Raw genomic sequence first — 1,153,433 nt, 5'->3', positions numbered from 1 at the left:
TTCTTTCTCAGAACTGCTTTGATTATTTGTTGTCTTTTATGGTCTCATATAAATTTTAGGATTGTTTACTTACTTCTGTAAAAAAATAATATTGGTTTTTTTAAAAGATTATTTATTTATTTATTTGACAGAGAGAGATGACAAGCAGTCAGAGAGGCAGGCAGAGAGAGAAGTGGAAGCAGGCTCTCTGCTGATCAGAGAGCCTGATGCAGGGCTCGATCCCAGGACCCTGGGATCATGACCTGAGCCGAAGGCAGTGGCTTAACCCACTGAGCCACCCAGGCGCCCCTAACATTGGATTTTTGATAGGAATAGAATTTACAGATGGTTTTCGGTAGTATGGACATTTTAACAATGTTAATTCTTACCATTCATAAATATGGGCTATCTTTCCATTTGTATCTCCTTCAATTTCTTTATCAATGTCATCGTTTATGGGGTACAAAGCTTTCATCTTCTTAGTTAAATCTTTTCCTAAGTATTTTATTGTTTTTGATGCTATTGTGAATTAGATTGTTTTCTTTATGTTTTCAGATAGTTCATCATTAGAGTGTTAAAATGCTCCTGTCTTGTGCTTACTTTGGCAGCACATATACTAAAATTGGAATGATGCAGAGAAGATTAGCGTGATCACTGAACAAGGATGACATGAAAAACTGGAAAGCATTCCATATTAAAAACAAAACAAAACAAAACAAAATTCTTGTCTTTTATATATTGATCTTGTATTTGGCAGCTTTACTAAATTTGTTTATTCAAATGTTTTTTGTGAAGTTTTTAGGATTTTTTTACATGTAAGTTCATGTTATCCAAAAAAAGAAAATTTTACTTCTTCCTTTTTTTGGGGGGAGGAATCTTTTATTGCTTTGTGCTCCTTGTTTCTCTGGCTAAGACATCCAGTACTATGTCAAATGAGAGTAGTGAAAGTGGACACACTTGTCTTGTTTCTGATCTTTAAGGGGAAAATTTTCAAACTTTTTTGATTGAATATGAGATTAGCTCTGGGCTTGCAATATGTGTTTTTTTAATGGATTTTTTAAATTTTTTTAAAAACATATAATGTGTTTTTATCCCTAGGGGTACAGGTCTGTGAATCACCAGGTTTACACATTTCACAGCACTCACCATAGCACATACCCTCCCCAATGTCCATACCCCCACCATCCTCTCCCAACACACCTCCCCACAACAACCCTCAGTCTGTTTTGTGAGATTAAGTCTTTTATGGTTTGTCTCCCTCCCAATCCCATCTTCTTTTATTTTTCTTTTCATACCCCCCAAACCGCCTATGTTGCATCTCCACTTCATCATATCAGGGAGATCATATGATAGTTGTCTTTCTCAGATTGATTTATTTTGCCAAGCATAATACCCTCTAGTTCCATCCATGTCATCACAAATAGCAGGATTTCATTTCTTTTGATGGCTGCATAATATTCCATTGTACATATATACCACATCTTATTTTTTGATTCATCTGTTGAAGGACATTTAGGTTCTTTCCATAGTTTAACTATTGTGGACATTGCTGCTATAAACATTTGGGTGCAGGTGCCCCTTCAGAATGCCACGTTTGTATCTTTAGGGTATATACCGAGTAATACAATCACTGGGTCATAGGGTAGTTCTATTTTCAGCTTTTTGAGGAACCTCCACGCTGTTTTCCAGAGTGGTTGCACCTGCTTGCATTCCCACCAACAGTGTGGGAGAGTTCCCCTTTGTCTACATCCACGCCAGCATCTGTCATTGACTGACTTGTTGATTTTAGCCATTCTGAAAGGTGTGAGGTGGTATCTCATTCTGGTTTTGATTTGTATTTCCCTGATGCTGAGTGATGTGGAGCATTTTTTAATGTGTCTGTTGGCCATTTGGATGTGTTCTTTGCAGAAATGTCTGTTCATATCCTCTGCCCATTTCTTCATTTGATTATTTGTTCTTAGGGTGTTGAGTTTGATAAGGTCTTTATAGATTTTGGATACTGGCCCTTTATCTGGTATGTCATTTGAAAATATCTTCTCCCATTCTGACAGTTATCTTTTGGCTTTGTTAACTGTTTCCTTTGCTGTGCAAAAGCTTTTTGATCTGATGAAATCCCAATAGCTCATTTTTGCCCTTGCTTCCCTTGCCTTTGGCAATGTTCCTAGGAAGAAGTTGCTGCTGCTGGGGTCAAAGAGGTTGCTACCTGTTCTCTCCTCAAGGATTTTGATGGATTCTTTTCTCACATTATGCTTCTTCATCCATTTCCAGTCTATTTTCATGTATGATGTAAGGAAATGGTCCAATTTCATTTTTCTGCATGTGGCTGTCCAATTTTCCCAACACCATTTGTCGAAGAGGCTGCCTTTTTTCCATTGGACATTCCTTCATGCTTTGTTGATTACTTGACCATAGAGTTGAGGGTGTATTTCTGGGCTCTCTATTCTGTTCCATTGATCTATGTCTGTTTTTGTGACAGTTCCCTACTATCTTGATGATGACAACTTTGTAATAGAGCTTGAAGTCTGGAATTGTGGTGCCAACAACTTTGGCTTTCTTTTTCAATATTCCTCTGGCTATTCGAGGTATTTCCTGGTTCCATATAAATTTTAGGATTATTTGTCCCATTTCTTTGAAAAAAATGGATGGGATTTTGATAGGGATTGCATTAAATGTGTAGATTGCTTTAGGTAGCATAGACATTTTCACAATATTTGTTCTTCCAATACAGGAGCATGGAACATTTTTCCATTTCTTTGTGTCTTCTTCAATTTCTTTCATGAGTACTTTAGAGCTTTCTGAGTATAGATTCTTTGTCTCCTGGTTAGGTTTATTCCTAGGTATCTTAGGGTTTGGGGTGCAATTGTAAATGGGATTCACTCCTTAATTTCTATTTCTTCTGTCTTTTTGGTATAAAAAAATGCAACCAATTTCTGTGCATTGATTTTATATCCCGACACTTTACAGAATTGCTATACAAGTTAGAGCAGATTTGGAGTGGAGTCCTTTAAGTTTTCCACATACAGTATCATATCATCTGCAAACAGGGATAGTTTGACTTCTCTTTTGCCAATTTGGCAAAATTTGGATGCCTTTAATTTCTTTTTGTTGTCTGATTGCTGAGGCTAGGACTTCTAGTACGATGTTGAATAGCAGTGGTGATAACAGACATCCCTGCCATGTTTCTGACCTCAGCAGAAAAGTATTCAGTTTTTGTCCATTGAGAATGGTATTTGCAGTGGGTTTTTCATAGATGGCTTTCATAATATTGGTAATATGTGCCCTCTATTCCTACACTTTGAAGAGTTTTAATCAGGAAGGGATACTGCACTTTGTCAAATGCTTTTTCAGCATCTATGGAGAGTATCATATGGTTCTTGTTCTTTCTTTTATTAATGTGTTTTATCACATTGACTGATTTGCAGATGTTGAACCAACCTTGTAGCCCTGGAATAAATCCCACTTGGTCGTGGTGAACAATCCTTTTAATGTACTGTTGAATCCTATTGGCTAGTATTTTGGTGAGAATTTTCGCATCTGTGTTCATCAAGGATATTGGTCTGAAGTTTTCTTTTTTGATGGGATCCTTGTCTGCTTTGGGGATCAAGGTGATGCTGGCCTCAGAAAAAACGAGTTTGGAAGTTTTCCTTCCATTTCTATTTTTTGGGAACAGTTTCAGGAGAATAGGAATTAATTCTTCTTTAAATGTTTGGTAGAATTCCCCTGGGAAGCCATCTGGCCCGGGGCTTTTGTTTGGAGATTTTTGATGACTGTTTCAATCTCCTTACTGGTTATGGGTCTGTTCAGGTTTTCTATTTCTTCCTGGTTCAGTTGTGGTAGTTTATATGTCTCTAGGAATGTATCCATTTCTTCCAGATTGTTGAATTTGTTGTCATAGAGTTGCTCATAGTATGTTCTTATAATTGTTTGTATTTCTTTGGTGTTGGTTGTGATCTCTCCTCTTTCATTCATGGTTTTATTTATTTGGGTCCTTTCTCTTTTCTTTTTGATAAGTCTAGAAAGGGGTTTATGAATCTTATTAATTCTTTCAAAGAACCAGCTCCTAGTTTCATTGATTTGTTCTATTGTTTTTTTTGTTGTTGTTGTTGTTGTTGGATTTTTTTTTTTTTTTGTTTCTATTTCATTGATTACTGCTCTGATCTTTATTATTCCTCATCTCCTGCTGGGTATAGGCTTTCTTTGTTGTTCTTTCTCCAACTCCTTTAGGTGTAGGGTTATGTTGTGTATTTGAGATCTTTCTTGTTTCTTGAGAAAGGCTCGTACAGCTTTATATTTTCCTCTCAGGACTGACTTTGCTGTATCCCATAGATTTTGAACACTTTTGTTTTCATTATTATTTGTATCCATGAATTTTTTCCAATTCTTCTTTAATTTCCTGGTTGACCAATTCATTTTTTAGAAGGATGCTGTTTAGTCTCCATGTATTTGTGTTCTTTCCAAATTTCCTCTTGTGATTGAGTTCTAGTTTCAGAACATTGTGTTCTGAGAATATGCAGGGGATGATCCCAATCTATTGATAATGCTTGAGATCTGATTTATGACCCAAGATGTGGTCTATTCTGGAGAATGTTCCATGTGCAGTAGTGAAGAATGTGTATTCTGTTATTTTGGGTTGGAATGTGTTGAACCTACCTGTGATGTCCATCTTGTCCAGTGTGTCATTTAAGGCCTTTTTCCTTGTTGATCTGTTGCTTGGATGATCTGCCCATTTCAATGAGGGGAGTGTTAAATTCTGCTACTATTATTTTATTATTGTTGATGTGTTTCTTTGATTTTGTTATTAATTGGTTTATATAGTTGGCTGCTCCCATGTTAAGGACATAGATATTTAAAATTGTTAGGTCTTCTTGTTGGACAGACCCTTTGGGTATGATATAGTGTCCTTCCTCATCTCTTATTATAGTCTTTGGCTTAAAATCTAATTGATCTGATATAAGGATTGCCACCCCAGCTTTCTTCTGATGTCCATTAGCATGGTAATTTGTTTTCCACCCCCTCTCTTTAAATCTGGGGGTGTCTTAGGGTCTATGATGAGTTTCTTGGGAGGCATATTGATGGGTTTTGCTTTTTATCCATTCTGATACCCATTGTCTTTTGATTGGTGCATTTAGGCCATTTACATTCAGGGTAACTATTGAGAGATATGAATTTAGAGGCATTGTATTGCCTATAATGTAACTGTTACTGTATATTGTTTCTGTTCCTTTCTGATCTACTACTTTTAGGCTCTCTCTTTGCTTAGAGGACCCCTTTCAATATTTCTTGGAGAGTTGGTTTGGTGTTTGCAAATTCTTTCAGCTTTTGTTGGTCGTGGTAGCTTTTTAATCTCTCCTTCTATTTTCACTGATAGCCTAGCTGGATATAGTATTCTTGGCTGCATGTTTTTCTCATTTAACACTCTGAATATATCATGCCAGTTCTTTCTGGCCTGCCAGGTCTCTACTGACAATCAAATGGTTTACTGTTGTGCAATACAGACTTCTTTTCCCAGGCTGCTTTCAGGATTTTCTCTTTGTTGTTAACAGTTGTAAATTTTACTATCAGGTTACGGGGTGTGGACCTATTTTTATTGGTTTTGAGGGTCATTCTTTGCATCTCCTGGATTTTGATGTTTGTCCCTTTGCTATATTAGGGAAATTCTCTACAGAAATTCTCTCCAATATACCTTCTGCTCCCCTCTCTCTTTCTTCTTCTTCTGGGATCCCAATTATTCTAATGCTGTGTCGTTTTATGGTTTCACTTATCTCTCAAATTCTCTCCTCATGGTCCAGTATTTGTTTGTCTCTCTTTTGCTCAGCTTCTTTATTCTCCATCATTTGGTCTTCTATATCACTAATTCTTTTGCCTCATTTATCCTAGCAGTAAGAACTTCCATTTTTTATTGCACCTCATTAATAGCTCTTTTGATTTCAACTTGGTTATATTTTAGTTCTTTTATTTCTCCAGAAAGGGCTTTTATCTCTCTAGAGAGGGTTTCTCTAATATCTTCCATGCCTTTTTCGAGCCCAGCTAGAACCTTGAGAGTTGTCATTCTGAACTCTAGTTCTGTCATATTACCAATGTCTGTTTTGATTAGGTCCCTAGCCTTTGGTACTGCCTCTCGTTCTTTCTCTTGTGGTGAGTTTTTCCAGCTTGTCATTTTGAGCAGATAAGAATATATAAAGGAGCAAATAAAATGCTAAAAAGGTGGTAAAGACCCCAGGAAAATGTGCTTTAACCAAATCAGAAGAGACCCCCAAGTTTTGGGAGAACGAAAGGTGATAAAAAAGAAGTTCAAGGGGGAAAAAAAGGTTTAAAAAAAGAAAACAAGGAAAAAATATTAAAAAAGAAAAAAAATATATATATATACTGGACTTGTGACTAGAACAGGGTCACTCACTTAATTTTGGGAATATTTTGGTCTCGTAGAAGAAACTACTTACCAAGATTTTAAAGGATGAAAAACATATAAGGGTAGGCACAATGAAGGGATGGAATAAACCTATAAAAATGAGGGAAAAAATTTAATTTCTAAAAAATAAGTTGATAGAGCAAGTTGGTTGGGACAATAAAGAAAGATAAACTGGAGAGAATTTGCTCAGGCTGGACACTAGAACAATCTTGGAGCTAGATTTAGGGTATATTTTGATCTATTAGGAGAAGTTATACCCCAAATTTTTTAGAAGAAAAAACCCTATGTGTAAAAAAATATATAGTTAGATACAATGGAGGATAAAATATGACTATAATAATGAAGGTTAAAAATAGATTATTATTTTTTATAGGTATTTTAAAAATAAACTAGTTTAAAAAAATCATTAAAAGAGGAAAGGGTAAAAGTTAAAAAAAATTAGAAGAAAAAAGAAAAAAATATAACTGCAAGACTAAAGAATCATTGGGAGAAAGCCATGAATTCCTTGTTTTGGTTTCTTCTCCTCCGGAATTCCACTGTTCTCCTTAGTAAGTGAAGTTGATCTTGGCTGGGTTTCTTGTTGGTCTTCTGGGGAAGGGGCCTGTTGTATTGATTCTCAAGTGTCTTTGCCCGAGATGGATTTGTCCTGCCCTTACCAGAGCTCTTCAGTGCACCCTCAGAGAAAAGTACTTAATCACTCCCATCTTCCCGGCCTCTGGCCATGCTTGGAGAAAAGTGCTCTGTCACTCGCACTTGGAGAAAAGTCCTTGGTCATTCTCATCTCCCTGTCCTCTGGCTGTGCTTGGATAAAAGAGCTCAATTACTCCTGTCTCCCTGGCCCTTGGCCATGCTCCAAGCTCACCCTGCCTATGCCTGGTTCAAAGTAACCCTGGGTTGAGAGCTCACTCCTCAGCTTTGTCTCTGTAGCCGGCTTCCCCACTCTAATACCTGTGAGTTCTGTGACACTCAGATACCCCTGGTCCTTCTGTGACCCTGAGGGACCTGGGGCTATGCTGACCCCACTTGGGCTTCACTCTGGTTTAGCCTCTGGGTTGATATCCCTCAGTGGATCAAACTTTTAAAAAGTCCTGATTTTGTGCTCTGTTGCTCCACAGCTTGCCAGGAGCTGGCCCCTCCCCCAGCGGTCTACATTCCCGTTCTTTGGGTTCACTTTTCCGCTGGTTCTACCTTTCAGAAAGTGATCAATTTTCTGTTTCTAGAATTGTTGCTCTCCTTCTCTTTGATCGCCCATTGGATTTGTAGGTGTTTGCAATGGTTAGATAAGCTATCTAGCTGATCTCTTGCTACCTGATGTCGTCTCAGCCTGCTACTTCTCCGCCATCTTGAATCCTTCCATGGAATATGTGGTTTTTATTATGTTGATGTGTATTCTTTCTGTACCCAGTTTGGTGAGTATTTTTATTATGAAAGGGTGTTCAATTTTGTCAAATGCCTTTTCTGCATATATTGAGTTGATCATATGAGTTTTTATTGATCATTCTATTAATATAATGCATCACACTTACTGATATGTGCTGGTGAATTCAGTTTTGTAGCATTTTGTAGAGAATTTTTACATTTTTATTTATCAGGGATATTATCCAGTAGTTCTTTTTGTTGCTGCTTTGTTTTTGTTTTGTTTTGTTTTGGTTTGGTTTTTGTAGTGCTCCTGTCTGGTTTTGATATCAAGATAATGCTGGCTTTGTAAAATGTGCCTCAGAGTATTTCAACTTTTTGGGAAGGGTTTTTAAAGTATTTGTATTATTTCTTCTTAAAATGTTTGGTAGAATTCACTGTAGAAATCATCTGATTCTGGACTTTTATTTGTTAGAAGGTTTTTATTACAGATTCAATCTCCTTACCCCTTATTGGTCTGTTCACATTTTTTTATGTCCTTATGATTCAGTCTTGATAGGTTGTATGTGCCTAGGAATTTGTCCATTTCCTCTAGGCTTTCGATTCGCTGGCATTTAACTGTCTTTTATCCTTTATATTTCTGTGGTATCTGTTATAATGTCTCCTTTTCCATTTCTGATTTTATTGAGTCTTCTTTTTTCTGAGTTAGTATAGCTGTCTTTTTTTAATTTACCATTACCAAGTCTAATTTTATTTACCATTTAAAAAAACTTTCTAGTTTTTTAATTCTATGTTTCATTTATTTCTGCCCTAATTTTTATTTTTTTCCTTCCTTTTGCTACTTTTAAGTTTACTTTGTTCTTTTTGTAGTTTTTTTGAGCTGTTATATTAAGTTCTTCATTTGAAATCTTTTTTATATATACATTTATAGCTATAAAATTTCCTTTTATAACTGCTTTGCTGTGTCTCATAATTTTTTGTTATATATTTTTTTATTTTCCTCAAGATGTATTTTTATTCCCACTTTGTCTTCTTTTTTTGATTTTTTTCTTGTTTAAAAATGTGTATGTCTGTGCATTTGTAAATTTTCCAAATTTCCTTCTGTATTGATGTCTAGTTTCATATTATTTTGGCTGGAAATATACTCGATATGCTTTCTATATTATTGATTTTGGGGGGACTCTTGTTTTGTGGTTTAAAATGTGATCTATCCTAGAAAATTTTCCACGTGTGTTTGAGAAGAATATTTATTATGATACTATTGGATGGAATATCCTGTCAATATGTTAGGTTCATTTGACATAGTTCTTGTTTGTTTGTTTGTTTGTTTTGTTTTGTTTGTTTATTTGTTTGAGAGAGCAGGGCAGAGAGAATGAGCAAGGGGTAAGGGCAGAGACAGAGTGAGAAGACCCCCTCCTGAGCCGGGAGCCAAATGTGGGACTCTATCTCAGGACCCTGGGATCACGACCTGAGCCAAAGGCAAAGGCTTAACTGACTGAGCCATCCAGTTGTCCAGGCATAGTGTTTAAATTCACTATTTTCTTATTGATTTTCTGTCTGGATGATCTATCCATATGTAAGAGTGGGGTATTATTGTCCCCAGATACTATTGTATTGCTATTTATTTCTCCTTTCTGTTTTGTTAGTGTTTGTTTTATATATTTATGTGGCTCAATATTAGGTACATGATATTTACAATTACTGTATTGATGAATTGATGACACTTTTCTTATTGTATAATGACCTTCTTTGACTCCTGTGGTGATTTTTAGCTTATATAAACCCTATTTTGTCTGTTATAGTTATTGCTACCCTTGTTTTCTTTTGTTATCATTAGCTTGGAATATCTTTTTCCATCCCTTTACTCTCTGCCCATGTGTGTCCTTAAAGCTAAAGTGATTCTTTTATACGCAACATATTGTTGGATCTTGTGTTTTTTGCTTGTTTTTTTAATCTGTTCTAGCCTATGTCTTCCAACTGGATGATTCCATTCACTTACAGTTAAAGTAATTATTGATAGGTAAGGACTTAACTTTTGCCTTTCATTCTTTTTATATTTCATGATTTATTTAAAATTTAGTTAATATATAGTGTAATATTAGTTTCAGGAGTAGAATTTCATAATTCACCATTTACATATAACATTCAATGCTCATCACAAGTGACCTCCTAATAATTATTACTGGCTTAGCCCATTCCCCTGCCCATCTCCCCTCCAGAAACAATCAGTTTGTTACTTATACTTAAGTGTATTATGGTTTGCCTTCCCCTCCCTTTTTTTTTTAATTTTTTTCTTTCCCCAGTGTTTATCTGTTTTGTTTCTCTGTTAATTGTTTGCTCTTTTGTAGATTCTCTGCTCTTTATTTCCTGTCTTGTTCTCTTTGTTTGTAATCGGATGACTTTTTGTGGCAGTATGTTTTAACTTCTTTATCAAAATCTTTTGTGTATCTACTACATATTTTTATATTTACCATTAAGCTTATATAAAATACATTAGTTATAACATTCCATTTTATGTTGAAAACAACTGAACTTCAATAATGTACAGAAAATTTATACTTCTCCTATAACAACAGGTTATTGATGTTTTTACATTTTAGATCATTTTTATATTGTACTTTCAATAACAAATGATTGCAGTTATAGTTATTTTTAATAGGCTTTTTTTAACTTTTAAACTAGACTAGTAAATGTTTTATATATCACCATTACAATATTAGAGAATCTGGTTTTGACTATACATTTACCTTTAGCAATAAATAAGGAGCCATCCATGCATCCATGTTGCCATCTTGATGACATCACCATCCCCACATCTTCAGTAAGTGTTACTTTATATTTATCTTTTTTTAAAAGATTTTATTTGTTTATTTGACATAGCTCAAGTTGGCAGAGTGGCAGGCAGAGGAAGATCGAGAGGCAGGCTTATTACCCAGCAGTGAGCCCAATGCAGGTCTTAATCCCAGGACCCTGGGATCATGACCTGAGCCAAAGGCAGCTGCTTAACCGATTGAGTCACCCAGGGACCCCTAAATTTTACTTTAGTAATATATGACCATTTTTTATTTCTACTAATAGACATATCAATTTTATTGCTTTTAATATTAAGGTCTTCTCCTTAGCATCATTATCATCTATTTCTTTTTCAATTTTATAAGTGTTGTTTACATTTGTGGTGGTAAGTATGTAATCCATGTATGTATGTGGTGGTATGTAAGTAATTCAAATATGAATTTTAAACTCTAGATCATATGCTCCATTGTGGCAGATATTTGTCTTATTCATCACACCCACAAAAAATTAGTACTAAATAGGTCTTTGTTGATTGACTGAATGAATTAAGTCTTCTGACATAGCTGACCAAACCAGAGATAAAGGAGAAAATATAATGATTGTCAAATGGGTGAACCTGAGATAAAAAGACACTTTTAGCTTAGTTAGTTTGATATACACTCCGGATAACATTCCAATTTTGCATGGATTTTTAGAAAGCAAACAACTCCTCTCTTAAATAATAAATTTATTAATTGCCTTCCTTATGAGTCCTGACAGCAGTCAGCTTTGTGGGTTTCTGATTCCATTTCAAGATGTTGAATGTCTGTTTGATTTATGTAATAGGCAACAGTGTCATGAGGAAAGACTTGTAGGATAAAATTTCTTAAAAATGGGAACACAGTTGGTTTCCTATGGACTGTGAGGTGGGTGTTAATGAAAAAGCATTGAGCTTTTCACAACCATAGGAAAGGTGCCCTGTGTTTTTGTTTTGTTTTGTTTTGTTTTACTAAGATTTACCCTCCCCATGGAAATTTTCAAATTTACTTTGCTCTAACAACCACAAAGGGCATTATGAACACCATATGGGCATTAAAGGAAAAAATAAACAAAAATTTAAGTAAATGTTAAGTATTTATCATTATTTCAGCCATGTTTTTCTATGCTTAACTGCTCAAAGAAATGACACAGTCTGGTTTCTAAATATTATACCAGGCTGTTAAACTAATGCAAAGGGTTTTATGGAATTTTCTATAACACCATCTAGATTTTCTACATTGGCTGTCACTCCTGAAAATTCTCAGTTTATAAATGTGCATGCATTGAAACAGCATATATTTACATTATAGTAAATATTCACTGGTTATTTACCTTGTTTATTACTGTATTTTGATCCTAATTGTTCACTTTCTTCCATGTTTCCCCCTTATTTCTACAAATGTCAATCCATCACATGTTATGTAAAGTGAAACAAAGAGGAACAGCTGTTAGTAGAAAGGATTAATAGGTGATTTGATGTTACTCTGTGAGATATTAAGTAATAGGCAAGGTATTTCTATATCATCATTTTAATATATTTCAGTAATACAGCATAGTTGTTATGCTTTAATTAAACCTTCATTAAGTCTTTGTATATATATATTTTCCTAACTCACAAGTCCACCCTTCACATCCCATTCAAAATCCACTCATTTTATGGAATAATTGTTTTATCTTCCCAGTACAATCTTCATTTAACTTATTGCTCTGGTGTGCTTCTTTGGCAGCACATATATTAACTTATTGTTCTGGGTATACAAAAGGATAGGAATAGAATATTTTGTAATATGATATTTTGTCCTTTCTACACTACAGTGTCTGTGTAAGCATTCTTTGATCGGAGACCTAAGGAGGAGGTCCAAATTGAAGAAAAACAAACAGAAAAAAAGAAAATGTTCTCAGTCCTTTCTTGTAGTTTCATTTGCAGGAACCCCAAAAGCAAAGATATTAAAATGTTTTTTTTTTTATTTTTTAAAATTAATTTTAAATTTTTTATTGGATTATGCTCTCTTAAACTCATCTGATACCATGCATAGAAAACCAAAGCAATTCACCAAACATTCTTTCATGATGTTGCCTTTAAACAGGTTGCCTTTAAAAATTTTAGAGAGTAGTCTTATCCGTAGAGTAGATGAGCCTTGACTCAAAAGTGTCATCAAAGACTGTGGTGACAGTTGTCTTGCCACCCGCCCGCTGTTCCTGCCATGGCAGGCTCTCCTGCTTCACGACCGTTTCCCGACAGCAAGGCCAATGGCTCCTTCTCTTCTCCCGGGGCGGCGTGCTGTGCCTTCCCCAGACATGCTTCTGGGGAGTGCAGTGACAGACATGTCCCTTTCCTGAAGGCTGTTTCCAAAGGCGTAGCCATGCTTCTCTCCCAGGCAGAGGGGATGCCCGGGCTAAGAGGATTTCGCTCCATACGGGTTTCTCCCACCATGCTTGGGAGACTATGTTCAGGCAAGCGGCATCAGCATCCCATAGAACCGACACTGATTTCCCTGCGAATGCTGTCCTTTCCCAGAGCGGATACGCGAACAAAGAGACTTTTGCTCTATGCGGTTTCTCCCACTGTGCTGTGAATACTAGGTTAAGGCAAGCAGCAACAGCAGCCCGCAGAACCGACTCTGATTTCGCAGAACCTGCTATGCACGCACAGAGGCTTTGGGCTTGGCGCGAACCACATTTCGCCGCTGCTTCCTCAGGAAGGCTTTGGGCGATCGCTCTGTCGCGTTAGGGAAGAAGAGCTGCGGGAGAGCTGGTGCTTCTTGGGCCTTGCTTTCCCAGGCTCTATGTTCACGTCCTGGGTTCAAACTGCCAAGGCGAAATAAGCAGACACAGCCTCCACCCTGCAGCAGTGTGGGTGGCCTAGGATGGCACTCTATGCTCACTACCATCTCCTGGCATAGGCGAGGCTTGGCATTTTGCTCTGGCGCTAAGGCGGACTCGGGGACTAGATCAGTGCCTTTTCCACAGGAGAGGAGAGGCGACAGGATTCTTGCACACTGCCCGTGCACTGGGATGGGGAGCTGTGGGGTCTGTCTCCACTCCTTTGGACACCCTGTGCCTCCCCGAATGCTTCCACATCCTGGAGGAGGACGGCATCTAACTGCCAGTTCCTCCTGGAGCTGTTTCTGTGAGTTCAGGGCAGGGCACCTGGTGGCAAGCCCATGTCTGCCCTCTGGACAGGTGGCCCATGAACTGCTGTCCCCTTGGCCCCAGAGGCACAGGACAGGCCTGCCTTCTGCTTAGACTCCTTCCTCAGAGTGGAGCACGCGCCCCTGCCCTAGTCGTCCTCTCATGTCTCCTTAGCAGCCAGGCTCACATATCTCCGCACAGGTAGCAGGTGAAACTTGTCTTGCCTCTGACACGCTGGTCCTCACAGGTCCGGCTCTCCTGCTTCGCGACTGTTTCCAGACAATAACACAAATGGCTCCTTCTCTTGTCCCGGGCCAGCCTTCTGCACATTCCCCAGACATGCTCTTGGGGAGCGCAGTGACAGATGTGTCCCTTTCCTTAAGGCTCTTTCCAAAGGCGCAACCAAGCTTCTTTCTCAGGCAGAGGGGATGCCGGGTCAAGAGGATTTCGCTCCATGTGGGTTTATTACACCGTGCTGTGGAGACCAGCTCAGGCAAGCAGGAGCAGCATCCCACAGACCCGACTCTGATTTCCCAAAGAATGCTGTGCTTTCCCAGAGGGGATGCCCAGGCAAAGAGGCTTTCCCTCTATGTGGGTTTCTCCCACTGTGCTGCGAAAAGCACAGCATTCTCCACAACACGTTGTAATAAACCCTCATGGAGTGAAATCCTCTTTTCTCAGGCATCCCTTCTACCTGAACGAGAAGCCTGGTTGCACCTGAGGAAACAGCGTTAAGGAAAGGGCCACGTCTGTCACTGCGCTCCCTAGGAGCATGTCTAGGGAAGGTGCAGCACGACGCCCCAGGAGAAGAGAAGGAGCCGTTGGCTGTATTGTCGGGAAAAGGTCGTGAAGCAGGAGAGCCTGCCATGGCAGGAACAGCAGGCGGGTGGCAAGACAGGTGTCACCCGCTCCCTGTATGGAGAGAAGGAAGCCTGGCTGCTAAGGAGACACGAGCAAAAGACTAGAGCAGGCGCGCGTGCTCCACTTTGAGGAAGGAGTTGGGGCAGAAGGCAGGCCTGTCCTGTGATTCTGGGCCCAAGGGGCAGCAGCTCCTTGGCCACCTGTCCATAGGGCAGTAGTGGGCTTGCCACCAGGCGCCCGGTCCTGAACTCGCAGAAACAGCTCCTGGAGGAATGGGCAGTCAGATGCCGCCTTCCTCCAGGATGTGGCAGCATTGGCGGAGGCAACGGGTGTCCCGGGGAAGGAGGGACAGTTACCAATTACTCCCCATCCCAGGGCGCGGGCGGTGTTCAGGGATCCTGTCCCGTCTCCCCTCAGCTGGGGAAGGCACTGGCCTAGTCCCCTGTCCACCTGAACGCCAGAGCAAAAGGGCAGGCCTTGCCTACGCCGGGAGATGGCATTGTGAGCAGAGGTTCATCCTAGGCCACGCACGCTGCTCCAGGGTCGAGGCTGTGTCTGCTTATTTCGAATAGACGGGTTGAACCCCGGACACGAACATGGAGCCCGGGAAAGCAAGGCCCAAGAGGCACCAGCTCTCCCGTAACACTTCTTCCCTGACGCGACTTAAGCTTTGCTGAGGAAGCAGCGGTGAAGTGCGGCTCTCTCTGAGCCCAAATCCGCTAGGAAAGCACAGCATTCGCTGAGAAATCAGAGTCGTATCTGTGGGCTGCTGCTGCTGCTTTCCTGAGCCCAGTCTCACATTGGGAGATACCCACATACAGCGAAAGCCTCTTTTCCCCGGGCATCTCCTCTGGGAAAGCACAGAATTCATTGGGAAATCAGAATCATGTTTGTGGGATGCTGCTGCTGCTTACTTGAGCTAGTTTCCACAGTACGGTGGAAGAAACCCGCATGGTGTGAAATTCTCCTTGCCCTAGCATCCCCTGGCATTAGAGAGAAGCGTGGTTGCACATCTGGAAAGGGCCTTAACGAAAGGGACACGTCTGTCACTGTGCTCCCCAGGAGCAAGTCTGGGGAAGGCTCAGCACGACGCCCCGGAAGAAGAGAAGGAGCTCTTGGCGATGTTGTTGGGAAACAGTCGCGAAGCAGGAGAGCCTGCCCTGGCAGGAACAGGGGGCTGGTGGCAAGACAAGTGTCACCCGCTCCCTGTGCGGAGAGAATGAAGCCTGGCTGCTAAGGAGACATGAGGGGACAACTAGGGCAGGCGCGCGTGCTCCACTCTGAGGAAGAAGTCTGGTCAGAAGGCAGGCCTGTCCTGTGCCTCTGGGCCCAAGGGGACAACAGCTCATGGGCCACTTGTCCATAAGGCAGACGTGGGCTTGCCACCAGGCGCCCTGCCCTGAACTCGCAGAAACAGCTCCTGGAGGCACGGGCTGTCAGATGCCGTCTTCCTCCAGGATGTGGCCGCGTTGGAGGAAGCATGGGGTGTCCCGGGGAAGGAGGGACGGTTACCCATTATCCCCATCCCAGGGCGCGGGAGGTGTGCACTGATCCAGTCGCGTCTCCTCTCGGCTGCGGAAGGCACTGGCCTAGTCCCTTGTCCACCTGAACGCCAGAGCAAAAGGGCAGGCCTTGCCTACGCCCGGAGATGGCATTGTGAACAGAGTGCCATCCTAGGCCACGCACGCTGCTGCATTGTCGAGGCTGTTTCTGCTTATTTCAGCTTGGCAGGGTGAACCCAGGATGCAAACCTGGAGCCCGGGAAAGCAAGGCCCAAGGGGCATCAGCTCTCCCGCAGCTCTTCTTCCCTGACGCGACTGAAGCCTTGCTGAGGAAGCAGCGGCGAAGTGCAGTTCGCTCCAAGCCCAAAGCCTCTGTGAAAGCACAGCATTTGCTGAGAAATCAGAGTCAGTTCTGCTGCCTGCTGCTGCTGCTTGCCTGAGCCCAGTCTCACAGTTGGAGAAACCCACATACAGCGAAAGCCTCTTTGCCCAGACATCTCCTCTGGGAAAGCACAGCATTTTTTGGGAAATCAGAATCATGTTTGTGGGATGTTGCTTCTACTTGCCTGAGCTAGTCTCTGCAGCATGGTGGATGAAACCCGCATGGAGCAAAATTCTCCTTGCCCTAGCATCCCCTCTGCCTGAGAGAGAAGCGTGGTTGCACATCTGGAAAGGGGCTGAAGGAAAGGGACATGCCTGTCACCGTGCTCCCCAGGAGCAAGTCTGGGGAAGCCGCAGCATGCCGCCCCGGGAGAAGAGAAGGAGCCGGTGGCCTTATTGTCGGGAAACCTTATTGTCTCTCAAAGCAGGAGAGCCTGTCCTGGTAGGAACAGCGGGGTGGTGGCAATAAAAGTGTCACCCACTCCCTATGGGGAGAGACAGAAGCCTGGCTGCTAAGGAGACAGAAGGGGACCACTAGGGCAGGCGCGCATGCTTCACTTGGAGGAAGGAGTCTGGGCAGAAGGCAGACCTGTACTGTGCCTCTGGTCCCAAGGGGACAGCATCTCCTTGGCCACCTGTCCCAGGTGCAGACATGTGCTTGCCACCAGACACCTACCCTGAACTCACAGAAGTAGCTCCCTGAAAGAACGGGCAGTCAGATGTCGTCTTCCTCCAGAATGTGGAAGCGTTCGCGGAGGCACGGGGTGTCCGGGGAAGGAGTGGGAACAGTCCCCCACAGCTCCCCATCCCAGTGCACGGGCGGTGTGCAGGGATCCTGTCGCCTCTCCTCTCCTGTGGGGAAGGCACTGGCCTAGTCTCCGAGTCCGCTGAGCGCCACAGCAAAAGGTCAAGCGTTGCCTACACCGAGAGATGATAGTGTGCATAAAGTGCAAACCTAGGCCACCCACGCTGCTGCAGGGTTGTGGCTGTGTCTGCTTAGTTGGCCTGGCAGGATGAACTCAGGGCATGAACATGGAACCCGGGAAAGCAAGGCCCAAGAGGCACCAGCTCTCCCGCAGCTCTTCTATCCTGACGCGACAGAACGAACATCCAAAGCCATGCTGAGGAAGCAGCAGCGAAGTGCGGTTCGCGCCAAGCTGAAAACCTCTGCGAAAGCATAGCAGTTGCTGGGAAATCAGAGTCGGTTCTGTGGGCTGCCGTTGCTGCTTACCTGAGCTAGTCTCCACCGCCAGGTGTCATAGACCCGCATGGAGCGAAATCCTTTTTGCCCGGGCATCCCCTCTGCCTGAGAGAGATGCTTGGTTGTGCCTGTCGAAAGAGCCCTAAGGAAACGGACACGTCTCTCACTGTGCTCCCCTGGAGCCTGTCTGGGGAAGATGCAGCCCGCTGCTCCGGAGAAGAGAAGGAGTCATTGGCCTTATTGTCGGGAAACGGTCGCGAAGTAGGAGAGCTGGCGCTGTCAGTAAGAGCTGGCCGGTGGCAAGACAAGTGTTCCCTGCTCACTGTGCAGAGAGATGGAAGCCTGGCTGCTAAGGAGACATGAGGGGACGACTACGGCAAAGGCGCGTGCTCCACTCTGAGGGAGGAGTCTGGGCAGAAGGCAGGCCTGTCCTGAGCCTCTGGGCCCAAGGGGACAGCTGCTCTTTGACCCCCTGTCCATAGGGCAGACGTGGGCTTGCCACCAGGCTCCCGGCCCTGAACTCACAGAAACAGCTCCTAGAGGAATGGGCAGTCAGATGCCCTCTTCCTCCAGGATGTGGCAGCGTTGGCGGAGGCAGGGAGTGTCCCGGGGAAGGAGGAACAGCTACCCCTTACTCCCCATCCCAGGGTGCGGGCGGTGAGCAATGATCCTGTTGCATCTCCTCTAGGCTGGGGAAGGCACTAGCCTATTCCCCTGTCCACCTGAACGCCAGAGCAAAAGGGCAGGCCTTGCCTACGCCGGGAGATGGCATTGTAAGCAGAGTGCCTTCCTAGGCCACGCACGCTGCAGCAGGGTCGAGGCTGTGTCTGCTTATTTCGGCATGGCAGGGTGAACCCAGGACGTGAACATGGAGCCCCGGAAAGCAAGGCCCAAGAGGTCCCAGCTCTTCCGCAGATCTTCTTCCCTGACGCAACTGAAGCCATGTTGAGGAAGAAGTGGCATGTGCCGTTCACTCCAAACCCAAAGCCTCTGCGAAAGCACAGCATTTTCTGAGAAATCAGAGTCGGTTCTGCGGGCTACCGCTGCTGCTTGCCTGAGCCGAGGCTCACGGTGGGAGAAATCCGCATACAGCGAAAGCCTCTTTGCCCGGGCATCCCATCTGGGAAAGCACAGCATTCTTTGGGAAATGAGAGTCCGGTACTTGGGATGCTGCTGCTGCTTGCCTGAGCTAGTCTCCACATCACGGAGTAATAAACCCGCATAGAAGGAAATCCGCTATAGCCCGGGCATCCCCTCTGGGAAAGCACAGCCTTCTTTGGAAAATCATTGTCGGGTCTGTGGGCTGCTGCTGATGCTTGCCTGAGCTAGTCTTCCCAGCACGGTGTAATAAACCCGCGTGGAGTGAAATCCTCTTTGCCAGGGATCGCCTCTGCCTGAGAGAGATGCTTGGTTGCGTCTGTGAAACAGCCTTAAGGAAAGGGACACGTCTGTCCCTGCCCTCCCCAGGAGCATGTCTGGGGAAGGTGCAGCACGCTGCCCAGGGAGAAGAGAAGCAGCCGTTAGCCTTGTTGTGAAACGGTCGTGAAGCAGGAGAGGCAGCCCTGTCAGCAGCAGTGGGCCAGTGGCAAGACAAGTGTCACCCGCTCCCTGTGCGGAGAGATGGAAGCCTGGCTGCTAAGGAGACAGGAGGGGACCACTAGGGCAGGCGCGCATGCTCCACTCTGAGGAAGGAGTCTGGGCTGAAGGCAGGCCTGTCTTGGGCCCCTGGGCTCAAGGGGACAGCAGCTCCTTGGCCACCTGTCCCTGGTGCAGACATGTGCTTGCCACCAGGCACCTAACTTGAGCTCGCAGATGTAGTTCCCTGAAAGAACGGGCAGTAAGATGCCGTCTTCCTCCAGGATGTGGAAGTGTTCGCGGAGGCACGGGGTGTCCGGGGAAGGAGTGGGGACAGTCCCCCAAAGCTCCCCATCCCAGTGCACGGGTGGTGTGCTGGGATCCTGTCGCCTCTCCTCTCCTGTGGGGAAGGCACTGGCCTAGTCCCTGAGTCCGCCTGAGCCCCAGAGCAAAAGGTCAAGCATTGCCTCTGCGGGGAGATGGTAGTGTGCATAGAGTGCCATCCTAGACCATGCATGCAGCTGCAGGATTGTGACTTTATCTGCTTAGTTCGGCCTGGCAGGTTGAACCCTGGGCGCGAACATGGAGTCCCGGAAAGCAAGGCCCAAGAGGCACTAGCTTTCCCGCAGCTCTTCTTCCCTGACACTACTGAAGCATTGCTGAGGAAGCAGCGGCGAAGTGTGGTTCGCTCCAAGCCTAAAACCTCTGCGAAAGCACAACATTCGTTGAGAAATCAGAGTCGTTCTGCGGGATGCGGTTGCTGCTTGCCTGAATCCAGTCTCACGGTGAGAGAAACTCGCATACAGCAAGAGCCTCTTTGCCCGGGCATCTCCTCTGGGAAAGCACAGCATTCTTTGGGAAATCAGAGTCGGGTTTGTGGGATGCTGCTGCTGCTTGCCTGAGCTAGTCTCCCCAGCACGGTGGAAGAAACCCGCATGGAGCGAAATACTCTTTGCCCCAGCATCCTGTCTGCCTGAGCGAGAAGCGTGGTTGCACATATGCAACGGGCCTTAAGGAAAGGGACACGTCTGTCACCGGGCTCCCCACGAGCAAGTCTGGGGAAGGCGCAGCACGCCGCCACGGGAGGAGAGAAGGAGCCCTTGGTCTTGTTGTCAGGAAACAGCCGCGAAGCAGGAGAGACTGCCCTGGTAGGAATAGCAGGCAGGTGGCAAGGAAAGTGTCACCCGCTCCCTGTGAGGAGAGACAGAAGCCTGGCGCTAAGGAGACACGAGGGGACGACTAGGGCATGCGCTCGTGCTCCACTCTGAGGAAGGAGTCTGGGCAGAAGGCAGGCCTGTCCTGTACCTCTGGTCCCAAGGGGACAGCATCTCCTTGGCCACCTGTCCTAGGTCTGACTTGGGCTTGCCACCAGGCGCCATACCCAGAACTCGCAGAAACAGCTCCCTGAAAGAACGGGCAGTCAGATGCCGTCTTCCTCCAAGATGTGGCAGCATTGTCAATGGCAGGCGGTGTGCCGGGGAAGGAGTGGGGACAGTCCCTCACAGCTCCCCATCCCAGTGCACGGGCAGTGTGCAGGGATCCTGTCACCTCTCCGCTCCTGTGGGGAATCACTGGCCTAGACCCCGAGTCTGCCTGGGCGCCAGAGCAAAAAGCCAAGCCTTGTCTATGCCAGGAGATGGTAGTGTGCATAGAGTGCCATCCTAGGACACGCACGCTGCTGCAGCGTTCTGACTGTGATTGCTTAGTTCGGCTTGGCAGTGTGAACCCAGGGTGCAAACATGGAGCCCGGGAAAGCAAGGCCCAAGAGGCACCAGCTCTCCCGCAGCTCTTCTTCCCTGAAGCGACAGAGTGAACACCCAAAGCCATGGTGAGGAAGCAGCAGCAAAGTGCGGTTCGCGCCAAGCTGAAAACCTCTGCGAAAGCATAGCAGTCGCTGGGAAATCAGAGTCGGTTCTATGGGCTGCTCTTGCTGCTTGCCTTAGCCTAGTATTCGCAGTATGGTGGGAGAAACCCGCATAGAGCAAAAGCCTCTTTGTACATGCATCCGCTCTGGGAAAGCACAGCATTCGCTGGGAAATCAGTGTCAGTTCTGTGGGATGCTGATGCTGCTTGCCTGAACATAGTCTCCGAAGCAAGGTGGGAGAAACCCGTATGGAGCGAAATCCTCTTAGCCTGGGCATCCCCTCTGCCTGGGAGAGAGGCATGGTTGCGCCTGTGGAAACAGCCTTCAGGAAAGGGACACGTATGTCACTGCGCTCCCCAAGAGCATGTCTGGGGAAGGCACAGCACGCCGCCCCGGGAGAAGAGAAGGAGCCATTGGCCTTGCTGTCGGGAAACGGTCGTGAAGCAGGAGAGCCTGCTATGGCAGGAACAGCGGGCGGGTGGCAAGACAAGTTTCACCACAGTCTATGATGACACTTTTGAGTCAAGGCTCATCTACTCTACAGATGAGACTACTATGTAAATTTTTTAAAGGCAACATGTTTAAAGGCAACATCATGAAAGAATGGTGGATTACTTTGGTTTTTTATTCATGGTATCAGATATGTTTAAGGGAGCATATTCCAATAAAAAATTTAAAATTAATTTTAAAAAATAAGAAAAAAACCTTTTTAATGTCTTTGCCTTTTTGGTTCCTGCAAATGAAACTACAAGAAAGGGCTGAGAACATTTTCTTTTTTTCTGTTTGCTTTTAGTCAATTTGGACCTCCTCCTTAGGTCTCCGATCAAAGAATGCTTACACAGACTCTGTAGTGTAGAAAGGACAAAATATCATATTACAAAATATTCCATTCCTATCCTTTTGTATACCCAGAACAATAAGATAATATCTGTGCTGCCAAAGGAGCACACCAGAGCAATAATTTAAATAAAGATTGTACTGGGAAGATAAAACAATTATTCCATAAAATGAGTGGATTTTGAATGGGACATGAAGGGCAGACTTGTGAGTTAGGAAAAATATATATATATAAAGACTTAATGAAGGTTTAATTAAAGCATAACAACTATGCTGTATTACTGAAATATATTAAAATGCTGATATGGAAAAACCTCGCCTCTTACTTAATATCTCACAGAGTAACACCAAATCACCTATTAATCCTTTCTACTAACAGCTGTTCCTCTTTGTTTCACTTTACATAACATGTGATGGATTGACATTTGTAGAAATAAGGGGGAAACATGGAAGAAAGTGAACAATTAGAAAGGATCAAAATACAGTAATAAACCAGGTAAATAACCAGTGAATATTATTATAGTAAATATATGCTGTTTCAATGCATGCACATTTATAAACTGAAAATTTTCAGGAGTGAGAGCCAATGTAGAAAATCTAGATGGTGTTATAGAAAATTCCATAAAACCCTTTGCATTAGTTTAACAGCCTGGTATAATATTTAGAAACCAGACTGTGTCATTTCTTTGAGCAGTTAAGCATAGAAAAGCATGGCTAAAATAATGATAAACACTTAACATTTACTTAAATTTTTGTTTATTTTTTCCTTTAATGCCCATATCGTGTTCATAATGTCCTAAGTATTTGTGGTTGTTAGAGCAAAGTAAATTTGAAAATTTCCATGGGGAGGGGAAATGGTATCTGTTTGTAAAACAAAACAAAACAAAACAAAAACACAGGGCACCTTTCCTATGGTTGTGAGCTGCCCTTCCCTTACTGCTCAATGCATTTTCATTAACACCCACCTCACAGTCCATAGGCAGCCATCTGTGTTCCCGTCTTTAAGAAATTTTATCCTACAAGTCTTTCCTCATGACACTGTTGCCTATTACATAAATCAAACAGACATTCAACATCTTGAAATGGAATCAGAAACCCACAAAACTGACTGCTATCAGGACTCATAAGGAAGGCAATTAATAAATTTATTATTTAGGAGAGGAGTTGTTTGCTTTCTAAAAATCCATGCAAAATTGGAATGTTATCCGGAGTGTATATCAAACTAACTAAGCTAAAAGTGTCTTTTTATCTCAGGTTCACCCATTTGACAATCATTATATTTTCTCCTTTATCTCTGGTTTGGTCAGCTATGTCAGAAGACTTAATTCATTCAGTCAATCAACAAAGACCTATTTAGTACTAATTTTTTGTGGGTGTGATGAATAAGACAAATATCTGCCACAATGGAGCATATGATCTAGAGTTTAAAATTCATATTTGAATTACTTACATACCACCACATACATACATGGATTACATACTTACCACCACAAATGTAAACAACACTTATAAAATTGAAAAAGAAATAGATGATAATGATGCTAAGGAGAAGACCTTAATATTAAAAGCAATAAAATTGATATGTCTATTAGTAGAAATAAAAAATGGTCATATATTACTAAAGTAAAATTTAGGGGTCCCTGGGTGACTCAATCGGTTAAGCAGCTGCCTTTGGCTCAGGTCATGATCCCAGGGTCCTGGGATTAAGACCTGCATTGGGCTCACTGCTGGGTAATAAGCCTGCCTCTCGATCTTCCTCTGCCTGCCACTCTGCCAACTTGAGCTATGTCAAATAAACAAATAAAATCTTTTAAAAAAAGATAAATATAAAGTAACACTTACTGAAGATGTGGGGATGGTGATGTCATCAAGATGGCAACATGGATGCATGGATGGCTCCTTATTTATTGCTAAAGGTAAATGTATAGTCAAAACCAGATTCTCTAATATTGTAATGGTGATATATAAAACATTTACTAGTCTAGTTTAAAAGTTAAAAAAAAGCCTATTAAAAATAACTATAACTGCAATCATTTGTTATTGAAAGTACAATATAAAAATGATCTAAAATGTAAAAACATCAATAACCTGTTGTTATAGGAGAAGTATAAATTTTCTGTACATTATTGAAGTTCAGTTGTTTTCAACATAAAATGGAATGTTATAACTAATGTATTTTATATAAGCTTAATGGTAAATATAAAAATATGTAGTAGATACACAAAAGATTTTGATAAAGAAGTTAAAACATACTGCCACAAAAAGTCATCCGATTACAAACAAAGAGAACAAGACAGGAAATAAAGAGCAGAGAATCTACAAAAGAGCAAACAATTAACAGAGAAACAAAACAGATAAACACTGGGGAAAGAAAAAAATTAAAAAAAAAAAGGGAGGGGAAGGCAAACCATAATACACTTAAGTATAAGTAACAAACTGATTGTTTCTGGAGGGGAGATGGGCAGGGGAATGGGCTAAGCCAGTAATAATTATTAGGAGGTCACTTGTGATGAGCATTGAATGTTATATGTAAATGGTGAATTACGAAATTCTACTCCTGAAACTAATATTACACTATATATTAACTAAATTTTAAATAAATCATGAAATATAAAAAGAATGAAAGGCAAAAGTTAAGTCCTTACCTATCAATAATTACTTTAACTGTAAGTGAATGGAATCATCCAGTTGGAAGACATAGGCTAGAACAGATTAAAAAAACAAGCAAAAAACACAAGATCCAACAATATGTTGCGTATAAAAGAATCACTTTAGCTTTAAGGACACACATGGGCAGAGAGTAAAGGGATGGAAAAAGATATTCCAAGCTAATGATAACAAAAGAAAACAAGGGTAGCAATAACTATAACAGACAAAATAGGGTTTATATAAGCTAAAAATCACCACAGGAGTCAAAGAAGGTCATTATACAATAAGAAAAGTGTCATCAATTCATCAATACAGTAATTGTAAATATCATGTACCTAATATTGAGCCACATAAATATATAAAACAAACACTAACAAAACAGAAAGGAGAAATAAATAGCAATACAATAGTATCTGGGGACAATAATACCCCACTCTTACATATGGATAGATCATCCAGACAGAAAATCAATAAGAAAATAGTGAATTTAAACACTATGCCTGGACAACTGGATGGCTCAGTCAGTTAAGCCTTTGCCTTTGGCTCAGGTCGTGATCCCAGGGTCCTGAGATAGAGTCCCACATTTGGCTCCCGGCTCAGGAGGGGGTCTTCTCACTCTGTCTCTGCCCTTACCCCTTGCTCATTCTCTCTGCCCTGCTCTCTCAAACAAATAAACAAACAAAACAAAACAAACAAACAAACAAACAAGAACTATGTCAAATGAACCTAACATATTGACAGGATATTCCATCCAATAGTATCATAATAAATATTCTTCTCAAACACACGTGGAAAATTTTCTAGGATAGATCACATTTTAAACCACAAAACAAGAGTCCCCCCAAAATCAATAATATAGAAAGCATATCGAGTATATTTCCAGCCAAAATAATATGAAACTAGACATCAATACAGAAGGAAATTTGGAAAATTTACAAATGCACAGACATACACATTTTTAAACAAGAAAAAAATCAAAAAAAGAAGACAAAGTGGGAATAAAAATACATCTTGAGGAAAATAAAAAAATATATAACAAAAAATTATGAGACACAGCAAAGCAGTTATAAAAGGAAATTTTATAGCTATAAATGTATATATAAAAAAGATTTCAAATGAAGAACTTAATATAACAGCTCAAAAAAACTACAAAAAGAACAAAGTAAACTTAAAAGTAGCAAAAGGAAGGAAAAAAATAAAAATTAGGGCAGAAATAAATGAAACATAGAATTAAAAAACTAGAAAGTTTTTTTAAATGGTAAATAAAATTAGACTTGGTAATGGTAAATTAAAAAAAGACAGCTATACTAACTCAGAAAAAAGAAGACTCAATAAAATCAGAAATGGAAAAGGAGACATTATAACAGATACCACAGAAATATAAAGGATAAAAGACAGTTAAATGCCAGCGAATCGAAAGCCTAGAGGAAATGGACAAATTCCTAGGCACATACAACCTATCAAGACTGAATCATAAGGACATAAAAAAATGTGAACAGACCAATAAGGGGTAAGGAGATTGAATCTGTAATAAAAACCTTCTAACAAATAAAAGTCCAGAATCAGATGATTTCTACAGTGAATTCTACCAAACATTTTAAGAAGAAATAATACAAATACTTTAAAAACCCTTCCCAAAAAGTTGAAATACTCTGAGGCACATTTTACAAAGCCAGCATTATCTTGATATCAAAACCAGACAGGAGCACTACAAAAACCAAACCAAAACAAAACAAAACAAAAACAAAGCAGCAACAAAAAGAACTACTGGATAATATCCCTGATAAATAAAAATGTAAAAATTCTCTACAAAATGCTACAAAACTGAATTCACCAGCACATATCAGTAAGTGTGATGCATTATATTAATAGAATGATCAATAAAAACTCATATGATCAACTCAATATATGCAGAAAAGGCATTTGACAAAATTGAACACCCTTTCATAATAAAAATACTCACCAAACTGGGTACAGAAAGAATACACATCAACATAATAAAAACCACATATTCCATGGAAGGATTCAAGATGGCGGAGAAGTAGCAGGCTGAGACGACATCAGGTAGCAAGAGATCAGCTAGATAGCTTATCTAACCATTGCAAACACCTACAAATCCAATGGGCGATCAAAGAGAAGGAGAGCAACAATTCTAGAAACAGAAAATTGATCACTTTCTGAAAGGTAGAACCAGCGGAAAAGTGAACCCAAAGAACGGGAATGTAGACCGCTGGGGGAGGGGCCAGCTCCTGGCAAGCTGTGGAGCAACAGAGCACAAAATCAGGACTTTTTAAAAGTTTGATCCACTGAGGGATATCAACCCAGAGGCTAAACCAGAGTGAAGCCCAAGTGGGGTCAGCATAGCCCCAGGTCCCTCAGGGTCACAGAAGGACCAGGGGTATCTGAGTGTCACAGAACTCACAGGTATTAGAGTGGGGAAGCCGGCTACAGAGACAAAGCTGAGGAGTGAGCTCTCAACCCAGGGTTACTTTGAACCAGGCATAGGCAGGGTGAGCTTGGAGCATGGCCAAGGGCCAGGGAGACAGGAGTAATTGAGCTCTTTTATCCAAGCACAGCCAGAGGACAGGGAGATGAGAATGACCAAGGACTTTTCTCCAAGTGCGAGTGACAGAGCACTTTTCTCCAAGCATGGCCAGAGGCCGGGAAGATGGGAGTGATTAAGTACTTTTCTCTGAGGGTGCACTGAAGAGCTCTGGTAAGGGCAGGACAAATCCATCTCGGGCAAAGACACTTGAGAATCAATACAACAGGCCCCTTCCCCAGAAGACCAACAAGAAACCCAGCCAAGATCAACTTCACTTACTAAGGAGAACAGTGGAATTCCGGAGGAGAAGAAACCAAAACAAGGAATTCATGGCTTTCTCCCAATGATTCTTTAGTCTTGCAGTTATATTTTTTTCTTTTTTCTTCTAATTTTTTTTAACTTTTACCCTTTCCTCTTTTAATGATTTTTTTAAACTAGTTTATTTTTAAAATACCTATAAAAAATAATAATCTATTTTTAACCTTCATTATTATAGTCATATTTTATCCTCCATTGTATCTAACTATATATTTTTTTACACATAGGGTTTTTTCTTCTAAAAAATTTGGGGTATAACTTCTCCTAATAGATCAAAATATACCCTAAATCTAGCTCCAAGATTGTTCTAGTGTCCAGCCTGAGCAAATTCTCTCCAGTTTATCTTTCTTTATTGTCCCAACCAACTTGCTCTATCAACTTATTTTTTAGAAATTAAATTTTTTCCCTCATTTTTATAGGTTTATTCCATCCCTTCATTGTGCCTACCCTTATATGTTTTTCATCCTTTAAAATCTTGGTAAGTAGTTTCTTCTACGAGACCAAAATATTCCCAAAATTAAGTGAGTGACCCTGTTCTAGTCACAAGTCCAGTATATATATATATTTTTTTTCTTTTTTAATATTTTTTCCTTGTTTTCTTTTTTTAAACCTTTTTTTCCCCCTTGAACTTCTTTTTTATCACCTTTCGTTCTCCCAAAACTTGGGGGTCTCTTCTGATTTGGTTAAAGCACATTTTCCTGGGGTCTTTACCACCTTTTTAGCATTTTATTTGCTCCTTTATATATTCTTATCTGCTCAAAATGACAAGCTGGAAAAACTCACCACAAGAGAAAGAACGAGAGGCAGTACCAAAGGCTAGGGACCTAATCAAAACAGACATTGGTAATATGACAGAACTAGAGTTCAGAATGACAACTCTCAAGGTTCTAGCTGGGCTCGAAAAAGGCATGGAAGATATTAGAGAAACCCTCTCTAGAGAGATAAAAGCCCTTTCTGGAGAAATAAAAGAACTAAAATATAACCAAGTTGAAATCAAAAGAGCTATTAATGAGGTGCAATAAAAAATGGAAGTTCTTACTGCTAGGATAAATGAGGCAAAAGAATTAGTGATATAGAAGACCAAATGATGGAGAATAAAGAAGCTGAGCAAAAGAGAGACAAACAAATACTGGACCATGAGGAGAGAATTTGAGAGATAAGTGAAACCATAAAACGACACAGCATTAGAATAATTGGGATCCCAGAAGAAGAAGAAAGAGAGAGGGGAGCAGAAGGTATATTGGAGAGAATTTCTGTAGAGAATTTCCCTAATATAGCAAAGGGACAAACATCAAAATCCAGGAGATGCAAAGAATGACCCTCAAAACCAATAAAAATAGGTCCACACCCCGTAACCTGATAGTAAAATTTACAACTGTTAACAACAAAGAGAAAATCCTGAAAGCAGCCTGGGAAAAGAAGTCTGTATTGCACAACAGTAAACCATTTGATTGTCAGTAGAGACCTGGCAGGCCAGAAAGAACTGGCATGATATATTCAGAGTGTTAAATGAGAAAAACATGCAGCCAAGAATACTATATCCAGCTAGGCTATCAGTGAAAATAGAAGGAGAGATTAAAAAGCTACCACGACCAACAAAAGCTGAAAGAATTTGCAAACACCAAACCAACTCTCCAAGAAATATTGAAAGGGGTCCTCTAAGCAAAGAGAGAGCCTAAAAGTAGTAGATCAGAAAGGAACAGAAACAATATACAGTAACAGTTACATTATAGGCAATACAATGCCTCTAAATTCATATCTCTCAATAGTTACCCTGAATGTAAATGGCCTAAATGCACCAATCAAAAGACAATGGGTATCAGAATGGATAAAAAGCAAAACCCATCAATATGCCTCCCAAGAAACTCATCATAGACCCTAAGACACCCCCAGATTTAAAGAGAGGGGGTGGAAAACAAATTACCATGCTAATGGACATCAGAAGAAAGCTGGGGTGGCAATCCTTATATCAGATCAATTAGATTTTAAGCCAAAGACTATAATAAGAGATGAGGAAGGACACTATATCATACCCAAAGGGTCTGTCCAACAAGAAGACCTAACAATTTTAAATATCTATGTCCTTAACATGGGAGCAGCCAACTATATAAACCAATTAATAACAAAATCAAAGAAACACATCAACAATAATAAAATAATAGTAGCAGAATTTAACACTCCCCTCATTGAAATGGGCAGATCATCCAAGCAACAGATCAACAAGGAAAAAGGCCTTAAATGACACACTGGACAAGATGGACATCACAGGTAGGTTCAACACATTCCAACCCAAAATAACAGAATACACATTCTTCACTACTGCACATGGAACATTCTCCAGAATAGACCACATCTTGGGTCATAAATCAGATCTCAAGCATTATCAATAGATTGGGATCATCCCCTGCATATTCTCAGAACACAATGTTCTGAAACTAGAACTCAATCACAAGAGGAAATTTGGAAAGAACACAAATACATGGAGACTAAACAGCATCCTTCTAAAAAATGAATTGGTCAACCAGGAAATTAAAGAAGAATTGGAAAAAATTCATGGATACAAATAATAATGAAAACAAAAGTGTTCAAAATCTATGGGATACAGCAAAGTCAGTCCTGAGAGGAAAATATAAAGCTGTACGAGCCTTTCTCAAGAAACAAGAAAGATCTCAAATACACAACATAACCCTACACCTAAAGGAGTTGGAGAAAGAACAACAAAGAAAGCCTATACCCAGCAGGAGATGAGGAATAATAAAGATCAGAGCAGTAATCAATGAAATAGAAACCAAAAAAAAAAAAAAAAATCCAACAACAACAACAACAAAAAAAAAACAATAGAACAAATCAATGAAACTAGGAGCTGGTTCTTTGAAAGAATTAATAAGATTCATAAACCCCTTTCTAGACTTATCAAAAAGAAAAGAGAAAGGACCCAAATAAATAAAACCATGAATGAAAGAGGAGAGATCACAACCAACACCAAAGAAATACAAACAATTATAAGAACATACTATGAGCAACTCTATGACAACAAATTCAACAATCTGGAAGAAATGGATACATTCCTAGAGACATATAAACTACCACAACTGAACCAGGAAGAAATAGAAAACCTGAACAGACCCATAACCAGTAAGGAGATTGAAACAGTCATCAAAAATCTCCAAACAAAAGCCCCGGGCCAGATGGCTTCCCAGGGGAATTCTACCAAACATTTAAAGAAGAATTAATTCCTATTCTCCTGAAACTGTTCCCAAAAAATAGAAATGGAAGGAAAACTTCCAAACTCGTTTTTTCTGAGGCCAGCATCACCTTGATCCCCAAAGCAGACAAGGATCCCATCAAAAAAGAAAACTTCAGACCAATATCCTTGATGAACACAGATGCGAAAATTCTCACCAAAATACTAGCCAATAGGATTCAACAGTACATTAAAAGGATTATTCACCACGACCAAGTGGGATTTATTCCAGGGCTACAAGGTTGGTTCAACATCTGCAAATCAGTCAATGTGATAAAACACATTAATAAAAGAAAGAACAAGAACCATATGATACTCTCCATAGATGCTGAAAAAGCATTTGACAAAGTGCAGTATCCCTTCCTGATTAAAACTCTTCAAAGTGTAGGAATAGAGGGCACATATTACCAATATTATGAAAGCCATCTATGAAAAACCCACTGCAAATACCATTCTCAATGGACAAAAACTGAATACTTTTCTGCTGAGGTCAGAAACATGGCAGGGATGTCTGTTATCACCACTGCTATTCAACATCGTACTAGAAGTCCTAGCCTCAGCAATCAGACAACAAAAAGAAATTAAAGGCATCCAAATTTTGCCAAATTGGCAAAAGAGAAGTCAAACTATCCCTGTTTGCAGATGATATGATACTGTATGTGGAAAACTTAAAGGACTCCACTCCAAATCTGCTCTAACTTGTATAGCAATTCTGTAAAGTGTCGGGATATAAAATCAATGCACAGAAATTGGTTGCATTTTTTTATACCAAAAAGACAGAAGAAATAGAAATTAAGGAGTGAATCCCATTTACAATTGCACCCCAAACCCTAAGATACCTAGGAATAAACCTAACCAGGAGACAAAGAATCTATACTCAGAAAGCTCTAAAGTACTCATGAAAGAAATTGAAGAAGACACAAAGAAATGGAAAAATGTTCCATGCTCCTGTATTGGAAGAACAAATATTGTGAAAATGTCTATGCTACCTAAAGCAATCTACACATTTAATGCAATCCCTATCAAAATCCCATCCATTTTTTTCAAAGAAATGGGACAAATAATCCTAAAATTTATATGGAACCAGGAAATACCTCGAATAGCCAGAGGAATATTGAAAAAGAAAGCCAAAGTTGTTGGCACCACAATTCCAGACTTCAAGCTCTATTACAAAGTTGTCATCATCAAGATAGTAGGGAACTGTCACAAAAACAGACATAGATCAATGGAACAGAATAGAGAGCCCAGAAATACACCCTCAACTCTATGGTCAAGTAATCAACAAAGCATGAAGGAATGTCCAATGGAAAAAAGGCAGCCTCTTCGACAAATGGTGTTGGGAAAATTGGACAGCCACATGCAGAAAAATGAAATTGGACCATTTCCTTACATCATACATGAAAATAGACTGGAAATGGATGAAGAAGCATAATGTGAGAAAAGAATCCATCAAAATCCTTGAGGAGAGAACAGGTAGCAACCTCTTTGACCCCAGCAGCAGCAACTTCTTCCTAGGAACATTGCCAAAGGCAAGGGAAGCAAGGGCAAAAATGAGCTATTGGGATTTCATCAGATCAAAAAGCTTTTGCACAGCAAAGGAAACAGTTAACAAAGCCAAAAGATAACTGTCAGAATGGGAGAAGATATTTTCAAATGACATACCAGATAAAGGGCCAGTATCCAAAATCTATAAAGACCTTATCAAACTCAACACCCTAAGAACAAATAATCAAATGAAGAAATGGGCAGAGGATATGAACAGACATTTCTGCAAAGAACACATCCAAATGGCCAACAGACACATTAAAAAATGCTCCACATCACTCAGCATCAGGGAAATACAAATCAAAACCAGAATGAGATACCACCTCACACCTTTCAGAATGGCTAAAATCAACAAGTCAGTCAATGACAGATGCTGGTGAGGATGTGGAGAAAGGGCAACCCTCCTACACTGTTGGTGGGAATGCAATTGGGGCAACCACTCTGGAAAACAGCGTGGAGGTTCCTCAAAAAGCTGAAAATAGAACTACCCTATGACCCAGTGATTGTATTACTGGGTACATACCCTAAAGATACAAATGTGGCATTCTGAAGGGGCACCTACACCCAAATGTTTATAGCAGCAATGTCCACAACAGTTAAACTATGGAAAGAACCTAAATGTCCTTCAACAGATGAATCAAAAAATAAGATGTGGTATATATGTACAATGGAATACTATGCAGCCATCAAAAGAAATGAAATCCTGCTATTTGTGATGACATGGATGGAACTAGAGGGTATTATGCTTGGCAAAATAAATCAATCTGAGAAAGACAACTATCATATGATCTCCCTGATATGATGAAGTGGAGATGCAACATAGGCGGTTTGGGGGGTATGAAAAGAAAAATAAAAGAAGATGGGATTGGGAGGGAGACAAACCATAAAAGACTGAATCTCACAAAACAGACTGAGGGTTGCTGGGGGGAGGTGTGTTTGGAGAGGATGGTGGGGGTATGGACATTGGGGACGGTATGTGCTATGGTGATTTCTGTGAAATGTGTAAACCTGGTGATTCACAGACCTATACCCCTAGGGATAAAAACACATTATATGTTTATTAAAAATTTTTAAAAATAATTTAAAAAATGCATTTAAAAAAAAAACACATATTGCAAGCCCAGAGCTAATCTCATATTCAATCAAAAAAGTTTGAAAGTTTTCCCCTTAAAGATCTGAAACAAGACAAGTGTGTCCACTTTCACTACTCTCATTTGACATAGTACTGGATATCCTAGCCAGAGAAACAAGGAGCACAAATAAATAAAAGACTCCAAAAAAAAAAAAAAAAAAAAAAAAAAAAAGGAAGAAGTAAAATTTTCTTTTTTTGGATAACATGAACTTACATGTAAAAAAATCCTAAATCTTCACACAAAAAATTTTGAATAAACAAATTTAGTAAAACTGCCAAATACAAGATCAATATATAAGAGACAATAATTTTGTTTTGTTTCGTTTTTTTTTATACCCATTTTTTTAGGTATTTTTTTTTAATTTTTTATTTTTTATAAACATATATTTTTATCCCCAGGGGTACAGGTCTGTGAATCACCAGGTTTACACACTTCACAGCACTCACCAAAGCACATACCCTCCCCAATGTCCATAATCCCACCCCCTTCTCCCAAACCCCCTCCCCCCAGCAACCCTCAGTTTGTTTTGTGAGATTAAGAGTCACTTATGGTTTGTCTCCCTCCCAATCCCATCTTGTTTCATTTATTCTTTTCCTACCCACTTAAGCCCCCATGTTGCATCACCACTTCCTCATATCAGGGAGATCATATGATAGTTGTCTTTCTCTCCTTGACTTATTTCGCTAAGCATGATACGCTCTAGTTCCATCCATGTTGTCACAAATGGCAAGATTTCATTTCTTTTGATGGCTGCATAGTATTCCATTGTGTATATATACCACATCTTCTTGATCCATTCATCTGTTGATGGACATCTAGGTTCTTTCCATAGTTTGGCTATTGTGGACATTGCTGCTATAAACATTTGGATCACTACATTTGTATCTTTAGGGTAAATACCCAATAGTGCAATTGCTGGGTCATAGGGCAGTTCTATTTTCAACATTTTGAGGAACCTCCATGCTGTTTTCCAGAGTGGCTGCACCAGCTTGCATTCCCACCAACAGTGTAGGAGGGTTCCCCTTTCTCTGCATCCTCGCCAGCATCTGTCATTTCCTGACTTGTTTATCAGGAAATGACAGATGCTGGCGAGGATTCGGTTTTTGTTTTTTTTTTTTTAATTGTGCTAACATTTTATAAACATTATAGATTTAATCATGACAATAATAATCCCTAAAGTTTTTGACATACTTCTTCCTTTTCTTAAAAAAAAAATATATGACTGATTTAAAATATGTATGAATTTAAGGTAATTATAATTTGAGGTGAGCACTTCAGTTTTTTTAAAATGTGAAAACAGAGATAAGAGGATTCGGTTTTTTTAATATGGAATGCTTCCCAGTTTTTCATGTCATCCTTGTTCAGTAATCACGCTAATCTTCTATGCATCATTCTATTAGTATATGTGCTGCCAAAGTAAGCACAAGACAGGAGCATTTTAACACTCTAATGATAAACTATCTGAAAAAATAAAGAAAACAATCTAATTCACAATAGCATCAAAAATAATAAAATATTTAGGAAAAGATTTAACTAAGATTTAACTCTCTCAGGCAGAGGGGATGCCCGGGCAAAGAGGATTTCGCTCCATGTGGGTTTATTACAACGTGCTGTGGAGACCAGCTCAGGCAAGCAGCAGCAATGTTATGTGTGTACAGTGTGGTAATTTCATATATATTGTGAAATGATTACAATAAGATTAGTTAACACATCCATCACTCCCTGCACTTGTGATTGTGTGTGTGTGTGAATGTGTGCGTGTGTGTTAAGAACTTTGAAGATTTGCTCTCCTGGCAACTTTCTAATGTATGATACAATATGGTTACCTAGACTTACTGTATAATACATTAGATCCCCAGACCTTTCCAAAATCTTATAAATTGAAATGTATAGCCTTTGACCATCTTCACCCATTTCCCCCATCCCACTCCACCCTCCACCCCTGGCAATCAGCAATCAACAAACTGTTCTCTTTTCTATAATATCTGTTGTTTCACATTCCACGTATAAGTGAAATTATATAGGATTTGCTTTTTCTCTCTGACTTAGGTCACTTCATATAATGCCCTCAAGGTTTATGCATGTTGTTGTAAGTGGTAGAATGTTTTTCTTTTTGGTGGCTGAATATTCCATCCCATATATATTTTAATATAGTTTACTAACTAGTTAATGACTTTACTAATTGTATCAGGCCTGATTCTCTGGTCGGGCTTACTGGTTAGGAGGGACTAGAAGCAGGGCTACAGATTTGCTTTCCTGCCCTGCTGCAGCCAGTTAGATTAGCCGGCTGGGGATCCAAGCTGGACTGTCAGCTGAACTTCCTGCCAGATAGGGCCACATCTGTAGAGCCACTCGCTGGGATCTCTGCTCACGCACGCTGCCAGGAAGAAGGCAATCCACCCAGACCTGAGTGCTGGGGCTCTCAGGAGGAAGGCAATCCACTCAGACCTGGCTGCGGTGAGTCCCACCTCCTTCTCCCTATCTCCCATCTGAGTGTCTCCAGGAGGCAAGATCTAAGGGGGCCACTTGGGAAGCATCCCCTAATGCCAGGGGAGCTTGTTGTTCACCTAGATTCTCTCCCACTGGAGAAACTGTAGGCCCAGGGGGATCTTGATGTGGCTCAGTGTTGGCCTGGGGGAGGGAAAACACCATCGGAGTGTAGCAGCTCCCCTTCCACACCTAATGCTCTCTTCTTAGTCTCTGTTGTCAGCCTTCCCTTTGGATTTGAGGATTTTCTCAATGGGGTTCTGTCCATGAATTGTCTAGGGTCTTCTTGTGAGGGGGACTGAAGTTAGGAACAACAGATGATGCCATCTTGATGGTGTCATCATCTTTATTTATTTATTTATTTATTTATTTTTGAGATTTGTTCATTTATTTTAGAGGTAGTGGAAGGGGCAGAGGGAGAGGGAGAGAGTCCCGAGCAGACCCTGCTCTCAGCACAGAGCCCCACTCAGGGCTCATCCCACAACCCCAATATCATGACCCTAGCCAAAACCAAGAGTCAGAATCTCAACTGACTATGCCACTCAGGTGCTCCTTCACTCCCTTGCTATAATATATTGGTCTGTGACTTGCCTGAATGCCCAGCTAGATCTGATCCTCTCTGTGTACAAAATTATCAAAAATAAATAAAAGCGAGATGATTCTTCCCTCCTCTCAGACAGAGAAGGCAAGCTGGGCTCTAGCACCACAAAAGGATAAAATCACACCTTCTCTAAACACTTGGACTCAAGGCAAGGTACAGCCTCAGGCCCCACTCCAGAGCCTATGAGAAGGCAGGCATTTGGAAAGGCCAAAAGTCAGGCAAGCCAGGAAGGAAAGCAGGATGAAGACCACTTTCAGGGGAATAGGAAGTTGGTAATGAGACACACCTTAGAGCATTTATCTTTTACTACAGACACATACCTCACCTTCTGACATCAGCCACATGACTTCATTCCTCTTAACACTTCTGAACATACCACACATATAGAGTGCAGCTAGGGGAACAGAACATAGTTCTTATGAGTCTATGCTATTTTGAATAATCAGCAAGTTACCTTATATTTATTTTTAAAGATTTTATATATTTATTTGAGAGAGAAAGAGAGAGCACTAGAGAGAGAGAGAACAAGCACGAGTGGAGGTCAGAGGGAGAGAGAGAAGCTGAATCTCCACTGAGCAGGAAGCTTGATGAAGGGCTTGATCCTGGGACCCCAGGATCATGACCTGAGCTGAAGGCAGACGTTTAACTGACTGAGTCACCCAGGTGTCCCTATATTTATTACTTTTAAAGTGAATTTAGCATTGAAATTCTGGACAGATTAAGAAAAACAGCTTTGATCGTTTCATGGTTTTGGATATTAACTTGAATTATTTGAATACATAATAGGTATTCAATAAGTTTATTACTTCCTTAGTTTAAATACAACAGGTAAAATCATATATCTAGATATCTATTAACAGTAAATAACCAATATAAAATGGTTTATAAAGTAGGAGGTTTTCTAATCTCTCAAAGCAAACATTATGTCTATTGCATTAAATAATCTCCATTATTTTTATCAGAAGAAATTAAAAAATATATTTGTAAGATAGATGCTTTCTACATTTGGTTTTATTAGAAAATCTGGCTCATAGAGCTGGGTGTCATAGACCACCATCCAGCTCAGTTAAATGTTTAAGAAATAAAGCCTCAGTCTAGTCACTCTGAACCTGGCAGCACTCAGATTCTTCACGGAACAATTTTATTGTTTCTCCTTAACATCATGGAACAATTTTACTACCTGGTACATAATGTGTTTTTCCTCAAAATTCTAAACATGTGTATAATCATGTTGGTCTTTGCCCTTTCAGATTTCTGACGTGAATCTAGCCAAAATTTTATGGCTAACACATATTGCTAAGCCAGCATCTAATTAGTATTATGTAAGCTATGGCACAACCAAACTCAAACTAGAGTATTTTAAACTAAAATACGTATCTTCCGAAAGTCTTATCTGTTAGGAAAACCAATGTGTACTTTCAGTTGAATCATTCTTCACACCAGATGTATATTTATTTCAAAGTCCATGTATTTTTATTTGTTATGTTATTGTTTTATTTGTTAGGATGTTATTGAAATGATACTCCATTACTAACTTTGTGGGCACAAGAGGATTCCAGAAGAAAATAGAATCTTTCAAAATTAAAGGTATTTAGAATTGACCATGATCAGCACTTTACAAAAATTGAATTACACACACTACACAAGAAAAACAATTACCCACACTTCCCATTTTCTCCCCTAATAAAATAGATAAACAATGAATCTATTTATCACTAAGCAAATGGGAAGAGACAAAATAGCTCCTTATGCTTTTCAGGAAAGCCATAGATTATGTAACATTGTCATTCTCTCTCTCTCTCTCTCTCTGTTAAGGAGATGGATTTTTTTTTAAGATTTTATTTATTTGGGAGTGAGCATGAGAGAGAGCATGAGTGGGGGTGGGGGGTGGGGTAGGCAGAAGAGAGGGGGAATCAGGCCTCCTGCTGAGCAGGGAGCCCAATGCTGGGATGGATCCCAGGATTTTGGGATCATGACCTTAGCCAAAGGCAGACGTGTAACAGACTGAGCCACCCAGGCAACACTCTCTTTCCCTCTTTTTAACCACAAGTTCTTATCATTTGAGTAGTTCTCCAAAGGCTAGAAAAGTGGAAAAGATGAGGCATTTTTATAGTTTATATTTTTATTTCTTAAGACAGTAGGTATATTTGTCCCACTGTGGAGCAACTAAAGTAAAAACAAGAGAAATAATGATGCCTGGCAGTTACTGAGGATCTATTATATGCCAGACACTATCCTAGACTCTATACATCTGCTTCATTTGACTCTACCCACAACCTCACAAGATAAATGGCAGCTTCTATTTTTATGGAAAATCAAACTGAGTGTCTGAAGTTAAGGAAATGTTGGAGGTGGACTGTTAACTGGGGCCACCTGTCTGACTTCAAAGACCATACTTCCTCTTTACTTTGTAATCTTGACTGTAATCTCTGCACTTCCCTTTAAAATATGAAACACTAGGAATAGCTTTGTAGCATACCACAATTTGGGGTCCAGTATATTTTCATATCCTCTTAAGACATTGAAACAACAAAAACCAAGAGAATTCCTATCCTGTTCCTATTTTCAGAGTATTCCAAGCTTCTGTTCTTCACAGTCCCAAAGCCTCACCCCCTCATTAATACAAGACTAGCATTATCACATTCTCTTGAATTCAAGATTCCTGCCAACCATTCTCATACCTGGTACTCACTCCTGAGAACATTTTCCTTGATCCTTCATTTTTGGGGTAGACATCTACACATTTTTGCTACTTTTTATTATTTTTTTTTATTTTTATTTTTTTACTATCTTCTTAGTTAAGGATCTCCTTACCTGTGTCCCCACCATTACAAGATGGTGCTTGGCTCACTGCCAGCAAAATACACTGCAAGTAAACAACGAACGTTCTGGCGAAGCCCGCCTAGAGGAAGACATAGTCATTGGCTGTTTCAAATTTAATCAGCAGAGTAACAGGACTCTCATTGGCTCTTCCCATTGCTTGGTCCCTTATTGGTCACCGCATATAAGCTAAGGAAGTTGACAAAATAAACAAATGAAGCATTAACACCATACCAGGCTCATTGTCGTTCTTGCGGGCTGAGGGCGACAAATGGTGCCGAGAACCGGGAATCCTTAACGAGTAGTAAACCTTGCAAGGAGAAAAACCGCAGGTAAGCGGTGAAGGGACCACGATCAAAGTGGTGGGAATCTTGTACAGGACCGCAACAAGAAGCAGGGCGGCCATAGAGCCGGGATTTTCTTATCGCTTGTGAAATTAGCCTAAGCGGCCAGATGGGTTCTGAATTATCAAAATCTAGATTGGAGGGTTCTTTAAAGGACCTTCTCAAAGCCAACGGTGCACCTCTGAAATCAAAAACCGCCAGAGCATTTCTAACTACGGTGGAAACCGTTGCACCTTGGTTTTTGGACGAGGGTTTGTTAAATATTCTGCAATGGGACCATTTAGGAGAGGATCTTAAGAAAAGAAATAAAAGCAAACCATTGCCGCCCAGAATATTAGCTATATGGACTCTGGTCAGAGGATGCCTTGGGGGACATAAGCCGAGATGTGAGTCAGTTATTCAGGAGGGAGCTGAGGCCCTTGAGAGTTACACATAGCACCAGAAAAAATCCAAAAAATATCTATCAAGGACTATCTGGGCACTAGACTTGATGATACTAAAGTTAAACCTTTAAAGGTAACCCTACGAACAGATAATTTAAAAACATTAAATGACTTCCAAAAGCTAGTGGAGACATTAATTGGATTAGGCCTTATTTAAAGCTTACAAACCAAGAATTACATCCTTTATTTGAAACGCTCAAAGGAAATGCTGATCTCAATTCACCCCGTCATATGTCCAGACAAGCCCAAGCAGCTATCGAGTTAATTCAGAAAAGACTGGAAGCTGCTCAGGTTGACAGAATTGATTATTCAAAAACACTATATTATTGTATTCTTGCTGTGGAATGAGCCCCCACTGCAGTCTTCTGGCAGGAAGGACCCATATCATGGGTCAACCTAGCCTATTCCCCAGGAAAAATTCTGCCATGGTATCCAAACACCATTGCAAAAATTATACTGAAGGGTGTAAAACTCAGTGTCACGGCATTTGGCAGACAACCTGACATCATCGTCACTCCCTATACACAAGACCAATTAACCTGCTTAGCAGCATGTGATGACGATTGGGCTATAACCATGACCATTAGCAAAGTTCGACAATCATTATCCTACAAGCCCATGGCTTCAATTTAGCTTAACCCATCCAATCATTTACCCTACGACAACTCGCCACAAACCACTCAGTGGTGCTAAATTGTTTTTCACTGATGGATCCAAACATGGGGTGGGTGCTATAGTCACAAAGGAAAAAAAAAAAAAAATTGGACCTTCTGTTTCAGAGCCCTTCCCCACAGGTCAAGAGCTACTTACCGTTACAAAATCATTTCAAATGTTTCATCAAGAACCCTTCAACCTTTTATCAGATAGTAGATATGTGGTGCAAGCTGTCTCTATCATTGAAAATGTGGGTTCTATTAATGCCAGGTCTACTATGTCTAAGGCATTACAAGAAATCCAAACATTAGCTTGGGACAGGAAGGCTCCATTTTATATTGGCCACATATGGGCTCATACAACCTTACCAGGCCCCCTGACAAAAGGTAATCGGTTAGCAGACTCCTTAACCAGAGGAGAATTTGTCTTTGCCATTGAGGACCCTGGTGCAACAGGCGAGACATTATCATAAGCTGTTCCATGTGAATGCTTTAACTCTTTGCCTCAAATTTAACAGAACAAAAGCACAGGCATGGGACATAGTAGTCTCCTGCAGAAATTGCGTGACCTTACTACCTGCACCATCCTCGGGGGTTAATCCTAAGGGTTTGTTACCTAATCATATATGGCAAATGGATGTCACACATGTTTCAGAATTTGGAAAGTTAAGATATGTTCATGTCTCTGTAGATACCTGCTCTGGAATAATTTTTGCCTCAGTGCATACGGGGGAAAAATCCAGAGATGTTATCGCCCATTGCCTACAGGCTTTCGCGGCATGGGGAAAGCCACGCCAGTTAAAGACAGATAATGGTCCAGACTACACCTCACAACCCTTTAAAGCCTTCCTACAACAACTTGACATTCACTTGATACATGGAATACCCTATAACCCACAAGGACAGAGTGTTGTGGAGCGCGCACATCTTACAATAAAAAATGCGCTTTATAAACAAAAAAGGGGAATAGGGGACACCTTCAGGTCCCCTAAAGATAAGCTCAACACCATTCTCTTTATTTTGAATTTTTTAACGTTGGACAAAATGGGTAAATCAGCTTCAGACAGACATGTAAGTGATGCTGCTGCTCCCCCCAAGCCTTTAATCCTTTGGAAGGATATTCTTACAGGACAGTGGAAGGATCCAGACCCTGTACTAATCTGGAGCAGAGGTTCTGTTTGTGTTTTTCCACAGGACAAGGAAGTACCTATTTGGATTCCTGAGAGGTTAACCCGACAAGCCCCAGACCCTGAAGACGGCGCTAAAGAAGATGCAACTGATACTACTGATATGGGGAGCATTAACACTCCACCTCCAGCCGATAGCGACCTGTGAATTGTGAGCACTCCTTAAATCCTGGCCCTACCCTTTGCCAGTTACTAACTCCTCATTAATATTCCCTCTATTTTTCACAACTAATCAAACATTAGAACTGCCTGCTGTACACAATTTGCCCGACATCGCGTCTTTACAGAATCAGACCTTCTATCTGCCAGGAACTTTACTATTACCTTAGACATGAACCAAACATCACCCCCATGTATCCAATTGAGTATAATCACACTGTTGTTAAAGGTAATGTTACCGTCTTATAGGGTCTTACCCCCAGCCCTTTGTGTTACCCCTGTAAAATTCTCTCAATTTAATAAGGCCAGAAATTCCTCCCAACAGCGCTCCCAGTATTTGCAGGGTGCTTGGTCTGACGATTTTCAAAATTTCACACGAATCCTTCTGGCTGAGATAACTCGAGTAAATAGTACACGTGTGCAACCAGCTTCCCTCCCAGAGCTATTTCAAACATTCAGCAATATGTTCCAGCTCACCAAACAATGGGCTGGCACAATTGGTCTTCTTGTCCTCCTTCTTTATTGGCATTCTGCTTCTATTCAGAAAAGTTCACCAATGGAGAACACAGCAGCGAGAGCAGAGCCGAGCTCTAGTACAAGCCCTTATGTCAATAGAGGCTGGGACATCTCCCCAGATATGGCTAAGCATGCTAGATCGGTAGTCAAAGACGGGTAGTAGAGAAGCATACCAACCTAAGACAGGAAAGAGATCATTGATATCTTGTGTCTGATGACGGGTAAGGATGTTTTCTGCTACTGACGACCTAAGACAGGCACAATCTCTGCCATAAAACAAAAAAGGGGGAGATGTTGGGGACCGCCTCCGGCCAGGAAAGTCCCCACCATTACAAGATGGCGCTTGGCTCACTGCCAGCAAAATACGCTGCAAGTAAACAACGAGCGTTCTGGTGAAGCCCGCCTAAAGGAGGACATAGTCATTGGCTGTTTCAAATTTAATCAGCATAGTAACAGGACTCTCATTGGCTCTCCCCATTGCTTGGCCCCTTATTGGTCACTCTGCCACATATAAGCTAAGGAAGTTGATGAAATAAACGAATGAAGCATTAACACCATACCAGGCCGATTGTCGTTCTTGCGGGCTGAGGGCGACAACCTTACACCAGATAGAATGGCCAAAATTAACAAGACAGGAAACAACATGTGTTGGAGGGGATGTGGAGAAAAGGGAACCCTCTTCCACTGTTGGTGGGAATGCAAGTTGGTGCAGCCTCTTTGGAGAACAGTGTAGAGATTCCTCAAGAAATTAAAAATAGAGCTTTCCTATGACTCTGCCATTGCATTACTGGGTATTTATCCCAAAGATACAGATGTTGTGAAAAGAAGGGCCATCTGTACCCCAATGTTTCTAGCAGCAATGGCCACGGTCTCCAAACTGTAGAAAGAACCAAGATGCCCTTTAACGGATGAATGGATAAGAAATATGTGGTCCACATACACTCTGGAGTATTAAGCCTCCATCAGAAAGGATGAATACCCAACTTTTGTAGCAACATGGATGGGACTGGAAGAGATTATGTTGAGTGAAATAAGTCAAGCAGGGAGAGTCAAGTATCATATGGTTTCACTTATTTGTGGAGCATAACAAATAGCATGGAGGACATGGGGAGTTAGAGAGGAGAAGAGATTTGGGGGAAATTGGAAGGTGAGGTGAACCATGAGAGACTATGGTCTCTGAAAAACAATCTGAGGGGTTTGAAGTGGCGGGGGCATGGGACGTTGGGGGAACCAGGTTGTGGGTATTGGAGAGGGCACAGATTGCATGGAGCACTAAGTGTGGTGCAAAAATAATGAATACTGTTATGCTGAAAATAAATAAAAATAAGTTTTTAAAAAATAAAATAAAGTAAAAATATGTGGAAAATAAAAAATAATAATAATAATTTATTCTCCTTGTAACAGGACACCATTAGAAACATGGGCTATTTTACCAAGGCTTTGACTGGAATGTCATATTCGAGAAAGACTCAGATATGACCAGACAGCTTAAAGCAACTAAGGTTGACTTTATAAAACCTGGAGCTGTAAAGTCCTTTGGAACTATTGGCCTGATACCTTGCTTACAGAATTTCCAGCAACCTCACCAGGTGAGTAAAGAATGTCACTTCATGGCAGGATACTTTGTGAACCTCAAGAAGAAAAATTTGCCCAAATCGACAGGTATTGCAGACATGCCTGATAGCAAGCAAGTGGCTTGACTTCTGGCCCGGAGAGACTACTAAAAGTTCAACCTAGAGATTCCTTATAAAAAGTTCCAGCAAAGCAGATTTGAAAAGATCTGTATGATCACACTCACTGTTCTTGCTGAACTTATGTAAATAATTAGACAAAGTTTGTTAAAACTGGACATATAGGAATTTATAAAGAATCTCCATACACAGAGGCTTCGTATCAAGGATATTACCCTACAAAGTCAGTACAAAGAGCTGAGTTAGAAGCTGTTCAATTAGCCCTGCAGATGTATTCTGAACCATGCAATCTATACACAGACAGCCATTATATGGCTCGAGCAGTCCTTTCTCTGCCACAGGCTTATGTGCTTACCAATGATAAAGTATTATATCATTTGTTTTCTAGCATTCAGCAACTTCTGAGGTCGAGACAAGCTCTGATCTTTATTTCCCATATACGAGCCCATACTAAATTACCAGGTCCTTTATCCAGAGGCAATGATATTATAGATATGATCACTCATGCATATGTAATTGATGTCACTAATAAACAAATGGCTATACGAAGTCACACTAAATTTCATCAGAATGCGTCGGCCCTATGCCAACACTTTCATATAACCAGAGAAGAGGCTCGTCAAATAGTCAAAAGCTGTCCTGCCTGTCCAATTCATTATTCATTACCTACATATTTGGTAAAGCCTAGGGGATTGATACCTAATCACTTATGGCAAATGATTGTAACACTGTTCCCCGCCTTTGGCTGTTTAAAATATATACATGTCTCTATTGACAACTTTTCAGGATTTGTACATGCTACTGCACACTCAGGAGAAGCTTTTGTACATGTACAAAATCACCTCTTTTCTGCCTTCTCCCAAATGGGAACTCCTAAAGCCATTAAAACAGACAATGGCTCAGCATACAGTTCAAAAGTCTTCCAAGAATTTTGTCTAACCTTTCAAATTAAACATTCAGTGGGCATCCCCTATAATTCTCAAGGACAAGCCATTGTCGAAAGGGCTAATGGAATCCTTAAATCATACCTCAAAAAATTAAAAGAGGGGCAGATACTACAGGGAACAGTGAAATACTCTCCTCATATGTATTTAACTTTAACTCTTTATGTTTTAAATTTTTTGAATGTCGATGATATAGGTCGCACAATCTATACACAGACATATGCTTTTGGCATCCAGACTTTTCTCCTTTTCCTTATACTAGGTGGAAAGAGCCCCCTGATGAGCACTTGGAAGGGTCCTGATTCTGTACTCCACAGAGGATGCGATTTTATTTGTGTTTTTCCTCAGGATGAGGATATCCTGCACTGGCTTCCAGAAAGGTGGTGCCAAATCCTCGTGTCTCCAACAGAGGATGGCTCACCTCATGTTAAACGGCCAAAACAGATAGAGAGGAAGAAGACATCTCCCCCCTTACAGCTGGAGGGATGTTTCATGCAGAACTCTGGAAACTGGTTGTTGCCCTGGGACCAATCGGAGTGAAAATAGCCAGGAGTGGTTACACTGCCACAAAAGACTTCAATCTGACTTTGCGGGCCTGGGATCCTGGATCTTTTTTGTTGGTAGTGGGCTCAGGATCAATAATTCTCACCTCTTTTCAACAAGAACATCTATTGTATAATATCCATTGTGATCATTGTATGTTAACAAATTGTCTACCTGTGTCCCTGCCTTCATCAGGCACAGGTCCCATAATAGTGTTTATAACTATGCAACCTCTATATATGTTATTACCTGTGGAAGTAGAAGGACCTTTGTATGCTAATTATGGTTATCAGTTTGCTCTTGAAATGCAGTTCCAACTCAAACGATTCAAATGTTTTCTGGGTCTATTGATAGCAAGAATAGCAGCACTACTGACACTCATAGCCACAGCCACCGTGTCTTCAGTGGCATTGTCTCAAAGTATTCACACTGCTAAGCATGTGAATAATCTTGCTAAGAATGTCTCGCATGCCTTAGCTACACAGGAACCTACTGACCAAAAGATTCTCAGTTGTCTTGATGGCCTAGAGGAGACTGTAAAATATTTAGGTAACCAACTGTTTATTCTTAAAACCCAGATATCTTTGGTTTGCCACGGAGGGTTTCAGCATATCTGTGTAACCCTGTTGGAAGCAGATAATCTTACCTGAGACCGAGTAAAAAGACACTTACAAGGAGTATGGTATCATACTAATGTCAGCCTTGATTTAATGGATCTGCAAAAGGATATATCAAGTATCAGTCAGTCTCGACTGGACATGGTTAACCCTGCTGAAGTGGTGGCACACATCCTAGATAGTCTTCATGGATTTAACCCCGGTAATTTGTTAAGACACTCATTCTGGTTGTTTACTGTACTCCTCATTATATTACTTGCTCTTGTTTTAATATGGTGCATTGTACAGATTCGTGCAGGGCAGCACAGATTCCATATGAGGGCCCAAATGTATTTTCTTGATCTAAATACAAAAAAGGGGGAAATGTAGGCAGCTGCGGACTGGGCTAGAGTCAAGAGACCAAACCAGGCCCCGACTAACACCTCCTGGAAGCCCCAGGGTTAATAACCCCGTGAGTGGAAAGTTGAGCAGTGCTTGAGAAAGGGCCTGAGCTATGGATCCTAAGACTCGCCAATGTGGTTGCCTTCATGTACTTATCTGGAATGGGCAAAACAGGCCTGCTCATTGAATCATTGTGGGATTGTGCTGTCCTTGCATGGGCTATAAACTACACCATTGTAAGATTGTGCTGTGCTTACATAAACTATGTCTTGAGTAGCATTGAAGTTAGTACATCTGGCGCCAGGGGATCTGCTATTGGTGCTTGGGAAATAGATAATGGGAAAGCTTGAAGGGTTTTCTGTGCATGTTGCAAACTCTTTCATAATCAGTTAAAAATAGATACTTTTTTGTAGTTGTTTTTGTTAGCTAATACACAATATATACTTAAGCGAATACCAGAGAGGACATTAAAGTAAGTAGATTGAAAGATACCAGTGTTTGGAAAACTAATTGATCATCAGATGTCAGTAACATTTGACAGATAGCTAGTAGAAAGCCATACATCAGTCACTCTATTTAGACAGTATTCTGTATCAAAACAGTTATTCCAAGGAAAAAGACAAAGTTAAAGGAAATAGATATTTTGTTATAGCAAGAGATTTAATGGGTGGACTTTTACATAGATATAATTAATTTCAATGTGCTTTTTTGTTACATTGACCCTATTTGAGATTTGTGACTAATAATAATGTACCTAATTCTCAAAGCACTTCAGAAAATTTATTTATTCCTACTGTGTGTGTGTGAAACCATATGGCTGATTGTAGGTATATCAAAGATATTTGATGCCCTTCTGCATTAGATGGGACTCATGCATCCCTAATTTTCCATGGAAGATGAAGGACAGGATAATATGCAACAAATGAAGAAAATATAAAAGGAGATGTTGTTTAGGGTTATAATATTGATGTAAGTTACCATGAGATAGGTGTTCAGATCATGATTGTTATCCATTTATTAAAACTAAAGAACTTCTTCAAACTATAAATACAAGGTTTTACTAACTGTTCTTTACAGAAAAAGTGGTGGCCGTCCAGGTCAGTACTAATGTATCTTCATAATAGTGATCTTTAGAGAGTAGAAGTTGATGTGGTTGAAATGCAGAAATCCTCACAGATAACAAAAAGAGCATAGCTCACTCTTCCCTACAATGCCATATCATTGGACACACACATTTGTTAACGATTCTCAGGCCTGAAATATATGGTAATCACTACTCCCACATCATGATACCAGCATTTAAGGGCTTTTAAATGCTTGCATCTTGTATTTTGAACAGGGATAATAGAGTAGATTTGAAATGCATAACATAGTCTGTGTACTTAATATATTATGTACACAGTGATGCCTTGCTGCCTTGAATAAAATTGGCACTGCTTGGACATCATCCACTGTGTTCCTCCTGTCCCCATCTCTTTACATCTTGTCTTTGTCTCACCATCTCTTACCCTCTTCACCCTGGTCGTGTTGTCGTGCTGGCTGCGACAGACAAACCAAGAAACAGACTCTTAACTATAGAGAACAAAGTGGTGGTAGCCAGAGGGAAGGGGGGCCACGGAATGGGTGAAGGTGATGGGGGTTAAGAAGTGCACTTGTGCGAATGAGTATTGGACAATGTATGGAAATATTCAATCACCACATTATACCCCTGAAAGTTATGTTAACACTGTAAGATAACTATACTTAAATTCAAGTTTCAAAGAAGTAAAACAGTTTTTAAAGGATGGAGCACTTCTTGATAGGTTCCTTTGACTTGACCTCGTGCCATTCATCTGAGGTTGTATTCCTCTAACCAAACACTGGAAGCTCAAGGTCATGGCTCAGTGATGGATGATACCCACTGTGGATGTGTGCAGTGGTGTTAAATGACATAGAATCTGAGGCTGAGAAGAGAGAAACAGGCAGGCAGGGGAAAGTGATGCCCTGAATCATGACCTCACTTTCTCAACACAGATCTGATAAGCCAAAGACTTAAGAGGTTCCTGTAGCACCAACAAAGGACTTGTCAAATTTGGCATTTCTGGGTTCTGCTCCTGGGCTCCCCAAAGAAGCAATGCTTTCACATTTACCAAAAGTCAAAAGGAGTCCATGGAAACTCAAAGAAGGGGCTCTCTCTCTCTCTGCACTGAGCTCACAATGTACATTTGCTTGATAGAAGAATATAACCCAAAAGGAGCATTTGGGAAAAGAGGATAAAAAGGAAGATATTTCCATGGTTCCCATGACATTAAAGTCATATAGCCCTGCATATAGCAGAAGCCTAACATCAGGAACTGCAATGTCTTTCTACAATGTCTTTTGTTGAACAATTTGCAACTTTTTATGTAAAAAATGGATATACCCCAGCACAAAAGTTCCTTTGTTAGAACACTCTCTTCTTTGTAAACTGCCTATCCCACACAGCTGTCCTAATCTGGGCTCAAGTAAAACTATGCTTTTTTTTCCCCAAAAAAATTCTAAAGGGTTTTTCATTGTTCATCGATGGCATTAATCTCTTGAATTTAGTGGTTAGACTTGCTCGAGTTGATGGTGCATGGGTTTGGCCAGGTGGCACTGAGCATTCAAAGTAAAGGAAAGAGGACTGGAGCAACCACTTCTGAAAGCTTATCTTCACCTCCACCCCATGCCAGTCTCCAAGCACACTGCATAATGATATTACTCTGTGAGATTCAGCAAGGACTTTTTTTTTTATTTCAAGTTTTTACTTAAATTCCAGTTAGTTAAAATAGAGTATAATGTTAGCTTCAGGAATAGAATTTAGTGATTCATCACTTCCATATATCACCTAGTGCTCATCCCAGCAAGGGCCCTCCTTGATGCCCATCATCCATTTAATCCACCCCCTTGCCTACCTCCTGTCCAGTAACCATGGGTTTATTCTCTAGAGCTAAGAGTCTGGTATATGGCTGGCTTTTCTCTTTTCTTCCTCCCCATGTTCATCTGTTTTGTTTCTATAATTCCTTAGGTGAGTGAAATCCTATGGTATTTGTCTTTCTCTGAATGACTTATTTCTCTCAGCATCATACACTCTAGCTCCACCCACATCATTGCTACAACAGATACATGAATTCAGTAATGTCACAGAATGTAAAGTTAATGTACAGAAATTGGCTTCATTTCTATACACCAATAATGAAGCACCAGAAAGAGAAATGGAGGGATGGATCCCATTTACAATTGTACCAAAGGCCGTAAGACACGTAGAATATAATTAATCAAAGAAGTAAAACATCTCTACTCTGAAGACTACAGAACACTTATGAAAGAAACTGAGCAGGACAAAAAGAAATGGAAAAACATCCCATGCTCATGGACTGGAAAGACAACTACCATGAAAATGTCTATAAGACCCAAAACAATCTACGCATTTAATGCAATTGCTATTAAAATACCACCAGTATTATTCACAGACCTAGAACAAACAATCTTTATTTTTCTTTTCAGTGTTCCAGAATTCATTGTTTATGCACCACACCCAGTGCTCCATAGAAAAAACAATCTTAACATTTTGATGGAACCATAAAAAACCCTGAAGAGCCAAAGCAATCCTGAAAAAGAAATGCAAATCTGGAGGCTTCAAATTCCACACTTAAAGCTACAATACAAAGTTTCAGTCATCAAGTCATCAAGTACGGTACAGACACAAAAACAAACACATACATCAATGGAACATAATAGAGACCCCAGAAATGGACCCACAACTACCTGGCCAGCTAATCTTTGGCAAAGCAGGAAAGACTATCCAATGGAAAAAAAGAGTCTCTTCAATAAATGCTGTTGGGAAAACTGGACAGGTACATGCAAAAGAATGAAACCGGAACACTTCTTAACACCATATACAAAAATAAATTCAAAATAGATGAAAAACCTAAACGTTAGACAGGAAGCCATCAAGATCCTAGAGGAGAACACCTTGGCCATAGCTTCTTCTTACTAGATGAGTCTCTGGAGGCCAGGAAGAAATAACTTTAAATAAGCCTATTTTCTCATGTTGGTAGTATCTGACTTTCTCTGGAAGGAGAATCTGTTAAATCTCTTCCCCTGAAAAGTGATGAAAATGAAGGCTCACAGAAGTTATATAACGTATGAAGTCACACAGGCATGAGTGTTTTGCAGCACTAATAAAAGTTCCTATAAGAGAGGCACCCACGTAGCTTAGTAAGTAGAGCATCCAACTCTTGAATTTGGCTCAAGTCAGGATCTCAGGGTCTCAAGCCTCAAGATCTCAAGTCTCATGATACTTTGCAGCTGTGTGCTAGACGTGGATCCTGCTTTAGGTTTTATCTCTCCCTTTTGATCAGTCCCTTCACTATTCTACCCCCACTCCCAGCTGTATGCTCACTCTTGCCCTCCCTCAAAAGAAAAAAAAATTATCATAACAATAATAGTTCACTGAGGGATATTGTGCTAAGCATTTTGCTAATCACTGTATATATGTTATGGCATTTTATTTCATCAAAATCACGTGAGGCCACATTATTGTCTATAATTAAAGAATAGGAATCCTGAGAAGAAATATTAAAATCATTTATTCAGCCATATTAAAAATTGACAAGATGAGATGAAAGAGTAGAAGTGCAAGTAAGTTATTCCTTACTCTTTGGGAATAGTAAGAGAAACATGTTCTGTCTTTATCAGGCATTCATCGCATTTAAACCACCTCTATGTGACTTGCTTTGCTGGCAGAGCCCGTCTTCATTCTACTAAACCATTTCTAGTGATGGCTGGGCTCCTCCAAAGGCTTCCTGAAAAGGTTTTTGGTGTCAGGACGTGAGATGGTCTGGAGGAAAGAATGACCCATCTTTCCCTCAGAACTGGTAGCTTCTTTCCCACCTCACTGAAGTTGGCATGACATCAAATGCCAAGAAGGGATAATTTCTCATTAATTGGGGTGTCTAATGTCTCACAACTGTGATCTACTGGGCTGAACTAACCTGAACATTCTGGCTTCTTCTTTTTTTTTTTTTTAATTGAATACCAAAAAGTTCTTTCTTTTTTTCAATTTATTTTATTTTTTATTAATTTATATTCAGCCTAACATTATTCATTGTTTTGCACCACACCCAGTGCTCCGTGCAATCCGTGCAATCTGTGCCCTCTATAATACCCACCACCCACCCGACCTCCCACACCCCCCACCACTTCAAAACCCCCAGATTGTTTTTCAGAGTCCATAGTCTCTCATGGTTCACCTCCCCTTCCAATTTCCCCCAAATCCCTTCTCCTCTCTGACTCCCCATGTCCTCCATGCTATTTGTTATGCTCCACAAATAAGTGAAACCATATGATACTTGACTCTCTCTGCTTGACCTATTTCACTCCAGTCCACTCCATGTTGCTACAAAAATTGGATATTCATCCTTCTGATGGATGCATAATACTCCATAGTGGATATGGACCACATTTTCCTTATCCATTCATCCTTTGAAGGGCATCTTGGCTCGTTTCATAGTTTGGCGACAGTGGGAATTGCTGCTATAAACATTGGGGTACAGATGGCCCTTCTTTTCACTCCATCTGTATCTTTGGGGTAAATACTCAGGAGTGCAATTGCAGGGTCATAGGGAGGTTCTATTTTTAATTTCTTGAGGAATCTCCACACTGTTCTCCAAAGAGAACTGTGGAGGCTGCACCAACCTGCATTCCCACCAAAGGTGTAAGAGGGTTCCCCTTTCTCCACATCCCCTCCAACACATGTTGTTTCCTGTCTTGTTAATTTTGGCCATTCTAACTGGTGTAAGGTGATATCTCAATGTGGTTTTAATTCGAATCTCCCTGAGGGCTAGTGATGATGAACATTTTTTCATGTGTCTGATAGCCATTTGTATATCTTCCTTGGAGAAGTGTCTGTTCATATCTTCTGCCCATTTTTTGATATGTTTGCCTGTTTTGTGTGTGTTGAGTTTGAGGAGTTCATTATAGATCCTGGATATCAACGTTTTGTCTATACTGTCATTTGCAAATATATCCTCCCATTCCGTGGGTTGCCTCTTTGTTTTCTTGACTGTTTCCTGGGCTGTGCAGAAGCTTTTGATTTTGATGAAGTCCCAAAAGTTTATTTTCACTTTTGTTTCCTTTGCCTTTGGAGACATATCTTGAAAGAAGTTGCTGTGGCTGATATCGAAGAGATTACTGCCTATGTTCTACTCTAGGATTCTGATGGATTCCTGTCTCACGTTGAGGTATTTTATCCATTTTGAGTTTATCTTTGTGTATGGTGTAAGAGAATGGTCGAGTTTCATTCCTCTACATATAGCTGTCCAGTTTTCCCAGCACCATTTATTGAAGAGACTGTCTTTTTTCCACTGTATATTTTTTCCTGTTTTGTCGAAGATTATTTGCCCATAGAGTTGAGGGTCCATATCTGGGCTCTCTACTCTGTTCCACTGGTCTATGTGTTTATTTTTATGCCAGTACCATGCTGTCATGGTGATCACAGCTTTGTAGTAAAGTTTGAAATCAGGTAACGTGATGACCTCCATTTTATTTTTGTTATTCAACATTTCCTTAGTGATTCGGGGTCTCTTCTGATACCATACAAATTTTTGGATTATTTGCTTCAGCTCTTTGAAGAATGCCAGTGGAATTTTGATCGGAATAGCATTAAAAGTATAGATTATTCTAGGCAGTATAGACATTTTAACAATGTTTATTCTTCTATCCAAGAGCATGAAATGATCTTCCATCTTTTTGTGTCTTCTTCAATTTCTTTCATGAGTGTTCTGTAGTTCCTCAAGTTCAGATACTTTACCTCTTTGGTTAGGTTTATTCCCAGGTATTTTATGGTTCTTGGTGCTATAGTAAATGGAATCGATTCTCTAACTTCCCTTTCTGTATTTTCATTGTTACTGTATAAGAAAGCCACTGATTACTGTACATTGACTTTGTATCCTGGCATGTTGCTGAATTGCTGTATGAGTTCTAGTAGTTTGGGAATGGAGTCTTTTGGGTTTTCCATATAAAGAATCATGTCATCTGTGAAGAGAGAGAGTTTGACTTCTTCATTGCCAATTTGGATACCTTTTATTTCCCTTTGTTGTCTGATTGCTGCTGCTAGGATTTCTAACACTATGTTGAACAAAAGTGGTGAAAGTGGGCATCCTTGTCTTGTTCCTGATCTCAACGGGAAGGCTGAAAGCTTTTACCCATTGAGGATGATATTTGCTGTGGGTCTTTCATAGATAGATTTGATGAGGTTCAGGAACGGTCCCTCTATCCCTGTAATTTGAAGCGTTTTAATCAGGAATGGATGCTGAATTTTGTCAAAAGCTTTTTCTGCATCGATTGAGAGGACCATGTGGTTCTTCTTTCTTCTCCTATTAATTTGTTGTATCACATTGATTGATTTGCGAATGTTGAACCATCCTTGTAGCCCCGGGATGAATCCCACCTGGTCATGGTGGATCATCTTTTTATTGTGCTGTAGGATCCTGTTTGCTAGGATCTTGTTGAGAATCTTAGCATCCATATTCATCAGTGATATTGGTCTGAAATTCTTCTTTTTGGTAGGGCCTTTGCCTGGCTTGGGGATCAGGGCAATGCTGGCTTCATAGAAAGAGTCTGGAAGTTCTCTTTCTGCTTCAATTTTTTGAAACAGCTTCAGGAAAATAGGTGTTATTTCTTCTGTGAAAGTTTGGTAGAATTCCCCAGGGAATCCATCAGGTCCTCGGCTCTTGTTTTTTGGGAGGTTTTTGAAAACTCCTTCAAACTCGTTACTAGATATTGGTCTATTCAGGTTGTCAATTTCTTCCTGGTTCAATTTTGGGAGTTTATAGTTTTCCAGGAATGCATCCATTTCATCTAGGTTGCTAAGCTTATTGGCATATAACTGTTGATAATAACTTCTGATGATTGTTTCTACTTCCTTGGTGTTCATTGCAATCTCTCCCTTTTCATTCATAATTTTATGAATTAGGGCTTTCTCTCTTTTCTTTTGGATTAGTGTGGCCAATGGTTTATCATTCTTATTGATTCTTTCAAAAAACCAGCTTCTAGTTTCATTGATACAATCTACTGTATCTCTGGTTTCTACCTCATGGATCTCAGCTCTAATCTTGATTTCACTTCTTATGTGTCGAGTTGGTTTGATTTGTTGTTGATTCTCCAGTTCTTTAAGGTGTAGAGACAGCTGCTGTGTTCTGAATTTTTCAGTTTTTTTGAGGGAGGCTTGGATGGCTATGTATTTCCCCCTTAGGACCGCCTTTTCTGTATCCCATAGGTTTTGGACAGAAGTGTCTTCATTCTCATTGGTTTCCATGAATTGTTTCAGATCTTCTTTGATCTCCTGGTTGATCCAAGCATTCTTCAGCAAGGTGGTCTTTAGCTTCCAGGAGTTTGAGTTCCTTCGGAACTTTTCCTTGTGATTGAGCTCCAGTTTCAAAGCATTGTGATCTGAGAATGTGCAGGGAATAATCTCAGTCTTTTGGTATTGGATGAGTCCTGATTTGTGACCCAGTATGTGGTCTATTCTTGAGAAGGTTCAATGTGCACTTGAGAAGAATGAGTATTCTGTTGTTTTAGGGTGGAATGTTCTGTATATATCTATGAAGTCCATCTGGTCCCATGCGTTATTCAATGCTCTTGTTTCCTTATTGATTTTCTGCTTCGATGATCTGTCTATTTCTGAGAGAGGTGTGTTAAGACCTCCAACAATCAGTGTATTCATATCAATATGACTATCTTGATTCAGTTTTTTTATCTAATTGGCTGCTCCCATATTCGGGGCAGAGATATTTAGAATTGTTAGATCATCTTGGTGGATAGTCCCTTTAAGGATGATGTAGTGTCCTTCTGTATCTCTGACTACAGTTTTTAGTTTGAAGTCTAATTTGTCTGATATGAGAATCGCTACCCCAGCCTTCTTTTGAGGCCCGTTGGCATGAAAGATGCATCTCCATCCCTTCACTTTCAGTCTGGGTGTATCTTTAGGTTCCAAATGGGTCTCTTGTAGACAACATATGGATGGGTCCTGTCGTTTTATCTATCTGCAACCCTGTGCCATTTTATGGGCACATTAGGCCATTCACATTGAGGGTGATTATTGATAGATACGTTTTTATTGACATCGAGTTACCTTTGAAGTCTTTCTTTCTGTAGACTGTCTCTATATTTCTGTTCAATGCTATTCTTGGGAGTTTTCCTCTTTTATAGAACCCCCCTCAATATTTCCTGCAGTGTCACCTTGGTGGTTGCATAGTCTTTTAAGCCTTGCCGGTCTTGGAAACTATTTATCTCTCCATCCATTTTGAATGTCAGTTTTGCTGGATAAAGTATTCTTGGCTGCATGTTCTTCTCATTTAGAGCCCTGAATATATCTTGCCAGCCTCTTCGGTCTTGCCAGGTCTCTGTGGACAGTTCTGACGTTATTCTGATGGGCTTCCCTCTGTAAGTAAGGAGCCTCTTTGCCCTGGCGGCTTTCAAGAGATTATACCTACAATTATAATTCCTCAATTTGACTATCAGGTGTCTTGATGTTTTTTTGGAATGTATAATCTTGGGCGGAGACCGTTCAGCCTCTAGTACATGAACGCTGGTTCCATTCACGAGATTGGGATAATTATCATGACGGACTTGTTCCACTATATCTTCTATACTTCTTTCTTTCTCCTCCCCTTCAGGGATTCCAATAATTCTGATATTAGAACGTTTCATGGCATCATTTATTTCCCTGATTCTGTTTTCGTGGTTTCTAAGCTGTTTGTTCCAGGCTTCCTCCTGATCCTTTCTCTCTATCTGCTTGTCCTCCAGATCACTAATTCTATCTTCTGTCTCATTTACCCTACTTTGAGAGAGTTTAGATTAGATTGGAACTCATTGAGAGCATTGTGAACCTCTTCCCTGGTAGGTTTAAGCTCCGCCCTAACATTGTGAACATCCTGTCTGGTCGCTTTCAGTTCGGTCTAATCAATTCTGTTTGGTCATCCATGGCTTTCTCCAACCTAGCTATTGCCTGGATAATTATTAGCCTGAATTCTCTTTCTGACATATTGTCTATGTTGATAGCCATTAGCTCTGTTGCAGAAGGTCCATTCTCTGTATTTTTCTTCTGTTGGGCATTCCTCCTCCTAGTCATTTTGGTGGGAGATGATGTAGCTGGATGTATCAACTGTGGTGCAGTCAAGGTGCACCCTGGAACACTTCTGAGCAATCAGGATTCCCCACCCAAAGGAGACAAAAGAAAAGAAAAAGAAAAAGAAAAGAAGAAAAAAAAGAGAGAGAGAGAGAGAGACAGGAAAGAAAGGGAAGAAGAAAGAGAAGTTTCAGCCCAGATGGGCCCCAAGGTAAGATTTGTGAAGTAGACAAACAAAAAGAGATAAAAAGACTGATACAAGTATATGACAAGAGAAAAAAAAAAAATATATATATATATATATGCAAATAAAGAAAGAACCTCGTCAAAAAGAACCCCAAGTGTAAAATTTATATGCCATCAGGACAAACACAAAAACACAGAAACACTGGTGGAAGAAGATGAGAGAGTTCTTATAAATTCTCAGTGTGTGTGAGGAAGGTTGTTTTGATTCTTCCTGGATGTTCTTGATATCTTTGTTAAAGGACTCAACTTTCCTAAGATAAAGGGGATTAAAAATTGGTTTACCTATAGGGGTAGTATTTATTGGGGAAAGGGGATTACTTTGAAGTTTAACTCTATATGAATATTAGAGGATAAAAATAAAAAGGAATAAACTAGTCTAAACTAAACTGAAATTAAAAAAAGGAATTCAAAAAATAAAAATGCAAAAGAGAAACATAGGTGTATGTACTAAAAAGTTCAGGTTAGAAAGGTATTATGGAATTTGATGTACTGTAGGCTCGCTGTGATGGTAAATAGGTGAAAAAAATTATCTATGTGTAAAAAAAAAAAAAAAATGAACCGGAATAGTGGGAACGAGTGAACAATACAAGTTTTCCTATGAAGTAGTGGTTGTTCTCTTGTAGTCCTTTTTTTTTTTCTCTCTCTCTCTTTTTTTTTTTCTTTCTTGGTTTGTTTTCTGGGGGAGGGGCCTGCCATGTGGGTTGTCAGTCAATGATGTTTCCTGAGTTAAGTCCTCCCGCCCCCCCCCCTCAAGGGGTGGGCTCTGAGGAAACTGGTTTTTTTCAGGCTTTTGTTCTCTGGCGGTTTTTATGTCTGTTCACTTTTTCTTTCTCCCACCTTGACCGCCTTTGATGGTTTTTGTAGTTTTAGAGGAAAACAAACCGCACCCTGATTTCCCTCTCAGAGAGAAGCCTCAGTCTGGGTGCAGAGCCTAAATAAGTTCCCCCTTGGCCGCTGGCAGAGCAGGTTCCAAGTTGCAGACCCTGGGGGTGCAGGATCTTTTGCTTGTACCCAAAGCCAAGGCAGTGGCAGCTGTCTGGGAGCTCCCAACTGCCAGAGAGGTTCCAAGCAGAGATCGCACACTGAGATTTTGCCCCTGGCCTGGGGTTGGGAGTGCCTGGTCTTGCTGGGTCTAAGAGTGCCCGGCTTGCGTGCACCTCTTTCAGAGGCGGCTATGGGTCGGGCGCGCATCTCGGGCACTGAGAATGGGGTGCTGGTCCGTAAGCACCAGGCTGGGCTTTTGCGCACCTCTGTCAGGGGAGAGTTTGGGACACGCGGCTTAGGCTTTGAAACAATGGCGCGGGTCAAAGAGCGCCGGCTGGGCCTTTGTAACTCAGGGGAGCCTGAGGGACTGGCGTGCGTATCTCAAGCTTTGTGGTAGGGCTCGCACGTTCTGCTGACCGGCGTGGCTCCCATCCCTTCACAGGAACTAGAGCCCACGCATTCTCGCATTCTCGGGCGCGCTGGCGGCTTAGGGACCAAGACCTGGTTTCTCCACTGCACTCTCTCTGCCTCAGCGCTGGGGAGGCTGTCCTGGGACCGGGGACTTAAGCCCCTGTCCCTAGCCACCCCAATTCCCACAATTTCCCCCCACGATCCTTTGCTCTTTTGGAGTGCTTTCAACCAGTCTCCAAGTTAACGCTGGTCCCCAGACGCAGGGCACTCTCGCTCGTATTGGGGTATTACTTTCCAACTGGTCACCTCTGGTGGCTCCCTCCCCCTTTTGTTTATCTTCCAATATCAGTCTGCGTTCCCACTCCGCTTTACCTGCCCACTGGCTTCTTCTCCCCCTGTAGAGATCCAGACGTGTATAGTTCTGATCTCAGGCTGATTTCGTGGGTGATTGGAGTTCTTTGGAAGGTAATCAGCTCACTTTAGGGTACAGGTTGAAAGGCGCCTCCTCCTACTTCCCCACCATCTTGTCTCCCCCAGGGTAGCTCTATTTTCAACTTTTTGTGGAACCTCCATGCTGTTTTTCAGTGTGGCTGCACCAGTTTGCATTCCTGCCAACAGTGGAGGAGGGTTCCCCTTTCTCCCTCGCCAGCATCTGTCATTTCCCGACTTGTTAATTTTAGCCATTCTGACTGGCATGAGGTGGTATCTCATTCCGGTTTTGATTTTTATTTCTCTGATACCGAAGGATGTGGAGCACTTTTTCATGTGTCTGTTGGCCATCTTGGTGTCCTCTTTGCAGAAATGTCTGTTTATGTCCTCTGACAATTTCTGATGGGATCATTTGTTCTTTGGGTGTTGAGTTTGACAACTTCTTTATATATTTTGGATACTAGCTCTTTATCTGATATGTCATTTACAAATATCTTCTCCCAGATACTCTGCTAGAACACATTTGTTTTTCTAGCCAGCCCCAATGAAGGGAAATCATAACACCTAAAAGGAACACAGTTTCTTCTCTCTTTCCCAAATTCTCTAGGGGGAGTTTTAAGGCACAGCTTATAAATCAGCAGGAATTCAAGTTCATTTCCTGACAAAGGGTACACTAGTTTCTCCCAGCATTGCTCTTTTGTCAGTGCCAGATTTCTGACAGAGAGCTATGCATATTGTTAGAAGAAATAAGATGATCATCTCTGGACCCCACCCACTTATGAGCATGCTTTGTTTTTGTTGGCTCCCCATACCCCCATTTCCCTTTATTACCTATTTAACCAACATCCTTCCACCAGTGATGCACCTAGCTCAGAGGGATGCTTAACCTGCAGGTGTGGCTAAGGACAAGTATACACATGCCTAGAAAGGGGCTGCATTCAGAGTCAGCCATGATGTGGCTACGTGCAGTCATAAGCCAGCCTAGAGCACCATTAGGAAATAGTATCATAAAATTTAGTGGTGTGGAAATGGAATACTATGCAGCCATCCAAATGAAATCTTGCCTTTTGAAACAAAGTGGATGGAACTAGAGGGTATCATGCTTAGTGAAATAAGTCAACAGGAAAAAGACAACTATCACATGAGCTCCCTGATATGAGAAAATGGAGATGCAACATGGGGGGTTTAGGGGGTAGGAGAAGAATAAATGAAACAAGATGGGATCAGGAGGGAGACAAACCATAAGTGACTCTTAATCTCACAAAACAAACCGAGGGTTGGTGGGGGGAGGAGGGTCAGGAGAGGGGAGGTGGGATTATGGACATTGGGGAGGGTATGTGCTATGGTGAGTGCTGTGAAGTGTGTAAACCTGGTGATTCACAGACCTGTACCCCTGGGGATAAAAATACGTTATATGTTTATAAAAAATAAAAATAATAAATAAATAAATTTTTAAAAATTAGTGGTCTAAATTTTTTACACTTTTTTTTAAAATATAAACTTTTTTTTTACAAATATGTTTATATTCAGGCCACACTTTTTTTCATATAAACTTGTTTTTACAAATATCTTTAGATTCAGTCCTGGCATCAGACAAAATGAAAGAAAAACCCTGTGAAGTGGGAAAGATATTACGTTATTAAATTATACTGAGTTGTGGGGGCACCTGAGTATCTCAGTGGGTTAAAGCCTCTGCCTTTGGCTCAGGTCATGATCCCAGGGTCCAGGGATCAAGCCCCACATTGCGCTCTCTGCTCAGCGGGGAGCCTGCTTCCTCCTCTCTCTCTGCCTGCCTCTCTGCCTACTTGCAATTTCCAAGTGTCAAATAAATAAATAAAATCTTTAAAAAAATTTTTTTTTTAAATTACACTGAGTTCTGTAATTGTAGTCTCCATTAACCCCTCCTGCCCATGGGCACAGCCCAGAAAACTTTTCAGTAGAGTTTCCACATGCCCTCAAAGAGAGTCTAAGAATTTAATAACTTGAACTCTTCCCCCACTGTTCTACTTTTTGTCCTAACCAGTACTGAATGCAAGATCTTTCAATTTCCCATTTCCATTTTCAGAGAGACTGCAGTGAGGGCAGAGAGTAATGTTGTCATCTAGGGAATATTCTGTTTCTTGGTCTACTTCTATACTCAAGTGCTAACTTTTGTCTGCCAGTGGACCTCTGACCATATCTGGGAAACCCAACAAATACTAAAAGTAAAGGGTCTCTGGGTTAATCTTGGGAAGTGTCAGCCAACATTTAGAATTCTCTCAGGCCTAGAATGACTCTTGATCTGCAAGGACCAAGATAATTCCCCTCTTGTTTCCTGAGAGAAGGAACTCCAGATTCCTGATACAGCACCTTACGATTTCCAAGGCAACATACACACACAGACACCCTCCACTATTTTATTGTTGGCAAAAGTGTTTGCAAATATGTGACATGCAGCTGATTTAGATTCAAGCAAGCATAGGAGAAATATCTAGAGTACAACACTTGGAACAATACTGAGCTCCCCACCCAGAAGGGTTCCTCTGCATTAGCCTGGGATACTGGTGGCAGGGAGAGGCATGCTCATGGAATGCTGAAAAGGAGCAAGAGGATGGGGGTGGGTGGGAGGTTGGCAACATGGAGTGTGGGGGGAAAGAGAGAAGGAAGTTGGGAATATGAGAGGAGATATTGTCTCTGGCCTCTTGCTGGGGTCACTCCAGAGCCCTGAGCACTCATTGCCAGGGCTTCTGGGGACTCTGTTGTCCTTTCAGTTAGAGCAGGTGTGCAAAGAACAAGGGCTCTTACTATTCTTTCTATCCCTATGGATGCTGATCCAAGACTTTGGGGCTGAGGTGACTTCCCATTTGTCACTCCTCCTCTCTCCTGGCAAAATGCAGGGGTGGCCTGAGGCAGAAGGGTAGAATTATATGCCCAGCCAGAATATCTTTCAAAATGGAAAGTGAGAAAATAGAAGTGTGGGAAGGAAGAAAGAAAACTACAGTCGATCTTATACACCACAGATTGGAATACCAGTGTACACTTACAGGTGCATTTTTTACAAACAAAGCATATTACTCTAAATATATGTACTCTTCATTATGACATGTTTTCCCTCTAGCTTACTTTATTTTATGAATACAGTGTAGAATCCATTAACTTGCAAATTAGCAGTTAATCATTTCCTTATATTTTCTGTAAAGGTTCCAGTCAACAGGTGACTATTAGTAGTTCAGTCTTGGGGGAGTCAAAAGTTATACACAGATTTTTAACCTTGAGAGTCAGCACCTTTAACCCTGTATTCTTCACAAAAATATTAGAGTCCATAAACCCATTCCATAAGGTTGCAGGGTACTATATGTACAAACATCACTTGAGTTTCTATTCACTACCACTGAATAACATGAGAAGGAAATTAAGAAGCAATTCCATTTACAATATCACTGAAAACAGTAAAATGTTTAGGCATAAATTCATTGTAGGAGAAGTGAGACTTGTTCAGTAAAATGTATAAAACACTGCTGTAGGAGATTAACGACCTAATGGAAAAAACCACTGTGTGCATGTATGGATGACTGGCTGTATTCCTACAACAATACTACACAGGGTTCTTCAGAGTCAATATGGTTCTATCAATATTTTTACTCTGCACTTTCTAATGCTGTCAGTCTTTTGGTGTACACTACCTTTCAGACATTGTCATTCTCATCTCTTAAAGATAGGGTATTGTTCATATTTTCCATTTTCAAGTTATGGAAAACTGTTATAATAAATGTTTTCTTGTCCTTTTCTGGTGGCTCTCCCATCTGCATCAGCTTTGGGTTCTGTTCAGATGACTGATCTGTCTCCTGATTAGGGGTCATTTCTTTTGCAAGAGCTCCAGTCCCTGTCCCCTCTACTGCTTTCAAATAATTGCCCTGAGTTGCAGACCCTGCCTATGGAAATTGTATAAAACAAGATACTGAGTTATGATAGATGAGGTTTGGGATTTAGTAAGAGCTGGGGGTGCCTGTGTGGCTAAGTCAGTTAAGCATCTGCCCTTAGCTGGGGTCATGATCCCTGGGTCCTGGGATTGAGCCCCATGTTGTGCGCCATGCTTGGTGGAGAGCCTGCTTAAACCTCTTCATTGCTGCTCCCCCTCCTTGTATTCTCTCTCTGTGTCTCTGTCAATTACATAAATAAAATCTTAAAAAAAACAGGTTGAGAGCTGTCGTGATCCTGAACTTCCAGGGAATTGATGACAAGGACCACAAAGAAGCAGGCCAATATGCCTTTGGGCTTTTTGAGTTGCAAATGGGCACGTGCAAAGGCATGATACATGGTTTTGGAAGATAACTCAGCAACAAACTTAGCCATCATGGCCACAAAATCCATGACCCACCAGTCACTCTGTACACAGATTATCCTGCTTTAACTTTGGCCAATGGCAAGTATTTCAGAAAACATCAGAGACTTGCATAAGACCACATCCAACCAATATGGGGATGACATAAAGGTTTGTATTGCCAAATCATCCCCCCCAAATCATAAATCGTACCCCGTGTCGTTTTACTCACATTTTCAAGGGTCAAATTTTGAGGTACCAGCAAAGCACCTGAGACCCCAGCAACACTAACTGCAGGAACCTGCTTCCCACAGGATGACATGCTCTGAGCCAGATGAAAGATGTTATCTCTAAGTTTTCTTTTTTTATCTTTTTAAAATTTTTTATTTATTTATTTGACAGAGAGTGAGACACACAAGGAGAGAGAGAACACAAGCAGGAGGCATGAGACAGGGAGAAGCAGGCATCCCGCTGAGCAGGGAGCTTGGTGTGCAGCTCGATCCCAGGGCCCTGAGATCATAACCAGAGAAGACACATAAATGGTTCATAAGCACAGACAAAGGTCCTCAATGTTACTAGTCCGCAGAGCAGTGCATGTAAAACCAGGGACCAGTTTACACTAACAAGTGCAATTCTGATAAAAAAAAAAAAAAAAATGAGGGATGCCTGGGTGGCTCAGTTGGTTAAGCAGCTGCCTTCGGCTCAGGTCATGATCCCAGCGTTCTGGGATCAAGTCCCACATCAGGCTCCTTGCTCGGCAGGGAGCCTGCTTCTCCCTCTGCCTCTGCCTGCCATTCCGTCTGCCTGTGCTTGCTCTCTCCCCTTCTCTCTCTGATAAATAAATAAAATCTTTAAAAATAAAAAAAATTTTAAAAAATGGGCAGAAGATATGGACAGACACTTCTCCAATGAAGACATACAAATGGCTATCAGACACATGAAAAATGTTCATCATCACTAGCCATCAGGGAGATTCAAATTAAAACTAAATTGAGATATCACCTTACACCAAGTAGAATGGCCAAAATTAGCAAGACAGGAAACAACATGTGTTGGAGGGGATGTGGAGAAAAGGGAACACTCTTCCACTGTTGGTGGGAATGCAAGTTGGTGAAGCCTCTTTGGAGAACAGTGTGGAGATTCCTCAAGAAATTAAAAATAGAGCTTCCCTATGACCCTGCCATTGCACTACTGGGTATTTACCCTAAAGATACAGATGTCGTGAAAACAAGGGCCATCTGTACCCCAATGTTTATAGCAGCAATGGCCACGGTCGCCAAACTGTGTAAAGAACTAAGATGCCCTTCAACGGACGAATGGATAAGGAAGATGTGGTCCATATACACTATGGAGTATTATGCCTCCATCAGAAAGGATGAATACCCAACTTTTGTAGCAACATGGACGAGACTGGAAGAGATTATGCTGAGTGAAATATGTCAAGCAGAGAGAGTCAAATATCATATGGTTTCACTTATTTGTGGAGCATAATAAATAGCATGGAGGACATGGGGAGTTAGAGAGGAGAAGGGAGTTGGGGGAAATTGGAAGGGGAGGTGAACCATGAGAGACTATGGACTCTGAAAAACAATCTGAGGGTTTTGAAGGGGCGGGGGGTGGGAGGTCGGGGTACCAGGTGGTGGGTATTATAGAGGGCACGGATTGCATGGAGCACTGGGTGTGGTGCAAAAATAATGAATACTGTTATGCTGAAAATAAAAAATAAACTAAAAAATAAAATAAAATACACAGTTTTATATATATGCCAAATGTGAATGAAAGCTACTTTATCTCCATCCACTGAAATATGCATATGTGTGCATTGACACCAATAAAAAGACGATATATCCAAAAAAAAAAAAAAAAAAGACAATACCAAGTGTTGCTGAGATCATGGGGAAAGTGGACCCTCCTAGATTGCTAGGGAGAACGAAAATGAAAGAGACACATTGGAAGCCACTTGAAGAGTCCTTAAGAGTTCAGCACAAGCTTCCCATAGACCCAGCAATTCCACAACCAGACTTCTATCTGAGACAACTAAGAACATTTGTTCACTCAAGCCTGATTCAGAAACCTTTGGGTCAGCATGAAAATAGGAAAAAGCTGACAGCAACACAATAGGAAAAAGCTGACAGCAACACAAAGGGTCACTGACTGGTGAATGAACAAAAGGTGGCCCATATGTTCCATGGAATTCTACTCAGCAACAATAGGAGAGAAATCTGATTGAAGCTACAACATGAAGGACCCTGAAAAGCATGCCAAGTGAAAGAAGCCAGTCGCCAAGGACTACATACTGTCTCATTCGATTTATGTACAATGTCCAGAAAGGAGCCATGTATAGAGACAGAAAGCAGATCAGCATTGCTTGGGGATGGATAAGGGAGTGAAAATTGTCTGCAGAGGGGCTGGAGGAGGTGTGGGGAGGAGAAGGAAGCCTCTGAAACAAACTAGGGTCCTAGCTGAACAACACTGTCATTGTAGGGACACCCTACAATGTATGTAAATTTCACCTAAAAAAAAAGAAAGGTGACAGTCCCAGCTCAGTGTGTCCTGGGGTCCCCAGCAAACACTGGCTGGTGAGTTGCCACATCCTGGGTCGAGCAGTTGGTGGTTTAGAGCCTGGTGTCCAAGGTCACAGCCAGAGTCAGGGATTCAGGGCCTGTATCTTCAGCTTCTGGCCCCCTCAGTTCCCCTGGACTCCACAAGGGAGCAGATGACTTAAGGGGGAAGACTTCCAGGTGGCACAAGTAGATCAAGGGGCAGGAGGCAAAGAAGGGGGGAAGCTGGTCCCTGGAGATTTGGGGAGGATGTGAGGGCTGTAGTGCACATGAAAGCAGCTGGAAAGATCTGGAAAGATTTTTTTTAAGATTTATTTATACATTTATTTATATATTCATTTATTTGACAGTGAGAGAGAAAGAGAGAGAACAAGCAGGGGATGCTGCAGAAGGAGAGAGAGAAGCAGGTTTGGGGAGACTCATGGGGGATCCATCCCAGGACTCTGGGATCATGACCTGAGCTGAAGGCAGACGTTTAACCTACTGAGTCTCCCAGATGCCCCTGGATAGATAGAAGTATGTTTGGTCTGTTGTTTAAGCTCTACCCATCAACTTTTAGGGTAACAGACAAGGACATAATGACATAATTGATGCTCTTCCTACACTGGCACTGAGTCTCCCCTCCCCCCATCAGAATAGGGAAAAGAGCCCGTGCTGCTATTAGAATTCTTCTAAGTCTAAATGGAACAGTTTGGGCTGGTTTATGGGAATCTGCCCATTTCTGGCCATCTATATATGGCCAGCTTCTGGGTGCTGAGCCATCTCTGCAGGGACTTAGAAGGGGCACCCTTGTCCTTCAAATTGGAGCTGGGATTGTGAAGAAGGTTTCCTGCTAATCTGTATTTCCCTGACCTGGGCTGAGAATCCTCATCCAAGATCAGGTGCTGCAGTGACCTAAAGTGGGGAACCTACTGTGTGTCACTGCTTCTCTTTTGCAGAGTCAAAGGAGGCCCATGGTAGTGGTGGAGGGAGAGGCAGGGATAGAATTCTACACTCTGTCAAAACGTCATCCACAGTGAAGATTTAAAAAAATATTAAGAGGATAGATGTCAGATTATATACTTGGTGATACAGTAACAGCTCTGCGTGGTGACAGAAGTAGCTTACACATGTAATGAATATAACATAATTTATAGAATTGTCCAATCACTATCTTGTCATGTGAAACCGATGGTCACATGGTGTATCCACTATAAATCAAGTTTTAAAACAACCTGAAGGTGAGGGGAAACATTTGAAAAGCAACAAAACTACAGTTGACTGGGGAACAACAAGGTTTTGAATTGTACTGAACAATGTAGGGGTGATTTCTTTTCTTACAAATATAGTATGGTACTGTCAATACATTTTCTCTTCCTCATGATTTTCTCAATGACATTTTCTTTACACTAACTCACTGCATTGAAAGAATAAGGTATGTAATGCAAACAACATAAAATATGTGTTAATCAAGTGTTTTTGTTATCTGTAAGGCTGTTACACTAAGTACACCCACAAACACCCCAGCTACTAGAGTCTATAACTTAAATCGGCAGAGTTGTAGGATATAAGACAGACAAAATCAAGCGTTTCTAAACCCTAGCAATGAACAAACGGAAAAGGAAATTAAGAAAACAATTCCATTTATAACAGCACCCACCAGAATAGTATCTAGGAATAATTGATTCAAGGAGTCACAAAACCTGTACACTGAAAACTACAAAACATTGCTGCAAGAGATTAAAGAAAACCTAAACCAGTGGAAAGACATCCCATATTCACCGATTGGAAGGACTGAAGTGACTAAGAAGGCAACACCCTGTGGCTAAGAAGGCAGCACCATGATCTGCGGATTCTGTGGGATTCCTATCAAACTTTGTTCTTCTGCCTTCTCTATAGCACTTTGCATTCATTTCCTCTCAGATATTGTGATTTCTTTTTTTATATATATATATTTTATTTATTTATTTGACAGACAGAAATCACAAGTAGGAAGAGAGGCAGGGGGAGAAAGCAGGCTCTCTGCTGAGCAGAGAGCCCAATGTGGGGCTCAATCCCAGGATGCTGGACAATGGGATCATGACTTGAGCCGAAAGCAGAGGATTTAACCCACTGAGCCACCCAGGCACCCTAGACGTTGTGGTCTTCATCTTCTAATGTGAGATTGGGGGTTTGTTTTGTTTTGTTTTACATTTTCCATGTATCTGCTGAGTGTTTTGAACTGATGGGATGTAGTTATAACAAACTCTTTTTTGTCCTTTGGTGATTCTCACCTTAGTGAGAATCATTTCATTTTCAGATGAGTGACCCATCTCCTCATGAAGGTTCATTTCCCCTGCTTGTCTGCAGACCTCAAACCATCAGATGGGATGCCACACAATGTGAATGCTATCATGTTGGTTGCTGCATTTTTTTTTTTGTTTGTTTTCTGTAATATAAAGTGTTTAGTGATGCATTTAAATTACTTGGAAACATTTCGAGTGTATCTTTAATGATTTATTAAATGGTCCAGAAGAGTAAACCACTTCCTGTAAGACCCTATTGGTGTGCCCCCCCCAAGTAAAAATCAAAGTTTGAAAGCATAAATGTAGACTCTGAATAAAGGCTTTTACACGGGAAAAAGCCCCAGCTCCAGTGAAAGCACAAACACAGAAACCCTTTCAAGCTTGGATTTAAAAAGCAACACAGCTGTGAGGACAGTTTTCCCTTGAGCCTGAGAGCAAGCAGAAGGCCCACCGTTCCTTGCCCAAGAGCTAACCTGCTGTTTGGGAAATGTCTATAGTGCCAACTGAACGGGTCCTTTGCAAGTAGGCAGATATGCCTCTTTAGAAGCCTATCAAGGGTCGTTGGGCTGGCTCAGTCCAGAGAACACCAGAGTCTGGAGCTAGGAGTCCTGAGCTCGGGATCCCCTCACCTCCGCTGGGTATAGAAATTGCTTAATAAACTTAAATAAATGAACAAAAGCATGTCAAGTTCCAAGGCCTATATTCTCTGAAGGGCCCTCTGGAGGAAGGCTGCCAAGGGTAAGAAGTGGCCTGATTAAGGATAGGGAGTCTGGGGACTGTGTGAGGCTTTTTAGGGTGCTGGTGGCAAAAGGGAGCCAGAGGACAGCGGAAGTGGACAGACTCTGGCTTGTGTTCCCTGGGGAGTGAAAGAAAGCCCCTTCTTCAAAGATACAGATGTAGTGAAAAGAAGGGCCATCTGTACCCCAATGTTTATAGCAGCAATGGCGACGGTCACCAAACTATGGAAAGAACCAAGATGCCCTTCAACGGATGAATGGATAAGGAAATGTGGTCCATATACACTATGGAGTATTATGCCTCCATCAGAAAGGATGAATACCCAACTTTTGTAGCAACATGGACGAGACTGGAAGAGATTATGCTGAGTGAAATAAGTCAAGCAGAGAGAGTCAATTATCATATGGTTTCACTTATTTGTGGAGCATAACAAATAGCATGGAGGACAAGGGGTGTTAGAGAGGAGAAGGGAGTTGGGAGAAATTGGAAGGGGAGGTGAATCATGAGAGACTATGGACTCTGAAAAACAATCTGAGGGGTTTGAAGTGGCGGGGGGTGGGAGGTTGGGGTACAAGGTCGTGGGTATTATAGAGGATACGGATTGCATGGACCACTGGGTGTGGTGAATAAAAATAATGAATACTGTTTTTCTGAAAATAAATAAATTAATTTAAAACAAAACAAACAAACAAACAAACAAACAAAAAAAGAAAGCCCCTTTGTCGCCTAGATCCTGGGACTGCAAGACATCAAAACGTAAGCAGAATCACACAAAATATTAAAGAACACCAGGCACGCTGCTCAAGAAAAACAAGAGGCCCAATCTTTTCCTGAAAACTGTGCATAGAGGACTCTTGCATGTCTCCAGTGAGAAAGACCATCAACCAGCAATGTAGTTAAGTGGGTTATAAATCACGCATTTACTGAGTAAGTGGTACTGCTAAAACATCAACACCTATAAACGTTCTCTTAAAAGATAAAGCTGTAAGAAAAAATTAAAAATCAGAACATTCTGTTATTGAACACCTATTACCCGGGAAAAGGGCAAACGCAGTTCCCCCACTACCATAAATTATGGAGTCGAGTTTCCCACATTTGGGGAAATTGCAGGGATCAGCACATCTGCAGTGCAATTGACAAGCCTCATCCTGACAAAACAACCTGCTTGATCATGTTATCTCCCCTGCTGGGTAAGTATGACCTTCTCCGCCTCTGCCTCCACCCCACACTAGCCTCACCCGCTGTCCACCCTGCACACACGCTCACTTGCCAACCAACACCCCAAAACCCTCAGCAGCCATTCCTGCCCCAAGCATCCTCACCCTCCACAGGAGTCTCCCTAATACAGTGGAAGCTACAGCACTGCTACATCCTCTGCCCCAGGAATTCTCTGGCCCAGAACTGTGGCCTAATGGTAACTGATTTACATCAGACATGCCCCATCCATGACGTCAGAGGTCTCCTCGCCACCAATTCAAACCTCTCAGATTTCAGGTTTTCTGTCTTAGGTCCACAGGACAAGAGCTAGTTTTATTTGTGCTTTTGTCTTACTTTTAGGTCCCTGCTGATATGATGTGGGCCAGGAGCAAATGGTCAAGAAATAATTTTTGAGGCATCTTCAGGGCAAAAAACATGTTTTTATTAAAGTTCAGGGACAGGACTCCTGGACAGGAAGAGGTGCCCTGGGATTTTGAGGAGTGATTGATCATATACTGTATGTTGGGGATGGAGGGTGGAGATACAGACTTTTCCAAAGGGATTTTTAGGTGTTATAAGAGACTGTAAGGAAATTTACTATTACTTACATTTCACTGGCATTTGCTCTCCTCATCACCTGCCATCTTTTTTCTTTCCATTCTTTTCTGTGGGATTTACAGTCTGCTCCCTGCATGGGCTCAGCCAGGTTCTTATGGGAATTATGCCAAGTGAAATGGCCACATTGGTGGCCACACAGAAAGACATTTCAAGAGTGGGCTCTGTTACTCTCACAGGAAGGGTTAGGACATAACTTACAAAGAGGTGAATATTGGACAATGTTCCCATCAGAGGTACATTTTTGTTGTAACGAGTTCTCTTAAGGCATGAAGCTACTTTTCAGCCTTTCACAAAGGGTGAAAAGCAACTGATCTATGACTGGATCCTGAGTGGAGTGAGGTTAATATGATATCATACGCTGTTGCTTTCCTAAATGTTATGGACTTAAAATGAATTTTATAGAAGCAGTATCTGAGTTCTTCACTGATTACTGACTATCCCATCAGAGTGCAGCAGCCCTGGTGGCACAGGGATGGAAGAGGAATCGCTGGGATGCTGGAATATCCACAGGGCGACATGGTCTCACGCTTGGTTTCTTTGCCTTAATAGCTTACCAACATTCAGCCGATTGGGCCAGTGAGTTCCTCTGTATTGACAGCTAAAGACCTCCATGGAAATACTTGAACAACAGAGTGGGAGAGCTGATGTGGAGTCACTCCATCGACTAATAAAATAGGGGGCATCCTTACCTCAGGTGGGAGTCTTTTCTTGGGTCTTTCTGTTACTGGTCACTGTGGTGGTGATGGTTGTGAGATACTATTTGAGGGTTTTGTTTGTTGTTGTCCGGAATAATTGTGGAGTGATAGCTTTATAGTAATTCTTGGAAAGTAAAAGAACATAACTAAGGACTCCTCCCAAGGAATATTTGCAGATCTCTGTGCCAACATTTATGGAGGACTTATACACTTTTCAGAGAAAGGTTATCAATCGAAGTAAAACAACTCTATATTTTTGGGTCAATGTTGGAGAAGAACAGTTTTAAACTGTGGTCTGCTTCAGAATCACCTGGGGTAAGATACAGATGGTGAAAAGAAGGGCCATATGTACCCCAATGTTCATAGCAGCAATGGCCACAGTCGCCAAACTGGAAAGAACCAAGATGCCCTTCAACGGATGAATGGATAAGAAAGACATGGTCCATATACTCTATGGTGTATAATGTCTCCATCAGGAAGGATGACTTAGGATGGGACTGGAGGAGATTATGCTGAGTGAAATGAGTCAAGCAGAGTCAATTATATGGTTTCACTTATTTGTGAAGCATAAGGAATAACATGAAGGGCATGGGGAGCTGGAGAGGAGACGGGAGTTGGGGGAAATTGGAGAGGGAGATGAACCATAAGAGACTGTCACTTTGAGAAACAGTCTGAGGGTTTTGGAGGGGAGGGGGGTGGAATGCAGTGTTAGCCTGGTGGTGGCTATTATGGAGGGCATGCATTGCATGGACCACTGGGTGTGGTGCATAAACAATGAATTTGGAACACTGTAAAGAAATTTTTTTTAAAAAGGCTAAAAACACACACACACACACACACACACACACACACACACACACAAAAAAAACCCTCTGAAACCAAAAAGGAAAAAAAAAAAAAAGAAAAGAAAAGAATCACCTGGGGGTATTTGTGTAAGAAATGCAGATTCTTGGGCCACCCACCAATGAAATACTTGGGATTGGAGTCCAGGAAATGGCTCCTATGATCTCCACTGCTGATTCTAAGGCTCTCCAAACCTAAGAACCACTCTCTACTATTTTTAGATTGGGGATTCTTAAAAAGTGATGGAGAAGGCAAAACTCCTTTTAAACTTAGACTTCAACAGTAGTCTATGACCTTCTTAGGGACAATGTGTCTTTCCTACTCTTACATGCTCAGCCTAGAGACTGGTGCCAAAATCAGAAACAGAGCAGGTGAAGAAAAACCTTTTACTTCTTTGGACACATTTTACTTTCATAGCCGCCAAAAGGGCTGCGTTTCATTTCCTCTAACAGACTCTATCCGCCACGTATGTTGCCCTCGACAATCACTATAGCAACACATATAAATATCTGTCGTACATTTATACACATGTACACGCCTTCTAGAACACTGTCAGGACACAGATTATGCTCTCCCACAACTGGGACTTCTTGGTTGCCACTTAAAAATGATAACTGGTTTGTTGTACAGGACTTTCAATGGGCTTGGGCTGGCCCTGAGCCCGAGTTCCCCAGAGAGGAGTTAGGGTGATGAAAGGGAACGGCGTATTCAGACTGAGGTGGCCACACTTTGGAGATCATAAAAGAAAGGAACTAGGAGGTGCTAGGCTAAGCAGGAGATGGCACATGGGAAGCCACTGCTTTCACCAGGAACATTTGAAGCACTCAGGAGCCGTGGTATAGAAGGATGCCCAGCCAAAAGTTGGCCAGGCTAAGCCAGACCCAGGGAAGCATGGATCTGGGAGTTGTGCTGGCTGAGGCCTACTGGACCTCAGGGCACTGCTGTCACTCATGGGCTTTAGAACGGGCTGAGGAGCTCCTGTGTGGGGATCAGAGGTCCCATCTGTAGAAAGCAGGGTCCTGTGTTCCCTGAGCTGACCGTCTTCGGGCAGGCATTGGAGCAAGGACTGGCGGTGGCCAGTTCCCAGGCCAGTGAGGTGTGCAGAAGCATTGTCAGGAGCTCCTCTACAGACCAATGCTTGGATGAGCAGCCCCGGGTGGGTGGTGTTCCTCAGCCACAGGAGAGGCTGGCTGCCCTTCATCCTCCTCCACCGGGAAGTGGATGGGACCCTCTGGCAGGTGTGGAGGACTGGGCTCCAAGTCTCCTCAGCAGATTGAGAATCTGCACCAAAGTGGGGAAGGCCCAGTCTTCCTGCTGTTTGAAGGACCTCCAGTTGTTCCTTTTCTTCAGGGGCTCCTGGAAGGCAAGGGTCACAAGACCGGGGTGCATGGCAGTGCCCTTAGGGACTTCACCTGGAGACAGAAATATGATAAGGTGAGAACCTAGTATCAGGTTCTGCTGGTGGCTCCCTGAACTGCAGTGATCACTAGGAGGGGGTGCTGAGCCAGGAGCTCAGCAAGAGCCTGTCAGAAGGATAAGCCCAGGGGAGGGGGTGTGGACTTGAGGAGCCCCTCATGGCACCAGGTGAAAGGGAAGTTTCCCATCACCTTGGGCAGGAGACAACCGTGCTCAGAGCCACTGCACATGAGGTGCTCAGATTGCACACTCCCTCTTCACTGGCCAATCCACTCCCTAGTTCACTTGGAACAAAAAGATGGCTTCTGTGACCTCCCAGGAACTGAAGCACTTAGTATGAAACACGCCCATGAAGAAACAGCCTGTTGTGGGAAGGAGAGGATGTAATGCAGGGAAGCCCCCTGTTCAGTTCATGTCCCATGTACTTAATGAGGAGAGGGAGGGGCCCCATCAGCAGGGAGCTCCAACAGCCCCTACTGCCACCTCTTACAGATGGATGGGCCAAGGCCACAGAGCCAGTTAGTGACAAGCCTGGGATTGGAATACAGGCCTCACGACCTTTCCATTGGTCTCTGCAAAGTGCAGAGGAAACTTCCAAACATGAGGAAGCCAGTGGGTGTGTGGGGCTGTTGGGTTACCTTTGCTGGGACAGGAATAAGACTTTACAAAGGCCATCTTGTATGTGTTCTTCTAAAGAGTCTCAGGAAAGAAAGGAATCATTAGAGTAGGAAAAAAGGGAATTAGAAAAAGAAAAAAGTTTGGAGGGGAAGGTGAAGTCATGGCCCAACCCATTTTCACACCATGGGATTAATATTCTCTCAGGCTACATAAGGGACATTCCGAGGAAAAGGTCCAATTACTTATGGCAGAACTTTAACGTCCAGTGAAGTGTTTAGCTTCTTTCCCTATTCCTTTTTAAGGACTCTCCATGGCTAGCGTGGAGCCCAACACAGGGCTTGAAGCCTCAACCCTGAGATCAAGACCTGAGCCAAGATCAAGTCAGATGCTCAACTGCCTGAGCCACCCAGGTTCCCCTAAAGGTTTAGTTTCTGATTTACAAGCCATTTGGTACACTTCAGCTTACTTGCTAGGGATCAGGTTAGTATTTCAAGTAAATGTACAAAATACCTGCCATATACATAAAATGTTTCCCTTCAAGTTTCACTTTTATTAATTTTCAAATTCTCTTTTAGGTCAAGAAGACCCAATGGTTTTCTTTGGAAAAAGAAAAATCAAGATTGAATGGCTATTCTCTGCCAATAGAGTGTGGAACAGAATCAACCGATTTGATCGCATCTCCAGTTTATTTTTTTATGAAGTGAAAAGGGCTACAGGAAACACTAGAGCTGGCCCCAGAGCCCCTTTCCTAGAAGCTAATTCAGAGGCATACTCCCCATATCCTCTTGTCTTGGGAATCAACTCACTTGTTTTCCTCGGACTCCTGACTTGGCCTAAAGGAGGGAAGAAGTGTGGTGAGGAGAGAAGAGGGTCACGATGTCACAGGGAGATGAGATGGCAGGGAAGGGACTGGGGTGGGAGAGGTGATGGGGAGCGAAGCTAGAAGGACATTTAGTGCGTACCTGAGTCCTAGGTATGTACTGGAAATCTCCTGTAAGATCAGAGTGAGTCGGGGATCATCTGTAGACTCTGGAGACAGGTTGGGATGGATTTGGGCTGGGTTCTGTGGCTCTGGCAGGTGCAGTGGTGTCCTTACCTCCAAACTAGTCCTTGCCTTCTTCAAAACATCATGTGTCCTGGTTACTAAAACAACAAAACAGCCCAATAGGTAGAAGTGACCATCTGTGGCCATACTTGCCTAGTGTGTTCCAAAGGGTGTCTTTCTGGCAGCTCACATCAGGGTCTCTTGCTGCCCCCATGTACCCCTCCCTCTGCATCCCCAGTTACTCATGGCACAGGAGTTTTGGGGACATCACACTGGTCTGCAGCCCTCCTCCCCACCCCACCCAGTCTGTCTGGTTAGGGTCCATCAGCAGCACAAGTGGGGAGCCTGGAAGTCCTCTCACCCCTACTTTCCTCCTCATCCCCTGCCTCAGGGGCACCCACACTGATTAAAGATGAACTGCTGCATGCTCTCCTTCTGTTGGTTGGTGGGCTTCAGACGCTCTGTGTTCTGCAGGACACTCTCCTGTTTGGACAGTCTGGTTCTCAGTTCCAGAAGTTCCCTTTGCAGGGAATGTCCCTGGGGAAGAGAAACAGTCTCTCTGTCACAGGTCAGAAGGCCTCAAGCACCCGATGCTTTGTGGCTCTTGAAAATCAGAAGCAGGATTCTACAATCCTCTCAATGATTTCTGGACTGGAGTCCCTCCAAGAGAGACACTAGAAGGCTCCAGCTAAGGCCAGCTTAGACCAAGGCCATTAGGTCAGCATACTGAGACCTCGGGAGCCCCCACGCACATGGACACGGGCCTCCACTCCTGTGGCTGTAGAGGCCCTGATCCCCGGGCAGTGCCAGGACTCCCAGCGGTGGACCAAGAGCACACATTCAGTGCTGACATTGGTTCTAGTACCGGGGACTCATGGATAAGACTCACTAGCTGGGTGTGTTTTGCCTGGGGAGACTGTGTGATTCTGTAAATCTTTGGAACAACTTCAAGATGGCAGAACACCCTCTGCCTCAGAACCAGCATAGTTGGGGCCCATAAGGTGTTAGTGCTTTAATCTGCCCTCATGCTCCTAGGCAGGGCTGGAGGGGGGATATGGAGATAATTTCCTGTCCACACTCCCCGCAACCAGAGTCCAGGCCTCATATCTGAGAGCACCTGGTTGTGGGGAGGCTGACTCTTCCAGGCCTGGCCCAGAGATGTGGAGGAAGGCTGTGTGTGGGATGCAGTGGGTGGCTCCAGGAAGCTGCTCATCTCATGGTGACATTCTGTGGGGATGGCACAGGAAAAGGAGGTGTCGACATTTTCATAGGTCCCTACATTTTGCGGCTCAGCTATGTTCAGAAAGTGAAAAAACCCAAACACGGTGGGAGAAGAAGGGATGTCATAGGACCTGCCTTGCCAACCGCCACCACGGATAACAGGTCTTCCCCCGGGGACGCTCCCCTAAGGTCCCCCGTCCCAACTCAACTGTCCAGCTCCTGACCTTTAGGACTTGGAAACTGAGGGGGCAGAATGGCATTTGGGGCAGAAGCAATGAAGGAGGCTGCCACTCACTGTGCTGTCAGAAAGGGCAGGGCTGGGGGAGCTGGGCAGGGCCACTCATCAGAACATGGCGAGGAGGGAGGCCGACTCGTCCAGCATGTGCTGCAGGGCCTGGGAAGTGCTCCCAAGTTCATGGATGCCTTTGCTGCCAGGCACCTGGGAGAAGGGGAAGATTGCCCTGGGCACCAGACTGAGAGATCATTCTCTTCCCCCTGCTCCAGCTCTCCCAACACAGGGCTCAGTTTTCCCTCATGAGTGAGGCACAGGCATGGGCCTGTTTGAACATGTGAAACCGTTTTTAAACCTGGAAGCCCTGGATCTCCACTTCAACAGTGACCTCCAATTTGTAAGAATCACTAGATTCTGACTTCTCTCATACTCTCTGTAAGCTCTTAGTCCTGCTCCATGATCTCAGGTCTAAGGCCCCTGATTTTTGCTTTGGCACCCCCATGCATATCTCTAAATCATACCTTCTGCTTCAACTGGGCTGAACCATTTGTAGCTCCAAGGACTATGATGCCATTCCCTTCACCTGGGATGCTATCCTCCACCACCCAGAGAAGCTGTGTATCTCACCAGTGGTTCCTCCAGGAGGCTGTGACTTTCCTTGCCTGGCCCAAGAACCCCTTCTGTGTTTGCATCCTCCCAACTCAGAGGATGGCTTGAAACTGAGCCCAGACCCCCTGTTGTCCTTATTTACTTGGATATATGGCCTTCTCTCTGGGGTGGAGGCTCTTGAAGACAGGGCTGTCCCTGCACATCCATGCACCTCCAGTGCCTCAAACAGCACAGCAGCTGGTACCTGGTCTCTGAACAGGGTAGCGCTCTGAGAAGGTGCACTGCCAGCTTCCCTGCCCTGCTCAGTCTGCCCAGAGAAATCCCATGGCTGCCAGGCTTCGCCCCTTCCACGACATGTGGCCCATGCAGATGCAAATCCTGAATTTCCAGCCACCTGATTAAGTGCTTTTACTCTGCCGATGGATGATCATGTGCCAGGGTGACTGGACCAGATAATAAGTGAGCAAAGGGTGCTCAGTAGAGCACGACACATAAGCCAATACTCAGCAAATCCCCTACAGATGAGGATGACAATTCTCTTCTGACTCTTCTGTGTTTCTTAGAGGAAACATCAGTCAGGGCAGAGTGTATAGTGAAAACAGGAGATGGAGAAGAAAAGTCCAGCTGAGTGTTAAGCAGAAGATGTAGACTCAGTTATGGGAGATAAGTAGCGGGAGAAGGAGCTAAGATCAGAAAGAAAAAGTACACAAGGAAAAGGAGCACTTAAGACCTACAGTGTGATTACCTCTGTGCCCTGAGTTTCAAGGCCAGGGAAGGTGCAGGCTGATCTCACAAGATCTGCTATCTTTTTGACCAGCAGTTTGCCCTCCCCTATCTGATGTCTTAGGTGCTGTAGTCATCAATGTGGCCAATGACATGGTGGCCATGCTTATTGGCAAAGGAGCCATCAGTAACTTCGCCCTCCAGCTTGGGAGGATTCTTCATCACTGGAGAAGCATCCAAATCCAGCTCTGAAAAACAAGACCAGAACAACATAGAATCTGCAGTGATGAGCATATCCTCAGTCCACTTCATTCTAAAATAGACATCAAGGAGTAAAGAGGCCAGGAATAGGAAAGGCACTCTGGGAAAAGTACAAGCCAGGTGTGAAGTCCATAGATTTCTGGGTTCTATGGGTTTTTTTGTTTGTTTGTTTGTTTGTTTTTAATTTTTTATTTCTTTTAAGCATAACAGTCTTCATTGTTTTTAACCCACACCCAGTGCTCCATGCCATCCGTGCCCTCTATAATACCCACCACCTGGTTCCCCCAACCTCCCATCCCCCGCCATTTCAAAACCCTCAGATTGTTTTTCAGAGTCCATAGTCTCTCATGGTTCACATCCCCTTCCAATTTCCCTCAACTCCCTTCTCCTCTCCATCTCCCCTTGTCCTCCATGCTATTTGTTATGTTCCACAAATAAGTGAAACCATATGATAATTGACTCTCTCTGCTTGACTTATCTCACTCAGCATAATCTCTTCCAGTCCAGATTCTATGGTTTTATGATCTTTCTTACATCATCTCATAATGATCAAATTGCCAGGAGGCAAAATTTTATCCTTACTGACAAATGAAATATCCAGGACAAATATTATTTTAATAAAAAATTTTAAATTTCCAGTTAAGAAGACACAGACAAACTAAGGGTTCTGGAAGGGAGGGAGGTGAGGGGTTGGGAGAGCCTAGTGGTGGGTATTAAGGAAAGCACATATTTCATGGAGCACTGGGTGTGGTGCATAAACAATGAATCTTGGAGCACTGAAAAAATAAAATAATAAAATAAAATAAATAAAAAATAAACCCATTTTTAAAAAGAAGACACAGACAGAGAAATTAAGCTGGACACAGCGAGCACTTTCAAGGACAGAGAGATCACCATGCAGTGAAGCACAACAGAGCAATAGGAAAACCACAGAGGAGGAAGAATAATGGCAAAACAGAGGGCCACAGAAGGTGCAATGAGTAGGGCTAAAGACTTTGGGACCCAAGAAGAAAAATCTCTACATTCAGGTAATGTGCCCATCAGTAACCAAAGGCTACTTGTATTGGTAATTCTCCATCATCAATCCCTGAATCCTTCCGTTGCCATATTTACCATTTGTCCTCTTGAAAATGGTGGTGCTGAGCCAGGAGCAGCATAAGAAAGGCTAGGGAATGTAAACACTGGAGAGTTCATGCCAACATCTCGGACTGGAGAGGAAGCAATGGAGTCTAGGTTGTAAAGACAACAACAATTTTCAGGAACCCTGGAACCACACTAAATAAACCCACGCACAGCCTAGTCATCACCATCAGAGACCTAAGGTAGCATGGATTGTCCTCATTATACCCCAACCACGACGGTAAGGAACAGCAAACAAATCCCTTAGTTTGGAACAAGAACATGTCCCTTTAATGGAAGCGAGCTCCATGAGAAGCAACTTCTGGTTTGAAAGATTATTAGGTGCATTTTTCTAGCCCACATTTTATATAATTATATTTTATATAATATAATTATGTATGCAATTTTGTGTGTGTGTGTGTGTGTGTGCGCGCGCAATTTTTAATACACTGCCTGTGACTAAACCTATGATGTGGAGAACAAAGGCAAAAGGAAATGTACATAAAGTTAAATTTCCTTATAACCTGTAGTCCATTGACAAACCCTTAAGGCAGGCAGAATAAGACATTACAGGAACCCCAACTGTCTTAAACTTAATGACCTACTAGAGGGAAAAACAGTCTTAGCTTGACAAAAGTCAGGCCTCCAGGATGTCATGAGTCTTCTTTAGCATATTAAATTCCTTTCAGAAACTTCCCTTTGCCTGTAGCTCCCCCAGTTCCAAACTATATAATCAATGGCTCCTCACAACCCCAGTGCCACTCTTTCTGCCCACTGGTCCTGTCCCTGTGCTATCATAAAAAGAGCTTTTTGCACAGAATATGTCTCAAGAATTCTTTCTTGAGCTCGGAACCCTAATATTTCCACGTCAAATATGTGTAGTATATGTGTCAAAAATACTGAATCAAAGTGGGCAATTAAATTAGCATTCCAATCACCATTCTGATGAGTTAGTGATGGGAAAAATGTAGCAGGATGAGAAGGGTAGAGACAGAAGGCATGGCAGGTTAGAGACACCCTCCTGGAGACCAGGCAGCAATTCTACAGTGGAAGAATTGGAAAATATCAGAGAAGGCAGGAAGTCCTGCTCAGGAGGTGGCCTAGAACCAGCTCTCCAGCTCAGGCCATTGTGGTGGGTAAGGAGCAGTCACAGTGTTGGAGTCACTGGGGCTGAGTCCTGGCTGGGGTTGTGGGGACGCAGTGATGGAGGAAAGCTGGCCACGAGGGCAGAGCAGGGAGTTATAACTGAACACTACAACCATCATGGCTCCCCAGGGAGAGCCAGCCATCCACCCTACTGTGGCTGAGCAGTTACTATGGGACACAGTTCACGTGACACTTTCTCATCTAATGGCCACAACACAGGATATTGGGAATGTGACTTCATTTGACAAGTCAGTGCCTAATTAGTGAAAATCCAAAAGGACTGGGGGGAAAAGCTAAGGATTAACATGCCCCAGGAAGAGCAGGCAGGAACATGTCTGAAAGCTCATCTTTAGAGAATCCTGAGCAGAAATGGCTCCTACTGAAATAAAATTGAAAATAGTGTCCTGGGGGTGAGAGGAGATGGCTAATTAAAAAAAGAAAAGAATAAGTTGAAATGAGTGTGTCAAGATGGAGTGGGGACAGTACTAACATTCAGACTGAAGCTAGGCGAAGGGGGCTGGATGAAGGACATTGAGAAGAGAGGGAGAGAGCAGGCAAGGCAGTATCTGGAAGGGCAGATGCGGAGGGGAGGGGAGGAGATGACAGCCACTGGGAATAAAGGGAGCTATCATCCCCTTGCTTTCCACAACCAGCATTGCCTACGGGACGGGAATGGTTTCCACTCAGCTGAGCTCCCCTCCAATCAGGGAATGGGAAACTGGAAGGCAAAGGATACCAAGACAGAGGCTGGTGAGGAGGAAGGCCGTGAGGAGGAAGGCCAGCAGCTGGAAATAAAAACATCCAGTTCGAATCCTGGGTCGGGTCTTAGCTGGTTAATGTCTCAATCCCAAAGTTTTCCCACGTTGAAATACAAAGGCAAAACCTCCCTTACCTCAGATGAAACAGTTTGGAAAATTGTTTGAAAACTCATGGTAAATTTTAAAGCAATCCACAAATACAAGCTATTAACTGTTGAGCAATGCTTACCATGTCAGGCACTTGTAAATTATTGCACTTAAGGTTTAATTACCATATTACCATATAACATGCATGTGATTGTCCATAAGATACATATGATTATTGTCCTCACCTTGAAAATGAGGAAAGTAAGGCTTCAGTACCTGGGGACTTCAAACACCTTGCCCAAGGCAAGCAAGCAACCTGTACCTGCAAACTCAGAATCTGGGGCCCGAACCAGCTGGGACCCTAAATCCTACCCTCTCACCCAAGGTTGGAGATTGAAATGCCTCTGATTTCACCTGGACCTTAAGGAGTATGGAAGAGGGAAGATCCCTTCCAACACAGACATCCTGGCCACTGCCCCATTGCTCACGGGCTTCCTGGTCCCCCTGCTTCCTACCTTGGAAGAGTGGTTGCTTGTTTCCAGGGTCCTCCTGGTGGGCGAGGAGAGGCTGAGGCCAGTTTTGCTCCCACTGCCATCCAACTGGTGCTCCAGCTGCAATCTCAGACAGCTGTTCACCTGGATGCTTTGCTCCAGCTGCCCTCGCAAAGCTCAGATCTCTGCTACCAGGTGGCTGAGCTCACTGCTCAAAGGGACCTGGAGACAGGCATCCCAGGTGGCAGCTGAAAGAATAGAGAGAGAAGGGGTCTGGTGGCTCAGATCCAAGCTTTTCCAGGCATTTGTCAGAACACTCCTCCAGGGCATTCCTTTCTGCTCTGGACCCCACTGTCCTCTCAGGGCCCCAGGCAACGCATTTGGGATGCAGCTGCCTCTGTTGGGGCTGATTCCACATTAAAACCTGTTAAACCCGTAGGGCCTGCCTGGGCCTACTTAGCCATAGTGATTCCATGTTGCCTTGGTAGCCATTTTGTTATTTAATAAATGCCTCAGCAGTTACTTATACCAGTTCCGGGTAACCGTTGCTAAAGCACATACCTTAAAACAAGGCCATTTTGTTGTTTAATAAATGCCTCAGCAGTTACTAGTATTGGTTCCAGGTAACCATTACTAAAACACACAGGTAGGAGACATCCAATCAGCCAAAGCCACATACTTAGAGGTCTGCAGTTGTGCCCTATAAAAACTAGCCTGTAAGACCAAAGGGAGTTTCTCTCTTTGGAGGCGGCCATGGCCAGTCAGTTTGACATCTAATGCTTGGCATAGAATAAAGCTTTACATAATTTTCACTTTGCCTGAGCCTTGTTCCCCTGGCTGGTTAGTCTAACTTCTAATACTTGGCATAGAATAAGGCTTTGCATAACTTTCACTTTTTTAAAAAATTATTTTTATTTATTTTCAGTGTAACAGTATTCATTGTTTTTGCACCACACCCAGTGCTCCATGCAATATGTGCCCTCTCCAATACCCACCACCTGGTTCCCCCAACCTCCCACCCCCTGCCCCTTCAGACCCCTCAGATTGTTTCTCAGAGTCCATAGTCTCTCATGGTTCACCTCCCCTTCCAATTTCCCTCAAATCCCTTCTCCTCTCCATCTCCCCTTGACCTCCATGCTATTTGTTATGTTCTACAAATAAGTGAAACCATATGATAATTGACTCTCTCTGCTTGACTTATTTCACTCAGCATAATATTATCCAGTCCTGGAAGAGATTTTTGTTGCTACAAAAGTTGGGTATTCACCCTTTCTGATGGAGGCATAATACTCCATAGTGTATATGTTCCACATCTTCCTTATCTCTTCGTCCATTGAAAAGCATCTTGGTTCTTTCCACAGTTTGGCGACCGTGGCCATTGCTGCTATAAACATTGGGGTACAGATGGCCCTTGTTTTCACTACATCTGTATCTTTGGAGTAAATACCAAGTAGTGCAATAGCAGGGTCATAGGGAAGTTCTAGTTTTAATTTCTTGAGGAATCTCCACATTGTTCTCCAAAGAGGCTGCACCAACTTGCATTCCCACCAGCAGTGTAAGAGGGTTCCCCTTTCTCCACATCCCCTCCAACACATGTTGTTTCCTGGCTTGTTAATTTTGGCCATTCTAACTGGTGTTAAGGTGATATCTCAATGTGGTTTTAATTTGAATCTCCCTGAGAGCTAGTGATGAAGAACATTTTTTCATGTGTCTGATAGCCATTTGTATGTCTTCATGGAAGAAGTGTCTGTCCATATCTTCTGCCCATTTTTTGATATGATTGTCTGTTTTGTGTGTGTTGAGTTGGAGGAGTTCTTTATAGATCTTGGATATCAACCTTTTGTCTGTACTGTCATTTGCAAATATCTTCTCCCATTCCATGGGTTGCCTCTTTGTTTTCTTGACTGTTTCCTTTGCTGTGCAGAAGCTTTTGATTTTGATGAAGTCCCAAAAGTTTATTTTCGCTTTTGTTTGCTTAGCCTTTGGAGACATATCTTGAAAGAAGTTGCTGTGGCTGATATCAAAGAGATTACTGCCTATATTCTCCTCTAGGATTCTGATGGATTCCTGTCTCACATTGAGGTCTTTTATTCATTTTGAGTTTATCTTTGTGTACAGTGTAAGAGAATGGTCGAGTTTCATTCTTCTACATATAGCTGTCCAGTTTTCCCAGCACCATTTATTGAAGAGACTGTTTTTTGTTTTGTTTTGTTTTGTTTTTAAATCTCTATTTGCTACCACAGTCTGTTTCTTTGTACTAGGTATGAAAACAGCTAATAAATATTCTACAAAACCACATATCTTATCTGAAAGCTTGAAGCCAAATACATTTCAAAAAGTAGAATTTGTTTTGGTGTTTAGGAAGGCCATAGGATCTGTACGCCATCTCTCATGTAGCCCATACACCAGGTTGCCTCTGGGCCACAGGCCTTTAGGCAAATACATTCAAATTTCTGTGACAAGCTGAGTGTACATTACCACTGAGTGGGGTTAAGTCAAGTCTGTGAATACCATTTTGGTCAGTTCAGACAGGTTTTGTGACCAAATGAGTATATGAAAGAGCTATCACAAGAATTCATGGTTCTCATGAGATTACAGAATTAAGGATAAGAAAGTATGGGGCTTCAGAGGTAGGAGCTTTGAAATGACTCCTAAAACAACTATAAGAAAGGAGAGGTATGACGTAGGATGAAGTCAGGATGAATGGATTTTTTTTCCTCTGTCATATAAAAACAAAATTGAAAGGAAAAAAAAAAAAAAACATACTGAATTTACAAACGAAAAAAATGCTCCCAAGAAGTTAGTAGAGAAAGGCTTCTCTAAGTCGTTACTACAAGTTATAAAGGATTAGAGTTTACTATGAGAAATATTCTGGAAACATCCCATATTTTCCATTTTTACTCATTTGCATTATGTTTTTATAAGCACCATAGTATCCAAATACTGCTATAGCATCTTATAAGGAGGCCGGAGGTCATGAGGTAGGAGGCAACTCCCCCTGAGAAGTCCTCACGGGGCACCTGCAGTCTATGGTTAGTATCTACCAACCCCAAAGCTCCATGAAGCTCCTTCCTGTCTTTCTTCCCCTATATCTAAATTCTCACAAAGATTTACTTCTTTCTAAAAATTTTTTCTTCTATCCATTCCTCTTTATCTTCCCAACGGCACCTTAGATCAGACTCTCCTCATGTAAATACCCTATAACTACACCCATTCAGTGGGTTTCCCTGATTTGAGTGTCTTCTGACACCAGTGTGTCCCACTAGTCTGAGAGTTCTGTTGCCATCAAGTATATGTTTTGTTTGGAAAAAACGTACTCATTTTCCATGGCCCACTCTGTAGAATGTAAACTTCCATGGTACTTCATAGCTCCTCTGTATAACAGCAGCCTTCTCAACTGGCCAGACTTCTCACACTCCCTGATACAAAGCTCTCCCACGGGGAAGTCTGGACCTGATGCTACCAGGAGTGCACAGAAGTTATTCTCTCAGCCTGCGGTGCCCCTGATACTTCTTCAAGTTCTGGTTTACCTTCTCATCAGCAAGTTAGGAAATCCAATCAGGTTTTATGAAAATTCAAATTTGGCTGAATATTGAAAATTCTGTATTGCTTAAGGAATTTTAAAACAGATAATAAAAAAAAAAATAGAATTGAAAGGCTTAGACATCCCATCCAAAGCAAGAGCTATTTCTATGGGATTATTGACAAGTCATCCCCTTCTATTTAAAGGGGCTTGGATGGGAGGCTTATTCCTTCACAAACCAGCAATTCCATCACTCAAAATCTCTAGTGGTCAGGAAGGCATAAGAATGATCTAAGTCCAAATTCTACTGCCCTTTACCCTTTGATGACCCTTGATCAGACCTCTAAAGGGATGCCAAACACAACAGCTCTTTTTCACCTGATAGTTCTTCAAATATTTAAAACCAGTTCTCATCTCCTTGTGATCTTGTCCAGGCCGAAAATTGTTTAGTTTCTCTGACAGTTCAAGATTTCTGGTCACCCGGCATGGTGGCTCCTGTCTTCCCTTTGCTCCCTGGTTTGCCAAAGTCCCTTTTACAAGATGGTGTCCCACAATCTAATAATATTTCTGACAAGGTCTCTCACCCTACTGTGGTCTCAGGTTGAATTGGTTTTTGTAGCAACCTTTGCCTACAAGTTCCTTGTCTCAGCCGGTTTCTAAGTAACTCCCTATTCTTAAGTCCATGAACGGCTAGAGAGCCAGGCCTCCTGATTCTGTACCTCTATCACTGATATATTTAATCAAGGTCAGGGTTTCTTTTTTATATTTTCTAAATTTCTTTTATTTTTTAAATATTTTATTGATTTATTTGACAGAGATCACAAGCAGGTAGAGAGGCAGTCAGAGAGAGAGGCGGGAGCAGGCTCTCTGCCGAGCAGAGAACCTGATGTGGGCTTGATGCCAGGACCCTGATATCATGACTTAAGATGAAGGCAGAGGCTTCACCCCCTGAGCCACCCAGGCACCCCAATCTTTTCTAAATTTCATCATATTGACATCAGTACTCTGTTTCAGCCTGGTTTGAGTTATTAACTTGATGTTTACAATACCCTCCCCCATTTGAAGGACAATGGGGAAATAGAAGAAGATTCTCCAACATTAGATCAGTATTTTAGCAGGTGGCAAAAAGTCCTCATAAAACAGTTTAAAATTTAAATCCAGGCTTGGAATTTAGATCCTAACAGAGGTATTTCTGTAAATGTGCATCTTTTAACTTTCTCCCTGGGGAATGAGTCAGGGTAGAAGCAGAGTGCCCACTGTACTGGCTGCATGGGGGCAATATGTATTAGTCACAATATTCAAGAGCTTCTCACATTATGGTGCCATCAGGACAGTTCTTTGAAATTTTTTAATCACTGTATAACCTATACTTTGCTCAACTTTTCTCTGGCCACCTAGACAGGCAGAGTTGGACTCTTGTCCGACTACTTTTAAGGATGTCTCGGCTGGATCTTGCACATGTCACCAACCTCTGGGCTTTGGACATGAGAGAAACACTTTGTTCTTACTGGGAGCCCCAGACCTGGCTGAGGCAGAACTCTGTAGTTTTCCAGAGCTGTACAACTCCCAAGGTAAGGGCACCAGAATCCTAAGCAAGAGCAAGGAGCTCACCGGGGAGGGGAGAGTGAGAACGCATACCTTTCAGCTCTTTCTTGAAATTGCCATAAAGTGCCTCGTCAATCTGTAGCTCTGACTGGAGGGACTGGAAGAGCTGCTGTTTCTCCTCACACTGCTGCTGCAGGAGGGCAAGCGTGTGCTGCAGCCTGCATGGGGGAGGCAAGGGCCTGCTGAGTGTCTGGTGCCCCTCGGCCCCTCCAGGCTACCTGCTGTCAGCCAACCTTCACATCACGGGGCTTTAGCCTTAGATGTCAACCAGTAAAAGACCATTACTTTTACTTTACAGATGTGGAAACAGAGACTATGAGACATGAAGTAACTTTGCTTGATGTCATGCCATTAGCTACGTTAGTTGGGAGCAGGAATGCAAGCTCCGTATTCTTCCTGCCCCGATGGTGCTCTATTCCTGGTGATAGGCAGTCATAGGGCTTGTGTCGGGGATGTGCATGAGGGCTGGTGGGGATGCCTCCTACATTTCAGTGAGACCAACATCCTTAAACTAATGGGGAGGATGAAAACATTTTTTTTTCCTCCAGGATCTGATATGCTGACCGCCCCTTTTTTTAAAAAAAAGATTGATCTGAGAGAGACAGAGATCACTTGCCTGCAAGCGGTAGGAAGAGCAGAAGAGGAGGGAAAGAACCCCAAGCAGACTCCAAGTTGAGCGCCAGACCCAGCACAGGGTTCATTCTCATGACCCCGAGATCATGACCTGAGCCAAAATCAACAGCCAGACACTTAACTGACTGAGCCACGCAGGCACCCCTGATATGCTGAACCTTCCAAAATAGGGTTTTACTCTCCCAACTTTGGAGTGAAAAGGCATTCTCAGAGAAGTCCTTCCTTCTGCTCGAATTCATCCATAAATCAGGAATAGCAGAGGGGAAACTGAGGGCCCCCAAAGGCTCCAATACCTGTCTTGTCAATACCCCCATTAAATCTAAAAACAGGGCCCCCTTCCTTCTTATTGGGCTTCCCCTTACCTGGAGTCTTTTTCCTAGAGGGATAGGCGTTCCTCCTGGAAATGCAAGATCTCCTGTTGCTTCTCCAAGTCTTCCAGAAGCTGCTGCCATTCCCCCTTTTGGCACGACAGCTCCATCTCCAGCTCTTGAAGTCAGGATCGCGAGGACAGCAGGGCCTCCCTCAGGCATTCCATGTCTCCTGGAAGCACTCTGAGGAGCAGAATACAGGACAGCTTACACTGTGGGGGCAGAGGCTGGCTGGACAAGGAGCCCAACCAAAGCTCCTCCATCCTGATGTGCAGAACTAAGGCAACGGGAAAGCAAGCTGATGCCGCAGCTGCTCAGAAAAGCAGAGGGTGTCAGCTCACTACATCCACATGCCCTGGGGAATGTGGAGTCTCCATCTTTGCAATGCCCTTGATCATCTGCTTTCATAAGGTCTACCCTTTTATTAGAGAAAACACTGTGGTTTCTTTTTTTCCTTCTTTCCTTCCTTCCTTCCTTCCTTCCTCCCTTTTCTTAGAGAATTTATTTATTTATGTGAGAGAGAGAGAGACAGAGCAGGAGCAGAAGGGAGGAAGCAGAGGGAGAGACAGAAACAGACTCCTTTCCCTGCTGAGCAGGGGATCCAATCCCAGGACCCAGGCATCATGATCTGAGCCAAAGGCAGGTGTTTAATCAACTGAGCCACCCAGGTGCCCCAAAAGCTGTGTTTTCTTTCTTTCTTTCTTTCTTTCTTTCTTCCTTTCTTTCTTTCTCTCTTTATTTCTCTTTCTTTCTTTTCTTTTCTTTTTCCCAAAGATTCTATTTATTTATTTGACAGACAGAGATCACAAGGAGGCAGAGAGGCAGGCAGAGAATAAGGGGGAAGTAGACTTCCCGCTGAGCAGAGAGCAGGGGATCATGACCTAAGCCTAAGGCAGAGGTCTTAACCCACCGAGCCACCAGGTGCCCCAAACACTGTGGTTTCTAATGGTCACTATTTTCTAAGTTCACACACCCTCTGTGTGATAATCCCTTCTTTAATTTTGCCAAAGAGCAACATCAAGACTTCTTGCCTACAGTTTTTAGAATGTATTATATTCATCAATTTGAAAATGGGGACATCTGTCCTTTTCTGGGCTTGTGGAATTACCTGCATGATTTCCCAGAGACTAAGGACAGGGGCTCTGAGAACCAGACTGCAAGAGCTGTCAGTCTACCAGGGGGAGGTCCCTGGGCATGGCCCACCATGCTTGTCCACATCTTAGTGACTTCTCCCCACTGAGGTCTGTGCTAGCCTGTCCCGGCATGCAATGGTGGTTTAGCAGTTGTGTCTTCTCTCTTCTCTGTGACGTCTCGTAACTTCCCCATCAGTGACCTTTCCCCTCACATCTTCCTGCTCCAAAGAGGCAGATTGAGAAACATCACTTGTCTCTTCCCGTTCCACAACATTCTTTCATTCTGGGCTTAATCCTTTAGGAAAGTATTAGTCTTTCATGGCTATTCAATAAATATTTGCAGGTAAATATAATTTTTATTGACCATATACTGATTTGATCAAGTCAATTGACACTAAGGTCAGCTGCCCCCAGGTCACAGAGGAAATGATGTCCTCCCTCCCTTGGATGCCCATTGAATAGTGTTGGAAACGCTCTGGAGGACATCTGGCTGGTGCTTCCAGGCAGAGAGTCCTGAGGATTACTAAGCAGAGAGGATCCCAGTGTGGGTGAGTGAGGGGAAGCAGTGAGGAGACAGGGATGGCAGCTCAGTACCAGGAGAGACACATGAGGCTGCAGTAAAGTCTGGATGGGGAGAACAGACCCCTAACTGGTATCCAGTTCATAACTAATGACTGAGTATCTGAGTATCAGATTGGTTGCACAGAGGTGGTGGGTTTGCTAGGGCTATCTTTGTCCCTAGAACCTCAGAGCATGAGGGCCCATGGTTGGGACCTCTCAGGAAGTAGCCCCTTCTAGACTGAGAACCGCATGGGACTTTGGATTGGTGGATCTGGTTAGCTGTTATCTACACCTTCTTCTCTTGGCTTCAAAAGGTGTTTGGTGTGGCCAGGAGGAAAGGGACCAGGAAGGAGTGAAGTGTGTGGCTTTTACCACCCACCTCTAGAAACATAACTCAGCTGAGTCTGAAGGCTCTGGTTTTCTTCCTTAAGGACTCTGTTCTCGTTGTAGAGCTGAGCTGTGGGTTCCAGGCTGGGGCTGTAGAAAATGGAGGTAGATCCTGTCCCACAAATTGTAAGCAGACACATTACACATTAGGGTAACAGATGATTTCCAGAAACTACCCATTCTGTCCCTCCAGAAATACTGTCCCATCCCAGCAGGAGTGCCTGGGTCCCCAAGGCCTGGACCCCAAGCCTGGTAAGCCAAATGTCTGGTTTCTGTGCAGGCCCCACCATGTGCCCTAGCTGCAGCTGTGCCAGAGGCTCTTGTCCCAGGAGTCCTCTTGGTGCTGGGGGCAGGACAAGGGCATGTAGAAGGAATGGCCTCCAAGGGACCCCAGCCCGAGAGGAGATTGTTGGGAGAACAGCCGCCTTGGCGAGTGGCTGCGGGAGAGCACCCACTGAGCAGGCTCCACCACTTGCCAATCCCATGACAAGGCAGAGAGGTCAGCAGGCACATATACGAGCAGACTAACGATGGGCTGGGAAGTCAGATGTCCTGCAGACACACCTCGTTAGCGCTGCCAGGAGGAAAGTTCTTTCTTAGCTCTAAGTGAGGATAAGAGCACCTGCCCCACCTGCCTTGCTGGACTGTTTGGAAGGAGCAAGTAGAGGAAAGCCCATCACATGCTTTGGAAAGTGTGAAGCCCAGCCTCCAGAGGCTTCCCAGTCGTGATAGCGTGGGCGGCTCTGGGCCTCTCCTACCACTCCCACAGGCTGCACAGCTGAGCCGGTGTTCAAGCAGCTCCCGAAGCCGGTCGTTGATGCATATGGACTCCTCCAGGTGCTGGCTCAGGTTCCGGATCTCTCTGAGATGTTCCTCCAGCAGGTCATCCCCTGCAGCCATCCCATGAGGATGGGGGAGAGGTGGAAGATGAGGAATCCTGGTCACCAGGGGGGCCCAGGTGGAAGTGGGGCATGGCCAGTGGCTCCTTAGCAGGATCCCTAAACATCCCCACCCTTCCACCAACTGCATTCCTCACATGGGCACTCAGGAACACAGCGACTTTGCTTAGAGAGGAAACGGGCTGTCAAACCCAGGACAGACTGCATGAAGCATGCCCCAGGGGCTACCTCCTACACACAGTTACATGTGAGGGAGTTTCAAAACCATTTATTTATTTGACACACACACACACAAGGACACACACACACACACAGTGCATGAGCAGGTGGGGCGGGGGTACAGGGAGAGGGAGAAGCAGACTTTCCACTGAGCAGGGAAGCCCTCAATGAGGGACTTGATCCCAGGACCTTGAGATCATGACCTGAGCTGAAGGCAGACACTTAACCAGCTGAGCCACCCAGGCACCCCAAAGTTTGAGGGAGTTTTAAATGTAAGTGTATGGTGACCAGTGTAACCGGTGAGAGTGAGGGAGTTCCACATGGTTTAGAAAAATAACTGAAGTATCGGGAACGAGTGTGACTTTCTCCTAAGTGTGTTAGGGAATACTTCACTCTAGCCTGATATCATTATTCTTATGGATACTTGATGGAATATTCTTTAACGAGGCATAAAGCCCTTCCTCCAGCCTCAGAGAGGAGGTATAAGGTAGAAGTTCATGGATATAAACTTCTCCTGTGTGGTTAATGACATGAACATGAGAGCAGAAGGTGTGTCTCTGACTTTCCCAATTCCCCAAACAGCACTGAGGCCCTGGGGAGGGAGGCTGAAGTGGGGCACTTAGAAAGTGCCTTAGAAAGGTCCAGCACAGATAGAACCATGTCATATTACACCCATTCTATAAGCCAGGGATTAGAGAAATGAAAAATGCTTCTGCCCAGCTAGGAGACTCTAAATGAGATTTCATTTCGCAGACCGACTTATTTGGCTTTATGTTTTACCTGTGGATTTGGAGTTAAGCTGACACACAGAGGATCCTGAGGACAGGTCGCCTGATACACTCCCTTTCTGAGGCCTCATCACATCCCACTGGCTGCCTCTGCCCAGGTAGCCAGACTCCAGGATTCTTCCCAGTTCTGGGCTGCCCCTCAGAGGAGAGTGGGGCTGGGCGGAGTTGAGATAGTGAGAAGAACTGGCTTCTAAATGGTTGCTTGGCAGTGAAGCTGGGGAAGCAGGATGGATGGCGATAACACCTGGGCAGAAAGAAACCAGAGTGAGGAAGAGAGGATTAGAAAGGAAGGACCAGCAAGGAAGTGTGGGGTTGCTAAGAGTGGACACCAAAGGGCACATGTGCGATGTCAGAAATCCCAGTCCACTGTAGAATACCAGTTAGATGATGACCATAACCTAAAAGCTATAACTTTCACCTCATGTGATTGCTGGCATGAGACACCAAGAGGCGGAGGATGGACAAAGTATCTGGAAGTCACCAGTGTACACAAAGGAAAAGTCCAGAGGCTGCACTCCTGGCTTCTACTAAAATTCCTCACGATACAGTCCAGGAATGCTCTGGAAGGAGAACTCAGTCCCAAAGTTGGAGGATATAGCACATTCCTATTCATAGGTGTGCTCAATGCTAGCATCCATGGAGGGATGTAAGAACTTTCATTTAACATAAGCTGATACTCTCATAGATCTTAGGAAATCATGAGACTTCCCTTGAGCCAAATCTTGTCTGCTTCTTTGTGAAAAGAAGTCCAGGCTGTAGGAGAGACAGAGAGAGGTGGGCAGGGCTATAGTTTAGGATATTCCTATTCAGAAGACTGCTTTCCTTCAGGGATTATCAGCATGGGCAGCATAGTAAGCAGATAGCTTGACCTAAGCAAAGAGGAAGAGGTCATCATTCCCTCCAACCAAGCCAAACTCCTCAGAGGGGATAATGCAATTGGCTACTTGTCCATTTTTATCTCCATTTGTAACTGGTTCTCAAACTTATCCACACACTACAGTCACCTTGGAAAATGTAAACAAACACATACTGATGCCTGGACCTCCCAGAGATTTTGCCTTAACTGGGAATATAGCTTGGTCACTGGATTTTTTTTTAAGGTCTTATTTATTTATTTGACAGAGGTGTGGGGGGGAAGCAGGCTCTCTGCTGAGCAGAGAGCCCAATGGGGGCTCAATCCCAGGACCCTGGGATCATGACCTGAGCTGAAGGCAGAGGCTTTAACCCAGGCACCTCAGGAACAGTCATTTAAACACACACACACACACACACACACCCCAAAAGACAAAAAATAAGCAAAAAAGCAAAAAACCAAAACAAACAAACAAAAATCTGTGTAATAGATATGCTATCTACCCAATCTCCATCCCTACATAGAACAAATTTGTTCAACACTGGATGTTTTTAAACCATCCCTGGAGATTCTCATTGGAAGCAAAGTTTGAGAAGTACCCATCATGGGTCTCTCCTTCCTCAATATGCAAAATAAGAGATGTTCATTAGGATCACTGGGGGATGAAAAATGTCAGCATCTGAATCTTTTTTTTTTTTAATAGGCTCCATGCCCAGCACAGAGGCCAATGTGGGACTTGAACTCATCACCCTGAGATCAAGACCTGAGCTGAGATCTAGAGTCAGATGCCTAACTCACTGAGAGTCACTGAGCTACCCACGTGACCCAACATCTAGATTTTAGTTAGGATTTGTAAAGATGTGATTTCCCACTTCTTTCATACCCCCTTCCTCCCCAGCCCAACCCAAGACAAAGGGGGAAATCAGGAGTTCTTGACAGCTTACATTTTAACCAATGCTGTAGAAGGTTCTGTTCCAAGTCTATCAGTAACAGCGATCAGCATTCTCACATTCCTGGTTGCCCAGGCCACACAACAGAAAGCACATGCCCTAAACCATGCAAAGATGCCAGACAGACTCTAACACAAGGAGATCGTTGCTGGACGCTGCTCCAAGAAGCTGACATGCACACTGTCCATGGAAACTTGTTTCAAAGCAAACAAGGAACACTGGTAAGCTGCCATCCCTCAGAGAGGCCTGTGCTTGAGGACAGAAAAGACAGGGCTGTAATCTTGCTCACCAAAGCTGGGACCATCCAAACTCTGGTCAATGGCTCAGACTAAGTATGACTTGATCCCATATCAACAGACCCTTTTTTCATGCACAGATGTCTCCTATCACTCCTTTTGGACAAAGACAAACTGACAAATGTGGAAAGGTAAAGGAAAAGAAAAGTCAGCTAGAGATCACTCTTGCCATTTTGATATGGGACAAATTTGTTATTCGTCAAATATCAAATTCTAGATCAGAGGTTCTGATGAACTTTCTACTGATCTCTAAAGAGACAGAGAAAAGATTGTTTCAAGGGGCTTCCAGAATTTGTTGAGCTTAGCTCTGAGCAGGATGGTAACAAAACCATCCTAGACAGAAAAGGTATCATGGAAACACAGGACTGGGAACAGAAGACCTGGACTCAAGCCCATCTCTCCCACTGACTAGTAACCTTAAACAAGTAGCTCTACTCCTCTGAGCCTTAATTCCCTGCCCGGGTTCTACCTATCACACAAGGAGTGTGAGACTCAGGAAGACCAGGTTTGTGTTGCTGGGTTAGCCTAGATTGCTACACCTGGGTAAAGCTGTGATAAGTAGGAGGCAGTCTTCTAGACATTTCTGCCTACAAAAAGGGGAGCTGTACAAACTCTCCTAAAAAGGGTCTTATCTAATTGGTTCTGGGAATCAAACTGGGACAGAGGAGACTAGAGAGTGTATTCACTTTCAGGATTGACATAAGAAACAAGCTGGGCTAAATGATGATGGGGGCTTCAGGTATATGAATTCTCAGCTGTGGTCCTAGGTCACTGGATGCTGTGCCTGGTTTCCCTTACCATCAATCTCTGGCTCATCTGAGCCTCTATTTTATTTTATTTTTTTTATTTTTTAAGGCACAGAATGTGGTTTTAAGGTAATATTAAACTTATTTCTAAGTGGGTTTTTTTAAAAGCATTATTAGAGAGCAGATTCCTCATTTGAGGGTTTTTCTTCTTTTTTTCTAAGCTATAAAAAACCCCACACCAACAATTTTGACAATGAGTCATCCAGCCCAGACATATATCAAAGCCTTTCCAAAAAGATGGCCATACATAGCCTATAACGGTTATGATCAATACGATCAATGATCTCTGGGAGTCAGAGGACAGAATTTACAATCAAGGTATCACAGCCTGTGCTTCCGGTCCAAGCCACCAATCTGTAACCTATCCCAGGGTAGAAATGAACCATGTGCCCTAGGAAAGGGGGCTTGTCACCTCTTCTGAATCCCTCTACTGCTACTACCCTTCATACCCTCAACCTAATGATGTCAGGAGCCGAAATTGATGAAGAGCATTTTTCACAGCAGGAGATTGCCGTAGGCATGGAAAGGACTCCCTAGAAATGGCCACTTTGTCTCGCATAGGCAAGGCACAAAAGCTCTCACCCATGTCCTGCCTGAAGGTACGTCACCAGTGTGTCAGGCTTTCAGCAGACTTGGTGTACCCCACACTGGCAGCAACAAGAAAGGAGCAGGTCTAGGGCCTGACGAAATGATGACACACACACACACATACACCAGAAAGACAACAGTAAAGTCATTTCCCAAAAAAAGCAAGCAGGGCCACTCGCCAGTCCCCTGCTGGTGACCTGCACACCCTAGGTCATTTTTCAAAACTCCACCACCAAGCCAAAGCCATGCAGGGCCACATGGGGCAGGGCAGCCTGGCCCAAGCACATGAAGGCCACAGGAAGTGCTCATTTTCTCCCAGTTGTTTCTGCAGCATCTGCAGCTCCTGCTGAGTCTCTGCCAAGGAGACCACAGGGGTCTCACAGCAGCCAAGGAGGGGAGGGCCAGTGGGGCTGAAAGGCAGGAAGCTGGTGCTGCTGAGGGCAGTGGTGCCTTGGGAAGGCTAATCAGTGTGGGTATGGAGGGAAAGTGAAGACCTAGAAACACAGAGTTGGGAAGAAAGGAGACACATCACTAGAAAAAAAGGAATGGGGAAAAGATGAAGAAGATTAAATTATTTCTTGTCCTTATGTCTCCTTGAGGGGAGGCTATCATTCAGCATGGTGTGGGCCGACAAGGTGAAGGTCCAGGATTGCCATCCAAAAGCCAGGCTTAGAGGACCCCTCCTCCTTCTCCCTTGCCGGGGACATCTGGCATACATATTCTATGCTCATCTTGGAAACAACAAGCTAAAGTAGGCAACATAGCATAGCTGTATCCCAAGCAGCTATGAGAGCCTCTCCCAGCTGTCCCAGGCACAGAGGGGTCAGGACGTCCGCACGTTAATGCTCCCAATCACCCCTGGGCGTGAGTCAGTCCTTGCCCCTGTGACAAGATTCCCTATACCTGGAACTCCTCTGAGACTATGAGGGCTCACCCTGAGGAGGGCAGAAGTGGGCTAGGACTGTGGGGAATGTGCATTCCTCATGCGTGTCATTCGAGTCTCATGGAGACAAACCTGAGAATCTCAAATCAATGCACTCATTCACCAGAAGAAAAATCAAGGTCTTGGTAAAGTGACTCAGACACAATAGCTTGCATGCCAGTCCAGGCATTCAAATCACTTAGGAAAAATTCTTAATGCATGCAGTTGCTTCAGGTTCTGCTCTACTAAGTCAAAAACTTTGGGAGGAGGGCTTGCAAATTTGCATTTAAAATAGATCCCCACAGATGACCATGATGGAGCCCATCTATGGACAAGTCTTTAGGGACCCTAGGACATTCTGATGTCTGAATCGATCTCCTCTTTCCTGAAAACAGTTATATGGCAGGAAACCCACAGAGGGAGCAGAAACCAAGACTGATCTGTGGAGAATGCCTCCATGGAAAACAATGAGTACACTCTAATCACATCCCTCCCCCTAGGATGCTGATACACTGTCGGAGAAACACTGTGAGGATACCCTCGTTGCCCAGTGACACAGGTTAGGCATCCTTCAGGCAGGTGTTCCGATTTTAAAATCCCTGGCCTTCTGCTCCATTTGACCCCAGAGCATTTGCACAGATGTCTACAGCACTAGGCAAACAGCTTTTCCCCATGACTTCCTGGGCCAGCTTCTGCCTACTCTGGCCCAGAAACTTCGAGCCCCAGCTCAGAAAGTGTCAGACACATTCCCTTCTTAAGATTTTGGCTGATGGATTCTCAGGAGAAATGGGAGCTACAGAAGGACAACATGTGCCTTCTGCGGGCACCTTATGACAAACCACACCGAGGGCGGCCAGCTGGTTGTGGCAAGAGGTAGGAGGCAGGGACAAGGCTTGCCTTCTTGCCATCACTGGTGTGGGGCTCTAACTGAACAGCACACTCTGGCAATTAAGTTGGGGCAGCTAAATGAAATATACCCCTCCAACTGGCTGCAGGACAGGCACGATGTACATATCAAGGGCTTCCCAGCTGTTCGTAAATCCATGAATGAATGACCATGTAATGTGAACAGAATCTTGCAGGATCCTGAAGCATCCCGAGTTGTTACAGAGGCTCGTCCTGAAGAGAAAATGGGTAATGCTTCCAGGCTAGCCATGAAGTGACTTTCTTTTTGTTCTGTGGTGACTATAATCATAGGAGAGACATTTTGCCTCTTGGCTCCCCAGAGTGAAGTGAAAGAAAGAAATGAAAATGTTTACTTAAAAGCGATTTGCTGACTACTGGTAAAAATTGGTATTCTGATCGAAGTCTACTGCAGATCTCTGATTTGCCTAAAATATTTAGAACCAAGAAAATGCAGACACAATTGGTGGACAAGGAAGGCCTCTTGATTTCATCTAGGATCTGATACCTAGAAGCCTCTGACAATGGAAACATTCATCCCTGAAGAAAAGTCAAACAGGCTGCTGAGGGAAAGGAGACAGAGCTCCTGCTGTGTTGGCTGTCGCATACCTGGATGGGCCTGGCTGGCCTTCTGCAGGGGGGGGCGGTTCTGGGGAGCTGGCAAGCTGTGGGGTTGCTGCTGGGTTTGGCTTTAACCCCCCGAGCCTCACTGGTTGCTGATGGCTTAGAAGACAGTACAGTGGAATGACTTGAATGATGGTGGAATCTACAAAACCCATGAATGTAAGAAAATGTTCAGTGGTCGACAAAGAACTGGCCTTCTATTGAGAGAGGGGTACCAGGGCAGGGCCTGGCTTTCTGGGAAAGCACCAAGAACAAACACTGTGAGTCATGTTCATTTCCTTATTTGCAGTTAGCTTCTTGAGGGAGGCAAACCACCTGAGAGGTGAGAGTGGGGCCCAGACCCAAAAGCTGTAAAAATGGCATTTCCAAAAGTACCAGATGGGAGCAACAGCATCCATGATTCCTGACAGATACCCAGGGGACACTAGCTCAGGACATGCAGTGAGCAAGACCTCTGCAGGAGGGAGATAATGTCCCATTTGAAGAAGGAAGTCAGACAGACAGTCTATGCTCATGAGACAATGGGGAAGAGCCTGTCTGGATGTTCTCGCTCTTCCCACTGTGCTTCCCCTTGGGTCTACCAGCTTGCAAATCCAGTGGAGACCCCACAATACCCCCTGGAGTCAGGAGCAGTGCAAATATCCTGAGGCATTGGAGCCCTGTACTTGGTGCTTGGTCCCAGGGCCACGTTTAGCCTGACACAAACCAGGGAGGATCTACAAGGCCAGGCTAGAGAAACAGGTTACCTGAATGACCAGGAAGTGCCTTCTTCTCTATGTAGTGTGTGTACAGGCTGGCTACATCCATGTCAGAGCAGGCTTCCAGCTCATCAGACAGGAAGGAGGAGCTGCTGGGAGAGCGCTGGGAGTCCGACAAGGTGTGGCTGCTGGAGGGAGTAATGGACCGGGCATTCAGCTTGGCCTGCAGGACCTCGATCACTTTCTCCTTCTCTGGCAGTTCTCTGCTGAGCCTAGTGGGATGGAAGGAGACAATAGGTGAAGCCAAGGACACCGGCCCAACTTGTCCTGACCAAGGCACATAGGAAAAAACAGCTAAGTCAAGGGAACCATTCCTGTGACGAACCACCAAAATACATTGACTTTCTATCCTGCCACGTTGCTCAATTGCTGTATGAGTTCTAGTAGTTTGGGGGTGGAGTCTTTGGGGTTTTCCATATAAAGAATCATGTCATCTGTGAAGAGAGAGAGTTTGACTTCTTCATTGCCAATTTGGATACCTTTTATTTCTCTTTGTTGTCTGATTGCTGTTGCTAGCACTTCTAATACTATGTTGAACAAGAGTGAGGAGAGTGGGCATCCTTGTTGTGTTCCTGATCTCAACGGGAAGGCTGCAAGCTTTTTCCCATTGAGGATGATATTTTCTATGGGTCTTTCATAGATAGATTTGATGAAGTTGATGAATGTTCCCTCCATCCCTATACTTTGAAGCGTTTTAATCAGAAACGGATGCTGGATTTTGTCAAATGCTTTTTCTTCATCAATTGAAAGGACCATGTGGTTCTTCTCTCTTCTCTTATTAATTTGTTCTATCACATTGATTGATTTGTGAATGTTGAACCATCCTTGTAGCTCAGAGATGAATCCCACCTGGTCATGGTGGATAATCTTTTTAATGTGCTGTTGGATCTTGCTAGCTAGGATCTTGTTGATAATCTTAGCATCCATATTCATCAGTGATATTGGTCTGAAATTCTTCCTTTTGGTAGGGTCTTTGCCTGGTTTGGGGATCAGGGTAATGCTGGATTCATAGAAAGAGTCTGGAAGTTTTGTTTCTGCTTCAATTTTTTGAAACAGCTTCAGGAGAATAGGTGTTATTTCTTCTTTGAAAGTTTGGTAGAATTCCCCAGGGAATCCTTCAGGTCCTGGGCTCTTGTTTTTTGGGAGGTTGTTGATCAGAGCTTCAATCTCGTTACTAGATACCGGTCTATTCTGGTTGTCAGTTTCTTCCTGGTTCAGTTGTGGGAGTTTATAGTTTTCCAAGAATGCATCCATTTCATCTAGATTGCTTAGCTTATTGGCATATAACTGTTGATAATAGCTTCTGATGATTGTTTCTACTTCCTTGGTGTTAGTTGTGATCTCTCCCTTTTCATTCATAATTTTATGAATTTGGGATTTCTCTCTTTTTTTTTTGGATTAGTGTGGACAATGATTTATCGATCTTATTGATTCTTTAAAAAAATGGCTTCTAGCAATCAGAGCTTCCAGACGTGCCTCTCTCCAGGTTTCCTGGAGTTTCCTCATAGCATGGCCCCCAAACGCCAGTCTTCGCTCCCGCCTCAAATGAAGAAACCGAGACAGCCCCCTGCCCCCAAGCCAGGGCAGACGTCAACATCCCAGCACTTGCATAGAGGAGAAAAAGAACAGCAAGAAGCAATTGAACATATTGATGAAGTACAAAATGAAATAGACAGACTTAATGAACAAGCCAGTGAGGAGATTTTGAAAGTAGAACAGAAATATAACAAACTCCGCCAACCATTTTTTCAGAAGAGGTCGGAATTGATCGCCCAAATCCCCAATTTTGGGTAACAACATTTGTCAACCATCCAGAAGTGTCTGCACTGCTTGGGGAGGAGGATGAAGAGGCGCTGCATTATTTGACAAGAGTTGAAGTGACAGAATTTGAAGATATTAAATCAGGCTACAGAATAGATTTTTATTTTGATGAAAACCCTTACTTCGAAAATAAAGTTCTCTCCAAAGAATTTCATCTGAATGAGAGTGGTGATCCATCTTCAAAGTCCACTGAAATCAAATGGAAATCTGGAAAGGATTTGACGAAACGTTCAAGTCAAACACAGAATAAAGCCAGCAGAAAGAGACAGCATGAGGAACCAGAGAGCTTCTTCACCTGGTTTACTGACCATTCTGATGCAGGTGCAGATGAGGTAGGAGAAGTCATCAAAGATGATATTTGGCCAAATCCATCACAGTACTACTTGGTTCCCGATATGGATGACGAAGAAGGGGAAGGAGAAGAGGATGATGATGATGAAGAAGAAGAAGAAGGATTGGAAGATATTGATGAAGAAAGAGATGAGGATGAAGGTGAAGAAGATGAAGATGATGATGAGGGGGAGGAAGGAGAGGAGGATGAAGGGGAAGATGACTAATGGAATACTGATGGATTCCAACCTTCCTTTTTAAATTTTCTTCAGTCCCTGGGAGCAAGTTGCCGTCTTTTTTTTTTCCTTTTTCTTTTTCTTTTCTCCTCTTGTGCTCATTCGCCCTGTTTTTTGAAATCTCCTTTTTCTCTCTCTTTATACCATGGTTCTCAGCTTATTTTGGGGGGAAATACCTTGAGCAGAATACAGTGGGAAAAGAATCTCTACCCCTTTTTGTTCCAAATTCATTTTTGTCCCTTCCTGTCTCAACAAAAACAAAAACTTTATGGAATCAACACCATCGTGCTCTGTGGGAAAAAAGAAAAACCTTCTGCTCCCTTAGCTCTGCTGGAAGCTGGAGGGTGCTAGGCCCCTGTGTAGTAGTGCATAGAATTCTAGCTTTTTTCCTCCTTTCTCTGTATATTGGGCTCAGAGATTACACTGTGTCTCTATGTGAATATGGACAGTTAGCATTTACCAACATGTACCTGTCTACTTTCTCTTGTTTAAAAAAAAGAAAAAAAAACTTTAAAAAATGGGGTTATAGAAGGTCAGCAAAGGGTGGGTTTGAGATGTTTGGGTGGGTTAAGTGGGCATTTTGACCACATGGCTTCTCCTTTGGCATGTTTAATTGTGATGTTTAATGGACATCCTTGCAGTTTAAGATGACACTTTTAAAATAAAACTCTCTCCTAATGATGACTTGAGCCCTGCCACTCGATGGGAGAATCAGCAGAACTTGTAGCATCTTATTTGGAATTGACATTCTCTATTGTAATTTTGTTCCTGTTTATTTTTAAAATTTTCTTTTTGTTTCACTGGAAAGGAAAGATGATGCTCAGTTTTAAACGTTAAAAGTGTACAAGTTGCTTTGTTACAATAAAACTAAATGTGTACACACAAAAAATGGCTTCTAGTTTCATTGATACATTCTACAGAGTCAATGTACAGAAACCAGTGGATTTCTTATACACTAACAATGAAAATACAGAAAAGGAAATTAGAGAATTGATTCCATTTACTATAGCACCAAGAACCATAAAATACCTGGGAACAAACCTAACCAAAGAGGTAAAGGATCTGTATTCGATGAAGTACAGAACACTCATGAAAGAAATTGAAGAAGACACAAAAATATGGAAGACCATTCCATGCTCTTGGATCAGAAGAATAAACATTGTTAAAATGTCTATACTGCCTAGAGCAATATATACTTTTAATGCCATTCTGATCAAAATTCCACTGGTATTCTTCAAAGAGCTGGAGCAAATAATCCAAAAATTTGTATGGAACCAGAAGAGACCCCGAATCGCTAAGGAAATGTTGAAAAACAAAAATAAAACTAGGGGCATCATGCTACCTGATTTCAAGCTTTACTAAAAGCTGTGATCACTGAGACAGCATGGTGCTGGCATAAAAACAGACACATAGACCAGTGGAACAGAGTAGAGAGCCCAGATATGGACCCTCAAGTCTATGGGCAAATAATCTTCAACATAGCAGGAAAAAATATACAGTGGAAAAAAGACAGTCTCTTCAATAAATAGTGCTGGGAAATATGTAGAATGAAACTTTACCATTCTTTTACACCGTACCTAAAGATAAACTCAAAATGGATAAAAGACCTCAACGTGAGACAGGAATCCATCAGAATCCTAGAGGAGAACATAGGCAGTAATCTCTTCGATATCAGCCACAGCAACTTCTTTCAAGATATGTCTCCAAAGGCAAAGGAAACAAAAGCGAAAATAAACTTTTGGGCCTTCATCAAAATCAAAAGCTTCTGCACAGCCCAGGAAACAGTCAAGAAAACAAAGAGGCAACCCACAGAATGGGAGAAGATATTTTCAAATGACAGTACAGACAAAAGGTTGATATCCAGGATCTATAATGAACTCCTCAAACTCAACACACACAAAACAATCATATCAAAAAATGGGCAGAAGATATGAACAGACACTTCTCCAATAAAGACATACAAATGGCTATCAGACACATGAAAAAATGTTCATCACCACTAGCCATCAGGGAGATTCAAATTAAAACCACTTTGAGATATCACCTTACACCAGTTAGAGTGGCCAAAATTAACAAGACAGGAAACAACATGTGTTGGAGGGGATGTGGAGAAAGGGGAACCCTCTTACACTGCTGGTGGGAATGCAAGTTGGTGCAGCCTCTTTGGAGAACAGTGTGGAGATTCCTCAAGAAATTAAAAATACAGATTCCCTATGACCCTGCAATTGCACTACTGGGTATTTACCCCAAAGATACAGATGTAGTGAAAACAAGGGTCATCTGTACCCCCAATGTTTATAGCAGCAATGGCCACGGTTGCCAAACAGTGGAAAGAACCAAGATGCCCTTCAACAAACGAATGGATAAGGAAGATGTGGTCCATATACACGATGGAGTATTATGCCTCCATCAGAAAGGATGAATACCCAACTTTTGTAGCAACATGGACGAGACTGGAAGAGATTATGCTGAGTGAAATAAGTCAAGCAGAGAGAGTCAATCATCCTATGATTCACTTATTTGTGAAGCATAACAAATAGCATGGAGGACATGGGGAGTTAGAGAGGAGTAGGGAGTTGGGGAAAATTGGAAAGGTAGGAGAACCATGAAAGACTATGGACTCTGAAAAACAATCTGAGGGTTTTAAAGGAGAGGTGGGTGGGAGGTTGGGGGAACCAGGTGGTGGGTATTGGAGAGGGCATGGATTGCATGGAGCACTGGGTGTGGTGCAAAATCAATGAATACTGTTACGCTGAACATAAATTAAAAAAAAAAAAATAGCACAGTGTTAGCAAGAAAACCAACACCTAGATCAATGGAAGAGAATAAAGAGAAATACAGTCAAATATGTATGAGAACTTATGTTAAAGAAGACCAGAATATAAAATGGAGTCAAGATAGTCTCTTGAATACATGACATTTCGAAAAATAGACAGCAATATGCAAAACAAAACAAAACAAAACAAAACAACAAAAACCGCAAAACAAAACACACACACACACAAACACACGAAACAAATCATACTCTCTTATACCATATACAAAAATCATCTCAAATGTGGCTGAGAACTTGAACCTACGACTTGAACCTATGAAACACTCATAAATAAATACATCCTAAGTGGTGGGGGAGCCAAGATGGTGGAGACGTAGGAGGAGGTGCCATTTCAACCTATCCCCTTAAGTGAGCTGATTACCTACCAAAGAACTCTGATCACCCATGAAATCAGCCTGAGATTAGAATTATACACTTCTGGATCTCTACGGAGGCAGAAGACATTGGTGGGCAGGTAAAGTGGAGTGGGATCATCGGACTGATATCTGAAGATAAACAAAAGTGGGAGGGAGCCACCAGAAGCGACCCATTGCAAAGTAATACCCCAATATGAGAGTGCCCTGTGATTGGAGACCAGCATTAACTTGGAGTCTGGTTGAAAGCACTAAAAAAGAGCAAAGGATTGTGAGGGAAATTGTGGGAATTGGGGCGGTTAGTGACAGGGGCTTAAGCCCGCTGTTACAGAACAGCCACCACTGGCGCTGAGCCAGAGCAAGTGCAGCGATGAAGCCAGGTCTTGGTCCCTGAGCCACTGGAGCCCCTGAGAGTGTCTAGGTGGCAGCACTGGTGAGGGGGAGGGAGCCTTGCCAGACAGCAGAGCCACAGCCTTTTGCACTCTGCAGGGGTGTACCGGGGTGCACCGTGCAACCAGAGTCTGAGCCACGCCCTACAACCTCACCTGAGAGAGGTGCATGCAAGTGCACCTCTCTACTCCTGGAGAGTCTGAGCATTCCCAGCCGGGGCCAGCAGGAAAATCTCAGCACGCTCTCTCTGGTTGGGACCTCTCTGGCAGTCTGGAGCTGCCCAGGCAGCCACTAGCATTTCTCATGGTTTGGGGTACAAGCAGGAGTTCCTGAGACCCCAGAGGCCATGACTTGGAATGTGCTCTGCCAGCAGCTAAGGGGGAATTTCTGTGCTCTGGAGCACCCATAGGGGAAGAAACTGAGGCTTCTCTCTGAGAGGGAGGTCTGGATGCAGTTTGCTTTCCTCTAAACCTCCAAAAACCTCCAAAAGCCGCCAAGGTGAGAGAAAACAAACAAACAAACAAACAAACAATACCTCCAGAGAGCAAAAGCCTGAAAAACCAGTTTCCTCAGAGTCAGCCCCTTGATGGGGGCAGAAGGACTTAACTCTAATAACACCCCCTGAAAATCATGTGACAGGCCCCTCCGCCAAAAAGCCTGCCCCCCCAAAAAAGAAAGAAAAGACAAGAGGACAACCACCACCACTTCATAGATACAGCTTCTATTTTTAATTCATAGCCACTATTCTGGTTCTTTTCATTTTTATATATATAACTTTTTAACCTATTTACCATCACAAGGAGATGTTCAGTACATCAGATTCCATAATAACATCTTAACCTCAACTTTTTGATACATATACCTGTGATTATCTTTTGCTTTTCTATTTTTTAATTTAATTTTATTTTTATTATTATTATTTTTTCCTCCAATGAATCAATCTTTTCCTCCAATGAATCAATCCATCAATCAATCAATCCTCCAAATTTCGTATTTATAGATTTTCTTTTTTTAATTTAATTTAATTTTTTCAGTGTTCCAAGATTTGTTGTTTATGCACTACACCCAGTGTTCCATGCAACTCATGCCCTCCTTAATACCCACCACCAGGCTCATACATCCTCCCCCCATCCTCCTCCCCTCCAAAACCTCTCAGTTTGTTTCTCAGAATCCACAGTCTCTCATGGTTCATGGTTTGTCTCCCCTTCTGATTTCCCCCAGATCCCTTCTCCTCTCCTTCACCCAATGTCCTCTGTGTTATTCCTTATCCTCCACAAGTAAGTGAAACCATATAACTTACTTTCTCTGCTAGACTTATTTCATTTTTCCTTTCTTCTCTTTTTTATTTTCTTTTCTTCCCTTCCCTTCCTTTTCTTTTTATTTTCAGCATAATAGTATTCATTGTTTTTGCACCACACCCAGTGCTCCATGCCCTCTCCAATACCCGCCACCTGGTTCCCCCAACCTCCCACTCCCCGCCCCTTCAAACCCCTCAGATTGTTTTTCAGAGTCCATAGTCTCTCATGGTTCACCTCCCCTTCCAGTTTCCTCCAACTCCCTTCTCCTCTCTAACACCCCTTGTCCTCCATGCTATTTGTTATGCTTCACAAATAGGTGAAACCATATGATAATTGACTCTCTCTGCTTGACTTATTTCACTCAGCATAATCTCTTCCAGTACCATCCATGTTGCTACAAAAGTTGGGTATTCATCCTTTCTGATGGAGGCACAATACCCCATAGTGTATATGGACCACATCTTCCTTATCCATTCATCCGTTGAAGGGCATCTTGGTTCTTTCCACAGTTTGGCGACTTTGGCCATTGCTGCTATAAACATTGGGGTACAGATGGCCCTTGTTTTCACTACATCTGTATCTTTGGAGTAAATACCCAATAGTGCAATTGCAGGGTCATAGGGAATCTGTATTTTTAATTTCTTGAGGAATCTCCACACTGTTCTCCAAAGAGGCTGCACCAACTTGCATTCCCACCAACAGTGGAAGAGGGTTCCCCTCTCTCCATATCCCCTCCAACAATGTTCATCATCACTAGCCCTCAGGGAGATTAAATTTTGTTATTTTTTAATATTCATATAGAGATAAGTTTAACGTAATCCCCTTTCCCCAATCAATGCGACCCCTATAAGTAAACCAGTTTTCCCCCTTTATCTTAGGAAAGTTGAGTCCTTTAACAAAGATATCAAGATATATCCAAGAAGAATTAGAAACCTTCCTCATCCACACTGAGAATTTATAACCACCCTCCCATCTTTTTCTTCTGTCAGTGTTTCAGTGTATTTGTTTTTGTCCTGGTAATATATAAATCTTATATGTGGGTTTCTTTTTGACGAAGTTCTATTTATTTATTTATTTATTTATTGGCATCTACTTTTGTTGGTCTCTTTATTTGTCTGTTTTTGTTTCTACACTTCATAAATATTACCTTGGGGCTCATTTGGGCTGGCCTTCCATTTTATTTTATCTCTGTTTTTTTTTTTTTTTCCTGTCTCTCTCTATCTCCTTTTTTTCTTCTTTTTTTTGATTGCTCAGAGGCATTCTAGGGTGCACCTTGCCTGCACCATGGTTGGTACATTCAGCTACACATTCGTTCAGCCATCTCTCACCTAAATGACTAGGAGGAGAAATGCCCAACAAAAGAAAAACTCAGAGACTGGGCAGTCTCTGTCAGAGCTATTGGATATGGACATAGCTTGAATTCCCTTTCTGACATACTGTCTAACAATTATCCAAGGTGTAAACAGTATATCAGAATGGGAATTCAGGCTACAATTATTCAGGCAATAGCTAGGTTGGAGAAATCCTTTGATGACAAAATAGAATTGATTAGGGCAGAAGTGAAAGCCACCAGGGATGATGTTCACAATGTTCTCAGTGAGTTCCCATCTAATCTAAATTCTCTGAAAGCTAGGGTAACTGAGGCAGAAGATAAAATTAGAGATCTGGATGATGAACAGAGAAAAAGGATCAGGAGGAAGCCTGGAACAAACAGCTTAGAAGCCACGAAAACAGAATTAGGGAAATAAATGATGCCATGAAACATTCCAACGTCAGAATTATTGGAATCCCTGAGGGGAAGGAGAAAGAAAGAAGACTAGAAGATATAGTTGAACAAATTCTCCATGAAAGTTTTCCCAATCTAGGCGGTGGAACCAGTGTTTGCGTACTAGAGGCAGAAAGGTCTGCCTCCAAGATCATAGAATCTAGAAAGACCTCGAGACACCTGATTGTGAAAATGATAACCATAATTGTAGACAGGAGCTCTTAAAAGCAGCTAGGGCGAATAAATTCCTTACATAGAGAGGAAAGTCCATCAGAATAATGTTATACCTGTCCACAGAAACCTGGCAAGCCAGAAAGGGCTGGCAAGATATACTCAGGGCACTAAATGAGAAGAACATGCAGTCAAGAATACTTGATTCAGCAAGACTGACATTCAAAATTGATGGAAAGATAAAGAGCTTTCAAGACTGGCAAGGTTTAAAAGAGTATGTGACCACCAAGCCAGTACTGCAAGAAATATTAAGGGGCATTTTATAAAAGAGGAAAAAAACAACTAAGGATATCATTGAACAGAAATATATGGAGACAATCTACAGAAACAACAATTGCACAGGTAACACGATGTCAATAAAAACGTATCTCTCAATAATCACTCTCAATGTGAATGGCCTAAATGCACCCATCAAATGGCACAGAGTTTCAGATCAGATAAAATAACAGGACCCATCCATATGTTGTCTACAAGAGACCCATTTTGAACCTAAGGATACACCCAGACTAAAAGCGAAGGGATGGACAAGCATCTTTCATGCCAATGGGCCACAAAAGAAGGTTGAGGTAGTGATTCTCATATCAGATAAATTGGATTTTAAACTAAAGACTGTAGTCAGAGATCCAGAAGGACATTACATAATTCTTAAAGGGAAGATCCACCAAGAAGATCTAACAATTGTAAATATTTATGACCCCAATATGGAAGCAGGCAACTACATAAGAAAACTGTTAATTGAGATAAAGAGTCATATTGATATGAATACATTAATAGTAGGAGATCTTAACATGCCACTCTCAGTAATAGATCATCCAAGCAGAAAATCAATAAAGAAACAAGAGCACTGAATGACACATTGGACCAGATGGACCTCATACATATATACAGAACATTCCACCTTAAAACAACAGAATACTCATTCTTCTCAAATGCACATGGAACCTTCTCCAGAATAGATAGACCACATACTAGGTCACAAATCAGGGCTCAACCGATACCAAAAGATTGAGATTATTCCCTGCATATTCTCGGATTGCAATGCTTTGAAATTGAAGCTCAACCACAAGGAAAAGTTTGGAAGGAATTCAAACACCTGGAAGCTAAAAACCACCTTGCTTAAGAATGCTCAGAACAATTAGGAGAGCAAAGAATAACTTAAACAATTCATGGAAACCAATGAGAATGAAGACACTTCAGTCCAAAATCTATGGGATACAGCAAAGGTGGTCCTATGGGGGAAATGCATAGCCATCCAAGCCTCCTTCAAAAAAAAAAAAAAGAAAAGAAAAAAAAAGAAAAATCCAGAATACAATCAGCTGTCTCTACACCTTAAAGAACTGGAGAATCAACAACAAATTAAGCAACTCCACACATAAGAAGGGAAATAATGAAGATTAGAGCAGAGATCAATGAGATAGATAATAGAGATAGAGTAGAACACATCAATGAAATTAGAAGCTGGTTTTTTGAAAGAATTAATAAGATCAATAAACCATTGGCCAAACTAATCCAAAAGAAAAGAAAGAAGGCACAAATTAATAAAATTATGAATGAAAAGAAGAGGTAACAACTAACACCAAGAAAGCAGAAACAATCATCAGAAGTTATTATCAACAGTTATATGCCAATAAGTTAAGCAACCTAGATGAAATGGATGCATTCCTGGAAAACTGTAAACTTCCAACATTGAACCAGGAAGAAATTGACAACCCAAATAGACCAATGTCTACTAATGAGATTCAAGCAGTGATCAAAAACCTCCCAAAAAACAAGAGCCCAGGAACTGACGATTTCCCTGGGGAATTGTACCAAACATTCAAGGAAGAAATAACACCTATTCTCCTGAAGCTGTTTCAAAAAATTGAAGCAGAAGCCAAACTTCCAGACTCTTTTTGTAAAACCAGCATTACCCTGATCCCAAAACCAGGCAAAGACCCACCAAAAAGGAGAATTTCAGACCAATATCCCTTATGAATTTGGATGCCAAGATTTTCAACAAGATCCTAGCAAATAGGATCCAACAGCACATTAAAAGGATTATCCACCATGACCAGGTGGGATTCATCCCTAGGTTGCAAGGATGGTTCAACATTCACAAATCAATCACTGTGATAGAACAAATCAATAAGCGAAGAGAGAAGAACCACAGGGTCCTCTCAATTGATTCAGAAAAAGCATTTGACAAAATCCAGCATCCATTCCTAATTAAAATGCTTCAAAATATAAAGATAGAGGGACTATTCCTCAACTTCATAAAATCTATCTATGAGGGGCGCCTGGGTGGCTCAGTGGGTTAAGCCGCTGCCTTCGGCTCGGGTCATGATCTCAGGGTCCTGGGATCGAGTCCCGCATCGGGCTCTCTGCTCAGCGGGGAGCCTGCTTCCTCCTCTCTCTCTCTGCCTGCCTCTCTGCCTACTTGTGATTTCTCTCTGTCAAATAAATAAATAAAATCTTTTAAAAAAAAATCTATCTATGAAAAACCCACAGCAAATATCATCCTCAATGGGAAAAAGCTTACAGCCTTCCTGTTGAGGTCAGGTACACGACACTCACCACTCTCACCACTCTTGTTCAACATAGTATTAGAGGTCCTGGCAAAAGCAATCAGACAACAAAGAGAAATGAAAGATATTCAAATTGGCAATGAAGAAGTCAAACTCTCTCTCTTCGCAGATGACATGATACTTTATATGGAAAACCCAAAAGTCTCGACCCCCAAACTACTAGAATTCATACAGCAATTCAGTAATGTGGCAGGATACAAAGTCAATGTGCAGAAATCAGTTGCTTTCTTATATGCTATCAATGAAAATACAGAATGGGAATTTAGAGAATCAATTCCATTTATTATAGCACCAAGAACCTTAAGGTACCTGGGAATAAACCTAACCAAAGACGTAAAGGATCTATACTCGAGGAACTACAGAATACTCATGAAAGAAATCGAAGAGAACACAAAAAGATGGAAGACCCTTCCATGCTCTTGGATCAGAAGAATAAACATTGTTAAAATGTCTATACTGCCTAGAGCAATCTATACTTTTAATGCCATTCCAATCAAAATTCCACAGGCATTTTTCAAAGACCTGAAGCAAACAATCTTAAAATTTGTATGGAATCAGAAGAGACCCCAAAATTGCTAAAGAAATATAGAAAAAGAAAAACAAAACTGGGGGTATCACATTGCCTGATTTCAAGCTTTCCTACAAAGCTGTGATCACCAAGACATCATAGTACTGGCATAAAAACAGACACATAGACCAGTGGAACAGAGTGGAGAGCCCAGATATGGATCCTCAACTCTATGGTCAAATAATCTTCAACAAAGCAAGAAAAAATATACAGTGGAAAAAAGACCATCTCTTCAATAATGGGTGCTGGGAAAATTGGACAGCTTTATGTAGAAGAATGAAACTTGACCATTCTCTTACACTGTACACAAAGATAAACTCAAGATGGATAAAAGACCTCAACATGAGACAGGAATCCTTCAGAATCCTAGAGGAAAACATAGGCAGTAACCTCTTCTATATCAGCCACAGCAACTTCTTTCAATATATGTCTCCAAAGGCAAAGGAAATAAAAGTGAAAATAAACTTTTGGGAGTTCATCAAGATCACAAGCTTCGGCACAGCAAAGGAAACAGTTAACAAAACAAAACCCACGAAATGGGAGAAGATACTTACAAATGACAGTACAGGCAAAAGGCTGATATCCAGGATCTATCAAGAAATTCTCAGACTCAACACACATGAAACAGAAAATTATGTCAAAAAATGGGCAGAAGACATGAATAGACACTTCTCCATTGAAGACATACAAATGGCTATCAGACACATGAAAAAATGTTCATCATCACTAGCCATTAAGGAGATTGAAATAAAAACCACATTGAGATACCACCTTACAGCATTTAGAGTGGCCAAAATCAACAAGACAGGGAAAAACATGTGCTGGAGAGGATGTTGAGAAAGGGGAACCCTCTTACACTGTTGGTGGGAATGAAAGTTGGTGCAGCCATTTTGGAGAACAGTGTGGAGATTCCTCAAGAAATTAAAAATAGAGCTTCCTGATGACCCTGCAATTGCACCACTGGGTATTTACCCCAAAGATACACGTATAGTGAAAAGAAGGTCCATCTGTACCCCAATGTTTATAGCGGCATGGCCACGGTTGCCAAATTGTGGAAAAAACCAAGATGCCCTTCAATAGGCGAATGGATAAGGAAAATGGGGTCCATATACACTATAGAGTATTATGTCTCCATCAGAAAGGATGAATACCCAACTTTGTATCAACATGGATGGGACTGGAAGAGATTTTGCTGAGTGAAATAAGTCAAGCAGAGAGAGTCACTTATCATATGGCTTCACTTATTTGTGGAGCATAAGAAATAACATGGAGGACATGGGGAGATGGAGAGGAGAAGGGAGTTGATGGAAATTGGAGAGGGAGATGAACCATGAGGGACTATGGACTCTGAAAAACAATCTGAGGGTTTTGAAGGGGGAGGGGATGGGGAGTTGTGCCAGCTTGGTGGTGGGTATTGTGGAGGGCATGTATTGCATGGAGCACTGGGTGTGGTGCATACACAATGAATTCTAGTATACTGAAAACTAATTAAAAAAATAAAAATTTAAAAAATATTGAAATAGAATTATAAGAAAAAGAATAAAACTACTACTTTAGAATAAATACATCTTTATATCTTTATAATATATTTGATATGCCAAGGAGTGGGCTTTCCCTTGTTTGAACTTTAAGAGCAGGAGAAATAAAACTTTGAAAAATAACTAACAGTATTAAGTACTCACAGTTATTGAGCATGGTACAACTGTTTTCAGTACATTACCAAGTTAGAAAAAGTAAGGTACTTGATGATAGGCCTTTCTGAATTTCTTTTTTGAAAATTTCCTGAAGATTCTTATGAGACTGTGAAAGGAAGTATATAAAGATGGAATTGATGGGATATAGAAACTCATACCTGTCACTGGAACATGCGTGTTGCACAAATGGTGCAAGCTGATTAGTAGAACAATCTAATAGGTTAGGAGAATTAGTAGAATAAGTCTATTAGTCTATTACTACTTAGTAAAATTAATTATAAGTATTATAATTAATTAGTAGAACAAGTCGTCAGGCTGATTAGCAGAATGATCATGTGCTCCCAAAGCCAAACATATTCATGGTCATTGATCTGTGTATTTGGATTAAAGAGATTAATACAAATTCAGAAATACACACTCGTCTTCTTTTCTTCTTCCTCCACAGTTGGAAAAATGAAGAAATTCTGAGGGAAATCCAGCCTCTGTTTGCTCTTCAATCAGTATGAACACAAAAAGTATCAACCAGCTCCCTTGTTTCGGCCAAATTAGTTTCATTAGGTCAGAAAAGACAAGACTGTAATCACCATATAGAAAGAAGAGGTGAACTATTTTTAAACATCTTTAAATATGTTGCAAAATGCTAGTGTGAAATTACAGTTAGGTTTCACATGTTCTCCTTGCCCTTTCAACACTTATTCACTGGTGCTAGAGAAAGTATTGCTCTAAATCAAGTGGGAGAGCAGGATTGGGAGAGCGGAAATAGTAGCATAGTAAAGGTTCTGGAAATCTTCATCTGTAGCCTGCCCAGAATGTTGACCAAACTTTGTGTAGTACAGAACACCTCGTGCCACTCAAGTGCAACAAGAAAACACAAATAATAAGAGCAAAGATAGATTTTAAAAAATCTAGACAAAAAATAATTTTCAATGCACTGCAAGATTTTTATGATCTTAGAAACTCTCCGCCAGATTCTGTTTACTGTGGTAACATGAGAACTGAATACAAATGAGTATATTTTGCTATTTTGGGATGCACCTTAGTCAAAGAACAATTAAACTTCCCCTTCCAGGGAAGATCTTTTCTCTTGTTATTAGATTTTAGAAAGCTCAGGTTTTCCTATTTTAAAGGTCACTTTTTCTACTTGAATGAAGCTGCTAACTTAGCCTTCTTAAAAATCGCTTGAAAAGCCATGAGGGTCACCTGACAAACGTGAAGCCAAAGCAGTCATTTACCACAACCAGAAAACTGATTGGGTATGAAAATGTGTAAGTTTTTATTTCCAAGGGAATTATTACCTATATTGACCCCATTATATAAATTTTTACTTAAATACTGGAATTTCTACTAACATATGGGACACACAAATAGAATTGTCAGAATGTGTTCCATATCCTGGAGGGCAAGCTCGAGATTCTGACTATTGCCCTTGCCCTCCAACATGAATGCCAGAATAGCATAATTTTTATGCATTTATAGAACAGACTTCCATTTCAGTGTTACCTCCTTCAAGGAAGGATTTTCATCTAAAATGAGCTTTAAAATAAATAGAATAAGATATTAATAGTCATTAAGCATCAAATCTCAGGTAATTGTTGTGGATTCTATAATGTAATATTATAATGAAGTCAAACATTAACACTTAAAGTACTATCAAGAGTCATCAGTTGATTTCATTTGTGTCCAGAGACTGGGACAGATTGGACAGAATTTTCCTTTGATGACACAGTGTGCTTCTTGTACGCAGGGTGCTTCCTGGTAACATTTTAATTCATATCTCCAGGACTCTTTTGAAAAGAGTTCCTCAGGAAACAAACAAGGGAATGTGGACTTCTCTGAAGTGAAAAAGGCTACTAGCCAGACAAAACTGCAAATATCATGTTTGATGTTGATGACCTGTGTCCTTTTTGTGACTTCAGTTGTTAAGAGATAACACTAGTAATCCAGATTTTAGATTTTTCTGAACACTGGTAAAGATGAACTAGAATTAGTTAGGACCTGGAAACCCAAATTCAAATATACCAAAATTAATACACCATATGTATTTCAGAGAAGTTTTTCAGAAATACTGATACCTTGAGGAAACATGGAGACTCTCCCCTCTTCCCTCTCTGTCCTCTCTCTCCTCATTGTTCCTGCTCTCTTTTTTTAGCTCATTACAAGTTGCATGTAATAAGATATATGAAGAACACAGAATTCTAAAGCCTAATGACATATATCAAAGTAAACATGCGGTTGACTGAGACACTAAGGTCAAGAGGCTGAATGTAGCCTGTGTACCATCATTCCTCTCAAACTCTCATGTAATGTTACCTATATTTTGACACTTATTCCTTTTCACTTATTTAGAGCTTTAAGTTCCTTAACACCACTGCTTAGTATTTCATTTTGTTTTATGTAAATGATATCATACAAGATGTATACGTCTGGGTCTGACTTCTTGCATTCAAATTTTTATCTGTGAGATCCATTTCTGTTGTAGGGAGCTGTGGTTTGTTGATTTTTAATGATTTACTGAATTCCATTCTATTAATAAAACACAGTTTATGTATGCATCCTGCTGCTAAGGGGAATTTGGGTTGTTTCTACTTTTTGATTAATAAACAATGCAGTTCCAAATGGTTTGGCATATATCTCTGACATTTTTCAGTTTTTACCTTTATGTTTAGTGCTTATTTTTGAATGTCCTGTTGATTAAATCTGGCCTATCACCAGACCACAGGATAGCTATCGGCCTTTTTACCTCCTGGAGTTTAATTATTTAGCATTTTACCTATTGATTTATGTTGTAATTGAATTTTGTATGTGATATAAGGTGAACACCAAGCTTTATTTTCTTCCACAAGGTTATGCAATTGGTCTAGCACCCTTTACTGAAAAGAACAATTCTTTCACAATGTTTCATAATACCATTCATTTTTTTCCCCTTTAAATCATGTTCTGGGCTTCATCTAAACTCTTTTGAGTTCCACTAGTTTCTTTCTCTTTTTTAGGACCCCAAATCCTAGCTTCTCAAAACTTTGGATACACAGTAAAGCACATCTTCCTTATCTTCTATTTCCCCATGTCTATCCTTGGCCTTCAAAGTTTCACATAAAGTTAAAATCACTTGTCAAGTTCTACAATAAGACTGTAATACAATTTGGAATGCTGTTGTCATATTGAATATATGGAGTAACTTGGGGAGTATTTACATCTTTCTAGTATTGAATTGTATTTAATTTTCAGATTTGTGTTGACCTGAAAAGTTTGTCTTAAAGTTTTATCTTCTGAAATAGTCTGAAACATTGGTATTACTTACTCATTTACTTATTCAGAATAGTTGCCTTAATCCAGAGTATCCTTTCAGGGAGAATTTGAAATTATGGATGTTTCTTTCATAGTTAAAGGAATATTAGATTTCAAATTTTCTTCATGTAGTTTTGATAAGCTCTATTTTCCTAGATATTGTCAGTACATGGCCCTTTTTTTTTTTTAATTATCAGCAGGAAGTTATTTATAATATTTTCCCATTTTTTAAGTATGTGTGATTGGTGGTAACTGTTGGGTTCATGGTCAAAGGAATGAGACTAATACAAAGCAAAGGTCAAGCAAAGCTTTATTTTGTGCCAAGCATTGAGAATCAAACTGACCGGTCAGGGCCATCTCTAACAAAGAGGAGACCCTTCCCTGCCTCACAGACTAACTTTTATAGAGCAAAGGCCATGTGGTTGAGCCTGGCTACACATAAGTGGCCAATGAGATTACCATTTACCCTAGTAGATATTTGAACTAGCCTATCACCTTGGTCAGAATTGGCATCCAAAAGGCAGGGCCCACTCTCCCTGGTAGCTAGGGAGACAGTATGTATGCTCCACTGATTGGATGTCTCCACCTGGCCTGACCTGCCCTTGTATCTGGGCTTTGCAAATAAGTTCCTCTGGAGGGGCAGGGTCAATCTAAGTCTATCGCATAGGGTCAATCTAAGTTTACTGCATAAACAACAAAATGGCTCCCTCTGCCCAAGTAGGCCCTTACAGTAACATATCTTTTTTTTTTTAAAGATTTTATTTATTTACTTGAGAGAGAGACAGTGAGAGAGAGCATGAATGAGGAGAAGGTCAGAGAGAGAAGCAGACTCCCCATGGAGCTGGGAGTCCGATGCGGGACTCGATCCCGGCACTCCAGGATCATGACCTGAGCTGAAGGCAGTCGTCCAACCAACTGAGCCACCCAGGCGTCCCCAGTAACATATCTTTTAAATAGTGATTTTTACTTTTGTGTTTCTTAATTTCGTTAGTCATTTTGAAAAATTACTTTTTAATTGACTTGTGTGTTCTTTTTGTTGTTTTCGATATCATTAACTGTCACTTTTATTTTTAATTTTAATTTTTCAGTTTGCTTTCTCTATATATAAAATAGATATCTAAATTAGTTCAGTTTTCTTTTTTTTTTTTTCTAACATATGAATTTAAAGCTATAAATTTTTTTCCAAGTCTGGATTATTTCATAGTTTTTAAATTAATTATTTAGTGAAAACAAAAACAAAAACAAAAACAAACCCAGAACATATAAACTAGGAAAAAGCAATCATTCATAGTAGCTAATAAAAAAAAAAGTACTCTTGGGCAAAGTGCTGATAAAAAATACGAAACCCAAATGAACAACATTATAAATTGAGAAGTAAATTTTTGAATGAACATATTTTTATATATAAATTTTAAACTAGTAAATTTGAAAGTAGAGATGTTTTGAAAGACAGTTTTATATAGATAAAAATGCCAAAACTGACTGAAGAGTTGCAAAGTTGATTATTTCAATACTATATAAGGCTAAAATATAGACAATAAGAGGAAATAAAAAATTAAAATAAATTCACTACAACTGTTTGAAGAGCAATCACAGAGATATGCAGAGTAAATGGTCAGAAGACTCAATGAGACAAAAGCAAAATAGATATATATTTTATACTTTTTGGAGAATGGAGCCCATTTTTAAGAATTCCTGTGAGTATGTAGTTTTGGTTTTTTTTTTTTTTTTTTTTTGGTTTTGGTTTTTGTTTTTTTAATATCCACATTAAAACTGTAGTAACATTCTGCACTTATGGTGTGGTCCAGAACAGCAAATTCACATGCTTGAAACTGTAACTGACTCAGTTATCAAGCAGTATTTATTTGACAATTTGTAGGACACGTCTTCTTGGGAGCCCACATGCGCAGAGAAGCATGTTGATTTTCTAGGTTTAATGGGCAGTAGAAGAAGTGACAGGAATTTATTTATGTAACTCCTGGAGGGAGGCAGCCTAGCCCTAGACAGGACTCAATGCTGTCAACCAAAGTAGACAGTTGATCACTCCATGTTTAGCAAATGATCATGCAGACTAATGGCAAACATGCCTGAAAGGTGAGGGGCAGAGGAGTGAGCCTGACCAGGAAGAATTTACTATAGACCAGGAATACTTTGCTTCTGTTTCTACATACATTAAAAATATGGATGCTATTTAAGGAATTATTAAAAGTTCCTTCTCCTTAAGGGTAATAACCAAATTGAAATTAAAATTAGTTTTAAACTTTAAAAATGATTACTTGGGGGAGGTGAGAATAAAAGGAAAGCCTGTGCTTTTTTATTTTTTCCCCCCACAAGAAAAACAAAACCCAAGGAGAAAATGGCTTTTTTTTTTAATCTGAGAAATAGTAATTCTACTGGATCTTATCATCAACTATCTTTCTGTCATGGAGTTTTAATGATTGAGTCACCGGAACAGAGGTCTTTGGTATAACTTGTTGAGTTGAAATAATTGGATATCCTGGGAATACAATCAATAATAGGAGGAAGAACCAATTTTTCTGGAAAGTTATAATGCAAATTTCCACCAATTATGCACATCCTACTTGCCTTGACTATACAAATCCAAAGTCGCATTCTTAGATTGTAGCAAGTTTCCAGTATTCGTGGACACTGTATTCTGTCCCACCAAATGTAACAGAAAGAAAATGTGTCTTCTATGAACATGGATAATAGAAATTATCAGTAAATGCCCCTTAAGTAAATTGAAAGACATGTTTTCCCCAGGTGATCTAAATATTTTTAAGTGTTTTTACACATTCCATCAAACATTTGTTCTCTAGAATATAGAGCTACTGCATTACCATCAGCTAGTTATTTTTTCCAGTTATTAATGTGGTAGATTTGGATTTAAAAACTTAGTTCTGTGGTTAACAGGAAACAAAGGTAGAAATAATCTGTTCCAAATACTGCCTCCTCACAAGAGGAGGCAAGAACTTAAGTATAGACAGCTCCAAATCATCAACTAATTAGACCAGTGACCTTCTAGTGATTTTTGCTGCTGCCGCTGCTGCTGTTGTCCTTTATTGAGCTGGAAAGCTCTTAATTCAAAGAAACCTGTAGTGGGGATCCACCACACAACAAAGAAAGCAGAGCTTCTCTGGATAAAGCAGGTCGGGTCACCTGCTTTTGGCAGCTAAGGTCATGCACTCCACTCACATGATAAAGTCCTTTTCTAAATTAGATGGAGTTCCATAGATTGTTCACAAAGGCTCTTTCTGATCCATCTATCTATCCATCTTATCTATCTTTTGAAAAAGATAACAACTTTTCCATTAACCTTTATTGCTAGTACAGATAATGACCATTCCTTTGGTTATGAGTATAGACTTTTTAAAACACAAATGTCCTGGCAGGGGTAATTAATTCAATCCATTATCAATTATTAACACATGAAAATAAATTTTCACAACTCTTCCTTATGGCATGAAAATAGATAAAAACATATTATACCCCAAAATATTATAGGAGAAGCTTCAACATTTTAAACCAAATTTCTGCTTCATCAAATTTCTCTAAGATGCAGGTTGGTTGTATTTTAATATAATTTTAATTACATTTTATAAAATAAGAGGTAGAGAATCTTAGATTTGGAAAGTCCACAGAATCAAGGAAGTGGTCAGAGATGAAGTCAAGATAGCCAGGATGACAGCAAGTCTTGTCACTTGGAATGTTGCCAATCAGTTAAGAAGCTGGCGGGGGAACAATTCTCCACAGGTCTTTTGTGATTCTACACACCTTGTGAAGAGCTGTTGATAGCTTTTGTTCTCAATTACCTTTTCCAAGTTTCATATAGAAAACAGCCTTAGGAAAAAAAGTGTCTCTTTCCAGGATAGAGGCAGATACATTTCTCTGCTAGGTTGTTCCAGATAATGTCTCCTTTTGAGGAAGAGGTAAAGCAGGTTTGCCATTCTCCCATCCTACCCATATTGTATTTCCTGCTAGGCCAGGAGTAATACAGTTTTTTGTCTCTGTCTTCTATGTTCTGCCACCATCTATAAAATTATGGCAGGCTAAATTGTCAGCGTCTAGTGTAAAATCTCACCCCCTTCTGCAATCTTCACAGCAGTGTATTATACAGAAAAGGTCAAGAAAAGAAAGTATTGCTCCCAATAAGTAGTGCAACGGGGCCTCTACTGGCCAAGAATTGACATGAAAATTCTACTAAACAAGGATTGAACAGAAGAAAAAAATGAGCTCTCACAAGTTACTGGAAAAGATAAGAGAATAAACAGACAAGCAACTGTTCACAAAAAGGGGTTCTTTTTGTCTTGGACATGATTATTAGCTTGAGACCATCAGGTCCAAATTTGTTTTACTCCTTAGTCCTGTTTCTGTAGGTTAGCACAAAGAAACCCAAACCCATAACATTCTTCACTGCTTTTGTTCTAATACACATAGAGTTCTCCTGTCTCCCCTGTCCTTCCCCACACAAAGTCCTTATCCTTCTTCCTGATTTGTATTGTTCCACAGCATTCATGACCATAGGACTGTATTGTGCATGTTCTGTAGGACTTCCTTGTTTGAGTTCTTCCACTAGAATATAAGCTCCAAAATGGTAGAGATTTATGTCTATTCTGTTTCCTTTATTAATCTTTACTTCTGAAATAGAGTCTAGCATTGCATAAGTAATAAATAAACATTTATCAGGATGAATTAGTTAGTAGGTGAACGGAGGAACAGGATGGGGATTGTGGTTAAACATTTCCATTTTTTTCAAGACTTTTATTTCCTTTGAGCCTTCCCTCCCAGACCCACTTCTTAAAGCATGGTTTTAATCTGGACCCTTAAATGGCTAATATGACAGGTTTTCAAATTTATGTAAATAGAAAAATACCTCCAGCTTTAAAAGGAAAACATAAATATGGAATCCTTATTTGGGGTATATAAATTTGAAGCTGGTGACCAGACAACATTGGCTGGGTGACAGTGCATAGAAAGAAAAAAATGGGGGTGCCTGGGTGGGTCAGTGGTTAAAGCCTCTGCCTTCAGCTCAGGTCATGATCCCAGGGTCCTGGGATGGAGCCTCACATTGGGCTCTCTGCTCAGTGCAGAGCCTGCTTCCCCTGCCCCACCTCTGTCTCTGCCTACTTGTGATCTCTGTCAAATAAATAAAAAAAAAATTTGGAAAAAAATGGCTTGGCAATCAGAAAGGATGAATACCCAACTTCTGCATCAACATGGATGAAATTGAAGGAGATTATGCTGAGTGAAATAAATCAAGCAGAGAAAGTCAATTATCATATAGTTTCACTTACTTGTGGAACATAAGGAATAAAATAGAGGACATTAGCAGAAGGAAAGATAAAGTCAGTTGGGGTAAATTGGGGGAGGGAGATGAAACATGAGATACTGTGTACTCTGAGAAACAAACCAGGGGTTTCAGAGGGGAGAGGGGTGGGGGAGGGGTAAGCCTGGTGGTGGGTATTAAGGAAGGCAGACTGCATAGAGCACTGGGTGTTATACTTAAACAATGAATCTTGGAACTGTATCAAAAACTAATCATGTATTTTATGGTGAATAACATAACACAATAAAAAAAGAAAGAAAATAAATATGTTTCACGGCTGCCTAAAATGGAAGAAATTTATGAGGGATTAATATTAGTCAATAGTGGTTCTTTCCCTTTATAAATAAAACTACATCATCATTAGCAGGTGATTGTTTAGTCTTTGCCCACATGGGTCAGTTGCATTTACTAATTGATTATATATACACACACACACACACACACGCACACACCCCTACACACAGATAACCATATATACACATGTATAAATATGTATTTTTTAAGGTTCACTTTTTTAAGGAGAGGGAGGGGAAGTTCAAGGGGGGAGGGGCAAAGGGAAAGGAATAGAGAGAATCTGAAGAAAAAAATTCACTGAAGCATGTACATAATCCCATCCGACACACTCTTGCCCATATCCATATACTCATGCACTGACACTATTATACCCATTTACATATATTTGGACTTGTACACATTTAAAAAAAAACTCTTGTAAATTAATATGTTCTTATAAAGAACCATATATTCCTGATTTCTGTTTAGAGAATAAGAATAAAATTTTCACTTAGCCAGAGGTCAGCAAAATATGACCTACGGGAAAAATCCAGCCCAGTCGCTGATTTTATAAATGAAGGTTTATTGAAATACAGCCTAAATCAGTTATTTTGTGTATTATTTATGTCTGCTTTCATGCTATAACTACAGAGTAGATACAGGACTGTATGTCCCACAAAGCCTTAAGTACTTGCAATCTAGCCACTTAAAGAAAAAGCCAAATCTAGAAGAAAAATCTTTCTGTGTGGGGAAACAGAAAATTCTATTTGTAACCTATTCTTCAGAATGCTCCAATGACATAGTGAACTGAATAAGACCGTTTTCTACCAAAAGATCCTATAATGATGGATAATATGGAAGAAAATTATAAAATATGGTTTTACCTCTGCACATACCAGGGAACTGCAAATGAGATTTCTACACAAATTCACCTGAGGCTGCCCCAAGTGACAGGAGACAGAGCTCCAGCCACTGATCAAGAAGCCATGAGGGAGGCTAATACACACTCAAGGTCAAGGTTCTCTAGGAGGGGTAAGAGAATAAAAAATAAATTGTCACTTATGGAAAACAAACTAACAAACTTTTGGCCTATGCTACCAAGAAATCAGTCTGAACTTACACTGCCAAACCAGAATATTAATATGATCAAATCCACCTGCTCTACAGAGAGCCACCTGCTCTACAATCAAGCCTTCATAGTGCAGCCACTGTGGAAAGTTCCATACAAAATTAAAGACAATACTACCTTATGATCCAGTAATCACAGTATTGGGTGTTTACTCCCAAAATACGAAAATGCTAATTCAAAGGATACATGCACTCCCATGTTTATTGTAGCATTATTTACAATAGCCAAGGAATGGAAGCAGCCAGTGTCCACAGATAGATGGATGGATAAAGAAGGTATATGTGTGTGCATGTGTGTGTGTACATATGTGTGTGTGCATACTTATTACACACAATGGATTAATATTCAGCCATAAAAACAATGAAATCTTGCCACGTACATAGCATGTATGGAGCTAGAGAATATAATGTTAAGTGAAAGAAACTGGAGAAAGATAAATACTGTATAACTCACAATGGGTAGAAATTATAATTTTAATTTTTAAAAACTATTTTATTTATTTATTTGTGTGTCTGTGTGTGAGAGAGAGAGAGAGATCATGCACAAGCAGTGGGGGCAGCAGGCTGAAGGAGAATAAGACTCCCTGCTGAGCAAGGAGCATGATGCAGGACTCGATCCCAGGACCTAGGCAACATGAGCTGAGCTGAAGGCAGATGCTTAACTGACTGAGCCACCCAGATGTCCCCCAGGAAGAATTTTAAAAAAACAAAATGAACAAGGAAAAAAAAGAGAGAGAGACAAACCAAAAAACAAACTATACAGAGCCAACTGATGGTGACTAGAGTGGAGGTTGGTGGGGAGTACAGGGGAATAGGCAATGGGACTAAACAGTACACTTATCACTATGAGCGCTGAGTGATGTATAGAATTGCTGAACTGCTCACTCTATTGTACACCTGAAACTAATCTAACACTCTGTGCTAACTATGCTGGAATTAAAATAAAAACAAAAAAATGGGGCATAAACAATGAATCTTAGAACATTGGGGAAAAAAGAGTAACAGAAAATACTCTACAATGACTTAGCTTACAAACCTAAAAAAGAAAATATATTAAAAAGTTAAACACGGGGGGGGGGGGGGACGACAAGATGGCGGGGAAGTAGGAGGAGTCAGCCTTTCAACCTGTACCCTAAAGTGAGCTGACTACCTTCCAAAGAACTCCAATCACCCACGAAATCAGCCTGAGATCAGAATTATACACGTCTGGATCTCTACAGGAGCAGAAGACGCCAGTGGGCAGGTAAAGTGGAGTGGGAACATTGGACTGATATCAGAAGATAAACAAAAGAGGGAGGGACCCACCAGAGGTGACCAATTGGAAAGTAATATCGCAATATGAGAGTGCCCTATATTTGGGACCAGCATTAACTTGGAGTCTGGTAGAAAGCACTCAAAAAGAGCAAAGGATCCCAGGGGGGGAATTGTGGTAATCGGGGTGGCTAGAGACAGAGGCTTAAGTCCCCAGACCCAGGACAGCCATCCCTGGCACAGCCACCCCTGGCACAGAGCCAGAGAGAGTGTGGCAGAGATACCAGGTCTTGGTCCCTGAGCCACCAGCCACCAGCGCACCTGAGCGCTCATGGGGTCCAGCTCCCATGAGGGTCTAGGAGCCTCGCCAGACGGCAGAAGCACAGCATTTTTGCAGTCCCCATGGGAGTGCTGTGCCATGCTATCAGAGTCCAAGTCACACCCCGAGCCCTTCCCTAAGAGAGGTCAGCACAAGCACCAGCCTGGTGCTCTCAGGCCAAAGGACCAGGCACTCCCAGCCCGGGCCAGCGGAAAAATCTCAGTGTGCCATCTTGCTTGGAACCTCTCTGGCGGTCTGGAGCTGCCCAGTCAGCAGCTGCTGCCATGATTTTGGGTACAAGCAAAAAATCCTGCGTCCCCAGGGACCGCGATTCGGAACCTGATCTGCTAGGGGCCAAGGGGGAATTTATTTGGGCTCTGCAGCCAGACTGAGGCTCCTCTCTGAGAGGGAGGACAGGGTGCAGTTTGCTTTCCTCTAAACCTACAAAAAATATCAAAAGTAGTCAAGGCGAGAGAGGAAAAAAAAAACCTGAACAAATATAAATACTTCCAGAGTACAAAAGCCTGAAAAAAAAAAGGAAGTTTCCTCAAAGCCCACACCCTTGAGGAGGGGCTGGAGGACTTAACTCAGAGAACATCATTGACTGAAAACCCACGTGGCAGGGCCCTCCCCAGAAAACCAACCTGGAAAGGGAAGAAAAAAAAAAAAAAAGACTACAAGAGAACAACCACCATGACTTCATAGGACAGCTTTTATTTTTAATTCATTCCCACTATACTGCCTCATTTTTTAAATATAGATAATTTTAACCTATTTACCATCACAGCGAGATGTCCAGTACATCAAATTCCATAATAACCTTATAACCTCAACTTTTTGATACATACACCTGCGTTTTTCTTTTGAATTTTTCTTTTTTAAATTTCTTTTTTTTTTAAATTTTAGTTTACTTTAGTCTAGTTTATTCCTTTTATATTTTTATTTTCTAATATTCATATAGAGTTAAACGTCAAGGTAATCCCCTTTCCCCAATCAATGCTACCCCCATATGTAAATGAATTTTTAATCACCCTTTATCTTAGGAAAGTTGAGTCCTTTAACAAAGATATCAAGATACATCCAGGAAGAATCAAAACAAGCTTCCTCGCCCACACTGAGAATTTGTAACCACTCTCCCATCTTTTTCTTCCACCACTGTTTCTGTGTTCTTGTGTTTGTCCTGATAGTATATAAATCTTACACTTGGGGTTCCTTTAGATAAGGTTCTTCCTTTATTTGTGTGTGTGTGTGTGTGTGTGTGTGTGTGTGTATATATATATATATATATATATATATATATATATATATATATAAATTTTTTCTTGTTATATACTTTTTAAATTTTTTTTTCATTTATTTATTTTCAGCATAACAGTATCATTATTTTTTCACCACACCCAGTGCTCCATGCAATCTGTGCCCTCTATAATACCCACCACCTGGTACCCCGACCTCCCACCCACCCGCCACTTCAAACCCCTCAGATTGTTTTTCAGAGTCCATAATCTCTCATGATTCACCTCCCCTTCCAATTTACCCCAGCCCCCTTCTCTCTAACTCCCCATGTCCTCCATGCTTTTTGTTATGCTCCACAAATAAGTGAAACCATATGATAATTGCCTCTCTCTGCTTGACTTATTTCACTCAGCATAATCTCTTCCAGTCCCGTCCATGTTGCTACAAAAGTTGGGTATTCGTCCTTTCTGATGGAGGCATAATACTCCATCGTGTATATGGACCACATCTTCCTTATCCAATCATCCATTGAAGGGCATCTTGGTTCTTTCCACAGTTTGGCAACCGTGGCCATTGCTACTATAAACATTGGGGTACAGAAGGCCCTTGTTTTCACTACATCTGTATCTTTGGGGTAAATACCCAGGAGTGCAATGGCAGGGTCATAGGGAAGATCTATTTTTAATTTCTTGAGGAATCTCCACACTGTTCTCCAAAGAGGCTGCACCAACTTGCATTCCCACCAACAGTGTAAGAGGGTTCCTCTTTCTCCACATCCCCTCCAACACATGTTGTTTCCTGTCTTGTTAATTTTGGCCATTCTAACTGGTGTAAGGTGATAACTCAATGTAGTTATTTGTTTATTTATTTATTTATTTATTTATTTTAAGAAAAACAGTATTCATTACTTTTTCACCACACCCAGTGCTCCATGCAATCCGTGCCCTCTATAATACCAACCACTTGGTACCCCAACCTCCCACCCCCCCACCACTTCAAACCCCTCAGATTTATTTTTCAGAGTTTATAGTCTCTCATGATTCAACTCCCCTTCAAATTTACCCCAACTCCCTTCTCCTCTCTAATACCCCTTGTCCTCCATGATATTTGTTATGCTCCACAAATAAGTGAAACCATATGATAATTGACTCTCTCTGCTTGACTTATTTCACTCAGCATAATCTCTTCCAGTCCCGTCCATGTTGCTACAAAAGATGGGTATTCCTCCTTTCTGATGGAGGCATAATACTCCATCGTGTATATGGACCACATCTTCCTTATCCGTTCGTCCGTTGAAGGGCATCTTGGTTCTTTCCACAGTTTGGTAACCGTCGCCATTGCTGCTATAAACATTGGGGTACAGATGGCCCTTCTTTTCACTACATCTGTATCTTAGGGGTAAATACCCAGGAGTGCAATGGCAGGGTCATATGTAATTTTAATTTGAATCTCCCTGATGGCTACTTATGATGAACATTTTTTCATGTGTCTGATAGCCATTTGTATGTCTTCATTGGAGAAGACTCTGTTCATATCTTCTGCCCATTTTTTGTTATGCTTGTCTGTTTTGTGTGTGTTGAGTTTGAGGAGTTCATTATAGATACTGGATATCAACCTTTTGTCTGTACTGTCATTTGCAAATATCTTCTCTCATTCCGTGGGTTGCCTCTTTGTTTTCTGGACTGTTTCCTTTGCTGTGCAGAAGCTTTTGATTTTGATGAAGCCCCAAAAGTTCATCTTCGCTTTTGTTTCCTTTGCCTTTGAAGACATATCTTGAAAGAAGTTGCTATGGCTGATATCGAAGGGATTACTGCCTATGTTCTCACCTAGGATTCTGATGGATTCCAGTTTCACGTTGAGGTCTTTTATCCATTTTGAGTTTATCTTTGTGTACGGTGTAAGAGAATGGTCGAGTTTCATTCTTCTACATATAGCTGCCCAGTTTTCCCAGCACCATTTATTGAAGAGACTGTCTTTTCCCCACTGTATATTTTTTCCTGTTTTGTCGAAGATTATTTGACCATAGAGTTGAGGGTTCATATATGGGCTCTCTACTCTGTTCCACTGGTCTATGTGTCTGGTTTTGTTTTTTTTTTTTGACAGTACCATGCTGTCTTCGTGATCACAGCTTTGTAGTAAAGCCTGAAATACTTTTATCACTCTTTTTGTTTCTCTGTTTTTGTTTGTATACTTCATAAATCTTACCTTTGGGCCCATTTGGGCTGAACCTTCTCTTTTATCTTTTCTTTCTTTCCTGTCTCTCCCTCTCTCTTTTTTTCTTTTTCTTTTCTTTTTTCTCTCATTTGGGTGGGGAATCCTGATTGCTCAGAAGCATTCCAGGGTGCAGCTTGAATGCACCATGGTCGATACATCCAGCTATATCCGTTCAGCCATCTCTCACCAAAATGACCAGGAGGAGGAATGCCCAACAAAAGAAAAATACAGAGAATGGGCCTTCTGCAACAGAGCTAATGGCTATCAATATAGACAATGTCGGAAAGAGCATTCAGACTAACAATTATTCAGGCAATAGCTAGGTTGAAGAAAGCCATGGATGACCAAACGGAATTGATTAGGGCCAAACTGAAAGCGACCAGAGATCATGTTCACAATGTTAGGGCAGAGCTGAAAGCTACCAGGGATGAGCTTCACAATGCTCTCAATGAATTCCAATCTAATCTAAATTCTCTCAAAGCTAGGGTAACTAAGGCAGAAGATAGAATTAGTGATCTGGAGGACAAACAGATAGAGAGAAAGGATCAGGAGGAAGCCTGGAACAAACAGTTTAGAAACCACGAAAACAGTAACAGGGAAATAAATGATGCCATGAAATGTTCCAATGTCATAATTATTGGAATCCCAGTAGGGGAGAGAAAGAAAGAAGTCTAGAAGATATAGTGGAACAAGTTCTTCATGAACATTTTCCCAATCTCGCAAATACAACCAGCGTTCATGTACTAGAGGCTGAATGGTCTCCACCCAAGATTATACATTAAAGAAAAGCATCAAGGCACCTGATAGTCAAATTGAGGAATCATAATTGCAGATATAATCTCTTGAAAGCCACTAGGACAAAGAGGCTCCTTACTTAGAGAGGAAAGAAAGCCCATCAGAATAACGTCAGACCAGTCCACAGAGACATGGCAAGCCAGAAAGTCTTGGCAAAATATATTCAGGGAACTAAAAGAGAAGAACATGCAGCCAAGAATACTTTCTCCAGCAAGACTGACATTCAAAATAGATGGAGAGATAAGGAGATTGCAAGACCGGCAAGGCTTAAAAGACTATGCAACCACCAAACCAACACTGCAGGAAATATTAAAGCATGTTCTATAAAAGAGGAAAAATCCTAATAATAGCATTGAATATAAATATAGAGACAATCTACAGAAAAAAAGACTTCAAAAGTAACACGATGTCCATAAAAACGAATCTATCAATAATCACTGTCAATGTGAATGGCCTCAATATGCACACAAAACAGCACAGGGTTGCAGAATGGATAAAACAGGACCCATCCATATGTTGTCTACAAGAGACCCATTTCGAACATAAAGATACACCCAGACTGAAAGCGAAGGGATGGACAAGCATCTTTCATGCCAATGGGCCTCAAAAGAAGGCTGGAGTAGCGAATCTCATATCAGAAAAACTAGATTTTTAAACTAAAGACTTGAGTCAGAGATAAAGAAGGACCCTACCTCATTCTAAAAGGGACTATCCACCAAGATGATCTAGATGATCTAACAATTGTAAATATCTATGCCCCCAATTTGGGAGCAGCCAATTACATAAGAAAACTGTTAATCTAGATAAAGAATCATAGTGATATGAATGCATTAATAGTAGGAGATCTTAACATGCCTATCAGAGAAATAGACAGATCATCAAAGAAAATCAATAAAGAAACAAGAGCATTGAATGACACATTGGACCAGATGGACCTCATAGATATATACAGAACATTCCACCCTAAAACAAAAGAATACTCATTCTTCTCGAGTGCACATGGAATATTCTCAAGAATAAACTACATACCGGGTCACAAATCAGGACTCAACCCATACCAAAAGACTGAGATTATTCACGGCACATTCTCAGATCACAATGCTTTGAAACTGGAGCTCAATCACAAGGAAAAGTTCCGAAGGAACTCAAACACCTGGAAACTAAAGACCACCTTGCTGAAGAATGCTTGGATCAACCAGGAGATCAAAGTAGAACTTAAACAATTCATGGAAACCAATGAGAATGAAGACACTTCTGTCCAAAACCTATGGGATACAGCAAAGGTGGTCCTAAGGGGGAAATACATAGCCATCCAAGCCTCCCTCAAAAAAATTGAAAAATCCAGAACACAGCAGCTGTCTCTACACCTTAAAGAACTGGAGAATCAACAACAAATCAAACCAACTCCACACATAAGAAGGGAAATCATCAAGATTAGAGCTGAGATCAATGAGGTAGAAACCAGAGATACAGCAAAATGTATCAATGAAACTAGAAGTTGGTTTTTTGAAAGAATCAATAAGAATGATAAACCATTGTCCACACTAATCCAAAAGAAAAGAGAGAAAGCCCAAATACATAAAATTATGAATGAAAAGGGAGAGATCACAACGAACACCAAGGAAGTAGAAACAATCATCAGAAGTTATTATCAACAGTTATATTCCGATAAGCTAAGCAACCTAGATGAAATAGATAATTTCCTGGAAAACTATAAACTCCGAAAATGGAACCAGGAAAATATTGACAACCTGAATAGACCGGGATCTAATAACGAGATTGAAGGAGTGATCAAAAACCTCCCAAAAAACAAGAGCCCAGGACCTGACAGATTCCCTGGGGAATTCTACCAAACCTTCAAAGAAAAAATAACACCAATTTTCCTGAAGCTGTTTCAAAAAACTGAATCAGAAGGAAAATTTCCAGACTCTTTCTATGAAGCCAGCATTACCTTGATCCCCAAACCAGGCAAAGACCCTATTAAAAAGGAGACGTTCAGACCCATATCACTGATGAATGTGGATGCTAAGATTCTCAACAAGATCCTAGCAAACAGTATCCAACAGCACATTAAAAGGATTATCCACCATGAACAGGTGGGATTCACTCCTGAGCTACAAGGAAGGTTCAACATTCGCAAATAATCAATGTGATAGAAAAAATTAATAAGAGAAGAGAAAAGAACCACATGGTCCTCTCAATTGATGCAGAAAAAGCATTTGACAAAATCCAGCATCCATTCCTGAATAAAACGCTTCAAGGTATAGGGATAGAGAGAACATTCGTCAACTTCATAAAATCTATCTATGAAAGACCTCAGCAAATATCATCCTCATGGCAAAAAGCTTGCAGCCTTCCCGTTGAGATCAGGAACACGACAAGGATGCCCACTCTCAACACTCTTGTTCAACATAGTATTTAGAAGTCTTAGCAACAGCAATCAGACAATAAAGAGAAATAAAAGGTATCCAAATTGGCAATGAAGAAGTCAAACTCTCTCTCTTCACAGATGACATGATTCTTTATATGGAAAACACAAAAGACTCCACCCCCAATCTACTAGAACTCATACAACAATTCAGCAACGTGGCAGGATACAAAGTCAATGTACATAAATCAGTGGCTTTCTTATACACTAACAATGTAAATACAGAAAGGGAAATTAGAGAATCGATTCCATTTACTATAGCACCGAGAAACATAAAAACCTGGGAATAAACCTAACCAAAGGGGTAAAGGATCTGTATTTGAGGAATTACAGAACACTCTTGAAAAAAATTGAAGAAGACAAAGAAAGATGGAAGTCCATTCCATGCTCTTGGATCAGAAGAATAAACATTTTTAAAATGTCTATACTGCTTAGAGCATTCTATACTTTTAATGCCATTCCGATCAAAATTCCACTGGTATTTTTCAAAGAGCTGGAGCAAATAATCCAAAAATTTGTATGGAATCAGAAGAGACCCCAAATTGCTAAGGAAATGTTGAAAAACAAAAATAAAACTGGAAGCAACACGTTGCCTGATTTCAAGCTTTCCTACAAAGCTGTGATCACCAAGACAGCATGGTACTGGCATAAAAACAGACACATAGACCAGTGGAACAGAGTAGAGATCCCAGATATGGACCCTCAACTCCATGGGCAAATAATCTTCGACAAAACAGGAAAAAATATACAATGGAAAAAAGACAGTCTCTTCAATAAATGATGCTGGGAAAATTTTACAGCTATATGTAGAAGAATGATACTCGACTATGCTCTTACACCGTACACAAAGATAAACTCAAAATGGATAAAAGACCTCAACGTGAGAATCCTAGAGGAGAACATAGGCAGCAATCTCTTCGATATCAGCCACAGCAACTTCTTTCAAGATATGTCTCCAAAGGCAAAGGAAACAAAAGCGAAAATAAACTTTTGGGACTTCATCAAGATCAAAAGCTTCTGCACAGCAAAGGCAACAGTCAAGAAAACAAAGAGGCAACCCACGGAATGAGAGAAGATATTTGCAAATGACAGTACAGACAAAAGGTTGATATCCAGGATCTATAAAGAACTCCTCCAACTCAACACACACAAAACAGACAAGCATATCAAAAAATGGGCAGAAGATATGAACAGAGTCTTCCCCAATGAAGACATACAAATGGCTATCAGACACATGAAAAAATGTTCATCATCACTAGCCATCAGGGAGATTCAAATCAAAACCACATTGTGGTAACCTTACACCACTTAGAATGGTCAAAATTAGCAAGACAAGAAACAACATGTGTTGGAGAGAATGTGGAGAAAGGGCAAGTTTGGTGAAGCCACTTTGGAAATCAGTGTGGAGATTCCTCAAGAAATTAAAAATACAGATTCCCTATGACCCTGCAATTGCATTACTGGGTATTTATCCCAAAGATACAGATGTAGTGAAAAGAAGGGCCATCTGTACCCCAATGTTTATAGCAGCAATGGCCACAGTCACCAAACTGTGGAAAGAACCAAGATGCCCTTCAATAGACAAATAGATAAGGAAGATGTGGTCCATACACACGCTGGAGTATTATGCCTCCATCAGAAAGGATGAATACCCAACTTTTGTGACAACATGGACAGGACTGGAAGAGATTATGCTGAGTGAAATAAGTCAAGCAGAGAGAGTAAATTATCATATGGTTTCACTTATTTGTGGAGCATAACAAATAACATGGAGGACAAGGGGAGTTTGAAAGGAGAAGGGGTTGAAGGAAATTGGAAGGGGAGGTGAACCATGAGAGACTATGGACTTTGAAAAACAATCTGAGGCTTTTGAAGGGGCGGGGCATGAGGGTTGGGCTAATCAGGTAGTGGGTATTGGAGAAGCACGGATTGCATGGAGTACTGGGTGTGGTGCAAAAACAATGAATACTGTTACGCTGAAAATAATTTTAAAATATTTAAAAAAATTAAATTATGTAAATCTGAAGTTAAGGCAATTATATGAAATATTATAAATATTCAAAACCAAAAAAAAAGTTGAACACCAGGGAAACTGGGAAGAAGATGGGTAATAGAACCACTAGAATTTATGGAATTTAAGGAGGTAGGAGGGGCGCGGTTTCGAGCCCCATCCCCGGTCCTTGGGAGGAGACCCCTCAGTTCTGCACTGCTCCCATCCCCCCTTCCCAGAGCAAGATTTATTTATTTATGAGGAGTCAAGATGGCGGAGAAGTAGCAGGCTGAGACTACATCAGCTAGCCGGAGATCAGCTAGATAGCTTATCTAAAGATTGCAAACACCTACAAATCCATCGGCAGATCGAAGAGAAGAAGAACAGCAATTCTGGACACAGAAAAACAACCACTTTCTGAAAGGTAGGACTGGCGGAGACGTGAATCCAAAGCGACAAGAAGATAGACCCCGGGGGGAGGGGCTGGCTCCCGGCAAGCGGCAGAGCAACTGAGCACAAAATCGGGACTTTTAAAAGTCTGTTCCGCTGAGGGACATCGCTCCAGAGGCTAAACCGTTTCCCATTGGAATGGGAAAACTGGCTACAGAGACAGAGCCGACATGGCTTTCTCCCTGAGATTTTTTTTTTTAGTCTTGCAGTTAATTTAATTTTTTTCTTTCTTTTTTTTTTTTCTTTTTTCTCGCCTTCGGGTTAAAATTTTTTTTTTTAATTTTTACCCTTTTCTTTTTTAACGTTTTTTAACTAGTTTATCTAATATAAATATAGGTTCTTCCTTTTTGAACCTCGCAGCTCGGGGTGACCTTGAACCAGCAACAGGCTCGGTGAGCTCGGAGTGTGGCTGGAAGTCAGGCAGATGGGAGTAAGGGGCACTGTTCTCTGAGGGTGCACTGAGGAGTGGGTCCCCGGGCTCTCGGATCCTCCTGGCCGGAGACCAGGAGGCCGCCATTTGTATTCACGTCCTCTGGAACTCTACGGAAAGCGCTCAGGGAACAAAAGCTCCTGAAAGCAAACCCCAGCAGATTACTCACCTGGCCCCTGGTAAGGGCGGTGCAATTCCGCCTGGGGCAAAGACACTTGAGAATCACTACACCAGGCCACTCCCCCAGAAGATCAGCAAGAAATCCAGCCAAGGCCAAGTTCACCTACCAAGGAGTGTGGTTTCAATAACAAGGAGAGCAGCAGAATTCCAGAGGAGGAGAAAGCAAAGCACGGAACTCATGGCATTCTCCCTGAGATTTTTTTTTTAGTCTTGCAGTTAATTTAATTTTTTTTCTTTTTTTTTTTTTCTTTTTTCTCGCCTTCGGGTTAAAATTTTTTTTCTAATTTTTACCCTTTTCTTTTTTAACGTTTTTTAACTAGTTTATCTAATATATATATATATTTTCTTTTTTATATTTTTCTTTATTCGTTTTCTTTTTTTTTAATTCTTTTTTTTTCTGTTTTTTTTCTATCTTCCTTTTGAACCTCTTTTTATCCCCTTTCTCCTCCCTCACGATTTGGGATTTCTTCTGATTTGGTTAAAGCATATTTTCCTGGAGTTGTTGCCTCCCTTTTAGTATTTTACTTGCTCCTTCATATACCCTTATCTGAGCAAAATGACAAGACGGAAAAATTCAACACAAAAAAAAGAACAAGAGGCAGTACCGAAGGCTAGGGACCTAATCAATACAGACATTGGTAATATGTCAGATCTAGAGTTCAGAATGACAATTCTCAAGCTGGGCTCGAAAAAGGCATGGAATATATTAGAGAAACCCTCTCGAGAGATATAAAAGCCCTTTCTGGAGAAATAAAAGAACTAAAATCCCACCAAGTTGAAATCAAAAAAGCTATTAATGAGGTGCAATAAAAAATGGAGGATCTCACTGCTAGGATAAATGAGGCAGAAGAAAGAATTAGTGATATAGAAGACCAAAGGACAGAAAATAAAGAAGCTGAGCAAAAGAGGGACAAACGGCTACTGGACCACGAGGGGAGAATTCGAGAGATAAGTGACACCATAAGACGAAACAACATTAGAATAATTGGGATTCCAGAAGAAGAGAAAGAGAGAGGGGAGCAGAAGGTATACTGGAGAGAATTATTGGGGAGAATTTCCCCAATATGGCAAAGGGAACGAGCATCAAAATTCAGGAGGCTCAGAGAACGCCCCTCAAAATCAATAAGAATAGGCCCACACCCCGTCACCTAATAGTAAAATTTACAAGTCTCAGTGACAAAGAGAAAATCCTGAAAGCAGCCCGGGAAAAGAAGTCTGTAACATACAATGGTAAAAATATTAGATTGGCAGCTGATTTATCCACAAAGACCTGGCAGGCCAGAAAGAGCTGGCATGATATTTTCAGAGCACTAAACGAGAAAAACATGCAACCAAGAATACTATATCCAGCTAGGCTATCATTGAAAATCGAAGGAGAGATTAAAAGCTTCCAGGACAAACAAAAACTGAAAGAATTTGCAAACACCAAACCAGCTCTACAGGAAATCTTGAAAGGGGTCCTCTAAGCAAAGAGAGAGCCTACAAGTGGTAGATCAGAAAGGAACAGAGACCATATACAGTAACAGTCACCTTACAGACAATACAATGGCACTAAATTCATATCTCTCAATAGTTACCCTGAATGTGAATGGGCTAAATGCCCCTGTCAAAAGACACAGGGTATCAGAATGGATAAAAAAACAAAACCCATCTATATGTTGCCTCCAAGAAACTCATTTTAAGCCCAAAGACACCTCCAGATTTAAAGTGAGGGGTTGGAAAAGAATTCACTATGCTAATGGACATCAGAAGAAAGCAGGAGTGGCAATCCTTATATCAGATCAATTAGATTTTAAGCCAAAGACTATAATAAGAGATGAGGAAGGACACTATATCATACTCAAAGGGTCTGTCCAACAAGAAGATTTAACAATTTTAAATATTTATGCCCCCAACGTGGGAGCAGCCAACTATATAAACCAATTAATAACAAAATCAAAGAAACACATCAACAATAATACAATAATAGTAGGGGACTTTAACACTCCCCTCACTGAAATGGACAGATCATCCAAGCAAAAGATCAGCAAGGAAATAAAGGCCTTAAACGACACACTGCACCAGATGGACATCACAGATATATTCAGAACATTTCATCCCAAAGCAACAGAATACACATTCTTCTCTAGTGCACATGGAACATTCTCCAGAATAGATCACATCCTCGGTCCTAAATCAGGACTCAACTGGTATCAAAGATTGAGATCATTCCCTGCATATTTTCAGACCACAATGCTCTAAAGCTAGAACTCAACCACAAAAGGTAGTTTGAAAGGAACCCAAATACATGGAGACTAAACAGCATCCGTCTAAAGAATGAATGGGTCAATGGGGAAATTAAAGAAGAATTGAAAAAAATCATGGAAACAAATGATAATGAAAATACAACGGTTCAAAATCTGTGGGACACAACAAAGGCAGTCCTGAGAGGAAAATATATAGTGGTACAAGCCTTTCTCAAAAAACAAGAAAGGTCTCAGGTACACAACCTAACCCTACACCTAAAGGAGCTGGAGAAAGAACAAGAAAGAAACCCTAAGCCCAGCAGGAGAAGAGAAATCATAACGATCAGAGCAGAAATCAATGAAATAGAAACCAAAAAAAACAATAGAACAAATCAACGAAACTAGGAGCTGGTTCTTTGAAAGAATTAATAAAATTGATAAACCTCTGGCCCAACTTATCAAAAAGAAAAGAGAAAGGACCCAAATAAATAAAATCATGAATGAAAGAGGAGCGATCACAACTAACACCAAAGAAATTCAAACAATTATAAGAACATACTATGAGCAACTCTACGCCAATAAATTTGACAATCTGGAAGAAATGGATGCATTCCTAGAAACATATAAACTACCACAACTGAACCAGGAAGAAATAGAAAGCCTGAACAGACCCATAACCAGTAAGGAGATTGAAACAGTCATTAAAAATCTCCAAACAAACAAAAGCCCAGGGCCAGACGGCTTCCCGGGGGAATTCTACCAAACATTTAAAGAAGAACTAATTCTTATTCTCCTGAAACTGTTTCAAAAATTAGAAATGGAAGGAAAACTTCCAAACTCATTTTATGAGGCCAGCATCACCTTGATCCCCAAACCAGACAAGGATCCCATCAAAAAAGAGAGCTATAGACCAATATCCTTGATGAACACAGATGCAAAAATACTCACCAAAATACTACCCAATAGGATTCAACAGTACATTAAAAGGATTATTCACCACGACCAAGTGGGATTTATTCCAGGGATGCAAGGTTGGTTCAACATCTGCAAATCAGTCAATGTGATACAACACATCAATAAAAGAAAGAACAAGAACCATATGATACTCTCAATAGATGCTGAAAAAAGCATTTTACAAAGTAAAGCATCCCTTCCTGATCAAAACTCTTCAAAGTGTAGGGATAGAGGGCCCATACCTCAATATCATCAAAGCCATCTATGAAAAACCCACCGCAAATATTTCTCAATGGAGAAAAACTGAAAGCTTTTCCGCTAAGGTCAGGAACACGGCAGGGATGTCCATTATCACCACTGCTATTCAACATAGTACTAGAGGTCCTAGCCTCAGCAATCAGACAACAAAAGGAAATTAAAGGCATCCAAATCGGCAAAGAAGAAATCAAATTATCACTCTTTGCAGATGATATGATACTATATGGGGAAAACCCAAAAGTTTCCACTACAAAACCGCTAGAACTTATACAGGAATTCAGTAAAGTGTCAGGATATAAAATCAATGCACAGAAATCAGTTGCATTTCTCTACACCAACAGCAAGACAGAAGAAAGAGAAATTAAGGAGTCAATCCCATTTACAATTGCACCCAAAACCATAAGATACCTAGGAATAAACCTATCCAAAGAGGCACAGAATCTATACTCAGAAAACTATAAAGTACTCATGAAAGAAATTGAGGAAGACACAAAAAATGGAAAAATGTTCCATGCTCCTGGATTGGAAGAATAAATACTGTGAAAATGTCTATGCTACCTAAAGCAATCTACACATTTAATGCAATTCCTATCAAAGTACCATCCATCTTTTTCAAAGAAATGGAACAAATAATTCTAAAATTTATATGGAACCAGAAAAGACCTCGAATAGCCAAAGGGATATTGAAAAAGCCAACGTTGGTGGCATCACAATTCCGGACTTCAAGCTCTATTACAAAGCTGTCATCATCAAGACAGCATGGTACTGGCACAAAAACAGACACATAGATCAATGGAACAGAATAGAGAGCCCAGAAATAGACCCTCAACTCTACAGTCAACTAATCTTCGACAAAGCAGGAAAGAATGTCCAATGGAAAATAGACAGCCTCTTCAATAAATGGTGCTGGGAAAATTGGCAGCCACATGCAGAAAAATGAAATTGGACCATTTCCTTACACCACACACGAAAATAGACTCAAAATGGATTAAGGACCTCAATGTGTGAAAGGAATCCATCAAAATCCTTGAGGAGAACACAGGCAGCAACCTCTTCGACCTCAGCCGCAGCAACATCTTCCTAGGAACAACGCCAAAGGCAAGGGAAGCAAGGGCAAAAATGAACTATTGGGATTTCATCAAGATCAAAAGCTTTTGCACAGCAAAGGAAACAGTTAACAAAATCAAAAGACAACTGACAGAATGGGAGAAGATATTTGCAAACGACATATCAGATAAAGGACTAGTGTCCAGAATCTATAAAGAACTTAGCAAACTCAACACCCAAAGAACAAATAATCCAATCAAGAAATGGGCAGAGGACATGAACAGACATTTCTGCAAAGAAGACATCCAGATGGCCAACAGACACATGAAAAAGTGCTCCATATCACTCGGCATCAGGGAAATACAAATCAAAACCACAATGAGATATCACCTCACACCAGTCAGAATGGCTAAAATCAACAAGTCAGGAAATGACAGATGCTGGCGAGGATGTGGAGAAAGGGGAACCCTCCTACACTGTTGGTGGGAATGCAAGCTGGTGCAGCCACTCTGGAAAACAGCATGGAGGTTCCTCAAAATGTTGAAAATAGAACTGCCCTATGACCCAGCAATTGCACTACTGGGTATTTACCCTAAAGATACAAACGTAGTGATCCAAAGGGCCACGTGCACCCGAATGTTTAGAGCAGCAATGTCCACAATCACCAAACTATGGAAAGAACCTAGATGTCCATCAACAGATGAATGGATCAAGAAGATGTGGTATATATACACAATGGAATACTATGCAGCCATCAAAAGAAATGAAATCTTGCCATTCGCGACAACATGGATGGAACTAGAGCGTATCATGCTTAGTGAAATAGGTCAAGCGGAGAAAGACAACTATCGTATGATCTCCCTGATATGAGGAAGTGGTGATGCAACATGGGGGCTTAAGTGGGTAGGAAAAGAATAAATGAAACAAGATGGGATTGGGAGGGAGACAAACCATAAGTGACTCTTAATTTCACAAAACAAAGTGAGGGTTGCTGGGGGGAGGGGGTTTGGGAGAAGCGGGTGGGATTATGGACATTGGGGAGGGTATGTGCTTTGGTGAGTGCTGTGAAGTGTGTAAACCTGGTGATTCACAGACCTGTACCCCTGGGGATAAACATAAATGTTTATAAAAAATAAAGAATTAAAAAAAAAAAAGATTATTCACCATGACAAGGTGTGATTTATTCCTGGGTTGCAAGGATGGTTCAACAATTGCAAATCAATCAATGGGATAGTACACATATACTTAGATTCAGTCCTGGCATCAGATAAAAAGATAGAAAAACTCTGTGAAGTGGGAAAGATATTACATTATTAAATTATACTGAGTTGTGTAATTGCAGGCTCCATTAACCCCTCCTATCCACCTGAATAACCCACAAAACTTCTCAGTAGAGTTTTCATATGCCCTCAAATAGAGTCTAAGGATATAATAACTTGAACTCTTACTCCGCTGTTCCACTATTCCTCCTATTCTCTACTGAATGCAAGGTATTTAGACTGCCCATTCCCATTTTCGGAGGACTGCAGTGAGGGCAGAGAGTAATGTGGTCATCCAGGGAATATTGTGTATCTTGGTCTACTTCTCTACTTAGTGTGCCAACTTTTGTCAGCCAGTGGACTTCTGAGCACACATGGGAAACCCAACAAGCACTAAAAGTATAGGATCTCTGGGTTGATCTTGGAAGTGTCCGCCAACATTTAGAATTCTTTCAGGGCTCAGAATGGCTCTTGACCTGCAAGGACCAAGATAATTCCCCAATCCTTTCCTGAGGGGAGACACTCCAGATTCCTGATGCAGGGCCTTACAATTTCCAAGGCAACACACACACACACACACAGATGCACACACACCCTCCACTATTTTCTTGTTGGCAAAAATGTTTACAAGTCTGTGACATGCAACTGACTTAGATTTAAGCAAGGGTGGGAGAAATATCTAGAGGGTAACAGTTGGAACAACACTGAGCTCCCCACCCAGAAGAGCTCTGAGGCCTCAGCTGTGGATGCTGGTGGCAGGGAGAAGCATGCCTATGGAATGCTATAAAGGAGCAGGAGGATGGTGGAGGCGGGGGAGTGGCAACATGGAGTGTAGGGGGAAAGAGAGAGGGAAGTTGGGAAGGTGAGAGGGTGAGATTGCTCTGGCATCCTGCTGGGGGCAGCTCCAGAGCCCTGAGCCCTACTTGCAATGGTCTCCGTGGACACTGTGGTCCTTCAAGTTGGAGCATGTGTCCAAAGAGCAAGGACTCCTGTAGTCTTACTATCCCTGTGGGTGTTGATCCAAGGCTCCGGGGCTGAGGCAAACTCCCATCTGTTGCTCCTCTTCACTGAGGGCAAAATCCAAAGGTGACCACACGCAGAAGGATAGAATTCTATCCTCAGCTAGAGTATCTTTCAAATCTCAAGCGTGTAAATAGCGTGTGGGAAGGAAGAAATAAAACCTTGTACAACACAGGTTAGAACAGCACGTGTACACTTCTGGGTGCCCTTTTTATAAACAAAGCATACTACTTTAACTATATGCTCTCTTCCTTATGATTATCCTAATACCATTTGTTTCTCTAGTTTACTTTATTATATGTATACATTGTAAAATACAAATAACTTGCAAAAGAGGCATCAGTTGACTATGTTTTCACTAAGGCTTCCAGTCCACAGCTACTATTACTAGTTCAGTCTTGGGCAGCCAAACATTATACACATATTTTTGACTTTGAGAGTCAGCACCCTTAACCCTACATTCTTCAAGGGTCAACCTGCATCTCTATTTACAGAGGACATGCTCCTAAACATAGAAAAATCTCAAGTCATCCACACACAAGAATATTAGTGTCCATAAACTCATTCTGTAAGGTTGCAGGGACATGTATACACACAATCAGGTGTGCTTCCATGCACTAACAACGATCGATCAGAGAAGGAGATTAAGAAAGCAATTCCATTGACAGTGGCACCCAAAACAGTAGAATATGTAGGCATCAGTTCCTTCAAGGAGAAGTAAGACCTGATCACTGAATAGTAAAAAACATTGCTGTAGGAAATTACAGACCTAATGGGCAAGAAACTTTGCTCATGTATGGCCGATTTACTGTAGTTCCTAAGGCCATACTACTCAAAGGGATCTACAGAGTCAACACGATTCTATCAGAATTTCTATTCTACATTTTCTCATTGCTGTCGATCTCTTGCCGTACATTCCTTTCAGACATTGTCACTTTCATCTCTTAGATGGGGTCTTGTTTATATTTTTTTGTTTATTTATTTCTCATTTTCAATTGATTGTAAACACACTAAAAGTTCTTATGTCATTTTCTGGTGGTTGTCCCATCTGCATCAGCTGTGGGTTCAGTTCAGATGACTGATCTGCCTCCTGGTTACGGTCATTTTTCCTGTGAGAGCTCCAGGCGCTGTTCTCCCTAAAGCTTTCAAATGATTGCCCCCAAGTTGCAGACCTTGCCATCCATGGAGGCCCTGGGTAGGATCGTACTACATGTCACCTCAGAGCCCCTGCACAGCTCTGGCTAGGTAACTTTTTGTAACACTGTCTTCCTTGGGACAGCATCCTGGGGTCTCACAGCTCGGTGTCCTCAGCTCCAGGATGTCCATGGGGCTCCTGCTCAGGTTCCCCTGCCCCCTGGCCTTGCTTGGAAACTCTCTTGAGCCAGTTCCTTGGAGCCAATATAGGGCTCTGCTCACCTGTGTGCTTTCCTGTCTAGGAAGGTTCTCTTCTTCCCCTGTGCCCAGAAACGTGGAAATCTGCATTTCATGCATCTTATGTGTCTTTGCATTTGCTTTGTTTTTTCAGGTAGGAGAGTAAATCCAGTCTGTACAGACTTGTACAGTCTGAATACAGACTTGTACAGTCTGAATACAGACTTGTACAGAATGCAGAGCCAGAGCCAGGGTGCAACCTTGAAGTAAGAAAACACTTACAAGTTTGTATTTACAAACCACTGAGTCAGAAAAAAGGGCAGCTTTCGTTGTGTATTTTTTTTTTCTTTTTGAGAGAAGACTGTGCCTTTATGGGCCCAATAGGCTACTTGAGAAGGATGAAGCAGGAGGATTGAGTGGTCCCAGGACGCCCATGGAGGGCTGCCCTGCTTTCCAGGTTGGAGGGGATGGAGACCTCGCCAGGGTAGTGGCTTCATTTCCACCTGGTTGAACGTCTAGCCATTGTGGGCAGTCTCCCTGCTTCCCACCATCTCTGGCAGGAGGATGGGGTCCAGCAGGGGTGACTTAACCACCTGTGGCTTGTGCATGGGGAAACCTCCTTCCTGGCCTTGCCCAGGGACTTCAGCACTGAGTGCCTCCTCCTCCATCAAGCGGGGTCAGCCTACACCCCTGGGAGCGCTGTGCAGTGGCAGCCCCTGCTCTGAGGCCCAGTCCCAGAGCCTTTGGAGGTGCACCTGGGGGCTGAGGCAGAACCTGTGGAAAGTGAGCTTCTACTGTTTCTCCACTGCTGCCATCTCATCAGCTTTTCTGGAAGAGTTTTTCCTCAACACGGGGGGCAGAGTGCAGGAGACCCCTGCCCCTTGCGTGGGGGCTGAGAGGATGCTGCCCTGAGGTCTGTGGTAAGAGCCCTCCTGTGTCAGTGGGCATGGCTCTTGAAAGCCCCTGAGCCTGCCCTGCTCATTTCTTCTCTCCAATGTCTTCCCCAGGAAGGATGAGCATGACCTCAAATGGCCTCATGGGAAGTGCGGGCTCTCTCACAGCCTTTCTAGGGTGTCTCTTTGGTAACACTGAACCCAGGGCTGACTTCTGATCCCTAGGGAGAGAGTGAGAGCCACCAGTTGTGTCAAAGCCCTGGACTGCAAAGCTGGTGCTAACAGGGGGGCAGGGATTCCTTGCTCTCATCCAGGCACTCCCCTGCTGGTCCCCAAGGATCCCAGAAAGGGCTCTACTCACACACATTTTTTACCTTACATTTCTGAGGGTGTAAGTTCCCAACAAGGATCTCAGTGGACTAAAATCCAGATGTCCACAGGGCACCTTCTCTTCTGAAGGCTCTAGGAGAGGGTGGAAATTAGTCAAGGGAAACCACACTAAAAGGAAGGATAAGTATGACCTCAAGTGGCCTCATGGGAAGTGCAGAGGGAAACCTCCAGTTTGGAGGTTTTAGCATGGGAGCTACTCTGCCCTCCTTACCTCCTAGGGCACTGCAGCCACAGGGGAGGGACTGATCTGACCTTACAGGGACTTGACATTGCACAGGCATAGGCCTCTACTAACCAGGCCAGAGTCAGGAACTCTAGCTTTGTTCCCCCAGGGAGACACCAGTGCTCTTCCAACTCACAGTTCACCCCGATGGACTTTTAGAACAATCTTCCCAATTGACCTCTTTCAACACTGTCCCTCCCATTTGTTCTCTGGACTCACCTATGGATTTGCCAATGCTGATTTTTTCCAGATCACCTTTCCGTTTTATCCTGACAAATACCACTTTTGCTGGTAAAATATAAGGCAGTATCTGTTTTTTTAGATGAAGCAGACATTGTGTCTCTTTGCCTGTTCTAGCTGTTAGAGGCCCCTCCTCTATGTTCAGCCCCAGCCCCAGTAGGGAGAGTCCTCCTCACACAGCATCCCTTTGATATCCTTCTCTGCCTCTTCCAGCTTTAAGAACCCCTTGTCTTCCCAGAGGTTGCCTGGAGAATCCAGGATCATCTCACCATCTCAACGTCTGCAGTGTCCCACGTGCTGTGTGATAGAACATGCATACAGGTTCCTGGCATTAACATGGATCCCTACTGCCTCAACCTCACTATGAACTCATGTGACAATTAAAGTTGGAAATCCCCCCACCCCCCTTGCTTTTTGAATTTCAACAGTCCCATAAAAGAAAAGCACTCCCTCAAGGTGAAATCAAGACAATGGCAAATTAGGATCCTTGGGGCTCCTTCCATGACCATAGAATTGCCAAGTATTTGTCTCTTGGGAGTATTTGCTTTGCTTTGCTTCTCAGACCTGGCTTTTTTTCAGTCACAGGCCAACTTTGATGTAGAAATCTCACCCGAGGGGAAACGCTGGAGGGAGGGAAGGCAGTGGCAGAGCAGGGCATGTGGAACCCTGCTAACCCCCTACTGTAAACTCAGAGCCCAGTCTAAGGGAGCTGAAGGGATGGATTCCATCCCTTCAGCCCTGCCCACAGCAACAGGATCCTTGGGCACCCTCTTCCGGGCAGCCACCAGCGGGTACCGCGGCTCTGCCCTAGGAGCCCACCTGGTGAAGAAGCTGGTCCTGGTGGTGTTCTCAGGGCCTGGGGTGTTGCTGGCAACACCAAAGGCTGGCCCAGAAGTTGCTGACTTTGGATTCCCCGCCCCTCCCCCAGGGTGTCCAAGCCTGGGGGGGTGCGTGGGGGACTGACTAGGAGGCTGAGCTCCACAAGTACAGCCAATGCACTCTGTCCCCTCAAAACAGGTTCTAAGGAAAGGGGGAGAGAGAGAGAGATAGATAGATGGATCTGTGCTTCTCTGTCTGCTAGAAAGTCTTCCCTCGTGTTCCTCTCAGGCTGGGACAGCCTTCCCTGTGATGAGTGCTCTGTGTGCATGCATGCGTGTGTGCATGTGTGTGTTTGCCCCTGATGTCATGGGCGGGACGTGTCTGATGTCAAACAGGCGCCCTTGCGGGGCGGTTATGGGCCAGAGAATTCCTGGGACAGAGGGTGTAGCTGTGCTGTTGCTTCCATTGTATTAGAAAGACTCCTGTGGAAGGTGAGGATGCTTAGGACAGGACAGGGTGCCAAGGATTTTGGGGGTCAGGTTGGCGAGTGAACATGTGTGTAGGGTTGGACAGCCAATGAGGCTAGACTGGGGCAGAAGAAGAGAGAGTCATATTTTACTTAGCAGGGAAAATGCCACTATCAAGAAGGTGGTTTTCCCAGGATGAGGCTTGACCATTGCCCTGCAGTCCTGCTGACTCTTGCAATTTCCCCAAATGTGGAAAACCCAACTGCCTGACTTGTGATGGGGAGGACTGCCTTCATGCTCTTTCCCTGGTAAATGACAGGATGCTCTTTGTATTCTCACACATTTTTATCTGGTAAGATGCATTTTGGTCTTCCCAGTTACTTAATGAATGCATGGTTTTTAGCCCTTTTGATTATATTGCTGCTTGGTGAAATAATGTAAAATTTCCTTGGTAATTTGACCTACATTAGTTGTACAACTGGATCAGAATATATATACATTCCTCAACTGTCAATTGTCCTTTTAATTCTCATTCCAAATAAAATTTGGTCATGTTGATAAAAATAACAAAAACAAACAAACAAAAAAATAAAGAAATGAAGAACCACGGTAAAAATGTGTTCCTCACCTTTAGGTGATGTTCCCTCGCACTTATAACATGAAGGACGCTGTGAAGGGCATTTCCCAACTACAATAGGTTTTTGCTAACACACTCTTCCTGAGACCATGGGGTGTGTTCTTTCTGGCTGCAAGGAATAAAATCCCCAACTTGTTTCCTGGGAGGTGTGTTCCTGATGATTTGGCTTTAGGGAATTGCCATCAGCTTAGCCCTGCCATGGTGGCAGGAACAATTTTCACACGTGTGTGGTGTGGCACATTTCCTGAAAATGAACATACTTTTTCAAGGTAAGATTGCTCCCTGTACTTCCTCTGTTCTTATCCCTACTGTTTTCCTAACTATGGTAAATTGTATAAAGGAAGAATTGAGTTATCATAGATGGGGTTTGGGATTTAATAAGAGCTTTTGGGGAGCCTCTGTGGCTCAGTGGGTTAAGCCTCTGCCCTCAGCTCAGGTCCTTGGACGGAGCCCCACATTGGGACCCCTGCTCGGTGGGGAACCTGCTTCTCCCTCTCCTTCCGCTGGTCTCTCTCCTTGTGTCCTTTCTCTCTGTCTCTGTCAAATAAATAAATAAAATCCTGAAAAAAAATACCGAGAGGTATTATCATCCTGAGCTTCCAGGGAACTGACAACAAGGACTGCAAAGTAGCAGCGCAATATGCCTTTGGGCTTTTCGAGTTGCAAATTGGCACGTGCAGAAGAGCGATACATCGTTTTGGAAGATACTTCAGCAACAAACTTGGCCATCACAGCCATGAAACCAATGATCTGCCAGTCACTCTGTAGGCAGATTATCCTGCTTTAACAATGGCAACTATTTCAGGAAACATCAGAGACTTGGATAAGACCACATCCAACCAATATGCGGATGACATAAAGGATTGTATTGCCTAATCAGTACCCCCAAACCATAAATCGTCCATATTTTCAAGCATCAAATATTGAGGTATGAGGAAAGCATCTGAGACCCCAGCAACACTAACTGCAAAAACCTGATTCCCACAGGAGGACACGCTCTGGCCCCCACGAAACCTATATGGCCCCTCAGTGATGTGTGAGCTCAGCACACTAATTGGAGATGTGTAGGGTGATGTCCCATGGCCATGCTTACATACCTCGTGTGACCATTCCTAGGGAATGTGGCCATTTTAATCCGCAGATTCTAAGTTTGGTTCCTTAAATAGTTCTATACACATCAGATACACCCTTGTAAATCAGCAAGAATCCTATTTAATTTCCTTGGGAAAAGGTACACAAAAAGGGAAAAGTTCCTCCCTTACCCTTCAAGGTCTCCCAACTAAACTAAGGAGTAAGTTTACCTGAGACATTGAATACGCATCAATAACCAATATTGAAATGGAGGCCATTACAGAAATATAAAGGATGAAGGAAGACAGTTTTTATGCATTTTAGACAAGGAGAAATACATCTCTGAGGGCTATTTGGGAGCTTTAATTTGGAGGGAGTTCTAAGCAGAATTTAGAACCTCTGTTTTAAAGTCCCTGGCGAGAAGGACATCTTTTTATTTCTGAGCACGGGCAGTGCCTTTTACATAAGGGAGGTTGGTTTCCTGCTCTCAGGAGGAGGGTCCGGTCTCTACCACCTTAATGCCTGGCGTCCTATGCGGGAAAATGGTCTTCTAACTCAGATTATCTGTGAAAGGCTGAGGTAAAAACCCTTTATGACCCTGTGAGAAAAAATTCAGTGTGGGATGCCAACACCTTCCCCTCACACATAGTACACCCAGTAGTACAGAGCAAGGCTGTACACGCAGTAGTACAGAGCAAGGCTGGATCACCTCTGTACCATGAATGAGCTTCACAGAGGAGGCCCAGTCAGCTCCGGTTTTGTGTAAAGCAAGAAAGCCTTCTTTCTGAGGCTGGCGATTGTCCACACACCCCGAGAGCTTTCGCCTGCACCCCAGGGTCCTGGAGGTGCGGCCAGCACCTCTGGTGGCACAGCGTATTTCAGGGAGACAGAGCAGTTTCACACAGGGGCCGGGATGCCGAAGGAGCCAGCGGGGCCCTGAATTCAGAGCAACATCATTCTTTGGGAAAAGCATCCTCCCTGAACAGCGTCTGCGAGGAGAGAAGCTTGGATGAGGGAGGAAGTGGCCCACTTCCAAAGGGAAAACGCAAGGGCTGAGGGTCCACTCTCTGCCGCCTTGATGTCTGGCATCATATTTGGGAAAGCGGTCTTCTAACTCACATTGTCTGTGAAGGCCTGAGTTAAAGTCCCTTTGCGTCCTTGTGTGAAAGAAGTCAGACCCCTCACGTTGCGCCTGAAAGACCCTCCTCCCCCCCAGTTGTTAACTTATTAACTGCTCTTTTGCCTTTCTGTAACCACTTGGCTTTTAGGGTGTGACACTTGTCTCCTGTTTGAACAAGATACCTTCTGCTAATAGCCGAGGCATAGTCACGTAAGCAGGGGACCGCATAGTCACATAGGCAGGATGCTTCTCTGCTGAGTAATAAGGTCCAACTCCCCCTCCTCACTCCCCCTTCCCGCCTTTTTCTTCCCGCGCGCGGGTCCTCCAAAGCCAATCTGCTAACACCAAGTATGCCTTTTTCAAATGTTCAAATTGTCAGCCAATCAGCTCCGCCCCACCCAAAACTTGTTTGTACCTGTCTATAAAAATCCTGCACCACCCCAGCCTGGTGTGCTCAGCTAGCAGGAGCTGCTGACCACCCGCAGGCGCCTGCGATACAATAAAGAACCTCTTGCTGTTTGCATCCTGTGGCAGAGTTGAATTCTTGGGTAAGGGGATCCGCGGGTCTTTCACGCCAAGCAAAAGGATGTCTTCTCAAACCTGAGCCTGCTCAACCTGAGAAAGGACCAGAGCCTTACTCCAAGAAATAAGCCTGAAGCCGAGCTGTCTTTCACTTGCAGGTCTCCCTGGCAAAGACAGAATGAGTCGTGTCCTCAAGTTGTTTAGGAAGCCTGGGGAAGTTTTGCGACCCTCGGTTGTGACCCTCATGGTTGATCCACTCAAGATACAGGGCAGGGCTGGAGGAGACAAGATGGTGGAGAAGTAGGAGGTGCCATTTCAACTCCCCTAAAGTGAGCTGATTACCTACCAAAGAACTCTGATCACCCTTGATATCTGCCTAAGATTAGAATTATACACTTCTGGATCTCTACGTGGGCTGAAGATGCTAGTGGGCAGGTAAAACGGAGTGGGAACATCAATTGGACTGATATCAAAAGACAAACAAGGGGTGGGAACCACCAGAAGTGACCCATTGGAAAGCAATACCCCAGTACAAAAGTGCCCTAACTTGGAGTCTGGTTGAAAGCACTCAAAAAGAGCAAAGTTTCGTAAGGGGAAACTGGGGGAGTGGAATGGTTCAGGACAGTGGCTTAGGCCCGCCTACCCAGAACAGCCACCACTGGCACTGAGCCAGAGAGAGTGCAGTGAAGAAGCCAGATCTTGGTCCCTGAGACTCGGCCTGTGAGGGTAAGGGAGCCTCTCCAGCCAGCAGTACCACAGCCTTTTGCACTCTGCACGGGCATATGTGCGCTGCACGACCTGAGACTGAGTCACACCCTACATCCTCCCCTGAGATATGTGTAGGCTCCATCCAGCCAGAGCTCTCTTGGAATGGAGAGTCTGAGCACTCCCAACCCCGGGCCGGCATGAAAATCTCAGTGCTTTATCTCTGCTTGGGTCCTCTCTGGTGGTCTGGACCTTCCCAGACAGCCAGGGCTAGTATTTCTCGTGGTTTTGGGTACAAGCAGGAATTCCTGTGACCCAAGAGACCGTGACAGGGAATGTTCTCTGCCAGATGCAGAGGGGGAATTTATGTGCTCTGGAGCACCCAGAGAGGAAGAAACTGAGGCTTCTCTCTGAGAGGGTGGTCTGGGTGTAGCTTGCTTTCCTCTAAACCTCCAAAACCCGCCAAAAGCTGCCAAGGGAAGAGAAAACAAACAAAGGAACAAAAATCCTGCAGGGAACAAAAGGCTGAAAAACCGGTTTCCTCAGATCCCAGCCCCTTGATGGGGGCAGGAGGACTTAACTCTAGTAACAGTCCCTGAAAACCACATGGCAGGCCCCTACCCTAGAAAGCCAGCCAAAAAAAAAAAAAAAAGACAAGAGAACAACAACCACTACTTCATAGATACAACTTTTATGTTTAAATCATTCCCACTATTCTGGTTCTCGTTTTCTTTAAATATGTAACTTTTTAACCTATTTACCATTACAGTAAGATATTCATGTAAAGTTTTTTCCGGCGAGATAAACACAACACCAGGCAAAGTGGGTGCAAGGCAAGATTTATTAAAAATGCTCTCCGGCAAAGTTTCAGGGCTCAGGAGAAGGGGAGCCAGGAAAGTTGCGCCGGGAGGAGGTGGGCACTCTCGGGTGAGGTTCCGCGACTCTGGAAAGCAGAGTGGCGGAAGTCGCACCAAAGGCAGGGAGGAGGGGGCTTTTAAGGGGTCTCGAGGGGAGAGCTCAGGAGTCTTTTGGCAAGTTTCCCTTATTTGGATATTTCGCCTGCTCGTCGGGGTCCCATTGGTCCACTGGAGCCCAGGGCAGGGGTCTCAGATTCCTGCTCGTCAGGGTCCCATTGGTCCATGGGAACCTGGAGCGGGAGGGTCTCAGATTCCTGCTTGGGCCTTTGTTCTCCTGTCCGAGCTTAGGTCTTGTGGTGGGAACTTTCGCCATCTTAAGTAGCCCTTTCTGCCAGCCCAACAATTCAGTACATCAAATTCCATAATAATTTTTTAATCAGAACTTTCTGATACATAGACATGTTTTTCTTTTGCTTTTGTACTTTTTAATTTATTTTATTTTATTTTTTCTTTTTTAATATTCATATAGAGATAAGATTCAAGGTAATCCCCTTTCCCCAATCAATGCTACCCCTATAGATAAACCAGTTTTAATCCCCCTTTATCTCAGGAAAGTTGAGTCCTTTAACAAAGATATCAAGATACATCCAGGAAGAAGCAACATAACTTCCTCGCCCACACTGAGAATTTATAACCACTCTCCCATCTTTTTCTTCTGTCAGTGTTTCTGTGTATTTGTTCTTGTCCTGGTAGTATATAAATCTTATAGCTGAGTTTCTTTTTGACAAGGTTCTTTCATTTACTTATTTATTTATTGCCTCTTGTCATCTACTTTTGTCAGTGTTTTTGTTTGTATACTTTATAAATCTTACCCTAGGGCCCATTTGGGCTGGGCCTTCCTTTTTATTATATCTTTCATTTTTTCTTCTCTCTCTCTCTCTTTTTATTTTTTCTTTCTTTTTGGTGGGGAATCTTGATTGCTTAGAAGCGTTTCAGGGTGCATCTTCCCTGCACCACAGTTGATACATTCAGCTACACATCCATTCAGCCATTTCTCACCAAAATGACTAGGAGGAATGCCCAACAGAATAAAAATTCAGAGACTGGGCCCTCTCCGTCAGACCTACTGGATATGGATATAGACAGTATGTTGGAAAGGGAATTCAGGCTAACAATTATCCAGGCAATAGCTAGGTTGGAGAAAGCCTTTGATGGTGAAATGAATTGGTTAGTGCAGAAGTGAAAGCCACCAGGGATGAAGTTAACAATGTTCTCAATGAGTTCCAATCTATCTAAATTCTCTAAAAGCTAGGGTAACTGAGGCAGAAGATAGAAGTAGGTAACCAGAGGACAAAGAGAGAAAAAGAATCAGGAGGAAGCCTAGAACAAACAGCTTAGAGCTATGAAAACAGAATTAAGGAAATAAATGATGCCATGAAATGTTCCAAATCAAAATTATTGGAATCCCTGTGGGAGAGGAGAAAGAAAGAAAGAAGACTAGAAGATATAGTTAAACAAATTCCCCATGAAAATTTCCCCAAATTGGCAAATGAACCCAGCGTTCATGTACTAGAGGCAGAATGGTCTCCCCCCCCGGGGATCATAGACTCTAGAAAGATCTCACGACAACTGATCATAAAAATGATGAATCATAATTGTAGTCAGGAGCTCTTGAAAGCAGCTAGGGGGAAGAAATTCCTTATGTACAGAGTAAAACCCATAAGAATAACAACAGACCTGTCCACAGAAACCTGGCAAGCCAGAAAGGGCTGGCAAGACATATTCAGGGCACTAAATGAGAAGAACATGCAGCCAAGAATACTTTATCCAGCAAGACTGACATTCAAAATGGATGGAGAGATAAAGAGTTTCCAAGACCAGCAAGGCTTAAAAGACTGTGCGACCACCAAGCAGACACTGCAGGAAATATTAAGGGGGGGGGGGTTCTATAAAAGAGGAAAAATCCTAAGAATAGCATTGAACAGAAATATATGGAGACAATCGCTAGAAACAAAGACTTCACTGGTAACACAATGTCAATAAAAATGTATCTCTCAATAATCACTCTCAATGTGATTAATGTGCCTAAATCAATGTGCCTAAATGCACCCATAAAATGGCAAATTGTTACAGATTGGATAAAATGACAGGACCCATCCATAAGTTGTCTACAAGAGACCCATTTTGAACCTAAGGATACATCCAAACTGAAAGTGTAGGGATGGAAAAGCATCTTTCATGCCAATGAGCCTCAAAAGAAGGCTAGGGTAGTGATTCTAATATCAGATAAACTGGATTTTAAACTAAAGACTGGAGTCAGAGATACAGAAGGACACTATATCATTCTTAAAGAGACTATCCACCAAGAAGATCTAACAGTTGTAAATACTTATGCCCCCAATATGGGAGCAGCCAATTACATAAGAAAACTGTTAATCAAGATAAAGAGCCATATTCATATAAATACATTAATAGTAGTAGATCTTAACATGCCACTCTCAGTAATAGACAGATTATTCAAGCAGAAAATCAATAAACAAGAGCATTGAATGACACAATGGACCAGATGGACACCATAGATATATATATAGAACATTCCATCCTAAAACAAGAGAATACTAATTCTCAAGTGCACATGGAACCTTCCCCAGAATAGACCACATACTGGGTTACAAATCAAGGCTCAACTAATACCAAAAGATTGAGATTATTCCCTGCATATTCTCAGATCACAGTGCTTTGAAACTAGAGCTCAACCACAAGGAAAAGTTTGGAAGGAATTGAAACACCTGAAAGCTAAAGATCACCTTGCTTAATAATTCTTCATAGTTCATGGAAACCAATGAGAATGAAGACATTTCTGTCCAAAACCTATGGGATACAGCAAAGGCGGTCCTAAGGGGGAAATACATAGCCATCCAAGCCTCCCTCAGAAAAATTGAAAAATCCAGAATACACCAACTGCCTCTACAACTTAAAGAACTGGAGAATCAACAACAAATTAATCCAACTCCACACACAGGAAGGGAAATAAAGATTAAAGCAGAGATCAATGAGAGAGAAAGTAGAGATACAGTAGAATGCATCAATGAACCTAGAGCTACTTTAAAAAAAAAAAATCAATAAGATCGATAAACCATTGGCCAAACTAATCCAAAGGGAAAGAGAGAAAGCCCAAATTAGTAAAATTATGAATGAAAATATAGAGATCACAACTAACACCAAGGAAATAGAAACAATCATCAGAAATTATTATCAACAGTTATATGCCAATAAGTTAAGCAACCTAGATGAAATGGATGCATTCCTGGAAAACTATAAACTTCCAAAATTGAACCAGAATGAAATTGACAACCTGAATAGACCGATAACTAATAACGAGATTGAAGCAGTGATCAAAAACTTCCCAAAAAAACAAGAGCCCAGGACCTGACAGATTCCCTGGGGAATTCTACCAAACTTTCAAAGAAGAAATAACACCTATTCTCTTGAAGCTGTTTCAAAAATTTGAAGCAGAAGGCAAACTTCTGAACTCTTTTTATAAAGCCAGCATTACCCTGATCCCCAAATCAGGCAAAGACCCCACCAAAAAGGAGAATTTCAGACCAATATCCCTGATAAATATGGACGCTAAGATTTTCAATGAGATCCTAGCAAATGGGATCCAATAGCACATTAAAAAGATTATCCACCATGACCACGTGGGATTCATTCCTGTCTTGGGAGGATAGTAGCAGTGAGAATGACACAGAACAGAAATGGCACAGGACAGATAGCACCCTGCTTTGAAATATCTTTTGAGACCATTGTATCACTACCATGGATTCATGAAAGCAAGGTGGGTGGGGTCCGTATGCTGCAGCAAGTACCCCACTCAGCTGTGTGCATGTGAGTGTGTGTGTGTGTGTGTGTGTGTGTGTGTGGACATGGAGGTTAAGTGGCATATGCCAAAGTCTCAGAGACAGCCCTGTGGAAGAACCCCCTCCATCTCACCCACCAGCCCTGCATGTTGCAGAGCAGATGGGGAAGGAATAAGGAGGGTGCCACAGACTCCACTCTGTGAAGCAACACTGGGGGAGACCCTCCCTCCACAGGGCTGATTTCTCTTTCCTCTGGAGAGAAGTGTTTTCCAACATGTGTTTGGCAGCCAAAGGAAGGGGTCATGTCCCTGAAACTGAGAGAGGCCTGAGAAGCAGCCCTTCCACCAGCCTCTTGCAGCCTGAAGACAGAAGCCTTCCCCAGCCTGTGTGAGGACTCATGGGGAAGAGGCCCTGCACTTCGCTCAGAGAAAGGCGTGTGCAGGGAGCTCAGCTTTGGCAGACAGCTTCATCTGGGAAGAGAGGAATGTTTCCCACAGACCTTGGGGCAACCTGAGGGAAGGGCCTACCTAAGGGGCTTCCCCACGGGAAAGAAGGAGCACTGCCAAGGTACCAGTTTTTATTCACATCTCCTCCCCAGAAGTGGAAGCCTCTTCAGGACCAAGGCCAAGTGTGCTAAGGGCTCAACTCTGAGAAACACATCTGGGTACTGTGCAGCTAAAGGCTGGCAGCTGGCTTCTGGAAGATACAAGTGCTGGAAGATGTGTGTGGATGCTGCAGGGAAATGAAAAACAAGTGCTGTGGGAAGAATGGACCCTGGGCAGAAAGCCCTTGGCTTCTAACACTTTCCCAGGCGACAGCAGCCCATTGGGGGATTGTGGAAGCAAGGACAAGTTCTGGGTAGTGCCGAGAGTACCCTACTCAGCATGTGGGTGTGAGGGGAACCCAAGGTCTGTGCCATAGTCCTGCCCCTGAATGACAACGCAGTGCAGGAACCATCCTTTATGCGCACCTGTGCTCCATGTTCCTTAGAGAGACAAAGGCATAAAGAGAGTGCCTCAGATGCATGTCCCTGCAGCAATGCTATGGGGAGACTAATCTTCCCCACGGTTACCTTCTCTCTCCTTAGGAGAGAATCCTATCACAAACTGGGTGGGACCGCATAAGGAAAGGGCCCTTTCTTTTAGTCTGAGAAACAACGTCACCACCAACTCCCAAGAACCAGCCCTTCCACCAATGTCTTGCTGCCTGAAGACAGAAGCATTTGCACAGCGAGTGAGAAAGAAGGAAGAAGGCGCCTTGCATATCCCTCAGAGGCATGTGTGGGTCTGGAAGGCAGCTTCCAGCAGACATCTTGTTTCAAGAAGAGAGGACCCTTTTCCAGACTACAAGGGGCAGCAGGAGGAAAGCACCTGGTGCTTAAACTGGAGAAAGACGACACAGTGCAGAGATACTGGTTTTCCAGTAACATGGCCTCCCTGATGCTAGCTTTTCCTCAAACCTTGGGGAGGTGGGGGGTTGGGGGTGGCAAGAGTGCTACGCGCTCCACTTCGAGAAGCCAGTATGGGTGCAGTGTGACTCCCGGTTGACCCCTGGCTTCTGGAAGCTAGAATCCTGTTCAGAGCTCTGTGGAGGCTCAAAGTAAACCGAAGTGAAGAATGAAGAAATGGCATGGGACAGACAGTGCCCGCTTTGAAATGTCTTTTCAGACCATTGTATCATGACCGGGGGTTTGTGAAAGCCAGGAGGGTGGGGTCCATATGCTGCAGCGAGTGCCCCACTCAGCTGTGTGTATGTTTGGACACATGGTTAAGTGGTTTATGCTGAAACAGGAGAGACAAACCTGTGGAGGAACCGTCTCCATCTTGCCCACCAGCCCTTCATGTTGCAGAACAGAGGGGGAAGGCAGAAGGAGCGTGATACAAACTATGCTCTGCAAAGCAATGGTGGCGGAGACCTTCCCTGGTTAGAACAGGGCCTCCGTCGAAGGCTTTCCATGTCTTCATGACGCTGAGCCTACTTGGGTAAGGGCCTTCTGCTCTACCCTGAGCAAGCCTGTACTTACATACTGTTTGAGACAGACAGCCGCTGCAGCGTTTTCTAAGTAGGCACAGAAGCCTAGGAGTTGTGTCCAACACTGAACCCCCAGAAACCACTGTGGGAAAAGGGTGCCCCAAAAAACAGCTTCGTCATCCCCGAAGGGAGAAGCGTTTGGAGTAGGAGGTGTAGCAGTGTAAGGCAAAAGGCCCATGTACTTCTGTTCGAGGAAGCAGTCTGTACAGATGGTTTCTTGTTCCTGGAAGGTGGAGGTCCATTTTCCAATGGGAAGCGAGAACACTGACGGAAAATGCCCTCTGCTTCCTTACCTGTGAGAAATCACTCAGTACCCACGGTGGCTACAAGACGTCCGCAAGGAAGTCCCACATGAAAACGCCATACACTTCCCTCCAAGAGAGGAGCCTGAAGGGAGACCTTCTCTCACAATGACCTCTACTTTCCTGAAGACAGAAAGATGCTCAGTGGCCTGCAGGGAACCAGAAGGAAAAGGACCCCACTCTTAACATCTGAGAAACTCCAAGAGAGCTCACTGTTATCTCTGGCCTCAGAGCACAGCCCCGCGCTGGCATGGGATCAACTCCTATCATATCCCCGACCACAACCCTGACGGTATCCCTGGTGGTGGAACTGATTGGGCCCCAACCCCTGCTCTGAGGGTGCAGTGGAGCTGACACCCCTGACCATTGCCGGACAAATCAGTGAGGAGCACTGGAGTGAATCAGGCAAGAACAAGGTTCTGTAGCAAGGGGCTCGGAATGCCCAAAGACATTGCTGCTGACCACAATGTAGTGAAAAGCCTATGCTTCAGCATAGGAGCATCTCCCTGAGTCCAACTTGTAAGGAACTCGCTCATCCTACTGGTTTCTCTCAAGCAAACCTTAGGGCCCTTCTTGGCTCTGTTGTCAGTGAGTGTCGGAGGCAGGCCCCTGGCCAGGGCAGCCTCCGCCATTAAAAGATGGCGCCTGGCTAGTTGCCAGGTTAGGATTGCCTCGTGAGACTAAGCAGAACGCCCAAAGAGGAAGTAAACAGCATTGGTTGCTAGCGAAGTTGTTCGTTTAGGTGCACAGCCTGATTCGCTCCTTCCTGTACCCTGCTCACTGATTGGTCATGTAAGTGTATATAAGTGTGTAGACTTGCGGAAATAAATCTGAACTGGGGCATCTTGTCGTCCTTGTGCACCGAGGGTGATAAATGGTGCCGGCACCAGGGAACTAAATAAAGGAATCTTGCAAGGTAATCCGCAGGAAAGCGGGGAGTGAAGGTCCGCAGGTAAGCGGGGACATTAGCCACGTTCAAAAGTGGGAATTCCGCGGTAAAGCGGGGAGTAAAAATAGAAAAACCTTGCAAGGGAGAAGTCCGCAGGTATGCGGGGTAAAACCACGACAAAGGTGGTGGGAAACTTGTACAAGACCGCAACAAAAAGCGGGGCGGCCATAGAGCCGGGATTTTCTTATCGAAACCGCAGGTAAGCGGGGAAGGGACCACGATCAAAGTGGTGGGAATCTTGTACAAGTCCGCAATAAGAAGCGGGGCGGCCTTAGAGCCGGGATTTAGCAAGTCTGCAATAAGAAGCGGGGTGGCCTTAGAGCCGGGATTAACTTGTACAAGTCCGCAATAAGAAGCGTGGGGGCCTTAGAGCTGGAATTTAGCGGCGAGTCTTTAACGTCCGCGTCTGTTGTCTGTGTGTTCATAATGGGATCTGAAGTATCTAAAGTGCAGTTGGAAGGGTCTTTAGAAGACCTGCTGAAAGCCAATGGAACTCCACTAAAAGCAAAAACTGCTCGGGCCTTTTTGAATACAGTGGAAAAGGCGGCTCCATGGTTCCTAGATGAAGGCTTGCTAAACATACCTCAATGGGACCACTTAGGGGAGGATTTGAAGAAACAGGACAATAAAACACCTTTGCCACCCGGGACCCTGGCAATATGGACCTTAGTCCGGGGATGCCTGGTGGGGCCTAAACCAGCTCTACAAGAGGGAGCAGAGGCATTGGAGGAAGTGAAAGAGGAGCGGTCTTCTCGTGCCTCAGAGGGGGGGTAGTTCTAGTGAAGAGGAAGAAGAAATGTCAGGGGAGGAGTTAGACCGTAAAATGCACTCCAAGTTTGAACAGTTGAAACTGTCGACTCCAGCGACGCCTAATGCCCCTCCGCCATATAATCCTATGGCGTGCCAAGGAGCTTGTAGCTGCTGCACCACATGTGGTAGTGGCAGGGTTTCAAGCTGGAGAGATCATGACCTGGCCTCTGCCTTTCTGGTTTTAGAGGACCAAAACAACGAGCGGTATTATCAGCCTCTTGATTTTAAACTAGTTAAGCAATTAAAGGAAGCAGTCATGCAGTATGGCCCTCAGGCAGCCTTTACGGTATCTTTGTTGGAGACCATAGAGGGAATGAACTTAGTCCCTGAAGACTGAGGTAACCTAGCCCGCGCAACCTTGTCAGGAAGGCAATATCTAGTATGGAAAACAGCCTGGCAAGAATACTCACAGGACACTGCCCGCCATAATGCAGCGGCTGGAAATCCTCAGTGGGACCTAGAAATGTTAATGGGAATAGGACCGTACATGGGAAAGCAGGCCCAAATACAATACAACCCTGCGGTGTATCTGCAAATAGCCGCCGCGGCCACTAAAGCATGGAAGACAATTCAAAGCAGTGGGGATTTACAGGGTCAGCTGTCTAAGGTAATACAAGGACCAAATGAAGCATATGCTGATTTTGTAGCGAGGCTGATGCAAACAGCTGGTCGAATATTTGGGAGGTAGAGACAGCCATGCCATTGATAAAACAGCTGGCTTATGATCAGGCTAATAAATGGTGTAAAGAAGCCATCAGACCTTGGAAAAGCAAAGACTTGAGTACATATATTAAAGTTTGCAGGGATATCAACGACAGTGTTATTCAAGGGCAGGTTATGGCTGCAGCTATCACTCAAGGTTTACAAGGATTACAGGGAGCTCAACAATATAAACATAGGGGTACTCCTGGAGTTTGCTATTACTGCAAGAAGCCAGGACACCTGTAGGAGCTATAGTTACCAAAGAAGAGAGTTGGACCTTCCTAATTCAAAGCCCCTCTCCCCAAGAAACCAAGCTGCTCACAGTGATAAAAGCATTTCAAATGTTTCATCAAGAACCCTTCAACCTTTTATCAGATAGTAGATATGTGGTGCAAGCTGTCTCTATCATTGAAAATGTGGGTTCTATTAATGCCAGGTCTACTATCTCTGAGGCATTACAAGAAATCCAAACATTAGTTTGGGACAGGAAGGCTCCATTTTATATTGGCCACACAGGAGCTCATACAACCTTACCAGGCCCCCTGACAAAAGGTAATCCGTTAGCAGACTCCTTAACCAGAGGAGAATTTGTCTTTGCCATTGAGGACCCGGTGCAACAGGCAAGACATTATCATAAGCTGTTCCATGTGAATGCTTTAACTCTTTGCCTCAAATTTAACAGAACAAAAGCACAGGCACGGGACATAGTAGTCTCCTGCAGAAATTGTGTGATCTTACTACCTGCACCGTCCTTGGGAGTTAATCCTAAGGGTTTGTTACCTAATCATATATGGCATATGGATGTCACATATGTTTCAGAATTTGGAAAGTTAAGATATGTTCATGTCTCTGTAGATACCTGCTCTGGAATAATTTTCACCTCAGTGCATACGGGGGGGAAAAATCCAGAGATGTTATCACCCATTGCCTACAGGCTTTTGCGGCATGGGGAAAGCCACGCCAGTTAAAGACAGATAATGGCCCAGCCTACACCTCACAACCCTTTAAAGCCTTCCTACAACAACTTGACATTCACTTGATACATGGAATACCCTATAACCCACAAGGACAGGGTGTTGTGGAGCGTGCGCATCTTACAATAAAAAATGCGCTTTATAAACAAAAAGGGGGAATAGGGGACACCTTCAGGTCCCCTAAAGATAAGCTCAACACCATTCTCTTTATTTTGAATTTTTTAACGTTGGACAAAACGGGTAAATTAGCTGCAGACAGACGTGCAAGTGATGCTGCTGCTTCCCCTAAGCCTTTAGTACTTTGGAAGGACATCCTCACAGGAAAGTGGAATGGACCAGATCCAGTGTTAGTATGGAGTAGGGGGTCTGTATGTGTTTTTCCACAGGAAAAGGAGGCTCCAATTTGGATCCCAGAGCGGCTGGTGCGTGCAGCCTTGCCTCCAAACACCAGTCATGATGCTGAAGATGCTGATGATAACTCTGGGGATGCTACACCTCCTGCGGCAGACTCAAGCCAGAGAGCTATGAGCAGTGGTTAAAGCATGGCTATATCTCTTTCTCTCATATTCCCTCCTCTCCCTTTGGTGCATGGCAGGTCTGTAACCTGCTAGGAGCATGTACTGATATCTCAGCAGTGTCCATGTTAAATGGTGGCAAATTCCTCAACTGTTCTTATAAACAAAATGACTCTAGTACCTTTGAGACAACAGTTAATGTGTCTTGTCCCAATAATATTACTTATCAGCCCACTCCCATATGGGTCTCGCCACCGTTCCTTTCCCTCATAACAAATGCTAGCGAGCTGAATGATACATTGAATTGCACTAAGAATTGCTATCTTTCCCAGTGCTGGAATGTCACGGCCTTCAAGCTGGCTGTGATTATGCGTATCCCTACCCATGTTCCTATCCCAGTTTCCATTCCAGAGGACAATTTACCGGTGGCGCTATCCAGAAAGAAGAGAGATTTTGGTATCACAGCCACCATTGTGACAGCATTGGCTATATCTACAGCAGCTGCCACGGCAGCAGCAGTCTCGCTTGCTGCAACTATACCCACTGCGGAAGCTGTGAACACCCTTGCAGAAGGAACGGCGGCTGCCCTTCAAACACAGACTTAGATCAATGCACATCTGCAAGCAGGAATCCTGATAGCAACCAGAGAGTGGATTTGGTTCAAGAACAAGTGGACATATGGGGGCCCTATTGGGACTGGGATGTATAGTACCCTTCCCAGCAATTTGTGTAACTCCCATAGCCTATACTAATATGAGTGACTTACAGAATGTCTCCCGACAGCTCTCCCAATACTTGCGGGGGAATTAGTCCGCAGAATTCCAAAACTATACTCAGCACCTGCTACTAGCTACTAGGCATAACAAGGATAAATAACACCAGAGTTGAGCTTGCAACTCTCCCAGAGATAATCAAAACATTGCAAGATGTGTTAACCTTTACGAAACAATGGGCTAGCGTAATTGGTCTGATGATAATCCTCGTAGTGGGCTTGATTTTGCTAGTAAAGAAACTGCAAATTTGGAGGCGACAGCAACATAGGCAACAGCAAGCCATGGTGCAGGCCTTGTTAGCCATCAAGGCTGGAACATCCCCCCAAGTGTGGCTAAGTATGCTGGATCGGTAGTCACCGACGGGTAAGATTGGTGGGGGAAATATACCAACCTAAGACAGGACGCAGATCATTGATATCTGCCGTCTGATGACAGGTAAGGATATTCCCCGCCACTGACAACCTAAGACAGGCACGATCCCTGCCATAAAAGAAAAAAGGGGGAGATGTTGGAGGCAGGCCCCTGGCCAGGGCAGCCTCCGCCATTAAAAGATGGCGCCTGGCTAGTTGCCAGGTTAGGATTGCCTCGTGAGACTAAGCGGAATGCCCAAAGAGGAAGTAAACAGCATTGGTTGCTAGCGAAGTTGTTCGTTTAGGTGCACAGCCTGATTTACTCCCTCCTGTACCCTGCTCGCTGATTGGTCATGTAAGCGTATATAAGTGTGTAGACTTGCGGAAATAGAGAGAAGATGCATCTGAACTGGGGCGTCTTGTCGTCCTTGTGCACCGAGGGCGATAAGTGAGGTGCCTTCTACCTCCCGGGTTCTCACTCTTAACCATTAGCTTGGCTCTGGCCCTTCAAGGACCTGAACACTGAGTCTGAGGATTGAAGGGATTTGTAATACGGGCCTGCTGTGGAATGAGTTCTCCAGGAGTACAGAAGCGAGGCAGCCACGGGCGAGTGCCAGAGCGAAGCCGTTGGTATGTTTCCAGCGCAAACCTGAACGATGATCCCAAGATGACCCTACAATGGGGACCCCACCACCACCACCCTAATCCTGAGTTACACACTAAGGCTCACCCTCTACTCAGGCTGCAGGGCAGGTGTCCATGCCCCATTTGTGGAGTCTCCTAACAATTACCAGACCCTAATTCAAAACATAGCCTGGACTGTGGATCTGACTGTGGCAGAACCCTTTTTTAAGGGCACCAGGAAATGACTCCTGAACCCACGCTTCACTCGTCCTTAAGGACCATGGAAGGAAACAACTGGGCCTGTACCCCTTATGTGCTGCAGGACCAGAGGGTTCCAAGCACTAACCTGAAATTTAGCCACAGTAGGAGCCATCCCTCCCCACGAAACCTGCTGCTAAAGTATGAGCCTCACCCTAATGACTCTTTGATGCTAGGTGCTTCTCCTCTGGTGTCTTAAGGACCAGCAGCACGCAAATGCTTTGGGTGTATGGAGGTGGACATGTCCAGAACCATAGTAGTGAGGTAAAAAGGTATTTTTTTTATGTTTTTTTTTTAATTTTTTATTTTTTATAAACATATATTTTTATCCCCAGGGGTACAGGTCTGTGAATCACCAGGTTTACACACTTCACAGCACTCACCAAATCACATACCCTCCCCAATGTCCATAATCCCACCCCCTTCTCCCAAACCCCCTCCCCCCGGCAACCCTCAGTTTGTTTTGTGAGATTAAGAGTCACTTATGGTTTGTCTCCCTCCCAATCCCATCTTGTTTCATTTATTCTTCTTCTACCCACTTAAGCCTCCATGTTGTATCACCACTTCCTCATATCAGGGAGATCATATGATAGTTGTCTTTCTCTGCTTGACTTATTTCGCTAAGCATGATACGCTCTAGTTCCATCCATGTTGTTGCAAATGGCAAGATTTCATTTCTTTTGATGGCTGCATAGTATTCCATTGTGTATATATACCACATCTTCTTGATCCATTCATCTGTTGATGGACATCTAGGTTCTTTCCATAGTTTGGCTATTGTGGACATTGCTGCTATAAACATTCGGGTGCATGTGCCCCTTTGGATCACTACATTTGTATCTTTAGGGTAAATACCCAATAGTGCAATTGCTGGGTCATAGGGCAGTTCTATTTTCAACATTTTGAGGAACCTCCATGCTGTTTTCCAGAGTGGCTGCACCAGCTTGCATTCCCACCAACAGTGTAGGAGGGTTCCCCTTTCTCCGCATCCTCGCCAGCATCTGTCATTTCCTGACTTGTTGATTTTAGCCATTCTGACTGGTGTGAGGTGATATCTCATTGTGGTTTTGATTTGTATTTCCCTGATGCCGAGTGATATGGAGCACTTTTTCATGTGTCTGTTCGCCATCTGGATGTCTTCTTTGCAGAAATGTCTGTTCATGTCCTCTGCCCATTTCTTGATTGGATTACTTGTTCTTTGGGTGTTGAGTTTGCTAAGTTCTTTATAGATTCTGGACACTAGTCCTTTATCTGATATGTCGTTTGCAAATATCTTCTCCCATTCTGTCAGTTGTCTTTTGATTTTGTTAACTGTTTCCTTTGATGTGCAAAAGCTTTTGATCTTGATGAAATCCCAATCGTTCATTTTTGCCCTTGCTTCCCTTGACTTTTGCGTTGTTCCTAGGAAGATGTTGCTGCGGCAGAGGTCGAAGAGGTTGCTGCCCGTGTTCTCCTCAAGGATTTTGATGGATTCCTTTCGTACATTGAGGTCCTTCATCCATTTTGAGTCTATTTTTGTGTGTGGTGTAAGGGAATGGTCCAATTTCATTTTTCTGCATGTGGCTGTCCAATTTTCCCAGCACCATTTATTGAAAAGGCTGTCTTTTTTCCATTGGACATTCTTTCCTGCTTTGTCGAAGATTAGTTGACCATAGATTTGAGGGTCTATTTCTGGGCTCTCTATTCTGTTCCATTGATCTATGTGTCTGTTTTTGTGCCAGTACCATGCTGTCTTGATGATGACAGCTTTGTAATAGAGCCTGAAGTCCAGAATTGTGATGCCACCAACGTTGGCTTTCTTTTTCAATATCCCTTTGGCTATTCGAGGTCTTTTCTGGTTCCATATAAATTTTAGCATTATTTGTTCCATTTCTTTGAAAAAGATGGATGGTACTTTGATAGGAATTGCATTAAATGTGTAGATTGCTTTAGGTAGCATAGACATTTTCACAATATTTATTCTTCCAATCCAGGAGCATGGAACATTTTTCCATTTCTTTGTGTCTTCCTCAATTTCTTTCATGAGTACTTTATAGTTTTCTGAGTATAGATTCTGTGCCTCTTTGGTTAGGTTTATTCCTAGGTTTCTTATGGTTTTGGATGCAATTGTAAATGGGATTGACTCCTTAATATCTCTTTCTTCTGTCTTGCTGTTGGTGTAGAGAAATGCAACTGATTTCTGTGCATTGATTTTATATCCTGACACTTTACTGAATTCCTGTATAAGTTCTAGCAGTTTTGGAGTGGAGTCTTTTGGGTTTTCCACATATAGTATCATATCATCTGCGAAGAGTGATAATTTGACTTCTTCTTTGCCGATTTGGATGCCTTTAATTTCCTTTTGTTGTCTGATTGCTGAGGCTAGGACCTCTAGTACGATGTTGAATAGCAGTGGTGATAATGGACATCCCTGCCGTGTTCCTGACCTTAGCGGAAAAGCTTTCAGTTTTTCTCCATTGAGAATGATATTTGCGGTGGGTTTTTCATAGATGGCTTTGATGATATTGAGGTATGTGCCCTCTATCCCTACACTTTGAAGAGTTTTGATCAGGAAGGGATGTTGTACTTTGTCAAATGCTTTTTCAGCATCTATTGAGAGTATCATATGGTTCTTGTTCTTTCTTTTATTGATGTGTTGTATCACATTGACTGATTTGCGGATGTTGAACCAACCTTGCAGCCCTGGAATAAATCCCACTTGGTCGTGGTGAATAATCCTTTTAATGTTCTGTTGAATCCTATTGGCTAGTATTTTGGTGAGAATTTTCGCATCTGTGTTCATCAAGGATATCGGTCTATAGCTCTCTTTTTTGGTGGGATCCTTGTCTGGTTTTGGGATCAAGGTGATGCTGGCCTCATAAAATGAGTTTGGAAGTTTTCCTTCCATTTCTATTTTTTGGAACAGTTTCAGGAGAATAGGAATTAGTTCTTCTTTAAATGTTTGGTAGAATTCCCCCGGGAAGCCGTCTGGCCCTGGGCTTTTGTTTGTTTGGAGATTTTTAATGACTGTTTCAATCTCCTTACTGGTTATGGGTCTGTTCAGGCTTTCTATTTCTTCCTGGCTCAGTTGTGGTAGTTTATATGTTTCTAGGAATGCATCCATTTCTTCCAGATTGTCAAATTTATTGCCTTAGAGTTGCTCATAGTATGTTCTTATAATAGTTTGTATTTCTTTGGTGTTAGTTGTGATCTCTCCTCTTTCATTCATGATTTTATTTATTTGGGTCCTTTCTCTTTTCTTTTTGATAAGTCGGGCCAGGGGTTTATCAATTTTATTAATTCTTTCAAAGAACCAGCTCCTAGTTTCGTTGATTTGTTCTATTGTTTTTTTGGTTTCTATTTCATTGATTTCTGCTCTGATCTTTATGATTTCTCTTCTCCTGCTGGGCTTAGGGTTTCTTTCTTGTTCTTTCTCCAGCTCCTTTAGGTGTAGGGTTAGGTTGTGTACCTGAGACCTTTCTTGTTTCTTGAGAAAGGCTTGTACCGCTATATATTTTCCTCTCAGGACTGCCTTTGTTGTGTCCCACAGATTTTGAACCGTTGTATTTTCATTATCATTTGTTTCCATGATTTTTTTCAATTCTTCTTTAATTTCCCCATTGACCCATTCATTCTTTAGACGGATGCTGTTTAGTCTCCATGTATTTGGGTTCTTTCCAAACTTCCTTTTGTGGTTGAGTTCTAGCTTTAGAGCATTGTGGTCTGAAAATATGCAGGGAATGATCCCAATCTTCTGATACTGGTTGAGTCCTGATTTAGGACCGAGGATGTGATCTATTCTGGAGAATGTTTCATGTGCACTAGAGAAGAATGTGTATTCTGTTGCTTTGGGATGAAATATTCTGAATATATCTGTGATGTCCATCTGGTCCAGTGTGTCGTTTAAGGCCTTTATTTCCTTGCTGATCTTTTGCTTGGATGACCTGTCCATTTCAGTGAGGGGAGTGTTAAAGTCCCCTACTATTATTGTATTATTGTTGATGTGTTTCTTTGATTTTGTTATTAATTGGTTTATATAGTTGGCTGCTCCCACATTGGGGGCATAGATATTTAAAATTGTTAGATCTTCTTGTTGGACAGACCCTTTGAGTATGATATAGTGTCCTTCCTCATCTCTTATTATAGTCTTTGGCTTAAAATCTAATTGATCTGATATAAGGATTGCCACTCCTGCTTTCTTCTGATGTCCATTAGCATGGTAAATTCTTTTCCACCCCCTCACTTTAAATCTGGAGGTGTCTTCGGGCTTAAAATGTGTTTCTTGGAGGCAACATATAGATGGGTTTTGTTTTTTTATCCATTCTGATACCCTGTGTCTTTTGACAGGGGCATTTAGCCCATTCACATTCAGGGTAACTATTGAGAGATATGAATTTAGTGCCATTGTATTGCCTGTAAGGTGACTGTTACTGTATATGGTCTCTGTACCTTTCTGATCTACCACTTGTAGGCTCTCTCTTTGCTTAGAGGACCCCTTTCAATATTTCCTGTAGAGCTGGTTTGGTATTTGCAAATTCTTTCAGTTGTTGTTTGTCCTGGAAGCTTTTAATCTCTCCTTCTATTTTCAATGATAGGCTAGCTGGATATAGTATTCTTGGCTGCATGTTTTTCTCGTTTAGTGCTCTGAAAATATCATGCCAGCTCTTTCTGGCCTGCCAGGTCTCTGTGGATAAGTCAGCTGCCAATCTAATATTTTTACCATTGTATGTTACAGACTTCTTTTCCCGGGCTGCTTTCAGGATTTTCTCTTTGTCATTGAGACTTGTAAATTTTACTATTAGGTGACGGGGTGTGGGCCTATTGTTATTGATTTTGAGGGGCGTTCTCTGAACCTCCTGAATTTTGATGCTCGTTCCCTTTGCCATATTGGGGAAATTCTCCCCAATAATTCTCTCCAGTATACCTTCTGCTCCCCTCTCACTTTCTTCTTCTTCTGGAATCCCAATTATTCTAATGTTTTTTCGTCTTATGGTGTCACTTATCTCTCGAATTCTCCCCTCGTGGTCCAGTAGCTGTTTGTCCCTCTTTTGCTCAGCTTCTTTATTCTCTGTCATTTGGTCTTCTATATCACTAATTCTTTCTTCTGCCTCATTTATCCTAGCAGTTAGAGCCTCCATTTTTGATTGCACCTCATTAATAGCTTTTTTGATTTCACCTTGGTTAGATTTTAGTTCTTTTATTTCTCCAGAAAGGGCTTTTATATCTCTCGAGAGGGTTTCTCTAATATCTTCCATGCCTTTTTCGAGCCCGGCTAGAACCTTGAGAATTGTCATTCTGAAATCTAGATCTGACATATTACCGATGTCTGTATTGATTAGGTCCCTAGCCTTCGGTACTGCCTCTTGTTCTTTTTTTTGTGTTGAATTTTTACGTCTTGTCATTTTGTCCAGATAAGAGTAAATGAAGGGGCAAGTAAAATACTAAAAGGATGGCAACAACCCCAGGAAAATATGCTTTAACCAAATTAGAAGAGATCCAAAATTGTGAGTGGGGAGTAAGGGGATAAAAAGAGGTTGAAAAAGGAAGAAAGAAAAAAAAAAAAAGAAAAGAAAAGAAAAGAATTTTTAAAAAAAGAATACACCTAAGAAAAATGTAAAAAAGATAAATATATATTAGATAAACTAGTATATAATCGTTAAAAAAGAAAAAGGTAACAGTTAAAAAAAAATTTTACCCGAAGGCGAGAAAAAAAAAAAAAAGAAAAAGAAAAAGAAAAAATTAAATTAACTGCAAGACTAAAAAAAATCACAGGAAAAAAGCCATGAGTTCCGTGCTTGGCTTTCTCCTCCTCTGGAATTCTGCTGCTCTCCTTGGTATTGAAACCGCACTCCTTGGTAGGTGAACTTGGTCTTGGCTGGATTTCTTGTTGATCTTCTGGGGGAGGGGCCTGTTGTAGTGATTCTCAAGTGTCTTTGCCCAAGGCGGAATTACACCGCCCTTACCCGGGGCCGGGGTGAGTAATCCGCTTGGGTTTGCTTTCAGGAGCTTTTGTTCCCTGAGCGCTTTCCGTAGAGTTCCAGAGGACGGGAATACAAATGGCGGCCTCCTGGTCTCCGGCCCGGAGGAGCCGAGAGCCCAGGGCCGCAATCCTCAGTGCGCGCTCAGAGAACCGCGCCCAGTTACTCCCGTCTGCCTGACCTCCGGCCGCGCTCCGAGCTTACCGAGCCTGCGACCGGTTCAAGGTAACACGGAGCTGTGAGCTTACTGTCGGCTCATGTCTCTGTAGCCGGCTTTCCCGTTCCAATACCCGCAAGCTCTGCGACACTCAGACACCCCCGATCCTTCTGTGACCCTGCGGGACCTGAGGCCACGCTGACCCCGCGTGGGCTTCGCCCCGGTTTAGCCTCTGGAGCGATGTCCCTCAGCGGAACAGACTTTTAAAAGTCCTGATTTTGTGCGCGGTTGCTCCGCCGCTTGCCGGGAGCCAGCCCCTCCCCCCGGGGTCTATCTTCCCGTCGCTTTGGATTCACTTCTCCGCCAGTCCTACCTTTCAGAAAGTGGTTGATTTTCTGTTTCCAGAATTGCTGTTCTTCTTCTCTTCGATCTGCCGATGGATTTTCAGGTGTTTGCAATCTTTAGATAAGCTATCTAGCTGATCTCCGGCTAGCTGAAGCAGTCTCAGCTTGCTACTTCTCCGCCATCTTGATTATCTTCCTCCGGTAAAAAGGTATTTTGGACAATGTCACCCTATGCAGGCATGAAGAAGGACACTCTGGTGCTAGGAACACCCAATGAGGTTTCTTAAACATGAGACTAAGGATGGGTTTTGGGAACCATGACTGGTGCAGAACAAATCCTGCAAGAAAACAAAAGAAAGCCTGAACACATGCAATGTCAACTGAGGAGCTGCGAGCATGACCCAGAAGCCACCCTGTCCCTCGAACACAGTGTGGGCTCCTCTTGAAACAAAAGCCTCATTTTGCGCAGCACCCGGAAGCTCAGCTTCACTTCAGTCCTTGGGCCGGTCTCCACACACACAGAGGACACACACTTCCAACTGTGAGATGGACCGCAAAACCTAGCTATGAGAGACTGGCGGTGGAAAGGAACATGCCAGAAAAAGAGAGCCCTGAGGGCACATGGCACGCAGTACCCTGAGGGGGTTTTGTGTTTGACTCCCATCACCGATGCCACGCAATTCCTCCAGAACACAGCAGGAGAGGGAGCCACACGCAGCCATGGCTGTTGCTGCCTGAGACCACGCCCTGAGGGAGCATTGATTTGGCTCAGCAAAACCCAGGTGGGGTCATCCCCCAGGAACAGAGAAGGAAAGAGGGCCACTTCCAACAGCCGCAATAGTTGGACAGCAGGCTCCAAGCACCTCACCTGGAACTCCGCCACAGCGGAGTTCCCCCCCTCCCCGGTCCACACCGGACCCTAGACACCCTCCATGCAGCCCTCCCGAGAGAACTCTACACCGCCATGCAGGTGGTCCTGAACAACTGCGGGGCCACGACGCAAACTCAAGACTGGGCTGGGGCCCTGGCCAAAGGCCATCCAGAGTTGTGAGGTGATAAGGGATGATGGATCCCTGGGAGAGGCCATGCTAAACAGGCAAGAGTACTGAAGGAAACCGTGTGACTAGCAAACCCTGGCAGCGATTGCTGCTGACCATGATTCCAGGGAAGGTGCTCTATAAACTTCACGAACACAAGGAGCATCTCTCTCCCCGAGGCCACACTGGAACGCAGATGGTCACACTCCTGCTAGGCCCCCACTCACACCTCGAGGCACATCTCCCCGCTGCCAGGGATGAGCTGCTAATTGTCGCCAGGATTCTTACCATACCTTGGGGCAGGGCCCTTTCCCTCCCCAGGCCTTATATGCAAGCCTGAAGAATGATGGGCTTTGGAACACAAGGGAAACACAGCACAACTGTCGAAGAAGGCTAAAACAACCCATGCCGTGTGCCACAGCCAGGATGGGGTTCAGAGAGTGATGCTGGCCAAAACCCTGCCCCTTGGGCCACCACGAGGCCTGAGGGAACCTGGGACCACACCTTAACCCACCCTCAAGCTCACCCTCCACTCCGGCCTTGGGGATGGTCTCCACAGTGCCATGGGACGCCACCCTTCCATCGCCCTGGCTTGGAAAGGACTGTGCCCACAGCCTAGCCCCGAGGGAGCCCTGGATTTGTCTTACCCAACTGATGCTACACTAAGTAGCTACGCTCAGGCTGGAACCCAGGAGGACACCGTACCTCAGGTAGCCTCAGCAGCTGCTGTACCTCAGGTAGCCAAACCAAAACCAGAAAAGCAGACCCAATGGTGTGCAGCCCCCAAGCCCAGCTTGAAGCCTGAGGCTTGCCCCTATGCCAGCATGCCCCTCAGCTGCAGGTTGGATCCTGCACTTCCATGTAATTGTGCCCTCAGGCTCTCAGGGCTCCAACTTCAACTCTCCCCCAGATGTGGCACCGACAATCCTCGAAGCCGATTGTTCCTGAGGCGACAATAGATTTGGGACACAGGATCAACAGCAGGTGTATAGGGCCAGGCTAAAGAAGGAAACTGGGCCTGACATCCATCCCTCCTGGGTGATGCCTGTGTCCACGATTCTTATGAAGCCTCCCTCTGAAAGGAACACAGGGAGCATCTCCTTAAGGCCAAATGGGAAGAAAGATGCTGAGCCTGAAGGCAGCCCTCATCTGAGGTCTCGGGGCCTTTTTGCGAGCAGCCTTCTGACCCATGCTTCCCATCTCCCTGATTCTCACCCTACCCCTTGCTATGGCACCGGCCCTCCCTCGACTGGAGTCCTCAGCATGAGAAACAATGGGATTTGGGACCCAAGCCCGCACAGGACCCATCCTCCCAGAAAGCAAGAAGGAATTCATTCCTCCAGGAACCACCAGGGTGGAGCTCAAAGAATGGTGCTGATGCCACTCTGCCCCACGAGGGCAGGGTGAGCTTGTCCTTGAGGCCACACCCCAGCCAAGCGCTTCACCCTCCAGCTCTCCCTCCCTTCAGGGCTCTGCTCTCAGAGTGCGTCCACACTCACAGTGGACCCATGCTTCCTGCTCCAGGGGATGAGACGAATCCCAGAGCAGCTGTGGTAGGGAGTGTGCCCCCAGAGGGTACGGCATTTGACTCACCTCAGGGAGGAAGGTTGTCCCCCAGGAACACGGCAGGGAAACCAGCCACCTGCAGCCAGGGCTGCTGCTGCCTATGACCCAGCTCTGAGGGAGCATAGATTTGGCTCACCTAAGCTACGCTTCCTTATCAGTCTCAGGCCCAGAGAAGGAAAGTGTGCCTCTTGCAACCACCTTGTACAGCTGGACAACAGCCCCACACCTGAAACTATGCCACACTGGGAATCTCCGTCTGAGGCCAAAGCCAACACCAGAGTTTCACTTTCCCTAGGGCACTCCTTTCATCCTTCACCAAAAGATTGTACACTTCCATGCAGTTGGCCCCTAACAATGATGGCACTAGGGCCCCAAGGGGAGCCCCAGCTGTGGCCATCCCCAAAGCTGAACCCTATTTGTGAGGCGACCCTGGATTTTGGATACCTGGGGAAGGCCCTGCAAAAGAGGCTAGATCAAAGAAGGAAAGCTTGGCACTTGCAACCCTGGTGGATGCTGTGGCTGTCCACGAGCCTAGGGAAGTCATTACACAGCAGGAAGTCAAGGAGCAATTTGCTGCGGCCAAACTAGAATTCAGATGCTCACACTAATGGTGGCCCTCGACTCTCACCTCAGGGCCCTTCTGTGTACAGCCGTCTGATCCATGCCTCCCGTCTTCCCAAGTCTCACCCCGAGGCTTGCTTGCCATGGCACCGGCCCTCCCGCCACTCCAATCGACAGTGTGAGGAAGGACGGGATTAGGGACCCATGACCAGTGCCAGCCAATCCTCCAAGAAAGCAAAAGGAAGCCGAGCCTCAGGCAACCACAAGGGAGCAGCTACTAGCTTGTCTCAGAAGCCACACTGCCCCTCGTCCACAAGGTGGGCCTGTCTCAGGACCAAAGCCTCATCTTGAGCTTTACCCTGAATCTTGCCCTCAATTCAGGCCTCAGGACCAGGCTCCACACTCACAGTTGGATGTATGCTTCTAGCTGCTGGCCGGACCACAAAACCTAGCCACGAGAGACTGGCTGTGGAAAGGACTGTGCTGGAAAAGCAGAGCTCTGAAGGGGTCCTGCATTTTACTCACCTCACCGATGCTGCAGAGTTCCTCAGGAATGGGGTAGGAAAGCAAGCCACATGCAGCCATGGTTGTTGCCACCTGAGACCTAGCTCAGAGGGAGCATGGATTTGGCTCACCTAACCTATGCTAGATCATCTGACAGGAACAGAGATGGAATGTGGGCCACTTCTAGCCTATGCATTGTGCTTGAAGGTTGGTAGCACATACATAATTCTTGGCACAATATACTAGATTGTGTATTTCCTTATAGCTGTCTCCCCAACCCTTCTTCCAGTCATAGTAGCCTTACCATTTTTGAAGGCCTTAGCCAGCTATAGCTTCCTTTGCCTGGGAAAACAATAAAGCTATTTTTACTCATTATTCCAAACTCTATCTTTGTCTTATATTTAGGCTGTGAAGCACAAAGGTCAGTTTTCCACAGCACACTCAATCATTTAGGAGCATCAATTAATACTACAATGAGTTAGCATTACACATCTAGCTCTGTGGCTAATATTACAGACACTGAAAACATATGTGGTGAGGATTTAAGGTAACTGATAATTTCTTACACTTCTGGAAATGAAAGATGGTCCACTCTCTCAGAAAAGCTAAACCACAGTTAAACATTTGCCAATCATGTGAACGGTTGTCCACATTCCTTTCTTAAGCATTTCTACAATTTGTCCACACAACAATCTGCTCATAAATTTCACCATAACTTTATTCACAGTGGTTAAACCCTGGAAACTACAGAGATATCCATTAATAGGTAATGTGCAGACAGAATATATCAATTTACTTAGCAACAAAAAAGCCTGAACTGGTGATCCATGTAGTGATAGGGATAGATTAAGAATCCTGAGGCTGCACTAGCTTCATTTGTATGCACATCTATGAAAATGCATTTGACTGTACAGTTAATCTTTTTTAATTTTTATTTTTTTGAGAAAACACTTAGAATGTGTTCTCGCCCTCTTACTCCACCAAAGAACAGTCATCAGTGGCAATTGGCTGTTTGGTTCTTGTATTTGGTTTGTTTGTTTAAAGATTTTAATTGAGAGAGAGAGAGCACGAGAGGAGAGAGGTGAGTGGGAGAAGCAGACTCTCTGCTGAGCAGGGACTCTGATGTGGGACTTGATCTTGGGACTCCAGTATCATGACCTGAGCCAAAGGCAGTTGTTTAACCAACTGAGCCACCCAGGCACCCATAACTGGCTGTTTGGAAAGAACACCTAAATCCAGCTTCAGGCTCAAGAGAGAGCACTCCTCTTCCTGCTCATGGTTTCAGGTACTCTATATGTTCAGAAAAACTTCTCTAGCAACAAACTGTAGTAATGATCCCCGAACACAGTCTCTTTTTAACATAATACCTATTGGATTTATTTCATTATTTTTTATTATGTTCAGTTAGCCACTGTATAGTACATAATTAGTTTTTGATGTAGTGCTCAATGATTCATTAGTTAACTATAACACCCTGTGCTCATCATAACACATGCCCTCCTCAAAGTATAGTCCTAATTGTACACTTTAAAGTAATGCAGGTTACTGTACATAAATTATACCTCAGTAGCATTCATGTAATCTACTGTATTTCTCCATAGCAGCAGTGAACATTTAGAAAATTAAATTTTCTTTTCTTTTTTTAAAGATTTTATTTATTTATTTATTTGACAGACAGAGATCACAAGTAGGCAGAGAGGCAGGCAGAGAGAGGAGGAAGCAGGCTCCCTGCCGAGCAGAGAGCCTGATGCTGGAATCAATCCCAGGACCCTGGGATCATGACCTGAGCTGACGGCAGAGGTTTTAACCCACTGAGCCACTCAGGTGCCCCTGAAAATTAAATTTTAATAAAATGGAAATGTATGGTTGCATGGAGGTTCCTCAAAAAGTTGAAAATAGAGCTCCCCTATGACACAGCAATTGCACTCCTGGGTATTTGCCCTAAAGATACAACCGTGGTGATCCGAAGGGGCACATGCACCCGAATGTTTATAGCAGCAAAGTCCACAATAGCCAAACTATGGAAAGAACCTAGATGTCCATCAACAGATGAATGAATAAAGAAGATGTGATATATATTATATACATATATAATATATATATATTATGCTGCCTTCAAAAGAAATGAAATCTTGCCATTTGCAACAACATGGATGGAACTAGAGGATATTATGCTTAGCGAAATAAATCAATCGGAGAAAGACAACTATCATATGATCTCCCTGATATGAGGAAGTGGAGATACAACGTTGGGGGGTTGGGGGTAGGAAAAGGATAAATGAAATAAGATGGGATCGGGAGAGAGACAAACCATCAGAGACTCTTAATCTCACAAAACAAACTGAGTGTTGCTAGGGGAGGTCGGGAGAGGGTGGTGGGGTTATGGACATTGGGGAGGGTATGTGCTATGGTGAGTGCTGTGAAGTGTGTAAACCTGGCAATTCACAGACCTGTACCCCTGGGGCTAAAAATACATTTTATGTTTATTAAAATTTTTTTAAATGTTTTAAAGTGTGGAAATGAAATTCAGTAAACACAATAGAGATTCATATCCATAATCATTAAATCCATAAATATACATATGATGAAGACCCCTGAAAATTATTGCTGAAGCAAATCAAAGGAATGCTAAATAAATAAAATATATATATATCACATTCATAGATAAGAAGAGTCAGTGTTGTTGGAATATCAAACCAGCATTATTCTGATTCATGCTGGATTAGGCCATTTTAGTGGGAAATTTACAAGGTAATTCTAAAATGTATATGGAAATCAAGGTACCTAGAATAGCCCAGAGAATTGTAGAAATTTACTATATTTCAAAACTGATCTTACAGTTACAGTAAATGAGGCAATACATTATAGTGTAAGTAAATGTAATGTAAAATATATCAATATGAGAGAGTAGAGTGAGAAGTTTCCTCATGCACACATATAAGTTTTTAATTTTAATTTTATTTTTTCAATTATTTTTTATAAGATTTTATTTATTTGAGGGAGAGACAGAAAAAGTGAGAGAGGACATGAATGTGGTGAGGGGCAGAGGGAGAAACAGACTCCCTGCTCAGCAGCAGGGAGTCTATGCAGGGCTCAATTCCAGGACTCTGGGATCATGACCTGAGCTGAAGGCAGATGTTTAACCAACTGAGCCACCCAGGCACCCCAATTTTTCAATTATTTTGTTTTTAAGTAATCTTTACATACAACATGGGGCTCAAACCCACAACTCTGAAATCAAGTCACATGTTCCACCAATTGAGCCAACCAGATGCTCTTCGGTTATTTGATTTTTTAAATAAAGTCACAAGTACACATCATTAGAATGAAAGACTTTCTTTAAAAATAACTGGAATGAATGAATATCTATATAAAAATAAGTTAATATTAAAACCTACTTCACACCATACATTGATGTTAATTGGAGTTGTGAAGCTAAAATTATAAAGTTTTGAAAGAAAAGTAGAAATATTTTCATGATCAAGGCAAAGGCAAAAATTTCCTAGACATAACACTAAGGCACTCACCATAGATAAAAAAAATTGATTAAACTGGATTTTATAAAATATTAAATATTCAGCTTATCATAAATTATTATTAAAAAAGTGAAAAGATAATCCATTGTCCAGGAATAATTACTTACAATACCCGTAGCTAACAACAATCCTAACCACAATATATAAAGAACTTACACAAATCACATAGAAAATTATAAAAACCTAGTTTATTAATGAAGAGAAGGCTTGAAAAGGCATTTCATAAAAGAATGTATCCAAATTACTAATAATATTTGAAAACCAAACTGAGCATACCAGGTATGTGGGAATGTAGAGAAACTGAAATTGGCCTATATTTGGCAGGAAATGTAAAATGATGCAACTACTTTGCAAAAGTCTGTGCCAGTTTCTATTCTTTTTATTGCTAGGTTTATATACCTAGGAGAAACAAGAGGATGCCTCCACAAAAAACCAATTCATAGAGCCACCTAGGTGATTCATTCCATTTATTGAAGTACTCTAAAATCTCAGCTCAGGTCTTGATCTCAGGGACATGAGTTCAAGCCCTATTTCAGGCTCCACACTGGGTGCAGAGCAAAAAATTATACATGGTTCTTCATAGTTATTTTATGCATAATATTTCAAAAATATAACTGTCCACCAGAAAATTGGATAATCAAATTGTGCTATAATCACAAAACAATATTTCTTGGCAGCATAAAGACCAAATGACTGACATGTAGCTAATTTAGGATTGACTCTCAAAGTCAGCTATCCAGTGGGAAAAAAAAAAAAACATGGAACAAAAGAAAACATACTGCATCATTCTGCATATAGGAAGTGTAAGAATAAGCAAAATTAGTCTATGGTGAGAATTCAGAATGTGTTTATGTTTGAAGATGGATACTGACTGGCAAGTAACAAAACAGAACTTTGGGGGGTGGAGGAAGATGTTCTACATCTTGATCTAGAAGGTGATTACACAATACATACATATGTTAAATTCATTGAGCTATATGCTTGATTTTTGTGCATTTTGCTCTATGTAAATTCTACCCCAATAAAGAACTGTTAGAATTAAAAAAGAGAGAGATGCTAAAGCCTAAAAGAATGTAACAAATAACAGGGAATATGCAACAAATACCGAACATGTAAAGAATAAGAATCCCAAAGCAATAGAATAGAATGAACACCAAAAAGCATAATTTAGTGACAAAAAGGTAGTGAAAATTTACAGTTCAAATAGTATTAAAATGACATCTTGCTGCCTGGGAAAAGCCTTCCAGAGCAACAAACACTGAGCCTCCAGCAAAAGTGCTGTTATTCACTATGGGTACAATATTGGCTTCTTTTTTGGGGTAGTGAAGATATAGGTAGATTTGGATATAGAAGATTTAGATAAGGGGTGACAGTTTCACAACTTTTGAATAGACTAAGAAAACCACTGAACTAACACAAAAATTTTATGGGTTTTATGATATATTGATTGTTATAAATAATAATAAATAACAATCATAATAAAGCAATATGTCTTTGCAAATGCCCATGCTCTGTATTTTATTAAGCACTGTATCTCACATTAATAGACAGTTGCCAGAATATGATACTATTAACCTGTTCTGAAGATATTTTTTAAATATAAAAATTTAATCCAGGAGGTTTGGGGCAAAGTGAGGTATAGGCAAAGGAAGAATAAGAGCGAATTGGAAAATGTGAGAAGGAGGCTTGGGGTAAAAGAGGGACTCTACCTGGCTCCAGTACATATAACAAGGGGACCATGGTCCAGTTATAAACTCTCTCTGTGCCTTGGCTTCTTCTTCTGCAAACCAGGAAAAAGTAATGCTTTCTTCACAAGTTGATTGTGAAGACTAGAAGTCCTAATACATATGAAATCATCACTCTAAAGATCTGTAAGGGACATCCATGATATCAGGGAGTCCCCAAACTGATGAAACACCTGAATTTAATAAGTAGCTTCCAAGCCTGCTGAATCAGAATTGCTAGAAACCATGACTTCAAACTTGTACTAATTCTTTCAGGCTATTCTTATAATGATCAATTTATGAGTAGGAAAAACTGAGTCATATAACTTTAAAACAGAAAATTAGAAATAACAGAATAAAGATATTTTCGACCCAGTCTCTAAGCCAGAGGGAAAACTGTGGCGGACTCCCTAACTGAAGGGGATCTGGCCCATCTGACCCCATTTTATCTTCCTCCAGCTTACTGCAGAGATACAAATACTGGAAGATGTATGCCTAAAGCACCTGACAGTCCACCTTGAAAACGTCACAGACCTAACTTCTAAGTCAACACTGCTTTGAATGGAAATGAAATTTACCTGGTTTTGCTCATTGATGGACCAGTCTTCTCCAAGTTTCTTTCCTTACAAAAATAAATCCTCTTTGTCATATTGCCATTAATTCAAACCTCAACAGAGATGCTGAAGTAAGACAGTCTTATAAATAATCTAGCCACCTCATTAGAAACCAGAAAGTTCAGCACAGTTCGGCCCAATTAATTATAGTCAGTGAGACTTCAGACACCCCAATTAAAGGGAAATTATGCATTCCCATTATTTGACATCATGCCAACTTCAGTGAGAGGGGAAAGTAGCTACCAATTCCAAAGGACAGATAGATTGTTCTTGCCTCCAGAGTGTACTGACACCTGACATCCATAACCATTTCAGGGAGACGTTGGAGGAGCCCAACCATCAACCAGAAATGGTTTAGTGGAATGAAGAGGGGCTCTAAAAGCAAAGTTACATCACATAAAGGAGGACTAAATGGAAAAATGCAGGATAAAGGTGTTTCTCTTACTGTTCCAAAACTGAAAACAAACTTGCTCTTATTGTTTTGTTTTGTTTTTCTAATTTTTTCTATTTTTAGTCTGGCCAAAAAGTTATTTTAATGTTTCCCTTCAGGTTTCCTACCTTTTATGGACAATAATAGCACCTCAATGATTATGATGAAAATAAAATGCCAAAGAATATGTACAGTGCTTAGCAAATATTACACACGCACACACTGAAATAGTACTCGGTCATGAAAAAGAATGACATCTTGCCAATTGCAATGATATGGAAGGAACTAGAGAATATTATACTAAGTGAAGTAAGTCAATCAGAGAAAGACAAATACCATATGATATCACTCATATGTGTAATTTAAGAAACAAACAGATGAACATAGGGGAAGGGAATAAAAAATAAAATGAGATGAAAACAGAGTGGGAGGCAAACCGTAAGAGAACTCTAGGAAACATAGTGATAGTTTGCTGGAAGGGAGGTTGGTGGGAGCAGGGGGATGGGGTAATTGGGTGATGGGCATTAAGGAGTGCTGGCTGTTATATGCAACTAATGAATCACTAAATTCTACCCCTAAAACTAAAAAAATAAATAAATAAAATCCTAGTAGAGAACATAGGCGGTAACCTCTTTGATATTGGCTGTAGGAAATTGTTTCTAGGTATGTCTCCCAAGGTAAGGGCAACAGAGCAAAAAACTATTGGAACTTCATCAAAATGGAAACCTTCTGCACTTTGAAGGAAACAAACAGAACAATTAAAAGGCAACCTGTTAGATAGAAGAAGATATTTGCAAATGAATTATCTAGTGAAGGCTAACGTCCAAAATACATTAAGAGCACTAAAAAAAAAAAACCAAATAATCCAGTCTATAAAGTAGGTAAAAAAAAAAAAATCATGAATAGACTTCTTTCCAAAGAAGACATCCAAATGATCAACAGACCCATGGAAAGATGCTCAACATCACTCATCATCAGGGAAATACAAATCCAAAGTACAAGCGGATATCACCTCTCTCCCATCAGAATGGCTAAAATTAACAACACAGGAAACAAGAGGTCTTGACAAGAACGTGGAAAAAGGGGAACCCACTTACACTGGGAATGGTGGAAATGCAAACTGGTTCAACCACACTGGAAAACATTGTTGAAATTTCTCAAACAGTTAAAAATGGAACTATCCTACGACTCAGCAATTGCACCTCTAGATACTTACACAACGTATACAAAACTATATACTCAAAGGGGCACATGCACCCTGATGTTTATAGCAGGCTTATCAAAAATAGCCAAACCATGGAATGCACTCAACTGTCCATCTGTTGGGGAATGGATAAAGGAGTTGTGACATATATAGATGTGTATATATAGTTGTGACATATGGAGCTAGAGTGTTGTGTTAATGAAATAAGTCAGTCAAAGAAACACAAAAAACATACGACTTCTTTCTGATGCAGAATTTAAGAAACAAAGCAGATGAACACGTGGGAAGGGGAAAAAGAAAGGGAGAGGGAAGCAAACCATGAGACACTCAATAACAGAGAACAAACAGGGTAGATGGAGGGAGCTAGGTGGGAGATGGTCTAAATGGGTGATTGGTAGGCACTTGGTAGTATGAATATGGGGTGTTATAGGTAGGTGAAGAATCACTAAATTCTACTCCTGAAACAAATGTTATACTAAATGTTAACTAATTAGAACTTAAATAAAAATCTAAATAACCCAGAAGAAACTTGGGGGTCTGGTCATGTTTTTGTGAGTTTGGGACCATGGGCCTACTTAAAATTTGGCTTCAGCACTATCCTGACATCATGAGGCCTAGGGCATTTGACATTGCCTAGCAGAGAATGTTGGAATGGAGGCGGTGGCATTCCTTTGGGGAAAAGATCTGGCCTCATCTCTGGGGCAAATGGACATGAAGACACCTCCCCCAAATTTCCCATTCCTCTTTGAAATGTAGAACTTAACTCTTTTTGTAGCCATTTCCATATTGTTGCATCATTTCTAAGTAGGCCTCATTCCCATCCAGGAGTGATAAGGCTCCCATACAGCCAGCACCCAAGGGTTGGTGTCAAGTTCGCACTTGGATCCAGTGGTAAGGGAGAGTGATTAGTGTCTGATATCCCAAAAGAACGCTGGCATTTGTGTTCCTGAGTACTTGCTTGGCCAGCTCATGTAAATATAGTGCTCAATAACCAGTGTGCTTCCCCCCTCTTGCTGATCCAGATGCCTTTATTATGAAGAGTAGATGAGCTGTGCATGTGCAGTATGCTCCAGGACCTGGTGAGTGGAGAAAATGCCCTTTCAAGGCATACTGCGCCAAGGTCCCATTCTAAACACTTGAGCATCAGTGGCAAGCACCCACATGGTATTGTTGAACCCCTGCTTTCTCTAGCCACCAGGGAGGCGGGTAGGGAAAACAGCCAAGTCCAGAAGCTTTCCCTCTCTTTCTGAGGGGAAAATGTAGGTCTCTTGCCAACCGTGTTCCCGTATTGTAAACAATTTAGCTATTTTGGAGGTGGCCCGCTTGCCAGGAGATGGTGCAACTCCACTCACCACATTAGGCTATTCTCATCGCTCATAATGAATTTTAACCTTCTGTGTATCCATTTTCACTCTTTTAATCTTTTTTAGGGCTTATTTATTTATTAGCAAAAGAGGGATAGAGTGTGCACATGAGTTGAGGGAGGGGAAGAATGAGAGAATCTTCAAGTAGACTCCCCACTGAGCACAGAGCCAGATATGGGTCTCCATCTCACAACTCATGAGATTGTGACCTCAGCTGTAACCAAAGCTCGGATTCTTAATTCACTGAGACAATCAGGTGCTCATACCCTTTTCTTTTTATCTGAAACTAGATTAACCCAAGGGACCATTCTGAGCCAGTGTCTCAGAACAATATCCTCTGCTTTAAAGTGGGGACACATGCAGAATTCTTAGGACTGTGGAATACATTGTGCCACAGGGCCCCTCAAAATTTGGTTTCAGAACAATCTAGGCATAAGGAAACTTTGGCAGAAAATGTTTATGTGTAGGCCAAACTATAGAGTTTGGGTGGGATGTGACCTCATTCCTGGGGCAAGGGGAAACAAAATTAGTTCTCTTCTTTTCAGCCCCCCCCCCCAATTCCTGTGTGAAATGTACAACATGGATCTTCTTAGTAGGCATTCCCTTCATCTTCCATATTTCTAACTAGGTCTTTGCTCACATCCAAGGGTAATGGAGCTCTCACACAGCCATCATCTGAAGATTTTGATGAGTTCTCACTTTGTTAATGTGCTGAACAAGCATAACTGGTGTCTGATGTCCTCCCAAAATGATGGCCCTCCTATCCTTGTACAGTTGTTGCTGAAGGTACTGTTGGCAATGCACTGATGATTAGCTATACAATCACCATACACATGCCACTCTCACACCTGCATATACCACCTACATCCCACAGACTCCACAAACACAGCAGACACTAACACATTTCCATCACATGCCAGCAGCACAAACTATACATACATATGATGCACAACACAAAGACAGCAGACACAGCACCAATATATCACACACACAGAACATGTACACCAAACACCTACACACCACACATATAACACACCCAAATGAGACATATACCATACACATATCACTCATGCGCAGAACACATACATATATACTGCATTCATACTTCACACATAAGACACACAGAATACACATATACCACACAAAACCACACCTATGCCACACACTCATAAACACATATACCACACAATAATGACACACAGTGCACATACACAACATACACAATGCATGTGCCACACACAAACCTCTCACACAACACACACCTATAACAGGCATACAGAACACACACCAAATTCACTACACATAAACACCATGCAACACGCACAATGCATGCCACACACCTACTATACACACACCAGCCAAATACCATACACAGAAGACACACCACACACACACACACACACACACACTTCATATACCTCATATTCAACACTGTCACACCAAAAAAACCCAATATATTTAACACATATACATCACCTACACAGAGCATAGATGTTACATAGGCACACACAGAAGGCACACAGAGCCCATATCCTACAGAAACTCACACAAAACACAGACACCAGAATCATACCTCATAGATGACACATTCACCACTCCTCTACCACATAAATACATCACACATACACCTCACATATAAAATACATATGTAACCCACACACACTGACAAACACACACAATACCTACAGACATGCACACCACAATTACTAAATACACACCACACAAATGCCAAGCACATAGACCAGAAAGAAACCCCAGAAACTGAACACACATTACCCATAATATTCATACCACGCAAATAACACCAACACATGTAGGTAAAACACAGAGAAGTACCACAAATATACCATGCTCATATATGCACCATGAAAACACATGAACAACACACATAGCACTCATAATACACACACCCCAAAAGGACACCCAACATACACAACACCGTGATTGCAGATATATCACACCTACAACACACATCATCTATACAACCCACACACCACATACCATGCAAAAAATACACAACAAAAGACCCCACATACATCCCACATCAAAACCACTTGTATCACACACACACACACACAACAGATTCATACTACATAATTGACCCATTTACCACATGGACATCACAAATAACACATAAATACACAACACATACGATACATATACCACACACACCTACCCACATCATATAAACCACACACAACACCCTATAAAACACATACACTACATATTCCACACATCAGTATCTGATATCACCAAGGAAATTGGTGCGCTTCCTTCCAATTGCTTGCTGCTTCACTGGATGGAGTAAGTACTATAATGGATGGTACACTTGCTCAATTCTTTGGCTCACTGAGATGCCTCTGTTCTGTGGACCAGAAGGTGTGGGCATGTAGAGTATTGTTCAGGTCCTGGTGAGGGCAGAAAGAGCACATTCAATGAATATTGACTGAAGGCCCAGTTCCAAACACATGAGCATCAGCAGAGAGGACTCACTTGATTCCTCTGAACTACTGCCGTCTCTACTGCCTGACTTGGAGGGCAGGAGAAATATCCAAGGCCAGAAGTTTTCCCTCTATTTCTGACTAACTCTCTGGTGTAGCCAGTGGAGGTTTCATTTGCCTGAGCCCATAGGTGTTTCTTATTCCTGAGAAAGCCAGCTTGTTAGGAGATTGTGCTAGTAGCTCCATTCTGAACATTATCCCATTTTCACGTGTCATGAAGAACTGTGGCATATTCTGTAGCCCTTTCCATCCCTTTGCTCTTTTTTCACAAGTAGACTCACCTTTTCAGCAATTATGAGCCAGTGCCTCAGGACAATTTCACCTAATTCAAATTAGGGAGTTTGGCAGAGTCCTTGGGAATGTGGGCTAGCTATGGCCACTGGGCCCCTCAAAGATTGGTTCTAGAACTATCTGGATGGTGAGAGGCCTAGGGCATGTGAAGGCACCCAGCATAGCATATTTATATGTAGTCTGGGCAAGAGGTTTTAGGAAGGTGCTGGCCTTGTTTTGGGGACAATACAAACAAATTTAGACATCTCATTCCCAGATGTATCCCATTCCTGTTCCAGATGTATAACTTTGGTCTTCCTGTGCCCATTCCCACCATCTTGCTATGTTCCTAACAAGTTCTTGGTTTATATTTCATGGCAATGAGACTCTGACTCACATAGCCAGCCTTCAGGGATTGCTGGTGAGTTCACACTCTAGTCCTCTGCTATGCAAGTGAATCAGTGTCTGATACATCCCCCACACTGGAAAACAAAACAAAACAAAACAAAAACAACAAAACTGGCTGTGTGGTCCCTGAACACTTGCTATTCAGCCAGTAGAGGTAAACGGTGCTGACTAGCAGCTACTGTCCCTACCACCTTTAACTGACCTAGATGCTTACATTTTGAAAAGCAGGAGGTTCATGCATGTGAAGCATGCACCGAAAACTGCTCAATACAGAAAGAGTCCTTTCAAACAATACTGCCCCAAACCCCAGTTCCAAACACTTGAGCATCAGTTGCAAGCAACCCCCTGCTACCACTGAGCCACTGCTGCCTCAATCTACTGATGGGAATTGCAGGAAAAAGAGCCAAGACTGAAAGCATTCTCTCTTTTTGTGAATGAACAATGTGGGCCTCTTGCTGACAGACTTTTCAGGTGTAGCTAATGGGGGTTTCTTTTAGCCAAAGAGCACTGGTGTTTCTTATTCCTGAAATGGGCAGCATGTGGGAGATTGGGCTAGTAACATCATTTTCAACATCCATAGATGACAGGGCCTTAGAGCAATATCCTCTGCTTGAAACTGAGGAGTCCTGCTGAATCCTTGGGACTGTAGGATAGGTAGGGCAAGTGAGTCCCTCAAAATTTAGTTTCAGAAGGATGTGGACATCAGGAGATCTGGGACATTTGAAGGTGCCCAGCAGAGAATGATTGTGCATAGTTTGGGCCACAGGATTTGGGAGTAAGGTGGCCTCATTTCTGTGAGAAAAGAAAATGAATTGAGACATTTGCTTTCCAGATTAAGTCCATTTGAAAAGTAGGACATGGCCCTTCAGATTGCTATTCCCATTCTCTGGCTGTATTTCTAACTTTACCTTTATTCATATTCAGGGATGATGGAGCTATAACTCATGCAGACAGCATGCAGAAATTGATAGACCATTTCTACTCCGTTCCTATGCTAAGCAAGGGCAATCAGCATCTGATATCTCCAGAAAAGATGGCCTTCCTGTCCCAGAGCACTGGCTTTTTGGCCAGCTGAAGTAAGCCCAGGTGTGGGTAGCCAGCTTGCCTGCCACCCCTGGCTGCCCAGGGTGGGCATTCTGAAGAACAGATGGTTTGCACATGCACAGCATGCTCCACGACCTGGTCAGAAAGAGCTCTTTCAGATACTGCCCCAAAGCCTGTTTCCAAACACTTGAGCCTTAGCCTGAGCAACCATTTGAAAGAACTGAACTAACACTGCCTGGATCCCGTGGTTGGAAAGGGGGGAAGCAAAGGCCAGAAGCTTTCCTTCTCTTTCTGAAGGAAGAATGCAGGCTTTTTCTAACAGGGAAATGTGGTCAATGGAAGTTTCCCTCTGCACAAGCCTGCCACTTTTTCTTGGTCTTGAGACTGTCAGCTTGCTAGGAAGTTGTGCTAGTCACTTCATTTTCAACATTTTCTCATTCTCATCTCTAACGAATTCTGGCTTCATTTGACTCACTGAGATGCCTCTGTTCTGAGGGCCAGAAGGTGCGGGCATGTAGAATATTGTTCAGGTCCTGGTGAGGGCAGAAAGAGCATATTCAATGAATATTGATTGAAGGCCCAGTTCCATACTTGGCTTCCCAAGTATTTCATTTCTATCCTTTGGATGTTTTCTCAATCTAGGTTCTCCCTGGGGCCATCCAGGTCCATTGTCTCAGAGTGATACCATCTGCATGCAGCTGGGAGTCTGGCCAAGTCCTTGAGACCGTGGGACAGTTTGGGTCATAGGGCCCCTCTTACTATGGCTTCTGAGCTATTTTGACCATGGCAGGATCAGGCATTTAAAGGTACCCAACAGTGAATATTTTTTTATTTTTTATATTTTGGTTTTTATTTTTTGTTAACATATAATATATTGTTAGCTCCAGGGGTACAGGGCTAGGGATCATCGGGCTTACACACTTCACAGCACTCACCATAGCCAACAGTGAATATTTTGTATAGGCATGGCCAGAAGATTTGAGCTGGGGAGCTGCCTTCATTTTTATGGTAAAGGAAAACAAGGTTAGACATCACATTCCCAGATTCATTTTACTCCCATTTGAAATGTAGAACTTTGGCTCTCATTGCCAATATTCCCATTTTCTTGCTATTTTTCTAACCAGGTATTGGGTCACCATCAGGGATCGTGGTGCTGTCACTTACACTGCCAGTGCCCAGGAAGTGATGGCAAGTCCCCTGTCTGGTCCTGGGCTAAGCAAGAGCAGTTACTGATAGTTAGGGAAGTGCAGTGATGGGTAACCAGCTTGCCTTCATCCACTGGTTGATTGAGATGCCTTCACTTTGAAGAACAGACTATTCCTACATGGGCAGCATGTCCCTAGAGCTTGTCAGTGCAGAAAGAAATTTTCCAAGGAATACTGCACCAAGAAACAGTTTCAAATACTTGGTTATCAGGTGGAAGAACAAAACTGCTGCCACTGAATCACTGTGCTGCAACCTTTTGAAAGCAGGAATAGCAGCCTCCACCAGAAACATTCCTTCCCATCATGGAGGAAGATTGTAGGCCTCTGGCTAAAGCTTTCTTGGGGTAACAAATGAAAGTTTCCCTTATCACAAGTCTTTAGGTGATTCTCATTCCCCAAACTGCCAACTTGTTAGGGGATTGTGCAAGTCACTTCATGCTTAACATGATCAGCCCTAATGAAGAACTTTGGCCTTCTGTGCATCTATTTCCATTCCTTTACTCTTGTTGTTGTGTTCAAATTATGTTCTCCCTGGGGGGCTGGCCTACCATCTCAGAGCTATACCTTTTTTTTTTTTTTTTTAAGATTATTTATTTATTTATTTGACAGACAGAGATCCCAAGTAGGCAGAGAAGCAGGCAGAGAGAAAGGAGGAAGCAGGTTCCCTGCTGAGCAGAGAGTCCGATGTGGGGCTCGATCCCAGGACCCTGGGATCATGACCTGAGCTGAAGGCAGAGGCTTTAACCCACTGAACCACCCAGGCGCCCTCAGAGCTATATCTTGTGCTTGAAATTGAACGCTGTGAAGGAATACTTGTCACCACGGGATAGGTTAGCTCAAAACACCTCTGGTAATTTGCCTTTAGAAGTGCATTGACATCAGGATGACTAGGAAATTTGAAGAGGCCCAGCAGAGAATGTTTGTATGTAGGCTCTGGCAGAAGTTTTAGGAGGGAATTGGCCTCATTTTTGGTACAAGTAGAAGCCAAGTTAGATATCATCCTGCAAGATGCATTCCATTCCCACTTGACATGTCGAATGTTGACACTCTTTGTAGTTACTCCCATGTCCTTACTGTTTCTCTAACAAGGTCTCGGGTCATCTTCATGAGGTGTGGTATTTCGGCTCACACAGCACTCAGGGATTGGTGATGAGTTTCCACCCTGGACCTGTGCTAAAATAGAACAATCAGTGTCTAATATTGGGAAGGGAAATTTGCCTTTCTATCCCTGAGCACGTCATTCTTGGCCAGTTGAGGAAGCACAGAGATGAGGATCTAGCTTGCCACACTCTCTTGGCTGATTGAGATGACTTCATTCTGAAGAACAGATGGATTGTGCATGGCCTACTATGCTCCAGGACCTGTTCAGTGCAGAAATAGCTTTTTCAAGGAATAAAGCTCCAAGCAGCAGTTCCAAACTTTTGATCCTCAGGTAAGAGTTGCAGCCTGGTACTCTGAGTCACTGCTGCCTCTGCACTGATGGAGGTGCAGGAAAACCTCCAATGCCAGAAGTGTTCCCTCTCTTTATGAAGGAAGAATGAAGGCATCTTGTGGCACCTGAGTGACTCAGGTGGTTAAGCACCTCACCCTTTGATTTTGGCTCAGGTCATGATTTCAGGGTTGTAGGATCCAGCCCCACATAGGCTCTGTGCTGGGTATGGGGCTGCCTGAGATTCTCTCTCCTCCTCTACCTCTCTCCCACCCAGGGTACTCTCTCTCTCTCTCTCTCTCTCTCTGACTCTTAAGAAAACAGGAATGAAGTCCCCTTGTTTACTCAGTTCCCAGATGTAGCCAATGGATATTTTCCTTTATGCAAAAGCACCAGAGTTTCTTATTCCTAAAATGGCCATATGGTTAGGACATTGCGCTAGCCACTTCATTCATATTATCCCATTGTTGTCTCCATGAAGCACTTTGGCTTTCCATGTGCCCATTTTCATTCATTTGCTCTTTTTTTTTTTTTTTCCAAAACTGATTCAATCTAGGGGGCCATTCTGAAGAAGTGTCTCAGAACCATATTTTCTGCTTTAATTTAGGGAGTCTGGAAGAGTCCTTGGGACCGTGGGATACCTTGGGCCACAGGGCTCCCTGACGTCGAGTTTCAGAATTCTGTGGACATCATGAAACCTAGGGCATTTGAGGGTGCCCACCAGAGAATGTGTGTAGGTTGGGCCAGAGAGTTTGGAAGGGAGCTGGTGTCATTTCTGGGGTAAGGAGAAATTAATTTCAACATATCCATCCCAAATTTATTTCATTCTCATTTGAAATGTAGAACTTTTTCCTTCTTGGAGCAATAAAGAACCTTGCCTCCTGCACACATATATATATCCCTGTGCTCTTTCTGAAGGTCATTAAGAGGAGCCAGCATTCTCGTAGAAGTATTTTCAGATTGAAACTGGAGACATGACTGAGTCCCTGTGACTCTGAGAGGTTGTGCCACAGAGCCCCTTGTAATTTGGCTTCAGAACAATGTTGACATGAGGAAAGTCAGAGGGTTTGAATGAACTTAAAAGATTGTGTGTAAGCGTGGCTAGGGATTTTGAGATGGAGCATGCCTTTTTTCAGGGGCAAGGGCAAATGAAGTCAGACATCTCAATCCCAGATAACTTTCATTTCCATTTAAAATGTGAAACTTTGGTTTTCCTTGAAGCCATTCCCATCCTCCCGTTCTTTTTCTAACTAGGTTGGTTCACATTTAGGGGTAAGAGGGGCATCACACAATCAGTGCCCAGTGCTGGTGGCAAGTTCCCACTTGGATCCTCTGCTATGTGAGAGCAATAAGTGTCTGACAGCCAAGAGTAAGGATTCCCCTCCTGTCTCTGAGTGCTTGTTTCTTGTCCTGCTATTATAAATACCTTGATTGGTAGCCAGCTTCTCTCTCTCCTCTGGGTGACAGAGATATCTTCATTCTGAAGAGCAGACAGATCATACATGTGCACTTGCTCCAGGACCCGGTCAGTGGAAAGAGCTCTTTCAAGGAATACTGCTCCAGTGACCATTTCTAAATACATCATCAACTGGAGAAACAATCTGCTAACCCTAAATCACTTGTGGGGGTTTTTTTCCCCCATGATAGGAAAGACAAGAGAAATCCAAATCCAGAAGGAAGATTGAAGGCCTCTTGCTTACTTGGCCCCCAGATGTAGCCAATGGAAGTAACCCATTGCCCAAGCCAACAGGCCTTTCTTAGTTCTGAGTCTGCCAGCTTACGAGAAGGTTTTGCTAGACACTTTATTCTCAACATTATTTTATTCACAACACTAAGAAAGTCCTCATTCCCTCTGGGTCCATTTCCATTCCATTTATTTATTTATTTATTTATTTATTTATTTATTTATTTAACACACACACACAGAGAAAGAGAGAGAGAACACAAGCAGGGGGAGTAAGAGAGGGAGAAGCAAGCTTCCGGCTGCACAGGGGGCCCAATGTGGGGCTCGATCCCAGGACCGTGGGATCCTGACCTGAGCTGAAGGCAAACATTTAATGACTGAGCCACCCGGGCACCCCCATTTCCATTCCTTTGCTCTGTTTTCAAACTAGGTCCTTTGGAATGAAGTCTTCTCAATAAGTTGGGGAGAGAGGAGCCCTGACTACCCATCCACACATTTTTCCAAGGCAGCCACACAGGCTCAGGGACAACAGGACCAACTGTTTTTTATTTGCATACCAGAAACTAAACTTCTCACTTCACTCAGGACAAGACGGGGAACTCACCAGTAATCCCTAGGTGCTGGCTGTGAGTAAATCACCTTCTAGCTGGAATGCGAACCGATAGCTAGATAGAAAATCACCAAGATTGCAGGAATGTATGTAAGAAGGGCCAATAATCTACATTTAAAATAGGAATGGACTAAATCTGTAATGAGATGTCTAGTTTTTCCCCCCTACCCAATAAATGAGGCCAGCACCATCTAAAATTCTCTGGCTAAGCCTACACACACACATTCACACACATTCACTGTTTGGAAACTTCAAATGCCTTAGGTCTCTTCGTGTGAATATAGTTCTGAAAATAAATTTCAAGGGTTCCCTGTGTGCCACATTTTCCCACAGTCACAAGGAATCTTCTAGACATCCCAGTTTAAAGAGAAAGATATTGCTCTGAGATACTGAATCTGAATGGCCCACAGGGTGAACCTAGACCAACAAAGAACAAGAGAATAGGAATGGATATACGGTAGCCCAAATGTGATTATTAAACATAATGTTTTGATGGAAGTGACTAAGACCATCTCCTAGCAACCCAATTCTGATTCCCAGGGATAGGAAACAACTGTGGGCCTGGGTGAAGGGAAATCTCCATTGCTTACACCCAGGAGTCCTGTCAGCAAGAACTCTGCATTCTTCCTTCAGAAAGAGAGGGATATCTGGTGTTAGCTTCTTTTAATTGCCCTTCCCATGAAGGGGTAGAGGCTGCAGTGATATGGGTATGGTAAGTTGGGACTCCAACTTAAGCATGCTCAAGCTTATGGATGCAGGCCATGGTGCAATATGCCTTGAAAGGGCACTGTCTGAGCTCAGCAGATCCTTCAGCATGCAACATATTCATCACAGTTCTTTTCTTCAGAAAGGGGCCATCTCAAGCCCAAGGAGAGGATGGTCACCTTTCCTCCTATCAGACATGGATGCTCTCACATAGCACAGGACTGATGTGGGAACTCACAACCAACATCAGTACCCAACTTGGGTGCTGGCTATGTGTGTAAAATCCTCCAGGCCCCATATGTAGACCAACCTTAAATGGAAAAATCAGCAAGGGGATGGAAATGGTACAAGGAGGGCCAAAAATCTACAAAATTGAGAACAGAGAATTGTTTTGGGTATTGTGGATATTGTTGTCATAAACTTTGAGGTGCATGTGCCCTTTCAAATCAGTATCCTTTGGATAAACACTAAGGCATGCAATCAATGGATCATAGGGTAGCTCTACTTGTAATGTCTTGAGGAACCTCTATACAGTTTTCCACAGGGCTGCCCCAGTGTGCATTCCCACCAACAGTGTAAGATGGCTCCCCTTTCTCCACCTCCTCGCCAAGATCAGTTGTTTCCACAGTTGTTAATTTTAGCTATTCTGATTGAGAATATTGAACTATTCTGATTGACTGAGTCCCTGTGACTCTGAGAGGTTGTGCCACAGGGCCCCTTGTAATTTGGCTTCAGAACAATGTTGACATCAGGAAAGTCAGAGGGTTTGAATGAACTTCATTCAAAAGGGGTGGGAATGAAGGGGTGGCATCTCATTGTGGTTTTAATTTGTATTTCCCTGATACCAAGTGTTGCTGAGCATTGTTTCATAATTCTAAGGGAGAACACAGGCAGCAATCTGTTTGACAAAGTCTTGCTAGACGTGTTTCCAAAGGCAAGGGAAACAATACCCAAAGTGAATAATTGGGACTTCATCAAGATATAAAGCTTCTGCACAGGGATGCCTGGGTGGCTCAGTGGGTTAAGCCTCTGCCTTCAGCTCAGGTCATGATCTCAGGGCCCTGGGATCGAGCCCCGTATCAGGCTCTCTGCTCTCTGGGGAGCCTGCTTCCCCACCTCTCTCTGCCTGCCTCTCTGCCTACTTGTGATCTCTGGGTGTCAAATAAATAAATAAAATCTTAAAAAAAAAAAAAAAAACTTTGCACAGGAAAGGAAATGGTCAACAAAACCAAATGACAACATAAAGAATGGTAGAAGCTTCCTGGGCAGCATAATCATAGGCCATTGGACATTCCTGTCTGATGAAACTGGTAACACCTGGCATTCCACAAAGCCCACAGTTTGCATTCTGACGTTGGGATTCAAAGAGATCACTGAAATAGAGATGAATGGATTCAAGGAACCTTACTTTATTATTTATTTTGTTATATATTTTGTTATTATACTACTTTATTATTTATTATGTAAGAAGGGAGAGACACCGGAGGGTTTTAGTTACAGGAAAAGTCAGGAAGCCTGAGAGCTGGCTCATCTGAACACACAGGAAGATTCCCTGGCCACTATCCTAAGCATTCAACCTTTCAACCTCACAGACTGTGTGAGATTTTCCAATTGCAGGAAGAAGACTGCTCCTGGCTTTGCCAGATCTCATGTGATGTGGGGGCAAATCTCACGTGATCTCAGTCCAAATCTCCTGAGATGTCATTCAAGCCCTGTGAGACCTCAGGCCAACCATCAAGGTCTAGGGTAAAATCTAGTGAGGTTTCTGGCCAAAGCTCTCAGCCCCTTAGATGGACCAGATACTCCCCAGCAGAGCCTGCTTTGTGCTCCTTAGGTAGGTAGCAATTGCACATGCCAGAAGTGGACATGAAGGACGAAACAAGCTGTCTCACACCTAAATCCCCAGTATTGCCACATTCCGGACAGAAGTGGGGGTAATAAGGGAGCATTGAATTTGGAATGAGTGGGCCTGATGAACACTTATTCACACTTGACCCGAATGACAGAATGAAGAGGGCAGGAGGAAAAGGAAGAGAGAATGTGCCCCACAAGCAAGACAAGTGAGCACAAAGGCTTTCCCAGGCATTGAAAACATTAAGGCTGTCTGTATTAATGGCACAACCACTAAGAAAAAGAAAAAAGAAAAGATCCCTCTTTCTTTTGCCAGACATCACATGATATTGGGGAAAATCTTCTGAGATATCAGTCCAAATCTCTTGAGATTTCAACCAATCTCAGGAGATCTCAGTCCAAATCTCAAGAGATCTCATCCAAATCTCATGAGATTTCAACCAGTCTCAGATCTCAGTCCAAATCTTGAGATATCTCATCCAAATCTCTTATCTTGGGCCCCTCTATGGACACCTAGGGTCAAAACCTGATGGATCTGTGGCCAAACACCCTGGCCCTTGGTAACTGACCCCTCCTAGTAGAGACTTCCTGGCACTCCTTATGTCAGTAGGGGATACACATGTTACAATGGGGCAGAATTCACTTTCATAATTAGACTCAGACATAACCTTCAGGAAGACACAAAGTGTCTGACACTGAAATACCTGGTGTTTAAGCATCCTGCTTTCAAGCATTAAGAAGGGAGCATCGATTCAGGATCAATGGGCCCAGTGGATTCTTACCCTTTATCATCCAGAGGTGAGAGAAACCGGAGTTGGTAGGGGGAAGAAAAAGTGAAAGGCCCCAAGACAGGACTGGTGAGAGCAGAACCAGGGTTCCTGGGGGCTCTCCGGGACTTTCAAATCATAAAGAATATTAGCCTGTATTAGCCTCACAAGACTTCAGGAAAAGAAAGAAAGAAAGAAAAGAAAAGAAAATAGACCTCTTTCCTTTTATTTTATCAACTCTTTTTTTTTTAAGATTTTATTTATTTATTTGACACCCAGAGATCACAAGTAGGCAGAGAGGCAGGCAGAAAGAGATGAGGAAGCAGGCTCCCTGCTGAGCAGAGAGCCCGATATGGGGCTCGATCCCAGGATCCTGAGATCATGACCTGAGCTGAAGGCAGAGGCTTTAACCCATTGAGCCACCCAGGCACCCCTATCAACTCCTTTTAAAATTCTTTTTAAATTTTCATTTTTATAGTTACACTCTATCTCTTCCTTGTGTTTGAGCTTATTTTTGTGTACACATGTAAGTTTTTCTTTCTTTACAATTTTGGATTGCAGTTTCTTCTAACAGATCAAAGTACATCCAAAATCTAGTGAATGACTTTGTTCTATTCACCTGTCTGATCATATTCCATTTTTCATCATTGTTTTTTTCTTTGTCTTCTTCCTTTTTTTTTGGTTTTTGTTTTTTTAATTTAAATTCAATTATCCAAGGTATTGTACATCATTAGTTTGGATTATAATGTTCAATGATTCATTAGTCGTATATAACATCCAGTGCTGCACACGTCATGTGCCCTCCCTAGTACCCATCACCTGGTGTCCCATTCTCCCACATTCCTCTCCTCTGCAACCCTCAGTTTGTTTCCTGGAGTCCAGTCATGATTTGTCTCCCTCTCTGATTTCTTCCCATTCAGTTTTCCCTCCCTTCTGCTATAGTCCTCTGCACAACTCCTTATATTCCACATATGAGTGAAACCATTTGATAATTACCATTCTCTGATTGACTTGTTTCACTAGAATAATCCCCTCCAGTTCGATCCATGTGGATGCAAATGGTAGGTATTCATCCTTTCTGATGGCTAAATAATATTCCATAGCATATATAAACCACATCTACTTTATCCATTCATCTGTTGGAGGACATCTCGGCTCATTCCACAGTTTGGCTACTGTGGATATTGCTGCTATGGACACTGGGGTGCAAATTTCCATCATTACAGTTATATTCCATGCTTTCAATGCATTTAATTTCATTTTTGCATATATAAGGTTTTCTTTCTTTTACAATTTTGAGTTGTAGTTTCTTCTAACAAACTGACCAAAATACACTCAGGAGATAATGTATTGCTCTGTTCTGTTCACCTGTCTATATCCCTTCCTTTTTTGCTGTTTGTGGTGTTCTCTCCTCTTTCGTTCTTTCTTGTCTTTAAATCTACACTTTTAAACTTACATTCTATCCTTTCATTGTATTTAACTTTATTTTTACATATTTTTCTTTCTTCACAATTTTGCAATCGAGTTTTCTAAAAAAAAAAAAAAAAAAAAAAAAAAAAGGCAGTCCAAAACACACACAGAATCCAGTGTATTGTTCTATTCTGCTCACTTGTCTGATTACATTCTCTCTCTCTTTCTTTCTCTCTGTTTCTTTTCTGTAGTTTTGGGTCTTTTCTGATTTGTTTAGTGTACATTTCCCTTGCCATTTTAGTATTTTGTTCATTCCTTCATTTATTCTTCTCTGGACAGAATGGCAAGTCAGAAAAACTCACCTCAAAAAAAGAGAACAAGAGTCAGTACTTACTGTCAGGGACCTAATCAGTGTGGGCATATGTCAGGTGTTGGAACTTGAATTCAGAATAATGATTATAAAGCTGGGATTGCAAGAAAGCATAGAAGACACTAGAGAATTCCTCTCTGGAGAAATAAGAGAACTAAGATTCAATGAAATTGAAATTTTAAAAGGCTATTAATGAGATACAATTAAAAAATGGAGGCTCTAACTACTAGGATGAATGAGGCAGAAGAGAGAATTAGTGATATAGAAGACCAAATGATGGAGAACAAAGCAGCTGATAAAAAGAGAGATGAACAACTACTGGACTATGGGGGAGAATTTGAGAGATAAGTGATACCTTAGAGTGAAACAATATTAGAATATTGGGATCCCAGTAGAAGAGGAAAGAGGAGGCAGAGAGGGGCAGAAGGTGTATTAGAGCAAATTATAGCAGAGAAAGGGAACACAAACAGGGGAGGGGGGAGAGGCAGGCTTCTCACTTAGCAGGGAGGCCCATGTGGGGCTCGATTCCAGGACCCTGGGATCGTGGCCTGAGCTGAAGGCAGATGCATGATGACTGAGGCACCCAGGTGCCCCAAATTCAAACACTTTAAAATAAAAGTAAACCCATTATACATTAAGTCTTTATGAAAAATAAATGTTTTCCAAAATTAAAAATATTGACAATACACATAAAAAAATTATAGCAGAGATCTTCCCTAATTTGGGGAAGGAGACAGGCATCAAGATCCAGGAGGTACAGAGAACAACCGTCAGTATCAATAAAAATAAGTCAATACCCCAAAATATAAAAGTGAAACTTAAGAAATATCAGAGACAAAGGGAAAATCCTGAAAGCAGCTCAGGACATGAGGTTGGCAACCCACAAGGGTAGAAGCATTAGACTGGCATCAGACCTATCCACAGAGACTGGGCAGGCCAGAAAGAACTGGCATGATATACTCAGGGTGCTAAATTAGAAAAATATGCAACCAAGAATACTTTATCCAGCTAGGATGTCATTCAAAATAGAAAGAGAAATAAAAAGCTTCCAGGACAAACAGAAATTAAAGAATTTGTGATCACCAAACCAACCCTACAAGAAATATTACAAGGGATCCTCTAAACAAAGACAGAGTCCCAGAGTAACATAGACCAGAAAAGACTTGAGGCAATATAAAATAACCATCACTTTACATGTAATACAAGGCACTAAAGTCATCTTTCAATTGTTACTCTGAATGCAAATGGGCTAAATGCCCCAATCAAAAGATGCAGTGCAACAGATTCGATTAAAAAAAAAAAAACAAGATCCATCAATATGCTGTCAGTAAGAGATAAATTTTAGACCCAAAGACACCTCCAGATTTAAAGGACGGGAGGAAAACTATTTATCATGCTAATGGACAACAAAGGAAAGGTGGGTTGCAATCCTTTATCAGACAAATTAGATTTTCAAACAAAAGCTGTAGTAAGAAATGAGGAAGGACACTATATCATAATTAAACGGTCTAACCAACAAGAAGATTTAACAATTGTAAATATTTATGCCCCTAACAAGGGGACAGCCAACTATATAAGCCTATTAATAATAAAATAAAAAGAAACACCTCAATAATAATACGATATCACTAGGGGATTTTAACACCATACTCACTACAATGGGCAGAATGTCTAAGCAGAAGATCAACAAGGAAAAAAGAGCTTTGAATGGCACAATGGACCAGATGGACTTCACAGGTATGTTCAGAACATTCTATCCTAAGGCAACAGAATAATATTCTTCCTGAGTGCACATGGAACATTCTACAGAATAGATCACATACTAGGTCACAAATCAGATCAAGTACTAAAAGAATAAGATTATTTCCTACATATTTTCAGACCACAGTGCTTTGAAACTGGAACTCAATTACAAGAGGAAAATTGGAAAGACTTCAAATCCATGGAGGCTAAAGAGAATCCTACTAAAGAATGAATGAGGCAATCTTGAAATTAAAGAATTTAAAAAATTCATGGAAACAAATGAAAATGAAAATACAACTGTTCAAAACCTTTGGGATGCAGCAAATGTGGTCCTAGAGCAAAGGATAGAGCAATACAAGCCTTTCTCAAGAAACAAGAAAGGTCTCAAATATACAATCAAACTTACACCTAAAGAAGCCAGAGAAAGAACAGCAAATGAAGCCTAAACCCAGTAGGAGAAGAGAAATAATTAAGATTACAGTAGAAGTCAATGAAATAGAAACCAAAAGAACAGTAGAACAGGTCAACGAAAATAAGAGATCATTCTTTTGAAAAAAAAAAAAAAAAGAGTAAGATTGATAAACCCCTGGTCAGATCTATCAAAAAGAAAAGAGAAAGAACCCATTTATGTTAAAAAAAAATCATGAATGAAAGAAAAGAGATCAATCACAACATCAAAGAAGTACAAATAATTATAAGAACATATTATGAGTAATTATATGCCAACAAATTAGGCAATCTGGAAGAAATGGATGCACTCCTAGAGACATATAAACTATAAAAAGTGAAACAGGAAGAAAGAGAAAACCTGAACAGACCCATAACCAGCAAGGAAATTGAAGGAGTAATCAAAAATCTCCCAACAACATCTAGCTCAGGGCTAGATGGCTTCCCAGGGGAATTCTGCCAAACATTTAAAATAGAATTAATGCCTATTCTTCTGAAGCTGCTTCAAAAAATAGAAATGGAAGAAAAACTTGAAATGGAAGGAAAACTTCCAAACTCTTTCTATGAGGCCAGCAATACCTTGATCCCCAAACCAGACAAAGACCCTACCAAAAGGGAGAATTACAGACCAAAATACCTGTTGAACATGGATGCCAAAATTATCACCAAAATACTAATCAATAGATCCAACAGGACATTAAAAGGATTATTCCTCATGACCAAGTGGGATTTATTCCTGAGTTGCTAGGGTGGTTCAACATCTGCAATCAATCAATGTAATGCACTACCTCATTAAAGAAAGTAAAGAACCATATGATCCCCTCAATAGATGCAGAAAAGGCATTTGACAAAGCATAGCACCTTTTCTTGATTAAAACTCTTCAGAGGTGCCTGGGTGGCTCAGTGGGTTAAGTCTCTGTTTTCAGCTCAGGTATGATCTCAAGGTCCTGGGATTGAGCCCCATGTTGGGCTCTCTGCTCAGCAGGGAGCCTGCTTCCCTCTCTCTCTCTGCCTGCCTCTCTGCCTACTTGTGATCTCTCTCTGTCACATAAATAAATAAAATCTTAAAAAAAAAAAAAACCTCTTCAGAATGTAGGGATAGAGGGAGCATATCTCAATACCATAAAAAGCCATGTAGGAAAAGCTCACAGTAAATATCATTCTCAGTGGGGAAAAACTGAGAGCATTTCCTCTAATAGGGTCAAAAATATGGCAGGGACGTCCACCCTCACCACTGTTGTTCAACATAGTACTAGAAGTCCTAGCCTTAGCAATCGGACAACAAAAAGAAATAAAAGGAATCTGAATAGTCAAAGAAGTTAAACTCTCATTCTTTGCAGATGACATGATATCGTATGTGGAAAACCCAAAAGACTCCACCTCAAAATGCTACAGTTCATACAGGAATTCAGCAACATGGCAGGATATAAAATCAATGCAGAGAAATCAGAAAAGACCTTGAATGGCCAGAGGAATGTTGAAAAAGAAAATCAAAGTTGGTAGCATCAAAATTCCAGACTTCAAGCTCTGTTACAAAGCTGTAATCACCAAGACAGTATACTGCAAAGGATATGTACTCAGAAAACTATAGAACTATAGAACACTCATGAAAGTAATTGAAGAGGACACAAAGAAATGGAAAATATTTCATACTCATGGATTGGAAGAACAAATAACTTTTAAATGGTTATGCTGCCTAGAGTAATCTATACATTCAATGCAATCCCTATCAAAATACCATCAACTTTTCCCACAGAGCTGTGACAAATAATCCTAAAATTTTTATGGAATCACAAGAGACCCTAAATAGCCAAAAGAATATTGAAAAAGAAAGCCAAAGCTGGTGGCATCACAATGCTGGACTTCAAGCTCTATTACAAAGGTATAATCATTAAGACAGCATAGTATTGGCACAAAACAGACACATAGGTCAATGGAACAGAATAAAGAACTCAGAAATGGACCCTCAACTATATAGTCAATCTTTGGCAAAGCAGGAAAGAATATCCAGTGGAAAAAAGACCATCTCTTCAATTATGATGCTGGAAAAATTGGACAACCACAGGCAGAAGAATGAAACTGGGCCACTTCCTTACACCATACACAAATAAAATCAAAATGGATGAATGACCTAAATGTGAGACAGGAATCCATCAAAACCCTAGAGGAGTATAGAGGCAGCAACCTCTTCAACCTTGTCCACAGCAACTTCTTGCTAGTCTCATCTCCAAAGGCAAGGGAAACAAAAGCAAAAATGAACAATTGGGACTTCATCAAAATAAAAAACTTTTACACAGGAAAGGAAACAATTGATAAAACCAAAAAACAACCAACAGAATGGGAGAAGATATTTGCAAATGACATGTCAGAGAAAGGGCTATTTTCCAAGAACTATAAAAAGTGTATGAAACTAACTCTCAAAGAACAATTAATCTTAACTCTTTGTTATTTATTTATTATTTATTATTAGTTATGAAACTAACTCTTAAAGAACAATTAAAGAACGTTAAGAAATGGGCAAAAGAGGGGCGCCTGGGTGGCTTAGTCAGTTAAGCAACTGCCTTCAGCTCAGGTATGATCCTGGAGTCCCCAGATGGAGTCCCACATCAGGCTCCCTGCTCAGTGGGGAGTCTGCTTCTCCCTCTAACCACTCCCCTCTCATGCTCTCTCTCTATCTCAAATAAATAAATCAAATATTAAAAAAAAAAGAAAGGGGCAGAAGACATTAACAGACATTTCTCCAAAAAAGACATACAGATGGCCGACAGACACATGAAAAAATGCTCAACATCACTTGGCATCATGAAAATAAAAATCAAAACCACAATGAGATACCACCTCACACCAGTCAGAATGGCTAAAATTAATATGTCAGAAATGACAGATGTTGGCAGGGATGGGGAGAAAGGGGACCCCTCTTACATTGTTGGTGGGAATGCAAGCTTGTACATCCATTCTGGAAAACAGTATGGAGGTTCCTCAAAGAGTTGAAGATAGAGCTACCCTATGACCCAGCAATTTTACTACTAAGAATTTACCCCAAAGATATAAAGTTAGGGATCTGAAGGGATACCTACACCCTGTAGTTTATAGCAGTAATGTCCACAATAACCTAACTATGGAAAGAATCCAGATGTCCATTGACAGATTAGTGGATACAGATGGTATGATATATATGTAGTTCCACCATCAAAAAAAAAAAAAAGAAATCTTGCCATTTGCAATGAAAATGGATGGAACTAGTGAGATCATATGATTTCACTCATATGTGGAACTTAGGAAACAAAACACAGGGTCACAGAGAGGAAAAATAATACAAGATGAAACCAGAGAGGGAGACAAACTGTAAGAGACTCAATCATAAGAAACAAACTGAGTGTTGCTGCAGAGGAGGGGTGTGTGGTGATAGGGTAACTGGGTGAAAGATATTAGGGAAGACATGTGAGGTAATGAACACTGGGTATTATATAAGACTGATGAATCACTAACCTCTACCTCTGAAACCAATAATACATTGTATGTTAATTAATTGAATTAAAATGAAAAAAATATTTTTAGGATTGAAAAAAAGATACAAATTCAATTTATGAGATAAGCAAATACTAGAAATGTATAATTTGAAGGGTTTTTTTTTTAAGATTTATCTATGTATGAGAGACAGAGAGAGAGGGAGGGAGAGGGAGGGGGAGGGGCAAAGGGAGAGAATCATCAAGCAGACTCCCCTCTGAGCCTGGAACTTGATGTGGGGCTTACTCCCACAACCCAGGAGATCGTGACCTGAACCAAAAGCAAGAGTCAGATGCTTAACCAACTAAGCCACGCAGACACCCCTTGAAAGTTTTTTTTTAAAGATTTTAGTTATTTAGTTGAGAGAGAGATTGTATGCATGTGCGTGAGTGGGGGAGGATCAGAGGGAAAGGGAGAAGCAGACTCAGAGCCAAGTATATAGCCTGATGAAGAGCTGGACCCCAGTACCTAAAAATTACAACCCCAGCAAAAATCAAGAGTCCAGTGCTCAACTGAATAAGACACCCAGGTCCCCTCCCTTGAAAGTTTTTAAGATGGTAGATCCTAAGAGTTCTCACCACAAGGAAAAAACCCCACAATTTTTCCTTTTTCTTTTTTTTTTAAATATCTATATGAGATTATTTATATTAACTAAAATTGCTGTGGTAATCATTTTAGAATATATATAAGTCAAATTAGTATGCTGTACACTTTAAGCTTATACAGTTCTGTATGTCACTTATGTCTCAATGAAACTGTAAAAATACACTCTAAAAAAGATGATCTGAAGTGAATAGTAAACCACAAAATTGTAATAATAAATAAGAATATTAACAAAGAAATCTTAAGTAAATAATAGTGATAACTAACAGCTTTTGAGAACTTACTATGTACCTGGTTATGCGCTAATGTCGCAGGTTAGACTCTTATTTTCATGTAGAAGAATAAATACAGAGCCTGCATACATACATTAATATTATTATGATTGTTCACATTGTTGGTTTTTATGATTAAAAAAAGAAGATTGAAGACAATTTCTCTTCCTACCCTGAGTGTGTGGATTTCTTAGTGAGATGCCTTCAGATTACTGCTGTGCAAGAACCTGTTACCCTTAGCAATTCCATCTATTTATTGTTCTCAAAGTGGAACATGCTTCAGAATCACTTGGAGGGCATGTCAGAACAGATTGCCAGCTCTCACCCATAAAAATTCTGATTTAGTCAGTCTAGGATGGGGCCCAAGAATTTGCATTTCTAAAAATTCCCCAGATGATGCTGATGCTATCAGTCCCTGACCAATTTTCTTAAATAACTGTTTTATTAAGATATAATGCAAATACCCTAAAATTCACCCTTTAAAGTACATTATCTAGTAGTTTTCACTATATTTACAGTTATGAACTGTCATTACTGCAGGACATACTATACATTTTTCTTAATTTTTCAGTCTATTTTATATATTTTATATTATATGTTCAGTTCAAAAATCAAAACTATATATATTATGATATATATTATACACACACACATATATAAATATATATATATATATATATTTTATATATTTATTTGACAGAGAGAGAGACAGCGAGAGAGGGAATACAAGCAGGGGGAATGGAGGAGGGAGATGTGGAGCTCGATCCCAGGACCCTGAGACCATGAATTGAACTGAAGGCAGACACTTAATGACTGAACCACCCAGGAACCCCCCCAAATCAGAACAATATTAAGAGGTAGATCTGCAGAAGTCTTATTTCCTTCATGACAATCACCTGGTTCCTCCCCTCTATACAGAATAAAACTCCATATAAAATAAGTTTTTTTTTTTTTTTCCAGTATGGAGGTTCCTCAAGAAGTTAAAAGTAGAACTACCCTACAGCCCAGCAATTGTACTACTGGATATTTACCCCAAAGATACAGATGTAGTGAAAAGAAGGGGGACCTGCACCCAAATGTTCATAGCAGCGATGTCCACAATAGCCAAACTGTGGAATGAGCTGAGATGTTGGAGGCAACAGATGAATGGATAAAGATGTGGTTCATATATATAATGGAATATTAAGCAATCATCAGAAAGGATGAATACCTACCATTTGCATCCACACAGATGGGACTGGAGAGGATTACACTAAGTGAAATAAATCAGAGAAAAAAATTGTCATACTGTTCCACTCATATGTGAAATATAAGGAATACCACAGAGGGCTGTAGGGGGAGGGAAGGAAAAATGAATGGGAAGAAATCAGAGAGGGAGATAAACCATGTGAGACTCTTGACTCGGGGAAACAAACTGAGGGTAGAGGAAGGGAGGGGAGCAGGTGGATGGAGTAACTGGGTGATGGGCATTAAGGAGGGCACATGATCTGATGAGCACGGGGTGTTATATGCAACTAATGAATACTACATCAAAAACTAATGATGGACTATATGTTTGTTAATTGAATTTTATATGTGTTAATGTATAACTGTAGAAATAATTCCTAGAAGTGTGATTACTAGCTTAGAGGAAAAATGCACTCGTAATTTTGGAAAACATTGCCAAAGTCCCCTTGATAAGGGTGTTATGATTTTGTACTTCCATTAGCAGTTTATGAGAATGCCTTTACCCTAATGTGTTTAACCAAATATTTAGATTTCAGTCACTATTTCTGGTGTGCAGTATTACTTTGTATTTCTCACGATTGAAGTGTCATATTTTTCATATATATAAAGGGTATTTGTGTCCTTTTTTATAACACTTTATATTTTTTGCCCATGTTGGTTTTTTTGTCATTCTTTTTCTGATTTCAAGAGCAATTTATATATTCTAGGGAAGTATTCTTTTTATATGAGAGGAGTATCAGATATTCTTCCTATTGTGTTATTTGACTTTTACTTTGCTTGTTGTAGTTTTTACCATGCATAAAATAAGGCTTTTATACATTTGGATTTATCAATCTTTTTTTATTATGAGAAATATATCTTTTCTATCATGAATAGTGAATTTTGAGTCGTAGTTAGAAACACTCCCCCAAGATTACAAATGAATTTTGATTATGATTCATTCTGATATCTTTACAGTTTCATTTTTTTTTTCACATTCAAATCTTGACTTCAGTTGCAGTCCGCTGCATTCTTAACTATTAGGCTAGAGAAGGATATAGACCAGACTAGCAGAATTCAAACATTTCTCCCTTACGTATATTTTTCTTTATATGAAGTCCACCCTATTTTTAAAACAGAGGGAAGAAGAGCTGCTCTGGTGGTATAGTAGAGATCTCTTGTGACTGTTGCCCCCATCACAGACTCCAATTGCCCTTTCATGGAATACTTAGGATCCTTATAAGTAGAGTGAAAAACCACACATAAAAAACCCCAGATACCTGCAAAACAAGAACTAGGCCAAAGTTTAATGAGAAGAGCTGGAAGAAAATTTTCCCTCTTGCTTTTCTTTTTTTTAAACAAATTTTTTGAAGATTTTATTTATTTATTTGATAGAGATCACAAGTAGGCAGAGGCAGTCAGAGAGAGAGAGGAGGAAGCAGACTCCCTGTAGAGCAGAGAGCCTGATGTGGGGCTCGATCCCAGGACCCTGGGAAGAAAATGTGAGCCAAAGGCAGAGGCTTTAACCCACCGAGCCACCCAGGAGCCCCTTCCCACTTGTTGTGGCATTGAATATTTGTTGACAAGATTGGGCAATATTCAAAAATGCATCCTGCATAGCTTATCTTATGGATAATTCACTTTTCCTGAGCCTCTATGTTCAATTGAAAATTCCTAATAATTATACTAATTATGAATGGTAGAATGGAGAAAACATGGACCTTGGTGTCACACCTGACTTCTAATCCTAAACACTTTGTAGCTGTGATACCTTGAGCAAATTATTATAAATAATTATTTAATAATTATTAGTTTATTCATTCATTCAAGCAAATATTTGAGTGCTTTGTACATGGAAGACATTGTGCTGAGTGCTGGGTGTATAAAAGTCAAGAAGACAGAAATGGTATGACCTTATAGTGCAGAGGTGGAACCAGATGATAATTATGATTGTTTAGATTATGATTATTATAACAGCTTCAAAGGGTGCATAGAAATGCATAGGGAAGCTCAGCTTTGGGAGTTCAGAGAAACTAAGATCAATTTCTGAGGTTTTTTTTCATTTTGGTTTTTAAAAATCTCAGCTTAAAATTTTAAAAAATTATTTTCAAAGGTTTGAAAAGTAGAAGGAATAATATATTAAACCTCTATGTGCCTATCTCCTAGGGTCAACAATTTTCAATAGCTGTATATGAAGTGACATGATAGAAGGAGCCCAGAGCCTTTCAGGCAAATGGAGTAGCAAATCCATAGACCCAGAGGCAGCAGGGTACATTTGGCAATTGAAAGGAAGACTAATATGGACAGCATAGACATCACTGGAATGTATTTGTGGAGAATGGATAATATGTATATGGTAGATGGGGCAAGAGTAGATTAGTGGATACTGGTTAGAAGCTACCTAATAGTTTGGATATAAGAAATTAGTGGCCTGAGATATGGTAGTGCCAGTGGAGAATGAGTAAATAAGTGAGAAATTTATAAATGGGAGGTGGGACAGGCCGGATTTTGATAAGAGGGACAAAAACATTCATGAAAATCCCAGGTTTCAGTATGAGCTACTGGGTAGACGTCAGTGCCACTACTGAGATGGAGAATTATCTTATTTAGGGAGGAGAAACATTTAGGTTGAAGAGTTTCTCAGACATTCAGGTGGCAATGACAGACAGGTAGTGTAATAGTGCTATAGCTGAGCAGCATGGAGAGGTCTGATTGTAGATATAAAATTGAGAGCCAAAGCAGAGACGCAATAAGATGGTCAAACTGTGTCATAAGGCCTAATTGAGGCAATAATGGTAAATGTAGAGGGAAAATGGATAAATTGAAGCAGAAGACCAAACCCTACTTCCACTGTACTTTTGAGGGTACTATTAAGAATCCTTTTCTCTTCCCCAGGTTGACCCTTCCTCAACTTGCTTAAATCATCATTTAGTTTTTTCTACAACAGGCACTTTTATTATAGAATATTCCTACCTAGTTAAACTTCGTCATCTAATTCAGCTTCTATTTAGTCCTACTCCTCTTCTACTTATGTTTTTATATTTACTTCTCTAAGTGCTGAGACACTTGTGGGATCTAAGAAATGGTGGTTGCCTCTAATTCCAAAGTGCGTTATAGGACCAGCATCAATAATATTGATGTGAAAAATGTTAGGGCTTGGCAGCAAACAGTCAAGAAAGAATTCTTGAGATGTCTTTGGTGGGAAAAAAATGGTTTTATTAAGGCACAGGAATAGGACTTGTTGGTAGAAAGAGTTGTACTGGGGTTGTGAGATGTGGCTGATTATATACTTTCAAGTTTGGAGGGAGTTAGGGATAGTTTAAATCTTTCAGAAATTTGGAAGCAAGGATTCCGAAGACCTAGAGAGGCTAGCTGTTGTTAGGAAAAGGTCATTAACTATACTGTTCAGTATAAGGTCATTTACTATATTGTCCTTAGTCATGAGACCCTTTAGATATGTATCAGTGAGTGATATGCTTGGAGGATGATTGCTAACATATATCTTGGTGGGGGTGGATAGTGATAAAGGAAGTTTCCAAAGGAATTTTTGAGTTAAAGGTGACTTACAGGATCCTGGTGGTCAGGCTAATGTTAAACTAAGGTTGTCTTTCACCACTAGCAAAGTATTAACATCAAAGCAGCTATGCTTCTGCCTGTCTCTCAAGTACTTGTCAATGGGCTTTAAGTTGAAAGGAAGTTTAACTTTTTTCTATGTTTCTGTTATCTTTGTTCTCCCCATCAAGTATCATCTGGGAACTTCTCAGAAATACAAGTTCTCTGGCACCACATTACACATACAGAATCCGAAATTAGTCATCCCTATTACAGCAAATCTTCTTGGGGATTTTAGTGTGCCTTAAATTTGAGAATTTCTGCCCTGGATACAAAACCTACTCCCATTTCAGCAGACGGGGGAAGAACACTCCTTTCTTTTGGTTTCAGCAGCTAGAACCACTCGTTAAGTATTATTGAATTTGTATCCTACTTCAAAGTTTTCTTTGTTGTTTGTTTTTTAAGTAGGCTCCACACTGGGAGCCTTGGGCTTGAACTCACCATCCTGAGATCAAGACCTGAGCTGAAATCAGGAGTTGGAGGCTTAACTGACAGCCACTGTCATCAGCATGCTATGAATGCACACACCCGAGATATGTGTTTCCACAATGTCAGCTTTATTCAATCATAAAACAAAGTTAAATCACAATTATAAAGCAGGTTCAGGATTCCAAACTCAATATTTCACCATGTGATTGATTACACTTGGCTTCTTACACAGCACACAGAGGAGAGCATAAGACAAACCATACAACAAACAAGATAATAAAAAGGTGTAGGAAGTCAATGAACTAAATGCTAAGTTAGTCTAGGGCACATAGTTGAGATAGGGCCTCTGTCTGGTCTGGTCAGTTCTCAGCACTTACTGCTTATTATGTTCAAGCAGTGAAGGATCTTGGTTCTGTGTGGAGATGAATCCTGCACAGCCTTGGGCGGCAGTTGCCTTCTTGAAGTGGTCAGATATAGAGGGGTCAGGTCTGAAGAATCGAATCTGACAGTTTGCTGCCAAAATCCTCCCCTTTTAAAAGGGATTTAATAGGTCTTGGGCCCCAGGAGACTTCCTTTGGTTCTGCTCATTATCAGTTCTTGGTGTCCGCTGACCACGGATCCTAGCGATAACTCCCGGTTGTAGTAACTTTAACTACTGTGTCATTACTTGACACAGGCCCCTGCTGGACATGAGAGACTCCATTTTGATCTCTAGACACATCCGGAGGCCTCTCGAGTTTTTAAGGTCAGTTGTTGCTTGACAAAACAGACTGCCTAAGAACTTTTTTGGAAAAACTCCTGCCCCCTCCCAACCCCCGCTGCCAAAAACCCGCCCAGCATCTCTCCAACCAGTAACTCCATGGGCAGCAATGCAGCCCGTCCAGCGCTCACTCCGCAAAATCCCGAGCCTCGGGGATAAGCGCCATGAGCAGCGGAGCACCCCTTTCCATACTCAGGTGGTGAACACTAACCACAGTGATCACAACCCATATGAAGTCTGTGGAGTCAAGAGGCTGAAAAGTCCCGCCCCATATCCGAACGTCCTCCAATCACAACGCACGCGTGGCGCACGGCGCCGGGAGGGGAGGGCGCCGGCGAAATCCCGTCCCCTGTCCCAGCGCCAGCCAATTGCTGAGCGCTATACGGTGCGCCCTGAGCGCTGGGAAGCTGGCAGCCTTCCGGTCCCTGGACGGAGAGGCGCGAGTCTGGGGGATCCTCAGCGCGTGGGCGCCCGCGGTGTGCGGAGATGCCCCGCAGCGGTATCTGTAGTGGACGGAAGGTAAGGAAGTTACGGGTTGGGAACCTGCGTGAGACCAGGCCCGCTGTTATTCCTGGTCACTCTGGAGCCCTCCCCCCACCCCGCGCCAGCCTGTCTCCGCTTCCCTCTCTTCCCCATGGGCCTGGCAGACGGGGCGCTAGGAGTGCGTGGCTGGCCTCAGGCTGGTAGGGATGAGAGGTGGGCGCTGTGTAGACGGTGATCTTTCGTTAGGCTGCGGCAGGTTTGCGGTGAACAGATAGAACAAGCGTTGCGGTTTGCCTCTTCTGAGGTCTGTTTCTTGCCTAGGTGTGCGGACTGAGTCGTCCGCGGGCGGTCGAGGGCGCCTTCCCAGTGGGATGGAAGGGCCTGAAGAATAACCACTGCGTCCGCGGAGGGGAGAGCCACTTCCCTGGGAAGGGGGAGAGGTGACGGAAGTGAGTGAGCTGGAGTTGAATCTGGAACTAGCGTGTGAGATATATTTACCCTCGCTAGAGTTTGGCATTGTCTGTTTTTGACTGTCGTGTAACACTCGAAGACAGCGGTGGATATTGGAATGGATGTGCCCCCCCCCCCCCCCCCCAAGATATCTCTGTTGCCACGCTTCTCCTTTCTATGCTAAAGTGTTTCTGATTCTTCTATTCCTGGGTCAGTAGGAGAGGAGTCCGAGTCCGAAGCTAACCGTGGCCAAACTGCGTGAACCAACTTACACCACAGTGTCTGGAAATACTACATTAATGATATTTAGATGATTGTAACTGTATTTGTGAGTACATCTTTTCCTCCTCTGAATTGTGTTTGTCTTGGCATTCAAGCCATTACCTTTGTAAGCTGTTTCTAAGTTCCTTGCTCAGAAACATGCTTATCTCATCATACTAAAACAAAATTTTGAAAAGCAAACACTGTGCTTCCTTTTTTTTTTCCTCCAAGAGAGAGCATTCCAGTAGTGGGGAGGACCAGAGGGAGGGGAGAGAGAGTGTTTTAAGGGGGCTCCATGCCTAGCGCAGAGCCCATGGTGTGTGTGTGCGCAGGGGGAGGGGTGTTAGGGGCTTGATCTCATGACCGTGAGATTATTGCCTGAGTGAAAAATCAACAGCTGGGCTTAACTGACTAAGCCACCCAGATGTCTCTAAGTGCCTTCTTTTTGACTCCTCCTCCTTTAAAGAAAACAAGAAAGAAAGAAAGAAAGAAAGAAAGAAAGAAAGAAAGAAAAAGAAAGAAAAGAAACTCCTTGAAAAAAATAGTCCATATATACTGGTTCAACTTCCTTATCATTATGTTTCTTTGCTTCTGGAATATAATTGATTGTCAGACACTGTGAATATTGTAACTGATCATAAAGGAAGAAAAGAAACCTATGTCAGACATACCTATTGATTGTAAGACACATTCCAATTCCAGAAATATTCAAATGTGAAAAGAAATCAAGGAATTACATGAACTTGTTAACTCATGGTCACTGTAGCATTTCACACATTTATCACTTTCTTTTAATTCTTCTTGGGGTGGGGGGCAAGTATCCCAGACTGTTCCTCTCCTCATTCTCTCTCTGTCTTGCATCTGCTCATTTACTTCTCTTTAAAGATTTGTTTTTACATAGAGAGGAGATTATGAGTGCATGAGGTGGGGTCAGGGGCAGGAGGAGAGGGAAAGAATCTTAAGCAGACTCCCCACTGAGAGGAGAGCTGGACTCTGGGCTCAATCTCATAACCCTGAGATCATGACCTGAGCCAGAATCAAGAGTTGGATGCTCAACTGAGCCGCCACCTAGGCACCCCATATTTACTTCTCTTTACTCTTTCTCTGTCATGTCCTTTTTTTTGATCTTGTGCTTTTTCTCACTTTATAGATTTGTTCTCTGCAATCTTATAGATTTATGTTAGTTGTCTCTGCTATATAGCTGACTTTTCCTTGAGCTCAGTTTAAACTCTGTGTATTATGAGGTCATCAATTGCATATTCTTAGTCCACTAAGCCCTCACTGTTTCTTCTGGGTTGTGTTGGTCTCAGCCTATTCATAGTGATGCTTGGCTAGGAGTGCCTGAGGCACCTTGCCTGGCTGCCAGATTACTTGTAGCAATCCATTTCCTCCAACCAGAGCCACTGTTGTGGCTGAGCAGACCCTGTGGTTATTATGATTGCAGGATGTACTTCAACAAAAACCCATCAAGGAACTTTGAAGAATGAGATTTATTACTCAGGTCTTGGAAGGTATATTGCACACCCAAGGGCCATGCTGCAAGGCTGAGGGAGTCTGAGGGAGAAGGAGACAAGAGAACCTGGGGTCTGCCTTTATTATATTCTGAGAGTGATGTATATAGGGTTTTTGGAGCTTCGTTCTTTATTGGCTAATTTAAAGCCCAAGAGTGGGAATTAGGGTACCAGAAGAAAGAAGCTGGGTCACTCAGATGGTCAGTTATATAGGTTATCAAGGGTTTTTTTGACAGAGGGACCTTTATGAGGAGGGATGGCTTAATTCCTTATCATGCTGATTTGCTAGTAATTGTCATGTAACTGGTGCTATGTTTATTCAAGATGGACATCTTCTGGAATGGATGCCTTGGCAACCAAAAAAAAATTTTTTTTTAAAGATTTTATTTATTTATTTCCAGACAGAGATCACAAGTAGGCAGAGAGGCAGGCAGAGAGAGAGAGAGAGAGAGAGAGGAGGAAGCAGGCTCTCCGCGGAGCAGACAGTCCGATGCGGGGCTTGATCCCAGGACCCTGGGATCATGACCTGAGCCGAAGGCAGGGGCTTTAACCCACTGAGCCACCCAGGCGCCCCGGCAACCAAAAATTTAATTTCAGGTGTTAAATATAACTTAGAAATCTTAGTTTTTGAATTGAGACTCAGTTCTGCCCTCTTTATTCTATAAGTTTGCAAGAATTTATGAGTTTTGCTTTTCAATAATTGTATTAGTGATCTATTCCTGTTTAGTGAATTGTCTCAAAACTGAAGCAGCTTAAAACAAATGCTTATGTTTTCATATAGTTTCTGAAGGTCAGAAATCTGGGAATTGCTCACCAGGCTGGTTCCAGCTCAGGGTCTTCTACAAGTTGCTGTCAAATAAAGGGTCAATAAGGCTGTAGGATCCACTTCCAAATTCACCCATGTGTTTGTTGGCAAGTGTCAGTTCCTTGCCTCTTCCATAGGGCTGTTCTTACAACATGGCAACTGACTTTCTGAAGAGAAAGAGAGAGGGATGGACTAAGGAAGAGGCCCTGGTGTCTTTTATAACAGTGTCAGAAGTGACATATCATCTCTTCCACCCTAGGTCAGGTCCATGCTTGGAGTGTTTTTGTGGTACCAGCCATGTAGCATGTTCCTGTTCCATCTTCTGAGATGATTTTCCCTTAGAGACACCACTTTAATTATATTCTTATTCCTTTGCTTACGCATCGTTTTACTTCTTATTGACTATATAATCATTTACTTTGGACTTAATCTGTGCTAAAAGCCTTATACGTATTAACTCATTTAATTCAACAATCCTATTAAACAGGTTCTATTAGTCTTATTCTATGGACAAGAAAATGGAGGCATAGCAGAGAAGTTAAGTAATATGCCCAAGGTTACAAAGACCTTGCTTTTGTTAAGGCTCTCATAGCCTGTTATTCACAGCTTCCACAGTGTGGCCATACCTTATTCCTTAAGTTTACAGCTTTGTTCATTATTTATCATTTAGGTAAAATAAATGATTGTTTTCACTGTATTTTCTTGCTTCTTGGTATTTGCTCATGTTCTTGGTTTGGAGTAATACCATTTCTTTCATTTCTGCTTATTGGAACTTTGGTCATTTGTCAAGGTCCATTTCAAATCTCACCTTTTTCCGATCATCCCAGTTGTAAGTAAACTTTATTCTGTATTCCTTTGTAACTTTGTCTGTATCAGAGCTTCAGGTCTTATATTAGGTTTATTTGTACCTATCCTAATGATGTGGCATTTTTAATTATGCCTTCACCCCAGTTCCCATATGTAATGCTTATACATATTAAGTACTTAATAAATATCTGATGAATGAATGGAAGGGCTACTAGTTCAGAATATTTGCAAGTATCTAGCTCTGAAGAAACATAGGGAAATAATGTAGAAGACTTGGGTACCAGCCTCAGGTCTGCAAATAACTAATTCTGTGATTTTGGACAAGCCACAGAGATCTTTCTGGAATCTTAAGATGACAGTTGATATGGTCATGGACTAAAGTGGTAGAATTGGTAATGGTGTTGGGAGAGGACTGAACTGATACATTATAAAAGGGAGATGAGATAGGCACCAGGAATTCAAAGATGAAGAGGGGAGAATTAGTGGTGTCTCAGAAGTTGAACTTCTGAAAAACAGAGAGGTTGAGGAGAATTAGTTGGTTCTTACTTGATGTTAGGATGTACAGATATGTGAAACTTCAGTCCCAGGGAGAGATTGGAGCAGGCAGTTGCTCAAAGGCTAGGGAGTATTTTAGTTTTTTGCTCCCTCCTGCCTTAGGCCCCTTCGCTCGTTACCTCGTTCTTTTTTCCTTTGTGCTTTGTGTTCCCTTTCCTTGCTAAAAGCCAGGAATGACCACAAATACTCTCTTTCTGTCCCAGTTACTTACCTTTTGGGATTTCCTGGTCTTCCCCTTTACTCACAGTCCCTTTTGCCTCCTCAGGCTGACTTATAGCTCTCCCTGTTCTCTCCACTCTTTCCCCATTGAAGGAGAAAACTATCTTGGCAAGATTCTCAAAGGGAGGAAAGGCAAATTATATCTTCCTGATGACACCCTCCTTGCTTAATTTTTTGGGTTCTCATCAAAAAACTTCCTTTATTTCTGGTGCTTCTTGCATAATGGCAAGGGTATGATGGTAGGTATTAAATATAATGTATATGTCAGTTTGAACTGATGAGTACATAGGGCTACATTTCAGGTGAAAAGTGTTTCTCAGGAAAGGGAAACGTTTTGCTTTTTTGAAGCAGGAGGGGTGGAGCCAATGTAGAAAATAAGGACCCTTTGCTAGAAAGATTGGATTCTGTTACAGAAGGGGCTTAGTTTTGGAGACTGGGAACATTTTTCTTTTGAGACCATAGGGAAGGGGTATATAGCAGATTTTAACCTTGGGGAAGATGTGATGACATGAATTACGATAGTGACATGGAGAGATCTAAAGAGAAGTGTGGGTATGGAATTGGTGTATGTATGTGTTTGTATGTGTGTGTAAGTAGAGGACTAGGGAATGATTAAGAGTGTTTACCAGCATTGCCCAGGAACATGTAATAAGAAAATAGGAAGGAGGTTCTCATTCTGGAGTCTTTTTACAGTAGCCCTGTGGATTGGTGATTGGTAAAGTGAATTGGTAGAAAGGAAGGAGCCTTAATGCTTGAAAAGCAATACTGTAGTTGTTGGCCATAGAGTGGAGAATGGTAGGGGAGACATCATGATTGGGAGCAAGCTAGTGACTGATAAAATGAATGGGCTTGAGACTTAAAAATGTCCTAGTGAATTCCCAGATACTCAGAGAATCCCAAGTACCAGTCAGAAACTCAGCCAGTGGTACCTTCTTTGTGTAGAAGGTGCACATTATAGTAATTGTTAGGCACTTTTGTTAAGATGAGATAATGCAGAGTTAGTGGCTAGAATCCTTATTTCTGTAATTGAACATACATGGGGGGAAATAATGACATGTTGCTTACTAGCTCTCTGATTACATTTCTAGGTTGTAGCTCTTTTGTCTTGAAAATGGAAATAATACCTATCTTTCAGCATCAGTATGATGATTAAATGATGAGAATGCTTGAAATGATATACTGAACACACAAGCCCTCAATATTTGCAGTAGTGAGAGCAGTTAATAAGAAAACGCCATGATAATGAAAGGATTTCTATCTAAGAACAAACCTATTGTACATCCTCTATTACTTTGCCTCTAGATTTCCCTGGAATTACTTCTTTCAACTTGCTGAAGAAGGACTAGGAGTCTTAGTTTTAAAGTTCTTCAGTGATGGTGAGAGATTGTCTTGTAGTTATTTTTGTAGGAATACCTTAAGATTCCAATTTTAGCCCTTGATAATCTCATAGGATGATTTACTGGTGGCTGTATTCAGAATTAGACTACTTAGTATTGACATCTTAGTCTACATCATCCTTAAATAGAAGGGAAAGAGAGCTAACATTTATTGTTAAATACTTCACATATATACCTCATTTAAGGGAGAAGGTGTTCTTTCTTTTTAATCAATAATATATGCCTACAAATAAGGTAAAATAGAACAATAAAGTTTCTCCTGAAAACCAGCAATCCTGGGGCGCCTGGGTGGCTCAGTGGGTTGGGCCGCTGCCTTCAGCTCAGGTCATGATCTCGGGGTCCTGGGATCGAGTCCCGCATCGGGCTCTCTGCTCAGCAGGGAGACTGCTTCCTCCTCTCTCTCTCTGCCTGCCTCTCTGCCTACTTGTGATCTCTCTCTGTCAAATAAATAAATAAAATCTTTAAAAAAAAAAAAAAAAAAACAACCAGCAATCCGTACCCTATTCTTTCCTGTATGTAATTCTGTCCCTGAGAAGCAATTACTTTTTAAAATTGAGATAGCTGTAGAATTACATACAGTTGTAAAGAATAATAGAGATCTCCTGTATCCTTCACCCAGTTTACTCCAATAGCAACATGTGCAAAACTGTAAAACAACATCACTACAGATATATTGACATTAATACAATCCAATTATATTGAACAAATTTCCCTATACCTGTCCGTGTTCAGTTCTATACATTTTTACACATGTATAGGGCCATGTATTCACCATTACTAGAGATACTGCACAGTTCCATTAGCACAGGGATCCCTTTAATAATCATACCCACTCCCTTCCAGTAACTCTCACCACTAACACCTGGTAGTCACTAATCTGTTCACCATTTTAAGCATTGCATTGTTTCAGAAATGTTATAGAGATGGAATTTTGTGGTTTGTAATCTTCTGGATTCATTCTCTCTCTCTCTCTCTCTCTCTTTCTCTTCTTTTTTTCACTCAGCCTAATTCTCTGGAGATTAATCCAAGTTGTTGTGTATCAGTTTTTTCATTTTATTGCTCAGTAATATTCCATGAAATGAATTTACTACAGGTTGGCTCAACATTTTACTTGTTGAAGGACCTCCAGGCTGTTTCCAGTTTGGGCTATTATGAATAAAGCTGCTATGAACAGTTGTGTACAGATTTTTATTTGAACATAGGTTTTCTTTTTTCTAAGATAAATGCCCAGGAATGTAATTGCTGGGTCATATGGTATTTGGATGTTTAAGTGTTTGTTTGTTTGTTTTTTAAAAGATTTTATTTATTTATTTGACAGATCACAAGTAGGCAGAGAGAGAGATGGCTCGATCCCAGCACCTTAGGCTCAATCCTAGGACCCTGGATCATGACCTGAGCTGAAGAGAGAGGCTTTAACCTATTGAGCCACACAGGCACCCTGTGGATGTTTAGTTTTATTTCTTTAAGATTGTATTTTTTTTTTTAAAGATTTTATTCATGAGATAGAGAGTGAGCACTTGACCAGCAGAAGCAGGGGGAGCAACAGGCAGAGGGAGAAGTAGGCTCCCTGCTGAGCAAGGAGCCTGATATGGGACTCCATCCTGGGACTCCAGGATCATGACCTGAGCCAAAGGCAGATGCTTAACCAACTGAATCACCCAGGTGCTCCATGAAGATTTATTTCTAAGAGTTTTATAGTTTTAGCTTTTTTATTTAAAATTGTGGTTAACTTTGAGTTAATTTTTGTGTGTGTGGTGTTGTCCCAGCACCATTAGTTGAAAGATTATTCTTTTTCCACTCTATTTTATTGGCTTTTTAAAAAAATTCAGTTGACCATAAATGTAAGAGTTTATTTCTTGACTATGAATTCTCTTCCATTGATGTATGTGCTATCTTTATGCCAGTACCATACTTTCTTAATTATTGTAGCTTGTGAAGTCCTTACTTTTTTTAAAGTTTCAAGAGTATTAAAATTGTTCTGGGTTCCTTGACTTTCCATGTGAATAATAACATTAGCTTGTCAACTTCTGCAAACAGCCATCTGGGGTTTTTATTGGATTAAGTCTGTAAATAGGAGAGTATTGTCATCTTAATATCAGTTTTCCAGGGTACCTGGGTGGATCAGTTGGTTGTGTCTGACTTGATTTTGGCTCAGGTCATGATCTCAGGGTCATGAGATTGAGACCATGGTCAGGCTCCATGCTAGGAGTGGAGCTTGGTTAAGATTCTCTCTCTGTCTCTCTCTCTCTCTCTTCCCCTCTCCCTGCACTCTCACTCTCTCTCTCAAAAAAGATTAAGTTTCCCTTTTCCAGTCCATGAACATGGGCTGTCTTTCTGTTTTATTTAGATCTTTAATTTCTTTCAACTGTATTTTGTAGTTTTCACTGTGAAAGTCTTGCCCCTTCTTGGTTACATGTATTCCTTAAGTATTTTATTCCTTTTTGTACTATTAGTGCAAATTTTTTTTTTAGGTTTTATTTATTTATTTATTTTTAAAGATTTTATTCATTTATTTGACCCAGAGGGAGATCACAAGTAGGCAGAGAGGCAGGCAGAGAGAGAAGGGGAAGCAGGCTCCCTGCTGAGCAGAGAGCCCGATGTGGGGCTTGATCCCAGGACCCTGAGATCATGACCTAAGCCGAAGGCAGAGGCTTTAACCCACTGAGCCACCCAGGTGCCCCTATTAGCACAATTTTTAAAAAATGCATTTATGTATTGGTCATTGTTTATATGTATAAATACCATTGATTTTTTATATTGAGATTGTATTTTGCAAATAAGAGTTGCTGAACTCTTATTTTTCTGAGGTTTATAAATTTTTATTAAGCTAATGTTTAGTCAACAAATTCATTTGTATCAAACACAAACCAAAACCCTATATCATGAGACAGTTTAAATATTCAGGGTGAATATAGGACTTAAAGTGTCCCTTTTTAAGAACAATGCATCTAGACTGTTTAATCTATGAAATTATCTTTGATTATAAAACCAAAGCAAAAACTGACATTTAAAAAAGGAAAATGTTAGTTTCAAAGTCAGTGACTCTTTCCCTTATTTCAAAAATATAGAATTTTTAAAAAAATGTTAATTAGAAAGGTTAAATAAATACACACACCTTAACTAAACAAAGTCGGAAAACCTCATCTATAGATCTAAAATGAATCCATGCAGATTTATAAAAATCAGTCTACCTCCTTGCCTTTCTTATTATTTTATATTTTTTCTAATATGTATTTAACAAAATAATATGCTTTCAGGACATATAACACATAAAGCAAGATCATTTTTATCAGTAATTTAAAGGAGAAAAAGATCCCTAAGGTATAACCCCACAGAGAAGCAAAGCACACTCTGAAGTGGAGAGTGATTTTGATGTTTGTTTGTTTGTTTGTTTTTTTAATGATGTTCTCAAAGTAGAAATGTGTGACTTTACTTAAACACTAAAATAATAGGCTATTGGGGCTACTGGCTGGCTTAGTTGAAAGAGCATGCATCTCTTGATCTTGGGGTCATGAGCTTGAGCCCCACACTGGGTGTAGAGATTATTTAAAAAAAAAAAAAAAAAACTTAAAAAGAATAAAATTGGCTGCCTAATTAATCTGGGCAGTAAGGAAAGAAGGATGGGGCAGGAAGTAAGAGCTGGGATGAAAGAGATTAAACTGCTAAGAAGGTAATCTGTCATGTCTTGAGTTTCTCTTTTGACTTCTCACCAAGTATAAGGCAAAAAGAAACAAACAAACCCCAAAAACCTACTCATTACCAGCCAGGGTCAATAAAAAATAAAATGGAAAAACTTATCCACTGCTATGTTCCACTAATGTTTTACCTATAAAAATAGGAGGAAATTTAGTGAGAACTATACTTTCAGATCAAGTGTGTTAAAGACAATTATATTTTAAGTTAATCCTTTAACTATAAGTAATATTCCATTCTAAAAGATTGGTCTGAGAAGGGAGAAAGTAGGTAACTATTTTAAGCTCCATATAAATTGAATCTTTTTACTCATTTTATCTTTCAAATATAAAAATGTTGTAAGTTATCATTTCCTCTTTAATCTAAAATCCCATGCAAAAAGAATCAAGTCTCACCTATAACACAGATGTAGAAACAAGCAAAAAAAAAAAAAAAGAAAGAAAAGAAAAAAAAATGAATTAAGTGATGTATAAGTTATGCTATTTCATAATGGGAGCTAAGTTAGACCTATTTCTTTAGTTATTAGTGTGTCAGTGAAGTTATTAAATACTAAACCAGTCATATCTTCCACATATATGAAGTTGGAAGGGGAAGCACTTCATCAAAATTTTTAAAATTAAAATTTCATAATCCTTTTTGAGGGATTCCTTAAATTTTGTTTTTCAACTTTTAAAAAATTTTTATATTTAAATTCAGTTTAGTTAACAGATAGTGTATTATTAGTTTCAGGGGTAGAGTCACAACTGATACGATTCATCAGATGCATGTAACACCCAGTGCTCATTCTGTCAAGTGCCCTCTTTAATGCCCATCACCCAATTATCCCTTCCCCTCATCCAATCTCTCCTCTGATAACTGTTTCCTATCATTGAGTCTTTTGTGATTTGTGTTCTACTCTGTTTTTATCTTATTTTTTCTTCCCTTCCCGTATGTTCATCAGTTTTATTTCTTAAATTCCACATAAGAGTAATATTCTATCACACACATATGTATATATATTTACATATATTTATATAGTTTTGATGGCTGAGTAATATTTTATTGTATATTTATTACTCCACATCTTCTTTATTCATTCATCTGTTGATGGACATCTGGGCTCTTTCCATGGTTTGGCTATTGTGGATCTTGCAGCTATAAACATTGAGGTGCATGTGCTCCTTCAAATCACTATGTTTATGCACTTTGGATAAATACCTAGAGTAGTGCTTTTGCTGGATCATAGGGTAACTCTATTTTCAACTTTGCATTCCCACCAACAGCGTAAGAGGGTTCCCCTTTTTCTGCATCCTTACCAACATTTGTTGTTTCCTTTCTTGTTAATTTTAGCCATTCAGACTGGTATGAGGTGGAATCTTATTTTGGTTTTGAGTTGTATTTCCCTGATGCTGAGTGTTGTTGAGCATTTTCTCATGTGGCTTTTGCCATCTTCTTTGGAGAAAGGTCTGTTCATATCTTTTGATTATTTCTTGACTGGACTTTTTGTTTTTTGGGGTGTTGAGTTTGAAAAGTTCTTTTTTTAAGATTTTATTTATTTATATGACAGAGAGAGAGAGCGAGAGAGAGCGAGCATGAGAGGAGGGAAAGGTAGGGGGAGAAGGAGAAGCAATCTCCCTGCTGAGCAGGGAGCTGATGCAGGACTTGATCCCAGGACTCTGGGTTCATGACCTGAGCCAAAGGCAGATGTTTAACCACTTGAGCCACCAGGTGACCAAGTTCTAGGGCACTAGGCCTTCATCTGATATATCATTTGCAAATATCTTCTCCCATGCCATAGGTTGCCTGTGTTTTTGACCATTTCCTTTGCTATGGAAAAGCTTTTATCCTGATGAAATCCCCGTAGTTCATTTTTGCTTTTGTTTCTCTTACCTTTGGAGACTTCTTGCAAGAAGTTGCTGTGGCTAAAGACAAAGAGATTGCTGAATGTGATTTCCTTCATGGTTTTGGTGGATTTCTCTCTCACATTTAGGTCTTTCATCCATTTCTTTTTTTTTTTTTTTAATTTAATTTGATTTATTTATTTGAGAGTGAGAGAGAGAGAGCACGAGATGGGAGAAGGTCTGAGGGAGAAGCAGACTCCCCGCTGAGAAGGGAGCCCAATGCAGGACTTGATCCCGGGACTCCGGAATCATGACCCGAGCTGAAGGTGGTCACCCAACCAACTGAGCCACCCAGGTGCCCTGAGGTATTTCATCCATTTCAAATTTATTTTTGTATGGTGTAAGAAAAGTGGTCCAGTTTCATTCTTCTGCGTGTTGCTCTCCAGTTTTCCCAACACCATTTGTTGAAAAGACTCTTTTTTTCCATAGGATATTCTTTTCTGCTTTGTCAAAGATTAGTTGACCATAGAGGCGAGGGTTCATTTCTGTGTTTTCTGTTCTGTTCCATTGATCTATATGTCTGTTTTTGTGCTAGTACCATACTGCCTTGATGAGTACATCTTTGTACTATAGCTTGAAGTCCAGGATTATGACACCACCAGCTTTGGCTTTCTTTTTCAATATTCCTATGGCTATTTGGGGTATTTTGTGGTTCCATACAAATTTTAGGGTTATCTGTTCTAGCTTTGTGAAAAAAGTTGATGGTATTTTGATAGGGATTACATTGAATATGTAGATTGGTTTGAGAAGCATAGACATTTTAACAATATTTGTTCTTCCAGTCTAGGAGCACGGAATGTTTTTCCATCTCTGTATCTTCCTCCATTTCTTTCATTAGTGTTCTGTAGTTGCTAGAGTACAGAAATCTCTTTAGTTAGGTTTTTCCTAGGTGTCTTATGGTTTTGGGTGCAATTGTAAATGGGATCAATTCCTTGATTTCTCTTTCTGCTGCTTCATTGTTAGTGTATAGAAATGGAATAGACTTCTGTGAGTTGCTTTTATATCCTTGACTTTGCTGATTTCTTTATAAGTTCTAGAGATGTTTGGGTGGAGTCTTTGGATTTTCTAAATATAGTATCATGTTGTCTGCAAAGAGTGAGAGTTTGACGACTTCTTTGCCAATTCAGATGCCTTTTCTTTTTGTTGTCTGTTTGCTGAGTCTAGGACTTCAGTACTATGTTGGAAAACAGTGGTGAGAGTGGACATCCCTGTTCTGTTATTCCTGATTCAAGGGGAAAACCTCTCAGGTTTTTACCATTGAGGATGATGTTTTCTGTGGGTTTTTCATAGATGACTTTTTATCCTATTGAGACATGTCCCCTCTTTCCCTACACTGTGGAGAGCTTCAATCAAGAAAGGATGCTGTGGAGGAGTCAAGGTGGCGGAGAAGTAGCAGGCTGAGACTACTTCAGCTAGCAGGAGATCAGCTAGATAACTTATCTAAAGATTGCAAACACCTACAAATCCATCGGCAGATCGAAGAGAAGAAGAACAGCAATTCTGGAAACAGAAAAACAACCACTTTCTGAAAGGTAGGACTGGTGGAGAAGTGAATCCAAAGCGACGGGAAGATAGACCCCGGGGGGGCCGGCTCCCGGCAAGCGGCGGAGCAATGGAGCACAAAATCGGGACTTTTAAAAGTCTGTTCCGCTGAGGGACATCGCTCCAGAGGCTAAACCGGGACGAAGCCCACGCGGGGTCAGTGTGGCCTCAGGTCCTGCAGGGTCACAGAAGGATCGGGGGAGTCTGAGTGTCACAGAGCTTGCGGGTATTGGAACGGGAAAGCCAGCTACAGAGACAGAGCCGACAGTAAGCTCGCAGCTCGGGCTCACCTTGAACCAGCCGCAGGCCCTGTGAGCTCAGAGCGCGGGTGGAGGTCAGGCAGATGGGAGTAACTGGGCGCTGTTCTCTGAGGGCACACTGAGGAGTGGGGCCAAGGGCTCTCGGCTCCTCCGGGCTGGAGACCAGGAGGCCGCCATTTGTTTTCCTGTCCCCCGGAAGTCTACGGAAAGCGCTCAGGGAACAAAAGCTCCTGTAAGCAAACCTAAGCGGAATACTGGGGCAAAGATACTTGAGAATCACTACACCAGGCCCCTCCCCTAGAAGATCAACAAGAAATCCAGCCAAGACCAAGTTCACCTAACAAGGAGTGTGGTTTCAATACCAAGGAGAGCAGCAGAATTCCAGAGGAGGAGAAAGCAAAGCACAGAACTCATGGCTTTCTCCCTGTGATTTTTTAAGTCTTGCAGTTCATTTAATTTTTTTTCTTTTTCATTTTTTTTTTCTCTTCTTCTGCTAAAATTTTTTTTAACTTTTACCCTTTTCTTTTTTTAAAGTTTTTTAACTAGTTTATCTAATATATATATTTTTTCTTTTTTATATTTTTCTTTATTCGTTTTCTTTTTTTAAAAATTCTTTTCTTTTCTTTTCTTTTTCTTTTTGAACCTCTTTTTATCCCCTTTCTCCTCCATCACGATTTGGGATCTCTTCTGATTTGGTTAAAGCATATTTTCCTGGGGTTGTTGCCACCCTTTTAGTATTTTACTTGCTCCTTCATGTACTCTTATCTGGACAAAATGACAAGGCAGAAAAATTCACCACAAAAAAAAGAACAAGAGGCAGTACCAAAGGCTAGGGACCTATCAATACAGACATTGGTACTATGTCAGATCTAGAGTTCAGAATGACAATTCTCAAGGTTCTAGCCGGGCTCGAAAAAGGCATGGAAGATATTAGAGAAACCCTCTCGGGAGATATAAAAGCCCTTTCTGGAGAAATAAAAGAACTAAAATCTAACCAAGTTGAAATCAAAAAAGCTATTAATGAGGTGCAATCAAAAATGGAGGCTCTCACTGCTAGGATAAATGAGGCAGAAGAAAGAACTAGTAATATAGAAGACCAAATGACAGAGAATAAAGAAGCTGAGCAAAAGAGGGACAAACAGCTACTGGACCACGAGGGAAGAATTCGAGAGATAAGTGACACCATAAGACGAAACAACATTAGAATAATTGGGATTCCAGAAGAAGAAGAAAGAGAGAGGGGAGCAGAAGGTATATTAGAGAGAATTATTGGGGAGAATTTCCCCAATATGGCAAAGGGAACGAGCATCAAAATTCAGGAGGTTCAGAGAACGCCCCTCAAAATCAATAACAATAGGCCCACACCCCGTCACCTAATAGTAAAATTTTCAAGTCTTAGTGATGAAGAGAAAGTCCTGAAAGCAGCCCGGGAAAAGAAGTCTGTAACATACAATGGTAAAAATATTAGATTGACAGCTGACTTATCCACAGAGACCTGGCAGGCCAGAAAGAGCTGGCATGATATTTTCAAAGCACTAAACGAGAAAAACATGCAGCCAAGAATACTATATCCAGCTAGGCTATCGTTGAAAATGGAAGGAGAGGGGCGCCTGGGTGGCTCAGTGGGTTAAAGCCTCTGCCTTCGGCTCAGGTCATGATCCCAGGGTCCTGGGATCGAGCCCCGCATCGGGCTCTCTGCTCCGCGGGGAGCCTGCTTCCTCCTCTCTCTCACTCTCTGCCTGCCTCTCTGCCTACTTGTGATCTCTGTCTGTCAAATAAATAAAATCTTAAAAAAAAAAAAATAGAAAATGGAAGGAGAGATTAAAAGCTTCCAAGACAAACAAAAACTGAAAGAATTTGCAAACACCAAACCAGCTCTACAGGAAATATTGAAAGGGGTCCTCTAAGCAAAGAGAGAGCCTACAACTGGTAGATCAGTAAGGAACAGAGACAATATACAGTAACAGTCACCTTATAGGCAATACAATGGCACTAAATTCGTATCTCTCAATAGTTCCCCTGAAGGTTAATGGGCTAAATGCCCCTGTCAAAAGACACAGGGTATCAGAATGGATAAAAAAAAAAAAAAAAGCCATTTATATGTCATCTCCAAGAAACTCATTTTAAGCCCGAAGAACCTCCAGATTTAAAGTGAGGGAGTGGAAAAGAATTTGCCATGCTAATGGACATCAGAAGAAAGCAGGAGTGGCAATCCTTATATCAGATCAATTAGATTTTAAGCCAAAGACTATAATAAGAGATGAGGAAGGACACTATATCATACTCAAAGGGTCTGTCCAACAAGAAGATTTAACAATTTTAAATATTTATGCCCCCAACGTGGGAGCAGCCAACTATATAAACCAATTAATAACAAAATCAAAGAAACACATCAACAATAATACAATAATAGTAGGGAACTTTAACACTCCCCTCACTGAAATGGATAGATCATCCAAGCAAAAGATCAACAAGGAAATAAAGGCCTTAAACGACACACTGGACCAGATGGACATCACAGATATATTCAGAACATTTCATCCCAAAGCAACAGAATACACATTCTTCTCTAGTGCACATGGAACATTCTCCAGAATAGATCACATCCTCAGTCCTAAATCAGGACTCAACCGGTATCAAAAGATGAGATCATTCCCTGCATATTTTCAGACCACAATGCTCTAAAGCTAGAACTCAACCACAAAAGGTAGTTTGAAAGGAACCCAAATACATGGAGACTAAACAGCATCCTTCTAAAGAATGAATGGGTCAACCGGGAAATTAAAGAAGAATTGAAAAAAATCATGGAAACAAATGATAATGAAAATACAACGGTTCAAAATCTGTGGGACACAACAAAGGCAATCCTGAGAGGAAAATATATAGCGGTACAAGCCTTTCTCAAGAAACAAGAAAGGTCTCAGGTACACAACCTAACCCTACACCTAAAGGAGCTGGAGAAAGAACAAGAAAGAAACCCTAAGCCCAGCAGGAGAAGAGAAATCATAAAGATCACATCAGAAATCAATGAAATAGAAACCAAAAAAACAATAGAGCAAATCAACGAAACTAGGAGCTGGTTCTTTGAAAGAATTAATAAAATTGATAAACCCCTGGCCAGACTTATCAAAAAGAAAAGAGAAAGGACCCAAATAAAATCACCAATGAAAGAGGAGAGATCACAACTAACACCAAAGAAATACAAACTATTATAAGAACATACTATGAGCAACTCTATGCCAACAAATTTGACAATCTGGAAGAAATGGATGCATTTCTAGAAGCATATAAACTACCACAACTGAACCAGGAAGAAATAGAAAGTCTGAACAGATCCAGAACCAGTAAGGAGATTGAAACAGTCATTAAAAATCTCCAAACAAACCAAAGCCCAGGGCCAGACGTCTTCCCGGGGGAATTCTACCAAACATTTAAAGAAGAACTAATTCCTATTCTCCTGAAACTGTTCCAATAAATAGAAATGGAAGGAAAACTTCCAGACTCATTTTATGACGGCAGCATCACCTTGATCCCAAAACCAGACAAGGATCCCATCAAAAAAGAGTGCTATAGACCAATATCCTTGATGCGAAAATTCTTAACAAAATACTAGCCAATAGGATTCAACAGTACATTAACAGGATTATTCACCACAACCAAGTGGGATTTATTCCAGGGCTGCAAGGTTGGTTCAGCATCTGCAAATCAATCAATATGATACAACACATCAATAAAAGAAAGAACAAGAACCATATGATACTCTCAATAGATGCTGAAAAATATTTTACAAAGTACAGCATCCCATCCTGATCAAAACTCTTCCAAGTGTAGGGATAGAGGGCACATACCTCAATATCATCAAAGCCATCTATGAAAAACCCACCGCAAATATTTTTCAATGGAGAAAAACTGAAAGCTTTTCCGCTAAGTTCAGGAACACGGCAGGGATGTCCATTATCACCACTGCTATTCAACATAGTACTAGAGGCCCTAGCCTCAGCAATGAGACAACAAAAGGAAATTAAAGTCATCCAAATCAGCAAAGAAGAAGTCAAATTATCACTCTTCGCAGATGATATGATACTATATGGGGAAAACCCAAAAGACTCCACTCCAAAACTGCTAGAACTTGTACAGGAATTCAGTCAAGTGTCAGGATATAAAATCAATGCACAGAAATCAGTTGCATTTCTCTACACCAACAGCAAGACAGAAGAAAGAGAAATTAAGGATTCAATCCCATTTACAATTGCACCCCAAACCATAAGATACCTAGGAATAAACCTAACCAAAGAGGCACAGAATCTATACTCAGAAAACTATAAAATACTCATGAAAGAATTTGAGGAAGACACAAGAAATGGGAAAATGTTCCATGCTCCTGGATTGGAAGAATAAATATTGTGAAAATGTCTATGTTACCTAAAGCAATCTACACATTTAATGCAATTCCTATCAAAGTACCATCCATCTTTATCAAAGAAATAGAACAAATAATTTTTAAAATTTATATGGAACTAGAAAAGACCTCCCTCGAATAGCCAAAGGGATATTGAAAAAGAAAGACAAAGTTGGTGGCATCACAATTCCGGACTTCAAGCTCTATTACAAAGCTGTCATCATCAAGACAGCATGATACTGGCACAAAAACAGACACATAGATCAATGGAACAGAATAGAGAGCCCAGAAATAGACCCTCAACTCTACAGTCAACTAATCTTCGACAAAGTAGGAAAGAATGTCCAATGGAAAAAAGACAGCCTCTTCAATAAATGGTGTTGTTAAAATTGGACAGCCACATGCAGAAAAATGAAATTGGACCATTTCCTTACACCACACACGAAAATAGACTCAAAATGGATGAAGAACCTCAATGTGTGAAAGGAATCCATCCAAATCCTTGAGGAGTACACAGGCAGCAACCTCTTCGACCTCAGCCGCAGCAGCATCTTCCTAGGAACATCGCTAAAGGCAAGGGAAGCAAGGGCAAAAATGAACTATTGGGATTTTATCAAGATCAAAAGTTTTTGCACAGCAAAGGAAACAGTTAACAAAACCAAAAGACAACTGACAGAGTGGGAGAAGATATTTGCAAACGACATATCAGATAAAGGGCTAGTGTCCAAAATCTATAAAGAACTTAGCAAACTCAACACCCAAAGAACAAATAATCCAATCAAGAAATGGGCAGAGGACATGAACAGACATTTCTGCAAAGAAGACATCCAGATGGCCAACAGACACATGAAAAAGTGCTCCATATCACACGGCATCAGGGAAATACAAATCAATACCACAACGAGATATCACCTCACACCAGTCAGAATGGCTAAAATCAACATGTCAGGAAATGACAGATGCTGGCGAGGATGCGGAGAAAGGGGAACCCTCCTACACTGTTGGTGGGAATGCAAGCTGGTGCAGCCACTCTGGAAAACAGCATGGAGGTTCCTCAAAATGTTGAAAATAGAACTGCCCTATGACCCAGCAATTGCACTACTGGGTATTTACCCTAAAGATACAAACGTAGTGATCCAAAGGGGCACGTGCCCCCGAATGTTTATAGCATCAATGTCCACAATCGCCAAACTATGGAAAGAACCTAGATGTCCATCAACAGATGAATGGATCAAGAAGATGTGGTATATATACACAATGGAATACTATGCAGCCATCAAAAGAAATGAAATCTTGCCATTTGGGACAATATGGATGGAACTAGAGTGTATCATGCTTAGCGAAATAAGTCAAGCAGAGAAAGACAACTATCATATGATCTCCCTGATATGAGGAAGTGGTGATGCAACATGGGGGCTTAAGTAGATAGGAGAAGAATCAAGGGAAATAAGATGGGATTGGGAGGGAGACAAACCATAAGTGACTCTTAATCTCACAAAGTGAGGATTGCTGGGGGGGAGGGGGGTTGGGAGAAGGGGCGTGGGGTGTTCGTCATTGGGGAGGGTATGTGCTTTAGTGAGTGCTGTGAAGTGTGTAATCCTGGCGATTCACAGACCTGTACCCCTGGGGATAAAAATATATGTTTATAAAAAATAAAAAATTAAAAAAAAAAAAAACCCAAGAAACAAAAAGTAATCTTTCACTTCAAGAGTCAAAAAAGAAAAAAAAAAAAAAAAAGAATGGATGTTGTATTTTGTCTTTTTTTTTGCATCAATTGAGAGGAGTATGAGTCTTGTCCTTTCTTTTGTTAATGTGATGTATCACAATGATTGATTTGCTAATGTTGAACCACCCCTGTAGCCCAGTATAAATTCCACTTGATTGTAGTGAATAATCCTTTTACTCCTTTAATGTAATGTTTTAAGGAACATACTATATTAGCTAGTGTCTTGCTGAGAATTTTTGCATCCATGTTGGTTTGTAAATTCTCCTTTTTGATGGGGACTTTGCCTGGTTTTGGGATCAAGGTAATGCTGGTCTCAGAGAATGAGTTTGGAAGTTTTCCTTCCATTTCTATTTCTTGGGACAGCTTAAGAAGAATAGGCATTAATTCTCTTTGAATGTTTGGTAGAATTCCCCTGCTAAGCCATTCAGTCCTGGACACTTGTTTTTTGAGAGATTTTGATTACTGCTTCAGTTTTGCTGTTATGGTTCTGTTTAGGTTTTGTTTCTTCCTCTTTCAGTTTTGATTTTCATTTGTCTAGGAATGCATCCATTTCTTCCAGATTGCCTAATTTTTTGGCTTTAATTGCTCATAATATTGTCTTATAATTGTATGTGTGTGGTGCTCGGTTTGATTCTCCTCTTTTATTTATTTGGGTCCTTTCTCTTTTGTCTTTGATACACCTCTAGCTAGACAATTGTTTCATAGAACCAGTTCCTAATTTTGCTGATCTGTTCTACCTTTTCTTTCTTTTCTTTTCTTTTTCCTTCTTTCTTGTTTTTTTTTTTTTTTTGTTTATGTATCATTGATTTTTGCTCCAATCTGTTTTTATCTTCTGCTGGAATTAGGCTTTATTTGCTTTTCATTTTCCAGCTCCTTTAGGTATAAGGTTAGATTGTATATTTGAGACTTTTCTCGTTACTTGAAAAAGACCTGTATTGATATTTACTTCCCTTTTAGAACCGCCTCTCGTGCATCCCAAAGGGTTAGAACTGTTGTGTTTTCATTTCCATTTACTTCTGTGTATTTTAAAAATTCTTCTTTAATTTCCTGGTTGACCCATTCAGTTCTTTAGTAGGATGATTTTTAACCTCCATCTATTTGTGGTCCTTCCAAATTTCTTCTTGTGGTTGACTTTTCAGTTTCAGAGCTTTGTGGTTTGAAAATATGCATGGTATGATCTCAGTCTTTTTTGTACCAGTTGAGTGCTGATTTGTGATTCAGTTTATGATCTGGAGAATGTCCCATGTGCATTTGAGAAGAATGTGTATTCTGCTGCTTTAGGATGAAATACACTGAATATATCTGTGAAGTCCATCTGGTCCATTGTGTCATTCAGAGTCCTTGTTTCCTTGTTGATCTGCTTAGAAAATCTGTCCATTGCTGTGAATGGGGTATTCAAGTTCTCTACTATTTATTGTATCATAATCAATGAATTTCTTTAATTTTGTTATTAACTGATTTATATACTTGGCTTCCCCCAAGTTAGGGGCATAAATATTTACTCTTTTTAAAAAAAAGATATTATTTATTTATTTGTCATATAGAGAGCACATAGCAGGGAGCCGTAGGCAGAGGGAGAAGCAGGCTCCCTGCTTAGCAAGGAGCCTGATGTGGGACTCGATCCCAGGAGCCTGGGATCATGACCTGAGCCAAAGGCAGACGCTTAACCGGCTGAGTCACCCAGGCATCCCAGGACATAAATATTGGAATAGACCCTTTTGGTATAATGTAGTGTCCTTCTTCATGTGCCATTACAGTCTTTGGGTTAAAATCTAGTTTGTCTGATACATGTATGGCTAATCCAGCTTTCTTTTGATGTCCATTAGCATGGTAAATTTTTGTCCACTCTCTCACTTTCAATCTGGAGGTGTTGTTAGGACCAAAATGAGTCTCTTATAATTATGCAGCATATCAGTGTGTCTTTTATCTATTTATTAATTTTTTATTTTTTAAAAGATTTTATTTATTTGACAGAGATAGAGAGATCACAAGTAGGTAGAGAGGCAGGCAGAGGGGGTGGGGGAAGTAGGCCCCCTGTTGAGCAAAGAGCCCTATGTGGGGCTTGATCCCAGGACCCTGAGATCATGACCTGAGCCAAAGGCAGAGGTTTAACCCACTGAGCCACCCAGGTGCCCCAGGTTTTATTATTATTTTTTTTTAATATACATTCTGATACCTTATATCTTTTTTTTCTTTTAAGATTTTATTTATTTATCAGAGAGAGAGTGGGGGGAGCGAGCGAGCACAGGCAGACAGAATGGCAGGCAGAGGCAGAGGGAGAAGCAGGCTCCCCACCGAGCAAGGAGCCTGATGTGGGACTCGATCTCAGCACGCTGGGATCATGACCTGAGCAGAAGGCAGCTGCTCAACCAACTGAGTCACCCAGTCATCCCTGATATCTTATATCTTTTGATTGGCCATTTAGTCCATTTATATTCAGAGTAATTATTGGAAGATATGAATGTAATTCCGTTGTATTACCTGTAAAGTCACTGTTGCTATTTATAGATTGTCTCTGTTCCTTCTTGGTCTTCGTTACTTTTGGGCTTTCTCTTGACTCAAAGTTTCGCAGGGTTGGTTTGGTTGTCACATATTCCTTTATTTTTTAAAAAGATTTTTAAAAATTTATTTGAGAGAGAGCAAGTGAGAGAGAGAGAGAGTGCAAGTGCCTGAGTGGGGTGGAGAGGCAGAGAGGGAGGAGTAGTCCAGGTTGGGCGGGGAACTTGTCACTGGGTTTGGTCCCAGGATGCAGGGATCATGATTGAGCCAACGGCAGAGGCTTAACTTACTAAGTCACCCAAGCACCCAAAGAGCTTCCATTTTTGTTTTAAGAGATTTTATTTATTTATTTGGCAGCATAAGAAGGGGGAGCCGCAGACAGAGGGAGAGGGAGAAGCAGGTGCCCTGCTGAACAGGAAGCCCAGTGTGGGATTTGATCCTAGGACCCCAGGATCATGACCTGAGCTGAAGGCAGACTTTTAACCAACTGAGCCACCAAGGCACCCCACATCCTCCTTTTTTTTTTTTTTTTTATTGTATTTCAATAAGAGTGGTTTTAATTTTAACCTAATTAAATTTAGTTCTTTTATTTCCCATAACAGATTCTCTAATGTCTTCAATGGATTTTTCAAGCACAGCTAATATCCTTATAGTTGTTGTTTTAAATTTTAGTTGAAACACTTTATTTATACGTGCATGGATTAAATCTCTCGCTGTCATTTCTTCCTGTTCTTTCTTTTGGGATGAATTCCTCTGTCTTGCCATTAAGGTGGGAAGGTGCCATTAAGAAGAAAGAAATTAGAGCAAAAAATAAATAAACATGAAAAAGTAAAAAAAAAGTTAAAGGGAATATAAGTTAAAATACATATAGGAAGCTAGTTCCTAGGTGTGTTTTTGTTTGTTATGAAAATGTTTTTAGAAAAAAGGTAGAAAGAAAAGAGAAAAGTTAAAGATTAGAAAATATAAAATATAATAAAAAAATAAAAAATGCTGTTTCTATATCTAAAAAACAAAACATGAAAAAAAAAGACCAACAACAACAACAAAAAAAGACAAAAACAAAAAGAAACCGACAAAAAGTAAAAAGAACCCCAGAGGTTGCTAGATCCTGTTTCCCCTAGAGTTGACTGTTTTGTAGCACTGTATAATCATCCCACTATGTGGGTTTGTGCTGGTCTTCTAGGGGATGGACCTGCTGCTCTGTTTCTCAGGTGGGATTGTTCCAGTGGAGATGTGCATGAAGGGTGAGAGGGAAGGGGACTGAGCTTGGTATTTAGGGCTCTGTTTTCCACTTGACACTCCTTAGCTTACTGAAGTGGATCAAGCTGGTGGGTGACAGAAGAAAATGACTTTACCTTGTCTTCTTATGTCTGGATTGGGAAATGCACATCACCCTTCTTTAGTGAGCCCGCATAGATCTGGAAAGACCCTTGCTGTGTCCCTGGTTTCAGTTGGTTACCTGCCTTACCCTGCTTGTGTCAGAGCTGTCTGCCTGCCAAAAGGGGCAACACTCCTGTGTTTTATCTTAGGCATATCTCTTTTTCAAAACTCCACATTTCAGAGGCCCCTGAGGTGTGGACTTGCCCAGATCCTTTGGGGAAGGGTTTCCCTGCATTGTGGCCAGTGCTGGCTTGTAGTTCCAAGGAGTAGTGGTTCAATGTTTGTGGTGAATTGCAACACACACCAGCCAGAGCTGTGGGGGTTTGTTACCCTCAGCCAGCTACTTTGTTCCTGTACCATTAGATGGAGCCCTCATTGTCCTTTGCCTCTGGGGAGGTCTTAACACTTACTCTCCCAAATGAACTCAAGCTCTCAAGCTGTGGCCCTGCTGGCTTGTTGCAGAAGGCAGCAGCAGGAAGCGAAGGTTCAGAGTTTATGGAAAATCAGAACACACAGCTGGTGCAGCAAGTTTGTATCCCTCAGCCAGCATCTTTGCTGTTCCTGTTTTGGTGGGTGGGACAGTTTGATAGTGCCCCTACAGAGTCCTTTGCATGGAGAGGCCTTGTCACCTCTCCCAAATGCACTTCTGAACAGGGAAGCTACTTTTCCCTGTGTGACCCTGAGGATCCTTAGGCTGAGTGCTGGTGGGTCTCAATTCTGCTCCGCCATCGGGGCACCAGTCAATTCCCCAAGCACGAACCTGGCTATGTCTCAGTCCTCTGAATCTATGCTCCACTGTCTGCAGAAAAGTGGTGGTAATGTAACTACCTACCCCCCCCCCCCCATTAGTGGTTTTGAGCAGTAGTTTTCTTGTGCAGCTCCCTGTGCTTATTTTCACTTTTTTCCCCTCTTTCTTGCCCCCCTCCCCATTCTTTCTCTCTGTCTTTGCTATTCCCTCTTCAGTCAGGGCTCTCCCCTGGGGAACATCTACTGCTCTTTTCTCCCACAGTGTCTGTAGTTCCTACCTTCCATGGGTCACTTCTGGTTTGTAGATGTAGAGCTTTGTTCTTTGATACTTCTGATTGATTTTGTGGGTATTCAGAGTGATCCCATCTTTAGCTGTGTTTAACTAAGGAGGCAGGCCTAGGGTCACCCTACTCTCTGCCATTTCCCCCTCCTTTGTGTTTTATCCAGTCTTAAAGTTTGCTGATTATTTCTTCTGCTAGCTCAAATTTTTTTTTCTAATGCTGCTTCATTTTAGTTTTTGTATTATTCAACTCTTGAACTTCTATTTGATTGTAATGTTTTATGGTTTTTTTTTTTCCTTGTTAAATGATTGCTATGTCTTTATATTCTTGATCTGGTGAGGAATTTTCATAATGATAATGTATTTTAGACATAATTGCCTTGTTTTTTATTTTTAATGATTTTATTTATTTATTTGAGAGAGAGCGAGAGACAGCACAAGCAAAGGGCTTGGGTTGTGATCTCTGGTCACCAGGCTGTACATTACATTTCCATCACTTATTTTATAACTGGAAGTTTATAGCTGTTTCAACCATTCTCAACCCTCCTCCTGTAAGGGTCTATGCAGCCAGAGAGGCCCCACCCCAGTCGAACTGCCATTTTGTTATTTATGCAGTAAAACTTAAATTGACCCCCACTCCCAGGGAACTTAAAAGCAAGTCCAGGGAAACCAGTCCCAGATAACAAAGCCCAAATATAAGGGTGGGTCAGGTTAGGTGGAGACATTCAATCAGTGGCGGCGCATACTGTCTCCTAGCTACCAAGGAGTATGGGCCCCGCCCTTGGGGTGCCTTTTGGGCGCCCATTCTGACTAAGGTGATAGGCTAATTCAAATAGCTACTATGGGGTGAATTGTAGTTCAGTTGGCCACCCATATGTGACCTCGCATGACTGTGCAACTTTCTCTGTGTATTGCAATTTCATTGGCCACCTGTGTGTGGCCAGGCTCAACCTCATGGCCTTTCCTCTATAAAAGTTAGTCTGTGAGGCAGGGAGGGGTTGGGTGCTCTCTGTAAGAGGCGTGGCCCTGACCCATCAGTTTGATTCTGGATGCTTGGCTTGAAATAAAGCTTTGCGTAACCTTCGCTTTGTAATCCGTCTCGCTCCTTTAATCCCGAACCCATTATTGGTGGACCCAACATTGGGGACCCAACACTCCCTTCTGGTCACCACCATTCTACTCTCTATGAGTGTTTTGTTTTGTTTTGGTCATTTGTCTTTAAAGATTTTACATATAAGTGAGATCATACAGTTTGTTAGTTTTTTTTTTTTTGATCTTTGTCTCACTGATTTCATTTAATATAAAATCATTAGGATCTATTCATATTATCATGCTTGGTGAGATTTCTTTCTTTTTATGACCATTGTTCTATGTTATGTATGTATGTGTATGTGGATCATATATATCCTCTATTCTTGTTTCTTCAAGTAGGCATTTATCACTGTCAACTTCCCTTTTAGAACTGCTTTTGCTGCATCCTGCCTTTGGTATGTAGTATTTCCATTTTCATTTGTCTCAAGTTATTTCTGATATCACATATGATTTCTTCATTTACTGTCACGAGCAAAACCCCTGCATCCCGTCAGGAGGTTGCAACGTGTAAAGAAGAGATAGAGAGATGGATATGATGTAACTCACTTGATCTTTATTGGGACGAGGTCTGCACCACTATCATGGCCCGGTCACGGTCCGCTGACGTTGTCACGGAGAAGGAGACGTCGCCTCACAATCTAGACAGAGAGGTCACCGCAGAAGTTGAGACTGAGAACCAGCGAGTGGTTGGCAACGAAACTGTTGGGGCTTCGGTAGCACCGGCGATGATGTTCTCCCAACAGGGAACTCGCTTCACATCAGTCCAACCCGATGCCTCTTTATATACTGTGCTAAGTCTCCTTCATAAACATATTATATCACTTATTTTTCTTATGCTTACACACCAAAAACATACACACGTTGTAAACATGTTTACATTTACAACTTGTTACTCCGTGCTAATCTTATCACTACAAGTATATGGTCTAGGCTTATTTGCTATGTGGTATTTGCTATGTGGTTAGTTTGTTATCACTACACGCATATGGTCTAGGCTTATTTGCTATGTGGTTAGTTTGTATTTTGTTCCTGTTTTTCATTTAGTAGGGGTTTGCACTTACTACATATTATTTATTTATTCATTTATTTATTACACTTTATTTATTAAAGGTTCGTACTCACTACATTTACCCATTGGTTGTTCAGTGGCCCACTTAAGCTCTATATATTTGTGAGTTTTCCAGTTGCCTTGTAATTGCTTTCTGTTTTCTGTGAGAGGGTCATACAATATGGTTAAAAAAGATGCTTGACATTTTAATCTTTCTAAATTTACTGAACCTTGTTTTGTGTTCTGACATATGATCTGTCCTGGAGAATGTTCCAAATACACTGGAGAAGAATGTGTACTCTTTTGCTTTTGGCTGGAGTGTTCTGTATTTATCCATTAAGTCTGTCTGGTCTAATGTATCATTTAGAGCTGATGTTTCCTGTTCATTTTCTGTCTGGGTGATCCATCTATTAACTTAAAGGGAGTATGAAAGTCCCCTACTCTTATTCTATTGCTTGCAATTTCTCCTTAGATTTATTAATAGTTGCTTTTATAATTGGATGGTCTTTTGTTGGGTATGTAAGTATTTACAAATGTTACATCGTCTTGTTTGACTGACACCTTTATCATATGTAATACCCCTTTTTCTGTCTTTTATGACATTCTTTTAGAGTCTGTTTTGTTTCATAAAACCATAGCCAGCCCAGCTTTCTTTTGGTTTCCAGTACATGGAACATCTTTTTCTATCCATTCACTTTCAGTCTGTGTACATCCTCACATCTCTGGTGAGTCTTTTGTAGTAGTATAGATAGTCCCACCCACCCCCAACCAATCAGTTCAGCCATTTTGTGCCTTGATTAGAGAATTTAGTCCACTTGCATTTAAAGTAATTGATAGTTATATATTTACGTCCATTTTGTTGGATTCTTTTCTGGCTGTTTTGTAGTTCCTCTCTGTTCCTTTTTTCTTCCTCTCTTCCCCTGTGGTTTGATCACTTTGCTTAGTATTATGCTGAGTTTTCTTTCTCATTATCTACTGTAGGTTTTTGTTTTGTGGTTACCATGTGGTTCACATGTAACAGCCTACACATATTGTTAGGTCCCCCAGTAATGGGTCCATGATTAAAGGAGCGAGACTGATATAAAGCAAAGGTCAAGCAAAGCTTTATTCCATGCCAAGCATCAAGAATCAGACCGAACGTTCCAGGCCATGTCTCTTACAGAGAGGGTCACCTCTCTCTGCTTCACAGACTAGCTTTTAAGGGCAAAGGCCATGTGGTTGGGCCTGGCTGTGCACAGGTGGCCAATGAAATTGTAACACACAGAGAAAGCGGCACAGTCATGTTAGGTCACACGTAAGTGACCAATTGAATTACAATTTACACTAGTAGATATTTGAACCAGCCTATCACCTTGGTCAGAATTGGCACCCAAAAGGTGCCCAAAGGGTGGGGCCCATACTCCTTGGTAACTAGGGAGACAGTATGCGCCCCCCACTGATTGGATGTCTCTACCTGGCCTGGCCCACCCTTGTATTTGGACTTTGTTACCTGGGACTGCTTTGTTACTTACTTTGTTAAGTAAGTCCCCTGAGGGAAAGAGGGCAGGGACAGTTTAAGTTTTAAACAACAAAATTATTGTTTAACCGGATGGACGTGCTCTGGCTACATAAGTCCTTACAATATAATAATCTATTTACAGTTGGTAGCAGCCCGAGTTTAAATGCATTTTAAAACTACATTTTTACTCCTTACACTCTCCAACCCCCCAGTTTAATTTTTTTTATGCCATATTTTACATATTTTTAGGTTTTTTTTTTTTTGTCTTACCTGTTTTGGTGGTCTTATTACTACTTTTTTTTACCTTCACACTAGTTTTATAAGTGATCAGTCCATTACCTTTATTACATATTTACCTTTCCCAGTGGGATTTATATTTATATGTTTTCTTGTGACTAATTAGTTCCTTTTTTCAGCTTGAAGAAGTTTGTTAATATTTCTTCTGTTGCTGGTTTCATGGTGATTAACTCCTTCAATTTTTTTTTTTTCCTGGAAAACTCTTCCCCTCTCCTACAGTTCTGAATGATAACCTTGCCAGGTTCTTTGAATATACTGTGCCACTCTTTTCTTTCCTGGCTGAAAAATGTGCTGATAGTCTTATGGGCGTTTCCTTTGTACATAAGCTGCTTTTTTCTTGCGGCTTTTAAGATTTTCTCATTGTCTTTAGCTTTTCACATTTTGTTTATAGTGTGTATTGTTGCTGTTCTTTTGGTCCTTCTTCTTTTTTGAGTTCTCTGGTTTTCCTGGATCTGGATGTCTTTCTTTACACAAACTGGGGATGTGTTCAGCCATTATTTCTTCAGATAAATTTTTTGACTCTTTCTACTCCTTCTGGGACCCTATAATGCAAATGTTATACCACTTGATGTCTTAAAGGTAAGCTATCTTCACCTTTTTCATTCTTTTTTTTTTTTTTTTTCCTGCTTCTGTGATTGGGTGTGTTCCAATGCCCTGTTTTCCAGGGCACTAATCCTTCTGCTTCATCTAGTCTGTTGAAACCTGCTAGTGTAGTTTTCAGTTATTCTTCAGCTCTGTGACTTTAAGTGGGTACTTTGCTTACCCTTGTTTAATCTATTTTTTTGAAGTTTTCTTTGTGCTTAATCTATTCTTCCTAATTTGATGAGCTTCTTTATGACCATTACTTAAAACTCCTTATTAGGCAAATTAGTTTTTTATGCTTTATTAAGGTTTTTTCGTAAGGCTTTACCTTGTTTTTTCATTTGGAACATATTCCTCTGTTTCCTTATTTTGCTTGACTCTGTGTGTTTATGTAATAGGAAGAAAGGTACTTCTGCCATATAAAGTGTCCTGTTTAGGGGATGACTCTTACCATTCAAGTTTATCACGTATTTTCAGTTAACTTTTGTATAATATGTTAGATTGAAATCCTTTCTATCTTTATTTATTTATTTATTTATTTGCTTATGGATATTTAGTTGTGCAGTACTATATATTGACAGTCTAGTTCTTCCTTCATTGAATTATTTTTAATTTTTTGTCAAAAACCAATTGAAAACATATGTTAGTGTCTGTTTCTGGTTTTTAAAATGTTCCACTTATCCGTGTTTCTGTTTCTTTGCCAAAATCACTGTTCTGATTAATGTAGCCATTATAATAGTTTTTAACATTGGATAGAGTAACTTTCCACTTTATTTTTTTGTTAAGGTGGTATTTTTTCTTTCCTAATTCTAGCAAACATATACTGTTATATTAGTTTCTGGTGTACAATAATAGTGATTCAGCAATTCTGTACCTTACTCAGTGCTCATCCTGGTAAGTGTATTCTTTAAGCCCCATCACCTAACATCCCCCGTCCCACCTCCCCTCTAGTAACCATCAATTTTTTCTTTATAGTTGAGAGTCTGATTCTTGTTTTATTTCTCTTTTTCCTTTGTCCGTTTGTATCTTGAATTTCACATATGAGTGAAATAATGGTACTTATGTTTCTCTGACTTATTTTGCTTCGCATAATCTTATGTCGGTCCATCCACATCATTGCAAATGGCAAGGTTTTATTCTTTTATTATAGGTAATATTCCTGTGTGTGTGTGTGTGTGTCTGTTATACACACAAACACCCCATATCTCTTTTTTTTTATCTAGTCATCAGTTGATGGACCCTTGGGCTGCTCCCATATCTTGGCTATTATGCATAATGCTGCAGTAAATGCAGGGGTGCATGCATTCCTTTGAATTATTAGTGTTTTTGTATATTTGAGGTAAATACCCAATAGTGTGATTACTGGATTCTCCCTCTAAATTTTTAAAAAGTTAAATTTGTGAATGTCCACAAAAGCCTTGTTGGAATTTTGATAGTAAATGAATTAAAACTATAGACTAAGGTCAGATAGACATCTTGATTATGTGGGTCTTCCAATCTGTGTTTATCTCTCCATTTACTAGGGACTTTGGGTTTTTTCATGGGTATTTTGAATTTTTTGCCATGTAGGTGTTGTATACATTTTTTTAAGTTTATACCAAAATATTTCACTTCCTTTCACTTGATTTTAAGTTTGTGTTAAAAATTTTATTTCCTGGGCGCCTGGGTGGCTCAGTGGGTTAAGCCGCTGCCTTCAGCTCAGGTCATGATCTCAGGGTCCCGGGATCGAGTCCCGCATCGGGCTCTCTGCTCAGCAGGGAGCCTGCTTCCTCCTCTCTCTCTCTGCCTACTTGTAATCTCTCTGTCAAATAAAAAAAAAAAAAAAATTTATTTCCTACATGTTTGTTGTCAGTATTTAAAATTAGATTGATTTTTATGCATTGATGCAATATTTTGTTCAACTGAGTCAAGGACATTTCATTTACAATGAAGTTGGGAGGCCAGAAAGGGGAGCGTTTACAGCCCACCACTCACTGTCAGTTGTGTACCTCAAGAGAAAAAGACATCCTGCATTTCCAACAGGAAGAACTCTATTTTACTACTCCACAGAAGATAGGAAGAATTTTTGCTTGTCCAGCCACAAGCTCAGGCAATAAGAGATTAACTAAAGTTAGCCAGTGAGAAACTAGCAGCACTCTGAACTCTTGCTTTTCTCCAATAGACTTTTATTCAAAGCATATTCTTCTAACTTCCTCTTTTTTTCTACAATGTCACATTCCCCTCCTGTGAGCATAGTTTGCCATAGCTTGCATATCCTGAATTATAGTTCCTTTGCTATTCCCAAATAATTGGCTTAAAGAAAATGAAGTGCTTACATAAATTCTCAGAGATATAATAGAAAATCCAAATAAATTTCATGTTCACTTGATCTGGGAAGAAAACTTGGTATTAAAGTTAGTTTAAGCTTGTTGGTTTAATTAAAACAGGTTTTTGTTTTTTTTGTATTTTTTTTTTTTTTTTTTTTAGGTTTCAGTATTTAATATAGTACTTCTATTCTATATAGGTTTACTAAATGTCAAATGATACCTGTTGCAGAATTTTCAGCAAAAAAGATAAGGTGATGGTTAGCTATTTAGTGTTTTGTAAAATTTTGAGACTGATCTGAACATAATTATTAAGAACAAGTGAGTTAAATAGTTGTAAGTAAAATAAAAGTTTATCAATGAACTTTTCAGCATATTTATGTCTACTTAAATAATTTCTAATTAAATAATTTCTACTTAGTAACAGAAAACTAAGTTTTGCTAATTTAATGGTGGATGGTCATTAAATACTATGTTATTTCCAAGTCAGGATAAATACTAAACTTTAATTACTGAAAAAGTTTATTTTTGGTTTCTCCTTACAAAGAAATATAAAGATATTTGGATGTATAGGTGCTATATTGGAAAGTTCAAAAGGCAAATGCTTTGAGAAGTTATGAAATGTATTTATAAATTTGCTAATCTAAAGAATGCTGGTATAACAGTTTACAATTGTTTACTTATTAGTTTTCACTAAAAATTAAGATTTCTAAGGGTTAAGAATTCAAATTTATGTAATTAAAACTACTGGAAGTAGTAAAGGAAACATCCTTATATGCAAAGAAAGTATGTGTTTTGTTGAAGAAAAAGGAAGTTGCAAAATGTGGGGAAAGAATCTTAGGAAAGGCATTTTATGTATGATCAGGACTGGAAAGATTGGAATGAATTTAATTACATTAGTTTTAATGTCAAAAGTAAGTTTGTACAAAATTAGAATACGTTTCTTTCCTTGTTAAAAGGATGGTTTTCCTGAACTATTGTTCTTTTAAGAAATTGTAAACAAAGTTTCTTCTTTATCTTTTAAAAAATATTTGTTTATTTAAAGATTTTATTTATTTGAGAGAGAGACAGAGAGAGAGCTTGAGTGGGATGAGGAGCAAAGGGAGAAACAGACTCCCTACTGAGCAGGGAGCCTGATACCGGGCTTGATCCCAGGACTCCAGGATCATGACCTGAGGGGAAGGAAGGCAGATGCTTAATTGGCTGAGCCACCCAGGCACCCCTTTTATTTATTTATTTTTTAAAAGATTTATTTATTTATTTTAGAGAGAGAGACTGAGTGGGAGGGGTAGAAGGAGAGAGAGAGAATCTCAAGTAGACTCTGCCCTGAGCACAGAGCCTGATATGGGGCTTGATCCCATGCCCCTGAGATCATGATCTGAGCTAAACTGAGAGATGGGTGATTAACCAAGGTACCCCTTTTCTTTACCTTTTAAATTACCTTTTTATCAAATAAATTTCTTTTGCTGTCTTTATCAGATCTTTGGTTACTTCAACTTGGTCTACAGATACTTGAAGAGTGGAATGCTCTGAACTGTGTTTTCCTCAGAACTGTGTAACCTTCTGTATTTGTGAAATCTTTGACATTTTGATAAATAGATAACTAAATGTTGTTTCACAGTGACCAATGATCCTATTTGACCAAATGTTTTAAAATCTTTGATATTTTTTAACACATTTCCAAAATCAAATTCTTTTTTTTTTTTTTTTTATGTATACCATATCGTCTTTATTCATTCCTCAGTTGATGGACATTTGGGCTGTTTCCATAATTTGGCTATTTTTTTAACTTACTAATTTTTTTAAAAATTTTTTATTTTTTTATAAACATGTATTTTTATCCCCAGGGGTACAGGTCTGTGAATCGCCAGGTTTACACACTTCACAGCACTCACCAAAGCACATACCCTCCCCAATGTCCAAAACCCCACGCCCCTTCTCCCAACCCCCCTCCCCCCAGCAACCCTCACTTTGTTTTGTAAGATTAAGAGTCACTTATGGTTTGTCTTCCTCCCAATCCCATCTTGTTTCATTGATTCTTCTACTACCCACTTAAGCCCCCATGTTGCATCACCACTTCCTCATATCAGGGAGATCATATGATAGTTGTCTTTCTCCACTTGACTTACTTCGCTAAGCATGATACACTCTAGTTCCATCCATATTGTCCCAAATGGCAAGATTTCATTTCTTTTGATGGCTGCATAGTATTCCATTGTGTATATATACCACATCTTCTTGATCCATTCATCTGTTGATGGACATCTAGGTTTTTTCCATAGTTTGGCGATTGTGGACATTGATGCTATAAACATTCGGGGGCACGTGCCCCTTTGGATCACTACGTTTGTATCTTTAGGGTAAATACCCAGTAGTGCAATTGCTGGGTCATAGGGCAGTTCTATTTTCAACATTTTGAGGAACCTCCATGCTGTTTTCCAGAGTGGCTGCACCAGCTTGCATTCCACCAACAGTGTAGGAGGGTTCCCCTTTCTCCGCATCCTCGCCAGCATCTGTCATTTCCTGACATGTTGATTTTAGCCATTCTGACTGGTGTGAGGTGATATCTCGTTGTGGTGTTGATTTGTATTTCCCCGATGCCGAGTGATATGGAGCACTTTTTCATGTGTCTGTTGGCCATCTGGATGTCTTCTTTGCAGAAATGTCTGTTCATGTCCTCTGCCCATTTCTTGATTGGATTATTTGTTCTTTGGGTGTTGAGTTTGCTAAGTTCTTTATAGATTTTGGACACTAGCCCTTTATCTGATATGTCGTTTGCAAATATCTTCTCCCACTCTGTCAGTTGTCTTTTGGTTTTGTTAACTGTTTCCTTTGCTGTGCAAAAGCTTTTGATCTTGATGAAATCCCAATAGTTCATTTTTGCCCTTGCTTCCCTTGCCTTTGGCGATGTTCCTAGGAAGATGTTGCTGCGGCTGAGGTCGAAGAGGTTGCTGCCTGTGTTCTCCTCAAGGATTTGGATGGATTCTTTTCACACATTGAGGTCCTTCATCCATTTTGAGTCTATTTTCGTGTGTGGTGTAAGGAAATGGTCCAATTTCATTTTTCTACATGTGGCTGTCCAATTTTCCCAACACCATTTATTGAAGAGGCTGTCTTTTTTCCATTGGACATTCTTTCCTGCTTTGTCGAAGATTAGTTGACCATAGAGTTGAGGGTCTATTTCTGGGCTCTCTATTCTGTTCCATTGATCTATGTGTCTGTTTTTGTGCCAGTACCATGCTGTCTTGATGATGACAGCTTTGTAATGGAGCTTGAAGTCCGGAATTGTGATGCCACCAACGTTGGCTTTCTTTTTCAATATCCCTTTGGCTATTCGAGGTCTTTTCTGGTTCCATATAAATTTTAGAATTATTTGTTCCATTTCTTTGAAAAAGATGGATGGTACTTTGATAGGAATTGCATTAAATATGTAGATTGCTTTAGGTAGCATAGACATTTTCACAATATTTATTCTTCCAATCAAGGAGCATGGAACATTTTTCCATTTCTTGTGTCTTCCTCAATTTCTTTCATGAGTACTTTATAGTTTTCTGAGTATAGATTCTGTGCCTCTTTGGTTAGGTTTCAAATTCTTTTTTTTAAAGATTTTATTTTTTAAGTAATCTCTACATCCAATATGTGGTTCCATCTCACAACCCCAAGATCAAGAGTTGCATGCTCTGATGACTAAGTCAACCAAGTACCCCTCAAAATCAAATTCTAAATGAAGTCTTTAATCCAAGCTAACTTCAGATTATTCCAGAGTGTTCCTGGAACAAATCCAAAGATTTTGTTCTTTCTCATTATTTAAAGATGTTAAACTAGTCGGGCTTATCTGATTTGTTACATTATATGGGAAGTGATAATGGGAAACAAAGGCAAAAGAAAAAATTAAATTTCCTACTGCCTACAACCCATTGACAAGTCCTTGAAACAGGTAGTGTAACCTTCCTCAAGGAACTCTGCTGCCTGGTTGTTGAAACTTTGCTAAGGGCAAAAGCCAATCTTAGCTTAACATTATTCCTCTGCCCCCCCACCCCCCGCCCTGATACTATAAGTCTACTTTGAAATATAAAATTTACTTTGGAAACTTCCTTTATTCCCCCCTTCCCCCTACCACATGTATATGTTGACAGTCATCCTCCAACCATGTGGCCCACTGATAAACATCTAAAGGTTCTCATGGCCAAGGTTTTATTAGATAGTAATAAATGACTTTTTCCTAACAATAGCTAGCCCCCTCAAGGTTCTGGAAACATTGCTTTTAACAATTCTTTAGAGACCTACTTCATCCCTAACCCCCTCCTAATTTGAAAGTATATAATTGGTCATCTGTGACCACCCCAGTGCAACTTTTTCTGCCCATGGGTCCTGTTCCCGTGTTTTAATTTAACCACCTTTTGGCACAAAGATGTCTCAAGAATTCTTTCCTAACTGCTCTAAATCCTAATATTTCCACATCAGGAAGCATTGTTAAAAAAGTATTACTGAGCCTTATTTTGTATTTATTCTTATATATATCGTATGTGGTATATATCATAGATATATATGTTGTAAATGTTCCAGAAATTGTGTGCGATTCTTGGAAATCTGATATTGGTGTAATGACTTATAAAAGTCATAGTTCTCATTATTTTAAAATGTCGCATGTTACATAAATAACCAAATTTGTCAATTCTGTTATACTAATATCTCATTAGGTCCTTAATAATGAGCATCTTTAAGACTTTTACAGACAGTTATTGTTTTATTCTGATGCTTTTATAAAAGTATTCTGCAAAAGTGCCTCGTCTTCAAGGAGATTCATGAAAAGGACTTTGGACAATGTTGGGGAGGAAGACCTCCCTCTGCCCTGTGATTCTTCTGGCTGGATTTAGAATCAAATTGACATAAGACAGATTAATGGGAGAAAGTAACATTTAGTAGGGGTAGGAATGGGGAATCCACACCACAATATCTTTGAAATTTCAAAGATAGGCAACATGACGCTTAAATGAGGTAGAATCTGAGGACACAAAAGGGAGGAATCCATTAACAAGAAAGTGGAAGATGTTTGGAAAAACAGGGTTGCCCTATTATGCAGATGAGTTCCTTAGGTAAAGGGGTCTTTTTTTTTTTTTCCCCATGGCTTTTTCTTTGCAGTCTCTCCTTCCCAATGTAAATTTAGGCAGTTATGGATGAGGCAGAGTGCTTTACCCTGTTCTGTTGGGGATTTAATACTTTTAACTCAAAACAGTCTTTATGCTAAAGTGGCATATTTTGGGGCATCTCATCCTGCACCCCTTCAACAAGTATAGGTTTCCGATTAAGATCTTAAAGTTGAACTAAGAATTTCCAGGACAAAAATTATGTTTCCACCTTTGTATTAGATTTTAATCTTGTTGATTGACTTTGAGGTTTTGTTAAATACTTGTAAACTGGACTGGTTCCTGAATTCTTCTAGTTTCCTGAAGTATCTGACTATGATTCTCAAAACCAACATTTGTGGTTTTTCTCACAGCCTTCTGATTAAGACCCACTAACAACTAAGACTGCCCTTGAATCTCTTTGGAACAGACAATACTAAATCTTTCTCATTACTGAGATGGCAGCTATATTTCAGGGACTTGAGCCTTAACTACATGTTTCACAGCTGAAGAAGTTTCCACCTGTCATGGATCCTGTGCAATGCTGGAGACTTTAAGGAGGAAGATGATAATCAGACATCAGAGTAGAGCTTCCTTCTAAGACGTTAGATCCAGATTTCCTACTTTAAACATGAAACCTTTCTTCTTCTTCTTTTTTATCCCTTTATTCTGGCATTGGCCTGGAAAGATAGCACTATCATTTGTATCTCCTAGGCCATCGGCTAACAGGACCTGGACTGTCATCAGAAACCCTCATCTGTTAATGATTTTGGAGATCCCTTGGTCTTACTTGTAACCAATTTGTTATAATCTGTTCCCATGTACTCAAGGGAGAGAAAAATGGGCTACGTGCTCATTGCAAGGATTTTAGAAAAGACCCTTTTAATAGTGGGATGGAACCTCACATAATTGTCACCCAAATTCCTTAGATAACTCGCTTGAAAGGGTTAATCAGGAAATTCCAGCAAATAGACTGGTCAATAAACAGACTTTAGCAGTAGTCCTCTGCACTGTACCTTGTTTCCATTTTTTGTCTATAGTGGACAGCAGTACCCATGGGCATATGAATGTTCAGATAGCTGGGGAACTGGAGGTCATTGTTTATTGGGATGCTTCACTGTTCCTTTCAATATCCATAATAAATCAGAAGCTTCCTAGTGGTTTGCCCTGTTAAACCTCTATGGCTGTCTTAAAAAGGAACTTCCAATACATGCACATGACCATGGGTTTGCCTCCATAGGGAGAGCCGTTTTTCTCTGGGTTGCAGTAAGTTCCAGTAAGGGCTTGATCAAAAATAAGTCCTTAACTTTAGACGAGCTAGCTGATTCATTCCACAGCCAGAACAGTAATAGCCCAACTGTGATCACTTTAGCTCATTGGCTAAAGTAGTCATGAACAATTGCATAGCCCTTGATTACTACTTGCTAAACAAGGAAGTGTTTGTGCAATAGCAAATACTACCTGCTGCACATGGATGAATGCCTCTGGAGAGATAGAAGATCAGAGAATAAGCCTATTAGTTAAATCAAGTTTTGTCTAATGGTTCTCATCTTTTGACCTGTTTAGCTGGTTACCTTCAGGTTTGGGCTTCTAGTTTAGAACCATCATACAAACTGGATTTGCCATATTACTTGTGATTCTGCTTTGTTTAGCTTTTTTTTTTTTTTTTTAAGATTTTATTTATTTGACAGAGAGAACACAAGTAGAACCCAGATGCTTTGAGGTTATCTCTAATGTGTATGACCTTGGTAAGAATATAGGTCTTAGATAAGAGATGCTGAGAATTCTCCCCTCTAACCTTCCTTGTTACTCCACTGTGTCCTTAAATGGTTTCCAGCTGCTGTGCATCTTCCCTCTGACATGCAACACAACAATCAGGAAAGGTCCTTCCTAGCATCAAGGAACAAAACCATGAAGTATGGAAAACCTGACTTGAGCAGTAATGCTTTCAGAGAAGGATTCTAATCAAAAGGGGGAAATGTGAAACTTGAATCAAGGAAACCTCATTTAGAATGGAGATGGGAGGTCAGAAATGGGAGCTCTCATGTCGTACCACTCATCAATTGCAGACCCCAGTGTAAGAGAAGTACCTTGCATTCCCAGTTGGAAGAAGCCTACTTTACTACTCCACAGGAGGAAGAATTTCCCTTTGTGTAGGACAAGCTCAGCCAATGAGAAACTGTCACCACCATGAACTCTCACTTTCCTCTATTAGACATTCATTCAAAGCCACTACTTCCAACTTCTTTTTCTTTATGAAGTTCTTCCCCTTTGGTCTCCACACTTGCCTATGGATTGCCATAGCTTGCGTATCTTGAGCTGTAATTCCTCTGCTATTCTCAGATAAATCCATTTTGCTGGTGGAACAAAACTACCTGTTTTACTTTTAAGGTTGACAGTCTTGACTTTGCTTAATTCACTTACTAGTACTATTAGTAATACTCTGCATTTCTTGCGGCTTTCTTGGGATTTCCTATGTAGATTTATCATGTCTCTGTAGTTTTTTTCTTTCTTTCAAACTGTATGTGCTTTTTCTTTTAGTTGCATAATTTCTATTTGGTCCTTTTTTATTATTCCTCTCTTGGGGGACCGCTTGTTGTTTCATTGTTTTGAGAGAATTTGCAATTGAGTGTTGAAATCAGTTGCCACTTTCAACGATCCTTAGCAGATAATTCCAGATTCAGATTCACTTAATTATCAGCACCATTTTGTTGTCTTTCCTCATTTTCTTTTGATAGAATTAGTTCTTAGTATAAAAACTGATTTCCAGTTGTATTCAGGACATTTTATCTATTTTAGGAAATACTGGTTACTATTTAACTTTCATTTTAGCAGGTGGTTACCCTACTAATATTTAGCACATAGATCCTGGCTTATTTTTGTGATCTGTGGTTCTGAGGATACTTTAATTTTTAGAACTTTGTGATTTTGTTTTGATCCGTTTGGCAATTCTTGTGCCAATACCTGAGGGAATAGATGGAAGTTCCCTAGGCTGAGCTCTTAGGTTTCTGTTGGTGGGGAAACAGAGTCTTAGGCACACAGGGACCAATAGCTTCCCTTGCTGGGTATTTGTTATGTTGTGGTCCCCCAAACCTCTGAGAGATAGTGATTCTTGGGTTTTATGTTTGTTGTGTAGAGATCTCCCTTATTGGTACTTCTATATCTCCATCTCCCTTCTGTCTTTTTTGTCCAGCAGGTTCTTGTAGGGAAGGAGATCTGGGTCCACTGTGGTCAAAGACACTTCTGGCTGCATTGCATGTTGTGAGTAGGTCTTTTTTGCAGGTGTCCCCTGGTTACTCTCATTGTTTTTGAGTTGAGGAGAGGGCCATGGGGACCAAGAGGCCTCCCAGACTGGGCTGCTTCTTTTGGTGAGATCCCTATGCTTGTGCTACCTGACTGCCTGGATATCTCTCTTTTGGGGAGGAGTGTTTCAGGCCCAGCTTCCCTTCTCCCTATTTATAGGGCTTCCCATTCCTGTGTGGTGGTGCTGGGCTTGCTTGATGTAGAAGAGGCCCCACCGCCTTTTTTTTTTTTAAATTAAAATTTTATTTATTTATTTGACAGACAGAGATCACAAGTAGGCAGAGAGGCAGGCAGAGAGAGAGGAGGATGCAGGCTCCCCGCTGAGCAGAGAGCCTGATTCGGGGCTTGATCCCAAGACCCTGGGATCATGACTGGAGCTGAAGGCAGAGGCTTAACCCACTGAGCCACCCAGGCGCTCCGAGGCTCCCGTTTTTTTTTTTTTTTTTTTTTTTTTAATTAATTTTTTTGAATAAACATGGAATGTATTTTTATCCTCAGGGGTATAGGTCTGTGAATCGCCAGGTTTACACATTTCACAGCACTCATCATAGCACATATCCTCCCCAATGTCCATATCCCCATCACTCTCTCCCGTCCCCCCTCCCCCAAGCAACCCTCAGTCTGTGTTTTGAGATTGAGTCTTTTATGGTTTGTCTCCCTCCCAATCCCATCTTCTTTCATTTTTTCTTTCCCTAGCCCCCAAGCCCCCCACATTACATCTCCACTTCCTCATATCAGGGAGATCATATGATAGTTTCTCCAATTTACTTATTTCGCTAAGCATAATACCCTCTAGTTCCATCCATGTCATCGCAAATGGCAAGATCTCATTTCTTTTGTTGTTGTTTTTTTTTTTTTTAAGATTTTATTTATTTATTTGACAGAGAGAAATCACAAGTAGTCGGAGAGGCAGGCAGAGAGAGAGAGAGGGAAGCAGGCTCCCTGCTGAGCAGAGAGCCCGATGCGGGACTCGATCCCAGGCCCCTGAGATCACGACCTGAGCCGAAGGCAGCGGCTTAACCCACTGAGCCACCCAGGCGCCCAGATCTCATTTCTTTTGATGGCTACATAGTATTCCATTGTGTATATATACCACATCTTCTTTATCCATTCATCTGTTGGTGGACATCTAGATTCTTTCCACAGTTTGGCTATTGTGGGCATTGCTGCTATAAACATTCAGGTGAACATAACCCTTCAGATAACTGCATTTGTATCTTAATGGTAAATGCCCATTAGTGCAATTGCTGGATCGTAAGGTAGCTCTATTTTCAACTTTTTGAGGAACTTCCATACTGTTTTCCAGAGTGGTTGCACCAGCTTGCATTCCCACCAACAGTGTAGGAGGGTTCCCCTTTCTCCGCATCCTCGCCAGCATCTGTCATTTCTTGACTTGTTAATTTTAGCCATTCTGACTGATGTGAGGTGGTATCTTACTGTGGTTTTGATTTGTATTTCCCTGATGCTGAGTGAAGTGGAGCATTTTTTCATGTGTCTGTTTGCCATCTGGATGTCTTCTTTGTGGAAATGTGTGTTCATGTCCTGAGGCTCCCTTTTGATTAAGAGGAAGAGTGAGCTAGTATGGAGGTGATGAAACACTGGGTGTGCATCACTTTCTTCTATTGGTAAGACACCCTGTTACTTCATTATTTTTCAGTCTGGGGATTCCAAATCAGCTTATTGCTTTCTTACCATCTTCTACAATTATTTCCAGAATTTTCACAAGTCACTTATGTTATTTCCAGGGATTATAGTTGTTATAAGTGGGGAGAGGTATGGAGAAATGTGTCTATACCATCTTGTCTAGCAGAAGTTTGGCAATCACTTTTTAAGTCTTTTAGCTATTTCTTTTGACACTTATTTTCTTTTATTTAAAAAAGTGTCTATATTATTTATCAGCTGATTACTAGGTAGATGAAGATTTCATTCTATTACAGGGGCATCATTCCACATCTCTAGTTCTTCTTTCTTTCTTTCTTTCTTTCTTTCTTTTTTTTTTTTAGAGAGTGTACATGAGTGTGAGTGGGAGGGGAGAGGGGCAAAGGGAGGAGGAGAGAGAGAGTGAGAAAGAGAGAATCTTGAGCAGGCTCCATGGTTAGTGTGGAGCCTGAGGCAGGGCTTTATCTCACGATCCTGAGATAATGACCTAGCTGAAATCCAGAGTCGGATGCTTAACTAAGCCACCCAGATGCCCTCTCTTATTCTTTGTATTTATATTATAACTTCCCTTTAAATCAGAAGGAAATGTTAATACTACAGTCACAGAAATGTGTCCCATTGAAGAATCAAGTAGTGTACTATGTTTCCTTCTTGTGCAACTTTTTCGTGTACAATAATATTGTATATTTTTCTTTGTATTCTTCTTTTACCTATATGCATTTTTAAAAGCTTTATGTCTGTCACTAGTCAGGTAATATGACTTCATTCCTCCTTTTACTGTGATAGATCCTCCAGTATCTTCCTAATAAAGGGTATATTAGAAGTAAGTTGAGTTCTTCCATATCTGAAAAATGTTTTATTTTATTCCCAGAGTTGATTAATGATTTGACTGAGTATAGAGGTCTAGATTGAAAATCAGTGTTGCTCAGAATTTTTTAGGCATTGTTCTGCTGTCTTTAAATAATCATTTTGTTTTAAATGACTCAACTATATTAAAATATAAGTAGGGATGGCTTGGAGCTTGGGATACTGAAGGCCATATATATATTTGGGAAAACCAAGTTAAAACTTAATTCAGGCTCTTAATACATAAAACTCTGCTTCATTACATGGGTAATCAGAATAGATAATGGGTTACTCTGTAGGGAGAAAAGGGTTTAAGGGTATGAAGAAACTGGGTGAGTAACTAGAGGAATTTAGGGAAGAAAGAATAGGAAATGAGTAGTTAGGTTGTTTTCTGATATCCTGTCAGTTAGTGTCAGCTTACTCTGAAGTTCATAATCTGAGTGTTACTGCCTTTTGACACAATTTAATTTGAAATGTTCATTAGTTTCTAACTACTACCCTTATCTTTTGGGAATTCTTTGTGTAGCCAACAGGGGAGCACTTACTCACATTCCTTTGGAAGTAGAATTTTAATAGGTGTAGTTTAAAAGTTTTTAAAAATTATCTTTTCTGATAATAAAAATAATACACATCATTGTAGAGTTTCTCTAAAGAACACAGTAGGAAATATCATTTATAAGTCTACAGATAATATAAGCATTTTGATGTATTTCCTGCTTTTTAAGGATGCTTCTATCTGTTACAAAATTGATGTGCTATTTTTAAAAAAAAATTAATGTCATTAGCATTGCGTGGACATGTTTTTTGAAAATCAATCTGAATATTCCATTCAGATAAAATGAGAAGCATAACAAGTATTTTTATTTATAAATAAGATTTCCATTGGCTTTTCATGCACTTAGAGGTTTTGATTTCCATTCTTATAAAGAGTAGAACTGGGGCGCCTGGGTGGCTCAGTGGGTTAAGCCGCTGCCTTTGGCTCAGGTCATGATCTCAGGGTCCTGGGATCGAGTCCCGCATCGGGCTCTCTGCTCAGCAGGGAGCCTGCTTCCTCCCCTCTCTCTCTCTGCCTGCCTCTCTGCCTACTTGTGATCTCTCTCTGTCAAATAAATAAATAAAATCTTTAAAAAAAAAAAAAAAAAAAAGAGTAGAACCTCTATAGAGTAATAGAAAGTTTCTATTAAGCAAAAAAAAGAAAAGCAGCACAATAAAACAATGCCTATTTTAAGGGTAGGACTATGACAAATAAGTGTAATCGAAATACTCAAAATAGTTGTGTCTGTTTTGCAGCATGGTGCCTGGCACTTAATTTTCTAGTTTGTAATGATCCATTAAGTGATGGAACAAGGCATGGTAGAAGAGATTAAAATACTGAATGCAATGTCTCATGACAGAGATCCTTTTCTTCTTCTTTTTGTTTTTTATTCTTTATTTTTAAAAAAAGGTTTTATTTTATTTATTTGATAGAGATCACAGGCAGGGTAGAGGCTTTAACCCACTGAGCCACCCAGGTGCCCCAATCCTTTTCTTCCTTCCTTCCTTCTTGGGGTTCCTGGGTGGTTCAGTGGGTTAAGTCTATGCCTTCGGCTCAGGTCATGATCCTAGGGTCCTGGGATGGAGCCCTGCATCGGGCTCTCTGCTCAGCGGGAGGCTGTTTCCTCCTGTCTCTTTGCCTGTCTCTCTGCCTACTTGTATTCTCTCTCTCTAACAAATAAATAAAATCTTAAAAAAAAAAATAGAATTTCCTTCTTATAACCTCAAGGCATTGAAATGGAAGGTATTAGAAGCTTCTTTCTCAGACTTTTAAAACTCAACACTCTGTATAATATTTTTACCTTTTTACCTAACAGTTTATTCTTTATTTACTCTGATAAAAAATTAGAAAACATGCACAGAGAAGTTTGTGGTTTTGTATTTGAGTCTGAGAATACTTTATGTTTGTTATACATAGAAGTTGTTCTAGTCCATATAATAGTATAAGAATCACCCGAGAAGTTTGTTAAAATGTAGATTCTTGAGCCTCTCCTTTCTAAAAATTTTGATTTAGGATTTGAGGATCTAGGTATATGTAAAAGTATGCCTGGTGATTCTGTTATGCATGGTCCTTACATGGCATTTTTGTAAAAATTGTAAAATATACATAACATGTATTTTCCTATTTTAACCATTTTTAAGTGTACAATTCACTTACATTAAGTACATTCATCAACTGTCACTGGCATCCATCTTCAGAACTATTTAATCATCCCAAACCAAAACTCTGCCAATTAAACAACAGCTCAAATTCTTGCTTTCTCCTGAGTCCTTTTGTGTCTGGCTGATTTCACTTAGCATAATGTCTCCAAGGTACATCCATGTTGTAGCATGTGTCAGAATTTTTTCCTTTGTTAAAGTTGAATAACATTCCATTATATGTAAATACCACATTTTGTTTGTCCATTCGTCCTTTGATGGACATTTGGGTGGTTTATACCTTTTGGTTATTGTGAATATGGTGGTATGAATGTTGGTATACATATATATGTTGGAGTCACTGACTTCACTTCTTTGGAGTATATACCTAGAAGCAGAATTGCTGGATCATATAGAATTTGATGTTTAATGTTTGGAGGAACCACTGTACTTTTTTCTCAGAATAGTTGCATTATTTTGCATTTCTACCAGCAATGCACAGCTTGCAGTTTTTCCATATTCTTGCCACTACTTGTTATTTTGTATTTTTGATAGCAGCCATTCTAATGAGTATAGAGCGGTATCTCATTGTGGTTTTGATTTGCATTTCTTTAATGATTAGTAATGTTGAGCACCTTTTCATGTACTTATTTGCCATGTATACCTCTTTGGAGAAATGTCTCTTCAAGTCCTTTGCCCTTCTTAAAATTGAGTTGTTGGTCTTTTTGTTGTTGAGTTGTAGGAGTTCTTTATATATTCTGGATGTTAACCCCTTATCAGATGTTAGACTGCATTTTAAGAAATGTTGACTTAATGGTTAGTGTTTAGATTGTGGAGTAATATCAGCCAATATGTGAATCCTGGCTCTACTGTTTAGTAGTTGTGTGAACATAGGCAAATTTCTTGAACTCCTGAAGCTTCTGCTTTCTCGATACTAGAATTTTGACTTCGACTGGATCTGGGGAGGATTAAGTGGTGTATTTTATGATTAAATAAGTGCTCAGTAAACAGTATCTATTATTTTTTCCTTTCTCATGTCTCTCTTCCAAACCAGGAATTTAACTGGGAGTTTGTAATTCCTGAAGTAAAACTGGTCCACCCATAAACTTGATATTGATTACTTTTGGCTAGCTTTACAGACTGTGTTCAGTGTACTGACTTCAAAGTATCTTAGCTTTTAAAGAATGAAAAATAATTATTAAGTTATAGTTAGCATAGAATATTATATTATTTTCAGGTGTACAACATGATTAGCTATTTATATTCACTGCAAAATGATTATAATAGCCTAGTTACCTTTGGTCACCATACATCGCTATAATTTTTTTTTCTTCTGATGAGATCTCAGCCATTTTCAATATTAAAGAAAGTATTAATAATAATAATAAAATAAATAAAGGGGTAATTTGACTCAATATTTACCAACACTTAACTTTTCCTCAGTTGATGTAAATTTAGGGGCAGTGTTGTATATACTTAGGAGTGAGAGACTTAGGTTTTCTTTCTTTCTTTCTTTCTTTTTTTTTTTTGTTTTTTAAGATTTTATTTATTTTTTTGACAGACAAAGAACACAAGTAGGCAGAGCGGCAGTCAGAGAGAGAGGAAGGGAAACAGGCTCCCTGCTGAGCAGAGAGTGCAATGTGGGGCTCGATCCCAGGACCCCGGGATCATGATCTGAGCCAAAGGCAGAGGCTTTAACCCACTGAGCCACCCAGGCGCCCCGAGACAGGTTTTCTTAAAGAGTTCTACTACTATGGTTGTATGTTTTTGGAAAACTTGCCTAAGTTGAATGGATCGTAGGTTGCTTATCTGTAAAATGAAGATAAGTAGTTACTTATTTATTTAGTACCTGTCCTATGTAGGTAAAGTTGAATGCCACCTTTGTAATTTTAGGTTTTATACTAGCAATATTAAAATAAAAAATATATTCTCAATTTAACATTATAATAATATCTTACTGAATGAAATGATTAAAGTGAAATCTGGTCCTACCAAAACAGTTAATTTGTGTTTTATGGAAAAATACTTCATCCTTCCTTGATTTTTAAGTTAAAATTAGTTAAAAATAAGTAAAATTCCTCGGTTATACCAGCCGTATTTCAAGTGCTCAGTAGCCACATATATATGACTAGCAGCTACTGACTTGAACAGCACAAGTGTAGTGCTTAAAGAAGATAGTATAGTAAGTAATTATACTCAAGTGGATTATGTGTCACTTAGGGGAGCATATGATAGAGATAACAGTCTCGAGGATAAGTGGCAACTTTTTGGAGAACTGAAGGATGAGAAAAGGAGTCATCTGTAGAAAAAGAGGAAAAGTACCCCAGGATATTACAATAGCATAGTCAAATGCCTAGAGACATGTTTCCTCCTGAGCTATTTATAATTTTCCATTTGTTTTTGAGCATAATGGGGAAGAATGAACAGAAGTTGAAAATTGTTGTGTTTTAGTAGGACTATTTTCTAGTTGGCAAAATATAGCCATAGTATTTTATTCTCTTTGCCCTAAGTAATATCTCTATATCTACATGGAAAGTCCTATAAATAATCAAATATTGAGGAGACATACTGAGAAGTCATGTCAAGGGAGAGACATGAGCTGCAGGTTCAAGTAAAAGGAGAGGAATAGAGTTGGAACTGGCAAAAAGATTACTGAAAGTTTGAGATCATGGAAGCCCAACAGGATGGGGCTGGTTGAAAGGAATAGAGATAATTTGCAAAACGAGTAGTTTAACAATGGTTATGAAGGAGAAGAGATGTAATATTAAGGCTTTACTTGAGTTCTGGTAATTATGAATCATCTGGTTCAATAACTGAGCATTTTAGTTTATAAGAAAAGTTATCTAAAAGAGGGAGGCAAAATGGTGGAGGAGTAGGGGACTCCGTTTCAACTGGTCCCTTAAATTTAGCTGCATATCTATCAAACACCCATGAAATCCGTGTGAGATATAAGACTATATATCTGGATCTATGCAAGCAAAAAAGCGATTGCTTTTTGCAAGGTAGAACATACAGAGTTATGAATCTGCAGGGAGGTAACAAAACAGAAGGGGGAAGGAGCTTCCGTAAGCTGACTTCTGGGAAGTGATAAAACACCAGAGTGCAAAATTGGAACCCTTAGAAATCTGCGCTAGTGAGAGATATCCTCTCTTGAGAGGGGCATCTGGAAATGAAAAGGCAGAATTCTAAGTAAGGCATTGTGTTCTTGGGATATGAGGAGCCACAGTGTGTAAGAGGGTGTCTGAACCAGAAGACTGCCCAGGCAGTGGAGCTGGGAGCATGTTATGGTCATTGAGCCCAGGGGGGTACTTTCAGCTTGGATAGCCATAAACTGCAAGCCAGACTATTTGCTAACTGCTCTTTTTCTGAGCAGCCTGAAAAATTCTGGAACTTGTACCTACGACTGGGCAAAAACTCGCAGGGCGGTAGTGGCCCAGAAAGGACATTAGAGTGGCACCCAGACATGATCCAGGAGCTTCAGGTGTACCTGCAAGCCCTTGGCCACTCGTTTTAGAATCCCAAAGGACATTGGCACTCTTGGGCCCCTGGGACTACCTCTAAGAGACTTGCTGTGGGTGTGCACCATGTGGGGCTGCAGTTTTGGGTGGTGTATACAGAAGTGGAGATTGTTGTCCTGGAGGGTTTATTAAAGAGAGCAGACTGCAATTTTTCTGCTCTGAGCCAGATGTTTGGGTGGAGACATTTTTGCTCTGATCATCGAAAGAGAATGTGGAAAGCTTCCAGGGAACAAACGATACACAAAGGAACCAGTTTCAACTGAGCCCACCCCCATCACAGGCAGGGCAACTCTGCCTAGGCAGGATTACTTGAGAAACAATGTGGTAGGCCCCCTCCTCCAAAGACAGGTGGAAGAACAGGTGGACAGCAATTCTGTGGATCCCATAGACTGTAAAATCCTAACACCAGGGGAAAATAGTGTATTGAGCTCTAAGTGTGGCCTCACGACTTCTTAAATTTTCAGATAAAATTCTCCATTTCCTTTTTTTTTTTTTTTTTACTTTTTCTTATGCCTTTTCTGTTTTATTTGTTTAAACCCTTTCCTCATTTCAACTAGATGTTTATTATCTCAAATTGTATTTCAGTTATTTTTTAACTTGTATTTATTCACACCTACATTTTTTTTAAGATTTTATTTATTTGACAGAGAAATCACAAGTAGGCAGGAAGGCAGGCAGAGAGAGGGGGAAGCAGGCTCCCCACCAAGCAGAGAGCCCGACATGGGTCTTGATCCCAGGACCCTGAGATCACCTACATTTTTAATGGATACATACTTTTAGTCCATTTTTTCCCCTCTATTCAATTTTACCTTTATGTAAGTTTTACTTTCCTTGTAATTTCGGATCTGTCCTCTCACACACAGATCAAATTAAACCCAGGAACAATTGGGACACCCTAGTTTGTCCACACTGAGAGATTATAGTCCCTTTTCCCCTACCCCCCTTTTTAAAAATGTAAAAATTTTTTTCTTGTATAGCTTTTTGGCTTTGTTTTTTGGTGTTGGCTTCTGACCACTCCAGATTTTGCTAGGATTCATCTTGCTTGGGTCATGGTTGATATTTTGGACTCTGTTCATTCAGTCAACCATACCTAGACAGAATGACTAGGAGGAGGAACTCTCAACAAAGAGAAGAAACAGAGACAGTGTCTCCTGCCACAGGACTAATAGATATGGATATAAGCAAGATGTCAGAAATAGACTTCAGGATAGCAATCGTAAAGTCATTAGCTAAGCTTGAAACAGCATTAGTGACAATATAGAATCTATAAGAGCAGAAATGAGATCTAATCAGGCCAAACTAAAAAAATACTATGAATGAGCTACAGTCTAAACTGATATCCAGGGTAAATGAGGCAGAAGGGAGAATCAGTGATCTAGAAGATAAGTGGATGGAAAGGAAAACGGTTGAGGGAAACATAGATAGCCTGTTAATAGCACATGAAAAAGAATTGGAGAGATTAATGTTGCCATGAAAAGTTCCGATGTCAGAATTATTGGGTTCCCCGAGGGGTACAGAGAGAGACAGGGCTAGAAAGTATATTTGAGCAAGTTGTAGCTGAGAACTGCCCTAATCTGGGGAAGGAAACAAGCATTCCAGTCCATGAGACAGCGGAACCCTCCCAAAATCAATAAAAATGGATGAACACCCTGACATATAATAGTGAAGCTTGCAAATTTTACAGCCACAGAAACTATCCTGAGAGTAGCCAGGAGGTTTCTTATATATGGAGGAAGGAACATCAGAATAACATCAGATCTGTCCACAGAAACCTGGCAAGCCAGAAGGGCTGGCAAGACATATTCAGGGTACAAAATGAAAAGAACATGCAGCCAGGAATACTTCATCCAGCAAGGCTGTCATTCAATTTGGATGGAGAGATTAAGAACTTTCAGGGTAGGCATAAACTAATATGTGACCACCAAGCCAGCCCTATGAGAAATATTAAGGGGGATTCTGTAAGTGAAGAGAGACCCCAAGAGTCACGTAGACCAAAGAGAAACAGAAAATCTACAGAAACAGGATCTTACAGGCAATACAATGGCACTAAATTCATATCTTTTAATAGTTGCCCTGAATGTAAATGGGCTGAACACTCCTGTGAAAAGACACAGGTTTTCAGATTAGATAAAAAAGCAGGACCTATCTGTATGCTGTCTACAAGAGACTAATTTTGAACATAAAGACAACTCCAAGTCGAAAGCAAGGGGATGGAGAACAATTTGCCATACCAACAGACCTCAAAAGAAAGCTGAGGTAACAATTCTCATATCAGACAAATTAGATTTTAATCCCAAGACTGTTGTAAGAGATGCAGAGGGACACTGTATCATATTTAAAAGGTCTATGCAACAAGAAGATCTAACAAATGTAAATATCTATGCCCCCTGTATGGGAGCAGTAAATTATTTAAACCACATAATACCCAAAATTAAAAAAAAAAAAACATAGTAATACATTAATAGTGGGAATGTTCCACTCTAAAACAATAGACAGATTATCTAAGCAGAAGATCAATGAAGAAACGAGCTTTGAATGAAACATTGGACCAGATGGACTTTGTAGATACATACAGAACATTCCATCTTAAAACAACAGTACTTATTCTGACATGAAACTTTCTCTGGAATAGACCACATACTTGGTCACAAATCAGGATTCAGCTGATACCAAAAGATTGAGATTATCCTGGCATATTTTCTGATCAGAGTGCTCTGAAACTGGAACCCAACCACAAGAAGAAATTTGGAAGGAAATCAAAGACTTGGAATTTAAAGAATATCCTGCTAAGGCGTGATTGGGTCAAATAGGAAATTAAAGATAAATTTGAACAACTCATGGACTCTACAGAGAATGAAAACATTGGTCCAAAACCTATGGGATACTGCAGAGGTGGTCCTAAGAGGGCGATACATAGCCTCTCTCAAAAAAGTAGAAAAATCCTAAATACACACCTTACTTACATCTAAAGGACCCAGAGAAAGAAGAGCAAAGCAAAGCAGCAAGCTAAACCAAGCAGGGGAAGAGAAATAATAAAGGTTAGGGCAGAAATCAATGAAATAGAAACCAGAAAAACAGTAGAATAGATAAAAAAATTAGAAGCTGTTTCTTTGAAAGAATAAGATTGATAAACCACTGACCAGACTTGTCCAAAAGAAAAAGGAAAGGACCCAAATTAATAAAATCATGAATGAAAGGGGAGAGGTCATGACTAATACCAAGGAAATGGAAACAATTATTAGAAATTATTATATGCCAACTATATGCCAACAAATTAAACAATCTAGAAGAAATGGACACATTCCTGGAAACTTACAGACTACCAAGACTGAAACAGGAAGAAATAGATAATCTGTGTAGACTAAAATCCAGTAAGGAAATTGAAGTGGTAATCAAAAACCTGCCAAAAAATGAGAGTCCAGGGCCTCTCGGGCTTCACAGGGGAATACTACCAAACATTATAGAAGAAATAATACCTATTTTACTGAAGTAGTTTCAAAAAATAGAAATAGAAGGAAAACTTCCAAACTCGTTCTATGAGGCCAGCATTACCCTGATCCCAAAACCAGACAAAGCCCCCATCAGAAAGGAGAATAATGGACCAATATCCCTGATGAACATGGATGCCAAGATATTCACCAAGATCCTAGCCAATAGGGTCCAACAGTACATTAAAAGGATGGATGGGATTTATTCCTGGGATACAAGGGTGCTTCAAGGGTGGGATTTATTCCTGGGATACAAGGGTGCTTCAACATTTGCAAATTAATCAGTGTGTTAAAGCACATTAACAAAAGAGGAGACAAGAACCCTATGGTCTTCTCAGTTGATGTGGAGAAAGCATTTGACAGAAGAGCATCTTTTCCTAATTAAAACTCTTCAAAATATAGGGGTAGAGGGAACGTACCTTGACATCATAAAAGCCATCTATGAAAAGCCTAAAGTAAATATCATTCTCAGTGGGGAGAAACTGAGATCTTTTCCCTTAAGGTCAGGAATATGATAGGGATGCCCACTGTCACCACTGTTGTTCCACATGGTATTATACATCAGACAATCATCATCAGTCAGACAACAGAAAGAAACAAAAGGCATTCAAATCGGCATTAAGTCAAATTCCTTCTCCTTCCAGATGACATGATACTTTATGTAGAATCCCGAAAGACTCCACCCCCAGATTACTAGAACTCATACAGCAAATCATCAAAGTGACAGTGTAAAAAAAATCAATGCACAGAAATCAGTTGCATTTCTATATACTAATAATGTAAATGAAAAAAGAATTAGGGAATTTATTCCATTTATAATAGTACCAAAAATCATAAGATGCATTTGGTGATGAATAAACCTTACCAAAGAGGTGAACGATTTATACTGTAGAAACTATGTAACACTTAAGAAAGAAACTGAGGAAGAAGTAAAGAGAACATTCCATGCTCATGGATTGGAAGAATAGACATCGTTAAAATGTCTATGCTGCCCAGGGAAATATACACCTTTGAAGCAATCCCTTTCCAAATACCATTGACATTTCTCACTGAACTGGGAAAAACAATCCTAAAATTTATATGGAACCAGAAAAGACCCCAAATTACCAGGGGAATGTTGAGAAAGAAAACTAAACCTGGGAGAATCACGATGCCTGACTTCAAGTTATATACAATGCTGTGATTATCAAGACAGTATGGTATTGACACATAACAGACACATAGATAAATGAAACAGAATAGAGAACACATTCAGTTAGCCAACATACAGTACATTGTTAATTTCTTATGTAATGTTCAGCAATTCATTAGTTGCATATGACGCTCACTGGTCATCACAACACATGTCCTCCTTAATACCCATCACTCAGTTACCTCATCGACCCACCTCTTCCCCTCCCAACCCTCAGTTTATTTCCTGGAGTCCAGAGTCTCTCATGGTTTGTCTCCCTCTGTGATTTCTTCCCATTTAGTTTTCCCTCCCTTCCCCTATGGTCCTCCACACTATTCCTTATGTTCCACATATGAGTGAAGCCATATATTTATCTTTCTCTGTTTAACTTACTTCACTTAGTTCCATCTGTGCCAGTGCAAGTGGTAGATACTCATCCTTTCTGATGGTTGAGCAATATTTCATTGTGTATATGAACCACATCTTCTTTATCCATTCACCCACTAAAGGACATCTTGATTCCTTCCACAGTTTGGCTATTATGGACATTATAAACAAAGATAAATGCAAAAATGAATGAAAGAGCTCAGTGTGAGGCGGGAATGTATCAGAATCCTAGAGGAGAACACAGGCAGTAACCTCTTTGACATCGGTTACAGCAACTTCTTTCAAGACATATTGCTAAAGACAAGGGAAACAGAAGCAAAAATGAACTTTTGGGACTTCATCAATATAAAAGGCTTTGCACAGCAAAGTACACAGCAAAACTAAGAGGCTACTCATGGACTGGACAGAAAGGGAAAGTAGAGAATCGATTCCATTTACTATAGCACCAAGAACCATAAGATATCTGGGAATAAACCTAACCAAAGAGGTAAAGGATTTGTACTCGAGGAACTACAGAACACTCATGAAAGAAATTGAAGAAGACACAAAAAGATGGAAGACCATTCTATGCTCTTGGATTGGAAGAATAAACATTGTTAAAATGTCTATACTGCCTAGAGCACACTAAGGAAATGTTGAAAAATAAAAATAAAATCGAGGGCATCATGTTACCTGATTTCAAGCTTTCCTTCAAAGCTGTGATCACCAAGACAGCATGGTACTGGCATAAAAACAGACACATAGACCAGTGGAACAGAGTAGAGAGCCCAGATATGGACCGTCAACTCTGTGGTCAAATAATCTTCAACAAAACAGGAAAAAATATACAGTGGAAAAAAGACAGTCTCTTCAATAAATGGTGCCGGGAAAACTGGACAGCTATATGTAGAAGAATGAAACTCAACCATTCTCTTACACCATACACAAAGATAAACTCAAAATGGGTAAAAGACCTCAACATGTGACAGGGATCCATCCGAATTCTAGATGAGAATATAGGCCTCTTCAATACCCAAAGCCACAGCAACTTCTTTCAAGATATGTCTCCAAAGGCAAAGTAAACAAAAGCAAAATGAAATTTTGGGACTTCATGAAAATCAAAAGCTTCTGCACAGCAAAGGAACAGTCAGCAAAACAAAGAGGCAACCGACGGAATGAGAGAAGATATTTGCAAATGACAGTACAGACAAAAGGTTGAACTCCTCAAACTCAACACACACAAAAGAGACAATCATATAAAAAAAAATGGCAGAAGATATGAACAGACACTTCTCCAATCAAGACATACAAATGGCTATCAGACACATGAAAAAATGTTCATCATCACTAGCCATCAGGGAGATTCAAATTAAAGCCACATTGCGATATCACCTTACACCAGTTAGAATGGCCAAAATTAGCAAGACAGGAAACAACATGTGTTGGAGGGGATGTGGAGAAAGGGGAACCCTTTTCCACTGTTGCTGGGAATGCAAGTTGGTGCAGCCACTTTGGAGAACAGTGTGGAGATTCCTCAAGAAATTAAAAATAGAGCTTCCCTATGACCTTGCAATTGCACTCCTGGGTATTTACCCCAAAGATACAGATGTAGTGAAAAGAAGGGCCATCTCTACCCCAATGTTTATAGCAGCAATGGCTACGGTCGCCAAACTGTGGAAAGAACCAAGATGCCCTTCAACGGATGAATGGATAAGGAAAATGTGGTCCATATACACTATGGAGTATTATGCCTCCATCAGAAAGGATGAATACGCAACTTTTGTAGCAACATGGACCGGACTGGAAGAGATTATGCTGAGTGAAATAAGTCAAGCAGGGAGAGTCAATTATCATATAGTTTCACTTATTCGTGGAGCATAACAAATAGCATGGAGGACAAGAGGAGTTAGAGAGGAGAAGGGAGTTGAAGGAAATTGGAAGGGGAGGTGAACCATGAGAGACTATGGACTCTGAAAACCAATCTAAGGGTTTTGAAGGGGCAGCGGGTGAGAGGTTGGGGGAACCAGGTGGTGGGTATTGGAGAGGGCACCAATTGCATAGAGCACTGGGTGTGGTTAAAAAAGAATGAATACTGTTATTCTGAAAATAAATGAAAAAAATTTTTAAAAAGGTTATTTTCATCTTTATCTCTCTTATTTACCTTCTCAATATCATGCGAAATTATCTAGATAATAATTTGTTCAACAAACAACCAAAATTACACTGTGTATGTTAATAAAAATGACATAGTTAAACCTGAAAAAAAAAATACAATGAAGGGATAGAGTATGATTCCAACAATGTAAGTTAAAAGATTTTAAAGAGGGTATTGATAAAGTGGTTAATATAAGAATGAGGAAAATTTTTAAAAAATAGAAAAAATAATAAAAATTTTCAAAAAATAGAAAAAATAATAAAAATTTTCAAAATTTAATTTTGAAAGGCTAAGGAATCATGGGGAGGAAGCCGTGAATTCTATGTGCTCTATTCCCCTAGCACTGGTGTTTTGCAGTTCTCATTGATAAGTAAACATGTTCTTGGCTGGCTGTTCTTGCTGATCTTCTGGGGAGGGGCCTGTTGCAGTGATTCTCAAATGCCTTTGTGGCGGAATTAACCACTTGCCAGAGGCTAGGCTATTTAATCTTCTCAGGTTTGTTCTCAGTAGCTTTTGTTCCTTGCAAGAGTTTTGTACTGCTTTGGAGGGTGAGAATGAAAATGGCAACCTCCCAATCTCCAGCCCCAGAGGAGCTGAGAACTCAGGGCCCCGCAATTTCATTGAGCCTTCAGAGTTAAGCAGTCAGTCACTCCTGTCTCCCTGGTCCTGGTTGCACTCCAAACTCACCCAGCCTGTGCCCTGGTATTTCTATCTCTGGCACATGGCCCCGATTGTAGTCTCTAAACCTAGCATATTCCTGCAGTGTGCTCCTGTGCTGTACCTCCTTGTGGTCTCCTTGGATCTGACACTTGTGGGGTCCCTCCTCTAAGAGGGACTTTGCCTTGGATCATGGTTTATTGCAAACCTTAACTCGGGGCTGAGAACCCCCTCCTTGGCTCCAATTTTGCAGCCAGCTTCCCCGCTATGATGCTCTGATACTTGGGAGCTCTGCCATGCTCAGGCACCCGCAGTCTTTCTCTGACCACACTGCTGTCCCAGTGAGGATTCCACCCACCGCTTAGCCACTGGAGTGAGGTCCCTCTGTGGAGCAGACCTCTAAAAGTTCTAATTTTGTGCTCCACTGCTTTCTCACTTGCTGATAGCCAGTCCCCACCCCCACCCCCACCCAGGTCTATCTTCTCATATATTTATTGCCTCAGTTTCACTTCTCTGCACATCCTATCTTCCAGAATGTGGTCAATTTTCTGTTCATAGAATTGCTGCTGTTCTTCTCTTAGATCTCCTATTGAGTTTGTAGATGATCAGAATGGTTTGATAACTAGCTTAATTCCTGGAATCAGACAAAATTTTAGATCTCCTACTCCTCTGCCATCTTGCATGTGCCTCAAGTTCTTTAAAGTTAGGAGTCTTTTTCTTTGTTTACCCTTCCCTCCCAGCTTTTGCCTCTTTACTCATTTGTTTCTTAAATTTCACAAGTGAATGAAATAATACAGTATTTGCCTATCTCTGACTTACCCCTACTTTGATTTGCATAATATTCTTCTAGCTCCAACCGTATTGTTGCAAATGGTGAGTTTTTTTTTCTTTAAGATACCAATATTCCATTGTATTTGTGTGTGTATGTGTGTGTGTGTTTGTGTGTGTATACCCATCTTTATCATTCATCAGTCAATGAATATTTGGGCTCTTTTCACAGTTTGACTATTGTTGATATGCTGCTATAAGCATTGGGGTGAAGGTACCCCTTTGGATCACTACATTTTTATCTTTGGGGTAGATATCCAGTAGTGCAATTGCTGGATTGTAGATTAGCACAATTTTAACTTTCTGAAGAACCTCCATACAGTTTTTCAGATGGGCTATGCCAGTTTGCATTCCCAGCAACCGTTTAAGAGGGTTCTCCTTTCTCTGCATCCTTACCAAATGCCTTTTGTTTGTGTTGTTGATTGTAGCCATACTGACAGGTGTTAGGTGATCTCTTATTGTAGCTTTCATTTGCATTTCCCTGATGATAAGAGATGTTGAGCATATTATCGTGTGTCTGTTACCCGTCTCTCTGTCTTCTTCCAAAAAAATGTATTCATGTCTTCTGTGCATTTCTTAACTGGATTATTTGTGTTTTGCATGTTGTTTTAGAAGTACTTACATGTTTTAGATACTAACCCTTCATCAGATATATCAGTTACAGATATTTTCTTCCATTCTGTAGGTTGCCTTTTAGTTTTGTTGATTGTTTTTTGTGCAGAAGCTTTTTCTTTTGTTTCTCTTTTTTTTTTTTAAGATTTTATTTATTTATTTGACAGACAGAGATCACAAGTAGGCAGAGAGGCAGGCAGAGAGAGAGGAGGAAGCAGGCTCCCTGCTGAGCAGAGAGCCCGATGCGGGGCTCGATCCCAGGACCCTGGGATCATGACCTGAGCCGAAGGCAGAGGCTTTAACCCACTGAGCCACCCAGGCGCCCCTCTTTTGTTTTTCTTGCCTTAGGAGATGTATCTAGGAGAAAAATTGCTGTTGCCTATGTCAAAGAGGTTATAGCCTATATTTTCTTCTAGGACTTTAAATAAACTCCATTTTGAGTTTATTTTTGTGTATGATGTAGGAAGTGGTCCAGTTTCATTCTTTTGCATGTTGGGTGTTCAGTTTTCCCAACACCATTTGTAAAGAGACTGTCTTTTCCCCATTGACTATTCTTTCCTGCTTTGTTAAAGATCAATAGCTGAGGGGTTTTAATTCTGTTGCTCTGTGTGTCTGTTTTTCTGCCCGTAGCATACTGTTTGGATTACTACAGCTTTGTAATATAACTTGAAGCCGGAATTGTGATGGCTCCAGGTTTGCTTTTTCTTTTTCAAGATTGCTTTGGCTATTTAGGGTCTTTTGTGGTTTCATTCAAGTTTTGGAATTGTTGTTCTAGCTCTGTATAAATGCTGTTTGTATTTTGATAGGGATTACATTGAACTGGGTAATATGGACATTTTAAACTTTTTTTTTTTTTTAAGATTTTATTTATTTATCAGAGAGGGCGGGGGGGAGAGCAAGCACAGGCAGACAGAATGGCAGGCAGAGGCAGAGGGAGAAGCAGGCTCCCAAGGAGCCCGATGTGGGACTCGATCCCAGGACGCTGGGATCATGACCTGAGCCGAAGGCAGCTGCCTAACCAACTGAGCCACCCAGGCGTCCCAATATGGACATTTTAATAACATTTGTACTTACTATCTATGAGCATGGAATGCTTTTCCATTTCATTATGTTATCTTTAATTTGTTATCTTCAATTTCTTTCATCAGTGTTTTATAGTTTTCAGAGTACAGGTTTTTTACCTTTTTGATTAGATTTGTTTCTTGGTAAGATTCTGGTTTTGGTACAATTGTAAATGGAATTGATTCCTTAATTTCCATTTCTTCTGCTTCTTTACTGGTGTATAGAAATGCAACAGATTCCTGTATGTTGATTTTGTATCCTTTGACTTTACTGAATTTGTAAATCAGTTCTAGCAATTTTTTTGGTGGAGTCTTTTGGATTTTCTATATAGAGTATCATGTCATCTGCAAATAGTGAAAGTTTGAGTTCTTTCTTCCCAATTTAGATGCCTTTTATTTCTTTTTGTCATCTGATTGCTGTGGCTATGACTTCCAGTACAATATTGAATAAGAGTGGTGAGAGTGGATATCTTTGTCCTTGTTCCTGACCTTAGGGGAAAATTTCTGTTTTTCCCTATGGGAGACGGTGTCCACTATGGGTTTTTCATAGGTGGCTTTCTCATGTTGACTTATGTTCCCTCTAAACCTACGTTGTTGAGGGTTTTTGTCATGTATGGATGTATACTTTGACAAATGTCTTTTCAGCATCTGTTGAAATGAACATATGGTTCTTGTCCTTCCTTTTATTAATGTGTTTATCACATTAATTGATTTTTAAATATTGACCCACATTTGCAATCTGGGAATAAATTCCTTTTGATAGTGGTGATTGTGGATTTTTGTTTTGTTTTTAATACATTGTTGGATTAGGTTTGCTAGTAATTTGTTTAAGTTTTTTGTATCTTGGGGCGCCTGGGTGGCTCAGTGGGTTAAGCCGCTGCCTTCGGCTCAGGTCATGATCTCAGGGTCCTGGGATCGAGTCCCGCATCGGGCTCTCTGCTCAGCGGGGAGCCTGCTTCCTCCTCTCTCTCTCTCTCTCTGCCTGCCTCTCTGCCTACTTGTGATCTCTCTCTGTCAAATAAATAAATAAAATCTTTAAAAAAAAATTTTTTTTGTATCTATGTTCATTAAAGATATTGGGCTGTGGTTCTCTTTTTTAATGGTGTCTTTATCTTGTTCTGGTATCAGGTTAATGCTGACCTCATAGAATGAATTTGGAAGTTTTCCTTCTTTTTTTTTTTTTTGAGTAGTTTGAGAAGAATAGGTATTAACTCTTCTTTAAATGTTTGGTGGAGTTTTCCTCTGAAGCAGTCTGGCTGTGTACTTTTGCTTTTTGGGGAATTTTCGATTATTGACCCTATTTGTTTCCTGGTTATCTGTCTATGTTTTCTATTTCTTCCTCTTTTAGTTTTGGTAGTTCATATGTTTCTGGGAATATATCTATTTCTTCCAAGTTGTCCAATTTGTGGGCATACAGTTTTTCTTCTAATTGTTTGCATATATGTGCTGTTGGTTGTTAATTCTTCTCTTTCACTTGTGATTTATTTGGATCCTTTCTCTTTTTTATTTTTAATAAGTATTGTGAGGAGTTTATCAATTTCATTGCTGTTTTCCAAAGGATGTGCTCCTGTTTTTCATTGATTTGTTCTGTTATGTTGTTATTGTTTTTGTTTGTTTCTATACCATTTATTTATGCTCTACCCTTCATTATTACTTTCCTTCTACTGGCTTAAGGCTGTGTTGTTCCTTTCTGAGCTCCACTAGGTATAGGGTTAGTTAGTGTATTTGAAAATTTTCTTGCTTCCTGTGATATGCCTCTATTGATATACTATACCAATTACTATATACTATATACTACAATATACTATACCAGTGAGGTCCATCTTAACCTCATCCCAAAGGTTTTGGACTGTAGTGTTTTCATTTTCATTTGTTTTCATGTATTTTATTTCTTTTCTGATTTCCTGTTTGACCCATCCATTGTTCAGTAGTATATTCTTCAACCTCTATGTGTTTGTGGTCTTTCCAAATTTTTTCTTTTGGTTGATTTCTAGTTTTGTCGTGTTGTGGTCAGAAAGATGCATGGTATGAGTTCAGTTTTTTCATATTCTTGAGACCTCTTCTGTGACCTAATATGTGAACTGTTTTGGAGAATGTTCCCTGAGCACTTGAAAAGATTATGTATTCTGCTATTTCAGGTTGGAATGTTCCAAGTATATGTTAAGTCCATCTGGTCCAGAGTGTCATTCAAAGCCATTGTTTCTTCGTTGATTTCTCTGTTCAAAACATCTGTCCATTGGTGTGAATGGTGTGTTACAGTCTGTTACTACTACTGTATTTTATCAATTAATCTTTTTTTAAAATTTAAGTTCAATAATGAATATATAGTGTATCCTTAGTTTCAGAAGTAGAGCTCAGTTATAATCAGGTGCATATAACCCAGTGCTTATTATGTCATGTGCCCTTCTTTTGCCCATCACCTAGTGACCCCATTGCCCAACCTACCTTCCTTCTAGCAACCTTCAGTTTGTTTCCTCTAAGTAAGCGTCTTTTATGGGCTGTCTCCTGATTTTGCCTTAATTTATTTTTTTCCTCCCTTACACTATGGTATTCTGTTTTGTTTCTTACATTCCATATGAGTGAAATCATATAATTGTCTTTCTCTGAGTTATTTCACTTAGCATAATACTCTCTAGTTCCATCCACGTTGATGTAAATGGTAAGATTTCATTCCTTTTCATGGCTGAATAACGTTCTATCACACACCCCCCCCATACACACCCCACATCTTCTTTATCAATTCATCTGTCAATGGACATTTAGTTTTTTTCCATACTTTGGCTATTATGAACATTGCTGCTACAAACATTGGGGTGCAGGTGCCCCTTCAGATCATTACATTTGCATCCTTTGGGTAGATACCCAGTAGTGCAATTACTGGGTCCTAGGGTAGCTCTAATTTTAACTTTTTGAGGAACCTCCATGCTCTTTTCCAGAATGGCTGTACCAGCTTGCATTCCCACCATTATTGTATGAGGGTTCCCCTTTCTCTGTATCCTCACCAACATTTGCTATTTCCTGACTTGTTAATTTTAGCCATTCTGGCTGATGTGAGGTGGAATCTTGTGGTCTTGATTTGTAGTTCCCTGTTGCTGAGTGACATGGAGTACTTTTTCATGTGTCTGTTGGCCATTAGGTTGTCTTCTTTAGAGAAATGTCTGTTCATGTTTTCTGCCCATTTCCTGACTGGATTGTTTGTTTTTTTGGGTGTAGAGTTTCATAAGTTCTTTATAGATCTTGGATACTAACTCTTTATCTGATAAGGCGTTTGCAAATACCTTCTCCCATTCCATAGGTTGCCTTTTAGTTCTTTTAGTTTTTTTTTTTTTTTTGGGGGGGGGGAGGGGGTTAAGATTCTATTATTTATTTTTGAGAGAGAGCAAGTGAGCGCACATGAGCACACAGGCAGGGGGAGGGGCAGGCAGAGGGAGAAGCAGCCTCCCTGCAAAGGAGCCCGATGTGGGACTCAATTCCAGGACTTTGGGATCATGACCCGAGCTGAAGGGAGACTTTTAACAACAGAGCCACCTAGGCATCCCAGATTGCCTTTCAGTTTTGTTGACTGTTTTCTTTGCTGTGGAAAAGCTTTTTATCCTGATGAAATCCAAATTGTTCATTTTTGCTTTTGTTTCCTTTGCCTTTGGAGGTATGTCCAGCAAGTTGCTGTGGCTAAAGACAAAGAGGTTGCTGCCTGTATTCTTCCCTAGGATTTTGTCTTGCATGGTTAGTGGTCATTGGTCATTCATCCATTTTGAATTTACTTTTGGGGGGAGTGCTATTAGAAAATGGTTCATTTTCATTCTTCTGCATGTTGCTCTCCAGTTTCCTAACACCATTTGTTAAAGAGACTGTCTTTTTTTCCATTGGATATTCTTTCCTGCTTTGTTAAAAGTTAGTTGATCACAGAGTTGAGGATTCATTTCTGTGTTGTCTGTTTTATCTTTGGGTCTGTTTTTGTGCCAGTACCATACTGTCTTGATGATTACAGCTTTGTAATCATCAAGTCTGGCATTGTGATACTCTCAGCTTTGGTTTTCTTTTTGAACACTCCTCTGGCTATCTGGGGTGTCTTCTTGTTGTACAAATTTTAGGTTGTTCCAGCACCACGAATAAAATTGATGGTATTTTGATAGGTATTGCATTGAATGTGTAGATTGGATTTGGTAGTAAAGACATTTTAACAATATTTGTTCTTCCAATCCATGAGCATGGAATGTTTTTCTCTTTCTTTTGTCTTCTTCAATTTTTCTCATAAGTGTTCATTAGTTTCTGGAGTATAGATCCTTTGCCTCTTTGGTTAAGTTTATTCCTAAGTATCTTATGGTTTTTGGTGCAATTATAAATGGGATTGATTCCTTAATTTCTCTTTCTTTTGTCTCCTTGCTAGTGTATAGAAATGCAAGTGATTTCTGTGCATTGATTTTCTATCCAACCACTTTGCTGAATTCCTGTATGGGTTCTAGCAATTTTTAGGTGGAGTCTTTGGAGTTTTCCACTAAAGTATTATGTCATCTGTGAAGAGTGAGAGTTTGACTTCTTTGCCAGTTTGGATGCCTTTTATTTCTTTTTGTTGTCTGATTGCTGAGGCTAGGGCTTCTAGTACTATGTTGAGCAACAGTGGTGAAAGTGGACATCCCTCTCATTCATGTTCCTGACCTTAGAGGAGATGTTCTCAGTTTTTCCCCATTGAGAATGATATTTGCTGTAGGTTTTTTATAAATGGCTCTTATGATATTGAAATATGTTCCTTCTATCCCTGCACTGTGGATAGCTATATTTTATCAGATGCTTTTTCTGCATCAATTGAGAGGATCATATAGTTCTTATCCTTTTATTTATTAATGTGATGTATCACGTTGATTGATTGATTTGCAAATGTTGAATCCCACTTGGAGCTTAGTATAAATCCCACTTGGTCACGGTAAATAATCCTTTTTTTTAAAGGCTTTTTTAAATTAACCTGAGAGAGAGAGAGCGCACACACGCATGCATAGAGGGCAAATGAGAGGGAGAAGCAAAGAGCCCAATGTGGGACTCCATCCCAGGACCCTGAGATTATGTCCTGAGCCAATAGCAGACGTTTAACTGACTGAGCCACCCAAGCACCCCAGTAATCCTTTTAATGGACTGTTGGATCATATTGGCTAGTATATTGGTGAGAATTTTGGCATTCTTGTTCATTAGGGATATTGGTCTGTAATTCTCCTTTTTGGTGTGGTCTTTGATTTTGGGATCCAGGTAATGCTGGTCTCAAGAGATTGAGTTTGGAAGTTTTCCTTTTTTTTTTTTCCCCCTTCCTTTCTTTCCTTCTTTTTCTTTTTTTTTTTTGAAATCGCTGAAGAATAGGTAATAATTCTTCTTTAAATGTTTAGTAAAAATCCCCTGAGAAGTCATCTGGTCCTGGACTCCTGTTTGCTGGGAGTTTTTTGATTACTGTTTAAATTTCCTTGCTGCTTATGGATCCGTTCAGATTTTGTATTTCTTCCTGGTTCAGTTTTGGTAGTTTATATGTTTCTAGGGATGCATCCATTTCTTCCAGATTGCCTAATTTGTTGGCATATAGCTGCTTATAGTATGTTCTTAAAATTGTTTGTGTTTCTTTTGTGCTGGTTGTTACAGCTCCTCTTTCATTCATCTCTTTGGGTCCTTTTTCTTTTATTTTTAATACATCTGGCTAGGGTATTTTCCATCTTATTAATTCTTTCAGTGTACTAGCTCCTAGTTTTGCTGTTCTGTTCTACTGTTCTTTTGGTTCCTATTTCACTGATTTTTGCTCTAATCTTTATTATTTCACTTCCCCTACTGGGTTTAAGCTTTAGTTGCTGTTCTTTTACAGCTTGTTTATGTGTAAGGTTAGGTTGTGTATTATATTTGAGACTTTTCTTTATATCTTGGGAAAAACCTGTGTTGGTATGTATTTCCCCCTTAGGACTGCATTTGCTGCATCCCTAAGGATCTGAACTGTTATGTTTTCATTTTCATTTGTTTCCTTGAAATTTTTAAAAAATTCTTTAATTTCGTCTTTGACCCGTTCATTCTTTAGTAGGATGCTTTTTGAGCTCCAAGTATTTGTGTTCCTTCCAAATTTTCTGTTGTCATTGACTTCAGGTTTTAAAACATTGTGGTCTAAGAACATGCAGGGAATAATCCCAGTCTTTTGTTACCAGTTGAGACCTGATTTGTGACCTAGTAAGTGATCTATTATGGAGAATGTTCTGTGTGCACTTGAGAAGAATGTGTACTCTGTTACTTTAGGGTGAAATGCTTTGAATATATTTGTAAAGTCCATCTGGCCATGTGTGTCCTGCAAAGCCCTTGTTTCCTTGTTGATCTTGTGCTTAGATGATCTGTGCCTTGCTGTGAGTGGGCTGTTAAAGTTCCCAACTCTTTTTGTATTATTGTCAGTGTGTTTTTTAATTTTGTTATTAATTGGTTTATATAATTGACTGATCCCAAGTTAGGGCAAGAAATATTTATAGTTGTTAGATTTTCTTGTTGGATAGACTGTTTTTTCATGATATAGTGTCCTTCATCTCTTTTTACATTCTTTGGTTTAAAATCTAGTTTGTCTGATATAAGAATTGCTACTGCAGCTTTCTTTTGATGTCCATTAGCATGATAAATGGTTCTCTACCCCCTTACTTTCAATCTGGGTGTCTTAGGGTCTAAAATGAGTCTCTTGTAGATAGCTATTGATTGGTCTTGTGTTTTTTCCCATTCTGATACCCTGTGTCTTTTCATTGGAGCATTCAGTCTATTTACAGTCAGAGTAATTATTGGAAGATATGACTGTAATGCCATTTTATTACCTGTTAAGTCCCTGGTTCTGTAGATTGTCTCTGTTCCTTCCTGGTCTTTGTTACCTTTTGGGATTCCTTTTTGCTCAGTTGGATCCCCTTTAATATTTCTTGCAGGGCTGAGTTAATGATCACATATTCTTTTAGCTTCTGATTGTACTGGGTGCTTTTTATCTTTCTATTTTGAATGACATCCTTGCTGGATAAAGTATTTGTGGCTGCATATTTTTCTTATTTAGTACCCTGAATATATCATGCCAGTCCTTTCTGGTTTGCCATGTCGTTGTGGACAGATCCCCTATCAGCCTTATGTGTCTAATCTTGGAGGGTAAGGACCTCTTCACTCTAGTTGCTTTTAGGATTTTCTCTGTATCTCTGAAATTTGTAAGTTTCACTATGATATGTTAGTGTGTTGAGGTATTTTTGATTTTGAGGGGTGTTCTTTGTGCCTCCTGGACATGAATGCATGTTTCCTTCTCTGGATTAGGGAATTTATCAACTCTAATTTGTTCAAATAAATTTCTGCCCCATCCTCTTTCCTCATTTTATGGGACCCCATTATTTAAATATTATTATAATTTATGGTATGATTGATTTCTCAAGGTTTCCCCTCATGATCCAGTAGTTACTTTGCTCTTTTTCTCAGCTTCCTTACATTTCATCGTTTTGTCTTCTATATCACTCTCTCTTCTGCTTTGATAACCCCAGCAGTTAGAGCCTCCATTTTTTGCTACCTCAGTAATAGCATTTTTAATTTCTGTTTGATTAGATTTTAGTTCTTGTATTTGTGCAATAAGGGATTCTCTAGTGCCTTTATGTTTTTTTCAAACCCAGGTATTATCTTTATGATCGTTGTTTTGAATTCTAGTTTTAACATCTTACTTTTATCCATATTGAATCAATCTGTGCAGAGCATACTACCTCTAGTTTTTTCTTATGCTGTGAATTTCTCTTTCTAGTCGCTTAGTCCAGAAAAGAAAGGAGTAATGGAGGAGAAAGAAAAAAGAAAGAAAAAGAAAGAAGAGCAAAAACAGCAATAATAATATCAAGAATCACAACAATATCTTTAGGATGTATTCTGCTATATGCTGTGTATTCTGTGCTGTTGTGTTTTTTCTGCTCTTTCCCACTGGTCCTTCCTCTGTAGAATTCCTCCTTGCTTGTAGTCGGGAGTGTTTGTTCTTTAAGTAGCTGTGCTTTTGATTTGTTTGTGAAGTTAATCTGGAAACTGATGTTTCAAAGCTTTCTTTATAAATGTAGGGATTTGTGTTGGTTTTCTGAGGGAGAGGTCTGCTTTGCTGGTTCACAAGCTGACTTGCCATCATAAAGTTGCTCCTGTCAAAACAAACTGAGGGTTGCTGTGGGGGAGGAGGGTAGGGAGAGGGTGGTCGGGTTATGGACATTGTATGTGCTATGGTGAGTGCTGTGAAGTGTGTAAATCTGATGATTCACAGACCTGTACTCCTTGGACTAAGAATACATTGTATATTAATTTAAAAAAAAAAAAAAGGACACTCCTATCACTTGGGGTGGGAGGTTAGTGTAGGGGACTCAAACCTTCACTGGAGGAGTTCTGTTTCTCTCTATAATCTGTGCTCTGTGCTGGTGGGTGAGATGAGGGAGGGGTGTTGGAAGAAGTAGAATATGGTGTCACATCACCCTTCTGTCCCTGTGGAGCAGAACTCCTGACAACCACTGCTCGGGAGGCCCTCTTGAGCAATCTCCTATGACCCAGGCCCTCATCAGTTCCCTGCCCTAACCTATTTGTGTCCAGGTTCTTGGCATGCCCAGAGCCACAGATCTCCTGTTTTTTACCTCTGGCCAGTGGCTGGGATTCAAAATTCCAAGTTTTAAAGGGCCAGGTATTATGTGTGCCCACTCCCATTCCCCATGGTTGGGAGCCTTGTCCAGCACCATCCAGTCCCCTAAAAGCCATTGCACAGTATACCTCCAGAGACTGGAGTTTATTGTGATGCCCAATGAGAATCCGGAGCCAAGTTATCACTCATCTGCACTCCACTCAGTCCACTACTCTTCTTTGTCCCAGGGAAGCCATCGCAGATGCTTGAATCTAGTGTGGCAGATAGCAAAATGTGGCCACCAGGTTACCTGCGATCATTAAAATCTCTGGGCTCGGGGCACCTGGGTGGCTCAGTGGGTTAAAATCTCTGGGCTCTGCACTTTCAGTCCTAGAAAAGCTGCTGATCATCGGGCACACAGAGTAAGTATTTTGTGGCTCCCACCATAAAGTTAAACGTTTTTCTGCCATCTGCATGCCCCTCTGACCCCATTCGGGGTTCTACTCAGTGGCTCACTAGCTGTCCCTTTGTCACTGGAGAGGGCATATGTGCTCCTCCAAATGCTCTCCAGGAAGGGGAACAATCTCTCTCCCTGAACAACCCAGAAAATAAATACAAACAGGAAGAAGTTCGTATTTAATGTTTTACAAAGAAGTATGAATAGAATCTAATGTAAATTAATTATCAGATTTATTTACACCACTATCCAATTCTTCATGATAACTTTACTATTGAAACAAAAGAACGTAGATAGAAACTTAGTAATTGTGAAAGAGAAAAACAAACAAAACAATTTTCTACCTTGTTTATTCTACACCGTGCATAGCTGTGCTCACAGAAGTGGCTTCTTTCACTTCTTCACTGTGCAAGAATCTTGTGTATAAAATTGAACCTGCCTAGAAACTGAGGAAGAATAGAAGTGATGGGTTCATATCCTAGTGCATTGTTATACAGTTCAAATGGTGCATCTACAAGCGAATAATTTTTAGGAACTGCAAACAAGGCTTTCTCTTTGATGTTGAACTAAAAACAACTTATTATGTTGTTTACATTTTGTAACATGTGCAGGAATATATGGATACCAAGGAGGTTAAGAATTTTGTCTCTAGCAGTTACCAATGCAGTCATCAATGACCCAGTCTTGTAGGACTCCATCTTGATGACCCAGTTTCTCTTCATTAAGTGTTTCAGACCTTCAGCTTCATCTTCTGGATTAACCACCAGGTAATTTGAAGAAAGTTGTCCACAGCTGTACCAGTAACCCATGCAGTAGCTGATGCTCATGTACAATCAGAACCCCTTCTACAGTCCTTCTCATTCCAATTTTATCAGATTCCTCCCTCATGTGCTGAAATCTGGCTGCAACAGAGCTGTCCTCATAGAGGCTCTCTTTTGTACCCAAGTATAGTTTGTAAGAGTACAGGTTAATGGTGCACTCCATAGTGAGGGGCTTGGTCTGTTGGATATACTTCTTGCTGAACTGGTTGACATTCCCCACTCCATCCCCGCCAGGGTCAACTGCTTTATGAGCGATTGTGTGGCACCATGGACATGCTGGGGAGCTCGAGTACTGGTGGCAAAAGGAAGTGGGGCAGGCAGGGAGACATTCCCTGTGCTAGTAGCCATAATTTTGCATCCACGTCAGCAGATGGCACCTGCCATTATCATGAGAGTGCAAGAAGAGGCGAAAGCACACCTGTTACAGTATTTTAAAGTCTGGTTTGTCTGATATAAGTATTGCTGCTCTGGTATTCTTTCGACATTCATTTGCATGATAAAAGTTTCTCCATCCCCTTTTGTTCAATCTCACATGCCTTTAGGACTAAAATTGGTCTTTTGTTGGCAGCATATTGATAGGTCATTTTTTTTTTTAAGATTTTATTTATTTATTTGACAGAGAGAGATCGCAAGTAGGCAGAGAGAGAGAGAAGGAAGCAGGCTCCCTGTCAAGCAGAGAGCCCGATGTGGGGCTCGATCCCAGGACCCTGAGATCATGACCTGAGCCAAAGGCAGAGGCTTAACCCTCTGAACCACGTAGGTGCCCGATAGGTCTTTTTTTTTTTTTTTTTTAAATCCATTCTGTTACCCTGTGTCTTTTGATTGATTCAGTTCATTTGCATTCAGGGTAATTATTGATAGATATGTATGTAGTATTGTGTTATTAGTTATATTGTTTCTGGAGATTTTTTCTGATCCTTTCTTGTCTTTGTCACTTTGAAGAGAGTTCCTCTTTAATATTTCTTGTAAGGGTGATTTAGTGATCATGAACTCCATTAGTTTTTGTTTGTTGGGAAACTGTTTCTCTTTTTGAGGTCAAAGTCACTTGAATTATGGGATTTTAGTGCTTGATGGAATGTTTGAGGTCATGCTGTTAAATGCCTGCATTTTACATGTGAGGATATGGAGATTCAAATATTTCATTCCTTGGACATTTTAATAGCTATTTACCAGCCATTATTCTTAGAATTATAAAATCTATGGTGGAAGAGGTCCTTAAAAAGATGTCTAGTATAACAGCCAATCACTTGTTCAGGTGTTAAGTAATTTGCTCCAGTATACACTAGATAAGACCTTTGTCTCAAACTTTCACTTCTCTTTGTTTATACTGGGCTCTTTCAATTCTATTATTTCTTTTTGTGATAGGGTACCAGGGACTTAATTTGCTTTATGGCCACTTTTGCCATTATCTCTCAAGGATTTCTGAAGGCAGTGACCACAAGTCACCTTAGTATTTCACTTGTTTTGTTTCTTTAATAGTATTAATACTGTTATAGTCCACTAAATGGTCAGAGTGCCAGAACCTACTTCAGGGTTATATGTTGTGTTTATATGTATATGCTCACATGTACATATTAAAATTCTAATATATTTTTGTTTTCTGTTCCCTATTTTTTTGGTACCTGGAGGGTACAATTTATTTTTCCAGTGCAACTCTGATTTCTTTTGCCGTTTTGTTAGAATTCTTAACATTCCCCTTTTACACTCTGGCTGTTTCTTCAAACATAGCTCCTCAGGTTTGGATGTATATTCTATGTTACTTCCTAATATTTAAAAGTGAAAATTCTTCCTCTTTTTTTAAATTTAAGGTTTTATTTATGTATTTGTCAGAGAGAGAGGGAGAGAGGAAGTGAGCGTGCACAAGCTGGGGGAGCTGCAGGTAGAGGGAGAAGCAGGCTCCCCACTGAGCAGGCAGATTGACTCAGGGCTCTATCCCAGAAACCTGGAATTGTGACGTGAGCTGAAGGCAGACGCTTAACCGACTGAGCCACTCAGGCATCCCCCCAAAATTATTCTTAAATCCAAACTTTGTTTTATCTAATTAGTCATTCTTCACCTCTTCTTTATAATAGTCTCATTTGTGGCTTCTGTTTTGAACTGTGATGTACACCTCCTCTTACCAAGTTCACTGTCTCTCTTGTGAGGAGTTAAGAGTTTTAGCCAGTAGCCCAGCTAGAGGTATTACTCCATGTAAGATCACTTTCACCTCTGACACCAACTTTAGTCTCCCACAGTCCTCAAAGCCAACCTCAAGCTTAATAATTCACTATAAAAAGACTCACAGAACTTGCTGGGAGCTATTATATCCATGGTTACAGTTTATTATAAGGAAAGGATGGAGATTAAAATAAGTCAAGGAAAGAAGCACGTAGTGCAGAATCCAGTAAAGGTCTCAGACATTGGAACTTTTCTGTTTTCTCTGGAGTCAGAATGGTTAATTTTCTGGTATGTACAGTGTCAATATCAAGGAAGCTCACCTGAGCCTTGGTGTTTCTATTGGGGGCTTTGATGTTGAGTGATTATTTGTGTTCCACCCCATTTATTGGTGAAACCTCATCCCCAATATGTTAGTGTTTGGACATGATACCTTTTGGAAGTGTTTAGGTTATGAGGATGGAGCTCTCATGAATGTCATTAGTGCATTTATCAAAGAAATTTGAGAGACATCCCCAATCCCTTCTGCCTTCTAAGGTTGTAGTCAGAAGATAGTATCAATTATGAAGTGAGCCTTCATTAGATATCACCAGCACCTGACACTGAATCTGTTGCTGCCTTGATCTTGGACCTTCTGTCCTCCAGAATTATGAGAAATAAGTATTTTGTTGTTTATAAGGCATGTAGTTTATGGTATTTTGTTAGAGCAGCCTGAATAGACTAAGACACCGTTTTGTGGGCATGGTGCCCACATAGCTGATCTCCATCTTTCATTTTTGCTCCTTCCATGTGTGACCCAGAGCCCCCATTATAATTCACATTGTCTTTTTGGTGTCACGAGTCCCCATGCTAACACTATAGGGTATGGCTAGCCCCCACCCTAAATCACACTGTTAGTCCAGTGTAACTGAGGTCATCAGGCAAAGAAAGATACCCTATCAGCCATGATATTTCAGGGTTTTAGGGATTATTTCCCAGAAGCGAACAACAAAGGCCAGACCTCATTTTGAGTAAGGTCAAATTCTTTATTATACATTTGCCTTCTCAGTTGTTTCCTAAGAAGTCTGTTACTCGTGGTTGTCTTTCTTTTCACACTTTGAGAGCCCACATTTTAACAAACAGAAATCCTCTTTTTCAATTCACAAATGTGTCTCACTAATGGACATTCAATGTCCCCATTTTGAAATATGTGATTCCTGTCCTAACGCTTAAGGCTTGAATGAGAGAAGTTAAAGGATTTTTAGAATTAATCTTTCTATCCTTGATACTGCCTTATACTCAACATATCCATTGATCATACTTATATTTCTTGAGGACAGGGTTCATGATCTCTGTGTCTTCTGTGCTTAAACTATTATAAATTCCAGTTTGTTGAATTTAGTTTTCAATAATAATAAAAATATTTGAAATTCCATTTGCTTTTAACCACCAGAACAGCTGTATTTAGTTGTGCAGGTTGAGACCTGCAGTGCCCTTATCGACCCCATTCATAATTATGTCCTGAAAAATGTGTAATTTATTATGTTATTCTTCCAGCAGATGGTAATAAATAATATCTTTCCTAACAAAATATATTATGATAGTTTTCTAGTAGTTGGAAGTATAGTGACTTGAGTAGGAGGATCTTTTTCTCATTTGCAGAAAGATGTGGCCCTATTAAGACTATGGTCCTTCGGCTTAGACTAGCCTAGATTTTTTTTTTTTTTTTTTTTTTTTTTTTTTTTTTTTAAGATTTATTTGAGAGAGAGACAGTGAGAAAGAGCCTGAGAGGCGAGAAGGTCAGAGGGAGAAGCAGACTCCCCGTGGAGCTGGGAGCTCGATGCGGAACTCTATCCTGGGACTCTGGGATCGTGACCTGAGCTGAAGGCAGTTGCTTAACCAACTGAGCTACCCAGGCACCCCAAGACTAGCCTAGATTTTTATCCTGGCTTTGTCATTTATAGATGTATGATTTTAGATAATCTCTTCAACACTTAGTTTTATCTATAGCAAAGGATTGGTACTATTCATTTCAGTCTACTTTATCATCTAGAATCTTTATGAGGTAATACATATGACATTTGCTATTAGTGTCTGGTACCTACTAAATTGTCTTAGTCTATTAAGGCTGCCTGTAAAAAATACCATAGGCTGAGTGTCTATAAACAACACATTTATTTCAGTTCTGGAGCCTGGGAAGTTCAGGATGAAGGCAATGGCACATTGTGTCTGGTGAAGGCCTGTTTCCGAGTTCATAGGCAGCCACACATAGTGGAATAAACAGAAGAAGGGATCTCTCTGGGTCCTGTTTATTAAGCGTATTAATCCCATTCATGAGGCCTCCATTCTCATCACTAAATCACCTCCCAAAGTCCTTATCTTCAAACATTACCACAGTAGGGGTTAGGTTTCAACATATAAATTATTGGGGGGATATAAACATTCAGGCTAACTAAATAATTGTGCCTGTCTTCATTGGAGCTTTTCCTTTAGTAGTGTGTGATTACAGAATTATGTGTGAGGTACTTTAAATTAGGTAAGAGACTTAGTTGAGAGACTGGCTAGCACCTTTTTAAGTGATTGTTCTTAAGTTAAAGTCTGTTTTATTTTATTCAGACTTCCTGTTTTAAAAAGTAAAAAGGATAGTATAAACCATATGGCAGAGATTCTGCTAGTGGACTTTGAGGGAATGAGGAACAGAGACTTGAATTGAGAGCCTTTCCAGGGATTTTGATGATATCCTATCTTTGTATAAGCTCAGGCCTATCAAAGTCTAAGTGTATAGTTGCTGTGCCTCAACTTGCTAACAGTGAGGAGGCAGGGAATCCTGCTTTTGATTGGGGAATGGTTAATAAAATAAAACTGGACCCAGACTGTCATACATTAGCAGTTGTCATTATTTTTGTCTTTTAAACCCTTGGATTAAGGGTGCCTGGGTGGGTTAGTCCATTAAACATCTGCCTTTGACTCTGTTCATAATCCTGTCCTGGGATTGAACCCCACGTCAGGCTCCCTGCTCAGCAGGAGAGTTTGCTTCTCCTTCTCCTTCTCGCTATGCCCCTCCCTGCCTCAAATAAATAAATAAAATCTTTAAAAAAAAATCCTTGGATAAAGAGTCATATCAAGTGTGTAAGGGATTGGGAAGGGAGAGGATGATGTAGGTAGCCTGGCATGGGAAATTGGTGTTTCTAGCATAGGAATTTTTCATTTCAGAAAAAAAAAAAAGTTTCAGACAAATGGTGTTCTGATCTGGTATACAGTGTGAATGGAAAATAAGTCTGCATTGCATTTCTTTTCAAATGTTGAAAATAAAACACATCACCGTATTTCCAATATTGTTAACATTAAGAAGTTCCACATCAGGCAAATGAAAACAAGAGTGCCAGATTGCCAGATGTTAGAGTTCTAGATTCAAAGTTTTTTAGAATACCAATGGTAAATTAGTCTGGGTTGTTTAATTAGTTTGGGTGTTTTAAAATACCAAAAGCAGGTAATTATTTTACCGTGAGTCCAAGCATAAGTGGCATATTTCTGGCATTTACAATTTAGGCCATAGTAATCTTTAATTTGAAAATATATGAAGGCTATACAAAATACGGCAACTAGGTCTTTGCTTTATTTTCTCTGATGACAAAATAAGAAATGAATTTAAACTGGTACCTGATTCAAGGCTTTTTTGACTGAACATTTTAAAACCATTGGAATGGTTATGGGTTCTTTCCTGAAAGTCGTCTAAGAATGGAAAAGATAATCAAGGTTTTAGTACAGACATGGACATCCTTAAATGGAGCAATGATTGAGGTAACCTCTAGACTTATTTAGCATGCATTGCAAGTATATATTCTGCAAATAATGGATAAACCAGCTCGTTGTAGAAGCTAGTTCTTTTAGAACTTGTCACATATAGAACATAAATTATAAATGAAGTCCTGGTTTTAGGTAGATAGAAGATATTAACCCAACATAACACATGAAAATAACATTTTGAGTGTTGACAATAAAAGTTCGATAGGAAGTAGTATGTAACTAATTCCCAAAGGAATAATTTCAAGGAGGATCACTGAGGGCTATAAGGTTCCTGAAGATTCCTGAAGAAAGTAATCCTTGAGTGAGGTTTTGAGGGGCCCATCTGGTCAGACTGAAGATATTGAAAAGACAGGCTGGCAGGAAACAATGTATGGATAAAGTTATTATGAACCTTACAGTCAGTTTTCAAAAATTTCACTGTGCCTTGTGAACATTCATTTTACTTATAGACTTTTTTTTCCTCAGCTTGTTCTAATACTTTTCTTATTCACTTATATCTTCATATCAGGAGAGTGGGGCTTTCTTAATTGGTATTGAAGACCTGCAATTGCCTGACCAGCCTAGGACAAAAATAAGGCAAGTGTATTAGTCGCAGGGCTGTAGCTTATGGAATAGTGATGTTGACTGTAGAAATAGACTGGCCTATTCCACTGAGTTTTTCATTTAATTCCTTTATCTTAAACTTTGAGAGACCACAGAGTTCTAATCAGGAAGCTTCTTTTTCTTTTATGGTTTGAGATATTGAAGTAAGTAATTGGATTAAAGCAGTGTTTTTGTGAATCACAGCATGTGAAAATAAAGCATCCTTATAAAAAGGATCCTTATAAAAAGCACATTCCCATTTTAACTTGTGAATATTAATTACCTATTCTACCTTCTGTAATTGTACTCGTACTATTATGACCTACGATTGTTATTAGTAGCAATTGTCTTCATAATAGTCTTGAGGTTAATATGTTATCTCCATTTTACAGATGCAGAAACTGTGTCTTGAGAAGATAAATAATCTGACCCAGTGTTAATGTGACCAACAAGTAGCACAGTGCATTGACAGCATTCTGACAGCACAGCCTAAACCTGTGGTCTATAAAGACTTATGTGCTGCTTGTGAAATTGCCTTGATGTTTCTGTGCTCTGGGAGGGTAATAAATCAGGATATTTGGAACTAGGACTACCGTGGAAAATCTAGGACCTGTTGATAGCTATCACCAAAGTACATTTTTTCCTTCATGTGAGTCAAAACCAGCTTTCACCAGGAAACATTCCCTCATTAATTTGTTTTTGAGTCTGTCAGCCCAGTCTCAGCCTCCTTTTTCCTCCACTCTAATGCATATTCTTAGAACCTATGGTCATTGAAGGGGGAAAACTTTTTTAGCTGTATACCTTCAGAATGCTCAGTGAATCACTTCAGTTTGCGAGAAACATAAACTGAGTGCTATAGTTCAACTCATTAGCTAGTGAGTTGAAGTCTAGCTTAAACTGGACAAAGTTACAAAAGAGTGATGGGTAGACTTGCAGCTCACAGCAGCTGGGCACCTGGGTTGCTCAAATAATCTAGCCTATAACCTGGAGCACAGCTTGTACCTCTGCTCACTTTCTCAGGTTTCTTCATATGGTATAGGACAAGGCTACTGACTGCTTTGGGGTCACATCCTTGACCAAGTTGCGAAGAAGAGAATCTTTCCAGTAGCTTCAATTAGAAAAAGTCCTGGAGAGGCCCTCTGACTGATTCAGCTTGTGTCCTGTGGCATCCATGAATCAGTCAGTCACTGTGGCCCGAGGCTGATGTCTTGTGACTGACTGTGGCCAGGTGGGATGCCTAAAACTGTGGTAATGGGGGTGTGTTTTGTCACTATAAAATTAAAAAAAAAAAAAAAAAAAGATGGCTGGGTGAGAAGGCCAATGAAACTGCCATTGTAAGTGCCTTCTCTGTGGCTGAGTAAACACTGGACAGAGATATATACATGTAAAGGGAGCTGTGTTACATTTGATGGATAAAGTTGAAATGTAGTATACTGAATTTCCCCTTAAACTTATGCCTACTGTCTGATTTACTTTAGATATCATTAGCATCTGTGAACCAATGATGATTAGTATGATAAGTAATTTACATATTCATTCAGTAATCATTTTAATGAGCACCTCTGTGGGGGGAGCATTGTGCACTGAGGTGATGAGATGATTAGGGATATGTCTCCTTCTGCTATTGTTCTAACAGAAGGAATAGAATATACTGGAGACATGATGGTTTCACACAAAGAGGTATGTATGGAGGTATTGGGGGGATATTTCAGGGAATAGAAGAGCATTGATCTGTAGCAGAGTAGGAGATACTGAAGGGAGTGGAGAGGTGATTTCCAGCAAAGAGTGCCATTTATACAGTTATGGTGGTAGAAATGTGCAGGGTCTGTTGAATGTGAAGGAGAACATGGGGGAGTGGAGGGGAAGGCTGAAAAGTAAGGTGGAAGTCCATGCTAACCAGAATCTAAACTTGGGCTCAGGCTTTCATGTTATCAGATTTATGGGAGAGTTTCTCTCACCACAGCCTGAGCCACTGGAGAGCAGGGTCTTTCTTGCTCATCTTGTATCCCTGAAGCCTAGCAGAGTGTCTGCATGCCCTGGGCACTCAATAAATGTTGACTGAAGAAAAGAACATCATATTTCTGTCATTTATATTGATTAGAGGGTTCCAGTCCCTAAAGAATCTGAAGAAGCAAAGCAAAAATCTGGAGAAGCAAAGGACCAGTCAAATGTAACCAAAGCAGTGAGTGATAGGCCTGAGAAATGTTCTATTATCTGAGGGAAGGAAAGACCTCTGAAGAAACAAATGGACAAATATTTGATAGAATGAGCTCTGAGCATCATAGTGCTTCCTCACCAGCTTGATTGAAACTTTAAATCTGAGGAACAGTCAAGTTCCTCAGACTTGAGGGTCCCTGAGTCCGTATCTCTTCTTAACGTAGGTAAATTCCTAGGTGCAAAACATTTATATTCTTCAAGTATATGGCTTGAGCCATTGGGGTTTATTTAGATACTCAAGAAAACTCCCCTTTGCATTCAGTTAGACATCTAATTTATTCCCCGAATTTATTAAATGATACCCCAAACAAATACTATTGAGAAACTTTCCAGGGGGAGCAGCAGCCCAAAGTTGTATGGTAGCATGCATTTCCTTTTTCAGGGAGTAAATTTTCAAAATGAATAAATAAAATTAATAATCATGGTGTACCTAAAGAAATGAAAAATGGCGCAGAGCAGTGATAAGAAGAAAAAGTGGTCTCTGAGGGGCTGGATGGTAATGCAATGGATCAATGAAATACCTTTTATGTTTTAACCACTTCAATTGCTTCCTTTTAAAGTTCTGCTCAAAGTATAGTCGATCTTCACCATTCAGTTTCTGTGTTTACAAATTCTCCTCTTTGCCCAAATTTATTTGTAATCCCCAAATCAATCCTGGTGGTGCTTTCAGAGTAATTTGTGGGCATGTGTAGAGCAGAAAAAAATTTGAGTCACTTGACGTTTAAGTAATCAGCTGATGTCAAACAAGGGTCTGTTCTGCCTGCTTATTTTAGCTCTTATACTGTAAACAGGTGTGTCCTTTCTTGGTCTACTTAATGCCCTGTTTTTCACAGTTTTGTGCTTTGTGTGATTTCACTGTGTAAAGGTGCCCCTGACTGTAGTACTGAAGTGCTATCTAGTTGTCCCTAAGTGCAGAACAGCTGTGATGCACCTTATAGAGAAAATTTGTGTTAGATCAGCTTTGTTCAGGTATGAGTTACAGTGCTGTTGGCTCTGAGTTCAATGTTAAAGAATAAACTATAAATATTAAATAAGGTGCTTTTAAGCAGAAGCACACATAAAATAAGGTTGTATACTGACAGGAATCAACCCTGTATTTCCCTTAGGAATAGTGGTTCAGTATTTGCTAATTCATTGTGGCGACTTTATCGAATGATAACTACTACAAAAATGAGAATTAACTATATTTCTCTTCTTTTTGCTGGGATCATCCTGGGCTTATATAGTTGTATTTTGCGTTTTTTCTCTCTTTTTTGGGTAACTTTTATTTTGACAGAATTTCAAACTTACAGAAAAGTTGTAATAATAGTGTAATGAAGTTTCTTATGGTGGAACTGTGAATAGGTTAAATAGTGTTCTCTGTAAACGCCTGTTGACCTGGAACTCCAGAATGTAGCTTTATTTGGAGATAAGACCTTGGCACATGTAGTTAGTTAAGATGAATAACAATAATGCCTATATGGCATTAGGGTTGGGCCCTAAATCCAATGACTTGTGAGGAGAGGAGATAACACAGAGAGATATGTAGGCAAGGTGGCCACGAAATGACAGAGGCAGAGACGGGAATGATGAAGCCACAATCCAAGGAAGGCAAGGATTGCTGGGAGGAAAAGGCCAGGAAAGATTCTTCCTTGCAGACTTCATTTCTAACACCTTCATTTTGGGCTTCTTGGCTCCAGAATTATGAGAATAATTTTGTGGTTTTTTTGTTTGTTTGTTTATAATTTTGTTGTTTTAAGGCACTGAGTTTGTGGTCATTTGTTACAGCAACCCTAGGGAACTAATACAACCCTTAACTCCATTTCACTAGTTTATTATTTTTTGCCTCTCTCTCTGTCTTTTCCTCATCCCCCCCACTTCCTCTTTCTCTCTCTATGCATGTGTGTATCAATTTTTTTCTATACCTCTACCCCTAAATATTTATTTTGTAGACTGAGGATATTCTCTTACATAAGCATAGTATAATTACAAAAATAGAAAATTAAAAACTGATACAATATTATTATCTAGTCAGCAGTTCATATTCAGATTTTATCAGTTGCCTAATAATGACATTTTTTCTCTGGTCCAAGATCCTATCCAGGATCGTACATTTCCTTTCCTTTCCATGCCTCTTTAATCTTCTGTTAATCTGAATTAGTTCTTTAGACTTTCTTTGTATTTCTTGACCTTGTCATTGTTGAGGTGTACAGTCCAGTTATTTTGGTCTTGTCTGATATTTTCCCCAGTTTAGATTTAGGTTATGCCTTTCTGGTAGGAATACCACGGGAATCTTGTGTTCTTCTCAGAGCCTCCTATCAAGAGGCACTTGATGCTGATTACTTGATTAAGGTGGTATCTGCAGGTTTCCCAACTTTAAAGTTACTGTTTCTCCCTTTGAAATTAGTAAGTAATTTGTGGGACGATGCTTAATGGGCATGTAAATATCCCCTGTATCATTAAACTGTCACCTAATAGGTTCAGCTTTCATTAATGGTTTTCCAATCCACTGTTTATATCAATGTAGACCCATATTTCTTTTTTTATTCAATAGGTTATAATCCTTTACTGTCATTATTTATTTGATGCAGGAATGTTCCACAGTTGGCCAGTGAGAGGCCATTCACCTATGCTCATGTGTCCTTATGACATGTTCTCATTCTTTGAGTGCTTTCTTACTCTCTGGTTCAAGATATTTCAGGGTCAATCATCTTGTACTTCCCTATTCCATCCCCCATGTCACCCATTTCTTTACATACCTGACGTGGGCTGATTTAATGCATTCAAAAGTATTCTGGAGTTAAGGACAAACAAAACGGCTTAAGAGACCAAATGTTATCTTCCTCTTTATTTTCTGTTCTAGTTAATGAAGCGAGTTTCTTCAGAGCTGCCAGGGGAAACTGCCACTAGTGGAGGGTAAATACCCTCTATCTTGAGGATAGATGCTTCTTCCTTTTGTAATTCTGCCCCACCAGAGTTTCTACATAAAGAGGAATATCCATAGGGGTCTTACATATTAAAATGCCATCAATGTTATGGCTGAATTTGTTTTTATGAATTTGTTCCCTCTTCCTCGGTACAGAAATTTTAATGGTATGTTGTAATCTTAATTCTTTTTTTTTTTTTTAACCACAATGGTATTGATTAGGGTTTTTTTGTGTTATTAGATGATCAACTCATAGTAGTTAACCTTAATTTGATTTGTGTTGCAAATTTAAAAGATTTTCCTTAAATAAAATGCAAATTTAAAATCTTATAAAATGAGTACATTCTGTTGTAGACATTTGTAAAAAAATAAAAATAAAAAAAGGAAAACTCACACAAAAACATTTAGGGAAATAAATCAGTGTTAGCACTGTTGCTAGATAAAACTTCACTCATTTTCTTCCCTTGAGTATCTTAACACACTCTTCTGTTTTTTTCTCATGTAAAGTTGCTATCAACATTCTATGATAAGGTAATTTTTATTCACTTGTAAATCATTTATTCCTTTTCCTAGATGTTCAAAGTGTTTGTTTAAAAGCCTGTTTTCTAGGATATATCTTGGTTTTGTTTGCTTCTGGGCTGATATTACCAGGTATGTGGTATGCTTCAATATGTAGTTTCCTTTTTTCTTTTTCTTTCTTTTTTTTTTTTTTTAAGATTTCAGGAAAGTTTCTCTGGAATTGAAGTTTTTGATATTTTTTCTGTCCCATTATCTTGGTTTTCTTCTTCTTCAGGAATTGCTACTATCTATATGTTGGATCACAAGAGAGACTTGATTGATCACTCTGTTTCTCTTGAATACTTTAAAATGCACTTTAAATTTTCCTCCTTATTACTTTCTTAAGATATTATCTGTGATAACTATGTGCTCTTGGATTCCTTCTAGTTTAGTCTTTTTTTCCTGAGCTGATATTTTTTTCATGTTGATAGAATATTTTATTTTTTGTTTCAAGTTTTATTTAAATTCCAGCTAGTTAACATTCAGTGTAATATTTTCAGGAGTAGAATTTAGTGATTTGTCACTTATGTACAATACCGAGTGTTCATCACAAGTGTCCTTAATCTCCATCACCCATTTAACCCTTCCCCCCACCTACCTCCTCTCTAGAAACCCTCAGTTTGTTCTCTTTAGTGAAGAGTCTGTTTTATGGTTTGCATCTCTCTTTTTCTCCTCCCACTATGTTCATCTTTTTTTTTTTTTTTTTAATTCCACATGAGTGAAATCATATGGTATTTGTCTTTCTCTGAGTGGCTTATTTCACTTAGCATAACAATTACTCTGGCTCTATCCATGTTGTTGTAAATGGCAAGATTTCATTCTTTTTGATGGCTGAGTAACATTCCATTGTGTGTGTGTGTGTGTGTGTATTCATTCCATTGTATGTACATTGTATATATATGTTTATATACCACATCTTCTTTTTCCATTCATCTGTGGACATTTGGGCTCTTTCCCTCAGGTGATTTTTTAACTTTATTCTACTGCTTAAGTTTTGTTACTTCATTTCTGACTTTTTATAATCTAAATGTGTTGTCTTATATTGAAATAGTAGGTTACACTTTTTCTGTTCTCTCAGCATGTCTTTAGTGTGCTTTCTTTGTGTGTTGGTATGTTATTCTGCTCCATTCTGTTTTTTCTAATTATAACTTTGTATTGGATTTGTATTGGATTTAACCTTGATCCCTGTCTATTGTCTATTTTTATGTTATAGTATCTGTGAATTTTTAGAAGAAGGCAGAATTCAAAAGAGCTTTTATAATTTCTGTTCTTTTCTTGTAGTTTGCAAAAATATTGCCACTTGTTTATTTAAATATCTTCTGGTTCAGTTCCCTTCCTACGTTCCATCTGAACCTTTTCTTTTCTTTATCCTTACTATCCCTGTGCTGCTGAGCAGATTTCACTGCCAGCAATTTCTCTGCAGTGTGACATCTGGTCCAAGAAGGTAGTCCTGGCTGACAAGTGCTAAGTGTCTTAAACTGCTCCTACTCCTTTGGATGTCCTTGGGACCTGTTTCAGGTACCATTTCATCCTCAGATTGCCTACTTCATATGAACACCACATGTGTATGTACTAAGATCCTCCTTTGTTCCTTCACTTCTCTCAGCTTTGCTTTCAGATAGAATCATATGCAGGACCTTTGGAGGGTTGAATATATTTGTCCTTACCTCTTTGTATTTTCGAATTTGTTCTCTGTGCAGTTTGTATGCTTTCTTGTTACTTTTTTTTTTACATGGGGATTCAGAGACATTCAAAAGCTATGCCTTCACCATTGCCATTCCTGGGTTCCCATAGTGTTAATTACTAATGTATTTTTAATGAAGTTGGTTTAATTTTTTTTGTTTGTTTGTTTTATTTTGTTTTTCTTTAAAAACCATCTCCACAGAGAAAAAGAAATTGGGATACAGAATATCTATCCTTTCCAAGAGGGAGTCCACTAAAGTTCCGAAGAACAGGTCTCAGGACAGTGGGAGCAGCTGCTTCCCTCTCTGAAGCATGGCTCAGATGTGGAGAAGGATTTCAGGACACTTCTGGGACTCTGGTAAAGTAAAGGTCTTGAATGCCCATGGATACTTAGATTCCTGAGTATTTATGCCACTGTAATTATATTTCTTTGGAATTCCTTTCCTTATTTCAGGACACAGTAATTGGTCCCGTCTTCTTGTTTTTGTTTTTGTTAAACCAGAGAGAGAGAGAGAGAGAGAGAGCTCAAACAATCAGGGGAAGTGACGACAGATAGAGGGAGAACCAGGGTCCCTGATGAGCAAAGAGCCCAGTGTGGGACTGGATCCCAGGACCTTAGGATCATGACCTGAGCTGAAAAGACAGACACATAACCCCCTCACCCACCCAGTTGTTCCCTTACAGTTTTGAATTCCTTTAGTAATTTTGGCAGGTTAGTAATCACATCTTCATGCCAGACCCAGCCTTTGTACTTCTTTGTAATGAAATCTTTGGGCATCCTACTCTTGATGAGAAGTATATTTATGAAATGCTTGTATACTCAGGATCTGTTGCCAACAAGATACTCTGGTTAATTTTTGTATGTATGCTGATTTTGAAATGCTTACAGATATGTACAAAATGGAATACTATTATAAACTCTTAATGGTTAGTTCTTTGTTTAGATTCTGATAAAATATAAAAATACATATATGTATGAGGAATATGTGCTTTGGGAATACTTATTGGTTAATATCAATAAAAGAGGCATATTTTAAGGAGGGTATTGTTTAAGGCTTGGAGTATTTAAAAAAATATTTTTGGTTTTATCCCTTGTCACATAAATTACTACATTATCATCATTATTTTATTATTGTCATCTTCCTACAGTCATTAGCAGCTGAAAAGAAGATCATTACAGAAAAGAACCTCAAATTACCCCCTAGACCCAAGAAAGGTAATATTTTGTTGGTTTCTTGACAGAAAAGGCATAAGGCTAATATATCCTTCTTTGATTTATTTCCATAGTTTGGATAGACTGTATATTTATGGTTTAAAAACATCAAAATGTAAAAAGGTAATTTTTGAGAAATCTCTGATCTTTGTCACCATCTACCCCATTTTTTCCTTGCCTCCCATAGATAATAAAATTTTTTACATATCCTTCCTGGCTTATTCTTATGAGCAGAGCTCAGTAGGTTAGCTTAGGCTCCCAGGATTTTAAAAAATTCTAATTTGGGAAATACGGTTCTGAACTATGATAAAAGGATTATCATATTTCAGGCAGTGAAATTCTTACTTGGTGAATCAGTTAGGGAAAGCTTTCAGATATAGATAGTAGGAAACTTTCAGAGTGTTTGAAGAAATAGGGTTAAATTTATCTCCTGCAACAAGAAGTTTAGGGAGTCAGACCTGTTTTGAGTTCTGCAGCCTTAGTGTGGAGTTTATTCTTGTGGTCACGAGGTGGAAGCTAAGTTCTCTGGGCCTCGTTCTCAGGAGGGCTGTAAGTTGTGAGGATTTTCTCCAAGTGTACTTTTCTTTTGGGAAGGGATTCCCTCCCCAGGACCTCTACCATTGGCCAGAACCTGTTATATAGGGCCACTCTACAAAAGGGACTTCAGTGAAATTAAAGATTTTTAAATATCTATATTGCTTCTTAAATAAAATTAGGTTTCTATTAGTAAGGAAGAAATACTAGGGGGACTGCTGGTTCTGCTGCCACACTTAGTGGGTAGGCAGGGAAAGTCCATGCTTGAGACCTTAAGAGATCTCTTTTGGCTCCCTGGGGTCCTGACTGTGTAATCTTGGGAAAGAAGGTAAACACACTAAGCCTCTGTTTCTCCATCTGGGAAATGCATAAAAGAATGTCGAACTTATTAGGTTATTGTAAACCAAAAAAAGTAAGAAAATGTCTATTTCAAAGGCTTGCACTTAGTAGTTGTTTAATTGATGGCAGTAATTGCCATGTCAAAAAGATGGCAAAAAGAGCTGTGTGAAAGCCTGCTAAAAATTATGTATACTGAGCAAACTTTCTGTGAATAAGAGCAATACAGTTATTTCACTAATATTTAGGGGGTTCTTTTTATGAAAAATAAAAATGAAAATAAGATTTCGCCAATTCATAAATTCATAAAACACTGTGTAATAAACTGGTACATGTCCTTTGTAATTCCATAATCTTTTTAAAAAATTAACATATAATGTATTATTTGCCACAGGGGTACAGGACTGTGACTCATCAGACATACACATTTCACAATACTCACCATAGCACATACCCTCCCCAATGTCCATAACCCAACCACCATATCCCTACCTCCCCACACCCCTGGCAACCCTCAATTGGTTTTGAGAGATTAAGAGTCTCTTATGGTTTGTCTCGCTCCTGATCCCATCTTGTTTCATTTTTCCCTCCCTACTCCCCACAATCCCCCACCTTGCCTCTTAAATTCCTCATATCAGAAAGATCATATGATAATTGTCTTTCACTCATTGACTTACTTTGCTTAGCATAATACCCTCTAGTTCCATCCATGCCATTGCAAATGGCAAGATTTCATTTCTTTTGATGGCTGCGTAGTATTCCTGTGTGTGTGTGTGTGTGTGTGTGTGTGTGTGTGTGTGTACACGTACATACCACATCTTTATCCATTCATCTGTTGATGGACATCTAGGATCTTTCTATGGTTTGACTATTACGGACATTGCTGCTGTAAACATTCGAGTGCACGTGCCCCTTAGGATCCCTGCATTTGTATCTTTAGGATAAATACCTCATAGTGCGATGCTGGGTCATAGGGTAGCTCTATTTTCAACTTTTTGAATGCTTTCCAGAGTAGCTGCACAAGCTTGCATTCCCACTAACAGGGGAGGAGGGTTCCCCTTTCTCTGCATCCTCATCAACTTCTGTCGTTTCCTGCCTTGTTAATTTTAACCATTCTGTCTGGTGTGTGGTGGTATCTCACTGTGGTTTTGACTTATATTTCCCTGATGATGAGTGATGTTGAGCACTTTTTCATGTGTCTGTTGGCCATCTATCTGGATGTCGTCTTTGCCGAAATGTCTCTTCATGTCTTCCACCCACTTCTTTCTTTCTTTTTCTCTCTCTCTCTCTCTTTCTTTCTTTCTTTCTTTCGTTTTCAAGATTTTATTTATTTATTTGAGAGAGAGACAGTAAGAGAGAGCACGACAGGGGAGAAGGTCAGAGGGAGAAACAGATTCCCTGTGGAACTGGAAGCCCAATGCGGGACTCAATGCTGGGACTCTGGGATCAAGACCTGACCTGAAGACAGTTGCTCAACCAATTGAGCCACACAGGAGCCCTTCTACCCATTTCTAGATTGGGTTATTTGTTCCTTGTGTGTTGAGTTTGATAAGTTCTTGATAGACTTTAGATACTAGCCCTTTATCTGATATGTCATATGTGAATATCTTTTCCCATTCTGTCAGTTGTTTTGGTTTTATTGATTGTTTTGCTGTGCAAAAGCTTTTGAACTTGATCAAGTCCCAATAGTTCATTTTTGCCCTTGCTTCCCTTGCCTTTGGCGAAGTTTCCAGGAAGAAGTTGTTGTGGCTGAGGTCGAGGAGGTTGCTGCCTGTGTTCTTCTCAAGGATTGGTGGATTCCTGTCTCACATTTGAGGTCTTTTATCCATTTTGAGTCTGTTTTTGTGTGTGGTGTAAGGAAGTGGTCCAGTTTCATTCTTCTGCATGTGGCTGTCCAGTTTTCCCAACACCGTTTGTTAAAGAGACTGTCTTTTACCATTAGACATTCTTTCCTGCTTTGTCAAAGATGAGTTGACCATAGGGTTGAGGGTCCATTTCTGGGCTCTCTATTCTGTCTGTTCCATTGATCTGTGTGTCTGTTTTTGGGCCAGTACCTACTACCTTGATGATTACAGCTTTGTAATAGAGCTTGAAGTCTGGAATTGTGATGCAGCCAGCTTTGGTTTTCTTTTTCAACATTCCTCTGGCTATTCGGGGTCTTTTCTGGTTCCATATAAATTTTGGGATTATTTGTTCCATTTCTTAGAAAAGAGTTGATGGTTATTTTGATAGGGATTACGTTAAATGTATAGATTGCTTTAGGTAGCATAGACATTTTCACATTATTTGTTCTTCCGGTCCAACGGCATGGAACGTTTTTCCATTCTTTTGCATCTTCCTCAGTTTCTTTCATGAGTACGTTATAGCTCTCTGAGTACAGATTCTTTGCCTCTTTGGTTAGGTTTATTCCTAGGTATCTTATGGTTTTGGGTGCAATTGTAAATGGGATAAAATCCTTAATTTCTCTTTCTTCTGTCTTGCTGTTGGTATATAGAAATGCAACTGATTTCTGTGCATTGATTTTATATCCTGACACTTCACTGAATTCCTGTATGAGTTCTGGCAGTTTTGGAGTGGATTCTTCTGGGTTTTCCACATAAAGTATCATATCATCTGCAAAGAGTGAGAGTCTGACTTGTTTTTTGCCAATTCAGATGCCTTTTATTTCTTTTTGTTGTCCGATTACCAAGGCTAGGACTTCTAGTACTATGTTGAATAGCAGTGGAGATAGTGAACATCCCTACCCTGTTCCTGACCTTAGCAGAAAAGCTCTCAGTTTTCCCTGTTGAGAATGATACTTGCTGTAGGTTTTTCATAGATGCCTTTGATGATATTGAGCTGTGTACCCTCTATGCCTACACTGTGAAGAGTTTTGATCAAGAAAGGATGCTGTACTTTGTCAAAAGCTTTTTTTAAGCATCTACTGAGAGTATCATATGGTTCTTGTTCTCTCTTTTGTTAAGGTATTGCATTGCATTGATTGATTTGCGGATCTTGAATCAACCTTGCAGCCGTGGAATAAATCCCACTTGGTCATGGTGAATAATCCTGTTAATGTACTGTTGGATCCAATGGCTAGTATTTTGCTGAGAGTTTTTGCATCCGTGTTCATTAAGGATTTTGTTCTGTGATTCTCCTTTTTGTCTGTTTTTTGGGACCAAAGTAATGCTGGTTCTCATCAGATGAGTTGTGAAGTTTTCCTTCCATTTCTATTTTTTGAATAGTTTCAGGAGAATAGGTATCAATTCTTCTTTAAATGTTTGGTAGAATTCCCCTGGGAAGCCATCTGGCCCGGGGCTCTTATTTGTTGGGAGACTTTTTTGATGAGTGCTTCACTCTTCTTACTGGTTATGGGTCTGTTCAGGTTTTCTGTTTCTTCCTGGTTCAGTTTTGGTAGTTTATTTGTCTCTGGGAATGCATCCATTTCTTCCAGATTGTCAAATTTGCTGGCGTATAGTTGCTCATACTGTGTTCTTATAATTGTTTGTGTTTCTTTGGTGTTGGTTGTGATCTCTCCTCTTTCACTCATGATTTTATTAATTTGGGTCCTTTCTCTTTCCTTTTTGATAAGTCTGGCCAGGGTTTTATCCATCTTATTGATTCTTTCAAAGAACCAGCTCCTAGTTTCGTTGGTTTGTTCTCCGGTTCTTTTGGTTTCTATTTCACTGATTTCTGCTCTCATCTTTATTATTTCTCTTCTCCTGCTGGGTTTAAGACTTTCTTTGCTGTTCTTTCTCCAGCTCATTTAGGTGTAGGGTTAGCTTGTGTACTCGAGCCCTTGTTTCTTGAGAAAGGCTTGTATTACTATATACTTTCCTCATAGAACCGCCTTTGTGGTGTTCCAAAGATTTTGAACATTTGTGTTTTCATTTTGATTTGTTTCCGTGAATTTTTTAAATTCTTCTTTAATTTCCTGGTTGACCCATTCATTCACTAGTAGGATGCTCTTTAGCCTCCATGGATTTGAGTTCTTCCCAACTTTCCTCTTGTGATTGAGTTCTTGCTTCAGACCTTTGTGGTCTGAAAATATGCAGGGAATGTTCCCAGTCTTTTGGTACCGATTGAGACCTGATTTGTGACCCAGGATGTGATCTATTCTGGAGAATGTTCCAAGTGCACTAGAGAAGAACGTGTATTCTGTTGCTTTAGGATGGAATGTTCTAAATATATCTGTGATGTCCATCTGGTCCACTGTGTCATTTAAAGCCTTTATTTCCTTGTTGATCTTTGCTTAGATGATCTGTCCATTTCAGAAAGGGGGGGGGGCGTCTTAAAGTCCCCTACTATTATTTTATCATTGTTGATGTGTTTCTTTAATTTTGTTATTAATTGGTTTATATAATTGGCTGCTCCCATGTTAGGGGCATAGATATTTAAAATTGGTAGATCTTCTTGTTAGACCCTTTAAGTACGATATAGTTTCCTTCCTCATCTCTTATTATACTCTTTGGCTTAATATCTAATTTATCTGTTGTAAGGATAGCCACCCCAGCTTTCTTTTGATGTCTATTAGCATGGTACATTGTTTACCACCCCCTCACTTTAAATCCGGAGGTGTCTTTGGGTCTAAAATGAATTTCTTATAGACAGCATATTGATGGGTCTTGTTTTTTTATCCATTGTGATACCCTGTGTCTTTTGATTGGGGCATTTAGGCCATTTCCATTCAGGGTAACTATTGAAAGGTATGAATTTAGTGCCATTGTATTGCTTGTAAGGTGACTGTTACTGTATATTGCCTCTGTTCCTTTCACTATAGTCTATGTCACTGTTAGGCCCTCTCTTTGCTTAGAGTTGAATGCTTCCTGTGGAGCTGGTTTGATGTTTGCAAATTATTTTAGTTTTTGTTTGTCCTGGAAACTTTATCTCTCCATCTGTTTTCAGTGTCCGTCTGGTGGATATAGTGTTCTTGGCTGTATATTTTTCTCATTTAGTTCTCATATATCATGCCCATCCTTCTGGCCTGCCAATTCTCTGTGGATAGGTTTGCTGCCAGTCTAATATTTCTACTGTTGTATAATACAGACCTCTTGTCCCAAGCTGCCTTCAGTATTTTGTCTTTGTCGCTAAGACTTGTGAGTCTTACTTTTAGATGATAGGGTGTTGACCTGTTTTTATTGATTTTGAGTTGGGTTCTCTGTGTCTCCTGAATTTTGATGTTTGTTCCCTTCCCCAGATTAGGGAATTCTGCTATATTTTGCTCTAATATACCTTCTACCCTGCTCTTTGTTTCTTCTTCTTCTAGGATCCCAATTATTTTCATATCGTTTTGTCTTATGGTATCTCTTATCTTTCGTATTCTCCCCTTGTAGTCCAGTAGTTGTTTGTCTCTCTTGCTCAGTTTCCTTATTCTCGGTCATTTGGTCTTCTATATCACTAATTCTCTTATTCCTCATTCATCCTAGCGGTAAGAGCCTACATTTTTTATTGCACCTCATCAGTAGCATTTTTTATTTCAACTTGTTTAGATTTAAGTTGTTTTATTTCTCCAGAAAGGGATTTTATTTCTCCAGAAGGGGATTCTCTAAATATTCTATGCTTTTTTCGAGTCCAGCTTGCATTATCGTCATTCTGAACTCTAGTTCTGACATAATGCTAATGTGTTTATTGATTAGGTCCCTAGCCGTTGGGGCTGCCTCTTGTTCTTTTTTTTTTTTTTTTTTTTTTTTTAATTTGGGATGAGTTTTTCAGCCTTGTCATTTCATCCAGATAAGAATAGGTGAATGAGAAAACAAAATACTAAAAAGGGTAGCAATGACCCCAGAAAAATATATCAACCAAATTAGAAGAGACCCAAAGCCAGGGCGGGCAGAAGGGGGTAATAAATAAATAAAGAAATATTATATCTGATATATATATATATATTTTAGACTGGTGACTAGAACAGGACCACCCACTTATATTTTGGTCTGTAGAAGAGCCTACCATCCAACATTTTGATGAAAGAAAAACATATATATATATATACCAAAAAAGGGTAAACTCAATGAAGGGAAGTTATATGACTATAAAGTTGATAATTTAAAAAGATTCTCAAAAAGGAATTGATAAGAAGTTGGTTGAAAAAAGAAAAAAAAGAGGAAGGAATATGATCAGGCTAGATAGATACAAGAGCAAAGCCATGCACTAGATTTATGGTATATTTTGATTGTTGGAAGAAATTGTATCCCAATATTTTAAAAAAATAAAAAAGATATATGTATACAAAAACTTAAGGTTAACTACAATGAGGGGATACAATATGACAATAACAATACAAATTTAAAAAATTTAAAAAGGTATTGATAAAATAGTTAAAAATGTTAACATTGGATGGAGGAAAGTTAATAGAAAAGAAATAGACTAAATCAGTAGTATATTAAAAAGAAAATAGAATAACAAAAAAATAAAATTTAAAAAATTTACCGTCAAAAGGATCATAGGGAAAAAGCCATGAAGTCTATGTGTTGCTTTCCCCTACCTCTGTAGTTCCAGAGAGAACTTGGTCTTGGCTGGATGTTTTTGCTGATCTTGTGGGGCAGGTGTCTGCTTCAGTGATTCTCAAATGTCTTTGCCTGAGGTGGAATTGCACCCCCATTGCCAGGGGTCAGGCTAAGTAGTCTGCTTGGGTTCGTTCTTGGTAGCTTTTGTTCTCCAAACGCATTCTGTACCACTTTAGAGGATGGGAATAAGGATGGTGGCCTCCAAATCTCCAGCCTATAAGAGCCGAAAGCTCAGGGCCCCACTCTTCAATGCACCCTCAGAGAAAAGCAGTCAATCTATCCCATCTCCCTGGTTTCTGGCCGCACTCCATGCTTACCCGGTCTGTGTCTGAGCGTTTCTGTCCCTGGCTCATGGTCCTGTTTTGGGGTTTCCAAACCCAACAGGTTCCTGCAGTGTACTCCCGCATTGCTCCTCCCAAATGAGGACGAGGGGGCATCTCTGGATCTGTTACTTGTGGGGTCCCTGCTCGAAGAGTAGTGCCCCAACTGTGCCTTGGATCATGGTTTAAGGTAATCCTGAGGTGAAAGCCCACTTTTCAGCTCCATCTTTACAGCTGACTTCCCCGATCCTATACCTGTGATCCCATATCTGTGAGCTCTGTCACCCTCATATGCCCCTGGTCTTTTTGTGTCCCTGTGGGTCCTGACACCACACTGTCCCGGCGAGGGCTCCATCCCCTGCTTTGCCTCTGGAGCAACATCTTTCAGTGGAGCAGACTTCTAAAAGATCCAATTTTGTGCTCTGCTGCTCTCTCACTTGCCGGAATCTGGCTATCCCTGCCATGGTCTATCTTCCCAGTGCTTCAGATTCATTTTGCAAGTCCTACCTTTGGAAAGTAGTCAATTTTCTGTTCCTCGAATTGTTGCTCTTCTTCTCTTCTATCTCCTATTGAGTTTGTAGGTGTTCAGAATGGTTTGATAACCATCTAGCTGAACTTCTGCGACCTGATGATATTTCATTCTCTTACTGCTTTGCCATCTTGCTCCTCTAATTCAGTTATCTTCTGATGGAGCTGTAGAATTTAACTTTTCTTCTCATTAGTGCCAAATGATGTGCTTTTCAAAGATCACTTTAATTCTGATTTCTAAATTGTCATAGTATATGAAGAAAAGATTTTCTTTTACAGATGTGGCTGTTATTTTTTTGGTTATTTTAAGCAAGTATAGCCATATCCAACTTGAGGAAAAAAGGAAGTATAAAATAAGCTCTGAACTTGTGTTTAATTACAGAAAGATCTTTTGCGATGGTTTCCCTGTGCCAATATATATTAGACCCACCCTCCTGTTCTTTGTACTTCATAGAACGATTAGTATATTTTGAAAGGCTGAAAGAGCTTGCATCAATGTATAATTACTGTATTTACAACATAACTGCCTGTTGAGGCAAGAAAATATTGTTAAAAATTTAACAAAAACTGGTAAACAAATTGATAGGAATGAGGGTCTCAAGATATTTCCTAGAACTGGCTCATTTTTTAAATAGTACCTTTTAAAAAAAAATTTCCTTTTTAGTGCAGGAGAGCGGGGGGCAGAGGGAGAGAGAGAATTGTAAGCAGGGTCTATTCCCCTTGTGGAGGTGTACATGGGCCTTGATCTCATGACTCTAAGATCATGACCTAAGCTGGAACCAAGAGTTGGACACTCAACTGACTGAGCCACCCAGATGCCCCAATAATAGCATTTTGGGATATGTTTGTTTCAAACGATTTTATTTATTTATCTGACAAAGGGAGAGAACAAGTAGGCAGAGAGGCAGGCAGAGAGCGGGGAGACAGAGAACCCAATGAGGGGCTCAATCCTAGGACCCTGAGGTCATGACCTGAGCTGAAAGCAGAGGCTGAACCCACTGAGCCACCCAGATGCCCCCCAATTGTAGCTTCTAAGGTATTAGTTTCAGACATAATATTAACAGAAGTTATAGGCTGGGAAGTAGTTAGTATTTTTGTGAGAGCTGGGAAGGAGAAGTGGGGAAACATATTTTGCAGAATGTGCCCAAAAGGGGAGATATGTCTCTGTGTCTCTCTTTCCACAAATGTAAGGCACTGTAACCTGAATAAGTAGGAAACAAGCAATGGGAAGGAGTGGGAAAAGGAAGACAAAAGATTATACACTTGAAAATAAGCGCCTGGAACCTTTATAGATGATTTTCTTAGAAAAGTAGAACTTAAATATATATATTTATATGATAATATAACATAATAATAAAAATATATATATTTTTTACCAAAGTGAAAGGTTTTTTTTGCCTTAAAAAGATTTTTTTCCCTTAAATACCATACAGATTTTTTTCTTAAAATTTATTTTTGAGGTCAAAAATGCTTGCTCCTCGAGAGGAGTCACTAATTTTTGCTGTTGTTGTTGTTATATTTGTTGAATTGCTTTTCTCCTCTTTGTACCATTTGTTTCCAAAGGGCAGAGCTTTCTTTGTTGCTCTTCTGTATATCCTAGGTATAGTAGTTTGCCAGGGCTGCCATGATAAAATACCAGTAATAAAGTATGCAAACTGGGTTGTGTGAATAACAGAAACTTACTATCTTACAGTCCTAGAGGCTACTTGAATCCAAAATGATGGTATTAGCAGGATTAGTTCATTCTAGGATCTGCTCTAGGGTTCTTGCCTTGTCTTGTAATGGTTGTGTTTCTATGTGATTCTTCATTCTTTGTGTGTCTTCACTTTCCATGTGTGTCTTCACTCCTTGCATGTGTCCAGATTTTCCTTTCCTATAAGGACACCTGTCCTATTGGAATAACTTGATCACCTCTGTAAAGACCCTATCTCCAAATAATCACATTCTGGGATACTGGAGTGTTAGAACATTAATATGTGAATGACCTTTGGGGTAACACAGTTCAGCCTGTAATACCACATGCTAGCACAATGCCTGGCTTGCAAATGGAGCTCATAAATGTTTACCTGTTGTAGCTATTCTCATAGTCTAGCTGATATCCTTCCTAGAATTTCACTGAACTGGGTCTTGATTTCAAGGGTACCCTTCAAAAATAAAATGAGTTTATATTAAATTCCTGGTAGTGGTTTTATCTGCAAAAATTATGTAAAGTTTTTGTAATTCATGGATTATGAATTCCATGAATTCATTATATAATCTGAAAGTAGTGATAACTTTCCTTCCTTCCCATCTTAGTCTGATCACACTAATAGACCAATAGACCAGTAATAGACCACTAATACCATAGACTATGTAGCCTATAAATGGCAGAAATTGGTCCAGAATATTCAGAATATAATATACATATAATAATACCAGAATATTCAGTGTGTGGTGAAGACTCACTTCCAGGCTCAGGACTCTACCATCTTGCTGTCGACTCATATGGAGGAAGGGGCCAGGAATCTCTCTGGGGGCTTCTTATATAGAGCACTAATCCCATGAGGGCTCCACCCTCATGACCTAATCACCTCCAGAGTCCCTACCTCTTAATCCCACACACTGGGGACTAAGTTTCAAAACACTGTGAATTTTTTTTCCTAAACTTTTTTTTATTTATTTGACAGAGAGAGACAGCAAGAGAGGGAATACAAGCAGGGGAGTGGGAGAGGAAGAAGCAGTCTTCCTGCTGAGCTAGGAGCCCTACCTGACCAGACTCTGGGATCATGACCTGAGACAAAGGGAGATGCTTAACAATTGAGCCACCCAGGTGCCCCAGAACTGTGAATTTTAAGGGATACAAACATTCTCTCCTTCTGTCATATTCCACTCTTTCCTTTTCAGTTTACTCTTCCAGATGCATAATAATAAAAGGGACTGATATGATAATATCTTTTGTAAGTAAATACACAGCTTAGTTTTTATTAGCTATTTAAATCAATATGGATGAAGTTTCGTTTATTTTTAATTTTATGTTTTGAAGATAGACAAGTTTAGTAATTCTGGATATTCGTGGCACAAGTAAGTGTTTAGTAAATGTTTATAATTATTTAATGCTTTTGTGCCTTTGTAAGTGCTGTTTTTTCAGACATCATTTTGTCAGTGAATCTATTTTCCTGATGAACACATATTGGAGCACTTGCTTTTTTTGTGCCACTGTTATATGTGACATACCTCGAATTTAATAGTTAATTTTTCTTTTTATGATTTGTGTTTTAGACCATGCATTCCTTGAGAGAGAAGTTTTCTTATCTTTCTGTTTCCTTAAGTCTTACTTTATCAGTTGTTATGTAAATATGTATTGAATGAAACCATTTAACTTCATTCCTTGAGAGAGAAGTTTTCTTATCTTTCTGTTTCCTTAAGACTTACTTTATCAGTTGTTATGTAAATATGTATTGAATGAAACCATTTAACTTCTAAGCCTATTTCCTCTACTATAGAACTTGAATTATAATATCTAACCTCTTAATCTCATTGAAATATGTCTAAGGTATTTTTTTAAGTTTTAGCATAATAAATAAATTGTAAATTTATTTTTTTTTTAGGTGTATATTCCTGTTCTGATCACTGTTAGTAAAGTTTCCTCTCAACTTCCTATTACATCAAGATGGAATAACTCCATTCTTTCTAGGTTTCCTATTAGAATGACAAAGTAAAAAATGGTGACAAAACCGAAATGCTGTCAGTGATATGGGATATGTTATGTTACTGATAGGATTGTAAAATGGTACGGCCACTCTGGAGAAGTTTGGCAGTTTGTAAGACTAAATATGCAGTTACCACACAACCTGTTAATTGCCCTTTGACATTTATCCCAGAGAATGAAAATTACTTTCACATAAAACCCTGTATATAATGTTCATAGCAGCTTTATTCGTAGTAGCCCCAAACTAGAAACAACACAGATACCCTTTAGTGGGTGAATGGGTAAACTATGGTGTATACATGTCATGTAATAATACTTAGTAGTGGAAAGTGTTGATACACAGAACAACTTGGATGAATGTCAAAGGAATTATGCTGAGTAAAAGAAGCCAATCCTGAATTGTCACATAGTATGATTCCATTTATATATCAGTCTTGAAATGACAAAATTACAAAAATGCAAAGCTAATTTGTTGCTAGACATTGAGAATTGGGTAAGGAGGGTGACTAAGATGTGGCTTTATAAAAGTAATGCAAGGTATTCTCATTGTGATGGAATTGTTTTGTGTCTTGCAGGTATCAGAATCAATATTCTAGTTGTGATGTTACACTATAGTTTTGCAGATTGTTACCATTGAAGGAACTGGATAAAGCATACAAGGGCTCTCTTGTTTTTCTTTTTTTTTTTTTTTGCCCCCCTACAACTCTGTGTGGATCTACTATTACCTCAAAATGACAAATTTAGTTAAAAGAGTTTATTAAGTGTTTTTAAACACATTGTGACTGCTAGGACTCCTAATATGATACAGGAGGCACACAGAAGCATTTCTCTTGTACATAAATACTGGTTATATGGTTTGTTTTGTGTTTTGTCTTGTTCTTTTGGTTCCATCAAATATTCTAGAAAGTTATAGTTGTATAATTAAAGGGGTTTTTTTTTTTGACTTTTCATTTGTGCTATAGTCATTTTCCTTATTTGTTTGTTTTTTTAAACTTAATTCTTTTTTCTTTGTAAATTTGGTTTTAATTCAGAGAATCTTAGGTTTCACATAGAACTTTACACAGGCTGATCTGATATAAGACATGGCTTTCACTATCATCAAAATTTTGTTATTTGTGACTTTGACAGAGTAACATGTATAAAATTTCATTCTGGCAAATAACTATATCAGTTAAATGTGTTTATACATTTTCTTTTTCTTTAACAGAAAATGCTGCATCTAAGAGTACCGGTGAGCTAAAAGATATAACATGGCGTTCCAGTGAAAGTGATCTGTCTGATGAGGATAAAACAGTTTTTAAGTCACAGAGATATAATGGACATGGTTCTGGAATAGACAGGTTTTGTACCAGGAACAGGAAAATTTCATGTCCAGATGATGGGGCCAGTGAAGGTAAATTGATAATTTGATAAGAAATCCTCTTTCTGTTTTATATTGGGCTCAATATTGAAAAAAACTTCATTCCTTTTCTTTTCTTTTTTTTTTTTTTTAAAGATTTTATTTATTTATTTGACAGAGAGTTCACAGTAGACAGAGAGGCAGGCAGAGAGAGTTCATTCCTTTTCTAACAGTATTAGTGAGGACCATACTGTGTCATTTCCTTTATGCTCAGCCCTTTATAAACATTTTCTCATTTAATATTTTCACACAACTCTAAGAGCTAACTATTACAAGTATTATTTTCATATCTAACAACTTAAGTTTGAACAGTAGAATTGGTTGGGATTCCACCTAGGTTCTCTACTGTATAATGTTATACCTGTATTGCCCATTGCTGATGAGGTTTCAGTAAATACTATGATAGTAAATCTGTCGTAGAAATATAATACACATTTCTGTTTTGATGACATTTTGTATTGTATTGTGTTTTTGACAGTGTATTTTATTTTTTTATTAAATTTTTATTGTGTTATGTTAGTCACCTTACCATATGTCATTAGTTTTTGATGTAGTGTTCCAGGATTCACTGTTTACATATAACACCCAGTGCTCCATGCAATACGTACCCTCCTTAATACCCATCACCGGGCCAACACATCTCCCTGACCTCCTCCCTTCTAGAACCCTCAGTTTGTTTCTTGAAGTCCATAGTCTCTCATGGTTCGTCTCCCCCTCTAATTCCCTCCCCTTCATTTTTCCCTTCCTTCTCTTAATGTCCTCCGTGCTATTCCTTATGTTTCACAAGTAAGGGAAACCATATGATAATTGACTTTCTCTGCTTCACTTATTATACTCAGCATAATCTCCTCCAGTCCAATCCATGTTGATGCAAAATTTGGATATTCATAATTTCTGATAGCTGAGTTATATTCCATTTTATATATGGCCCACATCTTTATCCATTCGTCTGTTGAAGGGCATCTTGGCTTTTTCCACAGTTTGGCTATTGTGGATGTTGCTGCTATGAACATTGGGGTGCATGTGCCCCTTCTTTTCGCTATATCTGTATCTTTGGGGTAAACCCCAGTAGTACAATTGCTGGGTCAATTTTTTTTTTTTTTTTTGAGGAACCTCCACACTGTTTTCCAAAGTATCTGCGCCAACTTGCATTCTCACCAGTAGTGTAAGAGGGATCCCCCTTTTCCAGATCCTCTCCAGCATTTGTTGTTTCTTGCCTTGTCGATTTTTGCCATTCGAACTGTTAGAAGGTGGTATCTCAACATGGTTAATGATGATGAGTATTTTTTCATGTTTCTATTAGCTATTTGTATGTCTTCATTGGAGAAGTGTCTATTCACGTCTTCTGCCCATTTTTTGACTTGATTATTTGTTTTTGGGTGTTGAGTTTGAGAAGTTCTTCATAGATCTTGGATATCAACCCTTTCTCTGTAGTGTCATTTGCAAATATCTTCCATTTCATGGGTCGCCTCTTTGTTTTGTTGACTGTTTCCTTCACTGTGCAGAAGCTTTTGATCTTGATGAAGTCCCATCTGTTCATTTTTGCTTTTGTTTCCTTTGCCTTTGGAGATGTGTCTTGAAAGAAGTTGCTGTGACAGATGTTGAAAAGGTTACGATGTTCGCCTCTAGGATATTGATGGATTCCTATCCCACATTGAGGTCTTTCATCCATTTAGAGTTTATCTTTGTGTATGGTATAAGAAAATGGTCGAATTTCATTCTTCCAATTTCCCCAGCACCAGAGACTGTCTTTTTTCCATTGGATATTTTTTCCTGCTTTGTGGAAGATTATTTGACCATAGGATTGAGGGTCCATATCTGGGCTCTCTACTCTGTTCCATTGGTCTATGTATCAGTTTTTGTGCCAGTACCATGCTGACTTGAAATCAGGCAATGCGATGTCCTCAGCTTTATTTCTCTTTTTCAACATTTCCTTGGTGATTTGGGGTCTTTTCTGTTTCCATACAAACTTTTGGATTGTTGGTTCTAGCACTTTGAAGAATGCTGGTGGTATTTTAATTGAGATGGCTTGAAAGTATAGATTGCTTTGGGCAACATACACATTTTAGCAATGTTTATTTTTCTGATCCATGAGCATGGAATATTTTTCCATCTTTTTGTGTCTTCTTCAATTTCTTCATGAGTGTTCTGTAGTTCTAGAGTATAGATCCTTAACTTTTTTGGTTAGGGTTTCCAAGGTATCCTATGTTTTTTGGTGCTATTGTAAATGGAATTGATTCTCTATATTTCTCTTTCTACAGTTTCATTATTAGTGTATAAGAAAGCCACTGATTTCTGTGCATTGATTTTGTATTCTGTCACATTACTGAACTGCTATATGAGTTTAATACTTTGGGGGTGGAGTCTTCCAGTTTTCCACATAAAGTATCATGTCATCTGTAAAGAGAGAGAGTTTGACTTCTTTGCCAGTTTGAGTAACTTTTATTTCTTTTTGGTGTTTGATTGCTATCATTAGGACTTCAAGTACTATGTTGAACAATAGTGCTGAGAGTGAACATCCTTGTCATGTTCCTAATCTTAAGGCTGTTAGCTTTTCCCCATTGAGAATGATTTTTGCTGTGTGTTTTTCATAGATGGATTTTATGAAACTGAGAAATGTTCCCTCTATCCCTCTAATTTGAGGAGTTTTAGTCCAGAAAGGGTGCTGTATCTTGTCAGATGCTTTTTCTGCATCAATTGAGAGAACCATGTGGTTCTTTTCTCTTACTATTTTTTTCTATAACATTGATTGTTTTGTCAATGTTGAACCACCCTTGCATTCCCAGGTATAAATCCCACCTGGACATTCTTTGATTCATTCATTCCCAGGTGGATATTCTTTTTAATATATTGCTGGATCGTATTAGCTAGGATCTTGTTGAGAATCTTAGTACCATATTCATCAGGGGTATTGGTCTGAAATTCTCCTTTTTGATGGGGTCTTTGGTTGGTTTGGGGATCAAGGTAATGCTGGCCTCATAGAAAGGGTCTGCAAGTTTTCCTTCTGTTTCTATTTTTTGAAACAGATTCAGGAGAGTAGGTATTATTTCTTTTTTGAATGTTTAGTAAAATTCCCCAGGGAATCCATCAGGTCCTGGATTCTTGTTTTTTGGGAGGTTTTGATTACTGCTTCAATCTTGTTACTAGTTAAATAACTAGTAACAAGATTGTCTGTAAAGGTTGCCAATTTCTTCCTGTTTCAGTCTTGGAAGTTTATAGGTTTATAGGAATGCATCCATTGCTTCTAGGTTGCTTAATTTATTGGCATATAGCTGTTGATAATAATTTCTGATGATTGTTTCTATTTCCTGGGAGTTAATCATGATCTCCCCCATTTCATTCATCATTTTATTACTTCGGGTCCTTTCTCTTTTCTTTTGGATTAGTTTGGCCAGTGCTTTGTCAATCTTATTAATTCTTTCAGAGAACTGGCTTATGGTTTTGTTGATGTGTTCTGTTATATCTCTGGTTTCTAATTCATTGATCTCTGCTCTCTTCTTAATTATTTCCCTTCTTGTGAGTGGGTTAGGCTTAATTTGTTGGTGATTCTCCAGTTCTTTAAGGTATAAAGAGAGTTAGCGTTCGGGATTTTTCTATTTTTTTGAGTGAGGCTTGGATGGCCATGTATTTCCCTGTTAGGAACGCCTTTGCCATATCCTGTAAGTTTTGGACCAATGTGTTTTCGTTCTCATTGGTTTCCATGAATTGTTTAAGTTCTTTGACTTCCTGGTTGACCTAAACGTTCTTGAGCAGGATGATCCTTAGCTTCCAAGTGTTTGAATTTCTTGTAGATTTTTTCTTGTGATTGAGTTCCAGTTTCAAAGCACTGTGGTCTGAAAATATGGAGGAAATAATCTCAATCTTTTGGTATCGGTTGAGCTCTGATTTGTGACCCAGTATGTGGTGTATTTTGGAGAAAATTACATGTGTGCTCGAGAAGAATGAGTATTTCATTGTTTTAGGGTGGAATGTTCTGTATATTTCTTTGAGGTCTATCAGATCTCTTGTTTGTTTGTTGATATTCTGCTTAGATAATCTGCCTGTTGCTAAGAGTGGACTATTAAGATCCCCTACAATTAACATAGTGTATCAGTATGTCTCTTTATTTTGATTAACAGTTGGCTTATGTAGTTGGCTGCTCCCATGTTGGAGGCATAGATATTTGGAATTGTTAGATCTTGTTGGATAGACCCTTTAAGAATGATATAGTATCCTTCTGTATCTCTGACTGCAGTCTTTAGCTGAAAATCTAATTTGTCAGATACAAGCATTGCTAGCTACCCCAGCTTTCTTTTGCAGTCCATTAGCATGAAAGAGAGCTTTTCCATCCCTTCACTTTCAGTCTGGATGTATCTTTAGGTTCAAAATGAGTCTCTTGTAGTCAGCGTATGGATGGTTCCTGTCTTTTTATCCAATCTACAACCCTGTGCCATTTTATGGGAGCATTTAGGCTATTCACTTTGAGAGTGATTATTGAAAGATACGTTTTTATTGCTTTTTATTGTTTTTATACGCTTTTATTAAACAAGGTTCTTGTTTCTATAGATTGTCTCTGTAATTTTTGTTCTACATCACTCTTGGGGTCTTTCTTCTCTTGTAGGACTCCCCTTAGCATTTCTTTCAGGGCCAGGTTAGTGGTCACATGTTCCTTCAGTTTTTGCTGGTCTTAGAAGCTCTTTCTCTCTCCATCCATCTATCCATCCATCTCTGTTCAACTAAATGACAGCCTTGCTGGGTAGAGTATTCTTGGCTGCATGTTCTTCTCATTTAGTATCCTGAATATATCTTGCCATCTCTTTCTGGCTTGCCAGATTTCTGTGGACAGGTCTGACGTTATTTTGATGATCCTCCCTCTGTACGTAAGGAATCTCTTCCCTCTAGCCGACCTTAAGATATTTTACCTGGTTTAAGGTTCACGAGTTTCAATATCACATGCCTGGGGGTCTGTCTGCCCTCCTTGATCTTGGGGGGTGTTCTCTCTGCCTCTAGGACATGAACAATTGTTTCAGTCCCTAGATTAGGGACTGCAGGTATGATTTGCTCAAATATATCTTCTAGTCCTCTCACTCTCTCCAGTCCCCTCAGGGATCCCAATAATTCTAACATTCTGACATTGGAACATTTCATGGTGTCATTTTTTCCTCTAATTCTGTTTTCATGGATTCTAAGTTGTTTTTCCAGGCCTCTTCCTGATCCTTCTTTTCCATTATTTTGTCTTCTAAATCACTAATTTGTTCTTCTGCCTCATTTACCCCAGTTGTTAGAATATCTAGTTTATGGGCGCCTGGGTGGCTCAGTGGTTAAGCCGCTGCCTTCCGCTCAGGTCATGATCTCAGGGTCCTGGGATCGAGTCCCGCATCTGGCTCTCTGCTCAGCAGGGAGCCTGCTTCCTCCTCTCTCTCTGCCTGCCTCTCTGCCTACTTGTGATTTTTCTCTGTCAAATAAATAAATAAAATCTTAAAAAAAAAAATATCTAGTTTAGATTGGATCTCATTGATGGCATTTTAAAATTCTGCCAGATCAGCTCTCACTTCTGCCCTTAGACAATCTGGTGTCATTAGTGTTTTTCTCCAGCCTAGCTATCACCTGCATAGTTGTTACCCTGAAGTCTATTTCTGATGTCTTGCTTATATCCATATCCTTTAATTCTGTTGCAGAGGTCACAGTCTCTGAATTTTTCCTGTGTCTGGGATTCCTCCTCCTAGTCATTCTGGTCAGGGGTGGTTGAGGGAATGTACAGAGTTCAAAGTATTGACCACAACCTAAGCAGGATTCACCTGTTTTATAGGGACCTTAAGGTTGTTAGCCTCTTGTTCTTTCAGCCTGTGTTCTGCGGGAAGGTTCTGCTGCACTGTTACTCAGGCAACCCTGTGGGGGATATGGGCGTAGTGAAAACTGGTTTTGCCGGGGGGGGGGGGGGGGGGGGGCTTTTGTTTTCTGTCAGAGCAGAAGTGACTGTATCCAGACTTCTGTCTCAGAACAGAGAGATCACAGTCTGGTCTCCAGAAAGCCCTACAGGCCACACTGTCTCTGTCTTTGTCTTTGCTGCTGAAAACCCCAGCGTCCTGGGTTGTGCACCCCACAGCAGCACTCCTAGCGCTCACTTCCAGGTCCAGGCACGTCTGTGCCCTTTGTGCTTCTAAAACCACCAGCTGCCTCCAGTTCACATGTCTGCCTCCAGAGCTCCAGGTTTCAGTCTGGGGGGCTGCCCTAAAGGCCTTTCCCCGAGGCTACCAGTCTGTGAATCTGTGCCCTGTCCCCAGCATGGGACACTTTTGGGCTCCTGTGTTATCTCACCTTCCCAGCGACATTGCTTTTGGTAGCTCTCTCCCCTTTCTGTTTATCATCCAGTATCTGCCCACAGAATTATGGCTCCCTGCTTCATACTTCAAAACCAGCCACTGGAGATATTCTGTTGGTATAGATCCTGATAGATCTTCTTACTTCTCAGGCTGATTTCATGGGTGTTCAGAGTGGTCTGGTAGATATCCAGCTTAATTCAGGGGACTAGTTGAAATAGGGTCCCCTGCTTCTCTGCCATTTTGGCCCCTGTTTTTGACAGTTTAAAACAAAGTTTCCCAAACTTCTCACTAATGCCATTTGGGGCCAGAAAACTCTTTGTGTGGGAGAGGGGGCTTTCCTGTGCAGCATAGGGTGTTTAGCAGCATCTCTGGCCTCCATTCACTAATGACAGCTCTGCCAGCCCCTTGTTGTTATTTAAAATTTTATTCATTTATTTGTTAGAGAGAGAGAAAGTGTGTGTGCGTACACACAAGTAAGGGGAGTGGCAGGCAGGAGGAGAAGGCTCCCAACTGATGTAGGTAGGACTCAATCCCAGGACTCAGGGATCATGACCTGAGCCGAAGGCAGATGTTTAACTGACTGAGCCACCCAGGCATCCCTCCCCAGCTTCAGCTGTCAAAGCTAAAAATGTCTCCAGTTGTTGTGAGATGTCCACAGAAGGCAGAATCATCCTGAGTTGAGAACTGTAGACTTAGAATTAGGAAAATCATGTCTTTTTATAGTTTTTAGGGTGTATAGCTCATCTAGAGTATTTAGAAGTCTTAATGCTTTCAAAATAACCTTCATATTATAAACATAACCTTGGTTAAGGTTATGTTTATACAGACAAACCCTGTGGAAAAGGATTATATACCTTTGGCCACTTTGTATGCCATCTTGGTAACTACCAGTTCACATTCTAGTAATAAACAGGTGAGGTGGTATTTTAAAGTTATACATAAGCTCACAGGGCTTATTTTATTAATTCAGTCATATGAAATGAAATTCGTTGTTTGGTAACTCTTGGTCTTTATACATCTAAGAACATTTTGTTATTAAAAACTATGTTTTTTTGTTGGTGGATAGTATGCTATCTCATTAAATGAGTTGAGTATGCTATCTCATCTCATTAAAATTGCTATTAAAAATTGTCTATTTCTTTCTCTATGAAAAGACATAGTAGTTTTCAAAATTCTAAGAATGGAAAGGTGCTTTGAGCTAATTACTTTGAAATGTGTTAACAAATTGTTGACTTTTCTTAAGCAAGTTGACTATTAGGTAGCAAGTACATGATCCCCTTAAGTGTATCTAATCATGTGTGTAACTGCTGGCTTATCTTTCTCTTCTCTGTTCCTTTTCCATCTCCTCCTCCCCTCACTGCTTTTTACCTTTAATTACTGTTTATCAGTTTCTTGTTTTACCTCAGACACTTGGCTGGATATAATGTATGTTATTTTCTTTTTTATCTACTATATCTTTTATCTACTGTATCTACTATATCTTGTGAGCTGAGTACCCTCATTTTACAGAAGGATTTTGGGACTCAGAGAAGTCAAATCGCTTACCCAGAGTCACATAGTTAACAAGTGTGCCAGTTAATATTTATAGTTAGGGATGTCTAACACAGTGCTGTGTGCTTTAACACTGTTTTGGTGCTTAGGAGACTTGGCTTCTTATCAGAATTACCAGGTGGGTTTTGGTTTTTGGTTTTTTTATTTTAATTTTTTTTAATTTTCTTTTCAGTTTTCCAGAATTCATTGTTTATGCACCACGCCCAGTGCTCCATTCAATATGTTCCCTCCATAATACCCATCACCAGGTTCACCCAACCTCCCACCCCCTGCCCCTCCAAAACCTTCAGATTGTTTTCAGAGTCCATTGTCTTTCATGATTCGTCTCCCTGTCCAATTTCCCCAAACTCCTCTCTCCTCTCCATCTACCAGGTGAGTTTTAAACACAATATACCTAGACCTCCTTCTACTTATATTGGATTAGAGTCTCTGGGCCTTAAGGCCCAGAATTGTGATGGAGAGGGAAGAGCCCTGAATTAAAATTGTCAAAATCTTTTCTTCTTTAAAAAAAAATATATTCCCCCTGCATTTGTGTTTTTTTGTAACTTTGAAAAAGCTTCTTAACTTTTTGGAGACTCAGTAATTGTCTTGCCTGCTTCATAAAATTATTGTGAAGAATGAAAGGTCTTATTAGTTTGGGTTGTGGTATATCATTAAATAGCACTCAGAAGCTGCAGTATAAATGTTATTCATCGATGGGCTTCTCCAGGGTAGGAACAGTGTTCTGTATTATCTCCTGTGTTTGTTTTGGTATTTTAAATGTCTAGGATGATGTAGTAGGCTCTCTGTAGCACTGCTTTTACTGAATGAATGAGGAACAAATGGACAAATGCTACAAAAGTACAATAGCTCTGGGGGCACTTGCATTCCTCAGAGCTCTGCCTTTCCCTTGGCTTTCTGCTGTGATGCTTCAGCAACCTGGAGAATTTATGTGTTCCATTGCCTGGCTTCCATGAGTAAATGTGTTGTTACATATGGTATTTCCCTGCCATTCTCTAATGGTAAGAGTGGTTGCTGCAGTTATTTTACTGCTGTTATGTGTCTGCTTCTCCCAGACTAGTCTGACCTCCAGTCTTTTATAATCACTCTAGTGGACTTTTATCTTCTGGAACAACGGTATCAGAAAAAAGAAGACTTACATTTTTGTTTGCTTTATTCCATACTTTTACCTTTAGCTTAAGTTTTTCTTTTCTTTTCTTTTCTTTTTTTTAATTTTGAATTCCCTTTCAGGTGTTAAAGCTAGTAAGTTATTTTATTTTTAATATTACTTCTATCTGGAAATAAGATTGTTGCTAGTATACCTCTAAAATAGGGTCAAGATATCTTACTAGCCCTCTGAGTTGCTGAAGTAGCTGTGAAGGAATATTTGGGCTTTGTACTGTAGGAAAGGTTTACCTTACATGCCTCAGAGATATCTCAGAGATTAATTTACCCCTAATAGCTACTTTTATTTCTTTAAAAATAGATTAAATTTGGTTATTTGAAATATGAAAATAATTTAACTTCCAAATTAAATTTTGCAAAAGTAGCACCTAGATAACAATGCTTATAAAAGTAAACTAAAAACTAAATTTCCTTGTTTTTTTAAAACTTGATGCAAAATCTATAAAAAAATGTTTTAGGTTAAATTCTTTAAGAAGTCTGTTAACAAGAGACTGATTATGGGACACCTGGGTGGCTCAGTGGATTAAGCCTCTGCCTTCAGCTCAGGTCATGATCTCAGGGTCCTGGGATCAAGCCCCACATCAGGCTCTCTGCTCAGCAGGGAGCCTGCTTCCTCCTCTCTCTCTGCCTGCATCTCTGCCTACTTGTGATCTCTGTCTGTCAAATAAATAAATAAAATCTTTTTAAAAAACAAAACAAAACCAAAAAACAAGAGACTGATTAAAGGGGCCCCTGGGTGGCTGAGTTGTTGAGCATCTGTCTTTGGCTCAGGTCCTGGGATTGAGCCCCATGTTGGGCTTCCTGCTGGGCAGGAAGCCTACTTCTCCCTCTCCCACTCCCCCTGCTCATATTCCCTCCCCCACTGCCTCTCTGTCAAATAAATAAATAAAAATCTTTTTTTTTTTTTTTTTTTAAGGACACTGATTAAATAAACTGGGGGTCAGCTATGCAGTGGAATACTATGTTGCAGAAAAGAATGAGGATACCCTGTTACTGATATGGAAAACCTCTGTTAAGTTAAAAAAAAAAAAATTAAAGTGTATCAGAAAGAAGGAAAAAAATTGTATTTTATTTCCTTGAACATGCTGGAAAAACCCTAGGAAGATACAAAAATAGCTAATAAAAGTAGTTACCTGAGATGAGAGATAAGGAGTGTATTTTTCACAGTCTTTTAATATACATTTTAAAATTTACTCAGCAATATGGATGTTTTTAACTACTGAGAATAAAGAAATAGATTAAGAAACATTAAGCATATATACAATTATTTAAAATTGTATTTTTTAGATGAACTACAATTTATTGACTGGGAGATTGACAGTGACAGGGACGATACTAGTGAGTGTAATGAATCTGAAGATGGTGAGAATGTTGTGGAAATATCAGACTGTGGTTCTTGTTCAAGCAATCATTCTTCGACTAGTGAAGAGAGGCCCTCTGAGCTTGCAAAGGTAAGTACCATTTCTCTCAAAATTCTGGTTAGGACATTTGTTAATCATAGTCTTTTGGTGTTTCATTTTTAACTCCTTTTTCCAGGGCAGTCACTTTTGACTCTTAGTGATTCTTTCATTATTTACCTCCTTGTCTCTAAATAACATGCTTGTAATGTGCTTATAAACATGGGTAACATGGGTAACTCACTCCTCCTCACCCACTCCCTGCACCTGCTAACATATGAAACTTTTTCCATTCCTCTATTCTCTCAGGACACATGTATCAAGATTTGGTTAGATTAGGATTTAGCATTGTATAATATTCATAACCAAGGTAAATATTAATTATTTTTCCTTCACAACTTTTCATTTTCCTTGGAGTTAATTATTTTGGGTTTTTGTTTACCTAACTTTATTTATTGTTAATAAAACTACTTTTTTTTGCCATTGTTTAGCTCTCCTGTAAAGGTTTTCAGGCAAAGTAGGCAGTCCAGCTGTTTTGTCTTTTTGGAGAGCTCATTCCCACAACCTCCTAGCTGCTCTAAGTTGAACTCATCCTCTCTGCTTTGTGAATTTAGCTACCCTTACATCTCTCTTCACCATCTTCCTGGTAATTCCCTTCACCTCTTTCTAATGTAGAGCAACTTTATCCTGCATTCCATGTCTTCCTTTTTCTTGGTTTTCACTCTCAGTATGATTGAGGACATCTTCTAGTAGCTTTCAATGAGAGGATTTATGGAAGATAAATGGCATGTCAGAAGATGAGTTTATCACACTTTGATAAGTGGATGGCAATTTAAATAGAATTTTAGTTTGGAAATTATTTTTCTTCAGAATTTTGAAGGCATTATTTCATTGTCTTTTAGTTCCAGAGTTGCTATGAAGAACCCTGAAGCTATTCTCATTCTTGATTTTTTCTTTTTAAGATGTATTTATTTGAGGGAGGTGTGGGGAGAGGGAGAGAGAGAGAGAGAATTTCAAGCAAACTTTGTGTTGAGCAGAGAGCTCAGTCCTGGGACCCTTACATGTTGACCTGAGCTGAAATCAAGAGTCAGTTGTTCAACTGTGTGAACCACCCAGGGTCCCCTCTCATTCTTGATTTTTTAATAATTCTTTTTTATCACTTCTTTTAAGCAGTGTGATTGTGATATGCCTACAGGTGGTTTTCTGCTTGGAGTTGATCAAACTTTTTGAGTATGTGGTGAATCTGCTCCAAGTCCATGTTGAAGTTTGGTAATTCACTACGACGACTCTCAGCATTTAGTGTACAGTCAAACTCAGGGCTATGATTTATTATAGTGAAACAATACAAAGCAAAATCAGCAATCTTTCACAAGTTTTATTCCTGTGGAGTCACACAAGGTATGCTTAATTGCTCTAGCAGTGAGTTTTTGATAATGTCTGTAAAATTTTGCCTGCCAGGGGAGCTCATTGGTGACTCAATGCCCAGACTTTCTGTTGGGGGCTGGTAAAGTAGACACTCTCTCTGCCTTGCATGTACTGGAATTTCAGATTTCAAGAAGGAAAATAGGTATTCAGCCTAAGCCATAGGGTCTTTTCTTTTTAATGCAAGCTCATCCTTTTTTTGGTTTTGGTCTTGCTTAATAATTTTCCTCTTTTGCCACCTGAATCTCTTTCATTACTGGATCATGCAGCCTGTCAAGAAGCGGGGGGGGGGGGGGGTGCAGGGGGTCCTGCAAAATTGTGTAAAGACCCTCCCCTAGGAATCAACACAGGTCTGTGCCACAGAAGTCCCTAAAATTTGGAGTTTTGAAACTCAGATGCATGCCTGAGGTAAAAAAGCTCGGACACAGACAAGGTGAACACAGGGTTCTGATGGCAACTAGGGAGACAAGAGTGATTGACTGCTCTTCTGTGAGGGTTCCTTGAAGAGTGAGGGATGTGAGTTTTCAGCTCTTGGGCTAGAGAGTGGGGTGCCACCATATTCATCCCACATACCCATCAGCACTGAAAGTCTTCAGGGAGAAAAACAGGGCCACCTAGTGGATTCTGGAGCTGCTTAACACCAAGCCCTGCCTCCCTGGCTGCTGCTCCCCATCTTCCCCCACCACTGAGGGCAAGTCCTGAGAATCAGCACAACAGACCCCTTCCCAAGAAAGCCAGTACAAACAGTTTGCTTGCACTGAGTTTACTGATCATAGAGTTCTGAAAGCTTCAGCACTGAGGAAAAATAGTATCTAGCGTCCTTTGGACTTTTATTCTTTATTTCCTTCTTTTTCATTTATTTTCTTATTTTTTGCAATTCTTTTTAAAAAGTTGTTTACATTTTTATATGTATATTTTATATTTTTATTTTTTGTTTACTTTCATTAGCATTTTTTATTTTTATATTTTTTTCTTACTTTGGGATCTAGATTCTTTATTTTTTTTTTAAGATTTATTTATTCATTTATTTGAGAGAGCAAGCACAAGTTGGGGGAGGGACAGAGGGAGAGGGAGAAGCAGAGTCCCTGCTGAGCTTCTCCCAGGACACCGAGATCACGACCTGAGGTGAAGACAGAGGCCTAACTGAATGAGCCACCCAGCTCCTGTCTTCCTTTCTTTTCTGGACAAAATGATGAGATAGGGAAATTTATTCCAGAAGAATGACAGGTAGTACTCACAGCCAGGGATTTATTTAATCAATATAGCTAACTAGAATTTAAAACAATGATTATAAGGGTACTAGCTGGGCTTGAAAAAAGCATAGAAGACACTAGAGAATCCTGTACTGCTGAGATAAAAGACCTAAAATCTAGTCAAGCTGAAATTAAAAATGCTGAAATCAAGATGCAGTTCCAAGTGGAGGCCCTAAAAATGAGGACAGGTGAATCATTGGACTGAATCAGTGATATAGAAGATAAAAAGTTGGAAAATAAGGAAGCTGAAAAAAAGAAGAAAACAGGTAATGGATCACAAAGGTAGACATAGGGAATTCAGCAACTTACTAAACTCTTATAACGTTTGTATCCTAGGAGTCCCAGAAGATGTAGGGAGAAAAAAGGGACAGTTTATTCAAACAAATTATAGGTGGAAACATCCCAAACCTGGAGAAAGACACAGACATTAAAATCCAAAAAGCAGAGAAATCTCATTAAATTCAAAAAGAGGCAACCATCACCAAGGCATATCATAGTCAAATTCACAAAATAGACAGGGAAAGATTCCTGAAAGCAACAAAATAAAGAAAAGTCCTTATCTTATGAGGGAAGACAGATCGGGTTTGCAACAGATCTGTCTGCTGAAACCTTGTGGGCCATAAGGGAGTTGAAGGAAATATTCACTGAGATGAGCTGGAATTATTCAAAGTGGTACGTTGGAATTAGTCAATGGGATGAGTTGGGATTATTATTTCAGTATTCCAATATTTAATGTAATGGGTTGGAATTATTTATCCAGCAAGGTTGTCATCTGAATAGAAAGAGAGATAAAGAGTTTCCTAGACAATCAAAAAATAAAGGAGATTGTGACCACTAAACCAGCCCTGCAAGAAATACTAAGGGGACTCTATGAGCGGGGGGAAAAAATACCAAAAAGAACAAAGACCAGAAAGGACCAGAGAACATCACCAGAATCACCAGCTCTACAGGTAACACAACAGTGCTGCATTCATATCTTTCAGTAATCACTTTGAATGTATATGGACTAAACGCCCCAATCAAAAGACACAGGATACCAGAATGGATTACTTATGCTAAGTTAAATAAGTCAGAGAAAGACAAATACCATATGATCTCACTGATATGTGGAATTTAAGAAAGAAAACATGAACGTGTGGGAGGGGGGAAAAGCAAAAAAGTCATAAGTGACTTAATTATAGAGAACAAACTGAGGGTTGCTAGAGGAAGGTGAGAAGATCATCAGCTAGATGGGTGATGGGTATTAAAGTGGGCAGTTGTGTGATGAGCACTGGGTACTATATGTAAGTATTGAATTACTGAATTCTCCAGAAACCAATATTGCACTGTATGTTAACTAACAAAATTTAAATTTAAAAAAAAAGGGAAAAAATGGAAGAATATGTGTTTATATGGAATATCTCTAGAGTGGTAGGAAGCTGTTTTTACTAAATAACTTGTATGCTATTTTGAATTTTGAACCAAGTAAATTTATTGCTTGCATTAAAAAATGTTTTCTAGAAAAGGACATTCTGTAGTAATATCCAGAATATATCGAGAACTTGAACAAACCAGTAAGGAAAAGACATAGCCCAAATGAAATTCAGGTCATGAATAGGAAAGGGAAACCTGAATGGCCACTAAGCATGTGAAAAGATGCTCAGTCTCACTAGTAGTATGGGAAGTATAAATTAAAAATGAAATATCGTATATACAATACAGTGGAATAAAACAGACTACATTGGAATGTATGAGTTTGTATTTTCCTGCAGTTTTTTATTCAGTTACATTTATTGGTATATGTGTGTTGAATTACAATATGTAACGTATTTTTTACTGTTCTTAAGTAAAAATATTTGAAAGCCACTGTTCAGAGGAATTTTCACACATGGCTAAAGGAATATATATATATATGTGACTATTCATTATAGCCTTGTTTAGAAGAGAAAAAACTTCTGAAAGCTAATTTTCTATGAACACAGGCAAATTGGCTTGTATAAAGTAAAGTGCTATATTATCATCATGAATAATATTGAGGAAGTAAGCCAGTTTACCAAAGAATCTGTACAGTTTGATACTGCATTATATGAAGTATATAATCATGCAAAAGAGTAGTACATATTAATAACCAACAATCTTGGAGGAGAGGAAATTTTTCTCTAGACACATTTTTCAAGTTGCTGCAATAATATCACTTTGGATCATCATTCTCTGCAGTGCAGCTGTGGTAATGTGCACTCAGATCTTCAGCTGCAAGGAACACAGTTGATTGACAGCCCCAACTGCCATCCTTCAGGATCCTTCATTTTGTTTGTACTAGGGCCGTGTTACCCATGGGCTGCATCTTTTACTCAGTTCTCTTTATTTTTTACTTCTTGTCCTCTTATAGTTTTCAGACCTACACTGTGGTCCTAAATCTCTCCTTGACTCTACTTTCTCCCTTTTATCCTTTGCAGGTGCTTCCTTCAGTGAATCTCTTCTATAGCTGATGTTGTCTTGGCATCTGCCCTCAGGAGATTAACTCATACTTGCATGCTCTGCCCAACATTTGCAGTTACACTAGCACCTCCTTCCTCATACTTACACAATACCTTAACTTTTCTCTTTTGTTTATTCAGCATTTCAGGTTGGTTGAGAAAAGTAAAATATGTGATGGTTTTTGTGGACTTGTCTTATATTCACAGTTTTTGTGAATATTTGTCTTTGAATTTGCATAGAAGCATACCCTGAGAAAACCTAGTAGCGGTGAGCAAGTGAGCCTGGGATGGAATAGCAGTCAATCAGGGATCATTATTGTGGGGATCTGTAACTTAGCACTGCTGTAAAACTCTGGGAGCCTCAGGATTATCCCATCAGGGGATAGGGAAGGGGCAAGACTGCTGAGTTATTTATGTAGATCCCTTCATTCCTTGGTTATGGGATGGCCCTTGGTGGAATTTGGGTGATGGAATATTTCCTCATTCGTATAGACTACTGCACAAGTGGGGAAAATGGCTTATGGCAGCCAGAGAAATCCCTGAGGCAAAGAAATGGAATTGCTGGAAACTGAAGATAGAGCCAGTGTCACTGAAGATAGGGCAGGAGATATGAGTAGGGTGTCAGCAGTGTTTTATAATGTTTAAATGAGCCATGTACATTGAATGAAATGGAAGAGGGGAAGATTTATATTGTAATTAGGAATTTTGTATTACTTAGTTCTCCAGAAACAAACTGTCCCTTATCTTTTTACTGTTGAATAATTATTACTGTTTTATGAACAATACACTATTTGTCTCTCATTCATGAATGTAGAAATAGAACATATATGGTGTGTGAATACTTACTCTGTGGGAGAACCCTGCTTTCACTCAGTGGGAAACATTAATTATTATTTAGGTCTGTTTTGAATTACTTGCTCAGGCTGACATGAGTGAAGTTGTTGATTTAGGAAAAATCTGGCCTGTGAGCATAATTTCAGCAGTTCTCTGGAGCAGAATTCTGGTAGCGCTTAAGTAAAGGGAACTGAACTCTTAATAATAGCACATGCTAACATTATGAATTCTTCCTTGTGGGACATTCTTCTAAGTGCTGTACTATGTACATTAGCTTAGTTAAACCTCATACTCACTCTTGTGAAATGGGAACTATTGTTACCATCCCTAATTTTCAGAGGGTTCTAAGGCATATAGAGATTAAGTAATTTTTCTTTGGTCATAAAGTAGTATGTGACTGAGCCAGGATTCTAACTCAGGAGCTCTGGTTTCTGAGCTGTGGTCCTGGCCATTTTGTTACAGTGTCAATAATAGTAATAGCAATTGATAACATGATAACCCTGTGTTTTTACTATATGTCAGGCACTTTACTGAAGTGATGATCATGTCAGCTAGATGTCATTAATAACTCCATTTTATAGATGAGAGACTAGAAATACAGATAATAAACGGCAGAATCAGATTCTAACTTAAAGAATCAGATCCCAAATTCTCTTAATTACTTACTTAATTACTTAACAGTTTAACTATATGTTCAACTACTTGGAGAAAAAGCATGATAGAAATAAAGAGAATAGCAATAAGTTCTCTTTATAATGTCATCTTTTAGCACATTTGACAAATACAGTTGATTACTGATGTTAATTTCTGTATTGGTTGGTATGTCTGTCTGGGTTTTCACAATTTCTGTGTCTTCAAAGAACAAATCCTGTAGAGGGCAGCAGAGACACAGCAGAGGTTTCTCTTCCTACCCTACATTTTTCAGGAAGTGTGAAGGATGTTTGATTTAGGTGAGCTTTGTTATGTAATTTTCACGTATTTTATGGAGTGACTCCTATGCCAGTTAACAGGCATAATAAATATCAGTTGAACTGAATAAGGTTCAGGTGTTTGTTGAAGGTGTGCAGCATAAGCTGGCTGACACAAATAAAGATCTCAAAGTAGTTCATGAAGTTTTTAAGAGAAATGAGGTTTTCAGATTTGAAATACCTATTCATTATTATGAAATAGATGTTTCCTTTGTATACTTAACAGTAGTGGTAGAACAAATGATTTAGTATCTCATAGATGAAATACGGAAAAGTTTCAATAAAGTAAGGATAAAATTTTGTATTCTTACATGGGAATATATCATCTTTTGCAGAGTGATCCTTGAAAATATTTCTAAAACTGAGCATATTTATAATCTTATCTTTGTTTATTTTTACTCATTTGTTTAAATTTATATAGACATTTGAAAGTAATACTTTTAATTATATTTCTAATGAGTTTTAATAGTGAATTGGAATAAAATGATATGACTAAATATGTACTAATTGTTGATGTCTAAGTACTGTTCATTGCATTAATCATATGTAGACTTGAAATAATTATGGTGATCAAAAACACATTTTAGCAGCTGGCTCCCAAATATAATTATGTTTATATAGAAACTGACAAAATTTAATGCTTGTAAAGGGAGTCTAGAGTTTTTAATAATTTTTTAAATTATATTTTAAAGATTTCATTGTATGTTGCACTTCAGAAGAAATCCATATTCTAATGTGATCTTGTAGTAAAAAAAGGAGGAATGGTAGAGGTTATATTGATGAATGTATATTTTTTGTTTATATTATAATTTACGTTTATACAAGGCCTACCTTGGAGATACTGTAGGTTCCATTACAGATCACCCCAGTAAATACTGTAATAAAGTGAGTCAAGTGAATTTTTTGGTTTCCTAGGGCATGTAAAAGTTGAGTTTACATTATACTATCGTCTCTTAGTGTGCAATACCATTATGTCTAACAAAACAACCTAGTACTAATTAAAAAATACTTTATTGCTCAAAAGTGCTAACCATCATCTGAGCTTTCAGCATCTGATAATTACTGATCACAGATCTCTGTAACAAATATCATCATAATGAAAACGTTTGCAATATTTTAAATTTTAAAAATTACCAAAATGTGACCTAGAGACACAAAACGAGCAAATGCTGTTGGAAAAATGGCACTGATAGGCTTATTTGATGTAGGCTTGACACAGACCTTCAACTTGCAAAAATGTACTGTGAAGCTCAGGTGAAGTACAATAAACAAGGTAATGCCTGTATATATGATCTGTATATGATAGATACATGATCTATGTGTTCATGATCTCATAATCATATTTTGGTTTTTATTCTCTATGAAAGTATGTGCCCATATGATTTATAGCATCTGTTTCAGAATTTACATCCTAAATTTTCCAACATCTCCCTTTTTAATTGTCTAAACTTTAGCTAATGAGTTACCAGTTCAGGACCTTTGTCAGTTTCTCTTAGTATAAATGTTCCTCCTCTCACTGTCACCTTGTTATCCCGGGCAGAAAAGTATGACTTATACTTAAAGTGAAAAAGCAGTTAACTGAGATGAGCCCTGATACGACTCACATACTAGAATCAGCAGCTGTTGCACCTGTTTAGGGACATAAAGGAAAATATGCACATAATGAATGTAGACACAAATATAGAAACATGAAAATTTTGTGATTAAATATACAATATATGAAATAAAAAAATTCCATGGGATTATAGAAGATTGGGAAATAAGTCAATGAACTTGATAGTTGAGTAGAAATTATTTAATTTGAAAAGTGAAAAAGAATTTTTGAAAATGAAGTTAAACTAAGTGACTGGGTAGGATGGTATCAAAGGATCCAGCAGAAGTTATTTAACCTGAAAAGTGAAAAAAGATTTTAGAAAATGAAGTTAGCCTCAGTGACATGGTAAGACAGTATCAAAAGATGCAGCAACACATTTTATTTTATTTTATTCTATTTTATTATTTATTTATTTATTTATTTTTAAAGATTTTATTTATTTATATGACGGACAGAGATCACAAGTAGGCAGAGAAGCAGGCAGAGAGAGAGGAGGAAGCAGTCTCCCCGCTGAGCAGATAGCCCGATGCGGGGCTCGATCCCAGGACCCTGGGGTCATGAACTGAGCCGAAGGCAGAGGCTTTAGCCCACTGAGCCACCCAGGTGCCCCCCAGCAACACATTTTAATGGAATTCTATAAGTATAGGAATTCTATAAGTATAAGTAATGGAATTCTGTAAGTATAGGAGAGGAGAAATGGGAGCAAAAATGTTTGGAAAAATAATGGTTGAAAATTACCCCAAATTGGTGAAAGGCACCAACTTGAATGTACATATTCAAGAAGCTCAGTGATCTCTGAACAAAATAAATACAAGAAAATCACACTTATGCATATCATAGACAGGCAGTTGAAATGACAAAGACAGAATCTTGAAAGCACCCTGAGAACTAACAATAACAATAACTCATAGCTGACTACTTATCAGAAACAGTGCTGACTAGCAGGCTCTAGAACACCTTTACATTGCTGGAAAAATTAACACAGAATTCTGTCAGTGAAGATACTGTTTATGAATGAAGGCAAAATAAAAACCTTTCCAGATAAACAAGAATTAAAAGATTTCATTGCAGCAGAAATACGTAACAAGAATGGTAAAGGAAGTTCTTCAGGCCAAAGGGAAATAATACCAGATGAAAATTCACATCTTTAGGATGGAATAGAGGACATGGCAATTGGTAAATATGTGAATAAGTAAAAAAATCTCCTCTTTACCTCCTATAAGTTAAACCTTATAATATAAAGCAAAAATTACAACACTAACACTGTAACATGGTATTTATGGCACATGTTGATGTAATAAGACAGTTGTAGAATAAAGGATTGGGCTAGATAGAATTATGTGCCTTACTTAGTTCTTATTTTATGGAAGTGGTAGAATAGTAGCTCTAAGTCCACTGTGAAAAAAATTTAAAGGTGTATGTTATGATTCCTACAACAAACACTAAAAATGAAAAATAAAATATTAATAAGTATAGCTAAAAATCAATAGGAAAATGAACGTAGAGTTTAAAGTGTATTTAGAGAATATAAAAGGAGGTACAAAGATATAACAGATAAATATAAACAGATGAGATGAAAAGAAGACTTAGGGGCACCTGGGTGGCTCAGTGGGTTAAGGATCTTCCCTTGGGTTCAGGTCATGATCACAGCGTCCTGGGTTGGAGCCCCACATCGAACTCCCTGCTCAGTGGGGAGTCTGCTACTCCTTGTCCCTCTGCCCCTCACCCCCCAACTTGTGTGTACTCTTTCTCTTCTTCTCTGTCACAAATAAGTAAAATCTTTAAAAAAAAAGAAAACAAATAGTAAAATTATAAACCTAGATTAACTTATTAACAGTTACATTAAGTGAAAATAGGTAAAGTATTTTACTGAAAAGGTAGAGCTTGATACATTGGTAAAATGCAAGACCTTCCTATCTTCTGTCTACCAGAGGTGCATTTTTTAAAATTTTTAATTTTTTTTAAAAAGACATATAATGTATTATTAGCCCCAGGGGTACAGGTCTGTGAATTGCCAGGTTTATACACTTCACAGCACTCACCATAGCACATACCTTCCCTAATGTCCATAACCCCACCCCCCTCTCCTGACTCTCCCTCCCCCCAGCAACCCTCAGTTTGTTTTGTGAGATTAAGAGTCTCTTATGGTTTCTCTCCCTCCCGATCCCATCTTGTTTCTTTTATTGTTTTCCTACCCCCTAAACCCCCCACACTGCATCTCTACTCCTTATATCAGGAAGATCATATGATAGTTGTCTTTCTCCAGTTGACATATTTCACTAAGCATAATACCCTCTAGTTCCATCTATGTCACCACAAATGGCAAGATTTCATTACTTTTGATGGCTGCATAGTATTCCATTGTATATATACACCACATCTTCTTTATCCATTCCTCTGTTGATGGACATTTAGGTTCTTTCCATAGTTTGGCTATTGTGGACATTGCTGCTATAAACATTCAGGTGAATGTAACCCTTTGGATCACTACATTTGTATCTTTAGGGTAAATACCCAGTAGTGCAAATTGCTGGGTCATAAGGTAGCTCTGTTTTCAACTTTTTGAGGAACCTCCACGCTGTTTTCCAGAGTGGTTGCACCAGCTTGCATTCCCACCAACAGTGTAGGAGGGTTCCCCTTCCTCCTCATTCTCGCCAGTATCTGTCATTTCCTGACTTGTTTATTTTAGCCATTCTGACTGGTGTGAGGTGGTATCTCATTGTGGTTTTGATTTGTATTTCCCTGGTGCCATGTGATGTGGAGCATTTTTCATGTCTCTGTTGGCCATCTGGATGTCTTCTTTGCAGAAATGTCTGTTCATGTCCTCTGCCCATTTCTTGATTGGATTATTTGTTCTTTGGCTATTGAGTTTGCTAAGCTATTGAGTTTGCTAAGTTCTTTATAGATTTTGCACACTAGCCCTTTATCTGATATGTCATTTGCAAATATCTTCTCCCATTCTGTCAGTTGTCTTTTGGTTCTGTTAACTGTTTCCTTTGCTGTGCAAAAGCTTTTGATCTTGAAGAAATCCCAATAGTTCATTTTTGCCCTTGCTTGCCTTGCCTTTGGCGATGTTCCTAGCAAGAAGTTGCTGCGGCTGAGGTCGAAGAGTTTGCTGCCTGTGTTTTCCTCAAGGATTCTGATGGATTCCTTTCGCACATTGAGGTCCTTCATCCATTTTGAGTCTATTTTTGTGTGTGGTGTAAGGAAATGGTCCAATTTCATTTTTCTACGTGTGGCTCTCCAATTTTCCCAACACCATTCGTTGAAGCAGGTGTCCTTTTTCCATTGGACAGTCTTTCCTACTTTGTCGAAGATTAATTGACCATAAAGTTCAGGGTCTATTTCTGGGCTTTCTATTCTGTTTCATTGATCTGTGTGTCTGTTTTTGTGCCAGTACCATAGTGTCTTGATGATGACAGCTTTGTAATAGACCTTGAAGTCCAGAATTGTGATGCCACCAACCTTGGCTTTCTTTTTCAATATTCCTCTGGCTATTTGAGGTCTTTTCTGGTTCCATATAAATTTTAGGATTATTTGTTCCATTTCTTTGAAAAAATATGGGTGGGATTTTGATAGGGATTGCATTAAATGTGTAGATTGCTTTAGGTAACATAGACATTTTCACAATATTTGTTCTTCCCATCCAGGAGCATGGTACATTTTTTCATTTCTTTGTGTCTTCCTCAATTTCTTTCATGAATACTTCATAGTTTTTTTAGTATAGATTCTTTGCCTCTCTGGTTACATTTATTCCTAGGTGTCTTATGTTTTTGAGTGCAATTGTAAATGTGATTGACTCTTTAATTTCTCTTTCTTCTGTCTTATTTTTGGTGTAAAGAAATGCAACTGATTTCTGTGCATTGCTTTTAGATCCTGACACTTTACTGAATTCCTGTACAAGTTCTAGCAGTTTTGGAGTGGAGTCTTTTGGGTTTTCCACATGTAGTATCATATCATCTGCAAAGAGTGATAGTTTGAGTTCTTTGCCAATTTGGATGCCTTTAATTTCCTTTTGTTGTCTGATTACCGAGGCTAGGACTTCTAGTACTATGTTGAATAACAGTGGCGATAATGGATATCCCTGCTGTGTTCCTGACCTTAGCAGAAGAGCTCTCAGTTTTTCTCCATTGAGAATGGTATTTGCTGTGGGTTTTTCATTGAAGGCTTTGATGATATTTAGGTATGTGCCCTCTGTCCCTACACTTTGAAGAGTTTTGATCAGGAATGGATGCTGTACTTTGTCAAATGCTTTTTCAGCATCTATTGAGAGTATCATATGGTTCTTTTTCTTTCTTTTATTAATGTGTTGTGTCACATTGATTGATTTGCCGATGTTGAACCAACCTTGCAGCTGTGGAATAAATCGCACTGGTCGTGGTGAATAATCCTTTTAATGTACTGTTGGATCCTATTGGCCAGTATTTTGGTGAGAATTTTTGCATCTGTGTTCATCAAGGATATTGGTCTATAATTCTCTGTCTTAATGGGATCCTTGCCTGGTTTTGGGATCAAGGTGATGCTGGCCTCATCAAATGAGTTTGGAAGTTTCCCTTCCATTTTTATTTTTTGGAACAATTTCAGGAGAATAGGAATTAATTCTTCTTTAAATGTTTGGTAGAATTCCCCTGGGAAGCCATCTGGCCCTGGGCTCTTTTTTTGGGGGAGATTTTTGATGACTGTTTCAATCTCCTTTCTGGTTATGTGTCTATTCAGGTGTTCTATTTCTGCCTGGTTCAGTTGTGGTAGTTTTTATGTCTCTAGGAATGCATCCATTTCTTCCAGATTGTCAAATTTTTTGGCGTAGAGTTGCTCATACTATGTTCTTATAATTGTTTGTATTTCTTTGGTTTTGGTTGTGATCTCTCCTCTTTCATTCATGATTTTATTTATTTGGGTCCTTTTTCTTTTCTTTTTGATAAGTCTGACCAGGGGATTATCAGTCTTACTGATTCTTTCAAAGAACCAACTCCTACTTTTGTTGATTTGTTCTGTTGTTCTCTTGGTTTCTATTTCATTTATTTCTGCTCTGATCTTTATGATTTCTCTTCTCCTGCTGGGTTTAGGCTTTCTTTGTTGTTCTTTTTCCAGCTCCTGTAGGTGTATTATTAGGTTGTGTATTTGAGATCTTTCTTGTTTCTTGTGAAAGGCTTGTATCACTATATATTTTCCTCTTAGGACTGCCTTTGCTGTGTCTCACAGATTTTGAACCGTTGTGTTTTCATTATCATTTGTTTTCAAGAATTTTTTCAATTCTTCTTGAATTTTCTGGTTGACCCATTCATTCTTTAGAAGGATGCTGTTTAGTCTCCATGTATTTAGGTTCTTTCCAGATTTCCTCTTGTGATTGAGTTCTAGCTTCAGAGCATTGTGGTCTGAAAATATGCAGGGAATGATCCCAGTCTTTTGATTCCGGTTGAGACTTGATTTGTGACCCAGGATGTGATCTATTCTGGAGAATGTTCCATGTGCATTAGAGAAGCATGTGTATTCTGTTGCTTTAGGATGGAATGTTCTAAATATATCTGTGATGTCCATCTGGTCCTGTGTGTCATTTAAGGCCTTTATTTTCTTGTTGATCTTTTGCTTGGATGATCTGTCCATTTCAATGAGGGGAGTGTTAAAGTCCCCTACTATTACTGTATTATCGTCAATATGTCTTTGATTTTGTTATTAATTGGTTTATAGTTGGCTGCTCCCATGTTAGGGGCATAGATATTTAAAATTGTTAGATCTTCTTGTTGAAGAACCCCTTTGAGTTTGTTGTAGTGTCCTTCCTCATCTCTTATTATAGTCTTTGGGTTAAAATCTAATTGATTTGATATAAGGATTACCACCCCTGCTTGCTTCTGATGTCCATTAGCATGGTAAATTGTTTTCCACCCCCTCACTTTAAATCTGGAGGTGTCTTCAGGTCTAAAATGAGTTGCTTGTAGCAACATATTGATGGGTTTTGTTTTTTTTATCCATTCTGATATCCTGTGTCTTTTGATTGGAGCATTGATTCCATTAACATTCAGGGTAACTATTGAGAGATATGAATTTAGTGCCATTGTATTGCCTGTAAGGTGACTTACTGTGTATTTTCTCTGTTCCTTTCTGATCTACTACTTTTATGCTCTCTCTTTGCTTAGAGAGCCCCTTTCAATATTTCCTGTAGAGCTGGTTTGGTGTTTGCAAATTTTTCTGTTTTTGTTTGTCCTGGAAGCTTTTTATCTCTCCTTCTATTTTCAATGACAGTCTAGCTGGATATAGTTTCTTGGCAGTATGTGTTTCTCATTGAGTCTTCTGAATATATCATGCCAGTTCTTTCTGTTCTGCCAGTTCTCTGTGGATAAGTCCGCTGCCAATCTAATATTTTTACTCTTGTATCTTATGACTTCTTTTCCCGGGTTCCTTTCAGGATTTTCTCTTTGTTGCTAAGACTTGTATATTTTACTATTAGGTGACAGGGTGTGGACCTATTCTTACTGATTTTGAGGGGTGTTTCTCTGCACGTCCTGGATTTTGATGCTTGTTCCCTTTGCCATATTAGGGAAATTCTCTACTACAATTCTCTCCAATATACCTTCTTCTCCCTTCTCTCTTTCTTCTTCTTCTGAAATTCCAATTATTCTAATGTTGTTTTGTCTTATGCTGTTACTTATCGTTCTCCCCTCCTGGTCCAGTATTTTTTTTTTTGTCTCTCTTTTGCTCAGCTTCTTTATTCTCTGTCATTTGGTGTTCTATATCACTAATTCTTTCTTCTGCCTCATTTATCCTAGCAGTAAGAGCCTCCATTTTTTATTGCACCTCATTAATAGCTTTTTTAATTTCAACTTGGTTAGATTTTATTTCTTTTATTTCTCCAGAAAGGACTTTAATCTCTCCGGATAGGGTTTCTCTAATATCTTCCATGCCTTTTTCGAGCCTGGCTAGAACCTTGAGAATCGTCATTCTGAACTCTAGGTCTGCAGTATTACCAATGTCCGTATTGATTAGGTCCCTAGCCTTTGGTACTGCCTCTTGTTCTTTTTGTGATGAGTTTTTCTGCCTTGTCATTTTGTCCTGATAAGAATATATGAAGGAGCAAATAAAATACTAAAAGGGTGGCAAAGACCCCAGCAAAATGTGCTTTAAGCAAATCAGAAGAGACCCCAAATCATGGGAGGAAGAAAGGGGATAAAAAGAAATTCATAAAAAGAAAAAAAATTTTAAACAGAAAACAAATAAGGAAAAAATATAAAAAAGAAAAAAATACATATATATATATATTAGACTGGTGACTAGAACAGGGTCGCCCCCTTAATTTTGGGAGTATTTTGGTCTCTTAGAAGAAACCACCTCCCAAAATTTTAAAGAATGGAAAACATATATAAGGGTAAACACAATGAACGGATGGAATATGCCTAAACAGATGAAAAAATACATATATTTTTTAAATTTCTAAAAAAGGAGTTGATAAAATAGGTTGGTTGGGAGAATAAAGAAAACGAAAGTGGAGAGAATTTGCTCGGGCTGGAGACTAGAACAAGCCCGGAGCTAGATTTAGGGTATATTTTGATTTATTAGAGGAAGTTGTACCCCAGATTTTTTAGAATAAAAACCCCTATGTATATACAAAAAATAAAATTAGATACAATAAAGGATAAAATATGACTATAAGAATGAAGTTTCAAAAAGATTATTTGTTTTAATGGAAGGTATTGTTAAGTAAACTAGTTAAAAAATTAAAAGAGGAAAGGGTAATAGTTAAAAAAATTAGAAGAAGAAAAAAATTTTAAAAAATTAACTGCAAGACTAAAGAATCATGGAGAGAAAAGTCATGAATTTCACGCTTTGCTTTCTCCTCCTCTGGAATTCCGCTGTTCTCCTTGGTAAGTGATCTTGTCTTGGCTGGATTTCTTGTTGATCTTCTGGGGGAGGGGCCTTTTGTAGTGATTCTCAAGTGTCTTTGCCCAAGGCGGAATTGCACCACCCTTTTCAGCGGCCAGGCTAAGCAATCCGATCAGGTTCGCTTTCTGGAGCTTTTGCCCCCTGAATGCTTTCTGTAGAGTTCCATTGTCTGTATTGATTAGGTCCCTAGCCTTCTTCCCAGAAGAAGAAGAAAGAGAAGGGAGCAGAGGAGAGAATTATAGTAGAGAATTTCCCTAATACGGGAATGAAAGTGTTGGCCTCCCAATCTCCAGCCTGGTGGAGCCTAGAGCTTGGGGCCCCATTCTTCAGTGCACCCTCAGAGAAAAGTGCTCAATCATTCCCATCTCCCTGGCCTCCGGCCCTGCTCCAAGCTCACCCAGGCTGTGACCAAGTGTCTCTTTCTCTGGCGCAGAGCTCTGCCTGGAGTCTCTGAATCCCGCAGATCTCTGAGCTCTTCCAGGGAGTGTCTCCCCAGATCTTCTGGGGACCCCACCCAGGAGAGCCTGTGCCATGGATTATGGTTCAGGGTAACCCCGAGTTGAGAGCTCACTCCTCTGCTCTCTGTAGCCGGCTTCCCCACTCTAATACCTGCGAGCTTTGGGACACTCATACATCCCTGATCCTTCTGTGAATCCGCGGGACCTGGGGCCACGCTGACCCTGTGTGGACTTCACAGGTTTAGCCTTTGGAGCGATGTCCCTCAGTGGAGCAGACTTTTAAAAGTCCTGGTTTTGGGGGCACCTGGGTGGCTTGGTGGGTTAAAGCCTCTCCCTTCGGCTTGGGTCATGATCCTAGGGTCCTGGGATCGAGCCCCGTATCGGGCTCTCTGCTCATTGGGGAGCCTGCTTCCTCGTCTCTCTTTCTCTCTGCCTGCCTTTCTGCCTATTTATGATCTGTCTGTCAAATAATTAGGAAAAAAAAAAAAAAGTCCTGATTTTGTGCTCTGTTGTTCTGCTGGTTGCCGGGAGCCGGCTCCTCTCCCCGCAGTCTGTCTTCCCGTCACTTTGGATTCACTTGCCGCTGGTCCTTCCTTTCAGAAAGTAGTCGATTTTCTGTTTCTAGAATTGTTGCTCTTCTTCTCTTAGGTCTCCTCTTGGATTTGTAGGTGTTCACAATGGTTTGATAAGCTATCTGCTGATCTCCTGCTACCTGATGTCATCTCAGCCTGCTACTTCTCTGCCATCTTAACTATTCCAGAGATGCATTTTAGATGTAATAACATAGGGATGCCTGGTTGGCTTAGCCAGTTGAGTGCCCAACTCTTGATTTCTCCTTTAAATGTATTCTCTGGGTAATGGGATCTAGCTCTGCATTGGTCTTTAGGGTCAACCCACTCTTCCTCTGCTTCTTCCCTCACTTCTTTCTCTCTCTCTTAAAAAAGTACATAAAATCTTTAAGAAAAATCTAATGACATAGATAGATTGAAAATAAATGCATGGGAAACGATGTAGCATGCAAATAATATATAAGAAAGTTGGAGTAATATTAGTAATTAGTATTATTAATATTAGGTGAAATGATTTCAAACATGTTATTGGAGATGAAGAACAACATTTCAACATATCAGTCACAAATTTGTAAGTGCTTAAGATCTGTAATCATGGCTAGAAATCTTAACAGCATGCTGTCTATAAATTATAGAAAATATAGACCTAAAAAAATCACTTTGAACATAAAGGATCTGAAAAACCACTATCCGTCACCTTGACATTTGTAGAATATCACCTGTAACTAGAATACAATAGAATGTACATTCCATCTAAATGCATAATATACATACCAAGATAAATCATATATTGGGCCATAAAACTTCTCAAAAAGTTTCTAAAGTTTGAAATTTTAAGGACTGTAATTTCTAACTATGGTTAAATTTAATGTAGGGATTGTTAATAATAAGATATGCAGAAAAATCCAAGTATTTGGAATTAATGTAGTTTTTCCTAGCCAATCTACAGTTTTAATGTGATCAAAATCATTTCCCCCCGACAGGTATTATTTACTTATTTATTTGTTTGAGAGTGAGAGAGAGAGCAGAGGAGGAAAAGAGGGAAAGGAAGAGGGTAACTTAAGCGATTCCATGCTGAGTGCAGAGCCAGATGTGGGATTCAATATCATGACTCTGAGATCACGACCTGAGCTGAGACCAAGTCTGCCACTTAACTGATTGTACCCTCTGGGCTTCCTTGGGCATTTTTAAAAGTGCCTATTAGTCTTCACTGTATTACTTTAAGTCAATCTAAGCTTGCATTAATTGTGAAAGACCAACTCCATATTTGTAATAATGATTTTTCTCTTACTTCAAGTTATAGGAATACTGCTTGATACCGCTTTGAAACTTTTTTTTTTTATTAAGGTATAATTGACATATTTCATTATGTAAGTTTCAGGTATACAACAGAGTGATTCCATATTTACATATATTGTGAAGTGATCACAGCAATGTCTAATTAACATTTGTCACCATACAGTTATAAAAATTTTTTTTCTTGTGATAAGTACTTCCAAGATTGACTTTCTTAGCAAGTTTCAAATATGCAGTACAGTATTATTAACTGTGTTCAACATGTTATACATTACATCCCCATAACTTAATTATTTTATACCTGAAAATTTATGCCTTCACTCCTTTGCCCCAGCCCTGGCCCCCACAACTGGCAACCACCAGTCTATTCCTTGTATCTGTGAACCTTGGTTATGTTGTTTTTTAAAATTCCACATGTACGTGAGATCCCACAGTGTTTTACTTTCTCTTTCTTTATTTCACTTAACCTAATAGCCTCACGGTCCATCCATGTTGTCACAAATAACAGGATTTCCTTTTTTGATGATGAAAACTATTCTATTGTATATATGTACGACATCTTTATCCATCCACCTATGGATGGACAGATCACTTCAATATCTTGTCTGTTGAAAATAATGCTGCAGTAAATGAGGAGGTGGCATATATTTTTTCCAGTTAGTGTTTTTGTTTTTTTCAGATAAATACCCAGAAGTAGAATTGCTGAACCATATGGTGGTTCTGTTTTTAATTTTTTGAGGGAGTTCTGTACTCTTTGCTATAGCACCAATAGCAGTTTACATTTTCACCAACAGTACACAAGGGTTCCCTTTTTTATACATTCTAATGCTTATTATTATTTGTCTTTTGATGAGGGGCATTCTAACAGGTATGAGGTGATATCTTACAGTTTTGATTTGTATTTCTGTGACTATGTTGAGCATCTTGACATGTGTCTCTTGGCCATCTGTATGTTTTCTTTAGACTAAACTGTCTATTGAGGTTCTCTGTTTCTTAGTTTGTTTTTCTACTAGTGAGTTGTATGAGTTCTTTTTATGTTTTGGATATTAACCCTTATCAGATATAGGCTTTGCAAATATATTGTCCCATTCCATAGGTTGCCTTTTCATTTTATGGATGATTTCCTTTCCTGTGCCAAAAATGTTTAGCATGGTATAGTTATACTCATTTATTTTTGCTTTGGTTGCCTTTGCTTTTGCAGTCAGATCCAAAAACCCAGAGGCCACAACCAGTATTGAGGAGTGTACCATCTATGTTTTCTAGTTGTATGGTTTCAGGCCTCACATTCAAGGTTTTAATCCATTTTGAGTTGGTTTTTATGTATAGTGTAAGAGCATATCCTAGTTTCATTCTTTTGCATGTGGCTGTCCAGTTTACCCCACATCATTTATTGAGGGAATGTCTGTTCGTTCCCCATTCTATAGTCTTTACTTTTTAGATGTTAATGACCACATATAGGTGAATTTAATTCTGGGTTCTCTGTTCTGGTCTGTTGATCCATGTGCCTGTTTTTAAGCCAGGTTTTTTTTTTTTTTTTTAATAAAGATTTTATTTATTTATTTGACAGGCAGAGATCACAAGTAGGCAGAGAGGCAGGCAGAGAGAGAGAGGGAGAAGCAGGCTCCCTGCCAAGCAGAGAGCCTGATGCAGGGCTCGATCCTAGGACCCTGGGATCACAACCTGAGCTGAAGACAGAGGGTTAATTAACCCACTGAGCCACCCAGGCGCCCCATAAGCCAGTTTTGATTAGTATAGTTTTGTAATATAATATAGTATAAAGTCTGGGATAGTATACCTCCAGCTTTGTTCTTTGTCAAGATTGTTTTGGTTTTTGGGCTTTTTAGTGCTTCCATACAAGTTTTAGGAATGTTTTGTTCTATTTCTGTCAAAAGTGACATTGTAAATTTGAGGATTTGTACTGAATCTTTAGATTGCTTTGGGTACTATTAACATTTTAAGAATATTAATTTTTCAATCCATAAGAATAGAGCATCTTTCTATTTATATATCGTTGATTACTTTAATCAGTTTCTTATGGTTTTCGTTGCATAGCTTTTTATCTCCTTGGTTAAATTTATTCATTGGTATTTTCTCATTTTTTTCATTATTAATATATAATGTATTATTTTCCCCAGTGGTATAGGTATGTGAATCATCAGGCTTACACATTTCATAGCACTCACCATAGCACATATCCTCCCCAATGTTCATAACCCAGCCACCATATCCCTACCTCCCCACACCCCTGGCAACCCTCAATTGGTTTTGAGAGATTAGAGTCTCTTATGGTTTGTCTCCCTCCCTATTACATCTTGTTTCATTTTCTCCCTCCCTCCTTATTTCCATTGACCCGCTACCCTGCCTCTCAAATTCCTCACATCAGAGAGATCATAAAATTGTCTTTCTCTGGTCGACTAATTTCACTCAGCATAATACCTTCTAGATTTATCAATGTCATTGCAAATGGCAAGGTTTGTTTCTCTTGATGGCTGCATAATATTCCAGTGTGTGTGTGTGTGTGTGTATACCACATCTTCATTATCCATTCATCAGTTGATGGACATCAGGGATCTTTCCATGATTTGACTATTACGGACATTGCTGCAGTAAACATTCGAGTGCACGTGCCCCTTCGGATCCCTGCGTTTGTATCTTTAGGGTAAATACCCCATAGTGCGATTGTTGGGTCATAGGGTAACTCTATTTTCAACTTTTTGAATGCTTTCCAGAGTAGCTGCACAAGCTTGCATTCCCACTAACAGGGGAGGAGGGTTCCCCTTTCTCCGCATCCTCATCAACTTCTGTCGTTTCCTGCCTTGTTAATTTTAACCATTCTGTCTGGTGTGTGGTGGTATCTCACTGTGGTTTTGACTTATATTTCCCTGATGATGAGCGATGTTGAGCACTTTTTCATGTGTCTGTTGGCCATCTGGATGTCGTCTTTGCCGAAATGTCTCTTCATGTCTTCCACCCACTTCTTTCTTTCTTTTTCTCTCTTTCTTTCTTTCTTTCTTTCTTTCTTTCTTTCTTTCTTTCTTTCTTTCGTTTTCAAGATTTTATTTATTTATTTGAGAGAGAGACAGTAAGAGAGAGCACGACAGGGGAGAAGGTCAGAGAGAGAAACAGATTCCCTGTGGAACTGGAAGCCCAATGCGGGACTCAATGCTGGGACTCTGGGATCAAGACCTGACCTGAAGACAGTTGCTCAACCAATTGAGCCACACAGGAGCCCTTCTACCCATTTCTAGATTGGGTTATTTGTTCCTTGTGTGTTGAGTTTGATAAGTTCTTGATAGACTTTAGATACTAGCCCTTTATCTGATATGTCATGTGTGAATATCTTTTCCCATTCTGTCAGTTGTTTTGGTTTTATTGATTGTTTGTTTTGCTGTGCAAAAGCTTTTGAACTTGATCAAGTCCCAATAGTTCATTTTTGCCCTTGCTTCCCTTGCCTTTGGCGAAGTTTCCAGGAAGAAGTTGTTGTGGCTGAGGTCGAGGAGGTTGCTGCCTGTGTTCTTCTCAAGGATTGGTGGATTCCTGTCTCACATTTGAGGTCTTTTATCCATTTTGAGTCTGTTTTTGTGTGTGGTGTAAGGAAGTGGTCCAGTTTCATTCTTCTGCATGTGGCTGTCCAGTTTTCCCAACACCGTTTGTTAAAGAGACTGTCTTTTACCATTAGACATTCTTTCCTGCTTTGTCAAAGATGAGTTGACCATAGGGTTGAGGGTCCATTTCTGGGCTCTCTATTCTGTCTGTTCCATTGATCTGTGTGTCTGTTTTTGGGCCAGTACCTACTACCTTGATGATTACAGCTTTGTAATAGAGCTTGAAGTCTGGAATTGTGATGCAGCCAGCTTTGGTTTTCTTTTTCAACATTCCTCTGGCTATTCGGGGTCTTTTCTGGTTCCATATAAATTTTGGGATTATTTGTTCCATTTCTTAGAAAAGAGTTGATGGTTATTTTGATAGGGATTACGTTAAATGTATAGATTGCTTTAGGTAGCATAGACATTTTCACATTATTTGTTCTTCCGGTCCAACGGCATGGAACGTTTTTCCATTCTTTTGCATCTTCCTCAGTTTCTTTCATGAGTACGTTATAGCTCTCTGAGTACAGATTCTTTGCCTCTTTGGTTAGGTTTATTCCTAGGTATCTTATGGTTTTGGGTGCAATTGTAAATGGGATAAAATCCTTAATTTCTCTTTCTTCTGTCTTGCTGTTGGTATATAGAAATGCAACTGATTTCTGTGCATTGATTTTATATCCTGACACTTCACTGAATTCCTGTATGAGTTCTGGCAGTTTTGGAGTGGATTCTTCTGGGTTTTCCACATAAAGTATCATATCATCTGCAAAGAGTGAGAGTCTGACTTGTTTTTTGCCAATTCAGATGCCTTTTATTTCTTTTTGTTGTCCGATTACCAAGGCTAGGACTTCTAGTACTATGTTGAATAGCAGTGGAGATAGTGAACATCCCTACCCTGTTCCTGACCTTAGCAGAAAAGCTCTCAGTTTTCCCTGTTGAGAATGATACTTGCTGTAGGTTTTTCATAGATGCCTTTGATGATATTGAGCTGTGTACCCTCTATGCCTACACTGTGAAGAGTTTTGATCAAGAAAGGATGCTGTACTTTGTCAAAAGCTTTTTTTAAGCATCTACTGAGAGTATCATATGGTTCTTGTTCTCTCTTTTGTTAAGGTATTGCATTGCATTGATTGATTTGCGGATCTTGAATCAACCTTGCAGCCGTGGAATAAATCCCACTTGGTCATGGTGAATAATCCTGTTAATGTACTGTTGGATCCAATGGCTAGTATTTTGCTGAGAGTTTTTGCATCCGTGTTCATTAAGGATTTTGTTCTGTGATTCTCCTTTTTGTCTGTTTTTTGGGACCAAAGTAATGCTGGTTCTCATCAGATGAGTTGTGAAGTTTTCCTTCCATTTCTATTTTTTGAATAGTTTCAGGAGAATAGGTATCAATTCTTCTTTAAATGTTTGGTAGAATTCCCCTGGGAAGCCATCTGGCCCGGGGCTCTTATTTGTTGGGAGACTTTTTTGATGAGTGCTTCACTCTTCTTACTGGTTATGGGTCTGTTCAGGTTTTCTGTTTCTTCCTGGTTCAGTTTTGGTAGTTTATTTGTCTCTGGGAATGCATCCATTTCTTCCAGATTGTCAAATTTGCTGGCGTATAGTTGCTCATACTGTGTTCTTATAATTGTTTGTGTTTCTTTGGTGTTGGTTGTGATCTCTCCTCTTTCACTCATGATTTTATTAATTTGGGTCCTTTCTCTTTCCTTTTTGATAAGTCTGGCCAGGGTTTTATCCATCTTATTGATTCTTTCAAAGAACCAGCTCCTAGTTTCGTTGGTTTGTTCTCCGGTTCTTTTGGTTTCTATTTCACTGATTTCTGCTCTCATCTTTATTATTTCTCTTCTCCTGCTGGGTTTAAGACTTTCTTTGCTGTTCTTTCTCCAGCTCATTTAGGTGTAGGGTTAGCTTGTGTACTCGAGCCCTTGTTTCTTGAGAAAGGCTTGTATTACTATATACTTTCCTCATAGAACCGCCTTTGTGGTGTTCCAAAGATTTTGAACATTTGTGTTTTCATTTTGATTTGTTTCCGTGAATTTTTTAAATTCTTCTTTAATTTCCTGGTTGACCCATTCATTCACTAGTAGGATGCTCTTTAGCCTCCATGGATTTGAGTTCTTCCCAACTTTCCTCTTGTGATTGAGTTCTTGCTTCAGACCTTTGTGGTCTGAAAATATGCAGGGAATGTTCCCAGTCTTTTGGTACCGATTGAGACCTGATTTGTGACCCAGGATGTGATCTATTCTGGAGAATGTTCCAAGTGCACTAGAGAAGAACGTGTATTCTGTTGCTTTAGGATGGAATGTTCTAAATATATCTGTGATGTCCATCTGGTCCACTGTGTCATTTAAAGCCTTTATTTCCTTGTTGATCTTTGCTTAGATGATCTGTCCATTTCAGAAAGGGGGGGGGCGTCTTAAAGTCCCCTACTATTATTTTATCATTGTTGATGTGTTTCTTTAATTTTGTTATTAATTGGTTTATATAATTGGCTGCTCCCATGTTAGGGGCATAGATATTTAAAATTGGTAGATCTTCTTGTTAGACCCTTTAAGTACGATATAGTTTCCTTCCTCATCTCTTATTATACTCTTTGGCTTAATATCTAATTTATCTGTTGTAAGGATAGCCACCCCAGCTTTCTTTTGATGTCTATTAGCATGGTACATTGTTTACCACCCCCTCACTTTAAATCCGGAGGTGTCTTTGGGTCTAAAATGAATTTCTTATAGACAGCATATTGATGGGTCTTGTTTTTTTATCCATTGTGATACCCTGTGTCTTTTGATTGGGGCATTTAGGCCATTTCCATTCAGGGTAACTATTGAAAGGTATGAATTTAGTGCCATTGTATTGCTTGTAAGGTGACTGTTACTGTATATTGCCTCTGTTCCTTTCACTATAGTCTATGTCACTGTTAGGCCCTCTCTTTGCTTAGAGTTGAATGCTTCCTGTGGAGCTGGTTTGATGTTTGCAAATTATTTTAGTTTTTGTTTGTCCTGGAAACTTTATCTCTCCATCTGTTTTCAATGACAGCTAGGGTGGATATAGTATTCTTGGCTTCATATTTTTCTCATTTAGTTCTCATAATATATCATGGCAGTTCTTCCTGGCCTGCCAAGTCTCTGTGGATAAGTCTGCTGCCAATTTATTATTTCTGCCATTATATGTTACATACTTCTTGTCCCAAGCTGCTTTCAGGATTTTCTCTTCGTCACTTGTATGTTTTACTATTTGATGATGGGCCATTGACCTATTTTTATCGGTTTTGAGTAGGGTCCTCTGTGCCTCCTGAATTTTGATGCTTGTTTCCTTACCCAGTTATGGAAATTTTCTGCTATAATTTGCTCCCGTATACCTTCTGCTCCTCTCTCTCTTTCTTCTTCTTTTGTGATCCCAATTTTTCTAATATTTTTTTGTCTTATAGTATCTCTTATCTCTGAGATTTTCCTCCCCCAGTCCTGTAGTTTTTTATCTCTTTTCTCAGCTTCTTTATTCTCCCTCATTTGGTCTCTTCTATATCAAGAATTCTATCCTGCTTCATTTATCTTAGCAGTAAGAGCCTCCATTTTGATTGCACCTCATTAATAGCTCTTTTTTTTTTTTTTTCTCAGCTTCGTTAGATTTTAGTTCTTTATTTCTCCAGAAAGGGATTTTATTTCTCCAGAAAGTGTTTCTCTAATATCTTCCATGCCTTTTTAAAGCCCAGGTAGCACCTTGAGAATCATCATTCGGGCCTCTCCTTCTGACATATTACCAATGTCTGTATTCATTAGGTTCCTAGACATGGTTACTGCCTGTTGTTTTTTTTATTTTGTGGTGAATTTTTCCCGCCTTGTCGTTTTATCCAGTTAAGAATATATGAACGAGGGAGTAAAATACTAAAAGTGTGGCAAAGACCCAACAAAAACGTATGCCAACCAAAACGGGGGGGGGGGGGAGAGAAAGAAATAAAAGTTAAAAATTTTTAAAAAAACTAAGAAACATATATAGATATAGTAGACTGATGAATAGAACAGAGCCATCCACTTGATTTTGGGTATATTCTGGTCTCTTATAAGAAATTACCTCCCTAAATTTTAAAGAAAGATAAACTTACATATATATACAAAAATTACAGCAAACACGATGAAGGGATGGAATATGACTGCAAAGATGAAAATTCAAAAAATACTCTCAAGAAAGGACAATTCCTTTTAATTGGTTGGAACAGTAAAAGAATTGGAAAAAAAAAAAGAGAGAGAGAGAAGAATGTGTTTAGGCCGGAGACTAGAATGAAGCCGTGTAGTAGATATAGGTTATATTTTGATCTATTAGAAGAAATTGTATTACTAAAATTTTAAAGAGAAAATTCTATATATATACAAAAAATAAGTTTAAATACAACGAAGGGATAAAATATGACTAACAACTAAGTTTTAAAAGGATTCTTTTTAGAAAATTATTTTTAAGATAAAGTAGTTAAGAAACGTTAAAAGAAGAAAGAGGAAGAGTTTAAGAAATAGAATAAGAAAAAAATTTTTTTTTAAATTTGACTTGGAAGACTAAGGGATTATGGGGAAAAAGCAATGGATTCTATGCATTACTTTCCTTCAGCTCTGGAGTTGTGCTGTTCTCCTTGATCGGGGAGGTTGGTTTTGGCTGGATGTGTTTGCTGATCTTCTGCGGCAGAGGCCTGTTGTAGGGAGTATCATATGTCTTTGCCTGAGGTGGAATTGCACTGTTCTTGCCAGGGCCCGGGCTAAGTAATCTCCTCATGTTCACTCTCAGTAGTTTTGTTCCCTGAATACTTTTCGTAGAGCTCTGGAGGAAAGGATTGAAAATGTCAGCCTCCAAATCTTTGGCCTGGAGGAGCCAAGAGCTCGGGTCCCCAGTCCTCAGTGTACCCTCAGATCAAAGCAGTCAATAACTCCTGTCTCCCCAACTCCATCCGTGCTCTGTGCTCACCTGGCCTGTGACTAAGTGTTTCTGTCTCTGACATACAGCTTCATTTTGAGTTTCCAAACCCAGTAGATTTCTGCCACATGTTCCTGCGCAAGTCCTCCTGGAGGAGGAAGGAGGGAGTCTCTGGTCTGCCACTTGTGGGGTCACCACTTGAAGAGCAGCGGCCCGACTGTGACTTGAGTCTCGGTTTAAGGTAATTCCCAGCTCAGAGCACATTCCTTGACTCTATCTCTGTAGCCGGCTTCCCTCTTCTGATACCTGGGAGCTCTGCCACACTCAGGCACCCCGGTCCTTCTCTGATCCTGTAGGTCCTGAGGCCACACTGTCCCCGTGAAGGCCCCCTCTGGAGCGACGTCCCTCAGTGGAGCAGACTTCTAAAAGATCCAATTTTGTGCTCAACTGCTGTCTCACTTGGCGGAAGCCGGCCCCTTCCCCCGCGGTCTATCTTCCCATCACTTCGGATTCACTTTGCATCTCCTACCTTCCGGAAAATTGTTGATTTTCTGTTCCTAGAATTCCTCATATTCTTGTCTTCTATCTCCTGTTGAGTTTGTAGGTGTTTAGAATGGTTTGATAACTATCTAGCTTAACTCCGAGATCTGATGATATTTCAGTCTCTTAGTCCTCTGCCATCTTGCTTTCTCCCCTATTGGTATTTTATTCTTGTTATGTAATTGTAAATATTATTGTTTTCTTAATTTATCTTTTTACTACTTTGTTGTTAGTGTATAGAAATACAAACTGCTGTATATTCTGTGTTCTGCAACTTTATGGAATTTATTCTGTAGTTTTTTTGGTGGAGTCTTTAGGGTTTTCTATATATAATATCATGTCATCTGCAAATATTAACAGTTTTACTTCTCCTTTCTAATTTGGATGCCTAATGTTTCTTTTCTATGCCTAATTTTTCTGGTACGACTTCCATACTATGTTGAATAAAATGGTGTTAGTGGGGTATCCTTGTCTTGTTGCTGATCTTAGACAAAAAGCCTGCAACTTTTCACTATTGAGTATGATATTAGCAGAGTTTTGTTATATATGGCCTTTATTATGTTAAGTTACAGTCCATCTTTATCTGCTTTGTTGAATGCTTTTATCATAAATGGATGTTGAATTGTGTCATGCACTTTCTACATCTTTTGAGATGATCATATGATTTTTATGTTTTATTTTGTTTATGTGCTGTATCATATTGATTGATTTGCAGATGTTAAACCACCTTGCATCCCTGGAATAATACCCACTTGATCGTGTCATGTTTGAGCCTTTTAATGTGTTGTTGAATCTGGTTTGCTAATATTTTCTTGAGAATTTTTGCATCTGTGTTCATCATGTCTGCCTTTCTTATGGTGTCCTTGTGTGGTGCTAGAATCCGGGTAGTGCTGATTGCATAAAATGAGTTCAAAAGTATACCCATCACTTTTATTTTTTGAAAGAGTTTGAGAAAGATTGCCATTAATTTTCTTTAAGTGTTTGGTAGAATTTACTGGTGAAGCCATGTGGTCTTGCAGTTTTTTGTTTATTGGGAAATTTTTGATTACTGATTCAGTCTTTTTTTTTTTTTTAAAGATTTTATTTATTTATTTGACAGGCAGAGATCACAAGTATGTGGAGAGGCAGGCAGAGAGACAGGAGGAAGCAGGCTCTTGCCGGGCTCTATCCCAGGACCCCAGGACCATGACCCGAGCCTAAGGCAGAGGCTTTAACCCACTGAGCCACCCAGGTGCCCCTGATTCAATCTTTTTTAGTAATCTGTCTGTTAAAATTTTTTTTTCTTTATGATTCAGTCTCAGAAGACTGAATTTCTAGGAATTTATTCATTTCTTACATTTTTTAAAAATTTGTGGCTTATAATAGTATTTTGTGATTCTTTGTATTTAGTTGTAATTTCTGATTTTCAGTTCTCTCTCTCTCTCTTTCTCTTTTTTCTTTTTTTGTGATCCCTGGTAAAAGTTTGCCAGTTTTATGTATCTTTTCACAGAGGCAACTCTTAGTTTCATTGATCTTATTTATTATCTTTCTGGTCTCTTTGATTTATTTCTACTCTGTTATTTCCTTTTTCTACTAACTCTGGACTTCACTTGTTCTTCTTTTTTAGTGTAATGTTATGATGTTTATTTAAGATTTTTCTCCTTTCTTGAAGTAAGCATTTATCTCCTGAACTCTCTTTAAAATGCTTTTGCTGTATCTCATAAATTTTGATTCATTGTATTTCCATTTTCATTTGTCTCAAGGTACCTTTTTATTTGTCATTGATTTCATTGATCCCTTGGTTTTTCAGTAGCATGTTGTTTAATCTTCATATATTTGTGAATTTTCCAGTTTTCTTCTTGTAATTGAGTTTTAGTTTCATCTTATTATATTTGGAAACTACAGTTGATATGATTTCAGTCTTCTTAAATTTAGCAGTACTTATTTTGTGGACTAACATATGGTCTGTTCTGAAGAGTGTTCCATGTGCACTTGAAAATAATATGTATTCTGCTTTTGGATGGAATGCTGTTCAATTCATCTACAAAACATGTTGTGTAAGCCTGATGTTTCCTTATTGATGTTCTGTCTGGATGATCTATCTGTTATGAAAGTAGGATATGAAAATTACTATCTGTTGTTGTATTGTTGTGTTTTGTTCTTTAGGTCTGTTAATGTTTGCTTTACATATTTATGTGTTCCTAGTTTGGGTGCATAAATACTTATAAATTTTATATCTCTTTGTGGATTGAGCCCTTCCTCATTATGTAATGCCTTATTTGTTTGTTTTTAATTATAGTCTTTGCTTTAAAGTCTGTTGTCTGTCCAGCTTACTTTTTGTTTACATTTATGTAGGATATCTTTTTCATTCCTTCACTTTTAGTCAGTGTGTGTCCTTAAATCTGAAATCTGGAATGAGTCTTTTGTAAGCAATATATAAAGGTCTTTTTTTCTTTTCTTCAAAACCCACTTAGCCACTTGTCATTTGACTGTAGAATTTAGTCCATTTATACTTAAAGTGATAATGATGGTTATGTACTTATTGTCATCTTAATTGTTTTCTGGCTGTTTTGTAGTTCCTTTCTGTTTCTTCTCTTGGTTGCTTCCTTCGTAGTTTGAACATTTTGTTAGTGATGTGCTTAGATTCCTTTCTCACAATCTTCCCCCCACCTTTTTTTAATAGGCCTTAATTCACTTAACTTTTCTTGTATAAAATCTATGTGGTGGCCATAGCTGGAGCCTAGGTCCTCTGCATGGAGATTCCTGTTGTGGGTCTTCCAATATGGTTAGTGAATTCCTGATAGGGACACTTGGTGAACACAGACAGTCTCTTTCCAGAGATCAGGGTAAGATACCTATAGATATTGGAAATGGCATCAAAAGTAGCCATGGTGAAGTTGCCTGGGATGGCAGTGCAGTCCCTTGCTGAGGCTTAGCAGTCATCAATACTGGCCATCATCAGTAGCTTCTTGGGTACTGGCTGAGACAATACCAGAGCCTCTGGGAGCAGGGATGAGGCATACCAGCCCAAAGCTACAGGGGCCAGTCACCTTGCATGGGACAGTTTGGGGGTTACTTGTTCCTCCAGTAGCCTTGCCAAATGGAGATAATGGAAAGCTTGACCACGGGATGCCTGGGTGGCTCAGTTGGTTAAATGACTGGTTTTGGCTCAGGTCATGTTCCCAGGGTTCTGGGATTGAGCCCCATATCTGGCTCCTCGCTCAGCAGGGAGCCTGCTTTTCCCTTTCCCTCTAACTACTAGTCTGCCTGCTTGTGCTCTCTCTCTGTCAAATAAGTAAATAAAAATTCTTAAAAAGAAAAAAAGGCTTGGCTAGGTTGATGGCCCCACGATGGCAGTGGCTACCTCGTTGGAGTATTTAACATTCAGACTGATGTCAGCAAATGCCTTGAACCTGGCCTGCTGATAAGCATGCGTCTGCTTTTGCATAAGCATAATCTCCAAAACCTCATCCTTTAAGAGGGATATCCCTAGGAAGTAGTCAATGATCTCAGATTCCTTGATAGGCAGGGAGAAGAGATAGATCTCTTCCAGGGACTTGATCTTCATGACTGTGACCAGGTGGCACAGCATGGTGATGGGGATCCACTCCTTGGCCTTGCCTCTTTGAAATCTGTGGCCTTGGCCCTGACCTAGATGCTGTTACTAAAGCCTCCATGGAAGCCACCATGGCCTCCCATTCCAGAGCTCTTGGGCCCTCCCATAACACCAACATCATCTGCCATTTCTTTTCTTGGAAAAGAATCTCTCCTTCTCACCATCTTTTGGGAATCTACCATAGATTTTTGCTTGGTGGTTCCCGTGAGGTTTAGTATAACAACCTTTATTTATAACTGTATTTTAAGCTGATAAGTTGAACACATTCTGAACTCATTTTTACTCCCCTCACCCCATGTTTTATGGTTTTGACATCACATTTTACATACTTTTAGCTTGTGTATCCCTTAACTAATTATTGTAGTTATACTTATTTTTACTAGTTTTTTAACTTTTATGGTAGCTTTATAAGTGACTAATCTGCCATTTGTACTGTGTTTACCTTTATAATGAGATTCATACTTTCATATATATTTTTTTAATATTTATCAAAATAGTTTTCTTTTAAAATGCCCCCACTGCTGCATCCCCACTGGCTGGCTCTCCAACATCTCCCTCCCCAGCCTGGACAGAGCTGGAGGGATCCTGAGTTGTTCAGGTGTCCCTTTGAGTCTTTCCTACCCAGGACATCTTGGAAAACAGGGAGGAGAGTGCCCTGAGGTCCATAGTGGGTTCTTCCTGTCTATTCCAGGTTTAGGATATAGTTGATGCTTTGCACCAGGCCAATGATGTCGACTGCCAAATACCGAAGCCAGTCTAGCAGTTGCCTCTATATGAGTGAGGCCTCTCCCAGGGTTTGCTGAGCATTCTCTTGAGGTTCATCTTCTGTTTGCAGTAGGGACACATCTGTTTCCTTCCTACAGTGCACCAGCCGAGGATGCAGAACTCATGGAATACGTGATGGCAAGATAGCTTATATATGCTGTGTATATTCTTGATGATGCCCTCTTCACTGACATCCACAAAGATCTGCTGCCCAAACATGGCACACACACTGTCTGAGAGATGTTTGGTAGGCATGCCTGACATTGTAGAACCCCATGGTAGATGCCATGTAGTCTGCACACATTTCTACAAAGTCTTGTTCAAGAACAACATAGCAGAGGCCATAGAAGGCAAGAGAAATAACAAAGTCTTTGGCATCTTCTGGTTTGATCTTAATAACAGAGACCAGAAAGGGTTAACATGACAGCCATGTAGCCAACAATGCCAGTGGCATAGCTTATTTTATAGATAAGCAAGAACTACTTACTTATAAACCAACCTTGGGGTTTCTGTACTATTGCTGAAGATGGCAGTGGTAGAAGTGGAGGTTGGAGAAGGTACTGTTAGAGAATGGGAGCTGGATGAGGTTGATATGTCAGACCTCTCCCGAGAGGAGCAGTGGAGGGTTGAACACACGTGCATGCATACCAAGCGCCATAGCCAAGAAGCCACCAAGACCATTTCATGCACATTGAAATGGTCCTCATTCTTATGGCTACTTGGGTGATGGCTCAGCTGTTCTTGGTGCAGGGGAAACAGAGGGAATACCACTCCTACGATATGGTGACCCTGTTTCGGGTATGGGTTTTTCCCCTTTATTTCACAGGGAAGCTGCACTGGTGGAGGTTCCTAGTGATCTGGATCTTGTTCTCTGCTGACACAGCTTTTATCACTGTCTGATCTGTCTGAAAACCACTAATACAGATAATTCCAAGTTTGGTTTCCTATGTTTTCTTATTATGAATTTGCAATTTTTATTTTCAGCCTACAAAAGTCCCTTTAACATTTCTTGTAATGCTGTTTTAGATGAACTTGTAGGTTTTCTTTGTCCAGAAAACTCTTTATTTTTCCTTCAATTCTGAATGATGATTTTGCTGGGTGTATTTTGGATGAAAGTTTTACTTCCTTTCAGCACTTTGAATACATTGTGCCACTCCTTTCTGCCTGAAAAGCTTCTGCTGAAAATCTTCTGTAGCCTTTTTTTTGTTTTTGTTTTTAATACTTGTTATAGTTTTTAATTGCTGCTTTTGAGATTCTCTCCTTGTCTTTAACTTTTGACATTTTAATTAGGAAGTGTCTTCCTGTGAGTCTCCGGGTTCATCTTAATTGGAACTTTCTGGAATAGGATGTCTGTTTACTTCTCTGCCTTAGGGAAATTTCCAGCCATTTCATTCATTTCCTCAGATAAATTTTCTACCCCTTTCTCTCTCCATCTTCTGTAACAGACATAGTATGGATATTAAGTCTGTTTGATGTTTCCAGTTAGTCCCTTAGGCTACCTTTGGTTTTTTGTGTGTGGTTTTTTTTTGTTTTTTGTTTTCCATTCTTTTTTTTTTTTTTTTGCTGCTCTGATTGTGTGATCTCCAGTGCCCTGTTTTGAGTTCATTGATAATTCTGCTTCATCCAGTCTGCTTTTGAACCCCTTTAGTGTATTTTTTGGTTCAATTATTGCTTTCTTCAGCTCTATGACTTCCATTTGGTGCTTTCTTATATTTTCTCTTTTTTTTAAACTATTCTTCTGAATTTGGAAAGCATCTTTATGATCATTACTTTGAATTTTTCGTCAGGTAAATTATGTATATCTCTGTTTCATTCAGGGTTTTTTTTTGGTGGGGGAGTTTTATTTTTTTTTTTAATTTGGAACACATTCCTGTTTCTTCATTTTGCTTGACTCTTTGTGTTTGTTTCTATGTATTAAATGAAGCTGTCACCTCTCCCAGTCTTGGAGGAATGTTTCTTATAGGAAATGAACCTTGACATTCAAACTCTCCCTAGTTCTTGGTTGTCTCTTGGTCCTTTATGATTTTCCAAGCAGCCTAATTTATTTTTAATAGCTCTAGTCATTGAGGGTGTGCCCAAGGGGCATGTATCAGTGTCCCAGAGGGGAATATCTTAGCTAACACCTAAACCCAGCAGATTGGAAGCCAGATCTTTAGACAGCAGCTTTTAAAATACACACATACACACACACACACACACACACACACACACACACACATACACACACACTTTTGTGGGACCATAAGCTTAAGGCTTGCTGGCTACCAAAGCAGATCTGAAGTTGTGCTCTGACCAGCAGTTTCAAAAATCAGTACTCCAGACTAGTGTATAAGCTGCTTTCTGGGACATACTGACAAACTCTAATGAGGGAGAGGAAGGGCACAATGATGGCGTCCCTCTACCTTTGTTCTGTGTGAGTACCTTCATAGCCTCTAAGATGTGTGCAGAACCTGAAGCCTATTCATCAGTCTGAAGCACCAGGAGAAACAAATGAATCTCTTTCAAAAGAGAGATGGGGTAGGGGGTTGGGACAGGGCAGAGGAGGGGGAGGAATGTGTTTTAGTCTGTTGTTTGTTCAGTGCCCTGGGGGTGGCACCCTACCAAGAACTGTCCCTCCAATTGTTAAAGTCCTTTGGAAGCCAGGAATACAGGTCCCCCTGGCCAGAGCCAGAGCCTGACCAGAGCCAAGTCCCCTGTGTGGCAACCACAAACACCAGGATACAAGATGTAGAAAGTGGGATACTAAGTACATGCAGGAGCTCCCTTCCAAGAGACTGGTGCTCTGGATTGCAGCTGAGGATGAACATGAACATAGCACCCAACTTCTGAGAGCTCTGGTCAGCTTTACAATTGGCCCTTAGATGTATGTTTAATTAGCAGCCTGTTACTGAGGCTGTAGCTATGATGCTGTGCTTGTAGGCCTCTTTCACAGATGGAGTGAGCTTCTGGGTCTTTTGCCTCTTGCTGTGCCCTGAGAGTGGTAGCTGTTTAAGAACTCTTTCACCATTGGTGACAGTCTTAAGAGATCTGTAAGCATAAGCCCCGCTGGCCACTAGAGCCACGTGATGTAGACATGGTCCCTGGTAGCAGCTGTAAAAATCAAGGTGCCAGACAAGGGTATAAAGCTTCTTTCTGAGAGATATTAGTACACTAGAGCAAGGCAGAATGCAAAGATTGTACCCAATGGCCTCTGTTTTCCTGAAAGTATGTCTGTAGGCACCTAGATGTGTGCTAGACCAGAAATTACCGCTCAAGGCAAATTTCTTGGACAAGCAAATAGGCCACTTTCTCAGAAAGATTAGGGGTGTGTTTCACTCCGCTATGTGTGCAGAGCTCTGGGTGTGGTATTCTGCCAAGAACTGTGTCCAATTGTAGAGTACTTTGGAATCCAAGAAAACCGGCTTCCTTGGCCACCAGAGCCAGGCTATCAGGCTGTAATTGCAAAAACTGGGGCACCAGATATGTGTAAAATCTCTCCTTCGAGAGAGTAGTGCTGCGGAATATGGCCGAGTGAGCACGCAAAGATGGTACCTACCCTTTAAGGAAAAAAAAAAATAGTGCCTGCTGATTAGCAACATAGCGGGAGAGCACAAAAGTGATTTGTACCGGTTGGAGGATAAAGATGATATCCACCATGAACAAAAAAGTCTAATGTTTAAAAAACGAATAAACAACAACAACAACAACAAAATGGTCAGGGGGTACCTAATAGCTTTAGTAAGTTAGAGGGAGAACTTAATGGCACCCAGCAGCACCTCCTTCCCCTGAGAGTATCCGAACAGGCTGGGGCCTCTCAGTTGACACTCTAAGATTAGCACATGTATTTCTTTGATGTACAGTCTGGGTGCTTTTCAAACAGCTCTTTCTGGGCTGGGCTATAGGATGAGTGAGTTTGAGCATGACTGCTTTTTAAGAGATGTTTCTCAGTTTGGTATAGCTCTATGGGTCTTGTGGATTTAAGGCCAATTGGCTTTCAAAGCCACATGTTTTGAGTATAATCTCTTAGGTGCAGATCTGAAAAGGTGGGGTACCTGAGGTGGGATACGAACCTTTGGCTCTACAAGGAGAGGCTCTTGGTTTGTTAGTTCCCTTCCATTTGAGGTTTACTGCACCTCAGGTTTATGGCAGGACTGTGTCACTGGCTCTCCCACTCACCTTGATGTGGATAAGTCGGTATCTTCGCAGGCCTTTTCTCTTTAGGTAGAAATTGACATGCTGATTAAGAAATTCATATGGAAATAAGAAGGACCTAGGTTTTATAGAGCAGTGTTGAAGAATTACTTCACTAACTTATACTACCTGTTTTACTCTAATGCTACAGCAATCAAGATTGTGATAGTAGATAAAGATATACAGGTAGATGGAACAAAATAAGAGTTGAGAAATTATTATTTTTTAATGTTATTTTTTAAAAGATTTTATTTATTTATTTAACAGAGAGAGAGATAACAAGTAGGCAGAGAGGCAGGCAGAGAGAGTGGGGGAAGTAGGCTCCCTGCTGAGCAGAGAGCCTGATGTGGGGCTCGATCCCAGGACCCTGAGACCATGACCTGAGCCAAGGGCAGAGGCTTAACTCACTGAGCCACCCAGGCGCCCTGAGAAATTATTTTTGACAAAGAAAACAATCCAGTGGGGGAAACAAAGGTTTGTAAACAAACAGTGCTGGAATGATTAGATACTCATATAGATAAAAAATCACCTTGACTCTATCTCACATACACAAAACTCAAGATGGATCATAGATCTAAAGGTAAAAGTGGATCATGGATCAAAAGGTAAAAGCTGGAAAGTTTCTAGAAGAAAATGTAGAAAATAGGCTAAGCTTTCTTTGGTAGGCTACAAAAAGCAACAAATATTAAAATTACTGTAAATACTGTAAATTAAAATTAATCACAATAAAAAATTACCTCCATTACGGGGGAAAATAACAGCAAAACATTTATCTGTCAAGGACTTGTATCCAGATTTTATAGAGAACCCCTAAAACGAGAAAAGGACATTTTGATTAGTTGGAGAAATATTATAAGAGATATTTCATACATAATGCTGTATGCGTAGTCTGTGAGCATATTGGACTTTAATGTGTGAATTTGGGGGGAACATTTCAGCCTATAATCGTATTATAAGGAAAAATTTTTAAATTATTATTTTTTGTTTTATTTAAATTTTAATTAACATACTTTGTAATATTAGTTTTAGATATATGATATAATGATTCAGCATTTATATATAACACCCGGTGCTCATCACATCAAGTGCACTTCATACTTCCCATCACCAATTTAACCCGTCACCCCAGCCATCTCCTTTCAGTTTGTTCTCTGAATTAAGAGTCTGTTTCTTGGATTCCCTCTCTCTCTCTTTTTCCCATTGCTTGTTTGTTTTGTTTCTTAAATTCTGCATATAGGTGAAATATAATTGTCTTTCTCTCACTTATTTCACTTAGCATAATTCCCTGTAGTTCCATCCACATTGTTGCAAATGGCGAGATTTCTTTTTTTTATTTTTTATTTTCTTGGTGGCTGAGTAGTGTTCCACTGTATATATATATATTTGTACCACATCTTCATTATCCATTCATCTGTTAATGGTCCTCTGTGTTTTGTTCCATAGTATGGCTGTTGTGGATATTGCTGCTATAAACATGGGGTGCAGGTGTCCTTTTGGATCACCACATTTGTATCTTTGGGGTAGATACCCAGTAGTGCAATTGCTGGGTTGGAGGGTAGCTTTTTGAGGAACCTCCGTACTGTTTTCCAGAGTGGCTGCACCAGTTTGCATTCCCAACAGTGCAAAAAGGTTCTTTTCTGCATCCTTGCCAACACCTGTTGTTTCTTGTATTGTTGATTTTAGCCATTCTGACAGGTGTAAAGTGATATCTCACAGTTATGATAAACAGAGATCTGATTTTTCTTAAGAATATGAGTTTTCTGATAGAATATTTCATTGAAAATGTACAGTAGTTGATTGATGTCACTTGGAGAGTTTGGGAGAGAACCAGCATTGGATGCTGATTTGGAGAGCAGTTAGAGGTACTATATTAAAATTAAAGCAACACAAGGAAATTTCATTTTCTCTTCACTCTGAATCCACATTTCTGGGGCAAGAAGAAAAAAATAGTATTGGATAGTTGTAAAAATTCTTAGAGAATATGAAGAAATGAGCCCATAAGAGAAACTGGAAGGAGAAATTGGAATGGAATGACAAAGATTTGTTTCTCATGAATTTATTTCATTAGTTTATTTTTCCTTTTTCAAATATAAGCAATTTTAAAAACACTATAATGAAAATGTTTTTCAGATTATAAATATTTTGGGAAGGATTTACCTAAAACAGGCTGCTGATAAACTTTTTGAGTTCCAAAGCCAAAAAGACATCTTCTGTAGAGCTCCAGAAAAATCTTCCCCTATTTTTCTTCCCTGGATGCTGTCATAACAGTTGTGACAGAGGCATGTGGGATTTGTGCTCTTTCTGAAAGAACGGAAGACTCTGCCAGTCCGGGTTCCCTGATATGCTGAAGTGGAAACAGTGTCTCCTCTTTTCTGTTTTTCCTTAGATACCTGTGAGACATCTAGGTTGTTGAACTTTCCATGGCTCTCAGCTATTTCAGAGGTTATCCAAGAAGAAAAAAGACTTCTTGTAGAACTAAAATTGATAATAAGATGATGGTTATACAACTTTACTATCTCTCTTCTTCTGACCATTTCTGTATTGTTATACAAGAGAATCAAGGCTATACCCATTCAATTTCTTTTATACATAAAGTACAAGTGTTTCCTTTCCATTTGATTGAATGTACCCTTTTCCATTGGTACAGCATTTAAATACAAATTTTAGAATTGGTTCTAGGTTCACCAAGTTATAGCCTAAGAAAGACCAACTTAGGTGACTGTTTTATCCTAAGAAGTGTCACACTATGGATTTTATTTTCCTAAAAATTCTAGCTTTTGCAGTATTGCCGTCTGGCAGGGCTAGAAAGGGTTGTCTGTTATGGCAGTTTAAAAGAGGAGATCGCAGGGCTCTGATGCTGTGATTGTAGTTTTAAACTAGCCCTTCAACAGGGAGCTGGAGAAACTGATCACTGAGGAGAGAGTAAGCAGGAACTGACAAGAAGTTAGAGTCAAAGAATTCAGGGTAGAATGAGTAGAGGCAATTACTGTTGAGATAAAGGAAGGCTTATTAGCACTAAAACCTTCTGACTTTGAAATTATTATTTTACTTTTTGAAGTCCTTTTCAAGAAAACCTATGTGTGCCCCTTTATTTAGAAAGCCCTCTCATGTCTCATACAAGGCACTTAATCTCTGTAAATGGTGAAAACCATTATTTTGTTTTCTTCCACTTTTAGTTGTTAGCACTCCAGTTGCTACTGATTTTCTTTAAAAAATAACTAAAATAATACACTGGGGTAAAAGGGAGAATTATATTTTTTGTCTCAAGTAAAAGTATGTTAATTGCTTAATATGCCAAAATGATAAATAAATATACAAAATATATTAGAAAAGTACTTTAATTATTAAAGTTGTTTATCTCCCCAAGAAGATGGCACAGGGCACTCGCCATAAGTAGCAGTCAGTTATGGAAGAATAATTATCCATTTCTTTTTTCTTATTTTATTGGACCATATGTTTTAACATATAGTTAAACAGATACACTTTAATTGCTGTGATTCTTGTCTCATTTATTGGGGTGTCTGCCCACTTGATTGTTCAAAGACTCTTTAGTATCTATTATCCTTGCCACATACACTTCTAAGCTACATGCAGTTGGTTATCAGATCTATATATTTATTTTGTTTATTTATGTATCTTTAAGATTTATATTTTTTTATTTATTTGAGAGAGAGTGAGCGCACAAGTAGGCAGAGCAGCAGGCAGAGTAAAAGGGAGATGCAGACTCCTCATTGAGCAGAGATCCCAATGCAGGGCGCTATCTCAGGACTCTGGGATTGTGACCTGAGCAAAGGGCAGATGCTTAACTGACTGAGCCACCCAGGTGCCCCATATCTCTCAATTTACTAAAAAAAAATTTTTATTGAGGTAAAATTCACATAATATAAAATTAACTTCCTAAAGTAATTTCAGTGCTTAGTACATTGTAACATGTGCAGCCAACACTTCTGCTTCATTTCAGAAGTTTTCATCACCCAGAAAGGAAACACCATACCATAAAGCATCCACTCCATTAAACATCCATTCCAAAATCCATCCCTCCAACATACCTCAGCTATACCAGTATTCTCTCTGTCTCAGTGAATTTACCTGTTCTGAATATTTTATATAAATGGAATCATATAATTTGTTACCTTTTGTGTTTGATTTCTTGCTTAGAATAATGTTTGAGGTTCATCCACATGGAAGCATATATCAGTACTTCATTCTTTTTATGGCTGAATAATATTTTGTTGTATGTTTTTACCAGAATTATTTATCAGTTCATCTGTTGATGGATATTTGGGTTTTTCCACTCATTGTCTATTGTGAATTGTGCTACTAAGAATATTGGTGTACAGGGGCATCTGGGTGGCTCAGTGGGTTAAGCCTCTGCCTTCAGCTCAGGTCATGTTCTTGGGGTCCTGGGATCGAGCCTCACAAGGGGCTCTCTGCTCAGCGGGGAGCCTGCTTCCTCCTCCCCCCACCCCCACCGCCTGCCTCTCTGCCTACTTGTGATCTGTGTCTGTCATATAAATAAATAAAATTTGTTAAAAAAAAAAAAAAAGAACATTGGTGTACAAATACCAGTTTGAGTACCTGTTTTAAATTCTCATCTATACCAAGGAGTGGGATTACTGGTTCATACAGCAATTCTATATTTAACTCACTGAGAAACCACTCACCTGTTTTGCATAGTGATTGCATTATTCTAGATTCTCACCAGCAATTTCTCTACTTCCTCACCATCATTTATTTTTCTTTAAAAAGTAACCTCTATTGTAACAATCCTAATGGGAATAAAGTAGCATATTATTATGGTTTGGGTATTTATTTCCCTAATGACTGATTATGATGACCATGTTTTCCTTTTCTCCTTGTCATTTGTATATCTTCTTTGAAGAAATGGCTGTTTAAGTCCTTTATTGATTATTTTTTTTAATTGGGTGGTTTTTTTTCTTACTGAGTTGTGAGAGTTTGGATTTTTTTTTTTTTTAAATATATTCTAGTGGGTAGACCCTTGTCAAATATATAATTGGCAAATATTTTCTTCCATTCAGTAATTTGTCTTAGCACTTTCTTTTTTAAAATACCTAATATTACCAGAAGCCTTGTGGGTTTTGTTTATTTGTTTAAAAAGATTGTGACTCCTGTCTACTTTTTATTTGATAAATTTGACATGTTACACTTCGTAAATTTAAGGTATACAGCATGTTACTTTGATACATTTATATATTATAATTTGATTGCCATTTGAAGCAGTATTTATCATATTGCACCATTGTAGTACAGTACTATTTTTTATATTCATTATATTGTATATCACATCTATATAGCTTATTTTACTAATGTTTAACTTTCTACCCTTAAACAGTGTAAATCTTATCCCTCACTCCCTATCCTGTGATAACCACTATTTTATCCTCCATTGTTTTTCCAAGTTTGATTTTTTACAGATACCACATTGTGAGATCATATAGTATTTGTCTCTGTCAACTTATCCACCTAGCATAAAGTACTCATTATGTCATGTATGTAGCATAGTGTCCATCCATTTTGTCACAAATGGTAGGAGATTCCCCATTCTCATGACTGAGTAGTATTCCATTGTGTGTGTGTGTGTGTGTGTATATATATATATATATATATATATATATATATATGCCACATTTTTTTTTTTTAATTCTTTCACCCATTGATGGCTATTTGGGTTGTTTCCCCATCTTGGCTATTATGAATAATGTGTGATAAACATGGGTGTGCATATATCTCAACAAAATCCCATTTATATTTTCTTACAGTATATATCTAGAAGTGGAATTGCTGGATTGTATGGTAGATGTAGTTTTAATTTTTTGAAAAACTTCCATATTGTCTTCTGCACTCATTGGACTTATTTAGATTCCTACTAACAGTGTATAAGTGTTCCTTTTCCATAACAGCCTCCCTAGTACTTGTCCCTTCACAAGCATGAGGTGATATCTTATTGTAGATTTTATTTGCATTTCCCTAATGCTTAGTGATGTTAAACATTTATTCATGTGCCTGGTGGTCATTTTGATGCCCCTTTTGGAAAAATGTTTAATTTTTTTGCCCATGTTTTAATTGGATTGTTTGTGTCTTTCTTATTAAATTGTTATGTATTTTATATATTAATTTCTTATCCAATATATAGTTTGCAAATATTTTCTCTCATTCTTTAGGCTCCCATCTCATTTTTTTTTACTTATTTCTTTTACTGTGAAGAAGCTTTGATTTTGGTGTAGTCTCATTTGTTGATTTTTATTTTTGTTGTTTGTGCTTTTGGCATCATCCAAAAATGATGGCCAAGATAAGTATTGATGAACATCTCCCGTATGTTTTCTTGTAGGACTTTTGTGGAATCACGTTTTACAAGTCTTAAGTCTTGAATTTTTGTTTATGCTATGAGATAAGGAGGTCCAGTTTCATTGCGCTGCCTGTAGTTATCCAGTTTTCCAGGCACCATTTGTTACAGAGGCACCATTTGTTCATCACTAGGTGTTCTTGTCTCTGTTTGATTATTGGTTGATTGTATATGCCAGGACTTAATTCTGGACTCTGTAGTTGTGAATAGAATTGAACTATCCTTGTATCCCAGGGATAAATCCTGTTGGTCATGGTGTATGATCCTTTTAATTTGTTCTTATATTTGGTTTGCTAATACATTTTGATAATTTTTTTCATGTATATTCATCAGGGATATTATCTGTAGTTAATATTGTGATGTCTATCTCGTATTGGAATCAAGGTAATACTGGCTTTGTAAAGTGAGTTCAGAAGTGTTTCCTCTTCCTCCATATTTTGGAAGAGTTTGAGGAGAATTGGTGTTAATTCTTCTTTAAATATTCAGTAGAATTCATTAGTAAAGCTGTCTGGCCCTGGAATTTCCTGTGTTAGAATTTTTTGATAACTGAATCAGTCTCATGACTTGTTACTGCTCTGTTCAGATTTTTATATTTCTTTCTAATTCATTCTTGGTACACTCTTGTGTGTTTCTAGAAATGTACCCATTTCTAGGTTATGTAATTTGTTGGGATGTAATTATAGCAGTCTCTTATAATTATATATTGCTGTAATAGTGATTTTAATATCTCCTCTTCCATTTCTAATTTTATTTATTTGAGTCTTTTTTCTTAGTGTAGTTAAAGGTTTGTCAGGTTATTGTTTTTGTTTTTGTTTTTTATCTTTTCAACAAACCAGGTTCAAGTTTCATGGATTCATCCTTTCTGTTGTTTTTCTGGTCCCTATTTTATTTATTTCTGCTCTAATTTTTATTGTTTCCTTCTCCTAACTTTGGGCTTAATTAGTTGCTCTTTTTTTTAGTTCCTTAAGATATATAGTTAGATTGTTTGAGATCTCATCTTTTAACATACGGTTTTATTGCTATAAACTTTCCTTGCAGAACTGCTTTTGCTTATTCCCCCCAATTTGATACATTATATTTTTGTTTTCATTTGTTTCAAGATAATGTTTTATTTCCTTTTTGAGTTCTTTAAATCATGGGTTGCTTAGAAATGTGCTGTTTAGTTTCCATATATTTGGAGATAAACTCCCTTTCTTCATATAGATTTCTAATTTTGTGCCATGTGGTCAGAGGAGATAGCTTGTATGATTTCAGTGTTCTTAAATTTGGTAATACTAGTTTTGTGGCTTATTATATGATGTATCCTAGAGAATGCTCCATGGGCACTTGAGAAGAATGTGTGTTCTGCTGTGTGGAATTTTCCATATGTGTCTGTTAAGTCCATTTATTCTAAAATATGGTTCAATTCCTATGTGTCCTTGATTTTCTGTCTGGACAACATATTCACTGCGAATAGTGGGGAATTGAAGTCCCCTACTTACTGTATTGTCTGTTTCTCCCTTAAAGTCGTATTAGTATTTCCTTAATGTGTTTTGGTGCTCAGATATTGGGAGTATACACACACACACACACACACACACACACAATAATATAATATATATAACATAATAATGTAATAATATAATATAATTATATATAGTATACATGATTAAATTATATAAAAATATATATTATAAGCTATATTATATATCATGTATTAGTATATAATATTTAATGATTATATGTAATACATTATATATTAGATACAGTTCTTATATCTTCTGTTTATATCATTTAAATTCAATTAATTAACATATTGTATATTATTAGTTTCAGAGGTAGAGTTTCATGGTTCATCAGTTGCACCCAGTGCTCTTTACATCCAGTGCCCTCCTTAATGCTCATCACCCAGTTACCCCAATGCCTTACCTCCTCTTCCCCTCCAGTAACCCTCAGTTTGTTTCCTATAGTCGAGTTTCTTACCGTTTGTTTCTGTCTCTGATTTCATCTTATTTTGTTTTTCCCTTCCTTCCCCTATGATCCTGTTTTTCTTAAATTCTCCATATGAGTGAAATCATATGATAATTGTCTTTCTTTGACTGACTTATTGTGCTTAGCATAATACCCTGTAGTTCCATCCACGCCATTGCAAATGACAAGATTTCATTTTTTGATGGCTGAGTAATATTCCAGTGTGTGTGTGTGTGTGTGTGTGTATCACAACTTATTTATCCATTCATCTGTTGATGGACATCTGGGTTCTTTCCATTGTTTGGATATTATGGACGTTGCTGATATAAACATGAGGTTGCAGGTGCCCCTTTGTTTCACTACATTTGTATCTTTGGGGTAAGTACCCAGTGATGCAATTGCTGGGCCATAGGGTAGCTGTATTTTCAACTTTTTGAGGAACCTCCATACTGTTTTCCAGAGTGACTGTACCTGTTTACATTCCCACCAGCAGTGTAGGAGGGTTCCAGCATACTTGTCAACATCTGTTGTTTCCTTATTTGTTAATTTTAGCCTTCTGACTGGTATAACGTGATATCTCATTGTGGTTTTGATTTGTCTTTCCCTGAGGGCAAAGGGAAAGTAAGGACCCAGGTACCCTTGGGTCCTTACTCTTTTCTTACTTTTAGGTCTGGCTGGGCTTATCAATTTTATTAATTCTTTCAAAGTAGTATCTCCTAGTTTTGTTGATCTGTTTTACTGTTTTTTTGATATCTGTATCATTGATTTCTGCTCTAGTCTTTAGTATTTCTCTTCTACTGCTTGGTTTAAGCTTTATTTGCTGGGTATTTTTGTTGTTGTTGTTTGTTTGTTTTGCTTTTATTTTTTAAGCACCTTCATGTGTAAGGTTTGTATCTGAGACTTTTCTTATTTCTTGAGAGAGGCTGCTGTGTATATCTAGTGTTGTGTTTTGGATACTTTTTCCCACTTCTCCTTAACAGTGTTCCTTCTTGCTTGTAATTGGGAGTATTTGGACCTCTAAGTAGGTGTGTTTTGACTTGTTTTTACAAGTTGAACCTGTAAAGGAAAGAAGGAAATTAAAGAAGATAAAAATAAAAAGGAAAAACCCTCATCGAAGACAAGAGAATAGGAAACAGAACAAACATGCAAATAATAAAGCATAAGCCTGATTCTAAAATATGGAAGGAAGGAAAAAAGAAAAGGGAAAGAAAAGAGAGAAAAAATCAGAATTCTGATCCAGAAAATAAGAAAAGGAAATGAATGAAAAAAATGCACAGAAAATTATAAGCCTATTAAAAAAAAAGAAAAAAGTAGAAATATACACACATACACGCATATACAAAATAAAGGCTAAAGATTAAAAAATAAGAAATGGAAAAATAAAAAATATTTAAAAATTCAAGAAAACTAAGAAAAGGGGGGGAAAAAAGCCTGGTTCTATTTCTACTAATAGCTGATATTTTGGAGCTTTCTTTGATCAGTAGACTGTGGATATGGGGGCTTTTTGGTCTTCTGTGGGAGAGTCCTGCTGCACTGACTCCCGTCTATTTGCCCTTTGAAAGATGCTTCTGCCAGTCCTAGGTGGGCAGTATTTAGTGTAGGGGACTCCAGACTCCACTGGAGCCACTGTTTCTCTCTGAAGTCCCAATTGTGCTGGTGGGCGGGAGAAATGAGAGGTGGTAGAAGAGGTAGAATGTTGGTCACCCTGCCTTCTTGTCCTTGGGGGACGGAACTCCTGGCTGCCACTGTTCAGGAGGCCCTCTTAAGAAAGCAAACATCTCCTGTGTCCTGGGCTTTCATCAGTTCCCTGCCCTAAACTGTCTGCCTGGATCCCTGACTTACCCAGAGCTACAGATCCCCTGTATTTTATCTCTGGCTGGTAGCTGTGATTCAGTATTCCAAGTTTTAAAGGGCCTGCTAAGGTATGTCTTCACTCCTCTCCCCTAGAGAAGAGGCTCAGGGTGTGCCCAGCACCGTCCTGTCCAGAAATGTGCAGAGCTTAAAGTTTATTGTAATGCTCTGGAAAAGCTGGAACCAGGTTTTTGGCTATTTGCACTCAGCTAAGTCCCCTACTCCCTTATGTCCCAGGAAAGCTGTCACAGAGACTTGACTCTATTGTGGTAGACAATATAAAGGGGGCAGCCAGGTTATCTGCAATGTACTCTAGTCTCTGCTCTCCTTGCTCAAAGAGTACACCGGAGTTTAAGCCCGTTGTAGCTCACAGGTTAAGGGGTTTTCTGCCCTTTGCCCCATCTCTGACCCTGCTGTTGATCACTGATCAGTGGCTCTGTGGCTGGCCTTTTGTCCTTGGAGAGGCAATAGAAGCTCTTACAAATGCCCTCCAGGAACAATCTCTCACTGTGAGACCTAGAAGGATCTCCTTCTGTGGCTTATTATGCAGTTGCAACCTTCTCTGCCCTCTCCCACTTTCTCCCTCTTTCTGACTTTGCTCAGCAAAACTGGTTCACTTCCCTTCCTAGCCTCATGGCTTTCCTGTCCCCTAGTTTAGGGCTCCGAACTTCCCTTCTAATGCTTCTCTGTCTTCAGCTGTGCAGATTGTTTCCTTATCCACTGGTTGCCTTCCTAGTTGTTCAAAATTTAGCTGAATGTTGATCTAGTTGTATCTGAAGGATGAAGCAAATTCAGGGTCCCTCCTACTAAACTGCTATCTAAACTTCGCCCCTTCACTTACAGTCTACATGTGTGTTTAGGTCTGAAATGAGTTGCTTGTAGGCAGCATATAGATGAGTCTTGTTTCTTTATCTATATCATCACTCCATGTCTTTTGATTGGAGGGTTTAGTCCATTCAAAGTCAAAGTAATTATTGATAGGTATGTGTTTATTGCCATTTTGTTACTTGTTTTATGGTGGTTTTTATAGTGTTTGTTTTGTGTTTTCTTCTGTCACAATTAGTTGGCTTTCTTTAGTGATATATTTGGATTCCTTTCTTTTTATATTTTGCATATATCTTGTTTTTGATTTGTGGTTACAATTTGGTTTGTGTATAACATCTTCTGCATATAGCAGTTTATATTAAGTGGATAGTTGGTTAAGTTTGAACCCATTCTTTACTCTTCTTGCCCACATTGTGTCATACTTTATATCCTTTTATTTTGTGAGTGCTTTAATAGATTTTTACAGATGTTTTTACTGCTTTTGTGCTTCCTACTTTACTTACTCCTGCTTGTGGTCTTTCCTTTCCACTCAAGGCATCCTCTTTAATATTTTTTTTGTAGGGGTGGCTTAGTGGTCATGAATTCCTTTAATTTTTGTTTGGGAAACTTTATCTTTCCATCTATTCTGAATTATAGCCTTGATAGATAGAGTATTCTTGGGTGCAGATTTTTTTTCTGTTCAGGATTTTGAATTTATAATTCCACTTTTGGGAAATTTTCAGCTATTATTTCTTCAAATTTCTGTCCCCTTTTCCTTCTCTTCTGCAATCACTATAACGCAAATGTTATTGGGCTTGATAGTGTTGCTGAGTCTATTCTTATTTTGAGTAATTTTTTTTTTCTCTCACATGCTTAGCTTGATTACTTTCCATTATTCTCTCTTCCAGGTCGTTGATAAATTCTTCTGCCTTCTCTAGTCTACTGTTTATTGCATCTAGTATATTTTCAATTTCATTTACAGTTCTTGTTGCATTCTTCATCTCTGATTCTTTTTTATCTCATTGTTAAAGGTCTCTCTGACGTGCTCCACTCTTTTCTGAAGTCCAGGGAGAATCTTTATGATCTTTACTTTAAATTCTCTTCAGGCATATTACCTATGTCTGTTAGGAAAGATAGCTACATCTCCTATACTGGAAAGTGGTCCTGTAGTGCCCTTCCATGTTGTGTCCTTTGTTTACCACAGCTTGGCACTTCAGGTAAGTTTCACGTGTGATGCTTGTGCCTTGCTGTTGTGGCTGATCTGTTTTTTTCTTTCAGTCCAGTTGCCTGCAAAAGCTCTCTTTGCCTATTGTGGGCAGTTATTTGTTCCCTGTTGTGTTAGTGAGCCAGTTTGGGGATGCTTTGGGTTTGAGTTGAGTCAGAGTAGACATTTCCCAGAGTTGCAGTACCACCAAACTGCAGAGTGCTTTCCCTCTGTTGTCCCCTGAGAAAGTTTCATTGGTATGTAGAACCTGCATTCAGACCAGTTGTGTGCCTCCAGCCCACTGCTGGAGGCTTGGACTGATTGGTATGTGTTTATCTTTCCTTCTCTCTGAGGCAGGAGTCACTTTGGAATGTTGATGGCCACTGTAGCCGGTGTTTGCAGACTGCAGTCCGAGGGCAGCACTCTGTATGGGCTCTGGCCAAGTGCATATTGAGGAGGGTTGAACAAAGGAAGCACAGCGCCTGTGGGGGGTGGTTATTGGTGGAAGTAGTTGGGGTTGGTTTGGGTTGGTTTGGGTGACAGTACTAGGAAGCTTTGTGCATTGCTGTTCCTTTGTGGGAGCAGCCCTGCCATGCCCAGAATGTGGCAGGCTGTCAGAGGGGTGGATTAATAGAAGACTTTGTGGTGGGAGGCGAACAGCACATAGGGCAGCAGTGCTAAGTTATGTAGTTAAGTCCTGTAGGTGGCCATCTTTTTTACACTGCTGGGTTGGGGAGGGAAATGGCACTTGCCAGTTCCTTTGTTGCAGGAGGAATTACCCAGCAATTTCAGGCCCTTTTGGGTTGGGTTCTGAGATGACCATAGTAAGTAACTCTTAGTCACATATGCCTGAGTCACCTTTCCAGCTGCTGCCTCTATGCTGCGTCTCTATAGGCTGTTTGTGGTGCTGTCTTTTTAAGGGCAGCAAATCAGTTTCTCCTTGCCCTCCCAGTTCTCCCAGAGCCAAGTCAGCTAATCTTTTAATCTTCCAGGTTTTAAATCCTGTTGGTTGTAAGAACTCATGAAATTTGGCACCTCTGATTTTCAAATCCAAATGGTATGGGGACTTCTCTTCCCCTTGTTGGGCACTCTGACATGAGGATCTTTTTCTTTTTCCTTTCCACATCCTACAAGTCCCTTTAGCTTCCCACAGTGTCTCTGCCCTTCTTACCCTCTTCAGTGTAACCTTTTCTCTATATTTAGTTGAGAGTCTATTCTGTCAGTCTTTGGGTCATTTTCTGGGTTCTTTACAGGGGAATGAGTAGTCCCTAGTTGTATTTGTGGACCAGGGTTAGCCTAGGGCCCTCCTACTCTTCTGTCTTCCCTGGAATCCCATATACCATTTTCCCCCCACTCAGGTTTTTTTTTTTTTTTCCTTCTGATTTCTTTTGCATGAAAGTGATGTTTTCCTTTTGTAACATATAATTCCTTTAATGATTTTTTTCTCTAAATATTTTTAGATTCTCAAAGATTGCTGTTTACCATATACGTTTTAATATAGCTGTATATATTCCTCAGATATATACTAATTTTATTCCAGTGAGTTAGAAATATGTCTCATATATAGCTCTATTCCCTCTCACCCATCTTTGTGCTATTATTATTATATGTATTATATCTGTATATGTTACAAACACATTAATACATTGTTACAATTATAAATTAATATAGCTTTATGTCTTTTATAGAAGTGGAGAGAAGAAAGGAGGGCAAGTATGTACTTATAAAGTGGTATATGATCTTTTTCATTTCTTGTTCTCTTCACTGGCTTCTGTGGAATCACGTTATCATCTGGTAAACATTTCCTTGGTTCAGTACAGCTTTGTTTGCACCTACTTCCTTTACATTATTGACAGATACATTACATTTTTATATGTTATAGGCCCAGCAGTATAATTATATACATTCTGTCTGGTGCAGTTGGTTTTCAAATCAGCTAAGAGAAAGAATACACATTATATTTTTTTAAAATTGGGTAATTTCATTGACAGTATTTTTTTTCGTGTGGATTTGTGTGGATTCTGAGGTCACTTGCTTTCAGGCTTAATGTCTTCTATTAATATATTTTGTAAGGTAGGTCTGCTACCATTGATAATTTTTGTTTATCTGATAATATTTTATTTCACTTTCATTTTTGATAGATAACTGTATATGGAAATCTTGGTTGACAGTTTTTGGTTTTTTGTTTGTTTGTTTTTAAATTTAGGACTTTTAGTGTGTCACCATTCTTCTAGTCTCCATTGTTTCTTATGAAAAATCAGATGTTAATTTTATGAGTGTTTGCTTGCATATGATTGTGATTATTCTTATATTGCATTTAGGATTTTTTTTTCTTTCTCTTTCAGCATTTTTAGTATGATGTATCTTGATGTGGATCCCTTTGTATTTATTCTGTTAGAGTTTCTGGATCTTCCTTACATACCAGATTACTAAATCTGGTAAATTTATAACCATTTCTTCTTGGAGTGTACCCCACCCTCCTTTAAAGATAACTCCTTTATCTCCTTTCTCTCTCTGTACTCCCATTACAGGTATGTTAATACACTTAAAAGTGTCCTATATATATCTTTACATTTAAAATGTTGAAATAGAATTCAAATGACAGTTTTCCCTTTTAAAATGTGCAATTCAGAGATGTTTAGTTATATTTATAAAGTAAGGTTGTACAACTGTCACTACTTTCTAATTCTAGAACATTTTTATCAGCTAAGAAAGAAACCCCATACTCATTATACCCTTTCCTTTTTCCTGGAACTCTCTAATCTATATTTAGTCTCTGTAGATTTGTCTACTCTAAACTTTTCATGTACATGGAGTTATAAAATATGTGGTCTTTTGTGTCTGGATTCATTAACTAAGCATAATTTAAAGGGTTATCCTTGTTATAGCAGGTATTAGTACTTAACTGTTCTTGTGGCTAAGTATAAATACATTGTTGTATAGATATACCACTTCTTAAAATTTTTTTTCTATTTCTCTGTTGATCCACATTTGGATTTTTTCTACTTTTTGACTGTTAGGAATACTGATTCTTGTAATTCAGGTACCAGATTTTCTATGAGCATCCATTTTATGTTCTATTATGTATATACATAGAACTGGAATTTCTTGTTCAAATGGTTACTGCATATTTAACATTTTGAGGAACCTTCAGACTGTTTTCTATAGTGGCTGGACAATGTTACTTTCCAACTCAAAATTTATGAGTGTTCTGATTTCTCCACATCCTTGATAAAGCAGCCATTGCCCATTTTCCAAGGTTTTCTTTTTTGTTTTTTGTTTTCTAACAGTCTTCTTAGGGACATCTAGATTGCTCAGTTAGTTAAGCATCTGCCTTCAGCCCAGATCATGATCCCAAGGTACTGGGATTGAGTCCTGTATCGGGGATCCTGCTTCTTCCTCTCCCTCTGCCCCTCTCACCTTCTTGTGCTCTCTCTTGCTGTCTCTTTCTCTCAAATAAATATATAAAATCTTTTAAAAAATAAATCATCAGCCTTCATTGTGAGTATGTGGTATCTTATTCAGTTTTGATTTTCACTTCTCTAATGACTAATGATATTTAGCTTATTGCTTTACATGGACTTATTCAGCACTTGTATGTCTTTGGAGAAATGTCTGTTCAGATATTTTACCCACTTTTCACTTGGCTTATTTGGCTTTATTGTTGAATTGTACAAGTTCTGAATATATTGTGCTTATAAATAAGTTTTATCAGATATATGATTTGGAAATATTTTCTCCCATATACAAGTTGTCTTTTCACTTTCTGGTATCATATTTTGTTGCACAAACATTTTTATTTTTAAACAGTTTATTTTACCTATTTTTCTTTGGTTGCTTGTGTTTATTTTGTGTCATATGTAAGAAACCACTGTGTAATCACGATCATGCATAATTTATCTTTATTTTCGTCTAAGGGTTTTTGTAGTTTAGCTCTTACTTATAGATGTATTGTCCATTTTGACTTGTTTTTCAGGTGGTGTTAGGTATGTCCAAATTTATTTTTTCACATGCGGATTTACAGTTGCCCCGAAACCATATGTTTAAAAGACTTTTCTTTACCCATTTAAAGATCATGGCACACTTGTCAGAAATTAGGTGACAATAGATGTATAGGTTTTATTTCTAGGTCTGTATTCTAATCTGTTGATCTATAAGTATGTGCATCTTTATGCCAATTCCGTAGTTCAATAGTAGGTTTTGAAATTGGGAAGTTAAAAGTTCTCAAATTCATTTTTTCCCCAAGATTGTGTTGGCTATTCTGGAATTCTTATATTCTTTATGTATTTTAGAATGAGCCTTTCCATTTCTGTCCTCTTTGCCCCACACCCCTCCCATGGGTGAGTAGACCCATGGCCTCCTCCTCATGGTGGTCTGTAGGGGGGTAGACTTGGCATTCCCCATTGAGAGAGGCCACATTCTCGTAATGATCTAGTGATGATCATGGTATGAAGAGTAGACAAGATTAGAAGATATGTTCTACTTCTGTGCTATGAAATCCCAACAGCAAATTCAATATGTCCAGAAAGCAAGTTATCATTCATACATTCCTGCATATTTTGGTTAAGACTTGAGATTTTCAAACCAACAAAAACCTAACAGACTTTCAGACAATGGAAATTAACATTCACAGGCATTATAATGAAAGAGATTGTGACATTAGTAATTACATAACCAACATTAGTGGATGGTATTAAGGAACTAATCAGATGTATTTTTATTTTTTATTTTCACTGGTGAATCCTAACTGGAATTTATTATTATTATTTTTAAATTTTTCATTATGTTCAGTTAACCAGCATATAGTACATTGTAAGTTTTTGTTGTAGTGTTCAGCAATTCATTAGTTGCTTGTAACACCCAGTGCTCATCCCAACATATGCTCTTCTTAGTACCCATCACCCAATAACTTCTGTAACCCTCAGTTTGTTTCTTGGAGTCCAGAGTCTGTCATGGTTTGTCCCCCTCTCTGATATCTTCCCATTCAGTTTTTCCTCTCTTCCCTGTGGCCCTCTGCTCTATTTCTTATGTTCCACTATGAGTGAAACCATATGGTAATTATCTTTCTTTGCTTGGCTTATTTCACTTAGCATAATCCCCTCCAGTTCCATTTATGTTGATGCAAATGGTGGATATTCATCCTTTCTGATAGTTGAGTAATATTCCATGTGTATATGTACCACAGCTTCTTTGTGCATTTGTCTGTTGAAGGGCATCTCGGTTCCTTCCACAGTCTGGCTATTGTGGACATTGCTGCTGTGAACATTAGGGTGCAAGTGCCCCTTCTTTTCACTATATCTGTATCTTTGGGGTAAATACCTAATACTGCAATGGCTGAGTCATAGGATAGATCTATTTTTAACATCGAGGGACTTCCATACAGTTTAACCCAGTGACTGGACCAGCTTGCATTCCCACCAACAGTGCAAGAGGGTTCTTCCTTCTCCACAGCCTCGCCAACATTTGTTGTTTAGTGTCTTAATTTTGGCCTTAATTTTGGCCGTTCTGACTGGTGTAAGGTAGTATCTCATTGTGGTTTTCATTTGTATTTCCCTTATGGCTAATGATGTTAAACATTTTTTTCATGTGTCTGTTAGCTATTTCTATCTCTTTGAAGAAGTGTCTGTTCGTGTCTTCCGATTAATTGTTTCTTGGGTGTTAAGTTTGAGAAGTTCTTTATAGATCTTGGATACAATCCATTTATCAGTAATGTCATTTGAAAGTATCTTCTCCCATTCTGTGGGAATTTTTTGTTGTCTGTTTCTTTTGCTGTGCAAAAGCTTTTTATCTTGGAGAAGCCCCTAAAGTTCATTTTTGCTTTTGTTTCTCTTGTCTTCTACTTCCACTTCCACTTGTGCTGCTGAATGCTACAGCCTCCCCAGTGCAGGGGGATGGGCTTAGTGGAAACCAGACTTCTTTTTGACTTTTGCTGTCTGGAGTTTTTTTGTGCAACTTCAGGGGATCAGAGCAAAATGGCCACAGCCAAACCTCTGGTCCAGAGCAGAAAATTCGCAATTTGCCCTCTTTAATAAACCCTGGAGGACAGAGAGTTTCCACTTCTGCTTGTGCTGCTGAAAACTACTGCTTCCTGTGGTGCGTGCTCACAGCTACTCTCAAAAGTGTTTTCAGGGCTTGGAATTATCTCTGCCCTTCGTGATTTTATTTTATTTTATTTTATTTTATTTTGCCCTTTGTGCTTTTAAAACCACAAGTGGTTTTGATCTTAGGTGCACACGCCTGGCTGCGGAATCTGGCCCTTCCCAGCCACTGCTGCTCTGCCTCTTCAAGGGGCACTGTTTCCAGATTTTTTTAAGCTGTTTAAGGACAAGAGCAGCCATAGACCCACCAAATTTGCAGATTATGGCAATCCTAGTTGCAAAACCCTTCCTGCTTTTGATGACCAAAACCTGCTTCCTGGCTCTAAGCTCAGGCCTTCTACCTTTAAGGAATATCTTTGTTCTTTGATCTCCTGTATCCTGAGACCTCAACCCCCTACCTGGAATTCTGCCTTTTCATTTCCAGAGCCCCTTTCAGAGTGGGATGTCTCTCACCAGACCAGATTTCCAAGGACTCAGATTTTGCACCCTGGTGTTGTATCACTTTCCGGGCACCAGGTTATGGTGGCTCCCTGCTCCTTCTGTTTATCTTCGCATATCTCTCCATAGATTCATGACTCCACCCTTCCTGCCTGTCCACAAGCAGTGCTTTTCTGCTTGTAGAAATTCAGATTTATATTCTTACATCCCAAGTTGATTTTGTGTGTGTTCAAAATGGTTTGATAGATATCCATCTAAATTCAGGGAACCAGTTTAAACGGCCCCCCCTACTCCTCCACCATCTTCTCCTCCCTCATCCCCGTTTCTCCCCCTCCCCCCTCCTCCTCTCCCTCTCCCCCCTCTTTTCCTTCTCCTCCTTCCTTCCCCTCTCACTCCTTCCTTCCCCTTCCCCCTTACACCCTCCTGCCCTATGTTGTTTTAATACCAACATGTTCTAAGAACCATAGCACCCTGAGTAACAACAGTATTTTTATCTTTTTCTTGGGTGGGAGTTAAAAAATTAGCTAGGAATAGCACATATGATAATGAAGAACACAGATACATTGTTCAGATACCATAATGAATATCCATGGGTATTATTAGATAATAGACAATAAGTATTTCTACCCAGTATTTTAAAGCTTCATTGATGTATTACTATTGCTCCCATGGGCCCATGAATTTTGTAAAATCACATTATTTATTCAGACAGATACTTCACAAAAATTATTTTCTCATGGTCTCCAGGTACCCTAGGGGTGGCCCTGCTCAGTTATATTAGTAGATATGATCCAACTTGTTGGTGGGATGTTAGCATTGGCATCCTTTTAGCCTAAATTGTAGCCGACTGAGAATAGGGAATGTTTATAAAGGACAGAACTAGTAAAATCAGTTGAGCTTGAATTGTTCTACTTTGCATTAAGATATTATTTACTTTGAAAAGTGAAATTTCAGGGGTGATTTGTTCAGTATGACGAAGTAAAAATTTTTTTGACTAGATCTGTGAATGTTGTCTCAGTATAAGTGTCTGTGAGGGGTCCTGGGTTGTAGAAAAAAGAAACTATGATAGGACATTAATAATTTCAACCTTCAATAGGTAAGGACTTACAGATTTAACACATGCTAAAATAATTTCATATGTAGTATTTGTTGATTTCTACTTTAAATATTCTGTAGGTGATTCACCACTCATAATTAATATTTGACACAGTATCATTCACCTTTTTATATAAAAAGAAACCAAATATATTTGAGATCTGTTTTGATAATATTATTTATGTCTAATTTACCATGTTCGTATTGAGAACTAATTTACCATGATTCTATGAAGAACTGGTCATGCTCTTATTGAGAAATAAACAACCATGTTTCTATTGAGAACTAATTTTTTTTTTTTTAAGATTTTATTTATTTATTTGACAGAGAGAGATCACAAGTAGGCAGAGAAGCAGGCAGAGAGGAGGAAGCAGGCTCCCCGCTGAGCAGAGAGCCTGATGTGGGGCTTGATCCCAGGACCCTGAGATCATGACCTGAGCCCGAAGGCAGAGGCTTTAACCCACTGAGCCACCCAGGCGCCCCTATTGAGAACTAATTTACCTACCACATTTCTATGATTGTAGCCAAAGAAAACAAATATTTGAAGATGGCAATTATTCATAATACTTTTTATGAAGTTAACCTTTATTTTTCTTAATAATGTCCACATTTTTCTCATTCATCTGAAGATTCATAGATCCACTACTAAGGCCTATGAAAATGGATATTTACTTAACCTAAAAATAAAGATATTCTTTACCATTTTTAGGATCTATTTAGGGAGATGAAATAAATAGCCCACTGTTTTTATTTAAGACAAAACAAAAAATTTTAAGTGCAATACCTCTCAAGTGTAATTTAATTGTTTACATTCTTTTACTATTGCTTTAATTTTTATCCATGACTAGATGTATCATGGCATAATTATAATCTAGCCATGGTATAATTTTTTGGGTTTTTTCCCCAGTTTTTCTTCATGTTTACCATTTTAGTGGCTGTTATAATTTTGTGTTGTCCCTTCATTCTTTACCTTCCAACTGGTTAAACAGTTCTAACACAAAAGAGATCATGGGGCTTGATCAATGAATGCATGCATACATTTGGGACATTGTCTTACATGACTAGAAGTTCTGAAGGGAAGATATGACCAAGTCTCTCAAAGAAGTTCAGTTTTTGGCTTCTTCTAAACATAGTTATACATTAATAAACCATCCTTTTTTTTAATTTTTAATTTTTAAAAAATACATTTTTGAGGGTGAGAGAGAGAGTGCACACAAACAGGGGGAGGGGCAGCGGGAGAGGGAGAAACAGACTTCCCACTGAGCAGGGAGCCCAATGTGGGACTCCATCCAGGGCCCTGAGATCATGACATGAACCAAAAGTAGATCCTTAAATGACTGAACCACCCAGATATACCTAAGAAATTATTTTTATATATAACTTATATATGATCTTTTTTCACTTACCGTATAAAAGTGGGGAATTTGTCTTTTTTTATTCACTTTATTCCCAGCCCTATGTATAGGTACTTAATAAATATTTGTTAATTAATATTTATTGGATTGAATGATCCATTTTTCACTCTTATTAAGATATTTGCATACAGATAGATATATAGACTTGCACTTATCTCTTTTCTGGTTAGTTATTTCCTTAGAGTAGAAACAGTGAGAATGGAGACAGGACTATGAATGACCTTATGCCTTAAGATATCAAGCACATCAGAAATATTTTTCTGTAACCTTTCCTTGTTTGTTTGTATGTTTCTTATCTTGTTATCCATCTATGTGTGCCACATATCTTATTTGGCATTTTGACTGTACCAATGAGTATTGTTATTTCAAAATAAATTATTCACAGAATATTTTGGGGGAATCTATAGTCAAATGAGAGATGTAGAAAAGATGAGCAAAGAAAGCAATTCATAGGATTGAAAATGGCTAGAAAGGAATTCTAGGGAAGGGACCTTTGGAATCAAGTGAAAGTAAATAGATACTAACCAAATGAACATTTTTGAGAAAAAATGTGCTGTATATTTGCCCGAAGGTGAGATCCTTTAATTTGGGCTACTTTGGTTAACTGAGTCTTACAAAGTCTATTACTCATACTGAAATTTTGTAGCCGGAGGAGGATTTTATATAGTTAGCAAGAGATTGCTGTATACTTTTATATTTTGTATAGAATAATATGACTTTTAAAATAGAGAGACCCACTAATGTATGCCACTCCCAATTTTTTTTTTAATTTTTTATTTTTTATAAACATATATTTTTTATAAACATATATTTTTATCCCCAGGTCTGTGAATCACCAGGTTTACACACTTCACAGCACTCACCAAATCACATACCCTCCCCAATGTCCATAATCCCACCCCCTTCTCCCCAACCCCCTCCCCCCGGCAACCCTCAGTTTGTTTTGTGAGATTAAGAGTCACTTATGGTTTGTCTCCCTCCCAATCCCATCTTGTTTCATTTATTCTTCTACCCACTTAAGCCTCCATGTTGCATCACCACTTCCTCATATCAGGGAGATCATATGATAGTTGTCTTTCTCTGCTTGACTTATTTCGCTAAGCATGATACGCTCTAGTTCCATCCACGTTGTTGCAAATGGCAAGATTTCATTTCTTTTGATGGCTGCATAGTATTCCATTGTGTATATATACCACATCTTCTTGATCCATTCATCTGTTGATGGACATCTAGGTTCTTTCCATAGTTTGGCTATTGTGGACATTGCTGCTATAAACATTCGGGTGCATGTGTCCCTTTGGATCACTACATTTGTATCTTTAGGGTAAATACCCAATAGTGCAATTGCTGGGTCATAGGGCAGTTCTATTTTCAACATTTTGAGGAACCTCCATGCTGTTTTCCAGAGTGGCATACAATGGTAAAAATATTAGATTGGCAGCTGACTTATCCACAGAGACCTGGCAGGCCAGAAAGAGCTGGCATGATATTTTCAGAGCACTAAACGAGAAAAACATGCAGCCAAGAATACTATATCCAGCTAGGCTATCATTGAAAATAGAAGGAGAGATTAAAAGCTTCCAGGACAAACAACAACTGAAAGAATTTGCAAATACCAAACCAGCTCTACAGGAAATACTGAAAGGGGTCCTCTAAGCAAAGAGAGAGCCTACAAGTGGTAGATCAGAAAGGAACAGAGACCATATACAGTAACAGTCACCTTACAGGCAATACAATGGCACTAAATTCATATCTCTCAATAGTTACCCTGAATGTGAATGGGCTAAATGCCCCTGTCAAAAGACACAGGGTATCAGAATGGATAAAAAAACAAAACCCATCTATATGTTGCCTCCAAGAAACACATTTTAAGCCCGAAGACACCTCCAGATTTAAAGTGAGGGGGTGGAAAAGAATTTACCATGCTAATGGACATCAGAAGAAAGCAGGAGTGGCAATCCTTATATCAGATCAATTAGATTTTAAGCCAAAGACTATAATAAGAGATGAGGAAGGACACTATATCATACTCAAAGGGTCTGTCCAACAAGAAGATTTAACAATTTTAAATATCTATGCCCCCAATGTGGGAGCAGCCAACTATATAAACCAATTAATAACAAAATCAAAGAAACACATCAACAATAATACAATAATAGTAGGGGACTTTAACACTCCCCTCACTGAAATGGACAGGTCATCCAAGCAAAAGATCAGCAAGGAAATAAAGGCCTTAAATGACACACTGGACCAGATGGACATCACAGATATATTCAGAACATTTCATCCCAAAGCAACAGAATACACATTCTTCTCTAGTGCACATGGAACATTCTCCAGAATAGATCACATCCTCGGTCCTAAATCAGGACTCAACAGGTATCAAAAGATTGGGATCATTCCCTGCATATTTTCAGACCACAATGCTCTAAAGCTAGAACTCAACCACAAAAGGAAGTTTGGAAAGAACCCAAATACATGGAGACTAAACAGTATCCTTCTAAAGAATGAATGGGTCAACCGGGAAATTAAAGAAGAATTGAAAAAAATCATGGAAACAAATGATAATGAAAATACAACGGTTCAAAATCTGTGGGACACAACAAAGGCAGTCCTGAGAGGAAAATATATAGCGGTACAAGCCTTTCTCAAGAAACAAGAAAGGTCTCAGGTACACAACCTAACCCTACACCTAAAGGAGCTGGAGAAAGAACAAGAAAGAAACCCTAAGCCCAGCAGGAGAAGAGAAATCATAAAGATCAGAGCAGAAATCAATGAAATAGAAACCAAAAAAACAATAGAACAAATCAACGAAACTAGGAGCTGGTTCTTTGAAAGAATTAATAAAATTGATAAACCCCTGGCCCGACTTATCAAAAAGAAAAGAGAAAGGACCCAAATAAATAAAATCATGAATGAAAGAGGAGAGATCACAACTAACACCAAAGAAATACAAACTATTATAAGAACATACTATGAGCAACTCTACGCCAATAAATTTGACAATCTGGAAGAAATGGATGCATTCCTAGAAACATATAAACTACCACAACTGAACCATGAAGAAATAGAAAGCCTGAACAGACCCATAACCAGTAAGGAGATTGAAACAGTCATTAAAAATCTCCAAACAAACAAAAGCCCAGGGCCAGACGGCTTCCCGGGGGAATTCTACCAAACATTTAAAGAAGAACTAATTCCTATTCGCCACTCCCAATTTTATTAAATCTTTCAGTGTCCTTTCAATACCCTCAGTAAAGGAAATCCCTGCAAGTATGTGGGTAACAACAGAGGGCACCAGAGATCAGACCTATGCCTGTAGGTTGGAAATGGCATTGAAAGTAATTTTCTTTCTTTTTTTCATTTAATGGCATAAAATGTAACAATAGTTGTTTTGATAAGTATTTTAAAAATATTAGTGAATTTGAAATTTTTGTTTGCTTTTTGTTTCTCATTATGTTTTATATGTCCCTTTGGGGATATATAATATGGAAAATTATTACAGACATTTATATAAATACTTTAGAACTATAAATGCTTTATAAAAGTTTACACAGTGGCACACAAAAAGTTACAGTTTTACTATGGGAGAATCTTTCATAATTTTCTTCATAGTTAAGGTAATTATTATTGAGATAAATGTTCTATTTTGTTAATCTTTTTTAGGATACTTGGAGTTGAAAATATTTAAAATACTTTAACATACTTGGATTTTACTGTGATGTGAATTTAAGTTCGAGTTTGCTTTATTTTTTTAGTGTTCATTTACTAGTTACATAAAACACCAAGTGCTCATCACATCACATGCCCTTCTTATTGCCCATCACCCCATCCCTCCACCCACCTCCCCTCCTTAGTTTATTTCCTATAGTTAAGATTCTTTGATGGGGGCGCCTGGGTGGATCAGTGGGTTAAGTCTGCTTTTGGCGGCTCTGGTCATGATCTCAGGGTCCTGAGATTGAGCCCTCCATCTGGCTCCCTGCTCAGTGTGGAGCCTGTTTCTCCCTTTCTCTCTCTGCCTGCCTCTCTCTGCCTACTTGTGATCTCTGTATGTCAAATAAAAAAAATAAATAAACAAAATCTTTAAAAAAAAAAAAAAAAAGAGTCTCTCATGGTTTGTCTCCCTCTGTGATGACTTTGCATTTAGTTCTCCCTCCTTCTCCAGTGGTCTTCTGCCCTGTTTCTTATATTCCACATACAAGTGAAACCATATGATAATTGTCTTTCTCTGACTGACTCATTTCGCTGAGCATAATAATCCCCTCCAATTCTATCCATGTAGATGTAAATGGTAAGTATACATCCTTTCTGATAGCTATGTAATATTCCACTGTATATATATACCCTGTCTTTTTTATCTTTTCATCTCTTGATGGGCATCTCAGCTCTTTCCACAGTTTGGCTCTTGTGGATATTGCTGCTTTGAACATATGTGGTGCAAGTGCCTCTTTGGATCATTGCATCTGTATCTTTTGGGTAAATACCCAGTACTGCAATTGCTGGATCATAAGGTAGCTCTATTTTTAACTTAGGAACCTCCATACCATTTTCCAGAGTGGCTGTACCAGCTTGCATTCCCACCAACACAACCTCGCCAACATCTGTTGTTTCCTGTCTTGTTAATTTTAGCCATTCTGACTGGTATAAGGTGGTATCTCATTGTGGTATTGATTTGTCTTTTCCTGAGGGCAAGTGGTGCGGAGCATTTTTTCATGTGTCTCTTGGCCATTTGTATGTCTTCTTTGGAGAAATGTCTAGTCATGTCTTCTGTCTGATTCTTGACTGGATTTTTTTTTTTTTTTTGGTTGTTGAATTTGATAAGTTCATTATATATCTTGATGACTAGCCCTTTATCTGTAATGTCATTTGCAGATATCTTCTCCCATGCTGTAAGTTGCCTTTTAGTTTTGTTGACTGCTTCCATTGCTGTGCAGAAGCTTTTTATCTTGGTGAAGTCCCAATAATTCATTTGTCCTGTTGTTTCCCTTGCCTTTGGAGACATGTCTAGAAAGAAATTGGTGTGGCTGAGGTCAATGAGGTTGCTGCCTGTGTTCTTCTCTAGGATTCTGATGGATTCCTTTCTCAAATTGAGATTTTTAGTGCATTTTGAGTTTATCTTTCTGTGTGGTGTAAGAAAAAGATTGTTTCATTCTTTTGCATGTGGCTATCTAATTTTCCCAGCACCATTTATTGAAGAGACTGTCCTTTTTTCCATTCAATATTCTTCCCTGCTTTGTGTTTACCATATTGTTGAAAGTCTATTTCTGGGTTCCCTATTATGTTATGGTTTGTTGGTGCAATTGTAAATGGAATTGATTCCTTAATTTCTCTTTCTTCAGTCTTCTTGTTAGTGAAACTGATTTCTCTTCATTGATTTTATATCCTGTCATGTTGCTGAATTCCTGTATGAACTGTAGTATTTTGGGGTGGAGTCTTTTGGGTTTTCCACATAAATTATCATGTCATCTGCAAAAAGTGAGAGTTTGACTTCTACATTGCCAATTTGGATGCCTTTTATTTCTTTTTGTTTTCTGATTGATGAGACTTGGACTTCTAGTACTATGTTGAACAACAGTGGTGAGAGTGGGCATCCCTGTTGTGCTCCTGCCCTAGAAAGCTTTTTGCTCTCAGTTTTTCCCCATTGAAGATGATATTTGCTGTGGGTTTTTCATATTTTGCTTTTATGATACTTAGATATGTTTCTTCTATCCCTACACTGTGAAGAATTTTAATCAAGAACGGATGCTGTATTTTGTCAAATCTTTTTCTACATCAGTTGAGAGGATCATATGGTTCTTGTCCTTTCTTTTATTAATGTGATGTATCACATCGGTTGATTTGCAAATGTTGAAACACACTTGCAGTGCAGGAATAAGTCCCACTTGGTCGTGGTGAATAGTCCTTTTGATGTACTGTTGGATCCTATTGGCCCAGTATCTTGATGAGAATTTTTGTATCCTTATTCATCAGGTTCTGTAATTCTCCTTTATAATGGGGTCTTTGTCTGGTTTTGGGATCAAGGTAATGCTGGCCTCATAGAAAGAGTTTGGAAGTTTTTCTTCCCTTTCTATTTTTTGAAACATCTTCAGAAGAATAGGCGTTAATTCTTCTCTAAATATTTTCCCTGGGAAACTATCTGGCCCTTAAGTCTTGTTTTTTGGGGATATTTTAAATTATTTGTTTCAATTTCTTGCTGCTTATGGGTCTGTTCAGGTTTTGTATTCCTTCCTTTCCAGTTTTGGTAGTTTATAAATTTCCAGGAATGCATCCACTTCTTCCAGATTCCCTAGTTTACTGGCATGATATGTTCTTAAAATTGTTTGTATTTTTTGGTATTGATCATGATCTCTCCCTTTCATTCATGATTTTATTAATTTCGGTCTCTTTATAAGAGAAATTAATTTCTATTTTCTTTTTGATAAATCTGGCTAGGGGGTTATCAATCCTATTAATTCTTTCAGTGAACCAATTTCTGTTTTCATTGATCTCCACTCTAATCTTTGTTTTTTCTCTTTTCCTGCTTGATTTAGGCTTTATTTGCTGTTCTTTCTTTAGCTCCTTTAGGTATAGGTTTAGCTCATGTATTTGAGACTTTTCTAATTTTTTGAGACTTGCATTGCTATGTACTTCCTTCCTAGGACTGCCTTTGCTGTATTCTAATGGTTTTGACCTGTTGTATTTTCATTTTCACTAGTTCCCATGAATTTTGTAAAGTTTTCTTTAATTTCCAGGGTGACTCATTCATTCTTTGGTAGGATGCTCTTTAACCTCTAACTGTTTGTGTTCCTTCCAAATTTCCTTTAGTGATTGGAGGCATTGCAGTCTGAAAATATGCAGGGAATAACTCCAGTCTTTTGGTATTGGTTGAGACCTGATTTATAACCCAGTATGTGATCTCTTCTGGAGAATGATCCCTGTGGACTCTAGAAAAATGGGTATTCTGTTGCTTTAGGATGAAATGCTTTGTATATATCTGTGAAGTCCATCTGGGACAGTGTGTCATTCAGAGCCCTTGTTTCCTTGTTGATCTGCTTAGATAATCTGTCCATTGCTGTGAGTATAATAATGGATGATGTTTTCTTATAACAGCTTGGAGTAGTCCTGTTTTTCCCCAGAATGTGAGGTAGACATGTTAGAATTTTTCTGATGAAAGCAACTTTGGGAAAGAAAAAAAAGAAGCAAGCAAGCAACTTTGAGTTAGGAAATAAAAAGAATAGCTCAAGATTACATAGCTAATTAGTACTATGATCCGAATTGAGTACAAGACTGATATAAAACTTATGCTCATCCTTCTGTGTCTGGCATCTTCTTGCTAATTTTAGTTAATTTTCTCTATAGTTGCACATTGCATCTAGTATTGTTCTTCTTTTACAGAGATGTAAGTGGCAGATCTGAAAGTGGCAGACCTTAAATTATCCAAGAATTTTAGCTGGTAGGTAGAAGAGGTGGGATTTAATTTCAGGTGTGTCTGTGGTATAAGAAAGAATACATCTAGTCTTTGTCCCCAGTTTGTACTACAGAGCTTTACACACCTGTGGAATGTCCTGAGGGATAGGATGTCTTTATGCTGATGAAGTAGGCCTCTAAATAGCTTCAGGTTAGGGTTAGAAACAGCAAGGACAGAGAAGATTGAGACTTTCATTTGGCTGATATATAGTCAGGCCAGTCATTTAAGCAATTGTTCCTTTGATTGCTTTGGCTATTTGGGGTCTTTTGTATTTCCATACAAATTTTAGAATTACTTGTCATAATGTGAAAAATACTGTTGCTAATTTGATAGGGATTGGATTGAATCTGTTGATTGGTTTGCATAGTACGGGCATTTTAACATATTTCTTGCTGTTCTGGAACATGGTACACCTTTTCATTTGTTTGTATAATCTTCAGTTTCTTTCATCAGCGTCATAGGGTTTTAAGAAGATAGGTCTTCCACCTCCTTGGTTAAATTTGTTCCTAGGCATTTTATTCTTTTGATGAAATTATAAATGGTATTGTTTTCTTAATATCTCTTTTTTAACTTTGCAATTAACGTATAAAACTACAACAGACTTCTGTATATCAATTTTGTATTCTGCAACATTACTGAATTATTTTATCCGTTCTCAGGTTTTAGTAGTGTCTATGATATTCTGTATGTAGTATTATGTCTTTTGTAAGTAACAGTTATTTTACTTCTTTTTTAATCAGTTTGGTTGCATTTTTTTTCCTTCTCATTGCTACAACTACTTACCGTACTGTGTTGAATAAAAAGTGGCAAGTCAGCATCCTTATTTTGTTCTTGAACTTAGAGGAAAAGCTTTCAGTTTTTACCATCGACTATGATGTTAGCTGTTACCATTTTATTTTTTATTTTTATTTTATTTTTATTTTATTTTTTGTGTTGTAGTATGTTCCCTCTTAACCCACTTTTTTGGAGAGTTTTTATCATGAATGGGCATTGTATTTTGTCAAATGCTTTATCTACTATTGATGATCATATGTTTATTATCCTTTCTTTTATTAATGTATCAAATCTCAGTTGATCATGGTGAATGATTTTTTTTTTTAATGTATTGTTGAATTTACTTTGCTTATATTTTGTTGAGGATCTTTACATCTGTGTTTTTCAGAGATAACAGCCTATAGTTTTCTAGTTTTGTAGTGTCTTTTTTAGTTTTGGTATCATGGTAATACTGCCTTTTAGAACGAATCTAGAAATTTTTTCCCCTCCTTTTGTTTGGTAGAATTCACCTATGAAGCCATCTGATCCTGGACTTTGTTGGCAGTTTTTATTATTGTTGTTTGTTTGTTTGTTTACTAATTCAATTTTACTAGTAATTGATCCATTTAAATTTTCTATTCCTGATTCAGTTTGGGAAGGTTGTATGTTTTTATGAATTTATCCATATTTTTTTTCCAGTTTGTCCTATTTTTTAGCATATAAATTTTTATAATATTCTCTTATAATCCTTTGTATTTCTGTGGTATTGGTTGTTAATTCTCCTCTTTATTTCTGATTTTATTTATTTAATGAATCTGACCAAAGGTTTATTAATTTTGTTTTTCTTTCCATAGAAGCAGCTCTTGCTTTTTCATTGTTCTTTTTAGTCTCTATTTCATTTATTTCTGTTCTAATTTTTATTATTTCTTTCCTTCGAGAGTTTGGTCTTGTTTTTTCTTTTTCTATCTCCTTTAGGGGAAGGTTAGGTTATTGTGTTTTTCTTATTTCTTGAGGTAGGCCTATATCACCATAAACCTCCCTGTTAGAAATGCTTTTATGTTCTAAAGATTTGGACCATTGCATTTTCATTTTCATTTGTCTCTATTTATCTTTTTAAAAAATTTCTTCTAATTTCTTAGCTGACCTGTAAATTGTTTAGTGCAAATTGTTTAATCTCTATGCATATATGTGTTGTTTCCAGATTTTTCTTGTAATTGATTTCTAGTTTTATACCATTGCAGTTGGAAAAGATATTTGATGTAATTTTGATCTCCTTGAATTTATTGACTTGTTTTGTGACCTAACATGTGATCTATTCTAGAGAATATTCCATTATACAATTGAAAAGAATGTATTTTCTGGGGCAGGGTTGCTCAGTGGGTTAAGCCTCTGCCTTTGATTCAGGTCATGATCTCAGGGTCCTGGGATTGAGTCCCACATCAGGCTCTCTGCTCAGCAGGGAGCCTGCTTCCCCCTTCTCTCTGCCTGCCTTTCTGCCTACTTGTGATCTCTGTCTCTCTGTCAAATAAATAAGTAAATAAATAAAAAAAAAAATGTATTTTCTGCTGGATGGAGTATTCTGTATGTACCTATTAGGTCTATCTGGTCTAATGTTCAAAGCCAAATCAATAAATTTTCTATCTGATGATGTATTTATTGATGTAAGTGGGGTGTTAAAATCCCCTACTATTTTTATATTACTATAAATATATCCCTTTGTTAATCTTTTTTTTATGTATTTTGGTGTTCCTACATTGGGTGCATAGGTTTTTACAATTGTTATATCCTCTTGTTGGATTGATCCCCTTGTCGTTAATATGGTGTCCTTCTTTGTCTCTTGTTATGGTCTTTGTCTTAAAGTCTGTTTTGTCTGGTATCAATATTTCTGCCAGTCTTTCTTTCTTTCTTTCTTTTTTTTTGCTGTTTCCATTTGCATGGTGTATGTTTTTCCATTCCTTTGTTTTTAGTCTGTATGTGTCTTTAGGTCTGAAGTGAGTCTCGAAGTCAATACATACAGGGATCTTATATTTGTATCCATTCAGTCACCCTGTGTCTTTTGATTGGAACATCTTGTCCATTAACATTCAAACTAATTATTCATAGGTATGCACTTACTGCCATTTTGCTGATTGTTTTGGGGTTGTTTTTGTAGTTCTTTGTTCTTTTATTTTGAGGTTTGATGGCTTCCTTTAGTGTATATTAAGATGTTGGCCACTTACTCTAAAAGCACTGAAGTTTTACTTCCTCCTTCACATTTTACATATGTATTATTATATTTTACATCTTTTTGTTCTAAGTATTTAATTTTTGTAAATATAATTTATTTGACAACTTTTCTGTTTTGCCCTCCATACTGGCTTTATAAGTGACTTTATAAGTGACTACTTTTACTGTGTTTGCTTTTATCTGTGAAATTTCTGTCTTTTATAACTTTCTTCTAATGAGGGCCTTTTAAAAAAGATTTTATTTATTATTTGTCAGAGAGAGAGAGAGAACACAAGCAGTGGAAGTGACAGAGAGAGACGGAGGCTCCTGACTAACAAGGAGCCCGATGCGGGATTTGATCTCATGACCCTGGGATCCTGACCTGAGCTGAAGGCAGACACTTTACCAACTGATGCACGCAGGCATCCCCAATGAAGGTCTTTTCATTCCACTCAGAATTTCCTTTAGCATTTCCTGTAAGACTGGTTTAGTTGTGATGCACTTCTATAACTTTGGTTTGTTTAGGAGATTCTATCTCTCCTATTCTAAATGTTAAAGTTGGTGTTAAGGAAAGTGTTCTTAGATGCAGGGTTTTTCCTTTCAGCACTTTGAATATATCATACCACTCTCTTGTGGCCTGCAAAGTTTCTGTTGAAAATCATTTTATAGCCTTACGAGATTTTGTATTTATGTAACTGTTTTCTTTTTTCTTGCTGCTTTTAAAATTCTTTATCATTACTTATTGTCATTTTAATTAGTATGTGTCTTAGTGTGGACCTCCTTGGGTTAATCTTGTTAGTGGCTTTCTATGATTCTTGACCCTGGATATCTCCCTCCACCCCCAGATCAGGGCAGTTTCCAGCTATTATTTCTTCAAAGACGCGTTGTGCCTTCTTTTCTTTCTTCTCCTTGGATCCCTGTAGTGATGATGTCTCTGAGTTCTCTTAACTTTTTCTTGTTTCTGTTATATTTTATTTTTGCTCTTTAGTTTTGTTGCTTTCCATTATCCTTTCTTCCAGATTGCTGATCTGGTCTTCTACAACTCTTCTAATCTGCTGTTGATTCTCTCTAGTCTATTTTTTTGTTTTAGTTTTTAAATTCTTCATGTCTGACTAGTTCTTTTTTATATTTTTGATCTCAGTTGACATTCTCACTGACTTCATCCTCTCTTTTCTCAGTTCCTGTATCTTTATGACCATTACTTTAAATTCTTTATCAGGCGTATTGCTTATTTCCATTTACTTTAGCTCTTTTTGTTGTGATTTTTGTCTTATTCTTTCATTTGGGGGACAGTCCTCTGTGTTTTCATTTTGTCTCTCTGTGTTTATTTCAGTTATTATTGAGGTCAGCTACATATCCTGGTCTGGAACGTAGTGGCCTTGTGTAGAAGTCCTCTGGTGCTCTGTAGTGCAATTCCCTCTGATTACCAGTACTAGGCATTTCAGAAGTGTTACCTGTGTGGTCTGTTTATATCCTACTGTTCTGGCTGAGTTGCATTTGCCTTCAGCCCAGGCAGCTGCAATGACCTACTTTTCTTGCTGTATATGTACTGCAGGGTTTGATTCCTGTGCTGTTGAGAAGCCTTTTTGCTGTAGCTACTACTGTCTTAATGCTGGGCAGGACCAGCAGTAGATTAAGTGTCTGTATACAGCCTCTCTGCCACAGTTATGGTTGTACCAAACAGCAGGGCTGAATCCCTGTGCAGCTAGCTAAGATGCTTGGCTGGTGGAACTGCAGACACGTTGGTGTATGGGGTTATTTTCCTTCTCCCCAGGGCAAGAGTCCCTTTGGAGTTGCATTGGTCTTAACTGCTTATGGTGTATATATGGTGGGTAGAAGCCACTTTGGAGAAAGCCTGCTGTATTCAGCATGTTGGATGGAGTAGATCTGCAAGATAGATGAGAGTGTACATGTTGGCTCCTGCACGTGTCCACTATGTAGGCTGGGGGAGGGTAAGAGAAATGGCACCCACCGTCACTCCTTTGCCTGCCTTTCCTTTCTATCACTGAAAACCCCTGCCTCTCCAGCTCATGTTCTGAAATTAATAACAAGTCTCTTACACATATACCCCTGGTTATTTTCAAACAGCTATTTCTGTGCTGGGTCTTGGGCCAAGTTACTAATTATGCTAGCTTATTAAGATTGGGGACTCAATCTCTGATCACCTTTTGACTTTCCTATAGTTAAGCCTGATGATTTTTAAAGTACTTGAAGTTAAGTCCCACTGATTTTAAAAGCTCCCAAAGTTAAGCCCCAGTGCTTTTCAAAGTCAGATATTATGAGGACTTGTCTTTCTAGTGCAGGTCTCTAATGCCTGGAGTACCTGGTATGGGGATTTGATCATCTTGCTTCTCTGTGCTTGTCATGGCCCTCCCATTTGTGATAGTCTCCCCAGAGGGTTTGGTTCCCATCCTTGTCCCTGCCCCTTCTACCCTTTTAATTATGACTTCTTCTGTATGATCAACTGTAGGAGAGGTCATTTAGATCATTTAGATCATTTTCAGACTTAGTTGATTATATGTAGTTGTTATCTCAGTATATTTTTGGGATGGGTAAAGCTCGGCCTCCCTATTTGCCATCTTATCTGAACTTCTCTATATGATTATTTTCATGTAGAATGAACTGAATATTAGGGAAATAAAAAGGACCACTGATTGATAAATGGAGGAATTATGTGGACAGAGAAGAGGTCCATTGATGGAAACAGATAGAAAGCCAACTCATGGCTTTTTCTTTGGCCTCACAGCTTTCCTCTGTAGAGTTTCTACCATATGTTACCTAGTCATAATGGGAGCATACTTACTCAGGTTTCTAATTTATCCTCTATTGTCCTTTGAAATAAATCCTGATTTTATATTTTTTAAAGACTTTTTTGGGGGGGGGTATATATTGTAAATTCTTCTTATTATTGCCTTTCTTATGACCACTAATTTTGCAGTATTATCTTACCTTTAGGGCAGATATGTCTCTTGCCTGCCTTTCATTTCTATCATGAGGGGATACTGTACCGAACATGGTACTTGTGAGCTTGAACCCTGCATGTTTATAAAAAACAGTAGTATAAAATCAGGGGTCATACTTACGAACAGACTTTTCAGAATGCATAGGTAAGTTGTAAAGAATATATTTATTGGTTTCATCTATGGGTCCAGTGGATTGGAAATTGATAAGACATATGCAATGTAGGATCATTATCTAGCTATACTAACATTATTGTGCCAGTAATTTGATATGTCTAATTAAGTAGCTGCTTTGTTTTCCGTGTTAATACTTCTCCTAGGAAATGTTTTAAAGGTTGTAACCTTGTTTTGTTTTTTGTTAAGTTTGATCATTGTTTTCTTTACTTTTTAAAATTGCTTCATATAAATTTGACGATATAGTACTTTTGCTATGTAGGTCCCCCCCCCCAAAACGTTTTTCCAATATAAAGATTTGATTAGGGTTTAATACTAAGAAGTAAATAAGAAAATAAAAGTGATATTATCACCAGTATTTTTGGCTCCAGGTGTCTGAGTCAGATTTTTCTTGTATTCAGGAAGAGACCATAAATCCCTTCCCTTCGTTAGTCTGGCCTTTGTTTCTCTATTATTCTGACCTTTGATTTGTCATTCCGTACCTAGCACAGAGGTTGGCATGCAGCTAGATACTCACCAAATGTTGACTGAATCAATGAATTGATGAAGTGGAGGGAAGATGAAAATGCTTCTCTACATTTATTATATACTTAGCCTGTTTTTAGCAGCACTCTACTAGGTCATTTGTGTATATGGTTTATTTTTTTCATAATAATCCAGGAACTTTGCTGTTACTATCATCTGCATCTTAAAGAATGAAATATGTAAAAGAGAGATTAAATAAATTATAACAAGGAGAATTTACAGAGTCCCAAGAAGAAAATCTAAATGGAAATGGATTACTTGTAGGAATGGTTCACAGTATGATGACTAAGATTGGAGGTTCTAAACTTCTTTTTAAATTTGATATATATGAAGGATGACATTTAATACAATTTATGTCATACTGTCAAAGCTATGTATATTCCTGGTACTAGCTAGTAATTTATGCCTGACTGTGTTAGTCAGGAAAGCCTATCAGAGGGGTGTCTGGGTTGTCTGGGTGGCTCAGTAAGTTAAGTGTCTGCCTTTGGCTTGGGTCTTGATCCCAGGGTCCTGGGATCGAGGCCTGCATCAGGCTCCTTGCTCAGCGGGGATCCTGCTTTTCCCTCTCCCTCTGACTGCCACTCCCTGTGCTTGTGCTCACGCTTTCTTTCTGTCAAATAAATAAAATCTTTTTTTTTTTTTTAAATTTATTTGTTTGACAGAGGGAGAGAGAAGGCACCAGCAGGCAGAGGGAGAGGGAGAAGCAGGGAGCCAGACGCGGGGCTCAATCCCAAGACCCCAGAATCATGACCCAAGCTGAAGGCAGACACTTAATTGACTGAGCAACCCAGGCGCCCCTAAATAAAATCTTTGGAAAAAAAAATAAAATAAGGAAAGAAAGCCTATAGGAATGTGAGGGATAATGTGTGCTGTGATTCCACTCTAATTTCTTAAATAAGGGAGCAAATGTAAACCTTTGAACTGTATTATTAATGGCCATATCTTGCATTTCTTCCCTGCTGTTGACTACATACTACATACTGTGGTTGAGAATTGGTAGTTTAAGTGAATGTTTAAATTTGAAGGCAGTAGTATAACACTTGAGAAAAAACTTTCTTATAAACTGGTTCTTTTTTTAAGGTCACAGGAATTAACAGCAATATGAAGAAACTAGATGAGTTCAGAGAGGAAACAGTTGGGTTTTGAAGACTGAATATTTCATAACGTAGGAAATGTGGTAAGGAGTTAGGGATATAGAGGCATATTTAAATATCTTTGCTAACTGGAATATAAGAATTTAGGGTGGAGAAGATGTTTCAAGATGAAATAATAAAAGTTGTTTGGGCAAATATTGTGAAAGAACCTGAGGATGTGGGTTTAAGTTTTTGGGGTTTGGCTGGGCATAGCACACTAGGCTCCTACCAAGGATTATATGTGGGTCTCAAACTCAGATAGTTATGCAGATCAAGTAGATAATGTGAATGTCTGAAGCAGACTGACATAAATAATTGGGAGTGGTAGGGGCTGTGATAGAATGGAGAAAATATATTTATGTAAAGTTAGCAGTAGTTCTAACCAGCTGTTTCCTTACAAGAACAAATGAACTAATATCTAAACTTCTGATTCTCTACGAGAAGATAGGAATTAAGATTCATATGTGTGGTCTCCCATGTATAAAATATACCTGTTACAGCACAGCTGTTAGAATGACTGAAAACCCAACAAAAAACAAACAACTTGACAACAACTAGTGCTAATGAGAATGAGGATTAACTGGAGTGCTCACACATTTCTTCTGGGAATATAAAATAATACATCTACTTTGGAAAACAGTGTGGCAGTTTCTTATAAAGTTAAGGATATGATGAATGATATCAGCACCATGGTCATATGAGCCATTCCTCCTTTTTCTTGACTTTTACAACTAATTAGACATCCATTCACAAACAAAAGTGCCTTTAGCACCCATGCCCAGGAACCTGAGTGGTTTCTGGTCTGCCTGTGCATCTGAAAATAAACAAGATCTTGGTAAGGGCTATGGATTCAAGGGAGTCAGTGAACCTGATCCACTTTGACTTGCCTGGTCAGGGAGAAAACCCCGGAGAGCATGTACCTGAGCAGGTACCCAGAGGCAGGAAAGAATTTGTAGAAGTTTTATTATTATTATTATTATTATTATTATTATTTTTTTGCTTAAGACATTCCAGCACAGCTTGAGAGCAGTATAGAAATAGGTGTGCATATAGAGGAGAGGGATGTACTCTGCCAGAGTCTTCTCTCCCCTCAAAGTGACACTGTATGAAGCAAGCTGTCAGTGGAGACTTCTGTAGAGGAGGTACAAAATGCTAAGTGAATACCCAGCTAGCCTAGTTGTGTATGTTGCAACGAGATAAACCCATTTCTCTATAGAGGCATCCTGATTTTGAGGCAGGACCTCCATGATGTGGGGAAGAGAGGAGAAAGGGAATGAGGCAGGTAAGAATATCAAAGAGCATTAAAGGAATGCAGTTCTTATTTTCTGCTTCACTTCTTCATTGAGGATTCTGCCCACAAGCTTTTATGAAGTATTCCACTTGAGGGTCTCCCCACCATTCACACAGGCACCCCCAGGGCTCCAAGTGCTAAACCCAAACCTCCCCCAACTATGTAGCTTACTCCTATATGAACTCCCAAGTGTTGCAGTGAGAGCAGGTATCAGAAAAATCATCCAGGGTCAATGGGTAGGGAGCAACCACAAATTTTTATATAGATAGATAGGTAGATAGATAGATAGTGCTGTCTTCTGAAAAATGAGATTTCCTGCAGAGTCAGCTTGATGAGTTTTAAGAGGAAACAGAGTGGTTAAGAATTCTGCCACAAGAGGGAGCTAGAAGAGTGGACTTGGTCTAGCTGTGATAAACCTAGGAAACCCCAGGGAAGCAACAACACCAAGGAACAGTACCACAATCACAACATAATCACCACAACTGTTGGCTTACCACAGTAATAGCCAACGAAAAAATTTGAGTGTGAAAGCAACAACACAAAAATATAAAGAACTAAAAACTAACAAAAAAACAACCAAAAAAGGAAATACGCCATCACCAGCAGTTATAAATCATTTTCTAACAACTGAGCCTAAACACGCAAAATACTGTGATCAAGCTTAGAATTAAAAATAGCTGTGCTAATGAAATTCAACATGCTACAAGAAAACTCAGGAAGGCAGTTCAATGACATTAGGAAAAAGATACATGAAAAAAATGAACTTGTTTAGAAAGAGATGGAAACCATAAAGAAGAACCAGTAGCAGTCCTGGAGTTAATAACTCAGTGAATGAGGTGAAAAATACAATAGCAAGTATCTGTAGTAGCGTAGAATAAATGGAAAAGCAAACAAGTGAGTTAAAGAGTAGGAATTTGGTAAGAACCAGGTAGGAAGAAAAAAAAAGAGGAAAGAAAAAAAATGAATGAAAAATACTTATGTGATTTTTATGGGACTTAATCAAAAGAGCAAACATCAAAATAATTAGGATTCCAGAAAGAGAGGAGAAGAAGGGGGCAGACATTTAATTAAAGAAATAATAGCTGAAAACTTTGCAAGCCTGGGGGAAGACTTGAATATCTAAATGCAAGAAGCTAATAGATTATTACCCTGTTATCTTGATGCCAAAAGACCTTCGTTAGACATATCATAATGAAACTACTAAAAATTAAAGAGAAAGCATACTAAAGGTAGGAGAAGGGGAAAAAGTGTGTAATCTACAAAGGAATCCCTTTAGGTTATCAGTGGATATGTCAGCAGAAACCCTCTGGGACAAGAGCGAGTGGACTGACATTCAAAGTGCTAAAAGATAAAAATTCACAGCCAGCAATACTCCATCCAATAAAGTTATCTCAGATGAACAAAAGCTGAGGGAGTTCATCACCACTAGTCTGCCTTACCTAAAAGCTAAAAGGAGCTCATCAAATGGAATAAAAAAATACTACTCAACAACATGAAAACACAGGAAAATATACAACATATTAGTAAAGATAAAAAATACAGTCAGATTAGAAAATCCAATACTGTAATAGGATAGGGTATTAACAATTTAACTGTAGTATAAGATTAAAGGCAAAGAGTCTTAAAAATAACTGTGGTTAACTGTAACTTGTTAACAAATGCACAGTAGAAAAAGAGATAAATTGTGACATCAAAAATGTGAAAGGGGAGAGTAAAAGGGAAGATTTTATGACCAAGTGAAGATAAGTTGCTTTCAGCATAAATGGGACTTTTGTTTTTTAGATGTTCTTTGTAAACCTCAGGGTAACCACAAAGCAAAAATCTAGAGCAGATTCACAAAACATAAAAAAAGGCAGTGGACAGAGTATACCACCATGGAATACCACCAATTTGCGAAGTTATACAGAAACATAAGGAAAAAGAACCAATGGAGATTAAACGCAACCAGAAAGGAAACACTTAGAGGGCAGTAATAAGTCTTTGCATGTAAGTAATCATTCGACAAATAAATGGATCGAATTCACCAAATGGAACAGTGTGGCTGGATGGGTTAAAAAAGATTTGACAATCTGGAAGAAATGGATGCATTCCTAGAAACATATAAACTACCACAACTGAACCATGAAGAAATAGAAAGCCTGAACAGACCCATAACCAGTAAGGAGATTGAAACAGTCATTAAAAATCTCCAAACAAACAAAAGCCCAGGGCCAGACGGCTTCCCGGGGGAATTCTACCAAACATTTAAAGAAGAACTAATTCCTATTCTCCTGAAACTGTTCCAAAAAATAGAAATGGAAGGAAAACTTCCAAACTCATTTTATGAGGCCAGCATCACCTTGATCCCAAAACCAGACAAGGATCCCACCAAAAAAGAGAGCTATAGACCGATATCCTTGATGAACACAGATGCGAAAATACTCAACAAAATACTAGCCAATCGGATTCAACAGTACATTAAAAAGATTATTCACCATGACCAAGTGGGATTTATTCCAGGGCTGCAAGGTTGGTTCAACATCCGCAAATCAGTCAATGTGATACAACACATCAATAAAAGTAAGAACAAGAACCATATGATACTCTCAATAGATGCTGAAAAAGCATTTGACAAAGTACAACATCCCTTCCTGATCAAAACTCTTCAAAGTGTAGGGATAGAGGGCACATACCTCAATATCATCAAAGCCATCTATGAAAAACCCACCGCAAATATCATTCTCAATGGAGAAAAACTGAAAGCTTTTCCGCTAAGGTCAGGAACACGGCAGGGATGTCCATTATCACCACTGCTATTCAACATCGTACTAGAGGTCCTAGCCTCAGCAATCAGACAACAAAAGGAAATTAAAGGCATCCAAATCGGCAAAGAAGAAGTCAAATTATCACTCTTCGCAGATGATATGATACTATATGTGGAAAACCCAAAAGACTCCACTCCAAAACTGCTAGAACTTATACAGGAATTCAGTAAAGTGTCAGGATATAAAATCAATGCACAGAAATCAGTTGCATTTCTCTACACCAACAGCAAGACAGAAGAAAGAGATATTAAGGAGTCAATCCCATTTACAATTGCATCCAAAACCATAAGATACCTAGGAATAAACCTAACCAAAGAGACACAGAATCTATACTCAGAAAACTATAAAGTACTCATGAAAGAAATTGAGGAAGACACAAAGAAATGGAAAAATGTTCCATGCTCCTGGATTGGAAGAATAAATATTGTGAAAATGTCTATGCTACCTAAAGCAATCTACACATTTAATGCAATTCCTATCAAAGTACCATCCATCTTTTTCAAAGAAATGGAACAAATAATTCTAAAATTTATATGGAACCAGAAAAGACCTCGAATAGCCAAAGGGATATTGAAAAAGAAAGCCAACGTTGGTGGCATCACAATTCCGGACTTCAAGCTCTATTACAAAGCTGTCATCATCAAGACAGCATGGTACTGGCACAAAAACAGACACATAGATCAATGGAACAGAATAGAGAGCCCAGAAATAGACCCTCAACTCTATGGTCAACTAATCTTCGACAAAGCAGGAAAGAATGTCCAATGGAAAAAAGACAGCCTTTTCAATAAATGGTGCTGGGAAAATTGGACAGCCACATGCAGAAAAATGAAATTGGACCATTTCCTTACACCACACACAAAAATAGACTCAAAATGGATGAAGGACCTCAATGTACGAAAGGAATCCATCAAAATCCTTGAGGAGAACACGGGCAGCAACCTCTTCGACCTCTGCCGCAGCAACATCTTCCTAGGAACAACGCAAAAGGCAAGGGAAGCAAGGGAAAAAATGAACTACTGGGATTTCATCAAGATCAAAAGCTTTTGCACAGCAAAGGAAACAGTTAACAAAATCAAAAGACAACTGACAGAATGGGAGAAGATATTTGCGAACGACATATCAGATAAAGGACTAGTGTCCAGAATCTATAAAGAACTTAGCAAACTCAACACCCAAAGAACAAATAATCCAATCAAGAAATGGGCAGAAGACATGAACAGACATTTCTGCAAAGAAGACATCCAGATGGCGAACAGACACATGAAAAAGTGCTCCATATCACTCGGCATCAGGGAAATACAAATCAAAACCACAATGAGATATCACCTCACACCAGTCAGAATGGCTAAAATCAACAAGTCAGGAAATGACAGATGCTGGCGAGGATGCGGAGAAAGGGGAACCCTCCTACACTGTTGGTGGGAATGCAAGCTGGTGCAGCCACTCTGGAAAACAGCATGGAGGTTCCTCAAAATGTTGAAAATAGAACTGCCCTATGACCCAGCAATTGCACTATTGGGTATTTACCCTAAAGATACAAATGTAGTGATCCAAAGGGACACATGCACCCGAATGTTTATAGCAGCAATGTCCACAATAGCCAAACTATGGAAAGAACCTAGATGTCCATCAACAGATGAATGGATCAAGAAGATGTGGTATATATACACAATGGAATACTATGCAGCCATCAAAAGAAATGAAATCTTGCCATTTGCAACAACATGGATGGAACTAGAGCGTATCATGCTTAGCGAAATAAGTCAAGCAGAGAAAGACAACTATCATATGATCTCCCTGATATGAGGAAGTGGTGATGCAACATGGAGGCTTAAGTGGGTAGAAGAATAAATGAAACAAGATGGGATTGGGAGGGAGACAAACCATAAGTGACTCTTAATCTCACAAAACAAACTGAGGGTTGCCGGGGGGAGGGGGTTGGGGAGAAGAGGGTGGGATTATGGACATTGGGGAGGGTATGTGATTTGGTGAGTGCTGTGAAGTGTGTAAACCTGGTGATTCACAGACCTGGGGATAAAAATATATGTATATAAAAAATATATGTTTATAAAAAATAAAAATAAAAATAAAAATAAAAAAAAAAAAAAAAAAAAAAAGGTCCCAGGTATTTGCTGCCTGTAAGAGACTCTTTTTAGCTCTGAAGATAAACATAACCTCAAAGTGAAGGATAGAAGAAGATACTCTATGGAATTGGAAATGAAAAGAAAGCGGAGTAGCAGATTTCTATCAGACAAAATATACTTAAAGCCAAAATGAAAATGAGACAAAGAAGGACCTTTTGTCATGATAAAGGTTCAGTACATTGAAGTATAACAATTATATACCGTTCCCAACATCAGAGCACCTAAATATTATTAAGCAAATACTAATAGATTGGAAGGTTGAAATGCATAGCAATACAATAATAGTATGGGGCTTCAGTACCTCACTTTTAACAATGAGTACATCATCCAAACTGAAAATCAGTAAGAAAACATTGAAACTGAAACTTATTTCAGACCAAATGGACTTAACAGACATATTAGAACAATTCCTCCAATAGCAATAAAATGCTCATTCTCACAAGTACACATGGAACATTCTCTAAGATCATAATGATAGAACATAAAACAAGTCTTTGGAAATTTAAGAAGACAAATCATACAAACGTTATTTTCTGCCCACAATGGTAAGAAGCTAAAAATTGACAACAAGAGGAAACTTGGAAAATCTATAAACACACTTCTAAACAACCAATGAATCAAAGAAGAAATTAAAAAAATTATCTCAAAATAAATGAAAATGGAAACACAACCACCAGTACCTGTAGGATGCCATAGAAGCAGTTCTGAGAGGAAAGTTTATAGCAACGTGCATCTGTTAAAAATTAGAAGGATCTTAAATAACCGATCTAGCATCATACCTGAAAAAACTAGAAAAAGAACAAGTTTAGCCAAGGTTAGCAGTAGGAAGGAAATAATAAACAGAAATAGCAGGAATAAATGATATAGAGGCCAGAAAAATAAGAGAAAGGATCAAATGAAACTAAGAGCTGGTACTGTGAAAAGAATTTGACAAAGCTTAAGTTAGAGTAACTAAGAAAAGGAGACAACTGAAATACATTCATACCTCAGAGGTTTTACAACTTTGGTTCTAGACCTCTGCAAAAAAACAAATACCACCATAAAGTGAGTCAAATGAATTTTTTGGTTTCCCAAGATGTATAAACTTTATGTTTATAGTATACTGTAGTGTATTAAGTGTGCAATAGCATGATGTCTAAAATAATTGTACTTACATTCATTTAAAAATGCTTTATTGTGGGACACCTGGGTGGCTCAGTCAGTTGGGTGGCTGCCTTCATCTTGGGCCATGACCCTGGAGTCCTAGGATGGAGTCCCACATCGGGCTCTTTGCTCAGCAGGGAACCTGCTTCTCTCTCTGCCTCTGCCTGCTTTTGCTCTCTCTCTCTCTCTCTCTCTCTGAACAAATAAATAAATAAAATCTTTTTAAAGTTTTTAAAAAATGCTTTATGGCTAAAAGATGTTCACCATTATCTGAGCTTTCAGTGGGTTATAATCAGCAATCACAAATCACCATAGCATATATAATAATAAAAAAGTTTGAGTGCGACACAAACATAATGTGAACAAATGCTGTTGGAAAAGTGGTGCCAATATTTTTCCCCTCAAAAATTTTATTTATTTATTTGACAGAGAGATAGACAGTACAGGTAGTCAGAGCGGCAGTCGGTGAGGGAGAAGCAGACTCCCCAGTGAGCAGGGAGCTTGATGCGGGACTCAATCCCAGACCCTGGGATCATGACCTGAGTCAAAGGCAGACACTCAACTGACTGAGCCAGCCAGGCGCCCTGATGGTGCCAGTCTTGATGCAGGGTTGCCAGAGACCTCCAATTTGTAAGAAAATGCAGTGTTTGTAAAGTACAGTAAAGTGGAGTGCAATAACATAAAGTATGCTTGTAAATAAAATTAGAAGTGAAAAGGGGAACATTACAATTACAGAAGCGTATGGCGGCCTGACTGATGAGTTATAAGAGGAAACAAGCTTTTATGAAGCATTCTACTTAAAGGTCTCCCCACCAGGCAAATAGGCACCCCCAGGACCCCAAGTGCTAAACCCACACCTCTCCCAATTATGTGGTTAACTTCTTATATGTACTCCTAAGTGTTGCAATGAGAGCAACATAAGATCCTAAGAAAGTACTAAAAATGACTCTATGACAGAAATTAGATAACATGAAGAAATTGATACATTCCAACAAACCTCCCAAGACTAAATTAGGAAGAAAGATCTGAACAGACCAATAACAAAGAAATTACATCCATTATAAAAACCCTCACAACACAGAAAACCTCAGAGCTGGATAGCTTTACTGGAAAATTCTATTATACATTTAAAAGAATTAATGTCAAACCTCTTAAAACTCTTCCAAAAATTGAAGAGAGGTGATAATTCTAGACTTATTCTGTGAGGCCAGCATTACCTTGATACGGACAATGTAAACAAGTTATAGACCAATGTTGCTGATGAGCATAGATACAAAAACCCTCAACAAAATAAAGCAAGCCAAATTAAAAAACCATTAAAAGATTTATCCTTAGGATGGAAGGATGGATCAACATATGCAAATCAATAAATCATTAATGAAATGAAAGATAAAAATCAGATTATTCTCTCAGTAGATGCAGAAAAAGCATTTCATAAAATTTAACATCCATTTATAATAAAAACTAAACACAGTATGTATAAAGGAAAGATACCTCAACATAATAGAGGCCATAAACCCACAGGTAACAGTATACTGACCAGTGAAAAGCTCTAACATTAGGATGAAGACAACTCTTTTTTTATTTTTTTAAAATATTTTATCTATTAATGCGGGAGAGAGAAAAAAAAATGGGGAGGGAAAGTGGAGAGGGAGAGAATCTCACGCAGATTCCCCACTGAGTGGAGAGCCTGACATGGGGCTTGAGGTCTTGACTCTGAGATCATGACCTGAGCTGAAATCAAGAGTTGGATATCCAACTGACTGAATGACCCAGGTGCCCTGAAAGAAGACAACTCTTTACCACTATTACTCAGTGCAATACTGGAAGCCCTAGCTAGAGCAATTAGGCAATTCAAAGAAATAAAACGTATCCACATTTGTAAAGGAAGAAGTAAATTTGTCATTATTTTCAGATGACATGAGTTTTGTATATCGAAAATCCGAAAGACTCAACCAAAAACATGTTGGAGCAAGTCAATGAATTTAATGATCTTGCAGAATATAAAATCATTATACAGAAATCTGTTTCATTTCCATGCACTATTAATGAAGTATTTGCAAAAGGAATAAAGAAAACTACCCCATTCACAGTAACACCAAAACCCGTAAAATATATGTAAATAATTGTACCAAGGAAATGAAAGATACATACAATGAAAACTGTTGAAAGAAATTTAAAAAAGACAAAAACAGAAAGATGTCTCATGTTCATAGATTGGAAAAATTAATATTGCAAAAATGTCCGTATTACCCAAGACCACCTATAGATGGAACAAAGAAAATTTCTATCAAAATTCCAATGGCATTCTTCACAGAAAACAAAACAAAAAAAACCCTAAAATTTGTATGGAACAAAAAACCGTGAATAGTCAAAGCAATCCTGAGAGAAGAACAAACCAGAAGCATCACACTTACTGATTTCTGACTATACTGCAAACCTATTATAATTGAAACACAATAGTATTAGCACAAAAATAGACACATACCAGTGGAACAGAATGGAGAGACTATAATTAAACTCTGGAATATATAGTCAACTAATATTCCCTAAGGGAGCCAAGATCACGTAATGGAGAAAGGATAATTTCCTTTACAAATTGGGGAAAATTGGAAAATCACATTCAGAAAAAGGAAATTGGATCTCTGTCTTCTTACAAAACTTAACCTGAAATGGATAAAAAATTCACATATAAGACCTGATGCCATAAAATTTCTTGAAGAAAATACAGGGAAGAAGCTCCTCAACATTGGCTAGTGATGACTTTTTGGATCTATCATCAAAAGCTATATCACAAATAACAAGAAACAAAAAGTTGTATCACAACAAGAACAAAAATATGTAAGTGGAACCACATCACACTTAAAAGCTTTAACAATGAATTCTGGGACACTGAAAAGAAATTAAAAAAAATAATAATTTTTTTTAAACTTAAAAGCTTTAGCACAGCAAAGGAAATAATAAACAAAATGAAAAGGGAACCTATAGAATGTATATAGAATCAGATACCAGATAAGGGTCAATATCCAAAACATAACAAGAACTCATACAACTCAATAATAACAACAACAAAAATAATAAGATTGAAGAAATGAGCAGAGGAACTAAACATTTTCCAAACAAAGAAGACATTCAAATGGCCAACAAATGTATGAAAGATGCCTAAGAATACTAATAATCAGGAAAATGCAAATCATATAGCACAATGAGATATTGCCTCACACCTGTTAGTATGGCTATTATCAAAAATATGAGAGATAACAAATGTTGGCGAGGATGTGGACAAAAGAGAACCCCTGTACACTGTTGATGGGAATGTAAATTATTTTATCCGCTGTGGAAAACAGTGTGGAGGTTTCTCCAAAAGAAAAATAATCTACCTTGTGAGCCATCATTTCCACCTCTAGGTATATATTAAAAGGAAATGAAAACAGAATTATCAGAGAGATTTCCACTCCAATGTTTATTGCAGTATTATTCACAATAGCCAAGATGGGGAAACAGCCTAAGTGACCTATGAACAGATGAATGGATAAAGATGTGGTATATATGCAATGGAATATTATTCAGCCACAAGAAATAAGGACATGCTGCCATTTGTGACAACATGGAGTGATCTTGAGGACATTGTGCTGAGATTAGTTAAACAGAAAATGCAAATACTGCATAATAGTACTAAAACAAACCAAACTCGTAAAAACAGTGAAATGGGAGTTACCAGGATCTAGAGTGTGGAGGAATAGGAGAGATGCTGTGTAAAGGTACAAACTTGTAACTGGCTAACAAGTAAGTACTAGAGATCTAATGCACAGTTCAGTGAATATGGAAAACCATATTGTAGTATAAATCATCAGCTTGATAAGTGACTAGATCTTAATAATTCCCACCACAAAAAATTATAATTATGTGATTTAATAGAGGTAGTATTGCTACAATGTGTTATATTACAATATATAAATTTATCAAATTAACATGTATATCTTCAATTTAATGATGTTATATGTCACACATTTCAAATAAATAGACTCATACCCACATACTTGTTAAGGATGTATTTACCATATGACCCAACAGTCTTTTTTTTTTTTTTTTCAAGATTTTATTTATTTATTTGACAGAGATCACAAGTAGAGAGGCAGGCATAGAGAGAGAGTGGGGGCGGGGAGAGACTCCCTGCTGAGCAGAGAGCCCATGTGGGGCTTGATCCCAGGACCCTGAGATCATGACCTGAGCCGAAGGCAAAGGCTTAACCCACTGAGCCACCCAGGTGCCCCATGACCCAACAGTCTTAATTCTAGGTACTGGATGCATCACACAACAGAGCAGTCTGAGTAAAATCAAGAAACCAACTATTGATCCACGCAACAATGTGGATGAATCTTAAATGCATTTAGCTAAGGGAAAGAAGCCAGAACCAAGAATGTTACAGTTCTGTCATGATAGAAAACAGATCAGTGGTCTAGTTAAGGGACTGACTGCAGTGGGGCAACACTAGTTTTTAGCGTGTGGGAATTGTCCTTCATGTGCTGTGACAGTGGACACAAACTCTATGCATTTGTCAAAATCTACAGAACTGTACATCCCAAAGAGTGAATCTTACTCATTTAAATAAACCAGGGGTTTGTCAGGGGGAACTCAGGATGGATACAGACTATGGTAAGATGATATAATAAAAGGTTTGAGGAGAGGGAAGCCGACCTAAGTAATTTGGGAAAGCAATCTTGGATTAAATTCTGTAAGGCTAAAGAAAAAAAAAAACCCAAAACAATATACAAATACTTTATTGTTGTTGATAAGTTTGTTTCTCCTAGCTGTATGACTTAGCAATTTTGAAAATACTTTGCATGTATACTACTGTTGAAGAAGTAAGTAAATATATTTCTCTTGTAGAAATTGAGACCTAGGGAGAATTAGGTTGCCAATAAACAATGGCAAATACTAAAATGAACTCTGTGGTGCTGTATTGGCGTTCAGTGTATCAGTGTGAACTCAGGTGTATTAAAACACAAACACACACAGAGACACACACACGTAATGTAACGTAGAAATAAATGTGTTTACTTTCCTATTTCTGTCCACTGAGGGGGCCTAGAAGCAGTCAGCAACAGGCGCACCTACTTCCTATATCTTGATTTCTAATACCACACTCCAGTGAATGGAAGCAGGGCTCCTTGGTAAAATGGCTGACTCTGTGGCCAGAACAGAGAAAATATAGATGTGCCTGGAATATCTTGTATTGTCAGAAAATAAGGAAGTGTTCAGAAAATGTTGGAAGGGGAAAATCTGAAGGACACATTTAATCTGAAAGTATGCTATGTGGACAAAGCTGGAACAATTGGAGCAATAATGTTAAGAATGATAATATTGGATTATACACTCCCAAATAAATATACATAAGGTCATACTGATATAGATACACAGTTGAATAAATAAATAATACAGAAAGAAAAACTTTTCCTTAGAGAAGAATTCTAAGGAATGAGGGAAATGGAAAATCATCTTTTAGTTTACAACAGTAGTAATTGCAAGGTCTATCAATTAATGTTAAAAAGAATGAGAAATGGTTTCATCAAGATCAAAAGCTTTTGCACAGCAAAGGAAACAGTTAATAAAATCAAAAGACAACTGACAGAATGGGAGAAGATATTTGCAAATGACATATCACATAAAGGACTAGTGTCCAGAATCTATAAAGAACTTAGCAAACTCAACACCCAAAGAACAAATAATCCAATCAAGAAATGAGCAGAGGACATGAACAGACATTTCTGCAAAGAAGACATCCAGATGGCGAACAGACACATGAAAAAGTGCTCCATATCACTCGGCATCAGGGAAATACAAATCAAAACCACAATGAGATATCACCTCACACCAGTCAGAATGGCTAAAATCAACAAGTCAGGAAATGACAGATGCTGGCGAGGATGCGGAGAAAGGGGAACCCTCCTACACTGTTGGTGGGAATGCAAGCTGGTGCAGCCACTCTGGATAACAGCATGGAGGTTCCTCAAAATGTTGAAAATAGAACTGCCCTATGACCCAGCAATTGCACTACTGGGTATTTACCCTAAAGATACAAACGTAGTGATCCAAAGGGCCACGTGCACCCGAATGTTTATAGCAGCAATGTCCACAATAGCCAAACTATGGAAAGAACCTAGATGTCCATCAACAGATGAATGGGTCAAGAAGATGTGGTATATATACACAATGGAATACTATGCAGCCATCAAAAGAAATGAAATCTTGCCATTTGTGACAACATGGATGGAACTAGAGCGTATCATGCTTAGCGAAATAAGTCAAGCAGAGAAAGACAACTATCATATGATCTCCCTGATATGAGGAAGTGGTGATGCCACATGGGGGCTTAAGTAGGTAGGAGAAGAATTAATGAAACAAGATGGGATTGGGAGGGAGACAAACCATAAGTGACTCTTAATCTCACAAAACAAACTGAGGGTTGCTGGGGGGAGGGAGGTTGGGAGAAGGGGTGGGATCATGGACATTGGGGAGGGTATGTGCTTTGGTGAGTGCTGTGAAGTGTGTAAACCTGGTGATTCACAGACCTGTACCCCTGGGGATAAAAATATATGTTTATAAAAAATAAAACATTAAAAAAAATTAAAACAAAAAAAAACCCACAAAAACCCCACTGTGATAGAGAAATAGTTATTTCCACAAATATGAAACGGTGAGGTTTGTGCAAACTGTTTTGTAATTATTTTTAAAAATAGCCTTACTGATATTTGTACATTTGAATAATTGTATTCTCTTTCAAAATAATCATCTTTAAAAACACTAAATTCCAATGATAAAGATATTACCCTAAATAGTATGTGAAAATCTTTCAAAGAATTGAGCGTTGCACATTAAAGGAAAATATCATTTGTAACAAGTTTTCACTCTTTGAGCCCAGAGTAATCTGCAACTTTAAAAATAATATATACTAATGCATATCCTTAGAAATTCCTGGAAATATTTTTATGAAATAGAGTAATATCATAAATCTGTAACTAACACTTTAAAATAACATGTAACTAATGTATGTGTTGTTATACTTGAGGAGTGATTAAAAATACTTAAAAAAAAAAAAGAATGAGAAATGGGATATAATTGTATGACTTTAAAATATTTTCCCTCCAAATATTTGTAAATCACAGAGGCCTGAGGTCTGTAAAATTAATAAAGCAGTAAGGCTAAAAAACTAAATGGTTTAAGGGTAAAAAAAAAAAAAAAAACCCAAATATTGTCGTTTTGTTATTTCTGCCAGTGTAGACTGCTGAATGTTTTGTAGTTTTAGTCTTACTCACTCTGAACACACTAGGACTTATGTAGATTTTCCCCCAACGTTTGAGGTGAGTGTGGACTGCTTTCAGCTAATGGTGAGAACAGACAATCTTAATGTTACACTGGATGGCATTTTTGGAGCCCTGGATTTTGGAGCAGGAGAAAAGAAGATGGCGAAAACTAAAGGAAAAGACTAGAGTTTTTTCCTGAAAGAAATTATATAGACTCCCTGCCAAATTGTGTTTTACTTGCCTTCTTATTTGCATCTTACTTTTGCAGATGAGTTAACATAACCTGTTTATGAATGACATAACTTTACTCCTTCTTAGCTGTTGTAACTGCATCGCGTGAGAGAACTGAACTGTGGCCCACATCTTTCTCCAGAGCTTTTTGCAGAAGTGAGTCAATACATTGTTTCTGGCTTTACTTGCTGTCCCTCCCTAATATGCCAGCTCAGGGTGCTTTGGAATTTTCCAGGTACATTGTTAGAGGAGGAGGTACAGGAGGAGGGCCAGAGCGTAGGTTCATTGTGCTTGGGGGAGGGTTCCAGTGATTGTTCAGGGAAGCATTGAAAGTTACCCAAATGGAGTGAGGATAATAAAATTACCTGAAATATGTACCAAACACTGAAAATTCCTTATCATATTTAAGTATCTTTAGCATTATATTTTAAAATTAATTTAAAATGTAAGCTGAGATTCTTTTTGCATGGATTTCAACACCTTTTTTGGTGTCTGTCAGGAACACAGCGTTCTGTTAAGTCATTCAGTTACGAAGATTGTTGGCTTGTAGCCAACCAGGGTCAAGTTCATTCAGATAAGTTTCCGTATAGGTTGTGAACTGAGTGAGGAATGTTCCTCTTGTCTTTGCATGTTTGGTGGGTCTAAAGGATTGTTTTAAAACAAGATTATTTTTCAAGGATATGTTTTTTTGTTTTAAGACTTCATATGCAAACAATGCTTGATACTGATATCATCATCTTGTTTTTTATTAATTGATCATGCCTGAACTGGTGAAATATCACAACTCACCTAACCATACTAGACAACTATATAGTATGTACTATAAGGACTCTTCTGTGTCATTTTAGGTATTCTGTTAAACCATTGAAGAAAACACATACTCAGAAAGTGCTTTTCTCAGTAACATATGTGAATTAAAAATTAGGAAATGACAGATGCTGGCGAGGATGTGGAGAAAGGGGAACCCTCCTACACTGTTGGTGGGAATACAAGCTGGTGCAACCACTCTGGAAAACAGCGTGGAGGTTCCTCAAAAAGTTGAAAATAGAGCTACCTTACGACCCAGCAATTGCACTACTGGGTATTTACCCTGAAGATACAAATGTAGTAATCCAAAGGGTTACATTCACCTGAATGTTTATAGCAGCAATGTCCCCAATAGTCCAACTATGGAAAGAACCTAAATGTCCATCAACAGATGAATGGATAAAGAAGATGTGGTATATATATTCAATGGAATACTATGCCATCAAAATGCAATACTATGCCATCAAAAGAAATGAAATCTTGCCATTTGCGATGACGTGGATGGAACTAGAGGGTATTATGCTTTGCGAAATAAGTCAATTGGAGAAAGACAACTATCAAATGATCTCCCTGATATGAGGAAGTAGAGATGCAACGTGGGGGTTTTGGGGGGTAGGAAAAGAATAAATGAAATAAAATGGGATCGGGAGGGATAAGAGACTCTTAATCTCACAAAACAAACAGGGTTACTGGGGGGAGGGGGCTTGGGAGAGGGTGGTGGGGTTATGGACACTGGGGAAGGTATGTGCTATGGTGAGTGCTGTGAAGTGTGTAAACCTGGCAATTCACAGACCTGTACCCCTGGGGCTAATAATACATTATATGTTTATAAAAAAATAAAAAATATTAATAAAAAATTAGACAAGATGAATTAGAAGCAGGAAAAATACGTATTTGATAATGGATATATATCATCAAGATATATTTTATTTATTCCTTCATTTTTTGGAAGGAATGGTTCTTTCTCATTTTTCTCATTTACTATCTTTGTTTTCTAGTCACAAAAATGTACTGACTGTTGTATTCAGAATGCAGTAAGTACATAGGAAGCTAAGGATTAGAGCAGGTTTGCCTGAAAATTATACATATTTAATCACATTTCTTCTTAAAATATTTAATTTACATATGTGTAAATGAGGGAGCAAACATATCTTGTCATAAAGCTAGCTCACTAGACCATGAGAAGATAACTTATTTTTCCTATTCCTTACAGCATTTAGCCAAGGTGATCAGTTTGTGTTAATACTGTTAAAGGGATTTCTTTTGTAAGATTTTAATTATTTGAAAGAGAGAGCACAAGCAGAGGGTGGAGAGAGGCAGAGTGAGGGAGTAGCCAGGCCCCCACAGAGCAGGGAATCTGATGCAGGGCTTGATCTCCGGACCCCAGGATCATGACCTGAGCTGAAGGCAGATACTCAACCGACTGAAACATCCAGGTGCCTCTGTTGAAGGTTTTAAAGATTTGCCCTAGTGTCTGTTGAAATATGTGATTTCTTGGCTAATGTCTGATAATGTTTCTGTTTTGTGAGTGATCATTGTCTTTCTTATTCATTAGTACTCTCATATTATAAAAATATATAAAACAAATAAAGCATAAATATATTCTCCTACAGACACATAGTATTTAAAACCAAATATGTTACCAAAAAGCTATAATGTAAACATTTCTTTAGCACTTTTTTTGGATGGGTTACCTTGACTGGGCTTCCAGTGAAGCTTGAGTCGAAGAAACTTTTTTCCACATCAAATCTTCTTTGGCAAAAATAATCATTTGTTGTGGGTGCCTGGGTGGCTCAGTGGGTTAAACCACTGCCTTCGGCTCCGGTCATGATCTCAGGGTCTTGGGATCGAGGCCCACATCAGGCTCTCTGCTCAGCAGGGAGCCTGCTTCCCTCTCTCTCTCTCTGCCTGCCTCTGCCTACTTGTGATCTCTCTCTCTGTCAAATAAATAAATAAAATGAGGACAACCAATGGAATCTTTGAATTAGGTCTTGAAAGAATCTCTTGTGTTCCACTAGTCCATTTAAGTTGAATGCCCATGTAACAGGTTTTGATTCCTTTTGTTTTTTAAACTTTATTTTACTTTTTCAGTGTTCCAAGATTGTTTATGCATCACACCCAGTGCTCTATGCAATACCTGCCCTACTTAATACCCACCACCAGTCCCACCCCGCCCCCGATTTACCCCCAAAACCCTCAGTTTGTTTCTCAGAGTCCACAGTCTCTCCTGGTTTGCCCCCCCCCCCGATTTCCCCCAACTCCCTTCTCCTCTCCTTCTCCCAATATCCTCCGTGTTATTCCTTATGCTCCACAAGTAAGGGAAACCATATGATGATTGACTCTCTCTGCTTGACTTATTTCACTCTGCATAATCTCCTCCAGTCCTGTTTATGTTGATAAAAAACTTGGGTATTCATCGTTACTGATGGAGGCATAATACTCCATTGTATATATGGACCATATCTTCTTTATCCATTCATCTGTTGAAGGGCATCTTGGCTCTTTCCACAGTTTGGCGACTGTGGCCATTGCTGCTATGAATGTTGGGGTACAGATGGCCTTATTTTCATTACGTCTGTATCTTTGGGGTAAATACCCAGTAGTGCAGTTACAGGGTCATAGGGTAGTTCTATTTTTAATTTCTTAGGGAATCTCCACACTGTTTTCCAAAGTGGCTGCACCAACTTGCATTCCTACCAATAGTGTAAGAGGGTTCCCCTTTTGTTTAAGAGGGTTCCCCTTTCTCGACATCCTCTCCAGCACTTGTTGTTTGCTCTGTTGTTAATTTTGGCCATTCTAAATAGTGTAAGGTGGCATCTCAATGTGGTTTTGATTTGAGTCTCCCTGATGGCTAATGATGATGAACATTACTTCATGTATCTGTTAACCATTTCTGTGTCTTCTTTAGAGAAGTGTCTGTTCATGTCTTCTGCCCATTTTTTGCCATGATTATCTTTTTCTGAGTGTTGAGTTTGAGTAGTTCTTTATAGATCTTGGATATCAGCCTTTTGTAGTGTCATTTGTGAATATCTTCTCCCATTCCATGGGTTGCTTCTTTGTTTTGTTGACTCTTTCCATTGCTCTGCAGAAGATTTTGATTTTGATGAAGTCCCAAAAGTTCATTTTTGCTTTTGTTTCCTTTGCCTTTGGAGATATGTCTTGAAAGAAGGTGCTGTGGCCGATGTCGAATAGGTCACTGCTTATGTTCTCCTCTAGGATTTTGATAGATTCCTGCCTCAAGTTGAGGTCTTTTATCCATTTTGAGTTTATCTTTGTGTATGGTATAAGAGAACAGTTGAGTTTCATTCTTCTGTACATAGCTGTCCAATTTTCCCATTTATTGAAGAGACTGTCTTTTTTCCACTGTATATTTTTTCTTGCTTTGTCGAATATTATTTGACCATGGAGTTGCAGTTCCATATCTGGGCTCTCTACTCTGCTCCACTGGTCTATGAGTCTGTTTCTGTGCCAGTACCATGCTGTCTTGGTGATCACATCTTTGCAGTAAAACTTGAAATTAGGCAATGCGATACCCCAGTTTTCTTTTTCTTTTTCAACATTTCCTTAGCAATTTGGGGTCTCTTCTGGTTCCATACAAATTTTAGGATTGTTTGTTCTAGCACTTTGAAAAATACCAGTGGAATTTTGATCAGGATGACATTGAAAGTATAAATTGCTCTAGGCAGTATAGACATTTTAACAATGTTTATTCTTCTGATCCCTGAGCCTGGAATGCTTTTCCATCTTTTTTGTCTTCTTCAGTTTCTTTCATGAGTGTTCCGTAGTTCCTCGAGTACAGATCCTTTACCTCTTTGGTTTTATTCCCAGGTATCTTATGGTTCTTGGTGATATAGTAAATGGAATTGATTTTCTAATTTCCCTTTTTATATTCTCAGTGTATAAAAAAGCACCTGATTTCTGTACATTGATTTTGTATCCTGCCACGTTACTGAGTTGGTGTATGAGTTCTAGTAGTTTGAGGGTGGAGTCTTTTGAGTTTTCCTAATAAAGTATCATGTCATATGCGAAGAGAGAGAGTTTGACTACTTCTTTGCCAATTTGCTAGGTCTTCTAGTACTATATTGAACAAGAGTGGTGAGAGTGGGCATCCTTGCCATGTTCCTGATCTCAAAGGGAAAGCTGTCAGTTTTCCCCATTGCGAATGATATTCACTCTGGGTTTTTCATAGATTTTATGAAGTTGACGAATGTTCCCTCTATCCCTGTACTTTGAAGCTTTTTAATCAGGAGCGGATGCTGTGTTTTGTCAGATGTTTTTCTGCATCAATTGAGAGAACCTTGTGGTTCTCCTCTATTCTCTTATTGATTTCTTCTATCACATTGATTGATTTGTGAATGCTGAAACATCCTTGCATAACTGGGATAAATCCCACCTGGTCATGGTGAATAATCTTTTTAATGTACTGTTGGATCCTGTTAGCTAGGATCTTGTTGAGAATCTTGGCATCCATATTCACCAGGGATATTAGTCTGAAATTCTCCTTTTTGATGGGGTCTTTGCCTAGTTTAGGGATCATGGTAATGCTGGTTTCACAGAAAGGGTCTGAGAGTTAGGTTTTGATTCTTAAATAAGTAGGAGATTAAAGAGTAGGGGAAACTATGAATTTATCAAACAAACTTATAAGAGAACACATTAAATTATCTATAGTAGCTTGCTTCTTATTCATCTTTTACTTGGAGGCCTCCATCCAAATTTCTGGGCCTTGGCATACTTTGGTATTTGGATCCGAGAGAGGGAAAATCATTCCATCATGGTTCCATGACCTAACACCCACTCCCTCGCTACCTATCAGAATTTGCTGTGCATTTCTTGCCTGTGTTGGGGGACAGTGCTCTGCTCTACTCAGTGTATATCTGGTAATTTTTTCAACTACCCTCCACTTTGGTCATTTGTTCAGATAGATATCTGAACATCTGTTTGAACAAATATCAATCTGAGCAAATATCTGATAGATATCTTAGCATTTAGGAAGGCTAAGAGAAGGAGACTCTTTGCATAAGGCAGATTTCTTTTATTTTTACCCCACCATCTCACTGTGGTTTTGGATTACATTCTTTCTCTATTATCAAGATAGCATTTATTTTATTCACCATACAGTTTCTGGTTCTTTTGATTTATTGAGGTGAACTTCTAGAAAGCAATGCATGGTGGAGCTCAAACTCATTTCTATGTATATGTGCTTTTATTTTGTTTTTCACTTGTAAGAAGGAAATTCGTAGTCTGGAATTTGGAGTTCTGGGGAAATAAGTGGGGGAAGGATATGGGGAGGAAATAAGGAGAAAGAAAAGATAGCTTACATATGCGTTGAGGATGTAGAGTTTTAAAGCTGCATAAAGCTCCATAAAGGTCAGGAAATGATAAATATAAATATACTTTTCTGTGGTTTAGCAGCTTTGTGACTAGTCACTAAAATACATATAACTTGCATGTATATTATTCTGATAATCTTTGTTCTCTAAACAGGTGCAGAGTTGCCACCCTTATTTATCAAATCTGTTAACAAATAAATTTGGCTTTCAGGAGACCCCATTTTTTTAATTAAGAAAAAAAAAAGAATATTGAGAGATTATCTCACTTTTTCCCAAATAACTATATATAAAAAATGACAGCTTTAGATTGAAAGCATTAAAATACAAAGTAATGGGGCACCTGGGTGGCTCAGTGAGTTAAAGCCTGTGCCTTCAGCTCAGGTCATGATCCCAGGGTCCTGGGATCAAGCCTGCTCAGCAGGTGCCTGCTCCCCCCGCCCCCAACCCCTCAGCCTGCCTCTCTGCCTACTTGTGATTTCTGTCGGTCAAATAAATAGATAGAGTCTTAAAAAAAAAAAAAAAAAAAGAGTATTGTCTGACCCTTATACTACTTCAGTGAGAACATTTTGAAGCTTTTGTGTTCTTTTCTTTTTTTATGGGTTTTGTCCTCCCCACAGGTATTTATATTTAGAAACTATAATGTAGGATACACACATGTAACTTAGAGATTTTTTTCTGCATTATTAACTCATAATCAATAAACCTTCCATAGTCTCTGTAGCTGGAGGTAAGTTGGGTTAACATTTTTGTATAATTTAGTTTCATTTTAAGATACTAATTCCAGTGTGACTGGAATTTCATATAGAAATGGTGATGAGAATTAGCCACAGAGGTGTCAGACCCCTTTTACTTTTATAAATTCTAGTATCGTTCTGTGATATATTAGTCATTATAACACATTAGATAAAGAATTTATGTCACATCTGTTGTTTTTATGTTTGGACACTGTTAGTTCCAAACTTCAACAGCTTCTCTTTTTTGAGAAGCACTATAAGTGACGTCTGTTTGGGAGTACCAGGTACCAGTTTAGTGTGCCAGAGCACTTTGTAAAGGAGCTTGAACCTGCCTTTCTTTTGGGCTATACTTATAAGGGCAAAATGAAAAGAGAGTTGATGAATACAGGATAGTGATTTTATGTCTCTCATGTCTTTTTTGCAGGGTTGAAGGTGGGGTCTGAATTTGTTTTAATTCTTTTCCCCTTTTCCTAGAAAATTTACTTGCCACTTCAGATAAACTTAAGATTTTGATCACTCAACATTATACCCTATAGCATTTGTGAGTATCCTATAATTTAGGGAAATTTAGAATTCTCATTACTGAAGAAAATGTAGTTTTTATGTGTTGTGTGGTTTTTTTTTCTGTGCCTCAAAACTATGTCATGAATGGTAGTTCTCATTTTGGAATGGTCCATTAGTCTTACCCTCTGAGTTACCCTTCCTGCTCCAAAAAAGAATGGATCCTCAGTAACAACAAGCCATAACTGTGTGGTCAGGATTGGCTTCCATACTGTATTGTATGTCTATACATATGCATATATGTAAAACTGTGTGAAAGAGGGTAGGATGGTTTATCACTGTTTTACAGAAATGGAAAGACTGGCTTTCTCAGAAGACAGGCAATAAGAATCAGGCTTTCCATTTCATTGCTGTGTGGCTAGTTATTTCTTGGTAGTCCCTAGGCAGCCAAACATATCACTCTCAAACTTTAATTCTCTGAGCCTCGAGAAATTTGTTCTGCTCACCTTGTTCATTACTGATTCATTTTAACTATGTAAGAACAAATTCCAGGGCAGGAGGCCTATGAATGCCTGTGGAACCAGGGGTGTGGTACAGTCCTCCTGGACTGGAATGGCCTCCCTGGCTGAGCATAAGGATGATGGACAAGTTCCAGCCAGCTATTGCTTTGCAAGGATGTGCTTCCAGCTTTGCCAGATCTCTCAATTTCAAGAGAAGCTATCAATCCAGATTTGTATGTAAAATTCCCAATTTCTACATGTATGTAACTAGTTGAAATGGAAACCACAAGTGTGAAAATAAGTGATGAGTGATACGGATGACACTAAAAAAGCAAAATGCAACTGATAAATGGATTAAATGACCACAGTTACCTAAAAGGAGGTATCTAAAGTATGAGCTTGTGTAGCCTTGTGTAGGTTCATAATCTCTCTTACTTCAGTTTGATCATCCCTGAAAGGGAAGAGTAATATCAACTATTAGAGCTTGTTGTCAAGTTCAGGTGGGGCAACATGGGGATGAAAGTGCTTTGTAAATGGTAAAGCACTGTATGAGTTTGTCATGGCAACAAGTCATTTTATTAAAAATTCAGCTCATGGTACAGCCATTGTGGAAAATAGATAAGGAAATGTGGTATGTATGTACTATGGAATATTGCACAGCTATAAAAAAGGATGAGATTGTGCCATTTGAGACAACATGCATGAGTCTAGAAGGTGTTATGCTAAGTGAAATAATTCAGACTGAGAAAGACCAATACCATATGATTGCATTGGTAAATGGAATCTAAGTAGAAGAATAAACAAGCAGAACCAGAACTATAAATACAGAGAACAAACTGATGGTTGCTGGAGGGGAGAGGGTAGAGATTGGACAAAAACAGATGAAGGGGAAAGATACAGGCCACTTGTAATGCAATGAGTAAGTCAACGGAATAAAAAGCAGAGCATAAAAAAACAGTCATTGATACTATAATAGCAACGTAATGGGACAGATGGTAGCTATACTTGTGGTAAACATAGCATAATATATGAATTTATCAAATCACAAGTTGTATATCTGAAAAAAGATAATAAATCATGCTTTCCATGCCTTTCATCATGCCTACCAACCATCTGACCACTAGTAAGGAGAAGGCAAGATGAATGTCCATTGATCCTGGTTTGTGGATTTGTGACATAGTGGCTCCCAGGAAGGGCCTGAGTGGGGACTGTAACCCCCGGTGCTTAGTTAGGGAGTTCACTGTCCCAGGAGAGGTTATAAGCTTGGACTGGATAAGTCTGTTAGGTGGATAAGAATGAAAATCAAAACCAAATATTCAGATGTTAGTACTCCGTAGAGCAGTGGTTCTCCAACCAGCAATAGCAGCAAAACCTAGGAACTTACTAGAAATATAATTTCTTGGGGTTACCACAGGCCTCCCAGTTAAGACCTAGAGAGGCCCAGCCACTCTTATTCTAATAAGCTCTGCTTTTGATTCTGTGATTTGAGAGTTGCTGTTAGATGGAAAGCCGTGCTTAGGCATGTCTGTAGGAGAGTGGACTTGGAGCTAGCATGGTGTAGGAGAAGATCAGGAACTCGGGGCCCATGAGTGCGGGCTAGGAGTCAAGGAGAGGAATAATAGCCTGAGGCCAAATTTTACTTATTTGGCTTAACATCATGTGAGAAAGCAGGCCCATAGTGATGAATGTCAGCAACCCTCAGTCATCAGGGACATAGCATTTGCTCCTGGACTGCCCTTTAGTGCAGTTGTCTAGCCCACAGGCTTTATGTGTTTCACATCTTTTTGACAATCTGAAATTTAGTTCTTGGAGTAACCAAAGTAACCCCAGGAAAACATATTCGTGGCCAGTGTAGAAGTGTAAGCATGGGTACTAAAGCCTAACAGATGTGGAAATGGAGTGCTAGGGGTACAGTATGTGGGGTATGTGTGTGTGTGTGTGTGTGTATATATACCTGGACAAGTGTACATGTATGGGCTTACTCCTCTGATGTGGCATAGTATAGGCCTGCCTTGCTGCCTCAGAAAACAGACGTGGTGATATGCCTGAAAAGCTGTGAAGTTAATTGGCCTTCCTCTCTTGCATGATATTATTCCACTTGTATTATTTTTAAAGACCAGCAGTGATCATGATGTACAGTGGGATCAAATGCTCCCATTTTAAATGCTATTACAGTATTACTGTGAGAGTTGGACCAATGGGTCTTCCTTCCTCCGTGCCCTGTGGTCTGTAAGGCTACTTAGAGCTTGTCTCACCTGGTACTGGTGTGTGGGCCTAGCCATGTCTTAAACATTTTCTCCCATTGCTTTTTGTCCACATGTTTACATGTTTAACCATATTAGATTTCTTCTATCTGTAGAATGTACATTGTATTTCCTATTTTCTTTTTAATGAAATGAAGTAGGTACACAAAAAATGTAAACAGAAAAAAGAACAAACACCCATAAATTTACTCAGCCTGAAAAATAAAACATTATTCAGGGAGAATTCGGGTCCTTTCCACCCATCTTTACCCATGTTCTTTTTTTCTGGCTGGAATCACCCCATTATATTTTAGTATATGTGCTGCTGAAGCAAGCATGGGATCACCCTATTACGGATCAAATCTGTACTTAACAAATCCTGTCTCACCTTCAACTGGTCAGCTCGTATGTCTCTTCCATTATCTAGTGAGCTAACAAAGCATTGAGTTTATTGGGGGTCATATCTCAGTAAGCTCCAGGGGAGTCCCATAGGCTAATTTATGTGGCAATAAAGTATCTCTGAAGGAATTAAAAGGCATAAAAATTGCAGGGTTTTTTGTTTATTTATTTAGGTAGAAAAATATTTCAAACTCTTTGCTTTTTTGGTTTCTCTTTTTCCCTTGTCTGCTGCCCTAGCCTCTGGCAGTGATCTCAGGAAGAACACTTATTGGATGTCTAGTTTCCTTGCTAATGTTTGGAAGCTTAGTAGGTAGTTACTCATGTTACCATGGCAGTACTTTTAAAAAAACGCTCATTTTCTGACTTTGTTTGACAGAATAGTAGAAATACACTCTGTTCTGCAATTCTTGTGGGGGCCACAGAGCTCACATTTGGTCAGGAGAATATGGTAACCTGCTATCAAAATCTAGGTGATTTTCTGTACTCTCTCAGGCTCCTTCCCTGCCTTTCTCTATCCATCTCTCTCTTAATGGATAAAGTAAAATCACTCTCTTCCAGCAGAGTTCTGCAAGCTATTTTGGGGACATAAAGGAAGGTGGCTGATGTGTCTATATAGAGTCTGTTGCATTCATTCGAATGTAGTAATTGGTATTCTAAATACACTTGGCTTACTGTTTCAAAGGCACACATGGAGAAGGGAGAATAAGCTCTTGGTGCTCAGTCATTGCTCCTATAAAAGTATTGTTCTAAAGTTACTTATGAAATAAAACATTTGGTTTATGATGAGAGTATATTACATATTTTGCCTAGAACAGTAAATGGTCACTTTAATACTGTAGACTTAAAACTGACCCTTACCTCTTCCAAACTCTTGGATGACTTCTACCCTCTTGGCTATCAAGCCAGTGATATACTCTGAGCTGAGTGTTCCTATAGGTGCCTCTTACTTCCTTGACCCAAACTCTGGAGCTTGAAACTTTTAGCAGCTCTCAGTTGAAGTTCACTTGAAGAGCCATTACCTTCATTGGCCTAATCTGGGCTGAAAGCTATCAGAACAACCCTAGCTATTGTTCTAAGCAGTGCTTTGGTTTTTCTCTTTTTTAATTGAGGTCTAATTGACATATAGTATTATATCACTTTCAGTGTATAACATAATGATTTGATGTGTGTGTGTGTGTGTGTGTGTGTAGAGAGAGAGAGAGCGAGAGTTAACACCTTCCAAGCAGTGTTTTTGATGTTACAGCTTCAAATTAAGTTTTGTTTTCCTTACATATAAGGTGTAGAACCTATTCTTAGATGAGGGGCCAATCTACTAGTTGGTTAGATCTGCTCAGTTGTTTAATTACCAGTTGGCAGGCCCCACTTTCTCTTCAGTTCACAAAGAGAATGCTCATTTGTAAAATATCCAATCTTCCTTTGATTTCTTTCAGTTATAACAAATCTTACAGGCTATGATTTGAATTTCTAAAATACTGTGTGATTTCCTGGAAGTCTTTTCAGTGGCATTTCTGGAAAAACAGGCCTCATAATCCAAAAATGTTTGTTAAAGAGCAGCTTCATCTTTAATAAGTAAGTTTCTTCCCTCTGAGTTTGTCGTCAGAGCTTGTCTTGGATCTGTAAATTCTTCAGAGCCTTAAGTGAGTTTTCAAATGTCCCTTCATACACATGAGCAGGTAGCAGATAGATACTTTTTATTTCTAATGTATTTTAATTTTTAAAATTGAAATATATTTAACATATAACAGGGTGTGAATTTAAGGTATTCTTGTTACTTTGGTACATTTGCATATGTAATATGATTGCCACTGTAGCAATAGTTAACATCTCTATCACGTTACATAATTTTCTTTTCTTCTTAGTGGTTAGGATGACTTCTAATTTTTTAGCATGTTTGGTGATTATAATACCATATTGTCTGTATTCACTGTACTGCACATTTCAATTTCTAGGACTTATTTGCTACTCGTTTTAAGTTTGTACCCTTAGACAACATCCATCCTGTCCCCCTCACCTCCCTTCTCCTGGGAGCCCCCATTTTGTTCTCCATTTTTATGAGTTTGACTTTTTTAGATTGCAAATATAAGTGATAATCAGACAGCATTTTCTTTCTCTGATTTTCTCTCCCTTAGCATAATGTGCTCAAAGTCTGTGCAGTTGCACATGGCAGGCCTGGACAGTCTTTACAGTGATAGATATCCTCCTCTGTGTAGACGCCACCTAGGCAGAACCTTCTCACTCCTCCTCCTCTCCCGTCACAGCAGGTCTGTGGCTTGTTCTTTTGGCTTGTATATGTGCTGTGTACAGTGTGGCACCTGTAGCTAAAGAAGGAGTCCACAAATGTTTGGGGCATATTATTTATTAGCTTGTTTTCTTCTGCCAGAGAATCTGGGTCAGATAAATACATATATGCATATTTCTGGACTTAATAAGCTTCTTCTGGGCCATAGAGCTTTATTACAAACTGTACATGAGTTTGCCCTGTTCCCACATTTGCAGAAGTGACTCTGCCCCAGCTTAGGTATCAGGTTTATAAGGTTCATATGCCATAGGAAAGGATGGTACTCCTAACTCCTGTCCACATTCACCCAGTTTCCTTCTCCCAATAGGCAAAATGGATGTATATGAAGATCTGTTACCCAGCCCTTTTACACAAATGGCAGCATGCTTGTCTCATACCTCTGCAAATTGAAGTATACGTTTAGTGTGCCCAAGTCTTTTCATGATGACCCAGGAAGTCTTCTTTTTGCCAACATGGGGCAGCATTCCAGCATGTAGCGATGACCTCATCCATTTAGCTATCCCTCTGTGTGTGGACTTTCAGATTGTTCCCATCTTTTCTTATGATACAGAATTGCTCTTATGCACATGCCATTCTGCATGCGAAATGCATGTTTTCCGAGTTCTGTTCCTCTTCTGACTTTGAAGGTTCCTGTGCTCTGTTTTCTTAATGTCTAGAAGTGGTTTATTTTCCTAGAATCTGTTTTCCTAGAATTTGTTTACTCCCATTTTAAGAATCTTAAATATTATTTAATTTAAACCTTAAATAAATTGACTGTATACAACTCTGGACTGTTATTTATACTACTAACCCATTCCTGTAGAGAAATCAGAGCAGATGGCCTACTTTATTTACCTCTATTCTAAAGACTGTTCTTCTAAGGAAGGAGAGAGAAGTTTTATTAAAACAGATGAAAAGTTAGGAATGGAGATGTAGGTTGGACTGTGGGAGAAAAGAACTATTTACCTTCTTGTGTGTGCTGCATAAGAAACTGAAATATATGAAACAGAATATACAGTTGACCCTTGAACAGTACAGGGGTTAAAGATGCTGATCCCCCTGAACCCCCATGCAAATGAAAATCTGAGTGTAACTTTTGACTTGTTAGAGTTTAACTACTAATAACCTACTATTGACTAGAAGCCTCACTGATAAGCCGTCAGTTAACACATATTCTGTATGTTATAGGTATGGAATACTGTATTCTTATAAATTAAGTAAGCTAGAGAAAAAATATTATTAAAATAATGAGGAAGAGAATATATTTACAGTACTTACTGTATCAAAAAAATCCACTTAAAGCTTTTGCACAGCAAAGGAAACAGTTAATAAAATCAAAAGACAACTGACAGAATGGGAGAAGATATTTGCAAATGACATATCACATAAAGGACTAGTGTCCAAAATCTATAAAGAACTTAGCAAACTCAACACCCAAAGAACAAATAATCCAATCAAGAAATAGGCAGAGGACATGAACAGACATTTCTGCAAAGAAGACATCCAGATGGCCAACAGACACATGAAAAAGTGCTCCATATCACTGGGCATCAGGGAAATACAAATCAAAACCACAATGAGATACCACCTCACACCAGTCAGAATGGCTAAAATCAACAAGTCAGGAAATGACAGATGCTGGCAAGGATGCGGAGAAAGGGGAACCCTCCTACACTGTTGGTGGGAATGCAAGCTGGTGCAGCCACTCTGGAAAACAGCATGGAGGTTCCTCAAAATGTTGAAAATAGAACTGCCCTATGACCCAGCAATTGCACTACTGGGTATTTACCCTAAAGATACAAACGTAGTGATCCAAAGGGCCACGTGCACCCGAATGTTTATAGCAGCAATGTCCACAATAGCCAAACTATGGAAAGAACCTAGATGTCCATCAACAGATGAATGGGTCAAGAAGATGTGGTATATATACACAATGGAATACTATGCAGCCATCAAAAGAAATGAAATCTTGCCATTTGTGACAACATGGATGGAACTAGAGCGTATCATGCTTAGCGAAATAAGTCAAGCAGAGAAAGACAACTATCATATGATCTCCCTGATATGAGGAAGTGGTAATGCAACATGGGGGCTTAAGTGGGTAGAAGAAGAATCAATGAAACAAGATGGAATTGGGAGGGAGACAAACCATAAGTGACTCTTAATCTCACAAAACAAACTGAGGGTTGCTGGGGGGAGGGAGGTTGGGAGAAGGGGTGGGATTATGGATATTGGGGAGGGTATGTGCTTTGGTGAGTGCTGTGAAGTGTGTAAACCTGGTGATTCACAGACCTGTACCCCTGGGGATAAAAATATATGTTTATAAAAAATTAAAAAAAAAATAATCCACTTATAAGTGAACTCACACAGTTCAAACATGAGTCAGCTATATATGTACTTTACATACACACACACGCACACAGAGTTCTTGATATAGTGAGGATGGTAAGTGACCCTGTTAAACAGTGGTAGGTGAAGAGTGAGACAAAGAGAACCAGGGTGTCACAGATGCAGAGAGCTTGAGGCAGATTGTAGGTGAGAATAGGCTTTGTGGAGTTGACCCCTCAAGGCTGAGGTGTGTCTTGCTGAAAGAGCCCTGAACAGAGGCCTATGGCTAGGATGAGAAAGGGAGGTGGCCAAGAGGTAGGCATGTGCTGTCCAGTAGGAGTGTGGGCCCAGGGAATGGCTGGGTATTGGTCTTGAGTACTGGAATGAAGGGCTGCTGTGATTCCTGGGTTGGGAACTTTATTGGTAGACATTTTAGTTAAGATGGGCCCATGTGTACATGGAAAGAGAGAGAAGAAAGTAGCAGGGAGGTCAGGTTAGGAGACCAGTGTTTCTAATGATCCTGTTCTAGACACAAAGTGTTCTTGAGAACTGAAAGGATAGTGAATTGTTGTTTATTGGTAAATTCGTTTCAGTGTAGTTTGATGTCAAAGAGAACATAGAGTAAAAGATAAATAATTATGCTAAGGCTGAGATCCTGGAGGGCTGAAGGGGTAACTCTGAAGAAGATTATTTGTTCAGTTTTACATGAGACATTGAGATATTCAAATATAAATGTCTCTTAGACATTTTAAAGATGAATGGATTAAGTGTAACAGGGCTGGAGAAAGAGATTTTGAGAGTTGTCTACAATTTTTTTCTTATTATTTCACTGTCAGGATTGAAAAATAAAGCCCTTATATAGAGAGAATCCAAGTACACTATTTTTAATCAGTGCCATATAATTCTTGCCTGATGCCAAGTGTTTTGATGCCAAGTTTTTGTGTTTTCTTTATAAACTGTGGTAGGTAGAATTCTAAAATGGCCCCCAGCATCCCTAGTCTCTGTTGTACTTTGCATAATTCCTGAGACTGTAAGATGAAGTTTACTCCCATGAAGAGGTTTTGTTGTGTGGCACATTGGACTTTAAGAATAGAATTGATCTTCAGTGGGTCTGACCTGATCCCATGAGCCATTTAAATCTGGATCTAGAGGTCAGAAACAGACTGACTTTCAGAAAAGTCAGAAGCTGGAAGCAGGAGAGGGGTTTATGTACTACTGTTACTTTAAAGTTGGAAGAGGCCATAAGACAAGGAATGTGGTCGCATCCAGAAGCTCATTGTGGACCCTGGCTGACAACCCACAAGGAAGTTAATCATAAATCCACCAGGAGCTGAATTCTGTCAAGAAGAGTGAACTTGGAATTGGGTTTTTCTCCAGAGCCTCCAAAGGAGAACTAAGCCCAGCCAGCACCTTTATTTCAACTTGGTGATACCCTGAGCTGAAGACTCAGAATGTGCAAGACTTCTGGCCTACAGAAGATGACGTAATGAGTGTAGCTATAAGCCACTGAGTTTGTGGTAACTTGTTTACACGGCAGTAGAAACCTAATAAAAAGTTTGTGAACAGCGGTTGAAGACAGTTGCTATACATCATTCTATAAACCCACATATTTAAGACAGAGAATATAGGAATATAAGGAAGCTTAATAGCTGACAGAAATTTCTGCCAGGTGTGTCCTAACATATTCACAGGTTCATCTGCGCTACCCAGACCTCTTCTTTGACCCCCACCCTGGGTCTGGCTTTGTGCCCTTATGGCATCTAGTCCTTCTTTCATAGCACTTAGTGTACTACATTGTTATTCCCTGTCTATAACCAGCATGAGTCTCAGTCATTATACAGCGTCATCTAGCAGAGTATTTGGTATTCAGTAAGCATTTATTAAATGAACAAAGATCAGGAAAGAATTACGAAATACTGGTTGGAGAAAAAAGGACAGCTGAAGAAAAAAAGCGAAGAAAGGAAGATGGGGATCATTAAGAACACAGTGATTCAAAAGCCAAACTAGAAACTGTAAGATGATGGGCATCAGCGGTTATTACAGAGTCAGAAGGAGTTGAAAAGTCAAAAAGATGATTTTGCTAGGGAGAGTTCCAGTCCTGAATGCAGATTGTTGGGTGGAATACTGAATACTAAAATAAGATTTGAGTGATTCGAATAAACAACAGATCCTCAGTGCCTCATAATGTCTTGCAGAGGTGATTGTGGTGTGGGTGTCATGTAAAGAGGGAAAGTGGCATGGTAGATATACTTCGCATTTACTTTCACACACAGGAAAAAATTCACGTGGTCTTCTATGAAAAATTGTTAATAGTTTCTTTTTAATACCACTAGTAACTTTTTATAAAGCCTACTATTAACCAAAACCACGTCTGTAATACTGTTTCCTGTTTAATGATAGAAAAGATGTGTGCATAATTTAGAAGCATTGTTATAAAGCTTACTATTAACTAAAAACATGTTGTTTAATGATAGAGAAGATCTGTTCTGTGTTTAATTTAGAAGCATCAGGAAAAGAAGTCTGGTCATGATAAAAAATTTTTTTAAAGAGAGATAAGTAGGCAGGGTATGAAGTTGCTATTGAATTTCTAATGTATACAGATGATAGGTGTAGAAACAACTCCTACCAGGGTTTCTTTAGGCCTTATTATGTGAAATTTGTATTACAGTAAAAATGATAACTTGGGCAATTCTGTATAACACCAAAAAACTGACTGGTAGTGTGTTTCCTGTGGACTAGTATACATTTTGTGAGCAAGTGGAAATAAATGTTAGGAGAAGTCTTTGGTGAGTGCTGTGAAGTGTGTAAACCTGGTGATTCACAGACCTGTACCCCTGGGGATAAAAATATATGTTTATAAAAAATTTAAAAAAAATTTTTTAAAAATATATTACTGAAATGTTCAACTGCAATGTTCAGATTCAACAGAAAAAAACTAATAAAAATGTAATATACCATAAAGATTAAAAAAAATGTTAGGAGAAGTTAGCCATTTGTTATATGACTGGAAGCTTATTGTGGGATGGGCTTGTATGTGAAGAGGACATTGCAGGACATCATAAAACAAAGAGAAACATGACCAAGATTCTTACGGTGTGTGGAAGCAGATGAGTGTATATTCTTCTTCTGTCTCTTTTAGTTGATAACATCAGGCGTTTTTCCAGAAGAGTTTTCTGTAAGGAAGAGAGGAGAGAGCTACAGGAAAGACAGTTAATGTAGGCATGAATATTGGCAAAGCTTCAGATTTACAATTAATGATCACATGAATATACCACTTAATGTTTTAACTATATTTGAGACCACAAGTAGTTTCTTCAATATTTTCTCAAGTTCTTAAGACACTTAATTTTCCGTCTTGACTTCCTCTTCATCTTAGAAACTGCAGTTTCATTTGTAGGAACAACTTCCTGCTGGGTGCTGTTCTCTTTTGCCACTTCTTTCTTGATGTCCTGTGTTTTTACCTAAACCCATAAATGCATTGCAACACTAGGCCGTTTCATCATCCTATGAATTGAGAAAGTCTAGCAGGAAATCACAAGTTGACTGTCTCCAATAAAAGCCTCATGTTTCTTGGATGCTGTGTCATGGTAGGCAGTTGATATTCTGAATGGCAGTTATGAAGAAGGCACTTTGTAGAAAGAACTTCTTTTCTAAGGATATATTTAAGAGGCTAGTCATCTGGGAAACAAAGTACATGTGGAAAGAAAAAATATTTTTTTTTTACAATAGTCTTAAAAAGGATCCTATTTCTAGTGCTGTTTTCCCCTTATGAACATATTAAATTCATTGATATCCAACAGTGACTTTTTTGATTTGTCTATTTGTTTTTATTTTTTAAGATCTTTTGTTGTTTCCCCACTGTCCCAATTTTATGAGTCTTTTTCTTTAACAGAATGGAAAGAAACCTTCATTTATTTTATCTTCTATTCTCTCTGTTTTCTGCAGTCTCTTGTGTATTGTTTATCTTATCTTTTCTGCCTGATTTCATGATTATGAGAAGATGGTTTCCTAGATAAAACAATGGGTCAGAACAGAAGTGGTTAGCCTCTCAAATGAACATTCTCTTAGAAGTTTGGTTATGGTCTCTTGGAGGGTCTTTTTGAGTATATGATACCTAATGTAGAAAGAAAATTGCTTTCCTCCCAAAGCAGAAGGAACCCCTTTACTTTTCTTCTCTGTCAACTGCAGAAGTCACACAAAGTTTATTTCTCCTTTGTTGATATTCAAATGGAACAGTTGCCCATAAGGCTCTCAACATGTAAGGGAGATGTATATTATGAAAAAAATTTTTTTTCTGCAATTATTATTCAGGGATTAGAATAAAGAGAAGTTTTCAGTAAATAATGTGGCCAAAATTAATTTACTTCACATTCTCTCCTAGAGTAAATTTCTCTGTGTCAATCCATATTCTTGGAGGCATGCATAGAGAAACCTAGTTAGGGTTTCATGAAGTTTATAATCTCAAGGAAAGGACAGATATGTATATAAATATTTTTAGTATATAGAAATGGGTACAACATGCAGTTATTAAAAAAAAAAAAAGTCCTCTATGGGTTAGGAAAGACTTTATATAGTATACATGCTATAGGAAGTATAGGAAAATAGTAAAGGTAGGATCTAGATGGTAGATTTGTGGATGCTTTTGGTAAAATTCACATAGAATGTCAGGGGTGGACAAAAAGGCTTCATAGATAAAGGATGCTCAAAATCTTCAACATTGAGTAGGAGTTGACAGGTAGGCAAGAAGGAGGAAGAATATTCTAGGAAAAAGGAATAATATGAAGTAAAGAGAAGAGAGGTGAGAAGAGGGGAGGGGGAAGCTGAGGGAAGGAAAGGGCAGGGAAGGGAAGTAAAGAGAATGACAGGGAAGGGCAGGGCAAAGCAGAACATTCTGGGAAACTTCAGTAATTTGGTGCAGCTGAGTTAAGTGTTTTTTTGTTTTGTTTTGTTTTTTAATGGAAGAGCAGTAGGAAACGAGATTAGACAATTAAGATGAGGAGGGCCTTGGATGTCAAGCTATTTGCTTTTTATTTATGCTTGCAAAAGACAGGGAGAGTTCTTTTCCCATATTTAACAAAACAAAACAAACCTCACACCTTTCTTGACTGTGCTTTTCCTACAGGTTCTGTCTCATGCCCCTCAGCCCCCACGAAAAGTAAAATTCCTTGAGATTCATCTCTAAGTTTGCTATCTCTAATGTCTCTCTAATGTCATTCCTCTATCTCTCCTCTAGCTTTATTCCTTTCCCAATGGTGCTATTCTCCAAGGCTACCAAGGAACTACACTAGGTTCCTAGTCCAAAGGCAAACTCTTCGTCCTTATCCTACATGGCTTATCAGGAGCATTGACACTACTGATCACTTGTTCTTCCTTATGACTACAATCAGATTTTTTTTTTAAGAGAAGAGAATGAAAACCATTGATGTATATATGCTGCTTCATGAAACTGTTTCAATTGTAGACATGTATGTCTTGCCTGAAGTGTATATTTTAGTCAAAAGCAGTTTGAAAACATTTGAAAACTTTGACAGAGCATTAGACTTAAGAGCATGGCCAGCATGGGTTCAGACAGGCCAGGTTGGAGTCCCTGTTGTTATTACTCTGTACCTGGAAGCAAATTACTTAACCTGTTGGGTCTTCTCTATAAAGTGAGTGTAATACCACCTATCTTGGGGCTATAGTAAGGATCAAAAGAGATCTTGAGAATGGAGCCTCTGGTACATAACAGGTTGTTTCAAAAATAATAATAAGAAGAAGAAGAAGAAAGGCTCACTCATATATAGATGGCTAAATTCTACCAGGTGGTTAGAAGTCCTCTGCCTGGAACTTTCTGGGGTATGGCAGTACCTTTTATCATTTATCCTTAAATCATTTGTCCTCTGGCTCTGCCATAGTAATTACATCACAGCTCTCCAAACTTGGCAGGCTTTATTCCTCCATATTTCTGCTCTTCCTGTTGTCTTTGCTTAGAGTTCCCTCTTCTTCCCAACCTCTGTCTCACCTTTGAAAGATATACTCATTTTCAAGTCATCTCTTCTGGGAAGACTTTTCCATCAGCCTTTCTTGCCCATAAACTTGAGCCCTTGCTCCCTGTGAATCCTCCTATGCCCCCACATTTACCATAATACTTGTCGCTCTTTATGTCACTGACATGTTTGCTTTTCTGTTCCTTCTTCAACATTGTAAGTGTCTGATGAGTAAGGTAACTGTCATTTATTGTTTGTCCCCAGCCCAGAGCAATGCCTGGTATATAATACACATGTAATTTAAAGTTTGCTTGATGAGTAAGGATAAAAAGTCTTATAGTTTGCATAGCCAGTGCTGGACATTAGGGATAAGTAAGACCAAGATACTATACCTGTTCTTAAATACTTTACAGTGCTTTGTATTCTTTTAATCCTGATGATGACTTTGTGAAGTAGATATTATTGTTCCTCTTTTATAATTTGAGATATTGAAGCTCAGAATGGTTAAAAACTTGTCCAGGTTATACCACTAGGAGATACTGAAGTTAGAATTTATAACCAGGTCTCTGACTAAAGTGCCGGTTCATTTTCTACTTCATCAATATGAAGATGTCTTATTCATTTTTGTATTATCCATATTGCCTAGAACATTTCTTTTTACAGACATGACAGTGAAATAAAATTTTCTCTTAATTGAATTAGTATCAAAAGTGAGCCATTTTGTGCCAGGAATAACACTTTTCCAAATGATACGTAACTTGAAGGAATTAACACAATGTCTAAAATTCCTAGGTACTATGCTAGGCACAAAGGAAATGAAAAGGAAGAGGTACAAGGGTTAGAATTAGAACAAAGTCTTTAAGAATAGGGGTTCCTGGGTGGCTCAGTGGGTTAAAGCCTCTGCCTTCGGCTCAGGTCATGATCCCAGGGTCCTGGGATTGAGCCCCACATCAGGCTCTCTGCTCTGCGAGGAGCCTGCTTCCTCCTCTCTCTCTCTCTCTCTGCCTGCCTCTCTGCCTATTTGTGATCTTTGTCTGTCAAATAAATAAATAAATAAAATCTTTAAAAAAAAAAAAAAAAGAGTGTATTCTGTCGCTCTCGCCAGCAAGAACGACTCGGAGACTCACGTAGCGGCGAACCTTTTTTATTAATCGCTTTTTTTCTTCCTCCCTCTAACCCCGGGCGCATGGGTTTTTATTCAGGCAGTGTTAACCAATCAGAATGCAGTGCTCATGCACCTCCTGCGTGAGTGGACCTAAATGAACAGCCAATCATATTCAGTCCCTTACAGCTCTTATAGTGGGCCTCCTGTACTGGCTCCCGACATCTCCCCCTTTTTTATTTATTTATAATGGCTGAGATCATGCCTGTCTTAGGTTGCCAATCCTCAGCACACATGCTTACCTGTCATCGGGTATTCTCCCTGGTCGAAGAGCCCCTGTCTTAGGTTGCTGCGGTGTGGGATCAGTCTTACCCGTCTTTGACTACCGATCTAGCATACTTAGCCATATCTGGGGGGAGGTACCAGCCTCAAGAGCCATCATGGCTTGAACCATGAGGTGTTATTGTCGTTGATTGTGACGGACACGGCCACACACCCAACGTAACATTAGTATGTTAGCTGTGATTAAGAGAACAGCCATGGCACCAAGTCCGGCCCACTGTTTGAGGAATGAAACAGATTGCTGTAACATTTTTTTCCACTCACTAACAGGTGCAATAGTTACTTTGGTAGAATTTATGGATATAATTTGAGCTCGTAATTGCCTAGTTAAATTTTGAAATTGACGGTTCCAGGTACCATTAAGCATATTTCCTAACTGTCTAGAGAGGTTAGCTGCTAAGGATAAGTTGTTATGAGCTATAGGGGTGATACAAAGTCCGGCCATATTATGTATGCATCCTATCGACACAATTGACTCTAGGATATCAAGTTGTTCCTGTACAAGATCAACCCTTTGATTTACAATAAGGATCCCAGCATGCAAATGTCCGTTAATTTGTTCTTGCATAGCCAATGCTTCAGCGACCATTCCTGTGACGTTGTTGAACGCAGCTGCTGTCTGTACTGACGTTGTCAACGCTACTGCAGCAGCAGTAGCAGCGGTGGCAGATGCTGCAATAGCCGCAATGATGGCCGCTGCTATCCCAAAATCTCTTTTATGCCGTAGCAACATAGGCAAGTTATCGGAGTTCACTTGCACCGGCATAGGGATGTATGTTGGTATCTTGACTATTACCTCCCACCGTGGCGTTCCAACATTCTGATAGCAGACAATTCTGGGACTCACAAGAGAGACTAGATGACTTGTTAATAGTAGAAGCATTAAAAACTATGAAGAGAAAGGGAGCTCTAACACAGATGGGCGTTGGTGAGTAACTTACGTGCTTAGCTGAGGTGCAATTGCAAGTAACATTTGTACGTGATAGTTGTACGTACAGTTACGCCATGTAGACCCATTAATAAAGTGAAGACTTTCCAAGCCTGTACATGCCTGTGCAGCGTTGCAGAGCAGCCACCTATCTAGAAGGTGAGCTGACGTGCCTTGCGCCAGGTCTTGGTAGGTATAATTATAGCCAAAAAAGGTGGAGTTAGAGTAAGTGGGGATTTTAGGACTGAATGAGAATCCTGTTCCCACCCAAACTCCTGAGAGGCTACTATGGCAGCCACTCGTGCGGTGCAGCTCGCACAATAGCAGGCCTTGGTGCAGCAAGGTTTATACGGAGGAGGCCCCTCCTAAGGTGGCGCTGCTGGGGCTAGGCGCGTGGGCACAGGATCTAAGTTATCTACCACTTCCGTCTTGGTTTGTAACTGCGCCATAGCTCCTTCTTTTGCTTTTAATTTCAGCTGTGCCATAACTTCCCCCTGCATTTTGAGCTGCGCCATAGCCTTCTTTAGCTTTTCCTCCTTTTTTGCATCTTGCTCACCTTTTGGCTTTTGGGCGATTTCCCTCCTCTGCTCCTTTCCAAAAACCAGGGAGCTGTTTGTCCCACTTCTCTCAAAAACAAACGAGCTGTTTTATTTTTTAAAGGAGTACCAATTGCCTTAAGGATATCAGAAAGTGGCCCCAGCATTTTATATGTGGCCATCTCGTTTCCCATCCCGGAAAGCTTTCTACGCTCGTCCTCGACTTGAGGAACTTTCCCTGTCACTAGACAGAAATAGGTGCACTCTTTACCTGATCGTTGCCTAACTCCGTGCGTCTCTTCTGCATGAGTTCCCGGGTTCCGGCACCAATTGTCGCTCTCGCCAGCAAGAATGACACGGAGACACGCGTGGAGGCAAACTTCTTTAATGGCTTCTTTTTATCTTCTTCCCCCTCTGGAGCAGCACAGCACGCAGCTCCCGCCGCCCCGCTCTGGCGCCGCCGCCGCCATGGTCCGGGCTGCGGCCCCCTCCAGCCAGCAGGGCGCGGCCTGGCTCCCGGTGGGCCCGCCCCTCTACAAGTACATTCAAGCATATATACACCAGCAGCTTAGCCCGCCTAGCCAATCACCGCAGTACTCATGCACCTCCCGCGTGAGTGGAACTAAATGAACAGCCAATCATATTCAGTCCCTTACAGCTCTTATAGTGGGCCTCCTGTACTGGCTCCCGACAGTATTCCTTAATTATTAAGCTAGTGACATAATTGTGGAAAATGGGGGAAAACAGTAAACTATTCAGATTACTGCTGTTGAACATATTCTTGAAATGGTATTAAAAATTTAACTGAAAATCTCCAGTCATCAGAAAAGTAGTGTTTCAGGGTGCCTAGGTGCCTCAGCCATTAAGCGTCTGCCTTTGGCTCAGGTCATGATCCCAGAGTCCTGGGATCAAGTCCCACATCAGAGTCCCTGCTCGGTGGGATGCCTGCTTCTCCTTCCTCTACTCCCTCTGCTTGTATTACCTCTCTCACTGTCTCTCTCTGTCAAATAAATAAAAAATCTTAAAAAAAAAAAGTATTGCAAACAGTGCTACTAGTTTTAAAGATAAATGATGAAGATTACAACCTTCTTTTAATTGAAAGTCTTAATTTAAAAACAAAGTTTTTAAAAAATTCCATAGACAAATCCCCTAAATTGACAATTTCTATTTCAAAAGACATGAAGACTGTCATTATGTAACACTTACTTAGAGTCCTTTAAACATTTCTAATCTAATGTAAGTTTCATTAGAAGAGAAAAGTGGATATATGAGTTGGCATACTTTAGTAATTGGTCTGATTTTGGTAGTTTGAAGTGGAAACGCATTCAAAGCATTTGAGATTTCCAGGTTTAAAATTTAGCAGTAGTCTAGTTGAATGGTTGTTTGTTTAGGAAAAAGTCCATGCTTTTCATAATGTAGGCTTTCTGAATATTTGCACTAGACAGATCATTTCATTGCTTTTCAAGAGATCCAAAATAAGTCAGTCATTTTATAGCATTTGCAAAACAGGGAGGATTTTAGTAGTAGGCCCAAGTTACCATTGTTTAAAATTTCTACAGAACCCACCTTAATATTTGATTATGTAGAAATGTTTTCTGGCAAAAGTTCCATTTTTTGAAATTCCAAATTATGAGGAAGTGTGAAAGATAATGACTTTCAGATACTAATAAATGTTCAGGGGCACAGGCCTAGGAAAAATAAGTTGTGGAAAGTGCTTACCCCTGAGGCTTGCTTGTGAAGTGCTCTTGTCAACCATGATAATCACATTATCTTTTTTTTTTCTTTTAGTTAAAGTTGAGCTGTTCTTGACATGTCATGTGCTCAGGTTAATTTGTTTTGCTCATCCTAGATGTTGTGGTGATTTCCACTGAGCTATCTTTTTCTTCTTGTCGCTCTAGGAAATTTCAAAAATAGGACTAGGGGCAGATGTGGAGAAAGTCAGTCAAAAAGGATTATATGGAAAGTAGTGTGGGATGAGAGTAGCCCCCAGCTGACTCCCCATAAGAAAACAGGGACCTCATTCTGAGAACTGCAAGGAACTGAGTCTTGTCACAACCATGTGAAGTTGGAAAAGGATCCTGAGCTCCAAGTGAGAAAGCAGCCACTAGCACCTTGATTTTAACCTTGGGAGACCTTGAGTAAAGAACCCAGCATGCCCTGCCTGCACTGATGCTTGTCTGGATAAACTTTGAGGAACAGAATAGAACTAATAAATAGATATTATTTTAAGCCACTGAGTTCGTACTAATTTGTTATGAAATAATAGAAAACCAGTGTACGGGAATGTCAACCAGCCTAGGGGTATCCAAGTGCCAGTGTGCAGTTTGTTCTTTCTTCCTTTTCTTTCATTTGTTTCTTTTCTTTCTTTTCTTATTTACTTTAGAGAAAGAAAGTGGTACACACAATCAGGGAGAGTGAAGGAGAGAATCCCAAGCAGACTTCCTGATGAGCATGGAGCCCAACACTGGGCTTGATCCCATGACCCCGAGATCATGACCTGAGCTAAAATCAAGAGTTGGTCACCCAACAGAATGGCACTCCTAAGCAGTCTTATTCTTGGGTTTTCTCTTCCTAACTAATGTTGTACTGAGGTCACAGTGGTATCAGTAAATACTAAGTTGAACTTTATAATTTATTTATACTTTAAATTTAGACAATTTATGCTTATTCATTGAGTAATGAGAGAAGAAAACTTAGTATTTTCCTTAGTTTTGTTTGTTTTACTATTTTTTTAATCTGTAGTTTTCCTTACCTTGAAGAGAAATTGAGAAAAGTCATTTTTATTGAAACTCACTTTTTCTGCAGTGGGGTTGACAAACGATAGCTTGCAGGCCAGATCAGGTCCCTTACCTGTCTTTGCAAGTTTTTACTGGAATTCAGTCACTCTTACTCATTTATGTGTTGTCTGTGGTTGCTTTCATACTATAATTTCAGAGTTAAATATTTGTAAAAGACTCAGAAGCCTAAAATAATTAGTGTATGGTTCTTTACAGAAAATTTTGCCAACCTCTGTGTAGATGGTGATTTGCTTTAAAACCATATTCATCTAACCTTGAATGGCTTCCATGAATGGGGAATGTATTTCTCTGTCTTGAATACACATTATGAAAAGAGATATATCCAGCCATCCCTGATTGCCAGGATTAGATTAGCTTTTATTTCTGACTCTATTCAAATGATGGAAGATGTGTTAAAAATAAGAAAATCTTATAAACTATATGTCTGGGATCCTTCAGACAATCCTCAGGGTTAGTGGTTTGCTGGAAGGAATCATGGGACTGGAAGTCATTATACTTAGGCTATGATTTATTATAGCAAGGGCACAAAGCAAAGTCAACAAAGGGAAAAGGTACACAGAAGCAACACAAATGAAACCAGGCATGAGTTTCTAAGAGTCCTCTTCCAGAGGAGTTGCGCAGTACACACTTAATTTCTCTAGCAATTAATTGCAGCATTATATGCTAAGTGTTGTCTACCAGGGAAGCTCACTTAGTTTCTATTGGAGTTCAATCATGTGGATAACTGTGCTTGTATGACTGACTATAGTGAAGCTCCAGTCTCTCAGAAAGAAAGCAGATGTTCACCACAAATTACATTGTTTGCACAGACTATCTAGACAGAATAGTACAGTATGTCCAAGGTACTGAGTGTGCAAAACAATTCTGTCAGAATACTCTAAGAGATCAATTCCTAAGTGCCAGTCTGTGGCCAGTCAGGAAAACAGGCCCTTCTGAGAATACACATGGTTGTACTAACTCAGCCTACTGAGTTTACATTTTCATGAATATCCCATAATAAGTGGTCAGAAAGACAAGTATTCAGCAACAAACACAAAATGTTTGCTAGTTGTAAATGTTCTGCTAGTTATATATATAGTTTTATATATATAATATAATGCTAGTTGTAATTATATTTCAAATTTTTTGTAGTGACTTGGTTATTTTAGTCAATATTATCTTATTTTCAAGTAAGAAATTGCCTGCATAACTTCATAAATCAAGTCCAGAAGAACTTTGTAGTATCATGAGCCTTTAAAATGTCACCAAAATAAACATTGTTTTGTTTGAACTCACAGTTAGGACTACCTTTGCGCTTTCTAGTTTTTATAGAGACTGAAACAGTCTGGCATTTTTTTCATAGCTCATATTCTTGCATGAATGTCAAAGAGGAATCATTTGCAGAGATGACCTATCTCCATAATATCGTTTTAGCTCATTGTGGCCAATAAAATTCCCAATGGTGTATTAAGTATTATCTCTTGGTTTTTGAAATAATGATGAAATAAGCATTATGAAATATAACACCTTTCAAATTTCTTAATATTAAGAAATATTATTAAAGTACTTGATGTATTGCCTTTATTGAACCTCATAGTTATGGAAAAATATACAGGACAAATTTCTTCTTTAGAGATAATTCATTATGCCTCTCTGCATATTTTAGGTGCTGAAGTTAAGTATATATATGGGTGTGTGTGTGTGTGTGTGTGTGTGTGTATAAAATTTTCCCCCTGTTCTTTCATCTGGCATTTTCTAGACAGAGCCTGGTATGTTGTATGTAGGATACTATGTGGACAGTGGGGATTCCTGAGATTATTTTAACTTGTGTGACTCTGGACAACTACATATAAATCATTTAATCTTCCTCTGTTTCAGTTTATGTAGTTTGCATCCTTTCACCTTGAAGTTATCTTGTGAGGATTATTTTGATCAGGTTTGGTTACATTGAGGAAGCATCTTCCTATATGTATAAGATGTGGTTAGAGCCATCTACCTGAAATCTGATTAGGGCCTTTTCAGCTAACCTTGGATGTAGATGGAGGCCCTGGGCTTCTGAAATAACTGATAGTAGATTTGCTTTGCAGTGAGGTTTTTTTGTTTTGTTTTTTTGTTTTTTAAGATTTATTTATTTGAGAACACACGTGTGTGTGTGTGTGTGTGTGTGTGTGTGTGTGTGTGTGTGTGTCTACAGGTGGGAGTAGAGATCCATAGGGAGGGAGAGAGAATCTCAAGTAGACTGCCTGCTGAGCCGAGCCTGATGGAGGTCTGGATCACACAACCCTGAGATCACAACCTGAGTCAAATCAAGAGTCAGATGCTTAACCAACTGAGCCACCCACATACTCTTACAGTGAGTGTTTTGGGCTGTTAGTGCCTCAACTCAGTTTTGAAAAGAGATATAAATCTCTAAAGAGCAAAATCTGTATTTTATTAATCTTTTAGACCTGATGTATAGCATGAAGCTTTGCTGTTTCCTGGCATCTGAACTCCAGGCAAACAAGCAACCTATGACTTTGATAATCAGTCTGAGAGGCTGCAGACTTGGACCTGGGTAGGATTGAGGCCAGCCAGCAGTTTTGTAGATGGAGGGAAGGAAACCCGTCTGGCATAAGCAAAAGTGCATTACCTCACAGTCTAAAATAATGGTTATCTGCAAGAATAATTGTGAGTTGTCAAGAAAATATTAAACTGTATTGAGCATATGGTATTTAAGAAGATAGAAGTAGAATAAATTGGGAAAACTTAACTTCTGAGTTATTTCCATTAAAATGATTAAAGTATAAAAAGTTTTTACAATTTTCAGTTCCATGAGATGCTCAGTTTAAAACTGGGCAAATTGTAGTCAAATATGTTTAGGAAACACTACATATTACAGCCCCCCTTTAGAGCTCACAAGGTACATGGGCATATTAAAAGCTTCTGAGTGATGAGCACTGGATGTTATATGCAACTGATAAATTATTGAACTCTATATCTGAAACTAATGTACTATAGGTTGACTATTTGAATTTAAATAGAAAAATACATAAAAGCTGCTGAGAAATTTTACAACTCAATTTTATTCAACCTGGTTTATTCATACTGAATTTGTAGAGATCATTTTCTCTTAATACCTATTAACATCTTATGGATCTTATGTTTGGAGAGGCACATCCCAGATCCACTGTATAAGACTACATACTTGACCTGTACTGTTTTTGCTTTTCTTTATTGCCTTTGTTTTCTTGGGGCACTTACTTGGCTTATTTTTGTTGAAGCTCTTTCTACCTTCTCTAGACTTCTCTGATTTTCTTCAATTTTCTTCCCTCCCCAGTCCACCATTGTGTAAGATTTCAATCCTTGTTGTTGGGAGGGGGAAAAGGCCTAGCTCATAACCAGAAACAGACTGTGTCCTGCCTCTGGTTCCATTTGCAAAAAGTGAACAGATTAATTTTTAGAACATGCTCTCATTTGGGCTTCTCTATTAGTTTTGAGGCCCCTGTTTTGAGTGTAGGTTTGAGTTGGAGGACCCTCCAGCAGACCAGGGATAAGGTGTGCTCCTTGTACCTGAGTGTACCAGATGGCAAGAATATAGAACAACTCAGGTCTGTGTCCTTCTCTGAACATGTTTTGAAACAGAGAAAATAGCTGGATACACAGACTGTATCCATATTCTACAGTTACATACTGTTTTCCTTGGACAAGGGTATGATTTTCTTTTTTGTCCTCTTTACTCTCTATAGCCAGGTCATGTGAACCTGGTTCTGGGCAGGTCACCACTTGTTTGCTGTGGATGTTTGTCCTTGGGCATATGTTCTGACCTTCTCCACACTCAGCTGTGCTTGGTGGACTGTGACTGACCCTGTAGGTTCCTTCTAGAGCATTGTAATTTCTCTCTCTCTCCTTTTCTCTTAAGATATGCCCTGTCCTTCTGTTTCTCCTTTTCTCTTTGGGTTCCTCAGAGCAGGCTCTTTGGAACTTAAGATCAGGTGGAATGGTGCTTTTGTGAGCCTGTGTCTATAGGACTTGAATTCTGTCATTCTCATTGTGCTGGTATTTGAGGTTGGGAACACATTTGAAGGGGCCAAGCCAAGTGGTTTACAAAGGTGTGACCATGGGAGTAGCTTGTTAAACCCGTTTACCTCAGAAAAGATTTTTTTTTCCTTCAGTGTGTGAGAAAATCTATTGCTTTTGTTTTTTCTCACTAGCTGGCTCCAGTTTCCATCAATAAAGTTTCAGTCACAAGCATACCAAGTAAATAGTGAAAGCATATTTCCTATCAATAGTTTAAGTCTCTATTATCTAGAATTGTGTTGTGTATATTGATTTTTAATCCTGATAGAAAATAAAATTATGTGAGCAGCTGGGAGTCTGATGTATATTATCTTTCCGTTTTGGTGGTTTTGCTGTTCTACACAACTGTGCAGTTTTTGATTACTAGCCAGAAAACAGCCCTTGTTAATTAAGGGGTGTGTATGTGATTCCATTGGAATTTAAAGACCACTGGGGTATGAATTTTGGTGCCTCCCCCCCTACAATCATTGTACCCAGAATGATTCCTGATATATAGTAGGTACTCAATTAATTTGTTAAATGAGTGAGTATCATTTTAATATTGGGAGTGGAAATAAAGGCATTTGCTAAGTAAATTTGTTGGTTTAATCAGTCACCAGTACTCTTTCATTCCCTTTAATTTTTAAGAGCTGTCTTGGTTTTGGTCATTTTATCTGCCACAGTTGCCATAGCTTATCTTCTGTGGCATTTTTGTTGTTGCCCTTACTTTCTACCTTCCTAAAAACATTTACTGGTTATTATTAGATTTAAAAGCTTCTAAGCAGGCATAGCCTTAAAATCCTTTGATTCTTTCCTTAAAATGCCACTACTATTCTCATTTATAGTGTGAGTTTAAGAAAGGGAGGCTGAACCCAAAATAAACATGGTGAACTTAGCATAGCCCAACTCTTGGTGATCTCATAAGATCTTTCAAGGGCAGGTCTGGGCCTGGTCAGTAATTGCATGGGAAGTACCTGAGAGCAGAAACCAGTGCACTGCAGAATGTGGCATGGGGAACATGCCTGGCCCTGCAAGTCAGGGTGCAGCCAGCACCTGCCTCCTTATCATCAGGCACACAAGGTATCTTCACTGACCCCCACCACCAACCTGCCTCCCTTCCCCTGATGGATACTTTCTCACCTGGGCTGAAAACAAGGGCTTGAGACTCTTGCATGAAATACGAGTCAAGTAAGCTGTTTTCTGTCTTATACAATTGGTTATCTTAAAGAGTGATTTTAGTTTAGTTTCTGTTTTCCTTTTCTTTGTTTTACCAGCTGAATTAGTAAGTAGCTACAAAGATGTCATTTAAAAATAAGTGGTGATTTATTACTAGTATTCTACTATTGCTCTTAGTGTGACCTTTCAATATATTTCAGAGTTAAAAGCTTTAAATTTCTAAATCTTAAAGAGCAGTATTTGATCTGACTAATTTGCTTCATTTGTCATAGAGACAACTTTACCATGGAAGCACTCCTTATTCTTGTAAATGGACTCTATTTTTTGACTTTGTTAGTAGACACAGTTTTTATCTAAGAGGACCCTACTCATGTAGACTTTCATACATGGATTTAGATTTAGATTTGATATACAGGAATTGGGACCCTTCAGTTCAGGAGTAACACTATAATTATTCAAGTAGATCACTAAAAAGAATCTTTCCTGAACATTCCATGGATAAATTTGTAGGTAGGATTACATTAGCTTCAGGGGTATCAGATGAATTGCATGAAGCATTATGCTAATTAGTTTTTTAATTTAAAATTTGTGATAGTTACTTTAAATTTATTTTTTTTTTTAAGAAAAAAGTGATAGATAGGAAATCATGGATCTTTCATTTAGAGATTAACCATTAGTGTGTCTTGGCTTCTACTTCCCAGACTCTGTATCTCTCAGTTGAAAATCTGATTGGTCCAACTTTTGTCTACCTGAGGCAAATCACAGTAGACACATGGCTGCTTAGGCATGGATGAGGCCACACCTGTGGCTGCTTAGATGTTGAAGGCTATCTCCTCCATGGATAGTTCTCTGAAAAGAGAAATCAGAAATAATTGTGACAGTGGTCTATTATAGCAGTATTGCTCACTTTTGGAAACTGAGAAAATTTTGAACACTTTATGATTTTGATAAGTTGCAGGTGGCTTCAATTACAGTTTACATTGTTGTCATTGTCTTTCAGTGACTGATTTCACAGGAACTAATCCTTGCTCATGTTTCAATCTTGGCATTTGTGATATTTAATCACTAATTCAGGTGTCTCCTAGTTCTGAAGTTATTAGGTCAGAGGGAAGGAAAGGAATCACAATACTAATAAGTCTATTATGTTTCAAACATTGGCAAATAATGATTGTAGTTACATAGTCACTCTTTGGCTCTGTGAATTTGATCACTGCAGTAAATTTTTTGCTACAAAAGACTCAGATTTACTTGTCAGTATTATTTCTGTAATACTGTAAGGCTGTATTCCTGGAAGAAGTAACTTTATATGAAAATTTTAAGAGGGCACCACTTGGTTCACTTTCTAAAGGAAACAAGAGAAAATATTGGAAAATATCAATGTTTCAAAAGAAAAAAATAAAGCTTTATTTTGGTACTTGAGATTCAGTTTTGAAGTAAAGTAATATATTTTGTATAATGGTGATTTGGTAAAGAATAAAAATTTTCAAGGAACAAAAATGTTGCCCAAGTACACTGGGTCACTGTGTAACACTAAGCAGTCTACCAGAGATAATGATTAAAAATCTCTTTGGTTGAAAAAATTTTCTTAAGGTACTAGAAGGGATTTCAGTTTTATGTAGTAAGAATAAGTAGGACGAACTGTAGGCAGAGGGAGAAGCAGGCTCCCCACTAAGCAAGGAGCCTGATGTGGAACTTGATCCCAGGATCCTGGGATCATGACCTGAGCTGAAGGCAGATGCTTAATCAGCTGATCCACCCAGTCTGACTTTAAAACAGACTGTAACAAGAGACAGAGAAAGACACTATATAATAATAAAGGGAACAATCCAACAACAAGATCTAATAATTATAAATATTTATACACCCCAACATAGCACCCAAATATATAAGACAGTTAATAATCAAATGAAGGAATTAACCAATAATAATAGAATAATAGTAGGGGACTTTAACACCCACTGTAATCCATAGATAGATCATCTAAACAGAAAATCAGCAAGGAAACAGTGACTTTGAATGACACATTGGGCCAGATGGATTAAAAAGATATATTCAAAACATTCCATCCTAAAAGAGTAGAATTTTTCAAGTGTGTATAGAACATTCTCCAGACTAGATCATGTGCTAGGCCACAAAACAAGTCTCAGCAAATTCAAAAAGATCAAAGTAAACCATGCATCTTTTCTGATCACAATGTTATGAAGCTAGAAATCAACCTCAAGAAAAAATGTAGAAAGACCATAAATAGATGGAGGATAAATAATAAAGCTACTAAACCATGGATGGGTCAACCAGGAAATAAAAAGAAATAGAAAAATACGTAGAAACAAATGAGAATGAAATGACAATGGTCCTGGTGTATCTGGTTGGCACAGTAGGTTGAGCAACTGACTCTTGGTTTCAGCTGAAGTCTTAATCTCAGAGTCATGGGATCAAGCCCTTCTTCTGTCTCCTCACTCAGTGCAGAATCTGCTTGAGATTCTTTCCTTCTCCCTCTGCCCCTCCCCCCCTCAAATAAATAAATTCTTCAAAAAGCAAATCAAAACACAATAGTCCAGAACCTTTAGGCTGCAGCAAAAATGGTTCTAAGAGGGAAGCTTGTAGCAATATAGGCTTACCTCATGAAGCAAGAAAAATCTTAAATAAATAACCTAACCTTATACATAAAGGAGCTAGAAAAAGAGCAACAAAAAAACCCTAAAACTAGCAGAAGGAAAGAAATAATAATAATGTTCAGAGCAAAAATAAATGATACAGAAACTGAAGAAACAATAGAACAGACCAATGAAACTAGGAACTGGTTCTTTGAAAAAATCAGTAAAATTGATAAGCCTCTATCTAGCCAGACTTACCAAACTAAAAGGAAAAGAGAAAGGACCCAAAATAATAAAGTAACAAATGAGAGAGGAAAAGTAACAACCAACACCACAAAAATACAAATAATTATGAGAATGTTATGAAAAATTATATGTCACCAAATTGGACAATATAGAAAAGATAGATAAGTTCCTAGAAATAGACATATAAACTCCCAAAACTAAGTAAAAAAGAAATGGAAAACTTCAACAGACCAATAACCAGCAAAGAAATTGAATCAGTAATCAAAAAACTCTAAACAAACATAAGTCCATTATCAGAAGGCTTCACAGGCCACTTCTACCACATATTTAAAGAAGAGTTCATGCCTCTTCTTCTCAAACTATTAAAAAAAGTAGTGAAAGGAAAACTTCCAAATTCATCCTATGGCCAGCATTACCTTCATACCAAAGATAATGCTACAGATAAAGACACCACTACAAATGAGGTCATTATCTCTGATTAACAGAGATGCAAAAATTCTCAATAAAATAAAAGCAAAGAGGATCCAATACATTAAAAAATCATTCACCTCAATCAAGTGGGACTTATTCAATATTCATTAATCAATCAACAGGATACACCACATGAATAAGAAAGGATAAGAAACATATGATCATTTCAATAGATGTAGAAAAAGCATTTGACAAAGTACAACATCCATTCATAATAAAAGCCCGCAGCAATATAGAACCATACCTCAACATAATAATAGCTATATATGAAAAGCCCACAGCTAACATCATCCTTAATGGGGGAAAACTGAGAGCTTTTCCGCTAAGGTCAGGAATAAGACAAGGATGTCCTCTCTCACCACTCTTATTCAACATAGTACCAGAAGTCCTAGCCACAGCAGTCAGACAACAAAAAGAAATAAAAGGCATCCAAATTGGCAAGGAGGAAATCAAACTTACACTATTTGCAAATGACTTGATATTCTATGTAGAAATCCCAAAAGACTCCACCAAAAAACTGCTAGAACTGATACACAAATTAAGTAAAGTTGGAGGATAAAAACCAATGCACAGAAATCTGTTGCATTTCTTTATACCAGTATTGAAACAAATTAAGAAAACTATCCCATTTTTACAATTGCACCAAAAATAATAAAATACCTAGGAATAAAACTAATCAAAGAGATGAAAGACCTGTCCTGTATTCTGAAAACTATGAAATACTGATAAAAGAAATTGAAGATGACACAAAAGAAATGGAAAAACATTTTGTACCCCTGGATTGGAAGAACAAATAGCCAAAGCAATCTTGAAAAAGAAAACAAACCTGGAGACCTCACAATTTTGGATTTCAAGTTCTATTACAAACATGTAATATTCAAAACAGTATGGTACTGGCACAAACATCGACACAGCAGATTGGTGGAACAAAATAGAGAATCCAGAAATGAACTCTTAACTATTTGGTCAATTAATCTTTGACCAAACAGGAAAGAATATCCAATGGGAAAAAGGCAGTCTCTAACAAACAGTGTTGGTAAAATTGAACAGCTACATGTAGAAAAATGAAACTAGACCACTTCTTACACCATACAATAAATTCAAATTGGATTAAAGACTGTGATGTGAGACCTGAAGCCATATAAATCCTAGAAGAGAACACAAGTAGTAACTTTTTTCTAGATATGTCTTCTGAGGCCAGGGAAACAAAGGAATAAATAACTTTTGGGACTTAATCAAAATAAAAAGCTTTTACATAGCAAACGAAACAATGAAACTGAAAGATAACCTGTGGAATAGGAGAAGATACTTGCAAATGACATATTTGATAAAGAGTTAGTATCCAAAATATATAAAGAACTTATATAACTCAATACCTAAAATGACTGGTAAATGGATAAAGATTTAACCATGTAAATACAGACAATGTAAATGTATGCAATGGATGTAAATGTATACAATGGAATGTTAATTCAGCTATAAAAAATAATATTAGTGGAAGTACAGAGTATAATGCTAAGCAAAATAAGTCAGAGAGAGGAAGATAAATACAATATAATTTCACTCATATATGGAATGAAAGAAACATAACAGAGGTAAAGGGAAAACAAAAAAGAGAGAGAGACCAAGACTCTTCACTATAGAGAACAAACTGATGGTTACCAGAGAGGAGGATGGTGGAGGTGGGTGAAATAGGTGATGGGGATAAGGAGTGCGGTTGTGATGAGCATCAGGTAATATATGGAATTTTTGAATTACTCTATGGTATACCTGAAAATAATATGACAGTGCTTGTTAACTAATTGGAATTAAAAAAAAAAAACAAACTTTAAAAATATGTAAGAAGATTGCGTTGTTCTGAATTTTGTTCCCTTCCCCAAAATTCGTATATTAAAACCCTCTCACTGGGATAGTATTTGATGATGGAGCCTTTGGGGTGACTAGGTCATGAGGGTGGGTCCTTCATGATGAAATTACTGCCTTTATAAGAAGAGACATGAAGAGGGGTACCTAGGTAGTTCAGTCAGTCTGCTTTTGGCTCAGGTCAGGGTCCTAGCATCGTAGGATCAAGCCTGGTGTCAGGCTCCCTGCTCAGTGGAGAGTCTGCTTCTCCCTCTGCCCCTCCCCCTGCTCATGCTCTCTCTTACTCCCTCATGTGCTCTCTCCTTCCCAAATAAATAAAATCTCAAAAGAGAGAAAGACGTGAGGGAGATCACTCTTTCTCTCTGCCCTTTGAGGACACAGCAGGAAAGTGGCCATCAGCAAGCTAGGTGACTGGCACCTTGATCTTGGACTTCTCAATCTTCACAGATCTCAAAGTCTATTTTTTAAGTCACTTAGTCTGTGTTATTTTTTTATGGCATACTAAGCGAACTTAAACAGAAATTGGTACCAAGAAGTGGGATTTTGCTATAACCAAAACCTTAAAATGTGGCAGTGGTTTTGGAACTGGGTAATGAGTAAAGCCAAGAAGAATTTTGAGTTACAGTGAGGGAACTTCTAAAGGTGATTTTGGTGAGTGATTAGACAAGAAATAGTAATCCTTTGATATATTGTCACAATTAATTTCACCGTTTCTTTTAATTTTTTAAAAATTTTTATTATGTTATGTTAGTCACCATACAGTAAATCATTACTTTTGATGTAGTGTTCCATGATTCATTTTTTGTGTATAACACCCAGTGCTCCATGCACTCTGTGTCCTCCTCAATACCCATCACCATGTTCACCTGTCCTCCTACCCACCTCCCCTACAAAGCCCTCAGTTTGTATCCCGGAGTCCATAGTCTTTCATGGTTCTTCTCCCGCTCTGATCTCCCCCACTTCATTTTTCCCTTTCTTTTCCTAATGTCCTCCATGCTATTCTTTATGTTCTGCAAATGAGTGAAACCATATGATCATTGTCTTTCTCTGTTTGACTTATTTCACTTAGGATAATCCAGTTTCATCCATGTTGATGTAAAAGTTGGGTGTTCATCCTTTCTGATGGCTGAGTAATATTCCATTATATGTGTGGACCACATCTTCTTTATCCGTTTGTCTGTTGAAGGGCATCTTGGCTCCTTCCACAGTTTGGCTGTTGTGGACATTGCTGCTATGAACATTGGGGTGCATATGGCCCTTCATTTCACTACATCTGTATCGTTAGGGTAAATACCCAGTAGTGCAATTGCTAGGTCATAGGGTAGCTCTAATTTTAACCTTTTGTGGAACCTCCACACTGTTTTCCAATGTAGCTGGATGCACACACCCACACACACTTGTGTGTACATATGCACATCCCATCCTTTCTGAAAGAATTAATTTGTGTTCCTTACTGTCAGGCTTGGGCTAAAACAGGTGGTGTCTGGTGAGCTTTAGTTCCTTTCTGTGTCCATGTGAGACTTTCTACACATTCTTCAGGAATTTTCAGCTCAAGAAGAGTTCCATTCCTATATCTGCTGTATTCCAAATGTGTCTGAAATTATTCAAATATTACTTTGTATTTTTAGTCTGGTTTTTATTTGTTTCAGTTTTTAAATTGATTATAAGTACATGAGAGCAAGGATAGACTTGAAAATTTCCTTGTATTAGCTATAGCAGCTTGGGGAGCATGTGAGGGTAGTAGGCATTCAATATACTCTTATATATTAGCTAGATCTCATTAAAGTTGTGACTGCCTAAACCAAAACTGCCTAAGACTGATTGTCATGGTGCCATGAAATTCCAAAGTACTACCTAAATTTCTGTTGAATCTTACCAATCTTAATGCTATTGAATTCTTCCTTGAGGAAGTTCATTTAAAGTTCATGGTTGTGGTTGGAAGATACACTGGAGTCTGGAGTACACTTTCATTGTCATGATTTTAACTTCAGCTTTGTCATACATGTGCATAGCTGGGCAGATGTGTCTTTTTATGCTGTCTTTTCTATTTTTGAAAGAAATTAAAATAAGCATTTCCAAGCTTCCTGAAAGAATTAAGTCCACCTCTTTTCACCTTCCCTTCCATTTATTCCTATTTTTGTTTTTTTTTTGACTTACGTTTTTAGAGCAGTTTTATGTTTACAGTAATTGAGAGGAAGGCCTAGGGACTTGCCGTATACCTCTTGCCCTGTCGCATCTATAGCCTCCCCCATTATCAACATCTCTTACCAGAATTGCACATTTGTTAAAATTTATGAACCTGCATTGGCGTGTCATAGTCATCCAAAGTCCATAGTGTATGTTAAATCTCGGTATGTTAAATCTTTGGTTTTGTCCATTCTGTGGGCTTGAACAAATGCATAATGACATATATTCATCATTATATCATACAGAGTATTTTCACTATCCAAGAATACTCTGCCTCTTCATCTTTGCCTCATAACTGCTGGCAATCACTGATCTGTTTGTTGTCTCCACGGGTTTTTTTTTTTTTAATGTAATATAGTTGGAATCATACAGTATGTAACCTTTTTCATTTGGCTTCTTTCACTTAGTCATATGCATTTAAGGTTCTTCTATGTCTTTTCATGTATTAATAGCTCACTTCTCTACAGTGCTGAATACTGTTCAGTTGTGTGAATGTACCACAGTTTACTCATTCATTTACTGAAAGACAACTTGGTTGCTTCCACGTTTTGGCAGTTATGAGTAATTGATCTAAACAACTGTGTGCAGGTGTTTGTGTGGATATAAGTTTTCAACTCCTTTGGGTAAATACCAAGGAGAACGATTGCTGGATTATATTGTAAGAGTATATTTAGTTTAGTAAGAAACTGCCAACTGTCTTCCAAAGTGGCTGGACCATTTTGCATCATTTATTCTTCATAGCACACTATTTGTAAGGTCTCATAGTTTTCTTATAGCTGTGCAATCTTTTTTTTCCTCAAATCCCAAACCCTTTTCTGTCTCCTCTCACCTGAATACAGCTTAAATGTTAATGGTATTCCCACGGTTCTAGCCTGGACCTTCTCTTCTCACTTCTACAGAATTTAGAAGAATGGTCTTTTCAAACTCACATACTTTAATGCACAGTTTCTGTCTTGATGATTCCTGAATTTATATCTCTATCCCATATCACTTTATTAAAACTCCAGACCTTTAAAGCCGCTACCTATTGGCCACTTTTACCTCAGCTATTCTATAGGCATCAGAACATTAACATATGAAAACCAAAAATGTATATCAGCAACTATCGCTCTAACTGATTATTTTCTGAATTCCCTTTCTAGGTGAGCACACTTTTCTGGTTACCCAAACAGAGGCTTAGGGTCTTCTTTGAATCTGTCTTCACTCTGCTTTCTCATGTGTGAGAATCTTCAAGTGTGGTTACATCTCTTCCCTTATTTTCTTTCAAGTGTACCTCTCCTATTCTTACTCCCACTCACATCCTCTTTGTGTTCTGCTTTGATTATGAAGAACTTCTAGCCAGCTGCTTTCCTACTAGTAGTCTTTGGTACCTTCTCTCTCCCATATTAGAGTCTGCTGTTCAGAATGTTCAGAATTTTGCTGTTCAGAATTTTGGATGATCATTCTCTATTAACATCTGATTTTATTAGCCCTTGTGGAAATTGCCAGTGATAACCCCACTGCCTCTGAATAAAGCCAAATGCCCTGCTATTGTTTTCAGGGTCCTCATACAACCTCTCTTGGCTGCTGCTTGTAGATTTTCCTGCATGTGCTCTGTTCTCTCTGGCCTCATATTCATGTTCTTCCTGTTCCTTTTCCCTGGGATGTACTTGCTCTTCTTTCTGTCTAATTAACTTACACTTAGCATTCAACTTTAGGTGGCAGTTCTTCCCTTCTTCCAGTGCCCGACCCGGATTTCTTTGTTCTTCTTACATGTTCCCGGAAGAGCCTAAGCAATACTTCAGTTACAATCCTTCTACCACATTGTTTTATAACTATAGTAATCTGCCTTATCTGTGGTTTCACTTTCTATGGTTTGTTACCTGGGATCAACCACAGTCTGGCAGCTAATGATCCTCCTTCTGACTTATCATCAGAAGGTCGTTAGTAGCCTAACACTATGACTCGTGCCTGTATCATTTACCTCACTTCACCTCATCAAGTAGGCATTTTATCATCCCAAGAAGAAGGGTACTTCTTCTTGTGATGTACTTGCAGTACAGTACTGTAAGTGTTTGAGAGAAAGAAGAAGGGTACTTCTTTTTGTGATATACTTATAGTACAGTACTATAAGACTTTGAGAGAAAGACCACATTCACATAAATTTTATTATAATTCTATATTATTACTAGTTATTTTTAATCTCTTATTGTGCCTAATTTATACGTTAAGTTTTATTTCTGGTATGTATGTATATGAAAAAACGTAGTCTGTATAGGATGTAGTACTATGTAGTTTCAGGCATTTACTGAGGGTCTTGGAATGTATCCCCTCAAGAGAAGGGGGAACTAATGCATTTCGTTCTGACCTCTCCATCCCTATGAAGTCCTGTGTTCTCTTCACTTCTGGATGTGAGTTTCCAGCACAGGCCAAATGTGGTTGACTATTTGCTGACATTTTTCCAGGATAACGGTTCATACTTAGGGGTGATTTTGTCTGCCAGGGGACATTAGCAATGTCTCAAGCCATTTTTGATAGTTATGATTGGTGAGACCGTGCTGTTATCATCTAGTTGGTAGGAGCTAGGTATGCTCCTAAACAACCCTACAGTGTACAAGAGACTTCCTACCACATTATCCAGCCCAAATGGCAGTTGTACTGAGGTTAAGAAGCCCTGCTCTGGAATGAAGTGTAAAACTTTAAGATACTAAAAGAAAAGACTTTTTGTAATAAAAAGATGAATTGAGTTTGGAGTTCTCAAGTAATGTATACAGATTTTTAGTTTCAAGCAAGTTAATTTTTAGTCTAAACTGCTTTGTGGTTTTTTGTTTGTTTGTTTGTTTTTGTGGCCTGTTGTTAATATTTATTCAGAATTTGTGCTGTGGGGAAAACATGTGAGTCTAGTGCTTATTAGTGGGTTATCAGCTACCTGCAGTAATTTAAGCATGCAAATGAGATTGTGAAAAGTATAATGGAACTAAGCTATTTGTTTGAGAACTTTTTTCATTTATGTTTTCTTATTTCAAATGTGCCTAGTAACAGGTGACTACCCAGGCAGTTTTTGGAGGTAAGGAATGAGGGATGTCCTTTTTTAAGCTCTTAAAAAAGGCTTAACTATAAAATCCTCAGAAAAGGCCAAATATAGTAAACTTCTTGTTTTATATTTAGATTAGCAAATGATGAAAACTCTAGTGCTACCCTGCACACTCACACACCAGTTCACACCCACCAACAATGACCCTCATACACTTATATCCTCTTCATTCTCTTTAACCAAGTGTCTGCTACAGTGTCAGGGACACAGTCCATGTTGACCCATCAAAATAGAGAGGGCTCCTCATGGGAGACCCCATGCCTACTCAACAAAGATCCGTTTCAACTAAGTGTACTGTTTTCATTTAATAATCTATTATTAAATTATTAATAAATAATAAATAATTTAGTAATTAAATTACTACATTTATTAATAAATCAGTAAATTTATTAAGAAATTTATTATTAAATTATTTATTTCATTTAATAAATTCATTATTTTATAAAGGTATTAAATGAGGAGAGCTTACTAATACACTAGAAATTTTTAGAATGTTGAAGGATAAATTTTTGGTGATACTAGAACAAAATGGAACTGATCTGCAAAACGAAGTAATGGGAAAATAAAATACCTACGATGCTTAAGTATTTTAGCGTGTGCCTTAAGTAAAGAAAGGAGACATCAACAGAAGAAGTTTTGATTCATCTGTCTAGGATTCCTTATGTGATATTATGTCCAATTTTATAGTCCATTTTTCAAAAAAAAATTTTTTGAATTAGAAATTAAGTAGAAGAAAGTAAGAAACATTTTAGGAAATGTTAGGAAAAAGAGGCTGTGACTCCTTTTTTTTTTTTTAAGATTTTATTTATTTATTTGACAGAGATCACAAGTAGACAGAGAGGCAGGCAGAGAGGGGGGGGGCGAAGCAAGCCCCCTGCTGAGCAGAGAGCCCCGATGCGGGGCTTGATCCCAGGACCCTGGGATCATGATCTGAGCCGAAGGCAGAGGCTTTAACCCACTGAGCCACCCAGCCACCCCAAGTGACTCATATTCTTAAATAGGACCTATTGATAGTAAATACAGAATAACAGTTTAACCTATAAGTAACTATTTACAAAGTTATTTCAGTGAATATAACCAGAAGATAATGGAATAAAAGGACATGTAAATATGAACTTGAATAAAGAATTCTCCTGATTTAATTGCATTTCTTTTAATATTTTTCAGAGTTCTATAGAAATTTTGGAATATTCATCAGATAGTGAAAAGGAGGATGACTCCATTGATTCAGAATCTTCTCTCAAATACCACATGGATTTTGAATCTGTTGATAGACAGATACCGGAGAGACCTATAAAGCAGAAGGTGAAATCTGCAGAAACCACTTTGTACACACCCCAGAAACAGATGTTTCCGAGGACTCCAGAAACATCAGCAAACAAGAAGAAGCTTTTGAGGTTAAATTACACCTTTTTTTTTCTTTTTAAATACTGTTTTTTTAAAAGTTGATATCTTTCTTTTAAATCCAAATACCTAAAATGTTAATTTAAAAATACTTAAACTTGTTTACTTGGGGAAGAAAATTGACAGAATAGAATTGGAACTTCAATAAGCAATTATAGAATTTCTCATTTCTGGAAATGATTTTAGGGAACTGTTTATACAAGTCATGCATTCACTGTTTCAGTCATAACAGCTGACATGACTATTTCCTTAATGGGATTGGTTATTTGGGTTTATCAGATTTTATTGAGCATCAGTATTCCAGATACTTAGACAATTAAGACAAGTATTAAGATGATTCCTGTTTTTGAATAAGTTATATTATAAAGAGAGAAATAGAAATAAATAAATTCAATTATTTTTACAAATATGATTACAGAGATTGTCCAAGGGAACACTTGCAAATGCAAAGATGGATGAGAGAGCAAAGACACAGCAAAGATAGCAAAGATAGGAAACTGGCTTTATGTATATGAATAATCACAAGGGCCAGGCTATGGTGGGGGGGTCACACAGAACATGTGAAGGGGATAGGAGTATGCCTTCTAAGAGCTGTGTCCCAATTCTGTGTAATATATGGTTAATTTGTGTTTTAAATTAGAGCAAAACAATGAAAAGAAAATTTCAATGAAAGTGAGAACTTGGGGCGCCTGGGTGGCTCAGTGGGTTAAGCCGCTGCCTTCGGCTCAGGTCATGATCTCAGGGTCCTGGGATCGAGTCCCACATCGGGCTCTCTGCTTGGCGGGGAGCCTGCTTCCCTTCCTCTCTCTCTGCCTGCCTCTCTGTCTACTTGTGATCTATCTCTGTCAAATAAATAAATAAATAAATCTTTAAAAAAAAATAAAAAAAAAAAGTTTAAAAAAAAAATTAAAAAAAAAAAAAAAAGAAAGTGAGAACTTGTGGGAACCAGTGCCACATGAGGAAACTTAGTGGAGAGTTTGAAGGAAAAAGGAGTTTCAGTAGAAAGAGTAAATGTGGCAGTAAAAAACACAGATTTGGATCTGTTTAGGAAATGTTTATGTCAAGAGTGGGCAGGTACAGTGCATACTAAAAACTCAATGGCAATGTTAGTGAGCTAGTAGGGGCAGAAGCCAAGAGACCCATGGTTCAAGGAGTATCCAAGACAAAGAGTGGAGACAGTGCTGAGGTTCTTCTGCTAGGACTGAGATTTTAGGCGAGAAGTCAGATGTAGAGATTAGCTGCTAGTGGCTTGAAAGGGATCTTGGGTCCAAAAGAGTCATCAGAGGCAAGATGAGTCCTATTTAGAAAATAACAAGGAAAACCCAGTGGAGACAGACTGGTTAGGGATAATTGCTCTGTCAGTGTCCAGGGAAGGAAGTGGGGTGGTGGATCAGGAAAGAAGAGGCCTGTCTTAAGTGTGGGAGTGGAGGGACAAGCATTAGGATGCCACGGAGTCTAGTGGACTGGATGTAGCTTGGTGGGTTACTTCATGTCTATTCCATATATATCTATATATATATATAAAATAAAATAACTTAGAAGGCCTTATGCCCAAAGTAGAGAAATTTAAAGTGTCAAAAAAGGACAGTGGTGGTCTGTATTAGTCTCTGGAAAGAGCGGGAAAGGAAGACAGTTAAAGGGATTTGAATGCCCTTGCTGAAGTTGATGCCACGTAATCACAGAAAGCCATGTCCCGAACCCTAGTGATGGCCTACTATGTGCTGAGCACTGTTGCTTATCCTGGAGACATAGCAACTAAAGCATTGACTCTGTAGGGGAGTGTGTTTTGAGGACCCAAGAAGTAAAGTAGAAGTAATATCAAAAGAAGATAAACTTTATGGAAAGAAATCAGAAAAAGAGGAATCAAGACTGGCTAAGAGGTGTGGGGAAGGGGATTTCATGGAGCTGACAGTGCCTAAGATGAGGCAAGAGGGTGGTGCAGGGGATCAGATGGTTTTGTTTTATCTGGTTTTTCTTTATGTTTGTTTGGTTGGTTGGTTGGTTTGGTTCTTCTTGGTGAGAAAATCATGAGGCCTTTTTTTTTTTTTTTTTTTTTTTTTGAGGGAGGGAATTGTTAGCCTTTACCTTTATTGTAAACTGGGGTCTGAGTTTTTATTATTGATTTGCTTCTATACTTTCAAACAAAAATTGGGTTTTTTCCCCCACTATCTTTACTATTTGGCATTGAATTCTTTTATATGTATACAGGTGTTTGGCAAGAATGTATGAAGCTTTCTATTTTGTGTGGTCAGTTCTGTCAGTTGGTCATATTTTGTCACCCACCCACCCCATTACTTTTTAAAAGTAGAAGGTGTGTCTGTGATTTTAGTAGTAATAATGTCCTTTTACACTTACTGTGCTCTTTTTTCTTTTAGTCTTATGAAAATATAAATGATATATAGCACTGTTTAAGCCTAATGACTTGACTTACATATATTGTGAAATGGTGACCACTGTAAGTTTAGTTAACATTATCAACTCCTATAGACACCAAAAAAAAAAAAACAAAAAAAGAAGGAAAGAAAAGAAAAAAAAATCTGTTTCCTTATGATAAGATCTTTTACTTTTAGGATCTACTCTCTCAGCAGCTTTCAAATATAATATACGGCAGAGTTAACCAAAGTCCTCATGTTGTACATTATATGTCCAATACTTACTTATTTCATAACTGTAAGTTTGTACTCTTTGACCACCTTCCTTTACTTCTGCCCCCCACCGCCCCTTGTAGTCACCATAAATCTGATCTTTTTTTCTATGAGTTTGTGGTGGGTTTTTTTGTTTTCGTTTTTGTTTTTGTTTTGTGTTGTTTTTAGATTCCACATGTAAGTGAGATCATACAATATGTATGTATACTTATCTGTCTTACTTATTCCACTTAGCATAATGCCCTCAAGGTCCAGAATGTTTCTACAAAAGACAGGAGTTCCTTCTTTTTGTGGCTGAATAATCCGGTCAGTGTGTGTGTGTGAGTGTACCACATTTTCTATATCCATTCATCTATATTCTGGGAGTCAATGGATTGCCAGGTTGTTTCCATTTTTTAGCTATTGTAAATAATGCTGCAGTCAACATGCGGGTACAGATACCTCTTCAAAATAGTGATTCATTTCCTTCAGGTATATACCCAGCAGAAGAATTGCTGGATCATATAGTAGTTCCTTTTTAATTTTTTGAGGAACCACTATACTGTTTTCCGTAGAGGCTACACCAACTTAAATTTCTACCAACAGTGCCCAAGACTTTCTTTTTCAAATTAACAAGAATTTGTTATCTCTTGCCTTTTTGGAATAATCATTCCGACAAATGTGAGGTGATGTCTCATTGTGGTTTTGATATGCATATTCCTAATGATTAGTGATGTTGAATACCTTTTCTTGTACTTGTTGGTCATTTAAATATCTTCTTAAGAAAAATGTCTAGGGGCACCTGTGTGGCTCAGTGGGTTGATCCTCTGCCTTTGGCTCAGGTCATGATCCCTGGGTCCTGGGATTGAGCCCCACATCAGGCTCTCTGCTCGGTGGGGAGCCTGCTTCCCCCTCTCTCTCTGCCTGCCTCTCTGCCTACTTGTGATCTCTCTCTCTCTGTGTCAAATACATAAATAAAATCTTTAAAAAAAAAAAAAAAGAAAAATGTCTATTTAGGTTCTTTGCCCATTTTAAAATTGAGGGGTTTTTTTTGCTATTCTGTTGTATTTTGTATATAACTTTATGTATTTTATATATTAACTCCTTATCAAGTATGTGATTTGGAAATATTTTCTCTTATTCTGTAGGCTGCCTTTTCATTTTGTTGATTATTTTTTTTGCCATGCAGAAGCTTTTTAGTTTGATTGTAGTCCCTCTTGTTCATTTTATTCCTGTGGTTTAAGTGTCATACAAAAAATTATTGCCAAGACCCACATCAAGGAGTTTTTTCCCTATATTTTCTTCTAGTTTTGTGGTTTTATGGATTAAGTTTTTAATCTACTTTGAATTAATTTTTATGAGTCATATAAGAATAGGAGTCTAGTTTCATTTTTTTACGTGTAAATATCCAATTTTCCCAGCACCATTTATTGAAGAGACTCTCTTTTCTCTACTTGTATTCTTGGCAGCCTTAGCAAATTTTATTTGACTCTGTATGGGTATATTTTGGGCTTTGTATTCTGTTCCATTTGTCTATATGTCTGTTTTTATGCCAATACCATACTGTTTTGATTGCTACAACTTTATCATATAGCTTGAAATCAGTATGTGTGATATTTTCCACTTCGTTGTAGTTTCTCAGGATTGCTTTGTCTATTTGGGGTTTTTGTGGTTTCATATACATTTTAAGATTGCTTTTTCTATTTCAGTGAAAATGCCATTGGACTCTTGATAGGGATTGCATTGAATCTATAGATGTCTTTGGGTAGTTGTGGATATTTTAACAAATTAATTCTTCTCATCCATGAACATTGGCTATCTTTCCATATATTTGTCTTGTCTGCAGTTTTTTCATCATGATTCTATACATAGAAAATCCTAAAGACTCCACTGAAAAACTGTTAGATCTAATCAATGAATTCATTAAAGTTGCGGAATGTGAAATGAACATACAAAATTCAGTAGGAGATATGTATGTACCCTAACAACAGATTAACAGAAAAATAAGTTAAATTTCATTTATAATAGCATCAAAAATAATAAAATAGTTAGGGATAAATTTAATCAAAGAGATGAAAGAGCTCTATACTGAAAATTAGAAGACATTGATGAAAGAAATCATGAGGCTTTTGACCATGTTCATTTGTACCTTATATATCTGAATAAGATATGGGTCTGAACCTCAGTGACTGTGCTGGTGGTAGATGTAGGCTCCCATGTCCAGATGGTTTTAAAGCACCAGCAGGGTCAGTTTGCTGGAGATCAAATGCAGATTGAAAGGAATATCTGTCTGTGAGGCCTGAGCCTTAGGCGCTTTGCAGTGGTTGGAGCCCAGAGAAAGAGGCTGCTATGAGAAAAATTAAATCTAAGAGAGTGCGGTGTCCTGGAAGTTAGGTGAAGATGTGCCTTTGAAAAGGAAAAAGGGCAACCAACTGTGATGGATGTTGCTGGGTTGCACGGTGGAGGGCAAGGAATATATATAGGGCTTTCTTGGTGGTATGGTTGGCTAAGCCAGACTATTGTGGGTTTAAGAGAGAGTGGAAAAAGGGAAGCTGAGGACAGCATGAATAGAAAATTCTTTCATGGAGTTTCGCTTTAAGAGGTGTGGAGAACTGGTTGTTAACTAGAAGGAATGTGGAGGTGTGGTTTTTGTTTTGTTTTGTTTCATTTTTGTATGGGTGGGTATTATAGCACATGTTGTATATTGATGTTTTCCTATCAATAGGGAAAAAAGTCCTCAGTAGGGGAGAGAAGATAACTATTGGTCTGATTTAGTGACAGGAGTGTGCAAATGGAGGGGTATGCAGGGTCAGGCGCATAGACACTCATCTGTGAACAGATGGGAGGACAGAGTCTCCTCAGGTGGAGGTTGCAGATAGCTGTATATGGCAGTGAGATCTTTCTGATCACTTCATTTTGTCAGTGAAATGGAAAATATCTTCATTAGCTGAGAGTAATGTCAAGATGATGGCATTGGAGGAATGAGGATAGAGAGTAGATGACATAGTCCTATAGTGGAGGAGTCAGTGGACAAGGGATGTGCATTAGGATTATCTGGCAAGATACAGTTCTATTGGGAGTTGTCATTTTGAGTTTGAGATCAACCTATCAATACGAATCGAATTGTGGGGCTGCAAATGTGGAACAGGCAGAGCTTGAGACTATCCAGTGAGTACAAAGAAAGTAGTCAATAAAAGTTCCATGTAGTGATTGTAATACAGAACCACGAAATCTAGGCCAGGTAAGGTCAGAAATAAGAATAGGCAAGGTGTGGAGTACAAAGAGATGGGAGGGGGTAGCACCAGCCTATTCTAGATTGGGAAGAGGTTGGTCAAACACATTTAAAGTGCTGATACGAGAGGTAATAAATTAGACAGGTAAGAATGATGGGTGTTCAGAATTGAATTAGTGGAAGAAAACAGTTTGTAACTTCAAGACTTAGAGAATGAGTGGGGCAGATGAATGGCTAAAGTGAGGTAGAAGAGGACTTCATGGATTGGGGAGGTTCTAAGGTATTAGAAGCCTGGTAGCCATTGAAATCACCAAGAATGGTAGCCTTAAGCCCAAGCCTACAAAGGATGTGTGGTACAGCCCTGAATGTGCCTGCCTCTGGGTAGGGATGGACTGTTTTCCCCCTCTTCTATGCTTCACAGCTGGAGTATAAGGGAGCTGGAAGCCTTCATGGCTTTCTTTTCTTGGCCCTCTATGTCTTTTGGGTGGAAAGGAGAGAAGGGAGGGCAGCTGCAGTTTAAGGTCACTGCCAGGAAATCCTCAGGGGGAGGAGTAAGATGAAGGTAACATTCAAAGAAGTTGAGGACATAAAGTTTTTGTTGATGATCTTAGCAACTCCAGCAATATGCAAATGATTGTTTTCTTGTGGTTTCTAAATTATAACTAAATAAGGGATGTCTGTTTTATGATCATTCCTTTAAAGTTAATGTGTTTAAATATTAAAAATTAATTTGATGTGATTGTCGATCTCAGGCATTCAAACTAGAAGACTGTTGACAATAGGAACCAACTTTGCTAAACTGACTAGGGAAAAAAAAAGATTCCCCATGATGGCAGTTTGCTGACCTCCTTCTGAAGGAGGGAAAAAGATAATGTATTTTGATTCATAGGCTTCTTTGTAATGAAAGCATTTAGAGCATCATGCATTAAGAGAGGAAAATCTCTTAGCTAGCTGTCTAATAATGATCAAGGAAAGTTTTGCATTAAATATTTGGTTTGTTGAAGTGAACTCTTGAGAAAATGCTGAGCATACTGATGTCCTAGTAATCTTCACAATAAAAAAATCACCAACTTTTGTCACAGAAGGACAACAGAGTACCTGAGAAATAAACTGCTGCTAAGGAAAAACAAAGACAAAAAAAAAAATGAGTCTAAGTAATAGATTTTCCTTAACTAGAATGAATAAACTAGTGATTAGAAGAATTTGTTGCTTTTGTTTGTTTGTTTTTAACCTGATAATGGCTCACTAGTAAGGATCAAGTTAAGTAGCTGTAGGCATTTCAAGGTTGGAAAACATTGTCCTTTTACCCTGGCATCGCCCCATATAGAAATATTACTCAATCTCTTTGGGCTTACTTTTTGTTGTTGTTTTTTAAATTTTTATCTTTTTGATTCATGGCTTCATTCTGTTTAAGTTATAACTAATAAAAGTCAATGCAAAATTGGTCCTACATTTAAGTAGGTTTTTAATAGTAAAGCCATATTTCTCCATTCTTATCATCAGGTTATTTTTCACAATGTCTATTATATCTAACAGAAAGCAAAACTTGAAAATATTTTACTATATTTATTTAAGTTGTTTTTTCTTTACTTATATAGGTTATGAAAAATATTTCAAAGAGCTTTATTTCTGGAAATGTTGGAATATTTTTGAATCTTTATTCTTTTTCACTTAATATTGTTTTTGTAGAAATGCTTAGCCCTGTTGAATTGATGCCAGGAATCTTTACAGATAGGTTACCAATCAATATTTTTATATAAACAATAATTAGAATATCTTAACTTGCTTAGTGAATTTTTTTTTCTTCATTGGTGTTTTGAATTTTATCTCTAAATAACTTTGCTCACTATATTGGAAAGAGTCAGTTTTAAGGCTCTGATCTAAAATGGCAATGTAAGAGCCTCTTGAACTCACTTTTCCCATGAAGACACCAAATCTGTACCTCCACTTGAAGCAGTTCCTCTTGAAAAAAATTCCAGAAATTGAGTGACTGCTATACATTGGATGAATTAGAAAGTACCCACATTGAAAAGGGTAGGGAAGGATAATATACACTCTATCCACAAATCCTACCCCTGGCATGGTGGCATACAATAGTTAGGGAACTCATAACTCCCTAGTTTTCTATGAGGAGCAGAGTTTGAACCCAACAACTAGCGTCCCAACTTTTAAGACTTTCACTGGAGAGATGAGCCCCCAAAACACCTAGCTCTGAAATAGGGTTTGTATCCACAAGACCCACAAGACTATAGCAAACAAAGAAATAGTTCTTAAACTGGCTTGGACTTGATGTGGTTTTCCTTCCAGAGCTCAACACAAAAAGAGTATTTAACACCCATCTTCCAGTCTTTTCCTGAAACCTGCTTATTTGTGTACTTTAAAAGCTGCTGCTAAGTGAGAATCAGGCTTCTAATTTATCACATACCTAGATTCTGACTGCCATCCTCCCCAGAGATCAGGGAGGTCATCAGGTAACATCTCTGTGCACACTGTAGGTCTTCAGTGTCTCCCAGAGGGTACATCTCTTGATCTCCTGGCTCTGATGGGTAGGGTGACTTGTGATTTATGGATCCCACAGATCTGTAGCAAACAAGGAAGCAGGTCTTAGCTGGCTATCTCAGAGCAGAGGGAGCAGAGAAAAATGCCCAGCTCCCAGTTTTTTCCTGAAAGAAGTATGCTTGCATACTTTAAAAGCTGCTAAGGGTTCAGCTTTCTGTCAGCCTATATCTAGGTGCTGACTGAGATCCTGCCCTTTGGCACACCGACCGGTTATTGACACCCATAACTACTGGGAGCTACTAAGAACAAAGAATGCTGCTTTGACTTCTGCAAAGATTTGGGAGACAACTAAGAGCTCAGGGCAGGCTGAACAGTAAGGTTCATCTCCTACACAAGACCACTTTATAAAGACTGGAAGAGATGGCTGTTTTACTAATGCATAGAAACCAAAACAGAGAGTCAAGGATAATGAAGAAACAGGAATACGTTCCAAAAAAAAGAACAAGGAAAAGCTCAAGATGCAGACCTTAATAAATGGAGATAAGTCATTTGTTTGACAAAGTGTTCAAAATAAGAGTCATAAAGATGTTTACCATGGTCAGGAGAATAATGCATGAACAAAGTGAGAATTTTAGGAGAAAGAAAATAAAAGAATATACCAAACAAAAACCACAGACCTGAAAAGAATACAGTAACAACAGAAAAATTCAAAAAACTAGATTGGCTGGAAGAAAAGATCAGTAAACTCAAAGAATAAGCAGTGGAATTCATCCAAACACAAGAACAAAGAAAAAATTGGAAAAAACTGGAGATACCGTAAGGGATTTAAAGGATGCCATCAAGTGGGTGAATTTTTGCATTATAGTTTTCCAGAAGAGAGACAGAAAGGAGTAGAAAGATTATTGAAGAAATAATGGCTGAAAACTTACCTAATCTGGGGAAAGAAATGGGCATCTAGATCCAAGAAGTCCACAGAGTTATAAATAAGATGAATTCAAGAGACCCACACCAAGAAACATGATGAAATCATGAAAAGTTAAAGAAGATAATTTTTTTAAAGATTTTATTTGTTTATTAGAGAGAGATAGAAAGTACAGGCAGGGGGAATGACAGGCAGAGGGAAAAGCAGGCTCCCTGCTGAGCAAGGAGCTCAATGTGGGGCTTGATTCCAGGAGCCTGGGATTATGACCTGAGCCAAAGGCAGACAGACACTTAACCAACTGAGCCACCCAGGCATCCCAAGAAGAGAATTTTTAAAGCAGCAAGAAAAAATCATCTTGTTTTGTATACAGTAACCTCCATGGATTTTCAGCAGTGGATTTTTAACAGAAACTTGGCAAGCAGGCAGGGAGTGGCATGATATATTTGGTGTGCTAAAAGAAAACAAAACTTGACAACCAGAAATACACTACCCACCAAAGTTGTCCTTCTGAACTGAAAGAGAATTGAGTTTTACACATCTGCAAAAGCTAAGGGAATTCATCAACACTAGTTTAGCCTTGCAAGAATTGTTAAAGAGACTTGTTCAAGCTAAAACAAAAGGACACTAATGATTAACTGGAAAACATGAAAGTATAATCTCATTGGTAAATGTAAATATATAGTTAATGTCAGAATATTTTAATGATGTGATGGTGTTGGGTAAATCACATACTGTGAAGATTAAAAGACAAAAGTATTCAAAAATCTATACAAAAATTTGTTAATGGCTAAACAAGATAAAAAGATACAACTTGTGACATCAAAAACATTGTGGCAGGAAGGGGGTGGGATTATGGACATTGGGGAGGGTATGTGCTTTGGTGAGTGCTGTGAAGTGTGTAAACCTGGTGATTCACAGACCTGTACCCCTGGGGATAAAAATATATGTTTATAAAAAATAAAAAATTAAAAAAAATACGAAGTTCCAAAAAGAATATTTGGAGAGTTAATGAATGAAAATATAAATGGAGATTTATTTTATCAATAAACAGAGTGTGTTCAAGGCTCAAGATTTTTATGTTATAGCAGTAATTCTAGACTGGAAAATCTAAAATAGGTGTTACTAAATGCTCATGTTAGTCATAAAAGCCTTGGTAAAGCTTAGCAAAGGATGTCTCACTTTAAGTTATGTGACTTCCTGTTGAACACTCCAAGATAAACCAGTTTGAAAAAGGACCTCTAAATAAATGAATGGGTTGAACCTACACAGGGTCATTATCCAAACACAGTTAAATGTGAGAGGAAATCTTCCAAAAGTGATGACTTGGGCTTCAAATGACTGGTCCTGATCTGTCACTAATGAAATGTCTGGTTAGCTATCTGGCCTCCTGGTTTACAGCGAGCATGCCTCCCTACTCCAAGATATTCATTTCTCTGCTCTCTATACTATATTAAGTCTGGGAGGCTGGTGGTAGGGAGGTATTCTTCATTTCCTCCCTCTCCCCCAAAATGGCATGTTTTGTTTTTACTTTTCTGATTATAAAGGCAATGTATTATGAACAGCTAACAATGAAGGTATATATAATGCAAAACACCATCAAGATACATATTTACATTTTGTATATGATATTTATAGTCACCCAAATGAGATCAGATAAGATACACTGTTTTTTCACTTGAATTTTGAACTTGATAAAGCATGGTCATGAACCCACACAGAGCTACTAAAGCAGCCTGAAGCCTGTGGGTACCACTGTACAATGTAACTCTCCCAAGTGCCCTAGCACTTTGCTGACAGACATGTCTCATGTCAAATTTTTTTGCTACTATAAATACCATTTAATAAAATTCCCCAGGTGTACATATTTGTATAAATGCTGGATTGTATCTTAATGTGAAACACCTAGAAATAGAGTTGCCTTGTCAAAATGAGTGCATTTTACCCTAAAGATTTTTTTTAAATATCCTTTGGAAATGCTGGTCCCATCCTCAATGTCACCAATAAAGCATAAAATTGTGTTCACCACAAAAAAAAAAAAAAGTTCCCAATTAAGTTTTAGTAAAACAAATTGAAAAAAAGGTTCATACACCATTATCAATTGGGATTGATTCCAAGGATGAAGGATGGTTCAACTTACACAAATCAATCAACGTGATATATAAACCACATTAAGAAAATGAAGTAGAAAAATCATGTATCTCAATAGATACATAAAATGCTTTTGATAAACATCAGCATCAGTTCATAAGAAAAATGACAGTGATTTGAGTATAGAGAGAAAGTACCTCAATATAAAAAGGCACATATAATAAGCCTACAAGTGGCATGATACTCCTAAGATAGGAACAAGACCCTGATGCCCTGTCTTGTCACTTTTATTCAACAGATTACTAAATAAGTCCTAGCCAAAGCAATTAGGCAAGAAAAAGAAATAAAAGGCATTTAAATTGCAGAGGAAAAAATAAAACTGTCTCTATTCACAGATTAAATGATATTATGTATAGAAAACCCTAAAGACTCCAGCAATAAACTATTAGAACTAGTAAGTGAATTCAGTGAAGTTGCAGGATACAAAATCAACATACAAAAATATACATTATCCAAAAGAGAAATTAAGAAAATAATCACATTTATAATTGCATCAAAATATTAAAATACCTAGGGAGAGGGGCACCTGCGTGGCCTAGTTGGTTAAGCATCTGATGTCAGCTCAGGTCATGGTCTCAAGGTCCTGGGATCCAGCCTCAAATCAGGCTTATCTCACAGCAGGGAGCTGGCTTCTCCTTTCCCTTCTCCTCCTGCCCCTCCCCATGCTCACGCACTCTCTCAAATAAACAAAATCTTAAAAAATATATACTTAGGAAGAAATTTCACCCAGGAGGTGAAAGTACTGTACACTGAAAAGTATAAGACATTGGTGAAAGAAATCAAGGAAGACAAAAATAAATGTGCTCCTAGATTGGAAGAATTAATGTTGTTAGTATGTTAATACTGCCCAAAGCAGTATTAACAGATTGACAGATTTGGTCAACCCCTATCAAAATTCCAATTTTATTTTTCACAGGAGTAGAACAATCTTAAAATTTGCATGGAGCCACAAAAGACTTTAAAGAGCCAAAACAATCAGGAGAAAGAACAAAGCTGGAGGCGTCACACTTCCTGATTTCAAGCTATATTACAAAGCAGCAGCAATCAAAACAGTATGGTACTGGTATAATAACATACATATATTTCAGTGGAAAATAATGGAGAGTCTGGAAATAAACCCATGCATATATGGTCAATTTCTTTGTGGCAAAGGAGCCAAGAATATACAATGGGGAAAGGACAGTCTTTTCAATAAATGGGTGTGGGGAGAATTGGACAACCACATGCAAAAGAATGAAACTAGTCTATGATCTTCTATAATACACAAAAATTATACTGAACTTTAGTGCTAAATATACTAAAGATTTGAATTTAAGACCCAAAACCATTAAACTCTTAGATGAAGACATGGTGGGTATGTTCCATGACATAGATCTTGGCAATGAATTTTTGGATTTGATGCCAAAAGCAAAGGCAACCAAAGCAAAAATAAAGACGTGGGACTACGTCAGACTGAAAAGCTTGTGCACCAAAAAAGAAAACCACTAACACATGATAAAGGCATTCTTCGGAAAAGTAGAAAATATTTGCAAGTTATATATCTATTAAAAGATTGATATTCAAAATACATAATGAACGTCTACAACTCAGCAAAAAAAAACAATCCAGTTAAAAATAGGCAGAGGAATTGAATAGATACTTATCCAAAGAAGATATACAAATGGCCAACAGGTACGTGAAAAAGGTGCTCTAAATCACTCTCATTAGGGTAATGTAAGACAAAGCTCAATGAGTTATCAGTCATGCCTGTTAGAATGAATATAATCAAAAAGACAAGAGTTATGGGTGCCTGGGTGTCTCAGTTTGTTGAACATCTGACTCTCTGGTTTGGGCTCAGGTCATGATCCTCAGGGTCATAAGATCAAGCCCTGTCTTGGGCTTTGTGCCATGGGGAGTCTGCTTCTCTCCCTCTGTCCCACCCACCACTCGTGTGCATGTATACACTCTCTCTAAAATAAATTAATAAATCCTTAGGGGAAAAAGATGTGGTAACAAGTGCTGGTGGGGATGTGAAGAAAAGTGAAACTATGTGCACTATTGGTAGGAATGTAAATTGGTACAGCCACTATGAAAAACAGTATGGAGGTTTCTTTAAAAAAAAAAAAAAAAGAACTATCTTATGATTCAGCAATTCACTGTTCAACAATAAATCCATAAGAAATGAAAACAGGATATCAAAGAAATATTCGTATTTATCATAGCATTATTCAAAATTAGTTAATATGTGGAAACAATCTAATCTCAGCCAGTGGATAAATGGATAGGAAGATGTGATGTACATACACACATACACGCGCACACTCACAAATATTATATAGTCATGAGAAAGCTGGGAGTCCTGCCGTTTGTGACAACATAGATGGACCTTCAGGGCGTTTCGCAAAGTAAACTAGACAGAGAAGAGTAAGTACTGGTATCACTTAGAAGTGTATATATGGAGAATGTGGTAAAAGGGTACCAGGTATAAGATGAGTAAGTTGTGAGGATTTAAAGTAAAATATAGTAATAGCTACTACCTTTGAGCTTTGATAAACTATAATAGTTTGTAGATTGAAGAATAAAAAAACATCTGGCAAAATGTAAAAACAAAATAAAGTAAAACATAGTGACTAATGTTAACACTGTGTTGCACAATTAAAATATGCTAAGAGAGTAGAGTTTTAATGTTTTCATCATACACAGAGAAGTTAAGTATGTGTGGTAATGAATTTGTTAATTAACTACATGGGAAGAATCCTTTTACAATGTATATAAAATCTCCACAATGTACACTTTAAGTATCTTAGTAAATATGTTAATTATACTTCAGTGGAACTTTTAAAAAAAAGTTAATTTGCATGTATACAAACAGAACCTTCTTAAACTGCCTGCATGACTTTCCCCGCTCCTTCCCCCACTTAAATTATGTGGTACAGGGGGCACTGGGTGATTCAGTCAGTTAAGCTCTTGCCTTTGGCTAAGGTCATGATCCCAGTGTCCTGAGATGGAGCCCCAGGTCAGTGTCCCCGTTCAGTTTCGAGTCAGCTTCTCCTTCTCCCTGCTTGTGCTCTCTCTTCTCTCTCTCTCTCAAATTAATAAATAAAATCTTTAAAAAAAATAATGTGGTATAGGTTTTTACTAGGATTATGATTGTTGAATAGAAGTCATGGTGTTTCCACTCTTAAGTTTTGTTGCGTCTGATGAGAATTTCTTTGGGGAGATTGGAACAGAAATAATCTGTGAAGTACCAGTAAAGCTCCTAATGACTAAAAGCAAGCTCAAATGCTGATTCTATCTTACGGCTCTAGACATTCCCACTTGCTGAGAACTGTTCTGCATTTATTTTTACTTTATCTTTTTACTTTTCATCTTATAATTCCTACTGTTTCCTTGTGAGATTGTACAATTTACTTGGGATGTGACCTTAACCGTCTTCTACTTTCAGATTGCATTTTATCTCTCTTTTTTTCTTCTTGACAGTCACAGGATTGAAAACCAACATTTGACAAGAAACTGTCTAGATCATTGTACAAAGAATACAGTGGTTTGCTTTTTTTCTTGTGTCTATTATGAGTGCCTTTTTAAGTAGTACTGTCTAAGAGGCAGTAGATACTTCATTGAGGCTAAGCTTATGAATTCTGGAGCCAGAAAGTCTGGGTGTGCATCCAGGTGTGCCATTTATCACATGTCTCACCTTGCATAGGTGTTTAATTTCTCAGTGTCTCAGTTTATCATGTGTAAAATGAGGGTGACAGTAGTACTTACTTTTATAGTGTTGTTTAGAGAATGAGTATAAATGAGTTACTTTCAGTAAACAGAATAATATGAAGCAGAGCTATGCATATATTAAGTATATATATATATATATATATATATACACATATATATATATATAGCAGAGCTTCTTGGGAATTTTTGATTATGAGAATTTTAAACATATGTATATATACTTCTACACTACACATTCAGAAATAATATGCCATAGGAAAACAAGTGTCTGTAGAAAAACAAAGTAGGTAGTATGATAATATGTATAATTTGCATAAAAATAAGATCTTTCTGTATTTTCATTGTTAGTGTATAAGAAAGCCACTGATTTCTGTACATTGACTTTGTATCCTGCCATGTTGCTGAATTGTTGTATGAGTTCTAGTAGTTTGGGGGTGGAGTCTTTTGGGTTTTCCATATAAAGAATCATGTCATCTGCGAAGAGAGAGAGTTTGACTTCTTCATTGCCAATTTGGATACCTTTTATTTCTCTTTGTTGTCTGGCTGCCGTTGCTAGGACTTCTAATACTATGTTGAACAAGAGTGGTGAGAATGGGCATCCTTGTCATGTTCCTGATCTCAATGGGAAGGCTGCAAGCTTTTTCCCATTGAGGATAATATTTGCTGTGGGTCTTTCATAGATAGATTTGATGAAGTACAGGAATGTTCCCTCTATCCCTATACTTTGAAGCGTTTTAATCAGGAACGGATGCTGGATTTTGTCAAATGCTTTTTCTGCATCAATTGAGAGGACCATGTGGTTCTTCTCTCCTTTCTTATTAATTTGTTCTATCACATTGATTGATTTGCGAATGTTGAACCATCCTTGTAGCCCAGGAATGAATCCCACCTGGTCATGGTGGATAATCTTTTTAATGTGCTGTTGGATCCTGTGTGCTAGGATCTTGTTGAGAATCTTAGCATCCATATTCATCAGTGATATTGGTCTGAAATTCTCCTTTTTGGTAGGGTCTTTGCCTGGTTTGGGGATCAGGGTAATGCTGGCTTCATAGAAAGAGTCTGGAAATTTTCCTTCTGCTTCAATTTTTTGAAACAGCTTCAGGAGAATAGGTATTATTTCTTCTTTGAAAGTTTGGTAGAATACCCCCAGGAATCCATCAGGTCCTGGGCTCTTGTTTTTTGGGAGGTTTTTGATCACTGCTTCAACCTCTTTGATATCAGCCACAGCAACTTCTTTCAAGATATGTCTCCAAAGGCAAAGGAAACAAAAGTGAAAATGAACTTTTGGGACTTCATCAAAATCAAAAGCTTCTGCACAGCAAAGGAAACAGACAACAAAACAAAGAGGCAACACATGGAATGGGAAAAGATACTTGCAAATGACAGTACAGACAAAAGGTTGATATCCAAGATCTATAAAGAACTCCTCAAACTCAACACACGCAAAACAGACAATCATATAAAAAAATGGGCAGAAGATATGAACAGACACTTCTCCAATGAAGACATACAAATGGCTATCAGAGGGCACCTGGGTGGCTCAGTTGGTTAAGCAACTGCCTTCGGCTCAGGTCATGATCCTGGAGTCCCAGGATCAAGTCCCACATCAGGCCCTCTGCTCTTCAGGGAGCCGGCTTCTCCCTCTGCCCCTTGCCCCTTTCATGCTCACACTCTCTCTCTCTCAAATAAATAAAATCTTTAAGAAAAAAAAAAAAAATGGCTGTCAGATACATGAAGAAATGTTTATCATCATTAGCCATCAGGGAGATTCAAATTAAAACCACATTGAGATACCACTTTATACCACTTAGAATGGCCAAAATTAGCAAGACAGGAAACAACATGTGTTGGAGGGGATGTGGAGAAAGGGAAACCCTCTTACACCGTTGGAGGGGAATGCAAGTTGGTGCAGCCTCTTTGGAGAACAGTGTGGAGATTCCTCAAGAAATTAAAAATACAGCTTCCCTATGACCCTGCAATTGCACTACTGGGTATTTACCCCAAAGATACAGATGTAGTGAAAAGAAGGGCCATCTGTACCCCAGTGTTATTAGTAGCAATGGCCACGGTCGCCAAACTGTGGAAAGAACCGAGATGCCCTTCAACGGATGAATGGATAAGGAAGATGTGGTCCATATACACTATGGAGTATTATGTTTCCATCAGAAAGGATGAATACCCAACTTTTATAGCAACATGGATGGGCCTGGAAGAGATGATGCTGAGTGAAATAAGTCAAGCAGAGAGAGTCAATTATCATATGGTTTCACCTATTTGTGGAGCATAACAAATAGCATGGAGGACATGGGGAGTTAGAGAGGAGAAGGGAGTTGAGGGAAATTGGAAGGGGAGGTGAACCATGAGAGACTATGGACTCTGAAAAACAATCTGAGGGTTTTGAAGGGGTGGGGGGTGGGAGGTTGGGGGAACCAGGTGGTGGGTTTTGGAGAGGGCAGGAATTGCATGGAGCACTGGGTGTGGTGCAAAAACAATGAATACTGTTATGCTGAATAGAAATAAAAAATTTTAAAAAATAAGATCTTTCAGTCATTTCAGTGGAAAGAGCATAGGTTGCAAACTAAAAATCATAATAAAATCAGTAACACCAATGACTACTATTTCTTGAAGGTTTAAATACTGGGCATTATGATGTCTTTTCTGGTTTCAACAATTTATTTCGTCTAGCTAGCTATTGTAGAATATCCTTAACCTCTCTCTAAGCTCTGATTTTTAATCATCTATTTGGTATCTATTGATATTTGTTCTTTCTTAATAAAGGTATATTATTAGAATAAAATGATCTAATTATATCTATAAAATGATCTCTTTTACCTGTCTATCTTCAGTACATTATCTGTGTTTGAAATGATCTGGGTACATGATTGTATGAGATAATATACTGATAAAAATATGTAGCATGTGGTCATAATGGTGGTTAACAACTGATCCTGACTTCTCTTGAGAGCACAGATGTGTTTGAAGCTGCTGACTTCTATGACCCTAGATAGTTTACTGAATCCAAATGTTTGCATATATTTGTTTATATGTTTATAATATATATCAATGAATATTCATATTATATATGATTTAATTATGTTAATAAAAAGCCTTGTATTGTGTTAATATAAAATATACTTACTACATTACATTTATTATATCATATAATATATAACAATGTAATGATTATGTAACAGTGTATAATTATAATATATAATGTATATAGTATGGTATATAAATATTAGTATAATAATATAATTGATATATTAATGTAATAATATGTAATAGTATGATATACATATTATTCATTGATGGTTAAGGGTTTTTGTGAAGCATATTCATTTTATGAATTCTCTTCCTGCCATACATGGAAGTTTTTAATATGTTTTTAATTTTTATAATGTTGGTATCCTTGCTGTGTGCTTGTGATTAATACTGTGTTGTCTCTGTGGTCCAAATAATAAGCCCATACCCAAGTTTTCTTATTTAATATTCTGCCTATCAGCAGTTTACTGGTTTTATTCTTTTTTTTTTTTTTGGAAGTTTTATTCTTGACTACAATTCTGACCACACTTTAATTTATATGTTTTGTCAGATTGTGAGATGAGCAGATTGTGAGGCTCCCCCAAAGCTTGGCTCATTGCCTTCTTTACATTCCTGGCATCTAGTACTTTGCTAGGTAGAACAAGAAGTGATCAGTATATGCTTATGAGATTAATAAACTAGGAAAGAATAGAAAGGAAGTCACACTGATCTGAGAGTAGCTTGTATTTCTAAAAATCAAGAAACTGAGCTTCTAAGAAATCTTAAGAAAGATTACTGATCTTGGAGGTGTGGGCCACTAGGAAGACCATGTAATGCCAGATAGGTTAGAATTGCTGTTTTATCTATTTGTCTCTGGTGGGAGAGTATGAAATATAAATGTTCCAACTATTCTGAAACTTCTCTTTTAACTAACTTAATATACTATTATTCATTAAACAGCGGCGGGCTAGCAGAAAGACTAAATGGCCTGCAGAATCGGGAGAGATCTGCCATTTCTTTGTGGAGACATCAATGTGTTTCTTACCAAAAGACCCTTTCAGGTAAGGTCTGCACTGACATCTGAGACTGTGGGTAAAGAATGTGCCAATTAAAAGTATTTTTCATTAAGATATGTAAATTTGGTCATTATTATTTTCATGATGTTTTCTTTTTCTCCAGGTGTCCTTTAGGTCTTAGATATTGTTCTGAAAGATGAGTCCATTTTTATAGGGTCTACTGATCCCTCCGTATAGAATTTCTCACAGTTCAATAGAAGACTTATTATTGATCTGACTTGGAGGGTTCTGTATTATGTCTTTCTTTTTTGTGTCTTTTGCTATATCTGAAAGCCAGTAGCTTTTAGACTTTTGTGACCACAACCCCTAGTAAGAAATACATCTTATATTTTCTCCCAGTTCACACATGACTTACATGCGCTTGCACACACACACACACACACACACACCCTGAAACAAACATTTTATAAACAATACTAACCTTAGTAGGTATGATATACTCTTCATTCTCTTTTATTTTTACCATAATCGTAGTCTCACTAAATTGGTGTGGGTCTCTTCTAATGAGTTGCAAGATACACTTTGAAAGTTGCTACTACCAACAAGTGACTACAAACCCTTATTTCCTAACAAATTGTTTGATATTAAAAATATTTCATATACCTAGAAAACCTTCCTTTCTGGTGAGACTGTGTTCTTTTTCGTGGTTTCGTTCTGATTGGTCTCTCCATCAGGAGGTGGGGCAGAGGTGGGTGGGCATGGTCATCTATTCCAAATCTATTAATAGTTTTCTCTCCATGGGGAACCTTGGCATGTGTATTTTAATGGGCTCAAAGGTTATTCTGGCAAATGTTAGCATGCAAATTAGAACAAGAGTACTAGATCGAATACTCAACCAGTATGTTGTCAACTCTTGAGCATTTCTCTGGAAGACTTTTGTAATTCTGATCTCATTTATTATCTTTAAAATACTTCCCACCTGGTACCTGGCTCTGACTCTTGATCTCAGGGTTGTGAGTTTGAGCCCATGTTGGGTATAGAGATTACTTAAAATTTTAAAATCATAAAAATAAAATAGGTGTGCCTATCTTATTTTTAATAAAACATTTTAAATTTTTAATAAAAAATTTTTAATTAAATTTATTTATTTTCAGCATAACAGTATTCATTATTTTTTCACCACACCTAGTGCTCCATGCAATCTGTGCCCTCTATAATACCTACCACCTGGTACCCCAACCTCCCACCCCCCCCCCGCCATTTCAAACCCCTCAGATTGTTTTTCAGAGTCCATATTCTCTCATGATTCACCTCCCCTTCCAATTTACCCCAACTCCCTTCTCCTCTCTAACTCCCCATGTCCTCCATGCTATTTGTTATGCTCCACAAATAGGTGAAACCATATGATAATTGACTCTCTCTGCTTGACTTATTTCACCCAGCATAATCTCTTCTAGTCCCATCCATGTTGCTACAAAAGTTGGGTATTCATCCTTTCTGATGGAAGCATAATACTCCATAGTGTATATGGACCACATCTTCCTTATCCATTCATCCGTTGAAGGGCATCTCGGTTCTTTCCACAGTTTGGCGACCGTGGCCATTGCTGCTATAAACATTGGGGTACAGATGGCTCTTCTTTTCACTACATCGTATCTTTGGGGTAAATACCCAGTAGTGCAATTGCAGGGTCATAGGGAAGCTGTATTTTTAATTTCTTGAGGAATCTCCACACTGTTCTCCAAAGAGGCTGCACCAACTTGCATTCCCCTCCAACGGTGTAAGAGGGTTTCCCTTTCTCCACATCCCCTCCAACACATGTTGTTTCCTGTCTTGCTAATTTTGGCCATTCTAACTGGTGTAAGGTGATATCTCAATGTGGTTTTAATTTGAATCTCCCTGAGGGCTAGTGATGATGAATATTTTTTCATGTGTCTGATAGCCATTTGTATGTCTTCATTGGAGAAGTGTCTGTTCATATCTTCTGCCCATTTTTTTATATGATTGCCTGTCTTGTGTGTGTTAAGTTTGAGGAGTTCATTATAGATCCGGGATATCAACCTTTTGTCTGTACTGTCATTTGCAAATATCTTCTCCCATTCCGTGGGTTGCCCCTTTGTTTTTTTGACTGTTTCCTTTGCTGTGCAGAATTCTAATAAAACATTTTTAATAAATAAAAATAAAATGGCTTAGTTGGTCAAGTGCCTGACTCTTGGTTTTGGCCTAAGTCCTGATCTCAAGGGTGGTGAGATCCAGTACCACATTAGACTCCATGCTCAGCAGTAGTCTGCTTGGATATTTTCTCTTTCTGACCCTAGTCTACTCACTTGTGCTCTCTCTCTCTCAAACAAATAAATAAATCTTAAAACAAAATAAAAATCATTTCTAGCTACCTTTTAGCAACCCTCTTTTCTCTTTCATATTCTTGTATTAGAGTATTATAATAAGTATCAGGATGACCTGATACATATGACCCAAGAATATATTTTTTGTTACATGGTGCCAGAGATCAGCCTGTTGTTACATTTATTACTCTGTATCTTGCCATTTTTTTAAAACAAGGATTATATTTAAAAATCATCTTTACAACTCATTTGATTAGTCAGAAAGTCAAGCATATGTTAAGGTCGACAAGTTGTATTACTCAGGGAAGTCAGTAATACTCTGGAATAAGCACAAAAAAGAATTTAATAGTGTTTATATGTGAAAGCCACAGGGAGAAGATTTCATGCTTCGGGCATATTGGTTTCAAAATGTTGTCAGGTCTTTTCCATGTGGTAGCTCACACCTCAAGTCCAATATAAAGAACGATTTCTTTTCCAATATTTTACCAGAAATTCTGAAGTGGTTTTCACTGATCTGCTGAGACGTGTATCCCTCCTTGAACTAATTAGTGTTGAGGTAGAATATAATAAATAGCACTATACTAGCCCCATGATTAACTTGTGATCTTTTTCTTTTAAGACATATTTAATAAAAATTAACATGTACCATTTGTGGTTTAATAATATATTATGCTATCTCCTTTTAGTGCTCTTTCATGTTCTCCTATTCATAAATACTACATTATACATACTTAACCTCTCAAATATAAATGTCCTTGAGTTGGAGTGATCACTTTCTCCTATAGTCTATTCACCTCCACCTCTAACTAGTTCTGTTTAACTTTGTGTCATTTTGAATTAGTTAGCGGTTCTATGCATTAAAAATTTCTTTCATTTTGCTTGAACTAGAATATGGCATTGCCACCTAAGTTCTCAAACTAACTCTTTGTCCTTGTTCTGCTTTTTCCTCCCTTCCTTTGAAGTAATCATATAAGAGAATAGTAAGTTTGGATTTCTTTTTGAGTGGATTTTATATTTAAATTACTAGATTTCAATGAAGCAACTTTTATTTCTTAATGATATAAACCAGCTTTGTATTGAGAGTTTGAGATGGGGTAATGAGCCACAAGATGGTAAAATACAGTATGGGAAGAATGGAGGACAAGAAGAGGATGGCAAAGAGAGTAAATAGGATAGCTAGCTTTTCCTTGTAAGTCTGGCCACTGCACACTTAAAAGGCCGAACATTGGGAGTACCATCTGTATGCTACATTAGTGTTCATGACACACCCTTTTTTCCTTTCCCTCACAAAAAAGTAGAATGTTAATTCTTGAAGGTTCTTAAAGATCTTATAGTATCAACTCCTCTTTGGGGGATGGAGAGAGTATGTGACCTAGAAGAGGGAAGTGACTTGCTTTGATTATTGAAATTAAAGGAAGAAACAGGGCTAGAACCCTAACGACCTGACTGCCTATGTCATGCTCTTTCTGTGGGAATGTGATCACATTCTGCCTCATAAAAATAATTTTTTCACTCCTCTACCAATTTGTTCTTGATAGTACATTGAGGAATAAACAAATACCCTAGATTGGACTCTGTGTCTCCAGTATGGTATCTGTCCTGAATTTTATCGTCTTTATAGGCTTGTAATATTGTAAGTTGCTGTTTATTATTGGAGAGGAAGACTTGGACAAACTTTATTTGAACCATAAATTCCTAAGAAATAATTGGAGAAAAATAGCTTCTGTTTTCTTTTCTCCTTCAACATTGTCCTTCTCATTGTCGTATCATGTTTGGAGGTTTACTGTATGGCAGGGTATAATGCTGAGGGTGTACTACGTATTGAAGCATTTAGTATGCAAAATAATGCTCTAAGATTCAATTTGCTTTTGTTAGTTTCCAGCTGAAAAAGCTGTAGGTTGGGGCACCTGGGTGGTTCAGTTGGTTAAGCATCTGCCTTCTTAGATCAGGATCCCAGGGTCCTGGGATCTATCCCCACATCAGGCTCCCAGATCAGTAGAGAGACTGCTTCTCTCTCTCCCTTCACTGTTCCCCCTGCTCGCCCCCCATCTCTCTTGCAAATAAATAAATTAAATTAAAAGAAAAAAAGCTGTAGATCAAATGAATATATGGTATAGATGAGTAAGTCCAGATTTGAGGTTATCTCTGTAGTCCATGTTCTTATTCATTAATCTGTGTAGGCCTTCATTAGATGATCTTTTGGGCTAGAGAAAGGATTTAAGAAAGCAAGTGATTAAGGAACAAGCAGAATTAGAAATACTGATACCATGTGATGTTGTTTGGGGAAAAAGAAGTTTTTCAGTGTGTAGGTCCATATCACATTCTTGGGACAGTGCTGTTTTAAGGAGCTTAGGACATAAATTTGAAGGTTATAAATAATGAATCTTGTATAGGATACCCTAAAATCTTGTGATTTGGAAAGGGAGGTGGCAGATTGACTTCTTAATTATTCATGTTAATATATACTAGAAGTCATTCTACATTGTTGTCCAGTTTTATTACAGTGAATTGACCAAATTGTTAAGCACAGAGTGGAGAGAGTTTTCTGGAAGTTGGAATAAGAAAAATACCAAATCAAATAAGTGTGACCGTGTGCCTGAAATGAAGGGGAGAAATATGACCTTTTATTTGACTCATAAGCACCAGATAGCTTATCTGGAATGTCCCTTATAATTTCCTTACAATTTGGGGATAGAGGGTATATAAATTATGCCATAAAGAAAAGACAAAAGCAAAATAAAACAAAACGACAGAGTCAACAATGACTCCATTACTTTGGTATAGGAATGTGCTTATCTCCAATAGATTTTACTTTCTTTTGTTTTTTAACTACGTTCCATGTGCAACCTGAGGCTCAAACTAACCCTGAGATCTAGAGTCATGTGCTCTACCAACTGAGTCAGCCAGGCACCCCTTCAATAGATTTTTCTTTTACAAGTCTGAACATTTTTTAGATTTGGATTTTATTTTTTCTTTCTTTTTTTTTTTTATAGTTTTCTTTTTTTTTTATTTTTGCAAATTTTTTTTTAATTTTTTATTTTTTATAAACATATATTTGTATCCCCAGGGGTACAGGTCTGTGAATCACCAGGTTTACAAACTTCACAGCACTCACCAAATCACATACCCTCCCCAATGTCCATAATCCCACCTCCTTCTCCCAAACCCCCTCCCCCCGGCAACCCTCAGTTTGTTTTGTGAGATTAAGAGTCACTTATGGTTTGTCTCCCTCCCAATCCCATCTTGTTTCATTTATTCTTCTTCTACCCACTTAAGCCTCCATGTTGCTTCCTCATATCAGGGAGATCATATGATAGTTGTCTTTCTCTGCTTGACTTATTTCTTTCTTCTAGGTGAATTTCTTATTTTTCAGGTCGATTAGATCTTCTTCTTGGTGTCTTATAATACATCATCCTATTTTTCTCATTCCTTTTAATATAACTTACTACTGTAAACATGTATTAGGAAGAAGATTTCACTGTTTTGTTTACTTTGTGGCATAGCAGAAATTTTTTCTTTCACTTTACAAATTTTTATTTTCTTATTTCTACTTATTTCTACATACTGAGTAAATTAAAAAAATAAATAAAAAGAAAAATTTATAAATATTAAGTAGAGGTAGCTCCTTCTACCCCAATTCCAAAAGTGAAAATTTAGTAATAGCTGAGATTCAATGGTGGAGTTATTAAAATATCTATATTGTTAATCTAAACTCTCTGAGCCTCTAAATTTCCTTATCATAAGTGAGTGTAATAGTAGTACCTCAACTATTGAGCTTGTGCTAACAATAAATTGGCTTCATGGAAGCCATACAGCTGAAGGACAAAGTCAACAGTCAATAGATGGTGAAAATAAAGAAACACTACATTATTCTGAGGTCAATTTTCATACCAGATCTAATAGTTCAGAAGCAACTAAAATCAGCTTTTCCTCCTCTTCTGCAGGGTTTGGATGTACCTTTGGATTTATAAGGTATTAAAGTCAAGAGTTCCATTTCTTTCTTACACACGGAAGTGGATTGTTCATCTTAGGTTAATTTTTTTTTTTTTAAGATTTTATTTATTTATTTGACAGAGAGATCTCTAACAGTGAGACAGTGAACACAAGCAAGGGGAGTGGGAGAAGGAGAAGCAGGCTTCCTGCTGAGCAAGAAACCGGATGCACGGCTTGATCATGACCTGAGATCATGACCTGAGCCAAGGCAGATGCTGAGTGACTGAGCCATCCAGGTGCCTCATCATCTTAGGTTAATTTTTTTTTATATACATATATTTTTATCCCCAGGGGTACAGGTCTGTGAATCGCCAGGTTTACACACTTCACAGCACTCACCAAAGCACATACCCTCCCCAATGTCCATAACACCACCCCCCTCTCCCAATCCCCCTCCCCCCAGCAACCCTCAGTTTGTTTTGTGAGATTAAGAGTCACTTATGGTTTGTCTCCCTCCCAATCCCATCTTGTTTCATTTATCTTGGGTTAATTTTGACTGAACTGGTAGATATATTGGGCTTGACTTTCCCTTCTTCTAATGAGTTTACTTCAAAATCTAGGAATTAGTGGTAATTTTATGAACCACATCTTGGGTTTTGGTTAGATATTAAGTAAAACATATCTCACTTGGTCTATCTTTATTTCCTTCAGACATGAGAAGTAAAGGTTTACAAAATCAATGTGTAGATTGTAATTACTTACTTGAGGCCTTTATGTTCCCCTTTAAAAAGTATTATCTAATTAATCCATAGTGAAAAGGGTTGTGAACTTCCTTATTGATTGGAAATGTTTGAGTGAATGTCTCCAACACATCTCTCTGCCTTTTTCGAAAACATTTTATTTTGAGATACCTATAGATTGACATGTAACTCATGCAGTTGTCAGAAACAATACAGAATGATTTTCTGTGCCCTTCACCTGCTGTCCCCCAATGATGACATCTCTTTTTTAACTATACTATGGTAGCACAACCAGGATATGAATCCAGGATAGAATTCACTGAATTTATTCAAATTCTACCAATTTTACCTATAAATGTGAGTTTGTGTGTGTGTTTTGTTTGTGTAATTTTTTAAATTTTTTATTTTATTTTTTTCAGTGTAATTTTTATCATGTATAGGTTCAGGTGCCCACCACCAGGCTGGATACACATCAGTCCATCACCTCGTGTTACCCTTTTACAGCCACAACCACCTCTTTCCTACCCTCCTCTCTAACAGCTTGCACCACTAATCTGCTCACCAGTTTTGTAGTTCTGTCATCTCAAAATGTTATGTAAATGGAGTAACATGGTGTATAACTTTTCGGGATTGACTTTTTTCACTCAGCGTAATTCCCTCAAGATTTATCCAAGTTTTTCGGGGTGCCTGGGTGGCTCAGTGGGTAAAAGCCTCTGCCTTTGGCTCAGGTCATGATCCCAGGGTCCTGAGATCGAGCCCCGCATCGGGCTCTCTGCTCAGCAGGGAGCCTGCTTCCTCTCTCTCTGCCTGCTTCTCCTCTCTCTGCCTGCTTCTCTGTGATCTCCATCTGTCAAATAAATAAATAAAATCTTAAAAAAAAAAAAACGATTTATCCAAGTTTGTATATATATCAGTAGTTAACTTCCTTTTATTGGTGAATAGTAATCCATGATATGGATGTACCAGTTTGTTTAACTATGCACATGCTGAAGGACATTTTGATCATTTCCAAATTTGTGCTATAACAAGTAAAGGTGCTATGAACATTAGTGTACAAGTTTTTGAGTGAAAATAGGTTTTTCTTTTTCTGATATAAATGATCAGGGGAGTAATTACCAGTTGTTCTAGTAACTGCATGTCTAGTTTTATAAGACATTACATGTTAATATCAAATATTTCAGTAAATAATTCTAACACAACATAAAAATTTCTTTAACACCTTTGCTTTGGGGATTTTATTTTTTCTTTTCTTCCCTCATGTATAGCTTACTTTTTTGGGCTGCTTTTTAACTCCCACTTACACCATTTAATAATCAGTTTTGTTTCCGTGTTTTTATCTTTGAGTACATTTCAGTATAAAAGACATATCTCAGGGTTCTTCAAACTTCAGTAAATTATTTAATGTGCACTGTTTCCTTGGCTGGTTTGATTTTTGTTGTTTTTGTGGTCATTAAGGAGGGACTGAGGTTGGTTAAAGAACAGAGAGAAGTGTATGTGCTACATATGAATACTAGTGTAGACGGGTGTGTGAGTTGACAGGCAGAGAAGATAGGGCCAGAGGCCTGACTACTCAGGGCCTGGAGGCCATGATAGTATTTTCTTAACATTTACTAAAGTGTAATTAACATATGTTATATCACTTTCAGGTGTACAACATAATGATTTGACAGTTCTATACATTAGTCAGTGTTCACCATAAGTATAGTTGCAGTCTGTCACCATATAGTGTTACTACATTGTATTGTTAACTACTAACTAACTATATTCCTTGTGCTGTACTTTTCATTTCCATGACTTACTATTTTATAACTGGATGTTTGAACTTCTTTACTCCCCTCTATTTATTTTGCCATCCTCATCCCTGGCCCACCTTCCAAAGTGATGCCTTAGAAATATGCATTTTGAAATGTGGCTGTGGAAGAAAGAATAGATGATTATAGAGGCAGAAGAAAAATATTTCCTAGATTTCTCTTCCGGAACCTTTCTATTTTTCTTCTCTTTGAAAGGAAACAGTTTTCTAACACTGCTTTGTGATGGCCCATTTTTATTATGTGATATCCAAAGCATTTCATGTGTTTGCTAGCACATTTAATCCTCATTATAACCTTCCAGTTAGGTCTTATAATACTATTTATAGATGAAGAGGGACGCTGGGTGGCTTAGCTGTTAAGAGGGTGCCTTCGGTTCAGGTCATGATCCCAGGGTCATGGAATCAAAGCCTCACTTCAGGTTCCCTGCTCTGCCAAAAGCCTGCTTCTCCCTCTCCCACTCCCCCTGCTTCTATTCCCTCTCTCACTGTATCTCTCCCTGTCAAATAAATAAAATCTTTAAAAATAAATAAATAAGAATAAAAAAATAAAGATGAAGAGAATGTAGACAGGCACAGCCCTGTGTCTCTGGCCAGTAGGTAGCAGAGCCAGATTTGCATCAGGCTGTCAGTGGCCTGTGATCATAGACCATCTCCTTCTAGGTAGATTGTTGGAAGACAGATCCAGGGAGGTGCTGAAATATATACCTATGGCATGACATGAACAGGCCTTGTTCAGCCTGTGTTTAGTAAGAGCATGACAAATATTTTCATGTTATGTTATCTAAGTTTTTAAAACTAGAAATAGTTAAGGATATTCTTAAATGGACAAAACCTATTATTACTTAGGAAGAGAGTGGGAGGAAAAAGGTAAGTGAAACAAACAAACAAATGTTCTTCAGATAAATTATTTTTCACTAGGAGATTTTTGTTCTGAAAAGTTCACTTTGAATTTGAGAAAGATTGTGGTGGGAGGGAGGGAAGAAACAAGTAAAATTAGTGAAGTGCAGTAACATTTACTGGTATCCAAAGCAGAATTCTCTCTGAATTTTCTTTTTCCTCACCTTGTGGCTATCAGATATGTTGAGAGTAGTCACTAAGCATGTGTGTGTGAGTTCTCACTTTGGAACACCCTTCAGTATGCCTGAGAAGTAAAAATCATGTAGGTTTTCTATGCATGTGTATGTGTTTCAAACATAATATATAAGTTGTCTTGAGCTTAGGTTAGTATTACAAGAGCAAAGAATGAACTTAGTTATTCATATTGGCATTAGTATTTAATAGTTTTTATATTACCATTTTTATATTTTCTTGCCTTTTGCCACTAGGTCATGGTCAGCTGAAATTTTGCCACAAAATATTGTAACTCCTGTAACCCTTTCTCCCCTGCTGCTCTTGGCAGGATCTTGATACTGCCACCAGGGAAACCTTGCTTTCCACTTAGAACACTAGCCAGCCTCTTTGGACCTCTCCCCAGTTATTGGTAGAATGCCCATGTTAGTCACCTAGACGTGGTACTGAGTCTCCTTAAAATTCACAGTTATTCAATTGTCAGAATCTATTAGATAACTGTTCACTATTAGTATATCTGCTTAAAGTAAATATGTTCAAATTTCAGGAGTTCTTATTTTTTCATTTCTCTTATATTTTTAATTTCCTAGTTTCTTTGCATTAAGAATAATTATTTCCTTAATTTTCCCACCATGATTTTTACAAAATTATGTTCACTGCCTTATTGTTTTTCTAGGTGCCACATTTTATTACACATGTCCCCTTCAAAGGTTTTTTTGTTTTTTTTTTTATGGGGTTTTTGTTTTTTATTTATTTGAGAGGGGATGAGAGAGGGGAGGGTTAGAGGAAGAAGCGGACTCCTGTTAGCAGGGAGCCCAGTGTGGGACTTGATCTCGAGACTCTAGGATCATGACCTGAATGGACAGCAGTTGCTTAACCCACTGAACCACCCAGGCACCCATGGGATTTTTGTTTTTATTTGTTGTTCTTTTCTCCTCCAGAGAACAGTGTCTGAATTTAGGGGGAACTCTGCCATTTGTTATTTCTTTTTGGATTTCTGGATACCAGACTTGAAAGTTTTTAGAGATAATGCAAATAGGTGAGACTGGAGTTCAGATTGATACAGAAAATAGAAGTGATGACTCCCACTGAATACTCCTTCCTGCCAGGCACTTAGTGAGGCAGTGCCTACACACTTCTTCATGTTACCGGTCATCTCTAGAACCGTTCAAAGCTGCACTATGCCTTCCAGATCATAAAAGTACCCAGAATGTTCTATCGTGTCCATAGAATCAGAAATTGTTTGTTAAATGAAGAACGCTGGTTTGGGGATGGGAGACAGGGTCACTACCCTTTTAAATTCTGTTTTTCACTGCCTATTGTTAACCAAGCAATGTGGGGTGGTTTTTTTTGTTTTGGGGAGCTTTTTTGGTTGTTTAAGATCACTTCAATTAGCTAATTGAAAACATTGATTTTCCTTTAAGTTGTATTGTAGAAGATAACTAAGTAATATTTAGTGTCTTTTTCTATAAAATTGTCTTGTGCATCATTTATGCAGAGGAAAAATTTTTGTGCCTGTATTTCTTCGTTTCCTTTTTTTTTTTTTTTTCTAAAGATTTTATTATTTGACAGAGAGAGAAAGCACAAACTGGGGAGCATCAGGCAGAGGGAGAGGGAGAAATAGGCTCCCTGTGCAATAGAGAGCCTGATGCAGGGCTCTATCCCAGGACCCTGGGATCATAACCTGAGTCCAGCGCAGTTACTTAACTGACGAATAAGCCACCCAGGCACCCCTGAACCTATATTTCTGTTTTGGTTTTAGTTATATGAATACATTTTCTTTTCCCATACTCCTGCTTTACTGGTGCTTAGAATCTCTGAGAGATGGATGGTTGCAGGAGAGGGTCACGGATAAGAAGCTAGACAGATAATTGTTTATTTATTAATTCAACAAGTGTTTATTGAGGGAGTACAGTATACCAAACACTGTATACTATGAGTAAGCAAGATCTGGTCACTGCACTTAACAGAATTTCTATTTTAGTGGTTAGATGATGAGCAGAGAAAGAATATAGGTAAAGGTTGTCATAGTAAAGGATTTGTGAAGGGGTGAGGGTGGGCAGTATACTAGACAGGCCGTGGAAGAGAACTTCAGATTTATAGTGGGTACTTAACAGCCTCTGTCTGTGTTCTAGTCATCAAAGGAAGATGACTATCTAATTATGGAACATTAGAGGTTTTGGTCTTTATTAATTTTTGCCAGAAAAGTTGTATTTTGTTTGAGATTTAGAAGAGCCCAGTTTTTTCCCATTTCTATTTTTTCCCCAGTTTCATTGAGAAAAGCAATATATAAATGTAAGGTATACATCATAAATATTTGTAATACAAATATCATAAAACAATTTCACAATAAGTTCAGTTGATATCTATCATCTTATATAGGTATAAAAAATAAAGGGAAAAAAACAACATTTTTTTCTTATGATGAAAACTATTAGGATTTACTGTTTTAGCATTAGTCATTTCTGTAGGTTACATCCCTAGTACTTATATATCTTATAACTAGAAGTTTATACCTTTTGATAATCTTCATCCTGCTCCCCTCACACACACACACACACACACACACATACACACACGTGTGCATGCACACTCATGTGTCCGCATGCATATGTTTGCTCCCCTCCAACTCTGGTAACCACAAATCTGATCTCTTCCTCTGTAAATTTGGGTATTTTTTGTTTTTTTGTTTTTATTTTTTTTGGATTCCACATATTAGTGAGGTCATATAATATTTTTCTTTCTTTGACTTATTTCACTTAGCATAATGCCCTCAGGGTCCATCTGTGCTGTCACAAATGACAAGATATTTCCTTTTTATAACTGAATAGTATTCCATTAGTATTCCATTTTTACTATATATATAAAGTCATTCCAGTGTGTGTGTGTATGCATGTATATATATACATACACATATACCACATTTTCTTCATCCATTCATCTACTGATGGACAATTAGGTAGTTTCCATATCTTTGCTGTTGTAAATAATTCTGCTATGAACATGGACATGCAGATATCTTTTCAAGTTAGTGTTTTCACTTTCTTTGAATCAATACCCAGAAGTAGAATTGGTGGATCTTATGGTATTTCTATTTTTGATTTTTTTAAAAAGGTTTTATTTATTTATTGGAGAGAAAGAGAACAAGTCAGAGAGAGAGGCAGAGGGAGAGAGAGAAGCAGATTCCCTGTTGAGCAGGGTGTGTAAATGTATATATTGCTTTAGGTAACATAGACATTATACTTCCATTTTCCTTTCATTTCTTGTTTTTGGAACAGTTTCAGGAGAATAGGTATTAATTCTTTAAATGTTTTGGTAGAATTCCCCTGGGAAGCCATCTGGCCCTGGGCTCTTGTTTGTTCAGAGACTTTTGATGATTGCTTTGATCTCCTTACTGGTTATGGGTCTGTTCAGGTTTCCTGTTTCTTCCTGGTTCAGTTTTGGTAGTTTATTTGTCTCTAGGAATGCATCCATTTCTTCCAGATTGTCAAATTTGCTGGCGTATGGTTGCTCATACTGTGTTCTTATAATTGTTTGTATTTCTTTGGTGTTGGTTGTGATCTCTCCTCTTTCACTCATGGTTTTATTAATTTGGGTGCTTTCTCTTTCCTTTTCGATAAGTCTGGCCAGGGGTTTATCCATCTTATTAATTCTTTCAATGAACCAGCTCCTAGTTTCATTGATTTGTTCTCCTGTTCTTTTGGTTTCTATTTCACTGATTTCTGCTCTCATCTTTATTATTTCTCTTCTCCTGCTGGGTTTAAGGCTTACTTTGCTGTTCTTTCTCCAGCTCACTTAGGTGTAGGGTTAGGTTGTGTACTTGAACCCTTGTTTCTTGAGAAAGGCTTGTATTACTATATACTTTCCTCATAGAACCGCGTTTGTGGTGTCCCAAGGATTTTGAACAGTTTTGTCTTCATTTTCATTTGTTTCCATGAATTTTTTAAATTCTTCTTTAATTGCCTGGTTGACCCATTCATTCTTCAGTAGGATGCTCTTTAGCCTCCGTGGGTATGAGTTCTTTCCAACTTTCCTCTTGTGGTTGAATTCTAGTTTCAAAGCATTGTGGTTTGAAAATATGCAGGGAATGATCCCAATCTTTTGGTACCGATTGAGACCTGATTTGTGACCCAGGATGTGATCTGCTACTATACTGCTATGTATATTCTGCTATGTATATTATATATACATGGAGAATGTTCCATTGCACTAGAGAAGAATGTGTATTCTGTTGCTTTTGGATGGAATGTTCTGACTAGATCTGTGATGTTCATGTAGTCCAGTGTAACATTTAAAGCCTTTATTTCCTTGTTGATCTTTTCTGTAGATTATCTGTCCATTTCAGGGAGGGGAAAGTTAAAAGTCCCCTACTATTACTGTATTATTGTTGATGTGTTTCTTTGATCTTGTTATTAGTGGCTCATATAATTGGCTGCTCCCATATTAGGGGCATAGATATTTAAAATTGGTAGATCTTCTTGTTGGACAGACCCTTTAAGTATGATATAGTGTCTTTCCTCATCTCTTGGTATAGTCTTTGGCTTAAAATCTAATTTGTTGATATAAGGATTGCCACCCCAGCTTTCTTTTGATGTCCATTATCATGATATATTGTTTTCCACCCCCTCATTTTAAAACTGGAGGTGTCTTGGGGTCTAAAATGAGTCTCTTGCAGACACCATATCTATGGTTCTTGTTTTTTTATCCAATATGATACCCTTTGTCTTTTGTTTGGGGCATTTAGCCCATTTACATTCAGGGTAACTATTGGAAGATATGAATTTAGTGCCATTGTATTGCCTGTAAGGTGACTGTTACTGTATATTCTCTCTGTTCCTTTCTAGTCTATGTTACTTTTAGGCCCTTTCTTTGCTTAGAGGACCTCTTTCAATATTTCCTGTAGGACTGTTTTGGTGTTTGCAAATTCTTTTAGTTTTTGTTTGTCCTGGAAACTTTTTATCTCTCCTATTTTCAATGACAGTTTAGCTGATTAAAACTCTTCAGAGCGTGCCTGGGTGGCTTAGTTAGTTAAACGTCTGGCTTTGGCTCAGATCATGATCTCAGGGTCCTGGGATCAAGCCCTGTGTCAGGCTCCCTCCCTAGACTGCTTCTCCCTCTCCCTCTGCTGCTGCCCCTACTTGTGCTGCTCTCTTTCTCTCTCTCTCTCTCTCAAATAAATAAAATCTAAAAAACTAAAAATAAAGCAAAAGGTGTTGGGACTGGATTTCTTTTATAAAAGAAGAAATTTATCAAAACCAAATATATTACTTTTATAATTAAGGAAGAAGGGAGGAAAATGTGAAGTAGCAAGTAGCACCCTGGATTTTACTTATGAACTACAAAAATGTGTGCCATTGTATCAGGAGGTGAATAACTCAATAAGGAATCTAGTTTTTTCAGTGAGACGGGTTTTCAAAATTCAGAGTATAAGGTGTTGGTTGTCCTTGAGCATGATCAGCTGTGAACAAGCTCAGAGGCTTGGTTTTGTTATCTCTGACACTACAAGTTCCCATTAGGCATTCCTCCTCTTGCTCTCCTTGTTACCTGCACAAAGCTTATAGAGGCGTTTCTGTGCTTCTGATGCATAGAAAGGCTGAGACTGGAAGAACACTGGCCCTGGGACCACCCACTGCACCCATAGTACTTCTGGCTGAGCTGAGGAGTAGTGGCTGCAGGACATGCAAAGTAGGGTCCCACTGGCCCTTTTGGGAATAGGCACCCAGAAATATGGCCCGTGCCTCTTCTCATTGCTTTCAAGGGACCCGTCTGGGGCTGGGGAGCCCCTGAAAATGGGGTCATTTTTCAGAATCACCACTTGAATGGTCAAGAGAGGAAGAAGGAATGTCAGGACCAACATTTTCTATACAGAAACAGTGGTATGAGTAGGAAGAACAGTCAAGAATCCTGTGTAGATATGTGTCTAAAAAGCTTACCTAATTTCTTTGCTGTAATATTTTCTCATAATTAAAGAATAATTTAGGGTAGAATATACTAGGTTGATTATTTCTACCAAAGAAAGCTGATTGGCAAATTAAGAACCCTTTATTTAGTTGAAAAATAATTGTTAGTAAATACATATGATTTCATCTAAGTCTCCTGCAACTGTGTTTTTAAAGTTAGGAAAGAGAGCTATGGTGAGCTCTTCATTTAATTTGTCTGATTTGAAGCAATATGTTCAGTAGGGACATAGGGGATTTGGTGCATAATAGGACACATTTATAAAACAATGTATGTTTATTTAGATTTACAGAGTGAGAATGACATGGATTGAAGGTTTGTCATTTTTATAGTCCAGAGTCTTTAAAAAGCCATTTGATTTTTTTTTTTCTTTTACTCCCTGATCTACCTTATTTACCACCCTGGTTTCAATTGAAGGGACACTGCTATGACCTAGTCAGTGCGGGTCAACTGCACTTTGGCCGGAGAGGTTTTGCTGTAGTTCCTTTTCTTAACTTCCCCTTTCCTTTAGGGTCAAGGGAGCTATCTCTGGATTATCTCCAGCTTCCCTCTAGCCATTAAAACCAGAAAGTCAATTACATTTCTAAGCTTTATTTTTTCTTTTCTACCCCTACCCTCATTTTACTGTAGTCATGGTATTTAATATCCTTCTTTACCATTATCTGCAGGAAGAATTCACATGAATACTCTAGGCTGAGGTAGTAAAGTCAAAAAACAAACTGTGGTATTAGTTTGACCACTGTTAGAGCTATGATTTTATGTCCTAATAACTATAATTTCCAATGATCATTTTAAGCGCAAGGTAACAGAGGAGTAAAGACTTTATATTTGACTTTCATAATGTTATTTCATAACTTTATTAAAAATTAATGTTGGCGGGGGCGCCTGGGTGGCTCAGTGGGTTAAAGCCTCTGCCTTCGGCTCAGGTCATGGTCCCAGGGTCCTGGGATTGAGCCCCACATCAGGCTCTCTGCTCGATGGGGAGCTTGCTTCCTCCTTTCTCTCTGCCTGTCTCCTCTGCCTACTTGTAATCTCTGTCTGTCAAATAAATAAAAATCTGAAAGAAAGAAAGAAAAAATTAATGATGGGATCTGAGAAATAGAGGAAGGAATGCTTACTACCAAACTCCGCTCTCTGGCTAATGTATCTGTCACACCTTAGCTGCTTCTGCACATCTATTTTTACCTTCATTTCTTAGAAATAAATTATTTCTTCTGAATTTTTCTTTTTTCTTTTTTTTTTAAATATTTTATTTATTTGACAGAGAGAGAAATCACAAGTAGGCAGAGAAGCAAGCAGAAAGAGAGAGGGGAAGAAGCAGGCCCCCTGCACAGCAGAGAGCCCTATGCGGGGGGCTAGATCCCAGGACCCTGGGATCATGACCCAAGCTGAAGGCAGAGGCCTTAACTCACTGAGCCACCCAGGCGCCCCTCTTCTGAATTTTTCTATGTAGAAAATGTGGTTTGATGACATAACAGAATTCAATGATGCTTTCAGTTTCCCTATAGATTTACTTAATCTGTGCTGTCTCTATTTCTTTTTGTATGAGAAGAAAAATAGTAGTTTACAGTTTTAAGATTGTTTTCTCATAGGCCTGAGGTTTAAAAGAATCTTTTTTTCTGTTTTCTGTTGTAAATGGCCCAAAAGTAAGACGGCACAGTTAGCTTATTCTGAATGAATATGTAGTAGGTAAAACATTTTCTTGTTGAATTCCATATGTGGTTCAATAAATAAAAATACATTCACAGTGTTCTATTGGGACTTTGTCAATGGTGAATATTATCTACATCTTAAAAACCCTGATTTCAACCATTAGGGGAATATTGATATTGGCAGGGTAAGGTTTTTTTGTTTGTTTGTTTTGTTGGGTTTTCGCTTTCTTGAATCAACTGTCTTTTTTCCCTCAAGCCTAGTTCAGTATCACACTGGCATTTGTCCATGCTGTGAAATTTTGTGTGTGTCATCTTAACCTTTCCTACCAATCTAGTTTTCCAAATTTCTTCAGCTTATTTTTATTTTCAAAGGGGTTATAGTTTTCTACTTGGGATTCTGTTGCCTGGAGAAGGCTATTGAAAGTACAAGCCCCAATTTGTCTTTTCCTCATCTTTCAGTAGAGATTGTCAAGGAAGAGTGACAGGTAGCACTGATCTGGTAGCTCGTGTGAATCTTACTAAAAGAAGATGATCTAAGAATAGGCTCCTGCTTATCACTTAGTCCTACCTTTCTTTCTGAACAGATGCAGTTATAAATTTTTCTCTTATCAAATAGGAACATTTTCAGCCTGCAAACAGAATAAATAAACTATTGGATTAGTAAAATGCCTTGGAAAGTTGTAGAAAATTGGAAGCTGTGTTCTTGTAGTGTGATAGTGATTTGAAAGAGTGGCCAGGAGGCCCACTTTCACACCCTTTTCCTCCCAGTGTGATGCTTCATTTCCATTAATTGCTACCTTTTTGCAGCACTCACATCGCTGGTCACCCTTGGTTTAAGGACAGTGCTACCTCCTGGTTTGCCTCTTCCCATGTTCATTTTCCTTCTTGGTTCTTTGCTGGCTCCTCTTGTGTGCAGCTTCAGCAGATGTTTCTCAAACTTCTGTCCTGGCCCTCTTCCTGTCCTATGTGCCCTTGATGGGTAATCGAGGATCTCCATGCTTCCTCCCCAAGGACTGCCGGGGATTAAGTAATTATGTGTCGTGCTGCCTTTCTTGACCCAGCTCCAACCCCACCAAGCACCTAAGAATCCTGCAGGTTCCACAGACCCAGTACGCCCCAGCACTTAACCTTCCTTTGTCTATTAATTGAGCAGTTTTCAATTAGACTTTCTTGTACATTTTTTTCAATCCATCTCACCCATAGATTCTGGTGATTCAGCCTAAGAATTGTCTCTTACGTCAGATCTCTTCATTTATCCCATCTGCTACTAGTTAAGGCTCAGATTCCCTCATGCCTGGATGATTGTGTCAGTTTCTGTCTGGTCTCCCTGCCACTGACCTTTCCTCATTTTCAGCCTATCAGAGTCATCATCCTAAAAGGCAAATCTGATCATTTCACACTTCTGCTTTAAAATACTTCTTTTGACTACTTCTTGTCCTTGGAATAGGTGTTCACCACCTTTAAGCTGTCTTGTGTGGCATTCTTGGTCACCTTCCCAACCTACCTGATGTATTCTCATTTCCCACTGCCCCTTTTCTGTGCTACCCAACACATGTGCACAACACTAAATACTTTTTTTGTGGGTCAGCTATATTCTTCATGATATGTTTGGCTACTGGGCTTAATATGCTTTTCTCTCTTTGTCTCTAATTTTACTTCCAGTAACTTGTTAAACTGTAATTATACAAAGTATAAGTAAATCATAACAGCAGAGTGCTGCAAAAATACATAGGGTTTACTTAGCATTTCCAGTCAGTGCCTGGTAACTCAGTGCCTGGTAACTCAGAAAGGATTTATGAAATAAATAGATGTCAGTGGTGAATTTAATAACATTACATGACATCTGAATGCAAACATGGTCCTAGAAGGGAGATGGTTTTGGTCCCAGCTTTGCCAAAGATAAAAGCCTATGTGGGTCATGGGATCTTTGGCTCACTTTCTTTTACTGATAAAGAGTTGAATTTGTTAGGCCTTAAGTTCTTTCTACTTTTAAAATTCTATCTTTCTGTTTTACCTTGTCTTGTATGGTGTTTCCATGTAAAGGAACTCTGAGTATTTTTCACTAAGGAGTCCCTGTACATGTTTTACATCCCTTGCACTTCTTCCATGATTAGAACTCTCTAGTCTCTCACTGCATGCCTTTTGAGAGAGGCACTTTCTTGACATCATACCATTTTAATCCTTAAACTAATTTCCCTTCTTATTTCCTCTCCTTTCCCCTGTTAGTGTTTGTTATAATATTGTTGAAAAGAGACAGCACCCAAGACTAAAATACCTACTTTTCTTTAGTAGTTGTGCATTGATTATACTCATTAGTAAGATGTACTGCTCTGGTTAACTGTAGATTTTGACTTAATATAAAGTGGATTAACTAATGATTTAGAAGTTGTTCATTAGAATATCCTTTACTAATGATTGTTACAGAAGGGGAGAAGGTTGAGGGTTGACACGGAATAAGTATCAAAAATAACATGGCAGTAGTGGCACTCTGAATTCTGTTAGTGCATCAATAAGTGAATTTCAGCTCTTTTTTGCTACACGGATTTATAGTGTTTCCACATACAGAGGGTGTGCTGTTCTATACAAATGCACACGCAGTTCTGGCCTTCATCATTATTGTTTAGAGGATGGTAGGTGTGAGCCTCTAAACCCTGGAGGATTCTTCTGATCACCCACAATTAGTAATTTGCTATTTAGTGATTCCTGAAATTTTTCTCAGCACATTTATTTTTCAGTTGATGTTACATTTAAAGAAGAGATATTTAGATATCTATTTCTATACCTTCTCTTTAGCCTTAAGACCTTTTAAAAGTTTTCAGTGTGATTTTTGGATACCACTTAAAACCTAGTTTATGGGGCAAAAATATTACCCACAGTGTTACAAAATAAGGTGTTTTTTTTTTTTTTAAGATTTTATTTATTTATTTGACAGAGAGAGATCACAAGTAGGCAGAGAGAGAGGAAGGGAAGCAGGCTCTCAGCCGAGCAGAGAGCCCGATGCAGGACTCGATCCCAGGACCCTGAGATCACGACCCGAGCTGAAGGCAGCGGCCCAACCCACTGAGCCAACCAGGCGCCCACAAAATAAGGTGTTTTAAATGAGGATTTTTTTTTATAAAGAGAACCTTGATTTTTTTAGTATTCAGAGTGGAAGGGGCAATATGCACATTCAGTGGTCCTATATATTTCACTCTTTGAAAGGTTAACCTGTAATGGCCCCTGTCTCAGTCAGCTCTGGGTGCCATAACAAAATGCTCCAGACCAGGGTTCTTAAATGATAGACATTTATTTCTCACAGTTTTAGAGGCTGGAATTCTGAAATCAGGGTGTCAGCCACCATGTTGCAGTCCCAGTGAGAGTTTTCTTCCTGGCATATAGGCAGGTGTATCTAGCTGTGTGTTCACATGACCTCTTTGTGCATAAGAGGAAAGACAGACTGCTGGTGCATCTTCTTATAAGGACACTAATCATAATGCATCTGCACCCCCTCATTATGACCTCATTTAAACTTAATTCTTTTCCTCAGAAGCATCATCTTTAAATATTGCCATCTTTAAATATGGAAGTTAGGGTTATGGCTTCACATACAAATTTAGGGAGACACAAACATTCAATCCAAATCATTTTGCCCGAGGCCTCCCAAAATGCATGCCCTTCTCACTTGCAAAATACATTCATTTCATCCCAACAGCCCTGAGTGTCTTAATTCATTCCATTATTAACTCTGAAGTCTAATGTCCAAAGTTTCATCTAAATATCATCTAAATCAGAGGTGGGTGGGATTCTAGGTACAATTCATCCAGTGGCATAATTCCTCAACAGCTATGAGCCTATGAAAGCAGACAAGTTAATATGCTTCCAAATACAATGCTGGGACAGATATAGGACAGACATTTCCATTCCTAGAGGAAGATGGGAAGGAAGAAAGGGGTGACAAGTCTCAAGTCCAAAAACTACCAAGGAAAATTCCATTAGATTTTACGGCTCAGGGAAAATTCCCTTTAGTTCAGTGCTCTGCCTTTTAGGTCTACGGGGATGTCAGGATTATCCCCATGGCTCTGTGGGGCCTTGCACCCTTAGAGCTTTCTGCAAAGACCTCACCACTAAGGCAAGGAGAGGGCATTTTGGCCCACCTAAACCAGAAAGGTAGACCCATACTTTGGAAACCAGGATAAATAATCAGCCCTGTCCCCTGGGCCTGTGGTGAGTGGCAGCCCTAATGATCTCTTCAGCACTTTTGGAGTCATTATTCCCTTTATGTCTCATTCAGTTCAAATGAGAGTATTTTTGCTCATTCATCCTCAATCTCTTTATCAAGTAATAGTCTAGCCATACCTTTGGTGTTCTCTTTTAGGATGCTTTCTCTTTTTTTGCAATATGGACAGGCTGAGAATTTTCCAAGTCTTAAGTGCTACTTCCTTTTTTGCTTAACAATTCCTTCTTCAGTTCATCTCTCTCCTCTCTAATTTTACTCTTAAGAAGTCAGGAGGATGCAGCCTATACATTTTACATTTTAGTTAGAAATCTCTGCTGAATATCCATTTTCATGGCTCACAAGTTCTGTCTTTTATAAAACACTAGAAAGGGGTGCCTGGCTTGCTCAGTCGGTCAAGTGTATGCCTTCAGCTCAGGTCATGATCCTGGGGTCCTGGTATCAAGCCCAGCATTGGCTCCTTGCTCAGCAGGGAACCTGCTTCTCCCTCTCTCTCTGCCTGCTGCTCTGCCTGCTTGTGCTCTCTCACTCTCTCTGACGATTAAATTTAAAAAAATCTTAAAACAAAATAAAATAAAACACCAGAACACAATTCAGCTGAGTTTTTTACCACTTTATAACAAAAACTGTTGTCTTAATCAGTTTGGGCTGCTATAACAAAATACCATAGACTGAATGACTTAAACAACAGGTATTTAATTCTCACAGTTCTAGATTCTGGGAAGTCCAAGTTCAAGGTGCCAGTAGATTTGGTTCCTGGTGAAAGCCAACTTTGTGGTTTGTAGATGGCCACCCTGCTGTATCCTCACATGGCAAAAAGAGGTATCTCTCTTATGTCCCTCATTGTAAAGGGGACGTAATTCATACAAGCTCCATTCTCATGACTTCATTATTTTTGAAACTGTCATCTCTAATCACTGCAAGTAGGGATTAGGGCCTCAACATAAGAATTTTGATGGTATACAAACATTCAGTTCATAGTAATCTACTTTCCTCCTGTTTCTAATAGTCTCTTGCTCATTTCTGTTTGATACCTCACCAGAATTACCCTTAACATACATATTTCTAGAATGTACCTCAGAACTCCTCCAGCCTCTACCCATTACGCAGCTGTAAAGCTACTTCCACTTTTTTAGTTATTTGTTACATCAGTACCTAGCTTGAGCTCCCATAACAAAATACATAGACTTTGTGGCTTAAACAAAGCCACCGGGTTCCACCATGGTCAGTTTCTAGTGAAAGCTTTGCTTTTCCTTGTTTGTAGGCAGCAGGTATCTGGCTATGTGCTCTTGTGGCCTTTTCTCTGTTTGCTTGGTAGTGAGAGATGGAACTTTCTGATGTCTCTTCTTAGAACACTAATCCTATTGGATCTGAGCCCCACCCTATGGCATCATTCAACTTTACTTTCATGGAGGGCCATATGCACCCCTGTGTTCATAGCAGCATTGTCCACAATAGCCAAACAGTGGAAAGAGGCAAGATGCCCTTCAACAGACAAATGGATAAAGAAGATATATGAGGAAGTGGTGATGCAACATGGAGGCTTAAGTGGGTAGAAGAAGAATAAATGAAACAAGATGGGATTGGGAGGGAGACAAACCATAAGTGACTCTTAATCTCACAAAACAAACTGAGGGTTGCCGAGGGGAGGGGGTTTGGGAGAAGGGGTTGGGATTATGGACATTGGGGAGGGCATGTGATTTGGTGAGTGCTGTGAAGTGTGTAAACCTGGTGATTACAGACCTGTACCCCTGGGGATAAAAATATATGTTTATAAAAAATAAAAAAATTATAAAAGCAAAAAAAAAAAAAGAAGAAGATATGGTCCATATATACAATGGAATATTACTCAGCCATCAGAAAGGATGAACACCCAACTTTTAAATCTACATGGATGGAACTGGAGGAGTTTATGCTAAGTGAAATAGCAGATAAAGATAATTATCATATGGTTTCACTTATTTGTGGAACATAAGGAATACCATGGAGAACATTAGGAGAAGGAAGGGAAAAATGAAGGAGGAGAAGTCGGAGGGGGAGATGAACCATGAAAGACTGTGGACTTTGAGAAACAAACTGAAGGTTTTAGAGGGGAGAGAGGTAGGGGCATGGGTTAGCTGGGTGATAGATATTAAGGAGGGCATGTATTGCATGGAGCACTGGATGTTATATGCAAACAGTGAATCAATGGAACACTACACCAAAAACTAATACAGTGTATGGTGACTAACATAACATAATAATAAAAAAAAATTCCTTTCTTGGTAGTCTTGTCTCCAAATACAGCCACTCTGAGAGTTAGGACTTCAACATATGAATTTTGGGGAGACACAAACATTCAAACCAGAGTATCCCTTCTTGTCCAGTTTTGTATAAACTTCACTTAGGAATCTACTATCTTCCTGGAACCTTTGCATACTTTTTTTCTTACTTGGATTTTTAAAATAATTGGACCTTCTATTGCCTCTTTACCCTCTTCCTAAACAGTACGGGCTGCCTTTGCAGGACAAGTCACAGTGACATTCCTGGTCACTGTAATCCCAGGTGGCTGATATGCTTTGTTAAATTCTGATAGTTCTCATCACTACAGACCGTGATGAACATTCTAGTTCCTGGTCAGTATTGTCTAGTTTTTTATTTTTTTGTTTTTTTGTTTTAAGAGTTGGGTTTCAGGTTTCTGATTCATGCTTAGGATTACTGTGGCTTTGGTGAAGAATATTTTAAACTGGGTGAAAAGGCAAAAAAAATGTGGAATCAAGAAGTGAAAACCAAGTTGTTTATAGCTCAGTAAGCACTTGTGGTTAACAAATGTGTCTGTTCATCATTGCCAGATGACTTAAAATTTTATGGGAAAACATAAATTTTAAACAGAAGTAATTGTGCTGATTATAGGATAAAAATGTGAATTTCTTCAGAATATAGTTTTTAGGTTTTATAATCTCGATGTCTTCCTTGGAGCTTTCTAAGTTTTATCATGAAATTATGAAATGAATCCAATGGCAGCTTATAAAATTTACTGAGAAACTCGTTTTGATTTAACAAACAATAATCAATATTGCAATTAATAAGAGTCTCACACATTGAATACTCACAGGAGCATAATATTGCTAGGTGTTTGGGAATTTTTTGTAAAATTAAGCATAATTGTAACTTCTCAAAAGAAAAGATAATATGATTATGTACAAATACAATTCAGATTTCAGTGCATGTTGATGAAGACAGGTAAGATACAAACAGTGAATAGGTAAAACATCATTTGGATTTTATTTTGAAATGTGTTGTTTATTTTTCTTCTTGGAGTATCACTTGAATCACAGTTAATTTGCATTCTCTGGATGCATATCATGTTCAGCTTAGGGAAGGGGAAGTAAGTTAGAATCATCTTGGTTAGCAGTGAAATTCAGGCTAGTAAAATATTCCCCAAGTTCTTTACATCAATTTGTATTAGGGTTCATTTAGTTTATACATATTTATTGGTACTGATCAAGAAACAGCACTGAGTTCATGGTTTAGTAGACAAAACTATTCATTTTATGTGCAAAAATGTTGGTTAATAAGAGGTGCAGTGATGACATAAACAAGAGTAATAAACTCAGCTGGGGGAAAAAGAACGTTGTGTTCAGGGAGTTCACCAGGGAGATGGTAATGGAATTCTTTCTAAAAAGTATGGTCTAGTTTTCACCTTCCTATAGAAAGAATTAAAAATACTGAGTAGAGCTGGGGAATTTGAGATTAGAGGAGCTAGAAATAATAAGTAACAAAGAACTTTCTTTACACTGGAAATTAGTTTGGATTTTATCCAGTAGATAACCATTGAAGGGTTCAAGCACAAGGGTGGCTATTATAAATTTATACTTAAAAGAACACTGTAGTGGGCCTTATGTACCATAGATTAGAATGGCCAGATACTAGAATGAAAAGGTCAGCCTATTGTATTAACTGAGAGGCATCTCAATCTTAATATATCCAAAACTGATATCTTCATTACCAGTATTCTTCCCTCTCAAGGCCACCCCCTCTCCCAACACAAAAACACACAAAGAAAGCTGGTCATCTAGAAATCTTCCCTGTCTCAGTAAACATTAATTATACTTCTCCTTTCTTAGGCCAAAACATTGGAGTCATTCTTGACTCTTATATTTCCCACTTGCAGTCCATCAACAAGTTCTGTTGGCTCTATGTTCAAAATATATCTAGCTTCCAGGCACTTCTTACCACCACTGTCCCCACGCCTCACCTCCCAGATGCAAGCTACTGTCATCTCTTCAAGGTTGCCACAATAGTCTCTCTGTCTCTCTCTCTCTGTCTTTTTTTTTTTTTTTTCCGCCACAGTAGCCTCCTAACTGGTCTCTCCATTTCTTCCTTTCTACCCTCAGTTTGTTCTCAGCAAAGCAGATTATGCACCTTCCTCATTGATTTCCCAACACACTCAGAGGAAATAACACAAGTCTACCCAATGGTATAAGACCTTGGCTTCTCTCTCTGGTTGGCTTTTGTCATCTGATCTCCTATGCCCTGCCACCCAGGTTTAGGCAGACTATATTTAGTCCTAGCCAGAAGAGGAATGGACTCTTTTTTTTTTTAAAAAAAAGATTTTATTTATTTATTGGACAGACAGAGATCACAAGTAGGCAGAGAGGAAGGCAAAGAGAGGTAAGCAGGCTCTCTGCCGAGCTAAGAGCCCAATGAGGGGCTCGATCCCAGGACCCTGGGATCATGACCCGAGCCAAAGGCAGAGGCCTTAACCCACCGAGCCACCCAGGCGCCCCAGAGGAATGGACTCTTCTCTGAAGGGGTGAAATGAACTTTTGGGGAAAGCTGAGACTTCTGGTGATGATATTGAAGCCACCAGAATACCATCCTGTTTCTTTTGGCATTTAGAGGGCCTAACTGAGCATAAACTGAGGGTTGCCGGGGGGAGGGGGTTGGGGAGAAGGGGGTGGGATTATGGACATTGGGGAGGGTATGTGATTTGGTGAGTGCTGTGAAGTGTGTAAACCTGGTGATTCACAGACCTGGGGATAAAAATATATGTTTATAAAAAATAAAAAATAAAAAATAAAAAAAAAAAAAAAAAAAAAAAAAGACTATAACCAATCATTTGAAATTGAGGATAGGGATATTCTCATTCATATGTATTCCTAGGACTCTAGCCCTCCTTCATTTTATAAGGCTGGGATTTCCATTTTTACTAACAACTGTTCTATCTACTATTCATATATATGGATAGAAATTACTAGATCCTGTGGCATACTTTCTGTATGAATCCTTTGATTCCTGTTTCTTAATCATTGAAGTCTTTGGTGCACGTGCGCGCACGCTCTCTCTCTCTCTCTCTCTCTCTCTATATATATATATATATACACACACACATATACCAGAAAGTAATAGATTAGGACATAGAGTTATTTAAAGGTATTTAAAATTTCACAAGTAACTAGCAGAAGCAGCCATATAAAACCACTTTGGTTCTAAAGGTGTGTATCATATTGGGGATTGGGGGGGAAAGCTATAAAATATCTTTAAAAAGAGTAAAATGTGAACTGATTATACCATGGTAATCCAGAGTTAGTACAACAAGAAGAATTTCAATAATCATAGCTGGTAGTAGCCATGTCAAGTATCTGTTCAGGACAGAAGTTCTACTTGACTGGAAACTGATAGACTTTAAAATCCCCAGATGTCCATCCCCAAGGCTTGCTGTGCTGTCATCCCAACTTCTGTGTGTGTATGTGTATGTACATATGTATCTGTCTGTCATTCTGTGTGTGCAAGTAATGATGGGTGAGAACTGAGGGGAAAAAAGGAGTGGTGGGCACTTTTGATGATTTGCATGAAGAAGAGAAAAAGCACCAGTTTCAGAAAACAGTAGGCCATTTACTCTAATGCAAGACACTGTATAGATTAGTTGAATGGGATATCTACGAAGATAGAGAGTAATAATAAAAGGCAAAATTCCATATTACTATGTAGCCAATGTTTGGTTAATTAAATAGTAACTTAGAGTACGACAAATATATTATGAAAAGTATTTCTCTTAGAAAAACTTAGAGATGTTTCTGTCCTCTAAAGGAGGATCATTTCAATATCTCAACATCTCTATATCCCCACATACTAATTAGTTCTTGGTACTTTCTTGTATAATTTTCATTAATTTGTTGTATAGTATTTCTTATATAAATGTTCATGAAAGTTATCATTATAATACATATTAATTCATTAATATAACCTACTTAGAAGTTGACTTTGTATGTAAATGGGCCCAGGCTCCATATATTTCAAGTAAATACCTATATATTTCAAAAAAGTCATTTAACCCAGGAGTCTCAGATACATTTTGTTCTTAAATCATTTACTTGATTCCTTGTGGCCTCTTAGCCATTTAAGACCAGATTTTTTTAAGAGCAGTTAGCTGATAAATCATTCACACATTCATTTGGCAAGTGTTAGCCTTTAAGTTAATATTTTCCATTTTTAACTAAGAACTGTTTTATCTGCTATTTATATATATATGGATAGAACTTACTATATCCCGTGGTATACTTTCTATATGAATCCTTTTATTCCTCTTTCTTAATCATTTAAAGTCTTTGGTGTTATATATTACTATTTATACATTTAATCGTAGTGACACTTAACTCTTCAATATTTAGTACTGTGACAAAAGTATCCTTTTCTTGGGACACCTGGGTGGCTCAGTTGGTTAAGCAGCTGCCTTCGGCTCAGGTCATGATCCCAGCGTCCTGGGATCGAGTCCCACATCGGGCTCCTTGCTCGGCGGGGAGCCTGCTTCTCCCTCTGCCTCTGCCTGCCATTCTGTCTGCCTGTGCTTACTCTCTCCTCCCCTCTCTCTGATAAATAAATAAAATCTTAAAGAAAAAAAAAGTATCCTTTTCTTTTACAGTGCAATGATTAGTGTTAACACTCTGACCATGTCCAGCCATAACGAGATCCTCCATTTCTCAACTGGATATGCTTTCTTTACATTTTAAACAAGTCTTGTGTTTTAACATAATAGAGTAGGAAAAAAGCATCAGTTACAAGTTCCTGTTTTTGACCAGCATTTACCTGAGAGACATTTTGGTTCATGACTTATAAGGACACTCAACTTCTAGGATTAGACCTGCCAGTAATTCTCTCTGATCTTAAGAAAGTCATGTGAGCAAGTGATTTTTTTAGTTTTCTTATCTGTCAAAATGGGAGATTAATATTTTCCTTATCTATTTCATAGGGTTATTGTAGGTCAAGTATGATAATAGATTTAAAAATGCCTTGAAAAGTTAACATTGACAGTGACCATGGTGACAATGGCTGCTACTATTACATGTGTGATAGACCATGCCCTGCACTATGAGCTTTCTTTATTATATCTCCTGATATTTGCAGTGTTCTTGAGAATGGCTAATACCATCCCCATTTAAAAATGAGGACACTGTTTAAAAAAAGATAAGCATAGTTAAGGTATTTGAGGATTTCAGAAGGGAAGGAATAGTTGCTTCTGGCTGGAATTCAGTAATCACCTGGTCAAAGTGATATTTTGACTGAGTCTTACAGCATTTATGCAAAATGTCTTGCTGGCACAGAAATTCCTTTTCATACCACCCATTTAATTAATCTTCATTTGTAAAAGCAGTATTTCTTATGCCCAGATTGAAAGCTTGCTTCAAATGTACAGTTGTCTTAGGTTGCTTTTTACTTGTTTATCCCTCACAGAAAGTGGGAATTACACTGCCTTAATTTCTTTAGGGAAGGCAGGCCACTGGTTTCTCCCAAGGCTGTTTTGGAAGGATGTTCTCTATGAGAGACTTTATAGTGCTTTGTAGAGAACATTGTGGTGTTCTAGTCCTGTGGTAGAGCCTAGATGGCACTGCTCAGCATTCTGGTTTACCAAGCCTACTTAAGTCACCAGACATGCTTCAGTGCACCAGGACTTTAGTGATAGTTGGTACCATACAGTGTGTTTATTCCATGTGGCAGTATACAAGGGTGATAATCAATACCATATGGGGTGTTTATTCTATACTGCAGTATACCAAGGTTCTAGTGATACTACCATAAAGCATGTTTTCCTATACTGCAATGCATCATGGCTGTGGTGATAGTAATACCACAGAGTGTGCTTATTAAAATACCATACAGTGTGCTTATTCGATGCCACAGTATACCAGGGCTGTGATGGTGGTACCATTAAGTATATTTGTCCTAGGGATGTCTGGGTGGCTCAGTTGGTTAAGCATCTGCCTTAGGCTCAGGTCATGGTCTCAGGGTCCTGGGGTTGAGCCCTACATGGAACTCCTTCTTTGGCAGGAGTCTGCTTCTCCCTCTCCCTCTGTGTCCCCACTGCTCATGCTCTCTCTCTCTCTCTCTCTCTTTCAAATAAATAAATAAAATCTTCAAAAAAAAATTATGTTTACTCTGTGCTGAAGCACCTGGGCTGTAGTGATAGATAATACCATGAAGCATGTTTATTTTGTAAGTTATTTAGGGCTATGTATCTTCAGCAGAAACCATAGTTTTAGGAATATTGCCAGGATTTATCATAAAAATCTTCAGAGAGAGTATAGTTAGTAGCAATGTGATTCATCTTAGATATATAGGTATTTCTACGTGTTTCTGCAATATCTTGCCTTTATACAATCTGTCAAAGTTCTATGGAAACTGTAAGGTTGGACAGACCACTGAAACCTATTTCACTTTTAGTCAGAGCTGCACAAGACAATAATTAGTACCCAAGGAGAGAACATATGCAACTCAGGCAGACTACTGAGTATGGGTAGAGGCTGCCAAGGCAGATACTCAGCCACACAGACCCAAGAGAGTGTGCTTTGCCATACCACCTGATTTCATGGACCCTGGAACTCTGAACAGCAGCTGCTGTCACTGGTTGATGGGAGAGATTCCATGCCTACGGCATAGTTTTAGGGATAGGCCCTGACTATAGGTTCAAGTTTTAAAAATTCATAAAATATGTCCACAAATTATCCTATAGTTAACATAGCCCTGAAACCTAGGGCATTTCCCTTTGCTGCTAAAGATCCTAATTATCCTCCCATTGCTCTGGCTGCCCTACATGAGAAAAATGGTGTGTATGTACCAGAGTGACCTTTATGTTATCCTGACTCCTTTTTAAAGTAACAACTATTGCGGCAGAGGGGACTCAATGATTACTTCCTAGTTAGTGCCTTTCTATAATACTTGTTTTCATTCCTCTACTTACCTCCCCCATAGTGACTAGTACTGCCAGCCTGACATTGTGCTTGTTCATATCCTTCCCCCATTCTGTTTCCTTCCTTACCTTAAGAAATAGTAGCAAGATAGGTACATACCTCAGGAAACAGTAGTTTAAGATAGTGCTCGGTGTGGCCTTGCTTAATATGTGAACACGTGCTATTGGCACTTAGAGAAAGGAAGGAATGGAAAGTTAAGAGTGAGGGGAAAATGAAGAAGGGGAGAAAGAAATGGAAATGAAATGAAATTATATAATGAAAACATTGGTGCTATTTAAATATTAATTTTTGTTATTCGCTATTAAAAAGTTGGTTAAAGGGGTAAAGAAAACTATCAGTGTCTATTATTATTAGCAGGATACTATGCTAGACACTTAGCTTTTGTTATTTTATTTCATTTATTTTTTTAAATTAAAAAAGTAATAGAAAAACATAAGTATACTTACCACCTAGAATTAATAACATTTTAATCTTTTGTCTTTGTTTGATCCACATATTTTTATAATAGAAACAATATGACAAATAAGTGTGAAATCCTGAGTCATGCTCCTCTCTTTCTCCTTAAGTATGTTTTTCTATGTATCCTGCTAGTCATATTATATACTTATGTTACATATATATCTGCAACAGTATTTTATTGTTTTCTGTGCTTAAGAAAATAACATTATAGGTATCATACTCTACATATCTTGTTCATCCCCTCTTGTTTTTGAGATCTGTCCATACTGATACATATAGACCTGGTCCACTGTTGCTCTACATGTGTTCTGTTCTATGCACACAGCATGGCTTACCTTTCCTCCTACTGATTTGTGCTAGCTCCAGTTTTCTGCTCTTAGGGTTAAACAGTACTGAGGTATGTATCCTTATTTAAGTCTCCTGGTGTTGTGACAGTTTCTGGGACATATATGGGTTTTAGGTTATACACACTGTCAACTTTAGTTCTCTCATTTAATTCTTAAAAATGTTCTTTGAGGCAGGTGGATGATCCCCATTTTACACATGAAAAATCGTGTTGAAATGCTATCTGTCTTGCCTGAACTTAATTAATCAGCCAGTACTTAAATTCAGATTAAATTCCATCTATATAAATATTGAGCCCTAACATTCAGCATTCCTCAGAAATCCTTACCTTTAATCTTTGTGATCATTAGAACATTTGCAACCATTTGTATCATTTCCAAAGTGGAGAATCAAAGCAGTTAATGAGGTAGTGGGAGCATATAAGAAAGGAGAAGGACCAATAAATGATGTTACTTCCTTTGTTGTGGTTATCAAAAGAGTTAAAATTTTGGTGTAAAAACATGCTCTGTGAAATGATGGGTCTGAGTCTTCTGTGTTTGCAAGACTGTTCCTTTATGATGGAAAACTATTTTGTATGTTGCTTAAAATGCAACATGTATGTTATTTTGATTAAAAAGGTGTCACAGTATGTTAGAGTCTATACATTGCAAAGTTTACAAACCATTTTCTTGAGGTGAATAAAGCGATCTTAATGTGGTTCTTTTTTTCATGATATTTTATTCACAGTTGACCATATATCTATTTTACTCTATTTTGCTCCCCCCCCCACACACCTTCTAGGTAGAAAATCTGGTGTATTAATTGTGAAAATTCTAGAGCTGCATGAGGAATGCACCATCCAAGTGGCTATGTGTGAGCATTTAGCAGGGCTGCAGGCCAACAGCCCTTCTCAAGGTGAGGTCCCCAGGACTGGCCTGAAGGTTCTGTTCACAAAGGAGACTGCTCACCACCTCAAGGGACATCCCGAAGACATCGTCCATATCTACCCTCCCTGGTGAGTGCAAAGAACTGATTCCAGCAGTCACTAACTGTGAGTTTGTCTTAAAAGATATATTTATGATGAACATTTTTGTCACCTTATAATGGAGAAATGCCAGGATAAGGAAGCCAATATTTGACATAGATTTTATGTAACAGAAGTGCTGAACTGTATTTGAATGCTTGTTTGAACTTTTGGCAGGAAATTTTTGATAATTTGAGGGCAGAGGGGTGAGGAAGAAAAAACCATATCAAGATTTCTGTCAAAGTGGTATCTTATAAATCTGGCTGTTTTTGTTTTTGTCTTTCTTTGAAATATAATTTTAGTAAGAGGCATTCTGTGACAATATGATAATATACAGTAATTTAATATTTCTTTACTAATCACTGTGGGAAGGATGAAAAGCATATATACCTGTTTGCTTTCTTCCCTATAGGGTATTATTTTTTTACTACAAAAAGAAAATATTACTATTTCTTTTAAGGATTTTATTTATTTATTTGACAGAGAGAGATCACAAATGGGCAAAGAGGCAGGCAGAGAGAGAGAGAGAGAGAGGAGGAAGCAGGCTCCCCGCTGAGCAGAGAGCCCGATGCGGGGCTCTATCCCAGGACCCTGGGATCATGACAGATCATAAGCAGAGGCTTACCCACTGAGCCACCCAGGTGCCCAAAAAAATTACTAATTTTGAGGGAACATTTGAGCAGCCTTGTTTTAAAAGCTGACTCTTGATTTTACTGGCAGATTTTTAGAAGTCTCATTCATCTGTTATATTCTTAGGTTTGAAGTTGACTTATAAGTCTTTAAAGTTAAGCATCCCAGGGGTGCCTGGGTGGCTCAGTTTCTATAAGCAGCTACCTTCAGCTCAGGTCATGATCCTGGGGTCCTGGAATTGAGCCCTGCATGGGAAGCCTGCTTCTCCCTTTCCCACTCCCCCGGCTTGTGTTCCCTCTCTCGCTGTGTCTCTCTCTGTCAAATAAATAAATAAAATTAAAAAAAAAAAAAAAAGAAAAGTTAAACATCCCTCCCACAGGGATCTTTTTTTTCACGGTGTCCATAGTGAGTGATTCTCAGTCTTTACTTAAACTCTTACCCTAACAGTCTGCGGATGTCATAGGGTAACTTGCATTTTGTTTTGTTTTGTTTGTTTTTTAATATATCTTTTTGAATAGTTGAAGATACATACAGGATCATACACAAATTCTAAGTACACATTTCTACAAATAATCACAAAGTGACTAGGTAATTTCTTTTTTTTTTTTTAAGATTTTATTTATTTATTTGAGAGAGAGAGAGATACAGCACCAAGCAGGGGCAGGAGGAAAGGGAGGGAGAGAGGCAGACTCCCCACTGAGCAAGAGCCTGTTTTGGGATCATGACCTAAGTGAAAGGCTGCCACGCAACTAACTGAACCACCCAGGTACCCCAACTATGTAATTTTTATTCATACAAGAAATAGAATGCATTGCATACCTGGGACCACCCCAACCCCCTCTCATTTCTTCCTCTCCCTCCCACACAAGGTGACTATCATCCTGACTTATGATATAAAAGATTCCTTGGACTATTTGAGAATTTCATATAAATAGAACCATGAAGAAATCATACAATATGCATTCTTTTTCACCTGACTACTTTCACTTAATATTATGCTTGGGAGATTCATCAGTATTTTTACATTTAGCAGTTTGTTCATTTTTATTGCTTTATAGTATACCATTGTGTTAATTTATGCAATTAATGCATCTGTTCTTCTGTTTATAGTTAAGTGTCTTTAGTTTGAGGATATTATGAATAATTTTGTAATGACCAACTGTCTTTCTGCATAGCTCACTCAAGAATACAATACCAGTGGGGCACCTGGTGCCTCAGTCAGTTCAGTGTCTGCCTTCAGCTCAGGTCATGATCCCAGGGTTCTGGGATCAAGACCCACAAGCTCCCTGATCAGTGAGGAGAGTGCTTCTCCCTCTACCCCCTCCCCTCTGCTTGTGCTTGTGCTGTCTCTCAAATAAAATCTTAAAAAAAAAAAAAAAATACAATGCCATTAATTCTTTCTCTGAAATTTCTCATCATCCTAAAATCATGCTATTATTTTTCTACCATATTAAAAAATCTTTTTATTAACATGTAATGTATCATTTGCCCCAGGAGTACAGGTCTGTGAATCGTTAGACTTACACATTTCACAGCATTCACCATAGCACATACCCTCCCCAATGTCCATAACCCAGCCACTATGTCCCTCCCGCCCACCCCCCAGCAAACTTCAGTTTGTTTAGTGAGATTAAGAGTCTCTTATAGTTTGCCTCCCTCTGATCCTATCTTGCTTCATTTTTTCCCTCCTTACCCGCCATGACCCCCTGCCCTGCCTCTCAAATTCCTCATAATTCCTCATATCAGAGAGATCGTATGATAATTGTCTTTCTCTGATCGACTTATTTCACTCAACATAATATCCTCTAGTTCCATCCACGTCGTTGCAAATGGCAAGATTTCGGGGTTTTGATGGCTGCATAGTATTCCGTTGTATATATATACCATGTCTTCTTTATCCATTCATCTCTTGATGGACATCTAGGCACGTTCCATAGCTTGGCTATTGTGGACATTGCTGCTAGAAAGATTCGGGTGCACGTGCCCCTTTAGATCACTACATTTGTATCTTTAGGGTAAATGCCCAGTAGTGCGATTGCTGGGTTGTAGGGTAGCTCTATTTTCAACTTTTTGAGGAACCTCCATACTATTTTCCAGAGTGGCTGCAGCAACTCACATTCCCAACAACAGTGTAGGAGAGTTCCCCTTTCTCCGCATCCTTGCCAATATCTTTCGTTTCCTGACTTGTTAATTTTAGCCATTCTGACTGGTATAAGGTGGTATCTCATTGTGGTATTGATTTGTTTTTTCCTGAGGGCAAGTGATGTGGAGCATTTTTCATGTGTCTGTTGGCCATTTGGATGTCTTTGCCGAAATGTCCATTCATGTCCTCTGCCTATTTCTTTTCTTTTCTTTTTTTTTCAAAGGTTTTATTTATTTATTTGACAGACAGATATCACAAGCAGGCAGAGAGGCAGGCAGAGAGAGGGGGGAAGTAGACTCCGCACTGAGCAGAGAGCCCGATGCGGGGCCCGATCCCAGGACGCTGAGATCACGACCCGAGCTGAAGGCAGAGGCTTTAACCCACTGAGCCACCCAGGCGCCCCATCCTCTGCCTATTTCTTGATTGGATTATTTGTTCTTTGGGTGTTGAGTTTGACAAGTTCTTTATAGATTTTGGATACTAGCCCTTTATCTGATAGGTCATTTGTAAATATCTTCTCCCATTACATCAGTTGTCTTTAGTTTTGTTGACTGTTTCCTTCGCAGTGCAGAAGCTTTTAATCTTGATGAAGTCCTAATAATTCATTAAAAAAATTTTTTTTTAATTCATCTTGACTGTAGTTCCTCTTTCCACCATGGCTATATTGACCCCATTCTCTACTGAGCCTGTTTGTTCAGGCTTCCATCCCAGCATTTCCCATACCTCACCCCTGGCATCATCAGTGACCTCAGTGAGCTCCAGGCTGCTTCTCCTATGGTCACTTGTGTGGCCATCATGTCTCCTTGCAGTGCAGTGCTCACTTCTGCTTTGTTTCCCTGCCTCCCCTGTGCTCCTCATGCCTTTCTCTGGCTTCTCACTAAGAAAGTGCTCTACTGGGCTCAGTACTAGACCTCTTTTCTATCTTGTCCACCTCACCCCCTTGGTGCTTTCATTTCATCTTGTAACTCTAAATGCCAGCAGCCAACTCTAGGAGTTGATCCCTCCTAGAACTATCTGTGACCCACCCTCTGCTCCATCACCAGAGCAGCATTCCTTACTGCCTGAGGCATGATTCCACTTGGGTACTGAAGGCATGGCAGAGTCAAGCTCCTGACCCTCCCTCTGCTTCCCCACATATCCTCAACTCCTCTTTTTCTCATAATCTCCTTTCTGCCTTTGGGAACATTCTGGTAGCTCCACTTCCAAATGCAAACAGAGTCCAACACTTCTTGCCACCTCTACTGTCAGAACATTTCCAGGTAATCATTGTCCTCTGGATTATTGCAACAGTTCATTAAATCAACTCCTTGCTTCTTTCCATGCTCTCCTGTCTCTTTCAAGATGACTAAAGCTATGAATGTGTAAGTTGTCATGCGACTTTTTGGCTCCACATGCCCTAGTGTCTGCTAACCTCATACACAAACTCCTCCTGAGCTCTTCGGCCTTATCTCCCACCCCTTTCCTTCCCCAGCTCTGTCGTGGCCACCCGTGACTCCACTCTGGTCCTCAGATTCCACACCACTTTCCCCCTGGGGCCTGGTTTCTTACCATTGCCTGTGCTGGGGTGCTCTATCCCATGCCTCCCCATGTCTGCATGGTGTGCAATTTTCTTATCTTCTCTGGGCATTTACTCAGGTGTTACCTTCTCAAGAATCCTTCCTTTGGTCCCGTATCTAAAATTGGAAACTATCTTCTTCCTCATGCTTTACTGTTTCCTACTTTGTTTTTCCTACTTTGTTTTTCAAAGTCAAGCAAATTTAAGTATTTTAGTTTAGAATTTTGCTATGGAATGAGTGAGCAATTTCCTCCCTGTCCTGTCAGTGCTCCTCCTGTCTAGGGTCTTCTTCCTGTAATTTCTTGTGTTCTTTCAACTGTTTTATTGAAGTCCTTTCTGGAAGCTTATGGTAAAACTCAGTAATATTGAGAGTATTTGATGTTTGCAGTGTCTTATTTTATCGTCTTATATAAACAACAGTTTATGGTTTCATTTATTGTATTTCAACAAAAATATGTAAATTCAAAGTATGCTGAGTTTTTTTACAGTGAGACACTGAAAACTCTAGCTCAGTTATGTTTGGAACTACATTTAGAAACATTTGTGTACTCTTAATCCTGGCTTTTGCCCCTATGTTTTGTTCATTTTATTTATATATTTATTTTTAAAAATTTTATTTATTTATTTTAATTCCTGTATAATTAATGTACAGTGTTATATTAGTTTAAGGTATGTGATACAGTGATTAAACAACTATGTTCATTACTTGGTGCTCACTACAATAAGAGTACTCTTTTCTTTCTTTTTTATAATTTTTTTGTTTTTTATAAACATATATTTTTATCCCCAGGGGTACAGGTCTGTGAATCGCCAGGTTTACACACTTCACAGCACTCACCAAAGCACATACCCTCCCCAGTGTCCATAAACCCACTCCCCTTCTCCCAACCCCCCTCCCCCCCAGCAACCCTCACTTTGTTTTGTGAGATTAAGAGTCACTTATGGTTTGTCTCCCTCCCAATCCCATCTTGTTTCATTGATTCTTCTCCTACCCACTTAAGCCCCCATGTTGCATCACCACTTCCTCATATCAGGGAGATCATATGATAGTTGTCTTTCTCTGCTTGACTTATTTCGCTAAGCATGATATGCTCTAGTTCCATCCATGTTGTCGCAAATGGCAAGATTTCATTTCTTTTGATGGCTGCATAGTATTCCATTGTGTATATATACCACATCTTCTTGATCCATTCATCTGTTGATGGACATCTAGGTTCTTTCCATAGTTTGGCTATTGTGGACATTGCTGCTATAAACATTCGGGTGCACATGGCCCTTTGGATCACTACGTTTGTATCTTTAGGGTAAATACCCAGTAGTGCAATTGCTGGGTCATAGGGCAGTTCTATTTTCAACATTTTGAGGAACCTCCATGCTGTTTTCCAGAGTGGCTGCACCAGCTTGCATTCCCACCAACAGTGTAGGAGAGTTCACCTTTCTCCGCATCCTCGCCAGCATCTGTCATTTCCTGACTTGTTGATTTTAGCCATTCTGACTGGTGTGAGGTGGTATCTCATTGTGGTTTTGATTTGTATTTCCCTGATGCCCAGTGATATGGAGCACTTTTTCATGTGTCTGTTGGCCATCTGGATGTCTTCTCTGCAGAAATGTCTGTTCATGTCCTCTGCCCATTTCTTGATTGGATTATTTGTTCTTTGGGTGTTGAGTTTGCTAAGTTCTTTATAGATTCTGGACACTAGTCCTTTATCTGATATGTCGTTTGCAAATATCTTCTCCCATTCTGTCAGTTGTCTTTTGATTTTGTTAACTGTTTCCTTTGCTGTGCAAAAGCTTTTGATCTTGATGAAATCCCAATAGTTCATTTTTGCCCTTGCTTCCCTTGCCTTTGGCGTTGTTCCTAGGAAGATGTTGCTGCGGCTGAGATCGAAGAGGTTGCTGCCTGTGTTCTTCTCAAGGATTCTGATGGATTCATTTCGCACATTGAGGTCCTTCATCCATTTTGAATCTATTTTTGTGTGTGGTGTAAGGAAATAGTCCAATATCATTTTTCTGCATGTGGCTGTCCAGTTTTCCCAGCACCATTTATTGAAGAGACTGTCTTTTTTCCATTGGACATTCTTTCCTGCTTTGTCAAAGATTAGTTGACTGTAGAGTTGAGGGTCTATTTCTGGGCTCTCTATTCTGTTCCATTGATCTATGTGTCTGTTTTTGTGCCAGTACCATGCTGTCTTGATGATGACAGCTTTGTAAAAGAGCTTGAAGTCCAGAATTGTGATGCCACCAATGTTGGCTTTCTTTTTCAATATCCCTTTGGCTATTCAAGGTCGTTTCTGGTTCCATATAAATTTTAGAATTATTTGTTCCATTTCTTTGAAAAAGATGGATGGTACTTTGATAGGAATTACATTAAATGTGTAGATATTTTCACAATATTTATTCTTCCAATCCAGGAGCATGGAACATTTTTCCATTTCTTTGTGTCTTCCTCAATTTCCTTCATGAGTACTTTATAGTTTTCTGAGTATAGATTCTGTGCCTCTTTGGTTAGGTTTATTCCTAGGTATCTTATGGTTTTGGGTGCAATTGTAAATGTGATGGACTCCTTAATTTCTCTTTCTTCTGTCTTGCTGTTGGTGTAGAGAAATGCAGCTGATTTCTGTGCATTGATTTTATATCCTGACACTTTACTGAATTTCTGTACAAGTCCTAGCAGTTTTGGAGTGGAGTCTTTTGGGTTTTCCACATATAGTATCATATCATCTGCGAAGAGTGATAATTTGACTTCTTCTTTGCCTATTTGGATGCCTTTAATTTCCTTTTGTTGTCTGATTGCTGAGGCTAGGACCTCTAGTACTATGTTGAATAGCAGTGGTGATAATGGACATCCCTGCCGTGTTCCTGACCTTAGCGGAAAAGCTTTCAGTTTTTCTCCATTGAGAATGATATTTGCAGTGGGTTTTTCATAGATGGCTTTGATGATATTGAGGTATGTGCCCTCTATCCCTACACTTTGAAGAGTTTTGATCAGGAAGGGATGCTGTACTTTGTCAAATGCCTTTTCAGCATCTATTGAGAGTATCATATGGTTCTTGTTCTTTCTTTTATTGATGTGTTGTATCACATTGACTGATTTGCGGATGTTGAACCAACCTTGCAGCCCTGGAATAAATCCCACTTGGTCGTGGTGAATAATCTTTTTAATGTACTGTTGAATCCTATTAGCTAGTATTTTGTTAAGTATTTTCGCATCTGTGTTCATCAAGGATATTGGTCTATAGCTCTCTTTTTTGATGGGATCCTTGTCTGGTTTTGGGATCAAGGTGATGCTGGCCTCATAAAATGAGTTTGGAAGTTTTCCTTCCATTTCTATTTTTTGGAACAGTTTCAGGAGAATAGGAATTAGTTCTTCTTTAAATGTTTGGTAGAATTCCCCCGGGAAGACGTCTGGCCCTGGGCTTTTGTTTGTTTGGAGATTTTTAATGACTGTTTCAATCTCCTTACTGGTTATGGGTCTGTTCAGGCTTTCTATTTCTTCCTGGTTCAGTAGTGGTAGTTTATATGTTTCTAGGAATGCATCCATTTCTTCCAGATTGTCAAATTTATTGGCAATAAGAGTACTCTTAATCCTCTTCACTTATTTCAGCCGTTACTGCACCAGCCTCCCCTCTGGTAATCACCAGTTTGTTCTCTACATTTAAGTGTCCGGTTTTTGGGACGCCTGGGTGGCTCAGTTGGTTAAGCAGCTGCCTTCGGCTCAGGTCATTATCCCAGCGTCCTGGGATCGAGTCCCACATCGGGCTCCTTGCTCCGCGGGGAGCCTGCTTCTCCCTCTGACTCTGCCTTCCACTCTGTCTGCTTGTGCTCCCTCTCGCTCTCTCTCTCTCTCTGACAAATAAATAAATAAAATCTTTAAAAAAAAAAAAAAAGAGTCCGGTTTTTTGTCTTTTTACTTTATTTGTTTCTTTTCTTAAATCCCATATATAATTTCATTATTTTTTACAGCTGGATAATATACATATATATTTTACACACACACACACACACACACACACACACACACACAAAGTCTCATGCTTAGTTTTTTAATCCATTTTGAGTTTATTTTTATGTATGGTGTGAGAAAGTGGTCCAGTTTCATTCTTTTGCATGTTGCTGCTTAGTTTTCCCAACACCATTTATTGAAGAGACTGCATATTCCTATTTTCTTTGTCATAGATTAATTAACCATATAATCATGGGTTTATTTCCAGGCTCTTTACTCTGTTTCATTGATCTATGTTTGTACTTTTGTGCCAGTACCATACTTTTTTGATCTACTATCGTTTTGAAGTATATCTTGATATACTTGATGTCTTTTTTTTTTTTAAGATTTTATTTATTTATTTGACAGACAGAGATCACAAACAGGCAGAGAGGCAGGCAGAGAGAGAGGAGGGAAAGCAGGCTCCCTGCTGAGCAGAGAGTTGCTATCTTGATATACTTGATATAAGTATATATTTGATACAAGTATATCTTGATATACTTGTTATCTTGATATCCCAATATATCTGGGATTGTGATATTTCTAGTTTTGGTGTTTTTTTTTTCAAGATTGCTTTGGCTATTCAAGGTCTTTTGTGGTTCCACATAAATTTTATTCTATTTCTGTGAAAAATGCTGTTGGTATTTTGATAGAGTTTGCCTTAAATCTGTGGATTGCTTTGGGTAGCATTGACATTTTAGCATTATTTGTTCTCCCAGTCCATGAGGATGGAATCTTTTTCAGTTTCTTTGCGTCGTGTTCAGTTTCTTTCATCAGTGTTACATAGTTTTCAGAATACAAGTCTTTCACCTCTTTGATGACATTTATTCCAAGCTATTTTATTCTTTTTGGTGCAATTGTACATCAAATTGTTTCATTAACTACTCTTTCTGCAACTTTATTATTAATGTATAAAAATGCAACAGATTTCTGTATATTGATTTTGTATCTTGCAAACTTACTGAGTTTATCAGTTTTAGCAGTTTTTTGATGGAGTCCTAACTTAGGGTTTTCCAAATGTAGTAACATGCCATCGGCAAGTGGTGAATATTTTACTTCTTCCTTACCAATTTGGATGCCTTTTATTTCTTTTTATTGTCTGATTACCATGGCTAGGACTATGTTGAATAAAAGTGGTGAGAGGACATCTTTCTCTTGTTCTTAATCTTAGGGGAAAAGCTTTCAGTTTTTCACCATTAAGTAGGATGTTAATTTTTGGTTTTTCATAGTTGGACTTTATTATGTTGAGATATGTTCCCTCTAAACCCTACTTTGTTGAGGGTTTTTATCATGAATGGATGTTGTACTTTGTCAAATGCTTTTTCTTTATCTACTGAAATGATCATTTTTTTATCCTTTCTCTTGTTGATATGGTATATCACATTGATTTATCTTTTCCTTAAATAAGTGGATAAAGTTAAACTCAGAATTGTTATGTAGGTCCCTATAGCAGGATAATGCCTCTAATTCTCCATACTTTTAGCATAGATTTTCCCCTTCCATTTAAAAGTATTTAATTGGTTTTTCTAGTAGGTATCTAAAACATATAATACAGATTACAAAAGGTATCAAAGGATATACAGTGAACCATGAGTCTTCTTCCCATATTTGTTTTCCCCAGCCACTCAATTCTCACCCAGCCATTCATACTAGTTTCTTACATACCATTCAGAGATGGGGTGTGTGTCACACACTCACAACTATATATATAGAGAGATGCATATATAATATAAACTTACTTATGTATTTCCTGCTGTTATTCTTTTTTACAAAAATATGTCCAATAATACTTCTGTGTCATGCCTTTTCATTTTAAAAATGCATCTTGGAGATCATTCAGTAACAACAGGGTAGTATATTAATAGTTGCTACATTCTTTTTGCACTGACTTCTAATTTAAAGATACCATTGTTATTCAATCAGACCCTTTGAATGGACATGTAGGTTGCACCTCCTCTTTGGTTGCTACAAACAGGACTACATCATTTTCTACATGTGTTTCTTTAAATATTCTTGCTGGATGAGAGGATATATACCTCTTTGATGTTAGCAGACATTATCAAACCATTTTACATTTCTACTAGCAGTATACATAAAGTGCCTATTTTCCTTTTACTAACCTACTGTACTGTTCTTCACCAATTTAAAAACTGGAAAATGAAGTTTATAATTTTAATTTGCATTTCTTTTGCTGTAATATGGGCTTAGGCTTCATTCCCTGTATTTAAGAACCATGTATATTTTATTTTCTGTGAAATGCCTGTTGATGACTTTGACCTGTGTTTTCTTGGATTATTGATCTTTATCTTAGTATCAACTAAGATCTTTTACTACTTGGTATTACATAATACCAAGATCTTTATCTTAGTATTGATCTTTATCTTGTAGAAATGATAAGAATAGCTCCTTGTCAATCATTTACATTTCAGTGACTTTTCTCCTGGTTTGTCATTAGTCTTTTAACTGTTTTATGGAACAGGGGTTTTTTTGTTTGTTTTTGAAAAGCAGGGTAGTCTATTTTTCCATGACCAAATTACCTTTTTTTTTTTAAGATTTTATTTATTTATTTGACAGAGACAGAGACAGCGAGAGAGAGAATATAAGCAGGGGGTGTGGGAAAGGGAGAAGGAGGCTTCCCACTGAGCAGGGAGCCCAATGCAGGGCTCGATCCCAGGACCCCGGGATGAAGACCTGAGCTGAAGGCAGATGCTTAACGACTGAGCCACCTAGGTATCCCTGAATTACCTATCTTCTGTAGTTTCTGCATTTTATATCAAAGTAGTAAAGAAGTTAAGATCTTTCTTGCTGTGAGATTTTGTTTTATTCTAATACTTTTATGGATTAGTTACTTAAAAATTTTTACATTTATATATTCATTTATTTAAATTCATGTTAGTTAACATATAGTGTATTATTAATTTCAGGGTAAAATTTAATGATTCATCAGTTGCATAACACCCAGTGCTCATTACATCAAGTGCCATACTTAATGCCCATCACCCAATTATCTGTTCCCGCCACCTACCTCCCCTCCAGCAATCCTCAGTTAAGAATCTCTTCCAGGGGCACCTAGATGGCTGGATGGTTAAACATCTGCCTTTGGCTCAAGTCATGATCCCAGGGTCTTGGGATTGAGCTCCCCATTGGGCTTCTGGCTCAGCAGGGAGCCTGCTTCTTCCTCTCCCTCTCCCTCTGCCTATCCCCCTGCTTATGTGCTCCCTCTTTGTATCTGTCTCAAATGAATAAATAAAATCTTAAAAAAAAAAAAAGAGTCTCTTACAGTTTGTCTCCCTCTCTGTTTTTATCATATTTTATTTTTCTTTCCCTTCCCCTATGTTCATCAGTTTTGTTTCTTAAATTCCACATATAAGTGAAATTATATGGTATTTGTCTTTCTTTGACTGACTTATTTCACTTTGCATAATACCCTCTAGTTTCATCCAGGTCATTGCAAATGGTAAGATTTCATTCTTTTTGATAGCTGAGTAATATTTCAGTGTGACTTTGTGTGTGTGTGTGCATATAGTGTGGGGGTGTATATATATATATGTCAGTGGACATCTGGACTCTTTCCATATTTTGGCTGTTGTGTCATTGCTGCTGTTAACAGTGGATGCATGTGCCTCTTTGAATCACTATTATTATATCCTTTAGATAAATACTTAGACAAAACAGGAAAGAATATCCAATAGAAAGACAGTCTCTTCAACAAATTGTGTTGGGAAAAAAATTTTTACATTTAAATCTTTGACTCTTGGAGTTTATATTTATGTAATAAAGTAGGAAATGCATCTCTCCCCCACCCACAAATGATTACTTAGGAGTCCTAAAACCATTTTTTGGCATCATGTTAAGTTAATGAATTCATAGAATAGGACTAAAAAGCAGTGCCTGAGTCAGGTTCTGGTAAGATACGCCTCCCTTCCCTATACTGATGGAGGTAATCACAGCGTGTATCAAAACACCAGGATTTCACTTGGTTACCTGGAATCTGTCTTCCTTCAGAAATCTGTCCTCATTAAAGCATCTTTTCCTTTCTCACCCTAGTTTTGCTCCTTTGTGTAATTAAGGTCTTGCGTTCAGTAGTGTCTAAGTTCATGTATGGTGGCAAGTGCAATTTGGTATTCTTTGTTTTTAATCTACTCCCTCAACTTCTAGTATTTTTGTGCACACCTATACATTTTAAAACACATTCTGGGGCACTTGAGAGGCTCAGTTGGTTAAGCATCTTACTCTTGATTTCAGCTCAAGTCATGATCTCAGAACCTGCTTAAGATTCTCTCCCTTTCCCTCTGCCCCTTACCCCCACCTTAAAAAAAAAAAATTATTAAATAATGCATTTTTGGAGTAAAAAAAATTAGAGTCTAAATGTGAATATTCCTTAGGAAAGATGCTTTAGAGGTATTGAATGTGGGACACTTTCTTGAGCTCATGAGAAGTAAAATTAGATCAAGATTAAAAATTTGCAGAAATTTGTATTTGCAAAAAAACTGCAAATACTGCTGGCCCCTTAGACCTTATATGTGGATGAGTTATTACGATTTGACTTTGGGATATTTTTAGATCTGCTTCTTACTAAGGCAGCTGCCTTGGTAGTTGCATCTGTCATTCTTTTTGTTTTTTTTTTTTTTAAGATTTTATTTATTTGAGAGACTGAGAGAGTAAGTGGGGTCTGAGTCAGATAGAGAGGGAGAGGCAGACTCCCCACTGAGTGGGGAGCCTGCTGCCACTGAGGGGCTTCATCCCAGGACCTTGAGATAGTGATCTGAGCCAAAGACAGACACTCAACTAACTGAGCTACCCAGGCACCCTGCTTCTGTCATTCTTCTAGGGGAAATTTTCTGTGTGGAATTATATGGGATTTCATGTGTGGTTCTGTATGCAGAGACTGTTAATTCTGAACTTGATTTGGTACTTTTTCTCTCTTACGTCTCTCTTACGGTTTTCAAATTGAGACTTTTTGCTCTATAAATGGAATACACGTTACAAAATAGGAGTCAAATGAAATCCTGTATTTGCCCACTGGTTTTATGTATTATGCCATCCAATAGAAAATGAATTTTACTCTCTAGGAAGACAGCTTAGAATGTTTATGTTATCCAAGCCAAATGGTACCAGATATTAATGTTCTCTAAGAATTTTTGTAAATCCACAAAAGGGAAAATATCTGAAATCGATGTAAATTTCTCTGGAGTCATTGGGACCTTTCTCAAAATGACCATCTCAAAAGAAGGAAATGAATATGTAAAAATGTTTTAATAAATGCAAACACATGAAAATTCATTTGTAGAAGTATAAAATATATAGATCACAAGATACTTTGGCAAAAATTTTAAAATACCAATCATTCTCAAATGTTGGTGGGAGGTGTAATTTGTATCTTTGGCAATATGTCACAAATGTTAATGCGAATACACTTAATAGAGAACTTCTGCTACTGGGATAAATCCTGTAAAAATACTCAAATATGTACAAAAGATATTGTTATAAATGTTTTGCTTAAAACCTTAAAATCTAAAACCATCCTAAATAGCCATTAATATGGAGTGGAATTAAGTTTCTGCACATCGCTGGAATGGGTGGTAATTTAACATAGTCATAGAAATGTTTATTTCCTTTCCTAGAAAAATATCTATATCACAGTGTTATTTTGCAGAGAGCAGGTCATCAGATAGCACTCAGGGCACTGATGACAGCAGGTCATCAGACAGCAGTCAGGGTCATTTGGGTAAGTGGAACATTACCACTTCTCCTTGGTTGGCCACCTTCTTATAACCCAGAAGACAAATTTGACACATTATTGTTACTGGTTTCTAGGGCTCCTCAAAAATACCACAAACTGGATGGTTTAAACAACAGAAGTTTATTTTCTCACAGTTTTGGAGGTTGGAAATCCAATATTAGGGTGCCAGTGGTTGGTTTCCACTGAGACTTCTCTCTCTGGTCTGAAGATAGCAGCACTCTTGCTCTGTCCTCAAGTAGTTTTTCTTCTGTGTAGGCCCATGCCGCTTGTGTACCCAAGTGTCCTCTTATTATATGGACACTAGTTATAATGGATCCCTTCCTAAGGGGTCTCATTTTAACTTGATTACCTTTTTAAAGGCCCTGTCTCCATATAGTCACATTCTGAGGCACTAGAGGTTAGGCCTTCAACATATGAATTTGGAAGGGACACAGTTCAGTTCATAACACTAACATAAAAATTAGTGCTTTTCTGCTAGATATTTTCAAGTTTGTGAATTTGGTCATTCACCTGATTTCTCTGTTCCCATGTTTTTCAGAGAACTTGACAACTTTCTAAATAGCTTCTTTTTTTTTTTTTTAAGATTTTATTTATTTATCAGAGAGAGAGAGGGAGAGAGAGCGAGCACAGGCAGACAGAATGGCAGACAGAGGCAGAGGGAGAAGCAGGCTCCCTGCCGAGCAAGGAGCCCGATGTGGGACTCGATCCCAGGACACTGGGATCATGACCTGAGCCAAAGGCAGCTGCTTAACCAACTGAGTCACCCAGGCGTCCCTCTAAATAGCTTCTTGAATTGTATTAAGTCTTATATTATGTCTTATTATATATACATATAGATTATTCTCAAAAAGATACTTTTTTAATTAAAAGAAAGCATAATAGTATTTTTTTAGGTACTTTAGGAAGAGAGATGGATGGGAAGTATTTTGAAAGATGAGTTTATCAGTATCCTGTTATAGATGATTTAGGCTATCTGTCTTAGTAATTTGGAAGTTTCTGTATTTTAATTAATAATTTATTTTTTGTTAGCCAAATGTTAACTGAAGTTAGTCTAGATGTCACTTAAAAACAGCTCATAGGGAGGCCTGGGTGGCTCAGTTGGTTAAGCAGCTGCCTTCGGCTCAGGTCATGATCCCAGCGTCCTGGGATCGAGTCCCACATCTGGCTTCTTGCTCCGCAGGGAGCCTGCTTCTCCCTCTGACTCTGCCTTCCACTCTGTCAGCCTGTGCTCGCTCTCACTCATTCTCTGACAAATAAATAAATAAAAATAAAATCTTAAAAAAGAAAAAAAAAACCCAGCTCATAGTTGGGGGTGCCTGGGTGACTCAGTAAGTTAAACATCCAGCTCTTGATTTCACCTCAGATCATGGGGTCATGGGCTCAAGCCCTTTATAGGGCTCTGCACTAGGTGCTGCACCTGCTTAGGATACTCTCTCCCTCTGCCTCCGTCCCTCCCTGCTTGCACACTCTCACTTTCTCTCTCAAAAAAAAAAAAAAGACCAGGAAACAAACAAACAAAAAAACCCCTCATAGTTAAAAGCCAAAATAATAAAAATGACTAGTCTTTTTTTTTTTTAATGGAAACTTGACAAGTTTACACCTTAACTTTTTTTTTTTTAACTTTGTAGGCTGTCTGCTCTTTTCGTGCTAAAAGTCTTTTGTGTTCATTCAAACTGGATTTCAACATGGAAACACTTTTACCCCTGGGGATAAAAATATATGTTTATAAAAAATTAAAAATTTAAAAAAAAAAAAAAGCAAGCAGTAGGGGCACCTGGGTGGCTCAGTGGGTTAAGCCTCTGCCTTCAGCTCAGGGCATGGTCCCAGGGTCCTGGGATCGAGCCCCACATCGGGCTCTCAGCTCAGCAGGGAGCCTGCTTCCTCCTCTCTCTCTCTCTCTCTCTCTCTGTCTGCCTCTCTACCTCCTTGTGATCTCTGTCAAATAAATAAAATCTTTAAAAAAAAAAAAAAAAACCTGGTGATTCACAGACCTGTACCCCTGGGGATAAAAATATATGTTTATAAAAAATAAAAAATTAATTAAAAAAATTAATAAAAAAACAATCAGTAGACTTCAGACACTTCCATTTGTCCTTTAGTAATAAATGTGGGTTTTGTTGTAAAATGGCTACTTATCCAAAGGAGCTTAGAGCCCTCTTTATATATTACCTAATAAATTCTGATTGAATTCCTTTAAGATGTAATGTTATTTTATCCCAGTAAATCTGGGAGTGAATGTAGAAGTAAAATGCCTTGCCTAGGATTAATCGTATTATGAAACAGTCATAGAATTATATAACACTAAGCAACTTATATAAAACGGTCTTGAATGTATAAAATTTCAAACATAAAAATATAATAGTGTGATGAATCTCATGTCCCCATCGTGTAGTTTTAACATTTATCAATTGATGAATAAACAGAGTTTCCTACTAAAGGAAACTGAAAGCTTTAAATATGATTCCACAGAAACATTTTAGCAACTTTTTATGTGAAGAAAGAACTTTTCTGTGATGCTAATTGTAGAAAGGAGGTAGAACTCATCTGGCTAATTGAATATGACCCAATACCAAATCTAAAGCCAGGATGAGCACCAGAAAAAGACAAGTATGTGATGGTGTATCAGGGGACAGCCAGGACACTTCCTACCTTACCCCCTCGTTCACTCCTTCATTCAAAAATATTTGTTAGTACACTGTATGGTAGATAATTTTCCCCCTTACAATATGCATCCTAATCTGAGGAAGGAGTGAAGTCTGACTTTCCCCATTACCATGAATATCTGTCTGTATCATCATCTTTTAAATGGCTACTTAGTATTTCACTATCATAATTCAAGCAGTCTCTTATGTTGAGTTTTTAAGGTTGCTTCCCATTTTGAGGTGTTTGAAACAGTACTGAGTGAAAGTGCTTATACCCCATCTAATGATATTAGGCTATTTCTAAAAGTAAAAATTCTTGCTTAGAGGGTCACTGGCTGGCTCAGTTGATAGAGCACGTGACTTGATCTTAGGCTCATGAGTTCAAGTCCCATGTTGGGCATGGAGTCTACTTTAAAAAAAATAATTTTTGCTTAGAGAATATGATGGGGTTTGAGCTTTTCAGTATATTGTTACCATAGTAACCTGTCAAAGTTATAAATGTTCCCACTGCCACCAGTTTCTCAGCAGTCACATCAATACACATTCAACTTTTTTTTTAAGATTTTTGTTTATTTGAGAGAGAGAGAGAGACAGTATGAATGGAGGAGAGGGGCAAAGGAAGAGGGAGAAGCAGGGTCCCCACTGGGGAGGGAGCCTGGGATGGGGCTCAATCCGAGGACCCTGGGATCATGACCTGAGCCAAAGGCGGACTTAACTGACTGGGCCACCCAGGCACCCCTACACTCAACATTTTTAATCACTACACATTATGATATTATTTCTTTATTCTTTTTTGTATCATCAGCATGTAATATATATCCATTTTTTCAAACATAAATAGCTCTTTAATAGGCATACACATGTATATAATTTAGTACATATTTCAGATTGTTTTTCGAAGTAGATTTTAGAAACTGCTTTAGTCAGTTAAAGGTATGCATTTTGTTATTGTTACTGCTCTAATACCTTAATACAGTTATCTATAAACCTCATAGTAGAGTACCTGCTACTACTGGTCAAAGTGAATACTTTTTCCTATATTTATTTACTAATGACAGATTCTTTTTGGAGAATTGGTTGTCTCAACTTGTATTCATATTTGTTGGGGTCCTACAGACTTTCTTATCTATCTGTATGCTAGTTGATGTAATAAAACATTTCCATTTATAGTTATATCACTTATGAGAATAATTTTTGTTGTTTTCTCCCTAATACTTAAGCTTCCTTTCCTGTCTCTGTCATATTACATTAGCTAAAACTTTCGCTTTTGGCTAAGATCAAGTGTACATTAGCTAAAACTTTTAAGTCAGTCTTTTTTCCTGCTGTATTTCCAATGACTGTAATAATGCTAGACATAGTAGATATTCAATAACTATATGATCAGTGTTGAGTATTAAATAATCATCAAGACATTGTCATCTTCTTATGCTCCCTATTTGAATAACAGGATATATCAATGTATCATTGATTTGTACATTCATTAAGAAGCATTTATTGAATGTTTACATATACTGTAATAGGCCTTGTGCTAGATAATGGGGATACAGTATTCAAAATGACAAATCAGGGCACCTGGGTTGCTCAGTCAGTTAATTGTCTGCCTTTGGCTTAGGTCAGAATCCCAGGGTCCTGAGATAGAGTCCTGCATGAGCTCCCTGCTCAGTGAGGAGTCTGCTTCTCCCTATGCTCCTACCCCCACTCATGGGCTTCCTCTTTCTCTAAAATAAGTAAAAAACAAAAACAAAAGAAACCAAAATGACAAATCATCTTTGTCCTTAAGGAACTCACAGTGTGGTGGAAGAGTAAGGGTAATATAAAGAAGTTGTAAAGGACTTTAGAATGTACACAAGTAGAGGTAGAGTGTATACAAATAGTGTTAGATAGATGAAGTAGAAATTCTGAAGCAGGGGTGGCAGCAAAAGAGGCTGGAGAACCTGTGTACAATGTTATAAAGAGCTGGTATTGAATCCTCTCTGCTGTCCAGGAAAAAAGAGATGTCTGGTTTACACTTTGAAGTTTGTGGAGACTGACTGTAGGAGGCTAGAATGAAGGCATCTTGGAGGCTTTGGAAGTAGCTCAAGTGTAAGGAAGTTGATGACTTGGTTAGGATGGTAAACAGCAGATTTGGGATATATTTTGGAGTCAGAGGCAACATGATTTGCTGATAGGTTTGATGTGCTATGTGAATGAAAGTCAAGAAACAAAGACTCCTAAATTTTTGGTTTGAGGAAACAAGTGAGTTATGAGACCATGCAGCAAAATGGGGAGACTTGGGTTAATTTGAGGGGCACAATCAATAGTACCTTCTTGACACCAGCAATAATCAGAACCCTGAGTAAACATAAGAGATTGTGATGCCAAAAGAGAAACTCTTGTCAGCTGATTTGGGTTTTCGGTGTAACCCATGTTTGGTAAGTCCCAGATAGAACCCACCCATAGGCTTATTCAGAGCTGCTTTTTTTTTTTTTTTAAAAGATTTATTTATTTATTTGACAGAGAGATCACAAGTAGACAGAGAGGCAGGCAGAGAGAGAGAGAAGCAGGCTCCCTGCTGAGCAGAGAGCCCGACATGGGACTCGATCCCAGGACCCTGAGATCATGACCCGAGCCGAAGGCAGCGGCTAACCCACTGAGCCACCCAGGTGCCCCTTCAGAGCTGCTTTTGTTTCTCCTTTATATTTGCCACCTGGGATTCTTTGAAATGAAGATGTTGCTGACACTTATTGCTAGGAGTAAAGCCATGTTAAGGATGGAAGGCTTGTTTCCTGGGTCGTACTGACTTTTTGTTGTGACAGCCAAAAGGGCAGTTTTTTCCCATCAAAATTACAGGATGTCTTGAGAGGAAATAAATAGAAAACTAATGCATTGAGAAAAGGAAAAAATGAATACCATGATAGTAATCTAGAAAATCTAAAAAACTAGAGGGGAGGAGAGAACAAAATCAATCCTTTATGCTTTCATGAGAAAAGAATAAAAGCAGACATCAGCTACAGAACACTTCCCCATGGGATCTTCATAGGAATACAACCAAAAGATTCTGCACTCAAAGGACTTTGGGAAAGGCTACTTAACTATGGACTGGTTAATATACTGTCAGACTGCTCGGAGTCTAATATGCAGATGTGCGTTATGTTTTATAATAGAGGAAAGACAAAACAGAGGAGAACATATAAGCAAAACATGAGCAACAAATGACCACAGTTTTCCTAATCTAAGAAAATGGATCAAGAGAAGAAGACTGGGACACCTGGGTGGCTCAGTGAGTTAAAGCTTCAGCCTTTTGCTCAGGTCATGATCCCAGGGTGCTGGGATCAAGCCCCACATCAGGTTCTCTGCTCAGCAGGGAGCCTGCTTCCCCCTTCTCTCTGCCTGCCTCTCTGCCTACTTATATCTCTCTCTCTCTCTCTCTCTCTCTCTCTCTCTGACAAAAAAATAAATTTAAAAAATCTTTAGAAAAAAAGAGAGAGAGAGAGAAGAAGGAAGAGTGGTGATGTCTCAAAAAATGGTGGAGTAGGAAATACTTCCATCTAAAAAACTACTGCACTGGTAGGAACTGAATGAAGCTGAACATTTTTAGCTCCAGGGGAGACTTTGATAAAGAGTAAATTTGGAGGAATTTCAGCCTTTCAAGTGGTAGTAGCTACCATCCCACATCCTCAGCCTTACAATCCTGGTGCAGAATGGTGGAGCCAGGGTGGGCAATATATCAGGGTTCTGTATTGATTGCTGAAAGCTGCTTTTGATCACTGAGGAACTGGCACAGAGGACAGTGGACATTTTTTCAACCCCCATATGCTGAAGGGGTTTCCAAGAGACTTAAAGAGACAATATTTGCCTCGTCCCCTTTTGGGAGCCAAAAATTTAAGGAAATCTTTATCAGATCACTAGGTGACCACAGAGATAATGAAACAGAAATAACAGATACCACATATGACAAGGAACACACGCCTTGAAAAAATAGTACTGAAAAGTCAAACAGATGAATCCAGCCCACAAGAAGTAATTTTCAGCTATCCCTGAAGAATGGGACAATTAAATTTACAGAGTTACCACAAAATAATACTCAAATATCCACTTCTCAACAAAAATTACAAAATGCACAAAGAAACAGGAAAGAATATCCCATTAATGGGAAAAAATAATAATTTGGCAGAAACCATCACTGAGGAAGCCCTGACATTTGAATTATTAGTCAAAGATGTCAAATCAACTGTCTTAAATATGTATAATGAATTAAAGGAAACCGTAGATAGAAAACTAAAGGAAATAAGGAACATAGTATATGAACAAAATGAAAATTTCAAAAGAGATATAGAAAGAATTTTTTTTAAAAAAAAAAGCAAAATTCGGGAGGCCTGGGTGGCTCAGTTGGTTAAGCAGCTGCCTTCAGCTCGGATCATGATCCCAGCATCCTGGGATTGAGTCCCACATCGGGCTCCTTGCTCGGCTGGGAGCCTGCTTCTCCCTCCGCCTCTGCGGCTTCTCTGCCTGCCTGTGCTCGTTCTCTCCTTCTCTCTCTCGATAAATAAATAAAAATTTTTTTAAAAAAAGCAAAATTCTGGAGCTGAAAAATACAATAATTTAAATTTTAAAACTCACTAGAGGGTTTTGAACTCTCTAGTTCAAACAGCATATTTGAACAAGTGAAACTTAGGATCAGTGACTTGAAGATAGGACAATTGAACTTATATAGTCTGAGGAGTAAAAAGAAATAAGAATAAAGAGAAATAAATAGCACCCAAGGGACCTGAAGGATGCCATCAAATATAGAACAAATGTATTATAGGAGTACCAGAAGGAAAAGAGAAAAAGGAAAATGAGAAAAAGTATTTGAAGAAATAATGGCCAAAAAGCTTTCAAATATGAGCATAGGCGTAAATATAAGTATCTAAGAAACTAAACAATCTCCAAGAACGATAAACTGAGAGAGATCCATACCAAAACATATTACAGTGAAATTGTTAAAATCCAAGGAAGATTTTTTCAAAAAACCAGCTTCTAGTTTCACTGATACATTCTACTGTATCTCTGGTTTCTAACTCCTTGATCTCAGCTCTAATCTTTTTTTTTTTTTTTTTTTTTTACAAACATATATTTTTATCCCCAGGGGTACAGGTCTGTGAATCACCAGGTTTACACACTTCACAGCACTCACCAAAGCACATACCCTCCCCAATGTCCATAATACCACCCCCTTCTCCCAAACCCCCTCCCCCCAGCAACCCTCAGTTTGTTTTGTGAGATTAAGAGTCACTTATGGTTTGTCTCCCTCCCAATCCCCTCTTGTTTCATTGATTCTTCTTCTACCCACTTCTACCCCATGTTGCATCACCACTTCCTCATATCAGGGAGATCATATGATAGTTGTCTTTCTCTGCTTGACTTATTTCGCTAAGCATGATATGCTCTAGTTCCATCCATGTTGTCGCAAATGGCAAGATTTCATTTCTTTTGATGGCTGCATAGTATTCCATTGTGTATATATACCACATCTTCTTGATCCATTCATCTGTTGATGGACATCTAGGTTCTTTCCATAGTTTGGCTATTGTGGACATTGCTGCTATAAACATTCGGGTGCACGTGGCCCTTTGGATCACTACGTTTGTATCTTTAGGGTAAATACCCAGTAGTGCAATTGCTGGGTCATAGGGCAGTTCTATTTTCAACATTTTGAGGAACCTCCATGCTGTTTTCCAGAGTGGCTGCACCAGCTTGCATTCCCACCAACAGTGTAGGAGGGTTCCCCTTTCTCCGCATCCTCGCCAGCATCTGTCATTTCCTGACTTGTTGATTTTAGCCATTCTGACTGGTGTGAGGTGATATCTCATTGTGGTTTTGATTTGTATTTCCCTGATGCCGAGTGATATGGAGCACTTTTTCATGTGTCTGTTCGCCATCTGGATGTCTTCTTTGCAGAAATGTCTGTTCATGTCCTCTGCCCATTTCTTGATTGGATTATTTGTTCTTTGGGTGTTGAGTTTGCTAAGTTCTTTATAGATTCTGGACACTAGTCCTTTATCTGATATGTCGTTTGCAAATATCTTCTCCCATTCTGTCAGTTGTCTTTTGATTTTGTTAACTGTTTCCTTTGCTATGCAAAAGCTTTTGATCTTGATGAAATCCCAATAGTTCATTTTTGCCCTTGCTTCCCTTGCCTTTGGCGTTGTTCCTAGGAAGATGTTGCTGCGGCAGAGGTCGAAGAGGTTGCTGCCCGTGTTCTCCTCAAGGATTTTGATGGATTCCTTTCGCACATTGAGGTCCTTCATCCATTTTGAGTCTATTTTTGAGTGTGGTGTAAGGAAATGGTCCAATTTCATTTTTCTGCATGTGGCTGTCCAATTTTCCCAGCACCATTTATTGAAGAGGCTGTCTTTTTTCCAGTGGACATTCTTTCCTGCTTTGTCAAAGATTAGTTGACCATAGATTTGAGGGTCTATTTCTGGGCTCTCTATTCTGTTCCATTGATCTATGTGTCTGTTTTTGTGCCAGTACCATGCTGTCTTGATGATGACAGCTTTGTAAAAGAGCTTGAAGTCCGGAATTGTGATGCCACCAACGTTGGCTTTCTTTTTCAATATCCCTTTGGCTATTCGAGGTCTTTTCTGGTTCCATATAAATTTTAGCATTATTTGTTCCATTTCTTTGAAAAAGATGGATGGTACTTTGATAGGAATTGCATTAAATGTGTAGATTGCTTTAGGTAGCATAGACATTTTCACAATATTTATTCTTCCAATCCAGGAGCATGGAACATTTTTCCATTTCTTTGTGTCTTCCTCAATTTCTTTCATGAGTATTTTATAGTTTTCTGAGTATAGATTCTGTGTCTCTTTGGTTAGGTTTATTCCTAGGTATCTTATGGTTTTGGATGCAATTGTAAATGGGATTGACTCCTTAATATCTCTTTCTTCTGTCTTGCTGTTGGTGTAGAGAAATGCAACTGATTTCTGTGCATTGATTTTATATCCTGACACTTTACTGAATTACTGTACAAGTTCTAGCAGTTTTGGAGTGGATAATTTGACTTCTTCTTTGCCGATTTGGATGCCTTTAATTTCCTTTTGTTGTCTGATTGCTGAGGCTAGGACCTCTAGTACTATGTTGAATAGCAGTGGTGATAATGGACATCCCTGCCATGTTCCTGACCTTAGCGGAAAAGCTTTCAGTTTTTCTCCATTGAGAATGATATTTGCAGTAGGTTTTTCATAGATGGCTTTGATGATATTGAGGTATGTGCCCTCTATCCCTACACTTTGAAGAGTTTTGATCAGGAAGGGATGCTGTACTTTGTCAAATGCTTTTTCAGCATCTATTGAGAGTATCATATGGTTCTTGTTCTTTCTTTTATTGATGTGTTGTATCACATTGACTGATTTGCGGATGTTGAACCAACCTTGCAGCCCTGGAATAAATCCCACTTGGTCGTGGTGAATAATCTTTTTAATGTACTGTTGAATCCTATTGGCTAGTATTTTGTTGAGTATTTTCGCATCTGTGTTCATCAAGGATATCGGTCTATAGCTCTCTTTTTTGGTGGGATCCTTGTTTGGTTTTCGGATCAAGGTGATGCTGGCCTCATAAAATGAGTTTGGAAGTTTTCCTTCCATTTCTATTTTTTGGAACAGTTTCAGGAGAATAGGAATTAGTTCTTCTTTAAATGTTTGGTAGAATTCCCCCGGGAAGACGTCTGGCCCTGGGCTTTTGTTTGTTTGGAGATTTTTAATGACTGTTTCAATCTCCTTACTGGTTATGGGTCTGTTCAGGCTTTCTATTTCTTCATGGTTCAGTTGTGGTAGTTTATATGTTTCTAGGAATGCATCCATTTCTTCCAGATTGTCAAATTTATTGGCATAGAGTTGCTCATAGTATGTTCTTATAATAGTTTGTATTTCTTTGGTGTTAGTTGTGATCTCTCCTCTTTCATTCATGATTTTATTTATTTGGGTCCTTTCTCTTTTCTTTTTGATAAGTCGGGCCAGGGGTTTATCAATTTTATTAATTCTTTCAAAGAACCAGCTCCTAGTTTCGTTGATTTGTTCTATTGTTTTTTTGGTTTCTATTTCATTGATTTCTGCTCTGATCTTTATGATTTCTCTTCTCCTGCTGGGCTTAGGGTTTCTTTCTTGTTCTTTCTCCAGCTCCTTTAGGTGTAGGGTTAGGTTGTGTACCTGAGACCTTTTTGTTTCTTGAGAAAGGCTTGTACCACTATATATTTTCCTCTCAGGACTGCCTTTGTTGTGTCCCACAGATTTTGAACCGTTGTATTTTCATTATCATTTGTTCCCATGATTTTTTTCAATTCTTCTTTAATTTCCCAGTTGACCCATTCATTCTTTAGAAGGATACTGTTTAGTCTCCATGTATTTGGGTTCTTTCCAAACTTCCTTTTGTGGTTGAGTTCTAGCTTTAGAGCATTGTGGTCTGAAAATATGCAGGGAATGATCCCAATCTTTTGATACCCGTTGAGTCCTGGTTTAGGACCGAGGATGTGATCTATTCTGGAGAATGTTCCATGTGCACTAGAGAAGAATGTGTATTCTGTTGCTTTGGGATGAAATATTCTGAATATATCTGTGATGTCCATCTGGTCCAGTGTATCATTTAAGGCCTTTATTTCCTTGCTGATCTTTTGCTTGGATGACCTGTCCATTTCAGTGAGGGGAGTGTTAAAGTCCCCTACTATTGTATTATTGTTGATGTGTTTCTTTGATTTTGTTATTAATTGGTTTATATAGTTGGCTGCTCCCACGTTGGGGGCATAGATATTTAAAATTGTTAAATCTTCTTGTTGGACAGACCCTTTGAGTATGATATAGTGTCCTTCCTCATCTCTTATTATAGTCTTTGGCTTAAAATCTAATTGATCTGATATAAGGATTGCCACTCCTGCTTTCTTCTGATGTCCATTAGCATGGTAAATTCTTTTCCACCCCCCCACTTTAAATCTGGAGGTGTCTTGGGCTTAAAATGAGTTTCTTAGAGGCAACATATAGATGGGTTTTGTTTTTTTATCCATTCTGATACCCTGTGTCTCTGACAGGGGCATTTAACCCATTCACATTCAGGGTAACTATTGAGAGATATGAATTTAGTGCCATTGTATTGCCTGTAAGGTGACTGTTACTGTATATGGTCTCTGTTCCTTTCTGATCTACCACTTGTAGGCTCTCTCTTTGCTTAGAGGACCCCTTTCAATATTTCCTGTAGAGCTGGTTTGGTGTTTGCAAATTCTTTCAGTTTTTGTTTGTCCTGGAAGCTTTTAATCTCTCCTTCTATTTTCAATGATAGCCTAGCTGGATATAGTATTCTTGGCTGCATATTTTTCTCGTTTAGTGCTCTGAAAATATCATGTCAGCTCTTTCTGGCCTGCCAGGTCTCTGTGGATAAGTCAGCTGCCAATCTAATATTTTTACCATTGTATGTTACAGACTTCTTTTCCTAGGCTGCTTTCAGGATTTTCTCTTTGTCACTGAGACTTGTAAATTTTACTATTAGGTGACGGGGTGTGGTCCTATTCTTATTGATTTTGAGGGGCGTTCTCTGAACCTCCTGAATTTTGATGCTCATTCCCTTTGCCATATTGGGGAAATTCTCCCCAATAATTCTCTCCAGTATACCTTCTGCTCCCCTCTCTCTTTCTTCTTCTTCTGGAATCCCAATTATTCTAATGTTGTTTCGTCTTATGGTGTCACTTATCTCTCGAATTCTCCCCTCGTGGTCCAGTAGCTGTTTGTCCCTCTTTTGCTCAGCTTCTTTATTCTCTGTCATTTGGTCTTCTATATCACTAATTCTTTCTTCTGCCTCATTTATCCTAGCAGTGAGAGCCTCCATTTTTTATTGCACCTCATTAATAGCTTTTTTGATTTCAACTTGGTTAGATTTTAGTTCTTTTATTTCTCCAGAAAGGGCTTTTATATCTCTCGAGAGGGTTTCTCTAATATCTTCCATGCCTTTTTCGAGCCCGGCTAGAACCTTGAGAATTGTCATTCTGAACTCTAGATCTGACATATTACCGATGTCTGTATTGATTAGGTCCCTAGCCTTCGGTACTGCCTCTTGTTCTTTTTTTTGTGTTGAATTTTTCCGTCTTGTCATTTTGTCCAGATAAGTGTAAATGAAGGGGCAAGTAAAATACTAAAAGGGTGGCAACAACCCCAGGAAAATATGGTTTATCCAAATTAGAAGAGATCCAAAATCGTGAGTGGGGAGAAAGGGGATAAAAAGAGGTTCAAAAAGGAAGAAAGAAAAAAAAAAGAAAAAAGAAAAAAAAAAGAAAAGAAAAGAAAAGAATTTTTAAAAAAAAGAAAACACCTAAGAAAAATGTAAAAAAGAAAAAAATATATATATTAGATAAACTAGTAAAAAATCATTAAAAAAAAAGGTAACAGTTAAAAAAAAAATTTACCCGAAGGCGAGAAAAAAAAAAAAATGAAAAAGAAAAAACTAAATTAATTGCAAGACTAAAAAAAATCACAGGAAAAAAGCCATGAGTTCCGTGCTTGCTTTTCTCCTCCGCTAGAATTCTGCTGCTCTCCTTGGTATTGAAACCGCACTCCTTGGTAGGTGAACTTGGTCTCGGCTGGATTTCTTGTTGATCTTCTGGGGGAGGGGCCTGGTGTAGTGATTCTCAAGTGTCTTTGCCCCAGGCGGAATTACACCGCCCTTACCCGGGGCCGGGGTGAGTAATCCGCTCGGGTTTGCTTTCAGGAGCTTTTGTTCCCTGAGCTCTTTCCGTAGAGTTCCGGAGGTCGGGAATACAAATGGCGGCCTCCTGGTCTCCGGCCCGGAGGAGCCGAGAGCCCAGGGCCCCACTCCTCAGTGTGCCCTCAGAGAACAGCGCCCAGTTACTCCCGTCTGCCTGACCTCCGGCCGCGCTCCGTGCTCACTGAGCCTGCGACCGGTTCAGGGTAACACCGAGCTGTGAGCTTACTGTCAGCTCTGTCTCTGTAGCCGGCTTGCCCGTTCCAATACCCACAAGCTCTGCGACACTCAGACACCCCCAATCCTTCTTTGACCCTGCGGGACCTGAGGCCACGCTGACCCCGCGTGGGCTTCGCCCCGGTTTAGCCTCTGGAGCGATGTCCCTCAGCGGAACAGACTTTTAAAAGTCCTGATTTTGTGCGCGGTTGCTCCGCCGCTTTCCGGGAGCCGGCCCCTCCCCCCGGGGTCTATCTTCCCGTCGCTTTGGATTCACTTCTCCGCCGGTCCTACCTTTCAGAAAGTGGTTGTTTTTCTGTTTCCAGAATTGCTGTTCTTCTTCTCTTCGATCTGCCGATGGATTTTCAGGTGTTTGCAATCTTTAGATAAGCTATCTAGCTGATCTCCGGCTAGCTGAAGCAGTCTCAGCTTGCTACTTCTCCGCCATCTTGACTCCTCCCTCAGCTCTAATCTTGATTATCATTTCCCTTCTTATGTGTAGAGTTGTTTGATTTGTTGTTGATTCTCCAGTTCTTTAAGGTGTAGAGACAGCTGCTGTGTTCTGCATTTTTCAGTTTTTTTGAGAGAGGCTTGGATGGCTATGTATTTCCCTCTTAGGACCGCCTTTGCTGTATCCCATAGGTTTTGGACCGAAGTGTCTTCATTCTCATTGGTTTCCATGAATTGTTTCAGTTCTTCTTTGATATCCTGGTTGATCCAAGCATTCTTAAGCATGGTGGTCTTTAGCTTTCAGGTGTTTGAGTTCCTTTTGAACTTTTCCTTGTGATTGAGCTCCAGTTTCAAACCATTGTGATCTGAGAATATGCAGGGAATAATCTCAGTCTTTTGGTATCGGTTGAGTCCTGATTTGTGACCCCGTATATGGTCTATTCTGGAGAAGGTTCCATCTGCACTTGAGAAGAATGAGTATTCTGTTGTTTTAGGGTGGAATGTTCTGTATATATCTATGAGGTCCATCTGGTCAAGTGTGTCATTCAGTACTCTTGTTTCTTTATTGATTTTCTGCTTTGATGATCTGTCTATTTCTGAGAGAGGCGTATTAAGATCTCCTATTATTAATGTATTCATATCAATATGATTCTTTATCTTTTTTTTTTAAGATTTATTTATTTATTTATTTGACAGAGAGAAATCACAGGTAGATGGAGAGGCAGGCAGAGAGAGAGAGGGAAGCAGGCTCCCCGCCGAGCAGAGAGCCCGATGCGGGACTCGATCCCAGGACCCTGAGATCATGACCTAAGCCGAAGGCAGTGGCCTAACCCACTGAGCCACCCAGGTGCCCCAATATGATTCTTTATCTTGATTAACAATTTTCTATGTAGTTGGCTGCTCCCGTATTGGGGGCATAGATATTTACAATTGTTAGATCATCTTGATGGATAGTCCCTTTAAGAATGATGTAGTGTCCTTCTGTATCTCGGACTACAGTCTTTAGTTTAAAATCTAATTTATCTGATATGGGAATCGCTGCCCCAGCCTTCTTTTGAGGCCCATTGGCATGAAAGATGCTTCTCCGTCCCTTCACTTTCAGTCTGGGTGTATCTTTAGGTTCAAAATGGGTCTCCTGTAGACAACATATGGATGTCGTTTTATCCAGTCTGCAACCCTGTGCCGTTTTATGGGTGCATTTAGAACATTCATATTGAGAGTGATTATTGATAGATACGTGTTTATTGACATCGTGTTACCTTTGAAGTCTTTCTTTCTGTAGATTGTCTCTATATTTCTGTTCAATGCTATTCTTAGGATTTTTCATCTTTTATAGAACCCCCCTTAATATTTCCTGCAGTGTCGGCTTGGTGGTTGCATAGTCTTTTAAGCCTTGCCGGTCTTGGAAACTTTTTATCTCTCCATCCATTTTGAATGTCAGTGTTGCTGGATAAAGTATTCTTGGCTGCAAGTTCTTCTCATTTAATGCCCTGAATATGTCTTGCCAGCCCTTTCTGGCTTGCCAGGTCTCTGTGGACGGTTCTGATGTTATTCTGATGGGCTTTCCTCTGGAAGTAAGGAGCCTCTTTGTCCTAGCGTCTTTCAAGAGATTATACCTACAATTATGATTCCTCAATTTGACTATCAGGTGCCTTGGTATTTTTTTGGAATGTGTAATCTTGTGGAGACCTTTCGGCCTCTAGTACATGAATGCTGGTTCCATTCACGAGATTGGGAAAATTTTCATGAAGAACTTGTTCCACTATATCTTCTAGACTTCTTTCTTTTTCCTCCCCTTCAGGGATTCCAATAATTCTGACATTGGAACGTTTCATGGCCTCATTTATTTCTCTGATTCTGTTTTCATGGTTTCTAAGCCCTTTGTTCCAGGCTTCCTCCTGTTCCTTTCTCTCTATCTGTTTGTCCTCCAGATCACTAATTATATCTTCTGTCTCAGTTACCCTGGCTTTGAGAGAATTTAGATTAGATTGGAACTCATTGAGAGTATTGTGAACCTCAGCCCTGGTAGCTTTCAGCTCAGCCCTCACATTGTGAACATTCTGTCTGGTCGCTTTCAGTTTGGCCCTAATCAATTCTGTTAGGTCATCCATGGCTTTCTCCAGCCTAGCTATTGCCTGGATAATTGTTAGCCTGAATTGTCTTTCCGACACATTGTCTATGTTGATAGCCGTTAGCTCTGTTCCAGAAGGTCCATCCTCTGTGTTTTTCTTCTGTTGGGCATTCCTCCTCCTAGGCATTTTGGTGAGAGATGACTGAACAGATGTAGCTGGATGTATCGACCATGGTGCAGTCAAGGTGCACCCTGGAACACTTCTGAGCAATCAGGATTCCCCACCCAAATGAGAGACGAAAGAGAGAGAGAGAGACAGGAAAGAAAAGGAAGATGAAAGAGAAGGTTCAGCCCAAATGGGCCCCAATGTACGATTTATGAAGTATATCAACAAAAACAGACAAACAAAAAGACTGATAAAAGTATATGACACGAGAAAAAATACATATATATATATATATGCAAATAAAGGAAGAACCTCATCAAAAAGAACCCCAAGTATAAGATTTATATACTATCAGGACAAACACAAAAACACAGAAACAGTGGTAGAAGAAAAAGATGGGAGAGTGGTTATAAATTCTCAGTGTGGGTGAGGAAGGTGGTTTTGATTCTTCCTGGATATATCTTGATATCTTTGTTAAAGGACTCAACTTTCCTAAGATAAAGTGGGATTAAAAATTGGTTTACCTATAGGGGTAGTATTGATTGAGGAAAGGGGATTACTTTGTTAAAATGTCAATACCGCCTAGAGCAATCTATACTTTTAATGCCATTCCGATCAAAATTCCACCAGTATTCTTCAAAGAGCTGGAGCAAATAATCCAAAAATTTGTATGGAATCAGAAGAGACCCCGAATCGCTAAGGAAATGTTGAAAAACAAAAATAAAACTGGGGGCATCACGCTACCTGATTTCAAGCTTTACTACAAAGCTGTGATCACCAAGACAGCATGGTACTGGCATAAAAACAGACACATAGACCAGTGGAACAGAGTAGAGAGCCCAGATATGGACCCTCAACTCTATGGGCAAATAATCTTCAACAAAGCAGGAAAAAATATACATTGGAAAAAAGACAAAGTCTCTTCAATAAATGGTGCTGGGAAAATTGGACAGCTATATGTAGAAGAATGAAACTCAACCATTCTCTTACACCGTACACAAAGATAAACTCAAAATGGATAAAAGACCTCAACGTGAGACAGGAATCCATCAGAATCCTAGAGGAGAACATAGGCAGTAATCTCTTCGATATCAGCCACAGCAACTTCTTTCAAGATATGTCTCCAAAGGCAAAGGAAACAAAAGCTAAAATAAACTTTTGGGATTTCATCAAAATCAAAAGCTTCTGCACAGCAAAGGAAACTGTCAAGAAAACAAAGAGGCAACCCACGGAATGGGAGAAGATATTTGCAAATGACAGTACAGACAAAAGGTTGATATCCAGGATCTATAATGAACTCCTCAAACTCAACACACATAAAAAAGACAAGCATATCAAAAAATGGGCAGAAGATATGAACAGAGACTTCTCCAGTGAAGACATACAAATGGTTATCAGACACATGAAAAAATGTTCATCATCACTAGCCATCAGGGAGATTCAAATTAAAACCACATTGAGATACCACCTTACACCACTTAGAATGGCCAAAATTAACAAGACACGAAACAACATGTGTTGGAGGGGATGTGGAGAAAGGAGAACCCTCTTAGACTATTGGTGGAAATGCAAGTTGGTGCAGCGACTTTGGAGAACAGTGTGGAGATTCCTCAAGAAATTAAAAATAGAACTTCCCTATGACCCTGCCATTGCACTACTGGGTATTTACCTCAAAGATACAGATGTAGTGAAAGGAAGGGCCATCTGTATCCCAATGTTTATAGCAGCAATGGCCACGGTCGCCAAACTGTGGAAAGAACCAAGATGCCCTTCAACGGACAAATGGATAAGGAAGATGTGGTCCATATACACTATGGAGTATTATGCTTCCATCGGAAAGGATGACTACCCGACTCTTGTAGCAACATGGACGGGACTGGAAGAGATTATGCTGAGTGAAATAAATCAAGCAGAGAGAGTCAGTTATCATATGGTTTCACTTATTTGTGGAGCATAACAAATAGCATGGAGGACATGGGGAGTTAGAGAGGAGAAGGGAGTTGGGGGAAATTGGAAGAGGAGGTGAACCATGAGAGACTATGGACTCTAAAAAACAATCTGAGGGGTTCAAATTGGTGGGTGGGTGGGAGGTTGGGGTCCCAGGTGGTGGGTATTATAGAGGGCACGGATTGCATGGAGCACTGGGTATGGTGAAAAAATTACGAATACTGTTATGCTGAAAATAAATAAAAAATAATTTTTTTTTTAAAATCCAAGGAAGAGACACAAAAGAAAATGAACTTTTCATGCACAAGGGATTCTCAAAAATATTTAGATAATTTCTAATTTAAAAAATGGGGTCAGAAAGAAGTTGGATGACATATTTAAAATCCTGGAAGAGGACACTGGGGTGGTTAAGTCAGTTAATCATCTGCCTTTGGCTCAGGTCCACGATCATAGGATCCTGGGATCAAGCCTTATGTCGGGCTCCTTACTCAGCAGAGAGCTTGCTTCTCCCTCTCCCTCTGCTGCTCCCCCTGCTCCTTCATGCCCCTCTCTCTCTCTCTCTCTCTAATAAATAAATAAATAAAATCTTACCAAAAAATCCTGGGAGATTAAAAAAAAAAAACAACAACCAAGAATTATATGTCTTACAAAATGATCTTTCAAGAATGGAAGAGAAATTAAGATGTTTACAAATAAACAGAAGCCAGGTGTGTTTATTACTAGTAGACCTGTCCTACAAGAAATTCTTTTTTTTTTTTTTTAAAGATTTTATTTATTTATTGGACAGAGAAAGAGTAGGCGAGAGCCAGGCAGAGAGAGAGGAGGAAGCGGGCTCCCCGTAAGCAGAGCGCCCGATGTGGGGCCTGATCCTAGCACCCTGGGATCATGACCTGAGCTGAAGCAGAGGCTTAACCCACTGAGCCACTCAGGCGCCCATACAAGAAATTCTAAAGACAGTCCTTCAGGTGAAATGTTTGGCAACTTGAACCTAAATAGAAAAAGACTGGTAAAGGTAACTACAGAAGTAAATATAAAAACCAGTATTAGTGTACTGTCGGTATTGTTTGTAATATTTGCTATATCATTTAACATGAAAGTGCATGCAGCAATAATCATAAATATACATTAATGGGAATACAGTGTATAAAGATATAATCTATGACAATACAATATAAGGGAGGGACAGAAGGAGATGTATGGCAGGTACAAAGTATTTGTGTACTATTGAAACTTAGTTGGTCTTTTCCAAAGTAGATTATTTTAAGTTTAAGATGTTAGTTGTAATTTGCTTGGTAAATGTTAAGAGAATAACTAAAAAATATAGACAAAAGAAAAGAAGAAAGAAATTAAAATGTATACCCCCCAAAATCAATGGAATATTAAATACATAATTATTAACATTAATATGTAATTGTTAATATTTTACTATAAAATATTGAAACTGAAAAACAAAAATAACAAGGCATACAGAAAAAATAAACTGCTAACAGTAATTACAAAAATAGATAAATGACAGAAATAAATCCTTTCTTATCAGTAATCACATTAAATGTAAATAGATGGAACAAAACTATTAAAAAGGAGAGATTGGGAAATGGGGTAACAGAGTGATGGGTATTAAGGAGAGCACGTGTTGTGATGAGCACTGGGTGTTATACACAACTAATGAATCATTGAACACTACATCAAAAAGTATTGATGTGCTCTATAATGGCTAACTGAACATAATTTAAAAAAGAGAGAGATTGGCAAGTTGGATTTCAAAAAGAGAAAAAAATGTTCATCTATATCTATAAGATATTTGATTTAAATATAAGGTCAGAAAGTGATTGAAAGAAAAAGAATAAAAGAGTATAATTGCATACAGATAATAACTAAAGAGAACAAGTATGGATATATTATTATTAGGTAAAGTAGGCTTTAAATTTTAAAAGGTTGGAAGAAGAACAGATATTATATATTGATAAAAGGTTCAAACAATAATATATAACAATTCTATGTACCTGGGGCTTCTAGGTGACTCAGTCACTTAAGCAACCGACTCTTGATTTCGGTGGAAGTCATGATCTCAGGGTCCTGAGATTGAGCCCTGAGTCAGGCTCCATGCTCAGTGGAGAGTTTGAGATTCTCTCTCCCTCTCCCTCTGCTCCTTCCTACCCGCCTCAAATAAATAAACATATACATAACAAACCATGTAGCCCCAAAAATATATGAAGCAAAAATCAAAGAAATGAAGGGAGAAACAGACTTTCAATATTTCAATATCTCACTTTCATTAATGGACAGAACAGAAGAATGGAACAACACAATAAACCAGTTAGACTTAATAAACATATAGAGAACACCACACCAAAACCGCAGAATGTACATTCTTCATTTCTTTATTTATTTGACAGAGAGAGAGAGAGAGCATGAGCAGGAGAATATCAGGCAGAGGGAAAGGGAGTGGGAGAGGGAGAAGCAGACTCCCTGCTGAGCAGAGAGCCTGACATGGGACTTAATCCCAGTACCCTGGAATCATGACCTGAACCAAAGACAGATGCTTAATGACTGAGCTACCCAGGCATCCCCAGAATGTACATTCTTCTTAAGTGCACATAAAACATAGACCATAGACCTACACCTAGACCATATGTTAAGCCACAGAACAAGTTGTTATGGGATGAATTGTATTCCCCCAAAATTCATGGTAAATTTCTTTATTAAAAAAAGAAAGATTTTATTTATATATGAAACAGAGAGAGAGCACCAATGGGAGGGAGGAATAGAGGGAGCAGGAGAAACGGGCTCCCCACTGAGCAAGGAGCCAGACATGGGGCTCTATCCCAGGACTTGAGATCATGACCTGAGCCAAAGGCAGATGCTTAACCATCTGAGCCACCTAGGTGCCCCTCATGTTAAATTTCTAACCACTCCTGTGCAAGTCACAATTTGACAATAGAGACAGAGACTTTAGGAGTTAATAATAAGGTTAAATGAATTCATGTGGTTGGACGCTATTCCGCTATGATAGGTGTGCTGTTATAAGGACATAGAAGGGATGCATGTGCAAAGAGGAAGTGTCATGTGAGGACTCAGTGAAAAGGTGACCATCTTCAAACCAAGGAGAGAGGCCTTAGGAGAAACCAGACCTGCAGACAGTTTGATCTTGGACTTAGAGCATCCAGAGCTATGAGAACATAATTTTCTGTTTTTCAGGCTACCCAGTCTGTGGTATTTTGTTATAGTTGCCCTAGGAAACAAATATACAGATCTTAAATTAAAAAAAAAAAAAAAAAAACTAAAATTAAAAAGTGTCTTTTATGTTCACAGTGAAATAAAACTAGAAATTATAAACAGAAGAGAACCTGAAAATTAATAAACATGTGGAAATTAACAATACAGTCTTAAATAGTCAATAGGTTGAAGAAGACATCACCAGAGAGGGGCACCTGGATGGCTCAGTGAGTTAAAGCCTCTGCCTTCGGCTGGTCATGATCCCAGGTCCTGGGATTGAGCCCCGCTTCAGACTCTCTGCTCAGTGGGGAGCCTGCTTCCTCCTCTCTCTCTCTGCCTACTTGTGATCTCTCTGTCAAATAAATAAATAAAATCTTAAAAAAACATATCACCAGAGAAATTAGAAAATACCTTCAGACAAATGAAAATGAAAACAAAACACACTTAAATTTACAATGCAAAAACACTGCCATTAGTAATTTGTAAATGTAAACATACAACTTAAAATTAAGAAGAAAGTTGTCTGTACAGCTTGAGGTACTAAAAGAAGGAAGAGCACACTAAATCTAAGGCCAGCAGAAAGGTAGACATAATAAAATTAGAATGGAGATTTTAAAAAATAGAGAACAGAAGGAAAGTAGAAAAAATCTGTTTAAGTGTTGTCTCTTTGAAAACATCAAAATCATTGACATTCAGCTAGATTGCCTCAGAAACAAATACAAGGGGCACATGGGTGCCTCAGTGGGTAAAGCATCTGCCTTGGGCTCAGGTGATGATCAGAGGGTCCAGGATCAAGCCCTGCATTGGGCTCCTTGCTCAGCAGGGAGCCTGCTCTTCCCTCTCCTTTTGCCACTCCCCCTTCTCCTGCTCCTCCTCTCTCTCTATTTCAAATAAATAAAGACTTTTTTAAAATTATAAAAAAATTTTAAAAAAAAGAGAAGACACAAATGATTAGAGTCAGAAATGAAGAGGAATACATAACTGTTGATTTTACAGAAATGAAAAGGACTATGAAAAGAGTATCAATAGTTGAACACCAGTAAATTGCATAACCTAAATGGAATTGACAATTTCCCAGAAACACACAAACCCATCAAAACTGACTTGTAAAGAAATAGAAAATCTGAACAGACCTACAACCAGTAAGGAGATTAATCAGTAATCAAAAGTCTTCCAACAAAGAAAAATACGTGACCAGTGAATTATCCATAACATTTAAAGAAAATTTAAATGAATCTTTTTAAAAGATTTAAAAGAATGCCAGTCATTCTCAAACTCTTCCTAAAAATTGGAAGAGTTAGGTACAGTTACTAACTCATTCCATGAGGACAGTATTTTTCTGTTACTAAAGCTTCAGAAAAATAATATAAAAACAAAACAAAACTAGGGATCAATATCCCTCGTGAATAGTGATGCAAAAATCCTCAAAAAATGTTAGCAAGTGAATTCATATATGAAAAGAATGATTATATACCATGTCCAAGTGTGATTTATTACCAGAATTTAAGGATTATTTACCATATGAAAATTGATGTAATACACCACATTAATGGAATGTAAGAGAAGACCATATGATCATCTGAATTGATGCAGAAATATCGTTCGAAAAAAGAAAAACCAACACTCTTTTATTACTATAAACAATCTAGAAACCAGGGGCAAGAACTTCCTTAACCTGATATAAGGACATTCATAAAATTTCCACAGCCTAATATCACATTTAATGGTGACAGACTGTAAGCTTTTCCTGTAAGATCAGAAACATGACAAGTATGACCACCTTTTAACACTTCTTTTCAACATAGTGGTGGAAATCCTAGATGGGCCAGTTAAGCAAGAGAAAGAAAGTAAAGGCATTCAGATTGAAAAGGAAAAATAAAAATTATCTCTGCTTACAGATGGCATGATCTTATATATAGAAAACCCCAAAGATCACACACACAGTTTGAGGTAATGAAGTTTCAGGGTACCAATCAACATATAAAAGGCAGTTGTATTTCTGTACACTAGCAATGAATGATAGGAAAATGGAAATTAAGAAATAATTCCATTTACACTGGCATCAGGAAGAATAAAATACTTGAAAATAAATTTAAGCAAGGATATGTAAAACTCCTACACATAGAAATAATACTGCTACAAGTCTACTATAAAACTTTACTGGAAGAAAGTAAAAAAGACGTGAATAAATGGAAAATATTTCATGTTCACATGAATTGTAAGAAGCTTTAATATTGTTAAATGACAATAGTCCCCAAAGAAATCTACAGAATCAGAGCAATCTCTATCAAAATTCCAAAAGCATTTTTTTTTTTCTGGTTGGAGAAAACCCATCATGAGATTCATATGGAGTATCAAAGAATCCTAAATAGCCAAATTAATCTTCCAAAAAGGAAAACAAAATTGGAGGACTCAAACTTCCTCATTTCAAAACTTAATACAAAGCTACAGTATTTATATCTGTGTGATTTTGTCATTAGGACAGAGATATGGAACCCTGGAATAGAATAGAGACACCCAAAATAAACCTTTATATGTGCTGAAATTATTTGACAAGGGCACTAAGTCCATGGGGAAGAAAAGACTTTTCAACAAATGGTGATAGGAAACTGGATAGCCATATGCAAAAGAAGGAAGTTGGGCCATGCAAAAATTAACTAACAATCAAAGACCTAAACTTAAGAGTTAAAACTATAAAACAGTTAGATGAAAATACATGAGAAAATCTTCAAAATTTGGATTTGGCAGTGATTTCTTGAATATGACACCAAAAGGATAGGAAATTTTTAAAAATAGATAAATTGAACTTTGTCACTTTAAGAACATTTGTGCATCAAAGGACAGTATCAAGAAAGTGAAAAAACATCAGATAGAACGTGAGAAAATATTTGCAAATCATGTATCTGTTAAGAGATTAATAGGCACAATTAATACGGAACTCTACAACAACCCAATTTTAAAATGGGCAAGGGACATAAATAGATATTTTTCCCAAGAAGATATACATAAAACTAATAAACACATGAAAATGTGGTCAGCATCATTAGTCTCTAGGAATATGCAAATCAAAACCACAGGAAGGGGCGTCTGTGTGGCTCAGTCTTTGGGCGTCTGCCTTCAGCTCAGGTCATAATCTCGGGGTCCTGGGATTGAGCCAAATAGGCTCTCTGCTCAGCGGGGAGTCTGCTTCTCCTTCTCCTACTCCCCCTGCTTGTGTCCCCTCTCCCGCTGTGTCTCTCTGTGTCAAATAAATAAAATTAAAACAAACAATAAAAAACAACCACAGTAAGATACCACTTCATAGCTATCAGGATGGCTATGATCAGAGACCATGGGAAATAACAAATATTGATAAGGATGTGAAAAAATTGGACCTCTTTTGCACTGCTATTGGGAATTTTAAAAGGCACAGCTGCTGTAGAAAATTGTTTGACTCTTCCTTAAAAAGTTAAACAAAATTACCATATATCAGCAATTTCACTCCTGAGTCTATATCCAAGAGAATTGAAATCTGGGACTCAAATAGATACTTGTTCACCAGTATTTGTAACAGCATTATTGACAATAGCCAAAAGAAGAAAACAACCCCTTGGTGCTAACAACATAGCATCAGATGAATAGATAAACAAAATATTGTATATACATATAACTAAATATTATTCATCCTTTAAAAGTGAAATTCTAAAATATGCTGCACCTTGGGTGAATTTTGAAAATATGATTAATGAAAGAAGCCATATACAAAAAATCAAATATTACTTGATTCCACTTATAGGAGTTAACTAGAATAGGCAAATTCATGGAGATAGATAGTAGAATAGAAATTACTAAGAAGTGAGGTGACTGGAAAGTTACTCTTTAATAAGTATAGAGTTTCTGTTTGGGCTAGTGATAAAGTTCTTGAAATAGATAGTTGTGATGATTATACACCATTATGCATACATTTAATGCCACCAAATTGCCCACCTAAAAATGGTCAAAATGGCAACATTCATAAAATAAAAACATATGTTAAAATAAAAACATGTACAGAAAAAAGAAGGGAGCAGTTAAAAGAGCTAGTTATTCTCTGGTGTTTGTTTTAGTTCATAAATTGGTTATTTTACCAAAATTCATATCTCTGCAGTACACATGTAGATGTAGAGGCACACTGTATCTAAAAATATATAAATCCAATTTAAATAGAATATTTAGTAAAACTCAGTTTGATACTAATATTAAGAAAAAAATTAAAAAAAAGAATGGGTATATTGGCAGGCAGGGAAATATGACTGAGGAGTAGGCACCCCTATTTCAACCAGGTACCTCAGTTGAGCTGGTATCTACCAGACCATTTTGAACACCCATGAAATCAGCGTGAGATGTGAGAACATATATCCAGATCTCTACAAACAGATTATCTCCGGCAGTTGTTTTTGAGATATTAAGCAGGGAGCCATGATTCTGCGGGCAGGTATCAGAAGATGAGTGGGAGGAGGAGGAGGGAGCATCCAGGATCCTGCACTGACAGAGCACAAAAGCCTCCCTTGCTGGGGACTGGGCACAGACTTGCAAACCAGTACTGGTGGGAAGAGGACTTTAGGGCAGTACCCCCAGACTGAAATCTGGAGCTGCCAACTGGGGGCAGTTGGCAGTTTTAGAAGCACAAAGGGCAGAGATGTGCCTGGACCTGGAAGGGAGGGCTAGTAGTACTGTTGTGGGACGCACAACCCAGGACACTGAGGTTTTAAGCTGCACAGACAAAAATGAAGAGCGTGTGGCCTGGAGACCTCATTGTAAAACTGACTGGGATCTCTGTTCTGAGACAGAAGTTTGAATACAGTCACCTCTGCTCTGACTCTTGGAAGAGACACGGAAAGTCACCAGAGAACAAAAGCCCCCCAAAACCAGTTTTCATTGAGCCCATCACCCCCTTAGGGGAGCAGGACAATTCTGCCCAAACAGGGTTGCCTGAGTAACAGGGCGGCAGACCCCTCCCCCAGAAGACAAGAGGCCTTCCTGGAAGAACAAGAGGCCTACAGCCATAAGGTCTCTGTAAAACAGGTGCATCTTGCTTGGGTTGTGGTTAATACTTTGCACTCTGTACATTCCCTCAACTACCCCTCAACAGAATGACTAAAAGGAGGGACCTCCAACACAGAAAAAATTCAGAGACTGTGACCTCTGCCACACAACTAACAGATATGGATATAAGCAAGACGTTGGAAATAGACTTCGGGTAACAGTTATGCAAACAGTAGCTAGGTTGGAGAAAACCATTAATGGCAATGCAGATTCTCTAAGGGCAGAAGTGAGAGCTGATCTGGCAGAATTTAAAAATGTTATCAATGAGACCCAATCTAATCTAGATACTCTAACAGCTGGGTAAATGAGGCAGAAGAACAAATTAGTGATTTAGAAGACAAACTGATAGAAATTAGGGAATCAATCCCATTTACAATAGCACCAAAAACCATAAGGTACCTTGGAATAAACCTAACCAGAGAGGTAAATGATCTATACTCTAGGAACTACAGAACACTCCAGAAAAAAATCAAAGAGGACACAAAAAGATGGAAAAACATTCCATGCTCATGGATCAGAAGAATAAACATTGTAAAATGTCTACACTGCCTAGACCAATCTATACTTTCAATGCCATCCCAATCAAAACTACACCAGCATTTTTCAAAGCGCTGGAATAAACAATTCTATAATTTGTACGGAACCAGAAGAGACCCAGAATCTCCAAGGAAATGTTGACAATGAAAAACAAATCTGGGGGACATCATATTGCCTTACTTCAAGCTATACTACAAAGTTGTGGTCACCAAAACAGCATGGTATTGGCACAAAAATGGACACATGGGCCAATAGAACAGAACAGAGAGCTCAGATTTATGAACCCAATTGTTTCTACTTACGTTTCTCTGTGACATTATAGAAACGTAATTGACCCTTGATCAATGAAGGGTTAAGGTTGTCAACCCCCACACAGTTGGAAATTTGCATATTATATACTGTATATATATATTTTTTAAGATTTTATTTACTTTAAAGACAGAGAGGGAGCATGAGAATATGGAGGGTCAGAGGGAGAAGCAGACTCCCTGCTCATGGGACTCAGTCCTGGGACTCGAGGATCATGACCTGAACCAAAGGCAGTCACTTAACCAACCAACTGAGCCACCCAGGCACCCTATATACTGTATATTCTTATAATAAAGTAAGCTAGGGAAAAGAAAATGTTAGTAAGACAATCGTAAGGGAGGCACCTGGGTTTCTTAGTTGGTTGAACATCTGCCTTCATTTTAGGTCATGATCCCAGGGTCCTGGGATTGAGTCCCTTATCGGCCTTCTGGCTCAGTGGGGAGACTGCTTTTCCCTCTCCCTCTGCCTCCTCCTCCCGTTCATGCTCTGTCTCTCTCTCAAATAAATAAATAAATAAAATCTTTAAAAAAAGAAAAGAAAAAAAATCAGACGAGATCGGGCGCGTTCAGGGTGGTATGGCCGTAGACAAGAAAAAAAAATCAAATGGAAGAAAAAATACATTTATAGTACTGTACTATATTTATTGATATAATAAGTTTGTCATGTTTACAAGATGGATCATCTGTTAGAGCCTACATCAATATTGTCTTATATGATACAAAACATTGTAGATGTTATATGTTTTACTAACACTAAACATCAAAAATGAAAAATTCACTTTATTTTATAGGTTTAATGATTCACATATTGATAATAAAAAAGCAACAATATGATTGTGTTATGGTGGCCTATTGTAATGGTAATGAATACAATTGCTTCACATAGCTTAAGCTATACAATAATGAATGAATCCTTACAAAATTTTTATGGTGTACCATGTCACAGTCATATTCATAATACAGTATTGGAAACATTATTAACATTAAAAAAATTTACATCTGGTGATAGGCTGATACGCAGTCCCCAGTTATAAGAGAAAGAGGCATATTGTACAGCAGTATAATTCTTTGGAAGAAGTTATAAAGCAGTGTGAAACTAACAAGTTTACTAATTTTACATTAAATATCACTGTCCTTATTCCTATGTAAGGACAGGCTTCCACTTCCATGTGAGTCTTGTACATGATGTTCTATACATGAATGAATACTTAGGCAATGATGATGCTGACACAAAATTGTCTCATACAGTTATTAGGATTTCATGCAAAGATACTTGCACACATACACCATAGTAAGTTTATTAACCATATGGCATGATAATTATTTGTTACTCATTAACTTGAAGTGGATCATCATAAAATCTTCATCTTTATTCTCTTCACATTGAGTAGGCTGAGGAAGAAGAAATAGAGGAGGGTTTATTCTTGCTCTCTGAAATGCTTCAGAGACAAAGGATGTGGAAGGGTTAGAAAGGAGGGGAAGGAGAGGCAGGCATTGTAACTTTATGGGAATAAGTGTTAATATCCATCTTAATTTTTTGCTTTTTCATTTCTCTAAAAATGAATATATGATACCAGTCCTATTTCTATATGATACCAGTCCCCCTCTTGCTTTAGTTTCAGTGCCTCTTATCATAAAAGGATCCATGTTGCAAAAGCAGTTTTGGTGTCTGTTTTTTTGTTTTTTGTTTTTTGTTTTTCCTTAAGACTTTTTATTTATTTGAGAGGGAGAGAGCATGAGCTGGGGAAGAGGCAGATGGAGAGGCAGAAGCAGATTCCCAGCTGAGCAGGGAGCCTGATGCATGGCGTGATCCCAGAACCCTGGGATCATGACCTGAGCTGTAGGCAGATGTTTAACCAACTGAGCCACCCAGGCACCCCTAAAAGCAATCTTGAATAATCAGAATCCTTCTGCCAGACTATCTAATGCCAATTTGTTTTCAGGCACTCCTTCTTCTATGTCTTCTTACTCATTGTCCGGAGCTGGTTTGAAAGCACTCCTCTCCATCGAGTCTTCTGTTTATTTCTCTGCTGTAGTATCTTTTAGCGCTTTAATTTCTCTAAGATTAGTTTCTTGAAACCTTTCACATACCCCCACCTTTTTTGCTGTATCCACAATCTCTTCCATGATTTCCTTTATTGGCTATGACCTAAATTCTGTGAAGTTATACACAATATTTGAATGTAGTTTTCTCCAGCAGGAATGTGTTCTTTGGATCTTGATGGCTTTCATGGTTTTTTTCTCTGACATTGTTGGTATCTTCACTGGTGTAATCCTTCCAGGCTTTTTTGATCTCTCTTGGGGTTCTCTCCCATGGTGTTGACAGTCATTTCCATAGAGTAAGTACCATGTGTAATGAGACTTAACAATGTCATACATTGTGGTCTAGAGGCTGAATTAGAGATGTTGTGCTTGTGGACAAGTAGACTATTTCAGCCTCTTCACTCTTGTTGAACTCTTGGGGTTCTACAAGGCCAGGGCCATTTTCTAATATCAAAAGAACTTAAAAGGCAGTCAGTTACTGGAAAGATACTTCATGTCTTCAGCATCAGTAGAATCAATCAAGGAAAAGGGTTCTCTTTGTCAAGGCCTTCTTAAATAACCAAAACACAGGCAGCTGGTATTTCTCTTTTCCCTTTATTAGAGTTAGCAGCTTTATAGATAGAGTAGTCCTGATTATAAACCTGACTGCATTTGCACAACAGTAGAGTTAACCATTCCCTTCCTGTCTTAAATCCTGGTTCCCTTCATTACTAATAAATATCCTTTGCAGTTTTTTTTTATTTTTCTTTGTATCCGCCTTGGTTAGGACACTTCCGTCTGCATTAAAAAGCTGCACAGGTAGATATCTTGGTCAGCAGAAGCTCCTTCTCCTGTTATCTTCACATTTTTTAGCCAAACCTCTTTCTAAAATTATCAAATTATTCTTTGCTAGCATTAAATTCCAGCTCTAGGTCCTTCAGTTTCCTTTTGCTTTCAGCTATCAAATAATATAATTTAATACTGCATCTTTTTATTTGTTTACATTTCTTTCAACTATCAGTTGAAATCTCTGTGTGTGTGTGTGTGTGTGTGTGTGATAAGTTTTGATAAATGTTAACTTTTTATAATGTATTTGTGTATATTTTATGGTAGTAAATGGCAAAATAGGCTAATATTTACATATATTTTATGCATTTATGACATACCTAACTTTTTTTTAAGTTTTTAGATATTTCCTAAATATCTTTGGATTTTGTCCTAAATAACTTTGGTTTGTCTGGAAGTTGTTTCAAATTGTCACAAATCTCCAAAAGTTTTAAAACATATTTATTTTAAAATCCACGTATAAGTGGACCCATGCATTTCAAACCTGTTATTCAAGTGTCAACTGTGTAACTGTGGTTTGGAGGATTCAACTTCCATGCAGTGATTGACTGTGAAAATCACGTAAAGCTTAGATGAAAATTCTAGAGGGAATGGTGAAGTAATTTTTCAGAGTATTGCAAATATTAAAGGATCAAGTACAGTACTGCTTACTAAAAACATACATGAGGCAAATTAAGTGAAGTCCTAGAGATGTAATATACTATTGACTTGTTTCTGAAAATATGTGATGCATTAAGGTCAGGGGATACTTTTTTCTGTGTAAAGCAAGGTTTATTTACTTCAGGGAGGCTCAACATCATGATCTCAACATAAGTGACTTTAATGCAGCAACATGAGCCACTACTGGCCAGAGACACAGCCAGTTTTGATCCAGCTTTGAAACCCTGTTAAGAACATTACAGTAAAAGCAATAAACTTACAGTTAAATATAAATGTTATTGAATGAACAGAATGTTTCATATCTAATATAGCTTCCCAGTTGTCCCATGAGTTCTCTTTATCTCAACAGAAAAATTGGAAAAGTAAACAGAAAGTTTCACTTTTAAAAAAGTTTCTGCTTTCTGGCCATGGTGGCCATGGTTTTCCAAGGTGGGTGTTAGTGAGCATGGTCCCTGAGTTCCCTGCCCCCAAGGCACCTGTGAGCTCCTGTGCAGAGAAGTGTCACTGCATTGCTCTCTCAGCGTGTGTCCCTTTTTAAGAACATTCCAGTTAGCACACTAATTCTTTCAGATACACAAACACATTGGGAGCCATCAGGTTAAATAATATATATGAACAAAAATGTATTTTACAATTTAATATAGATCTTCTTCCTTAAAACATCTTGGAAACAATAATGTTCTTCACCTTCTGTATATTCATGTTGTAGAAGATAACATGCTATATACCCATATAGGTCTCAGCTGGAATAAGAAAGCTTTTCTTAATTGTTCATTTTATTAATTTCAACATAATAATCGCAAAGGTAAGACAAAGGTTAGAATAGATGTGGTCTTTGGTCTTGTCAAAATGATAATGGCTTATGGTGGTCACTGAGGGGCTACTCTGTATTTCCCCTTCTTTGTGGGTACTGTTCTTTCTGCCTGGCGTGTTTTTTCACATACTTCCCCCAGTATGTCAAAACATATACTTTTCCTGCTCCTTTTCTTTGTACCTTCCTTGCCATTTTCCTCCCAACTCAAGGCAAACCTGGTTGCTCATTATGGTTCCTTCTACATGGCCTCCATTATAGCACATTCAAGAGAAAATCACCCACAGTTTACACCTCTCTCTTTCCTCCTTCAGTGTGAGCTTCTTGAATGCAAGGCTGTTATCTGTGGCATAAGTGAAAATTGGCTTCGCAAGACATGTATGACCATAGGATCCCTATGTTTCTCAGAAAATCTTGAATTTGGAAAATAGCTCATTTTTGAGGAAGCAGAAATGGGGGTAGGGATATATATGCTAGTATTTGCAGCTATAAAAGCACATAGTTTACTAGATCTTCAAACCCAGCTAGGATAAAAATGCTTGGGAAGCCTTCATCCTCTTTCCACAGCCTTATAGGACAGTATATAGTATATAGCAATAGTATACAGTACAGTAGCAAAGACGGGTAGTCTAAACTTTTCTTCTAACTTATTGCCAAGCACACAAGAAAAAATATGTACAGGCAGACATGATCACTGGTCTTCCAACTGATTTTACATGAGATGTATTCTCATAGCCTGGAATGGGGACAATATAAAATGTCACTTCAGCATTCCTTATTAGGTGAACAAAACTGATCAGAAGATCCCACAAGTTTGTGGACAGAATTAACAGAGATAATTTATGTGGAATTTATATGAGCCAATACCACAGCTGGCCCTTAGTAAGAGAGGTTTACCTCCTACTCATTTGTCGAAGAAACAATTATGTATTAAGCCTAATACAGTCTTCACAAGCCAAATGTTATCTGCCTACTTTCCTGGAGACCTCCACAAGCTGGCCTCTTGACCTGGTTTCATGTGTGACTATTGTAAAGCTTCCACCTATGCAGAGCTCTCGCTCTTATTTATTAAGCATCTGCAGTGGACCTGGCTTTGTACTGGTGTCACACAACTCTATTTAGTGCCAACTAAACTTCTGAAACACAAGACGAACTCATTTGCAGAGGAGGATACTGAGTTTCTGTCCTGCTTGGGGTCCCAGGTTGTAGTTCTAAAGAACCAGGATTAGTGCCAGGTTGCACCCACTCCACCCACCAGGCACCTGTAAAAAGGGCTGGATTCATCAGCACAGGATCTTCTTTTTTAATACAAGTACTTGCAATTTGCAAAAGTGGCTCAGGTGCATTTGCAAAGATGCCCACTCCTGTAGAGCAGGTGGGAGGTCATTCCCATCCTCTGAATCCAGCCACTTCTGGAGAACTGCATCCAGGCACAGAAGCTACCCTCTGGGGACAGGGATAAAGACCTTCAGCAGCCCCCAAACCTGAAAATATTAAGCTTTTCCCCTTACTCAGATGTGTGTGCATATGAATAAAAGAATAGATTCATTTAAAAAAAAATGAAAATTGACTAGAAGGAGAAAAAAACCTCAAAGCATCCATGGACCTTTTGAAAAGATTTAAAAGTAATATTTTGAATATGAATATCTATAAATTATGAGCTTATTCGGTAAGTTTGCTCCATAAAAAATCCCATCCCTGGATATTTTAAGGATGCAGTCTTCTAAGAATAATCCAAAGAGTAGAATAGTAGGAGTGACAATGCCTAAAAGATTATTCCAACCCCGATCACAATGTCACATTCTTGGTGTTGGTTCTCAACATTGGGCCTCTTTCTGATGGGATTGAAGGTCACTCTTTGCCTTTGGGAGATCTATGAATAGGTCAGGTCACCATTTTGCATATTTGGTCTTTCAGATAAGTCAGTAATTTAAAAACAGAGTTCTGAATCCATATTCCCTTTCCAAAGTTTACCTCAGTCCCCTGGCAATAGAAAATATAAATGCCTATTTGGGGGTGCCTTGGTGGCTCAGTCAATAAGTGTCTGACTCTTGATTTCACCTCAGGTCATGATCTCCCTTTCCTGATCTTGAGCCCTGATTCAGGCTCCAAGCTGGGTGTGGAGCCTGGTTAAGATTCTGTCTCCCTCTGCCCTTCCCTCTCTTTAGGATCCTAAGGATCTTAGAAATAATTGTTTTAATTTAGGAAATGAGAATCCAGTCCAACAGAGAATTAATTTGTTACTTATTCTCTTTTATGAGATGTCATTGGAATTTGTCACTTTCAGAGCCCAGAGAGCTCACCATTACACTTTTACTTTACAGATGAGAATGCAGAATTTATACAGTTTAAGTATTGTTTGGTAAAACCAGCTGAGTAGTTCTGTGGCTGACTCATAATTAAAATTCAAAATTTCTGGCTCTCAGATCTGCTTGAGTTGTATCTCTTACTGTTTTTACCAGTAGTACAATAAAGAAACTTTTTTATAGAAAACAAATTCTTTAATACTTGCTAAGTTACTTTAGATCTCTGAGGAAGAAACTTTATGTTCTGAAAGTAAATGTTGCATAGATTCTCTTTAAATATTCAGGAAGTGACAGTGAGAAATAGGAGAATGTGTTGGGAAAGGAAGGTTTTAACTGGATTATTTGAAAGCAGCAGTGTTGTCTTGAAATGCTACCTTGGGGACAAATGTAGCTGAGCTATTGTTACCTTTACCCTTTTCCCCTAGTTTAGGGAAACCAATTAAGAAAGGTAGACTAGTGGCCCAGCAGAAGCATCCAAACTTAGTTCACCATCCTTCTGGTAGCCTGCCATGTTTTCCAGAAACATACTCTTATTAGAATGTACGCATGATGAATAGTGCATTCTGTCCTGTTATCTCACATGCTTTTGCTTTTAATTTCATTTCTACCTTTTGTGTAAGAATCACACCAATTATTGAGGAATAGACTTGTATTTGTTAGACTAGTGTTTCATAATTTAAAATAATTTATGGAGCACAAGATGTGATGAGCACTGGGTGTTATATGCAACTGATGAATCATTGAAAACTACATCAGAAACTAATATACTATATGTTGACTAATTGAATTAAAATTTGAAAAATGAAAAAATAAGCATTATGCAATGATCTTTAAAATTATGTACTAATTTAAGAAATAAATTCTATTATAATAAAATTTTAAGGAGAATATCATTCTTTGATAATTTTTAGAGAATTGTTAACCTCTTATGTATCTGAGCATTCAAGTGTAATTCTTTACTGTGAAGTAAATATTATTTAAAAGGCTACATGTTTCTTATCATTTGTATCTCTTGGAGAATATAATGCTGGCTTTATGTTCAGTGTTGAACGTAGAGAAGAAAGGAAATAATAAGCATATTGATACTAGAGCCAAGAAGACACATGAAATGACCCCCAAAAGATAAGAGATAGATGATTAGGGACTGCTCTATCTAAACAAATACAATATTCTAAGTAGAAAACAAAAAGATCTATTTTCTTAGTTACTGGTTTCATTTTATCCTATTTATTTTTAACTTTTAAAATTACATATTACTAAGTGGAAATATAAGTTTTTAAGATTACCTCTTTGAAGTTTCTCTTCCAGAAATTGTTCCTAGTACTCAATAACCTATTGGTACCAGACAGGATCAGCTTAAGGTTTGCCATTGTAACACAAACACTTTAACTTGAAAAATTACAAGAGGATGTATAGTTTTAAGAGTGGCCCTTAGAAAAAACTCAGTAAAACTACTGCTTTTTTTTTTTTTTTTAAGATTTTATTTGTTTATTTGACACAGAGAGATCACAAGTAGGCAGAGCAGCAGGCAGAGAGAGAGGGGGAAGCAGGCTCCCCGCCGAACAGAGAGCCCTACACAGGGCTCGATCCTAGGACCCCAAGATCATGACCTGAGCCAAAGGCAGAGGCCCAGCCCACTGAGCCACCCAGGAGACCGTACTGCTGTCAGTCCGTATGTTTGAGTGTACTTAGAGGTATCATGTCAGTGTATGATAGCTGTGTTAGAGCTGCTGGAACTGTGAGTTACGCATTAAAAAGTTAGTGTTGCGGGCGCCTGGCTGGCTCAGTGGGTTAAGCCGCTGCCTTCAGCTCAGGTCATGATCTCAGGGTCTTGGGATCGAGTCCCACATCGGGCTCTCTGCCCGGCAGGGAGCCTGCTTCCTCCTCGCTCTCTGCCTGCCTCTCTTCCTGCCTCTCTGCCTACTTGTGATCTCTCTCTCTGTGAAATAAATAAATAAATAAATCTTAAAAAAAAAAAAAAAAGTTAGTGTTGCTTCACAGGTATGGCCTTCACAGGAATTTTTCCTAAATTCCAGGAGATTGCTACCAGTTTACGTGTGTGTGTGTGTGTGAGTGAGTGTGTGTGTGTGTGTAATTTTAGTATTACTTATAAATTCTCTCTTTTTTCATATAACAGGCAAATCCTTGCACCACTAATTATAAATCTTTGTTAATGGGCTTTGTTGTATAATGATGTAAGCTGTGATGATAACAACATAAAGGGCAGGAGACAGGTATCTAAGAGCAGAGTATTTTGTGTAATATTAAAACTGAGATGGCATTATTCAAAGTAGGTTGTTGTAAGTTTAAGATATTATTTCTTCCTTTCATTTGATAGATTGAGTTTTTTCATCCCCTATTTTTTTCCTCTTATAGCTTTAGAAGTTATTTCATCTACTTTTTGGTTGCTTAAGTGGTTATTCTTACAGTTTTAGCATGCCCATTTAAACATGTGTTAATCTGAGGTATCTGGCTGCCTCAGTCGATGGAGCCCGAGACTCTTGATCCCATAGTCAAGAGTTTGAGCCCCACATTGGATGTAGAGATTACCTAATAAAAATAAACATATATTAATCTATAAACTTCCTTTTTAGAAATATTTCTTAATTTGTTTTAGAGAGAGAAAGAGCATGTGCACACATAAGTGGGAGGAGGGGCAGAAAGAAAATCTCTGAATCTCTGAATCTCAAGCTCAGCATGGAGTCCCATGTGGGGCTCCATCTCATGACCCTGAGATCATGACTTGAGCTGAAATCAAGAGCTGGATGCTTAACTGACTAAGCTACCTAGGCACTCCTATAAATTTCTAAAATTAATTTATTTATTTATGTTTTCTTTTTTTTTTAATTTAATTTTACTTTTTCAGGGTTCCAAGATTCATTGTTTATGCACCACACCTGGTACTCCATGCAATACGTGCCCTCCTTAATACCCACCACCATGCTCACCTATCTTCCCAGCTCCCTCCCTTCTAAAACCCTCAGTATGTTCTCAGAATCCACAGTCTCTTATGCTTCATCTCCCCCTCCGATTTCCCCCAATCCACTTTTCCTTTCCTCTCATAATGTCTACCATGTTATTACTTGTGTTCCACAAGTAAGTGAAACCATTTGATAATTGACTCTCTCTGCTTGACATATTTCACTTAGCATAATCTCCTCCAGTCCCGTCCATGTTGATATAAAAGTTGGGTATTCATCCTTTCTGATGGAGGCATAATATTCCATCGTATATATGGACCATATCCTCTTTATCCATTTGTCTGTTGAAAGGCATCTTGGCTCTTTCTGTAGTTTGGTGACCGTGGCCATTGCTGCTATGAACATTGGGGTACAGATGGCCCTACTTTTCACTACATCTGTATCTTTGGGGTTAATATCCAGTAGGGCAATTTCAGGATCATACCTTTTCTTACCAAAAGGCAAAATCTTAGCACGCTATTATTTCCCCATTCTCTCTTATTACTTTTGTGCTGTAATCACTTACAAATTTAGTTTTAGATTTTTTAAGGTTTATTCAATGTATATTTCTACTTATCAGTAAATTTTACTGGGCTCTTTGCTTACCATGATTTAGCTTGGTGTTTTGTTTTATTTTGTTTTCCCTTCCATGGGCTGAATATTCATTTTCTCTAAATCATCCATGAATAAATCTGAACTCTAAAGAAGGCCCATTCTGAGTCCTTTTGTGACTACAAATACTTTAATATCATAGCCCTCCCATTTGAATATTCTGGCTGGGTATACAATTCTTGGTTTAAAATATTTTCTCCTCAGAACATCTGAAGATTTCCTTTAATGTTCAGTTTTGCTGAAGAGATTTCCCTCCCTTCTTTTCTCTTCTTTTCTCTTCTCTTCTCTTCGTCCCTCCTTCCTTCCATCTCTTCCTTCCTTCCTTTCTTGTTGTTCTAGTCTATTTCTGAACTCCAGGTTATGTGAATAATATAACACCATGAGTACCTTCAAATGCATTCATAAATGAATGCATTAAAATAACCACAAACATACTTTTTAAAACACAGTAACTCTGACACTCTTGCTAACCAGAATGAATTCCACTTATCAGAAGAGGAGGGGATGGGGCGCCTGGGTGGCTCAGTGGGTTGGGCCTCTGCCTTCGGCTCGGGTCATGATCCCAGGGTCCTGGGATCGAGTCCCGCATCAGGCTCTCTGCTCAGCGGGGAGCCTGCTTCCTTCTCTCTCTGCCTGCTTCTCTGCCTACTTGTGATCTCTGTCTGTCCAATGAATAAGTAAAATAAAAAATAAAAAATAAAAAATAAAAGAAGAGGAGGGGAAAGCTTTTCCATCTTGCTTCCTGAGAATAAAAAATTGATTTAATACCTTTTTGGTAAGAATATTTAAGTTCTACTCCCTCAGCAAATTTCAGTTTCTGAATACAATATTAATGGCTATAGTGACCATGTTTTAAATTAGATTTTCAAAACTTAAGATGAATAATTTGACAATTTTAACAACCTTTTTCTATGTCCTTCACCCCCAAATCCCTGGCAACCATTTTCTATGAGGTTTACTTTTTACTGTTGTTAGATTCCACATATATATGATCCCATGTAGTCTTTGTCTTTCTCTTGTTTATTTGACTTAGCATAATGGCTATAAGGTCCATCTATTTTGTCACAAATAGCAAAAGTTTCTTCTCATTGCAAAATAATATCATGTATATTAGATACATGTATCACATTATCTTTATCCATTCAGCCAACTGCTGAGACTTAGGTTGTTTCCACATATTGGCTATTACAAATAATGCTTCAATGAACATCGGATGATCATGTTTTCATGTATATTCCCAGAAGTGGTCTTGGTGTGTCATATGGTTTTCTGTTTTTAAATTTTTTTTTAAGAAACCTCCATACTATTTCCAGTGGCTACAACAACTTACATTCCTACCAACAGAGCACAGGGATTCCCTTTTCTTTAGATCCCCAGCAACACTGGCTATTTCTTGTCTTTTTCATGATAATCCTTCTCAGAGATGTGAGGTGATACTCATCGTGGTTTTGATTTGTATTGCCCTGATGATTAATTGATGTTGAGCACCTTTTTTTGTACTTCTTGTCCATTTGAACATTTTCACTCAAAAAATGTCTCTTTACTTCCTGTGCCCATTTTTAAATTCCTTTTTTTGTGATATTTGGATATTAACCGCTTCCTTATCATATATGTGATCTGGAAATTTGCAAATATTTTCTTCCATTCTGTAGCTTCTTTTTCATTTTGTTAATGGTTTCTGTTGCTCTGCAGGGGACTTTTAGTCTGTAGTCTCACTCGTTCATCTTTACTTTTATTGCCTTAGGTTTTGATGTCAAATCCAAAAACTCATACCGAAGACCAATGCAAAGGAGTTTACTGCCTGTGTTTTCTTGAGTTTAGAGTTTCTTCCAGGTGTGAGATCTTATGTTCAAATCTTTAACCCATTTTGCATTTTGAATTAATTTTTGAGTGGTGTAAGAAGAGGTCCAATTTTTTTCTTTTGCATGTGACTGTCCAATTTTCCAATTGGAAAATTTATTGAAGAAACTGTCCTTTATCCATTATATATGCATGACTTATCATCAATTATTTCACCATATATATGTGTGTAATATACACACATATATATATTTTTACTTCTCAGCTTTGTATTCTGTTCTGTAGATCTGTTTGTCTGTTTTTATGCTAACACCATTCTTTCTCTACTATTATTTTAATTTAGTTTGAAATCAGAGAGTGTGATGCCTTGGGCTTTGTTCTGCTCCACATTTCGTAGGCTATTTGAAGTCTTTGAGGTTTCATACAAATTTTAGGGTTTTTTTCTATTTCTGTGAAAAATGTCATTAAAATTTTGATAGGGATTATATTGCATCTGTGGATTGCTTTGGGTACAATAGACATTTCAAAAATATTAATTATTATACTCCATGAGCATGGGATATCTTTGCATTCACTTGTATCTTCCTCAGTTTCATTTAATGTCTTACAATTTTGAGTGTAGAGAGTTTTCACCTCCTTGGTTAAATTTCTTCCTAGGTATTTTATTCTTCTTGACACAGTTTTATTTTTTTTCAAGTTTTTATTTAAATTCTAGTTAGTTAACGTACAGTGTAATGTTGGTTTCACTATAATTTTTCAATTTTACAATAAAATTATTGGACTCTAAAATGGTTTTTTAAATATTTTTTTAAATTTTAATAATCATATAATACATTATTAGCCCCAGGGGTACAGATCTGAGAATTGCCAGCTTTATACACTTCACAGCACTCACCATAGCACATACCCTCTCCAATGTCTATAACCCCACCACCCTCTCCCGACCCCCCTTCCTCTGGCAACCCTCAGTTTGTTCTGTGAGATTGAGAGTCTCTTATGGTTTGTCTCCCTCCCAATCCCATCTTGATTCACTTAGTCTTTTCCTACTCCCTCATCCCCCCCTCGTTGCATCTCCACTTCCTCATATCAGGGAGTTCATATGATAGTTGTCTTTCTCCAATTAACTTATTTCGCTAAACATAATACCCTCAAGTTCCATCCACGTCATCACAAATGGCAAGATTTCATTTTTTTGACGGCTACATAGTATTCCGTTGTATATATATACCACATCTTCTTTATCCATTCTTCTGTTGATTGACATCTAGGTTCTTTCCGTAGTTTGGCTATTGTGGACATTGCTGCTATAAACATTCGGGTGCACGTGCCCCTTTGGATACCTACTTTTGTATCTTTAGGGTAAATACCCAGTAGTGCAATTGCTGGGTTGTAGGGTAGCTCTATTTTCAACTTTTTGAGGAACCTCCATGCTGTTTTCCAGAGTGGTTGCACCAGCTTGCATTTCCATCAACAGTGTAAGAGGGTTCCCCTTTCTCCGCATCCTCGCCAGCACTGTCATTTCCTGACTTGTTGACACAGTTTTATTTTATTTTTATTTATTTTTTTTAAGATTTTTTATTTTATTTATTTGTCATAGAGAAGCGAGAGCAAGCACAGGCAGACAGAGTGGCAGGCAGAGGCAGAGGGAGAAGCAGGCTCCCTGCCAAGCAAGGAGCCCGATGTGGGACTCGATCCCAGGACACTGGGATCATGACCTGAGCCGAAGGCAGCCGCTTAACCAACTGAGCCACCCAGGCGTCCCGTTGACACAGTTTTTTTTTTTTTGTTTTTGTTTTTTTTTTTTTAAAGATTTTATTTATTTATCTGACAGAGAGAAATTACAAGTACATTGAGAGGCAGGCAGAGAGAGAGAGAAGGAAGCAGGCTCCCTGCTGAGCAGAGAGCCCGATGCGGGACTCGATCCCAGGACCCTGAGATCATGACCTGAGCCGAAGGCAGCGGCCCAACCCACTGAGCCACCCAGGCGCCCCCGTTGACACAGTTTTAAATGGGATTGTTTTCTTCAGTTTTCTTTTGGAATGATCATTCTTAATGTATAACACTTAAGTGATTTTTTTTAAAGATTTATTTATTTATTTATTTATTTGATAGGCAGAGATCACAATTAGGCAGAAAGGCAGGCAGAGAGAGAGGGGGAAGCAGGCTCCCTAAAGAGCAGAGAGCCCGATGTGGGGCTTGATCCCCGGACCCTGGGATCATGACCTGAGCCAAAGGCAGAGGCTTTAACTCACTGAGCAACCCAGGCGCCCCTGAACTGATTTTGTATAATGATTTTATCCTGCAACTTTACTGCATTTGTTTGTTCATTCTAACAGGATTTGGGCATAGTCTTTTCTGTTTTCTATATATAAAATCATGTAATCTGCAGATTGAGACAGTTTTACTTTTTTCTTTTTGGATTTGGGTATCTTTTATTTATAAATAATATATTTATTATACTATATATATTTATATGTATTTTATATATTTATTTATATATAATATATGTACGTATGTATACATATATAATATATGTACATATATATTATGTTATATATACATGTTGTATTATATATTATATATATTATAATATATATATAATAAATTGGATATATATCCAGTTTGTTGAGATTTTTTTGTCATGAATAAATACTGAATTTTATCCAATGCATTTTCTGTATCTGTTAGGATGATCATATGATTTTTAACCTTCTTTTGTTAATGTGGTGCAGCATGTGGATTGATTTGTTGGTACTGAACCATCTTTACGTCCTTCAAATCAGTCCAACTTGATCATGGAATATGATCCTTTTAATGAATTACTGAATTGGGTTTGTCAGTATTTATTGAGGATTTGCATATCTATGGTCATCAGTAATATTAGCCAATAATTTTCTTTTCTTGTAACCTTGTCTTATTTTAGTATCAGGGTAATACTGGGTACATATAATGAGTTTGGAAGTATTCCCCCCACTTACATTTTTTGGAAGGGTTTGAAAAGGATTGGTATTGATTCTTCTTTAAATGTGTGGTAAAATTCACCAGTGAAGTGATCTGGACTTGGACTTCTGTTTATGGAGACATTTTCAATTACTGATTTAATCACCTTAGTCATAATTCACCTATTTGATTTTCTGTTTCTTCGTGATTCAGTCTTGGCAGGTTATATACTTCTAAAGCATCCATTTCTTTTATGTTGTCAAATCTTTTGGCATATAATTGTCCATAGTAGTCTCTTATGATGAATCGTGTAGGCATGGAATCTGTTGTAACATCTTTGATTTTATTACTTTGATTTTATTTATTTAATTCCTCTCCTTTTTTTCTCTCACTAAATCCAGCTACAGTTTTTCAAAAAAACAGTTCTTAATTTCATTGATCTTTCCCACTGTATTTTCAGTCTCTATTTCATTTATGTCTGCTATGACCTCTCTTATATAACTTCCTGCTACTAATTTTAGCCTTAATTTGTTCTTCTTTCCTAATTCCTTGAGTTGTAAAGTTAGGTTGAGTTTTATTCCTTATGTATAGGCATTTATCATTATGAACTTCCCTTTTAGAACTGCTTTGCTGCATTCCTTAAATTTTGGTGTTTTTTATTTTCATTTTCATTATTATATTTCAATATTGTCTTAAACGTTATTCAGTAACATGGTATACGTAATATCCACATGTTTGTTTATTATTCCAGGTATCTTCCTCTAATTGATTTTTAGTATAACCTTATGGTCAGAAATTAAATTCTTTTTTTTTTTAAGATTTTATTTATTTATTTGACAGAGAGAGATCACAAGTAGTCAGAGGCAGGCAGAGAGAGAGAGGAGGAAGCAGGCTCCCTGCCGAGCAGAGAGCCCAATGCGGGACTTGATCACAGGACCCTGAGATCATGACCTGAGCCACAGGCAGAGGCTTAATCCACTGAGCCACCCAAGCGCCCCCAGAAATTAAATTCTTACTAAACTAGTTAAGACTTGTTTTGTGGCCTAACGTATAATCTGTCCTGGTGAATGTTTCATGTGGGCTTGAGAAGAATATGTATTCTACTGCCATTGGACAGAATGGTCTATATATGACTCAGATCCATTTAGTCTAATATGTCATTTTTCTCAAATTTTCTTTATCTATTTAAGTAGTTTCCATGCTAAATATGTGGTTGGACTCACAAACCTGAGATCAGGAGTTGCAGGTGCTGCCAACTGAACCAGCAGGCACCCCCGTAATATATCATTTAAATCCAAATTGTTGTTACTGATTTTCTGTCTGCATGAGCTATCAAGTTGTGTGTGTGTGTGTGTGTGTGTGTGTGAGAGAGAGAGAGAGAGAGAGAGAAAGAGAGAGAGATAGAATTTAGTGATTCATCAATTGCACCTTAAACCCAGCGCTCATTATATCAAGTGCCCTTCTTAATTTCCATCACCCACTTATCTGTTCCCCCTACCCAGCTCCACTCTAGCAGCCCTCAGTTTGTTTCATAGAGTTCAGCATCTCTTATGGTTTGCCTCCCTCTCAATTTTCATCTTATCTTTTTTTTTCTTCCCTTCCACTATGTTTGTCTGTTTTGTTTCTTAATTTCCAGTTATGAGTGAAATCATACAATATTTGTCTTTCTCTGACTGACTTATTTCATTTTAGCATAATACCCTCTACTTAAATCCACATCATTGTGAAAGGTAAAATATCATCCTTTTTGATGGCTTAATAATATTTTGTGGTGATATATACATCTCTTTATCCATTCATCTGTTGATGGACATCTGGGCTTTTCCCATAGTTTGGTTCTTTTGGGTACTGCTGCTATGAACATTGGGGTGTATATGCCTCTTAGAATTACTATGTTATCCTTTGGATATACCGAGTAGTGCAGTTTTGTTGGGCGGTGGGTAGCTCTATTCTTAACTTTTTGAGGAAGTCCATACTGTTTTCCAGAGTGGCTGCACCACTTTGCATTCCCACCAACAGTTTAAGTGGGTTCCACTTTCTCCACATTGTCACCCGTATCTGTTCTTTCCTGGGTTATTCATATTAGCCATTCTCACCAGTGTGAGGTGATATCTCATTGTACTTTTGATTTGTATTTCCCTGACACCAAGTGACATGGAGCATTTTTTCACGTGTCTGTTGGTCACTTGTATGTCATTGGAGAAATATCTGTTCCTTCTATTTCTTTCTTTTTTTTTTTTTAAGATTTTATTTATTTATTTGACGGAAATTACAAGGAAGGAGGCAGAGAGGCAGGCAGAGAGAGAGGAGGAAGCAGGCTCCCCGCTAAGCAGTGAGCCCAACATAGGGCTCGATCCCAGGACCCTGGAATCATGACCCGAGTTGAAGGCAGAGGCTTTAACCCACCGAGCTGCCCAGGCGCCCCTGTTCTGTCCATTTCTTGACTGGACTTTTTGTTTCTTGGGTGTTGAGTTTGATAAGTTCTTTATAGATTTTGGTTACTAGCCCTTTATCTGATAAGACATTTACAAATATCTTCTCCCACTCCATATGTTGCCTTTTTGTTTAATTGACTGTTTCCTTTGCTGTGCAAAACTTTTTATCTTAATGAAGTCCCAATAGTTCCATTTTTGCCCTTGCTTTCCTTGCCTTTGGCGATGTGTTTAGGAAGAACTTGCTCTGCTGAGGTTGAAGAGGTTGCTGCTGATGGACTCCTGTCTCACATTTAGATCTTTCATCCATATTGACTTTCGTTTTGTATATGGCCTAAGAAAATGGTCCAGTGTCATTCTTCTGCATGAGGCTGTCCAATTTTCTCAACACATCTGTGGAAGGGACTGTCTTTTTTCCATTGGATGTTCTTTCCCACTTTGTTGAAGATTAGTTGACTGGATTCTCTGTTCTGTTTCTTTGATCTATGTGTCTGGTTTTTTGCCAGTACCGTAGTGTCTTGATGACTACATCTTTGTAGTCTTTGTAATACAGCTTAAAGTCCAGAGTTGTGATGCCTCCAGCTTTGCTTTCCCTTTTCAAGATTGCTTTGGTTATTCAGGGTCTTTTGTGGTTCCATACACATTTTAGGATTCTTTGTTCTAACTCTGTGAAAAACACTGATGGCATTTTGATAGGGATTGCATTGAATGCATAGATTGCTGTGGGTAGTACAGATATTTTAACAATATTTGTTCTTCCAATCTATGGGCATGGAATGTTTTTCTGTTTCTTTGTGTCTTCCTCAATGTCTTTCATAAGTGTTTTATAGTTTTTAGAGTACAGGTACTATACCTCTTAGTTTAGTTTTATTCCTAGGTATCTTATGGTTTTTGGCGCAGTTGTAAATGGCATTGATTCCTTCATTTCTTGCTTCTGCCTACTTCTTAGTGTATAGAAGTGCAACAGCCTTCTGTGCAGTGTTTTTATATCCTGTGATTTTGGGGGAATTGCAGTATCATTTAGCAATTTTTCATGGAGACTTTTGGGTTTTCTATGTAGAGTAGCATTGTTATCTGTGAAAAGTGTAAGTTTGACCTCGTTTTTTGCCAAGTTGCATGCTTTTATTTCTTTTTGTTGTATGATTGCTGAGGCTAAGACTTTCAGTACTATGTTAAAAAAACAGTGGTGAGAGTGGACGTTCCTATCTTATTTCTGACCATGGAGGAAAAACGGTTTTTCCCCATTGAGGGTGATACTAGCTTTGGGTCTTTTATATATGGCCTTCATGATGTTGAGATATGTTCCCTCCATCCCTACTTTGTCGAGGTCTTTTATCAAGAATGGATGCTGTACATTGTCAGATGCTTTTTCTGCATCTATTAAAAAGATCATATGTTCTCTTGACCTTTTATTAATGTGATATATCACATTGATTGCTTTATGAATTGTTGAACCACACCTGCATTCCAGCAATAAATCCCACTTGATTGTGGTGAGTGATTCTTTTAATGTACAGTAGGATACCATTTGCTAGTATCTTGGTGAGAATTTTTATATCCATGTTCATCGGGAATATTTGTCTGTCATACTCTATTTTAGTGGGGTCTTTGGTTGTGGAATCCAGGTAATGCTGGCCTCATAAAAAGAGTTTGGAACCAGTTTTCCTTCCATTTCTATTTTTTGGAACAGTTTGGGAAGAATAGGTATTGACCCCTCTTTAAATATTTGGTAGATTTTTCCTGGAAAGCTGTCTGGCTCTGAACTTTTGTTTTTTAGAAGATTTTTGGTTACTGATTCAACTTCTTTGCTGCTTATGGGTCTGTTGAGCTTTTCTACTACTTCCTCTTTCAGTTTTGGTAGTTTATATGTGGTTAGGAACTTTTCCATTTCTTCCAGATTGCCCAATTTCTTGGCATATAATTTTTTATAATCTCATATTTATATTTTTTTGCTGTTTGTTCTTATTTCTCCTCTCTCACTTGTAATTTTATTTATGTAAGTCCTTTCTCTTTTCTTTTTGATAAGTCTGGCTAGGAGGTTGTCACTTTTATTAATTGTTTCAAAGAACCAGATCCTACTTTACTTGATCTATTCTCTTGGGTTTTTTGTTTCGTTGTCATTTATTTCCTCCTCTAATCTTTATTATTTCCCTTCTGCTGACTTTAGGCTTCCTTTGTTCTTTTTCTAGCTCCTTTAGGTATAAGGTTAGGTTGTTTCCTTGAGATTTTTCTTGCTTCTTGAGGTAGGCCTGTTTTGTTATGTATGTTCCTTTTGTGATTGCTTTTGCTGTATCCCAGAGGTTTTTGAACCATCATCATTTCATTTGCATTTGTTTCCAGGTATTTTTATATTTCTTCTTTGATTTCCTGGTTTACCTATTAATTATTTAGTAGGATATCCTTTAACCTCCAGGGTTTTGTGGTTTCTCCAGTTTTTTTCTTCAAGTTTCATAGTGTTGTCTTCTGAAAATGTTATGGTGTTATACTAGTCTTTTTGTACTTGTTGAGGCCTGATTTGTGAACCCCGTCTGTGATTTATTCTGGAGAATGTTCCATGTGCACTCCAAAGAATGTGTCTTCTGCTTTAGGATGAAATGTTCTAAATATATTTAAGTCCATCTGGTCCGGTGTGTTATTCAAAGTCATTGTTTCCTTGTTGATTTTCTGCTTAGATGATCTCTTTATTGCTGTAAGTGTGGTGTTAAAATTAAATCCCCTACTCTTATTGTATTATTTTCAGTGAGTTCCTTTATGTTTGCTGTTAGTTGTTTTATATATTTGGGTGGTCCCAAGTTGTTGTTGTTTTTTTTTTTTTTTTTTACAATTTTTTTATTTTTTATAAACATATATTTTTATCCCCAGGGGTACAGGTCTGTGAATCACCAGGTTTACACACTTCACAGCACTCACCAAATCACATGCCCTCCCCAATGTCCATAATCCCAACCCCTTCTCCCAAACCCCCTCCCCTCGGCAACCCTCAGTTTGTTTTGTGAGATTAAGAGTCACTTATGGTTTGTCTCCCTCCCAATCCCATCTTGTTTCATTTATTCTTCTTCTACCCACTTAAGCCTCCATGTTGCATCACCACTTCCTCATATCAGGGAGATCATATGATAGTTGTCTTTCTCTGCTTGACTTATTTCGCTAAGCATGATACGCTCTAGTTCCATCCATGTTGTTGCAAATGGCAAGATTTCATTTCTTTTGATGGCTGCATCCCATTTACAATTGCATCCAAAACCATAAGATACCTAGGAATAAACCTAACCAAAGAGACACAGAATCTATACTCAGAAAACTATAAAGTACTCATGAAAGAAATTGAGGAAGACACAAAGAAATGGAAAAATGTGCCATGCTCCTGGATTGGAAGAATAAATATTGTGAAAATGTCTATGCTACCTAAAGCAATCTACACATTTAATGCAATTCCTATCAAAGTACCATCCATCTTTTTCAAAGAAATGGAACAAATAATGCTAAAATTTATATGGAACCAGAAAAGACCTCGAATAGCCAAAGGGATATTGAAAAAGAAAGCCAACGTTGGTGGCATCACAATTCCGGACTTCAGGCTCTATTACAAAGCTGTCATCATCAAGACAGCATGGTACTGGCACAAAAACAGACACATAGATCAATGGAACAGAATAGAGAGCCCAGAAATAGACCCTCAACTCTATGGTCAACTAATCTTCGACAAAGCAGGAAAGAATGTCCAATGGAAAAAAGACAGCCTTTTCAATAAATGGTGCTGGGAAAATTGGACAGCCACATGCAGAAAAATGAAATTGGACCATTTCCTTACACCACACACAAAAATAGACTCAAAATGGATGAAGGACCTCAATGTACGAAAGGAATCCATCAAAATCCTTGAGGAGAACACGGGCAGCAACCTCTTCGACCTCTGCCGCAGCAACATCTTCCTAGGAACTACGCAAAAGGCAAGGGAAGCAAGTGAAAAAATGAACTACTGGGATTTCATCAAGATCAAAAGCTTTTGCACAGCAAAGGAAACAGTTAACAAAATCAAAAGACAACTGACAGAATGGGAGAAGATATTTGCAAACGACATATCAGATAAAGGACTAGTGTCCAGAATCTATAAAGAACTTAGCAAACTCAACACCCAAAGAACAAATAATCCAATCAAGAAATGGGCAGAAGACATGAACAGACATTTCTGCAAAGAAGACATCCAGATGGCGAACAGACACATGAAAAAGTGCTCCATATCACTCGGCATCAGGGAAATACAAATCAAAACCACAATGAGATATCACCTCACACCAGTCAGAATGGCTAAAATCAACAAGTCAGGAAATGACAGATGCTGGCGAGGATGCGGAGAAAGGGGAACCCTCCTACACTGTTGGTGGGAATGCAAGCTGGTGCAGCCACTCTGGAAAACAGCATGGAGGTTCCTCAAAATGTTGAAAATAGAACTGCCCTATGACCCAGCAATTGCACTATTGGGTATTTACCCTAAAGATACAAATGTAGTGATCCAAAGGAGCACATGCACCCGAATGTTTATAGCAGCAATGTCCACAATAGCCAAACTATGGAAAGAACCTAGATGTCCATCAACAGATGAATGGATCAAGAAGATGTGGTATATATATAAAACTTGGTCCCAAGTTTGAGGCATAAATATTTACAATTATTAGATTTCCTTGATAGGTAGACTGCTTTAAATTATATAGTGCCTTCCTTTATCTCTTGTTACAGTCTTTGGTTTAATATCTCATTTGTGTGAGTAAGTATGGCTACTCTGGATTTCTTATGATGCCCATTAACATGATAAATGGTTTTTCATTTCTTCACTTTCAATCTGCAGATGTCTCTAGGTCTAAAATGAGTCTGTTGTAGGCAGCATAGAGATGTGTCTTATTATTATTATTATTATTGTCAATTCTGACACCCTGTGTCTATTGATTGGTACATGTGCCCTCCATAATACCCATTACTGGGCTACCCCATCCCCCTCCCCCACACTCCCCTCTGAAAACCTCAGATTGTTTCCTGGAGTCCATAGTCTCTCATGGTTCATCTCCCTCTCTGATTTCCCCTCTTCAGTTTTCCCTTCCTTCCCCTAATATGCTCCATGCTATTCCTTATGTTCCACATGAGTGGAATATGTCTTTCTCTGATTGACTTATTTCACTTAGCATAATCCCCTCCAGTTCCATCCTGTTGATGCAAATGGGTATTCATCCTTTCTGATGGCTAAATAATATTTCATTGTTTATATGAACCACATATTCCTTACCCATTCATCCATTGAAAGGCACCTCAGCTCTTTCCACAGTTTGGCTATTGTGGATATTGCTGCTATGAACATTGGGGTGCATGTTCCCTTTCTTTTCACTCTATATCTTTGGGGTAAATACCAAATAGTACAATTTCTGGGTCATACTGTAGCTTTACTTTTAACTTTTTGAGGAACCTCCATACTGTTTTCCAAAGTGGCTGTACCAGGTTGCATTCCCACCAACAGTGTAAGGGGAATCCCCTTTAACTGCATCCTCACCTATTCTTCTGAAGCTGTTTCAAAAAAATAGAAACAGAAGGAAAATTTCCCAACTTGTTCTATGAGACCAGCATTACCTTGATCCCAAACCAGGCAAAGACCCCATCAAAAAGGAGAAACTCAGACCAATATCCCTGATGATCACTGATGCCAGAATACTCAACAAGATCTAGTCAATAGGATCCAACAGTTTATTAAAGGATTATCCATCATGGACAGGTGGGATTTATTCCTGGGATGCAGGAGTGGTTCAACATTTGCAAATCAACCAGTATGAAAGAGCACATTACTAAAAGAAAAGAGAAGAGCTATATGATCCTCTCAATTGATACAGAAAAAGCAAACAACAAAATACAGCATCTTTCCTGATTAAAAGTCTTCAGAGCAATGGGATAGAGGGACCAGTCCTCAATTTCACAAAAACCATCTGTGAAAAGCTCACAGCAAATATAATTCTCAATGGGAGCACGACAAGGTCAGGAGCACGAAAGGAACATGACAAGGATGCCCGTTCTCACCACTCTTGTTCAACATAGTACTAGAAGTCCTAGCCTCAGCAATCACACAACAAAAGAAATAAAAGGTATTCAAATTGGCAATAAGAAGTCAAATTCTCTCTCTTTGCAGATGACACGATAACTTTATGAGGAAAACCCAAAAGACTCTGCCTCTAAATTACTAGAACTAATAGAGCAATTCAGGAATATGGCAGGATACAAAATCAATGCACAAAAATCAGTGACTTTCCAATACACTAACAGTGTAATTGTAAAAAAGAGAAATTAGGGAAACAATTCAATTTACAATAGCACCAAAAACCATAAGACACCAAGGAATAACTAAAGAGGTAAAGGATGTACACTACAGAGACGACAGAACACTCCTTTTTTTTTTTTTTTAAAGATTTTATTTATTTGTCAGAGAGAGAGCGAGCACAGGCAGACAGAATGGCAGGCAGAGGCAGAGGGAGAAGCAGGCTCCCTGCCGAGCAAGGAGCCCGATGTGGGACTTGATCCCAGGACGCTGGGATCATGACCTGAGCTGAAGGCAGCCGCTCAACCAACTGAGCCACCCAGGCATCCCGACGACAGAACACTCCTGAAAGAAATTGAAGAAGACACAAAAAAATGCAAAAATATTCCATGCTGATGGATAAGAATAATGAACATTTGTTAAAATGTCTGTGCTGCCCAGCTCAATCTACACTTTCAAGGCCATCCCTATTAAAATACAATTGGCATTTTTCAAAGTATTGGAACAAATAATCTGCATATTTTTTGGAACCAGAAAAGACCCAGAATCACCAAGGAAATGTTGAAAATGAAAAGCAAAGTTAGGGGTATCACTTTGCCTGATTTCATGCTATATTATAAAGCTGTGATCACCAAGACAGTATGGTATTGGTACAAAAACACACACACAAATCAATGGAACAGAATAGAGAACCCAGAAATTGAGTCTCAGCTCTATGGTCAAATAATCTTCGATTATTTGAAAGAAGAATAGGTATTATTCCTTCTTTAAATGTTTTGTAGAATTCACCTGAGAATCAGTGTGGACCTGGATTCTTTTTTGGAAAGTTTCTGATTACTGCTTCAATTTCGTTACTGGTTATTGGTCTATTCAGATTGTCAGTTTCCTCCTCTTTAAGTCTTGGTAGTTTATAAGTTTCTAGGAAGGCATCCATTTCCTCCAGGTTGCTTAATTTATTCTAATATAGTTGCTGATAATAATTTCTAGTAATTGTTTCTATTTCCTTGGTGTTAGTCATGGTCTCTCCCCTGTCATTCATAATTTTATTTTTGGGTCCTTTCTGTTTTCTTTTGGTTAAATCTGGCCAGAGATTTATTGATCTTATTAATTCTTTAGAGAACCAACTTCGAGTTTTGTTGATCAGCTCTACTGTTTTTCTGGTTTCTATGTCATTGATCTCTGCTCTAACTTTGTTTCTCTTCTGCTTTGTTTAGGTTTTATTTGCTGTTCATCTCCAGTTTCTTTAGGTGTAAGGTTAGCTTGTGCACTGGGGATTTTTCTTTTTTGAATGAGGCTTGGATGGCTATATATTTCACCCTTAGAACTGCCTTTGCAGTTTCCTATAGGTTTTGGACCAATGTGTTTTTGTTCTCATTGGTTTCTGTGAATTGTTTAAGTTTTTCTTCAATTTCCTGGTTGACCCAAACATTCTTTAGCAGGATGGTCTTTAGCTTCCAAGTGTTTGAATTCCTTCCAAATATTTTTTTGTGATTAAGTTCCAGTTTCAAAGCATTGTGGTATGAAAATATGCAGGGAGTAATTTCAGTCTTTTGTTATAGATCTGATTTGTGACTCAGTATGTAGTCTATTCTGGAGAAGGTTCCATGTGCACTCGAGAAGAATGAGTATTCTGTTGTTTTAGGTCTATGAGGTCCATCTGGTCCAGTGTGTCACTCAAAGCTCTTGTTTCTTCTGTTTAGATGATCTGTTTATTTCTGAGAGTGGACTATTGAGGTCTCCTATTAGTATTTTTATCAATATGACTCTTAATTTTGGTTAACAATTGGCTTATGTAGTTGGCTGCTCCCATGTTGGGGGCATAGATATTTACAATTATTAGGTCTTCTTTTTGGATAGACCATTTAAGTATGATACAGTGTCCCTTTAAAGTAGCTTAAAGCTTACTTTAAGCTAAGTCTTTAGCTTAAAATCTAATATGTCTGATATGAGAATTGCTACCTCAGCTTTCTTTTGAGGCCTATTAGCATGACAAATGGTTCTCCATCCCCTCACTTTCAGTCTGGTTGTATCTTTAGGTTCAGAATGAGTTTCTTGTAGATTGTGTATTGATGGGTCATATCTTTTTATCCAGTCCGCAACCCTCTACTATTTCATGGGAGCATTTAGGCTGTTCACTTTGAGAGTAACTATTGAAAGATACAATTTTAGTGCTATCATGTTGCCTGTGACGTCCCTGTTTCTATAGATTATCTCTATAAATTTCTGTTCTGTATTCCTCTTGGGGTCTTTCTTCTTTTATAGAATCCCCCTTAATATTTCTTGCAGGACTAGCTTGGTGGTCACATATTCTTTCAGTTTCTGCTGGTCCTGGAACCTCCTTGTCTTTCCATCCATTCTGAATGACAGCCTTGCTGGATAAAGTATACTTGGCTGCATGTTCTTCTCATTTAGTACCTTAATATGTCTTGCCATCCCTTTCTGGCTTGCCAGGTCTGTTTGGACAGGTCTAACGTTATTCTCTTGTTGCTCCCTCTGTAGGTAAGAAATCTCTTCCCCCTAGCTGCTTTCAGGTTTGCTTCCTTGGTTCTAAAATTTGCAAGTTTTACTATTATATGTGGTGGCATCGGTCTCATTGATCTTGAGAGTTCTCTCTGTCTCTTGAACAGGAATGCTTTTTTCCTTCCCCATATTAGGGAAGTTCTCAGCTACAATTTGCTCAACTATATCTTCTAATTTCCTCTCTTTCTCCACCCCCCCCCTCAGGGATCCCAGTAATTCTGACACTGAAACATTCTATGGCATCATTAATCTCTCTCAGTCTGATCTCTTAGGCTTTTAGGTATTTATTCCAGTCCTCCTCCTGTTCCTTCTTTTCTATCATCTTATCATCTAGCTCACTTATTTGCTCTTCTGCCTCATTTACCCTGACTGTCAGGGTATCCAGTTTAGACTGCATCTCATTCTAGCATTTTTAAGTTCGGCCTGATTAGATCTCATTTCTGCCCTTAGAGATTCTATATTGTCACTAATATTTTTCTCAAACCTAGATATCCACTTCATATTTGCTACTCTGAAGTCTATCTCTAACATCTTGCTTATCCTTGTCTGTTAGGTCTGTGGCAGAGGCCCTAGTCTCTGATTCTTTTCTTTTTGGGGGTTCTTCCTCTTAGTCATTCTATTGAGAAGTGGTTGAGGGAATGTACAGAATCCAAAGTATTAACCACTACCCAAGCAAGATGAATCCATTTTATAGTGACCCTAGGTTTGTTGTCCTCTTGTTCTTCCAGCCTGTCTTCTGGGAGCAGGACCTGATGTGCTGTTACTCATGCAACCCTCACCGCTTAGGCAGGGTTGCTCTGCCCCCTATTGGAGGTGGACACTCAGTGGAAACCGGTTTTTGAGCTTTCATTCTCTGGCTGCTTTCCTTGTCTCTTCCATTTCCTCCGAAAGTCAGAGCAGAAATGACTGCACCCAAACCTCTGACCCAGAGCAGTCAAATTGTAGTCTGTTCTTCACTGAGTTCTCCAGGACACACAGTCTCCTTTTTTCTGTGCTGCTAAAAGCCACAGCCTCCCTCAGAGGTGTACCCCACAGCAGCTCTCCCAGAGGTTGATCCTAGGACCAGGGCATGTCCCTGCCCTTTGTGTTTCTAAAACCGTGAGTTGCCCCTGGTTCTCTAGTTAATCCACAGCTCCTGGATCCTATCTGAGGCTACACTAAAGTACTTTCCCCACCACTACAGTCTGCAAGTCTGTGCCTGGTCCCCAGTGTGGGACACTTTGCTGTTCTGGTGTTATATCACCTTCCCAGTGCCAGCTTGCAGTGGCTCCCTCCCCCTTATGTTTATCTTCCAATATCTGCCTGCAGAATCTTGACTCCATCCTTCATACCTTGCAGCTACTGGAGATTTTCTGCTTGTCGAGATCCAGATAGATATTTTTACATCTCAGACTGATAATGTGGGTGTTCAGAATGGTTTGGTATATATCCACCTAAATTCAGGGGACTGGTTGAAATAGGGTCCCCTACTCCTCTGCCATCTTCCCTCTTTTCAATTTTCTCCCATTCTATAGGTTGCCTTTTTATTTTGTTGATTGTTTCTATAATTGTGCAGAAGCTTTTAAGTTTGGCAAGTCTCTTCAACAAATATTAGGGAAACTGGATTAACACAGGCAGGAAAGTGTAATTAGACCACTATCATATGCTACTCACAAAAATGAACTCAGTAGGGGTGCCTGGGTGGTTCAGTGGTTTAAGTCTCTGCCTTCAGCTCAGGTCATGATCTCAGGGTCCTGGGATCAAGCTCCGCATCAGGCTCTCTGCTCAGCGGGGGGCCTGCTTCCACCTCCCCCACTGCCTGCCTCTCTGCCTACTTGTGATCTCTCTGTCTCTGTCAAATAAATAAATAAAATCTTTTTTAAAAAGTGAACTCAATATATATTGAAGACCTGATATAAAACTCCTAGAAGGAAACATAGGGTAAATACTTCTCAGTTTGTTCTTAACAATGATTTTTTTGGTACACAGCAAAAGCAAAAAACAACAAGTAGGAGTACATCAAACTATCCTTCATTCTTAATGTATTAGTGTATTAATTACATTTTAGGTATTGCAGTGATCTGCCTTCCTTTGAACAGTAATTGCAAATGGATGACACTTTTAATGTAATCCAAAACCAACATTGGTCATACATTACTCTCCTCAGAGTAGATAAATATTTTTGAGGTGATTCTTTATGTTATAACATTTATAACCTTTAATGTGAATACTTTATAGTTATGTAACATAAAAGGTAAATTTTTATCTAAAGTATGTATTTTTCTTCTCCTGTTGCTGATCTTCCTCCATGTTTCTGTGGCACCTGAAATTTGCAGCTCCATCCAGTGTTTACTTCTATCCTTTGAAATTTTCATTTTTACATTTATTCTTCTAAGACCCAGGTCACCCTTTGATTGACATTACAGCCATCTTTCATTTTACCCTTTAAGAGTCTTAGTCTCCTCAAGCTTAAATTTCTCATTCATTCTAGAGGATACCATGTTCTGCTGGTGCCTTTGCTTTTCATTTACATGTGAAGGGTGAGCAAATATTCATGGGACAGCTGTTCTCTATAGGATACATAGGTGCCTACCTAACTGTCTGGTGAGGGAGGCAATAATGGAATAGTGAACTACAAGTGAGTGGTGTCATAAGAGAATTTCACTTTGGGCTCCATTGCAACAGTGACCCCAGATATACATTTAAGAGCTGATTCCAAACCATGAAGACAAGTTAGTAAGATTCCAAGAAACACTCAGCCCCTTGATTCCTTTGACTTTCCCATTCTAGATTTGTTTGCCTCTTTTCCCAGCTCAGTCTTCATGAGAAGCCATTTTTTTTAATGTTTTACTATTCCTTTTCTTCCTCAATCCTGCAGATCTTACCACGTCATTTCTACCCGTATTAAACTTCAATTTGGTTGATAGTTTATTAGATAATAAATAATACCCAGAATATAAGGTTGGATGTCGTCTCTGTTTTTTTTTTTTTCTCTTTTTTTAGAAGGTAGATAGTAGATTTTAATGAATCTTGAAAACATGAAAGGGAGAAAACAACTAAATAGATTTGAAAACAAATGTCAAGTACCTGGCTTATGATAATGTGTGTGTGAAGGTGATAACTGGTTATTCTAGGGCTGTTTTGCCAAGAATATGAACCTCAGAGCCCCTCTGCAGTGGGGCATTGCCCAGAGTCTTATTAGCAAGTCCAGCTTTCCTGTTCTTTAGCTGCCTCAGAGTGAAACATCTTATCAGTTTCTATTCAGGAAGCCATACAACTTTTTTTTATTTTTTATATCTCTGTTACATTTTTGTATGTTCTTATTATATTCTTAGGCTTGTCTTATTTTTGAACAGATTTTATTATATCCTTAGATCTTTGTTCATTTATTTCTTTTAAGTAAGCTCCCCCCACTTTTTTTTTTTTTTTTTTTTGGCTTGCTTTTTTTTTTTTTTTTTTTTTTTTTTTTTTTTTTTTTTTTTTTTTTTTTTTTTTTTATCTGTTAAAAGTCCTTATCGGGAGCGCCTGGGTGGCTCAGTGGGTTAAAGCCTCTGCCTTCAGCTCGGGTCATGATCCCAGGGTCCTGGGATCGAGCCCCGCATCGGGCTCTCTGCTTAGCAGGGAGCCTGCTTCCTCCTCTCTCTCTCTCTGCCTGCCTCTCTGCCTACTTGTGATCTCTGTCAAATAAATAAATAAAATTTAAAAAAAAAAAAAAAAAAAAGTCCTTATGGTGTGGGGTGTCTGGCTGGCTCAGTCAGTAGAGCATGTGAGTCTTGACCTCTGGGTTGTAAATTCGAGCCTCACGTTGGGTGGAGAGATTATTTAAAAATAAAATCTCTTAAAATCCTTATAGTTTACATCAGCTAGCTTATATTAACTTTATCCTTTTTACTTACTACCATTCAACAGAGTTAATAGGAAATGGCAGCATGAGAGATAAGTTGTCCATACTCCAGACAGTCAGGCTTACTGCTTTTCTTGATTCTAATAAGCCCTGAACAATATTCTGTGTGGTACAGAGTACTACCAGTACCAAGTGCTGATCTATAGGGGTAACTGCCATCCCCAAAACAGTCAGCCTAGAGGAATGTATAGACCATTTAGGATAGGTGGTCACACAGATTATGTCTGAGTGAGAAGCTGAATCCCAAAGACAAGACAAGGAAATTGATGAACAGTACCACTATTTTGTCTCTAGAACAAATATATGAGATGTATGTGTATGTTACTTTTAATAAGGAAAAGACCTCTTTATATCCCATTTTCACAATGGTTTATGATCCCAAATAAAACCAGTAATTGCTGGGGCACCTGGGTGGCTCAGTCAGTTAAGCGTCCAACTCTTCATCTCAGCTCAGATCTTGATCTCAGGGTCATGAATTCAAGCCCCACACTGGGCTCCATACTGCAGTGGAGCCTGCTTTAAAAAAAAAAAAAAAAAAGAAAAGAAAATCAGTAATTATTGCTGGAAGGCCCCTTTGGGAATGTTATAATTATGATCTAAAACTCTTGATCTCCTTCTGATCAATGAAGTAGCTTATTTGCATTCCTAGACACATGTTTAGGAGAGTGTTGGGCTGGAGATGGAGTAGAGTTTTGGAGTCTTATCTAGAGAAAACTCAAATTTTGATTCCCAAAGTTGACTCTCATAAATCAACATGTAGAGCTTCCCACTAAAAATATTGGCACTTCTTTGTAAAGTTAGTAAACTATTTCAGTGATTTTCACTTCAAGAATAATTTAAACTGGTTTTCAAGAATGAATTTCTGTATATGGGTATGTAGGAGTTCACCACAAGGGAAGCTAGACTGACCAAAGAAGTCACTAAATAAAGGTGTCGATTGGACATTGAAGTTCTGCTATTCTTTTCACCAATGTCAGGAACCAAATAGAAACAACAGTAGCAATGATACTAACAGTAGTCCATCCAGCTTTTACCCTGGTTTTACTTTCTGTGGTTTCAGTTGCTCACAGAAAGCCCCCATCAAGAAGCAGATGATCTACTTCCTGACTTAATGTCAACAAGGAATAGTATCCTAACACTATATCACAATACCTTCTTCACTTCTCATCATGGAGGCATTTTATCATCTTACAGCATCACAAGAAGGTTGAACACAGTATAATAACGTTTTGAGAGAAAGAGACTACATTCATACAAGCTTTATAACAGTATACTGCTGTAATTTTTCTGCTTTATTATTGGTTATTATTATTAATCTCTTACTGTGCCTAATTTGTAAGTTGAACTTTATCATAGGTATGGATGTATAAGGAAAAACATAGCATATATAGTTTGGAAATACCTAGTTTCAGACATATTCTAGGGTCCTGAAATGTATTGTATCCCCCATGGACAGGGGGAACGTACTATAGGAACATTAGTTGAGAGCTTGCTTGTCTTATAGGTTCTTTATATATATTAACACTTGGAGGCCAAATGAGTCAGTCTCCCAAAACACTCAATCTGGGCAAGTCATTCGCTTTTATTCCTCTTTGGAGCTGCTGTGAATTTGTTGGTAAGGCTCAACAAGGTGGACCTGCTAACGTAGAGTGGGGCCAACTGCTCCTAGCTGTGGTAGATGAAACTCATAGTCCTGTGTGTAGTGCCCCCATCATGCCAAATACATCACCAGCATTGACCTTCCCCCAGGGCAGAACATGGTAGAGATAATAGAATAGATAGTAAGGAGTTCATTGTATATTTTGGGTAATAGTCCTTTATCAGATGTGTATTTTACAAATAATTTCTCCCAGTGTGTGGCTTGTCTTCTTCTTCTCTTGGTATTGTTTTACACAGAACAGAAGTTTTTATTTTTAATGAAGTCCAATTTGTCAATTATTTCTTTCATGGATCATGCCTTTGATGTTCTATCTAAAAAGTCATTGCCATACTCAAGACCACTTAAGTGTTCTCCTGTATTATCTCCTTGGAGTTTTATGGTTTTACATTTACATTTAAGTTTACGACCATTTCAAGTTAATTTTTGTGAAAAGTATAAGGCATATATCTGGAGAACAGTTTAGAGTTTCCTCAAAAAGTTAAAAATAGAACTACCCTGTGATCTAGCATTTGCACTACTATGGTATTTACACCAATAATACAAAAATACAGATTCAAAGTGGTACATGCACCCCAATGTTTATGACAGCATTATCAACAATAGCCAAACTGAGAGAGCCCAAATGTCCATCAACTTGATGAATGGATAAAGATGGTATGATATTTACATCAGTGGAATATTATGCAATCATCAAAAGGAATGAAATCTTGCCATTTCCATCAACATGGATAGAGCTAGAGTGTATTATGCTGAGTGAAATAGACCATTCAGAGAAAGACAAATACCATATGATCTCGCTCATGTGAAATTTAGGAAAGAAAACAGATGAACATAAAGGAAGGGGGAAAAGCAAAAAAGGAGAGAGGGAAACAAATCATAAGTGACTCTTAATGATAAGGGACAAACTGAGAATTGATGGGGGAAGGTGGTTGGGGGAGATTAGAGATGGTGATGGGTATTAAAGAGGGTACTTATTGTGATGAGCACTGGGTGTTGTATGTAAGTGATGAATCTCTGAATTCTACTCTAGAAACCAATATTGCACTGTATGGTAACCAACAAAACTTATATTTAAAAATCCCAAAAAGCAAAATATACAAAGAACTCTTAAATTCAACAATAAGAAAACCCAATTAAAACATGGGCCAAAGACTTTAACCAGACCCCTCATCAGAGAAAATACACAGATGGCAATCTACATCATATGTCATCAGGAAAACACAAATTAAAACCACAGTGGGACAACACTGCACACCTGTTGGAATGGCCAAAATCTAGAACACTAACAGGAAAGGCTATGAAGCAATAAGAACTCACATTCATTGCTGGTGGGAATGCAGAATGGTACAGCTGCTGTGGATGCTTTGGTAATTTCTTACAAAAATAAAAATACTTGGGTACCTGAGTGGTTCAGTGGGTTAAAGCCTCTGCCTTCGGCTCAGGTCATGATCCCAGGGTCCTGGGATCGAGTCCCCCCATCGGGCGGGCTCTCTGCTCAGCAGGGAGCCTGCTTCCCTTCCTCTCTCTCTGCCTGCCTGTGATCTCTGTCTGTCAAATAAATAAATAAAATTTAAAAATCAATTAATTAATTAATTAATCAATTAAATAAAATACTTGGGGCACTTAGGTGCCTCAGTTGGTTGAGCATCTGGCTCTAGATTTCAGCCAGGACATGATCTCAGGGCTATGAGATTGAGCCCTGTGTCAGGTTCCTCACTCAACATGGAGTCTGCTTGTCTCCTCTCCATCCCCTCTGACCCTCCCCCAACTTGTACCTCTTGTCTTTCTCTCTCTCAAATAAATAAATATAATCTTTTTAAAAATAAATAAAAATTAAGGGTACTCAGTCAGCTCAGCATCTGCCTTTGGCTTAGGTCATGATCTCAGGTTCCTGGGCTCTCTACTCTGCAGGGAGTCTGCTTCTCCCTATCCCTTTCTTTCTATGCTCCCTCTTTCTCTCTCTCTCTCAAATAAATAAATATAATCTAATTAATTAATTAATTTAAAAAAGAAAAACACTCTTACCATGCAGTCCAGCAGTTGTGCTCCTTAGTATTACCCAAAGTAATCGAAAACTTATATCCACATAAATAACCTGCCCATAGATGTATAGAGCAGCTTTACTCATAATTGCCAAAACTTAAAAACAACCAAGATGTCCTTCATAAGTGAATAAAGTACACCATACATCTAGAAAATAGAATATTACTCAACACAGAAGGAAACACAGAAGGAAAGTGAGCTATCAGGCCTTAAAAAGACATGAATGAACCTTAAATGCATATGACTAAATGAAAGTAGCCAATCTGAAAAGACCACACAATGTATGATTTTAGCTATATGGTATTCTGGAGAAGACAAAACTTAGGGAAATAGTAAAAAGGTCTTTGGTTGCCAAAGGTTGTGGAAGGGAGAGAAAGGATAACTAAGAGAAGCACAGAATTTGTGGGCAGTGAAAATAATCTGTATAATACTATAATGATTGATACATATCACTCATTATACATTCTTCTAAACCCAGAGAATACATACCACCATGAGTGAACTATATTGTAAGCTATGGACTTTGGGCAATTATGATGTGTTGATATGGGTTCATCAATTATAATAAATGTACCACTCTGTTGGGGAAATGCTGATAATGGGGGAAGCTATGCATGTGTAGGGGCGGGGCATATGTAGAAAACCTATAGTTTTGCCTCAATTTTCCCATGACCTAAAACTGCTTTAAAAAAATTTTTTTTTAACTGAATGACCAAGATGACCATGAAATCACTTTCTGTGATTCAGCAAAATGGTAAGAGTAACCAACCAACAACCACAACAATATGCATATGCATATGTGTTTGGAAAAAGTGACAAAGCAAATAGATGAATTCATTATATACAAATCTAGATCAATAGCATGAGTGTTCTTGCATATTTTCTGTAAATCTGAAAATATTCCAAACTAAAAAAGAGAGTCTCCTAGGAAGCCACAAAACCTAGTTTCAAAGAGCAAAGAATGAGACTTAAATATAAATATGGAGGCCCAGGGGCAACTACTCAGAGTAGTTCTCTGCTGTTTATCTTAGTGTTCCCAAAAGGGTATGGGATATAGGCATCCTGAGATTTCAGATAGAACATTACTGAGCCTTTTGTTTTTTGTTTTTTTAATAATTCCATATGAAGGTCTTTTAGCACACAACCACCTGCAAAGTGATAGAAGGAAATCAGGCCACAGAAGGCCAGGAAGTGTAGGAGGTAGCAGGGTCTCCACCTTTATCCAGTGTGATTTAACACCTAGGTAATTCCAAGTGTAGTTCTCCAGGAGCCCTTACTCCCTAACCTGATATATGAAGTCTGGATAACTAAACCTCTGTGCATCAGAGTTCCTCCTTCCCCATGCCACATGTAAAGACATGGGACATGATGTGGTCAGAGTGGCCTGTGCTGCCCACATACCTCATTTTATTCTTCCCCAACCTATAAAACCAAATATCTTGCAAGGAAAACCTTTATATAGGGGTTAGTTTTGAAAATCTGTCAGCTCTTTCATCTCTTAGAAACAGGTCAGCATCTGGCTTTTGCATTTACTCCTTACTCCTGGTGATTGGAGGAATCTGGTTAACAAGACATACCAAATTATAAGTGACAAATAAGTGTGTAAGCCTTCATAGACTGTCCCTCCAGAATAGCTCTTTAGTTCTCTTTCTTTTCCATTTTCACTGCTACATTTTTACTCCTTGTCTGAGCCATTGTTTGTGACTTCCAGCTGGTTACCTATCCACTTCTGGGTCCTTTTTTGTTTTTGTTTTTGTTTTTTCAGACAATTTTGTATCTTACTATTGGTGTTCCCACAGCATTGATACAAATCTTGGAAACATAGTTTTGGCCATGCTGCTCATCTGCTCACAATCCTTACTTAGTTCCTTGTAACACAGAACTACAGGCAGTGCTTCTTAGTGGACAAGGTATGATGCCCTCATTGAACTTTTCCCAGTGTATTTCTGTTGCTCTGTTACTTATTCTGTGGCCTAGTTAATGAACCAACTCAATATTCCTGGTATTCCCCCTCACCACTACCACTCTGTCTGGAATGTCTTAAACTCTTCATTTAAGACCTCTCAAATTGCATTTCCTCATGAAGTCTGTCCTGATTCTTTCCAGCTGGATGGGCTCTCTCCAGTGTTTGAAACTTTACTGTCCTTTGTTTATTTGTTTGCTTATTTGTTTGCTTTTTAAAAGTAGTGTCTTGGGGCGCCTGGGTGGCTCAGTGAGTTAAAGCCTCTGCCTTTGGCTCAGGTCATGATCTCAGTGTCCTGGGATCGAGCCCCACATCAGGCTCTTTGCTCAGCAGGGAGCCTGCTTCCCTTCCTCTCTCTCTGCCTGCATCTCTGCCTACTTGTGATCTCTGTCTGTCAAGTAAGTGAATAAAATCTTTAAAAAATAAAATAATAAAATAAAATAAAAGTAGTGTCTCATAAAACATCTGTCATATTCTCTTAATGTAAGAGTTGCTACTTGGGTTTCTCCTGTCTTCCTACTTTGCAGATTGCTAGCTCCTTAAGAACAGGAACTATGGATATGGCACAGTAACATACAGAGAACAGATTTTCAATTATACAATTTGCTATAATTTGGAATGATATTGTAGAAAGACTCACTTGTTCCATATGATTGAAAGTTGTTCATTACCTTTAAACCAGCAACAACAACAAAAATCAGAATTAATGCCACGAATAGCACAATTAGCTATTTTAAGATATAATTTAAAGACATTTTAAAAATGTATTTCCTGGACCTGAAAATCCATCGGCAGATCGAAGAGAAGAAGAACAGCAATTCTGGAAACAGAAAAACAACCACTTTCTGAAAGGTAGGACCGGCGGAGAAGTGAATCCAAAGCGACGGGAAGATAGACCCCGGGGGGAGGGGCCGGCTCCCGGCAAGCGGCGGAGCAACCGCGCACAAAATCAGGACTTTTAAAAGTCTGTTCCGCTGAGGGACATCGCTCCAGAGGCTAAACCGGGGCGAAGCCCACGCGGGGTCAGCGTGGCCTCAGGTCCCGCAGGGTCACAGAAGGATCGGGGGTGTCTGAGTGTCGCAGAGCTTGCGGGTATTGGAACGGGAAAGCCGGCTACAGAGACAGAGCCCAGTAAGCTCGCAGCTCCGTGTTACCTTGAACCGGTCGCAGGCTCGGTGAGCTCGGAGCGCGGCCGGAGGTCAGGCAGACGGGAGTAACTGGGCGCTGTTCTCTGAGGGCGCACTGAGGAGTGGGGCCCTGGGCTCTCGGCTCCTCCGGGCCGGAGACCAGGAGGCCGCCATTTGTATTCCCGTCCTCCGGAACTCTACGGAAAGCGCTCAGGGAACAAAAGCTCCTGAAAGCAAACCCGAGCGGATTACTCACCCCGGCCCCGGGTAAGGGCGGTGTAATTCCGCCTGGGGCAAAGACACTTGAGAATCACTACACCAGGCCCCTCCCCCAGAAGATCAACAAGAAATCCAGCCGAGACCAAGTTCACCTACCAAGGAGTGCGGTTTCAATACCAAGGAGAGCAGCAGAATTCCAGAGGAGGAGAAAGCCAAGCACGGAACTCATGGCTTTTTTCCTGTGATTTTTTTTAGTCTTGCAGTTAATTTAATTTTTTCTTTTTCATTTTTTTTTTTTTTCTCGCCTTCGGGTAAAATTTTTTTTTAACTGTTACCTTTTTCTTTTTTAACGATTTTTTACTAGTTTATCTAATATATATATATATTTTTTTTTTTACATTTTTCTTAGGTGTTTTCTTTCTTTAAAAATATTCTTTTCTTTTCTTTTCTTTTTTTTTTTCTTTTTTCTTTCTTCCTTTTTGAACCTCTTTTTATCCCCTTTCTCCCCACTCACGATTTTGGATCTCTTCTAATTTGGTTAAAGCATATTTTCCTGGGGTTGTTGCCACCCTTTTAGTATTTTACTTGCCCCTTCATTTACTCTTATCTGGACAAAATGACAAGACGGAAAAATTCAACACAAAAAAAAGAACAAGAGGCAATACCGAAGGCTAGGGACCTAATCAATACAGACATCGGTAATATGTCAGATCTAGAGTTCAGAATGACAATTCTCAAGGTTCTAGCCGGGCTCGAAAAAGGCATGGAAGATATGAGAGAAACCCTCTCGAGAGATATAAAAGCCCTTTCTGGAGAAATAAAAGAACTAAAATCTAACCAAGGTGAAATCAAAAAAGCTATTAATGAGGTGCAATCAAAAATGGAGGCTCTAACTGCTAGGATAAATGAGGCAGAAGAAAGAATTAGTGATATAGAAGACCAAATGACAGAGAATAAAGAAGCTGAGCAAAAGAGGGACAAACAGCTACTGGACCACGAGGGGAGAATTCGAGAGATAAGTGACACCATAAGACGAAACAACATTAGAATAATTGGGATTCCAGAAGAAGAAGAAAGTGAGAGGGGAGCAGAAGGTATACTGGAGAGAATTATTGGGGAGAATTTCCCCAATATGGCAAAGGGAACGAGCATCAAAATTCAGGAGGTTCAGAGAATGCCCCTCAAAATCAATAAGAATAGGCCCACACCCCGTCACCTAATAGTAAAATTTACAAGTCTCAATGACAAAGAGAAAATCCTGAAAGCAGCCCGGGAAAAGAAGTCTGTAACATACAATGGTAAAAATATTAGATTGGCAGCTGACTTATCCACAGAGACCTGGCAGGCCAGAAAGAGCTGGCATGATATTTTCAGAGCACTAAACGAGAAAAACATGCAGCCCAGAATACTATATCCAGCTAGGCTATCATTGAAAATAGAAGGAGAGATTAAAAGCTTCCAGGACAAACAACAACTGAAAGAATTTGCAAATACCAAACCAGCTCTACAGGAAATATTGAAAGGGGTCCTCTAAGCAAAGAGAGAGCCTACAAGTGGTAGATCAGAAAGGAACAGAGACCTATACAGTAACAGTCACCTTACAGGCAATACAATGGCACTAAATTCATATCTCTCAATAGTTACTCTGAATGTGAATGGGCTAAATGCCCCTGTCAAAAGACACAGGGTATCAGAATGGATAAAAAAACAAAACCCATCTATATGTTGCCTCCAAGAAACACATTTTAAGCCCGAAGACACCTCCAGATTTAAAGTGAGGGGGTGGAAAAGAATTTACCATGCTAATGGACATCAGAAGAAAGCAGGAGTGGCAATCCTTATATCAGATCAATTAGATTTTAAGCCAAAGACTATAATAAGAGATGAGGAAGGACACTATATCATACTCAAAGGGTCTGTCCAACAAGAAGATTTAACAATTTTAAATATCTATGCCCCCAATGTGGGAGCAGCCAACTATATAAACCAATTAATAACAAAATCAAAGAAACACATCAACAATAATACAATAATAGTAGGGGACTTTAACACTCCCCTCACTGAAATGGACAGGTCATCCAAGCAAAAGATCAGCAAGGAAATAAAGGCCTTAAACGACACACTGGACCAGATGGACATCACAGATATATTCAGAACATTTCATCCCAAAGCAACAGAATACACATTCTTCTCTAGTGCACATGGAACATTCTCCAGAATAGATCACATCCTCGGTCCTAAATCAGGACTCAACCGGTATCAAAAGATTGGGATCATTCCCTGCATATTTTCAGACCACAATGCTCTAAAGCTAGAACTCAACCACAAAAGGAAGTTTGGAAAGAACCCAAATACATGGAGACTAAACAGTATCCTTCTAAAGAATGAATGGGTCAACCGGGAAATTAAAGAAGAATTGAAAAAAATCATGGAAACAAATGATAATGAAAATACAACGGTTCAAAATCTGTGGGACACAACAAAGGCAGTCCTGAGAGGAAAATATATAGCGGTACAAGCCTTTCTCAAGAAACAAGAAAGGTCTCAGGTACACAACCTAACCCTACACCTAAAGGAGCTGGAGAAAGAACAAGAAAGAAACCCTAAGCCCAGCAGGAGAAGAGAAATCATAAAGATCAGAGCAGAAATCAATGAAATAGAAACCAAAAAAACAATAGAACAAATCAACGAAACTAGGAGCTGGTTCTTTGAAAGAATTAATAAAATTGATAAACCCCTGGCCCGACTTATCAAAAAGAAAAGAGAAAGGACCCAAATAAATAAAATCATGAATGAAAGAGGAGAGATCACAACTAACACCAAAGAAATACAAACTATTATAAGAACATACTATGAGCAACTCTACGGCAATAAATTTGACAATCTGGAAGAAATGGATGCATTCCTAGAAACATATAAACTACCACAACTGAACCAGGAAGAAGTAGAAAGCCTGAACAGACCCATAACCAGTAAGGAGATTGAAACAGTCATTAAAAATCTTCAAACAAACAAAAGCCCAGGGCCAGACGTCTTCCCGGGGGAATTCTACCAAACATTTAAAGAAGAACTAATTCCTATTCTCCTGAAACTGTTCCAAAAAATAGAAATGGAAGGAAAACTTCCAAACTCATTTTATGAGGCCAGCATCACCTTGATCCCAAAACCAGACAAGGATCCCACCAAAAAAGAGAGCTATAGACCGATATCCTTGATGAACACAGATGCGAAAATACTCAACAAAATACTAGCCAATAGGATTCAACAGTACATTAAAAAGATTATTCACCACGACCAAGTGGGATTTATTCCAGGGCTGCAAGGTTGGTTCAACATCCGCAAATCAGTCAATGTGATACAACACATCAATAAAAGAAAGAACAAGAACCATATGATACTCTCAATAGATGCTGAAAAAGCATTTGACAAAGTACAACATCCCTTCCTGATCAAAACTCTTCAAAGTGTAGGGATAGAGGGCACATACCTCAATATCATCAAAGCCATCTATGAAAAACCCACCGCAAATATCATTCTCAATGGAGAAAAACTGAAAGCTTTTCCGCTAAGGTCAGGAACACGGCAGGGATGTCCATTATCACCACTGCTATTCAACATCGTACTAGAGGTCCTAGCCTCAGCAATCAGACAACAAAAGGAAATTAAAGGCATCCAAATCGGCAAAGAAGAAGTCAAATTATCACTCTTCGCAGATGATATGATACTATATGTGGAAAACCCAAAAGACTCCACTCCAAAACTGCTAGAACTTATACAGGAATTCAGTAAAGTGTCAGGATATAAAATCAATGCACAGAAATCAGTTGCATTTCTCTACACCAACAGCAAGACAGAAGAAAGAGATATTAAGGAGTCAATCCCATTCACAATTGCATCCAAAACCATAAGATACCTAGGAATAAACCTAACCAAAGAGACACAGAATCTATACTCAGAAAACTATAAAGTTCTCATGAAAGAAATTGAGGAAGACACAAACAAATGGAAAAATGTTCCATGCTCCTGGATTGGAAGAATAAATATTGTGAAAATGTCTATGCTACCTAAAGCAGTCTACACATTTAATGCAATTCCTATCAAAGTACCATCCATCTTTTTCAAAGAAATGGAACAAATAATGCTAAAATTTATATGGAACCAGAAAAGACTTCGAATAGCCAAAGGGATATTGAAAAAGAAAGCCAACGTTGGTGGCATCACAATTCCGGACTTCAAGCTCTATTACAAAGCTGTCATCATCAAGACAGCATGGTACTGGCACAAAAACAGACACATAGATCAATGGAACAGAATAGAGAGCCCAGAAATAGACCCTCAAATCTATGGTCAACTAATCTTCGACAAAGCAGGAAAGAATGTCCAATGGAAAAAAGACAGCCTTTTCAATAAATGGTGTTGGGAAAATTGGACAGCCACATGCAGAAAAATGAAATTGGACCATTTCCTTACACCACACACAAAAATAGACTCAAAATGGATGAAGGATCTCAATGTACGAAAGGAATCCATCAAAATCCTTGAGGAGAACACGGGCAGCAACCTCTTCGACCTCTGCCGCAGCAACATCTTCCTAGGAACTACGCAAAAGGCAAGGGAAGCAAGGGAAAAAATGAACTACTGGAATTTCATCAAGATCAAAAGCTTTTGCACAGCAAAGGAAACAGTTAACAAAATCAAAAGACAACTGACAGAATGGGAGAAGATATTTGCAAACGACATATCAGATAAAGGACTAGTGTCCAGAATCTATAAAGAACTTAGCAAACTCAACACCCAAAGAACAAATAATCCAATCAAGAAATGGGCAGAAGACATGAACAGACATTTCTGCAAAGAAGACATCCAGATGGCGAACAGACACATGAAAAAGTGCTCCATATCACTCGGCATCAGGGAAATACAAATCAAAACCACAATGAGATATCACCTCACACCAGTCAGAATGGCTAAAATCAACAAATCAGGAAATGACAGATGCTGGCGAGGATGCGGAGAAAGGGGAACCCTCCTACACTGTTGGTGGGAATGCAAACTGGTGCAGCCACTCTGGAAAACAGCATGGAGGTTCCTCAAAATGTTGAAAATAGAACTGCCCTATGACCCAGCAATTGCACTATTGGGTATTTACCCTAAAGATACAAATGTAGTGATCCAAAGGAGCACATGCACCCGAATGTTTATAGCAGCAATGTCCACAATAGCCAAACTATGGAAAGAACCTAGATGTCCATCAACAGATGAATGGATCAAGAAGATGTGGTATATATACACAATGGAATACTATGCAGCCATCAAAAGAAATGAAATCTTGCCATTTGCAACAACATGGATGGAACTAGAGCGTATCATGCTTAGCGAAATAAGTCAAGCAGAGAAAGACAACTATCATATGATCTCCCTGATATGAGGAAGTGGTGATACAACATGGAGGCTTAAGTGGGTAGAAGAAGAATAAATGAAACAAGATGGGATTGGGAGGGAGACAAACCATAAGTGACTCTTAATCTCACGAAACAAACTGAGGGTTGCCGGGGGGAGGGGGTTTGGGAGAAGGGGGTGGGATTATGGACATTGGGGAGGGTATGTGATTTGGTGAGTGCTGTGAAGTGTGTAAACCTGGTGATTCACAGACCTGTACCCCTGGGGATAAAAATATATGTTTATAAAAAATAAAAAATTAAAAAAAAAAAAAAAAAAAACAAGAGTACTACTCAGCAATAAAAAAAAAAAAAAAAAAATGTATTTCCTGGAAAACATTTAAGAAAGAAAATTCTGCTATGGGACTCCAAAAATAGATTATTCTTTTAAGTATTGTACTTTATTTTTACACTTCAAAATCAAATAAGAAAATGTTAATAGTCCAATTCTTAGTAGTAATTTTAGGACTTGCCCTTATTTTCCCAACATTTTTCAGCCTGTTTATTTTTCAGCAGTACTATGAAATAAAAGCTAAAAACTTGTACTAGTCCTGGAGGCAGAACTGGAGCCTCCTAGAGATCAGCAGTCCCACACCCTGCCTGGTCAAAGCATGGCAGGAGGTCCACTCACTATGCTTAGATGGTGAGGAGATTCTGGTTTTTGGGTTTTTTTTGTTTTTGTTTTTTGTATGTATCATTGGATTTTAAAATGGTCCGTTTAGTGATGACTCCTTAAAAATACTTTATCGAGGCATTGGTAAATTTTTAAGATTTTGGTCTTTATATTATTATGGTAAGATTTTGGTCCTTAGGTAGCTAGATGTTTAGTACTTGGAGCTAAAAATAAAAGTCTTTTTTTTAAATTAATACAAAGCTTCATTTGTTATTAAATAGAACATCCCTTTAAAAGAGCTTAATATTTCCTCCAAAAAGCAGTAAAGGAGGAGTAAATAACAGAACCATTCTTTAAAACTTCATTTTGGAACCAAATAAAAAATGAAAAATTGTCATGAGTGTGATATACATACATGTCTTGCTGTCAGCTTTTAGGTAATTCTTATATATTAGCACTTTCAACTTTGAGAACGATTTATTCCAAATTCTTTAAGCCGGCTCTAGTTTTCTCTCACTGCCTGGCTGTTTTCCTCCTGCTTTACAGTTCATCATTGGGGGAGGGCCACACACAGCATGTCTTCCTTATCCCTGCACTGGAAACATGACCCTCATGAGGCCCTCCATGAATGTCTCAGTGGTTGGGTTCTTCTCTGCCATTTTGCCACCTGTAGCACCAGGTGAATCAGGAGAATGAGATTCTGGGCACGTGTTAGAGCTTTTATACCAACTGCTTAGGTGTCGTGGTTCATTTTGAGATACTGTTTGCTATTTTCATCAGTTATTTATTTACATATATGTATATATTACTATTTTAGTATTATTATTTTAACAAACTCAGATGGCTCTGACTTTTGACATGACGCTTTTTTTTCTTTTAAGATTTTTATTTATTTGAGAGAGAGGGAGCAAGTGAGGGAGAGCGAGCACAAGCCTAGGGGGGAGGGACAGTGGGGAAAAGCTGAGGGAAAGGGAGAAGCAGATACCTTGCCGAGAAGGGAGCCTGACCCAGGGCTGGATCTCAGGACAATGGGATCATGACCTGAGCTGAAGGCAGGCACTTAACTGGCTGAGCCACCCAGGTACCCTGGACATAACACTTTTTTTTTTTTTTTAAGATTTTATTTATTTAGTCAGAGAGAGAGAGCGAGTTGAGCACAGGCAGACAGAGTGGCAGGCAGAGTCAGAGGGAGGAGCAAGGAGCCCGATGTGGGACTCGATCCCAGGACGCCGGGATCATGACCTGAGCCCAAGGCAGCTGCTTAACCAACTGAGCCACCCAGGCATCCCAACATAACACTTTTTGATACACCTCTGGACTTCCGTTTTTTGGTGAAAAACTCTCCAAAGGGCTCTTATGAGAAAAGGAAAGGAATGATAAATTATTAAATACTACTTTACTGTTTTCCTTTTTTTTTTTAAAGTTTTTTTAGTAAGAATTTGAATTTACTTTTTAAAGGTGTCTTTTAAATTCTGCCCTTTTAGTGAGAACTCCATTTTTTTTTAAAAATAGACTTTATTTTTTTAGAGCATCTCTAGTAGGTTCACAGCAAAATTCAGCCTAAGATGCAGAGATTTACTATATACCTTCTGCTCCCACACATACATATTTTCTGTCATTATCAGCATCACTAATCAGAGTACTCCCTTTATTACAATTGATAACCTACATTGATGTATCCTTATCACTCAGAGGCCATAGTTTACTTTAGGATTCACTCTTGGTGTTGTGCGTCCTATAGATTTGGACAAATTTACAAACTTACAAAAACCTACAAACTTATATATATCCATATTTTTAAGATGATGTTTCCCAGAGGCTTAATAGAATCTAACCTAGATTAGATTTATAGAATTATAAAATATTTTGTTTGACGTTTGGACTATTGGTGAAGAGTTTTTGGCCTAGTTAAAATTCCCTGTTAGAGTTATATTCTATGTAAATACTTATTTTTTAATTTAATACATGCTAAGGAAAATACTTATATTTTCAAGTTACATTTTTAAAGACTTACGATGTAGTGAAAACTCTTCTTCCAAATATAGGAAGTTTTAAACAGGATCTATCCAGGAGAATAAATGAGACTGATTGACCTGAAGAACAATTTCCCAATTTATCTCATTTTACCTTATTTTACTTTATTTTTAAGATTTTATTTACTCAGAGAAAGCACATGTAAGGGGGAAAGGCTGAGAGAGAGCTCTGAGCATGAAGCCTAATGCAGGGCTCAATCTCACAACCCTGAGGTTACAACCTGAGCCAAAATTAAGAGTTAAGCTCTTAACTGACTGAGCCACCCAGGTGCCCCCCCCCACAATTAATTTTGTTAACTTGTGGAGGAAATCCACATTTTATGAGATGTAGCATTTTTTTAAATGTAGTGTGTCAGTGAATAGATACTTAAATGTTAGTGTAAAGAAATATTTTTTAATCATAACAAAGCTATAAAAGATTTCTTTATACTGCCCTGCTTTATGTTGACTGAATTTACAGATCACAATTGACTATCTAATTTGATTATTCAAGACTGAAGGGCTTAGAATACTGGATTCCAGAGGGCTTTTTTTTTTTTTTTTTAAGATTTTATTCATTTATTTGACAGAGATCACAAGTAGGCAGAGAGGCAGGCAGAGAGAGAGAGAGAAGGAAGCAGGCACCCCGCTGAGCAGAGAGCCTGATGCAGGGCTCGATCCTAGGACCCTGGGATCATGACCTGAGCCGAAGGCAGAGGCTTCAACCCACTGAGCCACCCAGGCACCCCTCCAGAGGGCTTTTATTAGGATCAAATGAGAGTGTAAACCTGCTGAGCTATAAAGCACGAGGGTTTCTATTAAGTGGCATGCCACTGTGTATGGGACCTTACAGTGGCTGTTAGGATATGAGATTGAGACCCTCCTCCCTTAACACAGCCATACAGGACTTGCCAAATCCATGGATTTCTTAGAATTTTGCTTGACAAGGAATTTGCTTACCCTGCTAGTTCTAAGATTGTAGTGAAATGCTTTTCGTATTTTTAGTCTACCTTCGAAAAATGTTGCATCTTTTAATGAAAAATTTTGCATCTTTTATATCTTTTAATTTTGCATCTTTTAGTGTTCACTCATGTGATCTGGCCATGATTTATGTTTTCACTCTAGTGAGGGGGAGACTGCATACAGCTATTGGTATGGTAGTTCCTGTAACTTTCTCCATGTTGAGAAAAGAGCCCTTCAAATGAATCTTTAGGATTATTGTAACCTAGTTGTATTTCAGTTGACAATATTTTTTAAGTTACTTCTTGGAATTTTATCTTGCTATTTTATATGTGTATTGCTTAGAGCAAAGATCTGATCAAATCAAATAGCATGGTAACAATACTGCTACCAAGCACCATGCATTTTAGAGCTGCTGGTACCTACAAGCATTCTTATAAATGCAGATTTACACACGTCAAGAAATTGAACTGACTTTCACCAAATGAGGATTTTCTTATATCCTGATCAGTTGGAACTTGTCATATTCGGATTCTCACCTCACTTTCTTTCCCTGTCCTCTTAGATGGTATAGGCATCATCTAAAATCATTTCAGTAAAACAAGGCATAATCCATACAGAGTTGTATGAGAGCTGCTTTTAAAAATTAGGATATAATTAGCATACCATACAATTCATTTTAAAATGGCAGTAGTTTTTTTTAAATTTATTCAGAGTTGTATACTTATCACCACAATCAATTTAGAACATTTTCATTATCCTAGCACTTACCATTGACATTCACTTTTCATTGACCCCAAGCCCCTAGCACTAGATAAGCAGTTATCTATGTCCTGTCCCTTTGGATTTGCCTATGAAATTTTCATATAAATGAAATCGTTCTGTATATGGTCCTTTGTAAATGGCTTCTTTCATATAGCATAGTAGCAAGGTTCATCCTTACTGTAGCACCTATCAATACGCCATCCCTTTCTGTGGCCAAATAGTATTTCATTATTTGGACATAACACATTTTATTATCCATTCATCTGTTGATGGATATTTGGGCTGTTTCCTTTTTTGAGTGTTATGAATAATGCTAATGAATATTCATGTGCACATTTTTATGTGGACATCAATTTTCAGTTTCATTTCTTGTTGGCATATGCCTAGACGTAGAATTTCTGGGTCATATGCTGACTCTATATTTAACATGATGAGGATCTGCCAGACCATTTTCCGAAGTGGCTGCACCATTTTACATTTTATATTTTACTTTACCAGCAATGAATGAGTGTACCAGTTTCTCTTTTCCATGTGGTTCTTTGCCATTTGTATATCTTCTTTGGAGAAATGCCTATTCATATCCCTTGCCTATATTTTATTTTATTTTATTTTATTTTATTTTATTTATTTTTATTTCTTTTCAGCGTAACAGAATTCATTGTTTTTGCACCACACCCAGTGCTCCATGCAATACGTGCCCTCCTTAATACCCACCACCTGGTTCCCCCAACCTCCCACCCCCCAACCCCTTCAAAACCCTCAGATTGTTTTTCAGAGTCCATAGTCTCTCATGGTTCACCTCCCCTTCCAATTTCCCTCAACTCCCTTCTCCTCTCCATCTCCCTATGTCCTCCATGTTATTTGCAGTCAGAGGCTCTACCACTGAGCTATACCCCCGAGTCCTCCATGCTATTTGTTATGCTCCACAAATAAGTGAAACCATATGATAATTGACTCTCTCTGCTTGACTTATTTCACTCAGCATAATCTCTTCCAGTCCCGTCCATGTTGCTACAAAAGTCGGGTATTCATCCTTTCTGATGGAAGCATAATACTCCATAGTGTATATGGACCACATCTTCCTTATCCATTCGTCCGTTGAAGGGCATCTTGGTTCTTTCCACAGTTTGACCATGGCCATTGCTGCTATAAACACTGGGCTCTTCTTTTCACTATATCTGTATCTTTGGGGTAAATACCCAGTAGTGCAATTGCAGGGTCATAGGAAAGCTGTATTTTTAATTTCTTGAGGAATCACCACACTATTCTCCAAAGTGGCTGCACCAACTTGCATTTCCACCAACAGTGTAAGAGGGTTCCCCTTTCTCCACATCCTCTCCAACACACGTTGTTTCCTGTCTTGCTAATTTTGGCCATTCTAACTGGTGTAAGGTGATATCTCAATATGGTTTTAATTTGAATCTCCCTGAGAGCTAGTGATGATGAACATTTTTTCATGTGTCTGATAGCCATTTGTATGTCTTCATTGGAGAAGTCTCTGTTCATATCTTCTGCCCATTTTTTGATATGCTTGTCTGTTTTGTGTGTGTTGAGCTTGAGGAGTTCTTTATAGATCCTGGATATCAACCTTTTTTCTGTATTGTCATTGGCGAATATCTTCTCCCATTCCGTGGGTTGCCTCTTTGTTTTCTTGATTGTTTCCTTTGCTGTGCAGAAGCTTTTTATCTTGATGAAGTCCCAAAAGTTCATTTTCACTTTTGTTTCCTTTGCCTTTGGAGACATATCTTGAAAGAAGTTGCTGTGGCTGATATCAAAGAGGTTATTGCCTATGTTCTCCTCTAGGATTCTGATGGATTCCTGTCTCCCGTTGAGGTTTTATCCAGTTCGAGTTTATCCTTGTGTACGGTGTAAGAGAATGGTCAAGTTTCATTCTTCTAAATATAGCTATCCAGTTTTCCCAGCACCATTTATTGAAGAGACTTTTTCCACTGTGTATTTTTTCCTGCTTTGTCGAAGATTATTTGCCCATACATTGAGGATCCATATCTGGCCCTCTTCTCTGTTCCACTGGTCTATGTGTCTGTTTTTATTCCCTTGCCTATATTTTAGTTCAATTATTTATCTTTTAATTATTGAGTTCTAAAAGTTCTCTATATATATTCTGGATTTAAGTTTCATTATGTTTATGTTCTGCAAATATTTTGTCCCTTCTGTGGGTTGTCTTTTTGCTTTATTGGTGGTGTCCTTTAGCATAAACAGTCTTAATTTCACTGACATCCGATTTATCTATTTTCTTTTGTCACTTGTACTTTTGGTGTTAGATCTAAGAAGCCATTGCCCAAAGTTATGAAGATATACCCCTATGTTTTCTTTTAAAAGATTTATAGTTTATCTCATATATTTGGATCTGTGATCCCTTTTTCGATAACTTTAGTAGATGGTTAAAGAAAGAAGTCTGCACTTATTCTTTTGCTTGTGGGTATCCAGTTATTCCCCACCATTAGTTGAAAAGATTATTTTTGGCACCTTTGATGAAAATCAGTTGACCACAAATGAGGGTCATTTATTTTTTGTCAATTTATGTGTCCATTCTTTTTTTTTTTTCTTTTTAAGATTTTATTTATTTATTTATTATTCAGAGAGTGAGAGAGTGCACACAAGCGCACAAGCAGGCAGGGGGGAGAGAGAAGCAGGCTCCCTGCCGAGCAAGGGGCCCTGTGGGGCTCAATGCAGGACCCTGGGATCATTTCCCAGGCCAAAGGCAGTGACTTAACTAACTGAGCCACCCGGCACCCCATTCTTCATGACTTGTGCTGAAATCACAGTGGGATACTTAAACAACTGAGCCTATCCAGGTGCCCGTAGACTTTAAATTTCTAACCTTAGTTCATGCAAGGAAAAATAAAAATTTGAGGTGAAATAGAGGGTTAAATGTTATGTTTAGAAAAATGCTTTGTACTCTGATAAAATGGCTGAGTCTGAATTTCTGTAGGGTCACATTGAGGTGACGGGTGTTTCCAGGCTTTGTACAATGAGTTGGGAATTAGTCCCTTCTGTGATATTTCTTGGCAATCTGAAGGGTTGATGTTAATTCTTCTTCAAAAATGTGGTAGAGGTTGCCTGGGTGGCTCAGTCCATTAAACATCTGCCGTTGGCTCAGGTCATGAACCCAGGGTCCTGGAATCAAGGCCTGCACTGGACTCCCTGCTCAGTGGAGCCCCTGCTTTCTCCTTTCCTTTTGCTGGTTCCCCGTTTGTGCTCACACAGTCGCTCTCTCTCTTTCTCTCTCTCTCTCACTCAAATAAATAAATAAAATCTCTAAAAACTTTTGAAATAAAAATATAGAATTTACCAGTGAAGACATATGAGCCTGGGCTTTTGATTTGGGGAAGTTTTAAAATTACTAATTTGATCTCTTCTTTGTTATAGGTCTATTAAGATGTTCTGTTTCTACCTGTTATGGTAATTTTTGTCTAGAAAGGAACTTACGCATTTTATTTCACTTATCCAATTTGTTGGGGTCTCATATTATTACATTAAAGTATACCATATAATCCCTTTGATTTCTATAAGGTTAGTAGTGCTTCCTTCTCTTCTTTGACTACTGATTTTTGCCAATTAAATCTTCTCTTATTTTTCCTCATTTAGTCTAGCTAATGGTTTGTGAACTTTGTTGATCTTTTCAAGAAACCATCTTTTGGCTTATTGATTTTGTTTCTTGTTTTCCTAATCTCTGTTTCACTTATTTCTGCCTAATCTTTATTTTTTTCTGCTTGCTTAGGTTTACTTTTCTCTTTTGTACTTTTAATATGGAAGCCAACGTTGATTTATGTCTTTCTTCTTTTTTAATATAGGCATCAATAACATCAATATAAATATTCCTCTGAACACTGCTTTACCTACATCTCATAAATTTTGCTGTGTTGTATTTTCCACTTTATTCCTTCCAAAATAAGTTGTAATATTTTGATTTTTCACTGACATGTTAGTTATTTAGGAGTGCATTGTTTAATTTCCATGTATTTGTGAATTTCCCAAATTTCCCTGTACTATTTATTTCTAATTTTATTCCCTTGTAGTCAAAGAAGATATTTTGTATAATTTCAGTCTTTTTTAATTTCACTGACCATGTGGTATGTTCTGTAGAACATCTGTGTACGTTTATAAAGAATATATATTCTGTTATAAAAGCTTTTTACAGTCTTTCATTTAGTTTCATTACAGCTTTTAAATGCTTCACCTTTTGATAAAGGATGCCAGGGTCAGTTATTCTGCAAGTGTAAAGGTTTGGTAGAAATAGACATTGTATGTAAATAGAGCATTCTTGGGACCTTGGAATATCTTTTCTTAAAATCTGGTGATTGGACACCTGGTTTTCAGGCATTATTCCAAAAGACAGGCTAGCATTGAAATTATGTAAGGCAAAGTCTTCATTTGGAGAGCCTGTTCATTATGTTAACACAGTGAATTGTCCTAATTATATACAGTGCTTCCTTGCTGAAAGAGGCATACATTTGTATAGCCAAATGATTGAGATGTACCCAAAGGAGAGTGAATGAATAAACAAGGTGGGTTCTGTTTTCTTTTTCAAATCGACTGTAATGTCAATGTGTAGATACTATCAAAATATCAAGAATGAACTGTGACTTTCAGTGCTGAAACCATGAGGACAGATGTTATGTTTTTTTCATCAATGCTGGAGGGAGGATCTCACCCTTCTTCCCTCCCTCCCTGTTACAGTGACATGCCAAAGGGAAACCTATTGTTGGCTAACTGGTCTAACACTTCTTTTGCATCATTCCCCTAATGAGCAACAAATGCAGACATTGGTATGCAGTCCATCCTGAATAATTGGGGTCAGCAGTTTCTTTATCAAAGCAACCTGGATTAAATATTCCCATCTGTGATTAGCACATTGTAATATTCCAATTATAATTTCTAAAGGCAAACCAGAACATTATTGAAAACTACATTGAAAAAAAAAAAGACACTAATACAAACAGTGCCTAAGTTGTTGGTTGCAATAAATACTTAAGAGTGTTTATAAGCATTTCCCTATAGTCTCTAGGAAGACTTCCCATTTTGTGACTATAAAAATAATAACAAATTCTTCAAATATTACTGCAGGCCCAGCCTAGAAATTCTTTTGTTGTTTTCTGGGCTTTTCCTTTGCTATGTAGGGAAGAGACTATTATGTCTACCAGATCAAGACTCATATGTTTGCCACACCAATTTAATTCTAACCTTTTAGCATGTCATCCTACTACATTATCTGTTCCATAAAAGAGACATAATAAGACTATCTTTTCATCTATACTTGAATAACTTGTGCCTATACCTAGCTGGTTTATTCAGATCCCAAATTCAGTGTTTCTTTATTTAGCATTTTGATGTATTGGTAAAATATGTTTTTGATAATACCTACAGTTGTACTATTTTTTTCCTAAAAATTCTTACCATAGAAATTTCCCAGAACTTAACTCATGAAGGACTCTTCAGTCTAATTATTAATCAGAAAAATACAGAGTAAAGTATCTTTGGCAAGTTATTATATGTCAACTACATATGCAATTATTTGTGCATATTCATACAAGTGCTGACCAAGTTAAAGTACAAGGGATACAGGAAGCTTACAATTGTCTTGTAATTAAGTATAGTTCCTTTGGAAATCAGTATTGCAGCATGTAGCTAATGCCATAAGAAATTTCATAATTTAGTTATCCATGCCTGCAAATTTATTCCAAGGACATCATTTAACAGCAACAACAGAAAATTATGTGTGTAAAGTATTTTTTTGTAATATGTTCCCTCTCCTCCCCAAGAAGTATTTTTTAGTTTTAGAATAGTTTTAGAATTTCATAAAGTAAAGAAGATCATAATATAGCATGGAATAATATATGATATAGTATGTGCAAAAAAAATACAGAATATCATGTGTAATATATTTGTTAACTATGTTAAAATATTCTTGTTGACAAAATTTAGAAAGTTACAAATGAATATTGTATGTAAGAGGATTATGTTTATGTAGCATTTTCTTTAATGTTTAAACCTGTAAGTTTCTTTCTTAGAATATTTCTCTTTAGAAAAAATGCATCTACTACTTTCTTAACATGTCTAAAGCATCCTTCAGTAAAACTTGTCTCTTATGTAAGAGGCTTTGGAAACCAGTTGCTGGGGTTAATTGCAGGTTGAAGCCCAGCCTATTCAATCTTACCCTGCCTACACACTAATCCTAAGGTGATTGGTCTGCTGCCATTGTTGTTAAATCATTTTTTCCTTGTTTTCCCCCCTAGAAACAAATAAACAAATAGTTTTGAAGTTAACAGTTAATGTGCCTTATAAAGCCAGCTCTGTTCGCTTTCCCTCCCATCCTCCCTTTGTGTCTGTCATTCTTGTTCTCTTTAACTATCCATCTTTAAAGCAGAACATGGGAGTTTTTAGTATGATTTAGTGCAGGCCTCAGCTGTTATCTCATTTGAGGGATTTTGCTGGAGGCTGGAGTTTCCCGACAGCCCTGACCAAGGAGAGGTGGAATGTGGTGCTAACGTCACAGCTGCTCCTGGGAATGTTTTGCATTCCTCTTCCTGGCAGTGATCAGGTGGCTTCCAGCAAGAATGAAGGACAACAGCTTCCAAAGCGGAAAAAGAGAAGAGGAAAAGAACAGTTTATAATCAGACTATCATGGGGGAGGCACTTTTATTCTGAGCCAAGATTGAAATTAGAACCAGATGTCTTGCGTTCTGATGCTGCACGAATGTTAAATACATTTATTAATGACTGTAATAGCTGAGCTGTTTGGCTTTTTACTGAACTTAAATTTTTAAACTCTCTTTAAGAATTATGGAAAAACAACTTCTTGTAGCTGACATTTTAACTACGAAAACAGTTTTCATAGGGCAAAGGGAAAAGTCACCCTTGTGCATGAATTTCATGTGCAAGCTGTTTTAGGGTCAGTTAATTTTCTAAAAAGTCACTTCTGAGACATAAAATCTCTGGAATCTGTTAATGTATTTCATGCTGATCAAATAACTTCAAGCCATTAATTGAGGAAAGAGGTATATCTGTTAAAGTATTTGCAGTAGATGTTTTTTCTCTAAATATTTACATTTCTAATTATTATTTCTGTATATCACATTACTGCTCAAGCCAGATATTCAAAACAAAACTTGGCAGACTCTTAATATAATAAACATGGGTTTTGCCAGAGTCGTGCAACTCTGCAATAATGTGTGCAACAGAAAATTGGAAAGTAATTGAGTTAAATTTTAAACCTAATTTGTATTTTCCTGTCTTCTGGCCACTGAAGTACCTTTGTTTAAATTCATTTTACTGGTTTAGCAAATCAAAATTTGTGTCTGTGTACTTTCAGTTAAAAGAAGTATTTCTTAAATGGATTTAAGAAGCAGATTTCTGCTTCTGTAGATTTTTAACTATTTTTATTTGTAACAGCAGTTATATTAACAACAGTTCCTCAGTTTAGGTGAAATGTGTTTGAATACTTCCTGTTATACCTTGAAATGGAAAGTTGGCTTCCTGTTGTAAGTCATGGTGCTGGTGAGGAATTTCCAGAATTGTGGAGAAGTGCTGATTCATAGTATACAATGGACTGATCCAGCTACAGTAGGGCTTGAGGGGGTTTTCTGAGCTCTTGGCCGAAGCAAGCAAAATATGCCTCTGTAATGTACTATTTTATTTTTAGACATAGGCGTGGGGATGGAAGAGAGACTGTTGCTTGGGACAAGAGCCACTCTAATAGCTTTTAAAATGACTAAAAGTTCTAGGGTTAGGTGTGTGTCTAAATATGTGTTTTTCTACAGTCTGTTATTAGAATTTGAAAAACAGTTTATTTTGCCATATTCACCTACTGTTGTTCTCTTCTGCCTCTTGCCCCACTGGTGAACCCTGTGGCACAACAAGCTGGGATGGTGACTAACTTCAGGGTCTATCATATGTCAATCGCAGTGGTGCTTGCAGCTAAGAGATTGGTCCAGAAGAAGGCTTATAGTATTGCATATATTTTGAGTATACCATATATTTTTATAAAAGTCTGATTAGAAGACCCTGAATCTAATAGCAAAAATTAACTGAAAAGTAAAAATATTATTTGGCAGGATTTAAGAGAAAAACTAGGATTTGTTGCCTTAGATGTGCCTGGCTTTGTTCTGGATATTTTATATTTGTTTAATTCTCCAAATCTGAAATTATCCATTGAAATTTCTTTTTCATAAATTTGATTTGGAAATGACTGTTAGATAGGGAAAAGAGGGACTTTCCATAACAAAAATTCACCTTCTATAGTGATGCCTGGTCTCATAAACTTAATATATGCCAGATGTGTTCACCCATCCATTGCACAAATACTCAGTAACTTGCTCTGTGTCAGGACAGACTAGGTACTGAGGACTTGAAGATGATGTGTTCCTTGTTCTCTGTTTGAGGGGGAGGGGTGCTGGCAGACCAGAGGGGGATTATGTGTCCATAAATATGTGTAGTATTCCTTTACAGTTGCTGTGATAAAATCTAAAAGTACAGTGAGGCATAAAGGAAAAGGATATTCAAATCTATGCTAAATTCTGTGGGATCTTTTTCTTTTGATATCATTCCAAAGCTGTCAAAGTTGATGATTGAAAGTAATTTGAGTAGGCAGTGCTAAGAAAACAATCTAATGAAGGAGCTGGGGGAAATATAAATATATGTATTACAAAGATATTCAAGACTGCTTTAAAGGAAAATTTAATAAAAACAAATATATATTGCAAATTATGTCCTTATATGCATGCATACAACTTAAAAACAGCACACCAAGTTTCTGGCGTGTGACTGCTTTTCAAGAAGCCATGATGCTCTTCATTTCTGAAGTCTACCCTTGGCAGTGCACAAGGGTTCCATTTTCTCAGCATCCTCACCAACACTTGTTATTTTTCTTTACTTTTTTTTAATAGTCATTCTAATGATGTGGAGTGGCAGGTCACCATGGTTTTGATTTTGCATTTCCCTCGTGAATAATGATGTTGAGAACGTTATATACTTTAAAATTCTGAAATACCCCTAGTAAACAATTACTTTCTGTTACTTACAAAGTGGGAGCGTGGAGCAAAGATGCAAAGAGTTCCTCATCAAGCTTTCTCTAATTCTAGTACTCCCCTTGCCCACAAAGACTGGTTTCTTGATGTGATGTGGACATCTGTGACCACAGGTCCCACAAAGCCACTGCTTTGTGAGGGAAAGAGAGTGGGTTCTTCTCTAATTAGCTGATTTTGCTACATTGTAGTCTTTTGCTATATTTGTGTTAGATTCATTCAGTATCTAAAATGATTATCTTCACTTCCACTGATTTTTAGTTTTCTTGGAAAAACTGAGCTTTTAATCTGAGGCTATAATATGTAGACATTAAGTAACTGGAAAAGAAAAGGTTGTGAAATTACTACTGCACAGTAAGGATATCTTGAAACCATGAAATCATCAAAATGCTTATTTATCTAGTAGTAACTTTATGTTCTTATTATTTGTAATTAACTTGAATACATCTACATTGTATTTTTGTGTATAAAATGAGGTCGGAATCAATTTTCATATTTTTTTCCAAATAGTTTTGTCAGCATCACTTTCTGAATAATCCTTACCTGCATGATTTTAAGTGTTTTTTTTATCACATACTATATTCCTTTATATCGTAAGATTCATTTCTTTGCTCTGTATTCTGTTTCATTGTGTTGATAGTCTATAAACCTTGCCCAAAATTAGTGCCTTGCTTCATCAGTGTATGAATAATTTAAAAATAAATATCCTTTAGGGGCACCTGGTGGCTCAGTGGTGTGAGTATCTGACTCCTGATCTCAGCTGGAGTCATAATATCACAGATGGAGCCCTGTGTCAGTGTTTTGCATTCAGTGGAGAGTCTGCTTGGGGATTCTCTCCCTCTGTTCGGCCCATGTGCTCTCTTTCAGGTTGGGGATTCTCTCCCTCTACCCTGATGCATGTGCTCCTTCTTGCACTCTCTTTTTCTATAAAATAAATAAATAAATTTTTAAAAAAGATTTTATTTATTTATTTGACACAGAGAGAGAGAGATCACAAGTAGGCCGAGAGGCAGTTAGAGAGAGGAGGAAGCAGGCTCCCTGCTGAGCAGAGAGCCCGATGCGGGGCTGAATCCCAGGACCCTGAGATCATGACCTGGGCCAAAGGCAGAGGCTTTAAACCACTGAGCCACCCAGGTGCCCAATAAATCTTTTTGATAAGCAAATAAATAAGCTTGACTGGGGGACAAGATCGTAGAAAATTCATAGCCAAAGTACATGATCAGTTTCACAGACAACTAAAGCTAGTTCATAAGCACAAATTCTGAAAGATTTTTTAATTTTACCCCTTGCAATTGTATTAAACTGTACCCTCAAGTATAGCACAAATTCATTTTGAATCCTGGGGGAAGGAGAGTTAGCTACCAAAGTATAACCTCAACTTTACTGCAGATAATACAGTCTCATTGCATGGATTTTGAATATGGTGTATCTGTTACTTGACTTAGTTTTCTTTCTCAGTTTTCCTACGAAATTTTGAAAAGGAATTTTAGAGTGATATGCCTCTAACAACATGGGTAGACATGTTTTATAAACACTCTAGTGATCATCTAGCTCTTTGATGACACAGTAGTTTGCTAATGGTCAGTTTAACATGTGTGAGTGAGCCCAGGGGTGGCAGGGACCTATTCCTTTGATCTTTTACTTCCTACTGAAATTGCTACACATTTTGAGTATTTGTTTGATTTGAACTGAACAAAACTTGAATGGTTGAATTTTAGACTTGTATCAGGCAAGTACCAAGAAGTCTGGCTGCAGAGTATTTTGTTTGTTCATTTTAAAATTTAACCTTAAGAATCTTTGTACTCTGACTTTTCCCCTCTTGATCTCTGAGCTGATTCCTACCTCTCTTTGCCTAATCCTGCACAGCCCAGGATGGTGTGCTACAGTTGGCATGAAAATTCTTAATGAGTTCCTTAAAAAACAAGCTAGTCATATTTAATACTTTGTGTAGGTTATTCTATCATTAATCCCTAACACAGTGTAAGGGAGGCATTATCTTCTTAAATTTGCAGATGGGGAAACTGAAGTCAGAGATTAAATAATTTACTAGATGTGGTATCACTAGTTGGGGTCACACAACTATGTGACACTGGGCATATCAGACTCCAGAGAGGTATTCTGGTTAACTGGCTTCAGAAAAGAACCCCACTTTTGTCTTAAGCTTGCATTGGCGGTTAGCACACAGGTAACTAATCAAGTTTTCTTAAGTCTCCTGTGGTCTGTTAATGACAGGAGAAAATGTCAATGACCTTGAGAAAATGTAAACAAACTGGATAAGATCAAAAAATTTTCCAGGGACATGACTGAAGAATCTTCTTTTTGAGAGAACAGCATTACCTTGTCTTGCAGTGCAATATAGTTTCCATATAAACATGGATATGGCCTTCCTCTGAAGAAGGGTAAAAAGGCTTTGCTGCTTCTTCTTCTTCTTCTTCTTCTTCTTCTTCTTCTTCTTTTTTTTTTTTTTTTTTTTGGAAGATTTTATTTATTTATTTGACCAACAGAGATGACAAGTAGGCAGAGAAGCAGGCAGACAGAGAGGAAGGGAAGCAGGCTCCCCGCTGAGCAGAGAGCCCAATGTGGGGCTCAATACCAGGACCCTGGGATCATGCCCTGAGCTGAAGGCAGAGGCTTTAACCCACTGAGCCACGCAGGCACCCCTAAAGACTTTACTTCTTTAGAGGATAATGCATGTATAGCATTTTGAGAGTGAATGTTAGAACCAAATCATCTGCCAGTGGAGAGGCTCCTAAAAGTGGGGTGTCACATTAGAAGTGACTTAGATAGAATCCATTTAGGCTTCAAAAGCCTGACTTGTTTTTAGGGGGGGATGGCACCAAGTGAAACTTGAGGATAACCTCACTAAGTTTTACTGTAGAGATTTGATTGAAGTCCTTTGACTAATAAACTGGTGATAACTCTGTTTCACATATCACATATATTTCCTTTTGTTTCTTCTTAAGAACAAGTAATTAAAACCAGGAATTTCTGTCCTGGGTATTATGGAATGTGCATGGCTGTAAATGAAGAAAATGCAGAACCTGCAAGGAGGATACTGGAAGAAAATACCTAAACATTTTTGCAGTTCTGATAGAGGAGAAATCCATTTCATATTTGGAAGCATTTCAGTTAGTTTTTATAGATGGAAACCTAATCTAATCAGCAAGATAGGGCAGTGTTAATGAAAGATGTTCCTAGTTCTTAGAAATGTATGAGCAGGAGAAAAAAAATTTTAGCACTAAAAGGATCATCCTGTCCCCACCCTGCTTCATTGTTTTAGATTAAATGTATGCTTTTTCTTTCTGGTTTCTGCAGCATCCTTAATAATATGTTCCGTGTATTTACCCACATGTGTTTCTTTTTACATGGTCTCTTTTCCCAAATATGTGAAGAAAATAACTTTTTTTTTTTTTAAGATTTTATTTATTTGACAGAGAGAAATCACAAGTAGATGGAGAGGCAGGCAGAGAGAGAGGGGGAAGCAGGCTCCCCGCTGAGCAGAGAGCCCAATGTGGGGCTCAATACCAGGACCCTGGGATCATGCCCTGAGCCGAAGGCAGCGGCTTAACCCACTGAGCCACCCAGGCGCCCCAAGAAAATAACTTTTAAAATTCATTTATTTTGCCCATTTGGTTGTCAGCAGCCGGAAAAGCTGCTGAAGATTTGGTCAGAGCCAGTTTGGAAATGCTAGGGTCTGTGAGCTCAGAAGGAAAGAGGAAGTTCTGCTGTTCTTGGCTGACAGAATGACCTTAGGCTGACCAGTCCTCCCTCCCCTGCCCAACCTTTCTCCCTCCCCATTTGCAGAGGTTGGATTGGGTACAAATGTGTTCATATCAAAAATCACAAAATATCACTGTATTGTCTGCATAATATTCTATTGCTTTGGTCTTTCAAAAAGACAAAAGTGGAAAGTGTTGAATATTTAAAACGTGGCTTGTCTTTTTTTTTCTTTTTCTTTATTTTTTAATCCTAAAAAGTGTTTTATTTACTGGATGTCCTTGTTTTCTGATGGATTTTTTTTTTCTTCCTGGTAGTATTACTACTTCTTTTTCTTTTCTTTTTTTTTAAAGTAAGCTCTGCTCCTGGTGGGCTTTAACTCAAGACCCCAGTATCACAAATTACATGCATGCTCTACCAACTAACTGAGTCAGCCAGATGCCCCTAGTATTATTACTATTTCTGACAAAACTCTTAAATATATATTATCTGTGACATGTACAATAATCTAATGATGTTTTTACATTGTTTTAAAAGCAACATTTAACACTAAGAATTAGGGGTTTTTTTGGTTTTTTGTTTTTTCAGAAGATTTTACTTATTTATTTGACAGAGAGCATGAGATCACAAGTAGGCAGAGCAGCAGGCAGAGAGAGTGGAGGAAGCAGGCTCCCCACTGAGCAGAAAGCCCAATGTGAGGCTCCATCCCAGGACCTGAGATCATGACCTGAGCCTAAAGCAGAGGCTTAACCCACTGAGCCACCCAGGTGCCCCAGAATTAGGGGGTTTTTTTAAAGGAAGTTTTTTTTTTTTATTTGAACCTTGGTACTACTTTGGTATATTTTCACCTAAATTCCTTCCTGTGAAGCTTCTTAGTATTTTATTGAAAACCTGTTTTGTTCTGTTTGACTCAGACCAAATCAGTAAGATTGAGGCATCACACAGAGGTGGTCTTTCGTAGGACTGTGGCCCAGAATGTCTGTTCTGTGGCCAAATACAGAACCAGTGTAGACTGAGAACCTAATATAGTAGAACAAAAAACATTCCCATTATTCATGGAAGTTTGTGTTTTAGGGGAAAAGACCAACTGAATACAGAAGTTTAAAGGTTGTGACTTTAACACTTGAGCTGTTGAGAAATTCCTCAGTATAGCCACTAACTTAAACAAATTATCTGGAGTCCAGAGCAATATAGGCTGCAGTTCCAGGGGGCTGTTCAGTCTTTTTGACTTCATTGCAAATCTGCCTTATGTTGGTTGGTGATACGGATTACATTTGATCCCTGATATAAAGCACATTACATCCAGTTTGCCACTCTTTTCTCTTTATTACATACTGCCTTATTTCAGTATACAAAAGAACGTGTTTTCTCTTAATATTAATAACAGCACGAGCAAGCCACAGTCTTCTCAATAAGAAGTGCTAACTTCCTCAGGAAAACAGAAGTGTGGTATATACAGCATTACATAACCTGGTTTCTCTGGTGTTAAAATTTTAGTATTTAAGAGTTATTGCAAAGTCTTTTTACAGAACTGTGGGCCCCTCTGTTTTCCTGTTGTTGAGTGAAGAGATGGCATCTTTGTCCACATCTGCATGAGAAAATAGTAATGGCTGAACTGAGTGTCATGAAGTGTCAGGCACAATTTGGCTGGCATTGGTTTGATTCACAATCCTGGAACCTTAGCACTGATTTTTTTTATTTGCATTTTGAAATACAGGTTATTTTAGGGATCATTAGAATTGACAGGTGTTAGAATTGACACCTGAATAGGGTTACCAAATAAAATAGAGGATACCCAAGTAAATGTGAATTTCAGTTAAGATAGCGGGCATATTTACACTAAAAAGTTACTCATCATTTATCTGAAATTCACATTTAGCTGACTGTCCTGTATTTTATTTGGTAAATCTGGCAACTCTACGCTTGATGGTATAAACTACATAAAATGTTAAGTTTGCATAAAATAATGCCATGGTAGGGATGAGAAATATCCTCCCCACCACCACCCCACAGCTTCTTATTTCTCAACAAAAGCTTTAAGTTTGTGAAGTCTTTATTTAATACTTCTTCTGTTCACTCCTCTCATATATCCAAATGAGAATGTTTGTAAGTGCCATTTAGCTCACTGTTTCACGTGCCTGACAACAGTCTCTGGGGGCTCCTATAATCAACAGTGTTGGTAAGGGCCCACCATGGGCAGCTTGGCATGAGATCCTGACCTCTCTTGACACTCCCCTACTGGAACTGCAGACTCTAGGCTTTTCCATTTGTTCCTTCTCAGAGTGCGGTCCCCTCCAGCTAGAAGCACAAGAGACAGGCATGTAAACTCCTGGCATATTTAAGGGGTTGTTTGGGACAAAGTATGTGACTGTCCTCATTCTCTCGGGATCTCAAAGATTTCATATTCAGTTATTCAGATGACCCAGAGAAGAAGAGGGAAGTTGTTAGTATATGATATAAGAGAGGGGTCAGAGATTGGAAGGGAGTTGGGAGAGTTAAGTAATTATTAATATCTTCTAAGACTTTAACAATCAGTATTCAAAGGAGAAAGCAGAGTTAACCCACTCTCTACCAAGTGTGCAAATTGTGAGAATGCAGACATTACTGCATAGCATTTCTGATATCATTTGAGTAAAATTTAGACTTTTGTGTGGACCTTTAACAGAAGCAAGCTTTTACTTCCAAAGGACTTCATTAAAGGTGTAAAGGCCATGCTGTGAATTAAAGATGACACACCCTGTTTTGAATTGGATTTCCTGCTAGTTCTGATCCGAGGCATTCTTCCCGGACTAGGATGAATTCAGTTCCAGTGTTTGCTTGTAAAACTGAATCCAGTCATTGTATTTGGAGTTTGGCTTCCTGCCTGCATTAAAGTACAGAGCAAACTTCAGCTAGTTACTCCCTATGATTCTGTGTCCTCCATAAAAAGCGGGGAAAGAAGAGGGGAAAACCCAAAGGGTGACTGAGTTCATTTACATACTGTGCCAGAGGGCAGCTGTATGCTCCCTTGTGTCACATGATTCTGTGGAGAATTCTGATATTCCATTTACCAGAATAAGAAAAAGCCTAAAACAAAATAAAACAACACAAAAACCGGTCTTTCTGTTTCTACTCTGCTAACAAGTACGAGTGAAAAAGTAGGAGATTTTATGTTTTCCCTCTTTTCAAAGTTTTCTGTATAAAGAAGGAACTTGTATAAGGAGAAATCACAAGACAGGCTGGTGGCACTGCTGGCTAGTCCAACCTGAGTGTGCCCACTGAGTTGTCCTAGAGAGAACCTCAGGTCATGTAGGCTGCCCTCTGGATTTGTAGGTAAGATCTGTGGAGTTCATCCCTTCTCCCTGGAGTAAGTGTACTCATTGTCACTCCAGGTACCTCCATCATAACTTGGCAGAATGGGTATAGAAAGGATTATTTCTTTACTAAATGTGAGGCTGTCCAGGATACAGTGACACCAGCCAGCCTAAGTGCCCTTAGGAATAATATATTTAGAGTCATTCTCCTGAGTTAAACTGAGAGCCAACCTCTTAATTTGGAGAAAGGGCAGAAATGAAGACTGATCTATTTGGTAGCTTTTCTAAAGCTACCACATTCCTGCTAAAATAAGGAGTGTGGAAATGATGCCTGAGAGTAAGTGACACCATCCTGCCCTGGTGACATTGCAGCGTATGTGTTTCTTGCTATCCTGATTTTGTTATTTAATTCTGGTCTGCCCCACTGAACGAGAGCCAGGTTAGCTTTTCTTTAGATTTAGTTTTATTTAATTGGAAGAAATTTGAATATAATGGGATAAATATCACTAAATTTTGAGTTCATTATTAACAAAAAGTCTGCTACTTTGCTACTGCTTGCTAGGTACTAAGAGAAAATATTTAAGGCACAGATTTCCAGTCACAGGGAACCTTCTTTCTTCTTTTGGATAAGAGCCAGCTAACTGTCATATAGCAGCAGAATGTGAACAAAAAGAAAAAAACCAGGTTCCTGCCTGGATGTTTTATGGAAGTGGAACATTCAGCTGCCTGGTGTTCAGAAGAACCCCAAGTACAGAAGTGAAGAAATAGTTGACAGGATTCCTGAAGCCAAGCATAGAGTACAGGAATGCTAACAAAATAGTGTTTAAAAAGGCCAAAATGAAGCAATCAAAAACAGGAGTCTGACTTCCAGTTTCTTGTCTGACATATAAAGAACTTGGAAATTATCATACCTATTTTCACACACAAAAAAGCTAAACAAACAATCAACAACTCTTTTGGTCTAGCAGAGTCATAGGGCACACCACCACCCCCAAATATATTATTTCTAAGGGCACTTAGGCTGGTGCCATTGTATTCTTCTGGATAGCTTCACATTTAGTGAAGAAATAATCCTTTCTTTTTTTTTTAATTATTTTTATTAACATATAATGTATATTTGGAAATAATCCTTTCTAATACACATCCTGCCATGTTTTGTCAGGTGTTATAACAATGTCATAGGGCACACTATCACCCCCAAAACTGGAAAGACAGATAAGCAGATGCAGAGACACACCTTCTCAGAGTGGAAGCCCAGGAGGAAGCACATTGATGGAACTAGTATCAGGGTAGAAAAACTTTTAAGTGTAATTGACAAATTGCTAGAGACTCTGTGGATTAGGTTAAGAGTTAAAAACTTCAGGGGCCTCAGCCTTGGGGGAGTGGGGGTAGGGAGAGAAGCACACTTTTGTGAGCTCTACTTCCAGAAGCCCAACCAAGTTCTCACAGTGAAGATCAGAGAAATATCCCTTCATGCTTCCAATGGAGGGAAGGTAACTGTAGCCATCTTGAAATGTGCCAGAGCATTCTGTTCTTCTTAACAGGTCTGCCCTCAAGAGAAACTATTTAAACAGGATCTAACCTACTGGAGATTTATCAAAGCCCATCTGACCTGGGGGAAAGGAAATACTCAACTCCAGGTCTCTCTAGTTTTCTTACTTCACCTAAGCGGGGAAAACTGAGAAGTACCTGGAAGGTTCATAATCCAGACAGAGCCCTACTAACAAAGAATTAAGTCTGAACAAATCATGTAACTCAGACCTTATTTAATAAGTCTTTGTGGAAATGAAAATACAATAGGAACAACAAACACCAGAGAAAATTTTCCCTTTTGACAACTATAGCTACAGCAAACAATAAAGATAGCATAAACATAAAACCCCATGCAATGGTCATATATTCCTTAGATCCTTTGATGTCTGGTTTTCCATAAAAGATTGTAAAGCACTCTAAAAGGCAAAAAATTACAGTTTGAAAGAAACAGCAAGCATTAGAACCAGAGATGTTGAAATTCATCAGACAAGGAGGGGCGCCTGGGTAGGTCAGTTCGTTAAGTGTCAGACTCTTGATTTCCCCTCAGGTCATGATTTCAGGGCCTGGAGACTGAGCCTCCTTTCCTTATGCCCTTCCTCCCCTCTCTTATACACATACATTCTCTTTAAAAAAAGAAAGAAGTCATCAGATTAGGAATTTAAAACAACTATGATTAATATGCGAGGGGCTCTAAAGGGAAAAGTGGACAATAGGCAAGAACAGAACAGTAATGTAAACAGAGAGATAGAAACCCCTTTTTTTTAAAGAGTCTTTATTTATTTGTCAGAGAGAGAGAGAGAGCACAAGCAGGGGGAATGACAGGCAGAGAGAGAAGCAGGCTCCCCACTGAGCAAGGAGCCCAATGTGGGACATGACCTGAGCTGAAGGCAGACGCTCAACTGACTGAACCACCCAGGCATCCCCAAACCTTTTTCTCTTCTAGAATGAAAAAGAGATGCTAGAAATAAAAGACTCACGCACAGAAATGAGGAATCCCTTTAATGGGCTTATCATTAGACTAGACATGGCCAAGGAAAGAATCAGCGAGCTGGTAGAAATGTTAGTAGAAATTTCTAAAATTGAAATGCAAAAACAAAACAAAAGGATGGAAAAGGGGGAGCATAATGTCTAAGAACCATGGATCAATTCCAAAAGATATGATACACACATAGTGGGAATATTAGAAAGGATTGAAAGAAATATATGAAGCAGTGTGTAATGACTGAGAATTTTCCAAAATTAGTGATAGCCAACAGACTACAGAGCCAAGAAGTTCAGAGAACATCAAATAGGAAAAACAAAACAAAATCTGTACCTAAACATATCCTATTCAAACGCAGAAAATCAAAGACCAAAAAAAAAAAATCTTGGAAGAAGACAGAGGGGGGAAAACTCTTTACCTATAGAGAAGCAAGGATAAGAATTTCATCCCACTCTACTCAGAAACCATGGAAGCAAGAAGAGGGTGTAATGAAATATTTAAAGTATTAGCAGGAAAAAAAGCCATCAGTCTAGAATCCTTACATAGCAAAAGTATTCTTCATAAATAATGAATTCTGGAACACCAAAAGGAAATAAAATAAAATAAAAGGAAAAAGAAAAGTATTCTCTTTTTTTTAAAGATTTATTTATTTATTTATTTGACAGAGAGAAATCACAAGTAGATGGAGAGGCAGGCAGAGAGAGAGAGAGAGAGGGAAGCAGGCTCCCTGCCGAGCAGAGAGCCCGATGCGGGACTCGATCCCAGGACCCTGAGATCATAACCCGAGCCAAAGGCAGCGGCTTAACCCACTGAGCCACCCAGGCGCCCAAGAAAAGTATTCTTAAAAGTAAAAAAGAAGCCCGAACTCAGACAAACAAAATCTTACTGAATTTGTCAACATAGACTGCCTTCTAAGAAACATTAGAAGAAATTCTTTAGAAATAAGGAAAGGTCATGGGGCGCTTGGGTGGCTTGGTCGTTAAGCATTTGCCTTTGGCTCAGGTAATGATCCCAGGGTCCTGGGATTGAGCCCTGCTTCATGCTCCCTGCTAGGCAGCAAACCTCGTTCTCTCTCTCCCACTCCCCCTGCTTGTGTTCCCTCTCTCACTGTGTCTCTCTGTGTCCAATAAAGAAATAAAATCTTAAAAAAAAAAAAAAAAAAGGAAGGAAAGATCTGAAATTAAGGTCTACATAAAGAAAGGAAGAGCATTAGAGAAGGAATAAATAAAGGTAAAATGAAATATATCTCTTATTCCTAATTCATCCAAATAATCATTTTTTCCAAATAATACCAACAATATAGTCAGTGATTGTAGCTTATGTATAAGTGAAATGAATGACAGCAATATTATAAGGGATGGGAGGAATTGGGAATGCTTTATTATAAAGTATATGCACTACCCATAAAGTGATACAGTGTTCTTTGAAAGTGAACTGTACTGGTTGGGAATATATATTGGAAACTCAAGGGTCACCACTTAAAAATTTTAGAAGGAAGTATAATTGATATGTTAAGAGAAGAGAAAATTAAAATACTCATTCAAAACCACAGAAGGCAGAAAGTGGTTAAGACTATAATAGGAACAGGGACGCCTGGGTGGCTCAGTTGGTTAGGCAGCTGCCTTCGGCTCAGGTCATGATCCCAGCATCCTGGGATCAAGTCCCACATTGGGCTCCTTGCTTGGCAGGGAGCCTGCTTCTCCCTCTGTCTCTGCCTGCCATTCTGTCTGCCTGAGCTCGCTCTCTTTCCCTCTCTCTCTCTGACAAATAAAATCTTTTAAAAAAAAATCTTAAAAAAAAAAGACTATAATAAGAACAAAGAACAAGAGTAATAAATAGAGAATAATAACAAATATAGTAGATATTAATCCTACTATATCAATGATCACTTTAAGCATCAGTGGTCTGATTCACCAATTAAAAGACAGTGACTGACAGAGTGGAAAATTCAACCAAATTTTCTATAAGAAACTCACTCTAAGTATAAAACACATATTAACAGTAAAGGAATGGCACTGTTGGTGGAAGTATAAATTGTTGCAGCTGCTATAGGAAACAGTTTGGAGGTTCCTCAAAAAATTAAAAATAGGAATACCATATGAACCAGCAATTCCACTTCTAAGTATTTGTCTGAAGGAAACAAAAACACTAATACAAGAAGATGTGTGCACCACTGTGTTCACTGCAACATTATTAAAATAGCCAAGATAAGGAAACAACCTAAGTGTCCATCAGTGGATGGATGGACAGATAAAAAGAAGTGTATAATGGAATACTATCCAACCACCAAAACATGAAATCCTACCATTCGTCATATGGGTGGGACTTAAAGGCCTTATGCTAAGTGAAATAAGTCAGACAGAAAAGGATGAATATTGTATGATCTCACTTAAATATGGACTCTTTAAAAAGAAAAAAAAGGCCAAGCCCATAGACACAGAGAACAGATTGGTGGTTGCCCACTGGGGAAGGTAGTTAGAGGGGTGAACAAAATAGGTGAAGAACATCCAAGTTTCAAACTACCTGTTGTAAGTAATTAAGTCAGGAGGATGAACCCTATAGCATGGTGAATATACTTAATATATTAAGTATATTGCATATATATTAAGTATATATTGTGTACTTGAAAATTGCTAACAGAATAGATCTTAAAAGTCCTCGTCACAAGAAAAAAACCCTTTTTTTGCAACTATGTATGATGACAGCTGTTAACTAGACTTATTGTGATCATTTTTTTAATACATGCAAATATCAAATCATTATGTTGTACACCTGAAACAAATATAATATGTAAATTATACCTTATTTTTAAAAAAAGTAAAGAGATGTAAAAAGCTATACCATGTTATTATCAATCAAAAGAAAGCTGGAGTAGCTGTGTTAATTTCAGACAAAGCAGACTTCACAGCAAGTAAAATTATAAGGAGTAAAGAGGAGCATTACATAATGATAAGTAGGCCACTTCCCCAAGAAGACGCAACAGCCCTCAATGTATATGTGCCGATCAAAACATGTGAGGCAAAAACTGGTAGAATTGCAAGGACAAATAGATGAGTCTATTCTTGTAGACTTGCTATAACTTAAATACCTGAGTAATATTTCAGCAGCATCCTCTATTACCCTTTGATGGGAGGGAGCATGGAACAGTGATGGAGTGAGAGGAGCAAAGGTTTGTGTGTACAGTGGACAGGTTGGCAGCAGTGTGAGGGATAAGCTCGAGGTAGGCAGAGTGGCCCCTTAGAAGGCTGTTATGAAAGAAGCCTTAAAAGGGTGATTAAAGTTGAAACTACTCCTGAAGGATTGATTGGTTGAGGAAGGGTAAGGAGTCTAAGACAGATTCCAGATTCTGACTTAGGTAATTGCATGCTGATGGGGTTGTTAACTGAAACAGGTAATACTGAAGCCAGAGAAGACTTCCAGTTCCATTTTTGATGGTTCATTTAAAATTCATATGATCCAGTCAGTTGTTCAATAGAACAGAGAGTAAACAAAAGGTTCAGGCCCAAGTTGCAGATCAGCAGGTAGGTATGGAGCTGAAGAGCATATGGGGTTGGCCATCATGTGAAGTGAGGCTTTGCAGGGTCCAAGCAAGAGAAATGTGCAGAGAAGGAAAATAAAGGAAGGATCCTCAGCAATGAGCCATTGGTGAGGGAGTAGCAGGGACTAGAAGGGATGATAGTTATCCAGTGTCAAGGGGAAAAAAGATAAGAAAGCGCCTCTTTAGTTAGCTACCATGGAGTCATCAGTGACTGGACTGGAGTTGTTTTAATGGACTGCCCCAGGGGAAACTGTACTACTGAAGGTTGAGGCAAACAATTATTCCTTCAAGAAACTTGGCTAAGAAGAAACCTAATAAATGGAGTGATGGCTAGTGGAAATCATAGTAAAGAAGGCCTTTTTCTTTTCTTGAACTTTGGGAACCATGGACATTTCTTCCACCACACGTACTTCCTCTTCCCCTCCACAAAAGGAAAGTCTGGTCATTAGACTGTTAAACTTGTAAATCAGTTGAAGAAGTTTATGTACAATAAAGTATTACCTCAACTGTATATTCATCTTTATATCTAGTAATTATGAAATGCAAGAGCCATGTTTTAGCTGAATTCCTTGGTTTTTAAAAAACTGATACGTGAAAGTCTTAAGAGTCAGATGTAGTGAGGATGCATGGAACCTCTTTGGAGATTTCTATCCAGCAGTCCTGAGAAATGGAGTTTGCTATATAACAATCTAAGGTCCTTTGCTTTCCTCCTTGAGAATCCTTTTTTCCTAAGGAAGGGTGTCTATTTGTGTCTTGATTGTGTATTCTCAGACCTGAAACCCAGGTGGACTGCCTATTAGTAGCTGCTTCTCCTTCCAGAGTGGGGAGGAACCCAACCCATGCCTACAGTACACTGAACCAAATTTCTCTGTAACTTAATCCAGCTTTTGAAAGAAGAAGGATGGGGCACCTGCGTTGCTCAGTTGGTTAAGCATCTGCCTTCGGCTTAATCCCAGAGTCCTGGGATCTAGCCCCACATCGGGCTCCCTGCTTCTCTCTCTCCCTCTGCCTCCTGCTCCCCCTGCTTGTGCATGCTCTGTGTGTGTGTGTCTGTGTGTGTGTCTCTGTGTGTGTGTCAAATAAATAAACAAAATCTTTTTTTAAAAGAGGGGAAGAAGTAAAAAATTGTATAGGCGAGAGAGAAAAAGTGGGCAGGAACTAAGAGGAAGAGTGTCCATCAATTGATAAATGGATAAAGAAGATGTGGTATATATATGATGGAATGTTACTCAACATAAAAAAGAATTAATATTGCCATTTGCATTGTTGCAATGAATATACCCGGGAGTGTAACACTAAGAAAATAAGTCAGAGAAAAATAAATACTGTTCAATTTCACTCATATATGGAATTTAAGAAATAAAACAAATGAACAAAGAAGGAAACAAACAAAAAACTGAAATACAGAAAACAAGCTGGTGATTGCCAGAGGGGGATGGGTGAAATAGGTGAGTCTTAAACACTTTTATAAATAATATCATGAAAAGGTCATAAAGGCTCACTTATGACCATAATTTTCTAATGAAACAAGAGTTCTAGTTCTAGTTCTCTAGATTTCTCATTTGTTTGGAAATGGGTAAGCTGGCCTGCAGCACAGAGGAAAATATCCAAAAAACAATGGGCTTTTGTAGTCAAGTAAATGGAAAGGGAAAAGAAAACAGAAGAGTTATTTTATTTTAATTTTTTATTTTAATTTATTTTAATTTTTAAAAATAAATTTAATAAATAGTATAAAATGATTTTTGAAAGCTTGTATTACCAGGAAATGTATTCAAACAATATAATAAAGTATTTTGACCTTCTTGGGGCACTGGTTGTCTTAGTTGGTTAAGCATCAACTTGATTCCAACTCAAGTCATGATCTTAGGGTCAAGTCAGGCTCCACACTCAGTGTGGAGTCTGCTTGTCCCTCTCCTTCTCTCCCTCCCCCTGCTCACTCATTCTGTCTCTAAAATAAATAAACAAAATCTTTAAAAAAAAAAAAAAGTATTTTGACCTTCTATTCAACGAGTCCCCAGCACTCTTCTGCTCCAGTACCCACCCTACCATTCTAATTTTATTTCAAGACTGATGTCTGGCATCACCTCCTTTTGGGAACTTTCTCTAACTCCACTCTGCTTTAAGACAAGACTGCTTTATGAAACTTTGTGTCTGGGAAATAGTAAGTATGATGAAATAGTTATGAGGTGAATTAATAGATAATGGACATTTTTCAGATTTTGCTTACAGTGAAAAATAACAGTGTAACACTCTTAAAAGAACATACTATAAATCTGTCTTTGTACTGAATTCTTTGCATGGGTGATTTCATTTGATCTAAACCTACAATTAGAAACTGCTGCCACCCCTTTTCACAGGTTATGAAACTTGCTCAAATGGACACTGCTAGTAAGTGGACCAGTTGGTTTCAGCCCACTCAGGTGCTTTTACTCATCACCACAAGAGTGTGCATATCTTCTTATGGTAGAAGGACATGTTTTTGGTATAACTTAAAGTATAGTAATGAGGGGCACCTGGGTGGCTCAGTGTCTGCCTTCAGCTCAGGTCATGATCCCAGTGTTCTGGGATTGAGTCCCGCATCAGGCTCCCTGCTCAGTGGGGAGTCTACCTCTCCCTCTTTCCCTGCCCTTCCTCCCTGTTCATCCTCTCTCTCTCTGTAGTGAGTAGAATTTTTTTAAATACTATACTTCATAATTTTTCTTTATGTTAGTATTAGTAACATTCAGAATTAGGTGTATGGCAGTGTTGTACATTTCAAATAAAGGTTTTAAAACAGTTTTATCTCATTTTCACAGTAATTAAAATTATTAGAAAACACGTTTATGCACATATATGTACAAATGCACACACATCACATACCTACATCTGAACTTTACTGAAAGAAACCAAGCACCCAATTCCAGAGACCTTTATCAAATGAAGATCTAGAAAATCTCAGCAAGAAATTGAAACAATTTAGAAAGAAAATTTCTGTAAGCAGTACTGTCTTACCTGCTGTTTTTGAATGATCAAGACTGCTAAAGACAAGCCATTTGTCATCTTATAGATACCTGTTAAGAGTGCTAGTGAATGCAAAGAAGGAGATAAATCTGAAAAACATCAGATATATGAATGATAGGAGTTATTTCATAATGTATGAGTTGTGGTAGTTTATATTTTTTCAAGGAATTGGTTCATTTCATCTAATGTGTCAAATTTATGTGTGTAGAGTTGTTTGTAGTGTTCCCTTATCTTTTTTATGTCGTCTGCAGAGTCTGCAGGGATATGCCTTATTTCATTTCTGATATTGGTAATTTGTTTTTTGTTTTTTTTTTAGATTTATTTATTTATTTGAACAGGCACAGGGGGAGAGGGAGAGAAGCAGACCTTGGCTGATTGCAGAGCCCCAGTGAGGGGCTTAGTCTTATAAACCTGAGATCATGACCTGAGCCAAAATCAGGAGTCGGATGCTCAACAGACTGATCCACCCAGGCGCCTCTAGTTTGTCTCCTCTCTTGAGGGATTGGGTATTCAAGGCATTCAATGTATGTAAGTTTTTACTACATTTGGTAAAAATCACTGTAGCATGAGAAGAACATCACACTGTTACTAACAACAAAGCAATTATGAATAATTCTCATCTATTAAGTAAGAATCTAAACAGTACCCTATCTTCCTGACAAGGTTGTTATGAGAACTGAATAAAATAATAGAAGCAAAATTCTTAGACAAGTAGACATGGCTCTGGCATGTTAATGAGTTTTTATATAACATAGGTGCCCATTTCCTAAAGCTCTTGAAGACCATACACACTCCTTTTACATTATCTATTGTTGGTCAGGGACAATTTTCTATCTCTGCAGGGCTAAAGAAAACTAGCCCTCAAGCCTAGTGACCTCAAGTGTAGAGCCATAACTGTGATCTGAAGACAGGTTGACCTCAGATGGGCTCTTGGAGGACATGGAAGGGAGCTGTTTCTCTGAATCACTGGTTTAGCTTGCCTGTAGGATTGTCCCACGCTGATTCCCAGCTTGCCTCCACCCACTCCGCCTACTCACTGGCCTTATTCTCCAGGGGATATAATGTATATGATCTCATCTATCTGCAGGGTGAGCCGTACCTCCCAAGCCAGAACTGTCATCTGATGCCTAGATATTTGGGCTGAAAAATTCCTGCTATTTGTTTTCTGATACACATGTGTATTATAGTAACATATCTGGCCTTCACATTATTTGGGAGAATGAAATTCTGTGCATACATACAAACAAATGTATAATTTAAACCTGTAGGTAAATATTTAGGACTAAAAATTGTCACAAGTAATTATGGTGGTAGGAATAGAATCAGTAAGTTTAAAGTAGAGTGTTTGTATGTCTCTACCTTGTATACTTTTTACTTTCTGACCCCAGTTTACACCCCCATAAAATATGAATGGGTTGCTTCCCAAAACTTGTCTTAGAACTCAGACTGCATTTGCCCAAAGAACAGCAATAGAAATTATGGTTCCATTCCCAGGTTAGCTCCCAAAAGTCTGTTTCACACTAATATATTCTAACATTTTACAGATAACAAAAACTTTGTCTCTCCTTAACCACATTTATAACATTGTTTCTCTGAGAAAAAGAATTTTTAATCCAGTTCAGATACTATGGACATATGTCCCCCTAAATGGGGAGAATGAGAGGGATGGGGAAAAGAAGAGAACTCTAGGTATTTGGGGGCAGACATGTCTTAATAAGTGGGGAAAACATCCCTGAACACCTGAACAAATGTAAGCCTTTATGCCTTCTTAGAACAGGCCAGCCACTCTGAACTGAACTGGTAACAAAAAGGGCAGTTGTAGAGAGATTATGAATGGTAGAGAGCAAAAGATAATGTCTTTTGTGCTATCTGTACACATGTTGGGTTATTTCCTAAACTGGATGCAAGTCAAAAACAGTATTCAATGTATATATTCCTCATTGTCTACTATATCAAATTGCAAATAATGGGAGAGCAGAAACCAGTATTGGCTTAACTCTTCCTAGATAGCCTTAATGCTCCACTATATGACTATCTTTTAAGTTCTTAATTTATGCTATTGGTCAACATTTTACATAGGTTCATCTCAGTTTGAAGCTGATTAATCTGTGGTGTATTACCAAAGACACCTATGATCTCCTTATATATGTACCAAACTTGTCAGTTCTATAATCAACTAAGGAACCAGTTTTATAATGTTATGCTTCTGTTGCAGAAAAGTACTGTGCTGTGTGCGGCTCTAATATTCTTAAAACGGATATAGCTTTTTTTTTAACTTTGATACAAATTTTTATAGCATACAGATGTAAATAGTGTGTCTTGAGTTTTTACATAGCTTCAGCTCAACACAAATTATTTTTCTCCCAAAGAGGAAAAGTCCTGCAATGTCTTTATTCCAGTAAGATACCAGTAAATAGTGGGCAAGTTAGGGTTACACTCAGATCCTGTGGATGATTATTGTCTTTACAAAACTCAGTTCTGGATAAGTAACAAATTTTGCTGCTTTTAAAATATGAGGAAGAGTATGAATTCCACATTAACATTGTAACAATCCAGCGAAATATGCATTGGTATATCTTGAGCAGTATCTGACACTTATCCTTATTCGTACACTTTAATGTCCTTTGTGGTTGCTGGTGACATGGTTTGTTTTTGTCTTTGAAGACTGTTTGTTATTACTTATTTCTCTGGTTTGTCACTGCTTTATCATGGAATGTTCCTTCAAATAATTAGACATTTATCACAAAAGGAAGATAAACTTTAGGTGTAAAGAGGTGAAAATAATCACTTATAAATAGTGGACATTTTTAAGTTACATAGCTTTTGGAATAATAGCAATTCAGTACTGAACAAATTTGTTTCATGTAATTATTTGTACATATATTCTAGTGTGCCATGTGGCTGAAACTGCAGGTTGTAGTTTTAAAAAGCAATTGCATCCTGCATAGGTGTGGTTTTCTCACTTAACTTACACACATGCATTCCACTGGAAACTGATGCTTTGCATAGCCCAGTCACCTGGTCATTTATGCCTCTCTTTTCTCATCTATAAAATGTCCATGACAGCATAAAAAAACAATTGTACATGATGGTACTGACAACTGGGGTGGGGGCGTTAGTTTTTAGCAGTGGTAGTTGAGCAGGCACAAGACGCAGTTAAGGTTGTCACAGACGCATCCTCTTTGCTTACTGGAATGAGTATACAGATGAGGATGAGGGGCAGCAGCATGTGATGCCATATTCACAAGCTCTTACTCTCCTTGTGACGAAATTAACTGAAATAAACAGTGAAAGAAGTCTTGGTAGGAAAGACTCCATGTGGTAGCATGTTGTTTCTTCTGTGACCCAAATTCAAGCTTTCTCTTTCAGATCAGGTTAACTTTACCAAACACAAACAGAAGCTTTGATTGTTGGTTTTACTTGTATGTAACCTGTGAATGACCACCTTCTGATAAGAATAACATTTAATGCAATGTTGTATCTATTTAAAAGCAAAAGGCAGGGTGCCAGAGTGGTTCAGTTGTTGAGCATCTGCCTTTGGCTCAGGTCATGATCCCAGAGTCCTGGGATCAAACCCTGAATCGGGCTCCCCACTCAGCGGGAAGTCTGCTTCTCCCTCTGCCTGCTGCTCTCCCTGCTTGTACTCTCTCTTTTACTCTCCCTCTATCTCAAATAAATGGGTAAAATCTTTTTTAAGAAAATTAATAAATTAAGTAAAATAAAAGCAAAATGCTTATTCCCTTTAGGGAAAATAGACACATTAAAGTGGTAAAATTTCCTTGCTTATGTTATCTTGATAGCCCATACCTGATTAAAATTTCAGGTGATCTTTTCAAAGGTGGTCATTTTTTTGGTTGAACTAGACATTTCATAGTATTCTCTGGTATTAACTCCTCCTGAAACTATAAAATGCAAGTGTCAGTGACATTTATAAACTTGACATTTATCCAACTCTCCTGATAGAAATTGTTGTCCTTTTACCTTGTGGAACGTTCTTGCAGTTTTGACTGTTCTTTCCAGATATGTCTTTTCACATATAGTACTGGTGGGTCCAGGAGAAGACTTCTTCCTACTGATTGTACAGATTCTTTGAGTGTAGCATCTTTTCTAGAGGTCCTCAAGTTAGCCACTTAGGTTCTTTTCTTCAGTCTTTAGGTGCCAGACAACTAAGTATGGTCTTTCCTCTCATCCAACATGCAGCTGTCCTCTAACATCTAGCAGTTGGGATTCTCAGTTCTCTGAGAAGCCTTCCAGTATTCACGCAGAAGTTCAGACTATTTAGGCAATTTGCCACACATCTTTTTGTTTGCTCAGGGACAAAATTCCAAGAAGCCCAATGTAATTGCTGTTATATATTACACCAAAGTTACAGCATTACACCAATATGTTCATTATGGCTGATGACTTATTAATGATTTTTTTTTCCTTCTTTCTACTTTTCTGATTTTCCCAATTTATCTATAATGGCTATTGCATGACTTTCATAATCAGAAAAGAGTTATTTTTTTTTCACTGCTTTCCTCTTCTCCCTTTATATTTATCTTGGGGTCCTCTATCCATTCTTACATCCACAGTGATTCCCACACTTTACCACTTTAAGAGTTAGTACCTGTATGTGTTTTTCTCCAAAGAAGTGAGCATTTCACTTCAAACAGTCCTTTTGGACTCCACTGTAAAATGAAACTGAGTCAATTCTATTGTGCCTGGAAGTGTCCTTTCTAGGTATAGGGTTGGATTGCTGCACGCAGAGTAAGTTCAAGCCCAGCTTCTCTGTCCTGGTTTTGTAATCTTGGGAAATTAATCTGTCTCTACCTCAGTTTCCTCAACTTTAAATTTGTGATACTAACAGTATCTCTTCTGTAGGATGGGCATAATGGTTCACAGAGATAAATCATGCAGAATGCCTGGCATGGAACAGGTGCTTCATAAGATCTTTGCTATGAATTTAATAATGGCTTGAACATGATATACATTTGAATCAAACTCCTGGTATGCACCCTGGTTATAGTACCAGGGTCTATGAAGTGTTGGCATGGCAGCATATCAGTGTTTCAAGTATTTTCAAATATTATATTTATTTTGGAGTTTCCACATGCAGCCAGGCAGAATTACTCTAGCACCCTGACATTTAATCCTCAAACCTCCTCAGTGCCTTACTCCATCACTTACCTTGATCCCTTCCCTCTGTCCACCTAACTGTGAGCCATATTGCCTCAAGCTGTGCCTCATAACTCTCCTTCCCTTTGAACTTGAAAAATTAAGAAACAGCCTCTCTTTCCATGGGCAGATTTTACATTCTGTTCCCAGCCTATGGCAGTTGATCTTCAGTTGCACTTTGCTTCTGAGATCAGTTACTCCATAGTAAATTCCTGACCACTAATTTTTAGATCTGTTGGCTTTTTCCACCTTGCATCCTGGTTGCAGTGATCATTCCTTCCTCACCCCTGCTCCTTCACTGCCTCATCCCTGTCTCTCCTGTATGCCCCTCAACCCCATCTCTATCTGGCGAGTTCCTCACCCTGTCTGTGTGACAGTTCCTCCTCTTATCTTTCCCCAGTGTCTGCCCACCTCCTGCCCATCCCAACCATTGGACATTCTTTCCTGCTTTGTTGAATACTAGTTGACCATAGAGTTGAGGGTCCATTTCTGGGCTCCCTGTTCTGTTCCATTGATCTGTATGTCTGTTTCTGTGCCAGTACCATACTGTCTTGATGATTACAGCTTTGTAATACAGCTTGAAGTCTCGAATTGTGATGCCACCAGCTTTGCTTTTCTTTTTCAGCTTTCCTCTGGCTATTCGGGGTCTTCTCTTGTTCCATAAAAATTTTAGGATTATTTGTTCTATTTTTTTGAAAAATTTGATGGTATTTTCATAGGGATTACATTGAACCAAAAACTGTAAGATACCTAGGAATAAACCTAACCAAAGAGGCAAAAGATCTGTACTCTGAAAACTATAGAACACTTAAGAAGGAAGTGGAAGGAGATAGAAAAATGGAGAAACATTCCATGCTCATGGATTGGAAGAATAAATAATGTTAAAATATCTGTGCTACCCAGAACAATCTTCCACCTCTTTTAAACCATCCCTCTAGCTATGCTCTGACCATCCTGTCTGAATGCACTTCAGATCTAGTCTTTGTACATTTTATCAGGAAAGTTTCTAACTGCAGTCTAGAGAGAATTTCTCAACACTCTCTGGATTTGTGACAGGTTTTTTGTTGTTTTTTTTTTATTTTGTTATTGGTTTTTGTTTTTGTTTTTGTTTTTAGCAAATGTGCTTCCTGATACTTAGAATTATTGAGCTAATTAGAAACAGTACTGGTATGTCATTTTCATCAGTGAAGGAAAGAAATAAGTCATCCTCCTCAAGGACCACTATGTGTTTTGTTCTTTTATACATGTTATTATAAATTCTCACATTAAATTCTCACAAAAGCCCAGGAAGAGGGGGGTCCAGATCACACAGGCCTTCTTAAGCTCAAGTCTTTCTCATTCTACTAGAACACACCACTTGTTATTCTGCTTTGGGTCTCTATATGACCTTTGGGCTCCTTTCTGTACACAATAAATCAGGACAGTCACATGCTGGGGGTAGTCTAGGCGGTAGCCATATGAGAAAATAAGATTTGGGATCTGAGAAGACCCAAATCTTTATCTTGAATGCTATCAGTTTTCTAATAACATTCCTAAAAAAGCTCACTGTCTCTAAATTAATCTAGGCATTTCAATAGGAATTGCACTTTTGGGCAATTACTGTCTTTGAAAAATTTTTAGTTGCTCTGGTTGGAAGTAAGAGAGAGGAAATAGCTATTTAACATGATCTCTGACTATTCTTCCAGCTACCTGATTACTTTCCTGTTAAGTCTAAGGTTGCTATCTTTTGGTGTAGAAAAATCCTCAAAGTGTGAACAGGAACTTAAATCTAATTCTTCTAAGACTTAAGGACCATTTAATCCTTTTAAGAAATCACATTTAAGGGGCACCTGGGTGGCTCAGTAGGTTAAGTGTCTGCCTTCAGTTCAGGTCATGATGCGTAGGATTAAGCCTGCATTGGACTCCTTGTTCAGCAGGAAGTTTGCTTCCTCCTCTGATCCTCCCCTGCTTGTGCTCTCTCTTTCCCTCCCCCTGCTTGTGCTCTCTCTTTCCCTCTCTGTCTTGCAGACATGCTCTCTTTCTCTCAAATATATAAATAAAATCTGAAGAAAAAAAAATCACATTCAAATATTTACTTGCTATAGAATTTAGTAGTTAAGTAGATTTTCATAATTCATTGTGTACATGTGCTTTTCTTAAATACAAAGACTTCTTAAAATAATTTCACACATATAATGAATATATTATTTGATCATTTCTCAAATTAATTTCTAAATATTTCCATGTTCAACTTAAGCTATTTATTTATTTAGCATTTTTTCTTAATAGTTGGAATATTAAGTAAAATGGGGTACAGATTTATTTTAGGTTTATTACCTTTATGTAAAAGAAATTGAATGTCCAAATCTATTTTGCTCTTGGGGTGACTTGCATACTTTGGGCAGTAAGACAAAATTACTTCAAGTTAGAATACAGAGTAATGTTTACACAAAGTTCCTCAAGTATGTCTAAGGAAATACTGTTTATTTACTTTTTAAAAGTGAAAATAAAGAACTTTGTTGTGTCATTCTAGTCTTTTAAAACATTTTAAAATATTACTATTTAAATATTTAAATTGTAAATAAAATAAAAATTTTATTTCTGTTGAAGTTTTATATTGTGATATAATTGATGTATAACACTGTATTAGTTTCAGATACACAACATAATGATTTGATATTTGTGTATATGGTGCAATGATCACCACAGTAAGTCGAGTTAACATCTATCACATAGTTACAATTTATTTTTCTAATAATGAGAACCTTCAAATATGTAATACAGTTATACATAATACCATGTTATACATAATACCTCTATGTTGTTTTTTTTTTTTTTTTTATAATTGGAAGTTTGTACCTTTGGCCGCAGTCACCCATTTCACTCTCCCTTCACTGCCACCTTTGACACTTTTCAGTCTGTTCTCTGTATCTGTGAGCTCAATTTTTCTTTTTTTAAGATTCCATATATAAATGAAATCATATGGTATTTGTCTTTCTTTGACTTATTTCACTTAGTATAATGCCTTCAAGTTCCATCCATTTGGTCACAAACGGCAATATTTTTTCTTTATTACCCAATAATATTTCATTGTATGTGTATGTATAATATGCTTAATATTGAATAAATAAAATACTATACATACCGGGTTTTATTCATTTCATTTATGTACGACCTATCATTGGTCACTTAAGTTGTTTCCATATCTTGGCTAATATAAATAATGCTACATCCATCTTTTCAAGGCAGTGTTTTTGTTTTCTTCAGATAAATAACCACAAGTACAAATGCTGGGTAGTATGATATTTCTTTTTTAAATTTTTTGAGAAACCTCCATACTGTTTTCTGTAGTGGCTTGACGAATTTACATTTCCACTAAAACAGTGTGTGAGAGTTCCCTTTTCTTCACATCCTTGCCAATACTTGTTATTTGTTGTTGTCTTTTGATACTAGCTATTCTAACAGGTATGAGGTTATAATCTCATTGTGATTTTTATTTGCATTTCCCTCATGACTGCTGATATTGAAATCTTTTCATATACTTGTTGACCATCTGTATGTCTTCTTTGAAAAAATGTCAGTTCAAATCCTCTGCCCATTTTTTTTTGGAGTATTAGTTTGCTGTCAAGTTACATGAGTTATTTGTGTATTTGCATTTTAACCCTTTATTGGATATATGATTTTACAGATATTTTTTCACATTCTGTAGGTTGCCTTTTGACTTTCTTATTGGTTTCCTTTGCTGTGCAGAAGCTTTTTAGTTTGAGGTAGTCCCATTTGTATATTTTTGCTTTTGTTGCCTTTGCTTTTGATATCAAATCCAAAAAATCATCACCAAGACCAATGTCAACATACTTACCACTTATGTTTTCTTGTAGGAAACTTATGGTTTCAGCCTTATGTTTAAGTCTTTAATTATTTTAATTGATTTTGTAGGTAGTATAAGATAGTGGTCCTATTTCATTCTTTTTCATGTGGCTGTGCAGTTTTCCCAGCACCATTTATTAAACAGAGTTTTCTTTCCTCATTGTATATTCTTGGCTTCTTTGCCACAAGTTAAATGACCATATTTGTGAAGGGAGTTTGGGGAGGAGGGCTCTCTATCTGTTCCATTGATCTGTCTGTTTTTATGCCAATACCATACTGTTTTGATAACTCTGACATTGTAATACCGTTCAAAATCAGGGAGCATGCAGCCTCCAGCTTTGCTCTTCTTTCTCAAGATTGCTTTAGCTATTTGGCGTCTTTTGTGGTTTTATTCATATTTTAGGATTTTTCTATTTCTGTGAAAAATGTCATTGAAATTTTGGTAAGAATTAAACTGAATTGCTTTGAGTAGTATGGCCATTTTAACAGTATTAATTCTACCAATCTATGAGTATGAGTGTGGGATATCTTTTCATTTACTTGTGTCTTCTCAGTTTCTTCCATTAGTGTCTTCCAGTTTACAGGGTAGAAATCTTTCACCTCCTTGGTGAAATTTTTTCCTAGGTATTTTATTCTTTTTGATGCAATTATAAATGAGATTGTTTTCTTAATTTCTCTGACTGTGGTTAATGTATAGAAAGTAATTGATTTTTGAATGTTGACTTTGGCAACTTAACTGAATTCATTTCTTAATTCTTTTTTTTTTTTAACTTATTAATGAGAGAGAAAGAGAGAGGGAGTGCACGCACATGCAGGGGGAGCAGCATAGGGAAAGGGAAAAGCAGACTCCCTGCTAAGCAGGAAGCCCTACATGAGGCTCATCCCAGAACCCTGAGATCATGACGTAAGGTGAAGGGAGATGCTTAACTGACTGAGCCACTTAGGCACTCCTCATTTCTTAGTTCTAACAGCTTTTTTGGTGGTGTCTTTAGTGTTTCCTATGAATATTATTATGTTACCTATAAACAGGTACTTTTTCCTTTCCAGTCGGATGACTTTTATTTCTTTATCTTATCTAATTATTCTGGCTAGGACTTCCAATGCTACATTGAATGAAAGGCAAGCATGGACATCCTTGTCTTGTCCCTGACCCTAGAGGAAAAGTGTTCAGCTTTTTACTGTTCAGTATGATGTTAGCTGTGGGCTTGTCATAGATGACCTTTATTATGTTAAGGCACATTCATAGTTTGTTGAGAGTTTTTATCATAAATTCATGTTGAACTTTGTCAAATGCCTTTTCTGCATCTATTGAGATAATTAGGATTTTTATCCTTCATTCTGGTAATGTTGTTTGTCATATTAATTGATTTGTAAGCATTGAACCATCTTTGCATCCCTAGAATAAATCCCATTTCATCATGGTGTATGATCCTTTTAATGTATTGTTACATAAAGTTTGCTGATAGTTTGTTGACGAGTTTTGCATTTATGTTCATCAGAGTAATGGGCTGAAAGTTCTTTTCTTGTGGCATCTTTGTCTGGTTGTGGTATCAAGGTAATGTTAGCCTTACTAAAAAAAATTTGAAGTGTTTCTTCCTCTTCTGATTTTTGGAATAGTTTGAGAACAATTGGTATTAATTTGTCTTTGAATGTTTGGTAAAATTCTCCAGTAAAGCTGTCTGGTCCTGGACTTTTGTTTGTTGGGAGGGTTTTGATTACTGATTCAGTCTACATACTATTAATTGGTTTGTTCTGATTAATTTAGTCCCTTATGGTTCAGTCTTTGTAGGTTGCATGTATCTAGGAAATTATCCGTTTCTTATAAATTGTCCAATTTGTTGACAGGTAATTATTTTTTTCTTTTTTTTTAAATTTTTTATTTAAACAGTCAACACAACTAAAAGGCAACCTACAGAATAAGAGAAGATATTTGCAAATGTCTTACCAGATAAAGGGATTAGACAATATGCTATCACAGAAATACATATGGCCAACAGACACATGAAAAATGCTCAACATCAGTCATCATCAGGGAAACACAAATCATAATCACAATGAGATACCACCCGACATATAATTATTTTTAATAGTATCTTACAACCATTTGTATTTCTGTGATAGCATATTGTCTAATCTCCACATACTTGATTTTTTAATTTTCTTCTTGTAATTAATTTCTAGCTTCATATCATTGTGCTCAGAAAAGATGCTTGATGTGGTTTCAGTCTTCATAAATATACTAAGACTTTTTTGTGGCCTAACATAAGATCTATCAGGTGAAAGTTCCATGTATGTTAGAGAAGAATGTGTATGCTAATGCTTTTGGATGGAATATTCTGTATATATTTCCATTATGTCCATCTGGCCTAATGTGTGGATTACAGCCAATATTTCCTTATTGATTTCTTTTTCCAGAGAAGGAAAAAAAGAGAATTAAAATGGTATACTATTAAAAAAAAAACTATTTAAAAGCAATAATGGAGGAATTGGGAGAATAAAAAATAGATACATCATAAGGGAAAAATACATAAATGCTAGAAATGAATCCTTCTTTATCAGAATCACATTAAATGTAAATGGATGAAATCAACTATTAAAAGATAGACATAATCAGATTGGGCATGTAAAAAAGCAAAGCAACAAAGAAAAAAATAAATGAATTAGACTCCATCAAAATTAAAATTATTGTGTATCAAAGGAATATTCCTGCAAGAATGAAAAGACAATCCACAGGATGGAAGAAAAAAATAGCTAATCATTTATCTGCTAAGGGATTAATCTCTGGAATATATGAAGGACTTCTACAACTTAACAACCACAACAACAAAACGAATTCAAAATGGGCAAAGGATTTGAATAGGCATTTCTCCATATTTACAAGATATACAAATGACAGTTAAGCATATGGAAAGATAGTCAACATCATTAGTCATTAGGAAAATTCCAGATCAAAACCCACAATGAGATACTACCTTATACACTTCAGGATGGTTATTATGGAAGAAATGGAAAATAACAAATGTTGAGGATGTTGAGAAATTGAAACCTTTGTGAAGTGTTGGTGGGATTGTAAAATGGTGCAGCTGCTATGCAGAACATTTTGACAATTCTTCAAAAAGCTAATCAGAGAATTACCATGTGATTCAGCAGTTCCTCTCCTAGGTGTATGTGCAAAGGAATGGAAAGCAGGGAATCAAACAGATTCACATACCAATGTTCATAGCATCATTATTCACCATAGCCAAAAGATGGAAAAACTAAGAGTCCATCAACAGATGAATAGAGTAATATGTATCCACCATGGAATATTATTCAGCCATGAAAAGGAATGAAGTTTGGATGCTTCGGTTGTACAGTCAGCTGGGCATCCAACACTTGGTTTCGCTTCAGGTCATAGTCTTGGGGTAATGGGGTTGAGCCCCATGTCAGGCTCCACACTTGATATGGAGTCTGTTTGGGTTTCTCTCTCCCTCTGCCCATCTCCCTGCATGCTTGTTCGTGCTCTCTCTGTCCCTTCTCTCAAAAATAAATAATCTTTAAAAAGGGGGGGGGGGATGAAAGTTCAAATATATGCTACAAAATGGATGTGAACCTTGAAAACCTTATGTGAAATGAAATAAGTCAGAAACAAAAGGACACATATTGTATGATTCCTTGTATATAACATACCTGGAATAAGCAAATTCATAGACTCAGATAAAAGAAGTTAACATGGATTAGGACTAAGGGAAATGGGGAATTATTGTTTATTGGACATAGAGTTTCTGTTTAGGGTGATGAAAAATTTTGGAAATAGTAGTGATAGTTGCACAATCTTGTAAATATGATTAATGCCAGTGAATTTTACACCTGAAATGTTTAACATGGCAAGTATTATATTATACATATTATTCACAATTTTAAAATTAATAATGTTTTATCCTAAAAACTCCTGAACTTTATACCTCGGGTGAATTGTATATGTGAGTTATAGCTAAATAAAGCTATTTTTTTTAAGTATCTATTGATATTAATGTCACAGATAACTGTTACTTTGGAAAATAACAAATCTTAATCTATTTTTAAAATTTAGTTCTAACCTTGTCCTGGTCTCTTCAGCTGAAAATAAGCTCTTCTTCAATTTATATACAAGGTTATTTGTATCTTTCTTAACTAATCACTTCCCACCAGGAATGATGTGTATTTCCAGTAGAGGCAATTTGAGAATAATGGTAGCATGATTATCTCAAGAGATGCAGAAAAAGTATTTGACAAAATCCAACACCTTTTTACAAAACATTAAACAAACTAGAATACCCAGCTAATATTATATTTAATAATGAAAGATTGAATGGTTTCCCTTTAAAATCGGGAATAAGAATAGGAAATCTGCTTTTACCACATCTACTGAACAGTTTACTGGAATTTCTACCTAGGGCAATCAGGCATTAAGAGGAAATAAAAGGTATCCGGATTGGAAAGGAAGAAATAAAGCTATCACTTTTTATAGATGACATGATCTTAAATGTGGAAAACACTAAAGAACTCACTAAGAGACCATTAGAAGTAATAAGTAAGTTCAGCAAGTTTGCAGAAAAAAATCAATCTATTAAAATCAGTTATATGGGACGCCTGGGTGGCTCAGTTGGTTAAGCAGCTGCCTTCGGCTCAGGTCATGATCCCAGCATCCTGGGATCGAGTCCCACATCGGGCTCCTTGCTCCGCAGGGAGCCTGCTTCTCCCTCTGACTCTGCCTTCCACTCTGTCTGCCTATGCTCGCTCTCGCTCGCTCTCTCTCTGACAAATAAATAAATAAAATATTTTTAAAAAATTAAAAAAAAATAAAATCAGTTATACTTTTGTACACTTGCAGTGAACAATCTGAAAATGAAATTAAGAAGCAGTTCTGTTTATAATAGCATAAAAAATAATTTTTTTAGGAATAAATTTAACAAAAGTACAGTATTTTTGCTCTGAAAACTACAAAACATTATTGAGAGAAACTAATATTGTTAAGATGGCAATACTCACCAAACTGATAGATTTGATACAATACCTATCAGAATCTCAGCTGGCTTCTTTATAGAAATCAGCCAATCCTGAAATTCATATGTATACTCACAGGACCCAGAATACCCAAAACAATCTTGAAAAAGATGAACAAAGTTGGAAGACTCATGCTTCCCAATTTTAAAACTTAATACAAAGCTGTAGTAATAAAGAAAGTTTGTTACTGTCATAAGGATAAACATAGACCAGTGGAATAGATTAGAAAACCCAAAAATAAACCCATGTACCTATGGTCAGTTGATTTTTGTCAAGGGTGCTAAGGAGAAAGAATGGAGAAAGAATAGTCTTTTCAACAAATGTACTGCTGGATACCCACATGCAAAATAATGAAGTTGGATGCTCACCTGACACCACATAAAGAAGTAACTCAATATAAATCAAAGACCTAAATGTAAGAGCCAAAATATTAAAATCTTAAGAGAAAAGATAGAACTATATCTTCATAATTTGGATTTGGTAATAGATTCTTAGATATGTCACTAAAAGTATAAACAACGAAAGAAAGATAAATTGCAAATCATCTAAATTAAGAAATTTTATGATTCAAAAGATACTATCAAAGTGAAAAGTACATTATGCTAAGTGAAATAAGGTAGACACACACAAAGATAAGTACTATATGATCTCACTTACATGTAGAATCTAAAAATGTCAAACTCATGAAAAACAAAGTAGAAGAGTGGTTACCAGGAGATTAGGGGTCAGGGTAGGTGTCAGGGTAGGTGTTAGTCAAAGGAGTCAAACTTTGAACTGTAAGAAGAATAAGTTCTGGAGACCTGATCCACAACATGGTGACTACAATTAATAATACTATATTGTATATTTTAAATGAGTAAATCTTGAGTGTTCTCATCACCAAAAAAAAGAAAGGTAATTATGCACGGTGATGAATATGCTAATTAGTTTGACTGTGGTAATCATTTCACAGTGTGTTCGTATATAAGAACATCAGATTGTACACTTCAAATATACGCAATTGTTATTTGTCACTTATACCTCAGTAAAGCTAGAAGAAAAAAGAAAGTGAACCTACAGATGGGAGGCAGTATTTGCAAATTATAGCTGATAAATGACCTGTGTATGGAGTATATAAAGCGTGCTTGCAACTCAATAATAAAAAAGATAATCCATTTATTAAGGCAAAGAGTATAAACAGATGTTTCTACAAAGAAGACATATAAATGCCAATAAGAGTAAAGATTAAGGAGGCACCCAAGTTGGTTAATGGGTTGGGCAGCTGACTCTTGATTTTGGCTCAGGTCATGATCTCGATGTCCTGGGATAAACCCACCTCAGACTCTGCACTCAATGGGGAGTCTGCTTGAGGATTCTCTCTCTCCGTCTCCCCCTGACTCAGACACATGTGCACACTCTTTCTAACATAAATAAATAAATCATTTTTTAAAAGAGTGATGATAAGGTCATGGGTTTTCAAATCAGGCTGCCTCTATTTAAATCTTGGTCCACCGCTTATTAGCTGTGTACTTTTAGGGAATTACTGCACTTCTTTTTGCATCAAAGGATCTTCTATGAAGTGCACAGGACTTAATGAGCTGGAAGGTGTTGGGCATATGGGAAGCATGAATTGTTAGCTGCAGTTGGGCCCCCTTTATTTGTCTTTATAAGCTCAATCATACTATAGTACCATCACTACCAACTTAGGAGACTGAAGCCCTGGTGTTAGTCTTGGCCTTTTTGCTGATCTGCTATGCAAATCATGCAGTCTTTACCTCTAAAATGAATTCTGTATAGCTAACTTTCTTCCCAGGATAATTATAAGAATCATATGAGGTCATTTAAGGAGAATTAATTTATAAAGTGCTCATTTAATTGATGTATAAAATACAAATCATTGTAATAGTAAACAAAATTATTAAACATGATGATAAACATAATAACAGTATACATTATTATGCTTTCCCTCTCCTAATAGACTAAACTCTTTATCAAGCTAATCCTTTTGTTATTTGTGTCTGTTGGTATACTGAGTAATTTCTTGTATATAATCAGTGCTTGGTAAATGCCCTAGGGGACAATTTAATTGAAATAGTCTAGGGGCACTTAGATGGCTCAGATGGTTAAGCGTCTGCCTTCAGCTCAGGTCATGATCCCAGGGTGCTGGAATCAAGTTCCGCATCAGGCTCCCTGCTCAGGGCCTGCTTCTCCCTCTCCTTCTGCTGCTCCCCCTGCTTGTGCTCTCTCACTCTCTGTCAAATAAATAAAATCTTTAAAAAAAAAAAAAAAAGAGAAAAGAAATAGTTTAAACTTTGAAATATTATAAAATACCTGGATATTATTTGGTTTTCCTGAGAGGATGCTATGGACTATTTAGAATATAATATCAATAATCTATTTGGGTTCTTTTTTTAAGATTTTATTTATTTATTTGACAGACAGAGATCACAAGCAGGCAGAGAGGCAGGCAGAGAGAGAGGATGAAGCAGGCTCCCTGCTGAGCAGAGAGCCCGATGCAGGGCTCGATCCCCGGACCCTGGGACCATGACCTGAGCCAAAGGCAGAGGCTTTAACCCACTGAGCCACCCAGGCGCCCCTATTTGGTTTATTTTGACAAAGATAACCTACATAATCTTTACTGTTGTAAATATTTACTAAGGTATAAATACTATAGCTCCTCAGAGTGATAGTTTACAACCTTAACATACATATATCTTTATGTATATATAAGTTTTAGGGTGCCAAGAATTAAATTAGTAAGTATTATCAATAATAAACTTGTGAAAGCAGATATAAACACTAGTTCAATTCTTACATTATTTTCTTTGGAGATCTGCTTTGCAAATGAGAAATGTTTAAAGACAAAAATGGAATATGGAAAAGGCTTCTATTCAGATAGGTCTGTTTCTATCTTACACTCTCACACACATTGACTTTGTGACATTGTCTCTGATGGAGCTAGAGCTTTGCCATTACCTGCCCCCAAGGAAGCCCACTAAATAGAGTACAGAAAGAAATGAGCATTAAATGACCAATACCCTATGAATAGAAGAAAATGACTCCATCACTGATGAAAACAAATCTTTATGTGCTTTATCTTTATATTAACAAAACAAGACCATTTTGTATTTGTTAAGCAGAAAGTCATTCACAAGGACGCGTGGGTGGCTTACTCTGTTAAGTGTCTACCTTCAGCTCAGGTCATGATCCCAGGGTCCTGGGATGGAGTCCCACATCTGGCTCCTTGCTCAGCTGGGAGTCTGCCTCTCCCTCAGCCTGCTGCTCCTCCTACTTGTTCTCCCTCTCTTTGACATACAAATAAATAAAACCTTAAAAGAAAAAGTCATTCGCTTTAAGATTTAGATAGTAAGTTTGACACAGATTAGCCTATAGTATAAAATGACTTGAAGTTCTATTTAAAAAAAGGTATCTAAATTATGAAGGGAAACTTCTTCACAATGAACTTTTTGAGAGCCGAGTCCAATTGCTGCTTGTCCTGATTGTCCCCTGTAGGGTTCAGCATAGTGCCGGGCAATGTCAAATCTGGGGAGACAAGGAAGTGTGGGTGGATGCAGAGTGGGTGGTTGTAGCTAAGTTTATGTTTTCAAGGTGATATGACTAACCTTCAGGAATGGAGAGTTGACAGTGTAATGGCACACTGATTTCTCTGTGGCTCCACACTTCTTCAGAAAGGGCATGCTTAGGAATCCTCTGTGATAACCTGGGAGTGTCAGGATGTGTTGAGTCTGTCATGAAAGTGGTGGCTGCCCAAACATGCCCCTGTTCTACACCCACATTTGTGGGGGCTACATTACAATCTGAGGCCAGAGCCAGGCAGCTCTCAGGAGGACGTGTGAGAGCGGCCAAGTCTAGTACAAGGTAATGGGAACAAGACAGAGGAGAAACTAAGCTTAGGTGGTTTCATCCCTCCCCCTGATTAATCCTTACCAGGACTTACAGCATTCAGATAGTTCTAGCATCTCAGAGAAAGTTTTCTTTTGCAGAGGACAGTCTTACTTTCTAAGGATGAAAAACTGTATATATGTTTCTGACTCTGGTTAGTGTAATGTCTCTCTCATGGGTGGTTTGTAGCTCACCTTGTGTTATTTTGATATTAGCATATAACACACCCTGCTATGGTTTTGCTGTGCTCTGGTTGCTATGTGACATTGTGAGGTTTCTGCTGTCCTTATTTGCTCTAATTTCTTTGTGAAAATAAGCAGTGCCACTCAAGAGAAGTATGCTTCCTCTGTAAAATAAAGTTTTGATCCCAGAGTGTTTTTATTGCTTGTATAATTTAAAGCAGTGCTCTTCAACCGGAGTTGCACATTTGTCTAGTTTAACTAAGGTTTTTTCCATTTGAAGTTAGACTAAGCTTAGTATTTGCCTATTTGTGGTAATAATTAAACCTAGGCTTTGTATTTTTGAGGACAATATTTCTTGGTCTTATTTTACTGATTCTTTTATTTTAGTAGTGTCAATTTCAGCTCTTCTGTGATCATTGTCTTCCTAAATTCTTTTTAATTGCCATTTAGCATGAATCCTTTTGTTCTAAGTTTAATAAATTTTCAACTGAAATTTCAGTTTGGAACATTTTGTGGATTTTTAGAAAAGCAATTTTCAATCCATTTCACTTACTTTTACCCCTTTCTTTTCTCAGTACACTATTCAAATACTATAGTCTGTTCCTTATATTTTGTGCCATCTCAGGTTTTATTGTTGAAATCAAAAGATTTAACCATTAAAACATTTTTTTTTAAGATTTTATTTATTTATTTGACAGAGAGAGATCACAAGTAGGCAGAGAGGCAGGCAGAGAGAGAGAGGAGGAAGCAGACTCCCTGCTGAGCAGAGAGCCCGATGCGGGACTCGATCCCAGGACCCTGAGATCATGACCTGAGCCGAAGGCAGCGGCTTAACCCACTGAGCCACCCAGGCGCCCCACCATTAAAACATTTTTATATATGAACTTTATCTGCTTCTGTCGAGCTGACCTGCATTATTTATGGTGACCAATATTAGAATTCTTTTTTGTACCTTTTAAAATATGTTGTCACCTTGTTGCCTTTATTCATCTTTAATGATCTGAATCTATTTACAAATTATTAAATTATTCAAGTGAATAGTTACTATGATGTTTATTGATAAAGTAGTTTTATAACCAGTGTTTCTTCTCAATTAGAATTTAAAAACTAGACAACAAACCAAATAAACCAATAGTCTACTGTGTTTACTCATTTAAAATCAGTAAATCTTCAGCCTATCCTGAACCAGTTTCTTCTTCTGAGAGCTCTAGTAAAAAATTAGCATAAGTAAAAACTGAGTCACCACCTCTGACCCTTTGCTTGTCTTGGGTATTGGCACTTCATCTTTTTATTTCTAAGTTTCCGTGTTCTTTGAAAATGGTTCCCACAGTTGAGGTTTGTGGTTATTGACATCCTAGAGTTGAAATAGGCTTTGTTACCTGTATTTTTATTTTTTTTTATTTTTTATTTTTTTTTATTTTTTATTTTTTATTTTTTATAAACATATATTTTTTATATACATATATTTTTATCCCCAGGTCTGTGAATCACCAGGTTTACACACTTCACAGCACTCACCAAATCACATACCCTCCCCAATGTCCATAATCCCACCCCCTTCTCCCCAACCCCCTCCCCCCGGCAACCCTCAGTTTGTTTTGTGAGATTAAGAGTCACTTATGGTTTGTCTCCCTCCCAATCCCATCTTGTTTCATTTATTCTTCTACCCACTTAAGCCTCCATGTTGCATCACCACAAAAAAAAAACCGGTATCAAAAGATTGGGATCATTCCCTGCATATTTTCAGACCACAATGCTCTAAAGCTAGAACTCAACCACAAAAGGAAGTTTGGAAAGAACCCAAATACATGGAGACTAAACAGTATCCTTCTAAAGAATGAATGGGTCAACCGGGAAATTAAAGAAGAATTGAAAAAAATCATGGAAACAAATGATAATGAAAATACAACGGTTCAAAATCTGTGGGACACAACAAAGGCAGTCCTGAGAGGAAATGTATTTTTAGAAATGTATATATTTCTGATTAAAAATGGTACACCAAAGATTTCTCAATTTTTTTTAAAAGATTTTATTTATTTATTAGAGAAAGAGATAGGACACACAGAGGAAGAAAGGGTGGGAGATGCCTCGATCCCAGGACCCTAAACTCATGACCTGAGCCAAAGGCAGATGCTTAACCAACAGAGCCACGAGGCGCTCCAAGATTTCTCAATTTCAGTAGCTTAACAAGTATCATTGTTTTGTTTAAATAACATTAAATTGTATTGAAATGATAGTTGTAAATGGTTTGTTATGAGAAAGATACTATTTTGAAAATTTTCTAGAATAATTTTTATAAATCCAAGGTCTTTGAAGAACAATATTTTATATAAAACATTTTAATGTATCAAATAGTTTCATATCCATTATTCCTTAAAATGCTCTAATAAAAATGTTGCTATACCCACATACAAGACAAAATGGATTCTGTTGGTTTAGGTGATACAATCCAGATCATTTTGCTTGTATAGGACAAAACTGATGCTTGAACCCAAATCTCTAGACTCATATTCTGTGTGCTGTGCCACCCTGCTGCTCTGAATAAACACTTTACACCTAGAAAAAATGTGGAGTGGTGTATTAGATGTTTCCAAAAATGTGTATACTGTTGACTTATTGATACTACGGATGAGATGCACAGGAGGCTTCGTTAACTCGATCAAGTGAAGAAAAGTGTCAAATTGTAATTTTCTCTGTGGCAGTTGAGCTGTGGGCCCAGAGATTTACTGAATAATTTTTATCTCTTTCTTCCGCTGCATAGAGTGAGATCTTTATTTTATTATACAGCATGTGTTCCTGATTAAAACTCGTCAAAGTATAGGGATAGAGGGAACATTCCTCAACTTCATAAACTCTATCTGTGAAAAACCCACAGAGAATATCATTCTCAGTGGGGAAAACTGACAGCTTTCCCACTGAGATCAGGAACACCACAAGGATGCCCACTCTCGCCACTGTTGTTCAACATAGTACTAGAACTCCCAGCAACAGTAATCACACAACAAAAAGAAATAAGAGGTATTCAAATTGGCAAAGAAGAAGTCAAACTCTCTCTCTTCACGGATGACATGATACTTTATATGGAAAACCCAAAAGACTTTACCCTCAAACTACTAGAACTCATACAGCAATTCAGTAATGTGGCAGGATACAAAATCAATGTATAGAAATCAGTTTTTTAATATACTAGCAATGAAAATATAGAAAGGGAAATTAGAGAATCGATTCCATTTACTATAGCACCAAGAACCATAAGATACCTGGGAATAAACTTAACCAAAGAGGTAAAGTATCTGTACTCAAGGAGCTACAGAACACTCATGAAAGAAACTGAAAAAGACACAAAAAAAATAGTGGAACATGTTTTAATGCAGCAAAGTAGCTGAAAGGTGATAATCAGCCTTTTGATTGTTAGAGTCACAAACCCAACTCTGTAGCGAGATGGTACTGTCATAGCACAAATCTAAAATGAGAGGGGTGTGGGCTATAAAATTGTGACACTGGGGAAAAGAAAATGTTGAATCATAGGTAGGTGAGTCAGTTTGGTCATATTTGAGAGTTACTCAAATAGGAAGTGATTGTTACATAATTTACCCAATGATTTGAGGCAATTTATTATTAAAGAAAATATTTATTTAAATGTTTATTTATACATATTAAAAAATACACTTTTACTGTGGAAGGAAAAAAGACACAATAATACAAAGAACGTAAAACATTACCTGTATATAATCCTTTAATCTAGGGACAAATTGCTTAATTTTTTGGTGCAGATCATTCTAGCACTTTGTCTTTCTAAGAACATTATCTTAGTAAGATCCAGTCCGACCATTTGGGGATCACATAGTTGTTATAGGCCTAAGTCTGTTTTTCTAATTAAACGGAATAACAGCAATGGTATAACCCACAATTTTATTAAATGTATTTTTTGAATTGGGATTTTAATGCTGTCATTCATATAGCTTTTTCATGATTTCTTAAATACTTTTTGTTAGAATTTAGATTCTTTGCTATATCTATATTAAATGAGTATAATTAATATTTTTATATATAAATCTTCTTCACATCTCTGATTATTTCATTAGTGTAGATTCTTTACAGTGACTTTGTTGAGTAAAACTATATGGACATTTCTAAGACCTTTAATTATCCAGTTGTATATAGAAGTGGATTTGCTACAACAACCCAGAGAAAACTCAATTTTTCTAAGATATCCTATCTTTCATTGTAAAAATTACGTTAATCTCTAGAGATTTTAGAAATAGCCAGTATGTAGTAATATTAGCTCCTATTTTAAAGAACAGCTAGTCTGTGTGCCAGGCATTATACGTAAGTCATCTGCACGTGTGGCTTGTATATACATACCTACTCTCACAGTAACATCATTAGGTATGTATGATCCCCTTTTTACATATGAAAAAGGTCTGGAAATTGATGTAATTTGATTAAGACAAAATAGGCAATAAGTGGCAGAGCTAGAACTTAAACCCAAGTCGGTGTGACTTCAAACCAGGTTTTTCTTCCTATTTTGTTCTCCTTGTATTTCCTGTCAAGTTCTGGCAGAACTTTCATTACCAAATAAAAGTGTGGGATCTGTGCCTTGAAAAGAAAATTTACAACCACTGGCGGAAACATGGTGTTTCTTTCTTTAAATTGCCATTCCAGTGGCCCTGTGCCTTGAAAAGGAAATGATCAGATCAATGACATATTTGTCAAGAGAGCTAGACTTCTGGTTTACAAAGGAAGTTTATTCTCATATTTTATACCCTTCTGTGAAATTCATCTTAATGTTATTTACTATACTATTAACTTTCAAACAGAAATAAACTGCTCCACAATGTTATGTTTATTTGGATAAAAGGGGAATTAGACAAAGTGTATTCTGGGAATTTAAAAATAGTACACACAATTATAAATGTCAGTGTTCTGCAGTGGTCTTATCAATTTCTTAGTCTAATTTGGATATGAATGTGAAAGAAAGACATTTGAACACAGTAAAAAAGTTGAAAATAAAGTATAAGCCTGAAACCTCTTATTTCTGAAGTTGGCTTAATTTTTCAGTTTATAGAGGTTTACTAGGACATCTGTTTTTAAACTTTCCTTTTTTAAAAAGTATTTTTATTTATTTCACACACACACACACACGGAGAGAGAGAGAGAGAGAGCACAGCCAGCAAAGCCACAGAGGGAGTGGGGAAAACGGGCTGTCTGCTGAGCAGGGAGCCCAGTGCTGGGCTCAATCCCAGGACCCTGGGATCATGACCTGACCCAAAGGCAGATGCTTAACTGATTGGGCCACCCAGGCACCCCTTTAAATTTTTCTTCAAGTAAATTTGATGTTGGTAGGGGGGAAAGAATGCCCGTTCACTCTTTAAATGACTGAGAAGATGGGCAGGAAATTTTGCTATTTTTAAAAATTCATAACAAAAATCATTAACATTGTCTTGTCACCAACTTAGATTTAGTGCCCATGTGCTGGCGTAAGTGTCCACAGTAGGGGACATGGGTGGTCGTAAAGTTTGTGAAGTTAGTCACTGGACATAGTAGCCTCTTTCAAATCTAATCAATTAATGATCAAAAAGCATTTACTGATGAGTAGAATGTGGTATTGTTTATCCTGAAAATCAGAATTTTTAGATAGCTCCATGGAACTTTCTGCAGTGATGGAAGTGTGTTGTCCACTATGATAAGCATAGCCACATGGAATACTAGAAATGTGGCTCATGCAAATTATGGAATTGCATCTTAAAATTTATTTCATTTAATTTAAATTCGATTAGCTACAAATGCTTATGGCTCCCTTATAGGCACAGGTGTAGAAGTTGACTCTAAATGATCTGTTATCACCAGCGACCTTTGTGCAATTAAATTTAAATTTAATTTAAGTTAAATTTAAATTTAAAGTCCCTCCTTTGCAGCTTGTCAAACTGCCCAGCACTTGATAGGAACTAGAAGCATAATCTCCTATATTCCCACCTAAATTTCATGCATTCTTTTTTTTTTTTTAAGATTTTATTTATTTATTTGACAGAGATTACAAGCAGGCAGAGAGGCAGGCAGAGAGAGGAGGAAGCAGGCCCCCCGCTGAGCAGAGAGCCCGATGCGGGGCTTGATCCCAGGACTCTGAGATCATGACCCGAGCCGAAGGCAGTGCCTCAACCCACTGAGCCACCCAGGCGCCCCAATTTCATGCATTCTTGTTAGCCTGATCTAATCCTGTAGGGTAGCTAACCAACTCCTGTAAATTTGTATCACTTCCTCTTCTCATGCTTTAGTTCCTCCAGGAATAATGGCAGGAGCTTTCTTGCCAGTGTACAAGAGGTGAGTCTCATTCTTGTTCCAGGAAGGTAGCCTGGTATCTTGGAAAAAGAAGAGACTAGCTTTAAAGCCAGATTCTTTATATTTCAGCCCTGGAATGGACCAGTGGTATAGAAGTGATTGTTATTTAGCCTTCTCTGAAGATTGAGTTAGTCATATTTATTCTATGGAGTGAAGACTGAAAGGACTGTGTACTAAGAGTGTAGGCCAGTGCAGTAAGACCTAGCAGAATATTTAACAGTAAGTATCAGTAGCAGAGAAAGTGTTAGGCAAATTAGCATATTGAGTAGGTAACAGAAAAGTAATATTTACTTCTACCAACCTGTAATTCTAGTTAATCTTGGAAAGAAAATGGACCTTGGAAATAACACTGAATAACCCTAGGCTTTGCCACACAGTAGACAGTGACTAATGTGAAATGACTGAAGATAAAACTCACAGTGGCAACAGCAGTGCTGACAGCCTCACACCCTGAGCCCTTGCCAGGTGTAAAGCTGAATGGAGAACACATCAGTTCATTAATTTCATTCTCACAAGAGATCTGTGGAGTACCTCTAGCTACTGTTAATACTCCCATTTTATAGAAACAGAGTCGTAGATGGAATTTGTGCACAGTCACACAGCTAATAAATAGCAACACCAGGATTTAAATCTAAGACATCTTAGATCCAAAACTCCTATCTTCTCTCTGGTGTCTCAAATTATTGTGTGATATGCAGGAGACATTCATGTGCCTGAATGCTCCCCCCCTTAGAACTTTCATTTTCCCAAGCCCTCATTTTAAATCTGTACCATTCCCAGATTCCTACTTGTATCTGATTGAGCCATTTAAAAGTCACACACTTCTTTATAATGTATCTGGTAAATAGGAATAAATTTTTATTCATCAGTTTAGGAAACATCTGTTGTGTTCCTTGCTGATGTCAAGTACTGTTTGTTGCTCAAAAATCAAAGATAAAAATGAAACAGCTGATATATTTTAGTAGCTGAGGATTTCTTTGTAGCAACAGACAAAAACACATCCGTGTAAAAAGCATTCTCAGTGCACAGAGAAAATAACAACTTTTCCAAAGAAGCTAGAAGGACTGGCATTCATTCAAACATTTTTTGTTTTTGTTATTGTTGAACCAACCCATCAAGACCTCTCACAGAGACATTTTAGAAGAGACTTCATTAATATGAAGAAGTCTATCCTCTGCCTCCCCATAAAAATCCATGTTCATTCTATTGTAGCACAAAGAATGTTTTACTGCACTTTGTTGCTTCCATGATGTATGGCCCTACATGGATCCTAAGCCCTCTCAACTCCATACTCAAATGGCCCAGCCTCTCCTGGTGTATACACTAGCCACATTTTGGCCTGGAGTAGGTAAGGCTTACAGATGAAACTAAACTGTAAACAAAATTGGTTGGTTTCTCCCAAGCATGTCTTCAGTGAAAAGAAAAATTAAACCTAGATTATGTTCTTCAGGAAACTACAGTTCCTACTCCAATCTTCTTTAGCTAGCTAGCCCTTAGAAGAGGAAAGGAAAGAAGGAAGAAGGGAAAAGAAAATTCTGCTTGTCTTTGTTTCCTTTGGGTCACTGCCTTAATTCTATTAACCCATTAATCCTCTTTGCTACCACCACAGATTTGCGTGAATTCTTCCTGGATAGTAAACAAGCAAATTAACCTTATTTTATGTTTCAGAATGGATAGTTTGCTTTTTAAGGGGTTATGTGTCAACACAATCACCCTTGTCAACATATTTAATGCAAAATATAGTCTTGATTTAATCAGTTGCTAGACACAAAAAACTTGAAAACACGTTAACTAGTGGGAAAATAAAAGAACATTGCTCAAAAACCTTGGACTTCCTGAATACAAGTTGTATACAGGGTATTTCACACTTTGTCACTGTTGATAGTGATAGAACTGTCAACCTTTGAAATGATAGAAAATGAAAAGATATCACTTGGTTTTCCTTCTCTGATCTCAATGACTTTTTTTTCTTTAAGTCTATTGTTTCCTGTTTACTTGAGTTCTATATATAACATTCTCAGGTGAGGAGAAATGTAAATGGTTCTTAATGTAAAATGTGTTTGAGCATTCGTTTCTTCTTTCAGAAAACATTTTGACAAATTGTCATCTTTATTAAACATACAGTATTCTCTTTTTTTTTTTTTAAGATTTTATTTATTTGTCAGAGAGCACTTGATAGCACAAGCGGGGGAATGGCAGGCATAGGAAGAAACAGTCTCCTCACTGAGCAAGGAACCCAATGTAGGACTCAATCCCAGGACCCTGAGCCAAGGCAGACTCAACCTACTGAGCCACTCAGGTGCCCCAAACATACAGTATTCTCTATTAAAAACAAAAACAAACAAAAAGATTTCTACCAGGAAACCTTATTACTTGGACTCCTTTGAAGAAGACTGTTACTTTCTAGTTTTTTGTGAATTTCATTTGTGTGAATAACTCTCCCATATTTTAGCCCATCCTGCTGCCATCTCAAGGATGCTCTGAAAGTTTATTAGAAAGTAAATGCATATTCTTCAGTGTCATGGTAATGTTCACTGGTGTTGTTAGTTGTATGTATGATTTGTCAAGTGACGTTTAACACCTTAGGTTTGCTTTTATTTTCATTTTGATCTTGAGAAATACTAGTTAAATATGCTGTAATATTAATCTTAATCCATACATGCTCTGTAAACTTTCTTTTTTGGTCATCATATTAACATTTGTAGTGATAAGATACATCAAGAGATGATTGTAAGGTCTATAGGCATTATTGGATTGCAATAGTTGCAATCCTATAGATTGCAATAATCTATAGGATTATTGGATTGCAGTGGGATGCCTAGTTGGTTCAGTCTGTTAAATGTCTGCCTTCAGCTCAGGTCACAATCCCAGAGTCCTGGGATCAAGTCCCGCATCGGACTTCCTGCTCAGCAGGAAGCCTGCTTCTCCCTCTAATTACCTCTCTCTCTCTCCCTGACAAGATAGATAGATAGATAGATAGATAGATAGATAAATATTGGATTGCCGTATAAAATGGAATTGAGAGGTCATGCTACCTAGAAAAATAATGGTGGAACCATGGATGTGGATGCTGAAAAACTCTAACTTCCTTTTCCTAGTAGTAAAGGAAATTGAACATGTGAATTTATCTTTAAGAGATTCAGTGATACGGTAGTGTGACATACTTGTTCATCACGTAGAAACTAAATTATGGTCATTGCCAACGGGCAGTCTCTGGAGGCCTCCATGCATCTCTTCTTTGTGCTTTCACCCTCCTTGACCCATGATACCCCTCACCTGGCTCCCTCGCCTTGGAAGACTTCCCTAACTACAGTGGGATTAATCACAGAGGGTCCTCCCTTGGGGTATTCTATCTCAGGAATACCCTTTTCCTTCGCAGTAAAACCATCCACTCAGCCTTCTTGTCTCTGACTGGATTCCTAGTGCCCAGCATATCATAGGTGTTCAGTAAAAAGAGTGAAATAAATCAAATGCATCTAGATATGGGTTTAAGGACTTTCAGTATCTACTAGGCTTCCAAATCTTGTTATTAGTTGTATCATTATTTGAATTAATTTCCCAAATTCTCTGAGTGTAAAAAGTTAGAGCTGTGACTGAAATTTCATACTTCCCATATTATGCTAAATCATTTTAAACCTCATTCAAATTCCCTAATTCAGATTATGTTTACCCATGTCATTACCTTTGAAGATAAATGGTACTTGTGAGTACATGAGATATTTGAACAAGATTTCAAGTGTGTTTACCTTAGAGAACCAATTATTTTTCAAATCTCAGTATTATTTGTACAGAAACAAGTGATATGCTAGTCAAAAACTAGTCATACCTGCCCACAGATACAGAGAAGATATTGGTGGTTTTCAGAGGCAGGGAATGGGGGCAGGAAACAGGAGTGAAGGGGTTCAAATTGCACAGACTTCCAGTTATAAAACAAGTAAGTCCTGGGGATGTAATGTACATCATGGTGACTATACTTAATAATACTATATTGTATATTTGAAAGTTGCTAAGAGAGTTGAACTTAAAAGTTCTCATCACAAGAAAAAAATGATTGTAACTATATATGATGATGGATGTTAACTAAACTTATTGTTTAGTTAGGTGATCATTTTGCAATATATACAAATATTACTCATTATATATACCTGAAACAATATAACATGATATGTCAATTATACCTTAATTTTTAAAAAATTAGTTATATCTATTTAGAAGGCTTGCCAAAACTTTCTCTTTTCTAAGGAGTATAATTTTAATTTGTGATTTAAAGTAATGAAACAAACATTCTTACAAATCATTTTTATTCTAGACTAATTGAGTTTGATTAGCTTGAATCAGGAAGAATTTTACTAAATGTGTATATTAGATATTTTTGTTGTATGTATAATTAAATAAACATTTGTGTCATCATTAGATTAAAGGTTCCCCTTCTTTTCTGCAGAAGAGGGAGGGGTGGATGAGCTGGCCAGATGCTCCAAAAGCATGGCCTGAGTTCTTACTCTCTCAGAGCCCTACTGCTAGGCCAAATAACCATTATTTTTACCTTGGGTTTCCCCTTCTTTTAAGCAAAGCTAGCAACACTGATATATGTGTGTGTGTGTGTATATATATATATATTTTTTGAACATATGTAATTACTCAGCCACATTTCAAAATAGAGTTAAAACTTTTTTTGTTAAATTTGTAGTGACTTGTTTAATTATCAAAGAGGCCCAGATTAATAGTTACAAGATAACTTTTCTAATAATTTTAAAAAGTTTTTAAGACTTTAAAAAATCTGCCTGTTTGAGAGGACACTATTTATTATGAACTCTGCAATCTCTGGGAATCTGGAAGTTTCTGAATTTGGGTTAACCCTAACTTTGCTACCAAAGTGGAGGGCTGGGTAAGTAAACAGAAATGCTGTGATATTGCAAAATGATACACATTTAATTAAGGACATCCCTTTTTCCAAAGGCATTATTTTAAGGTTTATTTTTGTTAATTGCCTATTAACTAACTTCATTTTTTTCCCATTTGAAATTAAAAGAGCTCAGGTCATGATCCCAGGGTCCTGGAATCGAGCCCCACGTCAGGCTTTCTGCTCAGCGGGGAGCCTGCTTCCCTTCTCTTTCTGCCTGCCTCTCTGCCTCCTTGTGATCTCTGTCTTTCAAATAAATAAATAAAATCCTTAAAAAAAAAAAAAAAGACTTATGTTTCTAATAGGCAAATGTTAAAATATGAAGTGTTAAACTTCATTTTTATTAGCTAATAAAAATGTAAGCTTTATAATAGAGATTAGCAAAGTATTTGAAACATTTTAAGAAGTTCTTTAGGTCTGTTCATAAATAAGAAGAAAATGAAGGAAGATGAACAAAAACACCAAGAATAAGATGCTTGAGATCATGGTTATATTTATACAGTTATCTGATGTAGTTGCATTGAGGACAGGCCAAATATATTAAGGTTTTTTTATTCATTTTGATGCAATAATCCTGCATCTATCATGAGTCTATTCACTTTGTCAACAAGAGATCCAAAAAAACGAGCCCCTTTTGGGTTTGTATATGTGTTTGTAAATTGTGCCACTTCTGCAGATAAATTGCTCATAATTAGACATGTGGTCCTACCCAGGAGACAAAGAACATCTAATGCTTTTGAAATCAATGAATTAACTTTCTCTTGGAAAAGTGATTACGTTAAGTAAGGAAGATATCTTTTTTTGGACCTGAGCTAAGTAGAATAAATAGAAGGTTAAACTCATTAAAATAATTTTGAAAATTGTAGGGAATGTTAGTAGCATAGAAGGAAGGCTAAATTAAACTTTTACTTCATTGGAATGGGTTGCCATTTTTTTTAAAGATTTTATTTATTTACTTATTTGACAGACAGAGAGTACATGCATGTGAGCAGGGGAGGAACATAAAGGGAGGGAGAAAGAATCTCCAGCACTGTGTAGAGCATGGAACCTGACAAAGGGCTCACTCTCATGACCCTGAATCATGACCTGAACTGAAACCAAGAGTCAGAGTTTCAACCAACTGAGCCACCCTGGTTTGCTATTTTTAATTCAGTTTAAGCTTAGTGGCCTTAAACAAGACTGAATTGGGCAGAACATAGTTCTAATATTGGTAATGTTTATCTGTAAACTGAAAGATTCTAAATATAAAAATTTTACTAGAGCTTGCTTCTTCACTTAGTTGTTTAAATAATATTACTTTATCTTAGTTTTTTGAATTAAGTTGAAAGAAAAGGGTGGAAGTTTATGGTATCTTTCATCCATCTTGTTGTGTGGAACATATTTACATTTTTACCCAGACAGTACTAGACACTGTGCCCCAACCCTCCCCTTTTATTATAGCCTCTTCTTGCTGACTCTGTATCTCTCTGTCCCTCCCTTCCTCGTGTGTGTGTGTGTGTGTGTGTGTGTGTGTGTGTGTGTCTAGATCTGTCTCCATCTCTCATAATTTGTTTCTTACTTCTGGTTACCATACATATAGCCTATAGGCTTAAAACCTCACTATTGCAAATTTGTATTTGGATTGATTATATGGAAATATACTAGAGCTTTAAACCCTGACAACCACTAATATGTTCTGTATCTCTTTAGGGATTATTTGTTTTTCACTCAGCATAATTCCCTGGAGATTTATCCATGTCATCCTGTGTATCACTAGTTTCTTCCTTTTTATTGCTGAATAGTGTTCTTTGATGTGGATTTAACAGTTTGCTTAACCATTCACACCCAATGGCTACATTTAAATTTCCAATTCGAGACTATTATGAATACAACTATTATGAACATTCCTACATAGGTTTTTGTTTAAACATAAACGCCCAGGAGTGCAGTGGATTGTATGGTAATTGCATATTTAGTGTTTTTCCAAAATAGCCAAAATTTTTCTGAGTAGGTATATACCTTTACATTCCCACCAGCAATGTTTGAGCAGTCCAGTTTTTCTAGATCTTCATCTGCTATGGTGATATCACTATCTTTTGTTTTAACCGTTTTGATAGTATAAAGGTATTATATACCTCTCTGGTTTTAATGTGTGTTTTCTTAAAGACTAATGACATTGAACATCTTTTGATGTACTGATTTGCCATTTGTATATCTGTTTGGTGAGTTGTCTGTTCATGACAGTTGTCCATTTTTTAATTGTTCATTTCTTCATACTCACTTTTCAGATTTCTTTATATATTCCAGGTCATTGCCCTTTCTTAGATATGTGATTTGCAACAGTATCTTCCTCTCTAAGTTCTTTTTGTCCTCTTTTTAAAAACTTGTTTTTTATAATTCAATTAATTAACATACAATGTATTGTTTGTTTCAGAGGAGGAAGTCAGTGATTTGTCAGTCATATATAATACCCAGTGCTCATTACATCATGTGCCCTCCTTAACGTCCATCATCCAGTTTCCCCATCCCCCACTTCTTTTTGTTCTTTTTTTAGCAAGGTCTTTCTCAAAGCAAAAGTTTTTAGTTTTGATGAAGTCCAGTTGTCAATCTTTTTTTCTTTTTAGGGTAATTTTTTTTTTTTTGTCTCAAATCTAAGTACTCTTTTCCTAGCCTAAGTATTGAAGATTCTCTCCAGTATTTTTTTTCTAAAAGTTTTGTCTTTATAGTTTATCTTCATTATCAATTTTGAGTTAAATTTCATATAAAGTTTGAGATTTCATTTGAAGCTCATGCTTTTCTGATTATGAATATCCAAAGTCTACTTCCTTTATTGTATTGCCTTGGTACTTTTGTGAAAAATCAGTTGGACGTATCTGTGGAGTCTACTTTTAAGTTCTCTATTCTGCTTTATTGATCTATTCCTCCTTTATTGTCTATTCCTCCACCAAATCCATATAGTATTGATTATTGCAACTATACATTATGTTTTGAAATCAGATAGAGTGATTAGTCCCACTCTATTCTTTTTCAAAATTATTTTAGATATTCTAGTTCCTTTACCTTTCCATATAAATTTTTTTCCAACTTTGTTAGGGTATATGGACATATATATATTTAAGGTTTATAAGATGATGATTCAATATATATTGATATACATTGTGAAATAACTACCATAATCAAACTAATTAATGTATCTTTCACCACATTACTTACCTTTTCTTGTGTGTGTGGTGAAAACAAGATCTACTTCATGGCAAAGTTCAACTATATAAAATATTATTAACTATAGTCACCATGCTGTACATTAGACCTCTAGAACTCCTTCACCTAATAACTGAAAATTTGTGTCTTTTAACTAATAGCTCTCTTTTTTCCCATCCCATAGCCCCTGTTAACCACAATTCCACTCTTGCTTCTAGCAGTTCAATTTTTTTAGATTCCACGTATAAACTAGATTATAAAGTATTTAACATTCTGTGTCTCATTTTTTTCACTTAGCATAATGTCCTCCAGGGTTGTCCATAACCATGTTTTCACAAATGGCAGGATTTCCTCTTTTATGGATGACTATTATTCACACGTGTACAGGCACACATGTGCATATATACACTGCATCTTCTTTATCTATTCATCTGTTGATAGGCATCTAGATTCTATCCATACTTTGGCTATTGTGGACATTGCTGCTATAAACATCTGGGTGCAAGTGCCCCTTCGCATCACCACATTTGAATCTTTAGGTTAAATACCCAGTAGTGCGATTGCTGGGTTGTAGGGTAGCTTTATTTTCAACTTTTTGAGGAACCTCGATACTATTTTCCAGAGTGGCTGCACCAGCTTGCATTCCCAACAACAATGTAGGAGGGTTCCCCTTTCTCCGTATCCTTGCCAACTGACCTGTCATTTCCTGATCGGTTAATTTTAGCCATTTTGACTGGTGTGAGGTGGTATCATGTTGAGGTTTTGATTTGTACTTCCCTGTTGCTGAGTGATGTTGAGCACTTTTTCATGTGTCTCTTGGCTCCCTGGATGTCTTCTTTGCAGAAATGTCTGTTCATGTCCTCTGCCCATTTCTTGATTGGATTATTTGTTGAGTTTGATAAGTTGAGTTGACTGTTGAGTTTGATAAGTTCTTTACAGATTTTGGATACTACCCTTTATCTGATATGTCATTTGTGATATCTTCTCCCATTCTGTCAGTTGTCTTTTGGTTTTGTTGACTGTGTCCTTTGCCGTGCAAAAGCTTTTTATCTTGTTGCAGTCCCAATAGTTCATTTTTGCCCTTGCTTCCCTTGCCTTTGGCAATGTTTCTAGGAAGAAGTTGCTGCGGCTGAGGTCAAAGACATTGTTGTCTGTGTTCTCCTCAGGGATTTTAATGGATTCCTGTGTCACATTGAGGTCTTTCATCCATTTTGAGTCTATTTTTGTGTGTGGTATAAGGAGATGGTCCAGTTTTATTCTTCTGCATGTGGCTGTCCAATTTTCCCAGCACCATTTGTGCAGAGACTGTCGTTTTTCTAATGGACATTGTTTCCTGCTTTGTCAAAGATTAGTTGACCATAAAGCTAAGGGTCTATTTCTGGGCTCTCTGTTCTGTTCCACTGATCTGTATATCTGTTTTTGTGCCAGTACCATACTGTCTTGATGATAACAGCTTTGTAATAGAACCTGAAGTCTGGAATTGTAATGCTGCCAACTTTGGCTTTCTTTTTCAACATTCCTCTGGCTGTTCAGGGTATTTTCTGGTTCCATATAAATTTTAGGATTATTTGTTCCATTTCTTTGAAATAGAACATCCTGATAGGGTATTTTGATAGGAATTCCATTAAATGTGTAGATTGTTTTAGGTAGCATAGACATTTTTACAGTATTTTTTTTCCAATCCATGAGCATTGAACGTTTTTCCATTTCTTCGTGTCTTCCTCAATTTCTTTCATGAGTACATTATAGTTTTTTGAATACAGATTCTTTGCCTCTTTGGTTAGGTTTATTCCTAGGTATCTCACAGTTTTGAGTGCAATTGTAAATGGGATTGAATCCTTAATTTCTCTTTCTTCTGTTTTATTGTTGGTATATAGAAATGAACTGATTTCTGTGCATTGATTTTATATCCTGACACTTTACTGAATTCCTGTATGAGTTCTAGTAGTTTTGGAGTGGAGTCTTTTGGGTTTTTCACATAAAGTGTCATGTCATCTGCAAAGAGTGAGAGTTTGACTTCTTCTTTGCCGATTTGGATGCCTTTTATTTCTTTTTGTTGTCTGATTGCCGAGGCTGGGACTTTAGTATTATGTTGAATAATAGTGGAGATTGTGGACATCTCTGCTGTGTTCCTCAACTTAGCAGAAAAGCTTTTGGTTTTTCCCCATTGAGAATGATATTCGCTGTGGGTTTTTCACAGATGCCTTTGATGATATTGAGGTATGTACCCTCTGTGCCTACACTGTGAAGAGTTTTGATCTAGAAAGATGCTGTACTTTGTTAAATGCTTTTTTAGCACCTATTGAGAGTATCATATGGTTCTTGTTCTTTCTTTTATTAATGTATTGTATCACATTGATTGATTTGTGGATGTTGAACCAACCTTGCAGCCCAGGAATAAATCCCACTTGGTCGTGGTGAATAATCCTTTTAATATACTGTTGGATCCTATTGGCTAGTATTTTGGTGAGAATTTTTGTATCTGTGTTCATCAAGGATATTGGTCTGTATTTTGATGGGGTCTTTGTCTGGTTTTGGGATCAAGGTAATGCTGGCCTCATAGAATGATTTTGGAAGTTTTCCTTCCATTTCTGTTTTTTGGAACAGTTTCAGGAGAATAGGAATTAATTCTTCTTTAAATGCTTGGTAGAATTCCCCTGGAAGCCACCTGGCCCTGGGCTCCCGTTTTTTGGGAGATTTTTTTTTTTTTAAGATTTTATTTATTTATTTGACAGAGAGAGTTCACAGTAGACAGAGAGGCAGGCAGAGAGAGAGAGAGGGAAACAGGCTCCCCGCTGAGCAGAGATCCCAATGCGGGACTCGATCCCAGAATCCTGAGACCACGACCCGAGCGGAAGGCAGCGGCTTAACCCACTGAGCCACCCAGGCGCCCAATTGTTGGGAGATTTTTGATGACTGCTTAAATATCCTTATTGGTTATGGGTCTGTTCAGGTTTACTGTTTTCTCCTGGTTCAGTTTTGGTAGTTTATACTCTAGGAATGCATCCATTTCTTCCACATTGTCAAATTTGCTGGTGTATACTTGCTCCTACTATGTTCTTATAATTGTTTGTATTTCTATAGTGTTGGTTGTCATCTCTCCTCTTTCTTTCATGATTTTATTTATTTGGGTCCTTTTTATTTTTTGATAAGTCTGGCCAGGGGTTTATCCATCTTATTAATTCTTTCAAAGAGCCAGCTCCTAGTTTCATTGATTCTGTTGTTTTGGTTTCTATTGCATTGATTTCTGCTCTGATCTGTATTATTTCTCTTCTGCAGCTGGGTTTAGGCTTTCTTTGCTGTTCTTTCTCCAGTTCCTTCAGGTGTGGGGTTAGCTTGTGTACTTGCGACCTCTCTTATTTCTTGAGAAAGGCTTGTGTTACTATATACTTTCCTCATAGAACTGCCTTTGTGGTGTCCCAAATATTTTGAATATTTGTGGTTTCATTTTCATTTGTTTCCACGAATTTTTTTAATTCTTCTTTAATTTCCTGGTTGACCCATTCATTCTTTAGTAGGATGCTCTTTAGCCTCCATGGATTTTAGTTCTTTCCAAATTTCCTCTTGTGATTATGTTCTAGCTTCAGAGCATTGTGGTCTGAAAATATGCAGGAAATGCTCCCAGTCTTTTGATACTGGTTGAGACCTGATTTGTGACCCAGGATGTGATCTGTTCTGGAGAATGTTCCACATGCACTAGAGAAGAATGTGTATTCTTTTGCTTTGGGATGTTCTGTGTATATCTGTAATATTCATATGGTCCAGTGTTTCATTTAAGGCCTTGTTGATCATTTGCTTGGATGATCTGTTTATTTCAGTGAGGGGGTGTTAAAGTCCCCTACAATTATTGTATTATTGTTGATGTGTTTCTTTGATTTTGTTATGAATTGGTTTATATAGTTGGCTGTTCCCATTTTAGGAGCATAGATATTTAAAATTGGTAGGTCTTCTTGTTGGACAGATCCTTTAAGTATGATATAGTTTCTCTTATTATAGTCTTTGACTTAAAATATAATTGATCTGATATAAGGATTGCCACCCCAGCTTTTTTTTTTTTTATGTCCATTAGCATGGTAAATTATTTTCAACCCCCGCACTTTAAATCTTGAGGTGTCTTTGGGTCTAAAGTGAGTTTCTTGTAGACAGCATATTGATGCGTCTTGTTTTTTTTGTTTGTTTGTTTGTTTTTTTATCCATTCTGATATCCTGTGTCTTTTGATTGGGGCATTAGTCCATTTATATTCAGGGTAACTATTGGAAGATACGAATTTAGTGCCATTTTATTGACTGTAAGGTTACTGTTATTGTATAGTGTCTCTGTTCCTTTCTGGTCTACTACTTTTAGGCTCTCTCGTTGCTTAGAGGACCCCTTTCAGTATTTCCTGTAGGGCTGGAGGTTTGGTGTTTGCAGATTCTTTTAATTTTTGGAAGCTTTTTAATCTCTCCTTCTATTTTCAATAATAGTCAAGCTGGATATAGTATTCTTGACTGCATATTTTTCTCATTTAGTGCTCTGAATATATCATGCCAGTTCTTCCTGGCCTGCCAGGTCTCTGTGGATAAGTCTGCTTCCAATCTAATATTTCTACCTTTGTATGTTACAGACTTCTTGTCCCAAGCTGCTTTCAGGATTTTCTCTTTGTCACTAAGACTTGTAAATTTTACTATTTGATGGTGGTGTGTGGACCTATTTTTATTGATTTTGAGCAGGGTTCTCTGTGCCTCCTGGATTTGATGCTTGTTTCCTTCCCCTAATTAAGAATGATCTCCGCTATTATTTACTCCAGTATACCTTCTGCCCCTCTCTCTCTTTCTTCTTTTTCTGGAATCCCAATTATTCTAATATTGTTTCATCTTACAGTATCACTTTTCTCTTGAGTTCTCCGCTCATGGTCCAGTAGTTGTTTGTCTCTCTTTTGCTCAGCTTCTTTATTCTCCATCATTCGGTTTTCTATATCACAATTACCTCTTCTACCTCATTGATCCTAGCAATAAGAGCCTCCATATTGATTGCACCTCATAATAGCTTTTTTATTTCATCTTGGTTAGATTTGAGTTTATTTCTCCAGAAAGGGATTTTATTTCTGCAGAAAGGGTTTCCTTAATATCTTCCATGCCTTTTTCGAGCTCAGATAGCACCTTGAGAATCATATTCAGAACTCTACTTCTGACATATTACTAATATCTGTATTGATAGGTCCCTAGCCATTGGTACTGCCTCTTGTTCTTTTTTTTTTTTGTGTGTGTGTGTGTGTGTGTGTGGTGAGTGTTTCCCTTCTTGTCATTTTATCCAGATAAGAATATATGAACAAGGGCGCCTGGGTGGCTCAGTGGGTTAGGCCGCTGCCTTCGGCTCAGGTTATGATCTCAGAGTCCTGGGATCGAGTCCTGCATCGGGCTCTCTGCTCAGCAGAGAGCCTGCTTCCCTCTCTCTCTCTCTGCCTGCCTCTCCATCTACTTGTGATTTCTCTCTGTCAAATAAATAAATAAAATCTTAAAAAAAAAAAGAATATATGAACAAGAGAATAAAATAATAAAACTGTGGCAAAGACCCCGAAAAATGTACATTAATCAAATCAGAAGAATCCCAAAACCGGGAGAGAAGAAAGGGGAAAGAAATAAATAAAACTGAAAAGTTAAATATATAGATAGATAGATATTAGACTGGTGAATAGAACAGAGCCACCCACATGATTTTGGGTGTATTCTCGTCTCATAGAAGAAACTACCTCCCAAAATTTTAAAGAAAGAAAAACATACACACACACACACACACACACACACACATAAGGGTAGGGGTAAACACAGTGAAGAGATGGAGTATGACTGTAAGGATGAAAAATTTTTTTAAATTCTAAAAAAGGAATTGATAAGTTGGTTGGAAAAAGAAAAGAAAAAAAAGAGGAGAGTATGTGTTCTGACTGGAGACTAGAATTAAGCCACTTGCTAGATTTAGGGCATATTTGATCTAGTAGAAGAAATTTTATCCTAAAATTGTAAAGAAAAAAACCTATATGTATACAAAAAATATGGTTAAATACAATTAAGGAATAAAATGAGTATAACAATGAAGATTTAAAGGAATTTTTTAAGAAAAGAGTATTGTTAAGATAAACCAGAAACGTTTAAAAAGGAAAGAGGAAAAACTAAAAAAATAGAATAAGAAAAAATAAAATGAAAATTTGACTTTGCAAGACTAAAGGATCATGGGAGAAAAGCCATGAATTCTATGCATTGCTTTCCCCTAGCTCTAGAGTTCTACTGTTCTCCTGATCAGGGAACTTGGTCTTGACTGGATGTTCTTGCTCATCTTCTGGGGCAGGGACGTGTTGTAGTATCAAATGTCTTTGCCTGAGGCGGAATTGCACTGCCCTTGCCAGGGCCCGGGCTAAATAATCTCCTCGCATTCACTCTCAGTAGTTTTCTTCCTTGAACACTTTCCGTACAGCTCTGGAGGACAGTAATGAAAATATCGACCTCCCAGTCTTCAGCTTGGAGGAGCCAAGAGCTCGGGGCCCCAGTCCTCAGGGAAAAGTGGTCAGTCACTCCTGTCTCTCTGGTCTCCAGCTGCACTCTGTGCCCACCTGGCCTCTGATCAAGCGTTTCTATCTCTGGCACACAGCTCCATTTTGAGTCTCCAAACCCAGCAGATTACTGCTGCACATTCCTGCACCAGTCCTCCTGGAGGAGGAAAGAGGGGGTCTCTCTGGATCTGCCATTTGTGGGGTCCCTGCTCAGATAGCAGTGGTTCAGCTATGCCTTGGATCACCATTTAAGGTAACCCCAATCTGAAAACTAACTCCTCTGCTCCAACTCTGTAGTCCACTGCCCTGCTCCGATACCTGGGAGCTCTGACACCCCCGATCTTTCTGTGACCCTGCAGAACCTGAGGCCACACTGTCTCAGCAAGGGCTCCACCCCCCACTTAGCCTCTGGAGCAATGTCCCTCAGAGGAAAAGACTTCTAAAAGTTCTGATTCTGTGCTCTGCTGCTCCACCACTTGCCGGGAGCCAGCCCCTCCCACAGCGGTCTATCTTCCCGTCACTTTGGATTCACTTCTCTGCACATCCTACCTTTCAGAAAGTGGCCGATTTTCTGTTCCTAGAATTGCTGCTCTTCTTCTCTTCTATCTCCTGTTGAGTTTGCAGGTGTTCAGAATGGTTTGATAACTATCTTGCTGAACTCCTGGGACCTGATGTCATTTTAGTCTCCTACTCCTCCACCATCTTGGTCCCGCCTTGGGTAATACTAGCTTTATAAGTTTAATTGGGCAATATTACCTCCTCTTCTATTTTCTGAAAATGATTGTATGAAATTGGTGTTGATTCTTCATTGCGCATTTGATAAAAATCATTAGGTAATATCTCCCTGGCCTCTGATAATTTTCTTTGCTCTAAAGCCTACTTCATATGATATCCCTCCCCTGGTATGTTTTTATTAGTGTTTATATGTATTTTCCCCCATCTTTTTACTTTCATTTCACCTATATCTTTTTTTTCCCTTTTTTTTTTTTTTTTACTCTTTAATCTATTTTTTCAGTGTTCCAAGATTCATTGTTTATGCACCGCACCCATTTCACCTATTTCTTTATATTTGAAGTGAATTTCTCATAGACAGAATATAGATGGATCATGTTTTTTTAATCCACTCTGCTAATCTTTGTTTTATACTTGGTTTATTTAGACCATTTACATTTAATATAATTATTGGTATTTTAGGACTTAGGTCTACCTTTTTGGTTTTGTCTTCTTTTTGTTCTCTTTCTGTTTTCATATCTGTTGTCTTTTTCCTAACTTCGTGTAGGTTACTTGAACATTTTTTAGAATTTTTTTAATTATAATTTTTTGTGTATGTATCTTTTTATAGCTATTTTATTGATTGCTATAAAGATTAAATTTTATCACAGTCGGCTGGGTCAGCATTTTGTCAGTTTTTATGACGTGTATAAACCTTACCTCCTCTCCCTTTACTGTTTGCAACTATGATTTTCTTAAATTTTTTTTATGCATTTAGAACTAGATCATAGTGTTAAAATTGTTGCTGCAACTCTAAATACAATTTTGAAAACCTAACAGGGGTAGAAAAGCCTATTGTATTTGACTGTATATATCCATGTTTATTTCTTCCTTCCCACAGATCTTGAAGTTCTGTTCAGATTGGTTGAAGTCTATTTTATCTTTGTTGTTCATATTGTTTAATTTCTGTTTTTATCCTTAGGTTCACTGATTTTTGTTTGTTTGTTTGTTTCCTCTGTTCTGCTGTTGAGCCCATCCATGGAGTTTTTATTTTCATTTTACTTCTTGATTCAAAATCTCCATTCTAAAAAAAATCTATTTCTTTGCTGAGACTTTCTTTTTATTTGTCTTATATATTTATTCATAATTGCTTATTGAAGCATGCTAATGATGGCTGCTTTAGAATCTTTGTCAAATAATTCTAATGCCTCTGTCATTTCAGCATTGTCATCTATTAATTATCTGTTTTCATTTGAGGTTTTTTTCTGGTTCTTAATATAAGAAGTGACTTCAGGGGCGCCTGGGTGGCTCAGTGGGTTAAAGCCTCTGCCTTCAGCTCAAGTCATGATCCCAGGTTTGTGGGATTGAGCCCCGCATCAGGCTCTCTGCTCAGCAGGGAGCCTGCTTCCTCCTCTTCTGCCTCTCTGCCTACTTGTGATCTCTATCTATCAAATAAATAAATAAAATCTTCAAAAAAAAAAAAAAAAGAAGTGACTTCAGATGGTAACCTGTACATTTGAGGTATTATGAAACTCTGGATCTTATTTAAATCTGTTTAGTGAGCTCTGTTCTGAAAGGAGATATGGAAAGACCTGGGGGAGCTTGTTACTGCCAGGTGGAGGAAGAAGTCCAAATTCCCCACTTGGCCTCCCTTAATACTGAGAGGGGAAGGATTCCTTGTTACAGCTAGGTAGATGTGAGTTCCAGCTTACTGCTAGGCTTCCACTGACATCATCCTTGCTGGGAGGGTCAGGGGTGCTGCTTCCCACATGGCTTCCACTGAGAGGACTGGAGGATGTTGTAAGGATAGAGGGTAGCCAGGCATACTGGTTACTGATGGGGGGGAAGAGGGGAAGTCCAGGCCCCCAGGCGATCTCCACTGACATGGTATGCGTGTGTTAGGAGTTGGGGGTTGATCAGAGAAGGCTCATTATAAGCCTACAGGGATGGAAGTACCAACACCCTATCCTGCCTTCTCTCACACTACCCTACGTAGGCTATTGAGACTTTTTATTACAGCCTGACCAGAGCTCCACACTCACCCTCTTCTGGAGTGTATGATAGCAGGTCACAGGTTTTCTGTGATGTTTGCCTAGAGTAGAGCACTCATTTTCTAAAAGTTTTGTATTTTATTAGGCTGTCCCTTAGTTCAAGAAAGTAAGCTTTTGTAGAGGATTTTATTTTTCCAGTGGTTTATAATGGAACTTATTTTTCTTCCTTATCTTTTTTTAATGTAATTTTATTTTATTTCTTTTTGGTGTTCCAAAATTCATTGTTTATGCACCATACCTAGTGCTCCATGCAATACATGCCATCCTTAAAAACCCACCACCAGACTCACCTATCCCTCCACCCCTCTCCCTTCCAAAACCCTCAGTTTGTTTCTCAGAGTCCACAGTCTCTCATGGTTTCTCTCCCCCTCCGATTTCCCCCAACTTACTTCTCCTCTCCATCTCCCAATGTCCTCCATGTTACTTCTTATGCTCTACAAGTAAGTGAAACCATATGATAATTGATTGACTTATTTCACTCAGCATAATCACTTCCAGTCCCATCCATGTTAATTAAAAAATTGGGTATTCATCCTTTCTGATGTAGGCATAATACTACATTGTATATATAGACCATATCTTCTTTATCCATTTGTCTGTTGAAGGGCATCTTGGTTCTTTCCACAGTTTGATGACAGTGACTATTGCTGCTATGAACATTGGAGTACAGATGGCCCTTCTTTTCCCTACATCTGTATCTTTGGGGTAAATACCCAGGAGCGCAAATGCAGGGTCATAGAGTAGCTCCATTTTTAATTTCTTAAGGCATCTCCACACTGTTTTCCAGAGTAGCTGCACCAACTTGCATTCCCACCAACAGTGTAAGAGGGTTCCCCTTTCTCCACATCCTCTCCAACACATTGTTTACTGTCTTATTAATTTTGGCCATTCTAACTGGTGTGAGGTGGTATCTCAATGTGGTTTTGATTTAAATCTCCCTGATTGCTAATGATGATGAACATTTTTTTCATGTGTCTGTTAGCGATTTGTCTTTGGAGAAGTGTCTGTTCATGTCTTCTGCCCATTTTTTGATGTGATTATTGTCTTGTGTATGTTGAGTTTGAGGAGTTCTTTATAGATTTTGGATATCAGCCCTTTGTCTGTAGTGCCCTGATTAAAATGATTCAAAGTATAGGGATAGAGGAAACATTCCTCAACTTCATAAAAGCTATCTATGAAAACCCACAGAGAATTTCATTCTCAGTGGGGAAAAGCTGACAGCCTTCCATTTGAGATCAGGCATAGGACAAGGATGCCCACTCTCACCACTGTTGTTCAACATAGTACTAGAAGTCCTAGCAACAGCAATCAGACAACAAAAAGAAATCAAATATATTCAAATTGGCAATGAGGAAGTCAAACTCTCTCTTTTCACAAATGACCTGATACTTTATATGGAAAACCCAAATGGCTTCACCCCCAAACTACTAGAACTCATACAGCAATTCAGTGATGTGGCAGGATACAAAATTCATTGTACAGAAATCAGTTGTTTTCTTATACACTAACAGTGAAAATATAGAAAGGGAAATTAGAGAATCAATTCATTTACTATAGCACCAAGAAGCATAAGACACCTGGGAATAAACCTAAGCAAAGAGGTAAAGTCTCTGTACTCGAGGAACTACAGAATACTCATGAAAGAAATTGAGGAAGATACATAAAGATGTAGAGGCTTTTTTTAATATAATTTTTTAATAAACATATAATGTATTATTAGCCCCAGGGGTACAGGTCTGTGAATTGCCAGGTTTACACACTTCACAGCACTCACCATAGCACATACCCTCCTGTAGAGGCTTTTTTATCTATACCCATCGCTGTATCAGGTTGCCATCTTCTTCAGTTTGAAGTCTGGGATATAAGAGGCAAACAGAAAACCCAGGAACTCACCACTATTGTTTCTTAAGTCTCAAGGTCTCTAGGGCTGGTGTGCCTTCTTCTTTCCACTTTTCAATGTCTTATGTTTAGTTGATATGTAATGTTAGGCATTTTAGTTGTGCTTAATAGGATAAATTAGGGAAAATATGTCTACTCCCACCTTCCCAGAATAAGAAGTCCTAAATTTTCCTTAATATTAAGTAACACTACCTCCTTTGAGGAATGAGTGCTGAAGATGTCAAATCAGATGTCTAAAAAGAACCAGGAGAATTTTGTCTGTTATGTCCCCACATTCCTTTTTGAATTAAATATGAAGCATTTCTGTGACTGTGTTCTATTTGACAGTGAAGGTAGAAGGTTCTTTGGGTCTTGCTGTCATGTGTTTGAAAGATTAGAGGTGTCAAAGTGTCTGAAGGTTTCATTTGTAAATAACATTTATTTTAATGTCTGGGCAATTCTTGAGCCTGTTGATAGTCTTTGCTCACTCCCTGCATTTCTCCAAGGCCATCGTCAACCAGAATAGGAGACCTGAGGGAACTCAAGCCCAAGCAGTGACATGGCCTTCTTCCATTCCACCTCTCCTGACACAGACTTGCACTGGAAAAGTAAAATTAACATTGACATTTACATTGTCAATTAAATTGACATTTACTCCTGAGCATGTGAGGGTGGGTGCCACTTCTGTTTGTTTGTTTTATTGAAGTATAGCTGACATACAATATCCCATTAGTTCCAGGTGTGCAAGAATAGTGCTTTGGTAGTTCTGTGCATTATAAATGCTTACCACGATAGGTTACCATCTGTCATCATACAAAATTTTACAATGTTATTGACTCTGTCCCCTATGTGGTACTTCTCATCCCCATGACGTATTCATCTTATAACTGCAAGTCTGTACCTCTGAATCCCCTTCACCCATTTTGCCCATCCCCCCCAACTCCAATCCCAGCCCCTCTGGCAGCTACCAGTTTGTTTTCTATATTTATGAGACTGTTTCTGTTTTTGTTTGTTTCTGTTGTTTTTTAGATTCCACATATAAGTGAGCTCATATGATATTTGCCTATCTTTGTTTGAGTTATTTCACTTAATATAATACTAAGTCTATTCATGTTATAAATGACAAGATCTCATTCTTTTTATGGCTGAATAATATTCCAATGTATATATGTACCACATTTTCTCTATCCATTTGTTCATCTGTGATCTGACTTTGTTTTATCTATCCATAGCAGGTGAATCATTGCCCTTTATATTCCTGATTTAGCAAGAACATGAAGGAAACCCAACATTGTAAATAAACTGTAACTGTAAGCTGTTACATTTCTTTCTCTTTTCCAGGCAAATGCTTATTGCCCCAAGTGGAAGTTGCCCTGTTATTCTGAATACTTACTTTTGTCAGAAAGTTGTTGCCAAAGAAGATTCAAAAATAATACATGAAGTGCACTGTTGGGACACAGCCCTTCCAAGAAGAAGTATCACTTTGGCTGAGAGGTTTAGATTTAGGAATCTAACAAATATATCACCTGAAAGCCAGGTAAAATTTCATTTGTTTTCGATGTTTTATGCTTTGTAATAATACTGGATTTGAAAGCAGAGATGTTTACCTTTGGTTCCTCTTCAAATACTCAGTAAATATATATGCTAGAACATCTTGTTATTACTGTTATGCCTGAAAAAAGTATGTAGTGGTTTAGTATTTAGTAACCTTCTTTTCACAGTATTTCATCTATCTAATTGTGTTTTTTTAATCTTTATCCTTGTCTATCAAAATATATGGTTTTTCTCTTTCTTATTCTCATTTTGTAATTGTCTAAGAATTTTGCTTAAGCTTTTTATTTATTAAATTAAAAAGTTATATTTTTCTTTTTTATATTATCTATATCCTTGGGATAAATAGAGCTGCACAAACTTGAAATTATATGCTGTAGATTGTTTTTTGAAATTTTGTTGGCCCTGGGTCATGATCATTTGTCAAGATAAATTTAGGGAACCCCCTAAATTTCACTTATAGAAGGCATGAAGGGCACTCCAGGGACCGTTCCAAGTTTTAAGTGTCTGTGACTCCAGGTGTACCATCTCAGGTTCACCCAGTTAGCTGAATCAGCACAGAATGATTGGTTTGAATGCTAAGAATGCTGACAGATAGTATGAGGGGATAGAAGAAAAAGAAAAGTAGGAGTTCCTGGGTGGCTCAGTCAGTTAAGCATCTGCTTCAGCACAGGTACATCCAGCTCCTTGCTCAGCATGGAGCCTGCTTCTCCCTCTGGCTGCCACTCCCCCTGCTTGTGCTCTCTCTCTCTTTCTCTCACAAGTAAATAAAAATCTTAAAGGAAAAAGAGAAAAGTAGCAAACTTTCATCTTGTTTGTAAATATGTCAACAAGCCTACTCTCCCTTAAATAATCAAAAGAAGTATCTGAAGGGGATAATAGGGAAAAGGGGGCTCTCTAATTAATTTAATTTATGACTCTAAGTGCATCCCTGCTTTAACGTTTAGTTGTAAATAGCTATTAATATTAAATTCTTGAGATAACATTTTTATCTGACAACAGTGACAACGAAGCCATTGTGTAACATCATGGTTATGAATATAGGCTTTGGAACCAGATATCCTGGTTCAAATTCTGCCTCAGTCATTTATTGTTGAGTAACACTGGGCAAGATTCATAATTTTTCTGTGTTTCAATATTTTTATCTTTAAAATGGTAATAATGATATAATCTATCCACTTGGGTAGTTATGAAATTAAATATGTTCGCTATGCAAGTATAGTACATAAAACTGCCTGGAATGTGCTCTAGAAGTGTTATTGTGAATTTAATATTATTGTAAAGGGTTATTAGGAGGCTACATGAGCTGTGAAGTGTCTAGCCTAGTAGACTGCACACACCAAGAACTTAATAGTGACTTAATTTTGAAACCCTTGTCATTCTTTTGTTTTTTAGTTTGTCCTGTTGAGATTTTACATGTTTTCAAAGACCCAAGAAGATCTGTGCTTCTATTGATTGGAAACACTCTTTGCTGTTCCCATGTTATCTTGTTCACCCTGCCCTCCTCAATAGTATTAGTTACCTGGCAGACACAGAGGCCCACACAATGTTTTATCTTCATCATTCCTTTGGTATTCTGCAGTTACATCAGAAGATTGCCTCAGAAAGTCATGATTTAGAATGTACCATGCTGTTATGAGTTAAACTGAAATTGCTCCCTCTGCATGTCTTGGCCAGGTTATATATAGTGGTCTCACTACCATAAGGACAGACTGTACCCATGGACATGAAGAAGCAAAACAGTGCTTCCCAGCCGAAGCTCACCTGAGGGATTCTCTTCTGGATGCAGTGGAAAGCCAGGGAGCTGCCCCATGGCCAGGAGTTGGGGTCCGAGTGGTGGTACAGAGAGTTTACTGTCTTCCCTACAGATATCAGCAGGGAGGTGGCTCAGCTGCTCCACCTGACTCAGACCCACCCAGAGTTAGGTGAGTAATTGAGATACAGGCATGGGTACTAGAGTCACTTAGAGAAAGTAGAGACTCTTACTGGAGAAAGAGACTCTTGGCTGCATTCACCATATACTTGAGTTTTCTTTTTGTTGTTGTTTTTTTCTTGCATCAAAATTTGAGCCATGTGGTTTGACAAAAGAGTCTGTTTATTTAATATAAAAAGTTCTACTAAAAATTTAATTTTTTGTGTTTACTTTTACCTTTAATGGTTCATGTTATTGAAAGTAATATAGACAAGAAATACTGGTATTCTTCCATAAAAGCCAGGACATGTGGTTAACCGTACCTAAAAAGACCACTGCAATATCTGTCAAGGTTTATATGCCTTAAAAATCGAAATAAGGGACGCCTGGGTGGCTCATTTGGTTAAGCAGCTGCCTTCGGCTCAGGTCATGATCCCGGCGTCCTGGGATCGAGTCCCACATCAGGCTCCTTGCTTGGCGGGGAGCCTGCTTCTCCCTCTGCCTCTGCCTGCCACTCTGTCTCCCTGTACTTGCTCTCGCTTCTCTCTCTATGACAAATGAATAAATAAAATCTTTAAAAAACAAAAATCTAAATAAATAAATGGCAGTTAGTGAATCTGTGGCTTTCAAAGAGTGCTTTTCTAACCTGTGTCAGCATTACCTAATAGAACTTTCTGCAATGATATAAATGTTATGTATTTGTACTATTCAGTGAGGTAGTCACTGACCACCTATGGTTACTGGGCACTCAGAAATGGCTAATAGGACTGAGGAACTAAATTTCAAGTTTTATTTAATTTTAATTAACTTTTAAATTAAAATTTAACTATTTTAAGTGGCCCCGTGTGACTAGTAGCTACCTTGGTGGACAGCACAGCTACATGAGCCAAACCAAATTCAAAGTACTTTGCTCATACTAAATATGAGAATGATACCTTCTTTTACTTGTATTTAGGCCCTTCCTGTATTTTTTCAAATAGCGGTAGTCATGTCATTGACTGAAGAGTTTATTTATGTAATAGCCTTGGCATAGCCTTTTGAAGTTATATCTATTTCTTTTTTTTTTAATATTTTATTTATTTATTTGACAGAGAACACAAGTAGGCAGAGAGGCAGGCAGAGAGAGAGAGAGAGAAGCAGGCTCTGCACTGAGCAGAGAGCCCAATGCGGGGCTCGATCCCAGGGTCCTGGGATCATGACCTGGGCCGAAGGCAGAGGCTTTAACCCGCTGAGCCACTCAGGCGCCCCTGAAGTTATATTTATTTCTAAGTTAAACTGCCCTCAAAGCAATGAGATGGACTTATAACAGAAATTAAAAGTATAGATGCCAGGGCGCCTGGGTGGCTCAGTGGGTTAAGCCGCTGCCTTCGGCTCAGGTCATGATCTCAGGGTCCTGGGATCGAGTCCCGCATCCGGCTCTCTGCTCGGCGGGGAGCCTGCTTCCTCCTCTCTCTCTCTGCCTCTCTGCCTACTTGTGATCTCTCTCTGTCAAATAAATAAAAAATAAAAATCTTAAAAAAAAAAAAAGTATAGATGCCAATTCATCAACTTTTTTTATATCTACTCTTTTTTTATATCTGCTCTTAAAATAAAACACATATTTAAGAAACAGTAATTACAACAATATCTTATTCTTAAAGAGCATTCTGATACCATTCAGAATAAGCGACAAGAAACATTTCTGTGTTAATTATGAATCTTCTTTGGGTAGGTGGCGTTTTATTTGAAAGTCTTGAATTCCAAAAAATCTCCTTTAGGTGTAGAATTAGAGAATATTTCTTTTGGATTTATAGGAAAATTTTTAATTTTATTTTGTTTGTAATATGTGTATGTCTGAGATGATTCTATCAGTTGTACAGTTTTTAGCTTGTAGGCGTAGACCAGTCTCATAGTCTTTAACTTAAATCTGTGGTAAACCTAAATAGAATTATCTGAGCCAGTTATAGATCAGACATAGGTTTTGTTTTGTTTTACATTTTTCATGGAATGTATCCAGCATTAGGCTTTGGAGAAGGAACTACTGAGTAACCTAAGCAATGATGATCTAAAGCTTCTCCAGACCAGCACACAGACCAGACACTCAGAGGAGACAGGATAGCAAGGACTGAGTCACAATGATGAGAAGGCAAAGTGAAATTGACAGTGAGGTTGGTTCCTTATGAGTAATCACAAGGAATGGACACCTTGAATCCTGTCCCTCTAGTTCCTTTGGTGGTACTTGTTTTACTTGTTAAGCAAAAAGAAGAACTGGAAGCTAAGTTCTGGTGAATTGCTGCCAATGGCTAGCATTATGAATGTTTTGGATTTTTACCTTAGAACATATGCTAGGACATATCAAATGAGACTGTGCTAAATTGTGGATTGAAAAAGGATGGGCATAAACCTCAAAAATAAAAAAATAGCATTGTTATTCCGATGTAGTTAAATATGCATTATGTGTGCTGTGTTCCTGTAGCACACATGAAATTATACAATGTTGAGGCTAGATGATACTAGTCACATTTAACAGATGAGGAAATTGAGCCTTCTTACTTGCTGACAGTTATATAGGTGGACAAAAAGAATAACATCATGAGATATAGAATCCCAAACATGTCAGGGTTGTAGAGAGTATGGAGCTGAAAGAAAGAGGATAAAATTGAGTTAGGACCAACCTGTGACTGCTTAAGTCTGACTGGGGAGCAGTGGCCCGGGGAGGTACTGTCAGGTCATCCTGGGCAGCAGGAGTAGTGAAAGTACCCAGCCATGGGGAGAATTGATTGGATTGTGTAAGAAAATGAATCTTTGGACAGATAATCATAGCATTTGAGCTTGGGTGTGAGAACAAGGCTTCTAAGATATTTTTTAGGTACAAAAAGGTATTATTGTAAAACTGATTATTAATATTTTCTAGATTCATAATGCTATAATAATCAAATTCTAGTTTACAAACAAAATTAATGTAGAAGTGAAATTATCCTTAACCCTGTACTAATTCTTTGCTAATGTATATTATAAAAAACATTAAATATCTGCTTTGGAGGATCATTTAGAAACATGTTTTCAAATGTAGACTTTTATTTATACACATGCAGCATGTACCTAAGAGAAAACATGGCTAAAAGACTTAACTTTATAGTTTGGAAGATTCTTTTCTACTTAGAGTTTCTACCTATAACTTTGGTGAACTCCTGTGCAGCACATGGGAGTCATTCTCATCCAGAGGCATGACTGCAACAGATAGGGGTAATGGCATAATGATCCCTTACACTGAGGGCAGCTCCAGGTCTGCTCTCTTGCCATAACCTGCTATGCCCCAGAGATCTTTCTATCAGTGAACTCAAAGACAATGTTGATCACTATGTGTTTTCCATAATGTTCCAGAAATTACCATATCCCAAGAAATTAAGGCCTGGAGAAAAAGAAATAAAGTGTCATATGGTAGATATTTTGCAGTTATATTATAATAATTCTCTCTTTTCTGCCCAAATGAGGCCAGATGACACCTTATGGAGCCCTGTGGTGTGTCTTATATCTACATGTACTTAGTACCTCAACCATAGGTGTCTATATCAATTTGTTCCCAGTGCTATAGTAGTCTCTCTTTTCTAAGATCAGTAAGAGCTCATCTTCTGATGCCAGACAGCCAGATTGTTGCCAACTTTGAAATAAAAGGAAATTCATTTGGAGCCAGCCAGTCCTGAACAAGGTCACATAAGTTCAGTCAAAAGGCTCATTTCCTCTAAGCTGTGAAACATCATCTAAATATACTTTAGATTTCAGGGGTGTCTGAGTAGCTCAGTTTGTTGAGCGGCCAACTCTTGGTTACGGCTCAGGATGTGATCTCATGGACTGTGGAATAGAGCCCTCCATCCAACTTCATGCTCATTGGCAGGGGTCTGCTTAAAGATTCTCTCCCTCTGCCCCTCCCCCCACTTTCATGTGCTCACACTCTCTCTAAAATAAATAAATCTTTTAAATACACACATACAAGGGCGACTGGGTAGCTCATTGGGTTAAGTCTCAGCCTTCGGCTCAGGTCATGATCTCAAGGTTCTGGGATTGAGCCCCACACTGGGCTCTCTGCTCAGCGAGGAACCTGTCCCCACCCCAAACCTGCCTTTCTGTCTACTTGTAATCTTTCTCTCTCTCTGTCAAGTAAATAAAATCTTTAAAATATATATATACATATATATACTTTAGATTTTATGTGTTGTATGTATACACACATATGTATACACACATATGTATACACTTTAGAGTTCAGAAATACAACATGTAAGAGTCTCCTGTCCCTTATTCTTCTGGATAACTTCTTTTAACTCAAGCTACTAAACACTTCTACAAAGTTTCTATAGGTGTTATAGGTCAGAATAACCAATACAAACCTAAGTTTTATAAATCACTAAAAAAAAGTAACAAAAAACCAACTCTGAAGGTACTCCAAAAGCACTAATTTAGGCAGACTGTCCAGAGCCCAAACCCACCTTTATCTAGATTCACTATGTATTGAATGAATGTTAAATAAATGCATGACTAATAAAACAATGAGGTTTTTTTGTTTGTTTGTTTGTTTGTTTAGGGGTTTTTTGTTTTGGTTTGGTTTTTTGGCAGAAAGGGAGCACTGCTCTTGGAGAAAATTTGTAATAGAGGAAACTGAGGCCAAAAAAAAAGTAAATGAATTTCCTAGTGACTCCCTACCTCATGGTAGAGCAGACTCTGGACCAAGTTACCTTACTCTCCATCCATGCTGGTTGTCATTAAACATTGACTTTCTTTCTCCCTTTCTGAAACATCTGCTCCCTTTCTCCTTCAGATATTTAACTTAAGGACAAATAATTTAATTTTATCTTTTAGAGATGTACATACTTTCTTTTGTTTTATTTATTTATTTTCAGCATAACAGTATCATTATTTTTTCACCACACCCAGTGCTCCATGCAATCCGTGCCCTCTATAATACCCACCACCTGGTACCCCAACCTCCCACCCCCCCGCCACTTCAAACCCCTCAGATTGTTTTTCAGAGTCCATTATAGTCTCTCATGGTTCACCTCCCCTTCCAATTTACCCCAACTCCCTTCTCCTCTCTTTCTCCTCATGTCCTCCATGCTATTTGTTATGCTCCACAAATAAGTGAAACCATATGATAATTGACTCTCTCTGCTTGACTTATTTCACTCAGCATAATCTCTTCCAGTCCTGTCCATGTTGCTACAAAAGTTCGGTATTCGTCCTTTCTGATGGAGGCATAATACTCCATACTTTCTTTTTTATTTTAATTTTAATTTTTTACTTTTTAATTAATTTTTTATTAACATATAATGTATTATTTGTTTCAAGGATACAGGTCTGTGAATCATCAGTCTTACACAATTCACAGCACTCACCAAAGCACATACCCTCCCCAATGTCCATAACCCAGCCACTATGTCCCTCCTCTCCCACCCACCAGCAGCCTTCAGTTTGTTTCCTGAGATTAAGAATCTCCTGTGGTTCCTCTCCACCAGCCACCCCCACCCCATCCCATCTTGTTTCATTTTTCCCTTCCCCCTCCAAACCCACGCCCTGCCTCTCAAAATCCTCATGTCAGTGAGATTCTATAATTGTCTTTCTCTGATTGGCTTATCTCACTTAGCATGATACCCTCTAGTTCCATCCACATCCCTGCAAATGGCAAGATTCCGTGTTTTTTGTTGGCTGCATGGTATTCCATTGGGAAATACACACACACACACACACACACACACACACACACACACACATCTTCTTTATCCATTCATCTGTTGATGGATATCTAGGCTCTTTCCATAGTTTGGCTATTGTGGACATTGCTGCTAGGAACATTCAAGTGCACATGCCCCTTTGGATCACTACATTTGTATCTTTAGGGTAAATACCCAATAGTGTGATTGCTGGATCGTAGGGTAGCTCTATTTTCAGCTTTTTGAGGAAACTCCATGCTGTTTTCTACAGTGGCTGTCCCAGCTTGCATTCCTACCAACAGTATAGGAGGGTTCCCCTTTCTGCATCCTCGCCAACACCTTTTGTTTCCTGTTATGAACTATAACCCATTCTTTTAGGTTTTCCTTGCTTGTGCTCGCTCAGTAAATTTTAATCCTCTTTTAATCATTAGCTCTGTATTCATAAGTCTTAAATAAACACTTCAGTCTCAGCTTCCCAGCTCTTAACTTTTGCTTACTTCCTTTCTAAGACAATTCTTGGTGGTCTGTATGATATCCCAGGGTTGTTTTGCCATGTTTTCTTTGCAGTCCTGTATTTACAGAGTTTTGCAATTATAACCATAGTCTAATATTAGAAAACTTTTCTGACCTCAAAAAGAAACCCCAGACCCATTGACTGTTTACCCCTCGTTCCCTTAGCCTGTGGCAACCACTAATTTTCTGTAGCTATGGATTTACCTGTTTTAGACACATGTAAGTAAACTATACAATGTACGGTCTTTTTTTTATTAACATATAATGTATTATTTGTTTCAGGGGTACAGGTCTGTGATTCATCAGTCTTGACACAATCCACAGCACTCACCATAGCACATGCCCTCCCCAGTGTCCATTACCCAGCCACCCCATCCTTCCCACCCTCCTCCCTTCGTGGAACCCTAAGTTTGTTTCCTGAGATTAAGAGCCTCCTATGGTTTGTCTCCCTTTCTGGTTTTGTCTTGTTTCATTTTTCCCTCCCTTCCCCTATGATTGATCCTCTGTCTTCTTCCTCAATTTCCTCATATCAGTGAGATCATATGATAATTGTCTTTCTCTGTTTTTTTTGTTGTTGTTGTTTTTGTTTAGAATAATAGCCTCTAGTTCCATACAATGTATGGTCTTATGACTGTCCTCTTTCACTTAGCACAATATTTTCAAGGCTTACCCATTTATCCATGTTGTGACATGTATCAGTATTTCATTCCATTGTATGGGTATGCCATATTCAGTTTATTTATCATGTGATGAACATCTAGGTTGTTTCTGCTTTTAAAAAGCTAATATGAATAGTACTTCTATGAACATCTGTGTACAAGTTCTTTCTGTGAATGTATGTTTTCATTTCTTTTGAATATATGTTTAGGAGTAGAGTTGCTGGGTCATATGGTAACTGTTTAATTCTATGAAGAGTTAAACTGTTTTCCAAAGAAACTACCATTTTACATTCCCACCAGAAGTGTATGGGGGCACCAGTCTCTCCACATCCTTACCAAGACTTGTGATTATCTTTTTTATTATAGCCATCCAACTGGATGTGAAGCGGTATATCCTTGTTGCTTTGACTTGTGGTTCTCTAAGGATTAATGATGTTGAGCATGTTTTCATGTGCTTTTTGACCATTTTTATACTTCTTTGGAGAATGCATCTTCAGATCCTTTGCTTGTTTTCATAAATGGGTTATCTGTCCCTTTTTTGTTGAATTGTAAGAGTTCTTTATTCTGGTTACAAGTCTTTTATCATATATATGTTTGTAAATGTATTCTCCCATTCTGTGGAGTATTTGTTCCACTTTTTTGACAGTGTCCTCTGAAACACAAAAGTTAATAACCTTAGTGATGTCCAATTTATCTTTTATTTTATTCTCTCATGCTTTGGTGTTTTAGTGTCACATCTAGAAATAGTTGCCTAATCCAAGATTATGAAAGTTTACTCCTACATTTTTTCCTAAGAGTTTTACAGTTTATAGTCTTCTATTTAAGTCCATGATGGATCTGAGTTAATTTTTGTGTGTGGTGTGAGGCAAGGGTTTATCCTTTTATATCTGTGTATCCAGTTGTCCAACACCATTTACTAAAAAAAAAGACTGTTCTTTCTCTTTGAAACTTTCTTGGTACCCTTGTCAAAAATCAATTGACCACAGATATACGTGTTTATTTCTGGACTCTCAGTTTCTTCCATTGACCTTTATATCTATCTTTATGCAAGTACGATAATGATCTTAATTACTAAAACTTTATAGTACATTTGGAAATCAGAGTGTAAGTCCTCTAACTTTTTTTTAAGATTGTGTTGGAAATTCTTAGCCTCTTGAGTTGACATTTTAGTTTCAGAATCAGTTTGTCAATTTTGGAATAAAATAATTGTATTTTTGATAGAGATTATGTTGAATCTGTAATCACTTTGAAAAGAATGGCCATGTTAGCAATATTTAGTCTTTAGACCCAACATGGGATGTCTTTTCATTTTATTAGTTCTTTAATTTCTTTCAACAGTGTTTTATGGCTTTCAGTACAAGTCTTAACACTTCTTTAGTTAAATTTATACCGAAGTTTTCTTTTACACTGTTGCAAATGAAATTATTTTCTTAATATTATTTTAGCTTATTTATTGCTAATGTATAGGTATGCAAGTGACTTTTATATATGGACCTATCTGCTGAAGTCTTGTAGAACTTGTTTATTAAGTCTAATAGTTTTTCAGTGGATTCATTAGGATTTTCCATATGTGAAATTATGTAATCTTTAAATAAAGATAGTTTTACTTCTTCAGTGCAATCCAGATAGGTTTTATTTCTTTTTCTTACTTAATTGTCCTGGCAATTCTTTAAGTATCTTAAGGCGGGGAAAAAGAAATTGTTGTGTGATGCTTTAGTGCAGCCATGGTAGCTCATCATCTTCTATTCACTCTTGAAGTCCTATGCATCCTTCACTACCCAATCTTATACCACTTGCCTCATGAAATCTCTCCTAATCTCCCCTATGCAGTTGGCCTCTTCTTCAGATGGTAGAATGAAAAACGACTTAGCTATATTTTTTTTGGTCATAGGTAGGTAGGTAGGTTGTTATTTTCATAACAACCCCATAAAGTTAGTACCATTACTTTCAAGCCTGAAGATTAAATGACATAACATTTACAAAATGCCTGATACCAAGTAAACGTTCTTAACACTATTTGTTTTATAATATTATAGTTTTTGTATTATAGTTAGAGATATGTTAGTCTTTACTGTAATATTGTAAAGTCCTTGCTGGTAAGGATTACGTGAAGTAGTAGTGGTAGTATTCATTAATGCTTTTTCTGCATATACGCTTCCTACTATATAAGTTGCTGAATATATTTCTTTTATACCTCTTTTTTTCATATTTGTGACTGTTGGCACTATATTATGTCTCTGTGTATCATTTCTCCCATTATAGATGGCAGGAAATGGACCCATTTTTCTACCCTTTATCTTTTTTTTTAAGCTTTTATTATTTTATTGATCTAGGGTCAGGTTTCAGTTAGCAGACTGAAATTTTAAATGTTTCAGAGTAGAATTAGAATTGTAGATTATTTAAAAACAGTATGTTTATGTTCTTAAATATTCCCAGGTGTCTGGGTGTCTCAGTCCATTAAACATCCAACTCTTGATTTCAGCTCAGGTCATGATCTCAAGGTCATGAGATCATGAGCCCCCCCATCGAGCTTCATGCTGGGCATAGAATTTGCTTAAGATTCTCTCTCCCTCTCCTTCCCTTCTCCCCCTAAAAAAATATTTTATGATACCAACCCATGTCATTTGATCCATCCTTTACATTTATGACTGACATAACTTGAATATGTATCCTTAATGAGCTCATTAATAATATGAAATTGAAATGGAAGTTCCCATGTTCTTTTTTTTATATATTAAAATTGTTGATACATTTGAAGGAAGAGATCAAAAGGAACGACAACAGCCATGTGCTGTGAGTATAGACAATCGTGAAAGTAATATTTTCATAAAGAATGAACATAGCAAGAATAATTTTCCAGATTCATAACCAGACGTAGTGTGTGCATCCATAGTTCTAAGTTTGCATCTTAACCTGGTCTTGGTGATCTTCCAACTCCTGTTATCCATCAAAATTGAGAGTGATTTCAGAGTGGCCCAATATAAAAGGCAGAATTACCTGCCTGATCCTGACCTCCTTTCCCTGGAAACTTTTGTTGCTAAGAGAGGATGGAGACCTCTACTGGTCTGTACCCCAACCCCTCTGTGCCTGCAGCTGCAATCTGGAGCATTACTATGGCTGTGCTAGAACTTTTCTATGAGCTAGACTGCCTTTCTGGAATGTATTTTTTTTTTAAGGTTTTATTTATTTATTTGACACAGAGAGAGAGAGAAATCACAAGTAGGCAGAACAGCAGGCCAGGGAGAGAGGGGGAAGCAAGCTCCCTGCTGAGCAAGAGCCTGACTCAGGGCTCAATCCCAGGACCCTGAGATCATGACCTGAGCTGAAGGCAGAGGCTTTAACCCACTGAACCACCCAGGTATCCCTGGAATGTATTTTTCTGATATGACAGAATGGAGAAGAGCTATGAAAGACAGAACACACACACAGGCAGAATCTATAATGACAGCTAAATGCAAGCACACAGCACCACATAACCCTTAATCAAAAGCACAGACAGGGTGAGAACAAGTGTAATATCCATCTTGACTCCAGCTCTAGCTAGCCTGCTACACCTTGTTGTCCCTTTCCTCCCTGTTTGGCTCTGTCAAGTGACCTGTTCCTGCCCTATTTCCCAGCTGCTGCTAGACCCAGAGCACTTGGGGCAGCCATCTGGCAGTCTTGGTAAGCTCATCCTTGTGGTCATTTCTTGCCTCTACAGTTCTAATTTGCTCTACAGAGCCAAATCAACCCCATGCTCCATAGAACACTGAAGCAACCTCCAAAACAATTCTTTGGAAGAGTGTCCTTCTTCACAAGAAAAAGACATTGTAATATATGAAAAGGTACCCTTGTCTTTTCTGGACCAGTTTGCCTAGCAGTGATATCATAAATGTTCTGAACCTTCACATTTATTTGCACAGAGACAAAAAGAGAGTGACAGATACAGGTATCTAGACAGGTACTTGATCATATAATGATCATAATGGCCAAGTATTATACATTGCACTGGTATTTGTCAGTGCTTTCAAAATAAGGCCATACATACATATTTTTTTTAAAATTTCACTTGTCCCATTTAACCCTCTGGGGTTAAGGACTGTGAATCATGTTATTCTGGTACCAGATCATGAATGTCATGGGCACCTAACAGGTATATGTAGATGAGGAAAAGTACAGCTATGGAGGCTATGTATTCTCCTTCTTTCTCAGGACAAATTGGTCCATGGACATGTACTATAGTGTTGTTTCTCTCAAGAAAATGATAAAGAGGCTAGTGCAGTAAGAAGTGCCAAGAATACTCTGCTTTAGAAAAAAGGTAAAGTCTATTTCACACCAGTCTTACAGAAAATGAGATACTTGGACTAAATGCCTCTACAGTGGGTTCATTTAGTGTAAGAAAGGAGGGGAGTAGAAGAGGGAAAAGGAGGGGCACCTAGAGAGGTAGCAAAGGAGGAACAAGAGCAGCTCTTGACTGAGGACTTAGAAAAAAAAAAAAAAAGAAAAGAATCAGTTGGTAATGATTTAAGAGTTTGAAAACATTTGTTACAATTAATGCAGAATTAGGAGATATCAAGAAAAAATTAAGCAGTCATAGGTAAAAGATGAAAGGATGAAAAACTCACTTTTAACATTAAACCAAACCTAATTACTTGAAAAGGAAGGAACTCATGATTTGGATTAAACAAAGGAAGAGTGAGTCATCCAGGGGAAGATGATAGGGAGAGGTTTTACAGGTCTTTAGTAGCTCTAAATCTCACAGCTGCTGTGTGAGCTATGTGTCCTGCCCTGCCATTTCATTTGCCTTAAGTGATGACAATCCTTCCTCTCTCTGGTGGGAATCTGAGTGCAGGTGTTACAAGCTCCGGAGGTTGTAGGGGAGACAAAAAAGAAGCAGACCGTATGTTTGGGGGTAAGAAGAAGAATGAAATAAATATCAAAACTGGGGCACCTGGGTGGCTCAGTTCGTTTAAGTGTCTGCCTTCAGGTCAGGTCATGATCCCAGGGTCCCGAGATTGAGCCTCACATCAGACTGCCTGCTCAGTGGGGAGCTGCCTGCCTCTCCTTCTCCCTCTGCCTGCTACCCTCCCTGCTTGTGCTCTTTCTCTTGTTGTCAAATAAATAATTAAAATCTTTTTTAAAAAATTGAAAAAAAATAAAACTCTCCTGGATGTTTTACCACTTAAGCAGACTTTTGGAAAACTTATCATGTTGCTAAAGGAAAAATTATCATGTTGCTAAAGGAAACCTTGTATCCTTTAAGCAATCTCTCCGTTATAAACCTCTCTCAACCTGACAACCACTAATCTGCTTTCTCTCTCTATGAATTTACCTTTCTGGATATTTCACTTAAATGGAATCATACAATATGGTTTTTTGTGTCTGGTGTCTTTAATCAGCATACTGATTTCAGGGTTCATTCGTGTGGTAGCATGTACCAGTACTTCATGCCTTTTTATGACTGAATAAAATTTCATCATATAGAAACATCAAATTTTACTTACCTTTTTATCAGCTAATGGATATCTGGGTTGTTTTTACTTTGTAGCCATTATGAATGATGATGCTATGAACATCCGTCTTGAAGTTTTTCTGTAGACATGTTTTCATTTCTCTTGGGTATAACCATAAGAGTAGAATTGCTGGTGGGGCGCCTGGGTGGCTCAGTGGGTTAAAGCCTCTGCCTTCGGCTCAGGTCATGATCCCAGGGTCCTGGGATCGAGCCCCACATCGGGCTCTCTGCTCGGCGGAGAGCCTGCTTCCTCCTCTCTCTCTGCCTGCCTCTCTGCCTACTTGTAATCTCTGTCTGTCAAATAAATAAATAAAATCTTTAAAAAAAAAAAAAAAAAAAAAAAAAGAGTAGAATTGCTGGGTCATATGGTAATTTTCTGTTTAACTTTTTGAGAAACCACCAGAATATTTTCCACAGCAGATCCACCATTTTATTTTCCCACCACTCTCTTATGAGGGTTCCAGTTTCTTCACATCCTTGTCCACACTTGTTATTTTCTTTCTTTCTTTTTTTGTTTTAATAACAACTGTCCTACCAAGTGTCCTATCAGGTGTAAAGAGATATTTTTAGTTAACTATTTTAATTTAACTATTTTAGATAGTTTCTTTCCAACTTATTGGCCATTTATTTCCTTTTCTTAACTAATTCCTCTGAGTGGGATATCTGGGGAGAATTTCTTTTTTTTTTTTTTTTAATATTTTTTATTTATTTATTTGACAGAGAGAGATCACAAGTAGGCAGAAAGGCAGGCAGAGAGAGAGGAGGAAGCAGGCTCCCTGCTGAGCAGAGAGCCCGATGCAGGACTCAATCCCAGGACCATGAGATCATGACCTGAGCCGAAGGCAGCAGCTTAACCCACTGAACCACCCAGGCGCCCCTCTGGGGAGAATTTCTAGTCCAACACTGAATGGAAGTAGTAAAAGCTGCCATCTTTGTCTTGTTTCTGACCTTAAGGAGGAAAAACTTTCAGTCTTTCACCATTGAGTATAATGTTAACTATAGTTTGGTTTTTAGGGTTTTTTGTTTGGTTTGGTTTGGTTTTTGGTTTTTGGTTTTCAAAAGTGCCCTGTATCAGATTGAGGATGTTCCCTTGTTCTATTTTCTTGTATGTTTTCATTTTGAAAGTGTGTTGGATATTGTCAAATGTTTTCTCTGCATAGCCAATCCACCTTCTTTGGGTATTATGCATTATATGGTTAGAAATCAGAGAATATACTTACATTTATGATTCTTAGTAGAGAGTGTAATATAACCAAATTAATAAAATAATTGTTTTGAGTCATCAGGTTATGGAACTAGTTCCATTCTCCTTGATCCTTCTTTGGAGTAGTATTCTCTGTAATGGGAATTTATAAACACGTCTTCACTTTTTTATTTAATTAGTTTGGTAAACTTACTTTAGAGTGGTTTTAGATTCACAAAGATAATAGAGAGTTCCCAGATAGCCCATACCCAGTTTCCCTATTGTTAACATCTTTTTTTTTTTTAACATCTTTTATTAGTATGATATAGTCTCATAGTTATTAAACTGATACTGGTATTATATTATTACCATACTATATTAATATTGCTTTATTATGCTTTATTATATACAGAATATTACTATACTATATCAATATTATATTAACTGAAGTATTATATTCAGATTTCTTCAGATTTTTCCCTAATGTCCTTTTTCTGTTCCAGGATTCCATTCAGGATACCACATTACATATTATTGTTATGTCTCCTTAGCCTAGTTTAGATTGTCAATTTTATAGATACACTTTGTTTTTAAGGACCTTGACAGTTTTGAGGATTACTATCCACATATTTTATGTTTTTCTGATATTTACATTGGTATGGGTTTCAGGGTAGAAGATCATGGAGGTAAAGTGTCATTTTCATTATGTCATATGAAACTGTACATACTACTATCAACATGATATCAACAACATATCTGTGTTGTGGTTGACCTTGATTACTAACTGAGTTAGGATTTGTTTGTTTTCTGTACTGTGAAGTTACTTTTTTTAAAAATTAATTTATGTTTTAACACCAATTTCATAAAGCCTTGCCCTAGATAACACACCAACCTTAGATTACTTAATGCCATTTGGGGGATGGGAAATAATAAGTTAGAATGAATGTCATGTTCCTTTTAAAACAACTGTGTACACTCTTGGTGCTAGGATACTTCTTAGTATGTCAGTATGCCAGAAATACACCATGGGTCTTCAGGACAGCTACAGTTGTGTTGTCATGAACTTTGACATCCTCAGAGTTTATGATGTTCTAAAAATTTCCTTTAGACCACAGTGTACCTTTAGTGACCAACTAAGCTGTAAAAGTTTAGTGCTGGGTGATACCTGAAGGCAAAAGATCACTGCAGAGTTAATAGGCTTCTATAATTGTGGTTTGTATTTGAATCAGAATCCCTCCAGTGTATCATTTCTAGTTGATTTGTCCAATTGGGTTTTTTTTAATTAATGAAATATCTTCCATTTCTTTATATTTTACAAGAAATTTATATCTATCACTGTAAGGCTTTTTCTATCTTCCAATTAGTTCAGAACATTTTAGCCTTTTTTTATTCAGTCTTGAAAGAAAACTAAACTGAATTTATTCAGACGTTGAATCATTTGAATTATAAGCCATATACATGTCAAAATAGAATATTATGCTGTCAGTTAAAATAAAGAATGTGAAAGCTCTTTGTATATTAATAGGAAATGATCTTCAAGGATGTACTATTAAAACAAATGAACAAAGTCCAAAACAATATATAAAATATACTACCATTTGGTTAAAATAAAGGTTGGGGGGGCAATATGGGCTTAAATGCTTTTTATATTCATAAGAAACATCTGGAAAGATACACAAACGCTGGTAACTTTATTTGTCCCATGGCAGGATAACCAGGTGGTTGAAAAGAAAAGAGTTTGAATATGTTACTTATTTTTTAAAAAACTTTTATAATAAATTATCTAAAACAGAACTGATTGTTAGCTTTGAATTTGTTAATAGTTGAACCTCACTTTGAGTTATTCTTCATCACGGAGTTAACTTCACATGCTCCAAGATACAATTTTACACAATGAACCTCCGAATATTTCTTTCCAGGTAGTAGGATTATTCAGCTTTGGTTTGATTAATTTGTGGTTTTAGTTTAAATGTCTTTTAATAAGGGGCGCCTGGGTGGCTCAGTTGGTTGGACGACTGCCTTCGGCTCAGGTCATGATCCTGGAGTCCCGGGATCGAGTCCCACATCGGGCTCCCAGCTCCATGGGGAGTCTGCTTCTCCCTCTGACCTTCTCCTCGCTCATGTTCTCTCTCACTGTCTCTCTCTCAAATAAATAAATAAAATCTTTAAAAAATAATAAATGTCTTTTAATAAAAATGTTACAGAATCACAGAATCTTAGAGTTAGATTGGCCCTTAGATACCAGTTGTAAGTTACTCATTTGATAGTTGATTCTCAGCTGCATCAGAATTGGACTGCTCTGGTGGCAGACACAGTATTCTGCCATATCCCATTCTTGTACAGTTCTCATGCTAAGAAATTTCTCTCCTATCTTGAGCCTAAATCTCTTTTCTTGGGTCTTCTAACCCTTGGAACTAATGCTTCCTCTTGGGGTCATGTAGAATCTGTTTACTTTTATGCATGACAGCCTATTACACACACGATATGTGGACCTCTTTATAATCCTAATTGTTCTCCTATATTAAAGGCTTTGAAATTGCTGATGAGCTTCTCTGTCCCTGCTTTTGGAGTTGATTTATTTTTGGAGCTAAGTACAGTACTCTTAAATTTTGTTTTGGCAGATTCAGCCCATGAACCAATTCAGTGTTTTAATCCTGATGCTATCATCTAACAATTATGCGTTTCCTCCCCACTTTCTCTTTAAAAACTTTATTTTTTAAAACTTTATTTTTTGGAGCAGTTTTAGGTTTATAGCAAAACTGTCCATATACCTTCTATCAGCATCACTAGCCAGCACAGTACTTTTTTCTTTTTTTTTAACCAGGAATGAACCTCCATTAACACATTATAATCAACCAAAGTTCATATGTTACATTAGGGTTTATAATTGGTATTGTACATTCTATGTGTTTAGAGGAAATATAATGACAAATATGCATTATTATAGTATCATACAGAGTATTTTCGCTGCTCTGAAAGACCTCTGTGCTCTGCCTTTTTATCTCCCCTGTGCCACCCCTGTCACCCACCAATCTTTGTACTATCTCCATAGTTTTGCCTTTTCCATGATGTCATATAATCAGAATCATACAGTCTGTAGCCTTTTCAGATTGGCTTTTTTTTTCTTCTCTTTTTTTTGTTTCTGTTTCTGTTTCTGTTTTTGTTTTTGTTTTTGCACCACACCCAGTGCTCCATGCAAAACATGTCCTCCTTAATACCCACCACCAGGCTCACCTATCCCCCCCCACTCCCATCCAAAACCCTTAGTTTGTTTCTCAGAGTCCATAGTCTCTCATGCTCTGTCTCCCCTTCCGATTTCCCCCAATTCATTTTTCCTTTCCTTCTCCTAATGTCCTCCATGTTATTCCTTATGCTCCATAGGTAAGTGAAACCATAAGATAATTGACTCTCTGCTTGACTTACTTCACTCAGCATAATCTTCTCCAGGCCCATCCATGTTGATACAAAAGTTCGGTATTCATCCTTTTTGATGAGGCATAAAACTGCATGGTATATATGGACCATGTGTTCTTTATCCATTCATCAGTTGAAGGGCATCTTGGCTTTTGCCAAGTTTGGCAATTGTGGCCATTGCTGCTATGAACATTGCAGTACATATGTCCCTTCTTTTCACTATATCTGTATCTTTGGGGTAAATACCCAGGAGCGCAATTGCAGGGTCATAGTATCTCTATTTTTAATTTCTTAAGGCATCTCCGTACTGTTTTCCAAAGTAGCTACACCAACTTGCATTCCCACCAACAGTGTAAGATGGTTCCCCTTTATCCACACTTGTTGTTTACTGTCTTGTTAATTTTGGCCATTCTAACTGGTTTAAGGTGGCATCTCAGTGTGGGTTTTGTTTTTTGTTTTTTGTTTTTTTCAGCATAACAGTATTCATTATTTTTGCCCCACACCCAGCGCTCCATGCAATCCATGCCCTCTATAATACCCACCACCTTGTACCCCAAGCTCCCACCACCCCCCCGCCCCTTCAAAACCCTCAGATTGTTTTTCAGAGTCCATAGTCTCTCATGGTTCACCTCCCCTTCTAATTTCCCCCAACTTCCTTCTCCTATCTCCCCATGTCCTCCATGCTATTTGTTATGCTCCACAAATAAGTGAAGCCATATGATAATTGACTCTCTCTGCTTGACTTATTTCACTCAGCATAATCTCTTCCAGTCCCATCCATGTTGCTATAAAAGTTGGGTATTCGTCCTTTCTGATGGAGGCATAAAACTCCATAGTGTATATGGACCACATCTTCCTTATCCATTCGTCCGTTGAAGGGCATCTTGGTTCTTTCCAGAGTTTGGCGACCGTGGCCATTGCTGCTATAAACATTGGGGTACAGATGGCTCTTCTGTTCACTATATCTGTATCTTTGGGGTAAATACCCAGGAGCGCAATTGCAGGGTCACAGGGTAGCTCTATTTCTAATTTCTTTTTTTTTAATTTTTAATTTTTTATAAACATATATTTTTATCCCCAGGGGTACAGGTCTGTGAATCGCCAGGTTTACACACTTCACAGCACTCACCAAAGCACATACCCTCCCCAATGTCCATAATCCCACACCCCTTCTCCCAACCCCTCTCCCCCCAGCAACCCTCAGTTTGTTTTGTGAGATTAAAAGTCACTTATGGTTTGTCTCCCTCCCAATCCCATCTTGTTTCATTTATTCTTCTCCTACCCCCTTAAGCCCCCATGTTGCATCACCACCTCCTCATATCAGGGAGATCATATGATAGTTGTCTTTCTCTGCTTGACTTATTTCGCTAAGCATGATATGCTCTAGTTCCATCCACGTTGTCGCAAATGGCAAGATTTCATTTCTTTTGATGGCTGCACAGTATTCCATTGTGTATATATACCATATCTTATTTATCCATTCATCTGTTGATGGACATCTAGGTTCTTTCCACAGTTTGGCTATTGTGGACATTGCTGCTATAAACAGTCGGGTGCACGTGCCCCTTTGGATCACTACGTTTGTATCTTTAGGGTAAATATCCAGTAGTGCTATTGCTGGGTCATAGGGTAGTTCTATTTTCAACATTTTGAGGAACCTCCATGTTCTTTTCCAGAGAGGTTGCACCAGCTTGCATTCCCACCAACATTGTAGGAGGGTTCCTCTTTCTCCGCATCCTCGCCAGCATCAGTCATTTCCTGACTTGTTGATTTTAGCCATTCTGACTGGTGTGAGGTGATATCTCATTGTGGTTTTGATTTGTATTTCCCTGATGCTGAGTGATATGGAGCATGTGTCTGTTGGCCATCTGGATGTCTACTTTGCAGAAATGTCTGTTCATGTCTTCTGCCCATTTCTTGATTCGATTATTTGTTCTTTGGGTGTTGAGTTTGCTACATTCTTTATAGATTTTGGACACTAGCTCTTTATCTGATATGTCGTTTGCAAATATCTTCTCCCATTCTGTCAGTTGTCTTTTGGTTTTGTTAACTGTTTCCTTTGCTGTGCAAAAACTTTTGATCTTGTTGAAATCCCAATAGTTCATTTTTGCCCTTGCTTCCCTTGCCTTTGGCGATGTTCCTAGGAAGATGTTGCTGCGGCTGAGGTCGAAGAGGTTGCTGCCTGTGTTCTCCTCAAGGATTTGGATGGATTCCTTTCACACATTGAGGTCCTTCATCCATTTTGAGTCTATTTTCGTGTGTGGTGTAAGGAAATGGTCCAATTTCATTTTTCTGCATGTGGCTGTCCAATTTTACCAACACCATTTATTGGAGAGGCTGTCTTTTTTCCATTGGACATCTTTCCTGCTTTGTTGAAGATTAGTTGACCATAGAGTTGAGGGTCTATTTCTGGGCTTTCTATTCTGTTCCATTGATCTGTGTCTGTTTTTGTGCCAGTACCATGCTGTCTTGATGATGACAGCTTTGTAATAGAGCTTGAAGTCCGGAATTGTGATGCCACCAACGTTGGCTTTCTTTTTCAATATCCCTTTGGCTATTCGAGGTCTTTTCTGGTTCCATATAAATTTTAGGATTATTTGTTCCATTTCTTTGAAAAAGATGGATGGTACTTTGATAGGAATTGCATTAAATGTGTAGATTGCTTTAGGTAGCATAGACATTTTCACAATATTTATTCTTCCAATCCAGAAGCATGGTACATTTTTCCATTTCTTTGTGTCTTCCTCAATTTCTTTCATGAATACCTTATAGTTTTCCGAGTATAGATTCTGTGTCTCTTTGGTTAGGTTTATTCCTACTATTTTAATTTCTTAAGGAATCTCCACACTGTTTTCCAAAGTAGCTGCACCAACTTGCATTCCTACCAACAGTGTAAGAGGGTTCCCCTTTATACACATTGTTGTTTACTATCTTGTTAATTTTGGCCATTCTAACTGGTTTAAGGTGGTATCTCAGTGTGGTTTTGATTTGAATCTCCCTGATGGCTAATGATGATGAACATTTTTTCCTGTGTCTGTCATTTGTGTTTTTTCTTTAAAGAAGTGTCTGTTCGTGTCTTCTGCCCATTTTTTGACGTGATTATGTTTTTTGAATGTTGAGTTTGAGGAGTTCTTGACAGATCTTGGATATCAGCCCTGTGTCCATAGTGTCATTTGTTAATATCTTCTCCCATTCTGTGGGTTGCCTCTTTGTTTTATTGCTCTTTCCCTTGCTGTGTAGAAGCTTTTTATCTTGATGAAGTCCCAAAAGTTCATTTTCTATTTTGTTTCCTTTGCCTTTGGAGACATGTTTTGAAAGAAGTTGTAGTGATGTGCCCTCTCTCACTTGTGATTTTAGTAATTTGTGTCCTCTCTCTTTTTTTCTTAGTTAGCCCAGCTAAAGGCTTATAGATTGTATTGATCTTTTGAAAGATCAGCTTTTCTTTTCATTGATTTTCTCTACTGACTTCTTACTTTTAATTTCACTGATTTTTGCTCTCAATTTATTTTTTTTCCTTTTGCTTCCTTTAGATTTAGTGTGCTCTTTTTATAATCTGTTAAGCTAGAAACTTACATTATTGATTTTGTTATTCCTTTTTTCTAAGAAATGCATTTGGTAGTATAAATTGCCCTCTAGGTACTGTTTTGACATCATCCCACACATTTTGGTGAGTTGTGTTTCCATTTTCATTACTTAAAAATATTTTTTTATTTCTCTTGGAATTTCTTCTATGACCCATGTGTTCTTTTTTTTTTTTATAAACATATATTTTTATCCCCAGGGGTACAGGTCTGTGAATCACCAGGTTTACACACTTCACAGCACTCACCAAAGCACATACCCTCCCCAATGTCCATAATCCCACCCCCTTCTCCCAAACCCCCTCCCCCCAGCAACCCTCAGTTTGTTTTTTTAAGATTTTATTTATTTATTTGACAGACAGAGATCAGAGTAGGCAGAGAGGCAGGCAGAGAGAGGGGGAAGTAGGCTTCATGCTGAGCAGAGAGCCCTATGTGGGGCTTGATCCCAGGACCCTGGGATCATGACCTGAGCCAAAAGCCGAGGCTTTAACCCACTGAGCCACCCAGGCACCCTGACCCATGTGTTCTTTAGAAGTTTGTTCTTTAATCTACATGTGTTTTGGGATTTTCAAGTTTTCTCTTTGTTATTGAATTCTACTTTAATTGCACTAAGAGCAAACACTGTATAGTTCCTATTCTTTAAATTTCTTATATTTTGTTTTATGGCCCTGACTGTGGTCTGTCTTGGTGAATGTTCCATGTGAGCTTGAAAGAATGTGTAGTTTGCCACTGTTGGATGAGGTAGTCTATAAATTCTAGGTATATCCAGTTAATTGATAGTGTAGTTGAGTTCAACTATGTCCTTGCTGCTTTTCTACTTGTTGGATATATCCATTTGTGAGAAAGGGGATGTTGAAGTCTCCAGCTATGATAGTGGATTCATCTGTTTTTCCTTTCAGTTCTGTTTTTGTCTCATGTAGTTTAATGCTTTCTCATTAGACATATAAATGAAGAATTGTTAAAGTCTACTTGTAGAAGTGATACCTTTATCATTATATAATGTCCCTCTTTATCCCTTTATCTCTTACTTACCTTTGAAGTCTGCTCTCAAATCAAAATAACTCCCTACTATAATACTGTATGTTAACTATACTAGAATTAAAATTTTTTAGTTAATTTAAAATAGCCCCTCCTGCTTTGTCTTTATTAATGTTAGCATGGTATTTTAAAAATTATGATATCATAATACCATAACCATGCTATTATGTTTACATGGTATATTTTTCTCCTTATATTTAATTTACATGTGTCTTTATATTTAAAGTCAGTTTTTTGTAAACAAGATATAACTGGGTCATTTTTTTAATCCACTCAGACAATCCCTTTTAATGGTACATTTAGACCACTGACATTCTAGTGATAGTTAGATTAATATCTACTATATTCATTGTTTTTTTCTATTTGTTTTTGTTGTTTTTTCTTTTTGTCCTCCACTCTTTTATCCCCTTTGTAGTTTTTTTTTAATTTTTAAATTATTTTTATTGACATATAATGTATTATTTGCCCCAGGGGTACAGGTCTATGAATCATCAGGCTTACACATTTCACATTTCACCATAATCCATACCGTCCTCAATATCCATAACCCAACCACCCTATCCCTAACCCCCTTTGTAGTTTTAAGTGAGCATTTTATATGATTCCTTTTTTCTTCTTTCTTAGCATGTCAGTTATACTTTTTTTTTAATTGTTTTTAGTGGTTGCCCTAGAATATGCAATATACATTTACAACTTATGCAAATCTACTATCAAATAAATCTGATCACTTCATAGGTAGTATGATTTTCTTATAATAACAAATAATTCTACTTTCTTCTTCCCATCCTTTGCTGTCATTCATTTCGCTTATATATAAGCATATATAGGTATACACACACACATAATACATGTAAGGTATATACATAAACATACATAATAGAATACATTCCTCGTATAATTATTTTGACCTGTTACTTATTGATTAATTAAGAATTAAGATAAAAGTTCTTACTTTAACCTCACTTGTCCTTCCTCATTACTCTTCCATTCTTCCCGAGTTTCTCACCCATGTTATTTTCCTTTGTTGTGAAGAATTTGTTTTATCATTTCTTGCAAGGTATGTCTCCTGGCTACAAGTTACTCCAATTTTCATTTGTCTGAGAAAGTTTTTAATTTCTCCTTCATTTTTTTTAAAGATTTTATTTATTTATTTGACAGAGAGAGATCACAAGTAGGCAGAGAGGCAGGCAGAGAGAGAGAGAGGAGGAAGCAGGCTCCCTGCTGAGCAGAGCGCCCGATGCGGGACTCGATCCCAGGACCCTGAGATCATGACCTGAGCCGAAGGCAGCGGCTTAACCCACTAAGCCACCCAGGCGCCTTTTTTTTTTTTTTTAAAGATTTTATTTATTTATTTGACAGAGAGAGATCACAAGTAGGCAGAGAGGCAGAGGCAGGCAGAGAGAGAGAGAGGAGGAAGCAGGCTCCCTGCTGAGCAGAGAGCCCGATAATTTCTCCTTCATTTGTGAAGGATAATTTCACAAAGTGCAAAATTCTAAGTTGGTGGGGTTTTTTTTTTTTCCTCTCAGCACTTTAAATATTTCACTTAACTCTCTTCTTGCTTGAGCAGTGTGTGAGGATGGAGTTAGATATAATTCTTAGCTTTGTTCATCTTTTGGTAAGGTATTGTTTTCCCTCTAGCTCTTTTAAGGATTTTTTTCTTTATCTTTCATCTGCTATAATTTGAAAATAATATGGCAAGGTGTCGGGTTTGGGGGTTATTTTTGGCCTTTATCCTGCTTGGTATTCTCTGAGTTTCCTAGATCTGTGGTTTGGTATCTGACATTAATTTGCATGTGCGTTCCTCAGCAAATGTAGAAATGATGGTGATGACAGAACACCCTGGTGGGATGTCACACCGGCAGATGGAAGTGCAGGACTGGAGTCCTGAGAAGAGGCAGTGATGACATATGAATTAGCATCTGCACTGCAGATTAATGTCTCTGGCACCAAACATCAGCCCTGCATATCCAAGGCAAAAACCCTTTTATCCAGCGGAATAGTTTACTGAATAACACTTTCAGCCTATTCAAGAACATGAAAAAATGCCAAGGAAACTTCCTAAATTTTCAGTTGATGTTGCAAGTAACCTCATACATTAAAAGGCTGGGTTAGGTCAAAACCCATGATATTATGAAGTAAGCCAGGCACTCTGTTCATTTTTCCTGGCTATGTTCATTTAGCCACGTCTAGCACAAGATGGAGTTGAGAAACAGTTTTGGGTGCCAGGATATCCAGGTTCTTCGTGCCACCAAGCAGTGGGCTCTGAGGCAGGCAGGCTAAGGATCCTCTAAACCCCACATGATCCATTCGTGAGATGACAAGTTGGGAGAAAATCACCCTCCCTTCTAGTACTAACTAAAAGTCTAGATCTTTTAGGTTGTATAAGGAATTAAAATAGTGATAATTTCTTCACCAGATTGTTTCCTCTTGGAAAGTAACACCTAATAAGAAATTATTTACATTTACATAAGCATTTAGAATATCTGATAAGCCACCAGTTTATCTGAGATTTAATGATACATTTTCATAACAAAACCCTAAATAATCAAAGTGTGTATTTGTGTGTGTATGCGTGTGTATTTAAGACATTGCTCAATGTACGTTAGTTCTGCTTTATGAAAATTTTCTCTGCTCCCTGTGTGTTACAGAACTAGATCCAAGATCTTCCGGAAAGTTGGCTTTGTGCACTAATAGATCATGCGATTCCTGCCCTCCCCCAACTCAGTGCTCAGTGAGTCCTTGCACACACTGTTCGGTAAACAACTGCAGAAAACCAGGCCCCGCCAGTTCATTCACAGAGAGTATTTGGAAACAGTTGTCTTTGTGCAGGCTTGACATACTGGCTGAAGTGGAATAGAGAGTTAGCATTTGTGTTTTCATTAGTTCTTTTTATAGCATTGAGCCAGCTGTAGCTGGTTAATGTTAGCCTGGCTGCCTATTAGTGTACAGGTCTCTTACGCAGGATAAAGGGCTTCTGATGGAAACAGATTTTGTCAGATACCACTGACTGTGTTTACATGAACTCACTCATTTTGTCATGGGATATGATTTAGAATGGCTCCTGTTAAAATACAGGAACTCCCTGAGGTCCATCCTTGAAAACAAATAAGGAACTCAAAAATATAGATAGCTTTCTGTATTAAACTAGCCAGCTTTCACAGATTATGCTTCCTTGGATTATGCTTTTAAAAAGAGCTAGGATGTTCTCCCATCAATATCTTAAAAATTGGGTGGAGAAAGTTGTTTTTTTTCTAGCCACAGCAAGGAATCATCATTATAGTAGGTAGAGAATAATTTACCCAACCATTTCTGGGTAAGTTAAACAGAGCTGTTCATATTGCTGTAGATTTTCACGAGTTGAACTCTGACTGAGGGCAAAATTTAACTTTTTAAGAAATCATAAATAGCTAGATAGAAATGAAAATATGTCTATTTCTATCAAATGATTCCTAACAAGTTAAATATAGCAATGAAGAAATAAAAGAGATGGAAATGAATATATGTTATTTATATTACATTATGTTGACTAATTATATATTCATTTCTACCTAGAGAAATGGAAATGGGAAATGGAAAGCATTTTGAACAAACGGTTTATTGGATTCTTGTGTAGCTTGTTTGGAGATTAAAGTAGAAACCTATTTAGCCAGTATTCTGATATAGCTACTTCCTGTATCAATCTTATCAGAAGTTAGAAAATATATCCTGCTTTTCAACTTATTTTATTTGCAAAAGTGAGCTTAGGCCTTTGAAAAGTGCTAAATGATTAAGTCAAGAAAATATAAGAGCTAAGATTCTTTCTTTAATAGAGCAGCTGTTTGGAGAGATATAGCCATCCCTCATAGGACCCCAGCCTTTGTAGGTAACCTAAGAAAAACTTGTCCTTGATTCTTCCTTTTTCCCCCTTCTACTTTCTTTTTTTCCAGAACAGAGTATGACAGTATTAGAGATTTAGTAATTACTTACATTAGTACAGCAATAGGTACTCAACTACCAACTACCTCACAGGATAGTTTAGGGAATTAAATAAGGTAACAAATTGAATTGCCTGCTGCACAATAAGTCTTATTTTTTTTTCCATTTATATAGACTAGGAGTTGGCAAACATAGTATTTTAGGCTCTGTAGGCCACACCACAGTTTCCATTAAACTTAGCTATTGTAGTGTGAAAGCAGCCATAGACACTAATATGTAAAAAGATGGGCATGGCTGAGTGCCAATAAAATTTTATTTACAAAGACAGGTGACAGGCAAGATTTGTCCAATAAGCCATAGTTTGCCAACCCATAACCCATACAAAAAGGTAAATTTTTTTATGTCATTTGAAGGATAAGAGAATTTTCACCCACTGTTTACTACAGTTTCTTTTCTTTTTTTTTTTTTTTAAGATTTTATTTGTTTATTTGACAGGCAAAGATCATAAATAGGCAGAGAGGCAGGCAGAGAGAGAGGAGGAAGCAGGCCTCCGGCTGAGCAGAGAACCCGATGTGGGGCTCGATCCCACAACCTGGGATCATGACCTGAGCGGAAGGCAGAGGCTCCAACCCACTGAGCCACCCAGGCGCCCCATGTTTACTACAGTTTCAACTTCCCACCCTACACACCAAAATTACACTTGAAGGTACAGGTATATGTATTTTTATTTATTTAGTTGAGAGAGAGAGAGACAGCAAGAGAGAGCATGAGCAGGGGGGAGAGGACAAGCAGGCTCCTCGGTGAGCCGGCAACCTGATGCAAGACCTGATTCCGGGACCCTGAGATCATGACCTGAGCTGAAGGCAGACGCATTACCAACTGAGCCACCCAGGTACCCCTGTCTTACGCATTTTTTAACTACATACAGAAAAGAATGTGTAAAATTACGGACTTAATGTATTAATTTTCATATAAAATAGCTATTGTCCCATGGGGTAAAATAATGTGACATTAGAAATGTTGGGGGCTCTCTGCATACTTTGTCCTCAAATATGTTGAATTACAAAATGATAAGTAAGGTAAAAATAACAACCTTTATATCAGGATGTATGTATGGTTTACAAGTGAGAGAATGAATGCCAGGGGAAATAGCACATGATAAGTAAGTGTAAATAGTATAAAAATATAGATGAAAGCAATGTTTAATGTACATCCTGAGAAAAGCAGTAAAGGGCAGTAGGAAAGAATCCAGCATACGTAATGAAAGTCTCTAAATTCCAGTGTCAGCTCTGGTACTCCACATGGTCTTAAGATACTTGGCAACTTAGTTATTGCTTCTGAGCGTTAGTTTTCTCACTATTAAGAAGAGAGAATAATATATTTTGCACATTGTTTTATAGTGTTGAAGAGGTGTGTAAAGTGCTTTGGGAGCTTTAGATTGCTTTGAAATAGCATTGATTGTACATATGACAGATGTACTTACGTTGGTCCAAGGGCAATTTGAAACTTCCTTCTGATATGTTGTACAGCTGACCTTTTCCAGACCAGTAGAACTTGAGAACACGTAACTTCTCTTAGTTACCCACACATCTAGGCTCACATATCCAACTTCGAGAGATGCATATGTGCTAAATGTTCTAGAGAAGAGATTACTAACTTCTTACTCAGCAAATGTCACTTGACCTGTAACCCCCTGCTCTTTGGGTGAACCTGTGTGGCTAATGAAACTTGACTGGTTCTTAATTTTGAGGGGTGTAGATCAAGTCCATTTATTAGCACTGTTGACTCAAAAAATGTAAAATGGCTATAACCACTGGAAGACACAGTGCCACAGTCATACTAAATTGGAGACCTTAATCAGGGAACTACAAATCAAAACCACAATGAGATACCACCTCATAGCTAATATTAACAACTTAGGAAACAATAGATATTGGCAAGGATGTGGGAAAAGGTAAACACTCTAAAACTGTTGGTTGGGAATGCAATCTGGTATACCACTCTGGAAAACAGTATGGAGCTTCCTCAAAAAGTCAGAGAAAGACAAATATTGTATGATTTCACTCATATGTGGAATTTAAGAAACAAAATGTATGAATTTAGGGGAAGGAAAAATAAGACAAAAACAGAGTGGGAGACACACCATAAGAGACTCTTAACTCTAGGAAGCAAACTGAGGGTTGCTGGAGACAAGGGGGATGAGGGGATAGGGTTGGGTGGTAGGCATTAAGGAGGGCACTTGAATGGAATAAGCACTGGGTAGTGTATGCAACTGGTGGATAAGTAAATTCTACATCTGAAACTAGTAATACACTATATGTTAATTGAGCATTAATAAAAAATAATTAACTAAATAATTATTAGAGGCCTTAAAGGGAGGACTGTAGACTATTAGAGCAAAAATGGGGCCAACCCAGGGTATCATCAGGGAGTGAGAGCCAGGAGAAAGAAAGAGGAACTCCATAGGAAGGGAGGGAACTGTGAAGAGACTGAGGCACACCTCAGTGAGGGCACCCAAATTTCTGAGCACTCTCAAACTACTGAAACTCATGTAGGCACTGACTGATAGAGACGAATGTGAGCCCCAAGTTTCTGTTTTTCCCTGGGCAGCCTCCAGACCTGAATTGCCCAATGGCCTTATAATACTGGGAGAATAAAGATCAGTCTTCAATTTAAGGATTTCAACTTCATTGTAACAATAGATTTTAAGGAAATCCTGTATTAGGATCAATTTACGAACAGCTCTGAAAATTAAAATGTCATTTGTTTATAACCACTTGGGTCTTACCTCCTAATATTGCATATTTAAAGATTTTATTTATTTATTTGACAGAGAGAGAGATCACAAGTAGGCTGAGAGTAAGGCAGAGAAGGTGGGGGGAAGCAGGTTCCCCGCTGAGCAGAAAGCCCGATGTGGGCTCTATCCCAGGACCCTGAGATCATGAGCTGAGCCGATGGCAGCGGCTTAATCCACTGAACCACCCAGGTGCCCCCTGATATTGCATATTTAGTGTATTAGTTAATGAGTTTTAAAACCACACATATATGTCTGCATTTGTTTAAATAAATCGTAGCAAAGAAGAGTATTGGAATCATGAATCATCACAATGAATGTATCAGGCAAATGGTGAAAAGAGGAAATTTGTATCTGGAAAATGGGTTTAGATTTTATTTGCTCAAAACATATATAAAAGAACGGGAGAGTTGATGAATAACTCTTACTTGACTTTTCAGAGTTCACAATTCACCAAAAATTCAGAGAAACAGAATACAGTTATCAATGATAGTTGTAGTTTATTTTCTGAAAGGCAGTGAAACACAGCTTCTTGTTTTATATGAAATTTACTCTGTAACAAACTATGTCTTTCTAATGAGACCAGAGGCCAGAATTCAGCCGTTAGCTCAGGATGATCTGAGAAACTGAAAGTCCAACAGTTTTATTGCTTTAGATTAGTTAAGTGATGATAACCATGAACATTTATAATATTATTTTTAAATTGGCCCTGTGAGGTTTTAAGACACAGAACTGAATGTACTGCCAGATATTTTTGCAGGAGTTACAGATGTAAAAGAGAATTCTGCACACACACATCCCCCTCCCCAACACCCAAATGGAACATATTTTGAGTTAAACCCTTTGGAATGGACTATTTTTAGAAAAATGGCAGGGGGTTAGGAAATGTTTTTTCACAACTTTTTTCGTTATGTATCACAACAGATATTTACATTTTGATTCAATTTTGACATATTCTGCTCTGTGGTTGACTATACTAATAGTGAAATACCAAATGGAACTAAAGTCCCATTTTTTTCAAACAAATGGTAAAGTGTTGCCTGGTCTGAAATTTGAAAGTTAACACATGGTACCCAGGCATGGGCTAGCCTTGGCAAAACTCAAAAATACAAGCAGCATTGCTCAACATTGCACTCTTTCACTATTTGTGCTCACAGCCCCTCTTATGAAGTAATGTGACCGTGCAGTGACAGCCTGGTCCATTAATATTTTTGGTGTAACTTTAATTGATAAAAGCAATATAGTGACACCTATGGAAAGTTTCAAAATTTGCATAAATAGAAAAATTGTTCTAATTCCATCCCCTGTATAATCATTTTGTATGTTATCTTCTAGTCTTATTTATTATTTACTTACTTTTATTTATTTAATCTCTGCACCTAATATGAGGCTCAGACTTATGACCCCAAGATCGAGAGTCCCATGCTCTACCAAATGAGGCAGTCAGGTGCCCCTCTTCTAGTCCTTTTTATAATACTTCTTTTGAGATCATGAAACATTATGTTCTCGGTCCAAAGAATGTCAGCAAACCTCAATCGTCTTTACTCTATGCAACATTTCAGTTTGACTGTGGATCAGTGGGGAGTAGAAGAGTTTCGTTGGGAACTAGTGATATCCCAAGTGCTTGTGTTTTTCTTTGTTTTTTGAGATAGTAATGAAAGAAAGCATGTAAAATATCCACATAATACCTGCTGGTGACACTCTGCGCAGCAATAATGGAAAAGGCCAGCTCCTCAGAGAGGTGGGTGTGAGTGTTCAGATGCTTAGATGTGTCTGCTGAAAGGGCAGGAGACTGAAGACTCATCTCCAGCTAAACTAAAACTCAAAACCAGGTCCATGTGATTCTGAGCCTTTAAAGCAAATAAAGGCACAGAGTAGCTTGATTTTATAAATGAAGCAGCTAACTTGTTTCACATTCTGTAGCTCACTAGAATAGTAGTAATTTAGAACCACTGGTCATATCATAAAAATGGTTATTCTTATTCACTGGAATGGAAACCTGCACTGGTACAGATAATAGAAAAAATGCTAGTCATATTTTTATTTGAAGATGATCAATTACTCTTAGCTCCACTTGTCCGTAATCAGATGTTTAGAAAATTAATATTAATAACACTATTTTTTGATGTCTAAAACATTTATTTGTTTGTTTGTTTTAAGTAGACTCCACACCCATGAGCCTGTCAGGCATCCTGTAGACATATTTTTAAAGAAAAAATCATCTTTTCAATCAGAAAGTTGTTTAGACTGTTAGATGAAGAAAAAGTAAATGTTACTGAACATTTCAGTATGACCTCTTGCTTTTTCTAGCTCTGTGAGTAGCAATGAAAGGATTAAGATGCTTTTTCTATAAGGAAAGGAATGATAACAGAACCAGTAGAGCCATGAATAGAAGTGTTCTTCTGCTGTTGTTAGGCCTTCATGCCATGCTGCCTGTGGTGCATGAGATGTAGAAAAATTGTTGTTTTTCCTTTTTAAGTTTAGACATGAAAATGATAATTTAAAAATCAAGTCAGGTATAAAGATGTGGGAAAGTAGATGTCAAACCTGAAGTGAAGAAGAAAATTAAAAAGAGGGAAGAAAAATCACTTCTAGTCAGATATCACTGTGTAGAATCATTATGCATATATTTTAAGAGTAAAGTGTTACCACTTGGATCAAATCTGGAAGAGAGAATGTGTAGCCCTTGGCATGAGTCCATGTGTCTGCATTCTACCTCAGACATGTGGACACATCTTCCTGAGCAGTGAATGAAAGTAACTCACCTAGTACCATGGAGGAACATGATTGGGAAGATTCCGTCATGTCCTTTGTGAATAAGCGTCTTCAGGTTCTAAGTCTCCATTAGTGTTACAGACGCTTAAACTTGCTTTATTACCAAATCAGAGTTGTGATAAATAGATTTTAATTGGACAGATGCTCACTTTGAATCTCACTATTTCTTGTGTCTAGGTGGTAGATGTTTCTATGATGGAACCATTAGTAATTTTAATTGTTGTCTGACACAGAGCCCACAGGCATATTTTCGTAGTGAATGCTATAAATGTATTCATTAATGTGTTTTTAACATTATGTTATTTTTGTTTTGTCTTTTTCAAATTGGAATTTTTATTGAGATAATTGTAGAGTTGCATGCAGTTGTAAGAAGTAATATAGGAGAGACCCCATGCATTACCCAGTTCCCCCCCAGTTAACATTCTGTGAAACTATAATACAATATCACAACCAGTATATTAACATTGATGTAGTCTACCTATCTTGTTTGGATTTTCCATTTAACTTGTTCTTGTATGTTTTTGTGTATTTAGTTTTATGCAGTTTTATTACACATATACATTCATGTATGGGTCACCACAATCAAGACACTGATCATCTTAGACATATACAATGCTCCCTCCTGTTCTTTCATAACCACATCTACTTCCCTCCTGCCTACCTTCCTCCCCCCACAGTGTACTTTGCTCATCCTTCCCCTCCCCACTCTAGGCCCTAGTAACCTCAGAACTGTCTTCCATTTCTCTAATTTTCTCTTTTCAGGAATATTATATAAATGCTCTATGAATAAACAGCACATAATCTTTTGGGATTGTCTTTTTTTCACTCAGCGAAATTCTAAGTTGCTGCCAGCATCAATGATTTGTTTCGTTTTTGTTGTTTGCCAAGTAGTACTCCATGGTATAGATCTACCACAGTTTGATTTAACATTTCCCTGTTGGAGGACAGCTAGGCTGATTCCAGTTTTTGACTTGCGTGAATAAAGCCACTATGACCATTCATGTACAGGTTTCTATGTGAACCTGAATTTTCATTTCTCTGATATAAAAGCCCAAAAGTGTAATTGCTGAGTCATGGGATAGTTACATGTTTAATTTAATAAGAAACTGCCAAATTGTTTCCAGAGTGGCAGTACCAGTTTACTTTCCCACCAGCAGTCTATGAGTGACTCAGTTTCTCTGCATCTCCAATAGTTTTTGGTGTTTTCAGTATTTTTTTTTTCAGTATGTTTTATTTAGCCATTCTGATTGGTGTCTATGCATTGAATTTTAAACTAAAAGTTTTGGATTTGGGTATTTCTTATTTTTCCCCACTTTGGGCATATCTCATGAGTTACTTTAAAATAAAATCTGAGTTTATCTTTCTGTAGATCCCACAGGACTGCAAACTTTGTAAGTATAAGAAATTTGTTTCATTGAGGTTTGCATTCCTAGCATAGGAACCAGGGCCTAGTGCAGGGCAGACATTCACTAGTGTGGTTGAAGAGAGAGAGAGAGAGAACTTTTTGCTAATTGCATTCATCATTACTATCACTTAATTTGTGTGACGCATATTCATTCAGGGTATATGACAGTAGTATGACTTGAAAAAAGGATAGTGAACTTGTTAAAAATAACCTCAAGTCTAGTCTAGATCGTCATCTAGATCCCAGATGCAGCTTTTAAAAGCAAGGAAAAAAGAATTTTTTCAAATACAAAAGTGAGAGAGAAGACTTCATATTCTTACTCACTGTGTCCCTCCAAAAGAAAACCTGCATTCTTTATATACCCTGAAATAAGCAAAAATGTTCATTAAAGTCACTATTTCTCCTTGAGCATCATGCTCCAGCTTGATGATAGCCTGAATGCCTGCCCCAGGTTTAACAGAAAAGAGAACTGCCCTCACCAGGCCCAGGACCTGTCCAGGTACCACCTAGCCTATCAATGCTCACTGACTTACCTTTTACAGAACATCACTACTTCTTCTGGTTTTTGTTTGTTTGTTTGTTTTTGGTTTTTATTTTTTGTTTTCTTTGCAGTATATCAGCCCCACAGAAATGGAATAGTGGAGTATTAAACAGTTAAAGGAAAATTTCTGTCATCCATGGGGATAACTAAAGTTTCTGATGAATCTCTTCTATTTCCTACTAGAACACTTAAACACTTGACCCAGAAAGCAAATATATCATCAGGTAACACTTCAATTGAGAGTGGGACCCTGAGGTTTGTTCTGTTATCAGTTGAAAGAACTGTGAAAGAACTATAACCAAGCATCACTTATAAAAACAGATTACCCTAGGAAGAAGCTCTTTGGGCTAAGCTGTCTCTGACCTCTGGGAGGTAATAGGAAGTCAACATGCTCACCTACTTCCCAAAGGGTAAAAATCCAACAGACATACTTATTGGCTTTTTGTGTAGCCTTGGGCAAGAGAACATACCCACAAAGGGAACTATTTCCCTATGTGTAGAGAAATTTACTCAGAAACACTTTCTAAGGAATTGGTGTATGCTATACTAAGAAATAAGATTAAATCTGAAATTGGAGCAATTTGCTAACAGGTAATACTGACAAAATAATAAAATAGTCATGCTAGTCAAGAAAAGTTTATGTTGTACCCTTTAAAGTAATACAGCGTTATATATCAGTTATATCTCAATAAAACTGGAATAGGGTAGAATTAGCCCTTCCCAGTGTACTGACCACCATATCTCTACGAGAAGCCTCAGCTTTAGGGTAGGGGATCCTAGACTCTGTAGATATTTATCATTATCTACATAGGCTATTATAGTGTCTGACTCAGAACTATACTGCTTTTCAAAAGCATGTCAATGTGATTTTTTTTTAATTAACTGAAGTACTGACTTTTTTCACATTTTTTTAGATTTTTTATATGTTATTTTTATTCTGTTTCAGAATCCCATCCAGAATAGTACATTACATTTAGTAATCATGTCTCGTTAGGCTCTCTTGGCTGTGACAGTTTCTTAGACTTCCCTTATTTTTTGATAACTTTGACAGTTTTGAGGAGCACTGATCAAGTATTTTGTATAATCCCCTTAATGGGCTGATTTATTACTTGTGATAAGACTGGAGGCTATAGGTTCTTAGGAAGAAGATCACAGAGGTAAAGTATGTTTTCATCACATCATATCAAAGATATATACATCTTAACATGACTTATCATTGCTGATACTGGCCTTAATCATTTAGCTGAGGTAGTTCGTGTCAGGTTTCTCCACTGTAAAGTTATGCTTTTGCCCCCTTTCCATCCTGAAGTCTTTGGTAGGAAGTCACTATGTATAGCCCACACTTAAGGAGGAGTAAATTCTGATCCCCCTCCATGATAGTGGAATAATTATTTGGAATTCTTCTCCCTCACTAATTTACTTAATTATTTATATCAGTTTGGACTTGTGAATATACTATATATTTTATACTTTATACATTTTGTATTTTATACCTTTTATAATTCAATACCATTGTATTTATTTTGTTGCTCAAACTTCCAGCTTTTGCCAATGAAGCTCTTTCAGTCCATTCCCTTGTCTCTTAGCCATACTCCCATCCTTTGGGTTTTCAGGTTTATTTTGTTTTGAGCACTTTTTTTTTTCTGGCACTACAGGATACTCCAGGCTCATTTTATACATTTCTTCACCCAATCCAAGAATCAACCATTTCTCCAAGGAGCTTGGATTCATTTTGTTAAAGAATGACTTAAATATACTTTCACTTTAAAACATTATAGAAGTGATACTAACTTCAGTAATCATGGCCAGTTAGAGGTTTTAGAAGTAAAAATGCTCTGTTTTGGAATGTTTGATATGTAACTCTTTCCACTGGTAGGGATTGTCTGTAGCCCAGGGAAAAGATCTTCTCTCAGAATTATGCTATAGATAGAGCTTTTTACAATTACTGTACCCATTTACTATTTCTTTCTTGTTTCTCAGATAGTTTTCAGTATCACTGCAGCCATTAATGACACTCCTATGATTTACTGTCATCATGAAGCATTTCTGAAGGAGCTTATATAAGAACTTACATCTGTGAACCTCAGTGACTCTGTGCCATTCCAAATCCCTGGATGGGCCTCTCTCCTCCTTAAACTCCTCTGCTGGGCTTCTTTACGTGCCAGCATTATCTTAAATTCTTCTTAAAATATTGTTTGGCCAGGGCCACCTGGGTGGCACAGTCAGTTGAGCATCCTACTCTTGGTTTCAGCTCAGGTCCTAATCTCAGAGGGTCATGAGTTTGAGCCCCCTCGTTAGGCTCTGTGCTTAGCAGAGTCTGCTTAGGATTCTCTCTCCCTCTACCTTTGCCCCTCCTGCTCATGCTCTCTCTCTCTTTCTCTCTCTCAAATAAATAAATCTTTAATAGAAAAATATATAACATTTGGCCAGGTAGGAACTAAATATTTTAACTCTTGGCTGTCAAACAGTAAGAGCATTTTTAGCATCAGAACCTTGGGATCCTTAGCTGAGGAGTATTTTAATTGTGATTATCTAATGAAAATTGCGCTAAGCAATAGATAGAAAGAAGTATAAAATAATCTGAATGTACTATTTTTAGCTGTATCACTCATTTCAGCATTTTTTTCTCAGGATGAATTCCCGTGTAGAAATTCTATAGTTGTTGGGGCACCTGGGTGGCTCAGTAGGTTAAGCCTCTGCCTTCGCCTCATGTTGTGATCCCAGGTCCTGGGATCAAGCCCCGCATCGGGCTCTCTGCTCAGCAGGGAGTCTGCTTCCTCCTCTCTCTCTGCCTGCCTCTCCATCTACTTGTGATCTCTGTCTGTCAAATGAATAAAATTTAAAAAAAAAAAAAAAGAAAGAAAGAAAGAAAGAAATTCTATAGTTGTTGACACATATAAGGTTTTCTTGTAGAAGTCCTCACAACAATTATATAGTAAGAGGCCCAGGTCCAGAAATTTAATTAGGTCTCTGCTCTCAAGGAACTTCTAGGCTAGGTAAATGAAATGGTTCATTTCTGATTTCAAACCTGCCTCAAAAAGATACAGTATTTCTACAAAAGCAAACACCAATTTTATTTTGTTTCTCATTTTGTTTTTGCCTTTTTAGTTCTTGTTGATTTGCCCAGAGAAGAGTATATACAGTTCTCTTAACCCACAGTTCCACTTCTGATTAGAATCTGCATATCAAAGGAAATCAGTCAGGCTCATTGAGAAAGAAGTCTACTGTATCCAACTTAAGCAGAAGGAGATTTATTAAAGGATTCAGAATGCTTATGGAATCATTGGGGGAACTAATGAAACAGACTCTGTGCTAAGCTTTTAAGAAAGGCTATCAGAGCAGCACTGAAGAGTCAGGCTACCATGGGAGCTGCTCTCCATTTTCCAGTCAGAGGTCTGGTGCTTCAGGTCTCTACCAACTCCAGTCAGAGCTAACAATAGGGCGCTGCATGATTAGAAAGCTGCCTTTACTACTTCCCACTCAAGAGCCACACTTTGTGGACTGCAAGCTGAATGAACCAACATACTAAAAGCCTCATTTTTGCCTTTTAACCCTTCAGCAATTCACGAAACCCTGAGATCTTTGTCACTGTTATGCTTGATAGGAGAAGTAGCAAAAACCAGATGCTCTACCTTAGTATCACTTCTGACTTTGATTGACAAGTCCTAAGCACATCAGGGATTTCAGCCACAAGAGAACCCCAGGATTATAGAGTTTGCTTCCCAGTCTCTGGAATTTATGGAGGCTCATGGAGGGTAATTGGAATCATTCATAGCCACCAAAAAAAGTTAGAAACAATTCACTAGGAGAAAAGAAGTAAAAATGTAGGAAGGAAGTAGAGAAAAATAGTAAAGGCCTACAATCCTAAAATTTCATTTTAGAATGCCAGTAGCTTTGGAATACAGAATGTGCAAAAGATATATTTCTATCATGTAACTTAATTCAAAGTCCTGAGGAGCCTGGGTGGCAAATTGGTTGAGCATCCAACTCTTGGTTTCCTCTCAGGTTGTGATCTCAAGGTCATGAGATTGAGCACAGTATGGAGCTCTGCACTTAGAGCAGAGTCTGCTTAAGATTCTTTCACTCTCTCTCTGCCTCTGCCCTTCCTGTTCATGTGTGCTCTCTTGCTCTCTCACTCTCTCACAAGCTCTCTGCAATAAATAAATAAATAAATAAATAAATAAATAAATAAATCTATCTTAAAAAGAAAGAATTCAAGATTCCAAAATTAATGGATAAACTATTGATAATAAGTATTAAAACTATAGGGGCGCCTGGGTGGCTCTGTTGGTTAAGCATCTGCCTTTAGCTCAGGTCATTTTTAGTTTTTTGAAGTAAGCAAATCTTAGTGCAAATAGATATTCTATCAATTAAGAAATGAGATAAATTAATCAATCCTGACTTTTTCTCTCTGCAACGCTTAGGTTATTTGAGTATTTTTTTGTTTCCATAATGTTTGTCTTAGGTTCATTTTCTGCTTTCTCTCTGAAGCAAGATTCAATTCAAAAGATTTACTTGAGTTCCTTCTTTAGATGAGACCCTTTTTAAAAAAATTATTTATTTATTTTAGAGGCAAGGGGTTTGGTGGGGAGAGAAGCAGACTCCCCCCTAAGCACGGAGCTAGATGTGAGGCTCATCCCATGTCCCTGAGATCATGACCTGAGCCGAAATCAACAGTGAGATGCTTAACTGACTGAACCACCCAGGTGCCGCAAGATGAGACATTTTTAATGAGTATGACTGTTACAAATAAGTGCTCAGTGATGCCAAGTTTATTAAACAGTAAGTGCTTAAGCATAATAGTACTAAGGCCTTAAGAGTTCTTGAAACTTTTAGGTAAAAAGTGGTGATAATAAAGCAAGCACAAATGGATGCATGTGGTTAAGAGCTGCTTTACCTTATTTGGCCTCTAAGGAGGTAAGTACAAACCCTCAAGAGAGGATGGACCAAATGGAGTCCAGGGACTCGGCCACCACTCAACACAGAACCCTTGCTGACTATCTCAGCTTTACCCAACCCAACACAGAGAAAAAGCTAGGTTAGAAGTTAACAGATTCCCAGAATGGCTTCTTGTTCAGTGGTGAAGTAAACTGGAATATTTGCCAGAGGAAATATTGGGCAGAGGAAAGGAAAGCAGCACTTTTGGGAGATCTAGCCACAGACTGCTGGGGCCTAGAAGCAATGGCAGATCTATGTAGCAGTGACAGGCTTGGTGTGGTGTTCTAGGCTAAGTGGTATCTGTGCACATATTAGAGTGTCGCTGGGATGCAAGGAGTAGCATTCATAGCCTTGGCTGAGAATGGCCTTACAGTCCATGCCAGACACATAGTGAATGGCGGTGACTGTCAAACTAAGAAATTGCCTTAGGCTTGCTACATGCAGCCAAGAGAGTGACCCCGTACCACTACTGTGTCATTTTCTCTGAGACCTCTGATAAACAGTAACTCTTATAAAGTGTTCATGTTTTTCTTATTTTAAAAAAGGCCATCAATAAGAGAGAAAACTTCAGTGAAGGTTGAAAAAGGCAGTTTTGAATTATGTGAGTCTGTTCACAGAAAATTCAACAAAAATGTGATTTGGATGTGCCATGGTGAGTGCTGTGAAGTGTGTAAGCCTAATGATTCACCAGCCTGTACCCCTGGGGCAAATAATACATTATATGTTAATTTTTTTAAAAAGAATCTAGGGTATTCTGATACTAAAAAAGAGAGCCCAAAAGCCATTTTATATCTTGATTTCCTGAACATTATAATAGTAAAATAAAAAATAAAAACAAAATGTCTTAAAAATGTGATTTGGTAAAAGGCAAAAATGTTTACAGATATTCTCAATCTTAGTAAATGTGGGTAATTATCAAGGTCTTGGAATGGATTTCATTCATATGTGAAGGTTCTGCATATTGAATCTTGTGTACTGACTGAATCTAGAATACTCTTATTTATTCTACTTTGGTTTACTGCAGTGACAGCCCTTGCTATCATATTGGTTTTCTCAGCCAGTATCTGCTGCTAAGGTTTACAAAAGCCTTAAAATGTGGATTTTAGATATACAAACTATGGAATTTTTTTTAATGGAAGGTATTTTAAGCCAAATTTAGCCCATATCTACTTATTTGTGATGGAAAATACTAATATTCAGATGATTAGTAGATAAAATACTCTTTATTTTCAGTCCTGCATCCTATAGTGTTCTTCTCCATACTTTTATAACTGTGATCTTCTAATTTATAGAAAGCTGCAATTCGATAGTTAATGAAATATTTCCTATATATTATATACAGAAAAACATTTGCCATGAAAAAACTTTGAAAAGTGTTATTCAAAATGGAAAGACTTCTTTCTGGCCGAAATGAAATATTAATTCAGCTATATACTACTGTGACCTTGGAAGCAATACCCAACACATCCTATCAGTTTATTAAAGGTTGGGTTTTTTTCCATGAGCTGTTTTATTCAAGTATATAAACTTTTTTAGGTCATTCATCATAGTTAGTGACATGTAGATGCTTTTTAATTGCACTATTTAAACTCTGAGCACAGTGTCAACAGAGGCTTAGGGTGTGGTATTCTCATTTCTGAAACCTGTGGGCTCCACCCTCATCTGTCTTGGCTGGACCAAGGGCAGAGTGCTGGTGGCTGGTCCTTAACAATGACTCCCACTCACACCAAACCTAGCCACATGGCCAAGACACTACTGGAGGAGTTACCAATGAGGAAGTTCCCTGAGGATTGCACCCTCCATTGTTTGCCTCCCTAACCATCCCCTTAACCTACTCAGCTGGCACCAGGAGGGTGAGGTAGAACCCAACCAAGTACAGCATAAATCTGAATGGAGGCTGAAGTCAATTCTCTCTCTTTAGCTAGGTGCTCAAAAGGTATTGTTGTCATTAAGGGAAATAATGTGATATGGAATAACCTGGGTGGGAGTAACAAGGTCATTTGGAATGCCTAGTGAGGGAAAGCCTAGAAGGGAGCCATTTGAGGTAGGACCTGAATGAAGAGGTAGAGCTAGTGGTAAAAAGCCCTGAGAGATACACTTTCCAGTCAAAGAGATCAACTATTACAGAGAAAAGGATGAAGTTGGTACATTCAAGGAGCTAGTGGGGCTGGGGCTTAGTGAACCTAGGGGCCATTGCAGAAGATGAGCGCAGAGGGGAGGCAGGCAACTTCATGCCAAGTATAATGGGGAGCCTTTAATGTTTTAAAGATGGGATGGATGTGATGCATACTTTGAAATGATTACTTTGGCTGCTCTAGATGAAATGGAATGTGGAGGCATAAGAGTATAGGAAACAAATGAGGAGGCTATGTCAGCAGTCCATATCGGTGAGACTGATGGCTGGACCAGAGTGCTAGGACAAATGTTAAAAAGCTGAAAGGTTGGGATCTTTTTAAAGAGGGAGAACATGCTACTTGCTGATGATTGGGTAGGGGGTAATAGAGGCAGAAGGGAGGATGACTCTGAGGTTATTGGTTTGATGGTTTTCAGTTACTAAGGTAGTGGGGACTTGGGAGGTTTAGAAATGGGAGCCTAGGGACACCTGGGTGGCTCAGTTGGTTAAGCAGCTGCCTTCGGCTCAGGTCATGATCCCAGCATCCTGGGATCGAGTCCCACATCGGGCTCCTTGCTCGGCAGGGAGCCTGCTTCTCCCTCTGCCCCTGCCTGCCATTCTGTCTGCCTGTGCTTGCTCTCTGCCCCCCTCTCTCTCTGATAAATAAATAAAATCTTTAAAAAAAAAAAAAAAGAAATGGGAGCCTAGAGCTCTAGTATGGCTTTGTTGAGATAGAAGTCCCATTAAACACTAAGCTGGAAAAATCAAATTTGATATAAACTTGCAGTGGGAGAGAGATTAGGACATAAGAGTCAGACACTGGGCCCAGACAAGAGTTACTTCCTTTATTTTTCATAAAAACACTGTGAGATAAATAATATGTAGCTATTAGAAGCAGAAATTAATGAAAGCCACTTCTTTTCTAATTTTTTTTCTTAATTTATTCTATTTCTTAATTTCTTAAATTCTTATTCTTAATTTAATGTTTTTATTTCTTAATTTCTTACTTTTTAATTTTTTCTTCATTTCTTATTTTCTTAATTTCTTATTTTTCTTATTTATTTTCTTAATTTCTTAATTTCTTATTCTTATTCTTAATTTCTTATTCCACTATAGTTAACATACTTGTTTGTTTCAGGTGTATAGTATCATGATTTCACCATTTCATGTCTTACACACTGATCATCAAGATGTGTATTCTTAATCCCCTCCATCTCTTTTTGCCACCCTACCTCCTCTCTGGTAACCAACCATCAGTTTGTTCTCTGTAGTTAAGAGTCTGTTTTTTGGTTTATCTCTCTTTTAATTCCCTTTGTTCATTTAATGGAAGCTACTTTTAAAAATTAAAGGGTTTTTCTCCCTTAATGTAATAGATAAATAAACCAGTGGAACAGAAAAAGACAGTCTCAGATATGCATAGAACTTTTATAAATAATACATATATTTCAGAAAAGTGGGAAAAAGTTCACTATTTCAGTAAATGGTGTAAGGACAACATAGGAGCCATCTGGAAAAAAAGAAAAAATTGGATCTGTATCCCTTATCCCACACCAGGATAAATTCCAAATGGATCAAAGATTTAAACATAAAAGCTAAAACAATTCTAGAGGAAATCATGGGAGAATTATCTTGAAGTGAAAGTTTTTTCTCTGAGTTAATATCCAAAAGCTTCAAAAGAAAATATTAATAAATTCTATTAAATCTGTACAGTAAGTCAAAAGTATGGCAAACTGGGAATTCATATTTGTAATCCATATTACAAAGCCCATCTCTCTAATATGCCCACAGAAATAGAGAAAAAGTCAATAATCCAAAATAAAAATGAGCAAAGGATATGAACACACAGTTCATAGATAAAAAGAACCATATAGAAAGCTTGTCAATGTTCCATAATATAGAAATGCAAATTTTAAAAGCACTATTATCAAATTTGAAGAAATCCAAAACTTTAGTAGCATTTGTTTGGTGAAGCGAAGGGGAAACGAGCGTCCTTTCACACTGGTGGAGGGAAAATAAATTGTTACTACCCTCATAGAGAGGGCTTTGTTAGTATGTATACATAAGTATGGGGGGCTGCATATGTGTGCAGGGGGTAAATTTTAAGTGTATTAACTCTTTGACCTAGCACTTGCACCTCTTGGAATTTATCCTACAGGTACACTTACATACATATGAAGTACTGGATTATTCTTTGCCTCATTGTTTGGAATAGTAAGCATGGAAACAGTCTAAATGGTCAGCATGAGAGGATTAAAATTAAATTACAGTGCATCCATATAAGTGAATGTCATACAGCTATCTGTGGCAGTTGCAAAAAGAAGAATGAGGAAGCTTTCTATGAACTGATATAGAAAAAATTTATGACATTGGTGGGCCTGGGTGGCTCCGTCAGTTAAGTATCCTACTCTTAATTTTGACTCAGGTTATAATCTCAGAGTTGTGGGACTGAGCCCCTCTTGGGCTCTGTGCTAGACATGGAGCCAGCTTGGGATTCTCTCTCTCTCTGTCTGACTCTTCCCCCTCCCTAAAAAAAAAAAAAAAGGAAAGAAAGAAACAGTTTATGACATAGGTTATGTACAAAAGCAAGGAGCAGATTTGAAATGTGCTATATTCCTTGGAGAGTATTCCTGGGGTGGGAAGATAGAAGGAGAGAGGGCGATAGGGAAAGAAAGAGAGAAACTGCAGAAGGATATGTAAAATACAAATTACAGTGAATATGTGTGTAAGCATATGGGAACTAGGAGAATGGAAGACAAGAATTTGAGGGAAACTTTGTGTCATATATTTCTGTAATACTTTAAAATTTTAAACTGTATAAATTATTTAGAAAAATTATAGGACTCCTTATACACAGGTATTGCTATCGGAATTTTTAAGCATTACAGCTATTTTGAGAACAGTATATAATATATAACAATAAAGATATACTCTTTGACCCAGAAATCCCTAAGAAATTTAATTGATGAAAAACAAAAAAAAAGATTCACACACACACACTGTTCTTCATGGTAGCAGTGCCTTATTAAAGGGGGGAAAAAGAAACAACCTAAATATCCAGTATAAGGAGAATTATTATGACATGCTACATGTCATAATATTAATCTACTATATAATGTAACGAAACACCATGAGGAAATGTTCATTTGCTAAATATTTACTATGTTTCACACATTGTTCTGGGCATTAGGGATACAACAATAAGAAAGACCAAAAGAAAAGAGAAAAAAACCCTCAAATCTCTGTGGTGGGATACCTGGATGACTCAGTCAGTTAAGCATCTGCCTTTGGCTCAGGTCATGATCCTGGGGATCCAGCCCCATGTCATGTTCTCTGCTGGGGGCTGGGGGGAGCCTTTTTCTTCCTCTCCCTCTGCCTGCTAATGGAATTAATGGAACTTACTAATGTAAGTTCCTACTGGCGAAGAGTGGCAGCAGATAAAGAGATGCAATATAAGAAAATAATAGTGATTAGGGCTTTAAATCAAGTTGGATAAGGGAATAGTGAATGTTGATGGTTACTCTTTTTACCTAAGGATCAAAGAAAGCCTCACTGAGAAGATAATATTCAAGAAAAATTCCAAAGGAGATGAGAGAGCAAACCATGCAGGTGTCTGGAAGAAGAGTGTCCCAGGTAGAGAGGGTAAATGCAAAGGGCTGCTTGGCTTTTTTAAAAAAACATCAGGGAGGCAGTGTGGCTTTTCATACATTGTAAATGAAAATAGAAGGAATAGGGTCAGGGTTCTGGTCATGAGAAGATCTAGAACTTTGCTCTGGTTTTCTGTAGTAAAGTCTTCAGATTTTTCTCTACATGTGATACATGTCATACACTGGGAGTTCCTGAACAGAAGAGGTAACTGTAAATGCCTGTGTGAAAGGCAAGAAGTCTAACTTACTATTAAGGCAAACTAATGGATAAATAGAAGGTGCACATCTGGAAATAGCTAAGAAGTGAAAAAGTCAGGATGCTATGAATGATTGGATGTGGAAGGTGGAAGAAAAGAAAGATCTAGAAGGATTCTAAGGTTTGGGCAACAAAATAAATGGTATTATTATATGAGATGAGAAAATAAGGAGGGTGAACAGATTTGGAGAAAACTAGGAAAATTATGTTTGGTTTTAGACATGCTGAGTTTGAGGTACTTGTGATTTAATAACATGTAGAAAAAGAGAAAACTGAAATGAACCCTGTGGTGATGTCAACTCATAATTTTCAAAATAGATGAATGGGTGAATAGACAAAAGTAAATGTGTATTACTGGGTGTGAGTTTGTATGTGTACACATTTATTTTTTTTTAAGATTTTATTTATTTATTTGACAGAGAGATCACAAGTAGGCAGAGAGGCAGACAGAGGGGGAAGAGGAAGCAGGCTCCCTGCTGAGCAGAGAGCTTGATACAGGGCTCAATCCCAGGACCCTGAGATCATGACCCCAGCCGAAGGCAGAGGTCCAGCCCACTGAGCCACCCAGACACCCCCAGATATTAACTTTTAAATACCTGAAAGAAACCAGGGCTTCTTAGTGAAATCACTGATTCCAGGTATGGATGAGAGAAAATATAAGATGAGCTTTGAACATTTCATTATGTCAGAAAGTAAGAACATTCTCAGAGAATGATGGAGACATCAAAAGGATACAGGATCTAGCTTGCAAGGGGCGTTGCCACTAACAAAATCTGGAAGGATTTAAACATCAAAATTAATAATACTTATGGATTGTAGCCCCTGGTATAAGAATCCATGAGTCTATACTCATATGTAAAAATGAATGAATTAAAAATTTGATAAGGAATAGGATATTCGCAGGTTCAGACATTTGGTGTATGTGCTTGGCTGAGGAGCCAATGGGGCGAAGCTACCATCTGTGGGATTATGACTGAACGCCTCTAAGTCAGAATCCCGCCCAGGCGGAACGATACGGCAGCGCCGCGGAGCCTCGGTTGGCCTCGGATAGCCGGTCCCCCGCCGTCCCCGCCGGCGGGCCGCTGCGCGCGCCCCGCGTGGCGTGGCGTGCCCCGCCGCGCGTGGGGACCGGGGTCCGGTGTGGAGAGCCCCTCGTCCAGGGAAACGGGGCGTGGCCGGAAAGGGGGCCGCCCCCTCGCCCGTCACGCAACGCACGTTCGTGGGGAACCTGGTGCTAAACCATTCGTAGACGACCTGCTTCTGGGTCGGGGTTTCGTACGTAGCAGAGCAGCTCCCTCGCTGCGATCTATTGAAAGTCAGCCCTCGACACAAGGGTTTGTAGAAAAAGAATAAAAGACAAACAAAGAAAAAAAAATGAGAAAAAATAAAGAGCAAAAGAATGTAAAAAAAAAAATAAAAAAAAAATAAAGGAATAGGATATTTACATAGTTTGAAAGTATCTCCCACACAATTTTTTTTTTTTTTAATTTCAGAAGGAAATAGCTGAAAAGCCTGGCAGACATCACCTTAATCAAGTAGTAAGTGAACATCATTAGTAATGGGACAAATTGAAATATAGTGTGCCAATTATATAAAAGAACATAGCATCAATTTTGTGTTATTCTTACCAGTGATACATAGGCTGGATCTCATCATGACAAAATATCAGACAAACCCAAACTGAAGGTTTGTGCACTACAAAATTACTAGCCTGTATCCTTCAAAAATGTTAAGGTCATGAAAGTCAAAGAAAGATTGAGAAACCCAGATTGTAGAGAATTAAAGAGACATGACTACTCAATGCAATAAATGATTCTGAATTATCTCCTTTTGCTACAAAGGACATGACTAGAACAATGGGCAAAGCATGAGTGGTGTCTGAGAAGTAGATGTTTGTTTCCTCCCCTTGATGGTTGTATGGCAGTTATGTAAGAGAAAGTCCTTGTTTGAGCAAACTTATTCCCAAATGATTCGGGGGGAAAAACATGCTTTGTACTGTATTTTGGAACTTTTAATAAATTTGAGATTGTTTCCAAAAACCTCTAAATTATCACAAAAGCAAATAAGAAGTGAATAAACGGAAATAAGTGAAATGCATATTTTCCAGAAGGTTGGCAGGAAAGAGAGCAAAGCAGGCTATGAACTGAAAGGAGACTGCTCGAAGCTTTCAAAGTATGTTAGTTTGCTGGTCTACATGCAAACGCTGGTGTTTGGAGACTGAACAGGTAGATGTAGGATAACAAATAGTCATTGCAAAACAAAGACCTGTAGGCAGTGAGTATCCTAGGTGTCCAGGTTAGTTGGAAGTTGAGGGTGTGTAAGAAGCTCAATGGAATGTCAGCTGGTATGGCATGCAGTCCTATGTACTGAGAGAGGCGGGCTGGAAATGGAAGAAATTCATACATGAGAAACTTCCTTCTCTCTGAGAAACAGAGATGTCTTCTAAAAATGACCCCTTGTCTGTTCTCAATACAGTAAACGGAATATGGTTTAGTCTTTGAAATTCAAATTACTTTAGTATGAAATAGCGTAAAGCAATTTAATATTTTTCACAGTGAAATTGTTTCTAGAACAGGTATTCTTAGGTTTGCAGAAGAATTTAGAAAATCACCATTGATATTTCAGAAAAAAAACCAGTAAGCCTTATATGTTTGCCTTTTGCCTAGGTAATATGTGTTTTATTTGGTAGAGTCAGAGTAGGTAGAATATGTACCTGTACTTCACAAACATAGATGACTTATAAACCATTGCATTAGGTAGGACTGGTTTCTAGACCAGTTAGTCAGCCTAGAGTGTGGAGCCCTGATTCAGAATCGTATCATCCAAGAATGATTAAATACTGTTCCCTGTTGTTTCAATAGGCCTAATACAGTAGTGCTGTTTACTCTCAGGTTCATTTACTCTAAACAGGCTCCCACATTGGAAATGTAGAACCCTGAAGCTTATTCTCATTTCTCCTAAGAGTGCACGTAAATGGTACCATTTTAGACGTACCAGTTATTGGAGGATTCTTATTCATTAAATGCAGTGGATCCTCGGAGTTTTAGGGTTCAGTCCCCTTACAGAACCCTGGTTGAGAATGTGATGACTCTTGCTTTTGCTGACATACTACTTGGTGATCCAGAGAACTCATTGGTATAGTATAACTTACCTATGGCACTATTGAAACTATCACTCTTGCGGGGTGCCTTGTTCATCACTCTATTCTCAGTCATAGACATTTGTCTCTTCAGATTTCATTTCTGAGTAGACACGAAAAAGTATGAATACCAAATGATCCCTCATTCGAGAGGGAGTTGGGGAGTAAGTTGAGAGAAAATAGAACCACAATCTGCCCAGGGCGGTTTGAGTTAATTTGGCACATTTTGGATAATAAACTTTCTTAGCCAATATTGCTTCTTCCCTCCTTTCCGGCATTTCCTTTTTTTTTTTTTTTTAATTTTTTATTTCTATTCAGCGTAACAGTATTAATTATTTTTTCACCACACCCAGTGCTCCATGCAATCCATGCCCACTCCAATGCCCACCACCTGGTTCCCCCAAACTCCCACCCCCTTCTCCTTCAGAACCCTCAGATTGTTTTTCAGAGTCCATAGTCTCTCATGGTTCACCTCCCCTTCCAATTTCCCTCAACTCCCTTCTCCTCTCTAACTCCACTTGTCCTCCATGCTATTTGTTATGCTCCACAAATAAGTGAAACCATATGATAATTGACTCTCTCTGCTTGACTTATTTCACTCAGCATAATCTCTTCCAGTCCCATCCATGTTGCTATAAAAGTTGGGTATTCATCCTTTCTGATGGAGGCATAATACTCCATAATGTATATGGACCACATCTTCCTTATCCATTGTCCGTTGAAGGGCATCTTGGTTCTTTCCACAGTTTGGCGACTGTGGCCATTGCTGCTATAAACATTGGGATGCAGATGGCCCTTTTCACTACATCTGTATCATTGGGGTAAATACCCAGTAGTACAATTGCAGGATCATAGGGAAGCTGTATTTTTAATTTCTTGAGGAATCTCCACACTGTTCTCCAAAGTGGCTACACCAACTTGCATTCCCACCAACAGTGGAAGAGGGTTCCCCTTTCTCCACATCCCCTCCAATACATGTTGTTTCCTGTCTTGCTAATTTTGGCCATTCTAACTAATGTAAGGTGATATCTCAATGTGGTTTTAATTTGAATCTCCCTGATGGCTAGTGATGATGAACATTTTTTCATGTGTCTGATAGCCATTTGTATGTCTTCATTGGAGAAGTGTCCATATCTTCTGCCCATTTTTTTAATGATTGTCTTTTTTGTGGGTGTTGAGTTGGAGAAGTTCATTATAGATCCTGGATATCAACCTTTTGTCTATACTGTCATTTGCAAATATCTTCTCCCATTCCATGGGTTGCCTCTTTATTTTGTTGACTGTTTCCTTTGCTGTGCAGAAGCTTTTGATTTTGATAAAGTCCCAAAAGTTCATTTTTGCTTTTGTTTCCTTTGCCTTTGGAGACATAATCTTTTTTTTTTTTATTTTTTATTTTTCATGAACATATAATATATTTTTATCCCCAGGGGTATGGGTCTGTGAATCTCCAGGTTTACACACTTCACAGCACTCACCATAACACATACCCTCCCCAATTCCATAACCCCACCTCACTTCTCCCAAACTCCCTCCCCCCAGCAACCCTCAGTTTTTTTTGTGAGATTAGGAGTCACTTATGGTTTGTCTCCCTCCCAATCCCATCTTGTTTCATTTATTCTTCTCCTACCCCCTTAAGCCGCCATGTTGCATCACCACTTCCTCATATCAGGGAGATCATATGATAATTGTCTTTCTCCGCTTGACTTATTTCGCTAAGCATGATACGCTCTAGTTCCAACCACATTGTCGCAGATGCCAAGGTTTCATTTCTTTTGATGGCTGCATAGTATTCCATTGTGTATATATACCACATCTTCTTTATCCATTCATCTGTTGATGGATATCTATGTTCTTTTCATAGTTTGGCTATTATGGACAGTGCTGCTATAAACAATCGGGTGCACATGCCCCTTTAAAAGATCACTGCATCTGTATCTTTAGGGTAAATACCCAGTAGTGCAATTGCTGAGTCATAGGGCAGTTCTATTTGAAACATTTTGAGGAACCTCCATGCTGTTTTCCACAGTGGTTGCACCAGCTTGCATCCCCACCAACAGTGTAGGAGGGTTCCCCTTTCTCCGCATCCTTGCCAGCATCTGTCATTTCCTAACTTGTTAATTTTAGCCATTCTGACTGGTATGAGGTGATATCTCATTGTGGTTTTGATTTGTAAATGAAACTGTTTTCTGTGCATTGATTTTATATCCTGACACTTTACTGAATTCCTGTATAAGTTCTAGCAGTTTTGGAGTGGAGTCTTTTGGGTTTTCCACATATAGTATCATATCATCTGCAAAGAGTGATAGTTTGACTTCTTCTTTGCCAATTTGGATGCCTTTAATTTCCTTTTGTTGTCTGATTGCTGAGGCTAGGACTTCTAGTACTATGTTGAATTGCAGTGGTGATAATGGACATTCCTGCCATGTTCCTGACCTTAGCGGAAAAGCTTTCAGTTTTTCTCCATTGAGAATGATATTTGCGGTGGGTTTTTCATAGATGACTTTGATAATATTGAGGTATGTGTCCTCTATCCCTGCACTTTGAAGAGCTTTGATCAGGAAGAGATGCTGTACTTTGTCAAATGCTTTTTCAGCATCTATTGAGAGTATCATATGGTTCTTGTTCTTTCTTTTATTAATGTGTTGTATCACATTGATTGATTTGCGGATGTTGAACCAATCTTGCAGCCCTGGAATAAATCCCACTTGGTCGTGGTGAATAATCCTTTTAATGTACTGTTGAATCCTGTTGGCTAGTATTTTGGTGAGAATTTTCGCATCTGTGTTCATCAAGGATATTGATCTGTAGTTCTTTTTTATTTATTTATTTTTTTATTTTTTATTTTTTATTTTTTGATAGGATCCTTGTCTGGTTTAGGGATCAAGGTGATGTTGCCCTCATAAAATGAGTTTGGAAGTTTTCCTTCCATTTCTATTTTTTGGAACAGTTTCAGGAGAATAGGAATTAGTTCCTCTTTAAATGTTTGGTAGAATTCCCCCCGGGAAGCCGTCTGGCCCTGGGCTTTTGTTTGTTTGGAGATTTTTGATGACTGTTTCAATCTCCTTACTGGTTATGGGTTTGTTCAGGTTTTCTATTTCTTCCTGTTTCAGTTGTGGTAGTTTATATGTTTCTAGGAATGCATCCATTTCTTCCAGATTGTCAAACTTGTTGGCGTAGAGTTGCTCATAGTATGTTCTTATAATTGTTTGTATTTCTTTGGTGTTAGTTGTGATCTCTCCTCTTTCATTCATGATTTTTATTTCTTTGGGTCCTTTCTCTTTTCTTTTTGATAAGTCTGGCCAGGGGTTTATTCTTTCAAAGAACCACCTCCTAATTTCATTGATTTGTTCTATTATTTTTACTTTTTGGTTTCTATTTCATTGATTTCTGCTATGATCTTTATGATTTCTCTTCTCCTGCTGGGTTTAGGGTTTCTTTCTTGTTCTTCCTCCAGCCCCCTTAGGTGTAGGGTTAGGTTGTGTACCTGAGACCTTTCTTGTTTCTTGAGAAAGGCTTGTACTGCTATATATTTTCCTCTCAGGACTGCCTTTGTTGTGTCCCACAGATTTTGAACCGTTGTGTTTTCATTATCATTTGTTTCCATGAATTTTTTCAATTCTTCTTTAATTTCCTGGTTGACCCATTCATTCTTTAGGAGGATGCTGTTTAGTCTCCATGTATTTGGGTTCTTTCCAAACTTCCTCTTGTGGTTGAGTTCTAGCCTCAGAGCATTGTGGTCTGAAAATATGCAGGGAATGATCCCAATCTTTTGATATCGGTTGAAGCCTGATTTAGGACCGAGGATGTGATCTATTCTGGAGAATGTTCCATGTGCACTAGAGAAGAATGTGTATTCTGTTGCTTTGGGATGAAATGTTCTGAATATATCTGTGATGTCCATCTGGTCCAGTGTGTCATTTAAGGCCTTTATTTCCTTGTTGATCTTCTGCTTGGATGATCTGTCCATTTCAGTGAGGGGAGTGTTAAAGTCACCTACTATTATTGTATTATTGTTGATGTGTTTCTTTGATTTTGTTATTAATTGGTTTATATAGTTGGCTGCTCCCACGTTGGGGGCATAGATATTTAAAATTGTTAGATCTTCTTGTTGGACAGACCCTTTGAGTATGATATAGTGTCCTACCTCATCTCTTATTATAGTCTTTGGCTTAAAATCTAATTGATCTGATATAAGGATTGCCACTCGGGCTTTCTTGTGATGTCCATTAGCATGGTAAATTCTTTACCACCCCCTCACTTTAAATCTGGAGGTGTCTTTGGGCTTAGAATGAGTTTCTTGTAGGCAACATATAGATGGGTTTTGTTTTTTTATCCATTCTGATACCCTGTGTCTTTTGATTGGGGCATTGAGCCCATTAACATTCAGGGTAACTATTGAGAGATATGAATTTAGTGCCATTGTATTGCCTGTAAGGTGACTGTTACTGTATATTGTCTTTGTTCCTTTCTGATCTACCACTTGTAGGCTCTCTCTTTGCTTAGAGGATCCCTTTCAATATTTCCTGTAGAGCTGGTTTGGTGTTTGCAAATTCTTTCAGTTTTTGTTTGTCCTGGAAGCTTTTAATCTCTCCTTCGATTTTCAATGATAGCCTAGCTGGTTATAGTATTCTTGGCTGCATGTTTTTCTCATTTAGTGCTCTGAATATATCATGCCAGCTGTTTCTGGCCTGCCAGGTCTCTGTGGATAAGTCTGCTGCCAATCTAATATTTTTACCATTGTATGTTACAGACTTCTTTTCCCGGGCTGCTTTCAAGATTTTCTCTTCGTCACTAAGACTTGTAAATTTTACTATTAGGTGACGGGGTGTGGACCTATTCTTATTGATTTTTGAGGAGGGTTCTCTGCACCTCCTGGATTTTGATGCTTGTTCCCTTTGCCATATTGGGGAAATTCTCTCCAATAATTCTCTCCAATATACCTTCTGCTCCCCTCTCTCTTTCTTCTTCTTCTGAAGTCCCAATTATTCTAATGCTGTTTCGTCTTATGGTGTCACTTATCTCTCGAATTCTCCCCTCGTGGTCCAGTAGCTGTTTGTCCCTCTTTTGCTCAGCTTTTTTATTCTCTGTCATTTGGTCTTCTATATCTCTAATTCTTTCTTCTGCCTCATTTACCCTAGCAGTGAGAGCTCCATTTTTTATTGCACCTCATTAATAGCTTTTTTTATTTCAACTTGGTTAGATTTTAGTTCTTTTATTTCTCCAGGAAGGGCTTTTATATCTCCCGAGAGGGTTTCTCTAATATCTTCCATGCCTTTTTTGAGCCCGGCTAGAACCTTGAGAATTGTCATTCTGAACTCTAGATCTGACATATTACCAATGTCTGTATTGATTAGGTCCCTAGCCTTCAGTACTGCCTCTTGTTCTTTTTTTTTTTTTTTTTGTGGTGAATTTTTCCGCCTTGTCATTTTGTCCAGATAAGAGTATATGAAGGAGCAAATTAAATACTAAAAGGGTGGCAACAACCCCAGGAAAATATGCTTTAACCAAATCAGACGAGATCCCAAATCGTGAGGGGGGAGAAAGGGGATAAAAAGAGGTTCAGAAAGAAAAAAAGAAAAAGAAAAAAGAAAGAACAGAATTTAAAAAAGAAAACGTTTAAAGAAAAGTATTAAAATGAAATATATATATATATATATATATATATATATATATATATATTAGATAAACTAGTTAAAATAGCAAAGGGTAAAAGTTAAAAAAATTTTAGCAGAAGAAGAGAAAAAAAATGAAAAAGGAAAAAAATTAAATTAACTGCAAGACTAAAGAATCATAGGGAGAAAGCCATGAGTTCCGTGCTTTGCTTTCTCCTCTTCTGGAATTCTGCTGCTCTCCTTGGTATTGAAACTGCACTCCTTGGTAGGTGAACTTGGTCTTGGCTGGATTTCTTGTTTATCTTCTGGGGGTGGGGCCTGTTGTAGTGATTCTCAAGTGTCTTTACCCCAGGCGGAATTACACCTCCCTTACCAGGGGCTGGGCTAAGTAATCCGCTTGGGTTTGCTTTCAGGAGCTTTTGTTCCCTGAGTGCTTTCCGTAGAGTTCCGGAGGACAGGAATACAAATGGCGGCCTCCTGGTCTCTGGCCCGGAGGAGCCGAGAGCCCAGTGCCCCACTCGTCAGCGCACCCTCAGAGAATAGCGCCCAGTAACTCCCGTCTGCCTGACCTCCGGCCACACCCTGAGCTCACCGAACCTGTGACCGGTTCAAGGTACCCCGGAGCTGTGAGCTTACTGTCGACTCTGTCTCTGTAGCTGGCTTCCCCGTTCTAATACCTTCAAGCTCTGCGACACTCAGACAGCCTCGATCCTTCTGTGACCCTGCGGGACATGAGGCCACGCTGACCCCGCGAGGGCTTCTCCCCAGTTTAGCCTCTGGAGCGATGTCCCTCAGCGGAGCAGACTTTTAAAAGTCCTGATTTTGTGCTCCGTTGCTCCGCCGCTTGCCGGGAGCTGGCTCCTCCCCCCAGGGTCTATCTTCCCGTCGCTTTGGATTTACTTCTCCGCCATTCCTACCTTTCAGAAAGTGGTTGTTTTTCTGTTTCTAGAATATGCTGTTTTTCTTCTCTTCAATCTACAAATGGATTTGTAGGTGTTTGCAATCTTTAGATAGGCTATCTAGGTGATCTCCTTCTAGCTGAAGTAGTCTCAGCCTGCTACTTTTCCGCCATCTTTACTCCTCCCTCCCTTTGGAGACATATCTTGAAAGAAGTTGCTGTGGCTGATATCGAAGAGGTTACTGCCTATATTCTCCTCTAGGATTCTGATGGATTTCTGTCTCATGTTGAGGTCTTTATCCATTTTGAGTTTATCTTTGTGTACGGTATAAGAGAATGGTTGTTTCATTCTTCTACATATACCTGTCCAGTTTTCCCAGCACCATTTATTGAAGAGACTGTCTTTTTTCCACTGAATATTTTTTCCTGTTTTGTCGAAGATTATTTGCCCATAGAGTTGAGGGTCCATATATGGGCTTTCTACTCTGTTCCTCTGGTCTATGTGTCTGTTTTTATGCCAGTACCATGCTGTCTTAGTGATCACAGCTTTGTAGTAAAGCTTGAAATTGGGTAACGTGATGCCCCCAGTTTTATTTTTGTTTTTCAACATTTCCTTAGCACTTAAAAAGATTATCCACCATAACCAGGTGGGATTCATTTCTGGGCTACAAGGATGGTTCAACATTTGCAAATCAATGAATGTGATAGAACAAATTAATAAGTGAAGAGAGAAGAACCACATGGTCCTCTCAATTGATGCAGAAAAAGCATTTGACAAAATCCAGCATCCGTTCCTTATTAAAACGCTTCAAAGTTATAGGGATAGAGGGAACATTCCTGAACTTCATCAAATCTATCTATGAAAGACCCACAGCAAATATCATCCTCAATGGGAAAAAGCTTGCAGCCTTCCCGTTGAGATCAGGAACACGACAAGGATGCCCACTCTCACCACTCTTGTGCAACATAGTATTAGAAGTCCTAGCAACAGCAATCAGACAACAAAGAGAAATAAAAGGTATCCAAATTGACAATGCAGAAGTCAAACTCTCTCTTCACAGATGACATGATTCTTTATATGGAAAACCCCAAAGACTCCACCCCCAAACTACTAGAACTCATACAGCAATTCAGCAACATGGCAGGATACAAAGTCAATGTACAGAAATCAGTGGCTTTCTTATACACTAACAATGAAAATACAGAAAGGGAAATTAGAGAATCAGTTCCATTTATTATAGCACCAAGAACCATAAGATACCTGGGAATAAACCTAACCAAAGAGGTAAAGGATCTGTACTCGAGGAACTACAGAACACTCATGAAAGAAATTGAAGAAGACCCAAAACGATGGAAGACCATTCCATGCTCTTGGATCAGAAGAATAAACATTGTTAAGATGTCTATACTGCCTAGAGCAATCTATACTTTTAATGCCATTCCGATCAAAATTCCACCAGTATTTTTCAAAGAGCTGGAGCAAATAATCCTAAAATTTGTATGGAATCAGAAGAGACCCCGAATCGCATTTATTTTGTTCTTAATACTTCACGGGAGTACTAATACTTCCCTTCCCATACCTATACTTTAGAAGAATGTAGAAGTCTCACCTTATGAATTACCTGTAGGAATCATTTTAAGTACATGTTACTGTTCCTGAGGGTATGAACTGCATCTTATACCTTCTATCCCCAAAAAACTAAAAAAATACCTGTTGATTAATTCAACTTGGTATACCAAGCATATGTGTATCATCTGTAATGTATAAAGCTGTGAGCTAAGAGTTATATTAGGTACATAGGGAATAAGAAATACAATCCCTGCCCTCGAGAAACTTCTAGGCATCTTTTCATGTCTATCAGCCATCTGTTTGTCTTCTTGGAAGAAATGTATGTTCATGTTCTCTGTCCATTTTTTTAATTGGATTATTTGCATTTGGGCTGTTGAGTTGTATTAGTTCTTTATGTATTTGGGTACTAACCCTTTATTGGATATATCATTTGCAAATATTTCTCCCATTCAGTAGGTTGCCTTTTATTTAGTTTTGTTGATTGTTTCCTTCACTCTGCAGAAGCTTTTTATTTTGATGTAGTCCCAGTAGTTTATTTTTGCTTTTATTTCCCTTGCTTCAGCAGACATATCTAGAAAAATGTCACTATGGCTAATGTCAGAGAAATTACTGTCTGTGCTCTCTTCTAGGATTTTTTTTGGTTTCAGGTCTCACATTTTGATCTTTAATCTACTTGGGGTTGATTTTTATGGATGGTATAAGAAAGTGGTCCACTTTAATTCTTTTGCACGTAGCTCTCTAGATTCCCCAATACCATTTGTCAAACAGACTATCTTTTTCCCACTGTACAGTCTTTACTCCTTTGTCAAGATTAATTGACCATATTATTGTGGATCTATTTCTATATCATCAGGGAAATACAAATTAAAATGCAATTTTAATTTTATTTCTATATCATTTCATCTATATCATATCATTTGAAATTTAATTTAATTTCTCTATCAGGGAATGCAAATTAAAACTATAATGAGATAGCATCTTATACCTGCTGGAATGGCTAAAATCAAAAACCCAAGAAATAAAGAGCATTGGAGAGGATGTGGGGGAAAACAGCACTTATGCACTGTTGGTGGGAATGCAAACTGGTTTGACCACTGTAGAAAACAGCATGAAGCTTCCTCAAAAAGTTAAAAATAGGGGCACCTGGGTGGCTCAGTGGGTTAAGCCTCTTCCTTCGGCTCAGGTCATGATCAGGGTCCTGGGATTGAGCCCCACATAGGGCTCTCTGCTCACCAAGGAGCCTTCTTTCCCCTCTCCCTCTCTGCCTGCCTCTCTGTCTACTTGTGATTTCTCTCTCTGTCAAAGAAATAAATAAAATCTTAAAAAAAAAAAAAGTTAAAAATAGAACTACCCTATGACCCAGCAATCAATCACACTACTGGGTAGACAAAAATACAAAAACACTAATTCAAAGGGATACATGCCCCACTGTGGTTTTTAGCAGCATTATTTCAATAGAGAAATTATGAAAACAGACTAAGTGTCCATCAATTAATGAGTAGATAAAGAAGGCATAAATAGATAGATAGATAGATAGATACAGATACAGATATTAGAATATCATTCACCCATAAAAAAGAATGAAATCTCAGGGCACTTGGATGGCTCAGTTGGTTAGGCATCTGTCTTCAGCCCAGGTCATAATCTCAGGGTCCTGATACTGAGCCCTGCATCAGGCTCCTTGCTCAGAAGGGAACCTCTCCCTCTCCCTCTGCCTGCTGCCCCCCTGCCTGTGCTAGCTCGCTCTTGCTCTCGCTCCCTCTCTCTCTGTCAAATAAATAAATAAAATATTTTTTTTTAAAGAAGGAAATCCTGCCATTTGCAATGACATGGATGGAGTTTGAGAGTACTATGCTAAGCAAAATAAGGCAGAGAAAGACAAATACCATATGATTTTCCTCATATGGAATTTAAGAAAGAAAACAAATGAGCAAAGGAAAGAAAAAAAGGAAGAAACCAAGACACAGTCTCTTAACTATAGAGAACAAACTGATAGTTACCAGGAGGGAAATTGGGGGTGGTAGTTGGGTAAAATAGGTGATGGAGATTAAGAGTACACTTATCATGATGAGAACTGAGTAATATATAGAATTGCTGAATCACTATATTGTACACCTGAAACTAATATGACATTGTATTTTAACTATACTGGAATTAAAATTAAAAGCTTAATGAAAGGGTGCCTGGGTGGCTCAGTGGGTTAAGCCGCTGCCTTCGGCTCAGGTCATGATCTCAGGATCCTGGGATCGAGTCCCGCATGGGGCTCTCTGCTCAGCAGGGAGCCTGCTTCCCTCTCTCTCTCTCTCTGCCTGCCTCTCCATCTACTTGTGATTTCTCTCTGTCAAATAAATAAATAAAATCCTTAAGAAAAAAAAAACTTAATGAAAAAGGGGAAAATAAAGAAACTTCCAAACAAAAAGTAGAGAAAAAAGATGTATGCAAGTGTTTATAATACAGAGTAGAATGTGATAACTAAAGTAAGGGAAAAAACTTGTGATCTCTGTCAAATAAATAAAAACATAGATATATAAAAAGAAAAAAAGTCAAGGCAAAAGAACCACATTGATTACAAAGAAAAAGGAAGAACTGTTATCACTATTGGAATGAGAGGTACCTTCATGAAAGATACGGAATTTGAGTTTGATTTTGAAAATGAACATACTTAGACAAGTGGAAGTGACAATATCAGATTAGTTGAGAGGAGCTAATGGGAGCCAAGACTCAGGTGGGGAAATGGTTGTAGGAATTTGATCTTCTTCGACTCACAGACCTGTGTTGAGACATGTAGAAGTCATTAGGATACCTTTGAAGGTCTGTGATTAGTCGAGTGACATGATTAATTTTGTCCCTTTAGAAGGGGTTAGGGAAAAAGGAAGAATGAGGTTAGGAAGCCTGTTGAGCAAAAAAGGTCACAAGCAAAATAAGAAAATGATAACAGGAATGAGAAGGAAGAATGATATTAAAAAGATAGATATGAAGGTAAATGGATAGGCTATAACAACTAGATGTGAAAAAAAGAAAAAGTGCTCTCAGGTTTTGAAACAGTAGCTGAGAATGGTAGGGGCCACATTACACAAAGAGGTAATGCATAGGAGGAATAACAATTTTGGATCAGAAGGTAGAGCTTTGGGAGTCCTCTGCATAATGATGGTAAAGTAATGGAACTAGATGAAAGAAGATACTGGCCAGTGACTTCTGCTCTGTATTGACTGGACCTAAATAAATACAGCAGCAATTTTAGTCTATGTACCTTAGAGAGTATAGATGCATTTGTACAACTCTTTGCCAATGATAGACTCTAAAATTCTAAATCCTCTGTTCTGCAGGGTTGAACCTTTTTTTTTACTTCCCTTCCCTTCCATCCCATTCCCCTACTCCCCTTCACTTCCCACATGCCAAAGAATTAAGTTGACCCTTGCCTCACACCATATGCAAGAGTAAACTCAAAATGGATTATTGACCTAAAAATAAGAACAAAAAACTTTATAGCTCTCAGAAAACATAGGACTATAGCTTCATAACCTTATATATTAAGCAGTGGTTTCTTACCTATGACACCAAAAGCATATAAAACAAAAGAAAAATATATAAATGGGATTTTGTCAAAATTAAAAAGTTCTGTTTCAAAGGCCATCACCAAGAAAATAAAAAGACAACCCAGGGAATGGGAGAAATTTTTTGCAAATCCCATATCTGACAGGAGACTTGTATCCAGAATATATGAAGAACTAATATAACTCAACATAAAAAGATAACCCAAATAAAAAATGGTCAAAGGATATGAATAGACATTTCTCCAAAGAAGATATACAGATGTCCAAGAAGTACATGATGGCCAATATCATTAGTCATTAGGGAAATGCAAACCAAAACCCACAGTGGTATACTACTTCACACCCACTGGTATGGCTATAATAAACACAGCAGACAGTAATAAGTATCAGTGAGTATGTGGAAAAATTGGAACCCTCATACTCAGCTAGTGGAAATGTAAAATGGTGCAGCCACCTTGTAAAACAGTTAGGCATTTCCTCAAAAGTCAAATATAGAGTGCAAGGGAGGAGCTATATTTAACCAATCAGTTCTGTGTTGTATATTATTTAACTAATGGATTCTGTGTAGGGTGTTTTCCTGAAGTGTCATGTGATTATTGAGGGCCTGGGTGCAGGGTAGAACCATGACAAAATGAATCCAGTTAGAGCCCCCATTAATTTTGATCATTCCATTTTATGTCCATCCTCTTCTCCTTGCTTTTTCATTCCTATACCTCACAACACTAGAGACACTGCCACATACACCACAAGAACATCCCCCAATGAACTTAGTCCCATTGCTCCATTCACTCACAGATGGGAATTCAGGCAACTGTCCACAGAGGTCACAGACAACATACCTATAGTTCTATCACATATATTACCCCATCATGCCTTAAGGAAGACATTTTCTCTTAAGGATTTTCATTTTGATATAGTTTTTTTAAAATCTTGTATTAAGATACCTCCACCTTTTTCTTGGATAAGGACAACACAGGATTGGCCCTTTTTTGTCCATGATGTTGTTGTTCACAACTTCTCTTGATAGGCCTAGTACAATCTTAGGAACAGGGTTACTGTATGCTGAAGGTCAGACAGTAGCTCTTAACCTAGTCTATCTTAGGTACTTATGGTGTGCATTTTTTATTGGTATATCGTGTTTTATTTGTTCCTGATGTCTTTGGAGTTTTTCTGAGAAATGAATCAGTAATGTAGCATCAACTTAGTAAAATACATTTTAGGCCTTTTTTTTTTTTTTAAGATTTTTATCTATTTATTTGACAGACAGAGATCACAAGTAGTCAGAGAGGCAGGCAGAGAGAGAGGGGGGAGGAAGCAGACTCCCCGCTGAGCAGAGAGCCCGATGCAGGGCTCAGTCCCAGGACCCTGGATCATGACCTGAGCCGAAGGCAGAGGCTTTAACCCACTGAGCCACCCGGCACCCCACATTTTAAGCCTTTAAAAAAAAAATGTTAAACATAGGGTTACTATATGACCTAACAATTCCACTCCTACGTATATAGGCAGTTAGAATCGAAAACATATATCCATGTAACTCCTACATAGATGTTCCTAGCACCATTATTTCATAAATGCAGAACAGTGGAAATAAGCCCAAAATGGAATATTCATCAACAAAAATGAATGATGTACAATGTGAATGAAACTTGAAATCGTTATGCTAAGTGAAAGAAGACAGACACAAAAGGCCACATATTGCATGATTCCATTCATGTGAAGTATCCAAAATAGGCAAATCCGTAGAGACAGAAAGTAGATTAGTTGTCTTCAGGTACTTGTGGGAGGGGAAGATGAGAAGTAGACTGAGATTTCCTTCTGGGGTGATGAAAATATTCTGGAATAAGATAGTGTTGTTGGTTGTAGAACATTGTGAATATAGTGAATGCTACTGAATTGCTCCTTAAATAGGTTAAAATAACAAATATTATGTGTATTTTGCCACTTATTGCTTTTATCAATGGGGTAAATTTTATGGCATATAAATTATGTCTCAAAGCTGCTATAAAAATAAAAAGCATAATAGCTTACGTTAATCACCAGGGAACTGTGCTGAGGGGAAAAAATTCCAATCCCAAAGATTATATACTAGATGATTCTGTTTTTTATAACATTTTGAAATGGCAGAATTTTAGAAATGAAGGACAGATTAATAACATCTAGATGTTGGGATGGGTGCAGAGATGGTGGGAAGCAGGTTATAAAAGACAGCCTAAGGGAGAGGGAACTGTTCACATTCTTGACCATGGTGCTGGATATGGGATCCTACACAGGCAGTAAAACTTTATAGCGCTGAATACATTCATGAATACATGCACAGTAACAACTAAAATTTGTGAAATCTAAAAAAAACTGATGGATTGTGTCAATGTCATTGTGTCAATGTCAATTGTGATGTTATACCATTATTTGCTAGTAGAAGAGTACACTACTGGGGGAAACTGAACAAAGTGTACATACAAGCTCTATAGCATCTCTTAAAATTGCCTGTGATTCCACAATTACCTCCATAAAAATTGCAACTAATAAAAATGTATAAGAATAACTATATAGCTTTGAAAATTTGTTCTGTGGGCAAACTTCTATTAACATATAAAATGTATTCTTCTTACTCTTGTCTTGGCCCAGTAATAGTTTTATCTCCACAAGCAATACCCAAAATTAAAGTTTGGAGTGGGCCAAACTTACAACAGATTTTGTTTTGGTTTGACTTGGTTTGATTCAGTAATGCAGGATTTTCCAAAATTAAATAGGATGCCTGAGTGAAGAAAAGGTTTTTCTCAGGTTTTTTGCCTTTAGTTCAGTCACTTTTAGCAAAGAAAGATTGTTATTCCTTCCTGTTCACTGATACTAGAAAGTTTGTATGTCATACTTATACCAAAGAGAAAATATGATTTTTTAATGAATAAAAAAACCACATTTCTGTGAAGTAGAAATCATCCTGTTAACATCTCCTCATGTTACAAAGATAAACAACAGGATTAACTGTTTACTTTAGGAGCACAGTCTGGTTGTTTTTCAGGAGAAGAACACAATGTCCTGCTGTATCTGGTTTCCCGTCTGCCGAGTGGGTTGGTGGAGCTGGGGAAAGGCCCTCCACCCACTCAGCCCTCTGCTGTCCTTCCCTCCTGCTTTTCTTCTTCCCTCCCTCTTTTCTGTGATTCTTCCTCCCCCACTGTTCATATCCAAACTCTCTTTTCTTCTCCCCCTTCTCCCTCCCCTTTTTTCTTTTTCTTGCTTTTCCCCTCTCACTTTGTCCTCCAATTTCTTCCATTCCTTCCTTAAAATGGAGGCTTAGTAAGAACTTATAATATGAGAGAGAGAACCTTGTTGATCTTTAGAGGCTGCTTAAGTTGACACTGACCTAGAAGAAAGCAGCCAGACTGACTCTAATTCCGGGAATTCTTGGTGGACTGCTAAGAACTGCTCCCATAACCCGGGTAAACATCCCACATGTTCACGTAATCTCCTCTCTCTGTGTACATGCATAGACACACGCACACAAGCCTGTTTCTCTTGTGTTTCTGTGAAACTGAGCCAGTGAGTGAAAGGAAGGGGAAATATGAATATTTTTCAAAAGTTGGGGAGGAACATTTGAAACTTCAAAGAGGAATTAGAGTCTCACTGAAATTCCCTTTACAGATTCACAGTTTTGTTTAACTTATTCCTTGTGCTTTGTTCTTGCTTTTGCAAATTAACAATACATGGATTTTTAGAATTCTTTTAAAGTATTCTTTAATTAGCATGATCTGTCCTTAAGCTGGTAAGAGAAGGAAAAAAAATTCTTAAAGACAAATATTAACTCCATAATGGACTTTTATACTTCCAACATGATGTGAATGTGATTGAACAGTGAGCTTCTTATCTGTTTTATTTTATGCTGGTGGGAATGTACTGTGGAATGTAGTTTCATTTGGCACCAGTTTTAGTCAGATCTTCCAACGTGGTCCCAGCCTCACCCTCATGGCTCAGAAACACATAGAATCAAAAGTCCTGCCAAATGACTCCTGGTGGCTAAACAGGAGATTCTTGAACTACTTTTTGACTGCTATCTTATTTTCTGGGCTGGGAGGGGTGGGGTGTGGCTGGCTAGGGGCAGGGGCAAGCTGAAGACTGTGGGTATTTTCATGATTGTTTGTGGCTTCACCCAGAGTAGAGCTTTATTTTACAAACAGAACTGCAGTAGCTGGATGACAAGGACAGCATCACAAAGTTGGTTTCATGTATGGCAATGCCATTTCTGTGTGGAATAGTGTATCTTTGCACTATTATCAAGCACTTTTCTCCAAGCCCCTTCACCAAGGTGCACATATCTGCTTATAGACTTAGGAGCGTGGCCACCTGATTAGAGAATAATCTTATCCATTAACTGCATTTGTAATAGTAAATTTGCCCAGTGGGTGAAGGAAACCAAGATTTTGAGCACAGATGAAGTGCAAGATTTTAGTAGGTATGAAACAGATTTAAATTAATCTGGATTATACAGGTGCATAGCCAGGTGCATAGTCACATCCATCAACAGCAGAGCTCAAGGGTCCTGGGTGGTTCAGTGGGTTAAGCATCTACCTTCAGCTCAGGTCATGATCCCAGTCCCACATCAGGCTCCTTGCTCGGCGGAGAGTCTGTTTTCCCTCTCCCTCTGCTTTGCCTCTCCCCTGGTTTGTGCGCTCTCTCTCTTTCTCGCTCTCTCTCTCTCTCTCAAATAAATATATTAATAATATGTAAAACAGAGGGGGGTGGGGAAAGGGGTCAGCTTAGTGGTGAGTATTAAGGAGGGCACATATTGCATGGAGCACTGGGTGTTGTACGTAAATAATGAATCTTGAAACAATGCATCAAAAACTAATGATGTATTTTATGGTGACAAACATAACACAATAAAAAATTTTTTTAAATAATATGTAAAACAGCAGAGCTTAAAACAGCCCCTCTTCTGTAGACCAGCTACTCCCCTGCACCACATGCTTAAAATGCTTAAAATCATGAAAATCACATTCTTAAAATCATGAAAATTAGAGGAGAGATCTTACATGGATGAGGGCCTACATTTTAGACATGGGTGAAACATTGATTTTAAATAAGTGGCATTCATTTGCCAGATCTTTATGCCAAGAATTTTCAATGTCAAATTGTCTCACTGAACGAATACAGTTCTTATTCAAACCACTAACATCCTACTTCCAAACTGCAAAGAGAAGACATTTTCTCTTTGCTGTTTGAAGTTAATCACTTCTAAAAATTGCAGTGTCCCTCTCACACTAGGTGTAGGGTATCTACCAACAGTGCTCAGTGCCAGGGTGAGTGTGAAAGATCACCTGTGGCCTGAGGCCTAGCTTGCACATCACTGGCAGCACAGATTTGGTATTGCTGAATGTACACATCTGCCTTATCCAGTGGGTATTCTAGAGCAAGAAAGCAAAAGGGTATACTCAACTGCTTCCCAAAGTAGAAACTCAATTTTATTAACACTGATCCATCACATAACTTTAAAATGTCAGATCTCCTGGGGCACCTGAGTGGCTCAATTGGTGGACTTTTGGTTTCAGCTTAGGTCATTATCTCAGAGTCGTGAGATCAAGCCCTGGTAAGGGTCCATGCTCAGCACAGATCTACTTGTTTTTCTCTCTCTCTCAAATAAATAAATAAAATCTTTTAAAAAATAATAAAATAAAATGTCAGATCTCCTAATCTCCATGTGACTTGGCTAGCAGCTAAGTTCACAGTATTTCAGAGCTTACTAAGGACAGTGCTGGTATCTACTAGTTGTCCTGCTGAGCATGGCCACATGCTGTTACAGTGTCTGCTCAGAGACCTCAGATGCTGTTATATTCCATCTTAGACTGAAATAACTGAAAAGGCCTCTAGAGAACAACCAGAAAATATGTCTCAGTGGTAGTGACAAGGCTGGAACTCCAGCCCCTCCACTTCACTGCCACCCTGCTTTGAGTAGCATCCTCTACTAACCAATTTGGGTTTCCATGTTTTGTGTTAATTAGCTCCATCCTTGCCTGCTAAATGGCTCAAGTCATTTGACCAGCCTTTGGATTCTGTAACTTCTCTAACCCACATCTGGTCTGCCTGTCCCTGAGGCTGCCTTTATTCTCCACTTCCTCTTAACCTCCTTAAGAGAGCTTAGGCAAGTATAGACTCTTCCCTGAGCCTTACCTATCATCACTACCTTGTTCTGTCTCCTCCTTGAAATGTTTTCCTAATGTGTGCTGACATGCTGACAGAGGCCAAAGAGGCCAAGAGACAACAGTAGTTGTGTGAGGGTTGGGAATCAAGGATGGGAGCAGGCGCCACTGACAAGCTAGTGCCTCATCCACGAGTGTTGACCCTGTGCTGCCAGACAACAGTAAATTGGAGTTTTGTATAAAATCTCCTAATGTTTAATATTTGTTAACTAGTTTAAAAATCTGTTAACACTCTATAGGGGCGCCTGGGTGGCTCAGTCAGTTGGGCCTCTGCCTTTGGCTCAGGTCATGGTCTCAGGGTCCTGGGAGCAATACCACTTTGCAACTTCATTATTTCCTATCAGGAATTTGTCATTGATTAGAGGAATGAACTTGTACCTTCTCTATAAGTTTCTGTTCAAACCATACTCCACCCTGTCCTAAGCGTTGTATTTCTGAAAACAAATTTTATCTAACACCTTTTAGTGTCACCCCATTGTTGACTCATTGATGGCAGGAGGTAGGTGTGCAGGCAGACACACATGGCAGTTATTTACAACCTCTGCTGTTCTTTCAGCTTAGCCTCCCCATGGCCATCATCATATGGCCTTTACCTCAGCCACTATCAGGCATCACTGTGCCAGCCATGCCCAGCCATGTGACTCCACCAGAATGATGCCTCTCGTTCCTTCCCCAACCCAGTACTTTCCTCCCATCCCATTTTCTCCTTTTTTTAAAAATGCTTATCAACATTTTAATTTTTATTATAAATGTAAAACTTGATTTTAAATTAATAATAATGCATTGAAAAAGAGAATAATGCATTGAAATCACCAAATATCAGTCTTTATCATATTATTACTTTCCTAATCTCTCTTTCTTTCTCTCTCTCTTTCTCTCTTTTTCTTTCTTTCTCCATCCCTCTCTCTTATTTTCTAGCCTTCATTCAATTTCCTAAACATGGAAACGCTCTTTCCCATCACAGGATTTTGTATATGCTATATTCTCTGTTTTAAGTCCTTTTCTCTCAAGCTTTTGCATGATTGGCTTTCCTTCTTCAAGACTCATCTTAGGGGTATTTGGATGGCTCAGTTGGTTAGGCATCTGCCTTCAACTTAGGTCATGATCCCAGGGTCCTGGGCTCAAGCCCCACATCAGGCTCCTTGCTCAGCAAAAAGTCAGGCCTCTCTTTTAGTGTACAGTGAAAAACCCATAATTGCCATTGTTACTAAGACTCTTACAATGTTTATATCATGGCTCTGTAGAGTTCTGTGCCCCACTGCATCTACTGTACTTCTTTTGTCTGACTTGGTAATTTTGTACTTGACTCCTTTATTGTGTTCAAGCAAATCAAGATGTCTTTTAGGAAATAAAAGGACAACTCACACTTAGGAATGAAAAGTGTCCAAATACTCTAAAAACTTATAAGCAATGGCTAAATAGCCATTATGTTTTCTTACACAGCACAGGCTAAATATCCAGAGGATCATTATTTCTAATGGAAGCACATTGAAGATAAAAATGGAAGACTGGCTTCTGGAATAGCAGGGTGAAGTCACAGTGGACTCTCTCCCTAATAAACATTTTATCTGGAAAAAGCTTAAAAATACTAATAATTTAAAGCTTTAGGAAATTTTCCTAAAGGCATACAGAAAATGGAGAAACATTCCGTCAATAGAATCAAAACAATCCACTAAATTTCAGGAAGAACAAGGAGTCTGTGGCTCCTGAGCCATAACCTACCCACCCCCAACACAATTTGTCTTATGAAGACTATTGTGGGGCACTTACTCCAGGACTACAGCCAAGAAGATGTCCCCTCTCACCCCAGTACAGTTTCACTGTAGAAGATCTCCTAGCCCATGTTGTAGCTCTACCCCAAGTGTGGTTGGCCAAGAATACTAGTCCAGTTGTCCTACCCCAATTTATCCATAGGCTAGAAGCACCACATCAGAGAGGCAGTCCCAGACCAATGCCACCACCACCAGCCCCAGCACCCACTCTAGAGCAGAGGTGTAACTCCAGGAGAAGAGGATATTGTCTTCAACTCCCAGTACTATGAGTGACTCAGAGGTTCTGCCTGGAGGAAGACAGGTTATAAGGAAGAAGGCTCTAAGGCACTGTGGGAGAGAGCTGACTTTATTTGGAACAGAGTACAATTCCATGCCTAAGGGCATTGTTGAAAATAATAGGGATCTTGGTGAAGAGCAATTCCAAGATTGCCTGAAGCTCTGTGATACTGTATCAACAAGGAAATGGCCAAGCAATCAGAAGTTTAACAGAGAGCATCAAGGGAAAGACACAGCCAAGAAGAATCCTCCTAGTATCACAGTAAAACTTTCAGAGTCAAGAAGGGCGTAGTTATCTGCACCCACTTAGAGTAAAAATCTAACTTCCAGAGGGTTTTAAGCATAACCTTTCACCGAAAAGTGGCTTGTGCTGACCTAGGGGCATGTGAAAAGATTAAAAAAAAAACGAAAAAGGGGGTTGGATGGCATCAGATACTGAAGCCTGCAGGAGAAAGTAGTTTGGACAAGTCAGTAGACAACTGAATAAACTGCCATAGAAATAACAATAGGATCAACCCCTGGAGAAGAGGAGGAATCCATATCTAGAGTTGCCACAGTGTAGTATCAAATGTGCTCAGTTGTCAACCAAAAATTACAAGATTGGTGAAGAAACAGGTTTTTTTGTGAGATTAAGAGTCACTTATGGTTTGTCTCCCTCCCAATCCCATCTTGTTTCATTTATTCTTCTCCTACCCACTTAACCCCTCATGGTGCATCTCCACTTGCTCATATCAGGGAGATCATATGATAGTTGTCTTTCTCTGATTGACTTATTTCGATAAGCATGGTACCCTCTAGACCTATACAGCAGGAAAAAAGGGGCAGGCACATGAAGGGGCCCAGATATTGGACTTAGCAGGCAAAAATTCCAAAGCAGCCATTATGAATATGTTCAGAGAATTCAAGGAAACCGTGTTTCAGGAATTAAAGGATGGTATGATGACAGTGTCTAATCAAATGGAGAATAATGAAAAAACATAATAAAAGAAAACCAAATGGGAATTCTGGAGTTAGAAAGTATAATTAAAATGAAAAATTCACTAGCTAGGCTCAACAGTAGGCTTCAGAGAGAACAGGAATCCAGAGTAATTGAGCTTGCACAATCTGAAGGAGAGAAAATTAAAAATTTAAAATAATTAAATTAAAATAATTAAAAATTAATAATAATAATAATAATAATAATAATGAGTGCTTACTTTGGTATCACTTATACTAAAATTGGAATGGTACAGAAATTAGTATAGCCCCTGCACAAGGATGACACGCAAATTTGTGAAGCATTACATATTTATTTTAATTTTTTTTATTTTTTTATAAACATATATATTTTATCCCCAGGTGTACATGTCTGTGAATCACCAACTTTACACACGTCACAGCACTCACCATAGAACATACCCTCCCCAATGTCCATAAACCCACACCCCTTCTCCCAACCCCTCTCCCCCCAGGAACCCTCCGGTTTTTTTGTGAGATTAAGAGTCACTTATGGTTTGTCTCCCTCCCAATCCCATCTCGTTTCATTTATTCTTCTCCTACCCACTTAACCCCTCATGTTGCATCTCCACTTGCTCATATCAGGGAGATCATATGATATTTGTCTTTCTCTGATTGACTTATTTCGCTAAGCATGGTACCCTCTAGTTCCATCCAGGTTTTCGCAAATGGCAAGATTTTATTTCGTTTGATGGCTGCATAGTATTCCATTCTGTATATATACCACATCTTCTTTATACATTCATCTGTTGATGGACATCTAGGTTCTTTCCAAAGTTTGGCGATTGTAGACATTGCTGCTATAAACATTCAGGTGCACGTGACCCTCGGATCACTATGTTTGTATCTTTAGGGTAAATACCCAGTAGTGCAATTGCTGGGTCGTAAGGTAGCTCTATTTTCAACTTTTTGAGGAACCTCCATGCTGTTTTCCAGAGTGGTTGCACCAGCTTGCATTCCCACCAACAGTGTAGTAGGGTTCCCCTTTCTCTGCATCCTCGCCAGCATCTGTCATTTCCTGACTTATTCATTTTAGCCATTCTGACTGGTGTGAGGTGGTCTCTCCTTGTGGTTTTTTTTTTTTTTAAGATTTTATTTATTTATTTGACAGAGAGAAATCACGAGTAGATGGAGAGGCAGGCAGAGAGAGAGAGAGGAAAGCAGGATCCCCGCCGAGCAGAGAGCCCGTTGCGGGACTCGATCCCAGGACCCTGAGATCATGACCTGAGCTGAAGGCAGCAGCTTTACCCACTGAGCCACCCAGGCGCCCCATCTCCTTGTGGTTTTGATTTGTATTTCCCTGATGCCGAGGGATGTGGAACACTTTTTCATGTGTCTGTTGGCCATCTGGATGTCTTCTTTGCAGAAATGTCTGTTCATGTCTTCTGCCCATTTCTTGATTGGATTATTTGTTCTTTGGGTGCGAGTTTGATAAGTTGTTTATAGATGTTGGACACTAGCCCTTTATCTGATATGCCATTTGCAGATATCTTCTCCCATTTTGTCAGTTGTCTTTTGGTTTTGTTAAGGGTTTCTGTTGCTGTGCAAAAGCCTTTTATCTTGATAAAATCCCCCAATAGGTCGTTTTTGCCCTTGCTTCCCTTGCCTTTGGCGATGTTCCTAAAGATGTCAATGCGGCTGAGGTCGAAGAGGTTGCTGCCTGTGTTCTCCCCAAGGATTTTGATAGATTCCTTTCGCACATTGAGGTCCTTCATCCATTTTGAGTCTATTTTTGTGTGTGGTGTAAGGAAATGGTCCAATTTCATTTTTCTGCATGTGGCCGTCCAGTTTTCCCAACACCATTTATTGAAGAGACTGTCTTTTTTCCATTGGACATTCATACCTCCTTTGTTGAAGATTAGTTGATCATAGAGTTGAGGGTCTATTTCTGGGCTCTCTATTCTGTTCCATTGATCTATGTGTCTGTTTTTGTGCCAATACCATGCTGTCTTGATGATGACAGCTTTGTAATAGAGCTTTAAGTCCGGAATTGTGATGCCACCAACTTTGGCTTTCTTTTTCAAAATCCCTTTGGCTATTCGAGGTCTTTTCTGGTTCCATATAAATTTTAGGATTATTTGCTCCATTTCTTTGAAAAAAATGGATGGTATTTTGATAGGAATTGCACTAAATGTGTAGATTGCTTTAGGTAGCATAGACATTTTCACAATATTTATTTTTCCAATCCAGGAGCATGGAACATTTTTCCATTTCTTTGTGTCTTCCTCAATTTCTTTCATGAGTACTTTATAGTTTTCTGAGTATAGATTCTGTGCCTCTTTGGTTAGGCTTTTTCCTAGGTATCTGATAGTTTTGGGTGCAACTGTAAATGGAATTGACTCCTTGATTTCTCTTTCTTCTGTCTTGTTGTTGGTGTAGAGAAATGCAGCTGATTTCTGTGCATTGATTTTATATCCTGACACTTTACTGAATTCCTGTATAAGTTCTAGCAGTTTTGGAGTGGAGTCTTTTTTTGGGGGGATTTTCCACATATAGTATCATATCATCTGTGAAGAGTGATAGTTTGACTTCTTCGCCGATTTAGATGCCTTTAATTTCCTTTTGTTGTCTGATTGCTGAGGCTAGGACTTCTAGTACGATGTTGAATAGCAGTGATGATAATGGACATCCCTGCCATGTTCCTGACCTTAGTGGAAAAGCTTTTAGTTTTTCTCCATTGAGAACGATATTTGCAGTGGGTTTTTCATAGATGGCTTTGATGATATTGAGGTATGTGCCCTCTCTCCCTACACTTTGAAGAGCTTTGATCAGGAAGAGATGCTGTACTTTGTCAAATGCCTTTTCAGCATCTATTGAGAGTATCATATGGTTCTTGTTCTTTCTTTTATTAATGTGTTGTATCACATTGATTGATTTGCGGATGTTGAACCAATCTTGCAGCCCTGGAATAAATCCCACTTGGTCGTGGTGAATAATCCTTTTAATGTACTGTTGAATCCTATTGGCTAGTATTTTGGTGAGAATTTTCGCATCTGTGTTCATCAAGGATATTGATCTGTAGTTCTTTTTTTTTTTTTTTTTCATGGGATCCTTGTCTGGTTTTGGGATCAAGGTGATGCTGGCCTCATAAAATGAGTTTGGAAGTTTTCCTCCATTTCTATTTTTTGGAACAGTTTCAGGAGAATAGGAATTAGTTCCTCTTTAAATGTTTGGTAGAGGAACGCCTGGGTGGCTCAGTTGGTTAACCAGCTGCCTTCGGCTCAGGTCATGATCCCAGCGTCCTGGGATCGAGTCCCACATCGGGCTCCTTGCTCAGCAGGGAGCCTGCTTCTCCCTCTGCCTCTGTCTGCCATTCTGTCTGCCTGTGCTCGCTCTCTCCCTCTCTCTCTGATAAATAAATAAAATCTTTAAAAAAAAAAATAAATGAATGTTTGGTAGAATTCCTCCCGGGAAGCCATCTGGCCCTGGGCTTTTGTTTGTTTGGAGATTTTTGATGACTGTTTCAATCTCCTTACTGGTTATGGGTTTCTTCAGGTTTTCTATTTCTTCCTGTTTCAGTTGTGGTAGTTTATATGTCTCTAGGAATGCATCCATTTCTTCCAGATTGTTAAATTTGTTGGCGTAGAGTTGCTCATAGTATGTTCTTATAATTGTTTGTATTTCTTTGGTGTTAGTTGTGATCTCTCCTCTTTCATTCATGATTTTTATTTCTTTGGGTCCTTTCTCTTTTCTTTTTGATAAGTCTGGCCAGGGGTTTATTCTTTCAAAGAACCACCTCCTAATTTCATTGATTTGTTCTATTATTTTTACTTTTTGGTTTCTATTTCATTGATTTCTGCTCTGATCTTTATGATTTCTCTTCTCCTGCTGGGTTTAGGGTTTCTTTCTTGTCTTCCTCCAGCCCCCTTAGGTGTAGGGTTAGGTTGTGTACCTGAGACCTTTCTTGTTTCTTGAGAAAGGCTTGTACCGCTATATATTTTCCTCTCAGGACTGCCTTTGTTGTGTCCCACAGATTTTGAACCGTTGTGTTTTCATTATCATTTGTTTCCATGAATTTTTTCAATTCTTCTTTAATTTCCTGGTTGACCCATTCATTCTTTAGGAGGATGCTGTTTAGTCTCCATGTATTTGGGTTCTTTCCAAACTTCCTCTTGTGGTTGAGTTCTAGCCTCAGAGCATTGTGGTCTGAAAATATGCAGGGAATTATCCCAATCTTTTGATATCGGTTGAAGCCTGATTTAGGACCGAGGATGTGATCTATTCTGGAGAATGTTCCATGTGCACTAGAGAAGAATGTGTATTCTGTTGCTTTGGGATGAAATGTTCTGAATATATCTGTGATGTCCATCTGGTCCAGTGTGTCATTTAAGGCCTTTATTTCCTTGTTGATCTTCTGCTTGGATGATCTGTCCATTTCAGTGAGGGGAGTGTTAAAGTCACCTACTATTATTGTATTATTGTTGATGTGTTTCTTTGATTTTGTTATTAATTGGTTTATATAGTTGGCTGCTCCCACGTTGGGGGCATAGATATTTAAAATTGTTAGATCTTCTTGTTGGACAGACCCTTTGAGTATGATATAGTGTCCTACCTCATCTCTTATTATAGTCTTTGGCTTAAAATCTAATTGATCTGATATAAGGATTGCCACTCGGGCTTTCTTGTGATGTCCATTAGCATGGTAAATTCTTTTCCACCCCCTCACTTTAAATCTGGAGGTGTCTTTGGGCTTAGAATGAGTTTCTTGTAGGCAACATATAGATGGGTTTTGTTTTTTTATCCATTCTGATACCCTGTGTCTTTTGATTGGGGCATTGAGCCCATTAACATTCAGGGTAACTATTGAGAGATATGAATTTAGTGCCATTGTATTGCCTGTAAGGTGACTGTTACTGTATATTGTCTTTGTTCCTTTCTGATCTACCACTTGTAGGCTCTCTCTTTGCTTAGAGGATCCCTTTCAATATTTCCTGTAGAGCTGGTTTGGTGTTTGCAAATTCTTTCAGTTTTTGTTTGTCCTGGAAGCTTTTAATCTCTCCTTCGATTTTCAATGATAGCCTAGCTGGATATAGTATTCTTGGCTGCATGTTTTTCTCATTTAGTGCTCTGAATATATCATGCCAGCTGTTTCTGGCCTGCCAGGTCTCTGTGGATAAGTCTGCTGCCAATCTAATATTTTTACCATTGTATGTTACAGACTTCTTTTCCCGGGCTGCTTTCAAGATTTTCTCTTTGTCACTAAGACTTGTAAATTTTACTATTAGGTGACGGGGTGTGGACCTATTCTTATTGATTTTTGAGGAGGGTTCTCTGCACCTCCTGGATTTTGATGCTTGTTCCCTTTGCCATATTGGGGAAATTCTCTCCAATAATTCTCTCCAATATACCTTCTGCTCCCCTCTCTCTTTCTTCTTCTTCTGAAGTCCCAATTATTCTAATGCTGTTTCGTCTTATGGTGTCACTTATCTCTCGAATTCTCCCCTCGTGGTCCAGTAGCTGTTTGTCCCTCTTTTGCTCAGCTTCTTTATTCTCTGTCATTTGGTCTTCTATATCTCTAATTCTTTCTTCTGCCTCATTTACCCTAGCAGTGAGAGCTCCATTTTTTATTGCACCTCATTAATAGCTTTTTTTATTTCAACTTGGTTAGATTTTAGTTCTTTTATTTCTCCAGGAAGGGCTTTTATATCTCCCGAGAGGGTTTCTCTAATATCTTCCATGCCTTTTTTGAGCCCGGCTAGAACCTTGAGAATTGTCATTCTGAACTCTAGATCTGACATATTACCAATGTCTGTATTGATTAGGTCCCTAGCCTTCAGTACTGCCTCTTGTTCTTTTTTTTTTTTGTGGTGAATTTTTCCGCCTTGTCATTTTGTCCAGATAAGAGTATATGAAGGAGCAAATTAAATACTAAAAGGGTGGCAACAACCCCAGGAAAATATGCTTTAACCAAATCAGACGAGATCCCAAATCGTGAGGGGGGAGAAAGGGGATAAAAAGATGTTCAGAAAGGGGCGCCTGGGTGGCTCAGTGGTTTGGGCTGCTGCCTTCGGCTCGGGTCATGATCTCAGGGTCCTGGGATCGAGCCCCGCATCAGGCTCCCTGCTCTGCAGGAAGCCTGCTTCCCTCTCTCTCTCTCTCTCTCTGCCTGCCTCTCTGCCTACTTGTGATCTCTGTCTGTCAAATAAATAAATAAAATCTTTAAAAAAAAAAAAGAGAGGTTCAGAAATAAATAATAGAAACCAAAAAAAAGAGAATTAAAAAAAGAAAACGAATAAGGAAAAAATATAAAATAAGAAAATATATATAAATATATATATATATTAGATAAACTAGTAAAAAAACATTTAAAAAAGTAAAGGGTAAAAGTTTAAAAAATTTAGCAGAAGAACGAAAAAAAAATTGTAAAAGAGAAAAAATTAAATTTATTGCAAAACTAAGGAATCATGGAGAGATAGCCATGAGTTCCATGCTTTGCTTTCTCCTCCTTTGGAATTCCGTGGTCTCCTTGGTTTTGAAACTGCACTCCTTGGTAGGTATACTTGATCATGGCTGGATTTCTTGTTGATCTTCTGGGGGAGGGGCCTGTTATAGTGATTCTCAAGTATCTTTGCCCCAGGCGGAATTGCACCGCCCTTACCAGGGTCCTGGCTGAGTAATCCGCTCGGGTTCGCTTTCGGGAGCTTTTGTCCCTGAGCCCTTTCCGTAGAGTTCCGGAGGATGGAAATGGAAATGGCGCCCTCCCGGTCTCCAGCCCGGAGGAGCCGAGAGCTCGGGGTCCCACTCCTCAGTGCACCCTCAGAGAACAGCACCCATTTGCTCCTGTCTCCCTGGCCTCTGGCCGTGCTCTGAGCTCACCCAGGCTGCAACCGGTTCAAGGTAACCCCGAGCTGAGAGCTCACTCTTCGGCTCTGTCTGTTTAGCAGGCTTCCCCGTTCTAATACCTTCAAGCTCTGCTACGCTCAGACACCCCCGATCCTTCTGTGACCCTGCGGGACCTGAGGCCACGCTGACCCCGCATGGCTTCACCCCGGTTTAGACTCTGGAGCGATGTCCCTCAGCGGAACAAACTTTTAAAAGTCCTGATTTTGTGCTCCATTGCTCCGCCGCTTGCCGGGAGCCGGCCTCTCCCCCCAGGGTCTATCTTCCCATCACTTTGGATTCACTTCTATGCCAGTCCTGTCTTTCAGGAAGTGGTTGATTTTCTGTTTCTAGAATTGCTGTTCTCCTTCTCTTCAATCTCCCCTTGGATTTAGAGGTGTTTGCAATCTTTAGATGAGCTATCTAGCTGATCTCCTGCTACCTGAAGTAGTTTCCGCCTGCTACTTCTCCACCATCTTGACTCCTCTGAAGCATTACATATTTTGAAGACTTTCATCAGATTTAAAATTCTTCAGTAAAAGCATATGGTAATTTCAATAGAATGTTAAACCTTAATCTCAAATTTACTACCACAGAGTATCTTAGAGATTAAAAGTATTTGTGAAGACTTTCAAATAACTCTATCTTTATGTAGGATTAGGGCACACCAAAATAAATCATTTCTGTATTATTATAGAAATCTCCCAAATTGCAAATATCCTAAGGAGGAAAACAAAAGAATGAAGAAGATGAAACAGAACCTCATAGAAATGTGGGACAACATTAAGTGCACCAATATACATGTAATGGGTGTGCCAGAAAGTCAAGGGAGTTGGGAGGAGGGCAGAAAAAATATCAGAAGGAAAAAAATGCAGAAGAAATAGTGATTGGAACATTTCAAATTTGACCGGTGAAAACTTTACTCATCTGAGAAGTTCAAGAACTTTAAGTAGAATAAACCTAAGGAATTCATACCCAGATAAAACATCATCAAAACGTTGAAAACCAAAGATAAAGAGAAAACCTCGAAAGCAAGAAGTGAAAATGACTCCTTATATAATAAGAGAACCCAGTGAATTAAGAATAGACCTCTCATTAGACATAATGGAGGCCTGAGGCAATGGGACAATATTAAAAATTTCAATAGAAACAAATAACTTGCATTACACTTTCTTTTTGGGCTTTAAATCCTGAGGTTAAGTCAAGAGGATTGGACATTAATTGTTTTATGTTAGACAACTCATCCCCTCATTTTTGATAAAACCAAAGGCTCCAGTTGTTCATTTTGAAGTAGTCTAGCTTTTTACTCGTTTGATCCAGACCTAATTATAATCCACAGAACCCTGACTTTTAAATAATTTTTTTTCATTCACAGAGTCATTAGAACTAAGTTTGTAGGGGCACCTTGGTTGCTCAGTAGTTTAAGCCTCTGCCTTCATCTCAAGTCATGATCTCAGGGTCCTGGGATCGAGCCCCCCATCAGGCTCTCTGCTCAACAGGGAGATCCCTGCTTCCCCCTCTCTCTCTCTGCCTGCCTCTCTGCCTACTTGTGATCTCTGTCTGTCAAATAAATAAATAAAATCTTTAAAAAAATAATTTTTTACTATATAAATGTCTTATAGCCACAACATACTAAATGATGTCATACATATATGTGGAAATGTTTAGTTGTCTTAAGGTAGATGGTAAATTCTTCTGGGTACCATGTGCATAAGCAGTCTTATGCACAATGAGCAGACCTAAAACCGCATGTTCATCAGGTCATGGATTTCCTGGTGTCCTAGGGTATAAGATATATTTGCCAGGAGAATTCAACACAGTAATAATGATATGTGATTTTGATATATTTTTCTCCATAGATATGGTAAAGTATATTTTAGAAAAAATATTGCTAGAAACATCTTGATGATAATGATGATTTTCAAGGAATGCCTATTAACATCTTTGAATTTTAGTGTTTGATAAAACATAATTTGGAAATATTTTTATATAGACTGTTACTTCTTATTCAGTTATGCTGTCACTTTGTATTTACTGCTCTTTGAAAGGTTTCAACCAGTTAACTATTTAGAGTTTGGGTTTCTCTTATTCTTATGCCTTTAGACGGTGCTGTCCTATAGGGTCGCCAGTAGCCACGGGTGGTTTTTTACATTTAAACTAATTAAAATTAAATAAAATCTAAAATTCATTTCCTTACATTAGCCACATTTGAAGCACTCAATAGCCCCATGTGGCTAGTGGCTACCACATTTGACTACACTTGGTATAGAACATTCCATCAGCACAGTGAGTTCTCTTAGGCCACATGCTTCTTATTTATTGGAGATTTATTGCAAACTACAGCAATATATAGATCAGTTTCACCTGAACTTGAAGTAAGATAGAGCTTAGCTCTGGAAATTATGTTGATAATTTCCCATTTTTGTGCATTTAAAGAGATATATCAAATATGTTTATGTATTCATTTTATTTCATTGATTTTTTTAAAGTTCGATTTTTTTTAAAAGATGTATTTATTTGAGAGAGAGAGAGAGAGAGACAGGGAGAGCATGTGCATGTATGTGAGAGCAGAGGGAGGGGTGGAGGGAGAGGGAAACAAGCAGACTCCCCTCTGAGCAGGGAGCTTGATACCAGGACCCTGAGATCATGACCTGAGCCAAAATCAAGAGTCAAATCTTTAACCAACTGAGCCACCCAGGCACCCCTACATATTCATTTTATTTTTTGAATTGTCTTATTTAATGCTGTACAGCCTTGGGCAAGATACCAAATCCTTCTGATCGTCTGTCTATTTTGTGCTAAGCAAGAATAGTAATAGCCAGCCTGGCTCTTAGTGGCCTTTTGAGAGTAAGAGGGCCTGGCACTAAATGCTATCAAGATGATGAATTTCTAACCCACTTACACTGTGAAAAAATTGTTATTTTAATCTTTTGATTTGTGGGATAAATACTGCAATAAGTAATCAAGGAAGCAGACAAAAAAGTAAAGACAGAATATTTAAAAAGCATTCTTTTAAATAACATGACTTATACATTATGTACAAAACCCTCTACTTAACAACGAAGCCATATTTTCTATAAATTTAAAAGTATCATTGTTGGAAAACACATTCTCTGACTTAGTACAATTAAATTAGTTAATTTAAAAAATACGTATTTTAAATCCTTATAGGAAATTTTTTTAAATACTGCCAAATAACTTATGGATTAAAAAAGGAACAATAATGGAAATTTTAAATTCCTAGAACTGGTAAATAATAAAAATGCTAAATATCAAAATTTATGTGATATCATTAATTTGATATTTATTAGAAATTTTGTAGTCTAAACAGCTCACTTTAGAAAGAAGGAAGGCTCAAAATAAATGAGCTAATCTTCTAATATAAGAAATTGTTAAAAATAGAATAAATACAAAGAAAATAGAATGAGATTATAAACAGTAGAAATTAATGGCATAAAGGAACAGTAAATAAGCAAAGCTCAGAGTTGGTCCTTTGGAATGTTAAGTAATTCTATGTTAAAAGTCATAAAGAAAAAAAGAAGATATAATTAAATAATAGTACTGGCACAAAAATAGACACATAGATAAATGGAACAAAGTAGAAAACCCAGAAATAAAACCCACAATTATATGGTCAATTAATCTTTGACAAAGGAGTGAAGAATATACAGTGGGAAAAAAGACAGTCTTCAACAAATGGTGTTGAGGATCTGGACAGCTACATGCAAAAGAATTAAACTAGACCACTTTCTTACACTATACACAAAAATAAATTCAAAATGGGGGAAAGACCTATATGTGAAACTTGAAACCAAAAAATATCCTAGAAGACAGCAGAGGCAATAATTTTTCTGACATCAGCTAAAGCAACATTTTTCTAGATATGTCTCCTGAGGCAAGGAAAATAAAAGCAAAAATAAACTATTGGGACCACACCAAAATAAAAAGCTTCTGCACAGTGAAGGAAACACCAACAAAACTAAAAGGCAACCTACTGAATGGGAGAAGGTATTTCTAAATGATATATCCAATAAAGGGTTAATATCCAAAATATATAAAGACTCAAGACCTAAAAGCCAAATAATCCAGTTTAAAAATGGGAGAAGACATGAACAGAAACTTCTCCAAAGACAAAGAGATGGCCAATAGACATGTGAAAAGATGCTCAACATCACTGATCATCTGGAAAATGCAAATCAAAACTATTGTGAGATACCACTTCACACCCTGTCAGAATGGCTAAAATAAAAAACCCCAGAAACAAGTACTGGCAAGGATGTGGGAAAAAAGGAACTGTCATGCACTGTTGGTGGGAATGCAAACTGGTAACAGCCACTGTCGAAAACAGTAGGGAGTTTCATTAAAAAGTTAAAAGTAGAACTACCCTATAATCCAGTAATCACACTACTGGGTATTTACCCAAAAAATACAAAAACCCTAATTCAAAGGGATACATGCACTCCTATGTTTTTTGATTGTTTGTTTTTTAAAATTATACCCACTTCACATTTTATTTTCTTTTTATTTCCATTTTATTTTATATCTTTTCAGTGTTTCAAAATTCATTGTTTATGCACCCCTATGTTTTTTTGCAGCATTATTTATAATACCAAAATTATGGTAACAGCTCTAGTGTCCACCAATAGACAAATGAACAGGGACATCCAGACACACACACATGCACATACATGCACACGCAATGGAATATTATTCAGCACTAAAAAAGAATGAACCCTTGTCATTTGCAACAACACGGATGCAACTAGAGAATGTTATGCTAAGTGAAATAAGGCGGAGAAAGACAAATACCATATTATTTCACTCATATGTGGAATTTAAGAAACAAAACAAATAAGCAAAGGAAAAAAAAGAGAGAAACCAAGTAACAGACTATAGAGAACTGATGGCTACCAGAGGGGAGGTGGATGAGGAGATGGGTTAAATAAATGGTGGGGATTAGGGAGTATATTTGTCATGAGCACCGGTGTTGTAAGAATTGTTGAGTCAGGGCGCCTGGGTGGCTCAGTGGGTTAAGCCGCTGCCTTCAGCTCAGATCATGATCTCAAGGTCCTAGGATCAAGGCCCGCATCGGGCTCTCTGCTCAGCAGGGAGCCTGCTTCCCTCTCTCTCTCTGCCTGCCTCTCCGACTACTTGTGATTTCTCTCTGTCAAATAAATAAATAAAATCTTAAAAAAAAAAAAAAAGAAGAATTGTTGAGTCACTAATTATACACCTGAACCTAATATAACACTCTATGTTAACTATACTGGAATTAAAATAAAAACTTAATAAAAATATACATGTATATACAAATCTTAGTTAATGTAAAAATATAGACCAAATGGGCAATCACTAGGAAAATATATCTTAACAAAATGTCTCAGTCAAAAAATAGAAAGCCCGAATAGCCCAAGTATCATTAGAGAAATTGAGTTGATAGTTAAAAATCTTCCCAGGAAAAGCACTAGATCCAATTCATTTTATCACTAAATTATTTCAAACTTTCGAAAAGCAGGTCATTCAAATCTTATACAAATTTTTCTTTTTTTTTTTCTTTTAAGATTTTACTCATTTATTTGACAGAGACCACAAGTAGGCAGAGAGGCAGGCAGAGAGAGAAGGGGAAGCAGGCTCCCCGCTGAGCAGAGACACCCCCCCATGCAGGGCTCAATCCCAGGACCCTGAGATCATGACCTGAACTGAAGGCAGAGGCTTAACCCACTGAGCCACCCAGGCGCCCCAAATCTTATACAAAGTTTTCAAAGAAAAAAAGAATCTGTGTCAACTGATTGTATAAAGCTACTGTAAATAGGCTTGCTATGAGAAATAAAATCAAATCTAATTGGCAAAATAAAGGTCATTATCACATGGAAAACTTCTAAACAAAATGTAGCAAATAGAATCTTGGCTTTATCTCAGGAAACTTGCCTAACTTAAAAAACTGTAGAGGTGGCTGGGTGACTCAGTCACTCACCCTTCGGCTCAGGTCATAATAGTAGAATCCTGGGATCCAGCCCCATGTCAGGCACCCTGCTCAGTGGGGACTCTGCTTCTCCCTTTCCCTCTGTCCCTCCTCCGTGTTTATGCTCTCTCTCTCTCTCAAATAAATTAAATCTTTTTAAAAATAACTTAAAAAGCTGAAATTGTCATTTACAACTTTTGCAGAGATAAAAACAGTCATTTCAATTGATGCAGAAAATGCATTTGATAAGGTTCAGCACTCATTCATTATTAAAAAAATTTTTTAGCAGACTGAGAATGTTTAACTTAATGAGGGATATCAACCAAAAAATCTTACAGCAAGCATCATTCTTAATTGTAAAACACTGAAGAAATTTTATTCAAAATCAGGCTAAGAATGCTCAGTGTCATTGGTTTCTTTTCAGCATTGTGCTGAAGGCCCTATAGTACTGCTTCCCCCCTTCACTCCCCCCCCTATAGCCTGCTTCCCCCCCTCACTCTGCCTGCCTCTCTGCCTATTTGTGATCTCTCTCTCTTTCAAATAAATAAATAAAATCTTAAAAAAAATAAAAAATAAAAAAAATATTTTCTCCATATAGTTCTGAACATCTTTTGTTAGATTTATGTCTAGCTCATTTATGACTTTGATATTTTAAATAGTTTTTTGTTTGTTTGTTGCTTTGTAGCTGGTGAGTAGAAATAACAGTTGACTTTAATATATTGAACTTTTGTAATCCATCAATCTTATTAAAATTATTTGTATTATTTTTGTGCAGTTTTACAAAATCATTTCATTTATGCATAATGACAACTTTGCTACAGCCTTCCCAATCCTTATTATTATCATTATTTTAAAATATTTTATGTATTTATTTGACAGAGATCACAAGTAGGCAGAGGGGCAGGCTGAGAGAGAGGAGGAAGCAGGCTCCCCACTGAGCAGAGAGCCTGATGCGGGATTCCATCCCAGGACCCTGGGATCATGACCTGAGCTGAAGGCAGAGGCTTTAACCCACTGAGCCACCCAAGCACCCCAATGGAGAAAATATATTATAAAATTGGCCTAAAGACCCTGCAAAGGAAAGATTTGTGCCACTCACTGTGCTGAATCCTATATCATTGCTTGAATGCTCACAACAGCCCTCTCAGTTTCCTTTATTCCCATGTTAAGATACTCGAGTAAATTCAAGTTCATACAGTAAGTAACTTTTTTAGGATCCCAGAGTTACTAACATGATATGTCTTTCCTCCCTGAGAAACCTTCCTATTCAACCATTTGAATATGATGTTATTTATGGGGAACATCTCTGGCAATTCAGGAAAAACAAGTTTATCAGGGGACCCTTTTCTGTTCAGACCTGTCACACTAGCACTGACTGTAGGAGGTAGTATTTGCTGAGCAGGAAGCAGCAACAAGATGGTAGAATTCTTTGTGTGCTGCTTATGAGCTGACTCTGGTTTGGACTGTCTATTGAATGGCACAGTTCCAGTTCATTTGAACCAATGAGGACAGTGACTCCATCTCAGGCCCGAGCTGTTGAGCTACTGAGCTTCAGCTGTGTGAGCAGGACAATGTGGGAGAATGTGTGTGGCCAGGCATGAACAAAAGAGGGAGAAAGATAGTATTAATATCTCTTCTCTAGGGCAAAAGAATAAAAAAGAGCACCATTCCTTGGTTATTTAAGATAAAGGCAAATATCATAACAGATTTAAAGAAAAGGTACTAGTTAATTCCTCATTTCTCCATTTTCAACACAGGCTATCAAAAATTCCCTCTAGTTTTATAAAGGAGATCCACGGAGATCTTTAGAGTCATCTTGACTTTTGTATATATTAACAAACAATAATGCTTACAAAAAACAGCACTGGATGCATCAGTATAGTCAAGCAGGCATTAATTGAGCTGGTACAAGATCACACTTACAGGAAGCCTGAGTCTGTCTCCTTAGGAAATGAAGCCTTGATTCCCCAAGCTTCTGCCTCAGCCTCCCTAATTAGACGTGGAGCAGAGAGGCAAGTCAGGTGATGGAGTAACTAGGGGATAAATAGGCCTTTGAGGAAAAAACATTAAAGTACTTCCCTCCAAGAAGTTATGATATGAAATGGTCTGTGGACCAAAAAAGACATTATAAATTCAACAGAAAAATGTATACTTTCATCTTGCTGTCACATGGCATACTGATTTAAATAGAACAATATTAGGAAAGAGTAATCTTTCATTCTTTCCCACTTGGGGTTCGGACTAAAGTCGTACAGTATAGAACAGTTAATAAAATTGTATTCAAGTGATTTAATTTAAGAGTATTTCCTTTTCATTATATTACATTAGCAGCCTTTAAAATGATAATTTAGCATAAATTTCTTACATTCTGACCTTAATATTCTAATATGATTCTTGTCAAACATTAAAAGTATCTTTTGGGTTACCTGGAAATCAAGTCAGTTAAGTGTCCAACTCTTGATTTCAGCTCAGGTCATGATCTCAGGGTTGTGAGATCGAGCCCTGCATTGGGCTTGGTGCTGGTATGGAGCCTGCGTAAGATTCTCTCTCTCCCTTTTCTTCTGTCCCTCCCCTCCTGTCTCTCTATAAATAAATAAATTTATCTTTTGAAAGTTAAAGAGTGGATAAAGTTCTTCTATATAAGTAGCCTCATTGTACACTAGTTACAATTTATGTATGTTTTAAATAGTTTGACCTAGCACTGGGGAAAATCATTGCCCTCAATAAAGATTAGATTTAGATATTCTGGACTTTATGGTCATCATGCAATTTGTCATGAGTTTATTCCTTGTTGCCTTCATGGTGCTTGCCTTGCAGACTGGACTGCTAGTTGCTCTGGGATGCTTTCTCCAGCTCCACTCTGCAAAATTAATCAGTCTTCTTCTACATTCATATAACTGATTACTGTAATGCGATATGATAGCACAAAAATACCAAATCAACTGCTTTACCTTTAGACCTGATTCTGTTCCCTCCTTACTATCTTGGGTTGGTTTTTTAAACATTCTGAGCCTCGCTTTACTCACCTAACAATAATGCCTAGTTTCCTCAGTTGAAGGGTTAAACAGATAATATGAGAATGCTATAATTAGCCATAATGCATTATATTAGGGTTAGGTGTTAATGTTGCTCAATGCTTTATTTCTCAATTATATTTTAATTTGAAACTTTCCCTCTTTACATATCCTACAAAGTATAAGCCCAAGTGAGCTTCAAATGAATGCATTAGTGAGTGAATACATGAATGACTATTTCTGTGAACACTGTGCAATTAGATATTATGCGAGTTTGCTGTGTGTTCACAACAGAGCCCCATTCATTCTCTCAAACATGGAAGGAGTATTTATTGAGAGCCTCCTGTAGCTCAGATAGAGAACATGGGAGCGGTTTTAACCCTCATGTTTTTAGGGTGGAATTAGTAGTTTGTATGTGGCTCCTTCTAATGGAGAAGATTTCATGAAAGGATTTTAAGTTTTGTTTCATGAAACATCAGTAATGCATTTTCCTTTTTTTTAAATATCCAAATATATTCATAATTTCATACTCTGAGAGCAACTATCTCTAAAAGCAAGTGGTTTTCAGTATTTTCTGAAGATGTGCAATAAAACATGCTTAGATGATATCAGTTTTACTTTCAAAGTTCATGTATAATGACAAGAGGAAATGCCTCTTTGCAAAGCATAATATTTTTCTAATGGATTTTTAAGCATTTGATTCTTTCCCATTGTTTGCCAGTTTTTAGCACACTGAGTTGGAGCCAGAGGTACTAATAAGTTTTCCTATCTTTTCTCCATAATTATCCAGAATCTTCTGGATAATTATTGAGTAGAATCTTCTTCAAGTTATCTCCTATACCCTTTTATCTTTATTATTTTTTTAAAAAATTGTTTATTTTGGAGAGAAAGCAGGGAAGGAGCAGAAGGAGAGGGAGAGAGAGTCTCAAGCAGACTTACACACTAAGTGCAGAGCTCTACGTGGGTCTCAATCCTGGGACCCTGAGACCATGACCTGAGCCAAAAATCAAGAGTGGGAGTCCCAACTGACTAAGTCACCCAGGTACCCCACCCTTTTTTCTTTAAACAACTTTTTGAAGGTCTTTTTACAAGCTTTTTTTTTTTTATATTTCTATGCTTTTATGGGGTTTTTTTACATAATTTACATGCAATACAGTTTACATACATACAATAAAATGCACCCATTTAAGCAGCAGGTTTTAACAAATGTATTTACTACCTAATACCCACCACAGTGAAGACATAGATTATTTCTATAGCCCCCCAAAATTTCCTATGCGCTCTGCTGTCACTCTCTCCTGACTCCCATTGCAGGCAACTACAGATCTGCTTGCTATTACTGTGGATTTACTTTGCCTTTTATATACTTTTCATTTTTTTTTTTCTACTCAGCATCAGCACTATGTTTTCAAAAGTTATCTGTATGTCAGAGTTTGTTCCTTTTCACTGCTGAGTAGTATTCCACTGTAAGTGTATATCACAATTTACTTATCTATTCAGCTATTACTGAACATTTGTCTTGTTTCCAGTTTGGGGCTATTGTTTTTTTTTTTAAGATTTTGTTTATTTATTTGATAAAGAAAGAACAAGCTGGGGGAGTGGCAGGCAGACTGGAGAAGGGAGGAGCAGACTGCCTGCTGCAGGGAGCCCAATGAAGGACTCAATTCCAGGACCCTGGGATCATAACCTGACCTGAAGGCAAAGGCTTAACCAAATGAGCCACCCATGTGCCCTGGGCTATTGTTTAATAAAGCTGCTATAGACATCTGTAAGTTTTTGTGTGGACATATGATTTTACTTCTTTTGGAAAAATCCTGGAGTAGAATGACTAGCCATATGATAAGTATATGTCTAACTTTATTAGAAATTGCCAAAGTTTTTTCTAAAGTGGCTATAACATGCACATTTCCACCTAAAATCTGATAGTTTCATTTCTTCCATATCCTGAACAAAACTTGATACCATCAGCCTTCTTTATTTCACCCTTTCCAGTATATGTGTAGTGGTTTTTCATTGTGATTTTAACTTTCATTTCCCTTATGACTAACGGTGTTGTGCATCTTTTTATGTGTTTATTGGCCACATGTGCATCTTCTTTGATGAAATGTTTATTCATATCTTTCATCCATTTTGTTTTACAATGAAATGAGATTCACATAATATAAAACTTATGGTCTTATGTAATTACTACTTCTTTCTAGTTCCAAAATATTTTCGTCCAAAAGGAAATCCCATATATAGAAACAGTTGCTCCTTATTTCTGCCCCACCTAACCCCTAGCAACCATCATTCTGTGTTCTGACTCTATGGATTTAACTAGTCAAGAAATTAATAGAAATGGAATTTGTGATGTTTTATATCTTTAATCCATATTTTTGATAGGATTATTTGTCTTTTTATTCTGATATAGGATATCATTATTTTTATTATTATCAATTATAAGTTCTATAGTTCTTTGTGTAATCTAAATACAAGTCCTTTGTCACATGTATATTTAGTAAATATGTTCTCCTAGTTTGTGCTTTGCCTATTCGTTTTCTTTTTCTTTTCTTTTTTTTTTTTAATATTTTATTTATTTATTTGACAGAGAGAGAGAGAGATCACAAGTAGGCAGAGGTAGGCAGAGAAAGAGGTGGAAGCAGGCTTCCTGCCGAGCAGAGAGTCTGATGTGGGGCTCGATCCCAGGACTCTGGGATCATGACTCAGTGGGTTAAAGCTCAGAGGCTTTAACCCACTGAGCCACCCAGGCGCCCCGCCTATTCATTTTCTTAATGGCATCTTTTGAAGAGCAAAAGTTTTAATTTTGATAATTTCAAAATAATTAATTTTTTACTTACCCCAAGGTTGCAATAATTTTTCTCCTGTGTTTTCTTCTCAAGTTTTAGTTTTCTGATTGGGTCTATGATCTATTTCAAGTTAAATTTTATGTATAATTTGAGATAACAATTAAGGATTTTTTTTTCTTTTTTGCATGTCCAGTTTTCCTACTACCTATGGTAACAGATGAAAAGGACAAAAAAAAAAAAAAAAGAAAAGATAAAAACAGGGGCATCTGGGTAGCTCAATTGGTTAAGTGACCAACTCTTGATTTTGGCTCAGGTCATGATCTCACAGTGGTGATATTAAGCCCAGTCTCAGACTCCACACCCAGTTTAAGATTCTCTTTCTCTAGTAAAAAAGGAAAAGAAAAAGAGAAAAGGAAGGAAGGAAGGAAAGAAAGGAAGAGGGGAGGGCAAGAGGGAAGGAGGGAGGAAAGGGGAGGGGAGATGATTAGTTGCAAGTCTGTCTAGGAATTGATCATGTCCTATTCACTACTCCACACTGTTGAGTGGTCATTCCTCCCTTACCCTGACATACAGTGGAATGCCAAGAAACATAGTCTTTCCTGAGCAATTTCCTTATCAAGAGATGTAAAGATACTAACATCTGAGATTCCCCAGCCATAAAGTGGCCCAGCCTATTTACCCATGTGTTGTTCATGGTTGATGGATTCTTCCTCCTACCCATTGGGAGAGTCCAGGAAGCTTGTTAGAGCTCTGTTCTTAAATGGGAACAGATAGCAGGGGCCTGAAGAAAGCTTCTTAAATGAAGTTACAGATACTGCAACCATAAAACAAAATTGGACACTAAGGGGAAAGAAAACATCTTTCAGAGCTTAAAAAAGAACTCTTAGAAGTTTAACATATGAAAAGTAGATAATATGAAAAACCTAATTAGAAGCATTGGAAGACAAAGCTGAGGGAACTGACAGAATTAGTGGAAAATAGGAGAGAAAAGTTAGTAAACTTAAAGAACTGGTCTAGTATGTCCAATAACCAGAATGAAAGAAGAGAAAAAAAGAAGGAGAGGAAGTATCAATTAAATGACAGAGTAGACATGATTCCACTGTGAAAGGACCCACCAAGGATATTACTCACCCAGTACATAGAAACAGATCTGTACCAAGGAATATCACCATGAAATGTCAGTGCCCTGGGAACTAGAACAAAGCTCAGCTCCTGGAGAGAAAGGAGGAAGACAAAAAACAGTATTGGATTTGGAATAGAAAAATTATTTCCAATCTAGAAATCTATACCCAGCCAAACTGCCCATAAACTTTGAGGGTAGATTATTGACAATTTCATGAATGGGTTCAAAGATTTTAGCTTTTAATTCCCCCTGTTTAGGGAGCTAGAAGATATGAGCTACTAACTTGAAGTCAATTAAGAAAGGAATATATAGGATATGAAAAATAGGAGATCCAACATACTAAAGCAGCAAAGTAAATCCCTCAGATTTTCTGATAAGATATCCTAGGATGACTACTGTGCTAACCAGTCCAGACTGAGTGAAGCAAAGGCTCCAGGAGAGCCTCTTCAAGGCACAGTGCATGTGAGGTTCAGCACCCTGAAGGAATATTTTAGTAATTGGCTGAGGTGTAGAATTTATGATAAGTACATAAAAAACTAATTTAAAGATCTATATAAAAAAGAAAAAGTGATCATGTTTTATTATATTCAAGACTACAAGTTCCCTAAGGTATCATTGTAATCCATAAATTTTGGCATGTGGTATTTTTATCAACTAGTTCAAAATTCTGTCTCTCTTCTGCTATGATTTCATATTTGACCCATGAGTTGAAAAGGATGTTGTAAAATTTTTAAATGGAGGATTTTCCAAAGTATACATTTTTTGTTAGGTTTCTCATTTAATTATGTTGTAGATATACAGTGTGTCCCATACAATACTGATTCTTTGAAATTCATTCAGTCCTGCCTTAAGGCCCAGTGTCTGGTCAGATTTTATAAATGTCCTATGTGTACTAGAGAATGCACATTCTCTAATTGTGGGCAGTTTTTCTAATTGCCTAGCCAACAAATCAAACTTATTAGGTATGTGCAAGTTTTTCAAATCCTTACTAATTTTTTCCTTAGATTGACTTAACAATTTGGCAGGGATGGGTTGAAATCCCCCACAATAATGTTGGATTTGTTCTCTTCTGTCTGTAGTTTTGTCAGTTTATACTTCATGTATTTCAAGGCTGAGAGCATACAGTTTTAGAATTATATATCTTTCTGATAAATTAAGCTTTTAAAAAATCAATATTAGTGACCTCTTTACCCTTAATAATCCTTTCTCTCCTAGAATCTATTTACTATAGTCTCAAAACCACTTCTCAGCCTTCTTTTGATTAATATTTGCCCAAAACATTTTTTTCGCCCTTTGAACCTTTGTTTTAGAAAGTTTCCTGTCAACATCATTTTTTTCTTTTTCTTCCTTCAAACTGAACATGACAAACTCTGCCTATTAATTGTCAAGTTTAAATCATTTTTATTCCGGGCGCCTGGGTGGCTCAGTGGGTTAAGCCGCTGCCTTTGGCTCAGGTCATGATCTCAGGGTCCTGGGATCGAGTTCCGCATCGGGCTCTCCTCAGCAGGGAGCCTGCTTCCTCCTCTCTCTCTCCTCTGCCTGCCTCTCTGACTACTTGTGATCTCTCTCTGTAAAATAAATTTTTTAAAAATCTTTTTTTAAAAAAATCATTTTTATTCCATTTCAAATGTACATAGATTTGTTTCTACCATCAAACTTATTACCTTACATCTCTCTGCCCCTTTCTTGTGCTTTTTCTTGGAGTTTTTTGTTTTTGCCCATATTTCTCATTCCATTTTTTTTTTCTACATCTAGTTATTTGGAAGTTATACACCCTATTTCTATTCTTTCGGTGGTTATCCTTGAAATTTTACCAGATGTAAATACTCAGTGAAGTCTAGTTTTAAATCTTCATCCAACTCTAAGTGATATAAGCACTTGGGACCATTTGAACTTCATCACCCCCATTGACCTACTTGCTCTCCATTTCCAGTTTTTCAGCAACCCCTTCATTAATTGATATTATTGATGGTGGTGTTATTTTATCCTGTGTCTGTTTTGATTTGTTTATATTGATGTTCAGTAGTCCTTTTATCTTAGACCTTTTTCCCAGTATATTTTCCTTCTTCCTAAAATGCATAATTTAGAAATTATGCATTAATAAGTAGTAAATATTTCAGGCTCTGTAGGTGGAAAATGTGCATCATGTTTCTTTATCTAAAAAATGCCTATATGTTACCATCATTCATGAAATATTGTTTTGCTGGTACATAGTTTTGAAATGGCTTCCAGAATTCTGAAAATATTTCTCTATTGTCTGGCTTCATTCATTTCTTTTTAGGAGGCTGATGTAAATCAAATTTTTATTCTACAGATGGTCTTTTCACCATTCTTGCTTTTAGAATCTTCTCATTGTGTTTGACATTCTCTAGTTTTATTACAGTATGTGTCTTAGGAAGGCTTTCCTTTTAGTCGTCCTGCTTGGTACTTGTTTCTATTCCTGTATATTTGGATTCATTTCTTTCATCATTTGGGGAGAAAATTTGCAGTTCCTAAATGTGAGAATTGTTGCTTCTCCTTCCTCTATTTTGTTCTTCTGAAATTCCTATTAGACAAATGTTACACTTTCTCATTCTATCCTCTGTACTTCTCTTTCCTCTCATGTTTTTTATCTCAGCTCTCAACATGCATTCTAGGTAATTTATTCAAATTTATAACCCAGTTCACAGATACACACTCTTCAGGTGCATGTAACCATTTGTTTACACCTATTTAATAACTTCTTTATTTCAAAAAATGTAGTGTTTCCTTTTTGAAAGTTCTATTTCATTCTTCAAATCTCCCAAGTAATGTTGTATATCTTTTTGCTTTATATTTATATCTTTGTGATTTTACCTTTTTAAAATAATTATTCCATATTTCATATCTTTTAATTCTAATATGTCAAATCCTAGGGAGGTCTATTGTTTTGTTTTGTTTTGTTTTGTTTTTTACTCTTCCTACATAGTAAATTGTTTTCTTATACTAGTGATTTTTTTTTGAAGATTTTATTTAATTATTTGAGAGAGAGAGAACATGACCAGTGAGGAGAGACAGTGACCTGAGTTGAAAGCATACACTTAACCAACTAAGCCACCCAGGGTCCCCTGTACTAGAGATTTTTATTCAGGCACATGTTTATTTGATTTTACTCCATGACAACTAATGATTAAATTAAAGGTGATTTCCTTCAGACAAGGTTTACCTTTGCCTCTGTTGTAAATCAGGGAGGGCCCTATGAACTTGGGAGAATTAATTAGGAAGTCCAGTTCTAAGCATTATTTAAAGTTCATTGTTTCCTGGACACCTAGGTGGCTCAGTCAGTTAAGCATCTGCCTTCTGCTCAGGTCATGATCTCTCAGGGTCCTTGAACAGAGTACCACATCAGGCTCTTCACTCAGCAGAGAGTCTGCTTCTCCCTCTGCCTACCGCTCCCCCTGCTGTGCATGCACTCTCTGACAAATAAGTAAATAAAATCTTTTAAAAAAAAGAAAAAGAAAAGAAAAGAAAGTTCATTGCTTCTGATTTAGCATTCCTTTGTTCATCATTTGTTATTTCTTCTTTCCCAGCATGTACTTTACTATACACCCTTATCTTTTTTTTTAGATTTTTATTTATTGATAGGCAGAGATCACAAGTAGGCAGAGAGGCAGGCAGAGAGAGAGAAGGGGGCAAGCAGGCTCCCCACAGAGCAGAGAGCCTGATGTGGAGCTCGATCCCAGGACTTTGAGATCATCACCCCAGCTGAAGGCAGAGTCTAACCCAGTGAGCCACCCAGGCGCCCCTACACCCTTATCTTTAAAATAGTGGGTATTATAGAGGGCACAGATTGCATGGAGCACTGGGTGTGGTGAAAAAATAATGAATACTGTTAGGCCGAAATTAAATAAAAAATAAATTAATAATAATAATAATAATAATAAAATAAAATGGTTTTGTTCCTCACAGTCTATTTAGTGGTGTTAGTTACTACAGGTTTCAGTAAATATTTTCTGAGAATGTGTCATTTCATAATAAATAAGACTTCATTTACCTGAATTATGAAATGAGAGGATTGGAAATTCAGTCTTAAATAGGTTTTAATATGTACTACCCTTTGAACTTAAAGGTTGGGGGAATGCTATCATGTCACTGGATATCTGTCATGTCTGTGTTGCTGCCAGCAGGGAAGCTGGTTTTTATCCTGTGGGGTATGCATGTCTGTAAATATGTACCTTCTCAGAGAAAGCCCCTTATTATTGTTCTCATAGTGTTCCACTGAAGCTTTTATCAGTATTGAGCATCCATATGAAATAGAAATGTTTCCTGTTATAACAGGATAAAAATGGGGAGAGAGGATAATCTTTTGGGCAGTGGTAATATATTTTATTTAAAAGGATGATCTTCGGGCGCCTGGGTGGCTCAGTGGATTAAGCCGCTGCCTTCGGCTCAGGTCATGATCTCAGAGTTCTGGGATCGAGTCCCGCATCGGGCTCTCTGCTCAGCAGAGAGCCTGCTTCCCTCTCTCTCTCTCTCTGGCTGCCTCTCCATCTACTTGTGATTTCTCTCTGTTAAATTAATAAATAAAATCTTTTAAAAAAATAAATAAATAAATAAATAAAAGGATGATCTTCTTTGTGTGGTTTTAAACCACATTTGGCTTAGGCTTTCGTTTTATGCTAAAAGAGAGTTCCATTTCCTTCTGTTATCTTGTGGATAGTGATCCAAACACCTGTAAGTACAAATCTAAAAGTGCATATTTGAGTTCAACTTCCTTTACTCTGATTTACCCATTCAGGAAGATGATTACGATGGATTTCTAGTGAGGGAGAAGGAAATCCTGCCCTCTGTAATGACTCAAAAACTGTCTTCTAAAAATATGTTAATACTTTTTTGTAGAGGCTGCCTTCTCGTGCAAGATGCCTATGGAATGTTTAGTGAAGTGCACTCTGAGGTCACCATCTTGAAGGACCAACAGTTGGAAGGAAAGTCCTGCAGCCTGATGGGAATGAAGGTTCTACAGAAGGCCACCAGAGGAAGGTGAGACTACTCTGTAATAGCATCTAGTTTGCTGCAGTGGCTGGTTCTTTTATTAGTGTTTTATCTCTCTCTCTCTCTCTTTTTTTAAGATTTACTTTTTTAGGGGCACCTGGGTGGCTCAATGGGTTAAAGCCTCTACCTTCAGCTTAGGTCATGATCCCAGGGTCTTGGGCTTAACCCCCGCATCGGGCTCTCTGCTCAGTAGGGAAGTCTGCTTCCTCTTCTCTCTCTCTCTCTGCCTGCCTCTCCACCTACTTGAAATCTCTGTCTGCCAAATAAAAATAAAATCTTAAAAAAAAAAAAAAAAAGATTTACTTTTTCATTTGAGAGAGGGGGGAAAAGAGCATTAAGTGGGGGGAGGTGAGGCAAAGAGAGAGAATCTCCAGCAGATTCCCTGCTGAGCATGGAGCAAGAGGTGGGGCTCAATCTTACAACCCTGACATCATGACCTCAGCCAAAATCAAGAGTCATATGCTTAATCCACTGAGCCACCCAAGCTCCTCTTACCTCTTATTTTAAAGACAATAAACTAGGATCCTAGAGTTTGCCTGTAAAACTAGGCCAGAGCTAAGTCAAGTCTATAAAGTACTTCTAGGGAAAAAATTACAACTGATAACAAAACAAGATTCCTAATTTTATTAAAAAATTAGGTTTAGTGATTCCAAATTTTATGAAAAATTAATATGATAAAAAATGTTATGTATGTGTGTTTTAATTCTAAGATTTTTTTTTTCTGTATGTTTTCCAGTTAAAAAATAAGATAGCTTTGCATGAGTCAGTTTATATAAATGACAATATAACTTAGTGTAAAGACATTTTATAAGCTTTCAACAAAATTCTTAAGTTGTCACATCTTTTTGCTTTCCATAGTAGGAAAGTTGTTCTCTGTCAAGTTTCATGGCACTCCACCTTAAAATGTGGTTTTGGATAGGCAAGGTAGAATTGTGTGTAGATCTCGTTCAAACTATGGCTATTACATCTCCAATAATCATCCTAAATCTATAAATTAGGGAAAGAAGAAACATTTTTATTTTTTTTTTTTAAAGAGTGAGGTTTTATTATTTATTTGAGAGAGAATGAGTGAGAGAGAGCATGAGAGAGGAGAAGGTCAGAGGGAGAAGCCGACCCCCCAAGGAGTTGGGAGCCCGATGCAGGACTCGATCCTGGAAGTCCGGGATCATGACTTGAGCCTAAGGCAGTCGCTCAACCAACTGAGCCACCCAGGCGCCCAGAAGAAACACTTTTAATCAAACTATCCAGTAATACAGAGAATTAGTGTAAACAGTATATTTGAGATTTTCTCTATCTTACTGTAATCTCTCCTTCCTTGAATAGTGTGTTATTTTAACTCTCTTGGTGTTAATTTTTTACTTGATTATAGTAACATCTGCACTTATACTAGTATCTGAGAGAGAAAAAAACCCATTATGAATATCTGATGTTCTAATTTTGAAGCAGTTATTGATAGCATCCTCCAGTGGTTTGCATAATGAACGTTTCCAAGCATGGTCATTCTGAACTGTGAGCATTTAGAGTATTGTCCTGACTGACCTATATAGGCAGTCAGCATTTCCAGAGACCACAACTCCATGTCTCATCGGGCTTTCATATGGTACTATGCAGGTGAGTGATGGCTCTGCCCAAGAGCTTATTTTCCTGAAAAACATGTATTTCATAGAAAGATCCCCTATAAGCCCTGGGTAGGTAGATATAAGAACATTTTATTGATCCATGCAGATTTGTCTTATGATAAATGTTCCTTTTGTTTATAAAAGGATGACTGTATTATAATACAATTAATTGCCTTATATATTGGGGGTGGAGATTTACCCAGATATTTAGAAAGCATATCTGCATGTGTGAAAAGCTTAAGTTTCACATGAAACTTATCTTTATTAAGGTTGAACCTCATTTTAGTCCTAAGTTTTAGAATTACAAGCATCTGGGTGCGCCTGGGTGGCTCTGTTGGTTAAGCAACTGCTCTCGGCTCAGAGCCCCTCATTAAGCTCCCTGCTCAGCGGGGAGCTGCTTCTCCCTCTCCCTTTGCCACTCTCCCTGCTTGTGATCTCTCCCTCTTTCTCTGTCAAATAAATAAATAAAATCTTTAAAAAAAACCTTTTTTTTTTTTAAAAAAGAATTACAAGCATCTGAAAAGACTATGTAGTTAACAGCAAATGGTTTCACTGCCCCAACATCTTGAACTGAAAGCATTAATTCTATCAGGGCCATTGGGAAGTAATCTTCCTTGACATGAATTCTACACATAAGCCTCTCACCTGAACACAACAGAATGTAAGTGGGCTCTCCATCACAGGAAATCCTTCCTAAGGGGCAGCAGAGCTTCTCTAGCTGCCTGCTTTCCTGGTGTGCTCTGGGCTAGACAGCAGCTGCTCTGGGAGGCTTACTTCTTGCTAGAGACTGTAGCACATAACTTCTACTGGCAGTTCTACTGGTAAATGACAGAGCCACTGCAATCCCAAGTCTTTGGCTCCGTAAAGTTGATGTTCTTTTACCATTATGCTTATGTGTTCCTATGATTTAATCCATTTTTTTTGTGGGTTACAAGGGGAGCCCTACTAGTATCCACAACATTCCCCACAGGAAATGTTTTTTCCACAGGAAATGTACTGAGTATTGCAAATATTTACAAACAAACTTTCTGGAATCCATACCATTTTTAGGGTTGTGACTAAATACTTGATTTTTTTTTTAGGTTGGGATTAATTTCTTTACTTATATATAAATTTTATTTTGGCACACAGCTATCCAAATAAATGTTTAGATTGTCTCTTTGTTCCTTTGGAAACTATATCTCTTCAAAACAAATTATTAAATCATTTAGGAATGCTGGATGTTATAATTGCCTATTAGTGATATCATCCATTGTCAGTCATCCATCCATGGCCCAGTAAAAACAAATTGTCTCTTATTTTCCCCCAAATTATTGTTTCATGGCAACTCCCATAAACTCTAACAAAATATACTTCTCATAAACCTTAACAAAATGTTTACTTCCAAAAATTCAAGCTAAAATGATTAATTATAACTATATACTTCTAGTATCTAATACAGAAAGTAATTTTTTGCCCGTTGGAAAATAGTTGTGTTTGGGCTAAGTCATGAAGTCTTTTAGATCTTGGCTACCAGATTTCATCTGATCCACGCTTCTCATGATGGAAAATTACTACTCCCTACAAGGTCTATGAAGTGGACCGATGACCTCAGAGCTATTGAGTCAGGCATGCTGTTGGACTGGTGTATGGGCTGCTCTGTCCACCTGCCTCATTTGGGAAGCCTTGCAGAAAAACAATCATATCTTTTCTATTTCTCTGATATATTTTTGGAGTTGGATGTCCAAATTGACTGCTTAAAGCAAAAAGACTCAGAAAAATAGCCTGGATTTAAAGAAAAAAAAGACCGTTTAAAAAAAAAAAAAAAAAAAAAAACCACCACTGCTGAGGCATGCTCATTAAACAGAATGTGGAGCTCTGCCCATGCTTTCTTCTCTAGAGCACTCCCTGCTATTATTTGTCCAGTGACTCTCTCTTCCTAAGACATGTCCCCTGACCTTTGTCTTCCCATGTGACCTGTGCAGCAATTTAGTGGGTCAAACGAGCGGAAAAGTCACATGACTTTGATGTCGTAATTCTATGTATGCACTTTATCCTTTATTATTTCACATTTTTATTTTTATATGATAGGGCAATACTGAAGGAGAAAGGGGTTCCTAAAATATGTGTTAACCCTACAGAAATGGAAATATAGCTAGCCAAATTTTTTGTGGGGGAGGGGAAATTCTTTCAGTTCAGAATCCTGCTTGTATTTATGTCCCAACTTGTTAAAACCCACTGATCTGTGTCTAAAATGACTAATTTGTAGGTACTATTTGATTTAGACCTGCCACTTCCAGTCAGCGTCCAGAGAAGAATTAGGCACAAACAAGTCAGCTGCAAAAGATTGGGAGCCGGGGACAACAGTGGAAAAGGACTGCTGCCACCAGCAACTCCACAGTCTCACTTTTATTAGATAGAAAACAATAGCCAACCGAAGGACTGATGAAGGTCAAACGTTAATCCCGTCTTGCAGACAAGCAAGGAGGAGGATAAAGTTTATAGTTAACCAAGCACATTCACAGGACTCACCTAACTAACAATGGGCACTTCTGGGATGAGAAAGGAGCGACAACGGATAAGGGAAGCAGGCGGTTTTTTCGTTCCACCCTGAGCTGACCAGGCGTTCCTGGGTGCTCAGCTTCCCTGAAGCAGGTGGTGTTCCGCCCTGGGCCGGCTGGGTATCCCCAGCTGCCTGGCTTCTGTGAAGGGGCGGCGTTCTGCCCTGAGCGAGCTGGGCATCCCCAGCTGCCCAGCTTCACGGTCCTTTATCGTCCTTCTCCCCAAAGACCTGTTGTCAGTTTATGTATTTCTTAAGGCCATATCTAAATGTGCTTGGTAACTAGTAAAATCCTCCAGGGGTTACAGTTCAAGTAACAAATTGTTCCGAGGGGCAACAGCAAGACCTGTTGACTTGCCCTTTAAGAAAAGGTTTTATTGAAGAGTATTTAGTCAGTACTCACTATATACAGGAGGCTCTACCTGAGTACCAGAATGACAAGGAAGAAGTTGACATGAATGTTTTAAGTGACTAGATCCTAACGGGCTGATCTCAGATTTCATAAAAGAAGTTAGTGAGAACAAATGCTATAAACGTCCTGACCTGTCAGAAGGAAAAAATGTCTTCAGATTGGTAAGATGTTATCTGTGAAGACATACACCTAGGATCAGGAGAGATGTATGCAGAAGAGGAAATGAGAGGGTTTATTGAAAAGATAATTCACTTATTTATTTTATAATGATTTAGTGCTTCTATAGTTCATTCTATAAGGATTTAGTGCTTCTTGGTGCTATACCCCTGACTAGTGGCTGTAGTACTGAACTCTGTGCTAGATTTTTGGGATTTATCCTAAACCAGAATATACTGAGGTATAGAGTCAACAAGATAAAGACTAACTATTCTTAGGGATTCCGCATCAGTCTAAGAGAAAATTAGGGCCACTGTGAGATTTTGAGAGAAGAAAAGAAGAGATAATAAAAACAAAAATGGAGTTAAGAATATCCTGCTGTTGTACCTATAATGGATTTATTATAGAAGGAGAGGCTGGGGCAGGGCTACAGATTTGGAAACTTCTGTAGCAATTGAGAGGAGAACAAAGAACCAGTTAGGAACTAATCTTAATTTCTGCTACCTACAGACAGCTCCACCAGAAGTATAAAAATAGACTTCCCTCCAAGAGATCATGGACCAGCAGGAAAGCCAGGGGTGACCTAAGCCGGCACTGACTGTCAAGTGCCTAATACAGAAGGCTGTGGACTGATAAGTAGCCACCTTGCAGGGATGGGGTGGTTGGAGAGCAGGTCAAGTTTTAGGAACCCTGAAGAGAATAGGAAAAGCCTGGGGCTAAGGACTAGAATAAGGAAGGGAGGGAAAACTGTCTCCATTATCTTCTTTTTGAGCCAGACTAAAGATAAGGAGAGCAGCCGCTGTCTGGTCAGCTTTCCAGATAGAGTGAGGGGTGGGCACTTTGTGTGTGGGGTGGTGCATTTCAGAGAACGATCCAATTAATAGTTATTGTTTAACAACTTTTGTTTTAAAGGTAACAGATTAAGTACTGATAATTTTTATACTAGAAGCCAAGGTTAGTCATTCTGTTCAGACACTAACCTCGTAGTCAGGATTCAAAAGTCCTTTACAAGCCCCAATGCTAGTCCCCAGCCTGCTGCACTTGTGCCCTTTAGTCCTACCATGCCCTAGACCTAGAACACTTTGCTTTTTCTCCTGGGCCTTATTTGAGCCTAACCTTTCTCTCACAGGCCAGTCTTAAGATGCTTCTCCAATAAGAATCCTGACACCTATGCCCAGTACTGCTTCTTTTATCTCCCTGCAGCAGTTCCTGCTGGGTCACCCCCTCCCCTCCTCCTGGGCACCCAGTGGTCATAGTGCTACTCACTTCAATGCCCATGCCCAGGACTCTTGGTATTCCTGCTGACCTGTATAGAAAGGTATACTTTAATGTAAATAAGAATGCCATCATAGACATAATTTTGAATGGGTCCATTTTTTTAGTAATAAGGTACAAACATCAAGGCTTTCATGGGGAATCTTGGAATGGCTTTCCCAAGCTGGCCTGCACCATGTGCCTGACTCTGAGTCACACCAAGACATCAGACCTTGTCTTGGTCATCGTCACATTCCTTTGCATGGTGTATACAATCAATAAAAGTTGACATTGATTAGAACACCTGGTGGCCAGTATTTCAGACTGGTCTGCCCATTGTTAGGCTCTGTGAGGGTAGGTGCTGTTTCTTATTCACCATTTTATTTCCTAGCATCTGACACACTCAGATAATATTATAATAAATAATAAATATTTTTGAAATGGACAGTAGTTGTTTCCTTGGGTTTATCTTAGAATTTTCTTCCACAGGATTTGAATGTATATTTTTATACATAATAAATGGTAATGATTAGAGCTCAATTTTATCAGGAAGAATGGAAACCGTTTGGTCCCAAGCCTTGTATCCAGTGCAGATGAAGGCCACAGTCTCTTTCAACCTCTGGACATAGACCTTTGGTTTCCTCACAACATTTAAGGAGACATGCATGGGGTTGTGCTGTGAAAACACTTTATCAAGTACGGGAAGAGTGTGAATGTCCATTACTTAATATTTCACAGAAAAAAGTTTTCCATGCATTGGGAGAAGACTCTGTTCTCACCTCCATCTTAGAGGTAAGGATGATTGGCCCAGGGTCACACAGTGGGCTATAGTCAAGCTCCAGTGTGATATAACACTATGGAGTTCAGTATCCTGTGTAGACCTTTGCCTTTGCTTCAGCTGGGTGTGACCCAGAGTGCACAGAAGTGCAATTGAAGGGAATCATTAGAAATTATTCAATGCAAATTGACTGGGTTGGGTTAGGGTTATTATTGAGGAACCATTTCAGATGCTCCTTTAACAGGAAATATGTGGTAGTGAGAGCTCTCCTTGGGTAAGAAACTTGCATAGTAATTTCCTTCCTTTGATTTTCCTTCTTCAAAAAGGCCACCCTTTTAAACAGTCACATAGTTCCCTTGGGGTTTGAGGTCCAGAAACTCTTATTAATTGCTGTGGTTGGAAACCCTCCTTTTAAGGGATGTTCTTAATAATAATTTCATGATTTTGAAAAATAAAATTGTTCCTGGCATTCACTTAAGTTTCTGGAAGGTGAATAAAATGTCAGTAAAAGAGAATGTACTAAGTCTTAAAACCTATAATGCTCAAAGAAGCAAAAGGAAGCTCCCCCAGACAAGCATCATGGTATTAATTTAAGTCCTTAATCAGTTTAGAAGTATGTTTTGTGTTTTCCCTATAGATTTTATTGCTTTCTCTCTGCCATTGTTTCTTGACATGAGTATTTTAATTCAAAATTAAATCTTTCTGTTGTCCTTTAAAGTGGGATTATTTTTGTTCTCTATTTAACAATTGTACAGGGAAGCATAAACAAGAATAAAACAGTAAAGCAAATCTTTTCAAGATTGTAACCCCCCCTTCTTCTTCAACCTTTCTTAGTTAATATTGTGTATGTATTGTTGTTGGTTCTGATGTATTTCTTTCCTGACATTATAGAAAATTTCTTATATATCTGTGCTGCCCGCACCCCCTTATTTTGTTGCTGTGGTGTTCTCTCATTTGAGCGCACCCAAATGCACATTCTGCAGAGTGGAAAGAGCCTTAACTTGAAATCAGGAGACCTAGACTGTATTCCTGTCTGTGCTACCAATACCAGTAACTCTGGCCGCTGATGCATCTGGAAATGAAATGACTAGACCAAATAACCTTCAGGCCTCTTTAGGTTTGAGGTTATTACTTTCCCTTTCAGGGATGCTTTTATTTTTAACTTTGTAGACAAAGATACTTTTTCCCTTTGAACAACTCTAAAGAATAATTCTTTAAAATAATTATTTAAAGACTAATTCTTTTTTTTTTTTTTTAAAGATTTTATTTATTTATTTGACAGAGAGAGATCACAGGTAGGTAGAGAGGCAGGCAGAGAGAGAGAGGGAAGCAGGCTCCCTGCTGAGCAGAGAGCCCGATGTGGGACTCGATCCCAGGACCCTGAGATCATGACCTGAGCCAAAGGCAGCGGCTTAACCCACTGAGCCACCCAGGCGCCCCAAAGACTAATTCTTTAAAAATGAAAATGTTTCAGAATCACTAAATGAATCATTTGTTTAATGATTGAGAATCACTTAATCAGAATTAATAGATAATTTCTGTAGCAAACAACTACTGATATTGGACCAGATCCCCTTTAAAGCCCTTATGTCATTTCTTTTGTACCCACCCCCATCCCCAGCTTCTTTGTACTTTTGCCTCTGTGGGCCCACATCTGTCTGTCTTCAAAAGACTGCCCTCACCATAGATACTGTTTTGTCTGCTTGTGACACAGCTGGAAGTATCTGAGAATTTGAGTCCCCCTTAGTTTAGTTGAAGTGGCCATTAGTCAATGAGTGACTTATGAAAGCCCAATTCCTGTTCAGGTTTGGACAAAATCTAATCTATAGTTTGTTCTCCAAAGCTCTCCTGTAAAATCTGATTGAGGTTAGAACTTTGCCAGAAAAAAACCAAGGTATTGGATACCAGCTCCAAAATACTGCCTCTGTGCAAACACAGAAGTATAATCACAAGCCTATGTAATATTCCATTGTATGTGTATATATAAACCACATCTTCCTTATCTATTCATCTATCAGTGGACACCTGGGTTGCTTAGATATCTTGGCTATTGTAAATAATGCTGCAATAAACAATAAAAATAAAATATTTTTTTAAATACTGTTCATAATTCCTTTAAGTAAATACCCAGTAGTGGAATTATTGATACATTTTTAATTTTGTGAGGAATCTCCATATTGTTTTCCACAGTGGCTACAGTAATTTATATCCCACCAACAGTGCACAAGGGTTCCTTTATCTCCACATCCTTACCAACACATGTTATTTCTTATCTTCTTCATTTTAGCCATGCTGACAGATAAAAGGTGATTTCTCATTGTAGTTTTGATTTGCATTTCCCTGATGACTTATGACATTGAGCATCTTTTCACATGTCTGTTAGCCATCTGTATGTGTTTTTTTGAAAAATGTCTATTTAGGTATTCTGTCCATTTTTTAATTGGAATGTTTGGGTTTTTTTGGTATTGAGTTGTATAAGTTCTTTATATATTTTGGATATTAGCCCCTTATTGGATATGTCATTTGCAAATATCTTCTCCCATTCAATAGGTAGTTTCTTTCACTGTGCCAACGCTTTCTATTCTGAGGTAGTCCCAATAGTGTTTTTGTTTTTGTTTCCCTTGCCTCAGGAGACATCTAGAAAAATGTTGTTCTAGTAATTGTCAAAGAAATTACTGCCTGTTTTTCATCTAGGCTTTTTATAGTTTCAGGTCTCATGTTTAGGTCTTCAATCCATTTTGAGATTATTTTTGTGTATGATATAAGAAAGTGATCCAGTTTCATTCTTTTTCATGTAGCTCTCCAGTTTTCCAGTACCATCCATCGAAGAGACTGTCTTTTCCCCATTGTATATTCTTGCCTTCTTTGTCACAGATTAATTGACCGTATAAGCAGGGCTTATTTCCAGGCTTTCTTATTAATCCACATATTTATTTTTGTGCCAGTACCATACTATTTTGACTATTATAGCTTTGTAGTGTATCTTAAAATCTGGGACTGTGATACCTCCAGCTTTGTTCTTTCTCAAGGTTGTTTAAAGGATGGAATCTTTCCATTTGCAACAACATAGTTGAACCTATTACACTAAGTGAAATAGATCAGAGCAAGACAAATACCATATGATTTCACTCATATGTGGAATCTAAAAAACAAAACAAATGAATAAACAGGAGAATCAGTCCTATAAAATACAAAGAACTGATGGTTGCGAGAGAGAAAGGGGGTGGGGAGATAAGTAAAATCAGAGAAGGGGAGTACAGGTACAGGCTTCCAGTTATGGAATGAATATGTCACGGGGATGGAAGGTACAGCATAGGAAATATAGTCAGTGACATTGCAATAGCTTTATATGGTGATAGATGGTGGCTACATATGGGCTGAGTATAGCCCATAATGTATAGAGAAATTGAATCACTGTGTTCTACACCTGAAACTAATGTAACATTGTGTTGACTATACCCAAAGTTTTTAAAAAATTATGAATAACACCAGTCTGAAAAATAAAAGAAATATAATCAGAAGTAAAGGAAGGCATGTATTCCAAAGAGTAAATAAAGTGGCAAACAGAAAAGGTTTTTAGTAAGACAAAAATAAACTGAGTTGAAAGAGTGAAATGCTGACACATGCTACAATATGAATGAACCTTGAAAACATTATGCTAGGAGAGAGAACCCAGACACTAAAGGTCACGTATTATATGATTCCATTTATATGAAATGCCTGTTTTTCTTGAAGACAGAAAGCAGACTGGTGGCTGCCAGGAATTGGGTGTAGGAAAGAATGGGAGCAACTGCTCATGGGTATGGGGCCTGCTTTGGGGAATGTTTAAAATGTTTGGGAACTAGATAGAGGTGATTGTTATTCCACATTGTGAATATACTAAATGCTCCCTGAATCGTGTACTTTAAAATGATTAATTTTATGCTGTATGAATTTTACCTCAATTTTTTAAAAAGGAAAAAAGAAGAATGAACCAGTTGCCTAAAATGTGCTTACATGGAATTATGAAAACGGCTACAAATGTTTCATAAATCCAGGTGGAGAAAAATAGTTTCTAAATGGAACCTCTGGACATAATTTCACATATATCAAAAAGGGATAACTAGGGAATAGGGACTCAGAAAGGAAATGCCAGTTATTTAACCTTAACTGTTATTTTGGGGAAATTAAGACAAAGATTTATGAAAATGGGCACCCCACTAAGTCATTCATCACCTTTATCTTTCAATGAAAGATCCTTAAGGTAAGAAAGCTATTTTGTAGCTCCTCTAATTTGTTTTTATTATCAGTGATAGGGAAAATCAAGACATTGATGAAAGCATACAAAGAGAAAAAAACCAAGAGATTGCAGTAAGGCTTGGCACACCCACCAGATTGATCACAGGAAGTTTGAATGACAACCACAAACCACCTAAGAGATTCTCTTCGAACGTCACACGTCAAACACTAACCATTGTCAAGACTACTGCCCTAATAGTACTTAGAAAAACTATTCAGTAAAAACAAATTTGCATTGTAGTCCATTAGATAAAGAAATTCTATTTTGACTATAGACTTTTACATGTTTCTTTTTCTTCCCTTATTCATTAACATATCACCTTACTGTGGACAGATGGATGATGTCCTAGTTTCAGTTTTCAGAGAGTTCACATTCTAGTAGAGAGGCTGTTTGGAAACAATGACAGTATCATAAGGTTTTTGCTGGAGTGGGTGGATATCCCCCTCATTTGCCTGAGTCAGTTGGAAAGCTTCAACAAGAAGGCCTTCATGGTGTGACTTACAGGTTCATCAGGTTTCCAGGCAGACATCCATAGGAGAGCATTCTCCCAGCCATAAATTTATTTTCTCATTACCTTTTGACCAAAACCAACTACCATTCAGAAGCCACGTGTTATTTTTCCCTATGTCCTTTGTAGCAGTTAATATAGTTTTCAGTAAAAACCTGACAAATGATAAAGTCAGAACCAAAATAGTCACAAATATTTCTTGGCCATAGGAAACAATTTTTTAGTATTAATGTCAAAACTATCTTTGATCTTCCTCCCTGACTTCACTACATACTCTCCCATAACCAAGAGACAAAATAGAACCAAGTTAATTTGTAATTACCTTAACTGTATCTGCCAGGCCTCTGCAAGGGGACCTGCTAGTTAAAAAACAAAACTCACGCTTCCAAGAACTTTGCTGGACATTGAGCAGAGGCGACGGGGATTCAGTGTTGATAAAGGGTACTGGTCTCAGAATCAAGATATCTGATTTATATATTAGCTCTTATGTGTGCTGATTGATTGAAACTAATCCCATTCTTAGTTATCAATCAGAATAAATAGCATTTACTTCCCAAGACTGTTAGGATAATGTAATGAGATAATACATAAAGGTGTTTTAGACTGTTAGGATAATGTAATGAGATAATACATAAAAGTGTTTCGTATAGTCTGAAACACCATATAAACAGTGGTTCTTTCCTTCTTCCTCCTACTTTATTTTTTCATTTCTAATTAACTGAGAAGTAGAAATCCGGCCTGAATTGATCTAAGACTTTGTTGTCTTGTTTTTTTTTTTTTTTTTTTTTTTTTTTTTTTTTTTTTTTTTTTTTAAAGATTTTATTTATTTATTTGACAGAGAGAGACCACAAGTAGGCAGAGAGGCAGGCAGAGAGAGAGAGGAGGAAGCAGGCTCCCTGCTGAGCAGAGAGCCCGATGCGGGACTCGATCCCAGGAACCTGAGATCATGACCTGAGCCGAAGGCAGCGGCGTAACCCACTGAGCCACCCAGGCGCCCTGTTGTCTTGTTTTTTATAAACAAAATGGAAAGAGAAAGACAACAATTAGAAGAATGATAATTAGAAATTGGAAGGGTTCCCCTTTTTTCCAAAAAGAATAGAAATCCAGTTGGAAATTGCCAGACCTTATCAACTGCCCAATCATAATGGGAAAGAATAGATCATAAAACCAGTAGATTTAAAAGTACAGAGAGATTTAGTTAAAACAAGGATCAAAGAAACCAGAAGGAAGATCCGCTGATAAAAAAAACACACAAACAACCAGTACCTGTCCCTCCAGGTTAGCAGTTTATCTAGTTAATTTGCCTTGCAGCACGCTAACTCTAGAATTCAGTAAATGAACAGGGTTTATTGGTTTTTTTTCTTTTTCGTTCATTCCTTCTCTTGAAAGTCTCAACATTCCTCTTTCTTCCCCCTGCTGTCCTTTTCCTCATAAAAAGCACAATTATCTACCAGTAGGCTAGTAGTTTTAAAACTTTTGAACTTTTTTAAAAAATAGAAATCTAAAGTACAATTGAAATGTGACGACAAATCTATGTGGAGCTATTCTGTTTATTCCTGGAAGGTGGATGAGTGGAGACAACTACAGTGTCTCTGCTTGACTCCTTAGGACTCTAGCAGCATAGTTTCAAAGTAATTATTGAGGATTAATTGCTCCTATAAACATTTTACATATGAATATAGTTTTTCCTCCCTCTCTCAAGTTAATAGCCTGTGGCAATAGTTATTATGAGGGCACAGTTAACAATGTAATTCAGAAGCTGAATGGGAGTGTGTTCTTTTGTTAATCTCAAATATGAAATCAAATACTTATTTTAAATATGCCATCATTAGCTGGCCTTTCAGGTTGGAGAATCTTATACTGTTTTTTTTTTTGAGAATCTTATACTTTTAATTTTAGATAGAATACTCTTAAATCTTTATGAATTTGCCAAAGAAACATCTGTCTGTTAATATCGGGCACAGAAAGAAAAAGTTTCAGTGTCACTAAGGTCTATCTTTCATTTAACCATCCAGCTAGCTGGCAAATTAGGTGATGTTATTCTGTTTTGAATGAAGATCCTGAAGCTCACTGAAATTAAATAATTTGGCTCCACATATGTGAACTGGGCCTCAAGCCAGGTCCATCAAATTCCAAAGCCTGCATCTTCGATATTGCAGCTGACATTTAATTACTCCCAGTTTTAGGGGAATTCATTTCTCTAACTTTCCCACTCACTTTATGATTATAGTCCCTGGCCCTTAAATAAGAAATTCGATTACTTTTTGTCAGTGGTGTTGGTATTAATTTAGATTCTTGGTGTTTTCCATTGTTTTTGTTAAACAATAACAATAAGCTATCTACACTAGAATTATCTTGAGTAACCAAGAATACTATCAGATCCATAGTAAATAAATAAATACACTGAGTTCTTCAGGTTTAGTTAGAGAGTTTCTTTTTTCAGTTACTTAGATACTTATTAAATACAAATACCAAGAAGGGTAATTTTCATTACCATTTTAAAAATGGCAATTTGCTTCCTAACTAGAATTGCCAACAGTGATGTGGATCATCATGAAGGCCACTGAACGTGCATGGATCACACATTTGTAAAAACCTCACATTAGAACTTTCAGTATTATCTGCAAATAAGATAATAATATAACCATGGTTGTTGCTGTTCGAATAATTAATAGAAAGACTAAAGGAAAGTTAATGATCTCTCTTTCTACTTGGTATTCATTCAGTGAGTGTGATCTTTCATACCTCTCTTCATGAATGTAAACACATCTTTAAACAAAGAGAGAGGGTTTGCTTTTTTTCACTTAATAATATCATAAGGATTCCTGTCAGACATTCCGGTTGTTTCAAGTTTTTCCACTTCAAACTGCAACAAACATCCTTGTGTGTGAATATACATGTCTATTTTATTTATTGATTTTTTTTTCATTTATTTATTTTCAGCATAACAATATCATTATTTTTTCACCACACCCAGTGCTCCATGCAATCCATGTCCTCTCTAATACCCACCACCTGGTACCCCAACCTCCCACTCCCCCCCCGCCACTTCAAACCCCTCAGATTGTTTTTCAGAGTCCATAGTCTCTCATGATTCACCTCCCCTTCCAATTTACCCCAACCCCCTTCTCTCTAACTCCCCATGTCCTTTATGCTTTTTGTTATGCTCCACAAATAAGTGAAACCATATGATAATTGACTCTCTCTGCTTGACTTATTTCACTCAGCATAATCTGTTGATCTTTTAAGTTAAACTTGTTTACTGTGAAATATAACAAACTATGAAAAATGCATAATTATAGAGTGTAGAATAATTATAAAGCACACTCATGAAGCCACTACAGAATTCAAGAAACAAAACATGATCAGTGTCCAGAACCCACCTGTGTCCTTCCTGGTGACATCTCCTGTCCCTCCGCTGGAGGTCATCTCCGTCCTCAGACTTCTTCTGTGTTTTTCTTTATAGTTTTAACATTTTACATACATTCTTAAAAACGTAGTTAGCTTTGCCTGGTTTTTACCTTTATAGAGATGCTACCATATGTGTATATTCTTTTTTTTTTTTTTTAAGATTTTATTTATTTATTTGATAGAGATCACAAGTAGGCAGAGAGGCGGGCAGAGAGAGAGAGGGGAAAGCAGGCTCCCTGCTGAGCAGAGAGCCTGATGCGGGGCTTGATCCCAGGACCCTGAGACCATGACCTGAACTGAAGGCAGAGGCTTAACCCACTGAGCCACCCAGGTGCCCCCATATGTGTGTATTCTTAAGTTTTGCTTCTTTCACTTGCCAAAGAGATGCAACAGTCCCCAACCATACACAGCCCTGAGAAACTCAGATTGGGGGCCCTCACTCTGAGCACCTGTGTGTTGTTGATACTTTCTTATGCCAATGAACTTAGTAAGATACATGCATTTATTGTAGGTGACTCTGCTTTGTTCATTTTCATTCTAGATTTGTGCACTTACCACAGGCTATTCCTTCATATAATCATTCTAGGCATTTCTGGACATTACGGACAGTGGCATAAACCCAGTGATTTGTGGCCCCTAGTGTACAAGTGTGTGCCTGTCATGGTGGGGAGGAGGGGGCTTGTTCACCCTCAGTAGGTAATGCTAAACAGGTTTCCAAAAGCAGGAGTTCCAGTCTCCTGGACTGTTAGCACTGTAAACTGTTCTTGCTGCTCTACTTTCTTTCCATTATTTGGTGTTTTTAGATGTCCTCTCCTTATTTTCTCCAAACTTTGTTCTTTTTCAGCTTGATGGAATTATAGTACAATCTCATTTTTGTTTAAATTGCAGTTCCTTGATTACTTACTGAGGCTGAGAAAGTTTTGCTGTGTTTATTGGACATTTGTATTTCCTCTTTGGTCTTTTCAAGTCTGTTGCTTGTTCTTTTGGAGTATTGAGCTTTATATATTCTGAACATGAGTCCTTCAGTGGTTCTATATGGTTTATGTATTATATAGGTGGTATGTCTTTTTGTTCTTTTTTTATTAGCTGAAATACTTAATTTATCAAAGTTGTCAATCTTTTTCTTTATGGTAACTGCTTTCAGTTCACTTGTTTAAGAAATCCTTTAATACCCTGAGGTCATGAATGGGTACTTTGATTTGGGAGAACAATTCCCAAAGTGGAATTGCTTGGGCCAAGAGTATGTAACTAGACTTGTTTTCATAACCCTACAGGCAGGCTTCGTGGAACATCATAAGCCTCTTTGAAATGACCCTTAGCTCTCCTGGGACCACACCCAGCACAGTGGGAGTCTGGGTCTCCCTCCCCCAGGTCCAAGAAATGTGCTTACAGGTAATGAGATTAACACAGGCATCCAGGGAAATGGTCAAATGTAAAAGTCAAAAGGGTGTTTATAATAACAAGGGCTACTATTTATTGTATGCCAGATACCATAGTCCTCAAATAACCCCTTAAAGCAGATATTATGTTATCCATTTCTGAGATCATCAAGAGTAAATATTTGACCTTAAACATACTTTTAAATGGCTCCACAGCAAACTCTTCTTCTTTTATGGGTCCTGAAGCCTAATCTAATTTGCTTGTGCTTGGGTTGCGCTAAGGGGTACAGGGTAGTGTGGCCCACACCAAGTGCTGGATCACAAAATAAACTACCACCTTCCCTCAGTTACTGTCTGTGATTGGAGGGGGACCAGGGGTGGAGGTAAGGCATGCGCGCCTCCCTGCTGCAGGCTCCCTCTCTATGACGTATGCTTAGAAATGCCAGTTTCAGAACGTGAGATTGGGGGGGGGGGGGGGGTAGGTGGGGTGGTGGCTGACATTGCTTCCTGCCCCAGTAGTTGGGGAAAAGGTCCTGTGCCCCTGTGTTTCCATAGTTTTTCTCCTGAAGCTGTCCACGCAGTAGTGCAGATTGATTTATTAATTAGATTGGAACCCACTCACTTCGTAAAGAGTGTTTTATTGTTTTCTTCTTCATTATTTGACACCCCCATTGTAAATTATTTCAGTCTTAGAGTATATGAAGGGAGGCTACTTGGTAATGTTTGGTAAAAAAAACATGTATCAAAAAATACGGGCTGACAGATTTTCTCTGGAAACGTGGGTGTTCCTGCCTCCACACTGGTGAGTGAATAAAACATGTGACACTTTTGAAATAATAAATACCACCTGGACATGAGAAAGACCTAGAACTTTGCAGACTTGCAGATAGCAACATGTTGCAGGAATTCCCTATTTCCCAAGGAGTGTGTGTGTGTGTGTGTGTGTGTGTGTGTGAGAGAGAGAGAGAGAGAGAGAGATTTCCTGCTAAGGTAGAACAGAAACTCGCAAAGAACTTGTTCTGCACAAAATTGTGCTAGTTAATATTTTTATATCTCGAATCTTGAAGAACGAGTTGGCATTAGAAAGACCTTTTTTAGAAATAAAATTTTATTTATTTATTTGACAGACAGTGATCACAAGTAAGCAGAGAGAGAGGGAGAAGCAGGCTCCCTGCTGAGCAGAAAGCCTGATGTGAGGCTTGATCCCAGGACCCTGGGATCATGACCTGAGCCAAAGGCAGAGGCTTTCACCCACTGAGCCACCCAGGCACACCAAAAAGAACATTTTTTAATATAAGCAATATGAGGCATTCCAGAGTTAGAAATTTATCTTACATAGTTATAGCAGTCATTGAAAGGAATTGTGCAAAAAGCTCATTTTTTTTTCCAGTTTCTCCAGCTATCTACAGTTTGAAAAGTACCTTCTTGAAATTCTGTTCACTAGCCTTGGAAAATGTTATTCCCTACATCTATAAAGTATTTGTGGGATATTCTTGGTAGGGAAATGTCTCTCTGGTCAAAATGCCTGATTTGATACCCTTGGTGGCTACTCAACCTTGGGAAACGTATGTCCCTGCAGGGGAATGGCTAGAGGGCTGCATGAGTACCTGTGTACAGCTGCTAAGGTTCAGGCCCAGCTAGCGGTGCATTCACAGTGAATACAACCATCCCAGCAGTATTACTGAAAAGCTGTTTTATAGTATGCATTCTGTTGTTTTCAGTATCTTCCTCATTACCAAAGAAGGTTTAAATCTAAAATCACTCCTTGAAATTCAGCCATCAGTCAGAACAACCTATTCCAAAAGCTGTCCATGTCTTTACATAGATGTTTATGTATACTCAGATGAAAATGATGTCTTTTCATAGTATTCATACATCTATCAACTGATGAATACATAAATAAATCTGGTATGTCCATATAATGGAGTATCAGGCAGCCATAAAAAGGAATGAAGTACTGCTACACGACACAACATGAAGGAACCTCGAAAACATTATGTTAAGTGCAAAAAAACAGGCATAAAAGACCACAGACTATATGGCTCCAGTTATATGAGGTGTTCAGTATATGCAAATCCAGAGACAGAAAGCATATTAGTGTTTGTCAGGGGCTGGAGAGAATAGGAAGCAAATACTAATGAGTATGGGTTTTGGTGGGGGGGTGATAAAAATGTTCTGAAATGAGACAGTAATGATGTTCGCACACTTTGTGAATATAAAAACATAGTATTCATGTTCTCCTTAGCTTCCATAAGCACTGGGCATCAGCACACATACAGCCTCTGTCTGCAGGCCTGTGCAGGGCTATGGACTTACTCCCATGAGTCAGCCCCATACCTGGCTCACCTGGAGTATGGGCACACCCAGAAGGGGAACACAGAGCTAGTGCCCCACATCCTGCCTGTCTTGATTTAGAAAAAGGAAGAGCAGGCATTATAAAAGAAGGGTAATAAGGATTGTCTACTTTTCCCCAGGCTCTCTCTCCTCTTTTCTCCCAGACCTCATACTGTTTATTGTGTCCTGTGTAAGCTTTCCAGTAAAGATGACAACATCGCTGTTCAGTTACAGAAGTCCCCCAACCTTTGGTTTTCCAGAAGCTTTGGTATTCGTTTAGATGAGAGCTTCTAGGAAAGGGAAGAAAGATGATGTATATAGCAAAATCATTGAGCAGAACTGAAGAGAGTGCAACAGTGGACCTATTTCAGGTCAGGGTTGGAGGTCTCCTTGCTGGAAATCCTTGTCTTAAGTTAATTATACTTTTCAAATATCAGCTTTATTGAGATTCTGTTTACACACCATAAAACTTACCCTTCTAAAAGTATACAATTTAGTAGTTTTTATATTCACAAAGTGGATTGTTGCCACTTGCTGACTATCATGAGTAATAATAACTGCTGTGAACACGCATATACAATTTTTGCATGGACATAAGTGCTCAGTTCCCTAGGGTAGAGTCACAGGATCAGGATTGCTGGGTTGCTGCCAAACTGTTTTCCGAAGTAACTGCCCCAGGTTACCTTCTCACCAGCGTAATGATACATTTTAAATCACTGGCTATCTAATCTTATTAGGATCTCAAGGTTTCCATGGCTCCTATCAATTTGTTAAGGAACTCCTGGGCCATCTAGTAGTGTTTTCTTTAGTAGACCAAACCCTTTTTGAAGGAAATATATTTCAATTTCGTGACAAAATCTTATTTAATTCGTAAAAGTTCTCTTTTGAGTATAACGAATATGACATAAAGGGACATAAGCTGCCTTCTGGAAGACAGTCTTTTTTCTTCTTAAGTTATGTTAAAACTGTATTTATGACTAGCAGAGTCTGATACTAGATTAATTAAACAAACAAGTGTGATTAGACAGAAGAAAATTAGAAACCATAGGTTTCTAAAAAGGAAAGTCAAGGCTTATGAAAAATTCTCAAAGGGAAGACAGAGGGAGAGAGCACAAGCGGGAGGAGCAGGAGAGGGAGAAGCTGGGAGTCTTAGCAGGCTCAGCAGGGAGCACATGCGGGACTTGATCCCAGGACACTGAGATCATGACCTGAGCCAGAGCCAGATGCTTAACCAACGGAGCCACCCAGGTGCCCCTCACCTAGCTACTTCAAAAAATTTCTTTCTATGCTTTGTTGATTCTTTAGTTTCACTTTTTTTCTCTCGAGACTCCCATTCACGCCTACTAGAGAAGTGCCTTGGTAATGAGACCTGTGTCCCCAAGCATGTGTGCACACATCCTTCCTCCCAATCTCTCCAGTACAACCTTTCCAGAACAGGCCAAAGGGCTCTGCCCATGAGAGTATGCCCAGCTGCTCTCCAACATAGCTCTCTTGGGGCTCTCCTATTACCATTCTGACTGCCAGGATCTGCAGAGGTGTTGTGATACCTATGTTAAGATAACTTTGACTCAGATGATACCAGTCATGAGAAAGTTTTAAAATGTCACCAGATCCTGATGGAGTGGTTTGATATGGAGTTGGCTTCACCCTCTTGCTGCTTGGGTCAGGGCCAAACTGTTTTTGTGGACCTGAGAACTTCTGTGCTCTCCCATGGCATGGTATGGGTGTGGCATGGACCCTCTGTAGGAGGTAGCAACACTGGAAGAAAGGGAGCCAGCCCTGCAAGATCACAGGCACCTGGCTGTGGGCAGTGGAGGGCACATGCTGGCTATAAGGCCTCTGAAGATATACTTTCTTTTTACCTAAGTCTAAACTACCATGTATTACTAGAAAGGGTAACCTTGAGCAAATCATTTAAAGTGCAGGGTTGTAATGAAACTTAATATAAGTAAAATGCCAAAAAGAGTACTTGGCCCATAATAAAATTACCAAGTAATTATTCAGTAGTTGTAATTATTATGCTTATATGTGGATTTTCAAGAGGGAATACCTTAATAGAAAAGAGGATTTGTTGCCTTTACAGGCTTCCTGGAGTGGTTTTGAACACCTACATATGAGGCACCTCTGCTGTTATCTTAGATACTGACAAAGGCATTCACAGTGGGAGTGCAGGAAATTCCTAGAGGTGGGCCTCTTCTCTTGGATGAGCAAGTGTGCACCCCCCAACTGTTTTCATCCCCAGGAGACATTTTTCTTAGGATCCCCATGGGTTTTTCTCAACACTGCCAATTGGCCTGCTTCTAGAACTACTATATTCTTTTTGAGTGTTGTGTCACAAGAAAGTATAAAGTGATGAGAATTATTATATTATTTACAAGTAACCAGATGCATTGACCTAATTTTACAAAGAGTGGAAAGTTATCTTTACAACTGAAAATAATATTCCTGTCTAAGTTGAACACTATTAGTAATGATTCAGGAATAAGGAAGATATTATTTCTTAGATTGCACTGTGATTATATCTAAACATAGAACTTAACAGAAATGTTTGAAGCCTGTTATCTTCTTTTTTTTTTTTTTCTTTAGCTTGTTGTCTTCTGATGAGTAGGCGTTCAGGCATGTAGAGCCAGTGCTGGGTGAAAGAAGATGCACAGCGTATGTCTTTTAATAGCAGGTGGCCATCATCCAGTGCATAGAGGCTGACAGACAGATATGAAGGGAACATGATGGAGTCAGTCTTAAGCAACATTAAGGCTTAAAGAACAGTTCTAACTTCTTGGTTGTAGAAGCCCTTTATACTCTTCAAAATTAAGGAGAACCCAAGGAGAGTTTTTTAAATGTGGGTTACATTGATTAATACTTACTGTATTTGAGGGATACCTAGTGGCCTCAATGAGTTAAGCATCTGCCTTTGGCTCAGGTCATGATCTCAGGGTCCTGGGATGGAGCCCCACGATGGACTCCTGCTCACCGGGGAGTCTGCTTCTCCCTCTGCCCCTTCCCACGTTGTGCTGACAGGCTTTCTCTCCAAAAAAATAAGGTCTTTTAAAAAAGAGTCTATAAAAAATACTTAGCATATTTGAAATTAAAACTGAAAAAAATATATTTATTAGCTCACCTAAAAATCCCAATAATAAACCCATTAAATAATAACATAAATAGTATTTTTATGAAAAATATTTTCTAAAACAAAACCACTTTAATGAGAAGAGTAGTATTGTTTTATGTTTTGCTGATCTCTTTAATGTCTGGCTGAATAGAAGATAGTGGAGTATCTTTTCTGTTGTGCATTCAAACTGTTATAGTGTCATGCATCCTGTGGCCTCTGGAAATCTCTACAGTGTACTCATGAAAAAGGAAAATAAAGTCCTAGAAAATAGTTCTGGCCTTGTAGGCCACCAAAAAAGGTGTCAGGGACCTCCAGGGCTCACAAAGTCCCACTTTGAGAAACGTAACTCCAGAGTTTTCCATTTTTCAGATAATCTGGGTTGCAGAGTTCTAAGTACTACTGTCATGGTAAGTATGGAGAAATTACCAACTACATGGCCAATTTTAGGAACATTTTATACCCCAGATACATGCTGCTTGACTTTAAAAAAAATTTTTTAAAAGATCTGAGTATGCACTAACTCAGTGGAAAGGTTGCTTCCTTACATCTTCCCTTCCTATTATAGTTGACAGCACCATTGTGGCTCAAATCTCCTGGAGCAAATTCCACTCTGTCCACACCCAAAAGAAAATGATTCAGACAGTGTTAGATTACCCAGTGAAGACTTGGGAGGAGTAGTTAGATAATACAATATCAGATGAGGAACACAACCCCGAAAATAACTCAGAAAACAGGCCAAGCAAGCAGGTAGTATCAGTTAATCTAGTATGCAGAGGGAGAAACTTGCCACCTCTACCTTCTTCCAGTGGGCTGGAGACCCTGAATGTCTTAGTTTCCCTTACTTGAGTAGTTGGTTTTCCAAATGACATTAATTATCTACTAGTCAAGATAAATAAGACTGAATATAATAAGACCAGAGGAAGTCGATCATTTGTTACACCAAGAATTTACAAAATTCATGAAAAATATATAAACAGCATTGTTTCAAATGGCAGGGAAGCTGCTGTTCTCAGCCCAAAGTTCTTTAAGTGATAATATGCCCATTTGGTGTTTTCTGAGCATGCATAGCTTATTCAGTTCCGTGTACCATATTCTTGTCCTAGGATGGGGCACCTTGAGTATTTTTAACACCAGGAGAGGCATCTGAGTGTTGATACCATTTCAGATTCTTATGCCAAATTAATGAGGCTTTTTCTGGAGATGCCCTCAAGTCGGTCTGCTACCCCTGTAACTCTTATTAGAAAGAAAGGAAGAGTTGAAAAACATTTTTAAAAAGATTTTGTTTATTTATTTGAGAGAGAGAGCAAGAAAAAGAGAACAAGAGCTGAGGGAGAGGGAGAAGCAAATTTCCCCCACTGAGCAGGCAGTCACTGGGGGGTTGGATCCCAGGAACCTGGGATCAAGACCTGAGCCAAAGGCAGACACTTAACTGACTGAGCCACCCAGGTGCCCTGAGTTGAAAACCATTTAAAGGAAATCTCTGAGCCCACATCCTGCTTATGCTGTTGGTCACAGGAGTGTCTTTGAAAAGAGTATACTTTGCATTTTGAGTAGTTTTATCACTAGCTTATTCTATACTAGTACTTTATACAACTAGACTATAAGAAAGTGATGGCTACATAGGATCTCTCTACTATCTTTACAAGTTTCTGTGAATCTATAGTTAGTTCAAATTAAGTTTTTAAAAAGTCAAGTGATTTATTGATTAAATAGTTTAAAAAGCAGTAATAGTTAAATAACTGTGAATTACATAATATTACTTTTTTGGGAGTTTATTTGAAAGTACGAAAAGATACCAATAATAGCAATAGCAGTTGCCATTTATGCCACACTCAGGCACAAAAATTACATTCTCTCTAGTCCCCACAACCATCCTGGAAACATGTCCACAGCCCCATGTGGGGCTCCCATGGAGGGAGGTCACAGCTAGGCTTAGACCAAACCTGTGTGTGACTAAAAAGGATCCTCTTCTCACTCTAAGATGCTTCTCCCCAGTGGTTACCATTGTTTTAACAGACCCCTAACTTTTTGGTTTTCAAAATGGGTAGTAAAAGTATTATATGTTCTTGTAAATTTTAGAGTGTCCAAAAGGCATAAAAGTGAATATAGGAAAAAAAAAGTACTAAGAGTTCTTTTATAAATCCTTCCAGATATAAAGTTTCATGTTTCCAATTTTTTAAAAATATTTTATCTATTTATTTGACAGAGAGAGAGAGGGATCACAAGTAGGCAGAGAGACAGGCAGAGAGAGGGGGAGAAGCAGGCTCCCTGCCGAGCAGAGAGCCCGATGTGGGGCTTGATCCCAGAACTCTGAGATCATGACCTGAGCTGAACGCAGAGGCTTAACCCACTGAGCCACCCAGGCACCCCTCATGTTTCCATATTTTAAAAAATATATGTATTTAACTTGCAAGCAAAATTGGATTTATAACCCCATACATTGTTGGGAATGTAAAATGGCACAGCACTGCATACAGCAGTTTGGCAGTTTCTCAAAAAGTTAAACACAGAATAACCGTATAACCCAGCAAATCACTCCTAGGTTATCTACCCAAGAGAACTGAAAATGTATGTTCACACAGAAACTTGTACATGGATGTTCATAGAGGCAGTTTTCATGACAGCTGAGAGGTGGAAATAACCCAAATGTCCACAAACTGATGAATGATAATATCCATACCATGGAATATTACTCAACCAAAAAAAAAAAGAATATAGTACTGACACATGCAATAACATGGTCTAACCTTTAAAAAATCATGCTCAGTGAAAGAAGCAGATATTAAGACCACATATTATATTATTCCATTTATTTACAGTGTTCATAAAAACAACTAGTTCATAAAAAACAGTAGCAAGAGTGACTGCAGATGGGCACAGCAGGGAGTGTAATATTGGCATGATAAAACATTCTGAAAGTAGTGGTGAAAGTTGCACAACTCTATGAATACACTAAAAATCAGTGCACTGTATACTTGAAAAGTATGAATTTTTTCATTTGCAACATATTTCAATTTTTAAAATGGGGTTTATACCACCTTCTATGTTACTATGGTAAAGAATTCGAGGTGTTCATATTGCATCACATCTCACACAGAAGGGAGTATACCCCTTTCAACAGTCCCCAGAGACCCCAATCCAAATACTACTCATTTTTTGTGGCAAATACAATTTTTTACTCTGGTAAAATAGGCATAACAAAATGTATAAAATGTATTTTAAGTGTGCAGTTTGGTAATTATAATTTTAATATGTGCATGTATCTTGATGTCTTCCCATTTAAAAGGTACATCTGTTACTATAAATAAAAATATAGAAGCTGCCTAATTTTCTGAGATGTGACCCAAATTTTTCTGCAGAATCACTTTATGCAATCTATAAATTAGGATATATCCTAAGAAGTTTATTCTGGCAAAATGATGTTTTCAGATTTTTAAATGATATTTATAAATATAATGACTTTATATGTCCTTTTTCTCCCTCTATTTTAATTAAAAGTTTATTTTATAAACTTTTTAAAAAATTAAAATAGAAACTTTTGGTGGCCTCTGCCCTGTGAGGCAGCTTGTTTGTTGTTTTAAACATTTTAAAGCGATGGCTTTTTAGAAAGAATGAGTTTCCTATGCAACAAAGTGAAAGCTTATGCAAAAATGAGTAGTAAGGAATGAACTGACCTGGGGAAAAACAATACATTCTAACTGTGCCAAAAGTCAGCTTCAGCACAAAGTCTGTCCCAGTTAGAGGCTAGACTCATTTAGAGGAATGTGTGTGCTGCCCGAGAGGAAAGTTCTAGTTCACAGAGCAGCAGCAGCCATCTGAATCATATGTATTTTCCAAAACAGGAGAGAAGCTGATTTATTATAAGACAATGCTTTTTATTTAATGCATAGGGGTCCTATTCCTAAGAGTCTACGTTAAAATATAAACTTGTGGGCGCCTGGGTGGCTCAGTGGGTTAAGCCGCTGCCTTCAGCTCAGGTCATGATCTCAGGGTCCTGGGATCCAGTCCCGCATCGGGCTCTCTGCTCAGCAGGGAGTCTGCTTCCTCCTCTCCCTGCCTGCCTCTCTGCCTACTTGTGATCTCTCTCTGTCAAATAAATAAATAAAATCTTTAAAAATAAATAAATAAATAAATAAAAAATAAAATAAAATATAAACTTGTAACCAGTCCAAACTTTTAAAATTAGCCAATAGCATCCTCTAAATTAGCATCATTGAATTCAAATAGAGCTTTTCTAAGGCTATGTTCATAGTACAGCACTTCTCAAAGAAAATTACGAGGGAACACTGATTTCTTGGGATATTAATAGTGATTACGCCAAAAAGGATTTCATGGATATAAATCAAAAAACCTTCCGTTGGTCCAGATTTTACATGTGTCTTTTACACAAAGTTTTCCAGAACCTGCCATTCCAGTGTGTCCTCCTAAGCCACAGATATGCTGCACAGGGCAACCCTAACTGACCACAGAACCCTGTCGTCATGGAGTTTATGGGACTCCAAACAACAGAAGCATGTATCGAGTACTTACTTATTCTGAGCATAGAAACCCACATAGATGCTGTATATGCATGCAGCTTCTTTAGGTGGAAGTTTATAGTTTTCCAGGAGTGCACCCATTTCATCTAGGTTGTCACAGTACATAACAGGCAGAGCTAGAGTGAGACCCAAGTCTGACTCCAAGGCCCATGCTACACCCACACCCTCTTAAACAACGTGCTTGAGTAAAGTCCTAGCATTGTCTTAGAAATTTAGTTAGGTCTAAGGTGAGAAACGGGTTATTTATTGGTTTAAAAAATTAGTCTGGGGCACCTGGGTGGCTCAGTGGGTTAAGCCGCTGCCTTCGGCTCGGGTCATGATCTCAGGGTCCTGGGATCAAGTCCCGTATCGGGCTCTCTGCTCAGCAGGGAGCCTGCTTCTCTCTCTCTCTCTCTGTCTGCCTCTCTGCCTACTTGTGATCTCTGTCTGTCAAATAAATAAATAAAATCTTTTAAAAAAATAAATAAATAAAAAATTAGTCTGGAGAGATCTTCCATCTTTTTGTGTCTTCTTCAATTTCTTTCATGAGTTTTCTGTAGTTCCTCTAATACAGATCCTTTACCTCTTTGGTTAGGTTTATTCCCAGGTATCTTATGGTTCTTGCTGCTATAGTAAATGGAATTGATTCCCTAATTTCCCTTTCTGTATTTTCATTGTTAGTGTGTAAGAAAGCCACTGATTTCTGTACATTGACTTTGTATCCTGCCATGTTGCTGAATTGCTGTATGAGTTCTAGTAGTTTGGGGATGGAGTCTTTTGGGTTTTCCATATAAAGAATCATGTCATCTGCGAAGAGAGAGAGTTTGACTTCTTCATTGCCAATTTGGATACCTTTTATTTCCCTTTGTTGTCCGATTGCTGTTGCTAGGACTTCTAATACTATGTTGAAGAAGAGTGGTGAGAGTGGGCATCCTTATCGTGTTCCTGATCTCAGTGGGAAGGCTGCAAGCTTTTTCCCATTGAGGATGATATTTGCTGTGGGTCTTTCATAGATAGATTTGATGAAGTTCAGGAATGTTCCCTCTATCCCTATAACTTTGAAGCGTTTTAATAAGGAACGGATGCTGGGTTTTGTCAAATGCTTTTTCTGCATCAATTGAGAGGACCATGTGGTTCTTCTCTCTTTGCTTATTAATTTGTTCTATCACATTGATTGATTTGCGAATGTTGAACCATCCTTGTAGCCCAGGGATGAATCCCATCTGGTCATGATGGATAATCTTTTTTTTTTTAATTAATTTATTTATTTGACAGAGAGTGAGAGAATTCACAAGTGAGCAGAGAGGCAGGCAGAGAGAGGGGGTGGAAGCAGACTCCCATCTGAGCAGAGAGCCCAATGTGGGGCTCGATGTGGGGCTCGATCCCAGGACCCTGAGACCATGACCCGAGCCAAAGGCAAAGGCTCAACCCACTGAACCACCCAGGTGCCCCGGTGGATAATCTTTTGAATGAGCTGTTGGATCCTGTTTGCTAGGATCTTGTTGAGAATCTTAGCATCCATATTCATCAGTGATATTGGTCTGAAATTATCCTTTTTGGTAGGGTCTTTGCCTGCTTTGGAGATCAGGGTAATGCTGGCTTCATAGAAAGAGTCTGGAAGTTTTCCTTCTGCTTCAATTTTTTGAAACAGCTTCAGGAGAATAGGTGTTATTTCTTCTTTGAAAGTTTGGTAGAATTCCCGAGGGAATCCATCAGGTCCTGGGCTCTTTTTTTTTGGGAGGTTTTTGATCACTGCTCCAATCTTGTTACTAGATATCGGTCTATTCAGGTTGTTAGTTTCTTCCTGGTTCAATTTTGGGATTTTATAGTTTTCCAGGAGTGCACCTATTTCATCTAGGTTGCTTAGCTTATTGGCATATAACTGTTGATAATAACTTCTGATGATTGTTTCTACTTCCTTGGTATTAGTTGTGATCTCTCCCTTTTCATTCATAATTTTATGAGTTTGGGCTTTCTCTCTTTTGGATTAGTGTGGCCAATAGTTTATCAATCTTATTGATTCTTTTAAAAAAACCAGCTTCTAGTTTCATTAATACGTTCTACTGTATCTCTGGTTTCTACCTCATTGATCTCAGCTCTAATCTTGATTATTTCCCTTCTTATGTGTGGAGTTGGTTTGATTTGTTGTTGATTCTCCAGTTCTTTAAGGTGTAGAGACAGCTGCTGTATTCTGGATTTTTCAGTCTTTTTGAGAGAGGCTTGGATGGCTATGTATTTCCCCCTTAGGACCACCTTTGCTGTATCCCATAGGTTTTGGACTGAAGTGTCTTCATTCTCATTGGTTTCCATGAATTGTTTCAGTTCTTCTTTGATCTCCTGGTTGATCCAAGCATTCTTAAGCATGGTGGTCTTTAGCTTCCAGGTGTTTGAGTTCCTTCAGAACTTTTCCTTGTGATTGAGCTCCAGTTTCAAAAAATTGTGATCTGAGAATATGCAGGGAATAATCTGTCTTTTGGTATCCGTTGAGTCCTGATTTGTGACCCAGTATGTGGTCTATCCTGGAGAAGGTTCCATGTGCACTTGAGAAGAATGAGTATTCTGTTGTTTTAGGGTGGAATGTTCTGTATATATCTATGAGGTCCATCTGGTCCGATGTGTCATTCAATGCTCTTGTTTCTCTATTGATTTTCTGCTTCGATGATCTGTCTATTTCTGAGAGAGGCGTGTTAAGATCTCCTCCTGGATCGGAAGAATAAACATTGTTAAAATGTCTATACCGCCTAGAACAATCTATACTTTTAATGCCATTCTGATCAAATTTCCACCGGTATTCTTCAAAGAGCTGGAGCAAATAATCCAAAAATTTGTATGGAATCAGAAGAACCCCCGAATCACTAAGGAAATGTTGAAAAACAAAAATAAAATGGCGGGGCATCATGTTACCTGATTTCAAGCTTTACTACAAAGCTGTGATCACCAAGACAGCATGGTATAGGCATAAAAACACACATAAACCAGTGGAACAGAGTAGAGAGCCCAGATATGGACCCTCAACTCTATGGGCAAATAATCTTTGACAAAACAGGAAAAAATATACAGTGGAAAAAAGACAGTCTCTTCAATAAATGGTGCTGGGAAAACTGGGCAGCTATATGTAGAAGAATGAAACTCGACCATTCTCTTACACTGTACAGAAAGATAAACTCGAAATGGATAAAAGACCTCAACGTGAGACAGGAATCCATCAGAATCCTAGAGGAGAACATAGGCAGTAACCTCTTCTATATCAGCCACAGCAACTTCTTTCAAGATATGTCTCCAAAGGCAAAGGAAACAAAAGCGAAAGTAAACTTTTGGGACTTCATCAAAATCAAAAGCTTCTGCACAGCAAAAGAAACAGTCAAGAAAACAAAGAGGCAACCCACGGAATGGGAGAAGATATTTGCAAATGACAGTACAGAAAAAAGGTTGATATCCAGGACCTATAAAGAACTCCTCAAACTCAAAACAGACAATCATATCAAAAATGGGCAGAATATTTGAATACACACTTCTCCAATGAAGACATACAAATGGCTATCAGACACATGAAAAAATGTTCATCATCTCTACCCATCAGGGAGATTCAAATTAAAGCCACATTGAGATAACACCTTACACCAGTTAGAATGGCCAAATTTAGCAAGACAGGAAACAACATGTGTTGGAGGGGATGTGGAGAAAGGGGAACCCTCTCCCACTGTTGGTGGGAATGCAAGTTGGTACAGCCTCTTTGGAGAACAGTGTGGAGATTCCTCAAGAAATTAAAAATAGAGCTTCCCTATGACCCTGCAATTTCATTACTGGGTATTTACTCCAAAGATACAGATGTAGTGAAAAGAAGGGCCCTCTGTACCCCAATGTTTATAGCAGCAATGGCCACGGTCACCAAACTGTGGAAAGAACCAAGATGCCCTTCAACGGACGAATGGATAAGGAAGATGTGGTCCATATACACCATGGAATATTATGCCTCCATCAGAAAGGACAAATACCCAACTTTTGTAGCAACATAGACAGGACTGGAAGAGATGATGCTGAGCGAAATAAGTCAAGCAGAGAGAGTCAATTAAATGGTTTCACTTATTTGTGGAGCATAAAAAATAGCATGGAGGACAAGAGGAGTTAGAGAGGAGAAGGGAGTTGGGGGAAATTGGAAGGGGAGGTGAACCATGAGAGACTATGGACTCTGAGGTTGGGGTACTAGGTGGTGGGTATTATGGAGGGCACGGATTGCATGGAGCACTGGGTGTGGTGCTAAAATAATGAATACTGTTATGCTGAAAATAAATTAAAAATTTAAAAAAAATAAAAGAAAATTAGTCTATCACCGAACATTGCATTTCTCAGACTTACAAATAGGAAATGAGCATATCAAAGGTGCTAGGTCTGATTTCTGCAATGAAGTATGTAGGTGCTTGTGGGTATCAGTGATTCATTCACCAAGTCTTTTTGACCACTTCGTATGAACTGGGCTCTTCTCTGCAGCAGTAGAAATAAATAACTGGGATAAATCCATGCCTATCCCCTGGGGAGCTCACATCAAACAGTGTGGGGATGGCAGAGAAACAGGAGCCAGGAGGCATGCTCAGTGAAAAGAAAGCAGCCAAACCTGGAACAGGAAGTCCTGGGCACATAGCAGACAGGGAGCAAGTGGACAGTCCATGTCCTGTTGCCCCCTCCCTCTTCCTCTGCCTCACCCAGAGGCACAGTGGGCCCACCCAGTTCCTTAGTCTTGGGGAAGGGCAGTGAGAGGTCAGATGAAGTCACCTCTCCTCTGAGCCTTCTCTGACAGCCTTTCCTGACCTTAGTCAGCCCTGGTCACTCACAGCCCTGTCCATCACTCATACAAGTAGCGGCAGCAGCCTACTTCTCAGAAATAACCGAGAGAGAGAGAATGAATTTTCACTTGGCATTCCTTTTTTGGCATGTGATTTCCTGCCTTTGCTTATTTTTTGTGCTTGATTTTGACCCAGAACCTGAAAATTCACAGCAATGATATTGAGCTGGGTGTCTATCACAGGCCACACTCTGTGTGGGCTTTTTCTGTTGTAATTGGTGTAAGAAATGAAAAGGAGGTGGGAAAGTGCTTGAGTCTTGCTCGAGTACATGATTTGCAGGTTCTGAGTTGCTCAGGTGCGTTAACTGCTAGATCCATAGCCCCTAAAACAGTACTTGCTATTAAACACTGAAGAAGTAATATGTCACGTTAGTTATTAGGGACACAAGCTTTTTAAAAAGTAACTAACATATTATATACTAACATTGTTGAAACTTAGAGCAAAATCTAAGAAGCCGTTGTGACTTATGCATGAATGATACACACTCATAGCAACTAAAACGGGATTTTTTTATTGTGGTAAAATGGACATAATATAAAATTTTCCACCTTAACCATTTTTAGAGGCATTGAGTGCATTCACACTATTGTACATCCATCACCCTCATCCATCTCTAGAATGTTTCCATCTTCCCAAACTAAAACTCCAAACCATTCAACACTAACTGTCCATTTCCCATCCCTCAGTCCCTAGCAACCGCCATTGTACTTTCTGTCTCTGTGAATTTGACTCCTCTAGGAATTTCATGAGTGGAATAAAAATATATGTCCTTTTTTGTCTGGCTGTATTCTTTATTTTAGATAATTTGATAAATAGATAACTTTCTTTTTATCTGAGTAACACATACCTGTTTTGGAAAAAGATAGGAAACACATAAAAGCCTAATGAGGAAAGTAACTATCACTTCTGAGCTCTGCTCAGAAACCCACTAAAATCATTTTTGTATCTTTCAGTCTTCTTTTCCTTTGGCTTATTACATGGAGGTACATGTATAGAAATATACATAAAAACATTGTAATTTGTTGCTGGCTTTTCACTTAACAAGGTTTCAGAACCATTTTTCCATGTCTTTAAATATTTTCTATGTAACCATTTCAATGGCTGTATAATACTTCATTGGGAGATATATCATAATTTAATGAACAATATCCTTTCTGTTCTTGTGCAGTTTCAAAGACCTGTTCATCTGTGTGACCCTCTCTTCCCCATCTGAATCAACAGGGATGCTGAATGGTATCTCCCTGGCATTAGGGATGGTGTCTGTTAAGCAAAACTGCATAGGACCAGGTCATAAAGAAGCGCTTAAGTGAATACTATCGACAACATCTTTTCTTTTTCCAGGACAGCAGGGCTTTTCAATTTGATCGATACCCTGTGGCCTCCAGTGATGCCCCTGAAAGCACCTGGTCATGGCCAAGCCTGTGAAGAGGTAAGCCAGCATCTAAAGAGCTTTCCCTGGTCACTGCCTGCTCTATGCCAGTTGCTGAGCCAGGCCCTACCCCTAGTCCACATCCCTGAAAAGGATAGGTCTAGTGACTGTGAGTCAGGAGGACAGAGATTCAGACTTGCTCACCTCACTCCATAGTCCAAACTCTGGCTGCTTTCTCTACTTGTGCCATACTCCCCATTCTTGAGGTTAATTTACGGCTATGTTTTTAAACCACAGTAGAAATAAATACCATTGCAACAATTAGGGTCTTAGCCTCATCCTAATTAAGACACAGGATGTTTTCCCCATCACCTCCCAATCACTATTAGAACCAAGCCTCAATTACCAGATAGAGCACAAACTCATAACCTAATAAATAAAGTCCATGGATATTCTTTCAACCACCAGGTGAGCCAGGGATTTCCATTTTTCTGCAGCATCAAATTGTCGATGGTAGTTGCTCACATGTAGCAAAACTGATCAAAATTTGTCCCTTCTTCTCCATCCTGAGTTTTATCCGGCAGACTGAGCAGCAGCTACTTTGGGCCCCAGCTCCCAAAGCTAAAAACAGGGAGCCATCTTGTTTATGTGGTAGCTGACTTCCTAGCAGACTGCTGGAACTATGACTTTGTATAGTGCTAGACCAAGAAAATAGTTGTCAAAAATGCCAAATTCTAGATTATTTAAGAAGAAAAAGTTTCTAAATATTTTCTGGGGGTGCCTGGATGACTCAGTGGGTTAAGCCTCTGCCTTCGGCTCAGGTCATGATCTCAGGGTCCTGGGATGGAGCCCTCATCTGGCTCTCTGCTCAGCAGGGAGCCTGCTTTCCCCACTTGTGACTTCTCTCTCTGTCAAATAAATAAATAAAATCTTAAAAAAAAAAAAAAGAATACTCTGAAGAATGAAATTTTTAAATGAAGTCTTGAATCCATAGTAAATTCAAGAAGTTAATTCATAAAGTTCTAATGCTTGGTCATAGATATAAACAACATAATCTATTTCTTATACAACCTTTCAGATAAAAAGAATGCATCTGTGAATAAATGTCTATATATTAAAGAGTAGATTTTAATAGTATATTTAAATCTTTTACTAGCATATTTATGTTCTATCGTTGCCTTAAATTTAAACAGGTAAAAAATCACATGCCTCCTCCTAGCTTCTGTTACATCCTTACTGCTCATCCAAATGTGGGGCAAATTGATATAATTGAAGAAGACCCCATTTCTAAACTTTACCAGCCTCCAGTTCCCCGCTTCTTAAAAGAAATTCTCCAGGTAACATCTGTGTTTCTAACAGGGTCTTTAGTTATTCTTACTGTATTTTTATGCTTTTTGTGATGTTCTAATCATTTTCAATGCCTTTCCAGACTAGTGATCTTAGTACCCGTTGCAGTTTCTATGCCAGAGTGATTTATCAGAGACCACAGGTAATCAATCCCTCTTCCTTTCTCTCTCTGATAAGGTGTTATAAAATTTACTAAAGGATAACCTCTCATAGAAATTAATGGAGTGCTAAGATAGAAAAGCATTTTAAAAATCCATTTATGTGTGATCCATGCTGAGGCAATTAATCCATTCCTTGTGCAGGTGCAGCCTGCCAGCCACTGTGGTAAGTACTATGTATGAAAAACTTAAGCATAGCTCATGTGAAAGGTTCTCAGCCCAACACTGTGAGTTCTTTTCTGGCACACAGATTATAGAAAGGAAAGAAAGGAGGTGGAAGAAGGAGTCTTGGGGTTGAGCTTAGCCCCTGTTAGAACTGTCCAACAGCTCTGAGCCATCAATAGGGAAAGGAAGCCCTGTAACCCCGGGGAGGTCTCAGCAGTGCTGGGGAGCTGCAGCCTAGAGGAGCTGCCTCTTGGCTGCCTTCCCACTCAAGATCAGCAAGAAGTAGACAAGAGAAAGGGATGTTTTTGGCAAACTGAACATATGGTGTAAGTTCTTCCAGAAAGAAACCTCTGGTTAACCTTAACTCCATGCAAATCTCACCTGCAGTATACAAAACATCCCATTGTTCAAACCTCATTTTCCTTTTCTCTGTTCACCTTTTAGTGAATTTGTACCTCTCCTAAGGAATAAGAGTGATTAACGTTAGTTAGTCACAGTGCTTCCTGTGAGCCATCCAAGAATTTGGGTCAGGGACAGGCCCACAGTGATGATGAGGTCCAGGCACCTGATGTGTCTCTTACCTTCCAACCCTGAAGTGAAGTGAAGGCTGACTGTGAACTCCCCCACCCACCATCTGCAGAACGCTCAGTTTGTTAAGACATGCTTGGCATCTGCCATATTCCTGTTATTCTAACACACATTCCAGGTTGTAGGGCTGTAATCAGGCTCTGCAGCTGCCATTTACTCTGCAGATAACTGTCCTCAGAGGCAATATACCCCATGTTCCTGTCCACAGAGCCTCAGTTGCTCAAAGCCCCAGCTGATAGCAGACATGGAAAATAAAAAACAGGTGTCAGATATACCATTTCTAGTCTCGACAATAGCCCCAGTGGATGGGCGCCCTAGGACAGAGAAAAAAAAACTGCAGATCATCTGCCTCACTGGTTGAAGGAACCCTGCATTGGGACTGGTTGAAAACACTGATAACCTCCTGCCCCAAGTTCTCTGCCAAGAAATATGCTTCCATTAGCCTAGGTGCAGCCTGCCAGCAAGTATGGGTTTCAGTGGGTGTATGTACTAAAGAAATGGTGGTACTTAGGATGTGTAGGTGCTTGGAACACAATGGAACAGATTCCTCAATGCACTAAAATCTTCTACCTTCTGTATTTTGTTTGTGGAACAGAGAATCACCAGAAACCAACTTCCTCAGGGAGAAATTGAAATAAGCTAAGTCCCAGGGGCACTGTGTGTTCAAGTATACATTCTATAGTGTATACATTCTACAGTGACAACATTGACTTTAAGAATGGCACAGTGAGTCACTGCAAGACCTTGAATTATCAAAGAAGATTCAGTTGTATTTTCATTATACAAATGGTTAAGTCATGCAAGTGAAAGACATATTTTTTGTATTTAACTTTTTTTTTAAGATTTTTTTTTCAGTGAAAGGAAACAAATTGCCATTTATTAATATTACTAAATATTCTGCTTGCCACATCTCTCCACAGGCACTATAACTGATGAACAGTTATGACAACAGCCACCATTCAGTGAGCTAAATGAAATAACTCTGTACCAAGCATAGCTGTTTACATACATTTCCTTATTTTTTTAATTTTTAATTTTTAATTTTATTTTAAATTTCTTTTCAGTGTAACAGAATTCATTGTTTTTTGCACCACACCCAGTGCTCCATGCAATCTGTGCTCTCCATAATACCCACCACCTGGCTCCCCCAACCTCCCACCCCCTGGCCCTTCAAAACCCTCAGGTTGTTTTTCAGAGTCCATTGTCTCTCATGGTTCACCTCCCCTTCCAATTTCCCTCAAATCCCTTCTCCTCTCCATCTCCCTATGTCCTCCATGTTATTTGTTATGCTCCACAAATAAGTGAAACCATATGATAATTGACTCTCTCTGCTTGACTTATTTCACTCAGCATCATCTCTTCCAGTCCTGTCTATGTTGCTACAAAAGTTGGGTATTTGTCCTTTCTGATGGAGGCATAATACTCCATAGTGTATATGGACCACATCTTCCTTATCCATTCGTCCGTTGAAGGGCATCTTGGTTCTTTCCACAGTTTGGTGACCGTGGCCATTGCTGCTATAAACATTGGGGTACAGAGGGCCCTTCTTTTCAATACATCTGTATCTTTGGGGTAAATACCCAGTAGTGCAATTGCAGGGTCATAAGGAAGCTGTATTTTTAATTTCTTGAGGAATCTCCACACTGTTCTCCAAAGTGGCTACGCCAACTTGCATTCCCACCAACAGATTAAGAGGGTTCCCCTTTCTCCACATCTCTCCAACACACGATGTTTCCTGTCTTGCTAATTTTGTCCATTCTAACTGATGTAAGGTGTTATCTCAATGTGGTTTTAATTTGAATCTCCCTGATGGCTAGTGATGATGAACATTTTTTCATGTGTCTGATAGCCATTTGTATGTCTTCATTGGAGAAGTGTCTATTCATATCTTCTGTCCATTTTTTGATATGATTATCTGTTTTGTGTGTGTTGAGTTTGAGAAGTTCTTTATAGGTCCTGGATATCAACCTTTTTTCTGTATTGTCATTGGCAAATATCTTCTCCCATTCCATGGGTTGCCTCTTTGTTTCTTGACTGTTTCCTTTGCTGTGCAGAAGCTTTTGATTTTGATGAAGTCCCAAAAGTTCATTTTCACTTTTGTTTCCTTTGCCTTTGGAGACATATCTTGAAAGAAGTTGCTGTGGCTGATATCAAAGAGGTTACTGCCTATATTCTCCTCTAGGATTCTGATGGATTCCTGTCTCACCAAGACAGCATGGTACTGGCATAAAAACAGACACATAGACCAGTGGAACAGAGTAGAGAGCCCAGATATGGACCTTCAACTCTATGGTCAAATAATATTTGACAAAGCAGGAAAAAAATATACAGTGGAAAAAAGACAGTCTCTTCAATAAATGGTGCTGGGAAAATTGGACAGCTATATGTAGAAGAATGAAACTCGACCATTCTCTTTTTAAAATTTTTAATTAATCTCTACACCCAGCCTGGGGCTCAAACTTACAATCCCAAGATCGAGAGTTACCTGCTCTACTAACTAGGCCAGCCAGGCACCCCCCTAACTTTTATTTTGAATAAAATTATTCTAAATTTTTAGATTCATAGTAATTATAGATTCATAATAGACTTCAAAGAAATATATAGTGTACACCCTCTCCTGTACTAACACCCCTTACCCTCAATAGCCACCATACAACACCCAATACAACACCCAAACCAAGAAACTGACATCAGTACTAATCTGGTTTCATCATTATAATTACATTATTTCATGATCATTACACAAATGAAACTGTGCAATATATATCAGTGTTGTTTCCTAGGCCAGCTGCACAAAGTACCAAAAACCAGATTGCTTGAAACAGCAAAAATTTATCATTTCACACTTGTGAGGGCTAGAGGTCTGAAATCAAGGTGTCAAAGGGCCATGCTATGTCAGCTCTGGGGAATATCCTTCCTTGCCTCTTCCAGCTTCTAGTGCCTGCCAACAATCGTTGGCCTTCCTTGGCTTTATATACATATCACCCTAGGCACATGACCATCTTCACCCTATGTGTCTTCTTGTTGTCTTCCCTCTGCACCTGTTAGTGTCCAGATTTCCTTTTTTATAAGGACTTTAGTCAGATTTGAAGAGAGACTGTTGTCATGATTTCATCTTGACTTTATTAAATTTGTAAAGACCTTATTTCTAAATTAGGTTACATTCTGAAGTACTAGAAGTAGGACTTCAATTGATTTTTTTGGAGGGACACAATTTGACCTATAACAGCTACTTTGTTGGTGGTGGTAGTGGTGATGGTGGTGGTGGTGGTGGTCATCGTCATCGAGATTCATCCAGGGAACTAATGATGTTGGAAATCCTTTCAGATGTTTATTTCCCATCTGAATAATTTCTTTGGTGAAAGGTCTATATGTGTCCTTTGCCCATTTTCCGTTTGTATTATTTCTTTTTTATTGCTGAATTTGGAAGTTCTTTATATATTTTGTATACAAAGCCTTTGTCAGATATATGATTTGCAAATATTTCTCAGGGTCTATAATTTGTCTTTTTATCCTTCCAACAGTGGTTTTTCCAGAGCCGAGTTTTTCATTTTTATGCAGTCAAATTTATTAACTTTCCCTTATAGATCATGCTTTTGTCATAAAGTCTAAGCCAAGCCAAGCCATTTTGCCTAGTTTTAGGTCCCAAAGTTTATCTTTTATGTTCTTTTCTAGAAGGTTTATAATTTTACATTTGAGTCCATGGTGTATTTTGAGTTGATTTCTTTAATAAAGTATTAGTTTAGGTCAGGGTTCCCTTTTTTTGCCTAAAGATGTCCAGTTGTTCCAGCATTATTTGTTGATAAGCTGTCCTTCCTCTGTTGAATTGCTTTTGCAACTTTGTCGAAATTAATTGGGCATTTTTGTGTGGAACAGATCTATTTTTAATAAAATTTTAGCAATTAGATTGTAGCACTGCTTTGAATTAATTGGTTATTTGTGTATTTTTACGGATGACACCCCAATGGTAAAGATAATTTATAGTTAATTTCAAAGGAAATTAGACCATTTTGGCTCATCAGGAGATTGAAAAAGAGATAGTAAGCCAAATCCAGGGGATTTACAAAAAGTATCTGAAATATTTGAAGACTGTCAGAAAAACTCCCAGCTGTAGATAATCTTGTAGAAATCTTTGCCCTAAGATATCTGCCATTTTTTCAAATTTGATTTTGCTAGTTGTTCCCCAAAATCATTTATAACTCCACAGTCCAACACAGTATCATGTACTGTATTTAGTTGTCGTGTCTCTTTCTTCTTCAAATGGAATATTTCTGCATCCTTGCATATCTTTATGACCTTGACAGTTTTTAAGAATAGAGATCAGTACTTAATAGAATTTCTCTCCATTTAGATTGACCTGATGTTATCTCATGAATAGATTCAAGGTACGCATCATTTTCAGGAATACCACATAAAAATACTGTCTTCGTATCAGGAGGTACACAGTTGATTTGCCCCAGTGCTATGATATGTTATCAGTTGATTAAGATGGTGTTTTCTAAGCTGCTCAACATCACTAATCATTAAGGAAATACAAATCAAAACTATAATGAGATACCTGTCAGAATGGCTAAAATTAACAACATAGGAAACAACAGGTGTTGGCAAGGATGCAGAGAAAGGAGAACCCTCTTGCACTGTTGATGGGAATGCAAACAGGTGCTGCCACTCTGGAAAACAGTACTGGAGTTCCCTCAGAAAGTTGAAAATAGAAGTACTCTATGATTCAACAAATAAACGACTAGGTATTTATCCAAAGGATACAAAAATACAGATTTAAGGGGCATATTCACCCTAATATTTATAGCAGCTATCATAAATAGCCAAATTATGGAAAGGGCCCAAGTGTCCATCAACTGATGAAAAGATAAAGAAGATGTGGTCTACTTATAGACTGGAATATTACTCAGCCATCAAAAAGTATGCTATCTTGCCATTCCAACAATGTATATGGAAGAGCTAGAGGGTATTGTGCTAAGTGGAATAAATCAAGTCAGAGATGAAAAATACCATATGATTTAACTCATGTGGAATTTAAGAAACCAAACAAACAAAAGGGAAAAAAAATAGAGAAGCAAACTAGAAAACAGACTTTTTTTTTTTTTTTTTTTTTAATTAAAGCACGGGGACAGGACCCATGGGCAGGAAGAGCTGCTTAGAAAACAGACTCTTAACTATAAAAAAGAACTGAGAGTTACTGGAGAGGAGGTGGGTGGGGATGGGCTAAATGGGTGATGGGTATCAAGGAGGGCACTTATGATGAACACCGGGTGCTGTATGTAAGTGAAGAATCACTAAATTCTCCACCTGAAGCTAGTGTTACACTATATGTTAACTAACTGGAATTTAAATAAAAACTTGAAGGGAAAAAAAGGTGTTTTCTAGATTTCTCCACTCTAAAGTTAACTAATAAGTATCTTATACTTATAAATAAATTAATAACTCTGTAACAAGTATTTTATAGGAAGATACATTGAGTGATCTTGCCTGAATGTCAAGAATGTCAAATCGTACCTTTTACATTGAGTAGTTGGCATTCAGCTATACTTATGAGCTTATTTCCTGATTTATTTATGTATCACCATTTATATCAGTATGGACTAGTGGATTCAGTTTTGTTCAGTGGATTAGAATCTCACCGTTGTTTAGTTTGTTGTTTGGGTTTGCCAGATTCAAGCTGGTTCGTGAGGTCTTTGGTTGTGTTCCTATCATTCTTTAAGTGTGTCCTTACTTTCTGACACAGTGAGATGTTTCAGACTCATCTGTGCTTTCTCTATTCTGGAAACAGCCATCTCTCGAAGGAGGCATGGTTGATTTTAATGGAGAATGACTTTTAAAAGCAAAGGTCTGGGTACTAGATGGGCTTACTGCTATTGAGAGGTTATTGTCTCTTGGCCCTCCCAATGGACAGTGCAAAGAAGTATATATGTGTAAACTCATGCACATATGCCCATAAATCCATACCTATTTCTTTCCATCTATTCATCTATATCTGAAATCATGAGTTTATACCCGTATCTCCAATTGTAGATCATTACCACAGAACTGACTTTAGGTTTCTCTATTTCCATATTTATAACTCTCTTATCCAACAGTGAGAAAACCTGGTTCTCATTTTCCTCAATATAATTTAATCTAATTTCCAATCTGTGATCAACCTCCTAACCATGTGAGCTACCCCCTACACCCCAAGCCACAGTTCCTCACCATCCAAGTCACTTTCCTTGCCCAGTCCTGTCAGTCAACCAAATGGAATCCTCAGCCTGATTATGCCATCCACAACAGTAGCACTAACTGAGTTTTGGGCCAGCCAGGTTCTCATGGTCCAGCCCTGCTGACCATAAGGGTCTTCCCAGGCAAAGCATAGTTCCCATTTGGATATACTGAATCCTAAACCTTGAGCAAGGGGAAAGGGAAAAATGCCATTATAATTAACTTGAGAAGGCACTACAACTTTTGTAGATATAAGAAAATTATAATAATAAAAAAAAAGACTAAAAGAGAAAGATCATTACTGGAGTTAAGATGGCAGGGTAGTAGGGGAGACACTGAGCTTTCCTTGTCCTTGGAACACAACATCCAACTATTTTGAATAGTTGAATTACTCTGAATATAAATGGACTAAATGCTCCAATCAAAAGACAAAGGATATCAGAATGGGGGTGCCTGGGTGGCTCAGTGGGTTAAGCATCTGCCTTCAGCTCAGGTCATGATCTCTGGGTCTGGGATCAATCCCCATGTCAGGCTTCTTGCTCAGCAGGAAGTCAGCTTCTCTCTCTCTCTCTCCCTATGCTCCTCCCTACACTTGTGGTTTTTTTTTTTTTTTCCTCTCTCTCTCATTAATAAATGAATAAAATCTTTAAAAAGAAAGAAAGAAACTCATTGATAATACTACAATAATAGTAGGGGACTTAACACCCCACTCAGACCTATGGACACATCATCAAAGCAGAAGATCAAAAACAAAACAAGAGATTTAAATGACACACTGGGCCAGTTGGAGTTCACAGATTTACTCGGAGAATTTCATCTTAAAGCAGCAGAATCTTCTCAAGTACTCATGGAACATTCTCCAGAATAGATCACAACCTGGGTCACAAATCAGGTCTCTGCAGGTACAAAAAGATTGAGATCATACCATGCACATTTTCAGACCACAATGCTATAAAACTTGAAGTCAACCACAGGAAAAAATTTGGAAGGTCCACAAATATATGGAGGCTAAAGAACATTCTACTAAAGAATGACTGTGTCAACCAGGAAATTAAAGGAGAACTTAAATATACATGGAAACAAATGAGAATGAAAACACAACACTTCAAAACCTTTGGGATGCAGCAAAGTTGGTCCTAAGAGGGAAGTATATAGCAATACACGCCTTCCTCAGGAAACAAAAATCTCAAATATACAACCTAAACTTACACCTAAAGGAGCTGGGAAAAGTAGAGCAAATAAAAGCTAAATCCAGAATATAGATTAGAGCAGAAATCAATGATATAGAAATTAAAAAAAAAAAAAGAAAGAAACAGTAGAACAGATCAACAAAAGTAGGAGCTAGTTCCTTGAAAGAATAAGATCAATAAACCCCTAGCCAGACTTACCAAAATGAAAAAAGACCCAAATCAATAAAGCCATGAAAGAGGAGAGATCACAACCAACACCAAAGAAATACAAACAATTATAAGAACATACTATGAGCAACTCTACGCCAATAAATTCAACAATCTGAAAGAAATGGATGCATTCCTAGAGACATATAAACTACCCCAACTGAAATTGAAAGAAATAGAAAACCTGAGCAGACCCGTAACCAGCAAAGAAATGGAATCCGTAATCAAAAATTACCCAACAAACAAGAGTCCAGAGCCAGATGGTTTCCCAGAGGTATTCTACCAAACACTTAAAAAAGAATTAAACCTATTCTTCTGAAACTGTTCCAAAAAATAGAAATGGAAGGGAAGCTTCCAAACTCATTCTATGAGGCCAGCATTACCTTGATCCCAAAACCAAAGACCCCACTAAAAGGAGAATTACAGACCAATATCCCTGATGAACATGGACGCAAAAATTCTCACTAAGATAGTAGCCAATAGGATCCTATAGTACATTAAAAGGATTATTCACCATGGTCAAGTGGGATTTATTCCTGGACTACAGAGGTGGTTCAACATCTTAAAATCAATCAGTGTGATACACCACATTAATAAAAGAAAAGACAAGAACCATATGATTCTCTCAATTGATTAAAAAAAAAAATGACAAAGTGCAGCATCCTTTCTTGATTAAAACTTCCCACAGGGTAGGGGTAAAGGGAATATACCTCCATATCATACAAGCCAAATACCAAAAAAAAAAAAAAAACCAAAACACAGTGAATATCATCCTCAATGGGGAAAAACTGAGAGTTTTTCCCTTAAGGTCAGGAACATGACAGAGATGTTCACCTTCAGTATGGTTGTTCTACATAGTACAGGAAGTCATAGCCTCAGCAATTAGACAACAAAAGGAAAGAAAACACATCCAAAGCAGCAAAGAAGACGTCAAACCAAAGCTGGAGGCATCACAATTCTGGATTTCAAGCTGTATTACAAAGCTGTAATCAAGCTGGTATCATCAAGATAATGTGGTACTGGTATAAAAATAGACACATAAATCAATGGAACAGAATAGAGAACCCAGAAATGGAACCTCAACTCTATGGTCAACTAATCTCCAACAAAGCAAGAAAAAATATCCAATGGAAAAAAAGACAGTCCCTTAACAAATGGTATTGGGAAAATTGGACAGTCACATGCAGAAGAATAAAAATGGACAAAAGACCTAAATGTAGGACAGGAATCCATCAAAATCCTTGAGGAGACACAGGCAGCAACCTCTTGACCTCAGCCACAGCAATTCTTGCTAGACATAACTCCAAAGGCTAGGGAAACAAAAGCAAAAATGAACTATTGGGACTTCATCAGGATAAAAAGCTTTTCCATAGCAGGGGAAACAGTTAACAAAACTAAAAGTCAACCTATGAAATGGGAGGAGATATTTGCAAATGTCTTATCAGATAAAGGGCTAGTATCCAAAATCTATAGAGAACTTATCAAACTCCACACCCAAAAAACCCCACATAATCCAGTCAAGAAATGGGCAGAAGATATGAACAGATATCTCTACGAAGAAGACATACAGTGGCCAATAGACACATGAAAAAATGCTTGACATTACTCATCATTAGGGAAATACAAACCAAAACCACAGTGAGATACCACCTCACACCAGTCAGAATGGATAAAATTAACAACTCAGGAAACAATAGATGTTGGCGAGGATGCTGAGAGAGGGGAACCCTCTTACACTATTGGAAATGCAAGCTGGTACAGACCTCTGGAAAACAGTACGTAGGTTCCTTAAAAGTTAAAAACAGAATTATCCTATGACCCAGCAATTACAGTTATCCAGAGGATAAAAGCACGATGATCAGAAGGAGCAATGTTCACAATAGCCAAACTGTAGGAAGAGCAGTGTCCACTGACAGAGGAATTGGATAAAGAAGATGTGGGGTATAATATATGATGGAATATTACATACCCATTAAAAAGAATGAACTCTTGCCATTCACAATGATGTGGATAGAACTAGAGAGTATTATGCTAAGCGAAATAAGTCAGAGTAAGATAAATATCATATGATTTCACTCATATGTGGAATTTAAAAAACAAAACAGATGAACATAAGGGAAGGAAAATAAAGTAAGATCAAACCATCAGAGACTAACGGTAAGAAATAAACTGAGTATTGTTGGTGGATGGGTGGATAGGGTAACTGGGTGATGGGCATTACGGAGGGCACTTGATTTAATGAGCACTGTGTCTTATATGCAACTGATAAAAAACTAAATTGCACCCCTGAAACTAGTAATACAGTATGTTAACATAATTATATTTAAATAAAAAGGAAAAAAAATTTTTAAAAAGTAAATTTGTGGGGCGCCTGGGTGGCTCGGTGGGTTAAGCCTCTGCCTTCGGCTCAGGTCATGATCTCAGGGTTCTGGGATCGAGCCCCGCATCGGGCTCTCTGCTCAGCAGGGAGCCTGCTCCCCACCCCCTCTGCCTGCCTCTCTGCCTACTTGTGATCTCTCTATGTCAAATAAATAAATAAAATCTTTTAAAAAAAAAAAAAAGTAAATTTGTTGGAGATACAACAAATATTTATACCTGCTTTACATCAGAGTGTATAGAAAGTCTGAGACAAGTAACAAGTATTCCTGCCTCAGTCAGTTTGGGCTGCTGTGGCAAAATTCCATGCACTGTGTGGCTTAAACTGCAACAGTTTACTTCTCCCAAGTCTGGAGTACTGAAGTCTGAGGTCAAAGTGCCAACAATGGAGGTGAGGGCTCCCTTGGTTTAAAACAGGATATTTCCTTGTATCCCTACCATGTGGAGAGGAGAATGAGGAAATTATTGTCTTATAAGGACACAAATCCCATCACGAGGGCTCCACCCTTATGACCTTATTACCTGCCTAAGGTCCCACCTACCATTATCACATTGGAGGTTAGGACTTCAGCATATGAATTGGGATTTGGTGGGGGGTGGGTGAGATATAAACATTCAGTTCATATTACTGATCCTTAGGAAACTTAGATCTAATAGGAAAGAAGAACATGTATGGACTAAATATCAAACAATGTGGTAATTAACATTCTAGGTATGGGAAAGAGTGATCTGGAGAAAAGAACAGTCCCCGTGAGTAATTCATGGACAAGTACAGTAGTGCCAGGAAAGACCAGATTGTATCCTAGTAAAGGAGCTATTATTTATTTTTTTTAAGGTTTTATTTATTTAATTGCCAGGGAGGTGGCTAGAGAGGGAACACAAGCAGGGGGAGTGGAAAAAGACAAAGCAGGCCTTCTGCTGAGCAGGGAGCCGATGCTGGGCTTGCGGGGATCATTTCCTCAGCTGAAGGCAGACACTTAATGACTGACCCACCCAGGCGCCCCTAAAGGAGCCCTCTAAACAGGTACAGGGTTTAGGCTCTCAGAGCACAGGCATGTCAATGGGGGCTAGTGACCAAGATACGCAGAGTCTATTGTATATTTGAAAATATTTGTTGAAATGATAACTAAAATTGTTAGTAATAATCATCTAACATAATTGCTTTATTAAAGCTTTGGATATAAGAATAGCTAGTAAAGTTAATAGACTTGACTATGTCTTTGAATTGTAGCTAAACAGTTTGCTTCCTCCACAGCAAAGGGAGATTTGGCTGATGGTGACTGATGCCACCCTCCAGATGCAGGATGAGAATAACTCTGGCCTCCCCAAAACCATACCAGTCTGTGTGGCCCCCTCATGTGTGTTGAGCCAGGAAGTTCTGGAAGCACTCACCGAAGCTGTCTCTCATAGCTTTCTCTTCAGGGACACTGTCCGAGCCCAGGGTATGCTTTCTTCTTCATAGTTTGACCCAGTGGTGACTGATAGATGCCATAAAATGGCATCGTAGCTTTGCCTTTCTCTGGAACTGCTGGCTCCTTCATGAAGCTAACCTTGGACATGGTATATGGAGTGAAAGAGGCCTATGGTACCAGCCTTCAGCTTTCACTAGCTCCTGTCATGGGCCACCTGGAGAGAATCAGAACCCCTACAGGGCTGACACTCCCTGTGAAAGATGCCATTGGTGGCTCATGGATTGTCTCTTGGTGGCACACTTACAGGTGAAGTCACTTGAAGCCATTGCCTGGAATATCACTTTTTAAAACAAACAAAAAGCTGGAATATTATAAATATACACAGATCAGTTAGCTCTTTTTTTTCCCCAGGGATCAAAGTAGAATCCTGCCCAAACTATATATTTTTATTTTGTTTTGTTGAAGTATAATTTGTGTACCACAGTATTCACTATCCTAAAATGAGTTTGAATCTAGTTTTGTGTGCTTGGCCTGCTTAGCACACTGGTGGCTTTAGCATTTCCCTTCTGTCCAGTGCATATGTCATTGGATACAATGGATGGGCCCCAAAACTGTGCCCTCTGCCTATGGAGGGTTGGCAAAGGACCCTGTCTTCACTGGCAGGATAACTCACTTTTTTCTTCAGTGCTTCAATAATCTGAAGGGTCTCTGTTGGCAGGTCAGATTGTTTGTGTCGAACGAAGTGTCCTCTTGCTTCAAAAGCCCCGTTTGGGTGTGGACTCCGGAGCTCACTCCTGTGAACTGACTGGCCCTGTGAAGCTCAATGATCTGGTTTCTGTTACTCAGGTCAACTCCATTTGCAGCGTTCAAGGTGGGTAGTCAATCCTGGAGGAAATGGTATTTATTTTTAAACATCATACTTCATATTAATTTCATTTATTCAACAAGATTTTATGTCTGATATGTTCCAACCTTTGGATTGGAACAAAATCAGAGGTTCTTGCCTCTTAGACTTCTAATGTGTATAGAAAGACCTCAGCGAGCTGTGCACTCAATCAAGCATCGAACTGCAATGTGCTGAGTGCTCCAGGTGCTGATTGCTGAGACCTCACCCTGTCAGGGAGCTCACTGTAGTCTCCCCAAGGACAGGAGCTTTGTGCTGAGATCTATAGGATAGGAAGTAATCAGTTAGGTAATTGAGCAGGAAGACTATCTGACTGGAAAAGAATAGGACATAAAGGCTGCAGACCTGGCAGAGTTGGGTGGATGGAAGGACTGGAGATTAGACTAAAGGGCCAACCACTGCCCAAGTGGGTGGCCCTGGCAGGAGTGTACTCTGTCATCGACAGAGAGACAGGTATTCCAGGTTTTGTCTCTTCAGAGGCCAGGGCCTTGGGTAGTATTCAGTGGGAAGGCAAGCACCAGTCCCAAGCTGTGAAACAAGGGAGGAGGCAAAGTAAATCTGGAAGTGGGTTTATTTGGGAAAAACTGACCCATTGAGTAGTGAATTCAGTACAGAGGGAGCAAGGCATAGATAGAGGGTGAGAATTCTGAGATTCTGGCTTAGGGAACAAGGCAATGGTAGAGCTGTTTACTGGAGTAGGACATGGTGGAAGAGGCCAGCTTTGAGAGAACAATCTTAGCTCTGTCTTGGAGAGTTTAGGTGTTTTTGGTACATCTGAGATGTTTCAGTAGCTGGTTGGATATATGAGTCTGGTGCTGAACACAGCATTAATACTCTTTTTTAGCTTTCACATGTTTTTAGTGATAAAAGTAGTGCATGTCCAATGGAACTAGTGAAAGATTAACAAAGGGAAAGAAAAACAGGTTTCCTGCCATGCTGCACCCTGTTAACACAGGAACACATGCATTTGCCCCCTTTGGAGGAACCTGTGTGACTTTACAATACTTTGTAAGCCCATTATCCTGTCACGTGCTTTCCTTATTTATCTTAGTACTTTAGGAGGGATGTCCATCCAGGTGGATAGATAAAGATGTAGCTCAGGATAGTAATAGTTGCATAATATTCCCTCCTATGAATAAACTGTCTCTCTGCTGATGGATATCGAAGATGTTCCTCTGTTTTTGCAGTTATAAACAAGGCTGAAATAAACATCTTTCAAATCAATCTCTACTGATGTCTATGCAAAAAGATTTCAGGGTCTCAGGGTTCATATATTTTTTTAACCAACTTTTATGAGATATGACTTAAGTACCTACAATTCAGTCATTTAAAATGTTTTAGAATATTCCCAGAGTTGTGCAGCCATCACCCCAATCTAATTTAAAACATTGTCAGGGCACCTGGCTAGCTCAGTCGGTAGAACATATAACTCTTTTTTTTTTTTTTTAAGATTTTAATTATTTATTTGACAGACAGAGATCACAAGTAGGCAGAGAGGCAGGCAGAGAGGAGGAAGCAGGCTCCCTGCCAAGCAGAGAGCCCAATGCGGGGCTCGATCCCAGGACCCTGGGATCATGACCTGAGCAGAAGGCAGAGGCTTTAACCCACTGAGCCACCCAGGCGCCCCTAGAACATATAACTCTTGATCTCACGTTGTGAGTTTGACAGCACATTGGGTATAGAGATCATTAAAAAAAAAAAAAAAAAAGAAAGGAAGGAAGGGAGGGGAGAGGGGTGGGAGTTGGGTAAGTCTCGTGGTGGGTATTAAGGTGGGCACATATTACATGGAGCACTGGGTATGGTGCATAAACAATGAGTCTTGGAACACTGAAAAACTAAAATTAATTTTTTTTTAAAAGTATTTAAAAAGAAACATTGTCATCATCCCAAAAATAAGCCTCGCGCCCATTGTCAATCACTCCCCATTATGCTCTCCCACCCCAGCCTTACCCTGGTCTGAGGAAAGCACTAACCTACTTTCTGTCTTTATAATAGAATTTGCTTGTTCTGGATATTTCACATATATGGAACCACACATTATATAGTCCTTCAGGATTGACTTCTTTCACTTGGCATAATGTTTTCAAAGTTATCCATGATGTACCAGATATCAGCACTTCATTTCTTTTTATGGTTGAATATTTCATTGTATGGATATACCACATCTTGCTTTATACATTCATCAGTTAATGGACATTGGGTTGTTTCCACTTTTTGGCTATTGTAAATGGTGCTGCTATGGATATTTATGAACAAGTTTTTGTTTGAACAACCTTTTTCAAATTTTGCATATGTATCTAGGAGTAGAATTGCTGGATCATATGGGAAACCCTGTGCTTAGCCTTTTTGAAGAAATGTGTAAGTGTTTTCCGAAGTGGCCACACTATTGGTATATCCTTAATATTAAAAGATATTAAGTTAATTTCCAAAAAGCATACAAAAATTCACATTTTCAAAAGTAATTTCTAAGAGACCTACTTCCCCAGGCTTGCCCACTACTAGATTCCTGAATCTTTTTATAATTTTTATGAACAGCAAAACTCTGATCCCATTGTTGTTGGCTTAATTCACATTCCCCTGCCTGCTTGTGAGATTGGACACTCATTCATTGTGTTGAGGCAATTTGGATTTTCTTTTCTGTGCATCTTCTTTTAGTGTTAGTACCAAAACATGACTAAGACTGTGATTTGAAGAAAGGCTATTTCTTTATTTCTTCATTTCTTCTTCATTCTTCACTTCTTCATTTCTTGAGAAATCTCAAATGTGATTTCTCAAATATGATTTGAGAAATGAGAGCAGTATAGCCTTGTGGTTCTGAAGAAAGGAGACTCTAACAAGCCACCTGTCATTTGGGTCTTCCATTTTCTCATCTGTAACACAGGTCTAATAGAATCCACCCTAAAGCATTGTTGAGAATCAAATAAGATAATGCACATGAGGCTTTGGGGCTTTGGAGCACTCACAGACTAATGGAGAAGGATGATATCTCAGTGCTTCTTCCACTGCTACAGACCAGGAAGGCTGGCTGAGGGCAAGAGCCAGTGAGGCAGCTTGGGATAGTTAGGATTTGTCAGAGTGGTGACAGTCTTCCAGACAAATGAAGGCCATATGTAAAACCTACAGAGGAGGCCGGGAGGTCTTGTTCTACATACTATTCCCAGCCATGCTAAGGAGGTTGTATGATCAATTTGTTGTATTAAGTGAAGCAATTCTGTCAACACCATAGATAGACTGTGGCACAAAGCCAGATTAGTTGCTTATAGGCTATTTGGAAGCGTGGAGGGAAAGAAGGGCTGAGAGTCTGCAGAGGCTAAGTGGACTATGGGGGTTTCCAAGAGTTGGCTTTGCGGGGCCTCTGGACATAGGCTGTGAGGACAGTGCACTGTGCCGATGCATGGCCTGCAGCAGATGCACTGTGCACCTGTCCTGGTCACTCCGCCCACCTCCTGCTACTGCTTGCACATCTCCACATAAAATATTAAAATATTTTGAACTAAATTGTGCCTCCCTTCTACCTTCATTCTCTTCACTGGCTGCCACCTGTTCTCATCCCGCCCTCACCTCTCTCAGAGCCCAGGATTGGTCAGGTGCTGAGAGAGAAGGGTGTGAGAATAGCCTCCCAGCAGTATTCGCTGCCCCACATTTGAGAGGGACTGCCACTCACCCACACTGGTTAAGCTGCATGGGACCCTGGGGCAACTGGGTGGCTCAGCTGGTTGATCATCTGACTCTTGGTTTTGGCTCAGGTTGTGATCTCATGGGTCATAGGATGGAGCCCTGCTTCAGGCTCAGTGCTGAGCATGGAGTCTGCTTAAGATACACTCCCTCTGCTCTCTCTTCTCTCAAATAAACAAATCTTATTAAAAAAAAAAAAAAAAGCTGTATGGGACTCTATTATTATAAGACCATAAGAATAACCACCACCTATAGCACCATGTTATGAGAAAATATGTACCTGAAGATCTGGCTTCTAAGGGAAGGTTTGAAACCTAACACATTATCCATAGCCAGTGAATGCCACAGAGATGCAAAAAGAGGAAAACATGTAGATTCTTGTGGGGAAAGAGAAGACCTGGTTTTTCTAGTTTCTGAAGAACTTCATATTTTAAAAAAATAATAATGTATAGGTGGGATTAACAACATATAAAATTATAACCATCTTATAGATTGTTAAATTATCTTTTTCTTTTTTACCTAAGATGAATACTGAGATTATTGATCTTAGATATCTTCTAGTGTATGCATACAGTGCTTTTTTTTTTTTTAAAGATTTTATTTATTTATTTGACAGACAGAGATCACAAGTAGACAGAGAGAGAGGAAGGGAAGCAGGCTCCCCACTGAGCAGAGAGCCCGATGTGGAGCTTGATCCCAGGACCCTGGGATCATGACCCAAGCCGAAGGCAGAGGCATTAACCCACTGAGCCACCCAGGCGCCCCGCATACAGTGCTTTAAATTCCTCTCTAAGCACTGCTTTAGCAGTTTGGATGTTTTTATTTTCATTTATTTCAAAATATTTTAAAATTTGTCTTGAGATTTATTCTTTGACCCTTGTGTTACTTAGAAGTATATTAATCTCCAATTATTTGGGAGTTTTTCAGCTATCTTTCTATTATTGACTTCTGTTTAATTTCATTATGGTCTAAGAGCATACTTAGTATGATTTCTATAAATTTAAATGTGTTTTATGCCCCCACTTTGTGTTCTGTCTTGATGGATGTTCCACATGAGCTTAAGAAAAATGTTTATTCTGCTGTCATTGGATGGCATATTCTATAAATGTCAGTTAGAGTCAACTGATTGATGGTGCTATTCCGTTCAACTATGATTTTCTGCCTTTAAATCTGTCAGTCATTTATAGAAGGGTGTTGATGTCTCAAAGAATAATAAATAAAATATAATGGTAGGTTTATTTATCTCTCCTTGAAGTTCTATCATTTTGCTTCACATATTTTCTTTTTTTTTTTTTTTAAGATTTTATTTATTTATTCGACAGAGAGAGAACACAAGTAGGCAGAGAGGCAGGCAGAGAGAGAGAGGAGGAAGCAAGCTCCCTGCTGAGCAGAGAGCCTGATGCGGAACTCGATCCCAGGACCCTGAGATCATGACCTGAGCCAAAGGCAGCGGCTTAACCCACTGAGCCACCCAGGCGCCCTGCTTCACATATTTTCACAGTCTGTTGTTACATGCACATACACATTAAGGATTGTTGTATCTTCTTGGTATATTGACTCCCTTATCATTATTTAATGCCCTTCTTTATCTCGGATAATTTTCTTTAATCTAAAGTCTGCTCTGCTTGAAATTAACATAATTTTTAATCTCTTATTGGTGTTAGCAGATTATATCTTTTTCTATAACTTTACTCTTAATCTTTATATGTCTTTAGAGTTGAAATGGGTTTCTTGTAGACAACATAGAGTTAGCTCTTGTTTTTCTGCCCACTCTGATAGTCTCTTTTGTGTTTTTGAACCATTCACATTTAAAATCAGTACTCATACATAATTGGATTAGTATCTATCATATTTATAATTATTTTCTATTCATTGCTCATTTTTATTGTTTTTTTTTTAAGATTTTATTTATTTAACAGATAGAGATCACAAGTAGGCAGAGAGGCAGGCAGAGAGAGAGAGGGGAGGAAGCAGGCTCCCTGCTGAGCAGAGAGCCCTGGATGCGGGACTGGATCCCAGCACCCTGGGATCACACCTGAGCCTAAGGCAGAGGCTTTAACCCACTGAGCCACCCAGGCGCCCCTGCTCGTTTATCTGCCCTCTTTCTGCCTTTTCTCATTTCAGTTGAGCCTTTTATGATTCTATTTTCTCCTCTCTCCCAGCATATTAACACTTTTTTTTTTTTTAAACATTCTTTAGTGGTTGCCCTAGATACACTTAAAATGAATCAAGTCCACTTTCAAATAACACTATCCTGCTTCAGGGGTAGTACAGGTATCATGTAAGGATATTCTCAGTTCCTCCCTCCCATTCCTTAGAACATTGCTGATATTCACTTCACTTCTCCGTAAGGTATAGTCACTGAATACATTGTTGTTATTATTATTTAAACAAACTATTATATTTTAGATTAATTTAGAGTAACAGATGTAAAGGATTTTCTTTCACCTTCATGTATTCCTTTTCTAATCCTCTTCCATTAGTTTATGTAGGTCCAGTTTCTGTCCTGTATTATTTTTTTTCACACATTACCATTTCAGTCTGGAGTTCCCTGTGAGTCTCTCTCTGAAGCTGTACTGCAGGCCTCTGGGTGGGTCAGGTGGATGTGTAAACACTGCTATCACAGTACTGCCAGATCTTCTGATAAGAACCAGTTAACTAAAGATTAAGAGAAAACAAAACCCCAGCTGCAAAATAGCAAAGATTGGCCCAGCCTCCCATGCAGGAACACCCCAGTCAGTGCAGAGGCTGGAGCGCTGACCAGATCACACTGACAGAGAGGCACAGAGGCTCCCTGCCCTGCTCTCCAGCCAGCTGTGGGCTCACCCAGATTCAACTCCCATCAAAGCCATGCAAGGCTAGAATCCTCACTACTTTGTGAAGTAACAATAGTAGACACCCCCTTTGCAGCAACTCAGCCTTGCCCTACTCTGCCCATCCCTGTTCCAGAAAGTCCAGTGATGGCTTGTCCAGAGGTAGCCGCAAGCAGGATCTTTCATCATCTGTAAGAAGTCGACTCTGGAAGTTAGATAGCTCTCTTGCAGCAGCTAAATCAGCTGGACATCGGGGTCTCCAACAGGGTTTTGAACCTTGCAGATCATTGAGCGTTTTCTCTAAGCAGGGCTTGAACAGACTCATAGTACAGCCCTGTGAGCCAGTCACCCACTGAGAAATAACATTTGTCCATCTGCATGAGTGCTTTTAGGAAATGGAGCCTCTGTGAGGGAATGGTGCTCAGTGTTTCCCTTGGGTTCCCAGGCCTTCTCATTACATTTCCCGAACATAAGCATCCAGACTATGCAAGGACTTCTTCCTAGTTTATTTGTTTAGGATGACAAAATTTTGCAGCATTGATTTTTATCTATTTGCATTGCTCACCACTTTATATACCCTTGCTAGTGGGCAGTGGTCTTGTTCACCACTGTGGGCATGAACTCAGCAAGCACACGTTTGTAATCTGTCTCCCTGGGGAGGCATGGCCAAGTCCTGTCTTCAAACCAGGCTTTGGCCTCTAACTAGCAGGAAACACTTCTGACCCCCAACTTCAGAAAAAAAGGTTGGAGAGGAGGGTGTGGTGGAGAGTTAAAAGTCACTGAAGAAAATAACAGAGCACGTAGCTGCTATGTGCCCTACTAGAAAGGAGCCACTGCACTTCCCAGGAAGAAGCCTTTGAAGGAACCTTTTTAAAAAGATGTTTTAATAAATATGTGATATACCTTTCCCAAGCCTAATTACAAGAGATTTCTATAAATAAGATAAGGAAAGTAAAAGCTTTTAATAGCAGATTGCAGCCAAATGATGAGTATGGTGTTAAAACCTTCAAACTTTAATAATTTTTTTTTTACTTCTGATGTTCATGTAAATGAATAGTACACTTCCAGTCATCCCTTGGAATTTATTTAGAGTTACCAGAAGGCACTTCCAGTGGTGTGTAGACTCCAAATAAAATAAATTTCTTCAGTGTGTCTTGTTCCCTGCTGGAAGGAAATTGCTTAATCCCATCTAAATGTAAATGCAGTTAACACTCAAAGATATCCGAGGATAAAAAAGAAGTTAAGTTGGTAGCAGTCTTCTTTTTACTAGTTCATGTAGCAGACGCTAAGTAGTGCTGGGCACAGACACCCATGGAATAGAAGCGACTCATCTTGCTTGGCCCTACATAATGCCTCTGCCCGTTGTGAATTGGTCAACACTCCTTTCCGGCTGTATTATAAGCCATTATTGACTTTACTTTTCATCCCTTTGACTCAATCTTGATTAGATTTGCAAGGATAATGAAATTAGCTGGGACAGTCTTTTCAAAATCAAGATCTATTATTTTCATTTTTAAATAGTCTTTCAAGTGGGTATTGCATGAATGCATTTTAGTAAATCAAGTCTACTTAGTTGTAACAATTGTTTTATCCTCTACAGATAAATTTTCTTCTAATGCTTGTTCTAGTGGTGAATGAAATTCTTTGCTTCAGGAGTGGGAGGGATGAGTCTTCTATTTTTCTGGAAACTTAGGTCACATCTTAACTCCTTTTCAGTTGTCTTATTTCACCACTTTTCAACAGGAATGGTCTGGGATTTGCCAGCGTATCTAGATATCTACAATGCTTCACATTTCAAGAAAGTAGACCATCTCAATTTCCTGTTTAAAATTCCTCACTGGCTTCTAAGTCTAAAATCCCCAGTTAAGACCCTGGTGACTTGGGTCTCCCAACCTCACAGCCATGTCACCTGCCTTTCCATCATGCCCCTTTGGCCTCCAGCCCTGCCTCAGGATACAGGGTCAGCCTGTGCCCTCCACCTCACCTGCAGCCCCACCTCATGTATCTTCTTTTGGGAAGCCTTCCCTTACCTTGTAGAGGGCCTCTCTTCTCTATCTCCAGGAGCCTTTTCCATTTCTCAATGTAGCATTTATTTCATGGTATTTTTTAACAGACTATTTTTAGAGAAGTTTTGAGTTTATAGCAAAGGTACAGAGTTTCCCCATACCCTACACATGTACTGAGTTTCCCACTATCAATATCCCCCACCAGGGTGGTACATTTGTTACAGTTGATTATATATATATACACGTGTGTGTGTGTGTGTGTGTGTGTAGTATGTGTGTGTGTATATATATATATATATATATATGTATATGTGTAGAGAGATATATATGTATCTCCTACATTGTCACATCATAATCACCCAAAGTCCAGAGTTTACATTGGAGTTCACTCTTGGTGTTTTACATTTTATGGGTTTAGACATGTGTGACATGTATCCATTACTATGGTATCATACAGAATGGTTTCACTAACCTAAAAGTCCTCTGCTCTACCTATTCATCCCTACCTCCCCCTTAATACCTGGCAACCACTGATCTTTTAACTATCTGTTTAGTTTTGGAGTTTTTTCTGTCTGTGTAGTTTTGTTTTTTTCAGAATGTTGTAAAGTTTGAATCATGCAGTATATAGCTTTTTCAAACTGGCTTCTTTGACTAAGCAATGAGCATTAAGCAATGAGCATCATCATGTCTTTTAATAGTTTGATAGCTCATTTCTTTTTAGTGCTGAGTAATATTCCATTGTCTGGAGGTACCACAGCTTATTTATCCATTCACCCACTAAAGGACAGCTTGGTTGCTTCCAAGTTATGGAATTAAGAATAAAGCTGCTATAAACATCTTTATTCCAGTGTTTGTTTGGACATAAGTTTTCAGCTCCTTTGGGTAAATACCACCAAATACAATTGCTGGATCATATGGTATGACTATGTTTAGTTTTATAAGAAACTGACAAAATAACTACACCATTTTGCATTACCACCAACTAGGAATGAATGTTCTTGTTGCTCCACATTCTTACCATAATTTGGTGTTGTCAGTGTTCTGGATTTTGGCCATTCTAATAGGTATGGAGTGTTTGGGTGTTTTTTGTTTTGTTTGTTTTTGGTTTTTTTACTAATTAGGTATAGTTGACTTCTAGTGTTACATGAGTTTCAATTATTTTTATTTTTAATTTTCTGAGGAACCTCAATATTCTTATCCAGAGTGGATGCCCCAGTTTGTCTGCCTACCAGCAGTGCACTAGGGTTCCTTTTTTCCACATCCTTACTAACACTTGTTATTTCTTGTCTTTATTATTTTAGCCATGCTAACAGGTGAGGTGATATCTCACTGTGAATGTGATTTGTATTTTCTTGATGATGAGTATTGTTGAGCATCTTTTCATATGTCTTTTGGCTATCCAAATGCTTTCTTTGGAAAAATGTCTATTCAGTTCCTCTGCCCATTTTTAATTGCAGTGTGTGTGTGTGTGTGTGTGTGTGTGTGTGTGTGTGTTCTCCGTGTTTTAATTTGCATTTCCCTTATCACATGTTGTTTGACATCTTTCATATGCTTATTTGCCATCTGTAAATATCTGTGAAGGTCTTAGGCCCATCTTTTAATTGGGTTGTTTGTATTGTTGAGTTTTAAGAGTTCGTTGTATATTTTGGATAACAGTCCCTTATCAGATGTGTTTTCTGTGAATATTTTCTCCCATATTCGTGATGTTTTTCTCATTATTTGGTCATCTCAACCAGACAATGGCGTTGACAAGAGTAGGGACTGTAGCATTCATTGTTACATATTTTGTGCTAAATATATATCCCACACTAAGTAGCATTGTAAGCATATTTGTTTGTTAAATAAATAAATCACAAATATTGGATTAAAAAAGAAGGAAACCAGAGAAATCACATATGAGGAGATATGAACAAAGCAATAAGAATATTTCTCTTTCCTTATCAAAGAAGTAGAAACTATGATAAGGAATTCCATTATACCTATTAAGGAGGCAAATAGCAAGGTGATGCTAGCATGCAGCTCAGAGAAGCTAGCACTCTGTAAATGAATGGTGAAAGTGTGAATCAGGAAATCCTTGTGGGAAACACCTCCTAAAAAGGGTGTTTCTATCTCCAATATTCATATTCTTGACAGAGTGGTTCTGCTGCCAGAAATCTATCCTAAGGAAGGGACCTTAGTACAGGAAAGGCCTTCTGTGGAAAGTTGTCCACTGCCTCAGACCTGTATGTACAATATGGAACGAACCCTGACACATCACCTAAATGGAATATCGATAAGACAATCCTTATGACAGCTCTACAGCAACCTACAAAGTATAATGAGACAGTGCCCTGATGGTTTGCTTATAATGATTTCAGTATGTATGCATCTGGAAAAAAAGACTAAAAAAGATGAGGCAGAGTAGAAATACTTGTTTGGGTAGTAATGTGGACAAGTTTTAAAACTTACTTTTTACTGTTGTAGTTTTGTTTGTGCAGTACATGAAAATTATAAAAAGCTTGGGACCTGGGGCGCCTGGGTGGCTCAGTGGGTTAAGCCGCTGCCTTCGGCTCAGGTCATGATCTCAGCGTCCTGGGATCGAGTCCCGCATCGGGCTCTCTGCTCAGCAGGGAGCCTGCTTCCCTTCCTCTCTCTCTACCTGCCTCTCCATCTACTTGTGATTTCTCTCTGTCAAATAAATAAATAAAATCTTTAAAAAAAAAAAAAAAAAAAAAAAGCTTGGGACCATTTATATAAACTCATAATTGAGAAAAAAGGGTCTAAGGAATCTCATGTTACCATCTGTGTCTTGAGGGACAAAGAGAATTTGGGAGGGAAGACACAGCCACTGGAACTCCAGCTTTTGCTTTCTCTTGGGCCTAGGCACTGTAATTGGTGTGGATGAGAGCACTGCTTTCTCCTGGCCCACTTGTGACATGTGTGGCAACGAGAGATTGGAACAGAGCCCAGGAGACAGGTAAGGGTGCGGGAGCTGGCCTGAAAGACCCCAGGGCAGCTGCAGCCAGTCCTAGGGGCTCCACTGCCACCCTGCTTCAGGCCACCTTCCCCTACTAAGGGAAATCAAGTTCCTGCACTGCAGCTCTGAGGCCATAGCATTAGGTGTGTTTACTTCTTTATAACAGAGGTTTTTGCTGGTCCTTTCAGTTCCTCCTATCTTAAAGGAAAGTAGAGCCAGGTTTGGTACTCAGCTCTTTTATTATCAGGAGAAAAAATAAAAACACAGGGCAAACCTGAAAAAATGAGACAAACTTGGTAACTATACAGCTTCTCTTTTGTAGGGGTGCAGACTTTTCTAGGGACCAGTGAACAGCTACATAAACAGATATTCCTTCCCCAACCAGAGTTACTGCATAGCCTCCCAAGGTGACTTTGTTACCTGTCAGACAGGGGCATGCTCATTACTTTCCTACTTATTAACTAAGGGGCAAGTGTTTTCTTGATGCCTCATGGGTTGGTGGTCTTATGTATACACAAGTCATCACTGGATTCTTTTAGAGACAAGGAGAGTGTGTACTACAGCTTTACTTGGTAGCAAGAAGGAGGATAACTACTGGTGATTAGAAGTAGGTTTTCCTGTTCAGGCAGGTGGGAAGCCCTGACTTCCGCTTGCTGAGCAGAGGGCCTCCACTTCACTTCATGGGATGTTTACTGTCATCCTCTATGCCTAGTTTGAATGAAGCTTCTTGCCTGAGTGTCCCTTCCATCCCCTGGGCCATCAGTTGCCCATGCAGCCATCAGCCAGAAGCTGACACTGATCCCTCAGAACAGGCTGAGTTTCTTCTGGCCTATTTCAGGAACTTGGTTTCTGAGAGTAAATCCCCTTTTTCTATATTAGCAAACACTCGTGTTTAGAAAAAAAATATCTGTCTACTGCTAGATTCTTCTGATTTGTGCCTTTTCAAGTCTTATCTTCCCTGTTTGTTTCCAAACAACAGAGACACCTTTTCCTGTGGGGACTGCTCCCGGGTGGTCACCTCCCCTCTTCTCAGAAGGCACCTGCAGGTGTTCCTGGACTGTCCCTCTCGACCCCAGTGCACAGTGAAGGTCAAGGTAGGAGCGGTGTAAGAGGTCATGTGCTTCCTACTCCACCTCATGGAGCCGCTCTGCTGCATTAGCCAAGAGGGCAGCATCTATTGTTCCTTCCCTGGGGAGGGGATGGGAAGGACAGCCCCTCAGGAAAGCAGTCTTTCCACATCCATAACTTACAGTCAGGTTTAACATAAGGCTCTGAGGTGGAAGCTGCTAAAGAGATGGAGGTTGAACATTAACACTGATTGAACATGATTAGATTGAACATGAGCACCTGCCTCAGCCCTGGGAGTTAATTAATCAGCCCGCCCCACTTTTATTGCAGCTGTCCCAGACCAGTATTTCTTCACTCCTGAGATTTGCCGTCTGTGAGGATGGGGTAAGTCCAGGGACATGCAGCCCAGGTGTGCAACCCTGTGTTCTTAAGCCCTGAGTCAGTGGATCTCCTCTCCAGATGAAGATCCCTGTCCTGTGTACTTCCACTTACAACTTACAACATGTACTCACAGTATCATTGTGTGCATGCTAAGTGTTCAGACTGTACCAAGACACGGGTAAGTCTTACTGCTGTCATTCCCTGACAAATACTTGTGTCGGTTTATGAGATCCTTTTCTTTTTGGAATTGAATGATTTCCTGACCAAACTTGCAGAAGATATATGAATATGACCCCACTGGCTTTGATGATAGACCGGCAACATTTCAAGTCCTACTGCCATGATTCATGTTAATAGAACAGAAATATCTGAGACACACATTTTGTGTTTTTTAATTGCTGGGTATTCCAGAATGAGTAACTGGAAACTTGACCATTCTTTCTCAGAACTGTTTTGCCTTCCCTGAGAGTTACTATGGTGTGAGGCTGAATAAAGTGGTATGCTCCTCCAGGAAAACCACCACCTAAATATATATAATTTATGGTCTAGAGACAGTTTCTTCCTTGTGAAATTTGGCCCTCATGAATAAGAGAGGTCTGTCCTTGAGATGCCACCTCTGTCTTGTCCAAGCCATTTAAAAGCACCACAAGTGGCTTCAGGAATCTCTGAACCCCAGAGAAGTGCACTGAACACTGACTACTGGAGTGATGCCAGGGCACAGCCCCCAGGTCACAAAAGTTATCCAGGGCCAGTGTTAGGGTTCACCTGCAAATAGCAAACTTGGGCGAGCTGGAAGGTTGTGGTGAAAAGCTGGGTGATCATCTATAGAACTTTCTGATGGGGTCCCATGGTCAAATTCCAGCTCTGATTGCAGTCTGAACACAGGCTGAATTTATCCATCCTCTGGAGCTCTGAGGGTCTTCTCTCTCCAGTGGCAGCAAGCCCCTGCCCCTTAGGAGGTGCTGGCAGCTTGAGGAGGCAGAACAGCAATTTGTACTCCTTCCTCAAAACCACGGCTCTCAGAGTTTGGACTAAATTGGAACATGGATAAACCCATGAATAAGATCATTGAGGATCACTGGTCTGACAATGGTTTCCAACCCTGATTTCAGGTGAAACTGCCTGTGGAGCTCTAAAAAGCATATCTGGCTCCCACCCTGGGATAAAGCCCACCAGCCTGGGCGTTCCCTAAAGCAACTCTGTGACACTTCCAGCTCAGCACCAAACCTTTATCTAAAGGGCTGCTTCGCAGGTAGGGATTGATGCATAGACTAGGCCGTAGGAGGGTTTATGAACTAGTTATTCCCTGAATGTTTAAAGTAAAATGTAAGTAAATAACTATAATGGACTAAGAACTATGCTTACCACTTTTCTCACACGTTGTCTTATTTAATCTCTGCAACATCTCAATGGTGCAGAATCCACATTTTACCACTGAAGAAATAAGAGTGCAGGGTTCACAGTTACTGTCTCTGTTGGGTACATTGTTATCCCCACAAGTGACTACGTAATAGAATGGGGGGAGGGTAACCGGAATCCTTGTGTGTTTGTTTCTATTGTTCCTGAAGTTTATATGTTTAATGTGTGACAAGACAGTAGTACCTGTTGGCTGACCCCTTGTCACCTCATCTCTCGGTCTTTGAGGTGGGGGAGGATGAGGAAAGAAGGGTGTGATGCTGGGTAAGGCTGATGAATTAGAGGGAGCTTTAAACAGGTCCTAAAGATGGTAGATCTACGTTATGAGGGAAGATATTTCCATGGAAAAGGTTGGAGGAAAGTGTGGGGAAGACTCCTGCTTAAGGAGAACACAGCAAATGAATCAAAACCCACAACTTAAACAAAGAAGAACCAACAGCACTTGGGATGGCACATAGCTCCCTTTAGTCTCACACAACCACAGAGGTGCAGTTCCTCATGTGGCCTTGGCTGGGCCCTACCAGATTCGGGCCTGATCTCCCACTGGTTTCTCACAGGTTTCCTGGTGCTTCTTCTAGGAAGCCTCCAGCCATGGACTGCCCTTGATTACCCTACCTCCCTATAAGAGACCCAGAGACCAGGAGGAGGCCCTGGCAGAAATCCTGCCTCTTCATTTGATTTCCTTCTGACTGAAGCTGACTTATACATTTTATATATTACACTTCTTAACTCCAGTATGCCTGTAGGCAAAGCCCTACTTCTAAAGAGCTCAAGAGGTCATGTGTACAACCGTACTTTTGTGTGTGTGTGTGTGTGTGTGTGTGTGTGTGTGTGTGTATCGGTGTAGCTGGGTTTGCCCATGGGTGTACTTGTGTGTATACACTTGTCTGTGCTCATGTGTACATGTGTTGCCTGATTATGTGCCTGTGTGTGCATGTGTGCACTGGGTGAGGGGCACAGGTGAGGGGCACAGGGTGGCAACAGCCTCGGGTGTTACCTTTCTGGGTGCCCTGTTATCAGAGCTGACACCATGCAAAGTAGAGTAAATTGCAAACCTGGAGGGACAGAAGTTCATCTCCCCTCCTCCAGTTTTACTCAGAGTGGATGATCAGGACTTTATATCTGACCTGCAAGAAGCTGATAGGAGATGGGTACAAGAAGGACCTCTGTGTTGACAAAAGCATGAGTTTTCCAGTCTGGATTCTGTCAGTTTTCTGGGTGAGAATGCATATTTGCCAAAATCCAAAGAATCACATTAGGCTTTCCATGAGAACTCTACTCCCTAGAACAGATGTGCTGTTTCTGGTTAGGACACATGAGTGTTAAGTTTTATGCCTTAACTTTAATGGGTTCAACTTACAGATGTGAAAACAATGGAGTTCGCTGCTGTTGTACATGTCAGTTCTCAAGCTCACATTACAGTGATAGGAAATTTGGAGTTTGTTTCCTTACTTTCAGGAAAAAGAAAAGTTAAAGGAAAATAGAGGGTGCCTTTTATAAAAATAGAGATACATTTTACACATTCATTACATTCATATGAACAGTGTGTTTGCATTTGCTGGTGTGATTTTTTTTTTTTAACCTCTCCATATTAACTCCCCCCAAATATATTGATGTCTACTTATAAATGATATAGTTAATATTGGCTATGATATAGTTATTATAAACTTTAGCTGTGAAACCTGACATTGTAAAAAGAAATGATCTGTTGCTGACTTTTTTCAAGTTAGAATCTGTACTTTTACCCTAAATGAGTGTAGAAGTGCCTGGGCCTTCTACTTCCCCATACACAAATGTGCAAGGCTAGCTAAAGTGGGAAGAGACAGTAAATGAGTATCCAGCTGGCCTACCTCAATCCTCCCAAACCTGGACAGCCCCTCACTATGCACAGCCTTGTGTGTACCTTCTGCACCAGCACCCCTGTGGCTGGTTTTCTGCCATCTTTTCAGGGTCAGGCCCCTCATGGGTTCACAGCAAGCCCTTGATGAATGATCAAGGCAGTGGCCCATGAACCTGACATCAGTGTCACAGATAAGCGAAGTGGAGGAAGGCTTCAGCCATGGTTGTCCAGGCAGAGACTTTAGTTCTGTCTCTTCACCTGTCCTGATGACAACTCTTACTCCCCCTTCCCTCCATTAAACCACTCTGTTGACCTTACTCTAATTTTCACTAAAGAAGTCCAAACTCTATAAGTGAATACACTAAGTGTTTCACACCGTGTCTGACTTAAAATACAGTGGTTTGGCATTAGAGCAGTGCCCACATCCCAGATTGATCCTCCTGTGTATTGCTTCAGAACAAACTATCTCAAAGCTTAGTGGCCTCTACACTTACTCTGCACACAGACCTGCAATTTGGATAAGGTTCTGCCAGGACAACTCATCTCTGCCCAACAGGACATCAGCTGGTACCCCAAAGGCTGGATTAGAGTCACAGAACACCCTCAGTCCCTGGCTGGCTGTCATACTCCTGTTGCCTAGGACCTTCTCGGGCTCTGGCCAGATACCACATAGTCTGGATTCCCTCAGGACATGTGTCTGGATTCTGAGAGAGGCAGGCAGAGTCTGGGCACCTTCCTGACCAAGCTGAGGATGTCACTCAATGTCCCTTCCACCATACTCATCATAAGCAGTAGTCACTGAGGCCAGCCCAGGATTCAGAGTGACAGCAGTGAAGTGCCCACCTTTGATGGGAAGGCACGAAGGACACAGAGATGTGCCAACTTTGGCCATGTTGTTGGAGCCTCCAGCCTCCGTCTCCCTTGCCAAGACACATTAATGATGGAATGGGTGAGCTAAAACATACTGAACCAAGATACTGTAGAGATGTATAAGTGTCTTGCACATAGGGGTTCCTGGGTGGCTTAGTTGTTAAGCAGCTGCCTTAGGCTCAGGTCATGCCCAGGGTCCTGGGATCAAGCCCTGCATCGAGAGCCTATTTCTCCCTCTCCCCCTCCCCCTGCTTGTGGTTTCTCTCTTGCTGACAAATAAATAAAAATAAAATCTTTTTTTAAAAAAGTGTCTTGTACAGAGGAGTGAGGTAACCCAGATAGTATTCTGCAAGTGGTAGCAAAGAAGCCTCTGAAAAAATGCATTACCCTCTAGGGCTTCTTCTGTCTCTGGTAAAGCCACAGATCTGATTTATCCCAACGCTTTTGAGCTGCTTCTTATTTTCAGCCCCTTGCCCCACCCCAGGAAGAAAATGTTGAGGTTTGAGACCAACAAAGCCTTGCCATACCTTCCTAGCCTAGTCATCTTGTGCCCCTGATGTCCATTGCCCTGAGTTCTCATCTAGAGATGAAACCTGCCTAAGATTAACCAATCACCGTAAGATACTCATCAAACAATGTGAAGAAAAAGCTTTTTACAACACATTTTTGGCTCAGTGTTACTGTAGAAGCAATGGGATGGGATCCTATTGAGAGAGGTTTGGGGCAAAGTACCAGGAAATCCTTTGACCAGAAGTGTTGCTAGATTGGGGAAGTGTCCCAAAGGAAGTGGGAGACAGCTGCAACCATGATGCATGCCCAGCCCCCAGCCTTCCTGCTAGAGAACAGGGCATATCCCTTTGTACGTTTGTCCCCAGCTCCTCTCATAGGACAGCTTAGCTCGGATATGCTTGTCTTTGCGTCCACCAACAAACAGCAGAAAAAAGGAGTTCCTTCATTTGCAGTAGTAGAGTTTTTATCAAGCCCTTAATTTTTTTTTTCTTCCTTACCCATGTTATAAAGTGGAAGGTCACAGACTGAGCAAAGGACCTTCTCTGCTCTGCCCTGTGTGTTCCGTGTTGTTGGGAACAGAACGTTCAGGGCTGGCTCTATTTGCTTTAACCAGTGTGCCTTCTATCACTGCAGAGTTATGAAGTGAAGAGTGTCCTCGGAAAGGAGGTGGGGTTGTTGAATTGTTTTGTCCTGTCCATAACCACCCACCCAGCTATCTGCGTTGGATTGGAGGAAATTGAGCTCCTGAGTACAGGAAGAGGCTCTGCAGAACACTGCCGGTTGCCGTAGGATCTGTGAACTTTGCAATGCAGTTGCCGCTTGGGGTAGTTACTTGTTAACTATGGGTAGAGCGACTGTATTGTCTGATCTTGATTTTCCTGGGGCAAATGTTAGAGTGATTATTTTGTAAACTAAACAAAATATTTTTTTCTAGTTAAAATATTTTTACCTTTTTGCAAATTCAGTAACATGTTATTAAAACTTAAATAAGCCTGAGGTCTTCATTTTGTATTTCATCTTAAGCAATTAATAGTAAAAAGGCAAGAAAAAAAATTGTGTTCACTTGTAATTCTTAAGTGTTTAAATTTTACCGTGATTCAACACGTTTTTCTTGTAGTTATTTAAGGTGTCCCAAAGAACACCCTGCAGAGCTGAAGTATTTGTCCTAAATTGTAATACAACTGTTCTACTACACAGTACATATCCAACTTAAACATTTTGCCGTTTAATAATTTTGGGAAGGTTTAATAATCTTGGTATTTAATTTTGGGGAACTGTGCCAGAGGTAAAACTGTTACCCATAAAGTATATGTAAGTTACCTGGTGGGATTAAGGCTGTACTGCACAGAGGTATAGATAACTCATGCTAGATATACCTATTTAATCTTGCTGGGTACTGTGTACAGAGAGCCAAGATTACAGACTGAAGAGGAGTGATTGGTTATGTTTGCTTTGTTGGCAGAGATTTAAATTAATATAAAATGATGAATAGATTATCTTTAGACAGTATTTTGTTTCCTCCCTTACAATATGATGACAGGCCACAGTTAATTACATAATATAGACCTAACCTAGAGCAAGAAAGGGTGCCTAGTACCCACTTTAATTGGGAGAAAGGCAAACGGCTCTATTTGTTCTGATTAAACTTTGAAACATTACCATGACAAGATTTCTGACTATCCTTTGCATCTCCTACAGGACTATTGTATTTACATACACTTTGAGAATGTGAGAATGTGTTTGAAGCAGTACAGAAGGCTGAGTAAAAGTGAAAGCAAAGTTCCATGAAAGCCAAAGATGAGTCAGACATGACTATCGGATAACCGGAGCCCTTCCACTACCCCCTCACCCCTTGAAGCAGCCAACTAAAATTAGGGAGCCCTTTAGCTCTTCATAGAGCCCCTAAATCAGTTGCAGGGTCAGTCGACAAGCCAGCCCCCTCCCCAAATCCGGCTACTTCTTTGGGAGCACCTTCCACAAAAAGCTGCTAGCATGAACAAGATCCTGGGCAAATATTAACATTTGGAGGTAGACTGTGGCTCCTTTCAAAAGCAAAACAGACCCTCCTCTTCTAAGGAACTTGGTTCCCCTCATGGACACACACCTGGGTCCCGCGGCCTCCCGCTGCCTTGCTGCATACCTGGCACTGGAATGTGCCTTTCCCCAGCGAGGTCCTGGGGCTACCAGCATTCAGGAGTCACTGTAAATACAGGAATCAGGAGTGGTTTTAAATGCTTCTTTATTCTTACAAATACTGTAAAAATTAATATAAAAAGGTGAGCATGCTCAGTCTTTTCCTCTTATCTACAATAACAAATGGTTTGAGAAGTCGTTTTTCTTACAAATGTACCTTAGCTGCATCAATAAGAGTAGATGTAGAAAAGCTATCATTATAAAAATAATTTAAGGGAAATAAACACATAGCTTCTCTCAAAGTTCGGTGGTGGTTAAGTCCAGGCTGTAGGTTCCTTCGCTCGCGCGTCCCAAAGGAAATGCAGCCGGCGCCAAGCGGCTCTCGCTGCGTCCCGGTGGGGCGCGCTCCGCACCCTGGCTGGTCGGGTCTGAGGTATCGGTCGTTGGTGAGTCTCTCCCGCCCCCGGGGCGCGCGTTACCGGCCGTCGGCTGCCCCGGCGGCCGGCAGGAAGGGGGAGCTGGGCAGCTGCTTGAAAAACTGCCGAAGGCCAGCCAGGTCCCGCGTGAGCTGCTCCACGCGCTGGTGCAGCTTCTCGTTTTCGGCCGACAGCTCCACCAGCTTCTGCTGCATCTCCTGGTTGCGCCGCTTGGCCTTGTCGCGGCTCTTGCGCACCGCGATGTTGTTGCGCTCGCGCCGCTGCCTGTACTCCGGGCTACCGCGGTCCGGGCCCCTTTTCCCCGCACTCTTCTCCCGTGCCGGGCCAGGTGCAGGGCTCGGCCCGGGGCTGCAGCGCGGTGGCTCGGGCGACGTGGGTGGTGTGGGTTGTGCGGCGGCCGCCAGGCTCACCACGGTCTGCGCGCAAGCGGCCACCTGCGCCGGCAGCAACGAGCCGGGCGCGTCGCCGTCTCCCCAGTCTGGCTCGCGCTTGAGCGGACGCGGGGCGGCTGTGCCGTGGGTACGCGCAAGGCCGCCGGGCAGCAGCTCCAGGGCGCCCGCACCGGCGCCTGCCGCGCCCGTCTTGTGGTTGCTGTTGAAGAGGTCGGCGAAGAGCTCGTCGTGGCACAGCTCCAGAGTGGGCACGGCAGCCATGGAGTCAATGTAGGCGCTGAAGTCGATAGCACTCTCGTCGTCGTACATGGCAAGGGCAACGGCGCCTGGCTCGGACAGAGTCCCCGACTCGCTGCCGCGGCCCGGCTTGCCCGCCCGGCCCGGCTCATAAAAGGGTGCGGGCTCCGCGGGCCACGGCGCGCCGCGTACCGGGCCGTCCAGGCTAAAGAGCGCGGCGCTCATGGCGGCGTCGAGCTGGGCTCCTACTCTGAGCGCGGTTGTCACCTCTCTGGGCAGGGCCCCGCCGCCTTTTCTAGCCGAGCTGACGCGCACGCCCCGCCCCGACTACAGAACCGCGGGGGCGCCCCGGGCCGTGGGGAGGGGGGCTGCGGGCGGCCGCGTCCGGCGAGCCCCCGCCCCGCCAGGCCCCGGAGCCACCGCCGAAACCCCCCGCTCCCGCCCCGCTGCAGTACTCCCCGCTGCTCCTTCCCTCCTCACCCCAGGCCCGCGCTAGAGGGGAAGGGGCGCTGCTTCTTCCCCGCCCCAGCTCCGGCCCAGCCCCTGCGCCTCTGCTGGGAATGACCCTCCCTCTGCCCGCACTCCGGCTTTTTCTCTTCTTCCTGTTTGTTGGGTTTGGAACCTTTTCGCTCTCGCACCCGGCAGTGAAATCAAAACCGGGATTTGGCCGCGGCTTGTCCCGGGCCGGTTCCCATCCTCAGGGGGAGCTCAAGCTGGGGGAGGGCGTCTCTGGTGCTGAAGATAGAGCCTGGGGACGTTCTCCAGCCACGGCTCCGGTCCCGGAGACCCTGGTCCACATCTGGGGCGGCTTGGACGGCGCAATGGGAGGGGCCTGCTTCGCACTTTTCCGAGAATTCGGGGCCCAATTTGGCCCTTCTCAGGGGTCAAAGGCACTGGAGGTCAAGGCTCGGCGTCGCAGCTGGAACTTCCAGTCCGGGACTGCGGAACGCAGCAAATGGGAGAGGAGTCACGACGCTTGCCTGAGCCTCCGGCCGCCCTAAATACAGCAGCCTCCAGCGCGCGCTGATCCAGCCAGGCCCGAGGGCCGGCTGGAACCACGCAGAGCAGCGCAAACGCAAGGCCCGGAGGCCCCGTGCTCCCTGCGCGCTGACGTCCCTTCTAGATCTTCTAAAGCAGTGCCATCTCGTGGCGGTGTTTTCTGCTCCAGTTTGTTTTTGTTTTTGTTTTTTACTTCCGGGCTCTTTCTTGCCTCAGTATTCCAGAGAAGACCTTTTGAATCTAAAGCAGCTGGGTCTTCAGGAGAAAATTTGTACTTGCAGCTCTGATAGATTATTAAATTGCTAGCTCTTCATACCGTAAAACACATGAAAACACAGTATGGATTGATTTTGTTAGTTAAGTTTCCTGAAATTTGGTCATTTCTGGTCAACTCCATTTATTAAATCACTGTCCCTATTCAAACATGGCCTCTGTCTCACATTTATGCTTGCCTTCGGCTTCTCACATATCAGACATTGTGTCCAAAAACCTATGCTACACAAATTGCTCCAGTTTCTGCAAATTCCAGAGGTAATTTCTAATGATGTACTATGGATATTTAATAGGTTTCCTACAACAACAAACTTACTGCTTTATAATTACTTGGAGAGGACACACGGTGTTGATGTTACACTATTGATTAATTTCCTACGAAGGGTAAAACCGAGTGACACATGTAGTGTGGGCTCATGCATACCCAGACAAATTTCTCTGTTCTTATTTATTTAAAAACCCATAGAAACACTACTGAAGCCCTCTGCAATCAATTAGAGGATGTAAAATAAATATACAGAGGAACCATATTCTCATAAAAATAATTCGGTGTGATTAGTAGATTCAGATACCAGATTAAGATTGAGCTTGAGATGTTAGGCCAACTTTTTAAAATGTATTATGCACTAACTAGGGGCGCTTGGGTGGCTCAGTGGGTTAAAGCCTCTGCCTTGGGCTCAGGTCATGATCTCAGGGTCCTAGGATCCAGCCTCACATTGAGATCTCTGCTCAGCAGGGAGCCTGCTTCCTCTCTCTCTGCCTGCCTCTCTGCCTACTTGTGATCTCTGCCTGTCAAATAAATAAATAAAATCTTTAAAGATAAAAATGTATTATGCACTAATTAAATAACCACTTTTCGATTTCTTCAATATTTTCTTCCTTTTTCCAGAGGGAGTTACAGGGAGAGATCATAGACCAGCAAAGTATGGATTTGTTGTGACATTTTAGGACAAATTACTTTTTAAAATATAATAGAAGTTTCGGGGTTTTTGATGGTAGTTGTTCATAGTCCTTTCTTGAAATCTCCACTTTCTGCCCTTTCCTAGTCTACTATAAATTTATTCAAGATAAATACTGAGCTGTTCTTCATCATTTCTCATTGTTAGGGGTCTGTTTCAAATAATTACTTGAACCTCCTGAGTCTTTGGTATTCTTAGCAGAACTGCTGAAAGGAAGGCATCAAGTAAGAAAGCATTTCTTTTTTTTTTTTTTTTTTTTTTTTTTTAATTTTTTATTTTTTATAAACATATATTTTTATCCCCAGGGGTACAGGTCTGTGAATCACCAGGTTTACACACTTCACAGCACTCACTAAATCACATACCCTCCCCAATGTCCATAATCCCACCCCCTTCTCCCAAACCCCCTCCCCCCGGCAACCCTCAGTTTGTTTTGTGAGATTAAGAGTCACTTATGGTTTGTCTCCCTCCCAATCCCATCTTGTTTCATTTATTCTTCTTCTACCCACTTAAGCCTCCATGTTGCATCACCACTTCCTCATATCAGGGAGATCATATGATAGTTGTCTTTCTCTGCTTGACTTATTTCGCTAAGCATGATACGCTCTAGTTCCATCCATGTTGTGGCAAATGGCAAGATTTCATTTCTTTTGATGGCTGCATAGTACTCCATTGTGTATATATACCACATCTTCTTGATCCATTCATCTGTTGATGGACATCTAGGTTCTTTCCATAGTTTGGCTATTGTGGACATTGCTGCTATAAACATTCGGGTGCATGTGTCCCTTTGGATCACTACATTTGTATCTTTAGGGTAAATACCCAATAGTGCAATTGCTGGGTCATAGGGCAGTTCTATTTTCAACATTTTGAGGAACCTCCATGCTGTTTTCCAGAGTGGCTGCACCAGCTTGCATTCCCACCAACAGTGTAGGAGGGTTCCCCTTTCTCCGCATCCTCGCCAGCATCTGTCATTTCCTGACTTGTTGATTTTAGCCATTCTGACTGGTGTGAGGTGATATCTCATTGTGGTTTTGATTTGTATTTCCCTGATGCCGAGTGATATGGAGCACTTTTTCATGTGTCTGTTCGCCATCTGGATGTCTTCTTTGCAGAAATGTCTGTTCATGTCTTCTGCCCATTTCTTGATTGGATTATTTGTTCTTTGGGTGTTGAGTTTGCTAAGTTCTTTATAGATTCTGGACACTAGTCCTTTATCTGATATGTCGTTTGCAAATATCTTCTCCCATTCTGTCAGTTGTCTTTTGATTTTGTTAACTGTTTCCTTTGCTGTGCAAAAGCTTTTGATCTTGATGAAATCCCAGTAGTTCATTTTTTCCCTTGCTTCCCTTGCCTTTTGCGTTGTTCCTAGGAAGATGTTGCTGCGGCAGAGGTCAAAGAGGTTGCTGCCCGTGTTCTCCTCAAGGATTTTGATGGATTCCTTTCGTACATTGAGGTCCTTCATCCATTTTGAGTCTATTTTTGTGTGTGGTGTAAGGAAATGGTCCAATTTCATTTTTCTGCATGTGGCTGTCCAATTTTCCCAGCACCATTTATTGAAAAGGCTGTCTTTTTTCCATTGGACATTCTTTCCTGCTTTGTCGAAGATTAGTTGACCATAGATTTGAGGGTCTATTTCTGGGCTCTCTATTCTGCTCCATTGATCTATGTGTCTGTTTTTGTGCCAGTACCATGCTGTCTTGATGATGACAGCTTTGTAATAGAGCTTGAAGTCCGGAATTGTGATGCCACCAACGTTGGCTTTCTTTTTCAATATCCCTTTGGCTATTCGAGGTCTTTTCTGGTTCCATATAAATTTTAGAATTATTTGTTCCATTTCTTTGAAAAAGATGGATGGTACTTTGATAGGAATTGCATTAAATGTGTAGATTGCTTTAGGTAGCATAGACATTTTCACAATATTTATTCTTCAAATCCAGGAGCATGGAACATTTTTCCATTTCTTTGTGTCTTCCTCAATTTCTTTCATGAGTACTTTATAGTTTTCTGAGTATAGATTCTGTGTCTCTTTGGTTAGGTTTATTCCTAGGTATCTTATGGTTTTGGATGCAATTGTAAATGGGATTGACTCCTTGATATCTCTTTCTTCTGTCTTGCTGTTGGTGTAGAGAAATGCAACTGATTTCTGTGCATTGATTTTATATCCTGACACTTTACTGAATTCCTGTATAAGTTCTAGCAGTTTTGGAGTGGAGTCTTTTGGGTTTTCCACATATAGTATCATATCATCTGCGAAGAGTGATAATTTGACTTCTTCTTTGCCGATTTGGATGCCTTTAATTTCCTTTTGTTGTCTGATTGCTGAGGCTAGGACCTCTAGTACGATGTTGAATAGCAGTGGTGATAATGGACATCCCTGCCGTGTTCCTGACCTTAGCGGAAAAGCTTTCAGTTTTTCTCCATTGAGAATGATATTTGCGGTGGGTTTTTCATAGATGGCTTTGATGATATTGAGGTATGTGCCCTCTATCCCTACACTTTGAAGAGTTTTGATCAGGAAGGGATGCTGTACTTTGTCAAATGCTTTTTCAGCATCTATTGAGAGTATCATATGGTTCTTGTTCTTTCTTTTATTGATGTGTTGTATCACATTGACTGATTTGCGGATGTTGAACCAACCTTGCAGCCCTGGAATAAATCCCACTTGGTCGTGGTGAATAATCTTTTTAATGTACTGTTGAATCCTATTGGCTAGTATTTTGTTGAGTATTTTCGCATCTGTGTTCATCAAGGATATCGGTCTATAGCTCTCTTTTTTGGTGAGATCCTTGTCTGGTTTTGGGATCAAGGTGATGCTGGCTTCATAAAATGAGTTTGGAAGTTTTCCTTCCATTTCTATTTTTTGGAACAGTTTCAGGAGAATAGGAATTAGTTCTTCTTTAAATGTTTGGTAGAATTCCCCCGGGAAGCCGTCTGGCCCTGGGCTTTTGTTTGTTTGGAGATTTTTAATGACTGTTTCAATCTCCTTACTGGTTATGGGTCTGTTCAGGCTTTCTATTTCTTCCTGGTTCAGTTGTGGTAGTTTATATGTTTCTAGGAATGCATCCATTTCTTCCAGATTGTCAAATTTATTGCCGTAGAGTTGCTCATAGTATGTTCTTATAATAGTTTGTATTTCTTTGGTGTTAGTTGTGATCTCTCCTCTTTCATTCATGATTTTATTTATTTGGGTCCTTTCTCTTTTCTTTTTGATAAGTCGGGCCAGGGGTTTATCAATTTTATTAATTCTTTCAAAGAACCAGCTCCTAGTTTCGTTGATTTGTTCTATTGTTTTTTTGGTTTCTATTTCATTGATTTCTGCTCTGATCTTTATGATTTCTCTTCTCCTGCTGGGCTTAGGGTTTCTTTCTTGTTCTTTCTCCAGCTCCTTTAGGTGTAGGGTTAGGTTGTGTACCTGAGACCTTTCTTGTTTCTTGAGAAAGGCTTGTACCGCTATATATTTTCCTCTCAGGACTGCCTTTGTTGTGTCCCACAGATTTTGAACCGTTGTATTTTCATTATCATTTGTTTCCATGATTTTTTTCAATTCTTCTTTAATTTCCCGGTTGACCCATTCATTCTTTAGAAGGATACTGTTTAGTCTCCATGTATTTGGGTTCTTTCCAAACTTCCTTTTGTGGTTGAGTTCTAGCTTTAGAGCATTGTGGTCTGAAAATATGCAGGGAATGATCCCAATCTTTTGATACCGGTTGAGTCCTGATTTAGGACCGAGGATGTGATCTATTCTGGAGAATGTTCCATGTGCACTAGAGAAGAATGTGTATTCTGTTGCTTTGGGATGAAATGTTCTGAATATATCTGTGATGTCCATCTGGTCCAGTGTGTCGTTTAAGGCCTTTATTTCCTTGCTGATCTTTTGCTTGGATGACCTGTCCATTTCAGTGAGGGGAGTGTTAAAGTCCCCTACTATTATTGTATTATTGTTGATGTGTTTCTTTGATTTTGTTATTAATTGGTTTATATAGTTGGCTGCTCCCACATTGGGGGCATAGATATTTAAAATTGTTAAATCTTCTTGTTGGACAGACCCTTTGAGTATGATATAGTGTCCTTCCTCATCTCTTATTATAGTCTTTGGCTTAAAATCTAATTGATCTGATATAAGGATTGCCACTCCTGCTTTCTTCTGATGTCCATTAGCATGGTAAATTCTTTTCCACCCCCTCACTTTAAATCTGGAGGTGTCTTCGGGCTTAAAATGTGTTTCTTGGAGGCAACATATAGATGGGTTTTGTTTTTTTATCCATTCTGATACCCTGTGTCTTTTGACAGGGGCATTTAGCCCATTCACATTCAGGGTAACTATTGAGAGATATGAATTTAGTGCCATTGTATTGCCTGTAAGGTGACTGTTACTGTATATGGTCTCTCTTCCTTTCTGATCTACCACTTGTAGGCTCTCTCTTTGCTTAGAGGACCCCTTTCAAGATTTCCTGTAGAGCTGGTTTGGTATTTGCAAATTCTTTCAGTTGTTGTTTGTCCTGGAAGCTTTTAATCTCTCCTTCTATTTTCAATGATAGCCTAGCTGGATATAGTATTCTTGGCTGCATGTTTTTCTCGTTTAGTGCTCTGAAAATATCATGCCAGCTCTTTCTGGCCTGCCAGGTCTCTGTGGATAAGTCAGCTGCCAATCTAATATTTTTACCATTGTATGTTACAGACTTCTTTTCCCGGGCTGCTTTCAGGATTTTCTCTTTGTCATTGAGACTTGTAAATTTTACTATTAGGTGACGGGGTGTGGGCCTATTCTTATTGATTTTGAGGGGCATTCTCTGAACCTCCTGAATTTTGATGCTCGTTCCCTTTGCCATATTGGGGAAATTCTCCCCAATAATTCTCTCCAGTATACCTTCTGCTCCCCTCTCACTTTCTTCTTCTTCTGGAATCCCAATTATTCTAATGTTGTTTCGTCTTATGGTGTCACTTATCTCTCGAATTCTCCCCTCGTGGTCCAGTAGCTGTTTGTCCCTCTTTTGCTCAGCTTCTTTATTCTCTGTCATTTGGTCTTCTATATCACTAATTCTTTCTTCTGCCTCATTTATCCTAGCAGTTAGAGCCTCCATTTTTGATTGCACCTCATTAATAGCTTTTTTGATTTCACCTTGGTTAGATTTTAGTTCTTTTATTTCTCCAGAAAGGGCTTTTATATCTCTCGAGAGGGTTTCTCTAATATCTTCCATGCCTTTTTCGAGCCCGGCTAGAACCTTGAGAATTGTCATTCTGAACTCTAGATCTGACATATTACCGATGTCTGTATTGATTAGGTCCCTAGCCTTCGGTACTGCCTCTTGTTCTTTTTTTTGTGTTGAATTTTTACGTCTTGTCATTTTGTCCAGATAAGAGTAAATGAAGGGGCAAGTAAAATACTAAAAGGGTGGCAACAACCCCAGGAAAATATGCTTTAACCAAATTAGAAGAGATCCAAAATCGTGAGTGGGGAGAAAGGGGATAAAAAGAGGTTCAAAAAGGAAGAAAGAAAAAAAAAACAAAAAGAAAAGAAAAAGAAAAAAAAAAAAGAAAAGAAAAGAAAAGAATTTTTAAAAAAAGAAAACACCTAAGAAAAATGTAAAAAAATATATATATATATTAGATAAACTAGTAAAAAGTCGTTAAAAAAGAAAAAGGTAACAGTTAAAAAAAAAATTTTACCCGAAGGCGAGAAAAAAAAAAAAATGAAAAAGAAAAAATTAAATTAACTGCAAGACTAAAAAAAATCACAGGAAAAAAGCCATGAGTTCCGTGCTTGGCTTTCTCCTCCTCTGGAATTCTGCTGCTCTCCTTGGTATTGAAACCGCACTCCTTGGTAGGTGAACTTGGTCTCGGCTGGATTTCTTGTTGATCTTCTGGGGGAGGGGCCTGTTGTAGTGATTCTCAAGTGTCTTTGCCCCAGGCGGAATTACACCGCCCTTACCCGGGGCCGGGGTGAGTAATCCGCTCGGGTTTGCTTTCAGGAGCTTTTGTTCCCTGAGCGCTTTCCGTAGAGTTCCAGAGGACGGGAATACAAATGGCGGCCTCCTGGTCTCCGGCCCGGAGGAGCCGAGAGCCCAGGGCCCCACTCCTCAGTGCGCCCTCAGAGAACCGCGCCCAGTTACTCCCGTCTGCCTGACCTCCAGCCGCGTTCCGAGCTCACCGAGCCTGCGACCGGTTTAAGGTAACACGGAGCTGCGAGCTTACTGTCAGCTCTGTCTCTGCAGCCGGCTTTCCCGTTCCAATACCCGCAAGCTCTGCGACACTCAGACACCCCCGATCCTTCTGTGACCCTGCGGGACCTGAGGCCACGCTGACCCCGCGTGGGCTTCGCCCCGGTTTAGCCTCTGGAGCGATGTCCCTCAGCGGAACAGACTTTTAAAAGTCCTGATTTTGTGCGCGGTTGCTCCGCCGCTTGCCGGGAGCCGGCCCCTCCCCCCGGGGTCTATCTTCCCGTCGCTTTGGATTCACTTCTCCGCCGGTCCTACCTTTCAGAAAGTGGTTGTTTTTCTGTTTCCAGAATTGCTGTTCTTCTTCTCTTCGATCTGCCGATGGATTTTCAGGTGTTTGCAATCTTTAGATAAGCTATCTAGCTGATCTCCGGCTAGCTGAAGCAGTCTCAGCTTGCTACTTCTCCGCCATCTTGACTCCTCCCCCCAAGAAAGCATTTCTGTAAAAGGTTGGAACCTTTGGATTCCCCATGTTTATAAGGACACTCCTATGCTGAGTACAGGTGAGATGGGCTTTCTAAACACATCAGTCTTTTAGAAACCCAGGAAGCTGAAAATGCTTAAAATTTTCAGGGGCATCTGGATGGCTCATAAGCTTCTGCCTTCCATTCAGGTCATGATCTTGGGGTCCTGGGATCAAGCCCCACATTGAGCTCTCTGCTCAGCAGGGAGCCTGCTTTCCTCTCTGTCTCTGCCTGCCTCTCTGCCTACTTGTGATCTCTTTCTGTCAAATAAATAAATAAGATCTTTTTTTAAAAAAAATTCAGTATGTTCTAGTATTTTTGAGCATTGTCAGGGTTAGAAAGTTACTTGGGTTTCCTCCTCTGCATTCATAACACAGTGACCATAACTCCGTTCTAATGAGGGATCGTTTTTCGACCCTTCATATGGCACAAGATGTGAAACAAAAACAGGTCTCCTCCCAATTAAAATCTGAAACAGTGCAAATGTTTTGTGAACAGTGGTATCTAAAGTGTAAAAATGAAGTTTTGAGAGGAAAGAGACTTTGCTGACTTTAGCGCCCTCTTCAATTTATTACTCTCAACTATCACATTACATACTTTGTTAACCTACCTTAGGGCTAATTTTAACTTCTGGTATATTTTTATGTGGGTTTTTTTTTTTGTGTGTGTGTGTGTGTGTTATGTTAGACAATAGTGAAGATACAAATATAGACTTTCTTGGGTAAATCTTACTCCAAATGTATTAATTTTGAAAAGGCAAGACAAGGGCCAATATAGTAAAAACTCAAGGTCCCTATGTGTTGGGGTCACTTGATACTATTAAATCCTATGTATTTTAATAAAAACCTACTGCGATAGGTAAACATTTCTGTGTTCACTTCAGCCTCTGTCATTTGTGAGACTAAGCCCCCGGACTAAGCAGTAGCCAGAGCTGTGAACAGGTATTTGATTTTATGGGTCATTTGTCCAATCTGCCATATATTTTCTCACATTCCCTATAGTAAAAACACAAAGGAGAAGTGGTTTGCCTTCCCAACATGTCAAGTGGACTTATCCCTCAGTCAGCTTGTACTGTCTCCCTCCTTCCTGTCACAGCCCAGCTCCTCAGCTACCCCCTTGGTAGCACTTCTGTCACACTTGCTCATCCACAGAGCCACAGACCTCACAATCTTCCTCCTGCAAACCATTTTCACATGACCTCCAAGAGATCTTTGAGAAGGAAGATGTCGTCACATTACTCTGTTTTTCAGAATCTTCTGAAAAGTCCTTGGCCAAGACATTAGTGTTTCACTTTCCAACTATGAACCCTCCACTGCCCACTTCTTTAAATCCATTTCCTACCATAAGCAACTGACACATGACTCAACTCTGAATATCCTACAGACCTGCCTGGTCCCGTGTGTGTGATGCTGATGGTTCTGCTGACAGGGCTTTTCTACTGCTTGACTGGTCAGATCCTTCCACCAACTCTCTAGCCCTCCCAAAATGTCTTTCTGTTGCTTTCTGTGTCCCGTGTTAGCCAAATCAATAATTTCCTCATCTGGTTTCTAAGAAAAAGACATTCCACGTATTGCCAATTATTAGGTGTATATTTCTTCATATTTTGTTGAAATTGGGATTCATATGACAGTTACCAGTGTGTCAGTTACGATGTTTGTCATTGCTTGTATGTGGGTGTCAGAGGCTGGGAGTGAAGTCCTGGGGATGACAGTGGAGAGTGCCCTTTAAGAAGTTCTAAATCATAAACTCTCTAGGGGGAGCAGAGAGTAGTGTTGTGTAGAAAGTCCAAACATGAAAGACTGAACTTAAAAGTGGTTCAGAGCAGACAAGCAGTGAATATGAAGTGTAGAAATATCTTAAGCAATATACCTGGCTTATATTTTCCTGTTTACATATATATTAGAGAGATGTATTATTAAAATCAATGTCTAAAGGAGACTGACTTCTTTATATGAGTACAGATTAGCAATTTTAAGAAAATAAGAGGAGCAAAGTCACTAAAAATAGTGGACTAGGGAACATCAGGGCTCTGTCCCTTCACAATAACAACTGGAAAAACTGTCAGGGTCAACTTTCATAGAAGTCTAAAATCTGGCCAAAAACTTACAACTAGAGGAAAGCATAATGAATAAAGAAGCTGGTTCGCTGCAATAGGAGAGTGTTGTGGCATTTAAAATTTCCTGCTTACTGTCTCCCTTTCTCCAGATTGCTGTTGGTCCTGAAGACAGCAGTATGAGGTGCTGGTTGCTAGCATCAGAGGGAGTGATACAGACTCTATTCACAATGAACTGAGGATGTATGTTTGGATCTGTACAGTAACTCCCCAAGGGAGCAGAGCAATGGGTGGCATTTGGGTATTTGCCAAAAGCACATAAGAGCAAAAGCTAAGGCAAGCAATAGAAAGAACAAAAACCTGGGGAAGGAAGACTTTGGAAAAGGAGATAAATGTGGAGAAAGAGCTTTTAAAAGCTCCTGCATTTGCCAGGAAATCAAGAAGTCCATGTGCATGCTCTGGATGTGTTGCGTACTCAGAAAGAGCCACACAGTACGCCAGTCTTTCAGTTCTGGCTGTACTTCATGCTCTATTCATTCAGGGTGTGAAACCTAAGGCAGAATTAATAAAAGCCTAGCTAAGCATCCAATCTGCAAAAAACCTATCTACAAAAACTAAAGTGTATGGTGAGGAAAGATATATATATATATATATATATATATATCTCCTTCAGGTATTTAAGGTAACTATTAAAACAAAGGCTATATTTGTAAATCAATCAACATGATACCCCAAATCAATAAGAGAAAGAGAAAGGATAAATACCATATGATCATTTGAATAGATAAAGAAAAAGCATTTAACAAAGTACAACATCCACTCATTATAAAAACCTTCAACAGAGTAGGTTTAGAAGGAACATACCTCAATAATAAAGGTTTAATAAAACCTGCAGTGAACATCATACTCAATGGTGAGAAACTGAAAGTTTTCCCCCTTAGGTCAGGAATAAGACAAGGATGTCCACTCTTACCATTTGTTTTGTTTTATTTAAATTCAAGTTAATTAATGTATAGTGTATTATTAGTTTAAGGGGTAGAATTTAGTGATTCATCAGATGCATACAACACACAGTGCTCATTCCATCAAGTGCCCTCCTTAATGCCCATCACCCAGTTACCCCTCCCCCGCCCACCTCCCTCCCAGCCTATCCACATGTTCCCTATAGTTAAGAGTCTATAACAGTCTTTAACAGTCCATAACCGTTTACCACCCTCTCTGATTTCATACTATTTTATTTTTTCTTTTCTTCTCCTATGTACATCAGTTTTATTTCTTAAATTCCATATATGAATGAAATCAAATGGTATTTGTCTTTCTTTGACTTTTTTCACTTAGCATACTACACTCTAGTTCTAACCACTTCATTGCAAATGGCAAGATTTCATTCTTTTTGATGGCTGAGTACTATTCCATTATATATATCCCATCTTCTTTATCCACTCATCTGATGATGGACATCTGGCCTCTTTCCATAGTTTGGCTACTGTGAACATGGCTGCTGTAAACAGTGGGGCACATGTGCCCCTTCAAATCACTATATTTGTATCCTTTGGATAAATACCTAGTAGTGGAATTGCAGGGTCACAGGGTAGCTCTATTTTTAACTTTTTGAGGAACATCCATACTGTTTCCACTCTTATCACTTTTATTCAACATAATACTGGAAGTCCTAGCCTCAGCAATCAGACAACAAAAACAAATAAAAGACATTGTTAACAAGTCAAACTTGCACTGTTCACAGGTAATATGATACTATATAGAAAACCTGAAAGACTCCACCAAAAAAGTGCTAGGACTGAGGAATTAATTCAGTAAAGTTGCATGATACAAAGTCAATGTACAGAAATATGTTGCATTTCTATACACTAATAATGGAACAGCAGAAAAAGAACTAAAACAATCCCATTTGCAATTGCACTGAAAAGAATAAGATACCTAGGAATAAACCTAATCAAAATAAATAAAAGACCTCTACTCTGAACACTATAAAACACTGATGAAAGAAATTGAAGATGACAAAAAGAAAGGAAAAGACATTCCATGCTCATGTATTAGAAGAACAAATATTGTTAATATGGCTATACTACCCAAAGAAATCTACAGATTTAATACAATCCCTATCAAAAGACCACCAGCATTTTTCATAGAACTGTAACTAACAACTCTAAAAATCTATATGGAACCACAAAAGATCCCAAATAACCAATGCAATCTTGAAAGAGTAAAGCAAAACTGGAGGTATCACAATTCCAGACTTCAAGTTATACTACAAACCTATAGTAATGAAAACAATATCATATGGGCAAAAAAATAGACACAGATCAATGGAACAGAACAGAATACTCAGAAATAAACCAAAGTTATATGGTCAGTTAATCTTTGGCAAAGCATGAAAGAATATCCAATGGGAAAAAATATCTTCAAAGAATGATGTTGGGAAAACTGGGCAGCTACATGCATAAAAATGAAACTGGACCACTTTCTTATGACTTACCCCAAAATAAATTCAAAATGCATTACAGACTTTAATATGAGACCTGAAACCATAATCCTAGAAGAGAACAGAAGCAATAATTTCTCTGACATTGGTGTAGCAACATTTTTTCTAGATATGTCTCCTGAGGTAAGAGATATAAAAGAAAAATAAACTACTGGAACTGCACCAAATAAAAAGCTTCTGCAGAGCAAGGGAAACAATCAACAACTAAAAGGCAGCCAAGGGATGGGAGAAGATATTTGCAAATGACATATCCAATAAAGGGTTAGTATCTAAAATATAGATAAGGGAAATACAAATCAAAATTACAGTGAGATATCATCTCCTACCTGTGGAATGGCTAAAATCAAAAATCCAAGAAACAAGTATTGGTGAGGATGTGGAGGAAAAAACACTCATGCACTTTTGGTAGGAATACAAACGGATACAGCCACTGTGGAGAACAGTATGGAGGTTCCTCAAATAGTTGAAAATAGAACTACCCTGTGATCCAGTAATTGCACTACTGGGTATTTGCCCCCCAAAACACAAAAACACTAATTTGAATGGATACATGCATCCTTATGTTTGTAGCCCCATTATTTATAATATCCAAATTATGGAAGTAGCTCAAGTGTCCATCAAATGATGAATGGATAAAGATATGCAAACACACACACACACACACTGGAATATTTTAAGCTATAAAAAGGAATGAAATTCTTGCCATTTGCAAGGCCATAGATGGAGCGAGAGATGGAGCTTAGCTAATGCTAAGTGAACTAAGTCAGAGAAAGACAAATACCATATGATCTCACCCATATGTAGAATTTAAGGTCAAAAGAAATAAGCAAAGTAAAAAGAGAGGGAGGGAGAGAGAAGACAAACCAGAAACAGACTCTCAACTATAGAAAACAAAGTGATGGTCACCAGAGGGGAGGTGGGTGGAGGACTGGTGAAATAGGTGATGGAGATTAAGGAGTGCACTTGTCATGGTGATCACTGAGTTATGTATGGAATTGTTGAACCACTATATTGTATACCTGAAACTAATATAAAACCATGCGCTTACTGGAATCAAAATAAAAACTTAATTTAAAAAAGAGCTGAGGGGGGCACCTGGGTGGCTCAGTGGGTTAAGGCCTCTCTCCCTTCAGCTCAGGTCATGATCCCAGGGTTCTGGGATGGAGCCCCACATTAGGCTCTCTGCTCAGCAGGGAGCCTGCTTCCCTCTCCTTCTCTCTGCCTGCCTCTCTGCCTACTTGTGATCTCTGTCAAATAAATAAATAAAATGTTAAAAAAAAAAAAAAAGAGCTGAGGGGCACCTGGGTGACTCAGTTGGTTAAGCACCCAACTCTTGATTTCAGCTCAGGCTGTGATCTCAGGGTGGTGAGATTGAGTCCTGCATTGGGCTCCATGATTAGTGGCAAAAGTAGGCTTGGGATTCTCTCCCTCTGCCTCTCCCCCTCCACGCATGCTCTCTATCTCTAAAGTAATAAAAAATCTTTAAAATAAATAAATATTAAAATTTAAAAGAGTTACTAAGGGGCACCTGAGTGGCTCAGTTGGTGGAACTTGCTCCAGGGGTAATGAATTTAAAACCCACATTTGGCATAGAGCTTACTTAAATTGGAAAAAAAAGGGAGGCTACTAAATGGAGGAATATGCAAATAATATATATATATATCAATATGTATATTGATATATCAATAATAAGTGGTTAATATCCAAAATATATAAAGAGCTCACACAAATTAACACCAAGGAAACAGTCTGATAAAAAGATTGACAGAAAACCTGAATAGACACTTTTCCAAAGAAAACATACAGACGACCAACATACACATAAAAGATGCTCAACATGACTCATCATCAGAGAAATGCAAATCAAAACTACAGTGAGATATCACCTCACATCTGGCAGGATGGCTAGAATCAAAAAGACAAAAAATAAAAGTGTTGGCAAGGATATGGGGAAAAGGGAACCCTTGTGTACTGATAGTGGGAAGGCAAAATTGGTGCAATTACTATGGTAAACAGTATGGAGCTTCCTCAAAAAAATTAAAAATAGAACAGCAATCCCACTTGTGAGTACATATCCAAATAAAACAAAAATACTAATTTGGAAAGATTCATGAACCCCTATGTTCACTGCAGCATTATATATAATAACCAAGATATGAAAGCAACTTAAGTGTCCATAGACAGACAAATGGATAAAGAAAATGTTTATGCACACACATACACACACACACAATGGAATATTACTCATAAAGGAGAATGAAATCTTGCCATTTGTGAAAACATGGATGGACTTTAAGGTCATTATGCTAACTGAAATAAGTGAGACGGAGAAAGACAAATACCACATGATTTCACTTTTATGTGGAATCTTAAAAATAAAACAAATGTACAAGCAAAACAAAACAGAAACAGACTCATAAATGGAGAAAACAAAATGATGGTTGCCAAAAGAGGAGGTAAGGGGAATATGTGATGTTAGCTAGATTTATGGTGATCATTTCGTAATGTATATAAATATCAAATAGCTATTATACACCTTAATACTATATGTCAACTACATTTCAATCATAATCACAATAATAAACCAACTGTATTAAATACATTCAAAGAACTAAAGGAAAACATGGGCAAAGACCTAAAGTAAACCAGGAGAATGATGTACCACCAAATAGAGACTATCAAGAGATTCAGGAAATTATCAAAAGGAACCAAATTCTGAAGCTGCAATTAAGTGAAAATTTCATTTGAGGGTTACAACCATAGAAGTGAACAAGCAGAAGAAAAGACTCAGCAAACTTGAATATAAGACAATTGAAATGGTCTAATAAGGGAAGCATAAAAATAAGAGAATGAAGAAAAGTGAACAGAACCTAAGGGATGTTGGGTCAAGAACACCAGCAAAAGCACAATGGGAGCCCCAAAAGAAGAGTGAGAGAAAGGGGTGGAAAGATTATCTGAAGAAATACAGTCCAGCAACTTTCCAAATTTTATGAAAGGCATGATTCTACACAACAAAGAAGCCAAACAAATCCCAAGTAGAATAAACTCAAAAAAGATCCATATCTATAAAGATCGTATTCAAATTGCGGAAAGCCAAACACAAAGAGAATCGTGAGAGCAACAAGAATAAAATGACTCATGACAAGCAAGAGATTCCCAAAAATTCATAGTCAATTTCACCTCAGAAACCATGGAAGCCAGGGACATCATAATAAAAGAAATATATGCCAAAAAGAGTGTATCTAGCACAGATGAAGGAGAAACTAAGACAGTCCCAAATAAAAACTAAGGGAGTATTTCACTAGCAGACCTACCCTTACAAAAAAATCTTAAAGGGAGTACTTCTGGCTGAAATGAAAGGACACTAGACAGTAACTCAAAGGTATATAAAGAAATGAAGAATGATAAATGTAAAAGCCAGAGTTATTTTAGACAGGTAAATGTAAAAGCCAGTGTAATTTTATTTTTGGTTTGTAAACTCTTGTTTTATTATTTGGTTTAAAAGACAAGTTGCATAGGAGTGACATCAGCAACATGGAAGTGTGACATTCCTTTTTTTTTTTTTTAAGATTTTATTTATTTATTTGACAGACAGAGATCACAAGTAGGTAGAGAGAGAGAGAGGAGGAAGCAGGCTCCCCGCCAAGCAGAGAGTCTGATGTGGGACTTGATTCCAAGACCCTGAGATTATGACCTGAGCCGAAGGCAGAGGCCTAACCCACTGAGTCACCCAGGTGCCCTGACAATCCTTTTTTTTTTTTTAAAAAAGATTTTTATTTATTTATTTGACAGAGAGAGAGATCACAAGTAGGCAGAGAGGCAGGCAGAGAGAGAGAGAGAGGGAAGCAGGCTCCCTGCTGAGCAGAGAGCCTGATGTGGGACTCGATCCCAGGACCCTGAGATCATGACCTGAGCCGAAGGCAGCGGCTTAACCCACTGAGCCACCCAGGTGCCCCCTGACATTCCTTTTTTATCTCCCTTTTTAATCAATAAATTAGATATTCATATATAAACAAAATCACCTTTGGGAGTCCTTTGGTACTTATCTAAAGGAAGTGTCTCACTCAGCAGTGCAGCCAGTAAGAAACAGACAAATCTCCAAACAGGCTGCAGAACCAGCTAAGCCAGCAAAACACCCTGGACCCTTCTCATCACTGGCAGGGAAAATTAGGTGAGTGCTGACCTAGGCAGGCCCTCGCATATGAGACAAAATTTTAGAAGACCAGCCTTCCCAATGGGAAACTCCAGCACATTACTGGGGTTGGGGTGTGTGGGGGGGTGAATTTGGTTGAAGTGGAAGCACTAAGAGAAATTTCCCAACACTGTCCCTCCCCTAAGGAAACACTGAATATAGCTGATTTGTCTGATGGAGGCAACCTCTCCTATGGGAGAAATGGAAGGTAGTAAGTAAATGCCTGGTTACCTCAGGCAGACAGGACAGAGCTGCAGAAACCCATTTGTCTTCAACAGCAAGCAGAGTGCTAAGGTGGAAGCTCTACCACTCAGAGGAGGGAGGATAATGGGAAAGAGGAAGATTAATTTCAAGGTCATTAAAGGGACTCTACTTAGAAGTAAGTCTACCCATGAACCTCTGGGAGTACCACCCCTGGAAATGTCCCTGCAAGATATAAGGGTACCCTCAACATGCCAAATGCTAAGCCCACACTTTCCCCTACTCTCCTGCTTGCTCCTTGCACACACACCCCAGTATGACTTGAGAATAAGCTCTGGTAGACAGCTGAGCATGCTCAGAAAGCAGGCCACTGTATATGAGCAAGGAAGAAACTATACAGAGCTATAATGCCACCTTCTGGAAAAAAGAAGAGGTTTCTAATAGCCAGCTTGGTGAATGGTAAGAACCAGAGAAGACATAAAAGCTTGAAAATTTGGCCACAACAAGGATTCAAAGAAAAGGAAGCCTTCTTAAATTGTTGGTGGGAATGTGAACCGGTGCAGCCACTTGGGAAAACAGTATGGAGGTTCCTCAAAAAGTTGAAAATAGAGCTACCTATGACCCAGCAATCACCCACTGGGTATTTACCATAGAGATACAAATGTAGTGATCCAAAAGGGCACATGAACCCAAATGTTTATAGCAACAATGTCCAAAATAGCCAAACTATGGAATGAACCTAGATGTCCATCAACAGATGAATGGATAAAGAAGATGTAGCATAGGGGCACCTGGGTGGCTCAGTGTGTTAAAGCCTCTGGCTTTGGCTCAGGTCATGATCTCAGGTCCTGGGATCGAGCCCCACATTGGGCTCTCTGCTCAGCGGGGATCCTGCTTCCTCCTCTCTCTCTGCCTGCCTCTCTGTCTACTTGTGATCTGTCTGTCAAATAAATAAAATTAAATTTAAAAAAAGAAGATGTAGCATATACATATAATGGAATACTATGCAGCCATCAAAAGAAATGAAATCTTGCCATTTGCAATGACATGGATGGAACTAGAGGGTATTATGCTAAGCAAAATAAGTCAATCAGAGAAATAATACATTATATTTAATAAAATCTTAAAAAAAAAAAAGAACCAGACACAAATTTTGGAGCTGAAGAATTCAGTGAATGAGATGAAGGCAATAGAGAGCCTCTGTTACAGAGCAGACTAGATGGAAGAAAGATTAAGTGACTTTGGAGGATAGGAATTTTGAAATAACACAGAAGAAATGAAAGAACAGGTTTAAAAGACTAAAGAAAGACTACATAAACTATATGATTCCATCAAAAAGATAAATATCAGGACACCTGGGTGGCTCAGTTGGTTAAGCAGCTGCCTTCGGCTCAGGTCATGATCCCAGCATCCTGGGATCAAGTCCCACATCGGGCTCCTTGCTCAGCAGGGAGCCTGCTTCTCCCTCTGCCGCTGCCTGCCATTCTGTCTGCCTGTGCTCGCTCTCTCTCCCTCTCTCTCTGATAAATAAATAAAATAAAATAAAAAAAGATAAATATCAGGGGAGACTGGGTGGCTCAGTGAGTTAAAGCCTCTGCCTTCAGCCCAGATCATGATCCCAGAGTCCTGGGATCAAGCCCCCCATTGGTCTCTTGCTCCGAGGGGAGCCTGCTTCCTCCTCTCTCTCTCTTTGCCTGCCTGTCTGCCTACTTGTGATCTCTGTCTGTCAAATAAATAAATAAAATCTTTTTTTTTAAGATAAATATCAGAAAAATTGGATGCCAGAAGGAGAAGTGAGGATAAAGGGGCAGAGGGTTTATTTAAAGAAATAATAACTGAGAACTTCCAAAATCTGAATAGAGTTGAACATACAGCTCCACAAAGTGAATATGCCATCTTGTTATCCAAATGCAAAATACATTATAATGAAACTGTCAAAAATCAATGGTATAGAAATAATATTTCTTTTAACTATTTTTTATTAACATATAATGTATTATTAGCCCCAGGGGTACAGGTCCATGAATCGCCAGGTTTACACACTTCACAGCAATCACCATAGCATATACCCACCCTAATGTCCATAACCCAACCACCCTCTCCCTACCCCCAGGTCTCCCCCTGGCAACCCTCAGTTTGTTTTGTGACATTAAGTGTCTCATATGGTTTGTCTCCCTCCCAATCCCATCTTGTTTCTTTTATGATACAGAAATAATCTGAAAGGCAGCCAGAGCGGGGGAAATGTAATCTACAACAATATCCCCATTAGGCCATCAGCAGAATCCTACAGGCCAGCAAGAGTGAAATAACATTCTCAAGGTGTGGAAACATTAAAAATTGCCAGCCAAGAATACTTCATTTGCAAATTATCCTCAGGTATGCAGGGAAATAATGGCTTTCCCAGAAAAACAAAGCTAAGGGAGTTCACCATGACCTGCTTTGCAAGAAAGGTTGAAATGAGTTCTTCAAGCCAAAATAAAGACACTTACCAGTGACACGAAAACATATCAAAGTACATAACACACTATTAAAGGGAAATAACAAATATATATACATCCAACATGGGAGCACTTGAATATATTAAGCAAAAACTAACAGAAATAAAGGGGAAAATAAACAAGTAATCATAGGGGACTTCAATACATCACTTTCAACAATGGAGAGGTTATCCAGAAAAAAAATCAACAAAGAAACATGCACTTAAACCAAACATTAGATGAAATGGACCTAAGAGACATCTATAGAACATTCCATCCAAAAACAGTAGAATACAAATTCTCCTCATGTACACACAGAATAGTCAAAAATAGATCACGTAATAGAACATAAAACAAGTCTATGAAAACTTAATATTAAAATCATACCACTAACTTTCCTAACCACAATGACATGAAACAAGAAATCAACAACATGAGGAAAGCTGGAAAATCCACAAATATATGAAAACTAAACAACATGCTGCTGAAAAACCAATGGAACAAAGAAGAAATCAAAAGGGAAACCAAAGAATATCTCAAAACAAATGAAAATAGAAACACAACATACTATAACTTATTATACATACTATAATTTATGGGATGCTAAAAAAGTGGTTTTGAGATTATATATAGAGAGAGAAATATTAAAGACTGAAAATAAACGATCTAAATATACACCTTAAAGGATCAGAAAAAGAACAAATTCAGCCTAAAACTGACAGAATTAATAGTAGCAGAAATAATGAATATTACAGTGGAAATAAATGAAATAGAAGCCAGAGAAAATATTAGAAAAGATCAACAAAAATAAGAACTGCTTTTTCAAAAAGACAAGCAAAATCAACAAACCTTTAGTGGAACCAAGAAAAAAGAGAAGACTCAAATAAATGAAATCAGAAATATAACAGGAGAAATTCCAATAGACACCAAAGAAACACATAGGATCATAAGAGACTACTATGAGCAAGTATATGCCAACAAACTTGATAATCTAGAAGAAATGGATTAAATTTCTAGAATCATACAACCTCCCAATACTGAAACAGGAAAAAAATAGAAGGTCTGAACAGACACAATAATGAGTATGGAGATTGAATCCATCATAAAAAATGTCCCAACATGGAAAACGTCAGGATCAGATGGCTTTCACTAGTGAATTGAACCAAACATTTAAAGAATTAACATCAATCATTTTCAAATCCTTCCACAAAATTGAAGAGGAGGGAACAGTTCCAAACTCATTCTGTGAAGCCAGTAATAACTTGTTACCAAAAGTCAGATAAGGACACTACAATAAAACAACAGGCCAACATCCCTAAAGAACAGAGATTAAAAAAAAAAAATCAGCAAAATATTGGCAAACTGAGCAGAAAAACTCATTAAAACAATTATACTGAACAACAACAAAAAAGAATCATTAAAACGACCATGCAGGATTTATGCCTGGGATTTGGGAATGGTCCAACATATGCAAATGAATAAATGCAATATACCACATTAATAGAATGAGAATGAAAGATAAACATCATACTATTATCTCAATAGATGGAGATAAAGCATTTGAAAAAACACACACAACATTTTATAATAAAACACTCAACACATTGGGTATAGAAGGAAAATGCTTCAACACAACAAAGTCTATATGCAACAAATCAATAGCTAACTTATATTCAATGGGAAAAAATACAATGCTTTTCCTCTAAGACTGGGAACAAGACAAGGGTATCCACTCTATCCATGTATTCAACATAGTACTGGAAGTTCTAGCTAGAGCAATCAGGCAAGGTAAAACAAAACAAAACAAAACAAAGGCATCCAAATTGGAAGGGATGTACTTTTCCAGAAGGGGAAGTGCACCTGAGAATCAGGGCAACAGGCTCCACCCACAGAAGACCAGCAAAAACAACTTGTACTCACCAAGTTTACTGATCACAGAGGGTTACAAAACTTCACCTCTTAGGGAAAACAATATATACCATTCTTTCTATTTTTATTCTTTAGTCTTTTACATTACTTTTTCAGTTATTATCTTATTTTTCAATTGTTTCTTATATCCATTTACTTTTAATTTTATATATACTTTCTACATATTTTTTTAATTTTTTCTATTTTATTTTTTATATATTTTATATATTTTAATTATACATATTTTTTATTTTTTTGTTTCCTTTCATTATATTTTATTAATATGTTTTTCTTCCCTATTTTGGAATCTAGTTTATTTTCACAAGAAGACCAAACACACTCAGGATCTATTGTTTGTTCTTGTTGTTTTCTGTTATTGCTGTTACTGTTTTCTTTTTTTCTTCTTTTATTTTCTAGAAAAAGTGATGAGAAATTCACCCCAAAACAAAGAACAGAAAATAATACACACTACTAGAGATTTAATCAATGCAGATATAACTAAGATGTCTAAATTAGAATCTAAAACAACAATCATAAAGATACTAGCTAGGCTTAGAAAAAAGCATACAAGACACTAGAGAATCCCTTACTATAGATATGAAAGAAATAAATCTAGTCAGGTTGAAATTACAGATGATAATACAGAGATGTATTCCCAAGTAGAGGCCATATAAACAAGGGTAAACAAAGCAGAAGAGAGAATAAGTGATACAGAAGATAAAATGATGGGAAATAAGGATGCTGAAAAGAAGAGGGAAAGAGGGATGCCTGGGTGGCTCAGTCAGTTAAGAGTCTGCCTTCAGCTCAGGTCATGATTCTAGGATCCTGGGATCAAGTCCCACTTTGGTCTCTTAGCTCAGCAGGGAGCCTGTTGCTCCCTTGTCTGCCACTCCCGCTGCTTTGTGCTCTCTCTCTCTCTCTCTACCAGATAAAGAAGAAGAGGGAAAGAAACCTAGATCACAAAGGTAGACTAAGGGAATTCAGCAATTCCATAAAGCAAACTAATATCCATATTCTAGGAGTCCCAGAAGATGAGGAGCAGAAGAAGGGGCAGATTTATTTGAACAAATTATAGCTCAGAACTTCTCTAAACTGGAGAAAAAAATAGGCAGTCACATCCAGGAGGCACAAAGAACCCCCTCAAAATCAGCAAAAAAGGTCAACACCTCCTCATATTATACTGATACTTGCAAATTTTCAAAGTTAAACAGAAAATCCTGCAACAGCTCAGGACAAGAGGTCCTTAACCTACAAGTGTAGACACACAAGGCTGGCAGCAAACATGTCCAAAGAGACCTGGCATAATATATTCAACAAGCTAAATGGGAAAAATATATAGCCAGGAATCCAGCAAAGTTGTCATCCAGTATAGAAGCAGAGATAAAGAGTTTCTAGGACAAACAAAAACTAAACGAATTTTTGAGCACTAAACTTCCCTGCAAGAAACCAAGCAAAGAGAGAGCCTAAAAGTAATAAAGACCAGAAAGAAACAGAGACGGCCTACAGGAGCAATGACAACAGATAATATAATGGCATTAATGTCATATCTTTCAAGAATTACTCTGAATGTAAATGGACTAAGTTCTTTCTCCAATCAAAACACACAGAGTATCAGAATGGATTAAAAAAAAAAAAAAGGCCCATCAGTATACTGCTTATGAGAGACTCATGGATTTAAAAAAAAAAAAAAAAAGGCCCATCAGTATACTGATTATAATAGACTCATTTTAGACCCAAAGACAACTCCAGATTGAAAGGGAGGGGTGGAGAACCATTTATCATGCTAATGGCTGTCAAAAGAAAGCTGGAGTAGCCATCCTTATACCAGACAAACTAGATTTTAAACCAAAGCCTGTAATAAGGGATGAAGATGGACACTATATGATAATAAAAGAGCCTATAAAACAAGAATATCTAACAATTGTAAATATTTATGCCCCTAGCTTGGGAGCAGCTAAATATATAAACCAATTAATAACAAGTTAAGGAAACAGAATGATAATGCAAAAATAGTCAGAGACTTTAACACCCCACTAACAGAAATGGACAGATTATCTAAGCAATAGATCAATAAGGCAACAAGGGCTTTGAATGATATAATGGACCAGATGGACATAAGAGCATTTCATCCTAAAACAGCAGAATGCACATTATTCTCCAGTGCATATAGAACATTCTACAGAGTAGGGCGCCTGGGTGGCTCAGTGGGTTAAGCCGCTGCCTTCAGCTCGGGTCATGATCTCAGGGTCCTGGGATCGAGTCGCGCATCAGGCTCCCTGCTCAGAGAGCCTGCTTCCTCCTCTCTCTCTCTCTGCCTGCCTCTCTGCCTACTTGTGATCTCTCTCTGTCAAATAAATAAATAAAATATTAAAAAAAAGAAAAGAACATTCTCCAGAGTAGATCACATAATGGGTGACAAATCAGGTCTCAACTGGTACAAAAGGACTGAGATCATACCATGCATATTTTCAGACCACAATACTATAAAACTTGAAGTGAACAGCAAGAATAAATTTGGAAGGAACATAAATGCACGTTAAAGAGCATCTTATTTAAAAATGAATGGGACAATCAGGAAATAAAAGAATTTAAAAAATACATGGGAACAAATGAAAATGAGAACACAATAATTTAAACCCTTGGGATACAGCAAAAGTGATCCTAAAAGGGAAGTATGTATCAATACATGCCTTCCTCAAGAAATAAGAAAAAACCTCACATACACAACCTAATCTTACACCTAAAGGAGATGGAAAAGGAACAGTAAATAAAACCTAAATCCATAATAAATATTGAAGCAGAAATCAATGATCTATAAAATTTAAAAAGGAAAGATAGAAAAAATCAAGGAAGCAGGAGCTAGTTCCTTGAAAGAAATAATAAGATTGGAAAAACCCTAGGCAGATGTATCAAAAAGAAAAGAGAAAGAACCCAAATCAACAAAATCATGAATGGAAGAGGAGAGTTCACAAACAACACCAAAGAATGCAAATAATTATAAGATAATATTATGAGCAATTGTATGCCAACAAATTAGGCAATCTGGACAAAATGGAGTTTCCTAAAGATGCATAAACTACCAACACTGAACCAGGAAGGAATAGAAAACTGGAACACACCATAACAAGCAAAGAAATTGAATCAGTAATAAAAAAAAATCTCCCAGCAAACAGGCGTCCAAGACAGGATGGCTTGCCAGGGAATTCTACCAAATATTTAGAGAAGAATTGATACCTGTTCTTCTGAAACTATTCCAAAAACAAACAACTAAACAAACAATAGAAAATAGAAGGGAAACTTCCAACTCATTCTATGAGGCACGCATTACCTTGACCCAAAACCAAAAACACCACTAAAAGGGAAAATTACAGACCAATATCCCTGATGATGGAGGCAAAAATTCTCAGCAAGATACTAGCTAATTGGAGGGGCACCTGGGTGGCTCAGCAGGTTAAAGCCTCTGCCTTCGGCTCAGGTTGTGATCCCAGAGTCCTGGGATCTAGCCCCATGTTGGGCTCTCTGCTCAGCAGGGGCCTCCTTCCTCCCCTCTCTCTGCCTGCCTCTCTGCCTACTTGTGATCTCTGTCTGTCAAATAAATGGATAAAATCTTTTAAAAATAAGATACTAGCTAACTGGATGCAACAGTACATTAAAGGAATTGTTCGTCATGATCAATTGGGCATGGTGGCAGGGGTGGTTCAACATCCACAAATCAATCAGTGTGATACACTACACTAATAAAAGAAAAGCCAAGAACCATATAATCCTCTCAATAGATTTAAAAAAATTGACAAAATACAGCATCCTCTCTTGATTAAAACTCCCCACATTGTAGGAATAGAGGGAACGTACCTCAATATCATAAAAGCCAAATAAAAAAGACCACAGAAAATACCATCCTCAATGGGGAAAAACTGAAAGCTATTCCTCTAAAGTCAGTGACACAACAGGAAAGTTCACTCTCACCACCGTCATTCTACAAAGTAGTAGAAGAAATAGCTTCAGCAATCAGCCAACAAAAAGAGATAAAAGGCATCCAAATCAGCAAAGAAGAAGTCATTCTTTGCAGGTAACATGATACTCTCTATAGAAAAGAACAAAAGACTCCACCAAATATTTCCTAGAACTGAATTCAGGAAATTTGCAGGATATAAAACCAACATACAGAAGTCAGTTGCATTTCTATATACTAACAATGAAGCAAAAGAAAGAGAAATTGAAGAATTGGTCCCATTTACAATTGCACCAGAAACCAGAAGATACTTAGGAATAAACCTAAACAAAGAGGTAAAGAATCTGTACTCTGAAAACTATAGAACACTTATAAATGAAATTGAGGAAGATAGAAAGAAATGGAAAAACATTCCATGCTAAGGGATTGGAAGAACAAATATTGTTAAAATGTCTATACATTGGGGAGGGTATGTGCTTTGGTGAGTGCTGTGAAGTGTGTAAGCCTGGTGATTCACAGACCTGTACTCCTGGGGATAAAAATATATGTTTATAAAAAATAAAAAATTTAAAAAAATGTCTATACTCCCAAAAGCAATCTACATATTAAATGCAATCCCTAGCAAAATGCCATCAGCATTTTTCATAGAGCTAGAACCAACCATCCTATAATTTTTATGGAACCAGAAAAGACCGCAAGCAGCCAAAGAAATGTTGAAAAAGAAAACAAAACAGGGGGCATCACAAATCTGGACTTAAAGGCATATTACAAAGCTATAATCATCAAGACACTACTGGCACAAAAACAGACACATAGATCAATGGAACAGAAATGGAAGCTCATTGGCCAACTACTCTTTGACAAAGTAGCAAAGAATATCCAATGGAAAAAAAGACAAGATATGAACAGACACTTCTCCAATGAAGACATACAAATGGCTATCAGACACATGAAAAAAATGTTCATCACTAGCCATCAGGGAGATTCAAATTAAAACCACATTGAGGGGCGCCTGGGTGGCTCAGTGGGTTAAGCCGCTGCCTTCGGCTCAGGTCATGATCTCAGAGTCCTGGGATCAAGTCCCGCATCGGGCTCTCTGCTCGGCAGAGAGCCTGCTTCCCTCTCTCTCTCTCTGGCTGCCTCTCTGTCTACTTGTGATTTCTCTCTGTCAAATTAATAAATAAAATCTTTAAAAAAATAAAATAAAATAAAACCACATTGAGATATCACCTTACACCAGTTAGAATGGCCAAATTTAGCAAGACAGGAAACAACATGTGTTGGAGGGGATGTGGAGAAAGGGGAACCCTCTTACACTGTTGGGGGGAATGCGAGTTGGTGCAGCCTCTTTGGAGAAGAGTGTGGAGATTCCTCAAGAAATTAAAAATAGAGCTTCCCTATGACCCTGCAATTTCACTACTGGGTATTTACCCCAAAGATACAGATGTAGTGAAAAGAAGGGCCATCTGTACCCCAATGTTTATAGCAGCAATGGCCACAGTTGCCAAACTGTGGAAAGAACCAAGATGCCCATCAATGGACAAATGGATAAGGAAGATATGGTCCATATACACTATGGAGTATTATGCCTCCATCAGAAAGGATGAATACCCAACTTTTGTAGCAACGTGGACGGGACTGGAAGAAATTGTGCTGAGTGAAATAAGTCAAGCAGACTGAGTCAATTATCATATGGTTTCACTTATTTGTGGGGCATAACAAATAGCATGGAGGACATGGGAGTTAGGAGAAGGGAGTTGAGGGAAATTGGAAGGGGAGGTGAACCATGAGAGACTATGGACTCTGAAAAACAATCTGAGGGTTTTGAAGTGGTGGGGGGTGGGAGGTTGGGGGAACCAGGTGGTGGGTATTAAGGAGAGCACGGATTGCATGGAGCACTGGGTGTGGTGCAAAAACAATGAATACTGTTATGCTGAAAATAAATAAATAAAAACAAAGACAATCTCTTTAACAAATGATTTTGGGAAAATTGGACAGCCACATTCAGAAGAATATAACTTGACCACTTTCTTACACTATACAGAAAAATAAACTGAAAGATGGGTGACAGACCTAAATGTAGGACAGGACTCCATCAAAATCCTAGAGTAGAAGACAAGCAGCAACCTCTTTGACCTCAGCTGCCAAACTTCTTGCTAGATACATCTTCAAAGGCAAGGGAAATAAAAGCAAAAATGAACAACTGAAACTTCATCAGCATAAAAAGCTTTTGCACAACAAAGGAAACTGTCAACAAAATTAAAAGTAGTATCCAGAATCTATAAAGAACTCATCAAACTGAACCCCCCCCCAAAAAAAAACCACCAAAAATCCAGAGAAGAAATGGGTGGAGGACCTGAGGACCTGAACAGACATTTCTACAAAGAAGATATCCAAATGGCCAACAGACACATGAAAAAATGCTGCACACCACTTGGCATCAAGGGAAGACAAATCAAAACTACAGTGAGATACCACCTCACAACAGTCAGGATGGTTAAAATTAATAAGACAGGAAACAACAAATGTTGGCAAGGATGCAGAGAAAGGGAAACCCTCTTACACTGTTGGTGGGAATGCAAGCTGGTGCAGCCACTCTGGAAAACAGTATGGAGGTTCTTTAAGAAGTTAAAAATAGTGCTACCCTACAATACAGAAATTGCACTACTAGGTATTTACCTCAAAGATACAAATATATTGATCTGAAGGGGCATCAACACCCGAATATTTATAGCAACAATGTTCACAATAGTCAAACTGTGGAAAGATCATAATATCCATCAAGAGATGAATGGATAAAGAAGATGTGGTATATATATTCAATGGAATATTAGTCATAAGAAAGGATGAATACTTACTATTTACATTGACATGGAAGGAAATGGAGGGTATTATGCTGAGTGAAATAAGTTGATCAGAGAAGGACATATGGTTTCACTCCTATGTGGAGTATAAGAAACAACACAGAGGATCATAGCAGAAAAAAGGGAAAACTGAATGGGAAGTCATCAGAGAGGGGAAAAAAACATGAGAGACTCTACTATAGGAAACAAACTGAGGGTTGCTGAAGGAGAGGTAGGTGGAGGAATGAGGTAACTGGGTGAAGGGCATTAAAGAGGGCATGTGATGTGATATGCATGGGTGTTATATGCAACTGATGAATATGTTGGCTAATTGAATCTAAATTTTAAAAAATTAAAAAAAAATAAGCAACTCAGGAAATAACAGTTGATGGTGAGGATGCATTAAAGGGGAACCCTCTTACACTTTTGGTGGGAATACAAACTGGTTAATCCTCCCTGGAAACAGCATAGAAGTTCCTCAAAAAGTTAAAAATAGATCTATCCTACAACCCAGAAATTTCAAGAGTAAGTATTTATCCAAAAGATACAAACATAGTAATTTGAAGTGGCACATGCACCCCAGTGTTTATAGCAGAAATGTCCACAATAGCCAAACTATGGAAAAAGCTCAGATGTCCATTGAAAGATCAGTGGATGAAGAAATGGTTTATATATATAATGGAATATTACTCAGCCATCACAAAGAATGTAATCTTGGCATTTACAGTGACATAGTAGGAACCTAGGGTATTATGCTAAGTGAAATAAGTCAGTCAGAAAAAGACAAATACTATATGATTTCACTCATGAATGGAATTTAAGAAACAAAACAGAGAAACATAGGGGAAGGGAATGAAAAATAAAATAAGACAAAATCAGAGAGGGAGACAATCTGTAAGAAACTCTCCTTTTTTTTAAAGATTTTGTTTATTTGTCAGAGAGAGAAAGAGAGTGGGCACTAGCAGGGGGAGTGGCAGGCAGAGGGAGAAGTAGACAGAAGGAGAAGCAGGCTCTCCATTGATCAAGAAGACTGATGTGGGACTCGATCTCAGGACCCCAGGATCATGACCTGAGCCACACACAGACACTCAACCAAGTGAACCACCCAGGCATCCCAAGACTCTTAACTATGGAAAACAAACTGGGGATTTTGGAGGGGATGTCTGTAGAGGAATAGAGTGACTGGGTGATGGACATTAAGGAGGGCTTTTGATGTGATGAGCTCTGGGTGTTATATACAACTGATGAATCATTAAAATCTAAAACCCCTGAAACTAATAATACAGTAGAAATTATCTACATTGAGGAGAACATGGGCAGCAACCTCTTCGACCTCTGCTGCAGCAACATCTTCCTAGGAACAACGCAAAAGGCAAGGGAAGCAAGGGAAAAAATGAACTATTGGGATTTCATCAAGATCAAAAGCTTTTGCACAGCAAAGGAAACAGTTAACAAAATCAAAAGACAACTGACAGAATGGGAGAAGATATTTGCAAACGACATATCAGATAAAGGACTAGTGTCCAGAATCTATAAAGAACTTAGCAAACTCAACACCCAAAGAACAAATAATCCAATCAAGAAATGGGCAGAGGACATGAACAGACATTTCTGCAAAGAAGACATCCAGATGGCCAACAGACACATGAAAAAGTGCTCCATATCACTCGGCATCAGGGAAATACAAATCAAAACCACAATGAGATATCACCTCACACCAGTCAGAATGGCTAAAATCAACAAGTCAGGAAATGACAGATGCGGACAGATGCGAGGATGCGGAGAAAGGGGAACCCTCCTACACTGTTGGTGGGAATGCAAGCTGGTGCAGCCACTCTGGAAAACAGCATGGAGGTTCCTCAAAATGTTGAAAATAGAACTGCCCTATGACCCAGCAATTGCACTACTGGGTATTTACCCTAAAGATACAAACGTAGTGATCCAAAGGGACACATGCACCCGAATGTTTATAGCAGCAATGTCCACAATAGTCAAACTATGGAAAGAACCTAGATGTCCATCAACAGATGAATGGATCAAGAAGATGTGGTATATATACACAATGGAATACTATGCAGCCATCAAAAGAAATGAAATCTTGCCATTTGCGACAACATGAATGGAACTAGAGCGTATCATGCTTAGCGAAATAAGTCAAGCAGAGAAAGACAACTATCATATGATCTCCCTGATATGAGGAAGTGGTGATGCAACATGGGGGCTTAAGTGGGTAGAAGAAGAATCAATGAAACAAGATGGGATTGGGAGGGAGACAAACCATAAGTGACTCTTAATCTCACAAAACAAACTGAGGGTTGCTGGGGGGAGGGGGGTTGGGAGAATGGGGTGGGATTATGGACATTGGGGAGGGTATGTGCTTTGGTGAGTGCTGTGAAGTGTGTAAACCTGGTGATTCACAGACCTGTACCCCTGGGGATAAAAATATATGTTTATAAAAAATAAAAAATTAAAAAAAAAAGAAATTATCTACATTGAATTTTATTAATTATTTTTAAATAAAATATTTTTTAAAAAAGAAGACACAATTGGAGGGACATCTCATGGATTGAAAAACTTAATGTTAAAATTTCATTGCTACTCAAAGTCATCTATACTTTCAGTGCAATGCCCATCAAAATCCTGGTGGCATATGATATTGCCACAGAAACAGATACATTGATTAATGGAAAGAGTAGAGAGTCCAGAAATAAAGTCATGTTCTTATGGTCAATTAATCTATGACAAAGGAGGAATGCATATGTAATGATGGAAACACAGTCTCTTCAACAAATGGTGTTGGAAAAACTGGATAGCCACAAGCAAAAGAATGATACTGGACTACTTTCTTACACCATATACAAAATAAACTCAAAATGAATTAAAGAGGGGCGCCTGGGTGGCTCAGTGGGTTAAGCCGCTGCCTTCGGCTCAGGTCATGATCTCAGGGTCCTGGGATCGAGTCCCGCATCGGGCTCTCTGCTCAGCAGGGAGCCTGCTTCCTTCTCTCTCTCTCTGCCTGCCTCTCAATGTACTTGTAATTTCTCTCTGTCAAATAAATAAATAAAATCTTTAAAAAAAAAAAAAATGAATTAAAGATTTAAGTGTGAGAGCTGAAGCCATAAAATCCATAGAAGAAAACATAGGCAGTTATTTCTGTGACAATCAACATAGAAACATTTTTCTAGATGTGTATCCCAAGGGCAGGAAACAAAAGAAAACCTAAACTACTAGGACTACATTAAAATAAAAGCTTTAGCACAGTAAAGGAAATCATCAACAAAACAAAAAGTCAACACACTGAATGGGAGAAGATATTTACAAATGATATATCCAATAAGGGATTACTATCCAGAATATATGAAGAAGTATAAAACTCAACACAAAAACCCCATACAGGGGCGCCTGGGTGGCTCAGTGGTTTAAACCGCTGCCTTCGGCTCAGGTCATGATCTCAGGGTTCTGGGATCGAGTCCCGCATCGGGCTCTCTGCTCGGCAGGGAGCCTGCTTCCCTCTCTCTCTCTCTCTGCCTGCCTCTCTATGTACTGTGATCTCTCTCTGTCAAATAAATAAATAAAATCTTAAAAAAAAAAAAAAGCCGCTGCCTTCGGAACAGGTCATGATCTCAGGGTGCTGGGATCGAGTCCCGCATCAGGCTCTCTGCTCAGCGGGGAGCCTGCTTCCCTCTGTCTCTCTCTGCCTGCCTCTCTATCTACTTGTGATTTCTCTCTGTCAAATAAATAAATAAATAAAATCTTAAAAAAAAAAAACCCATACAATCTGATTAAAAATTGGCAGAAGGCCTGAGTAGACACTTTTTCACAGAAGATATATAGCCAACACACACATGAAAAGATGCTCAACATTACTAATTATCAGAGAAATGCAAATGAGATATCACCTTATACCTGTCCGAACAGCTAGAATTAAAAAGACAAGAAATAAGTGTTGGTGAGGATATGAAGAAAAAGGAACCCTTATGCATTGTTGACAGGAATGTAAACTGGTGTAGCCACTGTAAAAAACAGTATGGAGATTCCACAGAAATTAAAAATAAAGCTACCACATGATCCAGTAATTCTACTAGTCGGTATTTATTCAAAGAAAGCAAAAATATTAATTCAAAAAGATATATGCACCTTTAGGTTTGTGGTAGCATTATTTTCAATAACCAAGATGTGGAAGTAACCCAAGTGTCCACTGACTGATAAATGGATAAAAAATATATGGTACACACACACAGACACACACACACACAGATATTACTCTGCCATAAAAAAGAATGAGACCTTGACACATGTAACAACATGGTTTATCCATGAGTGAAATGAGTTAGAGAAAGACAAATACCATACACTTTCACTTATATGTGGAAACTAAAAAAATAAAACAGTGAACAAATAAGCAAAAAATGAAAATCATAAACAGATTCATAAATAGAGAGTGATTGCGAGAGGAGAAGAGGGTAGAGGGATGGGCAAAGTAGGTGAAGGGAAATGGGAGGTGCAGTCTTCCAGTTATGGAATGAATAAGTCATGGCAAAAAAGGCATAGCATAGGGAATACAATCAATGATGATTTTGTTGCTACACTTGTGAGCATAAGCACATTGTCAGAGTTCTCAAATCATTACGTTGTACACCTGAATCTCATGTAATATTGTATGTTAACTATATTTCAATTAAGAATACCATTAAAAAAATTTAAATTCTGTATAGATTTTTAAAGAAATAATGACAATGAGAAAGTTAATATATCCAACTTCATACATACCATATGATCATTATTAAAGGTTTTATTTTCTTATTTGAGAGAGAGCGAATGAGAAGAAAAGAATCTGAAGCAGACTCCTCACTGTGCATAGAGCCCAACACAGAGCTCAATCCCACAACCATGAGTCATGACTTGAGCCCAAACCCAGAGTCAGACAGTTAACCAGCTGAGCTACACAGGTGCCCCCCATAAGATCACTACTAAAAGAAAATTCCAGTGGTATTCTATATGGCAAATTTGTATAGAAGAAAAGATGCCAAATATCCACAGCAATCATGAGGAGAAAAAAACCCAGAAGTATCACACTTCCTGATTTAAACTATACTAGTAAGCTACAGTAATTAAAACAGTATGTTATTGGCATAGAAATAGACACATTGGAACAGAAAAGAGACTCTAAAATTAAATCTCTGCACATATGGCCAATATTTATAAGTAAGCCAAGAACATCCAATGGACAAAGGGTCATCTCCTCAACATATAGTGTTGGGAAATGAAATAAACTCATGCAAAAAAAAAAAAAGTGAAATTGGACTCCCATCTTACACTATTCATATAATAATAACTTGTAATGGAACAGAGACTCAAACATAAAGATCTGAAACTGTAAAACTCCTAGAAGAAAACAGAGAAACTCATCAACATTAGTCTTGACAATGATATTTTGCACATGACATGAAAAGGACAAACATCGAAAGAAAATTTCCAGAAGTGGAAATCGCAGTCACTCTCTATTTATGAATCAAACGGAAAAGACTTTGTACTGCAAACAAAAACAACAACAACAAAACAAAACAAAACAAAACAAAACAAAAACAATCAGCAAAATGAAAAGGCAACCTCTGGAATTGGAGATAATTTTTTGCAAACCATGAATCAGATAAAAAGTTTAATATCCAAAATTCTTAAAGAAGTCATACAACTTAATAACAATTTAAAAATCTGATAAAAACTGGGTAGAGAAACCAAATTGATATTTTTTTGAAGAGGACATCTAAATGGCCACAGGTACTCAACATCAGTAATCATCAGATAAATGCAAATCACAACCAAATGAGGCATCACCTTACACCTGTCAAAATGGCTATCATTAAGAAGACAAGAGATACAAATGTTGGCAAGGATGTGGGGAAAAAGGGAACACTTGTGTACTGTTGGTAGGATTGTAAACTGGTTCACCCATTCTGGAGAACAGTATGCATCTTTCTGAGAAAGAAATGGAAATACCATATGATGCAACAATTCCACTTCTGTGTATATATCCAAAGAAAACGAAAACAGGTTATCAAAGAGATATAAACATTGTCATGATTATTGCAGCATTATTCATGATAGCCAAGATATAGAAGCATCCTAAGTGTTCTTTAACAGATGGGTGGATAAAAGAAGATGTACTCTATATGTACAATGGAGCACTATACAGCCATGAGGTAAAAGGAAATTTGGCCATTTGCAACAACACGGATGGACTTAAAGGCCATTATGCTAAGTGAGATAAGCCAGACACAGACAAATACTCTGTGATATCTCTTACACAATCTAAAAAGCAATGAGTACACACATACAAAACAGAGAATAGAATTGTGGTAACCAGGTACAGGGGGTTGAGGGAGTAAAAGAGATGTTGTTTAAGAGTAAATACTTATTTCCCTGATGCCGAGTGATATGGAGCACTTTTTCATGTGTCTATTGGCCATCTGGATGTCTTCTTTGCAGAAATTTCTGTTCATGTCCTCTGCCCATTTCTTGATTGGATTATGTGTTCTTTGGGTGTTGAGTTTGCTAAGTTCTTTATAGATTTTGGACACTAGTCCTTTATCTGCCATTCTGTCAGTTGTCTTTTGATTTTGTTAACTGTTTCCTTTGCTGTGCAAAGCTTTTTTGTTTTTAATTTTTTATTTTTTAATTAACATATATTTTTATCCCCAGGGGTACAGGTCTGTGAATCACCAGGTTTACACACTTCACAGCACTCACCAAAGCACATACCCTCCCCAATGTCCATAATCCCACCCCCTTCTCCCAACCCCCCTCCCCCCAGCAACCCTCAGTTTGTTTTGTGAGATTAAGAGTCACTTATGGTTTGTCTCCCAATCCCAATCCCATCTTGTTTCATTGATTCTTCTTCTACCCACTTAAGCCCCCATGTTGCATCACCACTTCCTCATATCAGGGAGATCATATGATAGTTGTCTTTCTCTGCTTGACTTATTTCGCTAAGCATGATATGCTCTAGTTCCATCCATGTTGTCGCAAATGGCAAGATTTCATTTCTTTTGATGGCTGCATAGTATTCCATTGTGTATATATACCACATCTTCTTGATCCATTCATCTGTTGATGGACATCTAGGTTCTTTCCATAGTTTGGCTATTGTGGACATTGCTGCTATAAACATTCGGGTGCACGTGGCCCTTTGGATCACTACGTTTGTATCTTTAGGGTAAATACCCAGTAGTGCAATTGCTGGGTCATAGGGCAGTTCTATTTTCAACATTTTGAGGAACCTCCATGCTGTTTTCCAGAGTGGCTGCACCAGCTTGCATTCCCACCAACAGTGTAGGAGGGTTCCCCTTTCTCCGCATCCTCGCCAGTATCTGTCATTTCCTGACTTGTTGATTTTAGCCATTCTGACTGGTGTGAGGTGATATCTCATTGTGGTTTTGATTTGTATTTCCCTGATGCCGAGTGATATGGAGCACTTTTTCATGTGTCTGTTGGCCATCTGGATGTCTTCTTTGCAGAAATGTCTGTTCATGTCCTCTGCCCATTTCTTGATTGGATTATTTGTTCTTTGGGTGTTGAGTTTGCTAAGTTCTTTATAGATTCTGGACACTAGTCCTTTTTTTTTTTTTAAAGATTTTATTTATTTATTTGACAGAGAGAGATCACAAGTAGGCAGAGAGACAGGCAGAGAGAGAGAGGAGGAGGAAGCAGGCTTCCTGCTGAGCAGAGAGCCCGATGCGGGACTCCATCCCAGGACCCTGAGATCATGGCCTGAGCCGAAGGCAGTGGCTTAACCCACTGAGCCACCCCGGCGCCCCTGGACACTAGTCCTTTATCTGATATGTCGTTTGCAAATATCTTCTCCCATTCTGTTAGTTGTCTTTTGATTTTGTTAACTGTTTCCTTTGCTGTGCAAAAGCTTTTGATCTTGATGAAATCCCAATAGTTCATTTTTGCCCTTGCTTCCCTTGCCTTTGGCGTTGTTCCTAGGAAGATGTTGCTGCGGCTGAGGTCGAAGAGGTTGCTGCCTGTGTTCTCCTCAAGGATTTTGATGGATTCCTTTCTCACATTGAGGTCCTTCATCCATTTTGAGTCTATTTTTGTGTGTGGTGTAAGGAAATGGTCCAATTTCATTTTTCTGCATGTGGCTGTCCAATTTTCCCAGCACCATTTATTGAAGAGGCTGTCTTTTTTCCATTGGTCATTCTTTCCTGCTTTGTCGAAGCTTAGTTGGCCATAGAGTTGAGGGTCTATTTCTGGGCTCTCTATTCTGTTCCATTGATCTATGTGTCTGTTTTTGTGCCAGTACCATGCTGTCTTGATGATGACAGCTTTGTAATAGAGCTTGAAGTCCGGAATTGTGATGCCACCAACGTTGGCTTTCTTTTTCAATATCCCTTTGGCTATTCGAGGTCTTTTCTGGTTCCATATAAATTTTAGAATTATTTGTTCCATTTCTTTGAAAAAGATGGATGGTACTTTGATAGGAATTGCATTAAATGTGTAGATTGCTTTAGGTAGCATAGACATTTTCACAATATTTATTCTTCAAATCCAGGAGCATGGAACATTTTTCCATTTCTTTGTGTCTTCCTCAATTTCTTTCATGAGTACTTTATAGTTTTCTGAGTATAGATTCTGTGCCTCTTTGGTTAGGTTTATTCCTAGGTATCTTATGGTTTTGGGTGCAATTGTAAATGGGATTGACTCCTTAATATCTCTTTCTTCTGTCTTGTTGTTGGTGTAGAGAAATGCAACTGATTTCTGTGCATTGATTTTATATCCTGACACTTTACTGAATTCCTGTACAAGTTCTAGCAGTTTTGGAGTGGAGTCTTTTGGGTTTTCCACATATAGTATCATATCATCTGCGAAGAGTGATAATTTGACTTCTTCTTTGCCGATTTGGATGCCTTTAATTTCCTTTTGTTGTCTGATTGCTGAGGCTAGGACCTCTAGTACTATGTTGAATAGCAGTGGTGATAATGGACATCGCTGCCGTGTTCCTGACCTTAGCGGAAAAGCTTTCAGTTTTTCTCCATTGAGAATGATATTTGCGGTGGGTTTTTCATAGATGGCTTTGATGATATTGAGGTATGTGCCCTCTATCCCTACACTTTGAAGAGTTTTGATCAGGAAGGGATGCTGTACTTTGTCAAATGCTTTTTCAGCATCTATTGAGAGTATCATATGGTTCTTGTTCTTTCTTTTATTGATGTGTTGCATCACATTGATTGATTTGCGGATGTTGAACCAACCTTGCAGCCCTGGAATAAATGCCACTTAGTCGTGGTGAATAATCCTTTTAATGTACTGTTGAATCCTATTGGCTAGTATTTTGGTGAGAATTTTCGCATCTGTGTTCATCAAGGTTATTGGTCTATAGCTCTCTTTTTTGATGGGATCCTTGTCTGGTTTTGGGATCAAGGTGATGCTGGCCTCATAAAATGAGTTTGGAAGTTTTCCTTCCATTTCTATTTTTTGGAACAGTTTCAGGAGAATAGGAATTAGTTCTTCTTTAAATGTTTGGTAGAATTCCCCCGGGAAGCCCTCTGGCAATGAGATATCACCTCACACCAATCAGAATGGCTAAAATCAACAAGTCAGGAAATGACAGATGCTGGCGAGGATGCGGAGAAAGGGGAACCCTCCTACACTGTTGGTGGGAATGCAAGCTGGTGCAGCCACTCTGGAAAACAGCATGGAGGTTCCTCAAAATGTTGAAAATAGAACTGCCCTATGACCCAGCAATTGCACTACTGGGTATTTACCCTAAAGATACAAACGTAGTGATCCAAAGGGCCACGTGCACCCGAATGTTTATAGCAGCAATGTCCACAATAGCCAAACTATGGAAAGAACCTAGATGTCCGTCAACAGATGAATGGATCAAGAAGATGTGGTATATATACACAATGGAATACTATGCAGCCATCAAAAGAAATGAAATCTTGCCATTTGCGACAACATGGATGGAACTAGAGCATATCATGCTTAGCGAAATAAGTCAAGCAGAGAAAGACAACTATCATATGATCTCCCTGATATGAGGAAGTGGTGATGCAACATGGGGGCTTAAGTGGGTAGAAGAAGAATCAATGAAACAAGATGGGATTGGGAGGGAGACAAACCATAAGTGACTCTTAATCTCACAAAACAAACTGAGGGTTGCTGGGGGGAGGGGGGTTGGGAGAAGGGGGTGGGATTATGGACATTGGGGAGGGTATGTGCTTTGGTGAGTGCTGTGAAGTGTGTAAACCTGGTGATTCACAGACCTGTACCCCTGGGGATAAAAATATATGTTTATAAAAATAAATAAATAAATAAATAAGAGTAAATACTTATAACTAGTACATAAATAAGTCATAATGATCTAATGCACAATGCAGGGATTACACACAACAAAACTGTATTATAAACATTAAACTCAATAAGAGAGTAGATCTTAGTTGTTCCTACAACAAGAAGAAATGATAATTTGTAATGTGACAAGAGGTATTGGACAATGTTACAGTGGAGATCACATTGCAATAGAAATGTCTCAAATCTGTATGTGCTACCTGCTAAAACTTAGAAAACGTTCTGTATCAGTTATATATCACTTTTTAAAAAATTGTATATTGCAAAAAGTTGAATAAGTAAAATGTAAATGCATAAAACAATAATTATAAATTTGTGTTAACAGGCACAAAATGTATAAAGATGCCATTCGTGATTTACAAAATAAAGGGGTGGGAACATAATTTGAAAGTAGTTTTCAGAAAGCTTCAGTTGGTTAAGCGTCTGCCTTCAGTTTAGGTCATGATTCCCGGGTCCTGGGATCAAGTCCTGCATTGGGCTCCCTGCTCAGCAGGGAGTCTGCTTCTCCATCTGCCCCTCCCCCCACCTTGTGCTCATGAGCTTTCTCTCAAAAATAAAATCTTTTTAAAAAATTAAAATAATGTAGTAGTTTTTGCTTAATGCTGTTTTTGTATATTACTTGGTATTAATTAAAACTTGGTTGTTATAAAATTAAAATATTAATAGTAATCCCCAGGGTAACCAAAGAAACCCTAAGAAAACAACCTTAAAAATGTACAGAAATACTCTCAGGAATTAAATGGCAGACTAGGGCGACCCTGAACTTGCCTCATTCTTCAAGTATAGCCATATCAACATTCAACTATTTTGAACAACTAGGAAGATGATAAGAGGATTTTTTTTTCAATTTTTTAAAAACTTAAATTCAACTAACATATATTATTGGTTTCAGAGGTATGGGTCAGTGATTAATTGGTCTTATGCCCATTACATCACATGACCTCCTTAATGACCATCATCCAGTTACCCCATCCTTCCACCCTCCTCCCCTCCAGCAACCCTCAGTTTGTTTCCATGATTAAGAGTCTCTTATGGTTTGTTTTTCTCTCTGGTTTTGTCTTGTTTTGTTTTTTCCTCTCCTCCCCTATGATCCTCTGTTTTGTTTCTTAAATTACACATATCAGTGAGATCATATGATAATTATTTTTCTCTGATTGACTTACTTGCTTAGCCTAATACTATCTAGCTCCATCCATGTTGTTGCAAATGGCAAGGTTTCATTATTCTTTATGGCTAATATTCCATTGTGTGTGTGTGTACATATATATACACACACACACACCACATCTTTTTTATCCATCTGTCGGTGACATCTGGGCTCTTTCCATAGTCTGACTATTGTGGACATTGCTACCATAAACATTGGGGTGCACATGCCCCTTCAGATCACTTTTTGTGTCTTTTTTGTATCTTTTGGGTAAATACCCAGTAGTGCAATTGCTGGGTCATAGAGTAGCTTTATTTTCAGCTTTTTGAGGAACCTCCATACTGTTTTCCAGAGTGGCTGTACCACTTTACTTTCCCACCAACAGTGTAGGAGGGTTCCCTTTTCTTTGCATCGCCAGTATCTGCTATTTCCTGAGTTGTTCATTTTAGCCATTCTGACTGGTGTGAGGTGGTTTCTGATTGTGGTTTTGATTTGTATTTCCCTGATGCCAAGTGATGTTGAGCATTTTTTCACATAAGATGATCTGAGGATTAAGAAAATAATTTTCACATTTGGAGGGAGAGAACATGGAAGATGCAACATTCAGAGCACAGAATTGGGGGTGTGAAAAGCCACAAGGCTTTGAAGGGGGTGGAATCCATTTCATGGAGCAAAGTCAGGAAGACGGAGAGCATGATAGGGGTAGGGGCTGCACGATAAGCTGCAGTAAGGAGATGCCCTGGGTTGCACAAGGAGAGGTCGTTCCCCTTCCCAGAGGACATTTTAAAGAGAATATTTTGGTTCTCAAAGGACCAAAGGCCAGCTGGAAACATTGAGCAGTGCTCATTTGCTGGGTTTCAGATATGCACAGAGGTTAGAAAACCTCTTAATAACGTTTTGCTGTGAGCCACAACAGGCTTAAACCTCTGTGTGCATGCTGAGTGGCTGCTTTTCTACAGCTGAACTCAGCAGAAAGCGGAGACAGGAACACATTGCAGATAACCGCTGCTTTTTGCTGTCTGCAGTGATAGATTCAAGCATCTGAGATGGCTTTTCTGGGACAGAAGGGAATAGAGGACAGAGTTAATTCAGTGCACACAACTGACAACCTGGTTCCAACTTTTTTTTTTTTTTTAAATAAGAATGATTCTTTATTCTTTCCCCCCCCCTTTTTTTTTTTAAGATTTTATTTATTTATTTGACAGATAGAGATCACAAGTAGGCAGAGAAGCAGGCAGAGAGAGAGGAGGAAGCAGGCTCCCTACTGAGCAGAGAGCCAGATGCAGGGCTTGATCCCAGGACCCTGGGATCATGACCTGAGCTGAAGGTGGAGGCTTTAACCCACTGAGCCACCCAGGCACCCCCTGGTTCCAGCTTTTTGCTGAGCATTACAATAAACTCAAGCCTCTTCATATGCATGGTGAGATAACTTTTTGGGGATGGGATGGTGCTGGACATGCCTCAAGCCTTTCCTCCAGGGGACAGGAGTGGGCTTAAACCTTTCCAGGCCCTTTAAAACTTGGAGTTTTGAATCGCAGTTACTGGCCGGAGATCAGATATAGTACATCTGTAGCTTTAGATGTGCTGATAGCCTGGACACATACAGGTTAAAGGCAGTGAACTGAAGAAAGTCCGGGGCACAGGAGATTGTTTTCTTTTCTAAGAGGGCTCCTGAACAGCACTGGTGGGGAGTTCTACTCCCCAGGAACAAGAGGATAGGGTGACAACATTTTCTACCTCCTCCACCACCACTCCCTCTTCCCTCCCACCAGCACAGTCCGACTTCAGAGAGAAACAGAGAGCCTCCAGTGGGCTCTGGAGTCCCCTACCCTACATCTGGCACCTCAGCCTGAGAAGGCGCATCCTATAATGGACAAGTGAGCTTGTGAGCCAACCCAGCAGTCCTCTCCTCAGAAGACCAGCACAGGTCCCCCATGTGTGCCAAGTCTACTGATTAAAGAAGGCTCCAAAACGTCAGCTTCTGGTGTGGATAGCACCAGGCTTTCTTCCCCTCCCCACTCTTTTCTTAGTCTCTTTTTAATTTTTTTTAAAGATTTTATTTATTTATTTGACAGAGAGAGATCACAAGTAGGCAGAGGCAAGTGAGAGAGAGGAAGGGAAGCAGGCTCCTTGCTGAGCAGAGAGCCCTATGCAGGGTTTGATCCCAGGACCCTGGGATCATGACCTGAGCTGAAGGCAGAGGCTTTAACCCACTGAGCCAGCCAGGTGCCCCTTTCTTAATCTTTTTATATGTTTAAATTTTTTTTTCTATTTCTTCTTCTTTATTCTTTATAAATACATATGTATTCTAATTTGTATCAGGCATACCATCTTTCATTTATTTTTGGTTCATTTGCTTCCTTATTTTTTTGGATCAGGCATAATTTTTTTTTTCTCTTTTCTTATTTACCCTCTTGTTTCTTATTTTTTCGAATCATTCTTATGATTTGTTCATATGCATTTTTGTTCCATTTTCTTTTCTCTTATCTTGGATCAGGCTATGTTTTCATTTTTATTCTTTCTTCTTTTCTTTTCCTTTTTCCTACATGGACTTAACATGACAAACAAATCAAAGCACACCTATTTAAACGTCAAAACAGTCACCACTACAAGCAAAGAGGAACTCTTTAGAGGAAAGACCAGTGGGAAAGAGCAGCTAAAACACAATAGCAGAGTGTACACAGCATATACCAGAAGCAACTTCCTGAGGTTTCTATTATTGTGGTTATTATAGCTTTTTTTCCCCTTTCCTCCTTTATTTTCTGAACACAAAGAGTAGGAGGAGAAAATCATCTCAAAAGAAAGAACAGGAATTCATACATACTACCAGAGATTTAACAAATAGGGATATAAGTAAGATGTAGAACTAGAATTTAAAGCAATGATTACAAAGATATTAGCTGGGCTTGAAAAAGCATAGAAGACACTAGAGATTCCCTTACTATATAAATAAAAAAAACAAATATTTAATCGGGCCAAAATTTAGAAAGCTGTTATGGACAGGCAGGCAAACATGGAAGCTTTTAGAAACAAGGACAAATGAGGCGGAAGAGAGAGTCAATGATATAGAAGACAAAATGATGGAAAATAAAGAACCTGAAAAGAGAAAAACAATGACTAGATGACTAAGGGAGACTTCGAAAAATCAGTAATTCCATAAAGCAAAATATAACCCGAATAGTAGAAGTCCCAGAAGATGAAGAGAGAGAGGAGAAGAAGGTTTTTGGTTTTTTTTTTTTTTTTTAATTTATTTTCAGCATAACAGTATTCATTGTTTTTGCACCACACCCAGTGCTCCATGCAATCCGTGCCCTCTCCAATACCCACCACCTGGTTCCCCCAACCTCCCACCCCTCGCCCCTTCAAAACCCTCAGATTGTTTTTCAGAGTTTATAGTCTCTCATGGTTCACCTCCCCTTCCAATTTCCCCCAACTCCCTTCTCCTCTCTAACTCCCCTTGTCTTCCGTGCTATTTGTTATGCTCCACAAATAAGTAAAACCGTATGATAATTGACTCTCTGCTTGACTTATTTCACTCAGCATAATCAAAAGAAGATTTTTTTGAACAAATAATAGTTGAGAACTTCCCTAATCTGGGGAATGACAGAGGCATTCAGGTCCAAGGAGGTGCAGAGAACCCCCTCAAAATCAACAAAAATAGGTTAATACCCTGACATAATAGATTGCAAATTTCAGAGATAAGGAGAAAATCCTGAAAGCAGCTTATGACAAGAGGCCCTTATCCTAGGGTAGATGCATAAGGCTTTCAGTGGACCTGTCCACAGCTGGCAGGCCAGAAAGGACTGCCATGACATAATCAACATGGTAAATGGGAAAAATATGCAGCCAAGAATACTTTATCCTGCAACACTGTCATTCAAAATAGAAAGAGAGATAAAGAGGTTCAGGACAAACAAAAAATAAAGGAGTTTGTGACCACTATACCAGCCCTACAAGAAATACTAAAGGAGATCCTTTGAGTGGAGGTAGAGCCAAAAAGTAACAAGACTAGAAAGCAGCAGAGACAATCTACAGAAATTACTTTACAGGAAATACAATGGCACTAAATTTGTATCTTTTTCAATAAATACTCTGAATGTAAATGATCTAAATGTTCCAATCAAAAGGCATAGGGTATCAGACTGGAAAAAACCCAAAAACCTATTAATATGTGTTCTACAAGAGACTCATTTTAGACCCAAAGACACCTCCAAATTGAAAGTGAGGAGGCAGAGAACTATTTATCATGCTAATGGACATCAAAAGAAAGCTAAAGTAGCCATATACTGGACAAACTAGATTTTAAACCAAAGACTGTAATAAGAACTGAAGATGGAAACTGTATAATAATAAAAGGCTCTATCCAACAAGAATATCTAACAACTGTAAAAATTTATGCTCCTAACTTGGGAGCAGCTAAATATATAAATAAATCTATAACAAAATTAAAGAAATTCATTGACAATAATATAATAATAGTAGGGGCATGGGACTTTAACACCACACTCATAGCAATGGACAGATAATCTAAGCAGAAGATCAACAAGGAAACACATGCTTTGAATGACATACTGGGCCAGATAGACTTAAGAGATATATTCAGAGCATTTCATCCTAAAACAGCAGAATGTACACTCTTCTCGAGTGTACATGGAACATTCTCCAGAATACATCACATAGTGGGCCACAAATCAAGTCTTACCAACTACCAAAAAAACCCAGAGATCACCCATGCATATTTTCAGGCCACAATGTTTTAAAACTAAAATGTAATTACAAGAGAAAATTTGGAAGAAACACAAATTCATGGAGGTAAAAGAATGGATGGGTCAATGAGGAAATTAAAGACTAAAAGATACATGGAAACAAATGAATATGAAGACACAACAGTTCAGAAATTTTGGGATGAAGCAAAGTTGGTCCTAAGATGGAAGTATATAGCAACACAGGCCTACCTCAAGAAAAAAGAAAAGCCTTACATACACAACCTAATCTTACACCTAAAGGAGCTGGAAAAGGAACAGTAAATAAAACCTAAATCCATATTAATAAAGATTCGAGCAGAAATCAATGATATATAAAATTAAAACACACACACACACACACACACAAACAGAATGAATCAATGAAACTAGAGGAATATGAGCAGGGTGAGGGAGGAGCAGAAGTAGAGGGAGAAGCAGACTCTCCACTGAGCAGGAAGCCCAACACAAGACTTGATCCCAGGACCCAAATATCATGACCTGAGCTGAAGGCAGACACTTAACCAACTGAGCCACCTCAGTGCCCCATCTACCAAACATTTAGAGAAGAATTAACACCTATTCTTCTGAAACTGTTTCAAAAAATAGAAATGGAAGACTTCCAAACTCATTTGATGAGGCCAGCATTAACTTGATCCCCAAACCAGACAAAGACACAACTGAAAAGAATTAGAGGCCAATATCCCTAATGAACATGGATGTCAAATTTCTCACCTTATACTAGCCAATAGGATCAACAGTACATTAAAAAGATTATTCACCATGACTAAGTGGAATTTATTCATGGGCTGCAGGGGTGGTTCAACATCCATAAATCAATGTGATATACCACATTAATAAAAGAAAGGACAAGAACCATATGATCCTCTCAATTGATGCAGAAAAAGCATTTGACAAAGTACAGTATCTTGGGTGCTTGTGTGGCTCATTTGTTGGGCATCTGCCTTTGGCTTGGGTCATGATCTCAAGGGTCCTGGGATCGAGCCTCATATCAGGCCCCTCTCCCACTCCCCCTGCTTATATCCCCTCTCTTGTTGTCTTTCTCTGTTAAATAAATAAATAAAATCTTTAAAAATACATATAAAATATAGCATTTTCCCTAAGATTATAATTATTTATTTGATAGACACACACACACACACACACACACACACACACACGTAGGCAGAGTGGGAGGCAGAGGGACAGGGAGAAGCAGACTCCCGACCGAGCAGGGAGTCCAATGTGGGACTCAATCCCAGGATGCTGGGATCATGACCTGAGCCAAAAGCAGCCACTTAACCCACTGAGCCACCCAGGTGTGTCCCTACAGCATCCTTTCTTGATTAAAACACCCCACAGTATGGGGACAGATGGAACATACATACATATCATAAGCCACATACAAAAGACCCACAGCAAATATTATCCTCAATGGGGAAAAACTGAAAGCTATGCCTTTAAGGTCAGGATGCCTACTCTCACCACTATTGTTCTACATTATAACTGGGAGGCCCAGCCTCAGTGATAAGACAGCAAAAGAAATAAAAGGGATTGGAATTGGCAAAGAAGTCACATTCTCATTCTTTGCAGATGATGTGACACTTTATGTGGAAAACCAAAAGACTCCACTCCAAAACTGCTAGAACTCACACAGGAATTCAGTAAAGTGGCAGGATATAAAATCAATGCACAGAAATCAGTTGCATTTCTTTACACCAACAACAAGACAGAAGAAAGAGAAATTAAGGAGTCAATCCCATTTACAATTGCACCCAAAACTATAAGATACCTAGGAATAAGCCTAACCAAAGAGGCAAAGAATCTATACTCAGAAAACTATAAAGTACTCATGAAAGAAATTGAGGAAAACACAAAGAAATGGAAGAATGTTCCATGCTCCTGGATTTGAAGTACAAATATTGTTAAAATGTCTATGCTACCTAGAGCAATCTATACATTTAATGCAATCCCTATCAAAATCCCATCTGTTTTTCAAAGAAATGGAATAAATAATCCTAAAATTTATATGGAACCAGAAAAGACCTCGAATGCCAGAGAAATGTTGAAAAAGAAAAGCAATGCTGGTGGCAACACAATTCTAGACTTTGAGCTCTATTGCAAATCATCAAGACAGTATAGTACTGACACAAAAACAGACACATAGATCAATGGAACAGAATAGAGAGCCCGGAAGTGGACCCTCAATGCTGTGGTTAACTAATCTTTGACAAAGCAGGGAAGAATGTCAATAGGAAAAAGAGAGTCTCTTCAACAAACAGTGTTGGGAAAATTGGACAGCCACATGCAGAATAATGAAACTGGACCATTTCCTTGCACCACATACAAAAATAGACTCCAAATAAATGAAAGACCTCAATGTGAGAAAGCAATCCATCAAAATCCTTGAGGAGAATGCAGGCAGCAACCTCTTTGACCTCAGCATAGCAACTTCTTCCTAGAAACACTGACAAAGAGAAGGGAAGCAAGGGCAAAAATGAACTATTAGGACTTCATGAAGATAAAAAGTTTTTGCACAGCAAAGGAAACAGTTAATAAAACCAAAATACCACCTACAGAATGAGAAGATATTTGCAAATGACATATCAGATAAAGAACTTATCAAACTCAACATCCAAAGAGCTAATAATCCAATCAAGAAATGGGCAGAGGACATGAACAGACATTTCTGCAAAGAAGACATCCAGATGGCCAATAACACATGAAAATATGCTCAACAGCACTCAGCATTAGAGAAATACAAATCAAAACCACAATGAGATACTATCTCACATCAGTCAGAAAGGCTAAAATTAACAAGTCAGGAAATGACAGATGCTGGCGAGGATGCGGAGAAAGGGGAGCCCTCCTACACTGTTGGGAATGCAAGCTGGTTCAGCCACTCTGGAAAACAGTATGGAGATTCCTCAAAAAGCAGGGAAAAAAGCTAATCTATGACCTAGCAATTGCACTACTGAGTATTTAGCCCCAAAATAGAAATGTAGTGATCTGAAGGGGCATGTGCACCTCAGTGTTTATAGCAGCAATGTCCACAATAGCCAAACTATGGAAAGATCCTAGATATCCATCAGTGGATGAATGGGTAAAGAATATGTGGATATTATATACATAATGGAAGACTATGCAGTCATCAGAAGCTGAAATCTTGCTATTTGCAACAGTGTGGATGGAACTAGAGGGTATTATGTGAAGCAAAATAAGTAAATCAGAGAAAGTTGGGACGCCTGGGTGGCTCAGTTGGTTAAGCAGCTGCCTTCGGCGCAGGTCATGATCCCAGGGTCCTGGGATCGAGTCCCACATCGGGCTCCTTGCTCGGCGGGGAGCCTGCTTCTCCCTCTGCCTCTGCCTGCCTCTTTGTCTGCCTGTGCTCGCTTGTTCTCTCTCCCTCTCTTACAAATAAATAAATAAAAAATCTTTAAAAAAAAAAATCAGAGAAAGTTATCATATAATCTTGCTGATATGTAGAATTTGAGAAATAAGGCAGAGGATCATGGAGGAAGAGAGGGGAAAAAACGAAACAGGATAAAACCAGAGAGGGAGAGAAAACATAAGAGACTCTTAATCTCAGGAAACAAATTGAGGGTGGTTGGAGTGGAGGGGGGTAGGAGGGATGGGGTGACTGGGTGATGGACATTGGGGAGGGGATGGGCTATGGTGAATACTGTGAATTGTGTAAGACTGATGAATCACAGACCTGTACCTCTGAAACAAATAATACATTATATGTTACTAAAAAAAAAATCCTTAAAAAAAAAACGCAGTATATTATCAGTAAAAAAGATCAATCCATCAAAAAGATCTAACAATTATTAAGAAACACTTTCCAAAGAGCAGTCACCCTCCCCCATGTATGAAGCAAACATTGACAGAGGTGAAGAGAGAACTAGACCTGTAATAACAGTTGGGAGACATCAAGACCCCAGTTTCAATAATGGAGAGACAGAACATCTAGACAAAAGAACAGTTAGGAAACAGAGGGCTTGAACAGCACTATAAACCAACTAGACCTACAGACATATAGAACACTCCACCCAATAAAAGCAGAACATACATTCCTCTAAATGGACCTGGAGCATTCTCCAGGATAGACCACAAATTAGGCACCAAACAAATCTCAGTAAATTGAATAGATTGAAATCTTGCAAAGTATTTTCTGACTAAAATGCAATGAAACTTGAAATCAATTCCTTCTTCAGAAGGAAAAGTGGAAAATTCCAAATATTTGGAAATTAACACACTCTTAAAACAATGGAGTCAAATATGAAATCACAAAAGAAATTCAGAAAATACTTTGATACAAATGAAAACAAAAACACAATATGCCAAAACATAATGCAGCAAAACAATAGTCACACATAACACCTACATTAAAAAAACAAAGATGGTGGGATGACTGGGTGGCTCAACCATTAAGTTTGCTTTTAGTTCAGGTTATGATCCCAGGGTCATGGGATCAAGTTCCACATCAGGCTTCTTGCTTAGTGGGGAGGCTGCTTCTCCCTCTGTCTGCCACTGCACCTGCTTGTGAGCTCCCTCTCTCACTCTCTCTCAGAAATAAATAAATAAAATCTTAAAAAAATAAAGATGGCAAATGAATAACCCAAGTCCACACCTTAAGGAACTAAAGAAAAAAGAGCAAACTAAACCTAAGGCTAGAAAATTAATGAAATAACAAAGGTTAAAGCACGGATAAATAAAATAGAGTATAGAAAAATAACAGAGAATCAACAAACCAAAAGTTTGTTGAAGATGTCAACAAAATGCACGTTTTCTTTTAGACCAAAAAAAAAAAATAATAATAATAATAATAAAGAAGACAACAGAAATATTATCAACCTTACAGAAATAAAAATACTAACATGTTAAATAACCTAATTAAAAAAGATAAATTCCTAGAAATATTAAATTACCAAAATTGAGTCAAGAAGAAATAGAAAGGCTAAACAGTTTGGCTATTGTGGGCATTGCTGCTATGAACATTGGGGCGCATGTGCCCCTTCTTTTCACTATATCTGTAGCCCAGTGATTGGTATTAAGGAGGGCATGTGTTATAATGAGCAGTGGGTGTTATATACGAATAATGAATCATGGAACACTACATCAAAAACTAATGATGTACTGTATGGTGACTAACATAACAGAATAATAATAAAAAAGAAAGCCTAAACAGACCAATATCTAGTAAGACTGAATTAGCATCAGAAACCTCCCATCAGGGACCTGAAACCATAAAACTCCCAGAAGAACAGTCAGTAATCTCTTTGACACTGGCCACAGAAACATTTTTTCTAAATGTCTCCTGAAGCAAGGAAACAGAAGCAAAGATAAAGTTATTGGGACTACATCAAAATAAAAAGCTTTGCACAGCAAAGGAAACAACAAAATAAAAAGACAACCTATTGAACGGGCATAGATATTTACAAATGATATATCCAATAAGGGGTTAATAACCAATATGTATATATATAACTCAGCACCAATAAGCTCAAATAATCCACTTAAAAATGGGCAGAGGAGGAGTGTGGGGGTGTCTCAGTTGGTTAAGTGGCTGCCTTCAGCTCAGGTCATGATCCCAGGGTCCTGGGATGGAGCCTGTTAGACTCCCTGCTCAGTGGGGAGTCTTCTTCTTTCTCTGCCTCTGCCTGCCACTCTCCTGCTGTGTTCTCTAACAAATACATAAAATCTTAAAAAAAAAAAAAAGGAAAAAAATTTGTGTCTATATTCTTGAAGGATATTGGTCTATAGTCTCTTGCACAGCTTCAGTCTGGCTTTGTTATCTGTATGAGACTAGTCTCAAAGAATAAGTTGGGAAGTATTAATTCCCTTCTCCTCTATTTTCTGAAATGTTTATGAAATGTCAGTCTTTTAAAAAAATTTTTAGGGACGCCTGGGTGGCTCAGTTGGTTAAGCAGCTGCCTTCGGCTCAGGTCATGATCCCAGCGTCCTGGGATCGAGTCCCACATCGGACTCCTTGCTCCCCAGGGAGCCTGCTTCTCCCTCTGACTCTGCCTTCCACTCTGCCTGTGCTCGCTCTCGCTCTCGCTCTCTCTGACAAATAAATAAATAAAATCTTAAAAAAATTTTTTTTTAAAATTTTAAAATAACATATAATGTATTATTAGCCCCAGGGGTACAGATTTGTGAATCACCACAGCACTCATCATAGCACATACCTTCCCCAATGTCCACAACCCAGCCACCCTCTCCCTTCCTCCCTCCCCCCAGCAACTCTCCCTTTGTTTTGTGAGATTAAGAGTATCTTATGGTTTGTCTCCCTCCTGATCCCATCTTGTTTCTTTTATTCCTTTCCTTGCCCCCCAGACCCCACACATTGCCTCTCAACTTCCTCAGATCGGGGAGATCATATGATAATTGTCTTTCTCTGAGTGACTTATTTCGCTAAGCATAATACCCTCTAGTTCCATCCATGTGGTCGCAAATGGCAAGATTTCATTTCTTTTGATGGCCGCATAGTATTCCATTGTATATATATACACCACATCTTCTTTATCCATTCATCCGTTGATAAGACACCTAGGTTCATTCCATAGTTTGGCTATCGGGGACATTGTTGCTATAAACATTTGGGTGCACGTGCCCCTTCGGATCACTACATTTCTATTTTGGGCTAAATACCCAGTAGTACAATTGGTGGGTCATAGGGTAGCTCTATTTTCAACTTTTTGAGGAACCTCCATACTGTTTTTCAGAGTGGTTGCACCAGCTTGCATTCCCACCAACAGTGTAGGAGGGTTCCCCTTTCTCTGCATCTTTGCTAGCAACTGTCATTCCCTGACTTGTTAATTTTAGCCATTCTGAGTGGTGTGAGGTGGTATCTCATGGTTTTGATTTGTATTTCCCTGATGCCGAGGGATGTGCAGCACTTTTTCATGTGTCTATTGGCCATCCGGATGTCTTCTTTGCAGATGTCTGTTCATGTCCTCTGCCCATTTCTTGATTGGATTATTTGTTCTTTTGGTGTTGTTTGATAAGTTCTTTATAGATCTTGGATACTATCCCTTTATCTGATATGTCATTTGCAAAAATCTTCTCCCATTCTATCAGTTGTCTTTTTGTTTTGTTTACTGTTTCCTTTGCTGTGCAAAAGTTTTTGATCTTGATGAAGTCCCAATAGTTCATTTTTGCCCGTGCTTCCCTTGCCTTTGGCGATGTTCCTAGGAAGAAATTGCTGCAGCTGAGGTCGAAGAGGTTGCTGCCTGTGTTCTCCTCAAGGATTTTGATGGATTCCTTTCTCACATTGAAGTCCTTCATCCATTTTGAGTCTGTTCTTGTGTGTGGTATAAGGAAATGGTCCAGTTTCAATCTTCTGCATGTGGCTATCCAATTTTTCCAACACCATTTGTTGAAGAGGCTGTCTTCTTTCCATTGGACATTCTTTCCTGCATTGTCGAAGCTTAGTTGACCATAGAGTTGAGGGTCTATTTCTGGGCTTTCTATTCTGTTCCATTGATCTCTGTGTCTGTATTTGTGTCAGTGCCATATTGTCTTGATGATGACAGCTTACAAGAGTTTGAAGTCCAGAATTGTGATGCCACCAACTTTGGCTTTCTTTTTCAACATTTCTCTGGCATTCGAGGTCTTTTCTGGTACGATATAAATTTTAGGATTATTTGTTCAATTTCTTTGAAAAAAGTGGATGGTATTTTGATAGGGATTGCATTAAACATGTAGATTGCTTTAGGTAGCATAGACATGTTCACAACATTTTTTCTTCCAATCCATGAGCATGGAACATTTTTCTATTTTTTTTTGTGTCTTCCTCAATTTCTTTCGTGAGTATTTATAGTTTTCTGAGTACAGATTCTTTGTTTCTTTGGTTAGGTTTATTCCTAGGTATCTTATGGTTTTGGGTGCAATTGTAAATGAGATTGACTCCTTAATTTCTCTTTCCTCTGTCTTGTGATTGGTGTATTGAAATGCAACTGACTTCTGTGCATTGATAATTTTTTTTAAAGATTTTGTTTATTTATTTGACAGAGATCACAAGTAGGCAGAGAGGCAGACAGAGAGATAGGAGGAAGCAGGCTCCTTGCTGAGCAGAGAGCCCGATGTGGGGCTCGATCCCAGGACCCTGGGATCATGACCTGAGCCGAAGGCAGAGGCTTTAACCCACTGAGCCACCCAGGCACCCCTGTGCATTGATTTTATATCCTGACACTTTACTGAATTCCTGGACAAGTTCTAGCAGATTTGGAGTGGAGTCTTTTGGGTTTTCTATATAAAGTATCATATCATCTGCAAAGAGTGATAGTTTGAGTTCTTTGCTGATTTGGATGCCTTTAATTTCTTTTTGTTGTCTGATTGCTGAGGCTAGGATGAAGTGTCAGTCTTATTTTTTCTTTAAATATTTGATGAAAATTCACCAGGGACACTACCTGGATCTGGGCTTTCCTTTGTGAGAATATTTTAAATGAATATCTTAGTTATGTTTCTGTCACTTAACTTAATTTAACCCATATCGGGTTTCCTGCTCAGCAGGGAGTCTGCTTCTTCCTTTCTCTCTCCTTCTGCCTCTCCCCAGGATTCTGCTCTCTCATTCTCTCTCAAATGAATTAAAAAAAAATTGTGTAATCACTAGACTGTATACCTGAAACTACTATAACACTACATGTTAATTATACTTCAACTTAAAAAAAAAAGAGACAAAAATAAATGCAAAAAAATATCTCCCAACAAAGAGCTGACCAACACCTAGATGACTTGAGTGATGAATTTTATAAAATAGTTAAGAGTTAACACCATTCATGGGGTGCTTGGGTGGCTCAGTCGGTTAAGCATCCAACTCTTGATTTCAATTCAGGTCACTCTCAAGATTGTGAGATCGAGCACCGCACTGGGCTCCATGCTTAGCACCAGTCTGCTTGGGATTCTCTCTCCACTGCCCCTCCTGCCACCTGTACACACACACTCTCTCTAAAATGAATGTTAAAGTCTTTTATTTTTTTAAAGATATTATTTATTTATTTGACAGAGATCACAAGTAGGCAGAGAGGCAGGCAGAGAGAGAGAGGAGGAAGCAGGTTCCCTGCCGAGCAGAGAGCCTGATGTGGGGGGACTCAATCCCAGGATCCTGAGATCATGACAGAGGCAGAGGCTTAACCCACTGAGCCACCCAGGCGCCCTAAATGTTAAAGTCTTAAAAAAAAAAAAAAAAAAAGAGTTAGGGACGCCTGGGTGGCTCAGTTGGTTAAGCGGCTGCCTTCAGCTCAGGTCATGATCCCAGCGTCCTGGGATCGAGTCCCACATCGGGCTCCTTGCTTGGCAGGGAGCCTGCTTCTCCCTCTGCCTCTGCCTGCCACTTTGTCTGCCTGTGCTTGCTCTTGCTTCTCTCTCTGACAAATAAATAAAATAAAATCTTAAAAAAAAAAAAAAAGAGTTAACACCAATCCTTCTCAAGCTTTTCTAAAATTTAACAGAGAAATGAAAACTTTCTAACTCATTTGAAAAATTATCCTGATACCAAATCTAGAGGTTCCACAAGAAAACTAGAGACCAATATCCTTCATAAACTCTGATTCAAAAATTATCAGTGCTCATAGCAGCAATGGCCACAGTCACCAAACTGTGGAAAGAACCAAGATGCCCTTCAATGGACGAATGGATAAGGAAGATGTGGTCCATATATACTATGGAGTATTATGCCTCCATCAGAAAGGATGAATACCCAACTTTTGTATCAACATGGATGGGACTGGAAGAGATTATGCTGAATGAAATAAGTCAAGCAGAGAGAGTCAATTATCATATGTTTTTTCTTATTTGTGGAGCATAAGGAATAACATAGAGGACATGGGGAGATGGAGAGGGATTTGAGGCAAATTGGATGGGGAGATCAACTATGAGAGACTGTGGACTCTGAAAAACGATCTGAGGGTTTTGGAGGGGTGGAGTGTGGGAGGTTGGGTGAGCCTGGCAGTGGGTATTATGGAGGGCATGTATTGCATGGAGCACTGGGTGTGGTGCACAAACAATGAATTCTGGAACACTGAAATGAAATTTAAAAAATAAAAATTAAATTCTCAACAAAATACTGGCAAACAGAATCCAACAGCATAATAAAAGGATTATTCACCATGGCCAAGCAGGATTTATCCCAGCAATGCTGGATGGTTCAACATCTAAATATCAATCATTATAATTCACATTCATAAATGAAGAAAAACCAGAAGTTCATCTCATTTAATGCAAAATAAGCATTTTACAACACTTATAATGATAAAAATCTCATAAAAACAGAAGGGAACTTTATCAACATATAAAAGGACATTTGTGTAAATGTCCCACAGCTAACATGACACACAATGGTGAAAAATGAAAATATCTCCCAAAGATGAGGTATAAACAAAAGAAGGATGCTCACTTTTACCATCATTACTCAACATTGTACTGTATCTTCTAGCCAGAGCAATTAGACAAGAAAAAAGAAATAAAAGCACTCAAATTAGGGAGGTTAAACTATTATCAGATAACCTGATCCTACAAATAGAAAATCCCAAGAATCTTTCTGATACTATTCATATTTCTTTATAATCAGTACAGGTGTCTTCTTTTATTTCCTGTTTTCCAAACGAGTTTTCTTTATTCAGCCAAGAATCACAGGGTTGAAGTTTGGAGACAAGATAAGTCTTGGACATGTAGTCCTTCATGTGTAATGAGGTCATTTACCATCCTGAGCAGCTGTGCAAATGTCTCTGAAAACTGTATACAGTAAGTTTTTACTGTAGTCTCATAGGTTTGGATACAATTTCAAGCAGACAGCTTTGAAAATGGACTCCTATACACAGTCATCTTGTAACAATGAACTTGCTGACATAAAAAATAATCCTTAAAAAACAGGGTTTCCCATAACATATGGGAATACATCCCACATTATCAAGACACAAGCAAAAATAGTTAGCTGTTTAAAAGAAATACTATAATCAACATCAAGGTAGTTTTTTTTGGTTATGTGTTTAGCAAAGAATATTTACTAGATTATGTGTATACTGGATTTTCATATACACGATTGCTTATTTTTGAGATGTAATTTATTTGGTTTAATATAATACCATTTGTTGAGAATATAATGTTTTATTTTTAATCATAATGGATTCAACCTGTATTTATCAGAATGACTTTGTCAAGTAGTATAATGAAATATTTTATAAGGTAAACATTTTGTTCCTTAAACTGTGTAAGAGCTATACTCTACTTTAGGAAAAAATCTAAATGTTTCATATTCCTAAGATTATTATTTTTCAAAAGCATACAAGAGTCTCCAACTATAAATGTTTAAAGAAACAATAACAAAAAGCTGAGAGCCAGCCTGAAATCAGTTCAGGTGTGTGCAGGATTAGATGAGGGGTAGAGATTCTATGAAGGAAAGGAAGCCATTTTTGTATTTCATAATTTGATCTTGTTGTTTTAGAATGCATATTTTCTCTCCAAGTAAGAAATTCATTTCCAAAGGTTTTGTTTGTTTTTTCCTAGACTTGAAATGCTGTGTGCTATCCCTATCATCATACTTGCAATTCTTGAAGTTAGAAATTCTGAGTCTGGGATGCTATGCACTTTTATCTATTTTCCTATTGTGGATATGAGAGCAAAAATGAGTGCTAAGACCAAGCTCTTTTATCTCTCCTAAATACTTTCTCTTCTAGAGAACAAATTTTTTTTTTTTGAAGATTTTATTTATTTATTTGACAGAGAGAAATCACAAGTAGATGGAGAGGCAGGCAGAGAGAGAGAGAGGGAAGCGGGCTCCCTGCTGAGCAGAGAGCCCGATGCGGGACTCGATCCCAGGACCCTGAGATCATGACCTGAGCTGAAGGCAGCGGCTTAACCCACTGAGCCACCCAGGTGCCCTAGAGAACAAATTTATCTAAATCTATCTTCTAAAACAGAAGAGAATAAAGTAAAAGATAGCATAGACAAAAAAAAAAAAAAAAAAAAAGATAGCATAGACAAATATCTTAAAATCTCAAAAGCAATCATTTCTAAATATTATGAGCCATTCATTATTATTCCTGTACTAATACAAGGTAACATTTTATCACTTATGCTATTGGCTTTACTCTCATAAAATCTTAGTGATAAGGTCTTCTGGGTATTATTTCCAATATGTCAAGTTACTAATGAGAATACTGCATGGAATGTTCATACACCATTTTTTTTTTTTAAAGATTTTTATTTATTTATTTGACAGTCAGAGAGAGATCACAAGTAGGCAGAGAGGCAGGCAGAGAGAGAGAGGAGGAAGCAGGCTCCCCGCTGAGCAGAGAGCCCGATGTGGGACTCGATCCCAGGACCCTGAGATCATGATCTGAGCCAAAGGCAGTGGCTTAACCCACTGAGCCACCCAGGTGCCCCCATACACCATTTATTAAGTAGTTGGTTTATCTAAGTCATAGTACTTGTAATATGCCATATTCTTGGTTTAATTCTTGTCTGGGCCTAGATATATATTTTTTCCCCACTTTAAGCCCATTATAATCCTAACCAAATCTTTGTTTATAATCTAATCTTTCATTCATACCAATATTCACTTATTCATCATGATCTAGATTAAACTCCAGCTACAAGACCACAACACTAAAATAGATTTCTTCTGTTCAGTGCTTCAGGAAAATCAGCACATTAATTGCTGTAGATGAAAGTTTAGGAGATTTTTTTTTTTTTAAAGATTTTATTTATTCATTTGAGAGAGAGTGAGAGAGAGAGCATGAGCGGTGGAGAGAGGAAGAAGCAGAGGGGGAAGCAGGCTCCCTCTTGAGCTGGGAGCCCAATGTGGGGCTCGATCCTAGGACCTGGGATCACGACCTGAGCTAAAGGCAGATGCTTAACCATTTGAGCCACCCAGGTGTCCCAAGTTTAGGAGATTCTTCAAATACTCTCATGCTTTTTATCTGCTGACTCCCGCAGTTCTTCACATCCAGGGCTCCCATCCTTGCCAAGTTCTACCAAGGATGTTGGGGTCTGTGGCCTGGTCAATCAAGCACTTAACTTGAGCCTCTTCTGACAGCCCACTCTCTGGGTGTTGGGCACGAATGTTGTGATCTTTGCTTCCTCGTGCTACAGCCACATAATCTCCAAAGGCAAGTGCCTTCTCATGGCCCAGGAACAGCTCATCACTGTAAAAAAGATTAAACAAATACAAAAACATGAACCATTCATTATTTTTCCCTTGTTGCCTGCATTCCTAGCTATCCTATTCAAATATTCCCTCTCATCACTTATAGAACAGAAGAGTCAACATCAAGTCTGCGTCCAGCTCTCTACTCAGCAGGGAGCCTGCTTTCCCACCCCCCCCGTCCCCCCTCTTACTTGTGATCTCGCTCTGTCAAATAAATAAATAATTTAAAAAAGAGAGAGAGAGAATATAAGAATCAAATGTTCAACCGAATGTGCCACCCAGGGAGCCCAATATTCCATTTTTTAATTATAGCCATTCTAGTGGGTGTGAAGTGGTACCTCTCTTTGTATTTCTCTGATATTAATAATTTTAAGCATCTTTCCATATGCTACTTGGTCATTTATACACCTTCTTTAGAGAAATGTCTTTTCAAATCCTTTGGTCATTTTTAAATTGGGTTGTCTTTTTATTGAGTTTTAAGAGATTTAAAAAAAATGTATTCTCAATACAAGTCCCTTATCAGCTATGACTTTCAAATATTTTCTCCCATTTTGTGGAGCTACCTTTTTACTTTCTTAATGGTATCCTGTGAGGCACAGAACTTTTTTTTTTTAGATTTTATTTACTTATTTATTTTTATTTATTTATTTGATAGAGAGAAATCACAAGTAGATGGAGAGGCAGGCAGAGAGAGAGAGAGGGAAGCAGGCTTCCCGCTAAGCAGAGAGCCCGATGCGGGACTCAATCCCAGGACCCTGAGATCATGACCTGAGCCGAAGGCGGACGCTTAACAACTGAGCCACCCAGGCGCCCCAAACACAAAGCTTTTAAGTTTTGATGAATTTACCTATTTCTTCTTTTCTTGCTTGTGCTTTTTGGTGTTATACCTAAAAATGATAGATGCCAAATACAGGTCATGAAGATCTACTTCTGTGCTTCTTTGAGTATTTTATAGTTTTAGCTCTTACATTTAGGTCTTTGATTCATTCTGCATTAATTTTTATGTATGGTGTGAAATAAGGATCCACTTTCATTCCTTTGCCGGAACCATTTATTGAAAAAAAATTCATACCCTAACTGACCATAGATTGCCATTTACTATTGTAAAGTCCAACTTTTTCCCCCTCTTGTGAAACATTTCTATAAATTTGCTTTAGACCTCAACAAGAAACATTTCTGAAGCTAACTTAAAGGCTAACCCAGTGTGGGGTTAGCCCATGTTCTCCACACCTGTGTTCTATGCCCACCAAGAGCACATTTTGTCTTAAAAAGGACAGAAGCAAATTTAGAACCTAAATCTCCTCTAATATACAAAAATATTATTGTAATTGTCTAAAAAATGCTCCTGCTGGGGGTGCCTAAGTGGCTCAGTTGGTTAAGCTTCTGCCTTTGGCTCAGGGATTGAGTCCCACATCAGGCTCCCTGCTTAGTGGGGAGTTTGCTTTTCCCTCTTCCTTTGCCTCTTGCCTCCCACCCCTGCCCTGGCTCATGCTCACTCTCTCTCTCTCTCTTTCTCAAATAAATAAATAAATAAGTAAAATCGTAAAAAAAAAAAAAAAAGCTCCTGCTGTTTCTGACATTGGTACAGGTTATTCCAGGTACTGACCTGAAGATTGTGCCAAAAAGGCAGGGGCCAAATACACAGCATTCCGAGAGATGGACACTGCCCAGCCTTAGAGAAGCCATGCTTTTTTTCATTTGAAAAATGAGGCTAATAATGCTAACATCACAGGCTAAATGGAAAGTATTCAGGACTTTATACATTGGTAATTCTTCAGTAAATAGTAGCATGTTGGTGTCTTTTTTTTTTCTTCAAAAATAACCATCTTGGGACGCCTGGGTGGCTCAGTTGGTTAAGCAGCTGCCTTCGGCTCAGGTCATGATCCCAGCGTCCTGGGATCGAGTCCCACATCAGGCTCCTTGCTCGGCGGGGAGCCTGCTTCTCCCTCTGCCTCTGCCTGCCATTCTGTCTGCCTGTGCTCGATCTCTCCCCTCTCTCTCTCTGATAAATAAATAAAATCTTAAAAAAAAAAAAAAATAACCATCTTACCAGGTAATAACTGCTGGGTTGGCACCTGCTAACTTTCTCTTAGCATAATGTATTTTTTGCCGGGGATACCAATTTTTTTCAGTTACATTTATTTCTTGAATCCACGATCCTCCTTTTTTTAGCATTTTCTGTTCAAAGTTCTAAAAGAAAAGAACATGATGTTCTCTGCTTATTATAACAGTTTATATGAACACATCCAAACAGACTGAACAAGCAATGATTTTAAAATAAATATCTTGCGGCGCCTAGGTGGCTCAGTGGGTTAAGCCTCTGCCTTCAGCTCAGGTCATGATCCCAGGGTCCTGGGATTGAGCCCCACATCCGGCTCTCTGCTCAGCGGGGAGCCTGCTTCCTCCTCTCTCTGCCTGCCTCTATGCCTGCTTGTGATCTCTCTCTCTGTCCAATAAATAAATAAAATCTTTAAAAAAAATAAATATCTTTAACTGGAGAGAGCTTTATATATAGCTTTTTATACACATTCTAATAGTACTGCACATAACAGTGTCAATGACAGTGAGGGACGGCAGTTAGGTATCACACAGTGTCAAGGATGCCATCACTAACCTTCATTCTTTTGGGGATGTATTATGAAGAACCTCAACATTTAATAAAGCACTATGTGTCAAATCAAGGACCCTCACATGGAACAGATTTTAAGCTAAAAGTTTTCTCAGAAATCAGACCTATCACCGATAGGTGATTAACTATAGGTGATTAACTCTTTGTTAGAAATATATTCATTTGAAACAACAGTTTTCTCCAAATGAAGATTATGTTCCTTACATGTTTCTTTTTTTTTTTTTTTTTTTTTTTTTTTTTTTTAAAGATTTATTTATTTATTTGACAGAGAGAGATTACAAGTAGGCAGAGAGGCAGGCAGAGAGAGAGAGGAGGAAGCAGGCTCCCTGCTGAGCAGAGAGCCCGATGCGGGACTCGATCCCAGGACCCTGAGATCATGACCTGAGCCGAAGGCAGCGGCTTAACCCACTGAGCCACCCAGGCGCCCCTCCTTACATGTTTCTTACAGTTTTCAGGTCAACTGGCCCCAAATGTTAATTTTAAGAAATACTACATGAAAGAATTAAATATTTTAATAAATACAATTTGATGTATTTCCTTCATATAATAAGAGATGCCAGATCAATCCCTGGCAAATGTAATAAAAATGAAAAGTGCATATAAACAAGCCTACTTTCCAGTCGAAGGAAGGTTCCTTTACGAACACGTCCATGGTGTTAATAAGCAGGTCAGAGTGTGAGCGGAAGGCTCTCAGTGCATGCACCATGACACTGGACATAACACCTCCTTCTTTCATTGGTAACATCAGATTGATAAATTGGCGTGTCAGACGAAAAGGCATCAATTCAGGGACTGGCAGAAACTAGAGAGAAAAAAATATGTACAAGAAGGGGAACGTATGAACTAGAAATCACAAAAGAAAAGGCAGAAAACATCCTTCCAAAGTTAGTTAGTATTCACAGTTAGTGAAAATATCAACTCTTCTTTTCTTGGAATTAGCTACACAGATGTGAATCCACAGTGCCCAAGAGTAATCAACACAATCATCTTTGCAATGCACAAACCTATCTGTATAGGACCATACAGCCTGCAGACATTTGTAAGTACAACTGAAAACATTCACTATTTAATGTCAGACGAAAGATCTGTATTGTATCACATCTTGTGGAAGACATTTACATTAAGGGGCTTCATAAAACCTTCTTACAGTCTTCCCTTTTTATAGGAACACATGTTATTCTTGGCTTTGATTATATAATTCATCACCTAACCTTCTGTAACCTGTTTGAACAAGGTCAAAACAAAGTTGAGATTATCCCTTATTCTGCAAGAATGTCAAATTTTATGACCATGACAAACCAAGCTAATTGATATGTCATTTCTTCCTTAAAAACCATCCAGAAGGGGCGCCTGCGTGGCTCAGTGGGTTAAGCCGCTGCCTTTGGCTCAGGTCATGATCTCAGGGTCCTGGGATCGAGTCCCGCATCGGGCTCTCTGCTCAGCGGAGAACCTGCTTCCTTCTCTCTCTCTCTGCCTGCCTCTCAGTGTACTTGTAATTTCTCTCTGTCAAATAAATAAATAAAATCTTAAAAAAAAAAAAAAAAAAACCATCCAGAAGGTCCTATGACTATGGTTCTAAATCAGCCAAGAACAGCAAAGGCAAGATTAGCATACCTGAGTAGCTGATCCAAATGCATGTCCAAAGTCGATTCCGATCATTCCACCTGTCTCCATGCTTATCATGAAATTGTTCAGATGTCTGTCTCCAATGCCCAGAATCCAGTGGCTAATACACATAAGAGCATGAGAACTGGCAAAGTGGGAGCGAAGTGCCAGGAAGGCCTCAGGGCCTGTGCTCATCTTCAGAAAGGCCCGCCTGGGGGGTGGAGACAAGACCTCTGTAGTCTCTGTTACACCATCAACTGGTTTGTACAGTCAGAAGGATACTTACTTTAAGAGATCAGCTGGCACTTTACTTTCTCTCCTTCTAAAAGATGTGACTGTTTCAGAACGACTAGCTGCCCTATGATTTAATAGAAAATGTCTAATTAGAACAAATTTCTATGACTTAAGATTTAAAATTTAAAATTATTTATATTGAAGCTCAAGTATCAAATAACTAGATTTTGATGATCTGAGGCAAACTTTTTTTTTTTTAAAGATTTTATTTATTTATTTGAGAGAGAAAGAGAGCATGAGAGAGAGAGAGAGAGAACACGAGCAGGGCAGGAGGGGTAAAGGGAGAGGGAAAAGCAGACTTCCTGCTGAGAAGGGAGCCTAATGTGGGGCTTGATCCCAGGACCCTGAGATCATGACCTGAGCCGAAGGAAGATGCCTAACTGACTGAGCCACCCAGGCGCCCAAGGCAAAACTTCCTAAGAAACAAAAGTACATGCAACTTTGAGAAGAAATAACTAGTTAGTAAAATGGAAAATCAAAACAAAACTTACTTAAACATTGCCATGTAAGCACCAGCATTGTATTTCCCAGACATCTTTGCCAGCCAGTCTCTATATTCACATGGTGGTGCTTTGGGATCACTGACAATCAGGAAAAAGGGAATCAGCCGTAGGAAGATATTTAGCATTGTGGTGATTTCAATGGCAAAGATCAAGAATTCTTGAAAAATAATGAAGAACCAGGGAAAGAACTATGACTTTTAATCATATTCAATATTAACACTGAACCCATGCTACTCTGGATATAGAATCTCAACATATCATTATTCATTCTTAGTTACTCCTAAAGAAACCAAAGCTACTTTCTATGCAAAAATTCAGGCACAAAATGATCAGATACAATCAATTTCCACTTCATACAGAGAGGAGCAAGATGAACTAAACCTAAGTGTTTAGGATCAAGGCCTATGGTTCTAAAAATCAGGTAGTGGAAAAGAACCATAACAACTTACTTAGAATAAGCAAGAAGTGATAGATGATACTACCACTATAAACTAAAAGACCACAAATTATGTGTTGAAGATGGGTGAAGTCTATTTGGATTGCCACACTTTTTCTTCACCACTTCAATTATGCAGATACATACAAAATCCATACTAAATACAGTAAGATATTTTCTTAAATGACAATGGCTTTGAATTGAATTTAGAAAGCTTTTAGTAATACTTCACAAGCAAAAGCCATACTGGGCTGCTGGAAATGTGTTTATAGTTTGTAGTTTGGCTACTTTGGGGTTTGTCAAAAGCCTTAACAAGTTTTCCTAAAAAGAAATCTAAAGATAGAACTATTTTATGTGTTAGTAGTTCAATCACTTAGAGTGAATCTTTTCTGAATTGCCACTAAGTTAATTCCACAATACAGCTTTCCATTTCAGTCTAAATTCTCTTCAAGTTTCATTTGGGATGAAAATATTTAGGTTGGAAAACTGCAACACACAAATTAAGAAAAAAGTAGCAATGATTTTACTAATGGGGCTGGAAGTGCCTTGCTTTAAAAACGTAGTGGGAAGTAATTTATAAACTTCTGTATTTGAAAAGCTCTTTAAACTCCATTGATACCTATGTTTAACTTATGTATTTTAAACTATCTCATCTTAGAAATGGAGGCATGGGAACAAGGGAAAGGCAAGTCATTTTTTCAAGATTCCTTCTGTAAGTCAGAACCACTATAAGTTAGCACTGGCGTGAGATCTGGACTTCCTGACTCCTGAAAGTACTGTCCGTCAGTTTCCCTATCTTCCAGGGAATGCAGAAACAACTGTACGCAAAGGACTCATATTAAAAATTCATAAACTCAGCCTTATTTAGCAGGAGCATGAGTTTGATAAGAAAATGCTTTATTTTACAGAAATCATTTTTGACTGGTGAGAATTTTGCTCCCATGTAAGTACTTTCAGGACAGAAGAGAGTACAATGAAGAGAAATAGGCCTTGAAGCTATTTCCATTTCCTCTTCCTTCATCTAATAGTTACACATCAAGATTTGTCAACTCCTCTTCAAAATGTCTTTCAATGTTGTCCTTATTTTTCTTCACAGAAACAAAAAACAAAAAACCCCTTTCTGATTAAAAATATATGTTCATTTTTGAAAACTTGGAAAATATAACAGGATGAAGAAAAATAAAAAGCACCAATATCATGATCTAGAATTAATCACTAATAATCCTAGCTATCCCATTTCTATATGCTGGGCAGCCTAGGACAAGTTACATAACCTCTCTGGGCCTTAACTTCCTCATCTGTACAGAGGTGTTAAAATAACTTGTAGGTTTTGTAAGAAAGAAATGACTTCATACAGATTAAGAGCTGAGAATGCTGCCTAGCATGCAGAAAATGTTTAATCAAATGTTAGCTGCTAATCTTACTATTTGTTTCCTTCAGGGTTTTTTTTTGTGTTGTTGCAAAGCTAATACTTTTTTTTTTCATTGTGGTAAAATTTATGCAGCTACTGTTTGGAACCCTCTACTTCATTTAGTTTATAAATCCAGCCAGAAGTGGAGAAAACAACTAGCCAGGGTGTGGCTCATAGCCCCAAATTAGGAGGGGACCAGAAATGTCACTAGAAACACGAGGTAGAGGAAACTTAATATAAACTTAATTACTCAGGGAGAGTAGGACTGGGGAATAACCAGGTTGCAGGATGTGTCTGCACAGAGATGAAGGAGTATTTAGGCTCCACATCACCTTATATAAGCTGCTTTCTCCTCTCGTGACATGTTACTCAAAAGAAAGTCCTTCAAGGTGAAAGTATTTTCAATCCATTCAATTAGTCCTAATCTGAAAAAGAGAAGAAATAGCTTATGAAAACAAACCCAAACTGTTTTTCCTCACTAGAAAAAAGTTCTGTAGAATCAAAGCAGAACAGATTTCTTCATGTCAGTTCATTTACCTTCTCCACATTAAATCTGAAAATCATAGATTTGTAAGTGTTTATTAGTTCTGTTTAGCCCAGTCTTTGTGAAAGCTTAAATACCAAATTGTCAAGTGACCTCCAATCCCACCTCTGTAACCTTAAACAAGGATTTGGCTCAGTGTTAGAATTTCCATTCATATAAGTCTGTTCTAGAATGACTGTGTACATTGGTCCTACCTGGAGGTCATGGGTATGACATGGTAGGTCTTCAACTGCATGTTTCTCTGGCTACAGGCAGCATCCTGAGAAAGGAGGACATTCATGACTTCAAAGAGTTGTTCAATCCGCTGGTCCTGCCGCAGGTCTTCACCCCCCTTGACAAGGAAAGGGTATTCTTTCTCATCGTGGCCTCGGATGATGATGCGCTTTGGCTTTCTGATAGAGGCCATGACTTTTACCTTTAAAAATTAAAATATTTTAGATGCAGTGTAAGAATCTGACCAAACAGCTGATCATATCATTATCAAGAGAGGAGAGTAAGGCTGGTTGGCACACATTCCTCAAAGAGATACCTCTCTTTGAGGACCGAGTGAAGTGACAGAAAAATAATAGCGAACCTAGTGCCAGCAAAGTATTTGTTACCTATTTATGCCTACTGCTGTGCCTCTAGAAACTGCATGTCCCTTATTATAAATGATTGCTTATAAATGTGGATATCCTTAGTAATGAGCAACATACAAACTTCCTAAAATCACTTAATTTAATTCTACATATGTTTTAAGATAGATACACACACAAAGTTTACTCTGAGTTTGTACACTGAAACACTGAAGCATTATATTAAGAGATTCAGTATGTAATAGGATCGGAATACGCTGTGCATTTGAGATCACGATGGGTAACTGTCTTTTCTTTAGTAAAGACAAATATGTCCATCTTATATCTGAAGAACTCACACTCACAATCTTTACAGAAATCAGGTGTGACTGATGAGAAATTTTGCTCCTATGTAAATACTTTCAGGACAGAATATAGTACAATGAAGAGAAACAGGCCTTCAAGCTATTTATGATTATTTCCTCTTCCTTCATCCTACAGTTACTCACCAATACTTGTTAAACACTGGCAACAGTCACAAACACTGGCACCTACCCGCTCATCAAACCCAGAGATTCGTGCATGGTATTCTGGCATTGGCTTTCCTTTGCCATCATATTGACCTAAGACAAACCACAGAAGCCTTACTTAGATATAGCTTGTTACAGAACCCTGTATTTTTAACACATACCTATTGATCTAATAATAATTTAAAAAAAAAGTTATATGATAAAATTTTTTACTTAAAGTTTTCATTTTTAAAAAACTTGACTTTTAAAAAAAGATTTATTTATTTATTTTAAAGAGAGAGAGAAGGAGTACATGTGTTGGGGGTGTGGGATGGTGGGGAAGGGCAGAGAGAATCTCAAGCAGAATCCCTGCTAAGTCGTCACCTGACGGTGGTTCGATCTCACACCCTTGAGATCATGACCTGAGCCAAAAGCAAGAGTTAGATGCTTAACCAACTGAGCCACCCAAGTATCCCTCCAAATTTGAGTTTTGGTTTTTTTTTTTTTTTAAAGATTTTATTTATTTATTTGACAGACAGAGATCACAAGTAGGCAGAGAGGCAGGCAGAGAGAGAGAGAGAAAGAGAGAGGGAAGCAGGCTCCCTGCGGAGCAGAGAGCCCGACGCGGGGCTCGATCCCAGGACCCTGAGATCACGACCTGAGCCGAAGGCAGCAGCCCAACCCACTGAGCCACCCAGGCGCCCCAAGTTTTGTTTTTTTTTAAATAATACTATTATTTCTCAATTTGACTAATGGAAGTTAGCTTCCGATTCTAATGGAGTAGACAAATTACAAACAGGAAAAATAATGCATTAAGCTAGAACACTTTATTTTAAGGAGAATCAAGCTACATATGAAGAGGCTTACATTTTCAGCTTTTCTTTATGCAATGCATAGATTCTTGACAGGTTCTAGAGCTGTTAATAATAAGAAAGTCTCCAATTTGTTTTTATATCCACTAGATGAGAATATGAATAACCATAAAAAAACATTTCTTTGGCAAATTCCAGGGTGAAGAACATGGAATGTGTAAAGATTGTCTTTGAAAAAATCACATCAGACCAACTTGCTGTGTATCTCTATCCTCAGTGTCACCATTATTTGTCCTGAAGGTATAAGTCATTTATCATTATCTTGTCATTTTGTTTTTTTAAATATTTTTTTATTTTTTAATAAACATATAATGTATTATTAGCCCCAGGGGTACAGGTCTGTGAATCACCAGGTTTACACACTTCACAGTACTCACCAAAGCACATACCCTACCCGATGTCCATAACCCCACCACCTTCACCCTACCCCCCCACCCAGCCCTCCTCAATTTGTTTTGTGATATTAAAAGTCTCTTATGGTTTGTCTCCCTCCTGATCCCATCTTATTTCATGTATTCTTTTCCTACCCCCCCAACCCCCCCATGTTGCATCACCACTTCCTCATATCAGGGAGATCATATGATAGTTGTCTTTCTCCGATTGACTTATTTCGCTAAGCATAATACCCTTTAGTTCCATCCATGTCGTTGCAAGTATCTTGTCATTTTAAACGGGACCAACCTATACATCCAAGGAAGTGATCTGCACTTACACCTGTATTACATTTCTTGAAGAAAAGTTATTTAGGAGCAAAGCATGAGTATATTCAGAGGAAATTACAGTTACATTATTATTAAATGGAAATCTGAATACTTGTATAATCAGGAAAATAAGAAAACTACAGTCTAACATTTTGTTCAGTGTACTAATTCACAGTAATTATAGATTCTCCTAATGACAAAAAGGTATGGTGAAATTTCAAATTCTTTAAAAAAAAAAAGGTAACTGTCAAGAACCTAATATTCCTAGTTTTAGAAATCAAGAATCCTTGCTACGCCACTATTCTCCTTAAAGTCCAATTTGTCACCCCAAGGGTAAACTCACCAGGAATCTCCAGCTCACTTCTCAAAAATTCTATTTTGAAGTCACTCATCCAGGGTGAGCATTCTTTCAGATTCCCAGGTGGCTTTGAGTCTCTGCCCATTTTATAAAACAGTGAGTCAGTAATGTCAGTAAAGTCGCGGAGTTTCATTCCAGGTAACTTAGAACCTCCTTTCCCAAAGTGTTTATCAAATTCTTTCCCAAAATCCTGAAATCAATAATAATTTACATTAAACATTAGTGTTTAGTTTTATAATTCTGGAAGGCTCTAGATTTATACTTTTGCCTTCCTTGAATGTTTTTTGTGTTCCTCTAAAAAGACATAAAGAATACAGTTAGTAATGACCTATCAAAAATTCTAATCATAAGTTCTAATAAGGGCTTAAAAACCCTTTAACCTCTTGATGTCCATTGTCTAGTTACTGATCTACATTATTATGACAGCAGGAGTAATTAGGAATGAGGCACTAAGTAAAGGGAGTAATTCAATAAAAATGAAAAGCCTGTGATTCTTCATCAGAGCTAAAGAGCAAAATATAAAAATGCTACATTCCTTAATAAAGGTCTTTTGGGCGCCTGGGTGGCTCAGTGGGTTAAAGCCGCTGCCTTCGGCTCAGGTCATGGTCTCAGGGTCCTGGGATCGAGTCCCACATCGGGCTCTCTGCTCAGCAGGGAGCCTGCTCCCCCCTTACCCCGCTCTCTCTCTGCCTGCTTCTCCATCTACTTGTGATCTCTCTCTGTCAAACAAATAAATAAAATCTTAAAAAAAAAATAAAGGTCTTTCAAGCCATTATTTTGGATCACAAGCCAGTGTAAACATTATTTAGATAATTTACATTTCTTTTATTATAATTTTTTTTTTCAATTTAAATTTTGGTTAGTAAACATACAGAGCAATATTAGTTTCAGGAGTAGAATTCAGTGATTCCTCACATACATACAACACCCAGTGCTCATCACAAGTGCCCTCCTTAATATCCATCTCCCATCTAGCCCATCCCCCACCCACCACCCTCCATCAACCCTCAGTTTGTTCTCTATCTTTAAGAGTCTCCTTGTGGCTTCTCTCTCTTCTTTTTCTTTTCCCCCTACCCATATGTTCATCTGTTTTCTTTTTTAAATTTCACACATGAGTGAGATCAAATGGTATTTGTCTTTCTCTGACTGACTTAACTCACTTAGTATAATACACTCTAGCTCCATCCATGTCACTGAAAATGGCAAGATTTCATTTTTTTAAAAAAAGATTTTATTTATTTATTTGACAGAGATCACAAGTAGGCAGAAAAGCAGGCAAAGAGAGGAGAGAGGAGGAAGCAGACTCCCTGCTCAGCAGAGAGCCCAATGCAGGGCTCAATCCCAGGACCCCGGGATCATGACCTGAGCAAAAGGCAGAGGCTTTAACCCACTGAGCCACCCAGGCGCCCCATGATTTCATTTTTTGATGGCTGAGTAATATTCCATTGAATGAAAAAAAAAATATATATATATATATATACTATATCTTCTTTATCCATTCATCAGTTGATGCACATTTGGGTTCTCTCCATAGTTTGGCTATATCGATAATGCTGCTATAAACATTGGGGTACACGTACCCCTTCAAATCTGCATTTTCATAGATAATTTATATTTCTAAAAGTAATTATTAGACATCCTTTATCTTTGAACATAACAAATATCTGTACTAGTCTCTACTCAAGTATTTATTTAAATTATAATCCTGGTATCAAAACAAAAAAAAAAAACCAAAAAACAAAACTTAAAGAGAATCACTAATAGTGACTTAATAATAGTCCCCAAAGATTTACCCAATTATCTTTCATTTTACAATTTTTTTTTTTTTTACCAAATTTAAAACACAAATCTGGTTAAATGAAATATATCTCCTACTTTACGATAATCCATTATAGGACAATTGACATATATAAAACAAATTTATTCTTTTTTTTTTTTTAAGATTTTATTTATTTATTTGTCAGAGAGAGAGCGAGAGCGAGCACAGGCAGACAGAGTGGAAGGCAGAGTCAGAGGGAGAAGCAGGCTCCCTGCGGAGCAAGGATCCCGATGCGGGACTCTATCCCAGGACGCTGGGATCATTACCTGAGCCGAAGGCAGCTGCTTAACCAACTGAGCCACCCAGGAGTCCCTAAAACAAATTTATTCTTTAATCTGTAGATGGACTGAAAGTATAGAAGCAATCTCCAGTTCTTAAAATACATGAAAAGATTAGCTATTTCCCAAACATAATCAGCACCAACAACATATGTGAATGGCATAATGCCCTCTCTGAAGTGAAATCTGAGGCAATTCTGTTTGGGTAGATTATTATTTTAATTAATTAATTAAATGCAAATTATGCATTGATTTGGTATGAAGCAGAGAGTTCTAGATTTATTTTCCAAGGTACTCGAATTAACCTCAAAACAAGCATTGTGGGCACCTGGGTTGCTCAATGGGTTAAGAGACTACCTTTGGCTCAGGTCATGATCCCAGGATCCTGGGATTGAGCCCTGCATCGGGCTCTCTGCTCAGCAGAGAGCCTGCTTCTCCCTCTCTCTCTGCCTACTTTTGTTCTCTCTCTATCAAATAAATAAATAAAAATTTTAAAAAACAAAAACAAACAAGTATTGTGCCTGGCAGGGATGATAGGGCCACTCTGATACCCTCCCTCCGTTAGAGTTGGATGCAGCTGTGCTCTGCAGCAGCTGGGAAGAACAGTGGTCTATCCTAAGAGATTTCTAGGGTAGAGCATTATGGTACCCAGCATGCAGGAAAAGAAATGGCCATGAATTCGAAGGGATAACATGCAGTTTTCACTGAGGACCGCACAGTAATATTCGACATGGACTGATGAACAGGGCCACTGCAGATATTCTCACACCAGCTGAGGAGAGAGAGAGCAAACTAGGATGACATACCCTGCCCTCTGTCTGGGGCTGGGGTCAGAGCACCTTGAGAGGAGGGCAAATAGAGGAAGGCTGCACAAGAACAGTACTGCTGAAATGAAGCTTTTTCACAGGCGATGGACTGGTTTCACTATGCTAGGGGACTTGCTATCAGTTGCCATTCTGCTGTTCTCTCCATTTGATACAGGGCAAGTCTCTTGTTTTTCAGAACTAGTTTCTTTGTTTAGAACAAGGTATGGCAAAATATGGCCTGCAAGTCAAAGCCCACTGCCTGTTTTTAATAAATAAAATTTTACTGGAATCCTGCCAACCATGCCTGTTCATTTACATACTGTCTAGGGCTGCTTTTGCACTAGGATGACAGATTTGAGTACTCATAACATGAGACTGGTATGGCCTGAAAACTGAAAATCTGGACCTTTACAGAAAACACATGTAGACCACTGGTTTAAGAAAAAACAAACACAAAGATGTTTTCAAATCTAGTGTTCTACAATTTTATAAAATTTATGAATGCTAGTACACTGATTTTAAGGATATTTACAGTATGTATATTTCCTTCTGAGGCTCTTGTATATTCAATAGTGTGAGATAGATTTGATATGATGTATAGCCCAATATTATGTCATAACATGAAGTACAGAGAGTTATGGTTTTATCTTTACTTTTAGGATATATCACTGATCACATTTAGGCAACAGATAGTCCTGCATGTTCCCACATTCATACTACATTAAAACTACCCTAAGTAGGAATGTACCTAAAGTACCCACCAAAATCTAACTCTCCTTATCAAAACTATACCAATTATTCATCTAATTCAAGATGCTAGTTTCACATCAGGCAGCATTCTAGGAGATGGAGAGAAAACATGAGCAAGACAAAATCCCTGTCCACAAGTCTAATTAATTCATAAATGAAAGGAAGAGCTAAAGAGAAATATCATTTTACATTCCTAAGGGTCTCCCCAGAAGAACCTATACACACATAGTCACAGCAGCAGCATTCATAACAGCTAAGACATGGAAACACTCCAAATGTCCATCCACTAACAAAAGGATAAACAAAATGTGGCATGTTCTTATAGTAGAATAATATACAGCAATTAAAAGGAATGTCCAGAAGAGGCAAATCTACAGAAACAGAAAGTACTTTAGTGGTTGCTTAGCATGACAGGAGGTGGGGGATTGAGAGTAACTGCTAACAGGTATGTGCTTTTAGGGGTGATAAAAATGTTCTAGGTGCCCAGGTAGCTCAATTGGTTAAGCAGATGATTTCAGCTCAGGTCACGATCTCAGGGTTCTGGGATCAAGCCCTACATCAGGCTCCCTGCTCAGCAGGGATTCTACTTCTCTCTCTGCCCTCAGCCCCGCATCCCCAGCTCATGCTTGCTCTCACTCTCTCTCAAATAAATAAATAAAATCTCAAAAATGGGGCATCTGGGTGCCTCAGTTGGTTAAACATCTCCCTTTGGCTCAGGTCATGATCCTGGGGTCCTAGGATCAAGCCCTGCACTGGGCTCTCTGCTCAGTAGGGAGCCTGCTTCTCCTCCCTCTGCCTGCCCCTGCCCATCGCTTGTGCTCACTCTCTGTCTAGTGCTCTCACTCTCTCTCTCTCCCTTTCAAATAAATAAATAAATAAAATCTTAACAAAAAACCTTTTAAAAAAGGATAATGTTCTAAAACTTATGTGTAATACTTACATAACTGTAAATATAATAAAAACTATAGCATTGTATACTTCAAATAGATAGATTATAGGGTATATGAATTATTAATAAAATAGTTATTTACAAAAAAACCCAGAAGAGACAAAGATCCTCCTTTGTACTGGAGACTGTGAAACTTGAGAACTCTGGCAATATGAATACCAGGATTTCTCTTTATGCTCTTATATTTCTTGAAGTTTACTAAACAAAGTTAATTTAATAAAAATTAGAAAAATCAGGGATTAATGCTAATAGAGTTGTATATAAGGTATGTTACACAACAGAGAAAGAGTACCTAGTTCTTATTGGGGAAGGAGGTTCAGGGAAGGCTCTGCAGTAGAAACAATGCATAAGCCAAGTCTCTAAGGGTGAGTTCTCCAGATGGAAAGAGAGAAGGTAAACCCACTTAAAGGGAGCAACAAGCACAATGCACGGTGCTGTGAAATCTGGACATCTCAAGGTTCATTTTTATCTCCACTGGCTCCAAGGGGTTTCCTGATTCCCTCCAAACTGAGGCATGTTCTCTTCCTTTCAACTCTAGAACAACTTTAGAAACAGATTTCATGTATCATATTTGTTCTCAAGCCACAATTTTTACATACTGCATTTGTCAGACATCCCTCTGAATACAGGAACTGGGTCCGTCTTCTCTTTGTATGTCCTGTAGCATCTAGGAGTATGCCTTGGACAGAGGGAAGGGCTCAAAACGGTCATCAACTTGTACACAATACAAGTATTTTCTTTTTCTTTGTCTTTTTTTTTTTTTTTTAAGATTTTATTTATTTATTTGACAGAGATCACAAGTAGGCAGAGGCAGGCAGAGAGAGAGAGGGGGAGGCAGGCTCCCTGCTGAGCAGAGAGCCCGATGTGGGGCTGGATCTCAGGACTCTGGGATCATGACCTGAGCCGAAGGCAGAGGCTTTAACCACTGAGCCACCCAGCGCCTCTACAAGTGCATTCTTTCTTTCTTTCTTTTTTTTTTTTTTAAAGATTTTATTTATTTATTTGACAGACAGGGATCACAAGTAGGCAGAGAGGCAGGCAGAGAGAGAGAAGGAAGCAGGCTCTCCGCGGAGCAGACAGCCCGATGCGGGGCTCGATCCCAGGACCCTGGGATCATGACCTGAGCCGAAGGCAGAGGCTTTAACCCACTGAGCCACCCAGGTGCCCCTACAAGTGCTTTCTTAATCCAACATTCAAATAATTAGGAGAATGAAAAACATTAAACTACAGCATAAAGGAGGGCACTTGGTGTTGTATGTAAGCAAACCACTGAATTCTACTCCAGAAACCAATACTGCACTATATGTTAACTAATAAAATTTAAATTAAAAAGTTAACAAATATATTGAACCACATGTAACCTTCAAATCTAAAAATCTGAGCATGAAGAACAGAATGCAATAAAAGCCCCATGGTTTTATCTATTGCCCCACCTGCCACTATCTGACCTAAATATGTGCATCACTATCTCACCAAAAGCATTAGATCTGAAGATAAGTTTACAACTTTAATAGACATTTTAAAACCAGGATTATTAACAAACCATCAAATATAAATATTGATCTTCACAATGATTACATTATTATAAAGTCAGGCTGCCACCAATCCATACCTGAATAAACCGCTTTCTGAAAGCCCCAAGGCCTGGAGCCCTTGGGTTTCCCAAGGCTGCATACATTCTTTCATACATCTTTTCAATGTTTTTTTTATTAACAGGGGTTTTTGCCAGTTCGACTTTCATATCATCAATCCAATCCTGGGAAGAAAAAAAAAAAAAGAACAACCAAGTTGACTGCAAGGAGGTTTTATCCAAAATCTATGTTTTATGAACTAGAAGCTATTACATTACCTTAAAGAGCATTTCAGGATTAGAGAGCTGTTCTAGGGCACTAATAAAATCTTGAATCACTCCTCCTTGATCCAACTTAATTTTAATCCTATAAAACAATTACCAAGGCCCACAGTTTATTTACATATAATTATTTATATTCATATATAAAATTATATTATTACCAACTAATAGTCTAGGGAAAGAACAATTTTAAAATTTTGTTCAATATTAGATGAAGTACAAAGCATACAGTCTATCAAGAGTTGAGCTTCTCAGATAAAGGGAAAGCAAATCTCTTTGCAAATGTTGTTGACATTTTAATGTACACAATTTGATACATACGGTTTCTGAAATTATGTTATGAAAGAAAAGGCCACTTTCTCAGCATGCTTTCAATCCTTTCTCTTTTTTTGTTTTAAGATTTATTTATTTGGGAGAAAGAACACATGCATAAAGTGGAAGAGGGGCAGAGGGAAAGAGAGAATCTCCAGCAGATTCCCAACTGAGCAAGGAGCCTGACTCTGGGGTCTCGATCCCACAACCCTCAGATCATGACCTGAGCTGAGATCAAGAGTTGGACGCTCAACCAACTGAGCCACTCAGATGCCCTTCTTTTTTCTTAAAAAAATAAAAAAATAAAAAAAAAAATAAAAAATTAATCATGTTGCAGTTGACTATGTTGAGAGACCCAGGGGTGGGCCGGGCACCATCGGTGGCAGATGGACTCACAGCAGCCAACCCATCCAAAAACCATGACAAAAGTGGTGTCTTATTCTTACCTTCCCAGAAACACTCTAGTAAGATAAATGAGCTCATGACAAACAAAGAAACAGAGAATGCCCGAAACACCATGTATTTACCAAGTATTCTTGCAAAACTAGTTTGTCATTGCTAGTTATATCTGCACTTACAAATCAAATCAGGCAGCCTACTTAGTAAGAGGGGCTTCCCAGGTATTTTGAATTAAAGAACAATTTCAGGAACTGATTTCAAAAAGCATCTTATCTGTCTGCCTCAATCAAGTGATTACTGTCAACTCTTACTATTATAAGGACAGAATTTTCATGAATAACATTCTAAGATGAAAAGTATTTTATAAAAGGAAAGAAATTCAGGGGCACATGTCTGGCTCAGTCAGTAGAGCATGCAACTCTTGATCTCTAGGTTACAAGCTGGAGCCCCACACTGGGCATAAAGTTAACTTTAAAAAGGAAAAAAAAAAAAAAAAGAAGGGGGGCACCGGGTGGCTCAGTGGGTTAAGCATCTGCCTTCAGCTTAAGCAGTGACTGGACTGAGTCCCATATTAGGCTCCCAGCTCAGCGGGGAGTCTGCTTCTCCCTCTGACCCTCCCCCGACTCATACTTTCTCTCTCTCACTCTCTCTCTCAAATAAATAAAATCTTAAAAAAAAAAAAAAAAAGGAAAAAGTTCTGTGATAAATAACATACCTGGGGTAGATATATTCAACAAAGAGATGTCTAAGATTTTTTATTTTTTAATGACAGCTCTAATTAATTTGAAGACAAACACAAGCTTCTATGTGTTTTATTTATCTTTTTCTTAATTAACTCTATGCCCAACATGGGGCTTGACCTCAGGACCCCAAGACCAGGAGTCATGTGCTCCACTGACTGAGCCCCCATGTGTTTGCTTTTATCATACACTTTAAAACCTATAGTATTTGACCAACCCACCTTGCCACAAACTCCTTATTCTTATGGCCAGTAGAAGTATCTTTGAAGGAATAGCTTTCACTACTTATTATAAAGGGGTAGGCAATTGCCTGTGGATAGTTATTAGCAATCTCTTCCACAGTATGCTGGACAGCAACAGCTTCCTCTTTGTCCAGTAAGGCCACCATATGGCTGATCCAGCCAATGAACTGCCAGCAAGGAATGGAAGAAATCTAAAACACAGAGAACTGTAACTTAATAATGAATACAACTTTTAGCACTGTTTTATTGTGAAAGTATTGTGTGCCCAATATAAAATATATCTATAATCAGAAGCATACAGAAGTAAGTCTAAAATAAAACATCTTCTCTCCCTCAGCCTTCTTAGTTCTTATTCCACTGAAGCACCATTCCATTCTTCTAGATGTTTTGTATGTATGTACACAAATATCCGTTCTTTGCAAGAATGGAATCAGACTAGATATACTGTTGCTGGTTTTTCTTAGGTGAATGGATAGATGTACCTCATTCTTTTTAACAGCTGGATAGCATTCCGTTTTATTTAATTACTGCTGTATAATGAATTTTTAGGGTATTTTCCAAGTTTTGCTATTATAGATAATGCTACAATGAACATTTCTACATGTTTATCTCTTTGTATTTGTGCTATGTGTGCCCACAGGATAAATTTCTAGAAGTATAATTACTGTGTGAACACTAACAACTGTTAAAAAAAAAAAATTGCCAGATTTCCCTCTGAAAGGATTTTTCAAATTTTCATTCTTACAAGCATAATGGAAACTCATATAATTCAATACAAAAAAAATCTGATTAAAAATAGGCATAAGACCTGAGTAAACATTTTTCCAAAGAAACATACAGATGGCCGACAGACACATGAAAAGATGCTCGTTATCACTCATCATCAGGGAAATGCAAATCAAAACCCCATGAAATATCACGCCTACCAGAATAGCTGGTATCCAAAAACAAAAAACAAGTGTTGGTGAGGTTGTGGAGAAAAGGGAACCCTTGTGTACTTTTGGTGGTAATGTAAATTGATGCAGCCACTGTAGAAAACAGTATGGAGATTGCTCAGAAAGTTAAAAATAGAAACACCATACAATTCAGTCATTCTACTTCTAGGTATTTACTCAAAGAAAACAAAAACATAAACTCAAAAAGATATTTGCACCCTCATGTTTATTGCAGCATTATTTACAATAGCTAATATATAAAAGCACCCCAAGTGTCCATGAATAGATGAATGGATGATGAAAATGTGGTTTATGTAGAGAATGAAATCTTGCCATGTGTGAATACATGGATGGACCCAGTAGGTATTATGCTAAGTGAAATAAGTCAGACAAAGAAAGACAAATATACTTATGTGGCATAAAAAACCAATGAACAAACAAGAAACAGAAACAGACTCATTAATACAGACAATAAACTAGTGGTTTCCAGAGGAGACGGATGAGCCAGGATAAGCAAAATAGTTGATGGGGATTAAGAAGTACAAACTTCCAGTTATAAAATAATTAAGTCACGGGGATATAAAGTATACCATAGGTAATACAGCCACCAATACTGTAATAATACTGTATAATGACAGATGGTTACTACACTTGTCATGATGAGCCCTAAGTAATGGACAGAATTGCTCAATCATTATACTGCATGCCTGAAACTTATGGTATTGTTATGTCAACTATATATTCAATTTAAAAAAAGTATATTCACAGTTGACTACTTTACAAAATCTAACACAAAAGACAATTTTAAAAATTTATTGTCAATCTGAGAGGTGAAAAAGATCTAATTTTAATTTTCATGTTTCTTTATTAGTGAGGGTAAATGGTCTAGCTTTATTCTCCTTAGATATTAAACCATGCATGCATTTCCTCTGACCACTTTCTACTGGTCTATTTTTTTTTTTTTTAGAGGGAGACACCAGCTCTTTGTCTCTAATACATGTTGCAAATATTTTTTCTGGCAGTTTTTTTTTTTTAAGCTTCATATATATTGTTGTTTTTTGTTTTTTTCCCCTGCAAGGAAGTGCTGATTCTTTTCCTTTATAGTTTCTGGATTTTGTCTTTTTACAGAAAATAGAGTTAGAGCTTTTTAATGTGTTAATTTTAAGATAAAATCTGATCCACTTGGAATGTTGGTATGAGGAGTGAACATGGCAAGCTTCCTACTTTCATCTATTAAATGAGTAAAGAGCAAAAAATGTGGGGATAAAAAGCATCGGTCCACATAGCTCAAAGGGAGTGATCAATAAAGGTTAGTTCCCCATCTCAAATGACTCCCTGGTGCCATAACAACATTGAATGTACATTCCATTTATTTCCTCACAAATTCGAAATGCTATCTTCATCATATATAAATATTATTTTGGGAAAACTAAAATTATAATTTAATGATTTCTTCACTAATCTTTAAGAAAAACATACACACATGTATCTACTACATTTCTGAAGTTACTTTAATCTCTTTTTTAGGACCTACTGAGAAAATCCCATCCTTCTAAATCCACAAGAGGGTCGGAGTGTGTAGTAAAGCCCTGCCAGGCACTCAGTCTCCACAGCTCAGAAACCAGCACTGTTTAAAAATTTATTACATAAAGCCAACAGAGTGCTATGTTACCCTTTTGAACTGTTGTGTAACAACTCAAAGCCTGGCCCTATTGTGCAGTTAAACATCTACAGAAGTCATTAAGGAATCTTTCAGATGGCTCAAATGACAGAAAGATAGTAGGATGATGCAGCTTCGTTTTGGGAGAGGCCTGTGCAGGACCCACAAGTGGTGAGCAGAACACTGTGGGGTTGTGCCTGCACCCCCTAGCTGCTCACTGCACACTTGAAGGCCTCAGGATCCTCATGAACATGGTGCTGCCAGCAGACACTGTAGTCACCGGGGGTGGGATGCCAGCTGAAACATACTCCCTCTCCCTGAGATAAATAATAAACTGAGCATAAGGCACCAACAGATGTTCCAGACTACAGCTTAGTCATTCTGGACAGCAAATTGTGCTATAGAAAATTCCCGCCTTGTCCCAAACATATCTCCTCCTCTTCCTGAGGCAGACACAGTGTTCTTATCAACACCCACAGAAGAAAATGGGTAAATGTAAACACCCTTTTATACAGCTTTAAATTACCTACAGTCTCAGAATATAGTAAAATGCAATGCTGGTTAGGAAAACCTGTAATATATGCATTGCACATACTAATGTGTTTAAATATAAACAGAAACATGTCTTTAAGCTCTGTAAAGTTCTCTTCATTAGAATATAGACACTAACCTCTTTTGTCATTAGGCTCAGGGTCTCCTCTGGATATAGTTCTATAATCTGCAGTAGTCTAGGAAACTTCAGCCTGGCTTCACTGGAATGCAATTTTAAAGCTTTCAACATTTTGTCTACCACAACGGCTGGATACGTCTGTAGTTCTAGAGACTCAGTAACTACAAAGGACAGGAGAGAAGGAAAAAAACGGTCAGTATACCCACTTACACATACATAAACTATAAATTTAACAAATGACTACATTTCCCTTTGGGCTTCTATTTTGTAATATGTCACTGTTCTCTTTTAACAAGTACTTTAGATCAACAAACACCAGATGCAGTTTGGGGCCATATGTAAAAGCTTCCATCTTGAAGCTGAATTCTTCACTGGAATATGCATTCTGTATGCAGCACCGTTGCCTTCTTGGGCCAGAGGGAACATTGAACAGCTGCTGGTTACTGAATTTTTTTCAAGAGCAAGAGGCAAGCCACATAGCCAATATTACCAAAGCTACAAGTAAAATGTAGAAACTATAAGCAAATGGAAAGATAGTGTGACTGTTTATATGCAGGTCATGTTGCTTGAAGATGCTGTTGCTTCTTAAAAAGACAAGACTTTTCTCAGAATAACTGTCATTTAAAAACCCAAGATACAAGGGTGTCTAGGTGGCTCAGTGGGTTAAAGCTGCCTTTGGCTCAGGTCATGATCTCAGGATCCCAGAATCGAGCCCCACATCGGGCTGTCTGCTCAGCAAGGAGCCTCCTTCCCGCTACCCCTCTCTGCCTGCCTTTCTGTCTACTTGTGATCTCCGTCTGTCAAACAAACAAACAAACAAACAAATAAATAAAATCTTAAACAAACAAACAGACAGACAAAAACCTAAGATGCAGAGGCTCCTGAGTGGTTCAGTCAGATGAGCATCTGACTCTTGATTTTGTCTCAGGTCATAATCTCAGGGTCATGGGATAGAGCCCAAGTCTGGCTCCAAGCTCAACTTGGAAGTCTGTTTGAGATTCCCTCTCTCCCTCCCCTTCTGCACCTCCATCCACTCACGTGCCCATGCCCCCTTCTCTCTCTCAAATATAATCTTTAAAAAAAAAATAAAAACAAGCAAACAGGAAACAAAGTATCTATAGATACTTAAGCAAACAGGAAACAAAGTATCTACAGATACTACAGTCTTAAGGTTTTGGCTAACACAATGTTACAAACTAAATGATTTTTCCTTTTGTGACCCACCTGATGCACTCTCCTCCTCCTTGCGGAGCTGCTGGTCACAGAAATCCACCAGCGTCATGTAAGCATCTGTCAGGCTGGCTACAGGACCCTGGCCCATGAGGGAAGGCTGGGACTCCTCCTCAGCTATCCGCACGGCCTCAGAAAGGTGATGGAATGCTCTCTGGTGCAGACCTGTGATCACCTGGAATTCACAGATGTCTCAATTGTGAACCTGTGAGTGCAGCTTAAGTTTTCTGGAAGAACTCTACTTTCGACTTGTGATGACAAAGAAAGAATACTTGTGATTTGTGAGCCATGAGATAACACAGAAAGCTGGTTAAATGGAAAAGGGAGTCTGTCTGCCCTGATTGTGAAACAGTGAGTCATTTCAGTATAATCCTCAGTACTTTTAAAACCCAGAAGGTCCACTAGTCATGCAGAATTGGCACCAAAGATCAATGGGGGATCATGTAGCCTGTCAGAAACTGAAGAAGAGATGGAAGTTGGCACTTTATCCTCACCACCCTGCTCAGATGTTGGGTAGTAACACTGAGGAGGAAGAAGGCAAGGCTAACAACTAAAGTGAAGTAGGCACAGGGAGATGAGGAGAGGAAAATACAAAATCATTTGAGAAAAGCTAGGCAAAGCAGACACTACATAAAAAAGTGGAAAAGGCTGATTTGCTCCACAAAATAATGGGACGTCTGGATGGCAACTGGTGGTGAAATCCATTAGCAAAATTCTTGGAAGAACTGTCCACATCAATCCAACACAAATTTTTCACTTCTAATACTGAAACAATCTGTATCATTCAAATAAACAGGAAATAATTGAATATGTCAGTTTTCCACATAAGAAACTTGGCTGTATAACTGTCAAATACATTCTCAAAACACAAAGCAATCATCATTTCTCATTATTTCTTTTATGTAGTCAGAAGGCTGCACACTGGAGACGTACAACACACAAACATAAAAAGTTTACTCTTCCAGTATTCATTACCTTTCCTGCATTCTCTGTACTGGATCCAGAAAGATCCAAAATTCTTCTAGCCTTGCTTTCCTCGATTTCAGCGAGGCAGTTTGGCTCCCTGATGAGAGCCTCAGCTATGATTCTGTATGTTGTACCCAAAAGAATATTCTGATCATGGAAAGCAAGAACATTTTTGCTTATGTAACTTGATGTGCTCTCACCTGTTGGATTAAAAACATACACATAAACACAGATGATTTTCTCAGAAATAAATGGATGTCATAAATTAAAAAAAAAAAGGATACTCATAGTGTACAGAAGTTGTTTTCTATTAAAAATTTAAAATAAATCTTCTAACTATAAGAAACTGGCTTCATACAGTGGTTAGGGAATTTCTTGAACTCATATGAATGAAAAAATGTTCTTTGTTAGCAGTGACTACAGCAAAGTCTATAGAGGCTAAGGCAATTAAAACACTGAATTAACTTTTATTCAAGTACCATCATTCTGCATTTTGTCAAAGTACCTAAATCCATTATAAAGGAAAGAAAATGTCTCTTTTTAATGCAATTGTGCATATACATTAAAAACCAGATTAGATTTTTAAATTGCTACTGTGATTTATAGCTGATAAAGCAACAAATGCTGCTGCACGTAAAGGTCTAGTTCTAATGTCTTACTATGGCTTTGGGGAAGGAAGCCCTAGTCAAGCCTGCAGCTTGCAGAGGGTACAAGAAGGGTACAAAGAGAAGGGGCTGTCACCCCGCAAGTCCAATCAACCATTCTACCCTGCTCATCCATCTGTGAAAATTCTCTGCCAGATTACCCTCAGATACATGTTCAAAACTACTGGCCCTATTATTTCACAAGACAGTTAAAAACTACAGCCATATGATGACTACTAAAACTGTAGGATTAGTATTTTTTTTTTTAAAGATTTTATTTATTTGACAGAGATCACAAGTAGGCAGAGAGGCAGGCAGAGAGAGAGGAGGAAGCAGGCTCCCTGCTGAGCAGAGAGCCCTATGCAGGTCTTGATCCCAGAACCTTGGGATCATGACCTGAAACAGAGGCTTTAACCCACTGAGCCACCCAGGCGCCCCTAATATTAGGAGTACTAATATTATCTTAGTATCAGCCAACTCCTTCTCCTCTCCTCCATTCCTCCCACCCAAAACCCCTAAAAATATTTAAGCAAACATAACGATGATTTTCTGCTCCTGATAAATATGGAGAGCATGCTTCTCCTATTTGCATTTTTTACTGAGACTAATAGTCTGATATAATTCCCTGTCTTACTGAAGAGTCCAACTTGGAAATTTGGTTGTCAGCATGGTCAATAATATTGCTGCTATATGCCCCGGGACAGAGGGCAGCAAAACAGGTGAAGTGAACCCAAAACTCACATAGTGAATTCTTTTTCTCCCCTCAGTTTTGAAAGCTATGTTAAAAAAAAAAAGAAAAGAAAAGCTGAGGAGGAAAAAGATGTTTCATATTCAATTTTTTAAAAGGCAATTCTTCTAAGTAAACAAGGTTTTCAAAATAATTAAACTATGAGACCCATAATTTGCATAAATATTACAGAAAAAATTTTAATTTCAATTTTATTTGATCAATAAAGAAAATCTCCAAGAACCACATTCCATAGCATTAATAGGATGCAAAGTCCTTGGCTCCAAATATTTAATAAAATTATTACAAAAATTAATTCCCAAATGTCAGATAAAGCATCAAAATAAGTTTTAAAAGACACAGAGACATAATATAAAATAGTGCCACTGAACTTATTTCTATAGAAAATAATAGTCCAGTACCCAATAAGGAGACTGTTTTCAGCGCTGTGAGAATCTGCTCAGGGCAGGTCTGGCCCTGGCTCCGGCTATGGCTGAGCCGGCAGTAGCTCTGCACCCACTGCATCTGCCAGTCATCTCTTGCTTTTGACTCTCTATGAAGCTCCTTCAGTAGTTTCATGGCAAGTGAGAAATTGTGCTATAGAAGAAAGAAAGTGGTAAGATAATACACAGGTGATCACTTAGAAATAAAAATAAAACATTTGACAGAAATTTTTAACTGGCCTTCTTCCCTTTTTGCATGACACAACTCACCTGAAAGCAGTAAATCCATCTCCTCAGTTTAAATTGTGTAAATGTATTTTTTAAAAAGATTTTATTTATTTATTTGACAGAGAGAGACACATGTCTTTTATTTTTCATGGGGAAAGCATTCACATTTCAAGTGTATACAGTTCTGTCTTTTAGTAAATTTACAAAGTTGGGCAACCATCACTACTATCTAGTTCCAGAACATCTAATCAATTCAAAAAGAAACAATTTGCTCCCCATTCCCTCCAGCCATGGCAAACACTAAACTACTTTCTATCTCTATGGATTTGCCGATTCTGGACATCTCCTATCAATGAAATCAGAAACGTGGTGATTTTATCTGTCTTCTTTCACTTAGCATAGTCTTTTCTAGGTTTGCCCAAGTTACAGTGTGTATTCACACTTTATTCCTTCACACGGCTGAATAATATTCTGTTGCATGGATAGAGCACATTTTATTTATCCATTCATCTATTGATAGCTTTGGGGGTTGCCTCCACCTTTTAGCTATTTTGAATAATATTGCTGTAAATATCTATGCACAAATTTCTGTGTGGACATACACTTCCACTTCTCCCATATACCTACGAGTTGAAATGGTGGATCACATGGTAACTCTATGTTTAACTTTTTTTTTTTTTTTTTTTTTTTTTTTTTTAAGATTTTATTTATTTATTTGACAGAGAAAGATCACAAGTAGGCAGAGAGGCAGGCAGAGAGAGAGAGAGAGGAGGAAGCAGGCTCCCTGCTGAGCAGAGAGCCCGATGTGGGACTCGATCCCAGTACCCTGAGATCATGACCTGAGCCGAAGGCAGCGGCTTAACCCACTGAGCCACCCAGGCGCCCTATGTTTAACTTTTTGAGGAAATGTCAGACTTGTTCTCCACAGCATCTGTACCATTTTACATTCCCATCATCAGTGTATGAGGGTTCCAATTTCTCCACATCTTCACCAATATTTGTCTGAGCAGTCTCTTTGATTACAGTGGGTGTGAAGTGGTATCTTGTGTGGTTTCAATTTGCATTTTCCTAATAACTAATAATGCTGAACATCTTTTCATGTGCTTGTTAACCATCTGTATATCTGCTTTGGAGAAATGTCTATTTAGGATTCTTAGCCCATTTTTTTTTTTAAAGATTATTTATTTATTTGACGGAAATCACGAGTAGGCAGAGAGGCAGGCAGAGAGAGGGGGAAGCAGACTCCCTGCTGAGCAGAGAGCCCAATGTGGGGCTTGATCCCAGGACCCTGAGACTATGACCTGAGCCGAAGGCAGAGGCTTAAACCACTGAGTCACCCAGGCGCCCCTTAGCCCATTTTTAAAGTTGGATTGAGTTTTTGTTGTTCAGTTATAAAGAGTTCTTTATGTGTTCTGGATAGTAGACCTTTATCAGATACATGATTTCCCAATTATTTTCTCACATGTGTATGGGTTGTCCGATCACTTTTTTGAGTGTGTTCTTGGAGGAACAGGAATTTCTAAATTTTGATGTATAATTTATCTATTTTTTATTTGTTTGGTTGTTATATGGATGTCTTAATTCTTCTTTACCAAATTTCAAAAGACGTTTTCATCAAACCCATGTCTTGTTCTTCACTATCCTTTCAACTATGTAGGCTAAAAATCTGAGCCTTCCTCAGCTGCATCTTCTCCATAATACTTCCTATCTCTGGACTTCTTACCTCACTTCTAGAGCATCTTTCACATTGTTTGCATTCCTACCACAACTTTCCTAGTTTGAGACTTCAGTCTCTAGGCTTTTTCCCTCAGCAGACAATCTTCCATACAGCTTCCAACTGAGCCAGCATGTCAAAAGCAGACTGCAATTCCCAGCTTCTCACCTCCATGATTTTGCTGGAATATATCTTGTATCTATAGCACCTTTTTCTCTTCTCAAAGTGCAAACCCTACCATTTCCATAAAGCCCCATCTGAATGCCTCCTTCTCCAGCAAGCCTTCCTACCAGGCAGAAGGTCTCTTCTTCTTGGGGCTCTCCTAGCATGGTGACCTCTCTTTTCTTCACTCATCTTATGCTGTTGGGTTGAAGTGCAGCTCTTACTCTCTTGCTAGACAGTAATCACAAGAGCCGGAATAGTAGCTTCCCAACACTGCCCCTGACAATGTTGGGTGCAGCTTCTTAGCTATACTGTAATCTTCATCACTACTCAGAACTTCCTCACCACCAAATTCCTACACTCAAGTCACACCATTTTGACCACAAACCTACTCTACCCACCAAATTCTTGCTATGTTTGCTTTATAACCTTAAAGCCTCTGGTAACTTTACCTGCCTTCTTCCTGCTTCCACTTCCTTCCGTGTGCAATTAAGCCAGCCAGCTTTTCCCACCACTCTCTTTGCAATACTCTCAGGTCACCAGCCTTTGTCCTTGTATTACACCCACCTGGAAAAACCATACTCCTGGGTACATCGAAGTGCATGGCGTTTCTGCTCCTATACTCACAGACTCACCAGAGACCACACTGACAGTTCTTCCATGGCTCACCAGGCCCTCCACCACAGTCCAGAATAACCCACCACTCCCCCACTATTCTCAGATCTCTTCAGCTCAGCCTCTGCAGAGGGCCTCCTGCCCAGAGAGAACAGAGTTCTTCCATTCACCTTTGCTTGAATCCTTTCCCTTTCAACTCCACAAGAAATCCTATCTTACTAATGATCCCTCTCTGTATGTCCTTTCTCTCCCTACCATTAAGCTTTAAAATCTCCGGTCTCCTCTTTCCTAAAAATCCAAACTCTTCCTAAACCCACCTGCTTCTCCTCATCATGGCTTCCTTAGAAGCAGGCTGTGCTCACTGCCCCTGCATATCCATCCTTATCTGTTCTTCTACCCACTCTGATCTGACTTCTGCCCCAGTGAAATAGTTCTCACTGAAGTCAGCACAAGCCTTCTCTCAATGCAAGGGCACTTTAGTTTCTGCATGCCTTTGCTCTCCTGGGTAACAGGCACTGATGATTTCTGGCCCTCCCTCTGGGCTCAGCCTCCTGGTCATCCTCTAACGTCACCATCTAGTTTCAGCTCCTTTTTGGACAAATTTCCCTTTGTTCCTCCCAAAACTGTAGGTATGTTTTGGCGACTGGTCCTGGTCACCTTATCCACTCCTGTGGCTTCAGTGATAGTCCATGTGCCAATCACCTTCAGACCTCTATTGCAAGCATAGTCTTTTTCTCCAGAACTTTAGATTTCTTATGCATAAATTAGCAAATAGAAATTTGCTTGTCTTAAAGGACTCACACATGCAATATGTCTTCAACTAAATGCACCCCATAAACTGCCATTCTTCCTGCATTCCCATACACTCAGCTATACAGGCAGAGAAGCCTGGCGATCCTACTTCCTCTTCCTGAACAGAACCAGTCACAGTGTCTCTCATCCATGCTTCCTTTTTCTTGAACTTGTCCACTGATCTTCACTTCTCAGACTCTAACCTTGATTGGCTGCCCTCATCAATTACCTGGAGTAATACAGAGGCTGGACAACCCTTTGCCCTTCCTCCAATCCTTTCTCTCACTACAATCAGAACAGTGTTTTAAAACTGTTAATCCGGGGCACCTGGGTGGCTCAGTAGATTAAGCTTTTGTCTTTGGCTCAGGTCATAATCCCAGAGTCCTGAGACTGAGTCCTACATTGGGTTCCCTGCTCAGTGGAGAGTCTGCTTTTCCCTCTGCCTCTGCCTCCCCCGTTCTTGTGCTCTCTCTCAAATAAATAAATAAAATCTTAAAAAAAACAACAACAACAACTGTTTATTTATCTGGTCACCTCTATCCCAGGGCTTCCTACACAAAGAAGAAAAGCCATTAAGTGGCGTTCAAGTTCACCTGACAGTCTACTAAGGAAACCAAATACCCAGGGTTATTCCTGAGTCTTTATTTTATATTTTTTTATAAACATATAATGTATTTTTATCCCCAGGGGTACAGGTCTGTGAATCACCATGTTTACACACTTCACAGCACTCACCAAAGCACATACCCTCCCAATGTCCATAACCCCACCCCCCTCCTTTCCCCCTTTCCCAGCAACCCTCAGTTTGTTTTGGGAGATTAAGAGTCACTTATGGTTTGTCTCCCTCCCAATCCCATCTTGTTTCATTTATTCTTCTCCTACCCCTCTAAATCCCCACGTGCATCTCCACTTCCTCATATCAGAGAGATCATATGATAGTTGTCTTTCTCCAATTGACTTATTTCACTAAGCATGATACCCTCTAGTTCCATCCATGTCATCCCAAGTGCAAAGATTTCATTTCTTTTGATGGCTGCATAGTATTCCATTGTATATATATACTACATCTTCTTGATCCATTCATCTAGGTTCCTTCCATAGTTTGGATATTGTAGACATTGCTGCTATAAACATTTGGGTGCATGTGCCCCTTCGGATCACTACGTTTGTATCTTTAGGGTAAATACCCAGTAGTGCAATTGCTGGGTCATAGGGCAGTTTTATTTTCAACATTTTGAGGAATCTTCATGCTGTTTTCCAGAGTGGTTGCACCAGCTTGCATTCCCACCAACAGTGTAGGAGGGTTCCCCTCTCTCGGCATCCTCGCCAGCATCTGTCATTTCCTGACTTGTTGATTTTAGCCATTCTGACTGGTGTGAGGTGATATCTCATTGTGGTTTTGATTTGTATTTCCCTGATGCCGAGTGATATGGAGCACTTTTTCATGTGTCTGTTGGCCATCTGGATGTCTTCTTTGCAGAAATGTCTGTTCATGTACTCTGCCCATTTCTTTTTTTTTTTTTTTTTTTTTTTTTTTTTTTTTTTTCTCTGCCCATTTCTTGATTGGATTTTTGTTCTTTTGGTGTTGAGTTTGCTAAGTTCTTTATAGATTTTGGACACTAGCCCTTTATCTAATATGTCATTTGCAAATATCTTCTCCCTTTCTGTCAGTTGTCTTTTGGTTTTGTTAACTGTTTCTTTTGCTGTGCAAAAACTTTTGATCTTGATGAAATCCCAATAGTTCATTTTTGCCCTTGCTTCCCTTGCCTTTGGCGATGTTCCTAGGAAGACGTTGCTGCGGCTGAGGTTGAAGAGGTTGCTGCCTGTGCTCTCCTCAAGGATTTGGATGGATTCCTTTCTCACATTGAGGTCCTTCATCCATTTTGAGTCTATTTTCGTGTGTGGTGTAAGGAATGGTCCAATTTCATTTTTCTGCATGTGGCTGTCCAATTTACCCAACACCATTTATTGAAGAGGCTGTCTTTTGTCCATTGGACATTCTTTCCTACTTTGTCGAAGATTAGTTGACCATAGAGTTGAGGGTCTATTTCTGGGCTCTCTATTCTGTTCCATTGATCTATGTGTCTGTTTTTGTGCCAGTACCATGCTGTCTTGATAATGACAGCTTTGTAATAGAGCTTGAAGTCCGGAATTGTGATGCCACCAACGTTGGCTTTCTTTTTCAAAATCCCTTTGGCTATTCGAGGTCTTTTCTGGTTCCATATAAATTTTAGAACTATTTGTTCCATTTCTTTGAAAAAGATGGATGGTACTTTGATAGGAATTGCATTAAATGTGTAGATTGCTTTAGGTAGCATAGACATTTTCACAATATTTATTCTTCAAATCCAGGAGCATGGAACATTTTTCCATTTCTTTGTGTCTTCCTCAATTTCTTTCATGAGTACTTTATAGTTTTCTGAGTATAGATTCTGTGCCTCTTTGGTTAGGTTTATTCCTAGGTATCTTATGGTTTTGGGTGCAATTGTAAATGGGACTGACTCCTTAATTTCTCTTTCTTCTGTCTTGTTGTTGGTGTAGAGAAATGCAACTGATTTCTGTGCATTGATTTTACATCCTGACACTTTACTGAATTCCTGTACAAGTTCTAGCAGTTTTGGAGTGGAGTCTTTTGGGTTTTCCACATATAGTATCATATCATCTGCGAAGAGTGATAATTTAACTTCTTCTTTGCCGATTTGGATGCCTTTAATTTCCTTTTGTTGTCTGATTGCTGAGGTTAGGACCTCTAGTACTATGTTGAGTAGCAGTGGTGATAATGGACATCCCTGCCATGTTCCTGACCTTAGCGGAAAAGCTTTCAGTTTTTCTCCATTGAGAGTATCATATGGTTCTCGTTCTTTCTTTTATTAATGTGTTGTATCCCATTGATTGATTTGCAGATGTTGAACCAACCTTGCAGCCCTGGAATAAATCCCACTTGGTTGTGGTGCATAATCCTTTTAATGTACTGTTGAATCCTATTGGCTAGTATTTTGGTGAGAATTTTCGTATCTGTGTTCATCAAGGATATTGGTCTATAGCTCTCTTTTTTTATGGGATCCTTGTCTGGTTTTGGGATCCAGGTCATGCTGGCCTCATAAAATGAGTTTGGAAGTTTTCCTTCCATTTCTATTTTTTGGAACAGTTTCAGAAGAATAGGAATTAGTTTTCTTTAAATGTTTGGTAGAATTCCCCTGGGAAGCCACCTGGCTCTGGGCTTTTGTTTATTTGGAGATTTTTGATGACTATTTCAATCTCCTTACTGGTAACAGGTCTGTTCTGGTTTTATATTTCTTCCTGGTTCAGTTGTGGTAGTTTATATGTCTCTAGGAATGCATCCATTTCTTCCAGATTGTCAAATTTGTTTGTGTAGAGTTGCTCATAGTATGTTCTTATAATTGTCTGTATTTCTTTGGTGTTTGTTGTGATCTCTCCTCTTTCATTCATGATTTTATTTATTTGGGTCCTTTCTCTTTTCTTTTGGATAAATCTGGCCCAGGGTTTATCCATCTTATTAATTCTTTCAAAGAACCAGCTCCTAGTTTCATTGATTTGTTCTATTTTTTTTGGGTTTTTATTTCATTCATTTCTGCTCTGATCTTTATTATTTCTCTTCTCCTGCTGGGTTAGGCTTTCTTTGGTGTTCTTTCTCCAGCTCCTTTAGGTGTAGGGTTAGGTTGTGTATTTGAGACCTTTCTTGTTTCTTGAGAAAGGCTTGTACTGCTACATATTTTCCTCTCAGGACTGCCTTTGCTGTGTCCCATAGATTTTGAACCGTTGTGTTTTCATTATCATTTGTTTCCATGAATTTTTTTCAAATCTTCTTTAATTTCCTGGTTGACCCATTCATTCTTTAGAAGGAAGCTGTTTAGTCTCCATGTATTTGGGTTCTTTCCCAAAAAGAGGTGTTAAAAAACAGCTAATTTAAGAAAATTCTATGTTACAATAGAGGAAAACAAATATAAGTACTCACCTGCTTTCTTGCACTTTCTACCATCTTCATTTTCATGGAGAACATACAATTCTTAATCAGGGAACAGACTTCTTCTCCCTGCTCCTGCATTTCCATCCTATCACTAGAATCTTTATCATCATCCATGGACATACTATGATCACCTGGAGGAAGAGTAAGTTTCTCCTCTATTTTGCTGAGAAAGAAACATCTACACAAAATGATGAAAAATGAAAATTAATGGCAGAGACTTATGAAATAAATCTTTTATATATGGGAAGCTACTGGATGGCATTTACAGACAGAAATTCTACAATTATTAAATTTTTGCTCATTTCTGAGCATTTCGTACTCAGTTGAGAATATGACACTTGATTTTAGATCAGGTCATGATCTCTTAAGTTCTTTCAAATATGTATGACTGTTTAAAGCAAAAATATAATATTATCTATTAGTGTTTTCACTATATGCTATCATACATTATTTTGACATATAACGATAAAAAGGACATTTAATCAGGAAGACCTAGGAATTATTGACATGTATATGCCTAGTAACAAAGTTCAAAATACAGTAAGTAAAAATAGAATTAAAGAGAAAAATAGACAATTCCACAATCAAAGTAAGAGATTTTGAAATCCTTACATATGTAGGCAGCTGATGGAATAGACAAAAAAAAAAAAAAAAAAAATCAATAAAGACATAGAGTTCTGAAAAACACCATCAACCACCTTGATCTAATTGAAATTTATAAGCATTACATTTAAGAACTACATAATATACAGGATTTAAGTACATACAGTATATTTACTAGAATAGACCATATGCTAAACTGTAAAACAAGTTTTAACAAATTTTAAAAAGCTAAAACTATACACAATGTATTTTGTGGCCATTGTGGAATTAATTTAGAAATCAATAATAAGAGAGACAAAAAAAACCTCACCTATTTGGAAATTAAACAAAGCACTTATAACTATTTCAAGGTCAAAAATGAAATCATATGAAAATTAGAAGATATTTTATTTATTTATTTATTTTAGAGAGAGCACATGTGCATGCTGGGAGGTGGGAAGAGGGAGGGGAAAGAATCTCAAGCAGACTCTCCACTGAGAGCAGGCCTGACATGGGACTTGATCCCATGACCCTGAGATCATGATCTAAGCCAAAACCAAGAGTCAGACAGTCAACCAACTGAGACACCCAGGAGCGCCAACGAATTAGAAAATATTTTAAACTAAATGATAATGTAAATACTACATATCAAAATTTGCAGTATGTAGCCAAAGTAGAGCTTAGAGGGGTGCATGTAGCTTTAAATGTTTTTATTAGGGGAAAAAGTATAAAATCAAACATCAAAGTTTCCACCTCAAAAAACTAAAAAAAGAAGAGTAAAGTCAGTCAAAAGTAAGCTGAAAGAAGAAAATACTAAAGATGAGACCAGAAATCAATTAAATTTCAGAACACAGTTATCAAGGAAAATTAACAAAGTCAAAAGCTGGTCCTTTAAGAAGATCAACAGAATTGACAAACCTCTAGTGAGAAGGATCAAGAAAAAACAGAGAACACAAGTCACCAATATCAGGAGTAAAAAAGGGATTCCCACTACAGATACTGCCAGTAATAAAAAAAAAGAATAATGTGAGCAATTTTATGTGAATAATTTGACAACTTAAATGAAACAGAAAAATATACTGAAAAATACAATTTAATAAAATTGACATAAAAAGAAATAGAACATTTTAATAGCCCCATATCTACCAAAGAAATTATATGCATTATCCAAAATCTTCCCAAAAGGAAAACCAGAGGCCCATATAAAATCTCACTGGTGAATTCTAACCAATATTCACTTAAGAAATAAGAAGGATCTTACATAACCTTTTTTCAAGGAAAAAAAGAAGGGAACATGTCCAACTTATTTTATAGATCTAATACCAAAACCTGACAAAAACATTATAAAAAAGAAAATTACAAACCAATATCCCACTTGAATTTAGACACTAAAATTCTTAATAAAATGTTAGCAAATCTAAGAATATATAAAAAGGATCATTGTACCATACAAGGTTTACCCTCCAAATGCAACATTTGTTTCATATTCAAAAATCAGTCAATGTAATAAACTATAAGAAGGAGTGACATCATCAAGATGGTGACATAGTTCATTCTTGACTTCAGTCTCCCTTACAAAACAAAAACAAACAAACAAAATGAAACCAACTAACTACTATTCACAGACAAGACACCATTGAGAAAATCTTAGAACAAAGGGTAAGCCTGAAACACCACAGAGACTCAGATGGATCACATAAGAAGAGAAAAAGGAACAGCTACTGTATGACTGCAGGGTCCCATCACAGGATGGAACAGTACCACAACAAGAGGGCCCCAAGTCTGAAGTTTTTCCAGTAGGAAAAAAAGAGCCCAAGATGGACCTCTAGTTACCCTAGCGTTGGGGTTTGCAAATCAGGAAGCCCACTTGGGTCTGTCTCATCTCATAGAGATAACAAAGAAACCTGCAGCAGGGCTTAATGATTGGGGATTAGACTGTGACAGAAAGGTGGTATGGGGAGGGGGGGTCGGGCTTATAGCAACCAACACCCAGATCTTGGCAGACTGAGTTCCTACTCATAGCAGTGCCCAAGTAGAAATTCTAACCAGTGGTTTGGCTTATCGTCAGAACCAACACAGTGGCCCAGTCTGACTAGGAAAGTCGGCAGGGTGCAGGTTTGTTAGACCCCGAACGAGGCACTCTGCCTACGGAGGAAAGCTAATTCATAGCTCCACCTATTTCTGAGTGTCACTCTTGGTCCTGTCCTACCTGACCATGGAACTTGACTGGAGCACCTGGGAAGCTGCTTAACCCAGCAGTACTTGCACAGAAAGGCCACACAAGCAGAAAGTCCTTCCTGTTTATCGAGCCAAGCCAGTGGCCCCAACTGCCGCACAGTTCTGCCTAATTTGCTTCCCAAAAAAGAGCCTTGCCTCCTTTGGTATTTGTTGTGTGTCCCCGCCCAGGCAGGGAAGCTAATTAGTAGCCCCACTTACTGCTGAATACAGCCTCCAACCCTGCCAATCAAAAAACTTAACCAGAGTTCCTGGGGGGTCTCTGAAACCAACTGTGCAACTCCTACTAAATTGGCACTTGAATGGAAAGCCAGATCAGCAGTCCTGTTGAGGCAATATGGTGACCCCATCTGACCAGAGAGCTTGAAGCACCATTCTGACTCATTTGGTCTCTTAAACAAAGAGCCTTGCAAGCCCTAAGGGCCTGTTCTGTACTCCCAAGCAAAAAAGGAAGCAAATTTATAGCAGCAGTGCTGCTGAATATAGCCTCCAGCCTAACCATAGCTGACCAGGAAACCTAACCAGAGCTCCCAGGAATCTGCATAGTCCATCCTGCAACTGTGATTACAGTAGCACTTGAGCAGAGCACCTGATGGGTAGCCCTATCCACCCAAAGAGTCAGGCTCATTAGGCCACAGAACTTAGTACATAGTTCTGCTTAATATGGTTCTCAAATAAGAAACTTGCCCATCTTGGGGACTGTGTAATGGTCCTGCACAGGTAGGGAAATTCACCTGTTTAAACCCACTGCTGAAGAGAACCTTCAGCTTGCCTGCCCACGGAATCAAACCAGAGTACATAGGAAGCTGTGTAGCCCACCCCATAGCTCCACTTAGAGTAGAACTTGATCAAAGAGAAGAGCCAGTACTTCTCCGTCTCTGCAGAGCAAAATGTAGCCCTCTCTGGCAGGAAAATGCCGTGTTCATACCTGCCTAATTTGGGCCCCAAAACAAGGCTCTACTGGCCTTGGGGCCAATTTGCTGTCCCACCTCAGGGTGAGGGGAAGCTAATTCAGAGCCCTGCCCACTGCTGAGTACAGTACCTAGTCCTGACCGTCCAGAAGACTGACCAGAGAATAGTGGAAACTGCAGAGACCATCCTAGAGCTGCACTTCAGCAGGGAAAAAAGTCAGCAGTTTTTTTCAGTTGTTTGCGGCCACTGGCAACCACTCCATCCCAACCTCAGAACTTGGGCAGTAGCCTTAACCTAAAATATATCCTAACATAATCCCCACCTGGCTCAAGGATGCTACCAGCTGACACATCCAGATCCCCAAGCTGAGCTGACTGGTGAAGGACTCTTTCTGTCAAAGCAAATCTGTAAAATCTGGAGGACGAGACAACATACTCAAATGTACAAACACTAATGTAAGAAATCAGGATCATTGCTGCTATAAATGCGTATCATGCTTAGCGAAATAAGTCAACCAGAGAAAGACAACTATCATATGATCTCCCTGATATGAGGAAGTGGTGATGCAACATGGAGGCTTAAGTGGGTAGGAGAAGAATAAATGAAACAAGATGGGATTGGGATGGAGACTAACCATAAGTGACTCTTAATCTCACAAAACAATCTGAGGGTTGGTGGGGGGAGGGGATTTGGGAGAAGGGGGTGGGATTATGGACATTGGGGAGGGTATGTGCTTTGGTGAGTGCTGTGAAGTGTGTAAACCTGGTGATTCACAGACCTGTACCCCTGGGGATAAAAATATATGTTTATAAAAAATAAAAAATTAATAAAAAAAAAAATCAAAAAAATCAGGATCATGGGATGCCTGGGAGGCCTAGTCGGTTAAGCCGCTGCGTTCAGCTCAGGTTCATGATCCCAGAGTGCTATGATCGAGTCCCGCATTGGGCTCCTTGCTTAGTGGGGAGCCTGCTCTCTCTCTGCCTCTGCCTGCCACTCTGCCTGCCTGTGCTCGCTTGCTTGCTCTCTCTGATAAATAAATAAATAAATAAAATCTTAACAAAACAAAACAAAACAAACCAGGATCATGAAAGATCAGGTAAACATGATACCACCAAAGGAAAATAATAAAGCTATAATAAATGATTCTAAATATATGGAGATCTATGAACGGTCAGAAAAAGAATTCAGAATTATAATTTTAAAGAAGTTTAGTGAACTACAAGAAGAAAGAAATAGACAACTAAACGAAATTAGGAAAACAATGTATGAACGAAATGATAAGTTCAACAACAACAACAACAACAAATAGAAAACTATAAAACAAAACAAAACAAAACCCAAAAAACTATAATCCTAGAGGCAAAGGATACTAAGACTGAATTGACAAATCCACTAGAAACCTTCAAAAGCAGACCTGATCATGCAGAAGAATCAGTGAAATCATCCAGAGAAGCAAAAAAAAAAAAAGTGAAGAGTGAAGAGTCTATGGACTTATAGGGTAGCAAAATGAAATAATAAGCCCATTATTGGAATGCTAGGAGAAGAGAAAGGGACATAAAGTACATTTAAAACAAAAATGGCTGAAAACTTCTCATAAACCTGTGCAGAGAAATGGATTTCCAGATCCATGAGGCCCAAGGGACCGGATATAGACTGAACCTGAACAGGCTACACCAAGACACATAATTGAATTGTCAAAGGTCAAAGACAAGACTCTCTGAAAGTAACAAAAGAAAAGTAACACACATCACACACAAGGAAACCTTCATAAGACTGTAGGTGGAGTTCTCAAAAGAAACTTTTCAGGCCAGAAGACAATGGAATGATCTATTCAAAATATTAAAAGAAAAAAAAATCTGTCAACCAAGAATACTATTCCTGGCAAACTTGTCCTTCAAAATTGAAGGAGAAATAAAGACTTTCCTGAACAATCAAAAGTTAAGTGAGTTTATTCACCACTAGACTTGGCTTATAAGAAATTCTAAAGGGAGTTCTCCAAGTAGAAATAAACCACTGTTAATTATTATCATAAGAACATATGAACTTATACAAATCTCACTGGTAATGGTAAATGTCGAGCCAAAGTCAGATTCTCTAACATGGTAATGGTGGTAATACACTTATAGTGCTAGTTTAAATTTTAAAACAATGTATTAAAAACCATAACTACAACAATGTATTAAAAACCATAACTACAGGGGTGCCTGGGTGGGTCAGTGGGTTAAAGCCTCTGCCTTCGGCTCAGGTCATGATCCCAGGGTCCTGGGATCCAGCCAGCATTGGGAATCTCTGCTCAGCAGGGAGCCTGCTTCCTCCCTTTCTCTCTGTCTGATTCTCTGCCTACTTGTGATCTCTGTCTGTCCAATAAATAAATAAAATCTTAAAAAAATAAAAACCATAACTACAATAATCTGTTATTAGATGCACAATATAAAAATATGTAAATTATAGTATCAACAACCTAATATGTGAGGAGCATGAGGAAGTAAAAGTGTAAAAGTTTAAAAATGCTATCACAGTTAAGGTGTTATTAGCTTATAATAGGATATCATATTTTATTTAAGCCTCATGGTAAACAACAAGGAAAGGCCTTAGTAATTATGAAAGATTATGATAAAGGAGTCAGAGTATATCCATACAAACAGTCATCAAATCACAAAAGACAGCAAGATAAAAAGCAAGGAACTACAGATCTACAAAACTGTAGATAACAAAGTGGCAAAAGTAAGCCCTTACCTATCAATAAGTACTTTAAATGTACATGGATTAAATTCTCAATCAAAAGACAAAGAATGGCTGAATGAATAAAAAAACAAAATCTAACAATATGCTGCATACAAGGGACTCACTTTAGCTTTAAAAACAACACTGATCAAGAGTGAAGGCATTGAAAGAGATATTTCAAACAAATGGTAACCAAATAAATAAATATGGGGTAGCTTTACTAAATCAGACTAACAGATCTTAAGCTAACAATGGTAAAAAAATGCAAAGAAGGTCATTATATAATGATAAGGTGGTCAATCCATCAAGAATATATAACAATTGTAGGGCACCTGGGTGGCTCAGTGGGTTAAGCCGCTGCCTTCGGCTCAGGTCATGATCTCAGGGTCCTGGGATCGAGTCCCGCATCGGGCTCTCTGCTCGGCAGGGAGCCTGCTTCCCTCTCTCTCTCTCTCTCTGCCTGCCTCTCCATCTACTTGTGATTTCTCTCTGTCAAATAAATAAATAAATAAATAAATCTTATAAAAAAAAAAAAAGAATATATAACAATTGTAAACATTGTAAATATTTATGTACCTAACACTGGAGCATGTAAATATATAAAAGAAATACTAAAAGGAAAATTAGAGAACTATACAATAATTGTTGGAGACTTTAATATCTCACTTTCAAAATGGATAGGTCATCCAGACAGAGATGTTGTTTGTGCACAACAGTATAGACAAAACTATAGACTATAGACCTAACAAACATAAACCATGGAGAAAAAGCACATGGTCAATTAAAGAGATGTAGAAAAAAGCATTTGATCAAATTTAACACCCATGCATGATAAAACAAAACTCAGAAAATATGAACAGCAAATAACTGGAACTCTGTTGATAAACACAAAATACCTAGGAACAAATCTAACAAAAGAAATCTAAGAATCCTTATTAGAAAAAAAAGGGTCACTGAAATTAAAGAAGTAAAACTTCTACATTTGCAGATGACATGAAACTATATATAGAAAACCATAACGATGCCAGCAAAAAAAACCTATTAGCATTATTAAATGAATTCAGTAAAACTACAGGATACAAAATTAATATACAGAAACCTATTGCATTTCTATACACTAAAAATGAAATAGTAGAAGGAGAAATTAAAATAATCCTATTTACAAATAAATACACTGTAAGGAATAAAATATCTAGGAATAAACTTAACCAAGGAGGTGAAAGATCTATACTCTAAAACTATAAAACCTTGATTAAAAAAAATGAATAGGACACAAACTAATGGAAAGATATTCCATGCTCATGGATTAGAAGAACCAGTATTGCTAAAATGTCCATACTACCCAGGGCAATCTATAGATTTAATGCAATCCCTATCTAAATACCAAAAACATTTTTCACAGAACTAGAACAAATAAAACTAAAATGTGTATGGAACCTTGAAAGATTCCCAAATAGCCGAAAAATCTTGAGAAAGAAGATAAAGCTGGAGGTATAAGAATCCAAGATTTGAAGATATACTACAAAGCTATAGTAATCAAAGCAGTATTGTACTGGCACAAAAGCACACAGATCAATGGAACAGAACATAAAGTCCAGAAATAAACCCACCCATATTATATGATCAATTAACCTATGAGAAAGGAGGCAAGAATATACAATGGGGAAAAAATAGTCTCTTCAACAAAAGATACTGGGAAAACTGGTCAGCTATATGCAGAAGAGTGAAACCACACCACTTTCTTATAACACACACAAAAACAAACTGAAAATGGATTAAGGACCTAACTATGAGACCTAAAACCATAAAACTCCTAGAAGAAAACATAGGTAGTAATATCTTCAACATTAGCCACAGAAACAATTTTCCAGATGTCTCCTCTGGCAAGGGCAACAAAACCAAAAATAAATTATTGGGACTATGCCAAAATAAAAAACTTCTGTATAGTGAAGGGAACCACTGACAAAACAGAAAGGCAACCTACCGAATAGAAGAATATGTTTGCAAATGATATATCTGATAAGGAGCTAATATCTAAAATATTAAAGAACTTATACAACTCAACACTAAAAAAAGCAAATAATCTGGTCAGAGGACCTGAATAGACATTTTTCCAAAGAAGATATATAGATGGCCAACAGACACATGAAAAGATGATCAACGTTGCTCATCTTTAGGGAAATGCAAGTCAAAACCGAAATGGGGTACTACCTTATACCTGTCACACTGACCAAAATAAAAAATGCAAGAAATAACAAGTGTTGGAGGATATGGAGAAAAAGAAACCCATGTGCACTGTTGGTAGGAATGTAAATTGATGCAGCCACTATGGAAAACAGTATGGGGGGGCGCTCCTCAAAAAATTACTGCTGGGTATCTGAAGAAAATGAAAATGCTAATTTGAAAAGATATCTGCAACCCTATGTTTATTGCAGCATTATTTACAATAATAGCCAAGGTATGGAAGCAATCTAAGTGTCCACTGATAGATGAATGGATACAGAAGATGTGGTATGTATATAATGGAATATTACTCAGTCATAAAAAAGAATGGAATCTTGCCATTTCCAACAAAATGGATGCACCTAGAGAGTATAATGCTAAGTGAGTTAAGTCAGAGAAAGACAAATACCATATGATTTCTTTCAAATGTAGAATTTAAGAAACAAAACAAATGAACAAACAATGAGAAAAAAGAGACTCGTAAATACAGAGAACATACTGGTGGTTGCCAGAGTGGAGGTGGGTGGAGCATGGGTGAATAGATTAAGGGGATTAAGAATACACATAAAATAAAACATATTTTTTTAAAGAAACCTAAATAAAGCTAATTAGAAAGACATATATTCATGAATTAGAGAACTCTATATTATATAGTTAAGATGGCAATTCCCAAACTTGAGTCAACAAAATCCAAACTGTCAGTGCTTTTGTTTTGGTAGAAACTGACAAGCAGTTTCTAAAATGTATATATAAATATAAATAAACTAAAACAGACAAAGGAATTTTCATAAAGAAAAACAAAGCTGGAGTACTCACCCTATATGATTCAAGACATAAAACAACAGTAATGAAGACAACATGACATATGAAAAAAATGTATATATAAACAAGTAATAGAATAGAACATTCAAAAACAGACCCACACACATGGTCACTGATTTTCAAAAAAGGTGCTGAGGCAATTCAATTATGAAAAGACTTTTGAACAATGGGACGAGAGAACTAGATAGCCATATGAGCATCATACCATCTACCCACTTCATACCAAGAACAAATATTATCTTTGGATCACAGACCTAAATGTAAGAACTAAAACTATAACAGCTCTAGAAAAAATATGGAATAATTTTGCAAGATGTGCCTGTGATATCAGTTTGAAGGGGCTCCTGCTGGCCAAATCTGAGACAATTTGAACATGATATAAATAAGAACAGTTATGGATTATATTCCATTAAATAAAACTGGAATCCATCACTGGTAGAATTAGAAAATCATCACCTTGCAACTATCATTGTCGAGCCTGGTTTTGGCTAAAAGTCGTTCACAGATACAAAATAAAAAGGGCTAAGTTTTAGGAGAAGCAGGATATATGCATGTTTCAAAGCATCTCTTACACTGTTTATTAGTTGCACAGGAAAAAAATCTAGGCATTAAAACAACAAAAAATCCCAAGCATCATACACTGGAGAGACTAGATAATATTTGTTTCTGCTTTTTTATTTTCCCTTGTATGTATGTATTTAAGTTTTAATTTTAATTTTGGTTGGTTAAAATACAGTGTTACATTAGACGTGTATAATACAGTGATTCAACACTTACATATAATACTCAGTGCTCATCACAAGTATACTCCTTCATGCCCATCACCTATTTAACACTTCCCCTACCTTCTCCCCTCTGGCAACCACCATCTTATTCTCTATAGCTGAGTTTGTTTCTTGGCTTGCCTCTATTTCCCTTCACTTATTTGTTTTTTAAATTTCACATGCAAGTGAAATAAATATGGTATTTGTCTTTCTCTGAATGACTTATTTTGCTTAGTATAATACCCCCTAGCTCTATCCATGTTATTGCAAATGTCAAGATTTTGTTGTTTGTTTTTTATGGCTGAGTAATATTCCATTGATATATATATATATATATATATATATATATATATACATACATACACACACACACACATATACACACACACATACACACACACACACACACACACACACACTATATCTTCTTCATCCATTTGTCAGTGGATGGACACTTGGGCTGTTTCCATACTTTGGATATTGTAGATAATGCTGCTATAAACATTGGGTACATGTAAGTTAGTATTTTGTGTCCTTTGAGTAAATATCTATTAGTGCAATTGCTGGACTACATAGTACTTCTATTTTTAATTTTTTGAGGAGCCTTCTTACTGTTTTCCACAGTGGTTGCACCAGTTTGCATTTCCACCAACAATGCAAGAGGGTTCCCCTTTCTCCATATCCTTGCCAACACCTATTACTTCTTGTACTTTGACTTTAGCCATTCTGACAGGTATAGGGAGATATCTTATTATAGTTTTGATTTGTACTTCCCTGATGATGAGTGATGTTGACCATCTTTCCATGGAAGAAACCAGATAGTATTTTAACCAGGCAATAAAAATTATCTCCAGTAAAAAGCATATGGACACTCTGTGCTTCCAGATGTGATACCCTGAGAATAATACTTTAGTTAAGTAATATTATAACTAGGGATGTATCACCTGAATATAACTGTAAGAAGATACAGACAAACCCAAATTGATGAACATTCTTCTAAAGTGTTAATGTCATGAAAGATGGCTGAGGAAATGTTCCAGATTAAGAGGTCAGAAAGACATTTTGATTAAATAAAGTATGAGATTCTGGACTGGATTCTGTCTCAGGAGGGGTAAAATGCTTTGAAGAACATTAATGGTACTATTGACAAAACTGAAATTGGGGCTGTAGATTAAAAATGAAAACAGTGAAGTTATTATTGTACTGAGGTTATATAAGAGAATACTCTTTTCCTTAGAAAATGTACACTGATGAAGAGATAAAGAGACATATATATGCAACTTAAATTCAAATGGTTCAAAACATATGTGTGGGGAGAAAAAAAGCTAATGTGGCATCATTTAAAAATGTGAGTAAAAGAGAGGTGAGTTCTACTTTTCTTACAACTTTTCTATAGAGAAGAACTTCTCTCAAAATAAATAGTAAAAAAAAAAAGTTACAAAAAATAAAAAGTTAAAAAAAAACCAAACGAACCAAATAACCCCACAAAAAACACTGTAGCAGCAGAGGAAATGGGCTATAATGGCAAGGGGTGCCTGGGTGGTAAGTCAGTTAGGTATCAGACTCTTGGTTTCAGTTCAGGTCGTGATCTCAGGGTCATCAGATTAAGCCCTACATTGGGCTCCGAGCTCTGTTTGAGTCTGCTTCAGATTCTCTTTCTCCCTCTCCGTTTGCTCCTCCAAATTGTGCTTTTTTTCTAATATACACATAAACAAATCTCTTCAAAAAAAGGAATATAATGGCAAGAACATTACACATAGGATCACAATCCCCGAGTCTGACTTACTGTGTATATTTGCATAAAATAGTTCACAACCTCTATGATTTTGGTGCCTTGTCTCTGAAATATATGGTTAGTATCTGCCTCATAAATTATCCAGGGTTGTCACAGGGCAAAGAAAAACTGAGCATATGAAAATCATCTCAGGCCTGGTAAAGTGATACATACAGTTATGTAACAGAGTCAGGAGGTGGGAGGCAGGAGTGTCAAAAACCCAGCTTATAATAATAGAATAATAAAAAAATCTCTAAGCAGTGTTTTCTTTGCTGCCATTTCAGTAGCTAACATTCAGCCCTGAGACAGAAGCAGATGGACCACTGCCCCCACTGCTCCCCTGCCTTCTCTGACTGCCAGAAGAATGTTCATAACAAACTTCCCAGCACATGACAAATTCAGTGTTAGTGGGTTGCAGTCCCCTCACAGGGAACAAGTGGGACAAAGGACACACTGCTGACATGGAGAGTATTCTAAGAACGAAGAACTTATATGAAAAATCAGCAAGATGTCAGCTATCTACACTAGACTCAAAGCCCCCATTTTCCTAAGCCAGTTTTGGAGAAAAACCTTTCTGGCAATTTCAGAAAAAAATCCACATTCAGATGAAAAGGATCACTCCTTACCGATTTGTGATAATGTCATCCCAGATGTTCATTGGGTCCATTTTAGTATCTGGGTATCTGTTTATCCAGGTATTTAGAAGTCTCTTAAGGGGAGCTTGAGATGATAAATTACCTAAAAATAATAGAAGATGACTATACCCACAGCTCAATGACAAGACCAATTTAAAAAGTAGGGCTTCCACTAGTGAATAGAAAGGTAATTCAAATTTCTTGACCAAATTAAAAATTTTTGTTTTGTCTTTCACAACAGGAATGAAAAGTTACCACAGTAAACTTAATACATATTCACAATCAAAACTCAATTTCTTAAGGACATAGAGTAAGAATGGAAAGATGAACATATACAGTTTTTCAAATTTAGCATAGGTTCACAGTCCTTCATCCACAATTCCAAAATCTAAAAAGCACTGAAACCTGAAAAGTTTTCATAGGGTTGCAGCCAATTTGCTTGTTAGCAAAATCTGATCTGAATCAGCACAGGACTACTTATAGTTTTGGTTTATGCCATTTATGTGAGAATTCACCACTTAAGCTGGAGACATCACTGTGTTGAATGACAGAATACTGCCCCAAACCCTGGTATGTGCACAAGGTTACACGATTAATAATAATTAATAAACAAAGCAATCTGGCCTTAAGAGATTCATGATAACTCTCAGAAAATTTAAATTTCACATTACTAATGTTTTTAAAGCTTTAGTTTTTCTTTCTGTTGGTGGGAAAGCAGTGGTTAAGAACACAAGCTTAAATCGACAGTGCTGGGTTCAAGATCAGTATCTTTCTACATATTACATTAGGCAAGTTATTTAACCTGTTTCTATAAAATGAGAAGAAAAAAACATAAATCTTCTAAGGCTGTCATAAAAACTATGTAATATAGAAAAAGAGATTAACTTAAGTCCCAGAAAGTAGAAAACACTTAATGAATAATCATTAATTATGTCATTAACAATATGTACTTGGAAAAGAATTCTCCAAATTTAGAGTATGATCAGTTGTAGATATATATGAATACCAATTTTTATTAGTACTGATAGTGCCTTTCATTTTTATTTTTTAGTTATTCAACATACAAGCTGAAATTCCAACTTATAACTAAGATGTATATCTGATGCAAAGATGTACTCTTTCCCTTTGACTCTGGGTGGCCTCCCATAGGTGCCAGGATAAAATCTACTTGCTGGCAGCAGAAAGACCTTTAGGGTCTGCACACTGCTGCCAGCAGTTTTATCTCCCCTCAGGCCAGGGCATGTGGCACCCAGTCACTGAACTTCCAGCCTATCTGGGACACTGCAGGCTTTCTGTAAGACAGACTTTCTGTGAGCCCCCCTGCCTTTTACACACTCAACTCAGGCCCTTCCTCCAGGAGCCTCCCGCACCCTTCAGTCCAGGGCAGATTCTGTTACCATATTTGACATGGGACTTTCCTCTGCCTCAGTAGGAATCACATTGTGTAGGGATTACCCCACTCTTTTGAAAGCTTTGTCAAGCTAGGCAATACATTTTATTTGGCTTTGCATCTTCAGTATCTAGAATAGTGCTTGACTATTTTAAACATTTACTTCAGTGATGTCAAAATATGTATTTGTAGAATGAACTCAAGGTATTTTCTTACCCATATGTTAAGAAACATGTACTTCCACTAAGTAAAATCATACTAAAATGTTTCTATAATTATAAAAGAAAAAAATGGTAGATTAAAAAAATTACCTTGTTTGCTTATAAAACTGATGAACTCCTGAATTTCTATTATAGTTTGTACAGATTGCAATTTGGTGAGTCTACTTCTGTGTAAGAGGACATCAATACTTGAGTAATTCTAGAAAAAAGATATTTAACATTGCTTATAAATAAATTTACTACTTTAAACTTTAATACAGTTCTCTATAATATAAAATATACCAACTACCCTGCATCAATTACAGAATGTGTCTCAGAATAGTTAATAGTTAGCTCACAGAAGCAATTCACAAATGGTTTAAGTTTTTAAAAATAATTTAGGTTTTAATTACATTTTGTTTCAAATAAGTCAATAAAATCAACACAATTAGGCATTGTTGCCTCTATTCATCACCAGTTCTTAAAAATCACAATGTCCTGTAGTATAAAACTGCCAATCGCAGAAGCCAATTCCTTCTTTGATAAACTACCCCATGAATGTACTAAACAAATTCAAAATTTGGGGTGCCTGGGTGGCTCAGCTGGTTGAGTAACCAACTCTTGATCTTGACTCAGATCTTGATCTCCCTGAGTTCAAGCCCCACACTGGCTCCAAACTGGGCATGAAGCCTACTTAAAAAATAAACAAAATCAAGATGGCGGAGAAGTAGCAAGCTGAGACTGCTTCAGCTAGCCGGAGATCAGCTAGATAGCTTATCTAAAGATTGCAAACACCTGAAAATCCATCGGCAGATCGAAGAGAAGAAGAACAGCAATTCTGGAAACAGAAAAACAACCACTTTCTGAAAGGTAGGACCGGCGGAGAAGTGAATCCAAAGCGACGGGAAGATAGACCCCGGGGGGGAGGGGCCGGCTCCCGGCAAGCGGCGGAGCAACCGCGCACAAAATCAGGACTTTTAAAAGTCTGTTCCGCTGAGGGACATCGCTCCAGAGGCTAAACCGGGGCGAAGCCCACGCGGGGTCAGCGTGGCCTCAGGTCCCGCAGGGTCACAGAAGGATCGGGGGTGTCTGAGTGTCCCAGAGCTTGCGGGTATTGGAACGGGAAAGCCGGCTACAGAGACAGAGCCGACAGTAAGCTCGCAGCTCCGTGTTACCTTGAACCGGTCGCAGGCTCGGTGAGCTCGGAGCGCGGCCGGAGGTCAGGCAGACGGGAGTAACTGGGCGCTGTTCTCTGAGGGCGCACTGAGGAGTGGGGCCCTGGGCTCTCGGCTCCTCCGGGCCGGAGACCAGGAGGCCGCCATTTGTATTCCCGTCCTCTGGAACTCTACGGAAAGCGCTCAGGGAACAAAAGCTCCTGAAAGCAAACCCGAGCGGATTACTCACCCCGGCCCCGGGTAAGGGCGGTGTAATTCCGCCTGGGGCAAAGACACTTGAGAATCACTACAACAGGCCCCTCCCCCAGAAGATCAACAAGAAATCCAGCCGAGACCAAGTTCACCTACCAAGGAGTGCGGTTTCAATACCAAGGAGAGCAGCAGAATTCCAGAGGAGGAGAAAGCCAAGCACGGAACTCATGGCTTTTTTCCTGTGATTTTTTTTAGTCTTGCAGTTAATTTAATTTTTTCTTTTTCATTTTTTTTTTTTTTCTCGCCTTCGGGTAAAATTTTTTTTTTTAACTGTTACCTTTTTCTTTTTTAACGATTTTTTACTAGTTTATCTAATATATATATATATATATTTTTTTTTACATTTTTCTTAGGTGTTTTCTTTTTTTTTTTTTTTTAAATATTCTTTTCTTTTCTTTTTTTTTTTTTTCTTTTTTCTTTCTTCCTTTTTGAACCTCTTTTTATCCCCTTTCTCCCCACTCACGATTTTGGATCTCTTCTAATTTGGTTAAAACATATTTTCCTGGGGTTGTTGCCACCCTTTTAGTATTTTACTTGCCCCTTCATTTACTCTTATCTGGACAAAATGACAAGACGTAAAAATTCAACACAAAAAAAAGAACAAGAGGCAGTACCGAAGGATAGGGACCTAATCAATACAGACATCGGTAATATGTCAGATCTAGAGTTCAGAATGACAATTCTCAAGGTTCTAGCCGGGCTCGAAAAAGGCATGGAAGATATTAGAGAAACCCTCTCGAGAGATATAAAAGCCCTTTCTGGAGAAATAAAAGAACTAAAATCTAACCAAGGTGAAATCAAAAAAGCTATTAATGAGGTGCAATCAAAAATGGAGGCTCTAACTGCTAGGATAAATGAGGCAGAAGAAAGAATTAGTGATATAGAAGACCAAATGACAGAGAATAAGGAAGCTGATCAAAAGAGGGACAAACAGCTACTGGACCACGAGGGGAGAATTCGAGAGATAAGTGACACCATAAGACGAAACAGCATTAGAATAATTGGGATTCCAGAAGAAGAAGAAAGTGAGAGGGGAGCAGAAGGTATACTGGAGAGAATTATTGGGGAGAATTTCCCCAATATGGCAAAGGGAACGAGCATCAAAATTCAGGAGGTTCAGAGAATGCCCCTCAAAATCAATAAGAATAGGCCCACACCCGGTCACCTAATAGTAAAATTTACAAGTCTCAATGACAAAGAGAAAATCCTGAAAGCAGCCCGGGAAAAGAAGTCTGTAACATACAATGGTAAAAATATTAGATTGGCAGCTGACTTATCCACAGAGACCTGGCAGGCCAGAAAGAGCTGGCATGATATTTTCAGAGCACTAAACGAGAAAAACATGCAGCCAAGAATACTATATCCAGCTAGGCTATCATTGAAAATAGAAGGAGAGATTAAAAGCTTCCAGGACAAACAACAACTGAAAGAATTTGCAAATACTAAACCAGCTCTACAGGAAATATTGAAAGGGGTCCTCTAAGCAAAGAGAGAGCCTACAAGTGGTAGATCAGAAAGGAACAGAGACCATATACAGTAACAGTCACCTTACAGGCAATACAATGGCACTAAATTCATATCTCTCAATAGTTACCCTGAATGTGAATGGGCTAAATGCCCATGTCAAAAGACACAGGGTATCAGAATGGATAAAAAAACAAAACCCATCTATATGTTGCCTCCAAGAAACACATTTTAAGCCCGAAGACACCTCCAGATTTAAAGTGAGGGGGTGGAAAAGAATTTACCATGCTAATGGACATCAGAAGAAAGCAGGAGTGGCAATCCTTATATCAGATCAATTAGATTTTAAGCCAATAACTGTAATAAGAGATGAGGAAGGACACTATATCATACTCAAAGGGTCTGTCCAACAAGAAGATTTAACAATTTTAAATATCTATGCCCCCAACGTGGGAGCAGCCAACTATATAAACCAATTAATAACAAAATCAAAGAAACACATCAACAAAAATACAATAATAGTAGGGGACTTTAACACTCCCCTCACTGAAATGGACAGGTCATCCAAGCAAAAGATCAGCAAGGAAATAAAGGCCTTAAATGACACACTGGACGAGATGGACATCACAGATATATTCAGAATATTTCATCCCAAAGCAACAGAATACACATTCTTCTCTAGTGCACATGGAACATTCTCCAGAATAGATCACATCCTCGGTCCTAAATCAGGACTCAACCGGTATCAAAAGATTGGGATCATTCCCTGCATATTTTCAGACCACAATGCTCTAAAGCTAGAACTCAACCACAAAAGGAAGTTTGGAAAGAACCCAAATACATGGAGACTAAACAGTATCCTTCTAAAGAATGAATGGGTCAACCGGGAAATTAAAGAAGAATTGAAAAAAATCATGGAAACAAATGATAATGAAAATACAACGGTTCAAAATCTGTGGGACACAACAAAGGCAGTCCTGAGAGGAAAATATATAGCGGTACAAGCCTTTCTCAAGAAACAAGAAAGGTCTCAGGTACACAACCTAACCCTACACCTAAAGGAGCTGGAGAAAGAACAAGAAAGAAACCCTAAGCCCAGCAGGAGAAGAGAAATCATAAAGATCAGAGCAGAAATCAATGAAATAGAAACCAAAAAAACAATAGAACAAATCAACGAAACTAGGAGCTGGTTCTTTGAAAGAATTAATAAAATTGATAAACCCCTGGCCCGACTTATCAAAAAGAAAAGAGAAAGGACCCAAATAAATAAAATCATGAATGAAAGAGGAGAGATCACAACTAACACCAAAGAAATACAAACTATTATAAGAACATACTATGAGCAACTCTACGGCAATAAATTTAACAATCTGGAAGAAATGGATGCATTCCTAGAAACATATAAACTACCACAACTGAACCAGGAAGAAATAGAAAGCCTGAACAGACCCATTACCAGTAAGGAGATTGAAACAGTCATTAAAAATCTCCAAACAAACAAAAGCCCAGGGCCAGACGGCTTCCCGGGGGAATTCTACCAAACATTTAAAGAAGAACTAATTCCTATTCTCCTGAAACTGTTCCAAAAAATAGAAATGGAAGGAAAACTTCCAAACTCATTTTATGAGGCCAGCATCACCTTGATCCCAAAACCAGACAAGGATCCCACCAAAAAAGAGAGCTATAGACCAATATCCTTGATGAACACAGATGCGAAAATACTCAACAAAATACTAGCCAATAGGATTCAACAGTACATTAAAAAGATTATTCACCACGACCAAGTGGGATTTATTCCAGGGCTGCAAGGTTGGTTCAACATCCGCAAATCAGTCAATGTGATACAAAACATCAATAAAAGAAAGAACAAGAACCATATGATACTCTCAATAGATGCTGAAAAAGCATTTGACAAAGTACAACATCCCTTCCTGATCAAAACTCTTCAAAGTGTAAGGATAGAGGGCACATACCTCAATATCATCAAAGCCATCTATGAAAAACCCACCGCAAATATCATTCTCAATGGAGAAAAACTGAAAGCTTTTCCGCTAAGGTCAGGAACACGGCAGGGATGTCCATTATCACCACTGCTATTCAACATCGTACTAGAGGTCCTAGCCTCAGCAATCAGACAACAAAAGGAAATTAAAGGCATCCAAATCGGCAAAGAAGAAGTCAAATTATCACTCTTCGCAGATGATATGATACTATATGTGGAAAACCCAAAAGACTCCACTCCAAAACTGCTAGAACTTATACAGGAATTCAGTAAAGTGTCAGGATATAAAATCAATGCACAGAAATCAGTTGCATTTCTCTACACCAACAGCAAGGCAGAAGAAAGAGATATTAAGGAGTCAATCCCATTTACAATTGCATCCAAAACCATAAGATACCTAGGAATAAACCTAACCAAAGAGACACAGAATCTATACTCAGAAAACTATAAAGTACTCATGAAAGAAATTGAGGAAGACACAAAGAAATGGAAAAATGTTCCATGCTCCTGGATTGGAAGAATAAATATTGTGAAAATGTCTATGCTACCTAAAGCAATCTACACATTTAATGCAATTCCTATCAAAGTACCATCCATCTTTTTCAAAGAAATGGAACAAATAATTCTAAAATTTATATGGAACCAGAAAAGACCTCGAATAGCCAAAGGGATATTGAAAAAGAAAGCCAACGTTGGTGGCATCACAATTCCGGACTTCAAGCTCTATTACAAAGCTGTCATCATCAAGACAGCATGCTACTGGCACAAAAACAGACACATAGATCAATGGAACAGAATAGAGAGCCCAGAAATAGACCCTCAAATCTATGGTCAACTAATCTTCGACAAAGCAGGAAAGAATGTCCAATGGAAAAAAGACAGCCTTTTCAATAAATGGTGCTGGGAAAATTGGACAGCCACATGCAGAAAAATGAAATTGGACCATTTCCTTACACCACACACAAAAATAGACTCAAAATGGATGAAGGATCTCAATGTACGAAAGGAATCCATCAAAATCCTTGAGGAGAACACGGGCAGCAACCTCTTCGACCTCTGCCGCAGCAACATCTTCCTAGGAACAACGCAAAAGGCAAGGGAAGCAAGGGAAAAAATGAACTACTGGGATTTCATCAATATCAAAAGCTTTTGCACAGCAAAGGAAACAGTTAACAAAATCAAAAGACAACTGACAGAATGGGAGAAGATATTTGCAAACGACATATCAGATAAAGGACTAGTGTCCAGAATCTATAAAGAACTTAGCAAACTCAACACCCAAAGAACAAATAATCCAATCAAGAAATGGGCAGAGGACATGAACAGACATTTCTGCAAAGAAGACATCCAGATGGCCAACAGACACATGAAAAAGTGCTCCATATCACTTGGCATCAGGGAAATACAAATCAAAACCACAATGAGATATCACCTCACACCAGTCAGAATGGCTAAAATCAACAAGTCAGGAAATGACAGATGCTGACGAGGATGCATAGAAAGGGGAACCCTCCTACACTGTTGGTGGGAATGCAAGCTGGTGCAGCCACTCTGGAAAACAGCATGGAGGTTCCTCAAAATGTTGAAAATAGAACTGCCCTATGACCCAGCAATTGCACTCTTGGGTATTTACCCTAAAGATACAAATGTAGTGATCCAAAGGGACACATGCACCCGAATGTTTATAGCAGCAATGTCCACAATAGCCAAACTATGGAAAGAACCTAGATGTCCATCAACAGATGAATGGATCAAGAAGATGTGGTATATATACACAATGGAATACTATGCAGCCATCAAAAGAAATGAAATCTTGCCATTTGCAACAACATGTATGGAACTAGAGCGTATCATGCTTAGCGAAATAAGTCAAGCAGAGAAAGACAACTATCATATGATCTCCCTGATATGAGGAAGTGGTGATGCAACATGGAGGCTTAAGTGGGTAGAAGAAGAATAAATGAAACAAGATGGGATTGGGAGGGAGACAAACCATAAGTGACTCTTAATCTCACAAAACAAACTGAGGGTTGCTGGGGGGAGGGGGTTTGGGAGAAGGGGGTGGGATTATGGACATTGGAGAGGGTATGTGATTTGGTGAGTGCTATGAAGTGTGTAAACCTGGTGATTCACAGACCTGTACCCCTGGGGATAAAAATATATGTTTATAAAAAATAAAAAATTTAAAAAAAAATAAATAAATAAACAAAATACAAAATAAAGACAATGAATGGTTATGCCTCTATGATCAATATAAGCCAATAATAAATGTTAATAGGCTCTATAAAGACACTGACTTTAAGAACAAACATCAGAACATTCTTATAAAAGCAAACAGGAAAGAAGGCAAAATGGTAAAAAATGAACAGGGAAAATTCATGTTCGTCACAAAGCAACCATCTTCCATTCAGCCAATCTAGATGAAAAGTCTACCCCTCAAGTGTTCTTTAACAGTGTCAGAAAGATAAAAACGTAAGGAAAAAAGAAAAAATTCAAACTTTTTAAAACAGAAAAAAAAAAGAGACTAAAAATGCATTAAGACAAAGGACAGAGTGTAGAAGAAACTGGAAGAACAGAAAAGAAGGAAATGGGTGGAATCAAATAGTAAAAGAAAATTTCCACTTGATTTTTTTTTTTTTTTAATTTATGAGTTTACTGACGATTAAAAGTATCAAAGAAAGGGTACGTTTCAGACTGGTGCAACTGCATTACCTGCATAAAATTCTGAATGCAATTTTCAATATAATATTTGGCTCTGTCAACATCATCTTGTAAGATGTAAAGAAGGCTCAATTCTTGACTATAGTGCAGCTCTATAAGAGCCTTCTGAAGCTCTTTGTTCACAGCTTCATCAATAAACGTCAGCAGGGACTGGTCAGCCTCCCCATGAAGCAGTAACTTCAGCTTGCTGCGGATCATGTAAGGTAGATAGGTCTCCTAAGGAGCAGAAGACTCTACTTGTAACTTTAGAAAGCCAATATGAGTATGCTTAATTATTTTATAACATACTTTGGTATAACTTTTCAGGTCAAAACTTAGAGCTAATGTGATGCTTCAAACCTAAAACTATAATTTTTAAAACACATTCACTTAAAATTATTCATTTTGTAACCACAAAATACACGGGAACATGTTTTATAGAAAATGGGAGCCACTTTTAGCTGAAAGATCATTGGGTGTTACATACAAGTGAGTAATCTACAAGCACAGGCAAGTCAGCTGTATTATGGGGACCAGGTGAGCTGCTTCCCTCCAAGAGTCTGGGTGATCCCATGAGAGGGAAACTGTCCCACTTCAGGGGTGAGGGCTACCCCATACGTAGCCTGTGACTCAGGGCAGAGACACCATGAAATATTCTTCCATGGAGTCATGCACGGACGTTAGTATTTATTTTTAAATGGATCCCATTTATTTGGAAAGGGTTAGTCAAAAGTCATAAGAGATTTAACAATATTATGGAGTTCATGCGGGGCGTCAGGCTATACAAATATCCTAATACTTTACAACTACTACTTTGTTTTTTAAAAGTTTTAAGCAACTTAATTAGAAAACAGCTTACCATCTAAAATATTTATCTCAGTGACCTGAAAAAAAATTCTATCGGGGGTACCTGAGTGGTGCAGTCAGTTAAGCATCTGACTCTTGGTTTTAGCTCAGGTCATGGTCTCAGGGTCATGTGATCAAGTCCTGAGTTGGGCTCCAGGAACTGTAGAGTCTGCTTGAGATTCTCTCTCTTTCTCCCTCTGTCTCTTCTGCTTGTGCTAAAATGAATAAATGAATCTCTAAATGTATAAATAAATTAAAAAAAAATTCTACCCACCTGATAAAATGGTTCACTCCACATTTTATTTAGATCTGGAGGGCTTTCATTATCAATGCTGACTATAGAACAGTATGCCAATGATTTCCACTCAGCAAGCTGGTTATAACAGTCGAGGGATGCAAGCTCCCAAAAATCCTTCTCAGGTTCCGTAGGCTCACCATCCACCCACTCTTGTTTATTGAGAGCCTCATGAAGAAAAGTTCATAAATTTATTTTACAAAGTTGGTAAGAATGTAAATGAAAGCATCTGTATTATAGGTAGTGTTAACATTCATGTTAAGGACAATCATTTTCAGATTTATGGCAAAGGGAGAGAAAAGGGAAAACAGTAATACTGAATGGAATAAACCAAAACAAACCTTATGGGAACAAATAAACATAAAAACCAAGAGGAAACTATCTCTCTGAGAAACTTATGAAAGAAGCCAGTTAACTAAAGACTCTGAATGACCTAAAATTTTATTTAAATCAATACTGTGGTTTATTTACCACTTAAAGAATTCTTAGATTGAAAATTAGAAAATAAGACATTTACTGAAAATTGTAGATGACTTTATTCTGTATTGCTCATTCAACCATCTCTTAGATCACAGACTCTGAATTTCAACTACTTGCTAGGCATCTATAACTGGATAGCCATTGGCAACTCCAAACGCAAAATGTACAAGATTGAACTTACAGTCATCTTCTCAAAACCAATTCTTACCTACCTCTTCATAAGGTTTTTATTTACTGAAGGAAAATGATCTACCCAAATAGAATTATGTAATAACAACACATATTGAAATAGCATCTCATAGTTTTATAATATTTGATAGGAAATGCTCTCTCTTCTATTCAGTGATGTTAAAGAGAATAAGAGATAAAGCAATAATTATTTCACATTTGGTTATTATGAAACTATTTCCTGCCATTAACCTTTCTGTAAAAACTAAGGAATAAAGTTGAAACATTATGAAACTCTGAATTCTAAAGCTAGCAGTTTTTCCATTCAGATAACAAAAGTGTTTAAGCAACTGACATATTTGCTAGAGATAAATTTTACCTCATTATACTGTTTAACAGCTTCAGAATAATCACTTCTTGCTTCTGCTAATATAGCACTCTGAGTGACTTGCTTTGTTCCTATCTCACTGCTAAAAATACTGCGGAGGACATCATATTCTCCAATTGACCTATATAGTCTAAAGAAACAAACAAAAAGTCCAAATCAATGAATATGCCAATATTTTTTAAGTGTTTGTTCTAATGAAATGATACTAAATTAAGCGACCACATTATGTTAGCCAAAAAGGATATATGTTATTTTTGTTTTATAAAAATATAAAATCTTAGACATTGTTTAGTTACCATCAGGTTTTACTACTTTAGTCATACAGGACACAAAGATTATTCTAAAGTACCTTTAGAGTGAATTATGAAAATATCCTAAAATTTACAATGGATAAATTGCCTCACCATAATAAGACCATTCTGTGTTAATCCATTACAGTAACATCACACATATCACTGGGTGACTAATTTGAAATCCTGTCTATACCTAAAATTTGGAACATAGTCAAGAATCCAGAGTGAGTAAAAATTAATCCTGATCCTAATAAGACCATGTTTTAATCCACATGCTATGGGTCATCTCGATTCTACTGACAAGTAATTTTCTTACAGCCTATTTGCTAGAGCACTCATTCCTCGCTTCACATTAACAAAAATCTTCTTCACCCCATCAACGAAGCTTCCCCACCAAGATATTCTCAAGTAAGTGTTAATAAGCTTGTTCTCTTTCCCTGGAATTTTCCCCCCATCTTTTAGGTCTCAACACAAATGTTATCTCTTCCCGAAGCTACAATCACCTGGCCAGCCAAGCGAGGACAGCTTCCTCTTTGGCTTTCCTGCAGTTTGGTCCTTTCTCAGTATGAAATCTCATGTACTTCTTACATCAAAAAATAAATAAATAAAAAACAAATAAATAAATAAATAAATAAAAAGCCTTAAGGACTCTGTCAGAGCCCAAGTGTTCCAAATTTATTTATTCATTCACTTATTTATTTATTTATTTAAAGATTTTATTTATTGGAGAGAAAGTGAGAGAGAGGGAAAGCAAGAGGAGGCAGGAGGTGTAGAGGAAGAGGGAGAAACAGATTCCAAAGCTGAGCAGGGAGCCTGAGATCCCAGGACCCTGGGATCATGACCTGAGCTGAAGGCAGATGCTTAGCTGACTGAGCTACTCAGGAGCCCCAGGATTCCAAATTTAGATAAAAATCTAGTAGATATGGCCTTCTCTTTCCTCTGTTTGTAGAGGGTTATGGGTAACAAACCAGAGGCAGAAGTGAGGAGATGGGGAGGTATCTTAACAGCTTACAGTCTAAGAGCCTAAAAGGAGGTGAAACTACAAACATTTTCCAGTAACTCAGAAAAGAGATCAGTCTCATATCCACCTTGCACTGTCCCCATGTTCCCAGGATAATACACACTTTAACATAGTCAAAATGATGACCGTGACATGTCATGAACAGGCAAAATTATGTTCTTAGTACTCTGTTTGAAAGGAATGCAAAATATTATATATACAAAAGTATGAGGAAGTATTTCTTTTGCAGATTTATTTATTTTAGAGGGAAAGAGAGTAGAGAGAGCTCAAGCACGGGGAGGGGTAGAGGGAGAGAAAGAATCCCAAGCAGAGTCCCCACTGAGTGTGGAGCCCGAAGCAGAGCTCTGTCTCATGACACTGAGATCATGGCCTGAGCAAAAACCAAGAGCTGGATGTTCAACTGACTGAGCCGCCAAGGAGCCCCAAAAGTATGAGGAAGTATTTAAATAAAGTAAGAAGCAAATGTTTAAAGTTTAGGATCTTAAAAGTTGTGTATTACATTTACCCAATAAATACACATTAGATGAGTTTCTCATTCCCTGAAAATATTAAATATACAAAGTGCTAGTGACTGTTCACTTGCACGTGTGAAACAACGGAATAAAAATGGTTACTAAGTAGAATCAGTATTAGCCAAGATGTACCCTCTGAACTGCCCTGGTATTTACCTGCCTCTCAAGAGACCGCAACGCTTTCCATTTGAGGTATGATTAGTTATGCATGTAAGTACATACATTTCCTACTGGTTGCTAGTTTTGTGAGCTGGGGAGACATGTCTAATTCTTCTTAGCACATGACACAATGTCTTACTAACACACAGTATTCAAGAGAGAAAGATAAAAATGACTATAAAACAGTAAATAGTACAAGGATTCCCCACCCTTACCTTTACTCTTTTTCCTAGAACCTGAAGATCTAAAAATCAGCACTATAAAACAGAAGTTCAAATTTAATTTCAATCTAACATCCTTCTCAGAATTAGGCACTGGCTTTCTTATGATAAAACCACAAGTAAGGAAAAAGATCAGACATAATGCAAAAGGGCATAATGACAAAACGGAATTTGTTTTTTTTCCAAATAAACAAAGTAATTGGATTAAATTGTTTCTAAAAGTTTGAGTCCTGCTAAAAATAATGGATTATCCTCTATTCAGTTTAGTGAAGCAGTAAAAACATATAAAACTCTAAGTTATGGCCACACTTTACAGGAAACTAAACTTGATAAATAACACCCTCAGTCCAAAAAGACTGTATACTGAAAGAACAAGTTTCATTGATGTTCTCTTTCCTGAGGAAAGACATTCCTTGTTGGGACAACTACTCTTGACTTAAGGAATGGTACTTTGCCAGAGAAGTTTTTCAAAAAAACTTCACAGAAGTGTTACAATCAACTTTATTTGCTCATTTTTCATGAGCATGAGAAGTTTTTCCTTATTACTTCAGTCAAATTCACTGTTCTCCCAACAGTCTGGATCACAGAGCTTACTTAGCAAGTTCCATCCATCTGACGACATCAGGAGAGAGGTGAGTCCTCCCCCGAAACCTCTTGGCAGGTGGTTCTTGAGGCACCAGGTGGAGCAGGGCCTCCTCGAGAAGGCGGACACCCACAGACTGCTGTAGACTGGCCAGGCAGCCAGCACTGACAGAAGCTGGGTCGAGGCTCAGCAAGTCTGTGTGTTGGCAACTGATTTCCTGTGAAACCACAAACATATGCAGCTATTTTGCCTGTGGTACTTTGACTGTATCTTCACAAGTAAGTCATGTTACTAAATATAAAAGAACATTTTGACATAAATAAAAATTTCTCTGTGTAATTCTATTAACAAAATTTCCTTAACATTCAGCTTGCTTAAAGGAGGAAATGATCTTTTATTTTTACACTTCCAATTCAGAGGTTAATTTAAAGCAAGAAAACCAATAGCAAAACATAAAAAATTTTGTATATATAAATTATATATCCAAACAACAATTGTAGTTCCCAGGAATATTTAGCCTGAACTGGTGAGAAAAACAGCTGAAACACACAGCTTTCATACCCAATTACCAAGGAATAGGTATAATTATCTCTGTTATACTATTTAACATCGTTTTTCTCATCTCCTTTCAACCAGGGGCTAACTTATTCACAATAATATTGAATTAGAGGATTTCAGGGATTTTTATATGACCTTTATTTTGTAACTCTCAATTTGAGCATCCTATATACACCAATAAAAAATATGCTACAAATCAGAATATTATAAAAAGGATGATAGTATTTTCATTAAAACAAACCTGAATGTGTGCACATAGTTCTTGTGTATATGTCTGTGCATGCACATACATGCAGATATGTGGAAAAGATAGTCCCCCCTAAGCCACAAACACACTTTCCTTGCAGCTGTGCCATACACGGGCCACTTGCTATGTCTGATCAAGCCAACTTAAGTTCTACATCAGGGGACGTGAAAGAATATAGATTCTTCAAGCTAGCAAACAAAAACGTCACTATTAGAAGGAACTAGTGGTATAGGAAAGAAAATCCAAATAAAATTCTGTTTCAGTCAATAACACAGCAAAGTGTCTCAGCTAAAGTGTCAGATTTTGAGATAACATCATTCTAATTTAGAGAGATTATATAACCTCTCTATTGAATTATATAAGACTATTTTAAAATACATATATTTTGGGGGCTCTTGGGTGGCTCAGTCAGTTGAGCATCTGACTGTTGGTTTCAACTCAGGTCATGATCTCAGGGTTATGAGATCAAGTCCCACATCAGAATCCATGCTCAGCAGAGTCTGCTTAAGAGATTCTCCATCTCCCTTTCCCTCTCCCTGCTAATGCAAGGTCACACATGTGCACACATGCTCACTTGCTTCCTCTCAAATAAACAAATAAAATCTTTAAAATAAGTATACTTTTAATTTTCAAGGAATCAACTCATTCTGTATTTACCAAATGCCCTCTGTGTTCCAGACATTGTAATCAACAGTGCTGTCCCTGATGGCATATAGCGTAAGATTTATTCCCACTTGCCAACAGAAGTCTTTTGTGAAAGTTTTAAATAAGTAAACAACTATTACTGGTGTATCATTCCTTTATATGTAAATGTATTCTTATAATTTGAATGAGTTCTGTAAGTCTATTTTCAGGATCGACTATTCTGTATAATCTTGTTGACAGTATCATTTTACTCTATAAAAATGATTTGCTAAGCAAAAAATCTTCAGCTGATTTCACTTTTTATAAATTCCAAAACAGAATAAAGTAATGAAGCCTAATTTTCAAAATGATGACAATCTACTGGAATAACAGTATTCTTTGTTTGGACCCTTATCTCACTGTATTAGGTGAAGGCAAGAAACATTTCTTCATTTCATATATTCCATAGTTCTTAAATAGAGATTCACACATACAATATCAATAAGTGCTCTGTAAAAGAAAATTAAAAAAAAAAATTTTTTTTAAATTTCTTTTCAGCGTAACAGTATTCATTGTTTTTGCACCATACCCAGTGCTCCATGCAATATGTGCCCTCCTTAATACCTACCACCTGGCTCCCCCAACCTCCTACCCTCTGGCCCTTCAAACCCCTCAGGTTGTTTTTCAGAGTCCACAGTCTCTCATGGTTCACCTCCCCCTTCCAATTTCCCTCAACTCCCTTCTCCTCTCCATTTCCCCATGTCCTCCATGTTATTTGTTATGCTCCACAAATAAGTGAAACCATATGGAAAATCAAAATTTTTATAAAGATCAAACAAGCAGTGAATAGCATATATGTAGGACACCAAATCAATTATCCGTTTGCTAGTCACTGACTGTGTCATGGAAAAACGGCCAAATGGGTTTTTCTTCCAGTTTAATGTATATAGTTAGGATACTCTGACAAATACAGGATATACAGCAGACAAGAAACTCATTCTGGGATGTCATGGCTGGGCAATGGCATCTCAACAGAGTGCTTGCTAGAATAAGAACTCATGTGAATGCCATGCAAATGTACTAAGATGGCATAAAAAGAGGAAAACAATCATACTTTCAGGTATGAACCACAAACAGAAAATCATAATAGCAAATGCTGCCAACTGCAGGCACTGACTTGCATGCATACTGCTTTTTCCGTAGGCAATGCCGAATACAAGCTCTAGAATGAGTAAAAATCATGTATTTACTTAATGATAGTTAATGACTCTTAAACAGCAATGGAAAAAACTAGCTTTTTAAAATAAATTTGGGGACAAAGCTAGGAATTCAGAATTTAAAAAATTACTTAGGAATACAATGTAAAGAGAAACTTACTTTGAAATACTGGCTAATTCAATACAATTTCTCAAATTTTATCTTTAGTGTAGCCAAGAAAAAAACAATGAAGGAACTCTACTTATATTTAAACCAATAAAAATAGAATATATAAAAAGAAACTGTATTAATAGCTTCATGCTACATAGGAAAGAATAAAACAGGAAAACCTAGTATTTCATAGTAGGGAATTATTACCCAATTAGTTTGCAAACCAAAGCTACTGATAAATAATATTAAAGAATATATACTTTAAATTACTCCAGGGAGGTTACTAGTTACAAAATTACAAAAATGGGCTTTGGGGGATGGAGTTAAGATGGTAGAGTAGTAGGGGGATCCTGAACTTGCCATGTCCTTCAAATACAGCTTGATCAATATTTAAGTGTTTTGGGACAATCAGAGGATTAAGGAAACAATCTGCACAGTTGGAGCAAGAGTAGGGGGGCAGATATAAAGTTCAGAGCCCTGAACTCGTGGAGAGGAAAGCCACAAGGCCCTGAAGGGGACAGAATCTGTTTCTCAGAGCCAAGCCAGGAAGAAGGAGACTGTGGGAAAGAGCCCAGTGGGTAAGAACCACACAATAAGCCAAAGTGAGGAGATCCCTTAGGTTGAATAGGGTGAGATCACACCCATTCCAGAGATCATTTGGAAGAGCATATTTTGCCTCTCAAAGGACCAAAGGCCAGCTGGAAACATTGATCGGTGCTCATCAGCAGAGTCACAGGTGTGTACAGAGGGCAGAAAGCCTCTTAGTAACATTTTGCTGTGAGCCACAACAGACTTAAACCTGTGTGCGCTGAGTGGCTGCTTTTCTGTGGCTGAACTAAGCAGAAAGCAGAGACTGGAGCACATGCAATTAGCCTGGTCATAGTTTTTGCTATCTGCCACAATAGATTCAAGCCTCTGCAAAGGCTTTTCTGGGACAGAGGGGAGTAGGGGACAGAGTTGAGTGTATACTGCCAATAACCTGGTTCCAGCTTTTCACTGAGCATTACAATAAATTGTAGGCTCTGCACATGTACTGAGCTATGGTTTTTCCGGATAGTATGGGGCTTGACACAACCCAAGCCTCTCCTCCTGGTTTGGGAGTGGGCCTACACCTTATTATGCCCTTTAAAACTTGGGAGTTTTGAATATCAACCACCAGCCAGAGATAAAATACAGATCTGTGGCTCTGGGTGTGCCAATAGTCTAGGCACAGACAGGTTAGGGCAGGGAACTGATGAAACCACAGGACACAGGAGACTGTTTGCTCTTCTCAGAGGGCTCCTGAACAGTGGCTGGGAGTTCCACTCCCCAGAGAAAGGAGGGCTGGGTGATACCATTTTCCACATCCTCCACCATCCCTCCTACTTCCCTCCCACCACCAGCACAGAAGGACTTCAAAGAGAAACACAACACCTCCAGTGGACTCTGGAGTCTCCTACACTACATCTTGCACCCCAGCACCTAGCAGGGGCATTTTTTATAAAAGCAAGTCACCTTGTGAACCAGTCCAGCAAACTTCTCCAAAGAAGACAAACACAAGTCCACAATCTACCAAGTCCACTGATTAAAGAAAGTACCAAAACATCACATTCCAGTGGAAACAGGACAAAGCTTGTTTCTTTTTTGTTTTTGATTCCCCTTTTCTTAATTTCTAATGCTTTTTTCATTTTTCTGTTTCTTATTTTTTATTCTTCATCCTTTAATCATCTATTTTTTCCCCCTTTCTCTCTCTCTTTTTTTTCCTTTTTCTTCCTTTTTTTTGTATCAGGCTGATAATCTTTTGTTCAGTTGTTGGTTTGATTGTTTCCTTCTCTTATTTTTTGAGCCTGGCTACGTTTTTCTCTCTTTTCTTCTTTCCCTACTCTTCTTTCCTTCCTTGTTTCTTACTTTCTAGAATCACGCTTACAGTTTATCTGTTTGTATCCATTTTTGTTCTGTTTTCCTTTCTCTTGTTTTAGGTCAGGCTTTGTTTTTGTTTTGTCTTTTTTTTCTTCTCTTTTTTTTCCTTTTTTCCTTTACAAACTTAACTTGACAGACAAATCAAACCATACGTACTTAAGGGTCAAAACACTCCATTGCAAGCAAGAAGGAATGCTACAGAGGAAGTACCAGTGGGAAAGAGCAGCCAAAACACAATAGCAGAATGTACACAGCATATATCAGAAGCAACTTCCTGAGGTTTTTGTTGTGGTGGTTATTACTACTGTTTCTGCTGTTTTGTTTTATTCTTTCCTCCTTACTTTTCTGAAAACAATGACTAGATGGAGAAAATGAGTGCAAAAGAAAGAACAGGCGGTACTATTCTCTGGTAGGCATTTAATCGATATGGATACAAGTAACATATTGGAACTAGAAATCAAAACAATTATAAAGATACACGCTGGGCTTGAAAAACGCAGAGAAGCCACTACAGACTCCCTTACTGTAGAAATAAAAGAACTAAGATCTAATCAGGCCAAAATTAAAAATGCTATACTGAGATGCAGTCAAACATGGAGGCTAGGATAAACAAAGCAGAAGAGAGACGCAGTGATATAGAAGACAAAATGATGGAAAATAGGGAAGCTGAGAAAAAGAGACAAAAACTACTACTGGATTACCAAGGGAGACTTCAAAAAATCAGTGATACCATAAAGCAAAATATATTTGAGTAATAGAGGTCCAGAAGGTAAAGAGAGAGGGGAAGAAGAAGGTTTCTTTGAACAAATTATAGAACAGACCTTCCCTAATCTGGGGAAGAAAAAGCATTCAAGTCCAGGAGGCACTGAAAATCCCCCACAAAATCAATAAAAATAGGTCAACACTCCAACATAAGATAGTAAAGCTTACAAACTTCACTGATAAAGAGAAAATCCTGAAAGCATCTCAGGACAAGAGGTCCTTAACTGATAAGGGTAGATACATAAGGCCGGCAACAGACCTGTCCACAGAGAGCTGGCAGGCCAGAAAGGACTGCCATGACATAATTAACATGCTAAATGGGAAAAAAAATGCAGCCAAGAGTATTTTATCCTGCAAGGCTGTCATTCAGAATAGAAGGAGAGATAGAGTTTCCAGATCAAACAAAAACTGAAAGAATTTATGAATACTAAAACAGCCCTGCAAGAAATATTAAAGGGGATCCTTTGAGGGAAGAGAGAGCTCAAAAATAAAAAAAGAGCAGAAAGGAACAGAGACAATTTTTTTTAAAGATTTTATTCTTTTATTAAACAGAGATCACAAGCAGGCAGAGAGGCAGGCAGAGAGAGAGGGAGAAGCAGGCTCCCTGCTGAGCAGAGAGCCTGATGCGGGGCTCGATCCCAGGACCCTGGGATCATGACCTGAGCTGAAGGCAGAGGCTTTAACCCACTGAGCCACCCAGGCACCTCGAAACAGAGACAATTTATACAAACGCTGACTTTACAAGTAATATATGGCACTAAAGTCATCTCCTTCAAGAATTATTCTGAATGTAAATGGACTAAATACTCCAATTAAAAGACACAGAGTATCAGATTAGATAACAAAACAAGATCCATCAATATGCTGAGACTCATTTTAGATCCCCAAACACCTCCAGATTGAGAGTGACAGGTGAGGGGACGGGAACCATTTATCATCTTAACAGACATGAAAAGAAAGCTGGAGTAGCCATCCTTATAAGAGACAAACTAGTTTCTAAACCAAAGAGGTAAACAAGGACACAACTTCATAATAAAAAGAATCTATTCAACAAGAAGGTCTAATAATTGTAGATATTTCTACCCCTGACTTGGAAGCATCCAAATATATAAACCAATTAATAACAAAATTAAAGAAACTCATTGATAATAATACAATAACAGTAGGGAGCTTTAACACCTCACTCAAACCAATGGACAGATCGTCAAACAGAAGATAAACAGGAAACAAAGGCTTTGAGTGACACACTGGACCAGATGGACTTCACAGACACATTCAGAGCATCTCATTCTAAAGCAACAGAATACATATTCTTCTTGAGTGCACATGGAATGTCCCCTCCAGAATAGATGACATACTTGGTCACAAATCAGGTTCCAACCAGTACAAAAAAAACCAAGATTGTGCCATGTACACTTTCAGACCAATGCTTTAAAACTTGAATGCAATCACAAGAGAAAATTTGGAAGGAACAAAAAAATACATGGAGGTTAACCAGCATCCACCTAAAGAATGAATGGGTGAACCAGGAAATTAAAGAAGAATTTTTATTTTATTTTATTATTATTTTTTAAAAGATTATTTATTTATTTATTTGACAGACAGAGAAATCAGAAGTAGGCAGAAGTAGGCAGAGAGGCAGACAGATAGAGAGCCTCTATCTCAGGCTCCCCACCAAGCAGAGAGCCTGATGTGGGGCTCGATCCCAGGACCCTGAGATCATGACCTGAACCGAAGGCAGAGGCTTAACCCACTGAGCCACCCAGGTGCCCCAAATAGAATTTTTAAAAATATATGGAAGCATATGAAAATAAAAATATAACAGTTCAGAATCTTTAGATGCAGCAAAGGCCTTCCTAGGAGGGAAGTATCAAGAAGCAAGAAAGGTCTCAAATATATATCCTAACCTTACACCTAAAGAAGCTGGGTAAAGAACAACAAATAAAACCTAGATCCAGCAGAAGAGAAATAATACAAATTAGAGCAGAAATGCATGATATAGAAATTAAGAAAACAAAAAAAACAAAAAACAGAACAGATCAACAAAACTAGGAGCTAGTTCTTTGAACGAATTAGTAAGATTGAAAAACCCCTAGCCCAACTTATCAAAAAGAATAGAGAAAGGACCCAAATCAATAAAATCATGAATGAAAGATAAGAGATCACAACACTGAATAAATACAAGCAATTATAAGAGAATATCACGAGGAATTATATACCAAGAAATTAGGCAATCTGGAAGAAATGGATACATTCCTAGAAACATATAAACTCCTAAAACTGAAATAGGAAGACATAGAAAACCTGAACAGACCCATAACCAGCAAAGAAATTGAATCAGTAATCCAAAACTTCCCAACAACAAGAGTCCAGGGCCAGATGGCCTCCCAGTGGAATTCTACCAAACATTTAAGAAATTAACACCTTTTCTGAAGTTGTTCCAAAAAACAAAATGGAAGAAAAACTTCCAAACTCATTATATGAGGCCAGCATTACCTTGATCCCAAAACCAGACAAAGACCCCACTGAAAAGGAGAATTACAGAACAATATCCCTGATGAACATGGATGCAAAAATTCTCACTGATACTAGCTAATAGGATCCTACAATACATCAAAAGGATTATTCACCACAACCAAGTGGGATTTATTCCTGAGCTGCAGGGGTGGTTCAACATCCACAAATCAATTAAGGTGATATACTTCATCAATAAAAAAAGGGACAAAAACCATATGATCCTTCAATTGATGCAGAGAAAGCATTTAACAAAATACAGCATCCTTTCTTCATAAAAACTCTCTGCCATGTAGCTAGAGAGGAAACATATCTTAATATCATAAAAGATATACATATACATACATATACATAATATACAAAAGATCCACAGTAAATATCATCCTCAGTGGGGGAAAAACTGAGAGCTTTTCCTTAAGGTCAGGAACACGACAGGGATGTCCGCTCTCACTACAACTGTTCAACATAGTACTGAAGTCCTGGCTACAGCAATCAGACAACAAAAAGAAATAAAGAGCATTAAATCAGCAAAGAAGAAGTCAAACTTTCAGTCTTTGCAGATGACATGATACTCTGTAGAAAACCCAGACGATTCTACCAAAAAAAATGCTATAACTGATACAGAAATTCAGCAAAGTCCCAGGATATTAAATCAATGCCCAGAAGCCAGTTGCATTTCTAGACACTAACAAGGATGAAAAAGAAATAGAAATCAGGGAATCAATCCCATTTACAATTGTACCAAAAACCATAAGATACCTAGGAATAAACCTAACCAAAGAGGCAAAGGATCTGTATTCTGAAAACTATAGAATACTCATGAACGAAATTGATGAAGACACAAAGATATGGAAAAATGCTCCATGTTCATGAATAGGAATAACAAACATTGTTAAAATATCTACGCTACCCAAAGCAATCTACACATTAATGCAATCCCTATCAAAATATCATCAACTTTTTTCACAGAACTGGAACAAACAATCCTAAAATTTAATCCTGAATAGCCAAGGCAATGTTGAAAAAGAAAAGCAAAGCTGGAGGCATCACAATTCCAGATTTCAAGCTACAGTACAAAATTGTCATCATCAAGACAGTATGGTACTGGTATAAAAACAAGACACATAGACCAATGGAATAAAATAGAGAACCCAGAAATGGAATCTCAACTCTATGGTGAACTAATCTTCAACAAAGCAGGAAAGACTATTCAATGGAAAAATAATACCTTCAACAAATGGTGTTGGGAGAATTGGACAGCAACATGCATAAGGATGAAACTGGACCACTTTCTTACACTATACACAAGAGTAGACTCAAATGGATGAAAGACCTAAATGTGAGACAGGAATCCATGAAAATCCTAGAGGAGAACACAAGCAGTAACTTTTTGACCTCAGCTGCAGCAACTTCTTACTAGACATGTCTTCAAAGGCAAGCGAAACAAAAGCAAAAATGACATACTGGGACTTCATCAAGATAGAAAACTTTAACACAGTGAAGGATACAGTCAACAAAACTAAGGTAAGCTACAGAATGGAAGAAGATATTTGGAAATGTCTTATCAGATAAAGGGTCAGTATCCAAAACCTATAAAAAACTTAACCGAACTCAACACCCAAAAAACCAAAAACTCCAGTGAAGAAATGGGCAGAAGACATGAACAGACACTTTTCCAAAGAAGACATACAAATGGCCAACAGACCCATGAGAAAATGCATGTCACTTGGCATCAGGGAAATAAAAATCAAAACTACAATGTGATTCAACATCACACCTGTCAGAGTGGCCAAAATGAACAACTCAGGAAACACAGATGTTGGTGAGGATGCTGAGGAATAGGAACCCTCTTACACTATTGGTTAGAATGCAAACTGGCAGTCACTCTGGAAAACAGCAGGGAGGTTTCTTGAGAATTTAGAAATAGAGCCACACTACAACCCAGCAATTAATAGCACTATCCAAAGGATACAAACAGTGATTTGAAGGGGCACCTACATCTCAATGTTTATAGCAGCAATGTCCACAATAGCCAGAATATTGAAGGAGCCAGATGTCTATAGACAGATGAATGGATAAAGAAGGTGTGGTATATATATATATACAATGGAATAGTACTCAGGCATCAAAAAGAATGAAATCTTGCCATTTGCAATGACATGGATGGAACTTTAGCAAAATAAGGTCATATATGATTTCACTCATATGTGGAATTTAATAAATATAAAAACAGAAGAACATGGGGAAGGGAAGGAAAAATAAAAATAACATGAAAACAAAGAGGAAAACAAACCATCCATAAGAGACACGTAACTATAAGAAATAAACTGAGGGTTGCTGGAGGAGAGGTGGGTGGGATGGATGGGGTAACCGGTTGATAGGCATTAAGGAGGGCACTTGATGGGATGAGCATGGGTGTTATATGCAACTGATGAATCACTAAATCCTACCTCTGAAATTAACAATACCCTATATGTTAATTAAATCTAATTTAAATTAAAAAATTTAAAAATATTAAAATGAACTGAAACAGTTTACTAGGGACTTTGTAATGATCCATGTTTTAAATGGCAAAGGAAACCTTTCTTACATGAAAATGTAACCTTCCAGAAAGCACGTTTTAAGTAGTAACTGAAACTATGTCTATATATGCTCAAACTGTACTGCCTTAGAAGGCCTTCTCTGACCACTCCATCTAAATATCTATCATGGTACCACCCTGTGGTATCACTCTGTTCAAGAGGATGTCTCTCTCCCTGCTTCATTACTACTCTACATTACACTGGTGTTTCTGTACTACTCAAGTTCTGTGACACTTAAGACTACTTCATGCTATCTTCTATATTCTTCTGTTTATTGTTTGTTGTCCATTGTAATTCCAGGAAAGTAGAGATTTGTGCCTCTTTGCATCACTCACCATCCCCACCACTTACAAAGTCAGGAATATGCTCAATCAAAATCTGTTGAAGGCAATCAGGAGGTAGGAAATAATCTGGTGAAACAGTATATAAGCAAAAACAACTAACAACATGCAGGACTTAACCAAATTACTGAAGGGATTGACTTATTGATCAGAACATTTTTTAAAAAAGATTTTATTTATTTATTTGACAGAGAAAAAGAGATCACAAGTAGACAGAGAAGCAGGCAGAGAGAGGGGGAAGAAGGCTCCCTGCTGAGCAGAGAGCCAGATGCAGGGCTCGATCTCAGGACCCTGGGATCATGACCTGAGTCAAAGGCAGAGGCTTTAACCCACTCAGCCACCCAGGCACCCAAAATCAGAACATTTTTATACCAAGGCTGATTTCTAATTATTCAGTCAAATATAAATTTGGGGTTTTTGGGTTTCTTGTTTTTGTTGTTATTGTTTTTTTAATAAAGACTCATCCATTTATTTTAGAGAGAGAGAGAGAAAAAGAGAGCAGGCACAAGTTAGGGGAGGGGGAGACGGAATTCTCAAGCAGACTCCCCACTGAGTGGGGCTTGATCCTAGGACCCTGAGATCATGACCTGAGCTGAAACCAAGGGTCAGACATTCCTATAAGCTTGTTTAAAAAAAAAATACAATCAAATCACAACAACCCTTCTGGGAAGAGGTAACCAACCATACAGAGTATATATACTCAAACACCTTGTGCTTCAGTTTGTGAAACAAATTAAGTTATTATGACACAGTCTTTTGATGGGAAAGTAGATAATGCATATTTATGAAGCATGTATAGACTCTTACCTGGATACAAGAGACAAAAGGTGGAAAGAAAGAGAAAGTGCTGTTAAGAAAATGATTAAAGTCCTGTAGCAACTTTTGAGTAATGTTGTTTTTCTCAGACTTGGTCTTGTATTTATCCATCTCTTTTATAATTCCAGAAAACAAGCTGCCAAAGAGCTCTTTTGCAATTATTGGGTCTCTCTATAAAATACCCAAAACAAAGACAAGTTAGGATCTGAAGTAAAAATGCTACAATTCACTAATACTATCAGAGCTTTATTTGAAAACACAAATTTCTGCAAACATATCTAATTTACATCTCAATTCTGTTTAGAAAGTTTTAACAGGCATTGACATGGCTAGTGTTTGAAATTTAACCAAATATACTTGTGGTATCATGGATTTTGGACCCAGAAATAATGTAAGCTGGCTTAATCACATATGTAGCCACAGAGTTTAACTCATGGGTGAGTCTGGACCTTCAGATATTTCATCTTTAAAGCAGGGATAACAGAACACATCTCAGGGCTGTGGTAAGGATTAGCCAAGTTAAAGCACATCAAGTGACCACTGCAGTAATTGATAAGATCTTCAAGAAAGATTAAATGAGATTTTTAAGTACTATCTTTACATTTGTATCATCATAGAGCTAAAGATAGCTGATAAGCTTAAATAAAATGCCAATTTAAAATTTCAAAGTCCCATCAATACGACCATTTAAACTGTTAAAACCATCAGTAACCATTTTTGTGCTTTTAATGTTTGGTGTATTCAACTCTAACAGAATGCTACCTGATCTTTCATGGCTTTAACCCTCACACTCCATGACTACAAGAACTGGTGCCTGTGACACCAGTACTAAGAACAGTCCCTAGCATGCAGTGTCTGTATATTTTAAAGGAAGGCATGAATGCATGAATTAATAAGATCTGAACACTATTTTGCTTGGTAAAAACTGTGTCTGAATAAAAAGTTCTTGATTTGTTCTTTATTTTGTAATTTATTTGCTTTATAAAAGTTATATGGTTGCTATAAAAAATTTCAGAAAATATAAATTAGCAAAAAAGAAAATAACCCAATTATACTACATGAAGATAGTCACTGCCATGGGTTGTTCTTTTACTACATCACACAGTCTCTCATACGGTATCTGTTCAATAACTTTTTTCACTTAACTTGCAGCAGACAGGTTCCCATATCTAGAACCCAAATCTTGAGTCTTATGCACAAATTCCCTCACTTCCCAGGGAGTTCCAAATGCTTCTTCTATTATGATACAATGGTGCTTAAGCTAAAGAATGTTTTCAGAGCAACAGAATGTTGTCACTGGACATGTGCTGTAATGACTAATTTACAGGCTCCTCTTCAGTTCTCTAGCGTGCAACACTCATGTTGAAGAGGAGCCCCTGGACAGCAGAGAAGGCCTTGTCTGTTCTGTTCACAGCTGCACCTCAGTGCTTAGAGCAGTCCCTGGCATCCAGATGGAACTGCTCCATATATAGCACTTGTTGAATAAAGTATTTGGAATTTGAGAAATATAAGGACACATATTCCTTTTCAAAGAACAGAAAAAAATGTAGTCACGTTTTTTCAAAACAATATTCACCATCTCAATATTTTCCAAGCACCAAAGAGATGATCTGACTTGGGACATGGGTCTCAGCAGTATCAGGCTTGTAACCTGCTATCATTAGTACACACCACATACCTATCCAACCTGGGAAGATGTAAACCATGCCTAGGAGAGTAGGCGGCAGCATCATTTCTGAGGCAGTGATGTGAATATTATGTGCAAAGCACTAGAAAAACTGGGAAATAATGGGGGTGAAGAAAAACACTAGGCCAGGAATCAAAACAAAGGGGGGGTTGTCTTAGTTTCACACCCAGCAAGAATACAAAGTTTGAACCAAATTATCCATTCTTTGCTAACCTTCAGTTCTTCATCGGTAATGTGTCTAAAAAACTGCCTTTATGTCACAAAATTACTGGGAGAATCTAATGAAAGAAATGTGAAAGCACTCTATAACACTCAAGGGCTCTTCTGTGATAGTAGTTACATAAATCAGTACATATGCTACAATTGCACAGAATCAATCTCTCTCTCTCTCTCTCACACACACACACACACACACACACACGAGGGAAAAAATGGTTATGTCCAGTCCAGGTAACACTGTTGTTCCAATGTCAATTTCTAGATCAACATAAATGGTTAAATAAGATACCACCAGTGGGGAACGCCAGATAAAGAGTATATGGGACTATGTACTATTTTTGCAAATTCCTGTTAATCTATATTTATTTAGATTAAATAAAAAGCTTAAAAAAGAGTAACAAAGACTATGCAGATATAACATTATTATAAGCAATATAAGTTTTGGAAAATTTACACAATATATAGCATATTTCAGCATCTAGCATTATGCCACACACACACACAGTGGTATGCCACAACACCTCAGTGTGGCATACGGTAGCCCCCGGAACTGATAAATAGTTTTTATCAGTCAATAGAAAAATAAAGCATTCAAGGACCAACCTGAGCCACAGCTTGCAAGGGGGTGATCAGGCTACTGTATTTAATCTGAATGTCAGGAAGGTCTCCTTGACGGTAACTCCTGTATAAAATGACTTGGGCATCGTGCTTCATTTTTAACTCACTCTTTATCTCCTATAATCATTAGAACCAAGAAAGAAGATTAGAATTCTTATTGAAAAAAATTGTAGTACATGAACTATGAAACGATCAGTCAGTACTTTTCTTTAACATAAAGGTGAATTTGATGATAAATTTTACCCAAAATGGTTTGATCCCTACACTTTACCAGTCTATGGTAGACAATAAATCCAAAATAAAAATTACTATCAAATGAGCAGTATGATTAAACATTTATCACAAAATAATGTGAATATTTGTAAACTCAGAGAACTTGAATTAGAATTTTTTAAAGCCATATTTCATTTCTTCCCCTTAATTCCTCTTAAAAAACCCTTGGCTAACAGGCCCAGTGATATCACCACAGCCCAGCTCTTCCTGACCCTGCTCACCACGCTGGCCTTGCACATGCTTTTGAGTCACCCCGACTCTCCACCACACAGGGCTGTGGGACCTGTTCATCTCGGCCTAGAGTGTCTTTTCACAGTTTTTCTCTCATCATTTGGTTCCCACCTCAGATATCATTTTCAAAGAAGCTTGCTTTCTCACTTTAACAGTCTTCCCCACATGGGCATAACTTGGTTAATTTCCAACTGCACCCTATAATCTTAACTCATTCATTTTTTTGGTTCTGTTGTACACACTGGGTTGTAGCTCCATGAATGTTTATATCATATTCACCTCTATACCATTAGCATTGAGCGCAGTGCCTGCTACTGAGCACAATGCTCCCAATAAATAAAGCGCATGGACTTCTGATGCCATTCTTACTGAGAGGTCAGCCGCTTCAGATGAGAACACCTGTGTCAGAGGGAATGTATGGCCTCACACAGCAGGCCATTCTACATTTATTAAAGGACTTTATTTGTATCAAACCAAACTATCCCACTCTGATTTCTATCCAGCAATCCTGGTTTTATCTTTTCCTTCTGTTCATATTCTGCTTTTTATTTCCTTCAGGCACACCTAGTTAGGTTTCAGGCTTAATTAGTAGCTCATGGCTACTTCTGAGTGGGCAAAGAAGAACGCTCTCCATGTGTGGTGGGGCCAGTGAGAAGAAGCATGGGAGGACTTTGAGGCACTGATTTTGGACCCTTGCCTTCAGGAGAATAGCTGTTCTTACACAGATAAGAGAGATGAAATGTCCATCTTCTTTCCACAGAAGATATAGTGGAACCATTCAATTTCTTCATACTCAGATTTGCAAGTTAATTAAGTGACTGAAGATTTAAACTGAATTAAAATAAACTCAGTTGTTTTTTTTTTAACATACAGTCTTGTCTTTCTTGAAAATTTTGTCATAATTACTGGTTTTTAAGTAATACCGAAGCTGTTGCTGAACAAATTCTTCCATTATTTCCACATTTTGAGAAATGTTTAATTCATGCCGTACTAGGTCACTGCTTTTGGCAGATAACCCAGGACCATCCATCTGGCCTGCTCATCCTTTCCTCTGGGCTCACCATTCCCTCTTCATCCAGGTACCCCCAGAGAACAGCTGGTTGTAATGTGGTTCCACAGTGGCCCCAGACCCAAAGTGGGGCAAGATTATGGCTAATCCTTCCCAGCAGCTAAAGTTGTAAGATAATTCAGGAATTATTGGAGGCTGTGTCTCTACCACATGGAGAAAGCCAAGCTGTACACAGAGAAGAACAAAGCCAAGCTGCAGTGAGAGTCTGAGATAAGGGGCAGGGATGAGGTCCTGGTAGTGCCCATGAGCCACAACAAACCTCAGATTCAAGGGACTACACACACATGCCCCATTCCAAGATTCCCATGACCTCATTAGTGAGTCACCACTGTCCTTTACATCTACATTAGTCAGAGGAATTATCTTTGGTTCATAAGTAACTTTAACTCATATACTGCTGGTTTTGTAATTTTGTCATGCAATAAATATCTGACAAGAATCTTATTTCCTTAGTATATATCCGTTGATATAAAAAAAATATTTCTGACCACTCAAATTCTCAAAATAGATACAAACCTTCTCTCGTTTTTGTTCAGCAATACCTTTTCTGGCATAAATCAAACTGAGCTTTTCTTGGTCCTTTATAAATCGCCTGCATAATCTTAATATTTCTGTCCGATTGTCTATACCTGAAGAATATAAAGGTTTGTTACAGATAGTCAATTTGACATTTGCAGTTGACTTCACCTCCTTTCTAGAATTGCCTGAAATAGAAAGTATAATTATTTCCTTACTTCCATCTAGCTGTTCTGTTTTGTTGCAATGACATGAGTCTGTGAAGAACAGAGAACAGGACAGAAGACCACTAATCAGTTTTGGAAACTAGAGAACAGAAAGCTGTAACCAACCCAGCCCAACCCCAGGGCCACCATACAGAGAACAGAAACAAACAAGGATGGCTGACAAGACCTTGAAGGGGCAGGACCTGGCAGCAGCAGGCATGTCCATGGGAAGGGAGGAAAGTGAGGCTGCAGCAGGAGATGTGGTTAGGAAGCACTGTCCCTAGTGCTGCAGGTGCCGAGCCTGGGAGAGGACATAGGGCCCATGGGTGCACAGGGCTGACATGGCTGCAAGCACAGCAACTACACCATGAGTGACCACAAGGGCTTTTGGAACCTGGAGCTGCCTGGTCGTGCTTGGCCTCTAGAGTACTGGTACCCTGGCCTGCCAGCCTGTAGTTATTCCAAATGCCTTTTACTCATCTGGGAATATAAGTGAAAAGCCAAGTCACCAGACATTTTGAGGAAAGCTTCAAACATGAAAGACAGAAATGAAAAAAATAAGGAAAGAGCAACTGTTGAAAGCAGTCCTTCCAGGGGAAAATTTTTTCAAAATATTATCATTTATTAAAAAGACAAAAGCAGAAATTCCAACAGTGGATCAAATACTGGAAGGGCATTCAGAGAACATAAAAAGTTCATAGAAACCAAAAATATAACTTAAAAGTAAAGGTTAGAAGATAGGTTAAAGTGATTTCCCAGAATACAAAGGAAAAAGGATGAAAAACAAGAAAATTATAAGAGCTGATAAAGTCTGTATTCCAAAAAGAAAACTGATATGAGGAAATCATTAACAAAATCATCCAAGAAAAAATACTGCAAAACTGGAAAATGCATTAGCAGTCTGAAAGGGCCCTCCTATGCCCAGAAAAATGGACTAACAGACCTGCATGCTTCAAAGGACCTTTTTGTGAAATTTCCTAAAATTTATTTAAAAGAAAGGATCCTAAGATGTTCTGCCAATTCTTAACAAAGAACCAATTCTTAACAAAGAGTCAATAAAATGAATACCAGTAGGTTTCCCAACCCAACCTTGGGTACTAGGGAACCCTGATGAGTTCACACTCAAAATTCTATAGCTAAAATACCCAGCAGGTGTGACTGCCATCAAAGCATCAAAAACAGCTTAGGGCTTCTGACTCCTTTTCTCAGGAAGCTACATGAAGAAGTGCTTCATCAGAAAGATGGAACAAGCCAAAGAAGAATCGGATCCAAGAGAGGTGAAAAGACCCTCAGGACGAAGAGGTGGTCTCTGAACCACAGCTGAGCAGACACCCCAAGAGCAGTAGCCTGGAACAGCGTGGCTCAAAAGCTCCAGGAGAGATTTCATTTAAGATAAAACATTTATGTACTGGGACACAGTAAAAGACAATGGTACAGCTCAAAGGAAATCAAGTAATAATATGCAGAAATCTAAACCAAAATAATTATTAATGCCCAGAAAAAATTATTATACAAGAAATACAAAATAATCATAGTAGCACTATACTTTGAACAGATATAATATTTATGCAGTCAAAATAAGAGGAAACTACACAGGAAGAATTCATTGCGAGTGTGTGTGAGGGACAAGAAGGAGCCAGATCCTCAATGTCCATAACGCAAGCAAAAGAGAATAACAAATATTGAAAGAAAAAAAAAGGTAGGGTAGCAATACTGGAGGTACAGAAGGGTGTAAGTGGTTGCGTCTGGAATCTGGGGAATGGATATGGAGGGTTGCTATTTCTTCTAGAAAGCTTTGGCAAAGTATTTGACTCTTCAAACTACTTGCATGTATTACCCTAATAACAAATGACTAAAGGAAACTGTAATGAAGAATTAAAATAGTTGAAAAGTGATATTTTAATTAGGTTACAATTTCATTTTTAAATGCCAATGATAGTATCACAGTAAGGATTAATTCACCATAAATTATGAACTTCCCAATATTCCTCTTTAGGCAAGAAAATACATAACCCACAAAGAAGACAGACAGTGTGGGAAATATTTTATATCTACAAGGGGAGATTCAAATATATTAACCAAATTAAAATGGATAGCTAACAGTATTCATTTTGCCTCAGTTCTATGAGTTTTTTCAAATTCATATATAAAACTTTTAAGGAAAAGGGTTTAAAAGTTGGGTTTTACCTCTTATCCTCCTTAATTTCTATACAAAGTCAATGAAGACTGCTCAACTGGGAAAAACTGTCCAACAGTTTGAGTTGTGTACTATGCTGCGATCCTCAGCCATGCCCCTTTGTTTTCTGAGCCTCCTCCCCTTTCAGTAGAGTGGGTCATGGGCAATCATCATGCATTAACTGGACTGCAGGCTGCCCCAAATGCCCATCTCAACAATAATCCTGTGGGAGGATTATGTGCCATGGGTTTGAGGTCAGCAAGACACTTAATGAGCCATGGGAAAGTAACAGTCATTCTGGGACTGCATTTTAACTTCAGAGTTTTCATTGTCAGTTACAGAAGGACAGAGAACCATGCACTTTGGCCAGATGACAGTCTGGCAGAGAAACAGCAGAGGAAGAGGATATAAAAGAAAGACTGGTGGGAGGCAACCAAGCAGGGGGCAGAATAGACAGAGCAGAAACCTAGAATGGTGAGCAAAAGAAAGCTAGTTTACGTCATCTACATAAAATTCACAGAATTATGTATGGCCACAGATTTGTGACATAAATGTGAAAAAGAGTGGTTGGAAATGAGGAAAGTATTTCATGTATGTGTTTAGTTCCTAAAGGAATTTACCCTTACTCATTTAAAATAAAGCGTATCAGGGGCACCTGGCTGGTTCAGTCAGCATAGTGTGCAACTCCTGATCTCAGGGTTGTGAGTTTGAGCCCCACATTGGGTATAGAGATTACTTAAAAATAAAATAAAATAAATTATATCTGAGGGGAGTTGGGTTGGGGGATGAGTGAGGTAGGTGAAGCACATTAAGGGTACACTTATCATGATGAGCATTGAGTAATGATGTATAAAACTGCTGAATCACTATATTATTGTACATCTGAAACTCATATAACACTGTACATTAACTATACTGGAATTAAAAAACTTAATAAAAAACAAATAAGAGTAAAAGAAATTTATTCTTGCTCTTAATTTTATTTCTTTATATCTAAATTCAAATGGCTGGCATTTCTCCAAGGTTCTGTTAGGACCTTTACTTTCTCCATTTTCTTCCTCTGGGCTTTCACTCACTTCCAGAGTTGCCATTCTCATAAAAAGCTGAGTTACACCCTTTCAGCCAGCACTGGTCTTTGAGCTCTGCCTGCACTTCCCTGCAGCTTCCGTGACACATCTCCCCTCATCTTCCCCACCAGGACACTGGATATGTGGTGGGATCAGAGGTGCCTGTTGCCTTTGCCACCAGGGCCTCCTCAGGCTCAGATGCTGCTCCATGCAGATCCCCCAGTAGGTCATCCAGGGAACACTGCAGAAAGTCCTGGTTGCCTCCTAAAGCACCAGGCTCACATCCCCAGCTGTCTGCTCTTTACTCCCTGTGGGTGTGTCCCATAGGCTAGACCGTTACAAGGCCTACCAGTCCTTAAACAATCTCTTTTTAAATTTAATTATTTTTATTAACATATAATATATTATTTGCACCAGGGGTATAGGTCTGTGAAGTCCTTAAACAATCTTAAGCTGATCTGGGTCCCCTCCACTTCCCAAATCCACTCCATATTCCCTGCCTCATTCTTTGTTTACCCTCCCCCTTCCCACACCCCTAGCCTCCAGAGGCTAGTCCCAAAGTTGGCCTTTTCCCCACGTCCTTCCTGGCACTCTCTCATTTTCTCTCTCTGAGACTTACTAATTCTGCTTCACCTTCAAGATCACCGACCTATTGCCTTTACCAAGCCCTGATGCTCAGAAAGTTACTAAATGAATGGAATGAGTCCAATTTAATCAATGCTTTTCTGGAACACCTGAAACTAGGCTTTCAACATGGTAAGTACTGAATATTTATTGAATTAAATTTTATATTTTTAAGTAAGCGCTACCCCCAACATGGGGCTCAAACACATGACCCCAAGAATAAGAGTTATATGCTGAGCCATCCTGGAGCATCCAAATTAAATTTTAATGGGCTTATCAAAAGAAATGAAATCTTGCCATTTGCGACGACGTGGATGGAACTAGAGGATATTATGCTTAGCGAAATAAGTCAATCAGAGAAAGACAATTATCATATGGATCTCCCTGATGTGAGAAGCAAGGTGAGGGGCTTGGGGGGTAGGGAAGAAAAAAATGAAACAAGATGGGATCAGAAGGGAGACAAACCATAAGAGATTCTTAATCTCACAAAACAAAGGGAGGGTTGCTGGGGGGTGGGGACAGAGGGTGGTTGGGTTATGGACATTGGGGAAGGTGTGTGCTATGGTGAGTGCTGTGAAGTGTGTACATCTGACGATTCACAGACCTGCACCCCTGGGGCTAATAATACATTATATGTTAATAAAAAAATAAAAAATTAAAAAAAATTTTAATGGACTTATAAGGTTACATGGAAATGTGAATGCAGTCAGAAATGCACTTTTCTTTATCTAAGTCTCTGCATTAACGTATTTTAAGTACATTTCAGCAAGCTTACTTTACCTTTTGTTTTGTTATCCACCTCATCTCCTGGAAGGCCCAGCCTTTTTTTCCCAAAATCAGGTCCCACTGACTTCAAGGGTGCTCTCTGGAACTTTTCACTCCTCTTGTGGGCAAACAGCAAGGAGGAAGATGAGGAATCCAATGATGAGGAGACTGTATAATCCATCAGTGGGTCAATACTGCTCCCAGTCAGCCAATTAAAGGAGCTTCTGCCATCTACAAACAGGCACGACCAGAGCATGTCACAGCATGCTTAACACTGCCCAACCCTGCCAAGACCACCCCACCCCACCACTGCACCTGGTGGAGCACTGCCAACTGCCAGACACACTGTGTGTGACAAGTGATGCATTATTCTGTGGCACCTGGGGCCTCCACGTAATCCCCTGCCATTGTCACTGGGGACAACTCCTCCAGGGAGACAGCCACATCACAGCAGAAAGACAATAGGCAGTTTACTGCTAGGTTACTAGTGAGTGATCAGAGGTAGCTCAGGTGTTTGAGCCTGTGTCCTCATTTGTGAAGCAGGGAACACCACATCTGCTCCTTCAAGCCACTGTGATCATTATAGTAATGACACCAGGTATCTCCAGATTCATTCATTCATTCATTCCAGATTCATGACTTCTAATATAATGTCATAAAATATTCATGGTAATTATTCAAATCATTTCTACTTCTAGAAACAATGAAACATGAAAAAATTTACATAAAGGAAAAACATCTGAAATGTTTATATGAAATAATTTAGGTATTTTACTCTATAACTTGTACTTCTCTGAACAATTCAGGAAAGAGAAGTTTAATAAACTATAAACGCAGTAAATGATTTTGATTTAGCTCTTCAGAACTTGGCTTTTGAGATAAGGGGTTTAAAATGTGAAACCAAACCAAAACATACATGTACTGTTACTTTTGTTTTTTTCTAGTCAAGAACAGTCCTTTTTTATTTTTGTTTTTTACTGTGTTAAAATTTAGAGAACACCAAATTAACTATTTTAATCATGTAAAGTGTACAGAACTATGGTGTCACACTGTTGGGTAATCATCACCACAATTCATCTCCAGAGCATATTCAATCATCTTAAACAGAAACTCCATATCCTTTAAACACCAGGTCCCCAACATCCTTCCCCTACCTTCCCTGTTCCAACTCAAAGAATTTGATGACTCTTGGAATCCCAATGCTTTTCTCCTTTGACTGACCTATCTTTTCTGTGGTTCTTACCACTTTTTTCTATTATTGTTTCACTTCTCTTACAGTCAATGTTCTTGTAGTGGAAGCCACTTCCACAGATCATATTGCCTTGTGCAGAGCAGGCAGGTGTTCAGGTGTGATAGTTACCTGCAGTTTGTGTAGGTGTGAAGTCATACTGTTGTTGGGTGGCCCGTATCTGCCTAGCCATCACCCCTTGAAATGGGAGGGATCCCTCCTGGGTCCGGGCCTGCAGAGCACTTTGGGAGGCCTGAGTCTCAATAAACATTGGAGTGAAAATAGTACTTCGGAAACGCCAGTCAGAATCAATGGTATATTCCTACATGTAAGAGAGTTCCAAATGAAATAATGGTCCTTCTTTAGCAACACTGAAATATTTTTATTAAAATTCATTCAGTAAATACATAATTTCATGTATCTCTATGGAAAACAGCTGAAGAAACTTTCCAAATTTAAACATTTTAACTAAATATTTGTCATCTAGAAATAGTGATTAGTATTGGGGGAGGAAAAACTGTATTTCTCCTCCTTCACATTCTGCATTAAATGGCTTAATGCCACACCTAGTGGTGGCACCACAACACTAACAAGCTGAAGGGCTCAGCTCCTTCCAAAGTCCCACTATGTGCTCAACACTAAGGAGAAGCGCAAGCAAAACAGTCAGGCTAAGCTAGCCAGGCTAGCAGATATGAAGTGAGCACATGTGTAAAAATGTAAATCATCACAGGTTGTTAAGGCTGCCAGGAGAAGAGGCAAACTCAGTGTCTACCAAATGGATGGGGAGGAGGATGGCATTACGGAGAAAGGAAAATCTAAGTGGAGGCTGAAAGGGGAACAAGTGTCAGCATGTCAAGAGAGTGTGAGCATATGAGGCTAAAACAAATGTGTTTCAGAAAGGAACGTGTAATCCAAGTAAAATAAGAAGCCCAGTACAACTAATCATCAGAGAAACACAAAACGAAATCACAATGAGACATCACCTCACATGTGTCAGGTGGCTCTCATCAAAAAGACAAGAAATGACAACTGTTGGCAAGGATGTGGAGAAGAGGAAACCCTCAAGCACTATTGGTGAGAATATAAATTGATGCAAACACTAAGGAAAACAGTACAGAGGTCCTCAAAATATTAAAATTAGAAATAAAATATGATCTAGCTATTTTAATTCTGGGTATTTATCCAAAAGAAACAAAACACTAACTCAAAAAGAAATATGCACCTCTATGTTCACTGCGGCAATTTTCATAATAACCAAGAAATGGAAGCGATTTCAGTGTCTATCAATGGAAGAATGGATAAAGAAGATGTGATGTGTGTGTGTGTACACACATATGCAATGGAATATTATTGAATCATAAAAAAGAAGGAAATTTGCCATCTTTGATAACATGGATGGACCTTGAGGGCATTATGTTAAGTGAAATATGTTAGACAGAGAAAGGCAAATACCACATGATCTCACTTACATGTGGAATCTAACAACACCAAAACAAAACAAATTGAACTGAAAAAGATACAGAGAACAAACTGGTGACTGCCAGAGACAGAGGACAGGGAGGAGGTGTGGCAGGAGGAGGGAACATGGGTGAAGGGGTCAAAAGGTATAAACTTCCAGTTAAAAAATAAGTAAGTCATGGAGGTAAAATGCATAGCATGGTAACTACAGTTAATAATACTGTATTATATATTTGAAAGTTGCTAAGAGAATAGATGTTTAAAATTCTCATCACAAGGAAAAAATATTTGTAACTATGTGGTGATGGATGTTAACTAGGCTTACTGTGGTAATCATCTCACAATACAAACAAATATCAAATCATTATGTTGTATACCTGAAACTAATGTCATACATCATTAATATCTCAATAAAAGCCAGTTTAACTCTTAGCAAATGTTGACAAAAAGACAGGAAAAGCTTATAAAATTTATTATTACAGAGATAAGTACTTCACCTGAAATTCGCATTCTGACAGAGGATGCTCAAACACAGGGTTTGGATAATCTGGGCTCATGCTGGTCATTTCAAGCAGAAAATCTGTTGCTAAACTTAAAAAGTGCATTTCTATCTTTGGAGAATATAAGGAATTTAGTGCCAACAGTCGGTCCAAGATATTTGAAGGTAATCTAGTCTCATGGCTCCAGAAATTTCGAATAATTAATCTGAAAAGCAGAGAGGAAAGAAGCATATTTCTCAGATATTGGCAAATAAGAAAGAAAGTCCTACACATTGTGTCATGTGGAGAAGGCAGTCTGTCATCACTATAAAACTTAACATAGAGGAAAACCACATTCAAAATTGTATAAGGAGTTTAATCTGAGTTATGAGCAATAATATGCATTGAAGGAAGGGAATATTCCAAAACCTTAGCATATTTAACAAGAGGTGAGGTGAAAAACTGGAAGATTTTTTTTTTAAGGATCTTTTTTTCTTTTAAGATTTTATTTATTTATTTGACACAGAGAGAGATCAAAGGCAGGCAGAGAGGCTGGTGGGGGGGGTGGCGGGAGGGAGAAGCAGAAGCAGGCCTCTGCTGAGCAGAGCCCGATGTGGGGCTCGATTCCAGGACCCTGAGACCTGCACCGAAGGCAGAGAATTAACCCACTGAGCCACCCAGGTGCCCCAAAACTGGATGATTTTTTTCTCATCTCTACTGCCTGGGGAATCTTCAATTATGAGTATATAATATTAACTATCTGGAAATTGAGAAAACACCTTAAGAAATTATATGTATTCCTTCACTGCCTTGCTAAAACAATTCACTCCAAAAATTATTGCCATAAACTATTCACAACTTGAACTACTTAAAAACCAGGTTAGTCTTAGGGCACCTGGGTGACTCAGTTGATGAAAAGTCTGACTCTTGATTGCAGGTTATGATCTCGGGGTTATGAGATCAAAGCCCACACTGGCCTCCACATAGTGTGATTCTCTCTCTCTTCCTCTGCCCTTCCCCTTACTTAAAAAAAAAACAAAAACAGGTTGGGTTTTACAATTTATGAATGCTTTTGAAATCCAAATAAAATTTAGAATGGAAAATTGAAATATAGAACCATACAAAAAGCTTATACCCCTTCTTATATAATTAATACTTGATAAAACACTCATAAAACTAATAGAGTAGGCATTTTAGAGGAAAACTGTGGGGATTCATAGTGTTTGGATGGATAAAACCTGACTTGTATAAACCTCCCTGGATGAGCCTAATTGAAAAGCAAAAGAGGAGTGCCTAGATGCTGGGTCTCGTCTGAAGTTTCTTGGCTGAATGCAGGCAGATTCTTACTTCCGCTCATGGGTCTCATCCAGGGAGTGGGGTTTAAAAATACAGGCACCTGTAGTGGTCACGTACTTCACAGGCTCCTTGCCTTGCACATGGTGTATTAATTAAACTCACAATAAAAGAAGAGACAAAGCTTGGCTCAAGGCCTTTCACCACTAGAGCATCTGGCCCTCCTTTCTCCTACTAAGGTGTTGGGAATAATCCTTTCATTCACCATATCAGGCGTTGCTGGCCAAACCCGACAGAAAATAGTAATCATGTTTTATTTCCCTATATAATTAATATTATAGTTTTCTCCTATTTCTAAAGTTTCAAACATTTCACTTAATATTAATATGTATAGTGTGATTTCAACTATTTGAGTTAAATGAGAAACATAATCATCATTATAGATCTTTTCATTTTAAGACACTGATTCACTGCATGAGCAGAGAAAGATTTATTCATACCACTTTTTAAAGAGTTTTATTTATATTTAAAATAACTTGTCAGGATTTTTAAGTCTTAATATTAAAATACCTTTTTACTGAACACTATGAATGGAGAAAGCAAAGAAAATGCTAATATTATAAACATAATTCTAAAACTGCTGAAAAATACTCAGTGTCAATCTAGAAAGAAATATCCCTAAATTTATTTGTCCTGGCCCAAGTATTCCAGGAGGAGCACATACTGAAGCCCAGCATTCTCATCGATCAGCCCTTGAATCAATACATCTTTTGCCAACTTAAATACTTCCCGAGACTCATCATCTGCTTGACTTTCTGGATCTCTGAGAAAAAAAAAAAAATGACAAAACATTAACATTGTCTTCCATCACTTTTGTTCAATCCCAATAACACCATCCAGAATGAAAGTTAAATAATCTGGCCTTTCTGGGCACCTGGGTGGCTCAGCTGGTGAAGCAACTGCCTTTGACTCAGGTCATGATCCTGGAGTCCTGGGATTGAGTCTTGCATCTGGCTCCCTGCTCAGCAGGGGTCTACTTCTCCCTCTGACCCTTCCCCTTCTCATGCTCTCTCTCTCTCAAATAAATAAATAAAATCTTAAACAAAACAAAACAAAACAAAACTGGCCTTTCCTGTGGTACTTTAACTTCCCAAATCACAGCAGAACTTACCTTCATGTGTATGTACCCTGACACCCTCCTTTAGGGCCTCTGCAAGCCTATCCAAGTGCCTGTCACCACCCTACCTGCAATGTGATAGGTCTCAGGTACACAGGGCAGAGGGGGTGGGTAATGGGAGCAGGGCTGCAGAGGCTCCCTGTGAATGCTAAGAGGTCCTAGGACAGGCTCACACCCTACAAGAAGTGGGGTGATGGAACTCCTGTAGGATAAAGGCATCCCAGAGTTCACTTCCTTAATTCTGTCAAATTTTAGAGGGATAACTATAAAAACAAATTCCACTATTGACTCAACCAGTAATTGCACACTCTGAATTCCCACAGGTACATAAAAGGAATTAAAAAAAAAAGGATACATGTCAATATACTAAAATAAACTTGTTTTAATTATTTTAATTATATGTTTAAAAATATTTTATTATTATAATCTGTTTCAGATTGCTATAAGCACCCAAATGCCCCCTTAAGAATTAGTAATATAAAATGTTAATGTAGTGGGATGCCTGGGTAGCTCAATCAGTAAAGTGTCAAACTCTTGATTTTGGCTCAGGTCATGATCTCAGGATCGTGACAGTGAACCCCATGTCGGGCTCCATGCTAGGTGTGGCATCTGCTTAAGACTCTTGCTCTCCCGGGGCGCCTGGGTGGCTCAGTGGGTTAAGCCGCTGCCTTCGGCTCAGGTCGTGATCTCGGGGTCCTGGGATCGAGCCCCGAGTCGGGCTCTCTGCTAGGAAGGGAGCCTGCTTCCTCCTCTCTCTCTGCCTGCCTCTCTGCCTGTTTGTGATCTCTCTGTCAAATAAATAAATAAAATCTTTAAAAAAAAAAAAAAAAAAGACTCTTGCTCTCCCTTTTTCTCTGCCCCTCCACAGACATCCCGTCCAAAAAAAAAAAATTAATGTAAACCTTACCGGTAATTGTCATGAACCCACATTAGAATGTTATACATTTGTTCCCTGCATACTGGAGAAGGATGAGAAATGAATTCTACAACAGGATTCAGAAGTTCTCGGAGTTCTACAGGTTTCAATTTTGCCATCATTGTATAAATTATGTCCAAACACACTTTCTGTCTTTCATCATCTCTGTAACAAGAGAGTTTTTTTTTTTAAAACACACTAATTTAAAAAATTATACTTTCAGATATGACAGGTAACATTTTTCTTTGTGCTGTTCTGTATTTCAAAATTTATTACAATGGGAACATAAAAATTACATCTAAAAAAATTACCATGAGCTAGAGTATTAAAAATAACTAAATTAATTCATTAATCCATATCCTGGATTGGATCCTAGAACAGAAAAAGGAACATTAGTGGGAAAACTGGTAAAAGTCAAATAAAGTCTAATTTAGTTAACATTAATGTACAGAAGTTAATTCCTTAGTTTTGACAAATGTACGATGATTATGTGACATGGAAAAACTGGATGAAGAGTTATGTGGGAACTTTGTGTATTATTTTTCAAATACTCTATAAATATAGTTATTCCAAAATAAAAGTTCATTTAAAAAAAAACCCAAAATGTCAAATAAAATAAACTGAATAAAAAGGATTTCACATTTTGAAAAAATGATTTCAAGTGCTAGGCCACCTGGCAGGTCAGAAGCAAGTTAAGGTTAGTCTGGGCCCCAGATAAGGTGCACACCTGTTTTATGTATCTTTTCTTCCTTAAAGCACCCAGTTTAATGCTTTATACACAGTAGGCACTGAGTAAGTTTCTAATGAAGGATACTACAACACAACAACATATACTCTTTGTTATTGGCATTTATCAATAATTTATCCCTATGTAAAAAAATATGTATACAGACAAGACTAGAAGAGAGTACAGAGAAACAGAAATATTGTAAGTGATCAAAAGCATCTTTTAATATTCATTTTAATAGTATAATGTGAAAATAAATGAACAATTTTAACAAATAATGAAAGCCTCCTAGTTGGCAAAATGGGTACAGAATTCAAAACCATGCATTTTAAATCTGAGAAGAGCCTTAGAAAATGCTTGAGATGTGGCTTCCCCAAAGTGCCAGGCTAGCAGAGGCAGGAGGGTCAGGCGCCACAACCTTTTATTCTGATTAAAATTTAACAAATACATATTTAATGAAAGCCTACGAGTTCTTTCTGAGTTGAAGGAGATAGCTGAACAAATCAAAAACTTATGAGCCATCTGCCTCTGAGAATATAGGGCTAGCCTCACACTTACCTGTGTTTCATGACTTGAATGAAATCCTTGCTCTTCAACTGTAAATAGAGATCTGTTATTTCCTCCGCACGACACAACACCACCTCCAGACAGAGGGTCTTCATTACGCCGTGAAACTTTGGCAGCAGGAAGAACACGGTGTTCATAAACCTAACCAGTGGACATGGCCAATGAGTGACAGGACAGTTGCAGATCCTCTCCTGCAATAGGACATTCACCACAACTGACATCTTACCTATCGGCAAGAGGAGGAAAGTTCTTCACGGCTTTGTTCAAGCACACAATAAATTTGTCCTCCATCGTATTCTGATGTTGCTTCAACTGCTTTATGATCAGTTCATACACCAACTCCTTCAATACCTGAAAAATTAAGTTTTTTTCAAATTCACAAAGGTGGAAACTTATGTTGGTTACGGATTTGAATAGTTAAGTGAACCCAAGGAAGGTGTTCAATGCTATCACCTACAAGGTAAAGGTGTTCACAGGGTATAGTGCCAAGAGCATGCACAGGTTTGCATAACCACTGGGTACAAGAGGTTCTGGGGCTACAAGTTTGGGTGAGCTAGGCCATAGACACGCCTGCTTTGTGCTGCTACCACTGGAGGTGTCTAGCACCTGTCAGATGGTAGGTTGATAAAGATTAGTGCTTCCTTCTGACACCTGAAATACTGCTAACAAGTCATTTGAGAAGCTGAACTGAAATCAGTGACTAAATCCCGTGTAAGCAGACTTTATGATACCAGTGTTCACATCTCTGGTCAAATATTCACATAAACCATAATTTTCATGCAACTTTATCTAAACAACCAACTCCATCACTATCAATCTCCCTATATCCTGTTCTTTCTTCATCACATACTACTATCTACCATGATAGATTTGATTGTGTATTGTCGGTCTCCCCTCACCAAATGCTAGCTTCCTGAGACAGGGAGGGGTTTGGCCTGCCCTGTTCCTGGCTGCGCCCCATAAGCCCAGAGCCAGCTAGTAAGTACCCAATGTGCATAACCAGAATTATAAAAGAATACAATATGGGAGAACAAGAGAAGTCAAGTGCATGCTCACACATACTGATGACTAGAGACTACACCTCAAGTGCCAAAAGCAATTCAGTAGTTAGAATATGAGTGACTACCACTGACTTCTTAATATTTCACTGGTTTTCTAATTTCTACACTCAATCAGTACCATTTTATATTCAGAAAAGAACCATGTACAACAAAAGTGTTTATCATTCTAACTTGGATTTTAAATGAAGAGAGATTAAACCTGGGATCTGCTATAATTTGCTCCATCTGAACTGAAAACTTAGCATATTATGTAAACTTATACTGTATATATTAGAATCTATAGATTCTATAGATTCTATATATTAGAATCATGTAATAATAATAAGGTTGTTCTGAATTTTAAAATTTTATTTTACAAAAATAGCTGGTAATCCCTAAAATAAATTATAAGTGAAGACTGATCTCCCTAAACGGGTCTATTTCCCTTAATTTTCTTCTAAACAAAATAAATGCCTGACTAGCAAAATGGGCAGGGGTGCAATACACTGTGTTGGGTTACCCTGGGTGCCCTCAGGACCTCCGACTTCCCTAAACCTCTCCTCATCCAGCCAGAGAGTGAAAGTAGCCCACTTTCCACTCTCCATCTTTTCCTTCAGGAGAGGATAGGAACTGGAGGTACAAAGTTAAGAATCATGAACATATAGGCAGTTTTCAAAAACACAGGCTGGATGGTTGACAGGGAAGCAGGGAGGAAAAGAGGACCAATATCAGAGCTAGAGAGGTGGCAGGAAATATGGAGCTAAGGAAGAGAGAGGAAACTGCCAGGGAAGTAGGAAGAGAGCTAAGAGTGTGTCCCAGATCAGAGACAAAGGGAATCAGGAGGAATGATCAACTGTGTCATCCTGGACACACTGCAATGAGACCTGGCAAGAGCAGCTTATCACAATGAGTAACAGTGGTTTTGGAGGCTTCAAAACACACAGCAACTCACTTATTAACCATGGGAAGACAGTAAGCATCATGGGATGTAGCAGTAAGCATGATTCCACTATGCTGTTTTCAAGTTAAGTTAGAACATGCAATTTCCATGCACTGACCCATGAACTTTACATACATTTATAATAATCACATTCTTTTGAGAACTACAGTACTCTGAATGTATATTGCGCTAAAAGAATCAATTAGGTTATTCTCACAATCCTGTAAGCGGGCAGGGCACACAAGACTGAGAAAGCTCCCTGAGGTACCCTGTCCTGTCTGACAGCCATATTATGTCCCAAAATGGAAGTAAGGGGTTTTACTAGTTAACTTAGCCCTAACTAACCATGGCAAGTATCTAACAGAGTAATTTTCTCCAAAAGGAAATTCTGACACTACCTTCAGAGGAATGAAAGCTGGTTAAGTACTCATATTCTGACTTTCAAAATAAAAAGCTACCAATCTTTAAATGTTTACCAAGTTTCCAAGTGTTTAAAAAAAATCCTCTGTCCTCTTTAAAAAAATACTAAGTGCTGGGGATGTGTGGTTCGCTCAATCATTTAAATGTCTGCCTTGGGCTCATATCCTCATCCCAGGATCCTGGAACCGAGTCCTGCAGCCAGCTCCTTGCTTACCTGCTTCTCCCTCTGTCTGCTGTTCACTGATTGTGCATGCTCTCTCTGACAAATAAATAAATAAAATCTGAAAAAAAAACAAAAAAACAAAAAAACAAAAACCCTGCGCACTGTATACAGTAGGAAAGAGTAAAATATTAATGGATGGCCACTTTGGTTTATTATAGAGGATGTAATTAACAAGTGTTACTGGAAAACTGGAAAAGAAGTATTTATTTAAAATTGTGTAACATACTCACATTTTCTTTCTTGGTAATATATTGAAGAATAAGTCCTAGAACTTCTGCTGCTGCCGCATACACCTCTTTATATTTTACAAAGGACATATTATTGACCAAAGCTTGAAAGTATCTGTTACAAATACAGAAAATAAATATGCATCATAATACATTCTGTTGACATAAAAATATAGTAACTTTGGTCCTCATACCACATTAAAACATGATTGAAATTATTTGTGTGAAAACATATATGAAGATATACTTAAGGCTCTGACATCATGACCTGGAAGGCACATTAAAGTCCGCAGTTCATGGGACGCCTGGGTGGCTCAGTTGGTTGGGCAGCTGCCTTCGGCTCAGGTCATGATCCCAGCGTCCTGGGATCGAGTCCCACATCGGGCTCCTTGCTCCGCAGGGAGCCTGCTTCTCCCTCTGCCTCTGCCTTCCACTCTGTCTGCCTGTGCTCGCTCTCACTCTCTCTCTCTCTGACAAATAAATAAATAAAATCTTAAAAAAAAAAAAAAAAAAAAAAAAAAAAAGTCCGCAGTTCAATCACAGAGGACCTGCTGCAGTCAAAGCAAAACACAATGCTGGATGCTATAAAAACTGTAGTAAAAAGAAAGCTACTATCCAATATCATGATTTACTGACACTCTTGAAATCCATCTGCTATGAGAAGAGGACAATAAAGTGAGGAGAGTGAGCACCAGTGCCGTGCCCCCAGAACTCCAGAGGCCACATCATGTTATCCTCCAGTTCGGTTGTCATCTGGGGGGATCAAAGCTCTAAGAGAGGGAGTAGAGATTGCAGCTACAGCAGAAGTACAGCAACAGGCAGCACAGAGACAGGGCAGCACAACATCCAGGCATCCCTTTCAGGTCATGATCCAGTCAAATGGTCCCACAGAGTTTGTGTTGCTTTCAGGGCAAATGCTAAAAATAGGAGTATGGAAAATAAGAAAGGAAATACCTAACATTTCCTATTTGCTAAAACACACTTTGAAAAAAATTACACTAATTTTGAAAAACTTAACTTTCCCCATTCACTCTTCTCCCTTTCATAGTCCCATTCACAATTTCTCCCAAATGACCTCTAACCCCAACTACTTAAATTTCAGTAGAAATATTTTTTTTTAAAGATTTTATTTATTTATTTGACAGAGATCACAAGTACACAGAGAGGCAGGCAGAGAGAAAGGGACAAGCAGACTCCCTGCTGAGCAGAGAGCCCGATGCGGGGCTCGATCCCAGGACTCTGGGATCATGACCCGAGCTGAAGGCAGAGGCTTTATTTTTTTATTATTATTATTTTTTAAAGATTTTATTTTTTTATTTGACAGAGATCACAAGTAGGCAGAGAGGCAGACAGAGAGAGACAGAAAGAGAGAGAGAAGCAGGCCCCCTGCTGAGCAGAGAGCCCGACGCAGAACTCGATCCCAGGACACCGGGATCATGACCTGAGCGGAAGGCAGAGGCTTTAACCCACTGAGCCACCCAAGTGCCCCTCAGTAGAAATATTTTTAACATGGGTCTAGGTCCTTACGTTTATCAAAATTAGACCACACTCCAGTCTGTCAGTCCAATTCATCTACACTTTAACATGAAAAAGAAGCAAAGCCAAAACTCCTCGATACTCACTTTATGCTCTCTATGCCACATTTTGGGTCATATGGAGGCAAATTATTGGCTATTACAATGCCTAATAATTGAATTCCTACTGAATTGTCTTTAGAATTGGGATCTTTATTGGAAAACTTCTCAAATATTAACCTGAAACATAAGCATAAAGAGTATGTATAGGTTATCATATAGTAAATAAGCAGCAAAAAGATTTGAAATTTTCTATGCGTAATTTTCATGGTAAGAAATACTTTGTCTTTCCCCACATCTAACGCCCTTCTTGCTAATACCCTCTTTGTATGCATTCAGGTTATTCTAGCTGTGTATCACAGATAGGTCTCTATTTCTTATGATCTAATTATTTGCCCCAATTCTCCCTTAGTTGATACTGAAACCTTAAAAGTTTTAGCTTGCCTCAGGCTGTGCTAAAAGGAATCAAAGAAAAGTCTTACAGTCTATCCCTGGGCTGGGAGAGTGAAAGGCAGAGGGTATCCCACATGCCCAGTGTGCTAGAAAAGCCAGAGGTGAGCTGGAAGATGGAGCAGGGCCCACCTGGAGGAATCTTTCTGCACAGAGATGCTTCTAGTAAACTTCAGAGGTTGTAATCTTATTAGTAGCAATATTACATTCTTACAAATGATGTGATTTCAAATTATTTTTCTTTTTCTATCATTTCAAGTAATTAAATTTCACTAGCTATATTTTAAAGATGTATAAATGATATTGTAATATCTAGTAAATATATACCTGTAAGGGACAGATAAACAATCCTTCCAACATTCAACAAGGGTTTTTATAATTTCAAGGTTATGTCTAAACACAGCTCTTTTTTGATGAAAAACATGTTCCATTAAGAAATGAAGCAATCGATTTGCCAACACTTCATCTTTAGGGACACCCTAAAAAGATAGAGAAACTATATTAATATATAGCATTCCATTCTAGAAAAGCACTTTAAAAAAAATCTTTTTAATTATTTTTTATTATGTTCAATTAGCTAACATATGATACATCATTGGTTTTTGATGTAGTGTTCAACAATTCATTAGCTGTGTATAACATCCACTGCTCATCACCACACATGCCCTCCTTAATACTCAACACCCTGCTACCCCATTTCCTCACCCTCCTCCCTTCTGTAACATTCAGTTTGTTTTCTGGAGTCCAGAGTCCTCTTCATGGTTTGTCTCCCTCTCTGATTTTTTCCCATTCAGTTTTCCTTCCCTTCCCCTGTGGTCCTCCTCACTATTCGTTATGTTCCACGTATGAATGAAACCATCTGATAATTGTCTTTCTCTAACTGACTTACTTCACTTAGCAAAAGCATTTTTATTTCCATTTAAATTTCAGGTAGTGAACATACAGTGCAATATTGGTTTCTTGAGTAGAATTTAGTGATTAATCACTTAAGAAAACATCCAGTGCTCATTATAAAAGTGCCCACCTTAATACCCGTCACCCATCTAGCCCATACTCCACCTACCTCTCTCAGCCAACCTTCAGTTTCTCCTCCTTAATTAGAGTCTCTTATGGCTTGCTTCCCTCTCTCCTTCTTTCTCTTCCCCCTTTGCATATGTTAATCGGTTTTGTTTTTTAAATTCCACATGTGAATTCTTGGTATTTATCTATCTCTGACTAACTTATTTCATTTAGCATAATACACTCTAGCTCCATCCACATTGTTGTGAATGGCAAGTTTTTATTCTTTTTGATATGTATGTATCTTAATCCATTCATCAGCTGATGAACATTTGGGCTTTCTCCATAGTTTGGATACTACTGATAATGCTGCTATGAACATCAGAGTGCACATATCCCTTCAAATCTGTATTTTTGTATCCTTTGGGTAAATACCTAATACTGCAATTGCTGGATTGTAGGGTAGTTCTATTTTCAACTTTTTGAGGAAACTCCATACTGTTCTCAGGGTGGCTGCACTAGTTTGCGTTTCCATCAACACTGTAAGAGGGTTGGTTCCCTTTTCTCCACATCCTTGCAACATCTGTTTTTTCCTGAGTTGTTAATTTTAGCCACTCTGACTGGTGTGCAGTGGTATCTCATTGTGGTTTTGATTTGTATTTCCCTGATGATGAGTGATGTTGAGCATCTTTTCATGTGTCTGTTGGCCATCTGGATGTCTTCTTTGGAAAAGTGTTTATTCATGTCTTATATGCCCATTTCTTAACCGGGTTATTTGTTTTTTTGGCATTGAGTTTTGTAGATTTTGGCTATTAGTCTTTTAATAGATACGTTGTTTAGAAAGATCTTCTCCCGATTCCACACGCTGCCTTTTAATTTTGTTGATCATTTCCTTCCACTGTGCAGAGCTTTTTATCTTAATGAGTTCCCAATAATTCATTCTTGCTTTCCTTCCCTTGCCTGTGGTGATGTATCTAGTAAGAGGCTGCTATAGGTGAGGTGAAAGAGGTTGCTGTCTATGTTTTCCTCTAGGATTTTGATGGTTTCCTGTCTCACATTAAGGTCCTTTATCCATTTTTTAATTTATTTTTGTGTATGGTGTTAGAATGTGGTCCAGTTTCATTCTTCTGCACGTAGCTGTCCACTTTTCCCAACACCATTTGTTGAAGAGATTGCCTTTTTTTTTTTTTAAAGATTTTATTTATTTATTTGAGAGAGAGACAATGAGAGAGAGCATGAGCGAGGAGAAGGTCTGAGGGAAAAGCAGACTCCCCATGGAGCTGGGAGACTGATGCGGGACTCGATCCTGGGACTCCAGGATCATGACCTGAGCCAAAGGCAGTTGTCCAACCAACTGAACCACCCAGGCGTACTGCCCTTTTTTTTTTTTTTTAAAGATTTTATTTATTTATTTGACAGTGAGAGAGGGATTATAAGTAGGCAGAGAGGCAGGCAGAGAGAGAAAGGCAGAAGCAGGCTCCCTGCTGGGCAGAGAGCCCAAAGCAGGGCTCGATCCCAGGACGCTGAGATCATGACCTGAGCCAAAGGCAGAGGCTTAGCCCACTGAGCCACCCAGGCACCCATCCTTTTTTCTATTGTATATTCTTTCCTGCTTTGTCGAAGATTAGTTGACTGTATAGCTGTGGATCCATTTTGGAGTTCTTTATTCTATTGCATTGATCTAAATGCATATCATGCATTTAGATTTTGATGATTAAAGATTTGTAAAAGAGCTTAAAGTCCAGGACTGTGATGCCTCCAGTTCTGTTTTTCTTTTTCAGAACTACTTTGGCTATTCAGGGTCTTTTGTGGTTCCATACAAATTTTAGGACTGTGCACTGCTTAATGCAATAGGGATTGCATTAAATGTGGAGACTGCTTTGGGTAGTATAGACATTTTAACAATGTTTGTTTTTCCAATCCATGAGCATGGAACGCTGGGAAAAGCATTTTTTTAATCCAAAAGTCCATTTATAAAAGAAATCCACCAGTCTACTGAGGCTTCTGGCTTCTAATGAAAAACCTGTGAGTGATTTTTCAGTTCCAACCACAGGCAGTATAAAAGGCTTTACCTGGCAGGCCTCATGGGCAACCTGCCCTCATGTACCAGGCTGGAACACAGCCAGTGCTCTGCAGTCTCCAAGGGTAGCTACAGTTAGACCCCTAGCCATCCAGGACCCATACCCTCCAGAGCGGTGATGCTGTGTCATATCTATGCATTCCTAGCCTAGGCACCTTCATTCCTTAGCCTTTTTATCTTCTTTAGGGGTTTCTACTGAGACCTTCTTATAGGGAGGAAGGGCAACTCTGAAAACATTTTTCCCCTCTCTGATTCAGTCTCCAGTGCTTTTCTACTCCCATCCCTTCCCTCTCACCTTCCTCTCAACTCCAGGATCCCATAAACCTTCTGAGCCTTTAATTCAGGGCCCCCTCAACAGTAAGATGACACTCAGATCTGTACTAATCCACCTGACCTTGATCAGATGCATGTTGCAATGTTCCATGGGGGAAACAGACAGGGGGAGTCAACACTTCCTGACTTGCTTGTACTACCACAATAAATGATCAAAGGTTTCACTTGATTTTCACTTTGACTCACTATTGCTTTATGCAGCTATTGTGACACCTAGCGGTTCAGCTCTTTCAAGCTCAGACAAGCACCTGACATTTAACTCAATCTTTCCCAGTGGCTCCTAAGTTAAACTATATACAATCTAACAATTTTTTCATGTTATTAGCAGAGCACAGATTATTTTATCACATTAAAGCTAAGAAATCGGGTGCCTGGGTGGCTCAGTGGGTTAAAGCCTCTCTGCCTTCAGCTCAGGTCATGATCCCAGGGTCCTGTGATCGAGCCCCACATCGGCGGGCTCTCTGCTCAGCAGGGAGCCTGCTTCCCCCTCTCTCACTGCCTGCCTCTCTGCCTACTTGTGATCTCTCTATCTGTCAAATAAATAAATAAAATCTTAAAAAAAAAAAACAAGCCCCCAAAACATAAAGCTAAGAAATCTAAATTTGGTTTACTGTGAACTAAGACAGGCACAATCAGATATAGACACATGTAAAAAACTCTATATCCATATATTATGTTTACTAAGGAATGTTCCCAGGATACTACTACATGAAACCTTTTGTACTAAAGTTTTTAAGTGATGGGCAAAGCTCTAGCACACAAGAATCTGTACTGGGGGAAGTCACAAGAGTGCTTCAGTATGACACAGCATCATTCACCCGGTACCCATTTTTTGGGGGCAATCTCAACCATTACTGGGCCAGAGATAATACTAGGGAAGAAAGTAAGGTGGCAAAACAAATGCCAAAAAATCCAGGGATGTTAGTTTTAGCAGAATTTTTCAGGACCCCATATTCAGGGCTTATTGATATTTATTTCACACTTATTTTTTAATAAATCAGTTATCTAGTTTCCAAGCTCTGAGAAAAGCAACAAACAAAACAAACATTTGATAGCTTAAAAATAAAAGCAAAGTCAGAGGAATTATTAAAAGTAGACACAAAAGAAAACAGAACTAAAGCACAATGAAGCTATTTAGTAGAGCAGCACCACAACAATATGACAATTAATGCTAAAAATAACTTTTATCATTAAGAGAGGTTTATATTATTTGTCACATATTCCATTTATGATATCGACAAGAGACTGATAGTACTACATAAAAGATATAGCCATTCTTACCACAGGAGTAGCTAATCCTGTCCACGAAAGAACAGTAACCACGATCTCAACCACCATATAGTGAATTCCTCTGCCTCCATTATTTTCAGAAACCACCAGCTGCAGCAAGGGACTTAGCCAGTACTTTGCATAAGGGCGAAAGACCTATAAGAGAATTTAAAAGTCAAATATCAATATTTGGTATCTGATATCAATATCAAAATTTGATATCAAAAATATCAAAAAATTGTTTGAATAACCAAAATATCTTCCAGGGGTACCTAGATGGCTTAGTTAAGCTTAGGACTCTTTTTTTTTTTTTTTTTTAAGATTTTATTTATTTATTTGACAGAGAGAGAGAGAGACCACAAGCAGGCAGAGAGGCAGGCAGAGAGATGGGGGGGAAGCAGGCTCCCTGCTGAGCAGAGAGCCTGATGTGGGGCTTGATCTCAGGATCCTGAGATTATAACCTGAGCTGAAGGCAGAGGCTTAATCCACTGAGCCACCAAGGTGCCCCAAGCATAGGACTCTTAATTTCAGTTCAGGTCATGATCTCAGGGTCCTGGGTTAGAGCCCTATGTCGGGCTCTGTGCTCAGCATGAAGTATGCTTAAGATTCTCTTTCTCCTTCTCCCTTCCCCCCAGTCCCCGCTCATGCTCCATCTCTGTATCTCTGCCTAAAATAAATAAAAATCTTAAAATAAAAAAGAATATATCCTCCAACAGCTAAATTTATTATGACTTGACCTAAATCTGTAACAGATGAAATTCCAGCAGAATCTGCTCAATCAGATCAGATTCTCTGTTGAATTCTCTTCTCCTGGGACCCTGAAACCACAATTAGAGGGAAATGGATTACTGATCTTTTCTTTGTTGAAAACATGATATCCCTACCCTTTTAGAAATCAAAATGAAAGTATTCTATATCTATCTTGTTCCATCTGAATAATATGCAGCTCCAGAGAATTCTACTGTTATTTTATGCAAACGCATAGGATATATGGAAAATAAGAACACAAAAATTAGGTGCATGTAGCTAATTTTTTTTTCATTTCTTCTTATAGAAGTCACTGTGTTACAGACTTCATTTGCCCAAGATCTTTGAAATCTAAATAAAATGTATCTATACACTAAATTCCATTTAGTTTATTTTAGAAATTTCAAGAGAAAGTTACTTTGATGCAAAAGAACAGACTAAACCATAATTCAAGCTACCTATCTTCTTAATCTTTGCTGCTTTGTTTTTTTACTAAATATGCTTCCTCAGGGATTCTCTCACAACTTAAATCTGTGTGCTCTCAAATCTTTTTTTGTTTAAGAACCCCATAAACAAAAAAAGTCCGAATGCTCTTCATGTACATCTATGCGTTATTTATAATTTACAAATACAAACTTTATTATTAAATTGCAGACAGTTCCTGCGTTATGATAGTTCACCTTAGGATTTTTGGACTTTATGATGCTGTGAAAGCAAGCTTTCAGTAGAAACTGTATTTTGAATTTGAATCTTTTCCTGAGCTTGTAATGTATGGGATGATATTTCCAAGAAGCTGCACAGGGGCAAGCAGCACCCGCAGCTCCCAGTCAGCTATGCTATCACAAGGGTGAACAAATGACATACTTAGAACTAAACTACACTCATACATCTGTTCTGGTTTTCACTTTCAGTACGGCATTCATTAAATTACCTGAGATATTCAGCACTTCATTATAAAATAGGCTTTGTGTATGATTTTGCCCAACTATAGGCTGACATAAGTGCTCTAAGCACTTTTAAGGTAGGTGAAGTTAAGCTATGATGTTTGGCAAATTAAGTGTACTACATGCATTTTCAACTTACAATAGTTTCAACTTATGATGGGTTTATTGGGATATAACCTCATCATAAGTTAAGGAAGATCTGTATAACCAATAAATTAAAGTTGAAATTTTAATCCAAACCAAAGACCCTTTAAAAAGAGCACTACAGGCCAAATACCTAATGAACATGCATGTTAAAATTCTCAGTCAAATACCAGAAAGATGAATTCAATAGCACTTTATAAGAATCATTCACCATGATCAAGTGGGATATATTTCTGGACTGCAGGGTGGTTCAATATTCTCAAGTCAATCAATGTGACATACCACAATAATAAAAGAAAATCCTTTCAATAGGTGCAGAAAAAGCATTTGTAAAGTACAACATCCCTTCATGATAAAAACCCTTAACAAAGTAGGTTTAGAAGATACATACCTCAACATCATAAAGGAAATCTATGAAAAACCCACAACTAATATCATCCTCAGTGGGGAAAACAGAACTTTTCATCTATGGTTGGGAACAAGACAGGGATGTCCACTCTTACCACTGTTATTTAATACTCTACTGGAAGTCCTAGCCACAGCAATCAGACAACAAAAATGAATAAAAGTGATCCACACTAGCAAGGAAGAAGTCAAACTTTCATTATTTGCAGATTACACAATACTTTATAGAAAACCTGAAAGACTCCACCAAAAATTTGCTATAACTGATACACAAATTCAACAAAGCCACAGAATACAAAATCAACATACAGAAATCTGTTGCATTTCTATATACCAATAATGAAGCAGCAGAGAGAGAAATCAAGGAATTGATCCATTTACAATTGCGTCAAAAACCTTAAGATATCTAGAAATAACCCTAACCAAAAACCTTAAGATATCTAGAAATAACCCTAACCAAAAAGGTAAAGGATTTCTGTTCTGTTTTTTTTTTTTTTAATACAATTTTTTAAAGGGTTTTATTTTTATTTGTCAGAGAGAGAGAGAGAGCACGTGCGCAGGCAGGCAGAGAGGCAGGCAGAGGCAGAGGGAGAAGCAGGCTCCCCTGCCAAGCAAGGAGCCCGATGTGGGACTCAATCCCAGGATACTGGGATCATGACCTCAGCTGAAGGAAGCCGCTTAACTGACTGAGCCACCCAGGCATCCCAAGGATCTCTATTCTGAAAACTACAAAACACTTACAAAAGAAATTGAAGATGACACAAAGAAATGGAAAAACATTCCATGCTCACAGATACGAAGAACAAATATTTTAAAAATTTCAATTCTACCCAGAGAAATCTATACATTCAATGCAATCCCTATCCAAATACCACCAGCAATATTCACAGAACTACAATAAACAATCCTAAAATTTCTATGAAATTGATCCCAAATAGTCAAAGGAATGTTGAAAAAGAAAAGCAAAGCTGGAGGCTATATAATTCCAGAGTTCAATCTACATGACAAAGCTGCAGTCATCAAGACAGTTAGGTACAGGCATAAAAACAGACACATATATCAATGGAACAGAATAGAAAACCCAGAAAGGGACTATCAAGCCCATAGTCAACTAATCTTTGACAAAGCAGGCAATAATATTCAGTGGGAGAAAGAACGTCTGTTCAACAGATAATGTTGGGAAAATCAGACATTCTTACACCATACACAAAAATAAATTTGAGGGACGCCTGTGTGGCTCAGTGGGTTGGGCCGCTGCCTTCGGCTTGGGTCATGGTCCCGGGGACCTGGAATCGAGTCCTGCATTGGGCTCCTTGCTCAGCGGGGAGCCTGCCTCTCTCTCCACCTCTGCCTGCCTCTCTGCCTGCTTATGTGCTTTCTCTCTCTCTCTTTCTGACAAATAAATAAATAAAATCTTTAAAGCAAATAAATAAATAAATAAATAAATAAATAAATAAATAAATTTGAAATGGATGGAAGACCTAAATGAGACAGGAAACCTAAAATCCTAGAGGAGAACACAGACAATTAATATCCATTACATTGGCCAAAGCAAGTTCTTACTAGGAATGTCTCCTGAGGCAGGGAAGTAAAAGCAAAAATGAACTACTGGGGCTCTGTCAAGGTAAGAAGCTTCTGCATAGTGGCAAACAATCCAGAAACTAAAAGGCAACCTATGGGATGGGAGAAGATATTTGCAAATGGCACATCTAATAAAGAGCTGGTATCCAAAATATAAAAAGAACTTATAAAAACACCCCCGAAATAATCCAATTTAAAAATGTGCTGAAGTGGGGCACCTGGGTGGCTCAGTGGGTTAAAGCCTCTGCCTTCAGCTCAGGTCATGATCCCAGGGTCCTGGGATTCAGCCTCGCATCGGGCTCTCTGCTCAGTGGGGAGCCTGCTTCGCCTGCCTGCCTCTTTGCCTACTTGTGATCTCTGTCAAATAAATAAATAAAATCTTTAAAAACAATGTGCAGAAGACACGAATAGACACTTTTCCAAAGAGGACATCCAGATGGTGAACAGACACAAGAAAAGATGCTCAACATCACTCATCATCAGGGATATACAAATCAAAACCACAATGAGATACCAACTCATACCTGTCAGAAATGTTAAAATTAACAACTTAGGAAACAACAGATGTTGGCAAGTATCCAGAGAAAGGGGAAACAACCCTCTGACAGTGTTGGTGGGAATGCAAACTGGTGCAGCCACCTTGGAGAACAGTATGGAGGTTCCTCAAAAAGTAGAAAATAAAATGACCTTACAATCCAGCAATTGCACTACTAGGTATTTACCCAAAGGACACAAAAATACAGATTTGAAGGGATACCTGCATCCCAATGTTTATAGCAGCATTATCAACAACAGTCAAATTATGGAAACATCCCACGTGCCCATCAACTGATGAATGGATAAAGAAGTTGTGGTGTGTGTGTGTGTGTGTGTGTACATACATATATGTACGAGTATATGTGTATGTATAAATACATACACACAAAGCAATATTACTTAGATACAGAAAAGAATGAAAACTTGCCATTTGCAATGGCATGGATAGAGCTTGAGAGTATTATGCTAAGACAGAGAAAGACAAACATCATATGATTTATCCATATAGAAATGAAATCATATACGTGATTTAAGACATAAAACAAATGAATATAGTAGGGGGAAAAAAGGGAGGAAAACCAAGAAACACATCCTTAACCACAGAGAGCAAACTGATGGTTACCAGAGGGGTGGTGGGTAGAGGGACGGGTTAAATAGCTGATGGGAATTAAGTATACTTGTGATGAGCACTGGATGTTCTATATAAGCACTGAACCACTAAATTCTGTACCTGAAACTCCCAATACACTGTATTTAATCTAATGGAAGTTAAATAAAAACTTTAAAAAAATTAATAAGGAAAATAAAATTTTAATTTTAATAATAAATGTTAACACAAGTTCTAATCTTTCTTTCTATAAGACAATGGACTCTCTAGATAAATGGGTGAAGAAAATGTGGGGTGTGTGTATATATACATACAATGGAATATTATTCAACCATCGAAAATAATGAAATCTTGCATTTGCAATGGCATAAATGGAACTATGGAACTAGAGGATATTATCCTAAGCAAACATGTCATTCAGAGAAAGACAAATACCATATGATCTCACTTACATGTGAAATTTAAGAAACAAAACAGAAGAACATAGAGTAAAGGAAAGGCAAATAAAATAAGATGGAAAGACAAATAAAATAAGATTGAGCCCCACATCGGGCTCCCTGCTCAGCGGGGAGCCTGCTTCTTCTTCTCCCTCTGCCCGTTTGTGTTCCCCCTCTCAATGTTGAATAAATAAATAAAATCTTAAAAAAAAAAAAAAAAGAAAAATACTACCCATGTGCTGAAAAATGCCTGTGGCAACCGTAACCTGGGAGAGAGGCCTGGAACAGATTCTCTCTCAGAGTCCTCAAAAGGAATTATCCCCACCAATATCTTGAAATCAAACTTCTGGCTTGCAGAATCACGAGACAGTAACTTTCAGTTATTTGAGCTGCCCAGTTTGTGGTACTCTTGGTACAGCAGCCCTAGGAGCTAGAAATCAAGTGTGACCCTGAGGAACACAGGCCCTGCTGCAGTCCCATATTTGCCATGCTGCCTTGAGGACTTTCTATAAACTGGATCATGTCATTCTACCTAGCACCCATCAGTGGCTCCCTACTGCTCAAAAAATGAGCCACACGTTCTATATGGATCCTGATGATGTGGCCTAGCTCACCTGCCCTAGGATATGCGGCCATGCCACTGACCCTTCTCTAGGCCATGTACCCATGGTCTGTGCAATCAGTACAGACATGGCTGGCTCTCTCAGAGGCCGTCTCTACCCACAGTGTTCCTTCTACACAGAATATAAATTCCAACTGCATTTTACACATCACTCAAGGGCTCTCTGAAAAATCTACCTTAATGGCCACTGATGGAAGAGACTTTATTCTGATGTGGTGCTATACATAAACTAAGTAATAAACTTAGCATCTATCTAAAAGAGTTAACTATTTTTTAAATACCATTATCAGGAATATTTTCAACTTTTTTTGGGGGGAGGCTACTAAAACCAATTTGAATGAAAGCCATTAAGAAACTTGCTAACATACGAAGGAGGCAAGATGGCAAAGGAGTGCTGGTCCCCTGAATTTAGCTAGGTATCTATCAAACCATTTTGAACACCCACAAAATCTGCCTGAGATATAAGAATATATATCTGGATCTTCACAAGCAGAAAAGTAAATGCTTTTTGCAAGGTAGGAAGTGCAGAGTCATCAATCTGTGGGAAGAGATTAGAAAAAAAACAGAAAGGGGAGGGAGGCTCCATAAGTTGGTTCCTGGAAAGTGATAGAACACCAGAGTACAAAATCGGAACCCTCAGAAATCTGCTCTAGGCAATGACATCCCTCTCTAAAAGGGGCTCCGGAAATGAAAAGGCAGAATTCTAGGTGAGGCATTGTTGCCTCAGGATCTGAGGAGTCACAGAGTGAAAGCAGGGATCTGAACTGGTAGAGTGCCCAAGCAGTGGAGCAAGGAAGCAGGTTATGGTCAGTGAACCCAGTAGGGGACTCTCAGTTTAGGTTGCCATCAACTGTGAGCTGGACCAGTTGGTAATTGCTCTTGTCCTGAGCAGCCTGAAAAGGACTGGAGCCTGTGCCTATAACTGGACAAAAGCTCACAGGACAGTAGTGGCCCAGACAGGATATTAGGGCAGCACCAAGACATGATCCAGAAGCTTCAAGTGCATGTGCAAACCCCTGGCTGCTTGCGGTTTTAGAGTCACAAAGAGAAGCAGCACTCCTGGGCCCCTGGAACTACCTCTGAGAGAATTGCAGTGGGTGTGTACCATGCGAGGCTACAGTTTTGGGCGCATACAGAAGTGGAGACTGTTTGTTCCAGAAGGTTTATAAAGGAAGACAAGACTGCAATCTTTCTGCTCTGTGCCAGAGGTTTGGGCATAGCCATTTTTGCTCTGATCCTCTGAAGAGATGTGGAAAGCCTCCAGGGGAAAAAAGCCACACAGAAGACCAGTTGCACTGACCCCATCCCCCTGACAGGGAGAAGGACAACTCTGCCGAGGCAGGGATAACTGAGAAACAGAGTATCAGGACTCTCCCCCAGAAGACGGACTAGAAGAACAGGTAAACAACAATCCTACATATCCCACAGACTGTAAAATTCCAATGCCAGGGGATAATTGTATATTGAGCTCCAGGGTGCATCTGGCTTGGGTTGTGGTTGATATTTTGGATTCTTTTGATTTGTCCATCCATGATTCTATGGGCAAATGATCAGAAGGAAGAACTCACCAAAAAAAGAGTAAGAGGCAGTATTCACTGCAACAGAGCTAATCAATATGGATATAAGTAAGATGTCAAAGACAGAATTCAGGATAGCAGTTATAAAATTAACAGCTAGGCTTGAAAGAAGTATAAGTGACAATATAGAATCTCTAAGGGTGGAAATGAGATCAATCAGGCTGAACTTAAAAATGCTATGAATAAGATGTAGTCGAAACTGGATACTCTTAACAGCTTGGGTCAATGAGGCAGAAGTGAGAATAAGTGATATAGAAGACAGGCTGAAAGGAAATTAAAGAAAAGAGAGGAAAATAACTCATTACACATGAAGAGAGACTTAAAGAATTTACTGATACACTGAAAAGAACCAGTATCAGATCACTGGGATCCAAGGTGGGAGGGGAAATGGAGAATGAGAAGAGGCTTGAAGATATATTTGAGTAAATCATGCCTGAGAACTTCCCTAAACTGGGGAAGGAAACAAACATTCACATGCAAGAGGCAGAAAGGACCCCTTCCAAAAGCAATAAAAATAGATCAATACCCCCAAAATACAATAGCAAAGCTTGCAAATCAGAAAAAAAGAAGCATTCCTGAAAGCAGCAGGAGGCAGAGATTTTTTTATATATGGAGAGAGGAACATGAGAATAACATCAGACCTATCCACAGAAACCTGGCAAGTCAGAAAGGGCTGGCAAGATATTTTCAGGGTACTAATGAGAAGAACATGCAGCCAAGAATACTTTATCCAGCAAAGCTACCATTCACAACTGAAAGAGAGATAGGGAGTTTCCAGGACAAACAGAAACTAAGAACTGACCCCAAGAACTATTAAGGGGGATTCTGTAAGCAAAGAGAGCACCCAAGAGTAACATAGACCAGAAAGTAATAGAGACAATCTAAAGAAACAGGGGATTTATAGGCAATACAATGTCAGTAAATTCATATTTTTCAACAATTACTCTAAATGTACATGGGCTAAATTCTCCAGTAAAAAGACATAGAGTATCAGATTGAATAAAAAAGCAGGGCCATCCACATGCTTTCTACAAGAGACTCATTTTGAACCTAAAGATACCTTCAGATTAAAAGTGAAGAGATGGAGAACTATTTACCATGCTAATGTACCTCAAAGGAGAGCTGGGGTAGCACTCCTCATATCAAGCAAATTAGATTTTAAACCAAAGAATGCAGTATGAGATTTGGAGGGACATTGTTTCATATTTAAAGGACCTATCCAACAAGAAGATCTAACAATTGCAAATATCTAAATCCCCAATGTGTAAGCAGACAATTATATAAACCAATTAATAACCAAAGTAAACACACACATTGATAATAATACATTACTAGTAGGGGACTTTGATACTCCACTCACAGCAGTGGAGAGATTATCTAAGCAGATGATCAAAAAAGAAACGAGAGCTTTGAATGACACCCTGGACCAGATGGACTTCACAGATAGATACAGAACATTCCATCCTAAAACGACAGAATACTAATTCTTCTCGAGTACACAAAGAACTTCCTCCAGAATAGATCACATGCTGGGTCACAAATAAGATCCTAGCTGATACCAAAAAACTGAGATTATTCCATGCATAATGTTTTGAAACTGGACCTCAATCACAAGAAGAAATTTAGAAGGAACACAAACACTTGAAAGTTAAAGAGCATCCTGCTAAAAGAATGAATGGGTCACCCAGGAAATTAAAGAGGTACTCAGATAATTAATTGAAACTAATGATAATGAAAACACATTGGTTTGAAAACCTATGGGATACAGCAAAGGTGGTCCTAAGAGAGAAGTACAAAGCCATCCAAGCCACTCTCAAAAATTGAATCCCTAAAACACAAGCTAACCCTACATTTAAAGACCTGGAGAAAGAACAGCAACTAAAGCCTACACCAAGCAGGGCAAGAGAAATATTAAATATTAGAGCAAAAAATCAATGAAACAGAAATAAAAAAAAAAAGCAGAACAGATCAACAAAACAAGAAGCTGGTTCTCTGAATGAATTAATAAGATTGGTACACCTCTGGCCAGACTTTACCCAAAAGACGGAATAGGGACCCCAATTAGTAAAATCATGAGTCAAAGGGGAGAGACTGACTAATACCAAGGAAACACAGACAATTGTTAGAAATTACTACCAGCAACTATATGCAAACCAATTCAGCAATCTGGAAGAAATGGATGCATTTCCAGAAACTTAAAAACTACTAAGACCGAAACAGGAAGAAACAAACAATGAACAGACCAGACTGAACAGAAAGGAAATTGAAGCAGTAATCAAAAACCTCCCAACAAACAAAAGTCCAGTGCCAGATGGCTTCCCAGGGGAATTTTCTCAAACATTTAAAGACCACCTAATATGTATTCTTCCAAAGCCATTTCAAAAAACAAAATGGAAGGAAAACTTCCAAACTCATTCTTTGAAGCCAGCATTACCCTGATCCCAAAACCAGACAAAGACCCCATCAAAAAGAAGAATTACAGACCAATATCCCTGATGAACATGGATGCCAAAATACTCACCGGGATCCTAGCCAGTAGGATCCAATAGTACCTTAAAAGGATTATTCATCACAACCAGCTGGGATTTATTCCGGGGATGTAAGGGTGGTTCAACATTTGCAAATCAATCAACATGATAGAGCACATTAATAAAAAAAAAGACAAGGACCATATAATCCTCTCAATTGATACAGAGAAAGCATTCAACAAAATAGAGCATCCTTTCCTGATTAAAACTGTTCAAAGTATACAGATAGAGGGAACATACCTCCATATCATAAAAGCCATCTGTGAAAAGCCCACAGCGAAAATCATTCTCAATGGGGAAAAACTGAGAACTTTTCCCTTAAGGTTAGGAACGTGGCAGGGATGCCCACTCTCACTACTATCTTTCAACATAATACTGGAAGTCCTAGCCTCAGCAGTCAGACAACAAAAAGAAATAAAAGGCATTCAAACTGGCAAAGAAGAAAGACTCTCTCTCTTCGCCCGTGACATGACAATTTATGTGGAAAATCCAACAGACTCTACCCCAAACCTAATACCCCCAAACTGCCAGAACCTGTACAGCAATTCAGCAACATGGCAGGATACAAAAATCAATGCACAGCAATCAGTTGCATTTCTACACATTAACAAATGTGAATGAAGAAAGAGAAATTAAAGAATTGATCCTAATCACAATTGTACCAAAAACCATTAGATACTCAAAGGAATAAACTAACAAACGAGGTGAAAGATCTATATTCTAGAGACTACAAAGCACTTATGAAAGAAACAGAGCAAGACACAAAGAGATGGAAAAACATTCCATGCTCATGGATTGGAAGAATAAACACTGTTAAAAGATCTGCTGCCCAGAACAATCTACACATTCAATGCAATCCCTATCAAAATACCATTGGCATTTTTCACAGAGCTGGGACAAACAATCCAAAAATTTATATGGAACTAGAAGGACCCCAAATCTCCAGGAAAATGTTGAAAATCAAAGTTAGATGCATCAAAATTCTGGACTTTGAGCTATATTATAAAACTGTGATCATTAAGACAGCATGGTACTGGCATAAAAACACACACAGATCAATGGAACAGAACACAGAGCCCAGAAATGGATCCTCAATACTGTTGTCAACTAGTCTTCAACAAAGCGGAAAAGAATACTCAATGGAAAAGGTCAGTCTCTTCAATAAATGGTACTGACAAAATTGGACAGCCAAATGCAGAAGAATGAAACTGGACCATTTTCTTATACTATACACAAAGATAAACTCAAAATGGGTGAAAGATCTAAATGTGGAACAGGAATCCATCAAAATTCTAAAGGAGAACACAGGCAGCAAGTTCTCCGACCTTGAACAAAGCAACTTTTAGCAAGAAACATCTCTAAAATCAAGGGAAACAAATGCAAAAATGTACTGTGGGGACTTCAACAAGATAAAAAGCTTTTACACAGCAAAGGAAACAATCAACAAAACTAAAAGGCAATCTATGGAATGGGAGAAGGTATTTGCAAATGACATTACACTTAAAGGGCTGGTATCCGAGATCTTTAAAGAACTTAGCAAACTCAATGCCCCAAAAACAACCCAGTCAAAAAAAGGGGCAGAAGACATAAACAGACACTTCTCCAAAGAAGACATACAAATGGCCATATGGCCACATATAAACAGACACATGAAAAAATGTTCCACATCACTCAGCATCAGGAAAATACAAATCAAAATCACAATTAGATGCCACCTTATACGAGTCAGAATAGCGAAGATTAACAAGATAGGAGACAACAAATGTTGGTGACGATGTGGATAAAGGGGAACCCTGTTACATTGTCCATGGGAATGCAAGCTGGTACAGCCACTATGGAAAAAAAGTATGAAAGATTCCTCAAGATTTTAAAAATAGAGCTGCCTTATGCCCCAGCAATTGCATTACTGGGTATTTACTCCAAAGAATCAAATGTAATGAAAAGAAGGGGCATATGCACCCCAATGTTCATAGCATCATTGTCCACAACAGACAAACTGTGGAAAGAGCTGAGATGTCCTTCAACAGATGAATGGATAAAGAAGATGTGGTTCATATATACAATGAAATATTACTCAACCATGAGAAAGGATGAATACCCACCATTTGCATTGACATGGATGGAACCAGAGGGGATTATGCTAAGTGAAATAAGTGAATCAGAGAAACACAATTATCATATTGTTTCACTCATATGTGGAACAAAAGGAAGAGTGCAGAGGACAATAGTAGAAGAGAGGGAAAACTTAACAGGAAGATATCAGAGAGGGAGACAAACAATGAGAGACTCCTGACTCTGGGAAACAAACTGAGGTTTGTGGAAAGAGAGGTAGGTGTGGGGATGCGGTAACTGGGTGATGGGAATTAAAGAAGGCACGTGATATGATAAGCAGTGGGTGTTATTATATTCAACTAATGAATCACTGAACATTAAATCAAAAAGTAATGATGTAGTATACCTTGGCTAATTGAATTTAAATTAAAAAAAGATTAAAAAAAGAAACTTACAAATACATGTAATTTATATAAAGATCATTTCTATTTCAATAAATTTTAATTTTCAGTTTAAAAATGATAGAAGAATGATGCTGAACAAATAAATATGGTTGGCTTATTTATTAGAGAAAAAAAGTCATGCTCTGTTTCTTTATTATGGATTTTCTTTTCAGTAGATACACATAATTGCAAATAACTGTTTTAAAATATCTTATTTAAACTCAATTTAGGTAGTATATACTATGTTACTTGTGTCCTTTAGATAAATACCTACTAGTGCAATTCCTCAGTCATAGGGTAGTTCTATTTTTAACTTTTTGAGAAAACTGTCTACACCAGTTTGCATTCTCATCAACAGTGTAAGAGGGTTCTTGCTAGGCATCCTAGGTAACATCTGTTGTTGCATTTTTTTTTTCACGTATCTGTTGGCCATTTGTACATGTTCTTTGGAGAAATGTCTGTTCATGTCTTCTGCTCATTCCTTGACTGGACATTTTGTTTTGGGGGTGTTTAGATTGAAAGTTCTTTACAGATTTTGGGTATTAGCCCTTTATCTATTTTCTGTGAATATCTTCTCGCATTTGGTAAGTGCCTTTCATTGCTGACTGTTTACTTTGCTGTACAAAGCTTTTTATCTTGAAGTCCCAATAGTTGATTTTTGTTTTTGTTTCCCTGGCCTTTGGAGATGTGTTTAGCAAAAAGGTACTGTGGCCAAGGCCAAAGAGGTTGCTGCCTGTGTTTTCCTCCAGCATTTTGATGGATAACTGACACATAGTTAGGTCTTTCATCCATTTGACTTTATTTTTGTGAATGGTATAAGAAATTGGTCCAGTTTAATTCTTCTGCATGTGGCTGCTCAATTTTCCCAAACCATTGCTGAGACAATCCTTTTTTCTTCAAGTACTCTTTCCTACTTTGTCAAAGAGTAGCTGACCATAGGGTTGAGTGTCCATTTCTAGGTTCTCTGTTCTGTTTAACTGATCTATGGGTCTGTTTTTTTTTTGTGCCTGTACCATAATGTCTTGATGGTTACAGCTCTGTAATACAGCTTGAAGTTTGGAATTGTGATGCCTCCAGCTTTACTTTTCTTTTTCAACATTCCTTTGGCTGTGTGGGGTGTTCTGTGGTTCCATACAAAATTTAGGATTGTTCCAGCTCTGTGAAAAATGCAAGAATGTATTTTAGTAGAGATTGTACTGAATGTATAGATTGCTCTGGATAGCACTGACATTTTAAAAACATTTGTTCTTCCTATCCATGAACATGGAATGTTGTCCCATTTCTTTGTGTCTGCCTCAATTTGTTTTGTGAGTGTTCTGTAGTTTTTAGAGTACAGATTCTTTATCTCTTTGGTTAGGCTTACTCCTAGGCATCTCACTGGTGTTGATCATGATCTCTCCCCTTTCATTCATGATTTTACTGATTTGAGTCTTCTCTCTTCTTTTTGGTAAGCTCTGGCTAGGGTTTTATTGGTCTAATTAATTCTTTCAATCAGCTCCTAGTTTCATTCATCTGTTCTACTGGTGTTTTTTGTTTTTCTAGATCATTGATTTCTGCTGTAATCTTTATTATTTCTCCTCTTCTGCTGGATCTAGGCTTTATTTGCTGTAATTTTCCCAGTTTCTTTAGGTGTAAGTTTAGGTTGTGCATTTGCGACCTTTCTTGTTTCATGAGGAACACCTGTATTGCTACATATTTCTTTTTTAGGACCGCCTTGGCAGCATCCCAGAAGTTAACTGTTGTGTTCCATTTTCATTTTTCTTCCTTGTATGTTTTTACAGTCTTCTTTGATTTCCTAGTTGGCCCATTCATTCTTTAGTAAGATGTTCTTTAACCTCTCTGTATTTGTGGTCCTTCTGATGTTTTTCTTGTGGTTCACTGCAAGTTTTATGGAATTGTGGCCTAAAAATATGCATGTTATTATCTCAAATCTTTTTGTAGCAGTTGAGACCTGATTTGTGATAGTGTGTAACCTATTATGGAGAATGTTCCATGTACACTCAAGAAGAATGTGTATTCTGTTTCTTTAGAATGAAATGCTCTGGATATATGTTATGTCCACCTGGTCCAGTATGTCATTCAAAGCCTTTGTTTCCTTGTTGGTCTTCTGCTTAGATAATCTGTTCATTGTTATCAGTCTCCCACTATTATTGTACTATTACAGAGTTTCCTTAATTTTGTTATTGATTTATATACTGGCTACTTCCAAGTTAGGGGCATAAATATTTATAATTGTTAGATCTTCCTGTTGGAAAGACCCTTTTATTATGAGATAGTATACTTTATTTCCTATTACTCTTTGGTTTAAAATCTAGTTTGCCTGATATAAGGATGGCTACTTCAGTTTCTTTTTGATGTCTACTGGCATGATAAATGGTGCTTTACCCCCTCACTTTCAATCTATGGGTGTCTTTGGATCTAAAAATGAGTCTCCAGTAGACAGCATATCAATGGGTCTTGTTTTTCTTATCCATTCTGATAACCTATGTCTTTTAATTAGAGCATTTAGTCCATTTACATTCAGAATAATTCTTGAAAGATATGAATTCAGAGCCACTGTATTACCATAAAGTCACATTCCTATACACTGACTCTGTTCCTTTCTGATATTTGTCACTTCTGGGCTGTCTCTTCACTCAAAGAATCCCCTTTAATATTTCTTTCAGAGCTGGTATAGTGTTCACAAATTCCTTTAGTTTCTGTTTGTCATGGAAGGTCTTTATCTCTCCTTCTATTCTGAATGATAGGGTTGCAGGATAAAGTATTCTTGACTGCATGTGGCTGTCCATGGTGCTGCGGTCAAGGCCAAAGCAGCTGCTGTCTGTGTTTTCCTCCAGCATTTTGATGGATAACTGACTCATAGTTAGGTCTTTCCTAACTATGAGTGTATTTTATTTTTCCCATTTTTATTTTTCATCTAGCATGCTGCATATTTTTCACATTTAGCACACTGAATATATCATGGCAGTGCTTCTTGGCCTACCGGGTTTCTGTGGGCTGGTCTGTTACCAGCCTTATACCTCCACACTTGTAGGTTAAGGACCTCAAACTGGTCCTTAAACCTTAAGGTTTTATTTATTTATTTGAGAAAGACAGAGCAAGCAAATGAGCAGTAGCAAGAACCAGTGGAGGGAGAGGCAGAGGGAGATGGAGAAGAAGACTCCCTGCTCAGGGCCCAAGCCCAGGACCCTGGGATCATAATCTGAGTCGAAGGTAGACACTTAAAAGACTGAGGCACCCAGATGCCCAATTTTCTCTTTCTCTTTGTAATTTGTAAATGTCAGTATAATATGTTAGGATGTTGACCTATTTTTGTTAATTTTAAGGGGGAGTTCTCTGTGCTAGAAGGCCTATTTCCTACTCCAGAGTAGGAAAGTCCTCAGGTGTAAGTCATTCAAAAATATCTTCTGCCCAAGAATCAATGAAACAAGATGGAATTGGGAGGGAGACAAACCATAAGTGACTCTTAATCTCACAAAACAAACTGAGGGTTGCTGGGGGTAGGGGGTTTGGGGGTAGGGAGTGGGATTATGGACATTGGGGAGGGTATGTGCTTTGGTGAGTGCTGTGAAGTGTGTAAACCTGGTGATTCACAGACCTGTACCCCTGGGGATAAAAATATATGTTTATAAAAAAATAAAAAATTAAAAAAAATATCTTCTGCCCCCTTTTCCCACTCATCTTCTGGGACTCCTATAATACGGGTATTATTTTGCTTTATGGAATCACTGAGCTTCCTCAGACTACCTTCTTTATCAATAGGTTTCATTCCCTCTTTTCAGTTTCCTTACCTTCTATCGTTTTATCTTCTGTATCACTGATTCACTCTTCTGCTCTAACCATCTTTGCTTTTTAGCCTCCATTTGGAAATGCATCTTGGTTACAGCATTTTTAATTTTGACCTGACTAGATTTAAGTTCTTTTATCTCTATAATAAAAGATTATATAGTGTCTTTAATACTTACTTCAAGCCCAGCTAGTATCTTTAAATCATTGTTTTAAATTATAGTTCAGACATCTTGGTTATATCCATATTGATTAAATTCCTGGCAGTGAGTACTACCTTCTGTTCTTTCTTTGGTGGTGAATTTCTCTGTCTTATTTTGTCCAGAAAAAAAAAAAAAAAAAAAAAAAAAAAAAAGAAGGAGGAAAAACAACAGTAATAAAGACTACAGAAAATACAAAAAACAAAAAACAAAAAACAAACTAAACAAAACATAAAAGTAGATCCTGGCTGTGTTTTCGTCTTGTTAAAAGAAACTTGATCCAAAAGAAATAGAAAGAAAGGAAGGAAGGAAAAAAGAAAGATAATATTTTAATTATAAAATAAAATACAATTAAAGAAAATAATATATATATATAAAGAATATATGTAGAAAAAAATTTAAATTTAAATTTAAAAGAGTAAGAAAAGGTTTGGAAAAATAAGAAAACAACAAAAAGGAACACCAAAAGACTAATGAATAAAAATATAAAGAGGTTGAGGAGTCAAGATGGCAGAGAAGTAGCAGGCTGAGACTACTTCAGCTAGCAGGAGATCAGCTAGATAGCTTATCTAAAGATTGCAACACATACAAATCCAATGGCAGATCGAAGAGAAGAAGAACAGCAATTCTAGAAACAGAAAATCAACCACTTTCTGAAAGGTAGGACTGGCAGAGAAGTGAATCCAAAGCGAGGGGAAGATAGACCGCGGGGCGAGGGGCCAGCTCCCGGCAAGCGGCGGAGCAACGGAGCACAAAACCAAGACTTTTAAAAGTCTGTTCCTCTGAGGGACATCGCTCCAGAGGCTAACCGGGGTGAGGCCAATGCAAGGTCAGCGTGGCCTCAGGTCCCACAGGGTCACAGAAGGACTGGGGGAGTCTGAGCGTCGCAGAGCTTACAGGTATTAGAACAGGGAAGCTGGCTACAGAGACAGAGCCGAGGAGTGAACTCTCAGCTCGGGGTTACCTTGAACCGGTCACAGCCTCGGTGAGCTAGGAGTGCCGCCAGAGGCCAGGCGGACAGGAGTAATTGGGCACTATTCTCTGAGGGCGCACTGAGTCGGCCCCGGGCTCTTAGCTCCTCCAGACCGGAGATCGGGAGGCCGCCATTTTCATTCCCATCCTCTGGAACTCTACAGAAAGCGCTCAGGGGACAAAAGCTCCCAAAAGCAAAACCAAGAGGATTACTGAGCCCGGCCCCTGGTAAGGGCGGTGCAATTCCTCCTGGGGCAAAGACACTTGCGAATCACTACAACAGGCCCCTCCCCCAGAGATAAACAAGAAATCCAGTCAGGACCAAGTTCAAGTACCAAAGAGTGCAGTTTCAATACCAGGGAGAGCACGGAATTCGAGAGGAAGAGAAGGCAAAGAATGGAACTCTTGGCATTCGCCCATGATTCTTTAGTCTGGCAGTTTAATTTTTTCTTGTTTTTCAATTTTTTTTCCTCTTCTTCTGCTAAATTTTTTTACCCTTTTCTTTTTTCACTTTTTTGACTAGTTTACCTAATATATTTATTTTTTTCTTTTTAATATTTTTTTCTTTATTCGTTTTCTTTTTTAAATTCTTTTCATTTTTTTTTTTTCTTCTTTCTGAACCTCTTTTTACCCCCTTTCTCCCCGCTCACCATTTGGGATCTCTTCTGATTTGGTTAAAGCATATTTTCCTGGGGTTGTTGCCACCCTTTTAGTATTTTATTTTCTCCTTCGTATACTCTTATCTAGACAAAATGACAAGGCAGAAAAATTCACCTCAAAAAAAAGAACAAGAGGCAGTACCTAAGGCGAGGGACCTAATCAATACAGACATTGTTAATATGTTAGATCTAGAGTATGGAACAACGATTCTCAAGGTTCTAGCCAGGCTCGAAAAAGGCATGGAAGATATTAGGGAAACCCTCTTGGGAGATATAAAAACCCTTTCTGGAGAAATAAAAGAACTAAAATCTAACCAAGTTGAAATCAAAAAAGCTATTAATGAGGTGCAATAAAAAATGGAGGCTATCACTGCTAGGGAAAATGAGGTATAAGAAAGAATTAGTGATATAGAAGACCAAATGACAGAGAATAAAGAAGCTGAGCAAAAGAGGGATAAACAGCTACTGGACCACGAGGGGAGAATTCGAGAGATAAGTGACACCATAAGACGAAACCACTTTAGAATAATTGGAATTCCAGAAGAAGAGAGAGGGGAGCAGAAGGTATATTGGAGAGAATTATTGGAGAGAATTTCCCCAATATGGCAAAGGGAATAGGCATCAAAATCCAGGAGGTGCAGAGAACCCCCCTCAAAATCAGTAAGAATTGACCCACACCCTGTCATCTAATAGTAAAACTTACAAATCTTAGTGACAAAGAGAAAATCCTGAAAGCAGCTTGGAAAAAGAAGTGTATAACATACAATGGCAAAAATAATAGATTGGCAGCTGACTTATCCACAGAGATCTGGCAGGCCAGAAAGAGCTGGCATGATATTTTCAGAGCACTAAACGAGAAAAACATGCAGCCAAGAATACTATATCCAGCTAGGCTATCATTGAAAATAGAAGGAGAGATTAAAAGCTTCCAAGACAAACAACAACTGAAAGAATTTGCAAACACCAAACCAGCTCTACAGAAAATATTGAAAGGGGTCCTCTAAGCAAAGAGAGAGCCTAAAGTAGATCAGAAAGGAACAGAGACAAAATACAGTAACAGTCACTTTACAGGCAAAACAATGGCACTAAATTCATATTTTTCAATAGTTACCTTGAATGTTAATGGGCTAAATGCCCCAATCAAAAGACACAGGGTATCAGAATGGATAAAAAAACAAAACCCATCTATATGTTGCCTACAAGAAACTCATTTTAAACCCGAAGACAGTTCCAGACTTAAAGTGAGGGGGTGGAAATGAATTTACCATGCTAATGGACATCAGAAAAAAGCAGGAGTGGCAATCCTTACATCAGATCAATTAGATTTTAAGCCAAAGACTATAATAAGAGATGAGGAAGGACACTATATCATACTCAAAGGGTCTGTCCAACAAGAAGATCTAACAATTTTAAATATCTATGCCCCTAACGTGGGAGCAGCTAACTATATAAACCAATTAATAACAAAATCAAAGAAACACATCAACAATAATACAATAATAGTAGGGGACTTTAACACTCCCCTCACTGAAATGGACAGGTCATTCAAGCAAAAGATCAACAAGGAAATAAAGGCCTTAAATGACACACTGGACGAGATGGACATCACAGATATATTCAGAACATTTCATCCCAAAGCAGCAGAATACACATTCTTCTCTAGTGCACATGGAACATTCTCCAGAATAGATCACATCCTTGGTCCTAAATCAGGCCTCAACCGGTATCAAAAGATTGGGATCATTCCCTGAATATTTTCAGACCACAATGCTCTGAAGCTAGAAGGCAATCACAAGAGGAAATGTGGAAAGAACCCAAATACATGGAGACTAAACAGCATCCTCCTAAAGAATGAATGGGTCAACCAGGAAATTCAAGAAGAATTGAAAAAATTCATGGAAACAAATGATAATGAAAACAAAACACTTCAAAATCTCTGGGACACAACAAAGGCAGTCCTGAGAGGAAAATATAAAGCGGTTCAATCCTATCTCAAGAAACAAGAAAGGTCTCAAGTACACAACCTAACCCTACACCTAAAGAAGCTGGAGAAAGAACACCAAAGAAACCCTAAACCCAGCAGGAGAAATCATTTAGATCAGAGCAGAAATCAATAAAATAGAAACAAAAAAACAATAGAAATCAATGAAAATAGGAGCTGGTTCTTTGAAAGAATTAATAATATTGATAAACCCCTGGCCAGAATTATCAAAAATAAAAGAGAAAGGACCCAAATAAATAAAATCATAAATGAAAGGGTAGAGATCACAACTAACACCAAAGACATACAGATAATTATGAGAACATACTATGAGCAACTCTACACCAACAAATTTGACAATCTGGAAGAAATGGATGCATTCCTAGAGACATATAAACTACCACAACTGAACCAGGAAGAAATAGAAAGCCTGAACAGACCCATAACCAGTAAGGAGATTGAAACAGTCATCAAAAATTTCCAAACAAACAAAAGCCCTGGGCCAGATGGCTTCCCGGGGGAATTCTACCAAACATTTAAAGAGGAACTAATTCCTATTCTCCTGAATCTGTTCCAAAAAATAGAAATGGAAGGAAAACTTCCAAACTCATTTTATGAGGCCAGCATCAAGGTGTTCATCAAGGTTATTGGTCTGTAGTTCTCTTTTTTGGTGGGACCCTTGTCCAAAACCAGACAAGGATCCCACCAAAAAAGAGAACTACAGACCAATATCTTTGATGAACACAGATGCGAAAATTCTCACCAAAATATTAGCCAATAGAATTCAACAGTACGTTAAAAGGATTATGCACCACAACCAAGTGGGCTTTATTCCAGGGCTCCAAGGCTGGTTCAACATCCGCAAATCAATTAATGTGATACAGCACATTAATAAAAGAAAGAACAAGAACCATATGATAATCTCAATAGATGCGGAAAATGCATTTGACAAAGTACAGCATCCCTTCCTGATTAAAACTCTTCAAAGTGCAGGGATAGAGGGCACATACCTCAATATCATCAAAGCCATCTATGAAAAACCCACTGCAAATATCATTCTCAATGGAGAAAAACTGAAAGCTTTTCCGCTAAGGTCAGGAACACGGCAGGGATGTCCATTATCACCACTGCTATTCAACATCGTACTAGAAGTCCTAGCCTCAGCAATCAAGACAACAAAAGGAAATTAAGGGCATCCAAATCGGCAAAGAAGAAGTCAAACTATCACTCTTCGCAGATGATATGATACTATATGTGGAAAACCCAAAAGACTCCACTCCAAAACTGCTAGAACTTGTACAGGAATTCAGTAAAGTGTCAGGATATAAAATCAATGCACAGAAATCAGTTGCATTTCTCTACACCAACAACAAGACAAAAGAAACAAATCAAGGAGTCAATCCCATTTACAATTGCACCCAAAACTATAAGATACCTAGGAATAAACCTAACCAAAGAGGCACAGAATCTATACTCAGAAAACTATAAAGTACTCATGAAAGAAACTGAGGAAGACACGAAGAAATGGAAAAATGTTCCATGCTCCTGGATTGGAAGAATAAATATTGTGAAAATGTCTATGCTACCTAAAGCAATCTACACATTTAATGCAATTCCAATCAAAGTACCATCCATTTTCTTCAATGAAATGGAACAAATAATCCTATAATTTATAGGGAACTAGAAAAGACCTCGAATAGCCAAAGGAATATTGAAAAAGAAAGCCAAAGTTGGTGGCATCACAATTCCAGACTTCAAGTTCTATTTCAAAGCTGTCATCATCAAGACAGCATGGTACTGGCACAAAAACAGACACATAGATCAATGGAACAGAATAGAGAGCCCAGAAATAGACCCTCAAGTCTATGGTCAACTAAGCTTCAACAAAGCAGGAAAGAATGTCCAATGGATAAAAGACAGCCTCTTCAATAAATGGTCTTGGGAAAATTGGACGGCCACATGTAGAAAAATGAAATTGGACCGTTTCCTTACACCACACAAGAAAATAGACTCAAAGTGGATGAAGGACCTCAATGTGAGAAAGGAATCCATCCAAATCCTTGAGGAGAACACAGGCAGCAACCTCTTCGACCTCAGCCGCAGCCACGTCTTCCTAGGAACATCGCCAAAGGTAAGGGAAGCGAGGGCAAAAATGAACTATTGGGATTTTATCAAGATCAAAAGCTTTTGCACAGCAAAGGAAACAGTTAACAAAACCAAAAGACAACTGACAGAATGGGAGAAGATATTTGTAAACGACATGTCAGATAACGCGCTAGCGTCCAAAATCTATAAAGAACTTAGCAAACTCAACACCCAAAGAACAAATAATCCAATCAAGAAATGGGCAGAAAAACTATGGAAAGAACCTAGATGTCCATCAACAGATGAATGGATCAAGAAGATGTGGTATATATACACAATGGAATACTATGCAGCCATCAAAAGAAATGAAATCTTGCCATTTGCAACAACGTGGATGGAACTAGAGCGTATCATGCTTAGCGAAATAAGTCAAGCAGAGAAAGACAACTATCATATGATCTCCCTGATATGAGGAAGTGGTGATGCAACATGGAGGCTTAAGTGGGTAGAAGAATAAATGAAACAAGATGGGATTGGGAGGGAGACAAACCATAAGTGACTCTTAATCTCACAAAACAAACTGAGGGTTGCCGGGGGGAGGGGGTTGGGGAGAAGGGGGTGGGATTATGGACATTGGGAAGGGTATGTGATTTGGTGAGTGCTGTGAAGTGTGTAAACCTGGTGATTCACAGACCTGGGGATAAAAATATACGTTTATAAAAAATAAAAAATTAAAAAAAAAAAAAAAAAAAAAGAACTAGTAGTTAATGAATAAAGAGTAAGTAATTAATGGAAAAAAAAAAAAAAAAAAAAGAAATGGGCAGAAGATATGAACAGACATTTCTGCAAAGAAGACATCCAGATGCCCAACAGACACATGAAAAAGTGCTCCGTATCACTCGGCATCAGGGAAATACAAATCAAAACCACAATGAGAGACCACCTCACACCAGTCAGAATGGCTAAAATGAACAAGTCAGGAAATGACAGATGCTGGCGAGGATTCCGAGAGAGGGGATCCCTCCTACATTGTTGGTGGGAACCACTCTGGAAAACAGAATGGAGATTCCTCAAAAAGTTGAAAATAGAGCTACCTTATGACCCAGCAATTGCACTACTGGGTATTTACCCTAAAGATACAACCGTAGTGATCCAAAGGGGCACATGCACCTGAATGTTTATAGCAGCAATGTCTACAATAGCCAAACTATGGAAAGAACCTAGATGTCCATCAACAGATGAAGGGATCAAGAAGATGTGGTATATATACACAATGGAATACCATGCAGCCATCTAAAGAAATGAAATCTTGCCATCTAAAGAAATGAAATCTTGCCATCTGTGACAACATGGATGGAACTAGAGGGTATCATGCTTAGCGAAATAAGTCAATGAGAGAAAGACAACTATTATATGATCTCCCTGATATGAGGAAGTGGAGATGCAACATGGGGGGTTAAGGGGGTAGGAGAAGAATAAATGAAACAAGATGGGACTGGGAGGGAGACAAACCATAAGTGACTCTTAATCTCACAGAACAAACTGAGGGTTGGTGGGGGGAGGGGGTTTGAGAGAAGGGGGTGGGATTATGGACATTGGGGAGGGTATGTTCTATGGTGAGTGCTGTGAAATGTGTAAACCTGGCAATACACAGACCTGTACTCCTGGGGATAAAAATATATGTTTATAAAAAATTTAAAAATTAAAAAAAATATATATATAAAGAATGATATAGTGTCTATCCCAAGAGATGGACCTTTACAGCCCCCTATGATCAATAAACTTGGTGAGAGCAAGTTGTTTCTGTTGGTCTTCTGGGGCGGGGCGGTGGTGCTTGTTGCACTGATTCTCAGGTGGATTTGCCTTAGTGGAAAAACTGCCTCCAATAAGCAGAGGTGGGGGCTTGTTGTAAGCAGCTCCGACTCCACTAGGTGACACTGTTTTTTTCCCTGAAGGCTTTCAGACTGCTCTGCTGGGCAGGATGAATAAGGTGAGGTCCCCCACTCTTCAGTAAGCCCTCACAGAAAAACAATCAATCAGTCTTTTCTCCCCAGTTTCCAAGACAACTCTGTCACCTGGCCTGTGACCATGCATTTTTATCTTAGGCACATGACTGAGTTTTAAAACTCTAAATTTTAGGGACTCCTGTGGGGCAGACCCATGTTGTTCCTCCTAAGGAAGGGGGAGGCTCTCACCACATTTCTGCCTTTTGCTGGACCCCTCCTAGAAAAGTGGCTGCATTACTGCTACACAATTTATGGCAACACAGAGCAGAAAGCTGGCACCTAAACTCACTAAGTTGGCTTCCCTGATCCTACACCTGGGAACTCTGCCACACACTAGCACCACCTGCTCTTGAGACCCCAGGGATCCTGGGCCATACTGTCGCACCCAGGATTCTGCCCTGCTTTGCCACCTGAGCATCTTTACGCCAGGAACATCCCCCACTGTAGGAGACTTCCAAAAGTTTGATTTTGCACTCCATTGCTTATATTTTATGGTATCCTCTTTAAGTAGGCTCTCACCCCTCAGCTGTTACCTCAGTTATATCACACTGGATTCAAGTCTCTGCACCTCCTACCTTCCAAAGTGTGATCATTTTGTTTTAAAGGATTTTATTTATTTGAGAGAGAGGAAGAGAGTGAACATAAGCAAGGAGCTTGGAGCAATGAGCAAGGAGCCTGATGAGGGAATCAATCCCAGCATCCCAGGATCATGAGCTGAGCCCAAAGCAGGTACTTAATTGATTGAGCCTGTGTCATTTTCATACTGGTAAACCTGCAGCATTTGTTTTCACAGATCTTTTACTGATTTCTTGGGTGTTCAGAATGACTTGATACCTAGTTGTATTCAACGGACAAGAAAATAGTGTCCCCTTATTCCTCCAGCATCCTACTAATTGCAAAGAATTTTTAAGTAAATAATAAATTACTCACTTCTTCCGTATTAATAACAAGCTTGGCTAAGAAGAGACGGATATTTAATGATATCGATGGATTTCCTAGTTTGTCGTGAAGAAATTTCATCCATGGAGGAAGATTTCTTGGCACTGAGCCCTGAAATGATACATCAAGATTACCTTAAAAAGCAGAAGAAACTTCACATTTTGATAATATGAGATGACATGAGAAACAAAAAAATGTTTATTAGATATAGAATTTGGCATTAGATATTAAGTGTTTGTTCTACGATACCAATAAACAGTATTAAATTCAAGATTAGCAGAAACAAACCTCTTCTTTAAGTAGTATCTGATTTCTGTGCATGTGCTTAATCAAGGTAGTCATGGTTGCCATACATTCATGCTGATTGAGTTCATCCATCTCTAACTCTAGGACAGCATCTTGGACCAGGGGATCTTTACGCTCCTAGGAAAAGGGAAGAATCTAATGATGCAGAGTACATTGCTAAAATTTTAGTGTATATGATATTCTGACTTTTGAGGCAATATCATAAAACACACCCTTAGGTAACAATGACAAATTGATAATAATATCAAATACATCTGTTGGGTTTTCTTATTAAACAACTTAAAAAAACAAAAAACAAAAAACAAACCTAGGACCTTATGTCTTCCTTACATTCTAGATACATATTTTCCCTCTGATCTCTATATACATGCTCACTCCCTCTGGGGTCATACATAGTTCATAGCATCCATGTGGACACATGCTGCTTTGTACAGACACTAAGATCTTTTTTCCAAATGTTTGTGTCTTGGGAGGCCCCAGAACTCTGAACACCTTGAAGAACAACAGTTTCCATGATTCTTAGTTGCCACATTATGCAGAAAGTGGAGCTACTGAAACACAACTATAAGATAAATTTTTACCCATTTTTTTCTTAGTAAACTAAAAATGAGTTTTTCTCTGAAAAACTTTGTAAAATCCTTAATTTGCCTTAAAATTTTAATCCGTAAAAGAATAAAACTTTTAAGCCATTGTTGATCCTAAAATTCTTAGAAATTATAGCAAAGGTAATCATTTTTTTAAGTGTAATAATGAACTGAAGTTTTACAAACATGTATAGTAAACTGTACACACACAGAGTGGAACAATTTATCTGGATTCTTTCCCAGCACAGATCAGGCCCCACTCCAGGATAGCACAGGAGAGAATCAGTGTTTAGAGGATAGCAGAGGGGTTGAGGGAAAGAAGAGGTGACTCAGTGCATGTCAAAGGAACCAGAAAGGGAAAAACTTGAATGAAACCTGGAAGGGAATCAGATATATCTGTGGAGCTCATGGTTTTACACACGTGTGTGCCTCTGAAAATGCAGAGATATGCGTCTATGTAGATGTTTCCTATCTCAGTTCGTGGGGTTAAGCTATCATTTGTGAACACAGATTCATTCAATTATCTCAGTTTGTAACATCAAATATTTGAGGAACTTCCTCATTTTCTTCAGAGGACAATGCAACAGTCACATCAGTATGGCCCCTGAGTCTCTAAGATAACTGAGGTAACTAAGAGAGTTACCTTTCTCACTGGAGACCCTTAAATGCAGTTCTGATTTGAAACACTAATTTCACAGAGACTGGCTAATGTGAATCAGCCCTTGGGAGAGAGCCTTCTTTCCTCCTTTCATCCTACTGATGAAATCCAATTGCTTATAGGATGGAAGGCTGGGCCTTAGATCCTGGAAAATTCTCCAAAGGCTATTGCCGGACTACCCACAGAGAACTGGCTTCCCCTAACAATGAAGCTCCCCTTTCTTTACAAACGCCAACATATTTTTTAATATTCAAAATGTGATCACCCGTCTCAGAAAATGACCAGGGGTAGATTTAGGGTCTTGGGAACTGTATGAATAGCTTTGAACTCCAGTTGAGAAATCAAATTGACTCATTTCCTCACTCAGGCTGCTGTCTGCCAAATATGACAAGGAAGATAGATAATGAGGACCTCCTGAAATATAAAGGAAAAAATACATTTATTCAAACTGGTAAAAAAATGTATTTCTCTAAGCTCAAATGATACTAAAATTAAAAGGCATTGTTACTAAGGCTTTTATCTATCCTATGATTCTCACAGATTATCCAGATTAATAAACCAAAAAAAAAAAATGGGGAAAGACCTTTAATTTTGTCATTATTGAGCAATTATCCTCTACTGTCACAGACAGAAAATATATTACACAGACAGTAATAGAATCTTCTTGCATTTAAAATTTTGATGGGATACACCTTGCACATAAGATACTACTAAAAAACTACTAAAAAACAAATAATCCACATATATAAGAAATTTATAAAACTGTTCAAATTTTATCCTTAAAGGAAAAAAAGCTATGAAGAAAAATTAAGCAAAATACTAAAACAAGGAGCATGTAGACCAAGAGCGTGTTTATTTTAAATAGCAAAGCCAGGGAGAACTTCCTTCAAAGGTTAGTATTAAACAAAACACTGGTATCTGGGACTAAGATTATTCTAGACTCAGGAAACATCACCAGCAAATGCACTGTGGCCAAAGTGAGCCTGATGCCTATAAGCATAGGCAGGGGAACAGTGCTGCTAGAGCAGAGTAAGCAAGGAGAGTGGCAGGGAGGCAGTCCGCAGATCAAGGGCCTTAGGTAGCTCTATCCTCAGGGAGGTGGGAGCTGATGCGAGGTTTGGAGCACAGGAGTGGCAGGAAGGGACTTACATTTTAACATAGGTTTCTTAATATATTTAAATAAAATACAAACATAATCCATATGCCAATGAATGACTATGAACTGATCTTGTACTTTTTAAAAAAGCATACGATTTCTCAGCCTTCTTTGGTCATTCTGAGATCTTTCTATGTAGTTAAATTTTAGCTAATTGAATTTTTTAAAAAATACAATTCTAGGGGCGCCTGGGTGGCTCAGTTGGTTGGACGACTGCCTTCGGCTCAGGTCATGATCCTGGAGTCCCAGGATCGAGTTCTGCATCGGGCTCCCAGCTCCATGGGAAGTCTGCTTCTCTCTCTGACCTTCTCCTTGTTCATGTTCTCTCTCACTGTCTCTCTCTCAAAATAAATAAATAAAATCTTAAAAAAAAAAAATACAATTCTATTTGTAACTTAAAACCTTTTCAAACTCAATTTCAATGTTTTTAGATATTTAAAATATTTTTATTTACATAACAAATGCCACTTGTTACATAACAAATTAGAAACTTTCTCATCATTTTGAAAACATCCTACCTGAATCCCCATTTGTGGCTTCCCTGGCTTCTTTCCTAATATCAATGTATTTTTTCTTTCTTTCCATAGGAACCTATTAGGCAAAACAAACACACAACTTAAAACTTTTTAGAATCATGATCACACACTTTCAATTTTAGTAGCAATTTGGCAAAAAATAAATTAATCTTTAAACAAGACTTTTATCAAATTTCAAATCACCAAAAAATATTCATAAACAAAGACAGGTGAGTACCCTTAAGAAATGCTTTTCCCACAGAGAACCTCACTGAGGCATCTGCCTCCCCTCTGTGCTCTGGGACCCAGTGCGGGCTAAGCTCTGACAGCCACATGCCCAGATTACCAATAGTCTGTACTTGATCTATAAGCCTCAGTTTCCTCACCTATACAGTTATGGTATATCATAGACCTTACAGTTCTATTGTAAAGTTCAGAAGTAACATACAGCAAGTGAGCGCATATTTTTGTTGTTGCTCTTTGAACATATACCTTGAAAAAAGTTCCTAGTCTTGTTCCCAAAGGGCAAAAGGCAGGAAGCAATCATTTACATGAACTCATGAACCACTCAGACATAGTGAGGTCAGCAGCCATGCATACTAACATGAGTGACAGCTCCTGACCTAGACCATGGTGTACAAGCTCTGGCACTTGTACCTACAAACTCCCACCAATCTCTGAGGCTGGCATGTCAAACTTAGCTTGACTAAAATCAAGCTTGTCACATTTACCACAGCAAGTTTTCCAATTATTCCCATGATTTCTAATCACAGCACCCCATTATCCTGCCAAATCACCCAAGCAGGGCCACAGCATCATAATTCTGTATCTGGAGGGGTCTTGATTTCACTGACCAGAGGAATTTACTAAGCAAACAACTTCTGGGATATGTCATAACAGCTCCTTTTATTGCCATTTTCTATCTTTTACTAGTCAAGAAAAGGAAAAATCAAGTTATGACCTTTTTTTTTACAATTGCCTGAGATTGGACCTCAGGTTAAACTACATTAAACTGCCAGATTTTATAGTTCAAAGCAAACTTAGATATTGAGATTAACATGTTCAACATATATATATATATATTTTTTTTTTTCTGTAAGTAATTGGTAAGCTTTTTAAACTCAGGAACACCATTGAAAATTTTCACTCACCTCAACTTCTATAGGAAATGTATAGCAGCGCTTCAGGTCAATCAGATTTTCCAAAATAAGCAAGTTCTGTAAATCCAAAGAGTCATATAAACATATCTGAATAGTGGAGAGCCTTACTGCTGATGCTACTTATATACACACCCACACACTCAGAACTTCAAGAACTACATCTTTAATATTATAAGAATGTGCAAATTATTATATAATTTTAATTTATATAATCTAACATGAAATCCTACAGCAACAGTGAAAATTTCAGAAGTCTACCTTTTCAGGTTTTTCACTAAAGAGAAAACCTTGGTAAAATTTTAATTCAGTGAAGACACAGCAGATAACAGAAATGGCACAGTTGTACGCAGCACAGTGGTAAAGTCTTCTCCTCTCCAGCAACTGATTCTCACCCGCCATGTTCTCTGTAAATGCATCATAGCACAATCTGCAGAGTAGATCCAGGTTAAAAATTAATTCATATAACAGGGAAATCATTGCTCAAGCCCCCAAATGCCAGACAATAGTATCTCAATTCAGTTCAGCCTTTTCTGAATAGTATAGTACCATGTTTGTGTATAGTATAGTACCAGGTACTAGAAAGACAAGCAAGTCATTGAACCTATGCCCATCACAAGGCAAAGGCAGTGTCCAGGGATTTCACCACACTGTGGTAAGCATAGCAACAGCAACCAGCACAATAAGAGGTGGAAGCAAGGAGGATGGACAGTAACCCAGGTGAAGGAGCTAACATAGGTTTTCAGAGAAAATACTGGAACTGTATTTTGAATTCTAAGTTAGTCAAAGGGAAAACATATATGAGGATTATGAACAGAGAGGAGTGTCACTTACATTAAGTGTGTTTGGAAGATAAGGTGGGTGGCTGGCAATGAGCAAAAGGGGGAGAGGGTGCGTTCCTAGAACTTGCCTGCCATGCTAAGGAGCTCAGACTTCATTCTGCAGGATGGGGTCTCCAAACAGTGCCCAGGTGACCAACTACTTTTGAAAACAGTTCTGTCAGAACATAGCCATGCCCATTCATTTACATATTGTTTATGTCTGCTTTCCCAGGACAGTGTTGTAGTTGCAAGAGACCATACAGACTGCAAAGCTGAAAACAGTTACTAGCAGGCAGGCCCTTTAAAGAAAAATTTTGCTGGTCCCTGATACTGAACATGTTCTTTTGAAGTGTTTTAGGTAGGAGAATGAAACTATCAGGCTCATACTGCAGAGGTACTATCATACTGGCAGCAGTATGGAAAAACTGAGAGCGACAAGCCCAGGAGCGGGAGAATAACTATGAAGGAGATTCACTTCAGTGGTTCACCAAAGAACACCAGCCACTACATTGAATGAAGGAAGGAGGATGAAAGAAGGGTCCCAGGGTTGGGAAGGCTGAGGAGATAAAACCCACCAGATTCGGTGACTGACAGGGTGTGTAAGGAGACTTGAGAGATGAAGAAGAAAAGTAAAACAGGACTCTCATTAGTGCAAATGAATGGATGGTGATGTCATTCCCAGAAGAGATAAAGTAAGAATTAGGGTAAGAGGAAAGTAAGGATAAGCTTGTTTGGGATACGCAAAATGAGACATGGCAATGTCTGTGTTCAATATTCACTGAGAGGGAACTTCATTAGAAGGCCAGTTTTAGAGAAAATGTATTTGATTACTTTGTATTTTATAGAATACCTGTTTGAACATACTGCCGTTCCTTTCATTTCAAATTGCAGTCAGGAAAAATAAAATACCTTCATATTGTAAATTATACCATTAAAAATGTATCAAGCTATTAAGGAGGGTAAAATGGTGGGAAAAAAAAACCAGTAAGACAGAAAAAAGTTTCACTCCTTACAAAAGATGAGTTTAGGTTAAAACATACTACCCAATAACCTGCTACATTAAAGTCTATGTTAGTAGTTTGTATTAGAAAAAAAGCAAGAACTATAAAAAAACAAGAACTATAAAAACCCATAGTTTTAAATAAAGATTTTATTTCTTTATTCGAGAGACAGAGATCACAAGTAGGCAGAGAAGCAGGCAGAGAGAGGAGGAAGCAGGCTCCCCGCCTAGCAGAGAGCCCAATGTGGGGCTCGATCCCAGGACCCTGGGATCATGACCTGAGCCAAAGGCAGAGGCTTCAACGCACTGAGCCACCCAGGTGCCCCTAAAAACCCATTTTTAAACAAACTTAACCACTTATTCACATTATATACAAGCATAAAAATATATGCATCAAAAAATGAATCAAATACAATGAATCAAATATAATCAAATAACAAAGTTAACTAAAATCTTACTTAATAAGTGTCTTTGTAAGTTCATTTCCTTCTGTAACACATGAGCCGTAGAAAACTTGGTTAATTTTAGATTCTTTTGAGTGAACATCATCTTTTGAAAGACGAGAATACATGACTTCTAGCATTTTATAATAGCCCATCTTCTTAGTGATTTGAGTATCAAAGATAGATTCATTTAGCTAAGGAAAGGTAAAAGATGATTATTTTTGGTCCTATCAAACATGAAAAATAGTTTATTGAATTTATTAAATATTCAATTAAATATATTTAATACTCAATGCTCTTTACATAGATACTAATTTTAACACAAATATTGAATCACTTCAATAGGAGACCACCCAAAGTCAGGAACATAGGTTCAAATATTTATGTGTTATATTAAGTGTGGCAGGAAGTATTGCACAATGTCCAAATAGTAAACTCAGGACATGAGTATAGGGCTTTTGCACAAAATCTTATCAAAGATAAGAAAATAGCAGGTGAAACTTCAATGCATTAAAAAAACAAAATTTTGGAATCTTGGAAGACTGAAACAACAACAACAACAACAACAAAATTTTCAACTATTTACAGTATTTTCTAAAGATATCCACATCCTAATCCCTAGAACCTGTGAATGCAATCTCATTTACCTTTGTAAATCTAGACTTCAACACATCAATGGCATCCACCATAATTTTGCTAAAGAATTCTCTCAAAAAAAGGACTTTGCAAATGTGATTAAGGATCTTGAGATAGGGAGATAATTCTAGATTGTTCCTGTGGGCTGTAAATAAAACCACATGTAATCTTGTAAAAGGAAATAGAGAGGGAAAAGGCAATGTGATGACAGAATTAGAGGCCAGAATGATGCAGTCACATACTGAGAATGCCAGTAGCCATCAGAAGCTGGAGGGTGGTAAGCAGTGGATTCAGGGCCACTGGGGTAAGCACTGCCATAACAACACCATAAATTCAGCTCAGAGAAACTAATTTTGGACTTCTGGGCTCCAAAACTGGGAAAGAATAAATTTCTGTTGTTCTAAGTCACCAAGCTTATGATAATTTGTTACTTAAGATTAAGGAAACTAATACACATTCTGGTATCAAGAGTTGATATGCTCTAACAAATGGATGATAGGTAGAGGCTAAAAGAAATTTGCCATGCATGACAGAAAAAGCCAACTGCCAGGAGAGATTGCTGGAGAAATACCAACACTGAAGGCATTGCTGGTGAGGGCTCAGAAGGAAATGAAAAGCACAGCAGAAAAAGCTAAAACTGTCTTACAGAACTTCTCAATCATAGATACATTTTTGGTAGAAACTGGATATTAAAGTAGTTTCTGGTGAGGTCTCAAAAGGAAATAAATAACACATTTTTGGAAACTGGAGTAAAGAGGATCCTTGTTATACAGTGGCAGAAAACTTAGCTGAATAATGTTCTATAGTTACAAACACAGCAGAAATTGTAAGCCATGCATTTATACATTTAGCTGAGAAAATTTCCAAGTAAATTTGTTGAAGGTGTTTGCCTGCTTTCTTCTTTGCTGCTTATAATACAGTGTGAGGTGTAAGAGATAAATGGAATTAAGAACTGCTAAGGAAAAAGAACGTGATGATTTGAGAAATTCTCAGTTTACCCAGATGGTAAAAGATGCTAATATTAGAGCGGATTCACTGTTAGAAAAGTGGGTCTGGAGAGAAGAACAAGGGTGTATGGCTGGACAATCTTGAGCTAGTGCTGAAGAAATTAAGCATGGGATTCATGGATGCCCTCAACCATTTCAGCAGAACCAGGAACAGAGACGCAATTATCCACCAAAGATTAGTGGAGGACTCTCTTGTCTAATAGAGAAAACCTCCAAGACACACAAAGGAGAGCTATCTTTTTTTTGAAAACATCATATCAGAAGAAATACCACCAGCTTGGATTGAATGGGATAAAGACAAAAAGAAATGAGGGGGGAAAAAAAAGGGCTCTTGTACTCTTTGAATTCTACAGGTAAGAAACAGACTGATAAAACTACTCAGCTGCAAATATATACTACTCTTCAAGAAAAAAGCAGAATGACTACAAGAATGAAGGCTTTGATCCAGAGGGGAGAACATAAAGCCACAAAGCATTATTCCTGGGTCTCAAAACCTAACAGAATTTGCCTCCCTGGACCTTGAAAGTGTTATGGAACACTAACTTCTTTCTTACTTCACTTTCTCCTTTTTGGAACAGGAATGAATATAACAGTCACCCCACCTGTCAAACCACTGTCTTCTGGAAACAAATTACTTGTTTTCTAGTTTCATGTTTCCACAGATGGAAAGAACTTTGCCCCAAGATGGATCACACCCACATCTGATTCATTACAATTTAAATGATGAAAGTTAGGATTCAGAGTTGATGATATGCAGATACAACTTTGGACTTAAAAGTTGATGAGGTAAGGTAATACATTTAGACTTTGGGGGATGTTGAGATGGGATAAATGTATTTTGCAAGTGGGAACATTTGGTGCAGGCAGACTATATTCAAATGAATAATATCTCCTTACAAATACCCACATTCTAATCACAAGAACCATGACTGTTACCTCATATGATAAATAGGATTCTACAGATAAAATCAAGTAAACGATCCTGAGATGGGTGGATTACCCAAATGGGTCCTAAATGCAATTATATATTTATAAAAGTGATTAGACACAAGGCAATGTGACCACAGAAGCAAAAAGAAGTGTGATCAGGACACAAGCTAAGGAATGCTGGTAGCCACCAAAAGCTGGAAGAGGCAAAGAATGGATTTGCCCCTAGAGCCTTTGGAGCCTCACAACACCTTGATTTAAACCCAAGGATACTAATTTCTGGCCTGCAGAACTATGAGAGAATAAATTTCTGATGCTCTAAGCTACACTGGTGGTAGTTTATTATAGAGGAAACTAATGCAGATCCCTTGTAACTACAGATTGTTATCAAACTGTTGAGGTAATGCTCGTTGAGCAATAAAGATCCTCTGAGTGAACACACTGTAATTTTCAAGGACACTGTTCAAGAAGATCTGTCAATTCTTACTAATATTAAACTTAATAATAGATGTACTATACCTTTGTAAATCTCGACCTCAACACATCAATGGCATCCACCACAATTTTGCTAAAGAATTCTCTCAAAGCATTCAGGCTACAATGCCACAACAGGGTGAGGAGAGAGCGATCTACAAATGCTTGGCGAGTAACATTTGAAAGCAGGTCATCCCTCTTGAACATTCTGTATACCCTTTCCAAAAGGGCTAATTGTGTGACACATGAACTCCTAAGAAAGAAAGAAAATTATATGAACATCCCTGCTTTGAACTAATATTTTACAAGTGTCTACCCACATAACAAAACAACCACCAATGACTTTAAATCTAAAATATAAATGCAACGTGGGGGATTAAGGGGATAGGAGAAGAATCAATGAAACAAGATGGGATTGGGAGGGAGACAAACCATCAAAGACTCTTAATCTCACAAAACAAACTGAAGGTTTCTGGGGGAGTGGGGGTTGGGAGAAGGGGGATGGGGTTATGGACATTGGGGAAGGTATGTGCTATGGTGAGTTCTGTGAGGTATGTAAACCTGGCAATTCACAGACCTGTACCCCGGGATAAAAATATATTATATGTTTATAAAAAATAAATAAATAATGAAAAAAAAGTATTATATATAAAAACCATGAAATACAAGCAGCATTTGTACATGAACCATATTATTGTACTCATCCCCAGAAATCTTCATGCCAAACTTAGGCATTAAGAAGAACTGTTTTCATTTACTTTCAAATCTGATTTTTTTTAAGAAAACATCTGTAAGGCTTTGGGAGAGTCTCAGGCCTGAAGACAATCACAGTTTCAGAATTTGAAACTCAGGAGGTATAATTTAAAAATTCCAGTGGGTATTAAGGAGGGTACGTATTGCATGGAGCACTGGGTGTTGCACATAAACAATGAATCTTGGAACAATGCATCAAAAACTAATGATGTATTTTATGGTGATTAACAAACTGTAGCTTAAAAAAAGAAAAAAGAAAAATGCTAGTCTCTTCTTAGTAATAAATTGCAATCCCCATTTCCTATACAGAGATATATTCATCTGGCCCTTTATATTCTCATCTGGAATATAAGATATTTGAACAATCTCTGTAAGACTTTTGTCTATAAACCAAGAATACAGAATTAGTTTCCTCACCTACAAAAATACGAGGTTAAGACTAAATGATCATTAAAATCCTGATACAGAGTATTCAAACACGAACCAGGGCAAATGTTTGATTTAGAAGTAATTCAATCAGGCTCAGGACACTACTAGATGCTACATGGGCTTCTGTAATATTTATTTGGGCACTATCTTAGATTTAAATCCTTTTGAGGAGCTTCCTGATAATGAGCACAGCAGAGATGCATAGACCTAAAACTCTTCTAGAGTAAGCTAAAAGGAGGAAGAAAAGAAAAAAATTCAAATCTGATTACAAAAATGGGTCAGCAGAGACACCTGGGTGGCTCACTTGGTTAAGTATCTGCCTTCAGCTCAGGTCATGATTCCCTGCTCAGTGTGGGGCCTACTTCTCCCCTGCTTTGCTCTACCCCGATCTGACAAATAAATAAATAAATAAATAAAACCTTAAAAAAAAAAAAAAAAAGTCCAGCAGATAGTTTATTGAACATGAATGCAAGTGAGCTTGAAATAGATGAATATATGCTCTATTTCATTCGTAATGAGAGAAATATAAATTATAGCAACACTGAGAAATTCTCTCTCACCTATAAAATTGGAAAAAATCCAAATGTTTGACAATATACTCTATTGGCAAGACTGTGATGAAATACACACCCATATGCCGGAAAATGCAAATAATTATAGCCCCCAAAGAAGGGATGCTGTGAAAGCTGGCAAAATAACACATGCATTTACCTTTAAATTATGTTCAGGAATCCACTCTAAAGATACACTGGCCAAAAAAAAAAAAAAAAAGACATATACATTTGGCTATTCACTGTGTTATTATTTTTAACAAAAGATTGAACCCAAAAGTCTATCAGCATGGGTCTGCTTCAAAATACTATGCTAATTCTGTACAACAAATAATTACCCAGTTATTTTAAATAAAAAATGATTGAGGAAGATCTTTATGTATTGACAGGGAGTGATCTGTAGAAAAGATGATGTGGAAAAAAAGGGGGGTGAAGAGGAGTAAGAGAGGGGACATGGACAAAAGCAAGACTCTCAAATGCAGCTCATTACACAATTATGGCTTCCAAATCATGTAAATATTTTAAAAACATAAAAAAATTTCTAAAATCTGAATATTAACTAAAATAAGCATACCTAACTAATTGGCTTAATAACCACATATTGAAAAACATTTTACCAAGTGATTTCAGAACATAAACTTTCACTGTTTATCCTAGAGTATATTCTAGGTAAGTTACAATTAAAATGACCACAATTTTAAACTGCACACATACAAAAAAGTCCTGCTGGAATTTTGAGAGGGACTGTATTAAATTTACATATCAACTTAATGCCATGTTAACAATATTGAATCTTCAAAGTCATGAACATAGAATGTCTCTCCATTTATTTAAATCTTTAATTTTTTTATATTGTTCAGCAATGGGTTACTGTAATCTTTAGTGTACAAGTCTTACACTTCTTTTGTTAAATTTATTCTTAAGTACTTTGTTCTTTTTGGTGCTATTATGAGTGTAATTCCTAATTATAGTTTTGAATGTTTTCTGCTCATATATAGAAAAACAATTGATTTTTTAACATTGATCCTAGAGCCTACAAATTTTATAAAATTGTTTATTAGTTCTAATAGCTTTCTGCAGATCATTAGGATTTTCTATCTCATGCTATGTGTGAATAAAGACAGTTTGGGGGCACCTGGGTGGCTCAGTCAGTTGAACTTCTAATTCTTGATTCGGCTAGGTAATGGTCTCAGGATCATGGGATTGAGCCCCAACTCAGGGTCTGCACACAGCTTGGAGTCTACTTGGGCTTCTCTCCCTCTTCCTCTATACCATACCACTCCAACCACATGTACATATGCTATCAAAAAAAAAAAAAAAAAAAAGAGAGAGAAGGAAAAGAAAAAGAGTTTGCTCCTTTTTTTCCAATTTGGTTGCCTTTTATTTCTTTCTCTTGCCTGACTGCACTGGTTAGAACCTCCAGTATCACACTGAATTGAAAAGGGCAGATGCTCTTGCCTTGTTCCCAAACTTAGGAGGAAAGCACTCAGTCTTCTACTATTAAATATTTTGTTGGCTGTTGGTTTTTCATGGATGACCTTTTGTCCTTTTTATCACGGATATTGGATCTTGTCGAAAATTTATCTGTACCTACTGAAATGATAATGTGGTTTCATCCTTTAGTCTTTTAATATAGTATATAATATTATTTGATTCTTAGATGCTCAACTAATTTTGCATTCCTAGGGCAAATCCCAATTGGTTATAGTGTAGAATATATATAAGTTGCTGCATTTGGTGTTTTAACATACTTTTGAAAAATTTTGGAACACCTGGGTGGCTCAGTCGGTTAAATGGCTGCCTTTGGCTCTGGTCATGATCCCAGGGTCCTGGGATCAAGTCCCACACTGGGACCCTTGCTCAGTGGGGAGCCTACTTCTCTCTCTGTTTTTGTCTGCCACTCTGCTTGCTTATGTGCACATGCTCTCTCTGACAAATAAATAAAATATTAAAAAAAATTTCTATATTCTTGAAGGATATTGGTCTATAGGTTTCTTGCAATGTTTCTGTCTGGCTTTGTTATCTGTATGAGACTAGCGTCAAAGGAGAAGTTGGGAAGTATTCATTTCCTTCTCCCCTATTTTCCACTTCATGAAGTGTCTCCCTTATTTCTTCTTTAAATAGTTGATGAAAATTTGCCAGGGAAGCTATCTGGATATGGGCTTTCCCATGTAAGAAGATTTTTAAATGAACATTTCTATTTATTTACTTATTAAAGGTATACTCAGGTCACCTGGGTGGCTCAGTTGTTAAGCGTCTGCCTTTGGGTCGGGTCATGATCCCAGCACCCTGAGATCAAGCCCTGCATTTGGCTCCCTGCTCAGCGGAAGCCTGCTTCTCCCTCTCCTGCTCCCTCTGCTTGTGTTCCCTCTCTCACTTTCTCTGTCAAATAAATTTTTTTTTAAAAAATTAAAAAAACAAACAAACAAAAAACCCCCATATACTCAGATTTTCTATTTCTTCTTGAGTCAGTTTTGGTAATTTGTGACTTTTTAGGAATCTGTCCACTTTAGTTAAGTTGCTGAATTTGTTGACATGATGTCATTCTAATATTTTCCCATTATCTTTTTAATTTCTGAGAGGTCAGAAGTAATGTTCCCTCTTTTATTCCTAATTTTCATGAACTGTACCTTCTTTTCGTCCTAGTTTGTCCAGCTAACAGTCTATCAATTTTGTCTGCCTTTTCAAAGAACCAGTTTTGGTTTCATTGATTTTTCTCCACCATTTTTCTAATTTCGATTTCATTACTTTTCACTCCAATCTTTATTATTCCCTTCCTCCTGTGTGCTTTCAGTTTAGTTTTCTTCTTCTTGGTTTTAAGGCACAGGCTTATATTTATTGATTGAGGATATTCCCTTTTTTTCTCATATAGGTATTAAAAGATACATATTCCTAAGTAAGCACTGCTTTAGCTGCATCTCATACATTTGGATATACTTTATTCCGATCAAAATGCTACATGATTTCCCTTTTAATTTCTTCTCTGACCTAAGGGCTACTTAGAAATATATTAAGTAGTTGGTTATTTAGAAATGTTTTTGAATTCCTCAAGTTTTCTTCTGTTATTGATTCCTAATTTAACTTCATTGTGGTTGGAGAATATACTTTGTAAGATTTCAATCATTTTAAATTTAAATTTAAGACTTGTTTTATGGCTTCTATATGTGCTCAAAGAGAATGTGTATTGCCCTGTTGTGTAGGACATTCTATAGTTGTTGGTTAATTATGATTTTTTAAAGATGTCAATAAAAATGTACTGCTGATTCATGCTATCATGAATGAACCTCCAAACCTTGCTGAAAAAAGAAGGCAGACCTAAGAGATCCCATGTTGTATGATTCCATTTATATGACATGTTCAGAAAAAGCAAATTTATAAAGACTGAAAGTAGATTGGTGATTGCCTGGGGCTGGGAATGGGAATGGGAGTTAACATAGGATCTTACTGAGAGGATGAAATTACTCTATGGTGATGATTGTACTATTTGGTAAAGTTATGAAAAATTATTAAATATCATGCTTAAAATAGGTGAATTTTATGATATGTTAAGTAAGATAAATTAACATGGATATTTACATATCAATATAAAACTCAGTGGTCACATTAAGTATCCATGACATTAAGCCCTTACTTTAAAAATTAAAAAATAATAAAAGTTAGTAATTAATAAATTAATAATACCTGGTGTCTCAGTCAGCTAATGTCCAACTCTTGATTTCAGCTCAGGTTATGATCTCAAGGTTGTGAGACTGAGTGCTATGTTGGGCTCCAGGCTCAGCATCAAGTTTGCTCAAGATTCTCTCTCTCTCTTTCCCTCTCCCTCTGCTCTTCCCCCCACTCATGTTCTCCTTCTTTCTCTCTAATAAATAAATTTTTAAAATCTTTAAAAATAAAAAAATAAATCTTTTAAAATTAAAAAAATAATAATAAATTAATAATAAAATTTGTTCCCTTTTTTCCACTGTAATGTCCTAAAATACTAAAACTATATTTGGGTAACTGAACAGCTCGAGTGATAAAGGCAAGTTCATTACAATAGAATTCTAGCTCTTAAATGTCAAAGATATAAAAGAATTTTTAATTTTCAAAAATACTTTTTTAAAGATTTTATTTATTTGAGAGAGACAGAGACAGAGAGCGAGGACATGAGTTGGGGGAGGGGCAGAGGGAGTGAGAGAGGCAGACTCCCTGCTGAGCAGGGAACTGATGCAGGGCTTGATCCCAGGACCCCAAGATCATGACCCAAAGGCAGACACTTAACCGACTGAGCCACCCAGGTGCCCCTAAAAAAGGGATTTTTTAAATGACCATTGGCAACTCCTGATAAAATCAATGACTTGCGGCAACAATGATAAGTGGATGCTAGAACATTAGCAAAAGGCTGTGTCATACATGGCTAAACATGAAAATTAGATTACTAGACATTATGTACTCCCAAATGCCATGAACATGAAATATAAAGACCACTACTAAGTAATCTTGCCAAAGATTACTTAAACCTGAATCTAACTAAACTTTTAGGCTTAACTTTCCACTTACAGGAAACTGGGGCTGGAGGAGCAAGTTAAACAAAAAGAACAGGAAAAAAAATCAGGTAAACTGAGGATGTAACACATTATGCAGGCCAAGTGTTCAGGTTTCTTTAACAACAAAAGAATAGTTAGGGGATGGGGGACTGTTCTAGATGAAGACAGACTTAAGAGATACAATAGTGAAATGCCATTTAAGAACCTCATTTGGGCCAGAATTAAAAGACTCCAACAGTCTGAAGCACTTACAATTACAAATGCTTCAGACATCTGAAAATGAAATTACTGATAATTTTGCTCCACTGATACTGGTACTATAATAACCAAAGAAAAACACTGTATTTTTAGATATACATACAGCAGTAATTAGAGGTGAGCATCAGGGAAACACAAATCAAAACCATGATGAGATACCACCTCACACCTGTCAGAACGGTTAAAATTAACAACACAAGAAAGAGCAGGCACAGGTGAGGATATGAAGAAAGGGGAACCCTCCAGCACTATTTGTCGAAATGCAACCTGGTACAGCCATTCTGGAATACAGTATCAAGGTTCCTCCAAAAAGTGAAAAATATAACTACCCTACAATCCAGCAACTGCACTACTAGGTATTTAATCAAAGAATAAAAAATATAGATTCAAAGAAGTACATACATGCTGATGCTTATAGCAGCATTAACAACAACAGTCAAACTATGGAGAGAGCCCAAATGTCCATCAACAGACGAATAGATAAAGAAGATGGGGTATATATATATACAATGGAATATTAATTGGCCATTTAAAGAAAAAAGAAATCTTGTCATTTGCAATGATGTGGATGGAGTGAGAGTGTATTATGCTAAGTGAAATAAATCAGTCAAAGAAAGACAAATACCATATGAACTCACTAATACATGGAATTTAAGAAAGAAAGCAGATGAACCAGGGTGCCTGGGTGGCTCAGCCAGTTAAGCATCCAACTCCTGATTTCGGCTCAGATCATGATCTCTGGGTTGTGAGACTGAGCCTGTGTGGGGCTCTGTACTGGACACGGGACCTATTTAAGATTCTCCTCATGTCTGCCTGTGCCCCTCTCCCACACCTCCCCTCTTCCTCCTACACCCCCCAAGACAGATCACATATGGGAAGACAAAAAAGAAAAAAAAGAGAGAGGGAAACACATCATAAGAGACAACAGAGAGCAAACAGGGATGACTGGATGGCTCAGTCAGTTAAGCTGCTGCCTTTGGCCCAGGTCATGATCAAGGGTTCTGGAATCGAGTCTCACACTGAGCTCCTTGCTCAGATCAGCCTGCTTATCTCTCTGCCTCTGCCTGCTTGTGCTCGCTCCCTCTCTCTAACAAATAAATAAATAAATAAAATCTTAAAAAAAAAAAAAAATAGAGAGCAAACTGAGGGTTGATGGAGAATGTGGGGGATGGGCTTGATGGGTGATGGTTATTAAAGAGGGTACTTGTGATGAGCACTGGGTGTTGTATGTAAGTCATGAATCACTGAATTCTACTGCAGAAACCATTACTGCATTGCATGCTAATGAACTAAAATTAACAAATAAAAAGAAGTAATTAGCGGTAAAATGACATGGCATCAGGGATCTGCTTTATTACAGTAACTACAGCTCAAAAGAAATGAAGCTAAAACCGAGTTGATGAGGCTGGAAAATCCTCATGCATGTTAGACCTGGATGTTCAGTTTCAGTCTTACCCTAGCTTTGAGTATGTTTGAAACTTTCACAAGTTTTCTCCATTAAGAAAAACAAAATAAAATTGAGTTGTGAGAATTGACGACATTTGGCACTCAACTTTTTGGAAAAGAGAAGATAATTTCCCACAGAAATAAAAAGTATACGGTGTCTCGGGTCCCAGACTAGAATAGAATGACTTACTTTCTGGCAATCTCTTTGAAAGTAGATTGAAATAATTCTTCCATAACATGTTGCTGTTCCCGACAAAGAATTTCTGTCATCAACTGCAACAATACAGGACTTTGAGATAATTCCAATGCATCTAGAAACTACAAAAAAAAAATAATTTTCATGGGTCTTTATCTTTGTTTTGTTCTTAAAAGTACTAATAACAAAATAGAAAATTAAAACTATTTTTCACAGAGCAGTAACAAATGCTAACACTTTTGCAATCTCTGCAGCTACAATGAATGCCTGGCATATAATAATGTTTGCTAAATATTTGAGTTTTGATTCTTTTAAGGTTTTGCAAATGTTTTGCCTTCTTACAGCAGTCAGGATCTTCTGAAAGATCTGATTCCAGGTTCTGTAATTCCATGACGATGCGCTTTCACTGAGGTCTTTGTCCTCACCATTCCAGGTACTCTAGGGGCTTTTTTATTTTGGACACGTCTTTTCCACACCATCTTCATTGCACAGCCGCTGTTCTAGGCTGTTCATCTAAAGTTCTCTACTCTCCCATTTTCCATCTCACTGTCTGTCTGTTCTACCTTCTAGGAAATATCCTCAATTTTACCTTCTGTTTTGTGAATTTTTTAAAAATTTTGCTTTTATATATTTAATTTCCAAAAGAAGTTATTTGTTCTACTTCATGGACACAATACATCCTCTCATCTCTGAAGCTACTGTTACAGTTTCTTTAATATTCTCATCTCCCATCTCCCTTCATTGACTCAGTTACCTCTGAGTTCCTTTTTCATGTTGATTTACTTATTTTTAGATTGGAAGCTTCCTTCAAATGTTCAGTGACTGTACTTATGTTTACTTTAGCACATTTACATTAAGAGAAAGTACCAAAGATCTATGTAGAATCTTTGTGGATGCTATAACCATCAGGTAACAGACTGCTTAGGAACAGGATACTTAGATGGCACCTGCATGATGATGTCACCCCATCAATGACCTGCTGATTGCAGGAATGCACCATTCAAGAAAGGTGACTGGCAAGCTAGAGGGAGCATGTACCCTGAGCACTGAGAGTGGAACCACCAAGCTCTTTCCCCTGAAACTACACGCAGATCTCAGCATCAAGGTGTCATAGCTTTGAACTGTTGTCTGTGAACATCTTGTTTTATCTCAATCATCCTGTGCACCTGTTAGCAAGATGTGTCCTTTGGTATCAAAAGGGCCTAAGAGAAGACATTTTTTGGGTCTGGGAATGCTCAAAAAATTCCTGCACAAATTAATGGTAATTGCTTCTTTGCTTTATGCCATTTTGGCTTTAAATGTTCTCACAGAAATGTTCCACTTTTTGGAGCAGGGAAAACCTGTATGTAGTTGTTATAAATAATAACAATCTAGTATTGTAGAGAAGAAACAATCTATCACCTTGTTTAAGCCACTGATATTTTAGATACCTTCGTCTGTATATTAAATAATATAGGTGATAATCACTAGGTATTTCTCAAATAACCACTACTTTATTCTATTTCTTAGCTCTTTTTGGCATTAATTTTCAAAATTTATATATTATTCATAGAATATTTTACAAGATTTTTCTGTATAAAAGATTTTAATTTAAAATGGGAGCAAATGAATTCCAAAGGATTTAGATACGCATCTACCTCCACAGCTACCCAGCTTTCAAAATGAATTGAACTGAATTCTTAAAGTCACAATATATCTCTGAATCTGTATATTTCACTTACTTCTTTTCATCAAGAAATGTAACAGAAAAACAATCTTTTAATTTCACTTGGTACACTAAAAACTAACCTTTTTCATGCAGTCTACATAATTATTGTACCGCAGAGTTCCCGGGGGAAATTCTTCAGACTTCATAGGGAAATTAGAAACAATAAGATTTTCAAGAACATGCTTAAGGTCCTCAAGACTGTCTCCAGTAAGACTGGTGAAGAATGGAAGAAGAATTACAGCCTGACCCTGTGGGAGCAATGCAGACATATGAAATTGTACTAGTCAGGGCTTACGTATCCTACAGAATAAATAAAATTACTGCTTCCTTAAAGCTTTTCAAATAAAGCAATGTGTAAACTCAATGAATGACTTTAGAATACCTTCTAGATTACACTGAAAACCAACCTGAACACAATACTCTATCTTGGCTTCTACTCTAGAGGCCAGTGGGCCAACTCAGGGCTATACATGTGTAATTAAATAAGACACTGTATGATGATGCTATGTGATTTCTTCTACAAAACAAATATAGACTCTAATAGAGATACACTGGATAAGTTTGGTGTGGAAAGAGCATACTGAATAAACTATGGGATAATTTATAAATATTTCTCACAGAACTAATTCATAACTTTATAACGAGCTAAAAGAACTAGGAGATATTTCCTATCTCCCTTGCATGGCAAAAAGTTCCCTGGCTCCCTCATACAGAGGAATGAGAAATGTGATTAACCACAAAACAGAAAATTCCAAAGAAATATCCTTATGGTCTACTAAAAAGACATCTTTCATTAAGGCCACATTTTATTAGAGCATAAAATCTAACTATTATAGGACTTTAAAATTATAATATTAAGTTCTTGACTCTAGAAGTTACCAAGATATTAAAAATTAACAAGATGTTTATTAATAGAAAAATGATGGAGTATTGGTTTAAATTCTGTCATTCACTAATACATCAATTCTCAAAAAAGCCAATTTGAACTACACATGTGAAAAAACAAATATTAATTCTTCTAAGTATGGGAAACTCATTGTGATTATATTTATCATTTGTAGAGACAAAAAAGAATGCATAGATCAAATAACATGATGCCAGAGGTCTCCTTAAAGGGTAGGAGTGGCTGCATAGTTGAAAAAGACATGCCCACAGATAGATGGCTATTGAGGCTGAGTGACAGGTACACAGGAGTTTTTCTCTACTTTTGAATATATTTGAAATTTTCCATAATAAAAAACAAAACATCACAAACATGTAAAATTATAAAATGGGAAAATAATGGAGAATGTAATATGAAAAAAAAATCTTGTGCATCACTTACCTTTAAATGTAAACCCAACTTTGAATCAGCAAGTAGACTAGAATATGTTGTAAAGACTTCAGGGAATGCACTGTGATTTGTATTAAAGGATACAGATGAATCAATCTAAAGGAGGTGAAATAAAACATGATACATTTCTATATTAACCCTTTAATTTCCATTAACAAATTTTCCAAGTTTTTTAATTTCAGAAATAATCTACAAATTTGTTCCTCGGCTTCAACAGTATTTTAACAATTCTTGTTCTGAAATATTTTAAGTCTATCTGGTAAGACAATGCATGTAAAGACACTAACAAGGTAAAGTACGAGAAGGGATAATGAGTATAATTGATAATAATGGGAAAAGTATAAAATGTAAGATAATCACAGGAAATGTCCACTGAAAATATTTTTTACTTATCAAACCAATGAACTTCTTAAGAAATCTCCATCATATTTTTAAAGATAAAACTTAAAGAGTCTAAAACAACTTCTTTTTTAAGGTTTCCCAAGATACCTGCAAAATTTTGGCCAGTAAGGTCAGCACTGCTGTTTTACTTTCAGGAGTAGAATCTTTGGCCCACCAGGAGTCCCACTTCTTCCAGTTGTGCAAAATTGTACTTGCAAGTTTCTGTCCTTGGTATTTCTGGCTGGCTCGATCCCTAAAGCTCTGATCTAACATACCATTCAAAACGGTGCTCACCTGAAATAAATAAGTGTGTGGTACTTGAAGAAAAATTCTCAATAGTAAGACTGGTAGATACAGTAACAAAATCTACTTTCAGATCAAAGTTATTCTTGGAAAATAAAGATGCTATTTCTGTAATAGCTATTTATTTCATAACTCCTCAAATTTGAGAAGAACAACTTATTACGTAAATTTTCCCACAAAAGCACAAGGTGTGGTCTCCTCTATGAAATCATGTTCATCCTATTGCTTCTTTCTTAGTTGGGAGCATTCTCGATGAGAGAAAGAAATAACTCTCCTCTGTAACATATGCACAGAAGCATACACACATGCTTGAACACACATATTTCCTGTTCCACCACCTTTCCAATAGTTGACATCCTAATTTTGGTTAGATTAATATTCAATATTCTTATCATTATGACAATGCAATCATTTTACACAACATTCTGATCTCCCTGAAATATTAACTTGCCTGCTTTCTTTGTTGTTTTCAATGTGCTTATTATTATTTGCCATCACACACTCCTTATTTAATTAATGAAATCGCCTTAAGACATCTAAACCCATCAGGAAATCTATCAGCTCCACTTCAGTGGCAACATAGCTCCCACTCTAGAATGTCTTTGATCTCTGCCCTCTGGGTGTCACTTCAGCACCCTCCAGGAGACTGGTCCCCTTCTCTCTGTTTGAGCCAACTTCCCAGATCCAACATCTTCCTCTTTCTTGGCTGACTGATGAGAGTGCACAGGAGATAAGATTCCTTTAGATCTGGCACAACTGAAACACCTGCATTCATCTCTCACCCATGACTGATAGTCTGGCCAGATTCAGAACTCCCGGTTGGAATCTTCTTTGCTGAAATGTGAAGGAATTTGGTGTATAGTCTTCTAGTGTCCACTCTACAGTTCCAAAGACAAATGGCATCTGATTTCTTGATCCTTAAATGTAATCACGTTGTCTCTTGCAGAAACTTTTAAGAATCTTTTCTCATGGTGAAGCCCCTGTGTTATGAATTTTCAAGAAATCTGTTCCACGTGAGGCTGCTTTCATACACTGTGCTGGATATTCAGTGTCTCTTTTCCATCTGGAAGCTCCAGGCCTTCATTTCTGGGACATTGTTTTGAGGTCTGTCTTTCCCCTGGGAAAGAGGTCCTGGTGATGGAACCTATCAATGGATCCCAAGTTTCATCATGTTTTCTCTACTACTTTCTGTTTTGCCTTTTTACTTTATTCTCTGTGAGAGCTCCTAAATTTTATCTTCCAAAACCATTTCATTTTCAATTTCTGATGCTTATGCTTAATTCCCAAATGTTCCTTTCTTTTAGTGTTCTTTTCAGTAGCAATTCTTATTTTGCCAACAAGCTGTTTTCTCTCATCTCTCTGAGGATCTTTTCTCTTTACATTTCCATCTAATTGAATAGTCTCTGTGTCAAATGGCTTTTTACCTGCCTAACCCTTTTAGAATCCATTTCTTGATGCCTGGTGCTCCCTGGCTATTGGCACATACCAAGAAACTGACTATAAGTACCATGCAGTGGCCAAGGCTCACTGGCAATATGCATCAGTTTAGGTTGGTGGGGCAATGATGACACTTAATCTTTATTTTCTTTTAGACTTGTCAAAATATTCCTATATCCTGCCTGAGGGTATATACCTAACCGACCATATTCTGGGAGCCAAACTGTGGGAAGAGAGCTAAGAGCCTCAAAGTTCAGAATTCAGGGAGGTTTTCACTTAACTTCCTTGTTTCAAAAAGGTATTCCCACACCAAAGATAAACAGAGGATCATAAAGACCATTAGGAACAATTATTCATCAAAAATTGGACAACCTAGGACAAAACGGATAAATTCCTAGAAACATGCAACTTACCAGGATTGAATCTCAAAGAAATAATCTGAACAGACTAATTAATAGTAAGGAGGTTGAACCAGTAATCAAAAACCTCTCAACAAACAGAAGTCCAGGACCCGATGGCTTCACTGGTGAATCCTACCAAACATTTAAGGAAGAACTAAGACCAATACTCAAATTCTTCTAAAAAAACTAGAAGACAAGTGGATACTTCCATACTCATTCCATGAGGCCAGCATTTCCCTGATACCAAAACCAGACAAAGAAACTACAAGAAAAGAAAATTACAGGAAAATATCCCTGATGAACATAGATGCAAAACTCCTCAACAAATATCAGCAAATCAAATTTAACAATATGCTAAAAGGATCATATACCATGATCAAGTGGGGTTTTTTGTAGGGATGCCAGGATGGTTCAACATCTGCAAATCAATTAGCATGATATACCACATTAACAAAATAAATGATAAAAATCATAGGGTCATCTTAATAGATGCAGAAAAAATATCTGATAAAATTCAACAATCACTCATGATAAAAAACTTAACAAATCGGGTGCATAGGCAACATACTTCAACATAATAAAAGCCACATATGACAAAAGCACAGCTGACATCATACTTGATAGTGAGAAACGGAGAGCTTTTTCCTTACAATCAGGAACAAGAAAAGGATGTCTAGTCTTAGCACTTTTATTCACCATTGTACTGGAAATCCTAGTCATAGCAATCAGAGAAGAAAAAAAAAGCATAAAAAACAGAAGGGAAGAAGTAACACTGTCCATCTGCAGAAGGCACAATATTAAATATAGGAAACCCTGAAGACCACCAAAAAAAAACTATTAAAACTAACCAATAAATTCAATAAAGCTGCGGGACACAAAATCAATTCATAAAAATCCACTGCATTTTTATATACTAATAACCAACTATCAGAAAGTGAAATTAAGAAAATAATCCCATTTATAATTGCACCAAAAAGAATAAAACACCTAGGAATAAATTTAACGAAGGAGATTATAAACCTCTAATGATGAAAACTAGAAGATGCTGATGAAAAAAACTGAGGATACAAATAAATGGAAGGGTATTCTGAGCTCAAGGAATAGAATTATTAATATTGCTAACATGTTAGTATTATCCAAAGCAGTCTACAGATTCAATACAATCCCTATCAAAATTCCAATGGCATTTTTCACTGAAACAGAATAAGCAATCCTAAAATTTGTATGGAACCACAAAAGACCCTGAATAACCAAAGCAGTCTTGGAGAGAACAACAAAGCTGGAGGCATTATGCTTCCTGATTTCATGCTATATTATGTCAAGGTAATCAAAACAATGCAGTACTGGGATAAAAACAGACACATAGATCAGTGGAACAGAATGGAGAATACAGAAATAAACACATGCAAAGAGCCAAGAATACACAATGATGAAGAAAAAGAAGGCAAGAATATACAATGGAGAAAAGATAGTCTCTTCAATAAATGGTATTGGGAAAACTGTATAGCTACATGCTAAAGAATGAAACTTAACACCTATTTCAAACCATACATAGAAATCAACTCAAAATCTATTAAAGGCTTGAACTTAAAACCTGAAGCCATAAAATTCCTTAAGGATAATCATTGGCCTTAGCAATGATTTTTTTTTTTTTTTGATTTTACACCAAAAGCAAAGGCAACAGTAGTAATAGATAAGGAGAACTGCATCAAACTAAAAAGCTTCTGTACAGCAAAAGAAATCAATGGCCACAGCCACCAAACTGTGGAAAGAACCAAGATGCCCTTCAACAGACGAATGGATAAGGAAGCTGTGATCCATATACACTATGGAGTATTATGCCTCCATCAGAAAGGATGAATACCCAACTTTTGTAGCAACATGGATGGGACTGAAAGAGATTATGCTGAGTGAAACTAGTCAAGCAGAGAGAGTCAATTATCATATGGTTTCACTTATTTGTGGAGCATAAGAAATAACATGGAGGACTTGGGGAAATGGAGAAGAGAAGGGAGTTGGGGAAAATTGGAGGGGGAGATGAACCCTGAGAGACTATGGACTCTGAAAAATAATCTGAGGGTTTTGAAGGGGCGAGGGGTGGGAGGTTGGCTGAGCCAGGTGGTGGGTATTATGGAGGGCATGTATTGCATGGAGCACTGCGTGTGGTGCATAAACAATGAACTCTGTTTCACTGAAAAGAAATTAAATTTTAAAAAAAAAAAAGAAATCACCAAAAAATGAAAAGGCAAGCTATAAAATGGCAGAAAATATCTATAAATCACGTATGTGATAAGGGGTTAATATTCAAAATATATGAAGGACTCATACAACTCAATAGCAAAAACAAAAAAAAATCAAACTATCTAATTTAAAAATGGGCAGTAGAACTAAATAGACATTTTTCGAAAGAAGACAGTCACAAGGTAAATGAAAAGGTGTTCGACATCACTAATCACCAAGAAAATGCAGATCAAAACCATAGTGAGATATTCTCTCATACCTGTAAGAACAACCAGCACCCAAAAGACAAAGGATGTGAAGAAAAGGGAACTCTTATGCACTGTTGATGGGAATGCAAGCTGTTGCAACCACTATGAAATACAGTGCGGCAGTCCTCCCAAAACTTAAAATCAGAAGTACTATATGGTTTGGCAATTCCATTTCAGGGTTTTAATATGAAGAGAAGGAGATCACTATCTAAAAAATATATCTGCACCCCCATGTTCATTGCAACATTACGTATAATAGTCAAAGACATGGAAACAATCTAAGTGTCCATCAACAGATGAATGAATAAAGAAGATGTGGTTATATACAAATACAATGAAATATTATTTAGCCATTATAAAGAATATTCTGCCAATTGTCACAACACAGATTTGATCCTGACAACATTATGCTAAGTGAAATGGGTCCTACAGAGAAAGATAAATACTGGGTATCATTTATACACAGACTCTAAAAAACCAAACTCATAGAGAACAGACTGGTGGTTGCTAGAGGTAGGAGTTGGGAAGTTGGGCAATATGAATAACAGTGGTCAAAGGTACAAACTCCTGTTGTAAGATAATTAAGTTCTGGAGATATAATATATAGCACAGTGACTAAAGTTATGTATCATATATCTGAAAAGTGTTGATGTGCTTAAAAGTTCTCATTGCATGGAAAAAATTTTATGTGTACAAGGTGATGAACACTAAACTCACCACAGGAATCATTCTGCATGATTATCAAATTTGATTAAATCAAATCAGCATGTTGTACACCTAAACCTTATAAAATGTTGTATGCCAATTATATCTCCATAAACGTGGAAAAAAGAAAAAGAAGAATACTCATTCATCTGTATGGTTATAAAATAAACAAAATCAGTAGTTTTCTGATATACCACATCCTTGTAAAGAAAATATAAAGTGGGGGAGCCTGGGTGGCTCGGTCATTTAAGTGTCTGACTCTTGATTTCATCTCAGGTCATGATCTCAGGTTCATGAGACTAAGCCCTGTGTCAAGCTCCATGCTCAGCCATGGTGAGCCAGTCTTTCTCTCTTTCTCCAACCCCTTTTGGCTCTTCCCACTTGTTTTCTCTCTCTCTCAAATAAAACTTAAAAAAAAAAGAAAAAGAAAAGAAAGAAAATAGGGGCGCCTGGGTGGCTCAGTGGTTTAAAGCCTGTGCCTTTGCTCAGGTCATGATCCCGGGGTCCTGGGATGGAGCCTCGCATCCGGTTCTCTGCTTGGCGGGAAGCCTGCTTTCCCCCCTGCCTCTGCCTGCCTCTCTGCCTACTTGTGATCTCTGTCAAATAAATAAATAGATAAAATCTTTTTAAAAAAAGAAAAAGAAAGAAAGAAAAAGAAAATATAAAGGGGAAAGTATTCCATTTACATGTACAACTCAATAGCATCCAGTATCTAGAAATGTTCTTAAGAAATGTGCAATAACTAGGAGGAGTCAAGATGGCGGAGAAGTAGCAGGCTGAGACTACTTCAGCTAGCCGGAGATCAGCTAGATAGCTTATCTAAACATTACAAATACCTGAAAAACCATCGGCAGATTGAAGAGAAGAAGAACAGCAATTCTGGAAACAGAAAAACAACCACTTTCTGAAAGGAGGACCGGCAGAGACGTGAATCCAAAGCGAAGGGAAGCTAGACCCCGGGGGGAGGGGCCGGCTCCGGGCAAGCGGCGGAGCAACGGCGCACAAAATCGGGACTTTTAAAAGTCTGTTCCGCTGAGGGACATCGCTCCAGAGGCTAAACCGGGGCGAAGCCCACGGAGGGTCAGCGTGACCTCAGGTCCCGCAGGGTCACAGAAGGATCGGGGGTGTCTGAGTGTCGCAGAGCTTGCGGGTATTGGAACGGGAAAGCCGGCTACAAAGACAGAGCCGACAGTGAGCTCGCAGCTCGGTGTTACCTTGAACCGGTCGTAGGCTCGGTGAGCTCGGAGCGCGGCCGGAGGTCAGGCAGACGGGAGTAACTGGGCGCTGTTCTCTGAGGGTGCACTGAGGAGTGGGGACCTGGGCTCTCAGCTCCTCCGGGCCGGAGACCAGGAGGCCGCCATTTGTATTCCTGTCCTCCGGAACTCTACGGAAAGGGCTCAGGGAACAAAAGCTCCTGAAAGCAAACCCGAGCGGATTACTCACCCTGGCCCCTGCTAAGGGCGGTGCAATTCCGCCTGGGGCAAAGACACTTGAGAATTACTACAACAGGCCCCTCCCCCAGAAGATCAACAAGAAATCCAGCCAAGACCAAGTTCACCTACCAAGGAGTGAGGTTTCAATACCAAGGAGAGCAGCAGAATTCCAGAGGAGGAAAAAGCAAAGCATGGAACTCATGGCTTTTTCCCTGTGATTTTTTTTAGTCTTGCAGTTAATTTAATTTTTTGCTTTTTCATTTTTTGTTTTTTTTCTCGCCTTCTGGTAAAATATTTTTTTTAACTTTTACCTTTTTCTTTTTTAATGTTTTTTTAACCAGTTTATCTAAAATATATATTTTTCTTTTTTATATTTTTCTTATTTTTCTTTTTCTTTTAAATTCTTTTCTTTTTTTTTTTCTTTCTTCTTTTAGAACCTCTTTTTATCCCCTTTCTACCCCCTCACGATTTGGGATCTCTTCTAATTTGGTTAAAGCATATTTTCCTGGGGTTGTTGCCACCCTTTTAGTATTTTACTTGCTCCTTCATATACTCTTATCTGGACAAAATGACAAGAAGGAAAAATTCAACACAAAAAAAAGAACAAGAGGCAGTACCGAAGGCTAGGGACCTAATCAATACAGACATTGGTAATATGTCAGATCTAGAGTTTAGAATGACAATTCTCAAGGTTCTAGCCGGGCTCGAAAAAGGCATGGAAAATATTAGAGAAACCCTCTCGAGAGATATAAAAGCCCTTTCTGGAGAAATAAAAGAACTAAAATCTAACCAAGTTGAAATCAAAAAAGCTATTAATGAGGTGCAATCAAAAACGGAGGCTCTCACTGCTAGGATAAATGAGGCAGAAGAAAGAATTAATGCTATAGAAGACCAAATGACAGAGAATAAAGAAACTGAGCAAAAGAGGGACAAACAGCTACTGGACCACGAAGGGAGGATTCGAGAGATAAGTGACACCATAAGACAAAACAACATTAGAATAATTGGGATTCCAGAAGAAGAAGAAAGAGAGAGGGGAGCAGAACATATACTGGAGAGAATTATTGGGGAGAATTTCCCCAATATGGAAAAGGGAACGAGCATCAAAATTCAGGAGGTTCAGAGAACGCCCCTCAAAATCATTAAGAATAGGCCCACACCCCGTCACCTAATAGTAAAATTTACAAGTCTCAGTGACAAAGAGAAAATCCTGAAAGCAGCCCGGGAAAAGAAGTCTGTAACATACAATGGTAAAAATATTAGATTGGCAGCTGACTTATCCACAGAGACCTGGCAGGCCAGAAACAGCTGGCATGATATTTTCAGAGCACTAAACGAGAAAAACATGCAGCCAAGAATACTATATCCAGCTAGGCTATCATTGAAAATAGAAGGAGAGATTAAAAGCTTCCAGGACAAACAAAAACTGAAAGAATTTGCAAACACCAAACCAGCTCTACAGGAAATATTGAAAGGGGTCCTCTAAGCAAAGAGAGAGCCTACAAGTGGTAGATCAGAAAGGAACAGAGACCATATACAGTAACAGTCACCTTACAGGCAATACAATGGCACTAAATTCATATCTCTCAATAGTTACCCTGAATGTGAATGGGCTAAATGCCCCTGTCAAAAGACACAGGGTATCAGAATGGATAAAAAAACAAAACCCATCTATATGTTGCCTCCAAGAAACTCATTTTAAGCCCGAATACACCTCCAGATTTAAAGTGAGGGGGTGGAAAAGAATTTACCATGCTAATGGACATCAGAAGAAAGCAGGAGTGTCAAGCCTTATATCATATCAAATAGATTTTAAGCCAAAGACTATAATAAGAGATGAGGAAGGACACTATATCATACTCAAAGGGTCTGTCCAACAAGAAGATCTAACAATTTTAAATATCTATGCCCCTAACGTGGGAGCAGCCAACTATATAAACCAATTAATAACAAAATCAAAGAAACACATAAACAATTATACAATAATAGTAGGGGACTTTAACACTCCCCTCACTGAAATGGACAGATCATTCAAGCAAAAGATCAGCAAGGAAATAAAGGCCTTAAACGACACACTGGACCAGATGGACATCACAGATATATTCAGAACATTTCATCCCAAAGCAACAGAATACACATTCTTCTCTAGTACACATAGAACATTCTCCAGAATAGATCACATCCTTGGTCCTAAATCAGGATTCAACCGGTATCAAAAGATTGGGATCGTGCCCTGCATATTTTCAGACCACAATGCTCTGAAGCTAGAACTCAACCACAAAAGGAAGTTTGAAAAGAACCCAAATACATGGAGACTAAACAGCATCCTTCTAAAGAATGAATGGGTCAACCGGGAAATTAAAGAAGAATTGAAAAAAATCATGGAAACAAATGATAATGAAAATACAATGGTTCAAAATCTGTGGGATACAACAAAGGCAGTACTGAGAGGAAAATATAAAGCGGTTCAAGACTTTCTCAAGGAACAAGAAAGGTCTCAAGTACACAACCTAACCCTACACCTAAAGGGGCTGGAGAAAGAACAAGAAAGAAACCCTAAGCCCAGCAGGAGAAAAGAAATCATAAAGATCAGAGCAGAAATCAATGAAATAGAAACGAAAAAGACAATAGAACAAATCAACGAAACTAGGAGCTGGTTCTTTGAAAGAATTAATAAAATTGATAAACCCCTGGCCAGACTTACCAAAAAGAAAAGAGAAAGGACCCAAATAAATAAAATCATGAACGAAAGAGGAGAGATCACAACTAACACTAAAGAAATACAAACTAGTATAAGAACATACTATGAGCAACTCTATGCCAATAAATTTGACAATCTGGAAGAAATGGATGCATTCCTAGAAACATATAAACTACCACAACTGAACCAGGAAGAAATAGAAAGCCTGAACAGACCCATAACCAGTAAGGGGATTGAAACAGTCATTAAAAATCTCCAAACAAACAAAAGCCCAGGGCCGGGCGGCTTCCCGGGGGAATTCTACCAAACATTTAAAGAAGAACTAACTCCTATTCTCCTGAAACTGTTCCAAAAAATTGAAATGGAAGGAAAACTTCCAAACTCATTTTATGAGGCCAGCGTCACCTTGATCCCAAAGACAGACAGGGATCCCATCAAAAAAGAGAGCTATAGACCAATATCCTTGATGAACACAGATGCGAACATTCTCACCAAAATACTAGCCAATAGGATTCAACAGTACATTAAAAGGATTATTCACCACGACCAAGTGGGATTTATTCCAGGGCTCCAAGGTTGGTTCAACATCCGCAAATCAGTCAATGTGATACAACACATCAATAAAAGAAAGAACAAGAACCATATGATACTCTCAATAGATGCTGAAAAAGCATTTGACAAAGTACAGCACCCCTTCCTGATCAAAACTCTTCAAAGTGTAGGGATAGAGGGCACATACCTCAATATCATCAAAGCCATCTATGAAAAACCCACCTCAAATATCATTCTCAATGGAGAAAAACTGAAAGCTTTTCCGCTAAGGTCAGGAACACGGCAGGGATGTCCGTTATCACCACTGCTATTCAACATAGTACTAGAGGTCCTAGCCTCAGCAATCAGACAACAAAAGGAAATTAAAGGCATCCAAATCGGCAAAGAAGAAGTCAAATTATCACTCTTCGCAGATGATACGATACTATATGTGGAAAACCCAAAAAAGACTCCACTCCAAAACTGCTAGAACTTGTACAGGAATTCAGTAAAGTGTCAGGTTATAAAATCAATGCTCAGAAATCAGTTGCATTTCTCTACACCAACAGCAAGGCAGAAGAAAGAGAAATTAAGGAGTCAATCCCATTTACAATTGCACCAAAAACCATAAGATACCTAGGAATAAACCTAACCAAAGAGGCACAGAATCTATACTCAGAAAACTATAAAGTACTCATGAAAGAAATTGAGGAAGACACAAAGAAATGGAAAAATGTTCCATGCTCCTGGATTGGAAGAATAAATATTGTGAAAATGTCTATGCTACCTAAAGCAATCTACACATTTAATGCAATTCCTATCAAAGTACCATCCATCTTTTTCAAAGAAATGGAACAAATAATGCTAAAATTTATATGGAACCAGAAAAGACCTCGAATAGCTAAAGGGATATTGAAAAAGAAAGCCAACGTTGGTGGCATCACAATTCCAGACTTCAAGCTCTATTACAAAGCTGTCATCATCAAGACAGCATGGTACTGGCACAAAAACAGACACATAGATCAATGGAACAGAATAGAGAGCCCAGAAATAGACCCTCAACTCTACAGTCAACTAATCTTCGAATAAGGAGGAAAGAATGTCCAATGGCAAAAAGACAGCCTTTTCAATAAATGTTGCTGGGAAAATTGGACAGCCACATGCAGAAAAATGAAATTGGACCATTTCCTTACACCACACACAAAAATAGACTCAAAATGGATGAAGGACCTCAATGTGCGAAAGGAATCCATCAAAATCCTTGAGGAGAACACAGGCAGCAACCTCTTCGACCTCAGCCGCAGCAACATCTTCCTAGGAACAACGCCAAAAGCAAGGGAAGCAAGGGCAAAAATGAACTATTGGGATTTCATCAAGATCAAAAGCTTTTGCACAGCAAAGGAAACAGTTAACAAAACCAAAAGACAACTGACAGAATGGGAGAAGATATTTGCAAACGACATATCAGATAACGGGCTAGCGTCCAGAATCTATAAAGAACTTAGCAAACTCAACACCCAAAGAACAAATAATCCAATCAAGAAATGGGCAGAGGACATGAACAGACATTTCTGCAAAGAAGACATCCAGATGGCCAACAGACACATGAAAAAGTGCTCCGTATCACTCGGCATCAGGGAAATACAAATCAAAACCACAATGAGATATCCCCTCACACCAGTCAGAATGGCTAAAATCAACAAGTCAGGAAATGACAGATGCTGGCGAGGATGCGGAGAAAGGGGAACCCTCCTACACTGTTGGTGGGAATGCAAGCTGGTGCAGCCACTCTGGAAAACTGCATGGAGGTTCCTCAAAATGTTGAAAATAGAACTGCCCTATGACCCAGAAATTGCACTACTGGGTATTTACCCTAAAGATACAAACGTAGTGATCCAAAGGGCCACGTGCACCCGAATGTTTATAGCAGCAATGTCCACAATAGCCAAACTATGGAAAGAACCTAGATGTCCATCAACAGATGAATGGATCAAGAAGATGTGATATATATACACAAATGAATACTATGCAGCCATCAAAAGAAATGAAATCTTGCCATTTGCGACAACATGGATGAAACTAGAGCGTATCATGCTTAGCGAAATAAGTCAAGCAGAGAAAGACAACTATCATATGATCTCCCTGATATGAGGAAGTGGTGATGCAACATGGGGGCTTAAGTGGGTAGGAGAGAAGAATAAATGAAACAAGATGGGATTGGGAGGGAGACAAACCATAAGTGACTCTTAATCTCACAAAACAAACTGAGGGTTGCTGGGGGGAGTGGGTTTGGAAGAAGGGGGGTGGGATTATGGACATTGGGGAGGGTATGTGCTTTGGTGAATGCTGTGAAGTGTGTAAACCTGGTGATTCACAGACCTGTACCCCTGGGGATAAAAATATATGTTTATAAAAAATAAAAAATTTAAAAATAAAATAAAATAAAATAAATGGTGCTGGGAAAAAAAAATAAATATGCAGTAACTAGATGAATAAAATGATAGCATTCTACATAACAGTATGACAAAAAAGATTTGAGATTATGAATAAAGGTTTGAATAAATGGAGATACGTAGCTTAGAAAAAATAGGCGTATGTTTTTAAAAGGTCACTTTGGTTTAAATTTACTCTATACATGGTGTATTATCACTTAAAATCCTTACTATATTGTGGAAAGGATCGTGAGGAACCGGACAAAACGATTCTAAATTTTACTTTCAAGAATATGGAAGTGTGCTTTTTGCATTATTTATGTTTGTTTAAAAAAGAACCTATAAAAGTAACAGAAGAGGGACGCCTGGGTGGCTCAGTTGGTTGGACGACTGCCGTCGGCTCAGTTCAGGATCCTGGAGTCCCAGGATCGAGTCCCGCATGGGGCTCCCAGCTCCATGGGGAATCTGCTTCTCTCTCTGACCTTCTCCTCGCTCATGCTCTTTCTCACTGTCTCCCTCTCAAATAAATAAATAAAATCTTAAAAAAAGAAAAAAAGTAACAGAAGAAAAGATGGGCAGATTTTAAAGATAATACTGGCGTGGAGAAGGCCATTCTAAGTACAACATGAACGAGAGGAATGATAGAAAAGAAGATTAATAAATTTAATTATAATAAATACTTATGTATTGAATAAATACTCCAAGTGAGACTGAAAAACAAATAGCCAATAGGATAAAGTACTTTCTGCATACATGACAAATGTCTACTATCCTTAATATAAAAAAACTCTTAAAAATTAGTAAGAAGTTTCACCCCAACAGAAAAATGTGCAAAATAAAAAAATACAGCTCACACAAGAAACATCTTTGCTGCTCAAAAACACTAGTGAGAGACTAAGGTCAGAAGAGTGGGAGAACTGATATTAAACTCAAGAGCTCAAAGTACAAAACATTTCCCATTTGTGGAATACTAAGATTTTTTTATCTGATATAAAGTATTTCAAACTTTATGTCATTGCTCAAAGAAATACTGGTGTTATATACAGAACATGACTTTAATATTGACTACAGGTCTTTCAATTAAAAAAAAAAATGTCTCCTACACTTAACTCTGCCTAGAGTGCCCCAGTGCAGAGATACTTATCCCTTCCAGACACTTGGCTGCCCACAGTGTCCTAAAGTGCAGTAGGAACAGTCCCTCGAGGACAAGGCAAGGCCAGGAGACCTGGCAGGGGACATCTAACATTCACACAGTCCTCCCCTTTTCAGCCTCTGCTTTGCATCCTGCTCCCAGTATTCTAGAGGCCCAGGACTCCATCACCAAATCCCAGAAAGGCTGGGTTCTGCAGCACAAATCAGTTGCCCATCACCCCACCACTATGTTACACTGCAGTTTTCTTGGACTCTGAAGTCTGTTACAACTTCTCTTTTTGGTTTCTAGCTTTCAAAATGCTGTCCATCTTATTTTCACTCTTGTCTTTCCTCCTTTAATGCGTCGTTTTGACATTGTATTTTAAAAATAAAACAAAAAGACCCATTTCTGTCACTTTAGAGGGAACTAAGGAGAAAGCAGAGGTAAATATGTATGACTTTTATCCATTACCTTAATCAGAAGTCTGAACAGCTTCAGAAATCATACTGTCCTATTCCCTTGGTGTCATGGATCTATTAAAAGTTCATTTCTAACTTTAAATACAAATTCCTAGTACAACCTGCCACAAGATACTCCCCTACAACAAGCACTGTTTGGAATAAAAGCTTAACGCAGAAAGAAATTATACATTCTCCCTTAAAATGGTCATTCCTAATAGTTCCCAGCTCCTGTCTACAGATTCGGTTAAATTCCAAAATTTTATCAGTTTAGCAAACCAAACTCAACTATAAATTAAATACTCCAAGGTTCAATGTGAGGGGGCAAAGTGGGCTATAGCACGCAGGAAATAATGACTCTCTGTACTAACCTGTGAAAGGACCACGACTACAGAAAGCACACGGAGTGCACAAAACCAGCTGGCGGCTGGTGCAAAACAAAGGTGGGCTCAGGCCTCACGACAAGTTTCTGAGCCCCAACACCACTTCTTCACAGAAATTTATACCACATACCTGTGTCTTCTAATATTTGGCCTAGAGATTCTGGGGGAGTGAGAGATTAAAAAAAAATAATCCATGTTTCAATGTTTCAATGTTAATAACATTATTAAACATTCATTAAAAGTTGGGTTTTCTTTCCTTTGATTTTGTTTTGAAACATTGGCAAGAGCATTAAACCTTCCGGGAAGAGAGATTGTTTTGTTCAGACATTTCTGAAGAATATGGCAATCTTTTTATAGTCATTATATAAGAAAATATACTTCACTTAAGTAAAAATTTCACAATGAACTCACAAGCGTAGATAGTGTGCTAGATGGGGGGCAAGTCTTTTGCTAATACAAGGATCTCTGGCCCAATGAATGGAGTTTGATCGTAGTTCTTACTTTAAGTAAAAAAAGTAAAAATAAAAAATAAAAATTTCATTACCATTTTGGGATTATCCACAGATGATTTCATGAGCTCCAATACAACAAAATCTAGATTTTTCAATAATTCAGTGTTGATTGCCTCTGAGAACAAGCTATAAAAATACTCTCCATGAGAAAAGCTGACCATGTTTCTCTGGGACACTCCTGAGGCTGGCATAGATAACATTGCTGTGTCCAGGAGAAGATTCACAAGGTGTTCACACTAAAAAAGCAAGGAAAGGTACAATGACATATGTACATATTTTACCTGTTATAGAAAGATTACTGGGAAGCTGCTAACTTTGGAAGTGAAAAATCACACAGTAATGTCTAAGAGAACCTGGTACTTGAAGGCCTGGGTTCAGGTTTGAATTGTATACATTTCAATGAACTTGCATTTTCTAGGTGTCATTTTAGGAAAGAAATCTTTCTTGACTCATGTTTCTCCCAAATTTCCAGAAAATCTTATTATAGTTGCTTTGAGGGGAGAAGGTAGTAAGGGCATTTTTAGGCCATTTAAATATGTAATTTGTTTACATTAAGTGAACAAATGTGCAAAGAAGAGCTTTCTGCTGCAGCAGAAGACAGGTGGAAGGAATGAACACAAAGGACTGGCTAACAGATCTCAGCTATAGCAGAGACTATTTGAGGCCAGCTCTGGACAGTCAATAATCCATGAAGGTATCTTTTTGTGGTGCCTCTGAAATTATCCTCCAGGAGTGCTCCCAAATCAGCCTTCTGAGGATCACAAAAGACATGGGAAGAGGAAGCCACTGTGTCAACACAGTTTAACTTTATATTTGCAAAATGTTCTCTGCCTTATAAAGTCTTTTTGGAAACAAAGTACGCTAGACAAAACCCCAACTTAAGAATACTGTCCTATTTCTTTTATTAAAGCAAATCTTTTAGAAAGGAAGTCAGATCAAGGACTTACCCAAATTACTAAATTTAGACTTCCAGCTAAATTCTTATTTTTAGAAGCACACTGCAAGTGAGCTATATATTTACATCATTAGAATAGCATAGCATGTAGCTGCTGCTCCTACCAGTCCTCCAAAAGCAAAGGCCAACTCCAGAAGTCCATTGGCTAATCGCTTACAACTGGGGTCTAGTGAAGGAAAATACTCTCCCTCATCTCCAGGTGCAATGCTTTTATAAACCAGGGAAAGAAGTTTTGTGCCAACAGAATGATGCTGATCTGCGGACTAAAATAAAGTGAACAATGAAACATCCAGCAGTAAGATATTTTATAGAAACACAAAATTTTACCTTTCATGAATTTAAAAAAAAAAAATCCATGTTCATTAACACTGATTACATTCTAATTGTCAGGAAAATGTTCACTCAACTTTGCTTTCTATGCTATACTTTTTCATTTATATTGCTTAGCCACAGAGGCACAATACCAGTTCATCCCTAAAGTTCTTCAAAAGACTGTTGGAAATATAAATGTCCTTCATTTTATATTTATAAATTTTTATATTTATATTCTAAGTTAACACATGTCTAGCACAAGTAATTCTTTAATACCCATTTCAGCACATTTCATACATACAGGATGTTTAAAACATATACATATATACATATATATGTATATATAGAGACTAATTAGCTTAATAAAGCTAAGGGAAAAGTGAAAAACAAATTGGCTGTGGTTACCTGAGATGGTAATACAACATGCAAAAAACCAGCTCTGTGAAGTTGTTTACAAGCTGACACAACAGACACCAGCTTGGCCCTGTCCACATAAGCATCAGGGCCATATAGGTCAACAGCACAGAGCTCCTCAATGCTGCCATGGGAAAAAAAAACAAAAATAAACGAGATGAGTGTTGATCTCACTAAACTAGCAGGATACAATGAAAAATTATGCATGTTCTGTTATAAATGTGTTCATTGACTAATTGACACTTAAATTCATTAAATGACCTTGGAAAGCAAACATGGGTTAACAATGAACATGGGGCCCATGAACTTATCCAGCCATGGAAATAAACATGGGGCTAAGCCACATCTGAGGCTTGTTTACCTTCAGGTACAGGGAAAGCATGTGTTAAATAGAGGATTTTCAAACAAATGATGAGATCCTTTAGGAAATGAGGCTATAGCAGAAACACATACAACTGCCAGAGTATGTTATAATCTTAAATCCCAACACAATACTGATCCCAAGCATGATCTGAATGCCCACCTCCGTGCTGTTATTTTTTCCTTAAGGTGCATCTCCAGGGTGTCTTTGTATGGGGACTTCTTTAGTGCTTTTATTAGCTTCACACAAACATCGGGAAGATGATTCATAACTAGGACATCACCAATATTGAAACCTATGCTCGAGGGCTCACATAGGGTTTTCACCAAGAGTTTCATAAAGTTTTTGTTATTACATAAATCCTTCTCAAGGAGCTGTAAAAGATGATTTGGAGAAAAAAAAAAAAAAAGAAAGAAAGAAAGAACAAACGAACACCTATTAGTCAGCACTTAGATTTTCAGTAGTGTAAGGTCCATGAAGCCGGGAATTTTTGCCTGGCTAGGGCTGGGGTTGGAAACTTCCTCTGTAAAGGGTTAGAAAATAAATATTTTAGGCTTTTTGGGTCCTATGGTCTCTGCTGCAACTGCTAAACTAATTGCCATTATAATGTGAAAGCAGCCACAGACAATACATGGACAAATGGGGTTGGATGAGTTCCAATGAAAACTTTACAAAAGCAGGCAGCAGGTGGGATTTGGCCTGTGGACCATGGTTTTGTGGCCCCTGGTTTAGAGAGATGTTGTATCTGCAGATAGGGCCTGGCACACAGTAGATACTTAGTATGTATTAAATGGAAAGACTGACTAGACTTTGTTTATATAATAAGCCTGACAGATACATTTACAAGTAATGCATGTTTCCTAAGGCAAATGTTTGATCAATTGTAGCATAAAATGTGATATACAATAAAACATTTAGAAAAACTATTTTGCATTTAATTCACACAATAAGAATTTGAAAATATATGAAAAATTTTATTACTTTCAAGAACAGAGAACTCCTACAGCAATGGAAATTTCTAAGAAAGCCAAAACCACTTTTAATAGGTGTTGGAAAATATTTTTCCAGTGCCAAATACTGATTCCAAACTAACAGAGCACCAGGAGTGACCTACCTTCCAGCCTTCTGGGGAGGTGCTGAGCAGCACTGTGGTAAATTCCATAATCCGTACCACAATTGTGCATTTGCTATAATTATATCTTTCCTCCTCTTGTGGGCTAGGTCTGTGACCTGTTGTCCCAGTGCCAAAGCACTTTTCTGCTGCCGTAATATCATGCATAGCAATGTTTTCTAAAAAGAAAGCCATTGCTTTCCAAAGTGAAGACTGTGTTTCAGTACCTAAAAAAAATTATACTGAATTATTAACATATGCTTCCTTCTAACTCCACTATGATAAATGTAAAATTCCTTCAGTATAGGCATAATATACTTTTAGTAAAAATTCAAACAGAAAAGGTTTAAAAAGTATGCACACCAATTTCTATCAAATGTTAAAAAAGCTCATATACTTTGATCCAGCACTGAAATTTTATCTGAATGAAATAATGGCAGAATTACAAAGATGTTGTTTATATGGATGTTCACTTTAGCATTTTTTTTAATAATGAAGAAACAGAAACAACAGAAATGTCCTTCAAAGAGGCCAAAGAAAAATTTTGGCAGTGGTCTTTTTATGGAAACAACTGCATTAACTCCCAAAAGGACTTTTTCATAAAACTCACATGTCTAAAAACATGAAGGTGCTGGTTCTCCCGTGCCCCCATCCCTACTTCTCTCATGATTACCTCAGTCTTGCTTATGGAAGAGAGACAAAGCAAACTTCTTCCCTCAGTCTTACCGCAGTTGTGTACCAGAGGGTAAAGACCTCCCAAACAAAGGGACAATCTTAGGAAGTGGTATACATGTTGAAAGAGTAACGGTAATGACTAAGAAATGCTTTTATAGAGGTGCTTGGTAGTTCAGTCGGTTAAACGTCTGCCTTCAGCTTAGGTCATGTTCTCAGAGTCCTGGGATCAAGCCCTACAACAGGCTCCCTGCACAGCAAGGAATCTGCTTCTCCCTCTCCCTCTGCTCCTCCTCCAGCTCATGCTCTCTCCCTCAAATAAATAAAAATCTTTTAAAAAAATCTTTTTTTCAAAAACAAAAAGAAATTTTTTTAAAAAATACATATTTTATTAATTTATTTGACTGAGAGAGAGAAATCACAAGCAGGCAGAGAGGCAGGCGAGAGAGGGGGAAGCAGGCTCCCCACTGAGCAAAGAGCCAGATGTGGGGCTCGATCCCAGGACCCTGAGACCACGACCCGAGCCAAAGGCAAGAGACTCAATGCACTGAGCCACACAGGCGCCCCCCAAAAGAAATTCTTTTATAAATCTGAGGGTTTCTAATTCTGTTTCCATAAAATTTAAGTTCATCAAAATGCCAACTTGACATATCATTAAAAATAATGTTGATGACAGATCACTATATAGTCAAAGAAATGATAAAAAAAAATTAAGAATTTCATTTTCAAACACCAAATACCCTTGAATTCAGCAGAGTAGAGGTTATAAGACACATTCCAATTACAGATATGCTAAATGTGGAAAAACAAGGAGCATTTTAGCATTATTCAAATATGACACTTGTTTATGTGAACAAGTTATTTTTTAGTAACATCTATACAAAACAAAAATAGAATTCTAACCCTATAATTTTAAATTTTATGTGTAATAATTATTCAACAAAATTTTTATTATGTTTATCTTATAGTGGTAACAAACATAAAGTGCCCTAATAACAAATGCAATAATAATACAACACAGAAGAAACCTGTGACATATAGACCATTTTGTTACAAAGACATAGAATTATGAGTAAAAAGATAAGCATAAAAACAAAATACTTAGGATAAGAAAATGTCAGGGGTATGGAATGGTGAGAATAATTCAGGAACTTGCAAAATTTCCAGAAACTGTTAAAGAAACTGTTAAACCTGATGATGTTAAATAAAAAACCTCTACAGTAAAAAACAAAACAAAACAAAATTTAAAAAAAAAATACAAAAAACAAACCTCTACAGTATTTAGGCTCCATTAAATATAAATATATTTTAAATTAACATATAATGTATTATTATATTAGCCCCAGGAGTACAGGTCTGTGAATCGCCAGGGTTACACACTTTACTTCTCTCACCATATCACATACCCTACCTGATGTCCAAGACCCCACCACTCTCTCCCTCCACCCCCCACCCCCAGGAACCCTACCTTTGTTTTGTGAGATTAAGAGTCTTATGGTTTGTCTCTCTCCCGATCCCATCTTGTTTCATTTATTCTTTTCCTACCTCCCAAGCCCCCCACATTGCATCTCTACTTCCTTATATCAGGGAGATCATTTGATAGTTGTCTTTCTGATTGACTAATTTCACTAAGCATAATACCCTCTAGTTCGACCCACGACGTCACAAATGGCAAGATTTCATTTCTTTTGATGGCTGCATAGTATTCCATAGTGTGTGTGTATATACACACACACACACCACTTCTTCTTTATCCATTCATCTGTTGGTGGACATCTAGGTTCTTTCCATAGTTTGGCTATTGTAGACATTGCTGCTATAAACATTCGGGTGCACATGCCCCTTCGGATCACTACATTTATATCTTTAGGGTAAATACCCAGTAGTGCAACTACTGGGTTGTAGCGTAGCTCTATTTTCATTTGAGGAACCTCCATGCTGTTTTCCTGAGTGGCTGCACCAGCTTGCATTCCCACCAACATGTAGGGGGGTTCCCCTTTCTCCACACCCTTGCCAGCATCTGTTGTTTCCTAACTTGTTCATTTTAGCCATTCTGCCTGGTGTGAGATGGTCTCTCATTGTGTTTTTGATTTGTATTTCCCTGATGCCGAGCGATGTGGAGCACGTTTTCATGTGTCTGTTGGCCATCCGGATGTCTTCTTTGCTGAAATGTTTTTTCATGTCTTCTGCCCATTTCTGATTGGATTATTTGTTCTTTGAGTGTTGAGTTTGGTAAGTCCTTTATAGATCTTGGATACTAGCCCTTTATCTGATATGTCGTTTGCAAATATCTTCTCCCATTCTTTCAGTTGTCTTTTGGTTTCGTTTACTGTTTCCTTTGCTGTGCAAAAGCTTTTGATCTTGATGAAGTCCCAATAGTTCATTTTTGCCCTTGCTTCCCTTGCCTTTGGCAATATTCCTAAGAGGATGTGGCTGTGGTTGAGGTCAAAGAAGTTGCTGCCTGTGTTCTCCTCAAGGATTTGGATGGATTCCTTTCTCACATTGAGGTCCTTCATCCATTTTGAGTCTGTTTTCATGCGTGGTGTCAGGAAATGGTCCAGTTTCATTCTTCTGCATGTGGCTGTCCAATTTTCCCAACACCATTTGTTGAAGAGACTGTCTTTTTTCCATCGGACATTCTTTCCTGCTTTGTCGAAGATTAGTTGACCATAGAGTTGAGGGTCTTTTTCTGGGCTTTCTGTTCTTTTCCATTAATCTATGTGTCCATTTTTGTGCAATTGCCATACTGTCTTGATGATGACAGCTTTGTAATAGAGCTTGAAGTCTGGAATTGTGACGCCATCAACTTTGGCTTTCTTTTTCAACATTCCTCTGGCTATTCGAGGTCTTTCCTGGTTCCACACAAATTTTAGGACGATTTGTTCCATATCTTTGAAAAAAACAGATGGGATTTTGATAGGGATTGCATTAAATGTGTAGATTGCTTTAGGTAGCCTAGACATTTTCACAATGTTTGTTCATTCAATCCATGAGCATGGGACATTTTTCCATTTCTTTGTGTCTTCCTCAATTTTAAATTTTCATAAGTACTTTAAATTTTCTGAGTATAGATTCTTTGCCTCTTTCGTTAGGTTTATTCCTAGGTATATTATGGTTTGGGGTGCAACTGTAAATGGGATTGACTCCTTAATTTCTCTTTCTTCTGTCTTGTTGTTGGTGTAAAGAAATGCCACTGATTTCTGTGCACTGATTTTATGTCCTGAGACTTTTCTGAATTCCTGTACAAGTTCTAGCAGATTTGTACTGGAGTCTTTTGGGTTTTCCACATATAGTATCATATCATCTGCAAAGAGTGAGAGTTTAACTTCTTTGACAATTTGGATGTCTTTAATTTCTTTTTATTGTCTGATTGCTGAGGCTAGGACTTCTAGTACTGTGTTGAATAGCAGTGGTGATAATGGACATCCCTGCTGTGTTCCTGACCTTAGCAGAAAAGCTCTCAGTTTTTCTCCATTGAGAATGATATTTGCTGTGGGTTTTTCATTGACGGCTTTGATGATATTTAGGTATTTGCCCTCTATCCCTACACTTTGAAGAGTCTTGATTGGGAAAGAATGTTGTACTTTGTCAAATGCTTTTTCAGCATCTACTGTGAGTATCATATGGTTCTTGTTCTTTCTTTTATTAATGTATTGTATTACATGAATTGATTTGCGGATGTTGAACCTGGAATAAATCCCATGTGGCCATGGTGAATAATCCTTTAAATGTACTGTTGAATCCTATTGGCTAGTATTTTGGTGAGAATGTTTGCATTATGTTTATTGAGAATATTGGTCTGTAATTCTCTTTTTTGTTGGGATCCTTTTCTGGTTTTGGGATCAAGGTAATGCTTGCCTCATGAAATGAGTTTGGAAGTTTTCCTTCCATTTCTATTTTTTGGAATAGTTTCAGCAGAATAGGAATTAATTCTTCTTTAAATGTTTGGTAGAATTCCCCTGGGAAGCTGCCTGGCCCTGGGCTCTTGTTTTGGGGGAGATTTTTGATGACAGCTTCAATCTCCTTACTGGTTATGGGTCTGTTCCGGTGTTCTATTTCTTCCTGGTTCAGTTGTGGTAGTTTATAGTTCTCTAGGAATGCATCCATTTCTTCCAGATTGTCAAATTTGCTGGCATATAGTTGCTCATAATATGTTCTTATAATTATTTGTATTTCTTTGGTGTTGGTTGTGATCTCTCCGTGTTCTTTCATGATTTTATTTATTTGGGTCCTTTCTCTTTTTGATAAGTGTGGCCAGGGGTTTATCAATCTTATTAATTCTTTCAAAGAACCAGCTCCTAGTTTCGTTGATTTGTTCTATTGGGGTTTTTTTGTTTGTTTGTTTCTATTTCATTGATTTCTGCTCTGATCTTTATTATTTCTCTTCTCCTGCAGGGTTTAGGCTTTCTTTGTTGTTCTTTCTCCTGCTCCATTAAGTGTAGTGTTGGGCTGTGTATTTGAGACCTTTCTTGTTTCTTGAGAAAGGCTTATACTGCTACATATTTTCCTCTTAGGACTGCCTTTGCTGTGTCCCACAGATTTTGATCTGTTATGTTTTCATTTTCAATTGTTTTCATGAATTTTTTCAATTCGTTTTAATTTTCTGGTTAACCCATTCATTCTTTAGAAGGATGCTGTTTAGTCTCCATGTATTTGGATTTTTTCCAAATTTCCTCTTGTGATTGAGTTCTAGCTTCAGAGCACTGTGGTCTGAAAATATGCAGAGAATGATCCCAATCTTTTGATACTGGTTGAGATCTGATTTAGGACCCAGAATATGATCTATTCCGGAGAATATTCCATGTGCACTAGAGAAGAATGTGTATTCTGTTGCTTTGGGATGGAATGTTCTGAATATATCTGTGATGTCCATCTGGTCCAGTGTGTCATTTAAGGCCTTTATTTCCTTGCTGATCTTTTGCTTGAATGATCTGTCCATTTTAGCGAGGGGAGTGTTAAAGTCCCCTACTATTATTGTATTGTTATTGATGTGTTTCTTTGATTTTGTTACTAAGTGGTTTATGTAGCTGGCTGCTTCCATGTTAGGGGCATAGATATCTACAATTGTTAGATCTTCTTGTTGGACTGACCCTTTGAGCATGATACAGTGTCCACCTCATCTCTTATTATAGTCTTTGGCTTAAAATCTAATTGACGTGATATAAGGACTACAACCCCGGCTTTCTTTTGACGTCTATTAGCATGGTAAATTGTTTTCCACCCTCTCACTTTGAATCTGGAGGTGTCTTTGGGTCTAAAATGAGTTTCTTGTAGACAGCATATTGATGGGTTTTGGTTTTTTATCCATTCTGATACCCTCTGTCTTTTGATTGGGGCACTTAGCCCATTTACATTCAGGGTAACTATTGAGAGATATGAATTAAGTGCCATTGTATTGCCTGTAAGGTGACTGTTACTATATATTGACTCTGTTCCTTTCTGATCTACTACTTTTAGGGTCTCTCTTTGCTTAGAGGACCCCTTTCAATGGTTCCTGTAGAGCTGGTTTGGTGTTTACAAATTCTCTTAGTTTTTGTTTGTCCTGGAAGCTTTTTATCTCTCCTTCTATTTTCAATGATAGCCTAGCTGGATATAGTATTCTTGGCTGCATGTTTTTCTCATTTAGTACGCTGAATATATCATGCCAGTTCTTTCTGGCCTGCCAGGCTCTGTAGATAGGTCTGTTGCCAATCTAATATTTTTACCATTGTATGTTACAGACTTCTTGTCCCAGGCTGCTTTTAGGATTTTCTCTTTGTCGCTAAGACTTGTAAGTTTTACTATTAGATGATTGGGTGTGGACCTATTATTGATTTTTAGGGGGTTCTCTGTGCCTCCTGGATTTTGATGCTTGTTCCCTTTGCCATATTGGGGAAATTCTCTCCAATATACCTTCTGCCCCTCTCTCTCTTTCTTCTTCTTCTGGAATCCCAATTATTCTAATGTTGATTCATCTTATGGTATCACTTATCTCTCAAATTCTCCCCTTGTGGTCCAGTAGTTGTTTGTCTCTCTTTTGCTCAGCTTCTTTATTCTCTGTCACTTGGTCTTCTATATCACTAATTCTTTCTTCTGCCTCATTTATCCTAGCAGTAAGAGCCTCCATTTTTTATTGTACTTCATTAATAGCTTTTTTGATTTCAACTTGGTTAGATTTTAGTTCTTTTATTTCTCCAGACAGCATTTCTCTACTATCTTCCATGCCTTTTTCGAGTCGCGCTAGCACCTTGAGAATTATCATTCTGAACTACAGATCTTTATCTATATATCTATATTACCAATATCCGTACTGATTAGGTCCCTGGTCTTCAGTAGTGCCTCTTGATCTTTTTTGTGTGTGGTGACTTTTTCTGCTTTATCATTTTATCCTGATAAGAATATATGAAGGAGCGAATAAAATACTAAAAGGGTGCCAAAGACCCCAGTAAAATGTACTTTAACCAAATCAGAAGAGACCCCAAATCATCGGGGAAAGAAAAGGGGTAAAAAGAAGTTCAGAAAAAATATTTAAAAATTTAAAAAAAATAAAGAAAAAATATAAAAAAGAAAAAAATATATGTATTCAACTGGTGAATAGAACAGGTCCACCCACTTAATTTTGGGAGTATTTTGGTCTCTTATAAGAAACTACCTCTCCAGAATTCAAAGAATGAAAAACATATATAAGAGTAAACACAACGAAGGGATGGAATATGACTACAAAGATAAAAATTAAGAAAAAAATTTCTAAAAAAGGTGTTGATAGGGCGCCTGGGTGGCTCAGTGGGTTAAGCCTCTGCCTTCAGCTCAGGTCATGATCTCAGGGTCCTGGGATCGAGTCCCACATCGGGCTCTCTGCTCAGCAGGGAGCCTACTTCTTCCTCTCTCTCTCTCTGCCTGCCTCTCTACCTACTTGTGATCTCTGTCTGTCAAATAAATAAATAAAATCTTTAAAAAAAATAAAAATAAAAAAGGTGTTGATAAGTTGGTTGGGAGAATAAACAAAAAGAAAGTGGAGAGAATTTGCTCAGGCTGGAGATTAGAACAAAGCCCTGTGCTATTGTTCTATTAGAAGAAGTTGTATCCCAAATTTTTTTAGAAGAAAAAACACTATGTGTATACAAAAAATAAAGTTAGATACTGGGGCGCCTGTGTGGCTCAGTGGGTTAAAGCCTCTGCCTGCAGCTCAGGTTGTGATCCCAGGGTTCTGGGATCAAGCCCCGCCTTGGGCTCTCTGCATAGCAGGGAGCCCGCTTCCTCCTCTCTCTCTGCCTGGCTCTCTGTGATCTCTGTCAAATAAATAAATAAAATCTCAAAAAAAAAAAAGTTAGATACAATGAAGGATAAAATATGAGTATAACAAAGCTTTAAAAAAGATTTTTCTGAAGGTATTGTTAAGATAAACTAGTTAAAAAATGTTGAGAGGGTAAAAGTTAAAAAAAATAGAAGAAAAAAATAAAATTACAAAAAATTAATTAACTTTGCAAGACTAAAGAATCATGGGGCGAAAGCCATGAATTCCATGCTTTGCTTTCTCCTCCTCTGGAATACCGCTATTCTCCTTGGTAAGTGAACTTGGTTGTGGCTGGATTTCTTGTGGATCCTCTTGAGGAAGGACTAGTAGTGATTCTCAAGTGCCTTTGCCTGAGGCAGAATTGTACCGCCCTTACCAGGGGCCAGGCTACGTAATCCACTCTGGTTGGCTTTCGGGAGCTTTTGTTCCCTGAGCGCTTTCTGTAGAGTTTCGGAGGATGGGAATGAAAATGGCGGCCTCCTGGTCTCCAGCCCAGAGGAGCTGAGAGCTTGGGGCCCTACCTCAGTGCGCCCTCAGAGTAAAGCGCTCCATCACTCCTGTCTCCCTGGCCTCCAGCTGCGCTACAAGCTCATCCAGCCTGTGACCAAGTGTCTCTGTCTCTGGCACACAGCCCCACCTGAGTCTCCAAACCCCACAGATCCCTGCGCTCTTCCAGGGGTGTCTCCCAATCTCACAGAGCAGTGGCCTCTGCCACAGATCACAATTTAAGGTAACCCCGAGTTGAGAGCTCACTTCTCGGCTCTATCTTTGTAGCCAGCTTCCCTCCTTTAATACCTGTGAGCTCTGCAACACTCAGATACCTCCAATCCTTCTGTGACCCTGCAGGACTGAGACCACGCTGTCCCCGGGTGGGTTTCACCCCGGAATAGTCTCTGGAGCGATGTCCCTCAGTGGTGCAGACTTTTAAAAGTTCTGATTCTGTGCTCCGTTGCTCTGCTGCTTGCCGGGAGCTGGCCCTTCCCCACCGCAGTCTATCTTCCTGTCACTTTGGATTCACTTCTCCACAGGCCCTACCTTTCAGAAAGTGGTCGATTTTCTGTTTCTAGAATTGCTACTCTTCTTCTCTTTGATCTCCTGTTGGATTTGTAGGTGTTCACAATGGTTTGATAAGCTATCTGCTGATCTCCTGCTACCTGATGTCGTTTCAGCCTGCTAATTCTCCACCACCTTGACTCTGCCCTTCATACATTTTTAAAGTAATGCTAACAGTTTTATGTTAAAATGCCCACATTTATGATATACCAGAAATTATAACTGAGAGCAATGAGGAATAGAAAGTACATTGTTTTTAATGTCCCCCACTCCTCACAAGGTTAATGAAAAGGTTGAAGACTGCTTAATTGTGACATTTTTGCTTAATTTAGTAATATGTGACCATTTAAATTAGCTTAAGGTACATTTACTGACATAAAAAGACATCCAATATGTTAAGTTTCTGTTTAAAAGTTAAGTTTCTTTTTAAAAAGCAAATTACAGTAAAGCATGCAATAACTGCACTATTATAAAATAAAAATTAAAATATTACATGCACAGAAAAAGTTAAGAAAAGTATATGCTACACTTAGTGTTTTTCACTAGGTAATGCAATTAGGGGAGACGGTTTTACATATTTCCTATGCTTTTTTCTTGTTGAAATTTTCAAAAATGATATATGAGATCTCATAAAACGACAAATTTAAGGTACGGTTTGCAAGTGAACGAACAGCACTCTGCTGTTAAAGTTTCAGAACTTATCTGACCTATCCTTTAAAATCCCATACTAGAATCATGCAGAATCCCATGCCAGAGAGTCAGATCTTGAAAGCATAAAATCTGTTTTCCTGAACCCCAGAATGTGTGTACGCACATACATTATACACTCCCCACTATGTCTGGCTCCAACTTCTTCAAGCTAGAAGGACAACAAGATAGCCTGGTTCTTTCTCCCAAATTCCTGAAATACAGACTTCACTCTGATAGAATTAGAGACTGGTAGTTTCTTTAGTCAGCCACCAGAATGGATTCTCTGACTACATTGAAAATCATCTAAATGATAGAACATATCTAACAGGGAAGTTGAATGTCCAGCCCATGAGACAGGATTTAGGTTAAACCCTTGAAGACTAAAACAGCCTGCTTAGACAACCTCGAAGCCTAGAGCAACTTGTCTCTCAGCTATGGTCTGCTCCAGATACTCTTCTAGGAGAGACACACCTTCCAGGAGTCATATCCAACTTCTGAGGTCCCATTTAAGTCACTAGAAGGATGAAGTCTGCCATCTCCTTCTTCTAAGCATGGATTAAGGAGCACACAAAATACCCCACCCTGCATTCTATCCTCTATAAGCAACACTGTCATCATACTACAGTAAAAACATTAAGGAACAGAAAAATAGAGACATACTACTCAAAAACCATGGACTAAAATCACAGAACAGACCCTCATGTCAGGAAGAATTCATTTATTTCATAAACTTTTTTTAAAGGATCTATTTGTTTATTTGAGAGAGGGAGAGAGAGAGAGAGCATGAGCAGGAGGGGCAGAGAATGTGAAGCAGATGCAGCATGGAGCATGGAACCCAACATGGGGCTCAATCTCATAACCCTAAGATCAGACCCAAGATAAGACCAAGAGTCAGCTGTTAACTTACTGCACCACCTAACTGCCCCCAAAACTTTTTTTTTTAAGATTTTTTTTTTTTTTTTTTTAAGTAATCTCTGTGCCCAATGTGGGGTTTGAAATTACAACCCTGAGATCAAGAATTATATGCTCCGGATGCCTGGGTGACAGTTGGTTAAGCTCTGACCCTTGATTTCATTTGGCTCAGGTCATGATCTCAGGGTCATGAGATCAAGCCCTGCATCCAGCTCCACACTGAGTGTGGAGCCTACTTAAGATTCTTTCTCTCCCTCTGCCTCTCTGCCTTTCTCTCTCTCTCCTTTCCTCTCTGTTTTTCTACCCTTCCCCACGCTGCTTGCACACTCTCTCTCTCTAAAAAAAAAAAAAAAAAAAAGTTGCATGCTCTATCAACTGGGCCAGCCAGGCACTCAGGAAGAACTCTTTTAATGTGTTATATGCAAATGAAAACCTCAAAAGGTTATTTGATAAAAGGGTCATCAAGAACCTGTAAACACTGCTTCTCCCTCTGCCTCTGCCTGCCATTCTGTCTGCCTGTGCTCGCTCTCTCCCCTCCTCTCTCTCTGATAAATAAATAAAATCTTAAAAAAAAAAAAAATTAAAAAAAAAAAAAAAGGGACGCCTGGGTGGCTCAGTTGGTTAAGCAGCTGCCTTCGGCTCAGGTCATGATCCCAGCGTCCTGGGATCGAGTCCCACATCGGGCTCCTGCTTCTCCCTCTGCCTCTGCCTGCCATTCTGTCTGTCTGTGATCGCTCCCCCCCCCCCCCCGCTAAATAAATAAAATCTTAAAAAAAAAAAAAAAGAACCTGTAAACAGGGTACAAAAGTATAGACTTTCGGCTGGTTTCTGTGGCCTCAGTGCTGTCATATATACCAGAACCCTGCCCTCACTATGAGCTTCAAGAATGCAAGGACTAAATTAATTCTCCTTGCTATCACCTTTGTTTCTGTGATTCTGAGACAGTGGTGCCAGTCTAGTCAAACACTGCTCTTTTGCCCAGAATGACTGGGCAAATGACTGCCCAGAATGACTCCAGGTGGAACTGGACCACAGTAATGTGTAGGTTTTACCTACCTAGGACCTCAGATGCCTCAAGGGTTTTCTCTTCAATGAATGTGTTGTAGCATTCCAAAGCCGCCAGAAGCATGTCCATCCACTGCAACACAGCTCTCAGGCTGAACGGCCCTTGCAGATGGAAGAGAGTAGGCTGAGCAAGAATGCCTGACAGCCGATCACAATCTCCTCCTCCCCCCTCAAATATGTTTATGAGAAAGGAAGTATCTTTGTTCTTGAGAATATCCTTCAGCCATAAAGAAGGGGATGTGTTGCCTTAAAAAAGAAACAAGATTAAAACACATATAAATAACTTTCACATAATTAAAATTAATCTAGTCTTAGAAATAGCATCCCCCAATAGTAAAAAAAAAAAACAAGAATTAAAAGTCTGATATGTTAACAAACATAATCAGACCAGAACAAGACTGGTAATATCACAGTATGTCACATATAGTTTCCATAAGAGTCCCATATAAAGTACCTACCAGAGCAGCACCATTTCTGAATAAGGGATAATCTGCTTTTTAAAAGATATTTTTCCCTTAGGTATTAATCATTTTCTAAAGGAGAAACACTGAATTGTATTTTGTATGCTCTGAACTCAGGGACTCTCAAAAAGTCAAATCATCCTGATTCTAAAGCAGTTAGAGAAGAATGCAAAACACTAATGTATTTCTGATGTAGTAAAAAGAAGAAATAGTTTTCCTACTGTGTTAAAATACACCTATCAGCACTATATAAGTGAAAGATTTAATATCATCTTTTCCAGTTTGCTTTAGAGAGCACTATTAAACATCCATTATTTTCACTAAATATTGAAAAAGAAAATAAAGAATAAAAATATTATTTAAGTTCTATCGTGAATGTTAGCTGAGTCCTAGAAGAGAAAAAAGGACAGAGAGACAGGTGTAGAGAAAGAAGATGATAAAAGGGAACATGGGGACCAAGAAACAGACCTGGGAAATCACATCTGGATTGCAGGGAACTGTCCCAAATCCCTGCCTCCTTCTCACTCTCCTCCTCTGAACGATGGCTGCTGTCACCATGGCTTTCTGTCCAACATGAGTCTCAGCAGTCCGAAGCCCTTGACACATGTCCTAGGGAAATGTCTGTACCTGTCATTATGGTCCACTGATCTGGGTGTTGCCTAGCACCCCCAACAACAGTGTGCATACAGGACACAGGACTTCTGATCTAAAGAGACACATAACATTGTCCCTTAAAAACCACCGTGGGTGGGCCCCTTTGTGGCTCAGTAGGATAAATGTCTGACTCTTGATTTTGGCACAGGTCATCTCAGGGTTGTGGGATCGAAAGACTCCCCGTGTTGGGTTCCACACTGGGTGTAAAACCTATTGAAAATTCTCTCTTCCTCCACCGCTCCCACCCCTTCTTAAAGAAAAAATAAATAACACACAAACACAAACCACTGAGGGCAGCACTGTTTACAACCAAGACATAGAAGCAGCTCACGTGTCCATCAACTGATGGGTGGATAAGGAAGATATGGTATAAATATTACTCAGACATAAAAAAGAGTGAAATCTTGCCATTTACAATTACGTAGATAGAGCTAGAGAGTATTATGCTAGGCAAGTAAGTCAGAAAAAGACAAACACCATATAATTTCACTTACAGGTGGAATTTAAGAAACAAACAAAAAAACAGAGGAGCCTAGGTAGCTCCATCCGTTTAAATGTTTGCCTTTAGCTCAGATCAAGATCCTTGGGTCCTAGGATTGAGTCCGTTGGGCTCCCTGCTCAGTGGGGTCTGCTTCTCCCTCTACCTCTACCCTGCTTATGCTCTCTCTCAAATAAATAAAATCTTAAACAACAACAAAACAAACAAACATATGGGGGCAAAAAGATGCAAACTAAGGAACAGACTCTTAACTATGAAGAACAAACTGATAGTTACCAGACAGGAGTGGGGTTGGAAGGATCAGTTAAACTGGTGGTGGGGATTAGGAGTGTACTTGACATGATGACCAAAAGATAATATACAGAAGTATTGCATTACTATATTGGATACCTGAAACTAATATGACACTCTATGTTAACTAACTGGAATTAAAATAAAAATCCTAGGAAAAAAAAAAAGAAACCACTGGCGGAAAAGATAGCAGAGAGAAAGGTGGATGCAACATTGGAGGGCAGAGAGGAGCATAGTGAAGAAATGTTCATTCCTTTTATACAAAGTATATTTTGGCAGCAGGGCTAGATGCACCTACTACTTGGCATCCTTTGTGTAACAGAAATTCTGAGAAGCAGAGCTCTACTTATCTCATTGAAAATATTCGAGGTCTCTATTGTAGGCAACTGAGAAGAACAATAGAAATGTCTGGGTCAGTCAACCTGACATCACTAGAAATTGCATGTGCTGCAGGAGAGTTAGAGATCCAACTGGGAGGGAGGTAACGTCTGCCAACTAGTAGTTCCACCCATATAATATCTGGGCCAGTTTCATTTAACAATAAGGAAAACATGCCGCATGCTTCCACCCTATCCAACCTTCATGGACTTTATAAGCATGTTGTAAGAATGACAACGTGTAAGACTAACTTTATTAACTAAAAGCAATAAGCAAATATAAAATACTAGTGGTGTTTTTTACATAATACTCTACATTAAAAATCCAAATACACAATACCAATATATATATAAAATCATAGTAGACAAATATAGATAAATATTTCTAATACAATTGCAATATATGCTATATAAATCTATAGCATATAACATCGTAACACATTCCATAACATAACACAATATAGAATCTTCTAAGTTTTAGAACTATACCAAATAATTATTACCTCTTCTTCTATGAGAAAAAAGCCCCAAAGTGGTACTCCACCCTATTTTCTAAAAAGAAATGGCTCTTCCTCATGTTCTGTAGTGTACCATAACCTTTCTTATCCAGACACCATAGCACCATCTTGGTTCTGGACTCTTGCAACGTGCATTCCACAGGGGGAAGACAGGGCCTCAGTCTGTCCTGAGGCAAGTTTCCCCACACCTACACTACCAAATCTTGGTCTGGACTTAGTGGAGAATATAGAACATTTATTCCTATACTAAAATTTTCAGTAATTATTTCAAGTCTATAAGAATAGTGTAATGAATAAGAATAAGAATAGTGTAATTGCTTAGTGCAATAGTTACTAAAGAGCATAGGTTCATTGATTTCCTTTAATATCACAAAAATCTGAAATTATTCAGATTTAGCAGTTTAGCGATTTCTTATTAATCACATGGTGAAATAAAACAACTGCATTATTTTACTAACTATTTACTGAATATCATGTTAACAACTGCACTGGTTATCCAACCCTTCTTCATTTCCTTTAAATGAGATAAAAAAGCAAAAAGGTAGTAAAACAAAAAAAAAAATACTGAAAAATCCTAAATTTGCTTCCTCTGTATTGTTTGACATCAAAATAGAATTTTATTCTTGCCTTCTATAAATCTTCGAGAAATGTACACCCCATAGTTTATCCTTTGTCATACAACTGATCTATAATGATTATTGAACATCTTGTTTTTTTATTAGGAACATATTATTTGTTACATTCATCTCAATAAAGTTACACTTTAAATAAATACACATCTCTTTTACTACTAGTAAAAGCAAAACCCATAATTTATAGGACATAAAGATCACAATACCTGGCAATAAAGGAACAAATTTATAAAAGAGTTCTATAGATTTATGTCGACATTCTGTTTGGGGCCTCCCACAGTGGGCTAACAGCCATTGGACCACATCCAGTAAACACAATGATGCTGCAGGTGGAAATCCTCTAAATAGAGATAACACACTGTATTTAATAAATGCCCAACATTTAGCATTTGGCTGACCCAAGAATCTAGAAACCATAAATTCAAATTTGTCAAACTAATACATGTAGAAACTTCATCAAAAGGCATTCAATTTACTTTTAGTATATTATCATCACTAGTAGGTCCTAAATGCTGCTTACCTTCATTTTTTTTTTTTATCTTGAGGGAAAAGTTAAAAAACATTTCTTAAATCAACAGTACCAATATTTTCATGTTTCCTTTTCAATGTACCATAAAACAGAGGGGGATTTGAAATCTAAAGCAATGTTTCTCAAACTGTGGTCCCCGATCCAGCTCCATCAATATTATCTGTAAACTTGGCAAAAAGTGCAAATTCTTGGCCCCACCCCAGACCTACTAGAAGATTCTGGGGGCAGAAACCAGGAACCTGTGTTTTAACAAGACCTCCAGGTAATTCAGATGCATGTTTCAGTTTGAGAACTAGTGATCTAGAGAGGTCAAAAGTTAACAACAGGATCTGAAGGAAGCAATTTGGAAAAAAAAAAAAAACAGAAAAAATATTATATTAATATCCAATTTATATGTGCCAATGCTTCTGCAGAGTAGTAGCAGCAACCAGATTCCCCAGACATCCTGCACAGATCTGGAGGGGTTGATGCATGGCACACCCCATCCTTTTGGAGAATGAGACCTTGCTAGAATGGAATTAACAGTGAAGACTGGAAACCACTGGTTAGTAAGCCAGCCTTGGCTTTGGGTAGCTTCATTTCATAATTCTGTAATCCCATGACTGTCAAAATGCTACTATTTCAATATTTCAGTTTTTATATTTCAAATTTACTCCATAATAGTTCATGCATTTTCTAGTCAAATAATTCCACATCAAATTCATATTCAAAATTAGTGCAGATAAAATAAATGTCTGTTATAAATTTATACCTTAAACTAAGCATTTTCAAATACAAAGTTTTTTCGTGTCCTAGAAAAGCCCTATTTCCATGCTTTCCTTGTTTAGAAAATTAATTTTTTATGCTGCCACACATTCCTTTCAAATTCTCTTTTACTACTGAGAATTAGTTTTGTTGGGGAAGGAAAAAAAAGCAAGCAATATCACCTACCGTGGCCTACGTCGCTTTTTTACTTTGTTTAAAGATACATGCTTCTTTTCAATGATACGCCTTAGGTGATCAATGGCATCACAACATTGTTGAAGCGTACCTGTTCTCAAGTATAAAAATATATTTCCAAAAGGAGACATATAGCTGATTACTATTAATAAAATGGCATTATAAGTTTATTGACCTAGTTTTTTAACTAAAAAGGTAATTTTACAATAGAGTTAATATTGTTTCATCTCTCAGAATACAAATTTTATAAATAATGTACATTGTCCCAAAACAAAAACAAAACCTACATTTAAGATTGCAGGATAGTAGAGTGCACATGCACAAACACACTCACAGCAATACTGCACCTAATGAGAAACTGCTCCACCAGCCCCCAGCTAGCCAAAGTACAGCCTCACATAAGGGATTTGAGGTGGAAGAGATTCTACAGGCATCACGAAACTCACAGACCAGGCCCATCCTATTTATCTTAATTTAAGGCTATTAGTAAAGGGGCATAAGTTCCCTGACCTCCCCTTCTTCTTATGTAAGTTAAGCCATATGATAGCTTATAATACAGCTATTGTAGAAGAACCAAAGTAAATTAGTAAAACCATCCACAGACATCCCGGGTTATTTAGGAAAGGAGCCTTAGAGAACTTGAGTTCTGTAACCAAGAATAAGCTCTTTCTATGCTTTGAATATGTGGCAGTGACTTTTAGGAGTTAAGTTTCACTTGTTGAAAAAATTCATCTATATAAGCTGTCAAGATAAAGCAATTTTAAACTCTTTGATGACAAGAGCTAAATTTTAAGCATTTTTACCCATTGTAGGCTACCATGAAGGATAATAAAGCTCAACTTGTCTTTTGAAAAAATAAACAAAATAGATTCTAGATAAGTGAAAACAGTTCTGCTACACATAGCTATGTGACCTAGATCAGTCACTTATATTCTCTGGGTAAGATGTCTAAGAAGACTTTCAGCCCAGAAATTCCAGGATGTTCATAATACCTGCTGGACAGAATGTAACTGTAAAGACAACAATTTATTACTCTCTTGGCTACTTTAAGTCTATTTCTGACTTATTATTTTGTATTATTTCTTAATTATGGTCGAAACAGCTTTATCACAATCTTGTAATGAGATCTATTTTCCACGTTTCAAGCTCGCATCAGTGAGACATTGGCACATCTCAGTGGTTACTGCACCCAGCTTTCTTTACATGGTACAATTGTACATTCTCACATTTCACATCATCGGTGAAACTGGCTGGTTTCATTGGAGCTACACAATAAAAATGTCCCACCTGTCCTGGACAGGATCTCTGACAAGCCAGGGGTCAAGCTCAGTGGCCACCAAGGGCACACCCTGGAAAATCTGTGGGCCTTCAGAGGAGGTGGGCATTAAAGAGGCACCAGTGGGGAATATCTCCCCTTCACACTTACCACGCTAAATGGGAGATGGGAGAAAAAACGCTACTTTATGAGAGACCTATTTGAGGCTTAACCTCTGAGTAGAAAAGCTCTTAGAGATTTGTCAGACAAACAGAATTGGTGTGCAAACAAATAGCTCAGATAAGACCTACCTAAAGATTTCTCATCTGCATGTGCTAAGGCCAGACTTTCCAGATATGTAACCAAAGCTTCAAACACAAACTGTTCTACCAGAGACTCTTCTTCCCTGTAAAATAAAGAATACTGAACCTCACCTAGAAAGCAGGAGTGATAAGGGAAAAAAGTAATGTTATCAAAGAATACATAAATTTGTTTTTAAAAAAATGGCTCAAATGTTTTGAAACATAAAACAACCTAAAATACTTCTGTGAAGAAGAAAATTTCCTCAAGAGCAGACCAAAAACTACATAAAATAAAAGAGGCAACACTGGCTTTTTCTCTGCACACAAGGACCCTTCCATCTGTAGAACTACTCACAGCACATAACCTCAGAACCACTGTTCTAATCACACTTCTACACACCTCATTAAAATTAATAGAAAAGAAGGTCTCATACCACATCCACATTCTTTCAAAATAAAAGAATTTCAAGTGCTCTCACGTTATCCAAAAGTCATCAATAGTAAACATGAAGCCTTTTACAAGCACCTCAGGCAAATGAAAGTAAATAATTCAATTAACAGTGTCTGTGGACCATGGATGGGTGAAGGGCAGAGGGCAGACCTTTCCCTCAAAAATCTGCTCTTTAGTAACACTGGACACTAAATGATTAAGTATAAAATGACAGGACGAGGCACTAAGTCTCAGAGGAGATCACAGAAAAGTACAATTTGGAAGTTCTACTTGTGTGATGAAGTGCTGGGTCACTGCATGCCCCACTGGGAAGGAGCGCATTCCTGGAACAAACAGAACTGGAGTGACGTGCTCAGGACGGAGAGCACATAGAACAAGAATTAGTTTGTCCTAATCAATCAATTAATTCATTAATTAAACACGGTCCTAGTTTCTTTTTTTAAGTTTGAATCCTAGGAGGGGCAGGGCCTGTCAGAGTTCCACAAGCTCCACCTCTCCCCTAGTGTCACACACCATGATCTGACACTAAAAATAAAGGACATTACTGATAAATGTGTGGTAGAGACAAAGACATGGAGGCAAGATTAAAAAAAAACACAGGAGACAGAGAGCAAACTGGCAAAGCTAGAAGAAAAGGTTCATTTAGAAGAGCAGTTTGTGATGAGACTGCAAAAGTTGGGGAAAGGGGTCTTGAAAGGCCAGGCTGAGTATAACGGTTTTTAGCTTACGTTATTAACACCAACTAAAGAAGGTTAAGTAGAGAAATGACATAACAAAATGATGCCCTAGAACTGTTCTTCCAAAGAAAGGTGTACAAAACAGTTCGTTAGCATGCAGAAAGGAAACAACAAATCTTGTTTTATATTATTTAACATGCAAGATCTCAAAAAATTGATCTCTCCTGCCCCTTTTCCCAAAATCCCAAAAGATTTATTGTTGATCCAATAAATCAACAGTATCCAAAAAGGAAGACACGAGACGAAAAGGAAACAAATTATCAAACACAGGGAAGAAGTACAGGGGACAACCAAGAGGAGAGGCAAGGAGACCCAGACATGACAGGTTGAGTAAGCACCCAAGAAAGAGGCTTGTTAACAGCGGTCTCTGCCAAAACACCACAGTATGGATTTTTCAACTTATACAGAAGATGTCCCAAATTCCTCTCTTAACCTGGCCTACTATGATCAGGTACTTAAAGTTCTTCTCCTGTCCATGTTCAACCTGGATCAGCTGACAGTGCTCATTTATACCACAAGAGAATTTTGCTTTGACATGCTCCTGACACATGGAGGTGGACCAATGGGAACTGAGATTCAGAAGTTAACGGGCAGTCCACACTCTTAGACAATATTTCTCCCAGATGTCAGTGTGGTCTATTTCACACCATTCTGGAGTCCTCTGTTTCCCCAAATTAACATGAACCTTGTCACTCTAATTCTTTGGAATGGGCTCCTGTAAGCTTTCATGGAAGCTGATACCAGTCTCAGTATCCTCTCAGGAAACTCCACCTAACCATGAAAACACTGACATTTACTGCTTTCCAAAATCCAAAGTATGTCACTTAGGGTATAAACATACAAAGGGAAAGAAAAAAGACAAAGGAATAAGTAACATAAAGGAAAAATGATTAGTTCAGAGAAGAGGAAGGTCTGAAATACTGAAAATACTCCATTATTTAACATAGGTAGTGAGTATACAAAAACTTTTTTTACTATTAAATAAACTACACAGTGTTTTTTTTTTAAACCTGAGGCATACTTGACATATATTATATTAATTCCAGGAGTACACATAACAACTCTGTATTTGTATACATTATAATCTGATCACCACAGTAAGTCTAGTTAACGTTGAGTACAATACAGTTACAAAATTTTTTTCCTTGTGATATGAACATTTAAAATCAACTGTCCTAGCAACTTTTAAATACGTAATAGAGTATTATTAACTATGGTCACCATACTTATAGGCGTACCTTATAGGTACATGTGTACCTTATAGGCACACCTCAGAGATATATCAAGTTTGGTTCCAGGTGACCAAAATAAAGCAATTACCTCAACAAGAGGAGTGAAGTGAATTTTTTGGTTCCCCAGGGCATATAAAAGTTATGTTTACATTACACTGTATATTAAGTGCACAACAGTATTATGTCTACAAAATGTATATACCTTAATTAAAAATACTTCACTGCTAAAAAATACTAACCATCTTCTGAGCTTGCAGCAAGTCATAATCATTTTGCTGGTAGAGCGTTTTGCTTTGATATTGCTGGCTGGTATTGAATGATTAGGTTTGTGGCTTCTCAAGGCTGGGTGGCTGTGACAATTTCTTCAAATAAGACAACGGAGAAGTTTGCTGCATAGATCAACTCTTCCTTTCAGATCCTATTTCTCCATAGCATGTGATGCTATTTGGTAGCATTTCACCCACAACAGAATCTCTTTCAAAACTGAAATCAATCCTCTCAAACCCCACCACTATTTTACCAACTAAGTTTATACAGTATTCTAAATCCTTTATAGTCGTTTCAACATCACAGAATCTTCACCATAAGTAGACTCCATCTCAAGAAACCACTTTCTTTGCTCATCCACAAGAAGCAACTCATCCACTGAAGTTTTGTCATGAGATTGCATTAATTCAGTCACGCCTTCAGGCTTCACTTCTGATTCTGGCTCTCTTGCTCTTTTCACCACATCTACAGTTACTCCCTCCACCGAAGTCTGAAACCCCTCAAAAGTCATCCATGAGGTTAGAATCAACTTCTTCCAAACCGCTGTAAATGTTGATGTTTTGACTTCCTCCCATGAATCATGAACTTTCTTAATGGTGTTTAGAATGGTGAATCCTTTCCAGGTTTTCAATTTACTTTGCCTAGATTCATCAGAGGAATCACTCTCTATGGCATTTATAGCCTTATGAAATGTATGACTTAAATAAGGAGACCCGAGGGGCGCCTGGGTGGCTCAGTGGGTTAAGCCGCTGCCTTCGGCTCAGGTCATGATCTCAGGGTCCTGGGATCGAGCCCCGCATCAGACTTTCTGCTCAACAGGGAGCCTGCTTCCTCCTCTCTCTCTGCCTGCCTCTCTGCCTTCTTGTGATCTCTCTCTCTGTCAAATAAATAAATAAAATCTTTAAAAAAAAAAAAAAAATAAGGAGACCCGAAAGTCAAAATTACTCTTTGACCCATTAACTGCAGAATGGATATTGTGTTAGGAGGCATGAAAACAAATCATCTTATGGAATCTCTCCATCAGAGCTTTTGGGTGACCAGATGCATTGTCATCAAGCAGTAATATTTTGAAAGGAATCTTTGTTTCTAAGCAGTAGTTCTCAACAGTGGGCTTAAAATATTCAATAAACTAGGTTGTAAACAGATGTGCTATCATCCAGGCTTTGCTGTTCCATTTAGAGTACAGGCAGAGTAAATTCAGCACAATTCTGAAGGGCTGTAGGATTTTCAGAATGGTAAATCAGCACTGGCTCTAACTTAGTCACCAGCTACATTAGCCTCTAACAGGAGAGTCAGACTGTCCTTTGAATCTCTGAAGCAAGGCACTGACTTCTCTCTAGCTATGAAAGCACTAGATGGATTATTCTTCCAGTAGAAGGCTGTGTCACCTACACTGAAAATCTGTTGCTTAGTGTAGGCACCTTTATTAATTATCTTAGCTAGATCTTCTAGATAACTTGTTACAGCTTCTACATCAGCACTTGCTGCTTTATCTTGTACTTTAATGTTATGAAGACGGTTTCTTTCCTTAAACCTCATGGATCCTCTGCTAGCCTGGGACTTTCTTCTGCACCTTCCTTACCTCTCTCACTGCCTAAAGGGGAAGAGAGTTAGGGCCTTGCTCTGGATTAGGCTTTGGCTTAAGGGAGTTTTATGGGTGGTCTGATCTTTTATCCAGACCACTACAATTTTCTTCATATCAGCAATGAGTCTGTCTCACTTCCTTTTCATCCATGTGTTCACTGGAGTGTCAGATTTAATTTCCTTCAAGAACTTCTTGGCATTCACTACTTGTCTTACTTAAGAGGCCTAGCTTTTGTCCTATCTTGGCCTTTGATATGCCTTCTGCACTAACTTAATCATTTCTAGCTTTTGATTTAAACTGAGAGATGTGTAACTCTTCCTTTCACTGTAACACTTAGAGGCCATTGTAGGGTTATTAGTTGGCCTAATTTCAACATTGGTGTGTCTCAGGAGCCGGAGGAGAGGGAGACAGGTGAAGAGCCAGTCGGTGGACACTCAAACACAAACAACATTTATCAATTAAGTTCACTGTCTTATATGGGAGCGGATCATGGCACCCCAAAACAATTACAATAGTTAACATCAAAGATCAGCATCAGAGGGGGTCCTGGGTGGCTCAGCTGTTAAGCATCTACCTTCGGCGCAGGTCATGATTCCAGGGTTCTGGAACTGAGCCATGCATTGGGCTCCCTACTCAGCAGGAAGCCTACCTCTCCCTCTCCCACTCCTGCTGCTTGTGAGCCCTCTCTCACTGTGTCTCTCTGTCAAATAAATAAAATCTTAACAAAAAAAAAAGATCACCATCAGAGATCACTATGCCAGATACAGGAATAATGAAAAAGTTTGAAATAATGTAAGAATTATCAAAACATGACTTAGAGATACAAAGTGAGTAAATGTTTCAAAAGTAGTGCCAACAGACCTACTCAAAGTCAGTAAGTAAAAAATGCAGTATCGGTGAAGAGCAATAAAGACAGGCACAATAAGGGGCGCCTGGGTGGCTCAGTCAGTTAAGCATCTGCCTTCAGCTCAAGTCATGATCCCAGAATCCTGGGATCGAGGCCTTCGATCAAGTCCCACATCAGGCTCCTTGCTCAGTGGGAAGTCTGCTTCTCCCTCTGCCCCCAACCCAATCTTAAAAAAAAAAAAAAAGCACAATAAAATGAGGCATGTCTGTACAACCCTACAATTATTTATTTCATAACTGGAAATTTGTACCTTTTGACCCATTTTGCCTATCCCTCTTCCCAGCCTCTGGCAACCACCAATCTATTCTATCTATGAATTTACCTTTTTATTTATTTATTTTTTAAAGATTTCACAAATAAGACCATAGGTATTTGTCTTTCTTTGACTTATTTTACCTAACACAATGCCGTCAAGGTCCATCTATTTTTTTCATAATGGCATGATTTCATTCTTTTTTTTATGGCTGAGTAATACTGCATTGTATACATATACCACATTTCCTTTATCCATTCATCCACTGATGTACACTTTCCATATCTTGGCAATTTTAAATAATGCTGCAATAATCATAGGGGTACATGTATCTTTCTGAATGTTTCACTTCTTTTGGATAAATACCTAAAAGTGGAATTGCTTGATCATATGGTACTTTTATTTTAAATTAGTGAGAAACCTCCATATTTTCCATACTAGCTGTGGCAATTTATCAGCAGTACATTCCTATCAGCAGTACACAAGGATTCCCCTTTTTCTACATCCCTGCCAACATTCAATATTTCTTATCTTTTTCATAGTAGCCATTCTAACAGGCATGAGGTTATATCTCACTGTGGTTTTGATTTGCATTTCCCTGATGACTAGTGATACTGATCATCTTTTGTCACCTTTTCATTTTATTGATGGTTTCCTATGCCATGCAGGAGCCTTTAGTTGACACAGTCCCAGATAACTTATTTTTGCTTTTGCTGCCTTTGCTTTTGGAGTTAGAACCAAAACATCATTGCCAAAACTGATGTCAAACACCTTACCACCTATGTTTTCTTCCAGGAATTTTATAGTTTCAGGTCTTATATTCAAATCTTTAATTCATTTTGAGTTAATTTGTGTATGGTACAAGATACTAGTCTAGTTTCATTCTTTTGCATGTGGCTGTCCAGTTTTTCTAACATCAACAGGTAGTAAAGAGATTGTCTTTTTCCTACTGTTTATTCTTGGCCCCAGGGTCAAAAATTAATTGGCCATGTTTGCAGAGGTTTATTTCTAGGCTCTCTATTTTGTTCCACTGACCTGTTTTATGCCAATACCATGCTGTTTTGATTACTACAGCATTCGTAGTATAGTTTAAAACTGGGGAGCATGATGACTCCAACTTTGTTCTTCATTCTCAAGATTGCTTTGGCTTTTTGATGTATTTTTAGTTTCACAAATTTTAGGATTGTTTGGTTTCTGTGAAAAATGTCATTAAAATTTTGATAGGAATTGCACTGAATATGTTCATGGCTTTGGGGAGGATTGGCATTTTAACAATATAAATCCTTCCAATCCATGAGCATGGTATATCTTTCCACTGATTTGTGTCTTCTTCAGTTGCTTTCAACAATGTCTTGTGGTTTTTAATGTATGGATTTTTCACCTCCCTGGTTAAATTTATTCCTAGGTATTTTATTCTTTTTGATGCAATTATAAATGGGATTGTTTTTTTAATTTAATGTCCTGATAATTGGTTAGAAGTATAGAAATACAATAGATTTGTTTATATTGATTTTGTGTCCTACAACTTTATTGAACTAGTTCTAATAGTTTTTTGGTGAAGTCTCTAGGGTTTTGTACATATAATACTGTGTCATCTGAAATAATGACAGATTCATACATATGTTTTAAACACTCCTCTGTACATTGTTTCACAGTTTAAAAAGCTTAAAAAAACATACTAGTTTCAAACTCTAGTCAACTTTCACATAAATGTGCACATGTATACACACACAAATACACAGTTTCCTATCCATCCATCCATCACCTCTCTCTTTTTCTCGATCACCTATCTTATTTTTATAATTGCTTTCCTCAACTTTATCGTAACAGCCATTTCCAGAGAAAAACTATCTGGACCAAACAAAGTCAGGTTCTTCATTATAAAATTACTTGTAATCATCTACTAATACTTAAAAAAACTGATTTCAGTAATAAGTTTTACAATTACCTATGTAATTAATTATTATCTTTTTAAATATGCAACCTTCATGAATGGCTATATCTTTTTATCACCAGGATTTGGCACAGAGCCTATCACATAGTATTCTTAATAAGTAACAATAAATGAATGAACACTACTACAACCTTAGGTTAGGGACTAATGATTTTTTTTTTTTTTTTTACTTCTGAAACAGCTCCTTCACTGATTTCCTCAACCTGTCTTCTATCACTCAGATCTATTCTCCATACAGCTATAGGCAGATGGATTTTAGGAGGAAATTTAAGCATGCAGCTTTCTTCTCCCAAAACTCCAGGGACTTGTTATCACTAGAAGTAACCTCTACAAAGGCTCCTGTCCAGTCTCACTATGCTCCCTTCCAAACTTCCAACTCCACAGTCAAGAAAAATGTCTTCATTTCCTTATATAACATCCTATTTTTTTATTAGTACCTTAACCCTTTGATCTGAAATACTTTGGCTGATTAATCTTTTAAGCTTCATCTAAGAATAAATGCTACAGGAAGATTTCTTTAACCTACTCAAGATGGATTAGATCCACCTCTTCTGTAATCCAAAATTATGTCTTCTGTTGCATTTTTAAGACTGCTATGGTATTAGTTTGTATGCATTTCTCAGTAGTTTCTGAGCTTCCTGAATGTGAACTGCATGTTAACTCATTTTTTAATCCCCAGAACAGCATCTGACACATAATAGTTAATTATATACCTGATATAGGAATACAGATACATAAAGAGCAGTCACTTTTCACAATTACTACTAAAAATTTCAATAACTTATTTTATATTCTTTCCTGTCATATGGCTTACTTACCTGAAATCTCTATAGATATTATTAAAGGCAAGTGATGCCCCTAGCCTCTTGAAAGCATTGGGGTGAAGTGCAAAGCTGTACAGTCGTTTGAAAAGCGATTTGGTATTTACTGGACTTTTTTCCTGCTGCTGTGGTGTTGTCTGCTTAATGGACCACTTGAGGAATTCGCGAATACACCGACCACAAAAATCTCTTAAAGTACTGTCAACAGGGTCTACAATTCCATCCTAAAATGAAACATAAGATGACAACTGAATACCCTGGTCTTCTCTGAGTATAACTATAGCATATTGTGAAAATTAATTTAGAGCATTATTCAATAAAAAAAAAGTACTAGTAAAACCAATCAGATTGTTTAGAATCTAAACTCTAATAACTATGCCCTTTTGACATAATGAAAAAACTAAAAAAAAAAAAAGAAAAAAAGAAAACTAGGAAACAGGGCACCTAGGTGGCTCAGTAGGTTGAGCAGCTGCTTTCAGCTTGGGTTATGATCCCAGGATCCTGGAATCAAGCCCCACATTGGGTTCCTTGCTCAGTGGGGAGCTTGCTTCTCCCCTGCCTGCCACTCCTCCTATTTGTGCTTGCTCCCTCTCTCCCTCTCTGTCAAATAAACACATAAATAAATAAATATCTTTAAAACAAAACAAAAAAAAATAAGAAACTGAAAAACCCATGCAAAAAAGAGAGAATATTTTAATTATGTAGCAACAAAATAGTCTCTCCTTTCCCTGAAGAAATGCAATGGCTACATCCTAAAAGTTTCTTTCTTTCTTTCTTTTTTTTTTTTTTAAGATTTTATTTATCTATTTGACAGAGAGAGCTAGATAGAGATCACAAGCAGGTAAGAGGCCGGCAGAGGGGGAGGGGGAAACAGGCTCCCTGCTGAGCAGAGAGTCTGATGCAGGGCTTGATCCCAGGACCCTGAGATCATGACCTGAGCCAAAAGCAGAGGCTTAACCCACTGAGCCACACAGGCGCCCCTCCTAAAAGTTTCTGTTGATGATTTTACCTCATAAAAGAATTTGGGATGCTCAGTTGAAGTTAAAGAAAAAAAATCCTTCTAGGTTCCAAGAAAACTGTAATGCTATATAAAGTAAAATCATATGGAAATGTGGTTCTGAAAATATCAGTTTCTATAAAAGCTGTCTCCTAAAGGCGCCATCTTTAAATACCTGAAAAAAACATTCAAACAAGGAAATTTGAATGTCTTTTTTTTCTTTCTAGGCATAATTCCCTCTTAGATCTGTATAGGAAAGTTTTAACTTGAAAAACTATACTGAACACTGAAATAAGGGAGTTCTTCTACCTAACATCCCCAGTTATTCACTACATGCAAAATCTTTGATTATAGTGCTAATTAGAATTCAAGAAGCAATTAACTGTAGAAATGTAAAGAGGTAATATTTATTGCTTCTCAGAACAATGATAAATAATGCATGTGCTGACATTAGGGGATTAGCAATTCCTACTGAGAAACGTAACAGACATGCTTTCACTCCAGCACTATACCAACTTCATATTTCCTCCTTTCAGCTATCTCACTTTACATTATCATGATCTTATCTGATTTCTTTCTGAAACCCTTCCTTAAGCTCCCTCCAAGGATCAAGAGGGAACAAAAACAGCTAAAATAGAAACATTAGAATAAATCCATCTGAATGCAAATAAACCATAAGTTAAATTTAATTAAATGTATTACAGGCAGGACTTATTGGTAAACACTGCAGGGAATTAAACCATAGATACCATGTCACCATCCTAATTTAAAATGTTCAGTAACTCCCACTGCCCACAACATGACATCCAACTAGTGTAACTCTGAGAGTGAAAAGTGTGCTATTATCATTACACACACAACCAGTATAATTAGGACTGTCTTGGACAACCTGCAGCATTGTAGTTGTCCTACATGCAATGTTCTGCTGCTCTGCCTGGCATGTCTCCCCAGCCCGCCTCTCAATAAGCTCCCATGCAAGCAAAACACAACAGGTGAAATCCTCACAAACACACCAAACACCTTCTGCCTTTATTTCCTCTGTACAGATGCCCAGTGTCAAATTTCCTATTTCCTCTGGCTCCTCTCAGAGTTCACAGAAAGTGACACACACATTCAAATTGGAATCAGTTTACAATAACTTTTTGGACAAAGTTGCTATGCATTTAACTGGAGCTTCTGATTTCAAAGTCAATATATGACAAAACCAAATTACAGGAAAAAAACAGGTAAAATCAAAGATGACATTTAAAGGAATCAAACGTAAACTCATTTGCAAAAACTCAGACAATTACAATAAAATCAGTGTCAAAAGACACTAAGGCTTTAGGTGACTTCCCTGCTTCTGTCCTCAATGAATGAGTGATCAAATCTTAATGATTCTACATCTACAGTCTCAGGATTCTAACTCTATAGTCCCAGGGTAGTTCTACAGAAATGAATACTTTTTTTTTTTTTAAACATATAATGTATTATTTGCCCCGGTCTGTGAATCATCAGTCTTACACAATTCACAGCACTCACCGTAGCACAAACCCTCCCCAATGTCTGTAATCCAGCCACCCTATTCCAGCCCCCTATCCAGCAATCCTCAGTATGTTTCCTGAGACTAAGAGTCTCTTCTGGCTTGTCTCCCTCCCTAGTCCCACCCACCTTGTTTCATTTCTCCCTCCCTTCCCCCCAGAACGCCTCCACCTGGCCTCTCATTATCAGAGAGATCATATGATAATTGTCTTCCTCTGATTGACATATTTTGCTCAGCACAATACCCTCTAGTTCAGACATAGATACTCTTTCTAGGGCTCTTTAGTTGTCAAATCTGAATGCAAGAGAAAATTGAATAAGCTCAAAAAATTCTTTTTACTCTTAATTACTCTACTATGGGTTATTTTTTTTTAAAGAGGATACTGTAACTGAAGCAAAGTCCAAGCACATTCTTATTCACTCCTACTCTACACACACACACACAGCCTTCATGTAGATAAATTTTGTCAATTTATAACCACTTTCCCAAAAAAGAGGACAAAATAACAATAACGACAACAAAACTGTGCAGGGGCACCTGGGTGGCTTAGTTGGCTGAGCATCTAACTCTTGGTTTTGGCTCAGGTCATGATCTCATGGGTCCTGGGATTGAGCCCCATGTCAGGCTTTGCACTCAGCAGGGAGTCTGCTTGAGGATTCTCTCCTCTGCCCCTTCCCCCATTTGTGCTCTCCCTCTCTCAAATAAATAAATTTTTTTAAAAAATGTGCACACTGCTTGCAGATATTTAAAAGCAGCACTTCAATAAATAACTATGGCATCCTGTCAGTTAAAATGTCATTTCACAAATTCTCTAAAACAAAAGATATCTTGACAGGTAATGCTTTTTAAAGTTCTAAATATAAATCAAACATAACTAGCTGATGCGAATAATAAGAAAAGAATCAACCATTACTCACCAATATCGTTTCTAGTAAGGCGACAGTATCCTGACTTTCAAATTTCTTATTGCTTGTGAACCAGTGAATCAGCTGCATAACTAGGGGCTCGTATAGTTGCCTTGTCACCTGAAGAACAATACCATTAGAGTTTATTTTCTTTATGTTAAAGTAACCTAATATTGGAAAGAGTTCTGTTTAAATAACAGGAAAAATTAAGTGATAATACTACAATGGTTTCATTAGTTTCCTTTCCTAGTTAAAATTCAATGATGAACATGTTCTTTCTAGTTTCTAGCTCTTCCTCCTAAGAGTCCAGCAGAGAAAAATACACATATTGAAAATTTATTGTTCTTCTAACATGGAAGCAGATATTGTTTTTTTTTAAATTATTTGTTTCATTAATTTGATACTAAACATGCATATGAGGTATTCAGGATCAGAGACATTATCATTATTCAGCTAAAAAGCAAACAGTGACCAGGGTGCCTGGGTGGCTCAATCCATTAAGCATCTGACTCTTGGTATCAGCTGAGGTCATGATCTCAGGTTCGCGAGACTGAGCCATGAGTCATGCCTAGCATGAAGCCTGCTTGAGATTCTCTCTCTCACTCTCCTTCTGCGCCATTCCCCCTACCCTGTTCTCTCTCCCTCTCTCAAAAAATAAAAAAGATAAAGGCATATAATGACCATGTGGTTCCCTATAGCATGATTCACACTCATTTGATGACAAAACCAAAGCCAGATCAACACCCCATGTACACAAACTTTAAAACCCATATCACAGAAGAGGAGACACAGAACAAAGACAACTCTCTCATGCTGCCAAAAAAAAAACAAACGGGGGGGGGGGGGGGAGTAAAATCTTTACTACTTGGAGCTAGGATGGAAAAGATCTTGGGTTCTCACTCCAACCTTCTAGAATGTAAATAAAGTTTCACCAGGAGCAGAAAGCCTTGTGGGTCTCTGGCTTTTACAATTCTAGATGTCTGCCAGGCCTGGACTCCTCTCCTATGAAAGGAAATACCCAGGGAGATAGTACTTATATTCCTGGAACCTTGGGAACTCAACCTACTGGCCTAGTCTGGTGTGACCATGCGATCTCATGGGGAGATAAAAGAAGTCTTATCCTTTTGGATCACAGCAATTACCTAAAAAAATTGATTATACATCTATTCCTCATTTTATATGAAAGGTAAAATGTTTATGACAGAAATGAAGGCAAACTTTGTATCTTAAACATTTCTGTGTCTCACAAGGCTAAGGCTCCTATAGTAACACCAAGAAATCCAGGGGAGTTTTATCTCCCCACTGATACCGAGCTCAAGAATGAAGCACTTTGGTATATACATCATGTCAAAACCATGTAAAATGACTCAGACTAAACAACACAGTCCTCTTGCCCTTGGATATTTTCCCTGAAAAGAGTGTATCTTTCTAACCTTAAGATTAATCAAAGTAAAAGTTCTTACCTTTCAGTGTGGAAGTCTAACCTGGTCTTAAAGCATCACTTTTTTTTCCCAAAAGAATTATACTCTCTTATCCACTGTACGTAAATTATATACATATAACACACAAGCATACACACAAATGTATACATATATATATACACACCTTACAGAAATTATAGAAAATGTAAAAAACTATCCATCTGCAGTCCTACATCCCAAAGGTAACCATTGTGAACATTCAAAATCACTGTAACTTTCAAAATGTTTTATTTACACACATTTAAATATACATATACGCATGTGTAAAAATAAATACACATTTTCGTAACCACTTTTCCTCCTACTTTTGAATATTTTCATATAAATACATAAGCTGTATCAATATTTTATTAACTGCCTGGTATATCTCATATATAGATATACCATGATCCAGTTGCCCCAATCCTATTATTAGGAATGCAGGTAAAAGGTGAAAGATTAATGCGATCTGAAGAGAAACCAGAGTATAATGCTAGGTGAAAGAAGTCAAGGAGAGGAAGTCAATTATCATACGATTTCACTTACTTGTTGAACATAAGGAATAACATGGAGGTCATTAGGAGAAGGAAAGGATAGTGAATTAGGGGAAATCGGAGAGGGAGAGGAAACATGAGAGACTGTAGACTCTGAGAAACAAATTCAGGGTTTTAGAGGGGAGGGGAGGTGAGTAGGGGGATGAGTGAGCTTGGTGGTGGGTATTAAGGAGGGCATGTATTGCATGGAGTACTGGGTGTGGTACATAAACAATGAATCTTGGATCACTGAAAAAATAAAATAAAAGTTAAAAAAAAAGGAATTTTTGACTATCAGGGATAAATTACTGAAAAGTCACATACACTGCTCTGAGCACATCTCTGGAAATGAAAGTACTGGACCAGAGCTGCAGGTGACCCAGCCTTTTGTCCTGCTCACAAAGAGCCTGTGCCCATTCATATTCCCACCAACACAACTCCCAAGGTCCTTTCCCTACATGCTTGGCAACACTAAACACTATCAATTTTTTAAAAATTGTTGACAACAGGTGTGCCCATGTGGCTCAGCCAGTTAAGCATCTGCCTTCGCCTTAGGTCATGATCCCAGGGTCCTGGGATCCAGCCCCACATCAGGCTCCCTGGTCAGCGGAGAGGCTGCTTCTCCCTCTCCCTCTGCTGCTCCCCCTGCTTGTGCTCTCTCTCTGTCAAGTAAATATATAAAATCTTTAAAAAAACTGTAATAAAATAAGATAAAATATTTAACAATAAAGTGTAAATAATATCATTTTCATCTGAATTTCCTTGTTTACTAAAAAGATTAAATATTTAAAAATATCTTTCATTGGCCATATATATCTCTTCATTTATAAACTATTTGTTTTTTTTTTTATTTTTAGATTTTTTTATTTATTTGTTTGATAGAGATCACAGGTAGGCAGAGAGAGAGAGAGAGAGAGGAGGAGGCAGGTTCCCTGCAGAGCAGAGAGCCCGATGTGGGGCTCGATCCCAGGACCCTGGGACCATGACCTGAGCCGAAGGCAGAGGCTTTAACCCACTGAACCACCAAGGCACCCCAACTATTTGTTTTCTTTATCCACTTGCCTGTTAAATGTTCTTTTATTGGGGTGCCTGGATGGCTCAGTGGATTAAGTCTCTGCCTTCAGCTCAGGTCGTGATCCCAGGGTCCTGGGATGAAGCCCAGCATCGGGCTCTTTGCTCAGCAGGAAGCCTGCTTCCCTTTCTCTCTCTCTGCCTACTTGCGATCTCTGTTAAATAAATAAATAAACAAACAAACAAACAAACAAACAAATAAATAAAAAGTTCTTTTTATCTTCAGTGGAATGTTACAAAAAATTTCCCTAAATTTTATATAATATATATATATATAATATATAAAATTGTATATATAAAAATTGTAGGTTTTGTGCCATTTAGTATTTTAAATACTTATAAAATCAAAACTGTCAAGACATTGGTATGTCTCCTTCTAAATGTCTGCCTTCTATATTTTGGAGGAAAATCTCCCTTTCTATGCAGACTTTAGGAAAGACATGGAAGGATGTCTATTATGTAATGATAACAAAATCCATCTAAGTAGCAGAAATCACATTTTGTACGTAAAAGTTTTTGAATGCTATGATCCTTTTAATAAATAAAACATATGCACATTTCTAAAAACACATTTTTACAAAGATCTGGCATTCACCAACCTTTCAGCAGAGGAGAAAGTGGCTTTTCCAGGGGAATAAGACTGGGAAAGGGGTGAGGAGATGGAGATTCACTTGGCTTCATGTGTTTGTATGTTAAGTAAAATATTGTATCAATGAGAAAGACCATTCCAATTCAAAGATACACACAGACAGACATACTCTAACTCATTACATTTTTCTGTAATATAGTTATAGTTTGTTTTTCCTTCTCTAATTTCTCATGTTGGCCAACTGGCCTAGTATGATTTACTAAATGATCCATTTCTAACTTAGAAAGCCTCTTCCAGGGGTGTGTGGTTGGTTCAGAGGGTTAAGCCTCTGCCTTGGGCTCAGGTCATATCTCAGGGTTCTAGGATTGAGCCCACTCTGGCTCTCTGCTCAGCAGGGCCTGCTTCCCCCACCCCCCGCCTGCCTGTCTATTTGTGATCTTTCTCTGTCAAAATAAATAAACAAAAATCTTAAAAAAAAAAAGAAAATAAAAGAAAGCCTCTTCTACCATATATACAATTTTTATGTATACACATGGTACCACTTGGCAGCTCTGAGATCATCCTACTGATCTATCTGTACCTAGTTCAACCTGTTATAATTAACATGGCTTCATTTTAACATCTGCTAAGGAAAGGCTTCCTTTAGTACTCTATCTTTTCAAAGTTTCTTGGTTAGGCTCAAGCAATTATTCTTTCAGATTACTTTTTGGGTTAAAATGAATTAGTTCTGGGCTTTCTGCTGGAATGATACCAAACTTACTGAATGATTAGGGAAAAGCTGACATTTTTTTCAATATTGATTCTTCTATCTCAAGTACAAAGCATGCTCATTTTATATTCATAAAATATACACTGCCTGGTATATTGAAATTTATCTATAGACATTTTGTATATGTATTTGATGCTGCTATGAATGAGATGCTGTAGACATATTTTCCAATTGGTCAATACTAATATTAAAGATATAGGAGAATGCTGGGATGCCTGGGTGGCTTGGTTAGTTGAGTGTCTGACTCTTGAATTAGGCTCTGGTCCTGGTCTCAGTGTTATTACTGAAGCCCAGCATCAGGCTCCTTGCAGGGGATGGACCCTGCTTAAGATTCTCTCTTTTCCTCTCCTTCTATCCCTCCCCACTCTCTAAAAGAAAGAAAAAAATATTTACGTACGTATTCTTGTATTTATGAGAATACTCATATATGAAAATTTTGTAATTCATCAGATTTCTCCTTTCTTAATTTCCCAAGTTTAGTGGTTGGTAGTTTTGGGCTTTCCAGGTTTAATTAAAAAATTATACTTAAAATAATAATCTCTTTTCCTTCCTTTCTATTGTCCTTGTCTGCAGGGAACTCACAGCCCTGTGAGAGGTCCAAATACTAACCACTCCAAATAATTAATTAAATAGGGGCGCCTGGGTGTCTCAGTGGGTTAAGCCTCTACCTTTGGCTCAGGTCATGGTCCCAGGGTCCTGGGATTGAGCCCTGTATCGGGCTCTCTGCTCAGCAGGGAGCCTGCTTCCCCAACCCTCTGCATGCCTCTCTGCCTACTTGTGGTCTCTTTTTCTCTGTCAAACAAACAAATAAATTCTTTTAAAAAAATAATTAACTTAATACACACAAAGTAATACTAAGCAATCACTCCATACTGTAACTGCTCTGGTTAGTTACTGGAGGAGCCCCTCAACAGGCCAACTCACTTTTCACCTTGGGCTTCTGTCCTGGCCCAGGCACAAGGCAGCATTAGTGTTTCATGCCTGATGATGATTTGGCTCTAGCATTCAGGAGACATTTTCTAACATATTAAAGATAACATTAAACTATACCTAGTTAAATAGGACAAATACCTCTTAGGCTTCTATGGAGAGAATCACTGCTTCTGAAATCTTATTCTGTGGTAAATTTCCAGTTTTACATAAAATTCCTATTTAATCACAGCACATCTTAGTATTTTGCTGGATTTTATTTTCCATCTCTATTTTCAAATGAATTTTTCATTTCCTTTTATGTGTTTCTTTTTTTGTGTGTGCACCCTAATAGCAGAGATAACCTAGCTACATCAAATAAACTGAGAATTCTACTTTTTTCTGCTTCATTGAAGCAATGAAGAATTTGCCACAAATTCATCAGGAATAGCCCATTTGTCAACATTTCCAATCTTGTACATGGTTACTTATCTCTTCTTTACTTCCTGAGCCTGCAAGTCCTTCTATCAGGGGAGACTGCCAATTCAGCTTTAGATGCCTATCCTATCAGTAACTGTGAACTAGATCAGTGATTCATTCCCAAACTGTGGCACATTAAAAATTGCCAGGAGAACTTTTAAAAGTCCCAAACCCTAGGTCAAATCCCTGAGGAATTAAATCAGTCAGAAGGGGTACCAGCCAAGCAGCAGTATTTAAGATCCCCACAGTATTCCAACCTGTAGCAAGCTCTGATGATCACTGAACTAGACCCAACTTTTTTTTTAAGTTTTGCAACTGTGTCTGAAGCAAAATCTTTCACTTACCTGATCTACATCACATGCAAGTCGAAGTAGCACCGGAAAAGTTCGCTTGTAGAGCTGGTACATGGGTGGGAAACCCTGACCACCTTCAGGCATCTGAGTGGCTTTTCCCAACATAAACATAACCATGCTGTGTAGAAGCTCACAAGCCGCAACCTAAAATAAGCCAGGAGTTTAACAGAGTTTAAGTTTCCAAGTTTACAAGGGAAGAATATTTTGAAATGTTACTCAATTTAGCCTTTTAAAAAAAGAAAAACTTTCAGTTTTCACAGATACAAATTATATAAATTTATATAAATATTAATCACTTCTTGTGTAAAATTAACACTCTGTGCACTTTAGTCTGTATCCAAGAGGTAAAAATTGAAACTTAAAAGATTTAGACAAATTGATAGTAGTACATTTAATGAAATATATTTCATTGCAGCCATAACTACAGAACTTTGCCTCATTTGTTAACACATTTTCAACCATCACTTTGAGTAAATATATTTTTAAAGCACCTTGGAAATTTACAAATGAATTTCATAAAAACTTGTGACTATTTGTTTCTCCCAGGTTAAGGAAATAATGATGCACAGATTGGAAATCACTTTTAAATGCCCTTTGTACTGTATTTTCTATTATGAACAGTCTTATGATATATTAATGTTTTGCCACATTATTATCTATTAGATATTTCCTTTTTATCAGTGACTGCTACTTCTAATAGCTGAATTATTATTTAATTACCATATTATTGAAAATATAAAATTAATGATATTGGATTGCTAAAATAAATTATCTATTTCCTAACAGATTCAGGTCTTAATAAGCATAGATTCTAAATCACATGTAATGAAAAATAAAAGTACTTTAGTTTGTCTGTTACTAGCTGAAAGAGCTAGTTCTGTGACCCGAGGCAAGAACACATCCAGATAAATGACAGGCTTCATTTCTATAAATGGTACTGCAAAACTGAGTCTTTTTTCTCTGTCCCATGTCACACATTTCTTCATCATTTCATCTGAGGATGCAACTGTTAAAAAAAGAAAATCAGGAAGAGCATGTTTTCATTCAAAATCTTTCTAATACCAATTGCTCTACAATTCATTAGTAAAAGCAGAGTGTTTTAAGTATGTCATTTATTTTTCCTTTTACCTCAGGCATGTAAGTACAACATTAGAAATCACTGACAAACTATTTCTAACTTCAATTTAAAGTAAAATTATTTTTAAACACGTTTAACAGTCTAGAATGCTTGATTTCCATTTTCAGTAAGAATTATTTTAGGTGTTATGATAAATAAACAGTATTTTTACTAAAAATCTCCCCTTTGCAAAACATATTTTCCCTATATAGGTTCTAACTTCCTAAATAGCCAAAAGTCACGAGTATATCTAATATGAAATTTAAAAACTAAAAATACAGATGATTTTTTACTAATCTAAAATGTTGATTCCAATCAAAAACACTAAAAATATCCAAATACTATAACAATATCATATTTAAAAAAGATGAACTTTGAATTCCCGACACATCTAATATTTTTTAAGAAGTGTCAACTTAGGGGTGCCTGGGTGGCTCAGTGGGTTAAGCCTCTGCCTTCAGCTCAGGTCATGATCTTAGGGTCCTAAGATCAGCGGGGAGCCTGCTTCCTCCTCTCTCTCTCTGCCTGCCTCTCTACCTACTTGTGATCTCTGTCTGTCAAATAAATAAATAAAATCTTTTAAAAAGTGTCAACTTAGATACTGTTTCAAAATAGAAAATGTGCTTATTAACAAATCAGGCTAGAACATTTTCCCAACTAGTAGGGAATTATCCAGACTGCATGGGTATAGTCAAAGCATTCCATTAGGCAGAATACTATTCTTTGTAATCTTATTTGAAAATATATAAATATAAATATAAACATATAAATCACATATAAGAGCAAATACCAGAATATACCCAAACAGAGGCAAATTTATTTTAAAGCAAAGTTTACCTGTTAGGAGATTTTTGTTTATTTGTCCTCCTAGAAAGCCAAGCATTTGTACTACTCTAATCCTTATTTCTTCTAAGGATCGTGTTTCATTCTGCAAATTTGAACAATGATATATATGTGATGATAACAGAGATAAAAATTAAGGGAATTATGAGAGGAAAAAATAAACTATTTTACGACACTATTATTAATGTCTCTCAATGGCCCATTATATCCTACATACTACTGTTAATATTATTGCAAATTCATGGAAAGAAGCACATATTTTCCTATTTTGCAGTCAGATATCCATGTACAAAGCCAGCAGTTTCAAAGTTTCAGCAGGACCGTTTACACCCTTAAGAAATACTGAGGATCCCCAAAGAACTTTCATTTATAGTGGGTCATATTTATTAGTATTTGTCATATTAGAGATTAAAACCTTGACATTGTTTATTATTATTATATTTAAAAATATGAAACCCATTACACTGTTAACAAAGGACATATTTTTAGGACAAGTACCTATATTTTTCAAATAAAATTTAAAAACCCCCAGGAAAGGGACGCCTGGGTGGCTCAGTTGGTTAAGCAGCTGCCTTCGGCTCAGGTCATGATCCCGGCGTCCTGGAATCGAGTCCCACATCAGGCTCCTTGCTCGGCGGGGAGCCTGCTTCTCCCTCTGCCTCTGCCTGCCATTCTGTCTGTGCTCGCACTCTCCCCCCCCCCTCTCTGATAAATAAATAAAATCTTTAAAAAAAAAAAAAAAAACCCAGGAAAGTGACACTGTTTCACATTTGTGCCTATCTCTTTTCTGTCTGGCTCACTAGAAAACAAATATGGTGATGTTAGGGCCAAACATGGAAGAGGGGAGAGGGAGAATATTTTAATAGTCTTCTTAAATAACTGGGGTTATTCTAAAACTAACGAGTGGTAAGGTCTGAAACCTTAGCAATGAATTTTTTTATAGTCTATTACATTAAGATCCACTGGTCTTTGTTACACTTTGAGTAGATTTTTTTTACCCATGCATGATTTGGTAACATAATATATGAGTCATCTGAAAATACTGGTTTATTCCAGTGATGCAAATCTTCCAAATGCTGACACATTTCAGTACATATGCAAAATAGAAATCACATTTGTTAATATCACCAATCTCTTCAGAAAAATCTTAAGTACTGAGAAGCTGTCAAGCTCATGGTGATGGTTTCAAGTTTTCCAAAATTTAATTTTTGTTTAAAAAGCTTGAATTTTATCATTGGAAACAATCTCAAATGTTTTCGCTGAAGTGACAGGCTCACTCTATTTATTTTAGATAAAAATCTCTGCCAAATACTGAATAGCCATAGTTTGTCTTGTTAGTTGTTCTTTCAAGTAAAAACTGTGTTCATGAAGTAAGTGACTACTTGAGCTCACAGCTCAAAGCACCAAAAAAGTCGCTTTTCCCTGGGACCCCTGGGTGGCTCAGTTGGTTAAGCCACTGCCTTCAGCTCAGGTCATGATCCCAGTGTCTTGGGATCGAGTCCCACATCTGGCTCCTTGCCCAGCGGGAGCCTGCTTCTCCATCTGCCTCTGCCTGCCACTCTGTCTGCCTGTGTTCACTCTGACAAATAAATAAATAAAATCTTTAAAAAAAAAAAAAAAAGTACTTTTCCCTAAAGACAACTGTCACACTGCACTATTCCATTGACTGCTTTATGCATACTTCCTGTTTCATCACAGAACATTAAAAAGGCATGAGTTCAAGGGTCAAGATTTAATGAAGTGCTAAGGAACCGACAGTGTTACCTATCCATTACACCACAGTGCAAATGTCACTGAGTAAAAATAGTTTTGGCCTTGTACCCTGGAACCCACTGAGGTCCTCACTTCAAGAACCACTCTCCTACAGAATAAGGGATTGTGTATCTGTAAAGAAATTTAATTTGCAAAACTTGAGATATGCTCACGTAATTTTATCTTGCCTTATTTATATGTGTTAAAATAATTTAAATATTTTATACAGCTATTCCCAGTTCCATGCAGTCTCTCAATCAAAAGCTATCAAAGATTATGCAGTGGAAAGAATTTACCCTAGAGCTTGCATTATCAGTCAAGACATTAAAAGTTTTTCAAATTTTCATTTTCATTTCATACCTAAAATACTTATTTTCTCTATACTGTTTTCTCTCTTTATTCTTTTTTTCCTATTATATGCCACATCTCAAAAAAACCTGATCTCAAGAAATCATCACAAAAAAACCACAAAAGCTGACATGAATTAAACTGGATAAAATGATATATTTAAGATCTAATATGTAAATGAATCACTCTTATATATCCATAATATCAAGCATATTACTTTTTATTATCCACATTACTTTTTATTACCACATCTGAAGGTGAAGAAAATATGAAAACAAGATCAAGACAATAAACCAATGAATGAGTATTTCTTATTCTTATGGCTAAAAATATACTGAAATTATTTCTATACTATAATTTACATATAAGAATTAACATTTTAAATGAACATTTTTACTTTTCATAAGAATTAGAATCTATTCTCTGCATTAAGGTAATGAAAATACAAGGGATTTCTTACTGATGAAATGTTCTTTGTCTTTTTCAGATGCTTTATTATGACTTTATTAAATCCTTTCTGGGCAGCCCGAGAAAGTGCTGATACTTCCCAGTTGTTCTTGGTCTCATCTATCAATAGTAAACAAAATTAGTTGTAAACAGCATTCACTCATTTTTTTGATGAATACTATGGAGAATACAGAATACTGCTAAATAGATGCATTAAAATCCTAATTTTAATTATGGTTAAAATATTGTTTCTACAACAGAAAAAAATTATAGTGGTTGTCCTGGTTTAAATATCTTTGTCTACTAAAAGAAACATGGTTCCTTGGAGAAGTGACTAACTCCAGAGATTGGGCAGACCTGTATTTATATGAGGAGCCTGAATCATTTTGTGGTTCTAGAAGTAAGGAGCTGCTTAAACAAAAGCAGCCAGCCCCCATTCTTTGTATGGAAGCCAAATCTGGAACAATCTGAGCTTCAAAATTAATAATAATAATAAAAGATTAGATTCACTGGAAAAATAAGAATCCACAAGTCCCTACTAATAAAAATAGGTGAGAAAAGTTACTTCTTACAGTAGCATGCCAATTAGTATACAGGAATGATAGAGTTGAAAAATCACTATTTTGCCACCATCATAGCATTAACGAATACTAGGAAGGATAATCAGGGGACAATAAAACTATTATGGTGGAAATTCAATAAGGGCCAATGAGGAGCAATAATAAACTTAAAAAAATTTTAAAGTACGGTACAAAATTTCTTTCCTGAACCACTTAAGAGTAAATAACCAACCTGATATCCCATCACCCCTCAATATTTTAGTCCTGTAATGACATTCTCCTGCGTGACAGCCACGCCCCAACTATCTAAATCTGAATACTTGTCTTGGGACGTAACCCACAATCCTCAGCTCCACCCATGTTCCGGCATTGATCCTAATAATGTCTTTAGTTCAGAGCCACATGTCATATTTAGTTGCCCTGTCTTATTAGTATCCTTTAAACTGAAAGAGTTCTTCGGTCTTCCCTTGAATTTCATGATTTGAACACTTAAAAAATTATATGCCAGGAATGTTGTATATTGTACCTCTATTTGGATTTATCTAATGTTTTCTCATTATTTAGATTCAGGTTATAGAAGCCAGTTTAACATTTTACTAGTTCCTTTATTACTATTGAGTTAAATAAAATCTTGGACACATGTGTACATTATATCAGTGCAGAGTTACAATTTTAAAGCTATAAAGATATTTTTCATTAGTTCTGGAGATGCCCAGCAGATTGGATGACAGCCAGGTAAAGCTGCTTTGCTGGAAGACACCTCGTGGATGGTTTAATCCCAGCATATCTCTTCTTGGCTCCAAGAATGAATCCCAAATGATAATAGAAGCTTACTCCTGCTTTCTGTTTGTTTCATTCTCCTCTCTCTAATGCTGTGCTTTCAGTTTGCTTATGCCCAATAACATAACTAAAATTTGTCCACTTACCACTTGACCTTTTGTGTATAGATATTAGAGATCTACTCACTGATGGGATAAAGATGAAGAGAGGATCTGGATTTTTCTTTGTTTCATTTTTTTTTCCTTTTTTTTCTTTGAGCTCAAATTAGTTTAGAATTTCATACCCTGGGAAAAACAGCTCTTTGATATCTGAACTGGTCAGTGTTTTGTCTCACTCTTGTGCCTCTTGAGCTATGATTCAAATTGCAGAACTGAAGCAATATGCTCTGTATCTGCTGGTGTAAATATATGCCTGAACTGACAAAGGCCTTTACTTCTCCCTAATGCATAATATTCTCCTGTATTTGGAAGGTATTAATAGATTAGATTATAAAGTCTCTTCAAAGAGCCCTGTTGTGCCTTATACAGGTAAAATGTAATATGAATGTTCCTGTAAATATTTTCAGCATTCACCATAATGTTTTAAATGTCCATACTTAAAAAAAGAAAAAAACCTAGGAAAACTAATTCAGAAATATTTAGTTAATGACATTACATGATTAAGGCACAACTTTGATAAATGAGACAAGTTTAATAATTTTGGTTTAAATTTAAAATGGGTATTCTTAAGATGGCGGGAGAGTAGAGGACCTTATTTCATCTGGTCCCCCAAATTTAGCTGGATATATATCAACCCATTCTGAACACCCACGAATTCAGCCTAAGATATAAGGAAATATATGTATCTGGAACTCTACAAGCAGAAAAACAACTGCTTTTTGCAAGGTTAAGGTGCGGAGTTGTGAATCCGCAGCGAAATATTGGAAGATAAACAGAAGGGGGGAGGGAGACTCTATAAGCTGACTACTAGAAAATGATACAACACTGGGGTGCAAAACTGGAACCCTTAGAAATCTGCTCCAGTGAGAGACATCCCTTTCTAAAAGGGGCTCAGGGAATGAAAAGGACAGAATTCTGGGTGGGTCACTGTAGTCTCAGGATCCCAGAAGACACCGAAAGAACCAGCATGCCTTAACCGATAGTCCAAGAAGTTGAGCTGGGAAATTGGTTATGGTCAGCAAGCCCAGGAGAGACTCTCATCTCTGGTTGCCATAAAATGCAAGCAGGGCCAGCAGGGAGATAACTCTTTGACTGAGAACCTGAAAAGGACTAAAAAAAATGCAGGCCATTTATGATTCCCGAGAGGGATGAAACGACTGCGCCCATGACTAGGCAATAGCTCGGAGGGTAACAGTGGCCCTGGATAGGACAATAAGGCGGCACCCAACAGTGACTTGAGAGCAGCAGAGCAGGGCGTACGCACGAGCCCACAACCACTCACAGTTGCAAAGAAACAAAGCCCAGAGGCTCTCAGGTCCTTGGAACGCTCCCTGGGAGAGTTGCAGTGGGGGTGAACTATGGGAGTCTACAGACTTTGGTGCCCACTTAAGTGGAAATGATTTGACCTAGGGGGTTTATTGAAGAGGGAGGACTGCGATCTTACGACTCTGGGCTGGAGATCCAGGTATGGCCATTTTTGTTCTGGCCCTCTCAAGAGGCATGGAAAACTGCCAGGGAACAGAAGCCACAAAGACAACCAGCTTACATTGAGCCCATCCTCCTGATAAGGGATGGGCCAACACTGCCAGGCAAAGAAACCTGAGAATGAGCGCAGCAGGCTCCTCCCCCAAGAAGACAGACTGGAAGTACAGGTGAATGACAAGCTTATGGATCCCACAAGACTGTAAAACTCTAGTGCCAGTAGAAAATAGTAAATTGAGCTCCAGGTGTTTCTTCACGACTTGTTTGTCCTTCAGTCAAAATTTTCTTTCTTTTTTTTTTTTTTTTTAAGCATTTTGCTATTTCAACTAAATTCTTATTTTGCTAACTTAGACTTTTAAGTTACTTTTTAACTTTTATTTTGCCACATCTACATATATATATGCTTCATTCTAGTCCTTCTTTTACTCTATTCAATTTTACGTGTGTGTGTGTGTGTGTATACACACATATATCTATATGTGTATATATATATAGTTTTGCTTTCTTTGCAATTTTGGGATGTATGTAGTGCCTTTGAAACCACAGACCAAATTTCAATTAGGAACAAGTGAAGCACCTGCTTTGTCCACCCTGTGAGATTAGAGTTTCTCTTCCCCATTTTTTTTTTAAATTTTGCAATTTTATTTATTTATTCATGAGAGACAGAGAGAGAGAGAGAACGAAGCAGAAGGAGACTCAGGCTCCTAACTGAGGGACTGGATCCCAGGACTCTGGGATCATGACCTGAGTCAAGGGCAGATGCTTAACCATCTGAGCCATGCAGGTGCCCTTCCCCACCCTTTTTTATCATTTAGATTCATTTTGGTTTTGTTCTCTTTTCTGCCGTGGCATACAATTTTGGATTTTTTTCTTAGGGTGCATTTTGCTTGGGTCATGGTTGATATTTTGGACTCTATTCATTTACTCACTCATCCTGGACAGAATGACTAGAAGGAGGAATTCACAACAAGGAAAGAACCAGAGACTGCTCTCTGCCACAGAGCTAATCAATATGAATAGAAGTAAGATGTCAGAGATGGAATTCAGTATAGCAATAATAAAGTTAACAGCTAGGATTGAAAAAAAACCATAAATAACAATACAGAATCTCTAAGGGTGGAAAGGAGATCTAATTAGGCTGAACTTAAAAATGCTATGAATGAGATGGAGTCTAAGTTGGATGCTCTAATTGCTAGGGTCAATGAATCAGAGGAGAGAATAAGTGATCTAGAGCACAGATTGATGCAAAGGAAGAAAGGTGAGGAAAAGAGAGAAAGACAATTAATAGCCCATAAAGAAGGCCTTTGAGAATTTAATGATGCCTTGAAACAAACCAATGTCAGAATTATTGGTACCAAGAGGGCACTGAGAAAGAGAGGGCTAGAAGGAACATTTGAGCAAGTCATGGCTGAGAACGTCCCAAAACTGGAAAAGAAACAAGCATTCACGTACAAGAAGCAGAGAGGACCACTCCCCAAATCAATAAAAACAGATCAACACCCCGAAATATAATAGTTAAGCTTCCAAATCACAGAGGAAAAAAAAGCTACCCTGAGAACAGCTAGGAAGAGGAGGTTCCTTATGTTTAGAGGGAGGAACATTAGAGTGACATCAGACTTATCCACAGAAACCTGGCAAGTCAGAAGGGGCTGGAAAGATATATTCAGAGTACTAAATGAGAAGAACATGCAGGCAAGAATACTTTATCCAGCAAGGCTGTCATTCAGAACTGAGAGATAGAGAGTTTCCAGGACAGACAGAAACTGAGAGAACGTGTGACCACCAAGGCAGGCCTACAAGAACTATTAAGGGGGATTCTGTAAGCAAAGAGAGAGCCCAAGAGTAACACAGACCAGAAAGTAACAGAGACAGTCTACAGAAACAGGGACTTTTTCTGTAATAGGCAGGCAATACAAGGTCACTAAATTCATATCTTTCAATAGTTATTCTGAATGTAAATGGGCTAAATGCTCCAAACAAAAGACACAGGGTATCAGATTGTATAAAAAAGTAAGAACCATCCATATGCTGTCTACAAGGGACCTAAAGTCACCTCCAGACTGAAAGTGAGGGGTTGGAGAAACATTTGCCATACTACTGGACTTCAAAAGACAGCTGGTATAGCAATCCTTGTATTAATAAACTAGATTTTTAACCAAAAATATAGATATAGAGAGACACTAAATCATACTTAAAGGGCCTATCCAACAAGAAGATCTAACAATTATAAATACCTATGCCCCCAGTGTGGGAGCAGCCAATTATATAAACCAATTAATAACCAAAATAAACATACACATTGATAATAATACAGTAAGAATAGGGGACTTCAATACCCCACTCACTCAATGGACAGATCATCTATACAGAAGAACAACGAAGAAACAAGGGCTTTGAATGACACTTTGGACCAGATGGACTTCTCAGATTCATATAGAACATTCCATCCTAAATCAACAGAATGCTCTTCTTCTTCAGTGCCCATGGAACTTTCTCCAGAATAGATCACATACTGGGTCACAAATCAGGACTAAACCAATACCAAAAGACTGAGATTATTCCACACATATTTTCAGACCACAATACTTTGAAACTGGACATCAATCACAAGAAGAAATTTAGAAGGAACTCAAAACACTTGGAGGTTAAAGAGCACCCTGCTGAAAGAATGAATGGGTAAACCAGGAAATTAAACAAGAACTCAGATAATTCACTGAAACTAATAATAATGAAAACACACTGGTTTAAAACCTATGGGATACAGCAAAGATGGTCCTAAGACAGAAATACATGGCCATTCAAGCTTCTTTCAAAAATTATAAAAATCTCCCAAACACAAGCTAACCCTATACTTAAAGGACCTGGAGAAAGAACAGCAATTAAAGCCTACACCAAGCAGGGAAAGAAAAATAATAAATATTAGAGCAGAAATCAATGAAACAGAAACCATAAGAATAGTAAAACTGATCAATGAATGTAGAAGCTGGTTCTTTGAAAGAATTAATAAGATTAATAAACCTCTGGCCAGACTACCCAAAAGAAAGGAACCAAATTAATAAAATCATGAATGAAAGGGGAGAGGTCAACTAATACCAAGGAAACATAGGCAACTGTTAGAAATTACCAGCAACTATATGCAAACCAATTCAGCAATCTGGAAAAAATGAATCCATTCCTGGAAACTTACAAACTACTAAGACTGGAACAGGAAGAAATAGACAATCTGAACAGACCAATGCCAGTAAGGAAATTGAAACAGTAATCAAAAACCTCCCAACAAACCAAAGTCCAGTGCCAGATGCTTCCCAGGGGAATTTTCTCAAGCATTTAAAGACCACCTAGTAAGTACTCTTCTGAAGCTGTTTCAAAAAAAGTAATGGAAGGAAACTTCCAAACTCATTCTGTGATTCCAGCATTACCCTGATCCCAAAACCAGACAAAAACCCCATCAAATTGTAGTATATGTGCTGCCAAAGCGTGCACCAAAGACCTCATCAAAAAGGAGAATTACAGACCAATATCTCTGATGAACATGGATGCCAAAATACTCACCAAGATCCTAGCCAACAGGTACCAATGGTACCTTGAAAAGATTATTCATCACGACCAGCTGGGATTTATTCCTGGGATGCAAGAGTGGTTCAACATTTACAAATTAATCAACATGACAGAACACATTAATAAAAGAAAAGACAAGGACCATATAATCTTCAAAAGATGCAGAGAAAGCATTCAGCAAAATAGAGCATTCTTCCCTGATTAAAACTCTTCGAAGTATACGGATAAAGGAACACACCTCCATATCATAAAAGCCATCCATGCAAAGTCCAGAGTAAATATCACTCTCAATGGGGAAAAACTCAGAGCTTTTCCTTTAAGGTCAGAACATGGCAGGGATGTCTACTCTCAACACTGCTATTCAACATAGTACTAGAAGTCCTAACCTCAGCAATCCAACAACAAGAAATAAAAGGCATCCAAATTGGCAAAGAAGTCAGTGTCTCTCTCTTCACTAGCGACATGAAACTTTATGTGGAAAAACCAAAAGATTTCACTCCAAAATTGCTTGAACTCATACAGCAATCCAGCAACATGGCAGGATACAAAAATCAATGCACAGAAATCAGTTGCATTTCTATATACTAACAACCTGACTGAAGGAAAAGAAATTAAGGAATCAATTCAATTTACAACAGCATCAAAAACCGTAAGATACCTAGGAATAAACCTAACCAAAAAGGTAAAGAATCTGTACTTTAGAAACTACAGAACACCTATGAAAGAAATTGAGGAAGACACAAAGAGACGGAAAAACATTCCATGATCATGGACTGGAAGAATAAACACTGTTCAATGTCTGCCACCAGGGCAATCTACACGCTCAATGCAACCCCTGTCAAAATACCAAGAACATTTTCACAGAGCTGGAACATATAATCCTAAAATTTGTATGCCACTAGAAAATATCTCGAATCACCAGGGGATTCTTGAAAAAGAAAACCAAAGCTGGGGGCCATAACAATGACTGCCTTCCAGCTAAATTACAAAGCTGAGATCATCAAGACAGCATGGTACTGGCACAAAAACAGGCACACAGTTCAATGGAACAGAACAGAGAACCCAGAAATGGTCCCTCAACTCTATGGTCCACTAGTCTTCAACAAAGCAGGAAAGAATATACAAAGGAAAGTCTCTTCAGTAAATGCTGCTGGGAAAATTGGACAGTCACACGCAGAAGAATGAAACCGGACCATTCTCTTACACCATACACAAAAATAAACCCAAAATGGCTGAAAGACCTAAATGTGAGACAGAAATCTACCAAAATCCTAGAGGAGAACAAAGGCAGTAACCTCTTTGACCTCACCACAGAAACTTCTTGCAAGACATGTCTCTAAAGCCAAGGGAAACAAAAGCAAAAATAAACTATCTGGACTTGATTAGGATAAAGAACTTCTCCATGGCAAAGGAAACAGTCAACAAAATGAAAAGGCAACCTACGAAATGGAAGAAGATATTTGCAAATTACATAATAGATAAAGGGATGGTAATCAAGGTCTATAAAGAACTTGTAAAACCCAACACCAAAAAACCCCCACATAATCCAGTCAAGAAATGGGCAGAAGACATGAACAGACACTTCTCTAAAGAAGACATACTAATGGCCAACAGACACATGAAAAAATGCTCCCCATCACTCAGCATCAGGGAAATACAAATCAAAACCATAATGAGACACCACCTTAGACCAGTTAGAATGACAAATTAAGACAGGGAACAACAAATGTAGGTGAGGATGTGGAGAAAGCAGAACCCTCTTACACTGTTGGTGGGACTGCAAGCTGGTACAACCACTCTGGAAAACAGTATGGAAGTTCTTGAGGTTAAAAATAGAGCTATCCTATGACCCAGCAATTGCACTACTGGGTAATTACCCCCAAAGATACTTATGCAGTGAAAAGAAAGGGTACCTGCACCCCAATGCTCACAGCAGTGATTTCCATAATAGCCAAAGTGTGGAAGGAATCAAGATGTCCTTCAATGGATGAATGGATAAAGATATGGTTCATACATAAATGAAATATTACTCAGTCATCAGAAAGACTGAATACCTACCATTTACGACCACATGGATGGAACTGGAGGGTATTAGGATAAGTGAAATTAGTCAATCAGAAAAGATAACCATCATATGATCTTTCTGATTATGGGAATTTAAGAGGCAGAGCAGGGGATTTCGGGCGGTAGGGAAGGAAAATAAATGAAACAAGATGGGACCAGGGAGGGACACAAACCATAAGAGACTCTCAATATCAGGCAATAAACTGAGGGTTGCTGGATGGGTGAGGGAGGGATAGGGTGACTTTGGTATGGACATTGGGGAGGGTATGTGCTATGGTGAGCGCTGTGAATTGTGTAAGGCTGATGATTCACAGACCTGTATTCCTGAAGCAAATAATATATGTTAATTAAAAAAAGCCCTGTGATAGCAGAGCCCCAAAAAGAGAAAAAAAAAAAAAAAAAAGAAAGAAAGAAAAAGAAAAAGAATATAACTCAGCAGGACCTTGGGATCATGTTAATGAATGTGTGTATGTTGCCACCTGGAGTTGTAGAAGGATGGATGTGGCTGCAGAAAATGGTTTCATGTGCTCGCAAGCTCTGAGAGTCCCGAGAAAGTCTGAGTATGGAAAACAATAAACAATTCTCTATTATTCACTACAAGTTTTCTTGGTAAAAAATTTATAATAATTTACATTCAATGAGCTGTTAAAGCTACAGTAGCAGCAATACTGCAGAAATACAATTTTGGGGGGCACCTGGATGGTTCAGTTGTTAAACATCTGCCTTCCGCTCAGGTCATGATCCCAGCGTCCTGGGGTAGAGCCCCGTGTGGGGCTCCCTGCTCAGCAGGAAGCATGTTTCTCCCTCTCTCACTCCCCCTGCTTGTATATTCCCTCTCTGGCTGGTTGTCTGTCTGTCTGTCTAAATAAATAAATAAAATATTAGGGGGGAGAAAAAGAAATAGAATTTTGGGTGTAGTTTGGTTCTCAAGTTAGGAGAGTAATTTTCTCACAAACTGAAGCTTTTTGGTGTGTGGACTGCTTTTCACAATTGGAACTTAGTAGGACTCCCACAGATCTTTGCTTATGTGAGTTGGAACCAGCAATAGTTACATTAAAAGTGAAAGCCAATTTTAAGGACCTACTGACTTTTCCTCATGCTAACAGGCGTAACATCTAAGATGTTAGCAGTGCTTAGTATTAGTTTGAGAAGACAGAACTGCTGTTTTAGGGTTGGGCTTATGTTTGCTTTTGTTGTCCTTGCTTGAGGAGACAGAAGATAATACAGCTTAACGTCCAACAGTTTACTTCCTACATTTTAGGCATTTTATGAATTCAGCTCTTATTTTAGGTCTCTAATCCATTTTGAGATTATTTTTGTCTATGTTCCGGTCTCATTCTTTCACATGCAACTCTCTAGTTTTCTCAGCACCATTTGTTGAAGAGACTGTCCTTTCCCCATTGCATATTCTTACCTACCTAGTGTAGATTAATCGACCACACAAGTGGGTTTATTTCTGGGCTCTCCATTCTATTCCACTGATCTATGTATGTGTTTGTGCCAGTAAAATACTTTTTGATTACTAAGCTTTGTAGTATCATTTGAAATCTGGGAGTGTGATATCTCCAGCTTTATACTTCTTTCTCAAGATGTCTTTGGCTATGTAGGGTCTTCTGTGGTTCATACAAATTTTGGGATTATTTGTTCTATTCTGTGAAAAATGCTAGTGGTATTTTGATAGAGACTGCACTGAATCTGTAAATTGATTTGAATAGTACAGACATTTTAACAATATTAATTCTTCCAAACCATGAGCAGAATTTATATTTCCATTTATTTGTACCATCTTCAATTTCTTCCTTTAACATTATAATATTATAGTTTCAGAGTACAGGTCTTTCACCTCCTTGGTTATTCCTAGGTTATTTTATTCTTTTTGATGCAATTGTTAATAGAATTTTCCTAATTCCTCTGACAGTTATTAGTATACAGAAGTGCAAAAGATTTCTGTATATTAATTCTGTATCCCGCAAATTTCCGAATTAATAGGTAAGTTTTTTAGTGGTGTCTTCAGGGTTTTCTATATATAGTATAATGTCCCCTGCAAATCATTAGTTTTACATGTTTTACTTCTTTCTTACCAGTCTAGATGCCTTTTATTTTTTTGGTCTGATTACCATGGCGAGGACACACTGAATTAAAGTGATGCAAGCTGACATTCACATTCTTATCTCATTGCTGATCTTAAAGGAAAAGCTTTTAGGGGCGCCTTGGTGGCTCAGTGGGTTAAGGCCTCTGCCTTCAGCTCAGGTCATGGTCTGAGGATTGAGCCCTGCATCGGGCTCTCTGCTCAGCGGGGAGCCTGCTTCCTCCTCTTTCTGCCTGCCTCTCTGCCTACTTGTGAGCTGTCAAATAAATAAATAAAAATCTTAAAAAAAAAAAAAGAAAGGTCTATTTTGTCCAACAGAAGTACTACTACCCTGGCTTTTCTTTTCTCTTCATTTCCAGTTGCATAGAGGATCTTTCCATCCCTTCACTTTCAGTCTGTATGTCTTTTTGTCTTTTGGTCTGAAGTGAGTCATTACAAGCAGCACATTGATGGGACTTATTTAGTTTGTTTTTTTTACTTCATTCACTCTCTGTCTTTTGACTGGAGCATTAGTACATTTACACTTAAAGTAATTATTGATAGGTATGTACTTATTGCCATTTTGTTCATTGTTCTCTGGTGTTATAGTTCTCATCCCTTCCTCTTATTCTCCTCCCTTGTGATATGATGACTTTACTGTTGCATTTGGGTTCCTTTCTCTTTATTATTTGTGTACCTATTATAGGTTTTTGAATTGTGGTTACCATGAGGTTCCTAACATCCTTTGTATACAGCAGTCCACTTTAAAATGACATCATTAGGGGAGCCTAGGTAGCTCAGTCAATTAAGCGTCTGCCTCTAGCTCATGCCATCATCTCAGGGTCCTTGGACTGAATCCCACATCAGGTTCCCAGGTCAGTGGGAACTCTGCTTCTACCTTTTCCTCTGCCCCCACTCCTACTCATGCTCTGTCTCTACCTCTCAAATAAATAAAATCTTAAAAAAAAAAAAAAAAAAAAAAAGATGGTCACTAAGATATAACAAATTCTAAAAGTAGCACATTTTTACTACCCCTAATGTTTTTTTGTTTTTACTACTTTTGTTTTCTAACCTTCATATTAGCTTTACAAGTGATTAATCCAGTGAAAGCAGTCAATTTATAGTCAGGAAAATATGAAGCAAAAACTCACTAAGCAAAAGGTCAAAATGAACATAACTGGTAATGGCACCAATTACTATCATGATGCTGTGAGGAGTCCACAGCATCCGTTCTGGGTGTTTCATCAAAACAGCACAACTGAATCCTATTATGAGACATCAGACAAGCCTACACTGAAAATACATGGCCTATAATCTTCAAAAAATGTCAACATTATGAGAGCTAAGAAAGGGTGAAGAGATACCCACATTCAACGAAGCTAAGGCACTATGACTATTAAATGAAACATGATCCCAGACTGAAATCTGGACCAGGAAAAATACAGCTATAAAAGAAATTAATGGGACAACTAAGAAATCTACATATGGACTATAGATTAGAAAAGAATAATGTACCCATGTTATTTTTCTTGATTTTGATAATGATACCAAGGTTATGTAAAATAATGTCCTCATTCTTAAGAAATACATATTGTGGGGCACCTGAGTGGCTCAGTCGGTTAAGTGACTGACTCCTGGTTTCAGCTTGGGTCGTGATCTCAGGGTCACAGGGTTGAGCCCTACATCAGGCTCCACACACAGCGCACAGTCTGCTTGTCCCTCTCTTTAAGCTCCTCCCCCTGTTCAAGCCCTGTCTCTCTAAAATAAATGAAATCTAAAAAAAAAGAAAGAGAGAAAGAAATACACATTGCAACATTTAGGCATAAATATCCATGGTTCCCCGATCATAAGGGGTTCAGGAAAAATAAAAGTCATGTATAAATACACACGCATGTGTTATCTTGTAATACAAGGAGAGTACATGTAACAATAAAGCACAAGGAACAAAATCTTACTTGTGGAATCTGTGTAAAGAGTATACAGGAGTTCCTTTCACTATTAATGCAACTATCCTGAAACTTTGATCATTTCAAATAAAACATTACTAAAAAGAGTAGTTGTGGGGCCACCTGGATGGCTCAGTTAGTTAACCAACTGCCTTCAGCTCAGGTCATGATTCTGGAGTCCTGGGATTCCCAGCTCCATGGAGTCTGCTTCTCCCTCTGACATTCTCCCCTCTTATTCTCTCTTTCAAATAAATAAAATCTTAAAAAAAAAAAAAGATTATGGATTTTCTTTTATTTGATTTTACCCACTCTCTGTTTTTCCCATCTTCTAATAATCTAGAATACACATATTATGAGTAAATCATTTGCTTAAAGGAATCACAGTATCGTCCTTTATTAATTTAAAGGAAACATAAATCTTTACCTTTTCTCTTAAAGATTTTATTTATTTATTTATTCGAGAGACAGAGCATGAGTCCGGGGAGAGGCAGACAAGAGAGGAAGAAGCAGAAGCAGACTCCCTGCTGAGCAGGAAGCCTGACACAGAGCTTGATTCTAGGACCTTGAGATCATGACCTGAGCTGAGGTCAGATATCTAACTGACTGAGTCACCCAAGGACCCCAAAAGAAACATAAATTTTTTCAATGAGCTAACTGACAGAACTAAATTCCCGAAAGCAAAAAGTACCATTTGTTACTAGACAGAATCATTTTTTTAAAATTAAGTCCATGTAGGTAGGGGCACCTGGGTGGCTTAGTCGTTAGGTGTCTGCCTTCAGCTTGGGTTGTGATCCTGGGGTCCTAGGATCTAGCCGTGCATCAGGATCCCTGCTTGGTGGGAGGCCTGCTTCTCCCTCTCTCACTACCCATGCTTATATCCCCTCTCTTGCTGTCTCTCTCTCTCTCTGTCAAATAAATAAATAAAATCTTCCAAAAAAATAAACTAAGTTCATGTTTTTTTTAGTGATTTACTCAAATAGCAGCAATCCTTACATAATGTTAATTTTAAAAGCTTAAGTAAGCTATAAACATTAATTAGCTTATATATATATTTGTCTCTAAATAATACTTGTTATTTCTAGCATTTACAGAAAATCTCTCAAAACTGTGACTCTTCTTAAACTCTGAATATGCATTAAGGGTGTCATAAAAGCCAGACTCAATGAATAAAATGTGTCACAGAACTTCCACCCAATGTTTCCAAACCAAAACTTAAGCTGAACAAAAAAATGATTTACATAGGGGTGCCTGGGTGGCTCAGTGGGTTAAAGCCTCTGCCTTTGGCTCAAGTCATGGTCCCAGGGTCCTTGGGCTCTCTGCTCAGCGGGGAGCTTGCTTCCCCCCTCTCTCTCTGCCTGCCTCTCTGCCTACTTGTGATCACTGTCTGTCAAATAAATAAACAAAATCTTTGAAAAAAAAAACAAAGATTTACATAGTTTTACAAATTAACCTAATTTTTCACTTAATTCACTTAATTTTTCATGGCAGTAATATTTAAATTCTTAGCAATATTTCAGTGTCTTTCTCCTATCTGAATCTTTCTTTTTGCTCCATCTAATAACAATGTCCATCTTCATTCTGGTTCAAGTAAATCTGTCCTCCTAAACTCTAATTAGTATTTTTCTTTGTTCCTTTAAATTAATAAGATACTGTGATTGTTTTAAGGAAAGGATTTATCTATTCATAAATGTGTATTCTAGATAATTAGAAGACAGGGAAAAACAGAGAATGGGTAAAATTAAAAGATTCTTTTTAATCTTTTCCCAAACCTATTTCTACTATGATAATTCTTCAAAACTGGCTAACATTAGTGATTCATCAATTATATTTGGAAAACCAGTAAAACTCAACAAAATGTAAAATTAGTATTGAATTTTTATAGTTTTAATTCCCATTTAACAATTTATTTATTTATTGCAAGGCAGTGTATTAGGATTTATTAGGAGTTCAAGATACTAGAGATAGAGTTCTTGCCCTTGAAGATTTTATAAATCTTGGTAGGATGTAAGTGAGTAAAATGAAAAACAGGTTTAATACCTCAATTATATGTTCCAGTGTTATTTATGTCCCAATTATATTGGCTATTGGGAAGATAACAAAAATATCCATCAAACATATTTTAGATATGTTCAAATTTCAGAAGTTACAAAAATACAAATAGTCCTATTAAAATTATTACATTACCATTTTATTTAAGATACACATCACAATTCTTCTAAACCTTACCTGATAAGGCTGAAGTTTTCAGATATCCATCAAGGCTGGGTAAAATGTCTGTATAATGGGGCTGAATTACATGTTTGCAGATGTAAAGTGACCATTCTTCTAGGGCATTCAGGGCTACTTCTGCCAATGGGGTATAGCTCAGGCCCAGTTTAAAAGCCATCTATATATTAATACAAACAAGGTAAAAAACTGAAATGCAGAGAATTTAACATTTATAGAAAAAAACACCAATTAGTTTTGGTTTCTAATGAATAAACGCTTCTACTGACAGATACTGCTAGAGGTGAGTAGGTGCATTCCAGGTCATGCTTGGGAAAACAAGCAACACCAGTCTATGTAGTTGGTGTTATACTGCAGACTTTTAATACACAGGTTTAATCCTCATGTCCACCTATAAGGGAAGCTTTTAGAGGCCAAGCCAAGTATCCTAAACCCCAAAGCTACTAAGTGGCAGAACCAGAGGTGTTTTATGGGTAAGCACCAACCATGACTGCAGTGGCAAGACCTTAATACTATGTTTTCTGGAAAACATAACATTATGTGAAGAAAATGGATTTGCTGAAGACAACGCATCTACCTGTAATGCAGGAACGTAGGCTCTAATATCAAGTTCAATGATGTCATGTGGCAGGGACAGAATAAAGGTCAAACAGGAGGCCAAAAGTTCATCTTTGTATTGCTTCATTTTAATCGATACCTTAATAAGAAAGAAGAGTAATAAAGTTCTATGTACCTGGAGCCTATAATTTGAAAAATCATTAAAAAATATTTACCCTATTCTCCAATACAAAAAGTGATCATGCAGCTTTTATATGACACAGCCTAGTTTACAAATTAAGGTGATCTCCAGGAAAAGTTCATTTGTTGAAGTACTTAGTTCTTATTATAAGAGAGCTAAAGAATCCATTAGTTTCAAGTTGACATCACTCAAGCTGTATCATGAAAACTCAGGGACTTTTGAAACACAGTGATTTCCTCTATTAGTGTTTCTTAATCCCTTAATCCCAATCTGGATTAAGCAAACCAATTTTTAAGTAATTAGACAATTTATGATCACTAAGATTTTTTTTATCAATATACTTCCCTTTTTAAATAGCACATGATAATACTGCATATATCATTTAAAAGTTACCTCTTTACCAAATTTTGCAAGTAAAGCAAAGCAAGAATATTTTTCTGGATCCTCAGGAGACTGTGTCTGACTCTTCAGACCAACTCCCTATTGAATAAAGCAGTAAATCAGTAAAGTGAACAATAATTATGGATTTGTATGTCCTAATCTAGCAGTTCCCAGTCTTACTTCTAAGGGGTGAATTCATTTTCACTTTGCAAAGGTCTTCTGCTGACAGGGAAAAATATTGTTCCCAATAACACTTAAGGCAGAGGTCAGAGAGAAACAAGGCATAAAATGGAAAATGAATAGCTGGTCAAAAGCCAGAGGCCTAGCTTAATCTATTACCCCTTCCCTGTCTTCCAACACATACACCTATGACCCAAGAGAACTATTCATCTTCTAACTAACCAGCTGGACCCCTCATAATTGACTATGGTCTCAGGTATACGAATTTAGCTATCCTCAAATGTCACTAGTCACCAGAGGACCTGGGTGGTTTGTTAGCACAGATTGCTCAGCCTTGCCCCCAGAGTTTCTGATTAGGTAAATCTGGAAAAGGCACAGATTTCCCAAGTAATGCTGATACTGGTCCTACAACCACACTTTGAGAACCGCTATTAATCTAACCTTATTAGCCAGGTGCTTGTAAATCAGAACAGAAAATGCTATTAATTAACTTTTTTAACAGTGACATTCAATTGCCACTCATGCTATCAGTTTTTAAAAGTATGTAAAATAGAGATTTTTAAAACTGCAATACACTATAATCTTTTATAATGCCTTTATACACACTCATGCAACCTAAAAAAACACAAGAATATTCAATGTTCCCAAAAAAAACCCACTTACCTTAAAATATTTTATTTTCTTGGCATTTCTCATAGCAACAGAGAGCAATTTGTAAAAACCACTGATGAGAGGCAACCGTGTAGACTGCAAAATTAATTCATATGCAAATGAATGTAACCATGGCTCAAAAAATTCTACATGTTTCTCAGGAAGAATCTCTCTGTAAAAACAAATTAAAAGCTTAATGTAGAATTTTTGTCATATATTTTTATTCAGCTTCAAAATTATAAGGGATATAATCAAAAAGGTGTATGATTCCATTACATAAACATTTTCATATTCCTTTTTTTCCCCTACCTTAGCATCTTGCAAAGAGAAAAACAATGGTAACTCTAAGCTGGAATGTTTAAATATATTTTAATGGTTCATATAAGCAAAGTTAGAGTTTAATTCTTTTAGTATTTCATTTCATACATCTACATAAGTGGTTTTCCTATCCTGTAGCCAGAAGGGTGATTCCCACCCTTAAATAATTAAAATTTTTAAAAATACCTGCAAAATTCCACCAGGTTAATGAAAGCTGAAAAATCTTTGGGTTTAGCAGGATGGAAGTTAGCCGCTGGATCTGAGGTCGGGATCACCCAAACACCAGTAGCTTCATTTTCATCCTTAAAAGGAGATTTACCCAAACAAACATTGTATCAAAGTGAGAAAGGTATAGATGGGTCCTCAATTAAAATGACAACAAATAAAATTTAAGAAAGCTAACAGAGCTTGCGGAAAACATTAAAGAAAAGGACACATAGGAAGTAACAAAGTGAAATGATAGAAGAATGGTACAAATACAAAAATATAAAGGGGGTGGCTATAACTTCTTGAAGCACTGATGCTTTGACAGAGGTAAAAATTTAGAGCACAGAAAGTATCAGGAATGACTTGGAGGTTTCAAGCTGAGAAACAGAAAAAACTGACAGTGTTAAGTATCAGTAAGTTACTATGAACATACTGCACTTGTGTTATGAAACTCAGGTGGATATGTTAAACAAGCAGTGAGAAATACAGACTGGGGAGCACCTGGGTGGCTCAGTCTGTTAAACAGCTGACTCTTGATTTCAGCTCAGGTCATGATCTCAGGGTCCTGGACCAAGTCCTGGGTTGGGTTCTGTGCTCAGCTGAGTCTGCTTAGAGATTCTCTCCCTCAGCCCCTTCCAACTTGCATGTACACGTCCATTTTCTCTTTCTCAAATAAACAAACAAATCTTAAAAAAGAAAGAAAGAGAGAAATCCAAACTGGAAGCTATAAAGGAAGGTAAGGAGGAGTATAGGCTTACTTGGGAAATGCTCACAGAAGTGATCACTGACATGCTGGAGATGATGTAAAAAGGTCAGAAAACAGAAGAGAGCAGAAAACAAGAAGAGAAAGAAGTGCAAGAAAAGCCACTGAAGACAAAGAAAGTGACAAAGACGTGTGTTCTAAGAAGCAGGTTTGTTGGCTGACACAGTTCCAAGAAGCCCCTTTCAGCAAGTTTTTCAATGAAATTATTTTAGACATACACAAAGCATAAAAAGCAATATAAGACACACTGGTGTTCCCATTAACCAGCATAAAAAAATAGAACAAAACAAATGCAATACATTCAATGTGAAAAACGGCCTTTTACTGCTTCCTTTATTTATCCTCTGCATATCCACCCCATGATCTCTTGTCTAACTTCACAGTATTGCAGTGGAAGTACACACGTACTAACAAGCATAATCTAATCTAAGAAAAAAAATTACGGAGCTAAAAAGCAAATTAGACGTTTTCCACTAGAACTCAAGCCCTTCAACACTACTGTCATTACCACAGTGTTTTACTAAAACTTGTCCTCAGATAAGAGCAGAGCAGCTTCTAGCTGGCAGCCTTAGACCATGACTTACCTTCCATCCATGCCAAGAAATCTGGGTACAGAAAAAAAAAGAAGATGTATTCTTCCTTTCCTGCCTATTGCCTATATTCTATCTCAAGAATACATTTACTACTCTGCACCCAGGCTTTGGAGTTTCCTTAGCTATAAACAAGAGGAATCCTAGGTTTCCCTATCCTACTGCAAAAAGTCACCTTTACATAAAGATCTGACTCTTTACCATTGCTAAGAAATGAGTAACAAGTCTAGTAAATAACTTTTTAAAAAATAAGTGGTTTTAAAATATTAAACATATGAATTACTTTTTGACCAAATCTAGGGATAAAATTTTCTACACACTTTGCTATTCAAATAGCAAAGTATCAATGACACACATGAATGCCACTACTCTACAAATGTGGCATTTTCCCCTGGATGCTTTCATACAAAGAGAAGCTGGTATAAAAATGATGCAAAATTATTATTAACAAAAACTTCTAACCTCGTGTCCCCCAGCATTCTGTTTCTCTAGTGTAAGATCCAATTTCTCAATAATCTTCAAAACTGATTTGACAAATTCATCGTATAGCAAACGATTCAGATTTTGAAGGGAGGAATTCACAAAGAAAAATGCTTCATCCGCTAAAAGAGAATCCTTTAAAGAAAAATAATAGACTTCAAAATTTTATGCAAAAAAGTATCAGTATAAGCATTACAATGCATATGTGTATATGCATATTTAGTAACTACAGAAGATTCACCTGGAAGTTTTCAAGCTACAAAATGTAGACACTTTGCTAAATTAGGACAAAATCATTTCAGTCAGATATGACCTACCCAGGCATGTAACAGATACTTACTAAGTAGAGAGTAGCAAATGAGATTTAGGTCAAACCTTGTCAAAACGTTTATCTCACTTAATGTGTGTGTGTGTGTGTGTGTGTACAAACACAGTTATATACTATATACACACATATATTATGTACTTATGTTTGTAGAAATACATATGCATATACATTTATATATATATACACACATAAATTTGCATGCATGCACATATATATACACATGTAAACATACATGCACGTGAATAAATATACACCTATACCCAGAATGGATTTTAAATGTATAATTTATCACTTCTATAAAAGTGAAAGTATTCTATTTCAAAAATATAGGCCAATTAATCTGCCTTTACTCAGTCAAATTTCTATGAAACTTGGCCTCAAAATATAGGAATATCTGATGTCACACATAAGAAATATAGTAGGTAAAATTATTAACACTACTATACTATTTTACCTCAATACGAAAACAACTAAAAACTTCTAAGATTTTTCACAGGATAGAAATCATTTATGGACCAAAATTGTTTTTCCTAGGCAGAACTTAAAGTTGACATCAGAGAAACATCTACCAGAAGCATTAAGCAGGAGGCATTATTCTAATCACAAATAATGTAAATAACTGTGCACCAATCTTCCTCACAGCTACTGAATCAGTGAGATTTAGCTCTTTTTAATCTTCATCTTTAATATATAAAAAGAGAGTAGTTCTTCCATGGTGACAATACTGTTATACTTTTGTTACCTAAGAGGCTGGATCTCTTAGGAAGAATAACTTAGCATCAAACATACTACACTGGTTACTCACGGATGAAATGAGGACTCAGCTAAGGCAATTACTAGGTTTACATGAGTTCTGTGGTTTTGCTCTTAACTTATACCATTTTAGTTTTTTATTACTCAAATTACTTTTTAAAAAACAATGGAAAAGTTAGTAAAATTTAATTCTAAAATAAGAAAGGTTTAAGAGTGGATGCCTGGGTGGCTCAGTGGGTTAAAGCCTCTGCCTTCAGCTCAGGTCATGATCCCAAGGGTCCTGGGATCGAGTCCCACATCCGGCTCTCTGCTCAGCAGGGAGCCTGCTTCCTCCTCTCTCTCTCTCTCTCTCTCTCTCTCTGCCTGCCTCTCTGCCTACTTTTGATCTCTGTCTGTCAAATAAATAAGTAAAATCTTAAAAAAAAAAAAAAAAAAGGTTTAAGAGTAAAACTAGAGAGACTAATTAGAGGAACTTTAAAATAGTCACTTTTACCATCATCTGATCACAACTCAGGAGACTTCTAAAAAGATCCAAATAGTCTTTATATGTGGGCATTTTCCACTTGCCAGTTCTAACTTCCCCTGATGCACGACAGTCTTCAGATTCAGACTCAACACCCTAGGCAGGAAGACAACATGGCAATATTTACTAGTGGATTCACAAAACAAGCACAGCTGCCAGAAAGTTCAGATATTCAGAGTCTTCTAAGCTAAAACCCCACTAGTAGGAGACTGTAATTTGAGGAAGATAGTATAGCATGAAAGGATAATTAGCAAGCTGAAGAAGAAATCATATTTTTTCTAATAGGGACTAAAATAGTGATGCAAGAACAAATATTTCACAGCAATACCCAAGGAATGTGTTATGAGTCATTTATCTCACTTTCCTGCTCAGGTCAATCTTCCACCTCATCCTAGTTCCTATAACTTCAAGTAAACTAAGATATGCCTTCCATGAGACACCTAAGCATTTTGCCTCAGAGTTTCAAGACAGAAAACATTCCCTTCTTATAAAAATGTATAAATAATAATAAAGTTACATTTAAGGATGTTCCACAACTTAAGAGAAGTTTATTTACCTGGCATTATGTTCTACATTTCTCAAAATGTGAGGGATGGCTAATAACTAAAAGAACATTTTTGTATATTCATGGACTAAAAACCCCAGTATCACTTCTAACTTCCAGTGACAAAAGACTAAATACCAAAACATTAGATTCAGAGTTTACCTTTTGAAGGATCACTGGCTTAGAACATATTCTGATTAAACCCTGATGCACTGAAAAAAGAAAATGAAAACAAAAATAAAGGAAACAACAAAAAGTAAACCATTATTTCACTGAATGTAACTATACCTCTTAATTTTTTTTTTCCTTTAAGTTTGTTATTATCTTTAGTTTAAAATTTTGGACTATTAAGATTCAGAAGCAAAAGGAAGAAAAAAACAGATGGAAAAAGGAGGTTTTGATCTACCAAAACATGAGTTTTCCAAGAGCCATCAAAAGATATGAAAGGTATCTATATCAAACAACATATTAAGTATTTCTTTCATCATCATAAAAACAAGGGTGAGTTGCAAACTTACCCACGGTACTGATGCAATTCCAAAGAACTGGTCCTTTTCCCCCTAAGGCTAGGAAGACTTTCACTATGGCTTTACAACACACTGACTGCATTTTTGGACTATACTGTGGGAAACTGTCTATCTGTACCACCATGAGATGTTCCAGAACTGGAGTATACACCTCAGGAACCTATCAGAAATGGAGAGCAAACTACAAGTTAGAGGAGGGAATAAAAAAATATATGAATAACACAAATATCCAAAGTAATTACAACTCAAGTGGACAAATATTAGATAAATAAAAAACCTGGCTTAAATCTGATCTACAAATAAGCTGAACACTTACTGTGACTGCCTAAAAAAATTAGAGTAAAGCTGTCTGAATGATACTTAAGGTGAAATTCTATCCCAAGCAGTAATCTTAATCTCTTAAAGATAAAACAGATTAACAAATAACTTTTCCTGCTTTGAATAACAAGAAGTCAAGTTTCCTGACAATAGTTCTATTAACACAAAGTACTAATTAAAAATGTCACATTGATCACAGTGGTGCCTGTACCAAATACATACAATTCATACGACTCCATGAAATAATCTAAAGAACTGAGATTAAATAGTTAAAACCGTGCTTGGTTTAATGAGTTATTTCACTTACTGTATCAAGGTAAAGCAAGACACTTGCAATAGACTGGAGGAAACTTGGCATGTGGTAAACGTGGTCATCAACAGTGTCTATCTGGGTGAGGAACAGCTGCTTGCAGCGCTGAATGAGCTCTACGTACATGAAGTCAACATCTTTTGCATTTACAACCTTGCAAGGCTTTCAGAAAGGTAAACAAAGGTCTATATCAATGTTATCAACGTCAAAATAATGGCATTCAAGGTGTCATGTTAAGTCATGTGATTATAAGCTGAATAATTAAGCTTTTTAATGGAGATGAAAGTTATAAAATACATTTCATAAAAATGCTTTTAAAAATAATCTGTAATTATATTCTAAATATGCATTTATATACAAAAAAATATATTGATGGACGACTATTCTAGATATTGCTTAAATGGTAGCTATCAAAGACAAATGAGATGCAGTCTATGCTCCATGAGGCTGGTCACCTAGAGGGGGAACCTGAGAACTCAAAGCTAGAATATGCTACTACACTATGCTACACACTACACCCAAAGCAATCTTTGTAACTCACAAATCTGATAATGCTATTACCAGCTTCAGATTTTTCAAAGGCTTCTTTGGACCTTTAATCTCATCTAGCTTCCCTGAGGATTTGACTGTTAATCTTTTTAGAGTCCTCTCCCTTTTTGTCTATCATGCTCCAGCTACACTGTGAACATACTCTAACTACAGTGAACTAGCTGAAGTTGTTATAGTGTATAAAGTTGAAAATTCCATGTTCTCTTTTACCTTTGAGCCTTCTCACATACTGGTTCTTTTGCCCTATATATAATCAAAGGAGCCAACAGAGACAAATGAAGATGAAGATTAAAAAGAGCAAGAGGAGGAAGGATTATTTGGAAGCAAATGAAGAAATGATCAGAAATGGAATCAGTAGTGAGAGTACAAAGCTGGGAACAGGGACTCTCCTCCCTGGAAAAAGGGAGTAGACACTGACGGGTAGCTCTTGTAGAGAGGTAGCAAGTAATTTATTCTGTAAGGTAGAAGTCGCAGTGATCCACTAAGAGGGAAAGAACTATAGTTACTATCAATATTCTTTTTTATGCTTATTTTGGTTTTTTAGAGAGGATGAGGAGTGACAGAGAAGGGGGGAGAGGGAGAAAGAGAAGCTTGGGCAGGTTCCACACACAGAGCCTAACATGGGGTTCCATCTCACAACGCTGAGATCATGACCTAAGCGGAAATCAAGGGTCAGACACTCAACTGACTGAGCCACCCAGGCACCCCATCGATATTCTTAAATACACTTCTGTCATAAGAACATCTTTCTAAAACACTGAGTGATACCAACTAACTATAATTTTACTTCATAAATAAAGGATAGCATAGCACAGTAGAAAAAACATGGTGTTTCAAGTCTTCAGGCTTGAATTTATATCTTGGCTCTGTCAATTATTAACTGAGTGTCCTTTGACAGTTACCTAATTTCTCTCTGTCTCAGTTTCCTCATTTGTAAACTGGAACAATAGTCCTAAAAGCCTATAGGTGAGTTATGAAAATTTGAGATAATATGTATACAGAATCCTAGTACATAGCTGGGATTGAATAAACAAGTTAACAATAAAGCAAGTAACAACAATATTGTCACAAGTGTGAGATGCTATTCAAAAATGTAATAAATTATATTCCTTTAAACACTCAAAATGAAACTAAAAAGAATAAATCAATGAGCCATACTCCTGCAAAAAGTCCATATCCACAAACTGCAATGGATAAATCTTTGCTGTTTGAATCCATGTTCCTGATGATTCCATAGAATTGCTCCATAAAGTACTGTAGCTTACTCTTATGCATTTCCGCATCTTTTGCCACCATAAAAGAAATCTGCAATTGCATAATATTTACTTTTTAGAAATATTTAATAGCAAAACAAAGGAATCTATTAAAATGTAAAAAGGCTAGAATTATTTAATTAGATATTATCAATGCGTTGTCATAATTCTATACAATCACTTTTATTGATAAAGAATTACATTTCAATTTACTTAGTCTGCATCAAGTTGAGAAAAGACACTCTCCTTATTACATGTGATGTATTTTTCCTAGAGAAAGGCACTGAAAGAGACCATTCCAATGCAGGAAGACAGGCACAAAAACCAGGTTTTGAATTTAGGCTCCCCGATGAACAACAGAAAGCATACTTAGAGTTGTGTAGTCCCAGTGGCTAGCGAGTTTAGAATTAAAAGACTCAATGTCTCAGTAGAGCAACATACAAAACAGAGCTCAGGACTTACAATCAGAAAGAAACACAAGCATCTCATCTTTCAAAAAAGTAAGCTACAAATTGTAAAGCTTGAATGAAGTGAGGCAAGGGAAAAAAGTACTCTGAGAAGCAAGTTGATCTCCATCTACCATACTGTGACAATAACCTAAATTTAAGAACTAATATAAACATTCAAAAAATCATTCCTAATTTCAGCATAAAGACTGTCCACAAAGACAAGTAAGGAAAGAATCTAGATAATTATCAAAGGCAGAAAAAAGGTATCTACCTTTCACAGTCAACCTCCCAATATACACACCCTAAGCCTGCATGAAACCCCATTTATTTTAGAAGAATGGGGTATCATACATACTGCCTCAAAATCTCCTTCTTCACAAGTGTATCAGGAACATGTTCCTCAAGATGTTAGGAAACACCACCAACTTACTTAATCAAAGAATAGTTTTTCACTTTATGAATATACTATAATGTTTATAATTGATAAATTGTTTCTAATTTTGATTATTATGTTTTCAGCAAACATTCTTTTTATACATTATCAAATTGTTCTCTGCATATAGTAGCAAAAAGTTGGAAAGAATTATCCAACAGCAGAGGACAAATATGACTTAAATATAATTTTATCAGTTATACTGCCATTACCAATTAATCGTGCAGCTCTCAATGCACTATCAGGAAAACATATCCAACACAATGGAAAAATCATAAAGTCACGGAAATCATGAATGTTCCTTGAGAAGAAATGAAATGAAAGGAGGTAAGGTGGGAGAGAAAAAGGAGAGTAAGGAACAGAGAAAGAGAGGGGGCGGTCTAGGAGCAATGCTACAAAAATGGTGAGTCTTTTTTTTTTCCTTAATGGTAGGATTTCAGAAGATTTTAAGTCTTCTTTGTACCCTTCTGCATTTTTTTGAATTCTATGCTGCTATCCTATAATGTTTATAAGAACTTTATAGAAATCTATGAAAAATTTCTTTCCCTCAGAAAAATTTTTTTTTAATTTACATACAATAGTCAAAATAATATTGGAAAAGAAAGAAGCTGGAAGACACCCACCACTTAATTTCAACACTTAACATAAAGCTAGAATACCCAAGACAGTGAGGTACTGATGTAAGGACAGATGAATGGAACAAAATAGAGAGTCCCACCAAATAAACCTGTCAATTGCTTTTTTGAAAAAGATACAGAGGTAAGTCCCTGGGGAAAGAAGAGTCTTTTCGACAAATGATGCTCACAGCTAAAATTAGGAGGGAAAAATCAACTTCCAACCCTTACTTTATACTGTACACAAAAACCAATTCAAAATGGACTACAGACTATAAAACTGTTAACTCTAAGACTTCTTGAAGAAAACTAGAAGAAAATCTCTATAACCATAAGATAGGCAAAAATTTCTTAGGACATGGAAAAGAAAACAGGTTGGAAAACTGGTAAACTGGACTTAAACTTTAAAACATCTGCTCTTGGGGCACCTGGGTGGCTCAGTGGTTAAGCCGCTGCCTTCGGCTCAGGTCATGATCTCAGGGTCCTGGGATCGAGTCCCGCATCGGGCTCTCTGCTCGGCAGGGAGCCTGCTTCCTCCTCTCTCTCTCTGCCTGCCTCTCTACCTACTTGTGATTTCTCTCTGTCAAATAAATAAAAATCTTTAAATAAAAAAAAAAAAAAAAAAAAAAAATAAAACATCTGCTCTTTCAAAGATCCTGCTAAGAAAATATCTGATTTTTCAAAGATGCCATAGAAGAGAAATTATTTGCAATATTTTTAGAAAAAGACTTGTATCCCAATGATGTAAAGAACCCTCACAACTCATTTATAAAAAGACATACAACCTAATTTTAAAATAAGCAAAATATCTGAATGAATACCTCACAAAATATAAGGCTACTAAATACAGGAAAAGAGATCATTATCAACAGTCACCATGGAAATTCAAATTATAACCACAGTAAGGTAACATCATATACCCATGAGAGAGATAAAATTAAAAAGACCAACAATACCTTGTGTTGATGAAGATATGGGCTGAGAGAAACCCCCATGCAATGCTAGTGGGAATTAAACTGGTGCAACAAGCTTGAAAAGAGTTCAGCAGTTTCTTCTTATAGTTTAATATATATCTATCATATGACCCAGTAATTACACTTCTAGGCTTTTACCCAAGAGAAGTGAAAGCATATGTCCACACACACTCCATCACAATGTTCTTAACTATTTTAATTAAAATAGCCCCAAGTTGGAAACAACCCAAATGTCTATAAACATTCTGTGTATATCCCTGCAACGGGATACTGTCTGTGCTACAGTTCAGATAGTCTTCATGGAATAGTTTGTAAATTTAACTCCATTTAACTACCACAAACTTTTGGTGAATCTTTAAGAGTTTTCCAACAGAAACAACTCAACCAGCCTAACTCCGTAACACCTGGCCTAAACAGCAGGTATTTCTAGATACCTTTGAATGCTCAGACCCACAAGTACATTCCTTCTAGCATTCTTAATTCTACAATCACATCCTAACTAGATGGAAAATACACAAGGGCAAATGGATTCTTCTTTTTCTTGAAGTAAGGTGAAACACAAACATCTTAATATGACAGCGGGCCCTCACCTCTCAGGAGATGTTTCCTCACCTCCACGTGGCTGCACCTGGCTCCAAAATCCCTGACTCCCCAGTCTTCCTTCCTTCTACCTCATCATTGCCATATTTCATGCCCGTTAGACTCCCTCAGGCTTGGCTCTGTGTCTATGATCAGATCTGGTATCTTCCTACCTTTCTTTCAGTCCTGATGCCACCCATGTGGCTGATTAATAATCAAGCCTTTTATAATTTAAATAATACAGAAGCTAATAGATCAACCTCTATTCATTTTTCAAATGTGCAGGCACAAAACTGCAATTTAATTTTTTGCATGGAAAAAAAACTTTTAAATCGAAGTTGAATACCTGTTTCAGAAAAGATTCCAGAGCTGAATGTGCAGCTTTTTTCAATTCTACATTTGTATGGCTACACCATTTTGACAATACTTCAAATAAAGAAACGTAGTTGTCCAGAAGGCAGGTGCTAAACTGAGATGCATGCAGGGTAAATAAGCATAAGCCAGCTGAAATTGCAAAAACCATGATATTTAAAATAGAACAACAGAAAGCAAAATAAAAAACTAAGAAAGCTTTAAGTATATATAAAAACTAAAACTGTTCAGGAAGATCCACTATCATTATACTATAATAACTTAGGGATCTTGATCAGAGTTCTAACACCACCAATCTTCATTTGAATCAATAGGCCAAGCTTTGCACAGTGGTAGTATCGTAGCCAATGAGGTTTATCTGAGGCACGATTATTAATAATTAAATCGATAGACTAATGTCCCCCAAAACAAAGTTCAAGAGTAGGATCAGGGTTTATTTAGATAAAGTCAGCATCAAACACTCTGGATCCCATAAAAGATGCTCTAAAGTAATTTTTTTTAAATCATGTATTCTAAGTGTGACCATCTAACCAGTTTGCACTCTAAAAACAAAGTCTCCAAGAGCCTCCCTGTAAGTAACTGTACATGAAACATCAGAGACAATATCATGCATAGGCTCACTCACAGTTTAAGCAAAAGTTTACTCAAGACATTAATTTAAAAATCTGAAATATTCCATCTTGTTAAATATACAATCTTACCTAAGGGTACCGCATATCTCTTCAGATCAATCTATTTAAAAAAAAAAATTACCATCAATGTTCAACAATTTCAAGTCTCAGCAATGAAAGAATTAGAGTAATATTAATCCCACCTGGGGACGAATTGCCTTTAGTGCAAAATAAAAAATCTCCCTTGAAGTCTGGGGATCTGGAAAAAAAACAAAAAGAAGCCTTCACTACAAATCCCAACAGTATCATCTGACAAACCTCACAAATGCTTTACAACAAACAGCTTTATTTCATACAGCTCAAATGCAGGAATCACATCTTCTATCATTCATTTCAGCTGATGAGTTGCAAGCTATGACTGCTGCAGTTATTACCATAGTTAAGTAAGAAGAGAATGTGTAACAAGGACATGAGTTTCAATTCCACCTCATCACTTACAAGTTCTATTAGGTAATCTCTCAGGGCTTCAATTTTCTTATTTACAAAAAGAGACACTATATAGCCTCTTTGAGAATTGTATGGAGGATTATATAAGGCCAAGCACATGATCATTATCCTTACGCTGCCAGGCTTTTATTTAGCACATAGTATACCAAATTACAAACATGAATAAAATATGATCTTTGACCTTAGTGAACTTGTCACCTAAAGATAAAACCACTATCCAAGTATATCCCAAGACTCTTATCCTGACCTACAGACATCACAATTATTTAACTGTCTCCCACCAGTATTCACTGCAGCTGTCCAGAAATTAAAAGCTTTACTCATCACTAACTTCTCTACCCTTGTTAACAGTAACTTGCAAACAGCAGAGGCTCAAGAATTGTTTACTTTAATCTAAAGGACTGATATATTTAAAAACTGAGCCCAACTGGGAAAGAAGATAGAGGGAAAAGGGGTCAGAGGTCAGCATGTCTGTAGAATAATGCCATAAAAGAGATAACTTAAAACTCCTTTATCTAATATAAGAAGAGATTTCTTTTGGCTATTAGTATTCAGACAGGCTTTAAAGACAACGGCAGCATTGAGCTGGGCCTAAAAAGATGGAACAAATTTTTTAAAAAGGTCATTCTAATACTAATAGAAAGTGACCATGTAGATACAGGTGTATAGACTCAAGGGCATGAGGTACTTGCCAGCATACAGCTGGTTTAGAATGGGTGGACTCAGGTGAACACAGTGAGGTGCAGGAATGCAAGGGCCTGAGCTCTCAGTAGTGGGAATGGACACTGCCTCCGTGACCTTTGCCAGGCCCTGCCTCCCACTGTCTGCTATGTCCATCTCTGCTTTCTAGTTGACCATCTCGAGGAGCATGCTCTTGTATTTACTTTTTTATTGTGGTAAAATATATAACAGTATTTACCATGTTAACCATGTATAAGTGTACAGTTCGGTGGGGTTAAATACATATACATTGTTGTGTACTCACCACCATTCTCTCTACCCAAAATATTTTTATCATTTCCTACAGAAAGGCTGTACCCATTAAACATTAATTCCCCTGACCCCTAGCCCCTGGCAACCTTGATTCTACTTTCTGAACCTATAAACTTCCCTGTTCCTGGTACCTCATTCAGTATTTATACCTTGCCACACGTAGCATAATGTCCTCTAATCCACATGTTGTAGCATAGGACAGTGTTTCCTTCCTTTTTTAAGGCTGAGTAATATTCTGCTGAATGATATACTAACTTGTTTATCCATTCAACTGCTGATGGACACTTAGGTTATTACTCCCTTCTAACTATTATAGATAATATTGCTAGGAACGTAAGTGTACAGATTCTGGTATTTACTTCTAAAAACCCTCTCTTATCACCTTGTCTCCCTTCAGCTATACATGTCTTTGGTCTCCTCTGTTAAGATTTCTCTAAAGGGTTTTCTAAGATAGCCTCTACTTCCTCCCTTCCATTCCACCTTGTCTTTGCCCTACTAAACCCTTAATCTGCTCTGTCCAGCTTATCTTCTAACACTCAAATGAACCTTCGCGGACCTACACTACAGTTGGGGCCACTCTGGTGGCTTTGCACTGAGACTCTACCCAGAGCAAAGCACATTACATCCTTGCCCATCTCTCTGCACCTGCTCCCCAGCTAAACTTGCTCACACTCACAGTTTCACATATTACCTCTATGCTGAAAACTTCCAAACTTGTATCTTAAAGTCTAATTTCTCCTGCAAGACCCAGTCTCACATATACAACTGTACCCCTAACATCTAAGCTGAGATATTCTACAGAATCTATGGCTAAACATGTCCAAAACAAAAGCCAGGTTTTGCCTGAAACCTGCCCCACCCAACTTAAATACCACTGGACCACACTCAAGAGCAAAGTTTCTCAATCCTATACCAAAACAAATCTTACATCCAATAGCAGTCAGGTAGACCTCTGCAGAACATCAACTAGCCCAAACCTATTCATTAGAGAAAAAATACAGTTTCTGGAATAAAATTCCAGCTTGGAATGCCCTCACACACTGACCCCACATCCTGCGCTATCTCTCCCTAGGCACTCTGTGTGCCACTGTGCTCTAGACACGCCAGTTCTCTTGAACCCTTCTGACCACTGTGTGCTGGTTAGGTTTGAGGCCTGGGTACTTAATGCTCCCTTTAACTAGCATGCTCTTCTGAGCTCTTTCCCAGCTGTCTCCTTGCCATCCTGCAGGCCTTCTTAGGTTCTTGTTGCCTCCTCACAAAGAACTAGGAGGCTACATACATCCTCTACCTCTCCACACTCTGATATTCCTTTCAATGTACCCAACCTGTTTGCATCACTGAACCCTGAAATCTGTAATACCTTGTTCATCTATTTATTGTGTTTCCTCTACTAAACTGAGTTCATGACGGTAGGAATCTGACGATTCTGATCAATGAATCTAACACCTAATTCATCATTCTTTAGATAGAGGGCACCTAAGAAACACATACTGTATGAATGAAAACATTAGTATTAGTTTTTAGTGCTCAATGTCACAGGATTATGGGATGACAGAAAAACTATCAAAAAGTTTTACCAATTTTTGGTTATATAATTTACTACTGCTGTTGTAACTATCACAAAGTGGGTGGCTTAAAAGAAAAAATTTGTTACTATCAAGTTCTGGAGATGAGAAATCGGAAATGGGTCTCACTGAGGTAAAATCAGGGTGTCAATTATCATATGATCTCACCGATACGTGGAATTTCAGAAAGGATCATAGGGGAAGAAGGGGAAAAAATGAAATGGGATGAAATCAGAGAGGGAGACAAACCATAAGACACTGTTAATCTCAGCAACCTAAGGGTTGCTGGAGTGGAGAGCAGTGGGAGGGATAGGCTGGGTGATGGGACATTGGGGAGGATATGTGCTATGGTGAGTGCTGTGAATTGTGTAAGACTGATGAATCATGGATCCGTACCCCTGAAACAAATAATACACTATATGTTAAAAAAAAAGGCGGGGGTGTCAGCAGGGCTGTGTTCCTTTTCCACAGGCTTCAGGGGATTAGAATGAGGACATCACTAGGAGCCATTACTCTGCTACCACATCAGTTTTGTGACTTTGGGCAAGTAATGTCTTAGTTCTAGTTTCCTAATCTAGAAACATGGATATTATTACCCATCTTAGAGAGCTATTACTGGAATTTGCCTTGCAACTATTCTAGAATAGTCTTTAACAAGGGTAAATGAGCAAAAAGTGCAGGTATTTTTCTTAGGCTATACGTGTTCACTGAGTATCAATTAATACCAAACGCAAATACAAAGACAAATCAACAACATCACCTGCCAGCAGGTGCAAGTGACAGAAATAAACATAAAACCTGCTAAATTAAAAATACATCGTAGGAAGTGCTGTAACAGAACACAGAAGCCAGAGAAAGTGATCTCAGAGAAATCATTAAAGTTTCAAATGGGTGTTCTGTGAGCAAGAACCTGATGAAATGGGAAGCTGGTAACAGAATACGGGACAGATGAGAGAGAAAGCAAGAGATGAGAAATCACATAGAGCTACTATAACATCCTTGGTAAGCAACAGAGGGATGAGTAAAAATATTAGGTTGAAACATGCAATTGCTGTGTTTGTAGGTCAAAAATCATTGGATGGGCACCTGGGTGGCTCAGTGGGTTATAGACTCTGCCTTCAGCTCAGGTCATGATCCCAGAGTCCTGGGACCGGCCTTGCATCAGGCTCTCTGCTCGGCGGGAGCCTACTTCTCTCTCTCTCTGCCTGCCTCCCTGCCTACTTGTGATCTCTGTCAAATAAATATATAAAATCTTTAAAAAAAAAAAAAATCCATGGATGTTGGAATATAAAAATACTGGATATTGGTATTTCATAAGTTTCAATTTAACTAAAGCAAACACACAGGAAGTAGAAAAACTTGGTAATTACTTGCATAGAAATGGTAAGAAATAGCAAATAGAGAATTTTTCGCCATTTAAAGAATATTTTAGGGTTAAAAGCTTTCATTGCTTTTTAAAAAGAAATGAATTTCATAATGCATACAATGCCATCCTAGCTCGACTATCCTCTAAAACTTTAATTTTGAGATATTACAAGGAAACATTATAACTATAAAGAAAAGCATATTAAACAAACTTTAAAATTCATAGACAAGAATCTGTATCCTAAGAATTACAAAATGTTGATGGAAGAAATCAAAGAACAAATAAATCAACCTAAATAAACCTAAATAAATGGAGATAAACTGTGTTTATGGATTGGATTATTTAGCATAGCAAAGATGTCGGTTCTCTCCTGATTAATATACAGGTGTAATGCACGGACTATCAAAATTCAAGGAAAGTGTTTTGTAGATACAAACTTATTCTAAAATATACATGGAAAACGATAGCACTTGAATGATTTCATGGGGCACCTAGGTGGCTCAGTCAGTAAAGCCTCTGTCTTTGGCTCAGGTCATGATCCTGGGGTCCTGGGATTGAGCCCCAGTCAGGCTCCCTGCTCAAGGGGTGGTCCACTTCTCCCTCTGCCTCTCCTTTCCCCCCTGCCCCCACCGGATGTGCTCCCTCTCTCTTGCTCTCTCTACCAAATAAATAAATATTTTTAAAAAATAAGTAAATAAATTATTTCAACAGCAGTTCTTTTGGGGACACCTGGGTGGTTCAGTCAGTGAAGTGTCTGCCTTTGGCTAAGGACATGATCCCAGAGTCCTGGGACTGAGTTCCACATCAGGCTCCTTACTTAGGAGTCTGCTTCTCCTTCTGCCTGCCGCTCCCCCTGCTTGTGCGTGCTCTCTTTCTAACAAATAAATGAATAAAATCTTAAAAAAAAAAAAAAGGGCAGTTCTTTTGAAAAAGAATAAAATGGGAGGGCTTTACTCGATATTAATGCTTACTGTATAATTATAGTCAAAAAGATAGTGTGCTGTTGGCAGAGGGATATATACATAAACCAATGGAACAGAATAGAGACCTTGAGAAATAGAACAAACTCAAATATACACCCCAAGTAAGTTTTTACATAGGCACATAAACAATTCAAAAGTGATTTGGCAATGATTTCATGGACATGACAAAAACACAGGCAACAAAAGAAAAAATAGATAAATAGACTTCATCAAAATAAAAAACCTTTACACATCAAAGGACATAAAGGCAACCTATAAAATGAGAGAAAACACACATCACTTATTTGGTAAGGAATTGATATCTGAATACCTAAAGAACTCCTACAATTCAAAACAAAGTCAAATGATCCCATTAAAAAATTGGGCAAAGAACTTAAATTACATTTCTCCAAAGAAAATATGTAAATAGCCAATAAGCACATGAAAAGCCACTCAACATCACTAGTCATAAGGAAAATGAAATGAAAACCACAATGATATACGACTTCACACCCATTATGATGGCTATTATCAAAAACAAGAAAATATCAAGTACTGGCAAGAATATGGAGTAACTGGAATCCTTACACATTGTTGGTGAGAATATAAAATTGTTGTTAGCTGCTCTGGAAAACAACATGGCAAAAATTTAAACACAGAATTAGCATATAACCCAATGACTCCACTTCTGGGTATATCCCTCAAAATACAAAAGCAGGAACTCCAACAGATATTTGCACTTTCTAGCAGCACACTCACAAGTCAAAAAGAAGTGATCTGGGGTGGATGGGTGGGGAAGAAAGGTGGCTGCGGCTATTAAAGGATAGCTGGAGGGCTTATGGTGATGGTCTGTTCAGTATCTTGACTATGGTCATTCATACACAAATCTGTACATGATAAAACTGCATTGAATGAAATATAGGCAAAGGTGTGCACATAAAACTAGTGAAATGTGGATAAGGTTGGTAGATTTACCAATGTCAATTCCCGGTCATGCTAGGACTCTGGGACCACGACTTGAGCCGAAAGCAGAGGCTTTAACCCACTGAGCCACCCAGGCGTCCCTAGAATTACAGTTTTTGAACTAAGAAGAAAATCAACTGAAGTCAAACAATACCTTCTTCCATGGATTTGGTGAAGTTACACATGAGTGAAGATAAGCCCTTCAGACACCCTGCCAGAACAGGCAGTTTGGGCTCTCTTATTGCTGATGTCATCTTAAAAAAAAAAAAAAGAGAGAGAGAGAGAGAGAGAGTTTTAAAGAAGCTCTCGTTAAAGGCAAAAAACACAAGCAAATCTTTGGGAGCACAGGAGCATACAATTTGCCATACCTGGGTCTTAAGTTCACCCAGAAAAGCCCGGAACAGTTTTTCTGAATTATTTATCATTTCACTAGGATGAACTTCACCTAATACTCCCAGAAGCTCATATATTTTTTCCAAAACTGAAAAATAAATTTTAGATAAGACCAAAAATTACATTTAAATAAACAAAAATGTATGAACAAAATTAGAGAATATTTAGTTCAAAAGGAATTTCATAGTAAGACATAGAAAATATCTAGTTTTATATACCAGAATCTTTCCTGATAAATTTTATGCCAATCTACTATCATAAACTAAGTAACATTTGATATGTGTTGTGAGTTTTCTTTTCTTTTCTTTTGTGAGCTTTCTACTTAAAGAAATCAATTCATGGGGCACCTGGCTGGCTCAGTCAGTAGAGCCAGCAACTCTTAATCTCAGGGTCATGGATTCACACTGGGTGTGAAGCCTACTTAAAATAAAATAAAATAAATCATTTCATAAAGATTAAACTTGCAGAAGTATTCACATGTTTTTATCTATTTCCATTTGGGTTTGTTTTCAGCAAAAAGGATTCATCTGTAAAACATATAAATGCTTTAGTAGAGAAAAACATTAAGTTTTACACTAATTTTTGAAAGTCAATTTGTTAAAATATTTAAAAATAACATTTGAATGCATCTCACCTGTATCCTGTACTTTTGTTTTCGATGCGAGTTCTCCATAGAATTTGCTAAATAACTCTCCAATTCTAAATTCATCCATGAGTCTAGAACTTCTTAAAATCCGAAGTAACTAAAATAATACAAACTAGCATTGTCTAAACAAGAAAAGAATGACAAGGCTTCCTCTTCTGCACTGTTTCTATACAACAAAGCTCCAGAATCATGTGTCTCTAAGAGATTTCCTTGGCCTCTTGTCACTCCTATCTAGCCTGATTATTTGGGAGGTGGAGGCTGAGGCAGGTAGTAGAAGACAGGTGATACCAAGGGAAAGTGGCTGTAGACTTAAGTTTACCTTCCCAAGAAACCAATAATATGACTAGAACCATTCTCTCCGAGGCACTTAAGGAATAACAAACCTAAATGAATTCTAAAATAAAGATGCAATAAAAGAGATGCATCTGAAAGATAAAACAGGTGAGCGTGAACACCCAAGAAGCACTTAAACACAACATACAGACAGGCCCATTTTCATGGAATGGTTTACGAAAGAACTCAAAGCTACAATGATGTGGATCTTGGCAACTCTTAGAAGCCTTAGTTTTTAAGAGTCAGGGTAATGATTGTTCCTCTTAATTCCCCTCACAACTCAAAATCCTTCCTCTGCTACCCAGAATAGACTGAGAGCAAAAGACCATGGTATTAACAGGTGATGATCAGAAAATCTTGTCTGTATATCAGAGTGACTAAAGCTTAGCCTCCCAACATCTCTCACTCAAAACATAACTTAAAACTCTTAATTTTCTGCTTTTTAAGTTATATGCTTAATATGAAATACATGTACTTAGAAATAATAAAATTACCTTAATAAGAAGATCTAGGGCTGGGATTTTACATTTAGCAGCTTTATCCTTTGTGTAAACAATGGTACAAGTATTCTAGGTTTTAAAAGGAGAGATACCAAAATCATCAGTAACATCTTAGTTCTTCACAAGAGCTAAAAATCCATCTCTGAGAGGAGCAATACCTATATATAACCTACTACAATTTAGTATTCAGCTGTTAAAAGTATAATATTAAGACTGTAGACTCTGAAAAACAATCTGAGGGTTTTGGGGGGTGGGGTAGGAGGCTGGGTGAGTCTGATAGTCGGTATTATGAAAGGCACATATTGCATGGAACACTGGGTGTGGTGCATAAACACTGAATTCTGGAACACTGAAAAGAAATTTAAAAAATAAATTAAAATTTTTTAAAAATTTAAAAAGAAAAATATAATATTAGAGTATATAAACACAGATTAAAAATTACTGAAGATATTTATGTAGTATGTTACAATAATAATATCAATAATAATCACAAAACACAAAGTAAAGAGACACCGAGCAGGATTAAAAACAAAACAGTTATGCCTCCTTGCATACTTTCCATAGCACTTGTTGCCATATATCAAGAAAGCAAGCATGAAAAAATTTAAAAAGGTAACTAAAGCAATTCAAAGAAGAATGGTTGGGACTCCACAGAATAGCTCAGTCTAGAAAGAGGCCACTTGGCTCCAAGTTTTGGGTGAAGTTTCTTAACTTCTGTCTTTTTTTATTTATTTATTTGTTTGTTTGTTTATTTATTTATTTTATTTGCAGCATAACGGTATTCATTATTTTTGCACCACACACAGTGTTCCATGCAATTCATGCCCTCTCTAATACCCACTACCAGGTTCCCCCAATCTCCTACCCCCCGCGCCTTCAAAACCGACAGATTATTTTTCAGAGTCCATAGTCTCTCATGGTTCACCTCCCCTTCCAATTTCCCCCAACTCCCTTCTCCTCTCTAACTCCCCTTGTCCTCCATGCTATTTGTTATGCTCCACAAATAAGTGAAACCATATGATAATTGGCTCTCTCTGCTTGACTTATTTCACTCAGCATAATCTCTTCCAGTCCCCTCCTCTCAATCGATGCAGAAAAAGCATTTGACAAAATCCAGCATCCATTCCTGATTAAAACGCTTCAAAGTATAGGGATAGAGGGAACATTCCTCACCTTCACAAAAATCTATCTATGAAAGACCCACAGCAAATATCATCCTCAATGGGAAAAGGTTTGCAGCCTTCCCGTTGAGATAAGGAACACGACAAGGACGCCCACTCTCACCACTCTTGTTCAATATAGTATTAGAAGTCCTAGCAACAGCAATCAGACAACAAAGAGAAATAAAAGGTATCCAAATTGGCAGTGAAGAAGTCAAACTCTCTCTCTTCACAGATGACATGATTCTTTATATGGAAAACCCAAAAGACTCCACCCCCAAACTACTAGAACTCATACAGCAACTCAGTAACGTGGCAGGATACAAAGTCAATGTACAGAAATCAGTGGCCTTCTTATACACTAACAATGAAAACACAGAAAGGGAAATTAGAGAATCAATTCCATTTACTATAGCACCAAGAACTGTAAGATACTTGGGAATAAACCTAACCAAAGAGGTAAAGGACATGTACTCGAGGAACTACAGAACACTCATGAAAGAAACTGAAGAAGACACAAAGAGATGGAAGACCATTCCATGCTCTTGGATCAGAAGAATAAACATTGTTAAAATGTCTATACTGCCTAGAGCAACCTATACTTTTAATGTCATTCCGATCAAAATTCCACCGGTATTTTTCAAATAGATGGAGCAAATAATCCAGAAATTTGTATGGAACCAGAAGAGACCCCGAATCGCTAAGGAAATGTTGAAAAACAAAAATAAAACTGGGGGCATCATGTTACCTGATTTCAAGCTTTACTACAAAGCTGTGATCGCCAAGACAGCATGGTACTGGTATAAAAACAGACACACAGACCAGTGGAACAGAGTAGAGAGCCCAGATATGGACCCTCAACTCTATGGTCAAATAATCTTCGACAAAACAGGAAAAAATATACAGTGGAAAAAAGACAGTCTCTTCAATAAATGGTGCTGGGAAAACTAGACAGCTATATGTAGAGGAATGAAACTCGACAATTCTCTTACACCGTACACAAAGATAAACTCAAAATGGATAAAAGACAGGAATCCATCAGAATCCTAGAGGAGAACATAGCATGGTACTGGCATAAAAACAGACACACAGACCAGTGGAACAGAGTAGAGAGCCCAGATATGGATCCTCAACTCTACGGTCAAATAATCTTCGACAAAACAGGAAAAAATATACAGTGGAAAAAAGACAGTCTTCAATAAATGGGAAAACTGGACAGCTATATGTAGAAGAATGAAACTCGACCATTCTCTTACACCGTACACAAAGATAAACTCAAAATGGATAAAAGACAGGAATCCATCAGAATCCTAGAGGAGAACATAGGCAGTAATCTTTTTGATATCAGCCACAGCAACTTCTTTCAAGATAGGCAAAGGACACAAAGCGAAAATAAACTTTTGGGACTTCATCAAAATCAAAAGCTTCTGCACAGCAAAGGAAATAGTCAAGAAAACAAAGAGGCGACCCACGGAATGGGAGAAGATATTTGCAAATGACAGTACAGACAAAAGGTTGATATCCAGGATCTATAAAGAACTTCTCAAACTCAACACACAAAAAGAGATCATATCAAAAAATGGGCAGAACTGGGGCGCCTGGGTGGCTCAGTGGGTTAAGGCCTCTGCCTTCGGCTCGGGTCATGATCCCAGGCTCCTGGGATCGAGCCCCACATCGGGCTCTCTGCTCAGCGGAGAGCCTGCTTCCTCCTCTCTCTCTGCCTGCCTCTCTGCCTACTTGTAATCTCTGCCTATCAAATAAATAAATAAAATATCTTTAAAAAAAAAAAAAGGGCAGAAGATATGAACAGACACTTCTCCCGTGAAGACATACAAATGGCTATCACACACATGAAAAAATGTTCATCATCACTAGTCATCAGGGAGATTCAAATTAAAACCACATTGAGATATCACATTACACCAGTTAGAATGGCCAAAATTAACAAGACAGGAAACAACATGTGTTGGAGGGGATGTGGAGAAAGGGGAACCCTCTTACACTGTTGGTGGGAATGCAAGTTGGTGCAGCCACTTTGGAGAATAGTGTGGCGATTCCTCAAGAAATTAAAAATAGAGCTTCCCGGGATGCCTGGGTGGCTCAGTTGGTTGGATGACTGCCTTCGGCTCAGGGGATCGAGTCCCGCATCGGACTCCCAGCTCCATGGGGAGTCTGCTTCTCTCTCTGACCTTCTCCTCGTTCATGCTCTCTCTCACTGTCTCTCTCTCAAGTAAATAAATAAAATCTTTAAAAAAAAAAAAAAATAGAGCTTCCCTATGACCCTGCAATTGCACTACTGGGTATTTACCCCAAAGATACAGATGTAGTGAAAAGAAGGGCCCTCTGTACCCCTATGTCTATAGCAGCAATGGCCACGGTCGCCAAACTGTGGAAAGAACCAAGATGCCCTTCAACGGACGAATGGATAAGGAAGATGTGGTCCATATACACTCTAAGTCTTATTTTTAAGCTTAGCAAGATTAAAAATACCTACCTCAAAGAGGTTTAGTAAAATTAAGAAAGAAACTGTATCATGAAAAAACTTTGTAAAATATGAAGTGCTCTACAAATGCTGGTTACTCCTACTGTTGAAGCAATTTTTAAAAATACAGTTGACTCTTAAACAGCACAGGCTGGAACTGTACAAGTCTACTTATATCCACGTATACCCAGATTTTTTTCGATACAGTAAGGTACTGTAAATATATTTTCTCCTATGATTTCCTGAATAACATTTTCTTCTCTAGCTGACCCAACTATAAAAATAAAATCCATAATGCACAGAACAGACAAGACATATGCTAATCAACTATTTATGTTTATCAGTAAAGCTTCCAGTCAGTAGTAGGCTACGGACAGTTAACTTTCTGGGCAGTCACAAGTCAAATACATGGATTTTCAACTGCATGCAGCAGGTCAATGCCTCTAACCCCCTGTTGCTCAACGTTCAACTGTGTTAGGATTCCAAACCAGAAAGGCTAGAAATCAATAGAAGATAAAATTAAAATCTATTAAAAAAAGATGGATGATTATTACATCATACATTAAGGCTAATTGTAATCAATAAAATAACTTCTTATAAATTACCCCAGAGTGAATATATACTTCTTCATCAAATCTTAGTATCCAAGAACTACAAGTAATTTGGGGCCAATAAAAACAACTTAATTTATGCCACTTGTTGAAAGCAAAACAAGTCTGAGAAAGAACTACTTAAATTATTATTACTAGTTCCACAGTAAATTATGAGGACACCTGGGGAAGACAAATGGAAAGAGAACAGGAGGCACAAGAAAGGCAAACTTCCAACTGCTGCCAAAGGGCACATAGGAAGGACATGAAATAAGAATCTTATTCTGCAGAATTCTTTAACATTGTTTATTAGTATTTTGAAACTTCCCCACAATTCAAAAAACCCAAGTTATTATGACTTTTTACAAAAGACATTATTTATCCTATGTGCAAAAAGTTATCAAAGTAGCTTTTGACAAGGGCCTTACTTTATTAAATCTGAAAAGAACAACCTACTTCATTATTAGCCCACAATCAAGCACAAATAAATAAAACTCCTTGATGAGAAAGGAGAAATAAAATATAAACCCAAGTTTAAGTTACAGCATAAGTTAAAATCAATGTCGGTATATAATGAGATACGTTTTTTTCTCCTTACCTTAATTTCTAGAGAATAAGGTGTGATCTTCTGGCCAATTTTTTCTAAGAAAATACATAAAAATTTTAAGACTTCTTCTCTACAATCACGAAACTGTAACAAAAGAAATAAACACAGTAAATATGGGCAAGAAGAGTCACTCCAACATAAAGGAGTGTACAAGAAAAGGAAAACGAAATCTTCAACTTACTTCATCAATGCTAAGTGACTTCCGAACAAACACAAGCAAACCAAAATCTTTGGAAAAAATTAAGGAAGTCTGTAATGCTGGACAAAAAAAAAAAAAAAGTTAGAGAGCTACTAAGAAGCACTCCATAAACCCACCCTAAATGGGCTGCATGTTTCTCAATTCAGCCTTTTAAGCAATAAAACACTAACTTAAGGCTTCTGCATTTAAACAAGGAAAACAGGAAACTATAGATGATATTCCACTGGGATGACGCAGGCAGAATAATGGCCCCAAAGATACCTGAGCCCAAATCCCAATATCATACCTGTAAATACACTAACTTTACATGGAAAAAGGACATTAAGGCTGCAAATGGAATTAAGGTTACTAATCAGTTGATTAAGAAAAAGGGGGGGGGGGGACAGGGGTGCCTGGGTGGCTCAGTGGTTTAAAGCTTCTGCCTTCAGCTCAGGTCATGATCCCAGGATCCTAGGATGGAGCCCTGCATCCGCATTGGGCTCTCTGCTCAGCGGGGAGCCTGCTTCCTCCTCTCTCTCCACCTGCCTCTCTGCCTCCTTGTGATTTCTGTCTGGCAAATAAATAAATAAAATCTTAAAAAAAAAAAAAAAAGAAAGAAAGAAAGAAAAAGGGGGGATTATCCTGGATTATACATGGGTCCAATATAATCACATGGGCCCTTACCAGTGGAGGAGAGAGTAAGAAAAATGTAAAGAGAACAGGAGAGAAGAGAGATTTCAAGCATAGGAGTTACTAGACTCATAGCTGCTGGCTTTGAAGACAGGGGTCATGACTCAAGAAATGTGGGTGGCTCCTACAGGCAGGGAACATCAGGAAGGAAAAGGGACTTTAGTCCTATAATTTGCAAAGAACAGAATTCTGCCAACCTGAATGAAAAAGGAAATGGATTCTACATGAGATCCTTTAGAAAGTGAAGTGACCTGCCAGAAGCCTTGGTTGTAGTTTGGTGAGACCCCTGTTGGGCTTCTCACTACAGAATTGCAAGATTATTAAATCTATGTTGTTTTAAACTACTACGCTTGTGGTATTTGTTACTGCAGCAATAGAAAACTAATACATTCCTCTATAATCTTCCACCTGAGAAAACATATACTAAACATTCAGAATAAACTTGGAGCTACTTTATAAACGAGTTAACTAAAGGAACAAAAAAGGAATTCTAACTTAGAAACTCTGAGACTAATGGCGCTTCGGTCGCTCACTCGGTTAAGCATGGGACTCAATTTTGTCTGAGGTCATGATTTTATGGTCTGTGAGATGGAACCAGAACTGGGGCTCCAAGCTCAGCAGGGAATCTACTTGAGATATTCTCTTTCTCTGCCCCTCACCCTCTCTAAAAACAAAACAAAACAACCTTGAGACCAGAAGGCATTTACATGTTAGTTTTTTTTAAATTTATTTCCCCATTAGTAATATATCCTTGACAATATATATAGATACTAGACAGCACTAGAAGTTTTCATGCAATGATATATTTTAAAAGTGCTGAAAAGAGGCACTTTTACTACAAAGTAGCGAAAGATTCTCATTTAGGGACTGCTTAAAAAAAGTTAAAAGAACTGCAGGGCTGTAAGTTACATTTCTGCAATGCTTCTCAGAAGTAGGAACAGCAAACGTTTAAGAGTCGGGAAAAGGTACTGGAGGATTTAGGCGCTTTCTAAAAAGGTGAAAGAAAATACTTTCCTTTTCCCTCTGCCTCCTTTGCATAGCAATGATTGCCAAATTGCCAAATTTTTCGCCAACATTACTTTTAAAGCATCTTTACTCTGCTAAGAAAACATGTAGCATGACAAACCACTTTTTATACACAACCACGGAAATTCCGACAATCCAGAATCAAACGACTGGACTTTTTCAAAACACTGTTCGATAAACCCGCTAGGAGAAAACCCTAGGCTCTTAGGCCCCAGCATAACACGGAAACCCCAAACGCGCACGCGCATTGGTACCCTCCAAGCGCGTCGGGGACAGTACCCACCCAGCACCGCGGGGCCGGAGCTCAGCACGCACTCCTGTCCCAGGCCCCGGATCAGCTGATAACTGGCCGTCGCCGCACTGCAGCGGTCCCCGACAGACAAAGACCCCTGCAGCTGCAGTAGGGAGCCCCGCACGTCTGACGCGGAGTCAGCCATGACGGCCAAACCCAGCACTGCGCGTGAGCACACCCCGTCCGGGTCCCGAAATGCCGTGGGGCTCGGAGGCGGGGCTCGCGGGTTCTCAGGGGGCGGGGTTCTCAGGGCAGGGGCGGTGCTCGCAGTGGCGGGAAACTTCGGGGAGGCCCTGAAAGGAGGGGTCTTCAATGTAGGAAAAGCCCTTTAGATGTCAGTTAGGGTAGTGGCAGGACAATGAGTGTGTTACATACATACAATACACTGGGCATGCATACATGGAAGCTTAGAAACAGGAATCTAGCAGTTTAACCTCCGGAAATAGATGGGGAGGGTGGTTGATGAATTAGAGTTGACTAAATACCGGAGACAGAAAACAAAAAAGACAATCTAGAGGCTTGCGTCAAAATCTACATAGTTGTTCCTTAATAAAGAGTGAGAAGTGCATGTGTAATGTCTTTAGCAATGAAGATGCTTAAGGGATAAAGAATTTTCTCCTTAGCCAACAACACTGCGTAGTCACCCTGTCTGTGAACTTAATCCGACCGTCCTCCCCAGGTTTCCCGCGAAAACGAGGTCTAGCAGGGGGCCAGACCACCTAAACGGAGGGGGGCACCGAGCAAGGCTAGAGTCTGCTTTCCGTGGGGCGCTGGAGGAGGCCTTTCAGTACCCCCTGTTGGCTCGCAGTGGCGCCTCCCGGAGGCGGAGCCATGCCAGAGCGCTGCTGTGATTGGTGGGGCACCGCCGAGGGCGTTGACGACGGGCAGCTGGCGCGAAACCTTGCTCCACTCTTGCTGTGTAGGAGAGCTATCCACCGGGTGCGTCCGGGTTCCTTGCGGGCGTCGGCGCGGAGCGGATTTCCCGGGTAGGAGCGTGCGGGCCGGGGTGGCGGGATGAGGACCCCAGCGAGGGTATCTGTGCAGTGGGATGGGGGAAGCTGGGGGCGGAGGCGGGTGGAACCTGCCCTTTTCTCGCGCAGGTTCCACCAGCACCATGTCGTCCCCGTCGTCTACCCCGAGCCGCCGCGGCAGTCGGCGCGGGCGGGTCACACCTGCGCAGACGCGTAAGTCCCTTCCCGTGAGTCAAGCCCGCCTCATTATCCTCCATCCCCTCTTCTGGCTTTTTCCCGCCACCACAGAGAAACCTGGCCGAGCCTGGTTTCTAGCTCTGAGAGCAGTCTTTAAGGCCCAGGTGGAATAAGATATGCGGACGGCTTTGCCTATTCTTGTGTGTGTGTGTGTGTGTATTTGTGTGTGTGTGTGAGAAAGAGAGGGAGAGGCAGTAAGTGCTAGGCCCTCGTTTCCTCCTTTTCCAACCTGTTTTCTAATCTTTAAGAGTGTCCGTGCCTATCTGTCTCCGTTTTGTTTGGTTTGTATTTGTTCCCAAGAGACTTGATGGTGATGAAGTTCTAGAACCTAGGTGAGGTTTGGTGGGCTGAGGTCCGGAGCTGATGACCAAGAAAGAATTCTTGAGACATCTTTGGTGCAAAATGGTGGTTTATTAAAGCACGGGGACAGGACCCGTGGGCAGGAAGAGCTGCTGCCCCGGGTTGTGAGGGATGGCAGGTTATGTACCCTGCTGTTGGGGGAAGGTGAGGGAAAGGGAGGTTTCAGCGGAGTTTTCATATGCTAAAGAGGGCCTACAAGGTGCCAGGATGTTCCAGGCCTGCCGGAGGCCTTGCCCTTGCTGCTGGATCAATGTTGTCTTTAGACCAGCCATTAACATTAAGATCTTTGGGAGACTTTTTGGTGGGGTCTCACAATCCTGCTATCAATCGTCTTTGTTAGTGAGATTTAGGACATTTGTAAGCCAAGGGAGACTCCTGTCTAGCAGGATTGTGAGCTCTGCAAGTTAACTATTTGCTTATTGTTCATGGCAGTCAGGGCTGCCTGAGGGATGCTACACTTATGGAGGGGAAAGGGTGAAGAGGGGGTGCAAGGCGCCAGCTTTTGCTTTGTCCTCAGCCAGCCTCCTGCTCCCTCATCAATGGAATTCCCAGAAGACCAAACAGGAGAGTTGATGGCCGTCTTTTCTGTTTTGTATGTCACAAGCTCGAAGTGAAGATGCCAGGTCGTCACCGTATCAGAGACGTAGGGGCGAAGATTCTACCTCTACAGGAGAGTTACAGCCCATGCCGACCTCACCTGGAGCTGACCTGCAGAGCCCTGCCGTGCAGGATACGTTATTTTCCAGCCCTGCTCAGATACATTCCTCAGGTATGATTTTGGCAGGATCTAAGTTCTACTGTGGTTGATATAGGGATGCTTTAGCTGCTCATATTTGCTGGTTTGTTAATGGGTAGTTGATGTAACCCTACACGAGCTAGTATGCTCACCACCAATACGGAGATAGATACATGTTAAGACTTAGTGAACAGAGAAGAAAAAATTTGGTGCGTTTTTACTAGAAGCTTTAATAGCCCTCTTAACTTAATTGCCGCAGGTTAACTTAACTGCCACAGGTTTCAAGGAATATTTGCTCTTGTTCTTAGATGACTTAAGTCAACATGCTGTAGTTTAGGATTTGATAGGCTATCAGAATTTTATTGTAGATTTTCATATTTTGTTTTTATAGCAATTCCCGTGGACTTTGATGTTAGTTCACCACTGACATATGGCACTCCCAGCTCTCGGGTGGAGGGAACCCCAAGGAGTGGTGCTAGAGGCACACCTGTGAGGCAGAGGCCTGACCTGGGGTCTGCACGGAAGGGCCTGCAGGTGGATTTGCAGTCTGATGTGGTGAGTATACAGTAGGTCTTCTGTTAGCAGCATTTGGGGAACATAAAATGGGTAATTCCCCATTAACTCGTTCTATCATATTTTTCTGTATAGCCAGCAACAGAAGATATAGTGGCAAGTGAGCAATCTCTGGGACAAAAACTTGTGATTTGGGGAACAGACGTAAATGTGTCAACATGCAAAGAAAATTTTCAGGTAAGCTGTATGTTAATACTTTAGGGTTCTGAAAATGCTGGGAGAAAAGATTTATAAACAGTATCTAAGTAGCTATAGCACTTGGGTAGGTTTTTAGGTGGCTTAGAATTGTTGACTTTTTTTTAAAAAGAAAAAAATACCATTTATATCTGTCTCCAAATAGGAACATTCTCATGATTTTTTGCATTTGAGTAGTTATTCCTAAATGCATCAGACTTACTCTTTTTCTCTCAACATCAAGAGATTCCTTCAACGTTTTATTGACCCTCTGGCTAAAGAAGAAGAAAATATTGGCATAGATATTACTGAACCTCTGTACATGCAACGACTTGGGGAGGTAATCAAATGGTCTTATAAAATCAAATTAATGCATTTTAAGACAATTAGCAGAACATAACTTGTTTGTTTTCTCTTCTAGATTAATGTCATCGGGGAGCCATTTTTAAATGTAAACTGCGAACACATAAAATCATTTGACAAAAATCTATACAGACAGCTCATCTGCTACCCACAGGTAAGATTTTGATTTTGACCTTACCGAATTATAGTAAACATCCAGAACACCTAGAGGGTTTTTGAATAGCAGAATTTCCTGGATAACAGAAAGAAAATGCCTCCAGAGCACAAAAACTTAAGAAAATCATACTCTTCTCCTTTAAGATGAACATTTTCTCACACTTTAATATTTCCAAAATAGTCACAGGCCATAGTCTAATTGGCAGGTTCTTTCTTAATAGTATTTAAAGTAATGATGAATCTTAAAATTGATAGCTACTTCGGTTGGATGAAGTAAACTATCTTAAGTGAAAAAAAAATTTTTTAAGAGTTATTTATTTTAGAGAAAGTACACACACATAGGAGGTGGCAGGGGGTGGTTGGCAGAGGGAGAGGGATAGATAGTCTGAAGCAGACTCCAGGCTCAGTGCAGGGCCCCAGTTGGGGCTGGTTCTCATGATCCGAGATCATGACCTGAGCTGAAATGCAGTCAGACACTCAACGGTGCCACTCAGGCATCCCTTAAGCAAAAATATTTTATAAATAAGCACATTACACTTTGTGCCATCCATAGCTGATTATGTTAACCTTGTTGTAATCCTTTTCTTTTTTAATTGTTTTTTGTTTGTTTGTTTGTTTTTGGGGGGGTGGGAGGGGTAGAGGAAGAGGGAGAAAGAATCTTTAGCAAGCTCCAGACCCAGTGCAGAACCTGACACAGAGCTCGATCTCACAACCCCAAGATTATGCCCTGAGCCAAAATCAAGAGTCGGGGCGCTTAACCAACTAAGCCACCCAGGCGCCCTATAACCTTTTTCTTTTAAGCTTTAGGTCAAATTTTATTATTGAAGTATCAGCTATATTTATTCTAGTTGTAGGCTTTGGAGGCAAGCAGACTTGGTTTTGTATCTTGATCTTTAGCTGTATCACCTTGGTCAAGTTCACTAACATAAAAGTATGAGATCAAAAGCTTTTCATTACTAATTAAAAGCCCAAGATATGGGGCGCCTGGGTGGCTCAGTGGGTTAAGCCGCTGCCTTCGGCTCAGGTCATGATCTCAGGGTCCTGGGATCGAGTCCCGCATCGGGCTCTCTGCTCAGCAGGGAGCCTGCTTCCTTCTCTCTCTCTCTCTGCCTGCCTCTCAGTGTACTTGTAATTTCTCTCTGTCAAATAAATAAATAAAATCTTTAAAAAAAAAAAAACACAAAAAAAAAAAAAAAAAAAAAAAAAAGCCCAAGATATGTCAGTACATTGTGAAGTATTCATATATATGATCACACCTAACCATTATGAAAATATGCAGGGGTGAGAGAGCTCAGTCTCAATGTACCTAAAGTCTTTAAACAATATGTTTGTGATTATATACAAGTGATACTTAAGATTTATGCCAGATGTATTTCTTTTTATACTTCACTAATATGAAATCCCTTATTTCTGGTATTTAATTCTAAGGTGGCAATATAAACACAGCTTGGCCTCTTTAAATTCATTTTTATAGGAAGTTATCCCAACCTTTGACATGGCTGTCAATGAAATCTTCTTTGACCGTTACCCTGATTCAATTTTGGAACATCAGATTCAAGTAAGACCATTCAATGCATTAAAGACGAAGAATATGAGAAACCTGAATCCAGAAGGTAATATTTTTTAATAGCAGGAAAATACATAAAAATAAAATCTTATTTCATCAAGGAATTTTAAAAGAATTGTATATGTGATAGTGGTGGTAATAGATTATAAATTGACTAAATATATGGCAGATTGATTTACCCTATATGCCTTTGAACCAACCCTGCCTTCTTTTAACTTAACTGAAATTACATAAAAGATGTTGTAACTCTCAGGGCACCTGGGTGGCTCAGGGGATTAAATCCTCTGCCTTCAGCTTAGGTTGTGATCTCAGGATCCTGGGATGCATCAGGCTCTCTGCTCAGCAGGGAGCCTGCTTCCCTTCCTCTCTCTCTGCCTGCTTCTCAGCCTACTTGTGATCTCCGTCAAATAAATAAATAAAATCTTTTAAAAAATATATATGTTATAACTCTTGACAGTTCTTTATCTTAAGGTGAACTTGCCCAAATGTAATAGTTTTTCAGTTACTAAGTAGGCATATTTTCAAAATCACTGCAGAAAACAAATACAAAATATGATCCCTGCTTTGGAGCTTATAGGAATCTGGTTTGTGGGGTACCTGGATGGCTCCATGGGTTGAGCATCCAACTCTTGATTGTGGCTTAAGTCATGATCTCAAGTCTGCACTCAGCAGGGAGTCTACTTGAGGATTCCTCCTCCCCTCAAATGATTAAATAAGTCTTGTAAAAAAAAAAAAATCTAGCTGGAAAAGTAAATTAAAAAAAAAAACATAGGCCAATAGAGCAGTGCAAGGGATGTCTTAGCCCAAGGAGGGGGACGAGTTCATGGTGAAAGAGAAATTTTAGTTACAGTAAGGATTTGGAAAGCAGACATGAGGGAATTCACTCTGGGCTGCACAAAGGTGATGTAGGCAGAAGCAAAGCAGAGCTATATGCAGATAGTAAGTGCTGGCTGAGGCCAGAAGTAAGAGAGGTAGTGTTTGTGTTAGGACTGGAAAGTCTGGGTCCTGAAGAGCTTTGAATTCCAATTTAATACAGATTTTTATTCCAAAGTCAGTAGGGAGCAATTGATACTTTTTCAGAAGAAAGTGAGAAAGATTTTACCACTCTTGAGGATCTCATGGTGAGTCTAGTGTGCCAGGTATAAGGTGTGTTAAAGTTCAGTTCAGAGACTTTTTAATAGTAGCTCTAGTATGGAGCAGCAGGGTCCTAAGCTGGACAGTAGCCATAGGAGTGAAAATATAAGACAAACATAGTATTTGCCATGTATGAAGATTAAGATATAAAAACTGCTGAGAATTTATAAACAGTCCTATAGGTGAATGCGCAAAGGACACAAATGTCCGTATAAGAAAATACAACAGCTAACAAAGGAACAAATGTTGGAGTTCACTGTTGATTAAAGGATACATATGTTCTTATGAAATTGGTTCCTTACCCTACTTTGTGATAGGGTATTCAGTGGAGACACTGAAGGATGTAGGAAACTGAGAGTGCTGCAGTTCATTTTTCAGGGGCAGAGCATTGGTACATGAAAGCTAAGACTGGAGATTATCATAATTTCAGATGAAGAGGGATTGCCAAATACCCAACTAATTTCAAAAGTTTTAAACTTTTTTTTTTTTTAAGATTTTATTTATTTATTTGACAGCGATCACAAGTAGGCAGAGAGACAGGTAGAGAGAGAGGAGGAAGCAGGCTCCCTGTTGAGCAGAGAGCCTGATGCGGGGCTCGATCCCAGGACCCTGGGATCATGACCTGAGCTGAAGGCAGAGGCTTTAACCCACTGAGCCACCCAGGTGCCCCAACAAAAGTTTTTGTATTGATTTCTGTAACTTACTACAGATGTTACTTTTTATTTTTTTAAGATTTTATTTATTTATTTGACAAAGATCACAAGTAGGCAGACCACGGCAGGCAGAGAGAGAAGGGAGGGAGCAGGCTCCCCACTCTGAGCAGAGAGCTCGCCCCTGGGATCATGACCTGAGCAGAAGGCAGAGGCTTTAACCCTATGAGCCACCCGGGCACCCACAAAGGTTACTTTTTAAAGTAGAATAAGGATTGGTGGGGAGGGAGGGAAGGAAGATTTTTAAGTAAGTAGAAGGGAGGACAAGACCAAGTGGGAAAGAGCTTGTGAGGCAGCAATAAGTACTGAAAGGCTGTGGCAATCTGCAAGGCCAGTTGTGGCTAACTACAGACCATGTTTTGTTGACTATGAATAACAGTGTAACTCGTTTGGAACTAACAGTGGGAATGAATTGGGTAAAAGTTTTCTTGTCAGGGATGGTCCAAACTGTAGAGGAACCAGGTGCAAAAGTGAAAAATACTCTGTACCAAGTCTTTCTTATATAAATAGTAATGATTGTCTAAGTTGTATAGTGCTTATTTCTGCTAGGTACTGTTCTTATAAGGCTTGATGTATGCAGGCTCTTAATCTTTAACAAATGTAAGGCAGATGCCATTACTGTCTTGTGTAGAAGGGCACAGAGAGGCTAAGGTGTCCCCAGGGTCACACAGGTACTCTGTCCAGATCATCTGGCTCTGGAGCCAATGCATTTCACATACACTGAGCATCAGGACTTCAGCATAATACAGTGTGTGAGGAAGAAGGCCATGCGGCAAAGGAGGCAGAAGTGTAAAGCTTCTAATGCAAACCCAGAAGGTGGAGGGGAACAGGAGGTAGATAAGCAGAAAGATGGTGGATGCCTATTGGACAGTGGGCCTTCGGGCAGAAGGCCAGAGGGCCAACAGAGTTGAGAAGAAGGAAGACAACACAGGAAGGGCATCCCAGGCCAGACCTGAGGATACCCAATGAAACATGCATTCCCTGACCATAGCACCTCCCTGTGACCACAGCCATCCCCAGTAAGATTCTCCTGGGCTCAACGGCACACCTAGACCTGCCCTGGCAGGAATATAGCTCAAGGAAGAGACCACTTCTTTCTGGGCTGCAGGCAGTGGCTGATGGATAAGCTGACCTCTCTCCCCAACTCCTTACAGACATCGACCAGCTCATTGCCATCAGTGGCATGGTAATCAGGACATCCCAGCTGATTCCAGAGATGCAAGAGGCCTTCTTCCAGTGCCAAGTGTGTGCCCACACAGCCCGGGTAGAGATTGACCATGGCCGCATTGCTGAGCCCTCTGTTTGTGAGCGCTGCCACACCACTCACAGCATGGCACTGATCCACAACCGCTCTGTGTTCTCTGACAAACAGATGGTATGTGCCTTCTTGGGTGCCTTGGGAGGCATCCCCATTGGCATATTGGTGCTTAGGGCTTCAGGTTTGGGATGGGGCTTTTCCTTTTTTATTGCCAGTGAGCACCAGGTCATGATTATATACCACGTTCTCATGGCCTAAAATACTTTCTAATAAGAAAAACACATTCTGGGGTGCCTTGGCGGCTCAGTGGGTTAAAGCCTCTGCCTTTGGCTCAGGTCATGATCTCAGGGTCCTGGAATCGAGCCCCATATCAGGTTCTCTGCTCAATAGGGAGCCTGCTTCCCCCCCTGTCTCTGCATGTCTCTCTGCCTGTCTCTCTGCTTACTTGTGATCTATGTCTGTCAAATAAATAAATACCTTTTTTTTAAAGTTTAAATAAGAAAACACATTCTTTCACTATTTTTTTCCTCACTATTCCACTTTTTGACTTAATAAACTTAATTTGAGGGGTATCTGGGTGGCACAGTTTGTAAGCATCTGCTTTCAGCAAGGTTGAGGGATCAAGCCCCACATCCAGCTCTGTGTTCAGTGTGGAGTCTTTAGGCTTTTTTTCTCCCACTACCTCTATCCCTTACTTCCCTCCTGCTTTCCCCCCACCCCAAAATAAATGTTCCCTTTTTTTTTTTAAGGTTTTATTCATTTGAGAGAGAGAGAGTACACATGAGCAGAGGGGAGGGCAGAGGGAGAAAGAGAAAGAGAAGCCTCATGTGATTCCATCCCAGGACCCTGGGCTCATGACCTGAGCCGAAGGCAGATGCTTAAACAACTGAGACACCCAGGTGCCCTAAAATCTTTTTTAAAAATTTAATTTGAGATGTTTCTATAGGAAATACTTAAGCTTATTTTAAAAAATTTAGTATGTCAGATAAAAGTATATGAAACATCTAAGATCAGTAAAAATTGGGGTGCCTGGCTGGCTCAGTTGGTACAGCAGGCGACTCTTGATCTCAGAGTTGTAAGTTTGAACCCCACGTTAGGTGTGGAGAATACTTAAAAATAAAATATTTTGAAAATTATATCGGTAAACATTAGTTAAATTTTGTCATTTTGCAGCTGTTCCCATTGGTACAGAATGAGTTGACAATTTTTCTGAAGTCTTTCTCAAATTTTATTGTAAAGCAAGTTTGGTTTTTGTGTCTTTAATGAATTTTTTTTTTTTTTTTTTAAGATTTTATTAGAGAGAGAGAGCGAGAGCGAGCCCATAGGATGGAGAACAGGGGGAGGGAGAGGGAAAAAGAATGAAGCAACTCCACACTGAGTGCAGAGCCACACACAGGGCTCAGTCTTACAACTGTGGGATCATGACAAAAGCCAAAACCAAGAGTCAGATGCTTAACTGACTGAGCCACCCAGTCACCCCTTTAATAATGAAAATATTAAGATGAAGTTATCAAAACAACATATGAATAAGTGGGAAAAGTAAAAATTGTTTATTTGCTGTGATTGTAATGGTGTTAAAGTAGGCACAGGGACAAGGACTGTTAAGTTTTTTGAATTTTGCTGTAATGTTAAAACAACTTTCTAAAATTTAAATAGAATATGGTCAAAATACTACAAAGCTAATTTCCTTTATGGGGAGTCAATAAGAAAAATACTAGCAAATGTGAAGAAGTGTTGAATGTTTTTACTAACCAAAGAATTGAAAATTAATTATAGATAGAAATTTTCATCTAATATTGCTACCAATAATTGGAGCAAATGTACCTCAACTCATGCCAGCATGGTGCTGAGACCTATGATACAAATATGGAAGCGTGCTCCCAGGTCGTTTTTAGTGTAATATTCTTTCTTAGGATGCTTCAGAGACTCCCAAACTGACTTGAAATAAAACTATCCTAGAGTAGTTTCCAAACTCCATGACCCGATAACACCACAACACACCTTCATACCCACAGACCTCACTGTCAGTGTCTCAACCATTTCCTTATGAAACAACCAAGCTTCTCAACCAAGCACAGGTTTGCCTTAGGACCATTGACACTTGTTGTTCTTAACCTACAGAACACACGGCTTCCTCCCTAATATCCTTAAACCTTTGCCTAGAGGTTGCTTGATCTGAGAAAAGCCTTCCCTAACCTTGCCTTGTGAAAAGCATCTCCTCCACCCCCACTGCTCATGCTCCTTACTCTTTTTTCCTTTTATTACGTGTGTCACTGCCAAATGTTATATGCTCACTTGTATGTTTGTGCATTGTTTGTCCTCACTCCACTCCAAGGGAAGACTTCATTCACTGTGGAGTCCCCAGCACCTAGAACCAGGCCAAGTGCTCAGCCAATACTGCTGTGTGAGTAACCAGGCCAAGTGTTTATGAGATGCACACAGTGAATAGGAGAGATGCACCAAAGTACTTAACCAGGAATCTGAAAAGTGTGTACTTCTCCACCTTGGAAATCTATGAGAAGTAATTGCTAAAAACATAATTAGAAATTTAGACAAACGTGTATGCAAAGAAATGTTCACTACATCCTTGAAATGGTGAAAAACAGTCTCACAAATTACGGCTGTCTCCCAAATAGGGGAATTTGTATGTAAACAATAATCCTTACAAATGTATGTTTATGTCACATTAAAGGTTTAAAAAAAAAATGTTGGCTATCTGGAGATAAAAACAAAGAATGGTATTTTTTTACGATTTTATTTATTTCAGAGAGAACATGAACACAACTGAGGGGAGACAGAAGGAGAAGCAGGCTCCCCACCGAGCAGGGATCCTGATGCGGGGCTCTTCCCAGGGCCCTGGATCATGACCTGAGCCAAAGGCAGATACTAAAACCAGTTGAACCATCCAGATGCCCCGAGAATGGTGTTTTAAAAATAAATGTGGTAGGGCTCAGTTGCTTGAGTGTGAGACTCTTGATCTTGGCTCAGGGTGTCAGGTGCTCCTATGTGCTCAGCTGGGAGTCTGCTTTCTCTCCCTCTCCTTCAGACCTCCCCCATTTGGGTGTACACACATGCACATGTGCGCTCTCTCTAAAATAAATAAGTGAAATCTTTTTATAAAGTAGAAATGTGGTAACATCAAAAATAGTTATCTGTAAGTGGTACAAAGATGGGCAGTTTTGTCTAAATTGTGCTTGTCATTTCCTGAGTTATCTGTTTCCTCTGTTCTTTCAGATCAAACTCCAAGAGTCTCCTGAAGATATGCCTGCAGGGCAGACGCCTCACACTGTCATCCTTTTTGCTCACAATGATCTTGTTGACAAGGTTCAGCCTGGAGACAGAGTGAATGTTACAGGTTAGAATGTAGATTATATTAATGAGATAAGTATGCCTTGGGGTTTTTTTTATTTGTTTGGGGTTTTTTTATGCTTTTTAGTCAGTCCTTTCGCTTGGTCATGAATTCATTGGCCTGAAGCCCGGTCCTGCCTATAATGCTTTATTCACTTTTTACTTAGCAGGGTGGAACCTTTCAATGTGTTGTCTGCTGTTGCTTGCTCTTTACTGTTTCAGTGTTCCAGAGCTATAAGTGTATTTTGACCTGATAGCACGGGTATCTGGAGAAAACAGCTCAGACAAGGCTAGTATTGGTAAGATTGGAGTTCTACCAGCAGCTTCAGGAAGCAGCACTCACCAACCTGGAATTTTAAATAATTTGCCACTTCCCAAATGTACAGCTAGGGTTAACATTTACTTATTATAGAGAGGAAATGGGTCAGAGTACCTTGCAGAGTTACATTGTGGTTTGTGGGGTTTTTTTTTAAGATTTTATTTATTTGTTTGACAGAGATACAGCCAGAGAGGGAACATAGTCAGAGGGAGTGGGAGAGGGAGAAACAGGCTTCCCACTGAGCAAGGAGCCGGATGTTGAGCTTGATCCCAGGATGCTGGGATCGTGACCTGTTCCGAAGGCAGACACTTAACTGACTGAGCCATCCAGGTGCCAGGTGTGGTATTTTTATAGGAAGTAGAGATTCAGAGACTTTGAGATCACTGTAGCTGAGGTTATGTGGTAATCTGTGACACAAGGTTTCTCCTTCTCTCCTGGCCAAGAAAGTGCTTATTCTACTCTACCACGTGAATATGCCAGTCTTTCTCTTGATGCTTCAGAGTAGGATAAGCACCTGGTTTCTCAAAGGTGCTGTGAATAGCAGGCAGAGTTCACTGAGGTCAAGGTGGGGACTGAATCCAGGGAGTGGCTGCAGCTCTTAATGTAACCCATTAGTTGTGTTCTGTGAGTTAAGACTTCTCATCCTGTGTCTCCACAGTAGGTGTAGCCCAACGGTTGCCTATAACAACCTTAAGTTATAAAAGCACTTGTAGTTCATTAACAATATGAAAGAATGTGTCATTGGTGAAAGTTGTGCAATCCTTGTTCTGCCACCCTATATTGGTCTGAAACCTTTGATAAAGTATTTAATCTATTTTAATATCCTCAACTGCCAAGTAGAATTAATGTGATTATACAGATGAATGTGTTTGGGGAGGGGAGCTGTGGAAAGCACCATATAGATGTAAAATAAATATTGAAGTTGTTCTGTGATGAAGAATCATTGCAAGCACCAGTAAAAATAAGTAGACACTTTAAACAGTTATCTGTCCCTAATTCAGCTTACCATAAAGGAGGTTGTGTACTCTCAGAATGCTACATATGAACTGGTTTTTAATGTTTTAAAAAAGAATTACATTGACCTATTAAATAAAAGGATTGGTGATCTATGATGTGTTGCTAAGAAGCCTGTGATAGAGCAGATAGTTGCTCCTCAGAAAGCTGCAAGAAATTGGATTATCCCAGAGTCCAAGCCTTCTGGATTGAAAGTCAAAAAAAGATAAACATCACAGATGTCAGTTTGGGAAACTTCTTTTTGAAAAACAAATGAGTTGGTATGGTTGAGGGCTGATTACTCATTTATTTCTTCTAATGTTCTTAAATTATATTCTTTAGGAAGTGTGCTAGGGCATGCCCATTCACCTAGAAACACTTCTTGTTATTAATAACATGTAGTAATATTTCTTTTACTGTATCTTTACCTCTGACTCTATAGACAGTCTAGTCTGTGAAATAACTTTTGAGTAATCTTTTTAAAGATTTTATTTACTTATTTGAGTAATTTTTAAAAGAGCTTTTTAGTATTTCCTTTCCAAATTTTTGGTACAGGATTTTAGTACTTTGTTCTAGTCAAATAATTACTAAGCAGATTCTGTACATTCAGCTTAAAAGAAATGAAAAAACTGTTTCAAAATACTGTTTATTGAACACAGCTGTAAGCCAGCATTATGCTGAAAGCAAAGTAATTTCATTTAAATCTCAGAGTGATTATATGCAGTATGGTTGTACTCAGGTCCCAAGATCATAGAGCTAATGGATGGTTATAGATGAACACGTTTTTAGGTCTGCTTTTTTAAAAAACCTATGTTTTGGGACACCTGGGTGGCTCAGTTGGTTAAACGGCTGCCTTCGGCTCAGGTCATGATCCCAGCGTCCTGGGATCGAGTCCCATATCGGGCTCCTTGCTCGGCGGGGAGCCTGCTTCTCCCTCTGCCTCTGCCTGCCATTCTGTCTGCCTGTGCTCGGTCTCTCTCCCTCTCTCTCTCTGATAAACAAACAAACAAACAAATAAATAAATAAAACCTGTGTTTTTTCCAACTTGCCTTGCCATTTTCACCAGGGAGCTTTGCAGTATAGGTGAGTCCTTGACTCTAGGAAGGTCATGAAGGCAGTATGCTCAAAACTCACCTCCACTGCCAGCCCTCAGGTCTCTTAGGTGCTGCCTGCTGTCTGCTATTTTATGTGCCATTTAGGGGAAGGTAAAAGCATATCTCTTGATTGTGCCCTCAGGTATCTATCGAGCTGTTCCTATCCGAGTCAATTCAAGAGTAAGTAATGTGAAGTCTGTCTACAAAACCCACATTGATGTCATTCACTATCGGAAAACTGATGCAAAACGCCTACATGGCTTTGATGAAGAAGCAGAGCAGAAACTTTTTTCAGAGAAACGGGTGGAATTGCTCAAGGAACTTTCTAGAAAGCCAGACATTTATGAGAGACTTGCTTCAGCCTTGGCTCCGAGTATTTATGAACATGAAGATATAAAGAAGGTAACAGTGGACTTTTAACTTTGATCAGGATTTATAGTTCTTTGAGATCAAAAGGCACGAATATGTGCCCCTTCTATCACTACCACCCCCACCCCATCCCTAAAGAATAAGAACTGTTGGGTGTTCCACAGAGCAAGGTGCTTACCATCTGACTTGGTTATTGGTTGAAAAGAATTGGTCATTGTCCATTTCCTCATATCTACATTGAAATTAAATGTTTCTAAAGAAAAACAAAAGCTAGATGGGATCAGAATAGAGATTTACATAGCCACCATTCTGGCACACTGGTATGTGAGTCTATATAAATTGGTTAGTTCATTTAAAGCACTTTCCTCTTTGTACATTGCCTTAATTTAATTATAATTTTTTATTCACAGGATAAGAAAATACCTCTAACATTTAAACTAGATCAATTGCTCTGTAGTCAGTGAATGTTTAAACATTTTTGTTTAGGGAATCTTGCTTCAGCTCTTTGGTGGAACAAGAAAGGATTTTAGTCACACAGGAAGAGGCAAATTTCGTGCTGAGATCAACATCCTGTTGTGTGGTGATCCTGGGACCAGCAAGTCCCAGCTGCTGCAGTATGTGTACAATCTAGTCCCCAGGGGCCAGTACACATCTGGGAAAGGCTCCAGTGCAGTAGGCCTCACTGCATACGTGATGAAAGACCCTGAGACGAGGCAGCTTGTCTTGCAGACTGGTGCCCTTGTTCTGAGTGACAATGGTATCTGCTGTATTGATGAATTTGACAAGATGAATGAAAGTACAAGATCAGTACTTCATGAAGTCATGGAACAGCAGACTCTTTCAATTGCAAAGGTGAGAGGCCCGTTCTCCATGTGTCAACATGGGTACACTTAGAAATCTAGCACCCATATTCACCTTGGTTCTAACTTTGGGAAACTCATGACTACTTTTCCTACTAGGTTTCAGCTAAATATCTTTGAGTATTTCCTCTTTCATCTTTTTTGCTATAGTAACCCACTAATATGTGGTATTCCTAGAACTTGAGTTTGTCCTAAATGTTATGCAGAGGTTTAGTTTCTGAGAAGAATGTAGTTACAGCATACATTTGTCTAGAATATGATTGTTGGCATGAATCTGAGGATGGCATTGTCCCAGATAAATCTGTTGGTATCATCACACACACAAGGTGATGTGTGTGACTCTTGGTGACGGTGGATGTACGGCAAAGTGCACTCCAGGTGAAGATAGCTCACGTGGTTCCTACCAGCATCAGGGTGAAGTTTCTAACTGCACTGTTTTCTCTGGTAGGCTGGGATTATTTGTCAGCTCAATGCTCGCACCTCTATCCTGGCAGCAGCAAATCCTATTGAGTCTCAATGGAATCCTAAAAAAACGACCATTGAAAATATCCAGCTACCTCACACTTTATTATCAAGGTATGAGAACATAAAGAAGATGCTTACTTTGCTCATTTGTAGAATTTTCAGGGTGAGATAAAGGGAAATAATAAAATTCAACCACTACTAGCATCATAAGCTCTTCACTCTAAAGCAAAATTTTCTAATAGGGGTGGTCAGGTTTTCATGGCAAGGACTGTGTTTCTCTACTCAGCTATCAGGTAGCACCTTAACATTTATTCATTCTTTGAAGCTGTTAGGACATTTCACCTTGACATCCTTTTCAGAAGCCCATCACTTGCTGCTCATCTCTGCCTTAAAGTCGCTAAAGAATATCATCAAGTACAGAGAAAAGCTTCACATGACAGATAAGGTTCTGAAAAATTAAATTTGTTAAAGTAGAATTATAATCCAGTTTTTCTCAATGCCACTGCTACAAATACTGATTTCATTAATGGGTTGTAATAGTATTTTATAAATAGTATTTTACCTTATTATAGTAGTTATTTATAGTATTTCATAAATGGATTTTAGATTTTATGTATTTTTTTTAAGATTCTATTTATTTATTTAACAGGCAGAGATCATAAGTAGGCAGAGAGGCAGGCAGAGAGAGAGGAAGGGAAGCAGGCTCCCTGCTGAGCAGAGAGCCCAATGTGGGGCTCCATCCCAGGACCCTGGGATCTGACCTGAGCTGAAGGCAGAGGCTTTAACCCACTGAGCCACCCAGGCGCCCCAGATTTTAGATTTTAATTATTCAACTTTGTTCCAGAGTTCTGTTCTGTTTTTTGTTTTTTTTCCCAAAACAGTTGAATGCTTTTTTCTTTAAATCTTACAATCTTCAAAATTATCATTTTTTTTTTTTTTAAGAGAGACCACAAAGAGGGAACACGAGCAAGGGGAGCGGGAGAAGGAAAAGCAGGCTTCCCGCAGAACAGGGAGACTGATGGGGGGCTCGATCCCAGGACCCGAGGATCATGACCTAAGTCAAAGGCAGATGCCTGATGACTGAGCCAGCCAGGCACCCCTGGAGAGCAGACTCTTAATTCTTCCTTGGCAGCTCTGACTACACATACATTCACTGATCATGCCTAGGTGGCTCAGAAGCAAATTTTTTTTTTTAAGATTTATTTATTTTGAGAGAGAGTGTACGGGGGAGGGGGGCAAGGGGGTAGCAGAGAGAGAGAGGGAGAATCTCCAGCTGGCTTCCCACTGAGCATGGACCTGATGCAGTGCTCAATCTCAGGACCCATGAGATCATGACCTGCGCCGAAACCAAGAGTCAGAGGCTTAACCACCTGAGCCACCCAGGAGCCACAGGAGCAATTTTTAAGTTACATATGTGGGTATATTGGTGTCCCAAGCAGGAAAACAATGTTTTTACAATATTTTTTCAGGTTTGATTTGATATTCCTCATGCTGGATCCTCAGGACGAAGCCTATGATAGGCGTCTGGCCCACCACCTTGTCGCTTTATACTACCAGAGTGAGGAGCAAGTGGAAGAGGAGTTCATGGACATGGCAGTGCTAAAGGACTACATTGCTTACGCCCACAGCATGGTCATGCCTCGTCTGAGCCAAGAAGCCAGCCAGGCTCTCATTGAGGTAACACACGTCCATGTTTAAATCCTGAGAAATGTTTTTATTGAGCCTGTAGCCAATAACGTTAATGTCACTAGCTGACTATCTCCATTAAAAAGTAGTTTTGTTAATGACGTATTATTTTGTATAACTACTTTTTTCTCCTATGTTGCAAAATTGACTTTTCTAAAGGTAGAAAAGGGAAAAGATTCTTTTATATATGTCGTACAAGCTTTTTATAATTAAATGTTTGTAAACACAATAAGTTTAAGCTCAGAATACATGAGTCGAAGTAGAAGTTATGCTACTTAGTAACTTTGTAACTCTGAAGAAGTCATGTAATTTCTCTGAGCTTCCATTTGCTTGTTTCTAAAAAGTAAAAGGAATTTTGAGTACCTGATGTTCACTTTTCTGTAGCCTTTCCCTTGGACAGCAGTGCATAATGACACATTCAGTTATTCAAACACTATATTAAAAAGGTTCCTGGTGCTTAGTGGGCTTTATATCCTAACTAAGCCCCTGAAAATACTCAAAGAAAGTTATAGGTGATGTATAATTTTCCATTTGTATCATATACTTGAGGGTTGCTCAACAAAAAATGATGTTCACGGAGGACGTTGGGAGTTGGAGAGAAGTGAGTTGGGGGATGTCAGAGGAGGAGACAAACCATGAGAGACTGTGGACTCTAAGTAACAAACTGAAGATTTTGGAGGGGTGGTGGGAGGGGGTTGGGTGAGCCTGGTGTGGGTATTAAAGAAGGCATGTATTGCATAGAGCGCATTGGGTGTGGTGCATAAACAATGAATCTTGGAACAAAATAAAACTAAATTAAAAGTGATGTTATATAAGTGAGTTTACTACAACTCAGATTTGTAACATTATTTCAGTAATCTTTGCATGCCTCAGTCATTAAATAAACCCTCAGCATAGGTGTAAACCAGAGTTGGTGCCTGAGCACCTTTTTCAGACAGGCACCCTGATTGGTCCTCTGCTGTAATTGTGACCTGCCCTTTACCCCAACACACCATGTCCCCTGAATGCCAGCCTCACACACCTCCTAGCCCACCCCGATTCTTCACTCTTCATAGCCACATCAGATACCACCTTCATGATGAGCTTTAAGGCCCAGGGCTAGATCTGACTTCTGATTCCCCTCAGTACTGCACCTGGCCGCCGTTAGTTTATTTAACAGAATCCTAACTGTTCAAAGTTCAGCCACAAAACTAAAGTATTGTTACAAGGAGTTTTGGTTTTAGTTTTTGTGTTTTTTTTTTTCTGCCTACACTAGGCTTATGTAGACATGAGGAAGATTGGTAGCAGCCGAGGAATGGTTTCTGCGTACCCTCGACAGCTGGAATCATTAATTCGATTAGCAGAAGCCCACGCTAAAGTACGATTCTCAAGTAAAGTTGAAGGAGTTGATGTTGAAGAAGCAAAACGCCTCCATCGGGAAGCTCTAAAGCAGTCTGCCACTGACCCCCGGACTGGCATTGTGGACATATCTATTCTAACTACAGGTCTGTTTGCATTGAACATAAGAGCACATGAAATTTATACACACACACACACACACACGCATGCACGCACATATGCACACACACACAACATGTAAGTAATTTGTATTTCATAGTTGAGCTAACAATTAAGTTATTTGAAATGACGGACTTTTTAACCTTTTTCAGATCAGGGCCTCTTTGAGAATCCTGTTAAAAGCTGAGAAAAATATGCTTAGACACATGCATGCACATACAGTGTTGTATCTAATTTCACAGAGCTTTTCTGCTGTCTAGGTACCTCTGTTAGTCCACTTTAAATAATTCATTTCTTAATGAGCACTGACTGCTTGCTATATAGATTACATGGACTGTGTTTCAGTGGAAACTAGCAGTTACTGGCTTATAGAAAATTGGAAACAGAATTCAGAACTCAAAATTTTGAATATATTTTAGCATTCAGCCACTGTCCCCTAATCTTTTTCGTGGCAACACTACTAAAGAAATATTAATGGAAATTTGAAATACTTCACTTCCCTGTAGCAGAAATATTTTCATTAATTTCTTTCTTTCTTTTTTTCATTTAAATCAGGAATGAGTGCCACCTCTCGTAAACGGAAAGAAGAGTTAGCTGAAGCATTGAAAAAACTTATTTTATCTAAGGGCAAAACACCAGCTCTAAAATATCAGCAACTCTTTGAAGATATCCGGGGACAGTCTGACATAGTAAGTGTTTATAAGAGTTTTTTGCTTAATAGAAATTTTCTTTTTTACCTTAGTACTTCTATTAAGGTTTTTGTGGGGGGTTTTTAAATTTTTTTATAAACATAACAATGTATTTTTATCCCCAGGGGTACATGTCTGTGAATCGCCATTTTTAAGGTTTTTTAAAATCTTTTTCTTTCATTTAAGTATTAAGTATAGGTCTGGATTAAAAAAAGGTAAAGTCCCCCACAAATTCATCATCAAGAAATAACCACAAAATTTTGTTCTATTAATAGTTTTTGTGTATATGTACACATGTGGTCTTTCTGAAATATGAACATAGTTAGAGTTACACTGTTTTATAACTTGCTTTTTCTTTGTTTTTTAATTTAAAATATGCTGTGTTGTGTTGTGAATAGGCTGAATAACATTATTTATAATGATTGGGTAAGATCCCTTTGAGTGCCTATCCCATCATTTACTAAACCGATTGCTGAACATTTAGGATGTTTGCAGTTTTTTCCCATGATAAATAGTGTTAACCCTGCATATTAGCCATGCATCATAAGGTAATGATGAAATGATCAGGTTCCCTTTTGTAAATAAAGTTGGGTTACCCAGTGAAAAGAACTCCAGGGTCCAAGTCAGCCATTTGCCTGCTTTCATTTGCATATTTTCTACAGCTGGATTAGCACTACAGGGGCAGAGTTGAATATTTCTACAGACCATAAGGGTAGATAGCAAGCCTATCTATTTGTCTTCAGGCCCTCTGCATGAAATGGTTACCCTCCTGGTTAGAACCTAAGGCGTGTATACAGCTACCAAAAAGGAAAGAGACTGGTAGCTCTTTACATTGAAATCAGCGTATCTAACAGGTAAGGGAGTACTTAATGTGTAAAATAATTGTTTTCATCTCTTCCCCAAAGGCTATTACCAAAGATATGTTTGAAGAAGCCCTGCGTGCCTTGGCTGATGATGACTTCTTAACAGTAACTGGCAAAACTGTCCGCTTGCTCTGAAGCTCTAAGGTGTTGTACTTGTGTGCCTATGTGTGCAGCATAGAGGCCAATGAGCTGCCACTGTTGCTGTCTGTGGAAATAGATTCTTAAAGTCATTATTTGGCTCCATAAAAATCTTCTAACCTGGGTTCAGTGAAGTGGGTGTTTTCGCTTATTTAACATCCTTAGTGAAAATACTGTGCCAATTTACAGTTGAGGTTATTTTTTTTAAGTGCCATTATTTTAGCACCAGGGTTTTTAATGTGTATTTCCATATATATGTATGTATGTATATGTTAGGATGTCAGTCTTTTTTGGAGATGGCAGTCTGAGTCACGGGTCATGGTTTTGTGCTGAACTTTCTAAAGGCAATCATCCATATGCTTGAAGTTTTTGTAATATGAGATAAAACTTAGCCAGGGCATATCATTCAGTATGAGGTAATGAAGGACCAGAGCTTTCTCCCTCTTAAAACTCTCAAGTGTAATTCCTTCTAGAGGCTTATTCTCATGGCTCCCATAAGATGAAAAAAATGGGTGGTTGTAAATGATTAAGGTTTAGGTTAACTTCTACTTTATCCTAATATGTAAACTTTTTCCTAAATAAATGATTGATTAAGTAATACTTGGTTATCTGGTTTTATTTTTCATTAAGAAAAATAACTTTAATAAATGTTATACTCATGGAAATTCATGATGGTAATAAGTACTTTAGAATGCACAAAAGAAATTCACTATAATATAGGTTCCAATTTACTTTTATCCTAGCAGGCATTATCCTTTTTTGTTCTGTTTTGTTCTGTTTAAGATGTTATTTATTTATCGGAGAAAGCAAAGCAGGGGGAGTGGCATGCAGAGGGAGAAGTAAGCTTCCTGCTGAGCAAGGAGCCCAATGCAGGACTGATCCAGTCCCAGGACCATGTGATTATGACCTGAGCCAAAGGTGGACATTTAACCAACTGAGCCACCCAGGTGCCCCATAGCAGGTTTTATTCTTATAAAACCACCATAGGCTAGAATTTTATACAGAACTAGGATTATAATAAATAATCCCTGAAACATTGAGGGTAATTGTATGCTAGCCCTTTTTTTTTAATAATTTAGGATCAACATTCAATAATCCAGTATCCATAGGAAATGATAGAACTAAGGTTAAATAGCATTAAAATGTTAACATTGGAATTATATTTAGAGGCTTTTTTTTTTTAAGATCTTATTTTAGAGCATATGTGATCAAGGGGGAAGGGTAGAGGGAGAGGCAAAGAATCTCAAGCAGACTCCACACTCAACACAGAACCTATTACAGGGCTCAATCCCATGACCCCAAGATCATGATCTGAGCTGAAACCAAGAGTTGGACACTTAACTCACTGAGCCATCCAGGTGCCCTTAGAGCCAAATTTTCATCAGACCCTTTTTTTTTTTGTCAGTCATCATTCTTAACTATGCTGTTCTTGGCAGGTTTGCAAAATGCCTTGTATTTTGAAGGAGGCAGTAATTGGTTGGGATTTCACCAAAGGATCCAGGCCAACTGCTTATCAAGTGACTTTACTAGTGAACTTTACTCAGTGAACTCACTGTGTTGGACACCATTTTATATGTAATTGTCAGCCACTCTGTAGGTTGTCTTTCCCTTTTATAGATGAAGGAAGCAAGAAGTCTCATCTTTTGCCTGAAGACCCAAAGTAAGAGATGAAAGTGGAATTAAAAGAAGCCTTCCAGGGGCGCCTGGGTGGCTCAGTGGGTTAAAAGCCTCTGCCTTCGGCTCAGGTCATGATCCCAGGGTCCTGGGATCGAGCCCGGCATCTGGCTCTCTGCTCCTTAGGGTGCCTGCTTCCTCCTCTCTCTCTCTGCCTCTCTGCCTATTTCTGATCTCTGTCTGTCAAATAAATAAATAAAATCTTTAAAAAAAAAAAAAAAAAAGAAGTCTTCCAGGGGCGCCTGGGTGGCTCAGTGGGTTAAAGCCTCTGCCTTTGGCTCAGGTCATGATCTCAGGGTCCTGGGATCGAGCACCACATCAGGCTCTCTGCTCAGGAGGGAACCTGCTTCCCCCTCTCTGCCTGCCTCTGCCTACTTGTGATCTCTGTCAAATAAATAAAATCTAAAAAAAAAAACAAAAAAAAACTTCAAAAATAAAAGAAGTCTTCTGACTAAAAATGTAACTTTATGCCATGTTCTGGCTATAACCTGGGTTTTTAACTGTTCATTGCTTTTGGACACATTGCTTACATTTCCAAAACCACATAGAGATGTTTCCTTGGTGCCTATTACATGATACATTCTTCATAAATGTTCTACTGAGGAGAGAAGTTTGAATCTGTTGAGCTGTGTTCTTATGACCACATGTTATTCAGACTAGAAGTAAGTTTTACTTACATCTCTTGAGTTACTCAGAAATAACTGGATCTTAGGCTATACTTGAACTTGCCACTGACAAGCTGTAAATAGCACACATTTAATTATAAAAATTAAATGTGTAGGGTTTTGTGAGGCAAAGTTACCTGAAAGTAATTAGAAACCTTCCTACACTGAGAATGAGCTCTCTTGACTTTTTCCCTAAATCACATACTAAATAAGGTCACAGAAAAATTGGTTCCTTGTACAAATATAAACTAATTAATAAACACCATTGCTGCCATTAGGTACTAGATAGCTGGAAATCAAGGTTCATAAAATTCGAGTGCTGATTATACACTTATGTAGAGTTGTTAAAATTTATATAGAAAATAAAGACAGGTTCTTTCTCTTACCCAATCTGTAGTAATGGCCAGGCTATTGGAAGCTGTGTTTGAACTTGAATATGTACTGATAGTACCTGAAATTGCTTGGGAAATAATGTAGACTCAAATAGTTGTTGACCTAAGATTTTTCTCCCTAAAGTTCATACATTAATAATTTTTTTCTAAACCTTTTAATTCAATATGAACATGGGATTTTTATACAATGCAAATGAAGTGTATGTATAGGGGATTTTAGTTGAACAAAAATAATGAGACTATCCTGTTGCTGGGTGGTTCCATCAAAGTGAATTTAACTTCATTTTAGTGAATTTTTGTTCACATCTATAACTTACCCAGTGGTCAGTAGGTCTCTGAAAACAGGGATGATGATAACCTCAGTGCAGTGCCTGGCAATGTGTGTTAACGTTTTGTAAAGAGAATTGCCTCATATGAATGGAGAGTAAGGATATAAAAATTATCAGTGAAATTTCAGGATGTGGAATGGAAGAATAAGAGAGGACGTGTTAAATTAGAGCTCTGCCTTCTGAATTCTGACAGATGCTCCGGGAGAGGTGTGCCTCTTGATTCAGCTGCAACATCTCATACTGCTCAGGAGGATGGGATAAGAAAGGTCGAGAGCTACTACCTTGGTCTGAAGATCATCCCCCTATTTGTATCAGGTGGTTTAAGAGGGTACAGGTGCAGACTGCCAGGCTCACATCCTGGCTCATGGCTTCATACAGTGCTTAGGACACAGGTACAGTAAATGCTCAATACTGTTAGTATGAACAGAGTAAGGAGAATGTGGTTTTTTTCTTACTAGGACAATACAGTTTGAGCTTAATTCCTATGAATATATTTTTCCAAAAAATACAGTATAATACATTCTTGAATTTTTTTCTCTGATTTTGACCCTGAGAGATAAAGAAACTTGCTAGTTAGAATGGCTTTATTTGGGACGCCTGGGTGGCTCAGTTGGTTAAGCAGCTGCCTTCGGCTCGGGTCATGATCCCAGCGTCCTGGGATCGAGTCCCACATCGGGCTCCTTGCTCGGCAGGGAGCCTGCTTCTCCCTCTGCCTCTAGCCTGCCACTCTGTCTGCCTGTGCTTGCACTCTGTATCTCTCTCTCTCTCTAACAAATAAAAAAAAAAAAAAAAAAAAAATCTTTAAAAAAAATAAAAAAAAAAATAAAAAAAAAAAGAATGGCTTTATTTGATTTACACAAATATACACGTGCTATTCTCCTTCCAATATCCATCATAAATATAATCAATTCCAGGGGCGCCTGGGTGGCTCAGTGGTTAAGCCGCTGCCTTCGGCTCAGGTCATGATCTCAGGGTCCTGGGATCGAGTCCCGCATCGGGCTCTCTGCTCGGCAGGGAGCCTGCTTCCTCCTCTCTCTCTCTGCCTGCCTCTCTACCTACTTGTGATTTCTCTCTGTCAAATAAATAAATAAAATCTTAAAAAAAAAAAAAAAATTTATAAAAAAAAAAAAAAAAAAAAATATAATCAATTCCATTCAAGGAAGTCAAAATTTAGCAAAGATAAAGAAACAAGAATTTAATAACTTAGCAAACAGGTCAGGGCATATTTAAGAGAGCGCTGTTATTAAATCTAAGGTAACTTGAAATACCTCTACAGTTTTTTAAACTTTGTTCTTAAGATTTTTTTTTTTAGAGAGAGAGTGTGACTATAGGGAGGGGCAGAGGGAAAGGGAAAGAGGACATCCTAAGCAGACTCCACGCTGAGCAGGGAGCCCATGCTGAGCAGGGAGCCCAATGTGGCAATAGATGTGTGTTAACCTTTTGTAAAGAGAATTGCCTCATATGAATGGTGAGTAAGGATATAAAAATTATATCAGGTTTGTCTCAATCCCACAAACCTGAGATCATGACCTGACCTAAAATCAAAAGTTGGAGGGGCACTGGGTGATTCAGTCATTAAACATGTGCCTTCAGCTCAGGTCATGATCCCGGGATCCTGAGATTGTGTCCCACATCAGCCTCCCTGCTCAGCGGGGAGCCTGCTTCTCCCACTCCTGCTCCCCCTGTGTTCCTTCTCTCTCTCTGTCAAATAAATAAATAAAATCTTTAAAAAAAAAAAAAAGTTACACAGAAGTTATAAGAATAGTGAAAATAATTCCCATATATCCTTTACTCAAATTACTTTCGTGTTAACACTTTCTTAAATCTGCTTTTGTCATTCTCTATAAATGTTTTTTTAATCATTTGAGAGAAATGGAATGCCCTTTACTTCTAAAAACTTGCTAAAAACCATGTATATCCTAAAGACAAAGACATTGCCTTGTCTAACAACAGAACAATTTCATAACATAATTTTAAAAACGAAGTGTTACCTAATAAACAGATGTTGAAATTTTATCAATTGCCTCATTTTTTTCATAGTAAAAGTAAAAAAATCTCTGTTTCTATGGCAGCATCACAAGTTGAATTTCATTTTCATGTCTAGCCTCCTTCAATCTGGAACATTCCTGAGTTATTTCTCTTCATGACTTTGACATTTTGGAAGAGTACAGTCCAGTTCTTGTTAAAATATCCTTCAATTTGGGTTTGTCTGATGTCTTTATGATTAGATTCTGGGTATCCATTTCAGTAGGAACAACTGAAGTCATGCTGTGACCAGTATATCGTATCAAGACAGTCAATAAGCCTGACACTTTACTGACAGGTTAACTAACCTCAATCCCTTGAGTAAGGTGGTGTTTGCCAGGTTTCTTCATTGTAATATACTTTTTTTTTTTTTTTTTTTTTGCCCTACTAAATTTAAGTATCTTATGGGGAGATAATCTGGACTATGTAAATATTATTTCTCATCAAATTTTGTGAATAAGCTGCACATATGATCCCAATTATCCTTTACCCTTTAATACTGGAATTGATCTTTTTATTTTTTTAAACTTTTTTAGAGATTTTATTTGAGGGAGCACAGAGAGAGAGAGAAGCAGATCCCCCATTGAGCAGAAAGCCCAACACCAGGCTCCATCCCAGGACCCTGGGATCATGAATGAGCCTAAGGCAAACACAGCCAACTGAACCACCCAGGTTTCCCTGGAATTGATCTTTCTAAAACAAATCACAGTGCCATGAACTGGCAATGCCATACAAATTGGCATTATCTCATTTCCTAAAATCATTCAAAGATTACTTATTCTAATTAAAATAAAATTAAAACTCCTAATCATTCATAATTTTTTAAATTTGTTTTTTAATTTAAATTAGTTAACATATAATGTATTATTAGTTTCAGAGGTAGAGTTCAGTGATTCATCATAAGTCATATGTAATACCCAAGGCTCATCACATCACCTGCCCAACTTGATGTCCATCACCCAGTTACCCCATTACGCTCCAGCAACCCTCAGTTTGTTTCCTATGATTAACAGTCTCTTATGGTTTGTCTCCCTCTCTTGATTTCATCTTACTTTCTTTTCCCCTCCCTTCCTCTATGATCCTGTTTTATTTCTTAAATTCCTTATATGAGTGAGATCGTATGATGATCTTTCTCTGAGTGACTTATTTCACTTAGCATAATACCCTCTAGTTCCATCCATGTTATTGCAAATGGCAAGATAACATTTTTTTTTGATAGCTGAGTGGTATTCCATTACATATATATGCCACATCTTTATTTATTCATCTGCTGATGGACATCTGGGCTTTTTCCATAGAATGGCTGTTGTTGCTATAAACACTGGGGTCCAGGTGCCCCTTTGGATCACTACGTTTGTATCTTTGAGGTAAATAACCAGTGGTGCAATTGTTGGGTTGTAGGATAGATCTATTTCAACTTTTTCAGGAACCTCTATACTTTCCTCCAGAGTGGTCACAACATCTTGCATTCCCACCAACAATGTGAGATGGTTCCCCATTTTCCATATCCTCGCCAACATCTGTCATTTTCTGACTTGTTAATTTTAGCCATTCTGACTGGAGAGAGGTGGTATCTCATTGTGGTTTTGATTTGTATTTCCCTGATGCTGAGTGATGTGAAGTATGTTTTCATATGTCTATTGGTCATTTGTATGTCTTCTTTGGAGAAATGTCTGTTCATGTTTTCTTCCCATTTCTTAATTTGATTATTTGTTCTTTGGATGTTGAGTTTGATAAGTTCTTTATAGATCTTGGATACTAGCCCTTAATCTGATGAGACAAATATCTTCTTCCATTCTGTCAGTTGTCTTTTAGTTTTGTTGATTACTTCCTTAGCTTTGCAAAAGATTTTTATCTTGATGAAGTGCCAATAGTTATTTCACTTGCCTTTGGAGACATGTCTAGCAAGAAGGTGTTTTGGCTGAGGTCACAAGAGTTGCTGCCTGTCTTTTCCTCAAGGATTTTGATGGATTCTTGTCTCACATTGAGGTCTTTCATCCATTTTGAGTCTATTTTTATGTATGGTGCAAATAAATGGTCCAGTTTAATTCTTTTGCATGTGGCTCTCCAAATTTCCCAACACCATGTGTTGGAGAGACTTTTTTCCATTAGATGTTCTTTCCTGCTTTGTCAAAAATTAGTTGATGACAGAGCTTATGGTCAATTTGGAGCCTCTCTGTTCTGTTCCATTGATCTATGTGTCTGTTTTTGTGCCAGTACCATACTGTCTTGATGATTACAGCTTTGCAATAGAGCTTGAAGTC

The 1,153,433-nt window shown here is 38.7% G+C and overlaps 4 protein-coding genes, 5 non-coding genes and 6 pseudogenes across 21 annotated transcripts; 7 read left to right on the top strand and 8 right to left on the bottom strand.

Moving 5' to 3' along the window:
* Positions 1-571: 571 nt before the first annotated feature.
* On the top strand, positions 572-678 carry LOC131828332 (U6 spliceosomal RNA). The gene has a single exon (XR_009352354.1). It is a non-coding gene; the product is annotated as a U6 spliceosomal RNA (small nuclear RNA).
* A 33,984-nt stretch (positions 679-34,662) lies between these two features.
* Positions 34,663-34,766, bottom strand: LOC131828417 (U6 spliceosomal RNA). Its single transcript, XR_009352427.1, has one exon. It is a non-coding gene; the product is annotated as a U6 spliceosomal RNA (small nuclear RNA).
* A 35,057-nt stretch (positions 34,767-69,823) lies between these two features.
* LOC131828223 (U1 spliceosomal RNA) lies at positions 69,824-69,988 on the bottom strand. Its single transcript, XR_009352293.1, has one exon. It is a non-coding gene; the product is annotated as a U1 spliceosomal RNA (small nuclear RNA).
* A 3,352-nt stretch (positions 69,989-73,340) lies between these two features.
* On the bottom strand, positions 73,341-90,979 carry LOC131827871 (myomegalin-like; annotated as a pseudogene).
* Positions 90,980-100,194: 9,215 nt separating this feature from the next.
* LOC131826858 (protein SET-like) lies at positions 100,195-101,961 on the top strand (annotated as a pseudogene).
* Positions 101,962-145,385: 43,424 nt separating this feature from the next.
* On the top strand, positions 145,386-145,549 carry LOC131828226 (U1 spliceosomal RNA). Its single transcript, XR_009352295.1, has one exon. It is a non-coding gene; the product is annotated as a U1 spliceosomal RNA (small nuclear RNA).
* A 62,944-nt stretch (positions 145,550-208,493) lies between these two features.
* Positions 208,494-818,269, top strand: SPIDR (scaffold protein involved in DNA repair). 9 transcript variants are annotated; one of them, XM_059166493.1, is made up of 20 exons: positions 208,495-208,652; positions 290,771-290,926; positions 291,718-291,784; positions 304,877-305,062; positions 315,373-315,536; positions 446,683-446,912; positions 466,034-466,134; positions 498,620-498,833; positions 657,224-657,419; positions 659,111-659,358; positions 751,859-751,999; positions 784,489-784,576; positions 785,710-785,853; positions 785,946-786,005; positions 798,016-798,202; positions 798,891-799,043; positions 810,433-810,526; positions 811,506-811,620; positions 811,925-811,978; positions 817,245-818,269. In XM_059166493.1, the coding sequence occupies exons 1-20, from the start codon at positions 208,620-208,622 to the stop codon at positions 817,398-817,400; spliced, it is 2,787 nt and encodes a 928-aa protein (XP_059022476.1). In that variant the 5' UTR covers positions 208,495-208,619; the 3' UTR covers positions 817,401-818,269. The 9 variants fall into 9 exon arrangements, with proteins under 9 accessions (XP_059022481.1, XP_059022479.1, XP_059022476.1 ...); XM_059166494.1 differs by having other exon boundaries at positions 208,499-208,652; positions 290,771-290,937; XM_059166497.1 differs by lacking the exon at positions 811,506-811,620 and having other exon boundaries at positions 817,245-817,384.
* LOC131827703 (cleavage and polyadenylation specificity factor subunit 5-like) lies at positions 276,264-276,958 on the bottom strand (annotated as a pseudogene).
* Positions 345,929-346,810, bottom strand: LOC131826857 (small ribosomal subunit protein uS5-like; annotated as a pseudogene).
* On the bottom strand, positions 347,511-348,274 carry LOC131827702 (E3 ubiquitin ligase RNF121-like; annotated as a pseudogene).
* On the top strand, positions 727,490-727,593 carry LOC131828328 (U6 spliceosomal RNA). Its single transcript, XR_009352350.1, has one exon. It is a non-coding gene; the product is annotated as a U6 spliceosomal RNA (small nuclear RNA).
* A 564-nt stretch (positions 818,270-818,833) lies between the features above and the next one.
* On the bottom strand, positions 818,834-820,200 carry CEBPD (CCAAT enhancer binding protein delta). The gene has a single exon (XM_059166503.1). It carries the CDS (start codon positions 820,033-820,035, stop codon positions 819,220-819,222), a length of 816 nt encoding a protein of 271 aa, XP_059022486.1. The 5' UTR covers positions 820,036-820,200; the 3' UTR covers positions 818,834-819,219.
* A 54,818-nt stretch (positions 820,201-875,018) lies between these two features.
* On the bottom strand, positions 875,019-1,125,727 carry PRKDC (protein kinase, DNA-activated, catalytic subunit). Of its 5 annotated transcripts, XM_059166488.1 has the most exons (87): positions 1,125,516-1,125,725; positions 1,123,520-1,123,596; positions 1,123,330-1,123,422; positions 1,118,494-1,118,568; positions 1,117,655-1,117,763; positions 1,116,996-1,117,108; positions 1,116,782-1,116,881; positions 1,110,475-1,110,530; positions 1,110,362-1,110,392; positions 1,109,635-1,109,792; positions 1,106,145-1,106,291; positions 1,104,435-1,104,599; positions 1,103,801-1,103,969; positions 1,103,445-1,103,494; positions 1,102,709-1,102,834; positions 1,101,117-1,101,269; positions 1,099,281-1,099,396; positions 1,098,789-1,098,948; positions 1,097,958-1,098,044; positions 1,097,403-1,097,522; positions 1,096,826-1,096,985; positions 1,081,997-1,082,103; positions 1,079,431-1,079,521; positions 1,078,319-1,078,482; positions 1,077,468-1,077,620; positions 1,071,325-1,071,432; positions 1,067,886-1,068,112; positions 1,062,341-1,062,463; positions 1,059,691-1,059,785; positions 1,058,116-1,058,215; positions 1,056,863-1,056,996; positions 1,053,216-1,053,470; positions 1,041,563-1,041,786; positions 1,040,611-1,040,822; positions 1,040,079-1,040,211; positions 1,039,466-1,039,624; positions 1,038,439-1,038,642; positions 1,023,598-1,023,783; positions 1,023,100-1,023,204; positions 1,021,856-1,022,023; positions 1,020,062-1,020,189; positions 1,011,954-1,012,161; positions 1,008,880-1,009,058; positions 1,006,862-1,007,030; positions 1,006,595-1,006,660; positions 1,005,447-1,005,519; positions 1,004,038-1,004,186; positions 1,002,513-1,002,647; positions 1,002,216-1,002,335; positions 976,985-977,128; positions 972,619-972,770; positions 971,890-972,021; positions 970,271-970,382; positions 967,644-967,768; positions 967,409-967,558; positions 966,115-966,288; positions 964,755-964,853; positions 962,756-962,963; positions 960,933-961,122; positions 959,588-959,803; positions 954,735-954,847; positions 952,631-952,762; positions 950,113-950,292; positions 938,422-938,627; positions 935,613-935,751; positions 934,565-934,753; positions 933,457-933,681; positions 925,963-926,071; positions 924,253-924,364; positions 911,579-911,768; positions 904,071-904,245; positions 902,287-902,477; positions 901,306-901,486; positions 900,082-900,242; positions 896,796-897,007; positions 895,121-895,208; positions 894,884-895,027; positions 888,655-888,859; positions 886,785-886,852; positions 885,870-886,090; positions 885,464-885,556; positions 883,273-883,362; positions 882,774-882,845; positions 882,497-882,698; positions 881,496-881,684; positions 880,304-880,443; positions 875,019-878,251 (listed from the first exon to the last, which is right to left on the bottom strand). In XM_059166488.1, the coding sequence occupies exons 1-87, from the start codon at positions 1,125,667-1,125,669 to the stop codon at positions 878,047-878,049; spliced, it is 12,528 nt and encodes a 4,175-aa protein (XP_059022471.1). In that variant the 5' UTR covers positions 1,125,670-1,125,725; the 3' UTR covers positions 875,019-878,046. The 5 variants fall into 5 exon arrangements, 3 of the variants coding, with proteins under 3 accessions (XP_059022471.1, XP_059022472.1, XP_059022473.1); XM_059166489.1 differs by lacking the exon at positions 1,062,341-1,062,463; XR_009351780.1 differs by lacking the exons at positions 875,019-878,251; positions 880,304-880,443; positions 881,496-881,684; ... (2 more) ...; positions 883,273-883,362; positions 885,464-885,556 and having other exon boundaries at positions 886,021-886,090; positions 888,655-888,746; positions 1,125,516-1,125,727.
* Positions 1,109,979-1,110,105, top strand: LOC131828288 (U4 spliceosomal RNA; annotated as a pseudogene).
* Positions 1,125,728-1,126,383: 656 nt separating the features above from the next.
* On the top strand, positions 1,126,384-1,146,684 carry MCM4 (minichromosome maintenance complex component 4). The gene is made up of 17 exons (XM_059166492.1): positions 1,126,384-1,126,510; positions 1,126,625-1,126,708; positions 1,127,697-1,127,861; positions 1,128,220-1,128,383; positions 1,128,477-1,128,578; positions 1,128,820-1,128,915; positions 1,128,997-1,129,092; positions 1,130,569-1,130,707; positions 1,133,660-1,133,880; positions 1,136,998-1,137,118; positions 1,139,660-1,139,919; positions 1,140,373-1,140,738; positions 1,141,195-1,141,322; positions 1,142,681-1,142,888; positions 1,144,153-1,144,381; positions 1,144,950-1,145,083; positions 1,145,989-1,146,684. The coding sequence occupies exons 2-17, from the start codon at positions 1,126,639-1,126,641 to the stop codon at positions 1,146,079-1,146,081; spliced, it is 2,592 nt and encodes an 863-aa protein (XP_059022475.1). The 5' UTR covers positions 1,126,384-1,126,510; positions 1,126,625-1,126,638; the 3' UTR covers positions 1,146,082-1,146,684.
* Positions 1,146,685-1,153,433: the final 6,749 nt, after the last annotated feature.

This window comes from Mustela lutreola, chromosome 3 (genome assembly GCF_030435805.1).
Source record: "Mustela lutreola isolate mMusLut2 chromosome 3, mMusLut2.pri, whole genome shotgun sequence".
NCBI classification, from domain to species: domain Eukaryota; kingdom Metazoa; phylum Chordata; class Mammalia; order Carnivora; family Mustelidae; genus Mustela; species Mustela lutreola.
This window is presented reverse-complemented; position numbering and strand designations above follow the sequence as displayed.

Coding starts and splice junctions, on each gene's coding strand:
- SPIDR (XM_059166493.1), top strand. CDS start 208,620: ATGCCCCGCAGCGGTATCTGTAGTGGACGGAAG. Junction 208,653..290,770: donor GTATCTGTAGTGGACGGAAG/GTAAGGAAGTTA, acceptor CCATCTCCACAG/AGAAAAAGAAATTGGGATAC. Junction 290,927..291,717: donor AGGACACTTCTGGGACTCTG/GTAAAGTAAAGG, acceptor ATCTTCCTACAG/TCATTAGCAGCTGAAAAGAA.
- CEBPD (XM_059166503.1), bottom strand. CDS start 820,035: ATGAGCGCCGCGCTCTTTAGCCTGGACGGCCCGGTACGCGGCGCGCCG.
- PRKDC (XM_059166488.1), bottom strand. CDS start 1,125,669: ATGGCTGACTCCGCGTCAGACGTGCGGGGCTCCCTACTGCAGCTGCAG. Junction 1,071,433..1,077,467: donor TTGCATGTGATGTAGATCAG/GTAAGTGAAAGA, acceptor ATTGTTCTTCAG/GTGACAAGGCAACTATACGA. Junction 1,041,787..1,053,215: donor TGAGGCATCTGAGGTCCTAG/GTAGGTAAAACC, acceptor AATTTTTTTTAG/GTACTGAAACACAGTCTTCA.
- MCM4 (XM_059166492.1), top strand. CDS start 1,126,639: ATGTCGTCCCCGTCGTCTACCCCGAGCCGCCGCGGCAGTCGGCGCGGG. Junction 1,126,709..1,127,696: donor GGTCACACCTGCGCAGACGC/GTAAGTCCCTTC, acceptor GTATGTCACAAG/CTCGAAGTGAAGATGCCAGG. Junction 1,128,916..1,128,996: donor ACATGCAACGACTTGGGGAG/GTAATCAAATGG, acceptor TTTCTCTTCTAG/ATTAATGTCATCGGGGAGCC.